We start from the raw sequence: 978,060 nt of genomic DNA, 5'->3' as shown, positions 1-978,060 counted from the left end.
CTTGGTGATAATTGCGCTTGCACAAGTGCAACGGTTTTCATATCGCCCATTTGGCATTGGAATACCAAAGCAAAAAGACATCCCCTTCAATGAAAATGTCCTTTGTTACAGGTAATCATTGTGAGGTGTGAAAATGAAAGTAATGTTGGTTTATAATTCTTTTTAGTTTTTCTATTAGGTGGCGTTTTAGCACTACCTACACAGCTTTTGGGTGTGGTGTGGTTATTTACTTCCCATGGCCTTGTTAATCCATATGGCTGTTCTCACCAACTTCCTCCCCCTCCAAGCCCAAAACACATTTGTATTTGTATTTATTTTATTTGTATAGCGCCCCAGGCCCAGGGGCAACCGGGCGCATCACTTAGTTACAACATAAGAAAAACAGACAGAATCATAATTGCAAAGTTTACAAGTATAATACAGAATTTACAGGTATAATAATAGCAATGAGAGGACAAGCAGATTGTATATACATGTACACATTACGCAGAGAACCCAGAGCTAAATGTCCTGGGCGGCCAGCCAGGTTTTCGTAAGGTGTTTGAATCTCGGGAATGAGGGTTCTGCTCTAAGCTCATTGGGAAGCATTTTCCAGAGTTTAGCTGCCAAGATAGGGAAGCTAATTCCACCTGATCTTTGGAGATTGAAACGTGGAACCTCAAGGCAGTTTAAATAAGCCATTCTGCGGGGTCTAATGGAGTTGTGGAGGGCAAATCGGTTGGCCAGGTAACAGGGAGCTTGGTTATGAAGGCATTTGTGGGTAAGAGCCAGGGTTTTCAGGGAGATACGGTGTGGGATTGAGAGCCAGCGAATATTGCGTCTGGTGTCGGATATGTGTTGGCGCCTGGGAATGTTGAGGGCAGCTCCAATCGCATTGTTTTGGACAATTTGTAACTTGTTTAGGTTGCAGAAATTGGTGCCTAGGTACAGTGCATTGCAGTAATCAATCTTGGATAATACAAGAGTCCTAGCCAGGGTGACACAATTGGTTGCAGAGAGGAAAGGGCGACAGGCTGTAATAAGCTTGCAGGTATATGCCGGTGCGGAAGAGACTGAGTTAGTTTGTCTGGTCAGGGATAGAGTCGTGTCAAAGTAGATCCCTAGGGTTTTTGTGTCTTTGGCGGTTGGGATAGTATTCCCATCGATGATGAAGGACTTAAATGCAGGGTCGAGTTTGGTAAGTTTTTGTGGCGAGCCAAGAATAAGGAGCTCTGTCTTTTCATCATTAAGACAGAGTCCGTGTTGTGCCATCCACGCTTGGATGACCTGGTAGATGACATTGATAGCGAGGGAGTCAGCAGTGTAGTCACCTGAGATAGGGATTAGTATCTGGGTGTCGTCAGCGTAGTTGGTGTAAGTGACACCCAGATAGTCCAAGATATCGAAGAGAGGTTTGGTGAACACGTTATACAACATGGGTGAAACACAAGATCCTTGTGGCACACCACAGGAGACAGGTGCAGGTGGGGCGGCTGTTAGTGGAGAGAACACGCGCATTGACCTGTTGTCTAAAAAGGAGCTAATCCAGGTTTTAGCTTTATCGGAGAAGTGTGCAGCTGATTTAAGGTGGAGGTAGAGAATTTTCCTGATTGACGAGATCAAAAGCCGCCAAGAGGTCCAAGAGGAGTAAGAGAGCAAGTTTGCCATTCTCTTTTAGATCTTCAATCTGTGTTTTTAAATCTATGAGGGCAGTTTCAGTGCCGTGACGTGGCCGAAACCCAGATTTCCTAAATCCCAAAAATGTGTTAGATTCAAGGTAATCTTGAATTTGTAGACATGCTGCACGGTCGAGGATTTTTAGTAAAAACGGGACCGTGGTGATTCGCCTGTAGTTTGTGGGTATACTAGCGTCCAGGGTAGGTTTTTTCAATAGTGGGATGACCCACGCGTCCTTTAGATTGTCAGGTACAATCCCAGAGCTAAAGGAAGAGTTGATGAGCGTAGAAATGAATGGCGCTAGGTCATGAGCTGCTTCCTTGATTATAGGTGCCGGGCAGAGGTCGCCTTGGCAATTGGATGGTTTAAGGCTGGTGATGATCTTTTCCACTTCGGAAATGGAGAGTGGAGAGAAGCTAAAAGGACTCAGAGAGTCTGGGATGGAGTGGTTTAGGGTGGGGATAGGGTTGGGTTGTGGGTTGGATTGTAGGCTTGTTTGTTTGTTATTGATTTTAATTTGGAGGGTGGCAATCTTGCCGAGGAGAGCCTCTTGGATTTTGGTACACCAAGTGCTATCTTTGATGCAAGTGTCTGGTGCAGTGACAGGGGTTTCAAGTTCTTTTAGGATTCTAAAAAATTCTTTGGTGTTGGATTTGGCTTGTTCGATACGTTTATTGTAAGTGTCTTTTTTAGCCTGGAATATGGATCCTTGTAGTTAAGGGTGGCCAGGAGGAGGCACGATTTGTTGGCTGCGGACTGGTTGCTTTTCCAATGTGCTTCAGCAATTCGTTTTTCTTTGCACAGGGTTCTGAGCTGGGGTGTGAACCAAGAGTTCAGGTGGGCTCGAGGTTTGGGTCTTCTCAGTTTGGATGGGGCGATGATATCTAAGGCTTTTTGCATAGCAAGGTTTAAGGTGTCAACCATAGCCGTGGGGTCGGAGCATGAGTGAACCTGGTCATTGAGAGCAGGAAGGAGGAGGGGGAGGAGACTGTCGCAAGTGATGTCACGTTTATTGCGGGTGGCAGTAGCCGGTGCAATGGTAGGAGAGAGGCTAGCAGGTTTGGACTGAATGTTAAACGTAATTAAGTTGTGGTCGGTCCATGCATACTGTTGGTTAGAGATGATATGGATAGGAGAATTGTGGGAGGCTAGCCAGTCGAGGGTTCTGCCCTTAGCGTGGATAGGTTGGTTGATAAGCTGTATGAATCCTGCATTCATAAGCATATTATCAATAGTCATGGCAGCAGTGTCATTGGAATCAGTGAGGCCAAGGTTAAAGTCCCCTAATATCGAGGCTTGGGATTTGGTTTTGGTGTTATGAGTGATGATGTTAGAGAGGTCCTCAGCGAAGGTGGTTAGCGGCCCAGGTGGCTGGTAAAGTAGATGGAAGGTGATAGAGAGGTTAGGAGTGACGGCTAGTTTGGCTGTCAGTGCTTCCATAGAGGAAAAGTGATGCACAGAGGAGAGGTGGAAGTTTAGAGCATTTTTATGGATGATGGCAATGCCACCACCTTTGGACTGGTTAGAGTTACGATCGTGTCTGATAATGTTGTAACCTGGAGGGATGGCAAGGGAGAGTAGTGGGCCAGCCACTTCTAGAGCGTGAGCCGTGAGTGATCTGACATTGATTAATGCACCCTTAATATTGCTAGTGTTACGGAGGTTGGGGTGAGGTGATGATAGTGTGTGGATGCGGTGGAGGTCAGAGGCTGTTTGTTAAAATGCACAGAGTGATGGGAGGCGTGCGTGAGTCGCGAGCCAAGTCTGGCATTTCTCAGGGTGATGGAACATGGTATGTTTGGTGAAGGTCTGGAAGCAAAATGTTGGAGCCATAAGGCTGGGTTGTTAAGGTAAGGGTTGGTGTGGTGAGCAATGGATGGCATAGTCATGGTGTTGTGAAGGTTGGGGTAGCGGAGGGAGGCGGTGGTGTAATTGGGTATTGTCCCACCGTTGTACCATGTGAGGTAGAGTAGGGTGGGCAGTATTCTTGCAAATAGAATAGTGAGGGTGAAGGGCATGTTGGCCTAATACAGTCTAAAAGCAGATGCCTACCAGATCTACAAAAAGGGTGGTTGAGGTAGAAGTGCTGTCGTAGGCAATTGCACACAATGTTAAACAACAATAACAATGACCACAGTAGATGCAGTGGCGTGCACAGAAATTAAGGCAGCAGTAAGCGCAGTAGCAGTGTATTAGGGTACAGATATCTAGATACCTAGATTCGATTTTAGCAGAGGGAGCCAAAAAGGCAGTAGATTAAAATGCAGAAAGGCACAAGTTCAAATGCACAATCCAGAGATACCTAGATTCGATTTTAGCAGAGGGAGCCAAAAAGGCAGTAGATTAAAATGCAGAAAGGCACAAGTTCAAATGCATAATCCAGAGATACCTAGATTCATAGACATCGTCCTAGGATCTCTTTGAGCTAGGTTTATCAAGACTTACGAAGTGCCTGCCAGTGTTTTTTCAAAGCAGTTTTCTGAGAGTAAATGACTTAATTGAAGTTGTAAACTCGTCACTAGTGTAATAAAAAGGTCTTACCCAGGTCTGCCTTCAGCCACTTGATTTATAAGCACTATGCTGTCCTTCGCTCAAGTCCTGCTAAAACAAGCATTGGCAACACCAACAGTTTTGTATTGTGTATATGCATTAGGCATTTTCAGGCACTGCTATTACATGGTACTTGCACTATTTTTCAGCTGTTACCATCAATGTTCAGTTATTACCACTACGGCAGTGCCTGGCAAATGCCTTTCCCGTGCCTACAGAAAAGCCCAAACTGTTGGTGTTGTCAATGTTAGTTTTCTTTAGTCAAGATTTATGTCTGAACAATTGTTAGTCCACTGATTACGATGCCTGAGTCAGGTGCTTACCAGTGACAACATGACAGGAGTGAGTCTTTCTTTTATGATAATTTCTATAATGCAAATCTGACTGCCATATCATGCCTAAGGACTATTGGCTTGCTCAGGAGCATTGTAGGGTGCAGTGTAGAAGCATGGGCAGACGAGTGTGTGGTTGGACTGTATCCCAGATGTAGTGATTGGGGGCCTAATGTGTGGTCTAACCGTGTTACCATGTCACAAGCAGGTAGTTAATTCAGTTCTGATTTTGAAGTAAGACGTGGGACAGGAAGGTGCTCCGAAGCTTGTGTAGAGGTATCAGACCAAGGGACGGGCATAGGCTTTACAGCCTGAATCTAGGGCAGGTGACCTAGAGTAAATCCCAAAACTGAGAAGGGTTCGTGAAGATTAAGGCAAGAGGGGAAAGGTTAAAATACCGCAAGGACCACCTTTGAATGCTGTGTCTGATGCCTGCCTTGCGCTGGACAACCTAAGCCCACCCGGAGTGAAGCGAGAGCCAGGTGATCCCTACATCAGTGAAGAAAGAACTGTGTGGACACTATAAAAACAACCATTTTTGGTTATAATTCAAAACCGTTATTTTAGAAGTTTAACATATGCAGAAGTTTAGCAGTTAATTATGTTCGGAGATGATAGCACACACAGCTGCAAAGTGGGCCCATGTCATGTATAACACCTTCAGTCAGTTCGGTTTTGAACATTCCATGCAGGGACTTGCAGGTCTGTTTATTCAATGGAACAACTCAATGAAACTACATGTCTCAGAATGAAATGTGCAAAACTAGAACTGGCAGATGACATCAAATGGGACCATTTAGCACTCTGAGCACAACACAAACGCTGGTGTGTAGTTTCAAGGACCAGGCAGCATCTAATATCAAAAATCCCTTTTGTAGGAAAGATGTCCCAAAAAGAACAAGCATGCAACTGGTTCATTTGGAAATTATTGCATGAACAAGCCAAGACTGAGAGGAATTGACACTTTGTTTCAGAAAGCACACCTAGTTCATTCTAGACTTGTGATCTGGTCTGCATCTTTTATTTGCAAAATGTTCTGTCATATCAATGAAATGCCTTAATGGAAAGGGCACTCTGTATTGTTCTGTTTACCATGCCCTTCTCTGATACCTGTTGACAGCTTTATTTCCAGTCATACTGCATCCCATTCATAGAAGTTGATCAATAAATGAACTACAGGCTTCTGCACAGTACAGAAGCGCCAACTCACTGGAGTGGTTGACAGATCTGACTGCAGCTGGACAAGGAGACCAGAACTTCAATGCATTGTAACAACATATGTGCATCAAAGGAAGGGAGACTGTCACGGTTTATTTAGAGACCACCCTCAAAACAGGGAGTTCCTTCCGTCACCAAGCTAAGTGGCACACAATAAACAGTTAATGTTAGTTCTTTCATTCAGCCCTATCTCCAATTCATCTAATACCCCTTGGATCCCTCCCCCTGAGCTACCAATGAGCCAAAAACTAGGCCGGTGTACAGGAAATATATGTATGTTTATTTGAATTATCTGTTAAGAAAATCGCACTGACATGTCAAACACCACTTGATCCAAGACACAGCACAATAAACTTCTCTCAACATAAATATATCACACAAGTGAGCTCAAAAGAACACAAATCACAATTCTTTACTTTCAACAAATTTCACTTCAAGAAATAATGAAACTGATCAATAAACAAAACAAAAAAACAATCACGTATGCAATGCTGTGCAAGTTCAATTTACCTGCATGCTTAAAGGGCTAGCAGTTTTTTTTACAAATCTGGATAAATGCATATAGCATTTAGGATTTTACCCACCATTTTGCTTTAAAATAAACACTCTTTTTTGTCCTGTATATATGCATTAGGCATTTTCAGGCACTGCTGTTACGTGATACTTGCACTATTCTGCAGCTGTTACCATCAATGTTCAGTTATTACCACTATGGGAGAGCCTGGCAAATGCCTTTCCCGTTCCTATAGAAAAGCCCAATCTGTTGGTGTTGTCAATGTTAGTTTTCATTAGTCATGTTTTATGTCTGACCGATTGTTAGTCCACTGATTACAATGCCTGAGTCATGTGCTTACCAGTGACAACATGACAGGAGTGTGTCCTTCTTTTATGATAATTTCTATAGAGCAAATCAAGGAGTGGGTTTTTCAACTCCCCCCACTTTGGTCTGTGTGGGGGAAGGCGGATGGAAAAATTGGAAGGATTTAAGAATTGGGGATTTGAAGCCTCCCTCCACTTAAAGGCCTGTGTTGGGGAAGCCGGACAGCAAAAATTTAGATGGTTTGAGAATTTTGGATTTCATATCGCCATTCACTTAATGGCCTGTGTTGGGGAAGCCGGCAGTTTAGGGATTTTTTAGTTTAGGGACAAAGACATTCCTCTTCCTAAAGAAGTTGGGGTCAACAGGATAAATGGGATCATCCAATTAAATTAAAGTCTATAATTTTCAGAGCTTTGTTTATTTGAATTTTAATGAAATCACCCTGTGGTGTTCTGCCAAGGGGAATTAATGAAAATTAATTTTTTTAGTTAAATTCGCTAAGAATCTACACAGTTTTGCCCCCCACCCTTTATAAAGGGAAAGGATTTAAGGCAAGCAATTTCCCCTACCATTTGGGCTCACGCGGCTCTCTCCTCCCAAATCCATCCCTCTCCAATGATTGGCATAGGAGTTTGAAGCAGATTTATGGCAGCTTCATTTGCAATCCCCATTTGTTCTCATGTCAAATTCTTGGCAAAAACGAGTTATGTGGCACAACTTTATAATTTTACTAATAACTGCCATAATACATATATTTCCAATTCAGCGAATCAGGGGGAATTTAATAAAACAACAGCCTGGTCTGCACCATTTTGCATGGCATTTTCGGCTGTTTTTACAAAAAGCATAATAGTTACGAACATGTAATTTACTACATATATTCCTAATTTTACCCTCCACCCAATCACCAGCCCTCAAATTCGGAAAATGTTCAGATCAGCCTAAAACCCATATTAGATGGCCATTACAGTTCCCAGAGTCACAGGTAGATGAAATGTATATCCCCAGAATTGACTGGAAATTATCTAAAAAATGAAACTTATATTAAGAACGTATGACTTATGGTTGCTGAGAAAAAGGGCTGAATGATAATAGTCCTTTTAAATTAATAGCAAATCTTTGGGATATTCAAATTGGAAGCCTCCTGTCTCCAGCACCATTTGCCTCTCTGGGCCAATGTTTATATTAGTCTCTTTGTTGTTTGAGGTGTAGGTGAAGATCGTAAATGGGGGATGCATTTGCTACACAGATATCGTCCACTGCAGACATCTGGCATCCTGTCTTCTTATCTGAAGGGGACCACTGTTGATCTGAAAAGTTTCTATTTTCCTGTATTTTTTCTTTCCAGAGTTCAGCCTTAATTATAGCCCTTGTGTTCACACCTCCCCTCTACTTTGGTCCTGCACCAGCCGGAACATTTGGCCTGCTCAGAACCGCCCTCTTAAGTCTAGTGAAAGTCTGTTTTCAACACCTTTCAGGCAAGTCACATTTTATTGTAGTTGTAAATAGTTTGAATGCAAGGTAGGCCTTCAGTGGGGGAGTTCTTTGTGAATGTTGCCCATTGTCCTTGGCTGAAATGAACTCACTTATTGCATTTTCTAAAATCAGCCTTGATTTTTTGGCATACAATGATCAGGGATCACTTTTGCTTTTGCGCTGAAAGTACAGGGCTGTTTCTTTGATTCATTAATAAAATACAAATGTAATTATCTGCTGTTTGTTTTTCTGCTGCAGTGTGGGTCTGAATAGTCACAGTGCACCACCTTTGGTGGTTGTCAGTTTCAGTGAAAATTGCTGGATTTATTCCTCAGCCAGTAATGTGAGGTGCTTTTCCAATTTGCACTTGGATTACACTTTTGTTTTAGCCTTCTCTGGATTTCCCTTGCGGAAAGACTCCCTTACAAAGCCGTTTTAGTGTCAGTGTTTATAAATCCTGTTTTCAGGTGAAAGGGGCCTTTGAATTTCTTCTGCCTTTGTGAATTAAAATGGTGCTTTTCCTTTGGTAATGACAGGTATGACTTTTTCACATGGCGTTTCATTGCGTCATTTGCAGAAACTCCACAGTCTGTGTTAATAGGCCCGTTGTTGGTGTAAAGGTTTTTGCATAAATGCTGGAAGATCATTTTTGTTTTCAGTGGGCCCTCAAGTTCCATTGTTTTGGGGCCATTGATTACACCCCCAAGACAGACATCAGGAACGAGGAGTGAGTGAAAGAGGATGAGGGGGAAAAAAGAGAAAGCAAAGGCATTATTTTGTAAGAATGGAGATTACCAGTCATTGGGTTGGGAGGCAGGACCTGTGGTGGTGGTAAGAATAGAGTAACAGGAATATTCATCCTTTCAGGATATGCATGAAATTGACATGTTCAGGACAGACGCATTCATCTTCGATGAAGACTCCAAAGGAAGGGAACAGGCAGCTGTGGGAAATGCTTTCTGTGACGGTAGGAAAGCTCGAGCTTGCTGATTTTTAACAATAAAATGATGTGCATATATCTGCTTCTGAAAGTGATATCTGCTAATTGGACCACACTTTAATAATATTCCTTGCTAAAAGCATAATACACATGTGTACCTTGCTTTAACTGTCTCCTGATTTCGCCAGCAGCCGCAGCAGAGCAGGATGCAAAGGTCACTTGTGTGTTCCTGAACACAGATGCTAAAACCCAAAAGTTCCAACAGACAGAGGTGGCTTTTAACCTGATTTATAATATAATTGGGTAGCCCAGAATCCTAGTGGCAGATTAAAATCTAAATATAGGCCATGCCCAGTTGTGTCACAGTGGCTAGCTAGATGATATTTTATTGCCAGCCTGGTGAACAGTGACTAATTCAGGAAAGAGACTTATGTGTATTAAGCCATCTAGGCTGGGTGCAACCATAACAATCATGTTGAGCACACAAGGGTCCTGATTACGTAGTCCTTTTTGATGCAGGCAGGCAGCGGAAGATGGTGGATTTAGAGTATCACGGGAGGAGATCTTCAGTTCACAGAGTCGTCTCACCATCTTGGCTTTTTCTAGGACTCTCATTTTCCTGTTCCCCTCACCACCTACTGCAGAGAAGGCATTGCAGGTTATGGCATCAGCAGGTAAGGGACACATGTTAGCAGCCTGGATTGGATCCTTAACAGCAGGCTTGTTCTGGATCAATCCACTGTAGAATTTTATAAAGGAGTCGGATTCGTCTTTGGAACACTCTTGAAGAATAATTCACCTAAAACTCTGTTGAGGATACAGTTTGCGCCAACAATCGCCCCCATAAAGGTGATACAAGTACAAAGCCCATCGTAGTACTCAAATATCAATATATATGCAATGCCAGATATATATGAGCATGCAGATATTGAATAATAGTCCGTTACAACTTTGAATTTAACTTCCACAACTGAATGTGGTTGAAAAACTGTGTTCACAATTGCACACAAAGCAATCACAGTCCCAGCAGAAGTCCCATATATTACCCTCTCCTTGTGTCACGCATGGTCTGGGCCTTAATGTTCGTTCCTTTTCTCTTGTGGTAGTGTCCCACGAGTGCCACTTCTGCTTAATTAACTTTGAAAAACAGGCCACTTGATCTTGACTTGGAACTTACTTTAATTTGTTTCTGAACATTGCTTTTCCCAAGAGCCATTGCAAAATAAAAGCTAGCTGCAAACTACCCAAAAAAACAACAACAAAAACAAGAGAAACCTTATGGAACAACCAAAAATAAAAAGAAATAAAAAGCATAAGCAAATTTATATGTGCAACTCGAATACCGTCATACCTTCTTCAGGAGTCTGGATGCACTAGATCTGCTGTGGTGGCTGCCGACTGGCTGGAATTAAATGCTGGAGGGGCGAGGTCAGCTTCTGATTGATGACTTCTTTGACTTGGCTGCTGGCAGACCTTTTAGATGCAGCTGGGAAAAAGTGCAGGTGCAGCTTGCAGACAGAAGTCTTATTTCTTAGATTTACCTGCAGGAAATGAATGCTATGGTAAATTATAAGATGGACAAAGGCTGGCTTTGGGCCTTTAACTCCATCTTTGGAGCACTGAGAGATGCTTAAGTTTCTATCTGTTTAAGTCCGTTCATTGTTTCAGTGGCAAAGCGCAGGCAGCGAGGGCTAATAATCCATAGACTGTGGCAACCATTTCTCAGTGTGGCAGAGTGGCAAATTGTGCATTTTATGAATTTTTTCTGTGTCCTTAGGCTGGTTGAAACACTCGAGGGAGGATCGGCAAACGTAGAGGTAACTAAACAAGCTCGAACCGTTGCTGTGGTTTAACAGTGTAGGAGCAGCTGACACACACCATTCCCAAGCAATGTGTGTCCGCTGCCCACAGAATAGGGGTTCGGTAGATGCCCAAACCCTAGAAGGAATAAAAATCTGCACCTGTCCCCAAAGGGCAGATACATGTGCAGCTAGTAATAGTGTTCTGGCCCTCAGTCTGCCTCCAATCCTCTGGGAAGAGAGGCCGGAAGCTCATGGGTGAAGCCAGCAAGATCTGGGCAGGCCGGAGGCAGCCTTCTGCCCCAAAGTGTGCTTTGAATTCCCCTGCTGCAAAGAGGTTGACCTCTTTTTCTTGAGTGGCAGCTGAAACAGTTTCTGGTTACTATTTGATACAATTGGAATTTGTGGGAGTGATCTTGGCAGTAATAGTGGAGTGTAGGGTAGGGCACGACCCTCACCTCAGCCCTATGGGGTTGCCTGGGTGTTTATTCAACGGCTATAATGCACCAACCATGTGGCACAATCATAATTTTAGCAGGCTTCAGCCGTGGCACAAGGTTTAAGGGATGTACCTTGGATGCTGGTGACCAGGGATCTATGTGTTTTCACTACTGAAAACAAACTTCGTTGGGGAAAGGATATTTGATTTCACCCACTAAACACCTTTCCCAACATATATTTTATGACTGGTGCAATTATACAAACTCAGGTCCTAGAATATGTGGAGAAAATGTAGTGGCTGGAAAAAATATTGTTTACCCAACAATGTTTGTTTTCAGCACTGAAAACACTGCATACCAGTGAGCAGGACTCTAATCCCACCTGTCAACTGATATTGAATTATCGATGTAAATATCACTAACCTGGGCAGACTGCGGTCCGCAACGGAAGCAAATGGCAGAAAATGGAAAATCCCCCGTGGGAATCTTGCTCCCTCTCTCCCTGTGAAGAATACCAGTGAGGAGGAAGGCAAGACCCCCAGGGAAACCCTCCTGGGGGAAAAAACCCTAGGTGGCTGGAACTCTTTAGACTGGACAGTAGAAGTCTGGACGGTTCCCTCTAGACGAACTGGAATGCGAAGAGGATCGAAGACCTTACCAAGGAAACAAGACAGGACAGGTAAGTGCCAGCAAGAAAGGCTGCGAGGAAAGGAGAGCACTGAGTATAGGAGATGTGACGTACAAGGAATTTAGAATGGGGTCCTTAATGGAGTCTGGATATTCTCGGAGATGTCAAAAAGTAAAAGGAGTCTGTTCCGGTTTGTTGGAGCTGTCGTGCTAAAGTGAACAGGAATGGAGAGTGAAGTGTAATGGCGGGAGAGAGTGAGCTGGATGGGAAGTATAGTTTTGTTGTACTCACTGACAAGGGTGGAACTCCCGGCACGAAACTAATGGTGTATGTGGAATACGGCCAGAGTAAATGCCTGTGGGTATGAGATGCAGAGAGAAGGCAGAAGTTAGTAATAAGAAGGTAAGAGAGTCTGAAGTATCAGAATGCGGATATCCTAGATGTGAACTTACAAAGCGTCGGTAAAGGCAGTAGCAACGCGTAAGCTAGCAACACTTCCTTCCTTATCAGGAGTCACGTGAACAGGTACGGGTACGTCAGATGTATGTGAAACAACTAGACCGTTGTCTTCTACTTGAAGAACCGTCGCTTTGGGAGCCTGCATGAATACATTATGAGCCGTTCTTCCTATTCTCCTACTCTGCCACCATGACCAACGTTGGTAATGTGTAACACCACCTCTTTTGCAGGCTGAATTCCTATTCTGGCTGTGCTGCATGGTTTGTTTTACTTTTATCTAAAATCGAATTTTGGATTGAGGAGTGCTGTGGTAGGGTTGGGCACGTTAGGTGCCGACAGGATGTCATGCCGTGGTCGGTAGATGTCACAGCTGCGACACCTTCGGTCTCAGCTGTGACCCCTGGCAGTACCTTGCTAGTCCTGGTAAAAACAAAAAACAATTTAAAAAACCCACAAAAAAAACAGCCCTTTGTCCCTTTTCTCACCAATTACAGGAAAACAGGAGTATAAACTGGGGAGTATGCTGCAGTCAGCGCTTTCCATTATCACGCCCGGCAGTGGTGGTCAATAACTGCCTAGTCTGACAGCCCTGCAAAAAAGGATGCAGTAGTGGGGGGTGAAAACAAGTGCGCAGAGAAGCAGCAACATCAATTAGAATATCTACACAGTCACTGCGGCTAGCTATTTTTTGCTGAAGCCGTCTTTGGCCCGGACTGTTGGTAGGTCGGAGTCCACCAAAAAGAGATCAAACAGAGCAAAATGGAAAGAACAGCGCTCAAATGATAACACAACCAACACAGCACTAGCGGAACACACTGGAGGGATATCCGAGCAACCCAATCCCTTTGCTGTGCACCTCAGTGGAGTGCTTATAGAAAGAAAACACAGGCACGTGAGGTGTAAAATGACCCACGGGGGGTGTGTATTAGTGCAACATGGTGCTTGTAGTTTTGAGCCTAAACTGAATTCTTTCCTTGGTTAATGCGTGAGCCAAATACCGATGAGCATAGCGTCGTGGGCGGGAGTAAGAGAAGAAAAGCTCTGAGAAAGTGTAAAAGGAGTCATTTTGTGCGGGAACAGAGCAGTGCACGTGGCAGCAGCGTTCAGGGCGTCTTCTGGGATGCGGCACTGCCGTGAGCTACTATAGGAGCGAGGGAAAGCAAATCAAGGGACACCAGGCCAGATTGCCGCAGGAACCACAAGCATAACTGCAGGTTTAAACGGGAGAGAGTCATCTCCTCGTAAGTGGCAGGACTAGAGCAGGATTTTTTTTAAAAAGTGCCGACTACCCCACCGCGTCCCACATTTTACTGAAGTGACTTTACACGCTGTGCTCTAGCACAATGGCGGCAGCATCACTGTACAGGTTACTCAGCCGCTGATTGACCCTCAGAACAGTGGGGCATTTCTCAGGCAGTTGTTTCTGAAAGGCAGGGGGGGCTGGGGCAGTGTCAGGCGCATGCAAGAGATGTGCTGGTTCTGCTTCCCCTTGGCCTGTCATGACCTCACCAGATTTCCTTATAGCTAAATCCGCCTCTTAATCTGAGAGTGCTCTGGGGCTAGGCAAACCTGTAATCTGCCTGCGGACACCTCTCTGGGAACAGGGCAGAAGCATGTATGCAAAGCCAATTCAGCCTGAGGTCACTTGCTGAATTTCCCTAACTCAACAGTTTATTTCACGTCTGTGACTGGAGTCACCACCTGACAAATGACTTGCCTTTGGAATAAAAATAGAATAATATCCTGGGCAAAATAAAATCCACAACTAACATCATGCACATGCCAATATCCACACATTGAAAGGTCACATACACTTTTGGAGGTGCAGGTAAAAAACAGCAGTCGATTAAGAGAGGGTACACCAATGCTACTAGTGTGCAGGAGGGACCCCAGCCGGCCCATAGGACTGGGGTTTCCCAAACAGCACCTGTGAGATGGATGGGGATGCAGATTAGTACTCAAGCATTGAATCAATAATGACAACTCAATGGTTTGGCAAAGGGAGTCCGTTTAATGACGAGTACAAAAAACGTGGAGTTATGCACATCAGCGGTTGTTCGATCTTCCTTCTCGCTTCAACTCCAATGAACTTCACAAAAATTACATCCTTTATACAAAAAACCCGTCATCGCTGACGTGAAATGCTAAAAAATGTTGCATACAATTCTATTAGTTATAGGAAGGTAACTTTACTATAGGTACTATAGCTGTACACGGTAACAAAGTGAGGGGATTGGATAAACAGTGTCAGGTAGGGCATCTAAGCCCTTCCTAAAAAATGACTACTGTAAACATCACAAAAAGTACGAGGCCTCATTGGTTCTACGGACTATAGGATCCTAGATTACTTGGTACATTGTGATTGGGTTGATACCACGTCACCTTGTACTTTTCCACTTTGCTTAGCAGCATGCAGAATGGTCGGCCAGGTGCAGGGTGCCCGTCAGTTCCCCTAGCCTCCCAGCAACCAGTACCAGCATCCATCACTGACCCACTGGCCATGTGTCAATTAGTTTCTAATTTGTAGGCCTCAATGCTGCCTCTCTGGCTGGTAAAACTCGGATATCTGTGCATGGCTCAAGGCTGCGCGCAGGTGTGAAGGCCCCAACTCTTCTTGCTTGGGCAGGTCACATGCCTTAGGTACCGTTAAATTGTCTCCATCTCCATGTAATTCGTATATTTGATTTTAGCTTTCTGTCCACTAAATGCCTTCTGCTGCTTATCTCGACTCCTTTGAACAGGATACTCCGCTCTTGGTGTCATAAATTGTATTCACCTGTGTCAGCTAAGATGACCTTGGTTTCTTTGCACGGGCCTCGGGCCTCTGAGTTTCGTTTCTGTCCTTGGCTTTCGATTCCCGTGTTTGTGGGCCTTCTCTCCTGGGGCCTCTGGTAACTTGCGGTTGGTTCTGCCCTTTTGCAAAGTGGACGTATACGTTATATAAAGTGCTTCTTTTGAGGTAGATATGTATATGTGGCGCTTGTCACATCTAATTTCCTACTAAGCATAGCAAGCCGCACAATTTCCTCAGCTTTCTTGCATTTCCAAGCATATGTACACGTGAAAACTGGTTGCATATCTTCATCTCTTTTATGGCATAAGCGTCTTATACTTGACATCGTCCTTTTACTTAAACTCAGGATGTCGCTTATCCATGGTGTTTTCTCTGTTTTCATTATTCACAGGTCGTCGTTTTCTTTATCTGAGAGTCAGTCGAGTTCTTGTGACGTCATCATTCATCTTATTTTAGGACTTTCTTGGCCTCTTCAGGGACTGTACTCAGACGATCTTCATTCCGTTTTATTTGTTTATATGGTTTCCTCAATGGGTATTGTACTGTCCATGTTTTCTTTGGTGTTGGTACTTCAATAGGTGCTGTTGGTCTGATCGGTACCGGGCAGAGCCCCACTACAGTTATCTGCTGGTTTATTTGCTCATCGTACGTCATGTACCTCGGCGTGAACGTTTCTGGCACTTCAAAATGGGCGCTTTGAGTGTGGGTCATGCTTGGGACCTCCTCAACACTAGCTAACGCGAAAGCACAGCTTCATGCATTCACTGTATTAATAAATGCAAAAATATTAAATCAATATTTAGTCTGTCCTACCACTTTCAAAGAAATCAGACAAGAATGAGCACATCATGGAGTTACACACCATCTGCTATTTATAGATCATGATGTAAAACAATAGGGGAAGTGCGTGACAGCCCCTGAATACCACTGCACTGGAACAGGGATATGAAGCAGGAGTAGTTTGAGTGCACCGCAACGTGAGCTGCCTCAAAGAGCCTGAATGATAGTAGAGACCACGCACCTGGCAGCGGTGTGTTGTATAAAGCCAACAACAAAGAAAATAACCCCACAAGAAATGAATGAAAAGAAAAAATGTGAATCGGTACGGTGGCCGTGCCTTATAAGTGTCGCACAGGCAAGGGTGGACTGGCCTATTGGGAACTTTGAACCCTGGGCCTCTTTTGTGTTTTATTTTCACATTTTCTCTTAGGAAATGTTTGGGCTTCCTGAAATGTGTATTTTTGGCCCACTTTAAAAAATAGTCCCATGGTCACTTTTAGTTCTCAGTCCACCCCGGCACCCAGGACAAAGCAGAAGATAGAGTGGAAACTATTAACCAAATCACAGACCGAGAACATCCGAGACAACACCTCAGGCCCAGTAATAATGAGGAATGTCCCCAATTCTGGGTCAGACACTTGCACTCTCCAGAAAATCAAAGCACCGTACTTCAGTGCGCACATTATCCTGGGCCAGGCACGCGCACTCTCCAGAAAAGGAAAGTACTCAGCGTACACATTATCCTGAGCCGGGCACTCGCACTCTGCAGAAAATCAAAGCACTGTATGTCAGTGCGCACATTATCCTGGGCCAGACACGCGCACTCTCCAGAAAATCAAACAACAGTACTTCAGTGCGCACATTATCCTGAGCCGGGCACTCGCACTCTCCAGAAAATCAAAGCACTGTATGTCAGTGCGCACATTATCCTGGGCCAGACACGCGCACTCTCCAGAAAATCAAACAACAGTACTTCAGCGCGCACATTATCCTGGGCCAGGCATGCGCACTCTCCAGAAAATCAAAGTACCGTACTTCAGCATACACATTAGTTTACCCTACAATTGTGTACCAGAATTACATCAATATTTTGTGGCAAAGTTTGCATGATCACGTAGTAGGTGAACAAGGCTCTCACGTAAAGATAGATTTAACATTACTTAAACAAATGCATACCTGTGTCCCGCATGCGCAGCTCATAGTGTGTGCGTATTACAGCGTTAGCGTGGACAATGCCCAGGACAATGCTTTCCTGAGTGCCCCAGCTGCAGAACGGGTAGTGTGAGTGTAGTATAGCATTGGTGTGTGCGTAGTACAGCATTAGCTTGTGCAATGCATACCTGAATGTCCTGGCTGCACAACTGGCAGAAGTCGTTTAACTTATCCCAAGAAAGACTGAGATTTTCTTGGACCACAGAAAGATTCCATGCAGACAATTTTTGCTGTAGAATTCTGTTAAATTGCGGCAGTGTGGGGGACAGCCTCTTTTTGTTGGAGACTCCTGTGAGTTGTGGGTCTGCTGTCAGCAGCCTGACAACACTTGGCGTCCTAATCTGAAATCAACTTCTGTAATCTCTTTGGGCAATAGCTCAGTTTAGAGGCTGTAAAAAGCTTTTAAAAACTTTTTTGTTCTGTGCATATATTGATTTCAGTGTTTTACACGCAAATAATTCTGTGAATTAGAGCCTATATTGATTGTTCATACACTGTTTTGCATTCCAGCAGCAACAGTTTGTCACCGGCCGGTTGACAGTGCTTTATTGCCTTATGGATGTTGGTGCTATACACACTGATATTAATAGCACATATGGTGATCGATTCTTCTATGAAATATACATCATATTACCGTGATATTGTAACCATATTTTTCTTAGTGTAATGGAACAATTCTCTGTGATACCACTTCCTGTGTTTACAAGGGTGAAAGGTCTTGTATCACTTGGGGTGGGATCAAATGACATCACTTCCTGTGATGTCTTCAGAGGTCAAGGGTTGTGTGATGCCACTTCTGCTACCCCTGGCATTTTGGTGAAATTACATCCCTGAAGGCCAACCTTAGGTTGATACATTGACAGTACCTGGTAGCCTAGCCATGCCAGATGATATGAGGACCAAGCCATATTTTGCAATACCTGCACAATGTTGGAACTCCTTGAGCATCTGATGTTCATAGATGTCAACTGATGTTGGTTTCTGGAAAAATTATGCAATTGCTGAACAAAATGCCCAAACATTTTACTTTATCAATGCTTGTTTTATCTTATGCCCATGGTCATTGGAATTTTAGGACTTTTCAGGTATTTGTGCCTAGAAATCACAGTGTGTCAGAGGAATTGGGAGAATTTCAAGTATGCCATGTATGCATAGTGGTGAGCTTCACTGTAAAGTAGAACATGGAAAGTACTGTTCTCAATAGGCTAACTGGACATAGTGGAATCTGGCACTTCATTGCATAAAATAATGGAATTTGTCCCTAGTCTTCTAGCAGAGCAAAATGGAAAGTTCTACTTCTGTGCTAATTAGATACAATTGAGTCATGCCATTCTTACGCAATACATCCCGAGTAGGGGGTGGGCATTACCGTTCATAATAAATGTTGTGCCAACTGGGGAGAACACAGTTTGGAATCTGGTGCTGCTGTGCTAACTTTGTGAAAATGATTCAGGTATTACAGTGCTAACTATACATAATGGACATTGGCAGGCCTAGTCTAATTTGGGCATCTATCATTTCAGTGCCAAGTCGTCAACATGCAATCTGGTCAAACAATACTAGATGAGAATAAGAACATGGCACTGCTAACTAGGCAAAATGCAATCTGACATTGGCTTATTAGATCTTGGCAACACAAGGCTATATCCCTAAGAACTGCGACTACTTGGCAAATGGATTGCAATCGCATTAGTGCATGCAATGTATGGCAATGGGTATTACTAATGTGAGCGCTTGATCTTTCAAATGCAATACATATAAACAGTGTGAATGATTTGTTTTTGATGGCAAAGTCTGGAAATGGTGTGAATAGTTTGGATGTAATAACTGGCTTATCATTCTGTTGGAGGGAGGATAGCTCACAAGCAACATGCTCACCTTGGAAGCAAGATGACCCGGAGCAACACAGGTTCAATCATCCGGTCCACGCTTAGAAACCTCTGGGTATTAAGCGAATTATAAATGAGCTATCATATCATATTACTGGTCAAATATGTTCAGATGCTTCTTAGCACAACTCACAGTAACAGATATACAGTGCCCCACTGTGCCTTTGCTAATTTCAAAGTCACCGGCATATAGCACACACATCTCTATTGATGGTGCATGTCCCATTTTTACTTGATCCAGGTTTATAGTGCTCTAGTACACTCATGAGCTATATCATGTCCTTTTTACTAAATGAAGAGTGGTGACCTTCCCACCAAATAGGGCACACATGCCCTTCCCACCCCGTGAATAATGGAATGCATACGCTTCTGAACATTGGGGGATATGGTGACCTTCCAACCAAACAATAGATATGATGCTCTTTTCACTGGCAGGCAGTCTTAGTTCCTTTGAATCCTCTGAGGGATTCAACCCCTAGGACCTTTTTCACCTGACTCAGCATCAGCAATATGGTCAGTACAAACAAGCGGCAGAGGTATTTCAAGATCCATCTTCTCTTGAGTCGCCCTTGGTCATGCAACAGAATCTGTTGAAGGGCTCCATACATCTGACTCTCCCTCAGTGACAGAATGTCATCTGGTGAGGTGGGGTAGCCTTTTTTTTTACATTTTTTTATTATAAAATGATGTTGGTAATTCTGGTTCTGAAAGTGTAATCTACTAATCAAACCCCTCTTTTGTGGAATACATTTACCAGCCCAGCAGAACTTCCCTGCACCACCAAACAGCATTTCAGCAGTTACAAGAAGGATGGCTGCACTAGCTATGCTGAGTGCTATTCCCTTGCATAAAAACTGCATTTTGCATTTATAAAAATAATGGCTGCGCTGTCTTGGCCGAGCACATTTGGGGCGAGATGGAACCTGGAACACTCTGAGAATGGCTGCCAGTGTTTTCTTCATGTGCACCAAAGAAAAGAATTCAAAGGCAGTGCTGCTATGTTGCCAGCTCAAAACCTTTCACTGAAAAAGAAAATGTTCTGTGCTTAAAATGACTGCTCACTGATGCCCTTTCCATATTTTCCACATTACAAAGTTTGGTTCCAGTAAGACACATCCATGTTCATCAATATTTAGGTTATACACCAGCAAATGAGGGCATTGCTCACTGAATCACATGTTGTGTCAAGCAAAATCTGTGAAAGAGCAGAGAACTTACCTGCAGGCCGTAGGGCAAGCGCTTTACTTTTTGCAACAAAATAACACTGGCAACCTCTTCACAAGAAGCCCTCTCTCTCTCTTTGCTTATGTCAGTTTCAAAGAACCCTTGTGTTGAACAGATTCCTGTGTATTAGAAATTGACTAGGGCCTGGGAAATGTTCAGAATAAAGACGCGAGGAAAAACGCATTTGTAAAGTGACATCCAAAGAAAATTAACCCATGTGTAAAATAGTGTTTTTTGCTAAGCAAGAAAAGGCATTTTTGAAAGAGTAATGTTAAAATGATGCCCTGCGCTTTCACAGAAATGTGATGGAAGATGGGGGTTTGCTATTTATTCCCAACAGACTTACTTTCTGTTTAAAGAAAGGGAAATGAATAAATAAAATTACTTTCAGGCCAGCAGAACAGGTTTGGAAGGCCCTGGCTTCAAAGGGCCCTGCCTAACCTGGGAACAGAATCACCTTCCCCAAGTAGACCAGCCCCCTGGGCACATGAAACGGGCTAAGGTGTAGAATCTAGTGACCTCATCCGACGGAGCGGCATTGCGGCAGCAAGAGACAATGGACTGCCCTGGCACAGAGCTGTGAAATCCTCTGACACCTCTCCTCAGCTGCCTAAGAACAACGTTGAATCCATGGCAAACCTGGGCTAAGCTGATCAGAGCCTGACATTTGGCTGGGGGTGGGAAAGACTACCAATATTTGGAAATAAAGCCAGCACATTTGATTTGAGAGACTGTTCACATCAAAGTATTTATTTCAGTAACCTAAAGGCGCAGTAATGGGAAATTAGGATGGTTTTAAAGTAATTTTGGCGCCATTCAAATAAGACATGTTGGGGACACAAACGCCAGTTAAATGTCATTTCTGGGAAAAGCGTACATGGTACAGTTTTGGAACTTAAATGAAAATGTGTCTGATACTGTTAGGCGTATGTATTTCCATTTGCACAATGTTTGATAAAATATTTTTGGTGTAAATTGCGAAAGATTGCCAGAATGACTAAACAGCATCAGACTGTCTTGGGGTTTCAATCAGCATGTTTCTTGTAAAATTTGGAATCTGCCTGTATAATTTTCCTGATGATGACATGTGTAAATATGAGTGTGTTGTTCCATAACTGATTTTGGGAAAAGTAACTTTGGTAGAACAAAGCACATTGTAAAAAACACCCACCATAAAACTACCTACTACCTTCAGTCCAGTCTGCTTACAGGGAGGTGGCAACTTCCATAGGCTGACCTATCCGAATTAGAGGTATGTCTAGCCTACTTCTGCCCACATAGTAAAAATCCTCTGATGTCATCCAGCCTATAAAGGTGGAGACATTCAAAGCTCAAGCGGTTCATTCAAGAAAATCCAGTATTCATGAATCAACATCCCGAGATCCAGGCATTCCACATTCACCCTGCAAGATTCCAGTGCCAGGCCAGGGTTAGCTGATAGCAGATCCAGGCAGAACCTCTTACCCAGGCTGAACCACTGATCCAGAATTAAAACCCTTCAAAGTCCCAATAATTCAAACAGAACCCAGCTGATGCATTTTGCTATCCAGTGACGAGACTAGGCCCAGCTGTCCCCCTCCAGGAGAGCCTGCTGCTACGCAGGGACCAGATCTTGCCTCACTGCCCAGAAATCCAGTTTGCTGTCCAAACTACCCGATTCAAGTGCTTGTTGTAAGTATGACCCTACCCCAGTACCCACAAACTGCATCCCTTGCCTTGCTACCTTGTATTATTTCCAATCCCATAGAAGTCCTATAATTTCCCTAGCAAAATTCTTAAATTGTCAGAATCATCTGTGCCTCCTGTCCTTAGAAAAATCTGTAGTAATTTCCATGTGTTAGCGCCATTCTTTCCAAATCATTTTAGTCTGTTGTATAAGTCCTTAGTAATATTTGGAATACATTAATGAATTCCCATATAAAGAGACACATCGCGTGAAGGGGTTAAAATAGCGAACTAACCTTTGTCACGGGCAGCATTCCCCTTTTCTAGCCACTAAAATATAGCATCAGTAAAAGTTGTCATTTTTCTTGTAAAAACGATTTTCCCTGTGCAACTGCTTTCCTTTTAAAAGGCCGATTTTTACTTTCCCTTTAACAGTACCATACTGTTTTTCATCCAGTTACCCTTTCATTTTCATATCATACCTTTGATGTGCCTTTGTACCTTAGCAGCAAAACTGCATTCCGATTTTGTCTGTTTAGCTCATTTTCCAAGCCATTTTGCTATTTTCAACCCGTAATAGTCAAGAAATTGCAATCCTGCCACATGTGATTTTGCTGCACTGTGTTTCCTTGTAAAGTTGATTATCCAAACTGTATGCCCGTTTTTTAGTACATTGCCTTGTAGCTTGCAAGTTTTCTTGCTTCCTTGATACTACCATACACATTCTTCTTGCCTTATTCATTTAACTGCACATGTAAAACAACTGAATTCCGATTTTTCAAGGGAGCTCAATCCAATTTCTGCTTCCCATTCAGCGGTGGTATGTGGGATTTTCAATCGATTTTTGCATAGTATAACTGACTCCTTGCTACTCCTTTCTAACCACACAAAATTGGGTTAACAGAGGTTTGAAGGAGTGTTGCAGGGGGAAATACTAACTGTGGGGCTATCTGAAAATACTACCCAAAAAGTAATCTTGCTTTCTTAGAATTGTGCACTGTACATCTGATGTAAGATGTTCAAACTAAGTGTATCTTATCATGTTATTGTATACCTATCACCACACTGCTGAATGCTGCCCTATATTGAATGTGTTTGATTTTTATTAAAAATTAAAAATAAATAAATATTAGATTATTACACACCGGCCTGGTTCATGGTCCATTGTGGCATGGGGTGTACACTAAGGGCGATGTAAAATGGGTATGGGTTGGCTGCCTTCTCAAAGCTGAATCCAAATTCATAAATTTAAAAGCGTCTTAATTGTGCGCTGCATGTGTGATACCTCTTTAAAATCCTTAACACTTTCATAATGCTCCTTGCAAACAAACATAATGCACATATGTACCTTGCTTTCGCTCTCTTGCTGGACATTCCCAGCAGCTGACCTCGAGTAGGAGCAGGCCAGGTTCAAAGGTTACATGTATACCTGAACACAGCTGTTGGAACCCAAAGTTCCAAAAATGAGAGGTTTCTTTTTAACAGTGTGCCCCACTGTTCAAAATGTTATCTGTGTGTACCACAGATGCCTCGGGCAGTTGTTAACAACTAAATACTGTACATGTCTGGTCTTGACATGGTGGCTACAGGGATTACACAATTGTACAGCCACACACATTAAATGCCATTTTTTTGTCAGCTTTGTGGGCAGTGGCTCACTTGTGGCAGGGCCTGGTGTGCGTTGTCTGGGTTGGGAGTACCCAAAAAAAACATGTTGATTCCCACCCAGCAAGTTTACATTTGATCCACCTTGGAGAGGTTGTCATCTCCTCCAGTAAAGAGGAACACTTTCCGGTAGGTCCTCTGTGAACTTGTGGGTCAAAAACAGACCTATCATTTTCAATGTTCACCTCACACGGGGGTGCCGATTACTGGAGTCATTTTGATGTAGGCAGTTAAATCAAGGTGGTGGAGGTAGAGAAGCCCAGGGGCGAACTTCAAATCCACACTGGGGTCTCACAATATTAGATTTTGGTATGGCTCCCAAACGTCCTGTTCCCTCCCTACTTTCTGAAGACAAAGTCCCCTGAATATTACACCAGAGGGCACATGCTATGTTACAGCAGCCTGTATTGGACCCTTAGCAGGCTTGCTCTAGTACAATGTACTTTGGAATATTGTTTATTTAAGGGGAAACCCTCCCAGTAATTGATTTATCTTTGAACATTGCTTGAATGATGATTCACTGAAACCTGATTGTGAGTGTTGTCTAAAGTTCTTTGCCAGAAAGATGAAGACCAGGAGCTCCAAGGAAGAGGAAAGCTGTTCTCCCTAGCCCTCCCAATGGCATATTTGGAATGTCCAGCTGACTGGACAAGCACTACTGTAACTTAGACACTGGTACCCAGGGACCTGTTAACTAGAGGTGACAGAATCCTGCAGGTGGTCTTAAGAAGAAGAAATGACTCCCCTTGCCACTGAGCCTCTGGACTGAGTCCCCCAGCACCCAAAGAACTGAGGAAGTCTCTGCTGGCTCTCCTTGCATCTCCAAACTGCCTCAGCGCTACTATGGGTGCCTTACAGGCCCTCCAAGCTGCTGCAAGGTAACTACCAGACTCATCTCCAATTTTGATGCATAAATGCTTCTGCATCTCATAGTTTCACTCATCAAAGGTCCACCGTCTCCTCCTCTGAGACCCACTGAGTTTCTTAGCATCCCCAAGTTGTCGCTGCCTGACTGGTTACAAGCTCTTCGAGCTCCATGCTGTCACACCTGCAGTACCATGATGCCATTTTGAGCCAGTAAAGCCTGCTTGCTGCCAAAGGCAAGGCTCTGCTTCTCTACACCCACGGATCCCAAATATTCCATTGCTGCTGACCTGCCACAGCCTGTCATTACCAGTGTTTTTGAACTGCAAGCTTTTGCCCCTGCCGAACATCACCACATTGTTGGAACCCAACGCCGCCTCTCTCATACTCAACCCTAGCTTGGCACAAAAACCCAAAAGCGCTGGCACTGTACTGGCTTTAAAGCCTGCCTTTTTGAAAGATATATTCAGTAACATGTTTCTGATGAAATCTTTGCCTGAGCACAAGTCTACACACCAGATTGCCTCTTGTTCCTGCATTTTTGCTACACACTGTGGACCCATCATGCCTTGTCTAGAAGGCAACTGTAGCAGTCTAGTCACTGGGCTGATGGACGTCACCACAATGCTGTGAGGTATTCGAAGATGGCTGTCACAACTTCATGTACCAGAGGAGCCTGACAACTCTTGTGTCAACACACTTCAAGATTTTCAGAGGTAGACGCTGTGTTCTTCTCTGTCTCTTTGTACTTGATTCCTCGGCAGCCTGCCTTTCTTTCCCTTGGAACTTCTTGGTTTTCCCTTCCGATTCTTGGGGCTGTGTGCTGCCTTTTTTCTTACTTCGAGCCTTTGAGCCTTCCTGTTCAGTCAGATCCTCTGGATCTGTGTTTACTTCTGGAAACCATCTACTCTTGCCAGTATCCTTCTTTTCTCCATCAGGTGGGGGGTGTCTTATTCGCCAGAGGGTTTCCCCCTATATTAGCACCTACAATAGGGGAATTCTCCCAACTGCCTTGTACCTATAGAGGTGACAGCTGGCTTCTTCCTGGAACAGGCCTTATCTCTTCAAACCACTGCAAAGACGAAAGAGAGGGGTAAGTCCAACTGTAATTTCTGACAATTTGCTGCTTTATTTTAAAGTCTACTTTCTCTTTATATTTGCTCAAAATAATGGGCCAGTAGTGTGTATATTAATTGATTAATGGTGTGCATTTTTCTTAGTTTATTTTAAAGATCTGATTTTTATAAAACCTTGATTGGACATTCTTTTATTTTTGTACCACAGTGCTATTGATGATTGGTCTCTTCTGCACAAGATTACACACCCTATCATTGACCATCAGATGTCTCCCATATATATGGGAGAAAACCTGACACCCATCATAAACATGCCATTGGTACAAAATGGCTCTGCATCATCACACTCAGTTGCAGTAACATGTGAAGAAGCACTGACTACCACTAAGATTAAATGGGTTTTAGATATCGAAGGGGCAAATACAAAGGCCAAATGGGGGAGAATAAATACTCTACCCGGTACCATGCAAGTTGGGCGGGATAAATGTAAAAATAATATTATATCTCAACAATCTCTGGTGCAAACCAAGGCCTCTCCATTGCCTTCAGCCATCCCATTATTGAAATTAGCACTCCTGAACACCAGGTCGCTGGTCAAACACACATTGGACGTTCAGGATTACGTCCTGGAGCACAATATTGACATCATGTGTGTCACAGAGACCTGGCTATCGGAGGCACATGGGCCTACCATTGAGCAAGTAACCCCACAAGGTTATGTGTCCTTTGGGAAACATCGTAAAGATGGGCCAGGTGGTGGAGTGGCTGTTATTTGCAAGGAAGACCTAAAAATGTATGAGATTTAAATTGAATGTGAGGGCTGTGATATTTTACATGCTAAATGAATTCCCAACCCCAACTGTAGTATAAATCTGGTAACTGTACATAGTCCACTAGGAGCTTCTGATGATTTTAATGAACACCTTACCAATGTTCTTAATGTAATGCAGAAATAAAAGTCTGCTATAATATTAGTGGGAGACCTACATCTTTGGAAAGGCAATGCCAAAGATTAAAAAAACAAAGGATTTGGAGAAATTGCATAATAACAACAATATCCTTGTACATAATAATGACCCGACGCATATTTAAGGGAACACCCTTGATTGGATGGCCAGTTACAATATAGCACTATCTGAGATCATGACTACAGCCTGCAATGATCGGACCATTCAGTTATCTCGGGTAAAATACAACTCCCCCTCTCCCCTAAGCCTAAACATAAACCACTATGTAAAGTTGTGCAGAGAAATTATAAGGAACTTACTGCAGATTCTCTATCCGGATGTATGAATGCCCTTATGATGAAAGCAAGTGTCTCGGACCATCCTGACACTTATAGAACAATACATCAGGGAGATGACAATCCTACTGGACAAAGTCCCACCTATGAAGTCTAGAACAACTAGGCAGCCCATTCATCACCAAAAATGGTTTACGCCAGATTTGGCTAAATTAAAAGCCAATAAGAGACACGCACAGCGTGCCTGGCTGAAAGACAAAAATATAGATAATAAAGTGGATTGGAAACTTCTTGAAAAAGCCTATAAAGCTAAAATTATGGAAGCTAAATTGACCTATTATAATAACCAGATTTAGATGACAGGAAAGGAAACCAAAGGAACGTTTTGTTCTCTTTAGGTCATGGGAGAAACCCAATGTATTAAATCATAATATCTTTCCTACTCAGGATGATTGTACAAGAACTCAAAAGCTTTTTCTGATAAATTGCTATGTGCCCTATGGGATGTCGTGACCCACTTTTGCTCTGCCATGCGGCATCCCTGTGTTCTGATGGTTCCAGAAATATCGTGCGCGCCAAAACCTATGAAAATTGCGCTTTACAAAAACAAAAAGATGGCTGCCAAATCTACAATGCATGTCGTCAGTGCTGGAACAGAGATCTCACTCCTGAAACATGTCACTGGGCTTCACAACAAGTGAAAATGGAGAACAGAGGGAAAAGCAGTGCTTTGCTGGAAGAAATCCAAAATCTTGCTTTTAAATCCTTTTTCTTGGTTGCTGAAACTTGGTTTCTTGAATGCCGGTAAAAAACACCCTCAAACATCCACTATTCTTGCTGGGGGCTACAATTCATTTAGTTCAAGAAATCATTGTGAACTTACAATATCCTGAAAAGCTGAATTTATCATAAAAACATCCACAGCAAAAGTAGCCTGCCTGTGGATTCTGTCAAAATCTGGGTGCAGTACCCTCGGCCACCTGAATGACACCTGTCAGAAGCCTGCATGAGAAACTGTAAACTTGTACAAGCTGAAATCAAATGTTTGAAAACTAAGTCGCTTGTTACTGAGGGTAAGATATGTTGTAATTATTTAAATCACATGGTTTAGAATCTGGAACAAGTGTTCTAGCTGCTTGTTTGAAATTACAAGTTTGTTTTAAACAAAGAAAAAATGCAAAATAATTAACATTTGAATTTAAGTCTGACTAACAGCAACCAAACCAGTATAACAGCTTCCCCCACAGATGCCAGGCCTCTCCCTTCTGCTGCCCTCCACCAGGAAATCACACCTAAGTGATGGTTATAGGGTGGGAGGAGAATTTGCTCTGCAGGGGGAAGGAGACAATGGACATCCTCCAGCTACAGGAACTGCCAAGTGTGAAGGGTTGTAAAATGGCCTGGGCCCAGGAGGAACTGGGAGGAGACTGCTTCTGAACTGCACAGAGATAGAAGGAGGCGGAGACAATCAACCATTTGTTGCTTAACCAGGACCAAAGACACATTTTGACAAGACTGATAACTTACTGTGTAAAATTGTTAAAAACACAAAAAAACAGCTTTGTTAATGTAAATATTGGTTGCACAATTTAAAAGGTGCCAGGACTCTGTGACATATTCAATGCGCCATTTGTAGAAATTTGCCCCGAAATTGGACATTGTGTTCTGGATAAAAAGGTCAGACACAAGATCTTACAGCGACAGGGTTTGGAGGAGTATCTGCTAGACAAAATATGTAATCTATATATACGATTGTTATAGAGGTTGCACAAATGGAAATATGTATTGTACCAAAAGTAGATTTTGTGTTTGAGAGGCTAGGGGTGGACTCTAGGCCTCATAAACCCACATCATAAAGATGACAAACTGCTTTTCTCCTCCTATCAAGGAAGAGAGGAGACGCTGACCAATCCCTGTCCAAGGGGCCCGCTTAGGATAAACCAGCACACACACCCCTTTATCATAAGCATAAATAGAGACAGCTCAGCACACAGAGGGACAGACAGATTCGCCCACTAACCGATTGCTGACGGAGCACCCTGCAGCAGAACCATCCATCTTACTTGCTCCAGACTCCAGAAACTTGGTAAAGTAGAAAGACCCATTCCAAAGCTGAACCATTTTCAGCTAGGCCTTAAAATTCCAGAACCAGAACCCCAGAAACTTAAGGGGAATCAAAATACAGCCGGGCTGCGCTGTACTGCTTGCCTGCTAAAAGAATTATCATCAGAATCAAGAGATCCAATCCAGTCCTGTGCAGAGCTGTGACCAGAGCCATTACAGACCTGATCCAGTCTGGTGCCATGCTGTGAACAGACCCAGTCCAATCCGGTGTGCCCAGCAGTCTGTCCTGACCAGAATCCCTGACCAGAATCCTGAAGGTTCCGTTTCAAAACATATCTAGTGAGTATCTATAGAATAGAACTGTGTCACTAGCCTATGTACCTGGCTTAGTCCAATCCCTATCTGAAATCCATCCTACTTTGTCTTCAGAACCTGAACTGTTAGAAATATTTTTGAATTGCCTGAACTCTCTATCCTATCCCTTCTATCTTTCCTCCTGTGTTAGTATTGTTAAAACTATCTTTGCGCTGATCTTTCTCATCTGACAAAGGGGGGCTCCACTGCAGGCAGTCGCCCTGATCCAGTGGCTGTGTTCCTGTGTGGTATTCGTCTATTCATAGTCATCCTCTAGTGTAAGAAATCCTTTTTGTCATTTTAAAAGCGCATTCCCGTTTTCCCATTCTTGAACCTACCTCGAAATCCACTCTTCTCTTGCTGCTGGTACTTTATCAGGAATGTGTATATCTTGAATATTAGGGATATTCCTCCCTGACAGTTCTTCCTGCTTTTGGTATCTTTCACATATGTTGATTTTTCCACTGTGACGAGGGAATTCACTCCCGAGGCACTCTTGAGATTTATGGCTTTTCGTATCACCACTGTGATGAGAGAATTCACTCCCAAGGCACCATTGAGATTTATGGTTTTTCGTGTCACTACTGTGATGAGGGTGATTACTTCTGAGGAATGCTTCACTCTTGGTTTTCTGGATCTCACCCCTGTGTCTCGAGATATAACTCTCGTGGAACAATTGACCCGTGGTTCTTAGTGTCTCACTACTGTGAAGAGGGAGAACCCTCCAGAGTAACTACTGTACTCTTGATTCTCTGGAAATCACTACTGTGACGTGGAGATCACTCCATGGGAATAGTGTATTCTTGAGTCTCCGGATATCACTTCTGTGACAAGGTAGATCGCTCCTGAAATTCTTTTTTTTACTCTTGGTTCTCTGGATATCACTCTTGTAACAAGGGAGATAACTCCTGAAAAAAATACTTTACTCTTTATTCTCTGGATGTCACTACTGTGATGGTGGAGATCACTCCTGAGGAATACTTTACTCTTTATTCTCTGGATGTCACTACTGTGACGATGGAGATCACGCTTGAGGAATACATTACTCTTGATTCTCTGGATATCACTATTGCGATGAGAGAGATCACTCCCAAGGAATACTTTACTCCTGGTTCTCTGGGTATCACTACTGTGATGAAGGAGTTCACTCCCTAGGGACTCTTTGGGCTCCCTGGACCACACCTGGCTTTCCTGCAGCTCTTGTTACCTGTATCTTCACTGGGGAGTTCTAACGGTTCTTATCCGGGTCTCAGGTCTCTTTTGGTTCTGCCCACGTTCAGCAGTGTTCCTGCTTTCCTCCTCTTTGGTCTATGCAGTTCTGCAGAGTTACTGCTGTGGTGTTCTCGGCATGTTTTATCGGAATAGGACGAAATGTGAAACAAAAAGAAATTACCGACCCCACCAAAAGACCTAAAACACACACCATGAAAAGTTCTAACTACCAAAAGTTTGAACTTTTTGTGGTATGTGTTTAGGTGTTTTGGTGGGGTCAGTGTGAAAATTGTTTTTTACAAAAAGCTGCGGGTGGCTGGGGGGTGTCCCCTGCAACATCCTGCTCACTATACTACTCAGTATAGTGAGCGGAGGTTCAGGGGACACCACTGCATGTTTGTACGAACATTTTGTAGTCGTGCATTTCCCATGCAAACATTTCCGTTGCGGCAAAATCAGTCACGGAAAAATCACGAATATCATTTTATCAACCACACAGTCCACCTCGGAGAGGCCACGCCATTGCCTGTTTCTTCCTGCTTCTGCAGCAAGTCGGTTTTACCCTGACTTGCGTGGTTCCTTTCTGTTCTCCTTCCGTGACTGATTGTCTCTTGGGATTTTGGGCAGCGCAGATTTAAAATTCCCGGGCCCTGCATGACAGACAGGACAGACATCAACTTCCCTTGCTGCTCTTCCTGCTCTCTAAATCTCCTAGTCCATCCTCGAGCTTTACTTTATATTGCTGGGAGCGCCCTAGCATAGTGTCAATGTTTATCAATGGCTCTGAAGTTATCTTCATGCCCCCTAGTGGCCACCTCCTCAAAGTTGTTTGGTAATCCCTTCTATGGTTTTTCTTTATGTGTCTTTGGTACTTCTTCACCTCAGTCTTATATGACCCTACAGATGGGATAGTAAAGACTTCCCAAACACATGCAGTAGTAGTTTCAGGTTGGCAGGGATGAGGAGTTAATAAGCCCATGTCTTCTTGGAACAAGGCTTTAGGGAGGTATTTCACAGGACAGGAGTACTGAACCCCACAAGGGGAGTCTCTCCTTATGAGGCCCTCCCACCTTTTACTACCCCTAGGGGGAGTATTGTGTAGCCGCCACACCTCCCTAGCCTCATAGAGAAGGACTCACCTCTAAGTCCTTCAAGAAGTAACAAGAACCATTGGGTCATTACATACCCTTCCCCTAACGGTTTCTACTTCCTCATCTAAGGTTATTGCTGGGATGTCATAGACATGATTTTTATGATAAACATACCTCAGATTTTTCCCTAGTCCCAAACAGGTATATCCACAACAAACCCCTCTTCTTTCCTGGTGTTTGATGGAGAACATTTGTATGGAGCTTTATTGAGTTTGCCAATGAAATCATGAAAATAGGGGAGGTCAGTATAAATTATAACATCCCAGGAATCCAGGGACCATGGCAGAATTAATTTATTTTTTTTTGCTTGATTATTAAGGGTAACTTGAGTTCTAGGGAATATCTGTTGATACCCATGAACACACGTGATTCTTACTTGCTTCCCCATTTGTAATGTCTTGTGGTATAGGTGGTGCGATCTTATAGCCGTCTGTTTACTTCCCGTGTCTACTGATGTAGAAGCCTGTACTCCATTCATCTCTGTTTGTTCATTGGTTTTAAAGAGGACTTGAAAACAAAAATAGCTGCTCATGGTGTCTATTTCTTCTCCTCTTTGGTATTATGGTTTATCCCATGTATCAGCTGGCAGTTCTTCCTATTGATTTTAAGGGTAGTGTCTTGTTAGAGGTCCCTTTGTCCCTTCTTCTCTTCTCCCATCTTCCTTAACTCCCAGTTTATTAACCCTAACTGGCTTTTCTGGTAAGCTTTTACTAGGGCTTGTTTTCATTTCTCTCCGGCTCTCCTCCCCTCTATGTAGGGCCCTTATCTGCTTTGAGGCTTCAGCATGAGCCTGTGCAGTTTCTATAATGGTGCAACGGGTGGATTTACCTAGCTGTAGAACCGCTTTATGTAAATTTAGGGAAAGACTATTAATTAACTGTTTGAGAGCCAGGACCTTCATTATATTTGGCAATGTATTCTTTCCTAACCATTGGTCTAATGTATTCTGTATTCAGGCACTCAGTTCTAATGGAGTTTCAGTAGAGCCCAGATTTCCCATATCTTCTGGTGATAAGGGTTCTCAGTTTTACCTACTCTTTTTAACAACCCTTCCTTGATCACATCAAAAATGTTGTACCAAAGGGATTTAGGGTTTTATATGAGGCCTGTAATTCACCTCTTAGATGGGTTTGGGGGCAAGATAGCAGGTCTTTATTTTTTTTCTCCACTCAAACTGTTGAGCAAGCCTTTCAAAATTCAAAAAATAAATTCACAGGTCTTCCCCAGCCTGATACGCCTGAAGGATACCATGTAGGAGAATTGGTTGATGTTGGCTAGATGATATTCTTTCCAGCCCCCCATGAAACCTTTGGTCTGTCTGTATTTGGTGGTTCAACAGCGTTCCAATAAGGCCTCTTGCGGATTTATATTCACGGTTTCTAACCGGTCTTTAACCCTTTAAGTTTCATGGGCTTTCCCCCCAGTGCCAGGGCCTTTTTTGGTGATTTTGGTATGTGGCCATTCAATGCCTTGTAACTTTTTTGTTACATGAGCTATCTCGGCCAAATTTTGCTCCTTTTTTCCCACATGTAGGCGGTCGTAACACCACCGAGGAATCCTAGGTTGCTGTAGGAGGGTGAGAGAAAATAAGCAAAAAGAGCGAAAATGTTGGGGTTTTCAAAGAAATGCCAATAAAATGATGTACAAAGAAGCCTGTGTTTTTTTCCTTGTAAGAGCTAGGAACAAATGGTTTGCTGTGCTGTGTTCCCCAAATTCCTGGCTTTAAAGAACAGGTTGAATGGAAACGAAAAAAAAATATTTTGATGTGGTTATCAACTGTTTGCATGGACAGAATGGAAGAAAAGGGTAGGAAAGCCGAATTGGAGGACAGAAAGTCATATATTTCTGAAAAGTAGACAAAATTCCAAGTTTAGGAAGAGGTGATTTGCGTAGGTCAGGCAACAACTAGGTAGGGGAAAATGCCATAGATTGGGGGAAAAGCAGGAAAATGACCGAAAAAAAGGTATGTGTTGGACATGGTTGGCTTGGTACGGAAATGGCTTCTATGAATTTTGAGAAAAGCAATGCTCGGCTACATTCCCCCGACTCTTGCAGTTAGGAAAGCGCACATTTTTTGTCGTGTTTTACAAAACAAGCAAAACCACAAGCCACACACTGAGCCGTGGTACACAGGAGTTTTAGGCTCACGGCCTGAACAGACGCACTTAGCATGTGTAAATTGGTGAAAACCAATGTGGTGAGGAACAGCAAGTATCCATTTCTTGAAAGAGCACAGGCAGACCTTTTCAAGGGTAGGTGACTTGTGCAGGTTACAAAAGTGTATGGAGCCTAAAGCAACGACTAAATGTAGGTCACATTTGGGAAATGAAAGGGTTGCATGACAAAGGGCACCAGAAAATGGGTCAAAACTTTATGAAAACCACACAAACACAACAAATGTTATACATTCCTGCGTTTCCACAGGTGTCCCGATAAAAACGGTACTTCACATGTGTGGTTGCACCTACCTGGGCGCCAAGGGGAAAGCCTAAAACACAGGTAACCAAGTGTTTTAAAGAGGACTTGAAAACAAAAATAGCTGCTCATGGTTTCTATTTCTTCTCCTCTTTGGTATTATGGTTTATCCCAGGTATCAGCTGGCAGTTCTTCCTATTGATTTTAAGGGTAGTGTCTTGTTAGAGGTCCTTTTGTCCCTTCTTCTCTTCTCCCATCTTCCTTAACTCCCAGTTTATTAACCCTAACTGGCTTTTCTGGTAAGCTTTCCCTAGGGCTTGTTTTCATTTCTCTCCGGCTCTCCTCCCCTCTATGTAGGGCCCTTATCTGCTTTGAGGCTTCAGCATGAGCCTGTGCAGTTTCTATAATGGTGCAACGGGTGGATTTACCTAGCTGTAGAACCGCTTTATGTAAATTTAGGGGAAGACTACTAGTTAACTGTTTGAGAGCCAGGACCTTCATTATATTTGGCAATGTATTCTTTCCTAACCATTGGTCTAATGTATTCTGTATTCAGGCACTCAGTTCTAATGGAGTTTCAGTAGAGCCCAGATTTCCCATATCTTCTGGTGATAAGGGTTCTCAGTTTTACCTACTCTTTTTAACAACCCTTGCTTGATCACATCAAAAATGTTGTACCAAAGGGATTTAGGGTTTTATATGAGGCCTGTAATTCACCTCTTAGATGGGTTTGGGGGCAAGATAGCAGGTCTTTATTTTTTTTCTCCACTCAAACTGTTGAGCAAGCCTTTCAAAATTCAAAAAATAAATTCACAGGTCTTCCCCAGCCTGATACGCCTGAAGGATACCATGTAGGAGAATTGGTTGATGTTGGCTAGATGATATTCTTTCCAGCCCCCCATGAAACCTTTGCTCTGTCTGTATTTGGTGGTTCAACAGCATTCCAATAAGGTCGCTTGCGGATTTATATTCACGGTTTCTAACCAGTCTTTAACCCTTTAAGTTTCATGGGCTTTCCCCCCAGGGCCTTTTTTGGTGATTTTGGTATGTGGCCATTCAATGCCTTGTAACTTTTTTGTTACATGAGCTATCTCGGCCAAATTCTGCTCCTTTTTTTCCCACATGTAGGCGGTCGTAACACCACCGAGGAATCCTTGGTTGCTTTAGGAGGGTGAGAGAAAATAAGCAAAAAGAGCGAAAATGTTGGGGTTTTTCAAGAAGTGCCAATAAAATGATGTACAAAGAAGCCTGTGTTTTTTTCCGTGTAAGAGCTAGAAACAAATGATTTGCTGTGCTGTGTTCCCCAATTTCCTGGCTTTAAAGAACAGGTTGAATGGAAACCAAAAAAAAATATTTTGATGTGGTTATCAACTGTTTGCATGGACAGAATGGAAGAAAAGGGTAGGAAAGCCGAATTGGAGGACAGAAAGTCATATATTTCTGAAAAGTAGACAAAATTCCAAGTTTAGGAAGAGGTGATTTGCGTAGGTCAGGCAACAACTAGGTAGGGGAAAATGCCATAGATTGGGGGAAAAACAGGAAAATGACCGAAAAAAAGGTATGTGTTGGACATGGTTGGCTTGGTACGGAAATGGCTTCTATGAATTTTGAGAAAAGCAATGCTCGGCTACATTCCCCCGACTCTTGCAGTTAGGAAAGCGCACATTTTTTGTAGTGTTTTACAAAACAAGCAAAACCACAAGCCACACACTGAGCCGTGGTACACAGGAGTTTTATGCTCACGGCCTGAACAGAAGCACTTAGCATGTGTAAATTGGTGAAAACCAATGTGGTGAGGAACAGCAAGTATCCATTTCTTGAAAGAGCACAGGCAGACCTTTTCAAGGTTAGGTGACTTGTGCAGGTTACAAAAGTGTATGGAGCCTAAAGCAGCGACTAAATGTAGGTCACATTTGGGAAATGAAAGGGTTGCATGACAAAGGGCACCAGAAAATGGGTCAAAACTTTATGAAAACCACACAAACACAACAAATGTTATACATTCCTGCGTTTCCACAGGTGTCCCGATGAAAACGGTACTTCACATGTGTGGTTGCACCTACCTGGGCGCCAAGGGGAAAGCCTAAAACACAGGTAACCCCAAGTATATTTTGACACCTGAATTTGACACTTTCTCCAGACAAGCACAACATACAGACATGGGCCTCGGGTTTCCAAGCCACCAAGGGAAACAGGGAACCCCATGCATTTCCAAAAAGAGGACACCCGTGGGAATCCACAGAGGTATGAATTGCGCATATCGGCCCAGAATATATTACCCAGACACCCCCGCAAAGTCCAAAATGTGGGAAAAAAAATGCATTTTCTTCACCTTTCACTCGGCACACCCATCGAAGCATGCCACCAACAACACATGGCCCACCGTCCGCGTTCCAACAGGTGTCCCAATGAAAACGGTACCTCACATGTGTGGGTGCACCTACCTGGGCGCCAAGGGGAAAGCCTAAAACACAGGTAACCCCAAGTCTGTTTCGACACCTGAATTTGACACTTTCTCCAGACAAGCACAACGTACAGATATGGGCCTCGGGTTTCCAAGCCACATAGGAAAACAGGGAACCCCATGCATTTCCGAAAAGAGGACACCCGTGGGAATGCATAGAGGTATGATTTGCGCAAATCGGCCCAGAATTGATTACCCAGACTTATTACCCAGACACCCCCGCAAAGTCTCAAATGTGGGAAAAAACGCATTTTCTGCACATTTCACTCGGCGCACCCATCGAAACACGTTGCCAACAACACATGGCCTACCGTCCCACATTTCCACACGTGTCCCGATGAAAATGGTACCTCACATGTGTGGGTGCACCTACCTGGGCGCCAAGGGGAAAGCCTAAAACACAGGTAACCCCAAGTCTGTTTCGACACCTGAATTTGACACTTTCTCCAGACAAGCACAACGTACAGATATGGGCCTCGGGTGTCCAAGCCACCTAGGAAAACAGGGAACCCCATGCATTTCTGAAAAGAGGACACCCGTGGGAATCCGTAGAGGTATGATTTGCACAAATCGGCCCAGAATTTATTACCCAGAACCCCAGCAAAGTCTGAAATGTGGGAAAAAAAACACATTTTCCGCACATTTCACACGGCGCACCCATCGAAACATGCCGCCAACAACACATGGCCTACCGTCCCACATTGCCACACGTGTCCCGATGAAAATGGTACCTCACATGTGTGGGTGCACCTAGCTGGGCGACAAGGGGATAGCCTAAAACACAGGTAATCCCAAGTCTGTTTCGACACCTGAATTTGACACTTTCTCCAGACAAGCACAACATACAGATATGGGCCTCGGGTGGCCAAGCCACCAAGGAAAACAGCAAACCCCATGCATTTCCGAAAAGAGGACAATCGTGGCAATCCACAGAGGTATGATTTGCACAAATCGGCCCAGAATGTATTACCCAGACACCACCGCAAAGTCTGAAATTTAGGGAATAAAAAGCATTTTCCACATATTTCACTCGGCGCACCCATCGAAACACGCCACCAACAACACATGGCCTACCGTCCCAAGTTCTGACAGGTGTCCCAATTAAAACGGTTCCTCACATGTGTGGGTGCACCTACCTGGGCGCCAAGGGGAAAGCCTAAAACACAGGTAACCCCAAGTCTGTTTCCACACCTGAATTTGACACTTTCTCCAGACAAGCACAACATACAGATATGGGCCTCGGGTGTCCAAGCCACCAAGGAAAACAGGGAACCCCATGCATTTCTGAAAAGAGGACGCCCGTGGGAATCCGCAGAGGTATGATTTGCGCAAATCGGCCCAGAATTTATTACCATACACCCCTGCAAAGTCCGAAATGTGGGGAAAAAAAACACATTTTCTGAAAATTTCACTCGGCGCACCCATCGAACAACGCAGTGAACAACACATGGCCTACCGTCCCACGTTCCCACAGGTGTCCCGATGAAAACGGTACCTCATATGTGTGGGTGCACTTACCTGGGCGCCAAGGGGAAAGCCTAAAACACAGGTAACACCAAGTCTGTTTCGACACCTGAATTTGACACTTTCTCCAGACAAGCACAACATACAGATATGGGCCTCGGGTGTCCAAGCCACCAAGGGAAACAGAGAACCCCATGCATTTCCAAAAAGAGGACACCCGTGGGAATCCGCAGAGGTACGATTTGCGCAAATCGGCCCAGAATTTATTAACCAGACACCCCCGCAAAGTCCCAAATGTGGGAAAAAAAATGCATTTTCCGCACATTTCACTCAGCGCACCCATTGAAACACGCCACCAACAACACATGGACTACCGTCCCTCGTTTCCACAGGTGTCCATATGAAAACGGTACCTCCCATGTGTGGGTGCACCTACCTGGGCGCCAAGGGGAAAGCCTAAAACACAGGTAACCCCAAGTCTGTTTCATACCTAAATTTGACACATTCTCCAGACAAGCACAACATACAGATTTGGGCCTCGGGTGTCCAAGCCACCAAGGAAAACAGGACACCCCACGCATTTCCGAAAAGGGAACACCCGTGGGAATCCGCCGAGGTATGATTTGCGCAAATCGCCCCAGAATTTATTACCCAGACACCCCTGCAAAGTCCGAAATGTGGGGGAAAATAAAGCATTTTCCACACATTTCACTCGGCCCAACCATCGAAACACGCCGCCAACAAAACATAGCCTACCGTCCCGCATTCCCAAACATGTCCCGATGAACATGGTACCTCACATGTGTTGGTGCACCTACCTGGGCGCCAAGGGGAAAGCCTAAAACACAGGTAACCCCAAGTCTGTTTCGACACCTGAATTTGACACTTTCTCCACACAAGCACAACATACAGATATGGGCCTCGGGTGTCGAAGCCACCAAGGAAAACAGGGAATCCCATGCATTTCCGAAAAGAAGACACCTGTGGGAATCCGTAGAGTTATGATTTGCGCAAATCGGCCCAGAATTCATTACAGAGAGACCCCCGCAAAAAGTCTGAAATGTGGGAATAAAAACGCATTTTTCGCACATTTCACTCGGCACACCCATCGAAACACGCCGCCAACAACACATGGCCTACCGTGCCACATTCCCACAGGTGTCCCGATGAAAATGGGACCTCACATGTGTGGGTGTACCTACCTGGGTGTCAAGGGGAAAGCCTAAAACACAGGTAACCCCAAGTCTGTTTCGACACCTGAATTTGACACTTTCTCCGGACAAGCAAAGCATACAGATATGGGCCTCGGGTGTCGAAGCGACCATGGAAAACAGGGAACCCCATGCATTTCCGAAAAGAGGACAACCTTGGGAATCCGACGAGTTATGATTTGCACAAATTGGCCCAGAATGTATTCCCCAGACACCCCCGTCAAAGTCCAAAATGTGCTGAACAAACCCACATTTTTCACTTTGTCAGGGGTTCTGGGTAAAATATTCTGGTCTGCTTCGCGCAAGGTGGACCTCTGTGGAGTCCTACTGGTGCCCTCTTCTCAGAAATGCATGGGCTTCCCAGTTTTCCTTAGTGGCTTGGACACCCTATACCCAAATTTGTAGGTTATCTCCCCAAACCCTTTTGTGGTTAGCAGTGGGTTAGCCGTTTCTCTTTGCGGCTCGATTGGGGAACCCACACATGTGAGGTGCCGTTTTTGTTGGGACACCTGTGGGAACGTGGGAAGGTATGACATCTGTTGTTGGCGGCGTGTTTCAGTGGTTGAGCAGAGTGAAATGTCTGCAAATTGTGTTTTTTACCCCCAAATTTCGAATTTACCGGAGGTTCTGGGTAGTAGATTCTGGTCCGATTTGCGCAAGGCAGACCTCTGTCGATTCCCACGGGTGTCCTCTTTTGGGAAATGCATGGGGTTCCCTGTTTTCCTTGCTGGCTTCGACACCCTAGGCCCAAATCTGTAGGTTGCCCACATGAACAAAATGGGAATCCCGTGGGAATCCACAGAGGTCGGCCTTGCGCAAATTGCCCCAATTTTTATTAGCCACAATCCCTGACAAAGTGTGATATTTGGTGGGGAAAAAACACAATGTTCAATTTGTCTGGGGTTCTAGGTAAACAATTCTGGGCCGCTTCGCGGAAGTCATGTGCCAATCTGGCCCCAGGGTGCCCAAAAGCTACTGCCCCACCCACTGGGGGGCCTCTCCCACCACTTTTTGTTGGCCGTCTCCCCCTTCACGCCAAATGGGTGGCAGGGGCACCTCAGGCAGCCCTCCCTGGGCCTCCTACAAACAGCTGTGTGAGGTACACCCCCTCCATTTGGGGTGTAGGGAAGAGGGCCCCCAAAAATGGTGGGACAAGCCCCCCAGTGGGTGGGACAGTAAGGTTTGGGCACCCCGGCACCAGATTGGCACACTAATGTGCCCCTCTGCTCCAAGGCAGGTATATTAAACAAAGAAAATAATTCAAAATGGCAGGCTGCCTTTTAGCGGGGGCTGAGGGTCCCCCTACACCGCTGTAGAATTTTCTAATGTGAAGGGGGTGCACCTCTACACCCCCACCCCAATTGGAGGGGCAGCGCATCTCATGTAGCCCTCCCCAGGGGCAGATAAGTTGGGGGGCTGTCCTGCACTCCTCCCTGGGCTCAGGCGTCCCTTCCTAGGAGCAGATATTTGGTCCCAGGGAGGGCTGCATGACATGGCACCCACTCCATTGCGGGTGGGGGAGATGGGGTCACTATTCCGTCCCATTAGAAAATTCCCCGTCCCTTTGGGGTCCCACAGACCCCCTAAAATGCATTCCACCATTTTCCATTTTGTTCTTTGTTTACAAAACTTGCCTTGGCGCAGAGGGGCACATTGGTGTGCCAATCTGGCTCTGGGGTGCCCACCCCTTACTGCCCCACCCACTGGGGGGTCTGTCCCACCATTTTTGCGGGTCCTCTCCCCTCTCACTCCAAATGGGTGGCAGGGGCACCTCATGCAGGCCTCCCTGGGCCTCCTACAAACAGCTGCGTGAGGTTCACCCCCCTCCATTTGGGGTGGGAGGGGAGAGGGCCCCTAAAAATAGTGGGACAGGCCCCCCAGAGGGTGGGGCAGTAAGGTTTGGGAATCCCGGCACCAGATTGGCACACCAATGTGCCCCTCTGCGCCAAGGCAGGTATAGTAAACAAAGAAAATAATTGAAAATGGCAGGCTGCCCTTTAGCGGGGGCAGAGGGGACCCCTACACCGCTGTGGAATTTTCTAATGTGAACCTCTCCACCCCCACCCCAATTGGAGGGGCGGCCCATCTCATGTAGCCCTCTCCAGGGGCAGATAAGGGGGGGGCTGTCCTGCACTCTTCCCTGGGCTCAGGTGTCCGTTCCTAGGAGCAGATATCTGGTCTCAGGGAGGGCTGCATGACATGGCACCCACTCCATTGCAGGTGGGGCGGAGTGGGTCAACGCCCCATCCCATTAGAACATTCCCTGACCCTTTTGGGTGCCCCAGAGCCCCCCTAAAAAGTGTTCCACCATTTTCTCTTTTTTTCCTTTGGTAACCCAACTACCCTTGGTGCAGAGAGGCACATTGATGTGCCGATCTGGCCCTGGGGTGCCAAACCTTACTGCCCCACCCACTGGGGGGCCTGTCCCACCATTTTTGGGGGCCTTCTCCCCCCTCACCCAAAATGGGTGGCGTGGGCACCTCATGCAGGCCTCCCTGGGCCTCCTACAAACGGCTGCATGAGGTACACCCCCCTCCATTTGGGGTGGGGGGAGAAGGCCCCCAAAAATGGTGGGACAGGCCCCACAGTGGGTGGGGCAGTAAGGTTTGGGCACCCCGGCACCAGATTGGCACACCAATGTGCCCCTCTGCGACAAGGCAAGTGTCGTAAACAAAGAAAAAATTGAAAAGGTACACTGCACTTTAGAGCAGGCTGAGGGGCACCCTAAACTGCAAGGTAATTTTCTAATGTACTGGGGGGTGACCCTCTACCCCCCACACCAAATACATGGGGGAATCTCATTCAGCCGTCCCTGGGGAAACACGAGGGGGGCATCTCATGCAGCCCTCCCTGGAGTCAGATGCCCCTTCCTAGGAGCAGATATCTGCCCCCAGGGAGGGCTACAAGGGGTGCCTCCATTTCTCCTTGGGGTGAGGGGGAGAGGCCACCCCCCATTTCTGTAAAATATATCCCTGGTGACTAGTGGCCCCCCTCATCCCACCCAAAATTCCCTTTTCTTATTTTCATTTTTTTGTTTTTTTTTGTTTTGCCTCCTTCCCTGGGGGCAGATGATCAGCCATCTGCCCCAAGGGGGAGGCCTAACCTGCAGGCCCCATCCTTTGGTGGGCCTGCACACTAATTCGTGGTATCCACCCCACCCCCCAATTGGATGGGGGGGCCACCTCATGTACTCCTGCCTGGGGCCATAAATCTGCCCCCAGGGAGGGCCACAAGAGGTGGCCCCCCTTTCCATTTGGTGTGGGAGGGTCACCACCATTTCATGGGGGCAAAAAAATCCCAGGCCCCCACCCCACCCCCATCCCCGTTCTATTTATTATTTTTATTTTTTTGCCCCCTTTCCCTGGGGGCAGATGATCAAACGACAAGTATTCGACCAGTGATGATCTATTTCGATGGAACTGTCAGTATCCATACCTCTGGCTCTGCATGGACTGCCATGAATGGTTGTATTGGAGAGGAGGCATCCGCATCTCCCTGAAACACAGTACTTGCATTAGTATGCTGTTCAATATTGGAAACATAACACACACTTGGGGTCGACGGCACAGGTACACATAAAGAGATAACCACAAATGATGCATTGTCTAAAAGAATCAAGGAAAATCTAAATATGATCACATTTCATCGACTTATTTCTCCGATTTATTTACATCTGCATTATCTAAATTGGATGTTGTGATTGTAGGGCGAAGCTTCGTCGTCTCCCTGAAACACAGCACTTGCGTTAATAGGGAAGAAATTATAGCAAATGGAATCACGTTATATGATCACGCATGATGGAGCTGTCAGTATCCATACCTCGTGCTGCTGAAGAATATCTATGGATGTTGCAAATGTAGTGCGCACTTCCGAAAGCTGTTGCGCCGATTCGTATACGCATGGTCCCGCTTCCACTTCCCCTTGAATTACTTGTTACTTGAATGTCAGGCTCTGCATCAAGTGCAGGGGTTGACGCTCCATCAACTGCCTGAAACATAGTACTTGCATTAGTGAGGATTACAATAGTGAAAACATAACACACACCTGGGGTCGACAGCTAACCACGAATGAAACATTGTGTAGAACAATCAAATGACAAGAATTCCAGCTCTGATGATGACGCTAGATAGAGCTGTCAGTATCCATACCTCCTGCTGGTGAAGAACATCTAGAAATGTTGTAGATGTGGCGGACGCTTCAGCATCTCCCTGAAAGACAGTACTTGCATTAGTATGGATAACACTAATTATAACTGAAAACAAACACCAGTGGACGATAACTAAGGTGTATATCAATTGGAAAGCACTAACCAAACATTCGCTAAAATAATAAAACGATAGAATAAAACTATTACTTGACATGCATAAAACAAGTCTGTAGCGGATTAGCCTAGTAAGATTACCTGATACGCGCTAGAAGTGGTTGATAACTGCGACCACGTCAAGGATGTGGAATTTTCTTGCTTCAGATTCAAGGGATAGTCAAGAAGTTGTAAAGGTAAATTAATGATTGATAATGAAATGCCAATATTAAAAATAGCCATGTAAGGCGACAAAATACTTGAAAAATGCTCAATACAGCACAGTTCCCTGTTCCCATATATATACATTGCGTTTGTGGGTTATGAAATCGAAAAAGAATATATTGATAAATGTCATTATTCAAAAAACTATACACTCATATCAATATCGAAATTATTACAAGGGATAGAACACCTACAATATCAATTAATCCATTCGGCTACCTACACACTACCGCAAGGCCTAAAGCTAAATCCGGACACTTGACTCACCGGTGGCCAGGGGAGTTGCTAGGTCTGGAAAAGACCCGGGGCTAAGCTTATGTCGGAACTGTCGGGACTGTGGGCTAGCTAGTCTTTTGGCTGTAGCTCCTGAGATTCTATCCGGGGCTACAACCAAAAGATCAGGGGCTATAGCCCCCTTAGCCCCCCCTAGCAACGCCCCTGCCGGTGGCAGAATTTGGACGAATAGAGTGGGAATAGCGTTTTCGAGTAATTTCCGTGTCGTTCGCCGTTTATTCTTCATTGTTACCCAAGATGTTGTGTACATGTCCAAGGAAAAGTGCCCGCTGCAGATGCGGTATCGATCACCCCTCTTGTCCTGTAAGACTTGTTGGACTCTACTTTCCACCTCATCCAGTGGATATCCGCAATGTCTGACCCATTCTCTTATTCGATCAACAGTTTTCGGGAATACATGCTTTGTAGTGCCTTCAGATTTCGCATGGGCCTTCGAAGGGCAACCGCTAATCGAACAGGCAGGCATTGTTGATAAATCTGAAAAGTAAATATCAACATTATTATACAATCTTCAAGAATAAAGATTTGATACAAAAGTAAATGACTCATACAATGATCAATGCAAGGTTTGTTTTGGTCGCAGGAACTATACCAGTTCATTATGTGCGGCTTAGTATTTGCATAAATTGCAGAAATGTATAAATGATGTGACTAAAATATGAACATGTGACTCGTCCCTTGGATGTTCTGTCTTGCACGAGAAGGAAACATGCTTACATTATAGACTGGATCCCCGAAGGATGCAATTCGATGACAATAGACACCAATGAAAATAAATAGATCTATTGATAGCATAGCAATGGAAACTCAAGTCAATAGCAGTGAGACCAATGAACATAGCACTATTGTGTACTCTACTCGCAAATAGATAGAAATTTAAGAATCTGTGAAATATGACTAGGATACATGGCCTTACCTTGACCAACAAACAGTTGTATTCAGCAAGCAGAGCAGTATGTTGCAGGAGAATAGGTGGGTGGTCACAGGTAGCACACTGATGGGTTTGCTCTAAGCGGTCACAGAAGTTCACGGATAGCACGACAACAAGCAGATTAGCGTAGACCTCAGTGGATTCCAGGTAACACGTTCAGGAGTTGACTTGCAAAGCACAAAGATGTTCTCATGAGACATATCAAGTGGTTTATAAAGTATTAGAAACAGGGGTGTGTTTGTGAATGAATGACGTATGTATGTCGTGGTCTTAGGGGGACGGTCTGCTTGTAGGGGAAAGCTTGGCTGAAGACACGGGGTCTGAGGAGGCCATGTGAGCGATGGCCCCTGGGCGTGGGATACCTTTTGAAGTGTACATACTGTTTGGCACCTTGGTCGTTTGCGCCCGTCACAGCCCCCCATGCCAGCGCTCATCCCCGGGTGAGAACCGCCTTTGATAGAGGGGGATGGGATGGATGGGCCTGGGGCGTATAGATAAGGCACAGGAAGACTGCTGAATGGAGACACACTTATGTGGATTGCAGGGGGGTGGCCTGCTTCAAGGGGAGGCCTGGCTGGAGACACGGGGTCTGAGGAGGCCATGTGACCAATGGGCCCTTGGCGTGGGATACCTTTTGAAGTGTACATGCAGTTTGGCACCTTGGCCTTTCGCGCCCCTGACAGCCCCCCATGCCAGCGCTCATCCACTAGCGCGAACCGCCTTTGATAGTATATCGTTGCTTATCAATAACAAATGCCACATACCAGAGATTCTTGTGAGCACAGATCCACACTTCAACTGGTGTATTATAGTGGTCAAGACCCTAAGGCCTGTATAATCTAATGGTAATTGTGAGTATAGATATATGTGTGACTTTTATCGAGACATAACCTACTGAAAGACTTTGAACAAGTGTTATTTAGTGCATGCATTATGGAGAATATGTTATGTTAGCTTAGATAGATAGTGACCACCCTGCTTCACAGCGACCAGACCTTCACCCATTCGGAGCACTAATGTCTGACATCCATCCTTGAATGGAGACACACTTGATTCATTTAAAAAATCGAAACAACCGTTGTTAAAATATATGTGGTGTTTTATTTTGTATCTTATTTTCATGACACAAAAATACAAGACTTTACAGATTATACAGGTCAGGTTGCAGCACAGCGAGAGAAAATCCCCTGTACTGACCGCTGCCACTCGGGAACGTTTCTCTAATGGCACGAACGGCACAGGCGGGTATCACTCTTCGAACGCGGTGTCCAAGCCTCCCGTGGAGCCACCATGTAAAGGAACGATAGGCCACCAGCCTGTACCACCTGTGAAAAGGAATGAAACAAACTGTTTTTAAATGACCAAGATAAGTTTAATAAATGTTTGTTGTCAATGACAATTCTTGTAACTAATGGCATTCTGGACGGACAAATGCTATCTAGACAATGCACACTATTGAACGACTTACATGCGTTACAATGATATGTAGATGTAATTTTGGATATAGTAGAAGAACATGAAATAGGAGTGGCATGACAAGCAGAGTATACTTACTCGTTACTCGGATTACGAGGACGAACAGTTGCGCAAAGTTTGTGCATAAGCACCATCATTATTCTCAACACGGCCCGTGTGAGGCAGGCTGCCCTGAAGTCTGGCAGCTCGGTGATGCATTGCGGTCGTGGCTCGCCTTCCGAAATGTAGGCCAGGCATCCCGAGTTTTCTCGGCAGCAGCAGTTCTCCTCCTCGGTTGGCATTAGCTCGCACTGATTGCATGTGCACCAGGTGGAGACGCCGTCCATGCGACTAGGCCCAGGCTCTTCATCTGTTGACTCGTCCTGCCAACTGCCGTACGAATCCCCATCATTTTCGTGTGCTTCCCTTTCCAGTAGTTCCTCCTCGGTATACTCGGGCTCATACATTTAGGGCATTATTGTAGCCATTATGTGGTAAACAAAGTAAAATAATTTACCGAGATGGTACAGGTGTTCACACGGGCTACAAGCCGCGAAGGTAGCTGACCAGAGCACAGAAACGAGTCACAAAATACTCTAAGTAACACAGAGAGAGGAATGGAATCGAAAATCTGCTGCTGTGTGTTGTGAAACGGTCTGTTTATACTTATTGAGGAAAGAGGCGTCCTGCCATTTCCATGGCGACACGTCATTAGCTGAAGCGCAGCGAATGTTGACACAAGACGTGCTTTGGCATTGGGAAATGGCGGTACGAGTCTGCTGATGACAGGCTCAGGGGCGGGGGATATGATTTAGTGCCACAGAAGCAGGTCAGCCAGGGCGATGTGGCAAGTGATAGGATTATCACAAAATGACAGCTCCCTGGTGCATGTTTTCGCGTACGTTTAATGGACGAAAACTCGGGTAAGGTCCATAGGAAAGTTTTCTAAAATCGAGCCACTTAGGCTTAAAAAAACATGGCCGACCCGTAGGGACAATAAAAATGTTTACTAGACCATGCCTTTAAGGGGTTAAAGAATTCCTCTGGGTTTTTCCCATTTTCCGAATCACTGGGCAAGGATGACGTGAACAGAGTACTTGGAGGAGATGTAACTGAGAACCTTGTTAGGATCGGTTTTATCCCTCAAAGTTCCTATTGGAGGTAACTAGTTACAGGGTCTGGCCATGCACCTCTAGGGGTCCCTCCACATTTTTCAGGTGGACAGTGATCCCACCCCTGACACTGTATATGGCATGTTCGAGTAAGGAGGCTGATGATGTGTTATCATTTTGGCTATTGACTTTTATTCAAATAAAGCAAAGAACCTATCTTGCTCTATATTCCTAGAGGTGTTTTTCCCTGCCTCAACACAGAATAACTCTGGTACTCATCAGGATGTAATTCAAAAACCAAAATACCATCTTCTGTCTGGATAAACTACTCTATCCCTACCACTAAGACATGAACCAAAAAGGATTCAATTATCTTCTTAACAAAGTCACTCGGAGACTGACTCACTTCTCCTGGTGAAACAATCCAGTTTCAGGCTGAGTGAACAGCAGTCTCTTGCAAAAGGGTCTGATTTACCAACTACATTTGGACCAGGAGAATGACTCCTTTCTCCTGGTTTATATGGTAGAGTTTTGGAGATTATTTCTTGATTGTCCTTCAACAGTCTCTTTATTTTCTCCCGAGGATTTGCATACAGATGCGTTAAGGCATTATCAACTCTTCTTCGTGCTATTGCTCCCTGACAGTTATTCATCCTTTTGGTATCTTTCACATATGATGGTTTTCCCACTGTGACGTGGGAATTCACTCCCAATGCACTCTTGAGATTTTGGGCTTTTCGTTTCACCACTGTGATGAGGGATTTCACTCCTAAGGCACTTTTGACGTTTATGGTTTCTCGTGTCACTAATGTGACAGGGAATATTATTCCAGATCAATGCTTGACTCTTCGTTCTTTAGATCTCGCTGATGTGACTACGGAGATCACTCCAGGGGAACACTTCACTTGTGGTTCTTTGGGTATCCCTACTGTGACAAAAAGATCACTCCTGAAGAAATACTGTACTCTTGGTTCTCTGGATATCACCACTGTGATGAGGTAGATCACTTCCAAGATACAGTTTATTCTTGATTCTCAGGATATCACTTCGGTAATGAGTGAGATCACTCGTGAAGAATACTTTACTCTTGATTCTCTGGGTCACTACTGTGATGATGGCGTACACTCCCAATGCATACTTTACTCTTTGGGCTCCCTGATATAAACCCAGCTTTCCCAAAACTCATGTTGCCTGTATCTTCACTGGGAGTGCTACCGGTTCTTCCAGGGGTATCAAGACGCTCTTGGTTCTGCCCACATTCAGCACTTGTTGTTACTGCAGTGGTCTTGGTGTGTTTTATGGACCACACGGTCCACCTCGGAGAGGCCACACAAACACTGGATTCTTCTTGCTTCTGCAGCAAGTTGGGTTTACCCCAGCTCGCGTGGTTCCTTTCTGTTTATCCTTTCTCTCAATTTTTTGGGCAGCACGGGTTTGAAATTCCTGGGCCCTGCAGGACAGATGCCAGCTTCCCTCACTGCTCTTCTTGCTGTCAAACTCCCCTAATCCTTCCTTGGTCTTTACTTTATATTGATGCGACCGCCCCAGCCTAGTGTCAATGTTTGTCATCAATGCCTCTGAAGTTATCTTCATGCCTCCTAGGGGCCACCTCGTCACAGTTGTTTGGTAATCCCTTCTACGGTTGTTCTGTATGTTTCTTTGGTTCTTCTTTGCCTCAGTCTTATCTGACCCTACAGCTGGAATAATAGAGACTTCACAATAACACAGAGTAGTAGTTTCAGGTTGGCTGGGAGAAGGAGTTAACAAAGCCATGTCTTATGGGAACAAGGGTTTAGGGAGGTATTTCACGGGACCGGAGTCCATATCCCCATTAGGGGAGTCTCTCCCTATGATATCCTTCAGCTTTTTACCACCCCTATGGGGACTATTGCATAGTGGCCTCACCACCCTAGGATCATAGGGAAGGGCTCCTCTCTCGGCAGAAGTAATGAGAACCCCTGAGTCATTACAGTACTTAGATACTAACTGAGAAGAGTGAGAGTACGTGTGAAATTACAGGCTTACCTAGCCTTCTGATGTCAATAACTGGAAATAGTGTAAGTACACAGGCATTTCATGGCAAAACGTGGAAAAGATTGCACTCTTTGGGCATTTCCTGGCAAAAGGTGACACATTGGAAGAACAGCTGGGCATTTACGGTCAATGCCTGACAAACCCCTAATCAAAAGCTAAAACTATTGGTTTTGCCAGTGCGTGTTTTCTGTTATATCCAACATGTTCTGAATTGTATGACAATGATTTTCAGATGTTTTTTCCTAGCAACTGATGCATTTTGTCCTGGGTATGAGGAGAATTTAACATATGTCATTGAACCATGTTACTGATGAAGCAAACTTTTAATTGGGTGATGACTGTGCAGGGAAATCTAACTAATCACCCCAAAATGAGATCCATTCATATTTATTATTTATTTAAAGTCTAGAATAAAGTAATTCACAGGTCATTCCCCTCAAACAATACAAGGGAATTACATTCAAAACACTTTTTCCAAATATTAGTGCAGAATAAATTGGAAACAAAAACAATATAGTCTGCATGATCTTATGTTTCTAACAAATATGATAAACAATGTAGAATCAAATTGATGTAATTTATTCCAAACAAACACCCAACTTTAAATCAAAAAGTGAATGCTTCTTTAGATGAATACATACATTAAATATGTTCAATCACATGAAATGGCAAATTCAGAAATTACAATTTTATGTAAATAAGTTTGAATTTTAAAATGTTGAAAGAGAACATGTCATGTTAGTTTTTGAATGTCGCAAAGTGTTTTTAAGAAAAGTCACACTGGTAAAGTATTAAATCATTCACTATTGGACCTAGGTTTTACCTTATGGACCACGCCTTTACATGCAAAACAGTTCACGTGGGCAATTTAAGATTATGCTGTATTTCTCATCAACAAATGAAAGGGGGAACCCGCCAAACCTACAGGTTTTTTGAAATCCTGTATCAATCAGTATACCCACCCTTTTCATTTCTTCTATGGAATATGCAAACATAAGCTCATTAAGGGCATTTATTTAAATCAAGGCTCTTACAGGGCATCAAGATCACTTCTCCTCTGTGAAGTCAGCTGGCCCATCACAGGACACAAATTCAGTGAGACCTTTTTACTGCTGCAATCACCAATGGGATTAGTTTATTCATTTCTAATCTGCAGACATAAATACCTCATAAAATATGTCAAGTTCAATAGGAAAGTAGTGGTTAATATTCTTTAAGGTAGGGGTCTGCAACTTGCAGTTCTCCGGGTTTTTTGGAGTAGAACTCCCATAATCCCACTCAATTGGATATGCTGGGTAGGGCTGATTTTAGTTGTAGTACAAACACCTGAAGAGTGAAAGATTACCGGCTCTTGCTTTAAGACATCAGTTTATTTACTTTGGATTTTTTTAGTTGGGCACCGAACAGTGGGCCTCCAAGCAGACTGGTATATGTGAGTGCACTCCATCCATTTCATCTCTCTCTCCTCTGTCTGGAACATCAGCATGGAACATCAGTGGAAAGTCAATAACAAAACCCACTGCCTTTAGATGCTGGATTAGTTTATATATGCTGAATTCCCTCTGTCTGGAACATCAGCATGGAACATCAGTGGAAAGTCAATAACAAAACCCACTGCCTTTAGATGCTGGATTAGTTTATATATGCTGAATTCCCTCTGTCTGGAACATCAGCATGGAACATCAGTGGAAAGTCAATAACAAAACCCACTGCCTTTAGATGCTGGATTAGTTTATATATGCTGAATTCCCTCTGCCTGGAACATCAACATGGAACATCAGTGGAAAGTCAATAACATAACCCATTGCCTTTAGATGCTGGTTTAGTTTATATATGCTGAATTCCCTCTGTCTGGAACATCAGCATGGAACATCAGTGGAAAGTCAAATGCAGATCCCACTGCCTTCAGATGCTGGTTTAGTTTATATATGCTAAATGCCCTCTGTTCTTATTCCTGCTTTATTTTTGGCCATTCAGATCTGCTCCTCTCCCTTTCATATGTGTCTGTATTAGCTGACCGATTCATTTCTATGGGTTATGGGTTTACACGAACCCATTCCACTCCTATTCTGAGGGGCTGTGATGTGAAACATTTATCATTGGTCCAAAGATCGGATTGGCTCCCGCTATTATATGACATATTTGATAAATACACCACTACCACCTAATTTCCAGAGAGCATGAGAACATTAGATGTGTTGGAAAAAATAGGATGCCTATTAAACATGCTTTGTAGATACTTCACAATTTGAAAAACAGTGCCTTTAGATTATACATGATTGTCAATGAGTAATTTTGAACCATGTGATCTAGGGTTTTCTAGGATGGAGCAATAAAGGTATATATAATTGTCATTGCATGTCAAAATGTATTTGATTTTGGTTACACAGCAGCATTTGAATTATAATGCACTCAAAGTGAACACAAGCTGGCAGTCTGCTGCTCTGTGGATAAAAGGCAGTTATTTAAGTGGCATTAGTGGCTTCAACATTTCCTTAAAGTTTCTTCTAGGGACATATATAGGAAAGTTCACATAACTTGAGTTCAAAATATAAACCCCATCTGGTGCCCATGGTATATTATTTGTTCCGATTTCTGTCGAGTGATATGTAATGAGAACTGCTCCAAATAAAATCTGTTCGTTTTAGAAAATTTGGCAGAAAATGCACTTATCTTCCTTCGCAGATTCTGAACATTGTAGATCTGACAACTTTTTCCGTAATTAAGGATGGTCCAAGATCAATCGTCTCAGTACCATGGAATCATGTGATTGTTTCTAATTTTAAGTGAATTTGTGTTCACCTCTGTTACAACTACTCTGGCTTGTAGTATTTTTATGATACTTTTATCACACTCCACTCCAATAACCTCATACACAAATGGGAACTTAGGTTTTCTTTATTGGCTATCACAATCGTCAAAGTATTTTCAAATGCGTATCTGATGATTACAAACGTCTGTTTGACTCTTCAGGTACAAAACAGCAGATGTGGGTTCATTAGCCAGCTTAAATACCAAGAAGCAAAGGAAATTCAGAATTGTAACCATTACCAAACGTTTACTGTTAGTAATGCTTCTCATTTGAAAATGGAATAATGGAACATGGAATTCTACTTAATGCATTTTATATGTAAATGTGATTTATATATATGTATGGATTTGTACAGGTTGTAATGTGACAAAACTGTATTACCTTTGTGGAAGGTTTGAAACAACCCATGTGCATTTGAAATAAATACAAAAATAAGAAATACAGAAAATGATCTAATATAATTATCAGTTTCTACTTTGTACATTGTAAACATTAATCATCACTTTAGGTTTATAGCCTGTTTAGAACAATGAGCACTTTTAACATTAGTGTGGATGTTAGGGTTGGGTTCAATGTCATAACATATTGCCACCTTTAAATAGAATTCCCCAGTAGTTCCTAACACTTGCCAAACTGTGTTTTGGGGCTGAACCTTTGATATAAATGCAACTTTTAGGTGGAGGTTTGCTTAAGACCTGTTTATACACAAAAAGTGTTACAGCTATATATTGTTGTAACCTTGTACAAATGAAGGACGTGACACCAAGTTCAGGGAGCGCCTTCCCTTTATTACCTCTTTAAACACCATACAACTATTAATTGCCGTTTCCCCTTGACACTGCCCCTTTCTCCTCCTCCCACTTCCCACTTTGCTTTCCTCGCTCGACTTAAAGGCACAGTGGCCTCCAACACCACCCCCGGATTTATGCTCAAATGTCCTGGTTTAACATTCTTCTACCAGCCGGGTGGACTGCTTAATGATTTGCCTGGGCCAGCGTCTTCCTTCTTCAGTGTCCTCAACAATTCGCTCTTCTTTCTGTTCGTTTCCGCTTTCTCCTGCTCTGGCTGGGGGACAGCCATGGGACATTATGTGGTTCGGGTCGTTCTGGTTCCAGGTCTGCTATCGATGTGACCTCTTCCTCTCATTTAATAAAGTGTTTGAACTGCGAGGCGTTCCTTGTGACCTCTTGTTGTGCGTTCTGTGCTGTCACCAGGGTCCCTTTAAGGGCCACTACTGTAAGGGGTTTTGGTGAGTAACATCTGTCCGTTTTCATAGCCATGGGTTGTCGTACTAGGACCTCTTCACTGACCGCAAAATCTATGGGCATTGCTCTCTGTCAACAGTCAGGGTCTTGTCTGGTGCTCTCTTTTCTCTCCCTGTCTCTCGTGGTTATGTCTCTGCCTGGTTCTTCAGGGTTGGTTGAGTTCTTCACCAGCCTTGTCTGTACTTGGTAGCGCATCATTATTTCAGCCAGTGTTTTGCCAGTTTCTTCATGAGGGATATTCTGGTAATCTCTGAGCATTCTACACAGCACTTGGCGGGTGCGGGGGGGTTTCATGGCTTTAACATGAGCCCCCTGGATGGTCTTTTTGATACATGCCAAGAACCGCTCTGCCATCCCGTTGGCCTGTGGCCATCTGGGGTTGATCTTTTGGTGGCAAAATCCCATGTGTTTTGCAAATGCAGTTAAGTCGTGGCTGCTGAATGTGGGTCTGTTGTCGGATTTGATGGTGTAGGGTTTTCCCCATTCACTCAACACCCCATCAAATGTAGCAGCGACCTGTGGATACGCTGTTGTGACTATATTTTTGATGATAGGGAATCTTGAGTATTCAACTATGAATACCTAGCAGGTAGTTTCCTGTGTCCAACAGGCCATAGGAATCAATGGCTACCCAGTCCCATGGTCTGTCTGGGATCTGTGTGGTTTGTAGCAGTACGGCCGCCTCCTCTCTCCCCTCCTCTCTTTTGGCAGGCAGTTTTTTGATCCATTCCTCTACAAGGGTGTCCATGAAAGAGAACCAGACATGGCACCTCAGTTGTTACTTTGTGCTATCGGTCCTGCTGTGTCCTTCGTGAGCTGCTTTTATGACCTCTGCCCTGAGTGCAGGAGGGATTACTAGCTTACATCTCCTCATTAGTATTGAATTATCCTTGATGGCTAATTCAGTGTGAATTTTGGCCAGCCTCTCAATGTCCTGTCTGCTCGCACCTGAGTGGCTTGCGAGCTGTCTGCAATAGTCTCTCCACTTGTTGTTGGTGGTCAGTGCTATTGTTAGTTTCATGGACGCTTAAGCTGCTGATGCCGTAGTAACTGTCTGGAGCGAAAGTGCCGGCGGTAGTGTGTTCAGCGTGACATAGCTGAACTATTCTATGTCTCCTTTTCTTGTTATTTGGTTCCCCGTGAGGTGGCGTGAGATGTAGTCTGCGGGGTTCTTGTCCCCCTGGGTCTGTGGATGATTGAGTAGCCGTATTCTTGCAGGCGAATGCCCACCTCTCAATCCTCTGTGACATTTTGGTCCTGGGATTCCCGAAGAGTGAGCGGAGGGCCTGATGGTTGGTGATCAAAGTTAACTTCTTTCCTATGGCGAAGTTGTGGAAATGTTTATATGCCGAGACTGCCACTAGGCTTTCTTCTTTGGCCTGTAAGTATGCAGCTTCCGTGGCCAAGACGGACCTGCTTGCATATGCCACTATGTGTCTGGGATGTGTGCCCTCTCCACTGGTCTGGGCAAGTATGGTTCAAAGTCCAACCGGGCTGGCGTCCACTATGATCTCCTTGTGCCAAGTGGGGTCAAACTAGGCATGATGGTTAGCTTCGGCCATCGCTCGTATGACATTATTGAATGCATCCTGACATTCATCGGTCCACTGGAGAGTCATGTCTTTCTGTAGGAGGCGTCATAGGGGTTATGTGCGCATTGTGTAGTGCAGGATGTATCAAGCGCAGTACCCTGCCATTCCAAAGAATGACCGTATATCTGCCACCTGTCGAGGTGCTTGGAGGTTCGTGATAGAACTCATTTTGTCCGGGTCAGGTGTCATCCCTGCATCTGAGAAGATGTGCCTGAAAAATCTCTGCCGTTTCTTATTGAATCTGCATTTTTCTATGTTCAGTGTGAGTTCAGCATTCTGTAGCTCCTTGCATGTGAGGAGTAGCGCAGTGTCGTGTCCATCCTGTGGAGCTCCGAAGATTAGGATGTTGTCGCTGTAGTTCAGTGCAGATTTGATCAGCGGATGGCTTTCCTTAAGGCCTCCTGAAATATCTCAGGCCCCGAAGAGATGCCAAAATGTAGGCATCAGTAACAGAACAGGCCTTTGTGAGTCGATAACGTGATGATGGCTCTCAATGCTGTGTGAAGTTCCAGCTGGTGGTACCCCTGGACAAGATCAAGTTTTGAAAATGTGGTTGCCCTATTTAACTGTACTATCATGTCCTCGATAAACAGGCCGCGGAGAATGGCGGTATTGGCAATTCTCATTTCGACACATAGTCATATGCATCCAGCCTCCTTAGGGACGATCAAAAGTGGAGAAACCCATGGGGTGGGTCCTGTGCTTGCTCTATGATGTTTTTTCTTAGCAGCTGGTCTAGATCCTGCAACAGCGCATTCTGGAGATGAAATCCCACTCTCCTGGGGTGCTGGGGCACAGGTCGCACTATCTCATCAACGTACAATTTGATCAGCACGTTTTTCAGTTTTCAGAGTCCTTTGCACAGGTCTGGAAATTTTGACTGGATGGTGTCTTTCAAAATGGGGTGATCTCCAGCATACGTGTTGGACACAGCATATATAGTTTCTGTCGCTGTGTCAGTAAACTGAATTACCCGACAGTTCTGATAGTGGATGTATATTAGTCCTACTTGGCTTGCAGTGTGGTAGCTCAACAGAGAGTGACCTTTGGTGGGGCTTCTAATCATGTGGATGAAGTTGTTGACTGAGCGGCCATTGTGCACCAAAGTGTGCCAAAATTGTCCTACAGAGTGCAGTGGCTGGGAGACTCCCCGCTGGAAGATTCTCGATGATGTCTTCGTGAAGGATGATTTCTCTGACATTAACAGGAATTCTTGTTCTCCCATTATGTTGACTGTTGTGCCTGAGTCCACCAGGAAGTAGCAATGTCTGTTCCCTAGGTTGACAGTGATCCTGAGTGCTTCCTTCGCTTCCTGATCATCGCAAATGATGTTGACCTATTTATCCGCTTGAGCGTGGTCATAGTCATAGGTGTAGTTGTATGAAAACCCTTGGTGCTGCTGCTGCTGGACTGCAGGGTATTGATATTGGTGTGGAGGTCTGTCATATTCATCCCAAACCATGTGCTTGAATCAAATTGATTTTAGCTTTGCTCTGGGTCCTGACACGTCATCTTGTCCATGGCTCTTATGAATCGCTGTGGCTGCTGAAATGGCCTGTTAAAATGTTTGCCTTGGGGTGGAGCATTCATCGTTGGAGTGGAGAATGGCTTCCCTTCCTGACACATGTACTGGAAGTACCCTTCTCTTCCACAGTTTGAGTATTTTTGGGTGAGTGCTGGGCATGTTCCAGTGTGTGGGAAATTCATCCCGCACCAATAGCATTGTCTTAGAGCTCGTTGTGCTGTTTGGTTGCTTGGTCTTCCTGCGAAAGGTCCCTGCTCTGAGATCTGCTCGGGGTGGATTGCTGTGATCGAATTACTGCACTCTCCTTTGTCCCTTAGCATGTTTTCAATGGACTCTCTCGAAAATGTTTGCAAGTGTGATCACCCCATCAATGGATAATGGTTTCTTGAGCAGTTGTTTCCTGAATGTAGGTGAGAGGCAGCCTTCTATTACTCATAGTCCAATTGCCTCTTCTACTGATAACTCATGAAAACAACAGTGCATGCTCTTTAACTGAAGGCATGTGATGAATTTGGCTATGGTTTTGTCTGCCCTTTCGGAGCACTAGTTGAAGATCTAGCATTCGTAGTCATGATTGGGTTCGATGATGGGTTTTTTGTTGAGTGCTGAGATGAGGGATCCATAGCTGTCTTTCTCATTTGGAGGGATTGTCTTAATTGTCTTTATTTCTCCCCCTACAGGGTTGATGAACATGTCACACAGCGTCATTGACTGGTCTTCTCCCGCTGCCTTGACGAAGTAGTTGATGTCTTTGACCCATTCAACCCATCTTGTACCTTTGTTACTCTGTGGAACTAGCGTGAACGGGAGAGGCATTCTGAGCTGGGTGGCCTTTGACGTAGAGGCTATGATAGGGGATTAGGTCCCCCAATGAGTGGGCGAGCTTGGGCTGTTCATGGTCACCCAAGCATTGTATGGGTGTTGCCTCCCCCTCTCTTGACTGTTTGTGTGTGTCTTGTGGGGGCCTAGGTCACTGAATGGAGGCTCTGTGGTGTCCTGACTGTTGGGTAGGCTGGAGTTCCCACTACCGCCACCTGGCAGCATTGTGAGCCTCTCTGTTGCTGTAGACTCTCACCCGTGAATCACTTCCCTTGCAGATAAGTGATAACTTGCATATAACTCCACATAGGCATTTCTGTGAGTTGGGGCAGGTGGCTTGCGGGCAGCAGGGCTTACCTACTGTTGCTTGTTCCCACACGTGTCGAGGGACGCCTGGTGAGTCACGTCAATGGGATGCAGGTGTGTGGCTCCTGCTGCGCAGCTGAAAAGTGCGGATTGTTATTTTTGGTGGGAACTCCGTGAAATATGAGTTGCTGGATAGAGCGGTGGAAGTGCCTTGTCGAGGGATGCCTGGTGAGCCGCGTCACTGGGTTACCAGTGTGCGGCTCCTGCTGCGCAGACGAATAGTGTGACTGTTATTCTTGGTGGGAACTCAGTGAAATATGAATTGCTCATTGGAGGACGAGTCGGCAGGATTGCCCTACCCTCAGATGTCAGTGGACTGCCGTGTGGATGGAGATGTGGTGGGATCGCCTGGAGGCAGAAGGATGGCGGACTGCCGTGGGAGGCAGGCTTTATCGCCTGGGATCTCAGTGGGATCGCTGTGGAACATCAGAGGTTGGTGCACGGGACAAACCTTGTCACCAGATGTTGTACCCTTGTACAAATGAAGGACGCAACACCAAGTTCAGTGAGCTCATTCCCTTTATTACCTCATTACCTCATTAAACACAATACAACCCATTCCCCTTGACTCACCCCTTTCTCCTCCTCCCGCTTCCTGCTCTCCTTTCCTCGTTCGGCTTAAAGGCACAGTGGCCTCCAACATATATATAGCACTATTCACTGATCAATGCAAACCCGGACATTGTTTTTATTTTTAAATTTTTTTCATTGTCTCCAAATTTTATTTTCACTTTGCAGGGCGTGTCTTTATTAATGCCCTCATTCAATCAAAATAGTTCCCCTGAAGAAAGCAAGAAACATGGCCATAACTTCTTTCCCCTTAACTCAGGTTATGGTCGGTTCATACACCACTCCACTTCATGAAGGCCAATGCCTGGAATGTCTGAGCATCATGAGGATGGTCATCCAGTCGAAGAAATGGGAGAGCTGGCGACATTGTGCGTTCGGTATTCAAAATATGAGAGTACCTTTTGATGTGAGCGGTACTCCTGTGTGAACCTCTGTTGTTGACTGTTGTCCTGCATCTGCCCACACCCTGTAACTCCCCCCTCATCTGTGAGCCTCCTGTTTTTCCAATATTCTGACACTATGGCAATTTTCTAGTGGACAGGAAGTCCCGGAGGGGTAGAGTTGGGGTTGGGTGTTTCCATTGAAGAATATGGGGATCAAGGGTTGTGGAATGTATCAGGGATAATCGCATGCCATTAAACAGAGTTCACAATGGACTCACTCAATTTTGCAGAGTACAGTTAGAAACTGTGATGTGAGTGTCTGCCCTAGGAATCCGACGGCCAATGTTCCAGTCCGTTGATGCTTAACAAAGTTATCTATTTGGGGGACTGGACACAAGGAACAGGGTAAAGGGTGGGACTTAGGCCATCCCCAGACTCCACATTCGGGACTTTGAGCATGCCTCCACTCTTCCCTTGAACGTAAGAGGTCCCCACACTACATTAGTACCCGGCGAGAGACAATCAGAATGCAACAAGCCTTCTGATTGGCTCTCGCCAGGTCATTACCCGGCCGAGAATCCTTCGATTCTCGGCCGGGATTCCAGCCGCCTTGTCCTTGGCGGGGGGCGTGGCAGCCCCTCAGCCAATGAGGAGGCTCTAAGCGGGACCATCCCCGCTCCGAGCCTCCCCATGGCTGGAGGCTTCCTTCGTCCCCCGCCGGGGACTCAGGTAAGATTTTTTTTTTCCCAGCCTTTCCTCCCTCCTCCCTCCTTCCTCCCCACCCCACTTACCTTCTATCCCGTGGTCTCCGGCGGGGGACGATGGAAACCTCCAGCCGTGTGGATACTCGCTCCAAGCCTCCACACAGCTGGAGGCTTCCACCGTCCCCTGCCGGAGACAGCGGTACGTTTTTTTTTTGTTTTTTTCTCTTCCTCCCCATCCCCTCCCGACCCCAATTACCTTCTTTTTTCTTCTGGTCTTGGAAGCGAACCCACTGGGAACAGTTCTGTTCCCAGCGCGTCCGCTCCCGATGGCCGCCATGGAAAGGGAAAACAGACTACGTTTTCCCTTTCCATGGCGGTGGCCATTTTTTTGCCATTTTTTTTTTGTTTTGTTTTGTTCCGAAACATGTTTCGGAACAGAAAAAAAAAGCAATTAGTACCCCGGTCTAATGGGCCGGGGTACTAATGGCAATAAGCGACTCGGTGGCGGGCCAATACCGCCCGAGGTAATGCCCCCGGGGCACCGTTAAGGCACTCGCCCCGGGGGCATTACCTGGGGCTTTATTCGCCCGCCACCTCGTGGCTTATTGCCACATTAATGTGTTTCCAGGTTTCTCTGCAATCTCGGGTGGGTCCAGGACTGAAAGGTAGTCTCGGCTCAAGATGTAAATATTATGGGATTATTTTCATTTGAAGGGAAAGACTGAAACAGTTTTCCCTCAGGCTTATAAATATTATGGGGGTTAGTTTTAGTAAATAGCATCGAAAGGACAACTTGTGTTTGCACTTTGCACTATGAGCAAACGGTATCCTCTGAGCAATTTTAAGGATTTCCAAATCAGAACGTAAAATAAAAGACTAAATGCAGGAGAACATTTTAGACCAAAAGTGTAAACGTGTGAGGCATTTACAATGGAATGTACCTGCTTTTGACCAGTAAAATCGGGAGGATTCCATGGTTTAACTCCAGCATAACATGTTATGCTATCTTTAAAGTCGGTGGTCTTTTGAGGCAGAGCAGGGATGTATGACAAGCATGGTTAGTCTGTTTAGTGCCTCATATGTGCCTGTAAAAACATTGAAAACTCAGGCACATTACACACATTTGGCCTCATTACGACCCTGGCGCTAAGTGAAAAATGATGGCGGTAAATGGTTACCGCCATCGTTTTCCACTAGGTCTGATTATTACCCGTGACCGTTAACTACGATGCCATTAGCGGCATCGTAGTTAACGCTACCGCTAACTGCGCCAAGGGCGCGCGCACGCGACCTCCCACACCGTACTTAGCGCCATGGTGGAAAGGTACGTGAATGCCGACCCAAGCGGACATGCACCTAACGCCATCACCCAGCCCGTTAAGTACCTTACCGCCATGGTGCTAATTACGCCATCGCGAACCAACCGTAAATGGCCATGTAAAGTGAATGCAGCTGCCACAGGTGCACAGAAACAGCACAGGTGAAGGCAATACAGACTCAGGAAGTACAAAAAGAGCACACCCCACCCCTTCCCACACCCAGTCACACTCCACAATGATACCAATACGACTAGCAATGTTGGGGCTGGAGGACCTGATAGCAATGCAAGTGCTACAACAGCAACAACAACAACAGGCAGCACAGAGGAGACGCAGGAGGAGAAGGAGGGCAGGGCAGGCCCAGCAAGCCCCACCAGCACAGCCAGTGCCACCACGCAGGCAGCCCCCAATCCCACGCATCAGAGCCAATCCATTCAACCTCACTGCTGAGCAGATCCACACCCTGTACCGTTTGGACCGGGACGCCATCACCGCCATCGTAGACATGACACACAACGACATCCTCAGCATGATAGAAACTCCAACCGCCATCCCACCCCTACTGAAGGTAGTGTCTGTACTCCACTTCCTGGCCACATGCACCTACCAGCACGCAGTGGGGCACTTGCATGGCATTTCACAACCATTATTCTCACGAACACTCATCCAAGTGCTCGATGCCCTCCTCAAGCACACAGACGACCACATCTCATTACCACGGACTGCCCAGGAGATTGCAACACCAAAGTGGGTTTCCATGCACTAGCCGGCATACCTGGTTGCATGGGTGCCATCGACTGCACCCATGTGGAATTGGTGGTTCCACGTGCCATGGAGGTACCGTACCGCAACCAGAAACAGTTCCACTCAATCAACGTGCAAATGGTCTGTGACTCCAACAAGATCATCACACATTGTTGTGCCCGATTCCCCGGATCAACCCATGATTCTATGGTCCTGAGGAACTCCACAATACCACGCTACATGGAGCGACATGCAGGCCCAAGATCCTGGCTACTCGGTGAGTCCAATGTCATGACCATGGAAATGTGAAATGGGTAGGTGAATGACGTACCAATGCATACCTCACCTGGCTGAAAGGGGGGGGGAATGATGCATACTCCACCTAGCTGAAAGGGGGGGGGAATGATGCATACTCCACCTGGCTGAAAGGGGGGGGGGTGATGCATACTCCACCTGGCTGAAAGGGGGGGGTGATGCATACTCCATTTGGCTGTGAGTAGCAGAGAGAACGGAGACAGATGATACCCTAAAGCAACCCAAACTCCACCCAACACCAGTAAAGCCAATACCCAATGTAAATGCAGCCCTACCATGTGAATGAGGTTGTGTCCCAACCATGACACAACCATCTGCAAGTGCATTCTACCAATTCAGACCACATTTTCAACAATGAAATGCACCTACATGCACGTCACCAAACACCATCAACCGATAGGCCTGTCCCCCATAACTGCCCACGAAGGAGGCACATGACGGACAGAAACATCAACACACCATTACACAGACAGCAGGGCCCCCAAAATGTCCCTATCTACATCAGCATTGCTCACTGGGGTCATGATGAGGCCCACAGCAATGTTGCAATGATGTGCGCATTGCCATCACAGGACATGTGCCAGGCCAACTAACCAAACGGCATGAACGGACACAGTGGATGGGCACTCACAATGCACTCCACCCCTCTGCATACATTGGGTGATGGCATGGAAAACAGGCCATGAGAGCCATGAGCATATACTGGTTGCATTGTGTGAATCAATTAGTGCATGTAGAAGTGAGCCAAAGTAACAGTTGGATGCAAGCCATGGTGGCACATCATGTTCTTGATCAGACGTCATCACTGACACATACATTCTCGCCTACATACAGGTGATGCAGGCTGTCCCCTGAAGAGGTGGCTCCTTACACCAGTCCGGAACCCGCAGAACCAGCACGAGGAGGACTTCAACCGTGCACATACACGTACCCGTGTGGTCATAGAGCAGACATTCGGCCTATTGAAGGCACGGTTCCAATGCCTCAGCAGGTCTGGTGGGGCACTCCTGTACCACCATGAGAAGGTGGCAAAGATGGTCATGGCATGTGTCATGCTACACAATATGTGCGTCAGACGGAATGTGCCCCTGCCCCCTGACGCAGAACTGCAACCACCTGACGATGAGGATGAGGAGGGTGCAGATGGGGCCGCGCCTCATGGAGGAGGCGATGCACAGGAGGGGCGTGAAATGCGTCAAAATATCATCAACCACTGCTTCTAGCACACACGGCTGGTGTGTATCACATGGAGCCTGCACTTGGGGCACTGTGTGTCTCTGGGACAAGCACACTGTGGACTGTACACCAATAAAGCACACATATGCAATGAAAATGTCCACACATTTCATTTCGGAAAAGGAAAAAGTGTATTTCAATCATAAATTGTCGTGACACACCCCCTCTCACCTCCCCCCTCCCCCCTGCACACCCAACACACCCCCTCACACCTCCCCCCTCCCCCTGCACACCCCAACACACCCCATGTAAGTGTCTACAGATGCCTGTGACGGTGGCCACAGGCTGTTACGAGCCCCCTCTCCCAGCCCCCGGGGCACCCCTGCCTGTGGAGCACAGGTTCTGTCCTGAACGTCGGACGGGGCTGCTCTGTGCAGAACTGGCAGTGGAGGATGTCCCTGCCTGCTCCCGTGCATGCACGTCCTGTAGGGTGTGGGAGAGCTCAGTGAGCACACGACGCAACCCGGCAAGTTCGCCACAAATGTCCCTTGACATGGCCTGCATAGCATCCCTCAGGGTGGCAGTGCTCTGCGCAATTTCGGCCGTTAGGGTCTCCGTGGCCTGTTCAATGGTTGCCCTAGCCCCCACACATTCCGCAGCATGCTCAGTCAGCAGCGTGGACAGATGTTGCTGCCGTTGTATGATGTCCTTGAGGGACTGCTGCCCCTGTTGGGCCATGCCCAGTGCTGGTGGTGTGATGGAGGGGCGGCTCCCCTCCTGTGGACTAAGAACTGGGCATGGGGTAGAAGGCCACTCCTCTTCCTCTGTGTGCCCCTGTGTGTGATCCTCATGGGGGCTGGCATTTGACAAACAGGGGGAATGTAGAAGGTCAGTGGGGAATCTGACGTCGTGCTCCTCAATGTCAGAGTCTGAACATGCAGCAATTGCAGCTGTTTCACCCATGTTGCTGCTGGCCGCAGACCCGGTGCCTTCTGTGGCAGGCAATGTTGGTACAGGTGGTGGTGCTGCTGCTGGCCTGCTGCCTACTGGGGTGCTTGCCGGTGGGCCGTCCGGTTTGCTTGCAGTGGATTCTGCTTGTTGTGGGGTCTGCCTCACTGCAGCTGAGGTTGAGGGTGCGGGGATCGTATTCTTGGCCTTCTTGGCTCTTTTCGTCGCAGGGGTGTCCCGGTCCTCGGGGTGTGATTCTGTGCCTGTGGTGGAGGAAAGGAGGGAGGGCGTTATTGATGGGTCTGCGGACTTTGGAATGACAATGATTGACATGATTCTGGTCAGTAGATGAGGCAGATTTCAGGCAGGGCCATGCAGGTTGTCTCCTTTTTGTGTGGAATGTGGATGGAGGTATGTGGGTGCCAGCAGTGTATACAGGGTGGAGCTCGCATGTGGCTGTGGGCAGTGTCCAGCTAATGTGTTGCATTTACACTCTAGGGCAACATTGTGCTACATGGACATGGACATGGACTGCAGTGACTATGGCATGTCTTGTTTGAGGCACCTACCTTCATCGCCTGATGTCGGACCTCCCCTTTCCATCCCTCCGACGCCTTCAATGCCTTCCATGCCAATCGTGGTGGCACATGTTTCCTCCCACGGTTGGAGTTTCAGTGGGGATTCCGAACCTCCACCGGTACCCAGGGCAAGGTTGCGGTTCGTAGAGATGACGGCTCTGACCCGTATGCGAAGGTCATCCCAACGCTTCCTGCACTGCTGTGGGGTGCGGGGTACGGTCCCCACCGCGCTGACGCGCTCGCCCACCAGGGCCCATATGGCCTTCTTTTTTGCTATCGCCGGCCTGCTCATTTCCGGCGAGAAAATAACAGCTGCATTGTCTTGCAGGGTCTCCGCAAGCATGCAGAGTTCCTCCCGGGTAAATCTTTCCTGGCGCTGGCGGTCACATGCCTTCTTAACAACTTTGGGCATTTTCGGGTGGTTGAATGGGTGGGTGATGGGTTGGGACAGGTGTCAGGGTTGGATCTGGTGTTGTTCGGAAGGATGGCAATGGATTGTGTTTTTGAAGATGGCCGCCGTGCTGTTTCCCGTTCCGCCGCGATGACGCTATTTCCGGTTCTGCTTTTTACGGTGACCGCTAATTGCGGCCACCGCTAATTACGGTGGCTGCTACTTACGGTGGCGGAAGTGCACCTTGCTCGCCCTACGATGCCGGTAGGGGCCCTTTCCGCCATGGCGTTATTTACATTACCGCCATGGCGTAATGCTTGTGCGCGATGGGTCGTAATGTGGCGCTCTTTACGCCATCGGCCCACGGCGTAAACGCTCATTATGCCATGGCGGTAATGTCAGCAGATTACCGCCTGGGTCGTAATGAGGCCCATTCTCGTCTTAACACATTGCTTGCGATCCGGGGACTTGAAAAGGGATCTCCCAAGAATAGAGTGGTGTACTCCATTATGAGTGATTTGTTTTCGAATTGATCATTTCCTATGGTCTGTTAACACAATGGATGAAAGGTTTTGGAAATAAAGAAGTATTTCTGGTGTCTCCTTGAACCCATTACTTAGTGCAGTTTCTGCGTATGCCTATGCCGGAATATTTAATCTGCATTAACAAAGGCTCTGTCTTCATTTGGCAGAGGGAAAGCGACTCAAAGTTACATTCCAATAAAGAAATAACACGCACTCTCGTCAATCCATAGTTACTGTAAATGCCGGATAACCAATTTCAGGTATTTTTTAAACCACATTCATTTTTAAAGGTTTGATAACCAACTCCTCTTCCGACCTTTTTCAGGAATTCATTCAGAAAAGATTTAAGTCACCCAGAGGTAAACTGTTCGGGCCCTGCCAGGAAGAAGGACAGCCTCTCTCCCCACCCCCGACATAGCACCATAATGCATTGCGCATTGCTATACTGTAATCTGGCAGGCCCTCACTGGGATATGGAGGCCGCTTGACTGTTTCTCTATTTCCAGTGTTGTCATAGCTGGTGAGAGAAAACAATGTTTACATTATTCTTGGCTCTGTAGCGGGAGGCCATGGTGAGCAGTTGGGGAAGGGGGACATAAAGGTGCTTTGGAACAGTGCAGGGTGTCGGGATCATAACCCCCAAAAGGGACACATTCATATTAATGGGATAACAAACTATTGGCTCAGTGACCTGAAAAAATACATAGGTCACTTTTTGGGATGTTACCCCGGCCTTAATTGTATTTTTATATGTATTTCATTGAAGAATTTCAATCAAACATGGCTTAAAATAGCACATTTACAAATGGTGGAAACATTCCACAGAAGGGTTTCTGTGCAATAGCACAAAGTTGAAAACAAGTTGTGAAGTGTGTCCTTGTGTGGTCATGCTGGGAGCAGGTTCCAATTTTCTAGGGCAACTACAGAGGAAAAGTGGAAGTGAGAGTGAAGAGGAAGTCCTGAATGTGGCCCTCGTTGCACCTATCCTTTCCTCGTCTCAATGGCAGAGACATTAAAGGTCTACCTGGTTCCTGGCCCCATCCTCCCCATCATCAATGTACCGCAGATGGAGAAATGCTAAGTACTCAGACAGCCATTTAGAGCCTATCCTGAAGACGTCACTGAGGAGATAAGTTTGCAGTCAATGGAGCAAGTGGACTGACTGTGACCATGTAAAGCCAATGATGTTACAACCGTGAGTATGACATAATTGTGTTAGACATGAAGCACATATGCACTCCTGCATGAAGTTACGCAGAAACTTAGATTAAATGCTCATAGACATGAAGAACATGATTATGACCGACTTAGATAGAGGAAGGAAACACCTATGCTACGCAATAACCACAAGTTACAAAAGAATAGATATGCACTGCTTGCTGACACTAACTGCCACTAACGTGAACAGCATTGTAAATCAAGATGGAAGCCACAGCCACTTTGAAATGAATGGAAGGCACTGAAAGGGCTCGAGAATACAGAGAGAGACCTGACATGCTGATTTTGCAGAGACACGCAGACCAGACTGTCAGTGCAGCAAGTGTGTATATTCTTGCCAAGCACACCAAGGAGGAGAAAGTTCCATATTAGCAGAAGAGATAGGACACCTGCATGTCTAGAAGCTGAAAGTACTCATAAATGCGGGCAGGAGGATTACGTTTGTGGTTCCTACACAAGTGACTTGAACCTGTCAAATGAAGCATATTCATTCGAGCCAGACGGGGACCACTGTTCCCATCCAACCGAAGGCAGATGATACAAAGGTAATACGAGGTCTAAAGCCTAATGTTCTGTATCATGACCTAGAGGAACAGAGATGGTAACTTGTTGGGTACATGAACCACCTTTGGGGTTGTTCTCACCACCTTGAATAGTTGCACAATGGCCTGATAACTTTACAAAGCGCCAAGGCTGAGAAGACCCTCTCTAACCAATCTTTGCTCACTTTCCACTCTGGCTTAAACATTGTTTCACAGCCCAATATTAACTCGCTAACCTGACATTCCTGGAATTGCAACATTTAGGCAGTGGTCACAGGAGGAGTCACGAGATATGATTCAACCAATAAGGGTACTAAGCTCATATGTATTCCATATGTAGCCTGTCTCACTAACCAATCCCACTCCACCTTAGGTTTGTGAAATGTATCATTTGTTTTGATTCTATGTCATTTCTCTGCTTTCTCCAGGTTACATATAAAAAAAAAACAGATTTATTTAGGTCGATTCAGTGCAGCCCTCAGAAAGTGGAAAAGGGACATGACCGAGGCATTTGTTTTTATTTGGGGGGTGTTCACCCCTTGAGGCTTTCCTTCCTCCTTGCCACCTCCCCACCCCACATTCCCACTGCATACACACACACATGCACACACACACTACACACACACCTACATTTATCGGTCACTCTGCGGCTCAGCCTCATCAGTCTCGCTGTGCCTGTCAACTCGTGTGCATCTCAGGTGCTGACAGTTTGATTTAGAAAGACTGCTCTGTGCTGTCACAGAGCAGTTTTTCTAAATCAATCTTTTTTTAAATACATTTTTAGAAAATGGTCTTTTGACCTAATACCATTTGTTTGTGACATCACTGTGCCTTAAAACCTCCATAACATGCTTTTCACCGGTGAGAAGGTATTAGAGAGTGCTGCGTTGTCCGTAACTTCATACCTGTTATGAAAGCTTTCAATAAACAGCGACATTTGTGAGATTGAGGGAGTCTTCTGTTTTTGAGTGCAGCAGGTATCCTCAACCCAGTTCTTCTTGCTTTTAATTATGGAGATTACCATTCCCTTGCCTTACTTCAAGTGCTAGCAGAGGATGGTCGCTAAGACCCCCACAAATACTGTTTTTCCTGCAACATGCCCGAAGGGATGTGTCACGACCCATGAGGACTAGACCACTGACCACGTGTGGAAACTGAGAAGGTCATTAGTAGCCCACTTGTGACATTTTTGCCACTCCTCGTGGGCAGAACGGAGTGTAGAGTGACAGATTGTGGGAGTGATGGTGTCTGAGGGCTTCAGCGGATCCGCAGAGTGTAAGTATGAGTTCAACACATTATGGGTGGGAGAGTTGTTGTTTTGTGGTTTGTTTTTGGTTTTTATGTTATATATGAGAGATTCCCTGTTTCCAAGCTGTAGCGGGGTTTCGGATGATGAGATGATTCCCTGCGGCTAGGCGTTTGCTTAGGTTGTGGAAAGTGGTACCTTATATAACAGAAGAAAATTGTGTAACATGCTTAGTGGCTAGTGACGTCACACAGAGAAGGGTTGTTAATAGGACAGAGTGTGTTGACGCAAGAGTAAGAGCCCACAGAGGGACACAGAGTAGTTGGTAAAGGGAAAGGAAAATGGAAAAGGCATTATTTTACAGTGGGTCGAAGGGATGGTGAAGTTTTTTTTTTTTTTCAAACTCTTTTTATTAGTGGAAACATAGGAACAAAAGGCACTTCACCGCCTACAGCACACCCCCAGGACAAATCATCGGCGCCATGACTGTAGCATTTACACATTTTACACAGATTCGTCATCATCGGAGGACAGGTTGCACAGATAAGTTCTGAAAGGGCCCCATATGTCTTTAGGCCTACAGGCTGTGGGTCGGGTCATTACATATTCTTCTTCTGATTCCTTGACATAGGTCAGTTCACGTAGGAATTGATTCATACTGGGCGGGCAAGCATTTTTCCACTTAAGAAGGGTACACTTTTTAGCAACTGCACATGCAATATTGAACAATCTTCTCAATTTCTCTGAACATTTACCTATATCCCCAAACAGATATTTTTGGGGTTTCAGGTCCGGGGGAATCTGTGTGATTTCAGCAACTTCTTTCCAGAAGTTCATTACAACCCGACATTACCAGTACATGTGAAAGTCTCCTGCCTGTGGAATATTACATTTAGGGCAGGCATCTGACGCAGTGGGGGTGAACTTCTCAATTTTAATTGTAGAGTAATGTAGCCTATTAAGTATCTTGAATTGGATTAACCGCAACCCAGCATTCAGGGATACCTTTTTAGTAAAAGAGCAGTATCTATGCCATTTTGCGTCTTCAATGGTTGTCTGTAGGTCTCGTTCCCATTTTTCTTTCACCTGGTTTATCGTGGGGCTGTGGGCTTGAACCTCTTGAACAGGAGGCCTAGGTATAGTCTAGATATACCTAGGCCTCCTGTTGCGGTTAGCATCTGTACAAATGGGTGTGGCTGGGGTTCATCCGGGAATAGTGGCCATTTCTTTTGGAATGCTGCCCGCATGCGGTAGTATTGAAGTGTTATGAGTGACCCACCCCCAAATGCTCTTGTTATTTCCCTCAGAGTCGCAAATTTACCGTTTATAAACATATCCCCAATTTTCATTTCCCTATTGGGGTCCGAGGCACCTTGTATTGTGCTGTCATGTATGGGGGGTATAACAGGGTAGTTCCAAAGAGGTATCTCTGGATTGTACGGTGTTTCAATCTGCAGTCTTCTGTATATGGCCTCCCATGCTTTGACCGTACAACTGACCGGGTTGTATTTGCAATTATCCTTGTACTGTGTATCGAATATGACAGATTGGATGTTCGTGGGGTGTGTGGTGTATTCCTCTATTAATGCATGATGTGTCTCTTGGGCAGTATCATACCAGTGTTTTGCGAATTGTGCTTGGGCCACATGATAATAAAGCTCAAAGTCAGGAGCCGCTATACCACCGGTGGAATAAGACTCAGTCATCTTCTCCCAGCCAATCCTGGCCGTCTTCCCGTTCCAAAGGAACGTCACCACCATGGAGCGAAGCCTAGTGAAGAAGGGTCTGCCTGGCCATATGGGGATATTGACAAACAAGTAGAGCAGTTTGGGAAGGATTACCATTTTAAGAACTGCTACCCTACTATTCAAGGACAGCGGCAAGCGACCCCAAATCTGTAACTTTGTAGTGATAGACTGCAGTGTGGCCTCATGATTGTCTAGGTATAGAGTGGCCCTGTCGCTTGACACCAGGATACCCAAATATCTAATATGTTGATTCGACCATTTGAGACCGTGTAGCGTTGCAGGGCACTCAGTGTTCGGCGTGAGTGGAAATATTTCAGATTTGGCTCTGTTGACCGTGTACCCCGAATACTCAGCAAAATTTTGTATTTCCGCCATTATAGGAGCTATATTTGCGTTAGGCTCACGGATATATAATAAGGTGTCATCGGCATATAGCGAAATCAATTGGACGGATCCCTTTATGTTTATGCCTCTATCAGTGTGTCTCAGCCTAACCGCAGCAGCCATAGGCTCTATGGTCAATGCAAACAACAGAGACGAAAAAGGACAGCCCTGTCTGGTGCCTCTACCCAACAAGAAGAGTTCAGAGATGGACCTGTTGGTCAGAAGACAGGCTCCCGGCTCATTATATAATAGCTTGACATACCTAATGAAGCTGGGCTCCACCCCAAACGCCTCCAGCACCTTTAGAAGATAGACTCAAGAAACCGAATCTAAAGCTTTCTCAGCATCTAGGGATATTGCAGCAGCACTTCTCTTGGGGTCTATTTGTGCCATTAGCCCGAAGAGTCTACGGAGATTCAGGGCTGTTGACCTAGCGGGAATGAAGCCATTTTGATCAGGGTGGACCAGCAAGGGGACCGCCGGTAAAAGTCTATTGGCCATTACCTTCGCAAATATTTTAGCATCTGTATTTATTAGTGATAGGGGCCTGTAGGAGGACACATCTTGTGGCGGCCTCCTCGGTTTGGGGAGAACTGTGATCACCGCTTCTCTCATGGTCGGGGGCAGTATGCTGCATTCAAGGGATTCTTCCCACACTCGAAGGAGTATCGGGACCAGTTCCTCAAGGAATTCTTTATAAAATTCTGCCCCTTTTCTATCAGATCCCGGTGCCCTACCCGTTGACAACCCTTTAATAGCTTCCGCCAGCTCTTCTGCCGATATTGGTTGATCCAGAGTCAAACGATCTACCTCTGCAAGTTGTGGGGAGGTTGAGAGCAGCAAGGTAATTTACAATGTCTGTGGGCAATTTCTTATCTTGGTTCGAGTAAAGTCTGGTATAAAATTTGACAAATTCTTGGTTTATCTCCTCTTCTTTTAGGAGTACCTCTCCCCGTGCCGTCTGTATACTAGTTATTTGGTGTGGTTTCTTATCGTGTTTGAGAAGATTAGAGAGTGTCCTGCCGGCCTTGTTACCTTCCCCGTACCTACGTGCCTGCATGGGGGCGGCCATGTACTGTACTTCTCTAGCAGCCAGTTTGTCGAACTTCTGTAAGTGTGTATGTATATCTGCTAATAGTTCCCTATTCTGTGTTCGAGTATATCTCCCCTCCAATACCTCCAGCTTATTTTCGATGTCCGCCAGTTCGGCGCGAACGCTTTTCAGCATGCCAACCGACTTGGATAGCAACACCCTCCTGACCCACGCTTTAAATGATTCCCACACAGTGGAGTATCCGTTTACCGTTCCCACATTGTTTGTGAAATATTCAGCTACCTCGACATGTAGTGTTTCCACCACCCCGGAGTCGCCCAGCATACCACTCAGCATTCTCCATCTACGAACGGGACAGGGGGTATCCTTGATTTTAAATTCTATCATCACTGGGGAGTGGTCGGAGAACGTACGGGGCAAGATTTCACAGTTCTGCAGCGCAGAGGACATGATCGATGTGACAAACCAGTAGTCTATTCTGGACTCGGAGTTGTGCACCGAGGAGTAGTATGTATATTTCCTGTCTCCCGGGTGCATCATACGCCAGGCATCTACTATCGACAGCTGTGTAAGGATGCCACACAGGGTGGAGATTGTTTTACTGGGGGCTCTGGTGACGTTGGATGACCTATCCATTACAGGATCTATTACCACATTGAAGTCCCCACCCCATATCACATTAGATAGCCCATTGGCAGCGATCAGTTGGTACATATTTACGTAAAATGAAGGGTCGTCTGTATTGGGCCCATATTTATTAACTAAAAGCAGTTGCTGGCCAGCAAGCCTGCCCCATACAACCACATATCTTCCTTGCTGATCCACCTTATGCCCCTCTGGGCAGAACCCCAAGCCCGGATGAATAAGGGTGATTACACCCCTGGCTTGCGTGGATTAGTCTGTGTAAAAACGCTGGGATCCCCATTTGGGCAGTATGTGTAGGTTGCTGCTCCCCATCATATGTGTCTCCTGTAGCATTAGTATCCAAGGGCCATGCCTGGTAACATACTTAGCAATTTTCCTGGCCTTAACCTGGTTGTTCAGACCCCTCACATTCCAAGGAAGTAGTTTTATTATCAGCCCGTCACCAGTATTGTGTAGTGCAAAATCTTTCCGATTTCATGACCCTTAATGTCGTGCAGTGTGCGCCAGTCGGCCAGCACCGCTCCCAATGCATCCACTTTTTTAATAACATTAAACAACTCGATAACCACAGTCAAACCAGTTTTGACATTGACCAAACATTCGGCCGAAGCCAACCTAGCATCTGAATAAAACCTCTTCAAGTGGCCAAAACTTCCACAACAAAACCACCCATTACCAATCCATCTGAGCACCCCCCCGGCCTCATCATCACCCCCAACTTGACGATGAACCCAAAAGAACTCGTGGAGCATTCCAGGGGTAGCCATGTTGCCTCACATGGCCGCCTGTTTGTCCCCGGTCTCGAATAGTCACATTGAATGGAGCCGCCTTGCCTGTCGGATCCATGGGGTTGCAGTAAATGCCGCATTAAAGTAGAAACCATTCCGGTCGCCGGTACTCCTTAGTCCTCTCGTCTAGGTCTATTGTTCTGCGCCGGTCTACCCCCGCTCGGGGAAGAGGTATGGAAGTCTCAATGTACTGTGTGGCCACAGCCGGGGACTCGAAAAAATGCACCCTTCCCGCATGTTGGATCCTCATCTTCACCGGGAACATCAGGGCATATGGAATCTGGCGGTCTCTGAGGAGTCTCTTGACTGGTTCATAGGATCGTCTGCTCACTTGAACCGCGGCAGAAAAGTCTGTATATATATGTATTCGGTTCCCCTCGTATTGGAGTGTTCCAGCCTCCCTAGCCAGCCGTAGGATTGTGTCTCTGTCCCTATAGTTGAGTAGTCTCGCAATTATTGTACGAGGAGGAGAGCCTGGTTTAGGGGCCGGGGCCAGCGTGCGGTGCACGCTCTCCACCAAGAAATGCTCGGAGAATGCCTCTTCTGGGCCAAACACTGTTTTAAGTAGCTGTTCAAGTTGCTTCTCCATTTGGCCTTTTCCGAATGTCTCCGCCACACCCACCACACGGATGTTATTGCGTCTCGACCTAGATTCAAGATCCTCGCATTTATTCTGCATTTTAGACATGGCTTCCTTGAGCTGAGTGATGTCACGACCATGATGTGCGATGGTGTCTTCGTTAGTGCTGATTCTGTTTTCTGAGTCAGTGACACGTGCGCTCTCCTTCTCAACCCTAGCCTTTAGGGAACCAATGGTGGACACTGTCATCTAGCTTCATGTTCACTGCTCGAAATCTGTTTTGAACAATTATGGTCAACCTGTCCTCTTGTTCTTCATTCTCGGGGCTCGGGGTTTCATTGGTGTCAACGTGTACTTCTGATGCAGCGTTTGGCGCCTGGCTGCCAGTATACGCATCCATAGGACCCTTCTTTTTGTTACCGGGGGTTTTGCCTCCTTTGCCTGTCTTGTGTGGTTCGCCCATGGTATCACCTCACAGTTCACAGTTGTTGTTGCCCTTATTGTTGGGCGCCCGAACCCCCACTCTCTGCCGCGCCCTCCGGCTCCTAGGTCACTTGCGGATTTTCTGTGAAGATCCCAGGGCAAGGGTAGTAGGATTCAATGACTGGGCACCGGAAATGGATTGTATTCTCCCATGTAGTGTGTTATTGGATCATGGGGCCTGCATCAGCTTGTGCAGGTATGGATTTGTATGAGTGTTCGGATGACCACCAGCACGCAGGGCCGGCAGGCCACCAATGCAGGTTATCCGGTGACAAGGTCTTCGTGCCAAAAGATCTCCAGGCGCTATGTAACCCTTTGCCTATGGGCACCCCACCAAACAGTCAGTTTGAGATAAGATCAACGTGGTGGGCGCGCTTTAGCAGACTGCAGGGAGATCAGACGTACATGGACATAGTGCAGGATCGATGTTCCCCACTAATAGGATTTTTTGCCGTTTCAGGAGGTAGCTCCCGCTGCCGTATGAGGCCGTGTGCAGTGGCCGTTGCAGATTCGTATTATTCCCTGGCTGGTCGGGACCCGCGTTCGCCGCGGAAACCGGCTCCCGGTCTTCCGAGAGCGTCGGGCCAGTTGGAGCCGCTCTCCCCTTTACCGTGTCCGCAGATCCCCTGCCGCGTGCAGCCCGGAGCGTGCCGCTGCTACAATGGGTGCCTGCGCGGTCAGATGTTGCCGCAGCATACTGCGGCGTCCCTGCCGTGAACCGCTGGGTATGAGGATCTCTAAGGAGCAGTGGGCGGCGTACCTCGGGGGATCTGTGTCTCCTCTCCTCCTCGGACCTCACCGCTCCCAAACAGCAGCCGTCCCCCACAAGCGCGAGTCAGGCGCGGGCCTCTGGCAATGGCCCGGCCCACTCGCGGCCTCCTCCACGTTCGAGTACTCGACCCAACGTTGTTTCCCCTCGGAACTCCGAGCCGGATCGCGCCCGCAGCACCGGCCGATCAGGATTCGGTACCCCACAACTTCGGCACCAAGGACCACAGCTCTCCAGGATTTTCAGGCGTTGGGGACCGGACCTTGGTCTGCCTGTACAGCCGTTTGTCGCTTCTTAGGTGGCTCCAAAACGGATATTTTTTGGGCGGATTTCTCACCGGAGCAGGAGCTCAAGACTCAGGCAGCCATCTTTACTGTGCGCAACAGCGCCCCCCTGGTGAAGTTTTTGAAAACAAGAAGGTTGTTGGACCATGTTAGGGAGAATTCTCCAGAATGGCTAATTTCCCTTACCTACTGAGTCCCTCAGCAGCTTTGCTAGATTTCTAGGATTCATTTTTTTCACCTGTTAAGAGTGTTAGCCTTTTTTCCCACTCTTACATGTATTTGGCTGTGTGTGTTACATTTATGTGTTCATAGACTGTGGAGCCTCACCTACTCCATAGGCATCATCGTTTTACTGTGTGTCACACAGCACCTTTAGTGCAGTGACATAGGGTTGTCTTTTCAGACTTCTGACTCAAAAACAGTAATCATTTTCTGAACATCCTAGAACAGATCCAACTAGAAGAGGATGACATTCTATTCACAATATATGTAAACAGCCTTTACACCAGCATACCACATGACTTGGGACAAACAGCAGTGGAATGGCTTCTACTACGAGAAGCGAATATAGTAGCTAACAAAGAATTCATCCTAACTCTATTCACTTTTATTTCCATGAATTCCTACTTTACTTACGAGAATGAATTCTATCTTCAGACGTCAGGAACAGCCATGGGTGCCACTATGGCACCCGCATATGCCAATGCCTTCATGCATCTATTTGAGACAGAGCACATCCTAGACAAAGATGAATGGAAGAACTAACTGAAGATTTGGCTGAGATACATAGATGACATTTTCAGAATATGGAAAGGTACCAGTGAATCATTAAAAGTATTTTTCAGATATTTCAACCAAATTGACCCATGCATACAATTCACTGCAGAAATAGGGAATACCAATATTCATTATCTGGATGTGGAGGTCAAAGTTAACCAACAGCAAATTACAACTTCATTGTACACTAAACCCACAGACAGAAACAACCTATTACATCGCATGAGTTTTCATCCACAAAATACATTGCGGAAATTACCGTATGGACAAATGCTATACCTGAAAAGAATCATAAGTGAACAGAATGAACTCAATCAAGAATTGCATAAACTACAGGTCAAATTACGAGCTTGAGGTTATGTCAAGATGAATTAGACACAGCATTATCTAAAGTGTCAGCTAAAACAAGTGCCAGCACATTACAGCAAAGCACCAAGAAAGACACCACAAATGGTGTATGTATCAAAATTCTCTACTCAAAGTGTACAAATTAAGAGGTGTATTAATAAACATTGGCCAATACTCACCAGCGATGAGCGCACAACATCTCTATTTCAAAGCAAACCAGTGTTTGCGTATCAGCAATCGAGTAATTTACGTGACCTTTTGGTCAATACCAAAGGTCACAATGCCAGTCAACAGAAGCCCAAACAACAGGGTACTTATCCATGTCTGAACTGCAACAACTGTAACAGCGTTGTTAATGGTAGCACAATTTCACATCCACATACAGGCGAAAAAATCCAACTCAGATGTCATGGGACATCCAATACCGAGAACTGCATCTATAGTATACGTTTCCCATGTAGGCTTTATTATGTAGGGGGAACTGGAAGGAAGCTGAAGATCCGGATGAATGAGCATAAATCATGCATACCTACCAAGAATCTTAATTCAGCAGTAGCCAGACATTTTGATGAGAAGCACCATACTGTAGCTCAACTGAGATTTCAGATATTAGAAGTGTTAGACAATCGGCAAGACATTGACCCAAGAAGAAGACGCCAGCAAAGAGAAGCTTTTTGGATAGACTGATTGGACACTCTGTCACCTAGAGGAATGAACAAGGAACTTGATCTGAACTGTTTCTTATAAATCATGTTGACTCACTGAAATACTCTTGACAGACAATTCTCTAATATTGACCACCTGATGTGGCATATTGGATTCTACGAATGACAATCTCTTTGTTTGATCTTTCGATATCCTTTTCTCCTCTTTCAATTCATTTCACTCTGTTTTGATCTCATTCTTTTATTTAGCTCAATATTTCAGTTAGATTTTGTGATTATGATTTAACTAGGACCAACAGTACTAGTATTAAGGATTTGTTTGATTCGTTGATTTTCTTCTTTGTTTGTCAATAGTTTTTTACTTGTTCGACCTTCTTGGTCATGTTCGGTAGACATTCTGCATGCATTACCTTGTTCCTCATAGATCAGGATCACATATATCGTGTAACCTGAATATCAATTTCCATTGCAACAACAGTTACAAGAGACGTCCTAATCTTGTCCGTGTTTAACATGCGTGACACACATCTTAACTTATCTGAAAGGCACGGCTTACACCTATTTTTTCAGTTGATTGAACTATACACGCATCAGCCCCTACCAACATGGCGGCGCGCACATGGACTAATCCGCCACGTTGCGCGTGGCGGTTACCGGAGTAACCGCGAGCCTCACTTTCAATGTAATACTCAGCATTTTTTCAGTCAAGCGACAGACGGCAGCTCACTATGAGTCAGCGCCAGACGGCTTCTTGATACAGCGTTCTGTTACACAGAGGTATGTTACATATGTACGTGTCTGCTATGGCCACGGTAGTGCACATTGCACCGGCAGCAGGTTTACTGTATTATACAGTGTTAACGGAGTTTTCGCAGAATTATGGTTGTACTGAATACTGGAAGGACATTTTTGTTATGTTTACTTAGGTACATGGGCGTACTTGAACAAACGCTACAAGCATACACATTACAATATATACAGAGCGTACTTGGTAAGGTCAGAAGCATGCATATTAGCAAATTTCACATGACTGGGACGTTGGTACCCACAATTCAGGCACAACAATACATTTGTCAGACTAACATTCTAGCGACATGCACGGTCACACTGAAGATGTGCAGTTACATTAGTAGACACATGCACCGTAACAGTATTGGGTGAACATATGTAAACACATGTAAACATGATGACTATTGGCATGGTCAATGAAGAATATTTATGTATCTCTCCCTTTTTCCCTCCCTTTTTTCCTCCCTCTCTTTCTTTTTGTGTACATGTATGTTCATTGTACGTGGGTACCCTGTTGATTTTATTGTAATTCTCTTTGTACATGTTTCATTTGCTTGAATATGGTACTTTTTACTTGGTTGTATTTCTGAACTGGAACAATGATATACTCCCTGTAATTCCACACCACTGCACTTTGTTGTTTACTTTGTGGCTATTTACTTTGATTAGGAAAGGCCCTGATGAAGGACTACATAGTCTGAAATGCATTGGCCAGTTGATGATGTTGACTTATAAACAACGTCAGCATGCTACATTTTGAGAATAAAATACACTATTGAAGAATTAAATATTTGTTCAACTTGGATTAATGGAAGATTGTCAAGGTCATTTTTCAGTTCACTCCTTCTGTGCTGGCACACGGTAGCACAAGTTAGTGGGCTGCACCCCAAGCAGCATTATTTTTGGATAAACCCACGCGCAACAAAGAATAACAAGCAGTGCCCGCTCGCATCCCCCGCCTTCTCCACTGACTACTGTCTCCCAGAACATGTAAAGTTGCCATTGACTTTATTAGTCTTTTTAAATTCACAGACCCAGTACAAACTATCTTACATAGAGTACTGGAAAGGGTTAATAGTTGTCTGTGTCTCATGGAACATTATTTTGTTCCCCTTTCTTTAAGATTTGGCTGGTGGCAGTGGTATCTACCATATTTTTCCTACCGCGGTCTATGAAAATAGACTTGGTACTGTTTTAGGCTATGTGAGTAGCCTCAAACTTAAATCCGCTGGACCCCATTTACTTTTATATGGTTCCGGCTGGGTTTATTCGCCATTTCTTTTTGTAAAGGTTTTTCTTGTGTTTTTTCTGCACGCCAAACCAGGTTTGGTGCCTTTGTTCGCCGTCCTTTGGCAGGCTTCTGCACAGAAGCCCTCCTTGGGCGCCTGAGAGTCTAGGTAGACAGGATGTGAGGGGGGTTTTAGGCCCCCTGCACAGGGTCTCCTTGAAGACCCAATTCGCACTCTTGTTTGATTGGCTAGGTGACTGTCCTGCCAGGACAGCCACCCTGCTGTGTGATTGACAGCCAGGCTGTGTAAATGGGGGAAAACTGCATATAAAGCAGGTCTCTGGGACATGGAAGGCAGAGTCACCACTGGATCAAGAGAACCGAGGAGAAGCTGAAGGAAGAGGACTGCTGCAACTACTGAACCTCCCGGTGAAGCCCTGCTGCGGGTCCGAATTGCCTATACTTCGGCGACAGAGAAGATCTGCAAGGAATCTTCTTCCCTTGGGCTGGTGGGACCAACCAGTTTGCCAAACACCAAGCAAGGCCTCCCTCCCCTGGTCGAATTTGCTGTGCACCGCTGCAGTGAACCAGATAGCCAGGAGGACAGGACCCTGTTTGGGTTTTAAGGAGCGCACCTTTTATTCGTTGCTTTGCTCTGCTCCTGGTTTCTTCCCTGGGCAGTGCAGGACCCTCCAGTCTTCCTCCTTTGTGTCAGTCTGACAGTCGCTTCAGGACCCGTGAGCCTGCAGGATCTGCCAGGAATTTCTGCCTTGGCTACAGCATTCTTCTTCTTCTTAGGTACTGTTCAAACCCAGTTGTTCGTTTCGTCCAGCCGCGGTGAAAGTGTTTTAAATCTTTCGCCAACCTGAGGGCTTGTCTTTCTCTACTCTTTTAAAATAACTTTTCCTTCGACCAACTTCGTTTTGAACTCTTGGCAAAGACTTAACCGCAAACCACTCTGAACTGTGTGATCCTCTGCAAAGACTCTGAACCATTAACATTGGCCCAGGCCTATTGATTTGAATCCTCATTGTAGTGAGCCTTTTCTAGATTGCCCTGCCTACTTACTTGTTGGTGCTGTTTGATTTTGTATAACCTTGTCTTTCCCCCTCTTTTTAAATTGCTGGAGTGCCATTTTGCTCACACTCCATTTTGAGTTTAACTTGTCTAGAATTGATTGGGTGCTTTGTAGTATATCAACATTGTGATTTTCTGCTACTTTATATTAGTGAACTGTTTTACAAATGATAATGTAAATAAATGTATGTAGTCAGTGTTTGTTTGAACCATAGCAATTGCTGTTTTTGTGTAACTTCTGATACTGCTCACTTTACTCTTGAGCTAAGGCTGGATGCTCAGCCATCGCTACCACTTTACTGTGTAGTACAGGCTTGTCACAAAGGTGAATTTTTACTTGCACTTGTAGTCTTAATTGTGTGTGGTGTTCCCAAAGGGTTCTGCATATGATTCTGCCTAACAGACCATTTGAGTTGGGCTTGAGGGGCACCCGGAAGGTTGTGGCTTGGACTCTTAGGGCAGAGACTAGAGCCAGGGCGGTGTACGGAACACGTACTAATTGGCGGTGGTTAGCTGGTGAGGTTGGTGGAACAAACCAAATGTTGTTTGGTTGTGGAAGAGTTGATTACTTGTTTATAATGATTGTAAAGTTGAAAAGCGGCATTGTTTGAAGTGTGTAAAATATCGGGATTCGAGGTCAAGTGAGTATTGGCAGTCAGAAAGTGACGTGCCATCATGGGGGATATGTCCCTTAAACATTTGTGCAAGTCCCTTCCACCGTATCAGGAAGAAATATGCAAGTATAGCCCAGAATGAACTTGCGACACTGAGGGCAAAATGGCCAAGCCATGGCCCTGGGAAGGCTCACTTTCAAAATCTGTGCTACAACACATGACTACATATTTACATGGTGTGTATAAGGGAAAGAAGCTGAGTTGCAGATTAGCAATACTCAAGTTATAGAAGATGTTTGAGGACAAGGAAAACGATCCACCCAAGAGGGAAGGCATGCTCAAACAGCATGATGCAGGGGGCGGATCACCCACGTGTCCTCCTCCTCAAACCACAGACCCTCTGGAAGAGGGCCAGGGATTCAACCTCTTGAAGGCTTTAAAAGCAGCAGCAGGCTACACCAACCCTGTGTATGCACCTCCTGCGTATAGTAGCAAAGACACGCTTAGTGGCGCTAAACTGGCGAATAAGAAAGCAGGGACTATCATTAATGAACACAAAGAGCACAGAGACTTACAAGCGAAGCTGACGATGGTGACAAAGTGACACAGGGACTTAAGGGGGACAGAGAGGCAACAGCTCCACCGAATAAGTGGATAGGAGGACAGATACTCCTCAACCTAGATAGAAAAGGCATAACAGAGGGAGACCCAGAGAAGCAGGCTAAGAAATGGAGAGAAAAGGAAGAGGACAGGGAATGGAGGAGATAATGGAGGGGGTGAACGAAGAGAAAGGGAGGAGAGGAAGGAACTGGAACAGTTGAAAATAGAGGCAGACAAGGTAGACAAAAAGGAGAGAGAGGAAAGAGAAAGAAGAAGCCAGAAAGAAATAGAAGAGAAGGTGATAGAAAAGACTGAGGAGGAAAAGGAGAGGTAGTTGCAATTAAGGATGGAGAAAAGGAAACTGGAAATTAAGAGGATCATTAAATAACATCAGCATAGGGAAGAAGAAGAAAAAGAGAGAGAAAAATGACAGAATGGGAAAGAGAGAGGAGCAGACAGAGGCACATTAAGGAGGTAAAGGACATAAGAGGGGCCAGAAGTCTATATGACGATGAGGAAGTGGCAATATGAAGGAGGATCTGGATACTGTATAGCAGCAGTAGGGATAGTGCTTCTGCCTCCAAGGCAAGCAAGAGCATAGCTGGGTCCCCTCCAAGAAGGGGAGGTGACTCTGGACAGAGCAGCAGGGGACATTCGGGGAAAGATATGCTGTGATGACTGAGGACGAAGGGGATAAAGGGAGTGACAACAGCTTGGGGACAATGGGGCCAGATGAAGACCTAGGGGAGAGCGATGATTAAGTCAGGGAGGCTGCGATGCCCCTCCGGATCAGTTCAGAGAGGGTGACATGATGGGACACAGAGGAAGATATAGAAAGGGGAAAGCTAGAACCAAAGGGCACCTTATGCGCACCGAAGTGAGATTGCATAGCACGGATGAAGTCACTCCACACGTGCAGAGGCTCAGAGCACTACTTGTACAAAAGAGGGCCAGTACGAACGGAGCATTTACAGTTATGAAAGACATAGGGAAACATGACAAAGTTATGGGGATAACAGTTTCCGCTGCTAGAGAAGGGTGGCGGGTGACCACAATATATATTGTTGCAACAGATGGATAAAGTTCATTTGAGGTGTAAGTTGCCCTCGTTGACTGAAGGAGTGGGGAAATGGAGTTATAAATTAGAAAGACTGATGGCGGGGATGGCACTAGCAGTAGGTTACTTGAGGAGCCTACCCTTTGCAATTCTTGGGAGGAAGCTGACAATGTTTGGAAAAGGGCAGGATATCCCAGAGTTTAATAACTGCAGAGCAGCAGTATGGAAGGCTCTGAGGGTGCAATACCCAGACACATCTAACGAAAGCACAATCATGCCATGCAAATTGCATGTGGACGAAGACCCATGTCAATATATTCAGGAGATACAAGAATGTTGGTGTCTAGGGCAGCGCAAACCATGGGACAAAACTGTAGGATTATTTTACCACATACTAAGTCATGGACTGCCAGAGCAGGTGCAGAGGTAAATGACAAAATGTGTGGGGATGGAGACAAAGCCATGGTCAGAAATTCAGCTGACCATAGTTCATTATTGTAGACTAATGGAGGAGAACCTGAGAAAGAAACGTGAAGAGAGAAAACAGGAAAAGCCAAGTTACTGCAGAGAAAATTCTCAAAATATGGTATAGAAGGAGTGATGTTAACAAGCAGAGAAGGAGTGGTTACCCAAAACACCCAGTATCAACAGCAATCAGCAGGGGTAAGCTTTGCAGGAAAGGGGGTGCTAACTATGGGCCGCATGGAAGAGGAGGTGTGCCCAGGGGGAGAGGAAGCCCAGGGTGGAGGCAGGGTTGACTGGACAAAGCCCAGACCCATCGGAGCCTGACACCAATGTTGGTTATGTGGAAAGATCAGCCACAAATCACAAGTGTGTAGAAGCAGAGGAGATAGGCCACCTAATGGGGTGTGTCACATACCCGCCAGCATACAACACAGATTAACCCGACTATTATACCCAAGATCACACACAAACACAGACATATCCGCCACAAATTGTGCCAGCACAACGCACACAGGTCCAATTACAACAGCACATAACCGACCCACCGCAAGCACGAGTGAACACACAACCACTGCAGACAGCATCCCAAGCACTGGCGCAGAAGAATGCTGTTTCTACGAGACACATGGACACTACGGTATAGGCTCCCACACAGAGATTGGGGAGTGCAACTATAGTGGGGGAACCCTTCTACTGGGACAGGCATGACTTTATATCCACAATAGGACAGCCCACAGACTGGATTGATGTGTTCATTCCTATCTGTTACACCTGACCCGAATGTGATAACACATGTAGGGGTAACCATAGGTGACAAAACATTCTCCTTTCTCATGGATACAGGGGTAACTAGGTCCTGTATTAGGGAGGGGAGGTACCCCATGTAAGGCATTGCCATGAATGCTCAAGGGTTCTTTGGGGGTACAGATGTGTTTCCCTTTACAGACGAATTGCCCATTTCCATTGGGGAGCATGAACTGACCATGCCAATGTTATATTCCCGCCAAATGCCAGTTAACTTAATGGGATGGTACATGATGAGTAAACTCAACATGATCATCTTGTTTACTGAGCAAGGGAGAATGTGCTCTAACCCAAGAACCCACTACATGAATGCGCATGAATTCAGCCTTGCATTATGCAAGGAGACTGTACATAGGCAGTGCCCGTGGATCCTGAACTATTTCAATATGGGGTAAAAGTGCTGTTAGCATGGCTGCCACGGATATAGGGCAAGCTGCTTCGAAAGACCAACAAAGTGTTGTTTAGACCAGAAACTCATTTAGATAAAGAAGAGGGACAGGTGTTTTCATTAGAATTAGAGACCTCTATAGTGTGAGAAGAGAGAGTAGTTCTATGTTATGTTATGTCGTGTAAACTTTTAAAGCATGCTTTCACCAAAGGTATCTTGGTGCTACGAGAAGAGGGAGGAACCAATAAGGCCAAGGCAGAGTTAGAATAGCAAGGTCTTCACAGATTTTCTGAAAGCTAGGTGGTTGGAGATAGCCCTAATCTTGGGAGGCAGGTTGTTCCACAATTGTGCCGCGGCCACAGAGAAAGCTCCACCTCCAATCCGTTCATGCGACGGGGAGATAGCGAATAAACTTGGACTGGAGATATTCTGCCCCCAGATCATGGATAGCTCGGTGCACAATACATAGAATTTAGGGGGTAATTCATGGAATAAATGCGCGCCGCAATTACTGGCGCAAGCTGGCGCAAGTGTGAAAAAGCCAGCGCACGTGTGCGAATCACACGAGTGCGATTCATGGAAGGCCCTGCACATGTTATCCCCGGGATGTGTGCCAAATCCGCGCGTGGCACACACAGGCACACACGTCACTGCAACATACCGAACGCTATGCGCACAGCGAAAGCACACAGTGTTAGCGCACATACCAAAAAGGAGGCAGAACACGGGGCGGAACATGCGGAATGGGGAACAACGCGTGAAAATAAGGGCATAACTGGGGAAGTACTGCTGTGAAATACACAGAATGCCCACACGCATGCGAACTACACGTATTCATGGAATCGAATAGGGGAAACATGCGCACGTCAAAAGAAACGCACAGGCCTAAACACGTCCGCCACCCAAAGGCAGGCGGAAACATCCCTGCACAGTATATAATGGCGCCCAAACAACAAAGCATGTATATACAGCTACGATGAATGTCCCATTCTGTGGCCCCTTAGGAGAAATGACGTGTCACCTAACACTCAGGCATCCCAAAAAAGCAAGGAAAAGAGATGTGCGACCCCTGTAGCTCACGTGCATGTAAAAAAACACACACAGTACACGGTGGCAGCCAGGAACACAAAAAATGCGTATGTGATCAACACGCAGGCTTGTACGCCCAAATAAAAGGGGTACGCGACTACCAGGGACCCCCGCAGTAGGAAAAATAGCACGTGCGACTCACTATCTGCCATGCGTGTAGAAGAAGAACGCATAGCAAACACCCACGCCATAAGAAGTACGCACTGTAGCCGCTGTGAAGTAATTGCGTGTGAACCCCAACGTCTGGAACACATACACACCGCTTTCCACGAAAAGCACGTACAGAGCGATGGAAAACCACGTGGGACCTTCAACCCGTGCCGAGGGAAATTCCTGTGCACACGTTACATCACCTACGTGCTTACGCACTAAGGGCCCTTACTCGGAAGTCACGTGAACGTGCTATTTTTCACATGCCAAATCACTCCATCTCAAGCTGGCCATGCGACAACACACAGAAGACAACGCTCCTGCCGAGAAGGTCGAATTCCTGCCCCCCAGAACCCCGATCAGCCTCCCACGAGCCATCTGCTGCTGCCTGCCTGCCTGCTGCCACCGTGCCCTGCCATTTGGTGCCTGCACATCTGCCATCTGCAGGGATCCAGTTGCTGTGACCACCCCGGCTGGAAACAGAAGACTCCCGACTGGTGTTCCATCACTCCACAGCCCAGCCCCAGGATCCGGTTGCCCACCCACACCTTGCCATGTTCGACACAACACCTTCCGGCACCAGTGGCAACCCCCCAGCAGAGAGGCAGAGGGCTGCCAGCTTCAGTGCCCTCTTCACACCATCGCGCGCCGACAAGGAAGGACGGAAGAGGATCTGGAGGGACATAGTGGGTGCCATCAACGCGGAGGGTGTGGCACCCCATGACATCAAACACATTCAGAAGTGCTGGGAGGACTACAAGTCCAGGACCCTCAAGAAGGCCCTGCGCCTCTTGGAAGCAGCGGATGCAGTGCGGGTCCAGCTTACCACCCAGCAGATGAGGGTCCTGGAGCACATTCGCCCAGTGCTTGACCACCAGATCCTTAGGATGCAGGCCCGTCTGGAGTCCAGCGTTAAGTGGCCATGCATTCACATTTAAAAAAGGGCATGTTGCAGTGTGCTGGTAGTTAGCTACTTGGCTGCATGTGTGAAATGGGTCATGTTTGGATGTGTGTGTGCAGGGACATGATGGTGCTGCATGTGAGTCCAGTCAGGCGTGACCCACATGGATGGTGTATGTGCTACAATGCATCATGCGGAGTAGCATGCAGAACGCACACATGTATGCATGCCTGTGTCTGTACTTTGACATGACTGGGGTGTGAGAGATGTGTGCTGCTGTCATGGACATGCATGATGTACATGTCCATGTGTCTGAGTAGTGTGTGCACCATGGATGCATGACACATGTCCATGACGATGTGTTGATTCACTGATACAGCCTAGTCATCCTTGTACCCACTGTGTCTGGGGGTATACCGGGCCAGATGCATGACCCTCCGGTAATGTGTGCGCATGTGACAAGCTTGTCCCATGATGCTTGTGAGTATCAGCCCACCATTGGATGAATCTACAGTGCCTTGGACATGGATGCCTGTTCCTGCATGTGTGTTGCCTGCATTGACCCAAGTGTTGTGGAGGGACATGATGGAAGTGATGTTTGACAGTGCCACTCATGTGCTATTGCTTTGTGTCTAGGGAACTATAGTTCAGTACCCTGATGCTTGTGTTCAATGTCTCTCTTTACACAGCGGTGAGCGAAGAAGAGGGTGGAGGCGGTGGAGACGGTGCTGTGGAGGAAAGCGGCAGGGATGCCTCCACCAACCGGCGACGCAAGGCCCAGTCACCCTCCCAGGAAATTCCATCATCCAGGAGAGAGGGGAATGGTGCCGCGTCTGCCACTACGGCTGCAGCGGAAGGGGCGGATGAGCCCCACCAGGGGCTTGCAACAGCAGAAGACGGTGCAGAGCCATCCAGGTTGCTGGTGTGTATATAGGAGGATGGGGCCTGTTGGGGGTGGTACCACTGGTGCAAGTGGTGCAGTCCAGGGGCAGGCGCTGGAGGCAGCACAGGTCGCCGCAGAGGTGCCTGTGCATGTCTCTGTCCCTGACACTGTGACTGCATCACCATGCACAAGCAGGGATACCCCGTCCCAGGCCCGTCCGAAGGTAGGGGGGAGGTCCACGTCATCTGGCACTCCTCTACCTGCGGACGAGGGGACCCATGACCGGATTGAGTCCGTCCTGATTGGTGTCACATTGCGCACGCGTGACATTCGTGATGACGTGCGTGCTTCCTTGGGGGACCACGCATGTCATCATGAAGAGCTGTGTGCCAACATGGCCCAGTTGGGAGGGACCATGGTCGGAGGTTTCCTTCATGTACCGGCCAGTCTTGCGGGCCTCGCTTTCTCTGTGCACACTATACACCAGTCGTTCTCTGTGCCGTCTTCCTGCCCAGATGCCACCGGGGCCCCCTGTGGATCTGCCCCAACCAACACAGCCAGCCTGGTGGAGATCCCATTGTGAGTCGGAGGTCCAGCAGGGGTGACCACCCCACCAACTGGACCCCAGAAGATGGAGGATGTGCCAGCATCATCAGGCATGGCATGTGCACGATGGCGCCGGTGGATTCCATCAGCCTGGAGGCTGTCGTGGTGGCAGAGGATGTTGCGTCGGAGGCAGCAGGCTCAGCGTGGGAGGCATCATGGCTCTGGGCCATCAACACCCCAGGGGCAGGCATCGGCTGGGGGCAGGAGGACCAGGGACTGGGAGAGTCTTCAGTGTGGCAGCGGTTGGGCCGGCAAATAGATGCAGAGAGGCGGCGGGAGGAGAGGGCATGGCTCACTATGGTCAGGGCAGAGACCTCCATGTCCAGGGCATTGAGGCAGGCTGAGTGCCTTGAGGCATCTTGCAGGGAGTTGGAGGAGGCCATAGATGCATCCCTGCGAGACCTCAAGGCCAGGCAAGAGGTCCTCCTCCGGAACATCGACGTGGAGTTCGAAGATGCCCTGGCCCGGAACATCAACAAGTGAGCCGTTGAACTTGCCCGCCGCCTTTGTACATAGTTCTTTAGGGTTAGGTTTCCTTTGTTTTTTCTTATTATTTGGAGTTAATGGACTTTGCTCCACCTTATGTATATAGTTTTTTATTCATAGGACTTTTTTGTAGGTTTCCTTTTGTTTTGGGATCATGGACTCTTTGGACTTGGATTGTATATAGTTGAAGACTTGTACATACTTTCTTTTTTAATATTTCCCATGGATTAATGGTTTTCTTTTTTTTGGTCATTCAAATCATATTGACATTGGCGATGGACCACTTTTCTTTTTTCATGCCGGGGATTTTTGTTCATCATTGGATTTTCTATTTTGTTTGGTAATAGCTTTCATTATTTGTTAATTTGCAAGTTTGATTTTCTTTATGTTATTTCATTATGTTTTTAATACATTTATTCTAACTTCATGATTGGTGTTGTGTACTATCATTGGTTTCGTGCATGTCTCAATGAACATTGCCTCTGTCACGTGTTGCCACTGTGTGGCTCTGTTGTGCATTTATGCATGGGCATGGTGGTTCTTTTAAGACTGTCATGGCATGGGTAATTTGGGAGTGGGTGCAGTGGATGGTTGCATGCTTGCACTGGGGACCAAAGGGGATTTGGGTTGGCATTAGGGCCATGGGTCTGTTTTTTTAGGACATGTTGTTTGGTGGGCCATGAGTCGGGTCCTGCTGGCAGGTGCCCGTCAAGGGGACACAGGGGTGTGGGGGGACATGAGCCGAGGCCTGCTGGCAGGTGCCCATCAAGGGCGGGCATGAGTCAGGGTCTGCTGGCAGGTACCCGTCAAGGGGGGGGACATGAGTCGGTGCTCTCGAGTGCAGGGTGCCATCTGGCCTGCCTGTGGGGCATGGTATGGGGTGATGGGCTGCCTGTGGTGCATGGTATGGGGTGATGGGCTGCCTGCGGGGCATGGTATGGGGTGATGGGCTGCCTGTGGTGCATGGTATGGGGTGATGGGCTGCCTGCGGGGAATGGTATGCGGTGATGGGCTGCCTGTGGGGCATAGGGGGCACACCCGGGTGGGCACACACTGCCAAATTGCATGTGAAAGTCCACGTGCACCCCCGGAACACACGTACCCCACTTGTGCTAGCGAAAGCGTGTGTAAAAGTCCATGTGCACCCCTCGGAATACACGTACCCCGCTCGTGCTAGCAAAAAAATGTGTAAAAGTCCACACAGACCCCCGGAATACGCGTAACCGCTGCATCAGGTAAAGTGCGTGGAAAAAGTCCACCTTGTGGTGTGGCCTGCCTGCGGGCCATGGACTGGGGTGATGGGCGTGGACTTTTACATGCGTTTTCGTTAGCGCAGGCAGGGTTACGCATATTCCGAGGGGTGCGCATGGACTTTTACATGCGTTTTCACTAGCGTGAGCGGGATTCATGTGTTCTGGAGGTGCGTGTGGACTTTTACATGTGTTGCTAGCGCAAGCGGGGTACGTGTGTTCCAGGGGTGGGCGTTGACTTTTACATGCGTTTTCGCTTAGCGCGAGCGCCAGGTACACGTATTCCAAGGGGGGCGCGTGGGCTTTTACACGCGTTTTCGCTAGCACAAGCAGGGTACATGTGTTCCGGGGGTGCACGTGGACTTTTACACGTGTTTTCACTAGCGAGAGCGGGGTATGCGTATTCCGGGGGTGTGCGTGGACTTTTACACGTGTTTTCACTAACTCGAGCAGGGTACGCATATTCTCAGGGTGGGTGTGGACTTTTACACGCGTTTTCGTGGTTGGGGGGCTGTATGCTGGACCACTGGCCTTTGCGCCATGTAGGGGATTTGTGCAATGTTTTTAGCGCATTGGGCGGGGTGGGGGCGTAACTGGTGCTGCTGCAGGGTCACTGCGCCACTCTGCGTCATGGCTGGCTATGGATGTTAGTAGCCATGAATTTGCTGTGCGCTAAAATGGGTTGTAGCACTCACGGCTGGCGCAGACTGTCGCACGCGCACTCTGTGCACCAGCCGCGTGTGCCACTTGTGCGCTAAATTCTATGAATTACCCCCTTAAACTCAACTCTCTGACTGACAGGGAGCCAGTGTAAGGTACGAAGTACCAGAGTGATATGTGCCCCATAGGGGGAGCCAGTAGCAGTAGGAGCAGCCAGATTGTAGGCGCTGAAGTCACTGGACTAAGCCTTTAGGCTGTGCCAGATATAATGAGTTACAATAGTCCAGTCGGCTGAGCACCATAGCAGCAACAACTGGGGGATGGAGAGAGCTAGGCAGAACCGTTAAAACCTTCTTCAGTATCTTAAGATGAAAATGACCCACTTTGCACACAGCTGAGACTTGTTCATTCATAGACAGTGAAGCTGAGAGCTTTGTCACAGGGACAGGTAAAGGACCAAGGAAAGAAGACCAGAAGGAGGACACCCAGAGTAAAGGATCAGGGGGGGCACCCACCACCATCACCTCTGTCTTGTCCTCATTCAGCTTCAGCCAATTCTGGCCCATCCACTCACCTACAGCCATCAGGCACTGATGGAGACGTGATGACACCTCAGTAGGATCTAGATCGAGTCAGATAAAAAACTGGGTATTGTTGGCATAAGAATAGCACCTGACGCTGAGGGAGCGGATGAGACAGATAAGAGGCCAGATGTATATGTTGAAGAGAATGGGCGACAAGACAGAGCCTTGGGGGACACCACAAACAAGGTGAAAGACACAAGAAAGATAGGGAGGAAGAGAGAGCACCTAGGCACTGTCAGCCAGGAATGATGAAAACCAAGCCAGGACCTGACCCGCAATCCCAACCTGGGACAGGTGGGTCAGCAGGGTGGGGTGTTCCACAGCGTCAAAGGCAGCTGAAAGGTCTAACAAAATCAGCGCCCCAACCCACAAGAATCAACAAGCCTGGCCATGTCATCCTGGACTGACACAAGAACGCTTTCCGTGCCACGACCAGGTCTAAAGCCGGATTGTGCTGAATCAAGCAAAGTAGATGACTCGAGAAAAGTGGAAAGAAGAGGGGAGACCAAGGATTCCAACAGTTTCATACAGGACTGATGATATAGGAAAAGCTTGGAGAGCAGTAATAGCTGTAGGTGAAGGATACAGACTGACCTAACAGACAAGTAATTGTTCCGGGATGACTATTCTGATATTGAGACAGTAGTGTTCTTTATGAGCATTACTTACTGGATGACAATCCATTACAGGGATGTCCCACAGAGGATGGCCCTAAGGAAAAAGGCACCACCGCCATTTCTTGAGGAAGACCTAGCACAATTACCGAGCATACTATGGATCAACAGCCCATATGAACTTGGCCTGTTGAAAGGGGTAGGAGCTTTCAAAATCAAGCTCAAGTCAGAGGTGATACTACCTAGAACAAGCCAATAACTTCTATCCAGGGAGGCAAAGGCATTTTCGATACAATCTCAGCGCTAATGCAGCAGGGAACTCTAGTGCCATCAGAATCTCAGTGTGCCACGGCTGTGTACCCGGTGGAGAAGAAAACAGGGGGATCATGGCGTTTTCTTTAGGATTTTTTGAAGCAGAGTTTCCTTTTGCTCCCAATCCAGTGTCAATGGGCCTCATTATGAGGTTTCCAGCAACACGCCGCTGGCAGCCCAATATTACTGTTACCACCGCCTGACATCCCGGTGCTATTGGGATATCACAGGCAGCAGCGGTACGGTTAGTTCCCATCCCCATGGACTCCTGTAGGACTCCATGGGAATGGGAACCCTGAAGCATGAGCATTGTTATTAACGGTGTTGGTGCTTCAGTGAAAAGCCTGCTGGTAGGGGCCTGAACTCCTGGCAGGTCGGGCCTTCTGGGAGACCCATGCCCCTCACCAGCCAACTCAAAAGTGAGCCAGTCTGGAAAAGGTGCTGGTAATTTTTTACTTGGACCTTTATTTCCGGACCGGCTCACTAATAATTTGAGTCAACATTATTTAATATTGTACCAGAGGCCATTCACTACACAGTGATCGATTCGAAGAATGCTTTCTTCTCCCACTTCATGCAAAATCACAGGATTTTACATTGTTTCTAGACAGAAATAGAAAGTGAAAACACATGAGGCTCCCACAAGGGTACTTTGAATCCCTGCTATATTTAATAGTTTCCTTGAAATGGACTTGGGGAACGTACATTTAGACAGCACGGCCATTCAATATGTGGATGACATCTTACTATGCAGAAGGATAGAAGAGCAGTGTCGAAAAGACTCAGTAAAGTTATTGACAGTTTTGGCAGCAAAGGATTAGAAGGTAGACAAGGCAAAATGAAAGTATTGCCACAAAGAGGTCTTATATATTGGACAGCTAATATCTCCAGAGGGTAGAAAGGGGACTCCTGAGAGAGCAGATGCAAGTTTCAGGACGCCGCCACCAAGGACGGTGAGGGAGATGCAGCAATTCTTAGGTCTTTGCAATTATTGCAGGACCTGGGTGTTTGACTACAGCAAGTACACTAGACCTCTTTTATGTGGGCTTCAGTAGGCTAATAGGGGGGATGGTAACATTAGATGCACAGGGGAGGTGACTGAAGCATTTGGTGAACTGAAAGTGGGGATATGCACAGCCCTAGTCTTGGGAATCCCTGATTGCAGTGCCAAATTCTATTTGTTTTCACATTCAAATGGAGTAGTAATGATGGCAGTGATCACACAGAAGACCACCCAAGGGCACAAACTGATTGCTTATTACAGTGGACATTTAGACCCAGTGATGAGAGGCCATTAGCCTTGCAAAAAAGCCCTGGCTTCTGCTACATTTGGAGTAGAGAAGTCGTTGAGTGTCTCGATGGGCTGCAGTACCACTCTGTATGTGGAGCATACTCTTTTTGCCATTCTTGAGAAGCACAAAAGCATGTGGACCACAAACAGAGCATCTGTATATGAGGTGATTATCTCGAATCCGGTGAAAAAAGTTGTGAGATGTAGAGTTGTAAACCCGGTGACATTCATAGCAGAGTCAGTAGAGGAGGGAGGCTATGTACACAACTGTACTACATACACAGAATACTATGATGACATTCCTAGAGCAAGGGAGAAGGCCCTCGGGGTAGGGGAGGTATAAAAATTAACCAGACGACAGGAGAACAACATACTGGAACAGCAGAGGTTTAGCTCAAACAATGTGGTACATTTGAGGTAGTAGCAAGCGTAAGATTACCCTCTCTTTTTTCTGCAAAAACAGCAGAATTAGTAGTGCTTATAATAGCAGTAGAGGCACATAAGAACGAGGAGGTCGCTGTGTACTTCGACTCCACCTCCTGACATTGATGGTACATGTAGGACTGTCACATTGCAAAAGGAGGGGCTTTTGATGTGCTGATGGTACGCCAGTCCAGCATACACCCCTATTGGATAGGCTCATAGAGGCACTACAGCTCCCATTGGCCATTGTGGTAGTGAAATTCCATGCCCACAGGAGGAAGGAGGATGTGGTTTCTCGCAGCAATGAAGCAGCAGATGCAGAAACAAAGTGAGCAGCCTATTTTTCAGAAGTTAACAAGTTCCCCATGCGATCGATCGGCATGGTATTGCGTGAAGGGTATAGTTCATTGCCCATTTCCCAAATAATCAAACTGTAGGGCTAGGCACCGACAGAGTAGAAGGAGCTATGGATGAGGAGGGGGTGTTCAATATCCCCCACATATGTATTTTTGTAAGTAGTACTCACGCAGCTCCATTACCTAGTCCCCCTTAGTAAATATGGTCTTGCAGCACAGATATCGGAAGACTAGTTTTGTCCCAACTTGGCAGAGCTTGTTGCCGCCTTTATGAATAACTGCATTGTTTGTCAGAAGTTCAATGCGGGACACACTTTGTATGTAGTGAGAAGAGCAATGCCCTACTGGGCCCTTCCAACACCTCCATATCGATAACGTGGACATGATTCAAAATTTTAATGGCGACAGATATATGCATGTAGTGATGTGCCAATTTTCTCGTTGGATCAATGCTGGTCCATGTTCAAACCCTGATTCCCGGTGTGCGTTGAATGGCTTGCTCAAAGAGAAAATTACAAAAGTAAAAATGACACTGAGAAAGGGGTAGCTACATTGCCTACCCATTGCATTATTCACATTGCGCAATCAGCCTGCATATAGCCACCATTTAACCCCTCATGAGGTGGTGACAGGATGACCCATGAGCCTTCCACTTGCTCCTCCCACTGGAGCGCTGACAGATGCCCAGAATGTTGCTACCGTTCTTGGTAATGAAATGCATGAATATATTGCTTTGATGATGGCTAGTGCTTTTTTTATATCTCAACAGCTGAAATCGAGGTCGGGGGGTCGAATAACAGCAAAAGAGAAAGCTGTTAAATTGGTAGGGAAAAAAACAAGTAACTATCTAGGAGACGTCAAGCCCTGCAGCGGTGAGCCCCCCTAGCCCAACACATAGACGATACACCAGAAAAAGAAGAGGAACACAACAGATTCAAACACGCTCAAAGACTAAAGTTAGACAGGAGCATATGGATGCCTAGATTAAGCATACTGTGTTCCTTTACACTAGGAAATCATCGTCTGTGTATGGAGTGACTTTCAACGAGTAATTCTACACTTGCACAATCATTGAAACACACTTTATAAACTCATAGCAACCAGACAGCAAATGATACCAGCAAAAGTTTTTTCTATGCTTTTCTTCTTTATATTGCACATAGTTACCCAATACTGACAAGAAGTAACGTGCCCATTATTGTTTTGCTTGGTGACCCCAAGACCCGGTTTATATTTGAATGGCTATTTACTGCTGCATTAGAACAGTGCTATTTCAGAAGAACCTGACGGTCTTAACAATGACGATATCAGAGGCCCTATGTTTTGGTAAACATTTTTATCTTGAATGTATGGACAACAGCAAGAAAATACCCCTATGCAAGACGTGGAATCTACAGAAAAGGCAATTCTGGTGACATTTTTTGCATTCTGCTGTCTCTATCTCTTTACCCTCTTTGTGTTTCAGAAAGCTGCATTGGATTACACACACACTGAAGTATAGGTAACACAACCCCTATTCCTGTTGACACTAAAGCTATACCTGAGCAAGTCATCAGTGCGGCCCGAGAAGTAAAGAGACTCAGGCGAAGCACAGGTACTGATTTTGAACATGTAACTGCCTATCTAGCTGATTCAGCCAACATTTCCAGTAGCATGTGGAATCAGCACATGATCAAGGTGGAGAAAGACGGAACAGGGGAGAGCTGCTATGTGTGCTCTCTCATCTCCTATGCCATGAGTGCCTCCAGAAGATTCATAGCAACAGAAATCCCAGCAGCAAGAGCCCAATGCCTTTTGCACTTAGCGCTCCGCACTACAAGGGGCCAATTTTAAGGAAGATGGGCCACGCTGCGATGGATGTCACAAAAGACTTTTCCATATGAAGGCAGCTACATCAAGACTCAAGCAATGATGGACGATTATTGGTGTTCAGATAAGACAATACAGTATAATTTGGATGGCCCAAACAAAGGGGAAATAATCAGGGCGAACCCGGAGATACAAAAACCCCAGGAATGTAATGATTATTGAAACATAAACAACACATGTTACATTGAATACAAGTTGATGGTTATCACAGTTGAGTGAGCGCAAAACATTCCCAAACAGTAAACAAACTGTGAAAACATTTAATCTTAGTACCACTTAATATACATTCAGAGTACAAAGCATCACATTAGTACATCCCTTTATTGTTTTAAAGGGAATTGTATTAATGTACGTTTAGACAAAATTAACTTAATTCCCAGTGTGTACAATAAAAACTGTGCGGTATAAAAAGTCGACACAACTGTGTTTCAGCCCTTCAGCCATCTATGATGGCTGTGTATAAAACAGCCTTCAGCAGGAGGGGGTATTGTGATCAGGACTCTTGCAAGCTTTCCTCTAATGATAATCTTCTTTCAACCCATGTAGCACGTAAAATCAATATTCAATCAACGCCTGAAGTGTGGGCTGTTACGGTCCCAGTCCAATCTTAGTGGATTAGGGTGTAAAGTGCTAATATCTGTGCATTTCAGAAAGTAACATGTGAAGATGTTTTCTCGATCAACACGTTGAGTGTGGTCCAGTGTGGTCCCAGTACCCTCGTCAATGTGTACACCTTAGTCGATGCTGAGGAAATCTAGTTACTTCATGCTCCGTAGATCTCGGTGTGTTTGTGTCTCCAGCGTTGTCATGGTAGGAACTACCATGACAACGCTGGAGACACAACACGCCAAGATCCACGGAGCATCAAGTAACTGGATTTCCTATGCATTGCCTAAGGTGCACTCATAGACAAGGAGATTGGGACCACACTGGACCAGACTCAACGTGCTGCTCGAGAGTGTTACTCCATGAAATGGATGCACACCAGAGGATGAAGAGGTCAGTGGAGCTTATGAGAGTAAAGGTAGGAAACTACATTTTGACCAGGATGGAAGAAGCACTCAATGCAGCACCACCAGAGCGCATATAGTTAATCAGAACTGAGATGTTTTTTGTGTCAGTTCTTCCAGGAGTGCAGCCTAGCTCGAATGACAAATGGCTCCAAATTAAAAGATGGGAATTGTTGCAGACAATAACTTTAACTGTCAAAGGATTTAACACCATTAAAGAAGAACTGAGAGCTGTCCGACTGATGACCCCACAAAACAGATATGTTTTGGATATCCTCACAGCCATGGAAGGGGAGTGTGCAAAAAGATAGGACCGTCCTGATGCACCTACTCACCCGCCCACAATGGAGACAATGGAACCCTCACAGAGACAATCATGCAATTATCAGACCTACATGCCATGATGGATGAAATAACAAGTACAGCAGGGGAGGACGAAGGTTGGCTGTCACATATCTCTTTCTGAATACCATCATAGATGGCCAATGGGCTCAAAGTAATCATAGCTGCCTTAGTGCTGGTACTACTAGCATTCTTCATCTTCATCTTGCTTGTAATTAGGGAGATTACCAATCCCTCGCCTTATTTTGAGGATACATCCCAGAGTATTGGAGAGTGTAGTTGAGTGCAGATGAGGAGCAGAGGCAATGAGGCAGAAAGTAGAGATTGATACCTTCAGACATGTACTAAGGAGCAAGACCATTCCTAGCTTTGAAGACTTGGAGAAGGAACTTGAAAATGGAGTAGTTGTGCATGGAGATCCAACCGGCATGGTGTTGGTGGGTAGAAGTGGTGAAGTATATGTGTAGGCTGTAGAAGGTATGAGTAGTGAAGCTGAGAACTTTGTCTAGAGGAAGCAATGAGTAGAGAGGAACACATTTCTAGCATTTTAAGTCGTTTAATGCCAGCAGTAGAGAACGTGGTAGTGATGAATTGCTGCAGTTACAGTGCCCTGTCAAAGAGGACCCCAAGGTTTCCAACCGTGGGCGAGGGAGCAAGAGATTAAGGTGGGAAGGAGATAGGAGATGGTAGGGAAGGCATTGGAAGCTGGTTGAAAGATTATTTCCTTTTTTGAAAAGTACACCATGAGGCAAGTGAGAGCCATCCAGTGACGGATTGAAGTGAAATCCATTCTCAGGTGGCTATGGTTATGGAGGGCAAGGAAAATAAGATTTGAGTGTTTTCAGCAAAGACGTGAAAGTCAATGGATGAGATAAGTCTTCTTATGGCAGAGGTATAGAGGGTGAGGAGCAGAGGTCCAAGGTCTGATCTTTGGGAGAAACCATCAGGGAGAGATATGTTGTCATAGGTTTGTGAGTTCCATGAGATTTTAAAGGAGTGACCTTCTGTGTAGGAGGCCAAACAGACAGGAGCAGAGTTGTAACCCAAAGTCCTGGAGATTAAGGGGGAGAAAGGAGTGGTCAACCATCAACCTGCAGAGAGGTCCAAAAGGATGAGTATAGAAGAGAGTTTGGAGTGAGTAGCATCATACAAAAGGTTGGAGACATGCATGAATGCAATCTTGCTCAAGTGTTACTATGGGAGCCAGATTTAACTGGATCTCCAAGGCCATTAACCTCAAGTTAATAAGTGATCCGGTTGAAGAATACCTGCTCAAGGACCTTTGAATAATGGGGAAGGAGAGAAATTGGTCAATAGTTCCCCAGGACATTTAGCTCAGAAGAGGGTTTATTCAAAAGAGGCAGGACTGTTGCAGATTTGAAAGAGGCAGAGAAGAGTCCAGCAGCGAGAGAGATGGAGATATCAAAGAGCTAAGATAGATAAGGGCATGGGTCTATAGGAGTACAAGATGAGTTGACTATGCAAAGGATGGGTGCTAATTTGGTAGGGGAGAAGTAGTTGAGAAAGGGAAGGAAGAGTGGTGGCGGACAGAAGGAGGGTGGGGGAGGGTTAGAGAGGATGTCTGTGAGCATATCACAAATTGTATATATTTCAGAGGAAAAGTACTAAACTAAATCATTAGCAGAATGGGAGGAGGCAATGGGTTTTGAATTTGAAGGTGTGATTAAAGCTTGGAGAGTAGATGAAACATTGCAGGTGTCATTGTGAAAGGAAGATATTAGAATTGTGAATAAGGCAGATTTGGCAGAGTCCAGCGCAGCGATGAGGTCAGCAAGGGATTTCTTTATAGGCTAGCAGCACAGCAGGGTCAGTGATTTGCTCCAGCTTCATAGGTTGTGGTGCATCACTTATTTGTTTTTCAGGTCTGGATCTCAGAAGTGATTTAGGACTGAGGACAGAGATGGGTAGGTGTAAATGTGCATGCAGGGCAGTGTTGGTAAAAGGGAGTCTTAGTGGAAATCGGAAGAAGCTGGGTGAGTGGAAGGGCATTGATTAGACGAGATAGGCAGGACAGAGGTCATCAAATCATCAGGATAAGGGAAAAGAGACTATTGCTTGAATTTCCTCTTAGTTACTTGTATAGTGCCTACTGGAATGGATGCTCACTATAAAACACACATATTTTGACAGATTGTTTTTCCAGAAAGATATCCTTTAAATGATGTCCTGCAGCACAGATGTCACAGGATCCACTTACAGTTTGGTAGCTGATAACACTGTCAAATGAGTGGCAATAGCAATGCTTTCTTTTCCGACCTGGCTGACACCAAAGCTGAAAGAGCTAATGCATATGTATCACTATTGCTACTACAAAGTTTTGCTCTGCAACACAAATCCTTCTTCGCCTCTCACCCCCACATCCTATGCATCCTTTGCATCTCATTACTTGCAATTGTGCCCCAGAGGAGTACTGCACCCTGTGTACATCTCATTCGTCCATAACAGTTGTGTAGAGGACCTAAAACCCCAAAGAGCGATATATTTATATTCTCATATGTGGCATTATGTTGTAACTTCTTCTGTGATGTTGGCTGGTTTGTTATTTGGAGTGTGGAGTGTTGATGAAGGTTCTGTGAGCTAGTTTCCAGGGTTGACAGTTGGACCTGCTAAACTGGGTTGGGTGGATGTCCCAGTATTCTCTCGGATGTAATTTACGAAGAATAAACCTAACTGTTGACTTACCTTCGGCTCCAGCATTGTGTGAGACAGGTAGATGTATTCTTCGTAAATTACATCGGAGAGAATAATGGGACATCCACCCAGCCCAGTTCAGCAGGTCCAAATGTCAACCCTGGAACCTAGCGCACAGAACCTTCATCAACACTCCACACTCCAAATCACAAACCAGCCAACATCACAGAAGAAGTTACAACACTTCTCCCTCCCTACAAATCCCTAACAAGGACAACACCCTTCCTATACCCACACTTCTTGCACACCAATTACAAAACATTACTTATCCTACCCAACACTTTGCTATCAGTAATCTTTTGGATGCAAGATGCTATGTGCACTACCTATACCACAGTTTCAGTTGCCTTCGGGCTGAATGTGCTTCCCTAAATCCCCTCACACCAAGAGATACTAACCCTGTTCCTACTTTTTAATATTATTTCAAACCACCCATTGTTCCACCTCCCATTCAAATCACCTAGCACCTCTGGGCAACTGGCCGGCACACTCTATTAACACAACCTCTGTTTAATGTTTGCATCCTCTCGCCCAATATACACTGACAAGGGAAGACATACTCTGTCCATGAAGAGTACATCTGGTCATAGCTCCTTCCACACTGTAAGCCCCCCATCCCCTGTAGAGGTAGCATGCCTCACCAGTCAGGGTGTCCAGTATCTCTTCTTTCACTCACTCAGCACTAAGTATCTCTTATTTCACTCACTCAGCACTAATATTAGGTTCTATGTGTTATCTGCTCACACTGCATATGTCCACCCCTTGCTCCGCTGACCCATCAGCCCAGCAGATGACATGACCTGTCTTTTCATTTCCCTTGGCACTCATTTGCTTCTTTTTTAACCCACAACACTCCTGGAGGTGAGCTGCGGTGTCTGCCCATAAGGTACCACTGTACTTCTCCTTCCTTTGACCCATCACCCTTGCAGAGTGTAGTTGCCCCACCTACCCATAAGGCACCACTGTACTTCTCCTTCCATTGAACCAGCACCCTTGGAGAGCTACCCTGCTTACCTATTAGATGAAACTGTATTTCTCCGTCCCTTGGCCCTGCACTTTTAGAGAGCAGAGCTGCCTTGCCTATCCATAAGGTACCACTGTACTTCTCCTTCCATTGACCCAGCACCCTTGGAGAGCAGAACTGCCTTGCCTACCCGTAAGGCACCAGTGTAGTTCTGCTTCCATTGACCCAGCACCCTTGGAGAGAGGAGCTGCCTTGCCTATCCTTAAGGTACCACTGTATTTCTCCTTCCATTGACCCTGCACTCTTAGAGAGTGGAGCTGCATTGCCTATCCATAAGGTACCACTGTACTTCCCATTCTATTGACCCAGCACCTTTGGGAGTAGAGCTGCCTTGCCTATCCATAAGGTACCACTGTAATTCTCCTTCCATTGACCCGGCACCATTGTAGGGAGGAGCTGCCATGCCTACCCTTAAGGCACCAGTGTACTTCTCCTTCCATTCCTTGCAGAGTGGAGCTGCCTTGCCTATCCTAAAGGTACCACTCTACTTCTCCTTCCATTGACCCAGCACCCTTGGTGAGCAGAGCTGCCTTTTCTACCTATACAGCATCACTATACTTCTCCTTCCATTGGCCCAGCACCCTTGGAGGGTGGAGCTGCATCACCTACCCATACGGCACCACTGTACTTCTCCTTCCATTGCCCAGCACATTTGGAGAGTAGAGCTGCTCTGCCTACCCCTAAGGGACCATTCAACTTCTCCTGCCATTTACCCAGCACCTTGGAGAGTGGCGCTGCCCCGCCTACCCATAAGGCACCACTGTAGTTCTCCTTCCATTGACCAGAAACCCTTAGAGAGAAGAGCTGCCCCACCTGCACATAAGGTACAATTTTACTGCTCCTTCCAATGACCAAGCTCCCTTTGAGAGCAGCGCTGCCCTGCCTATCCATAAGGCACCACTGTACTGCTCCTTGCATTGACCCAGCACCCTTGGAGAGCGGAGCTGCCATGCCTCCGTAAAGCACCAATGCACTTAAGGTTCCATTGGTGCAGCACTCTTGGAGATGTGAGCTGTCTAGTCTATTCAGAAGGAACAAATACACTTCTGACAATGCTCCTGCATCAATCGAGAAATCAGCTGGCCAGTAAATCAACAATTTTCCACTTCACTTCTCCTACCACTGACTTAGCTCCTCTAAAGAGGTGAGGTTTGTTCCAACTGCCCAAAGGGCACAACAGCACGTTTCCTTCCACTGACCCAACATCCGCCCAGAAGTGAGCTGCGGTATCTGTCCATCGGGTACCACTGATGTAATGATGAGGTAATAATGGAGTTGGAACGTGAGGTGGTTAGTGCTTCTATAGGATGGTTTGGAATAAGTAGGTGCACTACTAAAGTAGAAGACAGAATGGTGTCCGTGGGGTTTTGATGTAACATACATGATAAATAAAGGACGATAAAAGCTCACCTGTGTTGCCGACAATACTTCAATTAGTAATGAATGCATATAGGAATAAGCGTGCAGCAAAGGGAGACCCTGTGGCACAGTGTTTGGGTTCCTCCAGTATATCCGGGTTGCCGGATGGCTGGAAGGGGGTCTGAGAGGAACCGAGCTAAACATCCCTGAGGTCAATGGAAGTGGGAAGGGCTCCAGGAGCTTAGACTCAAGCACCCAAGTTGGGTGAGCTGGGTGACTTGCGAGTGCCCAAGCAAGCACGAGCGAGATTGTTGTGAACTGAGAGATATGTGTTAGAGGAATGGACCTCTAAATGTTCACAAACGTGTACCAGGAACTGTGATACTGTAGGATTGTTGGAGGAAAGAACCTTTTAACTTGATGTAACATGCTGCCATTTTGTTTGAATTTGCAAACAATATTTCTTTTCCTTCTTCTTCGTGTCAGTCCTGAGGGCTGAAATCATTATTTTCTCCATTCTCCATCATGTCAGTACTGCTGGTGAAGAGTTGTTTTCCTAGTGAGGCAGCACAAGTGAGGAACCATGCAAGGAGTCACCATCCATCCACCGTAGCCCTTCTATGCAGTGCCTGGCGAGCCACCAATTCCGTGGATGAAGTGCAAGGGGTACTGGGCGACTTATATTGGCACGATTCAAAACATCAATTTCATGCCTGCAAAAAAGCAAATGGTATTACTGCATTCTTCCGTTGACCCAGAACCCAACACACTGCATTTGTTAGGCCCAGAAGGACACAGAGTCTTCAGAGAATTACCTCCTCTACGATCGGGAGAAGGTGATGGGAGCAATGAATATGAACTGGCAATGAGATGCCTGGGTATATACTATTATCCTAAAACAAATGTTGCATTAAATAGATGTTATATTTTTTCAAGGAAGCAAGAAATGGATGAATCTGTGGATGACTACCTGAGGGTGCTTAAGAAGTTAGCGTTAACGTGCAACTTTGTCAGGAGTTTAACATAAGCTAACCTCATAAGGGACCAAATTATAATACATATAAACAATAGTGTAATACAAGAAAGACTATGGATGTGTGGTGACCCTTCATTGGAGGAAACTAGGGAGATTGCCAAGAAGGTGGAACATACCACAATTTGTGCCAAGGCAATTAAGGAAAAGGATAAGGGTTTACAGAAACTGATGAATATTTCTGTAGTCAAATCAAAAGAAGGGAAAGACACATCCATTGGGAAATATAAGGAGAATAAAGCAAGTGTGACTAAAGGCAAGGAGGATTGAAAAGGTACAAAGTCTGAAGATCGAAGCTACTGGAGGAGATACAACTAAATTTATATGTGGAAGGTGCTATCATTGTGGACAAAAGGGACATTATGCCAATTCTAGAAATGTTCCTGATTTCAATCAAAACTGTTCAAGCTGCAGAATGAAGGGTCATTTCAGGATAATGTGCAGGAATAAAAAGCAGACTAATAAAGTATGATGGGTGCAAGAAAAGGATGGAGAGGAGAGAGAGGAACAAGAATTGTAAGTAGTTATAATTGTGCTGAGCAAAGGAAAAAAGGCCCAGACGAGTATATTGAAAATTGATGGAGTGTGTTCAGAGTAAATGGTTAACTCAGGGTCGCCATACACTATTATTATGAAGGATCAATGGGTAGGGCTCTGAAATCTGATATTAAGGGTACAGGTGTCTTTGAGGGTTCAGTGATTAAGATGATAGGTTATAGAATGGCCTTGGTTGAATTAAAAGTGAGATTGGTGGAAGTGAAAGTGTATGTGGCATAAAAAGGAGTGAATGTTTTGGACTGGGAAGATCAAGCCAGACTTAAAATTAAACTTAATCCCAGGAGTGAAGATCCTGCATCAATTGTGATGGGAAGTGAAAAGGAAGTAGGTGCATATATCAAGGGAAAATAAAGATAATTGTTCCCTAGCATATTTAAGGAATGAATAGTGAAGCTTAAGGAATATTGCCAGAAGATTGTACTCAAGATTGGGGTCAAGCCAATGTCACATGCTGTGAGACACATACTGTGGCATCATAGAGTGAGGAAGCTGAAAAGGTGTCCTCATTTTGGCTATAGATCTGTATTAAGTAAACCTGTCTTTCCCTGTCTCTAGAGGGTATGTCCCTGCCTCAACAGAAAATGCTTGTGTGCTTGTTGGAATGTCTGTCAAAACAAAAAGTTACCATCCTCTGTCCAAGCTAACTACTCTATCCCACTAAGAACTAAACCACTCAATGTTCCAGGTTCTCCTTGGCAAAAGCAGCAGGAGAGTGACTCCCTTCTCCTGGGGAAACCATCCAGTCTTGGTTGATTCAATAGACGTCTCTTGTGAAAGGGTCTGTTTTACCAAAAGCACTAGGACCAGGAGAATGACTCCCTTCTGCTTGTATACTTGGGGAAGTTTTCAAGACTGTTCCTTGATGTACTCTTGAACAGGTTTTTAAATGTCGTTTCATTTCCTCCAGCGGATTAATGAACAACTGGGGAAACCTTTTCTCAATTCTTCTTCTTACTAGTGACACCCTCTTGGAGCTACTTGTATCATGACTACAGGGGAGATTGCTCTTGAACCGCTCTTGGTCCTCTTTTATCTCTTTCCTGCAAGTTGGATTTCCTACTTTGATGAGGAACTTGGCTCCCGAGGCAATCTTGACGTTTAGGATTCTTGTCACCACTGTGACAAGAAAGTTCACTCTTAATCTATTCTTTACTTTAAAAGTAGGCTTGGAATTTAGGGAGACTATACCTGTGAGTTTCTTGCCTTTTCCCCCCTTGTATATCAGCACCAGTGTGCCGGCTTCTATTTTCAAGGGATACTGGACTCTTGGTCGTTTGTGGATCACTGTGATGAGGGAGACTACTCCCGAATAGCTCTACACTCTTGGTTCTCTGGGTATCACTGAGACGATGGAGATCACTCCCAAGTAACACGTGACTCTTTATCTGACTTGAACTTTCCCCCGTGGCCCATAAGGGTCTCCTGCAACTGTTACATTGGCTGTGGTTGGAGTGCATCTCTGGTTCATCCCAGTGTCTCCAGTCGTCTTCTCGTCTCCTGTGTGTCTCTCTTCCTTGGTTCCTGTTTCGGTGCAGCTCTGTGGCGCTGTTCTGCTTGCAATGGTTTAGGTGCAGTTTCCGGAGAACTCCGTCCACCTCCCGGACGTCGTGCAACCACTAGCATCCTTACAGTAGATGTAGATGTTGGAGTCAGGTCCATCCAAACTCACAGAGAGCCTCTCCGCCTGCTTCTCAAGGTTCTCTCTCTCGAGGGACGACTGCCTCTCGGTAAGTCCTCTTCTCTGAATTTAAATCTCCCTGGTCAGTTTCTCAGGATGCCAGCCTCCCTCACTGCAGCTGCAGGCCAGCTGCCTGTTCCCCATGTCACTAGGTCCTTCTTCAATCTCTACTTTATACAGCAAGCCCCACCCCCACTTAACATCAATGTCTCTCTTCATGCTTGCTTGATGCTTCCTCATCGCAGTTTTTTGCTATTCATACTAAGGTTATCCTTCATGTTTCCCTTAATCTTCTTCATCACAGTTATGTTGGATCTTGCAGGTGACACAGACAAAACCTTACAACAGCACACATTAGGACTCTCAGGAGGGTTATTAGATGGTCAACAAGGGTCATGAGTTGTAAGGGAAACTGTTTAGGGAGGTTATTCATGATACAGGAGTCTTTATTCCCATGAGAGGAGTCTTATAGGAAAGGGCTCCCATCTGGGGAGAGGTGACGAGAACCTGTGAATCATCACAATACCCATTGCCTTAAGAGATGATGGTAAGGAAGAACTTAATAGACTTAAGAGGGATGGAGACAAGAAGTAGCGGAATCTGAATGGGTCTTTCCAATAGCTGTGGCTAGGAAACCTAACATTAAAATCAGAATTTGCCATGATTTAACAGAGTTGAATAAGGCAATTGTGGTGTAGAAAATCCTTTGCCAGTGATATCTGAGATGCTGAAATTGATAGGTAATGCAGATACATTTTCTACAATTGATTTTTCTGCAGCATATCATATCCAATGACCTCAGCAGTTGAAGACATATTTTACCTTTATAACTGCTTTTGGCATGTACCATTATGTGAGAATGCCTGTTGGTTTAGCATCAGCGACAGCGTAATTTCAAAGAGTAATGCCGCACATGTTTGGGGCGATGACTGGGGTAAAGGTATTCCAGGATAACATTTTAGTGAGTGGTCAAGGAGAGAGACAACATAATGAAGTTAGGCATGGTGTTGGAGAAGTTGGAAGAGAAGGGGCTTAAAGTTGAGCATAGTAAATGTTACTTTGTCATGGCAGAAGTGGATTATTTGGGCCACGCCTTATCCAATTGTGCATATGAACCAAGGTCAAAGGCTATGAAGGTAATAGAGGAAGCTCCCAGTAATAAGGAAGAATTCCTTTGTTCCCTGGGGTTGGCAGAGTATTGCAATACATGTATTGCAGGATATGCAGAGATAACTCAGCCTTTAAGGGAACTCATGAAGAAGAAAGTGAAATTTGAGCGGACAGAAAGCCAAGAACAGGCTGTAAAGGAGGTTAAGAGAGGCATAATTGGAGCACCTTTGTTGAGGGAATGTGTCCATGGAAGTAAGTACATAATTACAGTAGATGCAAATTGTAAAGGTTTGAATGCAGTGTTATCTCTGAAGGATGGAGATTAAGATAGAATAGTGGTGTTTGCCTCAAGGGCCGTGACTGATACAGAAACACGTTACTCAGTAATTGAAAGGGAATTGCTAGCATGTTGATGGGTTGCAGAACATTTTAGGCAGTATGTTATGGGGAGAGGAATTAGTGATGAGTTCTGATCACATGCCATTAAAAAAGGTCATGACGGTGAGAGGAATGTCTAAGGCAACTCAAAGGATTGCCAGATTAGGGTTGAGGTTAATGGAGTATAATTGTGAGGTGGAATATTTACCAGGAAAAAGACATTGGGCCTCATTACGAGTCCGGCGGTAACCTGCCGGTTTTTCCAGCTCGGTTACCGCCGGACTCATATTACCATTCCGCCTCCGTGATTCCCGGAATTACCGGGGCATTACAAACCCGGTGACCCGGGAATTCCGTAGGTGGAATTCAGTAAATCCTGATTCCCATTGAGTCCCAGAGGACTCAATGGGAATGGGGAAGTGGAACCACTGGCACCATCTTGTGATGGTGCTGGTGTTTCCACGTCTGCCTGCAAGCGGGCGGTGTTAATCCCGCCAGGTCAGACCTGGCAGGAACGCCACCTCCCGCCTGCAGGACTCGAGATCGGGCGGTCCGGAATTAACAGTGGCGGCGGGTTTACCACCACTGTTATTTCCGGACCGCCCAACCCGTAATGAGGACCACTGTGGCAGATTTTTTGTCCAGGATGTCGTTGCCAATGAGTTATACAAACGTTTCAGGAGAATAAGCAAAGGAACAAGTGTGTGCAATTGTGAAAGCATTGGGTAAAGATGAGTCAGAAAATTGTAGCAGAGAAGACGAGATGTTTAATAATGTGAAAGAGTGTATTGTCAAAGGATGGCCAGAAAAAATACAATTTGGAAGAAAAGTATACAGGTTTCTGTATGGTCAAAGAGGAGTTATCTATTGAAAAGGAGTGGATTATGAGAGGAGGTGAGGTGATACCTCCTGAAAAAATCAGAGGATAGATTATCCAATTGGCACATGAGGGCCACCCCAGAGTAACAATAACAAAAATAAGGCTAAGTGAGAGATATTGGGGTCTGGGAATGGACACACAAGTGGGTAGAATACTGAACATGTGTGCACCATCTGCAAATTGTGACAAGAATTTGGTAACTAATAAACAGTCATTGAACTAGATTCCGGTGTTGAAGCACCATGAACTGAGTTAGGAATTCATATTCTTGGTCCTTATAAAGGGTTAAGACAAAGAAACAGATTCGTGTTGGTAATGGTAGACAAATTTTCACATAGGCCAGAGGTGACGGTCGTGGATAGAGTGACATCAATGAAGGTTAATGTGTTTCTAGAGACATTTATTAGAAGAGAAGGCAATCCACAGATGGTGCTTAGTGATGTCTGCCCTCAATATAGGGCAACAGAGATCAAGGAATTTTGTGACAGATTAGGATTGGAATGGTAGTTTGCATCCATATATCACTCAAAAACGAATTACATGGTGGAAAGATTAAATAGGGTTATTTGGCAATGTGTGCAACTAGCATTAGCAAAGGGCATGGATTCGGAAGAGGTTTCGCGTGAATTGGTATGGAGCATTAGAGTAACACCCCATATTGCTACTGGAGTTTCACCTTTCTGTTTGATGAGAGGAACTTTCAAGTAAAAATTACAAAAGTAGTCCAAAAAAGAAGTGTACACCAGGCAAGAAGTAACACAATTTATTCTGGGCTCAGATGCAGCTGGGAAAGCAATATTCAAGCGGAATGTGGAAAAGAACTACATGAAAAGCGCTGTCAAAGATATGCCCCAAAAATGAAAACTTTTATAATCGTGTTAACTAATTAGCATCAAATAATATTTCAACATTAGAGAAGCTAAGTGGTCGAACCACGTAATTCCTATATAGTGGGACAGCATTATCACTACATAGTTGGGTCCTGCAATCTTACCACACCACACTCAACCACCTCTGTGACATCACAGTCCAACCCCCAGTTCCCACATCATAGTTCCGAAACATTGAGACTTTTGAGATGAACAGCAGATCTTTATTCATCTGCCACTGGTCATCTCCACCCATTTCTCATGAGAACGTAACTGATCATGACACTGAAGGCACCTTGAACCGTTAACAAGTTACCATTTTAATGTTGCATCTTAGGGTCTCTTTGAACCTCTTCCTAGGCACACATGTGCAAAGGGGCATTTTGAAACCTCAATGGGGCATTTTGAAACCATCAGTAGATCTGTTTCATAAAATAATATGCCGAATTATGAAATGATCGTGCAGTCACTGCCTTCCTCTGGCATCCATGAGCGTTGTTTCCTGACTTTGAAAGTATTGAAGGCTGCTTCAGATTGTGGTAACACGTCATTTGCAATGTGCTGCCAGCCTCTGCGGATACTGGGCAATTTTAATGAAATACAAATTCATTTCTCATAAAAGCAAGCACTGAGGCCTGTTTACAGTGCCTAAGTCTAATGTTAACTCTTTCATACTCACCTGTAATCCAAACTGTATTACCTATAGGTTATTTGCTTGGAACACAAATAATTGATGCATTCCCCAGCCTAATGCATACTAACTGTGTGGCTATCAATGAAACCTCCCTCCCCTTTAAGTGGGATAATCCCGCAGCTGATAAATCTGCGCCTCTTTACCATGCTGAATTTGCATTTTCATCACATTATTCCACCCTTTTATTGATCTATCAATAGCTAACTCTTCTCCTCCCCCCAATCCACAGTCTGCTACTGTCTTTTCAGGTATCCATACTCTATTTAGTCTAGTCATATCACCTCCATCTTACTCCCAATTTTCCTAGGGACCCGCTATCAGTATACAACCCGGCAAATCCTTATAACATAACATCCAGTAGGCCTCATAGTTTTCTAAATCCCTGGGTTGTGTTTTCACCCAGTCAACTTCATCATCAATATTTTCGTTCTTGGTTAGTTTGTTAGTATGCTCATGTTTACCATTTACCCCGTCGACATTCAGGGGCAGCATGCATTTTCCTCTCTTTTTGTAAGTATATAGTCTTAAAATAGTTTTGGACATGCAGAAGGTGATGAGCATGAGGACCAACGCGGGGACCCTCACTCAAAAGACTCTGGAAAGTCAAGCAGGCACGCACGTGAAAATGCTGTCTAGCCAGTTGTTCGACTGCAGCCCACTAACTTCATTTGTCATCCTTTTGTGGAGTGTCTGGATTTCACAGATAGCTGCTTTCAAAGTTCCATTTGAACCTCCTCCATCAGGCACTACCATGCAGCAGCTGCTCCCGAATTTGGTGCAAACACCACCCCCTATAGCAGTGAGAAGGTTTAGGACATATCTATTCTTAAGAGCCACTAAACGTAGTGCTCTCAACTCTTTCTTTATCTCATTCACGCCTTTTTATGTTGATATGGCCAGCTGCAACAACTTGTACTGAGTAAACTGGAGCCACTTAGCATTAGCTGCCAATTGCACACCCGGAAACAGCAAAGATGTGAAAAAAGTGTCTGCCTTGGAAAACAGTCAAAACTCATCAGTAATTGCGGCCATATTTTCGGCACTCTTTTTGGAACAGTAATTAATGGCTTGTATTTCCAGCTCAGTAATGCTTGCTTCTCGTTTTGCTGCACCACCTTCTCCTTCTGCATGGTTCACTGTTCCTTTAACGAAAGCCCCATGTGATTGCTGTTTCGGGGCACCACCAGGGCAGGGCTGTACAGTGTAACAATTGCACAAAGCCCATTCCAATCCAGAGAAGCTGGGCATAGGCCTTCTATCCACATACCCACCACAGGTCCATTATAATAGCTGTCCCCTGCATCAGCGATGCACTCCTCATCACCTTGGCACAGCCGGTTTTAGTTCCCACATGGATGGACCCATTAGACCTGAAACACAAACGGAAAAGTGTAAGACTCTTGATGTAAACTGGTTGATGGGTTTCACCTATCCAGGTCAATGCATGCACATATTTCCCCCAAACTGCCTTGCAGCTATTGTTTATTTTGACATCACATTTTGTTCAAATCCCACCAAACCTTCAGCACAACATTGCATTATTCCCCCTCCCATTGGCCACTATACCATACTGTTCCTTTTATGCTCATTGATGGTCTTGTATGACACCAGGGAATATGGTGCCCCTCCTCGTCTATGCACTGCAGTCGTTTCTGTACACTTATCTTTAGCTTCCCCCTTTTAGAGCCTTCTGTTATATATTCTACTATCATCAATTTGGTATCTCTTTTTTCTGCCATCCTGTCAATTTGCACATAATTATATGTCTACACATCTTCCCCTTCATCCACCCCCTGGACAGAGACATTTGTTACTTGAAAGAGACCCCTAGTTTTACAGAGGGACAGGTGCATTAGGCACCCTGCTTGCTGATATCATAAATCTTGAGGCAGGAAAAGCGTGGGTGCCCCTATTACATGTGGGTTGATGGAGCAGATGCATGTTGTACTGTCGTGCCATCACTTCTCTTGAATCCTCCCCTTTCCCACCTTGCTAGTCCTGGATGTACAGTGGATGTTACGTATACCAAGTCCACAAATATATTTACTGCATGCCCTTCTTACATATTTGGTGCCTCAAAGATAGCCACCAATTCTGCTGCTTGCACTGGGCAGTGTACTGGCAGTCGTGTTTGGGAAAAACACTATCACTTTTCCTTCCCTATGTATTCCATGTCTGTGTCCCACTACTGCCGAACCAGAATGCCTTTTTCACGAGTCAACAATTGAGCTCCCATCAATAAAGATCATGTCCTCCCCCTCAATTATATCTTCTTTTACCAGGGGAATCCCCTGGCCATACATGCCATACAATCAGGTGTGCAATTTCCTTCCTCTATTGGTTCTGCAATGAACTCTGCAGGCTTACCGTCTTTCACCTCACCACTTCTGTTTCAAGGTCTGTTTGTAAAATCTCATAACCTGATGCTCTTTGGGCTATCAATGTTGATTTGGATCTCTCTAGCATGGCGAATAATGCATGTTCCATGCACAAAACTACTGGGTATCCCATTATTATAGTTGATGCTTTCTCAATTGCCAGCGCAGTGGCAGCAAGTGCCTGCTCACAAGAAAGGTGACCCACTGTAATAGGCCAGTGGTTTGTGTCCGTGTCCCTTCTTTTGTGACAGCACAACTGTCATTCCCTTACCATCTAACTGGGAAAACAAATTAAACTTCTCTTTATAATTGGTTGTAGCCAGTACTGGTGCGTGTGCCAGTTCATGCTTGAACTCATCAAAACTTTCGTTCATCTCAGCTGTCCATTTTAAGTTGCTTTTGTTTTTCTGTACTTCCTTGAGTGTTTAGAGGAGTGGCCTGGTGTATGTAATTTAATCGAAAAACAATGCTCTGCAATAATTACATAAACCCAGGAACTGTTGCATTTCTTTTACTGTTTTAGGCCGGGGGGGGGGGGGGTTTGTGTATTGCTTTAACTCTTTCTGGCGTTATTTTTCTTGCTTCTGCTGTCACAATCTGCCCCAAGTAAAACATTTCCTTTTGATAATACTGCAATTTCTCTTTGTCCGCCTTGTACCCATTGTCCACCAGTAATGTTAGCAGTGTCACTGAATCCTTCCTGTACTCATCTTCTGTTGTGTTCCACAATACAAGGTCCTTCCAAGTACTGGATCACTGTACATCCTACTTGAAAATTACTCAGGTCCATTTTTATTGTCCCTCACAGTCCCCTTGATGCAGTCTACTGTCTTCAAATGTGATCCCACGATACATAAACGTGGTCAGATACCTGGAGTCAGGATGCAAGGCAATGGCGAAGAAAACATTCTTCAAATCCACTACTGTGAATTAGCTGGCTCTGCTGGGATTCTGCAGAAAATTGTCGCAGGGTTTGGAACTAGTGGATTTTCTGCTTCAATAATAATGTTAAGTGGGCAGAGAGCTTGTATGAAACTCCATGCTCCTCCCTTTGTTTTTTTAAACGGATAGGTTGCCGTATTGCCAAGTGATGTAGATTCCTGTATAATGCCTTGCTGCCATAAGGCATGCAGGGTCTCATATATGCCCTCATCTGCTTCTTTTGAGAGGAGGTATTGCTTCACTCGTGATAGCAGTGCTCATTCCTTTATCTTAATGTGAACTGCCCCGCCCCTTTCAGTGTTCCCACATCATGGGGTCCTCTAGTCGATACATTCTTTGGGACTTTCTCAAAATCCTCCTGCATGTATTTTGTCTCTTTTTTGTGTCATCAGGGGCACTGCTCTTTCCTGTATATGTACTGGATAGCATATGCTCAACTGAAACACCATCTCCCCCTCTTCTCCATCTAGTGCAGCAAATAGTTCTGTTTCTGTCACTCTTGCCAGTGTTAGTGTGGGATCGGTGCACAGAATTGATTTCCACTCCATGATATCATCATCTGTAACAACCAGTATAACCATGTCCTCCCTTACTACTACTTCCCCCATGTATAGCAGTGTGTGTGTGCCTGGTGTGATGATTGAGGGGCATTGTGGTCTGAACAGGAATTCATTTGACAGTTGAAATACCTCACCTTGTATTCTTGGGACCCATCCTAGCACTATCTGTACCTGTCATGACCACTGTGAGGGGGCAGACGTTGTGCACCAAGGAGGCTCCCACCAGAACCCTGAGGGCCTTAAAACCACTGCAAAAGGGCTCCTGGAGCCAATCCTGGCACCTTTGGCACCAGGCTCATGCGTAGGAAGGAAGGGCTGTTCAAATTAGGTCCCATTTGTGTACATGGGCCTTTAAATCCAACATGGAAGCACCCACACAGTCTAGTTCTAACAACTTAGCCATGCGGTCTAGTGTTTTGGGTGTGGCAGGCCTGGAACTACTTTCCCTGGTATCACTTTCGCTGGGCTCTATAAACCACACCCTGACTGCAGAACATGCTTTGTGCTATTCTGCAACCAGCAGCGTGACGCTCACTGTGTCCAACTCCTGGTCTTCAGCATCTTCCTGTAATCCTGCAAGAGCAAGAACAAGATAATTCTGTTTTACCTGAGGAATCACCATCCAGCACTCAGCATCTCAACTGGGCTGCAATCTGTGGAAACCGAGAGGAGAAGAAGAAACATCAACCACCTGTGAGTACTAGCTTAAGGACTTCTGGCGAACTGCTACCACAGCTGCTGTCAACAAACCTACCTGCCTACCAGCAGATTCGGGGTCACAGCAGGCCTGGGCGCAAGGAGGGCGTACTGCACCAGTGAAGCAACTCGGGTAGCTCGCCAACAAACGTCAAGCGCCCCTGCACAAGAAACGCAGGACAGATAGCTCACCCTACAATTAACTAAGACTCATTATTCAGCACTGGGCAACTACGGATCCAGGGTTCCAGATCTCAGAGCCTTCCAGACGCCCCCGGGGATATCAGGTGAGCGTAACAGTACACCATAAAAGCACATCTGTGTGTGTGTGGGTATCCCTCACAAACTACTGTGTGCGTACTATGCTTGTATCAGCACTGCCGCCCTAGCTGGGCACATCCCAGGGGTGGTGCACACCATCCCTTTTTCTGAAAATAAAATGGTGGCGTTCAACTTGCTTAACAAATCTCTTCCAAATATGTTAAAGAGTGTGTCTTTGTAATACAAATATGGTGCTACTATATGCTTCGTGACTATTGTCAAAGGCAAGTCTTTTGTCAGAGGAACCTCTTGGATGGTCCCCAAAAAGACTTATATGTCCAATTTCTTGTTGGATAATGGGAACCATCCTTCCTTAATACAGGACCTAATAGCTCCCGTATCTTTAGAAAGGAAAAGTCCCTCCTTCCTATATGAACTGCTACCTCAGGCTCCTCTTCGGGGTCTTCAGTTACTGCTAAGACAGGACACACTCGTACTTCCCATGGACACCCCTATTGGGAAAGCGTATTGCTTGAAGATGTAAACAGATTTCCTCCCACTACTGCGGCTCCTCTGTAATGGGCAACCTCATCTTGCCCCAATATTGTCACCTTCCCTTGTGTGAGTGTCTGCGTTGGTGCCTGTAGTACGCTCACTGTAGCCTGCGATTCTGCTCCCCCTAGGGCCGGTCTTTGTCCCTGTGTAGGCATGACCTGTGTCTGTATATCCTGCACTTGCATTTATTGCTGCAGCACCATTTGTGCAACAGTGCATTGTAATGTGCTTCACAATAATCATGATATTGAAGAGGGTGATGACCTAGAAGTTGAAAGTGAGCGTCACCCAAAAAGGCATTCATAACTCCCCAGTGAGAGTCAATGATGGACATACCCGAGACGGGAATGAGACCAAGACCAAGTGCGGGTGAAGGCAAAAAGTAAAAGTTTATCCAAACCAGTATAGGGCAAGCAGAGAACTCTGGAAACTCTGAGAGCGCTCTGCCAGACATCAGCAGACATTCACATTTTGGTACATAACCACATCACCTATGACGTGGGAGCTAAGGGATACATGAATCGATGAGATTGGGCAGTGAGGAAGGGCACATATAGATCCTTACGGGCGAAGCTCCAGGATTGGTGAGGCTCCTTGAGGGGTCATGGTGATGCTTGTTGGTCAGCTGGATTAATCGGGGTGGAGCTCCGGCCTGATGATGGTTGATTGATAGCACTCTGGACTATTCTAACATTTGCCCTTGTGGCCACACATACTCATTCAGTGTTAATTGTATTTCATGATGCCCTGTAACTCCTGAAAATTGTTATTGTAATGTCACAAGGAAAATAACACATAACTCTATGTGTGAGTATTTCATCATCATAGGACATGCTATACAATAGGTGGGCTGCCACATGGGTTCAGCTGGCTTTTTCTTTCGTTAGATCTAGCGGGGGGACATCTTTATAGTATGTTAGTACAAAAATGAATATATGGCCATTATGATTAGTCAGGGTTGGGGTGAACTGGGATACTACCCGGTCAGAGGGCGCATGGCCAGTACATCAAATAGACGGTGGGATGAGAGGAGTCTGGGGGCTCGGGAGGGTAAACACCTTGTGCTGGCTCAGGAGGAGGGTGAGGGGTTACATTCATAGCATCACATCGTCGGTAGAACCAGGGCTTTACATCTTATCCTGGGCAAAGGGGGGATGAAAGGGGGAGGGCTGAGCATGCAGCGCTTCAAGAGAGGGGAGAGAAGGCTCTGCAGCTTGTTGTGCCATGTCTCGTGCATTTTGTGGGGGGTACACGTGAATCATACGAATGAGGCAAAAATAGGCCAGTTTATGTATAAGTACATGAAGAGGTGTGCAAAGTTTTACTTCCAATATGGGGTGTATTCTTTCAATGCTTTGGGAGTTATACACATGCTACAAAGGACACTCTATTATACAGTTGACACACAACATAATAAACCATAAATATTGCAATACTAATTGAATATATTGGGAATCGTACATTTTTAGAAAATCATTGAGTATATATTGATGTCATACATTGCTTTGTGTAGTCTGTAACAACCAATACTCCTTGCTTGGTGATGAGAGGCTTAAACATACAATTCATGGCTCTGTGTGCGTTCTGGGATGGGTGAGGGTCACCTTATTAAAATATATACAATCAATCTCGTGGCATACAACAACAGAAGTGAATGTATAGTCCCTTCAGAGGGATTAGCTGTATGGGTGAAACAGGGTGGCACATGGGCTATGTATGCGTGTCTGGCACTTCAAACAGGGAACAGGGTTGGGGGGTTATCCACAGTATATGTCATAAATGTGGGGTCTGCGAGGGGAGAGGACACATTTTATAGAGGTAGCTTGTTTTTCTCAAACCCCATCTTCGGCCTGGTCATCTGCAGGTCAATGATGCACTGCGGAAGGTGAATGATACAGTGTTTGTCATGTAACTTGTTCGTGCCTAGTCTCCCGTGAGAACAGGCCTGTAGCATGGACGCCAAGGGGAGGAGGGCGAGGGAAGCGCCTGGCTCGCTGTGCGCGATCAGGAGGGGAGAGCTGCAGCCCTGCAGACCGCTTGTGTTTGTGAGGCCTAAGTTATTATGTTCAAAATGGAGTTTGAGCATGGCACAAAATGGAGTCTGGTACCATGCTGCTGCTTTCTACTGTCTACCGGTTGGAGTGGTATTAGGTAACTGGACCCACTTTCATCATAATGACTTTAGGGGTGAATAAGTGGGACCTGTTTAAGGAGGTGCGTGAAAAAACAGATCAAAATGATAGGAATGGAAAAAGATGCTGGAAACGGTAATGTTTGAAAATGATTGTGCATATAGGACATGCAAAGAGATGCATGTTCCTATCTAATTGACTTAGTCTTGCAACGAAAGTGTGACCCTGTGCTTTTTGGTTTGTTACAGGGCCACAATCCTTTTTTCACGCTGCAGTTGAGGAAGGTGCAGTAAGAGATAAAGCGCCTGTCCACTACACTCCTGACAGTAGTGAGTACATCACTGTTTTTTATTGAAGACTATCCTGAAGAAAGTGGGTCCAGTTCCCTTATACGACTGAAACCGGTAGACAGTAGAAACTATAACATGGGTGAGGTCTCTACCCAAATGCACAGTCTTACTCTGATCTTTACGCAGCCCAATTAAAGTTATACGGGTCCGCTTAAGAGATCAGTTGGCCTTTCGTCATCACAAATATACAACATGGTTGTTACAGTAAATACTTTATTCTTTTTGTTTTTTTAGAGATTAAAGGGAGATGTTCATATTGTATTTATTATAGCAAAAATAGACAACTAAATGATGTCACAATTACACTCTCTTCCATTTGTTTAAGTATGAATGATAGAGAGTGAATGATGAGAAGAGGATACGATTACTGACCCCTTTGAAAAGCTTAGGAAGCAATATATCATCTTTTTTCCTTTCGTATTCTGTCTGCTTTTAGATAAGCAGCACACCAGCAAAGTCTATTATTAGCATCCTAACAGGCAGTTTTAGCTAGACAATCACGCTATCCTTGTGTCTCTTTTTAGTGTGCAGACTTCTAGGTCATCCTCCTCTTCAATATCATGATGAGTGTGAAGCATGTTACAATGCACTGTTGCGCAGATGTGTTCTCCCTTCTCTCATATAAACAAACTGTCAGGGCTAACCCTGTTCATTTGGTTATTAGGCACCCCCTTGTGAGCCTTGCAGCACCATTTGTGCCTGCGGAGGTTGTACCTATGTCTGTGTATACTGCTGCACTCCTTCCTACGGTCCGGTTTGTTGAATAAATGGGCATGTTCATGCAAAGTGACTGTAATTACCATAGGTAAAACACTGTCCTCCAAACCGGGGCCCCACTGCCCTGTATCTTAATCCCCTCCCCCTGGATATTATCCTCTGCCCATCTGATATTGTCTGATGTACATTTCGAACCCAGGCGGTTGTGCATTTATGAATCCTAGCTGCTGCTGCATCCGTTGCATCCCCCACTATGGGCTATATGGTACTTGTGTGTATCCCCCTTGTTGTACTACCACTGTCAATGGAAGCCCCTTGTGTTGGGTGGGTGGAGCGCTGACTGGTCCTGTGAGCACTGCCCCTTTCATGTTTATATTGGCCAATTCTTTCTGCACAAGTTTGTGTTCTGCTTTTACTGCATTGTCTACTGCTTCCTTGACTTTTTCCTGTTTTCTTTCACAATAATGTGCAATAGTCAGATGTATCTCGGGTCACCCATTAGCTTGGAGCCCAAAAACTTTTTCTAGGGAAGCTTGTACATCTGCAGGGAGCTCCCTTACTAGATACAGCTCTCTCAGAGACTTCCATGCGTGTGCTCTGTAATTATTAAATGGTGCCCCATCATGTATGTTAGAGCTTAGTTTTACCCCAGCATATCCTGATTGCTGCCAAATATTGTCACTTCGCTCCCCCACCAATACTGATGACAAAAAGTCTTAATTTCCCCTATGGCCAATGAGATCCCTGCTGTCTCCTTTTCAAATACATATATCCACTTACTGGCCCCTGCCATTAGTGAAGGTAAACTTTAAACCAAATTATCCATGTCTGTTTTCTTCCGACGTGCGTAATGCACTTCCCCTTTTGCCTACTGTACAAGGGGCAACTGTGTTAGTGCTTGGTGCCCCTCGTCATGTTTTTTATACAACTGCCATTCTTGCTTTCCTGCTTCAAAACGCATTTCCCCAGGCCCCTGTGTGTTCCACTCTTTCCTATTCCTCCCCTTCTTCTCTCGTTCTCCCCTTATTCACACTTGTTAGATCGCAAGTGTCAAATTCGTCATCCTTGCTGTCATTATTGCTGCTATCCTCCCAGTCTGATGTCGTATGATCACCCGCTGTCGCATCATGTTTGTCCTCTTTCATGTCCTGTCCCCAGTCATCAATTTTATATTGTATGCGTCCTGCTGTCCATCCCTGCTGGTCCTCCCTATTTCCATGCTCCTTCCCTTTTTTTTTTATCTCCCTCTCCATTACCTTTTCTGCTTCTCTAAACATTGAGTTCAGTTGCTGTACAGTGCTTTTCTTAATGTCTGCTAAATATTTATTTTTCCACAATGCATAAGGAGGGGGTACAGCACTATTCTTCTCCCCTCCCCTTCTTCCTTCTTTTTCTCTGTTTTAGTTTCTTCTTAAAGTTTCCAGACACCTAAAGCTTCCTGTCTCTTTCTAAGCTTTGCACGTTTGTATGTTGCCGACAAATATGAGCACATACTGTCGATTATATCCTTCTGAAACGTCCCCTCCCTGGGCCGTTCCTGAAAACACTTCCCCACTGTGTACTTTACCAACTGAATGTGGTAATTTAATATTTTATCGCAATATTGGGTCAATTTTGTGCACATGTGATCAAGGGTGCATCCATACCATAGGATGACATTATCGCGCCATTTTCCTAATTTGTAGAGTACTCTCTTTCTTCCCTCTAGTCCTAGCCCCCTTTGCTTGTATCCAAATAGTTTCTCCCCTTTCCTTACTCAGACTCGCTCACCCACTCTTATACATACCATCCTACTTGTTCACCCTATTTCATTCACACTGGACTTCTCCTCAGTCCCCCACCCATTCACACACAATGGCCCTCTCCACAGGCCTGCCTTGTTAGTTTTTGTTAATACACGAATGGCCTTCTGTGCAGGCCTGCCACCTTAACAATTATGACCTATGTTAAAGCGCCTAGGGTTTTGGTTGCTCCTCCCTTTTTTCAACCGCACACACTGCACGTGCTACACAGCTCTTTTGATATTTACATGTTAATTTGGCTCTGGCCCTACCGCGATTTCCACATCTACAATAAACAAAGGAACATGCTAACTGCACCCTAAGACAATGACCTACTACTAGTTTAACAAAACACCAATACATACACCTTTTCTCGTGTTCTTCACAATCCCCAATACTCTGTAACCTGTAAAAGTAAAAAATGACACACTATACCAATTGCCTGTACTATGTGCAACTCTCGTCTAACAAAGTCTGCCACTTAACTATGCAACACTCTGCTCTAACGCAGATGTGCTACGGCCATTCACTCCCTATTGGGTGAGTGGACCTAAAATCTATGACTACGACGGACAATCGCCCTGCACCTCCTGAGGGTGTGTCCTATACATCATAAAAATAATCCCTCCCTCTCCCTGCATGAACGGGTACACTCACGTATCCTTCTTCAGAGATTCTCGAGTTTTCTTAACCCCAGACTCTTCCTTTAAAGGCCAGTACCCCCTCCCCAGAGCATGGAGCGTTTGGACCCGGCAGACCTTTGTGAACTCGGCATCTGCATGGCCTCCTCAGTGTTGAGCTCTTAAGACTGGTCTGCCTGCTGTCCCACACTCCTCTGGGAGCATGGCTGGACATCTGATTGGGAGAGCTGATTCCCCGTACAGGCCACGAAACATGTAATGTGTGTAGCCTCCAAACTTACAAGTAAAAATTACAAAAGTAGTATAAAAAAGGAGTGTATGCCAGGCAAGAAGTAATGCAATTTATCCTGGGCTCGGATACAGCTGGGAAAGCAATATTCAAGCAGAATGTGGAACAGAACTGCATGAAAAGCGCTATCAAAGATACATCCCTAAAATGAAAACTTTTAGAATCATGTAAACAAATTAGCATCAAATAACATTGCAACATGTGGTCAATTCTCTAAGCAAAGGTAACTGGTGGAACTACATAATTCCCCTATACATTATCATGAAATGATTGGGTCCTGCAAATCTTATCACACCACCCTCGACCACCTCTGTGACTTCACAGTCCAACCCCCGGTTCCCACCTCATAGTGTCAAAACATTGAGACATTTGAGATGACCAGCGTATCTTTAGTCATCGGCCACTGGACATCTCCATCTGTTTCTCATAAGAACGTAACTGATCATGACACTGAAGGATTCTTGGACCATTGACAAATTAACATTTTAATGTTGCATCTTAGGAACTCTTCAAACCTCTTCCCAGGCTCACATGTGCAAAGGGGCATTTTGAAACCTCCATGGGGCATTTTGAAACCGTCAGTAGACCCGTTTCATAAAATAATATGCTGAATTATGAAATGCTCGTGCAGACACTGCCTTGCCTGACACCCATGAGCTTTGCTTCCTGACCTCAAAAGTATCCAAGGCTGCTTAATTTCGTACTGTGTGGAGTGCGACTGTGAGTGTGTTTGCAGTCTGTGCAGAGGAGCTTTAGTCTTTCTTCCAGTTTGATCTCCCCAGCAGGCGGAGTTCATCAGAATCACTATTTAAAATCATTATCACACTGAGGAGAGCGACTGCAAGTGCATTTGCAGTCTGTGCAGAGGAGATTTGGTCTTTCTTCCAATTTCATATCTCGCGGAGGCGGAGTTCATCAGAATCACTGTTTAAAATCATTATCAGACCGCGGAGTGCAGCTGCCAGTGTCTTTGGAGTCTGTGCCGTCCATGCTGGTCGTCTGGTGGGAAACCCATATTAAGGTAAACTTTCTTTGGAGCATTTTTCAAACTTACTCCGGGTGCGTGCTGTGCTGTTACTTATTGTAACTTGCTGCTTGTGAGCCTGATCTGGTGCTCCTGCAGCTCTGTGCACGGCCTCGCTCCTTTGCATTTATACATTCACTGATGTAAAGCGAATCTATGAGTATCTCACTTTCGCTATCTGAGTGGTGTGATTGAAGCGGAAGACTCTGTCAAAAATAATCATTTTGCCAGTCCTATATACGTCCACTCATTCTTTATTGCTAAAGCTCCAAAGAACTAATTCTATAAGGTCTGCTTCGTTCCATTCAATGCTCCTCGCAATTGGCTCTCATTAATTTTGACTTGTAACAAATGTGTAACAACTGTGCCTCTTGTTTGTTCACGTTATTCTGAGCGTGCACTGGAAATTCCAAGTTCGATTCAACAGAAGTGTGCTCAGTCCTTTTTTTTCTGATATCATGCCTGGGAAAATCCAACCAAAATGCATGTATAATTTAAGAAATAACATACCCTATGTGAAGGCACAGGGAAACAAACGTGCCGTGGAAACAGAAGCGCGTACAGGAGACAGACATAAAGAACCCGCCCCACAGGGCGAGCTTTGGCCTATTACGAATGCTGAGCCCGAATGTGGGCAGATTATTGCTTATTATAAAGTTAGCAATAAAGAAAGCAAATATAATAATTTTTCTAACAAGATCCCTTGTGAGCCCGATAAACCTCCAGAAGATATGTGCGAACAATTAAATGAAGGGGATGACAATCTTAACGGTGAAGAAGACGATAACATTGAAAAAAACTCACTACTTGAGTTGTGTCACTCTATGTGTCAAGTTAACTCTTGTCCTGTATCTGTACATCTTGATGCAAGTAACAAAAATGTAATAGACTCTAGTTCCCAGACCAATGATGAAATTTGTATGAACTCTAGGCTGTCAGCTTCACCCGAGATGTTTTTGTCTAACTGCTCTATAAACAAGATCATATTGCAGGCGGCTTCCGATACTCAAACTGATGTATCTAATGCCTGTTCACTTGGTAAATCCTCATATGGCTGTCATCAATTGAGTAATGACCCGGCATGAGGAGTGCTCAAGTTTGCAGCAGCAATTCTTTTGAAAGTTTGTGGTTGCATACATAAGGATGTTAAGAAACATGGTCTTACATTAGAGCAATTATTGAAAATGAGTACCCGGCACGCGCTGCGCATCGGGAATACAACGTGTGGATTGGCTCTTTTCCGAGCCATACCACACGGTATTCCCGTGTACGCCATGCGTGCAGGGTACTCTGTTCCCGGCAAGGGGCTTGGCAGCCCTTTAGCCAATGAGGCTTGAAACGGAGCAATCCCCGCTCCGAGCCTCCCCATGGCTGGAGGCTGCCTTCGTCCCCGCCGGGGACTTAGGTACATTTTTTTTCCTCCACCCACCTCCCCAGCAAATTATCCCCTGACACTTACCTTCCTTTTTCTTCTTTTCTTGGAGCGAATGCTCGGGCCTGTAACTACGGCCCCGGGGCATTACATGGGGCAGTATTGGCCCGCTGCCTCAGGTCTTATTGTCACAATAATAATCTAGCCCAAAGCATGCATGATGAGGATGCACTTAATAAAACCAATAGACCAACTATATCCTGACAAATTGTTGATGTTGCGGTATCTCCTATTCCTAATGATGCAGTTGAATCGCCTCTCAGTTACCCTATCCATAAACAACTACATAGGAATAAAAAGTTAAAGAAAAAATCTGGTAAAAGTAGTGACTTACATCCTGTTACAGACTCAGCTGAGATAGTTGCTGCTGAGTCATTAAACTCAACCATTGTGACAGTAATTACTAAAGGGTTTCTTGGAGAAAAAGATGCTGTCAACAATGTGCGGGCACACTTACTAGTTGGTTACTCCAAGATAATGAGACCAATATCGCTCTTTCAATTAATAGCAACATATATACTGATGTGATAGTTAACAGAGTAAGTGTGAATGTAGCACATCCTGCAAGACCAGATGATTGTGGTGGGGTAGCTAGCAGAGGGGGCACGTCTGGCCCTTCATCCAACCAGCCGGCTGTTCATGATCAAAAAAGGCTTGGAAGCACATTAGATGCTCGCATCCTGACAATAAAACATAAAATTGAAGTTGGGAAAAAGAAACATATTAATAGGCCCAACCTTTAAAATATCTTTTTAAAAATCCCCTTGTTAAAGATACTGAACTCTTGGGATTTTGATGTCATAGCACCTGAATGAGGTAGTGGTGGTGGGTTGACCAGTGTTCTTTGCGTGTTGCTCATGACTGCTGCTTTAATTAGAAATCAATCTCACTCATTGGAGTTTTTGGGGTATGAATTGGATAAACCTTGTATTTTGATACAACCTCAAATATTTGTGACAATTGTACAAGATATTCTACAGTTATGCCGCTTACAAATGGGTCTCGTAGAAGACATAATGATTATTTTGATGACAAAAAAGGATGGCAATGGTTGAAAAAACAGATCCCTGGATCCGAGCAGCGGCAGAAGTGAAATCTGACCCTCACTGGTTGGAAAACTTGTGGGCACATACATTTTGTAAATAAGACACAGGCCCTCATTACGACCCTTGCGGAAATCGACTGACCGGAGCGCCACAGCGTAAATAGCGTTTCCGCCATTGCACGAAGGAGCAAAGTGCGGCCCATTCCGACCCATCGGGCACGAGCACCACGGCATGGCGGAAGTGCTAAGTCCGCGATGGCGGAAAAGACCCCAAAACGGCCCACACCGCCGCCGTACGGGGCCCCAGGTGCAATACCGCCACCCCTCCTAGCGGTCACCGCAGTGCGCGCCTACCGCAAAGTACGGTGGCCGGAAATATACGGAAACGGAAGTTAAAACACGGGCCCGGAACGGGAAACATCCCGGCGTACACCTATAAATACACTAAAACCACACAACCACTAAAAACACTACCCTGAGACACACCCCACCCCGTCAACCACCCTAGCGAAACCAAGAAAAATGGGAAAAGCAGCGAAGAAAGCGTGCGACCGCAAGCGGCAGGTCCACTTCTCCCGTGAGGAACTCACCGTGCTAACAGAGACCCTCCAGGAGAATGCTGCCGTGGTCTTCTCCACGCAAATGACCAGGACGGCACTTGCAAACAAGAAGGCCATATGGGCTCTGGTGGCACAGCGGGTAAGTGCGGTGGGGACCGCACCCCGCACCCCACAGCAATGCCGCAAGCGATGGGACGACCTGCGGATACGCGTCCGCAGCATACTCTCTGCCAACCGCAACATTGCCACAGCCACCGGGGGAGGTCCTGAATCACCCATCAAGTTGACCCCCTGGGAAGAAATCTGTGCCTCCACCATCGGAATGGAGAGCATTGAGGGAGTCGGAGGGATGGAGAAAGGAGTGCAGACATCCGAAGATTCAGGTAGGTGGGCCAGATATAACAAGCCACACAGTCCATCCATGTGAAGCACCATGCGTCCACATAGTGCAACAGAAACACATGTCCAGGATAAGGTCCACACACATCGGCCTGATAGCGCACGTTAAAACCCACAATAAATACATAAATAATTAAAAACCCCTAATACACGCACTACACGTGCAGCAGGCACACCCAAACTGCAGGCTGCCAAACAACTGCACCCTCACTCCACACACAAATCAAAGCACCTCCAAGGACCCGACCCAAATCACCCTCAGGTACCACCCCAAAGCATGTGATACAATGCCATTCCAATTCCCACAGACCCATCAATAACCCTCGCCCTCCTTTACTCCACCACAGGGTCCGATCCAAACGACGAGCCACAGGACACCCCTACCAGCACACCTGCAAAGAGGGCCAAGACCAACGGCCAGAGACCCTCCACCTCAGCTGCACGCATCAAGACACGGCAGCAGCACAAATCAGGTGGTAGCACAGAGGAGGGAACATCAACAGGCACCCCAGCAGCCAGCATGGCCACAACACCACCACCACAGGTCCCCCCAATGGATGCCACAGAAGGCACTGCCTCTGGTGGCAGCAGCACCATAGGTGACACCCCATTGATGGCAGCATGCTCGGACACAGAAGACGGGGATGTCGAGGTCAGATCCATCCATGACCTGTCCCAATCCCCCTGTCTGTCCCATCCCGTACAACATGAGGATACCACGCAGGGGCAGCCACAAGACGACGACTGGCCATCCCCCCCAAGCCCTGTGGCAAGGCAACATGAGGACAACAGCCCCTCTGTGACACCCCCGCAAATGGGCATGGCCCAGCAGAGGCAACAGTCCCTCGACAAGTTAATCGTCCAACAGCAGCAAATGGCCACACTCCTCAAGGACCATGCCGATGAATGTGGGGGCACCAAGGCAGACATAGAAACATCAACAGAGACACTTAGGGCAGAAATGGAGAGATGTACAGAGACGCTAAGGGCACAAATTGAGAGTAGCACCGAGAGCCTGAGAGTCCAAATGGAGAGAAGCACCGAGAGCCTGAGGGGGGAACAGCATGCGACGTCCAAAGACGTATGTGCCGAACTTGCCGCAGTGCGCCGTGTGCTCACTGAGCTCTCGCAAACCCTTAGGGACATGCATGGACGTGAGCAGGCAGACACATCATCCGTTGCAAGTTCCGTCCAGGGCAGCCCCCAACGTAGATCAGGGAGGAACCTGCGCTCCACAGGCAGGGGTGCCCCTGATACCCGCAGAGGGGGCTTGCAATAGCGACAGGCCACTGACAATGAGCATCTTTGGACACTGGTGTTCGGGTGGGAGGTAGGAGGGTGGAGGGGGTGTGTTGGGCTCACTTGGGTGGCGGGTCGATAGGGTGTTCAACATGATATCACATATGCCATAAAAAGTGCACGATCACCCAATGAGATGTGTGGACATTGATCTTTGTGTACTAGGCCATCATAGGCGTACAGTCCATATTGTGCATGTCCCAGACACACGCAGTGCCACGAGTCCCGTGTCCATGTATCAGCCCCCAGGCGTGAGTGCTAGAAGCATACATCAATGAGATGCTGACGGATGTCACGGCCCTCCGGTGCCTCGCAGACTCCTTGAGGTGCTGCCACATCCCCACCCTCATCATGACCATCATCCGGTGCTTGCAGTTCAGCGTCAGGGGGCATGGGCACATTTCTACGTACGCACATGTTGTGGAGCATGACACATGCCATGACCATCTTTGCAACCTTCTCATGGCGGTACAGGAGTGCCCCGCCAGACCTGCTGAGGCTGCGGAAACGAGTCTTCAGTAGGCCGAATGCCTGTTCTATGACTACACGGGTACGTGAGTGGGCATGGTTGTAGTCCTCCTCATGCAGGTCCCGTGGGTTCCGGACTGGTGTGAGGAGCCATCTCTTCAGTGGATATCCAGCATCACCTGTATGTGGACGATAAACGTAGGATGTGGAATGCCATTGATACGTACGCACACCCCCCCCCCTTCCTGCCAGTACATTGCCAAATCACATACCCCACATCATCATGCATGAGATGAGACTCACCGAGTAGCCAGGATCTGTACCCTGCGTGTCGCTCCATGTAGCGTGGTATGGTAGAGTTCCTCAAGACCATGGAATCATGGGTTGATCCAGGGAATCGGGCACAACAATGCGTAATGATCCTGTTGGAGTCACACACCATTTGTACATTCAGGGAATGAAATTGTTTTCGGTTGCGGTACTGGGCCTCCATGGCATGTGGGACGACCAATTCAACATGGGTGCAGTCGATGGCACCAATGCAACCCGGTATGCCGGCAAGTGCATGGAATCCCACTTTTGTGTTCGTAATTTCCTGCTCCGAGCGTGGTAGGGAGATGTAGTCGTCTGCGTGCTGCAGGAGGGCATCGAGCACTTGGAATAGTGTCCGTGAAAACAGTGGCTGTGATATGCCATGCAACTGTCCGACTGTGTGCTGGTAGGTGCCTGTGGCCAGGAAGTGGAGTACAGACACCACCTTCAGTAGGGGTGGGATTGCGGTTGGGCTATCTATCATGCTGACTAGGTCAGCCTGTGTCATGTCCACAATGGCGGCTATGGTGTCCCGGTCCAGACGGTAGAGGGTGTGGATCTGCTCATCAGTGAGGTTGAACGGATGTGCTCGGAGGCGTGGGATTGCGGGCTGCCTGCGTGGTGGTAGTGGCTCTGCTGCTGGGCCTTGCTGGCCCTGCCTTGGCCTCCTCCTCCTCCTGCGTCTCCTCCGTGCGGCTGGTTGTAGTTGTTGTTCGTCTTCTTCTTGGAGTCGGAGCACTTGCAGTGCTATCAGGTCCCCCAGGGCCAACATCGCGAGTCCTGCCGGTAGCATTTCGCTGTGGTTGTGGGAGGAGACTGGCTGTGCAATTTATGTGTTTTCAGGCTGTATGGCCTCCACCTGTGGTGATTGATTCCACCTGTGCAAACGGCTCTCCCCTTTGGCCGAGCACGTCCCGCGCACTACGCTGCAATTCGGGTAATGGTATCTTGCTATTGCAATCATGTATTTGTACCCGATGGGCGTGTAAGATTGGTTGATATGTTCATTCTGCTGTGGTCCCATTGTTTCCCATACTATCTGTGCAGTCGCGAACGGACTTGTGAAGGGTCAGTGGAACGTAGTACTCGAGTAACGGTGGGCCCTCATGCATCACTGTACCGAGTTGCAACGACGGGCGGGGCGTCCCATTTGTGGGTGAAGGCAGTTGCCATTTTCACACACAGCCGCACTCGATGGAATAATTACTGATTTCAAACGGCCACAGATGCCTTTTCGACGTGATGTTGCAAATGAGGAATTCGAAGGGCGGCGCTTTCGGTTTCCAGCTAGCGGCGAGGAGATGCCCACAGGTCTGACTGCAAATGTAACGTTCTATTGTTCTATGTCCTTGAGACAGGGCCCATGGCGAGGGAGCAATGATTGATATGAATAGTTTGGGATGCGCAATAGCTACGTGGGCGATGAGGCCGGCCATTCCCAAATACATGTTACTTCACAACACTGGATTTACGGGCTGGGGCACTGTGGATGTAGCAGGCTGCATTACGCACAGACTCAATGGACGTTTCTAATGTCATGTGAGTAATAATTCAGGCGTTTTGATCCCGGGATGAGGGAATGATGAATGGATGCATGGGCAGGTGATTTGGTGCAGAGTTTGCCATGTACAGGGCTTCTTGGGATCTATCCGCCTCCCCTACGCTATGTGATGCAGGGCTGCCATAGTGGGACCATCGTCTATCTGGCCTTGTTGAGCCCTCCCTGTCTCGACGCGCCCTCAGACACTTGTGTCCATGCACGTTAACATTCCCATCTGATGGATTCTGTTTTGGCAGACGCATGCACAGGTACACTCGTTCGTGATGGTGTTTACACCTAGGTATAGATGGTTATGAGTCGCAAGTGGCTTTGGGGTGTTGATGATCCTTTGGAGTGGGCTGGCATGCATATGGCTGTGGATTTCGTGTGCTCATTGAAGTGAGTTGTTCGAATGTAGTTCTGATGGCCATTCTGTTCTTGTTCTTTTCTTTTGGTTGACAGGTATCTCCTCCCCTTTTGCCACTGCCATCTGTATGCCACTCCTGCAGATGGATTTTACTCCCGACACCTGCTGCTTCGTGTTAATCGGTGGAGCAGCATTACGATCTTATGGGACGATCGCCAGTGGCCCACATGCCCTTACGCAGTACTGGTGGCTCGGAGCAACATTTCGGCCTTTCAGCTGGACTAGTGCCTCCCCATTGGGACGGCCCTGCGGTTGTGTGCGCTTCCTTTTTGCCTTTTCGTACGTGATTGTGGCTCTGTGTACCATGATGGGACAGGGCGTCACACAAGTAGTGGCTGGTCTTTTCTTGCGGATGCAGCCCACAATGGTGAAATGTGTTTTGGAGTTCATGGCCTGATGGCTGTATGGGCTTGGTGATTTTGTTGTGCATTAAATTTCTATTCTGATTTGGGCCGTGTAGCGTTTTTCTTTGCAAGTGATGTGGCATGTGCCTATATGTGGGGCGATGTATTGTGAGGAGATCTGCATTGGGTTCCTGCTTCGGGGTTTAGTTGCGTGGTACTGTGCTGGGCGCGTTTGCCTACTGAGCCCGTGAGGTCAGGGATGGGGGCTGCCTATATGACAGTTTGGATGTTGTCATGCTCAGGGGCGGGGGATTGGGTTTTGTGTGACAGATGGCGGTCAGCCAGGTGGACTGGTGGAATGTTGTTATTTTCGGAATGTTGCTGGTCACAGGTGCCTGTGTTTGCGTGCATTTCGGGGGGGGGGACTGTGGTCATGTCCATTGGGATGGCTTCTGTATTCGTGCCATCTGTGCCCTGCAGCTCCCATTGGCCCCTGTTGTGTTTCTTTTGTTCGTTGGCATGCATGGGTGCTTTGTACATTTCAATGGTTGCATTGTGACTTCATTGCACCTACAGGGAGTTGTACTTTGTGGGCAGGGAGCGGTGTACAGGCAGTCAGTGGGGCCGTTTACGGTTGATTCGCGATGCCGTACTTCTCGCCATGGCGGAATGGTCCATTCCGCCATGCCTGATGGCGTTAGGTACATGTCCGCTAGGGTCGGAATTGGCGTACCGTTGCACCATGGTGGTGTTTGCGGTTTGGCATGGCGCGCGCGCGCGTGCTTAGTGCAGTTAGCGTTGGCGTTCACTACGGTGTCGCTAATGGCTTCGTACTTTGCGGTGACGGGTCATAGTCGCACCGAGCGCTATTCGATGGCGGTATTGCATTTCCGCCATCGTTTTTCCCTTTCCGCCAGGGTCGTAATGAGGGCCACAGTCTTTTGATGTGCTGAATAATTAATCTGTTTTCATGTTAAAGGAGACATGGTTGAAGGAACAGTTTTTGATGGATGGTTTTGTTATATATCAATCTCCTGCAAAAAATGAATTAAAAGGCCACCCTTTTGGAGGATTTATGCTAGGGGTTAAACATGAACTTCACTCTACTCTTGTCAAACATCGTGATGTTAATGAAAATGTTTTGGCCATTGAGCCGATTATTAATTGTGGTTCCCATTATCAACGCATGCTCATTATTAATGTGTACAATCCCCCCGGTATACTTATGACCGATATCCTTCTGGAATCAATTGATTCTATCATTTCAAATTGGTATGAAGACCTTAACTCAGATATGATATTATTGGCTGGGGATCTGAATGCAAGATGTGGGGTGACACTACATTAAGGAATCTTACTCCATGATCAGTCAAGATAGTGCACCTGTACAGAATTCCACTAACTCTAAACGTAAGCAGAAGCTTAAGTTCTTGTAACTTTGCAGTTTGCTTATATTGAACGTTGCACTAAAGGTGACATCCAGGGTCAAACTGTGCGGAACTGTGGACACAAAGAGGCAAACCTTGACTATCTATATGGTAATTCTCAACCGATTAGTATCACTAAAGGTTTTCCAAGAATACATTCAGTGATCAATGCAATTTGTGTTTCTGTTTAGAACCTAATATGATCCAGTTACGTCAATAGGCCAATTGCAGCCTGGACCCTCATCAGGAAGGTAATCCGGTGATATGGTCTGACCGTAATGTCGATAAGATATGTAGAAAACTCACATTTGTTTAATGATAGTTTGCGTTTACAAACTGGTAATGAAATTGAGTTATGTTTAACTAATTTGGTACGAGACAATACAAAATGTAGAAGGACTACCCAGGCACTGTCCATTAAGAATCATGTGCATCCATTTTATATCATAATCCAGAGACAAAAGCGATCATTAAGAATTGCTCTTCGTAAGATGAAAAAGGGGGCTATCTCTAGCTTAGTAATTCATGCTGAAAAACGCTGATTAAAAAACCACTACATAAATTGGTTAACTCATAGGAAACACTTAAGTCTGACTTCCAAATGGCAAAAGATCATAACAGCTCTCAGTAACAAAAATACAAAAAAGGTTTGGTGTAGCCTTAACCATGTTAGACCCCCGACTCCAAGAAAATCATTAATCCTATCCTCGAGAATGTCTGGTATTCTTACATTGCGACCAAAATGATAAGTGGTGATACCATAGATCTACCTTTCCCTACCGAAAGTGTGAAGAGGGCAATGACCTTTGAAATTGCAGATATGGTAGCCCATTTAACACAATTAAACAATTCCTGAGCACCTTGGCCAAATGCTCTCTCAACATCAGCTTTGATGGGCAATAAGGATATATGACCGATCATACTATGTGATCCATTTCACAAAATATGTTGGAAAGACGTATACCTGACTCCTGGAAAAAGGCGAAATACATTCCAATATTTAAAAATGGAGATCGGCTATTACCTTAAAATTATCATCTCTTGTCCCTTCTTTACTCCACGGGTAAGGTATTTGCAGTTTTTTTGTTGGTCCAGCTACAAGCATGCGTCACGGAATATAACAGGATTTCGTAAGGGGTCTAGCACCACACACAATATCAGATTGCTAGATACAGTGATGGCAAGGGCCCAGATCAAAAAAAGTCCATCTGTGTATATAAACTTTATTGATTTTCGCACCACATTCGATCAAGTGAAGCATGCGCTTTTATGGAGGAAACTTCAGACTCTTGATTGTCCTGAATGGATCCTCCAGATTTTGGTAGCATTGCATTCCGGTACCTCGCTCAGATCAGGTTAAGGGATGGTGGGTTATTGTCTCGTGAGATTTCCATAAATAGAATGGTAAAGCAGGATTGTATGTTGGCAGACCTGCTTTTTAACCTTTATATAGCCGATCTCCCAGCAGTGGGCCCTTTTTTGTGTGGTATTTTCAAATGTTCCCATAGGAAAAGGGTTGGGCTTGCTGAAAATGTGTAACATAGGGCCACTTTGACAATTATTTCCAGGGCCTCTTTTGCTTCCCAGTCCACCCCTGTGATCTCCCTTCTAGGATGACATTTGCCAAATGCCCTCCTAAAATTGGACAATGTATTGTTACCACAATCCATGCTGTCTGCCTTAGCATGCTATGCGGAGGAACATGGGTTAACTATTAATTTAAAAAAAACTAAATCCATGCTGGTTACTTCACGATACAATAAAAAACAGCAATTGAACACAGTGTTGGGACATATTGAATATACCCAGTGCTATAAATATCTAGGTGTAGAGATGTCTGAATCTAAGGGATACCTTGAATTGGTCACATTTAGGATACAAAAAGCTAAACACATCTCACTGATGGTACGTAGTTTTTTATATCATCATGCTGGATTTTTTCTAGGTGGTATACTTGACATCTACCGACAGTGGTTTTGTCCAGTTGTTTTATATGGTCTTGAGGCACTTGCGCTGCATGATCTGGTATGGTTGAGTCTGCTCAAGGGGTATTTTTGGTGATTTGTTTTGCGACTTCCCCCCTCGACCTCCATAGAATATATACGCCTTCAACTGGTTCTATTATCATTGAGACCTATGGCGTTGAAACGGAGAGGAGAGTTATTTTTGAAATCCAAAACATCACCTATTTACCCTATGCTGGGTAGGCTGGTTTCCAATTATTGTGTTACTCATGGAATAACAAAAGAGTGTGCGATTATGAAGATGATTCGTAACCTCTTTCACGATCTAAACTGGGAACCTAACTTTCAGCGTTGTTCAGATATAAAAAACTCAAGGGTGCTTTCTGTCTTTCTATAAACAAGTGGGATTGGGTCAAAAATTACGACCATCTCCAATCTCTCTGCAGTTACGGTCAAGTTTCATTGGTAAGTCATGCATTTATAAAACCCCAACGCTATCTTCTCCATTGTCCAGACCCTGAAGTGCAAGGATTTCAATTTTTTCTTCGCACAAATCAATTACCTATTAGATCTATACGAGGTGGTAAATAGAACATGTTACGCTCACCTGGCTCCCACAGGAGCGTCAATCTGAACTGGACAGCTGCGGTCTTCACCAATTTGACGCGTAGTGCCGAGATGATAGACTGGACTGGCCCACCTAGCTTCGTTTGCTTAGCCCGTAGGAGTATTCTTCTGCAAATGGAGAAAGGGAATTAACCACCCGTGGAGTTGAGTGTTAACCCCCACCCCTGCTGTTCTCCCCACTGATCACCTTTAATGTCCCCTCTTATAGTCTCACCTGATGGTTTGGAAAGATGAGCTCTCCATCCTGCATTGAGCGCAGGGGCACTTAGATAACCAGTTGCTTCACTGGTTCGAAGGAATTGGTGAGTTCCAGAACAATATTGACTCTGAGATTTCCAGCGAGACACCGTGAGTATATAGTTCGTAAGAGTTCAAATGTCTGACGTTCACTCTTGTCCCATTCCTTGCAGGTTGCAGCTTGACCCTAGCGAAGATTTCCTCATGGCAACTGGTAACATTCAGGTAAGGATTTGTATTATCCAACACAGTTCGATAAAATAATTTCAGTATGTATGTAACCTGTTGCTTTCTCCCTTATTCAGGTGCTGAGAGAAATTATGAAGACTTGGGGAATGCCTCCGGCGGTAAAATTAGGTAAGTCTATTGTGGTGAGAAGGATTCCCCTTGTTTGTCCCTTTGTTTTACCTTGCTGTCCTTTGTTCCCCTTAGGGGCCGGGGTGCGGCGAAGATGCGGTGGAGGCTGCGCCGACCCGTGAAGAGGAATAGTTCCCCCGGCGGTAAAATCAGATAAGTCTGTGGGAGGTAACTAATATTGCCTCTGTTTATTCCCTTGGCTCACCTTGCTGTTCTTGTGTTCCCCTTAGGTGCCGGAGTGCGGCGGGAACATGCAGAAGGATACGGTGGATAGTGAAAATGCTGCGAAGGGCGGTGAGTTCAGCGCGGCGCTGCAGCAGGCGAGGCGACATGCATAAAATAACTTCTTTCTTCCAGCTTGAAGGCGCGGTGGATCGGGAATTCAGGTAAGGATTAAAGGTATTGCTCTTGTTCTAACCTTTTCTCCTTCTTTCTCCCTCTTTCTAGGAGCTCCAGACTCGAGGCGGGCGTGGCAGAAGACTGGATGCAGACTTGCAGGCACGGTGAGCGTTACGCTGCTGGATGCAGAATAACGAGAAGCGTGTGCTGCTCTTCGGGTGTGGTTTAAATAGCCTCCAAAGTAGTCCAAGGTAAGTATTCCTCCTCGACCCCACACGAGTAAAAAAATAGTCCCTAGGTAAAGTAGTCCCTTCCAAGCCTCTTTTGGCTTGGAGCTCTTGCAGCATGGTCTGCATCAGGTAAGTTTGCAGCATGGTCTGCATCAGGTAAGTTTTAATCTATGGGTTTGGCACCAGGACTGACTCGCCATATGAGCCAGGCGCCATAGACGCCAGGACTGCACCCAAATAGCCCCTAGCAGGGGTTGCTGGGCTTGCATGCTTGATGCCTGCTTCCGGGGTTGCTGGACTTGATCTGGATCCCCAGGGGTAGGCATCATGACAGAACATTACCAGGGAATATATGTTTTGTCCAATCTGTGAAATCCCGGAATATATTGAGACGGCTAGGCATGTGATGACTGAATGTCCTAAAATGGGGCACATTTCCAAGACATTGCTGGGCCTATTCACACATGATTAGAACGCGATTAAATCTATTTAGTTCTGGTCTTGAACACAGAATGCGAAACAATACATATTGCACCATATAAAGTCTGCTGTCTTATTAAGAACAAACTTGGTAACATCCATTGAATGGTATATCAGACAATGATATAACCTACAGTTGGTTTATGTGTCTGTGAAACGTTTTCTCTATTGTAAGTTTATCATGGGGTTTCAATCTCGCTGCTAGACTGTATAGGTAACAGTGTACACTTAAACAACGTTAAAATGTGAAAGATTGAAATGATATACTTGGTTCTAAGTATACATTTTCAGGGTAATTCATAGAATTTCGCAGAAAAGTGTCGCAAGCGGCTGGCGCAGAGTGTCCGCGTGCGATTGTCTGCGCCAGGCACGTGCGATTTCCGCGCACAGCGTATTCATGGATTTTAGGCTCCCAAACCAGCCGTGGCGCAGAGTATCGCAGCGACCCTGCAGCAGCGCCAGTAACGCCCCCAAGAACGCCCTCGCGCAAGGAAAAGCCATCAAAATCTCAAAATCATCGCAAAGGGCTGCGCTAACCCTGGACCAGTTTACAGGGCTGCCAAACAAGGAACGCAAAGCGGGTAACGTGCATATCAGGGGTACGCGTGAAGTTATACACGCGATTAGCCAGGGTACCTGTATTACAGGGGTACGCGGGAAGTGTAACACGCGATTGGCCAGGGTACGTGTATTACAGGGGTAGGCGGGAAGTTATACACGCGATTAGCCAGGGTACGTGTATTACAGGGGTACGCGGGAAGTTTAACACGCGATTGGCCAGGGTACGTGTATTACAGGGGTATGCGGGAAGTTTTACATGCGATTAGCCAGGGTACGTGTATTACAGGGGTACGCAGGAAGATTAACACGCGATTGGCCAGGGTACGTGTATTACAGGGGTAGGCGGGAAGTTTTACACGCGATTAGCCAGGGCACGTGTATCACAGGGGTACGCGGGAATTATCACATGCGATTTGGCTGTGTACGTGTATTACAGGGGTACACGGGAAGTTTTACACGCGATTCGGCTGGGTACGTGTATTACAGGGATGCGATTTGGCCAGGTACGTGTATTACAGGGGTGCGCAGGAATTATCACACGCGATTTGGCTGGGTACGTGTATTACAGGGGTGCGTGGGAATCATCACACGCGATTTGGCTGGGTACGTGTATTACAGGGGTGCGTGGGAAGTCACACGCGATTAGGCTGGGTGGGTCCTCACAGGTGTTCCCTGTACACCCTCCACGGCCCCTGCAGGCAGCCTACAAAACAGGGGACTACCCTGCACACCTGCTCATGTCCCCCTGCACCCCCACCTCCCAGCAGTGCAGGGGCAGCCTCTACCAGGCCCCCACCCATGTCTCCCACCACCCCCACCCCCACGCCACCAGGGGCAGCCTCCACCAGGCCCCCACCCATGCCTCCCACCACCCCCAACCCCCAGCAGTGCAGGGGCACCCTCCACCAGGCCCCCACCCATGCCTCCCACCACCCCCAACCCCCAGCAGTGCAGGGGCAGCCTCCACCAGGCCCCCACCCATGCCTCCCACCACCCCCAACCCCCAGCAGTGCAGGGGCAGCCTCCACCAGGCCCCCACACATGTCTCCCACCACCCCCACCCCCCGCCACCAGGGGCAGCCTCCACCAGGCCCCCACCCATGCCTCTCACCACCCCCAACCCCCAGCAGTGCAGGGGCAGCCTCCACCAGGCCCCCACCCATGCCTCCCACCACCCCCAACCCCCAGCAGTGCAGGGGCAGCCTCCACCAGGCCCCCACCCATGCCTCCCACCACCCCCAACCCCCAGCAGTGCAGGGGCAGCCTCCACCAGGCCCCCACCCATGTCTCCCACCACCCCCACCCTCCCGCCACCAGGGGCACCCTCCACCAGGCCCCCACCCATGTCGGCCACCACCCCCACCCCCCCACCACCAGGGGCAGCCTCCACCAGGCCCCCACCCATGCCCCCCACCACCCCCACCCCCCCGCCACCAGGGGCAGCCTCCACCAGGCCCCCACTCATGTCTCCCACCACCCCCACCCCCCCCGCCACCAGGGGCAGCCTCCACCAGGCCCCCACCCATGTCTCCCACCACCACCCCCACCCTCCCGCCACCAGGGGCAGCCTCCACCAGGCCCCCACTCATGTCCCCTATCACCCCCACCCCCCAGCAGTGCAGGGGCAGCCTCCACCAGGCCCCCACCCATGTCTCCCACCACCCCCACCCCCCCGCCACCAGGGGCAGCCTCCACCAGGCCCCCACTCATGTCCCCTATCACCCCCACCCCCCAGCAGTGCAGGGGCAGCCTCCACCAGGCCCCCACCCATGTCTCCCACCACCCCCACCCCCCTGCCACCAGGGGCAGCCTCCACCAGGCCCCCACTCATGTCTCCCACCACCCCCACCCTCCCGCCACCAGGGGCAGCCTCCACCAGGCCCCCACCCATGCCTCCCACCACCCCCACCCCCCCCGCCACCAGGGGCAGCCTCCACCAGGCCCCCACCCATGCCTCCCACCACCCCCACCCCCCCCCCCGCCACCAGGGGCAGCCTCCACCAGGCCCCCACCCATGCCTCCCACCACCCCCACCCCCCCGCCACCAGGGGCAGCCTCCACCAGGCCCCCACCCATGCCTCCCACCACCCCCACCCCCCCGCCACCAGGGGCAGCCTCCACCAGGCCCCCACCCATGCCTCCCACCACCCCCACCCCCCCGCCACCAGGGGCACCCTCCACCTCCACCAGGCCCCCACCCATGTCTCCCACCACCCCCACCCCCCCTCGCCACCAGGGGCAGCCTCCACCAGGCCCACACCCATGCCTCCCACCACCCCCACCCCCCCGCCACCAGGGGCACCCTCCACCAGGCCCCCACCCATGTCTCCCACCACCCCCACCCCCCCCGCCACCAGGGGCAGCCTCCACCAGGCCCCCACCCATGCCCCCCACTACCCCCACCCCCCCGCCACCAGGGGCAGCCTCCACCAGGCCCCCACCCATGTCTCCCAACACCCCCACCCACCAGCACTGTGGGGCACGTGGCCAGCAGGCAGTCAGGCAGCAGCAGATGGCAGGTGGGAGCGTGCTCAGGGCTCTGGGGGGCAGTAATTTGGCCTCCTGGCCAGGAGCGTGGTCTCTCGTGTGTGAACGCGTGGACAGCCTGATAGGGAGTGAAATCCCACACGTCAGCGTGTGAATCGAGGAAAGGCCCTTAGCGCGTAAACCCGTCAACAGCATATGCGCGCCTATAGTCACCTGCACGTGCAGGAAATTGTTGCGTGACACGTCCCAGTGTCAAAGCGTGTGATTGGTGAAAATGGATCTACACGCAGAAGTGACAAAGCGTGTGATTGGTGAAAATGGATCTACACGCAGGAGTGACAAAGCGTGTGATTGGTGAACGTACACGCCGCGTAAGTGACGCTGTACGTGTGGGCCTGTATATAAGGTACATGTAGAACACCATTTCCTTGTACGTGCTTTTCGTGGAGAGCGAGTGGGTGAATTCTGTACTTCTTGTCGTTTCACACGCGATTTACTTCACGGCGTTTCCAGTTCGTACTCCCTGTTACCTCTGACAGCTTTTTCTCTTTTTTCCTCTTGTACTGGTTTACCTGGGCCTGTTCCCTCAAACAGTGTCCCCTTCTACTGTTGTCCTGTCTTCTCAGACAGCGTACACATCTTCTTTTGGCGGGGGTATTGCCAGCCAAACGCGCTCATTTTTCACGCTCTTTTACCTGGCAGACGGTGAGTCACGCACGTATCCAACTTCTGTGCTTGCCCCGTGTGTAGCCTACCCCTTCAGAGGTCATTCTAGGCTGCGTGTGACACGCATACGTTCATTCTTGTGTTACTGGGTGCCACAGCGTAGTGCAGGTTTTTCTTTCTGCACACGTGGTCTAGGAGGGGTTGCGTGCACGTCATCTCCCTTTTTTGGGCCTCCTGTGCGTTGCGTGACCCGTCATCTTTCCCCAGGGGTTACAATCAGCCGTGCTAGAGCACTAGGGTACAATTACCATCTGGTACCCAACCCCTTTGACCCCCAATTGCCCAGGACAATTGTCTACAGCCACTCCCATACGCACATTAATATCAGTGCCATGGCTGGGAGGCGAGCATTCCGTAAGGGTGGCAAAGGTGGAAGAGCCACAAGTGGTGGCCGTGGTGGATCCGGTAGGGGACGTGGTCGTAACTTGCAGGGTGAGCCTGTCCCCCCATGTGTGGAGGACCAGTCAAGGGCACCCATCATCCCCCCCCCTTCCCCCCTCCCGTTGAGGCTGAAGTGGCTGACACCATCCATGCTCAGCCCTTGTTGGACCAGCCCATTGTGGCACCAGACCTGGCTGACTCCATGGCTGACTTCCAGGTCAGCAGGGCTACGACACGTGCGCTGGTGCACGTTGATGCTATCATGCCACGTGGATCTGGGGCAGCAAGGTCATCTGCTGCCCCAAGTAGGCAGGGCGGAGAGGCTGCAGGGGCAGCTGCAGCTCCATCCACCCCAGCTCTCACACACCCAGCCAGGACAGTGTCCGTCCTAGTCCATTCTGCTGACATTCCCCATGACACCATTACACTTGAGCCAATGCCTGCACCAACTCCCATGCTGAGTGTGCAATCCCACACACCTGATCCAGAGCCCACCAGGGCTCCTGCCCCTAGTGTCCAGAGCGGCGCAGGACACTCAGGATCACCACCACCTTCCAAGCAGAAGAGGAAGAGTGCTCGTCCGGCACAGGCTGATGCCCCCGACACGGCTACACAGTCCGGTCCGTCGAGGAAGCCCAGCTTCACGGATGTGGAACTGAATGCACTTGTCGAGTATGTGTCCGGACATGATAACGAGATGGTCATTGTTGCAGGATCCAAGACCACACCTGCACAACGCCAGGCACACTGGCAGACCATTGCGGACATCGTAAGTGCCCTTGGAATCGTGAGGCGCACAGCCAATGATTGCTACAAGCGCTGGAATGACCTAAAGCGCAGGGCAAAGAAGAAGCTGGCCTCAAGTCATGCCGCAACTCTAGTGACTGGAGGTGGGTCTCCAGTAGAAGACATGGAACTCACTCCACATGAGTCAGTCGCTGGGACCTACGTCACGGAGGAACAGATCCAAGGCGTGGGAGATCTGCCTGATTACGAGGCATTGTCCGGTGAGTGCACATGCATGTGTGTGTCATCCATGTGCATGGTGTGTGTGTGAGGGCATCTGTTTGTGTGCCAGGTGAGAGTGTGTGCGCCTGAGTCGAATGGGTCAGCCATGTGCTTCATGCAACACATCCTGGGCAGCTGCATTTCGCCACTGCAGTATCCCTTCTGCCAACAGTAGACATCTAGCCCAACAGCACCCAAGTTGGCCTTGAAGTGTCACCTTGCCACTACATTGTTGATTATTTTCCTATGTTCAATCAGACAGATTGTATGCATTCCACCACTTATACTAGGCATTCCTCAGTCCTCTAGTCACATGTATGGCATGGCCATGGTAAAGTGGAGTTACTTTGTTACCTGGATATCATATGTTCACACATGTCCCTGTGCAATTGGACCATATTGGACTGGCAGCTCCAGGTGATAAAGCAGACCTGTCAGAATTAGAAAAGCTATTGCATGTGGGAACTGGACAGAATGAATAAGTGCTGCCCTCCTCTCCATCTACACTCAATAGCAATGGCACATGCCATCTGTGTGATGGCATGTGTGTGTCACCTGGCAATCACAGGGCAATGTGTGATGCCACTGCCAGGCAGAATGCATGAAATGTGTTCATCTTCCATCTTTGTGTAATGAGTGTGTGCCATTTGCCTGCCCTTCATACGCAGTGAGGGTGCATGCATGGGAGGGTCTTAGTCATGTGGGACATGTGTCAATCAAGTACTGGTTCTCTTGTTTCACAGCCCTCATTGTGTGCCATGGTGCTAATGCGGGTTTCCATTTCTTTGTCATTATGTCATTGCAGGGGAAGACGCACCTGATACTGCTGGGGTTGTGGAGATGGTGCAGAGCCAGGAGGGGTCCGAGGGCCGACCAACCACCAGTGAGGGACGTGGTGTGCTGGTGGGTGAAAACCCACAAGTGCTGCAGGTCGTGCTCTCAAGGGGTGTCTCTGGCTGCACCTCCCCCGAGCTGTACTCAGCTGTTGACTCGGATGATGAGACCTATGTGCCGTCGCAGGTGAGTGTTCCAGGGAGGGAATCTGTTCTGTCCCACCCACCTGCACCAGGGTCAGAACCCTCAATGGGGATGTCAGTGTTGGCAGCTAGGCCTTTGGTGGTTACGGATGCAGGGTCACACTCCGCGACATCTGATCCTGTTCCTGGGCCAGCAGATCAGAGGGGGAATGCAGTCCTGCAGCCTCAGGCAGTGCCGGCACAGCAAGGCGCAGTCCGCCTTGCCCCAGACAGGTGTGGTGCCCGCCGACGTGGTGGCCGTACGCCACCTGGCAATACCGTATGGGAGCAATCCATTTACGGTATGGCTACCCAACAGGCAGCATCATCCGAGATGATGGCTCAGGCCATGGATAGGGTGGCCACTTCCATTGTCCCCCCTGAAAGGCTGATGGAGCGACTAGAGCAGGCAACCGACTCCATCTGCCAGTCACACAGGGAGGACATGTTGGCGTCCAACAGGGACAGGCGGGCGGCACTGGCGACTCTGCAGGAGGCCATCTCCATAGAGTCCCAGGGCCACAGGGAAGCCCTGAGGCAGGAGCTACATCAACTCAGGACGACTCTTGTTGAGCTAGAGGCTTCAACACACCAAAGGACAGAACAGCAGCTGGAGCGTCTCACCCGTATGCTCTCAGCTGAGATGCAAGCAACGAGGGCGGAGGTCCGGGCATCCCGTGAGTTGTTGCATGGGGACCTCCGCACCCTCATCCTCCAGAACGAGACCTACCACACCCGCATGCTTGCAGCCATGGAGGAACAGAGTAGGGCCTTGCGTGGGCTGCCTCCCATAGTGCAACCACCTCCGGATGCAGCTGCACAGGGTGATAATAGCGACAGCAGTGATACTCCCACAATAGGGTAGCCGTGTGGGCCATGAGCCCATGGAGGTGTTTTTTTTTCCCAGGATCCACACAGGTGGTTTCTGGTGTGCACCCTGACCTCGGACCTCCTGGGTGGCCTCCCCAACCCCCCCGGGCCCTTTAATGGCCATTTTTGATTTTCTTTTTATTTTTATATTTTTTAAATTTTTATTTTTATTTTTATTTTTATATTTTTCCCAATTTTTTGGAGACACATTGTTGGCTTCCGTGGTTCCTGTGGGCATACGCTGCATTGTGGCTGGGCACATGCAGGCTTGTCATGTATTAGGTTCAGATGCCTGGGTTTGAGTCACACACACCCCTCCAGCTTCCCGTTTCCATGGGCTTGCAAAGGGTGTGCCCAAGTGACATTGAAGTACATGGTGACATTGGACTCCCACTACATGTGTGGGTAGTCTAGTCAATACTGTGTATACATTCCTAGTGCATATTGCTGTTGTGTTGTACACTGCATGTTGCATTGATGTGTAACTCATCATCTGTGTCTGCCTCCCAATTTGCAGGTCCCTTCCTCATGTCTACACAAGGCCCTCTAGTCTGGAGATGGGGTCCTTGTTGGCAGCAGTGCACCTACAACTCTACATGGCACCAACACTGTTCAGTTGGAAGTGGTGGGAGTGCAGGCATATCCAGGTGGTGAGACAACTGATTTATTACATTACTGAAGTCATGTTTATGGTAGTACGTGCTCAAGTATGTTGTTTGTCCTGCATTACAGTGAGCATTTCAGGTGTAGGAAGTTTCAATTGGGGACACTGTACATCGCAACACTTGTCACGTTGTGGGGATTACTTTGTTTACCTGCACATAGCATGACATGGCACGGTGTGTTGTGTGGCGGTGCTGGGGATGGGTTGGGTGACATGGCACTGTCCTCTTGTTGCATTTAGCAAGTGGGTATTAATTTTGGCTGCTTGAATGTGTTCCTTCACAAAACTGCATTGGTGTTGTGTGTGGGTAGGGATGCACACATTGTAACACTTCCAGGTGAACAATCTCAGGCTGATATGCTTTTCACGGTTGAATCTCCAGACATTCAGGATCAGTGTCAGGTTGAGTCATCATTGATTGTCAGATGGAATGTGCCAGGCCAGTGTGCACTCCACAGGGGAGTGAATACTATGTGAAGTAATTAGCCACTAGCTGTGTACGGGCTGCCTCCCCTCGTGCCCTTTCCCCTCCCATGCGCAGCGGCTGTGCATGTGGTTGGGGATGTGGGGCCACCACCATGTCCACGGGCAGGCCCCGGCGTGTTGCAACGTTGTGCAGGACACATGCTGCCACTATGATCCTGCACACTACTGGGGGAGCGTATAACAGCTGCCCGCCAGAACGGTCAAGGGAGCGAAAGCGTGACTTTAGCACTCCGAATGTGCGCTCCACTATGCCCCGGGTTGTAATGTGGGCTGTGTTATATCTTACCTCGGGTGGCGTGGTGGGGTTCCGAATTGGCGTCATCATGTGGGGGCTGAGAGGGTAGGCACTTTCCCCTGTGGAGGTGGTGATTGGTATCATTGGTGGGGTTGTGACCTTGCTCAGTATCCAACATGCATGCATGTGCAGTGGCATACATACTCACCGAGAAGCCATGTATCGCCATGCCGCCCAGCATCTATGTCCCGGCATAGGGTGGACATTCGGTAAATGAAGCTGTCGTGGGTGGACCCGGGATAGTTGGCATATACTGAGGTGATGATTCCCTTGGCATTACATACTACCTGCACGTTGATGGAATGCCAGTGCTTGCGGTTCCTATAGATGTGCTCAGATGCCCTGGGGGACGTAGAGCCACATGGGTGCAGTCGATGGCACCTAGCACTTTGGGGAATCGTGCCACTCCGTAAAAATCCAGGGCGGCAGCATGCCTTTCAGCAGGTGTTCTGGGCAGGTATATGTGCCTGCGGACTGATGGGCGTGCAGTGATGATGTCCAAGACCTGGTGTAGGCAGCGTGACTGGGTGGCCTGTGACACCCCACCCACTATGGCACTTGTCCGCTGAAATGATCCAGTGGCTAAGAAGTGCAGTACATTGAGGACCTTCTCCAGGGGGCTGAGTGCTTGAGAGCACAGGGTGGGTGATGTGAGGTCATCCTCCCACTCACTCACCAGGTCCAGTATTATGTGTGGTGGAAACCTGTACCTTCCATACACCTGGTCATCAGGCATCCCGAAAAGGCTGGTTCTGGGTGTGAATATTCTGGCCCTGACTCTCCTCCTCCTCCTCCTTTGGTAGCCCACTGCCACTGCTGCTAGGAACGGTATGTTCATCCTGGCATCTGGCTTGTTATTTGAAAAGTGTGCAAATTAATGCTTTGCGCGTGTTCTAGGCGAGCGTGTGACCCGCGCACCCCTGGAATCTAGTTCCCACTCCAATAGCGTGTGGAAATTCCCACGCAGCAGCCATACAGGTGCGCTGACGTACTTGCGTGTGTAAGTGCCCGCGCACCCCTGAAATACACGTACATAGGCCAATCGCGTGTACGCGCACTTTTGTCCAATTACACGCAATGAAATACACGTACATAGGCCAATCACGCGATGACACTCTGACGTGCAGTATTTCCACGTGTGTTCCGTCATCACGTGCTGAGTGGGGAACGCCCGTGCGGGTCACGTCAGACGCGCTTACGCGCTGAGGGACTCTGGTCCAATAGAATCGCGTATGCGTGCTGACGCGCTTACGCGCTAAGGGCCTTTCCTCGGATTTCACGCTGACGTGCAGGATTTTCACGTGCCAAATCACTCCGTATCAAGCTGGCCACCCGAAAACACACGGAACACCACGCTCCTGCCCAGAAGGCCGAGTTACTGCCCCCCAGTGCCCCGAGCAGCCTCCCACGTGCTATCTGCTGCTGCCTGCCTGCCTGCCTGCCTGCTGCCACCGTGCCCTGCCATTTGGTGCCTGCACATCAGCCATCTGCAGGGGTCCAGTTGCTGTGTCCACCCCTGCTGGAACTGAAGACTCCCAACTGGGATTACATCGCTCCACAGCCCAGCCCCAGGACCCAGTTGCCCACCCACACCTGCCTCTGGGGTTGCCATGTCGGGCACTTCCACATCTGGCACCAGTGGCAACCCCAGGCCAGAGGGGCAGAGGGGCACCAGCTTCACTGCCACCGAAGTTGGTGTCCTGGTGGAGCATGTCCTGGGGCAGTATGATGCCCTCTTTGGATCGTCCCGCGCCAGCAAGGAAGGACGGGAGAGGATCTGGGCCGACTGTGTGGTTGCCATCAACGCGGTGGGGGTGGCAACCCGCAACGTCCAGAAGATCAAGAAGCGCTGGGAGGACTTGAGGTCCAGGACCCTTGTGAAGGCCCGGCGCCTCGTGGAGGGGGGCCGGGGCCGCATGAGTTCCATCCAGAAGAGGGTCCTGGAACGCGTACGCCCAGCGCTCCACGCCCAGGTCCTTGAGAGGGAGGCCCGTCTGGAGTTGAGCGGTATGTGTCCAAGCATTACTGTGTGAGACAGGGCATGTTGCGGTGTGCTGGTTCTATGATACTTGCCTGTATGTGTGCCATGGGCCATGTATGCATGTATGTGTGCAGGGACATCATGGTAATGCATGTGCGACCAGTGATGTGTGACCCACATGGTTGTTGCATGTGTTGAAATGCGGCATGGGGAGCCCTATGCAGATTTTGGACATGAGAGCATGCCAGTCTCTGTACCTGGACATGGATGGGGGTGAAGGATGGGTGCTGATGCCAGGTACATATATGGTAGCCATGTCTGTGTGCCTGACCTGCGTGTCTGTGACTTGTGCATGCCATGGATGCATGACACATGTCTGTGACAATGCACAGATTCAGTGACGCACCCAACTTACCCTTGTTTCGCCTGTGTTCGGTGTGTTTGGGGCCAGATGGATGTGACTGAGGTGAAGTGTGTGCATGTGATATGCATGAGCCATGATGCATGTGAGTTACATATCATTGAATGTTTCTAGAGTCCATTGGACATGCATGGAAATGTCCATGGCATGCACCATGCCTGTTACTGTGTGTGTTTTGCCTGGACTGACCCATGTGTTGTGGAGGGACATGATGGAAGTGTACTTTGACAGTGGTGCTCATCTGCTATTGCTTCCTGTCTAGGGGACCATTGTACAGTAGCCTGATGCTTGTGTCCTTTGTCTCCCTCTACGCAGCGGCTAGTGAAGAAGAGGGCGGAGACGGCGCTGTGGAGCAAGGCGGCGGGGATGCCCCCACGGCTGCAGCGGAAGGGGTGGGTGAGCCCCCACAGGGGCCTGCTACGGCGGGAGACGGTGAGGAGCCATCCAGGTTGGTGGTTTGCACAGAGGAGGAGGAGGCCGACACTGGTGCACACATGGGGCCTGGTGGGAGCATCCCTGCTGGTGCAAGTGGTGCAGTCCAGGGCCAGGGGCAGGAGGCAGCACAGGTCACCGTGGAGGGGCCTGTGCAGGTCACTGTCCCTGACCGTGTGAGTGCACCACCATGCACCAGCAGGGATGCCCCGTCCCAGGCCCGTCCGCAGGTAGAGGGGATGTCCATGTCACCTGACTCCCCTCCACCTGCGGACGTGGTAACCCCTGGCCGCGTGGAGAAGGTCCTGATTGGGGTCACGATGCGCACGGCTGTGATTCGTGATGACGTGCGTGCTTCCCGGGAGGAGCACGCACGTCATCACGAAGTGCACCGTGCCGACGTGGCCCAATTGGGATCGGCCATGTTCGGGGGTTTCCTGCATGTGTTGGCCAATCTGACGGCCCTCTCCTCCTCTGTGCAGGCTATCCACCGGTCGTTCTCCTTGCCGTATTCCGGCCCAGATGCCACCAGGGCCCCCTGTGGACCTGCCCCGACCAATGCAGCCAGCTCGGTGGGGATCCCATCCCTGCCACAGTTGGGAGTCGGAGGTCCAGCAGGGGTGGACAACACAGCAAGTGGACCCCAGCAGATGGAAGATGTGACGGCATCATCGGGCAGGGCACGTGCACGACGGCGTCGGTGGTTTCCATCAGCCTGGATGCCGTCGTGCTGGCAGAGGCAGTGGCGTCGGAGGCAGCAGCGGGCTCGACGTGGGAGGCATCATGGCTCGGGGCCATCAAGATCAGAGGGGCAGGCATCGGCCGGAGGGCAGGGCAACCCTGGGATGGTGGTGTGTTCCGTGTGGGAGGAGTTTGGCCAGCGGATAGGTGCGGAGCGGCAGCGGGCGGAAGAGGAGCAGCTCGCCATGGTCAGGGCGGAGTTCTCCATGCGTCGGGCATTGAGGCGGGCTGAGTGCCTCGAGGAAGCTCGCAGGGAGTTTGAGGTGGACATGGGGTTGTCCCTGCGAGACCTCGGGGCCAGGACAGAGTCCCGCCTCCAGGACATCGACATGGAGTTCGATGATGCCCTGGCCAGCAACATCACCAAGTGAGCCGCAGGACTTGCCCGCTGCCTTTGTATATAGTTATTTAGTTAGTTAGTGCTAGGTTTCCTTTATTTATTTTTATTATTTTGGACCGCTCGGACAATGGCCACTTTTTTGTACATATATTTTTCATTAGTTAGTGGTAGGTTTCATTTTTGGTGTTGGGCTCATGGACCCTGGAACATTCCTGTATATAGTTTGTTTTTTTGGGAGATACATTTTTTTAATTTCTTATTGTTTTCACCATGACGTAATGGTTTTTCATTAATTTCCTATGACATGATATTGCTTTGGACAAATTCATTTTAATTTTTTATTCCTTTGTTTTTTTGTTTATCACTTTTGTTCTCGGACATGGACCATTTATTTACTTAGCCACATCGTTGTATGTTTGAAAAGTTCACTTATTTTTGGTATTTAATACATTTTTTATATTTTCTTACACTTGTGTTATTTTCTCATTGGTTTGTTACATGTCATGATATGGGTTTTGACATTCACTTGCACCCATTGTGTATGTGTGTGTGACGGACATGTGTTCTTTTGCATACTTGGCATTGGGGTTGTGTCATGTGATTGCATTCACTATGTGGGTGGATGCAATCCTTGCCTGGGTGTTTGTGCTGGGTATGCTGGCCATTACTGCCATGATTGTGTATCGTCAGGACCTGGGGCCAGGGGGACATGTGTGGGGGCCTGCTGGCAGGTTCCCCACAGTGCTGGGGGGTGGGGGTGGTGGGAGACATGAGTGGGGGCCTGGTGGAGGGTGCCCCTGGTGACTAGGGGGGTGGGGGTGGTGGGTGACATGAGTGGGGGCCTGGTGGAGGGTGCCCCTGGATGGTGGCGGGTGGGGGTGGTGGGAGACATGAGTGGGGGCCTGGTGGAGGCTGCCCCTGCACTGCTGGGGGGTGGGGGTGGTGGGAGACATGAGTGGGGGCCTGGTGGAGGCTGCCCCTGCACTGCTGGGGGGTGGGGGGGGTGGGAGACATGAGTGGGGGCCTGGTGGAGGCTGCCCCTGGTGGCGGGAGGGTGGGGGTGGTGGGAGACATGGGTGGGGGCCTGGTGGAGGCTGCCCCTGCACTGCTGGGGGGTGGGGGTGATAGGGGACATGAGTGGGGGCCTGGTGGAGGGTGCCCCTGGTGGCGGGAGGGTGGGGGTGGTGGGAGACATGGGTGGGGGCCTGGTGGAGGCTGCCCCTGCACTGCTGGGGGGTGGGGGGGGTGGAAGACATGGGTGGGGGCCTGGTGGAGGCTGCCCCTGCACTGCTGGGGGGTGGGGGTGGTGGGAGACATGGGTGGGGGCCTGGTGGAGGCTGCCCCTGCACTGCTGGGGGGTGGGGGTGATAGGGGACATGAGTGGGGGCCTGGTGGAGGCTGCCCCTGCACTGCTGGGGGGTGGGGGTGGTGGGAGACATGGGTGGGGGCCTGGTGGAGGCTGCCCCTGCACTGCTGGGGGGTGGGGGTGGTGGGAGACATGGGTGGGGGCCTGGTGGAGGCTGCCCCTGCACTGCTGGGGGGTGGGGGTGGTGGGAGACATGGGTGGGGGCCTGGTGGAGGCTGCCCCTGCACTGCTGGGGGGTGGGGGTGGTGGGAGACATGAGTGGGGGCCTGGTGGAGGGTGCCCCTGGATGGTGGGGGCTGGGGGTGGTGGGAGACATGGGTGGGGGCCTGGTGGAGGCTGCCCCTGCACTGCTGGGGGGTGGGGGTGGTGGGAGACATGAGTGGGGGCCTGGTGGAGGCTGCCCCTGCACTGCTGGGGGGTGGGGGTGGTGGGAGACATGGGTGGGGGCCTGGTGGAGGCTGCCCCTGCACTGCTGGGGGGTGGGGGTGGTGGGAGACATGAGTGGGGGCCTGGTGGAGGGTGCCCCTGGTGACTGGGGGGGTGGGGGTGGTGGGTGACATGAGTAGGGCCCTGGTGGAGGGTGCCCCTGGTGGCGGGGGGGTGGGGGTGATAGGGGACATGAGTGGGGGCCTGGTGGAGGCTGCCCCTGCACTGCTGGGGGGTGGGGGTGGTGGGAGACATGGGTGGGGGCCTGGTGGAGGGTGCCCCTGGATGGTGGGGGGTGGGGGTGGTGGGAGACATGAGTGGGGGCCTGGTGGAGGGTGCCCCTGGATGGTGGGGGGTGGGGGTGGTTGAGACATGGTTGGGGGCCTGGTGGAGGGTGCCCCTGGATGGTGGGGGGTGGGGGTGGTGGGAGACATGGTTGGGGGCCTGGTGGAGGGTGCCCCTGGTGACTGGGGGGGTGGGGGTGGTGGGAGACATGAGTGGGGGCCTGGTGGAGGGTACCCCTGGTGACTGGGGGGGTGGGGGTGGTGGGAGACATGAGCAGGTGTGCAGGGTAGTCCCCTGTTTTGTGGGCTGCCTGCAGGGGCCGTCGATGGTGACAGGACCCACCCAGCCTAATCGCGTGTGTAACTTCGCACGCACCCCTGTAATACACGTACCAAGCCAAATCGCGTGTGATAATTCCCGCGCACCCCTGAAATACACGCGCCCAGCCTATTCGCGTGTGGAAATTCCCGCGCACCCCTGAAATACACGCGCCCAGGCTATTCGCGTGTGGAACTTCCCGCGCACCCCTGTAATACACGCGCCCAGCCTATTCGCGTGTGGAAATTCCCGCGCACCCCTGAAATACACGCGCCCAGGCTATTCGCGTGTGGAAATTCCCGCGCACCCCTGAAATACACGCGCCCAGGCTATTCGCGTGTGGAACTTCCCGCGCACCCCTGAAATACACGCGGCCAGGCTATTCGCGTGTGGAACTTCCCGCGCACCCCTGAAATACACGTACCCTGCTGTAATCGCGTGTGGGACTTCCCGCGCACCCCTGAAATACACGCGGCTAGGCTATTCGCGTGTGGAAATTCCCGCGCACCCCTGAAATACACATACCCTGCTGTAATCGCGTGTGGGACTTCCCGCGCACCCCTGTAATACACGCGCCCAGCCTATTCGCGTGTGGAAATTCCCACGCACCCCTGAAATACACGCGCCCAGGCTATTCGCGTGTGGAACTTCCCGCGCACCCCTGAAATACACGCGGCCAGGCTATTCGCGTGTGGAACTTCCCGCGCACCCCTGAAATACACGTACCCTGCTGTAATCGCGTGTGGGACTTCCCGCGCACCCCTGAAATACACGCGGCCAGGCTATTCGCGTGTGGAAATTCCCGCGCACCCCTGAAATACACATACCCTGCTGTAATCGCGTGTGGGACTTCCCGCGCACCCCTGTAATACACGCGCCCAGCCTATTCGCGTGTGGAAATTCCCGCGCACCCCTGAAATACACGCGCCCAGGCTATTCGCGTGTGGAACTTCCCGCGCACCCCTGAAATACACGCGGCCAGGCTATTCGCGTGTGGAACTTCCCGCGCACCCCTGAAATACACGTACCCTGCTGTAATCGCGTGTGGGACTTCCCGCGCACCCCTGAAATACACGCGGCCAGGCTATTCGCGTGTGGAAATTCCCGCGCACCCCTGAAATACACGTACCCTGCTGTAATCGCATGTGGAACTTCCCGCGCACCCCTGAAATACACGCGGCCAGGCTATTCGCGTGTGGAAATTCCCGCGCACCCCTGAAATACACGTACCCTGCTGTAATCGCGTGTGGACCTTCCCGCGCACCCCTGAAATCCACGTACCCGGCCAAATCGCGTGTGAGACTTCCCGCGCACACGTATTTTTTATCAGCGTGTCCGTGTTTGTGGGTACCCCTTTGCACCTCATTTGTCCTGGAGGGCCACAGTATAGGACATTCATCATGGCAGTATATGGGTGCTATTTGTTGGCGCACCTTTTGGCGCACATTTCTTACAGCCGCTGAGACGCTACCGCCTGCTTTCTTGTGGCGGTCGTGTTTGTGCCTGTGCGCTGGTTTGAGCGTGCGCTTTTTTGCCCTATTCTATTCCATGAATACGTGTTGTAGGCGAGCGTGTGGGCGTTCTGCGCACTTTTACACTGTGCTTCCCCCGTGACGCCCACATTTTGGCAAGTTGTTCCCCATTCCGAGTGTTACGCCCCGTGTTCCGCCTACTTTTGTTGCAAGCGCCGCGCTATGTGCGATTTTCGCTGTGGACTGTGCGATTTTCGCTGTGACCTGGCGCATGCCGTTAGATGGCCTGTGCGCCAACGTGCGCCGCGCACTTTCTTATCGCACGTCCGATGGTTTTCTCGCGCACGGCCTTCCATGAATCGATGTGCGCTGCTTTTCGTGCGATTTTCGCTATTGCACTGCGATTTTCGCTATTCCACTGCACGTTTTTGGCCACTTGCGCCGCGCTAATTATTCCATGAATCGGCCTGTTTGTATGTAGGTACTATGTAACACTTTAATGTATGTGTTTTTTATGGATGTATTTTAATGTAGTGGTTTTATGTATGATCGTCAATGAGATATGATGAGTTGTTTTATTGACTGAATCGATTATGTGTATTTATAGATTGATTTTGTAAAAGTCAATTTATGAACTAAATACAAATAAATACATTTCTTACTGTAAGATCCTGGGAGCATGCAGTTTGCAATGTGCTGACAGCCTCTGTGGCTGCCGGGCAATTTTAATAAAATGTGAATTCATTTCTAGTGAAAGCAAGCACGGAAGCCTGTTACAGTGCCTAGATCTAATGTTAAGTCTCACATACTCACCTGTAATTCAAACATTATTATCTATAGGTTATTTGCTTTGAACACAATTATTTGAGGCTTTCTCCAGCCTAATGCATAGAACTGTGCAGCTATCAATGAAGCCCCCTCATCTTTTAGTGGGCTAATCCCGCAGCTGATAAGTTTGCACCTCTTTACCACGCTGAACTCGCATTTTCAGACTCATTGCCAGTAAAATGTTGGTGACTCAGAAGAAAAACATGGTCTATGGTGTCCAGTCAACTCGTCGAAAACAAACTGGTCGACTGCAATTTGGTCGACGCAATTTGGTCGAAAACCAAATGGTCGAATTTTTTTTTTTATTTATATATTTATTTTTGGGGTTTTCGTTTAGTTAAAAAAGGGGTTTTTAGAGAAAAAAAGGGGGTTGGGGAGGACCCCCAAAAAAAAAAAGGTTAAAATAAAAAAAAAATTTCGACCATTTGGTTTTCAACCAAATTGGTTCGACCATTTGTCTGGTCGACCAATTTTTTTCGACGAAATGTCTGGCAACCTGGTCTATCATGACAAGGCATGTATGGGTAGTATGAAAAGGGGACTGAACATGATTCAAGTGAGAGAAGTGGTACAAGTGAAATGGGGAAGAAGAGGTAGACAGGGAATATCAACGTTCTCTGGTCCAATGAAAGTGTTAGAGTGCTTTAAGAGTGCAGTGAGAGTGGAAGATGGAATGGTGTGGAATTTAGACAGAATTGTCAAATGTGCTGTCCTAGGGGAAAGGAGGATGGGAGTAGAGTTTGGGATCATTGGGATGATGCTACTAAAGAGGGCATGGAGAAGGACAATTTCAGGGTTAGAAGAGATGACAATGGTGTAATGTAGAGAGGTTCTGTGGGAGAGGGAGAACCAGTGATGGGCAGTGGTTCTGATGAAGAAAGAATGCTGCAGAAAGGCATGCAAAGAACTGTGAGGATTCTGAAAATGCCCAGCAAGTTACAGGGATATGTTGTTTATAAAAAAAATAGGGGCAGGATTTGAATGCCTAATGAGTTACAAGAAAATGTTTGTGTGGTATGTTAGAAGTTTTTATGTTCATCTTGTTATGTTAGAGGTTTTGTTAATTATTTTTTTTTGTTATTCATGGGGAAGGGATGTGTGTAGTGATGAGGTAATCATGGATTTTGAATTTGAGGAGGCTTCTGGCTTCTATAGGAACAATTGGGAATAAGCAGTTGCACTGCTAAGGAGGAAGACGGGGTCTGGGATGGAATGTACATGATAAATAAAAGATGGTATGAGCTCACCTGTGTGGCCTAGGATACTTCACCTGCACTTCGCCTTCTAGTGACTCAGCAGCCCTCGGCAGCTCAGCTGATCTCTCCGCCCATAGGGCAGAACTGCACTTCCCTCTCCACTGCCCAGAATCCCTCACGGCGTCACCTCCCTTTACCCATGGAGCAGCACGCTACCTCTCCTGGCCCAGGACCCTTGCAAAGTGTAACTGACTTGTCTATGCAGGGGGTACCACTACACTTCTTCCACTGAACCTGCACCCCTCTAGAGTTGAGCTACCGTTGACACCCCGAGGCGCCTATTTCCACTAGCCAAGTACCCTGAAGAAGTGAACTGCCCACCCTTCCCAGTGACTTGCCCATTTGTCCTCCTTCCACTGATCTCGGTTGATTTGACTTCCCATCTCCACACAGAGGGCAACTTTTCACAGATGTATCCACTTGCCCAGTAATTCTCGAGATGTTACCAACCCTCGCTGGACACATTCCATTAGCTCTGCCCACTCACCCAGCAGCCCTAGAAAACGAAGGTGCTTTGTCCATCCACATGACACCAATGTACTCCGCCTTCTCATACACTCGCCGCCCTTCCACCTCTGCCCCCTCTCGGCATGCACACTTTAGGGGAGTGGGACCCTCGTACCATGCATTGTCCATCGAGACGGCATGCTCTCAATTCTCTTTCCACTGACCCAGCCCCCTGGAGTGATGAGGATGGCCTGCCTTATCCTCCCACAACGTTCCTCTTCCCGTCTGCTTCCTTTCACCCTGCACGCGTCTGGAGAGTTGGCTCCCACTGACCAACCACATTACACCGTTCATCCTCGCTCTCCTCTGACCCAACATCCGTGGGTGGGGGGTGGAGGGGATCTGTCCATCCATCTGATATCCTTCCATGTATTCTTTGCCCGGCATCTCCGGGGGGGGGGGGTGATGGGGGGCTGTTTGGTCCATTCTGCAACAAGTCTACTTCTGAAGCCAGCAGTGCTGGCTGCCAGGCAGTTAAGACCGCGGTCCCATCCGCCGCGAGCTGTTCGCTGTCCCTCCGTGTTGGAAGCGCCGAGAAAGGTTCAGCACCATGGACAGCTCCACCGCTCAGCGCCAGCCTCCTGCCCGAATATCCGCGCTTTTCCGGAAGAGCTGCAGCCCCTGACCTTCCTAGCTCCCTTTTCCACTCTCCCCCTTTCCTTATATATCCCCCCGCACCTTCTCCCTCTTTCTACACCCCCAGTTCTCATTTCTTAGTGGCTCTCCGCTGCCGCTCCTCCCCACCTCTTGTCTAGGACCCCCTCCCTTTCCACTGCCTCAGACTCCCCCTTAGACAAACACCAGCTCTTGCGCGCAGACACACGCTCGCCACTTGCCTGCCATTCCTCTCGCCCAGTTGCCGGAGCGTGCTTCGCCCATTGGACCCACGGACTCTCTGTCCCCGGGCACAGACGGGCACCAGCTCCTGCTCAGCGGCCTCTCTCCTCGCTCTGCCTGTCTCTCGGTGCCGGGGGCGTCCACTCCGATGGCATCACCCGGTCCGGGGTTCTGGCCTTTTGGGGGGGAGGAAGCCCCCAGCGATCCCGACAACCCCACCACAGGTAGGGCTGGTAGTGAGAAAGGGAGCCTTGCGGCGTTTGGGAGCGGGCAACAGGTGGGCGAGGGGTTGGCCAGTCTGCCTGCGAGATGTCACCCCGCATTTTCAGAGCATGTATCTAAGCAACCGGGTCCATTTAGTCTGGCGGAGGGTGAGGGGTGGGGGTGGTATCTGTCCCACTTATCAATACATCCGTTCATACCAGCTGTGTGCAGTGCAATGGGTGCTTTGGTGGTTATGGCGGTGCGTGCGCGCGTGTGCAAGCGTTACTGTGGCACATGGCATGGGACGCTGCCAATGAGACCAGGGACCCCGGCAAAGATAGGCAGTGGGCAATTCTCTCCCCTCTCCCCCTCGGGCCTCTTTGAGTTATATGAGCTGATAGGACGCGAAAGATGTCAGCAACAACCTGTACTACTTAATGCATTGAAGAAAGGTGCCCGTCTATGAACTCACCTGACAATGCTCGCTGATTTAAAAGTGCCTCTGTTGAATGAGCACCCCCTTCTTCGAATGCCCGAGTGATTTTGGGCGCTGGCCCCTGAGAGCAGCCACGAGGGCGCAGGTGTCTGAAGTGAACTTTCCATCTCTTCGTGAGCCCTTTGACCTCAAGGAAAACGAACGGTTCCTCTTGCTCGCTATTGACACGTGTTTTCTCTTCCAGCAAAAGCCTGGTGCCAGGTTGCACAAAAGTTTACCGGAGGAATTAGCAACAAACTCTGCGGTAAGTCCCTGGCATGAAATTCGAGGCAACAGCCGCCCATGTACTGTAATGAGGCAGCAGAGGGGTGCGCGCGAATCCGACCCACTGCTCGGGTGTGCGCTCGCCTGCTATAACACACCCTGCGCCCTGTGACTTCTATGAGGATGAAGGACCCCTTTCGTGCACTTGCCTCCGCCTCGCGCCGTTGTTCTGCTGCCCCCCTGGTTTACTTTTATGTTTGATCCATGTCGTTCGCAGCCTTGCTGTATGGAGACGCAGAAAGGCCCATGGACCCGGGGTCCAAGGAGGGCATGTGCCCAGAGGACAACAGGGCCCCCTGTACCTGCGACCAGAAGCCTTGCACGTGCCAAAAACCCGAGATCAACTACTCGCTCTTACGCTCAACAGGTAAACAATAGAATGTTGTGGGGGGGGCGCTAAGGAAGGGGGGGTTAAACTACTCCATCGCCTCGCACTCTCAGCCATGTGCACAGAAGACAAGAAAAAGACAACCTGCAACACACATCTGATGCGGATTGACGGACCTGGGGTTGTGTGTATTTCGTGCCGTTGCCACTGACAGGTGGCATGGCATTGAATGCTGCCTGCCTTTGTTGAATAGACTGCATACCTGCATTTAATGCCATGCCACCTGTCAGTTGAAACGGCATTTGTAAGATATATATGTATGTATAGAGAGAGAGAGGGAGAGAGTGTGTGCATTACTTGTGCCCACGGCATGCACAGGTGCTTCCTGCGTGAAGCCCTCGTGAATGGTTTAATTGCAGCTTGCGCTGCTCTGTTTTCTCGTGTGGCCAGCTCTCTCAGTGTGCCACTGTCCCTCTGGTTTGTCACTGACATTGAACTCGTCCAACTGCAAGCTTGGCATCAAGTACTTGGGAGACGGTTCGTGAAAACACACACAAAACACTGGCAGCGATGTTGGCGAAGAAACGGCCATCTCTCCCTGCAGTTTATTTTGAAATATTTGGTAGAGGGGTTTTTATTTTATTTTTATTTTCAGAGTAGTATTGTATTAAATCTCCGCATTCAGCTGCAGGTGGTAGACCCTTGTGACGCTATTATAAACAAGGTCACTGTAACTATCTTGTTTATTTTTTTAATCCGGAGACACGCAACACATTGTGTTAATACGAATTATCTGTTGTTCGCGTGAGACCTGCCCAATATTGAGGCTTTCTGGGGTTGAAATTCAACGTTTTGTTACATCGCCCAATACGCACATCGCCGGCACTTTTAGCCGCGCGCACACCAGACACACACGCACTTGGCGCGGCCTTCAGCAGAGGGCGAGTTTTCAAGACTGCTGGAGAACGCGGAATATCTAATTTCACGGGCAAAGTAATGAACAGGGAACGGCCATTTATGCAGAGCTAATGTCTAGTGACAGCCAACCCTATGCATGCGATGTGCGCCCGGGCCTCCAAGGGACTCCAGAAATAATGCCTCATTGATGTAGTGTGTGGTCCTCTCTGTGTGTAATAGTTCATATTCCAGTAACTACAAATATGTACTCCAATTTTAATTCTAAAACACTGCCAAGGTTTAAATGAACATGGTTCCGTTTTTGTCAAATTGCGAACTTGAAAGATTCGAGGTAAAGATTTAAGATGCTAATATGATATATTGTTATCAGCGTAAAATTGCCTGTGGGAGACCTGGGTTCGTTCATAGAGCGAATACACCCATACAGTACATATTACTGTGAATTACTGATTACAGATTTTAGTGAAATGCCTGCGGTTGCTCTGTTGATAACCTAATTGTGTGGGTTAAAAAGGACATCTGTGTTGTCAGCGGTGAGGCGTGCTTGTAGTGACCCATGTCCCCTGTCTGTGTGCCGCCCCCGCAGACCTGCTGCCCGCCAGCCACGGCGAGGCGGCCACCATGGCCTTCCTGCAGGACGTGGTCGACGTCCTGCTCCAGTACGTGGTGAGGACCTTCGACCGCTCCACCAAGGTCATCGACTTCCACTACCCCAACGAGCTGCTGCAGGCCTACAACTGGGAGCTGTCCGAGAAGCCAGAGGGCCTGGACGGGGTGCTGCTCAACTGCAAGACCACCCTCAAGTACGCCATCAAAACAGGTACCGGGCCCGCGGCGGCGTGCACGCTGCGCGGTGTGTGCGTGTGTATGTGTGTGTGCCTGCGCGCGCGAACTTGGGTGCGCGAGGACTTGTATATGACGTGTGTGTTTGTGGCTAGTGACGTTAACTTTAGAGACGACTGGACTAATGGTATTTTTGAAACGAGTTTTTTTACGCACTTTGCAACAATAGGTTCAATACGTTTACCGCGTTAATTACATTTCTGGGTGAAAGTCAATATCTGGCTATTTAACGGATCCATTTTTAATTAGTGCAATTGATTCAGAGAGATGATCGAAATGTGGCTTATTTTAAACAACGGAAGCACTGCCCCCGAATTCAAAAATCGTGTGTTAGGCGAAGCACCGGGGTCCTTATTCATATTGACGCAAACCCATTGGAAAACGCTGTGAATCAGGTCCTGTATCTTTTTTTGTCAAATGTGTGTAATGTAAATATGGTAAATAAATAAAAACGAAAACTCTATGCTGTAGAACCCGCGTTGTCACGCCCCTCCCTGTTTCCCCACCGCCTCCTGGTTCCGCCACTCAACCCCCAGCCGGCACGGCTCAGAGTGCACAGCGCCTGAGGTTGGAGATGCGGCTGCTGTCACACGGGCCTTGCTACTCGGCTGCGTACAACCCAGGCTACATATCTACCTACACGAAAATACACCATAGAGTGTTGCCAGACCCTGCACTTAGTTCTGGCGCCTATAAAGGAGCCGGAGCGTGGCGGCTTCTGTGAGAACAAAGAGGAGACGCGGGGTAATTACCGGCTAATCGCGCCGTGTAATTGCGCGCGGTGTTAGAGCAGATGAGGCCGGGCAGAGGCGCGGGGGAGCGGCCGGCAGAGCGGAAAGTTGCTCCTTTGGCCTGGTTTCCAGCCAGCCATCCTCCGTGGAAACACCTTCCCCACATTACGGGGCGAGCGGGCCGCGGAGCGAGTCTCGGGCTCAGTCGGGCCGGTAATGAAGATCATTATTTTCCGTGACAGGAAAGCGATTGCTTCTCCGAGGAAGACAGCGCCAGTTGACGCGACGGACCTCGAAGCAATGGATCCCGAGCTATAGGCCCATGGCCCACAGAGCGGCCCCCTGCCTTCCCCACAGCGCCCAGTAAAGTGCTCGGCATCCCCGACGGTATTGGGCCACTTGACGTCTACCGAATGTACCATCGGGTGCGCTAGGATTATAACTCCGCCACCTGCTCTAATGGTCCACAACTCGTACACGTGGGACCCATGTCCAACGCCTGCATATGTAGAGAAACCTAGCTGTCAATGTTCTAAACGTGTGCTGTGTAACTATCTTGAACACAATTAAACAATAACTGGGTGCGGCATAATGTGTGTTTTCTTATACTTCACACTCTATAAAATCAGAAACACAGGAATGCTGCATCGTATCCTAGTGTACCGAGGCATTCTGGCGTTTGTGTGCAGTATATTAATGCACAGGGTAGTGCGGCGAGCACGGTGCTGTTTGTATACATGGCCCTGCTGCTGTTACCCCAGCTATCTATGCACACGGCGCTTCAAACCCTTAATTCTTCAGCCAAAGGCATGGGATTTTCTCTTAAACGTTCACCATTTACGAACGATAATCGGGCATCCGAGGAGTTCAATAACTCGCAAAGGAATGTACACGTTTCCCAGAATCGACGGTTTTTTTTCTGACGTCCTCGGTGATTGGACCAGAACAGCGCAGCATAAAACGCGGCCTTTTCACACCACGCAAGTGGACGCAAGAGCAACAGACGCGATAAACCTTTGCACCGCACTCTGGGGTAAGCGCAGTTCGTCCAGTGCTCCTCGGGCGCAGGACGCCATCACCTGCCTTTTCAGCGATGGCAAATAACAGCGCTGGTGCATGCACCGAATGCGTTGAATTGCCCCCCCCCTCCCCCCTGGCAGACAGATCACAATTAGATCCGCACGAATCCCATTGCACCCCCTTAACTAAGGCATTGGACATGTGCTCTGATGTTTCACCATTGCGCGAGTTGCCTGCGCTGCGCCGCGCAGCGGCAGCCCCTGCGCTCACATCATTGCAGTGGGCCCAGGTTCCTGCTCGGAAACGTAAAGGGGGCGCTTGGCACCTAATGTGGGTGGAGGACGCCACATTGCATGTTCGTGGGCACTCTACCCATTTGACCCCTCGAAGCTCGCAGCGTGTATTTGTCACACCCACGCAGCCGGTGCATACCCCTCCTCGCCACTTTCCTGCCGCCGGAGGGGTCCTAACTAGTGACTGCAACACACACTGACAGGCGCAGACTCAACGGCAGGCCGAGACCTCTTTCTACCGCCTCGGGGTCACATTTCGAATTTGGAAACTAGGCCGGCCCCCGCGTCCTTCATTGAATGCACGAATGCGTTTTATTCTGCGAGCGGTCAGGCGTTTCTCTGCCGCCTGCTGTGACATGAACACACGCATACTGGGCGCCCACGCGCTTTTTCCGCTCTGTCCGCAGGAGGCTCGACATTTCTGGACGCGGTGTAATTGTCTACCGAATTTTCCCACTCGAAAGTTACACGTTTGTGCTCAGAAAAAAAACGCTGCCTTTTCAAAAACCGCAGAATGGCTGGAGGGTGAAAGTTGACGAAGTCCAATAAAATGCGTCCTCCTGAAAAACCTATTGGTCTTTAGCAGAATTCGTGGAATTCGCAGTATTTCGCTCAGTCCGGTATCACCAAAAAAACAGAGTTCTGGCCCAAACCTCTCTATCCCTCGTTGGAATTCTGCCCGTCACTCGCCGCCGAGTGTTCCCACAATTCTTACTAGTTACGGCCAGTTTCAATAGCTCTGTTTCACTCACCCCAAGATTCTACCACAAACAATGTTGCGGGGTTCAAGAACAAATGAAGAACACCGCCGCACTTCTAGTTCGTGGAACTGGGGAGAGCCCCACAGCGTCTTTCCAAACCGTACACTTGCATAAAGGCACGCCGCTCCCCACCAACTGTGCCATAGCAGCTGTGACGTGGTAAGTGGCCATCGACTGGAAATGGCCAAAGCCCCTTCTCTTAGACACCTTTGCGCCTTCCACCGTCTCCAGCCGCCGTGCTGTGCCAGCCAATGTCCTCTGTGTGAAAGCGGCGCTGATTGGGCCGGTCCTCTGGGTGAAAGCGACGCTGATTGGGCCGGCCATCCGAGTGGATACCGCGCTTTTAATTGAATGCGTTGTGCTCCCTGGGCGTGCTCTTATCTCCCAGTGTGTGTGTGTGCTTGTCACTGATAAGCGTTCTGCCTGTTTGAGAGGCAACTCAGCCGCTGGTTCTGGTGCTCGTCTCCTCTCTGCAACACTCCATGCATTTCTTCGCAAACCGAAAATACATCCACTCTGAGCTCCAGGCATAGGGCCAAATTCACAGAAGCGTTTTATAATCAGGGCCGCACTGGGAACCAAAACAGGGCCATGGAAATCATTTTCAAAGTGGCCCCATTTTCCTATGAGAACATTTGGAAAAACAAATAGATTAACACACAAAAGAGAGGCCCAGGGTGCAGAGACCTGCGGGAAATCTCCAGAGTTCTCCCCTATTGGCCAGTCCACCCCATGTTTATAATGGCAAAACCCCCACTGGAAACCGCTCTGTGAATCAGGGCCGTAGTGTGGACTGGGGTAGATGTTATTTTGTGTGTACTGCTAGCAATGTTTGTAAACATATCCCAGCACGTGAGCGCCCAGAACGACTGCTTGCTCGCCCCATTTGTCAGCATATATCGTTCCTTCAGGCTGTCTGATATAATGCCGCAGATATGTCACCGCTGGGATAATGAGCCGGCACATACTCTAATCGGCCTATTGCATTGACGCCCATTAATCACCCGGCGGTGGCGGAGCGCCAGACACCATTCACGGCCATTTAGAAGCACAAGGCCCGGGAAGCCAGCCTAGTCCCGCCGTCATGTGGCGGGGAGATACCGCCCGCTCTATCTCGGCAGAGTTACGAGCCGCTCGGGCCGGCGCAGCGCTCCAGCCCCGCTCTACTCCTGGCTGATAAGCGGCCATTCATCGGCGCTGATCACCGCACACGGCCCGTTGTCGGCCGGCCCCTTAATGGCCCCACAACTCGCGGGAACTCGAGATTGATTTAATAACCGCGCGCGCCCTGAAATAGCTGCCGCCAAAGACAGGGCTATTTATATACCCTGACGCTCCGCGGATACGCGCTTCCAATCACGAAGCAGGTGCGCCAGTTTTAAATGCTGAGCAGGATATGCATTTGCTCTGCGCCAGCAGCACCCACACGAGAGTTAGATTGTGCTGTCATCGAGTCATACAGCGCAGCGTGTCTTTTATAAGTACACTTGTTCATGGGCTAAAACGAAAGACCGTACGCACACGGATGCACGTGTATACAACACGCTTGTAAAAATACGAATGCGAATAATACTAACCATATTGTGTTTATTGTATGGCGTTTAGTGCAAAAGTTAGATTTTTTTTAACTGTATGTAAACGGGACATGCACAATCTCACACACGGCAGCACATACACAAATACACACACGTGCATATGCATCACTTATCAGCACACACAGATGCGTTCAAGTATGCAGGCATCATGCACATGCACAGACGCCACCACTCACACACACACACACACACACATACTAGGATACACGTGCGTTAATATAATTTAAACAGCGCCAGTCATGTGCATAATGAAACATGTGTATGCGTACTTACAGAGAAGTATAACAAGAACACGTGTGTCCTTTTTATTGAGAACAAGGTGTGCTGCATATGTCTTATGTGTTGGATACACGCTCAGGTTAATATGCAACCATCTGGTCCTTTCGCAGGGCACCCGAGATATTTCAATCAATTGTCGACTGGCTTGGACATGGTGGGATTGGCTGCCGATTGGCTGACGTCAACAGCGAACACTAACATGTGAGTGGCCGCATGTTTCATTATCTCGGCATTTCGCCAATCAGTGATGTCTCCAGGAAAAGCGCATCTGTGTGATGGAGTCCGAGGGGGAGGGTGGGTTGAGGTGGTCGCCACCCTGCTGAGAAATGTACGAACTGTTCTTCACCGGAGCTCTTCCTCTGCGTATCAATGATGAGCCCCGAATGTCTCCCGCGTGCTCCACTTTTGGATCCGGCTGAAATAAGCCAACATCTATTGCATTAGAAAAGGGGAGAACAGCGAGAGCGTGAACCCGGTTGGCCAAAAAGCAGCCGGCCGATGCCAGTGGGCACTAGTTGCGCTCTTTGTGAAACTGACCAGTTCAAAACTCCCGGCGCTAATGTTCTTTCCGACATGAGGTCGGTTTGGTAAATGTCGCGTGCTCTGTACATGCGTGCGTCACATTGCCTTCTAATGACAATACATGATGTACATATGTGCAGGGGCGCCGAATACGGGGGGCTGCGGGGCCCGGGCCCACCCCACCACGGCCCCCCCCCCGAGGATGAAGTCCGGGCTCAGCACCCTCCCGCGCCCCCCCCCCCCCCCCCCCCCCGGCCGCAGAGAAGAGACGCAGTATGGATGGCCCTTTGTTCCATCCATACTGTGTCTCTCTCTGGCGGGCCGGGTAAAAGCCTGGGAAAAACGATGTTTAGAATTTGTCGGACAGATGCAAAGCAAGAGGCTCTTGTTTTGCATCTGTCCCTCAATTTCTAAAAATCGTGATGTAGAGGTACACCCAACCCAAAACGATTTTTAGAAATGGAGGCACAGATGCAAAACAAGTCTGTCCCTCAATTTCTAAAAATTGTTTTGGGTTGGGTGTATTTGTACATCTGTGCACCCCTGGTGGCAAGAGGGGTGCACAGATGCAGAGGTACACCCAACCCAAAACGATTTTTAGAAATGGAGGCACAGATGCAAAACAAGCCTGTCCCTCCATTTCTAAAAATCATTTTGGGTGGGGTCTATTTGTACATCTGTGCACCCCTCTTGGCAAGAGGGGTGAATAATGTAGAGGTACACGCAACCCAAAAGGATTTTTAGAAATGGAGGCACAGATGCAAAACAAGTCTGTCCCTCAATTTCTAAAAATCGTTTTGGGTTTGGTGTATTTGTACATCTGTGCACCCCCCTTGCAAAGAGAGGTGAACAGATATAGAGGTACACCCAACCTAGAAGGATTTTTAGAAATGGAGGTACAGATGCAAAGCGAGGGAGGGCAAATGAGACTGTTGGCCTGTCTCTGAGTGTGCACGTGGTGAGGGTGAATGCTATGGGAGGGGAGCGGAGGCGTATGAGCCAGCACTTTCTAGTAGAGCTGCCATTTTTGAAATGGGGCAATGCTGGTACTCCTCATTTAGCTCGCTATACTCTTGACGGGATAGTACTGCTGTAACAGGGCTTGTATAATTGTTGAATCTTCTCAGCGATAATACTATGCTTTTGTTGAGGCAATGGTAGTTCATCTTAGTGGGGCTGCTATACTTTTGATGGGACAACATCAGCACCTCTCAGTTGAGCTTCTACACTCTTATTGGTCCCAGCACTTCTCAACAGATGTATTTCTTTTTATTGTAATTGGTTATTTATAATGCGTGTACTACCCAGAGGTTTCTAAGTGCGGACTGAGGGAGCGAACCTGTGTTGTGCAGACCGAGGGAGCGAACCTGTGTTGCGCAGACCGAGGGATCGAACCTGTGTTGCTGTGTGTCATCTTGCTTCCAAGGCGAGCACGTTTTCCCTGAGCTATCCTTCCGATACTCTAAAGATCTGAAATACATTTAATGATACAAAACCAGAACTAATGAGCAAGTCTGTCATCATCAGAATAACTCAACACTGTCGTGGTTATACAAGAGCTCATATATTTAAAGGGATGGAATTACTCAGAATGTAGCAGCACTATTCAATAACCCAAAGTTCTTAAGCATAGTTAATGTGAAAATACTACATTTCTCGCCGTTGGGACAGTACTGCCACTTCTCACAGAGGCTTCTACACCTTTTATGGGGCAGCACTGATCCAGCCTACTGCTCACATGCTCAGAAATGTCATTTCTCAGCAGGACTGCAACACTATACCATTGTGTTCTGTATGTTGAGTGCTTCCTCACCACCAATGTGGATTCATGGCTCTCTCCCAGTGTCTAAATAGTAGATCTGTCTACATTCAATTGGCAACGGGCATGTCCGGAGCTGCCTGCTGTCCATAAGCTGCCGCTCAGGATGTTGGGAGCCGTGATGGAGTAAGGCATGGGTGCACAACATACGGCCCGCGGGCCAAGTGCGGCCCGTGATGCTGCTGGATGCGGCCCGGCAGGTTTGAAGACTTTCCTAATGGAAGGCGGCCCGCAAGCAGCAAAGGTCGCCCTCCATTAAGAAAGTCTTTGTTTTCCTTGCCGGGCCGTGAGTCACGCAGTGTGTGTGTGTGTGTATGCTGCCAGGGAAGCTGGGGCTCAGTGACCTAATCTGCCCTGGCAGGGGTGCAGAGTAGGGGGGGCTGCGGGGCCCTCCTCCCCCTCCCCCCCCGCCCCTGGCAGAATGAAGTCGGGGCTGAGCAATCCCCACCCCCCCACGGGCCGCACAGAAGAGGGGCAGTATGAATGGCCCTTTGTTCCATCCATACTGTCTCTCTCTGGCGGCCCGGGTAAAAGCCGGAGAAAAAAGATGTTTAAAAATGGAGGGACGGATGCAAACCAAGAGGCTCTTGTTTTGAATCTGTCCCTCCATTTCTAAAAATCGTTTTGGGTTGGGTATACTTCTACATCTGTGCACCGGGGTGCACAGATGTAGAGGTACACCCAACCCAAAACGATTTGGGCAGTGCCAGAAGCCTCGCCAGCGTTCCAGGACGTCTGGGTAAGTACATGGTGGGGGGGCTGTATGTTTGTGTGTGTGTCTGTTTCGGCTCCGTCCTGTGTTTTTTGATTTTGTATGTATGTTGAGATGCGGAGGTGGGGGTGTGTGTCGGGTTGTATGGGTGTGTTTGTATTTGTATGTCTGCATTGTATGTTGAGATGCAGAGGTGGGGGGGTGTCGGGTGTCTATGGGTGTGTTTGTATTTGTATGTCTGCAGTGTATGTTGAGATGCGGGGGTGGGGTGTGTGTCGGGTCTGCTTGAATGTGTTTGTGTGCAAGTGCAGTGTATGTTGAGATGCAGGTGTGGGGTGTGTCGGGTCTGCCTGAATGTGTTTGTGTGCAAGTGCAGTGTATATTGAGATGCGGGGGTGTGGTGTGTGTCGAGTCTGCCTGAATGTGTTTGTGTGCAAGTTCAGTGTATGTTGAGATGCGGGGGTGGGGTGTGTGTCAGGTCTGCCTGAATTTGTTTGTGTGCAAGTGCAGTGTATGTTGAGATGCGGGTGTGGGGTGTGTCGGGTCTGCCTGAATGTGTTTGTGTGCAAGTGCAGTGTATGTTGAGATGCGGGGGTGTGGTGTGTGTCGAGTCTGCCTGAATGTGTTTGTGTGCAAGTTCAGTGTATGTTGAGATGCGGGGGTGGGGTGTGTGTCGGCTCTGCCTGAATTTGTTTGTGTGCAAGTGCAGTGTATGTTGAGATGCGGGGGTGTGGTGTGTGTCGGGTCTGCCTGAATGTGTTTGTGTGCAAGTTCAGTTTATGTTGAGATGCGGGGGTGGGGTGTGTGTCAGGTCTGCCTGAATGTGTTTGTGTGCAAGTGCAGTGTGTGTTGAGATGCGGACGGGGGGGTGTGTGTCGGGTCTGCCTGAATGTTTGTTGTTGTGTGAAAGTGCATGTTGAGATGCGGGTGTGGGGTGTGTGTCGGGTCTGCCTGAATGTGTTTGGGGGCAAGTGCAGTGTATGTTGAGATGTGGGGGGGTGGTGGGGTCGGGTCTGCCTGAATGTGTTTGTGTGCAAGTGCAGTGTATGTTGAGATGCTGGATGGGTGGGGGTGGGGGGTTGGGGGGTGAGGTCGGGTCTGCATGAATGTTTGTTGTTGTTGTGTGCACGTTCAGTGTGTGTTGAGATGTGGGGGGTCCGAGTCTGTATGCGTGCATGCTTGCGAGTTTGTGTGCTGAGTTGGGGGGGGCTCGAGTTTATGGGTGCATGGTGTATGCTTGTGGGTTTGTGTGCTGAGTTGGGGGTGGGAGTTCGGGTCTGTATGGGTGCATGGTGTATACTTGTTAGTTTGTATGCAGGGGTGGGGGGGTTGGGGTCTGTATGAGTATGGGGCATAGTGTTTGCTTGAGCGGTGGGTGTCTTGGGGCATAGTGTTTGCATGAGGGGTCGGGGCCATGAGGCATAGTGTTTGGTTGAGGGGTGGGTGTCTTGGGGCATAGTGTTTGCATGAGGGGTCCGGGCCATGGGGCATAGTGTTTGCTTGAGCGGTGGGTGTCTTGGGGCATAGTGTTTGCATGAGGGGTGGGTGCCTTGGGGCATAGTGTTTGCATGAGGGGTGGGTGTCTTGGGGCATTGTGTTTGCATGAGGTGTGGGTGTCTTGGGGTATTGTGTTTGCATGAGGGGTGGGTGTCATGGGGCATAGTGTTTGGTTGAGGGGTGGGTGTCTTGGGGCATAGTGTTTGAATGAGGGGTGGGTGTCTTGGGGCATAGTGTTTGCATGAGGGGTGGGTGTCTTGGGGCATGGTGTTTGCATGAGGGGTAGGGGCCATGGGGCATAGTGTTTGGTTGAGGGGTGGGTGTCTTGGGGCATAGTGTTTGGTTGAGGGGTGGGCGTCTTGGGGCATAGTGTTTGCATGAGGGGTGGGTGTCTTGGGGCATAGTGTTTGCATGAGGGGTGGGTGTCTTGGGGCATAGTGTTTGCATGAGGGGTGGGTGTCTTGGGGCATAGTGTTTGAATGAGGGGTCGGGGCCATGGGGCATAGTGTTTGCTTGAGGGGTGGTTGTCTTGGGGCATAGTGTTTGCATGAGGGGTGGGTGTCTTGGGGCATAGTGTTTGCATGAGGGGTGGGGGCCATGGGGCATAGTGTTTGCTTGAGGGGTGGGTGTCTTGGGGCATAGTGTTTGCATGAGGGGTGGGTGTCTTGGGGCATAGTGTTTGCATGAGGGGTGGGGGCCATGGGGCATAGTGTTTGCATGAGGGGTGGGGGCCATGGGGCATAGTGTTTGCTTGAGGGGTGGGAGTCTTGGGGCATAGTGTTTGCATTAGGGGTGGGTGTCTTGGGGCATAGTGTTTGCATGAGGGGTGGGGGCCATGGGGCATAGTGTTTTCATAAGGGTCGGTGTCATGGGGCATAGTGTTTGGTTGAGGGGTGGGAGCCATGGGGCATAGTGTTTGCTTGAGGGGTGGGTGTCTTGGGGCATAGTGTTTGCATGAGGGGTGGGGGCCATGGGGCATAGTGTTTGCATGAGGGGTTCGTGTCATGGGGCATAGTGTTTGGGGGTGGGAGCCATGGGGCATAATGTTTGCTTGAGGGGTGGGGGCTATGGGGTATAGTGTTTAATAAAAATAGGGGGTTGAAAAAGCCTCCTGCCACACCACGCCCCACCGCGCCTACCGCCCCACCCACATTTACTTTTTGGCCCACTATAGCCATCATGGAAGGTACTTTCGGCCCTCTGTCAAAATCAGTTGTGCACCCCTGGGGTAAGGGATAGAAGGCTTGAGCCTGTCAGATAGCAGAATCAGCAGGGTCTTAAAACCTGCTCACTCCTTCTGGAGGGGCAATGGGGCAAAATGAGCCTGATCCCACACACAGGGGGTTGTTACCCCTTTATCTCTCCTGAATGAAAGAATTAGCTCTCTCAGACACAAGTTATCACCCCTGCACACACATTGAATGAATATGGTATGGATCTATAGATCGAGAAAACTGGAGTGACAATTCAGAGTGTTTTAACAGAGATATAATGTTCTTCCCAGATGGGAGACTGACTCCATTAATATACATGGGGTCACTGAGATGACCAAGAGTCAAACTGTACATTCAGTTGTGAGATTACCAGCAAAGGTTGATGCTATGCTCCAAGGAGTGAGATAACCACTCAATATATCACACTGCTTATAGGTGTGAGACCCATCCTGAATGCTTGCCCAAAGAGCCTTGAACAGAGTTTCACACTGAAGAAGTGAGCATGTGATCCGGGGTCTGCAGTCCACACACACGCAGGGGATTTCCATGCTCCCACTGGCGAGATTTGCACCAAAATAGTGAAATTGTGCTCCAAGGTAGGAGGCACCCGCGCAGTCTTTGCTCTGACGTTTGACGCACTCACAGGATGGGACGGCATTTCGTTCTCTCATCCTAGTTGTGTTGCTTTGCCTTTTGAGGGCTACTACAACTTGGATGATTATAGAGGGGTGGAGTAGGGGCAGTGATGGCCTACTGGAGAAAGCAGGGTTTCACTCTGATTTCATAGATATGTGTACACATGTATGCGTGCATGTGTGTGTTTTGACTTCTTTGTCATCTGTTGCCTAGTAGCTATTTGCGTCGTGTACACGCTTCATATTGGTTTTACAATATATGTGTTTGATCTGATTGCTTCTTTGGGGTTTTCGCCCTCACTTCTCATGTTTGGAGAAATGGAAAATAAAATGTTTACAGTACCTTATTTAGCCAGTCGTAATATGTTGGTCGATCTGTATCAATTATGTTATTTTTTTACAAATACATCTGTTCATTTTGAAGTTGTGGTTCTTAAACTTAGAGTTCCCAGCAGGCAGAATATATACATATGTGTGCATTAATAATGATTGGCACACATGGTATTATTCGAGGCCTAGTCCTGTCCAGATATAGTAATTGAGTGATACAGAGAACACATGTAAACCTCTGCAGTGCAGGAGCAGAGTGCATTCTGGGAAATGGCACCATGTGTTGCCTGTGAGGCATATGTTTGGGGGACCATCCCTGGAGTCTTGTCTGTTTTGGTGGTCGCTGTTGGGCAAGGTGTGCAGTCTAAGCTTTCTGCTCTGCACTCTAGTACTTATTTTTACTTGACCTGTTTTGTTCTCTGTTCTAAGTTATTTCTCTTCCGCTGGAAACTCATGACAAATGATTGCCAGGGCAAGTTAATCAGAAGGGTTTCAAAAAAAGCAGCCATGAAATCATAAGCTAATTGTACAATGAGATAGACATTAATCATAAAAAAACAGTTGGAGTCCACTTTGGTGGCTACACGTGTTTGGTTTCCAAACCCCCATACATTTCAATAATCTATCCTTGAGGAGAGCTTTCAGATCTATGCATGTGTCACGTGTCATGTACGCATCACACGTGCAACGCTGCCTTCTTTCCTTGCATTTTCTCATGCGATCTCATATTGCCTGGGCAAAAGGAACATTACAAGTACCACAATGTCACACACCAAACCATATAGAGTGTGCCGCTCAGACCCGAATTGGGCCGAGGTGCCATTCATGTCACGCGGCACATTTAGGCCCCTCTCTGTAGATCTTTGGGACTGAACCTTGTTATATGTTAAGGAGTCTGCCAGTTCTTGCTTTCAAGCCAAGTAACCCTACAAGTCCACTACTTGCAATCATGCATTTATAATGAGAATGTAAACTAAAACATGAGCCAAAGCACCAGGACTGGCACAATTGGCCTGGTTCATGAACATTTTAGCGCACTGCACAAATGCCCTCAGTCACAGAGCGGTGCAAAGTGTATTTTTGCAGTGCAAAGTGAATTCGCGCTGATTTTGCACTGGTACTCTTTACACCGTGAATCAGGCCGATTTAGCGTGATGCAAAAAGTACTTTTGTAACAGTAGAATTTATATACTTAGAGTTTGAACTGAAAGGCATTGTGAATGAGAGTTTACGGAAAATAGTAATGTGCTTCGAAAACATCTGAAGTCAATAGATAACAATACTATTATTGTAACATATGTGCAAGCATACATGTGGATTGATCATTGTATTCATATGGGTATGATAAGTAGAATTATGTCTTTATATAATAAGTGGTCTGTAGGTTTAATTGTGTTCCCCTCTTTAACCAACAATACAAGTTGAAAGGCTGGCTGAAAAAGAAATTGGTGGTATATAGCCAGGAGTGTCATCTTGTTGATCTGGCCACAAAAAGTCATAGTGGCCGCGACGGCCAATATAGGATGGTACGCACCTGGCTGATTTATCATATTTGCCAACATTCTGTGACCAGAAATCTGTAGGATTCTTGAAGGTTTAAAAATAGTAATTAGCTCAGGGCTTTAAGTGGGCCGGGGCCAGCCAGGGCTGGGCCCCGGCAGTCTCCAGAATGGGCTCCCGAGCCAACACCTGACTAGCCCCAGCCACCCGACACCTCAGGCAGCCCGTGTAAGAGGCTGCATGGTTACACGAGCTGCCTGCAGGTGTCAGCACATCGGTTTAGAAAAAAGAAAATACATCGCCTTTTCTTTTTTCTAAACCGAAGTACTGACAGCTGCAGGCAGCAGGTGTAGCCGTGCAGTACGGGCTGCCTGATGTCTATGTACTCGAAACAGGAGGAGGGCTGGACTGCTCAGCTCTCCTTTTGTTTCGAGTAACTAGTCATCACCCACCACAAATTCTGGGTGATGACTAGTTACTCTGAACAAAAGGAGAGACTGGGCCCTCCATCCCCCCTACTGTTTCAAGTACATAGACACCAGCAGCAGGCAGACCTTTCATTCAAGATGCCTGTGGTTAAAGCGGGCTCCTTGAATGAAAGGACTGCCTGCTGCGTGTGAGCTGGAGCACACTGGTGTCACACCTTTTGGTGCACCCAGCCCCTTCTTTTGTTTAAAAGGAGGGGCTGGGCGCATCAAAGGTAATGATGCCAGTTTGCCCAGCTCCACCTCTTTTACCAGCCTCCTCCTCCCCCCTTAATAGGGGGGCTCTCGTTAGAGGGCATGTCCTTAGTCCACACCCCCTAACTAGAGTCCCCCTCGATTTCCAATCCCACTTAAAGCACTGAATTAGCTTAATAGTGACATCAAAGGAAATTACATCACATAACCTCTAACCTCATGGCATCACTGAAAACAACATAAACTGACATAGGGTCCAGAACAAATGACAGTAAATGAGTGTCCTTGACCTCAAAGCTATCATTAGAAATCAGAATGCTCAATGAGCAGTAGTGGCTGGTGATTTTTTAATTAGAACAAGTAAATGTTTTCCCACCAACATACGGGAGTCTGAGCATAGCGAGGGAGCCTGTACCAAGGAATCGGGAGTTTGGGGAGGCGGTGTGAGGGCATATTCTATAATTCCTGAAAGATTGTAAAATAATGGGTTAAAATGGTGCATTTTACAACACACGTTCTTAAAAAAATGACTAAAAAGCCACACAGTTTTCAATCAGTTGTGTAGGTGAACTCATGAAAAAATCCAATAGATGTAAGTCACCAGAGGTGCACAGGAGCATTTCCTGATGCTTTTCCCACAATATATTCTAGCCCAAGAACCAGTTTCATGCTGGTTGTGCGCATACATGTCCATTATGGCTGCCTCACTATATGCCACTATCCCCACATAAGAACACTGGTAACATTGGTTTTGCCTGTGAAAATGCTATGCCAGAATTAGAAAACATAACCAGAGTGACTGCACCAATGCAGGACAGTGTAGCATGTAACACCACTCATTAGTGAAGTCTGAGCACTGTGCCCAGCTTTTACCACACCAAAACATGTTTTCATCATACAACATCAGTAACAAAAATCTATTTCTACATTAACTTTTCGGTAATGAGCAGCAGTTTAATTAACAGCTGCAACAAGCACCAGATGTAGTAACTCTTCCCTCACAAAGGTTTCCACCCGGGTTACGTGATGATGACGATTGTTTGTTGTGCAAGTGCTCTGCACTTTATATACAAATGCGTGCTTTAGCAAATCATGACTTATAAGCACATGGATCTATCAGATAGGCTCTTCTGGGGGATTTCTACGCCTTTAACATAGTTTCCAACATGATCCATTCCCGCCTAGAAACACCTGTGTACCGGCGCGTTAATAATGCCACATCATATCATTCAAATCTGTAGGTGTTTATTCAGTTCTAATTATTTCCTTTGCATTCTGGGGCTTGTAGTTCTGTTTTTCCCATTGTAAAACTCAGATTAAAAGTCCCAGAATGCAAAGAAAAACTGGGACTGGGTAAGCACCTAGAGACTGGAATGGATCATGTTTGCAACTATGCTTTAAAATAGTGCAACCCTTTGGACCGTTTAAGTGCTCTTTAGTTGTCAAAGGGCACGTGTAAAATGATAATAAATACCTAACATCTAGGCTCCTTTCATGTTGCATTCTGGTACATATAGGCCAGCACTCATAATCTGAACATGAATGTAAAATCAACTGCCAGGGTTTACAGAAATTAATTTTAAAGCCGTTCCTGTATGCTTCTAATGTCCAAAAGTATGAACGAGTGAATGAAGTATTGATCCAAGACTAAATAAGTGTTGCAGTGGTTAAGCTTATCTGTATTTCTAGCTTTGGTGGGCTTTGGAATTCATATTGTGCAAACTACTTTGCATGTCAAATATGAAATGTATTCTTCATGCGATTACCTAACTTGACATCACGATCAGAAGAATTACATCCCACAGAGCAAACTGCCAGGGAAGTGTCAGTTGTTTGCCAGACTCAATCTCTGAAAATCATGCACTTTTCTGCTTATAATTTCCCCAGACTATCCTGAAAATAAATGCGAACCGGGAAGTTACTATGAGTTTTACAACACAATTACCTGGCTAACTGTGCAAAAGAATCAGCGAGACCTAGCAGACAACGAGGGCATGATACCGCAGACGGGAAGTACATTTCTGCAGTGCACTCAAAGCAGGAAACACACGGAGAGCAGAGTTCGGGCACATAGCTGAGCAATGGGCTGTGTGGCATTATGCGCTTGCATGTCACGTCATGTGCTCATCAATTAAATGAATTAGTTCAACCCTTCACCCCCTGTAAAAACAGAATGAATGTCTGCTGCAGCGCAACAGGCTGTCCATGGACCAGGCTGACAGGCAGGCAGGCATGGTCGTAGCCCCATAAAGCTGTCACTCATCCAGGCAAACACTATAAATAGCAGTAGGATCTGTACATGAAATCAATAGGCAGTAGGACTGCATAAAAAGCAGTAGCCTACCGCCTAAATCCGTACGGTTTGCAAGTCCCAGGAGGATAGCTCAGTGGCAACGTGCACGCCTTGGAAGCAAGACGACACGAAGCAACACAGGTTCGATCCCCAGGTCAGCGCTTAGAAACCTCTGGGTATTTAAGTGTGTTAGAAATACACAACTAAGACAGAAAAAAAAGAATTTCGCAAACTAAAAAAACAAACAATTACTGTAATAGCGCCTCGATGCCTGTGGGCTGTGTGAGCGCTTTAAATATGCTAAATAAAAAAAAAGTATGCCTTATTACATCATTGGTTATCCAGAGGTTTTTCGATGCCACCTAATGTGGAAATTCGGGGTCTGGTTGGCTCTAGGATTGGAACCTGCCCATGCTAAGCACCATTTATAGGTTGGAAGGTTTGTTCTGGTGTCGCAAGATCACAGGAGTGGTTAGGGGTTTAGCCAGGACCCCAATTTGGTGCGTATGAGAGGTGGGTTTACTCCTGGTTATCTTGTCTGATTCGGTATCAATAATCCTTCTAACACGGTAGTTAGTGCGATACAGGTTCGCTTTTATTGATGGTTTATGAAAGATTCCACTTGATACAATGATTAGTGTGTAGAACACTGTTATGGCATTTTATGCCTTGGTGCGGTCAGCCGACACGTGTTTCAACCCAACCGGGTCTTTCTCAAGGCAAGTATGTCATGCTGCGGTCCCTGGGTGGGGTTCTTGTTTTATTGTGGGTGGCTGTCCTTATGGCAGTCTAGCTCCTATTGGGCTCTTCGTCCGAGTAGTGTCTGTGATGCGTTGCTCCCTGCGGCTTCATCATCGATATGGTGTAAATTTATGCAAGGTGACAACATTAATTTTATCTTTTTTATGGTTATATTGTATCTGAAAATTAGTGAAATTTTAAATTCTCTAAATTAGATGATGTTATCCAATTATCTAGAAACTGTATTTTATATATTGCTGTGATTGTATGTATGGTGTTAACTTAACCCATGATTAACATATTGGATATTTCAACTGGGTTTGTGTCCTTTCTATGTATGTCATACATGTTGTATATACAACGCCGTAGGGATAAAAGTATACTATTAAATAAATAAATAACTAAAGAGTACTTTACAAAGTGACTCTGCACTGCAGAAATACACTTTGCACCGCTCTGTGAATCAGGGTGTTTGTTGGCAGTGCAAGGTCGTTTTGCACTTTGCAACACGCTAAAAGTTCCACGAATCAGCCCCAATGTCTCCAGTCTGCCATCGGGCAGCACAGAAGCGCTATTTCTGGCTAGGAATGAAGGAGTGAAGTTAATTGGTGCAGTCAGGTGGAAACCTGCTGGCATCGCTGGCTTCATTGGCCACCCAAGTGTTCATGCTCACAAGTTACTTCACATTATCTGAGCACTATTGCATGGTTACCAATCCAAGATGATTCACTGCCTCATCAATAGTTCGGAAAACTCCAAATAGTTGCATCCAAAGTCTTTCTGAATAATATATTCCCCAGGGAATTATTTTTACCCCAGTATACTGGGGTCAGTTTGTCGTTGTTTCCCCAAAAGCATTGGGGATTGGATGCAGTAGATGTCATTTTTGGCAACATGATCTTTTTTTTCCAGTCGTAATCGGGCTGTAGTTTGTTCCCATATTACGCAGTTCTAAGGGCTTCATTATCTTTGCATGACATAATATTTGTTGTTTTTACCCAACATAATGGAATTCGTTTGAATGACTGCGACAGGACGAAAGACCACTTCCGCCAAAGAAAGAAATTGAACCTCTGACTTAGAGGTCACACACATCTGTGAAGCAGACACTAAACCCATTAAGCTCGGCGTATTTAGGCATATATCTGAACACAACACACAAATCAATCATGAAATTCAATGGGGGAGAAATATTTTTTTCAACATTTCAAATAGTTACTCATGGTAAATCCGTGCCGCCGCATTTAATGGTTGTCCCAATCATTAGTCAATCATTAGTCGGATGGGAAGTTTGGAGTTTTAACTCCAGCTTTTTGCTGGAGGTAGGAGTCTCCATTTTCCGTCCATTTTTGGTGCTATTAGAGTGCTATTAGAGTGGTGCAATTGCGTCAACGCTAGTAGCGCAGAGCAACCCTATTTGGTCCGATGGACCCAATGGGGAATGGGGCTTAACTGCCATATCGCTACTCGTGATTCATCGCTAATAGCGCCGGACTGAGTAGCAGTAACTCCGTTTGCGTTGGCAGTACCCCGGCGCAATTACCACCAGGATACCGCCAACCTTGTTTTGAGGCCCTATAGTTATTTCACTTCCTTGATTTTGAGTCCATGAGTGTGATCATTTGTATAGCGCACACTTGGAGGTCGAGTTGCCTAGTGGCGCTCGTCATCACTACAGAGGAGAGAGCAGGCCCTCATTTTCCTGACTTCAGAAAAAGATGATTGTTGAGAAGGCTCCTAAAATGAAGAAGATTTCCTTGCAGCCCGACATCTGTAGGGAGAGAGTTCCACTCAGGGTCGGATTGGCCCCTCGGCCTTTTGGCCCGTGGCTGGGCCGAAATCGTCCCTGGGGAGTGGGGGCCGTTTTCTGGCCATGCCTGGGCCGGTTTGGAAGAAAAATAAAGTTGAAAAAGAATATTTTTTTTTCACTTTTTCTTTCTTTCAAAAAGCCTTTCATCCTTCTTAGGTCGATAAATGAGTACCAACACAGGTTGGGTGAAATTGTATGAATATTTGTTCTATAAAAAAAGAGCTTAAGCGTAAATGCTATACTATAACATATTATCATTTGGCCTTGGACGTCTGCTTGGAGTCACAGTAATTGAGTGTACTTAGGAACAATGCTATTTGATGGCACTTCCTGTTTTGTCAAGGGGTGAAAGGTCGTGTTTCAACACTTCCCGGGATGTCACTTTGGGGTGGGGTCAAATGACATCACTTTGGGTGATGTCAACAGAGGTCAAGGGTCATGAGGCGAGGGGTGGGCCACTTTTTTTGGGTGACCGGGCCCATTTCTTGTTTGTATTCCAGTCCGACCCTGGTTCCACTGTCTAGGACACCAGGCAGAGAACCACCTGCCCCTGACCCCTGATTGGAGCAGTTTAATCTAGGCCCAACCAGGAGTCTAGAGTGAGCATCCACGTGCTTAAAGAGACTTGTAGCATAAACTTTGTCTTCAGACAGCAGAACGGAGTGCTACCCCAAAGACATTTGTGGATCAGAGACAGTACTTTATTGAGGACCCTGATGTCAAGACTGTGTAGAGAGATGCGATCTGCCAACATGTGATCTCACTCGGTAATAGTACTAATCTCACTTCCACAATTTGGGCAAGGTGAGGATGGATGAGGGAGGAAACCAGGAGTGATGAGTAAGCCAGGCCGAACGTTCTCAAAAGTGATCTGAACGCTAAATAAAATAATGTAAACGGCTTCAGGAAGAGATATAAAGGTTAGGGTACAGAGAGAGGGTGGATCGGCTTGGCCCGGTAGGGAGGTGAGGGGGGGTCTCAAGAGGAGATGGCGTCCTTTGCATTTGTGAGTGTTATCTAAGTAAGACAGCACATTTAACTCTGCAGTAAGATATCTGAGTAGACTAATGCACAAATATCAGAGACCTAAGAGCAACGTGCAGGTCCAAGTCTTGGATCTGGGTAAGAAGAACTCTGACTTCCATCCTTCCAAAGTTGATCAGATTAGTAAAGATGAAGTGGGGCATTGTAAGATTGCATGTCAGACCAGCATAGCCAGTCATGTGTTTGACATGCCTAGGTCTGCTTTGCATCATTCGGAGGTCGACACTTTGAGTAGTATTATTGAGGTTTGTAATATGACAATATGAGGAATTCATAACAGACATGGACCTCAAAAAAGCCTGTAGGGCTGCGGAGGAGTCAGTCATGCATTAGGGGATGCATGCATTTTCATCTTGCCGAGTTTGCTTCCATGAGGTCTACTGAGGTTATTTATGGAGTATTAAGGAGAGCCCATGGTTACAGGTCAAAAAACTCAGAGAGGCAAATAGGTCTAACACAGAGTCTGTTGCATGTGTAGTATTCAGGAGGAGCACATTCAGATTTCCCTTTTGATCTCCGTTGCAGATTTACACAGATATGGGGTCGTTTCATCACATTTGAATGCACCCCTGAATTCAGAAATGGCACCCATATTAAAATGTGCAGAAAATAAACTCATTCCCCTCTTAAGGATTTCAATCAGGTGACGCACACCTTAGTCTCAGCCCAATGCTTATGTTTTAATGTTAGATTCAATATTGAGCTGGTACACCACTAAGATCACACCCCCTTTTCAAATACCCTGGGTCACAATGGACCATGAACCAGGCTGGTTCATAAAAATGTAATATTTATTCATTTATTTTAAAATTCAAAAGAAATCATACCATTTTTAATATGGTGCAGCAATCACCAATGGGGTGGTAAGAACAATAGGAATGTAAGCAATGCACTTAGTTTAATCTTCTATTGACACAACTACAAAACACCAGGGAATCGGAGCACTTTTTGATTTTAGGTAAAATAGCACTTGAGTTAGAATTTTCTCCTGCAATGTTCCCTCAACCCACAACTAATCAATTCTAAGTGGATAAACAGAAGCAATAGGTAATCAGGAATGACAAATGGACAACAGAACTGAAATCCGACCTTCCCTCCCCAAACAAGAGAGAAAAACGGATTTTAAACCCTGGCAATGCTAAAAATGACACTCGGAAATGGATGAATAAAACAATGAATGTGTATAAAACTCTTGAAATAAAAACAATTCTTTACTGGAGCAACACTGGAAAGATACTATCAATCACAAGCAATGGATTGAGCAAAAACATACAATTCGAAATTGAATGGAAGATTTAACCATATTAGTGCCCATTGGAAAACACTCAGTGCCATGCTATTTTCTCTGATTCTTAGCTGTTTCATCTCAAATTGCTGTAGCTCACTAGAAATCGATAATACTATAGGATAACCATACATTTTTTGTTTCAGTATATTTGTCTCTATAAAATGAGCCAAAAAGCACACGTTTGTGTCACACCCTGAGGTCACATGACATGATTCAATATGGTGGACACATATCACTGTAAAGAGTATATATCACTGACGACAAAGGTAGCACTTTCAGAAAACTATTTTTTTCAGTAGGTAGATGGGCAGATTTCAAGTATATTATGTTTGCTGCTCAGACAAAAAACTGAAGTTTCATGTTTTATTTTATTTATTTATTTTTTGGGGCTTAGCGTAAGTGCATCCCATGAGTGTCAAATGTGAACTTTTTTTCCAATCCACAAATATAATGAAAAAAGTGAAAGTAAAAGACCAATAATTTAGAAATCAGGTTTTACTTAGTAGCAATATGATGCAAAGGAAAATAAATATTCGCAAACATTCTGGGTAGTCTTACATATACTTTAAAATGGCTGACATTGTTTATTTCCCTTGTTGTTTTCCCTGCAAGAATCTCTATTGCAGAACTGGGACTCAATAAAGTCTAGTAAATGGTTTGTTCTGGTATGTATGTTTAGTCATCAGACAATTTTCGAACGTGTTATCTCTGTATGTGAGCCAATGGGTCACAGTGTCTATATATCTGACCTTTGACCTTAAAATTCACTACATTAAATGGGTTTGTCATCATATCTTTGTAACCCTAGATCTGTTTATCTTAATTGCGGTGTCTTTTGAAAGTTAATGACATGTTCTCCATAATCCATTGTCTAATATGTTGAGAGGTTATGACATTTGACCTTTGACCTCTGAATAATCAAGTGCAAAGTGCTTTTTTAGTAATTGTTATACAACAGTGGGACTGATTTTGACAAATGAGGTGTCTCTTCGAAAGTCCTGAATTGTGCTTCTTAATTTATGGATCAGATCAGGCCTCAGGATTTGTTATTTGACCTTTGACCTTAGAATCTCTCACCCAAAAGTGTTTTTTTGTTGTTGCTCTACTACCATTTAGCACATTTATATAAAAGAGGTGTTATTGGAACAGTCATGTTGGGTACTTTGACTTGGAGGCATCAAGTAGGGTCTAGGGGGGTATGACATTTGACCTTTGACCTTAGAATGAGCACTTCCAAAGTGTTTTTGTAATTTCTCAGCAACCATTCATTTGATTTAGCTGTGTGGGGTATCACTGTAATGGACATGGTATGTGCTACTCATCAATGGGGTAGATACTCAAAGTGGCCTTTTTATTTGACCTTTGACCTCAGAAAAAAGGATTGTAAATATGATTTATTTGTTATATTATGACAATTCTTGAACAGTTTTAGAAAAGGGTGAAGCCAACACTAATGTATTGGTATGTACTATCCCATCTATTGGATATATAAGTCAAGTGGAAATTATCGTTGACCTTTGACCCTTAGAATAATTATTCTCAATGTGTGTTTTGCTATTGCTTTGGAACTGGGTTCGATATAGACAAATGTGGTGTCATCTCAATCCCGTGGTACATTCTTTCGTATAAAAGGTACAGATAGTTTGAGATGCTTTGGGATTTGACCTTTGACCTCTAAATCATTCAACTAAAACTTTTTTTTGTTCTGCTACCATGTAGAACATTTATACAAGCGAGGTGTTGTTGGAATGGTCATGTCATGTACTTTGTCTTCTATGCATCAAGTAGGGCATGGGGGTAGGCAATGTGACCTTTGACCTTGAAATTTGCATTTGCAAAATGTTTTTTTGTAATTTCTCAGCAACCATTTGTTTGATTTCGATGAGTGGGGTATCACTGTAAAGGTTATGGTATGTGCTATCTCATAAATGTTGTAGCTAGTCAGAGTGGCCATTTAATTTGACATTCGATCTCAGAATATTCTAAATATGACTTTTGATTATATTTTCACAACTCTTGAGCAGATTTATAAAAATGTGAAGCCATGAGTAATGTGTTGGTACGCACTATCCCAGGATTTGGATATCTAAGTGAAGTGGCAATTATTGTTGAGCTTTGATCTTAGAACAATCATTCTTAATGGGTTTTTGGCAATTGTTTTGAAACCGTGGAACCAGTACAGACAGGTGTGATGTCATCTCAAAGCCATGGTACATACTTTCCTATTTTGTTCAAAAACCACGGACCAGACATACATTACAGAAATGTGACTGTAATATTGAAACAACACCTGATCCGGCAGGCCACACTGCGGGGCGATGGCCCTGAGCCCACATTATAGGCCCGAGCACAGCGAGGACCTCAGTAATGGGCCCAGCTGCCATTACCCCATGATCTGGCCTGCCGGATCTGGTGCTATTGCTAGTAGTGTCTCAGGTTTCCAATCCGGAAACCTGGGTTCTAATAACAATTTATTTTGTTGGAATAAATGGTATGTTTCCCATTCAAGCAAAATATTAACTTAAGATGGGGGCCGTGGAGATGGAAGGTGTGGCTCCATGCTGAGTCCCTCTTCTATTTCCACGTCGGCCCATGATGGAGGCTGGAATTGCGGCTTGCAGCTAAAAGAATAAGCTGAGTGGGTTAAAAGGGTGTGGAGGGGAGGAAACGATGACCGGAGGGACAGGGGAGCATGGAAGTAAGATGGGTTGGAGAATGATTTGTTCTTTGAACATTGACCTCTTGAATTTGCCAATGGCCATTTCCTGAAAATGGGAGAGCCAGCAAAAAGCATGACTAGCCATTTAGCATTAGTGTCTTATAAAAAAACATATAGGAAAAAACAAGGAATTTGGTCTCTTAGAAAAAACTGGAGGTTGGAACTAGAATGCATGTTTATGACATTGCCTGAAATTATGTGATCTTTGGAACATCCCTTACAATAGCTTTTCTCAAGGGGTAGAGGCAAGCGGGACCTCACTGGGTGAGACTCCCCCCTATAACCCACCATTAACAGCTATAATCAAAAAGAAGACAAGAAGACCAAGCTACTGTTTGTTACTGTGGTATAAAACCATTGTTTCACCATAAGGAGAAGTATTCTTGTAATACTGAGAAGAAGAGTGCCCGAGTAATTGAGAAAACTCAGGAAACAGATACAAATGACTATGAGGCTCCGCTCTGGAAGTCCCAGCAACATGTCATACCGAACCTTAGGTGGTGGCATGAACGAGCGTCAGTGGACTGTTAAGTCCAACAATGACGCAGAAACCACAGACCCGCTCACATCAAAGAGCGGACACTGAGCGAGAGAAAGAGAAGCAGAGAAGCCTGAAGCCAACCTGACAACATGAGAAAAGTTCTTCTTCCTGAATACAGGCCCGGTGATAGTGGTAGGGACAGAATAGATTAGTTTTGGATGGAGAACAGATCTTCAATTTGGACTGACTATTACTGACGACCACCCTAGTTAGTTTTGTGTAAGGCATAGAAAACCCATAGTTTTGGGAGAGTTAGGAGTTTACACCTTTTCTTGTAATTGATAAAATACTTGATACTGGAAGATATCAGTCTCTGTCCTTCTTCAGACCATCCACATTACCAATGCAAATGTGGGTCAGCTTGGACAAGGGAATACATTCAGCCTTGAAAAGAGGTATCATGTTACGCTACATATAAAAAAATGTCTATGTTGAACAAAGTGTTGCACATAAATTCATAGTGCTCTGTACAGTGCTTGCTGACAGCGAACATGTTTTACATACCATACTCAATAACCCTAGCTAATATGAAATAACAACACACACTCTCTAACACGCTCTCCAAATGGGTGTGCAAAATGGACACAATCCTTTTGTGGACCTTAACCACAGCACATTGGGAGGCTAGTGGGTGCCTGCACATGTTTTCTAGTCTCTAGGGGAGTATGCACAGTTAAAGTAGCTGTGTATGTTAAAACAAGTGGAACAGAGTAATTAGTTTGGTTTGGTTGTTTATTTGGATAGCGCGCATCGCCCTTAGGCATCTCAGCGCTTAGCGCACACACCAATCAATCCCCAAACCCATTCCCACCTCCCTCAATCCCCCTCACCCATGCCCTCCGACCTCCCTCAATCCCCAACACAAAACTATTTAAAAAAAATTAAAAATTGAAACATAGAGGCTGAAAATCAAACTAAGATTACTCCCTTGCTTGCTGTGTCTTCCTCCTCCTCTGCACAGGCTCCCTTGCCTGCTGTGCACTCGCTAACTTCAATCTCTCTATCTCTAACACCCTTGATACTCTGGCCCCTGTCATGTGGGTCGGACTGAAGCCTTCCAAAAAGAGCAATTCTTGGTACAACTCTGATCTGGCTGCCCTTAAACACATGTGTTGGGCAGCTGAGTGGAAATGGAATGCGTCAGGTGGACCGCCCCTCTGACAAACCGGCCTGCCGCCTTCTTCAAAGGCAATATCGACTCTGCATCCACTCTAAGATAAGAGTCTTTATTCAAGCACGCATCTCTGCGGCATCAAACAACATGGCCGATCTTTTCAAAGTCTGTAAGGAACTGGCCAATCCTGCAGCAGCCTCCTCTTCTGTGACACCCACCAAGGACTTTTGTGTGATCTACAGCCTGGGTGAAGAGTACCAGTACTTAGAAAACTGTGGCCCTCATTCATGGCATTCAAATGCACTCCTAGCAGATAATGGAGTGGAGTGTACCCAGGGTACACATCAGGGTTTGAAATTGAGGGGAGCTGGGTGCTAGTTAGCTCCTGCTTCTAGCATAGTAGAGCCTGGTTAGCTTAAAACCAACATCTACCAGGAGCTACCATTGGCTCATATGGCCAACTGGTGCCTTCCAACACGGAAATGTGACATTAACTTTGAGTATTTGGGAATGTTAATACAGAAGAATTAGAACACATCTAAAAAACATTTAAGCACAATGGTTCATACAAAATGAACAAAAAGGAGCATTTCTGGTGGCTCCTGGTTCCCCTGTGGTAGCTCCTGCCCACAGTGGGATGCCCAACACTCAGGAGTGGATTTAGCTCTTGCTCATTGAATCTCAATTCCAAACCCTGCACATGTATGGTGTCTAAACAGGAATCTGTAGTGTTCATCGTGGAGTGGGTCATTCTCCCCTTTGTCGCACTTGCAGCCTGCCAAGCTTGCCCATGGGCACAAAGCTCTCTCTCAAAAGGGTCATTCATTTCAACCAGCTGAGACGCTCGCCTGTCACTTTAGGCCTGCATTTTGGGTAAAACGTGTTCCCCGTGCAGGCGGTAGGCTATGCCATCAAGAACTAAGCTGGGATGCCCCTTTTTCGTTACTTGGTTTTGCTTGTGCACTCCCATGCATGGCTGCTCTGGACAGGGCAGGCCATGGAATGGAGAGGGATCAGTCTCCAATGTATGTTAGCTATAGCCTGGGAGAAGTGTGTTAGTGCTGAAAGTAACACTGGCCTTCTACATGGCTTGAACAATGCTCTCCTGGCTGTCACAGCACTGGAATCTACACAGTATCCTCACATACTGGGTCTGATGAGGACTGCACAGTGCTCATCATGGCTTAGGGTCAGTCTCGCAGTTGTCACACTTGCAGCCTGCCAAGCCTGTCTGTGGGCACAAGGCTTTCTATCAAAAGGGTCATGCATTTCAACCAGCTGAGACGCTTGCCTGTCACTTTAGGCCTGCATTGTGGGTAAAACGTGTTCCCCGTGCAGGGGGTAGGCTCTTCCATCAAGAAGTAAGCTGCGATGCCCCCTGTTTGTCACTCTGTTTTGCTGGTGCACTCCCACGTACGCCTACCCCGGACAGAGCAGGCTATGATATGATATTTTATTTGTATTGCGCTCATACACAAGTGTTTCAGAGCGGGACGAGGCAAGTGAGGGGAACAAGGGAGGACAAAACAACAATCTTACTAGGCCCAGTGACATTGAGAACGCGCAGGTGCATGGGAAAGGGAAGGGGGAAGGTGCAAGGGAGAGGGGAGGAGTGGAAAGTGCAGAGCAAGGGATAAAACAACAACAACTGGTAGTGCAGCCAGCAATGTGGCAAGTGGAAGGTTAAAGCGCAGACAAGGGGTGTCTGATAAGTGCAGGTAAGGGGAATGTAGGGTTACAGATACAGACCCAAGTGCCAGGGTTGCCAGGAGGCAGTGCGGGTGTGTGGCTGGGTGGGCAGGGACCTGGGCCCGAAAATCAGAGGGTAACCAGGTGCCCGGTGCCGAAGCAGACAGATCAGCAGGGGAATGGAATGGAGATGGGTCAGAGTCCAATTTGTGTCATCGACATGCCTATTTGTTAATTATTTTTACGTGTATATTATTTCTAGGGACTGGGCACTTTTTGAAGGGTTGTTAGTGTTAATTTTATAACATGTATTATATTTTTCCAGAATATATGTACAATGAAATATATTTATTAAAATAGGGAGGGAAAATTATTTGACAAAAAAAATGGTAAACATATTTTTTTCACTTTATATTTTTTTGAGTATTTTTTACTTGTTTTCCGAGTTAAACCTTTTTAAACATTTTTAAAAAAAGAAGCCCCCAAACTGCTTAATCTATCCCCTCCCCCACATGGAAAACCTGATCAGTTTTATAATGGGAGGTAAAGTACATATAGGTGTTTGTGTAGACAATATTTTGCAGTGTCTTTCATGTGTATCACCTACACTTGAATCATCCGGGTCTATGTTGCATGGGGTGCTATGGACAAGAAGCGGGTAGCATCTTTCATGGATGCCAACATTGCAACCTGGGCACCAGTGGCGTGATCTTTTTCGTCCACCAGGCTTACTTCTGTCAGAACATATGGCACAGTCCCTTTCTTTCTTTGCCGGCAAAATGGCAAAATGGCAAAACCATGCTCCTTTGATGATGGGGCGAGCAGTGGGGTTGCTGCTGAGTGTTCAGAGGACGTTCCCTCCTGAGACAAGCAGAGAGCCTCTATGATATCAACTACAAAGCTGTGCCTGCTAAGGAGTTTGCTGTGTTCAGTATTAATTTTGTAAAGCTCATAGGCGTTCATTATGAAAACGCCATATCTTCGACCAATACCTATGTGTTGGTCTCTCTGCAGCAAACTCATATATTTTTCTGTCGCTTACATCAACCCCACCCATTCCTTTGTTATAGTCAAGAATGATTTGGGGCTTGATGGCTGACTGGCCACATCTAGTATGCACGAGTACATCACTTGCCAGACTGGCAGTGGACAGCAGCAGCACAGGCTTGCGATGGCTTTTTTTTTCTCTAAAGGCACATGCCAACAACCCACCTTTTCTCAAATATTTTGATCCACCCGGCTGTAACTTGGCCCTGGTTATCTCGGGTGGCAAACCCTTAGAGTTGACCCTCACTGTGCCTGTTAGAAGGGTTGTGGTCAATAAGAGATCCTCAGCAAGGCCGACACTGGTGTAATAATTGTCGGTCATTAAGTGATATCCCTTATTAAGTAAGTCACAAGACTTTAAGAGGCTCATGACCTTGTTATATACAAATCCCTTTTCACACCCTGTTGTTTTATCCCTGCCTGCATACAGGTCAACGTGCAAAATATAGCTGTTGCTGCTGTCACAGACCTCAAATTTTTTAATCCCAAACCTGGCATGTCTTTTGTTGGGCATGTACTGAATATAGGCGACCCTATTCTTCATGCCAATCATGGACTCATCAATGGAGAGCACCTGCCGTGGCACATAGTATTTTTTAAATGCACGGTTCAGGGAGTCCAAAACTGGACGCACCTTATGCCAGGGATCAAACCCTTCCTCTCCCCTTGCCTTTGCAGTGGCGTTGTCATTTAAGTGGATCATCCGTGTGACAATGAGATATTGCCACAACGGCATGACTTGGGCAAAGAAAGGTGTGGCCTGAGAAGGGTGTGTAAGGTCCCAGTACATTTTTACATTTTTCTTGCGAATAATTCCCATATTTATAGAAAGGCCAATCCATTTTTTTAGAAGTGCCACAGTCAGCCCTCCATTCATCCACCGGCGCAGCCGTGAATGAGGATGAATTTGGATCCACTATGCCTTTGCTGCTAGTAGATCCCTTGCATATTTGTTTGTCTCCCTCACTATGTGGATTAGCAGGTCCATTGTGAGGAACAAGTTAAAATACACAGTAGGAGGGGAATTTCTGAGTGGAAGACTGCGACCCCCTGGGTTCCTGACGCTGAACTCCACTCCATTGCTGTATGGATCTGCGCCAGGCAAAACCTCATCCCAATAGGCTTCACAAACATCTTCCTGTGACAGTCCCTCCTCCCCAGAGTCGTCATTGCACTCATCCTCAGAGGGACTATCCTCTCCACTGCTTGTCTCTGGCAACCCCTCAGGCTCAAACTCAATATCACTCTCCCCTTCTGAGCTAATGTCTGGTGCCTCTGCCATCAGCTCAAATAAAGCATCTTGATTGTCAATTCTAAATCTTTTTGCTGCCATTTCTTTCCCCTAAAATATCCTGTCAAAATGTTTTCTAAATTAATTGATCCTTTTCACAATCTTTTAACCCTCTCAGAAAAAAAAAGTCTAATGACAGGATGGAGACAAAGAAACTTCAGCCAATAAAAAACAAAACAAAAACACACAGGGATGGTATCCTGTGTCCTAGAAAGACTCAGGAAGGGGTAAAAAAAAAAAAAATATGTCCTTCCCAGTAAAGCTACACGAAGTAGAATTTACCAAAACACAATCACCTAGTCACCCAAACTTCCAAATTCACCTTTGAAATCAATCTCCTTGACAAAGAATTGGTTTCACATGAGCAGTAAAAACACAACCTCTCTCCTTCACACACAAAGCCCTCAAAGAGAGATTCCAGTCAGTCAGAGGCTAAATGTACCTTTTTTTTCCCCTTTCACTGCCGCAAGGCTGAACTTTATTAGCAAAGGTCACACACAATTGACATGTCTGGGCACTGTAGCACCCCCTGCTGCCTGGTCATACCCCATAGCTAACATTTGTTATACACATGAACCCCTTTGAGGAGCCTTTCTGAGAATACTTGACATGTTTTATAATGTGGTCAAATGTGGGGACTGTGGGTGGATTTGGTTATTTTATTGAAGAATATCAGTTCTTTCTTAGAGAAGAGATAAAACAGAGCTGAATGGGTTGTGTGTGACTGTCTTGTCAGAAAATGTTTTTGGAGAGCCTTTTTCTTGAACAGTCCCTACAATCTATTACTGTAAAGTGTGTGGTAAAATTATAATTTAACACCAAAAAGCACTTATAAACCAAGAAATAGATCTACATTTTCTGTCACAAACATTGGAGAAAAAAAAGTCTACTTCGCCTCACACAGAGAGCCCTGTCAGAAGGCCTGCTGACAGAAAGCAGGTAAATGTATCTATTTCAGCTCTCCATGGCTGCAAGCTCAGCCCCTTTTGCAAGCAGCACCCAGTGCACATGAATAAGAGTAACCACATCACATTGGTCATTTATATTGCATGCTTTTTAAATGGAGAAATGGTACATGTTGTTAGTAATCATGAATGTCAGTAAAAACATGAAATTAATGCACTTCCTCCTCTTTTAAAACACCCACTTCACTATGGGCAAAGCCTGCTTGGAAAAATGCTGTAGTGCAATCAAAGTGTGGCATGAAAAAGAAAGGGTTCCAGGGGAGTACAAACTTTCAAACTGCAGATCGTGTGGGCTGCAAAATCCTTCCACCACGACACATATTGATTATATTGAGGAATTATGGGTGTTGTAGTAAAATAAGTACAATCTCGAGAGCCTGCAGACCCCTGCTGTGGGCTTAGTTACCTCCTAATTATAAACACATTTCATGCATTCCATTTCGGTAATAAGCACCACAAACAATAATTTTAGGAGAGCCTGGCCAACCATAGACACAGCTGGGATCACTGATGCGGGCAAAACCTCCTATGGTGGTAATTTCTGCTTCTCTAACTTCAACATAAAAAATATCTTATGGCACCAGCCCTAAGACCGAACATGTTGGGAAGATCATTAAGCACATTTTGCACACAGAAAATGTAAACGAGAATAAAAGGTATGCACTTTTATTCAACATATTCCATGTGGCCACATTTGGTATAAACTAGCAACACCTGAACAGACTGCCTTCCTGAAGATTACAAGAGACATGAAAGCGCTTGGAGCAGAAGATCAACTGGACTGTGGAAGGTATACTAAGCTGGGAACCAGAGTGCGCCCCGCACCTCCTAGTTTTTATATATATATGACAATGCATTACTTACCGTAAAAGCATTTCTGATGGTTGTATCTGCTTAGATTCACATGCTGTGCATAGGTCCAACATCCAGTGGTCACTGCGGAGTATTGCATTTTGTTTTTCGTAGTCGAAAAGGGGACGTCGACAAGGTGTGTCTGTAACACTATCCCTATAGTGACGTGCGTTGTACCCACAATCCCTCACGCGTCGAGGTCCCTCTGTTTGTATTTTTCTGCCCTGAGGGAGCCTTCTAGACGTGAGTGAGTACAGAAAAGAGAGAAATATATAGAAAAGGATGTCTATGTTCCTTCCATCCGAGCGGGGAGGAAGGGTGGGCGCATGTGAATCTAAGCAGATACAACCATCAGAAATGCTTTTATGGTAAGTAATGCATTGTCTTCTGATGTTTGTTAATCTGCTTAGAATCACATGCTGTGCATAGACTAGCGAGCAGTAACCGGAGTTGGCGGTGGGTTATGAGAAGGAACAGAAGAGAAAAGATGTCTTAATACTGCCTGTCCCACCTGGGAGTCTACACCAGATGACAAATCTTTTCCACTTGCTAGAATAGCAGTGGCGAGTATTCGGTTTACTGGATTCCCTGAGGATGTCCATACATCTCTGCGGGAGTTGTAAATGTCCAAATTCTACGATCTCAGGAGCCAGGCTGCTAAGTTCATGGTCTGAGGGCATGGGTGCAGTGTCCTGCCCTTGTCTTGTGACAGCATGTTGTACGGGCAGGGAAGTTTCACTGGGGGAGATAGGGACATCTCCATCAAGTGAGCGAACCATGGCTGCCGGGCCCACATTGGGGCCACTAGTATCATGGTAACCTGCTCGTGGTGCATCTTGTGCACCACTTTGTTGAGAAGGGGAGTCGGGGGAAAGGCGTAAACAAATTTCCCTGACCATTGAATCGACAGACCGTTCCCCTTGGACTGGTTCTGGGGGTACCTGGAGGCGTAACTTTGGCATTGTGAGTTTTCTATAGTTGCGAACAGGTCTATTTCCAGGAATCCCCATTGCGTGAAGACGTTTAAGACGATGTCTTCGTGCAATTGCCATTCGTACTCTTTGGGCAGGGGGAAGTCTCTGCTGAGCTTGTCTGCTAGCAGATTGAGTTCCCCTGGTACATGTTGTGATAGTAGGAACATGTTGTGTTTGAGAGCCCACTTCCATATATTCTGGGACAGCTTGGACAGTCCTGGAGAGTGAGTGCCCCCTTGCTTGTTGAGGTAGTACATGGCTGTGGTGCTGTCTGTGAGGACCATCAATGTCTTTCCTTGTAGGTGTTCCTGAAAGGCTTTTAGTGCTTTGAACACCGCTAGAAGTTCCAGCAGGTTTATATGCTTGGATGCTAAGCTTGGAGTCCACGCTCCGTGAGCAGTCTGATGGGATAGGTGAGCCCCGCATCCTGTGAGGGATGCGTCTGTGGTTAGAGTGGCTTCCACTGCGGGTGTGGCAAAAGTCTTCCCTAACAACAGGTTTTCCTTTGTCCACCACCGCAGCGAGAGAACTAAGGCCTGCGAGACCACCACTAGATCGTCCCATTGTCCGCTGGCCTGACACCACTGGCTGTTGAGCCACTCCTGCATTGGGCGCATGCGCAGGCGCGCGTGAGGTACCAAATAAATACAGGACGCCATCATCCCTAGCAAGCGCATAGCCTTGCGTACCGTCACCTCTCGACCTGCTACATAATGGGGGATCTGAAACAGCATGTTTTGGACCCTCTCGTTGGAGGGGAAGACGAGGCCTTCCTTTGTTAGAATTAGAGCCCCTAAAAATTGTTTGACTTGGCTGGGGTCTAAGCTGGACTTCTTTTCGTTGATGGAGAAGCCCAGTTGGTACAAAAGGTCTACAGTCTTTTGGGTATTGGAGAAGCATGTCTCGTAAGAATCCCCGGTTATGAGCCAGTCGTCGAGGTAAGGGTATACTGGGATGGATAGCCTGCGCAGGTGGGCTGCTGCTACTGCCAGTACTTTTGTGAATACCCTCGGTGCAGAAGCTATCCCGAAGGGTAGTACTTTGAATTGGTAGTGTTTGTTCCCTATCTTGAACCTGAGGTATTTTCTGTGTGCTGGCAACATTAAAATATGAAAGTATGCATCTTTCATGTCTAGCGTTGTCATGTAATCCCCTTGTGATAACAGTGGGATTACTTCCTGCAAGGTCACCATACGAAACTTTTGGGGTTTGACAAAGTTGTTCGCTGGGCGCAGACCTAATACAGGGCGCATGGTTAGGTCCTTTTTGGGTACAAGGAAGTACACTGAATAAATACCTTCTGTTACCTGAGATAGGGGGACAGCTTCTATAGCTTCTTTTTTCAGAAGTTCTTCTACTTCTTGAAGAAGAATGGTGAGGTGTTCCGGTGTTATGCGTTGGTTCCGTGGGGGTCTGTACTTCGGGGAACCGTTGAATTCTATACAGTATCCGTGGGCTATGGTGGATAATACCCAGCGGTCTGATGATATTCCCTCCCATGCTGATAGGAACGATGTTAACCGGCCCCCGACCGGTGACGCATGGGAGAGGACCCGAATCTTCGGGTCATTTGTTGGTATTGGGCGTGGAACCTCTGGGGCTGGAGCCGCGACCTTTTCCTCTGCCACGCCGTTGGCCTCTTTGACTGAACTGGGTGTTACCCTGGTTAGGGGGCCAGTTGGTAGCAGAGTAAAATTGTTGTTGGTTTTGCTGCTGGCGTTGGCCACGAAAGGAGCGTCTATTGCCATAGCCGCGTCTGTTAGGGGGCCTAGAAATTTGGTCAAGAGTCTTGATGGTTTCAAACTCTTTCTTCGCATGTTCTAGGGCCTCATCAACTGCTTTCCCAAACAGATGTGTTTGTCCTATGGGCTTATTTATGAGGGAGGCTTGGGTTACTGGCTTAAAACCTGAATTGCGTAGCCAGACAGGGCGTTTGAGAAGTATTCCCTGAACCAGGGAGCGGCCAGCCGTCTCAGCGGCATCTAGGGAGTTCTTCACGATGCCCTGGTTTACAAGCGTTCCCTCTGATATTACAGCTAACAGGCGTGAACGCAGGGGTTCAGGTGCGTCCTCCGCTTCGCTGCGCAGCTTGCTCCACTGTGCATCTGCGTAGCTAGCTAGTAGGGAATTGTTATTTGCAATCCTAGTTGAGAAGGCGGCGGAGGTCGTAATTCTTTTCCCAAGTGCGTAGAGCTTCTTGCCCTCCTTGTCAGGTGGTGCTTCACTAGTGGATAGTGGTACCCCCGCTCTTTTTCTTGTATTGGTAACTACAAAGGAGTCCGGAATAGAATGTCCTCTGATGTACAAAGGGTCAGAGGATGAAGGGCTGAAGAGCTTTTCTATTCTAGGGTTGACCCCTCTTACTAAGGTTGGATTGGAAAGGGAAGGAGATATTCTTCTCTTAATAGAAGCCAGGAGCGGAATAGACTGGCTAACAGGGGCTTTTTCTTTAATAACTTTTTCTACAAAGTCTATGTCAGGAAGAGTTTCCCCTGTGTCTATCTCAAAATGCGCTGCTGCCTTGCGCAATAGTGCATTGAGTGAAGGCTGGTCATCTATGGGAGAGGAGTTCCCAATATGTGAATCCTGGAGAGGCGAAGGGTGAAAGGCATCAGGGTCTGAGTGCACTGATTGGGATTGCCAGGGCTGCGAGGTAGCTGTATCTTCTTCAAAAGCTCCTGCAGTAGTGTAAATATCTTCTTCGAACCCCTCTTCCTCATGTTCTTCCTCTCCACCCAAACACTCCTCATCTTCCTGTAGGTATTGCTCCTCCTCAGTGAGGCCATATATCAATCTGTGGAAGGGGGAAACAGCCTAGGAATCTTGACTCTAGGGTCATCCTGGGGCCATTCTCTTTGTCTCTTGTGAGTGGGTGGGTCTTGGCTTCCCAGAAACCTTTCCATTTTCTCCATACAAGAATGGAGTCTTTCAAGGGTCTCATGGGGGACCCCTGAATAGTCTAAAGGGGGGAAATCAGTGTTTTCACCTTCAAAACGCTTAGAGCACTCCCACAACGTCGAGGAGAGGTTTCCGTCTCCCTCTGAAAAGCCCTCCAGTAGTTCAGAAGTGCCCTTAGATGAAAGGGGCTGTTCCTGGCTACTTTTGTGCTTTTTCGGCGCGGTATTCGACGTTTGTTTCGTCGTCCGCGTACGTTTGTCTTCGGAGACAATTCTCGCTAGGCTCTCGACAACGAGTTTGTCAGTCGAGGGCTCTGGTGTCGACGTTGCCTGCATTGCGCGTTGTTCCTCGACGGCCGCTCTATGGAGCGTTACGTCGGATGATTTTGAGGTAGCGCCCGTGTTTGATGAAAGCCCAATCGCTGGTCGCGGCTGCGTTTGCGGGTGGGGCTTGAGACCTATACGGTCTGAGGTAGACGCCGGAGTACCCTGCGTCCCCTTCGGCGCTGATGGATCCTTCGTCCTCGACGAAGAAGAGCCGTGGGTTGTGTGTTTAGTTTTATGGGGTCTATGTGCGTCCTTGTCACCGGGGTGTTCATTCCCATAAGCAGGGCGTGAGCCGAGCCCTTCGGGGCCGGGGACGGACGTCGAGGAGCGCGAGCGCTCCTTCTGGGGGTTCATGACTTCCGTGACGGATGTCGAGTTATCACCCTCCTCGTCACTTTCTGTAACAGCGGCGGCGGGTGAGGAAACTGACTTCAACATAGCGTAGTCCGCCCACCTCTTAACCTTTCGTTCTTTGAGAGTTCTTGGTTTCAAGAGCTTGCAGGCCGCGCAGCTGTCCTCTTTATGATCGAGGGGCAAGCAACGATTACAGAGCTTGTGTTTATCCTTCCAAGTGTATTTGCCCCTACAGCGTGGGCAAAACTTAAAAGGTGTCCTCTCCATAGCTGAGGCAATAATAGCTGGTGATAACAACCCCAAGGGAAAGATAGGGGAGAAAGAAAGACATTCTCAAAGAGAAGATAAAAGTTCGAACCCCCACTCTCCCTACTGTATGTTGGCCGTCGAGGCCAGGCCACGTGTTCGGCAGCGCCGAAGGATCTCCTCCGCCTCTTCCCCTCCGTCGAGAACTTGTTCGGTGGAGAAACAGCTTCACAGCCAACGTCGAGGGGAGGGATCGTTAACAATATAATAAATATAATTAAGGACCGAGGTCCGTGGTAAGTATTAGCAATGTCTCTCTAGGAGCTCCGTGAAAGGCGACCAGAAGCTGGGCCGAAAAAAACAATCTGAGGGACCTCGACGCGTGAGGGATTGTGGGTACAACGCACGTCACTATAGGGATAGTGTTACAGACACGCCTTGTCGACGTCCCCTTTTCGACTACGAAAAACAAAATGCAATACTCCGCAGTGACCACTGGATGTCGGACCTATGCACAGCATGTGATTCTAAGCAGATTAACAAACATCAGAAATATATATATATATATATATATATATATTCACCTACAAAAAAAAACAGAGCAATAGAGAAGCAAGATCAATAGTGTTGCATGCAACATGTCAGGCCGCTCAAACTACTACAGTGTAAAGTCTCCTAAAACAGGGTGACTTTCCTCCTGAGAGCACGGCGTCCGTGATAAGATATCACACACGGCAACCAGGCGGCTCAGGCAGAAAGGGGGGTGAAGGTGGTTGGTGCAGTGTTCACTCCCATGCTGCAAAGAAAACACACAAGGAATTGGTTGTCACCCACAATAAGACTAAAATACTCCCCCACAAACTTATCAATAGACGATCGCGATGTCCAAATGGTGGTGAAAGTAGGGCAAAATCGTTTTGCGAACCTTAACCACAGCACATTGGAAGGCCAGTGGGAGACTGCATATGTTGTGCTAGTCTCTAGAGGAGTATGCACACTTTAAGTAACTATGTATGGGAGTAATTAGCCCTCACAAACCCATCAATCCCCCACACCCATTCCCTCCCACCTCCCTCAACTCCCCACACCCATGCCATCCCACCTCACCCATGCCCTCCCACCTCCCTCAAACCCCAACACCAAATTATTTTAAGAAATTACAAATTGAAACATAGATGCTGAAAATCAAACTAAGATTACTGCGAGCAACCAGTAGTTTACTGACATATTTAGAAATGCATTAATTAATATACTGCTGAGGCCTAGTCTAGTGGTGAGCCCTTGTCTACTGTGTTGGGTGTAGAGAAGACGATTCCCGCGTCTACCTGCAAAATAAAAGATGGATGCAGTGATTTTCCCGTCAACCAGCTGCCCAGGGGAGCGCAAGGCGGGAAAACTCACTGTCCATCAGGTGCTCCGATGGGCAGGGTGGATAGACGCAAACTGCATGGGCCTAATATAGTGGCGATCCCTGGTCTACTGTGTTGGGTGTAGAGAAGACGATGCCCGCGTCCACCTGCAAAAAAAAAGACAGATGCAGAGATTTTGCCATCTACCAGCTGCCCAGGGGAGCGCAAGGCGGGAGTACTCACTGCCCGTCTAGCACTCTGATGGGCGGGTTGGATAGACAGAAACTGCATGTGCCTAATCTAGTGACGAGCCCTGGTCTGTCGTGTGGGTTGTAGAGAAGACGATGCCCGGCTCCACCTGCAAAAAAAAGACGGATGCAGAGATTTTGCCGTCAACCAGCTGCCCAGGGGAGCGCAATACGGGGGAATTCACTGCCCATCAGGCGCTTCAATGGGCAGGTTGGATAGACTCAAACTGCATGTGCCTAATCTAGTGACGAGCCATAGTCTGTCGTGTGGGATGTAGAGAAGACGATGCCCGGCTCCACCTGCAAAAAAAAGACGGATGCAGAGATTTTGCCGTCCGCCAGATGCCCAGGGGAGCGCAAGACGGGAGAATTCACTGCCCATCAGGCGCTTCAATGGGCAGGTTGGATAGACTCAAACTGCATGTGCCTAATCTAGTGACGAGCCATAGTCTGTCGTGTGGGATGTAGAGAAGACGATGCCCGGCTCCACCTGCAAAAAAAAGACGGATGCAGAGATTTTGCCGTCAACCAGCTGCCCAGGGGAGCGCAAGACGGGGGAATTCACTGTCCATCAGGCACTTCAATGGGCAGGTTGGATAGACTCAAACTGCATGTGCCTAATCTAGTGACGAGCCCTGGTCTGTCGTGTGGGTTGTAGAGAAGACGATGCCCGGCTCCACCTGCAAAAAAAAGACGGATGCAGAGATTTTGCCGTCAGCCAGATGCCCAGGGGAGCGCAAGACGGGAGAATTCACTGCCCATCAGGCGCTTCGATGGGCAGGTTGGATAGACTCACACTGCATGTGCCTAATCTAATGACGAGTCATGGTCTGTCGTGTGGGATGTAGAGAAGACGATGCCCGGCTCCACCTGCAAAAAAAAGACGGATGCAGAGATTTTGCCGTCAACCAAATGCCCAGGGGAGCGCAAGACGGGAGAATTCACTGCCCATCAGGCGCTTCAATGGGCAGGTTGGATAGACTCAAACTGCATGTGCCTAATCTAGTGACAAGCCCTGGTCTGTCGTGTGGGATGTAGAGAAGACGATGCCCGGCTCCACCTGCAAAAAAAAGACGGATGCAGAGATTTTGCCGTCAACCAGATGCCCAGGGGAGCGCAAGACGGGGGAATTCACTGTCCATCAGGCGCTTCAATGGGCAGGTTGTATAGACTCAAACTGCATGTGCCTAATCTAGTGACGAGCCCTGGTATAAATTATCATTTGACATGGAGGAGACAAACCTGAGAAAAGTATTTACATTCATAGGGCAAGAATAGTGCAGGTAATAAACTCGGATTCCTAGTAAGTATACCATGCTGCTTCAAAAGTCACCACATGGTGCCCACAACTTGGTATACCCATCTAGTCACCGACTTACCTGGGAGTTGATTTCAATGATCTGCAACACTTGCCAGCACGTTGATTTGGTAGTATAGTCATCCGCAGCCACCGTTCTCAGTGAAAACATTCCAAAAACATAGAGAGAAAAGAAGTAAGTCATACAACAGTGGTACAATCCCTCCCCCCACCCACTACAGCTGATTTCACTTTTCTGATTTCCATGTCTCAGCAGGATAACAGTTCAACCTATTACAAAGCCACACCAGCAGGAGTCCTCACTATTCTCAAACCCTCACTTCTTCCCAACCAACTGACACAGTTTCACATCTCCAATTACCTTTCACTACATACAGCCACAGGCTACCTATCACTTGGTAATGTTTGCCTTCCAGTACCTGATTAAACTTACACGGTAAGACCAATTCAGTAAGGAGAGTGGGCGGAGGGAGAGGATTAGCGTTGATACAAGTTGGAAAGTGAGGACCATCTGAAGGTATTTCAGGAACCTGAACACAATCCACTCCTTGGAAATGCAATAAAAATAGAATTCTCTGGTCCCCTCCACGTCTCACAACCCTTGACTATTGCAACGGCCTTATCTTGAAACTACCCTCTTCCTTTCTACGACCCCTCCAGCTAATTCAGAATAGGGCAGCAAGACAAATCCTCGGCCTCAAGCCCAGAAACCACATCTCTCCTGCCCTAAAAACTCTTCACTGGCTCCTGCTTGCTGCACAGATTAATTTAGAATACCCCTCCATTGTCCACAAGGCTGTCTGGGGCCGGGGACCAAGCTATTTGCAACTCGCTCTTACTAAAAACTCTCCATCGCCTCAAGACTTTTTTCACCTCCTACTTCCCGTCTTCCCTCCTCTGCTAATAACACAGTCGCTGTGATTGGTGACCAGGGTCCTCTTGAGTCCTTCGGGGTCCTGGCAACCCACACAAAATCGCCTCATCCTCTGCCTACACACATCACTTGCCTCAGAACCCACTGGCCTATGCCACTGTTGGCCTGCACTTACCTACTTATTGCAGCTCAATGCTCTCTAGCACTTACTATACTGGGCACTTACATCTGCTGTTCAACCATGAGCATGGACACTCCAGCACTTACCCCCCACTCCCTCTTGCACTCTTCTCTCTCTGCACTTGCATGTTCTGAATACTCACACGGCCTAGTAAGTTTGTCTTTTATCCTCCAGTTAATATATTGTTTTCAAACCCATGTTCCCTCTCTGTTGCCCTGTGGGTGCTTTGAAACACTTTGAAACACAATTTGCTTGTTGTATAAGCACCTAACAAATGCACAATAAATAATTCAAGTGGATCATTGCAGATTAATTACTTACACCATTTAACATCATCAAAACACCCTTCACACGATGCACTTTGTCAAATGCACTGAAAATGGAAGAGATCCTCCCCCCAGCTAAAGAAACCCATACTAAATCCAAATTACCTACCTAATGTTTGCCCCATCATGCATCTACTCTTCCTCCTAGAAATGTGGTAGGTGATACAATTATTCTGAGTGAACCCGAAGACATTCATATCAGATTGGCTTGATCTGAAGTATTTTGTCTGGCTTGGCTTGTGAGGAACATAAATTCAGTTATGGTGAAGTTGGGATGTACTATGTGCTTGATAGCCTAATTTGAACAAGCACAAATCAGTGTTTTAGCTATGAGATTACTTTGACGCTGCTGACCTTTAGGTACAACTGTGTGTCATTGGCTTATTGATTTCCTTAAGGCCCTATGTTAAAGATGTTAAGTAAATGGATGGAGCTTTGAGGAACTAAACATGTGACTGGCTGGCACAGTGTGCTGATGTTCCCTATCTGGAAGAGTTGATCACTGCCCAACGGGAAGGAGGCAAACCTGGTAAGGTCAGTCTGTGATCCCAACCATGTAGTGACAGAATGTAGTTACAGAACAGTTGAGTGGTTGACAATGTCCAATACTGGGAGAGGTTCAGCAGACCATTACAGAAGCAATCTTTCACTTTATGCTTTTAGTTTGCATTCCTAAAAGGGATAGTGTGCCCAAACATGAGTCGACTACTCTGTGCGCCACAGTCAACCAAGATGCTGCACCCATAAATACGGTTGTAACACTCAACTTTAAAAACATGAGGAATCAAACACTCGAGCTCATGTTTCAAGCCTGCAATGTTAAGGGTCAAGTCATTCCACCAACTCCACAAAACATGCCCACAGCACTGCACCCTTGCGCTGTTGACACTCAGCACCTCCTAAATACATGGGAAAACAAGCCCTCAATGCTGTATTTCAAACCAACCCAGGCAAGGCCTAGTTCTTGGGAGTGAAACACTCCATGTTGGTCGATGTCACTTAACTCTGTTAAAATAAAAAACCCAAACAAACCTTGGGGCGCCCGCTCCCCCGTATGAAAACATGGGTAGATGCTATCCAGTGATATCCAAGAGCACAGTACACCCCTCCCCCAAACCTCTGAATGCATGCACCAGTCTAGCTGTTGCATGCCCCCAAACCACTGCAGGCCTCTGATACCACCTTTGCCCACTGCACTCTCTTGCACCCCACACTCCATGGCACGTCCATAGGGGGCACTCTCTTACCTGGCTCTACTTGGATTCCTGGTCCAGAGGGGTCTTCTCAAAGCCGATGAAGAGGTGCTGGAAGTTGCTCAAGCTCATGGTGCTCCACTCCTCCTGCTTTGGTCTCTGATAAGAAGAAGCCACGTTCACTGCAGAGGCAGAGACAGGGAAAGGTTAGAAAATAATTTAGACCACTTGAGTAAATTGCAATTTGTGGCTTTTCTCGATTGACTATATTCCATGCCTACATCACACGGCTGATGTTTCCCCAACATTTGCACATAGAATAAAAAGAGTACACATATTCCATTATTTTTTGGGGATCATCTTTTTTCTGCCGCACTCTTTGAAAATTTCACTGATCAGTTCTGACCATTTTTTTGGGTACCGCTTGAGGTTCATATTCGTGAGGCCATCGGGACCTGGGGCTCTTGATGTTTTAAGTTTGTTGATTGATGCTTCTATGTCGCTGGAATCAGATACATCAACCAAAGATGAATTCGACCGTTTGGTCTCCGGAAACACTTTACTGTCTGGACTCTTAAATTCCGCGGTCAGGTATGTAATCCAGCTTGATTCGGCGACCACGTTTGTCTGAGCTGAGCCAGGGACGTTTGACATATCTTTTATGAGGCCCCAAAAATCGCTGGATTTTTTTGTCTGTAATTTGGACATCATCAGCTCAGCGTCTAGTTGTAGTTGGTAAGCTCTCTTATTTTGTTTGCTGCCTCACAGAAAGCACAGGTGATCAAGCAACAATAAAGGAGGAATATAGCAAGCAACAATGGATGTATATATCATAGCATAGACCATGGGTACGGACTTGAAAGTTTAGGGGAAGGTGCACGTATCTTAAAAAACGGATGTAATAAATCATATTACCTTCAACACAGTTGAATATCAACTCCCTGTCACTGATCCCCATCAGACTTCCATATATACATGCATACATACACACTCACACAGGTAGAAACAAGCCTACCTGGCACATGCCCCACACACTGTAGGCCTATGCTACCTTGCCCCACTGCACTCTCTTTCACCATCCACCCCACACTTCATAGCAGCCCCACAGGGTCGCACTCTTACCTGGCTGTACTTGGACCTCTGGTCCAGAAGGAGTTCTCGAGTCCACTGAGGTGCTGGAAGTGGCTCCTGCCAGGGTGTTCCACTCCTCTGGCTTTAAACTGTGATAGGAGGAAGCTTTGTTCACTGCAGGGAGAGAGACAGGACAAAGGTGAATGGGAATGGCTTAGATGCAAAGGAATGCCCTCCCCCAGGACTGGCATGTGTTTTCAAGAAGCCCCTTCACACTGCTGGGGTGAAAGGCTGGTTACACGGGGTGAGATAGAGCAGATGGCACAGGGGGAAAGGATGGTAGGTTATATGAGGGAGAAGGGGCAGGTGACATGGTGGAGAAGGGGCAGGTGACAGAGGATGAAGGAGGTGCCGTGTAGTGGAGAATGGACTGCTGACATGGGGGAATGGGCACATGAAATTGGAGAGCTGATGACATGGGCGAGGGAAAGGCTGTTGACATGGATGAAGACAGGTAACATGGGGAAAAGGAACAGGGGAAGAAGAGGTTAGAATCATTGGGTATAAAGGACATGTAACATGGGCAGGATGGAAGAAAAGATGCTGAATTGTCAAGGCAAGAATAAAGAAGAGATACAGATGTTGGGAAAGAGGTCAGTTGCAAACTAAAGGAACAGTGCTTACTCGCGAAGGGCGGGCCGAATGACTGATTGTGTGTAAAGCAGCAGCGATAACTGGACAGTACGAGCCAGTTATAGAAACTGCAGAAAAAATGAATGCAAGAATAAATGGCCAAGGATTACAAAGTTGTTGACATGGGCAGACGAAAAAGGAGGACCGTTGCAGAAAATACCTCTAGCAAGTATGTCATTGTGTTTCAGAAATAATCGCACAAGGCAAGTTGGAGAGAATCATCAGTTTGGTCGAATTTTTGATGTACCAGGCATGAAGGATGGAACAGTCGTCCTGATGGATCATTATTGGGCTTGTGGGTCTTGAGCCTACATGAAGCTGCCCAAAGACTGGGGAGGGATGTGCTCTGTAGTGCTTATCCATGTTCCAACATTAGTGATTCCGAAGAGTGACCTGGACATTGGAGAGTTTCCAAAAGCAGATACCCATTTGAGGAGGAGAAGATCACTCGAATTCCTCAACCGAACAAAGAGGGAGATTTACTTTTCAGCTAAATTGAGAGAAGCCTTTGACGCTATTCCATATGACCACAGGTTGTTCAGCCAGACTTCAGCGATATTCACAACTATCTTTATATGCCAGGGATACAGACAATGGCGAGTGCAAAGTGGTTGAAAATCACTCGCTGGGAGCTCCTGCATGCAATCAACACTATCATAAAGGGATTCAATGCTATCAAAGAAGAATTGAGGGACATAAAACTGATGACCCTCCAGAGCAGATATGTTCTTGATAAGATCACAACAATGGATGGATGAGTTTGCGCCAAAAATTGGGGAATCATTTTGCATGTTCATACCTTCTAATGATGACAACAATGAGACCTTGACAGAGGCCATAACGTTGCTGACGCAACTGCACGATCAGATGTTAGATGAGACAGAAGACATTGCAGATGACAGTTGGTTCGTGTCTATCTTCTCATGGGTTCCACAATGGATGGTGAATAGCTTCAAGCTTCTTGGAGCAGTGCTAGTGATGTTTGGAGTCTGTGTGATCAGGATGATAATCACACAGTGCAAGAAGACAGCAAAGAAGGCAGTAAGGATGAAGATCATAATCAATGTTAAATCAGGGTTCAGACCCAAGGAGTTGACAGATGAAAAAATCAGAAAATATATAGAGGCCAGCATCTTAGCACGTGAGGGGACAAAGTTCCCGTTGATGTCCGTCAGAAATCCGTTGATGTCCGTTTTAACTCCCTGTTTTAGACAATTGACAATAAAACCGTCGGCAAAGACTTTTTGCCAACTTCCTGAGTCAGTCTTATTGTTTGGTGCAAGAGTTATTCTGCATCCCATCCTGAGTATGACATGTTACTGATTTAAGGACCCCCCGGGTTCACTGAACAGAGGTTATATCTCTTTAACAGGAGGAATCTAGGCCCGTAAGGCAAGGAGGGTTTCGGGTCGCAGTGCCACAGAGAAACAAGCTAAAAGTAAGCAGCAGTGGGAGCGGGGGAGAAATAGTCGCAAAAAGAAATTTTAATGTGTACCATTTTACAAGAATAGGGTGTCAGAATTCAGAAGACCTGATAAACTACCGTATGCAAGCAACAAACATTAAACGTTTCATACTTCACAAACCTAGTTGTTAACAATTTCAAAACAGCGTTTTCAGGTTTCATCTCTGCAGCTTCACACCACAACAAAGCACCAAAGGGTGATGTAAATAAGACAGGCATGTCAGGAGGGTTGTGTATGTAGGACATCCGCTTTGGAAAAGCAAGAAAAGAAAATTGCATATCCCAACAGCACAGGCCAGATGGGAGCAGCCAAACTGCAAAGCATTTAACTCTTATGGCAGAAATCTGATAAAATGAGAGAACCATTTTGGGGAACTTTTAGCAGCCCTGGATGGCCAGTCTACTAGGACCTGGAGCAGAGAGATGGCACTGCAGGCGCATGCAAAGTATAGAATTTTGGGGCACAGTTACCACTTGCAAAGGGCTTCCTTTACTTACCTGTGCAGCAAGATATGGAAACATCGCCTACCTTCTTAAGGTGGTGCAGGCATGCTGATACTGATCTCCACTGACCCTGCAAATATTAGGCTGTGAGAAAGAATCTTAGAATACTGATGCCTTGCAAACGTCATGCCTTTCAAACTCAAGTGCTTTTTTCTGAACCTAGGGAGAACATGGCAAGAGCAGCTCTGCCCATCAGAACAGAAAGTAAACCAGAACACTATTATGATAAGTACAGTGCCTTGGACTATGAAAATGACATTAGAATTAACTTTGTGAAGAAAATCTGCTGAGATTCCGCTGCAAGACAGAGTTGGGCCTGAGAAACCATGTTCACCCCAAGCAAATGCACAATTGTCGAGAAGAGTGCCTGCCACATTACCAGCAATAGTTAGACCATGGTCCAGATACTACAGACAATGCTTGCAAAAAACATTGACCCATTCATTCCTGGACTGGCATGCAGGGAACGATCATGATATGGAGGCTGCATGCTCTTTGAAGTTTCCCACACTCTTCTCACACTCAAGTTTCTGACTAAGCTCAAGCCTTTCTCATTGTTTGTGCACTCAATGTTCGTGCACTTATGAAGGCCGAGGGAGCAGTGCTTCCTGCACGTGCCTCAGCGTGCAACCGAAAAATGTGCAAACACCACAGTCTCCAGCTGAAAGGAAAAGGCAGATTCACATATAGGCACATTGCAATCGTTTATTGAAACTTGATCTGTCTGCTGAAGTGTGGCCATTTAATTGCCAGCAGCCCAGCCACCCTTCAGTTTGGACAAGAGTCAAACGCCTAACCAGAAATGCATGCTACACACATTACAGCACATGCCAATGAAGCAAAAAATATTAGCCAGCATGGCCCCATAAAATTCGTTTTCATGGGGCCATTGAAACATATTGAATTATGACTCCAATTAACATTCCTGATGGTTGACAATGTATGACATTATAAAAAAGCTATGCCAAAGTGCCATTGTCATCATTCACTGCAACACACGCTTACTTCCACTAATGCCTGCATGCAGCCCCAGTCACACATGCATACTTATTCGTACTCCAATATTCACACATTCTCACTTGCAGACGAGCAGACACATCCTTTCTTGCATGCACCCAAACACGTGTTTACACTATTTTCCTTCACTTACCTTTTGGTGCAGTAATGGCTTGGACAGAGGAGAGCAACTTTCTGAGGGAAGACACTGAAGGAGTGAGCATCAGAGATGTTGGCCAGAGTATGATTTAGGAGTTTGGGAATAGAGTCTGAAGTTCCGTGGAGAGGAATCCGGTGGGAGTCAAGGGAACAGCAAGAATGACTGTTGAGTAAATGACTGGAGCTCACAGAAGGTGTATTTAGCTGCTGCTTTTCTGACAGCACGTGCACAAGCATGACCCTTCCTTCTCCTCTGCACAGATCTGACTCGTGTGTCAATTCCGCACTATAGGGTATTCTGTCATGCATAGATAGGGCTACAGACCTTTAATATTCATTTATCTGAACATTTCGAATGAGCCAGCATTACCAGCTTCAAGGAAACACGGCTTCTAGGAGCATTCTGAAACATCGGATTTTGTTCTGGCGACAATCCGATTACCTTCACAACTCTTTTGCCAACCCAAAGGCAACAAGCAGATTTACAGTGTGCAGCACCTTTGTTCTGCTGAATTTGTGACCCGCTTTGCGGTGCAGACTATAGCGCCTGCTTACCTTTGGGTGTGCATTCCATCTAACGTTGACGGGTGGATTTATTTGAAAGCCAGTCAGAACACTTTCCCCTTCCCAAGTAATGAGCATGTGTTTATGCTCACAACAGAAATGTGCTGTATGCAGTTGTGCTGCCTCAGTCATCAGGCATGAGGACAGCTCCCAGCTCCTCGCCCCCCATGCTCGGCAGCAGGCTGCCTGGTCACCTCTCATCCCGGCCTCTTCCTGCTCAGTGGGCTGCAACACTCTGCCATCTGCACCAGGCAGCCCCTGACTGCATGGGAACTAGCGGCATAGTGTAACCACACCAGCTCCGGCGGCCCACACCGTTGCTCTATTTAGGCATACAAGACCGCATGTAATATCAAATTGTGTCAGTGGTTGTTTACTTTGGCTGCAATAGAAACAGCAGACACGGCCATATAAAGCAAGCAGCTGGATTTGAACAGGAGAACCACTGAACATTAGACCAAGGCCTCAGTCCGAAAAAAATGCGCCAAATTGACCTGCTATAGAAAAATCGGATTGCACTGCAGCTGAAGACCAAAGTTTGAAATTAAATCTTGAAAATGCACATTTTTTTTACACGTTACATTTCCGTGCTTTTAAGTACGAACATTTGAAAAAAGTGTTTTTCAGATGCATTTGAATGCTAATGCTATATTTGAATATCGTTTCTCCTCTACTGTTCCCCCGATCCCCTCTCGCCTGCGAGCAGGTTGGGGCACAAAAGCGGAAACACAGAAGAGGTTGTCAGGGAGGAAGAACGAACATTTAATAACAAATCCTGCAGGAGCTGTGCGTGATTCATTATGGCACAACGTGCTTGTCAACGGACTGATCCAAGTTCAAACACACACTCAAATACACATGCAGATTAACATATGTACACACAGATTATTTTTAAATGTACACTTCCTTTTTTGATCGCGCAATGGTTCTGCAGCTCAGCTCCTGCTCACGGCCCCCGTGCTCATTCTCCCACTGCAGACTCACGTGTGTGCGGAAATGCCCCACCTCAAGCTTACCTTAGTATTCCATGTTGAATTCCACATTTCCCAGGGACATCGAACTGCAGAAACGTAATCCAAAGTGAAAGTAGGCCTCCTGAAAACACCTATGCTGTGCACCGGATCAGTTATTCGTTTTGCACGTGCAGGGCCTCTGCTCTTGCAGCAGATGGACTAAACCAATTGAGTTATGTCAGTGGGGGTGAGACAGTAAGTTACAAAATGCGCGGATAACACAAATCATGTAATACAGAGCCCAGAGCTGCGAGTGCCCTTATAACAGACAGCACTGCAGCATAACAAAATAAGCAGTGTTCTAAAAAACACGTATATTTACCTCTGTTTTCACATCATGAAATGGTTGGCTCTTGGAGTGGGACTAGAGGGTTGGTTTAGAGGGAGGGGTCTAAAACATGTTTCCATTTAAACAAATGGACTCTGCTCTGGAAACAGTGAGCAAAACTCCTCCTACATGGGGGCGTTGCCCAGGGCCGATAGAAACGGCCGGAGCAAATTCATCATCATACAAGGGCCGATTAGAACGGCCCGTGGCACTAACTGGGTTAAAACAGTTTATAATCAAAATGACAATTTGGAAACTTAGCAAACGTTTGCAATTCCCACCTGAATTTACCAAAATGGTGAATCGCGATGCGGTTTTTGTGTTGGGGTGTAGCTATGGATCATAGGTACAATATGCAGGTGAAATTAGATCTCTACCTGGTAAATCGAGTGAGTTATGCAAGATCTAGCGAGGTGCATTTTTGAGAAAAAGAAGGCGTGAAAAAGGAAAGGAATCAGTTTGACAGGAACAGTTTTACTCTACACTAGAGCATTCAGGATAGACTACCCAATTGAGTCACAGTAAGCTCCAGGGTTGACTTGCTAATTCAACCCTAGCACCCCCGCGCCCGCCCTGGCGGACCCAGTCTGATCACCCAAAAGAGGATTGAGGGCTTAGGATTTCATGAGACAAAATTATTAAAGATGTTGGCTCTAGCACAATAAGTCAAAGACAGGGTTTCAAGAATGATTTTTGACAATATTACAAGTTATCAAGATAAGGATAGGATGACTTAGAGAGTGGAACTAAGGACAAGGCAAGGCAAGATATACTATGGTTTTCTATGGTTCCTATTGATGCTCACAGTCCACTTTTTAGTTTGGATTTTGGACAGTCAGCGGTTCTGGTCACCACACGAATCTGGTCTAACAAAGGACATCTGGACAAAATCAGCGGGACAGAACCAGCTAGGCAGGGACTGGATATTAAAGGATATTGGAGTCACAGTAATTGAGTGTACTTAGGAACAATGCTGTTTGATGGCACTTCCGGTTTTGTCAAGGGGTGAAAGGTCGTGTTTCAACACTTCCCGGGATGTCACTTTGGGGTGGGGTCAAATTACATCACTTCGGGTGATGTCAACAGAGGTCAAGGGTCGTGAGGCAAGGGGTGGGCCTCTTGTTTTGGGTGACCGGGCCTATTTCTTGTTTGTATTCCAGTCCGACCCTGGTTCCACTGTCTAGGACACCAGGCAGAGAACCACTTGCCCCTGACCCCTGATTGGAGCAGTTTAATCTAGGCCCAACCAGGAGTCCAGAGTGAGCATCCACGTGCTTAAAGAGACTTGTAGCATAAACTTTGTCTTCAGACAGCAGAACGGAGTGCTACCCCAAAGACATTTGTGGATCAGAGACAGTACTTTATTGAGGACCCTGATGTCAAGACTGTGTAGAGAGATGCGATCTGCCAACATGTGATCTCACTCGGTAATAGTACTAATCTCACTTCCAAAGTCCTTCTTCTGGACTGGCAATACTGGTTGCTGGATACTGTAGGTCAGCAGGGTAACAGGATGGCAGCAGCATGCAGTGAGTGGCGGCAAGCCAACCTGGACTAGGTTGCCAAAAGTACCACCGTTTCTCCTGGTTACTGAAGTAATTTCCTTGTAGCAGAAGTTTTATCCAAAGTATAGATACATTTGCACTTGACCTGGCTCAAAGAGTTAAAAGTCTCTTTGAACTGCTGCGCTTGGATACATTTTGGCAAGAAATAAATGCGTGTTCCCGTGCGAGTGAAAAGAAAGTTGCTTGTTGATTTCTTTCAAATCTACTTTGACAGGACCTGTCATTCAGGAATTATGGCTGGTTTTTCTGAGACACAATGAATTATCCTAGGCCTGGCAGGGCCGTTTCCATCTTTCCATCACAGTGGTTTCAGAATGCACAGATGGAAATAGAATAACACAGCATTTTGAAAGGATGAAAAAGGTTTCATTTTGAAGGGGAATTTTTGGCTTTTTGCAGGAAAGCAGTGCTGCCTTTCCACTTGATTCCATACATATGTCTCAGAACACACTGGCATACTTTTTTCAGTGTATCCCCTTGTTCCATCTTGCCTGAAGTGTACTAAGCAGGATGGTGCAGACATCTTTTGTTGCTACCAAAATATAGTTTTGAGGTCCTGGTGTGCACAGGAGCCAGCGCCGCCAGGTTGCTGTTTCTTACATAATGCAGCTTGGTGATGTGGTGCAATGCCGTTGAGTGGGTCAATATATCCCACACATCACCCCCATGACTTCTCCTGGGTTTCCAAGTTGAGGGGGAATTGGGCAAGTGGGACTTCTCCATGGGCCACAGCAGGATCCGGCAGGTCTGAGTCTCTCTTCTATCAGAGAACAGTGCATCCTGCTCCTCTTGTTGTCTCTGGTCAGAACGGGGAACAACACACCGTGCTTTCCCTGTGATCTTCCTTTCATGGTGTGGAGCGACACTTCCGGATCTCCTTTGGTTTCTCCCTTCCAGGTTGCCGGGGAGGTCCTCCTTGGTTGTTAGATAGGTGCAACCAGTATGAATCTATAAAAGAGAACACAAACCAGTTACGACAATTTCCCACTAACTGCCCACCAACTGGGTTGGCAGCAGTGGGATACACAGGCATTTAAGAATAACAATTCATAATGAAGAAAATACTCCCTGTTACTTAATCTTATCTATAACTCCTATCGGTTCCCTTCTGGTTCTTCTTTTCCTTATTCTCATGTTTCCGACGTCTCCTCTGTTTGATTCTCTCTGGGCTCCTCAATTTGTTGCAAAGTATGCCTAGGGTGACAACTCTTTAGCTGATTAATATGGACCCATTTCTCTTCTGTCAAGTCACCTTTGGGGATGCGGATTCTGTAGGTGACTGGTGAGATTTTGTCTACAATTTCAAAAGGTCCTCGCCAGCTAGGCAAAAATATGCGCTCTTTGGTCTGGTTCCTTTGGAAATTGTACACGTAGACCCTGTCTCCTACTTGGTATTCCTTTTTGGTTGTTTTTAGATCATACCAAGTCTTCATCCCTTCTGCAGATCTTTCTAGATTCCGCTGAGTGCAGCAAAAGCATGTTGAAGGTGTTTTCTTAGGTTGTCAACATATTCATGAGTTGTGGAGGTGTTAATCAGTGCCTGTTCCTGTGTTCTATAGAGCAGATGCTGAGGTAGCACCACCTTTCGTCCAGTCATCAGCTCAAATGGAGACATCTTATTTGCAGAAGAAGGTGTAGATCTGATGGCCATCAGGACAAGCGGTAATCGGATGTCCCAACTTGGCCCAGAATCTGTCACATTTTTTTTTTAAATGCTCACAATGGTTTTATTGTAACTCTCAACTCCACCACTAGAGGATTGGCGGTGTTGGGGTGATTATCCCGGGGTCGGCTGGGCCGTCCACAGACCTCCGGGCTGGGAGGCCCCAACTCCTCCCGTGTTCCCCAAAAATGAGTATGAGACACACACAAGAAGCAAGGCGGTTCTGCTGTTTATTAAAACAATGGCAGGGATGGGTCTAGGATCGTACGCGTCCATCCAGACTCTCAAAATTTGTGGGGCTCGCAGGCCCTTTTTGCCTCAGTATGACGCGCTACTTGCGTCACCTGGGAAAGTTAGCGAAAAACCTATTGCCACTCCGGATTGGTTCTCAAGTGGTAGGGTTAGTATAGCATACATATAGAGAGAAATATTAATGGTTGAGGATGAGTCAGGTGGTATACTTGGGTTGTCCCTTCTATTAGATACTTGAAAATTGTTATACAAAGACCCCTGATGATTGGCTAATGTTAGTGGCGTCAGTGATGAGTGCCCCCATGTTCTGATTGGTCCACCCGCGAGCCCCCCAGTCTGGGACCATTGTTGTTCCCAGCTCACGGTGTACCTGTCACTAGCAGCAATGTGTAACTATGAGTTTGTGCAGACAATGTGCGGATTTGCTCATAGGCTTATTAGCAGACCATTCCCATCGCTGTAGGTGTCCATTGGGTCATTTCATTGTTGCAACCTGTGTCCCAGACGTGGGACCCAGGCGACTTCTCTCTCATGGGTCTGGCACCCTGTCAGGTTGGCTTGGTCACATGTGGAGAGACCGTGGCTGGGGCAGAATTGTGCACATTTAAAGTTGTATTTTGCTTCTGTGTGCTTGGCTTTGCTTACAGGTGTGACCTTGGCACTGGCTGGTAGCATACGATTTGCAACATCGCCCTCTTGGCTGTGAGATCTCGCTGGGCTTGTTCTGCTTGATCAGCACTTTACTCTCGCTCATTCAGTGTTCATGGTGGTTCTTGCTTGCGGCCTACTTGGGCCTGGTTCATGGGTGGGGTGGTGTAATGCACGGCACATGTGTTGCAGTGTGACATGGCTTCATAGGCAGTATTATGTCCTCATTATATTCTCATCACGGTGCGAGGGGTGGGAGAAGTGTCAGCAAGCGTATACGCGAGTGTTTTATGCCTCTTGCGTTTCTGCATTACGGAAAAACCTATGTGAAAAATAATAAAGATGCGCGTCAGTGGGTGTATCCGTCACCTACGTCATAGCACTGAATATGTTCTTCGTGTGGGTTGGTGCGTGAGTGACCAGTGTGCATGGTGGCACATGTGTTCTTGGCAGTTGGCTATGTCGTCATGGCATCTCTAACGATGTGGGTGCTCGTTGTTGAGGTCTTAGTCGAGTTCATCCATTCCGCAGGTGTCGGCTTTAGTAGGGCAGACTGGTGGGCATACCCTTATGTTCTTGAACCAGGGTATTTGGTCGTCTGGTAGATAGACAAATTCATCTCGTGGCGGGTGTCTGGGCCGCGATCCTCTAGGCCATGGTCGCGAGGAGATTGTGCAGAGCTTTTTCTCCCATTCTCCCACTTCAGTGGCATGCAATGTGAAGTTTCCTTTTTACCCCAAGTCTCTCCCACATCTTTGTCATCACCTCGCTGGTGAAGTGACTACCTTGGTGTGACTCAATCCTTTGGGGTAGGCCAAAATGCGAGAAGATGTGATTGATCATCAGGGCACCTGCTGTTTGTGCCTTGCAATTTGGGACTTTCCACCCATTTGGTAAACAAGCATGTAACGGTTAACATCTACTTGTTCTCCCTAGAGGATCGAATCACGGGCCCGATAAAATCTACTTGTAAATCTGACCAAGGCAGTGTCACCCCCTTCTTCTGGAGGGGAGCTCGGTGTGTGAGTGAAGTTGGCTGAAATTGTGCACACACAAGACACCCCTTCAAACATTGGTCGAGGTCATGCCCCATGTGTGGCCAGTATGCAACCTCTCGCAAGATTTCTAAAGTAGTGTGAAACCCCCAATGACCCGCTCTGGCCGCATCATGGGTGTGACTTAGCATCAGGCTTTGGAATGAGGTAGGGATCACCCACTAGTCACAGCCAGATATGGATCTCCTTACCAACAAACCGTCTTGGATTCAGAACATTTTAGGACATTTCATCTACACCCTGAGGTCCTCTTTCCCAATGTAATTGGTATCTTTCAGGGGGAAGTTCTCAGGGTCCTCAATGTGTTGATAAAATTTGCGAATAATCGGATTCTCTTTTTGTGCCTTGATTAAATCAGCATCTGGGGTCTCCTTACTCCAATTGGCAGTTGAGAGTTCATTGTGGGCATTTGTCTGGGACCAATTGATAGCAGTGTCCTGGATGTCCCCCAACAGGGACTCAATCTCGAGGAGCGCCCCCTGGATGGCTCTGGTTTTGGCCAGCTGATCAGCTAGGTCCTTTCCAGTTTTGTTTGGCCCCTCTATTCTGGAATGACCCTTGACCTTCTTCCAATAGATGGTCATCCCACTACAGGTGACCAGATCATCAATATTTTGGATAGGTTTGCCATGTTTAAGTGGTTTATTATTAGCACATAGCATTCCTCTGGTTTTCCAATTAACCAGGTGCTCCACAAACCTGTTCCGGACATAATCTGAATCAGCGATTATGAACAGTTTGTGGAGTTGGTGTTGGACAGCAGTGAGGATGGCCTGATGAACTGCCATCAACTCTGCCACCTGACTACTACGGGGACCGATTTTGTACCCAGCGGAGGGTTGTGGGGCATCATTCACCCAAGCATTCCCAACGCCGGCCACCAGTTCCTTTTCTCCGTTGTTGTCAACATGGTAGGAGTACCCATCCACATAAACTGTGGGCATTCCCTTGCACTTGTCTTCTTCATAGACTTGGTGCAGGGAACTCAGGTACGCCTCCACATTGTCCTGGATTTTAAGACTTTCGTCCTCGAGACAGTTTTCTCTGGCACAATCATGCAAGACAGCCAGACCTTGCGTGATGGGACTCTTCTTGTTTTGGCCCTATCTGACCTGCACAGGAAAGCCTTGCATTGACAGAATCCAGGAGGTAATTCTGGAATTACTCACATTTCCGGCCCGGATTCTGTCACTTTGGAGATATTGCAAAGGCTGGTGTCGAGTCTCCACTATGATGTGTTCCCCCTGGATGAACGTGCAATCATTTTTCAATACACACACTGTTGCCAGGTGTGCTTTCTCACAAACGTTGAATTTTTCCTCCACAGAGGATAAAGTATTGCTTGCATAGGAGATGACTTCTTTGACCTTGGCATGCTTTTCATATAATACTGCTGTCAAGCAGGTATTTGAGAACCCTGTCTCCAAGAAGAACGTCTTGTTTTGGACAAGGTAAGCTAGGCAAGGCACTTGTGAGATTCTTCTTTTGAGTTGCTTTACTGCCTCGGCCTGTTCTGCAACCCACTCCCACTTGACCCCCCTTCAACAGATGGATCAGCGGTCTTCTAATCTCTGCGTAGTCCTCAATGAACTTTCTACTGTAATTAGTCAGTCCAAGGAGGCTTCTTAGTCGAGTGGTCTTTGAGTTTCAGAAGTGCTTCCACTTTCTTTTCTTGGGGACAGAGACCCTCAGGAGTTATCTCATGCCCCAGGAAGTTGACATGGGTTCTGCACCACTGTGCCTTTTGAAAGGAGAGTTTTGCTCCGGCAACCCTCAAATGTGTCAGAACATAATGGATTTCCGCTATGTGTTCCTCCACAGTTGAGCTTTTGATCAGGACATCATCTACATAGGCCAGGTTACCTCTTTCACCCAAGTCGGGCATGGCGTTATGCAAGAAGATGTTAAATTTGTTGCTGGAGTTGATGTATCCGAAGGGAGTCCGAGTCCATGTGTACTGCTGCCCCCCAAAGGTAAACACCAGCTTGTATTGGTCGTCCCTACTGATGGGCCAGGTCCAGTACCCATTGGTCAGGTCAATAACAGTGTATACCTTTGACCCCTGTATCTGTCACCAGGATTGGTGATATCCTCGTCAGAGAACGTATAATCCGATTCGCCACCCTCCCCTAACTCCTCACCTTCGTCTCTGCTTCCAGTACCCTTCTTCCCTTTACTTCTTGGTCGCTCCTTTTTTTTATGTAGGTAGGGGCGCCCACGGAAGGAAGCCACCGTGTACCCAAAAAGGGTTTCCGGTGCCTCCTCCCGGGAACGCCGGCAAGGGGAAAAAGCCGAAAGGCACAAAAAACCCCGAAGCGACCTGCGTAACTCTCCTTCGGAATGAGCTGGAATGTGCTGGAATGCAGTCGGCTGAAGCAGAAACTCCGTGGTATTAGGATGAAGCTCCGAAGGAAGGTAGGCAGAAAGTAGAACGGAATCTCACAGGGAGAACCAAGTCCAAAGGTTAAGCGTAATGGATAGGCAGTCCTTAATCAGGCCGGGATCTGGTACACGGGGGATCACAGAGGAAGGTATCCGAATCAGAAGAATCAGCAATCCAAGAAAACAGGCCTAGGTCTGGTACACAAAGAGGCAGGAGGAGAAAAACAGGAAGGGCAGAAGGCAAGACAAGGGGAATAGGAAAAAGGACCCGATAGAATTCGGGTACCCAGCAGTGAGTGAGAGCAGGCAAAAAGGCAGACAGCACTAACGGAGGAAACCGGAAGCGTTGCAACGCGTACACAACCCGGAAGGAGCTGTATTTATACTCCGGGCTGCATAAGCGCGCATACGCACGGGCGGAACTGAAAGTGGGCGTGACAGGCTACCAGCGTGCACGGCCGGATAATGTCTGCGCCGCCAGCGGTTCCACAGGCGCCAAGTACCACGTGGCATGACAGTATGCCCCCTCCCAAGGGACCCTCCCCCTGGTTTGCCCGGATGGTAAAAGTGGAATTTGCGCAACAGTGTAGGGGCAGAAATATGGGAGAGGGGTTCCCAGGAATTCTCAGAGGAGGGGAAGCCCTTCCATCGTACAAGGTATTCTAGTCTGCCTCTATGATATCTGGAGTCGCAAATTTGAGCTACCTCGTATTCTTTCGGAGTGGAATCCTGAGGAACATTAACTCCCTCAGCTTGACGCCTCCAGGCATCAACATGAAAGGGCTTGAGCTGAGACGCATGAAAGACAGGATGAACTCTGTTCAAGCTGGCAGGAAGTTTAAGACGGAAGGCCACAGGGTTGATCCTTTGTACAATCTTATAAGGCCCTAAAAACTTCGGGGATAGTTTGGATGGATGGGCCCAACGAGGTAAGTATCTCGTAGAAAGCATTACCCTGGAACCAACCTCCCAACCTGGCACGGGTTGACGATGTCTGTTGGCTTGGGACCTATAGCGTTCCTGCGCAGCCTGAAGGCTTTCCATAGCCTTCTTGTGTATTTCTTTTAGACGGGTTAGTGAGGAATCTACAGATGGTATATTAGTAGAAAGACAGGAGATAGGAAGAATAGACCGGGGATGGTAGCCATAATTACAGAAAAACGGACTAACCCCTAGAGCTGAGTGTACGGAATTGTTGTAGGAGAATTCGGCCAGAGCCAATAACGAGTGCCAGTTGTCTTGTTGGGAATTAGTAAAACACCTTAAGTATTGTTCCAGAGTTCTGTTTAGCCGTTCAGTTTGCCCATTAGACTGGGGGTGAAACCCCGACGTGAGAGCTCTTTCAATCCCCAGCCGCTCACAGAGAGCCTTCCAGAAATGAGAGGTGTACTGGCTTCCCCTGTCAGAAATGATCTTAGAGGGCATACCGTGCAGTCTAAAGATGTCTTGGAGAAATACTTCGGCCATGTTGGCTGCAGTGGGAACTCCGGGCAAAGGGGAAAAATGAGCCATTTTAGTGAATGAATCAACCACCACCATTATACATGTGCACCCCTGTGAGATGGGAAGATCCATAATGAAATCAGTAGAGATTGAGCTCCAGGGGCCGTCAGGCACAGCACAAGGTTCGAGTAATCCTATAGGTCGTTGACGAGGGGTTTTACTTCGGAGGCAGATGATACAGGATTGTACATAACGATCCACGTCCTCCCTCATTCTAGGCCAGTAGAAGTGACGACGAAGGAATTCCAGGGTGCCTGTACCCCCCCGATGCCCAGCAAGTTTTGTGTCGTGACACCAGTTCAAGGCCATCTTGCGAAAGGCAGGCGTGGGTAGATAGAGTCTACCTTTGACCAGGTAAAGACCACCTTTAATTTCGTACGTCAAGCCTTTGGGATGTCTCTCTACTTCAAAGCGCCCTCCCGATTCATCTTTGACCTGACTGAGGAACGTCGAAACCATTCCGATGCTTCTGGGTCGGGGAAACATGTGTTCACGAGGAGACTCGGAATCGGGTAGGTAGTCACAACGCCGTGAAAGGGAGTCAGCCAACACATTCATCTTTCCTGGGATATAAGTGATGTGAAAATCGAATTGGGCGAAGAAATGAGCCCATCGGGCCTGTCGGGTGTTGTAGCATTCGAATTGCCTCAGAACTTGCAGGTTCTTGTGATCAGTCCGGATTGTAAATGGATACCTGCCTCCCTGAAGGAGATGCCGCCATTCCACACAAGCCTATTTCATTGCTAGTAATTCTCGTTCAATGACCGAGTAGTTTCTTTGACTGGCGTTAAGTGTCTTCGAGAAGTAGGCGACAGGATGCTCTACTCCTCGAACCTCTTGGAGAAGGACAGCTCCTATGGCAGCAGCAGAGGCGTCGGTCTCCAGAATGAAGGGCAGCTCCTGGTCAGGCTGTAGAAGTATGGGTGCGGCACAAAAGGCGTTCTTAACATCCCCAAAGCTATCCTCGGCCTCAGCCGACCATCTGAACGGCTCAGAAGATTTCTTAAGGAGAGTAGTTATGGGCAGGATCTTCTGGGAGAAATTGGGAATGAACCTACGATAGAAGTTCGCCAGACCCAGGAATCTTTGAATTTCTTTCACTGAAGAGGGTGAAAGCCAGTCTAGGATGGATGACACCTTGTGGGGGTCCATTGAGATACCCTGACTGGACAAGATATAACCCAGATAAGGTATGGATGAAGCGGAGAAAACACATTTTGACAGTTTAACTGACAAGTTATTGTTCTTAAGCCTTAGGAAAACTTCCTTGACATGTTCCTCGTGTTCTTTGGCATTGTTGGAAAATATTAGAATATCGTCAAGATACACTAGAGTTGTTTGGCACAACAAATCGGAGAACAGTCTGTCCATAAACCGTTGAAAAATAGAAGGGGCATTAACCAACCCAAATGGCATGACCTGGTACTCAAAGAGCCCAAACGGAGTCCGGAAGGCAGTTTTCCATTCATCTCCTTTGTGTACTCGGAGAAGGTGGTAGGCGTTCCTTAAATCGAGCTTAGTAAATGTTGTTGCACCGTGGACGGCTTGTAAGATCTCAGTTATCAAAGGCATTGGATAACGGTCCTTAACAGTGACTTTATTTAAGCCTTGATAATCAATGCAAGGTCTTAGATCCTTCGAATCTTTTTTGGAAACGAAAAACAAGGAAGCTCCAGCAGGAGACTTTGAAGGTCGGATCAGTCCATTAGCCATGTTATCGTCCAGATAACCTCTGAGATATTGCTTTTCCTCCAGTGACAGAGGAAACATCCTGCCGAATGGTACTAAAGCTCCTGGAGTTAGTTCGATGCAACAGTCCTCAGGCCGGTGTGGAGGTAGTTCAATAGGTATCTTTTCTGTCACCACCTCAGTGAACTCCCTTAGATAATGGGGCAAACAATGGACAGACTTGGTTTCACAACTATTAGATGTCTTGACAGTTTCGAATCTTGGCTCGGGTAAACATTCAGCTCTACAGAAGGAAGATTGAAAACTCAATAGATTTTTTGACCAGTCAATGCTGGGGTTGTGCTTGCGTAGCCAGCAGATTCCCAGAATGATGGGGAAGTGCGCGGCTCTGATGATGTCAAAAATAATTCTTTCTGTGTGCTGTTGTATCGACAAGGTGAGTTCCTCGGTGGTGTGGGTGATCATGCCTGAGCTCAAAGGTTCACCATCCACACCTTCAACCTTCTGGTCTTCCTGTTTGGCAATTCTTTTAAGACCTTTTTGTTTGGCCCAGTGAATGTCGATGAAGTTGCCGGCAGCACCACAATCCAGTAGAGCTAATGTAGTCACTTCTGTAGACTCTAGTTTGAGGGTAACAGTGAGCACCATAAGACGAGAGTCTTCAGGGATTTCGGGAGATGACACAGATAGAGAAACGTAAGGACTAGGACCAGCCCCTCGGTAGTGAGTCCCAACACTTACCGAGGGCGAGCGTTTCCCGACCTTCTGGGTGGAACCTCGGGACAGTCTCGTAACATATGAGTAGAAGCTCCGCAATACATGCACAGGCAGCTGTCCCTGCGCCGTTTGCGTTCCTCAGGGGTAAGCGGAGCACGCGCTGTCCCAATTTGCATGGGCTCCTCTTTGGAGGAGCGTGAGAAGGGTACAGAAGGAGACAGGTGTGTTTCCAGAAGAGGGGGAGCATTTGTCTTGGTCTTTCTTCTTTCCATCCGTCGTTCGGTCAGGCGGAAATCTATCCGGAGGGTTGCCGTAAGGAGATCCGCAAAGGATATAGGTCTTTCTATCCTGGCTAGCTCATCCTTTAAGTCTTCTCTCAGACCTCGCCGAAAGATTGCATATTGAGCCTGTTCCTGCCACCCGGCTTCAGCTGCCACCTGTTTAAATGTTGTAATGTAGGTTAGCAGATCCGAATTTCCTTGACGGATGTCCAGCAGATCCTCTGAAGCCAGGTAGGTACTTTCAGTACGTAGAAATGTTTGTTGTATCAAGCCCTTGAAAGCATCATAATCCTGTAAGACTGGATCCGGCAGGTTCACCAACAGAGTAGCCCATGCCAGGGCATTACCTGACATGTGTGTTATCATAAACCCCACCTTGGCATGGTCCGAGGAAAAGGTCTGAGGGCGGAATGAGAAGTGCAAATGGCACGCATCCAAAAACTCTTTTACTTTTTTTGGAGTGCCATCAAACTTGCCCGACACAAGGGGGAGCGGTGGAAGATCGGTGGAAGGTCGTTCTCTCTCTGTTATTCGTTGCTGAAGGGTGGCATTGGCGGCCTTGAGATTCTGCATTTCCATATTTAAGTTCTGGACTGCTGCTACAAGTTCCTGTACATGCTGTGGTGTAGCCATCTCAACCTCAATTTGGCGTTGCAAACTGTCACCAGGATTGGTGATATCCTCGTCAGAGAACGTATAATCCGATTCGCCACCCTCCCCTAACTCCTCACCTTCGTCTCTGCTTCCAGTACCCTTCTTCCCTTTACTTCTTGGTCGCTCCTTTTTTTTATGTAGGTAGGGGCGCCCACGGAAGGAAGCCACCGTGTACCCAAAAAGGGTTTCCGGTGCCTCCTCCCGGGAACGCCGGCAAGGGGAAAAAGCCGAAAGGCACAAAAAACCCCGAAGCGACCTGCGTAACTCTCCTTCGGAATGAGCTGGAATGTTTTGGAATGCAGTCGGCTGAAGCAGAAACTCCGTGGTATTAGGATGAAGCTCCGAAGGAAGGTAGGCAGAAAGTAGAACGGAATCTCACAGGGAGAACCAAGTCCAAAGGTTAAGTGTAATGGATAGGCAGTCCTTAATCAGGCCGGGATCTGGTACACGGGGGATCACAGAGGAAGGTATCCGAATCAGAAGAATCATCAATCCAAGAAAATAGGCCTAGGTCTGGTACACAAAGAGGCAGGAGGAGAAAAACAGGAAGGGCAGAAGGCAAGACAAGGGGAATAGGAAAAAGGACCCGATAGAATTCGGGTACCCAGCAGTGAGTGAGAGCAGGCGAAAAGGCAGACAGCACTAACGGAGGAAACCGGAAGCGTTGCAACGCGTACACAACCCGGAAGGAGCTGTATTTATACTCCGGGCCGCGTAAGCGCGCATACGCACGGGCGGAACTGAAAGTGGGCGTGACAGGCTACCAGCGTGCACGGCCGGATAATGTCCGCGCCGCCAGCGGTTCCACAGGCGCCAAGTACCGCGTGGCATGACAGTATCTGGGCCAGCCCCTGGTCAATGTAGAGGAGAGGCCATCGGGACATGTGGACCCATTTGTTTAGCTTCCTAAGGTCAGCACAAAGTCTCCACTGGCCGTTCAGTTTTAAAATCCCCAGCACCGGAATATCAAAGGTGCTGTGGACTGGACGAATGTTCCCACGGGACTCAAGGTTTTTGATTATTTCCATGAGGGACTCCATGGATGGGAGAGGCAAACAGTATTGCGTCACAAACACTGGAGTCATACCAGAGTCCGTGGGAATTGTTGTGTGGATTTCAGTATGACAACAGTCATATGAGTCCACCGCAAAGAGATCTTGAAAATCTAAGAACACCTGCTTCAACCTTTTCTTTTACTCCGGAGTCTCACAGGCATCAGCTCGGTTGACTCTCTCTTCAACCATTTGCCTGAAGCCTGGAAAGACTTCTGGTTTGGCTATTTCAGCGGCCTCTTCCATCTGAGTGGAGAGGTCCCTCGTTAAAGTATTGGCCTGGACAGAGGATTTCAGGCAAGGGAGGTAGTCCTTGTGGACCTGGAAGATCACTTCATCCTGCTTGATTTCACAGGTCACCTCTTCCTCGCCATAAGGGCAGGAAGAGTACACCAGGAAATTCCCCCCTTGCATGGTGAAGATCCTTTCTAGTGTTATGTCATTGTCACCATCACTGTCAAAACAGTCATTGGGGATTAGTCCTATCAGTTCATTACCTAGATCCATGGAAAAATGTTGGTCATCAACCACCATTTCAATAATGGTGCCTGTGCCAAGAGTGATACTCCTAAGGTCTCTGTTATCCATCAACTTTGGAATGGTGTTGTGTTCTAAATTGACTAATGGTGTTGGGTTTAGCCCCAAATGCTGCTGTTGGAGATGGGCATTGAGGTGTACATATGCGTCCGAATTTTGCAGTTTCTGTCCTCTTTTAATTTTTTATTCAAATGGAAATAGTCATGTCCATCCTGGGATGGTGACCTCCTCTCCAATTTGAACTTCAACCGCATACGGCGTCAATTGGGCTGACCGAAATGCTTTTTCTGACTCATCAAAGTCCATGGGATCACCCCCTAGGCGGGACCAGGCTTTGTAATTTATCAGGTCCAAGTTAATGGCAAAATGATTGAAAATGTTACTGCCTAAATAGAATGCAGCAAGGACATCTCGCATGACCGAACAATTATGCACCATGCTTTTGTTTCCGATAGAGATTTTGAGCATACACCTGATCAATTTAAATGTGAGAATGGCTGGATCTTTTGGGAGCTGTCGGAACATGGCTTTGCTGATGAAGCTCTTAGCGTTGTTCACGCATACTCGGCGAGGACAGATTCCTTCCCCTCATTTAACTGAATAGTGATGAATAACTGTTCTCTAATTTTCTGAATGTCAGCTAAACTTTGAGCTGGTTTCTCATCACTCTTGACTATGAATTGGTATTTTCAGATTGTGAATGGGTATACAATTTCAAAGTATTTCCTTCCAGTGTGGAATGCCACTTGAGACTGGTAGGAAGGTTGATTTTCAGAAATGGAGAGGAGTTCCCATCAGCAGTTTGTTGTCCTTCAGCAATTACTGTCATGTCAGGTATTTGGTTGTTCTGAAAATGGAACTCAATATGATCAGGTTTTTCTTCAACCATGTGGCATGTGCCATTTAAACTAACATGGTTGAAACTATGTTTTAATTTTATTGTCCTGTCTATTTGGGGGGACAACCTACGGAGAATGTAATTCCCCAGTAGACAGGGTGTGCCCCCTGAAATCACTACTATGCCCGGGTGTTTCACCTTGTGTCGCCCTCTTTTTATTTCCAAATCTGCAATACCCTCGACAGGAATTTCATTCTGATTGAAGTTCTGAAGTTGTCCAGGAAGAGGGGTGAGAGGGATCTGGTATCTCTGCCCCTTCCTGAATTCAGATGATCAAAGGCCCTCTTTGACAGAAGAGTGGCTTGGGATCCAGTTTCCACCAGTGCCGAAAATGTACATTGCCCTTGCACTTGGACTGGGGCATAAAATCTACCCTCCTTCTCCTCCAATGGGCAAAGGTAATGGGTATTCTGGGCAAGTTTGGTGGTCAATTTCCTTATTTATGACTCCGACACAGGGGTAGTTTGGTCATGATTCTGTGTTGGAGTTTGGGGATCTGAAAGAAAAATTTGACATTGGGATATGTGGGGAGTTTTGGGCTCCCCTCTTTCTGATTCTGGGGGTCCCCCGGCCCCGTTTTTGGAGGCAGTCACCAGACTTGGTTTGGACGGTGTGGTTTCCTTGATGCTCATTCTGGGGTTGAATGATGGGCGATTCAGAATCAGTCCCCACTTCCACCCAGTCTTCATCTGGATCTCTAGGGACCCATTTTTCTTTGGGAGGAGTGCCCCTTCCCCGAAGGAGAAGATCTTTTTCCCAGAATCCTCTGAGGATGCTTCTCCTTCAAATTGGAGGACCCTAACTTGCTCCACAAAATGGGTCTTTTTAGGTTCTTTATTTCTCCTACACGCCCTCTGTTCCATGGGTTGCAGACTTTCAGAGGCAGGAGATTTTTGTTCCGGTTCCCGGGTGTCAGGGGTTTTTCATGGGTGAGTAAGGAAGCTTCCTCTAGGGCTTTACACCTCCCTTCCCCCGTGCCATCTCCTCTGGAACTGATGAGTTGTCGGGGTGCTCTCCCCGTCATCTTTCTGGAGTATCAGACCCTTGGTTGGTGGGGTTCTGAGCCGCCATGTTCATCTGAGGGTTCTGTTGAGCCCTCAACATGCGACCCAGATCCTGGGATAGGTTCTGGACCTGGTGCTCCAGTTGTGACACCCGTTCTGGCTGGTACGGGGGTCTCTGGTCAACCCTAGGTGAGTCACGGGGAGGGTAACTATCCCTTCTCCTAGAGTACACTGGGTATTGAGAATTTTGGTAACCGTCCACCCTTGGCCTCCTCTCTCCTGGATTGGGCTGTCTGTGCTCCTGAAAGCGGGGAAAGAAAGGAAGGTTGTCCTGCAGGTTTAGGTTTTGTGGGTACCGGGAAAAGAAACTCAACCCGGCATTTGGGGGATTACTGCCCTCCTGGGGAAAGTTAGGTGGGAAATTTCCTGGGGCGGTACCTACCTGGTTCGATTCCCCACCCCCCTTGGGCGGTGGGAGTCCATACATACCCCAGGATTGGTCTGTTACCCTTGTATCGGGGGCTGATGTAATCAGGGGAATTAGGGGTCCCATTTGTGGCATTATCTCCCTGACTACCACCTGTCTGGGATTGGCCCAAAGGTCTTCTGGTTCTTTGATTGGGTTGATTTGGTACAAGTATGTTTTTAGGCCCTCCCCCCATCTCCAGATCTAAAATGGGGGCAGCGTTCACCTCCGCCACCTTAGCAGCAGCAGGGGTGTTAGCTGGTTTGGGGTTTTTGTTTGAATATTTGTTGTCTGCAGGTTTTTGGACCTCATAAATGAGGTTCGCCTGCTCTATGACCCTGTCCAGCGATCATTTTTCATGAAAGACCCTCACCAGCTGGGTCATTATATATTTTGGTAGTGCATGAATAAAGGTGGTGATGAACTCCTGACAATCTGTGCGCACCCCCCGGTGGTCTGTGCAAAGGCGCATTTGAGCTCCTGCACAAATTCTTGGGGGGCCTGATCTTCCCTGTACTGCAGATTGTAGACCGCCTTGTGGGCCTCTTGGGGGTTTATGTGAGCAGAAAAATGATTCAAGATGACTCCCTGTGGGTGGACCATCTGGAGTGGTTCTGGTCCTCCAGTCCCGCAAAGAAACTGGAGTATTCAGTGGAGAAGGTCAATTTTACATACTCTATGCAATTCTGGCTGTCATATGAAAAGTATCCATCATTTGCTCATATAGTTCTAAATGTTCCCAAACAGAATACTTCCCATTTTTATGATATGGAGTTATGACACTCCTAATGGCCTTAATCTGCCTAATGGGATCTTTGTTCATAGCTCTCTTAATTTTGTTTGCCTTCTTTGTTTTACTCACCCGAGTCCACATGCCCTCAGACTCAGAGGCTCTGCTACTGGAGGTCCCTTCTTGATCCACTAGGTACTCCCGGATTCTGCGAGCTTGAGAAGGGCTCACAGAGTGTTGGGGCCTAGTTTCTCTACTCCTGTGGTGGTCCTTTGACTCTTCCCTGCTCCCAGGGTTGGTTGAGTATCCCATCACTGCCCTAACTGGGTAGAGGTCTTCAGGATGCTCTTTTTGGGCCTTATTTCCTTTAGTTTCTCATCAAATTTAACCAACTGGTCTCCTGGAAGGCGGTATTTCAGTGGATCTAATTCCCTGACCCTCGCCTCATAGGAGTCTTCCTTGTCAGCGATATCAGCCCTAATATTTGGGTATCTGTACAGGGACACCCGTCCATCAATTTCTGGGGGGACGCTGATCTATCAGTCCCATTTTACCATACCAAACCTATTGAATTCTGCCAGGCCCATGGCTCCCGGCTCATGTGAGCCAGTAGACATGAAGTTGGAAGTGTTCATGGTATTGAATGGGTTTGAGTCCCTGAGTACAGAGGTCCTTATGCTATGATCAGGGGTTGCCCTGTCCCTCTCTACCTGGTCAGGGTCTGTTAGGATTTAGTCTAGCACCCTCTTTCTCCAACCTTGCTAGCCTTTCTTTTTCAGCTCCTATTTCTTGTTAATAAGCAAAGATCTGAGCCTTTTGTTCATCTATCAAAGCCTTACTGGACTCAATAATCTGCTCTTGTGCTTCCACTTTCTGGTGGAGCCATCATTCTTTTCACAGAGAGCCTCATTGTCTCTCTGTGCTTCCTGTATGGTCTGGGAATACTGAGACAATTTCTGCTGCAGGAGACTCACCTCCTGAGTTTGAGCATCTTTGGTCTGGGTGTTCTCTTCCTGAGCACCCTCTACCCGCCTGGCGTGCCCCAGTAGCTTCCCGTACTCAGTTTTTAGTTCACTGAGCTCCTGGAGGGCTAACTCTCTTCCCTCTAACTCAGGTTTTAACTTGCTTATTTCCTGGCCTGGGGCGTCTTTCTCTTGATTTAGGGTGCCTCTCTGTTCAGCTAGGTCATCCCATTGTTTTTTTATGGCCTTGGATTTCTGGTGCTCTTCATCAAATTCTCTTTGAGAGGGGAGGTCTCTCAAGATTAACTTCTGATTTTCCTCTTTCAATTCATCTATCTGATTTTGCAACATGGTTATTTGTCCTGAGCAGGCCCTGTTATATATTAATTGTTGAGTCAGCTTCTCTTGACTCTCTTCTAGAGAGTCAACCTTCTCCTGACGCTCTATTTTTGCTGCTTCTAGTTGGGCTTCTTGATCTGCATTATTTTTCTGTTGGTGAGCCATCTCCTCTTTTAATTTTATGATGTAGTTTGCAGATTCTACCTCCAATTCTTGGCTCCTTTGTAATGTTTGTTCCGCTAAACTTAAATCAATCTGCATTTTATTTATCAGTTCAGATTGGTTCTGCGCTAACATTACATTTTCCTCCTGCCTTTCCCGCATCACTCCCGTGGGGAGATACAGGTAGGCTGTGATTCTGGCAATTTTGCTTTGCTCCTCTTTGATTTTTGGGGTCATATATAGCTCACTCAGAGCTTGGTGTAATAGGCCACAATCCTGCCATGTATCCAGGTCCATGGCAGTGACCTGTTGGGTTATGTCTTGATATCTTTGGTCTGGGTGTTCTCTTCCAGAGCACCCTCTACCCGCCTGGCGTGCCCCAGTAGCTTCCCGTACTCGGTTTTTAGTTCATTGAGCTTCTGGAGGGCTAACTTTCTTCCCTCTAACTCAGGTTTTAACTTGCTTATTTCCTGGCCTAGGGCGTCTTTCTCTTGATTTAGGGTGCCTCTCTATTCAGCTAGGTCATCCCATTGTTTTTTGATGGCCTTGGATTTCTGGTGCTCTTCATCAAATTCTCTTTGAGAGTGGCGGTCTCTCAAGATTAACTTCTGATTTTCCTCTTTCAATTCATCTATCTGATTTTGCAACATGGTTATTTGTCCTGAGCAGGCCCTGTTATATATTAATTGTTGAGTCAGCTTCTGTTGACTCTCTTCTAGAGAGTCAACCTTCTCCTGACGCTCTATTTTTGCTGCTTCTAGTTGGGCCTCTTGATCTGCATTATTTTTCTGTTGGTGAGCCATCTCCTCTTTTAATTTTATGATGTAGTTTGCAGATTCTACCTCCAACTCTTGGCTCTTTTGTAATGTTTGTTCCGCTAAACTTAAATCAATCTGCATTTTATTTATCAGTTCAGATTGATTCTGCGCTAACATTACATTTTCCTCCTGCCTTTCCCGCATCACTCCCGTGGGGAGATACAGGTAGGCTGTGATTCTGGCAATTTTGCTTTGCTCCTCTTTGATTTTTTTGGGTCATATATAGCTCACTCAGAGCTTGGTGTAATAGGCCACAGTCCTGCCATGTATCCAGGTCCATGGCAGTGACCTGTTGGGTTATGTCTTGTAGCCAGACTTTCTCATCCTGTTCTGGCCACTCACCTCTGACAAATAGCTTGTGCAGAAGGTGCTTCCTATCCATATTGATCTCTACTGTAACAGCCATTTTGGAAATGTTCTTTCTTTATTAATTATTTCGGGGTTGATTTAATTTTACTTTTCTAGACAGGCCTGGTGCTTTGAGTATTTTGTTTGGGGGGCGCTTGTACAGTGTAACACAGTATTCCCACCACACAAAGTATTGCAACCTTGCAGGTTAGTCTGCTTTGTTAGACTGTCACGGGTGGTAACCAAATCAATCCCCAGACTCGAGCCCCCAAATTTGTTAAGGATTTCAATCAGGCGATGCACACCTTAGTCTCGGCCCAGTATGCAGCGCGCAATTGAAATGCTTACTTTAAAATTCAAAAGAAATCATACAATTTTCAAAATGGGACAGCAATCACCAATGGGGTGATAAGAACAATAGGAATGTAAGCAATGCACTTAGTTTAATCTTCTATTGACACAACTACAAAACACCAGGGAATCGGAGCACTTTTTGATTTTAGGTAAGATAGCAGTTGAGTTTCTCCCTGCAATGTTCCCTCAACCCACAAAGAATAAATTCTAAGTAGATAAACAGAGCAGCAGGTAATCAGGAATGACAAATGGACAACAGAACTGAAATCCGACCTTCCCTCCCCAAACAAGAGAGAAAAACGGATTTTAAACCCTGGCAATGCTAAAAATGACACGCGGAAATGGATGAATAAAACAATGAATGTGTATAAAACTCTTGAAATAAAAACAATTCTTTACTGGAGCAACACTGGAAAGATACTATCAATCACAAGCAATGGATTGAGCAAAAACATACAATTCGAAATTGAATGGAAGATTTAAAACAGTTTATAATCAAAATGACACATTGGAAATTTAGCAAACCTTTGCAATTCCCACCCGAAATTACAAAACAGTGTTTAATGAAAACGGGTGAAATATTGTGAATCGCGATGCAGTTTTTGTGTTGAGGTGTAGCTATGGATCATAGGTACAATATGGAAGTGGGTCTCTAGCTGGTAAATTGAGTGAGTTATGCAAGATCTAGTGAGGTGCGTTTTTGAGAAAATGAATGCGCGAAAACGTTAAGGAATCAGTTTTGACAGGAACAGTTTTACTCTACTACGCTAGAGCATTCAGGCTAGATTACCAGATTGGGACAAAGTAAGCTCCAGGGTTGATTCGCAAATTCAACACTAGCACCACCGCGCCCACCCTGGTGGAACCAGTCCGATCACCTGAAAGAGGATTAAGGGTTTACGATTTCACGAGACAAAATTATTAAAGATATTGGCGCTAGCACAAGAAATCAAAGGTAGGGTTTCAAGAATGATTTTTGACAATATTACAAGTTATCAAGATAAGGATAGGATGACTTAGATAGTGGAACTAAGGACAAGGCAAGGTATACCATGGTTTTCTATGGTTCCTATTGATACTCACAGTCCACTTTTTAGTTTGGATTTTGGACAGTCAGTGGTCCTGGTCACCACATGGATATGGTCTAACAAAGGACAGCCGGGAAAAATCAGCAGGTCAGGGTCAGCTGGGCAGGGACTGGATACCAAAGGATAGTTCTTCTGGACTGGCAATTCTGGTTATTGGATACTATAGGTCAGCAGGGTAACAGGATGGCAGCAGGATACAGTGAGTGGTGGCAAGCCAAGCTGGACTAGGATGCCAAAAGTACCACAGTTTCTCCTGGTTACTGGGAGATTAGTGTAGGTCTTGCTGGAGCAGGATCAGCAATGCCTGGGTTTTATATTGGGCCCTGGAATAGTATCAGCAATGCTTGGCCTTGTTGTTGGATTCTGGAGTCTGAGAGATGAAACGGGAACAGGAACGCAGTGCAGGAAATCAGGAAGAGTGTCTCTCCAGGGTCTTGTCATTGACCCTTATTTAATGACTTCATCAAGGTAGAGGCTGGGGAGGGTTAACTATGCCGGCCCTAAACTACTTGGATTGGGCAGGGGAGCTAGTCTCTGCCTCGCTCTCAGTTGGTTGGATTTCTAAGAGAATGATGTCAGGTTTATGAGGTGAGGTTTACAATGCCCAAACACTCCCACATTTACTTTACTTAAAATCCGATTTTGCCAAAAACATACATTTCTTCACTTGCAATCTCTTGGCAAATTATACACACAGGTTACATATTATGTGCAGCCCCATCAGTCCAATCCTCAGGCCTGTATAACCGTGTTCCGCCTTTCTGATAGATTTTGGTAATTTTACACATTAAAGTTTTGGCCTAAAATTCCCCAATTTTATACACAAATGCAAATTGTCCCCTGGGATGTATGTACAAAATGTTATATTTGCCACATTAATACTTTCATTGGAATCTGTCATATTTTGTAACTTCTGTGCCCCATGCAGCAATTAGTTCTACCAAGTTTTAAAAGATAGCCCACAAATTAGATTTAAAACTGTGCAGTTTTAACATTTTTGCTAATTCTTGCTACAGAAATAAAAGTCTTTAACGTTTCTTTATAACATAGTCTGTGTAACCAAAAGACAGTCCCTTTGTTACTAGATCCTGTTTTTCATTCCTCCAACTGCAAGCAGCTGTCATTTCCTTCCAGGCAAGCGGGTTTCCAATCTTAATTGAAGGTTTTATTGCCCCTTCACACTTGACAGGTGAGTGTCCCAGGACTGCTATTGTCCCAGGCTGGAGCACAGAGGAATGTCTGATAAGCGTGTGAACTTTCATTGTCCTGTCCCATTCAAAGTTTTTCAAGCTGGAAATTCTCACCTACGCGTCCTGGATTTATGGTGTACCTCCCTTCCATTTGAAAGTTTCATGGCTGGCAACTGGAATGACTGTTTTTTCTGAGAGTTTGCAAATCCATCACATGTGTTTTAAATTGTTTTATTTCTTACTATGTGTCTTGAATTAAACAAACCTGTGAAAGAAGATAGCCTATGTGTGTATTATCGCCACTAACATAATCCCTTCATATTGCTACGTAAGCAGGCTTTCATCAACAATTTAGTTTTAAACAGGCCATTTGTTTTTTCTTCAGTCAGCACAGCCCATTTTTACACATGTGTTAAAAACTGCTAGCATTTCTTTATTTAATTCAGTTTGCAGCTCCTCAGATTGCCCACACTGTCTTTGCAGCTGTAGTCATTTCCTTGCAGCAGGAGGTTTGTCCAAAGTATAGATACATTTGCACTTGACCTGGCTCAAAGTGTTTAAAGTCTCTTTGAACTGCTGCGCCTGGATACAATTTGTCAAGTAATAAACACGTGTTCCCGTGTGAGTGAAAAGAAAGTTGCTGTTGATTTCTTTCAAATCTACTTTGACAGGACCTGTCATTCAGGAATTATGCCCGGTTTATCTGAGGCACAACAAATTATCCTGGGCCTGGCAGGGCCGTTTCCATCACAGTGGTTTCAGAATGCACAGACAGAAATAGAATAACACAGCATTTTGAAAGGGTGAAAAAGGTTTCATTTTTAAGGGGAATTTTTGGCTTTTGGCAGAAAAGCAGGGCTGCCTTTCCACTTGATTCCATATATATGTCTCAGAACACACTGGCATAGTTTTTCAGTGTATCCCCTTGTTCCATCTTGCTTGAAGTGCACTAGGCAGGATGGTGCAGCCATCTTTTGTTGATGCCAAAGCACAGTTTTGAGGACCAAGTGCGCACAGGTTGCTGTTTCTTGCATAATGCAGCTTGGTGATGTGGTGCAATGCCGTTGAGTGGGTCAATACATCCCACACCATTGTGTATTATGCAGGCGCAAGGGCAGTGGAATGCATCAGAGGGTTATTTCTGACCTGTTCATGCATTTCCTCTTGTGTGGTACAGCAGCAGCATGAACCACTATGGTCCCATTTACATTATGATCCCTCAAACAATTAGAAAATGTTTTCTTTACACATTTCACAATGGCAGGGACTTTAAGGGTCCATCAGGATGACATATACCTCCAGCATGCACATGAGGGCAGGGAGCTCCATACATGCTTTGGGCTCTAAAGTGTGCAATGGGGCTGACCAGCAGATCTTTTGTGCTGCAGTACAACCCCCTGGACAATCCACAGGCCACCTTTGTGAATAAGGTGGCCTGCATATTTTTAATGGAAATCAACAATGCATTTTCTGGACATTTGTTATTTGCATTACCTTTTGTGAATTTGGCACTGTGTTTTTAAAAGAAAAGTTATTTTTTTGTCAACTGAAGAGAGTTCATTCTGGTTTATATATTAACAAAGCAGCCAAGTGCAAACCTTTAGTCATGTAGACAGTTTGCTTTCTATGAATTCCTTGACTGGAAAGGTTTTCAACTTCTGACCTATTATATGACCATGTGCTGTATTTGCTTTAAACATGTGCCAGTAGGAAAACAGTTTGACCTCTTCAACAGAATGTTTACAGCCACATTTCATCAGCATGAGCTTAACACTCTTGTCACCCGAATCTCTTAAAATATGTTCAAACCTAAATCACCAGTAAACAGTGAAAATATGTGTGATTCAGGGTTCAGATAAATGTACTCAACCAAGCACAGTCCTGAGAAAAGAGAGTTGCAGAAGTCAAGGCGAGAGTTTAGAACAGCTTACACCACAACAGTGATGAGCTTATGTCACATGAATGTAAGGAGAAATGTAATGTATTTGAACTGGAAGAATCAGTTTTGTTTACATTTTTGGAATCTGGGGGTAACAGACATGCAGGGGGCCACACAACCATAGAGATTTTGTACTCGGGACTTGTGATGAAATGACTGCTGCTCTGCAGGTGTACACGGATCAGTTGTGGCTAAACCCCTATTCAGCCCTCACACTACTACAAACCAAAAGTGATCCTAATCTTAAAGATTAAACAGGCACAATCAATAGATATACCTCCTTCTCCTTTGGGTTTAGGGCTGGATATGTGCTTAAGAGGGATGTGAATGTGATAACAGCATCAACCCAAACAACAATAGTAAAAATATTTCAAAAGAAAGGAAGGTCCTATCCAAAATCGGTTCGAAGAAGGATCAAAGAAGTGCCAAAAGCAGCCTATTAGGTCCTCATGGTTCGAAGGTTTTCAAAAACGGCTGACTCCAGTTCAAGGATGGTTCAAAGATGAAGAATATAGGAATCCTGATGCATTACTTCTTATGGTGGTGTGAGTCCCCTTCTAGGGATTAAAGGAAAATATTGGTCCTTTTCTCTTTACTCTTATTTGGAGGATACTATCTTGCACCTTCAGGAGTCCTTTACCTCTAGTGATGGGGCTGGGTACAAGGGCAGCTATGGACAAATAGCATGCTGACCCCAAGATGCCTTGGGGATAGGTAAGGAGCAGAGCCTCCTTTTGTCTTGAAACACCTGTCTTCTGACAACTGGAGAACTCTCTCCCCTCAGGGTTCAAACTAATTGTTCTGTTTTTCTCATAGCCGTCCAAAGGAGATGAAGGCGTGGGAGAACCCTTCCTTATAAAAGGCTAAAGGCCAGAGGAGATTGGGTGAAAGCAAGACAGCTTTAAGGGGTCAGCGCCCTTTAAAGGTAACACGTATCTGTTGCCTTCTTGCAGCATACCGAAAGTTCTCTGCTGTGCAGGAAGTGGAGGTGCCAGAAAGGAAAGAGAAGCCCACAAAAATGAATATGGAGAACCCTTTCTATTCTGCTTTCTCTGACTGTCTAATCCTACCCCTTCTCAAACCTGCAACTTCAAAGGCCATTTGATATTTAACACCCTAGTGTACGGCTGCCCCTTTTGTTAAGGTTTTGCAACATTGAAGCTGGGCTGCCAGGAGGTTACTGCTGGGTACTTCCTGGGCTGGGAAGAGGTGTTAAGTGACCCCCCACAAAGAATCTTAGAGAGACATCTTCCTTGCCAACAGTTCTGCTGGCTGCAGCAGAGTCAGGCATTCTGGAGAGAATACACATAGCCTGTCCATAGCTAACCTGGCCACACAGAGTGGTGTTACCATGTGTATTATACACATCAGGTGTGGCTCTAATAATTATGTGACCTATTAGCCACAATGCCAAGACTCAGGTATGGCTTATTATTCAAGATTACCCTGACACCAGGCAACAGTTTACAATAATTATTACGATTTTGGACAGAGGTCAAGTTCTTAAAAAACAAGTGGGGGGACTCATTAACATGCCAATTGAATGTGGCATCACCAGAAATTAGCATGTGATGGTGCCCTCTGAAAAAAGGAGGACTCCGTCCAGCCACACATGTCCTCAACTTGAGCCCTGGTTTTGGATAAAGGGTTGAGATTTAAATGCAACCTCTATCTGGAGTGACTTTCCAGTCACGGAAGCTACCAACTAGGGCCCCTGCAACATTTGAACCTCTCTGTGCCACTAAAGAGCAGGGAATGCAGATCAGGGATACTGATGCAGCAGTGCACATGTGCACAATTTGCTTTTGGCATGGAGTATTCTGAAAGGAGGACCTTTTAGCAGACCACCTTTTCTGAGATGGAATACCCACATCATTCTTTTTTTAAATTTCTTTTATTTAAAATGTTTTGGTTTGAATGTCAAACCTTTCATCTCATTTATTCCTTGCGTTTTCTTTGTGTCTCTGTCTGATTTACTGAGTTTATCTGTGAAGCTTTTGGAAATTTCAGTAATTTACAGTTTTGATGTCGCTTTGTGTCATTTCTTTCTTGCTCCTCAGCCAGTCTGAGAGAGTTTCATGATGTCATTCCAAAACGATACTACTGCATATATCATTTTCTTCTAATTTCCTGCTATGAATATGGCCCATCGGTCTTCTGGGGAGAATGTCATTTGATTCTGCATGAACCATATTCTCAATAGGTTTCTTTTTTCACTTAACGCTGGGCATGTCATCATGATATGGTATAAGCTTTCATTTGATTCCTCTTTGCCGCAAAATCTGCAGAATTTTCCGTCGTCTGCAATTTTTCTCCTATTGGCCATAATTTCACGTGTTGGGAGAATGTTTAGCCTCATGCTCATAAAGATTTCTCTGATCTTCGGAGATGGGAATGACTTTAGATAAGTTGGTAGTTTATTTATTGGTCTGACGTCGAATTTGGAGGCAATTTCCATTGCATATTTTGCTTTGGTCTCATTTGATTTTATCCAATTATTCTCAATCAGCTTCGTTTTCACTCTCTGGGGTCTGTTTAGGAGCATGTCTCTAGAAATTCCTTCTTCGTCACAACTTGTTTCAATTGCACTTTTCCACATTTCCAACCGTTGTTGGCTCTTTCCGTTGGTCTTTGTTCTTAGGAGTTCTATCTGTGGTGCATATGTGTCACTCATTATTTTCCTGCATAAGTCCATTTGTTTCCAGACAACGAGGGATTTTAGTGATTGAAGGACAAGTTCTGCTTGAATACGTGGTATCGGGAATGCAGCTGGCAAATTCAGAAATTTCTTCCAGAACAGGCCTTCTATTTGTTGCCATATCGCACTTTCTATATTTAGCATTCCTTCCGCACCGTATGTTAATATTGCCATGACCTTTTGTCTGTAGAAAGTGATGACAGGCAAGAAAGAACATTTTCCATATTTCATATGTATCATTTTTGCTTGTCGGGCTAGTGATAACGATTTCGCCTTAAGGATCAATGTCAAATTGGTCTCTGTTGATGATCGGTTTAGCCACACTCCAAGATATTTGACCTTTTTTACTTCTTCGTTGTTTTCTTTTCCGATGTAAAACCTGGACGCTGGCCCTCTTTTTCTCTTTTGTCTCATCAATGACATCATTTTTGTTTTCTGGACATTTATTTTGAGCTGACTTTTCGTCATGTAGAGCTCCAACCTCTGCAGAGCAATCTGTAGGCCTCTTGGTGTTTTGGCTAGTACTCATCTGCATACATGATGCATGTTATAGTTGTACTGTTTAATTTCGGAGGATTACTGTGCAGTGTATACATGCTTGTTTACAGATCTGCTATATATAGATGAAACAGTGTAGCTGCCAAGGGACAGCCCTGTTTTAGGCCCTTGCATGTTCTTATCTGGTCTGTGAGTAGACCTTCCTTGGACATTCTGACTCTTATGGTAGTATTCTAATATAATAGCTTAATGGGTTCCAAGATGTTGCTTGGGCATTCCCAGTCACTTAATTTCTTCCAAAGCATGTTTCTTTTTACTGAATCGAATGCTAGTCTTAGGTCTATGAATGCTGCATAGATTTGCGTTCTTGATCGTATAGCTTCATGTTTCAGTAAATTCAGTATAAACAGGTTGATGTTGGTTCTTAGTGTTTTTACAAATCCTGTCTGTCTCATGGCATATTTTTTTTCCTTTGTTGCCCATTTTTAAGTTCCCCAGTAGAATTTTGGTGAATATTTTGCCAAGTGGACCCCGTAGGGCCAATGGGCGATAATTTCTTGGCTCTTCAGTTTTTCCATTTTTGAAGATAGGAATTATAGTCGCTTGTTGCCACGTTTCTGGTATGTTTTTGGTTGGTTTTCTGTATAAGCTTAACTATGCTATCACATATTATGCTCCAGGAATCAGGGTTCTGTTTTATTATCAAGTTGGTTAAACCGTCTGGTCCCGGTGCTCTGAAAGCGTTTAAGCTCTTTATGGCATCTTTTATGTCATCTAGCTCCCACATCAGGTGCCAAGAAATGTTCTTTTGCTGGTTTTCAGTGTTTTTGTTCTATTGTTTTACTCCCTATAAATCCATGAAATATTTTATCCATCTTGCCTCTCTGGACATTGCCAGTCATAGCAACCTTAGTCTGTGTTTGCTGATTTATCAGTGTCCATAGTTGCCTCGTGTTCCGGTTTATCATCACCTGTAGCATACTCTCAGCATCTTCCTGCAATGTCATGGCTTTGTTTTTTTTCTTTCCAATTCCGGTGTTGTTGTTTTACCCATTTCATCTTTTCATACATGTCCCTCGACTGGTCTTTTTTTAATCACTTTTATTCTCTGTCTCAATTCCTTCTTCTTTTGTGCAACTTTTGGGTTAAATGTGTGCAGATGGTTCTTTAGGGCCTGTAGGTTGCTTTTTGTCTCTTTCCTGTAAGGTAGCAATAACCATTCATAATTCATTTTCTGTGTGTCATCCGGGTTTGTATTTGAGAATATACTTGGTAGTTTTTCTATCTTATTCTGACTGTTCTTTAGTCTATTCATTCTGTTGTTTACCTCTATACGTGGAACGTGGTTGGGTACCATCCTCATGGTTTCGATCTTCCATGTTCTTTTCAATATGTAATGATCACTGGTGGCGTTTTTGATATTGGTAGAATGAATGAGCCCATCATACAATCCTTTATTCATGTATATGTAATTGATTATTGCTGTTGTCTTGCCATTGGCCCAGGTTTCAATCTGGCGACCTGTCCCTTTGTCATGGTAGTCTGATTTGCACATGTGCCTATTTGCTGTTTCCTTGCTCAATTTCTTTGCTCATGCTTGCAGTGCATGTTCTTCGTTATCTTCACTGTCGTTGTTGCATAGGTGGATATTTAAGTCTCCGCAAATTATGAATTCTATTTCAGCATATTTGATTTTAGCATAGTCAATTGCTGAGAAAACAGTATTGATAAATTTTCCTTCTGTTATGACGATGGGGATCCAATATACGTTGACTATACACCATAATAGAGCTTTCGTGAAAGTATTTGTATCATCTGTCTGTATGGGAGATCTCATGGTTTTGATTATCGTTGTTTGAGCCCATGGATACACATTTTGTGACTCGATTATTTCGATGTTTGTTGCGCTTTTTATAAGGGTAAGTAGACCAGCCGAGGGGTGACCTTTTTTCCTTGTATGGCTGGATTCATGTGCACCACATATCCATTGCATATTGGTTGGTCCGCAATCCATGATTCCTGTATGCATATAAAGTCACAGTTGAATACATCTTTTTCTGTGTCTCTAAATAAATGTCTGTGTCCACGCGTGTTCCATGAGCACAGTGAGAGTGTTGTCGTCCTCTCTTTCTTTAGTTGTTACCATTGTTGATTAAGACTCTCTTGAACGCTGCCGTTTGGTTCATTAAATTGCCTCCATATTCCTTGTTTGATGTATGGTTCCTGCCACTTCGCCAGCTGTTCGTTCTCCTTTCTTCCGCTTTCATTAATTTTCCTTGTTTGGTTCGACATCTCCGGTCTACTCTGTGGTTCATTTTGACTTTTAGTCTCGAGATGCTTTGGAAATATTGTCTCTTGTTTTTCAAGGGTGCCTCTTTGCTTTGCTGCATCTTTATTTCTTTGGTCAGGAAGTGATATATCAAATCCTAGTTATTTAAGAATTGCCTTGTTTTCCGTCATTGTTGTTAATGCCTTTTTGTTGTTAAATTCAATCCATACTTGATCCATTGTAGTATTGTACATAAATTCTATGGTATGAATATCTTTTGTAGATATTTCTTTCATATTTGGTATCAATTGTATCAGTCTCAATATATTTGTGTGATTCAATATTAGGTTATCGTTCTGCTTCGTTATTCTTTGTAATTTTATCCTATGTTCCAGAATTTTTTTTTTGTCAATGCATCAATAAATATCGGGAGTTGTATCATCTGTTCTGTTTGTCTTTTAGGCATTATGCGGGTGTCTTCCTTCTTTCGATTTTGCTCCTTTGGGGAATAGTACTCATCGGCACTGCTGTCTTCCAAACTTGTTTCAGTCCTCTACGTTATTTGTTCTGTTTCGTCTTGTAGATCATCATTTGATATTTCCTTGAGTGTGTAATCGTATCTTGTGGAATCTTGTGAGTTGTTCTCCTCATATTGATCCAGGATAATCATGGAAGCTTGACTCATTTGAATTTGTGCTTCCTCGGATAAATCATTTATTTCGTCCGCCTATATTGACATGTCCATCAGTTCATCGTTTATTCTTTCTTCTGTGTTGGCTTCATGTTGCGTTGATTGTACTTTTGGCGGGTTATCATCTTTCTTCTCCTGTCGCAGTGTTTTTGTCTTCATCTCTTTGTTTTTATGTTTAGTGTCTGCACTCTTGTTTCCTGGCAATTTAAGATTTCTTAGGAAGGCTCGAGATCCAGAATGTCCTTTGCTTTTCTCGCTGATGCCTTTTTTTTGTTTTTCTTTACCTTGCCTCGTTTTGGCTCCCTTTTTAAAAATTTTGTAAGTCTCAGCTTTTTCCACATTATTTTTTGTAAGGTTTCCGAGGAGAGTTGGGTCGTCGGTCAGGTCTATTCAATTTTCCACTGGGATGTTCTCTGTTGTTCTTTGTGGAACTGCAACATTCTCTTTGCAAGATGGGCTTAAGTCTTCAACTTGTATCGCCCTTGTAGTTGTTTTGTTGTGTACTTTTCCATTTATTCTTTCTTTCTCATTCTGGTTTGTCGAGCTGTTCCTGGCAGTCATCATCGTGATCAGTGCATGCGTTAAATCTGTTTTTTCGGCTCGTTCGCTATCAATAAGTCTGGATTGCCATAGATGACTGACAGTTGCTTCGGTTTCTAGCCGTTCTTGTAATTTCTTCATATATATTTCCTGACAGGCTTGTTTTGTATGTATTAGTGCCAATAGGGTGGCTTGATCTTTTATTGTCTCTATTAATGACTCTTGTAATTTCATATATGGGATCAGTGATTGAGATGTGGTCGTTATTAGCATATTTTGAAGATCTAGCATTGATGTTGGAATTGATGCTATTTCGTGGTTATCTCCTTTCTCGCATCCACATATATTTGGAGTCGATGAATCTTCTGGGTAGAACGAAGTGTTGCCGTTGTGGAATCGTTCATTTATTAATTGGTCACCTTTCACTTGGATTCTCTGTTTGTGGTAATCCTTCTGTTTGCTTTGCTTTGTTTTATACTTGGCTGTTGCTCGAGGGGAGTCATTTCTTTCACATTATTCTTCTCAAACGTTTGTCTATTTCCGAATACTTCCTTTCTTTTTTCATGGTTTTTCATGAGATTTTCAATTTCAGCTATATCTAAAGAGAGTCATGCAGCTTTTGGATTTGTTGTCAAGGGTGTTTGGGTTACTGGCATATTTGAGTATCTTCGGCTCTCATAGAGAGACTGCCATCTTTCTTTGCCTTGTTTGCTTTTTGTTGTTGGGTTAGCACTTTGGTCTCGTTCGCATGCTTTTCCTGTTGATTCTCTGTCTCTTTCCCCTCGGCGGAGTCTTTGCTATCAATTTCTATTTCTATTTCCTTCGGTATGCTTGCTCTTCTCGTACTTTCGCTCTTCTTTATTATGTTGTTAAAGTTCGACTGGTTAATTTCCATGCTTGATTGAGCAGGCTTTATGGGGTTTGTGATGGTCTTTCTGGGTGTCAATCTCTTGTTGCTATCTCTTCGACCTCGTTTTCCTCTTTCCTCTTCATTGTTTCTTGTATCTTGTGTTTCAGGTAAAGCCCTTGTTACCCCTTGGTTACATTTGACTTTTCTAGTGGTCGCCCACTTTTGTTTCTCCTTTTGGGTGTGCGTGTTCTCTCCATCCTGTGCATACAGATTGTTGTTTGTCTGTTGCTTCTCATTCATGTTTGGAGGTGGTGTTTGTTTTTGAGCATTGTGCTCTCTTTCTTTCTCAGTATCACTGTGATATAGTATCGAGGTGTCACATGTAGAGGTTTCACTTTGTTCCTGTTCCTTTATGTTGTTTTTCCTCATGTTTGGGGTGCCATTTTTCTTTTTACGCAGTCTGGTCTGGGGTGGAGTCATTTCTTTTCTATGGGTCTTATTTCTTTCTTGTTGTTTTTTTTTAATGATCAGGTATTGTATTATATTAGTAGTTGTTCAGGTCAATCGTTTCAGTTTGATGATGTCGCCACCGGTGGATCAAAGGCTTGTGGGCCCGCAGGCTCCACTGGAGTGTCACAGATGGAATTATTTTGTTTTTTAAGATATATTTTCAATTTAATCGGCAGAGATTCCCAAGTTATTCAATGGTGGATCAAAGGCGAAAATCGCCCGCAGTCTCCACTGTGTAATTGTCAGCGAGTTCGAGGTAATGTTTTATGCAATTCCACTTTTTATGTGGTGCCCCAATGGTGCTTACCTCGCGTTTCCGCTTCTCTAGTTTTCAGAATAGGTTGTGACCTGATCGGCTGCAAGCTGTTGTTGGACTGCTGTGGTCTCGCGCCCACGTCCAGCGCACAGCAAACAGCCTAACAGTTTAGAATCGCGCCCTTTGCATGCACAGGCATCACGCCGCAAGGGCGGCTTGTCTTGCAATTTGTAGCCCGAACTTCCTGGATGGGCGGGGCTTCTCACTGCGCGAATCTTAAAGGTAGAGCACCTTCGTTTTCTTTCAATGTTCTGAAATGTTCTGATGCCTGCTAACTGCTCGCTTCATTGCATTTATAATGAAAAGGAAAACGTCAGGACTTCTCTTCTACACCTTTCCCAAATGGCAATCCTTCTCAGACATGCTGAGGGAGATATTGGTAAGCAGGGCAGTACATGGTGTTGGGGGATTACAGGTATGCATGATTTTAGTGGGACAAAACAAAAGCTCTGTTTCACCTTGGTTTAACTGCAACCTGTTTTTAGGCACCTACAATTACATGTCATCAACACAGTGCTCCAGCTCTGTCATTTGACCCTGCGTGTTGGAGATGTAAAAGTAAAGGTGGGTATATTCTTCATACATGTGAGATAAGCTGATATGGCATTGGATAACTTTAAACAGGGGAGATCACATATCGGTTGAAAAACAGGGCAGTGGGGTACCCTTGTAGAATACCAGGCCTGAAAGGGTATATCCCACAGTGAAAAGAGCTGGGTGTTACCTTTTGGGCTTGGACAAAAAGGAAATGGTCCACCGGTCTGCCATGGGAGAGGGATGGACATCATCAATAGTCTATTTAAGTAGTAACCTGCAGTCGACATTGCCGATGGAGACCAAGGGGTCGAACAGCCTAACACTCGTAGCGTGGTACCCGGAGAATGGCTCACATGCATTTACTAGATTGCCTGCATATTATTTTTGTGCATATTCATTCTTAGTTTTACTCTTTTGCCTTTTTCAGAGAGAAACATATATGCTAGCCTAACACATTTCAGGATTTCACATAGATTGTTCGATTGATACACACGGTGGTCTGGATCTTTTTAAGCCAGCTTTTTTGAATGATAAGTACTAGTTTGACTGTTGAAAAACAACTGTGCAAAACAAATTGTGCGTTGGTGTAAATCTAAACGCAGCAAAGGAGGTGATGTAGTCAACTGACTAAATTGCTAATCGTGGACAGGGTCAGACTGGGACAAGAAATAGGCACGGACACCCAAAGAAATGTGGCCCACCCCTCACCTCAAAAAAGTGGCCCACCCTTCGCCTCAAAAAAAGTGTCCTTCAAACCATCATCTGTGAATCGCGTCAATTCACTACTTTACAGGAAGCACGGGTCGGGACTATGATGTTTCTTATGATATGATAAATCATTCATAACGTGCCTGTACACAAGTGTTTCTAGGTGTGACAAGACAAGAAAGAGAAGACAGAGGGAGGACAAAACAAACGATCTTACCAGGCCTTGTGTCATTCAGATCATGCAAGTGCTAGGGGAATGGAAGGGAAGAGGAGAAGTGCCAGGGGGAGGGGCGAGTGCAATGGCAAGAAAGTGGTAAATGCTGCCCCGGTGGTAGCTAAAGAAAGTGCAGAGAGGCAGGGGACTGTAGAGTTGCAGATACAGTCCCTAAGTGGGTGGGAGGCCCAGAGGAAGTGCAATGGGCTACTGCTCACAGGTCATGCAGTATCCTGGTGCCCGTGCGTTTCAGTCGGTGGCAGGTAACTATTTATAGTTTTACAAGTGGTTTATTGATATAGCCAAAAACATAATTCTGGCAATTATAGTTGGGAAGAAATGTAGACAAGTGCATACATTGCAGACTGATCGAAAATCCCTGCTCCAACACTAAACTAAAGTGTGTGATCCTGGACAAATCACTTTGCCACTGTGCCTTTATATCAAAAATAGAAATTTCAACAAGTGATTTATTTCCAACTAGTTACTACTCAAAAAAGCCTGACTGATCCCTGTTCCACTGCTCCAGCTATAGCAATAATAATAGTGGCCATATTGCATATGACAAACCGTATATGTCTCTTGGCTTAAACCTTTCTGCTTCTTTAATGTTACTTCACATGAACTCCTCAAGTATCAATGTCTGTACCCTCCCCTCACTGCCATCCCTCTGTCCTGCGCTTCTCCTCCCTCCCGTTAGCTCCCTTAAGCAGCTTGATGTGAACATAGGGGCACATTATGAAACCCCAAATGAATAAACAATCCTGAAAGCTCTCCCATTTTATCATGGCGAGGTATGCGGAATGGGGGTGATGTGTGGAGTTGGATTAGTAGGAAGGACTTCTGGAAATTGCCTTCTCTGTGCCCACTGAGTGGCAGGTAACTATGGTAATGTACTACAGTGGGCCAAATTAGTGGCCATCCGAAGGTTTATTTTTTTGAGAGGAGCGCCGTGCCAACAAATGCTGTATTTTTATGGCTTCACTTGGTTTGACTTGAGGTGTGTGTAGGCACGCATGGCTTTTCTCTCCATGGTGGTGTTTGAGGATGTGCGCATTTAAGGGCACATGATACGAGTACATTTACAAACATAGGAGGCATATTCAGATTTGTTGGTATGTGCATTAGCAGACACATGTGGGCATTATAATCACTTGCTTGCATAAACATGCTTACAGAGACATGTGTACAAATGATTTGCTTCAGGGTGCAGGGACAAATGAGCAGTCCCGGTTAATGCACATGTTCACTGATGAGCAGATAGATGAACACTTTAACTTGTACGAGTGAATCATTTAACAAGCAGTGCCTTTGATCCATCTAACTCCAGTGCTAACTGATGCAATCCAATTTGTGACACTACATTGTTTTGAAACCTTGCTTAAAACAGAACTTCAGCCATTCCCAGATGGACAAGAATGTGTTCTTATTGCAAGGGTTGCATAATGCCATTTTATGGCAGAACTTTGTAGAAGGGTTAACCACTCAATAAACAATATAGTTGAAACATTGCTAACTTGCAGAATTACTGATATAGACTGGAGCTCTACAGGGACAAAGGGCAGCAGAGGACCGCACCACCCAAAGTTAGCGTGAGAGCTTGGGTCACACGGAGCTTACAGTGTGGCACAAACCACAGCCAGTGAGCCGTAGCCGTATGAATTGTATGACATGGCAGTTCGCTATAATAAGTGTTTTTTACATGGCGCTTGCCGAAGCAGTTTTGTCAACTCGCGGCACTGTAAAAATAATTTACTATTACACAATTTAACAAGTGGGATGCTTATTTGGAAGCTTATACTCACTGTACATAAATAACACATTTTTTCTCCTGTGATTCTCTGAAATATGCGTTGCCCGTGCATTTTGTTTTTAAAGGTGAACTTGTAAACCAGAATTTGAATGGTGTAAAACGAAATTTTGACTTTCAAGGAATTATATTAAATGTCTCACCGTCTGAAAAATAGGACACCCCTTTTCTAAATTATTTCTAGTCTGTCATGCACGAGGCACAAGTCCCACTCTACTTTTCAGGTCACCATGGCTCTCCTGCTGCTGTACTCCGCTCCCCTGGTGGCATACTCCCGCCTTGAGTGCCTTTTATAACAATAGCACGCGTGGTCTGCGCAATGTACCTCACTTACCTCGTCCTCCACACCATGCCACTCAAGGGTCTGCACTGAGGCAGTCAGAGAGGCTTGCATCGTCGGCTGGATTCGGGTGATAGTATTAATTTGCAGTTACTTCACAGGCTTGGGATCGACTTGGCACCACAGCCACTCCTTCCAAGTGCAACAATGTGCCAGGCCAGCCCCACTTTGACTCAGCACGCATTAAAATTATGACAGGCTCAAATAGCGGACAATGGATTTTTTTATGTGTGCATGACTGACAGCAGACCCTGGCTTCAGATTGGCCAAAGTCTCCTATCTGTCACACTGGGCCACAGTTGCGCTGGGTGAGCATAGGGTCAGAGGCAGCAGAGCTAAACTTCCTATGCCCCACAGTCCCCCAAAGGTACAGCCTTCACTGGGAGCGGGCCGGTTTGAGGCAGCTGACCCGGCCCGCCAAGCACGGCTGCTCCCAGTGTTTTGTCAAATAAACATGGTGTTGCAACATCTCAGGGCTGCCTGCAACACTGCAGGCACTCTGAGCACGGTTGACCACAAAGGCAATCAATGTAACTTAAGTTACTAAAAAACCAGCCCAGGCATGGGCTTCAGGAACCGGTCCCCAGGGCCTCGCCCGCCTCAAAAATGATTTCGGCCTAGCCACAGGCCGAAATGGCCGACGGCCCAATTCAAGCCTGACCGTGGAACCAGGAAACATGGGCTCACATTATGACTTCAATACGTAACCTTACTCTTTGATCCTTAGCATATCATGTCACATCACTGTGTCTTATTTTTCTTAGCAGCTACACTTGGGATCTCATAAAAGGACTCTTTTATGTGATCTGCACAAACATATTTACTCATACATGGCTTAATACACTACAATATTGCTTCATATTATTATAATAATAATAATAATAATAATAATAATAATAATAATAATAACAATAATAATAAACCATACAGTACGTACAGCTGCCTAATATGTCTTTAAGCACGCGTGGCAGTGGCATTTGTGAGCCAAAGTTCTGTCTCTACACCGATAAGTGAAATCAATTGTACTACTATTTCTTTTGTGTTTAAAAGCTTTTATTTAAATCAACTCATAGAAGGCATGCGAGGATCATACCATGTCTTAAAAACATTATAACATAAAGGATTACAAATGGAACTTAGCTGTTAAGGTACAAGAAGGGTTAGCATGGATCTCGTTATTCATGTAAATCTCAGTTTTGGCCAGAAAGGGGGCTGTGAGTACATTTAAGAACATTAACAAGACAAGAAAAAAACACACACGTGAGGGAGGATGAGTTTAAGGAAGGGGGGGGGCATTGGGAGGGAGTGCGCAATTTGTACTTGATAAATAACAATTAAACCAAAGATACTCGTGTTAGGAATTTAACAAACGGTTTCCATTTCAGTTTATGTTTTAGTAATATAGACGAAGTAGAGGCATTGCACCTTGTGGTAGGGGGCACTCTGCTGGTGGTCTGGTTGTTAAGGAGTGCCATACGGAATTCATTGATAAAAGGCATGAAAGGATGTGATCATTAGATACAGTATGCAAGTAGAGTCCAATCCAATGGAAGGCATGAAGTCACACCAGTAACATGCAGCTATGGTTTCAATGAAAAGTGTGAAATAAATTAACACTTCACAACTTGTCCTTTTTAGCGAACTGCAGCCCATTGTTTGTTGAGGAAATGTCAGAACCCCTCCTTTGCACTGTACTGAGCATAAGCTCTGACCTTGAATGATGGTAAACAACTAATAGTAATGATCAAAGCCCTGAACAGAATTGAGTTTGTTTTATTTATGCATGAATTGAATCAGCAGCACCACAAGTAAAACATGCTCTTCCAAGCATGTCAGATGAAGAGAAAGGACAGGAAACACGAGAGGGTGATAGAACAGAGTCTGGGAGTTCAGATTGAGAGTGGTTGGCGGAAATGAACCTTGCTACAGCTGGACTGAGTTCGCATTTCTGCGTTTGGTACGTTCACAAACTGTTGTCTCCATAGTGCAATACATGCTTAGGTTTTAATATGACAGTCTTCTTAAACAGCAATCTCATGAGGGCTTTCTTAAATTTAAGGAGAGTGGGCCTCATTACAATTGTGCCAGCATGTCGGATGCACTGGCACTGTTATAAGCGGTGGCGGTTCATCTGACCTCCCCATTCCCATTCGGCCCTTATGGGCCGAATGGGAATGGGGAGCATCTTTTTCCCAGCGCCAACAAATGGGCAATTACCGGCTCCGTCAGGGCCATAATGACCTGGTAATTGCACATTCAAGGGCACCGGAAAGAAAATGACACCGGCGGCAACCGTGCCTGTATTACAGGCATGGCTACCGCCAATGTTATAATGAGGCCCAGTATGTTTGTTGGAAGTATGTTGTTTTTAAGGGAATGCTTGAAATAGTTAGATACCTGTTGGCATACTCTAGCTACGTTAGAGGTTAAAAGAGGTTTTGTCATATAAGAATTGAGATGACGTATTTGAAGTGCTTTGCAATTAAGGGGGTTTTTCAAGTTTTTAGATACCTGTTGGCATATTCTAACTAGATTGATTTTCAAACGTCCTATTGTAGTATTATGGATGTAGTTAGATACCTGCTGGCGTATTGTAACTGTTTATTATGCTATAGTTTAGTGACTAAATTTGGGTTGAAGGAATATTAAGTAGGTATTTGTTAAATTTGCTTATAACCTATGTTTTGGGGTAACAGAGGTACCGTTACATTCAGACCAACAATTCTTTTCCCCACATATGCAGTGTAGTGCCCTGAAGTAGTTGCGGCACCAGTGTGGTATCTTATACCCACTGTTGTGAAGGTTTTCTTTCCAAGAGATACTTGGCCATCTGTGAAGCCTGTTAGCTTACAGTTATTTTTGGTACCATCTGCATTGTACCTTAGAAGCATTAGTATTACATATTGGCTATGTGAGTTTATTTGTATGGTGGAACGATTGACTGAATTGCAAAGAGGACATAATATGCCATGATTGTATTCTGTAGAAGCTGGTGAAAAGGAATGGATTCACAATTTGGTATGGATACATATACAAATCCTTCATTAGGTATGTGATCTTGTGAAACATGGTTTGAGAGAGTGCATGCAAGCTTCCATGTATGAGATCTGGAAGATATTATTTATACGGATGTTTTTGGTTTCAAATACTTGTAGTAAGTACATTTGGAATTCCTGTGGATCTTCTTGTGTGCTTATGGTAAATTCTACCATTCCTACACATTAGTCGAATTCTTGCCTTATACCTGAGACACTGTAAGTGTTGTCAGGATTATTTGTGACATTTCTTTGAAGGACGAGCATTTGCAAACACAACTGGTCTGAGTCGTTTAAGTACATTTTGAGAACAATTGGTGGTAATTGAAAGAGAAGAGTCATTGTCACATTAAAATAACAATTTACTCCATTTGTGTGTTCTATCTGTGGATTATTAGACGGGCTTGCAGATGTTTGTGGAGAAGAGACATGTGTGTCTTTCTTTTCTGATGGATGTGAACTTGACTTTATACTAGATAGTTTTGTGGTTGTATTGTATTGTGTATTGTGGTTGTATTGTTTGATGCAGGAGTTGGTCGTTGTTTTTTTAGTGGTATTTTAGTGGTATTTTTGGGAAATCTGCTATAGGTTCTGTTTCTATTGTTTGACTTTTAAAAGGTTTCTTTTTTTGAGGTACATGGTACATATTTAGATGGGGTGTGTAGTGCCTGTGGCCTTTTTTATTCAAGGATGCAAGGAATGTCAGCATTGACTTTGTTTGCATCAAAGTTAACTAGGCGTAGACCATTGAGTTTATGCAGATGTGAAAGTGCTAGGTAACTCATTCCTTCTTTAAGGACTGTGCTGCCAATGTTAATTAATGCTTGATCTAGGGTTAGATCATGCGATTTGTGAATAGTGACAGCATATGCAAGTGACAGCGGAAATTAGCTCTCTTTGTACGCACATATCTTTGAAAAGAAGGAAACGTCCTATTGTTTGGCCAATTTGTTTAACCTCTGCAAGTTTGTCAAAGTAGATATTGACAAACTGAATGTTGTTGTCATGCAGATATGTCTGGAAGCCAAAAACTGTACCAATTGATCCATTGACTAAACCTTGTTCTATTTTAAGGTTACGTTTTAGAATTACTCTGCAGTTTAGACACAAAGTTCATATTTATTCCAATGCGGCTGTGTTGGAGATACATTTTTCTAAGCTATTTAGTTGTGCTGTTTCTTGTTGACACATAGGAAGTCTCATGCCCTGCACTTCTAGTTTGTCTGTGGAGCTGATATGCAGTATAGGTTGCATTTCTTTTTTCAACATTGCCTCTTTGAATTGACTACAGCTTGCAAGGGCTGGCATTAAGGACATACATTTTAGATTTAGTTGAGTTAAGTGTTCCATGACATCAGGAGCAGATGTATTTTGCCCATGTAGCTCATGGATTAGTCTACTATTTAAGATGGATTTTGCATCTTTAGTAAGCAGTCCAGTTTTAATGCTTTTTAAAATGTTAGCATATGTGAGGTCTGCAGACTGGCGCAAATTTTGAGTTAGTTCTCCTGAGTGAAAATGTTGCAAGAGATTTACATTTCCAATGCTGCTGAGAGCATTAAGGTATTCTTTGTGTCCTAATGCTTTGAAAATATGTAGGAGGTCTCTGAAAACAATAACATGTTTTCCTCCAAACAGTTCCTTGTGGTTAGTTTCAGGACTTCTTGCATTCTGAGATGAATTAAAGCCACCATGAGGTTGGACACCATGCTTACTTCATCCATCAGGAGCACTTGCATTTGTTTTAGAATTCTGCATACCTCAGTCGAAGCTTCTGCTGACAATTTGTAGTATTTTAATTTGTTTTGGTGTTCTATGAGGAGGAGTAGTAGTTGGTGTAAAGTGACACCACCTATGTTGTAAGCAGCTAAACCTATAGGGGCTGTTACGACACCCGAAAGGTTGCTGTTTACGTTTTGTAGACATCTGCTGATTATTTTAATTAAGAATGTTTTGCCAGAACCAGCTGCCCCTACTTAATTTTTACATGTTCAGGTTTTAATTTCATGTTTAAAACCATGCTCAACTTCTTGAGTGATGACTAGATAAATTGTGAGTTCATCATTTAGCTGAGATTCCAGAATTGACAAGGTTTCCTCAGATTGTTTATATTGATATGTGGTATGTTCTACCTCAGTCATGGCTATTTCTGCTTCATTTAGAATGAGCGGTTCTTCAAGTGGGTCTTGGATTCTTCTAAGGGAAGGTTGACTGCCCTAAGGTGTGTCTTTGTGCAGTTGAGCTTCAATTTCTTCCTCTTGTTGGTGTTCATTGTCCAACATTTCATTGCTTTGTTTGAAATTGTCATTTGTTATACTGCTTTTATTTTTGCTTTAAATGCAACTTCAAATTAGTCAAAGTCACCTAATAATTCTTTTTCTTTTCTCCAATGTTTAAAAGGTTGGAGTAGGGCCATGTAATGCAGTACTCCATGTGGAGTTTTAAATGATGACTTTAAATGATTAACTAGACCTGGATACTTAGTTTTACTAGGCTTCCTTCACAAGTTGAAACTGAATATTTGCCAGTTGTCTCATTTGGTGTGACATTGATTTTGTAGGTGTAGTTTTGGTCCTTGTCATAGAGACACGTGTTTTCCAAAGTAGTTCTTCTGTTTTAGTAGTATGTGTCAAGTAAATTATTTTTTAAAATGTTCTGGCTGTTGGAATTATTTGTGGCTGTGCTTTCTATCACTTGGTAGGATTTTAGTACTCTTTTCCGGGATGAGGCTGGTCCAAGGTTCAGCCAGACAATGTGCTCAGATTTGCCATTTAAGGCTGTACAGGCTGTACATGCTAAATGATCTGCAGCTTCATAGGACCCGCATTCTCTATGAGAGAACATTTTTATACTGAATCTGTAAAACATCTGTGATAGTGTTTTGTCAGATGATGATGTCATCCTGAGGGTACTTTAGCTCTGTTTTCTCAGCTTTTGGTTAGATAGGCTGTGACACATCTTGCAACTGCAGTGGAATGATCTGCAATGTATTGTATGTCTATGTTTGCATTCCACAAGAGGGCAATGATTGCATTGTAATCATTGATGTACTTGGAAGTTTTGTCCCTTTTAATCTAGTATGTATTTTTAGGATATTTGCCTTTTACTCTGTGTCTAATAGAATACATCAAGCTATTTACTTGTGCTTTTTTGCACACTGTGTATGCAGGTCACTTTCTGTGGTTTCTGAAGGGATGTCACAGGCAATGTATTTTTCCAATAAACTGTGAAACAGTGGTATCGCAATCATGGGCCAATTATAGAGCATCTTTTATCCACAAAAGCATGTGGATGTGTTGTGCTCCTCTGGATTGATATTCTTTTCTCCAATATAAGTGTTGCACTTCTCTGAACATTTTCAGCTTTTGGTTAGATAGGTTGTGACACATCTTGCAACTGCAGTGGAATGATCTGCAATGTATTGTATGTCTATGTTTGCATTCCACAAGAGGGCAATGATTGCATTGTAATCATTGATGTACTTGGAAGCTTTGTCCCTTTTAATCTAGTATGTATTTTTAGGATATTTGCCTTTTACTCTGTGTCTAATAGAAGACATCAAGCTATTTACTTGTACTTTTTTGCACACTGTGTATGCAGGTCACTTTCTGTGGTTTCTGAAGGGATGTCACAGGTAATGTATTTTTCCAATAAACTGTGAAACAGTGGTATCACAATCATGGGCCAATTATAGAGCATCTTTTATCCACAAAAGCATGTGGATGTGTTGTGCTCCTCTGGATTGATATTCTTTTCTCCAATATAAGTGTTGCACTTCTCTGAGCAGAGGGGTAGTTTTATTGCGGATAAACTGCAGCATGGCTATGAAGCAACGGTGAAAGTACCTTGGTACATTTACAGGGTCGAGAGAACAGAGTTCTTCTGGTGTTATTATGTCTATTCTGTCTTTATTTTGGTTTGTAGTGCGTAGGAAGTTGTGCAGGTCATCTCATGCGTACTCTGTATAACTTAAAGTAACAAACCATCCATATGGTTGGGCCAAGGTTCCTTTATATACACCGTACATCAGAGTGACGATGGAATCAGTGTTCTTTTGTACCATGCATGTTTGCCAAGAGATTTGTGATACTTGACTGTAAAACTTCATCTTTGTTTTTTATTTTTTGAAGTTAAAAAAGTTAGAGCCTGTTTTTAATGTGTGTGAAACTCCATAACCTAGAGTTGCTAGTTCACGTTCCAAGAGGAGGTGGAAAATGTATTCAACATTTTGCCTGAATCGGGGGTCTTCAGAATACATTTGTAAAGAGGGATATTCTGATGCACTAATTTGTGTGGACCTTTACCCATATTTTCCTCCTTTTCCTGTTGGAAAGAGTAGAGGAAAAGAACATGCTTCTACACTTTTATCCCATATGCTCATTGGGTATCCTTTTGCTTGATGCAGTTGATATGTTTCTAATGCATCATCAATTGTGTCTTTGGAGTGCAGTGGGTGAATGGTATACTGGTCTAAAATGTTGGCTGCTGTAACATAATCTACACATTCAGATTGGCCAGTTTCTGATGAATCTTGAATAATGTGGGTGGTTTCTTTTAAGTTTTCCTCTATGTTTATATCTTTGTAGTATTCATTGTATTCTTTTAGATATTGAAGGGCCTGTCTAACTTTGTTTAAGTAGACTAGTTGTTGCCGAATTTTATTGTCTTTCGTTGGCACAAAATTAACTAGTATAATCAAAGATTGATCTATTGGCCATTGTAGTCCTAGAGTTTGAAATTTTTTCTGATCCAATGGTAAATATACTACTTTGGAATGGATGCCCTTTATTATCTCGGATGGAGGTAATTTGGCTCATTTTGGTTGAAGGCGTATTATAGCTTGAAATGTGTGCACTGTTTGTATTATAATGCTCTCGTACAAGTTAAGCTGTTGGAGAGCCTTTGAAAGTGGGATTATTATAAGTGATAGTACGTGATGGCTTGGTTATTGTCAAGCTTTGTGTTGCAGTATGTGCACACTGTTGATGGGTTCGTTATTTTGTATTTACTTTCTGCTGTTAGATATAAAGCTAATTGGAACCATTGGGATACTTCATTATCTTCTATTTTGTAAGCTAGATATACTATTTTTGTGCTCTTTTTTATAAAACATTCTGTGGCAAAAGACACATATTTGGTCTGATATTTGAGCAAATGTGTTTTGAAACTTAGCTATTTCTTTTTTGTATGTGTTTTTAGGATGTTGGTGTTTATGAGGTTTTTGGTAATGTTTTCTGAAGGTACAGAATTCTCTAAGTCACCTTCAGTTCCAAAGTATTTACGTTGGATGTGCTCTATTTCTTGAATTAGTTCTTTGGCTATTCCATGTAGGAGAATGTTATTTAAATTTTGCAGTTCTACAGCAGGACCTTTTGCATAGTATAGTAAATGCACAAGATTCTGTATAGTAGAGTGGTGTGTCGCTAACATTTTGATTTGGTGGAAAGTGCTTTTGCACGCAGTTCCTAAAATACAGGCTAATGAATGTCCTCGCAGACCAGTGAGGGTGCGCACTGGACAGGAATTTATGGTTTAAAGTTTTCATTTTACTTGTATCTTTTAGTTTTACATAGTGATTGAGGAACTGCCGTAAAGATTTAATGGATTGTTGGCGTACATTACACATTGAGCTGCATGTCCATTTGTACACTGGATGTTTGTTTGGATGAAAGTAATATTTGGTTCAAAGTTTGTTGGGTATTCCTTTTCTATAAGGGTCTCTTTTGCCATAATGGTTTGTTCCACCATTTCATTCCCTCGACCACTATTGTGTATGGCAATTGTTTTTGTTGTTCTTGTTTATATGCTTCTTCATTGAAGTATGGTTCTGTGCTGCTTGTGTGAAACCATTCACAATCACAGAAGTTTGAAAAGGTCTCTATATTGACACTGTGCATGTTTAGAAGTACTTGAAATTTATTGATTAATTTACTTAGTGTTTTCATTCTGTTTAAAATCAATATAAAGTATTTTCTATTCAGTGGAAAAGCGCTGTCATTTAGAGCTTGCAGGAGTAGTCTCCTGCGGTAGTCTTTAAGGGAAGATAGTGACTTTTCAGATGTTTTCATAAGAAGTGAAGGACTCTACGGGTGAACATTTTTTGGAACATCATTTTTTTGGATTGCTTTACCGTGACTACGTTAACACTGGTAGATAGAGGATTGGGTTTGTTAGTAGGTCTGCTTTTATTTTTACATACTTTTTTACCTTTTGTTTTTGCAAGAGGCCCCTTCCCTGCTTTAGTCATCATTGGTTTAGTTGAGTGACTTGACTAGCTCTTTTGTTTTAAATTTTTCTATACATTCTTTTACGGGTGGATGACTATGTGGTGTACCTTTAGTCTTATCTGCTCTAGTTTTTCTTTCTTTTCAACGGAGGTGCTGTTTAGTGGTTTTTCTGGTGTGTCTGTTGGGAAAAGAGAAAGCTTGTATTGGGAAGTTGTGCAATGTATGTGCATGTATAATGCATGGGTATGTGGGTGTGATTGCAGAGATGAATTGCGTGGTGTTTGATTGTGAGGTGGTATATTAGGTGTGGTTGGGAAGGTTGTGGGAATACGAGTGTACAGAGGTGTGATGGCGTTGAGTTAGTGAGGAAGGCAGTGATAGTCTGATGGAATCTGTATAGTGACTGTGCTGTGGGTGTTGCAATGATCGTGTGTATATGGGAATAGTAGGAGTGTCAATGGTGGAATATAATGGGCTAGTAATGGGCTTGAGTGAAAGAAATGTAGGTAATATATATATGGTGGCACTGTGCTGCAATAATAACATACATATACCTGGTCCATTAATGTACTTACTTTGTCGGATGCAAAGGGTATTCATTTTTGGGTTGTTGATTGCAGTGATGTGCTTTTTTCCTGTAGTTGTAATAGAAAGTTAGTGGGGATATGTGGCAATGGTGAAGTACTGTTAGGAAAGAAGGGTTATATTTTTAATGGAAGGAGGAGTGGTGGAGAAAGAGTTAATAAAATTGGTGGACGGTTAAAAATGGTTGCTTTTAGGATCATTTTCTTGACATTTAAGAAATGTGTATGTGCATTTCCAGAAGCTCTGTAGCAATTTGTAAAAGCGAAGAAAAGTTGATGTAAAAGATTTGTAGTACACTTTTACATGGTAGTTGGTGTGCATACGTTTATTGTGTAAGGAGTATATGCATACTTGCCAACATGATGCATTATAATCTGTAGGTGTTTATGTAGTCATAGAGTTTTCTTGCATTATGGGACTTGTAGTTCCACTTTTACCACTATAAAAGTTGGAGTACAAGTCACAGAATGTAGAGAAAAAAGTAGGACTGCATAAGCAGCTGACGATTGGAATGGGTTATGTTAGGAAGTATACCTGTACTGTTATTAAATTAAACTGGCACACACAGAGCGTGGATTACAAATGGTGTACAACTCAATGTTTTCTGCTTTTACTTCATTTTATGAAAACGTGACACACTGCTGCTGAAAATGCAGATATGCATTGTTTAACTTTCTTAAAAAGGCTTTAAAAAATATTTAGAAAAGCACAGCATTACATATCTTTATTTGAAATACATGTCAGAGTTTCGAATTGTGAAGTTTAGTCGTGATTTTTCTTTGCATTCTGGGACTTGTAGTTTCAGTTTTATAATGGACGTAGTCAATTGGAAGCGACAGTGCAAAGGAAAAAAGAAAGACTTAAGAAGCACCTATACATTGGAATGGAACATGTTGGGATGTATGCATCTGCTGCCAACATATTAAACTGTGAGACACTAAGTGGCATTTCAAAATGGTGTACAGGTCTATTTCTATCTGGTTTTCCGTTATTCTATGGAAAAGTGACACAGTGCTACTATACATGCACATATGCATTTTTTTACTTTCATCAACATGCTTGTAAAAAGAAACATTTTGAAATGCAGAGCATTCTAATTGTTTGCTGCTTCATGTGAGCAGGCGATGAATGCTGCATTGAATGGCATTTGCAAGAGTGGTTAAAAAAGACAATATGCTTATTGAGAAGCTTATTACAGGGTAAGTAGTAGGAACCCTGTATATATATGTTTATTTGTGAAAGAGTTCAAGATTTTATTTTTAAATATAAGCATACCTCTACTATGTTTTGTTATATGCAGATCTTTCTGAATCTGGAAATAGATATCTTGGTCTGTTGCACAGTCATTTTTTATGCAGATATCTCTCATTAATAGGAGATATGTACTCTGAGAGTTCAAGTGTACATATGAAGTGTTAAAGAGAGATGACAGGGTTAGGTGTAGAGGTTTCGAATGTGATTGGTGGATGGATGTGTGAGTCATTGAAAGCAGCTGATGAGGGAGTGTTAAGAGCATGGCAGTGGAAAGGGTAGAAGTGCTATCCCACTGTAAGGAGTCCCCTGGACAGTGCGGTAGTCTGCGGATGGCACGCGCCACATCCGGGTATTTTGTAGATGCCTGGCATGAACAAAGGACTGTGGGGAGTAGGCAATACTGTTTGCTGGGTGTCGTGTACAGGAAGGGAGGGTAGTAGGAGTTTTGTTTGCAGGAGTTGTGAGAGCAGTGATAATGGCTATGCTTGTGTGCTTGAGATGGCAGACTGTGTGAATTGTCGGGGACTCATCAATTCAGTCATTGAAGGTAGATCCTGATAATCATAGCATCCTTGGAAATATTGGATTGGCAAATGTCCAGATATTGTGATTGTCAATTGTGCAGGGGACAGTTTGGGGTTTTTGACTCCAGTGTCTTTGCAAGTTGCGCTGAAGGATTTCTTAAAAAGCCTAGTGCAACTGTTTCCTGCTGCTCAGATTATTCTTTCAGAAATAAAACAGAAATGCAGATTTATATGTCCAACAACCCTTTTCAGTCCTCAAATTGATTAATCAAGGCAGATTGTCAATAAAGGTCTATCTGCTTTTTTGTATGCTTCAGGAATGTCACTTTTGGGAATGATAATATCAATTATGAGGGTGTGAATTCTGTTTGTCCAGATGGACTTCACTTCCCAGATGTCAGAAATGCATTTTTCCTTTACAATATTACTAATGCATTGAAGAGATTGCTGTAAGGGAAAAAAACATAAAAACAAAAAAAGGAAACAAAAGGTGTTTGTTTACAACCCCGCCACCCCCAAAAGGTTCTTTTCAGAGCCACCACTAAAGATCAAATAATTTACAATGGCCCTCATTACGACCCTGGCGGAAAGGGGAAAACGATGGCGGAAATGCAATTCCGCCATCGAATAGCGCTCGGTGCGACTATGACCCGTCACCGGAAAGTACGAAGCCATTAGCGACACCGTAGTGAACGCCAACGCTAACTGCACCAAGCACGCGCGCGCGCGCCATGCCAAACCGCAAACACCACCATGGCGCAAGGGTACGCCAATTCCGACCCTAGCGGACATGTACCTAACGCCATCAGGCATGGCGTAATGTACCATTCCGCCATGGCGAGAAGTACGGCATCGCGAATCAACCGTAAACGGCCCCACTGAGTGCCTGTACACCGCTCCCTGCCCACAAAGTACAACTCCCCGTAGGTGCAATGAAGTCACAATGCAACCATTGAAATGTACAAGTCACCCCTGCATGGCAACGAACAAAAGAAACACAAGAGGGGCCAATGGGAGCTGCAGGGCACAGATGGCACGAATACAGAAGCCATCCCAATGGACATGACCACAGTCCCCCACCAAGAAACGCACGCAAACACAGGCACCTGTGACCAGCAATATTCCGAAAATCACATCATTCCACCAGTCCACCTGGCTGACCGGCATCTGTTACACAAAACCCAATCCCCCGCCCCTGAGCATGACAACATTCAAACAGTCATATTGGCAGCCCCCATCCCTGACCTCACTGTGCTTCGTAGGCAAACGCGCCCAGCACAGTACCACGCAACTAAACCCCGAAGCTGGAACCCAATGCAGATCTCCTCACAATACATCGCCCCCCAAATAGGCATATGCCACATCACTTGCAAAGAAAAACGCTACACGGGCCAAATCAGAATAGAAATTTAATGCACATCAAAGTCACCAAGCCCATACAGCCATCAGGCCATGAACTACAAAACACTAATCACCATTGTGGGCTGCATCCGCAAGAAATGACCAGCCACTACCTGTGTGTCGCCCTGTTCCCCCATGGTACACAGAGCCACATTCACGTACGAAAAGGCAACATGGAAGCGCACAGAACCGCAGGGCCGACCCAATGGGGAGGCACTAGTCCAGCTGAAAGGCCGAAATGTAGCTCCGAGCCACCAGTACTGCGTAAGGGCATGTGGGCCATTGGCGATCGTCCCATAAGATCGTAATGCTGCTCCACTGATTAACACGAAGCAGCAGGTGTCGGGAGTAAAATCCATCTGCAGGAGTGGCATACAGATGGCAGTGGCAAAAGGGGAGGAGATACCTGTCAACCAAAAGAAAAGAACAAGAACAGAATGGCCATCAGAACTACATTCGAACAACTCACTTCAATGATCACACGAAATCCACAGCCATATGCATGCTAGCCCACTCAAAAGGATCATCACCACCCCAAAACCACTTGCGACTCATGACCATCTATATCGAGGTGCAAACACCATCACAAACGAGTGTACCTGTGCATGCGTCTGTCAAAACAGAATCCATCAGATGGGAATGTTAACGTGCATGGACACAAGTGTCTGAGGGCGCGTCGAGACAGGGAGGGCTCAACAAGGCCAGATAGACGATGGTCCCACTATGGCAGCCCTGCATCACATAGCGTAGGGGAGGCGGATAGATCCCAAGAAGCCCTGTACATGGCAAACTCTGTATCAAATCACCTGCCCATGCATCCATTCATCATTCCCTCATCCCGGGATCAAAACGCATGAATAATTACTCACATAACATTAGAAACATCCATTGAGTCTGTGCGTAATGCAGCCTGCTAAATCCACAGTGCCCCAGCCCGTAATTCCAGTGTTGTGAAGTAACATGTATTTGGGAACGGCCTGCCTCATCGCCCACGTAGCTATTGCGCATCCCAAACTATTCATATCAATCATTGCTCCCTCGCCATGGGCCCTGTCTCAAGGACATTGAACAATAGAACGTTACATTTGCAGTCAGACCTGTGGGCATCTCCTCGCCGCTAGCTGGAAACCGAAAGCGCCGCCCTTCGAATTCCTCATTTGCAACATCACGTCGAAAAGGCATCTGTGGCCGTTTGAAATCACTAATTATTCCATCGAGTGCGGCTGTGTGTGAAAATGGCAACTGCCTTCACCCACAAATGGGACGCCCCGCCCGTCGTTGCAACTCGGTACAGTGATGCATGAGGGCCCACCGTTACTCGAGTACTACGTTCCACTGACCCTTCACAAGTCCGTTCGCGACTGCACAGATAGTATGGGAAACAATGGGACCACAGCAGAATGAACATATCAACCAATCTTACACGGCCATCGGGTACAAATACATGATTGCAATAGCAAGATACCATTCCCCGATTTGCAGCGTTGTGCGCGGGATGTGCTCGGCCAAAGGGGAGAGCAGTTTGCACAGGTGGAATTAATCACCACAGGTGGAGGCCATACAGCCTGGAAACACATAAATTGCACAGCCAGTCTCCTCCCACAACCACACCGAAATGCTACCGGCAGGACTCGCGATGTTGGCCCTGGGGGACCTGATAGCACTGCAAGTGCTCCGACTCCAAGAAGAAGACGAACACCAACTACAACCAGCCGCACGGAGGAGACGCAGGAGGAGGAGGAGGCCAAGGCAGGGCCAGCAAGGCCCACCAGCACAGCCACTACCACCACGCAGGCAGCCCGCAATCCCACGCCTCCGAGCACATCCGTTCAACCTCACTGATGAGCAGATCCACACCCTCTACCGTCTGGACCGGGACACCATAGCCGCCATTGTGGACATGACACAGGCTGACCTTGTCAGCATGATAGATAGCCCAACCGCCATCCCACCCCTACTGAAGGTGGTGTCTGTACTACACTTCCTGGCCACAGGCACCTACCAGCACACAGTCGGACAGTTGCATGGCATTTCTCAGCCACTGTTCTCACGGACACTATTTCAAGTGCTCGATGCCCTCCTGCAGCACGCAGACGACTACATCTCTCTACCACGCTCGGAGCAGGAAATTACCAACACAAAAGTGGGATTCCATGCACTTGCCGGCATACCGGGTTGCATTGGTGCCATCGACTGCACCCATGTTGAATTGGTCGTCCCACATGCCATGGAGGCCCAGTACCGCAACCGAAAACAATTTCATTCCCTGAATGTACAAATGGTGTGTGACTCCAACAGGATCATTACACATTGTTGTGCCCGATTCCCTGGATCAACCCATGATTCTATGGTCTTGAGGAACTCTACAATACCACGCTACATGGAGCGACACGCAGGGAACAGATCCTGGCTACTCGGTGAGTCTCATTACATGCATGATGATGTGGGGTATGTGAATTGGCAATGTACTGGCAGGAAGGGGGGGGGTGTGCGTACGTATCAATGGCATTCCACATCATACGTTTCTCGTCCACATACAGGTGATGCTGGATATCCACTGAAGAGATGGCTCCTCACACCAGTCCGGAACCCACGGGACCAGCATGAGGAGGACTACAACCATGCCCACTCACGTACCCGTGTAGTCATAGAACAGGCATTCGGCCTACTGAAGGGCCGTTTCCGCTGCCTCAGCAGGTCTGGCGGGGCACTCCTGTACCGCCATGAGAAGGTTGCAAAGATGGTCATGGCATGTGTCATGCTCCACAACATGTGCGTACGTAGAAATGTGCCCATGCCCCCTGACGCAGTACTGCAAGCACCTGATGATGGTCATGATGAGGGTGGGGATGTGGCAGCACCTCATGGAGTCTGCGAGGCACCGGAGGCCCGTGACATTCGTCAGCATCTCATTGATGTATGCTTCTAGCACTCACGCCTGGTGGCTGATACATGGACACGGGACTCGTGGCACTGCGTGTGTCTGGGACATGCACAATATGGACTCTACGCCTATGATGGCCTAGTACACAAAGATCAATGTCCACACATCTCATTGGTTTATCGTGCACTTTTTATGGCATATGTGATGTCATGTTGAACACCCTATCGACCCGCCACCCAAGTGAGCCCAACACACCCCCTCCACCCTCCTACCTCCCCCCCGAACACCAGTGTCCAAAGATGCTCATTGTCAGTGGGCTGTCGCTATTGCAAGCCCCCTCTGCGGGTATCAGGGGCACCCCTGCCTGTGGAGCGCAGGTTCCTTCCAGATCTACGTTGGGGGCTGCCCTGGACGGAACTTGCAACGGATGATGTGTCTGCCTGCTCACGTCCATGCATGTCCCTAAGGGTTTGCGAGAGCTCAGTGAGCACACGGCGCACTGCGGCAAGTTCGGCACATACGTCTTTGGACGTCGCATGCAGTTCCCCCCTCAGGCTCTCGGTGCTTCTCTCAATTTGTGCCCTTAGCGTCTCTGTGCCTCTCTCCATTTCTGCCCTAAGTGTCTCAGTTGATGTTTCTATGTCTGCCTTAGTGCCCCCACATTCATCGGCATGGTCCTTGAGGAGTGTGGCCAGTTGCTGCTGTTGTTCGATCAACTGGTCGAGGGACTGTTGCCTCTGCTGGGCCATGGCCATTTGCGGGGGTGTCGCAGAGGGGCTGTTGTCCTCATGTTGCCTTGCCACAGGGCTTGTGGGGGATGGCCAGTCGTCGTCTTGTGGGTGCCCCTGCGTGGTATCCTCATGTTGTACGGGATGGGACAGACAGGGGGATTGGGACAGGTCATGGATGGATCTGACTTCGGCATCCCCGTTTTCTGTGTCGGAGCATGCTGCCATCAATGAGGTGTCGCCTATGGTGCTGCTGCCACCTGAGGCAGTGCCTTCTGTGGCATCCATTGGGGGGACCTGTGGTGGTGGTGTTGTGGGCATGCTGGCTGCTGGGGTGCCTGTTGATGTTCCCTCCTCTGTGCTGCCACCTGATTTGTGCTGCTGCCGTGTCTTGATGCGTGCAGCTGAGGTGGAGGGTCTCTGGCCGTTGGTCTTGGCCCTCTTTGCAGGTGTGCTGGTAGGGGTGTCCTGTAGCTCGTCGTTTGGATCGGACCCTGTGGTGGAGTAAAGGAGGGCGAGGGTTATTGATGGGTCTGTGGGAATGGGAATGGCATTGTATCACATGCTTTGGGGTGGTACCTGAGGGTGATTTGGGTCGGGGCCTTGGAGGTGCTTTGATTTGTGTGTGGAGTGAGGGTGCAGTTGTTTGGCAGCCTGCAGTTAGGGTGTGCCTGCTGCACGTGTAGTGCGTGTTTTAGGGGTTTTTGATTATTTATGTATTTATTGTGGGTTTTAACGTGCGCTATCAGGCCGATGTGTGTGGACGTTCTCCTGGACATGTGTTTCTGTTGCACTATGTGGACGCATGGTACTTCACATGGATGGACTGTGTGGATTTGGCATTGTTTTATCTGGTCCACCTACCTGAATCTTCGGATGTCTGCACTCCTTTCTCCATCCCTCCGACTCCCTCTATGCTCTCCATTCCGATGGTGGAGGCACAGATTTCTTCCCAGGGGGTCAACTTGATGGGTGATTCAGGACCTCCCCCGGTGGCTGTGGCAATGTTGCGGTTGGCAGAGAGTATGCTGCGGACGCGTATCCGCAGGTCGTCCCATCGCTTGCGGCATTGCTGTGGGGTGCGGGGTGCGGTCCCCACCGCACTTACCCGCTGTGCCACCAGAGCCCATATGGCCTTCTTGTTTGCAAGTGCCGTCCTGGTCATTTGCGTGGAGAAGACGACGGCAGCATTCTCCTGGAGGGTCTCTATTAGCACGGTGAGTTCCTCACGGGAGAAGTGGACCTGCCGCTTGCGGTCGCACGCTTTCTTCGCTACTTTTCCCATTTTTCTTGGTTTCGCTAGGGTGGTTGACGGGTTGGGGTGTGTTTCAGGGTGGTGATTTTAGTGGTTGTGTGGTTTTAGTGTTTTTATAGGTGTACGCCGGGATGTTTCCCGTTCCGGGCCCATGTTTTAACTTCCGTTTCCGTATATTTCCGGTCACCGTACTTTCCGGTAGGCGCACACTGCGGTGACCGCTGAGAGGGGTGGCGGTATTGCACCTAGGGCGCCGTACGGCGGCGGTGTGGGCCGTTTTGGGGTCATTTCCGCCATCGCGGACTTTGCACTTCCGCCGTGGCGTGGTGCTCGTGCCCGATGGGTCGGAATGGGCCGCACTTTGCTCCTTCGTGCAATGGCGGAAACGCTATTTACGCTGTGGCGCTCCGGTCAGTCGCTTTCCGCCAGGGTCGTAATGAGGGCCAATGTGTTTAACTTCCTTCCCCCAGCGGTAGTCCTGGGGCGGCGTGTGCCACACGCAGGTATTTTGAGATTGCGTGGCATGGAAAGGGGACTGCGGAGGCTGTAGACAGTCAAGGTGTCCACAGACATTGGGGAATTAGCCAATCAGGTTTCATGGGTGTGGTGTACAGGATGAGAGGGTGACAGGAGTTTTGTTAGTACGAGTTGTGACAAGATTGAAAATGGCCATGGCAATGTATTTCAGCAGGCAAGGTGTTTGGCTTTTGGGGGAATATTGGGTCCACTGGGTGAGGGTGTATGCTGAGCATTGTGGAATAGCTGCAAATCTTCGATTTCCTGATTTGAAAGTGTTCTGTTATAGAGTGTGTGACATGAAGTGGGTGGACTCTCTCCCATTTTGTGCAAATATGGATCAGATGAAGCATTTGGACATTATTATCATTCATTGTGGTGGGAACAGTTTGGTGAATGTGACTGGAATCTCATTACAGTTGCAATGAAGGAGACATTGGGAAAGTTGAAGGAAATGTTCCCTAATTCCGAAAAATTGTTTTCATAAATTGCCCATAGACAGATGTGGATGCGTTCTTGTTCATTTGGGCCACAAATGGAAAAAGTGAGGCGCAACGTCAATAAAGCTCTGTGTGCTTTTGTTCGCAATGTTGGCATGACATCCTTCCACAAAGAGAACATTAAATTTGATAGGGGCAACATTTTTCAGCAAGATGGAGTCCATCTAACTGATGTGGCTAATCAGATTTTTGTGGAAAACATTCAAAATGCTTTCAAGCAGTTTCTGTGAAAGTGAGAAGAAATAATGAAAATCCGTGAAATCTTTTCTTACTTCAGTTTGTTAAGGTAAAAATAAAAAAAAATAAAAGACAAAAACCCAAATAATCGCTTCTTTTTAGAGCCACCTTTTTTCATCTCAAAACAATTGCATTGATCACAATCATCCCATGCTCAGAATTCTGTACCTGTCCGCGACTACCTCGCTGTCCGCGGACTATGCAGTTTGCGCAGTGACCTGTGATTTCTTTTCCTCACTTCTATTTTTTAACTGTGAAAGGTGGCTCCTAACGGAATCTTTTGTTTATTGTTTCAATTTTGGATTTTTTTTGGCATTTTTTTGGCATTTTTTTCTCAGGAAATGCAAAGTAGGGGGTGAGTGGCACCAACCACAGGGATGAATGGGCAGGTGGAGAGAGGAAGATGTTGGGCGGGCTTTAATCAGGTAGGTGGCAGTGATTTTCATGCTCCTTGACCGCAGCCTCGAAAGCACTCTGAAACTTCTCCCCCTACAGATCGGTGCTTTGCAGTACAAGCATAGCACTTTGACCCTCGAAAGGTAATGGTCAACAGCATTTTGTGTGGCCTGTGAAGCAGCCGCTGTTATCCTCTGCCCCAAAGGAGTATCTTTTGTGGTGACAGGAGCATATGAAGCAGATTGGGTGGAGGAAGTCAACCTGCTCTTACCTGAGAAAAGTATTCCCTTTTTCAGAGCACTCCGGGGGGGCCGATTTGGTGTGGCGCCTCATTGAAGTGGTCCCATAGGAATACAAGCTAGGTTTCCCATGACTGAGTACAACTTTGCACTCAGTACATCGAACCTTGCTTGCATGAGCCTTTGGGACATTTCCAACGGTGGTGAAACATTGCCACACCCAGGACTTACTCCGAGTACTGGTGACAGGGACTTCCTCCACTTCATCCTTTTCTACTTCTTGATCCTCCTTTTTATCACCACGCTTGTTCCCCTCTTGAGGCCCTCCAGGTTGTTTAGGTGGTGGTGGTTGGGAAGCAAAGAGGGCCATAGCAGATGCCACTGCAACAAGTTTTCAGAGATGTGCAAAGTAGGTGTTCTCCAGGTGCTCTCTCCTGGACAGCCAGATTGAGAATGACGAAAAGTAATGGGTGGGCCCCTTTGGAGGAACCGTCCCTGGACAGTCATGCTGTTCACGGGCTAACAAGTCCAAAATAGACTTTGCAAAGTTGTAAAAAGCAGCCAGATGACCGTAGAATTGGGTGTGCAAGGTTAATGTTTCTGTTCAAAACAGCATGCTTTGGCCAGAAAAGCACGTTTAAACTGTCTGCAGCCGAGGACACCGTTCAGTGATACTGCCGTCATGCTGCACAGGCACGGTCACATGATGACGTCCCTAGAAATGCACGGCCCGATGTCTGTCCCCAGACACCGTGTAGGCAGGAAATTTCAGTGTGCATGCATTGGGTGCCCAGAGAACAGGCCAATTAAAGGTGTGTCATATGAAAATTGACATGTCCGTACATTCTGCCTGTCCGGGGGCACCTCTATTTTGAGTGCAGATACCCCCCGACAGTCGCACAGTTCACAAACACATAATGGGAATTTAAAAAAAACAAGGGACTAACAGACATCAATAAACAAAACATTTGTAGTAAAAAGATTTATTTAAGAAAGGAATGGGGGATCGGAATGGGAAACATAAATGGGAGAATTAGGCATTTGTGTAGAATAATCATGAGGGGAGGAAGGGACTGAGGTTTCATCAAATCTTCTTTGATTAAAATGTTCAGAATTTGATGGGGATGATTACTGGGGACAAGGGCTACAGGTGCAAGTAGGAAAGTGATAGGGAAAATTCTTAATCAGATTATTTTTTACGTATTGTACACGTTCATTGACATCATTACTTAGTTCATCCAATTTCTTTAAAAAGCTCATGATTTCATTAATTACATTGGGGGTACGACTTCTCTTTCTGATTCTAGAGACTAAATGATGAAACTGGGGCATGTTTTTGTCATGTACTGTAAGAGAAATAGAAATATTATTTTCGTAAGGTGCGTACAAAGTATATTATTTGTTTGACAGTAACATATGTATTTCATACCAGTGGAGATGTTATTGTCACTCATTTCCTCTCTTGGAAAGTTCTCTTCTAACTATTCAGGTGTGCTTGCCATTACTGTGAATAAAGGGCTTCTGTCTCATAACACATGTTTATGTAATGAAAGCTAATAAAAGAAAAATAAATGCAATACACTTACTATTTAGTGTGAATGTCTTGACCAGTAAACACCTGGTGTTTCTTAATCTGTATCCAGAATTGTACTGAGGGGATTATATGAAGTGTACAGTTACGGTTTGTGATTGGTGCATTCCATTGCATTGTCTCTTACCTAAAAATAAATGAGTATTTTTAAATGCGAGCATTTTTACAAAAAGCTATGCTTGCAAGTTGTGAACATTAGTTGTGATTTTAGGTACATCTGTTTGTTGCTTGATGGGCACATCTTTCTTGGGTCTCCCCTATGATTCTGAGGCTTGTAAATGCCGCCTGACGTCTGCAGACTACTGCAATGTCCTCGGACTCCAGGGCTGCCACATGGGGAGGAGGCTGTACAATATTAGGGACCTGTAGCAGAGTGAAGGTGCACTAATAAAAACCTATGAAATTCACTGAAAAATCTTGTTAAAAGGGATGTTATGGTTAAGTTGCACTAGTAAAAACCTATGTAATTCACTGCAATAACGTTGTTAAAGGGATGTTATGGTTAAGTTGCACTGAAAAAAAACTATGAAATTCACTGAAAAAACGCTGTTAAAGGATGTTATGGTTAAGTTGCACTAATAAAAACCTTTGATATTCAATGAAAAAACGTTGTTAAAGGGAGGTTCCGGCTACGAGTAAAACCGAAAAACATCAGAAATGTGCCAGTAATGGTAAACTAAGCAACCATAACTGGTGCCACAACCATGCACTGCTAATACTAACACACTATGGGCCTCATTACTAGTCCGGCAGTAACTGAGGCGGAAAAACCACCTGGTTACCGCCAGACTCATATTACCATTCCGCCTCCGTGATTCCCGGAATTACCGGGGCATTACAACCCCAGTGACCCGGGAATTCCAGAGGCGGAATGGTGTAAATCCCCATTCCCCTTGAGTCCCATAGGACTCAAGGGGAATGGGGACCATGGAAACACTGGCACCATCTCGTGATAGTGCCGGTGTTTACCGCGGTGGTAAACCTGCCAGGTCAGACCTGGCGGGAACGCCACCTCCCGCCTATAGGACTCGAGATCGGGCGGTCCGGAATTAACAGTGGCGGCGGGTTTACCGCCACAGTTATTTCCGGACCGCCCGACCTGTAAAGAGGCCCTATGTCTCAGCTTCAAAGCGCTGAACCATACATCCCCCACTTACCTCACTGGAAAAATTAACTCGGAGATCTTCCACACGAATGACCAGATCCACCGACACCTCTTGTCTGACGGTCCCAAGGTACAATCTAAAAAGATCCGGCAGATCTAGTTTTCCGGTACTAGCCTCCCAACTCTGGAACTCCCTCCCTTCCAACATCAGGGCCATACAAGTATTTGATAGCTTCAGGAGAAGTGTAATCTCCTGGATACTCAACAAAAACGAACCTACTGGTGTCTAGCTCCTAACATGACCTCTTACCACACCCACCTAACTGGAACACACCTTCCTCCCTCTTTTTGCAACCTCCTCACCACTGTCTTTCTCCCATATTGCACCTTCACCTCTTATCACACCACATAGCACCTACTCTAACTGCTATCTACTGTATTTAGCTCCTTTACATGTGTACATATGTTACCTGTCTGTATTCTGGCTTTGTTTCTTTTTCAAGGATGCATGTACTATATTGTTTGCCATATATATCTGCCCTGTATATGTAACCTTGTATGAAAAGTGCCCAGATACCCCTGGGTCAGGCGCGCTATATAAATAAAATAAACAAACAAACAAACCCATGACATCAAAGATGACATCACAAATGTTGTTGAAGACATCACTGATGACATTACATATGAAATAAGTTTTGATTAAAAGTTCCTACAAGGGGTTGTGTTCATAATGTTGGTATCATGATGTCAGGGGTGATCGGAAAACCTATCATGAACTACGTAATCTATTAAAGAAGGTACTCATCTATACAAAACATTATATTGGAGTGTTGTTAATACAGAAACCTAACCATACTTAAACATAGGCAAAGGCTGCAGCATGCACAATAGAAGTACACAATTTATAATCTTGCACTTTTGGATAGTAAAAGAATACAACCTTATCAGAGTTTTGAGTAATGTTAAACATGTAATTCAGGACTAACTACACACTTGTGCTAGTACAAACAATAGATATGAAGACCCAACACAATGCATACAAATCAGAGGCACATACAGGGAAACTAAAGTAAGGAAGAAAAAAAATCACAAGAAAATGTTAATAACATTAAAGTGTATCTTTATGTATACAAATAAATTGTGTGTTTTAGGCCTGCTTATTGTCCCATGTATGTGCACCATGAGCTGAGACCAAACCCTAAGGAAAGTACTTTAAGAACATATCAAAAGGTTAATATGTAGATATATAGTACCTTTTCAACTTTGGAAATTCTCATTGTCAGTAAAAACAAAAAAGTAGCCTAATCATGTCAGTAAATAAAAAGTGGGCCAGATATGCGATGTCAGCAGTGATGACATCAATGACATTTGTGAGGAGCAGTACACGGTGGTGGCGTGAGTTAATTATGCTTAGCTTACCATGACTTGCGAATTTATGAGGTTTTTCGGTTTTAATTGTAACAAAGTATTTTCATTGAATTTAATAGGTTGTTATTAGTGCAACTTAACCATAACGTCCATTTAACAATGTTTTTACAGTGGACATATTACATGGCCTGCCATAGCGGCCATGTAGTTATGGTTAATTTGCTAAACCCATAGGAAGAGCACTTATTGGGCGGCTTATAACTTTGCTCACCCTGGACGAATCCTCAGCAAACTTTGGAAAAAAAGTTTTTGTTCCACTCTGAATTTCTTTGCAAAGGTTAGTGAGGTTTTGGGGGTGGGGGAGTTATAGGGTGAGTCCCAAAATGTCTTTTTTTCCATAGACATAATGGGAAAAAATTGTGCTCACGCCTACAGCCCAAACCATGGACAGATTTTCACCAAATTTGCGTCAGGAGCGGTGGCTTGGTCCAGAAAGCGTGCTTTTGTTAATTTGGTGTAAATCCGTCTAGTAGTTTTTTTTTAAACAACCAAAACATAAGGCAAAAAAATGTGTGATATCTGTGTCCGGACACACTTCCCTGTTCGCTCCACGGACAGGACACTGATTGGCTAATAAACTTGCGTCATGTCCGCGGTCACACAACGTGTTCACTGATTGGTTGGCGTGAAGCGTGAGGTGAGTCAAATTTTTGGAAACGTCCGCCATCTTGGATTCGCGGACGTCGGCCGATGTGCGCGGGCATCGTGGCAAAAACAGATTAAAAAACACAACATTGCACTTGTCAAACTTATCAAATAATCTCTGGTGAGGTGAGGGGTGATGAGGATGGGATGGAATATGGCTGCAAGAAGCAAAAAAAGGGTGTTTTTTCCAAGTCCGCAAACGGTTTGGATGTTCACGAACAGTTCTGAGAAGATGGGGACACTTTAGATGTTTGGGGGCAGTTTTGGGATGGCATATAACTTTGGCACCACTCAATGAAACCGCATGATATCTAGCAGCTATATTCTCGTCCTGATTCCGAATGTGTTTGCAGAGTTTGGTGAGATTCTGTCAAGAGGGGGCAAAATTAGAGGGGGGTCTCAAAATAATGTAAAGGCTTATAAATGAGGTGCAATTTGACGAATCTACACTTATTTTGGCAAACTGATAATGCATCTAGATATAAATGTTTTTGAGAAGTTTGGTGGGATTTTGTCAAGAGGGGGTAACATTAGAGGGGGGTCCCTAAATATGGTAAACGCTTATAAATGTGGTGCCAATTGACAGATCTACACAAAGGTTTGCAAAAAGATTATAGATCTAGATATAAATGTTTTCGTAAAGTCTGAATGGATTTCGTTTTTTGACAAGTGTCATAATGTAGGTACAAAAAATAGTGATTTACCTTTGGTGACTGAGGTGTAGCCTGTGGCCATGGGCAGTGGCCAGATTGTCCAGGTCATGGAATAAGGTCATGATCCGGACAATCAGGATACTGGCCATGACCACGAAGGAGAACACATGAGGTTTAAAGTGGCCATGTCCACCCGGGACTGGCTTTGTGGTAAAGTTATTCGGAATTAGGATAGGTTTGAAAGGGAAGAAAAATGTGCTTGTGGTAATATGGTCGTAGGATTCTCTTTTCGCCTTCTGCAGGCTGCCATGGAAAGCGAAGAAGGGCCCTGTATGGAACCCCGCCTTCCCTTTGCATGGTGGCCATCTTGGAAAAGGATTTGCATTCCTGTAGGAAGAAAAATCCTTTTTTTAGCACCCCGGGTTCACACTTTGGGATCCGAGGGTGCTAATGGCCTTCATCCCCCATTACAGGGGCTGGAATGGGGGGATAATTGTCCGGAGACCTGGCTATCCACCCTCGATTTGCTTGGGCTGATAACTTGGGCTGCCAGGTCGATATCCACCGTTCCATCCCTGGAACGGGGGATAAACGCCACAATATCGCCATTAGCATAACACAAAATGCAAATGGAAATGTTGGAAAATCTTATTGAGTCTATATACTTTACTGAGAAATGTGAAGTAGATGGAGTCTATACGTTTTTTTTTTTATTGTATTTTTTAACTGTGAAAGGTGGTTCCTAAAGGAACATTTCTTTTATTGTTTTTGGATGCAGTATTTTTTTTTTGGCAGTAGAGCTTAGAATGAAAGGTGGGGAGGGAAATGAGGGAAGAGGCACCAAACACTAATATGGAGGGGCAGGTGAACAGGGGAAAATGTTGCGCATGTGTTATTTCTAAGGTAGGGGGAAGTGTTTCTCATGCTCCTTGATTACAGCAGTGGTGGTGTCTCTTGGGGAGGAGAGATGGCATTAGCTGATTCCATTAAATAAATAGCAGTTTTGCTAAAAGTATGTACTGTGTACTAGATTGTTAATGGATGAGTAGGAATAGGTGTTGGAGCTGTGCAAGGGAAATTTTGAAGTTGAAAGTTCCTAGTTCAGTAGAAAATGCAGTTCGAACTGTCCGCCAAGCACGGATCTTATCGTGAAGTGCGGACGGGTTCTCGGACACGTCATCATGCCGCGCGTCAGCATATGTTCATGTGGCACTGTCCAGAAGGTCTGCAATGAAGTTCGTAGACGTTATGGTTAAGTTGCACTAATAAAAACCTATGGAATTCAATGAAAACGTGAGGAGGCAAATATAGATGAATTGAAATTAATTGATTGAGTAAGGTTAGCTCAGGGGCAACGTGTTTGTCTTGGAAGCAAGACAACGCAGTGCAATACAGGTTCAAATCCTGATCCTGTGCTGAGAAACAACTTGTTGGTATTAAGCGCGTTATAAGTGAACAATTATATTGAATTTTAATTATAATAATTATATTCACAGCAAAAGAAAGTCACAGAGGAGGGAGGAGAAGACGAAACTTCAGGAATAGTAAGGGAGGAGAGAAGGAAGCGATCAGAGAAATGCAGAGGAGAAACAGAAACAGGGGGAATTGTTGAGAAGATGAAATCCAGGGAGGAGTCACAGCAATGGGAAGGTGTAACTGAGACGGATGGTAATATTCCATGATTGGTATAACGAGGGAAGAACTTTGAACAGCAGCAAGGTGAAGATTGAAATCACCAAACACAATATTAGGTGCAGAAGACAGAAGAAGTAGAATAGAGAGAAAGATATCATCGTGTGGTGATCTTAATTGTCTGGCTGCAATGATGTATGTGTTAGCCTGTGAGGTCAGTGTGGAATGTAGTGTGTGTGACTTTGTGAGTGTTCTGAGAATGACAGTTACAAATGGGAGCTGGTTTGGTGTGAATGGCCAGTGGTTTTTCTAAAGCTCTGTCTGTGGGTCCCTATCTGCGTACCAACTTACCTGGGTGTTCACTTACCTTTTGTACACCAACAGACATTCAAATTGCTTACATAGAAGCCAGGGTCCAGTGCCCACTACATTTTGGTGATGAGGTGTTTTTGTGCTAGAGGTATAGGAGGTATAGGAGTGCTGGAGTGCTCGGGGGGAGCAGTTTAAGGGACAGCCACTGACTCCCAAAGATCCATCCACACCCCAAAATAGGTCATCACAAAGCTTGGTACACCAGCAAGGATGGAGTCAGCAGCTTTGATACAACAACGAAGTGGGAGGCAGCAGGAAGGTGAGGAGGTGGCTGTAATGGCTAACTGAAGGACCACCAGCAGGACTCTGATAAGAAAAAGTGGTGAGGATGTTGCATTTGCCCATGGAGTGGCAGTCACAACTATTTGTGGGGTACCACAGTCAGCGGCCCACATAGTGGCGGCTGCACTGGAAGGTCAAAACATCTTTGGGCAGGAGTCAGAGCAGGCACCGAGGTAACTGAGTCCACGGGTGAAACTAGGTGCTGAAGGAGCCGAGCCAGCATGATGGTTTATGAATGGTCTGTAATCTCAAATTAAACTTAACATTTATTGTGGGACTTGAGGGTGCAGGATATGTAAAGTAAATATTTTGTGACATTCCTGTTCATTTTTTGGGACACTTAGACATGAAGGTGAGGGGCAATCAGTGCCATCTTCGCTTTGGGACGTGTTTTCTTCATGCGCTTGGGATATCATCCAGGGTTCAACTTTTGACTGCTTTAGTATTAGGTTAAAATGTATATGTATTAGACAATGTTTCCATATTGTTTGCTGTTGTGTGTTGTTTGTTGGTGTTTTGCTTTGAATGGCCTGTTGAGTTTGGAAGTAGTTGAAGTATGTTAAACGTCTTCTTCGCAAAAAGATGGTATTGTGTAAGGAAGGCGCTAGATGACAAGGAGATTTAAAGGTAAGGAGTCTTCAATGAATTAAAGCGATATTCAAATCGGGAAAAATATGGAAGATTAAGATGGTGATAGAAAAGCAGGCAGGAGGAGTGAGTAATAATCGTGGTACCTCCACTGTGACCAGTCGTGCGAGGAGAATGAGTACGTTTCAAAAGAGAGGTAGACAGGGCAACAATAGGGGCAGTGTTAGAAGAAATCCAGTTTCTGTGAGACATCCAAACTGTAGATGTAATCGGAAAAAAAGATAAAGAATGTAATGCGTTTTGTTACATAAAGATGTTGGGCTCCGAAGAGCAATAGCCATAGTGCCATCTAAACGAAGAGAGACGAATGGGCAGCATAGGATAGAGCTAGGGTGACTTCTCGCCAGAGGGAAGGAGAATGATTGTCAAGGGGAATAATGCACTGGAATAAGGCCAGGCATAGTAGGCGAGAGTAGAGCTACAAAGAGTACAAAGGAAGCACATAGGAGAAGAATACGCTGAATAGGTTGAGTACCTGCACAAAGGAGTAGTGTGGGATGTATGAAGAGCCAGGTCATAATGTCAATGGTCCCTCAGTAGATGGCTGAGAGAGAGCCACTTACTCAGGGAGAAGACAACAGAAGAATAAGTCAGAGGGACTGCTGTTATTAGAGAGGCCATCAAACAGAAGGGGAGTGGACGCCCGTGACTGCCACGCCCAGCTGCAGATAGTGACTTTGCAATGACTTCACCAGGGCTTCGACCTGGAAGCAGTTCTTTGTGCCTCTGGTTCACGGAAGCTGATGATGGCGGTGGGTGGGATATTTAGGCTGCGCAAAATGGTGGGGAAAGAATAATGAGTGCTGCAGGTAAGGGCGAGGGCAGCCGCTTGATTCAGTCCGTCCCTTAAATGAATCCAACGGTGGGATGGTGGGGGACACAGAGATGATAACGATCCTGCTTGTCCTCTCCTGTCCTCTCTTACACTGCAGACAGTGACTTGCCTACTACTGATTACCACTATGGGAGGCTAAATCCCAACTAGCACTTTTGAAGACATGCATGCATGGTGGACAGTCATAATGTCGAAAAAAAAATGTCGACAGACAAAAATGTCGACAAAAAAATGTCGAAAAAAAAAATGTCGACTTTGTTTTTTTTTAATTATATATTTATTTTAGGGGTTCGGGACTAAAAAAAAGGGAAAAATTAAAAAAAAAAATTTAAAAAAGGGGGGCTGGGGGGGGGAACCCCCCCATTTCGAAAAAAAAATGCATTGAAAAAAAAAGTCGACATTTTTTTTTTCGACATTTTTTTTTTGACTTTTTGACTGTCGACATTTTTGTTGTCGACATTATGACTATAAACCGCATGCATATGACTTTTCTTGTAAGTAACTTGGTGTGAGGACACATTCCTAGAATTATTCAGGAGATTGCATGTAGTGACTGTAACTGATTGCATCGTCATTTTGTGGGTTCTTTTTGGTTTCACCTCCAAAATATTTCAAGTGTGCAGGGGTTGGCAGTCCTTTACCCAAACCCCTCCTCCAATAAATCTCCCCTGCAAATCCCCTCCACACTATCTAAATCTATAACTATATCTATATGCAATAACCAAACTGTCCACTTTAAATATTGCGTAGCTAAAATCACTGCAGACCCTTTCTGTGATTGGGCAAAATAGTAGCTGCAAAAAGATAGTTTGGAAGCAGGCGTGTACTTGTGGTTGTATGGGGGAGTGCCAATTTATTCTTATGGACCAAAGTCCATTCTGTTTACAAGATTTGCAACAAGACACAATAGTCGTTGTGAAAAATACCTCTTAGAATTGTTTGGAGGAAGAAGAATATAGTCAGTGGCTATGGTATACAGTTCTTTTGCCGCAGGATTTTTCGTCGCAGGACTTTTCATCGCTGTTTTTTTATCGAAAAAAAATCTGCTTTTTTTTTTTTGAGGGGTTTTAAAAATTAAATTCATATTTGTGGGTGAAAGGGAATAATTAAAAAAATATAAAATAAACCCCCAAAGAAAAAAAAAAAAAACGAGTTTTTTTCGATAAAAAAATGGCGATGAAAAGTCCCGCGACGAAAAATCCTGCGCCAAATTAACGTAGAACCGTGGCTATAACTGCATGTGCAAAGGTTTTGTAAGGAGACAATATAGTAATTACGAAGAAACATGTTTAGAATTCAGTAGAGGCAGGCAAGTGCATTCAGTGGTTGTACAGGCTGTGCCAAATGTGTGTGATGATCGAGAGAAAATATCAGTTACCAAGATTTTTGACAAGACAAAATAATAGTTGTGAAAGAAATGTTATAATTGTTATGTGGCAAAAGGGTGTACCCAATGGCTGTAAATGAGTGCACAACACCCTTGTCATGCTATAGTGAAACTATCCTCTGTTTCTAGGGAGGAGACAATCCACAAGTCCAGTAATCACCATGTGTGATATACACACATGTTACATGTGTTGCCAGTAGGAGAAGAAATCATTTACTTGACTGCTAACATGTCTGGACCACCTACACATGCCAGGGGAGGCATGCATCTAGATGATTGTTTACATTATTTGCATCATTATATGCACATGGATATCTAGGATTATGTGTCATGAACTGAAGGAATGCACATCACATTAACAATCACAGGCAGTGCAGGAGACAGCTGTGCATGCTCACGTATGGATGCTGGAGGAGGAGGAGGTTCAGTCTACTGTTGCTGGGTCCGCAGGGGGAAAAGGTACAGGTTACATCCAATGATAATCTGGTAGAAACATTACACAATGTAAGGCTTTGCAGAGTTGTGAATTCTATCTGATTGCATGTATTGTTGGGACTGTAGGGTGTACATTTCATTTGACAACCCTAACAGAGTGTGCATATGGGTCCGAAGAGATCTAACGTTGAATGAGCGGGTATAAGTATATTTGGGCAGAGTTTTTAAGCATTGCCAGCTGCACCATACCCTGTATGCACCTGAAGTGATGCATCATCTAAAAGTCATACATGGTGATCCCTCCATATTGGAGCCCTCTTCTGGTTCTATCTTTGGTCCAATAGGGCTTGTATTTTGGATAGTAATAACAAGAACTTCAAGTTGGAATTATGGCATATGCTGCAGGTTGTGTTATCTAAAGCTGCAAAATACTCTGTATATAACTGTCTCCAATGTACATGTCCTGTACATTTTGATAGGGGGAAAAGAGGGCTGTGTCTTACATCTAAGTTATCATGTGGAGTCAATGATCACTGTGTCCCACATGAAAGACAAAATAGGTATGATTCACTAGGAGTACTACTGGGGAAATAGTGCCTTCTTGGGTAAAAAAGCAGAACATTATTTCTTGGGAAATTGCTGGTAGGAACAGCAACAGTAATGACCCAGAATGGCTGATTTTTCCGTATGGTGTAATATTGATGAGTTTGTAATATTGTTTCAAGAAACATGTGTAACAGCACCTTTGGCAATAAGTATATTTAGGTCTTATCATATTAGTGCTACCAAACGTTTACAGAGTAGACCCTCAGGTGAGATGATGATATTGATCAATTTAACTGTCAGGGTCATAGTGATTCTAGATCAGGAATTCACCCCTAATTTGCAAAGGATAACTTTTAAAAACATAGGATGATTAATTGTACAAAGTGTATGATTTGTATAAAGCTGCCTTTGCATTTAATACAATTGAAGGAGGATTTAACTAATGAAAGATAAACAGCTGTAAGATCTTGACCTGTTCAGCCATATAGCATCATTGCAGGTGATTTCAACTTGAGATTGAGGGATGGGCTACATGTCTTAAATGGGTTAGAAGAGGACGAGGTATTTGGAGTTCCTCCCACATTCCTATTGGATTCTCATCCTAAAGAGAGGGGGGTTGGATTTTCGGCCTTTTTTATTCTAAATATTCATAAATAGTTATCATACACCATATTTATTAAGTCTGGTCACCAATTCCTTGTGCAGGACTGTACTGCTATTTAAACTAAACAGTTTGTATCATCCATAATTTTAAATATGTTAGATGGACCATGGAAATGGTGTATGATATGAACTCTAACGTGGTAAGAAATAACCCTGGAAATATTTCTCTCATCCTGGACTGTAGTGTCAGAGAAGACAGGAAAATAACATATTTTCTTGCTGGGTTGGGCTCTATAACAAGGTGATTTTTGTACAATAGGACATTGTTAAAAACTCACCAACTAAATTACTGGTACTACACTAGGTGTGGGCATTTAAAGCGGGAGCTGTTTGCTGCCTTAAAAACATATCCTAGGGATGAATTCTGGGTGAGATCCCTCAGAGGTAATTTGTAAACAAACTTTAGAGACAAGAAATATGTAACGCTCACCTGATTCTCGCAGAGGCGCAGGTCTTGACTAGGCGCCTACCGTATCTTCACAGGTGATGTGTAGCACCCGGTTGGCTCTTTGGGCTGGACCTCTGTGCACTGTATGCCTGACGTGTAGAGTAAGATGTCTGCAGATAGAAAATATGGGGTTAATGAACTGGGGTTATTGGGGTGTCCCTATCTCTTTCCTCTTCTCCTCTCCTGTAGACCCCCAAAGGTTAACGCTCTCACCTTAGGTAAGTGAATGCCGAGCTCTCCATCTGCCTCGGGGCAGGGTGCTGTAGCCAGTTTCCTCACTGGATAGGTAGCGCAGGCCTCTTGACTTCAGAGGACTGCTGTCCGTCGTTTACTGCACGAACGGTAAGTTTCGAGTCATTCAAATGTCTTTTTAAAGTCTTTAGTAATGATGTCTCTTGTTTTGCAGGGTTCCGGCGATGGCGGATGACGGGCTGAAGTGAGTTGAAGATGGAGCCCGTGTGATGAATAGAAGCGCCTGGAAGCACGTGAGTAAGCGCTTGTTGCCTGCTTCACGATGCGCTCTAACTGTCTTTTTATTTTGCAGGTACGAGTTCGGAGCGGCTGCAGGGTGCCGGAATACCCACTGGATTAGATGTGGAAAGGAGTAACGGCACGTGAGTATTAAAGTTCCCCAATGTCTTTAAACGCACCTTGTTTTGTCTTTCAGATGCGGGATGCAGCGCCGAAGGCCTCCGGAGCGTGCGAAGAGTTGGTAAGCTTTTGTCTTTCAGATGCCGGAATGCAGTATGAAGACCTCCGGAGCGCACGAGGAGTAGGTAAGCCTTTGCCTTTCAGATGCCGGAATGCTAACCTGTTCTTTCTTGTCTTTATAGGTGCTGCTGAAGACTGGATTCAGGATGGTAAGCCTTTTTCCTTAGGCCCAGGACTGGATGCAGAAGACACGATGAGCGTCCTGCTGCAGAGGGTGCAGAATAACGCAAAGCAAGATTCATCCACCGGGTGTGGTTTAAATAGCCTCCTGTAGTGCTTAGGTGTCTCCTTCCACAGCCACGCCTAAGTAAGAAAAGAGTTCCTGGTAAGAAAAGAGTTCCTGCCTTCCAGAAGAGTTCCAGTGTTCTAAATCTAGGGAGTGGCTCCAGCCCCACCCAACAGGAAAAGTAGTTCCAAACAGAAGAGGATCAGAGGCTCAACTGGCAGGCAAGTAAGCAGCATGGTCTGCTGCAGGTAAGTCCACCCAAGCATTATGAGCCCGGCGCTTCCAGCGCTGGGACTGGGCATATTTATGAGCCTGGTGCCACTGGCGCCAGGACTGGGTCCAAAAGGTCCCAATTGGGACTGGTTGGCACTCGGAACCTGGGTTATGGATCTGCTTCCAAGGGAGTTGGGAAAACCCTGACCTTTTGGAAGCAGAGATCATGACAGTACCCCCCCTCAAGGCCCCTCCCAAACCGGGCTTCTCCGGGGGTTTTGGCTTGTCAGGAAATGTTCGGTGAAATCTTTTGATTAGGCGAGGAGCGTGGACATATTCAGCAGGTTCCCAGGATCTCTCTTGGGGGCCGTAGCCTTTCCAGTCAATTAGGTAGAATAGTTTAGATTTGGAGATCTTGGAGTCCAGAATGCTTTTGACTTCAAACTCGAGTTCTCCATCCACTAGGATAGGTTTTGGAGATTTGGTTAGTCGGGTTTGAGGTTGCACGGGTTTTAATAGAGAGACGTGGAAGACCGGATGTATCTTCATGTGCGGGGGCAAGTCCAACTTGACCGCTACTGGGTTTACTATGGTAGTGATGGAATAGGGACCAAGGTATCTTGGGTTGAATGTGCGTGGCCTTTTTAGAGATAGATATTTGGTGGACAACCAGACTTGATCCCCTACTTGATAGTGAGGGGCTTCCTTCCGATGTTGATCTGCTCTTTTCTTGTATTGTTCTTTAGCCCTTTGAAGGTGAGAAACAGCTTCCTTAAAGGCTTGGGTGATTGTGGAATGCAGGTAGTCTACTGCTGGTGTTTCAAGATCTTGGAGGGGATCCAAATCCGAGGTTCGAGGGTGACTGCCGTACAAAAGAAAAAACGGGGTTTTCCCAGTTCCCGAATGGACAGAGTTATTGTAGGCATACTCGGCTATCCAAAGGATATCTTTCCAAGTTTTTTCAGTTTGTTGCAGCATGCAGCGTAAATACTGCTCCAGAGTTTGATTGGTCCTCTCGGTTTGTCCGTCGGTCTGAGGGTGGTGACTGGTCGATAGTCTCACATCAATTTGAGCCGACCGACAGCAACTTCGCCAAAAATGAGAAATAAATTGACTACCTCGATCCGAAATTAGAACCGAAGGAAAACCGTGCAGTCGGACGATGTTTTCGAGAAATTCTCGGGCCAGAGTTGCTGCTGTTGGCAAGCCTTTGAGCGGAATGAAATGCGCCATCTTGGAGAATAAGTCCACGATTACTAGAATCGTATTGTATCCGGAGCATGGAGGTAGATCGGTGATGAAGTCCATAGAAAGCGTATGCCAAGGGCGAGGTGGGATGTCAATAGGGTGTAAGAGGCCTGCTGGTCTTTCCTTTTGACTCTTGTTTTGGGCGCATACTCCACAGGACATTATAAAGTCTCTGATATCTTTTTTCCAAGACGGCCACCAGAAGTAGCGTTTGATCTTTTCTGAGGTCTTGGCTATACCGGGATGACCTTCCATTAGAGAGTCGTGATAACAAGAGATTACTTTTTTCTGTAAATCTGTGCTGGGTAGGTATAATCGTTCTTGGAAATACAATAAGTTGTCCTTTACTGCAAAGTCCTTTCCCTGCAGATGCCAATTCTGTATATCTGCTGGAGTTACAAGTTGCCTGGCATTATCCTTAACTTCCTCTATGGATTCTGTGGCGATTACACCCAGAATTCTTTGTTCGGGAATGATTGGTACAGGTTTAGGGTTGATCAAGTGTTCTTCCACTCCCATCCGAGAAAGGGCATCGGCTTTACCGTTCTTTGTACCAGGTCGATAGGTAATTATGAAGTCGAACTCGGCAAAGAATAATGCCCAACGGAGTTGTCTAGAGGATTGGGCTTTTGCGGTTTTCAAATATTGCAGGTTTCGGTGATTCGTAATCACAGTAACGTTGTGTCGGGCCCCCAGCAGATAATGCCGCCAAGCCTTAAAGGCAGACTTGATAGCCAGAAGTTCCTTGTCAGTAATCGTGTAATTGATTTCAGGAGGCGAGAATTTGTGGGACCAAAATGCCACGGGATGCAACTGATTGGTTACCGGGTCCTTTTGTGATAGAACTGCCCCCATGGCAAGGCTTGAAGCATCGGTTTCCACGATGTAGGGGAGTTCGGGGCGAGGGTGTTTTAAGATTGGTGCAGAGATAAATTTAGTCTTCAAATCCTGGAAAGCTTGTTCCGCCTCGGTAGACCATTCAAAACGTTTGTTTTTCTTTAACAAGGCAGTGATGGGCTGGACTATTCGAGAGAACTCGGGGATAAACCTGCGGTAAAAGTTAGCGAAGCCTAACATGCTTTGCACACCTTTTACGGAAGACGGTGATGGCCATTTGAGAACTGCATCGACCTTCTTTGAATCCATACGCACTCCGCCAGGTGATAATATGAATCCCAAGAATTCAACTTCAGTCACGTTGAAAACACATTTTTCCAATTTAGCGAAAAGTTTGTGTTGACGCAATCTTTCGAGGACCATTTTCACGTGTTTCCGATGTTCAGATTCCGATGAAGAATAAACGAGGATGTCGTCAATGTAAACAACAACACATACATCTATGAGCTCTCTGAGGACATCGTTCATAAAATATTGAAAGGCGGCCGGGGCATTGCAAAGTCCGAAGGGCATGACCTGATATTCAAATAGCCCATACTTGGTGCGGTAGGCCGTCTTCAATTCATCGCCCTGTTTTACTCGTACCAAGTGGTAAGCTCCTCTAAGATCCAGCTTTGTATATATGCATGCTTTTCTGACTTGGTCCAGGAGTTCAGGGATCAAAGGTAACGGATATCTATTCTTAACGGTGATCTGGTTCAGGGAGCGATAATCGATACAAGTTCTAAGGTCTCCTTCCTTTTTTGGAATGAAGAACAAAGCTGAAGCAGCAGGGGACTTGGAAGGACGAATAAACCCATTTGCCAGGTATTGATCCAGGTATTGTCGAAGGTGAAGGTTCTCAGGCTCGGTGAGGGCATAAATTCTACTACAAGGGGGAGTAGATCCAGGTATCAGGTCTATCTGGCAGTCATAAGACCTATGAGGAGGTAGAGAGTTAGCCTGATCCTTCCGGAAAACATCTTGGTATTCTAGGTATTCTGGAGGTAACTGGGGAGTCTCTGAAGAAATTGCGGCCAGTGCAACACCAAGGGGAGGGTGACAAGTAGAGACACATTCTGGAAACTGGACCGTTCTTGCTCGCCAATCGATCAGAGGATTGTGTTTCTCTAACCAAGGTATTCCCAGAATAATCTGAAACTGAGGGGCCTTGATCACATCGAACACGATCTTCTCATGGTGTCCATCTTGACTTACTAGCGTCACTTCTTGAGTGGTATGCGTTACTGGCCCGGAGGCTATCTCCGTACCATCCACCGTAGTAATGACGTCCTTTACAGCCTTGGGACAAAGAGTTAGATTCATCCTCAAAACCATTTCATGATCCACATAATTGCCGATGGCACCGCTGTCGACGTAAGCTTCAATTGCATGTAATCGATCCGGATTATCAGGGCTAATGAGGACCATAGGTATCACGAAATGCGAGGTCACGGAACTGGTTTTTACGCTCGGCAAGAGGACCTCTATTCTTGTCGGGCGAGGTCGTTTCCCTGCTCAGAGTTTGTAACTTTGGTAACTGCAGCTCCTACTGCCTTCTTGGCAGGTTTCACCGGACAGTCTCGAAGAAAGTGCCCTGAGTTTCCGCAATATAGGCATAATTGCAACTGTTTCCTCCTTTCCCGCTCCCGTTGTGTTAGAGGACCTTTCAGACCCCCTATTTGCATGGGTTCCCCGGAGTCTACTCCTTTGGAAGGAGTTGGCGGTTTGGAAAATACTCGAGCATCAAACTTGGAACGATCGGCCTTCCTGTTCTGCAGCCTGTGATCTATTTGAACGACCAAGTCTATGTAATCCGAACAGTCTTGTGGGGGATTCACTACTTGGGCTAAAACGTCTTTGAGCTCTCCACGTAGACCTCTATAAAACAGCGTAATCCTTTTGTCCTCAGGCCATTGAGTTTCCACTATTAGTCTATTGAAAGATGCAATATAAGCCAATAGGTCTTGATTACCCTGTCGCAACGAAAGGAGCTCATTGTCCAAGGCCTGCCCCTGTGAATGTCTTGCGAGCAGTTTTTCCATACTAAGCTGAAAGGCTTGAAAATCATGGAGAACCGGATCATCTTGATGAACTAGAGGGATCGACCAGTCTGCCGCATTGCCACTAAGGTACGAAAGTACAAAAGCTACTTTAGCTTGATCAGTTGGAAAGGCTGCTGGCCGGCATAAGAAGTGCAACCGGCACTGATTGATAAATACTGCAAACCTCTTTGGGTCACCAGAAAATCGCTCGGGCGGAGCCAGAGGTACATTCCCAGGTAGGTTGATCTGTACTGGATTCATAAAGGATGTTGAAGGAAGATTTGCCCCTGATGCGGGTAACGGGGTCTGTCCGGCTTGTGACTGTAGCACTTGTCTAGCAAGATTGTCTGTTCTCTCCTTGGAAATAATTAGTTCCCTTCTTAGAGCATTCGTTTCCTGACGAGTTGCATGCACTTCTGTCCTTAGTTCCCCAAGTAACCGGGCTAGGGGGTCAGTATCCGAGGTTTCCATAGCGCCTGGGCGAGAGTTTTGCGGTAGGCTTTGCGTTCTGTAACGCTCACCTGATTCTCGCAGAGGCGCCGGTCTTGACTGGGCGACTACCGTATCTTCACAGGTGATGTGTAGCACCCGGTTGGCTCTTTGGGCTGGACCTCTGTGCACTGTATGCCTGACGTGTAGAGTAAGATGTCTGCAGATAGAAAATATGGGGTTAATGAACTGGGGTTATTGGGGTGTCCCTATCTCTTTCCTCTTCTCCTCTCCTGTAGACCCCCAAAGGTTAACGCTCTCACCTTAGGTAAGTGAATGCCGAGCTCTCCATCTGCCTCGGGGCAGGGTGCTGTAGCCAGTTTCCTCACTGGATAGGTAGCGCAGGCCTCTTGACTTCAGAGGACTGCTGTCCGTCGTTTACTGCACGAACGGTAAGTTTCGAGTCATTCAAATGTCTTTTTAAAGTCTTTAGTAATGATGTCTCTTGTTTTGCAGGGTTCCGGCGATGGCGGATGACGGGCTGAAGTGAGTTGAAGTTGGAGCCCGTGTGATGAATAGAAGCGCCTGCAAGCACGTGAGTAAGCGCTTGTTGCCTGCTTCACGATGCGCTCTAACTGTCTTTTTATTTTGCAGGTACGAGTTCGGAGCGGCTGCAGGGTGCCGGAATACCCACTGGATTAGATGTGGAAAGGAGTAATGGCACGTGAGTATTAAAGTTCCCCAATGTCTTTAAACGCACCTTGTTTTGTCTTTCAGATGCGGGATGCAGCGCCGAAGGCCTCCGGAGCGTGCGAAGAGTTGGTAAGCTTTTGTCTTTCAGATGCCGGAATGCAGTATGAAGACCTCCGGAGCGCACGAGGAGTAGGTAAGCCTCTGCCTTTCAGATGCCGGAATGCTAACCTGTTCTTTCTTGTCTTTATAGGTGCTGCTGAAGACTGGATTCAGGATGGTAAGCCTTTTTCCTTAGGCCCAGGACTGGATGCAGAAGACACGATGAGCGTCCTGCTGCAGAGGGTGCAGAATAACGCAAAGCAAGATTCATCCACCGGGTGTGGTTTAAATAGCCTCCTGTAGTGCTTAGGTGTCTCCTTCCACAGCCACGCCTAAGTAAGAAAAGAGTTCCTGGTAAGAAAAGAGTTCCTGCCTTCCAGAAGAGTTCCAGTGTTCTAAATCTAGGGAGTGGCTCCAGCCCCACCCAACAGGAAAAGTAGTTCCAAACAGAAGAGGATCAGAGGCTCAACTGGCAGGCAAGTAAGCAGCATGGTCTGCTGCAGGTAAGTCCACCCAAGCATTATGAGCCCGGCGCTTCCAGCGCTGGGACTGGGCATATTTATGAGCCTGGTGCCACTGGCGCCAGGACTGGGTCCAAAAGGTCCCAATTGGGACTGGTTGGCACTCGGAACCTGGGTTATGGATCTGCTTCCAAGGGAGTTGGGAAAACCCTGACCTTTTGGAAGCAGAGATCATGACAAAATAATACTATTACTTAGATGTACAGAATGTACTAACAACTGTGACAGAAAGCACAGGTAGTTGTGCACTTTGGAAATTAGTTGCTGCATATCACCAACGACTCTAAGAGGAATATAACAGTTGTATATATTCTGCTTCATATATGGGCGGATCATTTTAGTTCCATATATAAATAAATGACATTGGTGCTAATATTCAAGGGAGCTTCATAGTAGCTGCTCGTATGAATAGGGTCTCATTGGAAGGCATTGATATGTAGGAAATAGCCTAGGACCAGACGGAATCCCAGTCGACATTCATAAATCAATTACATTTTAAATTGCCTCCTTTTTCTTTAGGAGAGGTAGACTAAGCTCTATCAAAACTAGCCTTAGGAAATAGCCTGGGACCAGACAGAATCCCAGTTGACATTTGAAATGTCCCCCTTCCTTATGGTGCCCAATTTTGACAATGGGATGTAATCCTGTTCTTTATGCTGCATACATACATAAGGATGTCTTAGTAAGATTCTCCCCATCTATAAAATGAGCTCAAGATCTTCACCACTATGGGTTCAGCCTATTTCTTTGATCAGCAGTATGGCAAAGCAATTTAGTAAAATAACCCATAAAACATCAAATACATGGTTTAAGGACTATAGTATTCTGCCCAATGTACAACTGGGATTTAGGGTGAAATTAGGGACGTAGATACAAACTCTTAATTAACATTTTCTCTGTGAGAAATACATAGTAGTACATAGACAGCCAATTTACCCAGTTTATGTGGACATCAGCTCCATGTTCGATAATCTTAGTAGGAACATCCTATGGTTCACATTATATAAACCTGGAATCCCAAAAGATGTATTGACAATAATGATGTCACTACCATGGCCACGTGAGGTCTGGCTTGAAGGGGGAACTGAAAACACTTTTTTGAGTGGAGAAGGGAGTGCAACAGGATGTGTCCTGGAGCCTCTACTTTCTTAATTCATAAACACATTATTGAATTGAGTGTTTGGTTAAATCAACAGCAGATGCTTCAAGAATATCTGGAAAGTGTGTTCCTTTGTTAACGTACACGCATGATACTGATTTGATCCAAGACCCCGGATGCATCACAAAGCCTGGTTATTAGATACACAGATTATACGTTGGCCAGAGGACTAATAGTGAATATAAAAAGATAATACATAATGGTATGACCAATCATGACTAAGATTTGAAAGTACATGTTCTCCTCTGGAGTAAAGTTGGAATCATGTGCCCAGTATGATTATGTGTGCATATGAGTCACTAATACATATTCTGGCACCAACCTATAAGTAAACAGGGAATAACCCAGATGAATGGAGAAATTCTGAGGTTACTTTAAAAGTTCCCTTACAAAGCTATAGCTGATATAATTAAGGTTTATAAGGCTAAAGCTATTGCTATTGGTCAATATGGTGTGGGTTTATGGGCTATGATTTAATTCAAATAGAGAACTGTTTATTAATCAAAATATTGGGATTGTCAAGAACAATGCAAGTGGGTTTGCCTTATGTATCGGATATACACAACTGTCAAGTTATACGTTTGTGTGTTTCTCATTGGTGCATTGAAAAGTCTCTCCTTACTCAATACATTATATGGAACCTTTAATATCTGACATTACATGAAGAAATCCATGGCTTTCATTTATACAATTCAATTCACAGGCAGTTGGACGTATTGCCCGGTGTATACAAATCGAGCTTCTACACCCAAGGATGCAACGTCAAAATGTACTGTAACCCTTATGAGTTAGTTTGATTGTAATAAGGCATGTGAGGCCCTAACCATAAGAATGGCTTTGGAATATGTTCCCATTGCACCAGTTAGTAAGGGAGATCATTACTTGTCATTTGTTTATTTTTTTCAGCAAACTTAAAATTGTGTTTATTTGTGTCTGAGGAAGGTTGCAGCATTTCTGTAAATATAGATATTTCCTAAACGAGTGACTTGTGTCACCAGTGTCCAATATGCACATTACTCCGATGGAGGCTATTTCATGTTAAAAAGACTATGGGCCTCCTTACACGGATGGCGGAGAACCATGGTGCTATTAGCGCCATGGTTCATGCCGGTAAAATACCGGCACCGCCTTGGCGGAAAGGTGAATTACCGCCCGATTCCAAGGTTGGCGGGGCGGTAATTCCCCCTTCCACCATTGCCCTTCCCCATTCCCATTTTTGCCCCATAGGGCATAATGGGAATGGGGAAGGCGCTAATTACGTTACCGCAAATTGCGGTACTGTAATTAGCTCCCTGGGTCCCTTTGCGGGTTGGTTTTTAACGCCTGCAAAAAGCAGGCGTTAAATCCCCCAACCCGCAAAGGGACCTCGTAGTAAGGCGGTAAGGATTTACAGGTACCGGTATTTTACCGGTACCGGTAAATCCTTACCGACATCCGTGCTATGAGGCCCATTATGTAAAAAATGTCTGTGAGGCATTAAAGTGCATTTTTGGCAACTCTCTAAAAAGACGGTGAATAACTTCATCGCAGGTTCAAGATCTAAACACATTCTGTAGACCTTCAGTAGGTCAGTTACATGTTCCTGACAGTTTGCACATAAATGACGATTGGCTGAGGGGTAAAGAAGGGTAACTTGTCATTGGTTAAATAACAGCCCATCTTGCTTATTAGCTGGCTTTAGGTTACAGGATTTACCAATACATACGCAGACCCGCTGGCTATGTGCTGCCCACAGGACACTGCGGAAATCAAGACACTAACCCATTTTCCTATTCTTCTGCCCTTTACTTCGTAAGCTGAGCATTTTATGATTTTGGTCCACTTCTTTTGGCAATCATTGTATAAAAGGTTCCATGTCATTTCAACAAATTAAATTACTTTGATGAGATTTACTTTGTTGAAATTACTTCAAATAAACACTTCAAAATATCCTTTTTTGGAGGGAGCAGCCCATACCCCTCTCCCTCTACTACAGCGAAGTAAATTTGACATTTCACAGTAATTTGCTTTGTTGAAAGCACGGGATATGATATGATAGGTTATTTATAACACGCTTAGTAGACAGAGGTTTCTAAGCGCGGACCGGGTATGAAACCTGTGTTCCTCTGTGTCGTCTTGCTTCCAATGCTAGCACGTTGCCCCTGAGCTAACCTCCTGTCTGAAAAGTCTATGCACCTCATTACAAGTTTGCTGGTCCGGAAACAGCGGTGACGATAAGTTTACCAGCACTGTTGTTTCCGGACCGGCAAACTACGAGTTCTGCGAGCGGGACGGCACCCACCCACAGACTTTGAAGGAAGCACCCTGTTGCGCACAGTGCCGGTGCTTCCGTCCTCCCCATTCCTGACCCAAATTGGAACGGGGAATTACAAATGCTGCCGCCTGACTTACCGGACCGCCGGGGCTTTAATGCCCGGTTATCCTGGCAAGTCAGGCAGCGGTAAATCATCACGAGTCCGGCGACAGCCTGATGGTTTTACCGGCACAGCTACCGCCGGACTCGTAACGAGGCCCTATTATGTTTCATGTTCTGGCTAAATATATCTCCTCTGTTCTGCATGTGCGTCAGATCACATGTTGCACTTGCTAGGCCGATTATGTCTTTGAACATGATGTTTTATATGTATATATACTTTTTTTGTTTTAAATGGAGTTGACGTTTTTAATTCCATGCAATTTATATAGACTGGTGGCTTGTTAAGTTTTGCACTTATATTTTACATGTTGGTTTTTATGGGCATGCCCCGAAATAAAGCAAATGTAGGGGGGGAGCATAATAAGCCTGGAGCTGGGACACACAGTTAGGAGAAGCAGATTATGGAAAGTTCCAGTGACTAGGAGAATAGTTATGTTGATGAGCTAGGTACAGATTATGACCCGTACAAGTCGAGGCAGCATTTAACACACAATGCTGGAAACCACTACTACAGAGGAGGAGGGGGACAATGCCACCGTTACAGAGATAGGTATTAAAGGACAACCCTCTCCTCCACCTGCGTTCTGTGTCTTTCAAAACACAATCTGTATGATATATGATGGTGCAACAACATTGTGTGGAAGCCAAACCGTGAACACCCTCCCCACCATCATCACATCCATAGCCAGATGACATATCTCATCCCGCCACCAACATGCAAAGCATATATTTGTTTTCAACCAGGGCAATGATCACAAATATCTCACCAACTGCACACTGTGCAAGAAAACTGTATTCAGGGGGAAGCCCCGGGTCATCTTAGTTACCTGCTATCTATATGCCCCAAGGCACATGACTGGGATGAACACACAAATACCATGTGTTAAGCCCTCCCGCCAGCAGTAAATCACAACATCCCCAAGACCAAACTGCTCCCCCAGGAAACATTGTTGATGTTCACACAGTTATGCTCCTTCATACTAAGTCAATGTGATAGAGGCATTTACACATGGACAATAATGCCAAAGTTCACATGACAGAGTGTTCTTGCTCACTAGTAACACAGCTGAAATGTTGTCCATGAACCTCTTGCAGTATTCCTTTGTCAACAAACCCTGTTTCTCTTGCCTAATGAGGAAAGTAGATGACTGCTGGGAAATTCCCAGTTGGCGTTACTTTTCAACTACGTCTGTAATAGCGTTATACGATGATGAACATTTCATAGTGGGGGCAGACATTCCATCAGTCTGAATGTCCACGTTGCTCTGAACATGTGGATCAGTGGACAAAGCAGTGACTACATGGCTGTGACCACACATTGGGTGACCTTCCCTTCCCCTGCTAGCAGAGATGGGTATCCAACCCAAAGTGATCCTAAAGGGAGGAAAGTGCATGTCGCCTGGTTCCAGGGCATAATGTGTATGCAATGACCTGAAGGCAAAGTCCACAGTGGAGTTGACATCTGGGACAAGCTGGGCATGGTGGTGGTGCAGTGGCTAGATTTGTGATACCTACAGCTCGGCTTTGTTTCTGCTAACAAGGGGTCTACAATCCAGGCCACATAACTGGCAAGACTGCGCATATTCCTTGCTTTGCCCATATCCTTCACCTTTTAGTGTCACACAAGCCTGTGAAGGAAATGCTTGCCATTGCCCAGAAGTCCAACTCACACTTTAGCCATGCCTGCAGTGCAAGTAGTAGGCTGCACCAATTACACTGAAAACCCAAAAGAATGAGGCACACGTAACACGTGAAAAGATGCACCAATGCAGTGTGTAGAGATGAAATTGTGTGAAGGAAAGAGTCAGGAAGACAGTGAAACAAAGTCTGAGATCCACACACTACCAGATATTTTAAGAACTCTCAGTACAGTGCCTCATTACAAGTACGGTGATGCAGTAAAGCAGTAGTAATGTGGTGATAATTACGTAATGAGTTTGTTGGTAACATGGAGGATAAACCTCCAGCAAAAAGCAGAAGGTAAATTATATACCTTACCACCAAACATTGGCAAAATTGTCAGAATTACTGCAGAGAGAATTACTGCCAACAGCAAATCTGACGAAATCCCCATGGAGTCCAAAGAACTCCAACAATGGGCACTTACACACCCCCCTACCACCACTTGTAATTAAGCTGTACATCTACGTAACCAAGTGGGGGTAAGGGTAATTCCGTTTGGTTCTATGTCAGCAGATTTAGTGCTGAAATACCGTAAACTCGTAATGCGGCCAATGTCCTCTTCATTATCAGGCAGCATATTGCTGTTGTCGCCTACACCAACTGGCCCATGGTTGTGAAAATGTACACAACTAACGATAGTTACTGGCTGGAGATGGAGAGACTGTGATATGCACTCCTTACTTAATCAGGAATCCTAAATACAGATGGTGTCCAAGAACAGTGGGCATACGGCCGCTCCGATGGTGGATGTTAATCTACTTGACTCATCTCACACTGGCATATATGATGATACACTACAGTACTATTTCAGTAAGCAGTCCATTCAACCAGCAACACCGGCGAGACTCGCCATATAATCCCAATGCTGCCCCTCTGCCAATATATGAGTCTTATGTGCTTCGGGAAATGTTGTATCTGAGTGCAGGAAAAGCCTGACAGTGCCCCATTAACCAGCGCTTAATTGAGGAAGACTATGACAAGACACCAAGCCGTAGCCAACACGTTCGCTCCAATAATGGAAGCTTGACCACATCAAGTCAGTCACTGAGACTGTTGCTGGGTTGTTTCGTGGGACTTGTGGTTGTGAAACAAATAGCTCTGATCACGGATTGCTCCTGGTGTGATTACTGTCACAACATGACAAAATGTCATTCACATTGGTGCTACTACTGTTCTGTTCTTAAGACCCACATCTGTTTTTTTTAGAACCACGATAGTGGAGAAGAGAGCCACCTTTCAGCAAGACAGGAAAACACACTTGAGAATATTTTGGGCGTTCACCAGAGAGCCACCTTTCAGCAAGACAGGAAAACACACTTGAGAATATTTTGGGCGTTCACCACACAAGAGAGATGCTGACAGAACATGTGTTTAGGGTCCCCCTGCTTTGCAGTAGCTGCAGCCACACATAATGAGCAGTTTCCGCCTGTGACATTTATTAAGTAAGCAGGGATAGATTCTCAAAACCATTTGTGGCACAAGTGATGAGATGTGTTAGCACTTCTCCTTCTCTGATGTCAAAAATGGTTGCTCCGTATTCACAAAGTTCTTCTGAATGTGAACATGCAGCTGCCCTTTTTCACCATTTCATGAAACAATGCAAATCATGGGCATTTCTGCGCATTTTAAAGCACACCCCATATTCAGAAACAGGATTCACTTTACAGTGCATAGAAAACAAACACGTCGACCTGTGCCTGTTGGAAAAGGTCCAGCTGGATGCACAATACATGGCAGGGTCATTTCTGACCATGACCTGTATTTTCTTTTAAGTGTAATGCCATGAACAGCATCTGATTTGAATTTCTAGTCCTGAAACAAGGATAGAATGTTTTTCTTTTGACAGTTCACAATGAATGGCCTTAAAGGGCTGCCACTGTAAAATGTGTACTGAACAGCCGTCTGAGTGCTGGAAGCCTGTTATACATCATTGTAGGGAGCAGGGGCTTGTCAACACATCATTTGCACTGACACAAACCTTAGCATTTGCTTAAGTACTGAAAATAAAAAAAAGAAGCTTTGTGCTTTCTTTATTTGCAGCTTGCCACTTTCTAAGAATATGTGCCAGGGTATTTTGACAAGTAATACCAAATTACAAATAGTGGCTGGGGCAGTCCCACAAGAAAAAGCCTTTCATTGGAAATGCGGTCACTGGGCAATGAATAAGTGTGAAAATGTCACATATTGTAAACGGGGAAAAAGCATGGAGGGAACATTGTGTATGTTATGTTAATGGTTCTTATACCGCTCACTGTTGCCACTTACATGGTCTCTTAGTGCTCTGGCAGATCTGTAATGCAACTGGGACGGGGATTGGTTAGTAGGATTGTGTAGGAAAAAGAGCAAGAGAGCTATGCTGTTGGCAGTTTCAGTTCAGATACACTGTTCACTAAATGTAGTTGTGATTTTCAGTTGTTGGCCGCCATGTGTAGGGCAATATAATGTGTGGTTTATCTCATTGCTGTGGTGTTGTGAAGTATGTGCGGTTTGTGGTGCTGTAAAGGTATGGTTGTGTTTAGTTCAGAGTTTGAGAGGTGTATACAGAAGGGTGAGTTTTTAGTATGGTTTGTTAGTGACAGTACATGTCCTAACCCCGCTGTTCTGACTAAATGCGATCCATATCCCTTCCTCTGTCGATCATTCTAGAGTGTAGCAATTACCTTCCTGACGAGTTCCTCCAGAGGCAGTGTGTTCCCTGTGCCCCATGGTGCCCCATGGTGAGCTCATGGGCTGCCTGGTTTCTGCGTCAAGCCCTATTCCTTTGAGTGTGATGCGTTTCACACCCTTGGTGGTCCGATTAAGTGGGACACATCTCCCTCCCCTGTTTCCACCTATGCCCCTCTATCAGGATGTGTACACTTCAGGTCTCAAAACCATCCTTCTGAGTGGAACCGGCCCATCACTGTGACTCTAAAATGCTGACTGCACTTTTACTGCACTGTCAGTATTTTAGAAAATGCTGCCTCTCATTACTGCACGGATCAGGGGTTGCGGGGGTGTCCCCTGCTCTCTTGGTCGCGGTAACAGGAGTTGGGGTTTGCGGGGGAAGACCTCCGCTTACCATTACAGTAAGCGTGGACAGGAAAGAAATTTTGTTTTAAAAAAAGGACCCAGTGACGTGAGCACCGCCTCATGTAAGTGGGAGGAACTGACGCCGGAGGGGTTCAGGACAGTTGGCGGAGCACACAGAAGTGTGCCACAGTATAGGTAAGTTGGGTGGGGGGGTGGGGTTTGGAGTGTTGCAGGGCATGTGGGAAAAAGTGATCTATGTGATCACATAGATTTCGTCTCAGTCAGACGCCTTTCAGGGTAATGGGATGCATATCCGACAGGGACCAGTAAAGATAATTCAAGTATCTGCAGCACTCAATTTGGAAGTCCTTTCCTGTTTGCTTGGATTGAAACTTAATAGCGCTTTGACCATGGTGAGTCTGCTGGGCCCAGGAGCAGGAGGCTAATGAATGGAGAGTAATCTGTGTATCAAACCCAGTGAAAAAATAGCCAACCAGCTTTCCGGAGTTCAGACCGGTGGAGCCACAGGAGGCCTAAAGTGTAGGTATGCAACTGGGAGAAAAGTTGCCTGGTTCGCCAACTGTGGCAGGACCAACACCCAGAAGTGCCAGGTAGCATCAATGCTCAGTTTAAAAGGGAAAGGACCAGCCCTTAGGAAGAGGATTCTAGGGCAGGGGTCTTCAACCTTTGGCTCTCCAGATGTTCTGGACTATGACTCCCATGGTTCCTCACCATAAGGGCATGGCTACCCCCAAACTTGGGTCTGACTCCGGGTCCCGTGAAAGGGGAAATAACCGGGCCTTTCTGACTTCGGCAGGCCCAGTAGTTTCCCTTTCGCGGGACCCAGAGCCGGTACGCCTTCATTCCTATTTGTGCCCCCATAGGGAAGCCGCCATGATGCAGTGCTGCTGACCTCGTCTGCGGTTTTGTGAGGTGATGTTTCAACGTGTATACTAGAAAAGTGCGAGGGGTTGTACAGAGATGGCAAACACATCCGGGTGTTTTTGAGCAACTCACACAGTTGCTGAGTTTTTGTGTGTTGCCCTTTGTTTTCTGTAGTCTTCAGTTGGTGTAGACGGGCGGTACAGAGTGTTGGCAGAGATGATTTGCACATATTCGTAGTCGCCCATGACCCTATTTTGGCATTCGATCAACCGGGCTCATCATCTTTGCAAAATTATGTTTTTTCCTAGTTTTTATATACGTTCTATAACAAAAACTGGGAATTAACTGATGGAATATTATAGAAAACAATAGTCATTTCAAGATAAAGCATTTCCTTCTGGTGACTAAACCAATTATTTGTGCTCACGGTAGCATTAAAATAGCCTGAATATAGTGTATGATTTATAAATACAAAATTATTAAACATTGTATTTTTAGCTTTTGCAATACTGGGACGTAAACACAAAGACAGTGAAAAGTCGAATTTCTTCTCAATGTTTGTAAAACATGGTTTGCTGTTAGAGGGCTGTTTACGCACTCACAAATAACACGTTTTATATGTTTCTCCTTTCAGGTTCACCTATGAAATTGCTCCAGTCTTTGTACTTTTGGAATATGTCACACTAAAGAAAATGAGAGAAATCATTGGCTGGTCAGGAGGCACTGGTGATGGGATATTTTCTCCTGGTACATGTTCCTCTTATTTATTTCTGTGAAATATATGTGGTGGGCTTTTTCACTAGCAGTTGCTGATGTTATAGACAAAACAGCATTCTTGTGCCTTATTTGGTTGCCCTGTTGTGCAGTGAAAGTAGCACGGCAGTCCAGGGTGTCACTGCACATTAACTTCAATGAAGGACTGAGCGACACACTGAAGGGCGTGTGCCACTTTTGCTAAAGCCATTGTATGCCTGAGGCCATCGTGGCAATGGTCTGCCGCATCCCATGGTACCAGGGCGGGGCTGGCCTATAGGGAACTCTGGAGATATACCGCTAGGTCTCTGCACCCTGGACTTCTTTTGTCGGAGAACCCATTTTATTTCCAAATGTTCTCATGATATGATGTGATAGGTTATTTGTAACGCATTTAATACCCAGAGGTTTCTAAGCACCTGAACCCGGGGATCGAACCTGTGGTGCTGCGTGTCGTCTTGCTACCAAGGCGAGCACGTTGCCCCTGAGCTATCCTCCCGAGACAATAGGAAAGACCTTGGGCTTGCTGAAAATATGATATATGACATAGTATGATAATTTATTTATGTCGCGCTCATACACAAGTGTTTCAGAGCGCGCTATAATGTATAATATGGGACCACTTTGAACATTGTTTCCAGAGCCTGACCAGCGATAAATAAAGCATTGCATTATTGCTGAACAAGTAAGGGAACCCCACTGGTCCTGTACTTGTGATGTGACTACCTGTACGGTGTACGCTCACCCCCACTCGCCATCACCACTTACCCTTGCAAAAAGAAATTCAGGTCGAAGAAATGGCACTGACCTGTGACTGCCCACCCGGCAAGAGAGAGCCCAGCTTAAATCCGCCTTTTATTGTGGCATGAGCAGGCCCAGCACTATTTTCCTCAATCTGCATTTCGCACAAGCCTAGCCAAAGGGATCATGCAAAGAAGCCCTGTCTACCTCAACAACAGCATTGCCCAGAAAAATAACACGCTTGCGGCCCGATCACCCGCTTGCCTCATGCTGCACACTGCTGGTTACAAAAGGATTAGAGCTGGAGTCGTAAGCTTCTCTGTGACAGCACCCTCGCTCTGGAACTCCTTCCCTCAACATCAAACCCTCTTACCCAGCCTTTAAAAAACTTGTTAAAACATGGCTGTTGAACAAATATGATCAATGTCTGCTAATGTATATCTATTTGCAACCTCTGCACTCACTATATTCTTCTGTACAAACGCTGTGATACCGCCTGGGCGTTACACAAATGTGATAAATAAATAAATAAATAATTGTGCCGGTTTCTTCAAGGGGCAGGAGGGCAGGTGCCCATCAATCTATAGGAGTGATACACGGGTCTAAGGTTCCTTAACATTTCCAACCCTGCCATCTGCAGTGCCCTGGTTAATCACAGGACCAATGGGAGTTGTGTCAGAATATGTTGGCAGCGCACCGTTACTACTCCTTTCCACCTCTGCACTCCAAGAGCAGAGAAGGCAGGTATACCTTGTCAGGTATACCTGCCCCTGTGGCACCTACTATGTGCACAAATGTCCAATCAATATCTGCCACTACACTTGGGAGGTGATTTGGAAGCACATTGAGGGCAGAGTCAGACCGGCCCATCAGCCATTCGGTCCGATGTCCAGGGTGTGTCTACTATATGTGGGCCGGCAGCGGTGTGCCAGGTGACAACCTTGGCTGAGGGCTGGCTGGATTGCCTACAGGCTGCAGCCCGCTCAGCAGCCAGCTCGGCCTCATGCCTCGTCACGGCACAGCGGATACATTCATTAAAGAAAGGTAACAGACCAATCTTTGATAAATGCATCATGTAGGTGTGATGGCCTGGCAGTGCTCTGGGCCCTGAGCCAATCCGGCGTCGGCGTGGTGCTAGTTGTTGCAAATGCAATGAATTGCAAAAGGAGCACCTCGTGGACCATGAGCAGCTCCTTTTGTTTGCGATTCATTGCATTTGAAACAACAAAGCTAACAGGAGTCAGGACTCCACTCTCAGCTAGTGGCCCGAGCCGCGGGCAGGGAGAAGGAGAGGCTGAGGAGAACACCTCAGGTAGCAGCATAGACGGAAATGGCTGCATCCCTTTCCCCACATAGCATGGAAGGGAGTCGAGGGAAGGGCTGTGCTCTGCGTTTTTAAAGCTTGATGCCAATGAAGACGGTAAGCAGGTAAGGAACTGTCCCTTCTGCCAGGTTCAGCAGCGGCACTGAGGTCAGAGTCCCAGCCCCCTCTATTTGGTCCAGAGTGTGTTTTTAGGAGTACGCACTCTTTCTTTATGTGGGGTGAAAGGAAGGTATGATTGAGGGATTTCAAGGGTTTGCTGGGCACTATGCAATGATGTGGGCACCAGTTCAGATACGGAGTGAGGCAGCTTCATTTTGTTATGTTGGGTTTCGAAAGTGTACGCCACAGACAGACTCCTCCAGGCATCAGGAGTGGTTGAGTGCAAGTTGGGGATATGGGAGTCTTTCTTATGTCTGGGTGAGGGGTCTCGATGTGGGCTGTGTGAGGGTCAACTCTGGCCGCGTGCTGGTCCCCTGGAGCAATGCAAGTGTCTAAATGGTTCAGGGTGTCTTGTTGGAGCTAGATCATATTCTGCAAATTGCCTTTATAGCGCCATTGCTACCATGGTCGTATCAAAGCACTGAGAGAGAAAGAAAGGAGAGCAGGCGGAGGTCTGCAGTGGTAGGAAGGGAATCAACATGCTAGGTTTTGTTGGTTGCTTCTGTGGTGTTTGTTCCACCCGGGAGCCTGCTTCAATGCGCAGTGAAGGAGTCGTAGGAAAGGGGGAGCAGGAGAGGGAGGGAGACGCTCTGCTGGGTCTGCTAGCCATCCTGTTTTCACAGAATAATTATTATGACAACGTGCCACAGTATGACAGTACAAATCACACCAGCAAAGAAAAACATGTTTTATAATTCCTTTTAAACAACTTTTCGATGCACACAAATCTTCAAAGCACGTGCTCTTAGACCTGTTTATTTGAACAGGGCGTTTGCTTATTTGTTTTTTTAGAAGTGGCGCTACATGAGGTTGATGGACCCACCATTGGTAGAGGGGGGCGTTACGTTTAGCAACTTAGCCTGCCGGCAGAACCCCTACCAAGGATGGCAAAGACGTCCTTACCCACGCACGATCCAGACGTAAAAATGCTAGATCCACTCTCTGGAACATGCGCAAAATTCGGGGACACCACCCGTGGCAGTTGCGCGGCTTGGAGTCAAACCCAAAAGTTAAAATCATTCCCCATAGAGGGCAAAGAATGGGAACTGAGACAGTTCACCACTGTAAAACGTCCATTGTCATCTATCTCATTGAATGTCCCTGTGGACTCCGCTATGTCGGGCAAACATCCAGACCCGTGCATAAAAGATAGGAGAGCACAGATCTAGGATCAGGTGCAAAGCTCATGCAGCACCACTTGTATCCCATTTCATGGAATTCCAACATGGCCAAGATTAATTCACATGGCGGGTGATTGACAAAGTACTGGAGCCATCCAATATCAACAATGCACTGAACCTCAAAGAAGCCTGGTGGATTTTTAAAGTACAAACAACTACCAGGGGCCTCAATGAAGCATCACCCCGGGAGTACCAGCAGTAAACCCCATATGCCCAACTTGACCCCGGCTGAGACCTTCCCATTTACTTTTTACACAGATCTTTGAGAGGTCAGCAAGGGCAGCCCCGTTTCTCATTTGATTTATGTGCACCCCGCAAATACACCACTCTTAGTAAGACTAGCCGGGTCGAGTACATACCACACTTAGGCGATGTAGGCATCCGTTAGGGGTGCCCTCTTCACCACTGACATTCGGAGCAGTTCACTACCAGCATGACTGGCCCTGACCAGTGCTCTCTACACTTTTACACCAAGTCACTATACATACCGGTGCATGAAGCTCTACATCCGGTTGACAGGATGGCCACCCTGATTATGCTTTAATTTGTTACACGTACAGCGCGGTCTATCTCCACGCGGCACAGGCTGGGCACCTGATTGCCGGATTGCTGGTCTGCCATTGGCCACTAGGTCCTCCACTAGAGTGGCCTGCCGCCCCTGAGGGTTGACTCTCCATACAGGAGTGACTATCCACCTCTGTTTCCTGCTGCACCTCATACAGGCCTCTCTCACCCATGGAGCCCAGCCAGCTGCTTGTTACAACGGCTCCCATGATCACGAGACGCCAACATTAGAGCGTTATCACGTCCTTTGTGGCACTGATTGCCACACGTGCTCAGCATGCCTCGTCTACTAAATAGCAGCCTCCCTAGTTTACTGCCCCCAATATCGCTTAATTCCTTTTTAATTGATTCCCCGTAGATACGTGAATCATCACATTGCACTTCAGTGTAGGTACCATGGCAATGTTATGCCATATCCAGCGCGCATGCGCCATGTCACTCAGCCACTTATCACCTACTCATGTGCACTCCGTATGCGAATACAGCTACTTCTCCTTCCGATGCAGGGACGAGCTAAGATGCCACCGCAGCGTCTACAGGTGCCGACCACTACAAGAGAGGTGTGTTTAGCCCTTACATTCACTAGGCACCCACAGCCATTCATGCTTTGGGTGCCACTCCTGACATGGGCTCTGTCTTTTATGTTCCCTGTCCATAGGCACGCAGCCTTCGGAATCCATTTTCTGGACTTACTCTTCATGGGATTTAAGAACCATGCACACAGTTCCCTGACGGCAAGGTAACTACTCTGTCCACTTGCCGCAACCAGCCTCTGATTATCCATGCATCCACACATTCCCAGGCCATGGCTGCTACTAACTCCCTGTCTCCATCGGGCACTTCTCCTTAGGCTGCACCAGGTTGCCTGAACCGCCATTTTTGAGAGAGGAGCCCATTCCAGACATGAACACCAACACTTGTCTGCCACTTTTTTCAAGAAATTCCTCTGAGTCTAACTAAACACAGCTCAGTCTAAGGTCAGTCTTTTAGATACGGGGCCAAATGCCTTTCGCTTGCTTTTATCCTTATCACAGATTTTTTAATCTCTTTTAATCCTAACTCGGCACGCTCCAGTTACATGCCTAACACTGTGTATTTATATGTTTCCACCCCCAGGGAGACCTACTAACACTTGGCCCTAGAAGAAGGCTTATATCCAGCCAAGCCGAAATGTCAGTGGTTACCGCGCCCCCCGCTGGGGCTGCCGTGAACATGGACCACATCAACTTTTTATATTAACACCTAGACGTCGACTAGTTTCTTGGTCATCCCTCATTGCCAGGCTTTGGTAGACCCCACTTAGAGGTCACAGTTCCACCCTCAGTGGATCCACTCACCAGATTCCTGCCACCCTGTACCTAGTCACAAGGATAGCAACTCAAACCCATCCTCCTTGGTTACTGTGACATTTGTGGTAACCCCATTTATAGCAAACCAGGTTTCTAATGTGTATCAGCTTGTAATATATGCATTCTCTACGCACATTGTTTACCAATTATGTACGGAATGTTGTATTTAAAACACTGGATGGAATGTGTATATTTTGCAGACAGTACCCAACGAATTCTTAATGATTTCATCTGTTTGACTACCATGAAGCAATACTAGTCAGGCTATATATCTATTGGTACTAGACTGTGCATATGACAAAAAAATGTTTGTCTCTTTTTTGACTGTAAGTACTATTTACAGATTTGTTCTCACATACTGTCTGAGCACCTTTTTTTCTTCCTTTACAAAAAATACATGAATCTTCATTATAGCTAAATCTTTGTGTAAGGATGGATTTCTCCCAGTGACACAAACTTTAATTATGTTCCACTGGGTTCTCTTCAAAAGGTTTGAATAATTATTGCAAGAATTGACTGCAATTAAATTTTTGAGGTCAGGACAAACACCTTGTGTACATTGTTTCTCCATCCCATTTAGTCCTGTTCGGCATAGGGCTGTCTCTCCTGTTACCCGCGTTACGTTTAGGGGCACTGATCAGTGTTACCATCGGTTTCCTGTTTAGTGCAGCACATTCTGGTGCCGAGGTTGCACGGCTTCCTCTCTTCTACGCAGTCTTTACCCTTTCCGATTGTTTTGCTGAGACCAGGTCCTCCTGCGGTCAATCGTCCTCTTAGTGTAATTTCCTCTCGAAATTACACGTTCTAAACGTTCAGTTATCACTCCCCCGGGTGTCCCTGTCTTTGAGGTGCTTTCGAGGCACCTGAATCAGCATCCTTTTCGGACTATGGGCCTCATTACACAGTAGGCGGTAACCATGGCGCTATTAGCGCCATGGTTGCCGCCGGTATTTTACTGTGTCCGCCTTGGAGGATGGCAGATTTACCGCCCTACTCCAAGGTGAGCGGGAGCGGTAATTCCCCATTCACCAAGGCTCTTCCCCATTCCCATTTGTGCCCCCATAGGGCATAATGGGAATGGGGAAGGTGCTAATTACGGTACCGCAAATTGTGGTACCGTAATTAGCTCTGAGGTCCCTTTGCGGCACCCTACTTTAATGGCTGGTAAAACCAGCCGTTAATGTCGGGTCCCGCAAAGGGAACCCGTAGTAAGGCGGTAGGGGTTTACCGGTACCGGTGCCCTTACCGGTACCGGTAAACCCCTACCGCCTACCGATGTATTTTGCTTTTCGCAAGTTGCAGTAATAGCATGTTTTTTTCTGCCGTTGTCTCTGTTACGATCATCACAAGACATTCCAACTCGGTGTCCTCGGTCACTTGACAAAATCCTTGTGCCTAAAAGCTTGGGTACAGTGTAGAAATATTTGACCATAGCACATCAAGTGGCCATTTACTTCATTGTGCCACAATTAATGCTTTGTTGTAATGTGTCTATCTTTCCTATCTCCCTGGCATGCTGTTCAGGATGTTTGTTTGCATATATGAGCGTAACGAGTGCTCAGAGTATGGGATGTCCTGTGAGTGCGCTGCTCTCCCTATTTTGCCAACCTCTGAAGCCTGAAAAGTAGATGCATGCAGGCTTGACATGCGGCCAAATTTGCAACAGACTTGCAGATGTACCAGTTTAATGGTATCCAGTGGATAATTGTTCTTTTTACTATAGCCGATATGATAGCTCAGTGGGTTGAGCACTCGCTGCTGTGATGCATGTGTGATCTGCAGGTTGCAGGTTTCAATCACTGCAAGGCCATCTCAGCCTTTCATCCTTCTGAGGTTGATAAATGAGTACCAACACAGGTTGGGTGATATTCTATGCATATATGTTCTCTAAAGAAAAAACGTACACGTAAGTTCTATACAATAACATATTATCATTTGGCCTTGGACGTCTGCTTGCATTCACAGTAATTTGACAATATGGATCTATACACACAGATATTAATGATACATATGGTGATCCATTCTTGTATGCAAAGTTATGTTATTTTATGAGTTGTGTTGTAATGTAACAGACACATGAACCCCCCATACGTAGCATTTTCTGTACAGTCGTGAATTGACGCGATTCACGTATGATGGTTTGAGGGACACTTTTTTTGAGGCGAGGGGTGGGCCACTTTTTTTTAGGTGTCCGGGCCTATTTCTTGTCCCAGTCTGACCCTAATGGAGGGGATTAAGTTGCTCTGCTTTGTGTAACAACTCGTGTGTACACATATTGCTCTTTTAGAAATGTTCTAACACGAATGCGTGGCGTGGCAATAAAATTTCAAGGATTGTTTTGCTAGAGGGTGGTTGTTTTGTATGGTTGGAAGAGCTGCAATCAGTGTTATTTGCCAAAGGAGAGTTATATGGTTCGAACAAATGTGTCATTCTCAGACGTGAATAAAAAAGGCAGCCGCTCTTAGTATTGCTGATCTGGGCTTGATTCCTCGAGCATAGTGCTGCGAACAGTAGCAGTGGCTGCCTTGTGTGTAATCCAAGGCGACAGGCCGTGCATCTTCAAGTTCGACCTTTGTCACTCTTCTTACATGTCAAACGCAATTGCGGCAGACAGAAGCGCACACACGCCAGAAACAGTTACCGCAGGCTTTGGAGCAACGAGTCGAGGTTTGGAGAGTGCGAATACATCTTTGCAGCTACGCATTCTCATCTACACAAAATACTTCACTGCCTTTCAGAGAATTAGAAGAACAGGAACGCATTTGCGATATCTGAACCGTGGCAGATTTCTTCTGCTGTTCCACATGACATTTTCAGGGCCAAACAGAAGATTTTTGAGTCTGCTTGTAAAATGTGCAGGCTCTGCTGGTATCAAGAGAGTAATCATGTGTGAACAAACAGAATGTGACCCAAAAATAGACGCTGGCAACAGATTAAAAGGTGTAGTGAACACAAAATAGTGGGGAGTCAATTTGTTGGTGTATACATCAGGCAGCCAGCATGACACTTCCAAAGCCCCCATGCCCCTCTTTCCCAGACTAATCCCACTCACCATTCCAAGTATTGGAAACTCATCTGCTCTTGTTCTAGTACAAAAGTGCTGGAAGTAGTAAAAAAGATGAACATGCTCCAGAGCCTTTTACGGTGTGCCATGCCCCAGTATGGCCTGTTGTATGGCCATGTGCGGATGGGAGTAGCCGGCCCTGCCTTGAAGGGCCTAACTTGTTGATCCATAGGTGAACCTAAAACATATTTATAAAAAATCTCCAGATACGAACAAAAGGCATTGAGCCATCCGATTTTCCGGTAGCTCGAGATGTGCCCAAACTGGTTTGTCTATGCTTAATCAAGAGTAAATAAAGCGTTCAGTCAATGTCAGCAACACTGCCTGTGGTCATTTAACAGGGCGCATTGAAGACACAGAAACAGTGTGCTCCTCCCGAGGACAGCAGGTGTACATTAAAGACAAAAGATACAGTAGACCACGTCTGGAATCATACAGAAGTTCTATGCAGTGTACAATCGCAAATATTAGATAAAAATTAAATACGACTATTTTTTTATTTATTTTTTATTTATTTATTTATATACAGGAGGAACGATGGTGTTTTGATCACAAAAGAATGTACAATAGATATGAAATCAGATTTGAGGGGAAGCAGTGAGCTTCTTACAATGGGATGAGTTTGAGGGACATTCTGACCTGGTTGTGGAGGGAAGTAAATGGAACAGTCACCAGGGACAATACATAAGTGGACATACATAGATTATGGAAAACAAACATAGGAAATGTTTAAGTGCAGGTAAGCGGTACGGCCGTGCGCTGCTCGGGACGTGATCATGATGGGTAAAGTGCTAGAATGGAGGCAGAGGAAGTGAGAGAAAGAGGCAGGTAATGGGGAGGGTAAAATGTTAGCTAGCAGTGAGATGAGAGAAAGGCTAAGAGGATAACTCAGAAGCGAGGAGGTAGGCTTTTAGTTAGGTTTTGAAGAAATCCATAGGGACTGTTTCCTGGACGTCCGGGGGAGGAGAATTCCATGCAAGTGGAGCAAGAAGAGATAACGAGCAGAAGCGAGAGGAAGCACAGGGAGGGCGAGGAGCTACAAGGGTAGTCAAGGAGGCAGAGATTACGAGAAGGCTTATAAAGTTGGATAGAGGAGGATAGATACAGTGGTGCCTTACTGTGGATAGATTTGTGAACCAGGAGTAGACATTTCAATTTGGCCCTGTTTTGCACCATCAACCATCCAGCCTAGTGATGGTACGAGGATGTAGGTCTGAAATGAGGGAGATCAAAGAGAGTCCTGGTAGCAAAGTTAATAATCTTGTTCAGAGGATAGGAAGCATAGTTGGGAGACCAAAGAGGTTGCTGGCACAGTCGTCCAGTTTACAGAAGACAAGAGTGGTAAGAGATGTTTGACGGTCTTGAAAGGGAGAAGGTGCCTGATTTTTCTAATATTTAGGTGCTGAGGCAAGCTGCTGTTCTAGTTTTGGAAATGAAAGTAAAGAAGGTGTTAGAATGGTCATAGATGACACCAAGGTTTGTAGCTCAAGAACAGTAGGGGAGAGTGTCAGGTGGATACTGGATAGGCAGAGGAAGAGATGAGAGAGAGCATTTGGCAGGGAAGAAGAGTACCTCTGTTTTGGTAGAGTTTAACATCAGAGAGCGCAAAGCCATCCAATATTTAATCATATAGAGACAGTTGGAAATTTTGATAGAGAGATCAGAGGAGAGTTCAGGAAAAGAGAAGACGATTTGGGTGTTGTCCGCAAAGAGTTGGTACGAAGACCCAAAGGAGGAGATTAGGGCCCCAAAAGCAGAAGTGTATAGTATAAAGAGGAGCAGACCCAAGACAGACCCTTGTGGAACACCAACAGTTGGAGGAGTGAGTTGAGAGGTGTTGTTGCTCCAGGAGACAGAACATTGATTGCCAAAATGCAAGATAGGATTCAATCCAGGCAAGGGCTTGATCGTGAATCCCAAGAAGAATGAGAGAATGAAGGAGATCAGAGTGATTGACAGTGTCAAAGGCAGCAGACAGGTAAAGGAGAATTTGGATAGGTTTGAGTGCGTAGCAGAGGCGATGAAGCAGGACACATTCATGAGAACAGTTTCTGTAGAGTGACAGGAGCAGAAACCTGTGTGTAGAGTGTCTTAATGGTTGTGGATGCCTAAGAAATTGGTAAGGCAGTTCAACACAACCCTTTCAAGCACTCTAGAGCAATGCGGAAGGAGAGACACAGGGTGAAGGTTAGCCGGTAGGTTCAGGTCAGCCCCTAGCTTTTTTTAGGAGAGGGATGATCGTGGCTGTTTTGAAAAACAGAAGGAAAGCAAGTAGAGGCGAAGAACAGATTGAAGAGTTTAGTGAGGTGAGAGGCGACTATAGGGGCAATAGGCTTTACTATCTGAGGACCAAGAGGATCTGATGCGGCACAAGAGGGGTTTGCCTTCATCAATAGAGAGAGCACTTCATCAGTTAGTGTGACTAAGGTGGGAGATGGAGGCAGAAGATGATGGTAGAGTAGGAAGAGTGTAAAATGTAGGAGGAGGGAGTGGGAGGAAGGTCAGAAGAGAGTCTCCAATTTTGGGGGAATATTTAGCAGTGAAGTATTCGGCTAGGTCACTACCTGTGAGAGTGGAGATGATAGTCATAGCCTTAGAAGGAGTGAGTTTAGGGTGCCCTGTAGCCAGCGAGGATGATTTGAGTGAGATTCAATGAGGGTTTGGTAGAATTCCCTTTTAGCTCTCTCAAGAGTGGACTTGTGAGTGAACAAAAATGATAGTGTTCTCGACAAAAAATACTAAAGGTAAGTTTATATGGAAACTTGACATCTCACTCACTGAGAAAGTTACTCAATTTACTTATTCAGGCATGCATCTTGGTAGTGATATTTAGTAACACAAAAGTGACTAACACATTTAAAACTGTAAGGCATGCTTGAGGGGTTTCAACCATTTATTTTTGTTACTGTGTGCAAGGTAGGCAGGTTGGATTTTGATGATGCAGGTCTTACAGATTTAAAGGTGAACTCTGCAGACGAGTATTTGGCCTGTCAGAGTTCAATCTATCCGAACTGAGCTTGGTATGATAACTTTAGTGACCAAAGAAAAAAAATCAGAATAGTGGTATTGTATTTGAAGATTAACATGGTAAAAATGAATGCTTTATTGATGATATTAAAAAAGGGCATCCAGTAGGCAAGCGATAGAACTTGAATTCAAAACATCTAATGTTTCCTTCTTTGGCACAATAAACTGGATGGTGGACTGGTCCATTTCATTGGCAGAGATAGTAATGGAATGAAAATACAAAGCTGCCTATGGGACTTGTTTCACAATTTATAATACCTCCATAGTAAAACATTTGCCTCAGAATATTTAAAAACCTTCCCCAAATATGTTGAGCCCCCAACATGCATCCGCTATTTCCTGAAAGACCCAAACAGAGGCAATTTTTAAAAATATGTTTAAACCAGTTAGACACCATGGAATTTTCAGATCCAAGAAGAAAGTGAGAACAGAGGTTCTGATTTTTTAGGATGTGTAAGAAAGAAGGGGAGTTGTATACCCTAACACATCTAATGATAACAGGTCAGTGAATAAATATGTTGAGACTTCATTTTTTATGAAAGTTTGTAAGAGATCCATCATTGAATTAAAGAGATTGTTCTGGACCAGGTGTATGTACAGCCACCAAATGTAATTGATTTTGGCACTTTTGCATTTTTTAGAAAAGATTTATGAGTTATCCGAGAGAAGTGAAGAGAAATGCGTTTAAATTATTGTGGAGTACTTATTGAGAAGATTTTAGCATTTTTATATTTGAACATTCTACTGTTTCTAAGTCTACATTTAAATATTGTTAATTTTCCTTATATTAATCTTTATAATTCCATTCATTTTTGTCTTTTTGTTTTTAAGGGTATTGTGTAAGGTTTATAGCTATAGGGAGATTGCATCAATTCCTACGGCAGAGATTTGCTACAGGCGGAGAGATGATGTATGTGATAACAAGCTGATCCTATATTCCAAGGGGCTTGACAAATCTTTCTCCTGAAGTTGGCATTCCGCTTGATGAAAGATTGTAGACTATCTGAAATAACTCTCAGCCTTCAGTAGATTTCTGCCTTAGAAAGTAATGTGATCTAACATTTTAAACACTCAAGGGATTTCTCTGATTGGATTTGTTAATCCTTGAGAAAGCATTGTGGGTGGGAAACACATTGACTATAGTGCACATCAAATAAATGCCGAGTATAAGTAATAGTGCATACCAAATAGCTGCCAAATATTAAATATTTGACTCTATTTCTTATATAAGGACATTCAAAATCTTCTTGAAAACTGAAGAGAAATATCAAAACAACTTTCTCTAGAATAATGATCCATACCCAGATATGCTTTTACTACATGGTGTGAACATGTTCTTTATCAAATTGGCATTTTAAGTGGCACTGTGTCCACCTGTAAAAAAACAAAAAGCATCCTCCCTCCCACAAGCAACTTCCAAAGGGCTATCAAGAAACCCCATCAAGGAGGTGTGGTCTTCAGCCTCAAGAACCAAGATATATGTTACTGAAAACATATATTTTTTCCCTAAACCTACACCTGGTCAAAGAGAGGCTCAGAGAGTTGCTTGTACAGTTCTTGCTTACACCCAGTGAGAACATTTTTCAACTTTGTTTAATTTTTTTCCAACTGTATAAAGTGCTTTCATCAAAGGGCAATACATGATTACAAAATGGTACGTGCAAAATAAGATAAATATGAACAATGGCAAAAAAGAGAGGCAACAATCAATAATAGTGAGAGGAGAGGAAAATAATGAAAAGTAGTGTCGGGTCAGAACAAACAGAAAGAGGGAGGGAGTTCCGGGGTTTGAGGGTATGCAGTGGGAAAGAACAAAGAAAATGAGAAGAAAATGAGAAGGGAAAAGGAGAGATACAAGAGCAAATTGAGAAGGTGTGGCCAGGTCACAGACTTGTTTCAAGTCAGTGCACAGGTAAGGAAATTGGACTTAGGTAGGAAAAGGAAAACAGTGAAGAGGGGAAATGAAGAAGGTGATATGAGAGGAGGGAGGACATAGAAAAAGAGGAATGGCAGAGTGGAAGATTGATTGTGAGGGGTGGTCGCATAGGTAAGAAGACTAAGTAGGAGGGAACATTTAAAGATGCAGGGATGGGCCAGAGAAAAAATGGCTCAGGAAAGCATGAGGACAGATTTAAAGATTACACCAAGGTTGCAAGGATGCAAGCAGAGGGCGAACAGAGCTGAGGAATAGTGGGGAAGTGAATACTTGAGTGAGAGTTAGTGGGTCTGGGGAAGGCACAAGCGGAATGTGGATTTCAATTTTGGATGAGTTTAAAGGAAGGAATAGAGAACACATCCATATTTTGATCATAGAAGCAAAATTAAGAGCAAGGTATAATTAATCTGTGAAACTGGAGCAGAGAAGGGACATATGACAATCATCAAAATAAATGTGGCTTTTCAATCTAAACAATGATAAAATACTGGCAAGAGCAATGGTGTAAAGGAAAAAGAATATGACCAATGTCAGCATTGTGGAACAGTGACACATAACACAAGTGGAGAGGTAGTGTTGCAAGTTCATGGGGGAGAGAGGAATCTTTCAGAAATGTTGCAGGGAAGCCAGAAGTAGGCGGACCCAGAGATAGCAAGAGGAAATTGATATGATCAAAAGATACAGCCATCAACACTGTCTAAAGCAGATTATAGGTCTAGCAGAATCAAGCGAGAAGAACATTTCATATGATGGGCGAGCATAAAGATTTGGCATGAGGAAGAGTAGTTTCTGTAGAACGTTCATGGGAAATGGCACATTTCAGACAGGTAAGAGAGAATCAGAGTCAAGGGCCCTCATTACGACCCTGGCGGAAATCGAAAAACGATGGCGGAAATGCAATACCGCCATCGAATAGCGCTCGGTGCGATTATGACCCGTCACCGTAAAGTACGATGCCATTAGCGACACCGTAGTGAACGCCAACGCTAACTGCACCAAGTACGCGCACGCGCGCCATGCAAAACCGTAATTACCACCATGGCGCAACGGTACGCGAATTCTGACCCTAGCGGACATGTACCTAACGCCATCAAGCATGGCGGAAAGTACCATTCCGCCATGGTGAGAAGTACGGCATCGCGAACCAACCGTAAACGGCCCTACTGAGTGCCTGTACACCACTCCCTGGCCACATTGCACAACTCCTCGTAGGTGCAATGAAGTCACACAATGCAACCAGTGAAATGTACAAGTCACCCATGCATGCCAACGAACAAATGAATCTAGGGGCTCCAAGTGCCTTGTGAGTGGCCATCCATATTTGCCATGGCACCATTGCCGCACTGATGCAGCACAGGCATGTGAAGGTTCAAGTACAGCAACATGAGCAGAAAAATGAGACAAACAAAGACAGGCCCCCCATCGACTGACACCAGTGTAAGGCAACATTCAAAGCAGTATCCTGAGGGAGACTGCACCAGCCCTGTACTCCTGCCAGTAAACAAACCAACCATCAGCATAAGCATGTACCACACAAGTTGGCAGAGTGACTGAGCAGCCAGGATCATCTCAAGAGGGGCCAATGGGAGCTGCAGGGCACAGATGGCACGAATACAGAAGCTATTCCAATGGACATGACCTCAGTCTCCCTCCAAGAAACGCACGCAAACACAGGCACCTGTGACCAGCCATATTCTGATAATCACATCATTCCACCAATCCACCTGGCTGACCGGCATCTGTCACACAAAAGCTAATCCCCCGCCCCTGAGCATGACATCATTAAAACAGTCATAATGGTAGCCCCTATCCCTGACCACACTGGGCTTCGTAGGCAAACGCGGCCAGTACAGTACCACGCAACTATACTCAGAAGCCGGAACCCAATGCAGATCTTCTCACAATACATCGCACCACAAATAGGAATATGCTACATTACTTGCAAAGAAGAACGCTACACGGTTAATATCAGAATAGAAATTTAATGCACCACAAAATCACCAAGCCCATACAGCCATTAGGTCATGAACTCCAAAATATATTTCATTATTGTGGGCTGCATCCGCAATAAATGACCAGCCCTGTTCCTTCATGGTACACAGGGGCTACATTCACGTTCAAAAAGGCAACATGGAAGCGCCTACAACCGCAGGGCCATCCCATTAGGTAGGCACTAGTCCAGCTGAAAGGTCGAAATGTTGCTCCTAGCCACTAGTACTGCGTAAGGGCACCATTACGTCCCATAAGATCGTAATGGTGCTCCACTGATTAACTCGAAGCAGCAGGTGTCGGGAGTAAAAGCCATCTGCAGGAGTGGCATACAGATGGCAGCGGCAAAAGGGGAGGAGATACCTGTCACCCCAATGAAATGAAAAAGAATAGTATGGCCATCAGAACTTGATTTGTATTACTCACTTCAATGATCACACTAAATCTACAGCCATATGCATGCTAGCCCACTCCAAAGGATTATTCCCACCCAAAAATCACTTGCGAATCATAACTATAAAAATCGAGCTGAAAACACTATTACAAACGAGTGTTTGTGTGCATGCGTCTGTCAAAACAGAATCCATTCGATGGGATTAGTAATGTGCATAGACACAAGTGTTTGAAGGCGCGTCGAGACAGGGAGGGTTCAACAAGGGCAGATAGACGATGGTCCCACTATGGCAGCTCTGCATCACATAGCGCAGGGGAGGTGGATAGATTCCAAAAAGCCCTGTACATGGCAAACTGTCCATCAAATCATCTGTCCATGCATCCATACATCATTCCCTTATCCCGGTATGAAAACGCCTGATTATTTACTCACATAACATGTGAAATTTCCATTGAGTCTGCAAAATCCACTGTGCTCCAGGCCGGAATTCCAGTGTTGTGAAGTAACATGTATTTGGGAACGTCCTGCCTTATCGTCCACTACGCTATTGCGCATCCCATACTATTCATATCAATCATTGCATTCTCGCCATGGCCCCTGTCCGAAGGACATTAAACAATAGAACGTTATATTTGCAGTCAGACCTGTGGGCGTCTCCTCGCCGCTAGCTGAAAACCGAAAGCGCTGTCCTTCGAATTCCTCATTTGCAACATCACGTCGAAAAGGCATCTGTGACCGCTTGAAATCACAAATCCATCCATGTAGTGCGGCAATTTGTGAAAATGCAAACTGGCTTCACTCACAAATGGGACGCCCCGCCCGTTGGTGAACCGCGGTACAGTGCTGCATGAGGGTCCACCGTTAATCGAGTACTACATTCCACTGACCCTTCACAAGTTTGTTCGCGACTGCAAAGATAGTATGTGAAACAATGGGACCATAGCAGAATGAACACATGAACCAATATTTCACTGCCATCGTGATCAAATACATGATTGTAATAGCAAGATGCCATGCGTCTAATTGCAGCGTTGTGTGCGGGACGTGCTCGCCCAAAGGGGATTGCAGCTTGCACAGGTGGAATGAATCACCACAGGTGGAGGCAATACAGCTTGAAAACACATAAATTGCACACCCAACCCCCTCCCACAACCACACCCACTCCAAAATGCTACCGGCAGGACTAGCGATGTTGGCCCTGGGGGACCTGATAGCACTGCAAGTACTCCAACTTCAAGAAGAAGACGAACACCAACTACTACAACAACTGGCCGCACAGAGGAGACGCAGGAGGAGGAGGAGGGCAAGGCAGGGCCAGCAAGGCCCGCCAGCACAGCCACTACCACCACGCAGGCAGCCCGCAATCCCACGCCTCCGAGCACATCCGTTCAACCTCACGGATGAGCAGATCCACACCCTCTACCGTTTGGACCGGGACACCATAACCGCCATTGTGGAAATGCATAGGCTGACCTTGTCAGCATGATAGATAGCCCAACCGCCATCCCACCCCTACTGAAGGTGGTGTCTGTACTCCACTTCCTGGCCACAGGCACCTACCAGCACACAGTCGGACAGTTGCATGGCATTTCACAGCCAGTGTTCTCACGGACACTATTGCAAGTGCTCGATGCCCTCCTGAAGCACGCAGACGACTACATCTCTCTACCACGCTCGGAGCAGGAAATTACGAACACAAAAGTGGGATTCCATGCACTTGGCGGCATACCGGGTTGCATTGGTGCCATCGACTGCACCCATGTAGAATTGGTTGTCCCACATGCCATGGAGGTCCAGTACCGCAACCGAAAACAATATCATTCTCTTAATGTACAGATGGTGTGTGACTCCAACAGGATCTTTACACATTGTTGTGCCCGATTTCCTGGATCAACCCATGATTCTATGGTCTTGAGGAACTCTACAATACCACGCTACATGGAGCGACACGCAGGGAACAGATCCTGGCTACTCGGTGAGTCTCATTTCATGCATGATAATGTGGGGTATGTGATGCGGCAATGACCTGGCAGGAAGAGGGGGGGTGCGTACGTAGCAATGTCATTCCACAAACATCCTTTATTGTCCACATACAGGTGATGCCGGGTATCCACTGAAGAGATGGCTCCTTACACCACTCCGGAACCCACAGAACCAGCATGAGGAGGACTACAACCATGCCCACTCACGTACCCGTGTAGTCATAGAACAGGCATTCGGCCTACTGAAGACTCGTTTCCGCTGCCTCAGCAGGTCTGGCGGGGCACTCCTGTACCGCCATGAGAAGGTTGCAAAGATGGTCATTGCATGTGTCATGCTACACAACATGTGCGTACGTAGAAATGTGCCCATGCCCCCTGACGCAGAACTGCAAGCACCTGAAGATGGTCATGATGAGGGTGGGGATGTGGCAGCACCTCAAGGAGTCTGCGAGGCACAGGAGGGCCGTGACATTCGTCAGATTCTCATTGATTCATGCTTCTAGCACTCACGCCTGGTGGCTGATACATGGACACGGGACTTGTGGCACTGTGTGTGTCTGGAACATGCACAATATGGACTGTACGCCTATAAAGGCCTCGTACACAAAGATCAATGTCCACACATCTCATTGGATGATTGTGAAATGTTTATAGCATATGTGAAATTATGTTACACACCCCATCGACCCGCCACCCAAGTGAGCCCAACACACCCCCTCCACCCTCCTACCTCCCCCCCGAACACCAGTGTCCAAAGATGCTCATTGTCAGTGGGCAGACGCTATTGCAAGCCCCCTCTCCGGGTATCAGGGGCACCCCTGCCTGTGGAGCGCAGGTCTCTCCCAGATCTACGTTGGGGGCTGCCCTGGACGGAACTTGCAACGGATGATGTCTCTGCCTGCTCACGTCCATGCATGTCCCTAAGGGTTTGTGAGAGCTCAGTGAGCACACGGCGCACAGCGGCAAGTTCAGCACATACGTCTTTGGACGTCGCATGCAGTTCCCCCCTCAGGCTCTCGGTGCTTCTCTCCATTTGTACTCTCAGGCTCTCGGTGCTTCTCTCCATTTGTACTCTCAGGCTCTCGGTGCTTCTCTCCATTTCTGCCCTAAGTGTCTCGGTGCTTCTCTCCATTTCTGCCCTAAGTGTCTCAGTAGATGTTTCTATGGCTGCCTTAGTACCCCCACATTCATCAGCATGGTCCTTGAGGAGCGTGGCCAGTTGCTGCTGTTGCACGATCACCTGGTCGAGGGACTGTTGCCTCTGCTGTGCCATGGCCATTTGCGGTGGTGTCACAGAGGGGCTGGTCACCTCATGTTGCCTTGCCACAGGGCTTGTGGGGGATGGCCAGTCGTCGTCTTGTGGGTGCCCCTGCGTGATATCCTCATGGTGTACGGGATGAAACAAACAGGGGGATTGAGACAGGTCATGGATGGATCTTACTTCGACATCCCCGTTTTCTGTGTCGGAGCATGCTGCCATTAATGCAGTGTCACCTATGGTGCTGCTGCCACCAGAAGCAGTGCCTTCTGTGGCATCCATTGGGGGGACCTGTGGTGGTGCTGTTGTGGGCATGCTGGCTGCTGGGGTGCCTGTTGAAGTTCCCTCCTGTGTGCTGCCACTTGATTTGTGCTGCTGCCGTGTCTTGATGCGTGCAGCTGAGGTGGAGGGTCTTTGGCCGTTGGTTTTGGCCCTCTTTGCAGGTGTGCTGGTAGGGGTGTCCTGGAGCTCGTCGTTTGAATCGGACCCTGTGGTGGAGTAAAGGAGGGCGAGCGTTATTAATGGGTCTGTTGAAATTGGAATGGCAATGTATCACATGCATTGGGGTGGTACCTGAGGGTGATTTGGGTCAGGGCCTTGGAGGTGGTTTCATTTTTGTGTGGATTGAGGATGCAGTTGTTTTGCAGCCTGCAGTTAGGGTGTGCCTGCTGCACGTGTAGAGGGTGTTTTTAGGATTTTTAATTATTTATGTATTTAATGTGAGTTTTAAAGTGCGCTATCAGGCCAATGTATGTGGACGTTCTCCTGGACATGTGTTACTGTTGCACTATGTGGACACATGGTACTTCACATGATTGGACATTGTGGATTTGGCATTGTTTTATTTGGCCCACCTACCTGATTCTTCGGATGTCTGCACTCCTTTCTCCATCCCTCCGACTCCCTCGATACTCTCCATTTCAATGGTGGAGGCACAGATTTCTTCCCAGGGGGTCAACTTGATGGGTGATTCCGATCCTCCCCCGGTAGCTGTGGCAATGTTACGGTTGGCGGATAGTATTCTCCGTACGCGTATCCGCAGGTCGTCCCATCGCTTTCTGTATTGCTGTGGGTTGCGGGGTGCGGTCCCCACCGCACTTACGCGCTGTGCCACCAGGGCCCATATGGCCTTCTTGTTCGCAAGTGCCGTCCTGGTCATTTGCGTCGAGAAGACGACGGCAGCATTCTCCTGGAGGGTCTCTGTGAGCACGGTGAGTTCCTCACGGGAGAAGTGGACCTGCCGCTTGCGGTCGCACGCTTTTTTCGCTACTTTTCCCATTTTTATTGCTTTCACTAGGGTGGATGACGGGTTGGGATGTGTCTCAGGGTAGTATTTTTTATGGTTGTGTGGGAATTCTGATTTTATAGGTGTACGGCGTGCTGTTTCCCGTTCCGGGACCATGTTTTTACTTCCGTTTCCGTATATTTACGGTCACCGTACTTTCCGATTGCCGCTCATTACGGTGACCGCTAAGATGGGTGGCGGAATTGCACCTAGGGCGCCGTACGACGGCGGTGAGGGGCGTTTTGGGGACATTTCCGCCATCGCGGACTTTGCACTTCCGCCATGGCGTAGTGCTCGTGCCCGATGGGTCGGAATTAGCCGCACTTTGCTCCGTCGTGCAATGGCGGAAACGCTATTTACGCTATGGCGGTCAGGTCAGTCACTTTCCGCCAGGGTCGTAATGAGGGCCAAGGTATTGAGAGAGTTGCCATTGATCCGCATGGACAAGAAGTTTTCAGACAAAATGGAGGAGCGAGATTGGATGAAAGTGTGCCCGAAAAGATAGGCCAAGGTAAAGCTTTTCAGAGTAAGAAAATAGCATGCATTAAAGAGTGAGGACATTCAACACTGGACAAAGAGCAGTTAAAAAGAGGAAATATAAGGAAATAAACATGGGAGTAGGGATCTGGTGAATGTGAATGGGAGATGGTCTAGACCAGAAGACAGAGTGTTAGTACGCTGAAGGAGCAAAATGAGCCCAGACTTAGTGGTGGGGTCAAAGAGAAATGAAGAGTAAGTAGAATGAATAAATAATGAATGAGGAAGTGGTCAAAACGAGAAGGAAGAGCAGCAGTTCCCAGTTTTGTACCTAAATTAATAAAAGCAGTAAGCATAGAATTGAGAGCGGGATAAGGGGCTTCATGAGAGAGCAAGTTATTGAGGTGAGTAAATAAATTATCATCAACATGCCCAGCTGCCAGATAACTCACCAGATCAGACCCCACACAGAGTTCTGCAGATTTTGCTTCTAAAGTACATATGTGTTCATTGCATTTGGATGCACACAAGGCATACAATATATTCTTGTTTTGAATCCGTAAAAAGAAGAACAGAATAGGAGAAAAGAAAGGACAATCTGGAAAAGGAGAAGGAACATTACAAAACATGTTGAAACTAAAGGGAAACTTTGTAGCAACAACATTTAGGATAAGATTGAAGGGATGCAATTTAATTTCTGCATCAGTGGGGATTCCTGGCCTGTCTCTGAAATGCAGAGGCCTGTCTCTGTTCCTGAGTAATTTTCCCCTTGACTCTCTTAAGGTGCCTTACTAGTACTTGCCACCTGTCCTATGCTCCAGACTATTCCATCCCCCTATATCAATGGATGATGGCCCCAGCGTTGTTACCTTGAGGAGGTCACTGTTTTTTGTGTTGTAGTTCCGTGCACATTGTAGTGCTGCGACTGGCGGAAGCCACCATGATACAGTGCAGCTGACCTCACACGGGGTTTTGTGACGCGATGTTTCATTGTGTATTCCTAGAGGAGTGGTAGGGGTTGTACAGAGATGTCAAACACTTCCGGGTGTTTTTGAGCAACTCACATAGTCGCTGAGTGTTTGTGTGTTGCCCTTTGTTTTCTGTAGTCTACAGTTGGTGTAGACGGGCGTTACAGAGTGTTGGCAGCGGTGACATGCACATCTTTTCAGTCGCCCATGACCCTATTTTGACATTCGATCAACCGGGCCCATCATCTTTGCAAAATTATGTTTTTCTCTAGTTTTTATATACGTTCTATAACAAAAACTGGGAATTAACTGATGGATCATTATAGAAAACAATAGTCATTTCAACATGACTACCTTAAAAGGCAATTTACTGCACACTATCCCTCCAACAGTCTCATATGTAGCTCATGCTGTTTGTTGTGCCATTGCTATGTTTTCCATTGTTTCCCAACATTGAGACTTGGAGGAAATAGTGACTCCGTCATCCATCTAATGTCTGGCACTTTCAAACCTCTCATTAGCATGATTGGGTTATATCCTTTCATGGGATGCATACAAGCTCGGTATGGCTGTAACATGTATTGTATTGCTTTCTCTGCAGGGAATCCTAACATCACCAAATGCTGCATGCTGTGGTTGGTTAGCCTATCAAACCTGTCTACCCCCTGTTCACCTTTGGGTGGTATAGGGAAGTGGTACATTGCATTAGTCCCTGTTTGGCACAAAACGCTTGCATTTCTCTTTAGACTAACTGGTTTCTATTGCCAGTTACCAAAATGCCAGGCATGCCCTCTCTTAAAAACACAGTACAGATACATTCAATAACATGCTCTGTTTGGGCCTCAACCATAAATCCGACCCACGGCCAATGTGACTGATAGTCTATGGTGACTATGCAAAACAGCGTGTCTCTTTGAAGTGTATAGAATGGTTCTACTATGTCCAGAACAATGTTATGCCATTGTGTTTCTTATACCTCTATTGGCACCATATCGATCTGCCATGGTGTGGTGTACATTTGGGATACTGTATACATTTCTTCATGTAACGATCAATATGTCTATCCATGCCCGGCAATCGATAATGTACTTTGACTAGGGTTTTGCTTCCTGTTATCCTGGATGGTCCAATGTTTATATTTCATGTAATCTTGTTTGGTTAGCCTCTCAGCGGGAATAACTTTCTTCTCAATGCCACAAAACAGCGGCTTCCTCTGTTATTTGTGCGAGGGGCTCTAATTCGTCTGACACATTCTCCAATGTTGGCCAACCATGAAACACCCTTTCCATAACTTCTTTCGGCATGCTATATTTTCCATGTAAATTGTCCTACTTCTCTCTGGGTATAGCACCCACTGCCATAGCAGACTCACACGTACTGCCACCCATTTCACAAATCAGGAATTTGCCATCATTCTGGCCTTCACCTTTATGATTTTTAATGTCAAACCTGGAAAAACAATCATCAATCAGATTAATATGATGGTACAGGGAACTTTTTGGTAAAATCACTCTTTTACCTCCGCGACTTGAAATTTATAAACCAATCTTGGTGGTGTTGCAATGGTTCGTGCAGAAAACGGAGACACTGAGTTCCCCCACTCCGTTTGTAAAAAGTGAAAAGAAGGAAAAACTGCACACATCTAATTACTGCGCCACAGTTGGATTTCAATAATTTGAGCTTATTCACATATTGAAAATCAATTTATTGATAGCCCTTTGCGATAACACGTGTTTCGGCACATTCCATGTGCCTTCCTCAGATCAGGGCAATGTCTATCGGCTGACTTTACAGCTACACATTAGCGTAGTCGGCGATTGAGTCCCATCAGACTCTTCTGAAAGTTTCAAGATTCGTGCATCACGCGTCGGGTTTAGCTGAAGGAATGACTCCCTTCCCCAGGTCTCAATCCCTTTCCAAGGTACAAAACAAAGTTCTAGGTTGTAATGCCAAAAAGCAGTAAAGTTCTCAATTCAAACTCGAAAGGTAAAGTTCCAGTTCAAACATCAACATTCCTTATTGCCCATAGATGCTTATTCACTATTGGGTTCCTGGAGAATACCTCCCTTTGCCAGGTATCTTGACACAAAGCCAGGGGGAAGGACTCCCTTCCCCTGGACTCTCTTTTCACTTAGTTCCACCCGACGCGTGATGCACGAATCTTGAAACTTTCAGAAGAGTCTGATGGGACTCAATCGCCGACTACTACCCTGGCATTTTGCTCATGTTTGTGATGGGGATACTAATAAATTCTTCAGATTATCAGTACAGGGACACTAGGTTTCTTTTTACCTTTTTACATTTTTACCTTTTTACCTTTTATCTTTTACCTTTTGGTAACTTTTTAACAGTGCACACAAAAGCTTACAATGCAGTGTAGTGTTGATACTTTTGTATCACCCTAGTCTCTTACACATGGGAATTTGGTTGCTTTTATATGTGCCTAAAGACAAGCTGGTGGCAGCAGATATATTGTTACCAATTTTTTTGCATCATTTTTAGTGTGCACATTCACGTTTGCCTACCTGATCCTTCAGAAGTGCCCCTGGACCTCCTGGTGGACTGACTAGCTCTCTGTTGTTTTGCGTTTTGTGTTCATTGATGTAATTTCGGTGGCCACCAGCTCTTGCCACAAGTCACCTTCCTGCCAAGTTTAAGTTTCCCAGAATCAAGAGATCCTGCTCTGGAAGTTCTTCTTCAACTGCAACTGGAAAGACGCCTGCTGTCACCACTGTGCGGTAACCATTGGTGGAACTCACCTTCTGCTGTTTCGTGAACTGTGCTTAAAAGGTCTGCTTCAGGGCCTACTGCATTTCGTTTTCCCAAATGGTTGCCCTCTGCTTCTGGAACCGACCAGAAGAATCCTTGCACCAACAGGTCATGGGCATAATCTACTGGATCCAACAGCGGAAAAACTGCCTCCAGCAATTCCCAGTCGACCTGCCTAGTCAATAAGAAAGTCAGAGTCAGGAGTTAAGTGATTGCAACTCATTCGCCTCCGCCTGTTCTCCTTAGAATAAACCTTAGAGTAAACATTGTTTTTCTCCATTCCATCGGTTTTTGCTCATCGGATCTTAAAGCTGGTATCTCAAAGATATAACAAAATATTTTAAATACCTGTAACTTGTTGAATATCTTCTCGAACCTTTTCACCATCCCAAGAACTCTTCCCATATCTGTCCCCTCTCCTAAGAAGAAACTTCTGACTTTTGGGCCATTCATCATAGGGATTGGATTTCTAAGTTAGGGCATCATTCTTGTGAACATTTTTTGATTCTTCTGCATCAATACTTACCTTCTTTTAGTTGTCCAAGTTATAGTATTGATTCCTAAAAACCTAAGGGTACATATGTTTGATAATTGAGTGTTGCGTATATTACCACTTGCATATTTCAGTTTTCTAGTGTGTATTTTTGGGACTACAATAAAAAGGTTTATTTTGTTCTTACTTGTGTAGATTGAATTATTTTGTGCTTCAATATGTGGATTTGTTGTGGACCCCTGACCTCACTCACATTCTCCTGAGACTGTGGGGGTCATTATGACCTTGGAGGTAACCATGCCGCAATTTGCAGCATGGTTACCCCCTTACCGGGTACCGGGTCCGAGTTACTTGAATGAGGAATTACTGGGCCATTCCAACCTTGGAGGACCCGGTAATTCCTCATTCAAGGAACCCGGACCCAGTACATCCCCATTCCCATTCGAGACCCCATAGGGCTCAATTGGAATGGGGAGTGAGCTAACAACGGACCCGTTAATAACGGGCCCGTTGTTAGCTCCCTGGTCTGCTAGCAGTACCCGCTTTGCGGGTCCCGCGAGCAGACTCATAATGGGGCGGTAAGGGGTTGATTGCTCCGGCACCATTACTGGCGCCATTAACCTCTTACCGCCAAGGTCATAATGACCCCCTAAGCGTTGACCTCTATCCACGCTTACCTTGATTGGGTTTGGCTAACCTCTCAGACTTCTGCTGTTATCTATAACTAGGGTGGCCTCCTAAAATCTGTCCACCAGGCCAGGTCCTAGAAATCCATCTTAACACCCAGCCATGGTTAGAATTTCAAAGGATGTGCTAATTGTTTCATTTTAACTTGCCACTTGCATTGCAAATACAAAAACACTAATATGGTGATACACTGTGTAGGGAATGTTTTTAGGCAGTTCTTTGAAGAAAGTTCACTATCTCTTTTCTTTTTATTTTATGGCACTGTTTTTTAATACTTTCCGGAGATATGAATATTGTCTGCTGGGGCGAGCGTTATTAATGGGTCTGTTGAAATTGGAATGGCAATGTATCACATGCATTGGGGTGGTACCTGAGGGTGATTTGGGTCAGGGCCTTGGAGGTGGTTTCATTTTTGTGTGGATTGAGGATGCAGTTGTTTTGCAGCCTGCAGTTAGGGTGTGCCTGCTGCACGTGTAGAGGGTGTTTTTAGGATTTTTAATTATTTATGTATTTAATGTGAGTTTTAAAGTGCGCTATCAGGCCAATGTATGTGGACGTTCTCCTGGACATGTGTTACTGTTGCACTATGTGGACACATGGTACTTCACATGATTGGACATTGTGGATTTGGCATTGTTTTATTTGGCCCACCTACCTGATTCTTCGGATGTCTGCACTCCTTTCTCCATCCCTCCGACTCCCTCGATACTCTCCATTCCAATGGTGGAGGCACAGATTTCTTCCCAGGGGGTCAACTTGATGGGTGATTCCGATCCTCCCCCGGTAGCTGTGGCAATGTTACGGTTGGCGGATAGTATTCTCCGTACGCGTATCCGCAGGTCGTCCCATCGCTTTCTGCATTGCTGTGGGTTGCGGGGTGCGGTCCCCACCGCACTTACGCGCTGTGCCACCAGGGCCCATATGGCCTTCTTGTTCGCAAGTGCCGTCCTGGTCATTTGCGTCGAGAAGACGACGGCAGCATTCTCCTGGAGGGTCTCTGTGAGCACGGTGAGTTCCTCACGGGAGAAGTGGACCTGCCGCTTGCGGTCGCACGCTTTTTTCGCTACTTTTCCCATTTTTATTGCTTTCACTAGGGTGGATGACGGGTTGGGATGTGTCTCAGGGTAGTATTTTTTATGGTTGTGTGGGAATTCTGATTTTATAGGTGTACGGCGTGCTGTTTCCCGTTCCGGGACCATGTTTTTACTTCCGTTTCCGTATATTTACGGTCACCGTACTTTCCGATTGCCGCTCATTACGGTGACCGCTAAGATGGGTGGCGGAATTGCACCTAGGGCGCCGTACGACGGCGGTGAGGGGCGTTTTGGGGACATTTCCGCCATCGCGGACTTTGCACTTCCGCCATGGCGTAGTGCTCGTGCCCGATGGGTCGGAATTAGCCGCACTTTGCTCCGTCGTGCAATGGCGGAAACGCTATTTACGCTATGGCGGTCAGGTCAGTCACTTTCCGCCAGGGTCGTAATGAGGGCCAAGGTATTGAGAGAGTTGCCATTGATCCGCATGGACAAGAAGTTTTCAGACAAAATGGAGGAGCGAGATTGGATGAAAGTGTGCCCGAAAAGATAGGCCAAGGTAAAGCTTTTCAGAGTAAGAAAATAGCATGCATTAAAGAGTGAGGACATTCAACACTGGACAAAGAGCAGTTAAAAAGAGGAAATATAAGGAAATAAACATGGGAGTAGGGATCTGGTGAATGTGAATGGGAGATGGTCTAGACCAGAAGACAGAGTGTTAGTACGCTGAAGGAGCAAAATGAGCCCAGACTTAGTGGTGGGGTCAAAGAGAAATGAAGAGTAAGTAGAATGAATAAATAATGAATGAGGAAGTGGTCAAAACGAGAAGGAAGAGCAGCAGTTCCCAGTTTTGTACCTAAATTAATAAAAGCAGTAAGCATAGAATTGAGAGCGGGATAAGGGGCTTCATGAGAGAGCAAGTTATTGAGGTGAGTAAATAAATTATCATCAACATGCCCAGCTGCCAGATAACTCACCAGATCAGACCCCACACAGAGTTCTGCAGATTTTGCTTCTAAAGTACATATGTGTTCATTGCATTTGGATGCACACAAGGCATACAATATATTCTTGTTTTGAATCCGTAAAAAGAAGAACAGAATAGGAGAAAAGAAAGGACAATCTGGAAAAGGAGAAGGAACATTACAAAACATGTTGAAACTAAAGGGAAACTTTGTAGCAACAACATTTAGGATAAGATTGAAGGGATGCAATTTAATTTCTGCATCAGTGGGGATTCTTGGCCTGTCTCTGAAATGCAGAGGCCTGTCTCTGTTCCTGAGTAATTTTCCCCTTGACTCTCTTAAGGTGCCTTACTAGTACTTGCCACCTGTCCTATGCTCCAGACTATTCCATCCCCCTATATCAATGGATGATGGCCCCAGCGTTGTTACCTTGAGGAGGTCACTGTTTTTTGTGTTGTAGTTCCGTGCACATTGTAGTGCTGCGACTGGCGGAAGCCACCATGATACAGTGCAGCTGACCTCACACGGGGTTTTGTGACGCGATGTTTCATTGTGTATTCCTAGAGGAGTGGTAGGGGTTGTACAGAGATGTCAAACACTTCCGGGTGTTTTTGAGCAACTCACATAGTCGCTGAGTGTTTGTGTGTTGCCCTTTGTTTTCTGTAGTCTACAGTTGGTGTAGACGGGCGTTACAGAGTGTTGGCAGCGGTGACATGCACATCTTTTCAGTCGCCCATGACCCTATTTTGACATTCGATCAACCGGGCCCATCATCTTTGCAAAATTATGTTTTTCTCTAGTTTTTATATACGTTCTATAACAAAAACTGGGAATTAACTGATGGATCATTATAGAAAACAATAGTCATTTCAACATGACTACCTTAAAAGGCAATTTACTGCACACTATCCCTCCAACAGTCTCATATGTAGCTCATGCTGTTTGTTGTGCCATTGCTATGTTTTCCATTGTTTCCCAACATTGAGACTTGGAGGAAATAGTGACTCCGTCATCCATCTAATGTCTGGCACTTTCAAACCTCTCATTAGCATGATTGGGTTATATCCTTTCATGGGATGCATACAAGCTCGGTATGGCTGTAACATGTATTGTATTGCTTTCTCTGCAGGGAATCCTAACATCACCAAATGCTGCATGCTGTGGTTGGTTAGCCTATCAAACCTGTCTACCCCCTGTTCACCTTTGGGTGGTATAGGGAAGTGGTACATTGCATTAGTCCCTGTTTGGCACAAAACGCTTGCATTTCTCTTTAGACTAACTGGTTTCTATTGCCAGTTACCAAAATGCCAGGCATGCCCTCTCTTAAAAACACAGTACAGATACATTCAATAACATGCTCTGTTTGGGCCTCAACCATAAATCCGACCCACGGCCAATGTGACTGATAGTCTATGGTGACTATGCAAAACAGCGTGTCTCTTTGAAGTGTATAGAATGGTTCTACTATGTCCAGAACAATGTTATGCCATTGTGTTTCTTATACCTCTATTGGCACCATATCGATCTGCCATGGTGTGGTGTACATTTGGGATACTGTATACATTTCTTCATGTAACGATCAATATGTCTATCCATGCCCGGCAATCGATAATGTACTTTGACTAGGGTTTTGCTTCCTGTTATCCTGGATGGTCCAATGTTTATATTTCATGTAATCTTGTTTGGTTAGCCTCTCAGCGGGAATAACTTTCTTCTCAATGCCACAAAACAGCGGCTTCCTCTGTTATTTGTGCGAGGGGCTCTAATTCGTCTGACACATTCTCCAATGTTGGCCAACCATGAAACACCCTTTCCATAACTTCTTTCGGCATGCTATATTTTCCATGTAAATTGTCCTACTTCTCTCTGGGTATAGCACCCACTGCCATAGCAGACTCACACGTACTGCCACCCATTTCACAAATCAGGAATTTGCCATCATTCTGGCCTTCACCTTTATGATTTTTAATGTCAAACCTGGAAAAACAATCATCAATCAGATTAATATGATGGTACAGGGAACTTTTTGGTAAAATCACTCTTTTACCTCCGCGACTTGAAATTTATAAACCAATCTTGGTGGTGTTGCAATGGTTCGTGCAGAAAACGGAGACACTGAGTTCCCCCACTCCGTTTGTAAAAAGTGAAAAGAAGGAAAAACTGCACACATCTAATTACTGCGCCACAGTTGGATTTCAATAATTTGAGCTTATTCACATATTGAAAATCAATTTATTGATAGCCCTTTGCGATAACACGTGTTTCGGCACATTCCATGTGCCTTCCTCAGATCAGGGCAATGTCTATCGGCTGACTTTACAGCTACACATTAGCGTAGTCGGCGATTGAGTCCCATCAGACTCTTCTGAAAGTTTCAAGATTCGTGCATCACGCGTCGGGTTTAGCTGAAGGAATGACTCCCTTCCCCAGGTCTCAATCCCTTTCCAAGGTACAAAACAAAGTTCTAGGTTGTAATGCCAAAAAGCAGTAAAGTTCTCAATTCAAACTCGAAAGGTAAAGTTCCAGTTCAAACATCAACATTCCTTATTGCCCATAGATGCTTATTCACTATTGGGTTCCTGGAGAATACCTCCCTTTGCCAGGTATCTTGACACAAAGCCAGGGGGAAGGACTCCCTTCCCCTGGACTCTCTTTTCACTTAGTTCCACCCGACGCGTGATGCACGAATCTTGAAACTTTCAGAAGAGTCTGATGGGACTCAATCGCCGACTACTACCCTGGCATTTTGCTCATGTTTGTGATGGGGATACTAATAAATTCTTCAGATTATCAGTACAGGGACACTAGGTTTCTTTTTACCTTTTTACATTTTTACCTTTTTACCTTTTATCTTTTACCTTTTGGTAACTTTTTAACAGTGCACACAAAAGCTTACAATGCAGTGCAGTGGGGATACTTTTGTATCACCCTAGTCTCTTACACATGGGAATTTGGTTGCTTTTATATGTGCCTAAAGACAAGCTGGTGGCAGCAGATATATTGTTACCAATTTTTTTGCATCATTTTTAGTGTGCACATTCACGTTTGCCTACCTGATCCTTCAGAAGTGCCCCTGGACCTCCTGGTGGACTGACTAGCTCTCTGTTGTTTTGCGTTTTGTGTTCATCGATGTAATTTCGGTGGCCACCAGCTCCTGCCACAAGTCACCTTCCTGCCAAGTTTAAGTTTCCCAGAATCAAGAGATCCTGCTCTGGAAGTTCTTCTTCAACTGCAACTGGAAAGACGCCTGCTGTCACCACTGTGCGGTAACCATTGGTGGAACTCACCTTCTGCTGTTTCGTGAACTGTGCTTAAAAGGTCTGCTTCAGGGCCTACTGCATTTCGTTTTCCCAAATGGTTGCCCTCTGCTTCTGGAACCGACCAGAAGAATCCTTGCACCAACAGGTCATGGGCATAATCTACTGGATCCAACAGCGGAAAAACTGCCTCCAGCAATTCCCAGTCGACCTGCCTAGTCAATAAGAAAGTCAGAGTCAGGAGTTAAGTGATTGCAACTCATTCGCCTCCGCCTGTTCTCCTTAGAATAAACCTTAGAGTAAACATTGTTTTTCTCCATTCCATCGGTTTTTGCTCATCGGATCTTAAAGCTGGTATCTCAAAGATATAACAAAATATTTTAAATACCTGTAACTTGTTGAATATCTTCTCGAACCTTTTCACCATCCCAAGAACTCTTCCCATATCTGTCCCCTCTCCTAAGAAGAAACTTCTGACTTTTGGGCCATTCATCATAGGGATTGGATTTCTAAGTTAGGGCATCATTCTTGTGAACATTTTTTGATTCTTCTGCATCAATACTTACCTTCTTTTAGTTGTCCAAGTTATAGTATTGATTCCTAAAAACCTAAGGGTACATATGTTTGATAATTGAGTGTTGCGTATATTACCACTTGCATATTTCAGTTTTCTAGTGTGTATTTTTGGGACTACAATAAAAAGGTTTATTTTGTTCTTACTTGTGTAGATTGAATTATTTTGTGCTTCAATATGTGGATTTGTTGTGGACCCCTGACCTCACTCACATTCTCCTGAGACTGTGGGGGTCATTATGACCTTGGAGGTAACCATGCCGCAATTTGCAGCATGGTTACCCCCTTACCGGGTACCGGGTCCGAGTTACTTGAATGAGGAATTACTGGGCCATTCCAACCTTGGAGGACCCGGTAATTCCTCATTCAAGGAACCCGGACCCAGTACATCCCCATTCCCATTCGAGACCCCATAGGGCTCAATTGGAATGGGGAGTGAGCTAACAACGGACCCGTTAATAACGGGCCCGTTGTTAGCTCCCTGGTCGGCTAGCAGTACCCGCTTTGCGGGTCCCGCGAGCAGACTCATAATGGGGCGGTAAGGGGTTGATTGCTCCGGCACCATTACTGGCGCCATTAACCTCTTACCGCCAAGGTCATAATGACCCCCTAAGCGTTGACCTCTATCCACGCTTACCTTGATTGGGTTTGGCTAACCTCTCAGACTTCTGCTGTTATCTATAACTAGGGTGGCCTCCTAAAATCTGTCCACCAGGCCAGGTCCTAGAAATCCATCTTAACACCCAGCCATGGTTAGAATTTCAAAGGATGTGCTAATTGTTTCATTTTAACTTGCCACTTGCATTGCAAATACAAAAACACTAATATGGTGATACACTGTGTAGGGAATGTTTTTAGGCAGTTCTTTGAAGAAAGTTCACTATCTCTTTTCTTTTTATTTTATGGCACTGTTTTTTAATACTTTCCGGAGATATGAATATTGTCTGCTGGGGCGAGCGTTATTAATGGGTCTGTTGAAATTGGAATGGCAATGTATCACATGCATTGGGGTGGTACCTGAGGGTGATTTGGGTCAGGGCCTTGGAGGTGGTTTCATTTTTGTGTGGATTGAGGATGCAGTTGTTTTGCAGCCTGCAGTTAGGGTGTGCCTGCTGCACGTGTAGAGGGTGTTTTTAGGATTTTTAATTATTTATGTATTTAATGTGAGTTTTAAAGTGCGCTATCAGGCCAATGTATGTGGACGTTCTCCTGGACATGTGTTACTGTTGCACTATGTGGACACATGGTACTTCACATGATTGGACATTGTGGATTTGGCATTGTTTTATTTGGCCCACCTACCTGATTCTTCGGATGTCTGCACTCCTTTCTCCATCCCTCCGACTCCCTCGATACTCTCCATTCCAATGGTGGAGGCACAGATTTCTTCCCAGGGGGTCAACTTGATGGGTGATTCCGATCCTCCCCCGGTAGCTGTGGCAATGTTACGGTTGGCGGATAGTATTCTCCGTACGCGTATCCGCAGGTCGTCCCATCGCTTTCTGCATTGCTGTGGGTTGCGGGGTGCGGTCCCCACCGCACTTACGCGCTGTGCCACCAGGGCCCATATGGCCTTCTTGTTCGCAAGTGCCATCCTGGTCATTTGCGTCGAGAAGACGACGGCAGCATTCTCCTGGAGGGTCTCTGTGAGCACGGTGAGTTCCTCACGGGAGAAGTGGACCTGCCGCTTGCGGTCGCACGCTTTTTTCGCTACTTTTCCCATTTTTATTGCTTTCACTAGGGTGGATGACGGGTTGGGATGTGTCTCAGGGTAGTATTTTTTATGGTTGTGTGGGAATTCTGATTTTATAGGTGTACGGCGTGCTGTTTCCCGTTCCGGGACCATGTTTTTACTTCCGTTTCCGTATATTTACGGTCACCGTACTTTCCGATTGCCGCTCATTACGGTGACCGCTAAGATGGGTGGCGGAATTGCACCTAGGGCGCCGTACGACGGCGGTGAGGGGCGTTTTGGGGACATTTCCGCCATCGCGGACTTTGCACTTCCGCCATGGCGTAGTGCTCGTGCCCGATGGGTCGGAATTAGCCGCACTTTGCTCCGTCGTGCAATGGCGGAAACGCTATTTACGCTATGGCGGTCAGGTCAGTCACTTTCCGCCAGGGTCGTAATGAGGGCCAAGGTATTGAGAGAGTTGCCATTGATCCGCATGGACAAGAAGTTTTCAGACAAAATGGAGGAGCGAGATTGGATGAAAGTGTGCCCGAAAAGATAGGCCAAGGTAAAGCTTTTCAGAGTAAGAAAATAGCATGCATTAAAGAGTGAGGACATTCAACACTGGACAAAGAGCAGTTAAAAAGAGGAAATATAAGGAAATAAACATGGGAGTAGGGATCTGGTGAATGTGAATGGGAGATGGTCTAGACCAGAAGACAGAGTGTTAGTACGCTGAAGGAGCAAAATGAGCCCAGACTTAGTGGTGGGGTCAAAGAGAAATGAAGAGTAAGTAGAATGAATAAATAATGAATGAGGAAGTGGTCAAAACGAGAAGGAAGAGCAGCAGTTCCCAGTTTTGTACCTAAATTAATAAAAGCAGTAAGCATAGAATTGAGAGTGGGATAAGGGGCTTCATGAGAGAGCAAGTTATTGAGGTGAGTAAATAAATTATCATCAACATGCCCAGCTGCCAGATAACTCACCAGATCAGACCCCACACAGAGTTCTGCAGATTTTGCTTCTAAAGTACATATGTGTTCATTGCATTTGGATGCACACAAGGCATACAATATATTCTTGTTTTGAATCCGTAAAAAGAAGAACAGAATAGGAGAAAAGAAAGGACAATCTGGAAAAGGAGAAGGAACATTACAAAACATGTTGAAACTAAAGGGAAACTTTGTAGCAACAACATTTAGGATAAGATTGAAGGGATGCAATTTAATTTCTGCATCAGTGGGGATTCTTGGCCTGTCTCTGAAATGCAGAGGCCTGTCTCTGTTCCTGAGTAATTTTCCCCTTGACTCTCTTAAGGTGCCTTACTAGTACTTGCCACCTGTCCTATGCTCCAGACTATTCCATCCCCCTATATCAATGGATGATGGCCCCAGCGTTGTTACCTTGAGGAGGTCACTGTTTTTTGTGTTGTAGTTCCGTGCACATTGTAGTGCTGCGACTGGCGGAAGCCACCATGATACAGTGCAGCTGACCTCACACGGGGTTTTGTGACGCAATGTTTCATTGTGTATTCCTAGAGGAGTGGTAGGGGTTGTACAGAGATGTCAAACACTTCCGGGTGTTTTTGAGCAACTCACATAGTCGCTGAGTGTTTGTGTGTTGCCCTTTGTTTTCTGTAGTCTACAGTTGGTGTAGACGGGCGTTACAGAGTGTTGGCAGCGGTGACATGCACATCTTTTCAGTCGCCCATGACCCTATTTTGACATTCGATCAACCGGGCCCATCATCTTTGCAAAATTATGTTTTTCTCTAGTTTTTATATACGTTCTATAACAAAAACTGGGAATTAACTGATGGATCATTATAGAAAACAATAGTCATTTCAACATGACTACCTTAAAAGGCAATTTACTGCACACTATCCCTCCAACAGTCTCATATGTAGCTCATGCTGTTTGTTGTGCCATTGCTATGTTTTCCATTGTTTCCCAACATTGAGACTTGGAGGAAATAGTGACTCCGTCATCCATCTAATGTCTGGCACTTTCAAACCTCTCATTAGCATGATTGGGTTATATCCTTTCATGGGATGCATACAAGCTCGGTATGGCTGTAACATGTATTGTATTGCTTTCTCTGCAGGGAATCCTAACATCACCAAATGCTGCATGCTGTGGTTGGTTAGCCTATCAAACCTGTCTACCCCCTGTTCACCTTTGGGTGGTATAGGGAAGTGGTACATTGCATTAGTCCCTGTTTGGCACAAAACGCTTGCATTTCTCTTTAGACTAACTGGTTTCTATTGCCAGTTACCAAAATGCCAGGCATGCCCTCTCTTAAAAACACAGTACAGATACATTCAATAACATGCTCTGTTTGGGCCTCAACCATAAATCCGACCCACGGCCAATGTGACTGATAGTCTATGGTGACTATGCAAAACAGCGTGTCTCTTTGAAGTGTATAGAATGGTTCTACTATGTCCAGAACAATGTTATGCCATTGTGTTTCTTATACCTCTATTGGCACCATATCGATCTGCCATGGTGTGGTGTACATTTGGGATACTGTATACATTTCTTCATGTAACGATCAATATGTCTATCCATGCCCGGCAATCGATAATGTACTTTGACTAGGGTTTTGCTTCCTGTTATCCTGGATGGTCCAATGTTTATATTTCATGTAATCTTGTTTGGTTAGCCTCTCAGCGGGAATAACTTTCTTCTCAATGCCACAAAACAGCGGCTTCCTCTGTTATTTGTGCGAGGGGCTCTAATTCGTCTGACACATTCTCCAATGTTGGCCAACCATGAAACACCCTTTCCATAACTTCTTTCGGCATGCTATATTTTCCATGTAAATTGTCCTACTTCTCTCTGGGTATAGCACCCACTGCCATAGCAGACTCACACGTACTGCCACCCATTTCACAAATCAGGAATTTGCCATCATTCTGGCCTTCACCTTTATGATTTTTAATGTCAAACCTGGAAAAACAATCATCAATCAGATTAATATGATGGTACAGGGAACTTTTTGGTAAAATCACTCTTTTACCTCCGCGACTTGAAATTTATAAACCAATCTTGGTGGTGTTGCAATGGTTCGTGCAGAAAACGGAGACACTGAGTTCCCCCACTCCGTTTGTAAAAAGTGAAAAGAAGGAAAAACTGCACACATCTAATTACTGCGCCACAGTTGGATTTCAATAATTTGAGCTTATTCACATATTGAAAATCAATTTATTGATAGCCCTTTGCGATAACACGTGTTTCGGCACATTCCATGTGCCTTCCTCAGATCAGGGCAATGTCTATCGGCTGACTTTACAGCTACACATTAGCGTAGTCGGCGATTAAGTCCCATCAGACTCTTCTGAAAGTTTCAAGATTCGTGCATCACGCGTCGGGTTTAGCTGAAGGAATGACTCCCTTCCCCAGGTCTCAATCCCTTTCCAAGGTACAAAACAAAGTTCTAGGTTGTAATGCCAAAAAGCAGTAAAGTTCTCAATTCAAACTCGAAAGGTAAAGTTCCAGTTCAAACATCAACATTCCTTATTGCCCATAGATGCTTATTCACTATTGGGTTCCTGGAGAATACCTCCCTTTGCCAGGTATCTTGACACAAAGCCAGGGGGAAGGACTCCCTTCCCCTGGACTCTCTTTTCACTTAGTTCCACCCGACGCGTGATGCACGAATCTTGAAACTTTCAGAAGAGTCTGATGGGACTCAATCGCCGACTTCTACCCTGGCATTTTGCTCATGTTTGTGATGGGGATACTAATAAATTCTTCAGATTATCAGTACAGGGACACTAGGTTTCTTTTTACCTTTTTACATTTTTACCTTTTTACCTTTTATCTTTTACCTTTTGGTAACTTTTTAACAGTGCACACAAAAGCTTACAATGCAGTGTAGTGTTGATACTTTTGTATCACCCTAGTCTCTTACACATGGGAATTTGGTTGCTTTTATATGTGCCTAAAGACAAGCTGGTGGCAGCAGATATATTGTTACCAATTTTTTTGCATCATTTTTAGTGTGCACATTCACGTTTGCCTACCTGATCCTTCAGAAGTGCCCCTGGACCTCCTGGTGGACTGACTAGCTCTCTGTTGTTTTGCGTTTTGTGTTCATCGATGTAATTTCGGTGGCCACCAGCTCTTGCCACAAGTCACCTTCCTGCCAAGTTTAAGTTTCCCAGAATCAAGAGATCCTGCTCTGGAAGTTCTTCTTCAACTGCAACTGGAAAGACGCCTGCTGTCACCACTGTGCGGTAACCATTGGTGGAACTCACCTTCTGCTGTTTCGTGAACTGTGCTTAAAAGGTCTGCTTCAGGGCCTACTGCATTTCGTTTTCCCAAATGGTTGCCCTCTGCTTCTGGAACCGACCAGAAGAATCCTTGCACCAACAGGTCATGGGCATAATCTACTGGATCCAACAGCGGAAAAACTGCCTCCAGCAATTCCCAGTCGACCTGCCTAGTCAATAAGAAAGTCAGAGTCAGGAGTTAAGTGATTGCAACTCATTCGCCTCCGCCTGTTCTCCTTAGAATAAACCTTAGAGTAAACATTGTTTTTCTCCATTCCATCGGTTTTTGCTCATCGGATCTTAAAGCTGGTATCTCAAAGATATAACAAAATATTTTAAATACCTGTAACTTGTTGAATATCTTCTCGAACCTTTTCACCATCCCAAGAACTCTTCCCATATCTGTCCCCTCTCCTAAGAAGAAACTTCTGACTTTTGGGCCATTCATCATAGGGATTGGATTTCTAAGTTAGGGCATCATTCTTGTGAACATTTTTTGATTCTTCTGCATCAATACTTACCTTCTTTTAGTTGTCCAAGTTATAGTATTGATTCCTAAAAACCTAAGGGTACATATGTTTGATAATTGAGTGTTGCGTATATTACCACTTGCATATTTCAGTTTTCTAGTGTGTATTTTTGGGACTACAATAAAAAGGTTTATTTTGTTCTTACTTGTGTAGATTGAATTATTTTGTGCTTCAATATGTGGATTTGTTGTGGACCCCTGACCTCACTCACATTCTCCTGAGACTGTGGGGGTCATTATGACCTTGGAGGTAACCATGCCGCAATTTGCAGCATGGTTACCCCCTTACCGGGTACCGGGTCCGAGTTACTTGAATGAGGAATTACTGGGCCATTCCAACCTTGGAGGACCCGGTAATTCCTCATTCAAGGAACCCGGACCCGGTACATCCCCATTCCCATTCGAGACCCCATAGGGCTCAATTGGAATGGGGAGTGAGCTAACAACGGACCCGTTAATAACGGGCCCGTTGTTAGCTCCCTGGTCTGCTAGCAGTACCCGCTTTGCGGGTCCCGCGAGCAGACTCATAATGGGGCGGTAAGGGGTTGATTGCTCCGGCACCATTACTGGCGCCATTAACCTCTTACCGCCAAGGTCATAATGACCCCCTAAGCGTTGACCTCTATCCACGCTTACCTTGATTGGGTTTGGCTAACCTCTCAGACTTCTGCTGTTATCTATAACTAGGGTGGCCTCCTAAAATCTGTCCACCAGGCCAGGTCCTAGAAATCCATCTTAACACCCAGCCATGGTTAGAATTTCAAAGGATGTGCTAATTGTTTCATTTTAACTTGCCACTTGCATTGCAAATACAAAAACACTAATATGGTGATACACTGTGTAGGGAATGTTTTTAGGCAGTTCTTTGAAGAAAGTTCACTATCTCTTTTCTTTTTATTTTATGGCACTGTTTTTTAATACTTTCCGGAGATATGAATATTGTCTGCTAGTGTTCAATGATATATTTTTAGCTTTTTGCTATATGCCACTGTCATTCTACTGTTCTATCACAGGGGTCTGCAACCTATGACGTTTTGGACTAAAGCTGCTGTGATCCCCCACCATTCTCTAAGATAGGGCTGATAAGAATTGTAATTCAAAACATCTGAAGAGCTTAGGGTTGTAGACCCCTGTCCGATTGGTATTCAGGACTGTCTCTAGTGTCTCTTTGTTGCCTAGCTACAATACATGATTGCACCTGCCAATCTACCTTAGTACACTCATGACATCTGACATTGCACTGGCAAAATAATGTGGTAGATGTCTGTTGTGACCTGTGGCAGGAGGTGAGGTGGATGATGAGTATGTTAAACAGTTGGATCATGTTTGTTTTCTTGAAAGATATGCTGTCCTATTTGTGTCGCTAGTTGATAGAGAAAAAGTGATCTGCTGCAAGGCTCGTCAGTTACATTGATAAACATGACATTCTGCTGGGTCTGCAATTCTTATCTTTGCAGCCAGATGCTTTTGGACATATCAGTGATCCTTTGTAATTTTTCTTCAAAACACTTTTGATGCTCGCTTTGGACAGGTGGGCCCCCTGGTGCAAATCCTTGCCCCATGTTTCAGCCCTGTATGGCCCTTTAAGTGGGTTCTAGGTAGTGGTTCTGTGTAGGATTCGATGACTGGAGCTTAACCCCAAATTGCCTGCAGTTAGCTGATCAAATTGGAACCTGAACAGAATTCTGGTTCTGTGCTAACATCACAATTGCATATCTGCTACAGTACGTATGGATCGGAATAAAAAAACATCCGTAGCCAAACAGTCGATTGGCTGTAAATAAGTTAAAGTCATAAGAGGAGTGGAGAAGGAGAAGGAGTAGAGAAGAAATAAAGAGGAAAGATCTACAGGAGAATAAGACCTTTTCCTGAGATGTTTAGCTTTGCAGAAAGATACAAGTTGATACAGTAGCAGCGAGGGTGGCATCCAGTGTTAAGCAGGTTTAAGATTGGGGACAAAAGGTGAGAGGGGAAGTGAGAGGAATTCGACCATCTGTATGGTGGGCGTACGTTCACCTGGACTTTTTGAAATGTTTTATTGAATGGAATGATGGTAAACCAATCTCATGAAAGAGTGTGGGGAAAATCCACACACAGTTTCCTAGGCTCACACCACGATAAAGCATAGACCTGTGTACTCCGAGCGGGACAATGCCTAGTCCAAACCTGTCTTATTTAGTTGGAATGTGACATCCAGAAGTACACAATGTCGTCTCCAGGAAGGGGGAGGACCAACATTCCCCCTGTCATGGCCAGCCCGATTAACTGACAAAGGCTCCATGGAACCGCCCTGCTCTTTTGTTAGGCCCTGCAGCTGGTGTCAGCGACATACCAATAGAGGGTATTTCAAACAGGCCTGCAGTGGTTAAAAATGGAGACAGGAAACCCAACAATCTTTCAAATGTAACTGTGTCAACCTGAAGCCAGCTCCCACCCTCAGTATCAATGACAAGTGAACTGTCATGCCTGGGTCTGTTATTTACAGTAGGCCACACCGCTAAGAGGACCCCATTGATAAGGTACAAGAAGGTAGTTTGCTGGAGCTAGAGAGTCTGGTCTTGCCACAGCTTTAAGGAAGACATGCTGCTCTAACTGAACACAACAGACAGGAAGATGGGTGGGACCTGGTAGCAAAAGGGAGTGAGCCCAGAGCTCTTTCTGTTGAGAGAAGGGTTCTGCCGTTTTAAATTCTGGGGCACACCTTGTTCCTGTTTTCACCCCTTTACCTTTACTGTTGCAAAATGAAGACGTTTACGACCTCACACATACAGGAGATTTTTGGCAAAGAACCCAGGATTGGTTGACTAAGGTGGGCTTAGCCTTCACCAATCACTGTGGCCCACTATGCTTTAAAAGACGGCCAGAGCCCCTCTTTTTGCAGATTACCTGAAGACTTCATAAGAAGTCAGTAAGAATAACTCAACTTTGGACCCTGGCTGAAGGTACAGTCTGCCTTACATCTTCCGCCAATGAAGAAAGGCCAGGATATCCAAAGCGGGAAGCAAGATCCCTTCCCTAAACATCTCCCAGGAAGCAGAGTGAGATACAGAACTCAGTGGACCCTCCAACTGCTCCAGAACCGGTACCCAGCCAGCACACGGTGTGCCCTGTTAGGTTCTGCAGCAAGCTTCCTGGATAGGAAGTGCCAGAAGGTCTCTGAACCCACAACCAAGGACAAGGCAGCTGCCTGCGACACACTCCACAGCTGTGGGATGTCCACCTTAAAGGACATTTTTGGGGGAGTCGAGTTCCTCGATCTGCAACTGATGACAACGCTGACTGTTGTCAAGCCACCTACAGCACAAGGTACATGTTACCCCCCCAACCCTCGGTCCTTCAGAAGGCCTCTAGAGACATATTAAGACCCATTGTTCCCTTTTTCTGAAGTCAGGAAACCTTAAATGGTTGTGGTTATTAACCATACTGACTACCCTCCTGTAAGTATCCAGAGTGCATCCCTTTTCCTTCTTTGAAACTGTCAGTCCTCTGCATTCCCTTAAAGTGTGGGTTGTACTTCGCAATGTTGTCAGACTGTCTGACTGTCAGGCTGTCTGTTGTGTGTTGTGATATAAAGTAGATATTTTTGATACAACCGTGACTGGACAGTCCCGTTTATCATTGGGTAATAATTATATTTTTGCTGTGTTGCAACTAACCAACGATTCACAACCTTTCTGGAGATCAGCTTGCCATTCTGGCCACGTTACCAAAATTGGACAAGGAAGTTTATAATTTGCTAGTTATTCCATCTGTTCGGATCGCTTCTGGTGTATTAGAGGTGTGGGGCTGATTGATGGTTTAGAGACCGATATTCACCCCCGGACAACTGGTACCCAGGCAGTTGATTCATCACAGGAAGAGGGTAATCCAAAAAGGATGCCATGGCTGAATGCAGAGGAGCAGAGGAGAACTCATGGTGTAAATAGGGAAAATTGTCAAGTGACAGAAATGAGCAGAGTATTTCTGGTCAGTGCCAAGGTTTTGGGGATCTCGTGGCCTTAGCAAACAATTGGGAGAGGGGGAGTGGAGCAAGAGGAAAATATGGTCAACACTAAGAAATGAGAGAGAAGAAGGGAAGATAATAAAAATATAATCAGGAGAGGAACCAGATCTGTAGAAAGTAGGGGATAGTGAAATAAATTGCGCTAAGAAGAAAACATATTAGATGATTGGATGAGAGATGAACATTGAGTCACCTAAAAGAAAGACATTGAGGAAAATCAATAGAGTAACTTGCAAATGGAATCCCGAGCTTCATGGAATGAAGAGTGATATGGAGGGCAGTAAATAATCGTAATGTGATGATTAAAATGTCATAACCGGAATAAAATGATATTCAAAAGAAGTGCAGACAGAAAGGGAAAAAGGCGAGAGTGGTGTCCATTAGGAGTGGCGCATGATTCCTGTTGAATTATGAGAATAAAATAGACAGGTTTGTACTGTGGTTAGGCCAGCAAGTTTGCTGGTATTGAAGGGAGGAATCCAGGTTTCAGTGAGACAGCGACATTACAAATTGAGATGCAACAAACACTGCTTTGAAACGGGTTCTCTCCGTTTTATTCAGTTATCCGATGGCCTCCTTTGTTCAATTCACTTCTAAAATATAATCATTTAAGTGTGGTGTCCCTCAGAGATCTGCACGTTGACCCTTTTATTTTAAATAAAATCTCTATCAATCCTCTATTTGTGACTGATAAACATTTGTCTTTTTAGCATACAGTTTTGATGATGGCACCCAGTCTGGAGTGGGAGCATACTAAGATATCACAACATTGCAGTACATCTGCTTACACAGGAGAGCCAGGCGTGGGAGGTGGAGTTAAAATCTCATGCACTTCTCTTTGCCTCCCCATTAGCCAACCAGAAGCTGCTGTCAGGCCACAAGAGGTACACACGCTGGTAACTGTAGAAATTAACCATGGCTTTATAAGGACCTGTTTGATTTCTGCTGCTACCACTGCCCCAGCAACCTGGGACCACAAGGGCAGTGCCTGTGTTTCCATCTGGGTTGCCGTAGGTACCAGGAAACAAATACAGTGAGTCCAAATTGACATTTATACTTTGAATAAGGCAGTGAGGACAATGTTAGGCCTGATACAGTAATTTGCCATATTCTTCCCAATGAAGATAAACTCTATCCTTGGTTGTACATTATAAACATGAGACCGGCGGTAGCCGTGCTGGTATAATTTTTTTCCCGGCGCCCGCGAGTGGCCAATTACCGGGTCATTATGGCCCCGCCGGACCCGGTACTTGCCCTTTCGTGGGCGCCGGAATTAAATACTGGGGAGGTTGGATGCACCGGCACCATTCGCAAATGGTGCCGGTGCATCCGATATGCTCTGCTCGTGGTTGCCGGTACGCCTGCCAGATCAGACCTAGCGGGCGAGAAGGCACCCGCGAGCAGAACTCGTAGTTTGCCAGTCCAGTAACAACGGTACCAGCAAGCTTACCAGTACCATTATTACCGGACCGGCAAACTTATAATGCGGCCCATTGTGGTGAACATTTTGGAAACATTTTTAGGCAAGGCAGGAGAATAACAGGAGAATAACCTTAGGCTTATCTTCGATTTAAGGCGGTCGAGTACCCCATTTTTAACTGAGATAGATTTAAGGGAGGTTGTCAATTCCCTTCCAGAATTGTATATCTGTTTTTGAGCACAAATGATTTTAATATTTTACTACTGAGTTTGTATTTGCATTTATTGAGTATGCCCTTCTGCCACCTGAACTACCTAGGCTATAACGGTTGCTCTGAGTGTTTCATTAATTAAAAGGAGAACATGCTTTTTTACCAATATCTTTATAGTAAATAAAGGTTATCCTTTCACATTAAGTAGATGCTTTTTATGTTTTTTCTTCAAAAGTCTAACCTCCCTCTTTATCCTCTTGATACCAGTAAGTATCTACTGGTTCTTGGTGGGATAGCTACACCTCCTAATGGTATATGTTAATTCTTTCCAGACTGTGGGCCTCATTACACGGTAAGCGGAGAACCATGGCGCTATTAGCGCCATGGTTCATGCCGGTAAAATACCGGCACCGCCTTGGTGGATAGGGGAATTACCGCCCCATTCCAAGGTTGGCAGTGCGGTAATTCCCCCTTCCACCATTGCCCTTCCCCATTCCCATTTTTGCCCCATAGGGCATAATGGGAATGGGGAAGGCACTAATTACGGCACTGCAAATTGCAGTACCGTAATTAGCTCCTGGGTCCCTTTGCGGGTTGGTTTTTAACGCCTGCAAAAAGCAGGCATTAAATTCCCCAACCCACAAAGGGACCTCGTAGTAAGGCGGTAAGGATTTACCGGTACCGGTAAAATACCGGTACCGGTAAACCCTTACCGCCTACCGTCTAATGAGGCCCTGTATGTTGGACAAGCAAAGTGTTATGCTATGACACAGTACCAGACAGGCGTAAGAATGAGCTGGCAGAACGTGATTACCTGTAGACTGCAGAAGGCTGATCCAGCAAGTGAAACTCTAGGCTCAAGCACCTTTTTGTAACATTCTGGTTCAATGGGTGATTATTAGGAAGATAGCGGAAATGAAAGGTGAAAGCAATAGAATGTTTTTTTAAAACATACACAGTTGGTCCGGAAATACTAATTGGCCTCCCCTAAACACTTTCACTATCCCTGCCTGAAATATCTGAGAGTGCTCTCGCTCATTAAGGAACGCATTTTGTTTCACGTCACCTAATTTAAGCCTGTGTTACATGCACATGCTATGTCCTCTAATTTACATTATATACGAGTTGCTGCAACGAACATCACATTTCTATAAATGCAATACAAATTAACAATTACTCAGCTGTAAAATCATTAAAAACATGACTTTATACTTGAGTTACCTGAGTAACAGATTCATGCTTCATTAACACAAACCCATGCACAACAGTAGACTCCGTCCCCTTTGACTATAATCTTCCATTCCATGACTGTAACCCGGGTGGGGGGGGGTGAATTGCTGCGATCTTTATAGAGACACTAGAGGTCACAGAGAATGACAACATTATTCTGTGTACCTGAAATGCAGTGGGACTTCTGCTCGTCCTGTGGTATTATTCTGGTATATTGGAACCTAACTCTTCTATTCATTACCAGTGCTCATCTAACAGTTTTGGGAGACCGAAACCACTGTCTGAATGAAACTAATGATTCAACCTCCAAATCATGTGTGGAATCTGTTTCAGACCTAACTTTGAATTGCTGGGTGGTATTGACGAATTTCCCCCGAGATTACAGTGAGAATGTCAGAAAAACGCTCACTCACATATGAATCCGATTGGAGCTCCAGTGTGCAGGGACCCAGAAGGTTCCAGCATTTACACCTCCATCAATAGTTAACACCTATAATGACAATGAATAATGAATGACTCGTGGATGGCAGAATATTGGACCCCTTGTATGGAACCTTGTCTGACCCAATTCAAATGGTGAAACATTTCGGGGTAAAACTCGATGGTGCACTTTTATTGTCAGCAGACATTTCATCGGTAGGACAAACTGTATATTTCCAGCTCAAAATGTTCTGTAAAGTCTTCAAAACCTTTTTGTCAAACGCTCAAATTATTCTTTCAAATGGCCTTGTATCATCTTGGCTAGATTACTGTAAATGGAAGATATGTGGTTCTTCTCAAGACAACCATTTATATGCTCAAAGAGTTCAAGACCTGACTTTTTAGCTGAGTACTTCTCATTGAGGAGTCCTTCTGGTATGGCCTATCATCTCATGGAATGCGTTCCCTTTTTCATTGTCCAAATCAATCCTCATTTCTCTCAGAATTTCGAAGGGCGATAACCATCCAGTAAGAGGTCTGATGGTGGCTGCATCCATTTCTGTAAATTGCTTTCTTAAAATGTGGAAGTACAAAACATATTTCAGCAAAATTTTGCAGGGCTGCATGAAGAATTCAGGCGAACCTAACTTGTTTTCAAAATGTCTCTCAAAGTGTGCTGATTCTCATATCTCACACAATTAATTATAGGCTATTTGTCAATGGACCACATCCCGAGCAAGTTTTCTTAGCCTTTTATCCTCCCTGGTTAAGTTCCCCTTTGTTTAGGGGATTATGGGGAGCATGGGGAGTAGGAGGGGCGGGGGCCTGCTTTGTTGGGACAAATCCATCACAGCTGTGCTCTTATGGAAGCAAATGGTGTCATGTAGTGTCAAATCTCTTATAGTTGTTTTATAACTGGGGGGGGGGGGGACAATGGCATTTTGGGCAAAGCCAGCACTGATGTTTTCATAAATGGGAACCTGCTGGCATTTTGGGACACAGCCAACACGGGTGTGCTATTACAAGTGGTATTTCTGACTTGTTGGGGTAAAGTCATTACAAGGGTGTCCACACAGGAATAAATGCTGGCATGTTTGAGGAAACCCAGCATCCAGCATCTTGGGACACACTTACCATTGGTGTGCCTTTACAGGGGAAATGCTGGAAAAAGGTGAGCAAAGCAATCACAGGTGTACCCTCATATGGGCAAATGCTGGCAATACTGGGGCATAACTATCACAGTTGTGTTCCTAAATGGGCAAAAGGTCTGATAATATCTTGGGAAAGCATCACAAGTGTGTTCATATATGGTCATACTGACATTGGGCCTCATTCCGAGTAGGGCGGTAAGGGATACCGGCCACCGGGAAGGAGACCGGTGCCGGTAATCCCTTACCACCCTACTACGAGGTCCCTTAGCGGGTCCCTCCTTTAACACCTGGTCTGACCAGGCGTTATGGACGGGACCCGTTAAGAGACTTCAGAGCTAATTTGCGGTACCGTTATTAGCGCCTTCCCCATTCGCATTGAGCCATATGAGGGAATGGGGAATGGCTTTTTCAATGGGGACTTACCGGTCCCGCAAAGGTCGGACTACACCGGTAAGTTCCCATTGAACCATACCGGTGCCGAACCCGTTATTGGAGGAAGTCATGGCGCAAATAGCGCCATGACTACCTCCAATCTCGGAATGAGGGCCCTTGTCTTGTCTTTTGTTTTGCTGCTGTACTGTGTATCTACAAAATGTTCCAATAAACATTCTGTTCTTCTGCGTGTGTATTGTTTATTCAAGCGTGGCATTACCTGCTTCTATTTGCCCTCATCTTGTTCACTAACATCCCCTCCAATGGAAGACATAGCAATTTATAATGACCAGAAATAATAAACACTGGCAATTAAACATTTATTTGGCGCATTCCAGTGGCATTGTTGCTTTGATCTTTTCAGGTGTCTAGATTGTGGAACTCGCTCCCCCATCTATCAGGGCAACCCTTGATTTGCAAACTTTTCACAACACGATTAAAATGTGCCTATATACCCCTCTTAGATGTATTGACCTACACGTTTATTGCAAGGATCATTTCTTCACTTGTGTCAAGATACTGCAAGACGGATGCAAACTCTAAAAATAGGGATACAGTAAACTAAACTAAACTATAGTAAAAACAAGACATACATCAATATAAAAATGTCAGTGCTAATCCCCCTAGATCTTTTTTGTCTCCATTCACTCTTTAGGGGTATACGCCAATTGCAAACTGTTTAAGCATTCTCCTTCAAAATATAACCCCCAATTTTATCGCATAGGGAGCCAGCTGTCTTTTTCCAGGCAAAATTCCATTTTCCTCTTCCTTTGTCAAGCCTATTTCTCAAATACAACTCAAATAAAACTACAGTTTGAATGCCTCTCTTCAAAGCAGTTTATTAAACCTTTAATTGATTTGAAGCTGCCTGCGAGTAAGTGTGTGCACTTAAATATACTTCAACTCCTGCCATTTCCGAGACCAAATATTCATGGACACACAAAGAACCATTGGCACACCATTTGGAAGTGAACACATTCAGGATGAATCCTCTTGAGGTGTTGGCTGACTTGCAATATTGCATCACACAATTCAAATGAGTCTAAAAAATGCAGAAGATAAAAGCCAGAACATGGACATTCAGTAATTAACAATAATGTAATGATTTATACTATTATTGACATAAAAGGCAATGAATAATAAGAATAAACCATTCTAAAAAAAATTATCAATTGGAAACCTACAAAAATACAATCTTCTATGCATCCAACCAAATTAATCGGCCATTGTAGAGTATCTAAAAATACAATACATGTTCTTCTTTCAAAGGCCTCTGAGACTCCTGACAACATCATCAATGTTCCTGAATCTGTGACAAAGATCTGATACATTAAAATTAAACAGGAGTCACACAGCCAGGAGAGGACAGAGGAAGGTGGTGAATGTGTGTTAGTGTGTGTTAGTGTTGGCTGAGAAACTAAGGGAAGATTCCAAGGATGTTCTTGAACTTCTTGAACTTTAGTCTTGTACTAACGGTTGATTTAACACGTCTCTCTGGCTTTTTACAATTGATGAGGCTGTGTCTTTATTTACATTTAAGAGCTTTCCACTGGTGATGAAGTAGTACATTTAATTATATTCCAGGTGAAATAACTAGAAGAGAAGTTGCATAATTCTTACAATAATCCTCACAATTATCACTGAACACATCCACGTGAAACAAGGACTAAATCACAAATAATTTATTTACTGTGACAAAGAACTCGTTTACCTTCAAAAAGTCTAAAATGTAGATAATTCTCCATACTTACCTCTTTCTTATAAGGTCACATTGAGTTCTGTCTTTCATTTTATATTTACTTTTTTAATCGTCACACTTTTCAGTTTGTCTCTTCTACTCATCATTTTCCTTTTTTTTATTTCTCAAGTGTTTTCTTCTTCCCTCATGCATTCTGATATTTCTATAGCAAGTTTTTACTTTTTAATTTGTTTTTCTCATCTAGACGGCTAAAGTGCTTCTTTCCCACACATACCCAGAAGCCTCCAAAGCAACCTTCCGAAAAAGCATTACCTTTTATGTTGCATATATTTGAATTACAAGGCGTATTTGTGACATATCACAAGATCGTACCCAACATTAATGCCTAAAGTCATTATGCTATGTGTATCCTCGCTATCCTTGTCCTCACACTTTCTTTGCGTGTTTGAAAACTTATTTGATGTGAGCAAGAATTTCAAAATCTTACAGCATTCTAATTTTTACACAAACAATGTCTAGGACCGTTTTCTAATATATGTTACTCTGAATTCTCTTTGACAGACAGTGAAAGTTCTCTCATTGATATGACAGTGTCTGCTTTCAGTCCCAGTCAAAAGGGGGGACTATTCCTTGCCCCAAAGTCCCGATCGGTGCCAGAGTGGGGACAGTCCCCCTCCCTCTTATCTGTGACGATGTTCCCACCATGGTTGACTGCTGGGGGCGGTGCCTGCCCCCCAGGAAGCATCAGATGCTGTTGGTGGGGCAATGGGGAGCCAACCACACCCAGGAGCAACACCAGAGCAGCAGCACAGTGACAGGAAGCAATGCTGCGGGATGCGACATGAGCAGCAACACAGCCTGCTGCGTATGTGGAAAGGATGTTCACTAACACACCAGGAAATGTTTGATGCTTTAAAGACTCCTCTTGGAAGGTCTTCCCCATTCCACTGAGCCATCAGGGAAACCTATTAATAAAGACCTCACTAAGGGGCCCATTAGGTCACCAGGGTTACTTTATAGTTATAAAGGCTCATTGAAAGGCCTTGAAACAGCAAAACCTCCCTTGGACCAGTAGATTTTCCACCTTGGAAAATGGGTGAGGCATACAAGCCCTCTTAAGCCCTACCCATAGCAGCTCACCTCTGCCCTTGGAAACCAGATACATTATTGGATAGGGTAAGTATCCAATCATGGGAGGAGGTGGGGTATGTAAGGAGGTTGATGGACATGCATAATGACATACCACTCCCTTTCAGAAAAGCTTTATTGTATACCCGTACAAACAGGGCAAACAGGGAATCTTAAATCTGTGGCACAATCAAAGACTGGGAGACCCTCCCTGATAACAACAATGTATACTGTAGAAATCCAAAACGATTCTAAAATAAACGAATAAGCAACACCACACAGCAACTGTAGAGACAGGACTTAGCATCTGCATTAGCCTGGGACACCTTCAGTGATCCTACCATTGTCTCACTCAATGTCTCCTGTTAAGCAGGCGAGTACAGCTTATGAACTGTTTCAGGAGTTTTACACTTTTAATAACCTGGCTCAGCCATCATTGTAATGCTTAGAAGCAGGCCCCTGAGAAATGGAACCATGGGATGATTGTTAGTTCACTCTGACCCAAGAGGAGTTTGTTTCAATTGTGTAGGTGGCCCAGTAACCTAAGTATTAGTTTTGAGTTCGATAAAGGGAAGCCCTGTCTTTTGATAATGAAACTTAAATACCCTCATTAGGTAAACACACCAATTATTGACCCTTGTGAGGGTAACCACGTCATCAGTGAACACGAGCTGGGGGATTTTGGTACTTCACACACAAAGGGAGTCCGTTCCAATCCTTAACAGCCACACATTGGCATCATCAGTAAAAAGAAAAGGCTGCAGAGAATTTGGGCTGCATCACAACCCTGTCTCAATCCCTTTACAATTGATTGTTTCTGCCTCCCAAAATCCCAAACCACACACTTCCACCTGTTCCTTCATACAAATCATCTAGATGGCAAATCAGCCACTCACCTACCCCTTACACACATTAAGAATTCTAAAGAGGGCCCTGTGACACAGTGCCAGAAGTAGTAGACGGAGTCAGTGGTGCCATTACAAAATGTACTTTATTTAACTTAGAAGACAACACGCCTACCTATCCCTCATTCTAAAGAGGCTATCCCTAAAAGAGAAAAGAAAGCTTGACCGCATACCTACCTATACCTAATTCTAAAGAGGTTCCCCCTAAAAGAGAAACAAAAGCTTGGGTACACGTCGTCAGTATGACCAAACTGAAAGTTTAAGTCCTTCATCTGTAACTCCTATGTCAGCCCTTTCACAATTTCATCAAATAAACAAAAAAGGGCGACCCGAAGGATGACTCCCTCCTCCTAGTAGGACCAAAAGGATTTCAATGTCCCTCGAGTACCGACACTTGTTTTTTGAACCGGGAGAATGTCTCCCTTGCCCCATCCGTTCTCACACTGTCAATCAGTTGACTCAGTTCGTCAGTATTATGTAGCTTCCAGGGTTACTTGCTTGGCTGTAATGACATATTTCTGTCTTCAACAGTTCCGTGGATTTATGTCTACCGCTGCATAGAGGGGCTCTCCCATCCCCACACTTCATACTTCTGATTTCAGTTCACTGGGTTTCTATGGTCACTTGACCTGGTGCGAAGTAGGTTCCAATCTCTCACGCTCCTGCCCCTGCTGGACTGCCCGTACTCCCCATTACCTTTGGGAACCTCAGTATACAGTGTCTGACCTTCCTGGGCTTGGTCGCTGTCTCTTCCCATCTTCATTTGGCCTTCCTTAGGTTCACTGGTTCCACAGCAGCCCTGCGGTTCAAGGCTCCCTGCAGTATCAGCACATTTTTTGGACCACACGGTCCACTTCCCCAAGAGGTCGTGCCCCTGCCTCGCCCAAGGTTGGAGATAAGCCTCCTTGCAGTATCAGCTCAATAGTATTCATTGTTCAGCGTGAGGATCCTCCGCCCTCTGGTCAGTTTGGCCTCCTGGACGCCACTGTTGACTGCTCTCTGCCTTGTCACCCTTCTGGTTATGGCTGGGCTAGATTGACGGTAATGTTGGTCTATTTTCAGTTTTGATATGACCCGCTGGATGAACACAAGGCCCAGAGTCTCTTGTTGTTTTTCCAGACATAACCCTTTTCACTCCTTGGTTCTTACTCATCTCAGTAGTTGGAACAGAATCAGAGTCACAATACAACATAAGTGAAGTCGGGATGTGTTGTGTAAGTCGGGATGGGGTGTGTAATGGAAAAAGGGGGTGATCACATAGAATGAGTGTCCCTATCCCCACAAAGGGAATGCTCCCTTGACAGATCCTCTTGTGTTGTACCGCCCCAGAGGGAATATTTTAGTGGTCTCACCTCCCTGCTCTGACAGGAGAGTGTGTCCCGTGGGGAGCACATATGTCATTCTAAGAACCGCCACAGTCCCTGTCCTTCAAACTGCATGCATTTTTCAAATCCACAAGTCCTAGTATTAGATTTCACCCTGTTTAGCTTCACATATGGCATTAATTGCAGCACAATGTTCAATCATTTCAGAAGACTGGAGTTCCCTGGGTGGCAGTCAATGTTTTCCCTGAATACTGCAAGTCTTGGACCTTACAGAACACTATATAACCTAAACCCACCAAGGAAATAGGATGGCAATGCATTATGGTTTCCCTACTTACCAGCCTCCTTACTTCCCATGATAAAGATGGGGGTGATCTTGGTGGTTGACTGAGTCACTGGAACATTATCCATTAATGATGTGATGCCATTTAAGTACCTAAATTGCAGGGATTGCAACATTTTCGAGCTGGGCAAGAATACATCCACTGGGATTCTCTCAGTACCATTTGCCTTCCCTGCTTTCTGAATACTATCTGCTATGTCCACATTCAGCAGGGAAAATGGGGGAATATTGAAGTCTGCACACACACCTAGGGGCAATGTGATCCTGTAATATGACACCATTGGATGACACATTGCCAGAATGTTATTTTAATCCACTACCACTGAGGATTTTCACCAGAGACATCCCACACCTTTTCAAAGTCCAATTAATATAAGCTGACAACATTCTGACCCTTTTAGACTGAAAATCTCCAGGACCATCCCAAACACCCTGCTGCTCACAGGTATGCCCACTGCTTCACTGACATCCTCTTCTTTATAATAATTCTCCTATACCACAATTGCTCAGAACATAGCTATAGATCTCCAGAGAGGGTCATGTAAAGACATTGTGGGGTATTTGCCAAATAACAATATTCTTTCAGGCAATCATCATCACACCAGCCATACTTATAACAATCCTGGTCTCCCATGGTCCTTACAATGAGGCGGCACAACAAACAGGTGGTACAACCTCTATAAAACAGTCAGCTGTTTACTAATGAGAGAAAATGCCTAACCTGGTGACTTCAGAATTGCATTTGGCTCACTGTTTGCTGTGACAAATCATGGGATCACGTCACTTCTCCCCATGGGCGAACCCTTCTCTGTGAGGCTAGGGAGGTGAGGTCACTACCAGATATTCCCCCTAGGGTTGGTAAAAAGGGGGAGGACCTCACAGGGAGAGATTTCCCTCATGGGGATGTGGATTCCTGTTCCATGATGGAACTCCCTAACCTGTTTGCCCTTGAGGCCTTAACAGCTCCACAAACCCCAGCTAACCAACCTCAGAGCACTATTGTCATATAGTGTGATATTCCCTCCTGTACTGGGACTGACCAAAATATGACTAGGAAAAGACAAGATAATTTGCATACCTTTTCCTCAAGTAATGAAAAGAAGATTGAAGGAGTGATGCTGATTACTCCCTCATCAAAGCTAGACAGTACTGAGAAGAGGAGGCTCCCGAGGAGAATATCTTGGGATAAACCAGCGGTAAAATCCAACAAGCCCGAAAAATGCTCAGCATTACCTTTTTGTTTTTGGAGGAGATGCTTCCTGAACAGCTGTAAACCTTTATAGTTGGGGCTGTACTAAGCTGTTCCCTACAACAACGAAAAACAGGTTTTTAATGGTTGACCATGCAACATGGCATTTCTTAGGATTTGCAGTCAGTTCCACCTTCCTTAGGGCTCTTGCTATTTCATATCGTTGAAGAAGGTGTTCCTCCCATGTTTGACTGTGGACTACGATATCTAAGTGCGTACTGCTAAAGGTGAAAAGGGTTGCACAACTTTATCCATCAGTCTTTGAAAGGTTGCTGGTGCCCTGTGGAGTCCAAAAGGAAGGACTTTAAATTGGAACAATCCTCGAGAAGTAGAGAACCAGGACTCATAGGGAAGACCAAGGGCTTCAGGATGGCTCGATAACATCCGCCTCCAACATATTCTCTATCTCCTGGAGTATTGTTTCCCTCTTGTTCTCGGGAATAAGCTAGTGTTTTAAATGTACCACTCTTACGGGTGGAGTTCGGATGTGGTTTTTCATTAAAAACATCTGGGAACTGACATAATAAATCCTAATGTCTGCCTGCTGTTGTGATGTGAAATCAGGCGAGACGAATGTTGACTATGATTTTTCGTCTATAAGTAGTGTGCCTATGAAAGTTTTCTATATCGGATCTACTCTCCACTCCTTTAGGAGATTTATGTGGTAGATTTGTGTTTTTGATTTACGATCATGCTGCGGGATAAGATAATTACATGGCCCTTTTCTTTCAAATACCTCAGAGGGCCGAACCACCTTGAAAGCATTTTGTGCTCAGAAGTTGGTAATAAAACAAGGACCTTCTGTCTTACAGAAAAGGAATAGTGGGATGGTCTTCTGGTCATAGTGGGCTTTTTGTTCCTTTTACGCCTGGCCCAGATGTTTCTTAACTATCTCATGGGCGATAGTCATATGTACCTTGAGAAGCTTAGCTTTTTGTGACATAGAGAGAACAGCCTCCTCTCTGTTTCCCCAAGTCTCACAAAGCATATCTAAAATGTCCCTTGGTTCTCATCTGTACAAAAGTTAAAACAGGGAAACCAAAAGAGGACTGGGGCGACTTCCTTATGGCACACAACACCTAGGGAATCATAATATCTCAGTTATGTCCGTCTGCCCCCACCAGTTTTTTAGAATATTCTTGAGGGTTTGGTTAAACCTCTCCACCAGGCCAACTGTTTGTGGATGATATACAGAAGTATGCAAGGTCTTTATTTGCAAACCCTCTTTTCTCTCAGCCATTAATTTTGACATGAAGGAACCATCTTGATCTGTTAACATTTCCAGAGTAAGCCCAACTCTAAACAGAAATGTGAATCAGACATTTTATGATCTGTTGGGAGGTGTTATTTCTGAGGGGAAATTCTTCCTGATATCTGGTCGCATTATTGAGTATAACTAAGATACACTTTTGTCCTTAACTTCTAGGAATCAAGGAGACCTATTATGTCCATCCCGCTTCATGAGAAGAGTACCTAAATTATAGATAATGGTTGTAGTGGCACACGAGGGACCATAGTGGGACAAGTCGTTTGGCAAAGGGCACACGTTGCCATAAAAGTCTTCACATCCGTATGGATTCCTGGCCAGTAAAACTTGGGGATTACCTGCCTCTGCATCTTCGCTGCCCCTAGATGTCCTGTTGTAATATGAGAGTGGGCCATTTCCAAGACCACTGTCCTATGGTTGGGTGGAGATCACCAACTGAGTTCTGGTTATTCCCTCAGGAGTTATCTCCCCTTGGTACAGGAGCCCATGTTTTAAAAAAAGAAGGGACCTCCTTGTGCCCTACCTTCAACCTGCAGAATAACTTTCAGAAAAGCCTCTGCCAGGACGAGGTCATTATGTTGGGAGAATTTGAGGTCTGGCATAAGCTCCATCTCTTCAGAACTAAAGGTTTTGGGGAAGCAGACCCTTTCTGGAGACACCAGGTCTGCTTCCCCAAAACCTTTATCACCTCTTGTGGTAGGAACATGCTCTTGGACTTCTACAGGTAAGGACAAGATTGCATTTTCCAAAAAACCCTGAGCAATATTCTCCCCTACCTTAATGTGATAAGTTTGTTCCCCATGATTATGCAATAACACCTTGGGGTCACCCCGTTAATCTGAGTCTACCACTCCGGCCATGACATCTAGGCCATGTTTGCATGCTAGTCCAGATTTGAAAACAAGGCGGATATAGGTTCCTTCTGGAGGGGACAATATCAGGCCAATAGGTACAAAGGTCGAATCCAATGGACTCTACATAGCAACTTTAGGATCTGAGGCATTAGCATTACGTTTACCAAATTTAAGGGTTCCCTGATTTTAATCAGTCGGGTCTGATCCCACTCTGGCACAGTATATGGGATCATATATGGTTGCCAGAAAAGCAAGACTGACCAAGAAAGAACTAATAAAAGTGTGGAAGCTTGGGAGCAATCTCCCTGGCTCTAGTGGCTCTAAGGTTTGCAATTCAAGTACTTGGGGAAGAGCTTGGAGGGTGTTGTAGGAACCCTTAGGAAAAGTCACAAGAACTTTGTAAAGTGTTCATGATACCAGGAGAAGGGAGTCATTCTCCTGGTTTGTAAATCAGACTCCAATTCATCAGACCAACAGGTTGAGCTTGGATAGAACCAATTATTATTTGGAATTTTCAATATTGGTAAATGTTGTGATATCTGGAGAAGGGGAGTCATTCTCCTGATTGAATCACAAGACTGTTACTAAATTGAGGAAATGCCATTGTTGTCTGGAACAATCGACACTGCTGAAGACTGCTGATACCAGGAGGAGGGAGGCATCCCCTTGGCTAGATTTAGTTGGTTATGGTTTAGTGGTATGGTTAGACTGAGAATAATTTGGGACAGATGACAATTATTTTGTGTTGGACAATCATCCTGACGACAAGCACCCGAGTTTCCTTAGTTAGATAGGGAACCCTCTACTAGAATAGGGAGAGTTAGGTTTTCCTACCTTATTATTTAATAGAAGTATGTATCCAAAATGCCATCTCTTTGTCTGACTCCTTCATCCGGCTTGCCGTATTCCTCTTATAATTATCTCCACTTTCACCTTTGCTGCATGGAATAACATCAGCAAGAAAATACACAGGTCCAAGGTGACCCATCTCAAACATCTGCCCTTGAATGGCAGTTGATGGGTTCTTTTTGTAATGGAGTACAAAGGGTTTTATCTATGTTTCATCAGTGTCTTGCGATAGATATATGTATCATCAACATAGAGATACCCTAGATTTCCTCTAGTCCTAGTGCTAGAACCCTAGAGTTCTTCCAGACCTACTGTTGAAATAGAAAGCCTGTGCTTTGTCTGAACGTATTGATGGCCCATACATACCTTTTAAACCTAAACAAAAGTTACCCATCTGTTTCAAAATGACTACTGCCCTTCAGGAGTACAAGGATGAATAGAAATTAAACTGCCTAGTCAACCCTTGCACTACTACAAGCCAATAGTGATACCAATCATAAAAGTGAAACAGAAAAAGTCAAGATGTGTACTTGCTTTTGTTGCAACGTGGATTGAGGAGGATATACTCTTTCGAGGGTTGTTAATCTGGTGACAGTAGCAACCTAAACAGCCATAGTACAAAAGTCCAAAATGAAGGTAGATTCTATAAAAATACATACCATACCAATATGCAAAATAACTGACTATAAAACACTATCAAACCACCCTCCCCCCCTTTGGAAAGAACACAGCAAATTATGAAAACACTCTTGGTTATGTTGCAGGTATGAAGAGCAAGACATTGTGCTCACATTAAGAGTTTCAGGTCAGTTACATGTAATGCACTATGGAGCATGTGGTGTAAATTCACACATATAAGGATGATTTTTCTTCCAATATACGTCCAGCTTAAAAACGAAAAAATATTTTAATAAAACAAGCATACATTGCTTTATGTTACAGAGTACTGAGGAGATCGCCACACAGACTACTGGCATTTAGAGTCATGGAAAAATCATTATTTTATATCATCCACCCCTGAAGAATGTTCTACAATAAAAAAAGAACAGAAACATGTTGGGCTAGTTGAATAGCATCTATTGTGTAATAGCCATGCAATCTGTTTTAGAACTTTGTATGAAGTTATATGTGAGTTATGTATAGTCTTGAACTTTTCAATGTTTTGTTTGAGTGGGAATGTTGTGATGTGTACTTAAAGCTTTTATTGCACATATGTCACTTGGTGAAGGTCTAGTGGCGATTATTGTTAATTATTTCATTTTACATATAAGTGTTTTCTGTGTGCATAGTGTATTGCTGTGGTGATTTGTATATGAGAGACATCACACACATCAATTTTGTTCATAGTGATGATCTCTCAAAATTCGAATCAGGTTTTTTTGTGAATACAATTAACATATTTATATGACAAAAAGTAACTTTTTCTCGGTCTTTGGCTGCAAGTATATATAAATAATTAATTATGATTTTTCAAGAATAACAAATTATATGAAAAATAGCTTGATTTTATATAACTTATTTCTTTACCCGATTCATCCTTTTCCTATTCAATAGGGTCCCTCCATAGTGTTTTTTGGAGCAAGACATTGTAACTATGTCACTTTTTAATAGCTAGGTATTTTTAGAAAAATGTGCAAAAGTATGGTTTATCAGTCTCTAGAGCAGGGGTCTCCAACCTTTACGTTAGCTAGAGCTACTTGTAGTGGAGGTCAACAGTGGAGAGCTACTAGCGGGCGATATCGGGGTGGGGATATTTATAAACCTCTGAATTTTTACCAATATTTTTTGGGCCCAATTATTTCCTCTCTATAAAGAGATGGAGTAACATATGCCTTCACGATTATATTAAGAACTTCAAAAAGTAGCTGTCTCAAAAAGACAGAAATTTGTTGTACTACCACACAAATATCCTGTAATTTTTGTGCCCTTCCTTTGCATTTTATGCAGACTTTCTACATGGTAGGCACACTATTGTTCTACAAATGTGCATTTCACACTTCCATAAACAAAAAAAAAGTAATTTCCAAATTGAATAATGCTGCTTGCATTCACTAGTTTTTGTTGAAATGTTTTTTTTGTCAGACACCACACATACTCTGTTATTTGTGTGCCCCTCTGTGTTTTAGCACAGGTTATAAAGATGTTATATGCTTGTCAAACTGGTTAATCACAAATAAATGCTTCTGTTGTGCTGACAGCAGTTTTTAGGAAGTTAAACTGCGGGTTCATGGGTGGCAACAACCAGCCCAACCCATACCCTGGCCAAACACATTTTATTGCACTTTTCTATGCTTTCAGTGCTATGCGGACAACACTCAGCTCATTTTCAGGCTTCCCTCAGCCACCTCTTCTCCCTCCCTCATCTCTGACTGTCTGTTCGCCACCCAGGTGTGGTGTACCATCAATGATCTCTGCCTTAATGCCAGTAACACCGAGTTTCTCCTCATTGGAACACCTGCTCCCTCCTTTCCTGTCACTCTCTGGCCGGCCTCCCTTGGCCCTCCTCCTGCTCTCACCTGTGAGGCTAAAAACCTCGGGGTCATCTTCGGCTCCACACTCTCCTTCTCTCCTCACATCTTTGACATCCCTAAGAAGTCACACTACCAGCAGCACCTCCTCAGAGGTATTCTTCCTTTCCTCTCCTTCCCCCAGATGCTCACTGTCTTCAGAGCTCTGGTTCTCTCTAGGCTGGACTATTGCAACAGCCTCTTTCTAAATCTGCCTGCTACTACTGTCCGCCCTCTGCAACTCATCCAAAACAGGACTGCGAGACTTGTCCTTGGCCTCAAGCCCAGGGATCGTATCTCTCCAGGACTGAAATCTCTGCACTGGCTCCCAGTGGCTGCGAGGATTAAGTTCAAAACCCTCTGTATTGTCCACGAGGCCTTCAGGGGCCTGGGGCCTCAATACCTTCAGCTCTCTTCCAAAATATCTTCCTTCTCGAGCTCTTTGCTCATCCGCCTCCAACTCCCTCAGGGTCTGTCGCTTCTCCAAGTAACGAGTTGGTGGTAAATCTCTTTCCTCGGCTGGGGCCTCCCTCTGGAACAGCCTCCCTGCTTCCCTGAAACTTGAGGAGAAACATCTCCGGTTCTGAAAGCACCTCAAAACCTTTCTCTTTGCTTCTGCCTTTTCTCCTCCTCTCCCCTGCTGACTTCCTGGCCGATACTGAAACTGCACTGGTCACCTGGCAACCCCCCCTGCCCTCAAGCCCAGGCCCCCACCCCAGTTGCACACCTGCACTGCCTTCCTGGCAACCCCCCGCAATTAGGGACTGTTCTTTACCCCTACAGTTCCACCACTAGCACTTGACACCTGATGTCTGCACTACCCTTGCACTTGCCACCAGCTGGCCGAATGCTACTTATTATTTATTTATTATCCCATGCACTGCACTGTCCCTTTCCCCTCGCCTCCGCACTTTCCTCCTTCCCCCTTCCCATGCACTTGTCCGATCTGATTGACACCTGGCCTAATAGGATCATTGTCCATCTTCTCTCTGTTCCCCCTCCCTTGCCTCGTCGTGCCTTGAAACACTTATGATATGATATGATACGCCATTTAGTTTTGGATATATAACATCTCAGCATCGGTCTGTTAACCTGCTGAGTTACCCTGGTAGGCTTCTACTGTACAGCGTGTCTATGGATCGCTTAATGTACTAAAATTGGGTTTTGGAAAGAAGCACCATTTTTAAAATAGTATTTTGAAAATTTCCAGGCGAGTGGCAGTGCTACTGTGATATTTTGATTGCTGGTCACAATGATCCTGATCCTGCCCTAGCCCCTCTGACATCTCTGTTAAACAAGAGCAGCTTGCTTAAGCAAGACAGTGTGTGGGGGTGGGGGGCGCACAAGGCCAACTCTGGTACTACAGGCGGCTTGCAGAAGCAGAACGTGATATTGACATCTGTCAGGGAATTTACAAGCAGTTCCATGTGGCACAGCAGCCAAGCTCCCTGCCCGCAATTGGGACGACCAGGGTTTGCATCCTGATCAAGGAAAATAACTGCAAAACACAGCACTGAATAATTTATCTTTAAGAAAGTGTTTATTTTTCAGCATTTCCAGCAAGAGCGACTGAAGAGGCTCAGGCTAGCTACTAGTCGCCCGCGATCGGCCGTTTGGCGACCTCTGCTCTAGAATCTCAAACTTTGGCCATGGAGACTGGACCTCACTAATGTATTGTACTCTTCCCTTGAAGGCTAGACAGAATTGAACTGGGCTTCTGAGAGCAGTGGATATGTGTCAAACCAGGTTCAAATGCATCATATTGCAGTGATCCAAGTAGCGGGTCGGTTTTGGGTTCGATGTGAAGCGCTGTGAGACTCGATGCAACATCAGAACAATGTATTTCAAAGTGCCCACCAGGTAATGCCAGAGAGTCATGCAAGTTCGATGCTATGAGTCCTGCAGGGCTAAGTTATTTTGCGAAACAATGGCACCAGCGGTATAAGTTCGTCTTTGGGTTAGTTCAATATGAAGATGCAGGTGGTTCGAGTTGGGGTTCCGTTCAAAGACTTCCACAGTGGAAAGCTAATTGTTTGAGCCGGGCAAGTGATGAACTCTGCTGGTGCAATGTATTGATAAACTGGTTTAATGCAGCAAAACAGTGGTTCGAGGTTCAGTGAGTGCCAAAGGTAGCACTGTGGGGCCTTGTCTTAATTGCGATCAACACGCTCAACATATGCATGGAAGCTGTATGTACACGACCCTCCCTTCTTGGTTGGCATAAGATACCCACTTGAGTCCACAGCTCACCTGGAGGCAGCCAATGTGTGGAAGAGGGTTAGAAAGAGGTTGTGGATGGGAAAGGTAGAAAACCGGAAGAAATTACAATTGCCCGATTTCAGTAATCATTCTTTCACCACTGGATCTTTCCTCTCCTTCGTCATGCACTCTGTTGTGCACCCCCTAAAAAAAAAGCTTTCTGCTGATCCTACCTGTCTGGAAAACTATTTGTAAAATTTCTATCACTCTTTTCTGGGGCCGACTCCTTGAAAAGCTGTCCATCTCCCAGCTTACTCTGCACACTGAATCTGTTGGTAGTCTCCATGACCATCAGTCTGGCTTCTGAACAGCCAGAGGCATGGGAACTGCTCTCCTGTACACTCAAGAAGATCTGCTCTCTAATCTTGATTCCAGCTCTCCCTCTGTCCCCATCCTATTTGACCTTTCCTCTGTGTTTGATATGGTCAATCATGCCACCCTGATCAATTGACTCTGTGAGAATCTGGGCATCATGGATCAGGCCCTAGCATGGCTGAACTCCTTCCTCTTGGACCGACCCTCCCAGGTCCCGCTTGGGTCTTTTCTCTCTACCACCTCTCTCTCCACATTTTGGTGTCCCCCAGGGCTCTATCCTCTCACATTGCTCTGCTCTTCAATGTCTATCTGACCCCTTTGGCCCACCTGATCACCACCTTCTCTTCTAACTTTCAGTGTTATGCGGAGGACGCTCTGCTCTCTTTCAGGCTTCCTTCAGCCTCCTCTTCTTCCTCGCTCATTCATGACTGTATATCCTCGATTCAGGATTGGTGTGCCTCTAACAATCTATCCCTTAATGCCAGTAAGACTGAGATCCTTCTCTTTGGGACCCCTGCTCCTACTTTTCCTCTACTCACTCTGGCTGCCCTCCTTGGGCCCTCTTCCCTCGCCTTCCTGTGAGGCAAAAAACATTTGACTACACTCTCTCCTTCTCTCCTCATATCACAGAACTTGCCAAGAAGGCACACCTAAAGTTTCTGCTCCTCAGAGGTTTTCTACCTTTTCTCACCTTCCCCCAGAAGCTCACTGTCTCCAGAGCCTGGTTCTCTAAGGGCTGGACTGCTGTAACAACCTCTTTCTCAATCTTCCTAATTCTACTCTTCGCCCCCTGCAACTAATCCAGAACAGGACTGCAAGATTTATCCTTAGCTTCAAGCCCAAGGACTGCATTTCTCCTGCCCTGAAATCTCTCAACTGGCTACCAGTGGCAGAAAGGATCAAGCTCAAGACCCACTGCATAATCCACAAGGCTTTCTGGGGGAGCGGCTCTCACTATCCCAACTCTCTCTGCCTAAATACCTTTGTTCTAGATCCCAATCCCTTTGCTCAGCTACCTCTAACTCTCTGAGGGTCATTTGTTTCTCCACGCAGAGAGTGGGGGGTAGATCTCTCTCCTCTGCAGATGCCTCCCTCTGGAATGGCATCTCTAACCCTCTCAAACATGAGCCTCACCACCTGAAGTTCAAGACCTTACTTTTCTCCTCTGTCTACTCTCGTTCCCTTCCTTGCTAACTTACCTGTCTGCGGTGCAGACTGATTAATTGGGATGCTAAGATTCTCACTGGGTACCAGGCTACTCCAGGACCACTCTTCCTTGCACTGCCTCCTGGCCTACTGCGCACTTAGGGGCCGTAAATGTAACCTCTACAGCCCCCTGCCTTCTTGCACTTACCCAGAGCTGTGCTGCCATGGCTGCACTTACTCAGAGCCTTGCTGCCCTGTATGCACTTCCCCCTACCTTACCTTGCACTTCCCCCTCTCTCTTACCCGTGCACTTCTCATTGTCGCACATGCACGATCCCATGTCACAAGGCCTAGTAGGATAGTTTGTCTTGTCCTCCCTCTGTCTCCCCTGCCATGTCTAGTGGCACCAAGAAACACCTGTGTACAGGTGCATCATACATATCATATCATATCATTAAGGGTAACACATTGGATAGGTGGGAGAGTGAGGAAAGGCTTATCCAACACACTACACTTATTCTCACACTGGCTGATGAAACCTCTATGTCCTCTGTCCTCATGATGCCTGTGAAAATCCCAATATCATGCACGACTCATACTTCTATAAAAAGCATACACCCTAGTTATTGTATTTAATGCCTCTTCCTCAGAACATGAATGAGAGTACAAATCATGACCTACATTGATATAACTCTGATTCTCTTATTACATGAATGCAAACACAATACAATGAAACAACATTGACATATTTCTGAATCTCGTATAACAAGAATGCAAGCACAACACAATGACAGAACATTGACATAACTCTGACTCCTTGGGAGTAATCTTTATCCTTCAAAACCATACCACCACTCCCCTCTAGATATCCTCATCTTATTGTCCTCACAATAATTGTCTGTGTAGCATCTGAAAAAAGAAGGACGTAACAACAAAGGCACATACAACAAACACACCTCTGCAATCTGTGTGTTGCCACTCTTGTCACTCTATACTCATATCAACCATCAACCATTCTCAACACTTTTCTGTGGCCCCTGACCCTATGTGCAAGCCCAGAGACAGTCATTACACTGCTTATTAAGATGTGGCGATCACCGCTGCAACCTGGGTCTTACCTCACACCCACATGAGAGATAATTCACTGCCGTGCCCCGGGCTGGAAGATGTTTGTTCACACCAACCTGCACATTGCATCACCGCTGTGCCCCGTGCTGGATAGCTAGAAAAACTAGAACCATATGTTGCTATGAACCGTGTTAGGCATGTACTTCTGCATGCCACAGCCCAACAGAGGCTTGCAGCCTTAATTGCAAGGACCAGTGAAAAGGGACACAGCCCTTTTCACTGTGTGTTTATGTATTTGCTGACGCACAGACTCTGTGGTCCCATGCATGCCCTGTTGGGGATTGTAGTTCTTTCCATGAGTGCACAGCCAGTCATGTGGCCATGAAGGATTTTGACAGTCCAGGATGGTTTGAAGGTATTCAAACACAATCTGCTTGGACTCAAAGATGGTTTGAAGTAGCAGAATCCAGTTGCTTTCCTATTTTCTGGTCTGTGAGCCCACATTTCGTGCTCAGAGATAAGATGGGTCATTTTCCTCTTCAATCCTAGTGTGAGGGGCTAGGTGGCACCTGCAGGAGTCCGTCATCTCCAGTGAGGATCCTGAGTCCCAGTGCAGCTGGCATAAAGGAAAGTGAAGGTCCTCATCCAATAGCAGTCACTCTCAATGGTTCTGGGTGATTTTGAGGGGACAGAGCTTGCCTCTTTTTTGCAACACCTACGTTTACCTCACACCTTGAAGACTTTGAAGAGATCTGCTCTCCCAAAAGGGCCAAAATGAATTAACTTTGACTTGAAGGTCCAAAAGGAATCAATGGAGGAGTGGGAGAGCCCTTGCTTATAAAGGTAGAAGGGGATTGGGTAAAAGCAAGCCTGATTTAAGAGATCCCATCCCTTTTCGAGGTGACAAGTGCCTTACATCATACCCAAAGTGCTATGCATTACAGGATGTGGAGCAGAGAGTAAGACAAGAGGGGCTCAAAGAAAACCAAGATGGAGGAACCCTTCTCACAGTCCCTTCTGATACATCTGACTGTTCTAACCCCCACTCCCTTACCAAGCCTGCAGCTTCAAAGACCCTTTGGTATGCAACACCCTGGTGTGAGGTTGGCCCTTTTGTTATGGGTGTGCCCAACCAAGTATGATTCCCAGGTGTTCTCCTGCTGAGAGTTTCCTGGGCTGAGGGGAGGTGTTACCCAACCTCCCATAGGATCAAAGAGAGACCACTTTTTTCCTATTGTCCTGCTGGCTGCAGTAGAGGCAGGCAGTCTGTATACAAATCCAAATAGCCTTTCCATAGCTGGTCTTAGGTCATAGGTTTAACATGAGTATGATACAAATCTGCTGTGGCTTTTAATCATTTTGTGTACTATCACTAACCCTTCCAAAACCCAGGTATGGCTTATGTTTAGAGATTACCCTGCCACAAGATGAATAGCCTGCACAATTATAATGGCTTTGGATTGCAGATGCAGATTTATATGCATCCTCTGTCTGAAATGACTTTGGTGTCACAGCAGCTGTCATTATTTTATTTTATTTTTAATTTTAAAAGATTTCCATCGACATAAATGCTTGCTGCAGCACACCATTGCTGCTTTGTGCCTGTACCTTATAATGTGGTATAGCATTTGGCCATCCTTTCCATTATGGCCGCCCAGACATGCTGACACTGGAGTGCCTGCCCTGCTGTGGGAAGCCCTGCTCTGATTGGACCCCTCTTCCATCTAAGGCCAAATCAGGCAAGCTGGCAGGGAAAAGCCATCCAACCACCCAAGGCCCGCATCTAAGACCCTGTCCAAGCCTGTTGGAGCATGATGGGGCAAGGGGCATCTCTCCCTGCAAGCTTCTGTGACATCTCAGCACTAAAACTCCCGCAAAGATCTACTGCCAGCCCTAGTAAGCTACCATGAGGTGCGCTCTCTCCTCCTCTCTGTGAGACTAACTTTTTCAGACACTCTGCTGTTCTGCTTTAGGCACCAAATCTCTCTTACTTCCACACAGCACGAGTCACCACCACTGTGTCTCACTTGCCTGTAAACGCTTGCTTAGTCAAAACGTTTTATCAAATGCACCTTCCATATGTGTTGCCATTTTCTTTTTTGTGTTCAAAGTGCCTGTATCAAAAATCAAATTTAGCTGCCCATAGACCTGTGTTGCCATTTCCGTTTTTGTGTGTTCAAGCTGCCTGAATCAAAAATCGAATTTAGCTGCCCTTAGATCTGTGTTGCCATTTTTGCTTTTGTGTGTTCAAAGTGCCTTGTATCAAGAATTCAAATGTATCTGCCCTTCCATCTGTGTAGCCATTCTCCTTTTGTGTGCTTTCATTGCTATTGCCAGTCCATTTGTTTCCTTGCTTCTCCTGGATACTAGGCCGCCTGGTGAGTTTCTGCTCATACTGTGCTGTGCAGCCCCTCCTCTTTACTCCAAGCCTAACCCTATCGTGCTGGCTAGGGGGTTGCTCTGATCTTCCCTGAGTGGGTCCCTTATTCCCTCATGCCTACTTAGTTCTACTCTTCCTTCGAGAGCCTGGTCTGCAAGCTGGTCATCTCTCCCACCTCCTCCCTGACCATTGCCACTCTCTACAGACCACCCAGCTCTACCACCCTGTTCCTCTCTGAATGGGCTGATTTCTCCTCCTCTCTCTTCACAACCACCTCTAAACTCATTTTCGTGGATGATTTCAACATCCACCTTGACTCTTAAATACGGAATGCACTCTCGTCCGTGACCTCTGCTCCTCGCTCTGCCTCTCTAATCTCCCTACTGGTCCCACTCACACGGCTGACACACTCTTGACACCTTCATCCACACTGATCTTTCACTCTTCCCCCCCATTGATCACCCCACTCTCCTGGTCAGACCACTCCCTTCTCTCTTCTCACCTGGGTCCTCTCGGCCCTCTGACAGCAACTCCCCTAGACCTGCCAACCTTGTTCACAAACATCCATCCGATCAAACAATTCTCAGTTGCTGCCTTCGCATGTGCACCCCTACAACTGCCTCTACAGACTCTACCTCTGACTATGCTCTCAGCATCTCCATCTTGCCATTACTAATACCCTTCACATTATTTCCCCAGTCATGAGGATCCACCTGAAACATGCCTCCAAGTGGAATACCTGGTACGACTCCAAACTTGCAGCCTTGAAACACAACTTCAGAGCTGTGGAATGGAAGTGGAAGACTTCAGACTTACTCTCTGACAAACTGACTTGTCACTTGCTCTAAAGACAATACAGACTCTCCATCTGCACCAAGAAAATGGTCCACAACCAGGCTTGCATTTCTGGTGCATCCAACCACACGGCTGAACTCTTTACAATCTGCAGGGAACTAGCCAGCCCTTCCACAGTCTCATCATCACCTCTTCCCTCCCAGGCCCTCTGCAATGCATTGGCCACTCTCTTCACTGCGAAAACACAGGACATCCTGAGCACCCTTGTATCCCCCCTTCGCCCACCTCCCTGCCACCTACAGCCTCCCATCCTCCCTCTGCCTTTCTCACCTCTTTCTCTCCTATCACACCTGATGAGGTCACCAGAGTTGTCCGCTCCATGAAGGTCTCCACAAAACAAGTTTCCCATGCTCTACCAGAAGCATTCAGGACAATATTGGCTCTCTTGCATACCTCATCTCCACCTTCTCACCTAACTCCCAGTGTTCAGCAGATGACACACAACTCTTTTTCAACTTCCCTCTGACCCTCTCCTCACTTCCTCCATCATTCCTGACTGCCTTTCTGCCATCCAGTCCTGGTGCACTTTCAATAATCTCTGACTCAATGCCAGCAAGACTGAAATCCTACCTATTGGGATCCCTCTTTCTTCCCCTGAATTTGGCCATCTTTTATGGGCTCTCTCCCTTCTGCTTCTTCTGAGGCCAGAAACCTGGGAGTCATCTTCAACTCCTCTCTTTCCTTCCTGCCTCACATTTTGGACCTTGCCAAGAAGGCCCACTTTCAATTCTACCTTCTCAAAGGAATTCTTCCTTTCCTCACTGCCACCAGAAGCTCAATGTCTCTAGAGCTCTGGTTCTCTCTAGGCTAGACTACTGCTATAGCCTTTTCCTTAATCTACCCGCTTCATCTCTATGACCCCTCTAGCTTATCCAGAGTAGAGATGCAAGTATTATCCTTGGCCTTAGGGAGTTTTCCCTCCATGCTAACCATACAGAGTCTTCTTCGTTATATTCTGCATGTCTCTGTTTTCCTTTAGATGGGTGGGTTTTTGATAGTGTTTTGAATGGATAAGTGAGCAAGTGATTTATTTAATTAAAGTATATTTTTATAGAACTTTTGTTGGAAATTATTTTTTTGGTAATTGTTTTACTATTGCTTCTTTGGCTTGTTATTGGATCAAATTCACATCCCTTCTGAGAGTAATGCCTACCCTCAGCCTACGTGACAACAAAAGGAAAAGGAGTATATCACTTAGCTATGCCTGTTTTTCCTGTATGATTGTGATCACTGTTGGTTTTTAGAGGTGTGGAGGCTGAGTGGGCGATTTAGCCACTACTCATTCTTATACACCTGCAGAGCAGAAGTAATTTTGTCACAGTTCCTTTTCTGTAAGAAAAGTAAGGCCAGCGTCCTGCCTGCAGGTAGGAGCTGGAGTACTTCTAGAATCCAGTAATTTTCTTCCGTCTATACCATGTGAAAATTAAACTTGCAATTTCCGATTTGTAAATCCTCTATAATGAGTGCGATGCTGATGGTGGCTTACTGGCACTATCTTTCTTGATAAAAATCAATTATAGCTTTTGTGATGATCTATTTATGACATTAGAAATAAATATCAAAGTAAGTCTTTGGCCTTATTACAAGTTTGCCAGTATCCTGTCGGTAATTCTGGTGGGATACCGGCCGATTGCCCCTACCATTTCCGCCACCTGATATCCTGGAATTACCGGTATATTACAGGTGGCAGAAATGGTGGTAAATCCTCATTCCATGGATCCCCTTAGGACTCCATGGAGGGGAATGTCGGAATTAACGGTACTGATAATACCGGTTCCAGTAATTCTGGCATTTATTTGCCAGTAGGGGCCTGATTTACCTCCAGCTCTTGGCTGGAGGTAAATCAGTGCCTCCACTGGCAAACTTGTGTTTTGTCAGTCCGGTAAGATTGCAGGTACCGGAATTAACAGCAATTATACCAGAATTTTTATCCGACTAGAAAAACTGTCTTATTCTTCTTTTTGGGAGTTGCTCTTAGCTGCACTCCCACATGGGACTTTCCCATATGTAAGGAGATTAAATGAAAAAGGTCAAGCAATCAATGGGTGGAAGCAGGAAAAATGATGTGGAAAATGTTTTCTACATTATTGATTCATCCTTACCTTTCCCAATTTGTGGCATGCTCTTTAATCATGCGCCTCTGGATACATGGCCTGCATCCCGAGATGCAAACAAATTCAGCTCTGTGGAACATGTCTCCAGTTTCCTGGAATGTGGAAGTTGTCCTAGTCAAGCAAACACCTGGCCAAATTAAATGAATACCAAAAACTAAGAAGGGCTGCACCTGATTTGTAGCAGTGGTAGGGGTCCTGTAATAGTCATCAAACATATATAGTCCACGCTGCATATAATACTTCTACTTGCAATAATACATTTCTTCCTACTGGTTGCGAGTATCTGTGAAGATTTCGCACTGGCTAACACCAAAGCAAACAAGGGCAAAGAACCTGTGTTCACATGTAGTTGTGTGATTTATTCCAAAATAGTACTCAAAAAAGTAATGAGTGACAAAGAAGAAAAAAAGAAGAAAAAAATAATTAAGCAAAAATACATAACACAATACGTGAAACATCAAAGAATTGTATCAAAAGGAAATGTACAGTAAGATGCTATTGGCTTCCAATTAAACAGAAGAAATTATTAATACTCAATTACCTTTTGCCTTGTGACATACATATCTTGTAAATAGATTTAACAATAAAGAAAAGTTATCGAAATATTTCGGTTGCAACTCATAGACTTCATTAATAATGTTAAATAAAGAATCAGTCACTTAATGAGATGAGTCCAATTTCCTAACATTCGTTGGTTTTGAATACTGTCCTAACATTAGTTTATTTAAATATTGTTCCAGGTTTCACAAACCATGAAATGTTCTAATAGGTGGCAGGAAGTGGTTGCTTCCTAGTATTAATGAGAGAGCTAATCTCTCTGTTATGGACAAATTGTCTAATTATGACTCGAAAAGTGAAGTTGGGATCCTGCCTCATGTTTCGGCAGTAGCCAACAAGTTAGCAGTAAAAAAAGCCTTCCTCAGGGCAGATAGAAGCACCGTATGGGGAATCATTTGGATTGATTGATGCATACATGGTGTACCCTGAATATTTTAATTGTTTAACTGCCTGTACTCTAACCTCTTATGTAGAGAAAAGAAGAGGATCCAAAAGTGGGAAACCTCCCGTCCCCTGCACACTATTACTATCCTGTCTTTAAGACGGTTAACCATACTCTTATTCAAGATAATTATTACTCTCATAAATTATAAATGTCAACAACATACTGGTTATTCATTTGATAAAAAACACACTCATTTAATGTGAGAAGAATTTCGTCATTGCAGACACAGAGTCCAAAATAAACGGCTTGTGTGGACAATTTCATCAATGCATGTATGAAGTTCAATGTAAACGGCTGATGCGTTTCGAGACAACTAACTCTTCTTCTTGAGCCAAAGTTGAACTGTAAAGCAACAATGTAAATGAAAAGTCTATAAGAATATTACCTTACAATTCAGTACTTAGAGATTAGGAAAAGCACAATCTGACATTAGAAACCATAGGTAAGTCACATTCAATCAAAGAAATATACGCACAATTTGTAAAGAATTGCTAGAGAAGATCCATTGGTGTGATAGATTAATGAGTACAATGCCCACTATAGCATCTAGGAAAGTGATATGTATAGGGCTAACGCCTCTAATTCAAAACAATTTCCTACCATCAAAGTGAAATTTCTTTGTATACTAAAAACACAACAGCTTAAGTTACAGTGAGTTCAGTTGCTATTCCTGTGTCCTAGTACTAGGTATCTAGTATCACTTCTAATCATGTACTGCTGTGTCACTGTGTCTAAACAACTCAAGACATAGTTTCACAAAGTCATAAGCATACCTTTATTTGAGTGTGCGAAGATACTTCTTCTAGGAATGTTTAAATTCTGTGTTCTGATTCTGTGTTCACAAAACTGGATAACTATCCTGTCATGAGATGAAAGATCCTACTGAAAATAGAGCATTTGAATATATATCAGTGAAGAGCTCTTTAGATATACGGGGTATACACATTATCTGAAGAATCAACATCCTGAGTCTCACCTGCTAAAAGTGGAACAAACTTCTATTCCACCAATACCATTTTCAAAACTGCTTATGGCTCTATTACACCATGGCAACCATAGCACCAGTTCCTATGTATCACGCGTGTCAGCAAAAAAAACCTGCTTGTGATCTATAGAAAATAATGGTGATGTTGAGCACACTCTACTAATTATTTTTTTTTAAACGGGAGAAAATTGTCACGCAGGTAAAACCACCTGTTGAGGATGCAGTATGAAACCAAGTTTGAATGAGCAGAGTGCTTCCTGAGGCACAGATAAGGTGAACAAGTTCACAATTATTGCTGATTTTTACCCAGTCTAAAGATGTGGGAGATTCCAATGTAAAACCAATTTGGAATCAAAGAATGGAAGGATTTCCTGAGGCAAAAGTATAAGGATCATATATACTCTCATTTCACATTGCTGTGTGGCTGGGGTCATGGGGTATACCCAGGGCTGAGGAAATAAAACACGTTTACTATAGATAGTGGGTATATGTGAGGCTACATAGACTTAATTGTTGCTTTAGTCCATAATGCAAGTGGGGTGCATCCCGTAATGGCACTAGCATTTACCTGCACTCAGTGTTGTTGTGTGAAGTAAGGTCCTTCATTAAGTAGACAGATTCTCTGAAGGGGCCAGTGAGATTCACCAGTTCATGGTAAAGGATGGAATTCTTCATTCAGACCATGTCAATATGAGTCTGATCTGTGGATCCAACTGGTTTCTTTTGTTAAGAGGCTCCTCGTTAAATCGGGTGAGTCTTTCACTTTCTAGAGCACCCACCATATAATATCATTTGGTGAGTGTTGGTGTTCAATACAATGGTTGACCAGAGGTGCTGTGGAGTTTTTGCAACAGATTTAAGACCTGCGTTCAGATATCCAGATGTGGATAAGTCTAATGGTTTGACCAAGGTATATGAATCACAAGGGCACTCAATGTAGGAGACCACCTGTTTTGTTTTGCAATTGGTCAAGTTGAACAAACTCCAAACGCGGTCTCCGATAGTAAAAGATGTAATGTATTTGGTGAAAGTGCAGGCTATGCAGTTCCCAAATGGGACATTTTCAGTGGCTCTGCATAGATTCCAGGCACCTGTCCTGGATTTGGGTATAGAGAATTTTGAATGTAATAGTTGGTCTCTCAGATTGTGTGCTCGTTTGAAAGCAAATCTGGGTATGGGTTAATCTGGTAGACAAAGTTTTGCCAAAGGCCAGTATTTTGTGATTAATTTCTTAACTTGAAAGGTATGGAGGCCATGTGTGATCACACATGTCATCTTGCTCTCTTCCTGCTCCACATTAGGAGGCACTTTAGGAATAAGTAAGTTGTCTCTAACTGTGAATCTTGCCCGTTTTTTAGACCTGCTGAGAAATTTGCTGGGATAGCCTCTTTGTTTGAATCTTGGGTCTAAGTCGTTTGCATGGCTGTAGAAATCCTCCAGGGCTGTGCTGTTCCTCTGGATGCAGAGTTATTGTCCATAGTGTAAATTTTCCATGAGATGTTGAGGATGATCACTAGAGAAGTGCAATAAGGTGTTACTATCACTAGGCTTGCGAAAAAGGCTGCATTTCACCTTCTTTAACTGATGTTGGATTTTGAGGTCAAGGAAGTGAACTTCTCTATTACAAATTAAAGGCATGTCATGGTGGAGGTGGTGCAGAAGTTATTCGTATTGGGTGCAGCCATCGCAGTTGACTGCCTTGTGCTTCCCTCTCCCGTTCATTTCTCTTTACTGCACTTGCACGATCCGAATGTTACAGGGCCTGGTAGGATCGCTTTTTGTCTTGTATTCTCTGCTCCCCCCCTCCTTTCTCTTGTTGTGCCTCGAAACACATTGGGTATAGGCACATTATAAATACCCAGTAAATAAAATAAATAAATTGGGCATAAGACATAAGAGAACTCTGGAGTCTCAGCAAGTTTGGGGCCCTTTTTTCATTCCTCATTACAACGTCACCAACCACCACATCAGGCCAAGCAGTGCTTACCTTGTTTATCTGTCAATGTGGTGCACCACTGCACACTTCTGCATCAGTTGCCCTCTTTATATGGGCATACATTTTTCAAGGATTTTTCTTCCATCTCGTCGTACTATACACATATCATTTTGGGAGGGGCGGCATTCCTCAACACCTCCCTTCCTTCTCCATGTCCCCACTCCCATTTCATAGCCACTACACCCAGAAACATTTTTCATAGCACAGCATTGGTGGTGTTCTGCCCCAGCGGGAACCTTTGGACAGCAGCACAGTGTGCACAATCCCGTCCCTGCAGGCAGTCAGGTTCTTCCCACGGACACATGCCTGTGATCAGAATGATCCCCTGGGTCTTCTCGGCCTTCTTTGCAATATATAAGTTCGGATGCCTTTTACCCCAGCTGCACTGCTATTCCTGAAATAAAAACTACTGTTAAAGTGTCAGTTTTAGTCTTAGAGGATAACAGCAAGGCATCTTTCTAAACATGATGATAAATCAATGTGCAGTCACTTAGGCTTGACAACAGTCATTAAGAAAGCTTGCAATATCAGTTGCAAATGGTAAGATCAAAGTAATTATGTTCATTTGCCTTCAATAGGTACTGTCTACTTTCATTTGGATTTCCAGCAATTACTTTATCACGAGATAGATCTTTAATTAGAGCTATGTTGGTTGGTACTATTTTGCAGCCGAATCAGGTGCAATAGGACTGTTCAAAAGAGATACAAGAAGTAACCAAGGATTGGGAACTTGCATTTAGCCTTTTCTAATTACGAATGACACATCGATTTATAAGAATCTTGACATGTCAGCAGAGTATTAACGCTGAATACCAAAGACCTGGTTAGACACGAGCATGAATGTCAAGATCTTTGGCACAACATGTAAGTTAAAGCAAAATGGAAGGTTAACTAAAACAAAATGGCAACAAATATATAAATGGCAAACGCCAATGATGTTAAGCTACAAAAGGCATGAGAAGTGGAATGGCACCAGACATGCCACATAGAAAAATGGATCAAGGAAATACATGGTCTTCTGGTACCAAACAGACATGGATTGACCAAGCCAATCGTTTTGGTGTTTGCAGTTAATGCATGTTACTTTTCTTGGTAACAATGCAGTCCATATGTGTGATCTACTTAACCTTTAAGTGCAAACATGTTTGCAGACACATACAATTACTAATAGACACAGTAGATAGTCTTCTCTTCATTGTGGATTACGGAAGTCTTTTTACTATGTGTACTACTAATGTTGCATATCAGCAAACAATAAATTGCAGACATGTTTGAAAACTTTAAAGTAAAGATGGATGTGGTAGAGCGGGATGGGGTAGAGTAGATGTGGGTACGGAAGGAAGAGCAGTAGGGTGGACTAAGTAGTTAGTGAGGTAGAGTGAATGGGGGTAGATTGGTGCGGACTTGAGTGGTATGGAGGGGTAGACTGGTGGGGTGTGGTTGGATAGTCGGGTACAATAGTGCAGTTGGGTAGATAATTAAGGAGGGGTAGAGTCGGGTAAAGTTGAGTGAGTAAGGGTTTAGTGTGGTTCTCAAGAGTGTGTAGAGGTATACTTGGGTAGGGCTAGAATTGGGTGGAGGTCATTGTTGACTGGTGTGGGGGTTGGAATAGGATGGTAGAGGTATAGTGGAGTGAGGTGGAGTGTGTTGGGATAGAGTAGAGAAGGGGGTAGAGTGGGGGTTGGGGACAGTGGGCTGGGGTAGGGTAGAGTAGAGTGCCGTGAGGTGGGCTAGAGTAGGTTGATGTAGAGTGGAGTGTGTGGGGAGAGTTGGGTGGGTGCTGGTCTAGGGGTGGGTGTTGATAGAATGGGGTGAAGTTGGGTAAGGTGAGGATAGAGTGTGGTCAAGTATGGTCTGTAAAGGTGGAATGGGAGGGGATAGAGAGGGCAGAGCATTATGGTTACATACAATGGTGGGTTAAAGAGGTGGCATGGGATACAATGGTGGGGCAGGGTTGTGTATTCAGGTGCGAGGTAATGGGGAATGCGGTGGAGAAGAGAAGATGGGTAAATAAGTGGGGTGGGGAAATGTGGCGTGGCAGAGAATTGGGATTGGGAGCATAGTGGGAGAATCTTAGGTAGAGGTATAGTGGGTTGAAGTGGTGTAGATGGGAAGAGCTGTGGTGAATTAGTGTGGTGGGGTATAGTGGTGAGGTAATGTAGATTAGTGGGTTAGAGTAGTGGGGTAGGGTTGGGTAGAATTGAGGGATAGGGTAGAAAAGTGGGGTGGGTTTGGGTAGATTTTAGGGATAAGGTAGAGAAATGGAGTGGGGTACATTGGAGGGATGTACGTTATGGTGGTGTGGTAGGAAAATGTGCTGTGGTGTTGGACGAATGGTTGAGTGGCAATGAGCAGTGGGTTGCGATAGAGAGGCATGGTGGGGTAAAGTGGGTGGGGTATCAGTAAAGTGGGGGTAAAGTGGGTAGGGGTGGAGTGGTGTTGAATGGAATAGAGTAGAGTGGTGGAGGGGAGTGAGAGGGGTAATGTGGTGTAAGGCGGAGTGAGAGTGAGCAGAGTGGAGTTGTGCAGTGGTGTAGAGAGAGTGGGTGTAGAGTAGGTGGTGTAGAGGGAGTAATATATATGGGTGGGGTAGAGTGGTGAAGTAGAGTAGTAGTTTGTGCTACAGTAGGGTGGAGTAGTATAGTGGTGTATGGTGTACTGGGATAGAGTTGTGGGATGGGGTAGATAAGTGGGATACAGTAGTCGAGTCAGGTAATGTGGTGTGTGAGTGTAGGGGGGAGTAGAGTGTGTTGAGGTGAGGGATAGGGTAAGGTGTGGTGGAATAGAGTGGTGATGCAGGGTAGAGTTGTGCTATGGGGTAGATTAGTAGGGTATTGTGGAGTGTGGTGAGGTGGAGTAGAGGGGTGAAGGTTCAGTAGACTGGTGGAAATGGTGTACAGTAGTCAAAGGAAGGATGATGATATGGTTTAGAGTAGTGGGGTGGAAATGAGAAGTGAGGTGGGGGTAGGGTGGGGTGATTTGAGTTTGATTTTGATTTTGAACAATTTAAACCGTATAATGGCGCTAATGACTTTATGCAGAAAGATTATGCAGGACTACAATAATACCTATATTTCTTCCAAGAGCAACACATTTCTGAACTGTCATAGAAAATCTTCTTCATTTAAACAGAAGGGTTTTAAGGGCCTTGCGGAACTTAAACAATGAGTCCAATGATTAATTTCCCTAGGTAAACTGTTCCAGAGTCTTGGACCAAATACAGCAAACCTTCTATCTCCTCTCGACACACATGAAGACGAGGGGATAGCTAACAATGCATGTTCCCTTGAGCATAGACATCTGGATGGTTGATAATGTTTAAACATGTCTTTCAAGTAGTCTGAGGCAAGATTATTCAAGCATTTAAACACCAGACATGCTACCTTGAATTTAATGTGATCCTCAACCGATAACCAATGAAGTAAACAACATGAGGGGGACACTTGAGTAGTTTTATTTAGTCCATAGATCAGCCTACCTGCTGTATTCTGTGCTCTTTGGAGTCTGCAGAGTTGTTTTTTTGGAATGCCCATCAATTGACTATTACAGTAGTCTAAGTGGACATTTGTGAGTGCTCCCACTACCAAGGCGTGATCCTCTTCAGGAATATAAGGGAGGGTTTGATGGAGAAGTCTTAAGGAGTAGAAAATAGCCTTCACTTGGCCCCGACCTGGCTTTCAGTTCCCAGGTTGTCCTGCCAAATCCTGCCAAATCCTGTAACGCTCACCTTGTATCCACAGGGACGCTGCTCGACTGGTCAGGGATGCTTCTGGGAACACTGCACCTTCTCCAGGGTTTTTGCTGCCAGGGGTCAGTTCTAGAAGACAGGAGGTGGATTTTAGCTACTACTCCTTCCCTCGAGAACCACCTCCTGGTGTTCCCCTTGCGCTTCCCCTTGGGACATCTCTCACCTTTGTTTTCGTTAAGGTGCGCTCTCCGTCCTGCCGTTCTAGGCAGGGGCGCGTTGTCGCCGGGCACCGTTCCTCCGAGTTACTTCACTGGTGTGGGCCTGGAGTCCAGACCAGCTGCGACTCCACTTTTCAGGTAAGGCTTTTGTGTTAAGAATAAATGTCTGTAATTGTAATTGTTCCGAATAACCTTCTCCTTCCTTCTTGCAGGTGCTGAAGGGATGATGGTGGAACGAGCTGATACTGGTGGCAGAGCTTGATAAGGTAAAGGGTGCGCAAAACGCTGCACTGAGAGCATCCTGGAAAGTTGTCTAACCTGTTCTGTTGTTCCTTGCAGGTCGCGGGAGAAATCCTGGAAGCAGTGATTGAACGGGACCAGTCGACGGTGGACGATGTTCGAGTGGCGAAGGCCTTCCAGAAGAGCTTGGTAAGTAAGCTTACTTGATGTCTTTATTCTTGTTCTTCTTCTCAGGGATGTTGCTGGAGGAAGATAATGATGTCCAAGAAGACTCCGGATGGATGGAGGAAGGTGCTGAAGCTGGGCAGGTAAGGATGACTGTGGTTCTTTGTCTTCTCTCGCCCGTGCAGGCCAAGATGCTGAGCAGGACCCGGTGAACTTCACGCTGCTAGAGCAGAATAACGCAAAGCGCGTGCCTCGAGTCGGGTGTATTTTAAATAACCAGCAGGTATTCCAGGTGCCTTCGGGGTGGCCGCGCCCTGGATGCTACACTGCTAGTTACAGTTCCCCATTGGTCCTTGTGGGGGCAGCCATGTTAGTCCATTGCCCATTGAAACCTGCAACTGCCATGTGAGCCTGATGCGAACGGTGCCAGGACTGACACCAAGGGCCCTGAGAGGGGCAAAATAGGGCCCTTCGGGTCTTGTTAAAATACTTTGTCGAGGGCCAGAGAGCCAGAGTTCCTTGGCCTGAGACTAAGGTCGTGACAATCCAGCCAAGGTTTTTGACTTTAGTAGAAAACTTTAGGTCCACTCTCAATAACTTTGGAAGTGACAACTTTTTTATGTTGGCTGTCAGATGTTCTGGGCCAAACAAAGTAAACTCTGTCTTGGATGCATTCAGTAGTAGTTGACTCGAGGCCATCCAATCACTAATTTCTTGAAGGCATTTACTGATCTTGGCAAAAGTATCCTTGGCTTTATCAATTGTGATGAAAATCCGAGTTTCGTCAGCATAAGATTGAAACCTTATTCCATGTCGTCTCAGAATCTCCATAACCAATCAGAGATACAAATGAAAAAGAAGAGGAGACAGTGACAACTCCTGTGACACCCCACATTCAACCGTATTGGGGTGAGATGTGAAAGCTCCCAGTCTGACACATTGTTGACCTTTCTTCAGAATAATGTAAACCAATGAATAGCGTGTTTAGAGAACTTCCCAACTGTCCTTAGTCTGTCCAGAAGAATGGTATGATTGACTGTATCGAAGGTGGCTGATAGGTCAAGCATCACAAAAAGTGAAAGCGTGCCCTGATCCGCCAACCTCAACAGTTCATCGTAGACTGCCAACAAGGCTGTCTCCGAACCAAACTTTGGACAAAACCCAGACTGTAGGGGATCTAGAAGTAACTCTTCTTCAACAAATACCTGTAATTGTTGGGTTACCACTTTTTCCAATATCTTCCCTGGCCAAGGAATTCCCGCAATAGGACGGTAGTTCTGGAGAACTAAAGGGTCCAGATTGGATTTCTTTAACAAGGGAGTAAGTGTAGTTTATGTAAGCAACTGTGGTACTACGCCTTGGTCTAATGATTTATTTACGAAAACAGTACCAAAAGGAGAAATTTCCTCTGCCATACGCTTAGCTGCAACTGCCGGTAAGGGAAACAGACAGCCATTGGTGGGTTTCAAGTTCTTCATGAGTGTACAAATAGTGTCCAACGACACATGGTGAAAATCAAATTCTTTTGAAAGATGAGTAGCTTGATCCTGATCTCTAGTATCTGGACCTGCATCTAATTGCCCAGCAGTAAACAGAGCTGGGTTTGTGGCTGCAATATTATTCATAATTGTAGCAATTTTATTAACAAAGAATTGATTAAATTCATTAGCCTCTGCCAGTGAAGAAGTAATAGACAAAATATTGCTATTGGGATGATTAAATTTAGAGATGATCGAAAAGATTTCTCTTGAATGGTTACCTGCTGCGCTAATTTCTTTTTGGAAAAAAATCAGTTTTGCCTAAAAATAAAAAGCCTTTTCATAAGTAAAAAGTGCTTTTTTGGCATTAGTACTGTTAGCTTCTTTATGAACCTTTAGCCATTTTTTCCCTGTCGAACTGAACTGTTTACGTAAATATATCCGGTTCTGTGTAAACCAAGGTTTGGAAATCCTTTTTTCCATAGGTTTTTTTGGAGCGAACCTAGAACATAAAGCTTGCATAATACTTGTACCTGTAAGCAGGAACTCCTCAGTGGACAATGTGTTATCAACCAAGGAGAGTGTATTCAATGTGAGGTGAGGTTATGTACAGTGCGTGGTGTAGAATAGAGTGGGGTTGAATTGGGTAGGTTAAGGTGAAGTTACGTTGAATGGGTCTGGTAGAGTAGTAGAGTGTTTGGGTGGGTTAGAGTCATAGGGTGGAGCAGAGATTAGGTTTTGGGGTAAAGTAGTGGGGTGAAGGTAGAGTGGAATACGGTATAGTGGGTTTAGAGTAAGGTCAGTGGTAGTAAAATGAGATGAATGATGGTAGAGCAAGATGAGCAGGAATAGATTGGAGTGCAGTGGGGGGACAAAGGTAGAGTGGGGGTTAGGGTGTGTTGGGTAAGAGTGGGGTGGAGGCAGATGAAAAAGTGGAACAGGGGATAAGAAGGAGAGTGGGTGGGGTAGATGGAGGTATAGAGTAGAGTAGTGAGGTCTGGTAGAGAGGTAAGTTGTAGTACTGGACTGGATTAGTTGGTTAGACTATGGGGTAGAGTACTGAGGTAGGGTGAGTAGGTGGGACAGGTGGGGTCAAGTAGTGTGGTGGGGTAGGTTACTGGTGCAGGGCAGTATGTATAGTGTGGATTGAGTGGGTGAGAGTTGAGTGAGTTTGCATAGAGTGAGGTGAGGTGGGGTAGATTGGGGGAGAGGTGGGATAGAGCTGGTAGAGCAGAGGAGGTATGGTAGAGTGGGGTGGAGGTTGGATATAATCAGGGTAGAGTCAGTGGGAATGAATAATTAATGTTGAGAAATGGGGTGGTCATGTGGGGTAGAGTGGATGGGGTAAAGTGTGGTCAGAGTATTGTAATGGGGTAGATGAAATCAAGCAGTGTGGTGGGTGGAAGAGTGGGGTGGTGACATTGTGTAGAGCAGGTGGGGTACAGTGGTTATGTTAATAGTATGGTGGGGTATAGAAGTGAGATAACGTTGTAAAGTAGTGGGGTGGGGGTACGATGTGGTGGGGAAGAGTGGGGTTGATGTGGGTGGTTGGGTGTAACGTGCCATGGTGGCCTTGGAGGTAAATGACAAAAAGACAACCTACAAAAAAATAGCAGAGCGTGCCATGTTCCTCTGATGACACCATGTAGCGGTGCATGATCTCTGAAGCAAGGGGGTGGTGGGTTGAGGTGCTTCGGGGAGCATAAAAAAGAAAACAAATGGAATAGCCTATGACTACGTTTGGGCTACTGACTGGCACCACATTATTTGCTGCTGCTTGGGTGGCAGAGGGAAGAGGGACAAAGTGGAGTGGGCCATACGGCTAACGTGGTTGGAGCAGGGTTCTGTCTCTGCATCGGCAGAATGTGAAAGATTGCCATACAATCATGTGGGTAATTCTATTTTTGAAAGTGAAATCTGATGATCAGATTCCCCTTTCATAAGCTCCAAGCCAAAGGCATAGTGTACACCTGTGCCCTGCTGCATCAGTAACCTCATCTGCAGCACCTGGTCTCCATTGGCACAGAGCAGGTGCCCATCTAACAGTTGCAGTGAAAGCCAAGTCTCTGTAGGCCATGCACTCCTGTACCAAAAAGATATAATTGTGAGTTTAGTGCCCCAGTGCAGATACAACTGCAAGAAAATATTTGCAGCCTCTATGCTGTGATCTAGATGCCAACAGCTGCCTGAGACCCATTGCCACCCTTACCCACCATGAGGAGTTTTGCACCTTCAAAGATGGCCGCCTGCAATCTTTCACTGACCTCCATTGCTTAACTGAGCCCAGCAGAGTATGCTGAGCACCGATTGGCTATTGATATGATCTTAGCTACCTATCATGAGCCGGTAAGCGAAGCCGGCCCACTCCTACCAAGGCCCAGGGAAACAAGGCCAATACCTGTCCTAGCCTGTCCCAGCCTTTCTCGCAGTTCACCCAGAACCTCTGCCCTTTTTCTGGTCCACTACCCCTGTGACCATCAGCACCATGTACTGAGCCCTCACCAAGACTAACTGCCACTGACTCTTTGATACAAACATGACGCTGTAAGTCTAGCAATTCTATTATTGATTACTTGCGCTACACTGCCTTCTTTTACCTATGCTCCAGTATCTACCTGTGCTATCTATTGGTATATTAGTAGAATCTATGCTCCAGTAGAGTTTAGGTTTGCTCTGTACCTTATGCTTGTCCTCATATCCGTTCATTAGAAAGAACTGTAAAGGTGTAACTTAGTGTGTGCGAGCCACAATATTGCCCACCGTGATTGTAGCTTGAGCAAAGCGCAATGCCTCTCTATTATAATCAGCATCTAGCCTAGCACTGCCTCCCACCTAGCCTATCCGAGTAAAGTTTCTCATCATAATATTCACTGTAACCTAATTGCATATTATGCCTACCTTGTATACACGTGATGAAACTGTATTTTGTTGAACATTTGGCAAACCGCATTTAGCACCTCTGCTAGAACTGCCTCCCAGTATTCTGCTAGCCAAACTGTATGACTTGCCTGCTGTGCTGAAACTGCTGTATCCTGTAGTACATTTGGCAAAACCGCATCTAGCCCCCCTGCTAGAACTGTTTTTCTGCACTCACACAGCTGAACTATATGATATGCCTATGTTGCTCTGTCCTAGGCCACATCTGCCATTTTGAGTGTACCTATGGTCGCTTATAGTCCACATTTGCCCTCTTGACTGTGCCTCTTGCTGTCCGTAGGCCACATTTTACCATGCTCCTTACCAGGCTTACTTACCACTGTGAACATATGCATGTTAGCACATTGTATTGCCCACTACAATCTGTGACTACAGCACTTGACTCTGACTATTGCCTAGCCTATTGCCTAGACTATTGACTAGCCCAGTAACGAAGTTAGAACCTCTAAATAGTTGTTTTAGCCTTATCCTAGTCCACTGTGCCCTAATCGAGTGACCGCCTACTGTGCCAGCCTTAGGATCCTGTGCTCTCAACCCACTTATCTATACGACACATTATATAGTACTATATCCTCAACTCTAACAGAATGCATTTTAGCACTACCCTATTAACATACGCCCCACTGCTGTTATTACAGTTTATACTGGCAACTATGGACCAATTTAAACATGCACCCTGCCCAACTCTCCACAGAAACTCTAGGCTTCGCGCTAGACTCTCCACCCTCTACGAACTGCAGTTACCTAGCAACGCCTATTTGAACCAGCGTACCAGACCCAAAAACCAGACTAGGAGCTCAACGCAACCTAAACCTGTCTACCTAAAACAACCTCCATAACAGGAGCACTGATCAATGCTAGATCAGTCGTGGCCCACGCCACTGAAATAGTCGACCTCCTTACCTTAGATAACCTTGACCTCCTAGCAGTCACAGAAACCTGGCTACATGACGCAGCAGGTCCAACCCTCTCCCTAGCAATACCCAAAGAGTACCAACTACTAAGACTAGACCGCCCTAACGCCAGAGGTGGTGGCTTAGCCATCATCGCCAAAACCAACCTAAATGTAAGGTTAACAACACTGCCCACCTTAAAATCATGTGAACTACTGGCTGCTAAATTACCGATATCCCCATGCCAAACCCTAACTATTTATCTCATTTACAGGCCACCAGGGCCCTTAGGCCTTTTCAAAGAGGAATTATCCAGCCTCTTAGCGGGCAACACAAAAAAGTCATCCCAGTCAATGATCCTTGGCGACCTTAACCTAGGTCTTAACGACCCAAATGACAAACAAGCGCAAGCAATCGCTACCAGGCTTGAAGGGCATGGCCTCACTCAAAAAGTCCTCACCCCAACCCACGACAAAGGGAGAATACTAGACTGGGTAGCCACTTCCAACTGCCCTACTACTGTCACAAATATTACACCCCAGCCTCGGACTGACCACTTCCTCATCAATTTCTACTTAACACTTAACAAGATGCCCAGAATTGAAAAAACAATGGCACCATGTGTTCCTACTAGATCCAGAAAAAACATCACACCAGACAATATCCTACCCCTGCTCCTCCCAACCATCAATGCCTTGCCATTTGATTCTGACCCAGACACCATGGTTAAAATATACAACAACACCATGGCCACAGCCATGGACACCATCGCCCCACTGAAAAACTGTAAAAGTAAACATCAATCCCACCTTAATATTTGGTTAACCCCCTATCTAAAAGAACTGAGACTGGAAAAAAGGAAGCTTGAAAATGTATGGCAACACTCCCCTACAGCTGAAAATAAACTTAAACTCAAACTGTGCACTACGAATGATAAGAAAGCAATCATCCAAGCTAAAAAAGAAGTCTATAACGACCGAATTTCCAAAGCATGCTCCAATACAAAGGAACTATTCGCAATCTTGCGAGAACTCGAATCCCCCATATCACCACCTGATAACGTACCCAAAGACAAGCAATGGTGTTCCAATATCCAAAATACCCTCGCAAATAAAGTAAAAACACTGCAATCAAAAATTGCTATAAAAAAAGCCTCACTCCCTCTTAGTGAAATTCCAAGCACACCCACGCCCAAGCTCAAACCTAGCCTAACACCCTTCAAATTCTCTAAAGTTTCCACTCATGAAACTGAAAAAATCATTGCCTCACTAAAGCCATCCAATTGCAAAGGCGATTACTGCCTGTCCCAGATAATCAAGAATGCCGCCAGAAACCTTGCCCCCTTCGTCACTAAACTCATCAAGGCCTCCTTCTCATCTAGAACCGTCCCAAGTAGCTTAAAAGAGTCCTGGGTTCTCCCCATGCTTAAAAAACAAACCCTAGACCCCTCCATCCCCACCAACTATAGGCCCATCACTACTGTCCCTTTCCTCCTGAAGATAATTGACAAAGTGGCCTATCTCAAAATCCAAAAATACCCGGAGACCAACCAACTCCTCGGCACTCGTCAATAGGGCTTCAGACCGCAACACGGCACTGAGACCGCCCTTATAGATCTCAAAGCCCAAATTGACGAGCTCAATGATAAAGGAAACACAGCTATGCTACTCCTCCTTGATCTGTCGGTGGCTTTTGACCTAGTGAACCTCTCAGTACACTGCAAACACCTAGCGTCAGCCACCCACTTCTCAAGTGAAGCCATAGCCTGGATCCAATCCTTTCTCGACAACAGAAGCATGCGAGTCTTCACCACCTTAGACTCTGCAGACCCTATCCAGACAACATGTGGAGTCCCACAGGGCTCTTGTGTCTCGCCAATGATGTATAATATCTTCACTAAACCTCTATTCGACAAATTGGACAGACTGGGTGTCACCTAGACAAATTATGCAGACGACACCCAAATCCTCATCCCCCTTTCGGCAATTTCACTACAGATACAGCTTTAGTAAACAAAATGTACACCCTCATTCAGGCATGGATGGCAACCCATGGCCTCTGCCTGAATGACGAAAAAACAGAGATCCTCATTCTAGGCTCACCCAACAACCTAAAAGAACTCGATTCCAACTACAGCTCCTTCAATATCGATGGCAATATAATCCCCGTCGCCAAAGAGGTGAAAACCCCTGGTTTCTATTTGGACTCTACTTTGACCCTAAGGAAACAAGAGAACTCCCTGGCCTCATCCACAGCCTATACCGGTAAACTTATTAAAGCATGCAGATCCTTCCTCTCACCAGCTAGCTGCATTATCCTAGCCAATGCACTAATCCTCTCAAAACTGGATTACTGCAATGCACTTTATGCAGGCACAAATAAATACATCATCAATAAACTTCAAGCCCTACAAAACAATGCGCTCAGAACGGCCCTGAACCACCCAGCTAGAGAGCACATCTCGAATGTACGGAGAAAATGCAAATGGCTAAAATTAGCGATAGGATCACCTTCAAAATTGTCACACTAACATTCAAATGTCTGAACAATGCAGCCCCCCCATACCTTAGGGATAGAATAACAAGAAAAACCACTGCACGACCAACCAGAACAGCCAACTCTTTCTGCTGCCAAACCCCTAGATTCCGACAAAAAAAACAGGCGGTAATAGCTTCCCTGTGCAAGCAGCCCAGTACTGGAACGCCCTACCAGTTGAACTAAGAAGGGACCAGCCCTACAACAGCTTCAGGTACCATACCCGCACCTGGCTTCGACGCAACAACCTCTGAAACCGGTGACCCTGAGCATTGTGTTCTGATGACACACGTACCCCTCCACTCTTACATGTAAAATGTACATAATGTATTTACTGTATATAATTTGTTACCTTTCCACCCTTACATGAATAGAATGTACATAATGTAATTACTGTATACAATTTATGTTACCAACAACCTGTAATATGCAACCTGTAACCAAGTTCTAAGCATTCTTGTTATTCTGTGCGCCCAGCTACCCAAGGGTTTTCTGGCGCCCTATAAGTAAACAAACAAACAAACAAACAAACAACTTTAAAAATAAGCCATACTTGTCTTATGGCATGACGGAGGGTATTTCACATAATTATTACAGCACAAAAGTTTGATATCACACATGTGTGAACCCTGTGGGCCCAGATTAGCTGTGAACACAACGATGTGTATTCTCCCCAGACAGGCTGCCTTTGCTACTGGTAGCAAAACTGTAGCCTTTGGGATTGCCTTTCTTTATTCCTTTGTGAGGTCAGGTAACACCATCCCCAGAGAGACATCCACTGCACAGGAAGCTGTCTTGGAAACAGGAATCAAAGGACCACACCCATTCACAACAGGAGTATCCTCACACCACAGTGCCGCAGAAGGGAACAAGGCAGGTTAGTGTAGAGAGAGTGAGATCTTTACAGCTGGAGGATGGCACATCAAATTTATTCTCTGTGCCTCTGTTTTTCATTCCTGTCCCCTCCACTTCCTTTAGGACAAAGCACTTTGGGTGTGATGTCATGAGGCAAAGCCTGCTTGTTCCTAGAACAGGAATTGCACCTTTAAAGAAGGTTGGGGGCTTCTGCCTTTCAAAGAAGGGGTCCCCCACTCCTTCTCAGATTTACTTTGGAATAAACACCTCAGAAGAATTTTGTTGGACTTCTGTTTGGAGAATTGGCTTTCCAGAGCCTTCCACCAGTGAGGTAAAGACTTAAGGCCTCATTATGACCCTGGCGCTAATGGGTTAACGGCGCCGTAAAAGGCTGCGGTGCCGTTAACCCATTAGCACCTGATCAGGAGGTCCCTTTGCGGGACCCGACCTTAACGGCTGGTCTACACGAGCCGTTAAAGTAGGGACCCGCAAAGGGACCTTGGTGCTAAGTACGGTACAGCAATTTGCGGTACCGTACTTAGTGCCTTCCCCATTCCCATTGAGCCCTATGGGGCAAAAATGGGAATGGGGAAGGGCCATGGAGGAAGGGGGAATTACCGCCCCACCAACCTTGTAATGGGGTGGTAATTCCCCCTTTCTCCATGGCGGAGTCGGTAAGTTACCGGTATGGACCATGGTGCTATTAGCACCATGGTTTTCCGCCTGGGTCGTAATGAGGCCCTTAGAGTCTAAGGCAGAGGTGACCTCTGTTCCCTACCCATCCCGTGGGTACATTGGTGGTGAATATGCTGTGATAACTACCTGAATCTCTGGCAGTCACACTGCTGCCAAGGACCTCATGGACCTCATTGGGATGGAGGACCCCTGACAGTGTGCACCAGCCTCCCTTGCTGGGAGCCTGAGAACAAAGACTGAACCTGACTAAACCTGTCCCTGAGACCCAGTGTGGGTCTCACAGCATGATGAGAGTCAAGACAGCCAAGAGCCCTGTGTTTCATCACAGCAAACCAATTGAACTATTGTCGAACCAGATTCACCGCATCCTGAACCAGCAGGACCCTACAGAGCTGCTTTTGGCACTCATTAAGCTCTTCAAACTTGCACCATTCTAGCTGCTAGCTAAGTGCGTATTTGCCTTGTCTCAAACTACAAGCTCTCTGTTGTAAGCGATATTCAATCAACACTACAGCTAAGTCAATGCCTAGTCTGGGATGCTGAGGAAAACCCTTATTGATGTATTTTCAGTACTCTGGATGACAACCCTTGTATAACACCCCCCTCTTAGAATCCCCCTGACCCCACTGAGCCAAGAAGTAGGTTTGTTTTGCAAATTAAAAGGTTTATTTGGACAATTCAACAATATATCACACTTTATAAATCAATTGATAACTGATATCACACTTCAGAATATGAGCAGTAGTCCACAAGAGGTAACTTATGAATAGGAACAGAAGAACAAGGTGGGAAAGAATGCTTTATATGGTTCGAGGAAACGCAAGGTGGAATAAAATGCAGTACAGAAATAACTTGTTATGATTTTAGCAAAAGGTAATACGATCACTTTTTCTTTTGACAATTGACTCCCCCCCTATGCAATACCAGAAATGGAAGGAGAGCACATAGTCTTCAAGAATCCCAACAAATCACACTTTCTAATGCAATACACAGTTCCAGTTCTCCCAGCAAGCTTAGGGAAAACAGGGATGAGTTTTAAACACAGGCAAATTACTTTAATGTGGTTTGCAAGGAAGTGAAAAGGTGCTAAAATTGCTTTTAATTCCCTCTAGAGGTTCAGGGTAGGTGATGGCTACTTTATATTAGTTCAGGCTCACTTTAACAATACTCTATGAATGATTAGCAGATTGCAAACGAATTTTAGCAAAGAGAAGCAAAAAGCTGCTGATTTCTACAGATGAAGAAATCGGGCCAAATCGCAAATCGTGGTAAATTTTGCGTGTGCGTGCTCGCGATTACGGGAGAATTATAGGGAGACGTCGGTTCTAGGTTCGTTGGAAAGCCTAGATTTCGTTCCTAGCCCAAACGGTTCCAGAGATACGGACGATTAAATAAAGGTAGTTTTTCGGATTTAAAGTAAACTCAAAATGACAGGTGACAGCTTGCAGCTGCAGAATTGACAGGTGACAGTTGTGCAGCTTTAAAAATGACAGATGACACGATTTCTAGGAGGCAGTTCTACTTAGGTTAAAATAGTTTGGATTAGATTATTTTAACTAAGAGATTGGTTCTGCACAGTTCTGCTAGGTACTCACAATATAAATTTGAACTAGGCCTCGTCACGGATCTGGTCAACACGTCCGGCTGCGGTTCTGTCTGCTCGGCGGGTCAATCAGGCACCGGTTCTGCTCACAGCGATCTGGGTCAGCTCTGCTCTGCTGGTCTAGCCTCTCTGGATTCTGGATGTAACACTGCTTTCTAGGTACTGCTACATGTTCTTGCAAAAATTCTCGGCAAAACTTCAAACAGCTCGCCCGGCTGTTGAATAGTTTGGTTAGTTTTGAGGCCTGCTGAAGAGGATTCAGCTGGTGGATTCAGGCCTCTCTGCTACAAATTCTGGAATTAATTTCTGCTACAGGTTCTGGAGGTTGATGGATTTGAAGTCTGGATCTCTGGATGTGAAGTCGTCGGTCATCATGCTCCGCTGCAAATGGAATTGAATCTCTCTACCTGTCCCAGCAGTCTCTTTTTATGTGTTTTGAAAATGGGTATGTGCCTGGGCCTAGCTAAGCCTGCCCCTCTCTTACTTGTCATTGGCCCAATTCTCCCCTCTCCCATGATTGGGGGAAGGAAAATGGATTGTCATCATGATGACAACATTTTGCGCTTTTTAACTGGTTTTGCAATATCAGACATTTACCCAAAATTACACACATGTGCGCAAGGAGTATGGACATTAATTGATGAAGTGTCAGATTTTTAACATGCAGACATTTGGAGTAAGACCCTATTTTCTGCTAGCAATCCCCCAGAATACACCACAGGGTCCTAACACCTCTTAAAATGTGCACCAAAAAATCACAAGAATAATGGTATTACTTATATAATTCTGACAAGTCCGTACTATGAATTATCCATCTTTTTTTGAATTATGCCCTGGTCAAAAAGGATTGTGGCTTCCCACATCACATGGTGGAATAACTGGTTTATCTACTTCCCCCAAGCCAGCTTGTTCACAGAGGCACAGCTGCCCCCCAGTTTCTCCCAAGAGGAAGCTATTTTAAGACGCCCCCAATATAACATTTGCCTGAGTCAAGGAAGTTGCATTGTTCTGTCCCTTCCAGTTCCCAGGTGCTCCACCCCTAATCTAATCAGAGAGGTGAACTCCTTTTGGCAAGGGGCAGCAGGATGCAGCTATGCCTGGGAAGAGTGGCTGTTGATCCAGTTTCAACTCCTGTCGGGGGTAGTTGTCAGGCAGAATCCAGTTTCATTAAGCCAGGTTTCAGCTAAATGTCACTTTTTGTTCACAGTTTTCTACATTCAAATCAAACTGACAATTTTTACCTATACATTAAATAATTACTTCCTTCAAGTCATTTCAGAATATAGTTTTACATTGTATCCACCTCTTAGCAAGTCTTTCCTTGGTCTGGTGTTGTTTCATTTGTTCAGTTTTACACAAAAGTCTGGTGGTTTCAAAACGCCGGCTTTCTGATAGTGGTGAGTACTGGTAATGCAACCATTTTTGGGATTAAGAAAATGAATTCCCCACAGTTCTGAGTTGCTTTTTGGCAATCAGCATTGCCATTCCCAATGGTTTCAGGCTACTGTGTGTGTAGCCCAATGGTGGTTTTAGGCAGTGCCCTCCTGTGCTCACAACATAGGCAAAAATGGGTGGCAGCCTATTCTTCATGTTTTCCCTGTGCACTCTCTGGGGAGTTCTGGCCAGCATGATGTTTTCCATGCCAGTACTGCACAGTTTTATGGTAGGGCTTGGATGCATGGGTAAAAACATCCCAGAAGCCCCCCCTCTTGCGATGGCCATTCTGTCCTTTCGCTGATGGAACTCGCAAGATCTGGGATGTTCGCCTCCTCTTTTTCCAATTCCATGGATGGCACAGTTCAGCATCTTTTCCTCCCTCCAGTCGATCAATCAGTTCTCCTTGCTGGTCCTGATGGGAGGATTGGGCGGTACCCTGGGCCCCTCCGGTCTCTGCTCCCGGTCCCCAGTCATCCTCCTTGGTCAGTTTCCATCTCTCCTAGGATGATAAAGCAAAGCGGCAATACCTATTCGTAGACATTTCTTCACCACTATTAATGGTGTGGCGAACATATACATTTTATGAATCAGAAGATATGAACATATACATTTCCTTTTTTTAAATTAGGAGACAAGAACATATATATATACAAGGATCACAGAATTTTATATGCTATATGTGGAATATTTTAGGGTTGGAACTGAATTACTCTGGAGTGGCCTCCTCTGGGATTCCAGTGAATTCCTCCAGTTGTTGCAGAATGTGCCTGGGATGGCAACACTTTAGCTGATTTATATGTACCCACTTGTCTTCCCCTTCCGCCAGACTGCCCTTGGGGATGCAGATCTTATAGGCAACAGGGGAGATCTTGTCTATAATTTCAAACGGTCCCTTCTATGTAGGCAAGAATTTTCGCTGTTTGGCCTGGTTCCTTTTGAAATTGTATAGATAGACCCGATCACCCACCTTACATTCCTTTCGGGTAGTTTTTAAATCATAGTGGGTCTTCATGCTCTCGGCTGATCTTTCTAGATTCCGCTGAGCATAGGCAAAAGCATGCTGAAGGTGTTTCCTTAAATTCTCCACATACTCATGAGTTGTGGAGGCATTTATCAACATTTGCTCTTGTGTTCTGTAGAGCAAATGCTGGGGAAGCACCATCTTGCGTCCAGTCATCAACTCAAATGGTGACATTTTAGTTGCAGATGAAGGGGTAGATCTGATGGCCATTAGGACCAGAGGTAATCGGATATCCCAACTTGGCCCAGAATCTGCCACAAACTTTTTTTAATATGCTCACAATGGTTCGGTTATACCTCTCTACTGCTCCAGGAGAAGCTTCCCTGTAAGCAATGTGTAGCTTCCTTTTAACCCCCAGTATCTCCCACATCTTTGTCATTACTTAACTGGTGAAGTGGCTACCTCTGTCTGACTCAATCCTTTGAGGTAGACCAAAACGGGAAAAGATGTGGTTAATCATCAGGGCAGCTGCTGTTTCTGCCATGCAATTTGGGGCCGGGAGACATTCCACCCACTTGGTAAACAAGCATGTAACGGTCAACATGTACTTGTTTCCTCTAGACGAGCGGATTACAGGGCCTACAAAGTCGATTTGCAAATCTGACCATGGCAGTGTCATCCCCCTCTTTTGGAGAGGCGCCCGGTGTGTGAGGGATGATGGCTGAAATTGTGCACACACAAGACACCCCTTCAAGTAATGGTCGAGGTCCTGCCCCATGTGTGGCCAGTATGCAACCTCTCTTAAGATTTCCAGTGTTGTGTGAAACCCCCTATGACCAGCGGTGGCCGCATCATGGGCGTGAATTAACATCAGGCTTCGGAATGAGGTAGGAACCACCCACTGATCGTGGCCAGCTTTGGATTTCCTCACCAGCAAACCGTCTTGGATTCGGAACATTTTTGGACATTTCATCAACACTCTTAGGTCCTCTTTCCCAATGTAATCGGTTTCCGTCAGGGGATAGTTCTCAGGGTCCTCAAGGTGTTGGTAAAACTTACCAATAATTGGATCCCCCTTCTGAGCTGTAATTAAATCAGCATCAGGGGTCTCCTTACTCCGTTGTGCAGTTGAAAGATCATTGTGAGCATTTGTCTGGGACCTAGTGATAGCAGTGACCTGGATTTCCCCCAACAGGAACTCTATTTCTATTAGATCCCCTTGGATGGCCCCGGTTTTGGCCAGCTGATCAGCTAAGTCATTTCCAGTTTTGTCTGGTCCCTCTACTTTGGAATGATCCTTGATCTTTTTCCAGTAGATGGTCATCCCATTCGATGTGACCAGATCATCAATATTTTGGATTAACTTCCCATGTTTCAGGGGTTTGTTATTAGCGCATAACATGCCTCTGGTTTTCCAGTTGACCAGGTGCTCCACGAACCCGTTCCGTACATAATCCGAATCTGTGATTATGACAAGTTTGTGGAGTTGATGCTGGACAGCAGTGAGGATGGCCTGATGCACAGCCATCAATTCTGCCACCTGACTACTTCGGGGACCAATTTTGTATCCAGCGGAGGGTTCTGAGAACTCCTTCACCCATTCATTCCCTACGCCAGCCACCAGTTCTTTCTCCCCGTCGTTGTCAACATGGTAAGAGCATCCATCCACATAGACAGTGGGCATTCCCTCACACTTGTCTTCTTCAAAGACTTTGTGTGGGTAATTAAGGTATGCCTCTATGTTGTCCTTGATTTTTAGACTTTCGTCCTCGAGACAGTTTTCTCTGGCACAATCATGCAAGTCAGCCAGACCTTGCGCGAGGGGACTCTTCTTGTTTTGGCCATATCTGACCTCCACAGGAAAGCCTTGCATTGACAGAATCCAGGAAGTAATTCAGGAATTACTCACATTTCCGGCCCGGATTCTGTCACTTTGGAGATATTGCAGAGGCTGGTGTGGGGTCTCCACTATGATGCGTTCCCCCTGGATAAACGGGCGGTAATTCTTCAATGCCCACACCGTTGCGAGGAGTGCCTTCTCACAATCGTTGAATTTTTCCTCCACAGAGGATAAAGTTTTGCTCGCATAGGAGATTACTTTATTGACCTTGTCATGCTTTTGGTATAATACTGCTGTCAAGCACGTATTAGAGAACCCTGTCTCCAGGAAGAACTCCTTGTTTCTGGCAGGGTAAGCTAGGCAAGGCGCTTGTGAGAGGCTTCTTTTGAGTTGTCTTACCGCCTCGGATTGTTCTGGACCCCATTCCCACTTGACCCCCCCTTCAAGAGATGAATCAGGGGTCTAGTGATCTCTGCGTAGCCTTCAATGAACTTTCTGCTGTAATTAGTCAGTCCAAGGAGGCTCCTTAGTTCCCGCAGAGTTGTGGGGTCTTTCAGTTTCTGGAGTGCTTCCACTTTCTTTTCTTGGGGACAGAGACCCTGAGGAGTAATCTCATGCCCCAAGAAATTAACACGGGTTCTACACCACTGTGCTTTCTGAAAGGAAAGTTTTGCTTCGGCGGCCCTCAACTGTGTCAGAACATAACGGATCTCCGCTATGTGTCCCTCCACAGATGAACTTTTGATGAGGACATCATCTACATAAGCCAGGTTACCCCTCGCACCCAGGTCGGGCATGGCCTTATGTAGGAAAATGTTGAATTCATTGCCGGAGTTGAGGTATCCGAAGGGAGTCCGGGTCCATGTGTACTGCTGGTCCCCAAAGGTAAAAGCCAGTTTGTATTGGTCCTCCCTACTGACAGGCATGGTCCAGTTTCCATTGGTCAGGTCTATTGCTGTGAATAACTGTGACCCCTGAATCTGGGCCAGCCCTTGGTCAATGTAGGGCAGAGGCCATCGGGAAGTATGGACCCGTTTTTTGAGCTCCCTAAGGTCGGCGCAGAGTCTCCACTGGCCGTTTGGCTTCAATATTCCCAGCACCGGATTATTGAAAGTGCTGTGGACTGGACAGATTATTCCCCGGGACTCAAGGTTCTTAATTATTTGAGTAAGGGACTCGATGGATGCGAGAGGCAAGCGATATTGCTTCACAAACACTGGAGTCATTCCAGGGTCCGTGGGAATTGTTGTGGTGTGGATGTCGGTGCGACCGAAGTCATATGAGTCTACCGCAAAGAGATCTTGGAAATCCAAGAAAACCTTTTTCAACTTTTGCTTCTGTTCCAGAGTCACACAGGCATCAGCTAGGTTGACTCTCTCTTCCACCATCTGCCTGAAGCCTGGAAAGACTTCTGGTTTGGCTATCTCAGCGGCCTCCTCCAGCTGGGTGGAGAAGTCCCTGGTCAGAGTGCCGATTTGGACTGGGGGTTCAGGTGGGAAAGGCAGTCCTCATGGACCTGGAAAATCACCTCATCCCTCCTGAAGTCACAAGTCACATCTTCCTTACCATAAGGGCAAGAAGTGTACACCAGGAAGTTCCCCCCATGCCGGGTGAAAATCCTGTCTGGTGTTGTATTGTCCTCACTGTCACTGTCAAAACAGTCCTTGGGGATCGGTCCTAACAGTTCATTTCCTAAATCAATGGAGAAATGTCGGTCATCAACCGCCATTCCAATAATGGTGCCTGGGGCTAGAGTAATACTCTTCAAGTCGCTGTTATCCACCTCTATTGGAATGGTGTCATGTTCTATGTTGACTAATGGTGTTGGGTTTACCCCTAACCCTTGCTGTTGGAGAGAAGCATTTAGATGAATATAAGCATCAGGGTTGTTCAATTTTTGTCCTCTTTTAACTTTCACTTCCAGGGAGAATTGTCGGGTCCTTTCTGGGATGGTGACTTCCTCTTTAAGCTGAATTTCAACTGCATAGGAGCTGACCTAAATGCTTTTTCTGAATCATCAAACCCCATGGGATTATCTGCTAATCGGGACCAAGCTTTGAAGTTTATAAGGTCCAAATTAATGGCACTGCCTAAGTAAAAGGCGGCAGTGACGTCTCGCACGACCCAACAATTATGGACTATGCTCTTGTTGCCAATGGAGATTTTGAGCATACACCTGCTTGGCAGGAGATGTTTGGAATTGGGTGTTTCCAGATCTATTTCCCATTTGTCTATCAGTTTGAATGTGGGAATGGCTGGATTTTTTGGGAGTTGGCGGAACATGGCTTCGCTGATGAAGCTCTTACCGTTGTTCACACACACTCAAGCGAGAATAGAGTCCTTCCCATCATTTAACTGAACAGGGATGAACAACTGCTCTCTAATTTGCTGAATATCAGCCAGGCTCTGAGCTGATTTCACATCTCTCCGGACTATAGGAGTGGGAGTGTCTGATTGTGGATTGGTAAAGAATTTCAGAGTGTTTCCTTCCAGTGTGGAATACCACCTTAAACTAGAAGGAAGGTTGATTTTCAGAAATAGAGAGGACCCCCCATCACCAGTCTGTTGTCCTACTGCTATTACTGTCACGTCTGGAATTTGATTGTTCTGGAAGTGAAATTCTACTTGGTCAGATTTTTGTTCAACCATGTGGCAGGTGCCGTTTAAACTAACATGGTTGACACTCTGTTTTAATTTTATTGGTGGGCTAGTATGGGTCCAGAGGACCCTGTTTACGCAATCTATTAGGGGTGACAACCTTCTCAGGAGGTCATTCCCTAGTAAACAAGGGGTGCCCTCTGGAGTCACTACTATGACCGGGTGTTTCACCTTGTGTCGCCCAATTTTGATGTCCAAATCTGCAGTCCCCTCGACAGGAATTTCCTTCCCGTCAAAGTTCTGCAGTTGTCCAGGAAGAGAGGTGAGAGGAATACGGTAATTCTCCCCCCTTCCTGCATTTAGTTCATCAAAGGCCCTTTTGGACAAAAGGGTAGCTTGAGATCCAGTGTCCACCAGTGCCAAAATTGTACTCTGCCCCTGTTCTTGTACCGGGGCATAGTCTCTTCCCTCCTTCTCCTCAAGGGGGCACAGATAATGCACATTTTTGGACAACTGGTGGGCTAACTTTCTGGTTTTGGACATTGCTAGCGAAGAGATTTGGGCAGAATTCTGTGGAGAGCCTTGGGAATCTGAAAGAAAAGGTTGGCAACTGGAGATCAGAGCCATTGTGGGTTCCCCTGGTTCTGGTTCTGGGCCGCCCCGCCCTTTTTGGAGGCAGTCATCAGGATGGGTTTGACCCTTGGGATTTTGGTATTGTCGGTTCTGGGATGAGATGATGGGCGGCGGTAGCTCAGTCTCCACATCTCCCCAGTCTGGATTGGAATCCCTTGGGACCCATTTTTCCTTGGGAGGAGTTCCCCCATCTCTGAAGGAGAAGATCCTTTTCCCAGGATCTTCTGAGGATCCCTCTCCCTCAAATTGGAAGACCTGTACCTCCTCCACAAAGTGGGTCTGTTTGGGTCCTTTGTTTCTCCTACTCCCCCTCTGCTCCTTGGGAGGCAGGCTTTCAGGGGCAGGAGATTTTGTTTCCGGTTCCTGGTTTTCCAGGGGCTGTTTACAAGTTGGGAAGGAAGCTTCCTCCAAGGCTTTACACCCCCTTTCCGCTTGTGCCTCCTCCCTGGGAACCGGTGGGTTATCGGGGTGCTGCCCCGTCATTGTTCTGGAGGACCAGGTCCAGAGTTTGGGGCATTCTGCAGTGGCATGCTCATTTGAGGGTTCTGTTGAGCCCTCAGTATGTGATTCAGATCCCGTGCCATATTTTGGACCTGGCGCTCAAGTTGTGAAACCTACTCAGGCTGATACGGGGCTCTATTTTCTCCCCTGGGCTGATCCCGGGAAGGGTAGCTGTCCCTTCTCTGGTAATACCCCGGATTGGGAAGATTTGGGTACCCCTCCACCCTTGGCCTCCCCTCTCCCGGATTAGGTTGTCTGGGCTCAGGGAATTGGGGAAAGAAGGATGGATGGTTTTGGGGTTGGAAATTTGGTGGATACCTGGGGAAAAAGTTCTGCCCAGGATTTGGAGAATTTCTGCCCTCCTGTGGGAAGTTGGGAGGGAAGTTCCCTGGGTTAGGTGCTTGGCTGGATCCCCCCCCTTGGGCTGGAGGAGTCCACACATAACCCAGAATTGCTCAGTTTCCCTTGTAGCGGGGACTTACATAGTCAGGGGAGCGGGGACCCCATTTGTGGGACTACCTCCTCGACTCCCTGTCTGTGACTGGCCCGAGGGCCTTCTGGGCTGTGAATTATTTGGTGCAGGCAGGTTTTTAGGCCCCCCCCATCTCCAAATCTAAAACGGGGGCAACCTTTACCTCTGCCACCTTGGCAGCAGCAGGGGTGCTGTTGGTTTTGGGGTTTTTCAGCGCATTATTTTTTTTTTCGATGGGCTTCTGCACCTCATAGATCCGGGTAGCCTGTTCAATGACCCAGTCTAAAGATCTTTTCTCATGAAAATCTCTCACAAGCTGGGTCATTATGTATTTGGGTAAGGCATGGAAAAACGTATTGATAAATTCTCTGCTATCCGTGCGCACCCTTCTGGTGGTCTGTGCAAAAGCACGCTTTAAGTCTTGCACAAACTCTTGTGGGGCCTCATCCTCCCCACATTGCAAATTGTAGGCTGCCTTGCGAGCCTCTTGAGGATTTCTGTGCACAGAAAAATGTTTCAAGATGGCCGCCCTGTATGTGGACCACCTTGAATGGTTTTGATCCTCCAGCCCCGCAAATAAACTGGAGTATTCTGGTGAGAAGGTCCACTTTACATATTGAATACAGCTTTGGCTGTCCTTCAAATGGAAAGTCTCCATCATTTGCTCATAGAGCTCCAAGTGTTCCCAAACAGAATACTTGGCGTTCTTATGATAAGGCGTGATGACACTCCTTATTGCCTTTATTTGTTTCAATGGGTCCTTAAGCAAGGCCCTTTTTGCCTTATTGGCCTTTTTTGTCTTCGGGTAACACTGGTCCATTCATCCTCCGACTCAGAAGCGCTGCTCCCAGAGGTGCCCGTCTGATCTTCCAGGTTTTCCCGGATTCTGCGAGCCTGGGAATGGCTGGCAGAATGTGGGGACCTGGTCTCCTGTGTCCTGTAATGCTCAGAGGAGTCTTCAGACCCCTCCTTGCTGCCAGGATTTGATGGGTACCCCCACCACTGACCTAACTGGGCAGAGGTTTTCAGGATGCCCTTAATGGGCCTACTCTCCTGGAGTTCCCCACTAAATTGCACTGTGCTTGGGTCCCCATACCCGGATGCCCGCCCATCCATTCCTGGGAGGTGCTGGCCTATGAGCCCCATACTTCTAGCTGGATAGTAATCTGCCATCTCCGTGGCCCTGGGCTCATGTGCGCGAGGGGACATGGGGGTGGCAGAGTCCAGGGACTGGGAGAGATGAAGGCCTCTGGTACCAGGGCTCCTGAGGTTATGTTCAGGCGTTTCCCTTTCCCAGCGCACCTCGTCTCTATCAGCCCCTGCTCCCTGTTGCAATGCAAGAGCCTGCGCTTTCAGTTCCTCAATTTAGGGCTTACTAGACTCTATCAGTCTCTCCTGCATCGCTACCTGTTGCTGGAGCCTATCATTGTGCTGACAGAGAGCCTCATTTTCTCTCTGTGCCTCCTGATTGGTCCTGGAGTACTGGCCCAGTCTCTGCTGCAGGAGGGTTACCTCCTGAGCTGTGTCCCTATTGGCCTGCTCCTTTCTTGCCAGAGCATCCTCCACCCTCCTGGTGTGCTCTAACAAGTTCTGGTGTTCTTTTTGGAGGTCACCCAGTCCCTGGAGCGCCAGGTGATTTTCTTCCATTTTCCTTTTTAAGTGGCAGACTTCCTGGCCTAAGGTATCCCTTTCCTGACTAAGAGCCTGCATCTGTGCCGCCAGGTCGTCCCTTTACCTTTGGAAGGCACCAGCTTTCTGGCGCTCCTGGTCAAACTCTGCCTGGGTATCCAGGTCTTTCAAAATCAGTTTATTGCTCTCTGCCTTCTCCCTATCTAGGTGGCTTTGCAGGGTGACTACCTGCTCGGCAAATGCCCTATTGAAATCTAATTGTTGCTCCAGCTTTTTCTGGCTCAGCAGTAGGGAGTCCAAACCTCCTTGGTACTCCTTCTGCAAGGCCAGAAATCTGGTATCCTGGTCCGCCTTTTCCTGTTGCAGCACATCCATTTCCTCCTTTATTTTAGTGATGTACTGTCTGCTGTCCTTTTCTGACTCCTGGCTCCTGAGCAGCCTCTGCTCAGAAGAGTCCAGATCAGATTGGGCCTTCTCTAACGCCATCTGTTGCCTATTTGCCAGATCTTGGCCTTCAGCACATTTGTCCTGCATGGCTCCCATATATAGATACAAATATGCCGCTATCCTGGCAATCTTATTATGTTCATCTTTGGCTTTAGGGGCCATATATAGTTCACTCAGGGCCACATGTAGGGGACCCTGATCTCCCCATTTATCTGACCCTGTTTCAGTGACCTGTTGCGCGATTGCCTGCAACCAGACCGTTTGGTCCTGATGAGTCCACTCACCTCTCACAAATAGCTTATGTAAGAAGTGCTCTCTGGCTATTTTCATATCTACCAAGGTCGTCATTCTGGAATTTGAGTTCCTTCCTGACTTACAGAAGTTTGTATTTTATTTTGCAAAACAGACCGTTTCCTTAGAGCGTTCCTTTGAGGGATGCTTTCACAGTGTAAAACAGCGTGGTGATTTAACCGGATATGTGTATCTGGTCAGTTGGCACACTGTATTAATCTGCACAAGTGGTAAATCTAACCCAGAATATCCCGGCTCCGAGCCCCCACTTTTGTAAGCGATATTCAATCAACACTACAGCTAAGTCAATGTCTAGTCTGGGATGCTGAGGAAAACCCTTATTGATGTATTTTTATATCCAGTTCAGTACTCTGGATGACAACCCTTGTATAACACCCCCCTCTTAGAATCCCCCTGACCCCACTGAGCCAAGAAGTAGGTTTGTTTTGCAAATTAAAAGGTTTATTTGGACAAATCAACAATATATATCTATCACACTTTATAAATCAATTGATAACTGATATCACACTTCAGAATATGAGCAGTTGTCCGCAAGAGATAACTTATGAATAGGAACAGAAGAACAAGGTGGGAAAGAATGCTTTATATGGTTCGAGGAAACGCAAGGTGGAATAAAATGCAGTACAGAAATAACTTGTTATGATTTTAGCAAAAGGTAATATCATCACTTTTTCTTTTGACAATTCACTCCCCCCCTATGGAATACCAGAAATGGAAGGAGAGCACACAGTCTTCAAGAATCCCAACAAATCACACTTTATAATGCAATACACAGTTCCAGTTCTCCCAGCAAGCTTAGGGAAAACAGGGATGAGTTTTAAACACAGGTGAATTACTTTAATGTGGTTTGCAAGGAAGTGAAAAGGTGCTAAAATTGCTTTTAATTCCCTCTAGAGGTTCAGGGTAGGTGATGGCTACTTTATATTAGTTCAGGCTCACTTTATCAATACTCTATGAATGATTAGCAGATTGCAAACGAATTTTAGCAAAGAGAAGCAAAAAGCTGCTGATTTCTACAGATGAAGAAATCGGGCCAAATCGCAAATCGCGGTATATTTCGCGAGTGCGTGTCTCGCGATTATGGGAGAAGTATAGGGAGAAGTCGGTTCTAGGTTCGTTGGAAAGCCTAGATTCTAAGCTTTCAGATGAAAGTTAAATTTCGTTCCTAGCCCAAAGGGTTCCAGAGATACAGATGATTAAATAAAGGTAGTTTTTTGGATTTAAAGTAACCTCAAAATGACAGGTGACAGCTTGCAGCTGCAGAATTGACAGGTGACAGTTGTGCAGCTTTAAAAATGACAGATGACACGAATTCTAGGAGGCAGTTCTACTTAGGTTAAAATAGTTTGGATTAGATTATTTTAACTAAGAGATTGGTTCTGCACAGTTCTGCTAGGTACTCACAATATAAATTTGAACTAGGCCTCGTCACGGATCTGGTCAACACGTCCGGCTGCGGTTCTGTCTGCTCGGCGGGTCAATCAGGCACCGGTTCTGCTCACAGCGATCTGGGTCAGCTCTGCTCTGCTGGTCTAGGCTCTCTGGATTCTGGATGTAACACTGCTTTCTGGGTACTGCTACAGGTTCTTGCAAAAATTCTCGACAAAACTTCAAACAGCTCGCCCGGCTGTTGAATAGTTTGGTTCGTTTTGAGGCCTGCTGAAGAGGATTCAGCTGGTGGATTCAGGCCTCTCCGCTACAAATTCTGGAGTTAATTTCTGCTACAGGTTCTGGAGATTGATGTATTTGAAGTCTGGATCTCTGGATGTGAAGTCGTCGGTCAGCATGCTCCGCAGCAAATGGAATTGAATCTCTCTACCTCTCCCAGCAGTCTCTTTTTATGTGTTTTGAAAATGGGTGTGTGCCTGGGCCTAGCTAAGCCTGCCCCTCTCTACTTGTCATTGGCCCAATTCTCCCCTCTCCCATGATTGGGGGAAGGAAAATGGATTGTCATCATGATGAGGTCTGTTTATGGGTCAGAGGATCCTCCCCTGGTCAGTTTGCCCACAAATCTATATTTGATTCAAATACATCTTTCCCAGATACACAATTTGTTGAAATTACATGTACACATTATATATTCCTTATGGTCCATGCTTGTCCGCCTCTGATCTTCCTGGGGGCTTGCATTAAAAAATGACAACATTTTGCGCTTTTTAACTGGTTTTGCAATATCGAACATTTACCCAAAATTACACACATGTGCGCAAGGAGTATGGACATTAATTGATGAAGTGTCAGATTTTTAACATGCAGACATTTGGAGTAAGACCCTATTTTCCGCTAGCAACGCCCCAGAATACACCACAGGGTCCTAACGCCTCTTAAAATGTGCACCGAAAAATCACAAGAATAATGGTATTACTTATATAATTCTGACAAGTCCGTACTATGAATTATCCATCTTTTTTTAAAGTATGCCCTGGTCAAAAAGGGTTGCGGCTTCCCACATCACATGGTGGAATAACTGGTTTATCCACTTCCCCCAAGCCAGCTTGTTCACAGAGGTACAGCTGCCCCCCCCAGTTTCTCCCAAGAGGAAGCTATTTTACGACGCCCCCAATATAACATTTGCCTGAGTCAAGGAAGTTGCATTGTTCTATCCCTTCCAGTTCCCAGGTCCTCCACCCCTAATCTAATCAGAGAGGAGAACTCCTTTTGGCAAGGGGCAGCAGGATGCAGCTAGGCCTGGGAAGAGTGGCTGTTGATCCAGTTTCAACTCCTGTCGGGGGTAGTTGTCAGGCAGAATCCAGTTTCATTAAGCCAGGTTTCAGCTAAATGTCACTTTTTGTTCCCAGTTTTCTACATTCAAATCAAACTGATAATTTTTACCTATACATTAAATAATTACTTCCTTCAAGTCATTTCAGAATATAGTTTTACATTGTATCCACCTCTTAGCAAGTCTTTCCTTGGTCTGGTTTTGTTTCATTTGTTCAGTTTTACACAAAAGTCTGGTGGTTTTAAAACGCCGGCTTTCTGATAGTGGTGAGTACTGGTAATGCAACCATTTTTGGGATTAAGAAAATGAATTCCCGCACAGTTCTGAGTTGCTTTTTGGCAATCAGCATACCCATTCCCAATGGTTTCAGGCTACTGTGTGTGTAGCCCAATGGTGGTTTTAGGCAGCGCCCTCCTGTGCTCACAACAGAGGCAAAAATGTGTGGCAGCCTATTCTTCATGTTTTCCCTGTGCACTCTCTGGGGAGTTCTGGCCATCATGATGTTTTCCATGGCAGTACTGCACAGTTTTATGGTAGGGCTTGGATGCATGGGTAAAAACATCCCACACTGTGCATTTACCTCCTTCGAACTGCCACTCACCCCGCCAGCATCTTCGCTGTCTATGGTCATTGCAAGTCAAAGTGATCCTGGTGGGTCCTCGAGCCCTGTCCATCAAATGCTGCATCGAATAACTCATATCGAACTTGCGCATACAGTCACCAGCGTCTGTGCCGTCTACTTGACCATTGAACCAACCCTGATGTCCCTCACAATACACAGCTCCTCAAGTGCTTTATCAAACCGATCCCATAGACCAACACATGCAGTCACCTGCACCTTCGCAGTTGGACCAACTGCCTAACCAACCTTGGTGGCCCTCATGATGCACTCTTCTTCCATCATTGCCTTCAAATCACAACAATCTCCCATTCGACCCCTGCTCAACACCGCTCCATGCTTAGAACCACGCAATCACTGCAACCAAACAGTCTTGAGTCATGCAAACAGCACCGAACAGCCTGGTTTGCCGTAGTCGCACCACCAAGAAGGTACTATTGCCCCATTACTGTCCCTTGGTCCATATTGGTCCATATTGGGCCCTAGCGACTGGTTAGATCACTTGTGCACCTTTTTCTTCAAGACATAGGGCCTCATTCCGAGTATGGCTTTAAGGGATAGCGGCCACCGGTAACGAGACCGGTGGCGGTGATCCCTTACCGCCATACTCCGAGTTCCCTTTGCGCCCTCGCCCTTAACGCCTGCTTTGAGCAGGTGTTAAAGTCGAGGGCGCGAAGGGGCCTCCAAGCCAATAACGGTGACCGTAATGAACGGTCACCGTTATTTGCATCTTCCCCATTCCCATTGAGCCCTATGGGGGCTCATTTGGGAATGGGGACGAGCCTTGGTGAATGGGGAATTACCGCCCCGCCAACCTTGGAATGGGGCGGTAATTCCGCCATCCACCAAGGCGCTGCCGGTCCGGGTACGGCGTCAACCAAGGCGTTAATAGCGCCATTGGTTAGCGCCGTACTCGGAATGAGGCCCATAGGGCCTAATTCACAAAACGTACAATGCGGTTTTGCCATTATAAAACGCTTCATTGAATTAAGCCCATATTCTTTTAAAAGAACATTGTGGTTTTGAAATTGCCTATCACCCCTACATTCTTATCAAGAATAATATAATTCTTTATTTTCTTGCATATTCTTTGTTCTTTTACACAGGGGTGGGTTTTGTACAGTTTTTCTATTTATCTTTCTTGCAGATGGGGTGTTTAATTCAAGTATATCTTTTGTGATAGAACGTTGATTGGACATTCCTTTTATTTTGAGCTGCAATACTTTGCTGTTTGGGTCACTAATGAATCACATTCACACTCTTCGCCCCACTTTGCTACAAAAGGTGAAGGAGGAATATCCTTGGACTGTGCTTGTTTTACCTTTATGATTGGTAAGAAGTATGAGGCTGTGGTTTATTCTCAACTCACCCTTGTACTCTTGCAGGGCAGAGGTCATTTCGTCACAGGAAGGAAGGAAGGAAGGAGGGAGGGAGGGAGGAAGGAAGGAAGGAAGGAAGGAAGGAAGGAAGGAAGGAAGGGAGGGAGGAGGAAGGGAGGGAGGGAGGGAGGGAGGAAGGAGGAAGGAAGGAAGGAAGGAAGGAAGGAAGGAAGGAAGGAAGGAAGGAAGGAAGGAAGGAAGGAAGGAAGGAAGGAAGGAAGGAAGGAAGGAAGGAAGGAAGGAAGGAAGGAAGGAAGGAAGGAAGGAAGGAAGGAAGGAAGGAAGGAAGGAAGGAAGGAAGTTAGTTGGTTCGTGTGTTTGGCCCTTCCTCATGTCTTGGAGCTCCTGGTTAGGAAAAATATAAACAATCCCCTAATGCATGAAGAACTAACATTTAGTTGTTCAGCAAATTCGTGACACTGCTTTGCTAGCTGTCATGCCAAAAAGATTTTCGGCTTCGTCCCCTTCTCTATGGCAATGTTTTCAGACATATTTTGGGGGTTTCAACACCAAAATGTGCCATAACCAAAAATCATGAACCGACTTGTAAAAGAAAGTGCAATTGCACCTGATAAATGCAAACAACGCATGCCCACAGAACTGGCACTTGCTGGAAAGAGACACCGTGCCTTTAAAACGAAAACAGTACATGTCCTGGAGCAGGCTCCATAGCAACAACACCACATTGCAAGAGGCACCAAAGTCAATACTATCCCTCATATTATGCATGAGAGGTTCCATTCAGGGTACGGCAGAGAAGGCGAGGCTCTGAAAAGACACTTGTCTGCATTGCACTTACTTTGACAGCCTACAGCAGGCCCAGAGAAGGGGTCCCATACATGAAGAACATCCAATGTTTGCATACCTTCAAGGAAGATTTTTGGATGTAGATGTCAGGAGCGGAAGGCACGCCTCAACAATCTAAATTCCGTGTTAGAGCCCTAACCCAATCACAGTCGTACACGCTTGCAGTTTTTCCATTCAAGATTCGAGCCCAATTAAAAATGTGTTTCTTTTCCTGGCTTACTCGAGAAAATGATCATGCAAATAGAGAAATAGGTTCACTATTAGTGCCAAAAAGGAACTGGCTACAGTCAGGCTTATAGAAACATGTTCAGAGATGTACACAAAGAATAAAGTGACCAATAACAACATGTAACTACATTAGCGGTGCAGAGGATGCCTAAACACAAAAGTGCGTCGTGTGTAGTTCGACACAAGAGAGTTCGTTGCACTTCTCCATGGCAACCGGACATGGCATCGTTGCTGGGCCCACTAGATGCCGACACTGTATGGCACGAAGTCTGGTACAAGCTTAATGCCTGTTCTGATTTAAGACCTCCTTAGACTCAGGGGCGGCGCCAGGCATGGGCTTGGGAGTAGGCCTAAATCCCCCCCCCCACTTTGATGCAGCACGCATCACTCTGCTGTTCCCCCCAGCCGGGTTGGGTGTGGGGCGGGGTGGTGAGGGGCTCAGACAGTAGAACCTGTCACATTTCTCACCTTGGAGAGCGGTGTATTTACGTAAGCAAATACACAGTTCTCCGAGGTGAGAAGGCTTTACGCTCACTGTAACCCTGAGCTAAGTACCATCCGTGTAACTAGGACACTTTCTTGCAACAGTGCCTCAATGCCTCTGGGCTGCTAGTGCGCTTTACAAATATTTTGCATGGCCCATGCTTCAATAATTAACATTAACCAAAAAAGTGTATTTGTGTGCATGCAGGCATTGTATTGTGTGCATGCATGTATGAATGTATGCATGCATGCATGCAAGGGAGTGTGTAAGTGAGTGTATGTTTGTATGCTAGGGGATGTCTGCAAGTGCACACCTATGAATGAATGCAGTGTTAATGTTGTACATTGCGTGTGTTAATGAGCGCACAGTCTACATTTTATGAGTTCTCCTGTGAATGACAGATCAGCCCTGTCGGTGTGTGACTGGTGGGTGAATGTGTCTGAATGTGTCTATATCTCTCTGTGTGTCTGTGTATATGCACGCTGGGACCTGGGGTGGGGGGGCATTGGAGCATGAACATTTTTGACAAGAGCATGGCATGTTTTACTGCTGTTTTTGGGCAAAGGAAAGCCAATTTGAGTGTTTGTATGTGATGGTGGGGTGGGGATACTACAGTGGGGTTGGCCTAGCTGAGTCTTACTGTGGCATGGAATGTTGTACTCACATTAAGGGCAAACCCAACATAAATATTCTTACATGGGGAATATAACATGAGTGTTCTTATATGGGGGAATTTGCGTAAAGATAATATGTCATTTATATAGCGATTTCGCCAAAGCGCTGTACAGAGAACATCTTTACATAAAATGTATCACCCAACCGAAGTTTGCACTCATTTAATGATCTTTATTTATTCATTGCATTTATTGACAGCGCCCAACCCTGTAAGTATTACAGCGCTGGCACAACTTGGTGAGCAGGGAAGACACAGTACAGTACAGAGTAAGAGAGAGGTAAAAAGGTGCAAAAGCAACATAATAGTACAAGGTGCTTAGAGGAGGGTAGAGATCAGGGAGGTCACTTTGATATGATATGATGTGGCATTTATAAGGCGCTTGTACACAAGTGTTTCTAGGCGTGAGAAGGCAAGGAGGGGGATACAAAGGGAGGACAACATAACAATCTTATTAGGCCTTGTGTCATTCAGGTCGTGATAGTGCGGAAAAGAGGGAAGGGGAGAAGTGCCAGGGGGGAGTGGAAGGGGGAAATGCAGTTAACTTACAAGTGCAGCCAGTGGGTGGCTCATAAGTGCAGAGACAAGGGACTGTAGTGTTGCAGATACAGACCCTTGAGTGCTGGGGAGCCCGGAGGCAGTGTGAGTAAAACTGGACATGCAGGTGACCAGTGCGTGGAACAGTCAGGTGCCTCAGCAGAAACCGGAAGTGAAAAGAAATGTCTTGAGTTGCTTCCAGAACCGAAGGTGGTTCTGCTCAATTTTGAGAGATGGGAGGCTGTTCCAGAGAGATGCCCCCGCCGAGAAGATAGATTTGACCCCAGTTCTCTGCTTGGAGAAGCGTCTGAGCCTCAGAGAGTTGGAGGTGGATGAGCAAAGAGCTCGAGAAGGAAGATGTTTTGGAACAGAAAGTTGGAGGTAGAGCGATCCCAGGTCCTAGAAAGCCTTGTGAACGATGCAGAGAGTCTTGAACGTTATCCTTGCAGCCACGTGGAGCCAGTGAAGAGATTTCAGGGCTGGAGAGATATGATCCCTAGGCTTGAGGCCAAGGACAAGTCTTGCAGTCCTGTTCTGGATACATTGTAAAGGTCGAAGAGTAGAGGCAGGAAGATTTACAATGAGGCTGTTGCAATAGTCCAGCCTAGAGAGGACCAAAGCTCTGGAGACTGTGAGCTTCTGGGGAAAGTGAGAAAATGAACAATACCTCTGAGGTGCAGCTGATAGTTTGACATCTTAGAGACGTCAGAGATGTGAGGAGAGAAGGAGAGGGTGAAGTCAAAGATAACACCAAGGTTCTTAGCCTCACAGGAAGTAGCAGGAAGAGGGCCCAGAGTGGGTGGCCATAGAAAGAGAGAGAGGAAAGGAGGGAGTGGGTGTCCCAAAATTTTGAAGCTGGCTCCGCCCCTACTTAAACAACATGACAGTGAAGTTGGGGGTGCATGGGGGAGGGAGGTCCAAAACATTAATAGGGACAGGATAGGGCGATGGGTAGATGACCGGCTTATGAATATAATGGCAGGGGGTGCAAGCTCGGAGGAGCGGGGAAGAGGAGCTGTATAATGGAGGGGGTAAGTCGGGGGGATTTGAGCGCGTTGGTTTTAGATACTTTTCTTCGGACTATTCGCAATATTAAACTAACAATGTATATTGATAACCATGAACAAAATATGACAAATAAAAGAAATTAAAAGGAGAACAGTGAAAAATAAGTGTAAGACAGTGCAAAGTTTGCTTCCTCTCCAATTTACTGCCATCACAAAATGACAGCACTGCCCTAAATAATGTATGTGATAAAGCCCCTTGAGTTTATGTCCTACAGCTGCTCATGTTCGCTTCTTAGCTACATAATTGACTTTATCATATGCAATAACTTCATGATGATTGACTTTATAAAAGGGAACCTCTCGGGGCATTCCTTTTCACTATGGTCTGCCAGTCTTGCTTAGTTAGGATTTGTACATTTCAATGTTCTGCAGCTACATATCCACGATTGTGGGTGAGCAGCGCATCGCTGGAGAACTAACAATAGTTTCTACCTCCATTTGCTGTCATTGGCTAGTTTGGTTGCATTGGTATTTTTCTCCAAATTGGTGTGTTTATTTACCCTCTTCGAGAGCCTTTTGTTGATTTTATATGCATGCTGTTGTTTCATTGTTTTTTTTTATACTTTTGCCACAAGGAACATTTGACCTTTGTCTCTAGCTGAAAATAGCACTCTCATGATAGTGTAGTTGTGAAGGTCTACCGCTAAAGGCTGCCCCTCACAATATTACTATCTGCCTCTTGACCCTCTGCCTCACCACGTTTTGGAGGCCCTCCCCACACCCCCATTCCTGCTGTTTGACCCTCTCACGCTGGACCACACTCCATTCCCTTATCCCCACTCCCGATTCCCCCGTTTCCCACTTGCCTGACACCAGCACATATCCGGCATAGGTATGAGTGTCCAGTAGCTACCTCGCCCCATGTAAGTCACTCATAGCATCAGCAACCGCCTCGCTCGATACCTTCCCACTGGCAAGTTCTTTTTCCAGTTAGGCTACCTTCAATTGAAGACACCTCACCTCCTCTGATAGGACTTTACGCACCACAAAAATTGCCGAAATACAGACCCCGATAAACACTGTCACTGCCTCCCACTGAGTGAATCTATGTGCTGTTGAACCCCAGTTATCCTACAAAAACTGCTGAATCTGATCCCGCACTAAGGTCCTGAAAGCGCCATCCAAAAGCATCCTATTATCAAATTTCCCTTTTGGAATAAGCTGCCTGAAAGGTTTCTTAGCCAGCCCCAATAACAATGGTGCATGGTCCGATAGTGTCCTATCTACTAATTCCACTGTTCAGACAACATCAAACTCCTCCCCTACAAAGGTGTAGTCGATGTGCAAATAAGACCTGTGTACTGCTGCTGAAAAATAGGAGTTGCTGCGTTTGCTGTTGTGCATCACCTGTAAATCATCCCATAATCACAGATCAACAATAATCCGTTATACGGTCTTAGTAATCATTCCTCTGGGCTACACTGTAGTGTCCTCAATATCCAATGTACAATCCAGCACACAATTAAAATCCCTGAGCCAGAGAATCCAAGCTGTCCTGTATCCAGATGTTAGATCCTGCACCCCCTGAAAAACCTCTGCCTGGGCCATATTGGAGGCTTATGTAACCAGAAGAAATATGGGATGTCCCAGCAAACCTTCCACTAATGCCCATATCTCCCTTCTTTATCTACCATATAATGCATGATTCTCAACTTTGAGGTATCCCTGATCCATAAAAGTGCCCACCTGGAATAGGAAGAGAAGGCTGTCCCAATCACTCTGCCCTTCCGTCTTGTCACCAACACCTCAAACCTTGTGCATTGAGATGAGTTGTCCTGCAGCACCGCCGCATCCACCTTATGCCAGATAAGGTACAAGTGAACCATGGCGATCTTCAAAACATTGTTTTGCCCTCTTACGTTCCAAATGAGCAAATTCAGTGTAGCAATGGATCAATCCCAGTTTCCTCAGTATCCGTCCCCCAACACATGTAAACTAGAACAAGTATCCCATGTGCATGACAAGATGACCTGAAACCAACAAAACCCCTATTCCCCCCACTCCCTGCCATCCTCCTCACACTGAACATCCCCAACAGTGGAAGCAACCCAAGCCCCATTTCATCTGCTGTAATATTCCCCACCCCAACAACCTCAATCTGAGGCTCCATCTCAATGCCCCAGCCCAACCTGTATGGCCAAGTGCAAGGACAAGAGTAGAACACTAGGGGTGAGCCTCTCCTGCCACCAACAAAGAGCCCCCCCCCATAATACCATCCATATTCAGCCTCCACATAACCCCAATCCCCTGCAATACCTTCATGCCCCCATACTTATATAGCTGACCAACCACCATAGTCTGCTCTCTACATGAGAAAGCTCACCTGAAGAAAACCAAAAAAAAAAACCATAGCAGTGCTGACAATAAGTCTGTCTTTCTCATGCACAGGCCACTAACCCATTAAGGTTGGTGTCGACCAGCCTCAACCTGACAGAGTAATCATCCATTGTCCTCCATTCCTTCAATGCCTGGGTCAAAATGATCAGCAGTATTCTCCTTGTTATCTCGGCTAGTCTCCCCGATCTGTGACTCCTTCCTGATGGCTAGCGTGCCATCCTTACACATCCAGTATGCACCTCCATTGGTAGATTTCAAAACTGTTGAGGGGTAGCCCCACGAGTCATCTTGATCCATGTCCGCTCACTCACCTGGAAGCTGTTTCAACTGAGGGCATGATGTCCAACCAGTCCCACACCTTGCTCGGCCTATCCAAGAAGAGAGAGCATCCATCAGCCAGTGCTTTCAGTTTCGCAAGGAAAAATATAATGTATTTATATTCGAGTTCTCTTACATTGCCTTTGCACCTCCTGCGTAAATTCAGGAAAGACCATGATCCTCATGCCATCCATCTTGTAGACTGAGGAATGTCTTGCATCTTGGAGGGTCGCGTCCCTGTCCCAAAGGTTTTGCAACTTCGCCAATATACTCTGCAGCAGAGCTCCGATTGCATGTCTTCTTCTAGGAACCCTGTGTGCCCTTCCAATGGTGAACCACATCGAAACACCTTTGATTTTCAGAGTGTCCACAAAGAGTTGTTCCAGCTATAATTCCATGCTAGGGCCTTCTTCCCCCTCAGCGACCCCAATTATTCTAACATAGCTCCATCAGGAGGGGCCCTCTGGGTCCTTGATCCTGAATTCCAGTGTTCTCGTAGCAGCCATGAGAGCATTAGTCTGTGATTGCAGAACAGTCACTGTTTCCTCCCCCTCACTCACTCTCTTTTCCACCTTGGTCACCCATTCTCCCACCTTCTTGAGGTCCATCCTCACCAGTGAAAGCTCTTTTTTCACTGCACTTTTTTCTTCAGGGATGTTCTAGAGTCCTGAATCTCCTCAGTAACTGTCACATAGTTATAGTTTCTTCTGATGACTCTGGGTCCCTTTCTTCCTCCACAGGATGTGATTTAGGCTTCGTCTGCCTGCTTTTGTCCCCCATGCATTGCTCCAACTTCTGTTGTTGACCCTTGGGCCCTGGCACCCCCTCTGCTTCGGGTCTCTCCTGGATTTTTGCATGCATGGAGCAGTTATCGGGTAAATCACCTCAGCCTCTGTAACCACAATGGCCCCGAGTGCACTAGCAGTAAGCAGGTGCATCTCAAACACCTTCACCCAGTCTCGCAATTACAGAGTTCCCCGGGTCCACTCTCTTGTCTCCAAATCAGCAATCGATACAAGGCAGCTTTGCCACTGGGCCTGTCACCCCTCGTCCCCCACCCTAATATGCAGCCATATCTCTGTCCGAGCGCCTCCTCCTCTGCCTCCAAAACATCTGCAGCAAGACCAGCTCTGATCTCCCTCCATAGCCCCCAGATGCAGATCAGAATGTGGATTGGTGTAGGCCACCACACCTCACCTCTCCAGCCCCTCCTTGTGCTCCATGGCGATTTCGCTGCCGTTGGCCCTCACCATCCCACACGCCTCAGAGCGCGTGAACACTCCAGGGTCATAGCCGGCCTTCAGGCAAAGACGCGATGGAATCCCGTCAGATGTTAGGCGTTGTTAGTCTTGTGTCATCGGGGGCTCAGCCCATACTCCAGACTGTCACAAAAATCAAGAATTTAGCAGGATATTGGGGTTGGGATCCAACAGTGTAGCGGAGCTCACAGAGACATGGCCATATTCGTTGGGCTCTCCTTCACTGTTCTAATTTTGCACCTATTTACCTTTTCTTATCAGATGGTAAACACCTTTATTGTGAACAGCCAGACTCCCTCTCCCTTTCTCGATTTACATTTGCAGAGCTTAGTTTATATTAGACACACACACGCCTACTGGCCCCCCCAACTCTCGGTCACAGGTGCCATGGGATCAGTGGAGACTACCCTGCAGACCAAGCCCATGAATGTGGCAGCCATTCCCCCCCTCTTTTCATCTCTAGCCTTCCTTCAGCTTGTAATGCATCAGTCTTTCATGAATGGGTGATTTTTAATTTCTTGTGTCATGCTCGTTGGGGGCTGTGTTGAATCCTCTTCCCCCATCTCTCAATCACTGAAACACGACTCCCGTCTTCATCAAGTTCAGCGATAATTCATATGGGACCTGAGGATGGTATAGTAAAGAGAGGTATTATAAATCAACAATCAAGCATTATCTATTCAATGCTTAGGTTCTGTTCTATATGATGCACTGCACATAACTGCTTTAGGAAATGTTCATTAATTAATAGTCCTTTATGCTGGAACTCGCACGCATTATCGTAATATATAGGAATTAATTACTGCATTTATTATTGGTTAAGTTTATGGAAGAATAAGACATGCTCTTGGTGTCTCCTCGCGAATGGAACTGTGTGTCCAAATACATCCTAGCATTACAGACGGCAATAGAAAAGTAACACATTAAACAAAGAAAGTCTTGTGTCAGAATGGCCATGAATGGTAGAATCTCAAGGTTTTGTGTATGGCAGACGTTTAAATGTTGCCAACTGATGCACCTGCGTTAACGCTTTGTTGCCTGTAGGCGTTCCGGTGGTAACCGGCAAATGCTACAACATCCACGTGGCAAACTGCGGTCACAATTTAGCAAGCTATTTACATAAACCATAGAAGAAGCAGGACCCATGAGTACACAGTCGACAAACGTGGCCATCTTAGATAGTGTTGTTTTCCGAAATATCACTGTTCATCGGACTGGATCATTGATTCAAACAATAAAAGATCTCCTTTTTCAAACTACCAATGGCTGTCAGCATTTACAGACTGTAATAGCTGGTGTATTATATAGTTTTGGCTGTCATCTGTAGCATTGTTAATGACATGGCTTCAATTCCTAAGTCAAATCCAAAGGGAGAAATGATAAAAAGACTCTGTTGCAAGCAGGCTGTCGCATCAGCACCTCAATGAGCGTTTCATAGAGGAACTTAGTTTGTATTAGGAAATAGAAACTATATTGCCCCAATTATATCTAAACTTTGTATCCAATATATTGTTTTCCATTTGTATCAACAGACACATCCTGTACTGTTCTTATACAGGGGCTCATTATATATTAGTAATCCCCAAAGTGTAGCCTGTGAGCAACATGTTCCTTACGGCACCACAAAATCTTGCTCCTCAGTTGCTCTGGGCTAAAGTGTGTGGATCAAGAAGGAGGTGGCACTGGAGACATGAAACAGCAATCACAGTGTAGCCCGAGGCAGCACAATGTTTGAAAGCTGGCCAATCAGCCTGCTCTGAGAGACACACATGGCATTCTTTTGTGGAAGCGTCATCAGAGTAGGCTTACAGGTGAAGAGGGGTTGACAGAGCAATAGCATGCTGTTATCATAATGGGTGGTCGAATGGATTTGCACTGCAGGGGGGCACGGGAGGAGGCTGAATCCCAAAGCCTCTGATCATACAAGGTCTATGAAGACTGCACTACTGTTGACATCACAAGCAATAGCTCGCTACTGGTGCGCGCACAATGCCCATGCTGAATGGGTGTGCAATGAGCATGGACCTACAGAGGTAGCGACTGCAGAGAATCCGAGGCCCAGAAACTCAGCCATCCTGTCTCACCCCATGAAGTCCAAGCTGCAGCTGCAGTAGTCTGCAGTAAACATGACCCTCAACAAACTGGCATTGATTTGACTGTGCAGCCCTTTGCAGTAACTGTTATACCCAATTGCGCTTCCCCCGGCTCCTCTCAGGTTGGATGTAATTGGTCTGGTTTCAAAGCTTGCTAAGAGCATAATGGGAAAATAAATCATGTGAATACTCAACTGTCCATGAATAGGTAAGCCCCTATTGGCAAGGATCGTGTTAGCTGCTTCTGTGCATATTTCTTTATACAGATGCCCCATAATTATTGCAGTGTCCTTGTGAAGTGGGGTGTACTTGGTCTGTTTGCTGAAACTTGCTAAGTGTATAATGGAAAAATAAGTCACATGGGCAGTCGGGCCCACAATGAAATACGTTGCTATTGGCCAGGATTTCGTTTGTTGCCTCCATTGATTTGAACTGGTACAGATATTTTATACTTACACACATTGCAGTGTTCGTGTAAATAAATTGTGAATAAGAGATTGAGATTAATTCTAAACCTTCCAGCCATCAACCTTATTTTTGCTATAGTAACGCCGAGTGGGACAGGTATGCCCAGATGTGGCACCCGAGCCTGCTGGGCCTAGAGACCCAAGCTACTCCTCACTGATGATGTCCAATGAGTCTAAAATATGCCTTGGGGATGCTTGTAGTATCGTGCAGAAGGGATGTGACCTACCAGTTCGGACTAGACTGTCCCTTTTGGAGAGGGACCGAGCCTGAATTGCCTATGGTCTTCCACCTTTCTGTAATGGCTTGACAGTATAAAGAACCATGGATTGGAGGGCTGCGCAGAGCTGTGACAGAGGTTGAGATTCATTCTAAACCTTCTACCCATAACCTTTTGTTCTGAATACATTGGGCCTCATTACAAGTTTACCAGTCTACGGTACCGGTAAGCTTGCCGGTACCATATTTCCCAGACCGGCAAAATACAAGTTGTTCTTGGGAGTGGCTTTCTGCCCGCCAGGTTGGACTTGGTGGGCAGAGCGGCACCTGCGAGCCCAGCATGCCGCATGCTCTGGCAGCATTCATTGAGCCCTATGTGGCTCAGATAGGAATGGGGAAACATTTTTTCCGGTGCCCTGGAATGGGAGATTACTGGGTCTGCTGGTGTTGTAAAACCCCGGTAATTGCCCATTACAGGGCACCGGAAAAAAAAAATGACTCCGGCGGCAGCCATGCCTGTTTTACAGGCACGGCTGTCCGCCAGGGTCGTTGTCATCTTCTGATACTTACCTGGCTGACAAACACTTTAATGGACAACATTAGTTACCCACGTGCCTGTGTTTGTACACTAGTCAAAATTGGTGCTTTCTATTCTTCTGCAAAACTGGCATAACAGACAAATAAGTGGCACGCATGCCCAACTTTCCTTAATGAAATAATGTTTTTATATGCTGATTTTTGTACATATAAGGATTAAGGTTGAGGCCACATGCATAATATTTGTCAGAAATGTTCCATAGGCCTTGTAGTGTCCTGGTGAAAAAAGTCACGCTCTGATACTCTGTTCATGTGGAAAGTGACTAATAGGCAAATAACTAAAATTCATGCCCAACTGTCCATTGTTGAATAATCATGTATCTCTAAGCAACATGGCCATAACTTCCTTCAAATATCAAAATAGAATGCCCAACCTCTTCTCTAAATGGGTCTTCGGATTCTCCACAGTTAAAACAATGTTACTGGCTGACTGGGCTTAAAAATACACCCTTTGCCACAAAATTCACCGTAATATCACTGGCATGAAGAGCCTCAAATGTTATTTGAAAATTGTACATTATGGTTCAGACTATGATTATGATTTAGGTGTTTTAACAAAATGTATTTTATGGATTGAGACTGTGCCTTTGGTTTTAGGATAAATGTGATTTTCATTCAGGCCTTTTCTTTTCTTTATTGTATATTGGTTTGAAAAAACCTTTACAAAAATCCATAGAATATCATTAAAAACATTAAAACACATATATTAACATTCAAATACCTTTAAGATTCTCTACAAACTATTCAATCTATCACACAAAATATTGCTTCATATTTACAATTTAGATAAGATCTAAAATCCTTTTAGAAAACGAACATAAAAATCATTTGTCGTGCCATAGAGTCCTTGCTTTCTCTAATCTTGAGTATATACTCATATATTCTTTTCATTCCCAGGTTAGGTCACAATGCATATATTTGTCAAGAAATCTATAACTCTGATCCTCAAGGAGGTATCAGAACCGTGCAGCATTTCATACCATATATGTTCTCTTATGACACATGATGTGTCATATACAAAATCAGAAATATATGCAAGCCTCTCATTGGTCAGCATTGGACAAACTAGCAATAAATGCAGCAATGTTTTAGTACACCCCACTATAGAGCAGAATCTACACACTTTTTGATTCTCAGTAATCAATTTCCTGCAAAAAAAATCTCCTTATTGTTCATTACATTAAACCTGAACCGCATTACATTATTTCGAAGGTGTCGAGAGGCATATTTTGCAAGATATGGCTCTAATTCGGGAAACCATTTCCATACGGATAAGACTTGCCAGTACAACTTGGAATTCATAATTATAGCATTGTTAGCAACCCAGTCAAACGATTTGTTCAACAATTTAATCTTTATTGGTCTCGCAATCAGACATTTGATTGTAACTCCAATATTTGACAAAATATGTTCCACCTCGATTTTCAAATTCCTCATATAATCCCCTGTAGTATCATCATTAAATAATGTATACAGCAAACTTTTTCATGCTATGACACACTTTCTGCATAACATTGTTTTTTTACATTCCATGATACTTTTTAGAGAGCAAAGACCAAACTCATACCTTATAATTTCCATTGGTATGCATCTTGGTAAAAAAAACAATACCTTTTTCCAAATTGAAGCTTCAATAGTTTTTAAGTAAGGGATACGTTTATCTGGGAAGAATTCAAAACCATATGCCAATCTTGGAATAACCTTCAGCATACAGAAATCTCTACATGCCGACATTGTACATTTCCCATATCTCCTTTCAATCACTCTCATTTGCCTAACTGCTTCAATGGCCTTCAGTTCTAAGCAGTTTTTCACAAAACCTAGTGTCAAGGTGCTTGAAAAGGAATAACCAAAATACCTGAGTGCTTTCTGCAGATGAATCCCTGTTCCCTCGACAAACCACGTTGGTTTTCAGCATTTCCTATTGGTTTGTCCTATTTTTATGATAACCGTTTTAAGAGGATTCACTTATAAACTTCGAGAACACATCAATAAGCCTTTGTAAACCAGTTTTAGTTCGATCAAAAAGCAGGAAATCGTCAGCATAAGCAACCCATTTTATATCAATCCCTCCTACCTTTGGAGGTAACAAACCAGAGGATTCAAACACTACATATGCTCCAGACACATAACGATTAAATAAAATTGCCACCAGGGCACATCCCTGCCATTCCTGGACCTTATTTCTTTAGACATCAATCCCTCATTATTGAGTCTGACCTTCAAGACTGTTGGAATAGAGATGTATAAGCATTGCAAGTAAACCCGTATCAATGTTCAGCGCAACAAGCCGTCACCATAGTATTGGTCTATCGAACATGTCGAAGGCTGCAGAAAGATCCATTGATGCAGCATACAATGGTAAATGCCCTGATTTCACTGCTTTGCTTTGCAAGATGGAAACAAGTAAACCCCCTGCATCAGTCCCAAACCTTTCCGAAACCCAAACTGCCGTATGTCAAGACTTTCATTCTCATCCATCCAGCTTATCAAATTTTCCAATACAATTGATGAGAATATTTTAGTCTCAACATTAATCAGTGAAATAGGTCTATAATTCATGGGATTCTGATGATTTCCTTTTTTTAAAATAAGGAGCACATACGATAATTTCCAAAAACCTGGCATAGACTGTGGCCCTCATTCTGACTCAGGCGTTAAGGGGTTTACGGCGCCGTAAACGGCGCCGACCCTTAACGCCTGATTACAAGGTTCCCTTTGCGGGATGGCTTTTAACGGCTGCTTTTTTGCAGCCGTTAAAATCCATGCCGCAAAGGGACCTTGGCGATAATTACGGCACCGTAATTTACGGTGCCGTAATTATCGCCTTTCCCCATTCCCATTATGCCCTATGGGGCGAAAATGGGAATGGGGAAGGGTAAAATGGGAAATGGGGATTTACCGCCCCACTCACCTTGGAATGGGGCGGTAAATCCGCCAACCACCATGGCGTAAACATAGTTTACGCCATGGAGGTAAGGGTGCGACCCAGGTGATAACTTAGCGCCTGGGTCGTAATGAGGGCCTGTGTCTCAATCACATCATTAAAGATAAAGCTAAGTATCCTTGCCCACAAGAATTCATTCTGTTTAAGCATGGCACCAGACAAATTATTTGGACCGGGTGTTCCGGACGCTTTCATCTTCCTCATTGTCCACAGTATTTTTTCAACAGATATATCTAATACCCATTTATCTTCCTCATAAGCAGCTATAGTCTCATCATCGACCGAAGGCGCGTATAGATTTTCAAAATAATCGCACCATACTGTTTCACTTATTGGGTTAATGTTCAGTTGAACTTTTGTACATTTTAATGGAATTTATTTCAAGACTGGTATAAACTGGATGCACACAAAGACCATTTGGTTATCCCTTTTTCTTTATATAACCAATCCACAGCGCAAAGGTATCTGGACTATTCTGCATATCAGTGTGTTCTTTAGGTTGGGTTGAACGTCCCAATGACCGGATCATTGCAGCTTTTGTGGATGCAATCCTTTTCTTTTTTTAAATAGTGGATAAACATAAGTCAATTTAGGGGAGCACAGTGTCCTAACTACTCAACACTTGCCTCCTATAGTACTTTGGTTACAAATCTAGTTTTGATGTCATCTGTTCGACTGGGCCTGACCTTGGGTGTGAGTAGAGTGGTCCTGTCAATTTTGTGAGTTTCTTTCTGAGCTTAAGTAATTATCTCTGTTGGATAGCCTCTAGAAATGAATCTAAGCTTTAACATATCACATTCTTTACTAAAGGTTGATTTGTCCATGCAATTCCTTCTTGCGTTTATGTATTCACCCTTGGGGATGTTATGAATCACACTTTTCTTGTGGTATCTGCTGGCATGTAGTACATAGTTGACTTCTCTTGGTTTCCGAAAAAGTTATAGGGCCTCATTACACGGAAGGCGGAGGACCAAGGTGCTATTAGCACCTTGGTCCATGCCGGTAAAATACCGGCACCGCCTTGGTGGAAAGGGGAATTACCGCCCCATTCCAAGGTTGGCGGGGCGGTAATTCCCCCTTCCACCACTGCCCGTCCCCATTCCCATTTTCGCCCCATAGGGCATAATGGGAATGGGGAAGGTGCTAATTACGGCACCGCAATTTTGCGGTGCCGTAATTAGCACCAAGGTCCCTTAGTGGGTTGGTTTTTAACGCCTGCAGAAAGCAGGCGTTAAAGCACCAACCCGCTAAGGGACCTCGTAATAAGGCAGTAATGGTTAACGGTCACCGTTACCATTAACGGTGACCGTTAACCATTACCGCCTTCCATGTAATGAGGCCCATAGTGTGAAATTGCCCTTCAATCACATTGATGCAAAGATCTACAAAGTCTGTGTTTGTTTCACTGTATTTGGAGGTTAATATGATGCTGAATTTGCTGCATTTAATTTTGGTGTTGAGCTCAATGAGTTCTTCGATTGTCCCTGCCCAGATCATTAGAACATCATCAATGTAGCGGTACCAACTTACTATATTGTGTTATTCCTGTCAATGGATGTGTTTCCTTTTTTCCGCTTCCCCTTCAGCTTTCGCCCTCTCTCTCTGAATGTTGCGTCGACATGAATCAAATTTGACGGATATTATAATTGCTTAACCAACTTCAATTGTAACCACAGTTGCCTGCCTTGGCTACAAACTTTACTGCCATATGTACTTATGTTGTTTCGACTCACCAATCACATATTCCTATGCTGTATGTGAACTGTTTTAAACTTTTCCACTTGGGCACCACACATCAATGGGTGACTCACTGAACACTGTAATGTAACCCATGCAACCCATGTCAATGTTTAGCCAATTGTCAGCTACACCAATAAAATACGAGTGTTACACTCAACTTGAAACTGTGTTGCCTACTCGTTAAAAGATACAAAATACCATTATTCCGGTTTACTTAGACATAGATTTTGCAAGTAGCAAGTGCAACTGTATGGGGTCTCCAACTCTTCTACAATTTTCCCAATCTAGGACAGTGGGGCACTGTCCTGAGAGATACCAGTACAAGCAGCAGGGTAAGTGCAAGAATAACAATCAGGCATAGTAGTTCCACAATTCTATTGCTCCCAACTCACAATTGTTACTATATTTGGGCCACTGTTGTTCATTTTCTGTGCTAAAAAGTAACCATTTGCCACTAAAGATCCTGAGAATTGCTAACGGGAGAACCCCAAAATCAACATATGACCAATGCTACTATCCAAATTTGAGTGAAATCCACCATTTTAAGCAAAATGTCCTGAAAATCTTGTGAAGATAAACATTCAAATCCCCAGGGATGCTTCTTAAATCCTGTATATTCTAGCACAGTTTTACCAGCATCACATAACTACAAATCACCATTTGGCATCTAATATCCCAACAATTCCATATAAACACCAACTTAATGTCAAATAATTCATTTTCAGTGTGGTCCCAACTATTGCTGTGTTCAAGTTGCATGATCTGACGTAAGACCTATGTTCCTCTATCCAAGTATGTACAGCTTTGGTGGTTCTCTATTTTGCCATCTTGAATTCTCATTGGTCAATCACTTGGTCCTGTTGGTCAATCTGTAGACTGTATAGCTCCCTCAAGGAAAATGGACCACTTTCTATAGACTTCTATCTTTCATGTACTAGCATGAATTTAAGATCAATTTCCATCTTTAAGGCTAGTATGTATTTTCATTGAACAGGTGATCTTCCCTGACTCTTGATTTTTGGAGCTATGTCTTCTCAACGGGTTGCTTTATTTAGTGTAGGTGCTAACACAAGTATGTATGTCTTGGTTTATTACCCATGTTTATGTGTTAATAGCATTTTTCGATTACAATGCAGGCCCTTTTTGCCACTCACTTTGCAAGTCTTATTGGATAAACTCTACTGGATAATCTTTTTTGTGGAGTTATATTTTCCCTTTATTAGTCCTTTTTGATGGTACAATTTGTTCCCAAATGGAAAAGCTAACCAAATATAGGCGTGTCTGCATTAGGTAACATCTGTTTGATAATATCACATGTGTATATGTCTGAGAGTGAGTTAGTGATGCATGTTTACAGTGTAGAAGTCCCTATTGCAAAAATGTGTAACCTTTGCCCTGCCAGTTGTTTTGGCATACAACTACCATCAACCGCTGCCAGCATCATCAATGGTGACGGATCATGGGAGTCCCCATTAACAGAATGCGGTAAGGGTTTACTACGAGGTCCCTTCGCCAAACCTGACCTCAACGGCTGGTTTTAGCCTTGGTGCTAAGTACGGTACCGCAATTTGCGGTACCGTACTTAGCTCCTTCCCCATTCCCATTGAGCCATATGGGGGCAAAAATGGGAATGGGGAAGTGCCTTGGTGAATGGGGAATTACCGCCCCCGCTCACCTCGGAGTAGGGCGGTAATTCTGCCATCCACTAAGGCGGACACGGTAAAATACCGGCGGCAACCATGGTGCTAATAGCGCCATGGTTACCGCATACCGTGTAATGAGGCCCATAGTCTCACACATCAGTAGAGCCACAGATTGCTATCCTATTCCCGATTGTGTCTCTTTGCTCTGGTGCTCTTGCACTACTTTGAGCTAGAGGAAAATGTTTCACAGACAGCCACTAAGGCTTGCAATGGAGGCTGTGTCCCGAATTTCATGGGAAGGGCATTCAATTTCTTAAAAGCTTGAACCTCAAAGGATCTCTCCATTTAGATAGCAATTTGCTAGACGGCGAGAGCAGAAGATGTTTATTACTGATGTGTACATATACAGCTGGTGTAAACATTTGAAGATTTTTCACAAGGATGTACAGGCAGGCATCAGAACCACTTGGCACCTCAGAGCTAAATTTGCTATTGTACAAATGTTCGACTTGTAGCCAGTGTAATGATTTTCTGTCAGTGCTAACAGGGGCAAAGGACGGGGGTCAGATGGACATCAGAATGCTTGCAGCTCTGGGGTTTGTTAATAAGATGGTGGAAATGACTGCATATAAGGCGTTGGCATTCTCTAGGCATGAGGTAATGGCACCACAACCATCAAAGATCGGTAGTTAATATCTAGTGATACTGTTAATTTCCTTTGTTTTTTCATTTCGAATACCCTGTAGAGCAAAAGGCACTTTGCTGTCAATAGGTAATCCTTAAATTGGATGGCATGACAAGGTGGGCTATTATGGGATGGACGGATTGCTCAAATTTAGAAGTAATTTGCTCTATTTGCAGCAGCTTATTCCTGGGAGGCCTTAATGTAGAGGAACTTATGTCTTCGCCCTACAGGCCTCTTCTCATACTGAAAAGTGAAGCCTTACTGGCTTGTCTTATCACACACCCACCTGTGATCTGCAGACAAGGTGGAGGGCAGGGCTTAGATGCTACAGTCTGTCTTCGTGCACGTTGCTAATAGCGTTGGGGGCCACGCTAGAGTCTGACATTATTGCTGATAATTACTGAAGAATCTATACATTCTAATGACAGTTTCAATGTCTGGCTTTTCGAGGACTATTGCATTCGTACAACTGGATTTGTATAGATTTATCTTCATAATAATTTTAATGGAAAAGATGCAGATATCTTGGTAATGGTAATGGAATATAAAGCGCCTGTATACAGGCAGTGCTTCAAAGCGCTCAAGGAGGCTGTGAACAAGGGGAAAAACAACAGTCGCTCAGAGCCCTTGAAATTCCAAGACGATAACGTCTGTGTAAACGATACATTTAACAGTTGAGATTCAGCAAATAGGCCTGACAGCGACTCTGCGGTTTTCTTCAAGGGCACATTAAGGGGTGAAGACAAGGGAGAACAGACAGACGATCTTCAGGCAGAGATGCATTCCGGTCAGGCAAGTGCAAGATGGTCACGGGAGGCGGGGAGGGTCCAAGTGCACCCAGTTGGTAGAGGCTGGCATAAGTGCGGAGAGAGAAGCTCTCTTGGATTTATTCAGAAGTGTAGTGAGGGGCATGGGGTACAGGGCCCTGAGTCAAGTGCAAAGAGGACTGGCGGGGGTGTCAGGGTAAAGGCCCCGTTCAAAGTTCTGAAGTTTCAGACTTTGGAGGAACAATCATATTGCACGTCAATTGAATGCAAATGAAGCAATTTATAGAACAACTCCAACTTAATTTGGTCATAACGTGAAATCACTGATTATTATAGTTTTACCTTTTTTTCTAGAATTATTAGCCCATTTCACCTTCATATTATGTTGTTTAATTGTTACTAGTAAATGTGTCATTGGTATTGGGTAGTTTGACATGCACGTTCCCCGCATCGTTGTGGGCATTCATGCAGACTCGCATGTTGACTTCATCATTTGTCACCAGCAGAAGTTTAGTGATTGGCATGTTTGGCAGCATGCCCCCAGAGTGATCCAACGTGTTTAGTGCATGTGTCTCCAAGTCCTATTCACTGGAGGAGCAACCACGGCAGGTTTTCATGATGACCTCAAACGATGTAATTAACTCCAATTTAAAATCACTGTAATTAAATGTATTATATACTTGGGTCTTGGTGATCCCTGGTTTCGTGTTTGGCAGAAAAATAATGGATCACTTGTTATCATAGTTCCCTGGATGACTAGCAGGGCACTAGGCCCTGTTGTAAATGGGCAGGTTCAGCGTGCAAGCATTGCCTGTATGTTTATCGAGCTTCAGTTAACATCTGAGAGAACGAGGACGGACCATTGTTTGCACAGCTCCATGGCCTATAAATAAAAAGAGTTGCCCATTGCCTGTCACATTTGAGCTATGTCTCTGGTGACTGGAATGCAAAAGACACAATATAGAGTGTTATGTGGCGCAAAGGTAGTAGTGTGTCGCACAATGCATTCTACAAAGTAAGGTGGACATTTTTATGGCTACATTGGGCTTCATTATAAATTACGTGGTGCAGTAAAAATGCAGCAGAAATTCTGTTACCGCTGCATTACTGCACCGCCCAACTTCGAGTTTGCCGGAGAGTTTGAAGAATCTGCCACCCTTCTGCCAAAAAAATGCAATTTCGGTGGAATTCCTATGGACTGCAGTAAATGGGGACTAACAATGACTACCACCACTTGTAATCTGGCGATGTTACCGCTGGACCAAGTGGCGGTAACAGTAATTATGTTTGGTGGTATCTTGGTGGATTAACCACTGAGATACGACCAAACCTGTAATGAGGCTGATTCCCGGGAGGATAGCTCAGCGGCAGCGTGCGCGTCTTGGAAGCAAGACGACACGTAGCAACAACAGGTTCGATCCCCGGGTCCGCGCTTAGAAACCTTTGGGTGTTTAAGCGCGTTATAAATACGTAACTAAGAAAAAAAAAAAAAAACACACACAATTACGCAACTAAGAAAAACAAAAAAATACAATTCCTGTAACAGCGCCTCGATGCCTGCGGGCTGTGTGAGCGCTTTATAAATGTGAAAAAAAAAAATTGTCTGGTATGGCTTGGGGTCTGATGGGTGTAGTAGGTGTGATGAATGAACTGTGTGGCATAGTGCTAATGGAGGTTAACACACTTCCATCTAAGTGAGCTTTGACATTACACTGAATACATGCGAGAGTATGTTGATGCAACTAGTTTGTTCCTTTCTCTCATCCTTAGCAGCCTCAGTTGTGCATTGTTCTGCTTTGCTTAGTACTGCTGGAGAATGATAGATGTCATCTGTGTGGTCCATTGCACTGTTTTGACTATATGTAATCATGTTTTTCATGCAACTACAATGTTCTGTTGTCATGGCTGTATTGGTAGAGTAATCAGGTTTGGTGCGCTGTCTCTTGTGTTTGATTGCGTTTGAATGTGTGGTCGCCTGCTGTGAGTATTAAAGGTTAAATGCTACTACAAGTATGAGTGTTGGCACCATTTTGGCTGTGTTAGTGAGTGATGTTGGTGAAGTAAGTCTTCTCTGTTATTTTCACTATTAGGAGTTGATTTTTCATTTTAGTGCTATTGGCCATTTACACTGCAATGTGTGATGGGCCATTCATATGTTAAGTGTTGCTTTGTAGGTGAGGAGACTAGGTGACAGAGAAAAGACCCTGGTATTCACTGTGTGAATATTAGTGGTCGCTTTACCATTGAATAATGGTGTCAATAATGGTGATCACATTGAAGTTCAAAGGTTTACCATACAGGCCGCAGTTGATAACATTTTCCCATAAAGCACCTATATATGAATTGTCTATCTTGTACAATTCACATTATTAAAGACAAGCACTCACAAAGGCAATGGGTTTGGCTTTTGCAGTTGTACATTGCATTTTAAATGTATAGGCATGAACTTGAGTTTGGCCCATAGAATGGGACCGGCTCAGAGAACATGCAAGCTGAAGTGCTGGCATCGTGCAACTATTATTAGGGGATTTGTTAGCCTTTGCTGGCTGTGTAACTATTTATTGAGAGGCCACCCTCAACACAGAGTCTTCCTTTCTCCCCATTCTAGGTGTCACACAATAAACGGTTTAATGTTAGGTTTTTTTTTTCAGTCCTATCTTCAATCCATCTAATACCCCTTGGATCCCTCCCCTGAGCTATCAATGAGCAAAGAACCAGGCCGGTGTACTGGAAATATATTTATATTTATTTGAAGTAGATGTTAAGAAAATCACACTAAAATGTCAAACACCACTTCATCCGTGGCACAACACAATAAACTTCTCTCTCAACATAAATAAGCACACAAATGGGTTGGGAAGCACAAATCACAATACTTTACTTTTTAAAGAGTTCACTTCAAGAAATAATCAGCACTGGTCAATGACCGAATTGCATTTACATATGCAATGCTGTGCAATTTTGATTTTTCTACACGCATAAAAGGCTAGCAGATTAGTTTTACAAATGTGTGCAAATGCATATGGCAATTATAATTGTACCCACACTTTTGCTTTAAAATAAACACAGGATGATTTAGCAGTGGGTTTTTCAGACCCACCTTACTTTGATCTGTGTGGGGGAAGACGGGCAGAAAAATTGGGATGATTTAAGAATTTGGGATTTCAGACTACCTTCCATTCAAAGACCTTTTTTGGGGAAGCGGGCAGTTTAGGATCATCCAATTAAATTACAGTCTGCAATCTTCAGAGCACACCGTGAAAGAGCTTTGTTAATTTAGAATTTTAATAAAAATCACTATGTGGTGTTTTGCCAAAGGGAATTAATTAAATTGTATTATTATGGTTAAATAGACTAAGGATATACACTGTTTTGAGCCCCTCACCCGCTATAAAGGTAAGGGATTTAAGGCAAACAGATTCCCCCACCTTTTGATCTCACAGGGCTCAATTCTACTTACACAGAAAACCTCTGTTTTCAGGAAAACCAGACGCCTGGTCACTCCCCTCTGAAGGATGGCCTCCAGTGCTCTACCACAGGACCCAGTTAGCTTTTCAGCCTTCCCAGAAATTCACAGTGCATCCACTTTATATAGCAGTGATGCACCATCACATTTACAATCTTGAGGAGTACCCTTCAAGAGTTCTCGCAAATAGAATTGGACAGTTACCCTTCCATTCATCTCAATTCCAGCCCCTCTCTAAGGATTGGTTTAGGAGTCTGGAGCAGACATATGGTATTTCCCATTTACAATCCCTAATCCAGTTATGTATCAAAACCATAGTGATTTACTAATAACTGCCAAAATATATATATATATATATATATATATATAGGGAAAACACACAGGCCCCTGAACGGTTGTAGCACTTCAAAAAACCGCTCTGGTAGGCATATGTAAAAAAATATTCCAGCACACAAGACTTTAGCTATTCTAAAATATCAATTTATTTAGGCATAATACAGCACAAATACAAAAACAGGGAGTAAGTAATACATCCCTGTGACAGACACAAAGTGCTACAAAGCACTCACCCCACGGGTGGATGTAAAGTCACGCGTTCCGCCTGAATGCTCAGGCTTCCTCAGACCTTCTAAAATCCAAATGCGGCTAACACATCATGAAATAAAAAACCACTAAGCAATTCCAGAGCACCTCCGTGCGTTGCGCATCACGTGCCATGGGAGTCATATGACTACTAATAGAATAGGAGAAGTAGTCTCTTTGACACAATGACCTCCATATTGGAATGGTCAAGCGTCTATGTGGTCAATATATAAAGGCATAATTACCGAAGCATATCTAAATAGACATACTAGGACCAATGATAGGCTACTACAGTGCAAATCGCACGGAGGAGGTGCCCGGATCCGCTTCTAATTAAAACATTGTCAATGTAATCAGATGTGTAACATCTACGCACAAGTGTGCTCATGTATCATTCAGATGACTAACAGTGGCTCAAAATGGCCACTCCCAGACATCCGCCCCCCCAATAGGGTGAGTGTTCCTCAGCCTAGAGACTGCGAACTGAGCATCAGAAATATCCTAAATATTAGAGTAAATACCCTATTGTGTTATGTATATACATAAAATTATTATTATCATCGTGTACCAGGCAAGTGCCTGTAGTCTAAATAAAGACCAGCTACAACTTAATAAGACATATACTCATATCTAACAAAGTGCAAGTGAACAATCAGCCTTTCCTATGTCAATACCTCAGTGTAAACAACAGCAATTCTATTTAGACTACTATAAAGTGGATATTATAGATGTTTCTGTTTCGAAAAAACTTCTAGCAATGAATAAAGCATGTAAACATTTGTTATAAAGTGCGAGTTAGCAAACAACATTTCTTATTTCGGAACCCCAATACAAAACCATAACTGCGCAATATGGACACTTCTTACATAGTGCAAAATAGCCAACAATATTTCCTATATCAATACCTCAGTGCAAATCAATAGCAGCTCAAAATAGATGGGAAACTATAAAATGGCGAATATAGATGTACCCATTCATATCTCTATCAACAAGTGAATAACAATTCTTCCATTTAATCACAGTTGAATAAAGCGCAGTGCAATGAATGAAACCACTACTATTCCTGATCTAGAAACAACAAGACTTCTGTAGAAATTTCATAGCTCATACAAAGAGTATAGTGATGCTGTAAAACAAATGAGAGTATAAGACAATATAAAATATCTTCTTCATGTTAACCTGTTCAAGATTGCAAAAACACATAAAGTTCAGCATCCACATTCAGTCCTTTAGGTTTCAAGGTGTCAAATTTGCATATGAGTGTGGCTTCCAACTGTCTCAATTTCAATTCACGGTTACCTAGTCTTTTATTCGGAGGTACATGTGCCAACCCCGTGAAAGATAAAAATTGAACATCACCATTATGCTTTTCTTGAAAATGACTTGTCAAGGGGTATGTTAGATCACCATTTTTTATGGCTCTGTAATGTTGAAAGATCCTCATCTTCAGGGGACCAATTGTAGAGCCTATATAGTGAAGACCACAGGCACAAGTGATGGCATATACGACATATTTGGTGATACAGGAAATTCTATGTTTGTATTTCCAACATTCACCATTGGCACTCCTAAAAGGAACCATCGATACATGTTTACACAATTTACAATGGGCACATTTGAAAAAGCCAAAGCTATTCCCATGACTTGTATGTATATTAGGTGCTGGCCTGGTTTTAACCATACTTGGAGATAACATAGTTTTGAGAGTAGGAGCCTTTCGATAAGTAACCTGAGGGAAGTCGTCCAACACCAACCTAAGGTGAGGATCCGTGAGCAGCTGCTCGTGTTGTGTTGGACGACTTCCCTCAGGTTACTTATCGAAAGGCTCCTACTCTCAAAACTATGTTATCTCCAAGTATGGTTAAAACCAGGCCAGCACTTAATATACATACAAGTCATGGGAATAGCTTTGGCTTTTTCAAATGTGCCCATTGTAAATTGTGTAAACATGTATCGATGGTTCCTTTTAGGAGTGCCAATGGTGAATGTTGGAAATACAAACATAGAATTTCCTGTATCACCAAATATGTCGTATATGCCATCACTTGTGCCTGTGGTCTTCACTATATAGGCTCTACAATTGGTCCCCCGAAGATGAGGATCTTTCAACATTACAGAGCCATAGAAAATGGTGATCTAACATACCCCTTGACAAGTCATTTTCAAGAAAAGCATAATGGTGATGTTCAATTTTTATCTTTCACGGGGTTGGCACATGTACCTCCGAATAAAAGACTAGGTAACCGTGAATTGAAATTGAGACAGTTGGAAGCCACACTCATATGCAAATTTGACACCTTGAAACCTAAAGGACTGAATGTGGATGCTGAACTTTATGTGTTTTTGCAATCTTGAACAGGTTAACATGAAGAAGATATTTTATATTGTCTTATACTCTCATTTGTTTTACAGCATCACTATACTCTTTGTATGAGCTATGAAATTTCTACAGAAGACTTGTTGTTTCTAGATCAGGAATAGTAGTGGTTTCATTCATTGCACTGCACTTTATTCAACTGTGATTATATGGAAGAATTGTTATTCACTTGTTGATAGAGATATGAATGGGTACATCTATATTCGCCATTTTATAGTTTCCCATCTATTTTGAGCTGCTATTGATTTGCACTGAGGTATTGATATAGGAAATATTGTTGGCTATTTTGCACTATGTAAGAAGTGTCCATATTGCGCAGTTATGGTTTTGTATTGGGGTTCCGAAATAAGAAATGTTGTTTGCTAACTCGCACTTTATAACAAATGTTTACATGCTTTATTCATTGCTAGAAGTTTTTTCGAAACAGAAACATCTATAATATCCACTTTATAGTAGTCTAAATAGAATTGCTGTTGTTTACACTGAGGTATTGACATAGGAAAGGCTGATTGTTCACTTGCACTTTGTTAGATATGAGTATATGTCTTATTAAGTTGTAGCTGGTCTTTATTTAGACTACAGGCACTTGCCTGGTACACGATGATAATAATAATTTTATGTATATACATAACACAATAGGGTATTTACTCTAATATTTAGGATATTTCTGATGCTCAGTTCGCAGTCTCTAGGCTGAGGAACACTCACCCTATTGGGGGGGCGGATGTCTGGGAGTGGCCATTTTGAGCCACTGTTAGTCATCTGAATGATACATGAGCACACTTGTCCGTAGATGTTACACATCTGATTACATTGACAATGTTTTAATTAGAAGCGGATCCGGGCACCTCCTCCGTGCGATTTGCACTGTAGTAGCCTATCATTGGTCCTAGTATGTCTATTTAGATATGCTTCGGTAATTATGCCTTTATATATTGACCACATAGACGCTTGACCATTCCAATATGGAGGTCATTGTGTCAAAGAGACTACTTCTCCTATTCTATTAGTAGTCATATGACTCCCATGGCACGTGATGCGCAACGCACGGAGGTGCTCTGGAATTGCTTAGTGGTTTTTTATTTCATGATGTGTTAGCCGCATTTGGATTTTAGAAGGTCTGAGGAAGCCTGAGCATTCAGGCGGAACGCGTGACTTTACATCCACCCGTGGGGTGAGTGCTTTGTAGCACTTTGTGTCTGTCACAGGGATGTATTACTTACTCCCTGTTTTTGTATTTGTGCTGTATTATGCCTAAATAAATTGATATTTTAGAATAGCTAAAGTCTTGTGTGCTGGAATATTTTTTTACATATGCCTACCAGAGCGGTTTTTTGAAGTGCTACAACCGTTCAGGGGCCTGTGTGTTTTCCCTACATATACGGATTTGGCTAAATTCGTTTTTCTAGCACCAGCCACCGAATGAGGGAGAGCGCCATCTTTTAGCCAAATTGGTTTCTCAATATATATATATATATATATATATATATTATCCGATTCAGCTAATCGGAGAAATTTAATAAAACAGCAGTTCAGTCTGCACCATGTTGCCCGGCTGTTTGGCAATTCTCTGCTGTTTTTACAAAATGCCTAATCATTAGGAGCATGCAATGTATTCCCCACATTCCTAATTTCATCCTCCACCAGTTTGCCAACTCTTAAATTCATGACATTTTCAGATCAGCCAGAAACCCATTTTAGCTGGCTATTACATTTCACTGAGGCGCAGGTGGATGGATTTTATATCACCAAAATTGCCTGGAAAGTATCTAAAAATGAAACACACATGTAATCAGTGCGACCTGTGGCTGCTGAGAAAGAGGACTTTTAAATGAATAGTAAATCTTTGGAATATGCAAATTCGAGACCTGCTGTCTCCAGCGCCATTGCCGCACTTGGCCAGTGTTTTTATTAGACTCTTTGTTGTTTGAGGTTCAGGGTGCAGAACGTAAATGGGGGATGCATTTGCTACATAGGGATCCCCCACTGCAGACATCTTCCATCCTGTCTTCTTATTTGAAGTAGACCGCCTTTTGGTCTGAACAGCTTCTATTTTCCTGTATTTTTTTCCTTAAAGAGTTCAGCTTTAATTGTAGCCCCTGAGTTCACACCTCGCCCCTACTTTGGTCATGCACCGGCCAGAGCATGTGGCCTGCTTGGAGCTGCTTAAGAGACAGTAGGTCTAGGGAAAGTCTGTTTTCAGCATTTCCTAGCAGCCACACTTCATTGCCGCACTTCATTGCAGTTGTAAATAGCTAGGGTGAAGTAAAAACCAGGCTTTCAGTGGGGGAAGCCTTTGTGAAGTTTGCCCGGAGACCCACCATTTGTCCATGGCTGAAAGGAACTCACATATTGCATCTCCTAACATCACCCTTGATTCCTTCAGATACTGTGTGATTTCAGGATCCACTGTGCTTTTGCACTGAAAGTACAGGGCTGTTTCTTTCAGTCATTAACAAAATACATTTTTAATCATCTGCTGTTTGTTTTTCTGCTGAAAAGTGAGTCCGAATCGTGACAGTGCACCACCGTTTCACTGAAAATGCTGAATTTATTTCTCAGCCAGTAATGTGGGGTGCTTTTCCAATCTGCACTTGTATTACACTTTTGGTTAAGCCTTCTCTGGATTTCCCTCGCAGAAGGACACCCTTGCATTTTAGTGTCAGTGTTTAAAAATACTGTTTTTCATGTGAAAGAGACTTTTTGCATTTCCTCTGCCTTTGTGAATTAAAATGATGCTTTTCCTTTGGCAATGATAGATAGGCCTTTTTCATGTGGCCCTTCAGTTCCGTTGGTTTGGGGGGCTTTGATTATATCCCACAGCTGATTAAATACTTCTAACATTTTAAATCAGCAGATGAGCCTGCAGCTTAATCTGACTGGTATGAAGGCCCATAAAAGGCTTATGATCCCTGTATCATTCTGCATGGAATCATCCATGTAACAACACACCATCAAGTGCCAATTAAGAGGACCGTAATTTATGTGCACAGAATGGTGAAACCCATAACAATTTGTTAACTGCAGGGCCAAAATTATAACTCTATTATTTGGAAACAGAACACATAATTTGTGAGGCCATATGTGGGAAGGCATATGCTGCGTGATAACTATTCTCTGCAGCAAAATTAGTATATTGTGACATATCAAGATCGAGCACCAGTTTACTAGTCATACCCATGCATAGAGGACATCAAAGAAAGATTGGATATGCCAATGTCCAACTGATTAACATTTAAGCAGCATTTATGCCTTCACATTTACCTCTGGTAAAACTGAAGCAGCTACTCTACTCGGTCATTGCCTGCAGGTTTCATACTTAATAATAAGGCTTACATTTCATGCAGAACAACAAATCACAGACCTATCTACAGGATGGAGGAGTTGTTTCATCAAAACAAAGGACAACTCTTGTTTGTTATATCGCATTATATTATGTCAGCATCCAGCCACCTTACCAACTTACCATTCAGCATTTACTTCTTTCATAGCTTTTTCTTGCCCTGACCACCACCACCACAATCCACAGTTAGATGAAGTGAAAGAGAAGGAAAGAGATGGGTAGATCTGAGAGTGGCTTTCAACTCTGTGAATAGGAAGTTGTTGTGCGAGTCTCTGAGGAGAGAATGCCCAAAGGAGTATTACATAGTGAAAATAGAGGTCATTCCCAGATCTCATGTGAAAAGAGTCAGATGTTGCCTCAATGGAGAATTCACAGAGCCATCCATTTTCTGTAGGGGTGGGTATCATACAGAGGTCTATGCTGGCACACACATTGTTGAGCCTGTTCTGCAATTATTTTAAAGTGTTTATGACTGTTCAGCAATGTTATGTGCCCAGGGTGGAAGTCCAGGGCCTTATGTTCCTGCTATTTGCCGAATATGTGCTGCTAGTCACTTATTCTAAAATATAAATGCATAAACTGCTGGACACCTTTTCTCATTACTGTATTTTCAAGAAGCCAGTCATTGAAGAGAGCAAAACAAAGGCAATGGTGATGGTCCCAACTAAATTCCCCTGGCAGAGTTTTTGTGCAAATAAAATTTGACCACCTAGACATTTGCTTTGATAATACAACAGCGTGGGGGCCACAGATTGAAAGGTGTGGGATTAACTTAGTTCTTCTGGTGGGAATCAGATTTTCAATAACCAGTTTGGAGACAATTGATATGATATGATAGGTTATTTATAACACGCTTAATACCCAGAGGTTTCTAAGCATGGACCTGCGGATCGAACCCATGTTGCTCTGTGTCGTCTTGCTTCCAAGGTGAGCACATTGCTGCTGAGCTATCCTCCCGAGTCTCTGCGCATGTCCTTGATGTCTATACACTGTTGCCTGTGTCCTTGCATGTATCTATGTGACTGAAGTCCGAGGCTATGCACCACCCTAGAACTGTGAAAGTTAGCATGTCCACTCCTAGACGGAATTGTGAAAGTTAGCATGTCCACCCTAGAACTGTGTAAGTTGGCATGTCCACTCTAGAACTGTGAAAGTTAGCATGTCCACTCCTAGACGGAATTTGCGAAAGTTAGCATGTCCACTCTAGAACTGTGAAAGTTAGCATGTCCACTCCTAGACGGAATTTGCGAAAGTTAGCATGTCCACTCTAGAACTGTGAAAGTTAGCATGTCCACTCCTAGACGGAATTTGCGAAAGTTAGCATGTCCACTCTAGAACTGTGAAAGTTAACATGTCCACCCTAGAACTGTGAAAGTTAGCATGTCCACTCCTAGACGGAATTGTGAAAGTAAGCATGTCCACTCCTAGACGGAATTGTGAAAGTTAGCATGCCCACTCTAGAACTGTGAAAGTTAGCATGTCCACTCTAGAACTGTGAAAGTTAGCATGTCCACCCTAGAACTGTGAAAGTTAGCATGTCCACTCCTAGACGGAATTGTGAAAGTTAGCATGTCCACCCTAGAACTGTGTAAGTTAGCATGTCCACTCTAGAACTGTGAAAGTTAGCATGTCCACTCCTAGACGGAATTTGCGAAAGTTAGCATGTCCACTCTAGAACTGTGAAAGTTAGCATGTCCACTCCTAGACGGAATTTGCGAAAGTTAGCATGTCCACTCTAGAACTGTGAAAGTTAGCATGTCCACTCCTAGACGGAATTTGCGAAAGTTAGCATGTCCACTCTAGAACTGTGAAAGTTAACATGTCCACCCTAGAACTGTGAAAGTTAGCATGTCCACTCCTAGACGGAATTGTGAAAGTAAGCATGTCCACTCCTAGACGGAATTGTGAAAGTTAGCATGTCCACTCTAGAACTGTGAAAGTTAGCATGTCCACTCCTAGACGGAATTTGCGAAAGTTAGCATGTCCACTCTAGAACTGTGAAAATTAGCATGTCCACCCTAGAACAGTGAAAGTTAGCATGTCCACTCCTAGACGGAATTGTGAAAGTTAGCATATCCACTCCTAGACGGAATTGTGAAAGTTAGCATGTCCACTCTAGAACTGTGAAAGTTAGCATGTCCACTCCTAGACAGAATTGCGAAAGTTAGCATGTCCACTCCTAGACGGAACTGTGAAAGTTAGCATGTCCACTCTAGAACTGTGAAAGTTAGCATGTCCACTCCTAGACGGAATTTGTGAAAGTTAGCATGTCCACTCTAGAACTGTGAAAGTTAGCATGTCCACTCCTAGACGGAATTGTGAAAGTTAGCATGTCCACTCCTAGACGGAACTATGAAAGTTAGCATGTCCACTCTAGAACTGTGAAAGTTAGCATGCCCACTCCTAGACGGAATTGGGAAAGTTAGCATGCCCACTCCTCGACGGAACTGCGAAAGTTAGCATGTCCACTCTTAGATGGAATTGTGAAAGTTAGCATGTGAAAGTTGCATTTAGAAAGTGTGCCCTACAGCCTCTCCGTCAAGCTTAGAAATGTGCCCAATAGCGTCTCTGGTAAATTGAATTTAGATGTGTGCCCAAGATCCTCTGTGAAAAATGCATTTAGAAGTGAGCCCAATAGCCACTCTGTGAAAATTGCATTCAGTAGTGTGCCCAATAGACACTCTGGAAAGCTGCATTTAGAAATGTACCCAATAGACACTCTGGAATGCTCCATTAGAAGTGTGCCCAATAACCTCGCTGTGAATTTAGTAGTGTTCCAAATAACCACTCTGTGAAAGTTGCTTTCAGAAGTGTGCCCAACAACCCCTCTGTGAATTTAGAGGTGTACCCATTAGCCGCAATGAGAGTTACATCTAGAGGTGTGCCCAATAGCCTCTCTGGTAAATTGAATTTAGAAAGTTCCTAATAGCCTCGCTGGAAAACTGAATTCAGAAGTATCCCCAATAGCCTCGCAGGAAAATGAAGTTAATAGTGCGCCCAGTAGCCTCTCAGTGGAAAATTGAATTTAGATATGGGCCCAATATCCTCTATGAAAGCGGCATTTAGAAGTGTGCCCATTAGCCACGCTGTGAAAGCTGCATTTAGAAGTGCTACCAATAGCATCTGTGAAAATTGATTATAGAAGTGCATCCAATAAACACCCTGGAAAGTCTCAAGTAGAAGTTTGCCCAATAGCCTCTCTGGAAAATTGAACTTAGAAATGTAGCCCAGTAGACGCTCTGTGAAAATTTGCATTTAGAAGTGTACCCAATAGCCTCCGCGAATGTTACACTTAGAAGTGTGCCTAATAGCCTCGCTGATAAACTGAATTTAGAAATGTTCCCAATAGCCTCTGTATGGAAAATTGTACTTAGAAGTTCGCCCGGTAGCCTCTCTGGGAAAGTGATTGTAGAAGTTTGCACATTGAAAGAGCATATAACCATTCTTACCACACCCCACGCTTACTCTCTCCTTTACATCACCACTCAACTAGAACACAGAGATACTATGACACCATTCGGTATAACTGTTCCCATACGAACATCCACCGCTTACTCCACATCATTCTATGTAAACACTGCTGGTCTCACACCCCCAGCCAGGCGTTTTCCTCAGGCCTAACACAGCCACATCCGTTCCGGTTAAATCCTGCCAGAACGAACACATTCTTCTGATCTCTCAATCACCACACCTACCAATAAGAATCAGCTATTACATGTGTACCGCACGAGCTGCACACATATCCGGTGCACACACGCACCTTTTGACTCTCCCTACTCTCTCTACTGATCTGAACTTCGGTTCCCAAGGGCGTTCAACCTACCAGGGCCTTCAGACCATACCAATGGTATATAAGGCGCTATATAAGTGCAAAATAACAATAACAATAACAATAACAATGTGCTCCCATTAATGTGGCTAAAAATGTCTACCTTAGAAGCCTTATTTAATTGTCATAGGGAACTCTGTCCAGAACCCTTGCTCTAAAAACTGGAATGTGTCTCATTGTATCACACTCCTATCACTTCAATATTTGATTAGGCTGTGGGGTAACCTAAGGTGGCAGTATACCAAGCGACATTGAAATGTATTTTATGGCTTGGATATTTTTATGACTTTCCAGTGGCTGGCCCGGGTGAAGAAAACTTTGTATATTTGTATGCATTAGGGTTTGGATCCCTGTGGGAGTCTCCAACTAATATTACTGTAGATTCCCTTAGAGAATTGAGGGAGACAGTTTGAGGTGTGAGAAGGGTAATGATATTGGGTAACCAAGACAAACTCAACAGGCTGCCTGGTTTTTGAAAACAAAGGGTTTGTGGAGGATGGAGGCGTATGTGGTCACAAGTACACAAAAGGAGGCAGTAAGCCTTTTATGCAGTTTGTTTTGGAATGCCTCCATCTGGTCTATCTAACTGCATAGGGTGGACTACATGAATGTGATGACAGAATTGTTACAACTGCGATGCACTTCTTAATGTTATGCCTGTGTTATCACAGATGGATATGTAGGGGACTCGTATCCCTCTCAAGGCCAAACACTATTAAAACATGGCAAGAACAGGAAGATATGAATTACTGTGGATCTACTAAAGAAGAGGGTGATAGAAGTAATAGCTTGCTATCTCACTGCAGCCTGGCACAAACAATTAGGGCCCCTCCTCCTTATATTTGCATGCACTACTATGACAGAGGTTGTGAGAACTATGTAAAAGGGTCAAGGGGTTTGTTTTATGTCATTTTTAATTTGTATTTCTTGTGTCTTAGCATGGTCAAGTCTTATTGTGTTATTTGTGGTATACCCATTATATTTTTATATATATTTCTATGATAAAATGATACTGTGTTATATTGAAATAGCGTCTGCTGTGCAAAAAAGTGGTGATGGCAATGAGAGAAATAGATAACTAGCAATGGGGAAGTGATACAGAAAGAGAGACAAAGAGGTACAAGAGAAAGGGGGAAAAGAAGAAATGATAGATTAAGTGAAACAGAAGGGGCCAGAGAGAGGGAGACAGTGATTGCAACTGACTGAGAGACTGCCTGAGACAGTGAGAGTACGACAAATGAGAAGGACAAAATCAAAGGTGAAGGTCTGTGATGAAGGAGTACTGTGATGAATGAGAAGGACTGTGACAAAGGACTGTGACAATTGAGAAGGAATATGGCGATGGACTGTTAAAGGACTTTGGTAAAGGAGAAGGAGTGTGATGAAGGACTATGATGAAGGAGAAGGACTGCGATGAAAGACTGTGATGAAGGAAAATGACTGAGAAAAGGACTGAAGGAGAGTTTTCTGACAAAGGAGGTGGTGTAGGGTGAATTAGAAGGACTGTGATAAAGAACTGTGAAAATTGAGAAGAACTGTAATGAAATACAGAGGCTGTGAGGAAGGAAGGTGACGGAGGAGAAGGACTGTGATGAAGGAGAATGACTATGAAGAACGAGAAGAGGAATGATGAAGTTGAAAGAATGGGATGAAGGAGAAGGACTTTGAAAGAAGAAAATGAGTACGATGAAGGAAAACTGTGAAGGCCAAGAAGGACTGTGACAAAGAAGAAGGAGTGTAGTGAAGAACTGATTAAGGAGAAGAATTGTGATGAGGCAGAAGGTCTAACAAAGGACACAGTCTATGACAAAGGAGAAGAACTGTGTTGAAAGCATATAGCAAATGAGGAGAAATATGTTGAATGACAGTGATTAAGAAGGATTAGAATGAAGGAGAGTGGCTAATAACAAAGAAGGAATGTGATGAACAACAAGGACTATGATTATGGAAAAGGCCTACAATGGAGAAGGACTGCATCAAAGGAATACGGTGACCAAGGATGATTGCAATGAAGCCGGACTGTGATGAAGCAGGATTGGAATGGAGGACTGTGACCAACAACTGAGATGAAGGAGTAGGAATGTGTTGAAAGAGAAGGGCCATGGCAAAGTTGAAGCACTGTGATAAAGAAAGTCAGTGATGAAGAAAGACTGTGATGAAAGAGGGTTGCAAAAAAGGACTGTGATGGTGGAGAATAGCAGTGATGAAGGAGAAGGATCATGATGGAGCAGGACTATGATAAAGGAGCACTGTGATGGACTGATGAAAGAGAATGATTGTGATCTTTCAGATAGACTGATGAAGGACAAGGACTATGACAACGTATAAGGACTGTGCCGAATGATTTAAGAAGGAGAATGAATGCGACAAAGGAGAAGGACTATATCAAAGGGCTGTGATGAGGTAGAAAGACTATGATGAAGGACTATAACAAAGGAGAAGGCTTGGGAAGGACAAGGGCTTTGATGAAGTAGAAGGACTGTAATGAAGGTGAAGGAACTATGATGAAGTTGGACTGTGAAGAAGGAAAATAATTAGCTGTGACAAAGGAGAAACACTGTAAAAAATTACCAATGAAGAAGATAGACTTTGATGAGGGACTCTGAAAGTGTTATTATGTTTGAACATAACTGGGATGAAGGAAACAGGCTGCTATGGACGTCTCAATAAAGGTGAAGGACTGTGACAAAAAAGAAGGAAAGACAGCAAAAAAGGACCATAATGAAGGTGAAGGACTGTGGTGAAGGTCTGATGCAAAAGAAGAATTAAGACAAAGGACTGTGATGAAGGAGAAAGACTATGATGCTTTGACTAAACCTGGATGAGTTCAGACCAGGATGAAACAGAGAACAAGTTACAATGCATCTTTACACCAATTTCTGAGCCTATATACAGAGGAATATTTTGGCAAACTTTGCATTGCTGACATTCAGTCAAAACTGAGCAGCATTTTCTACAAATGTTTTGTTGTCCATGTTAATGCCTGCTAGTAGCGTGCAAAGGCTGTGGCTCCAGTGGCATTCCTTGTTTTCCTCATGTGTAGCTCTATATTTCTTTTGTTTATATCTCTTCATCGCAAATTTGTGCGACCAATATTAGACATATTAACAAATTGATAGATTTTCCATTATGTGTAATGCCAGTACATTTCTCGTGGATGTTGAGTGCCCAGGCAATTAATGCCCTCCCCCTCACCTTTGTATTCTCCGACTCTACCAGAAATAATGTCAGGCATAGTACGGTAGTTGCCTGTCTGTTTCCTTTCCCCCTCGCTCCGCCTTCGTTCCTTATCTGTCTTTGCACTTGCACTATCTGAAATGTTGTCAAACCGAGTACGATTGTTATTTCTCATTCTTATTGTTCACGACTATTCAAGAATGTATCTGTATTTTCCTTTGTTCCCTCCCATGCTGTGAAGCGCTTTGAAACACACTGGTCCTCATTACAAGTGTGCCGGTCTGGAATTAACGGTGCCGGTAGAACCGTATCGGCACTGCTTTTCGGACCAGTAAACTATGAGTTCTGCAGGCGGGTGCCGTCCCGCCCGCCAGCACTGACCTGGCGGGCGGAACGGCACCCACCCCCGAGATGCACGGACACACCAGCAACATTACGACATGGTGCTTTTGTTCCCACGGTGTCCATTCCTGTGGAGTCGGGAAAGGGGATTTACAGAAATGCCGGCGCCGGATTTAGCAGACCACCGGGCTGTAATGCCCCGGTAATTCCGGCAAGTCTGGTGCCGGTAATTCACTATGGGTCTGATGGCAGCCTGCCGGTTTTACCGGCACGGCTACTGCCGGACTCGTAATGAGCCCCATTGTGTATAGGCGCTATATAAATAAACTATCATATCATATCATACCAATCAGACTAATGTGTTAAAAAAAGATAGTCTCCAAATTATCATACCAAGATATACTGAATTGAAGATGCATTATGTAAATATAGCTCACAAGCTGAGAGAATTTCGAATTTCAGAACTCTTTGCTCCACTGAATGGGGAGGTTTTTGTCTTAATTAGAGCATTTCCAAAGACCATACGTTTATCAACCTTATAACAACAATGCAGGTCAGTAGGAAACACGTCACCATGTATTTCTCTTGACTTCGAGTACTATTGGTTTATGTTGTGTTAAATGAGCTTTATGAATCGCTGGTACTGTTTTCAGAATGTGCACCTGCAATGACATTCCTAAAATGTATAATGCCAGACTTGCATTTTCAAAAAGGAAAGGTGCTTAGATAAGAGAAATGAGGCATAAACAGAGCAAGCGCACTTGCAATGTCAGCATTTGTGAAATGTGAGTCAATGTGATGGTTAATAATGATGGATGTACTATTGCTGTTTGTAAATGATGAAATGCTTCTGACTTGAAAAGTAACAATGTGTTACTGTGGACTCCAGGTGGCGCCATTTCTAACCTATATGCTATGTTGATTGCACGTTTCAAGATGTTCCCAGAAGTGAAGGAGAAAGGGATGGCATCTCTTCCGCGGCTGATCGCTCTCACATCAGAACATGTATGTGCTTCTCTTCTTTACTCTACCCTTGCGTGTTTGATTCTCGAAATGGACGCAATGAAATTGTATAACACACCTGAATCGGATGTTCCATCGAAATTAGTTTTTTTTTAAAGTGCCTGACCGAATTATTGCTTCGTGGTGTTTTTATTAGACTGGTAAAATAGGTATTTAAAACGTAAATAACCTGCAGCTTTTTCGCAATTCAATTGTTCTCTTTGATTGCACGTATGTTTCCTGTTTATGCACGGAGACGTGTTTTACATGAAATAATGACATGCTTGTAGAAGAGTTAAATGGCACAGGAAAGGGTAAACCCACAATTTGCAATGCTACACATCTGAAAACGAATCTGAAATTCCTGCTGAACTCCACCTCGAGTTTGTGTGAATACAATAGTAATGTGATGTGTTGTGTCTTCTCTAAAGCGCGCACGTAATTCAGGCGACCTTCCCTTTTGTGTGGGATTAAATTCAGTGTTGTATTACAAAGGCTTGTCGTTTCCACGCTGAAACCGATATATACAAACTCATTATAGACTCATTCTACGTACCCCCTTGAAATGCCAAAGGGAATGCTAACGGCACATTAATGTAAATTAAAAAAGCACTGCCCTTGAAAGACATGAGAGATGGTAGAAGGCGGGTGGCGGGGATTTAGGACAAAATGCCACTTTTCTTTAATATAGTGCTTCATGCTCGTTTCCTTCCACTTCTAAGCACCGTCATTATGCATGTTATCATGATCCATTTCAATGGTGCGTAATTTATGGGCCGCACAAGGATGAAGGAATGAGTTGGGCCATAGCGGATTCGATCTTACAATGTGCATGCTGGAGGCCTTGAGGGGTGGGGGGAGCTCCTCCATACGCCCACCCAGGGCTGTTGGGGCTGGCGTGGTGCCCAAGTGATGATGTCCGCTTTATGTGCCCAAGCCTGCCGGGGCGTGGTTTAGCCTGAGGGAGAATTGGCAGTGCCCTTTTGATCATTGCGCGTACTCTTTTCATTTCATAATGGTTGTGGTGTTTTGAGGCAAAGGCTTGCCTTTCAGAACGTTAATAAGCAGGGGGCGTAATTGTACAGATGAGGATGTCAGAGTGGAATGCCAAGGGGGCTGCCTGACTTTCTCATGAGTGCATTTGCAAGTTGAAAATGCAGCTATGACCGGATATAACTCCTTGTCCCAGCCGTGCCCTCTTTCGGGGGAAACATGTCTCTGCCAGACACGAGGCAGGCGGGAGGCGGGCCGAAGGGGGTTATATCCAACTCCGCCCTGCCACTATATGTCCTGGGATGGGGCACCCTCTGACTAAAAAAATAAAAAATAAATTGTATTTAAAAAAAATAAATTGTTTCATGCCTTCATAAAGGAATGATTTCTGTTTCCGAGTAACAGAAATTATTTCTTTATGAAGGCAGAGTGACAACGAAAAAAACCGATTTCTTTATGAAGTCCGAGAGCTCGCCCCACCCCATGTCATGGAATCCTTGTCATAGCGTGGAGGGGAGCCCTAGGACTTCAAAAGGAAATAGTTTATTTTTGAAGTCACTCTGCCTTCATGAAAACATGGTTTCTGTTATGGTTTGGTCCTTTAACGGAAATAATTTCTTGATGATGTCACAGTGACTTCAAAAAGAAACCTTTTCTTTTTGAAGTAAAAGGGCTCATCTCCACCCTTGACATAGTGGCCTCCAGATCCTCTGCAGATGATGGGAACCCGTGTTCCTGACTGCTGCCTGGAGCTGAAGGCCTCATTTCCTGGACCAGCGGATTGAAGGTAAGAAAATGAATTTTCTTTAAATGTGTGTATATAAGGTAATGTGCATTAATGCGTGAGTGCATGATGTATGGGTGGCTGCCTGGGTGTGCCTGTGTAAGTGTATGGTGAAAGGGTGTACACTTAAATGTACGGGTGGCTGCCTGGGTGTGCCTGTATGGTGAAAGGATGGACACTTAAATATATGGGTGGCTGCCTGGGTGTGCCTGTATGATGAATGGGTGCACAGTTAAATGTATGGGTGGCTGGGTGTGTGTGTGTGTGAGTGTATGGTGAAAGGGTGCACACTAAAATGTATGGATGCCTGCCTGGGTGTGCCTGTATGGTGAAAGGATGGACACTTAAATATATGGGTGGCTGCCTGGGTGTGCCTGTATGCTGAAAGGATACACACTTAAAAGTATGGGTGGCTGGGTGTGATTGTATGTGTGTGTATGGTGAATAGCGTTCGCTCTTGTGTTCGGGGGTGAAACAAAACCTACATTTCCCTGGGGCTATACCTTCAAATGTTGGTAGAGGCGCTAACTTCACGGGTGGTGGGGGAGGGGAAAACGTATTTTTGTGGGGGCATCTAACTTTTTTGCACATTCTATTGAGACTATTCTAAGGCAGCTTCAATGTTACAAGCAATTAACTCTCTCCTTTAACTCTGAAAGCACCCACTTTTGGACTGCAGTGAGAACAAGTGGTCTCCTGTCCCCTCACTACCCTTCAGATCACTCCCCTGACATGCAAGTACTAAACCCACATAAAAGTATTATGCATTTGAATGCAGGTACTACCATCTATGTCCTGTTCTGTCGGTCATCGGCTCTGTAGGTCAGTCAGGTTGCATCAACATAGCCCACAATTTCAGGGGGGGCAGGCTGAAGCCCAATCAGATCAATGGTGTTGTGCCACTGCTTGTTTAATACCATGATTACTTATTGGTAATCTCCATTACTTCTAGCCCTTTTCTTCCTTGTCCCAGTACTTTGTATGAGGCATATTGCCTCATACACAAATATTGGGATGAGGAAGTGGGACATGGAGTTAATGCCTGGCTTAGTTACCTGTACTCTTCAGTACTCCTAGTCCCGCTCTCATCCCACTACTTACCTATGAGGCAAGGAGTCTCATACGTAAGCACTTCGACTAGGAAGAGGGACGTGGAGGTAATTCTGGGCTGAGGAGTTGGTTTTAGGGGTTTGGATAGGGTGTGGGAGGGAGAGGGGATATGTGGGAGGTAGGGTGGGTCATGGACTGTGCAATAAATCACAATGCAAATAGCAAAAAGAAGTGGGCACCACTACAGGATATGATCCTTACTCAAAAAATGATTTCTGTTAGAAAATTAATTTCTTATGAAATTGCTTATCCATAAATTGTAAAAGGGAGCCGGCTGAGATGAATAAGGAGACACCCAAATTCGAAATCAACTAACAAAGCAAAGGACCAAGTGGGATACAAGGTCACACAGCCGCTCTCCACGACACCCAATCTGGGTATATTGGTTATGCAAACTTTCAAAAGTTTAATGTATTCCAAAATCCAATGTTCACATATTTAGAAAAAATGATAATAGCCACGAAAATCCATTGATTCTTCAAAAAATATTTTTATCAACAAGTAGTTTTGTGAAAGAATAATAATCCGTCTTGTGATGTGAGGCGTTGCTAATATCTTCTTAGCGAGGAAGGAAAAGCCACTAGCATCTTATATCAGACTAGAACATTTGCCAATGCATTTCGGATTTACATATCCTTCATCAGGGCAAGTCTGTGATTGTACATGTGTCATTCCATAATATTCCAAAAGATAATGTGTCAATGGGCACCAGGACGGCCTTCGACACCTTTTTTGAATATCTTAACAATATTGATCAACATATCCAATTCACTAGAGAGATTTCACAGGATACAATTACCTTTCTGGATCTCTGTATCAAAAAAGAGACTACATCCTACAGCACCTCAATCTTCCAGAAACCGACGGATCGTAACAATCTTCTACACCGCCTGAGTTTTCACCAGCCCAGTTTACTCAAGAACCGTCCATGCAGTCAACTCCTTAGGGTTAAGAAGATTGTTAGCGACCCCGAGGATTGTGTAGCCCAACAACAGGTTATGAAAGAGAAATGTTTAGCCCGAGGCTACAAACAAACATAACTTGACATAGCATCTAATAGGGTCAGTACCCTGACACAAGAGTCTTTGCTCTCCACCCAAAACCCCAAAAACAAGAGAGAACTAAAAACACCGGCATTTGTTTCTAAATTTTCAATTCAGAGTAACAGGATTAAGAAAACCATCAGTAAACATTGGGGGATTTTGAAGAATGATGTCCGAGTACAAGGTTTATTCACTGAATTACCGGTATTTGCTTATCAACGAAGCAGGAACCTGAGAGATGAACTGGTACACACAAGACCACCCTTGAAGGAATCTGCAACCCAACGCACCGGGACATACCCTTGTCTCCATTGTACCAACTGCAATTCAGTAATTAAAGGAGACTCTATTAACCATCCTAGAACAGGGAAAAAGATTCCGCTCAAGAACTATGGCACCTGTGATAGCACCAATATAATCTACGGCATTAAATGCCCGTGTGGAAAATTCTATGTGGGACAATCCACAAGAATGGCCAAAACGAGGTGGAACGAGCATCGTTCATGTATCCGGAATGCTAACACCAACTCAGCCGTAGCCCGTCACTAGATGGAGAACGGCCATAATTTGACCCAAATCAGATTTGTGATTTTGGAGGTACTTACTAAAAACAGTCCTCACGAAGACCTGAACCAGCGGTTGAATCGAAGAGAGACATTTTGGATTGATAAACTTGGGTGTTTGGTTCCCAATGGAATGAACGAGGAGATTAATTATCACTGTTTTCTATAATCTTGCATTCTCTTTGATTCTAAGGACATGTTTCTAGCTACTATATACTGTGAAATTCCGTGTAAGTGATCTATCTGAGGCCACCCCGCTACGTCTCCTGGACATGTGTCTGGGACCCAAGGTGACGTTGTTGACGCCACCATAGCAGTGGGGAGGCATATAATAACTCTATGGATAACACAGGTGCCAGGAGTGTTAATTTCTTTGGTGCCGTCACTGTACGACACTGCACATTGTATGTTGATTATAATTCCATAACCGATTGTAATTCCATAACCATGTGTTACAATAATCATGTGTTAACTGTGTTCAACATCTTAAACAGCCCGGTCTTGTATTGGGCCCTCCATTATTTGCCACCTCACTTTCATAACCTTTTGCCATCGTTTTTCTTTACTCTTCTTTACTCCTGTCATACTTTAAACTGTAGTATTTCTTCTGTTTCCATGTTTTCTATCAATTTCATTTTCTGAATTTTTAGTCACCATTATTCCGTATTTACTTCTTGGTAGGCTGACAATTAGTTTTTTACTCGGTACTCCCATCCGGAGACCTGTACACAGTTTGTTGTTCCTGGCCGCGTGTCCCTCGGGGCCGCGGTCACGTGGAATATTAAAGGAGCGTTGTCTTGGCAACGCGCCGATGCGTGCACCGCAGTTTCAAGCCAGCTAGCGAGAGGAATAGATCCACTCCTCGCTGGTCCCCCGGTAAGCTTTTCTAAAGATTTGTCTACACGGATCCTACCTGTTTGCTTCTACAGCTTATAGTACTTTCATTACATTTCAGCCTATACTGAAGGCTGCGCTACAGCGCTGAGATTTTCCTGGGCAGTTTTCTGCCGTTCTCATGGTTTTCGTACACCAAGCCACCACCTATGCAAGCATTCTACCATTTGCTCAGGTAAATGCTATCCGCACTTCTTGTTACCGCCAATTTTACATGTAACAGCCTTCTTACTGCCGTTTTCTTTTTCTGTTTCATATTATTTGCATCTATCAATTTTGACCTTTTCCACCACAACAATGATCGGTATGTCATTTACTTTACTTATATGAATGCATATTGTTGACACATTATCTTTTGGAATATTATGGAATGACACATGTACAATCACAGACTTGCCCTGATGAAGGATATGTAAATCCGAAATGCATTGGCAAATGTTCTAGTCTGATATAAGATGCTAGTGGCTTTTCCTTCCTCGCTAAGAAGATATTAGCAACGCCTCACATCACGAGACGGAATATTATTCTTTCACAAAACTACTTGTTGATAAAAATATTTTTTGAAGAATCAATGGATTTTCGTGGCTATTATCATTTTTTCTAAATATGTGAACATTGGATTTTGGAATATATTCAACTTTTGAAAGTTTGCATAACCAATATACCCAGATTGGGTGTCCTGGAGAGCGGCTGTGTGACCTTGTATCCCACTTGGTCCTTTGCTTTGTCAATAAATCACAATGGTCATCCATGCCCAGGCTAAACAGGCATGATATGTGGTATTAATGGCTAGAGAGTCATTTTGGTGCAGAAAGTCTAGTAATTTCTTAGTTTGGCATGACTTTTTTATTTAACTGTGCATCTCTGATAGAGCAGTCCTGCTGAGTGTAATTACCTCGCTAGACTGGCACATTGGTGCTGCCAGCCTAGCCATTTCATACTGTGACATTGTATATTTTTCTGGGCATCTGTTATAAAACAACCATGATAAGTGTTATTGCTTTGACTGGCATTTTGGTGTAACCAATCTAGATATGTCTAAATGTGGCCTGGCAGGCTTTACTGTTATATGTTATTATGTGCCTAGACTGGTCTAAATTGTGCAGCCAGTTGCACATGTTTTCACTGAGGCATGGCATTTTTAATAGCAAAACATTACATTAATTAAAGCATTAATGGTCCTGTGCGCTGTTGTTGACTTGCATGTATTGGATTTTTGGATTGGTGTCACGCTACAAAACAATTGCAAACGCTCTGGCTTTTTTGCCATTTTTTCTCAGAAAATTTGCTGTACAATGCATTAAAACACATATAGGGCCTCATTACAACCCAGGCGTTAATGGGGTTAACGGCGCCGTAAAAGGTGTCGGCGCCGTTAAACCATTAACGCCTGATTACGAGGTCCCTTTGCGGGTTGCACTTTAATGCCTGCTTTTAGCAGGCGTTAAAAAAACAACCTGCAAAGGGACCTAGGAGCTAATTACGGCACCGTAATCTACGGTGCCGTAATTAGCGCCTTCCCCATTCCCATTGAGCCCTATGGGGCAAAAATGGGAATGGGGAAGGGCCATGGCGGCATGGGGAATTACCGCCCCACCAACCTTGGAATGGGGTGGTAATTCCCCATTCCGCCATGGCGGACTCCGGCATGGACCATGGTGCTAATAGCACCATGGTTTAGCGCCAGAGTCCCAATGAGGCCCATAGATATATTTGTCATAGTGCAATGTGCGGCGTACCCCTTCAGCAGCACGTTTGTGCATATTGCGCAAGCATGGTAATCTCGGCCAGCCCAGAGTGTGACACGACCCGTGATTTGTTGCCGATCTGGGGGGGGGCCCTCACCATGGCTCACACGGGGGGAGCACATTTTGTGCTACACCACTGACCAAGCAAGCTTACTTGCAATGTTTTTTTTAAAAATGTTGTCCCATTACCCTGCTTGCAGCCAGAATTCTCCTTTAAAATTATGAATGTGATTTATGTGAGATGTGCTTGCAAATGTTCGTTTCACGTTTCTTGGGTTATCACAAGTTCATAATTCAACCTCCCCCTCCCAGCACATGGCAACGCTGATTTCCAAATTTTTGAACACGCTAAACAATATATCGCCACAGAAAACTATACACTACAGCATTGTTGGGTGTCTTTCCCCACGTTCAAGTTATTATGCTACAACATTTGGTGCTGTGGGCTTAAAAAATCCAAGATGGCAGAAAAACCCAGGAAAACCGCGTAGTTTGTGCGCACAACAAAACGGTCGCCTGACCTGCCACCCACCAGTGTGAGCATGAGGGGCCAGAAGCGCCATGAGCGAAATCAGTGCTAAGGAATATGATGCTGTTCAAAATCTGTTGTTATTAATGTCAAAAATGGGTGCAATACTGGTGCTCACCACTACCAGAAAGCCGGCATTTTAAAACCACCAGACACTTGTGTAAAACGAACAAATGAACCCAAACCAGGCCAAAGAAAGACTTGCTAAGAGGTGGATACAATGTAAAACTATATTCTGAAATGACGGGAAGGAAGTAATTGTCTAATGTATGTATTGAAAATAGCTGGGGATGTCAGCAGCTTAAGTGAATTTGGGTTTCAAGCCACTAAAATCGAAATGTTTAGAATAAATGAGTGACCTACTTTTGAGTGTCACATAGGTTGCAATTGTTTAAATGTCATAGTTTTGAACTTAGAATCAGTGTTCTAGCTGCATGTGTAAAAATTGCAAGTTTGGTTTGAATGTAGAAAACTGGGAACCAAAGTGACATTTAGCTGAAGCCTGGCTTAAAGAGTTTGAATTCTGCCTGACAACTACCCCCGACAGGAGTTGAAACTTGATTATCAGCTGTGTTCCCAGGCCTGGCTGCATTCTGCTGCCCCTGCCAAAAGGAGATGACACCTCTCTGATTGAATTAGGGGAGTGGCACCTGGGGACTGCAGGAAACTGAACAATGAGCCTTCCTTGGCCCAGGCAAATGTTAAATTAGGGGGGTCGTAAATGGCTTCCTCTTGGAAGGAAATGGGAGGGGCGCTGCATCTGTGAGCAACTTGAGTTGGAGGAAGTGGACAAACCAGAAATTCCACCATGTGCTTTGGGAAACCACACCCCTCTGGGCCAGAGCATAATTTTAAAAAGATGGATAATTCATAGTACGGACTTGTCAAAATTATATAATTATTATCATTATTCTTGTGATTTTTCTGTGCACATTTTAAGAGGTGTTAGAACTCTGTACCATGTTCTGAGGCAAAACCCCATGAATTATGGAGATTGCAGACACAGGGTTCACGCTAGAAAAATGAAAAGTTACTGGAATATGTGTAGAAAGGCGGTGTACATTTGTGCCATTTTTGGTAAACGTCCGATATTGGTAAACCAACTAAAAACGAAAATAAGTTGTCATTTTTGAATGCAAGCTCTTAGGAAGATCAGAGTTGAACAAGAATGAACCTTAAGTCATCTGCAATCTGTACATGTAATGTCAACCACTTGTGTATCTGGGAAATATGTTTAGTTATGAAAAGGATTTTCTAAGGTAAAAGCAAAGGGGTGTTCGTTCAATAGACTGTAAGACTCTGACTCACTCTGACTCACTGCTCCCTTTTCAAATCAGGTCAAAGAGAAATCCTTGACCTATCAAATCGTGAGTGGGTTGGCCAAAGAAGGTTAGCATCCACACCCATTTTCAAAAGACATAAAAAGAGCCACTGGAAGCCAGACAGGGACATTCATTTTCCAACCTTCAACTGAATTCCTGTGCAGCACGCTGACGGAGAACTCCAGAACTTCACTCCAGAACTTCACTCCAGAACTTAAAGCAGAGAGGCCTGGACCACCAGCTAAATCCTTTTTCAGCAGGCCTTCAGAATCCAGCAATCCAACCAAACTATTCTACAGCCGGGCAAGCTGTTGAATTCTTTGCCAAGAACTTTTGCCAGAACCGGTAGCAGACCCAGAAAGAAGTGCCGACAGCAGAACCACAGACCAGATCAGAACCAGAGAGACCAGAACCAGAGATCCAGACCGCGGTGAAGTGCAGAGCAGAGCTGAACCAGGGAGCTGAGACTTCAGAACCACCCGCCCGGAGTCCAGTCCAACCTGCTGACCAGACCCTGATGGCCTATTTCAAATTCATAGTGTGAGTACTTAGCCAGAACTGTGCAAAACCAATCTCTTAGCTTAAAACCATCTGATTCAAAACATTTGAACCTGTCCAGAACTGCATCATAGGAATCGTGTGTTCCTTCTCCGATTTTAAACCTGTAAAAGTGTCATTTTGCCATTTTGAATCATTATTTCATTTCTGAAAATCTACCTTCACGAAATTGTCCGTATCTCTTGAACCGTTTGTGCTAGAAGCGAGATTGAACATTTTAAAACTAAGATGCTAGGCTTTCCAATGAACCCAGAACCGACTTTCTATTCATTATACTTTTTCCGTAATCGCGCTTGACGCACTCAGAAAAAGTGCGTCGATTTGCGATTTGGCTCAAATTTCTTTACTTGTCAAAATAGCAGCTTCTTGCTTTCCTTTGCTGAAATTCGTTTGCAACCTGACAATCATTCATAGAGCATTGCTAAAGTGATCCTGAACTAATTTGAAGTAGTTATCACCCACCCTGAATCTCTTATAGGGAATTAAAATCATTTTTAGCATATTTTTCCCTTCTTTGCATACCACCTTTAAAATACTTTGCCTGTGTTTAAAATCATCCCTGTTTCTCTAAGCTTGCTAGGGGGGAACTGAATTCATATTGTACTGTGATTGTATTCCTGAAGACTGTGTGTGTTACTTCCATCTCCTTACATTGCATAGGGGGGAGTGAATTGTCAGAGAAAAAGTGATCATATTATCTTTTGCTGAAATCATATCAAGTTTATTTCTGTACTGCCTTTTATTCATCTTTGCATCTCCTTGAAACCATAAAGCATTCCCAGCTACCTTGTTCTTTCCGTACCAACTCCTAAATAATAAAATAAGTGTGCTAGTATAACATTATACATTGTTGATCGACATTATACTCATAAGTGTGATATCAAATATTAATTTATTATAAAAGTGTGATATATATCTATTGTTTAATTTTTCAAATAAACCTTTTCAATTTGCAAAACAAACCTACTTCTTGGCTCAGTGGGGTCAGGGGGATTCTAAGAGAGGGGCGTTATACAAGGGTTCATCATCCAGATTATAACTTGTCATAAAAATATATAAATAAGGGTTTCCATCAGCATCCCAGACTAAGCATTGACTTAGCTGGAGTGGAATTGAAGCCGTTAACAGTTTTTCTGCTGAATTTAAACAAATAGAGTTAGGTGCTAAGCACGATATAAATAAAATATCATATCATATCATATCATAAAACACCACTACTGATGTCCTTATGCTGCTACACTGATTGAAAACTAAGTCTCACAAACTTGGTAGCATAAGTATATTTTCTCAACATGTTGCAGCATATCTGAAAATTAAAGTGTTTTTATTTTTTGTTGCAAGCACAACATAGCCATGTGTTGATTTGTCCGTGTAATACACCTCCTGAACACTACGTTGAAATCTACGCTACTTTTGCATGTCGCCCATTGGGATGTTGCTAGGTCTGGAAAAGACATAGCAATGCTACGCTAATGTCGTAACTGTCGGGACTGGGGGCTAGCTAGCCTATTGGTTATTGCTCCTGAGATTATATCTGGGGCTACAACCACAAGACCAGGGGCTGTAGCCCCCTCCGCCCCCACCTCCCTAGCAATGCCTCTGTCGCCCATCCTTGGTATATTTCACAATATTCACATTCCACTTAGTATTTCATCCCTGGAATCGGCATGGCGAGCTCCAAACACAGAAGTTAACAATATTTGAGGGCCCAGCTTCTCCGAGCAAACTCTGCATTTCTGGAATTGTTCTTCGTTGAATGGCAATTATCTTCCACCTCTCATAATAGTACTAGCTACCATTATCCACCTGCCTCAAAGCCAAACAATGGCCAAGCTATAGAATAGTGTGTGAGAGTTAAGTGCAACTTAAGTTTGGGTGCATGTCCCAGGTGATCTTCATGCCAGGTTAGGCTGCTTGCACATTTTGAGCTACTATATTTTGAGATTAATACAGTAAGATTTATAATATTATTGCATGGAAATGAACTCCAAATGTGATATCAACCTGAGCGCACAACCTTATTAGGACAGTGAAATAGGCTTATGTTATGTTATATTTTATTTAAAAGTGGACGGTCGCCACCAAAGGCATCGTCACGCTATTAAGCACTATTAAGGCAAGAGAGGGGAGATGGCTAAAACAGATCTGTTTTCAGTGATCGCCGAAACATGAGGTTTTCCTCGATCATACACAACGAGAAAGGAATGGAGCCCCAAAGCCAAGCTGCGGCGACATAACATGTTATATAATTTCATGTCTGTATCAGATGACTCAACTGGATCTGCCACTACTATGCCGTCATAGGGTTGGCATTTGGTCTTTTGGTGCATTGCTGCATAGCCCCTGTTTACAGGTGGCTCTTGTTTGGGTGCTCTTGAAAATAATTGACAGGCATTAAGTGTTAGCTACTATTAGTGCTTTCATGGTATGTGCAGATTGAGATTGTAATCAGACTGAGATTACACTAGATTGGACTGTATGAATTTCACATCCATCCAAGGCAAGCCCGGGTGGCATTGCTACTTGCTTTATAGATGATACAACAGCAAACTTGAAGTCAGTAGAAAATGTAGTCTCTCAGGCCCAGAAGATTGTAAAAATCTGGTCACTGTGTTCTGAGCATACAGGAATCTGCAGATCTGATATGCAGGAGCTCCCCTTTTGATAGTTTATTTGCATTAATCACAGTGGGTGAGTGTTCATTCCAGTGTTTTGACTTAGGGAATGTGGGGAAAGGATTATGTCACATCAGTGTGTGAAAACGTTCTACATACTAAAGTGAATAGAACATCAGGGATAGATGACACCCCTGCACTTTTCTACTTTCTTGCTCAGGACAGGAGGGAGCCATAATTCTTGTGCCTAATGGAGGTTTTGATGTGATAGGGAGGTCTTGCTACTGATCCCTATGTGCATAAACCTGGACTATTGAACAGCAGCCTGAGCATACCTGCTTGGTAGAGTTACTTCTTTGGCATATAGACCCAAAGAGATGTTTCTGATGCATGGATGCAAGCTTGTAAACATTGTCCTACGAAAGTACACTGATCCTCTTAATTCACTATCTTTGGAGGGACGCAGCTGCATCATCAGACATTTCCCTGTCTAGCCCCAAGTACTGTCCTTGCTTTGTGACTTTGAGCAGTGAGGGAGCTACACTGTTTACTTGTTTGGCTGGCACTATCGAGACACCCTTTGGTCATCCTTATCACCTTTGGTAAGCCACTAGGCCTCTGCACCTATCAGTCATGAACAGGGGTCTGTAACCTGTGGCTCTCAAGATGTTTTGGACAACAACGCCCATGATCCCTCATGGCTTAACAACAATGAACAAGTGGAACATCGTGATAGCTGGGTGTAGTTCCTGATGTAAAATGTCATAAGAAGTGAAATAACTGGGGACAGAATCTAGACTGTTGTTGTTTTGCCCACCCTTCCTCACCGCAAGCCTAAAGAAAATGAAATAGATAAGAGGCTCATTGACAACCCTTATAGAGACCTTTTAAAAGCACAGATTTGCCTTATAAATTGAAAGCAGCACTATACGGCATTATAGCAGATGGAATGTCTTTGCTGTAACTCAGTGTACCTCTTCTGCAATTCACTGTTAACAGTTAAACAAGAGGGAACTCTACAAGTGCTAGTGCCTTTGGCAGATGAGCATAGACAAGAAACTGAAGGTGCAGTTTCCTTGACTGTTACTAGAGGTTGCTGCCTTAAATGGAAACAATTCACATTTCCTTCACTGTGCTGTACCGACAAAACATTTAACTTGGTTGTTAAAAATGGTCTCACTTGTTCTTCACAACCAAGAAATGTGCTCATTTGCCATCTGCCTCCCCCCATCTCCTATGCTGGTCTCCAATAATAGTTGATAGGGCTGTGTAAAAGAGAGGTGGTCTCCAATTGGGATTGCAGAAGTAAAACACTCACTGAGATTTTGGCACACTCTTGATGGTTTTCATTAAAGCATATTTGAAAACCCACAATGTTATAGGCAGTTTAAGAAAATGTAATTAATGTGCATGCACCCAATTATTGTGCAACCCAAACAAGATTTCTTGCAACAATCCCTCCCACTAACACTGTTGGGTAGGATTAAACAAGAACCCAGTGAAACCATTATTTCATAGGAGAGAAGTAGCATAGCATTTATTATAGTCTATGCCCAAAGTAACTCTGAAATAATTGCTAAGTATGTAGTTTGCCCGAAAAAAACATTGTAGAACTCTGAATATCTTTTGCCCTATTGCTTTTTGCTGTACCAGGAATTTGTCAATACCATAACCCTGTACAGGCCAAGGAAATCCTATTGCAGTTGTGTTCTCCTATTATAGGATAGTATTAGCTATGTTAAAGTAGGACAGGCTGAGTATGAGTGCCCACCCAAAGTCCTAAGAGGGCAAGTTGATAGGCCTGGAATGACACATTTACTTAGTAGGGGCCTTGTAAACAGGATTACACCTGAAGATTGAGAGTAGTTAATATAATTTCGGTTTCATAACAGAGAAAACATGTGGCAAGTAACTTATGTGGATCGTGCCTTATGAATGCTTTTATGTCTTAAACCCGCCAGTTGAAGACTGCATCCAAAAAAGTCAATATTCTATGCCAGTTTGAAGCGGCCTTAAACAGGTGGGAAATGCTGATTTCGGGGAATGTTCCCCCTGGACTACCTTTGGAGCCACTACCCCACCTACCTCCTGCCTCCACCTTCTCCTGCACTTCCAGGATTTTATTTTCTTCTGTAGGTTTCATCCCCGAACCATTGTTTCACTCTTCATCCCCCTCCTTTCCCAGATACAAATATTGCACCACTGCCAAACACACAAAAACACACACACACTTACCTGCTCTCCACGCCACTAACTTCCCTCTTCTGGGCCATTGAGAATGGGGCGGTTAGCGCCAATTTACAGCTGCATATGGCACTGGGGCAGGCACAGCTATAGCAGTCTTTGGTACGTGGACTCTTTCACCTGCAATCAATAGATTGTGGGCAAAAGAAGTAAAACCCTTATGAATGCTTGAGAAGGTGGTCATTGTCTTTGTGGGTTGCTAATGGTCTTCTGAGGGAAGCTGGGAAAGCACACATGCACACAGGTTAGAGGGAAAATAGGGCTGTATCCCACTGCTTGGAGGGTGTGTTGAGGGGAACACCAATGAAAAAGGTCTGCACGTTTGATCAAAAGTGATATTTTCACCCTAATGTGGGAACGCAGCTTGGTGGACTGTGAAGGGTTCTTCTCTGCCCCAAGTGGAATGGGAGGAGGAGGTGTAAACCATAAATTACAGGAGAAATAGTCTGACAGTGGAGTGGAGTGTTTAGTGGAGGTGTTAGAAAAAGGGCATTACTACCATTCCCCAAGTTGCGGCCTTTGGACTTCATTGCTGTGGTCCCTAGTGATGGCAAGGACCTCAACAAAAAGGACAGCGCTATTTTCAGGGTCTTAATTTTGCAAATGCAGCCTCAGTGTGAAACAGCAGCATGGGGTGAAAAATGTGGAAAGGTGCTCACATGAAAATTAAGATGTTTTATTATTGACATGTATGTGGTGAGGAGAGGGATGTGCCCCTCTGGCAGAGAGCAGAGAGGGTGCTCGCTGTCACAGAGAAGAGGCATTACAACTTTGGTAGGGGGTGCATAGTGAGTATTGGGTATAGAGACTGGGCACCACTCCGCAGGATGGATATGGGTGCCGCAATTATGATTATAGTGCCAATGAAATGAGGGTTGACAGCAGCATCAGGAAAGGGGGGTTTGATATTAAAGCTACACGTATAATAGACGTGTGTCCCAATATGGTTCATCGGGTCACAGAACTACATTGGTAGAGGCACCGATTATAATTATGTATATAATAACATGCCTTGAAACACTTGTGTATTGGCTTATTATAAATGCCATATAATATCATATCATTTAAGAAGATGATGTTAAACAATTGAGGTGAGGAAACATTGGGCCAGAATCAAGAAATTGACTTTATTTTACTGGTAGAAAATGGAGTTTTAAAATGACAGAATATGGATTGATAATGTGGTCATATGCATAATAATGAGTTCACAATGCTAGTAAGAGGGATATATATATAGATTGTCAAGGATCACAAGTCGAATTTGCAATGTAATATTATCACCCAATGCTTCTGGGTTTTCTCTCATGTATAGGGCAGTTTTGAACATCTTATATGCCAGGTTCAGGGCAGCAGCAAACACTGGGCTTGCAGTAAGAGCCAGCGATGGCACATATCTTAAACCATCTTCATGCTAGATTCTCAGACCTAAATATACAAAATGCTGGAGATGTAGACACTTAACCCAAGTCCATGGTGTGTAATTGTTATAGCGTATGAACAGTACATTTCTTGTTGGGTATCACCAGAGGGGGCAAGGATGTCTGAACACAAGTTTGGGGGAGACCGGATGGATAGCTGGTACCACATCTAATAGGGGTGGTTTGGTACGGCAGGTTAAGATACTGTTTTCTTAGTGGTGGATGCTAGTGGGACATGGTCTCTGAGGATGAAGAATGGCATGCTGGTGTGGACTGGTAGGGTGCCAGGGATAAAGTGGTTCCCATAAGAAGGTTTAGAAATTAAAGTTGGAGCCAGTTTATGGCCATGGCTGGGAGCAGGTGTGATAAGAGTGTTCTCTGTAAAATACATCCCTGTAGCCTGCAGATTGCAATTCATGCCGCACACATGGCACTGGTGAGACAAATGTGACTTCTCTTGAATAATGATCTCTAAAAAATGAAAACTCACTTCATGACATTTATGTTTTTTGTGTCAGAGGCCCTCCCCAAATACCCCATATTGCAGCTTCCTGCTTTTCAGCCCCTAATGTGAATGCGGCGCTGGTTGCCCCACCACATATATCATGATTTCTGCTTCATACAGTCATCCCAACACTCCACATATCGATACCCTAAACGATCAATTTGCCCCGAGAAGCACAGCTGAAACATCACCCCAGAGCAAAACAGGCGATCACTGAATATAGAGACATCCCTCATATGACTCCATGGGAGAAACACTAGATTGATTCTGAAGCCCTGCACAAGCACTACTGCCATGTTCCTATAGCCACCAATATGTTATGTTATGTTAAAGGATATTTATACCGTGCACTATCACTAGTTGTCCCCTGGTATATGGTACATTTGTTTCGTCCCCTGATGATCTCAGGATGGCACTGGAGCAGCAGTCCTCCTTACCAAGTGCATTTCTTCTTGGTCCTACACAAGAGCTACAAAAATACATTCTGAGATCAAGCACTGCAATTATGCCAAGCAAGCCAACCACAGGAATGAGAGCATTTGCTAAGCTATGCATTTTTGTTCACCAGTAATGCTTTGTTTTCATGTGTTACATGTGGCCCGAATCCTCTAAAACTTCCATCTGAATGCATTACAAAGAAAAAAGGGAGATGGAATGCTGTTAGCATAAAATAGGAATGGTCAGGGTGGGCCCGATTCACACCACTGGAAGGGTCCTAATGAAAGGGATAAGACTTGGGCAGCCATTTTAGACACACACACGGAAGAGCAGGACACATAATGACTCTTCTAAATCACAGGAAATGCTGGAGAGGGATGGGGAGTCTGGATCAACTGAGGAGTTGGTGTTGATGGTGTGGTAGGGCTTACTTGTTTCTCCAACTCCAACAATGTGCATGAGAAGACTGTCAAGGAGCCACCATTTCAGAGACCAGATAAAGGCCAAAGAAAGGCGAACTGATAAGTGGGGCATAGGTAGTGGCGTAGCATAAAATGTCCGGGCCCCCCTGCGAGCCATGCTGAGGGGACCCCCCAAGCTCTGCAACAAAGCATGGGTCACGCCACAATCCCAGCCTGCCTGGACCACCACGCACGTGCAATACGCACAATGATCATGCTGCTGCAGGGGTACGCCACGCACTGCACTAGGAGAAAGATACAAATCTGTGTTCTAATAAATTCTTACTTTTTTCAAAAGTAACAAAGGGGTTGTGCCTGGCTCCTGCCAACTCTGTACATGGACAGTATTATATTATTATATTACGCAAAATAATGATACAATAAGTAAACATGTACATGCTGCCTCTGCCAGTATCCCCATACATGAACATTCTCTTGTTGGCTTTGCCATTAATAACAGTGAAAATCTCTTGCCAGAGGAAGAAAGCATGTTATTGCTGGCTGCACTAATGCCTACCGACCTCCTGCACCACCATGGATATTCTTCAAGTGGAATTCGCCCTCAACGCCAGTAAAACATGCTATGCTACAGTAAGAAAACATTTTGCTATATGCTATAAAGCCCCCACCCTAAACACCCCTCCATTTAATAACATTTATCAAGTTGACTTTGCCCAAAAATGCCATTAAAACATTGCACAGGCCCCAAGCCTGCATAAACACATTCATACCCATTCACCCAAACCAGAAATCCAGTATATGTTAGTCACCACAATAAGACATACCTAGACGGGCTGCACGAAAATGCCATTCTAACCACATAGTAATACGTCCATGCTTAGTTTATCATACATGCCTAGAGAAATCTACAATGCCAAAGTAAGAAAAGGCTAGACGGGCTGCACCCAAATGCCTGTCTAATCACTAAAAACAAATATCATGCATTCTTTATCATGGATGCCCATTACGATTTAGTTCACCAACCACTGCCCCACTGTCCCCACAGGTCCCATCTCCCTACCACCCACCTACCCCAACACACAAAATCAGCTGTTCGGCCCAACACTACCTCCATGTGCCTCTTTCTCGTCCCGTACTTATGTATGAGGCACTTTGCCTCATATGTAAGCACTAGAACGAGCAAGAGTAGGACTAGAAGTAATGAAGATTGCCAGCAACTAAGTCAGATATTACATCCACATCCCTCTTTCTCATTCCAGTACTTGTGTATGGGGAAAAATGCCTCATACACAAGTTCTTGGGCGAGGAAGAGTAGGGCTATGAGTAATGAAGATTACAGGTTAGTAATCCAGGCTTTAAACACAAGCACACAGTCATACCTATCACTCCTTCATTTACATGTGCACTCATTCACCATACATCACGACATTTCTATATCTGTTCCCTTTCAGCTTTTATTAGCTCAGAAACAATAGTTATTTCTTAGCTAATTCTAAATGTGCCTGTTTGTAGCAGTTTTTCAGCTTCACAGTGTATTTTGGAATGTTCATACATTAAAAAAAAATTCTGTTCCTTTTTTAAAATTGGAAAAACCACAGCTAGTATCAGACCAAACCTTTGAAAAGTGTTCATTTTTTATAGGCAAATAGCCAACATGCAAAGCAAAAAAGACAGTAACTTCTAGGAGAATACACTAACCACCGTCTTACTACAGAGAATCCACCTGCAACCTTTTTTATACCAATGTGGGCTAAATCTTCGAACATTGGTGTTGTATGGAAACTTTTTATAGCCATCCTTTAATACAGGCTGACATGGACCAGCTGCAAGAAGTGCTCGAACTAAAAGGTGTAGACATTGCCCTGCTCTGAAAGAGGTATTGAACTGTTGGGTGTTCTTGCTGCATGTCACGTGTGTTTAAAATGAGAAACCACTCGTGCTCCATGCTTGGCTGATACAATTATATATTGTCTTAGCAATATTTGTCCATGTACAAAGTATCCCAAAGTCTTGAATCGATTACTAGTCCAGTTTATTGTCTAGTATTAGGTGAAGCAGAAACAGCCGACACATGTTTTGACTCAAAGTCTTTGTCAAGGCTCTACATTCATATTTCATAAGCATATTACACCATAACAGATGCCACAGTAATGTCAGTTTCACATTAGATAATTGCCACAATCAGTTTTAAGATACAAATGGACATGCATGGTGTGAAACATTTATGAGGTACAGTAAAGAGCGTAACATTTGTCAGTACATACCCACAGGAAGCAGGATTCCGGGAAGAGGAAAGAAAAATATGCATAAAATAATGTGTTATCCAACATGTTTTGATAGTGCTGCATTGGGCCTATAAAGTATGTGCTTAATGGGGTGAGAATAGAAATGACACTGAAAACCATTAGATACCCCATGCACCGTGAGTACCTATTCAGTGTCCTGGATATATAGCCATGGTTGTTCCCATGTATGCTTGATACTACTGTTATTATTGCCAAAGTGAGTTGTGCTTCTACCACTAGTTCAGTAAAAAATAAATTGTGTACTCATATAACAGGTGAGATCGTCCTTATCCCATCATTAGTTTGCATAGAGGCGCCCATCTATTCCAATATACATGAAGTGTATTACGTCCACCCCTTACCCCACATTGGACTGCCGCCAATGTTACTGCAACTGTTCTGACATGCACAAATTGAGGAGGGTCACCACAAACTCCCCACTTCTGTCAAAGATACCACCCCCACACAGCCTAACTCTCAAACCTACATTTTCCTGTAGGTTCTCAAAGTGCCAAGAGACCAGAAAAAACGGTTGCAGCAGCCGTGTAGTGCTATATTAAACCCAACATCATCAGAAATCCCCATTGTACACAACTTTTGGCTGCCGTTCGGTCGCACGCTCCTTCCTAGTGCTCCCCGCTTGCCTCTGGGACAGGGATATAGCGCTTCATGAACAAGTATGACAGAAGGCACTACAAATGCTAGATAACATAGCATCTCAAACTTGAGCAATCTCAAAAGCCTTAATTTGTGGTACTGAACTGGACACCACAGAGAGCCTTAAAGTAGTGACAAAATGCTTGGGTTCTGCGAATATGAGAGAGGGCATACGTTATGGCCATGTCCACAATTTACAATGATTTATTGGAGCTCGGCTCAGCTCACCACACTGGCACAGGCAGAGACAGTGACCAATGCATTTGTCTGTATATATGCACAGCCAACAAGAATACAAATTGCACTTCAAAAGACAGCAGCTGGGTACACTCTGCAGGCAGCATCCAGCTTAGAAAGCACGACTAAGAGACTACAATAAATAAACTTCATATCTGGTGGACTGGGGCTAATGGGCCATGTCTACAATTTACAATGATTGGAGCTCAACCAGGCTGGGCTCAGCCTTAACTGGGAGGAGGTCCCCCAGCAGTCGGGATTGTGATTATTGTCATTCTGCTGCTTGCGTTTTGGGGGCACACTGGCAGTGGTTGCTTGGTGTGTCCTTTAACACATCTAATGCCTGGCTATCAAATGTGAGCTGAGAGATAGTATTGCTTCTGTCAAGGTCATCTCATATTTTATAAACTTTAATCTACTGTTAGGCCAGCCTCAGTGCAGGGCGGGCTGGATTCAGTGGAGTCCCCAGGAGCACATGACTTGATTGTGTAGTATTGGCTGAGCTTTGTAGATCAGTGATCCTTCATCCTTAATGAGCGCATGACTCCAGACCAAGCCAGGCTCTTAAGCTTAGGGACGTTTGGGAAGTGGCGCAACACTTTCATTGGTGTTTAATTATTACTGTCGTTAAGCTATCCCCTCTCCAATCACATTGTTTGTGCGTAGTGTGGTGTCCGCTATGATATGGTAGGGGCCCGAACACTGGCAGGTCGTTGTTTGTGCATGTGAGCGTGTGGGCTTAGGGCACCGCACCGCCACCGCACTGGTATACACAGGCACACACTGTGAGCAATACATTTGTCCACTGGTAGTATACTGAAGTTGAATGATGTAAAGGTGTTTGCAAACCCAATAGGTTTTTGCCGCCAGACCCGCCATGTGTATCTTCAAATATTCGATTCCTACAACCAGAAGTCTGTACAAACAAACAATATATATGAATGCACAGCCAATGAGAACGAGGATAAAAGTTGCACTTACAGGTGGCAGCTGTGTTACTGCAGCTATCAAGCTTACAAAGTTAAGCGACCACAATAATAAACTCCATGGTGGGCTGAGGGCCCTGGGGCAGCAGTGCAGCGTGCAAACACAGTAGCCAGCACAACACAGCAGCAAGTTACTTATTTCAATCTTTGGGTTCTTGAGACTACAATAAACTTCAGGGCTGGGGGGCCCGGGGCAGCAGTGCAGTCATGGCACACAGCAGCCAGCAATAAGTAGCAAGTTACTTCGTTGGGTTCTTGCTGGTGGAACCACTTGGCACTCTCTTGACTCTCAAGATTAGTCAGACTGGACTGGAGTTGGATGATAGGTCTGGGACGGGCTGACGAGGCGAGCAAGTAAGAGACCTACTCTCTCCGCCTGCGGCTCTGGGCTGCCTGCCTCTAGTCCACTCTGCCGACTGGCAATCAGCTGAGACTGGGTGTGGCCCTGGCGGACTGGTTGGCAGCAGTCAAGTCTGGCAATAGGGGCTGCAGGGGCAGGCAGGCTGGCCGTCTGGGTCACGGTGGGGAAATCTATCCACTTAAGCAAGCAAGACATGTAAACGGTGCACGGTGGACTGTCAGAAGCTGCATGCTGCAGATTCAGAAATGTATTTCTTCAACTACGTCTGTCTCTGTTGTGTGTGTGCAGTCACAGTGAGTGAATGGTAGTGTCACTGTGACTTTGTGTTTGACAGTCAGTGTGTGCGGTGAGGGTGACGGTAGGCCGCAGACCCCAGCCGCAGCGTGTATCTGTGTGTCCACAGACAGTGCATGTGTGCGTGTGTGTGTTGTGTGCATGCAGTGAGTGACCAGTCTGTGCGTGTGAGTGTGTAACAGTATAGGAGGCCGGGCACAGGCACGGTCATGGGGTGGTGGCACCACATGGTGCGTGGCGTGGTAAAAACAAATAAAAATAGAGCAGCCACAGTGTTTGCCCAGCAGCCCAACGGGAGCTACGGGGGTGGTCTGGACACCAGGGTGAAGCTAGGGGGGCAACTGCCTCCCATGCCACCCCCCTGGCTCTGCACTGCTCATTGCATATGGTGATGGGCTCCCCCATGCTGCAGGGGCTGAGTGTGCCCCCACTAGGCCACTGCAGGGACTGAAGAATTTCTCCATCTCTATGTGCTGAGCTTTTATCCTGTTCCTACGCATTTTAAAAAATTGAAGTTTACATGCCTACAAGCCACATTTACTCCCTTAAAAAGAGCAAAAGTCTTCAAACAAAAAATAATTTAGAGTGATAGGGCTCCCAACAAATATAGGAAACAGTGGAGGTATAGAATTGTTTCCCTGGTACCACCCACACAGCTCAACAAATAAGATCCCATTAGTGATCCCAGCAGAGCAGTCCCACATAAAGGAACTCTCACATTAATACTGTCTGATCTTAAGAGGACCTTTAAGGTTACACATTCAATTGTAATGTGCATGAATTGGTGGGTTCAAGGAAGCATGTAGCAACATGAAGCTTGTACATTCGAAACATTGTCGTTTGTGAAAAGTCTGCATTGTCTAGGAGAACATCATTTCCTTTCCCAAAAATGCAGTCTAAGAGCAACCTAATAAAATAGGGAGAAAAACGTTCCCACTTCAAAATGTTATCTGGAACTCTGGGTGTTATCCAAACGTAATGGCACTCAATTACCTTATGGCAGAAGTAGTCAGTCCTCCCAATTGGAACCCAAGCGTCTGATGTGCAGGCTGCAAACAAATATCTGCAGCAAGTGCGTTTTCATGAAGTAATACAAAATGCTGCACAGAGCTATTTTTTTCCAATAAGCTCTAATGCTATTGTGTACCTTGGAGCTGTGATAACCCTATGGAAAGACCCATCAGGTTTCAATATACCATTACTCAAAACGCAACACCCAATCTCTTTCAAAAGTGTGCACCCTAAACTAAATAGCATTTTCTGATAATAGATTTAGGACAGAACAGCAATTGCACTGAAAAAGTAAGTTTAAAGCTGGAGAGGATATGTGGTAGGAGTAGGCAGGGAAAATATGTAGCTATGATGACACATCACTCTTTCTTGGGCTATTGATTGCAAAGCATGCCTCAGCACACCTTGGCATGCAGCCTTAGCACTCAGGTTGCACTCTGTATGTCAGTTTATGGACTTCTTTTCACTGGCAATCAACAGGTTACTTTGAAACTATACCCTATTCGTTATGAATACTTTTTTGTAACGCATTGCCTCAATGTGACCTTGTGGCAATATGGATGCTTTGGGAAAACAAGCAAGATAGCTCAAAGGATCAATGCCTCTCCTTCCGAGACAGTTGTACATCTGGCATATTACATAACTGACATTTAACACGGTGTCTGCCGAAATCTGTTTGTGTCTACAGTTTGCATTGCAAGTGGTCCGGTACCAGTGGCAAAGTACGATGGTAGTAAAGAACTGAACCTGAAAGGTTATGGATATGTATGTTTAAATGGACTTTTACTTCCACTGGATCGAGGTTGTTGGATGATTGTTGTTTTTGTCTTCATACAGTGCTCAAATATTACCAGTGTGTCCTCTTGTTGCTATATTCTATGGTAACACTTCTGAGGGTATAAGAGACTTTACACACTTTAAACAATAACCTCTGAGGGTGGTGCAGGCGGTTTTGGACTTCTCATTAAACTATTAAACCTCTTCTTTACTTGGAAATACCCATGTCTTCAGGAGTCCTCAACTGGTAGAAAATTCTAGAGGATAACCAAATTCACTTCACTGAAAATTAAGCCATTTCGAAACACAAGCACAATTCCTACTTGACTGAAGACTCCTCATTTATTTTATCTCAATGAGAGCTCGAACATTTTCGTTGGAGTCTGTTACAGTTGCTTCTTGATCTTCATCTGAGACCACTCTTACCCTGGACACAGAGAATTGGGAGAGGGGGTCCTGCACCTCTTTGCACTGCCCGCTCTTGCTCTTGCACCCAAGGAATCCTGCGCATGACGTTTTAGGTTGCAGATTTGGGCAGCTTTCTCTAAGGAGGCATCAAAGGAATTTGAGCCGATTCCTACAATGACATTGGCTTTCGGCAAATCAACTCTGAGATATCTGGAGAAAATGGCCACCTTGCTTGATGCAGCATTCCACAATTCCATAACTCTTTAACAGAAGCAGTTTATTTCACCAACAAATAGGCTGCTTATTAGAATATGTGAGTAAATTACTGTATGAGCGGCTCTATGGACTGTGTGTAAATGTAGTGCATTTTGAGGTGAACATTGTGAGTTAAATGTTTAGTTTTCTAACAATACGGCAAATATTAGTTTGGACACACGAGCAAATCAGAGCATGAATTGGAAACTCATTATAATTAACCAAATCACAAATGTAATATTTCGAAATGACATTGTGAGTATGAAAAATGTTAGGATTATCTAAACTGACTTTGCAATGATGAATGAAAGCCTGCAGGTTTTCTCAGGTATAGGTCACTTGCGCCTTGGCACCTTGAGAGGAAGCAATGTATTTGTCCTTCTGAACACATGCCAAGGGTAATTCAATGTGGAAATCACAGAATCTGCACATGGTGCAGCTTGATAAAACGTGGCAGGACATCTGTCATGTGTTTTAGGTTTGGGGATGCGAAGACGAGTCATTGTTCATGCGTTAGCCTTACTGTGGGGTCTAGCTACAGTATTTTGATCCATCAAACTAAGGAACATGAATAAAGCTGTTATCTGAATGGACCACTAGCAGCATGCACGATTCTGTTCTCTGTAACCACTTTGCAATACATTCTATTTAATTGGCTACCCAGATCTATAAGTATATTAAAACACGCATTAGATGTCTTTCTATAAGTGTAAGTAAAATGTAATTTGAACTTTTAGTGTTCAAACCAAGGCTCTCCTTGCCCTGGTCCATGCTACCAATTGTCCTAAAAAAAACCTATAAAGAGATTAACATAAACTGCGGGAACCTCAGCCCTATTGCAATAACATGTTTCTGGTAGAACCAAATGATTAGCAAACACAAAACAAGTAGTTTTCACAAATGTATTTGGTCATCGATATTATCATTTCAGTTGGGGCAAAAAACGTTCTGTAAGATGATGGTGATATAGATTTTGAAGATTGCCATTGTGCCTTGCGGACATATATACAGCTGGTACATAACAAATGCAAGTGCCTATTCATCTGGTCTAATCAATTCATTCAGGCAAAATAATACAACCTGGTTCACTTGTTTTTACACCTTCATGTGTCCATTTTGTTTGTGCAGTTTTGGTCATCATGAATTCAATCAGGTTTTTTTTTTATTTCTTTATTATTTTAATGGGGCTCTTCCTCATGTCTCTCTCCATAGCCCACATAAGAGTCAAGATAATCCGCCCGGTCTCCATAGATAAACACATTTCTAAAGCAATGAAGTTTGGGGAACCAGTCACCACTTCTTCTTGTATCACTGAGAGAGGGCTATAATAAAATCTGCATGGATGGTTGTTTTGGCGACTGTGCCTAAGAAGAGAAGACCACTCATTTCTCCACAATATTTATATGCCACTAAATATTGGTTTATGCGGAAAAAAGGTCCACTTATTTAAATAATTAGCCTACTGATTAGGCTACTCTACTTACTGTCGGGTATCTGGTATTTAGTATATATTCCTTTCTCCTGCAATGCTTACTATTGCACAATTCCAGAATCAGTATGTATGGGGGGCACATATAGGTGTAGACATGGGAGAATATTCCCATGATACGACAGGTCAGTGGTTACATTTCTTTTCCTTTTGAACAACTCTAAATTGCTTGCCCTCCAACCATGCTCTGTAATCCCTTGCGTGGTGCCTGGCCCTAGACAGCACTGGTGAGCCGCTTATCTAGGGTAGGGGATAGAGAAGAAGAAGCTTGCCCTAACTACTTACAGGCAGTTCATTTTTGTATAACATCAACAGGCACCACTCTAACAACTCGGAACCAAAGCAATGTACTTTGGGCATTCCAGGTGAAAATGTATTACTTTATGCTCTTTCCCTGGATTGGCATCTAAAACACGATTTCAACATGGAGAGACTTATTAAGGTGTATAATCCATCCTCAGAATTCCACATACGGAAATACTGTGATGATAGTTCTGAAAAGCAAGTGGGCTGTCCTCCACTTATATCCACTTATATCACCTCCGACCCTTTTGTATGGTCCTGTTTTCATAGGTTTTGGACTACTTGTTTCAGTGGTTTATCAAGTTGTACCACTTTCTTCAGGGCCTCAGCACCCCTCAGGGTACTGGAACAAAACGCAACAAAAAGAGGCTCAGCTCCAACAGGTCACTTACCTACAGAGTAAAGAAACGGGGTGGGGGGGAGATAGAAAAGGTATACTTTATAAATCATCATACCCTAGGGACATTCCCATCCTTAACCCCTTCTTAGTGGTGTACATGCTCCTTACCATGGTTTCAGTTCCTGCGATGCCAGAAGTGGAAGAAGTGAAGAACTGCCTCTTCTAGGATACGGGATTACTTAATTTTCCCGCACTGACCTGCAGGAATACATAATATATATCCTGTTGGTCTTTTGGTTATGAGGGACTCTCAGATTATTAGCAATTGTTAAAAGTCGAGCAATAAAGTTAAAACACATTATCAAGGCTGGTGTTAAAACAGCCAAGTTTCCCCCCAGTGCAAACATGCCGTGGGATCCCACTGGTGTGCCTGGGGCTGGGGGCGTGCAAGTCCTTGTACATGTCCTTGTAAATGCGAGTACTGGGACTTGTATCTTACCTACAATGGCCCTCATTACGACCCTTGCGGAAATCGGAAAACGATGGCGGAAATGCAATACCGCCATCGAATAGCGCTCGGTGCGACTATGACCCGTCACCGCAAAGTACGAAGCCATTAGCGACACCGTAGTGAACGCCAACGCTAACTGCACCAAGCACGCGCGCGCGCGCCATGCGAAACCGCAAACACCACCATGGCGCAAGGGTACGCCAATTCCGACCCTAGCGGACATGTACCTAACGCCATCAGGCATGGCGTAATGTACCATTCCGCCATGGTGAGAAGTACGGCATCGCGAATCAACCGTAAACGGCCCCACTGAGTGCCTGTACACCGCTCCCTGCCCACAAAGTACAACTCCCCGTAGGTGCAATGAAGTCACAATGCAACCATTGAAATGTACAAGTCACCCATGCATGGCAACGAACAAAAGAAACACAAGAGGGGCCAATGGGAGCTGCAGGGCACAGATGGCACGAATACAGAAGCCATCCCAATGGACATGACCACAGTCCCCTACCAAGAAACGCACGCAAACACAGGCACCTGTGACCAGCAATATTCCAAGAATCACATTATTCCACCAGTCCACCTGGCTGACCGGCATCTGTTACACAAAACCCAATCTCCCGCCCCTGAGCATGACAACATTCAAACTGTCATATTGGCAGCCCCCATCCCTGACCTCACGGGTTTAGTAGGCAAACGCGCCCAGTACAGTACCACGCAACTAAACTCCGAAGCTGGAACCCAATGCAGATCTCCTCACAATACATCGCCCCCCAAATAGGCATATGCCACATCACTTGCAAAGAAAAACGCTACACGGGCCAAATCAGAATAGAAATTTAATGCACATCAAAGTCACCAAGCCCATACAGCCATCAGGCCATGAACTCCAAAACACCAATCTCCATTGTGGGCTGCATCCGCAAGAAATGACCAGCCACTACTTGTGTGTCGCCCTGTTCCCCCATGGTACACAGAGCCACATTCACGTACGAAAAGGCAACATGGAAGCGCACAGAACCGCAGGGCCGTCCCAATGGGGAGGCACTAGTCCAGCTGAAAGGCCGAAATGTTGCTCCGAGCCACCAGTACTGCGTAAGGGCATGTGGGCCATTGGCGATCGTCCCATAAGATCGTAATGCTGCTCCACTGATTAACACGAAGCAGCAGGTGTCGGGAGTAAAACCCATCTGCAGGAGTGGCATACAGATGGCAGTGGCAAAAGGGGAGGAGATACCTGTCAACCAAAAGAAAAGAAAAAGAACAGAATGGCCATCAGAACTACATTCCAACAACTCACTTCAATGATCACACGAAATCCACAGCCATATGCATGCTAGCCCACTCCAAAGGATCATCACCACCCCAAAACCACTTGCGACTCATAACCATCTATATCGAGGTGCAAACACCATCACAAACGAGTGTACCTGTGCATGCGACTGTCAAAACAGAATCCATCAGATGGGAATGTTAACGTGCATGGACACAAGTGTCTGAGGGCGCGTCGAGACAGGGAGGGCTCAACAAGGCCAGATAGACGATGGTCCCACTATGGCAGCCCTGCATCACATAGCGTAGGGGAGGCGGATAGATCCCAAGAAGCCCTGTACATGGCAAACTCTGTATCAAATCACCTGCCCATGCATCCATTCATCATTCCCTCATCCCGGGATCAAAACGCCTGAATAATTACTCACATAACATTAGAAACATCCATTGAGTCTGTGCGTTATGCAGCCTGCAAAATCCACAGTGCCCCAGCCCGTAATTCCAGTGTTGTGAAGTAACATGTATTTGGGAACGGCCGGCCTCATCGCCCACGTAGCTATTGCGCATCCCAAACTATTCATATCAATCATTGCTTCCTCGCCATGGGCCCTGTCTCAAGGACATTGAACAATAGAACGTTATATTTGCAGTCAGACCTGTGGGCATCTCCTCGCCGCTAGCTGGAAACCGAAAGCGCCACCCTTCGAATTCCTCATTTGCTACATCACGTCGAAAAGGCATCTGTGGCCGTTTGAAATCACTAATTATTCCATCGAGTGCGGCTGTGTGTGAAAATGGCAACTGCCTTCACCCACAAATGGGACGCCCCGCCCGTCGTTGCAACTCGGTACAGTGATGCATGAGGGCCCACCGTTACTCGAGTACTACGTTCCACTGACCCTTCACAAGTCTGTTCGCGACTGCACAGATAGTATGTGAAACAATGGGACCACAGCAGAATGAACATATCAACCAATCTTACACGGCCATCGGGTACAAATACATGATTGCAATAGCAAGATGCCATTCCCCGAATTGCAGCGTTGTGCGCGGGACGTGCTCGGCCAAAGGGGAGAGCAGTTTGCACAGGTGGAATTAATCACCACAGGTGGAGGCCATACAGCCTGAAAACACATAAATTGCACAGCCAGTCTCCTCCCACAACCACACCGAAATGCTACCGGCAGGACTCGCGATGTTGGCCCTGGGGGACCTGATAGCACTGCAAGTGCTCCAACTCCAAGAAGAAGACGAACACCAACTACAACCAGCCGCACGGAGGAGACGCAGGAGGAGGAGGAGGCCAAGGCAGGGCCAGCAAGGCCCACCAGCACAGCCACTACCACCACGCAGGCAGCCCGCAATCCCACGCCTCCGAGCACATCCGTTCAACCTCACTGATGAGCAGATCCACACCCTCTACCGTCTGGACCGGGACACCATAGCCGCCATTGTGGACATGACACAGACTGACCTTGTCAGCATGATAGATAGCCCAACCGCCATCCCACCCCTACTGAAGGTGGTGTCTGTACTCCACTTCCTGGCCACAGGCACCTACCAGCACACAGTCGGACAGTTGCATGGCATTTCTCAGCCACTGTTCTCATGGACACTATTTCAAGTGCTCGATGCCCTCCTGCAGCACGCAGACGACTACATCTCTCTACCACGCTCGGAGCAGGAAATTACCAACACAAAAGTGGGATTCCATGCACTTGCCGGCATACCGGGTTGCATTGGTGCCATCGACTGCACCCATGTGGAATTGGTCGTCCCACATGCCATGGAGGCCCAGTACCGCAACCGAAAACAATTTCATTCCCTGAATGTACAAATGGTGTGTGACACCAACAGGATCATTACACATTGTTGTGCCCGATTCCCTGGATCAACCCATGATTCTATGGTCTTGAGGAACTCTACAATACCACGCTACATGGAGCGACACGCAGGGAACAGATCCTGGCTACTCGGTGAGTCTCATTACATGCATGATTATGTGGGGTATGTGAATTGGCAATGACCTGGCAGGAAGGGGGTGGGTGTGCGTACGTATCAATGGCATTCCACATCATACGTTTCTCGTCCACATACGGGTGATGCTGGATATCCACTGAAGAGATGGCTCCTCACACCAGTCCGGAACCCACGGGACCAGCATGAGGAGGACTACAACCATGCCCACTCACGTACCCGTGTAGTCATTGAACAGGCATTCGGCCTACTGAAGACTCGTTTCCGCTGCCTCAGCAGGTCTGGCGGGGCACTCCTGTACCGCCATGAGAAGGTTGCAAAGATGGTGATGGCATGTGTCATGCTCCACAACATGTGCGTACGTAGAAATGTGCCCATGCCCCCTGACGCAGAACTGCAAGCACCTGATGATGGTCATGATGAGGGTGGGGATGTGGCAGCACCTCATGGAGTCTGCGAGGCACCGGAGGCCCGTGACATTCGTCAGCATCTCATTGATGTATGCTTCTAGCACTCACGCCTGGTGGCTGATACATGGACACGGGACTCGTGGCACTGCGTGTGTCTGGGACATGCACAATATGGACTGTACGCCTATGATGGCCTAGTACACAAAGATCAATGTCCACACATCTCATTGGTTGATCGTGCACTTTTTATGGCATATGTGATGTCATGTTGAACACCCTATCGACCCGCCACCCAAGTGAGCCCAACACACCCCCTCCACCCTCCTACCTCCCCCCCGAACACCAGTGTCCAAAGATGCTCATTGTCAGTGGGCTGTCGCTATTGCAAGCCCCCTCTGCGGGTATCAGGGGCACCCCTGCCTGTGGAGCGCAGGTTCCTTCCAGATCTACGTTGGGGGCTGCCCTGGACGGAACTTGCAACGGATGATGTGTCTGCCTGCTCACGTCCATGCATGTCCCTAAGGGTTTGCGAGAGCTCAGTGAGCACACGGCGCACTGCGGCAAGTTCGGCACATACGTCTTTGGACGTCGCATGCAGTTCCCCCCTCAGGCTCTCGATGCTTCTCTCCATTTGTGCCCTTAGCGTCTCTGTACCTCTCTCCATTTCTGCCCTAAGTGTCTCAGTTGATGTTTCTATGTCTGCCTTAGTGCCCCCACATTCATCGGCATGGTCCTTGAGGAGTGTGGCCAGTTGCTGCTGTTGTACGATTAACTGGTCGAGGGACTGTTGCCTCTGCTGGGCCATGGCCATTTGCGGGGGTGCCACAGAGGGGCTGTTGTCCTCATGTTGCCTTGCCACAGGGCTTGTGGGGGATGGCCAGTCGTCGTCTTGTGGGTGCCCCTGCGTGGTATCCTCATGTTGTACGGGATGGGACAGACAGGGGGATTGGGACAGGTCATGGATGGATCTGACTTCGACATCCCCGTTTTCTGTGTCCGAGCATGCTGCCATCAATGGGGTGTCACCTATGGTGCTGCTGCCACCAGAGGCAGTGCCTTCTGTGGCATCCATTGGGGGGACCTGTGGTGGTGGTATTGTGGGCATGCTGGCTGCTGGGGTGCCTGTTGATGTTCCCTCCTCTGTGCTGCCACCTGATTTGTGCTGCTGCCGTGTCTTGATGCGTGCAGCTGAGGTGAAGGGTCTCTGGCCGTTGGTCTTGGCCCTCTTTGCAGGTGTGCTGGTAGGGGTGTCCTGTAGCTCGTCGTTTGGATCGGACCCTGTGGTGGAGTAAAGGAGGGCGAGGGTTATTGATGGGTCTGTGGGAATTGGAATGGCATTGTATCACATGCTTTGGGGTGGTACCTGAGGGTGATTTGGGTCGGGGCCTTGGAGGTGCTTTCATTTGTGTGTGGAGTGAGGGTGCAGTTGTTTGGCAGCCTGCAGTTAGGGTGTGCCTGCTGCACGTGTAGTGCGTGTATTAGGGGTTTTTAATTATTTATGTATTTATTGTGGGTTTTAACGTGCGCTATCAGGCCGATGTGTGTGGACGTTCTCCTGGACATGTGTTTCTGTTGCACTATGTGGACGCATGGTACTTCACATGGATGGACTGTGTGGATTTGGCATTGTTTTATCGGGCCCACCTACCTGAATCTTCGGATGTCTGCACTCCTTTCTCCATCCCTCCGACTCCCTCTATGCTCTCCATTCCGATGGTGGAGGCACAGATTTCTTCCCATGGGGTCAATTTGATGGGTGATTCAGGACCTCCCCCGGTGGCTGTGGCAATGTTGCGGTTGGCAGAGAGTATGCTGCGGACGCGTATCCGCAGGTCGTCCCATCGCTTGCGGCATTGCTGTGGGGTGCGGGGTGCGGTCCCCACCGCACTTACCCGCTGTGCCACCAGAGCCCATATGGTCTTCTTGTTTGCAAGTGCCGTTCTGGTCATTTGCGTGGAGAAGACGACGGCAGCATTCTCCTGGAGGGTCTCTGTTAGCACGGTGAGTTCCTCACGGGAGAAGTGGACCTGCCGCTTGCGGTCGCACGCTTTCTTCGCTACTTTTCCCATTTTTCTTGGTTTCGCTAGGGTGGGTGACGGGTTGGGGTGTGTTTCAGGGTAGTGATTTTAGTGGTTGTGTGGTTTTAGTGGTTTTATAGGTGTACGGCGGGATGTTTCCCGTTCCGGGCCCATGTTTTTACTTCCGTTTCCGTATATTTCCGGTCACCGTACTTTCCGGTAGGCGCACACTGCGGTGACCGCTAAGAGGGGTGGCGGTATAGCACCTAGGGCGCCGTACGGCGGCGGTGTGGGCCGTTTTGGGGTCATTTCCGCCATCGCAGACTTTGCACTTCCGCCGTGGCGTGGTGCTCGTGCCCGATGGGTCGGAATGGGCCGCACTTTGCTCCTTCGTGCAATGGCGGAAACGCTATTTACGCTGTGGCGCTCCGGTCAGTCACTTTCCGCCAGGGTCGTAATGAGGGCCAATGAAATGTCCAGTTGAAAATTGTGGTACCACGCAGAGGTGGGAACCTACATACAGTACTTTACAGGCGTGAACAATTTAGAGTTTTTGAAAAGGAAAAGAAATGTAATCACTGACCTGTTGTATTATGTGTGATAATAGTTGGGTATACCGCCAGGCATAAGACCCACTTTTGGTCCCTTTATGTTTTTTTTTTAACAATATTTCCATGATCAAAAGGCTATTCTATATGTAATTCCTTTAAAACCTTCTATTAACATAAAACACATTTTTCAATTTAATTCACCAAAAGTCTTCCTTCCTTTCTTTCTGCAACAGTCACAACAATGTAATGCTGTATTATCCTGCCCTGAATGTCGAACTACTTTTTAATGCTGTTTAACGTCACTAATGCTATTCAGATCAACACCAACAGATTCAGTATACAGATTAAGCTGGTAGATGGCCAGCTTTTCCAGGAGTTTGCCCAGGAATGGAGTGAGGGAGATTGGGAGAAAGTTAGCCATAGAGGAAGGATAGGCAGATGGCTTCTTAAGAAGGGGGTGCACAAGGGAGTGCTTAAGAGTGGAGGGGAAGGTTCCAGTGGCAAAGGAGAGATTGCATAAATTGGCCAAGGCTGGAGCCAGGGTGTCTAGGTGGTCCTTGATGGTTCTGGATGAGCTGGGGAAAACCTGATTTGATGGGACTTTCATAGATCAGACTTGTCTAGAAACATTGTCACGGGTGAAAAGGGGAAAGGAGGAGAAAAGAGGAGGGGACGTGGCTGAAGATGGGGCAAGGGCGGCAGAGGAGGAGGAGGAAGATAAGGTAGAGGAAGGGAGAGTGTACAGGATGTCCTGAGCTTTAGTGGTGAAATGAGAAGCCACTGCCATGCAGATGGCCTGGGAGGGAACAGGATGGTAGAGTCTACAGCAGGATTGGCCAGCTCCTTGCAGATTTTGAAAGGTTTGGCCGAGCTGTTAGATGCCGCAGAGACGCGGGCTTGGATGTAGGCTCTCTTTTTAGGGAGGACAGAGTGTCTGTACCGCCCTTCGGTAGATTGTCATAGGGTGCTCCTGATGCTTGCCAGTTTCTCTCAGCAGCCCCACACTGGCCGTGTGAGGAGGTCGGAATTGTACCAAGAGTTGCACTTGGAAGTGGGCTTCAAGCGGATCCTCATGAGAGGAGCAAGAAAGTCAAGAATGTTAGAGGTAGAGAGATGAAGGTTAAAGAGTGTGAGTCATCCAAAGGTGTAGGAGGTGGAGAGAAAGTAGTCGCAAAAACCTCCACTGACACATGCTTCAAGGGTCCGATGACCAAGAAGGTAGGTGGCAGTGCTGAGGACTCCAAAAAAGAGGAGTGGTGAGAGGGTTAGAGAGGTGGCGGTCTGAGGAGATCAGAACATCCAGGGTGTGCACTGCAGAGTGATTTGGGCCAGAAGGAAGAATAGAGAGAGAGAGAGAGTCACAGATGTTGCGAAAGAGCCCTGAAGAGGGGTTGGTGGCATCCAGGTGGATGTTCAGTTCTCTGAGGAGGAGAAGTTGAGAGGTAAAGGCAAGGAGAGAGGAGGAAAGGTCAGTCCACTCAGAGAGGAAGCGGGTGACCTGGCCAAATGGCCTGTAGATAGTGGCCACAGTGAGAGAGGGACCGGTAGAGATAGAGAGCCTACAGACAAGGCATTCAAGGGAGGAGTAGTCCTGCATTGAAATGACAGAAGCAGGGATCCACTCTGGGAAAATCAAGGCTGCACCCCCGCCGGGATGGTTAGTTCTGGGTTAAGAGAGGATCTTGTAACCATCAGGAAGGATAGTGTCAAAACTTGTGACAGGGCTGGCCATGAACCAAGTCTCGGTGAGACTGAGTACATTCAAATCAAACTCTTCCAGGAGACAGCAGATGTCAGAGGAGTATTTGACAGCAGAGCAAGTGTTGAGAGTAGTGATGTGGAACAGGTTGCCACCTTTGAAGGACTTCCATGGAGGGGTACAGGCCAGAGGTGCACCCTGCGGAAGTGTTGCAGGTGCCCAAAGATGGGCAGAGGAGGAAGGAAGAGAAGGCAGGGTAGTCTGAGATGAAGAAGAGAGTGCTAGAGAGGTAGCTGAGGAAGAAGGCAACAGGGTGACCAGAGAAGCAGCAGAGGGTGCCGGAGAGGTGCCGGAGGAAGGAGGCGGCAGAGGAGCCAGGGAGGGGTAAGTAGTGTGAGAAACCAAAGGGTGTCTCACCGACTAGTCCCTTGGGATCTGTCAACCAGGTGGCCGGGGCACGGCCATCACTAATGAATCCAGACACAGTGGGTGAACAGGTGTGGGAGGATCACCTTGATGAGCAGTATCTGGGAATGGGAGTGGGGCACCCGGAGGAGAGATGCCATATTTCTGTACCCATTTCCCTGAAGAACACCCTCATTCCATGTACTGTTTAGGAAAGCTATCCCCCCCTTTCCTACACACTCTCTGCTGCATGGACAAAGCGCTTCAGGGAAAGACAGATTCACACACAACCAGTCGGTCTGACACATCCCAACGACAGGGTCAGGCAGAGTAGGTACTTAACCTTAATGACTCACACCTGAATCCGATTACCTTTCACCACTGGTATAAAAGACAGAGCATGAGAGCACATGGAGAGTAAGGCAAGAAGGGCAACCAAAGCAAGCAAGACCAGCAGAGCGAGAAGGCAGAAATCCTAGGAAGGTGACATGAATATGGAAGCAGAGCAGACGGGACCAGGAGGCGAACGAAAGGCTGTGGTCCTATCAGCTGCGAGGTAAAAATCGCTACAGAATCTCAAAGGGGCAACTCCCTGTCACTTCAGAAGGTCAACGCAGAACCTCCTTCATATACGGCGTGAGGATTTGAAAGGAGGCTAGCCACGCGTGGCCAAAACCCTTGACAAAACAGAAGGTTTATTGATAAACTGTCTCAGCCACTGCCGGTGAGTGCAAAGGGAGACCGGCTTGTGATGATGAAAGTAAAGGACATTAACGTTTGAAGTGCTCGTTAGGTTGTTGAGAAATCACAAGCGAAAGTGCATTGTAGCAAGAATGAAGAATGCAGGGATTGTGTATGTGAGTGGCGCTGCAAGAGAAAATAACTAAAAGGAACCAAATAGTCAAAGTGGCCATATGAGGAGAAAGTCAAGTGGACAAGCCCCCTCGTACAGTTCAAAGTCTTTTACAAGTGGTGAAAGTAACTGCAGATACCAGAAGGCCTTGGGAAAGGAGGCCGGTATGAACCTTTGAACTGTATCCAGTATAGTGGGTTGCGCGAAGGATGGCAACCGTAAGAAAGAGAAGCTTGATTGTGAAAGGTAAATGCACTTGCTACATTATAACAGAGGCCCAGCGAGACGTGATCACCTATCGGAAGTCTCTATATCGAACTGGCAATTACGTAAAAGGGAAACCATGAAAGATTGTAAAGAAACAAGTGTGATGCTGGTGGTGTGAAGGCTTGTGGCTGCTCGAGCTAGAACTGCTTACAGAGGAAGGTCTGAGCCTGGAAAAGGGGGACCTGAGTGAACTGGTGAAAGTGAACCAAATATGATTTTAAAAAGACATTAAGAATTCAAAAATACTGTAAGCTAGTAGAACTGATAAAAGTTAACTGAACTGTGATTTGAAGGCTATAGCAAACCCGACGGAGGGATGCCAATTGAAAGCAAGGGGAAGTGAACCCTGTATTTTGATAAAGTGACTGAACAGTGGTGTAAAGAAGTAGGTGAACCCAACAAAATGGTTTCACATGAAAGCTGCAGAAGAGGGGTATCCCACATGGTGAGAGGTTGGGGAAAGTCTTGTGCTGCCAGGCAAAAGATATTGATTCGAGGGATTCTGCCTTTTCGGAAGAAACGGTTTCCTGATGCCTGTAGACTCAAGGGGTGCTCACAGTCATGCCACTGTTCCGCCTTGTCCCATGATGCAACAGGGGGAAGGGAGTGTATTAGTCCAGCAGTCCAAAACTACCAAAACCCTTTTGGACATTTTAGTTTGCATTACACTCTTTTGTTATACATATCATTGTCCCACACCCTTTTGTTATATAGAGTAAGGATTTGGCAATAGGATTATTAGTATGGGCCATTTTGTTTTGACACAACGCCACTAGGACAGCGCTTTCATTACTTTGATGGTCATAGCCTGCTCCCATCCTAGATTAAGGTCTAGATTAGGTGTTTTTCTCACCCATAAACTGTTTAATAAACACCCTTGGATTGAACTCCTTGTGTCTGTCGTGATTCTGATAACCATGCCTTCCTTACAGTAGGGATAGCAAGAGAAGAAACAAAGTTGATAAGGCGCAGGAAGCGTCTATCAAAAAGGAGGAAATTGGCCTGACAGCCCTGGACCAAGACAATGCCATTCCGGGAGCCATTAATGATGGTTTTAGATTAATGGAAGGGGGCCATGAGGTCCTCCCACAGTGTGCCACCATTAATGTGAGAAGAGGAAAAAGGAGACAGAATATAGACCATATGGGGGGTCCATAGGCCTGGAGAGGGAACGACAAAGAGGATGTCAGTGAGGATCTGTCTGGAGGAAGCACTAGTGTAGGTGTCAGTGCTCGGGAGGCCTGAGTTGGAGACCAGAATGTCTCTTTTGGGCTTCTTCCTGCCACACTTAGTAAGAGGGATAGGATAGGCGATAGAATATCAGTTAGAGAAGATAAGTGGGACAGAGAGCACCATAGAGGCTATGAGGGGAATGAGGAGGGAGCAGTTGGGGGGCCCAAGCAGGTGGGGGGGTAGCACAGGGGGAAGACAGTAGAGAGGAACAAAGGGAGGAACAACAGGGAGGTGAAACAGCACAGAAGGAGAAACATTGGACCTTTGTAATCAGATGTACGCAAGGACCATCAACAAAGCACAAAATACAGCAAGCAAGAGTGCTGGCAATGCAAAGTAATGCCAAAACCAAGAGCACAACCAGGGTCAAAGCCAATTGCCAGAGAACAAAACCACAAAATAAACCTAGAAGTAAGGAAGGCAGGCAATACAAGTAATGCAAACAACAAAGAGAACACCACAATGTCACTATAATTGGGGAGAAAACAACAACAGTGTCAAAGTACAAAGCAGAATCCCAACCCACCAGACACAGTAACCAACTGAAGAACCTAGAAGTAAAGAGTGCAGGCAAAGGCAAAGGTGCAGTAATGAAACAAACAGTGGAATGGTTAGGGAACAGTAAGCAAGAGGGGTGACAACAATAGGTCAATGCGAACATCTTATTGTGCCACGGAGCACCTGTCCTCACCCCAGTAGTTGACGTTGGCGTTTCGTGATGATGGTGGCGATTGCCTGTGGGGACAGAGGGAGAAAACACATGTTGGCGCATGCTTACCTGTTGTTTTAGCAGAGGTTCGGGCCCTGGGTCCTCTTGGTCCAAACAGGTCCAAAGAGAAATTGTCCTTTTCTTCACCTGCCCTTCTCTCTGGATACCAGGGCGAGAGACACCCTTGATCTAAGAGTTAAGAGGAGAAAGGAAGAGGCACGGCTAAGAAGGTGGGTGGGGCTTAGGCCATGTGACCTAGATCCACTTGCACCTGCTCACCAACTGCTTTTGTGGATAAAGTATTAAGATCAGGGATTTTAGTGTTCTGGATAATATTTTAAATTCATCAACAAACCTGACTGAATGTGGAAACACATACTAGTCGATCATTTTTCAAGATTTTCTCTTTAAGGAGAGATTAGAGTAACTTGATCTGTATAATGGGCTCTTTTGATTAGATTATTCACTACTTGTTTTTGCATAGGTCCCCTCTAAGTGTTTCTGTTTTCAGTTTGCACAGTCCAGGTATTCACCCATACATGTAAATGTTCTACTTGCATAGAAAAGGTGACCATCAGGTAAATTATGTCTTAAGATTTGTGGATGCAAACTAAGAAAAGGCACGTAGCTGCAGGAACGGGCTGTTTCCCGCTGTGAAAGGGGAGGGGGAGCATCTCTGCTCTTGGCCATGCCACGTAGCGCTTAGGCAGCCCTGAAAATGCTCACAGGGGAGCCGCTGCGGGAGCGGCCCGCTTCCGACTGTGTTAGAGGAGGAGCATCTCAGCCCCTCAACATGCCACATAGCACTTAGGCAGCTGTGAAGACGGTCACAGTGGGGCGGAGTGGCTGCTGGAGCGGGCTGTTCAAGGGGGGGAGGAGCATTTTGGCCAAGTGACATGCCACGTTCCGATTAGCTGGCCGTGAAAACCCTCACAGCGGAGTGAAGTGGAGCAAAGCAGCTGCAGGAGCAGGCTGTTTCCCGCTGTTCTCCGCAGGCAAGTGCAGCGCCACAGGCATGCTGGAGCTCAGTGAAGTTTTTCTGTTTTTCTGCCTCCCTGCTTTGTCTCTGACAAACTTGGTTGCTGGTTCCTTTCCTTCCTCACCCCCTGACTTCCTGGCTTTCGGGCTACATTGCTACCTGGCTCAAAACGTTCAGTTCTTCCCCGGCTAACAGAAAGGAGCACAATTGACAGAGGATTCTCCCCTCTTTTGTGGGGCACTATTTTTACAGTGGCACAATACCTAGGGGGAATTACTACTTGGAATTAGAACTGCAGCATATTGTTTGACATCTCCTGCCATCTCCTGCCCTCTTTTTCCTACCTGCCGGTCCTTGATACATGCTATTTATTTGCTGGAGGACCTTCACTTCATTCACTTGCATCAACAGCAGCTGATATTTTCCACCTTTGGGGGATTAAATACAGGGACTGACATTTTGTTTTCACCTTTTCATTGTAAGGGATCAGCATTGCTGTAACACTGATTCTGCTGCCTGATATTGTAACGTTACATAGAACCGGTTGCCTTTACGAGGAATGTATGGAGGGATCTCGATTGAAACTTTATGTCTTCAAGGATTCAAGGATTGTTTAGTTGGAAAATCTGGTTCATGTTACTCATCTCGTATTATATTGAGATTTTTAATTCATTGGCCCTTAGCCCTTTTCTCCACAGTATTGCTTATTTATCCTTATAAGGCAAAGGTAATTGGACTTTTACATTATCCTTCCAGTGCCCGAAGATTTGATTCTCCCATGGAAGGTGGTGACTGAAGACAATAGCCGTTGAACCACCTATCCTACATACTTCTTTTACTGTCCTCCCAAGTAGCTGGAGTTCCAGATTAATCACCCATTTGATGAAGATGTCATACTCCTTGTGGAAGGTGGGGCCTGTGGTCACTATCCTTTGAGCCACCTATCCTTCATTTTCAATAGCCCAATCAGGAGTTAAAGGTGGTTAAATCTCAAAACATTTATTCTTGGCACTTTTTGGTAGTTGACTGAGGACACTGTCATTGAACGTATCCCCTGCATTTAGAAGGTGGTAACTGCGGGCAAAGCCTTTGAGCCACGCTGCTCTATATTTTTGAATTATTTACACAACACTTTGAATATATGTGAGATGCAGGTGACTGTGGGCCTTGCCTTTGACCCTACTAATTGTAATTGCTTCTGCATTTGTTCTATCTGTACCTGACTTCTTGATCAAGTGCGGCATTGAGGGAGATAACTAATCTTAATTTCAATTTTAACCATATTGTTCTTCTTCTAGGACTGCTTTTACTTTGTTGCCTGTATTTTATCATACTGATTGTATACTATGCTTAGCTATGGGATCTGATGGCTGACTATTGAGAGAAACCAGAGAAACGGTATTAATATACTTTCTCTTTTAATCAAAAAAAAGTGTTCCCATGCCTACCAATTGTTAATTTCAAAACTTGTTATATGTAATTAACTCACACGTTATTTATTTTATCGTAAGGGTTTCTTTTTACCTATATTATGTCAGTATCCCCTCTGAATTATATGTCCAGAAACAATCCAAAGAAAACTTGTAGTCCCATCACTATTAAACAAACTAGAGGCTGTCTGGATTCCTATTTGAGAGACGTCTCTGGACAATAGAAGATAGGATAACACTTGTAGAGGAAGAACTACAAAAAGACCTGTGAGCAGCACGGATTACCATAACAGATACCCACTTATGTATGACTGACCCGGTACTTACTACAAGTATAGCTCCCACCATTCAACCTACACCAATTGCAAAGGAGCTCTTGGAAGGAATTAATAATCCAATCCTGCCTCCTACTTCATTATGTCCCATTGAAGTACAAGTAATTCCGCACACAATATTAACAACCTCGCTTTATACAGATGCCCTAGCCATCACTGGTGCCAAAGAGTTAGGAACATCAATATTAAGGAATTACTCTAAAATCTTTACTGTGGTTGATTGTATCCTCTCTCCTGATCCTACGGATATCAATATTAAGGAATTACTCTAAAACCTTTACTCTGGTTGATTGTATCCTCTCTCCTGATCCTACGGATAGAGTCTTAACACTTATTGGTAAAATTGACACTCTAATTCTGAGTATAAAGGAAATGTTCTGGATCCCCTTAAGGCTATTCCGAACCCTAATTGTGGGGTTGCCTTAACAAAGGACGCCAATTCATTCCGCAAATCACAGGAAGAGCCCATGATGGCAATTCACTTTAAGCCTCCAGTAATTATAAAAGCAGATGCCGCTGCCCCTAAAGAAATTTCCACAGCAGGAAATTCTTTTACTCATGCCCGTAGCCATACACATTTTAACTGACGGAAATATCCAATGCAAAACACAGACTTCGACCTTCCACCAGCTGCTGCTCATTCATGGCCATAGTGATAGATGCTCCCAAGCTAAAAGATTGATTGTTGAGGAGGCCATCAGGGTGTGTGTGAAAAATGCCGACTTGACTTGTGTGCTTCTTACCCACCAACGGCAATTAGGTTCCTGAGCCCCCCTAAAAGCCCCTAAGGGTGAGAGCCTACAAGACCAATGGGTCCCCCATGATGTGGTGCATATTTGGGCGAAACTTGAAGTGGGTGCAAGCCACTGTCAAGGAGATTCACCCTCTGCAAACCCTCTGAAAAGCATATAAGGCACAGCTGCCGGGAGAGTGCGAAATGAGCACCAACCCGCAACCATGAGAATTTGGAGGCCCAGAGACCCACTGGGGCGAAGCGTAGTGAATAGTAGCAGATCTGGTAGCCAACGGCACATCCTATGCCGTGATCCATGTGGTGAGTCCCGCTGCCCAAATGAGAACCCTGCCACATGGGCAGACGCTCTGGTCGAGGAGGAGCTCACACGGTCTGTCCACCATCTTGTGGAATGGGCAATCCCGTTGGGGAGATGCCCTGGTCCCAACAGGTGGAAAGTGAGGCGAAACTGTGATCTATGAGGGAACCATTCTGGAACAAGGCAGCCACCATGATAGGTTTGCCTGTTTGCCCAATGGTGGTTTGGATTTGTATGTGCATCGGCCCAAAGAGCCACAGGACGATGCCCCTCACACTGGATTACTTTCACTGTGTCTGGGAGTAGGGCCAATTAAACATAGCCAATCAGGGAGCCCAAACAAACATTCCTTGCACATAAAAACACACAACTGTATAATGAGAATTATTGGTAATAGACTAGAATGTAAAAGGGAGCTCAGTGCAGGTGACTGTGCAGGGGTTTGGTTATGGTTAGATTCTAATTGAAGAAAACTTTCATAACAAAGACTGCATGGCATAACTCTCAGGACATGAACAAATAAAATGTATTGATTATTGTTGCACTGTATTATGCTGCATACATGTAGATGGTGTGGCAAGCCAGAAGAAGGACTCAGTCCCGAGGACATGATTTGAGTATATATTTATTTAAAATAAAAGGAAAATGCCTCATTGTCCCTACTACTAAAAGGGAGTTCCCTTCCTAATCAGAATAAGCTAAGGTGCTCAACCTATGGTACAAAACAAAAATAATTTTCGGTCCATACCTATCCACTAAACTGTCCCTACCAATTAGCAAAATGTAAACGAAATATAAGGAGTTCACTGCAGTCTTGGAGTTCTCTGAGTCATATCCAGGAATCGCTCCTGGGTCTTGATCCAATATTATTAGATAACAAAAGCCCCTTTCAAGGAAAACAGTTCTTGTCAGTCTATCAAAAAGTTCCTCAAAGTTTTCCTAGGTTCAAAGTGGTCCCTTCAATAGATGTATGCTGCTTGGGTTTCTCAGGCTCCCCCAACCCTTTAACTCATCTTGCTCTCTCAGGCTGCTCAGGTTCCTGTGACCCTTGGATAGAGTAGGATAGTCGTTCTCGCATGCCCAATTGTTCTCTAAATTCTATTCCTGCTTGGGTTTCATTGGCTCCCGCAACCCTTTAACTCTTCTCTCTCTCAGGCTCCCCATGTCTCTGCTCCCCACTTGTTCTCTCGACTCTTGTTTTTCCTCTGACCTGGACAACCCAAGTACCTGCTGTGTTGCGGTGCTCACTGCAGTGGGGTTCTTTGCAGCTTGCCACTTCTTACTGGTGGATGTTGGTGGTTTTTGGTCTGCCTTTCTCTCTTCTCTCTCACTCTTCTTTGGCTCTCATGGTGAGAGCAGAGGATTCAATCCAATCTTTGTCCCTGGACTCAGAGTCAGTTAGCGGGCTCCGGGCCCACCATGACCTATACGTGGCCCCCACAATCAGGTTTGGTTTGCTCCATTTGGCCTTGGCTTCTCTGGCCTGGTGCGCTTCTTCATTTGGCGTGTGGCATCTCAGATGGGTGTCTTCCTCCTGCTACACTGCTGCAGATTTCTCTGGTCTCCGTGGCTCCTCCACTTGCTGACGCATTCACATCAGGGAGTCACTTCAGCACTGGTAATCTCCTCCTCCACTCCAGGGTCGTTGCCCCTTTATTCTTGCTCCTGTAATGAGTTCTGCGATGCTTGCCACTTCTCACTGGTGGATGTTGGTGGTTTTTGGTTCCTCTGGTCTCTCATCGTTCTCGCTCCTCGCTGGCTCTCATACTGAGAGCAGCAGATTCAATCCACTCTTGGTCCCTGGACTCGGAGTCGGTTAGTGGATTCCGGGTCCACCATGACATATACGTGGCCCCCACCTCCAGATTTGGTTCACTCCATGCAGCATTGGCTTCTTTGGCCTGGTGCTTTTCCTCGTCTGGTGCATGACATCTGAGATGGGTGTCTGCCTTATTCTGTGCTGCTGCAGATTCTGCTGATCTGCGTGGCTCTTCCCCTTGCTGACACTCTCACGTCAGGGAGTTACTTCAGTGTTGCTATTCTCCTCTTCCACTCGAGGGTTGTTGGCCTTTTATTCTTGCTTCTGTAATGAGACAGGGCACATTGTTCACCACAGGTTGTCAAACAGGTAACAAGTTCAGTATTACCTTGAGCAAAACAAATAGATGTATTGTCAATATTAGCTTGAGTCAAACACATAGATGCATTATCAGCATTACCTTAAACCAAACACATGGAGGTATTGTCAGTGTTACCTTGAGCCAAACACATAGACATATTGTCAGCAGTCTTTTCTCCCATGTAGGCAGATAATACTACATCGTTTATAGGGAGTTCCCCATGGGAATCCTTGTTCCCTAGAGGGTGGGGGAGGGAGGTCACTCCCCGTAACATTGCACTTTCGCAAACCCCTAGGGGGTATTGTAGAGTGGTATTATCTCCCTAGACTCAAAGGGGTGGCTCCCCTTTGGGATGAAGGGACACATATCCTAGATTTGTCACAATGGCCAATGTATCCAAATGTATTCAGCTGTTTACTGGCCTTACCCACATTGGAGGAACATGGAATGCAACATTACACAAGCACTATCCTCTGCTTCTGCAAAACCTCAGTTGGAGAGAAGACCCCATGCCAAATCTTTCTCTGTACCTTCCTCAATAAATTAATCAATTTTACCTTGTAGGCACCCATGTTAAAACAAGTCCAAACTTCACCATTGCAGCATTTTTTCTGCATAATTTTCACCAACCCTTCCAGTACAAACAATACATATTGGCCTTCCTACAAGAGTGATAGTCAGTAATGAGAAACTTTTACCTCACATTTGCCAAGTCAATTATAAACCACAGATACACTGTTAGTGCTCAAGGAAATTAATGTCACCAACTAAATCAACTAGCTCCCCTTCAACCTCACTGTTTCCCCCTTTCTGTCGTTTTTTAAATTGTTTTGTTTGTTTTAATTTGGCATTGGTTTAGAAAATTAAACCTTTCAACATCTTTAATATAATACATTAACATCATAATTATTCATCATCAATAAAGCACAGACTTGTCATAAAATCTTTTTCCTAAAACCATCATCTATCAATATTACAATTCATCACATTCCTTAAATAATTTTTCTAAAAATGCAATCACTGCTAACCCAAGGATACTCTCTCACCCATCAACAAAGCTCCCCACCGCTCTTCTGCTGTCGTATTGCTGCATTCAGAAAAAACATCCCAAGGCACAGCGCCTGCATCCCTGTCAGGCCTTTGCCAAATAACAAATAGTGCTGGAGTGAATCTATGTTGTTATTAACAGTGCAGAATCTGCATATTCGATCTTTTACTCTCAGGGGCCGATTCTGAGCTCATTATAAGATGAGTGTGGAAATACAGAATTTTGTTCTCCAGTTTCCAACACCACCATTCTGAAGTGGGGGAATTATTGCAGTGGACATGTCCTACTTTCCAGCAGCACAAGCTGCTAAAATTGTGGGGCAAACATGTGCTCCAGTGGCATTGTTAGCATTTCTTTAAAGACTGCCACTTTTCTAATTTAAGAAAATGTTCTTAAACTTTTATTAAACTAAAAAAGTGGTGATGCAGTCTAAGAAATGCTATGTTTATAAAGAGAAAAAGTGTGCAGTGTGGTTGAACGGCACCTCAGAGGTGTCGTATTTTCTCCTTTTATTGACATCCTAAATCATTTCTGCCGGATGGTGAATCCCCTCCATGTGGTTGCACTGGATTCCTGGTGGTGGCTATGGCTGCTGTCAAGCCGTAAATCAGACTCATGCAAAAGCTGAGGCTTTCCTGTCGCTGCAGCACATTCTTTGCCTGTCAGAATATGGTGCATTTAAGAAATGTGTTGTTCCACCTTGGAACAACACATTTCTATTTTTACACGGACCTCTGAATCAAGCCCCCGTTTTCTTTCTTGCAAATTGAATTTCTTTAGTAGGGGTAGAGGTTCATTCGAAACTGCAAACACTGAGCACGATTGTAACTGTTGGAAATGTACTCGAGTATCCTGGGAGGACATTATAAGGTCTTCAATAAAGGGTATAAAAATGAAACAACTGATACTCTATCTTCCCTTCTGAGTCTCAATCCAATCCATCTGCCACAATTTCTTTTTTACAGTGGTTGGATTTTCTAATAACTCGGCTTCAGATATGCCCAATTTCTCTAAAACCTTACAAGAAGCACATTTCCAATCATTCAAAATTGATTCATTCTGTTTCCACATCACAATCCCAATGATCTGAAACATAATAGGGTCATCTTTAACTAGGCATTTCTGATATAAGGATAGGGGGTCATTACGAGGTTGCAGGTAAAGGAAAAACGATGCCGCTAAAGGATTACCGGCATCGCATACCGCTTCGGGCTATTCCGACCTAAGAACCCGGTATTAGAGGTACCGCTAATAACGGTGCCTCTAATACCCACAAGAGCGCAAGCACGCGGGCCTTCAGGCCGGCAATAATGGGATGCCGCTAACAGGAGGACATCACAAGTCAGGCGGACATGCAAATACCGGTATCATGAAGGCACTAATAGGGGATACCGTCATGCCAGCATTACCGGCATCGCAAAGCACCCATAAACTGCTATGTGCAGTGTTCCCAACTGCCAAAGGTGCACACAATCAGCAATGGGGGAGGCAATGGAGTCTGGGCCAGCACAAAAGGAGCACACCCACACACCACACCCCTTCCCACACCAAAATGATATCACTATTAGTAGCAATACTGGGGTGGAGGACATGCTTGCATTGCTACACCAGCAACAACAACAGCAGGCACCACAGAGGAGACACAGGAGGAGAAGGAGGGTAAGACAGGCCCAGCATGCCCCACCAGTGCAGCGAGTGGTACCATGCAGGCAGCCCCCAATCCCTCGCATCAGAGCCAGTCCATTCAACCTAACCCCTGAGCAGATCCACACCCTGTACCGTCTGGACCGGGACACCATCACCACCATCGTGGACTTGATACACAACAACATCGTCAGCCTCATAGAAATACGCACCGCCACCCCCCCTCTACTGAAGGTAGTGTCTGTGCTCCACTTCCTTGCCACGGGCACCTACCAGCAAACAGTGGGGCACATGCATGGCATATAACAACCCATATTTTCTTGCATGCTGAACCAAGTGCAGGATGCCCTCCTGAAGCACACAAGTGACCACATATCCCTACCACGGACTCCCCAGGGGACATTTGATACAAAAGTTGGCTTCCATGCACTGGCAGGCATGCCAAATTGTATTGGTGCCCTCGACTGCACCCACGTGGAGTTGGTGGTCCCACATGCCATGGAGGTGGGACTCAGGGCACTGGGTGTGGGGGGGACATGGACATTGTGCACTGTTAACCACTGAAGCACACATACACAATAACCAATGTCCAGTCATATGGTTTTTCTTGACACAACGGGTGTATTAAACATTAAGTATATACAAAGTACTCTACCCCACACACCCTCTCCCCCTCCCGTTCCCCCTACCCCAAACACCCTCTCCCTCCTCCATCTCCCCCCAGAACTACCCCACACATGGTGTGCTTTTCAATGCAGCATGAGTCTGCAACAGTTGCCATTGCCAGGCTGCCCCTACTCTCCATGTACTCTACCAGCCTCGGGTGGCGGCATGTCTGACAGGTGCAAGGTCTGCGCGGACCTGCGTAGGGGGCTGGTCTGCGTGGAGCTGGCAGAGGAGCACGTGCTTGCTTGCTTCAGTCCCTGTGCGGGACGCTGGGCCTCCATGGCATCCGCAATGCGGCTGATGACCTGCCTCACAGCAGCCAGCTCATCGCAGTGTACTTGCCTCTATCGCAACTTTAAGGGCCGCAGTGTGTTCGTGGCACTCCTGCCTTGCCAGGGCACCTTCGGTCACGTGCTCTCTGACCAGCGCTGTGAGCTCCTCCTGGCACTGTTCAATGAGTGACATTCTCAGCTCTCCGTCCCTGACACCAGTGGAGGTTGATGGAGCATGCGGCAAGGGTACCACATCATGTGTGCTCTCTGTGGGGCTCAAGCTCCCTGGCTATGACTTCCCTCCAGACTGCTCATGGTTGCTTGCATTGGGTGTGATGTGTGGGGTGAGGTGGGGTGACAGCTGCGGCATGGGTGTGCCATGTGGTCCGGATGTTTGGTTGTGTACCTCATCGTCTGTCAGGGGTGCTGTGGCAGCTGATTCACCAAAAGAACTGTTGGCAGCGGACAGTGACCCATCTGCCACTGGCTCCTGTGCAGTGGTAGCAGCTGGTGTGGGCACTTTCACAGTGTCGGTGGCCCTTTGCCGCCCAATGCCGGTGCATCCTGTGATGCTTTGGCCTTCTGTGGCAGTCCAGGTTTGGCTGTGCCTCTTGATGTAGAAGGCCTGTTGTCTCCTACCGTGCCCCTGTCCTTCTTACTGGGTGTCCTGGCCTGCGCCGCAGAGGCCTGGCCCTCGCTGTCAGATTGGGAGCCTGTGGGGACAGAGAGAGGGACAGCATCAGTGATGGTTCTACATGCATCATGCATATATTGGTATTGGTGCAGTTCTACACATTTGAGGGGATTTTGTTTTGGAGTTGTGACATACAGGTTGATTGCCATATGGGTGGGTCAGGCAGGCATACGTCTGGGTCACACATGTATGAGGTGGTGTATGCTGTGCGACGTGCCTTCCAGATCTGCAATGCGTGCAGTGTGACACATGATGTTTACATGCTTGTGGGGTGGTACCGACCGCACTGACTTTACGTGCCACCTCCTCCCAGATCTCCTTCTTCCTCATATTGGCAGGTCGACTCATATCTGCCGCAAACACGACATCCGCATTTCCTGCAAGGGTGTCTGCGAGCATATTTAGCTCCTCGTTAGAAAAACGCACCTTGCGCAGGCACGCAGCACCTTTCTTCAGGGCCTTGTCAATGGTGATGTAGTGGTATATGAAGTTGGGCTGCTGTCATGATGATGCAGGTCCTGTGTATGGAGGATTGAAAAGGATTGTTTTTTTCAAGATGGCCGCTGTGCTCTTTCCCGTTCCTGTGTGATGACGCTACTTCCGGTTCCTCTTATTTACCGGCACCGCTATTAGCGGTGACCGCTATTAGCGGTCACCGCTGATAGCTTTCACCGCTAATGCCGCCTTCATTGATGCCGGTAGTGCTGTCTGCGCTTTCAATGATGCCGGTAAGGGCCATTTTATGGACTTTAGTGGCATGCCGGTAATGCCGTTACCGGCATGGCGCAAAGCTCGTGCACGAGAACTCATAATAGCCCTCTATCAGCAGGCTCTTTACTACACGGACACAGTATTTTCTCCATGCCGGTAAGGACGGTTACTTACCTCCAAACTCGTAATGAGGCCGTGTCTTCCACATCACCATAACTTTGAGAGAGAGAAGACCCAGTTCACGGCAAATAACCTGGATCAGGACCCCACCAGGCAATGTAGAAGCTGGCAATGCTATTAAGGCCTTAGATCCATGGGTTAATATAGCCACTGCTTTTAGCTTCTAAAAGTGCATGACTGGGCCTAGCGAGTAATTATAAAACCGTCTCAGCAAGGCGCGTCCCTGTGCTGTTATATATTTTTTGTCTTTGATCTTAAGAGTTTCGCTCTCGGGGCATCAACCAAACTAATATTTAGGTACATTCCGAAATATGCAAACGTGCCCACCTTTTGTAGGATCTCCTGGCTCAGGTGCCATCAGGCTTTCGCTTGCCAAACAGCGAGCGCAGAATCACAACTCTTGATTTAGTAGCATGTACCTTAAGCCCATTAGGGTCTACATATAGTTGCAAGGCATCAAGCTGGTGCTGCAAGCCTATTGGTCTCTGATCCAAGAGCAAAATATCGTCCATGTACAACAACCAGCTCAATGTCCTAACATCTAATCACGGTGGGAAAGATCTAGCCCTTCTGAGCGTTTCGCCCTGGTCTGATATAAAGAGGTTTCGCAAGGCTGGCGCCAAGGGGCAACCTTGTTTTAATCCCCTGCCATTTGTTATTGGTCTAGATAGGCGTCCAGTCAAGTTAAATCTTGCCTATATCGAGGTACATAAATACTTGTTTGCCTCTAATAAATTACTATGGCAACCCCACGCTTCTAAATTAGACCACAGAGGTTTTCTAACTATGCTATCAAATTCCTGAGCTAGGTCGATAAATGCTAGATACATTCACAACTTATTTCTGAGCGCCCAGGTTGTCATAACATTCAGCAGGAACACATTAATGGCCATGCCCACTTTCTTCATGAATCCCGATTGAAGAATGGTATGTCGGCCAGAGCAATCCACCTAATTAGCAAGTTTTTCCAGGATGAATGAGGCAAAACGTTTCCTGCCACATTCAAAAGGGCAATAGGGCAATAGTTTTTAGATTCCACCCTATTGCTCTTTTTGAAAATCGGCACAATTATGTCCGTCTTCCACAATGATGGCACTTCCCTCAATTTCATCACTTGCCCAAACAGCAACAACAATGCTGTTTGCCCAAACAGCAGCCCGATGCACGTGAGTTACTTGCTTTTTTAATTAAAGTTACAATGCCCTCCTTTTCCATCTGAAAAGACCATCCTAGAGAAGGGAATTTTGTTTTATCTCTGCAATCTTAGCTGAGGTGCTAAAAAGACTTGCACAGTGGGCCACCCATGCCTCCTCTGATACTGTGTTTGTTTAGAGAGCTAGCTGATGAGTTGATCAAATGCCATATTTCCCCAACTCGTTTCTATGCTTTGTTTCTCAGCATGCTCTCTGCATCATGTTGAAACAATTATAGGCCTATGCAACCTAAGCCAATTCTTGTAGTGTTTGTTTTTATTCTTAATCTATCTCTGCCCACTTTTCCGGCCCTTTTCTAGCTTTCATATGCCTCATTTATTTTCTGAGCAGATTTTCTTCTCTGCTACCATTTGTTCATGTCCCTTGGTCTGAACTTCCTCTTCAAAACCCCATTTTGAGGTGCTCGATAATCTACCAAAATTGGAGAGTACTCAAGAAGGCTTACTCCAATCGGACCCTTCCAGTTAGTTATATGGTCATTATATCTTTCTTTGAGTGCAGTGATATCTGTAGATTGCATTATTAATTGATTACCTTTCTGTGTGATGTCTGGTTGGTTTTCATAACAGGATTCTTGTATAGCTTCCAAAGTTCCTATGTCATCTGTAAAACATTGTGATTGCTACTAACAGATGGCATCACTTCAAACCTTGTTACCAAGTGGAATGCAAATCCTGCAATGAACATGTAGCAGAAGATTTCTAATTGGGCACCACTTTGCCAAGTTGGACATGCTGGAAAATCTCCCATAAACTGCCCATTAAGGAGTCGAAGATTCCTTGATACATTTCCATTAACCATTGAACCCCTCTTTTTTCCCTGGGTTATAAAGGGATCTATCCTCAATCAAAGGCTGACACATTTGATCTAAACAGGTGATATTTAAGTCACCACAGACTACAATAGTAAGGTTCTCCAAGATTGCATGGCACTCATCAATTAAATCCGTAAGGGTATCCACAAAATCATCATCCCCTTTCCCCAATGAATTCTAATACACATAAAGACTACATACATATTTGTACCAATCTTACTCATGTCATTTTGGTGAAGTGTTAAAATCTGGATAAAGGGATTGGGGTTACATATCTCTAGTAGTTCAAATCCCAAGCCACATCTAATGACTACCACGAGGCCTGACATAGGCCCTCCTCATTGCCCTATTACAGCCACGTTTCTTTAAACAGAGAATCCATCCAGACTCAGTACTGAGATCAGCCATGTCTCCTGAAGGAAGAGTATATTAAATTCCTCAAATTTAAAATCGATTCATACCAAATAAATGGGTGTAACCTCTTGTGTTTCAAGAACCCATAATTATGTGTCTGGATTTTATTTCCTTCTGTAGTTATTTCCCTTTTTGATCCACCACCAAAGTCTTGGAGAGCCATGCCCATGAACGCTCTTCAAGTTAATTATTCACCCCTCTCTTTTGTGTTACAATTCTTCTGTTAGGGCTTCCTTGATTTCTAATTGTTACACTGAATGGAGGTCTGGACTGAGAGAATGGGCTTTTCTTCTTTTCCCAGCCAAATATACTAACATCTTCAATTCCATCACCAGTCCTCATTTTCTCTCATATCACCTTGGTGGACATTTTGAGCTTTGGGTCTCTCAGCCAATCAAACCCTAGAGGCAATAAATGTGGCGATGCCTCTAGTAAGGTTTGCTTAATAAGAATCAACTTCAAATGGACCAGTACTCAGTCGAGCACATTCTCACTTAAAAACTCAGCTAGTGCAATGTTCCTAGACTCAATACTAATTTAGGAATATAATTAGGAGCTCAAGAACATTAGCATGTTTCGAAATTAGTGCATCATCTCTGTGAGCACTCTTTCTAGCAAGATACATTTATCGTACTCAACATAATATTGATGTTTTTTAAGAGACTGTCTGTCCTCCCATTCATCCAAAGATCTCAGGGACTCTAGGTGAAGCTTCTGTCTGCCGATCCCGTAAGTGTCCATCATGAAAGTTCAGTGTTTTAAGAGCACTACAAACCACCTGATTCAATGGTATCTGGTGAAGAGGAGTTATATCGTTTTAGACTGAGTATACCAAAATGTTCATGAGTTCCCCAATAAGTTTGTCTTGAGAATCTACTGATTTTTCTTGATCAGGAGGTGATCTATTTCCCTCGTAGGTTGCCAGAGACAATTCGGGTTGAGTGTTCACACAGGGAGGTTTCAGTGCTTTTTTGGAAAGTTTCAACAGCTCTTTTGTAACCGGTGGGATATCCAAACACCTTCAAAATGTTCTGGAATAATTAGTTTTCACCTTTTTCCCTTGCCCCTGGTTCTTAGATTTCTTTTGCTTGGTTGTAGCGCCTTGTCTCTTTTTCTTCTTACGTGAGAAGATACTATATATAGTCTCTTGGCTGGGCTGAGGGATCTTCAACCAAGTTTGAATGCTAAGGTTCTTGTTCAATTGCATGGTCCTTAACTACCATCAGGGCTTCCTCTGTTACATCCTCTCCAACCCTTTCCCCTACCACTAAGGAGGAGTTAATTGTGGCCATTGTAAGATCTATCTTCCCCATGGCAGTCGAGGTTTCTGGTTCTTTTAACAACTGCACATGATTAGTCAATTCAATGAGCTCCTGGGAATCCATGATTCCTGTAATTCTAGCTGCAGATGAATCAATGCGAGCCCTATGGTGTCTTGGATCTCTCTTTTCAATTTCTTCACTGATCATCAGCTCCTATCATTGATATGTCGATTTACAAATAGGTTCTATGTTTCTGTCAGGGCTCGATTGTAGTGCAGTCACAAAGTCTTCAATAAAGATCATTTTGGAATGGTGCATTGCTAATAAAGTAGTATAGTCTTTCAGGCTGTCGTTTATAGACTCGTATGATTAAAAAAATGGCATCAAGGTTATAGTTAAAGCTGACATTATATTAAAATTATCTTGTCCATGAGGGCTAAACCTTTCGCCACTGTGATCACTGAATGTTTTTCTTGCATGCACTGGTGTAGCCTCCTCTGTTGTGGGTGAGCTATTAGAGCTTTATGAGTCTCTGAATTGAAGATTGAATCTCAATCTGACCATCACAGGAACCTCCTATGATTTCTGCACAAGCCCCTGGCGAAACATCCACCAAAACACATGTTTGGGGATTATGATTAAGGTGCATATTTTGGTCAGTATGTGGCTTAGATGTTGATGCCCCCCGCAACTCCTATGCCTATTTTTCTTTGTTTTCCCAATCTCTGGGAATTTACGCAACTTTCAACCTTGTCCTTCATATGTGTAATCATATTCGGCAATGTAATGAGTTTAGAGATGCACCAACATTGCTGATTCAGGGGCATGGACTAATGGCCTCTTAAAAGCAGTATTAGATGAGGTACTAGGCACAGGTGAGTACTGCTGAGCTTCCATCATAGCAGTAGTCTCCAGCAACTCAGCGTACTACATTTTACGTTCTGCATGCCCCACCACGTTTTTTAATAAGTTGTTTAGCGCACTAACGGTCGATTTTGGAAAATATTCAGTGATTTTACTCACCCCTGCTTTGTGCATGGTGCTTTGGGTCCCCATCAGGCCTGAATTGAATAGGCTTTCCTGCCATACGACACATCTGGTGCTGGGGCCACCACTTTTTTCACTGGTTCTGTGGAGGGCAATCCATTTGGTAGCACCCTAGGGGGAGAGGAAGCAGTACTTTCCTGCAGTCCGATAGCATTGCCAGTAGATGCAGCCGCTGTAGTCCCTGCATCCCCTACCTCTGTCATTTCCGTCACGTCCTGATGCAGTTCGATGATGAGTTCCCAAGTGACACCACTGGTTGTGTCCCCACATGCTCCCATGCAAGATACCAAGCATCCATTTGAATATGCTCAAGATCGGGGGGTGACCCCATGGATTCAAGTGGGACCAATGTTTCTCTTCACCTTGAGGTACTCCGACTTTTCGTAGTTTCTAGGTCCCTCGTCACATCATTTGACCCCCATAGCACGATTCCACTCCTTCAGCACTCACACTGGTGCTTTGCACCAGGTGTAGCAGATATAGTCTTCCTCAATTAAAGGGCAAGCAGGTCAGCTAAAACAGCAGAAAACACAAGATAAGACTGAGTGCTACATACTCTGCAGTATGACTGCACTCCTTCAGCACTTGTGTCAGCGCTTTGCTCCAGGAGCAATAGATATAGTCTTCCTCTACAAAAGGGCAAGCAGGTAAGCAAAAACAGCAGAAACACAAGGTAAGACTGAGTGCTCCACACTCCGCAGCATGACTGCTCTCCTTCAGCACTCACAAAATGTGCAGTAGATATAGTCTTCCTCTAGTGAAAGGGCCAGCAGGGCAGCAAAAAAAGCAGAAAGCACAAGGTAAGTCTGAATGCTCCACACTCCGCAGCACGACTGCATGCCGTCAGCACTCATGCTGGTGCTTCGTGCCAGGTGCAGCAGATATAGTCATCCTCTGTTAAAGGGCCAGCAGGTCAGCAAACACAGCAGAAAGCACAAGGTAAGACGGAGTGCTCCACACTCCTCAGCATGACCTCTCTCCTCCAGCACTCACGCCAGGTACAGTAGATATATTCTTCCTCAATTTAAGGACAAGCAGGTCAGCAAAAACAGCAGAAAACACAAGGTAAGACTGAGTGCCCCACACTCTGCAGTACGACACACTCCATCAGCACTCGTGCCAACGCTTCACGCCAGGTGCGTAGATATAGTCTTCCTCTATCAAAGGGCCAGCAGGTCAGCAAAAATAGCAGCAAGCACAAGGTAAGACTGAGTGCTCCACACTCCGCAGCATGACTGCACTCCTTCAGCACTTGGGGTGGCGCTTCATGCCAGGTGCAATAGATATACTATTCCTCTATTAAAAGGCCAGCAGGTCAGCAAAAACTGCAGAAAGCACAAGGTAAGACTAGGTGCTCCACAATCCGCAGCATGACTGCAGTCTGTCAGCACTCATGCCGGCGCTTCGTGCCAGGTGAAGAAGATATAGTCTTCCTCTATTAAAGGGGCAGCAAAAACAGCAGAAAGCACAAGGTAAGACTGAGCGCTCCACACTCCACAGCATTACTGCACTCCTTCAGCACTCATGCCAGCGCTTCATGCCGGGTGCAGTAGACATAATCTTCATCTATAAAAGGGCCAGCAGGTCAGCAAAAATAGCAGAAAACACAACGCAAGTCTGAGTGCTCCACACTCCGCAGCGCAACTGCACCCCTTCAGCACTTATGCCATGCTTTGCATCAGTTGCAGTAGATATCGTCTTCCTCTATTAAAGGGCCAGCAGGTCAGCAAAAACAGCCTAAAGCACAAGGTACGACTGAGTGCTCCACACTCCGCAGCATGACTGCACTCCTTCAGCAATCTGTCATTTGAAAGAAGTTACAAAACCCGACTTAGCCACAGTCTCCTGAAAAAGACTGATATCCATTTCCTGGAAAAGATTGTGCCAGTCAGACCTGTCAGTCTTCCTAGATAGCCCAGAAAAATCTCAGCTCTTGTCATTCCCACGTCTCTTACACTCATCTCTAAAATGTGACCTGTGCTTACATGCCACACTAGGGCCCTCATTACGACCCTGGCGGATTTCGCGGTGCTAAATGCACCGCGAAGCACGGCGGAAAGCCGTCGATAGCGCCATGGGGGTTGGCGGATTTACCACCCCATGCCGACCTTGGCGGAGCGGTAAATCCCCAATCCCCATTCTGCCCTTCCCCATTCCCATTCTTGCCCCATAGGGTATAATGGGAGTGGGGAAGGAGTTAATTACGCCACCGTAAAATACGGTGGCGTAATTAACAACGAGGTCCCGTAGCGCCATGGTTTTCTCCGCCTGGTAAAACCAGGCGGAAAACGGCGCCATGGCGCTACGGGAACTCGTAGTAGGGCGGACGGGTCCGCCGCGAATACCGCTGGCGGAAACCCACTCCGCCAGGGTCCTAATGAGGGCCTAGGTGTTCTTCTCACATCTGTTGTGCAAATCACAGCCGTAATGGTTTCAGTGCTGGCTGAGCAAATCATTTTGGAGCTAGATCCCAGCATTTATTTATTCACCTTGCAACATTGCTCAGCTCTGATGACCATCAACTACTCTTACTCCCGGAGCTGTGGTGCTTTACTTAAACTCCAGATGGCAAATTTGGTTTTCAATAGATGGTAAATTCATTAATGAGACAAATCACTCCCTAGTAGTAAATGTATGATGTTCCCCAACCACTAACGTCTTTAGGCTACCAGGTGAGCCAGCTCCATCCCATGACCACCCTATATGAATTCAGAACTTTCTTTTTCCAAGCAATCACATCCGCTCTATAACCAGGGTTGATGTTTAGCAAATTGACAATAACAATATTATGGGTCTGTTCATCCCAGCAACATATCCACTACTTCCAGTCATGACATATAAGATGTATCCCTTCTCACTGTCACCACATTTGGTGGGAAACTCAATCTTTCGTAAATACCACCTATTGACCTACATCTTTGAGATTTTTCTGGCCTGCCATAGTGTGAGGAAGGATGAGGGAGAATACAGTTTTTTTACTAACTTGTTGTTTTACAGGGAACTTTATTTTTTGTTATAATAGTTTATTTCAGACAAACATTTTATACATAAAAGTGAATTATATAAAAGTGAATACATCAACATTAAGGGGCCGATTCATGGAACAAACGTGCGCCGAAAATCTACGCGCAAGTAGGCGCAAGCAGGCGCAAGCAGGCGCAAGCGGAAAAAAACAGGCGCACGCGCACGCGTGCGATTCATGGAAGTCCCTGCGCGTGTTCACCGCGGGATGTGTGCCAAACCCGTGCATGGCGCACAAGTCACTGCAACATCGCGAAAGGCGTGCGCGACGGTGCGCTACGCGCACAGTGAAAGCGCACAACCTCAGCGCACACAGCAGAAAGTGGGCGGGACATGGGGCGTAACGCGCGGAATGGGGAACAACACGCGAAAATAAGGGCGTAACTGGGGATGCACTGCACGGAAGCAGAGGTAACGCCCACACGCACACGAACCACACGTATTCATGGAATGGAATAGGGCAAACCCACGCACAGCCAAAGCCGCGCACAAGCTGAAACACGTCCGCCACACGAAGGCAGGCGGTAGAGTCCCAGCGCATCAAAAAAGTGGCGCCGCGGGAAGTAAAATACGCGATTGAGCGGGGTACGTGTATTCCGGGTGTGCGCGGGAAGTGACACACGCGATTGAGCGGGGTACGTGTATTCCGGGGGTGCGCGGGAAGTTACACACGCGAATGAGCGGGGTACGTGTATTCCGGGGGTGCGCGGGAAGTGACACACGCGATTTAGCGGGGTACGTGTATTCCGGGTGTGCGCGGGAATTGACACACGCGATTGAGCGGGGTACGTGTATTCCGGGGGTGCGCGGGAAGTTACACACGCGAATGAGCGGGGTACGTGTATTACGGGGGTGCGCGGGAAGTTCCACACGCGATTTGGCCGGGTACGTGGATTCCAGGGGTGCGCGGGAAGTTCCACACGCGATTTGGCCGGGTACGTGGATTCCAGGGGTGCGCGGGAAGTTCCACACGCGATTTGGCCGTGTACGTGGATTCCAGGGGTGCGCGGGAAGTTCCACACGCGATTTGGCCGGGTACGTGGATTTCAGGGGTGCGCGGGAAGTTCCACACGCGATTGAGCGGGGTACGTGTATTTCGGGGGTGCGCGGGAAGTTCCACACGCGATTTGGCCGGGTACGTCGATTCCAGGGGTGCGCGGGAAGTTCCACACGCGATTTGGCCGGGTACGTGGATTTCAGGGGTGCGCGGGAAGTTCCACACGCGAATGAGCGGGGTACGTGTATTCCGGGGGTGCGCGGGAAGTGACACACGCGATTGAGCGGGGTACGTGTATTCCGGGTGTGCGCGGGAATTGACACACGCGATTGAGCGGGGTACGTGTATTCCGGGGGTGCGCGGGAAGTTACACACGCGAATGAGCGGGGTACGTGTATTACGGGGGTGCGCGGGAAGTTCCACACGCGATTTGGCCGGGTACGTGGATTCCAGGGGTGCGCGGGAAGTTCCACACGCGATTTGGCCGGGTACGTGGATTCCAGGGGTGCGCGGGAAGTTCCACACCCGATTTGGCCGTGTACGTGGATTCCAGGGGTGCGCGGGAAGTTCCACACGCGATTTGGCCGGGTACGTGGATTCCAGGGGTGCGCGGGAAGTTCCACACGCGATTTGGCCGGGTACGTGGATTTCAGGGGTGCGCGGGAAGTTCCACACGCGAGTTGGCCGGGTACGTGGATTTCAGGGGTGCGCGGGAAGTTCCACACGCGATTGAGCGGGGTACGTGTATTTCGGGGGTGCGCGGGAAGTGACACACGCGATTTGGCCAGGCACGTGGATTCCAGGGGTGCGCGGGAAGTTCCACACGCGATTTGGCCGGGTACGTGGATTTCAGGGGTGCGCGGGAAGTTCCACACGCGATTGAGCGGGGTACGTGTATTTCGGGGGTGCGCGGGAAGTTCCACACGCGATTTGGCCGGGCACGTGGATTCCAGGGGTGCGCGGGAAGTTCCACACGCGATTTGGCCGGGTACGTGGATTTCAGGGGTGCGCGGGAAGTTCCACACGCGATTGAGCGGGGTACGTGTATTCCGGGGGTGCGCGGGAAGTTCCACACGCGATTTGGCCGGGTACGTGGATTTCAGGGGTGCGCGGGAAGTTCCACACGCGATTGAGCGGGGTACGTGGATTTCGGGGGTGCGCGGGAAGTTCCACACGCGATTTGGCCGGGCACGTGGATTCCAGGGGTGCGCGGGAAGTTCCACACGCGATTTGCCCGGGTACGTGGATTTCAGGGGTGCGCGGGAAGTTCCACACGCGATTGAGCGGGGTACGTGTATTCCGGGGGTGCGCGGGAAGTTCCACACGCGATTTGGCCGGGTACGTCGATTCCAGGGGTGCGCGGGAAGTTCCACACGCGATTTGGCCGGGTACGTGGATTTCAGGGGTGCGCGGGAAGTTCCACACGCGATTGAGCGGGGTACGTGTATTCCGGGGGTGCGCGGGGAGCAGCACACGTGAATTGCACGTGTGGGTCCTCCCAGGTGTACCCTCTACACCCTCCACGGCCCCTGCAGGTGGCTCACACCACAGGGGCCTACCCAGCACATGTCCTGCAGGCACCCCATCCACCATGGCCATGCCCACCAGCCAACCCACATATCAACTAGCACTACTGCCCACCAACGCATGTCCCCCTGCACCCCCAGCCACCAGGGGCAGCCTCCAGCAGGCCCCCACCCATGTCTCCCCCCACCCCCACCCCCCAGCAGTGCAGGGGCAGCCTCAAACAGGCCCCCACTCATGTCCCCCTGCACCCCCACCCCCTAGCATCCAGGGGCACCCTCCACCAGGCCCCCACTCATGTCTCCCACCACCCCCACCCCCCAGCATCCAGGGGCACCCTCCACCAGGCCCCCACTCATGTCCCCCTGCACCCTCACCCCCCAGCATCCAGGGGCACCCTCCACCAGGCCCCCACTCATGTCTCCCACCACCCCCACCCCCCAGCCACCAGGGGCAGCCTCCACCAGGCCCCCACCCATGTCTCCCACCACCCCCACCCCCCAGCCACCAGGGGCAGCCTCCACCAGGCCCCCACCCATGTCCGACTCATGTCTCCCAGCACCCCCACCCCCCCAGCCACCAGGGGCAGCCTCAACCAGGCCCCCACCCATGTCTCCCACCACCCCCACCCCCCAGCCACCAGGGGCACCCTCCACCAGGCCCCCACCCATGTCTCCCATCACCCCCACCCCCCAGCAGTGCAGGACACCCTCCACCAGGCCCCCACACATGTCTCCTATCACCCCCACCCCCCAGCAGTGCAGGGGCACCCTCCAGCAGGCCCCCACACATGTCCCCCTGCACCCTCACCCCCCAGCATCCAGGGGCACCCTCCACCAGGCCCCCACTCATGTCACCCATCACCCCCACCCCCCAGCTGTGCAGGGCACCCTCCACCAGGCCCCCACTCATGTCTCCCACCACCCCCACCCCCCAGCATCCAGGGGCACCCTCCACCAGGCCCCCACTCATGTCCCCCTGCACCCCCACCCCCTAGCATCCAGGGGCACCCTCCACCAGGCCCCCACTCATGTCTCCCACCACCCCCACCCCCCAGCATCCAGGGGCACCCTCCACCAGGCCCCCACTCATGTCCCCCTGCACCCCCACCCCCTAGCATCCAGGGGCACCCTCCACCAGGCCCCCACTCATGTCTCCCACCACCCCCACCCCCCAGCATCCAGGGGCACCCTCCACCAGGCCCCCACTCATGTCCCCCTGCACCCCCACCCCCTAGCATCCAGGGGCACCCTCCACCTGGCACCCACACATGTCTCCCACCACCCCCACCCCCCAGCAGTGCAGGGGCACCCTCCACCAGGCCCCCACACATGTCCCCCTGCACCCTCACCCCCCAGCATCCAGGGGCACCCTCCACCAGACCCCCACTCATGTCTCCCACCCCCCAGCACTGTGGGGCACCTGCCAGCAGGCCCCCACTCATGTCTCCCACCACCCCCACCCCCCAGCATCCAGGGGCACCCTCCACCAGGCCCCCACTCATGTCTCCCATCACCCCCACTCCCCAGCAGTGCAGGGCACCCTCCACCTGGCACCCACACATGTCTCCCACCACCCCCACCCCCCAGCAGTGCAGGGGCACCCTCCACCAGGCCCCCACACATGTCCCCCTGCACCCTCACCCCCCAGCATCCAGGGGCACCCTCCACCAGGCCCCCACTCATGTCCCCCTGCACCCCCACCCCCTAGCATCCAGGGGCACCCTCCACCAGGCCCCCACTCATGTCTCCCACCACCCCCACCCCCCAGCATCCAGGGGCACCCTCCACCAGGCCCCCACTCATGTCCCCCTGCACCCCCACCCCCTAGCATCCAGGGGCACCCTCCACCTGGCACCCACACATGTCTCCCACCACCCCCACCCCCCAGCAGTGCAGGGGCACCCTCCACCAGGCCCCCACACATGTCCCCCTGCACTCTCACCCCCCAGCATCCAGGGGCACCCTCCACCAGACCCCCACTCATGTCACCCATCACCCCCACCCACCAGCAGTGCAGGGCACCCTCCACCAGGCCCCCACACATGTCTCCCACCACCCCCACCCCCCAGCAGTGCAGGGGCACCCTCCACCAGGCCCCCACACATGTCCCCCTGCACCCCCACCCCCCAGCATCCAGGGGAACCCTCCACCAGGCCCCCACCCATGTCTCCCACCACCCCCACCCCCCAGCCACCAGGGGCAGCCTCCAGCAGGCCCCCACCCATGTCCAACTCATGTTCCCCACCCAACATGTCATCACAGTCCAGATCCCTGGTCTCTATGGTCAGCCCCCAAATGCAAAACACCCACCCGAGTATTGCATCCACCCACTCATATTCTGCAATTACATCACAGAACACCAATTGCAAGTTCCAAAACAAACACATGTCCCTCACATACACCCAATGGGTGTCAGTGATTCTCAAAACACATAACATGAAATGCATGAAAACAATGAGACACCACACATTGAAGTGCAACAAATAAATAATGTATTAAAGGAAAGATGAATAGAAACAAAAATGAAGAAACAGAAATGTGAATGGAAAAAAATGAAAAGAAGCATGTCCGTTCAAAATAAAAAAAAAATTAAAGAATATAGAAATCCAAAGTAATGTAGTACAAAGTCAATGTCCACCAAACAAAATCCAATGTGAAAAAAAAATTATAAGCCATTGATCCATGGATAATGTTAAAAAAGAAAGTATGTACAAGTCCACAACTATGTACAATGCAAGAAGCCAGGGTCCATCATCCCAACAAAATAAAGGAAACCTAACTAACTACACTAACTAATAAAAAAAACTATATACAAAAATGTGGCCAATGTCCAAATGAAATAAAAACAAAAATGAAATTTAACACTACCTACATAACTATGTACAAGGGCAGCGGGCTAGTTCCACGGCTCACTTCTGGATGTGCCGGGCCAGGGCATCATCGAACTCCTCCTCAATGTCCCGGAGGCGGTCCTCCTCCATGGCCCCGAGGGTCCGCAGGGCCGTCGACGTGTCCACCTCCAAAGCCCTGCGGATTGCCTCGAGGCACTCGACCCGCCTCAGGGCCCTCTGCATGGAGTTCTCCGCCCTGACCATTGAGAGCCGTGCCTCTTCCGCCCGCTGCCGCTCCGCATCTATGGCGTGGCCCAACCGCTGCCACACGGAAGACACTTTTTGTCCTGGGTCCTCCTGCCCTCCGGCCGATGCCTGCCCCTCCGATGTCGAAGGCCCCGAGCCTTCATGGCTCCCACCATGGTGCTGCTGCTGCTGTGCCTCTGCCCCTGCACTGCCTCCTGCTGCCTGCACATCCTCCGCCGGCTGGGGTGCAGTCGTTGACGTGGCCACCCCTGCTGGACGTCCGACTCCCGACTGTGGCAGGGATGCCTCCTCCACCAGCCTGGCCGCACCGTCAGAGGCAGTTCCACAGGGCACCCAGGTGACTGATGGGTGGGAAGATGGCACAGAGGACGACTGGCGCGTAGGGGGTCCAGCTGAGGAGGGGGTCGTGGCAAGCCCCATCAGACGGAGGAATCCGGCCTGGGTGACCTGTCCCAGCAGGCTGACGGGGTCAACGAGCCATTCGAGATGATGTGCAGTCTCTTCATGAAAAGACTGCAGGTCACCTCGCATGGCCCGTTGACGCAACGCCACTCCAGCCAGGACAGGCTCAACCCGGGCCTGGATAGCCACGTCCGCAGGCAGAGGAAGGCCAGTTGACGTCAGCTCATCCCCTGCCTGAAAACTGGTCTGGACATGGGCATCCCTGCTGGTGCAAGATGATGCAGGGACAGGATCAGGGACAGGATTGCACACAGGCACCTCCGCGGCGGCCTGTGCTGCCTCCTGTCCCTGGTCCTGCACTGCACCACTAGCACCAGTGGGATCCCCACCCCCAGACCCCGTCTCCGGTGCTTGCACGGCCTCCTCCTCCACCAAACCCCCCACCAACCTGGATGACTCTGTGCCATCTTCTCCCGTTGGGCCCTGTGGGGTCCCAGCTGCCCCTTCTGCTGCCGAGGAGTCCAACTGCAACCTCCGCCTCTTGGACCTCCCCCCGGCAGCTGCGGCCTGGGACGCGGCACCGGACTCCTCACTCCCCGACGAGATGACAACCTGGGAGGGGAGCCGGGCCTTGCGTCTCCGGCTGGCGGTGGGATCCCCGCCGCTGTGCTCCACAGCACCTTCTCCGCCCTCTTCATCAGTTGACGCTGCAGACAGGGAGAAACAAAACACAGGCATCAGGGCACTGTACAATGTACACATACACACATGACAGTTGTACATGAGTGGCATTGGCAAACCTCTGACATGTCATCACAATCCCCAACACACATGTCATTACAACTTGCACACACGAGCCATACCACAGCCATGTTGCAACTGCCAACACCATCCATACACATACAACAGCATCAGCAGCCAAAGGTGAGCCAGACATCACATGCAACACAGGAAGTGCACCACACATGTACACACACCACCACACTTGCATGCATGTGTACACCTCTGCTAAGTGTCGCAGTGTTCAGACGGGCATCCATGTCACATCTGCCCATCAGGCATCCACTTAAAGCTGTCACATGCATCCATGTTGCATCACTGTTGCACCCTTGTCAAATACACACACATGCACATGTACACAGCGCTGATACAATCAGCTGAAAACAACATACATGCGTGACATCACGGACATGTCTACTCACATACACATTCATACAAACTTGTGTGCCCACACAACTGCATTTGGCATGCAAGCCCACACACACAGGCACCATCCATGTCTCACACATTACAGCCCTCGCATGTGTCAGCCCCACGGCCCTGTACACCCGCACCCATACTCGACCCCATACAAACAGATGTGCAACCTGCACACTACTGAACAATCACCACACGCACTGCTCACAATCAGGATGCATGTACACTCACCGCTCGACTCCAGACGGGTCTGCCTCTCAAGGACCTGGACGTGGAGCGCTGGGGATATGTGTTCCAGGACCCTCATCTGTTCTTCCGACAAGTGGCCCCGGCGCCCCTTGGCATCCGCTGCCTTCAAGAGGCGCCGGGCCTTGGTCAGGGTCCTGGACCTGAAGTCCTCCCAGCGCTTCTTGACATGTTGGAAGTCGCGGACTGCCACCCCCTCCGCGTTGATGGCAGTCACGATGTCAGTCCAGATCCGAGTCCGTCCTTCCTTGTCGGCGCGGCAACTTCCGAAGAGGGCATCATACTGCCCCAGGACTTGCTCCACCAGTACACCAACTTCGGTGGCACTGAAGCTGGTGCCCCTCTGCCTCTCTGGCCGGGGGTTGTCAGTGGTCACAGATGGAGTTTGCCCCGACATGACAACCCCAGAGGCAGGAGTGGGTGGGCAACTGGGTCCTGGGGCTGGGCTGTGGAGCGATGGAATCCCAGTCGGGAGTCTTTGGTTCCAGCAGGGGTGGTCACACCAACAGCACCCCTGGCTGATGTGCAGGCAGCAAATGGCAGGGCACGTGGGCAGCAGGCAGTCAGGCAGCAGCAGATGGCAGGTGGGAGCATGCTCGGGGCTCTGGGGGGCAGTAGTTCGGCCTTCTGGGCAGGAGCGTGGTCTTCCGTGTGCTTACGCGTGGCCAGCTTGATACGGAGTGATTTGGCACGTGAAAATTCTGCACGTCAGCGTGTAATTCGAGGAAAGGCCCTTAGCGCGTAAGCGCGTCTGCACGCATACGCATTTTCATTGGACCAAAGGCCCTCAGCGCGTGAGCGCGTCTGTGACATGACGTGCGAGGGAGTATCCCTCATTGCACGTGATGACAGTACACACGTGGATCCCAACCAATCGCGTGTGAAAGTTCACGGGACCCTGGAACACACGTACCCAGGCCAATGGCGTGTGGAACTACCCGCGCACCCCGAAACACACGTACCCAGGCCAATCGCGTGTGGAACTACCCGCGCACCCCGAAACACACGTACCCCGGCCAATCGCGTGTGGAACTACCCGCGCACCCCGAAACACACGTACCCAGGCCAATCGCGTGTGGAACTACCCGCGCACCCCGAAACACACGTACCCCGGCCAATCGCGTGTGGAACTACCCGCGCACCCCGAAACACACGTACCCCGGCCAATCGCGTGTGGAACTACCCGCGCACCCCGAAACACACGTACCCAGGCCAATCGCGTGTACGCTCGCTCCCCTCCGATCACACGCAATGACACCCGAATACGGGAAACCAACGAGTCCGCCCACACGGAGGCGTCCCGCGCCCGCGCACAGCATAAAAGTGCGCGCAAACAACAAACGCGTATATACAGCGACGATGAATGCCCCATTTGTTGCTGCAGTGATTGTGGGACACTGCAGGAGGAGGAGAATAGCCAGGGCACGCATTTTTGCACCACGGACAGGCCTTTTTGGGATGCCTGACGACCAGGTCTACGGCAGGTATAGGTTTCCACCCCATATCATCCTAGACCTGGTCAGGGAGTGGGAAGATGACCTCACATCCCCCACCCTTTGCTCCCAAGCATTGAGCCCCTTGGAGAAGCTGCTCAATGTCTTGCATTTCTTGGCCACTGGGTCGTTTCAGCGGACCACTGCCATAGTGGGGGGGGTCTCACAGGCCACGCAGTCACGCTGCCTACACCAGGTACTGGCAATCATGACAGCGCGCCCCTCAGTCCGCAGGCACATATACATGCCCAGAACACCCGCAGAAAGGCAGGCCGTTGTCCTGGATTTTTTCAGGGTGGCACACTTCCCCAAAGTGCTCGGTGCCATAGATTGCACCCATGTGGCCCTACGTCCACCTAGGGCCACTGAGCACATCTACCGAAACCGCAAGCACTGGCATTCCATCAATGTACAGGTGGTATGCGATGCAAAGGGAATCATCACCTCTGTGTATGCAAACTACCCTGGCTCCACCCATGACAGTTTCATATACAGAATGTCCGCCCTGAGCCGGGCCCTGGAAGCTGGGCAGCATGGCGACACATGGCTCCTAGGTGAGTACAAATGCCCTTGCACATGCATGCAAGTCACACACAGACAAATATACCAACCCTAATAATCTGAACAATTATCACCTCCCCAGGGGACAGTGCCTACCCTCTGAGCAACCACATGATGACGCCAATCCGGAACCCCACCACCCCAGGTAAGATACAACGCTGCCCATATTGCAACCAGGGGCATAGTGGAGCGCACATTCGGAGTGCTCAAGTCACGTTTCCGCTCCCTTGACCGCTCTGGTGGGCAACTACTCTATGCACCAGCAGTTGTGTGCAGGATCATTGTGGCAGCATGTGTCCTGCACAATGTTGCAACACGGCAGGGCGTCCCGGTGGACATGGTGGTGCCCCCACATCCCCAACCACAGACACAGGTGCTGCCCATGGGAGGGGACAGGGCACGTGGCGAGGTAGCCCGGACCCAGCTTGTGGCCACATTTTTCACCTAAACTCCCACCCCTGCGGAGTGCACACAGGCCTGGCACATACCAGGTGACAATCGATGATGACAAAGTGACAGTCAACTGTCACAACCCTACCACCCTGAGATAGTTGCCATGGAAGTGCCACATCGTCTGCATCCCTAGCTACTTAAACACAAGCTATCCTGTGCAACCAAAATGCACACATATGACATGTGACATGACATGAGCCATACACAAGTATTACAAGGCACAATGAGGCAGGGGGGGGGGGAACAAGGGAACACAGAGAACGGTACTACTAGGCCAGGTGTCATTGTGATTGTGCAAGTGCAGGGGTAGGGGGAAGGGAAAAGTGCAAGGGTGGGGGGGAGTCCAGTACAGGGGAAGTAGGCCAAAAAATTATACATAGGTCGCCTGGTGGCAACTGCTAAGGTAAGTGCAGACGAGTGCTGGGAAGGGAGGGCTGTAGGGATAGAGAGACAGTACTGCAGTGCAGGGGTTGCCAGGGTGGCAGTGCAAGTGGACAGTGGCTGGGCCAGGGACCGAGGTTGGTGAGAGTGGCCCAGTTGCAGCTCCTGTGCAGTTCCAGTGAACAATTCTGCAAGGGAGAGGCAGAGAGTAAGCAGAAGCAAAGAGGAAGGTCTTGAGGTGCTTCCAGAACTGGAGATGGTTCCCCTCAAGTTCAAGTCAGGAAGTCTGTTCGAGGGGGAGGGCCCTGCTGCGGAGAGAAACCTACCCCCAGCTAGTTGCTCCGAGAAGCGGATGACCTGGACATGCAAGGTGTGCATCACACACACCTGCAAAACAGGCCATGGCCATCACTGTCATGTCAGTCAAACCCTCCCAAACATCAACATGACATGGCAAGCAATACCCATACACCGACCCAGTAACGATAAGGTACACATTTCCATGTCCTAAATGTACAGTGGCATCGGACAATGATGCCTGACCCGGAATCCGATGAAATGACAGACCAACAAAATGTCCCACCAAAAATAAGTCGATTCCAAATGCATTACAACAGTCGTAGACGTAACATCACAATGAATGCCTGGCTATATGCACATGATGCATTGCAAAATGAACACTGCAGCTCATGTGTGCAATGTCCTACTCCTGCATCACACTGCTCAGCGCACAGCACAGTGAACAGCCATTGCGTGTGATGCACACCCTGAGCATCACATCTAAGTGACAGACTACATCAAACATCAAATTAGGCATGTACTCGAACCATAATCGGTCACAGAACATGTGCTGGCGGGACACAGTGGGCACCAGAAGGCAAACAGTTTACACGTGGATATGCAAGGGTGGGAGTACATGGAGTGCATCCGAGTGCAAGTGTGTGGTTCTGCAAGGACATGCACTCCACATATGCATGTGCACTCAAGTGACCATCAGTGTTCCCTACACATCACATGTGAACATCCACCATGTGTACACCCCAGCATGTCAAACCACTACTATCCCCTCGCACCTGAAAGGAAAACACAACACATGAACAGGCATTGATCAGCAGAACACAACATGTACATAGGACAACAACATTACAATGTCAGAGTTCCCATCACACTGCAGGGCAACGCAACTATCAACAACAACCCCCCCCCCTCGCAAATGACCATGACCCACTGAACAACTGCACCTGGGTCATGGAGCCTCCAACCCTCATTCCCACCTGGCCACAGGATCACCTTTACCCTTCGTGTCCATCTCCCACCTTGTGTGTAAAGAGATGCCTGAACCCTCAGAATCCACACTCATTTCCAAAATCACATAATCCAAGGCATGAAAAGGAACCCAAACACCCTCCAGTAGATGACTTGACATAGCAGTACGTCTCAAAGGCCAAGTACTACCACAATGATGCAACAACCAAGGTAGCACAGCAAAACAATGTCACGACAGGATGTGAGACATGTGTGGTACAGGACATAGGATGATGCACCATGAATGGATGTGTACTGTCAGAGATCCCCTGTACAGGCGTTGGAGTCTCATGAAACAACCACCCACACCATGTCCCGGGTGCCTGCAAGGTCAAACTCACACAGGCCCCTGAGATCCTGGTGGGGAAAGAGGTTCAGGGATATGCAGTCGGGACAGGTGTAGACACACTGGATGACTGGAATGCGTGGCAGGTGAGGGGAGTAGGAATGACACATGAAACCAGGGAATGCACGAAAATGTACAACCTGCATGAACACATGCACAATCCAAACAAACTTGGACATCATTGTCATGGCCTTCTGTAGTCCAGGCTCAGGAGTGGTACGAACCAACCACCCCCTCTAGGGTTTTGGCGCCTGCAAGTTCGGGCCTTACACAGGCATCCGCAACCCCAGTGGGGAAAGAGGGTCAGGGAACATTGCTTGGATAGGCATGGGAAGCAGGAACACCGGGTAGAGGGTACAGGTTTCGAAATTGCATAGGATCACGGGTGATTAGGGTAAAAAACATACCAAATAGGACCACACATACATCCATGCATCAGTACACTCCCCAGCAAGCCTATGCAGGGCAGTTTGTAAGAAAATACAACAAGACACTTAGCTCTGGTTTTGAGTGCTGGCCTCCTGCCTGCGCACTCTCAGGTCCGGTTACAGGAGCACTGCAATGCTGCAAAGAGAGACACAGTCAGCAACCTGTACGTGCCAATTACACAAAAACACAACACAAAACATGCCCCATAACAACATACAACTCTACAAACAGACAATCTGTGCTCCATGCTTCGTACCCATATATAACATCACCCCTGTGACGGGTCATTCACAGTCAATGCAGTAAGTCAGCCGCTGGTGGGTGCGTGGCAAATGGAACACCAATGTGTCACAATTCACACAACATGCAATGTTCCCTGGGTAAGCAGACAGACCCATATGGCAAGCCATGACTACAGAGCAAGTTGCGTACCACCATGACCAAAACAAAGTTGCCAGTGCATTTATCATGAAGTACGTGGAATAGACATGCACTGCACCCGAGTATGTCCCTTGCTGTATGTCCCTGTGAGCTGCCCCTTTCCATGTCTTGGAAGGCTACATGGTTGATACAAGTGCCTCAATGAACCTTGGTGTACCGCAGGGTATGTGCCACTGCCCCCGCATGTGTCCCAGACAACCCTACTATCAACAGCCATCAGTCCACAAACACATCTGAGCTGCATTGTGTGCTTCAACACCAATATTTGTCTAAGCTCACCCTCAGTGCTGTGACTAAGCCTGCACGTGCAACTCGCCTGGTGCAAGCTTTGCTGTCTCGTGGCCCCCCTGTGATGCTCACCTTGCCTGGAGTTCCTTGGAACATGTCAGCAGTTCTAGGATGTGGGTCTGCAATCACTGTGGCTCTGCTTGTGCACACATGTGCATGTGGGCACCAACAAACGGGTCAGGAATTAAGTCGTCCAATGGGCCATGTCTGCTGGCAAAGGTGCTCTGGTGCCTCATCCCCCTGCAGAAAGTGCATGAAACACATGATTAATGCATCAAAGTGATCTGTGTGTGTCTCATCAGGCATCTCATTACTTGACCATGTCAGAGAGTCACATCACAAATCACACCATCAGTCCGTCTTTCACCTCCAAAGTGTGGAACACTATCTACAGCATGATTTGCAACAAGCACGTGTACAGGAAAGATATGAAACATAATACACAATGCATAGCAATCAATGTCCACTTTAATCATGACACGCCCCATCTAGCAAAAGCTGAACAGTGGACAATTACACCTAAATCATCCCCACTAGGGGTGTCAACACAAGTCAAAAAGCACCAGACATGCCACAGATATGACAGTCCAAAGCCCTTGTGTAAAAATCTGTTACACCGAACCATCCTTGCGAGCCCATGGATAAGGGAGGCAGGAGTGGCATATGTGAGTCAAGGAACCCAAGCAGCAAACACATACACAAGACAACCATGAAGGGCCCAGCTGGAACAGACAGTGGATGCCTTCAAAAACCACAAGGCACCGCACTGTCACATGTAAGCACAATAGACTACAAATTTTAAACTAACTCAACTATTAACTAATTACACTAACTATGGAAAACCTAAATTACCTATTTAAACTAACTATCAAACAGAAACTTAACTAACTAAACTAAAAGAAAAATCAAAAATGGCCACATACGACCCGGGGGGGAGGGGAGGCACCCAGGAGGGGGGAGGTACAGGGTGCTGCTCAACATCCACATGCGATGATGCTGAGCCAAAAAAAAATACCTCCATGGGCTCAACGCCTTCACAGCACGACCTATGTGGGAGATAGATGGTCGTCCGAGTCTGGCTCATCCTGGTAAGGAGGACGTGGCACAGTAGCCTGGCCACGCCTAGCCGCAGCTTGCCCCTCGTCGGCAGCAAGTCTGCCGGACAGGTGAGCCTGGTTCTGTGTGGCGATGTTACATAGGTCTGCATGCAGGACCTCACGTGATACACGTGCTTCCTCTTGCAAGGTAGCACGTGTAACACGGAGTTCCTCCTGCAAGGCCTGGCTGGACAACCGCTGCACCTCCCGGCAAGCCTGTAGCTCAGCCGAGATGGTGCGCTCAAGCTGTGCAAACCTCTCCTCTGCCTGCTGCCTCTGGGACATCATAAGGACACCCAGAGTGGATCTGAGGGAGGCATACTCCTCCCTCAGGGCATCCATGTGCGCCTCTGCGTGAGCAGCAATTGCTTGACGCAGAGACGACATTTCAGCCTGGCGTGCCCTGTCTGAGGCCGCCATGCCCAGCCTGAGTGAGCGGGCCGTGGACCGTGCCGCCTGCTGCTGGAGAAGCACCTGCCTAGCAGGGGGGAGCACAGATCGGGCCACACGCTCCATGCTGTCAGCGATGTTCTCCATTGCTGCCCCCTGCCGTTCTGAATTGGCAGTCATGTCTTGCTCCCACTCAGTATACAGCGGTTGCGCGCGGCGACCGCGTTGCCGGGCTTGACCCCTGCGGGACCCAAGGACCGGGGGTCCTCGCTGTGTTGGCACCGCCTGCGGCTGCACGACTACATGCCCCCGTTGACGTGATGTCCCAGGCACATCAGTGACTGGTGTGGAGGGTGACCCTGCTTCCCGATCCACCACGGGCGGAGGAACCAAGACTGTCTGATCCCTCAGTGCAGGGGTCGCAGACAGAGGAGTGTCCACATCAGAATCACTCACCCCTGACACATGGACTTGATGGTCATCCAACTCAACATGGACGTCAGAGTCGTCATCAAGGCTGGACTCATAGGCAGCCAGAGACAGGATGGACTGCAGCACTTGGGGGTTTTCGTGGCCTACCACCCCACGACCCCCACTAGTGCCGGGTTGATGTGGTCTTACCAACCCTGTGTCTGGCATGACAACACCATCCTCTGCATCCATTGCGTCATCACCTGAAAAATAGAGAGGAAAAGGTCAGTACACATGTCAGAAGCACACAACACACACACACACACACCGACAGCAAAGGCATCTGGCAGACATGTGACACACAACATATGACCTTGCATGCATGCTGGGTCTACTTAGAATAGCTTCTGTGATCAGACCTGTTGAAAGGTGGCAGTTTGCATGGAAGTGGGTCTATGCAGTGCAGAAAATGTGTACGCCACTCACTACCTACATGTACAAGCACTCCATGGTGTGTGCCAGGAAATGTGAAGGCAGTGCAATGTCAAAATCAGACATCACGTGCATTGTGTATTCAATGTGTACCATGTCTAGAAGGCAAGCACCCCTCCACCCCAGTACCAAAGCAGGGATGCCTAGCATGGTATCAAAAGGCTGACCATACACCTGTGTATTGACAAGCAGTGTTGACTGGCATCAACAGCTTAATGTGATTTCAATTACAACACTGCAAATGATGCTGGGACAGTGGGCAAGACACATGATGGAAGATCCGGAGGCCGGCCACGTGTGAAGAAGACACGACAAGAGTTGGACAGAGTCATTGGCCATTGAACAGGCTGAGGCCTGTGAGCCACACAGATTGTCAGAGCCTAAACATGTGTGCAACGCAGGACTGAGCCACAGTTGACATGGGGAGGCCGATAATATGGCAGGCAATGTATGTAACCAAGGACTCATATTACAGTGATCATCCAGTCAAGGACACATAGGGGCATGTGTGCAATGCACATGGAGCATGAATGGGCACTCATGTCCCTGCGGGACATCTGACCCATGCACAGTACAAGTGGGATGCCCTGCATCGAGTACTAAGGCTGTACCACACGGCATATGTCTGGCAGTTTCTAAGCTGGAAGTTAGCATCTACACAGGACACATGAACATGAAACTACACATTGGCAAGAATGTAGCAGACCAGTGCAAAGGTGGAACTGGGGTGCAGAGTGGCGGAGGAGGGGCAAGGGAGCATGGCCACATGGAGTCCCGCATGCAGGCAGAGGAGACATGCATGACGGTGGCATTGCATTACTTACACATCAGAACCATTTACAGGTCACATGTAGCAGCAATCATGCACAACACATCCCACAAGTGAAACACACACGTCCTCAACAACTACGCATCAACACTCACTGGACTGGGCATCAAAGTCCAGCATCTCTCCCACACCTTCGACCAATTCTGGTGGTATGAACTCCGCAACGAGAGCCTCATGCGGAGTGAGTTCTTCCTCCTCTGGTGCAGGCCCACCGCCAGTCACCAGAGTCAAGTTGTAATTTGAGGCACGCTTGGCCTTAGTGCTGCGCTTGATGTCATTCCAGCGCTTTTTGCACTCCTGCGCCGTGCGCACCTCATGGCCGAATGAACTGACATGTTCCGCCACATGCTTCCAGTGGGTGTCACGTTGGGCAGCCGTAGTCTGACTATTGGCACCCACTAGCATGTCACGGCTGTGTCCCCGCACGTAGTCCACGAGGAAGTCCAGTTCCTGCTTACAGAAAAGCTTCTTCCTCGACGTGCAGGAGGTCGTGGCTGTGTGGGGGGTCCCAGCCTGTGCTGCAGATGCAACCTTCCTCCTCTTGGACTATGGCGCAGACCCTGGCTGGCTAATGCCGCCCTGACCAGTATGGCCAGTGGGTTGGGTGGATTGAGCCGAGGGAGTGGCAGGTGGAGGGATGACCAAAGGCCTGACTTGTGTCAGTGGCAGCTGGGTGCCCACTAATGGACCCTGCGCAGCAACATCAGCTGTGGCAGGGTCATTGACCGCAACGGTCCTGGTTGGCAGACTCACAACCGGGGTGCTGTTGGGTGCATCTGCCCCTGCACTTGCCAACACCCGGCTGTTCGGGGCAGCAGATGACATGACTGCCCCAGGGACACGTGTCTTGGTCTGAGCAGCCCGGCCTGCCCCAATGGTTTCCCCCCTGGCCTGTTGGAGATCTACCAAGGGCTCTTCAAGTGCCAACGCAGCCTGCGCTGGCAGACCCTGAGCCTGGGTGGCGGTGTCCACAACTGCACCTGCAGCTACCGCTACCCTTGGGCCCGTGGCAGTCGATGAAACGGACTGCCGGGTCATACGGGTGCCAGTGCCAGATGCAGGAGCTGCATCCCCCTGAACCACAGGGGGTGGTGGCATGGCTGCACCAACACATGGCACAACATTGTGCTCAAGTGGCGCACCCCTGCCTCTTCCCCCTCTGTGGCTGCCCTGGACACCCTGGAGTCCCCCTACTCCCTGGTCACCACGGCCACGTCCCCGACCACGCCCGCCACGAGGAGGACGCCCAGCTGAGGCGCCCCTCACCTTTGGTAGCCTCCCTACCATGGCACAGATGTAATAGTGCTGGCACAGATGGAGTGGTGCCAATGGGAGGTGTACAGCACAATTGACCTGGGCAATTGGGGTGAAGGGGGTGGGAAGCAAGATGTTAACAGCCCCCCTGCACCTGCAAGGCTGTATGTGACCCCGGTGATGTGTTGACGGGTCACGCAACGCTCAGGCACCCCAAAACTGCAGTAAAACCGTGCACGCAACCCTGCAGCCTACGTGCGTGGATTAAACCTCCCGCAGTACGCGGTGGCACCCAGTAACACGTATAACGCGTACGCGTGGGACACGCAGGCTACGATGACATCGAAAATGGGTGCGATACACAGGGGCACCCGCAGTGGGAAAAGGAGCGTTTGCGAATCACCGTCTGACTAGCGCGATGCAGAAAAACACGCGTAGCCAATACCCCCGCCAAAAGAAGAGATACGTCCTTGAGAGCTGTGAAGTAGATGGCGCGCGAAACAACTGGAAGCAGCAACACACGTCGGTCTCCACGAAAGGCACGTACAGCGAACTGCTGGGCCCGCTCACCTTTAACCCGTGCTGAGGGAAACGCACGCGCGCGTCACGTCACATGCGGACGTGCACTTTTTCACGTTTGATTACGCGCATTACACGCGGACGTGCAGTTTTTCACGCGCGCACGCTTATGCATGGGCCCTTTCCTCCTATTACACGCGGACGTGCAGTTTTTCACGCGCGCTTACGCGCATTACACGCAGCGTGCAGATTTTTCACGTGCCTAATCACTCCGTATGAAGCTGGCCACGCGAAAACACACGGAAGACCACGCTCCTGCCCAGAAGGCCAATTCACTGGCCCCCAGTGCCCCAAGCAGCCTCCCACATGCCATCTGCTGCTGCCTGCCTGCCTGCCTGCTGCCACCGTGCCCTGCCATTTGGTGCCTGCACATCAGCCATCTGCAGGGGTCCAGTTGCTGTGTCCACCCCTGCTGGTACAGAAGAGTCCCGACTCAAATGACATCGCTCCACAGCCCAGCCCCAGGACCCAGTTGGTCACCCACTCCTGCCCCTGGGGTTGCCATGTCGAGCACATCCACATCTGACACCAGTTGCAACCCCCGGCCAGAGGGGCAGAGGGGCAGAGGGGCACCAGCTTCACTGCCACCGAAGTTGGTGTCCTGGTGGAGCATGTCCTGGGGCAGTATGATGCCCTCTTCGGATCGTCCCGCGCCAACAGGGAAGGACGGGAGAGGACGCGGAGGGGGTGGCAACCCGCACCATCCAGAAGGTCAAGAAGCGCTGGGAGGACTTGAGGTCCAGGACCCTCATGAAGGCCCGGCGCCTTGTGGAGGGGGGCCGGGGCCGCATGAGTTCCATCCAGTTGAGGGTCCTGGAACGCGCACACCCAGCGCTCCACAGCCAGGTCCTTGAGAGGGAGACTCGTCTGGAGTTGAGCGGTAAGTGGCCAAGCATTGCTGTGTGAGACAGGGCATGTTGCAGTGTGCTGGTTGTCTGATACTTGCCTGCATGTGTGACATAGGCCATGTACGCATGTATGTGTGCAGGGACATCATGGTAATGCATGTGCGACCTGTAATGTGTGAACCGCATGGTTGTTGCATGTGTTTGATTGTGACATGGGGAGCCCTGTGCAGATTGCACACATGACAGCATGGAAGTCTCTGTTCCTGGACATGGGTGGGAGCCTGGTTGAGGCTGCCCCTGGTGGCTGGGGGGGTGGGGGTGCTGGGAGACATGAGTCGGACATGGGTGGGGGCCTGGTGGAGGCTGCCCCTGGTGGCTGGGGGGTGGGGGTGCTGGGAGACATGGGTGGGGGCCTGGTGGAGGCTGCCCCTGGTGGCTGGGGGGGTGGGGGTGCTGGGAGACATGAGTCGGACATGGGTGGGGGCCTGGTGGAGGCTGCCCCTGGTGGCTGGGGGGGTGGGGGTGCTGGGAGACATGAGTCGGACATGGGTGGGGGCCTGGTTGAGGCTGCCCCTGGTGGCTGGTGGGTGGGGGTGCTGGGAGACATGGGTGGGGGCCTGGTGGAGGCTGCCCCTGGTGGCTGGGGGGTGGGGGTGCTGGGAGACATGGGTGGGGGCCTGGTGGAGGCTGCCCCTGGTGGCTGGTGGGTGGGGGTGGTGGGAGACATGGGTGGGGGCCTGGTGGAGGCTGCCCCTGGTGGCTGGGGGGTGGGGGTGCTGGGAGACATGGGTGGGGGCCTGGTGGAGGGTGCCCCTGGTGGCTGGGGGGGTGGGGGTGCTGGGAGACATGAGTCGGACATGGGTGGGGGCCTGGTGGAGGCTGCCCCTGGTGGCTGGGGGGTGGGGGTGGTGGGAGACATGGGTGGGGGCCTGGTGGAGGCTGCCCCTGGTGGCTGGGGGGTGGGGGTGCTGGGAGACATGAGTCGGACATGGGTGGGGGCCTGGTGGAGGCTGCCCCTGGTGGCTGGTGGGTGGGGGTGGTGGGAGACATGAGTCGGACATGGGTGGGGGCCTGGTGGAGGCTGCCCCTGGTGGCTGGTGGGTGGGGGTGGTGGGAGACATGGGTGGGGGCCTGGTGGAGGCTGCCCCTGGTGGCTGGGGGGGTGGGGCTGCTGGGAGACATGAGTCGGACATGGGTGGGGGCCTGGTGGAGGCTGCCCCTGGTGGCTGGGGGGGTGGGGGTGCTGGGAGACATGAGTCGGACATGGGTGGGGGCCTGGTGGAGGCTGCCCCTGGTGGCTGGGGGGTGGGGGTGCTGGGAGACATGGGTGGGGGCCTGGTGGAGGCTGCCCCTGGTGGCTGGTGGGTGGGGGTGGTCGGAGACATGGGTGGGGGCCTGGTGGAGGGTGCCCCTGGTGGCTGGGGGGTGGGGGTGCTGGGAGACATGGGTGGGGGCCTGGTGGAGGGTGCCCCTGGTGGCTGGGGGGGTGGGGGTGCTGGGAGACATGAGTCGGACATGGGTGGGGGCCTGGTGGAGGCTGCCCCTGGTGGCTGGGGGGTGGGGGTGCTGGGAGACATGAGTCGGACATGGGTGGGGGCCTGGTGGAGGCTGCCCCTGGTGGCTGGGGGGTGGGGGTGCTGGGAGACATGAGTCGGACATGGGTGGGGGCCTGGTGGAGGCTGCCCCTGGTGGCTGGGGGGTGGGGGTGCTGGGAGACATGGGTGGGGGCCTGGTGGAGGCTGCCCCTGGTGGCTGGGGGGGTGGGGGTGCTGGGAGACATGAGTTGGACATGGGTGGGGGCCTGGTGGAGGCTGCCCCTGGTGGCTGGGGGGGTGGGGGTTCTGGGAGACATGGGTGGGGGCCTGGTGGAGGCTGCCCCTGGTGGCTGGGGGGGTGGGGGTGGTGGGAGACATGGGTGGGGGCCTGGTTGAGGCTGCCCCTGGTGGCTGGGGGGGTGGGGGTGCTGGGAGACATGAGTCGGACATGGGTGGGGGCCTGGTGGAGGCTGCCCCTGGTGGCTGGGGGGGTGGGGGTGCTGGGAGACATGAGTCGGACATGGGTGGGGGCCTGGTGGAGGCTGCCCCTGGTGGCTGGGGGCTGGGGGTGCTGGGAGACATGGGTGGGGGCCTGGTGGAGGCTGCCCCTGGTGGCTGGTGGGTGGGGGTGGTGGGAGACATGGGTGGGGGCCTGGTGGAGGGTGCCCCTGGTGGCTGGGGGGTGGGGGTGCTGGGAGACATGGGTGGGGGCCTGGTGGAGGGTGCCCCTGGTGGCTGGGGGGGTGGGGGTGCTGGGAGACATGAGTCGGACATGGGTGGGGGCCTGGTGGAGGCTGCCCCTGGTGGCTGGGGGGTGGGGGTGCTGGGAGACATGAGTCGGACATGGGTGGGGGCCTGGTGGAGGCTGCCCCTGGTGGCTGGGGGGTGGGGGTGCTGGGAGACATGAGTCGGACATGGGTGGGGGCCTGGTGGAGGCTGCCCCTGGTGGCTGGGGGGTGGGGGTGCTGGGAGACATGGGTGGGGGCCTGGTGGAGGCTGCCCCTGGTGGCTGGGGGGGTGGGGGTGCTGGGAGACATGAGTCGGACATGGGTGGGGGCCTGGTGGAGGCTGCCCCTGGTGGCTGGGGGGATGGGGGTGCTGGGAGACATGGGTGGGGGCCTGGTGGAGGCTGCCCCTGGTGGCTGGGGGGGTGGGGGTGCTGGGAGACATGAGTTGGGCATGGGTGGGGGCCTGGTGGAGGCTGCCCCTGGTGGCTGGGGGGGTGGGGGTGCTGGGAGACATGGGTGGGGGCCTGGTGGAGGCTGCCCCTGGTGGCTGGGGGTGTGGGGGTGCTGGGAGACATGGGTGGGGGCCTGGTGGAGGCTGCCCCTGGTGGCTGGGGGGGTGGGGGTGCTGGGAGACATGAGTTGGACATGGGTGGGGGCCTGGTGGAGGCTGCCCCTGGTGGCTGGGGGGGTGGGGGTGCTGGGAGACATGGGTGGGGGCCTGGTGGAGGCTGCCCCTGGTGGCTGAGGGGGTGGGGGTGCTGGGAGACATGAGTCGGACATGGGTGGGGGCCTGGTGGAGGCTGCCCCTGGTGGCTGGGGGGTGGGGGTGCTGGGAGACATGGGTGGGGGCCTGCTGGAGGGTGCCCCTGGTGGCTGGGGGGTGGGGGTGCTGGGAGACATGGGTGGGGGCCTGGTGGAGGGTGCCCCTGGTGGCTGGGGGGTGGGGGTGCTGGGAGACATGGGTGGGGGCCTGGTGGAGGCTGCCCCTGGTGGCTGGGGGGGTGGGGGTGCTGGGAGACATGAGTCGGACATGGGTGGGGCCTGGTGGAGGCTGCCCCTGGTGGCTGGGGGGTGGGGGTGCTGGGAGACATGGGTGGGGGCCTGGTGGAGGCTGCCCCTGGTGGCTGGGGGGGTGGGGGTGCTGTGAGACATGAGTCGGACATGGGTGGGGGCCTGGTTGAGGCTGCCCCTGGTGGCTGGTGGGTGGGGGTGGTGGGAGACATGGGTGGGGGCCTGGTGGAGGCTGCCCCTGGTGGCTGGGGGGTGGGGGTGGTGGGAGACATGGGTGGGGGCCTGGTGGAGGCTGCCCCTGGTGGCTGGGGGGTACGGGTGCTGGGAGACATGGGTGGGGGCCTGGTGGAGGGTGCCCCTGGTGGCTGGGGGGTGGGGGTGCTGGGAGACATGGGTGGGGGCCTGGTGGAGGGTGCCCCACAGTGCTGGGGGGTGGGGGTGGTGGGGAATAGGAGTTGGACATGGGTGGGGGCCTGCTGGCAGGTGCCCCACAGTGCTGGGGGGTGGGGGTGCAAGGGGACATGTGGCTTGGCTGGGGGGCATGGCCATGGTGGATGGGCTGCCTGTGGGACATGACATGGGGTGCAGGGTAGTCCCCTGTGGTGTGGGATGCCTGCAGAGGTCGTGGAGGGGGTAGAGGGGAGACCTGGGAGGACCCACACTGCCAATTCACGTCTTGAACTTCCCGCACACCCACCACCCGCGCACCCCTGAAATCCACGTACCCAGGCCAATCGCGTGTAGACTTTCTCGCGCACCCCTGAAATCCACGTACCTAGGCCAATCGCGTGTAGACTTTCTCGCGCACCCCTGAAATCCACGTACCCAGGCCAATCGCGTGTAGACTTTCTCGCGCACCCCTGAAATCCACGTACCCAGGCCAATCGCGTGTAGACTTTCTCGCGCACCCCTGAAATCCACGTACCCAGGCCAATCGCGTGTAGACTTTCTCGCGCACCCCTGAAATCCACGTACCCAGGCCAATCGCGTGTAGACTTTCTCGCGCACCCCTGAAATCCACGTACCCAGGCCAATCGCGTGTAGTCTTTCTCGCGCACCCCTGAAATCCACGTACCCAGGCCAATCGCGTGTAGACTTTCTCGCGCACCCCTGAAATCCACGTACCCAGGCCAATCGCGTGTAGTCTTTCTCGCGCACCCCTGAAATCCACGTACCCAGGCCAATCGCGTGTAGACTTTCTCGCGCACCCCTGAAATCCACGTACCCAGGCCAATCGCGTGTAGACTTTCTCGCGCACCCCTGAAATCCACGTACCCAGGCCAATCGCGTGTAGACTTTCTCGCGCACCCCTGAAATCCACGTACCCAGGCCAATCGCGTGTAGACTTTCTCGCGCACCCCTGAAATCCACGTACCCAGGCCAATCGCGTGTAGACTTTCTCGCGCACCCCTGAAATCCACGTACCCAGGCCAATCGAGTGTAGTCTTTCTCGCGCACCCCTGAAATCCACGTACCCAGGCCAATCGCGTGTAGACTTTCTCGCGCACCCCTGAAATCCACGTACCCAGGCCAATCGCGTGTAGTCTTTCTCGCGCACCCCTGAAATCCACGTACCCAGGCCAATCGCGTGTAGACTTTCTCGCGCACCCCTGAAATACACGTACCCAGCCCAGTCGCGTATGGAAACACCCGCACACCCCTGGAATACACGCTCCCAGCTCTGCGTTTGCTGCTGCCCTTTGCGCTCGGTTGGGGATTTTGATGGCTTTTCCCTGCGCGAGAGGCGTTCTTGGAGGCGTAACTGGCACTGCTGCAGGGTCGCTGCGCAACTGTGCGCCACGGCTGGTTTTGGTGGCTGGAATCCATGAATACGCTGTGCGCGGAAATGGATTTTAGCGCACGCGGCTGGCGCAGGGATTCGCACGCGCACACTGTGCGCCAGCCGCGTGCGCCACTTGTGCGCTGAATTCTATGAATCGGCCCCTAAAAATCATACAACAAAATGATAAACATTGATATAATTGTCTTGCTAAAAACAGAATCATACAGTTATTCAGAATTGTTTAGATTGGGTGATTTAAATCAGTTCCATTAAAGGGTCTCTGTGTGTTAGTGCTCTATGAAATGACATCCGTCACCACCTTGGAATTTGCTAATAGGATAAAATGCATAGCAGATCTACAATAATTAAAGTGCATATTGGTTAACAAAACGAAGAAGCAGTTGCTTGAAAAACAATTTTCTATGGTTTGGAGACCAGTAAGGTCCTCAATTGCCTATAGGCCCAAGCCATGTGAGGCTACTGCTTTGGCTTTCGTATTGTCGATTTTGAGGATCTTTTCTATAGGCTGAGTTTTAAAGGCCTTTGTAAGTCATGAGATGCCTCCCAAAGTCTGGTACATTTTATTTTCTATTTTTCAATGTGTTTTATCCCACAGAGTGGGGGTTGAATGTTATACCCCAGTAGTCCAAGTGATCGAGGCACAAATTATATCCCTACCGATGTAAAACGTTGGTGGCGTTGGGAACTTATGGGGTGGATGAATTACAAGGATTGCTGATTTGGATGCATTTATTGTTAGGTCCAAATTAGCCATAAACTCCACATATGTGTTTATTTTTTTCTGGAGGGATTGTGGAGTATGCGCTCTAAGGACTGTGTCATCTGCAAATGTGAGAACAGTAAAGTCCATTCTCCCCCAAGACAGGTACATCTATCTTCATTTCTGCCTGATGGTTGTATAGGTCGTTTGAATATAGAGGGGCAAAATCACAACCTTGGCGCGTACCTGATGTAATATTTATAATTATACATTTTCTTTTATAACGCGCTTAATACTATAGACCAGATTCTAAGTGCAAGACTGGGATTCAAACCTGTGTTGCTACGCAATGTTTTGCTTCCAAGACAAACGAGTTGCAGCTGAGCTATCTTCCTTCCGCCAGGAAAGTTGGATGTGCAATGGCCTTTAGGGCCTGACCTAACACAAGCACAGTTATTTTGAAATAGCTAGGAGAGAATAATTACCAGCTCTCCAATGCATCTCATATCCTTTAATATACTCCACAGTTTATATCTGTTACTTCATCAAAATCTGCATAAATGCAATATGTACATTTTCGTTTTTGAGGAAAATGACATTTGCTATGAGGAGATATAAATTGAGGGTTTGATTACACGTACCTTGGCCCTCTCTAAAACCTAATTGGGTAGCCGCTAAAATGTCATTTCCATCAACCAAAGACTGTAGTCCATTTTGTATCAGCCTGAAAAATATTTTGAAAGTTGAATCTAATAACGAAATCGGTCTACAGGATTCCGAAAGATTTCTTGGGCTTTTTTTGTAAATAGGTAATAAAACAACATTTCATTTTATTTGACCGATTTGTTTGCCGTCGTTTTTAACACACACAGCTAGATGGGGATTAAGGGTGGGTATTTACAAAGGGGCTGGATGTAGGTGACACAGGGTATGGGGGCCTCCGTCCCACATTTTGATGTAAAGAAATTAGTAAAGAAGAATTGTTTTTACTCAATCAAAAAAATGTGTTGTTCTATCATAGTGGCATTTTTAAGTGTTGTACGTTATTATTACCTTTAATGACATTACGTGCTCTCCCAACCACATAAAGAGGAAATTCCAGCTTTGACTTGGACCTCTGCAAAACTGAAGCTTGATGGATGGAATGCTGCAATTCCACTTATAACAAGAAAGGGAGGAAGGAAGGAAAGAAGGAAGGAAGGAAGTGAGAAGATCCATAGCTCACAGTCAAATATTGCCTTGAAGGCATGGATCCAGATTGGTTGACGGAACCCTAACATTCCACTCGGGGTACTAATAGTTGTTGATTTTTGCCACTGAAGTTTTGCCTGTGGCTCCTTCTGTTTTGCTGTTACTATCGCATCTTCCTCCTCTATGCCACTGTGTCTCCTTTCTCCCAATACTTCCTCTTCTGTACCATCTTCCTTCCTTCATGTCACCACCTCTTTCTGTTGCTGCTCCCTCTCTTATCTCCAGTGCTTCCTTAATGCTCCTTATATCACCCCCCCCACAACGCTTCCAACCTCTTGCCCCAACCCTCTCCAAATAACAACCTGCCTGACTGTGGTCTTTTAGTCCCCTTTCCCCCAAGATTGGCCTGTGGGTGAATATCTGCAACTGTGTCTGGTGACATGATTAGTATTGGTTGCTGATCCTGTGAGAACCTAGGCTCACTTCGGGTCTAGAGTGCTGGACTAAGCCCTAATTTGGCGTGCCTGCCATCTTGGATTATGGATTTCACTATACCCTCCCTGACCTTTTTGACTGCTGCTTGAACAGGACCCTTGTCATGTTCCAATAGCATATTAATTGTAAGCTGTAAAAATGCATAGAAAGTTTCCCAAATTCTCTAAATCTAAGGAGTGTGATAACATCCATGGGATTCACAACCTTGTATCCCTGATGAGAAAGACAATGAATTATGGGGCACACAACTGTTACCATGTGGGTGGTGAACTGCAACTCGCAAGACATTTCTCCAGTACTCTTGCAGTGTCTCACAGAGGCTAAGAAATGTCTGTGCGATACCATGGTCAACGTATTGTGAGTTTGCAACATTGTATTGTATGAATAAAACTGACAAAGCATTACTTTCCCCTCCTTAGGATTTTGGGTCTGCCTAGAGCGTTTGTACCTCTCAATTGGGAAAGGGTTTCCATAACAGGGGTTCTAAGTCTATCCGGTGCCCTGAGCTGGTAAACAACAGATGGTGACTTGAGGATCCTCTCAATACCTCTCCTGGTACCATCATCCACTGATTTGTGGAGGCAACTGTCCCCAGAGACACACCCTTAATGATCCCAAGAGTCAGGAAGGGAACCTGAGGAGGACATGCCCTGGTCTAGACCGAGATCTGGTGCATCTTGAAGATATGTGTAACCACCCCCACACAGTTTTTTTTTATGTGTGGCGAACTCAAGCCTTTTATAGCTCATACAAATTTAACATAAAATTACGATAGAAAAAACAATTACTAAAACTTCACATACAATTCATTTTCATCCTCAAAGCAAACACTGAAAGCTGAAATGCGCGAAAGTACCACATGGGCCGCAGTACATCAACAAATGTATAGTAATAATAAAGAAATAAAAGGAACTGCAAATCCTAGTAACTTTCCAGCCATAGCCATCATAATTTTCAAGTATTCTTGTCTCCCAACCCCTAGTTGTAGAATGTGTATTGCCAATATCAACATTGGTGGAAAGAATAGGGAATCTCACTTTGACAATTACCCAAATGTGATGTGCTGTAGTGACCATGATCAATGGTTCAGCCAAGAATATTGAGGCCCAGAATTGATCCGATGTATAGCCCCCAATAGGTTTCCACTCTCTCCTTGCAAATATGGTAAAGCCTCAATTTGTAGGGTTCCTGTGCCCATGCCCTGGTGAACTCATGAGCAAGTAGTATATTCAGCCATGCATATAGAATAAAAAGACACAACAAAGGGCTACAGTATTTCCTAAGATAACTACGGGGCTAATGCCAACCAAACCCCTGTTTAAGAAATTCTTCGTAGCACTTATGAGTGCCCAATACCTCAAGGGTATTCACCCGGTCCCAGAACAGAGACTTCCTCTTCAAATTTGCCAGAAATTGACACGTGGTGTTAATGTCGCCCACCCGCAAGCCAATTTCTTCAAGAAACTTGGTTACGACATTAGTCAATCTCTCAATTGCCACATTGCTGGGTTTAAAAATGTTATGTGCACCCAATAATGAAAGCAAAGTAGCTGGTAAAGCACTAGCCTTTGCTATTTGGATCTTCATTAAAAGCTTAGTGCAGCTCAGCTTTCATTGGGCAGCTAGGAATGCCACCCCAGTTCCATCCTTAGGGCCTCAACCGAAACAGTCTTGGGTAATCTGCACATACATTTTCATAGCCTCCCCTCAATTCTGTTTAGCCAAGCAATGGTAACACCCGGTACAGTCTCAAGTCTATATAACAGGCTTGGGACACCCAATTTAGAGTATACCTCCAGAAATCCCTCCACAGATTCTCCCCCAGACCTGCTGATGAAATATCTCAGCACTTGCCACTTACGGAGCACCTTCATACATGTAGATTTCCAAATGCAGGTGAAAATGGTAAACGGGAAAGGACAACCCAGACATATGTATGAGTTAACCCTTTCCAACTTGACCCCATCAGTCCACCAGCCATATTGAGTCGGCTTCCCTTTAGGGAAATATCACTGGCATACTGGGATAAGGCGTTCAGAGAGTGCTGTAGATCCAATGGGGTACAGTTCAATAACACAGTGTCATCCGCATAGCCTAGCCATGCGATGGAATTACCCACCAAACAAGGAGGAAAATTACAACACTGTGAAAGGGCTGCCCCCATGTCCACTACATAGAGGTTGAACAGCAGGGGTGGTAATACGCACCCTTGCTTAAGGCCACTGTTAGTAGGAACCAGGGCAGTTACTGAGCCTTTCTGAGAGGTCTGGACTATGACATATGTGTCAGTGTATAAGAGTTGAATATAATGGAGCAGTTGTAAATCTATACCTCAAGCAGTTAATTTAGCCCAAAGGCGGTCATGGACAACTGAGTCAAACAAGGCTGAATAGTCAACGAAGCAGAGGAAGAGAGCTCCCTCCATTCTATTGCACACATATGCCGACAAGACCTGTAAAGCTCACATAGCCTGGATTGAAGGGAAGCCTTTTCGGAGAAACAATTGCTGAGGGGCGAGTAAGAGAGTGGCTTTTAAGATTTTTAGGAGAATACTGTGAAATATTGTTCTGCTTAAATCCAACCTGGTGAGTAAGCGGTAGTTATAAGGATCCTTATTTGATCCCTTTTTGAAAACTGGAATCAGGAATCACTCTGCCATGTAGAACCTCCATAAACATGAAATGTAAAACTTCAGCCCAAAAGAAAGGAGTCGTCTCCAGAATAGTATTGGGCAGCCCATCTGGCCCTGGAGCACGTTATGACTTAAATGATGTTCACAATATATGCAGCACAAACAGCAATATATCATCACTCAAAACCCTGAAATGGCTATGGACATTTCAGATGAGATACTACTCCAGTAAGTTATTTATTTATTTGCATTTTTAAAGCGCTCACACAGCCCGGGGGCATCGAGGAGCTGTCACAGGAATACGACTTAGTTGCGTATTTATAACGTGGGGGGATCGAACCTGTGGTGCTTCGTGTCGTCTTATTTCCAAGGCGAGCACGTTGCCACTGAGCTATCCTACCAGGACGCCCGTGAATGGTAAATCCATTGCTGATCCGTTATCTCTCATAGTTCTGAACCAGTCACCAAGGACATGTGTGTTTGATACAAGTGCCTGAACTTGCGGGAATCATTGGTCTTAATTAATTTGAAGATCAGCTTCCAATTTTCAGACAAAATGCTTCTTTTATGTTGAACTAACCAATTTTATATTTCGATTTCATGGTAACAATTTAGGTTTTTTGCGTTAGCTAAGCACATGGACTGTTGCGCTTGATACCAGAAATCTGGGACTGCATTGCTTCTTCTTTTGATGGATAACAACATCAAATGGATGGGGCATGGTTCGATTCAGCAGCGGTACATACCTGGGCCTCTGTAAGGGTGGCCAAAGAATCTGCCATAAGTATTGCAGTTCCCCATTGCACTTTCGAAACCGATCACTAGGAGACCAGTCTGAGTTCTCAATGAGCTCAGAAATTCTACAGGTGTTTGCTTCGGTCCAAATTATACGATTGCTCTGGGGACGAATCATCGTTCTGTTCAGGGCAGGCTTTACAATGCTCTTGTGACCAGTATTAAGCATTGCTTTTAAGATGGCATGGTCGCGTAGAGATGTAAGAATAATCTCATAGGAGACTATAAGGCTTCGTGAAGGCATAGGTGATACATATGCAATCAAGGCTGGAGAGTCTTGTACCGGCCCGTCTTGTAACATTATTAATTAGAGAAGTCTTCCCAGTCGGAAGAAGAGGCTCTAATTGAAATGGTAATAAAGTATCGACCTATGCTGTTTCAAGTTTTACCAGGTCGTAGGCATATTTGCTGATCGCTGCCAAACGTTTCCCCAAGTGAGGTGGATCTTCTTCAAATGCGTGTACCTCTGCCTGGGTGAGTAATGAGCCAGAACTTGGGGATCATATACATGTAAAAGCGTATTCATATTCACCTGTGGGAAGTTATTGATGTTAATAGACATAATATTTGATGTTTTACTGGGGATGGGATGACTTATCACATTATGATAGGACCGTATACCAATAGCGAACCCCCCCATTGGCTGACCTCTTGATTTAAATGTCACTGCCAATGTAAGGATAGTGAACCCATCTATCACAAAGCCCGGTCTCAATCACAAAGCCCGATCTCAGCCAAGTCTCTTGTAAGAGAAAAATGTGAGCTGAGAACAGAGCTTTAACACCTTCTGCGTATAGGGAGAAAGAGCTATAGCCAGTGTGTTCCCGAACAATATGACACAACCAAGTTTCTCGACCAAGCTTCAATGCTGGGAAGTTCCATTCACCGAATGCCAGATATTTGAGTTTATGTGCCTATAACTGTGTTTTGACTGTATTTGAGAATGGCAAGTGGATGTCTCCTTTTGCTGTTTAAAAGACGGCTCCCTGGTCACAATATTCCTAGGTCCAGCCAAAGATTTAGTGCCCTTAGTCTCATCAACCTGGAGAGTCTCAATGTCAATTCCCAGGTTGCAGAGTTCTAAGGCTGCCTGAAGAAACCTTTCCACCACCACTAAAGAAACAAAAGATACAATAGCCCTATTAGTAGAACTATAGAATGTAGGCAGTCCCACAGATTCAATGTCTAGTGGAGATACAATCTGTAGACCCTGAATTGCACTAAAAATGGAGATTAGAGTCTTTCAATTTAGAACGAATGCTTTAAGTTAACAGGTCTGGTTGTGTCCCAATTTCTCCCTGAAGGAATAGATTGTTGTTGAGTACTACCATTATCAATTCTGGGGGGCCAAGATGGATCTCCATAGGCCAGTTCAGGCTGACATTGTGAGGGGTGAGTTTAACGTACTAACATCATCAAACAGAGAAGGCCGCATCTCCTCATTTCCAACCTCGTTTTCTTGGATGTATGTCATGGGGCCTTTTACCTGAGAAGTAAAACTGTTGGCCAGGATAATATCCACAACTCTGGACATTATCCACTTTATGTCAGTTTGCTCAGCTTTCATAGCAGAGCAAAGCCTGAAGATTGCATCCACAGTGACTGCGATGCAACTTGTTGTAGGTGAGAAAGATAAGTCATGTGGTTCCAGGCATCGAGCACTCGAAGGGTTAGATGTTACAGTAGTCGAGCTATCCAAACTACTATCAGCCACTGCAGCAGTTCCGGTCAGGTTAGGCCTAGCTGATATATCTGTTGCTCTAATACCTGATTTGTGGATATTATGACCTGGTATATCGCCAATAGATTTTCTTTGCAGGTCTAGACACATATGGAGCAACAAGTTATTCTTGTCAATTGTGTGACAAGAAAGGGACGAATCTTGTGTTAACAGTGCACTTGTTGATACATGCATAAACACAGTATTTGAGTTCTTCAAATTGGCAGGAGAAAATAAGTTTGTAATGTGCAGCTGCTCTGATTGTTTATTGTTTTTTCATTTAGATGGTTGCACTGTAACACATGGGGAGTGTGGTCCTTTTCAATACACTTGTGCATCCAGATTTTTATGGAACACTTTTGTAATCCCAGTTCTTGCATTGACTGCCTGTTGCCTACGTGTCGGCAAATGTTTTTGCTTCACTCGACTCCTGAGCGCGTAGGTCTGGGGGAGTGGAGGCTTCAGTCCCCATTTCTTTAGAATGTTATTTTCCCGAAGAGTCATGAACTATTAAAGTTCAAAGATAAGTAAGTCAGTTCCCTCCTTAATAGGTAGTAATTGGTACAGTTTAAGTTCCAGAGCCAACACAAACCTAGTTGATCTATAGTGCAGTATGTGTATGTAGTGTAGACTGTCTCATTTAGCTATGACACAAACAGGATTAACCAATGTGGATATGGTGGCTTGAGCTCACTCACAATGAACTCAGGGTATGCATTTCCACCCTACTGGTTTTATTTAGAACATCAGGACAATCTGATATTCAGACACAACCTTGTCAACCTACTAAACCACATTCTTGAAGGGCCATCAGAGAAAATAAAGGATAGCGAAAGTGAGGTAGCTATCAACACAATGTTGTTTGTTGCAAGCTGTTTAGTGCATGGCTATAGAGGGCTACTGAAGATCATTTGCAGATTTCATTTATTTTGATTTGTAAAGCACACTAACAGCACATGGGCATCGAGGCGCTGCCATGGGCTTCCATTGGCATCGATAATCAGTACTATACATTAACAGAAACAACTTAGAACATGCACAATGTCTCACAAAGTGCCTCATTCAAAAATAATAAAATTGACCAAATTAGAATTCAAAGTATATTTAACCACAAGGGTAAAGAGTTAATACAATGCATTAATACAATTGGTAACATGGATTTGTGCAAAAATGGCGGCTATTGCTCCATGATTGCTTGATCCATGTGTCAATGAGTTGTATTTTACAAACATATAATCTTACTTTGCGTGACCAAAAAGTGTGCAGCTTATTGAATTCATCTGCATATGTGTCTAGTTGTTACAAAGGTGACATGTATTAAGCTTTATCAACATCATAAAACATGTTTGCCCAGCCAACACGGGTTTCGAGCAGACGCTCTTCCTCAGGACAAGAAAGGGGCGAATCTTGTGTTAACAGTGCACTTGTTGATAAATGCACAAACACAGTATTTGAGTTCTTCAAATTGGCAGGAGAAAATAAGTTTGTAATGTGCAGCTGCTCTGATTGTTTATTGTTTTTTTCATTTAGATGGTTGCACTGTAACACGTGGGATTTACCAGTCTTAATCCTTCTCACCTCAGACCAATGCCTTGCCTCTGCGGTTCCCCCCAGTGCAATGCCCCCTCCACAGATCTCACTGAAGTAGCTGACAGGCAGTATAACCTCGACAAAAACAACAAATTGCAATAAAATGAAATACGTTCCTATGAAGAGTTTAGTTGTACCTGTGTCAGCACCATATGAGAGAAAATAAGCAGCCGCAGTCTGAAGTAAGAGTCTTTGGGGTATGTGGCCAGAGGGCCTTATTGGGGATGGTTTTATGCATGCAGGTTTGTTGATATTTTTTACGCTAATTATGCAGTTTACAGCACTTAGCCCGGGATGCAGAATAAAGTATTTGAAGCTTGAAAATAGTTTACAGAATTAAGGCATTAAAGCAAATGATAGAAATGGCAGCGTTTTAGTAGTTCAAATTACATCAGGTTTAACAGCAGATCCTAGTGTGCGGGACATCCCTTTTTCTCCACACTTGCATATCTACTATCACACGTTCCCATTTTGTTACATTAAATTCTCATATTCATCCTTAATTCTGAAGAAAAATACACTTTAACATAACTAAAATAAATACCAACTACATAGCAATATGCATACCTATCTAACTAGCTCAATGCATATACCCACATAGACTTTAAGACTGTTTAAAGCATTTCAGGATTGAAATAAGGTAAAATTGTGGGGCCTTTGAAACAGGTTAACATTCCTCTTAAAGCATGCCAGCAGGTGATTTGATTGGAAGCAAATGAAATTGAACGGGGCTGGAAAAACAAGCAAAAGGAGTGGCACTATGTTCATAATAGATAGGGCTGCTAAAGGCTTGGATGCAGTTGCACATTCACCCCTTACTTTAGCGTGGATAATGGAAATATGAGATGGATAGATTTATCATGGATGACGATTCCAAGATTATGTAGGTTGTCAGAGAGTGGAGTCAAATTGGAGCTGTGGGCCTTAAGCATTTTGCAGGGGTTTAAGGTCACCATTATGTTGGCAGGATAATCTGCTAATGTATTTGAACAAGAGGCCAACATGAGAGAAGAAGTGGTTGAGTGTGTCTGGTGGGGGATAGAGAACGAAGATAGTAATGGGGCCGGAGTGAGAAGTTGGATTGAGATATGCTTAAAAGATGAGGGTGTGAAATAAGAGAGGCAAAGGGGTTCTGCTGGTGTGTCCTTGGTTATCATGAGACCAATGTTGCTGCCTTTTTGGAGAGATGAGCGGATTGATAGGAAGACTGAAAGTCGGTCTGATGGGCTGCCTGAATAGCCATGTCGAGAGGGAAATCCAGGTGTTAGTGATGCCCATCACCAGGAATTTGGGGTCATGAGTATCAACATTATTTGTGAGAAAGGAAATATTTTGCAGCAGTATTGAGCATTCCTCTTTCTTTATTTGTGAAGTATGGTTTATTACAAACCTTAAACACATACTTAAATGAATCTTAATTAATTAAACATCATTCATATTAAACATGCACCATATTTAACTAACGATTACAATAATACAAATATTCTTAAAACACTGATACGATCATCCCAACTTTTATAAGTTAGATGAGATAAATACATTGCATACATTAATTTCCCTATAGGGCCTACAGGAGACCTGATATATATCAGTTTAAACAACTATTTCCAAATATGATCCGTAGCTCTAGTGATGACAAGTGACTCTGCTGAAATAATAGTACCCACAATTTATCTTCCCTTATATTATCCAGTTTATGCACAAATCTTTCATAATCAAACATATAATAGTGTATAGCTCAGGGCAATCTGTTAACATATGTTGAATAGCCCCCACGCTTTCCTTACAGAATCTGCAGTATTTGCTCATAGGGTATCCCATACCAAGAGCCAAGAAGTTAATGGGTCTTTACTTCATTAAAACACAATCATAATATAACATTTCTGACAATCACATTTGGATATTGAGTCTGATAATCAAAAGAATGTTGGAAACAAAAACCCTGTTTCCAACCTTAATATAAATTGCCCTATATCCAAGACATCGTTCTTTATTTCAATTCTCTAAGAGCAACTGATAAAGTGGCGTCTTCTTCCATCACAAATTCAAAACCAATAACTTCACTTTGAAAGGCATTAGAAACCTCTAAAATCGTTAGCCATAAGGGTAAAATAATTGAGCAGAGATTCTGCATTCTGATCATAATTAACTATCTTTAGGTAGAATACCCCTCTCACAACTCTCGACATTGTCCTTATGGATATAAGACATACATCACAGCAGATAGACTCAACGTGTATACCTACAGGAAGGCCCAAACAGTATTTCCATGTTTTACGTTCCACAATGCGAAGCCATTGAACTTCTCTTTCCAGATATATTTCCATGCCATAAAGTATGCTTGGCACGATGCAGCTATTATACAACTTAATTAGAACAGCTATTTAGTAACCTGCGTTATATACCACAAATGATTTAATCATTCTTACTTTTTTTTAGAATTTTTGCCTCAATGGAATCTCTCAAATTACCTGCCTTCAAACGATTATTGACAAGGATACCTAAATATACATAATCCTGGGCTATCTCAATTGGGGTATCATTCTTTTTCCAAACAAAGTGCAAATCTCTTTTCCCTTGGTTCCCTATTACCATTGCCTTAGTATTTTTCACATTGACAGATAGGCCATTTGCTACAGTGTATCTTTCCAAAGCTGTAATACTATATTGGAGTCATATGGCCATTCCGTCAAGTAGTAAGGTATCATCTGCATATGAAAGCCAAGCCAGCAAATCACTTCCTAATTTTGGAGGGACATATGACACTCATTTATACAGATATTACTATCAGAGACAAACAAGTTGTATAATAAAGGTCTATGCACACATCCCCGTTTGACCCCTGTGTTGGGGACACTATCAGAAGGAACAGTCCCCTTAGAGTCCAGTCTAACCCCAACTGTTGTCCCTGATATAGCTTTTTGATCATATTTAACATTGATCCATTGTATCCAAGGCCAGCAAGTGTATGCCACAGCAGCCGGTGAGAAACAGCATCAAAGGCCTTGGAGAAGTCGATCAAACAAATATACAACTTTCTCCCCATTGTAGCTAAAACAAATCTAATCAAATAAACCAATGTCCACAAATTATACAAGGTCCACATACCCTTACAGAATCCTGTTTTGCTGGGTGGGTATCAGATTATTTGCCTGAACCCATTCATTAAATGTTTCTAATGTACAGAGAGAAAAATATTTTTGCCATGGTATCTGTCAGAGCGAGCAATCTATAATTAAATGGATCCTGTCTTTCCCCATTTTTAAAAATAGGTGTTATATTTGTCTTTTCCAAAGAGAGAGGTAGTATTTCTCTCTTAACAATTGCAGATAACAGGAAAAAAAGAATCATTGATACACATTGACAAAGTTAGATGCTTTCGTGCAAATCAAAATAATTTATTTGAAGCCCAACGCGTTTCGTGAAAATATTCACTTCTTCAGGGGCAAATTGCATAATTTTTCTTAATTTTTCTTAAATGAATCTGAAAAACATATTATTAGAGCAAAATACATATTAGTTTTGAAATACATCCAAATGTTTTCGTAAAGATAATTATGACAACAATTCTGCACACAAAATAAATTACCTATGGAGATGTTTCCATTAGTTATGTGAAACTGCTTGTTCATCGAAAAAAAGAGAAAAACTGCAAGTCTCTGTAAGATAAGTAGTTAAAAGGAAAAAGGAGGCAACTTACCACCTAATGACTTGTAAATGACTGTAGAAAGAATATCCCAATAATTGGTGTTAACATCATATGGGGAATGTCAGAGCATCCAGGTATAAAGTCATAGGCAAAAAGGTAAAGAACGGAAATCCCAGATGATCCTAAACAAACAAAAAAGGGGGTAGGGGAAATCCAAAAATGGGATTTAACTCAATGAGATTAAAGAAAGAAAGATCCATGTAGACTGGAATCAGTCCAAAAGTGAAGACGTACTTACAGGTAAGTAATCTGGTGGATCGTAGTGGTAAAGAGTGGATGGTGTCCCTCTGAATGACTTGCTGCCCCACACAAAGGCATAGCGCTCCTTAAATGCCAGAAATGGCGGCCTGATGATGTGTGAAAGTCATGCATCAGTAACGCGTGACGTCACGATGTAAACATCGTGATGTCATCGCGTACATGCGTACTGTGTAATAAATGACAAGAAAGTAGCCAATGAAATATATTAGGAAATATGCTCCTGAATATGATTGAAAGTAAATGGAATAAAGAATAATAATCATGAGGAAAAGAACATGAGTAAAAGATCAGTCGAGGATCTAATATGCTAGAGGAGAGTAGTGAACGTCGTACGTCGTCACCATGCAAATATCGTGACGTCATCGCACACATGCACACTTAATTGTGGATGTCAAATAATAGCCGATTAGATTAACTGAAAAAGATAATTTGGAAGATATTGTGTAAATGTCTAGCAAAATCTGCGTAGAATACGCCATCAAAAGATCATATATATGAAAGAATAATTAAATAAGCTAAACCATTAGAATCATGAGAATGATGATAAGTAAATAAAGAAATAGGCTAAAGACCGATAAAAGGTCTAATACACAAGTAAATGGCTGTCTGGTGTTTAACGAATGGTGTACGTCAGGAACGCGTGACGTCACGATGTAAACAAAATCTGCGTATTATATGCCATTGAAAGATTATATATATGAAAGAATAAGTAAATAAGATAAACAATTAGAATCATGAGAATTATGATAAGTAAATAAAGAAATAGGCTAAAGACTGATAAAACGTCTAATGCACCATTAAATGGTGGTCTGGTGTCTAACGAATGGTGTACATCAGGAACGCGTGACGTCACGATGTAAACCTTGTGATACCATCGGGCTCCTGCGCACTGTGTTGTGGATGACGAAATAGTATCCGATTCGATTTGTAGGAAATGTATTATTATAAATGAAAGTAAGTAAAAAGCAAAAGGATCGAATCTGGAAAATATAGAACAAAACATGTATGGAGACACATGTGGAAGACACTGTGTTTGTGCTTAGCCTAATGTGCATAAAGTATGCCACTGCATTATTAAATATCTTATTAGCACTTGGTTTGCTTGCTGAGGTACTGTCAGTAAAAAAGTGTATCTGAAAAATGGTAAAAAGGTGGATATAAGATATAGTTCAGTAGTACTATAGATAAATAAAAGGTCCATCAAGGTGAATTAAACCAAGTATGTAGATAGATAAAAAGTGACTAAAACTAGAGGTAGCTAAAATAATAAAAAGATTTTTATTGAAAAGGGATAAAATAAGATATAGGCCATCAGTGAATGAACAACTGCGTAATGTAAGATAATATATTGTGCGTAAAGACTTTGTTGTCAATTCCATTACGTAAAACATAAGGTAAACCGGGAAGATACAAACATAATTAATAGGTATGATGACAAGGTACTGTCAAAGGTATATCAAACACAATATAACTGTCTCCTTGAGAGATCACATTATGATCAACCACAACTTAAAAGAAACATCTTCAGATATTCAAGACCTTACATAGAAGTTAGAAGTTTTAGACCCTCATAATGGTATTTAAAACAACATAAGGAAAAACAGGAAGATAAAAGCATAATTTGTAGGTATGATGACAAGGTACTGTCAATGGTATATCAAACTCAATATAACTGTCTCTTTGAGAGCTAACATTGTAATCACCCACAACTTTAAAGACACATATTGAAGACCAAACATAGAAGTAAGAAGTTATGGACCCTTGCATTGGTAAATACATATGTTTGTGGCCTGTTAGAGGGCTAAACCTCAAAAGAATTTATTTATAGGAAAGGACCCATATTTATTTATTTTTATTAAGTATTTAAACAAACAATACAAACCAAATTTGCAGTGCATACAATACCATTTCAATTATACATCACTTGATTGTGTTCACTGCTTCCCATATCGCACCCCCCATTACGAGCCCACTTCCTGTAATGCTCTCTACCCGCGTCTTGCGACAGGGTGTTCCTTTCCATGGGTTCCGTTGGGTCTAGCAGTGACCCAAATAATTCTGCTATTAATAATTTCCATGTCATCAGGGTCTCCGTCTCCCCCCCCCCCCTACATTGCTAGCTTCCTGCCATACCATAGTTTCTGCCTTCGCCCATTTCTGCAAATCCTTCCACCATACCTCTACTCGTTGTTTGTGGCATGTCTTCCATCCCATGGCAATTCTTCTCTTTGCAAGTACATATGCCAGGTCCTTTAGTTTGCTCACATGCTTAAGTTTCCAAGCAGGCCCACACTGTATCCACCACGATCTTAATACCTCTTTCTGCTAGCTTGTGTGCCACTTCACTCCAGAAGAGCTCGATAACCAGGCATGACCAAAACATATGCACCATGCCCACGTTCTCTTCATCACATTGGGCATGCTTGCCGTCCTGTGATTTTAAACCTAGATATCCTCTGGGGTGTCATATACGCTCTGTGCGTGATATACAGCTGTATCTGCTTTAGTTTAGCATTCCTCGACACCTTCCTATGATACTCTTGGGCTCGTTCCCACATCCCATCATCCATCAGGGCTCCCACTTCCTTTTCCCAGTCTTGTCTCAATTGTACTACCTCCTTCCCCACTTTAGACATCACCATCTTGTATATTCTAGATATCTCGTGTCCCCCCTCTGCTATGTCATATATTATGTCTATAGTAGCATCTGGTTCTTCCGCCAGTACCAGTTCAGGCCACGCTCCTTTAATTCTCCGCACCAGTCTCTGATACGTGATATACTGGCCTGTATGTAGCCCAGTTTCCTCCTTCAACACCCCAAAATCTATTATAGTCCCCTCTTGCCAAATATCTCCCATGGTCGCTATTCCAACCGGTTCCCAATGGTTTCTGATTATCATCCGTAGTTGCTTTTCTCTACCTGCTAGTGCAACCAGTGTTACTTGAGGGGAACACGGGGATGGGTTCTCCATTACCTGGCAGGCCCTGAGCCACATCCTCCATCCAAGTACCATCATCTTGGGACGCCCTTCTATTTCTGCTTTGGGCAGCCACATAATCTCTCTTAAGTAAAATGGGGCACAATCCTGCCTGAACAACCTGGATTCCGAGGTACTCTCCTCAGAGAGCCATTTGGCCACGAATTGCAGCTCGCCTGCACATAATAGACTTCATAATTAGGCAGTTTAATACCCCCTCTCTCATAGAAATTCTGTAGCTTCCAGAGTGCCACTCTGTTCCGTGTTCCATGCCACAGGAAGTCCCTACACCTACTGTCTAATCTAGTGAAGGACTTCTTTGGTATCCAGTGCGGGATGTTCCCAAAGTAGTGCAGGAGCCTAGGCAGGACCACCATCTTCAACATCGCCCCACGCCCCATCATTGCTAAAGGCAGCTTTATCCGAGAACCTCATGCAGTTTTCGATTTTCTTAATGGCTACCTCTGTGTTGCACCTGTGCTCCTCTTCCACCGTGTGGTATATATCTATCCCTAGATAGCGAAATGTGCTAACCACCCATGGTATCTGTAACACCGATAGTTGTTTCAAGGGGATCCCTTTATATCCGCCTAATGGGACCATGTTGGTCTTCTGAGGGTTCATTGCTATACCAGACATCCCTGCATATCTTTCCATTACTTCCAAAATGTATTGGAGGTTTTCCTCTGGATGTCGTAGATACAACAGCACATCATCTGCATATAAGGATATCAGATGTCGTTCACCCCCCACAGTGATGCCTATCGTGTCATATTGTTGCCTCAAGTAGATCGCTAAGGGTTCGAGGGCCAATATATAGAGCATAGGGGACCATGGCAGATATCACTGCTCCAGTTTTAAGTCTAGCCAGCGGTTCGCTGTATAACATCTTAGCCCAATGTAAATATCCAGGACCCATCCCATAGCCATCCAGGGCCGCCAACAGCCATGGCCATTTGACCGAATCAAAGGCCTTTATTGCGTCCAGTGACACAATTACTAGTTCACCTTCATTCTAGTTTCCATATTCAATGACTCTGTGGAGCCTTCTAAGATTGTTGGATATGTGTCTATTAGAGACATAGCCTGTCTGATCATCTGATCAGGATTTATTAATTTACCAATGACCCTCCTCAATCTATTTGCCAAAACGGCCGTCAGTATTTTACTGTCTTGATTTAATATTGATAGGGGTCTGTATGAACCACAGCTATGCCCGGGCTTATTTGGTTTGGGTAGCGGTATTATAATCGCTTCTCTGAGTGACTCGGGCAGTCTGCCCAGCTCATATGCCTCATTCAGCATTTCCAACAGCGGGGGAAGCACCTCTCCTTTAAATGCTTTATAGAATTCACTTGGGAGTCCATCAGCCCCCGGGGTCTTGCTAGTGGGCAACTGACTCACCACCTCCTCTGGCTCCTCTAAAGTGATCGGTGCATCCAGCTCCTCTCTTTCCTCAGCACTAATCTGCGGCAATCCTATGTCCTCCAATGTTTCTACTATTGTTGCGCAATTATCCTCCCCATCATCTCCATATAGCCGCCCGTAATAGTCTGCAAACTCCTGGTTGACTCCCTCTTGGGTATCAACCACCCTTCCGTCTTCTCTTGTTATCGTTCTGATCATGGGTCTAGGGGTTTCACTCTTATATAGCCATGCCAAAATCCTCCCTGGTTTATCCCCTCCCGCATGCTGTCTCTCTATATATTTTTTGTAGTTGAGGTTACACAGTCTCTCCCAGTGCCCAGCACATTTCTGCTGCAGCCTGAGTATCAGTTCGGTGTCTTCTTTAGTATTATTTCCTCCCTCCAGTGCCCTTTCCAATTCACTCTCCGATTCCTGCAGGTCAGCCAGGATCCCTCCTGGCAGTCCTTTAGATTTTGCTATAGCTACCCCCCTCACCACTACCTTGAAGGACTCCCACAATGTGCCCGCCTAGTCCACACTGCCAGTATTTGTCTCAAAATAGTTAACAATCTCCTCCCTCATATCCTCCCTAAAGAGGGGGTCTCTCAGCGCCTCTGCTCTGAGGCGCCATGTCGGTATCCCCGCCCTCGGGGGATGATATTGCCATCCGAGGATCAAAAGCGAGTGGTCCGAAAGGACCCTCGCTTTGTATTCAACGTACGTGGTCTCTGCCATTATCTCTGGCGTGACAAAGACATAATCTAGCCTTGTATGTAATTGCTGTGGGGCAGAATAGTGCGAACAATGCCTCTCTTGGGGGTGTCTCGCCCTCCATGAATCTTCGAACCCAAAGTCATTCAGCAGTGTCTGCAGCGCTTTAGCAGCTGGGGCAGGTCTATCAATTATTCCATCTAATCTGTCTACTTTAGGGTTTAATATGCAGTTAAAGTCCCCCCCCCCCAGATCACCGCACTCCCCACATAAATGCTGAGGTTATTACACAATGTTTTAAAGTATGCCGCTGTATTTTGATTCAGGGCATACGTATTTACAACACTTATCTCCCTATTTTCCACCAACCCCCTCATTATAACCATCCTCCCATCAGTCCAACCAGCGTCTGTAGAGCTGAAATGGGACGTGTGGCGCCACCCAGAGAATCTCTCCCCTGGCATACGCCGAGTATGACGAACCCACCACAATCCCCTTCCATTTCTTCCTAATCATTTCCATCTTGTCTCGCATCAGATGCGTCTCTTGCAGTAAGGCTATATCTATCTTCTGTCTACGTAGGTATAGCATGACCTTATTCCTCTTCAAATAACTATTGAGCCCCCTGTTGTTCCAGGTAACTACTTTAAGGTCCTCCATGGCATGGCAGAATCCCACTCCTCCCTTCTCCTGTATAGTCCAAATATAATTGCTTCACTCGTCTATATAGGCTTGTTTTCCAACTTAAACTCCCCTTAACTAAAAACACAACAAACCCCCCACTCTCCCTCCCTCCAACCTCCCTTCCCTGTCCCAACAACACCCTCCCCAACTGTTGCCCAGCTCCATCCCTGGATCTCAGGCATCCCCGCATCTAGCCCTTTCTGGCAATAGCCTGTACTCGCGGCTCAGCAGGGTGAAGTCGCCCTAATGGCCGCCTTACTACTAATTCTTGGGGGTAGGTTGCTTTAATCCTGCTGCTCCTGCTTACTTCAAATTCACTATGCCTAGTGCTACACAGTTTACCGGTGCATTTTATTCACTATATTCCAGTCCAACAGGGTCAGTGAGTCCAAAAGTTCCATAATGCAGTTCCTGGGATTCCCCTAATATGCACAATTCATCCTCCTCACTTATCATGCTCTTGACGATCCTGCTCTTCATCTCACTCCGGACAGCCCTGCAAGTCCAGCCATACCTCTGCTTCCTCTGGGGTGTCAAAAAAGAGCGCTCTACTTTTATGCAAGACGTTTAGCTTCACATGGTACAGCAACATGTATTTGATACCAGCCATGCGCAGTCTCCTCTTGACCGCTACATAGCTGTACCGCTGTCTTTGCACCAACATAGTGTAGTCAGGGTACGCCGTGATGTTGGTAGATGCCCTTTCCATCGTTCCACCTTTGCGAAAGTACTCCAGGATCTTCTCTCTGTTTTTGTAATTAAGGATCTTTGCAATTATCACTCGAGGTGGGGCCCCAGGTCGTGGTTCCCTCATCAAGGCCCGATGTGCACGTTCAACCGTAAATCCTTGCCTGTCTGCTCCTATTTCTTGCAGGATCATATTCTCCACATAATCCATGGGGTCCTGGCCTTCTTCTCCCTCTGGCAAGCCAACCACACAGATGTTGTTCTGTCTCGCCCTCCCTTCCGCTTCTTCTGCTCGGTTCTCAAGAATTGCCACCTGCTGCTTTAATATGTGGACCTTCTTCGCATTATTTATGCCTGTTTCCGTGTTGGTTTTCACCGCACTCTCCAGACCACTCGTTCTTTCTGCCAGCGCTCTGACATCTTGCCGCAGCAGGGTGACTTCTATCCCCACTGCGCCTATTTTATTCTCCAGAGCTGTTCGTATATCCGCCATTGCTGTCCCCCATTTGGTACTCAGCTCTGTTATTGCTGCTAGGACCTGATGATTTTCTTCCATTGGAGTATCGTCCACAGAGGTTGTCGCCGAACTTTGTACCGGGGCAGTGGGAGTCCCGGCGTCTTGGCAAAGGCCTCCATTGTGGGTTGTTTGCTCTTTGTCCTGAGTCCTTTCACCGACATCCTGCAACCCTGTATGCGTGTACGGGTCCGGTCCCTTCGTGTCATTCAAGTTCTAGTTCCCAATGTTTCTGTGGCCTCACCAGAACAGTCCGAGCCCGGGAGCGTCCCCCCCAGAGAGCTGCAGCATTTGGTAGCCTGCGCCGCGTCGTGACTTCAAGTGGGTTGTAGCCTTCTACATACCTGCTCTGACTGTTGCAGACAATATCCTCTTCACCTGTTCCCAACGGTCTTTCGGTGTACCTACTCCTTCGCCACCATCATACTTCAGGCTCGTGTGGCGCTTGGGGCTATGAGTCTAACTCAGCGTCTACTGCCATACTTCTGATCTTGCTACAGCAACCAACAGCGTGTTAGTGCGGACCTTTCTTTATGGCTTGGGTCTCAACTGCTCCTGTGGGTGATGCTATCAGATTGGTTCAGTTCCCCACTGCGTGTTCCCCTACAAGTTAGTAAGGCCGGCTCCTATCTCCCATTGAGGACCAATGTGGGCCACATCGTGTAGGGCGCCTGTTCTGTCCAGTATGGCCTTCTGTGCCCCACTGTGATTAAGCATGTATTTTGCAGGCCTTGCTGCCTTCTCACTTGCAGCTCGGTTCGCAACTATTATTTATACAAGTATTTCACTCCGGCAGTTTGCCCTTATTTTCACATCAGCTGCTGCTGGGGACGCACCATGCACCTCCAGGGCTCTGCTGTAGTTGTCGCCTGTGAGGAGACAATGTATCCGCTCCGCCGTCAGACTATTGTTTAGTTCAAACGTTTCATTCCAGCAGCTTGTCTAGGTCTCGGAGCGCACCACGCACCTCCAGGGCTTGCTACTGTTGCCCGACTCTTGGAGCCACTATGTCCGCTATGCCGTCAAGAAGCCCAGTACCCTCCGTGCACAGTGGGACTCTGTGATGTGACCCGCGCTGGCTCCTTGCACAGCGCGGATCGTGCCTGGCCTTTACAATGAGGCAACGCCTCAGTCCCGCGGTGTCAGCACATTGCCGTTGCTGCCGCCACAGATGCAGTGGGCCCCCCACTGCGGGCTCGCTGCTCGCGACTGCCGTGCCCCCTTTGTCAAGCGCTCTGCCACCCAGAGTTCCCCAATGGGCTCGGCAGAGCAAAGCGAAGCACTGTCTATGCCTTCCCAGGCAGGCGCGCCCCGGCCCCACACTGTCCCCGGTCGCCGGTCCCTCTCTCCGGCCTCTGGCGCACAGATCTATGCAATTTTGGCGGCCGCAAACTCCATTCCTTTGTTGTCCGCCATTTTGTTGTTGATCATTGCGGAGCAGCTGCCTGTTAAAAAGCCTTTATCTTGCTCCTCTTGCCTTCAATTCATCTGCATTTTTCCAATACTGCAGGGCTCCTATTCCCACGTCCTTGCCTTCATTTCCAGGCAGCATGGATCATTTTTCCAGCGTATTTATTCGGATCAATGTCAGATCCACGGGAGCAGCTCGTTCTATTCCATGGTTAGTTAGCCACGCCCCCCAGAAAGGACCCATATAAAAGTATTCATTAAGCCCTAGTGGGGCCAGTGCGTCAAGTCTATGGATCCAATATAATTCTCTCTGTGCAAGTCATTTTGCAAGATCACCTCCTCTTGGTAGTTGTTTTATAATTTCCAAGACAACCCATCTGATTTGAGAGATGTTGTGTCTGTTCTCATTAAAATGTCTAAAAAAGGGAGATTTTTGGTTGCATGTTCTTATATTGGATTAGTGCTCTGTGAGTCTTTGCCCACATAATATTTCCCACATGGGCATTTGAGGGCATAAATAAGATTCTTACTTTCACAAGTAGCAAAGTCCTTAAGTGGGATTTTTTTACCACTGTTGGGGTGTCGGATGTGGTCACCTTTTAAAATATTAGAACAATGTTGACAGTTTAAACAGGCTAACGTCTCTTGTTTAGGTTTGGCCCAAAAAGTTTGTTGTTGATTTTTCTGTTTTTCAGCTTTAATCAAAGCATCTCTGAAAAGTTTGCCTCTTTTGAAGGCTTGCATGGGAGGTTCAGGAAAAAGTTTATTGAGATTAGTATCAGATTTTATCGTGTCCCAATTTTTCTGAATTATTTTTTTTGATTTGAAAACTTTGACTGGAAAATTTGAGAGTATGAATCAATCTAGAATGTTCTTTTTTTGTCTTTTCCTTCAGGAGTTCTTTCCACAATTGTTGTACGTTCAATGGCTTTGTTGAGTGTTTGCTCAGGGAAACCTCTTTTCTTCAACCGTGCTCTCATGTTATCGAATTTGCGTGCTAGTTGAGTTGCATCAGATGTAATCCTTTTCACTCTCAGACACTGGCTATAAGGTAGATTCTGTTTTAGATGCACCGGGTGAAAGCTTGCAAAGTATAAAGTACTATTGGCATCTGTTGGTTTTCTGTAGATTTCAGTAATGAATTTGTTGTTCATTCTTATAATGTTCACATCTAAAAAGTGAATCTGAGGATTTCCAATTTCCAATGTGAATTGTATCTTCTCATGACAACTATTTAAGTAACTGAATAATTGTTGTAATTCATCCTGTGATCCATGCCAGATACCAAAGATATTGTCTATGAATTGTTTCCAGAAGAAAATGTTCCTGTTCCAAGGTTCTTTGTTCAGAATGTGTCTTTTTTCGAAATGGTACATGAAAATGCTTGTGTATGCAGGAGCCACTGAAGAGCCCATTGATGTACCTGAGATCTGGAGGTAGAATTTGTTGTTGAAGCGAAAGTAATTATTGTAAAGCATGATGTTAATTAATTTAATGGAAATTCTTTGTATATTGAGATATCCTCCTGTTGTAATAGAAACCATCACAATGATGCAATTCCTTCTGCATGGTGGATCGACATATAAAGACTGTTCACGTCCAGTGTAAATAAGAGAAGTTGAGATTCATTCAAATGTAAGTCATCCAATAGGTTCAAGAAATGTGAGGTATCTTTTAAGTAAGTTTCAGTCTTCTGCATCGATGGTTGCAGTGCCCTGTCCAAATAAATGGCTAGTGGATGAAAAATACTTTCCGTTCCTGCCACTATGGGGCTAAATGGTGGATCTTGCATGTTTTTATGTATTTTTGGTAGCGCGTAAAGTACTGGGATCACAGGAAATGTATTGATGAGAAATTCACCAGTATTGTCTGAAATCCAATCATAATCTACTGCTTTATCAATTGTCTTCTTGATCATTTCTTTAATAGCCATTGTGGGATCATTGTCAAGTTCCATGTATGTATTGTCGTCTCTTAGTAGTTTCATACAACCTTCATTGTACCTTGTAGTATCCATCATAACTAATGCCCCGCCTTTGTCTGCTGGTTTGAGTGTGATGGTATTATCCGACGCAAGCTCTTTGATCAATTTCAATTGGTGTTTTCTTATGTTAAGTTTGTTTGTGGGACCATATTTTAGACGTTTGAGGTCTTTAGTAGTTTTATGTTTAAACAAATTTATGGCTGGATGGTTGATTTGTGGATGAAATGTACTTTTCTTCTTCATTTCCAGAAACTCATGTTGTTTACATCGTGTAGGGGGTTCTGGGATTGAGTCAAAAAAGACTTTTAGTTCAATTTTTTTAATCAGTTTTAAGATATTGACCTGTTCTTCAAAGAGTGTTGTATATTTAGTCGGAATGAAGGAAATACCTAGGTTGAGAGTATCTTCTTGTGCTTTGGTGAGAGGTTTTGAAGAAATGTTAAAGATGATGGAATCCTTTATTTGATTTTTTGTCTTGGCTTTCTTCTTCCCTCTGTCGGTTTTTCGCCTCCTTCAAAAAAAGGAGGGGGGTCACTGGTAGATGCTACAGGTGTTGTTGTGTTGGATGGTTCAGCCTCTCTTGATGGTGGTTGATTTTCACTGGTACCAGTATTAGGAAAATCACATTCACCACTAGTGACGTCAGAACTGTCTGTGTTTTCCTGTGGATTTGGATGTCTTGGCAGTCTTGTTGGAGGTTTCTGTGGTCTTAAATTATTGTAATATTCCTGCCAGGAATATACAATATCTCGGGCGTAGTCTAGAGTGTCCCTTCTAAATTTGCAAATTTTCCTCTGTTCAATTTCCTGTTTGTACGACGCTAATTTCTGATTTGTGTCATCCAGTATTTGCTTTAGTTCTTCCTGTGCTTTTAGTTTTGTAAATTATGTTGTGATCTCCTCAATTTCCAGGTTAGTTGAGTTTAAAGATTTTGACAATTCCTCGATTGTTAATAAGATTAAGTCCAATGAACATTTATTAAGTATCTGCTCCCATCTTTTGACAAATGCCTGGTTTTCTCTACACAATGTTGGTTTCAGATACACTCTGGGTCCTCTTGGTATTTTCTTACTTTTGAATATTGAGCTAATGTGGTAGCATGCAGTTTTTGAGATATCTCTTGTCTAATTAGTTTTTCTAATTTTGATATTAAACCATCCGGATTATCATCATTGGAAGCTGTAGTTTCTGCATCCTTGATTAACCCTAGGATGCGATTTGCTTCTTCTTCACTGAATGCTAGAGTTGTGGCTGATTTGTCAGTTAGTAAATTATTTTTTGAAAATGGAATACTTTTGATTCATAATTAGTATGGGTGTGATTGATAGAATATGCCAACCCTGGCTTTTTACTTTCTTTCATTTATAATAATACATTTCCTACAAATCGAATCGGCTACTATTTTGTCATCCACAACACAGTGCGCAGGAGCGCAATGGCGTCACGATGTTTACGTCGTGACGTTACGCGTTCCTGACGTACACCATTCATTAGACACCAGACCACCATTTACTAGTGTATTAGACCTGTTATCGGTCTTTAGCCTATTTCTTTATTTACTTATCATCATTCTCATGATTCTAATTGTTTAGCTTATTTACTTATTCTTTCATATATATAAACTTTCAATGCCAAATACTACGCAAATTATGTTTACATCGTGATGTCACACGTTTCTGACGTACATCATTCGTTAGACACCAGACCGCCATTTACTGGTGTATTAGAACTTTTATCGGTCTTTAGCCTATTTCTTTATTTACTTATCATTCTCATGATTCTAATTGTTTAGCTTATTTACTTATTCTTTCATATATATATAATCTTTCAATGGCATATACTACGCAGATTTTGCTAGACATTTACACAATATCTTCCACAGTATCTTTTTCAGTTAATCTAATCAGCTATTATTTTGCCATCCACAATTAAGTGCGCATGTGCGCAATGATGTCACGATATTTACATGGTGACGACGTACAACTTTCACTACCCTCCTCTAGCATATTAGATCCTCTACTGATCTTTTACTCACGTTTTTTTCCTCATGATTATTATTCTTTATTCCATTTACTTTTAATCATATTCATGAGCATATTTCCTAATATATTTGATTGGCTACTTTCTTGTCATTTATCACACAGTACGCAGGTACACGATGACGTCACAATGTTTACATCGTGACATCATGCGTTACTGACGCGCAACGTTCACACGTTATCAGGCCGCCATTTCTGGTATTTAAGGAGCACTATGCCTTCGTGTGGGGCAGCGAGTCCTTCAGAGGGACACCATCCACTCTTTACCACAACGATCCGCCAGATTACTAACCTGTAAGTACGTCTTCACTTTTGGACTGATTACGGTCTACATCGATCTTTCTTTATTTAATCTCATTGAGTTAAATCCAATTTTTGGATTTCCCCTACCCCCTTTGTTTAGGATCATCTGAGATTTCCCCGTCTTTACCTTTTTTGCCTATGACTTTATACCTGGATGCCCTGACATTACCCATATGATGTTAACACCAATTATTGGGATATTCTTTCTACAGTCATTTACAAGTCATTAGTTGGTAAATTGCCGTCTTTTTCCTTTTGACTACTTATCTGACATTGTCATACCTCCTTTGACTATTCTTTCTATATTTTTCTTTTTATTTCTAAAACAGCTTTTGTTTACAAGGGCCAATTCTACCTTTGGGTAGAAGAGACTTGCAGTTTTTCTCTTTTTTCAATGAACAACCAGTTACACATAACTAATGGAAACATCTCCATAGGTAATTTATTTTGTGTGCAGAATTGTTGTCATAATTATCTTTAAGAAAAAACTTGGATATATTTGAAAAATGGTGTACGACCCTCCTGACTGATATTTCTACAAACAAAGGTTATTGAGGTGTTTTGAATAATGATACACATGGGATCACGAGTTAGACGATCTGTTTGACTTATGTCTACAAATAAGGATGCCGAGCTTTTGAAAAACGATACATATGGATTTACCATTTGGTATTTTGCCTTTTTGAATTTATAAAATCTATAGAGATTATTGGAACTAACATGTATTTTGCTCTAATATTATGTTTTTCAGATTCATTGAAGAAAAATTAAGAAATATTATGCAATTTGCCCCTGAAGAAGTGAATAGTTTCAAATAAATTATTTTGATTTGCACTAAAGCATCTAACTGTGTCAATGTGTATTGATATATGTTATTAAGATAACTGCCAACTTATGTATGTTTATTTTGTAACACAAGACTATCACCTAATGATTCCCTAAACTAAAATAAAGATCAGGACTCCTCACAGAGCCACCTATAGAGTGCAGAGGACGGGAGTTCCCACATTTGGGAACTTGATCTATTGTGTACATTGTTGCAACCCATATGCCAGGGTTGTTATTTATCTCCTCCACACCTTAACATAATTAATTCTCAGTTTACAATTTCAATAACTACTCTAGAGTAAAAATCAGGTGTGCTGATTGAGGTGCTCTTTTTGGTAAAAAAGAATAATTGCCCATAATCACGGTTGTGCCTTAATTATCAAATTAGGCATGCCACCTCGTCCTGGTGCCCTGGAGGATTTGAAATTCATTATGATTCTATAAATATATCCATGATCCACTCAAACCCCAGTAAAAAATGTTTGGTTGTTGGAGGCGGCTGCTAACCTGTGTGCTCCAGTGAGGCAGTGCGGCTTGACGACCTGGTGCTTAGGATTCAGTGTACGCTCACATGTTTGGTGTACAGCGTATGGTGCACGGCGAGTGGTGCTTTCCTCGAAACCCGCGGTGCTGCAGAGCTGCAGAGTTTCGGTGGTGCAGGGAGAGTCGAGCACCAGGAATCAAAGGTTTCGGGCGGAGCAGGCAATACATAGGAGTAGTGAGGAGACTGCAACCACAACTGAAACGCCTCCAGAGGGTGGAGGTCGGACCGGTGAGTTGTTGGCTGTTGGATGAGACCAGACTGCGGGTGGAAAGCTTGAGAGCTTAAGGCCTGGGTGGACTCCTGTACCCTGCCGCCTGCCTCTTAGTGGAAGTATTTGGAGTGAGGCTCACGAGGTGGCAATTCTAATCTGATCCGCCTAGCTGGGCTTTAGTTAGACTGCGTTTGCGGTAAGCGGCTAGCGAGTAAGCAGTAAGCCTAAAACCTATCAAACCTAGCAGTCTTTCACTGCTAAACAACACAACAACCTTATTACCATAACCATGAGCACTAGTATGGTAATGACATAGCAGTGGGTGGAATTGAGTGAAAGTGGGAGACTGTTGAGGCTAATCCCCTTTGATCCCGCGACTTGTCACTCGCTACTAGCTACTGCCATTAGCAAGGTGAACATGTAGGAAATTTGGTCCTGGGGAGTGAGCAGTGCACACAGGAAGAGAAATTGGTAACCAACCGGTGGAAGCTCTACGAGTGGTCGCCAATCAATAGGAGGTAGGTGGAGTGACGGGAGAAGTCCATTCCCAAGCAGGGATTCTGTTAGAGCTGACTAACGAGATTATGAAATGTGATGCATCGATGGTAGGTCTTAGTAACGTGGTCAACATTATGTTAACCCCAATGATCCAGGAGATTAAGAGAGAAGCTCCAAAACAAACAGAAAATATTGAGCTTCTTCACGCCCTATGTAGGAAGATCGCAAAGGAAGAAGAAATTACAAGAAATCAGATAAAGGAAATCATGATACATCAACAGGTTAAACCCCATTTGAAGGAAGCAGAATGCCAAACGAGGGAGACAGAAAGGGGACCGCAGGAAGATACACCCCTGTCAGAATGAACAGTAGAAGAACATTTGAGGACAGTACAAATGTGGGAAGACAAGGAATGCATCTCATTCCTTACAAACAGCGGGAGAAGTGGCAGAGGAAGATATAAATAGTTCCATCGTAGGTTGGACGGAGGAATGCAGCCAAAATTAAAGAAGGAGAAGAAAGATGAAAAAGAAGAGGAAAGGAAATAAAGATAACGTAGAGATGAGTCCCCCAGGGGTCAGAAATCAAGAAAAGAAAACTAAAAACCAAAAGAAACAGAAGCGTAAAAACATAAATAATGAAGAGGAGCAGAGAGAGGGGGAAAAGTCCCATATGCCTAAATCTGCGGGGAAGGATCTTGTAGAGGAGGAAACTAACTGTTGAGCTGCATCCGTGTTTAAGAAAGGGGTCGCAAAAACGAGGCAGGCAACTCAGGACAGGGAACCCGAAGTAACAAAAGTAAGCGTGGGCCTGCAAACTCGGGCTCCAATAAATGGTGTGAATGCTATCGGGATTCAAGAGGACAGAAGGTGGAAATTAGCCCCGATTTTCACCCAGAAAAAAAATTCAACCAGTCAATTAGTGGGAGGAAGCACCAAAAATGGTGGACTAATGGTTAAATTGGTTCCGGTATTTGTGAAAACTAAAAAAGAAGACCCAAAACAACAAGTGGAGGACCAATGGGAATCCCTGCCTGTGCCGATCATATAATTGGGAACTGGAAAATTCTGTACTCTACCAGAACTGAATGGGGTTTAGGAGGGGACAGCTTTGGGAGGTTTCAAAGGTCTGGAAATTATAGACCCTAAGGACGTCCAAGAAAAGGCAATGGATCGGCAGGAGAGCACTCCTGGCTTTGAAATACCAAAGCTTTGGCTGAAAAAACTGTCCAAACCATCCCACTTTAAATCATTAAATAGATCAGTGATTTTGTCGATATTTAAAAGAGTTAAATGTTTATTCCTATTCTCCACAAATGATATTGAATATGTCAGGTTCCCAGACCAGAATGACCTTTCTATAGTGGACAGTGCTCCAGATAATATTTGGAGGTGGGAGTATTGTACTCCCTATTTTTTTAAAGTTGGGTGTAAAATGATTTTTTGGGGAGTAAAAATGTAATTCCAATTTCCAATAGGAGTATTTTTTAAGCAGGTAAAAATATGTTTGAACTAAAAAACAGAAATGTTTTTGTAATAATAATTTCTTTGCACTTAGTTATTCATCCCCATTTAAAGATACATGTTTCCTTCTTCTGATCAGGCAGTAATAGTAGTGTCTTCCTGTGGTACTACGTGCACTATGGGTCCAAGTATATTCATGGAGCTGTGTGGGTGATAGCAGCGGGATAATGTTCTACATGTCTGTTTCCTATTTTTTGTTTGGGAGTATTTTTACTCCCTATTTTTATTTTTTGGGAGTGTTTGCCTCTTTTTAGTGAGTAAAAGTGGGTGACACACCCCTTATCTGTAGGTCTGATAGTGGAGATAGGATTGAACTCAGTAAGGGCGCACTCTGCAGTTTTAAAAGCAGCTAGCGACTTGGAAATTGAAGGCTTGATGGTCTTTAATAGCCCTCCGCATACCCTCCTGAACATTTATCCAAGTACAGTGGCGAACAAGATAATCCTCTTGAGCGAGAGGGAAGAGGCCTGCATGGCCCAGATGGGATCAGGTTAGCGGGCAAGCAACAAAAACCTCCAAGCCAAGAGAAAGTATTGGCCTCCCTACCAGACATTCTATCTCAAGTGCTGAAGAGCTTGGGACTGGGGGTGTAGGGTCTTTAGTCAAAAGGAACTCAATATAGTGAGCTGGAACACAAGGGGCTTCAGCACCTTTAGGGCTAGAGGCACAAGAGAATATTTGCTGGGGAAAATGGACATATTATTACTACAAGAAACATGGCTAGTAAACCCAATAGAGATCGAAGGGTTCATGATTCACTCTCTTCAAGCTAGTCAAAAAGCCAAGGGTCATCCTGCGGCGGGGTTGGTGTTGGCCTTTAAAAGTAGCTCTGCTCCTAAAACACCTGTTCTTATCGATCTTACGGCGAAGACAGCTCCCACTGTCCTGGAAGATGGCTCTGGTGGTACCATTTTTAAAGGAGGGTGATAGGACAAATCCAGCAAACTATCATCATATCACCCTCCTTGACATAAAGAGTAAAATCTTTATGAAGGTATTGCTAGGGGAGATTTTAGTCTGGGCGGAGGGGGAGAAAGTCCTCCCTCGCTTCCAGACGGGCTTTAGAAAGGGGCTGTCAACAACATTAAATGGCATGGTGCTGAACTTGCTCAGTGAATCCACAGTGAATAAGGAGGGCAGATCGCTGTATGGGGCATGGATAGATCTCTGTAAGGTGTTCCACCATATTGATAGGTCGAAGCTATGGTACAAACTTAGGAGTAAAGGGATCCCAGAAAGGCTGCTCTCAAGAATAATGGAATTTCACAAAGGGAACACAATGGGTGAGACTAGATAATAAGGGGCATTTATCCGAGACAATCCCAGTGGAAAGAGGGGTAAGAAAGGGATGTCTGGGAGCACCCACGCTCTTCAATTTATTTTTGGAAGATGTGGGAACCCATCTATTATTGTCGGCTCTGGCCAGCCTGAAATTAAACGGGAAAAATATCTTTTGGCTAGCTTATGCCAACAACATTGTTCTGCTAGATAACACTGCTATAGGTTTACAACGGCTGTTAAATGGATTGGGAGACTATGCGGCTAAAAATGGCCTGAAAATAAACCCAAGTAGTACACTTGCATTTTATGAGATTGCCTCTAATAATATGTTACATCATTAAAAACACGCAGAGTCGCATTCTCTTTTCCACTAATCCTTTTCTCTTTCTACACTCTCTCTCTGTATAAAGTTGAATCTTTTCCATTCTATCTATTCTCTGTGTATATGCATCACTATTTCACTCGTATGTCTGTCCTTTTCTTGTGCTCATACCTTTTTCTCTCTTCCAATGCCCATAATCTATATGTTGTCTTGCTCTGTTTCTTCCTGGTTTATCAGCCTTTATACTGTGCATTGCAAAGGGGAAGATGGCAGCCATTCAGCTGCAGTCAAGCCAGCCTCCCAGCCATCCCATCAGGATGCTTGTTTCTGCTGCCAGAATCAATGTTAAAAACTGAAAAAAACGCAACATATTACTTCAGATCCATTCAAATGGATAAATGTCTCCCTCACGCACATCCTCCATCAGACAATAACATGTTTTCCAATATTCTTTCAACTAGGTTCTCCACCATATTATGAGCGTTGGATAGTTTGATCCAACATGGCTCTGTCCATGGCCATGGAACTGTGGAACATACATATTTGGTGGCCATGGTATTTGATCTGGTGACTGATCAGGATTATCAGATGCCCCTGTACCTTCTTTATGCTTAGACGGTTATCTGTGTTTTCCCTAGTAGGTCTATACACTTTAGGTATAGTTGTATTTTCAGAAGGATATCCCATTAACAGTGAACAAGTCTAACAGCTGAGAGAACCGCGAAAAGCTGTAAAAAGGTATAGGGCTGCAAACTTGGCAGTGCACTATTTTGACCCTCCTCATTCACCATCTTTTGAGACCTAAGTACCACATGCCTATCTTCATCTTCATCAAAACCCTTCATCTCCAGTTCAGGAATGGATCTGAAGTTGATTGATCCACTATGTATCAATGATGCTATTGACAGGTTAACTCTACTGTTTTCCTAGGTATAACATGAAGAGCCATTTCTCAAATTTCTATCAGAGCATTAATAAACATAATAGTTCATTTCCCCAAATATGTTATATATTTCTCGCCAATTTCTGTTTCTCTATCCAGGAAAGAAATCGCAATATTCCAAAATGTTGCCAGGGTGATTATGATAGTAAATTTCACATTCTGAATGTATCAAGGACTTGTTCCCTCCCTGCCTTGATGCGCTTTGAAACACATTGTGTTTAGGCGCTATATAAATAAACAATCAATTTAATTCAATTCAATTCAAATGAAACAGCCCATGGCACTGTGAACCAGAGAAAAGGAGAATTCAGTGTGGTTGTAGAGCATGTTTCAGCAGGAAATCTATCCTAAATCCAAAAGAATAAGCTGAACTGCAAAGAGTGATCAGATGTCAGATACAGAGCCCTTAGATGCAAGAAGAAAATTAGCCAGATGGCCGGAGACATCAGGAGGGTGGGCTCTAAACTAAACACAAAGAAATGGAAGCAAATACAGATACCTATATCTATTGACCAGACAAACCTAATATTTCCAAACTACCTGACAAAATAGTTTTTAATTAAATTAGTGAACATTACATTGGGCTCTACATAATCATTTTGAGAGATCAAAAGTGACTAGTAGCAATTAGAGCAACTAGACCTCAGATATTCCAATGTTCAATTTCTTTGGTAAGATGTTATTGTTTGGGTTGAGAAGAAATATCAATGTTTGCGGCTCAGTATTGAAAACAAATGTTTTGAATACTTGAGTTTTACATTGGCCCTTATTCTTAGTATTCTAGAAGTGGTAAAGCAGTGCAGTAATAGAATTACTGCCATTTTGAACCACCTGCCCTACCACTGGTGTGAAGGTAAATATGAGAAAACACTTCAAGCATGTGCTTGGGGGTATTTCGTCCATTGGAATTATCGGTAATGGTAATTCCTCCAAACACCAATGTAGCCAAATGGGGCATCTTTCTGAAAAAAACACCTAGCAGCTTAAAGAAATCACATATCTGTCTGCATCTTTAATGAATATCTTACTTTAATTCTTCAAATATGCTGTGCAGTTCCCTTAGGGAACACTGGCAGGCACACTTACTATCAACATGTGATTGACTTCATGCAGGACAGCTTCGAGTATACAAGTTATGTTAAGCAGACACTACCAACAAACACAGAGACCAGAGTCAAACAGCTAAGACAAAAAAAACTTGTGGTAAATTTACTGGATTGGACTCTCATATCTAAACTCGGCGTAATCTTCAAGCACAGTGTCCCCTGCACAAAAACAACATCGTTTAAAACCTGCATTGGATGAGTGAGTCTTTCCGTGCTGGTAGAAAGACTCAAATAGTCTGTTATCAAATCCATCTAACTGCTTCCTAAAGTGTGAGGGCCTTAATGGTGCTATAAATAAAATATGTGTAAAAAGCACCAAACCTCATTTATAAATATGCTCTAAGAAGAAGCTTCACTGTGCGTGGTGACATTTAAATGTGTTAACCTTTAGCACAACTGTTAGGCAGAAACCTGTGCAGTTCCCTTAGGGAACACTGCAAAAGATTTAAGACTACAGGTGTTGGCATTAAACCCACTTGGTAGCAGTCTGTACCACCCAGATTTACCTGGTAGCTGTGGCTGGGCAGTCAGACTTCCCTCAAGAAGAGTTAGGCAGTATGCAAAGTATACTCAATAGGCACTCAGATACAATAATACAAGCAAACACTGACCAGAGCTTTGGTATCAAAGTATATAATTATTTATTTCAAAACACACAGTTGAAACACTCCAGCACTCTTATTGTAAAATATTCTAAACACAGTTACTATTATGATATATACCCCTTTTTCCCTATTAGATAAATCACAGTGAAACACCACTTATTTTCATACAGAGGTGAGCGCTTAACTAGATTGCACTCTAATAAGTTTGTGAGAAAGGGAGGGAAAAAGACAGAATATGAAGAGGTACACAACTCTATGATTCAGGAACACTGTTAGCAAGGCAGAGAGCAAAAAGTCACTGGTGAGCCAAAGTCCAAAGGCTGGGCCCACTCTTAGAGGGAGCAGAGCACAAATGCGCCCAAGATCACACAGTTACACTAGGCTTAGAAAGTCTTGCAGAGGGTTCAAGAAGAGTTTAGAGAGGCTTAGAAAAGTTTAGCCAAGGTGTCCCAGGCTAACCCAGGTTCGAAAGCCAGGGGCTAAATCTACCCCGTACAGTCGGTAGCAAGGGAAGCCAGGTGGGACATGGTACCTTAAATGGGAAGGATCCTCCAGCGGTGGCAGTTGTTCCTGGTAGTGGGTGCAAGTTGCGTCCTCGTCCAGGGGAAGAGAAGATCTCGACTTGGAGGAAAGATGAAGGTCGTTGCACTACCAGGGAAGAAACCAGCCGTGGAGTTTTCCGGTTAAAGGTGGTACCTTGGTTTCGCGGTCGTGGTAAAATGTGGTATCCCGGTTGCCGGGGTGCTTGGCACGGGCAAGGCGGCCATGAGGTAAGTCGGGAAAGCAAAAAGACGGTGAAACTGGTTATCCCCACCAATCAAAGGAAGAAGACTCTCCGGCGGGAGATCACCTCTGTCGTTGGGAAAGGTGAGGCAGTCCAGCAGGGATCCACCGGTGGTGGTGTCGTGGCAGGTCGGCTCAGCTTCTCCCTCGTCGGATTCTTAGGTCCTGTGGCGACATCTGAAGTTCCAGTCCCCAAAGCCCTGCTTTTATGCAGCAAACCCCCATTCACTCAGCCTAGCTGTCACTCAAACATGCTAAGTGGTGAGCCGGCCGGCTCACCACTTAGGGCCAATCAGGATGGAGTGCGACTTGAGTTGCCTAGGCAACTCAGTCCAGGGTGCCTAAATTCCCCTCCACCACTCCTAAGTACCCGAGACAGAGTGGCACCACTTTGGAGGGCTTCTGTGGAGAAGCCCGCCAAAAAGTGGAACAAAGGGCTTGACTTGGGTTGGAGTCACAGAAGAGAACACAAACGCCATTTTAGAATCAAGTTTTGGCAAAAAATACCAACTGGAAAATTAATATTAATTAAATAAACCGGTGGTATGTTCGAGGCTACCGTAAATAATTAAATAAAGATAGTAGCCTAAAACAATGGGAAATCCCATAGGAAAATATTCGCAGTTGAATGTAAAAAGTAGTATCCATTGCCACCAGCCAAAACTCGATCAGGGGGGACAGAGACGTGCCCCCTCGACTAACAGACCCTGGGGCAATCGAATTGCCCCAGCCAGTACATCCACAATTTGATGGTTTGTACTGGTTCTGTTCAGAATTTAAGACTAGTAAAGTCAATGGTCACTTTACATGCCCTGGGAGACAGTAGTCAGTCCCAGGGTATGGAGTCTATACTGGGGGGTCACTATGACACCCCTGTGTCACTGCACTGAGGGTGCTGTGTAACACACATCACAAAAACACATGAAGCCCTATGGGGTAAAAGACCCCATAGCCCATTAAACACATCTAGATCCAAAGAAACACACTCAAATCATGTCCAAGAGTGACGGTAAAAGAGTCTCACTCTTGGCAGGAGAAAAAATAAACCCCAAAAATCCAGCAAATCTGCTGGGGGACTCACTAGGTTAGGAAATTCAGCCTAAACAGAGAATTCTCCCTAACACTCGCCCCTCCCAGACTAAGGGACAGGAGGATTTAATCCACTCCTGGATGAACCTCATACCTCTAGTCGATGACATACATCCTAGAGAGTCCATCAGCATTTTGATGGTGACACCCTGACCTATGTTCTAGGGCCCAAGCAAAGGTTTTCCTTTGTAAGCTATATGACCTACAAACCCTTTGAGGAACATCAGTCTTTTTAAAGTTATAGGGGACCTGGTTGACCAGTCCCTCAGAAGTTGTTACAACTTCTGAACCTGTGTTAGGCTTTTTCAAGGGGTCCTTATAAAGGATTCCCTTAGATCTAGAGGGGCCTCCAAGGTTCCTCACCACCTCTCTTGGGGGAGCAGGTTGGGTCTTAGGCCTCTTGGTTGGAGGGGTTGGGGTTAGGCAATGTACCTGCTTCCCCTTCCTCTTAGATCTAACCTTACCTACTTTAGGAGTTTCCCCCCTAATACTAGGATTTGTGTTTGGGTCTTCAGTAGAAGGTCCAACAGTCTGAAGGTTTTTGGCCTTAGACTTTTCTTTCCTGGTTTTCCACCAGTATTGAGAATTACCAGTTCTCTTAGGCCTAGGTAGGGCCCAGTAGGTCTATCCACCTCTTCCTCAGAAGCAGGGGGAGTCACATACTCTGAAACTGGGGGAACTTGGTTGGGGCTCCCATTTCCCTACTGTACTAGCCTGAAATGTGCCTGGGTTAGAGGTCAACTTACTAACACCAGGGCTTGTAGTGGGGGTCTCAGTAGAGGTTCCCACAGGCTTAGAGTGGTCCCTTGAGGTGGCCTCTCTAGCCAATTTGGTTAGGTTCTGGTTCTCCATACTGGGAGGCCTGGGGGTATGTGACACTACTCCTAGAGTTCTCAGGTCATTCCCCAACAGGACTTTCCCAGGCACCTCAGTCTGCACACTGACAGGGATCCTCACTGTCATGTTGTTACACTGAATGAGGGCTGGTAGAATGGGAACCATTTGGACAGGGCCTCCAGACATCTTAGTGGGACCTTTGGGTGCTTTTGCCACATCCTCAGGTTGAAAGAAGCTTCCATCCACTACTGTTCTGCTGGCCCCAGTGTCTCTCCTGGCAGGAGTATCCTGGCCATTGACAAGAACACTGTCCATATAATACACCTTAGAGTTACCAGGTAGGGAGTTATACACAACCCTATTCTGGGGACTAACCAGACCCATAGGCTCTAGGTTTACAGTTGCTTGAAGACCCAAGGGTTCTTCAGCAAAGAGTTCAAAGTGGGCACTAGCCATCTGTACTTCATCCTCAGGAGTGAAGGCTAAGGAGACTGTGCTGATCCCTGCAGGTTTACCCTTGCATCTGGGATCCCCTTTGATATGGTCAGTAGCCTTACAGATATAGCATTGTCCAAATGCTCTCTGAAAGGGTGGCTTGTTCTGACCTCCTTCTGGTTGTTGACCAGAAGGTACACTAGCCTGATTCGGTTTACCCTGGGGCTTACCCTGGTTATTTGGTTGTTTGTGGCCCTCTTTGGTATGGGAGGTATTAGAATTCTCTGGATTCACTTTAGGTGACTGCTTTCCTTCATCCTTTTTCTGAGTGAACCCTGAATTCTTGTGAGTGGCCCTGTTGGCAACCCACAAGTCAGCAGCCTTAGCTAGCTTTCTGGAATCTAATTCCTTTGAATCAGCCAAGTGCTGTCTGAGCACAGGAGAGCAGGCATCATAAATTGACTCCAACATAAAAAGATTGTTCATACCTTCATAGGTGTTCACCTTGTAACCCTTAATCCATCCCTCTAAGTTTTTCAAACATTCACTCACCCAGGTAGCCCAAAGGGTACCATCATTCTTTTTGAGGGTTCTAAACCTCTTAAGATACTGGGAAGGGGTCTTCCCAAATCTAGCTATCAGAGCTAGTTTCACACATTCATACTCTTTCCTATCCTCCTCCCCCAACTCCATTACCACATCAGTTCAACAGGGGGAAGCCTAGAGATCAACCAGGTGAGTAAGTCATTTCCTGTGATGTTCTGGAGCCCATGATTATATTCAAACAGAGACAACCAATCCAACACATCCAACTTAGGCTCATACATACCAACCGATTCTTTAGGCATCCAGGGTCTTTTAGGACTGGAACTTCTAGAGGAGCCAGAGAGAGAAGCATTTTCGACAGATAATTTCTTCATTTCTAGCTCATGCTTGAGCTCCATTTCCCTTAGCCTTAGTTCTTGATTCATTTCCTGATGTCTCTGTTCAGCCAGAGTATTCAGTCTCTTGAACTCTAGTTCAAGTTTCATTTTCTCTAATTCGAGATATTGAGGACTTAGTGTGGGACTTGGTAAAGGCCTAGTAGGTACAGCAGGTAGAGCAGACAGAGGCCTAGGGGGGACAGTCACAGCAGCCTCACCCTCCTCTTCTGACTCTTCCTCAAGATTATCAACATTTTGATCAATATCAATTTCTATACTGGTATCTACATTTCCTGGCATGTTAGGTTCCTCAGACCCATCATCCAGACTTTGGTTAGCTAACAACCTTTCTATTAACTCCATTTTCTTGCCTTTAGTCAGGAGGTTCTTATGCTTACACAATACTCTTAAACAATCATCGGTTTTAGTAGCAAGGGACTCTTGACTATAAATGTCTATAGTTTACATGTTAGAAAGATTACTTTTTCAGTGCTAAGCTTTGTGGTTAGTTGTACTAAGGTATCCTTAAGCACTCTAAAGTGTATACTCAATACAAATCCCACCGCTGCACACCAGTGTTAGGCAGAAACCTGTGCAGTTCCCTTAGGGAACACTGCAAAAGATTTAAGACTACCGGTGTTGGCAGTAAACCCACTTGGTAGCAGTCTGTACCACCCAGATTTACCTGGTAGCTGTGGCTGAGCAGTCAGACTTCCCTCAAGAAGAGTTAGGCAGTATGCAAAGTATACTCAATAGGCACTCAGATACAATAATACAAGCAAACACTGACCAGAGCTTTGGTATCAAAGTATATAATTATTTATTTAAAAACACACAGTTGAAACACTCCAGCACGCTTATTGTAAAATATTCTAAACACAGTTACTATTATGATATATACACCCCTTTTTCCCTATCAGATAAATCACAGTAAAACACCACTTATTTTCATACAGAGATGAGCGCTTAACTAGATTGCACTCTAATAAGTTTGTGAGAAAGGGAGGGAAAAAGACAGAATATGAAGAGGTACACCACTCTATGATTCAGGAACACTGTTAGCAAGGCAGAGAGCAAAAAGTCACTGGTGACCCAAAGTCCAAAGGCTGGGCCCACTCTTAGAGGGAGCAGAGCACAAATGCGCCCAAGATCACACAGTTACACTAGGCTTAGAAAGTCTTGCAGAGGATTCAAGAAGAGTTTAGAGAGGCTTAGAAAAGTTTAGCTAAGGTGTCCCAGGCTAACCCAGGTTCGAAAGCCGGGGGCTAAATCTACCCCGTACAGTCGGTAGCAAGGGAAGCCTGGCGGGACACGGTACCTTAAGTGGGAAGGATCCTCCAGCGGTGGCAGTTGTTCCTGGTAGTGGGTGCAAGTTGCGTCGTCGTCCAGGGGAAGAGAAGATCTCGACTTGGAGGAAAGATGAAGGTCGTTGCACTACCAGGAAGAAACCAGCCGCAGAGTTTTCCGGTTAAAGGTGGTACCTTGGTTTCGCGGTCGTGGTAAAACGTGGTATCCCGGTTGCTGGGGTGCTTGGCACGGGCAAGGCAGCCACGAGGTACGTCGGGAAAGCGAAAAGACAGTGAATCTGGTTATCCCCACCAGTCAAAGGAGGAAGACTCTCCGGCGGGAGATCTCCTCTGTCGTTGGGAAAAGTGGTGACGCAGCCCAGCAGGGCTCCACCGGTGGTGGTGTCATGGCAGGTCAGCTCAGCTTCTCCCTCGTTGGATTCTTAGGTCCTGTGGCGACTTCTGAAGTTCCAGTCCCCAAAGTCCTGCTTTTATGCAGCAAACCCCCATTCACTCAGCCTAGCTGTCACTCAAACATGCTAAGTGGTGAGCCGGCCGGCTCACCACTTGGGCCAATCAGGATGGAGTGCGACTTGAGTTGCCTAGACAACTCAGTCCAGGGTGCCTAAATTCCCCTCCACCCCTCCTAAGTACCCCAGACAGAGTGGCACCACTTTGGAGGGCTTCTGTGGAGAAGCCTGCCAAAAAGTGGAACAAAGGGCTCGACTTGGGTTGGAGTCACAAAAGAGAACACAAACGCCATTTTAGAATCAAGTTTTGGCAAAAAATACCAACCGGAGAATTAATATTAATTAAATAAACCGGCGGTATGTTCGAGACTACCGTAAATAATTAAATAAAGATGGTAGCCTAAAACAATGGAAATCCCATAGGAAAATATTCGCGGTTGAATATAAAAAGTAGTATCCACTGGCACCAGCCAAAACTCGATCAGGGAGGACGGAGACGTGCCCCCTCGACTAACAGACCCTGGGGCAATCGAATTGCCCCAGCCAGTACGTCCACAATATGATGGTTTGTACTGGTTCCGTTCAGAATTTAAGACTAGTAAAGTCAATGGTGACTTTACATGCCCTGGGAGACAGTAGTCAGTACCAGGGTATGGAGTCTATACTGGGGGGTCACTATGACACCCCTGTGTCACTGCACTGAGGGTGCTGTGTAACACACATCACAAAAACACATGAAGCCCTATGGGGTAAAAGACCCCATAGCCCATTAAACACATCTAGATCCAAAGAAACACACTCAAATCATGTCCAAGAGTGAGGGTAAAAGAGTCTCACTCTTGGCAGGAGAAAAAAATAAACCCCAAAAATCCAGCAAAGCTGCTGGGGGACTCACTAGGTTAGGAAATTCAGCCTAAACAGAGAATTCTCCCTAACACTCGCCCCTCCCAGACTAAGGGACAGGAGGATTTAATCCACTCCTGGATGAACCTCATACCTCTAGTCGTTGACATACATCCTAGAGAGTCCATCAGCATTTTGATGGTGACACCCTGACCTATGTACTAGGGCCCAAGCAAAGGTTTTCCTTTGGAAGCTATATGACCTACAAACCCTTTGGGGAACATCAGTCTTTTTGAAGTTATAGAGGACCTGGTTGACCAGTCCCTCAGAAGTTGTTACAACTTCTGAACCTGTGTTAGGCTTTTTCAAGGGGTCCTTATAAAGGATTCCCTTAGATCTAGAGGGGCCTCCAAGGTTCCTCACCACCTCTCTTGGGGGAGCAGGTTGGGTCTTAGGCCTCTTGGTTGGAGGGGTTGGGGTTAGGCAATGTACCTGCTTTCCCTTCCTCTTAGATCTAACCTTACCTACTTTAGGAGTTTCCACCCTAATACTAGGATTTGCGTTGGGGTCTTCAGTAGAAGGTCCAACAGTCTGAAGGTTTTTGGCCTTAGACTTTTCTTTCCTGGTTTTCCACCAGTATTGAGAATTACCAGTTCTCTTAGGCCTAGGTAGGGGCCCAGTAGGTCTATCCACCTCTTCCTCAGAAGCAGGGGGAGTCACAGACTCTGAAACTGGGGGAACAATGATGGAGCTTGGTTGGGGCTCCCATTTCCCTACTGTACTAGCCTGAAATGTGCCTGGGTTAGAGGTCAACTTACTAACACCAAGGCTTGTAGTGGGGGTCTCAGTAGAGGTTCCCACAGGCTTAGAGTGGTCCCTTAAGGTGGCCTCTCTAGCCAATTTGGTTAGGTTCTGGTTCTCCATACTGGGAGGCCTGGGGGTATGTGACACTACTCCTAGAGTTCTCAGGTCATTCCCCAACGGACTTTCCCAGGCACCTCAGTCTGCACACTGACAGGGATCCTCACTGTCATGTTGTTACACTGAATGAGGGCTGGTAGAATAGGAACCATTTGGACAGGGCCTCCAGACATCTTAGTGGGACCTTTGGGTGCTTTTGCCACATCCTCAGGTTGAAAGAAGCTTCCATCCACTACTGTTCTGCTGACCCCTGTGTCTCTCCTGGCAGGAGTATCCTGGCCATTGACAAGAACACTGTCCATATAATACACCTTAGAGTTACCAGGTAGGGAGTTATACACAACCCTATTCTGGGGACTAACCAGACCCATAGGCTCTAGGTTTACAGTTGCTTGAAGACCCAAGGGTTCTTCAGCAAAGAGTTCAAAGTGGGCACTAGCCATCTGTACTTCATCCTCAGGAGTGAAGGCTAAGGAGACTGTGCTGATCCCTGCAGGTTTACCCTTGCATCTGGGATCCCCTTTGATATGGTCAGTAGCCTTACAGATATATAGCATTGTCCAAATGCTCTTTGAAAGGGTGGCTTGTTCTGACCTCCTTCTGGTTGTTGACCAGAAGGTACACTAGCCCCATTCGGTTTACCCTGGGGCTTACCCTGGTTATTTGGTTGTTTGTGGCCCTCTTTGGTATGGGAGGTATTAGAATTATCTCGATTCACTTTAGGTGACTGCTTTCCCTCATCCTTTTTCTGAGTGACCCCTGAATTCTTGTGAGTGGCCCTGTTGGCAACCCACAAGTCAGCAGCCTTAGCTAGCTTTCTGGAATCTAATTCCTTTGAATCAGCCAAGTGCTGTCTGAGCTCAGGAGAGCAGGCATCATAAATTGACTCCAACATAAAAAGATTGTTCATACCTTCATAAGGTTCACCTTGTAACCCTTAATCCATCCCTCTAAGTTTTTCAAACATTCACTCACCAGGGTAGCCCAAAGGGTACCATCATTCTTTTTGAGGGTTCTAAACCTCTTAAGATACTGGGAAGGGGTCTTCCCAAATCTAGCTATCAGAGCTAGTTTCACACATTCATACTCTTTCCTATCCTCCTCCCCCAACTCCATTACCACATCAGTTGCAACAGGGGGAAGCCTAGAGATCAACCAGGTGAGTAAGTCATTTCCTGTGATGTTCTGGAGCCCATGATTATATTCAAACAGAGACAACCAATCCAACACATCCAACTTAGGCTCATACATACCAACCAATTCTTTAGGCATCCAGGGTCTTTTAGAACTGGAACTTCGATGGGAGCCAGAGAGAGAAGCATTTTCGACAGATAATTTCTTCATTTCTAGCTCATGCTTGAGCTCCGTTTCCCTTAGCCTTAGTTCTTGATTCATTTCCTGATGTCTCTGTTCAGCCAGAGTATTCAGTCTCTTGAACTCTAGTTCAAGTTTCATTTTCTCTAATTCGAGATATTGAGGACTTAGTGTGGGACTTGGTAAAGGCCTAGTAGGTACAGCAGGTAGAGCAGACAGAGGCCTAGGGGGGACAGTCACAGCAGCCTCACCCTCCTCTTCTGACTCTTCCTCAAGATTATCAACATTTTGATCAATATCAATTTCTATACTGGTATCTACATTTCCTGGCATGTTAGGTTCCTCAGACCCATCATCCAGACTTTGGTTAGCTAACAACCTTTCTATTAACTCCATTTTCTTGCCTTTAGTCAGGAGGTTCTTATGCTTACACAATACTCTTAAACAATCAGCAGTTTTTGTAGCAAGGGACTCTTGACCATACATTTCCATAGTTTACATGTTAGAAAGATTACTTTTTCAGTGCTAAGCTCTGTGGTTAGTTGTACTAAGGTATCCTTAAGCACTCTAAAGTGTATACTCAATACAAATCCCACCGCTGTACACCAGTGTTAGGCAGAAACCTGTGCAGTCCCCTTAGGGAACACTGCAAAAGATTTAAGGCTACCGGTGTTGGCAGTAAACCCACTTGGTAGCAGTCTGTACCACCCAGATTTACCTGGTAGCTCTGTCTGAGCAGTCAGACTTCCCTCAAGAAGAGTAAGGCAGTATGCAAAGTATACTCAATAGGCACTCAGATACAATAATACAAGCAAACACTGACCAGAGCTTTGGTATCAAAGTATATAATTATTTATTTAAAAACACACAGTTGAAACACTCCAGCAATCTTATTGTAAAATATTCTAAACACAGTTACTATTATGATATATACACCCCTTTTTCCCTATCAGATAAATCACAGTAAAACACCACTTATTTTCATACAGAGGTGAGCGCTTAACTAGATTGCACTCTAATAAGTTTGTGAGAAAGGGAGGGAAAAAGACAGAATATGAAGAGGTACACCACTCTATGATTCAGGAACACTGTTAGTAAGGCAGAGAGCAAAAAGTCACTGGTGACCCAAAGTCCAAAGGCTGGGCCCACTCTTAGAGGGAACAGAGCACAAATGCGCCCAAGATCACACAGTTACACTAGGCTTAGAAAGTCTTGCAGAGGGTTCAAGAAGAGTTTAGAGAGGCTTAGAAAAGTTTAGCTAAGGTGTCCCAGGCTAACCCAGGTTCGAAAGCCAGGGGCTAAATCTACCCCGTACAGTCGGTAGCAAGGGAAGCCAGGCGGGACACGGTATCTTAAGTGGGAAGGATCCTCCAGCAGTGGCAGTTGTTCCTAGTAGTGGGTGCAAGTTGCGTCGTCGTCCAGGGGAAGAGAAGATCTCATCTTGGAGGAAAGATGAAGGTCGTTGCACTACCAGGGAAGAAACCAGCCGCAGAGTTTTCCGGTTAAAGGTGGTACCTTGGTTTCGCGGTCGTGGTAAAACGTGGTATCCCGGTTGCTGGGGTGCTTGGCACGGGCAAGGCAGCCACGAGGTACGTCGGGAAAGCGAAAAGACAGTGAATCTGGTTATCCCCACCAGTCAAAGGAAGAAGACTCTCCGGCGGGAGATCTCCTCTGTCGTTGGGAAAAGTGGTGACGCAGCCCAGCAGGGCTCCACCGGTGGTGGTGTCATGGCAGGTCAGCTCAGCTTCTCCCTCGTTGGATTCTTAGGTCCTGTGGCGACTTCTGAAGTTCCAGTCCCCAAAGTCCTGCTTTTATGCAGCAAACCCCCATTCACTCAGCCTAGCTGTCACTCAAACATGCTAAGTAGTGAGCCGGCCGGCTCACCACTTGGGCCAATCAGGATGGAGTGCGACTTGAGTTGCCTAGGCAACTCAGTCCAGGGTGCCTAAATTCCCCTCCACCCCTCCTAAGTACCCCAGACAGAGTGGCACCACTTTGAGGGCTTCTGTGGAGAAGCCCGCCAAAAAGTGGAACAAAGGGCTCGACTTGGGTTGGAGTCACAAAAGAGAACACAAACGCCATTTTAGAATCAGGTTTTGGCAAAAAATACCAACCGGAGAATTAATATTAATTAAATAAACCGGCGGTATGTTCGAGGCTACCATAAATAAGTAAATAAAGATAGTAGCCTAAAACAATGGAAATCCCATAGGAAAATATTCGCGGTTGAATATAAAAAGTAGTATCCACTGCCACCAGCCAAAACTCGATCAGGGAGGACGGAGACGTGCCCCCTCGACTAACAGACCCTGGGGCAATCGAATTGCCCCAGCCAGTACGTCCACAATATGATGGTTTGTACTGGTTCTGTTCAGAATTTAAGACTAGTAAAGTCAATGGTGACTTTACATGCCCTGGGAGACAGTAGTCAGTCCCAGGGTATGGAGTCTATACTGGGGGGGTCACTATGACACCCCTGTGTCACTGCAATGTAACACACATCACAAAAACACATGAAGCCCTATGGGGTAAAAGACCCCATAGCCCATTAAACACATCTAGATTCAAAGAAACACACTCAAATCATGTCCAAGAGTGAAGGTAAAAGAATATCACTCTTGGCAGGAGAAAAAAATAAACCCCAAAAATCCAGCCAAGCTGCTGGGGGACTCACTAGGTTAGGAAATTCAGCCTAAACAGAGAATTCTCCCTAACAACAACTTTGCAACATACTATGTGTACACGTTGCACTGACATGGTCAATTATAGCACTGCCACCCCTAGCCAAAAGAATAATTTAGTGAAGTAGTGATTACCATTCCATGCACTCATTGAACCCATCAGGGTGACTGTCAGGTTTAAGCATCTATTGTTCTTTTCTGTGTAGTTTTTGTATTATTGAAAGGCCCTGTTTACTGTCTCCAATACCAGCCTTTTAGATCTTTGTCAGAGTGGGTCAATTCATAGAAGTGAATTGGCATTGGGACCTGCATATTTACCATACAGTTCTTCGACCTATGTTTGCCAATATGCATGTGCTCAGTGTGTGCTGTCATACCAACATAAATCTGATCACAATTATAAAGGACAGCAAAATTACATTCTCAGTCCATTAATTTAGAAATGACTTACGCTCCATTTCAAAGTCAACATAGATTAATGTTGTAGTTTTAAAAGTGAATGGGCATACACAACAATGTCTGCATGGGAAAGGGCCTGTCAAAGAAGAAGGGTATACCCATACCAAATGTTAGAATATACAACTGATATCCCCTGCTATACCATGTGTGACAGCATGCTAGAATGACTGCCTCTCATTGTTTTTGCAGAACCGATCATCAGATACATAGCAATAATATTTACAGGATTGTCTTAATCAAGTGATCAAACAATAAGGTAAGGTGTCAGGGTGCCCGTACAACCCAATAGAACAAGTGTCAAGATGATGGCTACAAATGTCCAGATACAATGTGGGTGTTAAGCGAGTGACTCTGAACAAAGGTGTTAACAGAAAGTAAGAGGATCACATCTGGCTCCAACGGGATTCATAATTAGGTGTTCAATGTCCCAACGTTTAACACCATCCATCTCTTAAAACAAAGTGTCCAAAGCAGCTACCAAACAAAATATTACATTTTAAAGAAAGGTCCTTCCTCTTTAAAGAGGGTGGCTCTCCATTTAAGGGGTGGTTCAGCCTTGCCCTCTGACTCTCTTTATAGATTGCAGGATGCATGTGGTTGTGGACCACAGTTCTCAGACAGACAGCTGTTTGTGTGGTCCACAGATGTGTTGCCTTGTACGGGGAATTGTCATGTGACTTTTTTCATTCACCCTGATGGCCAAGTTGCCATCTTTGAGTTTGTCTGCCATGTCCTTCTGGGTTTGGCAGGCAAGCATGATCCTACTCTCACCCTTCACTTCTCCACTTGATGGTATCTCAGGGGTCCTTCTCTACCCTGTCTATGCATGGCTGATCTTCCTGCTTCCTGACATATTAATGACATTTTGTAACTCAAAACATCAAGGGTGGTCTCATCAACGCTAGATCCCTAATAGCTCACGCCTTCGGAAATTGCTGACATCATCACCTGTAACCAACTTGACTTCCTAGCAGTTACCGAAACATGGCTTCACAAAGCCGCTGGCCCTGCCCTCATGATAGCCATACCCCCTAACTTCACCATCTTCAGAAAAGACGGGGAAACCTCCAAAGGAGGAGGCACAGCTTTTATTTGCAGAGCCAATCTCACTATCAAAGAAATAGACAGCCTCACTATGCCATCAGCTGAACTACTCTCCCTTAAACTAGAAATCTCGGCCACACATACTATTACAATACACCTGATCTACAGACCCCCTGGTCCACTAGGCACCTTTGAAGAGGACTTAACCACCCTACTAAATACTAATGCCAAACCGGTAACACAAATCATCCTATTAGACGATTTCAACTTAGGCTACAAAGACCCAAAAGATTCTAATGCCTCCACTATAGCTAACACTATTGAGGAAGCAGGCCTCACTATTCGAAATAGCGGCCTTACTCATTCTAAAGGCCGTACACTGGACTGGGTCGCAGACATCAATTGCACCTCCCTCCTAACGGCAAATGAACCCTGTATCTCGACAGATCACCATCTGATCTCTTTGACTATCTCGGACCTCCCACAACCTAAATCTACCAAACTTCATGCTCCACCTGCCCTCACCCGTTGCAAAATAAATATAACACTTGCTAATCTTCTCCCCCTGCTCCAACCCATCACTAATCACTCCAGCCAGTTCTCTAACCCTAACGATTTAGTCGACCTGTACAATAACACCATCAACTCGGCGATCGACGCCATTGCGCCGATGAAACCCACTAAATCAAAACCTATTGCCCATCTGAACACTTGGTTCACCTCTGCGCTAAAAGCCTCACGCAAAGAGAAACGACATGCAGAAGCCTGCTGGAGAAAAAAAACCCTCCTCCCACAACAAAGACCTTCTCACTGCCCTCTCAAACAGCTACAAAAAACAAATCATTCAGGCTAAAAAAGAGACCTTCAATGACAGAATCAAAAAAGCCAATTCAAACACTAGGGAAATCTTCTCCATCCTGAGAGAATTAGAATCCCCAATTGCACCCATAGACTCTTGCACCAAAGACAAAGTCTGGTGCGCTAACATTCAAAAAGCCCTATGCAACAAAATCACAATGCTACAAGACAAAATACGAGCTAAAAAATCCGCCCTCCACAACATCGCCCTCTCTACGCAAGAAACCATCCTCCAGGAACTTGCCACTAACCAAACTAAACCCCCTAACCAATTTAGCTTTAGAGCCCTCTCTACTGTAGAAACTAAGAACATCATCTGGTCCTTGAAACCGTCCCGATGCCTCGGGGATACCGGTCCAGCCCCAATTATTAAAGAGGCTGCACATGAACTAGCCCCCTTTGTCACATCATTCATTAACTCCTCATTTAAATCATGCTATGTGCAAACAAACCTTAAAGACGCATGGATACTACCTCTACTAAAAAAAGTTAACCTGGACCCCAACGTCCCAACAAACTACAGGCCAATAACAACTGTCCCGTTCCTCCTTAAAATCTTAGATAAAGCCGCATACCTTCAGACCCAAGATTATCTGGAGAGCAACAATATACTAGGGTCAAGACAATCTGGATTTAGGCCAAGACATGGAACCGAAACGGCTCTCCTTGATCTTAAAAACCAGCTAGACGAGCGTAAAGACACAGGAGATGTGTCTATTCTCCTACTCCTAGACCTCTCAGCTGCTTTCGACCTGGTAGATCACAAAGTACTGTGCAATCACCTCAAATCGGCAGCCAACTTCTCCACAAAAGCCACGGCATGGATAAATTAATTCCTGGACCAGAGAACCATAAAGTCTTCTCTCCTTCATCAGCAGAGGATCCATTCCCCATCACCTGCGGAGTCCCTCAAGGGTCATGTGTTTCCCCCATGCTATACAATATTTTTACAAAGCCTCTCTTTGATATATTGGACAAGCTAGGGGTCTCATATACCAATTACGCCGATGACACCCAAATCCTTATCCCAATCCAAGGTGACTATGAAAAAGACACCAGACTCATAAACAAAATTTACCAAATCATCCAAACCTGGATGGCCACTCATGGCCTATGTCTTAACGACGATAATACCGAGCTCTTAATCATTGGTTCTACCAATAAACTGAACAAACTACCCCAGCGTTACAATTCCATCACGATCGATGGCATCAAAATAAAGGTAGCTAAAGAAGTGAAAACCTTAGGCTTCTACCTAAACTCAGCTCTCACCCTCGACAAGCAAGTATATGCTACAGCCTCAGCAACCAGCTACACTTGCAAACTCATCCATGCCTGCAAACCATACCTTTCCACAGATAGCTGCACCACCATTGCGCAAGCCCTCATCCTCTCCAAATTAGATTGCTGCAATGCACTGTACCTAGGCACCAGTAAACATAACACTAACAAACTCCAAACCCTGCAGAACAATGCTCTCAGAACAGCCCTAGGCATACCCAAAGGACAACACATTTCTACCCACAGAAGAGTCGCCAACTGGCTGGCCATCAATGACTGTATCAAACTCAAAACCCTGAACATTACACATAACTGTCTGAACAACAAAGCTCCTGCATACCTGTCAGAAAAATTCACAAAACATACTTCTGAACGTCCCATCAGAAAAGCCCTCTCAAATAGCATCAAAGTCCCTAACTTTAAACTGAAAAGAACTGGTGGGTCTAGCTTCCCGGTTCAAGCAGCGCAGCTCTGGAACTCCATCCCAGATGCACTTAGAGCCACCCCCTCCTTCCATGTGTTCAAAGCCAACGCTAAACTCTGGCTTAAAAATAACGACCGCTAAATGTCCCAACTATACCAAATACTATGTATATTCATTGCAAACATCTTACTTATCTATACCGTAAGTCATCCGACAGTGCTACATAAAAGATTCTGATAAAATGTAACATATCTCGCTTGTAAGTAAAAATGCCTTGTAAGTAATGCTCGACATATGAGCCTGTAATATATGATACTGTAACCTAAGAAATGTAATGCAACTGTAATATATGATCCTGTAACCTAAGAATTGTAATGTATTCATGTACCTGTAACCCAAGATTTATTTCACTGCAAGCGCCCAGTTGCTTAACGGCCAGGCGCGCTCTATAAATAAATAAACAATACAATACATTCACCCTCCTCTGTACTCTTCACTAGACAGACCTGGTCCCCTAGAACATCTTTATTCTCTCTACCTAATTGGGTGATCTCACTCATATCAATCCAAGATGGTAGCTCCTTCCTTCTGCTATCCAGTGATGCCTCTCTTGTATGTATCTCTCCAAGAGGTTATCTGATTTCTTCTGATGAGAATCTCCTTCTTCCCTCTTCCCATCTCCCAGATGGTAATATTCTCCTTCTGCTCCCATGGACTCCCTCCCGCATTGCTCTCAAAGATGACATTCCACTGTGTACTTTCCCAGACAACAGCCCTCATCTTCTTTCTTTCACCAAGAAGATATTTCCCTTTCACCACAACAATCTCCCCAAATATCTAAAATGTTTCTCCTCTATACAAACATCCCTACACACTTCTCTCACTATACCACACACCAATCTTCCTGCCAATTATCCACCTTCAGGCTTTCATCACTTTACACTTACACACTTGGGATCTTCCAGGGTCCAGGGTCTGCAGTTCTGTTATTCCAGGTCTCCCAGTGACTGAAACATTATGGCTGGTCATACTGCCTTTTAAAGGCCATTCTCTTCTCCCCTTGGATGACGCTCAGGGACATTTACTGTATGTAAAATGTGTGATATGGGGTACTCTGGGGGTTGACCATTTGCTCAGTGTCATGTGGTCTTCAAGGGGCAAGGTCTAAGCCTATATTAAGCCCTACCAACATTTTAGTTGTTAAACTGGCCCTGGCCATGTGTAAAATCTGTCACCCTCTCCCTATTTCCACTGTGCTGCCTTGCCCAAAGGGATCTTACCTGCCTGCTCCCCTTGCACTTGTAATCCCCTCTAGTGCCACTGCAACAAGAAATATCCCTTGGTCCATGATCAATGAAAACATACTCAGCTCCCTGGAAAAGGTAAATGCCCTTAGTCTCTCCATCAATGAGAAGGTGCTAACACTACCTCTTCTTCCGTGGCCACTGACACCACACCAGGCAAGCAAATTGGAGTGACAAATGCAGCACTCCTCGTAACTTACTCACCCCCATTCCCATTGAATGATAACTTAACGTTGCCTTACCTTAATATAAACCCACCATTCAAAGGAGCATTAATCAATGGCAGGTCTCTAATGGCTCACCCACTCAACCTATCTGATCTCATCATTTTTAATAATCTTGACCTACTGCCATCACAGAAACTTGGCTGCATGCGGCAAGAGGCCCTTCCCACTCTCTCGTCATTCTGCTGGACAATTATACTATTCTCAAGAAGAATAGAGTGGATGCCAAAGGGGGGCAGCCATCATTGCTAAATGCTTGATGCCTATCCGAGAATTCAACAACCTAGTCTTCCAATTAGGGGAACTGTTATCTATAAAACTGACCTTATCCTGCACTTCTACCATAACCTTTCACCTCATATACAGACCACCGGGCCCACCACTCTCCTTCGAGGAAGACACCTTAACCTTCCTCTCATTGGACACCAAGCCCTCCACCAGAATAGTCTTCAGGGGTGATGGCCCTCAATGCACTTGCTCTAGCTATCTTGTTAGAAGCCTTGGGTTTCACCCAACACATCACACACCCGACTCATGACAAAGGTTGTACTATTGACTGAATGGCAAACCTCAACTGCAATATCACTATCTCATCTAAAGTGCCTTGCCCCTGGTCAGACTTCAATGTTATATCCTTCTTCATTCCTACAATCAATCAAGCCCATACCCCTACACCACCCCTACTGGCCACTTTTACAAGAAATGCCAGGAGCATCACACCAGCAAGTCTGACAGCCAACCAACCTCAGAGTGAAGACTTTAATACCATGGATGAACTATATAACCAATCACTTCTTTGTGCTATTGAGAAAGTGGCAACTATGAGCAAATGTAAACCAGCAGCTCACCTCAATGATGCCTGGTTTACCCCTAACCTCAAAGCCCTTCGCTTTACCAAAAGAACAGCCGAGACCACGTGGAAAAAACACCAAACAGTCTCAAATATAGATATTTTCACCTCTCTGGCAAAAACATATAAACAGGCTATACTCCAAGCCAAAAGCACCATGTACAATGACAGAATTAGGGTATGACATATTGCTGTAACTCCAGTTCCCAGTTCATCCCCCCACCAGCTGTTTTAACAACCTCACCTGGTGCTCCAAAATTCAAAATGCATTACTGGATAAAATCTCAAGCCTACAAGTAAAAATCCTCAAAACGAAAACCTCACTAACTACCACTGAGGTTCTACCTGCCCCAAAGCCCATCCCGCCTCCCCATCTCACACACCTATTTGAGTTCAAACAGGTCTCCATCTCTGATGTAACCAAAATCTTCAAAGGTTTAAAGCCATCCAGATGTCAATGCGACAGCTGCCCAGCCTCAATCATCAAAGACTGTGCAACAGAACTTGCCCCATTCATCTCCTCACCCATTAACTCCTCCTTCCCCTCGGGCACTGTGCCTACTAATATAAAAGATGCCTAGGTCCTACCCTTTTTAAGACTCCACCATAGACCCAAATATTCCTACTAACTAACGGCCTATCATGACTGTCCCTTTCCTACTTAAAATACTAACCAGGGCAGTTTACCCACAAATCCAAAGCTACCTAGAAGCTAACAACCTTCTTGGGCTATTCAATCTGGATTCTGACCAGGTCACGACATGGCATCTTCACTCCTAGACTTAAAAATCCGAATGGATGAGATAAAAGACAATGGCAAACTAGCTCTCCTAATCTTGCTAGACCTGTCAGCCACCTTCAGTCTGGTGGACCATCAAATTCTATCCCAACACCTCTCTTCAGCAGGTAACTTCTCCCCTAAAGCAACAGTCTGGATCTCATCCTTTCTATCTAATAGAACAATGAGAGTCTTCTCTGCCTTGGCATCAGCATCTCTAGCCCAAGTCACCTGCAGTGTCCCTCAAGGCTCCTGTGTCTCGCCCACCTTATATAATATCTTCACGAAGCAACTCTTTGACATTCTGGACACCTTGGGTATCCCCTGCACTAAATAACCAGATGATACCCATCCTCCTACCGATCTCCTGTCTACCTCAGGTACCTATGACACTGACTCCAACACACTAGGCAACTCATATATGCCTGCAGACCCTTCCTCTCTGTGGACAGCTGCATCACAATTTCCACAGCACTTATTGTCTCTAGACTAGACTATTGCAACACCCTCTTTGCAGGCTCTACCACTGGCAACATCTAGAAATTATATATCATTGCAGTATGAACAACCTTAAACATTCCCAAAAAGACCACATATCACAGGCAAGAAAAGATATTCATTGGGTTCCCATTTGAGAGCGCATTCTGTTTAAAACTCTCACTACAACGCATAAATGTCTCTCAAACATGGCACCAAGATATTTATCTATAACATTTACCAAATCACAGTCCAATAGACCAAACAAGGCCTCCCACTCACACATGATCTCCATCCCTAGATTCAAATGACAAAGCGACGGGAGCACCAGTTTCCCGGCAGTGGCCAGCAAACACTGGAATGCCTTACCACTACCTTTAGAATCGAACCGTCACTCTGGGCTTTCCCCAAATACCTCAAAACATGGCTGTTTACACAAGATTTATAAACCAAAAACTCTGCATGCATTGTATCCATGTAACTGTATCCATGTAGCTGACTGTACCATACATATCGGACTCATAAACTGTGCTTAATGTAACCAGTGCTTTGATGTCTCTGGTTTGATGCACTTTACAAATGACAAAATAAATGAATACATATTAAATAAAATTGCCTGCTTTCCTCTATGGCCCTCCGTTTCCTCAGCATGTAGATAAATGGTAGGGAGACCCTCCGTTAAGCATAGTAATTTAGTTGTAACATTTGTAACTGCTTCGCCGTGGTTAGTTTGCATTATTATAACTCCTGCGCATTAGCAGCTTTAATTTCCTGGCGTTCAACATGAGGAGGTTTTCTTTGTCTGCATTCAGCTTTGTACCTGTGGGACCCATAGAGTCAGACTTAACTCACACTGAGCAGTGTTTCCTTGAGTAATAATGCCATAGAAAAAATGTATTTCCTCACTTATCAGAGATTATGTATTATTGAAAGTTCGTTATCTCAATGGGGGAAAGGCTCCTTTCCCTCAACTGGGAGTGTTTGTGTTGCTGAAGGGAGCTTCAATCTGCCTCAATCCTATAACAGTCCCCCCTCTGGTATCCCACTGGCTCTGGGGTCCATGAGGACCCCCTGGAAGGCCTGGGTGAGCGTCTTGTGACTGCCCTTTGCCTAAGGGCATGTGACTTCACCACACATATATTTATTTATTTATTTATTTATTTATTTATTGGTCACTTGTCTGGCGCCTATACACAATTGTTTCCAGGCGCCATATGAAAGGGTTCCTTTTCTCTTATGCCTATGGCCTGGTACATATGAACATTGTAAGGCATTTGATCAATACTCAGATTGGAACAGAATCCTGGCACACAAAATATTGGATGTGAATCTGATTAAAACCTATTCCAAGTCTGTGTTCATGTTTTCTAGATGTATGAACATTCTGAGAGGTCATCAATATATGCAACTATTGTATAAGGATTTCTTTTTCACAATATTTTTGCAATATTTTCTTAACTGTTGGTTAAAACCTGAGAAGTGAGAATACTTACCAGGACAATTATTGTATTGATCGATTGCTCTCTTTTTTCAGCTACTTCCCAACCAAGAAATCTAAACTTCCTTAAATTCTTTTTTGGAAAAATCTTCATGTTTTGATTCTTCAAAGCAACCGTAGCATATTTTCCCAGGGTTGCAAAGGTGATTAGATCCTCGGATAGCCAGAGTAAATTCTGACAGTGAGAATCTTAGTATTTCATGACTTCTTTTAAGTTTATTTCAAATGGAAGGTCTTATATGGGTATATAGGACAATGTAACTTTAATTTTTTTTTTCTATCTATTAATCTTGCAATCCTCTGAATATTAGTTTGTGGAGGGTCATGCCCATTGACTTCAGTGGAATTTTACTGACCACACATGTCTCTAACAAGTGTGTACTCTGACCAAAGTTATACCAGTTTTGGTTTGGAATTTGGTTCACTTGAGAATTGACTAAATGCCTGTTGAAATTAAGGTTGGACATAAAAGAAATGTTGTTTTGGCTGATTTGGTGCAGCCTTCAATATTCAGATATATCACTATTTCTGGGGTTTTACTCTCTGCACTTCCTGACAACCTATCCCCTGCCTGCCATCACTCTTTAAATCAAGGGTTTTCACCCCCAAAAAGACGAGATGCGTCACACTGGCTAAAATCCCCTACCGATCTCAATAAGGACACCTGAAATAAACTAGAACAATCCTATAAATCAGCCATTTTGGAGGCAAAAAAGAACTCTTAAAATGAGCAGATGAATGGGGCTAACAATAATTCCCACACATGTATTCCTGCCCTGTCAGAGGGTAATCACCCTCTCCGAATGTTCAGGTGAAAGGTTTAGTTCAAAGAGCAGCCTCAGACTGAAAGTCCATGTAAGCCTATTTCAACCCTCATTTCGCTAGCAGGATATTTAGAAAAAAATGAAAATGGTAAACAATAATGTTATCCTCTAACTTACCAATACCAATACCAAGGATCCCACACCTGCCGAAACATGAGCACTGTACAGTACCACAGATGATACTTTTGAATGATATATTTGAAATGCCAGCTGTTACTTTCCCCCATCTTTAGACTTGTTGAAGGTTTTCCTTTTTTGACCATCTCTGTGCCAGAGCTCCATCCGTCTTTCTTTCAATACCCTTGCTGCATCCTTCATTCTGGGTAAAGACATCATCCACTTATGCACTGTCTTTTAATACATCCCAAAAACAATTGGAATAGTGTCAGTTGAATCCCACTCTGCTTCCCCCAAAAGCCACATAATCTTTGTTCTTCCTATATAAACCTGAACATCTTTCAGCTGTGAATGCTTCCTCAGGACCATCAATTACAGTTGAGGGCCTTTTGGTGTTTGAGATAAGATAATGACTTAATCCAATGGTAGTATGATGGGACCTGGGTGTCCTCCTATGTTTCGAGATAGTCAATCTATACCGACAAAACTATCAGGAAGATTTGCCAGGAACATATCAAAGGAGGAAGCAGCATGCATGCATCGTTGTTGAAATATTTGTTTTTTTTTTAGAATCGGCTACTTGAGCTAAATACCACCATGTGCACAGCTGCACCATCACTCAAAATTCAATAACAGTTCGGATCTACACAGCAATGCAGAATCCAGGTGTGTTCCTGACTACCTGGAGATGCGCTTCACGAACGAAGCATTTCTTTTTGGGATTGCAGCCCATTCCGAGGCCAGCAGCACTGCGAGCCGAGCTCTTGCTGCTCCCCTGCTTCCTGGAGGAGGCGGGGCCTATCGCGCTCACGTGAGCGATCACGTGACTTGAGCACAGCATTTACTGCCGGCATATCCACCCTTGTGGCGTTAAGCCCTGGAGGCAGTAAGGGCTGGAGTCGCTGTTGTGCTGTTCGGCTGTGACCTGGGCAACTGGCACAAGCTAAGTTCTTGAGTAGTATTGTCTCGTGATAGCGCACAGTGCTTAATTTATTGTTTACTTTGTGAAGGTTGTTAGTTTACGTTTAAATTCTCTGACCCATCAATAGGAAAGGTGTTTGCTTTTTCAAAGATTTTGTAAAAAGTTTTCTTACATTCGGTGTACCTCTTTCTTACTATGGCCAATGGCCTGCGAAGTGGGCGTCGCATTGAGGATATAACTAATATCCTAACATCTTCCAGTATTGACTCTACGGTATGCAAAGGTCGAACTTCATATCATGAAGTGCCATTAGTTGACATGGTGGATGACAATATATCTACTGCCCCTGTGGTTTGCTTAGATAATGGTAACTGCTCCACTCATGTAGCCCAAGTGCATGCTACTTCCACTGTTGACATGTACGCCCCAACAAAGGTTGAGGAAAAAGTGATTGTAGATGTAAATATGAATGATAGTATGATTCGATCAGACTCACGTACCCCTAACAAAGTGCAATTTAGCACTACTTTGCAGAAGATGGCTGCATTAAATGCACAAGTCAATCAAACTATTAGTATGATGACTCCACTAGTATATGGTATAACAAACTCTGGTACCACCGAAAATACTAATAGGAATTATCATACCAAAATAGATGATGATGTATCGGATGAGGCACCAATTGGAGTAATTCCGTGCACGCTTTCATACTCGCCTGATCAATATAATGTCTCAAACAAAGTATTAATTGAGGATCTTGGAGTAGGTACGAATAGCGTGCGCGGAACTGAAGACCAATCCCCAACTCCTCTTCCGGTGATCACCAAAATTTTAGATCTCCTTGACAAGGGTCACGAGCTCACTCATCTTGAATTAAAGGAAATTAAGGCCATCTTGCACTATCTTTGCTCCAAAATGGATAAAATCGAAGGGTTTATCACTGCAGTTGACACCCTAAGATCCATTCAATCTGAAATTAGAGGGCAAGGCCACAGTAATGTAGAGGTAGGGAGACACGATTTTCACGCAAACAGTTTGGAACAGTGCAATCAGGACGCATTAATTGAACCTGTGAAATGTAAGTGCGAAAATGACTTGGAAGATATTAAGGCATCAGTCGATGCAATGAACATCACAATTACAACTCACTTCACCAAAAGAGAACCTTCAATGCGGTTTCCCGATAGCCCATCTGCGCTCCTTGAAGCAATTGAATCACAAAACAAAACAGAGACAGAACGCTGTGTTTCTGAGGAACCTCTCACCTTTATGTCCCGTCGAGTCAAAAAAAATCACTTGAGAGCTATTAAGAGATATGCTAAGCGTAGGAAGGAAGCACTACTACATAAGAATGACGGACGTGGAAAGGATACCTCCTTGGTTCCTAGTATAGAATTATTCGAGGAAGATCATATCGATGTAAGACAACTGTCCAAAGAAAGCCAAGATGCTCTCACCCCGGTTATTAATTCACCGGAGGAAGTAAGTCAAAATGGTATTATTACCAAGTCACTAATGATGGGTACTATCCCTCCTCAGATTGCTAATCTTAAACCTGGCATCGTTAATTCAGTGAATAGCATAACTGAGGAAATTATGATTTCTAAACCTAAAGTATGTGAAATGTCTCTAAAGGTGTCAGACAATCAGGACAACGGATGTGTAACAACTTTAATTGAACCTGCTATCGGCTCTGTGGTAAAAAATAATTTAAGGGACTTTTTCCCGATTATAGGGAGATGTCGCACCATGAAAAATAACATTATTCAATCGCGCCCCCATGGTAATGACAATTCAATTCCATTTACTAGGAAAACCTATAGCGAGGTATGTTCGAGCGTTGCGACTAACGAACTCTCTGCAAACAATATTCCTGCACAGTCCAAAAACATACCCTTAGTCGCTATAAACGGCATTGGTAAAATAGGGAAGGTAGAGGTAGATGAAATAATTAATAAAGAAGTGGAGGTGAATATGTCCAAGTCGGTAATCGCAGTAAATGGCACGGGAAAAAGAACTACTTTGGTTGAGGCATCGGCCGTACTTCATAAAGAGAGTCCTAAGTTCAGCTGCTTCGATCAAACTGGATCAATCGATAATGCAATGACTCCATATCCTATATTTATACACGGCCCCGCGCAAAGTAGAACACTGCCACAACATATGAATATCAATCCACTCTTGTATAAGACCGGCGAAGCCTCTGTAGCACTGAGTAAAACTTTTTTTATGGACAACCAGAACACAAACAATTATAATAAGATCCCATTAAAACAACCTAATAATTTACTAATCAATCCTGCTACCGAAGCAGGAACTTCAGTTGCCTCAGCTCCAATTTCACACAGGTCCTTGCACTCAGACGAAAGGAAGGAATACATCATAGGATTTGAAGGAAATGCCGAGGACTTGGTAGATAAACGTATTAATCGCTCATTTATCTTCTCCCTTTTCTCAAAAATACCTCAATTGAGAATGGTTAAATCTAATGATATTACCAGAGTCTCCCTGGCCAGAATTAACAACTTCAGGGCCCTGTGTTATCTTGGTTCTGAAGCAGTAATGAAATTCATCTGGTCCAACCGAGAGGAAATAAAAAGAGAAGGTTTGGTTTTACTTACCTTTGGATCCGAGGACGATGCTTCCCTATTCCTAGATCCACCAAAAGTGACTGATGGAAATTGTATTGATATGACCATACCCACTGTTAAAACAAATACGGGTTCTGGACTTGACTTGGCTGAGATTCTGAAAGTTGTAGCTCAAACCAACGGCCTTCCTTGGCTGGAACCTATGCTCTCGGCCATTTTGTCTTCTAATACTACTTCATTACCTACAAAACCAGTCACATAGCTATCTAATCACAAAGAATTTAAAATCATGTCCTGGAATTCGTGCGGCTTTGTGAATTTAATGAACTGGCATTTCAATCTCAATAGTGATGAACCACCAACTATAATTATAATTCAAGAATCGATGAAAACAGTACCACTACTTATTCCTGGTTATGTTACTTTTAACTCATTAGCTAAAAGACATCTCTCAGGCTGCCCATCTGGGGGCTTATCGATTGCAATAAACACTTCATTTAAAGTCCAACCTAATGTAGTGTGGAACTCTCCGAGTCTATTAGGGGTCCATCTTAATATACCCACAATCAGATACCCATCATTAATTATCATCTCACTATATTGGAACCCTGCCAATTTTACTATTGAAGAGATGCTTGATGATCTTGAAGCATGCTTGGAACTCTCCGCTAGTACATATCAGAAATGTGAGATTATTCTTGGTGGCGATTTTAACTGCGACTGTAGAAATGTGAATGAAACTAGTACATCCAAACTCGCAACCTTAGCATGCACTAGAGGAGCCAAGTTTAGAGAACTCTTAACCGATTGGGACATGGATCTCTTGGCGACACACGACATGAAATCTAAATTCACATGGGAAAGAGGAGTCAAGAAGTCAATGATAGATTTTATCTTTGTATCTCGCAATCTTATAGTCTACATGGCCCCATTAGTAATAGACCCTATATTGATCGGTGATCATGCACAACTTACAACATCATTGAAATTGAAATGTCAATTGTTAGGGGCAAATAATTCATTAATAGCAGTAGAAGTCGATCGCCCTCAACACTCAATTAGGTGGAACAATGGTTTGTGCGATCAGATTGTTAAACACATATCACGAGAAACAATGCGAGTTGATCAATATGGTACCAATTTAAGAATAAAACTATCTGATAGGGATTACTCCGAAATAGTTGACACTGTCTTGCTCAAATTTTATAAAAACCCCAGTAGTGCGAAACACACACACATTTACGATCAGAAATGTAAACTATTGAAAAGGGAAAAAAATAAAGCATTAAGACAATTAAAAAATAAAGTCTTAGGCACTGAAAGACTCAGAGAAAGGCGGAATCAAATCATTTCACAGTATAAACAAAATTTAAGATTCGCCCGGATCTCGAGACACAACGAAGAAAACTGTACTTTAATTCGTGCCATCACGTCACACGACACTCGAGTCATATGGCGTACTTTAAAAACTGACCCAAAAAATGCCGTGTTACCAATGCCAAATTGTATTACTGATCAGACATGGCAGAAGTATATAACTGCAAAATTTCAACTACCTTATAAGTTCCAATTTCTTCCTGGTATAATGTTAGACTCTACCACAATCCCTCGTTTTAACTGGAGCATTAGAGATATAATTTGGGCAATTTCGAGGCTGTCGTATTCTAAGGCTGCAGGACCAGACGGGCTCCCCCCTTGTCTTTATAAAGCGGACCCTGCCATGTGGGCAGAAATTATAAATACCAAATTTGAAACCATCTTCAATTCTGGGGAAATCCCACCATCTTGGTTAACTGCAAACATAGTCCCGATATTTAAGAGGGGTGACCCTTCTTGTCCTGAAAATTACCGCCCGATTTCTCTAATCGATACTGAGGCTAAAATCTTTGCGATTCTACTTCTTCACGATCTGGAGAAGATTATTGAGTCCAAGGGTCTTTATTCTAAATTTCAAACGGGTTTTAGAAAGAATATGAGCACCACTTTAAATGCAACTATCCTTGCGCATGTCATTGCTGGTGCCAAGAATAAGAACTCCAATCCGGTCTATATCGCAATGATTGACATGAGTGCAGCCTTTGATAATGTTGTCCGCAACTTATTGTGGATGAAAATGTTGTCTTTTGGAATTCCAAAAGATTTAATGTATTGGATCATGAAATTGCATACTAACACATCATATAGAATAAAAATATCACAGGACGGGGGCACCACAGCTCCAATAGGAACAGCACTGGGCCTGAAACAGGGCTGCAACCTTGCACCAACCCTGTTTAATCTATATATGGCGGATCTGGATAAAACCTGGGAAAAGATGAATCTGTTCTTTGTGAAGGTTGGGAGGATATCCTTACAATGGATTGCCTTTGCAGATGATATTATTTTGTTTGACCCCACTCCTGTAGGCTTACAAACTAAATTAACACTCTTTGAGGAATTTGCAAAGGACCACAATTTGACTCCCAACCCGGCAAAGACTGCCATTATGAAATTTGGAGTGATGCAGAAAAAGGGCAGTTTTAGATGGCATATTATGGATACGCAGATATCTTGCATTAACAACACCATTTATTTGGGGTATTATCTCTCTGATCAGAATTCTATCAAAGTATGGACAGACCTAATCAAATCCAAAACCAGGACACTCCTTTCGCAAATGAAAAGGATTTACACCCGGTTTTGCAAATTTTCACTAACTCCGTTAATTGAATTTATGTCCCTGAAGACGGAGAGTATTATTCTTTATGCCCTAGATATATGTCTGTGTGATATGTCTAATATGTTGGATTGTGTACAAGGCTCACTTTTAAAAGCAGCAATGTTCTTGCCTATGTCCATTCCAAATGCCATCATACGCCATGAATTGGGATTGGTGGCACTATCGACTAGATGGAAATGGAGACAGTTATCTCATTTTGCAAAAATGAACTATCCACCGAATAACTCGCTATATGCGGATTTGCATAAGATGCTAGGTACCCACTGTCCTCCTTCCTTTTATAATTATCAATTGAAAATGCAACAACTTTTAAGTGAAGTGAATATTACAGTGAATGATATCCATCTTCGCCCGTGCTATGCAAAAAAAAAAACTTTTTGATTTAGACTGGTGCGTAACTATTGATCGGATTATGACTTATAAATCTTATGAAGAATATGGCGCCTTTGTTAAACAGTGCATCCCTCGCTATGCACATATCACTTTATTTCCCTGTGAAATTACCAGGAAGACCTATATTCGATTTAGATTTAATCTTTTTCATACTAGAGATAGAATAAAGAATTGGCGAACAAATACCACCACATTTGCTGTGGGATGTCGATTTGATGAGTGTAACGAACCATATGAATCAATGAAGCATCTCATTCTCTATTGTCCCCATTTTAACAAAATACGTACAGCAAGATTTATGAAATTTGTTGATATAGGGTTTGAAGATTGTCTTGAGTTTTTATGGTCTCGTATGATGCAAGGAACTCACAACCGTTTAATCTATGAACTAGTAAGCTTTTGTAAGCATATTGAAAAAGAACTTATTTTGACTGGAGAATGAATTGCTGAGCCGATAAACTGATTGGTATATTTTTTCTCTCACTTGTATTTTAAACTGTATTTTAAAGCATTTTAAAGTATTATGTGATAATGTAAAACAATGTAAAAATCAAATGTCTAAATTTTCTTCTCTTTATACATGGATTTTAACTTGTTCTTTTGCAAAGGTTCTACTTGAAATTATTCTTGTAAATGAACTAAAGGCAAATAAATAAAAAAAAAAAATGCAGAAAAATGTGCTACTTGCTTCATATTCCATCCCATATTTGGTGAGGGGGGAATAGCTCAGAGGCAATTTGCTTCTCTTGGAATCAAGACAATGCAGCACAGATTCGAATCCGGATGCTGCCCTTAGAAAGCAATCTCTGATATTATAAAAGAACAATTATATTCATATCTCCACTTCCACTCATAGACACCTCTGTACTTTGTGACTGTACATTTCTGATCAAATTACTAATATTATTACTGGTGCCTGTGACACTGTGCCAATTGTAATCAGTAAAAGCAAGAAGACACAGCCTCATCATGAGTTGGGGGGAGAGGTAATATGCAGAGGTAACACTAGCACTGCCGCATTTACTGTCGCGCCCAATCTCGAGTTGGACGGAAAGTGGGAGTTTCATCTCCAGCTTTTTGCTGGAGGTAAAAATGTCCCCTCTCCTCCTCTTTTTGGACCCAATGGACCCAATGGGAATCGGGATTTAACCCCCCCCACCGCAACTCGGGATCTGGAGCAAATTGCGCCGACCGAGTTGCGGTAACGCTAATAACGTTGGCCGGTATCTCTGCGCAATTAGTGCAGAGGTACCGCCCAACTTGTGATGAGGCCTAGTGTCTGCAATGTGTAACACTCTTCCCCTCAATTTGCCATATTTTCATAATCTAACTTTCTCTAACGAAAGTAAATGTGGCATTTGCAGGATCTGTAAAAGAAAATAAAGTAACTGGTGATGGGTTAATCATGTTTAGTGCTATTAATAGTCAAATAAAATCTGCATATTGCTGCAATGACTATTAGAACACGTTACCTTTTTTTCCATCATATTATTCAGAGCCGAAACACTTTAGAAGAAAAATACGAATTTCATAAATTTGAACGCATCTGTTTAAAAAGATAAGGAATAACCCGCCCAAATTGCTTTTTCAGAGTCATTTCTCCGTAAAGAAAGGAGCTTCCGCTTTGGGAATCGGCACTGACAGCGTGATTCTGATCAAATGTGATGAAAGGTAAGTAGCGATTCGGAATGCAGTTTCTCATGAAAAGGCAAACTGTGATCATTTCATTATTATTGAAATTGCTTTTCCAGGTTCCGCGCAACATATTACGCCATACAGCTGCTACCTTAGAAAAGCACATAAACAATGTGTCATTCAAGCATGGACCGCTGATGGCATTTATTTAGGTAAAAGATCATTCCAATTGTTCTTGAATAGAAATATCATTAGCGCAAGTCTTACATTTATCCAAAGAAACAATATGGCATACACTGAGCTGGAGCCTTGAAGAAGAAATCCGGGACCATGGCTGCTGGCTTTGCAGGGTCCGGCGAAAGGGGGTTGCAGTGTATAGTAGACACAAGATGGGCTGTGTTTTGCTTGCAAGGTCTGGCATTAATCTTTCGAGCTTGGTGCACCAGAAAGGGCACTTGGGGGATTGTACCCAAATGTGGACAGCCAGGTCAAGGATTCTAATGCATTTTGTTGGCCCTAGCTTCTTACATTGATCCCACTCGTGTGGCCACCTGTTCACCTGTTTGATATGATATTATTGGTTATTTATAACACACTTAATAACCAGATGTTTCTAAGTGCGGTCCCCGGATCGAACCTGTGTTGCTCCGTATTGTCTTGCTTCCAAAGCGAGCGCGTTGCCCCTGAGCTATCCTCCCGACACTTGGGTTACATTTACTGGTCTCAATTGCTACATTCATGTTATGAGTTACCAGGATAGTTTTTAAACAAGTCTTATTATTTCTAAACATTGTCTTTTTATTTATTTTATCATGCCATTATTGTCATTGTCCAGAACTGTAAAATATTACATTTCCCTTTACAAAGAGGCCGGGAGAAGGCAGGGGGCGGGGAGGGGGCGGGGGGAGATCCGACATATTTTAATGATTTGTGTTAAGTTATTCTTCTCTTGTTTTTTGCCAATTAGTATCGGTTTGGTATTATCGGGAAGTAGCCCTTTAGACCCTGACATGGTGGCTCACACCACTGTATTGTCCACTGGGGAGGGGCGAGGTTTCATTGACTCAACATTTGGAGGCTGATACAGCCATTGACGGTACATGATACATTATGGGCACTTGTTTTGTCTGGAATTGGTTGGCTTATCCGTGCTGGGTTATGACTCAGAAGCTAATGGGTGAGGACATGTTTACTTTATGTTTGGTTTGTTCTACAGTTCTGACAAATGCTTCTTGGTGCTTGATAAAGGCAGACAAACCTTGTTCCATATCAGCGTGCCTTTGTTTATGTTAATGTCTTAGGGCTCGGCACCAACTCCTCACACTCGCTTAGGATCCTGGCTGCGTTGCTGTAATGAATATGCAGAAATTCATAAACCCACGGAATGATGGTTGGCCTTTACTTGGTGGTCTGTGTGTCATGATCATGAACAGCAACATGCATATCAGTCTGACCCAAGCCGCAAGGTTCAGTTCAGCCCAAAACACAAGGCAACACCGCCTGGGTAAGGATGACATAGAAGCCCACGAAGCAGCATTGTGGTCTCACCAAGGTTCACCTAAGGCCGGATTTATGGCTTCCAAATAAACCCACTGAGATGACATAAAATCTCAAAATCCCTTAAACGTATTGGGGGGCATTTTTGGAATGACGTGTACATTGCACAGAGAGGAAAGGTGTGGTATACATTTACACTTAAGGGATCCTCCCTGTGCATTGTTGATTGATTTCATGAATGGGTATATAATCGGCACAGCAAACTGGGCAGACACAGGTGTATGTGCAGAATCTACACCCATCCATGAAATCAATTGTAAATGCCACCCTCCATGTCTGGGCATGGCAGCTGACATATGCATGATTCCCGCTGCAATCAGCCTTATTTCTGCACGTGCAAAAACAGTGCAAATGCCCATGTGGAATCAGGCATTTCCACATGCATGAAAGTTCCATTTGGAAAGGGATGCTGGCGTATTTCCGACACGGAGCATCACTCAGCGGCTGAATGTAGTCCTTTGGAGTCACCTCCCAGCTCTTTCTAGGACAGACACCAAAATCACAAAGAACGTAATTCATTGATGGGGACCATGTCCTAGAGCAAATAAAATAGTATTGCAGTGCTTATTTGCTGCAGTGTGAAGCTTGCACTAAGCTAATAGGGCACAGTATTAGCACACATTGCATGTATGCACTGCCGGGTCCGCTGTATCAGCCGCAGGGGTCTCTTGATGGCCTAAGATGCAGACTAAAAGGGCACCTACCTGCCCAAGAGAGCTTGCAGAGGGATATTGTCATAAACAAGTGGTGGGAGAAGCCCGTATCAATAAGCAAATGGCTAGATTCCAACAGGCATTGGGGCGGTGGCCAGAGCTATGGCCATGTTCAAAGTAAAACTGGTCGAGCTGCTGCTTAAAGTTGATAATGTCGAAGCTACCTCTGTTGCTAGGTATGGCCTGGAGCACGGGGGCAAGGCAAGATTGAAACTATCCAGGTGTAGAGAACATCTTTTTTTAAAGAATACTGTGGCTTCTCCATTTCTGCTTCTAATTTTGCTGTGCACCAGGAGATGGGCTGCAGGTTTGTAAGGAATCCAATTGCAGCCAAGCATGTAAGTCAATGGATCAGGGTTTGGGGTAACAGTAAAGCTGTTCTCGCTCATGAGCTTATTAGAAATCTGGTGCCCAGGGACCCCCATCTGAAGAACCCCTGACGTAGGCATGTACCAGTTGCGTTGTGTGAAGTGCAAAAGGCTGAAGGTTTCTCTATGACAAATATTATGTCCTGTAGGGACTTAAAGTTTGTGAAAGTAAGGGTGCATCATCACATCCTGGAAAAAAAGGAGTCAATTGAGATCATGAGGCCTGCCAATGGGAAGCACATGATCAACACGGGCCCAGGTCTCCAGAAGTATTTACTGTGGGCGCAGAATCCCTCTCAGCGTACTGCTATTACCAGGGCACTGTTTAACTGTATCCATTTGAGAGCTGGAGTGGCGGCCTGGCAATGGGAATGAGAGCAGCATTTTCACCAATTATAGAATTTACGTTGAAACTAATTTGGCAGGGACAGGGATTTCACGGTCATGAGCCTGCTCTGTACTATCTGTAATATGCGGACTCAGTTTGTGTGGCCTGGGCTTTATCGTAATTTTTAAAGAATGCATTTTCAGTGCAGAAATTCTTATTGAAATTTGCATTAAAGAGTTAATATTTTGTATGTTTGTAAAGTGTTTATGTATTTAATGTTATTTGTTTTTTTATCTTTTGATTTATAATTATGTTGTTTAGGCTGCTGTTTTCATGAGTATGCTTTATATTCCCAAAATAAACTTTTACTACGTTGTACGTATGCGACTCCCAAATTGTGAACCTAGCTGGAAACAATGGAGCACTATATGTAGGAGGCGCACCAGGGGGTTACAAGGAGGGTGCATCAGTACCAGAAGTAATAGGATGGCCAGTGGGAGGAAGGGATGGAGAAGATCCAAAGGGGATAAAGTAGGGCTGAGTTCAGCAATCAACTGACTGCAAGATGTTATTTGTAAGAGGAGGTTCGTCAGGTCCTTCCCGAAGTGTAAGGTGGCAGCAGCCAGTCTGATCAGTGTTGGAAACATGTTCCAGAGGCATGGTGCGTAGCAGGAAAAAGCCGGTTTCCTGTTTGTATCCCTCTTGCAGTTCTTTGTTTCCAGTCTGGCAATGTTCAGGGTTCTTGTGGTGCTTTGGCCTGCACCTTCTCCTGGTGAAATGTTATCTGCCACACCGACACCTGCATTTGAAGAGTTTTATATACAGTTGTGCATTATAAAAGACAATATAAATAAATAAATAAATTCCTCTGCGCTAGGATGGTGTTTTCCTTAGTGCTAACATTGTGCAGAATTGTGCTAACATTTGCCCAATGTTCCTGTCATGGGGACCAACGTGTTCTCAAGCAGGCTGTGCACTCACTGGGTGCTAATAAAATGCATTTGTGCTCCCATGGGTTTTCAGCAATCCATCCCTTAGCAGTCATTTTTAGTTTTCTAGAAGTATCAATTGTAGTTGCTACTTATCTTGCTAATTGCAATCCCTGTGGTTAAACCTATCTAATTATAGATCTTTAAAAAGTAAGTATGTCTTCCGCTTTAGCTACTTTTGGTAACTAAGTCTTGTGCACATCATCAATGCATGTTTACTGATATGCCAGAGATTGAAGTTATCAATGCATTAAAGAAGTTGTGGAATTACCCGTCATCGAGGTCAAATTTTGTGTGATGTCACGTCCATTATAATAAAAAAAGTTGCTAAAATGATGACTGTATTGGCATCATAAGAAAAAAGAGAGAATACTATCAACGTTCTTATGTTGATTTTACATCCATATTTATTGCATGCAATCATCGAATCACTTATGTGTCATAATTAATATATTCCATGCATTAGTAGTAATTATTTTTATTATTATTTATTGCTTCTACCGCACCACACAGCCATAGACTGAAGGGCACACAAGCATATAAATACAAGAGACGATACTGACAATGAGCAAAGAAGAGAGAAAACCAGAAAGCACCCAATCAATCCTTCATATTGAGCAAGTGTGTTTTGACCGCTCTCTTAAAAAGATTTAGGCAGGGCTGGGAGTGGCATGTAAGGAAGAAGGAAGATCATTCCAGGCCTTAGAGGCCCACGCATCAGACCTTGTACACCCACACATCTTCAATTTGAAGTGTGACTGTAAAATCTTGTTATCGTCATTCGTGCAGAGAAGTCTCCCGCTCGGAAATATTGCCAGAATTAGCATGGGTTTTATTGGGCCAACACTTACATGGTCTTTATAACTTGTCATCACACATTTCTAGGGGAAAAGAAGGCATTTCCCCCAAGACAATTGTGATGCCGTTGTCAATTATTTAAAAACATTCTCATGCTGGTGTCTAAAGTGCCTCAAAACAATTCTTATTAGAGTCTCAGCAATTTAATTCCATCATCGCACCGGTAAGTCAGATTGTCAGGATTGGCATCTATATTGCCTCCAGAACTGCCCAATGACACTAAACTGACCCATTTCATGCCATGTTGCAGTTCACCCTCATTTGGCCCAAGGTACTCCGATTGTTTCCAGAATGCCCCATGCCACATCACTATACCCGATGAATTGTCCTATGACATTCTAATTGCATCCAGAAATGACGCTCCCATTTTTCCCGATTAGCTCCAATTCACTTTTATTGTCCCAGAAATGCCCACTGGCACATCGCATTGTTCCTTGATGCCCCTCACCACTTTCCACTGCCCCCTTGTTTGTCCCACAACACTTGCATTGCCTCCAGACGCATATTAGATGGTATGTGGGTAGAAAATTAGCTGCATCTTAGATACCCCCACAACTACATTCCACAAGTAAATGTGCGCTTGTGCATCCACAAACACACACACATATATTTGCAAATCTACCTCATCAGCTCGTTTGCAAATTCTCTTCCAAAACTCCTTGAGATCAGTTCCCTCAAGGAAACAGAAAGCAGGAAGAGAGTTAGTAATCTCTTTTCTCTCTGAGTCCAACCCGCAAATAAACTTTTGGAAACCTGAGGAGAACTGGCTCTCAGTGTCAGGCATAAGCTGTTCTGCAAAGGTCAAGGGATGTGTTGTTCCTGGTACCATAAATGCTAGATAGGGACCTTGCATCACATACCCACTCAATACCTGCAGGGACACCAGAATTCAGGCTCCAATGTGTGGCAACAATACAAATGCTAGAAACAACCGTCAATCGGCGCGTCCTGCACACTCTTCAAAAATGTCCACTCAAAACATGGATTACTCATAATATTCTATACACTTTAATAAATCTTTCAAAACGCATAGCATTCCAACAGGTTACTTAGTAGAAAGGACTTGCTAACTTATCCATTAAGTCTTGTCGCAACCCGTTTTGAATCGCTGTATTGTTTGTGACTTGACAAGAGTTAATCTGTTGAGGTTCTCTTTATTTATTCTGTTGAAATGTTCATATTGGTTTCTGTAAAAAAAAATGATGATAAAAATAAATTATACATAATGCCTTACGGCATTGATGAAGTAGTGGATATATTTGAAGTTTGGTAGGGGGGCATGTCGCTGGCATTTCTGTTTTTGAATTTCTCTTCAGACCAATATACCAGGGGTCACCTTACCCGCTGCATCCATTAATTTTGTTTGATGTTACTACACAATCTACATATATAAAAGTCAAAAATGATTTGTTTGTGGGTTTGTGGCTTCACGGAGCATTGGTATATAGAAGGCAAAGGCGAGGCATATGGAAGGCGAATGGACCTGAAAGGTGAAGGTGAAGGCAGATAGCATTCCAAAAGTCTCCATATTGTTGCTATATAAAGAGGTGCGACATACATTTCTGTTACTCTCTTACGAATTGTCCAAAAATGTTATTTCACAAGTGGCTGTGTGAACGAGCCATCTTTGCTGCTAAAAATTATTCCGTCACTTAAATTAAAAATCAAATTCAGGATATGCTTCCGGGCACAGTTACTGAGTACAACTCAATCAATACTGTGGGGTATCCTGACAAAGCCATAAACTATTCAACAGATTTCCTCAACTCACTCCACCCCCCGGGAATGCCACCACATCACCTTCAACTGAAAGCTGGGTCACCCGTCATGCTGCTTCACAATCTCAAACCACCTAGGCCATCCCCTGTATTAAAATCATTCCAACTTACATGCTGTTCAGTTTCAAGAACCTTAAAGTTCCCTGTCAGGCTGACACTCGGTATCACAATAGTTGCACAGAGCCAGTCAATCAAGTGCACTAATACCAACTTGGAATTTCCATGTTTATCCCAGGGGCAGTTATATGTTGCATGTTCTAGAGTGGGTTCCCCTGAATCAGATGTTTATCTTTGCTCCAAATTGCAAAACAAAAATTGTTCTTTATAAACAAGCCTTACAATGAATATGTACACCTTAGGTCCATAGCTGTGTGCAGCGTCGGCATCATGTCACCCATCATGCTGCTCAGTAACCTCCATGTTTTTCTCACGTACAGCTATACGTTTCAGAATGAGTTTAAAAAATCCAATTGTGTTGTGTAGTCTAAATAACAAAACATTTTTAAAATATAAAATAATCAACAAATTAGTGAATGTTTCTTTTCCGCTTCCTCATGTGACCTTTCCGAAAAGCGTAAAGCTACCTTAAGGGATTACTAACAAATAATACCTATGAGGAAATGAAATCCCTGGCAACGCCAGGCATATCAGCTAGTTTAGAATATTCTTAGTACTTTTGCTGTGAATATCCCTATACCACTTTGTTTTTTAAACTTTGCTTTCCACCTCACATGTGCGGGCAGTGGGCATATTCCATACTGCAAGGTGAAGACAAGCTATTACCTTGCAGCAAGATTGTCTTAGCCATCTGACGCTGGCTCTATTGAACAGCTCTCTGTCTGCAGACTGACAATATCTGTCTTTCCTTGTCAACTTTGCCCAAATGACTAGTAAGGTGCTGCCCCATAGTCCATTATATTATGTTATGTTATGTTATGTTAAAGGTTCTTATATTGTGCACTATCACCACCTTCGTGGTCCCTTGGCGCTCTGGTGGATCTGTAAAGCAAGAGGGTAAGGGAGTATGAGTTAGTAAGGCTGAGCGGGAGAAAAGAGCAAGTGAGCTGCGATGTGCTGTTGGCAGCTTCAGCTTGGTTTACACCGTTCGCTGAGCCAAGGTGTGTTTTTCGGTTGGTAGCTGTCATGTGCTGTTGTGCAAGGCTAATGTGGTTTGTTTCATTGTTGTGTTGTAGTTAGGCATGTGTGGTTTGTTGTGCTCTAAAGGTATGGTTGTGTTTAGTTCAGCATTTGAGAGGTATATGCAGAGGAGGAGTTGTTCTAGTAGGATTGGTTTGTTGTGTTTATATTGAATGTGGCCTGTGTCCCTTCCCCTGTCATATATTCTGGTGTGCTACACTTACCAATCCTGTGCTGTGTGCAGAAGAGTGGGTCTTCAATGGGCTAGTCAGTGGCAGTAGCCTTTCCACCCCAGCGCTCTGACCAGATGCTGCCCACATCCCTTCCACCTTAGCACAAACTGGTGTGCAGCAACCACCAGCCTGTGGCCTCCTCCAGGGTGGGGATGTGCTCCCTGTACCCTGCGGTCCATCAGCTCCTGAGATCGGGACGCTTCTCTCTCCCCATTTTTCATCTAAGGCTCTCTGTCAGTGGTCCAATTAAGTCAATCTCATCTCTCTTCCCCTGTTTCCCATTTGCCCTTCTATAGGGAAGGGTACACCTATGTCTCCCTCCCATTTAGACGGGTCTATTCTTCTCTGCATTCCACTCCGGTCTGGCTTAGTCCTCGCTCCTTCTCATGGGAGAAACGCCTACATTTGGCACCCAGCAGTAAATGCAATGGCACCCCGACCTGAGAAACATCAGTAAATGATAAAACGCCCCAAACCCCAGGCACCTGGATAAATGAAGAAACTCCCAAATCTGGTACTCAACAGCAAATGCAGTGACACCTAGATTTGAGACACAGCAGCAAATGAACAAACAGCCTGACATGAGACAATTTGCAAGAAGGAGAAGACGCCCACATTTGAGAGTGAACAGTCAATCAAGAAACATCTTACTTTGCCATACAGCAATAATTGGAAAAAAATCATTGGGTGACTAAAATGGGTGTGCCCATTTTTAAGTTTTCTTTTTTTTTGCTGAAGGTAATAAGAGTAGTAGGGCTTTGCTGGAACACACACCCACACTGCCAGTTGCCACTGGTCGACATCTGGCTTCCCAGGTGAACACGGTCAAACACGAAAGTGGAGCCGCCTCCTCGGGGGCTGCCCTCTGCCTTTTGCCCCAGCCGAGGGCTGCCTGGGCAAGGCTGCTCTGGAAGGGCCTCTGAAATGCATCTGTTCCAGTCCAGGGGGGAGGGGAGACCAATGAGAAGCAAATGGGCGGGAAAGATTGGTGTAGCCTGGGTGGAGGGGCCTACACTACTAATGGCGAATTATTAATTTATAGGCTTAAACTTTTCAAATAGAGCACACATGTATTTTCTTGTGTGGTACATATTTGAATGTACTGCATTTGAATGAACCAGTAACCTGCTCTAGGACAAAAGCCCATTCCTCCTTGTTTAATAATCGTTCTCTATGAGTGCATACATGTTTCCTTCCTTCTGTTCCTTTAAGCATGTTGCCTTGGTGTGCTAGTCCACCTGAAGAAGGGAAGAATTGTTTAATTTTACCCTCTGTATAAGGTATGAGGAAAATAGACATAAACCTTTACTTAAGGAGTTAGCTGATTTGAGTCACCCACAAGTACTCTTCTTGGGGGCAGATATGAGCTTGCCACTATTGTGGCCTCATTTTAGTAATCCAAAATGGCAGATGCAGCCGTATGAGGCACTATCTATCATATTGCCATTAAGTATCTCCTTGTCATTCAGCAGAGATGGAAGCACCTGCACATGCATGCCCTGTTCACAATGCATATAGGAACACGAAGTTAGGCACATATGCACTATGGACACTTCAAAGCCAGAGCTTTGGTCACAAAAGGTTACAACATTCACCTGGGGGAAGCAAGCAGCAAAGGATGCTGAGTTTGAACCAGTGCTCTGTGGACCAGTTAATGGCTGATGGCATGAATTTAGGTGGGGTGTGCCAGTTAATTGACGATCTTAAAGACATTATAATCGAGCATCAGTGATGTAGAGTTTTATTCTGGAAAATATTGTATTAAGATTTACTTTTGATCACAACCAGGATATTATTTTACTCTGCACTCCCTTGTTATTGATAACACATCTAAGTATGGGGTATTCAAAATGTTAGATCCCACTTACTATCGAAAGCAATTATTAATAAGGTATTTCACAGAGACAAACTCTATATCACTGATGCACGCTTTTGATACTTCATTTTTTTTGTCTTGTCAGTTATAAATGTCATTACATCAGCAGTTAACTGGCACCTTTTTTCAAATGGCAGAAAAAAGAGAGCATTGTTGATGAGGCTCAAACTGTTTTAAGAGTTCATCAAACAATGTTCTGGCTTTGCCGCGCACAAGCATGATTGTGTGCCTGAGAACCGTGGATCTGTGTGCATTGTGGACTGCTCATGCAGGCGGTTTGATCCCTGTTGAATGACAATGCGACACATAGTATGTTCATTGCTGCCGTCACCACAACCAGCAGGTGCAACGCGACCTTCAGATTGACCAGTGTGACGGTGTCACCCAATAAATATTGGGTAAAAGAGCAGTGGTTTAGCAAAAATGGCTGAACAAAGGCAGTATCCATATTTTATGATTCACGATGCATCTATTCAGCAGCAAAAATCTCATACCAGCATTGGGCATGTAGAAGGGCTAGAACCAGGGACATTGTGGATATGTTTTAGTTCTTTCTAATGGGGATATTTTTGGGGACTCAACCAATTCCCTGCGGCAAAAATTTTACAAATAAAAAACCTGACATCTAGTATGTTTATATTGATGATAATATGAAGCGCTGAATGATTTCAATGACCAGACTAAAAACATTTAAAAAATGCATCATTGATATGGAGCTTTACCTTGAGAAATTATTTTACTGTACTGCCTTGTTATAAATAATGCATCTTACTATGGGGAGATTCAAGATATTCTTTCCCAAGATAAAGCTCTGCACAAAATCTCTCTTTTGATTTTTGTATTCTATTGTATTGTAGTTGTTATTCATGCAGTGCCCTTTCCCCATTTGTTGGCCTCAATGCGCTTTGTGGTTGGAAGCCCTCAGTGACTGGAGTCAATGATGCTTGTGTGCATTTTTGCCAGGCTCAGACTTAGGTGCGCTGCTTAGGCTCCAGCAAGCAACCCAGAGGTCCGGCACGTAGGTAGGCGCTGTTGGCGGTTTAGGATAGAGTGATATTGCTGGATATTTGATGTTTGCCCAGGTAGACCGAATTTTGTTTTGTTGTTTGTCACTGTATACTAATGGCAAAGGTGTTGAGGTATGTCAGGGGTTTCAGTGTGGATGGCTATGTGTGCTGCTAGACCAAATTAACATAGCCATCGCTGCATTCTGGCGTGCATGGATGGGTGGCCGTGCCTGTGGTCTGTGTACACAGATGTTGGGTAAGGTATACGTGCCCCATGCTTGGATGGACTTCAACCGCAGTGTTATTTTTCTTGGTTCAATGCAATTGGCTGGTCTTGCTATTCATGGTCTCACTGAACAAAAGTCTGAGCAGCGGTAGAGGGGCCTGGAGTCAAGGGAGGTCAGGGAGGAGGGAGGGTGATACGGGAGGATGATAGTTTTGTTACAGTGTGCCTCTGCGAAAGCTGCTGGCATCCATGAGGTTAGGGGTGTGGTTGTGTTTTCCAGGAGGATAAACGTTTTTTACAGTGTGCCTCAGCGAGTGCTGCCGGCATCCGTGGGGTATTGGTGGGTAGGAGTGTTGTTGTGTTTGGGTCAATGTTTATGTGCACCTATCAAGAGTGTAGCATGGGGGAGGGCTTCAAGAAAAGGGAGGGAAAAGCCAGGTTTGAAAGGCCTTTCTGAATGCCAGGTGAGAAGGGAGTTCCAGATGATCGACGCTTGCACAGAGAGAGAGGATCCACCCAATCTGGAGGAGTTTTAATGTGGGATCAATATGAGAGATGCTGTGCGAGATCTAAGATTCCTTGAGGGGTGGTAGCAAGCGATTTTGTCTTGAAGGAATTCTGGGTCAGTGTTGTGGATAACCCGGTGGGTGATGCACATGGCTTGTTTTTAAACGTAGTGCGTACACCAATATGGAGTCAATGGAGGACTCTTAGTATATATCTGATGCGTTCTTTATGAGGAAGGTTAGTGAGCAGGCGGGCTGCAGCGTTTTGGATTCTTTGCAGTTTCCTTAGCTGAAATGCTGGTACGCCTAGGTAAAGGCAGTTTGCGTAGTCTAAATTGGAGAGGATGATGGAGATTTATTTCATTTTTTTTTTTTTTCATTTGTTACACGCCCAGCCCCTGGGGTATCACGCCATGGTTACAGACAGCTTTGGAAGTGGTCATACATTGTACATAGGGATCAATATACACATTATTTATAGTCAAAGAGCAAACATTTTACTCTAAGGGATATATACATTATTTACAGTCAAAGAACAAACATTTTACTCAAAGGCTCAATAGTTTTTACACTTTTCGGCAGATGGACACTGTGCTAATGTTGGTTAAATAGCCAGGTTTTTAGCAGTTTTTTAAAGCCTTTGAAGGATGTCTCTATTTTGACATTGATGGGGCGGGAGTTCCAGTGCCTAGGGGCGAGGACGTAGAAGCTACTGCCCCCCGTTCTAGTGTTTTTGTATCGGGGGATCACTATGGGTTGATTGTCATTAGATCTGAGTGATCTTGTAGGTTTTTTTTTCTGGATTGCGTTGTTAAGGTAGATGGGGGCTTTTTTGGCAAGATATTTATGCGTGATGCAGAGAGTTTTAAAGATAATTCTAGCTTTGATGGGTAGCCTGTGTACATCTTTTCTAGTCTTTGAGATGTGATTGAATTATTTTATTCCTAGTGCTGCTCTTAGGACTTTATTTTGCATAATAAAGATCATGGCAGAGAAATGGTGAGGATAGGTGAGGTAAAGGAAGATATGCCTGAGGTTGTGTAGATGGAAGAAACAGGTTCTGGATACAGAGTTGATGTGTTGGTAGAGGGATAAATACATGTCCAGTATGCATGCAAGATTTTTCACCGAAGTGGAGGTTGTCGGTTGAGTGAGGAGTGCTGTTTACCGCAGACTAGGATTTCAGTTTTCCCAGGATTGAGGATGAGGTAGCTGGTCATGATCCAGTAGTCAATATCCGAGAGGCAGGATGACAGATCTGGATGATGGGGTCTGGTGATTTTGGTGTTGCAAGGATAATCTGGGTGTCGTCTCAGAGTTGTAGGGATGCTCCTTGTAGGACCCCTTTTGTTTAGTCTGGTCATTGAACTCATTCTGTCCAGCCTACCTTAATCATTATACATGTACTAGACAGTAGGTACTGTGGAAAAGTCTGTGACTTATTCTGGGGATCGCCATGGAGGGACCAAAGAGGTTAGGGACACGCCCAAGCCAATGGCGGATGGTCAAAGTTGTGATACACAGAGGATACATTGGCCACCCTCACTTAGCCCACATTACTGGGCCAGGGACAGCCACATTCCACATTTCTGGTCTGTAACAGCCTTGACAAAACACCTGCAACCACTTGCAGGGCAATGCACCCCTCTCCAAGGCTGGCTCAAAGTGAGACAGCGGATATTTCTCCCATGGTTATGATATCCCCAAGGCACCTTTACTGCCCACCATTGGTCCTACTCCCAACACGGATCTGCCAAGATTAGTGAGGAGGCCCCACTAAGGTCTGTAGATGGCAGTGTGCATGCACAAATGCATACATACAATGAATCCAAAAAAACACATACGGCCTCATTACAAGCATGGCGGTCTGGGAACTATGGTACCGGTAAGCATGCCGGTACCGTAGTTCCCGGACCGCCATACTAGGAGCTCTGCTCATGGGTGCCGTCTCACCCGCCAGGTTTTTCCTGGCGGGTGTAACAGCACCTGCGAGCAGAGCACATTGGATGCACCGGCACAACTCTGAATGTGCCAGTGCATCCGACGTCCCCATCCCCATTCAGCCTTATGGGGCAGAATGGGGATCGGGACGCCCTTGATTCTGGCACCCGCAAATGGGCATTTACCGGGTCCGCCGAGCTCGGCATGACCCGGTTCTTGCCCATTCGCGGGTGCCCGGAAAAAATACAACTCCGGCGGCAGCCGTGCCGTTTTTAACGGCAAGGCTACCGAAAGAGTTGTAATGAGGCCCATAGTCTTCTTAAAGCTTTTTAGCATCCTCTACATCAATGTTACCCAGGCACATATGCTACATCTGAGGGGTTGTGGGGTTACACAGTAACCAATCACCTGACAGCTGTCATAATGGTACCCAGGTGCCGTCCCTCCACCCGGACTGCCCCCAAGGGAAATGCGACCTAGATATAAAAGGAACATCTCAGGAGGAGGTATTGTGGGCATTAGGAGGAGGTTTAAGTGGTTTTGGAAGAAGCTGTGAGAGATGTTTTGAGAGGGACAGAGAAGCACAAAGGAGACTGGAGACAAGAAGGGGAGAAGAGAAATTAAGTGGTGACAGTGAGGAGACATCAAGACGGGTATAGCAGGATGAGTTTGAAAGAAAACACCTGGGGATACTGCAGGGGACAGACATTATTAGGTAGTGATAGTAAAGAGACACCAGGAACAGGCAGGAAAGAGAGATCAGGAGGTGAAAGGAAGAAGACAACAGAAGGATGACAAGAGAGGGGAACATCTAGAGGTGATTGGAGGAAGATACCGTCAAGTTGTAGAAGGGAGAAATCAGGCGGTGGTTATGATGAAGGTTTCACGAGGTAGCATCAGGAGATGGCATACCAAAGACACTGGGTATATGATGGCATCTTCAAAACAGATGGTTTAAGAAGCCAGGTGAAAGCTGATCCTGCTCTAGTTTTTAATCCATATGCAGCTGGCCCCCTGCGTTGGCACATAGAATGATAAATATGTTGCCCCCTTATAAACCAGCTAACCCCCGAAGTGCCAAATAGCCCAGCAGTTACCAATGGACAAGGAGACTATTAGGCAAGCTCAAGATATAAACAAGGAGGTCCAAACAAATGTAGGTATAAGACATGATTTTGAGTTTGGCGGTAGAAATGTCCAGCTTAAAACTGGTAAAAAACATGATTATGCAGAGAGTAGACGTGCTATGAGCAGTCAGGGCTTGTGCTCCCTACTAGAAATAAAATGCTGTTCCAACTTGCAGGTGCTGCATATGGAAATGTGCAGCAGACTCTGCCAGAGCATCAGGTGCACTTATGGCTCTGTCAATATACATAGGTAGTTGCCTATTTCCGCTAGCACAGCTCCTGCCACTCTGACAGTGGGGCATTTGTGCTGGTGCACAAGGCTTGCCTTTAGAAGTTGCCTTGGGTTGAGGTTCCCTCTGTGACTTCACACACATTCTGTAGTCCCTCAGAGAATCCCTAGGATTTTCCTGCCTCTCGCCCCCAATAACACTATAAGAATGCGAGCACCACCACCTAATGGGTGAAAATTCAATGCATAAAATGTCTTAAATTTGCCAATGGTCACTTTTGTATTGACCTTTGTGCTAATGTGTTATTTAGACTTGAGATAAAGTGACCAAGAAAATTAAAGAGCGGACGAGAATCTCGATGGTTGTTCTGAATTATTTTCATTATACTCATAATACAAATAAATATATCATGTCTTTATGTAGCACTATTTTCATTATGATTCCAAAAATAAAAATATCACGTCTTTATGTAACGCATCATATCGGATTTCTACCACTTCTAAGGACAGTAATATTAATTAGAACCCACCAGGCGGTGTGGGCGGTCTCCCAGCCAATGAGGAGGCTTGCTACGGGGGTTTTACCACAACATAAAGCCCCCTCTTCGAGCCTCCTCAGAAACGGGAGGCCGCCATCTTCCCTGTCAGTACTTCCCCTGGGTAAGTGTGATCCCCTTCCACTCTTTCCCCCACTAACCAACACAAATTTCCACCAACCCAAACTGCTCCGACCCCCTCCCCACTTATCTTGCACTCCTTCATCCCTCACCATTGCACTGTGTTCTCGAACAGCTCTGTCACGGCAATGGCTGCCATGGAAAGGGGGAAGGGAGCATGTGTAGTTCCCTTCTTCATGATGGCCATCTTGCTTTGTAGTTTTTTCCAAGTTGAGAAATGGCAAACACTTGAAATAAAAATATTTGTGTCCTGGTACAATGTGCCTGGCCACTAATAGCAATACACCCCTGGCTCAGGGAGAGCATAACCGGTCAGCCAATGCCCCTGGGCTAACTTACACCCCGGGGCATTAACTGACTAGTAATGCCCCCCAGCTTGGGATGTATTGCTTACTTGTTTTTGTTACCCACTTTAACGGTGCTCAATGTATCGACCGTGGAAGGAAGAAGTCGTTAGACGGCCCTTTCGGTCTATGAACTTCTGAAGTGCAGGTTGATCACCATAGCTCAGCCGATCCCTATAACTCCTGAGCTATATCACAGTTCAACTGTGACATCACAGTAAAAATGTATTTCAAAATGAATGTGATATTTTTGCCTAATGACAGACACAAATACAATTATATCTGCGCCGAACAAAGGGAATGAAATCTTATCCCTAACACAGTGTGCCACCTTATGGTAACCAGCTACCCGATGTTCATACAAATTCTTTCTGACACTGAATGTGTGTGCTTTAAATATTGCCCATTCATGACACAAACAAATTATAGAAAACGTAATGTTTTTGTCTGACATTTGTTTGTGTGTTTTTAGCAAATGTTCAACTGAAGCCACCTGTACAACTTTGTCGTGTGGATTTGGTGAAAAAATCTCCCTGGCTCCAAGCATATGTAAAAAGCATACAATATTGAGATGTTATTTTAGAATCTTGTGTTAAATTAGAAACACAATGTGATGGTGGTGCTGTTTAAATATGTTTGCAAAATTAACCATGGCCACATATTTTATTAATCTGTGAATTCAATTCCAAATGTTTAACTGCTGGGCCCCCCTTGACCACCTTACCCAGACCGCAATGAGCAAAAGCCTCTGAGAAAGTTCTCTGGGATTTGGGGTCAATATATTTGGCTAGCTTGGAAGACCCCATTTTGTTTAGTATATATACATCCGAAAGGTAGAATTCAAGCAATGTTTACAGTCCATATGTAGATCCTGATAGCAGTAAAAGGGTTGGAGATGCTCATTTTTGGATGAAGCACATGTTTGGGGCTGGCTGGAACTCAGTAGGCCATACTAAAGAAACTTTGCATCACTGGAGGTCCAGTTAGCACTCGGGAAATAATTACTTAGGGCCTGATTTACAAACTGTTTTTCAATGGGATTTTCCTGTTGTCTGCCCACGGCTATGGGGTCACCCTTCATATTTTTGAGAAAGAGTGTGGAGGTCAACAGGTCCTATGTAGGGTGTTAGTGAGAGAGTGTGCCCATGCGTTGTTGTCTACTGAGTGTAAGGAGTTCACTGAGATGAGTGTTTGGTGAAGGGTGTGAATGGGGAAGATCTTGAATAATCTGAATACAGTGAGGGTTTGGATTGTACTGTGTGTGGTGGTTTCTGTAGTATAATGTTAATGGGGCCTGTCCTGAGCAAAGTCCTGATAGAAGAGTTTATTTATTTATTTGTATTTGTAAAGCACACAACAGCCCTTGGGCATTGCGGCACTGTTACAGAATGCTTAACTTAGTTGCATAAGTGCTTGCAAGATATACCTACATACATGTTGCCTAATCCCATGTGGCAGGGTTGCTTACTTAGTTACATAAGTGCTTGCAAAGACAGAGTCCATTTAAGTGGCACAAACATGCTGAACAACCGCATGTTGCAGGGCGGCAGCGGCATACAAATGCAAAGTCAAATTAGTTGGCATTAGCATATTGCCCATCCCCATTTTGCTGGGCGGCAGCGGCATACAAATGCACAGTCAAATTAGGTGGCACAAACATGTTGTCCTGCGCCATGCTACAGAGAGGCAGCATACAAATGCAGAGTAAGTCATATAGGTGGCACAGACATGTTGCCCAACCCCTTGAATAAGGGTGGCAGCAGCATACAAATGCAGAGGTCAAGTAGGCAGGCATAATTTTGAGAAGGGGGAACAGGTGGGGGGGTGCACCGAGACAGAGGGATGTGGGCACAGCATCAGGGTGGCTATGGGGTGGGTTGGGGGTGCATACAACATAACGGGCGACCATGGGGACGGTGGGGGGCACATACAACATAATGGGCGACCATGGAAAGGGTGGGGGAGACATACAACATAACAATAAACCATGGGGAGCGTGGGGGGCCATACAACGTCTCAGGTGACCATAGGGAGGGTCGGGGGCACATACAAGATCTCAGGCGACCGTAGGGAGGGTGGGGAGCTCATAAAACGTCTCAGGTACCCACAGGGAGTGTGGGGGGGCACATACAAAATAACAGGCGACCATAGGGAGGGTGGGGGCACATACAACATCTCAGGCGACCATAGGGAGGATGGGGGGCACATACAACATAACGGGCGACCATAGGGAGGGTGGGGGCACATACAAGATCTCAGGCGACCGTAGGGAGGGTGGGGAGCACATAAAACGTCTCAGGTACCCACAGGGAGTGTGGGGGGCACATACAAAATAACAGGCGACCATAGGGAGGGTGGGGATCACATACAACATCTCAGGTGACCATAGGGAGGGTGGGGGGCACATACAACCTAATAGGCGACCATAGGGCGGGTGGGGGCACATACAACATCTCAGGCGACCATAGGGAGGATGGGGGGCACATACAGCATAATGGGCGACCATAGGGAGGGTGGGGGGGGCAGATACAACGTCTCAGGCGACCATAGGGAGGGTGGGGGGAACATACAACATAGCGGGCGACCATTCCACATACAATGTCTCAGGCAACCATATAGAGGGTGGGGGGCACATACAACATAACAGGCAACCATGGAGGGGCACATATAGCATCAATGAACCGGGAGCGGCTGTTACAAGCTTTCAGAGCATGACGGTCTATGTATATACGTATGGATAATTGCAATATTTTACCAAAGCAAAATGGTTAGGGTTTTGGTGCAAGATGACGAGGTCCGAAAACATTTAGAATAGTTAAGAGACAAGTGCACAAGCAGTCTATACCTTTGATTCCGAGGTAAAGTCTCGAGGGTAGTAGCGTGGCTGTGCAGTGTTGTAGGTCATGATTTGGGAGGAACAGGGGTCTGGGCGCCTGTAGTTAACGTTAACATTATAAGAATATTTCAGCATAGTGTTTTCCTTATATTTAGATTTTGAGAAATAAACCTTAATGTTACTTTATTTTTTGTAATAATACATATATATTAAAATCTATAATTAAGGTGATAGCCATGAGTCCTAGGAAATCCTAAAATGCTTTTGCTCATACCTTTTGACTTGAAGGATGGATATGGCTGATTTTAGAAAGTTTGTCACAGGCCCTCCAGACTGGACATTTTGGAAAATATTTGTTAAAAAATGAAAAAGTTATTAAAGCATGTTGACGCCCTCAGTGATGTCATCTGTGATGTCATCATTGTGGTTATTCGCTGTGCAACAGGGGGCACACAGTTAAGAGGTGGACATGCTTAAAATGCGAGTGCTGAATTTCAAGGGTTTGTTTTTAACTCTGATCACCTTCACTCTCTCTTAACAGAGGTTTATTTCACTGAATATAAATATGCAGTGAAGGAACATTTCTCAACCCCTAAATATTAAGGAAATTACACATCTAACGTTCCCAAAACATGCTAACTGTGGCCCTCTATCTAGAAGTGACCATTGAACACATGGCAGAACAGATGACAACTAATGGAATTTTGCACAGAACATCACGCATGGCATCAGCCATGAACCCATTGATAATGTCATTCAAGATATACCATGGAATATTAAACAGTAACATCATTAAAGACGTGCCTGATGACAAGGCAATCAATATAACTGAAAATACACGATTGTAGTACGGTTGATCAAAGATTGATGAAAAAAAGAGATCACTGTTTAAATTATTCACATTTTTCACATAATGTTTTTGAATGCACCTATGTTTTAAAAAAGAATATGGGCCTCATTATGACCCCAGCGGTAGCCGTGCCTGTAAAAATGGCACGGCTGCCGCCAGAGACATTTTTTTCCCAATGCCCTGCAATGGGGATTTACAGGGGCATTATAGCTCTGCCGGTCCCGGTAATTCCCCATTTCCCGGCGCCGGAAAAATTACTCCCCATTACCATTTAGGTCCCATTGGTCTCAATGGGAAAGGGGAGGACGGTAGTACCTAGCATTTTGAATGGTGCCGCTGCTACCGTCAAGGTCTGCAAGCAGGTGCTGTTCCTCCCACCAGGTCAGACCTGGCGGGTGGAAAGGCACCCGCTCGCAGAACTCAGAGTATTCTGGTCCGGTAACAACAGTGCCGGAAGCTTACTTGCACCGTTGTTACTGGACCGGCATACTCATAATGAGGCCCTATGACTTATAATTCATATGTGTTTGAAATATTGAGCTCAGTTTTATTTATAATATATTTGAATGTTTGATGGAGTGGTCGAGTAAATCCACCCTTAGGATACAATGTTCAACTCCCAACCGTACAAAAATTGTGCACTACACATAGTTGATTTAGAGAGTCGGGAATATAAATATAGAGAAATGGTGAACTTATTCATAAACATGGTGACACACACAAAAGAAACACAAACTCAAATGGGCAAAATATTAAACACGAAGACACACACATAACACACAATGCACAAACAAAATAATTTTAAAAATTGCTATTTGACTATTCAAAGTAGAAGCTAAAGATAAATAAACAGGATCATTTGTATTGCAGCATGAACGCTAGGAAAGCAACCAAATTGAAATGAATGACCTATAACATCAATGATAAGTCACCATAATTCAATATGAAATTACTATTTTGCTTCTGAAAGGGACAGCCGGGACTAAAGCATAAGTAATTACTACATTTATAGGGTGCAGACCTCAGGACAAGTAAAGGAAGTAAACAAACACATCTGTGAATTTAGAAAAAGCTCAAACAAAGGCACATTAAAGGAAGATCTGGATCTCCTGCAGCAAGAGAAGGCAGAGCAAGATACCAAATTACTTACACTGCAAAAAGAGTGTCAAGAAAGGTTGGATTCTCTACAACAGAGCCAACAAAAGTTGGACTAGCAATTAACTTTTAATAAAATCTGTGTAGAACAGATGGTCGTCTTACAAGACCAGATAGACAAATTATAAGGGGAAAATAATAAATTAATCATTAAAGATTTAGAATACCAAGCAGAGCTTGATGAAGAGTGCCAGAAAGCCGGTGCATTCAAAAAACAGAGGGACGACCTGGCTGCACAGAGGGGCACTCTAACTCAGGAAAGGGACGCCTTAGGGCAGGAAGTCAGCCATTTAAAAACCAAGTTAGAAGAACATCACCTGGCCCTTAAGGGACTGGATGAACTCAAAATGGACTATGAAAAGCTGTTAGAGCATACCAGGAGGGTGGAGGATGCTCTGGCAAAGAATAATCAGACCAGTAAGGACCAAACTCAGGAGGTGAGTCTCCTGCAGCAAATATTGGAAAGCAGAGACAAGATCCCACAGCTACGGGGTTTTGAGGAATAGCTGCTATGTAAAATATGGCCTCTTTGTGTATAATTTGTATAAACTTGACTAATGCAGAAATGTATGTTTAAGGTAAAATCTGATTTTAAAACCAGTGGCTAAAGGGAGGTCTCTGAGGATTGTAAAAGAAAATGAAAATCATAAACCTGACATCTCCCAGCCTTGAGCCAATCACTCAAATTGCAAGGCGGAGATTAAGTATTGACCCTATCCCAGCACAAAGGGGCAGACCCACACACACACCCTGTATGATGTCATCCCATAGCATAAATAGAGACAGCTCACCAGACATAAGGACAGACAGATCCACTCACTCTCCTGATGCTGGTGGAGCACCCTGCTACTGAAATCTACATCTTCCTGGCTCCAGACTTCAGAAACTTGGCAAAGCAAAGGCCAATTGCATAGCTGAACCATTCTCAGCTAGGCCTCAAATTCTAGAACAGAACCCCAAAAGCCTAGGGGAAGCATCATAATACAGCCGGGCTGTGCTGTTATTGCTTGCCTGCTGAATTGAAAGATCCTCAGAACCAAGAAGGGCAGATCCTGCGCCTATTTTACAAAAACGACCTTCACTAAAACTTCTGCAACTCCCCCAGTATCTATCCATACAACCCAAAATCGCATTTCATATCGCGAATATCATGCACTGAAAAGTTTACTGCGAATTTTCATTTTGAGAAATTTTTACACGTGTAAAATAGCTCTAAACTGCTTCCAACTTGGATTTTAAGATTTAAAATGTTTTCTTTGCATTAAATCATTGCTTGTGTATGTGTGCAACTATTCAAAGCAGCTCCCATAAGAGTTTAGAGCAATTTAAGCATTTTAGACCATATTTGGTGTTTTTGACTAGTCTATTCTAAGGATTTTAAAAGTCATACTGACAGTTGAAAAGCCCACTTCGTTTTTCTCTTTCTGTGTAAAGGGGAAAGGGGGAAGTGAGACACTGATTGACCTGTACATTCTTGAATACCTGCGCTCTCCTCCATTCTCATTACATTGCCTATGGGGGGGGGGGTTGAGAAGTGTTGCGGGGGGAACTGTTAACCACAGCGCTATCTGATCTGAACCAACACAAAAGACTATTTTCTGTGCTGCATTTGTTTTGCTTATTACCTATTCCGAGTGTACTAAAGATATTATTCTGTTTTCTGTCACACTTGGTGATTGTTGCTTATCTATTAATATATCTATTGTGTTTTTGATCTTAACTATGTAAATAAATAATACCTTCTACAAACCCGCCTGATTTCTGGTCCAGCGTGACCCGGGGTATTCTTAAATAAGGGGTGTGATACGAGTGGTACATCTTTCAAATAATTGAATCCATATATTCAATCAGTTTTTCCATTGCGCTGAACACTAGGCCGGGAGCAGAGTGTATCGCCTGATTGAAATCCTTAACAGGGTCCACAACCCCGGCACCAAACACTGAGGACTGAATTCCCCCACAAACTTTTCTATCTCCCTGTTATACCAGGGGAGGGACCAGTTGTAAGGGAGGGAGTTATCCCACTTTTCCCAGCCCAGCCTTCCCCATGCTGGTGTGAGGAAGAAATGAAAAACAAGGTATGAAGAGTGGGTCTTATTCATGTTGCTCAGGGAAATCCTGATGCAGGAGCATGCAAAGAAGTCTTGGAGGATGGTAGAGAGCTCAGGAATCCCCCCCCTGCAAGGCTCCTTGTGCATGCTGGCCCTTTTCATCCGGCCCATCTTAGAGCTCCAAACAAAATGTAAGACCCTAGCGTTGATCACCTGTGCTACGTTTGGTGGGAGAGACCACGCTTGGCCCACATGCTGCAGTACGGACAGGGCAACGTTCCTGAGCACCATAGCTTTCCTCTCCATGCTCAGTCACAGTTGTTTGCTATCCTTATCTGACATTAGGTTAACTGTTGTAATTAGCCTTGGAGCTTTTCCCTCTTCTAGGAAACTCGAATCTGGGTGTTTTTGCATTTGTTGTTGTGTTTTTAAATTAGGCTTTTCCCTACTTCTAGGAAATTCGAGGTCTAGGAAGGTTGAATCTGGGTGTTTTTGCATTGTGGCCTAGCTCTTTGCTGTGTTTCCTCTTCTCTCGCTCTTCCCCCTCATGCTCTTCCCGTTCCTTTCCCCCTGTAACACTCCATGGGGCTCTTGGTTTCACCCATATTCTCTAACTGCTTTTCTATCACCTATCCTATCCCTCTCACTAAGTCTTGCAGGAAAAAAATCAAGAAGGATATCCTGGGCTCCAAACCAGGCCTTCCCCTCTCTGATATCTACATCAGTGCCTCCTCCAGACAGACTTTCACTGACATCCTCTTTGCTGTACCCTCTCCCGACCTATGGATCCTATGTATGGTTGCAGTTCTCTCTCCTCCTCACCCATTAATGGTGGCACAAGAGGTGAGGTCCTCATGGCATCCTTCCTGTCCTCCAAAACCATCACCAATGTCTATCTAAATGGCACCATCATGGTCCAGGGCACCCAGCCCAACCTCCTCCTCCTTGATAGGTGTCTCTCGCATCTTATCAACTTCCTCCCTTTCTCCTGCTATCCCATCTACCACCTCTCTGGCTCCTCAGCCACCTACTTCCTCCACCTTTCTGGCTCCTCTGTCACTCCCCTCCACCTCTGATGCCTCCTGTCTGGCTCGCCCCCTTCCTCCTCTCTGGGCCCTCCTCCTTCTACCTCTGCCCCCTCTTGGGCCCCTCTTCCTCTTCACCTGGGTGTACCACTCTCCTGTACCCCTCCCTGAAAGACATTCAAATGTGGCAACCAGCGCCACATAGCTATGCTTAACTATTGCTTTGCTGTCAAATGCTCCTCTAATATCTGTCACCTTCTTAAAGACAAGTCTCGCACTGAGACTTTGTTCACAGCCAGCTCTGTCACAAGTTTTGACACTCTCCTCCCTCAGGGCTACAAGATCCTCTCTGAGCCCAGGACCAATTGGCCCGGTGATAGAGGGGCCATGATCTTTCCTGGGTGGGTCTCTGCCTCTATTATTCCTACTCAGACCTACTGCTCCTTTGAATGCCTGGTCTCCAGGCTCTCTCTCTCTCCTGGCCTCTCTCTGACTTTAGCCACATCTACAGGCCACCTGGCCAGGTCACCCTCTTCCTCTCTGAATAGACTGATCTCACCTCTTCTCTCCTCCTCTCTATGTCTCAGCTTCTCTTTCTCTGGGATTTCAACCTCCACCTGGACTCCTCTGACCCTGCTTCTGGGCTTCCCCATAACCTATACAGCTCTCTCCCCCTCTCTATTCTTCCCTCTGGACTGACACACTCAGCCAGGCACGCCTTGGATGTTCTCATCTCCTCAGACATACCCCCATCTAACCCTATGACTACTCCACTCTCTTGGACTGACCACTTTCTGCTTTCCTCTCTCCTGAAACTGCCTGTCCCCATGGCAAAACCTACCCCTGCACTGCCACCTTCCTTCACTGGCATTCACCCTATGAAGCCAGTCTCAGTTGCCAGTTTTGCCACCACTTTGCCTCTTCCCCCTACCCCTTCGGCTGACTCCCACTCTGATACAGCCCTTTCCAACCTTCATCCATCCATGTCCAATGCTCTTGATATCCTTGCCCCTGTCCTGTCATGAGGATCCATCTGGAACCTGCCTCCAAGTGCAACTCTTGGTATGACTCGGACCTGGCTGCTCTGAAATGCAAGTGCAGAGCATCTGAGCAGAAGTGGAGGGCTATGGGCACATCCCCAGACAAACTGGCCTGTCATCTGCTCTAAGGGCAATACAGACTCTCCATCCTCTCGAAGAAGACGATCCACTTTGAAGCCTGCGTCTCTGTGGCCTCTAACAGCACAGCTGAACTTTTCAAAATCTGCAAGGATTTGGCCAATCTGACTGGTCTCTACCTCTCGTGTACCTTACCAGGCCCTCCGAACAGCCATGGCTTCCCATTTCACCATTAAAACGCAGGACATCCTGTCCTCGCTTTTGTTTTCTCATCTTTCCACTTCTAACTCTTTCAGACCCCACTCTGTCCACCCTTCCCCTCCACTCCTTCTCTTCTCCCTCCCATTACACCTGATGATGTTTCAAGACAAGTTTTCCCATAACACCTGATGATGTTTCTAGACAAGTCCGATCTATGAAAGTTTCATCTAAACAGGTACTCCCCTGATCCACCAGAACCATTAAGGACAACATTGTTTCCCTTGCTCCAGCCTTGTGTGATTTCTTTAATAATTCCTTTGCCACTGTATCTTGCCCCTCTCTACTCAAGCACTCCCATGTGCACCCTCTCCTAAAAAAGCCTTCTGCCAATCCTTCCTGTCCCGCTAACTATCATCTGATCGCTATCACTCCTTTACTGGGCAAGCTTCTGGAGAAGCTGGAGAAGCTGGTCATCTCTGAGCTAAACATGCACACTGAATTTGTTGAGTAGCTCCATGACCATCAGTCTGGCTTCAGTGTGACCAGAGGCACGAAAACTGCTCTTCTGAACACCCACGAAGATCTGCTCTCCAATCTTGACTCCAGTTCTCCTCCTGTCTTCATCTTTCTTGACCTCTCTGCTGCCTTTGACACCCTGATCTATTAGCTCAGCATGATCCTTGGCATCACAGGTCAGGCTTCGTCATGGCTGAACTCCTTCCTCTTGGACCGACCCTCCCAGGTCCAACTACGGTCCTTTCTCTCCACCAGCTCTCTTTCTGCATGCACTGTTCCCCAGGGCTCTATCCTTTCACCCTGGCTCTTCAATGTCTATATGTCCCCCTTGACCCATCTGATCTCTTCTTTCTCTGCTCACTTTCAGTATTATGCGGATGACACACAGGTCTCTTTCAGGCTTACCTCAGCCTCCTCTCCCTCCTCGCTCATTCCTGACTGTCTATCCGCTATTCAGGGATGGTGCGCCTCCAACGATCTCTGCCTTAATTCCAGTAAGACAGAGATTCTTCTCATTGGGACCCTTACTCCTGCTTTACCGCTCTCTGGCTGCTCTCCTTGGACCCCTCCCCTCACCCACCTGTGAGTCAAAATATCTTGGTGTCATCTTCGACTCCACTCTCTCCATCTCTCCTCACACCACAGACCTTGCCAAGAAGGCCCACTTCCAGCTGTGCCTTCTCAGAGGCATTCTACCTTTCCTCACCTTCCCCCAGAAACTCACTGTCTCCAGAGCTCTGGTTCTCTCCAGGCTGGAATATTGCAACAGCCTCTTTTTCAATCTTCCTAACTCTACTCTTCGCCCTCTTCAACTAATCCAGAAGAGGACTGCAAGACGTATCCTTGGCCGTGGTCCTCACAATATTCAACTCTCTCTTCCTAAATACCTTCCTTCTAGAGCCCTCTACTCAGCTACCTCCAACTCTCTGCGGCTCAGACACTTCTCCAAGCAGAGAGTGGGGGGTAGATGTCTCTCCTTTGCAGGTGCCTCCCTCTGGAATGTCCCCCCCCTCTGACTTGAGCCGGACCACCTGAAGTTTTGAAAGCTGCTCAAGAACTTAATTTTCTACTCTTCCTTCTCTCTCTCTCTCCCTCTCCCCTGCTTATCTATCTGGCTGCTGATCCTGACGGGTTGTGTGGTTGCCCTCAGAGTCACACAGGGTACCCTGCCCACCCCCCCTCAACCAGTCATCCTGCACTGCCTCTGGGCCTACCTTGGGCTTCTCGTTTGAATTATGTAACAAGGCCTTGTCAGATTGTTTGTCTTATCTCCTCTGTTCCTCTCGCTTGTCTTGTGGCACCTAGAAACGCTGGTGTAGAGGCGCAATATGAATACCCTATCATGTCATGTCATAACATTGGCTGAACACGCACAAAGGAAATCAAGCATTTTTAAATGTAATAGGCCTGTCTTTGTACATGTAGAGGAAGTTTTGTAAATCCTCTTCAGAAAAAAAGGGTTTACCATCTAAATTTGCAAGTCCAGATCTATTAGCTTTGCCAATGCATTCGATTGTAGATTGGGCCTACTTCAAAATGACCTCCAGGTCGCCAAACTCCCTGTTTCTTTTGTAGCCTTACTTGTGTGTTAATATTTTGACCATCATTTATAATGCATGCTCCAGAAATCTGTCATGGCTGATTTGCATACGCCTGCATTGTATTATACTTTGGAAAAGCAAGTCCTGTCGATTTACTGACAACACATTGAAGCATGCAAGCCACCACCCGCACAGACTCCCCCCACGCACGCAGCAGCACTGAAATATTTTTTAGGAATAATTCTGTTATTTTACAAAATCACTAATCTGCAAATACACTGCTCCGCTATAATGCAGAGGTTAATTCACTTTCATGTATTGTTACGTTATGTAGTATACCACTTAAATTGGTTACACAAGGACAACACAACACACAGGACCTGATTCGCAGATGTATTTTATAATGGTGCAATCCCATTGAAAAACGATCTGTGAATCAGGCCCAAAATGTTCCCAGATAATTGATAATCTAATCCAGAAATATATTCACTATAATGTATCATTACATGGCATAGCTCAATGTTGTCACATGGATGGAAGGGCGCATTGAATTGAAACATTTTCAGAGCAGACACGTATCTATGGTAGGTATGGCATTCTGTTCCAGGATAGAGCAATCACAATACTGCTTTAATTAAGATGAAATGAGACTTTGAAAGCAGGGATGTCACAGGATACATGTTTCATTGGTATGATCATTCAATTGACCGAATATTGTGATTATTAAAGTTTTGAGCAAGTACTTAAAATTGCCAATAGTGCAAAATCATTGTCATGAGAACAGGTCTATAAAGCGACATATTGTGCAAGGAACCCAATCACCAAGGTAATGTCGTGATTCATTAATTCGATTTGTCTCCCACTATATTGATTAATGCCATAAACGCAGACAAATATGAAGTTTAATCATTTTCAGGAAGACAGATTTCAAAACATAATATATGGTAAATGTCATTCTGCAATGCTTCTACATGATTAATTATACTCAATTTTGAATGTGTGAAGTTTGGTCGACTCATTTTGATCATCATCTTGTTGACCCCTTTTATATCTGTTATGGGGTCCCTTCAAACCTTCTCCCTATTCCATTTCCTCTCTCCTCCATTAACTATCTATCGTACTCGGTCTGACAACATTTCAGATAGGGCAAGTGCTAAGACATAGATAAGGAAGGGAGTGGGAGAGTGCGAAGGAAATGAAAACAGACAGGCGACTACCGTACTAGGCCTGAAGACATTTCTGGTAGAGCCGGAGAAAACAAAAGGTGAAGGAGAGGTGTGCAGAAAGGGAGGGGAGGAACAAAACAAGCGACTATCGTACTAAGCCTGACGACATTTCAGATAGTGCTGGATGGGGGGGCAATCCCAACTAAGATGCCTGTTACCAGCAGTGAAAGAATTATCAACCAAACTAAACATTATTGATGCAACATTTTCACTGCACCCACACTTACCACAGCTTTGTAATATGCTCAGTATCTCAGTTGGTTCCTAAGAAATTCAAACTGGTCATGTGCGGGTTAACTATAGATTTCCTTAACAGGTGTATTAATCCATTATAGTACCATGCTAACTTTGTGTGAGGGACTCTCTACAAAGGTAAGGGCAAAGACAGAAATGCTGGTTTTGTCTTTGACATAGACTCCAGAGAGCATATGGTGTCCATCTTTCTAAGGAAATTAGCTATATACTCTAAAGTGGGTGCAGGTTTGAACATCAGTAATTACGTTGCCACTCGTTAGAAGTAGAGACACATCCTTGGTTGATGCAGACTTTATAACCAACTAACCTTTGGTTACGTCTATTGGTAACACAATTCACCTTCATTGATGACGATAGCAAAGCCTTTTCAAACATGGATCTTTCTCATAGTAAAGGGATTGCCTCTCATTGGTGACATAGGGATTACAGTCTCTGGGCCCATTGAATCCCTATTCTCTTTCTGGAGGAATTGGCTCTGGTGGATAAAGGAGATTGGTGTCTCTGAGTCCCCTTAGTTATGGGTCTGTCTGTAATGATTGCATGCAGGCAACACCACAGTTTAGCCTCAGTACTCAATTACATCCAATTCATCATCACTCTGTTATGCATCTGTTCTGTTGTATACCTCTGTAACGCTCTGTTATGTATCTGTACTATTGAATAGCTCTTTAACGCGCTCTGTTATCTGTATTCTTTTTATACCTCTGTAACGTGCTCTGCTAAGTATCGGTATTGGATTCCTCTGCAAAGAGCTCTGTTGCTTCTCGAAGCTAGGTCCATGCTCAATAAATACCATATAATCATCTGCTTTGTGCACGCTAGAGGGGGATAATGGAGCATTTTGCTTGCACCCGTTGGCATTGGAACCCTCCTAATTTGCCTTATTCCCAGAGAGAGAAGGAAGGCTATTCATTTGTGCACCCACTTTGCTAATGTTTCTTATTGGAACGTTTAAAACATCTATGTATTTATGATTGTGGGAAAAACATGAAAAACAAGCCTAATATTTAGTGCTGCTGTTTAGCTGTCTGCAAGTGAAACACCTCTGTATGGCAGTGTGTATACTAGAAAGGTCCCAGGCGCATGTCAAGTGCTTTCATCAACTTTGGGGAAGAGGCGTGTGAGCAAACTAGATGAGGAATTAAATATTGAGAGCAGAAGTGGAAACAAACAGAGCATTGGCCATTTTGTGCATGGGGAAGGTTTTAAAGTGGGCATCATGTGTTCAATGTCTTATCATCTGATGGGTACTTCTGTACAGTTTAACTACTACAGAGATTAATACTTTATATTTGTTGGGGTTTGCTGAATTAAGAGTTCATTTCCCCACTTTACGTTCCTCTTTTACTGAACCACTACCATGTTCCATGTCAAGCTTGTAAAAACCAGTATTATAATTATGGAATGAAAAATGAAATACATTTGAATATTATCATCATTTTAATAAATATTGTTGTTTGAATGCAAGAAGTCACCAGTTTGTTTTAATCAAGTTCCCACCCACTTATAGTGTGATTCAGAACCCTTGGTTCACCTGAAACTGGACACAGTAGTAATAGCTCTGAGAAGTGGTCCAAGCAGCATCTTGTGCTATATAAAACACGATAAAGAAGTATATGTCTGGTTTCCAAAGTTACACAGTACTGCTTAGCTATTGCTGCTGAACATACTTGCGCAGCAGACTTCTTTTTCAAAAAGCAACGTATGTGCGAAGAGGAATAGTGGCAAAATGTAACATTGAATCCTCCAATCACATATAGAACAGCCTTGATAATGTGTGCATGAATTCTAATGGGATGGACCAAAAACTGCGCTTTAATTCTTTTAAGTCTTTTAACAAAGTACAATATGGAAACAATTACACTATAGTCTAAAAACACTAAGGGGTCATGTTACATGAAAATATTCCAGAATGATTAATTCACTGAAATGTGCTGTTATGTTCTTCAGTTCAAAGGTGTCACACACAAGGAAACACTCACTAAATATTGTCAGAAGTTTCCTGCAATTTCAAGGTGGCATTTGTGCAAATAAAAATCTGTCAGCTTCCATTGCAACCTAGAACTTCTCCAGCAGCATGAACATCGTACTAGAGAAGAACCAATACTTGACAGGCAGAGTGGATGGGGGTGGGGGTGACAGAAACATACACTTCTATTTTACTCCGCTCAACCAATGAAATACAGGAAAAACATCTTGAGTGATAAAGGATGCGTTAAACTATGAATTCACTCTTAACACATGAAGTTAACACTTTTTTTTACCAGTCTGGAAAATTCCAAACGTATATTTGATGACAATGCTGTTTAATGACCTGCGTTTGTTTACCCATATATATATACCTACATAAGCTAATGATTTGAAAACAATGTATTTTATTACTACAGAGGAAAAATGATCCCCTCAGATCTTGAAAGGAGAATTATTGAAGTCAAACAGAAAGTAAGTTTTTGTTTTGTGTTCATATGTACAACTTTGTGAACATGTTGAACAAGATGAATGGTGTTTTCCCAATTTGTCGCTGAATCCTAAAACGTAGTAATCTTGGAACAAGGAAAGCTACTTGGCATGCATCCCACAATGCCCTGTAAGCATAAACGCTTAAATGAGATACATTTCGTTAGTTCTATGCCCAAACTTTGGACAGACTCTCTTTTGCATCTTGACTCAGGCGCAAGCAGCTTCATTTGAATGTTGGTAATTCAGAGATCTGATAGCAGAAAAGGACCAAGACTATGCTTAGAAAAAAAACGGCATACCATTTTGGCAGCATAGTTGATTATATTGTATCTGTGATGTTAAAAGTAAAAATATAGTATTTTAAATGACACCTATTTTGAGAATACCATCCAAGTATGCATAGAGTTTGCATGGCATTTTTACGAAATGGGTACATAAAACATTCCCCCATGCCATATGTGTCATCTCATTAGGTACATGCTATATACTCCATTGGCATGCATATATTCCCTGTGAAGATTCATCATTATTAGGCAGTATTTTATTGCAACACCTTTTCACCATAGTGACCATATTAACACTTATGAAGACGCTCGATGAAGGAAGTAATACTGAGGGGCTGTGTTTTGTGGTCTCAAGAGTAACAATTTGGCTAAAATAATACACAGATGATGATCCGAGAATCTTTGATTATAAATGCCTATCTTTAAAATAAAGATCAATGTATATTATAGAATATGTCATATGTTATATTTCATGTGTGGAATTCATGTTTAATGTGTGTGGAGTTATTTAAAAACTGCTGGAGACTGCCCGTACTTTACTCATTCCAAAATACTGAAAAGATTTGGACTAAAGTGATGAGCAGATTGACGTGAAGTGTCAATGAGCATTCCATGTGTACCTGTATTACGCCAAAACGGTGCAGTGACATTTTTCAAAGTAATTGCAAACAGGCAAAAACTAACCTCGTGCAAAAGTCATTGAAGCAATTCACCTTTAACACAGAAGCACGTTTTGCCACTGCACAATTGTCTGCACTGCACCGTTGCAGGGATTCTGTAACATGGGCAATGCTCTTTTAAAAATCGTTATCTTCAATAATGCTTCACTCGCTATGCTGTATATACCAACAGAGAAAACAATAGAAGGCCAAACATACCCATAAACATGTTTTGTCTGATATTATACAGTGAATAGAAAGTGAGAGAGAGAGAGAGAGAGAGAGAGAGTGTGTGTGTGTGTGTGTAGAGAGTGTGTGTGTGTGTGTGTGTGTGTGTGTGTGTGTGTGTGTGTGTGTGTGTGTGTGTGTGTGTGTGTGTGTGTGTGTGTGTGTGTGTGTGTGTGTGTGTGTGTGTGTGTGTGTGTGTGTGTGTGGGGGGGGGGGGGGGGGGGGGTGTGTGTGTGTGTGTGTGTGTGTGTGTGCTTTCTGTGATCTGTGTGGGATCTGCAGGTCGCAGGTTCAAATCCCTGGAAGGCCAACTCAGCCTTTCATCCTCCCGAGGTCAATAAATCAGTACCAACTTTAGTTGGGTGTTATTGTATGTTATATGTAAAGTGCTTTGGTGAAAGCCCTGTGTGTATGTATATATATATACATAAAACACATAATTATATATATTTTCATTAGAACACACCATTGAATCATAATCCCAACTTAAAAATGTACAATACAAATCATATCAGGGCACCGTCAGTTTGTGCATCTCAAAATTACTCAGAAACATATTAATGACAAGCAGTTAAGTGGTGAACTGTCTTTCCAGATCTGAGAAATGAACAGTGAGCCAGTAGCAGGGCCTTCAGAAAAAAACGTGATTTCCCTAAAGAGTGCACTATGAATCCGATAACAAACTCTGTAGTGTTGGAATATCAGTGATAGAAGAAATAACAGATTGTCTCAGAACACAGAAAGCTTGGAAAACCAAAAATAAAGTTTAGACGACTGGATACCTTTTAACCGCAACGTATTCATGTACCACAGGCTCATCCTCGCGGGTGTGTTATATTAAAACGGTACCTTGTGGTGGTTTAACAAGTATTTAGTAGCTACTGGGACCTCAGCGTATTGGCTACAGTTTAGTTTATTTTTTTATTTATAGAGCACCCCTAACCCTGAGGTATGTGGGTGCTTGAGCATACTTAAATACAGTTCTATGTCGTTTTGCCGACAGGAGTTTTTTCAATGGCATTTTTGCTGAAAATTCCATTTATTTGGAGATCCCCCCCAAATCCCCCTTCCCATTATGTGTATACCTACCCCAACCCCCTCCCTACACCTTTTATTCCCTAAACCTCTCTATAGTTCAATGAGCATTTTTGATGGAATTCTTTCGGTATAAATTCCATTAAAAAAACCTGTCGGCAAAAGGACGCCATACCATTGGCCTTGAAAAAGACACATGTTGGATCGAAACACGTGTCGGCTAAATTGTGTAATAAAATTACTAGGATACCACGAAACTAGACTCCTCTAAAAAAAAATCTTGAGAACTATAGAACACTATACAGTCATTATCTTCATTGACCCAGCGCCTGTGTACATTTGAGTTCTTACCCAAGTCCATTCTAACCTTTCCAAGACGAAAGGGCACTGTCTCCCAAGAGCCCCTTACCGGCAGCAGGGTCCACATTTACCCATGATCAGTGCAGTGACCTGCATATTCTAGTGCTGTGCCAAAATTCGTAAATCTGACCAAGAAATGAGTTTATCACAGGCCATGGATCACTTTTATTCAGAATGAGTAATATGCATCTTATGATATGAGCTGATTACTCCACTGACCCGGAACACTTTCTCGAACACTATGAAGTGGCAAGTGTGCCGTATGGGACTACAGTCCTGTCATACACAACGGCTGTGTAGGCACAATGCACGTAATTTTGTGTCTTGGGCACATACTTTCTCTTTCTTCCGGGGCCTCAGGCACGTGGGCCTCATTCAGTTTCGGGAGTATAACTCCCAATAACCATAGAAGTTGCAACAGCTTGCATCATTACACTGGGGCAACAGTGGTTAGACAGTGGGGGTGCTGCACTGTCCATTCACGCTGTTTTGGGTCAACTGTTTTAAGTAAGCTGCATGTACTGCTGGACTGTTATGTAGCCACTATTTACGTGTAATACATAGCTCCACAATGGGCCTCATTCCGACCCAGGCGGTAAGTTACCGCCTGGGTCGTACCTTTACCACCATGGCGTAAACTATGTTTACGCCATGGTGGTTGGCGGACTTACCGCCCCATTCCGAGGTTGGCGGGCGGTAAGTCCCCAATCCCCATTTACCCTTCCCCATTCCCATTTTTGCCCCATAGGGCATAATGGGAGTGGGGAAGGCGTTAATTACGCCACCGTAAATTACGGTGGCGTAATTAACAACAAGGTCCCTTAGCGCCATGGATTTTAACACCTGCTAAAAGCAGGTGTTAAATCCTCCATGGCGCTAAGGGACCTCGGAATCAGGCGGTAAGGGTCGGAGCTGTTTACGCTGCCGTAAACCCCTTACCGCCTGGGTCGGAATGAGGCCCAATGTGTCTGCATCACTGTATGCCTACTGCAGGGAACAATTTACAGCACTTGCTAATGCAGCCAGCTAAGTAACACTTCGAACGTTACACAAGGGATGACTATAAACTCTGTTTACTTCCACGCATATGTCTTACTCTGTGGATATAATTCTTGTACAGTGCTTTGGCGTAAACCACCTTATAAATACCATTATGAAAGAAATACTAAGTTATGCCACATTAATAAGGCTGGGCACCTGTCAGACAATAGTCGAGTTGAGATGATCTTTGCTGTAAGTAATGTCAGATCAATCAACAATAAAGTCACTATGACTCATGATGAGATTCTTGAGCAGAATGTAGACATCCTGGTTACTACAGCCACACGGCTGTCGGCCTGTTCCCAACCATGCCTGCATCTGCTTGTCCCAGCAGGATGTGTTGTCAAATGCGTTAACAGAGAGAATCAAGAAGAAGGGGGAGGTATAGACTACTTAGGTCACATCTTATTGTTACTGATTTCAAAACACTTCAGTGGGGTGAGACGGCTCAAAGCTGCTTTTCCAGTTTAAATCTCTCAGCATTATTTGCTATAAACAATAGTGTTTTGCTACTGAATGCCTGGCCCAAATAGTCCGTTTCTGGCAGGTCTAGACATTGTTCTGGCATCAACTGCATTAATAGCCTACTTGTGTTAGGTGATTTTAATGTGTGGCAGGATTGTTCTAAAAATCCTCCTTTCATCAAATTGTCTGAATGACAGTTTAATTGCATATGGGAACAGGCTGGACCTCATTATCACTAGGCAGTTGGAGGCTTCAAAGCCACAGTAGTATCCGGTCTCTTGGACGATCATTTCATTAGACTCTGCACCAAACGTTTCTCAAAGCCTCATATTACTTAGGAAATACCCACCTATTGTAACCAAGTGGTCTAAGCCAGAGTTCTTAAGCACCCCATGGATGATCGTTTGTTAGTCCTTCCTCAAGCAGCAGCTAGCATCTCATGAGACACGTTTTTAAAGCAGTGCTTAATCGCTTTCCAAACTAGTGCTGATAATGGTGCATCCTTGAACAATAGGAGAGCACTTAAAAAATTAAAATTCCTGGTATACTCCAGCGTTAAGGGTCCTCAGGCATAAAGTTAGAAAAAAGAAAGACATTGATGTAGCACTAGGGACTAGTTTTTACTGCTCGGGACTCCAACCAAATTTGTGGAACTGTAAGGGCTAACTCTTAATCACTAGGCCACACACAAGTCCCTTGAAGATCTCCAGTGTTATAACTTTCATTAGCACCCGGCACAGGGGATGCAGCCAATCAGGAGTCAAAGAACGCGGCTGAATCTCCTGATGCAAGCCCACATTCCAAGCTGCCAGATTACTGCTTCCCCTGCCTGCCATCTTCCCCCCACTGTCCCTTCCCTTTTTTTCTCCCCTACTCCCCTCTTACCTGATTGCATCGGTGGCAGATGCCACTGCAGCTGCTTCTGCTGCTGATCCCACTCGTGGTCCATTGTGGCCATCATGGAAATGGAAGAGGGGCTCTGCATGGAGCCCTCCTTCCAGATCCATGGCAGCCATCTTACTGAAGGCGAGGTGTCCCTTTCATTAAATAAAAATACAATGCTCTCAGCACCCCGGATTATCAGATTGGTAATCCTGTGTGCTAATAGCGTTAAAACCATCTCCGGCATGCTGGATCGGGTGTTATCAGCACAGGGACTTCTTTTGGGCCTTTTACTCGGGCCATGGGCCGATAACACCCAATCCAGCCGGACCCACCTCCTCTTTGAGTCTCCTTACTTCATCCTTGGGGTTTGCTCCAACCTTTGCCAGAATACCTCCTCCAAACATCACTTTTTTTCTTCTCCTTAATATTTTCTATTTCTTCTCTCTCTTGCTTTCTCTTTGATATCTTCTCTAGTCTCTGCTTTCTCTCTTGCTCCAATTTCCTCCATTGTATGTCCTCCTGCCTCTTTCCACCTTTTTACCTCTCTTCCCTACCTCCTTCCTCCAACTCTCTTTCTCTGCCTCCAACAACCTCTTTTGCACTTGTGGGTGATAATGAGTTTGGCATATGGATTAGTGTGCTGTGGATCCAGACTGCTACACCTGTATATAATTTGGTAATGCAGGACTGGGCGGGAACATAGACCAATCCTCCTTTAGGCGTGTCTGCTATTTTGCATTTCTCATGCACTTTCCACCCACTTCCAATCAAACCTCGTTTTACACCTCTTTGCTCACCGACAGCCTTTGGGCTAGCACATTTGCAGTTCATCTGGCAACCTACTGCAAGTGGCATCCGCATTAGTAAGGCTTTCTCAAGCACCCCATCATTTCAGTGGCCATGCAGGCAACCATAACCCACAGGATTACCAGGACAGCAGATTACCCATGACATGATGGGAGTGGATAATGGGGCAAGAACATGGGAAGTGAATTACCAGTGATAGTCATCTGCCTTAGGTGTAGGGCAAAGTTGGGTGATCAGGGGATCCTCCATGTACCTCCTCCAGGCCCAGCATCACTAGGTGGGAGGCAGCGCACAACCCCCATTACCTCCTCGTCCATGATTCCCAGACACAAGCAGGGGATTTCCTCAAAGTGCAAATATATAGGAAGCTACTGAGATTTCAAAAACAATTGCTTAACTGATTCTGAATACTTTTCACAACTTTAATATAATGTGTAATATTTGAAGGATTAAATCATCACTATGCATTTAGCCAACACACTACCTCTGCTATGTTGGTGTATCCTGTCCTGGAACTGTGATTTACCATCAAACTCATAACTTTAAAGTAAATCCAGTTATTTTACAATGTTTCTTATTCTCATGTTTGCAGGGCTTCGTTCCATTCTTCGTAAGTGCCACGGCGGGGACAACGGTTTATGGCGCTTTCGATCCACTTATAGCAATTGCTGATATTTGCAAGAAATACAAGATTTGGATGCACGTGGATGTAAGTAAATTGGAGATTATCGTATTCCTATCATTGTCAACAAGAAATCTAGTGATATTGTTAAAAATGAATATGCATTGATTTACATGTCTCAATTGTAATGCCAGTGTACATACTGCTTCCATCATGAATGGAATAGTTAAAAAATAATGCATACACATAACTTCTAAATAAAGAATATAGTAATTATAAAAGTGAATATTATCTAGTTATATCCCTACAGATAGAATGTACAACATTGAATATTACATATCCAACTAATCCAAAGAAATTCCGTGCCTCATAAGTCTGGCGGTTACTGAAATAACAGATGTCAACATTATTAGTGTCTGTTTTGTCGCTCACCTGATTATGGGTTTGTAAATCCATAAGAGGTAAAACCCCCTGCATATGTATTGCAGTATGCCCAACAAAACTATTGTAATACTTATGCTGGTGGTATTACCATCAGCACTAATGCCTCCAGGCCAGCGGGACTTCAGAACGGGGAATAACTGTCATCTCATAATTAGTTGGCAGCACCACTGTTGCCGCTGGCATTAGCGGTAATTCAATTTGGCGTCATTGAAATTATTAATACTATTGAACTTGTGATGGAAACCCATGTATTTATTAGCAGTATTTGAATGTCTTTGTCCTCTTCAACTCTTCGAGCACCAGCTATTAGTCCTGAATTTCATAAGGATGACAAAATGAATAATTACATCTGGCACAGCAGAGAACATAGGTTAAGGAAGGTATTGGGCGTTTATCATGTCCAGCCAGATGCAGCTATTGTAATCTAACACATTAAAAACATAGAGGCAGCATCAAGCACTAGGCACATGAGAGTTGCAGTATCAGAGTATAGAGGGTGGGTGGGATGTGCTGGAAGAACAGAGGCAAACAAATGTTGATAGGAGCGGTCCAGATGGAGGAAGAGAATGAGGCAACAGATTGTCCACTGTTTCGGTCAATTTTCCCATTCAAATATACCTTCTAATAGTCCAATGAAATATGGGTTGGGCTTTTTTGTGTGATCTTGTAGGTGAGCACTGACAGTGTTTAAGTTCGGGGATTAATGGGAATACGGCACCTCAGTTTAGCCTTAGGACAATTATATGATTCAGTAGTGGTCTTTAAAATCCAAGATTCCCCAAATAACCTTTCAAGAAGATCCTGTGCTGACACTTTGAGTGAGCATCTGTGAGGAATTGCTATCTGGCAAGGGTGTCGAATCCCTGGTGTTTTTGATTTTTATGAAATTAATGAAATTATATGGGCAATTCCACCTCAGAAAGGGAGGTCTACTAACGAGACCTGCTTTTCATTAAGCTCAATGTGAAAAGCATTGATAGGCATGTACCCTGCTGCATCAGTCTCCCGATCTGCAGCGCCTGTTCATCAGGGGGGGCAGAGCAGGTTCAAATGTCACAGGTGCGCCTTTGACAGCTGCTGTGACAGCCAGTAATTGCAGTGCAGAGGCAGCATTTAAAATCTGCCCCCATGTTCCAACCAAAACCACTTGAGAAATGAATATCCTGGTGGCAGTTTAAGCTTCAAACATAAGCCATATCTGCATTTGGGATATGGTGGCTATTAATTCACATACTTATTAAAGCCATGTTGGATCAGTATCATTTATGTGTCAACAATGTGAGTCCAGGCAAGCTGTGTCAGTCTTGTATGCATTCTTATAAAAAAATCCTGTCAATGCCAGCCAGCAGCACAAGAGACGGAAAGACTGTGCCTCTCTTTTGGTCCTTTGTAGGGTCAGTAGGACAGCCCCTCAGCAGGAGCTGTCCTGGGAAAGATGAATGAAAGGGCACTCCCTACACAAAGAGACTAGCCTCACACCAGGGAGTTGTATACCTAAGGGCCTTTGATGATGTGGACAAGGGAAGGGGGCAGAGTTAATGTAGTCAGCAGGAGCTCAGCAATCTTGAGGAAGAGTTCTACCATTTTGACCTTCTCTGGAAATCTTCTTCCTACCCTGGATTGGCTCCACAGCAATTGATGAAGACAAGCCACTGGTCTCCTGCAATTCTACTGCATCCAACCAAATGGAACGTTGTCAACCACGTTCAAACACACTCAAACCAACACATTCTGTGATTCTGCCTTTGACATTTCTTCAAAATAATTGAACCTCTGTTGCTGCATCCACGAACCAGCACCTTGCTAGGTCTGTACAATTTCAAAGAATGCAGGCCCAGCTGCATTAACCTACATTTGTCCATTTAAAGTGATATGCAACAAAGAACACAGGTTAATGGTGTATGTCTCTCTTAGTTCAGCAATTCATAATGTAAGTTAACCCGGTATATGCAATGGTTAGTACATATCTACATGTACATTATGTCTTACTTGTACATTTACATACAGTTTATGAATGATTAAGTAATGTGGTTGCACACAAATAACACATTTAATTCAAACATTTTCTTGAAGAACCATTTAAAAAAGATTGTAATTTACAAAGATGGCACAGTGCATTTGACAGCACAGGTTTTGTGTCATAGGTGTAAAACGGCTACACAAAGGGAACACTGGCTTGGCTTGCACATGTTTCTTCAGGAAAGGTACATTATAGAGGTGAACAGTAATGCACAATACTTTTTGTGCAGCAAACTGTGTTGCATTTACTTGAAACATATTCCACAGCTCCCAGAGCCAGAGTGAAAGAGGTGGCTATCTTTGAATGTCGATCATTGCTGTCATTTCAATGGTAACTGCTAAAACGTAGATCTTTTTAATAGAAGGAGCAACAATATTATTTTTATTCAGTACCTCAATCATTTGTAATTATTTTTTGTTTTTATTTTTTTTATGTTGTTTTGGTCAAGAAATTAATCTGACCTTTCAACATTCTACAATCCATTTTAGGATGGACCACGGACAGTCCAGGTCCAATAACTTCTTGAAAAGTAATTCTCTTGGGACCAAGTCAAAAGCTGACCTAAAATCAACAAAAGCCGCATATATTGGTTGTCTATTTCGTTTCCCCTGCATAATTAAAGCATTCAGTATCGTTAGGTTAATTGCCGTGCCTAGCCCCGGAATAAAACCTGTTTGAAAGGGGTCCCTATGATTCAATTTATTTAGCCAGTTGTTAAATTCCCTCAAGATCATTCAGGCAAAAATTTTCCCTGGGCAATCTAAGAGAGCAATTGGTCTATAAGATGTCGGATTTGAGCGATCACCTTTTTTAAATATGGGGAGTATCACAGATGTTTGCCACGAGGGGGGTATGTGCCCAATTCTCATGATCTCCTTGAAAATAAGGTATAGAATATCAGCCCATATAACCTTGTTCTGTTTAATTAGTAAGTTATGAAGGCCATCCGGACCTGAGGCTCTAGAGGTACTCAACTTAGATATATAATGTAAGATATCCTCTCGGTCAAATTGTACCGTATGATCGAGGTCAATTTTGTCCCACTCTAGGCAGGTGTCAGGCAAGGGAGTACGATAAATATTAAAGTGGAATTCCCACTCATTAGCCGGAATGGAGTTCATCTGGACTGTAGCCTGATGTCAGTGACCTGCTGTGTTCAAGAGAGCCCAGATGCCCCCTGATGATTTCATGATGATCTGTTTTAACATAGCTTTGCCATCACGCTGATATTGGAGGGCACGACAGCCCAGAAGCCATCTTTTGTACATTTTATTTAGTAGTTTATCTGCTCAAGCTTTGAAGTTAGACATTTTTTGGGCGCCCTTAGCAGCATTTTTACCTGTTTTCTTAAATCCTTCTTTTTATGTTTGACCTCAATGTCAAAAGTGTGAGTATGATTGGGGTGAAACCCTTGAGCATTTGAACTTTTGGAAGAAAATAATTGCATGGCATGGATATAACAAGGGCTGTCAGAAACAATGGAATTACCATAAGCATAATTCAAGTTTTGCTTATAACGAATTAACTTGTCTTTAGTCCATTTTATACGGTTCCCCGTGTTATTAACTAAGAGGTTCGTTAAGTTTGGATTGTAGGTCTTGGATGGCATTGTAGGCCAGTTACAAATCAAACTTAATTGGCTATGATCGCTCATTATTGTGGATTTTATGTTAAGAGAGATAATTTTAGAAAAGAACTGGTTATTAACATAAATGTAATGCAGTGTAGAGTGACAGCCATCATTATGCCATGTAGCCCTGTGGGGAACATCACCCGGCACTGTACCATTCAACATCACAAAATTTCTATTCTTCATTAACATAATCCAGCGATGTCCATCAGTTGTCCAATATGATGTAGATGTAGATTCAGATAATAAATGCATGTTCAAATCACCCATGACAAGGATGTCCATAATGGATTCATCAAGAGAAAGTTGATCCAGGATGTTGTTAAATTGGTCAAAGAATTCATCCGAGGTCAGATGTTTCCTACCCCAATAGATATTTACAATGGCACAGTGAATTAAGCGTCGTTGAATTTTCGTAATTTGGAAGCAAGGCGACGGAGATCTGTGCCAAATAACTGCAACATTTTAATCTTTACGGAAAGCCGTCATGAGACCTACCATCGGTCTACCCATAAGAGTGGCAATAGCAGGTACCAGATACATTTCGTATAGGTCCCAGATGGGGGGAGTTCGCAGCCAAGTCTCCTGGAGAACAATGGTGTCATATTGTAAGAGATCCATACTGTTGTTGTTAATAAGATGTCTGAAACCCCTGGTATTCCAGGAGACAAGGCTGACAAAATCATTCATCTGGGATTGTTACGATGTTCCACCATGGCTTCGATTCACCCACACCTCATAGGAATTTGATTCAGAGTTCATTTGAACAATGGTTTTATCCCCATAGATTCGCGATTGGGTACAATTGGTTTGTCTGTCATTTGCTCTTTTATATACACATCTTGACTTAGAATAAAGCCTAGGTTGTAAAAGGCTATCCGGGCTAACCCTAAAGTATTAAGTATCACGCCCGACCGAATATATAGACGGTCCTCAGAAAGATCAGGAAGATTTGTATATTCAACAAGATCAATGTCAGCTGACGTGAGATCCTCTAAAGCCGTTATTTCCATACAAATGTTTAACACACTCGCACGGTTCAGATCTTACTTGGCAAAAGGATGTCCTCGACATTTAATCAATAAGCAATGATGCTTTTTAAATTGTGGTTGGTTCTTGCTAATAGGAGGAGATAATCTGGGCTCATCATTAGACACTATAGTTGTTCTACCCTCTAATGATTTATGAGAACTCATGTTCACCCGATATTCATGGTCACGACCTAGGAACACCGGTCCTTTCACAAGAGGTTTCACATTTGGGTAGGTATTTTGTGGCAACTGACTGGCATCATTGGTCATTTTCCCGATTGTAATTTGCAAAAGAAGCTCGTATCTCATTACGTAGCTCTTGCAAAGTACACTCAGTGTTTAAAACTGTTGCATCTTGTGAGTGGTAACTATCAGAAGACACACCAGCCCCTTGCCTTGGAGTGGTATCTATGGTAACTGATGGCGGTTGAATACCGTTAACACTTTTACTTGTGACTTTTGCATCATTTGGATTGTTGATACGGTAGCTGTTGGATTTGGATTAAGGGTAAAGTTTGGAACTTCAAAAAAGGATGTTGAGGGCGAGGCCGCCAGTACGTCATCCATTGGTTTATATACGAGGGACTCCTTCATTTGCAACTGAATATCTTGTTTCAAGTGCAAATGTCTTTTTTTTCGCTGCCGTGAGTAATCTAGAAGCCTTCTTCTGTTTAATTTTAGTAGGCAACTCACTGGTGATCTGCACTAACTTAGATGTTTGATTACAATTTGTAGTAATTGAAGAAGCACTTTTGGAGCTGAAGAACATAGGTGCCAAAGTAGTAGCCAATTTTTGTTCGGGAAGCCTAATTGCTGTTGATGGGCCGTCTTTCAAAATTAGCTGTGAAGCTTTTTGAGGACCATCGATAACAACAATATCAGGATAAGTGGCAGCTGGTGCAGGCTCATTTGGAACAGAAGAAATTGAGATAACCATGTCTACAATGTTCGTTTGGGTGCTCTGAGTAGAACAGATAGATGGACGGTTGGGAACAGATTGCTCCTTTAATCCGATCTCGCGAAGGATATGTTCATAAGATTGCTGCATACGGTCAGATTGTTTTTTTATTTTCTCATCTAACGTTTCATACAGTTTTGCCAGAGAGAGTAGAGCCGTATTCATGGCAGTTAAGGTGTTATTAAGGGCTCGTGCTTCGGGAAAAGAAAATCTGTTATCATTGTGCATATCCTGTGGATCTCGAATGAAGTATGGATGGTTGCCTATAGGTTCATGAAATTGAGAACGTCTGGGGGTTGGTGCTACAAAGGAAAGGGACCGGTTTGACACAGTAGATGGTGATTTATCAAACATAACTGGTGATTTATACAATCCTTGGGTATCCTTCACCTCCTGATTGTCTCGTGGGACTGGATTAGACACATCAATAGGTAGACTCGATCTATGAGATTTATCATTGAGTCGTATCAAGTCACTAGTATTAGAGCAAATATATTGCACATCGGGAGTAGGAGGTTCAAGAGGACTTGAGGAGTTCATACATTCGATTGCATCTGCATCAATTTCACCAACTGATGTGAGTTTCTCATATTCCTTTCTTAACAAATGCTGTGCCTGCACCGAGCATAAGAGATGATTTTGCGGGGCTAATCCATTTGAGATTTGTGGCAGATCAGCACCCACTTCAGGAATTTGAGTAACACATATCTCGCCTGATTTACACGCGAGGGCAATAGAGGCATCAGCTATTTCCTTACTAGGCACGTTTGTAGAGTTTTCATTCAGCTCATGGGCCTCGCCCTGAAATGATATTTCCTTAAGGGGTGCATCAACAGACAAAGAGCACAATGATTTTAACTTTGGAACAGTGATTGATTCAATGGAAGGTACTTTTTGATTCTTGGCACCATTATTTTGACAAAAAGACCCAATATCAACATTCAGGGAAATTGACCTTTTTTTTCTCTTGATTTTCTTTAAGTCTCTTTGCAAAAAAGACCTTACGAGATTCCAAAGGCGAGATGTCATATGCACCTGCACCAATTTTTGGCATTCCTGATTTTAAGGACATGATGGATTTAGACATGGTACAAGATGAAACCATACAAAGGAATGAAAAATTAAAAAATTAAAAAAGTAAAAAAAAAATATTCAACACGTACCTGTAATACAAATGTAACAACACCAAATACTTGTTAAATTCTAAAATGATGAACTGAACAAAATTTTAAAAAATGATTGCAAACGTCCGGCCGCCACCCCGCTTCCTCGCGGCTGAGCGGCAAAGCAGGACTTGCATGGGGCTTGCACTGGTGCGCGCGCGTGGTGAGCGCGCGAGCACAATTGTATACACACGCCCACAAAGTGAAAGCAGCAGAGCCTAGTAAAAATAAAGGAGAATATAATATAAGTCCGTGTATAATTATAAAGTCAGTATATTAATTCTTCCTTGTAACAATGTTCACCTTCTGGGGCTTGAAGTTCCTTTTTCAATGTGTATTACACGAAAACAGCTGTGGAGTAAATCCGAGTGCAACAGCAAGAGTATAGCGGCAAAGCGGGACTTGCACAGGGCTTCCACGTGTCCGCCGTGCGGTGCGTGCGCGAGCACAATTTTATACACATGCCCACAAAGTGAAAGCAGCAGAGCCTTCTGGGGCTTGAAGTTCCTTTTTCAATGTGTATAACACAAAAACAGCCATGGAGCAAATCCGAGTGCAGCAGCAACAACAAGAGTATAGCGGCAAAGTGGGACTTACACGGGCCTTGCACGGGGCTTATAATTATTTATTTAACCATCTTTTTACATGGTTGGCATTTTACTAAATGTTAATATATGCAATGTAATGACTGGTGTTCATTGTGCTATATGCACAGCATGCTTCATTTACATGTAACGCTTAAGCATATTTAATCTGCATTGTCAACCCTTCTCTAATAAAATGCCCAGTCGTCCTCTCCTTATGAACCACAGCTGTTACTTGCAGTCCTTCTTCAGTGTATTTCACATTCAGATCAGACACAGAGATTACGCTTAAAATGGGTCTCACGTTGGTGTGAATCACAGTCCATGACAGTGGTATTCAAACTTTTTGTGCTGAGCCCCCCTGCCCCCCCCCCCCACCCCCGAGTAGAAATATTGTTTCTGGGCACCCCTAGAGGCATATATGCTTATATGTTCTGTTGAAAGCAGACACTGTACTCCCTTTTCGAAGAGTTTAGGCCCCCCCGAACCTACTTCAGCCCCCCTAACCCCACAGTTTGAAGACCACTGGTCTATGACGAAGACGTGCCAACTAGACTTGGTAGATGCTGCCTTAACATGCATAACATTCATTTGCTGCATATCGTATACTAATGTTGGGACATTTAAGGACACTATGTGCACCAAAGAGAATTCAAAGAAAAATAATGTCCATTTGTTTTTCAGAGAGCAGCCCCTTTGTGTCTCACCAACATGAGTTCTTTCTAATGGCACTGAAGCACCACTACAGCCACAACTAAAACGTTTTAATATTGTCTATTTAGATAACGAGGCAAATAAAGCTCTTGTGAGAGTTTACATTAGATAAAATGACAATAGTATCTGCCTCGTCATTTTTTGGTTTTGTCAATTTAGCCAAAACTAATGTTATCGAGTAATGTCCAGGAAGTTGGCTCTATTGGGCTGGGTAAAGGGAATATGGACTATGACTGATGTTCTTTGATCACTTTTCTGCTAGTTCTGTATTTGAACCAGTAATTGCTTTTCACTGCTTTTAGTACTCAAAACAGTCTTTGCTGTTTGAGGTGCAAAAGCAAAATGATATTTCTAAATGATCTGTGTTCTTCTTCATTTGGAAATAAGAGAGTACACTTTTAATAAGAAGATGGCCAGCCAAAACCAAACAATTCCTACATCAGATACAAATGGAATGAAAATCTGTGCACTGCCATTGTACCAGTTCATTAAAGTTTTCTCTGCGTGTGTCACCCAACGCGGAGGAAAGCAAATACATTGGGACTGATTACAAGTTTAGCGGGAATGGTAAAAGAGCCAGTATTTTGGAATACTGGACAATCGGCAAGTCGGCCAAACTACTAGTTTCAAACACGGTATTCTTTTAAACTTTTTTAAACTGTTTTCTATTTATTTAATATATACACAGAAAGGGTGAGGGTTGTTCACATACAGACTTGCTTTAACTGAATAAATCACCAATGACTTACAAAATACAATGCAAACTGTCCATAAATCACATAGTTTAAAGTGTTCAAGTGTTGGGTTTATATAAACAGACATGATTTGTAAGTAATACAAACTAATAAAACTTTGAATGATTCATTTCATAAGTTAAGTTAAAAAAAACAGAATAGAAAAAAACAATAAAGGATTGAATTATTAATTTCATAGATTAATTAAACAAACACAGAACTGGTAGCAGGCACCCCTCTCTCAAAAGTACACGGCATGATAACCTGTTTAGTGGTTTGTAACCACTTTGAGAGTTTGCAGCCATCTGCTTTTTGCTCACTGTACCTTTCACAGATGGGAAATATCCATTTGCATATCAGTCTTTGACCCGTCCACATGGGCAGTCCAGTACCGAAATGCTATAGCAATTCCCTTCTGAACAAGAGTACCAACAACAACCCCATACACGTGTTTAAGCCTTGTTGGGCCTCACAAGTGAGGTGGAGCTGTGCCTCTCTGAGCACAGTGAGCAGGTAGTCCACGTCTGGTTGCCCCACACAGAATAGAAAAAAAACAATAGAAGGACGTATGTATATTGGTTGTCTAATCAAATCAATCACATGGCAATCTGCCAACATCTAAAGTAGGTCACAATATGCATAACTAAATATAAATTCATACATAGACATGAGAAATAAATTGAAATGTCTAGGTTCTACTCCAAAGAAATAGAAATTACAAAAACGTAAGGCACGTTCGAGGCGTGAAAAGAATGATGGCGTTTCGGCAGAATGAATGGTTCAGACTGCCTTCTTCAGGACCAAATGCCAATGTTGGACCCTACAGGTCATGAACACAGCAAAGTCTCAGTCTAGTGAACAGTAACATGAGTGCAAGAAAATTACCCAAGTGTTGTGAGACACATATAGCAAAAGGGAAACAAATCACCACAGAGCGAGGAGGATCACATAGTGCCAACCAAATCTAGTTTGTGCCCATGCACCTAGGACATATAGGAAGTGCTGGAAAAATGGAACAATACAGAGCCATCTGAAGGGGTTGCAAGAGAGAGAGCCAAAAGCTATTGTAGTTGACAGAACTAGACAGTGTGGGGTCACCCAAATACAGTATTTTGGCAGTAGGGGTTGCAAGGCAGTGAGGAATGCTTACCACTACAAGGATGCAAAGTCTATGACTATCCAAAAGGAGGTGCAGCCGCAGCAGGCGGCTGGATAGACAAGTGCACGGGGGATAAAGCGATTTATTTAATTGCATACATACATGAAGGGAAACAACTTATTTTGGTCAAAAAGGAGTGTACAAAAGTTAATGTCGCAGATGAACAGGATGCAGTGAGCCTCTTATAATGTGGAGAGTTTGAGTGGCACGATGACTGGGTTTGAGAAGAGGAACAAAACGATGGACAAACCTAGGACAAGTAAGCGTCAGCAGGTAGCCAGTCTAGCCAGCTAAGCATGAACTGTGACCTAAAACTATTAAGTGTTACTGTGGTGGGCAAAAGATAGGGAATAAGCTACTTAGATGTGAAGGTAGCTCAAAAACTAAAACGTGGGCTTTCAAATTGCTTTAGAATACCTCAATGTGGATCATGTTTTGCATTGCAGAGGGGAGGGTGAGCAAGAATAATGAAATAGTGGAAGCACAGGGTCGATGAGGTGCCGCAAGGGTGGTAGAGGAGGCAAAGTGAAGGCTTTGAGAGTGTTTGTAGGGGTTGATAGAAGAGACTAGATTTGGTGGTGCCTTTCCATGCATGGATTTATACACCCGTAGGAGCATTTTGGCCCAGTTTTGCATAGTTAGCCAGCTAGCATGCTGCGATAGAAGGAAGTAGGAGGGAGCAAGGAAGTTCAATGAGAGTCCTTGTGGCATTAATAGTCTTAACAAGGGAACAGAATGCATAGTTTGGAAGACCAAAGAGGATACTGGTACAGTAGGCCCTTGTATAGAAGGCAAGAGAGGTTAGGAGATGTTTGGAGGTTTTGAAGGGAAGGAGGTACCTGTTTTGCCTGATATTTAGGAAGTTGATGTGAACCGCTGGGATGAAGCCACAGAATGTGTGTGAAGGGTAGTAGATGACACGAGGTTTCAAGCTGAAGAGGAGTAGGGAAGAGTGTTGGGTGGAAACTTGCTCGGCACGGGAAGGAAAGAGAGAGAGAATTTGGCAGGAAAGAAATGCACCTCTGTTTTGGATGAGTTCATCATAAGAGAGTGTGAGGCCATCCAGTATTTAATAGCAGATAAACAGTCAGAGATTTTGGTAGATAGGTCAGTGGAGATTTCAGGAAAGGTGAAGAAGATTTGAGTATCGCCTGTAAAGTGTTGGTACAAGAACCCAAATGAGATAAGTGCCCCAAGAGCAGCAATGTATGGTGTGAACAGAGGTGTGGGGGGCATTGGGCCTCATTATAAGTCAGGTGGTAACCTTGACGGTAAAAACGGCAGGTTGCTGCCGGACTTGCAATGATTTACCGGTGTCTGACTTGCCGGAAACACTGGGGCATTACAACCCCAGTGGTCCCGCAAATCCAGCGCCGGTAAAATGTTGATCCCCATTCCCATGGAGTCCTAAAGGACTCCATGGGAGTGGGGAGCATGGAGGCACCGGCACCATTAATAACGGTGCAGGTGCTTCCATGAAAGTCTGCGGGCGGGTGTCGTTCTGCCCACCAGGGCAGACCTTGCAGGCAGAAAGGCAACCTGCCCACAGACTCGTAGTTTGCCGGTCCGGAAACAACAGTGCTGGTAAGCGTACCGGCACCATTGTTCCTGGACCGGCAAACTTTTAATGAGGGCAATAGTCTTTTTGCAATACCAACAGTAAGAGAAATCAGTTGAGAGGTGTTTTTGTTCCAGGAAACAGAGAATTGACAGCGTGCCAGGTATGACTCGATCTAGGCAAGTGCTTGATCATGAATCCCAAACAGAGAAAGAGAGCGTTGAGGAGACCACAGTGATCAACTGTATCAAGGGCAGCAGATTAGTCAAGGTAGGATTAAGATATAGGATAGGTTGGAATGGAATGTTTAGCAAATGCAATAAAGTTGGAGATATTGATGAGAGCAGTTTCAGTGGAGTGGCAGGAGGGGGTCATGCAAGAGAATTAGTAAAGCGGTTGAATACAACTCTTCCCAACACCTTCGGGTAGTGAGGAAGAAGTAACACAGGTTGAATGTTTGTCTGGAGATTTGGATCAGCACCTCGCTTTTTCCGAAGAGGGATGACCATGGCCATTTTGAAGTGTCATGATCTCTGCTTCCAAAAGGTCAGGGTTTTCCCAACTCCCTTGGAAGCAGATCCATAACCCAGGTTCCGAGTGCCAACCAGTCCCAATTGGGACCTTTTGGACCCAGTCCTGGCGCCAGTGGCACCAGGCTCATAAATATGCCCAGTCCCAGCGCTGGAAGCGCCGGGCTCATAATGCTTGGGTGGACTTACCTGCAGCAGACCATGCTGCTTACTTGCCTGCCAGTTGAGCCTCTGATCCTCTTCTGTTTGGAACTACTTTTCCTGTTGGGTGGGGCAGGAGCCACTCCCTAGATTCAGAACACTGGAACTCTTCTGGAAAGCAGGAACTCTTTTCTTACCTAGGCGTGGCTGTTGAAGGAGACACCTAAGCACTACAGGAGGCTATTTAAACCACACCCGATGGATGAATCTTGCTTTGCGTTATTCTGCATCCTCTGCAGCAGAACGCTCATCGTGTCTTCTGCATCTGATCCTGGGCCTAAGGAAAAAGGCTTACCATCCTGAATCCAGTCTTCAGCAACACCTATAAAGACAAGAAAGAACAGGTTAGCATTACGGTCTTCAGTGACAGCTCTTCACTTACCTGGTCCATCGGCTGTCACCAACGCCTCGCGGTGCATTCCGGCATCTGAAAGACAAAGGCTTACCTACTCTTCGTGCGCTCCGGAGGTCTTCACACTGCATTCCGGCATCTGAAAGACAAAAGCTTACCAACTCTTCGCACGCTCCGGAGGCCTTCGGCGCTGCATCCTGCATCTGAAAGACAAAACAAGGTGCGTTTAAAGACATTGGGGAACTTTAATACTCACGTGCCATTACTCCTTTCCACATCTAACCCAGTGGGTATTCCGGCACTCTGCAGCCGCTCCGAACTTGTACCTGCAAAATAAAAAGACAGTTAGAGCGCATCGTGAAGCAGGCAACAAGCGCTTACTTACGTGCTTCCAGGCGCATTCATCACACGGGCTCCATCTTCAACTCACTTCAGCCCGTCATCCGCCATCGCCGGAACCCTGCAAAACAAGAAACATCATTACTAAAGACTTTAAAGACATTAGAGTTACTCGAAACTTACCGTTCGTGCAGTAAACGACGGACAGCAGTCCTCTGAAGTCAAGAGGCCTGCTCCCCTTATCCAGTGAAGAAACTGGTTACAGCACCCTGCCCCGAGGCAGATGGAGAGCATGGCGTTCACTTACCTAAGGTGAGAGCGTTAACCTTTGGGGTTCTACAGGAGAAGAGAAAGGGAAGAAGAGAGAGACATTCAATAACCCAGTTCCTTAATCCCATATTTTCTATCTGCAGACATCTTACCCTTCAAGTCAGACATACAGTGCACAGAGGTCCAGCCCAAAGAGCCAGCCGTGTGTTGCACATCACCTTTGAAGATACGGTATACGCCCAGTCAAGACCGGCGCCTCTACGGGAATCAGGTGAGCGTTACAGAACGCAAAGCCTACCACAAAACTCCCGTCCAGGCGCTATGGAAACCTCGGATACCGACCAGCTAGCCCAGTTACTTGGGGAACTAAGGGCAGAAGTGCATGCAGCCCGTCAGGAAACGAACGCTCTAAGAAGGGAACTGATTATTTCCAAGGAGCGAACAGATGATCTCGCTAGACAATTGCTACAGTCACAAGCCGGACAGACCCCGTTACCCGCATCTGGGGGAAATCTTCCTTCTACATCCTCTATGAATCCAGTGCAGATCAACCTACCTGGGAATGTACCTCTGGCTCCGCCCGAACGATTTTCTGGTGACCCAAAGAGGTTTGCAGTATTTATCAATCAGTGCCGGTTGCATTTCTTATGCCCGCCAGCAGCCTTTCCAACTGATCAAGCTAAAGTAGCTTTCGTGCTTTCGTACCTTAGTGGCAATGCGGCAGACTGGTCGATCCCTCTAGTAAATCAAGATGATCCGGTCCTCCATGATTTTCAAGCTTTTCAGCTCAGTATGGAAAAACTGTTCGCAAGACATTCACAGGGGCAGGCCTTGGACAATGAGCTTCTTTCGTTGCGACAAGGTAATCAAGACCTTTTGGCTTATATTGCGTCTTTCAACAGACTGATAGTGGAAACTTAATGGCTGAGGACAAAAGGATTACGCTGTTTTATAGAGGTCTACATGGAGAGCTCAAAGATGTGTTAGCCCAAGTAGTGAATCCCCCACAAGATTGTTCGGACTATATAGACTTAGTCGTTCAAATAGATCACAGACTGCAGAACAGGAAGGCCGATCGTTCCAAGTTTGATGCTCGAGTATTTTCCAAACCGCCAACTCCTTCCAAAGGAGTAGACTCCGGGGAACCCATGCAAATAGCGGGTCTGAAAGGTCCTCTAACACAAAAGGAACGGGAAAGGAGAAAACAGTTGCAATTATGCCTCTATTGCGGAAACTCAGGGCACTTTCTTCGAGACTGTCCGGTGAAACCTGCCAAGAAGGCAGTAGGAGCTGCAGTTACCAAAGTTACAAACTCTGAGCAGGGAAACGACCTCGCCCGACAAGAATAGAGGTCCTCTTGCCGAGCGTGAAAACCAGTTCCGTGACCTCGCATTTCGTGATACCTATGGTCCTCATTAGCCCTGATAATCCGGATCGATTACATGCAATTGAAGCTTACGTCGACAGCGGTGCCATCGGCAATTATGTGGATCATGAGATGGTTTTGAGGATGAATCTAACTCTTTGTCCCAAGGCTGTAAAGGACATCATTACTACGGTGGATGGTACGGAGATAGCCTCCGGGCCAGTAACGCATACCACTCAAGAGGTGACGCTAGTAAGTCAAGATGGACACCATGAGAAGATCGTGTTCGATGTGATCAAGGCCCCTCAGTTTCAGATTATTCTAGGAATACCTTGGTTAGAGAAACACAATCCTCTGATCGATTGGCGAGCAAGAACGGTCCAGTTTCCAGAATGTGTCTCTACTTGTCACCCTCCACCTGGTGTTGCACTGGCAGCAATTTCTTCAGAGACTCCCCAGTTACCTCCCGAATACCTAGAATACCAAGATGTTTTCCGGAAGGATCAGGCTAACTCTCTACCTCCTCATAGGTCTTATGACTGCCAGATAGACCTGATACCTGGATCTACTCCTCCTTGTATTAGAATTTATGCCCTCACCGAGCCTGAGAACCTTCACCTTCGACAATACCTGGATCAATACCTGGCAAATGGGTTTTTTCGTCCTTCCAAGTCCCCGGCTTCTTCAGCTTTGATCTTCGTTCCAAAAAAGGAAGGAGACCTTAGAACTTGTATAGATTATCGCTCCCTGAACCAGATCACCGTTAAGAATAGATATCCGTTACCTTTGATCCCTGAACTCCTGGACCAAGTCAGAAAAGCATGCATATATACAAAGCTGGATCTTAGAGGAGCTTACCACTTGGTACGAGTAAAAGAGGGCGATGAATGGAAGACGGCCTTCCGCACCAAGTATGGGCTATTTGAATATCAGGTCATGCCCTTTGGACTTTGCAATGCCCCGGCCGCCTTTCAATATTTTATGAACGATGTCCTCAGAGAGCTCATAGATGTGTGTGTTGTTGTTTACATTGACGACATCCTCGTTTATTCTTCATCGGAATCTGAACATCGGAAACACGTGAAAATGGTCCTCGAAAGATTGCGTCAACACAAACTTTTCGCTAAGTTGGAAAAATGTGTTTTCAACGTGACTGAAGTTGAATTCTTGGGATTCATATTATCACCTGGTGGAGTGCGTATGGATTCAAAGAAGGTTGATGCAGTTCTCAAATGGCCATCACCATCCTCCGTAAAAGGTGTGCAAAGCATGTTAGGCTTCGCTAACTTTTACCACAGGTTTATCCCCGAATTCTCTCGAATAGTCCAGCCCATCACTGCCTTGTTAAAGAAAAACAAACGTTTTGAATGGTCTAGCGAGGCGGAACAAGCTTTCCAGGATTTGAAGACTAAATTTATCTCTGCACCAATCTTAAAACACCCTCGCCCCGAACTCCCCTACATCGTGGAAACTGATGCTTCAAGCCTTGCCATGGGGGCAGTTCTATCACAAAAGGACCCGGTAACCAATCAGTTGCATCCCGTGGCATTTTGGTCCCGCAAATTCTCGCCTCCTGAAATCAATTACACGATTACTGACAAGGAACTTCTGGCTATCAAGTCTGCCTTCAAGGCTTGGCGGCATTATCTGCTGGGGGCCCGACACACCGTTACTGTGATTACGGATCACCGAAACCTGCAATATTTGAAAACCGCAAAAGCCCAATCCTCTAGACAACTCCGTTGGGCATTATTCTTTGCCGAGTTTGACTTCATAATTACCTATCGACCTGGTACAAAGAACGGTAAAGCTGATGCCCTTTCTCGGATGGGAGTGGAAGAACACTTGATCAACCCTAAACCTGTACCAATCATTCCCGAACAAAGAATTCTGGGTGTAATCGCCACAGAATCCATAGAGGAAGTTATGGATAAAGCCAGGCAACTTGTAACTCCAGCAGACATACAGAATTGGCATCTGCAGGGAAAGGACTTTGCAGTAAAGGACAACTTATTGTATTTCCAAGAACGATTATACCTACCCAGCACAGATTTACAGAAAAAAGTAATCGCTTGTTATCACGATTCTTTGATGGAAGGACATCCCGGTATGGCCAAGACCTCAGAAAAGATCAAGCGCTACTTCTGGTGGCCGTCTTGGAAAAAAGATATCAGAGACTTTATAATGTCCTGTGGAGTATGCGCCCAAAACAAGAGTCAAAAGGAAAGACCAGCAGGCCTCTTACGCCCTATTGACATCCCACCTCGCCCTTGGCATACGCTTTCTATGGACTTCATCACCGATCTACCTCCATGCTCCGGATACAATACGATTCTAGTAATCGTGGACTTATTCTCCAAGATGGCGCATTTCATTCCGCTCAAAGGCTTGCTAACAGCAGCAACTCTGGCCCGAGAATTTCTCGAAAACATCGTCCGACTGCACGGTTTTCCTTCGGTTCTAATTTCGGATCGAGGTAGTCAATTTATTTCTCATTTTTGGCGAAGTTGCTGTCGGTCGGCTCAAATTGATGTGAGACTATCGACCAGTCACCACCCTCAGACCGACGGACAAACCGAGAGGACCAATCAAACTCTGGAACAGTATTTACGCTGCATGCTGCAACAAACTGAAAAACTTGGAAAGACATCCTTTGGATAGCCGAATATGCCTACAATAACTCTGTCCATTCAGGAACTGGGAAAACCCTGTTTTTTCTTTTGTACGGCAGTCACCCTTGAACCTCGGAGTTGGATCCCCTCCAAGATCTTGAAACACCAGCAGTAGACTACCTGCATTCTACAATCACCCAAGCCTTTAAGGAAGCTGTTTCTCACCTTCAAAGGGTTAAAGAACAATACAAGAAAGGTGCAGATCAACATCGGAAGGAAGCCCCTCAATATCAAATAGGGGATCAAGTCTGGTTATCCACCAAATATCTACCTCTAAAAGGGCCACGCACATTCAACCCAAGATACCTTGGTCCCTATTCCATCACTACCATAGTAAACCCAGTAGCGGTCAAGTTGGACTTGCCCCCGCACATGAAGATACATCCTGTCTTCCACGTCTCTCTATTAAAACCCGTGCAACCTCAAACCCGACTAACTAAATCTCCAAAACCTATCCTAGTTGATGGAGAACTCGAGTTTGAAGTCAAAAGCATTCTGGACTCCATGATCTCCAAATCTAAACTATTTTTCCTAATTGACTGGAAAGGCTACGGCCCCCAAGAGAGATCCTGGGAACCTGCTGAATATGTCCACGCTCCTCGCCTAATCAAAAGATTTCACCGAACATTTCCTGACAAGCCAAAACCCCCGGAGGAGCCCGGTTTGGGAGGGGCCTTGAGGGGGGGTACTGTCATGATCTCTGCTTCCAAAAGGTCAGGGTTTTCCCAACTCCCTTGGAAGCAGATCCATAACCCAGGTTCCGAGTGCCAACCAGTCCCAATTGGGACCTTTTGGACCCAGTCCTGGCGCCAGTGGCACCAGGCTCATAAATATGCCCAGTCCCAGCGCTGGAAGCGCCGGGCTCATAATGCTTGGGTGGATTTACCTGCAGCAGACCATGCTGCTTACTTGCCTGCCAGTTGAGCCTCTGATCCTCTTCTGTTTGGAACTACTTTTCCTGTTGGGTGGGGCAGGAGCCACTCCCTAGATTCAGAACACTGGAACTCTTCTGGAAAGCAGGAACTCTTTTCTTACCTAGGCGTGGCTGTGGAAGGAGACACCTAAGCACTACAGGAGGCTATTTAAACCACACCCGATGGATAATTCTTGCTTTGCGTTATTCTGCATCCTCTGCAGCAGAACGCTCATCGTGTCTTCTGCATCTGATCCTGGGCCTAAGGAAAAAGGCTTACCATCCTGAATCCAGTCTTCAGCAACACCTATAAAGACAAGAAAGAACAGGTTAGCATTACGGTCTTCAGTGACAGCTCTTCACTTACCTGGTCCATCGGCTGTCACCAACGCCTCGCGGTGCATTCCGGCATCTGAAAGACAAAGGCTTACCTACTCTTCGTGCGCTCCGGAGGTCTTCACACTGCATTCCGGCATCTGAAAGACAAAAGCTTACCAACTCTTCGCACGCTCCGGAGGCCTTCGGCGCTGCATCCCGCATCTGAAAGACAAAACAAGGTGCGTTTAAAGACATTGGGGAACTTTAATACTCACGTGCCATTACTCCTTTCCACATCTAACCCAGTGGGTATTCCGGCACTCTGCAGCCGCTCCGAACTTGTACCTGCAAAATAAAAAGACAGTTAGAGCGCATCGTGAAGCAGGCAACAAGCGCTTACTTACGTGCTTCCAGGCGCTTCTATTCATCACACGGGCTCCATCTTCAACTCACTTCAGCCCGTCATCCGCCATCGCCGGAACCCTGCAAAACAAGAAACATCATTACTAAAGACTTTAAAGACATTAGAGTTACTCGAAACTTACAGTTCGTGCAGTAAACGACGGACAGCAGTCCTCTGAAGTCAAGAGGCCTGCTCCCCTTATCCAGTGAAGAAACTGGTTACAGCACCCTGCCCCGAGGCAGATGGAGAGCACGGCGTTCACTTACCTAAGGTGAGAGCGTTAACCTTTGGGGTTCTACAGGAGAAGAGAAAGGGAAGAAGAGAGAGACATTCAATAACCCAGTTCCTTAATTCCATATTTTCTATCTGCAGACATCTTACCCTTCAAGTCAGACATACAGTGCACAGAGGTCCAGCCCAAAGAGCCAGCCGTGTGTTGCACATCACCTTTGAAGATACGGTATACGCCCAGTCAAGACCGGCGCCTCTACGGGAATCAGGTGAGCGTTACATGAAGGTAGGGGGAAAGCAGTCAGAGTCAAAGGACAGGTTGAACAGATTAGCGACGGCAGAGTCCACTAGTATGGCGATAGGTTTGATAAACTGAGCTGAAATTGTAGAGGTAATAGTTGTGGGTTTAGGAGGAGTAAGGAGTGAGTTAGGGGTGCCTTAAAGTCTGCGAGGATGGTTTGAATGTGTGTCAGTGAGAGAAAGGTAGAAATCCCTTTAATGCTATAAAGAGAAGACTTGAGAGAGTCATGGGCAGAGGTATAGTTGCAGTACTTCATGAGAGTGTGAGTGCTCCATCTATGCAGGAGCCATCACATGTCAGTGCGGAGACTGCAAATGAATGGAGAGACCCAAAGTTGAGGACGATGGGATTTAGGGGTGATAGTTAGCAGTGGGAAGTGAGAAGAGAAGTCAGTACTAGAAGGTGGTGAAAGCAGTGTCAGTGGAGGAAAGATCTGCAGAGAAGGAGGAACGTTAGAGAGGAAGCGCAGTATAGTCAAGGGTTTACATTTTCTTTTAAATGGGTGTTGCAGGTGAGGAGGAAAGGTTAGAAGGGGGGAAGATAATGGGGCTGGATACAATGGGCCGGTCTGAAAGAGATGGCATGATGGTAGCGTTATTGATGAGAGAGAGTTGGAGATGAACAGGAGGTGAAGAGAGTTGAGTGAGGTGGTAGGTTATGAATAGAGTGGATGACATGTTCATTCCGAAAAGATTGAAGATCAGTTTTTGGCAGAGTGTTAGGAGAAAGAAGGTTAAAGTCACCTAAAATGATGAGGTGATGTGTGGGGTAAACAGGTAGAGAGAATCAAGAAATTGCCTGAGTTCATCAAAGAATGGTCCAGTGAGGCCATGAGGGCGATAGATAGAAGCGGAATGAGTAGCGTAAGGACGAGCAATAACTGAGAATGTACATTTAAAGGAGGTAGGAGAGGATTTGCCATTGGGGGTGTGTACAATGTTAAGGTGGTAAGAAAATAGGTACCTGACACCACTGCCTACGCCCGACAGACGAGGAGAGTGAGAGAATGAAGTCATGAAGGGCTGCATGCAGTAATTACCTCATGTGGTAATAAAACATCTCCAAAGGAATTCCAAAATTGGGAATAATTTTTGCGTCTGCATGACTTGTAATTGTGCGGACCTGTAAAGTTACTGAATACTTATCGCAAACCGTAATGGTATTACGGCGAGGCAGTCTTTATGCAAAAAAGACTGCAAAACTCGTGATCAGATCCATTGTGTGGAAGGGCTGATTCCCAAAATAGAAAACTACATGTACAAATAGTTAGCATTAAGTTTGGCCCACAGAAAACGTACATTAGGGTGTGTGTCTTGTGTCTCAGTGCATCCAATGGGATTGACTCTAGAAAGTATTTCCCATGTGGCACCATTCCCTTGTGCAGGCCCGGTGTACGGGAATGTGCATATCAAACAGAGGTATTGTGAGACCACGTCCTGCCATGCAGTGCTCACAGTAGATACACTGCCATTGCACAAAATTAACCTTTCTATTGAATTAGTGCACTTTGACCACTGAAATATGAATGGAAAACTTCACCTTTCCTCAGCCTAGGTGGAGGTTTGCTCCAGTTTCCTACCCAGGTAGGTGCAGTGGGTGATTGTTTATCTAGTTTATAGAAGTGTTCCTGGAACTCATCAATGCAAAGGGTCTAGGCTGCAAAGTACCTGCACTATCAGACTGTCCCTCCTTCTGCCCACAGGTCCCTTGTGTGTACGGTGGAGGGGGTTGGGGGGGCTACGCATCGTTCCTGCAGGTTGTAATGACAATATTGCTCATTGCATCTATAACCAGCAGTTTCTGAGAATTTGCCCCAATGCTTTTGCACGGATTTTCCATTTGAATTCATTTGGGGAATTATATTATTTGCACAGTCCTAGGCCAGAGTAGACATTTCACTCTTTGTTTAATAGAAGGTGATAGCCAGAAAAGGTTTAATATGGAAACTCTGATGGCATTTAATACAGATTAAGAAGCTGAAGAAAACAAAATGGGCAATTGCTATGCACAGTTCTGTATGAACGTCCTTCAAATGCCTTTATTCACAATCAATGTGGGACAATTTAGCTCTATTTTGCCAGAGTTGAGAATGTTGTCATTGAACGAGGATGAGACACGTCTCCATAAATACATGCGGCTCAGCATATTAATGAGATATGCAGACATATGTTTGAAAAGGTTCTTGTAGATCATTAAAGTGAAAACAACCTCAATAAAGTAGGGACAAGGAAGCAACCCTGGTGGATATCCCAGTTCACCAGTTAGAGATGTTCCTACTGGATGATGGTGTGATATAATGGTGTATACACATATCAGTGTAAAAGAAAGGGAAACTATTATTTAATACCCACTGAATGAGACTGATTGAATAAAATCATCTGAACCCCTAAATCATCCAAATGTTAACTGTATTCATGTTTCATAGTGGGGTTCACCAAATGTTTAAGAGATTTTGGTGACAAATTTAGCTTAAGATCATGACATGTTAAGGCTGGTAAGATACTGCATTGCTCTAAACAGTGGGTTGAAGAGATGAGAACCTTTCCTGCGAGCGCATGTTCAAATCAAGCAAAGCATAAATGCAATAGGAAAGGCCAGAACCGTTCCTGCCAGGGATATCCAAACACACAAAGTGCCTGATGGCTCCCACCTGGATGTTTCTTTAATGTATGCACATCAGTAACTCTCTCTGGCTTTCTCTGCAGTAGGTGCACTAACCTACTGAGATAGCTTACTGATAAGTTCAATATGATGTCCTAACTTAAGTAACATTGACAGATGCACAGGACCCAATTTCATCCTACTAATGCCACAGCCAGCTTCACCCCAAACCTCCCTTTCTCCTGAACGTTATATCCCCTCCTTTAGCTTTTGGGATTATTTTGTGTATGTTTTGCTCCCAGGAATCGATCCAAAAATGCATGAACTTCTGTTAAACTCCTGAAGAAATATGTCTTTTAAAGGAGAGAAAAATCTGCCGGGACCCTGTAACCTGCCCGATTCACACTTGTAGATGTGCAATAGTTCTCTTCGAGAAAGTTTGCTGATGCCTAGTGGACAACACTAGACACTAGGCACCAGTTTCAAGATGTATCAGCAATGTTCTTTAGTACAGTTCAACAGATGCTAAAATTCCATACAGCATCATTTAAATCTAGAAAAAACAATTTGTAAATGGCCAACTAAAATGTCCTTCTGGAATATGAACACGTTTCAAAGCTTCATGGAGAAGACAGGCATTGGCAGCAAGGCCTGGGACAGGTATGATAGCATGAAATCCAGCATGGACTGGCATACTCTAACAGGGATCATATGTGATGAATAGGACTGAGGGAGAATGACTTATGCTAAAAGAAAATTGGGAAGCTCTTTGCAACAAAAACATCTCTAAATGAAATGCAGCATTGATGTTGAATATGCTAACAAACTCAATTTCACCATTTCAAATAATGTTATATTTGCCTTTTAAAATGGTACTTCTCCAAAATATGTGTTATATGTACATAGTTGTTTTGTTGAGTATTTGGCTAAGGGATTGCTGGCAATGCCCCTAATTCAATTAAATGGGATGCTTAAATAAATCACAGTGTTGATTCCCGCGAGAAATGTGAGTACCTGCACCATTATTGTGCACGCTGCCCGTGCACATTCTTGGATTCTGTTCTTTTTGTTTTGATACGAGAATGCCACCTGTGTCATGCAGAACGAGTTATTTGAACACATGTCTGGGTGAGCAACCGCACAAATACTGCAATAACGTGATATTGTGCCTTCTTTCTTGTAGGCAGCATGGGGTGGCGGACTGCTGATGTCGAAAAAGCACAGATGGAAGTTAAATGGTGCAGACAGGTATGGCCATAATGGCTTATTCCAAAACATCACTTAGAGAGTTCGAGAACATGAAGCTATTGTGTGTGCATATTTGCACTCATTCCTAATATGTATTCATATTTGCATTGGAAATTAAATATATAACACATTACAGTTCACTTTTGATGAATCCAAGTAAAAAAATAAAACAATATAACACACATTAATTGTAAGAATGGGAGCCGTGAATTATTTTCTATTTTTATTTGTAAACACTTTTATTGCACAAAAAGAAATCAGAATATGCTTGCATGCAATCGGACCTTACATACAGTTACAGCTGCTGTTGAGCCAACGAGTACCATGTGGTGCCCAACAGTCGAAAGGTGTGATCACAAAATTCACCTTTCTAAGGGGGTTCCTTACCCTTTTTTAAGCTACAGGGAGGGTAAGTGGTAGTCCTTGGGATGGGCAGGTCACCTACATACAGTACAGAGGCTTTTCACTATTTGATCTTATGATCTCTGCTAGAAACTCCACTCTATTGAATATCACCCTAGATGCTGAAAAGGCATTCGATCCTGTGTCTGGGATGATATGCCCTGTGCACAGGAAGCCAAGGATGGAGAGATTTTACCACAAGACAAATAGAATATTGTATCAAACTGTTTCACCACTTTTCTCAATAATGACTTTCATGCTATGCAAATGTGTATTAATTCCATCCAGAGGTCATTTGCTGCAGCACTTTCCCTTCCAAAATTACACATTTGCCCTTGACAGAGTACACAGAGTAACACAAGTAGAAAGCAAACAAGCTGTATAAATATGCACAACTACAGAGAAATCAGAACATCAAAGAGAATCAAAAACGCAAAACAAAGAACCAGGGTGGAAAACAGAAATGAAAAGAAAATGTTAACAACTTGGGAAGTGTATATGTACATTTCGGGTACAAGCATAGCTCAATCCCCACCAAACCCCACCCCCCACCCCCCCGGTCAACTTGTTGTGTTCAATGGCCAATGTTCCCTCAAGATATTCCAAGCCACAAGCCAATGCCCATGGGGCAGAATGAGGCAGTCACCAATGCAGCCTTTCTCCTGCACTCAGGTCACAAAGATCCATGAGGTTATCACTTGAAGGTTGCTCAGCTGCAGTGGCGTATGTTGAGGTTCTGCTGCCCTAGGTCCAACTACGCGCATTTGTGCCTCCCACTCCCCAACTTTACTCCATCCCTGCCAGATTCTGCACATTTACCAGATTTCGCCCCTTCAACAGACTCTGTATTTGCTGAAGCCAATTGCATATTTTTGGTTAGGTCAAAGAGAAATCCTTTACAGGACGCAATCGGAAATATAAGCTGTCTGCCAACTGGACACAAGTGAGGGAAGGTTGGAGCGATGAATTTTGGTTTCAACAGTAATATCTGGTGAAATATATACAGGTGTTACAGGTGCATCTTATAACATTTTGATTAAAAAGAACGAAAACACCTCATAGTTTCCATAGTTACAGATCTGGTGTTAGCAGCAGGCACCACAGAGATGAGGCAAGTTGCAACCTTCCGTAGCCTATGTACTACCCTCCAATTCCTTGGGCTGCAACAACATTAAAAGATGACAAAAGCACAGGTGACATTTGCAAACTCTCCCTGGGCATAAACACCTAAGTGGAGTTAATACAGTTGGAGAAGATTCTTGGAACCTTTATTAATATATTAAGTGATATATACTGTTAATAAAAATGTTAAATTACTACAAATGCATGCTTGCAAGACTCATAGCCTAAATACTACCCACACAGATAATTTTGTGATGGAAAGATTGCCCCATTACTCTGTTCCACTGTTGGGGTGTTGGGTATTTTGGACAATGGCTCAAACAACCATGGGAAAACTCCTTAGAGTTTGTTAGACCGTGCAACTCCTAGGAAAATGTTGTGATTTGTGGGTTACAGAATCCTTGCTGTCTTTTGAGGTAGCGTTTCACAGTAAAAGTCCTACCTCATATTTAAAATGTTGTAAACGTTACATATAAAGGTAACTGTTGTGCATACTTTGCAGTGGTTATCCTGCTAGTACTGAGCATGTAGCTGAAGGCATCAAAGATACACGATAAACCCAGCAGGGTTGCCATGTGCCTGCTTAGCACAGCTTCTCTAAGGATGATTGAACGGATAGCTTGACAAGGCGCCTCAATTTTCCTCTCTTCTTTACAGCCGTAAAACTGGCTGTACCTTTGGTGCACATTTTCTTTTTCTCTCTCACCCTTCTACGGCTTTGGGTATAATTTCATAATGCATATACATTTACTCCTCACCATTTTAACTTCTGTGCGATGTACATGATGATTGCACCTTTTGGGCAGAGTAAATTATATTCAGGGTCCATAACTCAATGTGCCATTGTTTTGTGACAATTACAAAAAAAAAAAAATAGTTTAACTCTTTGGTGACCAGACAAGATTTTAGTAATTACCTGTAACTCAGTGTGCCATATTTTTGTGACAAATGATAAGTAAATATCAGTTCTGAGGAAAAAATCTTAGAATTCTTAAGTGGCTGTAACTAAGTGTGCCATTTTTATGATGACAGAAATGACTTGTTGTGCAGATCAAGTCTTCTAATGCCTTTTGAGCAGGGAAGAATATATTGAGGGTCTATGGCTCAGCAACATCCCTTTGTGACAAATGGGAGACAATGCTAGTTATGCAGAAAAAGACCTAAAACTCTTTGTAGATAGAAAATTAACCCCAAAGGCTCAATTTAATCATGCCATATGTTTGTGAGGAACGGGGGAAAATACTAGTTGAGCAGAAAATGTCTTATAATCCTTTGTGGGCAGGAGGTCATATGCATTAGCTATAACCCAGTGTGCCATGTTTCAGTGATGAATAAGAGACAATGCAGCACGAGGTTGGCCGCATCCCTGTGGTAATTGCGTTGGGATACTGCCAATGTAAATAGCGTTAATGCTACTCGGTCCCATGCTATTAGCGCCAGATCATGAGTAGCGGTAAGGCAGTAAATACCCATTCCCCATTGGGTCCATTGAACCCAATGCGGCTGGGGAGCGCTATTAGCATTGGTGAAAATACCACCTAAAATACCCTCTCTGCCGGCGCATTCACCTCCTGCTCAGAGTTGGAAGGGTGTGCATCCTGGCAAGGCCAAACTCGGGATTGGGCCAAACCTTAAATGCGGCACTAATAACATTACCGCCGCATTTAAGGGCTACCGCCCAGCTCGTGATGAGGCTGTATTGGTTGTCATGGAAAATGTTGTCTACTTTTTTGGTCGCAGGAAAGGAAGAGATTGGATTCAACGCCTGTAATTCACTGCAACATGTTTTTGTAATTATTGTCAGAAAATGCTAATTTGCAAGAACACTGCTCCTGACTCCTCGGCCATGTCATGACCCCAGTGTTTGTGTGAAGCCGCTGCCCAGGGGGCTTGAGGTGCCCCCCCCGCCCCATCATCTGGCCCTCATTTCCGCCCTCCTCACCTGGATAGGAAAGGACCCTCAGACGCTTTGCCCCATCGCACCGTCATGTGACTCCCTTGTCACCCCTTCATATTTCCAGCTCCTCTCTGCCCTGGGCGTCTGCATTGTAGGGCATTGAATTCAAGGGCTACTACACACCTTGTTTGCTCCTGTTTGCGCTCTGTGCCTCTTCTATTTCCTGTCTGTTTCACTTGCATGCAGCCATAACCGTGTGCATTCCCTGCTATCTTTGCGTTCTTTTCCTTCTCCTAGCTTCCCATCCCATCCCTATCATCCACACGTTCTCCTTATCATGCCCGTTTCCGCTCTTGGCTCCCTTCTAATCTGATCTATCCCAATCTATCTTCCTCTCCTGATCCTATCCTCACTGCTGGTCTCGGGAACGCACGCGCAAACTGTAACAAGTCTCGCACGATTCTTAACCTAATGTTTTGCTTTAATCTGCCATTTATCTGTATGGCCGAAACATGGCTCACTTCACACAACACTTCAATGTCTGCTCCATTACTGCTCCTTCCACAGCATGTTCACACTTACCACACCCCATTGGAGTGGTGGTGTTACTGGTATACTTTTTCGTTCTTCCTGGACTCTTTCTACTCCCCTATCTACAATTCTTTCGAATATCATCTTTCTTCATTTTCCAAAAAACATACTGTTACTTTTCTGACTATCTGCCACCCTCCTGACCCTACTCTCTCTTTTTACAATGACGATGACTCTCTACTTTATTTTCTTCTTTCTGTGAATCCTCCTTTTTTCTTCTTGGTGACTTTGACCTTCATCTTTCATCCACTCATCAGTCATCCCCCTTCATCCCTCTTCTTGAATCTTATTCCCTTTTCCAGCGTCCTACTCTTCCTTCCCATGTTTCTGACTCATCAATTGATTTAGCTTTTTTCTTCTCTCTTACCTGAACCCTCAGTCTCTTCACATCCGATATACTCCTCTGACCACTCGCTGTTACCTTTCTCGTTTTCCCTTCCTCGCCCCTGCTTCAACTACTTTCTCTCATCGCGACCTCTGCTCTTTATCCCCTACCTGCTTTCTTTCCTCTCTTTCCACCATTCTTCCCATTCTTCTATATTTTTTATTTTTCCCCTCCTCCTTCTTCTAATCTTCAAATCTCCCTTTCCGCTACTCGTGATATACTCTACTCTTCTACTACTTTCTCTCCTTGCAAGCCTTCACAATCTTGGCTGACTCCTGGTCTTTGTGCTCTTTGTTCTGCCATTTGGAAGGCAGAACATATCTGGAAAAAAAAAAAACCTGTGCTCCCTCTGACCTCTTAATTCTATGTGCTCTTCATACTTGTTATGATGCATCTCTTCAGGCTGCTAAAAAACACTATTTTTACATACTTATTTCCTCTCTTACATGTTACCCCACCGGCTTTTGCAAGTTATTAACAGGTTGTTCTGTCCGACTGCTTCTGATCTTTCTGTCTCTTCTTCTCTCTCTTCCTCAGTCCTCTTTGTTTCTAAGGTCTCCACTCTGTGCTCCTCACTTGCTCATCTGCCCTCAGAACCTAAACCCTCACTTACATCGACTCATCCTACTGTAAGGCAGACCAGTAAAAAACAATCCTGTCAGGCAAAAAGCATAGGGCACATCTTTTCAAGGAAAGCAAGATTTATTTTGCAAAAAGGAAAAAGGTGACAGCGGGAGCAGTAGAACCCAACTGCCACACAGCTCTCAGTTAGTTCAAAGCAATCACATCATTATAAAGGAGTGCATAATCAGTTATGACGCACATGGTATACAGTGTTCATCCCCCACCCTCATTGCTACCATCTATATACATACTACCAGTGCCCCATGGTCCCTCATCCTAATCTACCGCTATCCGCTAACATGTGGTCCCCTAAAAAGAGTTCCTCAAACGTGACTGAGAACGATGAGCCACAGAAAAAGTTGCAACACATAAGGAAGACCCCAATGTCATACAATGGATTATTGTAATGTGTCTTAAAGATGTAGATGGAATCTGGATTGTGGAGAAGGAATGTTTAGGGAGGGTTACGCCTCAATGTTCTGCTGAATTAAGTTGGAGAGCTTTGATGGTGAGAGGAGGCTGTGCTGGGGATTGTTACCTGTAAACCTAAATAAACCTCTTACAAAGCTCATTGGATGTCCTGCCCATGCTTGATATCATGGATAAATGTGGTAACCAAGGGGACCCTGACTGTGAACACAGAGAATAAACCAGCACCCCAGGAAACTGATGTAGGTAACCACTGTGTTGCTTCCCGAAAGTCGGTCCCTGGAAGGCTAAACAAACCAGTAAATACAAGGCTTCCTTGCCTAGGTGCACATTACAGGACCGGGTTCACAGGAACTTGAACCCTGGCCAGACAACATCCCCCATGATGGAAAAAAGGAATAAGTGGGTTTCTCATGGTGGAGCCCCTCAAGATTAGAGTAAAAGCAATGGTCAGGGAACCTGGCAAAATAGATTCCGGCAGCTTTGTGGGCAGCAACCCAGCTGAAGAAGTTCTGGTTTGGGGACAATGGTTGGGCGACCCAGGATGACCCAACAACAAGATAATGCAGGATATTGGTGCCCCAATACATTTCCAGGTGATGGCATCAACTAGGACCCACAGGACCCAGCAAATGGCAGGAAGCTTCGGTAAAATGGCCTTGAGGTAGTTCCAGCAAGAAGCTCCTGACCTAGCACTTGGAGATGTCAGAAAGACACATAATCCCCACCAATCAAAATAGGGGTTTAGGGGAAATCGGGTTAGGTGGCCAACAAATCTTGTTGGCCACTACAACTGCCACTCCACCCAGACCATACCTACAGGATGTCATAGCAACAGCACAGAAACAGATAATGGTCTAAATCATTAAAAACTATTATGAATGGCTGCCGTTTGAGCTCGCAAAGTGCCAATCTGTGTGCAACTGCCATGTAGGCCTTCCTCATAGTTCCAGCAGGACTTATAAAATACATTGGTAACCCAACAGCTACTAAAAAGGTGTATTAGGCTACCGATCCGGTGCATCGACTTGCATCTCTGGTGGAACTAGCACTAAATGTCAGCTACCACCACCCTACTTCCTAAAGCCAAAAAGGTGATATAATTACCATATTTAATTGCAAACCTAGTTTACCTGAGTTTGCCATTATAATACTTAACTTCTGAAGAAAACCGTGTAATGTAAACACTAAAAATGAAACCCCATTTATTTGACTAACTGAGCTTGTCTATTTTCTTTAATCGCTTTTAAAGTAACATGTTTACTTTACCACCTAACTTAAAAACATGTATTGCTGTTACAATTATGTGCTAATGATGAGCCTTGCCCAACTTGGAGGTGGGTCATTATCGCACGATAATGACCCCTCCCCGGTCCATAAGGCTAAAATATATTCCTTCCATGAGGGCCCCAAAACCTGTTAATGGTGTACTCTTAATAATCTATGCATACCATTCTCAAAAGTAAATAGAGCCACAGTGAGGGTCACCATGCTGAGGCTGTTTCAGCATCATTGAAAGATGTAAACGTTTGAGGATGTATTCATTGTGAGATGAAAATAATGCTTCTCTTTTGGTCATGGATGTTTGAAATGTATTGGCACCCCATTTCAGAGAATCCCATTTCGCCAAATATTTTGTACCACTTTTTAATACAATAAATGACAGGTGGAGACCCCTACACCTCTCCTCAAACCCCAGAAACCCCAACAAACCCCCACCTTTCTACATGCCTAACCCAAACCCCCACCTCCATTTTAGCAGTGAAATGCCGAAAATAATTGCTGGAAAATGTGATTCACTGAAATTGGATGCGAGCAAATTGGGCAATACCTTGGGCCTCATTACGACCCTGGCGGTAAGGGGTTAGCGCCAGCGTTAGCTGCGCCGACCCCTTACCGCCAATTACGAGTTCCCTTTCCGCCATGGCGGTTTTTACACCTGCTTTTAGCGGGTGTAAAAAACCATGGCGGTAATGGAACTTGGTGTTAATTACGCCACCGTAATTTACGGTGGCGTAATTAACGCCTTCCCCACTCCCATTATGCCCTATGGGGCAAAAATGGGAATGGGGAAGGGTAAATGGGGATTGGGGATTTACCGCCCCGCCAAGGTCGGAATGGGGCGGTAAATCCCCTTACCGCCATGGCGTTAACGTAGTTAGCACCATGGCGGTAAAGTCACGGCCCTGGCGGTAACTTACCGCCAGGGTCGTAATGAGGCCCCTTGAGTTGTTTTACACAAATGGGCCCACTCCTTAATTTGAGGGTAAAAGAAATCCATCAAATCTTAGGATACCCACAGAGATTTTAGTTGAATGCTCTCCTCTTAGGTAAGACGAAGTCTTGGCTTGTGTTTGATAGACTGAGTGGATTCTGAGTATGTTGGGAATTATTTGAACTAAAATAAAATAATGTTCACAAAACTCAGCCTATCAGTATGCAGCATTTCTCAGTACACCTGTCCTTCTCTTCAGTGCTTAAGGTAAAAGAAACATAGGGAGCGGAATCAGAATGTCTACATACATAAATCAAAAATCAATGGCACTATTACATATGTAAGCTGCAGTTCCCTTGGCCAGGAAATATGATATCCTATAGACATCAAGTACATTTCTTGGGAGTCCCTGGCCTTCTTGATAAGAGTAGACCTTATTTAAAAATATTTTGTTTGACTACCTTAGAAATATGGTATGACATTTCCTTGGAGCCCCCAATGCTGATTCTATGTGAAATTCAGATTCTGACAGCTTCTTATGTTAGTCATTGTGGTAAGTCCTGCCTTTTTAAAAGTTTATCAAGCTTACCCATAGCCTATTTTTCCTTGTTCACACAAAATACCTCATCCTAAAAATACACTGCTTAAAGAAACTTCAAATGCTCCACGAAATATAGGAGATCAAACATATCAAGGCTTTCACAACTCCACAGAATTGCCTCTACTCATGTATAATGTGACACATTAGACACTCAGGCCTGGCAAAATTCAACTTTCACCCATAGTATATTTTGCAATAGACAAAAAGGAATTGTGTAATTGAACACTGACACCAGATTTCATCTATCAATCAAATCATTTAGAATATGCTACATTGTGTCTATGGAAATTGCACTGCACTGACATTGATTTGTTGATGGATTGATCAATCGGTTGATTGCGTTATTTATTTCTCCTTTTTTTAATTTCAGGGCCAATTCTGTAACATGGAATCCTCATAAAATGATGGGTGTGCCGCTTCAGTGCTCCGCTCTCTTAGTGAGAGAAGAGGTAAGTATTATACCATTTCATCACTGAAGGTCTTGATTTAGTAATGTCTCAATATGCACTTGCAATGTGATACAAAACATGCACCCGGTGGGACAAACCTAAACTACAGCGTATATAGGTTCACTAAAAATCAGAAAATTGGCCTCAGCTACAAACCTGTCAAAGCAATCTTGCACTGATGCTTTACAAACACTTTCAGTAAGCCTAATCAGTACACACTTCATGCTGCAAACCCAGATACCTACATGTAGGAGCTGCCTTCAGAAACGATCAGAACTCTTGACATGGCAGCACTCATTGTCCAAAAAAGGACAACACTATCCCACATGACATTGATGAGGCCTGTAAAATAAACATTTACAATAACGTAATCTTGTTGGCAGACCTGAATTGCATGCATGGTCAAGGGACAAACGAGACAAGACAACATCAGCCCAGAACTGAATTCACAGGTTGATCCAACACTCATGTTAAAATTCTGTTGCTTCAAATGCCTACTCACACGTTCTTGCCTTCCACATCATACAAATCTTGAGATCAACACATATCAGAAAATTCTGCAAAATCAAGACAGTTTAGCATGGAGAGAGAATGCTGAGACCCATCAGTGCAACATCATTTTGGAACAGCCTTACAGAGGACTCAACGCACCTGGAGGAGGACCTAAAATTAGAATGTGACTTAAAGCTCAGCCGTTCACCCAAATTGCCCAGACTGAATGGAAAAAAGTAGATACTAGTGGTGACCATCAAGTTGGAAGCTGAATTTTTTGGTATCGCAGCGGTAAATTTGCTGATATATCACCAAACAGAATTACAGTTACTGCCACTTGGTCCAGTGGTAATACTGCCAGATTACAAATGGCAGTGGCAGTGTTAATCCCCATTTAATTGAGTCCATAGGACACCATAGGGGATTTTGGAAGAATTATTGTGGCAGTAATTCCGCTGGCGGTAATTCAGCTGAAATTTGGCAGACATGTGCACAATCCACCAACTTAAAGCCAAACTCATAGTTAGGTGGTGCTGTAATGCGGCAGTACACAGTATTATCACCACATTTTTCCTGCACCGCCAAACTTGTAATGAGGCCCGTCTAGTTGTGCAAGACTCTGTGTGCCTATTTTTCACTTCTAATTCCCCCCGCCCCCCATAGCCCTCAAGATGGCAACTCTTTCATGAGCCCCCTCCAGCTGGTGCTTGGAAGCCACCAATGCATTCATTAGTAGTAAATTGTAAACCATGATTTAATTAGGAAATTCCCAAATGAATATGAAAACTGAGTACCTTTAAAATAAAACATGCAAATCCAAAGACGTTGTTAATCATCGAGTGATGTACGTTTTATCCAAGTACTGCACTTTTTTGCATTCCAATCTGATCTATTATCTATTTGTGTGTCATAAGATGTATCACTCTAAATACAATTTCACCATTTAACTACGAAATAGTTCAGATGCTTTTGTTATGGCTGTGGCATTTGAAGAAAATCTGAAAGCATCTGGGTTCCATCAAGTAAATGGCCTCTGATTGCAGCTTTGTGTGGTTGACAATAGAGTATAATTAGGTGATCATTTTATCTGTAGTAGTCACATGCAAAAACAAGCATGGATGTGCTCTTGTTATCTCCACTTCAACCCCTCTAAAACATGGGTTCTTTTCTTTCCTGCTAATACTATCCCTCCTCCTCTATCCCCTCTCCCCATCTCTTTTCTTCCATCTTTCATATCTTTTTCCTCTACTCCACGTAACTTGAGTTGTGTCTTTGATTCTTCATTTTCTTTCTCTGCTCATATTTCTGTAGCAAACACACTGCAGCCGTTAAGGGCCCACCAGCTCGAGCCTAGGCAGACCCTCTGCTGGGATGTGATTGCTGTTCGAACTGCAGGCTTTGCCTGGGTGCAAATAATGCATTTTATTTACTCTGGATCTTGACTGCGTGTCATTGGAAAAAGGACTAAAAATGTATTTGGCGGGCAACAGAGTGAGCCTCCCTGTTGACTCCCCGCATTCAATTAAAAAAAAGATGGCGCTACCTGGGGAAGTGCCTTGGGTGACTGGAAACAGCAGGCAGAGACTGTGTATTCTCGTCAGCTGTTGCAGCCACCTGATTGGCTGAGCGCCCTTCCCTGGGTTACAAATATTAATTCACGCTCATGCCGCTTCCAATTATACAACTAAAAAGTTCTTCGGTTCTTTAACTTTACTGCTTCCAAACTTATTTCTTCTCTTGTCTTCTTGTGACTTTTCTACTGTTCTTCGTTTTTCTTTGGTCTGCCTGCTGTTCATCTTCCTCCTCTTCATTCTGTTTATCACTCATCTGTTTGTGTCCTCTGACTTCAGACCCCTCATGGTTGCACTCTGCACTGCACTCTCTTTAATGGTTATCTTTTGAATCTCGTCTGAACTCTCTTCAATGGTTATCTTTTGAATCTCGTCTGCACTCTCTTCAATGGTTGTCTTTCTAATCTTGTCTGCTCTTTAATTTCCTCTGTGTTGTCTTTAAATGTCTGTACGGCCTAGCTCCCCCTTATCTCTCTTTTCTTATTTCTTTCAATTCACCCACAGGCTCCCTCTGTTCACAATACCTCTTTCTCCTAACTGTTCCAGACCCCCCCTTGAGCCTCTCGCCATTTTCATTCCTCTTCTTTGCTTGCACCACACAACTGAAAGCCGCTCCTTTTTTCTTTGCGTTCTATCTGATCCTTTCCTCTTTTCAGAAAATGTCCAGAAACGTATTTTCTTTTTACTTGATCTTCTGGTTTGATTAGTTCTTACTCATTTTATTGTACTGTTGGTTATGTTTGTGAGGCGCTTACGCGTTAAGTGCTATAGAAATAAAAAGAAAGTCAAATACAAAAACGCAATATTTGCATATCACGATAGCGTTTGTGCCTCTGACCTTTCTCTGATCAGTTAGGTGAAAATCAATAATGTTCACCCTTTTGAAGGATCATCAGCATACTGTTGTAAAAACTACAATCCCACAACTGCAAGGGATAAATGTGGGGCAAGCGCCTACTGTGGAGGAATTCTGGGGCGATATCCATTATATGGGTGGAAGGATCCTGAAGGCGTGATCAGGAGGCGTTGCATCTTATCGATTTGGTAAAACCCCTAAATCATCCACAAATGTGTGCATTTACATGCACTAAAGCCCTGGTGGCAATTATGTTAAACCTGGCAGCCACAGGAGTATGTACCTTGTTTGCACTTCTTACTGGGATCTAGTGTACATTCCACCTGTCATGTAAATATGGCCAGAAGCATGTGGAATAGAATACTTGGGATCCACCAATATTTAGGTGGTAAAAGCTGGTGGAATGCATAGAAATCCAACACTGTCCCACACTTTTCCAGCAGCAACAAAATCAGATGCTGTTGTAAGAGCATTTGGTGCTGTCAAGCAGATGGGTTCGGGGATGCAGACAGGTATGTTTCAGTTCATGCCCCTGCTACAGCTGTTAGAAACAAGAATATCCAGCGGACTGTTTGATATAGTGTGAAAATATTCACAACAATGTTATGCATTGTTTCTACACTCCATGTAACATATCATAGGATTGGCAAATGACCCATCCACTCACTCTATTTAATTCCCTAGCAGGAGAGGTCACAGCACCTCCGTGTTTGCTCATTTGAGCATCATGCTTGACATTGTTCTTGTATCCATAAACTGAAAGTCAAAACACAGCTGTATCTGTTGAGCTGATAAAGTCCAAAGATCTATAGTAACCACTAATAAAGAAAGCATTAAGAGAAATGATGTGGTTCCCAGAGGTCAATGACCTAGTGAAAAACAAGCTGAGAAAATGCCCAATATGTAGATGTATGTTTCAAAGAATCAGACAAATACCCTTACATCCTGGTATCCCCATCATGGATCGACCGATAATGCATATTATGGAGATTTCATAATGTCTAAGGTCCTGAAAAAATGGTGGACCCTGAGAAGTTTGTAAGTAGCAAAGGTGATCTGATTGTGGTGTATAGAACACGCATTGTGCTAGGGATTCTATATGGCAAAGTGGCCATCCCAGAGCCCAAAATGAAATGGCAGGAAACCTTGGAGGCAAAGATCTTACGCTCCATCTTGGGGGTCCCCACCTCGGTCCCTATTGAAGCTTTGCGATTGGAGCTTGGTATTTTCTCCTTGAGAGAAACTTGGAGGCCGATTCATGGAATAATTAGCGCGGCGCAAGTGGGCAAAAACGTGCGAATCGCAGTGGAATAGCGAAAATCGCAGTGCAATTGCGAAAATCGCACGAAAAGCAGCGCACGTCGATTCATGGAAGGCCGTGCGCGAGAAAACCAGCGGATGTGCGATAAAAAGTGCGCGGCGCACGTTGGCGCACAGGCCATCTAACAGCGTGCGCCAGGTCACTGCGAAAATCGCACAGGCCACAGCGAAAATCACACATAGCGCGGCGCACGCAACAAAAGTAGGCGGAACACGGGCGTAACACTCGGAATGGGGAACAACTTGCCAAAACGTGGGCGTCACGGGGGAAGTACAGGGCACAAGTGCGCGGAACGCCCACACGCTCGCCTACAACACGTATTCATGGAATAGAATAGGGGAAAAAAGCGCACGCTCAAACCAGCGCACAGGCACAAACACGACCGCCACAAGAAAGCAGGCGGTAGCGTCTCTGCGGCTGTAAGAAATGTGCGCCAAAAGGTGCGCCAACAAATCGCACCTATATACTGCCATGATGAATGTCCCATACTGTGGCCCTCCAGGAAAAATGACGTGCAAAGGGGTACCCACAAACACGGACACCCGCTGACAAAAAATACGTGTGCGTGTATACCGGGGTGCGCGGGAAGTCTAACACGCGATTTCAGCAGGGTACGTGCATCACAGGGGTTCGCGTGAAGTTTCACACGCGATCGGGTCTGGGGGAGCGGGCTACGTGTATATCAGGGGTTCGCGTGAAGTTCCACACGCGAACAGCCTGGGCGCGTGTATTTCAGGGGTGCGCGGGAAGTTCCACACGCGAACAGCCTGGGCGCGTGTATTTCAGGGGTGCGGGGGAAGTTCCACACGCGAACAGCCTGGGCGCGTGTATTTCAGGGGTGCGCGGGAAGTTCCACACGCGAACAGCCTGGGCGCGTGTATTTCAGGGGTGCGCGGGAAGTTCCACACGCGAAGAGCCTGGGCGCGTGTATTTCAGGGGTGTGCGTGAAGTTCCACACGCGACCAGCCTGGGCGCGTGTATTTCAGGGGTGCGCGGGAAGTTCCACACGCGAATAGCCTAGGCGCGTGTATTTCAGGGGTGCGGGGGAAGTTCCACACGCGAATAGCCTGGGGGCGCGTGTATTTCAGGGGTGCGCGGGAAGTTCCACACGCGAATAGCCTGGGCGCGTGTATTTCAGGGGTGCGCGGGAAGTTCCACACGCGAATAGCCTAGGCGCGTGTATTTCAGGGGTGCGGGGGAAGTTCCACACGCGAATAGGCTGGGGGCGCGTGTATTTCAGGGGTGCGCGGGAAGTTCCACACGCGAATAGCCTGGGCGCGTGTATTTCAGGGGTGCGCGGGAAGTTCCACACGCGAATAGCCTGGGCGCGTGTATTTCAGGGGTGCGCGGGAAGTTCCACACGCGAATAGCCTAGGCGCGTGTATTTCAGGGGTGCGGGGGAAGTTCCACACGCGAATAGGCTGGGGGCGCGTGTATTTCAGGGGTGCGCGGGAAGTTCCACACGCGAATAGCCTGGGCGCGTGTATTCCAGGGGTGCGCGGGAAGTTCCACACACGCGAATAGCCTGGGCACGTGTATATCAGGGGTGCGCGTGAAGTTCCACATGTGATTTGACAGTGTGGGTCCTCCCAGGTGTACCCTGTACACCCTCCACGGCCCCTGCAGGCAGCCCACACCACAGGGGACTACCCTGCATCCCTGGTCATGTCCCGCAGGCAGCCCACCCACCATGGGCATGCCCCCCAGCAAAGGCACATTTCTCCTTGAACTAATGAACACCAACTCATGTCCCCTTGCACCCCCACCCCCCAGCACTGTGGGGCACCTGCCAGCAGGCCCCCACCCATGTCCAACTCATGTCCCCCACCACCCCCACCCCCCAGCACTGTGGGGCACCTGCCAGCAGGCCCCCACCCATGTCCAACTCATGTCCCCCACCACCCCCACCCCCCAGCACTGTGGGGCACCTGCCAGCAGGCCCCCACCCATGTCCAACTCATGTCTCCCACCACCCCCACCCCCCAGCCACCAGGTCAGCCTCCACCAGGCCCCCACTCATGTCTCCCACCACCCCCACCCCCCAGCCACCAGGGGCACCCTCCACCAGGCCCCCACTCATGTCTACCACCACCCCCACCCCCCAGCCACCAGGGTCAGCCTCCACCAGGCCCCCACTCATGTCTCCCACCACCCCCACACCCCAGCAGTGCAGGGTCACCCTCCACCAGGCCCCCACTCATGTCTCCCACCACCCCCAAACCCCAGCCACCAGGGGCACCCTCCACCAGGCCCCCACTCATGTCACCCACCACCCCCACACCCCAGCAGTGCAGGGTCACCCTCCACCAGGCCCCCACTCATGTCACCCACCACCCCCACACCCCAGCAGTGCAGGGTCACCCTCCACCAGGCCCCCACTCATGTCTACCACCACCCCCACCCCCCAGCCACCAGGGGCACCCTCCACCAGGCCCCCACTCATGTCACCCACCACCCCCACACCCCAGCAGTGCAGGGTCACCCTCCACCAGGCCCCCACTCATGTCACCCACCACCCCCACACCCCAGCAGTGCAGGGTCACCCTCCACCAGGCCCCCACTCATGTCTACCACCACCCCCACCCCCCAGCCACCAGGGGCACCCTCCACCAGGCCCCCACTCATGTCACCCACCACCCCCACACCCCAGCAGTGCAGGGTCACCCTCCACCAGGCCCCCACTCATGTCACCCACCACCCCCACACCCCAGCAGTGCAGGGTCACCCTCCACCAGGCCCCCGCTCATGTCTCCCACCACCCCCACCCCCCAGCACTGTGGGGCACCTGCCAGCAGGCCCCCACCCATGTCCAACTCATGTCCCCCACCACCCCCACCCCCCAGCACTGTGGGGCACCTGCCAGCAGGCCCCCACCCATGTCCAACTCATGTCTCCCACCACCCCCACCCCCCAGCCACCAGGGTCAGCCTCCACCAGGCCCCCACTCATGTCACCCACCACCCCCACACCCCAGCAGTGCAGGGTCATCCTCCACCAGGCCCCCACTCATGTCTACCACCACCCCCACCCCCCCAGCACTGTGGGGCACCTGCCAGCAGGCCCCCACCCATGTCCAATCCATGCCCCCCTGCACCTGGGTCCCAACATTCCCCAATCATGTCCGTAATGCCCATCCTCCCCTGCCAAAAGGCCCAACCAACTATCACACCCACCCACATATCAAAGGCAATTACATGTTACACCCCCAATTAAAATAATGCAATTTAACACATGTCTGTCACACACAATGGCTGCAAGTGAATGACAAAACACCCAACATGACATGCCTGAAAGCAATGAGATGATACGACACATTGAAGATTAAAAAAATAATATGTATTTAACAGCAAGTAGAATGGAAATGAAATAAGAAAAAACACAAAGCAAATCAAACAAAACAAGATGAATGTCCAAGAAAATAATCTGAAAAATTAAAATAAGCCAATGAAGAAGATCATCTTGGGTCCATGAGCCCTACCAAATTAAACCTAACTGACTACTAACTAAAAAGTGAACTATATACAAAAAAGTGGTGCATTGTCCAATCGCAACCAAAAAAAAATCAAAAAAACAAAGGAAACCTAACCCTAACTATACAACTATATACAAAGGCAGCGGGCTATTCGGACGGCTCACTGGTTGTTGTCATGGGCCAGGGCATCATCGAACTCCTGGTCAATGGCTTGGAGGCGGGCATGTTCCCTGGCCCCGAGGTCCCGCAGGGATAACGCAGTGTCAAGCTCAAACTCCCTGCGAAGACCCTCGAGGCACTCAGCCCGCCTCAGCGCCCTCCGCATGGAGTCCTCCGCCCTGACCATCGTGAGCCGTTCCTCCTCTGCCCGCTGCCGCTCCGCACCTATCCGCTGGCACAACCTCTCCCACACGGAAGCCACTCCCATTCCAGGGTTCTCCTGCCCTCTGGCCGATGCCTGCACCCCTGATGTTGATGGCCCCGAGCCATGATGCCTCCCACGTTGAGCCTGCTGCTGCCTCCGACGCAACTGCCTGTGCCAGCACGACGGCATCCAGGCTGATGGAAACCACCGACGCCGTCGTGCACGTGCCCTGCCCGATGATGCCGTCACATCCTCCATCTGCTGGGGTCCAGTTGCTCTGGTGTCCACCCCTGCTGGATCTCTGACTCCCGACTGTGGCAGGGATGGGATCCCCACCGAGCTGGCTGCATTGGTCGGGGCAGGTCCACAGGGGGCCCTGGTGGCATCTGGGCTGGAAGACGGCAAGGAGAACGACTGGTGGATAGCCTGCACAGAGGAGGAGAGGGCCGCCACATTGGCCAACACATGCAGGAAACCCCCGAACATGGCCGATCCCAATTGGGCCACGTCGGCACGGTGCACTTCGTGATGACGTGCGTGCTCCTCCCGGGAAGCACGCACGGCATCACGAATCACAGCCGTGCGCATCGCGACCCCAATCAGGACCTTCTCCGCACGGCCAGGGGTTCCCACGTCCGCAGGTGGAGGGGAGTCAGGTGACATGGACATCCCCTCTACCTGCGGACAGGCCTGGGACGGGGCATCCCTGCTGGTGCATGGTGGTGCACTCACAGGGTCAGGGACAGCGACATGCACAGGCCCCTCCACGGTGACCTGTGCTGCCTCCTGCCCCTGGCCCTGGACTGCACCACTTGCACCAGCAGGGATGCCCCCACCAGGCCCCATGTGTGCCCCAGTGGCGGCCTCCTCCTCCTCTGTGCAAACCACCAACCTGGATGGCTCCTCACCGTCTCCCACCGTAGCAGGCCCCTGTGGGGGCTCACCCACCCCTTCCGCTGCAGCCGTGGGGGCATCCCCGCCGCCTTGCTCCACAGCGCCGTCTCCGCCCTCTTCTTCACTAGCCGCTGCGTAGAGGGAGACAAAGAACACAAGCATCAGGGCACTGTACAATGGTCCCCTAGACAGGAAGCAATAGCAGATGAGCACCACTGTCAAAGTACACTTCCATCATGTCCCTCCACAACACATGGGTCAGTCCAGGCAAAACACACACAGTAACAGGCATGGTGCATGCCATGGACATTTCCATGCATGTCCAATGGACTCTTGAAACATTCAATGATATGTAACTCACATGCATCATGGCTCATGCCCATCACATGCACACACTTCACCTCAGTCACATCCATCTGGCCCCAAACACACCAAACACAGCGGATACAAGGGTAATTTGGCTGCTTTACTGAATCTCTGCATTGTCACACACATGTGTCATGCATCCATGGCATGCACAAGTCACAGACACGCAAGTCAGGCACACAGACATGGCTACCATATATGTACCTGGCATCAGCACCCATCCCTCACCCCCACCCATGTCCAGGTACAGAGACTGGCATGCTCTCATGTTCAAAATCTGAATAGGGCTCCCCATGCGGCATTTCAACACATTCAACAACCATGTGCATCACACATCACTGGTCGCACATGCATTACCATGATGTCCCTGCACACATACATGCATACATGGCCTATGGCACACATACAGGCAAGTATCATAGAACCAGCACACCGCAACATGCCCTGTCTCACACAGTAATGCATGGACACTTACCGCTCAACTCCAGACGGGCCTCCCTCTCAAGGATCTGGGCGTGGAGCGCTGGGCGTACGCGTTCCAGGACCCTCATCTGGATGGAACTCATGCGGCCCCGGCCCCCCTCCACGAGGCGCCGGGCCTTCACAAGGGTCCTGGACCTCAAGTCCTCCCAGCGCTTCTTGATCTTCAGGACGTCGCGGGTTGCCACCCCCTCCGCGTTGATGGCAACCACACAGTCGGCCCAGATCCTCTGCCGTCCTTCCTTGCTGGCGCGGGACGATCCAAAGAGGGCATCATACTGCCCCAGGACATGCTCCACCAGGACACCAACTTCGGTGACAGTGAAGCTGGTGCCCCTCTGCCCCTCTGGCCTGGGGTTGCCACTGGTGCCAGATGTGGAAGTGCCCGACATGGCAACCCCAGAGGCAGGTGTGGGTGGGCAACTGGGTCCTGGGGCTGGGCTGTGGAGCGATGTAATCCCAGTCGGGAGTCTTCAGTTCCAGCAGGGGTGGACACAGCAACTGGACCCCTGCAGATGGCTGATGTGCAGGCACCAAATGGCAGGGCACGGTGGCAGCAGGCAGGCAGGCAGGCAGGCAGCAGCAGATGGCACGTGGGAGGCTGCTCGGGGCACTGGGGGGCAGTAACTCGGCCTTCTGGGCAGGAGCGTGGGCTTCCGTGTGTTTTCGCGTGGCCAGCTTGATACGGAGTGATTTGGCACGTGAATATCCTGCACGTCAGCGTGAAATCCGAGGAAAGGCCCTTAGCGCGTAAGCGCGTCAGCACGCATACGCGATTCTATTGGACCAGAGTCCCTCAGCGCGTAAGCGCGTCTGTGACGTGACCCGCACGGGTGTTCCCCACTCAGCATGTGATGACGGGGCACACGTGGAGATACTGCACGTCAGAGTGTCATCGCGTGTAATTGGACAAAAGTGCGCGTACACGCGATTGGCCTATGTACGTGTATTTAATGGGTGCGCGGCCACTTACACACGCAAGTACGTCAGCGAACCTGTATCCCGTGGTGCGTGTGAATTTCCGCACGCTATTGGACTGGGAACTGGATTGCAGGGGTGCGCGGGTCACACGCTGTATCCCGTGGTGCGTGTGAATTTCCGCACGCTATTGGACTGGGAACTGGATTCCAGGGGTGCGCTGGGTCACACGCTGTATCCCGTGGTGCGTGTGAATTTCCGCACGCTATTGGACTGGGAACTGGATTCCAGGGGTGCGCGGGTCACACGCTGTATCCCGTGGTGCGTGTGAATTTCCGCACGCTATTGGACTGGGAACTGGATTCCAGGGGTGCGCGGGTCACACGCTGTATCCCGTGGTGCGTGTGAATTTCCACACGCTATTGGACTGGGAACTGGATTCCAGGGGTGCGCGGGTCACACGCTCGCCTAGAACACGCGCAAAGCATAAATTGCGGACTTTAACAATAACAAGCTCAGACGCCAGGATGAACATACCGTTCCTAGCAGCAGTGGCAGTGGGCTACCAAAGGAGGAGGAGGAGGATAGTCAGGGCCAGAATATTCACACCCAGAACCAGCCTTTTCGGGATGCCTGATGACCAGGTGTATGGGAGGTACAGGTTTCCACCACACATCATACTGGACCTGGTGAGTGAGTGGGAGGATGACCTCACATCACCCACCCTGTGCTCCCAAGCACTGAGCCCCCTGGAGAAGGTCCTCAATGTACTGCACCTCTTAGCCACTGGATCATTTCAGCGGACAAGTGCCATAGTGGGTGGGGTGTCACAGGCCACCCAGTCACGCTGCCTACACCAGGTCTTGAACATCATGACTGCACGCCCATCAGTCCGCAGGCACATATACCTGCCCAGAACACCTGCAGAAAGGCATGCTGCCGCCCTGGATTTTTACGCAGTGGCACGATTCCCCAAAGTGCTAGGTGCCATCGACTGCACCCATGTGGCTCTACGTCCCCCCAGGGCATCTGAGCACATCTATAGGAACCGCAAGCACTGGCATTCCATCAACGTGCAGGTAGCATGTAATGCCAAGGGAATCATCACCTCAGTATATGCCAACTATCCCGGCTCCACCCACGACAGCTTCATTTACCGAATGTCCACCCTAAGCCGGGACCTAGAAGCTGGGCGGCATGGCGATACATGGCTGCTTGGTGAGTATGTATGCCACTGCACATGCATGCATGTTGGATACTGAGCAAGGTCACAACCTCACCAATGATACCAATCCCCACCTCCACAGGGGACAGTGCCTACCCTCTCAGCCCCCACATGATGACGCCAATTCGGAACCCCACCACGCCACCCCAGGTAAGATTTAACACAGCCCACATTACAACCAGGGGCATAGTGGAGCGCACATTCGGAGTGCTAAAGTCACGCTTTCGCTCCCTTGACCGTTCTGGCGGGCAGCTGTTATACGCTCCCCCAGTAGTGTGCAGGATCATAGTGGCAGCATGTGTCCTGCACAACGTTGCAACACGCCGGGGCCTGGCCGTGGACATGGTGGTGGCCCCACATCCCCAACCACATGCACAGCCGCTGCGCATGGGAGGGGAAAGGGCACGGGGGGAGGCAGCCCGTACACAGCTAGTGGCTAATTACTTCACATAGAAATCACACCCCTGTGGAGTGCACACTGCCCTGGCACATTCCATCTGACAATCAATGATGACTCAACCTGACACTGATCCTGAATGTCTGGAGAATGAACCGGGAATTCCATGTCAGCCTGAGATTGTTCACCTGGAAGTGTCACAATGTGTGCATCCCTACCCACACAGACACCACCAATGCAGTTTTGTGAAGTTACACATTGAAGCAGCTAAAATGAATACCCACTTGCAAAATGCAACAAGAGGACAGTGCCATGTCAGCCAACCCAACCCCAGCACTGCCACACGACACACCGTGCCATGTCATGCTAATTGCAGGTAAACAAAGTAATCCCCACAACATGACATCACTCTCACTATGTACAGTGGCACTATTAGAAACCTGCAACACCTGAAATGCTCACAGCAATGCCGGACCAACAACATACTTGAGCACGTAGTACCATTACATGACATCACAAATGTTACATATTAGTAGTCTCACCACCTGGAAATGCCTGCACTCCCACCACTACCAACTGTGCAGTGTTGGCGCCATGTAGAGTTGTAGGTGCACTGCTGCCAACATGGTCCCCATCTCCAGACTAGAGGTCCTTGTGTGGACTTGAGGAAGGGACCTGCAAATTGGGAGGTAGACACAGAAGAAGAGGTACACATCAATGCAACATGCAGTGTACAACACAACAGCAATATGCACTATGAATGTATACACAGTATTGACTACAGACTGGCCACACAGCTCATGGGAGTCCAACATCACTGTGTAATTCACTGTCACTTGGGCACACCCTTTGCAAGCCCATGGAAACGGGAAGCAGGAGGGGTGTGTGTGACTCAAACCCAAGCATCTGGACCAAATACATTACAAGCCTGCATGTGCCCAGCCACAATGCAGCGTATGCCCACAGGAACCACGGAAGCCAACAGATCGAAGCCAACAGATCGAAGCCAACAGATCGAAGCCAACACATCGAAGCCAACAGATCGAAGCCAACACATCGAAGCCAACACATCGAAGCCAACAGATCGAAGCCAACAGATCGAAGCCAACAGATCGAAGCCAACAGATCGTCCCAAAAAAATTGGTAATAAAAGAAATCAAAATAAAAATAAAAATAAGAAACAATCAAAAATGGCCATTGATGGGCCCGGGGGGGTTGGGGAGGCCACCCAGGAGGTCCGAGGACAGGATGCACACCAGAACCCACCTGCGTGGATCCTGGGAAGATAAAACACCTCCATGGGCTCATGGCCCACACGGCTACCCTATTGTGGGTGTATCACTGCTGTCGCTATTATCACCCTGTGCAGCTGCATCCGGAGGTGGTTGCACTATGGGAGGCAGCCCACGCAAGGCCCTAGTCTGCTCCTCCATGGCTGCAAGCATGCGGGTGTGGTAGGTCTGGTTCTGGAGGATGAGTGTGCGGAGGTCCCCATGCAACAACTCACGGGATGCCCGGACCTCCGCCCTCGTTGCCTGCATCTCAGCTGAGAGCGTACGGGTGAGACGCTCCAGCTGCTGTTCTGTCCTTTGGTGTGTTGAAGCCTCAAGCTCAACAAGAGTCGTCCTGAGGTGTAGGAGCTCCTGCCTCAGGGCTTCCCTGTGGCCCTGGGACTCAATGGAGATGGCCTCCTGCAGAGTCACCAGTGCCGCCCGCCTGTCCCTGTTGGACCCCAACATGTCCACCCTGTGTGACTGGCAGATGGAGTCGGTTGCCTGCTCTAGTCGCTCCATCAGCCTTCAGGGGGGACAATGGAAGTGGCCACCCTATCCATGGCCTGAGCCATCATCTCGGATGATGCTGCCTGTTGTGTTGCCATACCGTAAATGGATTGCTCCCATGCGGTATTGCGAGGTGGCGTACGGCCACCACGTCGGCGGGCACCTCACCTGTCTGGGGCAAGGCGAACTGCGCCTTGCTGTGCCGGCACTGCCTGAGGCTGCAGGACTGCATTCCCCTCTGATCTGCTGGCCCAGGAACAGGATCAGATGTCGCGGAGTGTGACCCTGCATCTGTAACCACCGAAGGCGTAGCTGCCAACACTGACATCCCCATGGAGGGTACTGACCCTGGTGCAGGTGGGTGAGACAGAACAGAATCCCTCCCTGGAACACTCACCTGCGACGGCACGTAGGTCTCATCCGAATCAACACCTGAGTACAGCTCGGGGGAGGTGCAGCCAGAGACACCCCTTGAGAGCACGACCTGCAGCACTTGTGGGTTCTCCCCCACCACCACACCACGTCCCTCACTGGTGGTTGGTCGGCCCTGGGACACCTCCTGGGTCTGCACCATCTCCACAACCCCAGCAATATCAGGTGCGTCTTCCCCTGCAAAGACATGAAAACAAAGAAATGGAAACAGGCATTAGCACCATGGCACACATTGAGGGCTGAGAAGCAAGAGAACCAGTACTTGATTGACACATGTCCCACATGACTAAAACCCTCCCATGCATGCACCCTCACTGCGTATGAAGTGCAGGCAAATGGCACACACTGATGACACCAAGATGGAAGATGAACAAATTTTCTGCATGCTGCCTGGCAGTGGCATCACACATTGGCCTGTGATTGGCAGGTGAAACACACATGCCATCACACAGATGGCATGTACCATTGCTATTGAGTGAAGATGGAGAGGAGGGCAGCACCTATTCATTCAGTCCAGTTCCCGCATGTAATAGCTTTTCTAATTCTAACAGGTCAGATTTTTCACCTGGAGCTGCCAGTCTGAAATGGTCAAATTGCACAGGGACATGTGTGTACAAATGATATTCAGGTAACAAAGTCACTCCACTTTACCATACCCATGTCAGACATGTGACTAGTGGACAGCGACATGCCTAGTGAAAGTGGTGGAATGCAAACAAACTGACTGAATGAACAGTGAAAAAGAAGCAAATATGTTGTGTCAAGGTGACACTTCAAGGGCAACTGGCGTGCAGTTGTGCTAGATGTCTACTGTTGGCAGAAGGGATACTGCTATGGCCAAATGCAGCTGCGCAGGAAGGATTGCATGAAGCACATGGCTGACCCATACGACTCAGGCGCACACACTCTCACCTGGCACCCAAACAGAAGCCCTCACACACACACCATGCACATGGATGACACACACATGCATGTGCACTCACCGGACAATGCCTCGTAATCAGCCAGATCTCCCACGCCTTGGATCTGTTCCTCCGTGACGTAGGTCCCAGCGACTGACTCATGTGGAGTGAGTTCCATGTCTACTACTGGAGACCCACCTCCAGTCACTAGAGTTGCGGCATGACTTGAGGCCAGCTTACTCTTTGCCCTGCGCTTTAGGTCATTCCAGCGCTTATAGCAATCATTGGCTGTGCGCCTCACGATTCCAAGGGCACTTACGATGTCCGCAACGGTCTGCCAGTGTGCCTGGCGTTGTGCAGGTGTGGTCTTGGATCCTGCAACAATGACCATCTTGTTGTCATGTCCGGACACATACTCGACAAGTGCATTCAGTTCGTCATCCGTGAAGCTGGGCTTCCTGGACGGGCCGGACTGTGTAGCCGTGTCTGGGGCATCAGCCTGTGCCGGACGAGCACTCTTCCTCTTCCGCTTGGAAGGTGGTGGTGATCCTGAGTGTCCTGCGCCGCTCTGGACACTAGGGGCAGGAGCCCTGGTGGACTCTGTATCAGGAGTGTGGGATTGCACACTCAGCATGGGAGTTGGTGCAGGCATTGGCTCTAGTGTGATGGTGTCAGGGGGAATGTCAGCAGCATGGACTAGGACCGACACTGTCCTGGCTGGGTGTGTGAGGGCTGGGGTGGATGGAGCCGCAGCTGCCCCTGCAGCCTCTCCGCCCTGCCTCCTTGGTGCAGCAGATGACCTTGCTGCCCCAGATCCACGTGGCATGATGGCATCAACGTGCACCAGCGCACGTGTCGTAGCCCTGCTGACCTGGAAGTCAGCCATGGAGTCAGCCAGGTCTGGTGCCACAATGGGCTGGTCCAACAAGGGCTGAGCATGGATGGTGTCAGCCACTTCAGCCTCAACGGGAGGGGGAGAGGGGGGGGGGGGATGATGGGTGCCCTTGACTGGTCCTCCACACATGGGGGGACAGGCTCACCCTGCAAGTTACGACCACGTCCCCTACCGGATCCACCACGGCCACCACTTGTGGCTCTTCCACCTTTGCCACCCTTACGGAATCCTCGCCTCCCAGCCATGGCACTGATATTAATGTGCGTATGGGAGTGGCTGTAGACAATTGTCCTGGGCAATTGGGGGTCAAAGGGGTTGGGTACCAGATGGTAATTGTACCCTAGTGCTCTAGCACGGCTGATTGTAACCCCTGGGGAAAGATGACGGGTCACGCAACGCACAGGAGGCCCAAAAAAGGGAGATGACGTGCACGCAACCCCTCCTAGACCACGTGTGCAGAAAGAAAAACCTGCACTACGCTGTGGCACCCAGTAACACAAGAATGAACGTATGCGTGTCACACGCAGCCTAGAATGACCTCTGAAGGGGTAGGCTACACACGGGGCAAGCACAGAAGTTGGATACGTGCGTGACTCACCGTCTGCCAGGTAAAAGAGCGTGAATAATGAGCGCGTTTGGCTGGCTAAACCCCCGCCAAAAGAAGATGTGTACGCTGTCTGAGAAGACAGGACAACAGTAGAAGGGGACACTGTTTGAGGGAACAGGCCCAGGTAAACCAGTAAAAGAGAAAAAAGAGAAAAAGCTGTCAGAGGTAACAGGGAATACGAACTGGAAACGCCGTGAAGTAAATCGCGTGTGAAACGACAAGAAGTACAGAATTCACCCACTCGCTCTCCACGAAAAGCACATACAAGGAAATGGTGTTCTACATGTACCTTATATACAGGCCCACACGTACAGCGTCACTTACGCGGCGTGTACGTTCACCAATCACACGCTTTGTCACTCCTGCGTATAGATCCATTTTCACCAATCACACGCTTTGTCACTTCTGCGTGTAGATCCATTTTCACCAATCACACGCTTTGTCACTTCTGCGTGTAGATCCATTTTCACCAATCACACGCTTTGTCACTTCTGCGTGTAGATCCATTTTCACCAATCACACGCTTTGACACTGGGACGTGTCACGCAACAATTTCCTGCACGTGCAGGTGACTATAGGCGCGCATATGCTGTTGACGGGTTTACGCGCTAAGGGCCTTTGCTGACGTGTGGGATTTCACTCCCTATCAGGCTGTCCACGCGTTCACACACGAGAGACCACGCTCCTGGCCAGGAGGCCAAATTACTGCCCCCCAGAGCCCTGAGCACGCTCCCACCTGCCATCTGCTGCTGCCTGACTGCCTGATGGCCACGTGCCCCACAGTGCTGGTGGGTGGGGGTGTTGGGAGACATGGGTGGGGGCCTGGTGGAGGGTGCCCCTGCACTGGTGGGGGTGGTGGGAGACATGGGTGGGGGCTTGGTGGAGAGTGCCCCTGGTGGCGGGGGGGTGGGGGTGGTGGGAGACATGGGTGGGGGCCTGGTGGAGGCTGCCCCTGCACTGCTGGGGGTTGGGGGTGGTGGGAGGCATGGGTGGGGGCCTGGTGGAGGCTGCCCCTGCACTGCTGGGGGTTGGGGGTGGTGGGAGGCATGGGTGGGGGCCTGGTGGAGGCTGCCCCTGGTGGCGGGGGGGTGGGGGTGGTGGGAGACATGGGTGGGGGCCTGGTGGAGGCTGCCCCTGCACTGCTGGGGGTTGGGGGTGGTGGGAGGCATGGGTGGGGGCCTGGTGGAGGCTGCCCCTGCACTGCTGGGGGTTGGGGGTGGTGGGAGACATGGGTGGGGGCCTGGTGGAGGCTGCCCCTGCACTGCTGGGGGTTGGGGGTGGTGGGAGGCATGGGTGGGGGCCTGGTGGAGGCTGCCCCTGGTGGCGGGAGGGTGGGGGTGGTGGGAGACATGGGTGGGGGCCTGGTGGAGGCTGCCCCTGGTGGCGGGGGGGTGGGGGTGGTGGGAGACATGGGTGGGGGCCTGGTGGAGGCTGCCCCTGCACTGCTGGGGGTTGGGGGTGGTGGGAGGCATGGGTGGGGGCCTGGTGGAGGCTGCCCCTGCACTGCTGGGGGTTGGGGGTGGTGGGAGGCATGGGTGGGGGCGTTGTGGAGGCTGCCCCTGGTGGCGGGGGGGTGGGGGTGGTGGGAGACATGGGTGGGGGCCTGGTGGAGGCTGCCCGTGCACTGCTGGGGGTTGGGGGTGGTGGGAGACATGGGTGGGGGCCTGGTGGAGAGTGCCCCTGGTGGCGGGGGGGTGGGGGTGGTGGGAGACATGGGTGGGGGCCTGGTGGAGGCTGCCCCTGCACTGCTGGGGGTTGGGGGTGGTGGGAGGCATGGGTGGGGGCCTGGTGGAGGCTGCCCCTGGTGGCGGGGGGGTGGGGGTGGTGGGAGACATGGGTGGGGGCCTGGTGGAGGCTGCCCCTGCACTGCTGGGGGTTGGGGGTGGTGGGAGGCATGGGTGGGGGCCTTGTGGAGGCTGCCCCTGCACTGCTGGGGGTTGGGGGTGGTGGGAGGCATGAGTGGGGGCCTGGTGGAGGCTGCCCCTGGTGGCGGGGGGTGGGGGTGGTGGGAGACATGGGTGGGGGCCTGGTGGAGGCTGCCCCTGCACTGCTGGGGGTTGGGGGTGGTGGGAGACATGGGTGGGGGCCTGGTGGAGGCTGCCCCTGGTGGCGGGAGGGTGGTGGTGGTGGGAGACATGGGTGGGGGCCTGGTGGAGGCTGCCCCTGGTGGCGGGGGGGTGGGGGTGGTGGGAGACATGGGTGGGGGCCTGGTGGAGGCTGCCCCTGGTGGCGGGGGGTGGGGGTGGTGGGAGACATGGGTGGGGGCCTGTTGGAGGCTGCCCCTGCACTGCTGGGGGTTGGGGGTGGTGGGAGGCATGGGTGGGGGCCTGGTGGAGGCTGCCCCTGCACTGCTGGGGGTTGGGGGTGGTGGGAGGCATGGGTGGGGGCCTGGTGGAGGCTGCCCCTGGTGGCGGGAGGGTGGGGGTGGTGGGAGACATGGGTGGGGGCCTGGTGGAGGCTGCCCCTGGTGGCGGGGGGGTGGGGGTGGTGGGAGACATGGGTGGGGGCCTGGTGGAGGCTGCCCCTGCACTGCTGGGGGTTGGGGGTGGTGGGAGGCATGGGTGGGGGCCTGGTGGAGGCTGCCCCTGGTGGCGGGGGGGTGGGGGTGGTGGGAGACATGGGTGGGGGCCTGGTGGAGGCTGCCCCTGCACTGCTGGGGGGTGGGGGTGCAGGGGGACATGAGCAGGTGTGCAGGGTAGTCCCCTGTTTTGTAGGCTGCCTGCAGGGGCCGTGGAGGGTGTACAGGGAACACCTGTGAGGACCCACCCAGCCTAATCGCGTGTGACTTCCCACACACCCCTGTAATACACGTACCTAGCCAAATCGCGTGTGATGATTCCCACGCACCCCTGTAATACACGTACCCAGCCAAATCGCGTGTGATAATTCCTGCGCACCCCTGTAATACACGTACCTGGCCAAATCGCATCCCTGTAATACACGTACCCAGCCGAATCGCGTGTTAAACTTCCCTCGTACCCCTGTAATACACGTACCCTGGCCAATCGCGTGTTAAACTTCCCGCGTACCCCTGTAATACACGTACCCTGGCTAATCGCGTGTTAAACTTCCCGCGTACCCCTGTAATACACGTTCCCTGGCTAATCGCATGTTAAACTTCCCGCATACCCCTGTAATACACGTACCCTGGCCAATCGCGTGTTGAACTTCCCGCGTACCCCTGTAATACACGTACCCTGGCTAATCGCGTGTTAAACTTCCCGCGTACCCCTGTAATACACGTACCCTGGCCAATCGCGTGTTAAACTTCCCGCATACCCCTGTAATACACGTACCCTGGCCAATCGCGTGTTAAACTTCCCGCGTACCCCTGTAATACACGTACCCTGGCTAATCGCGTGTTAAACTTCCCGCGTACCCCTGTAATACACGTACCCTGGCCAATCGCGTGTTAAACTTCCCGCGTACCCCTGTAATACACGTACCCTGGCTAATCGCGTGTTAAACTTCCCGCGTACCCCTGTAATACACGTACCCTGGCCAATCGCGTGTTAAACTTCCCGCGTACCCCTGTAATACACGTACCCTGGCTAATCGCGTGTATAACTTCACGCGTACCCCTGATATGCACGTTACCCGCTTTGCGTTCCTTGTTTGGCAGCCCTGTAAACTGGTCCAGGGTTAGCGCAGCCCTTTGCGATTATTTAGCGATTTTGATGGCTTTTCCTTGCGCGAGGGCGTTCTTGGGGGCGTTACTGGCGCTGCTGCAGGGTCGCTGCGATACTCTGCGCCACGGCTGGTTTGGGAGCCTAAAATCCATGAATACGCTGTGCGCGGAAATCGGTTTTAGCGCACGTGCCTGGCGCAGTCAATCGCACGCGGACACTCTGCGCCAGCCGCTTGCAACACTTTTCTGCGAAATTCTATGAATTACCCTGCTGGTCTCTCCTGTGTTGCAAATGTGTGGTTTCTCTCCTCTTCCCCACTCTTAACTCCAATTCTTTGAAAGGCCTGATTGTGGGGCATTACTCTAAGGCTAACTCTAATTTCTATCTTCGGGACCTTCATGTTACTACAATGATATTTTTGAATGAGATTCATGTACATACTAATGACTTAATTGAAGAACAGCACTCATCTCTGAGATGTGGATCTTAATCTCTGCAGGCTACATAAAAAGGCAAGCCTAGTTAAATTCTCAAGGTAGGGTTTTATCCCAGATACCCCTCGTACCTAGCTAGGCAAAGCATGTAATCAAATTAGGAGGTTTTTTTACCTATATGCGGTTGAATATTCTCCCTACATGAGAGGTCATCGGATACTGGACAGGGGTTCCACACAAGGAACAGCTTTATCGATCTTGTGTGATATAGGTTGAGGCCCCTCGGCATTTATTTACTAGTTGTCCCAGGTTGATCGACCAGTATGTAAAGGGTTATGCTACCCTAGCGACTAGTTTGGGTAGCATAGCAACAGATCACTTCTGGAGATGCATATATGGTGCAGAACCATTTTATATGCAGCAGCATCTTTTTACTTATGGCGAGAGATATTGTGCAAAACGCCGTAATTTTAAGAATGACAAATCATTTTGTGCATTACTCAATGATTATGAAATTTTATATTCACTACAGTGGCACTCTTATTGTTTCATGCAACCACATGCATTGTAGGACATAGAAGGCGGAAAAAGTGTATTTTAATATTGTTAATCATATGAATATTTTACCTTCATTTTCTGCGAATATGAATTTTCTTATTTGATTGAGTTTTATCTATGTTTGATTAATTGTTTATGTGCTTTCGTTTATATTGTTCTTTTTTAACCAAATGCACAATTCAGAGAAACAAAAATAAACGTTTGTTAAACTATAACACACTAATAACAAAAAAACATGGGCCTGATTTACAAAACAATATCAACTAGGCTTTCCCAGTTAAAAACATATTTGTAAACCAGTTCCCTAGTCTCTTATCTCTGCATCAGTTACACCTATGTTTAGTTGTCACTAGTTGTCCAGTTTAAGCACCTGGAAACATGATTACACAAAGATTCTCTATATAATAAGAATTAATGTTTCCTTCGAGCACCTACATACACATGGCTACACGTGTTGCATTATCCATAAAGCTTTCTTGGGCTTGCATCCGGTCAAGCCAATGTTCAGCATTGGATGAAATTTATAATATGCAAGAGTCAGTCTTCTTTGGTTTATACATCTATTGTAAATTATGTCATATTCAAGTCTGGCGCAGGTATATGCTTTTATGTGTAATGTATCACCTTTTGTATATTTAAAAACATATACTTATACTATAATATACCAAAGTTGAACACTGAGGTCCTCATTAGGTTTTTGGTGGAACGGTAAAGACTGTCCAGTTAACAGGATTTGCGCCCCTTTTGCTGCACTGCCAAATATAGAGTTTCCAAATTAAAATTCCATGAAAAACACCTTTTTTGGACTGCTCCTCCACACAAAGCCTTTATTGCAGGCAATTTAACCAACGCAGTAAATACTGCATACAGTAATACACAATCCCCAATGTAGTTCTAGGGGACTCTGAAAAGAGGAACATTTTTTGTATGTTTTATTTTTATTCATGTATATAGAGGAGGAACAATGCTCTTTTGAGCACAAAAGAAGGTATAATAGATAAGAAATCAGATTTGAGGGGAAGCAGTGAGCTTCTTACAATGGGGTGAGTTTGAGGGACATTCTGACTTGGTTGTGTAGGGGAATACGTGGAACAGTCACCGGAGAGAATACAGAAGTGGAATAACTGAAGGGCTGAATCATGCTGACCCGTCCATTAACTGCACGCTTGCAACATTACGTAACAGTAATTCAATTTGGCAGTATTAATACAGGATGCTCTGCCAAACTCTAAATGATGTCCTAAGCCATGATAACAACTGCTGGAAGGGAGTATTGGATGCATGTAATATGTGATTTTTATTTCTTGTGTAGGGTTTAATGCAAAACTGCAATCAAATGCATGCCTCCTACCTCTTTCAACAAGATAAGCATTATGATTTATCATATGATACTGGAGACAAAGCATTGCAATGTGGCCGCCATGTTGACATCTTCAAGCTGTGGCTGATGTGGCGAGCAAAGGTAAGACAACATATGATGTGTGCCTTATAACATGTTTGTTTTGATATGTAATCTACACATTGAACAAGACATTTTGTGTGATGTTTGAAGCCCACAGTCTGTCCATCTTCTTAGAGAACAGCTGTTGCCGCGCACATCCTGCCACGAGATAACCATTGGCTTGCTCTTTTGGTGTAGGATTTCATGATGTTCATGACAATTTGCACACTCCTGTGTGCAGGAAATGCAATTGGAAAGACAGAAGGGCAATGTTTTATAATACGGAAATGCACTAATCCTTTCAACCATCCACACATTCAAACCTGGTTAGTTTCTGATTGGCATGGTATAAACAAAGGGTATGCCACAAGAAACTCATTTAAACAGGTTTTACAATTTTCATAAAGCAATTAAAGGCTTCCATTCTATAAACAAGTTAACCATTGCCCATATCTCAATCGGAAAAGATTTTCTCCAAAATGTACAACACTCCATCAAGGCTTATTGGTAAAATACTACATTTTTAGATGGTACTAATATAAACATTTTTTTTTTTTACATTGCGACAATAGGTTAGAACCACATAGAATGCACACAGCACGCAGGAAAAAACATTTGTTTTATTTTCACAAATTCAGCATCAGAATTAATCAGAGTGAAAAACATGTTTGACCAGGTGCATAGGAACAGTGTTTTGGTCTATGGCCATTTCAATCTGTAATTCATGTCATGGCTCTATTCAGAACCAGCAACTCGGACATTTTTTCAGAATTAGAATAGCCATCATGCATCCGGCATTTGTACGGAATGTGAATTAAACAATGATGAAGACATCCTTTCAAAAGAATATATTTGCCCAACGAAAATCAGGGGACCACTATCACATTAATGCAGGCTCCCAATGAACAGCATTTGTCAGTATAAATGCCCGGTATATGGCGACAGACGTGTGATCATCAACAACAACCCCAGCAAATCTTTACAAGAAGTAGTATCGAAAGCAGCTCGATTTGGCTCGATATCTGGATACGAATGTAATGTGCATACAAATATACCATCGTGCTAGAACACTTGAATTCATGCCGGCCGAGTTCAGACTTTACTTTGACTGATTGTTTGGGGTACAGTTATACTGCCACCCAGAGCATGGGAGAGTGCAATTTCAAATGGAACCCCAAGATCCATTCTAATTTGGTGGAACTGGTTCCCGAGGCTTCAAAAGTAAACAGTGAAACTCTGTTTTATCATCCTTTTTTACCAATAGAGTCGTTTTAAAGATGTTGCAAGTATGTCCGAATCGGAGCACCCTGGCAATGTATCTGAGTATCTCGGGGCTACAGTTAGACACTTGAATGAGTTGAATCATGGCCCTCATTCCGAGACTGGAGGTAGCCATGGCGCTATTAGCGCCATGGCTGCCTCTAAAACCGGGTCCGGGTCTGGTCTGGTTCAATGGGGATTTACCGGGACATTCCAACCTGTGCGGACCCGGTAAATCCCCATTCAACCAACCATTCCCCATTCCCATTTGATCCCCCATAGGGGGGCATGCTCAATGGGAATGGGGAAGGCGCTAATTATGGGCCCGCGAATAGACCACACGTTCTTTGCAGCTCCCGCTAAGAGACCTCGGAATTGGGCTGTAAGGGTTTAACGCACAGGTCTCCTTACCAGTGACCGTTATCCCTTACCGCCCATAGCCTTTCTGGAGGAGATGTCACAGGGCATAGGCAGTATTTGGTTGGATCTGGGCCCATTACTATCAAACCTTTATGCAAGGATGGTAAATTGACGAGTTCTGAGGAGATCAGAGACCGGTAGAGTAGATATTTGTAAGCTTTTTAGATACAAATGGGATAACTAAATCAGCAAGGGCTGGGGTTTGGACAAAGGAGGGGATTATTGGCTCAGAGGCTGTCTCTATGTATTATGCATGCAATATGCTATAGAGTTACTAGAACTTAATTACTGATTACTTGTCTACCGTCGCAGGACAGGAATGTGTCCTAACCCGTTGTGTCAACCCTCCCGCTCACAGATAATACAGTAAGGAGGGACGATGTGCCCCTTCTCCATGAATCAATAATTATGGCTAGAATGCTGGGAGCTGAGAATTTGAGGGACTCAGAACATCCTTTCTGTAAGAGCTGGCTGCAACATGACTGGCTGGACTGTCGTTTTGGGGTGGAATAATGCCTGATTTGCATATTGACTGTCCCCTTTCTGTAATGACTTGACAGGCTGAAGAATAATTATTTGGGGGGTTGCCTAGAGCTGTACCAAAGATTATGAGTCATTCTAAACTGTCCAGCCATCTCCTTTCTTTATTTTTCTATAGCCACCCTAAGTGGGACTGGTATGGCCAGACATAGGTGCTGAGCCTGCTGAGCCATGATAATCAAGCTACACCTCACTGGTGATGCCCAATGAGGCCAAACCATGACTGGATTTGCTTGTGGTCCTATGCAGAGGTGATGTAACCAGGCGGTTCCAGTGGGACTCTCCCATTGTGGTAGGAATAAGCATGATTTGCATATGGCCGTTCCCCTTTATGCAATGGCCTGGCAGGCGAAGAACGATGGTTTGGGGAGTTGCACAGAGCTATACCAGCGGTTAAGACTCATTTGAAACACTTCTTTTTTTTTTACATTAATCAAGGACTGGACAGCCAAATCTTTTTTGTAAAGTAAATACATGAAAGAGGAAGGCAGTGCACCTACTTGCTAGAACAAACCTTTGGAACTTTCCTTCTGACAGAATGTCTGGGTGCCTGACATTTACCTTTTTTCCAAGGAAGTACATGGAAGTGTTTGTTGATACATGATTACTGCAAATTCCAATTGCTGTGGTGGTGAAATCGTTATTTCCAGTTGAAAAAAAAATGAATTTTTATTTTACATTTCTTGCCATTTCACTATAAACTACTAATCGTTAGTGTTATTGGGCCTCATTACAAGTGTGGCGGTCCGGAAATAAGGGTGTCGGTCACACCCGACCGGCAGCCTTTCTGGACTGTCACACTACAACTGTACAGGCGGGGGCGTTGCGCTGACAGGTCTGATCTTCCGGGCGTCACGGCACACGCCTGCAGAGTTTTCACAGAATCACCAGCACCGTTAGCAACGGTGCTGGTGCTTCCATGTCCACATTCCCATGGAGTCCAGCCTGATATCCTGGGACGCTGGCACTTGTAATGTCATAGGGGCACTGCGATCTCAGGCAGCGGAAACAGTGTTATGGGTCTGGCCGCTAGCTGCTGCTAGCACCGGCGGTAATGTAATGAGGCCTATTGTGTCCTAAGGTCTTGACTTTGCAAATAACATTTCCCAAGTCTTCCTGGTTAATCTCCAGGCTGTGCTTCTGCAGGTCCCAATGCACCCATTAGACTCCTGCTGCATCTGCACAAGTTTAAGCATATTTTCCTGCTTTTGCATCTCATCAATGCTTGTTGCACCTCATCCATTTCAAAATCCTCCCCTACCTCTTCCCTTCTGGCAAGTTATCAGCCGCTGAGAAATAGATAATGCTCAAAAAATAGATTTGCTCAAAAAATTTGCTCAAAAAATACAAGCGAGAAAACTGGAGGTAAACGTGTTGTGATACTTACCTCTAACCTATGAACCTGTCTACCACATTCACCCAGAATGAACAAAAGAACCAAACGGTAGAAGGGACGTGAAGCACAGCTTTTTTCCAGGTCATAATACTCTTTCCCTAAATTCAACCTGACTCTCATTAACTCACACCAATGTGTCCTGTTGGGCGATCATCCACGCTTGTACACAACACCTGCCAATTGCACAAACGACAACCGAAAAGCAAACTAAGCAGTTGGGATGAATGGATCAATGGAAGATTATTCTATTTTTTATTAACTGGATCACCCATGGACAAAAACCTTGAGGTGATATTGTTTACTGAGCTGCATATGCGCATGTACAAAGCTTTTTGTTCATGCCTTCAAAGCATGAATTGTATTGCCAACATCAAGCATAGGTTTCATTCAGAAAGCAAACACTCTCTGCAGTCCATTACCAAAGGCGAGTCCCAGCACAGCAGGCATTTATAAGCAGCTGTTCGCTAGAGAAATGTGTTGTTTTTTTAACAATCTGAGCCATTAACAGTCAGTGAGAGGAGGATAGAATTAAGTTTGCCAATTAAACTTGTAGTTAGGAACATATTTGCTTCATTTGTTTGTGGCGTTGATGGTATGGTTGTATGCTCATATGTAAGCAGAGAAACCATGTCTATGCCCACAGAATGATGGATGATGTTCTTCTCACGTGCAGACGGTGAAGCTGAACATACGCCACCCTTCACCGGCGCACCTGTTTCCAGTTTAGCCTTCCTTGCAATGATTACTGTAACCTTTGGTTTCCTGTTTGGAGGCGAGCTGGAACCATGTCTTGATATAGATGTTTTCACATTTAAATGCAAAAAAAAAAAAAGAATGAAAATTGGCAGCGGTTCTTGCTCGACTTGCGGGCACCACGCAGCACAGGAATGCTTGTCCAAATTTTAACAAATGCGTCCGTTTATTAGTACAGTTAAAAACAAATGTACTTTTTCTAGTCATAAAGCTGTTTCCAGTTTCGGAAATATTTTGTTTTCATTAAATTGCCTGTTCTTAGTCTGAGCTTGACAAATATTTGTAATGGTTACAAATAAATCCAGGGCTTTGACTAAAAAAATAAATAAAAAAACTCGCGCCAGGCTTGAAAGTTTTGAATGTAGATGTAGCACCGACAACATTCAAATACATTTTCTTTCATAAAAATCACCCAGTCACCAAACTAAACTGCTGATGTAATTGCTGTGCATTTTAACAAAATATCCCTTTATAACAGGGAGGGGGTAATAATAGAGACCAAGCTATGCACTACAAGCTTTATGGAATGGAGTGCATGTTGTATGCACTGCGATATAAGTGTATACGGTGCAATGCATTGCAAATCGTATGCACTGTAAAGCAAGTGTTACGAAATGAAGTGCAAGCTAGATTTGATACATGACATACAATGCAAACATTGTGTGATGGGTTGCATGTTGGTGCACTGCATTGCAAGCGGTATGTGGTGCAATGCATTGCAAATTGTGTGCACTGTAAAACACGTGCTATCCTATGCAGTCCAAGCTATATTTGATACAAAGCATTCAATAGAAGCTTTATGCAATTGACTGCATGAGTTGTGTGCTGCAATGCCAGCGGCATGCATTGCAATGCACTGTAAATTGTATACACTGTGAAGCAAGTGGTATGCTGTGCAGTGCAAGCTATATTCGAATCATGCAATGCAAGGCAAGCTTAATGTGATGCATTGCATGTTTTGGACCCTGCAATGCAAGAGGTGTGTAGTGCAATGCATTGTAAATCAGATGCAATGTACGCGAGCGCTGCACTGTGCTGTGCAAACTTTGTTCGATACAAGTCATGCAATGCAAGCTTTCGAATGCTGAACAATTTGAAGAAAGGAAATATTGCCCTTTCCCCTCTAGTACATGTTCCACTGTTGACAAAATGCAGCTGTTTCTTCCAAGGGTTTATGTGTACCAGAGATGTGAATCATGTGCCAACACAAACACACGCCAAGCCGGAGAGGGCCTCAAAGTGCTTCCCGGTGTAAACGTCAGTACTGTTTTGATTATAAATGGATTGCTCCTTTGATACAGTTTCATCAGTGGTCTGTCAGATTTCCAAGTGCTGAAAAATCGAAATGTTCATGAAAGTCCATGTAAGTGCTACAGTTGTTTTTCTTAATGTAATTTGAAGGATGTGTGTAACCTCCTACAGAGTAACTTTGCTACATATGAGACTAACCCTCATCCTTCTGCCACAGGGAACGGTACAATCCTTCATGCACACAAAGCCACGTTCTTTTTGGCAAAACATCACACTTAGAGTGCAATAAGAATAGCTTATATTCAATAAACTGGACTCAATTACAAAAAGCATACATGTGGCCCCAATAACATGTGCATGGCAATGCACTCGGCCGTATAGGAGACGGTCGCGCGTGGCCTCTTATGCACTACCAATATGCGTTGACACACATGTGCACCTGATACATTTTGTAAAAAAAAACTTAAAACAAACTCATACAGATCTATTTAATAAAATAAATGCACAACCCAAAAAGTGGTACACTACATCACACATATGAAAAATATACATATAGTTTCTTAAAAATAAGACATACGTTATACATAGATATACATTCACAAATTAATACATAACATTAACAATACACACTCCAAAGCATTGTACCCAACCTGTATTGAGGCTATGTATCTGACCGGACACAAGTGCTTTCTTCCCCTCCCCTTTCCTTTCTACGCCCTCTTCTTTGACCTATGGTGTTCCCTAGGGATCGGCCATTTCCCCTTTGCTTTTTAATATTTACGTTCTACCTCTTGCTAAATTGATCCACTCGCACAGGTGTCGGTTTTATACTTACGCAGATGATATACAACTAGTTCTCAGAATTGATCGAGACCAGGATTTGATGGCTTCTCGCCTCAGAAACTGCTTTGCTGATATTGGCAGCTGAATGAATATCAACTGGCTAAAGCTAAACGCCAAGAAAACCAAGGTTATGGTCCTCTGACGATCTCCGGCTGCCCAATCAGTCTGGAACAGTGACTTTTGGCCTTTGTCATTTGGCTCCCTACCTACTCCGGTCAATCTGGTAAAAAAAGTAGGAATACAAATTGTTTCATCCTTTCCTCTTCACCTCAGGTTAATGCTAGATGTAGCTCAGCCACAGTAAACTTAGAATTCACATATATGGATGTCTCTACTTCAGACTTGGGGACCCTTGACTATTGTAACGCAACACTGCTTTCTCAACCTAAGTGTGTTTAAGAATAAGCACTGACCACATTGAAGGTAAAGTAGGGTTTTATTCCAATACAAGACCCCAGGCTGGCTTAGTCATCAAAGGAGGAGCAGAATAATGTCTGTTGATAAAACTGTCATCTGTCATTTCAGAGGAGCGCACGTGATGGCATTCCAATATGGAATGTTTGCATGCCATCGAGTGTGCTGCAGATACAACATATCTTCCTCTTACATGTAGCAGGTGACAAAAATCTCATCTATTCTTGATAATATTAATAATGGAATGTCAGAGCAATCTGTTGCTGTAGCCCCCACTAAGGAGTCTTTGGTAGATGGAACCTAGTCTATGTTTCCTACCATCGCGGACGCTGACATTCTTGCAGCCATTCAACGTATGAAATCAGCCTCCCTTGCTGACACCAACCCTCTGACCCGCTTGAAGAAAAACTTGGGTGCTCTAAATGCCCATATTACTGCAGCAGTAAATTCTTCTTTTACTAATGGGGTTATCCCTCCTGCACTTAAGCATGCTTTAGTGATTCCATTATTAAAAAAGCCATCCCTTGTACCTGAGGTGTTGGCCAACTGCCGCCCTATTTCGTTATTAGCCTTTCTCATGAAACTGTTGGAAGCTGTGAATTCCTCTCTGCTCTCTGCTTTTTTTTAATATTCCGCTTACTTTGACTCATACAAAACTGGCGTTTGGCCAGGAAGGGGAAATGAATCAGTCCTTAACTCAGTTCTTGATGATCTGGTCTGTCTGGTGGATCAGGGAGCAGTTGTACTATTAGATCTATCGGCTGCGTTCAACACAGTCGATCATCCTACCCTGATCTTCACACGACAGTCAAGTACTTTGCTGGAAAGACCGGCAGCAGACATTCTGCCGGCCTTTCCGGCAAAGTACTTGACTGGTTCATCGCCTTTCTGGCCGATCGCACTCAGTCGGTTTCTCTCCCCCATTTTCGTCTAGTCTGGTCTCACTCACCTGTAGTGTCCCACAGGGTTCTGCCTTATCACCAATTTTGTTTTACCTTTATATCAGGGCCTTACTGTTTCTCATCCTGTCCCATGGCTTCCGCTATTATTCCTACGCCGACGATACGCACATTTTGGTCTGCTTAGGCTTGAATCAGTCTGATATGGACAGTCGGCTTTGGAAGTGTCTCGAGGATGTGGGTGCGTGGATGACATCTAACTGGTTGAAACAAAATGGCAGTAAGACTGAGGTGCTGGTTGTTGGTACCCCCTCTCCTCTCCTCTTTTGGACCACAGACTGCTGGCCTGCATCTTTGGGGCCCCTCCCTATACCGGTTTCCTTGGTTAGGAATTTGGGAGTCAAAATCTCCTCCTCCCTTGCCATGGATGAACAGGTTGTGGCAGTATGCAAGGCAGGCCATATCAGGCTCTGCATTCTTAGGAAAGGTCTTCCTTTCATTCCTTTTATTTGTCAGGCTCCGGTGGTTGCGGCGCTTGTTATGAGTGGCCTTGACTACTGTAATTCGCTCTATTTGGCTCAGCCACGTTACTTGATAAACAGATAACAGCTATTGCAGAATGCTGTAGTCAGAGCTATTCTTCATCCATAGCCCATATGACCCCGCTAATGAGGCAGCTTCACTATTTTCCAGTAGAAAATCGGATCTTGTTTAAATCTATGTATATGGTCCACTGTGCCTTTTATGGTGTGGGTGCAGAATACCTTCAGGCTAAATTTCAACATTATACTTTTGACTGGTGTCTCCGGTCTCAGTCTGCCTCTCTTGTGTTGGTTTCTCGGTTTAGACTGACTCGGACAGGCGGGCGTGCCTTTTCGGTGACCGCTGCCAAGGCATGGTTCTCTCTTCCTCTCACCTTACGCAAGACTGTTGACCATCTCTCCTTTCGCTGCTCACTTAAAACACTTGTATTCTAGACTCTGGTAAAAACTAATTTTTGCTTTTGGTCTCAGCGCCATGGTGCCTTCGGGCATATGCGCGCTTAATAAATGTAATTAACATAACATAACATAACTGAGAGGATAAAACATGGTAACAGTAATGATAATATATGCAGTAAAACATTAGAAAGCACAACACATGAGTTCACCAAAGGTATGGGGTAGGTGTAACAGAAAAATAACTAATAAAAGCACAGGCAAGTAAACTAGGTAACATAGTCATCAAATTTGACTGGTCTCCATCTCAACTGACCAGTGATACCCTCAGTATACAGTACCATGCTCTGAAGCTCCAACACCTGATGATCCAACACCTTTTTATGACCCCGTTGTGCTCCTTCCTGAGAATCCTCACGAATCCCATCTGAATCACCTCACTGCTGGACCTCATATTGTTACCCTTGGCATTGTCACCACTGTACCATTCATCTTCAGACTCACTGAAAACATCACTGCATCCATCCGTAGAAACACCCTGGCAATAGGATGGCGCACAATTGCAACCAGTCATTACTCCATCTTCTCCCATAACTAGTCACAACTTATTTTTTTCCAACAATCACCACTTCAATGGGATCGAAATAACAGGAGCATCCTTTCGTACAATAAAAGGCTTTTTTACTCTCACCAGATCACCCACACACACCTTGTTCCCTTCAATTTCCATTTGCTCATTGGCACATTGTTTGTCCATCACCAACCAATGAGGAAATAGTTCTGAGTGCATTTTCCTGCCCCTCATCTTCTTGAAGATTTATACCTCAGTCAATATTTGTGGTGTGTATCTGAAAGCCCTAATAATTTTGTGAAAACTTTCCATCCAATCAAGGCCATTGGCAAATGCCAATTGAATAATCTCCTTGATTATGCCATTGGTTCACTCAACCAGCCCATTGGCCTTAGGAATGTATAAGGCAGAGCAGTGATTTTGGATGCCATTGCCTTCCAAGAATTCCTGCATCTCCTGTGACACCAACTGAACCCCAATGTCAGAAATTACATCCATGGGATAGTATTCCCCAGCAAACAACCTTTCCATAAAATCAATCACACATCTGGTAGATATGCTTTCAACAGTCCACCTCCAACCATTTTGATGCATTATCAACCATTACAATGCAAAATCCGTTCTCCTATCCCACCATGCTCATAGGTCTCATGAAGTCAATGGCCACTTTCTCCCATACCTGTTCTGAGACATCTGCATTCCCAATCTCCATCTTCTGTATTTTAAGAGATTTGCTGCTCACCTCACATAGAACGCAAATGCCCACCTCTCCTCCACCATGCCGTCCAAACCAGGCCATCAAAATGTTGCCCTCATGTTACATTCTGTCAAGCTCTTACCCAGATGCCCTCTATGCGGAATGCTTGTCCAGTTCTCTCTGAAGCGCAGTAGGGGGAGCCAAGCTTTCTCCGCTACCCAGACACCACACGGAACTGCTTGACTCATCCATGATCTTATAGAAGGGTGAACTAACCTCCTCCCCATGACAACACCCCAGCTCAATCTGGGACATGGCCTCCTTCAACTCCCTAGTATTGTCATCCATGTCTCTTTGGAAAATGCACAGTCCACTGCGTGGATTACCTGAACAATCCATTCATTGCTACCACCTCTAGTTCCCTTGAACTCGCTTTGGGAGACCTTAATAAGCATTCAGGGACAGGATTGCAACATCCTGGGGAAAATCTGACTATAAAGTTGAAACCTGAAAAGTAGATAACCACCTGGCTAAACCTAAGCCCCTTTGTTTTAAACAGATGTGCCAAGGGCTAGTGATCACTTTTAATGCCCCAAACCCCAATACCCCAAACATATGTTTTGATGTAGTTTGAAGGCCAGTAGCACGCCAAACTCCGGCACAATGGTAGAGTACCGAGACTTTGTAGCTTTGAGAGCACAGGCTGCAAATGCTTCTGGTGCCTCCCTGCCCTTTCTGTACTGACTTAAGTCCGCCCCCAGACTGCGTGTACAAGTGTCCACAGTAATGGCTGTTTCTGCCAAAAGACCAAACCTATGTAATGTGGGCACATTTGCCACATCCTCTTTCATTTTCCTGAATACCTTCTCTTCATTTTCTCCCCACACAAATTCCGCCCTCACTTTCATCAAATCTCTCAATATAGAAATTATTCTGTGTTGGACCCTAGGTATGGAACCTTCCTTGCTGAGCTCTGTTCTTTGTTATGGTGTCCTTTTCCTTAGAGCAAAGATCACAGGATGTGGTTGTTGAGGTGAAGCCCACACCTCCTTTGTGGTAAGAATTGTAAATATCCTGGATACCTCTCTATTGGTTAATTTTGTACAATGAATTTTTCAATGATATTGATTGTTAAGCGACTTCAATTCAGCAATCCCACTAAGTCAGTGCCTCGTCTGGGACATCCAAGGGAAGCCCTTATTTATATATTATTATGACAAGTTATACTCTGGATGATAAACCCTTATATAACGCCCCTCTCTTATAATCCCCCTGACCCCACTGAGCCAAGAAGTAGGCTTGTTTTGCAAATTAAAAAGGTTTATTTGAAAAATTAAACAATAGATATATATCACACTTTTATAATAAATTAATATTTGATATCACACTTAGACATAGGACAGTGAGTGATCAACAATGGATGATGTTATACTAGCACACTGGTTTAATTACTTAGGAGTAGTATAGAGGATAAGGTAGCTGAGAATGCTTTATATGGTACAAGGAAATGCAAGGTGGAAAAGAAGCAACACAGGAATAAACTTGATATGATTTCAGCAAAACATAATATAATCACTTTTCCCCTTTTGGCAATTCACCCCCCCTCTATGCAATGTAAGGAGGTGAAAGTAACACACACAGTCTTCAGGAATACAATCACAGTACAATACGAATTCAGTTCCCCCCTAGCAAGCTGAGAGCAACAGATTTTAAACACAGGCAAAGAACTTTAAAGGTGGTATGCAAAGAAGGGAAAAATAAAAATATGCTAAACATTATTTTAATTCCCTCTAGAGGTTCAGGGTGAGTGAGAGATACTTTAAATCAGTTCAGGCCAGCCCTATCAATGATTCAGGGATGGTTACCAGGTTGAAAACGGAATTCCGTAATGGAAGCAAAAGACCAATGTTTTTACACTTGGCTGGAATGAAGCAAAATGGCAAATCGCGGCAATTTAGTCGCGTGCGTCGAGTGCAATTACGGAGGAAGTATAAGGAGTAGCAAGTCGGTTGTTGGAAAGCGTAGAATCTCAGCTTTAAAAAAAAGTTAAATCACGCTTCTATCACAAACGGTTCAAGAGATACAGACGATTTTGTGAAGGTAGATTCTCAAAATAAAAGTAAAGCTCAGAATGACAGATGACAATTTTGCAGCTTTGAATCAATAGGAGGGGCACGATTTCTATGATGCAGTTCTCAATAGGTTAAAATAGTTTGAATTAGATTATTTTAAACTAAGAGATTGGTTTTGCACAGTTCTGGCTGAGTACTCATACTATATTTTGGACAGGAATGCAACTTCGTCACGGATCGGGTAAGGTTGGACTGGACTTCTGGGTGGTTTCTGGTACTGGTTCTCTGGTTCAGGATCTCTGGTTCTGGACTGGTCTGGTCAGGATCTCTGGTTCTGCTCACAGCGATCTGGTCTGGGTCCGGTCTGCGGTTCTGGATACAGCTCTGCTTTCTGGGTGTTTCTGCTACCGGTTCTGGCAAAAGTTCTTGACAAAGAATTCAAACAGCTCGCGCCGGCTGTTGAATAGTTTGCAATGATTTTAAGGCCCGCTGAAAAAGGATTCAGCTTGTGGATTCAGGCCTCTCTGCTGCAAGTTCTAGAGTCTGGATTCAATGTTCTGGTCTCTGGAGATTGATGGATTTGAAGTCTGGAGTCTCCCGGCAAAGCGTCCCGCAAGGAGGTGGAAAGTGAATGTCCCTGTCTGGCTTCCAGTGGCTCTTTTTATGTCTTTTGAAAATGGGTGTGGATGCTAACTTTCTTTGCCCAACCCACTCACGATTTGAAAGGTCAAGGAATTCTCTTTGACCTGATTTGAGAAGGGTGCAATGAGTCAGAGTGAGACATCTGTATGGCATACAGAAAGAACACTCCCCTTTGCTTTTACCTTAGAAAATCATTTTCATAACTAAACACATTTCCAAGATACACAAGTGGTTGACATTACATGTACAGATTGCAGATGACTTAAGGTACATTCTTGTTCAACTCTGATCTTCCTAAGAGCTTGCATTAAAAAATAACAACTTATTTTCCTTTTTAGTTAGTTTACCAATATTGGACGTTTACCAAAAATGGCACAAATGCACACCGCCTTTCTACACATATTCCAGTAAATTTCCATCTCTCTAGCATAAACACAGTGTCTGTAATATTGATAAATAGCGGGGTTCGGTCCCAGAACATCATACGGAATTGAGTTTAGACTCAAATTGTAGGTACATTTTCCTTTTTAAGGATCTCCTGTACATTCCTGTCATCTGGTTACAATTAGTTATCAGTGTTTTTATAAAACATATATTTGCCATCAATTCAATTCACAAAAAGTGTCTGGCCCGCCCCTAGGTACTGGGTGAGTCAGGGATCACATGTCTCTTCTTTCAGGCAGAGCTCTGTTTACAGTCCTCACCCAAAATTAACATACCCCATTCAATTGAAAGGGTCTATTGTCTCTCTCCTCCATGCTGAAGGGGAAACCCCCTCCCTCCCAATCAACAGGGCCATGTGATATCCTGCCTCCTGGTGTGGGTCTCTGGGGTGTTAAGAGTTCTCAGGAAAGGCAACCCCTTTGAACTTTTACTTGAATCAGACTGCCTGCTGGGAACAAACCTTTGAAGTCCCAGCTAGCTCAGGATGCTGTTTAGCTTCTGCAATACAGGTCCCCAGACAGAGTTTAGACCGCTAGCGCCAGTTTGTGGAAAATGCCGGTACTGCACCTATTTTTGGGATCTGTCTTGAATTAATACATTTCCAAAAGAAAGGATTTTACTTGATAGTATATGATCCTTGCTTGACATGGCATTGATGTGGATCTGTAGTAGAGTAAAGTAAAACACTCAACCATAGTTGGATTTTTGTTTGGTGGTTCCGGGCCCATGATCTTAGCAATTCTTGACATTATTAAAAACGGGTTTTGAACAGAACCATCTTTCTTTGCACTGGTGGGTGGCAGGTCAGGGGACCATTTTGCTGTGCGCAAAACTGCACGGTTCTCCAGGATTCTGGCGCAAATGTGGGCTTTTCCGCCCTCTTGGATTTCCTAAGCCCACAACACCAATTGTTGCAGCATAATAGTCCAAACGTGGGTCAGGACACCCAACATGATTTTATTCATCATATTGTGTGGGCTCTTGGTCCCAATAGCCAACACGTGTTTCAACCCTTGTCTCAATATAGAACACTCAGCAGAAAGGTTCTTTACGAACTTGGCATACAATTCGATTGAATATAGGAATGATTTAAACTCATCTTTATTAGCAGGAGTTCTAATCTCCAACATGGCATCAACCATCTCTGGACAAGTCTCCAAAAGTCTTCCATATAGACTGTGACCCAAGAATGATAATTGATTGGCCTTAAAATGGCATTAGCCCTTCTTCACAGTCATTCCTGCCGCCTCAAGCCTTCTCATGGCATCACTCACCCTTGCATCATGCTCCAACTCTGTTTTGCCTCCCACCACAATATTGTCTTGGAAACATCTTACGCCAGGGATATCCCCCAAAAGATCTTCCATATTTTTTTGAAACACGGCAGATGCTGATGCCAATCCAAAAGGTAGTCTCTTGAACTGGTAAATGTCAATGGGCATGATAAAGGCCATAAGTACCGTTGACATATTGTGCAAGCCAACCTGGTGGTAGGCCTCTAATAGGTTCAGAGTAAAAAACTACTCTCCCTCTGCCACAGTTGATAATAGGTTTAAGGGTATCTGTTGACCAATATATCATGATTAAGTTCTCTTAAATCCTCACAAAGCCTAATCCTTCCGTCCGGGCGTTGGGTCACAACAATGAGAAACAACCACTTGCCACATTGAATTGGTTCAATGACCGCCTGTTAGCACAGACTCTTTAATTCCAATCTCACATTTTCCCTGACCCCAAATGGCAGATTTATCTCCTTATGTGCACAGGGCCTGGCACCCTCGACCAACTGAATCTTCTTACAATATCCATGAAGTCTACCAATCCCTCTGCAGAACACATTACTAAACGTCCTACCCATCTGCTCCATACATTTGTCTGACTTATCTTTGCCAATACGTTTTACTTGTATTTCTTTTTCAGGGTAAAGTTCCAAACCCAGCTTTCCCTGGTGCTTCCACCCCAATAAGCAATACCCTATTTTGCCATGTACAACTTAGCATGGATGTGTCTGTTACCATATGCCATGTTGCAAAACCTTGTATACCAATTTTCCCACCACCATATGTCTATGTTCGGATGTCAGATGTATGTAACGTCTGACTTTTGCCACCCTAAATGTCTTTATATTTCTCCTTTTAAATAATTGTATATGGTGACCCAGAGTCAGCCAGCGCCTTCACCGGGTACCGAGCCACCATGATTTCCACCTCAGGTGGGGTGTAGTCCCCCTCTTCGCCATCTCCCACTTCAATGTGTACAATCTTGTTGGACCATTCACTCTTTTCCTCCAGCACACACTTTACACCGGCCTCACCCTCTGAAACGCTAATGTTAGATTTGCAAAATCTGGTGAAATGCCCCGATCTGCCACACTTTCTGCATTTCCCTCTCATTTACGGGCACTCTTTATGGTTCAGAGCATGCCTTTCAAACCCACATCTGGGACAATGTGGCTTCGGGCTAACCTGCTGAGCATTTTGACTGCCCCCTGCTCTATTAACATTTTTTTTATTGCACACACTTTCTCCTCCTTGCTGACAAACTCCTTAATTCCCCCACTGTCCTTCACAACATTAACATGTTCCTTAACATTTTTGGCGTTTACCTCCTTCAAACACTTGCTTGTAAGCTCCATACCCTTCGGTATTGTTAAAGCCTCTTGTAATGGTGGATTTGTTGCCTGCCATAACCGTTCTTGGATTTTGGGATTAGATGTGTCCATCATTAGTTGGTCACAGATGTATTCATCCTTTACCTCTGTGATTTCACACAAAGCCAATAACCCTCTTAAGTCAGCCACAAATGCATCCACAGATTCACCAATTCCTTGCTTCCTCGGAAAGAACATATACCTTTCCAACATAACATTTACCTGTTTACCAAACTGAGCCCCCAATTTTGTCTTTGTCATCCCATACAAACCATCGCCATCCCCACTCGCAGCATCCTCCCCATCCGCCCATTGAACATCTGGCAGTTTTTGTATTACTCTTACTGCCTCCGCCCCCACACAACAAATGAGATTAGAGCATTTCTTCTCATCAGAAAATCTCTCAAACCCAGATGCTACGAACCACAATTCAAACAGATCTTGCCAGTACTCCCATGGTACTGGTGGTTCCCCAGACATAGCAAAACATTTTGGGGGTGGTTCTAAATTCTGCATTGCGTTAGTACTGCAAAGCACAAGAAAGGTAATTATGTGCCCACCACGCACCCCTGTGAAAATAGGATGCAGTAAAATAAAGCAGTTCAAGGGTATGCAATTTTCTAGAAGACAATATAATAGGCAGCACTAATGTATATTCCTTATGAATGCAAAGTCCCACCTAGGAGACTCTTTCTAGCAACTCTTGGAAAAAAACTAGTTTAGGAAACCTGTCCTGCAAATTCCCATACTATGGAATGGTATACAGCACACTGACTAACTTGGTGTAGTGCCTTCTCAATGCCCACAAAGTATTCTCTAAATAGTGCACATCCACTACAAACCCCCAACAAAGGGTTGACTCCGATGGAAACATGTAGAGAAAAGAGAACAATAAAATGTGGAGGGCAAAAAAAAGGTAGTGTGCCAGTACTACCAATAAATGACCACCAAAATTCATTAACCAAGAAACCTAACCGCACATTTGCATGACCTGACAATGTTTACATGGATTATTTCCTGTCCAGACTGTAAATATATTTCTACTATTTACTGAATGCAAATATGTGATTCCCCAAAACACAGCCTATCATTGTGGGAGCTGGCTCTTTTGTAATTCCAAGATGTTGCCTCACAAATAGAAACAAATGCTGGCCCCTGATGCGTCCTGGATGAGGGAGGAGCCGTCTTTGCTGTCATAATGTGCTCTGATGTATGAGTGCTGGTTCGCCCCCTGCCTTAGAACAACGGTGCAGTAATGAAATATGCTGCAACTTCCTTCTTGCCTTCCGAGCCCCGATCTGGACTCCGGTGATGAAGGCTGGAGGCTCTACGTGAAATAGCAAGTGTGTCCACCTCCCGAGCCCGACCTAGGCTTTGGAATGGGAGGCCCCAATTTAGTGACATATCCGTGGCAGCAGGGAGCCACCACTGTATGCCTCAATCGGAAGAGAGGCCCACCGCTGAGACTTTTTTGCAGAATTACAGTGGTGGAATTACCGCTGCAGTAATTCTGCCAATTCTGCTGATATTTTGGTGTTGAATTAAAAGATTTACCTCCAGACTATTCCTAGAGGTAAATCCTCCACTCAAGACCCAACCTCATAATTTGGCGTAGTGGTAACATTTTACGACTTACTGTCCAACTCGTATTGGGGCTGGTACGTTTCTAATATAATGTTTTCAAGTGCTGCAAAATTCTACAGCTTGCCTGGCTGTGGGCCTCCCTAAATTCACCCACATATCGCTGGTATTACGGAACCTTCACTGGCTTCCTCTGGAAGCCAGAATTAAATGTAAGGCTCTATGTCTTGTCCATCATGCTACTATGGCTCTGGAGCACTTAGTGCGTGTGAGAAGCTCATTAAGTACGGCCCTTTGCGGAATCTTCAAATTTACGAACAAACTGCTGTTGTGTGTCTCCTGTTTTTTCCAGAACTACAATCAGTATTTGTATTTGTATTTGTATTTGTTTATTTGTAACGCGCACCTTCAGGCCCGGATGCATCCGGGCACACCTTTAGACATGGTTACATAGGTATACATATATTCAGCTTTTAAAACAGTGCGAGTATACAGAGCATGCAATAATATACATATTTACAACACAGAGGTTAGGGCAGGTGTATTCCTGGGACAGGCTCCCAGGAGCATAAGAAGTCCGGGTTTCAAAGCTGGTTGAAGAGCCAGGATTTCGTTTTGGATTTGAAGGCACTAAAACATTCTTCAGATCTGATGGTGGTGGGGAGGGCATTCCAGAGTTTGGAAGCTAGGACGGAGAAGCTAGATCCACCTGCTTTTTGAAGTTTGAACCTGGGGATGTTTAGACAGTGGGTCGGGGCAGTTCTTTGCGGGTGGGTAGCCGGCTGCAGAGGTACAGGGGGGCTTGGTGGGCAAGGCATTTGTGGGAAAGACTTAAGGCTTTCAATGAAATTCTCTGTTTGACCGGTAGCCAGTGTAGGTTGGATCTAGATTCCAAGATGTGGTAGTTTTGCGGGATGTTTAAGGCCGCTCTGACGGTGTTATTCTGGGTGATTTTCAGTTTGTTCAAGTTCTCTTGGCTTGTTCCTAGGTAGAGGGCGCTCCCATAGTCGATTTTGGCCATGATGAGAATTCTGGCCAATGTGACCGTGTTTGGTGTTGTCAGAAATGGCCTGCAAGCTGCAATGAGTTTGCAGGTGTATGCTGAGGCCAATCTGACTGCGTTAGTTTGTCAGGATAGGCATAGGGTGGCGTCAAGGGAGACGCCTAAAGTTTTGGTGTCTTTCGAAACTTTGATGGTGTTGCCATCAATGATAAATGATTGGTAGGATGGCTCAAGTTTACTAAGACGTTGCGTGGTGGCCAAGATGAGGAGCTCAGTCTTGTCATCGTTGAGGCATAACTGGTGTTGTGCCATCCAAGTTTGGATGACCAGGTAGACATCGTTCAGGGCCTTCGTGTCAGCCAAGTAGTCTCCAGTGATAGGAATGAGAATCTGGGTGTCGTCCGCGTAATTCATGTAGGAGACACCCAGATGGTCAAGTACATGAAAGAGCGGTTTTGTAAAAACATTATAGAGTGTTGGTGACACACAAGAGCCCTGGGGGACGCCGCAGAGAATGGGGGAAGGATCTGCAGCTGCAGATTGGGAAAAGACCCGCATAGATCTGTTACTCAAGAATGATTTGATCCAGGCCGTAGCAGGTGGCGAGAAGTGGGCGGCAGAGTGAAGATGCTTGCATAAGATTTGATGATTGACCAAATCGAAGGTCACAGAGAGGTCGAGTAGGAGTAGAAAGGCAAGTTTGCCATTGTCCTTGTGAACTTCAATTTGAGTTTTTAAGTCAAGTAAGGCTGTCTCTGATTGTCTAAGACCTAGAAGATTATTGGCCTCCAAATACTCTTGGATTTGCAGGTATGCTGCACGGTCTAACATTTTTAACAGAAACGGGACAGTAGTAATGGGTCGGTAATTGGTTGGTGTGCTAGGGTCAAGGGAAGGTTTTTTGAGCAGGGGGATCACCCATGCATCTTTAAGGTTGTCAGGGACAATTCCTGTTTTGAAGGAGGCGTTGATAAAGGATGTGATAAATGGGGCCAAGTCGTGGGCAGATTACTTGATAATTGAGGCAGGGCGGGGATCACCCTGGCAGTTGGATGGTTTGATCCTCAGGATGATGTTTTCCACCTCGGTAGTAGTGAGTGGTGAAAAGGCAAATCGTTTGAGGTTGGGCAAGATAGGGGAGAGCGCCTCAGTTGGGGTGGGAGGGTGGTTGTCCAATTTTAGGCTGTCTTGTTTAGCTGTGATTTTAGATTGCAGCATGGTAATTTTATTCAGGAACGCTGCCTGAATGTTAGCACACCATTTGCTGTCTTTAATGCAGGTGTCGGGGGCGGGGAGTTGTATCGGGAGTTTCAAGCTCTTTTAGGATCTTAAAGAGTTCCTTAGAGTTGGAGTCGGCTTGCACAATGCGATTATTAAGGGACTCTTTTTTCGCCTCTATGATAGCTGCTTTGTAGGTGAGCGATGCCAGGAAGAAGTTATCTTTGTGCGCGTCGGAAGGGTGGCTTTTCCAGCGGTTCTCGGCACAGCGTTTAGTTTTGCAGAATACTCTTAACTATGGAGTAAACCAAGAGTTCAGATATGCCCGTGTTTTGGCCTTCCTCAGTTTGATGGGGGCCATAGAGTCTATGGGCCTCATTACACGGTAGGCGGTAACCATGGCGCTACTAGCGCCATGGTTGCCGCCGGTATTTTACTGTGTCCGCCTTGGTGGATGGTGGAATTACCGCCCTACTCCAAGGTGAGCGGGGGCAGTAATTCCCCATTCACCAAGGCACTTCCCTATTCCCATTTTGCCCCCGTAGGGCATAATGGGAATGGGGAAGGCGCTAATTACGGTACCGCAAATTGCAGTACCGTAATTAGCTCCAAGGTTCCTTTGTGGGACCCTACTTTAACGGCTGGTAAAACCAGCCGTTAAGGTCGGGTCCCGCAAAGGGAACTCGTAGTAAGGCGGTAAGGGTTTACCAGTACCGGTGCCCTTATCGGTACCGGTAGAACCCTTACCGCCTAACGTGTAATGAGGCCCAATGGCTGTGAGCATGCTGCGGTTATAGATATCAGCTAAGGTAGTAGGGTCATTACAAGAGTCAGTGGCCATTTTGAGCGTAGGCAGTCGCAAAGGGAGAGGTTTCTCCTTGGTTGTGTCCTTTTTGTTTCTGGTCGGGAGGGCAGGCGCTATCAAGGTCGGGATGCGGGAGAAGCTTCGATATTGACGGTGATAATGTGGCGGTCTGACCATAGGCAAGGGGTAATGGCCAGGACATTAATATTGCAGTTAGACAAACTTTCTCAGTTTCGGCTCCTGGGTTATGGAATTCTCTCCCCTTGTCCCTACATACATTTGTTGACCACCTTGCTTTTCGGAAAGGGCTAAAAACGTATTTTATTGTAGTTTACAATTTCTCGATTTGTTTCACTACTCTTTCCAACTGCTCACCTTTATGATAAAGATTCCATAGCATCAATATACCCTCCGGCCTAAACTGCACTCCAGAAGCTCTTTGAACATAACATTTTTTAACCAATTGTTAGAAACTTCACATCACTAGTGGTTCGTATACATTATTTACGATGCGATACCCCTTTTTGCATATGAGGCTCTTTTAAGACAAGTTCCTTGTCAATGAATTCCAAAAGGTCAAAAAGACTGCCAGCTATTTTCTGCAAGAGGCTAGTCAATTATTCGAAATGATGCAACCTTCCTCAAGGCATTTATGTTTTAAATATCTGTGTTATATTTGAGCAACCAATATATTGTAATATACTTGATATGTTTTCTCAACAATGTATAATACTACTCTTCGTATTGATGCTCTTAAAATATACCGTTGTTGTGCCAATTGCTCTACAGCTGAACACACTACCCGGTGAGATGTTCGACCGTCCGTAGAAAGCCTTGCTCCTTTTTCAGTTCATATTCCTGTAGAGCCTAATCCAGCACACTTTTTATCTGTGGCTCTAGCCATGGCAATGCATCGTGGCCAAATTGACATTCCATGTTTGTGGAATGCCAGTTTGAGAAGTATGGTACGCTGCTGATAAAGTTGCAAATGGCCTTTTAGCGTAACCTAGTAAGTAAAGGATTCAGGTCTGGGCTATTATGTGCATGTTTCTAGATGTTCAGAGAAGCTCTCATATACTTTGGTGCTTTAGCAGTTTCTAGAATTGGTATTTTGAACAGCCTGAATACACGATAGCACAGGTGATCTTATAGGTGATCTTTAAAGTTGTATTCTGTGGTCAGAGGTCTATAGTGTGAGCAGCATCCTGCACACGTCTATTTTGAAGATAACATCCTGGGCCAATGCATAAACCAATGCATAAACCTATTACAGCTTTCAACTATCAACACCTCCATTTTGATTCATTAATCTAATGTCTTCCCTCACTGATGATGGATGTGCCTCAGGCATTCTGATGTGTCACTCTGTATTGCAGAGGCATCCAGTACTCTGAAATCGAAGTTGGTATCAACACGTCATTTGAAATTGCAAGCTATGTGATTCAATTGCTTGGGCAAATGGGAACATAACCCCACTCACGAACGCTGATATGTTCGATCATGATGAACAGGAACTGTTAGCTTTGGTTCATAAGAAAGACTGCAAACCAAATTAGAGCCATCCCAATTAACTCTTGCAAAAACTATGGGCTTCTGTGGAGCCTTTGAGGGGCCACCATGATGTAGAGGCAGACAGTTCCAAGAGCAGCAAGATTGAGAAAGAGAAAGTGAGGAGGCCTTCACGACTATCCATGATTACTGGCTTGGTGTCTGTGAGAAGCCCATCTGATATGATAATCACGCTATTGTAGCTGCTTAATTATCTCCCTTTTGGGTTTTTTGCTAATAAATGGAAGGTTTTATATTGGCAGTGGTCAAAGTGGGCGGGAGTAGTTGGGCGCGGTACTCCTCTACTTTTCTCAATTCACTTTTACTGTTCATATCATTTTATTTTAAAAAGAAACTGTTGCCGAATGGTTTAATTTAAAAATAAAAGTGTAGGAAGAAGTTGAAACTTTCACTTTCAGTGCACTGCACTGAACGTTCACTTAAACAGCAGGCACATGTGTTTGGGGGTTTGTATTATGCGTTGCAGATGGCGTGGCGATGAGATGTACGCAGAGTGGGCACAGGCCCGTAGGGAACATGGTTCCACTACTTCTTTTCATACGCTTCGACCATTGGATATTGGGCAACAGTTAACTGGGTTCTTTGGTCCACAACTGGGTTTCTCAATAATAGCGGAAATGTTGCTTGATTTAGAATACCTGGTACTATCCCTTGAGATGCGCGGTGTGTGTGTGTCTGTCTGTTTTTTTTTTTCAGTGCCGATTGCATGACTTGATTGCTGCTGTTAGGGGTGAAGGTTATAAAGGAGGAATCTTGATAATGTTTTTCTCTATGTTTATGGTGAGAGATCTTTGCAACATGAATCATTGTTGGGGAAGAACATAGGGCCTGATTTGCAGAACGTTTTCTTATGGTATTGCACCATTATAAAATGCTTCCGTGAATCAGGCCCCTTAATTTGTACATACTCTTGCTTAAATGCTCTTGAACTCTGTACAATTCTGTAAAAAGCTACGAACACTTTCATAGGAGTGAACATTATAAGATCTTCTCTGGCAAATGTTGTCTTCTGTACATATCTGAAATGCGATTCATATTCAATTTCGAACATGTTCTCTCATTAACCATTTTGCATTTGTATATTTCTGCACTTTAAATGCTATGACTTGTCTTTGAAGTGAAGATGGAAAGAACATTGCTTTTGGCACCTGTTAACTCTTGATTGGAAATAAAGAGACTGTAATGGACAAGATGTCACTCTTGGGGCCAGATTATCTAACATATTCACCGTTGCAAAAATTTGAGTAAATGATTAGCTGATACAGAATGGAGGCAACAATCCGTATTATCTAAACATATTTTCACCAAGGCAGAAATTATTCAGATGGTTGTCTGTATTATGTTTTAAACACAGTGCACTCTATGAGAGTGCTAACTAGAGGTAAGAGTTTAACAGCCCCAGTCAGAAACCGCAGAAGATCACCAATAACAAAGTACAAGAAAAGTTCACAATTCTTATGGAAGAATCCAAAGACTTTCTATCTTTGGGTAATATCCTCATTGTTGGCTATGTTGTGCCTCAGACCCAGCCCTGGAACACCTTATTCTTACAGGGGACTGGTGGAATTCGAAGGTGAGGACGTAGAAATCCCCCAGTGAAGGGCACCTGATCATACACCCCGCCAATACCCTTCATATTACATTATTAGCATGAGGGCCATCTCTCGCCCGGCATATTTCCTATCACCTATCAAGTAACCCAAAACTCAAGATTTACCTGAATCACAGATCGACTGAGAATGGTTTACCGACCGCAAATGACACCTACCCATCATGTACAGACAAAAGCAAACCACAGTAAACCATGCAACCAACATGAGTTCTAGGTTGACATACACCCAGTGTTTATTTGGAGAATGAACAACTAATGGTTTGACCTTTCTTCACACATAGTGAGTTGACATACTGAATACAAAGATAAAGTATTCTACCTCTCTGTAGAGCACGTCTTTATTTGTAGAACTATTTCTTTTACCATGTACCTTGTCTATCATATTCCCCAACTTAGACTCTGCCCTTGATTAGTTGGTCCCCGTTCACAATAGGTGAGCAGAGAGAAACTAAGCAACCCGATCTCCATATCACAATAACCAAACAGGAACCTAAACCTTGGGTGCAGTGGAACATGTTTAGAATTAGTGATACACCTAAAGTATAAATGTGACACCTAAATGCTTGTTAATAGCTGGCATCCCAAACCTACAGTGAAATGTTTAGCAGCCCTAAATACTTTGTTTTACTAAATCTTGATCACCATTTCCCAAAAGGTTGGTTCATAAGTATTTGTATTTTTGTATTTGTATTTTTATGAATGAATGAATTTTAAACAGAAATTACTTACAAATAAGGCAATAACAGTAAGTGGGTGCAGTACTAAGGTAAGATGCCTTTGCAAAAGGAAACACATTGTTAAATTGACTGAGGTATACTAGATGGTGAAGGGATATGAGTGTGAACATGTAGCATGGACAGTGACAGGAGGAAATAACACAAATGTTATTGACATCGGAGTGTGGAATTGACATATATACAACTAACACAGTAGTCCTAAGGGATGAATGTAGGAAAAGTGAGTTGGACCCTTACATTGATTTGAGTAGGACATTGAAGGGGTTTGGGGGGGTCCCTCAAATGGCAGCAGATGGAGCTTGAGCTTTGTTTTGAAGAGTTCCAGTGAGGGTTTGGCTTTGGTGGCTGTAAGGAGAGCATTACAGTAGAGCTGGGCAAATCAGTAAAAAGCGCGAAAGTGGCAGGATGCACCGCGGCATGGGATGGATATGCTGTAGTGGGTTGTTGAGCTTACAGTTCTAGTGGGAGATGTGAGGAACCTGAGGACATCCTCCCATCTACTCCCCTTGGATCTTCATCTAAGGTGGCCAAAGAAAGGCCATTACTTTTGGATCCCGACCCGGGGGGTGAATATGCGAGGGAGAATCACCTAGGTGGAGTGACCTTGGGGAGTGGGTATACGATGCCTCTAGGTGAGGCATGGTATCCCCCTTTACCTTGTCAGAATGACTCCTACCCTCCCCCTTCCTTCGTAGGTGTTTATCAGTTTTTTTCTCTTTCACACACACAAACTGCCCCACATGGATAGACCTTTAAGACTGGGACTAGGAAGAGGCAACTGGGAGTTATGCCCAGTTCCATTCATTCACACCACTTTAGTACTGAGACGAGGAAGAGGACTATGGAGTACCATTACAATGACCAGGCATGTGCCACTAATACAGTTAACTATGGTCAGGCCAAGGGCCTGCACCTGCAACCAATTGAGAGGCTACAGGTGTACAAAAGGAGAGACAGGCAGAAGTGAGAGAGAAACCCGTCTGGGAAGAAGGATGTGGCAACCCGATGTGGAGCAGGCTGTAGAGGGGCTGGTGAAAAGGACGCAAAGCATTTCAGAGGTGTGAGAGAGGCGCTGGGTCCTAAGCAGGCCATGAGTGGGTCAAGACCCTTGCAGTTCTCTGTGCCATGTATCCACAGTCGGAGCTCTGGGACACAGAAGACTCCGGTGTGCCGCAGACCACTGCAGCATGGTTTGGATCTCCCGACAAGTACACGCAGAGAAAACCGGAGAAGAGAACAAAGAAGGCCGAAGGAGTGGCCATACACCGGTGAGTGAAAGAAAGGGAACACTCATGCCTGGGCGCTCCAGGGGCTGGAATTGGGCAGATAGAAATGCTGATCGAACACCAACTTGCAAAGAATAAGTTTGAAGATCGAATGGAAGAATTTTCAGTGCCCAACAAGCAACAAAGTACTTTGGAAATACAAGTATTTATGAAAACCGAACTAGAGAAAAGATATGCAAAGTATATAAAAGTACCGCACAAGTGAAAAGAACGTGATGTGCATTTATGAATGCACTGGCAACAAGGAATAAGCATTGATAGACAATGTGAAAGTATGAACAAAGTGAAAGTTAGTAATGAACACTTATGAACTAAGTGAAAAGCAAGTGATAGGCGCTAATGGTCAATATGAAAGCAAGGTGGTGAAAAGGAATAAGCACCACGAAGTGAATGGTGTGAAAGTCATGTTGCGGCATAGTCAAGAGACTGCCGCGGAGAAACAGAATTGAGTATCGACTAATGACACAGGTCTAGAGACATAACCTGTGTTGGCAAGGAAGTCCAAAGAGAACATCAGAGCGTAACAATGTGTCAAGTGTTATCGGTTGCATGACCTTTAATGGGTGGACCATGTGGCCCGACAACTGTGCCTAGACCAAGTAACCCCTACTTGGAAAGAACCAAGGAAAGTCAAGCTACAGAAGTTGTTTTATGTAATGAGCATTGAAGTGATTGAAGAAAGTAGCAATTTATGGGAATCGTTGAAAAGCCTGAAAGGTTACAAAGTTGAGGGGGAATCATTAATGAACATTGAGAGATTTGAATTGACTGTGGTTTTGAAGCTGGAAGTGCTGCCTTCTCGGGGAAGGGGACCCAGAGACTTTGTAAACTGTATTGACCTTGGGGAAGGGAACCCCCAAGGCCCCTTTGGAACTGTTTGAACTTGGTGTAGGGGAAACTGAAAAACCAAGCCAAGAGGTGTAAGAAGCTCAGAGCTTTATGTTGAACACTGTTTCTTTTAATGCTGACATCCCTATGCATTGCATATCTTTAGGTGTGAGGACAAGTATAGGCTTCGGACACAGGCAGACTTTTGAGTTGAACTTAATGAAACAGATTATTCTTAGTTTCTTTAGGTAGGGACATCCTACCTATCCCACCTATGCATTAGGTCAGTTAGGCCTTACTCCATTCCGACATATGTAGCAAAGTGAATCTCTTGTCTGCGTCTTACTTCATGATGCTTTCACAGAGAGTATAGTGAAATGCAGTCAGCTAGGCTGCGGGAGTCAAGATGAATGTACAGATGAGTAGCACACATATAAAGACAATTTTATTATGCATGAATAGCCAATTATCAATGTGACAGTGGGTTGGGGTGGGGGACAATCTGGGTAGGTTGAAGAGGATGCATCTCACTAATTTGATATCTTTGGTGAGAAGGGTTAAGAAAGAAATAGACTTTCAGAGAAGTCCAATTTGCTGAGCTCTAGAGTGGGCCATGGATTTAGCTGAGTGCAGCATGAGGTGTGGTTAGAGTGTTCCAATGTTATGGAGGTTAAGTCTGGTGGCAGTGCCTATGATTAACTAGGAGAGTTTCATGTCACTGTTGAAGACAACCCCAAGGTTTGGAAGCATGGGGAATGGGTCAGATGGTCAGAGGGAAAGATGGGAGAAACGAGAGTTTAATTGGCATTGGATTCAAGGAGAAAGATGGCTTTCATCTTTGAAGAGGTATCAGGCAACATAGTGACATATAGCTGTTTGGCATTTGGTGATGCACTCTTAGATGTCAGGTGTGAAAGAGAAAGGGAAGAAGCTCTAAATGTCTCCCTCGAAAAAAGTTGTACTTAAATTTACAGGAGGAAAGGAGTTTGCTGAAGGAGGATATTTTTAGGGTGAAAATATGTGGAACTAAGGTAACATCCTTGTAGAACACTGATGTCAAAGGGTTTCGGGTGGTGGTGCTGGAATTCTATGAGATGGAAGAGGAGCAGTCATAAACGCAGGATGACACAGAGTCAAGTGCAGTCTCAAAGAGAGAAAGAGTTTGGAGGAAGGGGCATGGACCACACATGCTAAAGACAGCAGAGAGATTTAGAAGAATGATGATGGAGGAGAGGTGAGACTGGTGAACAGTGGTAAGAGAATTGGTGATGGGTGAGAGCAGACTCAGTGGAGTGTTTGGAGCAGCATGAATGTGGTGGTTTTGTAGCATTATTGGAGTATACCAGTTGAGAGAGGTAGGTTTAATAATGTAAGTGGAGGTGACAGGTCAAATTTCTTTAAAGTTCTGTGGGGCAATTGGATCAATAGGAATGCCGGAGGAGTTGGCATAGCAAAGTATGGGAAGAGGTTAAGCTGTAGAGGAGAGCTGTAGAGGAGAGGTGGGGTAGCATAGCAAGTATTGGGGCGATGTATAAAGGGGAGAATGAGTAAGTGACAGGAGATGATGATAGAATTGTGGTGTGGGTATCCGTTATTTTTGTAATTTTAGAAGAGAAGTAGGAAGAAAATTTAGTGGGAAGAGGAGGAAATATTGCAGTTCTTATGGAGGGAAATCATTGCCTGGAGGTGTATGGATAGTTGTTGAGGATGGGATTGGAGAGAGGAAATAGTATTAGTGTTTCATGGTCAATGAGTGTACTTAGCGTTAGTAGAGATTCTTTAAAGGCACCACGAATATTGGGGTTTAATCCAGTAGTGTAAGCTACAATGCATGATTGTATACAACAACTAGATGTCTTTGCGATGCATAGCTGAGTATGTGGTTGGGATGGAGTTAAAGAGCAGACAGGGTTGAGACCATTAGAGGGGGTGAACAGTGCAGGTTGAATTCAATGACAGTGAGTTGAATGGAGTGAGAAAGTGAAGTAGAGAACATGTGGAGCGAAATCTTGACTTGGAGTCTGCCTTACATTTACACAAGGTTTAATGTAGAACCAAACTGTAATAAAGCTCAGTCCAGGCAGCTTTAGGTTGTTTGATAAGTTTACTTCAGTTCTTATGTTACAGTTACAGTTCAGAATTCAGACTTAAGCAATAAGGAGATAGAAAGACCAAGACCAAGACAGGACAGACCAGACACCGGCACCCATCACCCAGGGAGGGAAGGCTCAACTGACCCATTCCACAGGCACTCTGGTGACATCATAAATCACATGACAAACCACATCAGACTAACCAAGCACATCACAACACATCTTCCCCCTTACCAAACACACTTGCAACAAAAGCTTCACAACACATCTCCCTCCTATCAGACATTTTCACAAAGGAACGACTCACATCTCATCCACCCAAGAGAAATGGAGGTATCACATGAAAAACCCACAACTATGCAATTCCAGAACTCCGCCTATCATTCTTAAACACCATCAATAACAGCACTAATCACCTCCCATCCACCCCTGCCACGGGCAGACTCTAGCCTCCCACACTAGACACAAACCAGCCCAGATCCAAGGCTATACCTAACTCACAATACCATAACCAACATAAAACAACTTTGGTCCTCCTGCTCGCCCCTGCCACAAGCGAGCCTTCAGGCTGCCACCCCGAAGCACATACTTGTCACCCCGACGCAATACTAGTCATCAGGATGACAACGAAATCACCATAGACAGATAAGAGGTTCAGTAAAATTCTACAGCTCACTGATTCACACCCAGCAACAGGCATGCCTGAGAAACACACAAGTACATATATATATCTATATATATATAGGTTGACCAAGCCAATCAAGCAAACCTGACCATACCATGGTGTAAAGCTCCTCAAAACAGCTTGGAGATGCTGGCCAGTCAACTCCAAGACCATCTACAAAACATATGGTTGACTCTAACTCTCTTCTCAATGGCAGTACAATCCAGTCTCATAATCAAACCCTGACCAGATAAAATAGCCAGGGTCAACACATAACACATAAAGATAAACAAATCACCCTGAGATTCATCACCCCGAACAGCATCTTCAACTTTATCATAGTATTTACTGGAGGGCGTCCCCTACCAGCAACTCGCTTCACCTGACTTCTACAAGCTGTCCTTTAGGATAAGAATCATATTCTCCAAAGAGTGCACTACCGCCATAACAAAAGCACTAGACTAACGCCATAGCAAAAACACTAGACTTTACAGTACCATACACAATTGTGCAACACATAGCTACACTCCCTAGGGAGTCATACAGTCCAATTGTGAAAAGCTGCAGCGCTACAGACGTCCTGCATGAACTGTAAGAAGGAGTGCTTTGTGATCATTCTGCCCATGTTCCTGGGGAAGAAGCGCTGTCGAAAATGGACATGGCGCGAGTGCTTTCCCCTGAAGGAGTCCTACTTAATGAGTGTGCGCTCTGGAATAGTGATTTGCTCCTCGACCTAAATAGAGGGCTACTCGGGAGCATGCCATTGCACCAATGGCCAGAAATGCATGGCTGGTGGCGATCCCGGCGCCCAGCTTGTGAAATAATGCTGGGCGGCTGGTGCTCTCTTCACATGGAGCAGGATGTCTATGCACGGAAACTTACCTCCTTACTTGCTCCCTTGATGTTGGGCCGTGGAGCATGCGGTCCGGGTGGCCGCGCTGTTGATCCTGTCCCAGCGGCGCTGAGGTGGTCCTTTTCTGCTTCTTCATCGGTGCAGCCTTTGGATGACGGTTGGGCCGGAGCTCTCCATCCATGCCTGCTCTCTCGGGCATAATGGTGACGTCAGTTGTGTGCTGGCAGTGTTGGCGATAGCTTTGCCATGGAGTTCTCTTGCCGGCATTCGAGGACCCGCCAACTCAGCGGTCCGCATCACAAATGTTGTTATGAAGGTTTGAAAAGAGGACCTTCCAACGTGGGATACGTGCCCTTTTTCCATGTTTCACACGGAAACACAACATTCGACATTGAATGTTCCGGCAGCCAGTGGCTGTATAAACTATGAATGAATGTACTGCATTCAGACGGAACTTTGTCTGACAGAGTTTCTAGGCTGTGCAACTTGCGGCTCAGGATGTTTTTGTTGAACGTTTCCTTTCGTGGAATTAGCCGACTAGTTTTAAGGAGAACGTTTTTTTTTTATTTATTACTCGTGTAAGTGCTGGAATTTATGAAAGAACACGTTGCTGAGTAAGCGGAACTCCGGTGATGACAACGTTGAACAGGGAAGTAAAGCAGCGAACATTAACATGCAGAAATATATGCTACGAACTAATGTAGAACTACATTGTGATTACAAGTACTGGAAAATAATTTTCGTGGGTTGCTGTTGTTATGGCAACTATTTTGACCAATCTATGGGTGAATTGGAGGAACTGTATTTTAAACTCTAGTACTGAGAGTTATTTATGGGTGTCGCTTCAACAATTGTTATGTCAATCCATTAATTGATTAGTTGCCACTGCTGGTGGAGATGTTGTTTTTGGAAATGTTGGTAAATTTAATGATTTCATTCTTAGAACATCCCAAATGCACAATTGTGGTTGATGTTTTTTTTACAGGTAACATCACTAAGGACTTTGTAGCCAAATATGATGAACTCAATTGATGTTTGTACACTTGTTGTTCAAATATTTTGTGCGCAAATTGCCAAGTGTGTGATGTGACTCTGTGAGAGAGTGGAGGTGTGCAAATGGAAGGAGGGATGAGACTCCCGACACTTTTGGTGTCAAATCTTTGGGGGATTGTTATTCCCGACACTGGTGGTGTCAAATTTTTGGGGGGGTGTAGAATCCCGACACTGGTGGTGTCAAATTCTTGGGGGATGGAGAATCCCGACACTATTTTGGGGGGTGTAGAATCCCAACACTGGTGGTGTCAAATTTTTGGGGGATGGAGAATCCCGACACTGTTGTTTGGGGAATGGAGAATCCCGACACTGGTGGTGTCAAATCTTTGGGGGATGGAGAATCCCGACACTGGTGGTGTCAAATTTTTGGGGGATGTAGATTCCCGACACTGGTTGTGTCAAATCTTTGGGGGATGGAGAATCCCGACACTGGTGGTGTCAAATTCTTGGGGGATGGAGAATCCCGACACTAGAGGTGTCAAATGATGGTAGGGACTTAGATTCCTGGCATTAGCGGTGCAAAATTTTGAGTAATGGTATCATAGCTTTAGGCTGCGTGGGGGGTTATGAACCCTGAATTGTGTTTTTTTTGCACATTTGGTTGATGGTGGATGGAGGAAGATGGTTGTGAGTGCAGTATGCTGTTTTGGATGATAGTTGGATTGTGGGCTGGTTCCTTGGTATCGAATTTCATGGTAGGCCAGCTATGAAATAGTTGTTTGTCCTGGTGGGAGTGTAGCTATGTGTTAGCTAGTATATGGTTCAGTGAAGGGAGAGCTTTTGCTCGGAGCGTTAGCTTGGCAGTAGTGGTTTTGGAAGGCCAGTTAAGTATTTTATTATTTATGCTCTCTGAGCTTTCCCCTCTTCTGATATTTCCCACTAGTTACATCTTGGTATTTAATGCGGTTGGTTGTCCCTATAGGGGGAAGAGGTGTTATGATTAGCTCTGCTTGCAAGAGAGTGGAATGTTGAGATGGAAGGCAGAGCGCAGAATGTTTACCCATGAGTGAGTGTTCCCGGGTGGTCAGTTGGTATGCGAGTGAAGCCGTTCATGGGTTTCATAAGTCTTTACTGGGTTAGGTCTACAGGTAAGTACATGAGGATAATAAGATAAAGTACATAGGCAGGGAGAGACATCCACCGGCCCCCTCTTCCATTAAGTGCCAGGTCCCAACTGTTTCTCTAGGAACACTCACAGCACAGTAGAACATTCATGCTGGTTCCAGTTCAAACATTCTAGATCAACACTCCAGCTATGACACAGGCACACATACCATGGACAGGGGCAGATCAAAACCTAACACATCTTCCCCCTATATAAGCAGCCAACAACAGGATAAAAACACAGGGAAAAGATGCACAATTGCTCCGAACAAAATTCGATAATGACCACAGGGGTCAAATCCTCCTCAATACAACTCTACCAGCCAAGCGACTGCTCAGAGCAAACATTTGCTAACTTCACTATACCTATAAATAGCTAAGCACCAACCATGGACATTCATCAACTCTGCAGCGGGCCCCACCACAGACGTCTATTACTAGGGAACCAGCCCTCATTCTCAAAACCAAACCAAACCAAACAACTCAGATACCATACTATCATCATCCATAAACCCTTAACAAGGTGTACAAGGACACCATAAGAAGCTAATCACTTCCAACTGTTTCCACCAACACAGGATACAAATTTCTACAAATAATGTTTCACGCTCCCAAAGTAACGCGAGTGGGACACACATCCCAATACACTATCACACCAAATGCACCTAGTGCGAAGGATACCAGTTCACCCAGAACAAGAACCTTTTACCGGGACCATACATCCCACTGAAACACCATAATGACAGAATGCACCTAGTGCGAAGGATACCAGTTCACCCAGAACAAGAACCTTTTACCGGGACCATGCATCCCACTGAAACACCATAATGACAGAATGCACCTAGTGCGAAGGATACCAGTTCACCCAGAACAAGAACCTTTTACCGGGACCATGCATCCCACCAAAACACCAAATATCAGGAGGCACCTAGTGCGAAGGACACCAGTTCACCCAGAACCAGAACCTTTTTTCGGGACCACACATCCCACCCAAATAACCAAAATATTGTTACCACCACAACACAACCACTTCACTCACCACAAGTCTCTTACTATACAAGTAAAGATAAATTGAGGGTATAAGAATGGTAAGCGAGAGTTCAACACTACTACCGAGTCCATATTCTTTACCCTACAAAGTCCTTTGTGTTTGATGAACCTGTGAATGAAAATGTGGTTAGCCAAAATAACATACATAATGCAATACATCATGTCACACATGAGAAACTGAAACAGAGGCCACGACAACCATCACATCCAACCTCTCACAGTCACACAACCCTGAAAGTCCTAGCAACAATTTTGCAACGAAACGGTCTAACAGGCCTCACATGACATTTTAATCCTTTATCAATCTTAACACCACAATAACCTTTAGGATAACATCACAGCAATACAAATCCGCCTCTTTCCTTTTGACCGAAACACAAAACCCCAATAAGCAGAAAACAATCAGCAGAGCATTTTTAAACTCACGCCAAACACGATGGCTGCACCAAGTATTTGTTTAAACATACATTACATTTGTGTGTACCTGTGGAAGAAAAATTAGTTGAACATATAGTGCATCAGTTGTAACCGCAATTGCATTTACTTTACTTTAAGCACTGCAGCAGTTGTTTTGCTCAACACCCAACATTTTAACATTGTTGTGTGCAACTAAACATTACACCTAACCACATAACCATGATGGCATCTAGTATGCCCAAATAGCTACTAACCAATGACATCTCACATGCACCTCTAATGCACATCCTATGCCAGTCAAAGGCTTAAATTGTACAATTCAAATGTACTACTCACGCCAAACAGTGACGTAATGTGCACCTAATGCACTAAACCAAGAGCATCTAAATTGCAAAATGTGTAGCTCATATGCTAAAACAATGGCATCACCAAAGCAAACTATGGCACCACTAATGCCGAACAAATGGCACCTCTTATGCCCTAAGACACAACCTATGCTCTAAGACACAACCTATGTCAAACCAATGGCACCTTCTAACCCAGACTACTGGCACCACTCCACAACAGACACTGCCTCTAATAATAAAGATGCTAAGCCATGCATTAATAAATTACTCTGCCCTTCCCATAACATACCAATGGAACCAATCAGACTTAAAAGTGGGCAACAATGCAATGTATTATAAACGCCTCCCAAACCCAACATTTAAAGTCCTCAGAGCCCCTTTGGTAAGGTTCCTAGGAAAAATGCAAGGTTACATAACGATACATTGGAATGTATTACAACACTTTACCAAAATTGCCAATTTAAAACAAATGGTAATCCCACAGTGTCAAATGCTCAACCCATTATGGATTGACCAGAATAATTGCCAAAACTCAGCCACTCCCATAAATAACTCCCCAGTACTTGAGTTTAAAGTGCAATCCTTCCAGAGGTAGTGGCACATCACTTCATGTCCAAGTTCACCGATGTACTTCCCGTGAACGTTGTTATCGCAGAAATTCCCATGACTCTGCAACATGTCATTGTATTAATTCCAGCATCGACATGAATATTTGATATTGTTGTACTTGTCGGCAAAATCCACAAAAGAAAAATTCAAGACAACATCCTGCATCTCGAACCGCACGGCCTGGAAACTCACATAGGCAAAGTTCCATATCTCAATGTAGTAATTCAAAGTTCCATATCTGAATGCAGTACTTCAATGCATCGTCTATACAGCTCACTGGCTGTTGTAACTTCCCATTTCTAACGTTGTGTTTCCGTATGAAACACGGAACTGGGGCACGTTTTCCACATTGGAAGGTTCTTTTTTTCTAAACTTTGTAACACTGTTCGTCGCGCTCACAGCGCTGCCGGGTCCTGGAATGCTGGAGGGAGCATTCCACGTTAGCCATCACCAACTCCCCCAGCATCCAGGTGACGTCACCATTGCGATGTAGAGGTCGGCCACGGAAGGAGAGCTCTGCTCCAACCGTCGTCCTGGGCCGCCGCAGTGGACACGCTCACCAAGACTCACACGCTCACCAAGACATCATGACAACGCAGCCGCCCGCACCGCACGCACCACGGCCCACAAGAGGAGCAGCCAGCAAAGAAGAGGTAAGTGCCATAACCTTGAAGTCTTGCTCCCAATACAGATGGCACCAGTTGCGCCGCATTACTACGCAATTTGGGCGTTGGGACCGGCAGCAGTTATACATTGTTGGTGGTAGGCACACCTGCACGCTCCTCACCAGCCCTTCATCAATGTCCAGGGGCCGTTAAATTAGCCAGTCGCCATTGTAATAAAGCTCAGTCCAGGCAGCTTTAGGTTGTTTGATAAGTTTACTTCAGTTCTTATGTTACAGTTACAGTTCAGAATTCAGACTTAAGCAATAAGGAGATAGAAAGACCAAGACCAAGACAGGACAGACCAGACACCGGCACCCATCACCCAGGGAAGGAAGGCTCAACTGACCCAGCGTAGAACTCTCATCATAGCATTCCCTCACTCATGCATCAACATTCCACAGGCACTCTGGTGACATCATAAATCACATGACAAACCACATCAGACTAACCAAGCACATCACAACACAAACAAAATCATATCTCAACAAACTACATCAGTTGTTCCTTTTTTATACATTTTGGCAACAGTTAAAATACTCCCAGATATTTTATTACTACCCACCGCTCAAACATGATTGGACAAAACATTTACAAAGAACTTCCATCTTTTACAAAATCATTCTTTCTCCTTGGTCATTGACAATCTTTACCACCATATTGAGCTTATATTCGAAGGGCCTTTGCTGGGGATTAGTCAGTGGTAGGTTGTGACATCATGGTACAATGAAACATTCACATACAACATAATTCATTACTTAGTAACAACCATCCTAGAACAAACAGACTTTCTTTGAACTATAGACTCCTGGCTCCTCTTAAGACATACTAATGTATGCAGCCACTACTCCATCACATACAGCCTCTAGTTTCAACCTGTGAAAAAAGTTGGCTGATGGACACCCTGGCCTCGGGCCCCATCTTTATTGCCAGCCTAAGCAAATGGTCAACTCCCTCTACCGGACTTTTTTGCGTACTGTTAAATTATAATCTTTTGTCCTGCTTGCAAGCTGACCTTTTACATATGGTTATATAAGAGGGAGGTGGAAGAGAGAGTGGGGGAATAAACATGCAGAAGTGGATAAGAGAATGCTGGGATGGGGATAGGATGACTATTCAGGAGTCATAGTAGCAAAAAACCACATGGTGGAAGATACCGATATGAGAGATTGATTCTCACCCTGGGGCTCTTTATCTCACAGGATTAACAAACATACCATTTCAAAACTAAAGCCTATGGTAGTGTTGTGCCTCATAAACATTAGTAAATACAGCTCAAAATAACAAAAAGAAAAATTAAATAAAGTGACATTGATAATCATTTATAACCAAAGTTGTGGGATGTTTGCAGACACATGTAACAGGCTGGCAGCACAGATAGGCGCTAGTCCACAAAAAACATTGGTGGTAGGTTTGATATGTGTTTAAATCCACTACTTTTTATTAAGTTAAATATGAGTAGTTTCTTGGTGGATCAGTGTTTCACAGTGTCTCTTTAATTATGTTTTGACCATGTCCCGGTCTTTCTCAAGGCTGGCATTAGTTCTGAGTCAACCTTTAATGGGAGTGTTTCCCTTCATAAATTAATTGGGGTATGTATACCCTGTACCTCTGCACAAGGTGCTGATGCACAGGAATAGGTCTGCTGAGTCCAGTCCTCATTTTACTGAAGGACTCTTTACCGCATTGGCGTCCCGCAGCTTATAGTGAGTTTTTTGTGGACTAGCCTCAATCAGATGTGCCAGCTATGAGGAATCTGAGAGCATCCTTATTTCTTTTCCAATTTATCCTCCTCCTAGGGTGCCAGGGAAAGACTGTCTCTATCGGATCCTGACCCTGGAGGTGAATATGCAAGGGGAGATCAGCTGGGTGGAATAGACGTGGGGAGTGGGTATGAGGCACCCTTGGATGAGACATGGTATCCTCCATTTTCCTTTCCAATGAGCCTAATATCCCCCAGGTCTTTTTAGGTTATTATCAATCCCTTCCCTATTTGTTACATAAATCATCTCCCAGTAAATACCACTTAGGTACTGGGACAATGAAGAGACAGACCAGAGCAATACATCCCCTTTTTTAAATTCTTCCTCATGTGAACACCACTTAGGTATTGAGACGAGGAGGGCACCATTAACACAGAAGACAGACTGGAAGAAGAAACATGAGCGGTCTAATTGTTTGACTCATTATGATGGAGGTGGGACCTTAAAAACAGGCTGAGCTGAGAAGTTTAGGAAAAGGCACGGAAAGCACCAAGTAGAGTTCTAGAGCAGAAGCTGTGGAGCCTTGCCAAAACGCTGGTAGGTATAAAGATCATGATCCAGTGCAGCAAGTGAGAGGGACTTGTTGGCAGTCTGAGGCAGATCTGAGAAAGCTATGCTGCACGGAGAGAAGGTATCGGGAGTGTTGGAGAGACTTCCAAATGCTCACATGTGTAGGACCTCTGACTTCAGCTTGTCAGAGCTCTGAAGTAAGCAGTGGGGAAGCAAGGAAGGCATGGAGGATGTCATATGACAGAGGGAGCCTGCGCAAGCAAATGGCGAGCAGAGATGGTTCTCCGGAAATCGCCAGAAAGTGGAACACAGACTGTGAGAATATCGGTGAGTCCGCCTGGGTGAAAAGGGTGCTCCGGACACGGTGGATGGGTGGTTTAGTCCCAAAGTCATTTAATTTTGAATATCTGAAAAGTAATGTAAGAAAACCAATATGAAACAGTAATTAACATGATGAGAAGCCACACAAAAGCATTGCCAAAAGTCAAATAAGCAATCATTGCCAATAGTTAAATAAGTAAGCATTGCCAAGAGCCCAGTATAGTTGTGCAAAATAACTATAATAGTAAAAAAGCGTGTATGCAGTGAAACCTGGCAAAATGTGCTCTCAGCTGCCAAAAACAAAATTGAGTGTTCTCACCCGCTTTTGCAAAACAAATGGTTGAGAGCGATGGCATGATGCTTTGATCAAGAAACACAAAACAGAAAATACGTTTCCTAGCAGGAGAGTATACTAGGAAACTTATGATGGATTGTGCAAACGAACTATAAAAGTAACTAAGAATCCTAGTTGGAGAGTGTACTGGAAATCCTATGCTGGTCTTGGAAGTAAAGGTCACTTAACAAGTGAGTGATGACAAAACAAGTGATAATGAAGCTTCAAGGGCACTTGAAAGGATAAGCCTCACTGTGAAGCTGAAACTGTGCCAAGATACCTATAAAAAAGATCCAAGTTGAGGTGTGCATTGCATGACGGGTAATGGGTGGACTGTGTGGTTCGACAACTGCGCCTAGACTGAATACACCCACATAAGGAAAAGCTATGTTGTGATTGATTAAAGGAAACTTATGTGAACTTAAATCGATGAGCTTCATTTTATAAATTGGTGAAAGGGAATCAAACCCAAAGAGCTGGGAAATATTCCAAGGAATTGTGTTATTTTGGAACATTGAATTTCCCAAGGAATGGTGCTATTTTGAAGCATTGGAAGACTTGAAAGCTTGGGGAAGGGAGCCCCTCCTTTGTAAAGTGAACTATTTGAACCTTGGGGAAGGGAAACCCCTTTTCCAACTAGGACCTGGTAGAAGCTCTCAACTTTTATTTTGAAACCTTCACATTTGATGTTGATATCCCTACACATTGTATACAATTAGATTTGAGTGCAAATATATGTTTCGGCCAAAGACAGACATTTGCTTTGTACTTCCTGACACAGTCTATCATTAGTTTCATTTAGGTAGGGAAATCCCACCTTAGCACAGGGCAAATGAGGCCTTTTACCAACCCTCCATTTTAGCTAATGAAAGCTTATATCTCAAAATTCTATTTAGTTGTCTGTGTCTGCTTAATGATGCCTTCACACAGCTTGTTACATGTGTTTACCATAAGGTATGAGGATACCTTTAGGCACCGAGTAAGAGCAGCAGTCTACCTCACACAAGAAATATTCATTAAGCGCAGCAAAACCCAGCATACCCTGTCTATTTTCTTTCATTTGTAGAAATACGTTTCAATAGTAAAAGATTGTTATTCACTTCTCTTTGTCTTCATCAGGACCATCTGATAGTTTAAAGTGTTTACCCAGAAGCAAGGAATCCCTGTCCAAACAGGGAGCACAACAATAAATATAGGACAATACTCAAACAATGCATGTCCACCTGGTGTCCTCACTCCTTTCCAATTCAATGATGAAGAGTCACAACAAATATTAGCTCATTCCTGTTTATTTATCTTAATATAACAAACATGCACCATGCGAAATAGTGAAGGTGGTTTGAAGACGATGAGCATTATCAGCCTACCAGAGTCAGTGTGTTAACAGGGCGGATCTATCCCAGCAGGAATATATTTACTCAAAGCAGGACTCACATCCACTGTACCCTCAATATTTCATTGAGAAGGACTACACAATATATTAACCAAAAGGGAAACTTCTCAGTGTAAGCTAAATGTATTATGCAGATAAGCTGGATACTATATCCAACTATTCAGTTGCTCTCATTATGTCCCAAAATTTGGGTTTCAAAACAACATTATCTATTCATCAAATGGGTTTCTTAAATCTCCAATTGATTCTTATTAGAAAGAATAAACCAAGGTCATGACTTCCTTTTTTATAAAGTAATTCTATTTAGTTTCATTCAATAAATACTCAGATGAGGTAGACTTCAGCACAAGTGTGAATATCTTAGAGGATTCTAGTGCCAATGCATTTCGGAATTATTCCTTCATCAGGGCAATCCTTTACATTTAATTGTATGCAATCAAAACATTACATCAACCTAAGTATACAAATTAGAACAAATAAATAAACCACATACCATAGATTCAAAAGTTTCATGTAGTTATCAGCCCATTTGATATGCAAGAGAGGGAAATACAAGAAAAGGTGTATCAGTGTCTTGGCTATTTTTTTCAAATTTTTAAAGTGAATATTCCATCCCGTGTTACCTTAAAACGGTGTTCAAGGGCTGGATTCATTTGTTGTAAGGCTAAAAAGCCGTACTGTAAACTACAGGAGCTGTTCAGTATAAACAGATCCCTTATTAGTGTCCCATTAACATAACTAAGTTTGGGGAAACTTCATCCTAAATGTCCATAGTTTACCTGTCCATGTAAGCTGCTTCATTTCACACGGGTGCATCACTGCTAGCCCGCATGCACGGCTACATTTCCTATTAAGAGTTCATTGCCTTAGCAACGGGACTCTCATTGTGTTCCACCATGCTTACGCGCGGTATGTTTAGTGGAGAAAATAGGCAATTGTATGTGTGTCTCACCAACGTAAGTGTTCAGAGATAGTAGTATGGATTCAAAAAGAGTAAATTTGTAACTATAATACACCAGGATTTTCATGTTGTAATTGAAGCGGCTCGATTGGACGAGCAATATATGTGCTTCGGCCAGTGAGGCTTTACACTTTGTCCTTCCCATTTTGATGACAGCGTTGATACTTATTGCTGTATAGTGGCCACAGACCTTTCTTTGGATCTCATGAACTTACTTTGACTGCAATGTCGCGCGCCTTGAAGACGACCGTTGTGTTGAAACACGTGTCGGCTGTTCATGACCCTATTAAAAATCTTCTACATTTCATGTGATGCTTTAGTTTAATGGTGTAAAGCACATTGCCTTCCCATTTTATATCAGTACATTTCATTAGTACCAACCAGTGTGTCTAAAATGCACGTTGCTATCGCTTGTATTCTAGGTAACTACAGAATGTACCCATGACCACCAAGGCAGGCTCAAAAAATGATTGGATGTTCTGATCATGTCGAGCATTTTACTTGTTATGGAGTGTATGTTACTAGGCCAGTCAAATTGCTGTTGCTAAGCGGCACCTCGGGTCCCAAGCGTTAAAGAGAACGTTTGGTACGAGTAGCCTGGTCCACTTATGCAGTGCAGTTGAGAAAGTTAAATCACATTTTGATTAGCATATATATACACATATATACATATATACGAATGTCCAATTCAAATATAACAATGGAAATTGATCTCTTCATTCATTCTATTCGGGGTAAGAGACCCCAACCGATCAATCCAGAAAGTTTCTCTCTGATCAAGTCTCAGACTTATAAGTTCATGTGGGTTGTTTTTCAAAATTACTTCAAGAATCACAAATCTTATTTGGGAGAAAATGATGTTCTTTTTCAATCCAGTATTGTGCTACTGCTGAATTAATGTTACAGTGTCTAATGCATGAACGGTGTTCATTGCAGCGGATTTTAGCTGCTCTTGTGGATTTACCTACATAATATTGTCCACAGGGGCATTTTATCCCATAAATAATGTTGGTGCTGTTACATGTTCCAAAAGTCTTCCGTTTTATCTTTGCACCTGTATGTGGATGGTATACTGTGCCACCTTTATTCACAAAACCACAGTTAGCACAATGTAAACAAGGATATGTTCCTTTGCATTGTATTGCTGGTTCCCTTATAGGTGGTTTGGTTTTCACCAGTTTGCTCGTAGGTTATGGCTTCTCTGAAATGCAAAAACCGGAGGCTCTTTAAAAAGATGTTGAACTCTTATGTCATCGTTAAAGATCTTCCAATGTTTCTTAATGGCATTTTTGATCCTTCCGCTCTGTATTGAAAATTTTGATACGTACACCGGAGTTGTAAATTCTTTTTTAGTCTTCACTTTGGCTAAAGCTAAATGGATTATTCCATAATTTAAAATGTTGATGCAAAAAGTGGGTCCATGCTGTTCTTGAATTCTTTCATCTATTTCAGAAGTGACACTGCTCCAGATAGGGCTTCACTTTCACACTTCCACACTAGTACTCAAATGGCTCACTCTGCTTGCTTAGCATCTAATGCACAAGGTAGTAAAGGAAAACAAGCAGTAAAAAGGAGTTAAGAATATCCATTCTAGGTTACAGACCATGTAGGAGCAGACTGCTAATTACCTCAGCCCAAAGCAGGGTCCACCACCTGAGGAAGCGTTCATGTTTTGTATGTAATCAAGGTTTAATGAGAATCAAGTCTCAACAAACTCGATCAGTTGTCCCGTTTTTATACATTTTGGCAACAGTTAAAACACTCCCAGATATTTTATTACTACCCACCGCTCAAAGATGATTGCACAAAACATTTACAAAGAGCTTCCATCTTTTACAAAATCATTCTTTCTCCTTGGTCATTGACAATCTTTACCACCATATTGAGCTTATATTCGAAGGGCCTTTGCTGGGGATTAGTCAGTGGTAGGTTGTGACATCATGGTACAATGAAACATTCACATACAACATAATTCATTACTTAGTAACAACCATCCTAGAACAAACAGACTTTCTTTGAACTATAGACTCCTGGCTCCTCTTAAGACATACTAATTTATGCAGCCACTTCTCCATGACGTAAAGCCTTTAGTTTCACCCTGACCTCCGGCCCCATATTTATTACCAGCCTAAGCAAATGGTCAACCCCCTCTACCTGACTTCAATGCAATGAGCAAGATTTGCGGAACTGTTAAATTATAATCTTTTGTACTGCTTGCAAGCTGACCTTTTACTGGATGACTCATTCTTCCTCCTTCAACCCCAAGGCCAAAAAAAACAGAATGTCCCAGCTGCCTAAAAAATGCATCATGATGCTGCTAACTGCAAAGTCTGAAAAACTAACAGAACCCCACTAAATGCAGATTTATATAAACTCCTTATTTAAGGTGTGTGTGTGTGTGTGTGTGTGTGTGTGTGTGTGTGTGCGCGCAACTCAGCACACGCATTGAAACACTATCCGTCCCCCAGGTTCCATGTACTTTTGAGCATCCCATGTAGATCATGTTCATGTTACATTTGAAATTCTAACATTGTATCTTTCTACACATGTGCAACTCTAATATGTATGCATTCTAAACAAACAGTAACACTAAAAAGTAACATATCTCATCCATAATTTACTTCACTCAATACATATATATTTGCAACATTGCGCCCAGTTCACTGTCTTACCCAGTCATAAATATGGCGCACCCCACATGGACTTTTCGTGATCATGGGAACCCTTCCTGACCATCCCAACAAACAATATGCTGAAACGAAAATTGACAAACACAGATGATCAAAGATACCACTCATTTGTTTCTAATAGCACAAGCTACACTAATCTGAATTAACAATAGGTGAACCACAACATTATAATAACAAAGATCGTATAGTTATTGTGAAGGATGACAGTTATGTTAAAGAAATTTTAATACTACTTTCGTACAGATGCTGTACAGATGCTGTTATCTAAAGGTCATATAAACCAATATTAAATAGTTGAAATACCAACTTTAGATGATATTACTTGGCATACATAAGGGTCTACTTGGTCTAGAGCGAAGAAGTTTCCTTTGTGTTTCACATCCAAATTTTCCTAACTTTTATTAACTACCTCGTTAATGGTTGACCATTTTCACTAGTGTATACACTACTTGTATAGCATGACTCACTAAGGTAGCGATTGGCCTGTTTTACACACACTTTTTATGACATTTGTATCCACCCTCCACCATTTTGAGAAATCACAGACATCATTGACGTGTTTTAATACAACACTTTTCAGATGCTAGATCACCGCACTTTTGCAAATACTGTAAAATGGCATAAAACGTGATAATGATATATTGTTAACAATAGGTATATATTATGAAATATTTTTCATAGAACAGCACTTTATTTGCACCATGATATATAAACGTATTAATGTGATAGTGGGAGGAACTTGGTCAGCCAGGAATCCGATATATACAGATAATGTAATCCTATGTCTACATTCTATTGATTATGTATTCATCCTTTAGAAGAGTCCCATACAAGGTCTAAACATCTTGAAAATTATTATGTTAAAATATAAAATGATGATGTAATGCTGAGAAAAGCATTGCTAAGCAGCTCTCAGATTAATTCCTAGCCTTGGAATTCCACCCAGTTAATGACATGATCAAACCTTTTCCGTTCTGGGTCCTTTTTAGAAAATACGAAACAAAAAAACTGTTGATTTAGAAAGATGCTCTGGGATCGCACAGAGCAGTCTTTCTAAATCAAACTGTCAGACTTGCGATGCACACGAGTGCACACAGGGCCTGAAAGAGCTCACCGGGACCCAAAAAGCCGTCTCAGGAGTGTAGGTAAAGTGTGTGTCTGTGTGTGTGTGCGTGTGTGTGTGTGTGTTTGTGTGTCTGGGAAGAGGGCGGTGGGTGGAAGAATACAACCTGTGGCAGAGGGTGGGGGTGTTCACCTTGTCAGGGGTCGGGGCACAGAGAGTGATATTGCTGCATTTTAAAGCTGACACAAAAACGGGTGGAAAACATCTCAGTAATTTGTTGTGTTCGGTTTCTAAAATGCGGTAATAACACAGAGAACCACCTTTCTCTTCTAAATCATCAGCTACTCATGACAAGCTTCAAATGGGAACCATCTATCCTTATCCTCAGTATGTATATAAGGTTCATCTCCTATCTGTAGTTTTACCTAACCCAGGGGAACTGTTTGTTCAATGAGGACTTTCAAGCGTGTGTCTATGTTGTATGCCATCAGTTCACAGTAGGGGGACACCCACAATAGATGACATGATATCTGGATTCCAGCTGCTCTTGTAATTCTGGTTGCTGAGAACCCCAATCCAGAGGCTCCAGAACAAGGTCCTTTATTTTGTTCTGCACACCAACTCGAGGGAGCTTGACTGGTGCCTTCAAGGGATCCTTCATCTCCAGTGAGAAGCATGGTTCCAGTTCAGCTGGCAAAGGGGCTGGCCTTGCTGTAACAGCAGTAATCCCCACTTCCCCCTGGGAACGCTTAGGAGACAGAGATGTCCCCTGCCTTGCGTGCCTTCTATCTTCACCTCATTGTTGGAGGACTTTGGAATAGGCTGAACCCCAAAATAAATGATTCACTTCTATTTGATGTTAATTAACGGTCTTTACAGAACCATGAGTGGTGTGAAAAACCAAACATATGTTATTGATAGGTCAGATTGTGGGACCCACAATCTGACTTGTTGGTTATAAATGTTAGGTTTTGTTTGATTAGGTCATGATGCACTTCACCTTGTACTGGCTTTCCTGTATACAATTAATAACCTAAAAAGGTTTTTCAGAATCTCATGGGTCAAATCGAAGTGAATCTATTATTTGGCCATTGGAACATCTTGTGGAGATACAGGAAGGACTTCACGGGTGTAGGAGGATTATGTTGGTACATGAACTGACACTGACATGTGGTATAAGATCTTTTACAAGTCTGTGTATTGAGGTAATAGTTGTCACAACCACTTACTAACCTCACATTATGACCAAGTGTTTTTAACATTTGGTAGAGATGTCATAATCTGTGAGAATGACAATGGCATCTTTGGTCTTATTTATATAGTTTAATGTGTGCTTTATGTATTAATTGGTATTGTATTCTGAATGAAAGAATATTACATTGTGTATTTCCTCTCTCAGTTCAACGTGCATTGATTTTTTCAACTTTTGCACTTCTTTAGCTTGAAGTCATTGGCCTATGTGGATAAGGGAGGGGTAGCTTGAAGTCATTGGCCTATGTGGATAAGGGAGGGATAGCCTGTTTCCCTGGTTGCTTTACAGATATATAGTTTCTTACACATATGAAACAGGCCCCCCGTTATAAAAAGTGAGAAGGGAAGAGCAGGAATGGCAATGATGCCCCTATCTACATGGCATCCTTGGACCTCACTGCAGCGTTCGACTGTGTCATTCGCAACGTGTTGTGGAGAAAAATGACCGTGATGGGCATTTCTCCCCATACCATCTGAATACTTTCCACTGGTAAAGTACGAATTAACCATCAGGGATGTCAGTTCTCAATGTCTCCACTATTCGAATACTACTCTTTGAAAGTGGAGGCTGTCATGTTTTATGGCCTAGACATGTGCGTGGACAATCTTGACATTATTCTTAATCGAGCACAGGCCATGTTATGGAAATACACTCTCAGGCTCTCCAACAATCTTCCTAATGTAATCTTGCGCCACGAGTTAGGCATTGTTTCCCTAGGTGCAAGACACAAATGGCAGTTAAATAACTATTTGAAAATGTTGGAGCCTCCCAGTAACTCTATATATGAAACTCTTGCAAGTATGATAGAGGAAAACATGCCACACTCAATAAAGAAATCCAACAACGAAATGAAACATCAACCTTAATATCTCTGACTTATGTCAAAGACCCAACTATGTAAAAAAAATCTCTTTGAAAATGATTGGCTGTCTACTTTAGAATCACTCTATAAATACGCACTATACAAAGGAATCGCAAACTTTAAGACTAAGCGCATCCCTCGCCAAAAATATCTTATATGCTACCCTGATAGCAGGGTGCGAGATTAATGTATACGCTTTAAACGTAACCAGTTTCAAACTAACGAAAAGATACAATACTGGGCTAAGGGAAAGATGGCCGAATTCTATCCTTGACCCACCTATTGTCAGTTATAAACAAAGAGATTCAGTCCAATCACTTGACAGATACCTAACCTAACGTGCGACTGACAATTAAGAAACGTTTGAATTGCCACAGGCCTCAAACCTCTTTTATAACAGTCTCTACAATCCCAGCCAAATGTATATTGTCCAAACAGAGTGCAGGTCCCTTCCAACTACCTCTACTTTTGCTTTCATATATCATGGGTTCATTGAATGAAACTGCGAAAGACCACATCAGAAGTTGACTTAATACTGGTAAATGAATCGGTATATATGCCATCTGACCAAAGCATTTCTATGATGTTGAATACATGGAAGTAGTCCTAGCTTCATGAAACTATAATTGAACGTTAGAACGGTTATCACTTGCCCATTCTTGGAAGCAAAGCAACGAGAGGCCTATATGATTTACTTTGGATGTATTGTAATGTAGGGAAGTTTATAGAGCAACCAAGAATAGATGTACACACTTACATGACTAAGCTACGGCTTAAAAATGTGTTTAAGTGAAGTGTTTAGTAATTATTGAGATGTGCCATAGTCTTAACATGGGACATCATGTTTTATATGTTTAACATGAATTGAAACTGTTGTAAAATGTACACAGATTGATAACATAGTTGTTGCAAAAAATGTGTAGCAACCTCTGAAATGTGATGAAGCCTACATGGTGGACATTTGACTATACATATTTAACGTGTGCTCAAATTTTGTGTAAACTGCATTAGAATAAAAACAACAATAAAAAAAGAAGTACCCATAGTTTTGTCTATGACATGGAAACAGCTAGACTGTCATAACTACACATTGCTCTCACATAGCTGGTCTGTGATCACAGGGTTAACATTTGTATGACATAAAATTGGTGTGGCTTTAACAATTGTGTGCTCTTATTAGTCTTCTTGCTATTACCAGTAATGACTATTCTTAGAGATGAAGCTGCCATCAGACTTATAAAACAACAATGAGGCCATTTTGAATCAGGGGTGCAGAAGTGAAAATGTCACATCTGACTGCAGTGACTTTGGGTCACAGCAGCTGTCAGAAATGCACGTGACAGTTGAACCTGCTCTGTATCACCGAAGAGCATGTGCTACAGTTGTCGATAGATGGCGCATCAAGGGCACATGTTTTCACTATGCTTTTGGCATGCAACTTTATGAAAGAAGGATCTGATTAGGAGTCTCCACTTTCAGAAACAGAATTATGGGCATCATTTTACATTGATAAAATCCAAAAAGCTAGGGCTTTCACATTCTCGCCAGATGGCATTACATCACATAATGAAGATGAAACATAAAATTACCGGGAACACAGAGACAGTAAAACAAAAGTCGTAACACTAGCAGTTATTATCCTTTCTCTCTCATCAAAACAATATTTATTTCATATTAAAATAATTACAAAACAAATGAATAATGAAAGGTAACTATTGTATAATTATGTGGACCAATAGGAGCACTGTTCTCTAATAGTTCAACAGTCACCTATAGAAATGACATTCAATTTGAAATTATTGTGTCAGGAGCACTTCCCAGTACGAAGCCTACATATAACTTGATTTTTACTTGAAAGTAGGTTAACATAATTAGGACATATGCTTAATGTGTACTGATACATATGTTTGCCCATGATAACTCGTGTCCAATCCTTTTGTTTAAAACACCAGAGGCAATGAGAACTAGTTAATTGGAAAACAGTAACACAGTTATATGATTAGTGTTCATGCATAAATATCTATGTTGAAAGCCAAATAAGGCCATGTTTTCCTTTGTGATATAATGCATCTTGACTAGTGTTGCAGGCATTCGTTCACTTTGCAACTCTCATTTTCCCCTTTTTGCAATTTGCCATCCAGAGCATTTTATGTGTCCCCTAATGTTGTGTCATAGTTGTTCCAATCTAGAAATGGTTGTTTTAATTTGTGTCAGTGCAAACCTGAACACTCACTGTTGTGTAGTGTGTGAAAGGGGACTGGTCTGCTAAATACTGTCTTCAGTTTGGAGGAGCAAACAAATCAATGTTTTCTGATCCCTTTTCCTTGTTGGGAAATAAGTTGAACAGAGCATCTGGAGGAGTTCAGGGTGAATAAGTTGGGTCTTGGGTGCTTTTAGAAGTTAATACAAGAAGAACCTTCAGATATGAGCAACACAAAATCTTCACCTTTCCAGATTTGGCCCATGAAACTATGTCTAAGAGACACATTCTTGGCAAAGTTGTGGGTGGTATGAACAAATATTGAGTACGTTTTCAGGCAGATGGAGGGAGTACACTTCTATGGTCCATTTGATCCTCAACCATAATGAGTTTGATATATAACATAGTGGTTAAGGAGTAAATGTCCTGATCCAGAAGTTAATGTGTCATTCCAAAGAAGAGATGATTCAAAGGACCGTTTTGATAATGTAGCATAACAAAGAGTATTTATCTGTTTTTTATGTGTGAATCTTTCAAAGTGATTGCCTGTGATTGGAGAATGTTTAATGTGGTAGTTGATGTCCCCCTCTTTAAAAATATAGACAGTATTTTCCCTTTCATTATTGCCATACAAGGCAGTCATTGAATTACTTGGAATAAGCATAAAGCCTCACAAGTTGATAAAAGGGCAGCAGGAGTGAGTGTTGGCATGAACCTCATTGGACTGGAAGTTGAATACATTTATACATATCATGCTGGTTGATGACTTCCTTGGGGAACTTTTAATAAATGCTGAAACTAAATGTACATTTTGTTGCGCTAAGCATTGCACCAGTTCGATATCAAGATGCGGACAGAAAAAAGCCCATTAGAGCATCAATTAAGACAGTTAACCGTCGGAACCAAGATGACCTGGGTATTCAAGCGAAGGATGTTAAAATAGTAAAACAATCCTATCGTAATTGGACCATATCGTATGAGGCCCAGTATCTTCAAAATGACTCTGTGTAAAACTAATACAACATATTTTTGGCACCTTATTCATTATCTGGGGCGAAATCAGGCTGATTTTCAGCTAAATCCATTAGGGGAACAACATTGGGTAAGCAAGTTTAAGTCAATATTTGGGCAGAACCTGGAGTTCGATGAGCCTATAGCCGTAAGGAGGGTTGTGGAAGGCGAAAACTGCCATTTGGTAATTGAAAATAATGACATTTTTGACGTAATTACGGGAATTAGGAGGTCCAGAGCACAGGGAACGAATAGGCTTTCTAATATGGTGTTTAAAGAAGATTCTGCCCCTTAGGTGACAATATTAACTATATATTTTTGCCAAATTATTGAACAATGGAATTTCCCTGTTAGGTGGCAGACTGCCTATTTGATTCCAATTTTACACTGGAGCTTTAACGGCCCAGAGACGGAGACGACAGAGGCGGCTGCAACTCTGTTGCTGTGCAGCCTGATGTCTGCAGGACCCGAGTGGGTCCTTTCCTCTGATCCTTTTCCTTCCGCACAGCGCGAGGATCGTGGGTTGCAGCTGGGGTCGCTCCAAAGTGAAGCGTATGCTACCTGGTTGTATACTGTCATCCTCTGGTGTCCAGGCAGGGCAGGACCCTAATTGGGACTTAGCGTCCCTGGATTAACACTGAGTGCAGCCGGACCGTGCAGCTAGCATCATGGCCTGGTACGGCATTAACCGCCCAGCAGTAATTGTCCAGCTGGTAAGCACCAACTCTCACGCTATTACTCTACTAGCCCATGGACTTGCTTGGCATTAAACAGTGTTCTTCCTTCATTAACTCAAAGTGCCTAAGTCTGAGCTGGTTATGAATAGCATTCCTGTCCATGCTCAAATCCTAGTAGAGTGGAGTGTTCCCCCTACTGCCCGCTCCTAGACATCTCCTGAATCACAGCATGGAGGATTTTAATAAACTGGGAATACTACATCCACTGCTTGGCAACCTGGATGGAATTAATTTCACCCCTGAGCCAAGAGTCACCCTTTTGTGGACTGGGCTCGGCTTAGCAGCCACTTCCCCTTTCTTTAATAGGGACCGTGTATCAGAGGTCCTCGCATTAAGCTCTCGTATTAGACAGAGGTTACACTGGGGCATCCCTTTCGCGGCAACTGACTCCAAGGCACAACTTTCATTTTCTAAGAATCTCAAGATAACTGGAAGGTTCCCCCTTAACTCATGATACTTTATGTCGGGCAACCCCAGAACGCTTATTGGCAAGGACTATTAGACATCCCATCACTCAAACATTCTCCCCAGCCGTTAGTTCCCTATTGGGAGGGATAAAGAACTATGCCAAAAGCGATCTTAATGCCATGACTTCATCGCCTTCAACTTTAGCAAAGGGCTTTAAGCCGACTGCTCTAAAAACTGATGATACTGCGTCTATTCAATTTTCGCATCTTAAAGCGAGCATTTCCAAAGAACTTCTTCAGTGTCACAGCTTATTAGACCTTTGTTCATTGATGGACACTTTAAATGAGTTTGTCTCGGACACATGCCCACACAGAGAAAACATGGAAACACAAACGGAGGGTCAATGTTCTTCAGTAGCACTGAGTCAATCGATAACAATGGATAGCTGCTGCCAAGCCAATCTACAAGGGCAGAGACTGGATCAAGCCTCCCAAGCCAACCCTATTAGAGGTATCCCCCCTGTTTCTTCATGGCTCTTATCTGCCACAACCGACCTGGCTAATCCACCCAGCACTGATCTCAAGGGTCAAATCAATGAAACACTCATCTTATCCCCGGTACCTGATTTCAATCTTGATCAAAAACCTAAGCAGATATCTATGCGGAATGTGCATTTAAAAATATCCCAATTGCCAAACATAAAGGGCAGTCGCACCCACTCCTTCATTGTGGACCAATGAAACTTTGTAATCTTCAATATTGGGAAAACAAATGGAAACGAGTCAAGAGAAGCGCTACTTAGCAAAGTTCTTGTTTGGTTGCGACAACGGTTTATAGTGATAAAATCGAAAACAAAAAGTTCGAAAGTCAAAATATCGAAAAAAAAATGTCGCATTTTTTCTAATTACATTTTTTATTCGAAATGGGGGGTTCACTCCCAACCCCCCTTTTTTTTCTTTTTACTCTTTTTTTTTATTCCCGGACCCCAAAATAAATATATAATTAAAAAAAAGGAATTCAACTTTTTTTTCGACTTTTTCTTTTCAATATTATGACTTTCGACATTTTTGTTTCTAAATTTTGACAGCACACCTGTGACAACGTACGGGCCCTGGGGGAGTTAGATTATCTGACTTGAAGGTCATACATCGAATTGATTTGAGCGATTGGTGCTCCTTTCCACATAGGGAGTGTGTCAGAGTGGGCTGTGGTTCCAGCGAGTTCCCACAATTTCTTAGCATATGCAACTATTTTCCCAGAGGGGGTTCAAATTGTAATTTAATTCTTTAATGGCACTGTTAGTTGGAAAAAGTATTGACCCCTCCTCTTGACACATCATGAGTACTCTGATTACATGGAGATGATTAGATTCTTTTGGGTTTATATGGTATTTTAGGTTGTACTTTACTTTGCTCTATGTTTTATGTTTCATGTTGTATTTGTTATTGTCTGACTGTATGCACCATCATGCCTGAAGGTCCACTGTAAGCGATATAAATAAATAAAATAAAAAAATAAATAAAAAGTTGGGACCATAAAGTTGATAAAACTGATAGGCCCATCTTGATCCTAGAAACAGACGGCAAGGTCTTTGCGACCTTGCTCTTAATACATCTAGAGGCTTGGTTGACTCAGGTAGGACACATCCAGAAGGAAGTGGCAGACCGGTTTTCGGAAAAACCATTGGGCTAATCTTAACGGCCTCCTTCTTGGATACCTCCAAAATATGCACTATGCAGGAAGGTTAAGGCCACATATGTGGTAAGTATAGACCTGACGGTAGCTTTTGACAAGGTTAATAGAAACATTTTATGGCAGAGGTTGACCAGTTGGAACCTTCTGGGCAGGTGTTTGAGATTGATAGTATCCCTGCACAAGAAATAAAACATGAAGGTCAGACTGAACTATAAAGGAGAATCAACAAGAACAATTTCAACGTTCACAGGAGTCCAACAGGGATGCATTTAGCTCCCTGTCTTTTTAACTTATATGTTTCTGATATGGGAGAGTCACTGGAGAAATGTGTGTTTGTTTCTCCTAAATTGCAAAATCAATGTTTAATGTGGCTCTCCTATGCAGGCGACTTCTTATTGTTCGATCTGAATCCACGGGGCCTCCAAAAGTTAATTGATGCCTTTGGGATATAAGCTCATAAAAACAGACTAGCTATTAGGAGAAAAAGGAATGACAGGCTGTCTTCTTGTTGGAGTAATAAGCACAAGCTGGAGTCTGTGGATCACCTTATTTATTTAGGCTTCCCCATATCTGCAAAGCGTAGTAAGGCCTCCATAAAGGAGTATCTTCTACAGAAAACTACTGGTTTGGCAAACCGGATCAAAAAGGTGGACAGGAAATACAGTCAATTTTCAATCTTACCAGCTTTAAAATTCTAATAAGGCAAAACAATCCCAAAACTACTTTATGGCGTTGAACGTTATGATCATTCAATTTTGAATTTGTTGCCGGGCCTAGAGGATTTAATTTGGTAGAAAATGATGATTGTTCCAAATTATTTTCCTGGTGCTGCCATACGGTATGAATTGGGTATGCAATCCATCAGATGTAGGGGGATTTTGAATTTCCTGAATTTGTATCAAAACATTTTAATTGCAGTAGAAGATACTCTCTATGTGGATGTCTTGACGGCTATGAATGCTGTTTACGAGGTGGGATCTTCTAATGCACTGTTCTCATTGGTAATGTATGTGAAGGTTTTTTACAAGAGATTGGCTCCAATCAGGAGGAGTTGCAATTAAGACTGCAGGGTACGAAGAAAAGTTTAAGATTAAGGGACTGGACCAACACCATTAAAAAATGCATGGCTACCCATCCTTGATACATTTCTGGCGACCGAGCACAAGAAACAGGAAATATTGGCACCCGTTTTATCTATTAATACCAGTTGATTGGCTAGAAATTAATTCTTGAGGTTTTTGTGGAACCATAATCTGACCAATGAAATAATTTTCAGATATAATAAAGTTGGAATAAAAGAGATCAAAATTAGATATTGTGCTACTGAGAATGAGGTGGAAGCTATTAAACGTTTAGTGGTGGAGTGTCCTTCCCTGCAACACTACCAAATAAAATATTTTAAACACTTCTTTTGTTCTTTGGATCATGTTGATTTAGACTATTTTTGGGGAAGATGCCTAGGAAGTCTAGTAACCTCAGACTTGATATCAGTAGTAGGTTTTCTGAGGTCTATTGAACTGTTGTAAGATTAATTGCTAACTTGCAATTGGACTAATAACAATAGCATTTTGTTTTTTTTAGAATCGTTTTTTAGGATATCAAGGTTGTTTATGGAGCTTAAAGGATAGACAAATATGTATGAATTTTATGGAATATTGTGTAATGATTTTTTTCTCTGATTGTGCTGTGTTTTATGAAATATTATGTACTGAAAATGGTGTTAAATCATTGTTTTATATATGAAATCTGTTTAATAATTAAATTGTTAAAGGTTACTTTTCAACCAAATAACTAATACAAAAATAATACTACTTTTTCTATGGTCATAATGCAGAAAGGATTTATCGCTTTGTGAAATGTTAATAGGTGTTAATTGTATGTCCCACAATTACTACCTAGAAGACTCCCAATGCAGACCCATAAGGCACCATTGTTAATGTTAATGGGTAAGAAGAAGGATGCAGACTCTTGTAAGACATTTCAAATGTATATTTATTAAAGAAAAAGATAATGCCTATAGCTTCCTACTTCTATGGGGTGTTCCCTACCTAACAAACTGCCTAAGGTGCTCGTCATGTCAGTGAATGTCTTAAAATAATCTGTCCTCTGACAAAACTAACGCTAACTGACCCTACCACTATCTTAACATCTAAAGGCAGGAGAATTACTCCCTTGCCCTGGGTTTTGCTTCAAGCAAGATGTGTCCAATAGCTGATTTTCAAATAGTCTCTTGTGACTTCTTGAATCAGTTCATACAGTTCTTTCAGTACTTCCTTATGTTGTGGTGTCTTCTCAAATTGCGGGTCTCTTTGACTCTAGACTGATGTCTTCTCCCTGGTCAATGATTTTCATTTGTTTATCACTCTCCTCTTTTATTTGGCTACAAAGAGTTAGTATTCCCTTTTCCCAGAGTAAGGTTATCCAACCTTTCAGATTCTATTTCTTGAAATTCTCTTCCTTTCTACTTAGTTCAAGCCCCTTTTCCTTTGTATTGTATCTGTCTTTTGACATATATATTAGGGGTCTGTGTGATTTTACCTAAAACCTTTTTTCCGAGGCATTTTTTACCAAAACTAATTTACCAAAAAAATACAGATTTTTTTTTTATTTTATTTGGGGGGGCTCACCTCCCCAAATTCCCCATTTCCCTATGTTTTTAGCCCCCAATCCCCTCCTCACCTGTGTTATCCTCTCGCAAACTCCCATATATTACATGGATGCGGTAGCGTCCATGTAGTTATGGTTAAGTTGGTGTTTCCATAGGAAGAGCATTTTGTGGGTGGCTTATAACTTTGCTCCCTCTGGACGAATCCTCACCAAACTTTGCAAAAAAAGTATATGGCCCACTCTGAATTTCTTTTGCAAAGTTTGGAGAGGTTTGGTCCGGGGGGGGCAAAGTTATAGGGGGGGTCCCAAAACTTTTGTTTTTTCCCATAGACATAATGGGGCATGCCTACAGCCCAAACCGCTGGACGGATTTACACCAAATTTGTGGCAGGAGTGGGGGCTTCGTCCCGAAAGCGTGCTTTTGCAAATTTGGTGTAAATCCGTCCAGTAGTTTTTTTTTAAAATGACCAAAATGTAAGGCAAAGAAATTAGTGATATCTCTGTTCGCTTCGCGGACGGACTTCCCGGTTCGCTCTGCGGACAGTGCCCTGATTGTCTGAGCGGCTTGCGCAATGTCCACGGACATCCGACGTGTTCGCTGATTGGACGGCGTGGGGCGTGGAGCGCGTCAGATTTTTGGTGGCCCCGACATCTTGCATTCGCGGACGACTGCGGACAGCGAGGTGAAACTTGGTTTAAAAATTGTATTTAGTGGAGTGTGTTGGTGTGTAAGAGTGTTTGGGGAGGGTGGGGGAGTATGAGATAGGTGCAATGTTGTATTTTTTTTATGTGCTAGACGCTTTTGTTGTGTTCGATTTGTCTGCGGACAACACGGCTGTTCTGAAATGTTCGTAAATAAGCAGAATGGATTCGGTGTCAAGTTGAAAGTGTTCTAAGAAGACTCGTGGGGTCCTGGAATGTTCGCAGGGGGTGTCCTGAAGACGTTGTCTGTATTGTTCGTTGTCATGCTGAAAGTGTTCTAAGAACACTCATTGTGTCCTGAAATGTTCGTACATAAAGAAAATGGGGGTGTCCTGAGGACGCTGTCCGTATCGTCCTCTGGCAAGTTGAATGTGTTCTAGGAACTTCCTTGTGTCTGCAGACATTAAAATGGTTGCAATGCTTGAATCTATGGGTGTGATATGCTGCGGTGGTTGTGGCCAGGGTATCGAATGTTGGTGTCCTGGCCACAACCACCGCAGCATATCACACTCATATGCCATGCACCCAAGAGTCCATGCTCTGGCCACAAGCACCGCAGCATATCACACTCATAGTGGCTTATAACTTTGGGTCAAAAACAAATTTATAAGGAACATTGTTATAAGCCAGTATGGGTGTGATATGCTGCGATGGTTGTATTTATCATGTTATACTTACTATTTGGTTTAGTAACGGGAGTCCATGTTTTTCTTGTTCATTTCTGTGATAAAAGAAAATAGCATGTTAGTATTAGTATTTTATAAAGACTTATTACGTTGTACAATCAACATTTTCTTCTTTTTTTTTACCCTCATATTTAGTAGATAACAAACCAGAGTACTGTGCAATTTGCTCAGTTTCTGTGTTAGTTGCTAAAATCATTGGGTCTGTGGGAGAAATAAAATCCATGTTGGATTAAAAAAAAAAAACTTTTTGTGTTATGCTACAGTTTATTTGTTTGTTTGTTTTCAGTCTTTACTTGTTGTTTCTGGCTAATGCTTTATACATTGGATTGTTCCAGTTTTTGGGAGCAGTAAGATATTAGGTATTTGTTTGGATATAATAAAAGTTTGGAGCAGTTAGATACCAGTAGGCGTATTCTAACTGTTTATTTTTTTATATAATTTCGTGGTATTGATTTATCTGTTTGGATATTTCTAAATTTCTGTTTTTTTCTCTATTTGAGTGGTATTAATTTATCTGATTAGTTGTTGTAGCATCTTTGGGCAGTTAGATAGCTTTTGGAATATTATGACAGTTTATATTATTTTACTACAAGTGTACTTAAGATTTAAGTACAGTTTAGTTATCAAATTTTGGTTTTAAGAACAATAAATAAGCATTTGTAAGATTTGCTGGTAATCTCTGCTTTAGAGTAATGGTACTATCATTACATTCAAACATCCACATTTCTTTTTGATATATGCAGTGTTGTGCCCTGAATTGGTTGTGGCTCCTGTGTGGTTGATTATACCTATTGTTGTGAAGGTTTTCCTACCAAGTGATATTTGACCATGTGTGAATCCAGTCAGCTTGCAGTTGTTTTTGGTACCAATTGTAACGTAGAAGCATTAGTATTACGTATTTACTATGTGTTTGTATTACTAACGTGGAGCGATTATCTGAATTGCAGGTCGAACATAATCTACCGTGGTTTGCATTTTGTACAAGTTGCTGAAATGGCACGGATTCACAATTAGTTATTGATATATACACAAAGCGTTCATTGGGGATTTGTTCTTGTGTCACATTGTTGCAGAGAGTGCATGTATGTTTCCACATGTATGGAATTGTTGTCTAATTGTTGTCTTATTCCATAAACACTATACGTGTTGTCAGGATTATTTGCTGCGTTTCTGTGAAGTACTAACATTTGCAAACACAATGGGTCTGTGCTGTGTAAGTAAATGTTCTCAACAATTGGTGGTAATTGAAATAGAATATTCATTGCTACATTTGCATAGCAACTTATGAGAGTTTAAATGGACCAGGTAGTTCTGTATCTGACTGCTTTTTTTGGAGTTTGTCTTCCTTCTTTGAAGAAGAACCTGGTTTACTTTCCCTAATTGATTCTTTTTTGCTTGTGGCACTTGATGAAGTATTACTTTCGTTTACTCTCTTTGGAGGATTTGCAGTGACATCCTGTTGCTTTTGTGTTTGATTTATTTTTCTTTTATAATGTTTTACTTGTGTGGCACAGAATATGTGTTTAGATGGGGAGTGTATAGTGAACGAAGTCTATTGTATTCTAAAATGCAAGGAATACTTGCATCAAAGTTGATTAGAAATAGACCGTCAAGTGTACGTAAGCGTGATAGTGCTGCGTAGGTCATGCCTTCTTTTAAGACTGTGTTACCAATGTCTATCATTGCTTTCTGCCTCATTTGTTATTAGTGGGTCTCCCAGTGGTTCTTGGCTTCCTGTGACAGAAGGTTGACTACTGTCAGGAGTGTCCTTATCTAGTTGGGCCTGGAGTTCTTCTTTGTGTTGCTGTTCATTGTGCAACATTGTTTTGTACTGTGCAAAGTTTACATCAGTTATACTGCTTTCATTTGCTTTGAAAGCCTCTTCATATGAGTCATAGTTATCTAGTATGTCTTCTTCTTTTCTCCATGGTTTAAAGAGTTGTAGCAGGGACATGTAATATACTTCTTTATGTTTACGAGTCTTTAATGACAATTTGATATGAATAATTAAATTTGGTTTGGTGAGTTTTACTAAGCTGCCTTCACAGTTTGTCACTTTGTATTTACGGTTTTGTTCATCAGGTTTTATATTATTTTTGTATGTGTAGTTTTGGGCTATGTGGTATAGACACATGGTTTCCAAAGTGGTACTCCTGTTTGGGTAGTATGTGTCCAATAAACTGTTTTTTAAAATGTCTTGGCTGTTGGGATCATGTTTGGCTATTGTTTCTATATCTTCGTATGATTTTAGAACTCTTTTTCTAGATTTAGCTGGACCAAGACTTAGCCATGCTATATTTGCAGATTTACCATACAATGCAGTACCAGTTAATCGATCAGCAGCTTCATAGGATCCACATTCTCTATGGGACAGCATTTTTATGCCCAAGCTGTATAATTTCTGAGACACTGTTTTATCTGATGACAGGTCATTCCAGAGGTCTTGGAGCTCTGTCTTTTCTGATTTGGTTAAGTATGCTGTGACATATCGTGCAACTCAGTAGAATTGTCTGCAATGTACTGCACATCTATGTTTGCATTCCATAAGTGGGCAATGATTGCATTGTAATCATTGATATATTTTTCTTCTTCTTTTCTTTTTATGCAATATGTATTTTTAGGTGACTTACCTTTAACACTATGTCTAACTGAAGACATGAGGTTGTTCACTTGACCTGTATTTGTAACTGGTCTAGGGAAACCAAATCGGCATTTGGTGTAGTATTTCCCTTTGTTTTTGTATTTGCGACGACAATATTTGCCAGATTTGTGTCTTTGGAATTGTAAAATGTTTGCATGAAGATCACTATTTGTGGATTCTGATGGAATTTCACAAGTGACATATTTTTCAATAAACTGTAAAACAGTGGCATCACTGGCTTGACAAAATTTAGGAGCATCTTTAATCCATAAAAGCATGTGGACATGTGGTGCTCCTCTGGCTTGGTATTCTTTTCTCCAAAAGAAGTGTTGCACTTCTCCAAGGGGAGGAACAGTTTTATTACAAATAAAATGTAGCATAGCAATGAAGCGATGGTGAAAATATCTTGAAACATTAACAGGATCCTGAGAACCAAGTTCTCCAGGTGTTAGTATATATATATGTTTGTTTTGTTTTCGTTTAATATGCGTAGGAAAGCATGTAAATCTTCCCATGCATATTCTGCACAACTTAATGTAACAAACCAAGTGGGTGGGCCAAGGTTTCTGATCATACAACGTACATCTCCATGACGTCGAAACCAGTGCTCTTTAGTACCACGCATATTTGCTAATAGATTTGTAAGATTTGCTTGTAAAACCTCATCTTTTTGTTGAACTTTTTGTAATAATTGTGTAGCTGTCATATTTTGAAAGTGTGATCTTGATTTTAATATGTGTGCAACTCCGTAACATAAAGTTTCTAGTTAACTTTCAAAGAGTAGGTGGAATATGTATTCCACATTTTGTCGAAATCTGGGATCTTCAGAATACATTCGTAATGAGCGATATTCTGATGCTGATATTTGAATTGGTCTATTATCGTATCATCCTCCTTTGCCAGTCGGAAAGAGTAGAGGAAAAGCATGTGCTTCTATGCTTTTTTCCCATATGCTGATTGGTGATCCTTTTGTTTGATGCATTTGGTACGTTTCCAGTGCATCTTCTATGGTGTCATTAGAGTGCAATGGATGAATTGTATAATGGTCTAAAGTGTTTGCTATTGTAGCAGGATCTAGGAGCTGAAATTGACCAGTTTCTTGTGTCTCTTGAATTATTTCAGTTGTATCTTTCAAGTTTTCTTCAATATTAATTTCTTTGTAATATTCATTATTCTCTTTAAGATATTGCAGGGCTTCTCTAACTTTATGTAAATCTACCAGTTGTTGCCAAATATTTTTGTCTTTTGTAGGTACTCCATTTACCAAGATAATTAAAGATTGTTGCATTGGACGCTGCACTCCTAGAGTGTGCACATTTTCTTTTAGATCTAATGGTAAATACACCACTTTTCCACGAATACCTTTCACTAATTCAGAGGGAGGTAATTTTGCAGTTTTTGGTTGAAGGCGTATTATTGCTTGAAATGGGTGCACTGTTTGAATTATGATGCTCTCATATACATTAAGTTGTTGAAGGGGTTTTGATAGTGGATATAATTCGAAGCTATTTGTGATAGCACGTGAAAGAGTTTGGTTGTTGTCAAGTTTTGTAGTGCAGTAACTGCAAAGTATTATGGGGTCAGTTATTTCGTATTTGTTTTCTGCTATAAGGTAGAGAGCTAATTCAAACCATATAGATTCTTCATTGTCTTCTATTTTGTATGATAGGTCTACAGTTTGTGTGTTACTTTTATAAAAGGTTCTGCGCCAACATAGACACATGTAGTTTGGTACTTCAGCTGAAGTACTTTCAAATTTTAGTATTTCTTTTTTGTATGTGTATAGTGAAAGGTTGCCATGTGCAGAATTGTTACAAAGTTGGTTTACAGCTAATTCATCTTGTAAGTGGGTTTCACTTCCAAAATATTTTGTCTGGATATAGTCGATTTCTTTTAGTAGGTCTTTTGCTGTACCATGTAGAAGAATGTTATTTAAATTGGCTAGTGCTAAAGCAGGACTTTTAGCATAGTACAGTTTATAAACTGGATTTCTTATACTTGCATGATGTGTTGATACCCTTTTGATATCATGGAAGGTTGTTTTGCAAGTAGGTCCTGTAATGCAGGCCAATGAATGTCCTTGTAGTCCTGTGTACTTGCGTACTGGACAAGCATCCATATTTTGCAGTAGTTTAATTTTGATTTTGTCTTTGCTTTTCACATATTGATTGAGGAATTGGCGTAAAGATTTTTTTTGAGAATGTTACACATTGACATGCATGGCCATTTGTACACTAGATGTTCTGATTCAGTTGAATGGAGGGGTAAATCTACGTTTTCAGGGCATATTTTTGTAAGGAGTACTTCTTGTTCCATTATGGTATTATTAACTTTTTCATAACCTCGACCACTACTATGTATGGCAATTGTATTTTTTTGCTTTTGTTTGTACACTTCTTCATTAAAGTATGGTTCTGTGCTTGTAGTGTGACTCCATTCACCTCCACAGATATTTAAGAAGTTATTTCTGTTGACATTTCGTTTATTGAGAAGTCTTTTTTGTAATTTAGTTATTAGTTTTGTTAGTGGTTGTATTCTGTTTAACACTAAAATAAATAACTTTCTTTTGAGAAGAAATGCACTGTCTATCAACGCTTCTAAGATTACTTTTCTATGATAGGTTTGAAGTGTTGAACCTGGTTTCTCTCCTGTTTTCATAAGATTTTGAAGGACTTTGTGACGGAACATTTTGGCTAAAATACTTTTCTTGGTATGCTTACTTTTGTTAAAGATAGCGTCACGAGGGCGCTGCATACCTGTTCGTCCGGTTTGGGGTCTCGAAAATGATGCCAGACTGTCTGATGTTCCGTGGAGAAGTAACTGATGGCGCGGGAAACGAGCCCAGCTCCAGCCCGAATGGAACCGGATTGGAGGTGAACCGGCTCCCAATGCCACGGGTTCGCTCACCCCTGATTAGCGTGGGGTCGGGACAGTGCGTGGCGTCGATAGTTCTGGGTTCAGAGAGGGCAATAGGCTCCAGATGAAGTAAGACGAAGACCAGTAGGCTGAGGTTGAATAGTTCTTCCAAGTATCAGCAACAGGCAGCAAGTGACAGAGGCAGGCAGGCAAGGAGAACCAGAAGGAGCAGTTGAACCCAGGACCAAATGGGAAAAGGCCTGCGGGGGGAACCACCCCAAAACCAGAGTGAGCGCCAGGGAGAACCAGGAACCCAACCCCAGGTAAAAGGAGAAGGGAACAGGGAGGCAACAAGAAGGGAACCAGAAGGGAAAACAGGCTGGAACAGGGCAAGGCAGAAGGACTCAGGAAACAGGTAAAAAGACATGGAACCAGCGTAGACAAGGTCCGAACCAAACCGCGTTGAGACGTGGTTTGAATAAGGGCCGGGGCTCCTTATATGTGGCCACCAACACCTGGGAGGCTTGCAACGCAAGCCGTGCTGTTTCCCAGGCATTGGTCAGCCCACAACGAGGCTTGGGCCGCAGGATTCCCCGAACCGAGCACTCTGCGCACTGCGCATGCGCGGAGAGTGGAGAGCGGCCGCCCGCGCCTGCGCCGAACAACGCGCACAGAAGACCTGGAAGCGCCCGAAACCCAAGACTGCCCCGGGCCCCGAAGATGGAAGCGCGGGAACAGCCTCCAGGACGGGGAGCGCCGTAACAGGTAAGGAAGCCCCAAGACTGGCGGCGTGACAACTTTGTACTACATCAAGATTTATAGAAGAAGTTTTATTTGTAGTGATAGTTGATTTTCTGTTAATTGTTTTTTGGTTTGTTTTACTTTTTGATAGAGGAGGCAAAGTTTTTGTACTAGAAACTTCTTCTGTTTCACTACATGACTGTATTAGCTGTTGTGTTTCAAATTTTTTTACAAATTCTGCTATAGATGGATGTTTATCTTAGAGAGTTTTCTTTTCATTTGCTCTACTTCTGTGTTCCTTTCTACGGAGTTGCTTTTTGGTAGGCATTCTTTAGGGTCTGTTGAAAAAAATACAGAAGGTATGGGTTGGGGTGTTCTGAAATGCGTGTGTGTTGTGTGCATGAGTGTTTGAGTAAGATGATAAAGATGTATGTAATGGTGTGTGATTGTGCCTTGGGAAGTACAACTACTAGGGATGGGTAATCTTGAATTAATGTGTTACTAAACTGGGGTTCAGATGACAGAAAAAAGTAAGCCAGTGGTTTGGAGAAGTATAAATAGTATATCTAAAGCTATACAATTAAAACAGTTGTTTGTTCTACAACATCTAAATTCTAGCGGCTGAGTTGGGTAATTTGTGTTTCGAAAAATAGGAAGTTGTGTGCCATTCTGCCAGTAAATCACTGTTTAAGACGGGGGGATTTTCGGTCAGAATGGTGCAGAATCTCTATTTTTAGGCACAGAAATAGCATGAATTAACCCTACAGTGTGTTTGAGTAATAATTCAAATATTATGGTAACATTTTACTTACTTTTTTTCTAAAATGAGCAGTTTGCTTCTTAGTTGTTCTTTGTACTTCAAATTCGGCTGCTTCTTTTCTGGAGAATGGTCTTCACTGCAATTGTAAAAGAACGAAATTAGTAATTTGGTTTGTATATAGCACTGTTTTTAATTTAGACATAGATTTTTTAAATTGAAATGCTCAGCACCTTCCTCAAAACCATTAAAACTATCTTATGACTAACTGTAGGAAAGAAAATATCTTTACTATGGCTTGTGAAATTCATAATGTACCACTGTATACCACTATTCCTGTAACTAAGCTTTTCCACATAATAGTGAGTCAATGTCATAGCCTGCTTTTCCACGTAATAGTGAGTCAATGTCATAGCCTGCTTGTCCTATATAAATGTAAGTAATTATATAAACTGAAAAAATTAAAACCAATTATGTGTTTGTACAAATATTATTGTTTGAGATTTGATCATAGAGTGTGCATGTAATTTTGTTTGATTATATGTAGTCTATATATTTTATTTCAAAAATGTTGGTTTAACATTATTTGCGTGTGTGTGTGTATGAAGAAATTAAACGGTATAAAGGTTTGTAAGTCACAGTTCATTTTAGGACAATGAAAAAATAATCGTAGATTCATTTTATAGATTGTACAAGGTAAATGTTGGTTAGAAAATGTGTTCATGTACTGTATAGAAAATATGAATACCTGTAGTTTGTGTTCATGCATAAGTATATGGACGAAGCCGCAAGTAGAAATCTTGGAGACTTGTATAGTATTTCTCGTAGATCGTGCTTGCCAATGGTGTGTGACTTGTACTCCGAGAGATTCACCGTACATTTGCAGTGCTGATCTATGATGATGCAGTTACATGTAGAGGTCTTGGATTTGATTGGTGGATGGTCATGTGATTTCTTAGCTACATCCAATGAGGGAATGCTACAGAGAGTGAAGTGGAAATGGTAGAAGGGCTGTCCATGTTAGGATATGTTCGCAGACATGGCGGTAGTTCTAGGACACCGCGTATTACATCAGGGAATTTGGGGTGGGGAGGCATGCAAATGAGATTGAATGTAGCAAGGGATTGGTCAGTAAAGTTTAGTGAGTGTGTTGTGCTAGGAGAGGTTTTCTCAGATATTCTTTTTGCTGAGAGAAGAACAGATAGCTATGGCTGTTTAAAAAAACAGATTGTGTGGATTTTGGGAGACTCGTGGATACATTGGTTGAAGGTGCATGCAGAAAGCTGTTGAGTATCTATAGATCTTGGATTCCCACATGTCCAATGAAGTGGTTGGACTTTCTACCTCTCTGTGCAACTTTGAAGATAGAGGAACATCCAGACATAATTGTAATTCAATGTGGAGGGAACAGTTTAGGACATGTGTCTGGAATTTCTTTGCAATTTGCAATGAAAGAAGGACTTCAGAAGATCATGGACATGTTTCCAAACTCCAAAGTAATTTTTTCACTGATTGCGCAGAGACAAATGTGGCTTTGTTCTTTCTCATGTGGTCTACAAATGGAGAAAGCAAGGCGTAATGTCAATAAGGCTGTTTCTGCCTTCCTAAGAGATTTTGGCATGTCCTCTTTTCACAATGAAAATATTATGTTTCGTAGTACATACATTTTTCGCAGAGATGGAGTCCATCTTACTTATGCTGGCAATCAGATTTTTCTGAGAAATGTACAAAATGCATCGCGACCTTTTTTAGAAATACAGCATCCATTTTGAAGTAGGTGTTAAGTATTTATAATTTTTGACATACAAACACCTCCCAAAGGCTCTTTTCAGAGCCACCACTTGCTCCCAGAGAAAAATGCAATGGTTACAATAGGGTAGCACCCCAATTTTTTTTATGTTCACGAACTGTCCGCTGACTTTTAAGATATACAAAGGGCCCTGCTTTATTTATCTTCACTTCTATTTTTTAACTGTGAAAGGCGGCTCTAAAAAGAGCCTTATTTTTTGTTATTTTGTATTCTTTTTGGTTTTTTGTACATGACACACTAGGAGAGGAGGGGAAAGGAGGGTAAGGGGGGGACACCAACCATAGGGCGAGCTGAGAGAGGAAGATGTAGAGTGGGTTTTATTTGGGTAGTGAGCAGGTCTTCTCGTGCTCTGAGACAATAGTCTCAAAAGCACTCCGAAGTCGCTCCCCCCTGCAGAGTACTGTGTCACAGTACATACATACAACTGTGACCCTCGAAGGGTAAGGGTCATCAGAATTCTGTATGGCCTGTGAGGCAGCTTGAGGAAGACGCTGTCCCACAGAGGTGTTCCTTGTGGTGACAGGATCAGAAACGGAGGATGAAGGAGAGGCAATCAACCCACTACGCTCTTCGCAAGGTACAACCTGGCGAATGGCCCCAGTGTGGAATGAGTTCAGGTGTTGCTTCATGGTCGTGGTCCCAAAGCTGTATGCACCATGCCTCCCGCGACTGAGTACCATTTTGCACTCATTGCAGGTGACACGGTTCGCACAAGCCTTAGGAACATTCCCATGAACGGTAAACAACCGCCACACCCAAGAATCACGCCAAGGGCGGGTAGTAGGGATTTCCTCTACCTCATTCTCGTCATCATTTTCTTCCTCCTCTGTATCCTCACTCCTGTTCCCCTCTTCAGGCCCTTTGGGAGATGGTGGTGGTGGAGGGGGTGGGGGTGGTGCTGAGGCAGATGTAGCACCAGGTGGCAATAGTGGAGCCATGGATGTCACCACTTGGAGATGGAAATCTCAAAATCTGCAAAGTATGCAGCAAAATGCAGTGTGTTCTGTGGACTAGCCAGAAACACAATGAGAATGAGCTCTAGGGCGTGGTCATTTATAGGGGTGCTTGTACGCGGTTCGTGGACATGCGCGCGTCCGCAAGACAGATCGAACACCAAAAAAGGTTCAAAAAGTCACAAAAAATATGTGGAAACTTAGGATTAGTATGTGGGATTTGCGTGGGCGCGGTCACATGATTGCTTCATGAGCATGTTCGCTAAGGAAGCGGCTGTCCGCAGGACACCCAATGTAGGACATTGTTTTGCGCATGCATGTTGATGTTCTATGGACAGTGTTCGGGTCCTGAACTAATTAAAAGTGCGTCACACGTAAAACGAACAGTTACGGACAGCAGTTTGTTCTTAGCACAGTTTAACTTACTTGCGAACAATACGGACAGACATAGCGTCCCCAGCACACCTCAATTTTTGTTTATTTACGAACAATTCAGGACACCAGGAGTGTTCTTAGAACAGTTTCAACTTGCTAGCGAACACTACGAACAGGCATAGTGTTCTTAAGGACACCTCCATTTTCGTTTATTTACGAACATTTCAGGACAGTACGAGTGTTCTTAGAACAGTTTCAACTTTCATGAGAACACTACGGACAGATATAGTGTCCTCAGGACACTTACATTTTCGTTTATTTACGAACATTTCCGAACAACCGCGCTGTCTGTGGACAACTAAATTGGTTTTAACACAAAGAACTGAAAGTAATTACAACACAATATAAAAAAGTAACTTTATTTGACACATATAAACAATTTATGACTGAGAAGGTGGGGCAGAAACGGAAACAAAAACAGGAGAATTAGGGATTTCAACATAATTGGGATGAGGTGAAGAAGGGATGGAAATGTCATCAAAACGTTTTGGTCCATGGAGAGGGTTTGGGGTTAAATGAGTGGGATATGGTGAGGGGGGACAAGTACAGGTGGGACAATGGTATGTTGTTGGTAGTTTTAGGTGATCTTCCACAAAGTTCTTTAAATCGTTAAAATTTGGCATAAGTTGGTCCATTTTTTGGTTAATGTGTTCCAGAGTGTTATCCACCGCTTCTTTTTCTTTGATGTCCTGGGTTTTAGTGTCAGTAGTGCACTGTGGCGCGAGTTATGGTTGCTTATCTTACCATAACTGCCGAATTTCAGGGGTTTTTCATTTTTACTTTGAACCATAACGTCCCTTTAACAAAGTTTTTTTACTGAATCTGATAGGTTTTTAGTAGCCGCAACTTAACCATAACGTCCCTTTAACAAAGTTTTTTTACTGAATTTCATAGGTTTTTAGTAGCGCAACTTAACCATAACGTCCCTTTAACAAAGTTTTTTTACTGAATATATATATATATATATATATATATATATATATATATATATATTTCTTTTTAAATGCCATGTATTAGTTCATCCTTCTTCGGTCTTCCTCTTATTGCTTCAGTTTCTTTCTTAATGAGGCTTTCTTTACTTTGACTATGATGAGTATGAGTACTGTTTTAGCAATTATCATTCACTTCTCTTGCTATCCCTGTTATTGTTTGTTTTTTCATGACTGAGACGAGTAGGAATACTCTTATAAGGGCAATTATCATTCACTTCTCTTGCTATCCCTGTTATCGTCTTTTTATCATGACTGAGACGAGTAGGAATACTCTTATAATGATTCTCTTTCACTTCTCTTGCTTTTACTATTATTGTTTTGTCTCCTGTTTTCTCTGTTACCTCACTATCTCGGGGATAACGTCAGCAGGGTTTCTCTTCGTTTGGGCTTTACTCTTCCCTTCACCTGATTGGCCTCTTTTCTTCCTTCAGTATCTTGCACTTTGTATCTTCCTTCTAGATGGCTTTGCAGTAGCCAAGGTACTGAGGTGTTATGCAGTTCCACCCATGTAGACGTTTTGGCGCAGTTGCAAGGGCCTCCAGTCCACCATGGGATATTGGTGGTCACACCACGCTGCTTCTCTCTCTCCGGTTTCCTGGACGCTGCACGTCCAGCTCTTGCATTTCGGCTCAACAGCTAGTTTGTAACTTGCTGGCTTCTTGTAGTCCCCTGTCCCCTTCCCTTTTGTTGTGACATAGCCATGGACTTTCCCAGCATATCTCTGTGTGTCTCTGTCTCAGCTTGTAGCAGCCTCTCGTTTTCTTGCTTTCTCCTCCTCATCCCAGTTAAATGGTGTTTTCCATTTAAAGGGATATTCACAGTTTCTGGTTTGCAATAACAAATCCTTGTTCCTTCTTCATATAAGTCCTTGTAGAGTATTTCTGATGAGGTAAAGTTTGAAGGATCTTGATGGAATTCCCCAAAGGAACGGGAGTCCTTGTGCCCACATGGAGAGTCTCTGTCAGTGAGGTCCTGCTTGCCTTTATCCATAGGGTGGGTATTGCAGAGCAGTCTCACCTCTGTAGCCTCACAGGGGGGCATCCCCGTTGGGAGAAGGAATGAATTAGCACAATTCATCACAGAGGGCAATCTGAGATTAGTTGAATTTGAATGTTACAATGTCTATATGATTGACACAAATGATTTTTGTTTAAAAATGAACATTATAATAAGGAAGAAAATGATTATATTGGATCATGTGAGCAAGACCAAGAAGAGAGACAATCAGCAGCTGATAGGGTGATATTTTCTGTAAATTGTAAGAGTCTATCCTGCTTCAGGGCTTGTTGTGAGGTCACATTGATGTTTTTGGCACCTCTGTTTCCCATCTGCTGGTGGGGTGAAGGTGGCTGTTTGTAATTGCCTCATTGTTGCACTGACCTGTTTTACATCAATGTGATAGTATAATGTATTCACACAAGCATCAGACAGAATCACTCCACCGCGGTTTTACCCAAATTGACCTTTTACAATTGACCTTTTGCACAATTGACCTAATTATAGTGGTCCTAATTGACCTTCTGCACAATTGACCATTATATTATTTTAGTTATTTTATATATGTATTGGGTTGGTTTTGGATTATAAATAATATGAGGGGATTGGGTGGGAGGTTGCAGGGGATTTTGGATTTGGTGGGAGGTTGCGGGAGGTTTCTTACCCCACTTATATGTCCTAATTGACCTTCTAAATTAGGTCAATTCTCCTGAGGTCAATTGTGTAAAGGTAAATTAGTATACAACCCTCCAACGCATGTGACTTGCTTCACATTTACAAATGGACTCTCTTCAGTGGTTGGCTACTAATAAAGTACACAGTAAATCACGTATTGTTATTGGAGACACATTGAACGTGATTTATCACTGATCACTAGTATACACGTATGTGCACACACCAGTGATCCAAGTGAATTCTGGGGCAAAAAATGGCACACAGAGCAGGGGACCACCAGGAGTTCCTTGTGGGTTTCCACCCTGGTGGAAAATTCTCAAAATCCGACACGCGGACTGTGAAGACAAAACCAAATGTTTCCCGGGCGATTTCTTTAGATATTCCAGAATCTTCGAAATGAACTTCATAATGTCCACATCTATATGGAAGTATCATGCACGTGTAATGTCAAATCTGCAGCAGTGTGTGCATGCAATTAATGTGGATGCCGCATGGATAGTGATGGCCACGTTTTCTCCAATAAAATGACCGTGCGTAGGGCGTGGATAACCCATATAAATAGATAATGTTATAGCAATCTGGGAAACGCTTTTATTGCCCATTCTCTTGGCATTGAGACCAACTCTAGCGTAGGCAATGTTATTCCCTTGAAAGCATATTGATATGCATGGAAAATGTTTTGCTCAATATCTCAGTAAGAATGACATTCCTCTGTAATGGTTGGATTCATGTTTCCTTTACATGTCACTTGAGGTCAAAGTTACTGAAATAGACTAGTGTTCATGCTTTGTTCATCTCCTTAAAAGCTCTATTACTTTTGATTGATGCAGCATTTGCCATGTGTATTTTTTCCATTATGTGTGAGAGTTTGTTTCTTAATTTGACAAGGTGTGTTTTAGAGTGAAAAGTGTATTATAACAATGTTTTAAATTTTGAACCAATCCTGATTTTGCATCTCATTGAAGGGTTCATCAATCAGCCTAACATGAGCTAAATCCCAAACTAGGTTTCCATGTTGTTGCCTGCCACTTCAAAACACTTCACTATGCCACACTGTCCCACCAAACACCCATATCTCTCCAAAACTCCCACAACTCAGGAAATAATTAAACATTCTACTGTTCAAACAGTTAGGTGCTATAATCACCTAAACACCAGCCAACATACATGCATACACCAATCCCTTCCTTAAATCTGTGAGAAGCCAGAGGGTGCCTCACCCACGATTCCCCGGGGATCTCTCTCTCAGGTGACCAGTGCACATCCATCGCCTTTGGATCAGACCCTAGTGGTGGACCAGTGCGGGAGGATCACCTGGGTGAGGGATCTTTGGGAAGTGGGGTTTAATCAGCCGATGGTGAGACATGGTATTCCCCCTTTTTTGATCATCTAACCCATCCTATTTTTAAGGATTCTCTGAGGTCCCAACTCCCCCCGTTTTTACACGAACTGAGGAAGAGAGTGACTGAGAGTAACAATACTAACTCTCAAACCTCATACTGGACATTTCCCACTAATTGGGTCAGGCATAGTCAGGCACTTGACTTTAAGTGCATGCACCTGATACTAATTAGCTCTCCTCACACAGATAAAAGGCAGAACCTAGAAACACAGTATGAGCAAGGCGGAACATGAATATGAGCAGAGGTTGGAAAGCCCAAAGGTTTCCTACTGGAGGTTGTTACCTCCAACAGGCCACAAAAGACACATGGAGAAGGCCAGCTCCCACATCAAAGGGCTGCATTATGTTTCAGGGATGCCAGCAACCCTCCCGGGTGAACGGCAAAGTTGGGGAGGCGAGGCCAAGCCTGTGGTACTAACCTGGACTTGTGAATTGGAAATTGTAAAACCAAGAAACAAATGCACACAGCCGGTGAGTTGTCAAGAGACCTGAGAAACCAATGTGTGTTAAAGAAAGTTTGAAGTAGCAACATTATGCCACAAGTGAAGGCTGCACACGTGTGGATGAGATGCAAGGAAAGGCAGACCTGTGAATGAACTTTGAAGTAAGGACACCTGTGAAATCAGCGATAGTGAGTAATGGAGTGGTCCAACGAAAGGAAGTAGCCCACTCGAATTTCTCTATTAAAGGTGCATTGTTTGTAGCGATAAAGTGAATGGACTGCAGAAGCGAAGTGACCAAACTTAACTTCTAGAGAAGGGGAGAGTGAAAGTTGAACCTTAAACTTTGAGTTGAAGTGGACCTGCTGAGGTCTGTAAAGAATGTCACGCATATTCGAAAGTCTTCGACATCCGAAATGGTCTGAGTCCAACTGAGAGAGACCCGAAGTGTAATAAGCTTGATGAAGGGAAAACCCTTGAAAGTTTGTTGAACTCTGTAATGAAAGGTCTGAGCCCAACAGAGGGGGACCCATGTGAGCATTGTTTTGAAGAGGTTCAAGCCCGACATAGTGGGACATCTTGAACTTTGTTTTGAAGCGGTCTGAGCCCGACAGAGGGGGACCTATGTGAACTTTTTGTTGGAACATTATTTGGAAACTAGAAAGAGAGACTTTAACGTGGAAGGCCAGGCTAGACTTGATCAATGTTTTGGAACTGTTTATTGTGTTGAAAAAACGAGCCAGAGGGTGTCATCCTGCCTACAGTACCGCCTTACGCCATGTGGTCTAATGTGTGGAGTAGGTCTGATTCCGCCACATTTATTCTTTTGAATATTGATTTTTCCTTTACATATATTTCTCTTTTATACACTTTTTGTACAAGAGATAGGGCAGGCATTATGTGTTGTTAGCATATGCCATTTTCATTTGACACACTCCACTAGGACTGTTTTGATTATCGTTTGATTGTTGAGATTACTCCCATCTTAGTTATAGGGCAAAGTAGGAGTTTTTCCAACCCCAGAAACTTCAATAAAGGTTTTACAAATTGTATCTATTGTGTCAGTGTCATCCCTATGATACCATGCCTCCCCTACATATCACAATACGTTTATGGGACGATATTAAGGAACTAAGTAGCATGGGGAATGGCTAAAAATAGTAACACTTTTGCATAAAATCCTTTTGCCTTTGGCACTTTGAACCAGTGCATTAGGGTGCTGAATAATGGAAAAGCTGCTGGCTGGCCTGTTTACATGATGGCTGCTATCAGCACACCACTCATGCATTTTCTGTTTCTTGGACTCTTGTAAGTATTTCATCAGCCACTTTCTAGTGTTTTTTCCTGCTCATGAACAGAAGATGCTTTTTATTTTCTCACTTCTCTGTTGTTACACATTCTACAATTTTTATACAGGCCAGCAATAAACTTCAATAGTTGTTTTACAGTGTTGCCTTCATGGTGGTTTTATGTTGTCAAGCTTCTGAAAGTAAAATAGCACATTTCTCATAGTCTGACATAAGTAATGTTCACACTTATGCTAAAATTAGAGCAGCAACACACACGCACACATACATTTTCAGCAGTGGCCCAGTGCAAAACTGAATATCATAAAGGGCAGGAAGGCTGCTCTTGGGGAAGTGGAAATGTGGCAAATTCTTAGAGCATATCATGGGCAAGTTAACCTTTACTAGCAATTAGTATTCAGTGAGATTCAGCATGAATTTGCATATCTGTGGGGCATCTATACCTTCCAAGACATTATGATCGGCAATGTCTCGGGAGGATAGCTCAGCGGCAACGTGCTCGCCTTGGAAGCCAGACGACACGGAGCAACACAGGTTCAATCCCCGAACCTCTGGATATTAAGCGTGTTACAAGTAACCTATCATATCATATCATATTAACGGATTCAAGCTTGCATTTGAGTCTGCAACCTCCGGGCTAGACACTTATCCCTGGCAGCGTCATATTAGCATGCAGTGCCATCTCACTTGGATTTTGGGAAAGAATATCCTAAAAAGTCCTTCACCCTTACACTTAGGTATCTCAGACATCCATCTGACCAGCTTGTATTCTTCCTTCCTTTTCTGCTAAGTCTTAGAACCAGGCACACATGGGACGTTGCTTATGCTATCCTATTAGCAAGCACAGCATCGTATCATGATTCCCATAACATAATCACTATGTGTTGTGGACCAATAACATTCAAGCTATTGTATTTGTCTGTTTTCCTAGTTCCCTATCGAAATGAAATTGTTTATAAATAGAACAGTTCCTTCTTCCGCTTTTTTCACTGCTATTTCTTAACGATTCTTCCGTTTCTAGCTGCTGTTGCATTTCCTTCATTCCCATCACATTATTTTCCTTCAACTTTCTTACGATTCCATCCGCCACTTCATTTCTGCCCAACCTCGTGTGCTCTCGTCTTCTAAAAATCTCATTTTTGTAACCCTTTCATGTCCCCCTGTTTTACGGTCTTCTGCACCAAACCTAACTAGATCACGTGTCCTTTTTAGGCTGCGACTCACAGATGTCACAAAGTGGCATCCAGTGTAGCCAAAAAGGAATACTGCTAGTGTGGAGAGAGGGTTGCCCGTCAAATATGTCGTAAAGTGGCACTCACTGTAGCCAAAACGGAATACTATTGTTGTGAAGAGAAGGTTGCGGCTCAAATATGTCGTAAAGTGACGCTTCGCCTCGTGTAGACGAAAGGGAATGCCATGAGTGTGCCGAGGAGGGAATAGTATGTTTCGATTGATGCATACATGTCAGTACTTTGGCCATGCCTCCTATCTAGCCACAGTCTTGCTATGCAGACACTGTGGACGATGTCACAACAAGATAGGGCCAGCGTCTGCCACACTGCCGTTCAGACTGTGCAAGTTGAAGTTACAAGGGGCCTACATCTCCCCTTTTTGGGCTGGTCTGTGAAGGGTTAACTTTGTTGTTATCTTCAGCACTTAGCCTGGTCGCTGTATTGTGAGATCAAAGCATGCATTCGGTGATATATAACGTCTTGGCCTCATCCATGGTTTGGACCCTAGCCTGAATGTGATAATTTCCAAATTAACCATGCACTTATAATGTTATGAATCGTACGAAAGCAAGATATTGATGTTGAATTACAACGGCTGCTCAAAAATATCACTAAGTGTAAAATGGCAACTCTAAAAAGGTTGGATCAGTTACATCATAGTGAAACATTAGGAAAAGAGCATTACAATGCGAAATCTATCACTATTGCTTGGTAGATCTCTGTCAAGATTGTATTCATTCCAGTGTCACATTGAAGGAACGATGAATTCACAAACGTGAATACATTTTATAGTCATGGTAGGTTTATTGGACAATTAATGCTGCCTGTGTAACTTGAATAATTCATCATGATAAGTTTGTTTTAAAACTATCTGGCCTACTCAATTGCCAGGAAACAAGTGACATGGCTAATCTAACTAAATGATGACGGGTTCTTCATCCAAAACGTATATCAACAGTATGTTCTTTCCATTTGGATAATGTGCCAGACATTTGATACAATTCCTCTGGATCCAGTTGCCGACTTATGGGTTTTTGTACTTCTCCTGAATTGATGTGAAGTTCCCGTGGTTTATATGGTGTATCAATTCAATTGTGATTGTGTATTAGCTGTTGAGATAGCCTACATTCACGCTAACTATCCCCTGCTGTCTTGCGTGTTTCATTTGAAGCACTGTTCACCAGTGTAAAATCCAGTTGCCGATTACCCAGGGGCCAAGTAAAAAAAAAAAAAATGGCGGTACTCATTAATATAGCAATTGAATGTGGTGTCGCCAGATATTAGCTTATCAAGGTGCCCTCTGAACAAAGTTGGGGGACTTCTGAAAAAAAGTAGGGGACTCGGTCCACCCGCCTGTCCCCTCGACTTGAGCCCTGATATTACCACATGTATCCTAACGGATCCAGTTACTCATACAAAGGCTTCTGCACAACTCCTGGATTGCTATTCAGGGGGACCATGCATATTTAGGGGAAATATATTGATTAATGGAAAAAGAAGATTTAAAAACAGATTGAAAAAGTGAGTTCTATTTAGAATGTGATCAGGATACTGTTAGTCATGCATCAGAAGACCTTCAGAAAAAAGGACAGTCACACGTGACTCGCAACATCCTCAATGATGCCCTGCATGATTTTATATATATATATATTTATTTATCTTTTTGTACCTTTTATATAGTGCATTATCTGGGCACTTTAAGCTGTGCATAGTGTAAGAAGGCAGCAGCTACATATGTGGGGTTGTAACTTACCATATGTTGACTACGGGCTGCCTAAACCTATTGGTTTTCCCAATTCATATTTGCTATCTTTCACAGGCCAGACACTCATTTACTCATTGATGTGTTTTATCGCCTCCTCAGATGCTGGAGTATTGAATTTCTGGTTCCTCAATAATCTCAATGTTTTGCGGTATCTATGGAATTTCATCATGCCTGCTGAAGTTGGCTGTTAAAATTGAATGGTTGTTGAATCACATTTTCCAACAGACTAGCTCGGTTTTAGTTGTGTTCTTAAAGTGACCAAAGTATGTCTATAGGGGTCATTCCGAGTTTGGAGGTAGCCATGGTGTAGCTATGGTGCTATTAGCACCATGGCTGCCTCCAAACCCGGGTCCGGTGTCTCTGAATGGGGACTTACCGGGTCATTCCAACCTTTGAGGACCCGGTAAATCCCCATTCAGAAAACCATTCCCCATTTCCATTTGAGCCCCCATAGGACTCAATGGGAATGGGCAAGGAGCTAATAACGGGCCTGCAAAATGTGGGCCTGTGATTAGATCCAAGGTCCCTTAACGGGACCCGCTAAGAACGGCTGGTCAGACCAGCCGTTCCTCGTGGGACCCATTAAGGGACCTCGGAATAGGGCGGTAGGGGGTTAACGGCACCAGCATCCTTGCCGGTGCCGTTAACACCCTACCGCCAGGGTCAGAATGACCCCCTATATATCACCATCTGATGTCTTATAGTATGCATTTGGACTTCAATTCATTGCATGCAAGTATGTAATACAGTTAATTTCTGCATCAACATTCATCTAAAAGTAGTGACATTTTGCAGAGTTTCAATGGAAAATGATTAGACAAAGTATATCACATATTGTTGTATCGCAACAGCAGTATAACATGGCAGGTATGTTTGTAGATTTCGATTTTAGTGGAATTCTTTGCCACTATTGACAGACAACAGATGTGTAATGTTGCAGGACTCAGTGAGACTGATTCATTGTATCACCCTCAAAGGGATAAAGAGCTGAATAGACCTGTTGGCATTCCCACGTATGACCATGGGCCTCATTACGCGGTAGGAGGTAGCCATGGCGCTATTAGTGCCATGGCTACCCCTTTACCGCCTTCCGGGTCTGGGTTCCCGAAATAGGGACTTACCGGGTCATTCCAACCTTGGAGGACCCGGTAAATCCCCATTCTGGGAACCATTCCCCATTCCCATTCGAGCCCCCATAGGGCTCAATGGGAATGGGGATGGTGCTAATAACAGTACCGCAATTTGCGGTATCGTTATTGGCTCTGTAGTCCCTTAACGGGTCCCTTCCATAACGGCTGGTAAAACCAGGCGTAAAACCAGGCGTTAAGGAAGGGACCCGCTAAGGGACCTCAGAACAGGGTGGTAAGGGATTACCGGCACCGGTGCCCTTACCGGTGCCGGTAATCCCTTACCACCTACCGTGTAATGAGGCCCCATGACTTCAAACACTGATCCCAAGAGTGGATCAGTCCACTGAGTCACAGACGGGCTTTGCATCCCAAACAATTGTACAATGCAATGAAAGCACAGTAGCAGGTTCATTGCTTCTTCAAGCTCAAATCCATCAGATCTCCAAAATAACCACTTTATTTCTTCTCCCCACTAGCAGAAGTTCATCTTATTATGAAAGGCATCTGCGACTAGACGAGCATTAGAAGAAATATAGTCAGCCCCAGAAAAAAAGATGGCTTTTGTGGGCAGCAGTAGCAAAAAGGACTCCATTCAAGATGTGAGAATAAAGATTGGGAGGCATCAACGCAAGGTTTTTTTCAAGTTCAGCTTAGTGAGTAGTGGTGGATGACCTTCAACCTTGCTGAATTTGAAAGTTACACCAAATCCACAATTCAGGTCTCAGTGGATTTGCAAGTTCTTGCATTCCGTGTGCTTGAGTTCAGCAGGCCAATCAGAAGCCCAAACCTCTGTAAGGGGTTTCAATCAGGCACACACCCAGGTCTCGCCTAGCATATAGTGCGCAATGAAACCCTTATTTATTTTTGTCTATAAGTTCAATATTCTGAATGATATACCACTCATTTCACACCCGTCTCAAAATAACCCCCATCTCACACTGAATCAGGAATCAGGCTAGTTTATAAAGGTAAATATTTATTTTATTTATTTAATATTCAAATCACACATAAGTTTAATATCTATATCTATATATATATATATGGGACAGCAATCACCTAACGGTGACAATACAATTCAGAAAATAAGCAAAGCAATTGAATTCTCTTAGAATGATGCCGAATAGAACACAGGAAACACAACAGTTTTGGTTGGTGAACAGATAGCATTTGGGTTAATATTCCCCCTGCAAAGTTTTTTTAAATAAAAATGAGCAATCCTACACAGATGTAAGTAATCATCAGGTATTCAGAAATGAAAGACAAGGTCTAGAGTTCATAGGCAATCTTCCCTCCCCAAACAAGAGAGAAAACCGTTTTTGGAAATTGACTCTTTTAAAATGACAGGTGAAAAATGGCTTTGTGAAATACTGCAAAATGGTCAAAAATGCTTAAATGGAGAAACATTCTTAGGAAAGCAACACTAAACAGGTCGTAACACATATGAGCTATAATATAAACAACAGTACACACTTTAGATCAGAATGGGATGGAAGAAGCACTTTGAAATGGGGAATAGACACATGTAAACCTTTGAGAACTGCAAATTCGCGGCAAACTTTTACTATGCGATATTGGAGAAAAACGGGTCAAATACACTGATGCGGTGTTTAGATGTGGATGTAGCTAAGGGTCTTAGGTATCAGTGAGAGTTAAAATTTCATTCTTATCTTTAAAATTTAAGAAGTGAAGGCGGTTTTACTGAGAGGTGTTTTTGCAAAATAGGCGTGCAAAATGGAACATGAATTCGGTTTTAAAAATGACAGATAGTTTTTATTACACCAAACACCAAGAAGTTCAGAGTTTTTTTCTTTTTCTCCTTTCAACAAACAATAGCTGTCAGATCCCTTTGATCAGGGTGGGGTGTAGAGGGAAGCATCCTGTCCCTCCCCTTCCTCGAGAGGGAAGCTCCCCTGTAGAGATCAGTTGGGCACCTTGCCATTGTTCTGGGCTCAGCCAGAGACGAATGGCTGAGGCTCTCTTTGTTTTCATTATGCGGGAACCATTAAGCAACCATTAGCCTTCCTGTAGCAATTGAGTGTCAAGCTGAAATTGAATCTTTCCCAGGCTGCACTGTCAGATCAGAATTAAATAGTTGATTAGCTCCAGACTGGGTTCCTTTAAATTAAAGTCTTTTCATTTCACATATAAAATACAAGCAAAGTGTATAAGGGATTTGGACATTTTAAAAGAATTAGCCCTTCACAAGCATACTTTAAATAGGTGGATTTTGCAATTTAAATCACGAAACAGACGCAATTTTAAACTGGGTTTGACAGCTAATTTTCTGATGCAGCTGTCAGTCAGTGAGGCCTGGATTCCTCTGACTGCACTGGAGAATCTATGATTTCAGCACTTTTCATTTCTTCAATAATTCACTGGCAAAATGACAGAATTTAGTGCCAAAACAGAACTTTGAAGGTTGCCATTGATTAGGAAGCTGGATTTAAGGGCATTTTCGGATTTTAGCCCACTTTTGTGGCAATGACTCATGTAACTGGTAACAGCACTCACTGGTCTTCTCCTGCAGAGAGTTCTGTTTTGACAATCAACTTTGCCTGTGTGTGGAAAGGTGGCGCAGCCTCTTTGTGATTTCTGAACCATGCGTAGTTTTTGCAGATTTAGGGCACACAGTGGTTAGCGTCTCCATTTTTGGCAGTTTTCTTTCCCCCATTGGCAAAGGGGTGTAGTAGGGTGCATTGGCATGGGTTGAAATATCCCACACCTCTCTGAAAGATTTGGTGGGCCAATCATAGCCCTACAACATCTAAGGGTTCAGTGGCCATGTAAAAGGCCAGCACACTTGCTAATTCTCTTTAAGTTGTACCAGGCAGTTAGAGGGTGGAACAGGACTGATACACACTATGCGGGAGTAGGAGAGCTCTCTCCTAGTGTGTAAAATAGCCACTTCAGACAACCTTTCAGGAATTTGTTTTCCAGTTGGTGACTTTGTTTTAGTTGAGGAGGTTTTCATGAAATCTCTTTCTAATCCTTTTCACTTAAACTGTATCCTCACATCAAAAAACAAAACACAAATCCGTTGTGAAAGTTTTGTGAGAAGCGAACAGATTTATTAAAAACGTGCTCTGTTAGTCTTTCTCCTTCCACCAAAAAACTAAAATGAAACAATTTTTGAAGCTCTTTGTGAATTATTTAGACTAGATCCCATCCGCTTTGTCCTTCAACTGAAAAATAAATCATAAAACTTTGAAAATACCTGTTGTGACACCCTTTTTGTAGCCCTTTGCGCCACAGTTTGTCAACTTTGCTAAAATGTTTCTTTGCCAACTCTACACAAAAAACAAGGAAGAAAACCTCTGTGACACCATTTGGATCATTGCTCACAATTAGTTTTGATTTCTGCGAGATTTTCTTTAGAGGTTGGTGAAATGTAGGTTACACTGGATCTTTTTGGTGGCATGTCATCTTCTGACGTGTAGTCACTGTTATGTGCCTTGGGTATGTTCCTGCTAATCCTTTATCATATTGCACTTCATAAAAACACACAATAATTTGCCATGTGGGAGATTAAAACTTAGTGTTTTGGAAGACAGTTGGAGAAGTGAATGCGATGAATTGACTTCTGCCATGCAGGAGCACAAGGATGACTAGAGGACAATGCACCCACTCTGCTCTCACACTTCTACAAACCAAGAGCCAACCCAATCCTAAAAGTAGAACAGACACAGTTAAGAGTTATACCTCCTTCACCTTTTGTGGTAACATGGACCAAGAGAAAGATGTGAAACAGTAGCACCCCAAACAGCAAAGTACAACAGTCCAAAAAAATAAAGTCATGCCCAATCAAGGTTCTATACAAATATAATATTTGTATTACTTGATTCAATTGGTTTACTATTTTTACACAAAAGATACAACAAAAGAGTATCCTCCTTTCTTCTCTTTTGCGAGGTTGTTAAAATTCCTGGTCTATTTGCTCTCATCTTTTTCCTCATCCTCTTTCTCATATACTCGGATCCTTTGTTCCATGTTTTAGTTTTAGTTTTCATTTTCTTCTTTCTGTCCAAGGGAGATATATTGCAAAAATGATGCCACAAACATCACTAGCGATGTTTTATCTCCTCTCATTAAGCTGGTCCACCAATCGTCTTCGTTATAAATTCGAAGTTCTGAAAAATGTTGACCCATATAGATGTTTCTCTTTTTGTTGAGACGCAAGCGAGATAGCAATACAAACATATATGTACTTTAATTAAACATACTATATGCAATCATAACTATGTAGAAACCACAAAAAACTCATCCCTGTAGAATGTGCAAGAGAGAAGATTGCAGCACTCTGAGTAATGAATCATTGGTGAAAAGCAATCAGTAACCACAATGTTCTTTGAAAAGGTGATATTCTTGTAGCAAAAGAGATTAAAGTGACCTAGCAAGTCTCTATGGCCCAAATATTGAGCAGGGGTAGTTATCTGGCAATAATAATACATTTGCTGTGTCTTAGCGGTTCTGCAACAGTGAAGCAGGCTTCTTTGCACTATGCTGGTGGTTTTATGCAGGCTCAAATGGCAGTCGCGGTATTCCAGATGGCAAGCAGATGTCGAGTCAGGGTCGAACGGAAGGCTACTCTGGGTGAAAGGGATGTTCTAGTGATGTAGACTGTGAAGGTCACCAGATTGGGATCGGCGGTCGAGGTTCGACGACAGACAGGCTGATGTTAGGATTCACAAGGGGAGTTAGTTCAATGCTTTGCTGGAAGGTCGCAGTTCAAGAAAAACACCAGGGTCAGTTCAATCATCAACTTGATGGCTGATTAAGAGGCTGATTCAAGCAGTGCAGATGGAGTGATGCTTTTTTTATCGAGCTGAGGCAATAACACTGTTCAACTGGTGCAGTGCAGTGGTGAACTTGATCGAATGTAGGATATAGGTGTTATATTGTTAGCTTTGAAGTTTATTAATTCTGCTTAAGTGTTTATCCTGATATCTAACAATGCTGGAGTGCATCTATGTCATCACATGACATCAGCATTCTACATCTATGTGATGTAGGTGTTTACTTTTGTTAGGGTTCCAAATTGGTCATTTAGCTTTCTGCAGTCAATGTAGTGATGTTGCTCTGCTGCTGGAGGACTTTATGTACATTGTAACTTAATAAAGTCATCACGTTCTTTGCTGCGTGTTTCTATGTGTATGACTTAACAATAGGGTACGACAGTTCGAAGGTCAGCGAGTGCAAAAGGTATCTACGGAGGGTCCTGATGGTTTGATCAGGGTCGAACGGGTTCAAATCATGGTTCAGTAAACTCTGACACCAACATTGCAGGAATCTCGGCTCTCAGGTGCTGTGAGTCCCACTTCAGGGCTTCGGGAGCAAGAGTTGTCCTTTTTCTCAGGTTCTCAAACACAGGGGAGGCTGGCACACACCTGCAAGGGTCCTTCAGCACAGTGAGGTCCTGGGTACCAGTGGGGCTGTCAGAGAGGTAGGTCTTGCACCAACAGCTGGTTGCCACAAATGTGGGATGGTGATTTGGGAAGAGGCATGCATATCTTAAATGACATCCCCTGCACTGCAGTGCCTTAGCTGCAACTGCAGCTGTCAAGAGGTCACATGTGACCCCTGAACCTGCTGTTTGCCACTGGAGAGTAGGTGCTGCAGATCCAGGTACTGGCCCCGGAAGGGCACACATGTACATTATGCTTCTGACCTGGAGTTTCTAAATGGGGGACCTTTCTACTATGGAATTACCTGCATTATTTTAAATGTTAAAACAGAACAAAAAAGCCAGAGCTTCTACACCCTTGCCAGATAGTAGTAATTCCTCACAGTGCTAAAGAGTGTTTGGTTATGGAAGAGGGCACATTTAAGCTGGTCTTCACTGTGATATGTTTGCAGGTCTAAAGATATATTGAGGTATAGTTCTGTTCTATGGTAATATCTCAAAAGAAAAAAAAACAGAAGGCGTTCATTTAAATTGATTTTACAGTTTTACCAAACATATGCAGTGTACCATTTTGTGGCCAATGAGCCATCGCCCATGTGATATTTATAAAGAAATAAGCACACCACAGTATGGTATTGGTATTAAAACCCTTTATTTCTTAAGAGTAACGAGTAATAAAAAATATACCGTTTTTACAATGCAACAATCAATTAGAAGCATTTAAGCGTTTCTCACGTAGAATGCATGCAGTTTACGTATTGAACACTTTTAAAATATTGTTACATATTTATTATCAGATTTAATCAGAATAAAATCATGTTTCATCAAGCATATAGAAAAGGTTGTTTAGCCAATTTAGCTATTTTTTCGACTATCCTTAAGACCAGTAACACGGGCATGTTCCCAGATTAACATGTGGTGTCATATCTCCAATATTTGGATGATAAGTGCACTCAGATGGCGCTATTAGCGCCATGACTACCTCCAATACCGGTACCGAGTCCACCCTCGTTCAATGGGGACTTACCCATTGTTTTTACAAAGCATTGAAAAAGCCATTCCCCATTCCCATTTAAGCCCTCATAGGGCTCAAAGGGAAGGCGATAATAACGGTACCGCAATTTGCGGTACCGTTATTAGCTCTAAAGTCCCTTAACGGGTCCTGTCCTTAATGCCTGGTAAAACCAGGCGTTAAGGAAGGGACCCGCTAAGGGAACTCGGAATAGGGTGCAAAGGGATTACCGGCCTTTGCGCCCAACTCATAATGAGGCCCATTGTGATGTTAACTCTCTCAATAGAATAGATATAAGTGATTGATTATTTGTATCATTGTTGAAAAGCTCTTTTTATTTGGCTTATATAATCTGTTCCCCTACTGCACCCTGCAGGCTCATAAAATAGACACACACCTATGATTAAAGTGCCACAATGCTGCTAAACATGTTGATAATCACTGATATTTTTTTAATTATTTGAAAGAAGAAAAACATGTAGCTTGTAATTTACTCTTTGTAGAATAATTAATTAAATAAATTGCGTGGTGCTGTCTCCTATGAAAAATATGCTTCTCAACTCAGCATGCGGGTGCAGACTGCTTAAATAGCATTACAAAAGCAGTGCTGAATATCTAAACGACTTTCATCCTTATTACAGTTTTCCTGGTATCCTGCCAGTAATTCCAGCGGGATGCTGGCAAAAGTGCCTTATCATTTCCGCCACTCGATATTCAGTATTTACCGGGATATTATGGGCAGAGGAGATGTTAGTAAGTTCCCATTGCTTGGAGTCCCATATATTTGCTGGTAGGGGCCTAAACTCTTGGCAGGTCAAGGCTGCTGGTAGATCACTGCTCATACTGGCAAATTTGTGTTTCCTTCGTCTGGAAAAAAGGCTGGTACAGGAATTACCAGCACGTGTTCCTATATCTTTTCCAGACCTGGGAATTCTTAATGAGCCCCTTAGACTGCTAATTCCTTGCTACCTAAATTGCCAAATGGCAGGGCTGGAAGTTAATACATTTCTTGATTTACTGCCTCTGCCCATATTTAATGTAAAAGCTCAGGTATCTATCTATTGCACCCAGCTTTGTCCCAATGAATAATACTCCAACCAGTTACTTCAACCCTGTTCTCTCCTGGGCTTGGATAGCACTAAACCCTCTACTGTTACGTTGCTGGATATGTTTTGAGCTCAATTTAAGATCCATAGGATTTAATTAATTAAAGCAAGACTACTAATTTCACCTATTGTTTAGTGCAGTGTTCTCACCAAAGGGCTGCTGTCAAAATAAAAGAAATGAACACATTGCCTGCTGGAATCAATAATTGAATATATATCAATGAAAGGTATCCCCGAAGGAGCTTATTTAAATAGATGTTGCAAGTTTGGAAGCATATCAAGGCTAACATTTTGAAGACAACGGTGACTCGCCCATATAACAGTTATAAAGAGATAAGCATTCTCAACATCTAATACACTCAAATATGGTAAACCTGATGTTGGGATTTCTAAGATTCAACTGAGTAAGGAAAGCCTTTAGAGTGGGAACATCACTGTTTGAATGTAATATTTCCACATACTTATATGATGAAAGTATTGATTATGGTCCACCAATATATTCCTTGATTCATATTCAGCCATAAATATGATTGCAAAATCTGGTCAAATGCAGCCCCCATGACGGTGCCCAGGATCTGAGTGTAAAATGCGTCTTCCAGGATCTGAGTGTAGAATGCGTCTTGATAATTAAACTCATTATCCTCCGGTACTATTTTAATGGTCTCTGCAATATATTCTGAAGGGACTAAGGCCTGATTTACACACATGTTTTCAGTGGGACTTTCCCATGTAAAAACATTTTTGTAAATAAGGCCTCTAGTGTGGTAAAAGTCAACCTTCCAAAATGTATTAACTCACTCTAATGCTTCAAGTTGGGGAATAATTGTGTATAGCTACTCAGCGTGTGCTGATAGTATTTCTATTTCTGAATCCAAAGGTGTGTTGTCTATCAGGTTAATAACCAATGTAGTATCCTCAAAATATGTTACACATTTTTACAGAAGTTCTAGGATGGAGATGCAACTGGAAAATTTCACTTTATGAGGCAGGTCATTGATATGATATGGTATGATATGATATGTTATGATATGATATGTCATTCATAACTTCCCTGTACACAAGTGTTTGTTTGACAAGCTTATGTATTTTTAGGTAGGGCATAGATGGCCGGAATCATGGGATTCTTCTTGATCATACACTCAAAATCATTACTGGAAGCAAATGACTGCTCTGATACGTTATTACTCAGATCTTAAATCGGTTGTTGAATTTCAAGTGAGTGGTGCTTACTCAGTTTGTTCTGCTGTGTCAGTTTGTTAAGCATTTTCTTTTCTAAAGTGTCTTACTTTCATTGGTTATCAGGGTGATGACAGACTTTTTTTTGTCTTGTTTAATAACCAGTTACTGGCTTGGTTTGAGTCTTTGAATGACAGAATGTTAATCCTTTTGCAAGTTAAAGGAGAAGTACTTATTCTAATATTAATTACTTGCAATTCAATCAGAATAGATCTCTTAAATAAGTGAGAATCTCTGGTCCTTTCATATTGTCTGAAGGGATGAATGTTGATGTATTCCTCCAACCTGTATTGGAGATTGTTTTTGTGTGGAATGTTTTTGAAAAAACCTCTGTAATCATGTCTTTCTAAAAATTGGCTGTATTGCTACCACAGTTTGTAGCCAACCTTCTTTAATTTACCATGCACAAAGCCATAATCCTGGGTGTCCAAATGAGCTGCTTTGACTGATGTTAAAAATAACTCTCCACATGCCTTCCTCTGCCCCAACATGCTAAGGTTCTGCAGACAGTTTGTCACATGTTGGCACTTCTCTTCCATGGCATCAAAGTAATGGTATGTATGTTGGGTACAACGTTGTTACATCGAAGGTCATTTGTTTGACGTTTTTTCCAAAAAGCTGCTGACCAGAGGCTGCAAATCCTGGACCATCCTTTGCATTCTTCACAGGGTAGGTGGCCATATTGCATGGGGATACAGATGGTTGTATAATTCCTTGCTTTAATAACACCATAATGGTCTCAAAAATCCTTTTGCCTGCCTCACTAGTCATGATGGGTTATTGCCTAACTCGTGGCAATATTGCTCCTGGTTTTAATTTAATCTGTAGTGCTCCTACACTTTTCAACAACCCCATGTCATGAGGATTGCTGGTCCACAAGCGGTCCAGCACTTTCTCGAAATCTTCCTTCCAATATGGCGATGTTTTCCTAACGACGAGCATGGTCTGTGGTACCTCCATTTGCTCTATTGTTATCTGGAAAAGCTCCCAATCTCAAAGTCCATCTCTCCTGTATTTTACACATCTTCAAACAATTGTTCATCGAACACTTATAGATGAGGCCGGATTGATACACAACACTGCGTGCCATTCACCTCCTTCCTCATCGGTGCCTGAAAGAACCACCCTGTCCTTTGTGACAACCACTGCTTCTAACAGAATGGTAACAATAGTTCTTGGCTCTATTTCCTGTAACTCAGCAGACCAAAACAAAAATTCAAGAGGTATACCCCATGTTCGATCTTTTATTCCCGGTATGCAACTCAACACTGTACTGTCATCACCCCATACATAAACAATGCTAAATACACTGGCAGTGCTTTGGTCATGCTGTCACTTTATTACTTCGGGGAAATTGCTGCTTCTCTCACTGGGTGCAATCCTGGAGTCAAGCATACCATATCGTCTTTCAAAAAAGTAATTGACTTATTAAGCTTATTAAGGAGGTCCCTTCCCAAAGGTTTTGCTGGGGTATTCTTAAAGTATAACGAGAAAGCAGATACAATTTGCTTACGTATCTTGATATGCAGAATCTTGGCTTAAGGAACCGCCAGCAGAGCCCCAGAAAATACCTGTGTGTCCATCGTTTTACCTGACAGGGGAACCTCATCTTCTTTGATTTAGTGGGCCCTGTATAGACCATAAATGAAAGCGTATGCTCAATCAACCTTGACTCCTATCCAAGGTTTCTCTTCCGGATCACTTGAAACTGATAGAACTGGACACATCAGAGATCACTGTGGGTTGTCCTATTCCCACTACATACGAGCAGCTGGAGGTGAAAAAATGTTTCCTCCGAACACACTTGCTCCAGTGTAGCGAGTGATTGTCCCATTGGGTAAAGGGTTTTTCTCCCAAGCCTATACCGGTGCCTGTGCTGATACAGTCGGTGGGGGAGCTTAGGTCTCTGCGCTTCTAGTTCCTGGATTCTGATCAACCTGGACTTACTCTGATGGCACAGAGCTTGGAACATATGGTAAAGTTGGGGGATTAATTTGCGGGGGAAATATTGTGGTCAGCTTTAGCAGTCGCGGGCAATGTGTCCCATTCTCCCACATGCCAGACTCTGCACTTCATACATTCCTCCATAGCCTCCTCCCATCAGCCTATTAAACCTGGGCCCCATCCCTCCAAACACGCCAAATGACCCACCACCACATGAAGATCCTCCCCTACCCTGTGGAAATCCTCTCATCAGTCTCAGTCAAGGTGTGTTCCCATCTGTCCATCCTTGTCCCATTCTGGTTTCCATTTGTCCCATTTCTCCTGATTGTCCCTGCTGTCCCTCTGTTGAGCATGTTATCATTGTTCCTTCTAATAAGATCTTTGCCAGCCTTCCTTCTCCTGCTGTATTTGACAAAAATGCATAATGTGTGCTTGAATCTGCAGCAAACGTTTGGTCTCTATTGCTACCACTTTATCCAGATCGTGCTGGAATTGGAATCCATTCTTTAACATGTGGTAGAAGATAGCCATATTCTTGTCCCACGCTTCTCCCATCTCAGCGCTCCATATTTCTTAAATTAATTGAATGTGGGCAGCAGGATCCTCATCTAGTTTCATTGTTTTTTCTAAAATTGAGTTTATGTCGGGTGCATAGGGATACAGCATCCTCAACACACCCAAAACATGTGCCCTATAATAATTATTACTCCATCATGGACATTCGTGTTCAATTGAATCCCCGGATATCCCGCTTCTGGCCAAAGTTCATCTGCCCATTCCCCCATCAATGCCATGAAAAGGCTTTTCATGTCCCCAATTGCTAACATGATACCAGCAGTTTGTTTTTACAAAGCATACATCCACTTAAATGTTGGTGCTGCTCTAACCATCAAATAAACTTTTCACATTCCACCTTGCGTTTGAGACCCGTCAATAAATTTACTAAAGCAGGTGTTATCCGTCTGCTCTCTTCATCATCCCATCTATTGAAAATTGGAGCCAACGGAGGTGTCATTCCTGTTTGTCTTGTAACTACCAGAGTGGTTACCGGAGAATATGGATGCTCAAACCAGAGTCAGTATATCCTTCTGCGGGCAACAAAGGATGTGAAAGAACTTCCTACACCCTTCTTTCTCATCCCCTCCTCAATGGTCATACATTTATGGGCCTTATACAATGTAATCCTAGCCCCTTCAATTCCCACACTTCTCATTGGATCCATTCATTTAAGCACCATCCTCTTTAAACTTGCAATTGCATGTTTCACTTTCACAATACGCCCTTTGCTGGAGGGCTTCCATATCTGGTCAGAGCCCCATCTCTTGGTTACACAGTTACACAACTACAAACTATTTTCAATTATTACTTTACCCCTAGTTGTGATACACAGAGCCATTCTATGGGAATTGCGTTGATGTGAAGAGGAGGGAAACAAACAGACTTTTTTTCGATTTAGCGTTGCTGGTTTTATCCGCCCAACCTTGTTGGTGTCCACATGTAATTCTAAACTATGTGACGTATCATTTCAGCACACATGGTCTCAACCCACACCCTGACAACTTAAATGAAACCCCATGATCTATTGGCACACCTTTCCCGCAAGCAACCCTTGCATCAGGTTGTCTGTCCTTTAAACCCAGCCCTGCCATGTGCCTGGAAACCCCCAGTCATTGAATAACAGTACTTACAGAGATGACATCTCTCCTCCACAATAGAACCAGGCCATAAAGTAGGCCTGCCTGAAACTGACCCCAGCTGCTGCTCACTCAGTCTTCAACCTTGCAAAACCAGTTTCCTGGCCAGTCAGAATTTTACCTCGCAAATCCAAGCTTCAGTGAGTCACACAAATTCCCACAATGATGGGACAGGCGATACACAGAATCATCTATTCACAATATACCCCATATCTCCCAAATATCCCAAAAAGCTTACTATGTATGTATGTTAATGCATGTGTGTATTATAGACAACTGTGTCCCCCATCACAATCTCCACTCACAATCTTCTATCTCGCAGGTTCATGTTTAACTCCTCGCTTCTCATTAAGGGTGAGTGGCACTCCACGGATTTAAATTGTATCTATAACAAAGTTGTCATTATATTGCTACGTGTGTGCAAATCTAAAAATGTATCATCTTACACAAATAACACTACAAGTAACATTTATCCCATATATGTGTGCCAATTTGCAACATTGCGTCAACATTGCCGTCACACCAGTCCCCAATATGGAGCGTGCAATTCAAACTTCTCTCTACCCGTGGGACCTTTATCAACTACCCCAACACCACTGAATCACTGATGAACAATGTCAAGTGCCTGTATTTCATATAAGAAGGTCGCTAAAATTCTCTATGCCCCAGGACATTGCACACTCAGTTACAGTCATTTAATGTAATTTGCTGCATGCAACAAAATATGTGAATTCCTTTTCTTTAGTATCCGTAGTAGTCACAACTGAGTAACAGCCAACGGAAGTTCATTGCTGTCATTTTCTTCTCCCTAGCCACTGATGCACTGGCAATAATTGCCACTTGCATGTGTGTCATGTAAGGTGGTCACTGTGAAGGGTTGCCATATGGCAAGGGTGTAGAAGCCTTGGCTTTATGATTTTTATTAATAATAACATGATGGGTGCAATTGTGTCTCAGAAAGGGTGCCCTGCTTACCATATTCCCATTTCAGCAAACTCCATGCCAAAAGCATAGTATACACCAATGGCCTGCTGCATCAGTATCCTGATATGCAGTGCCTGCTCTCCAGTGGCACAGAGCAGTTTGAGCGGTCACAGGTCACTTCAGCGTAGAGGCTGTATTTAAAATTTGCATCTCTGTTTCCAAACTACATAATTATAAGAAATGACCATCATGGTGGCAGTTATAATCTTAAAAAATACAACAGATCTGAATTTGGGGTATAATGGAAAGTATTCCTTACAATTATAAAAGGCACACCTCAGTCTGTTTTTAGAAAATTGTCTACACTGTGAGAAAGGCCAGACATTGGCAGACTGTGTGTATTCTCCCCAAACTTGCTGTCTATGCTGCAACCAACAGGGCGGGAGCCAGCAAGAGTTGCCTCTATTTTAATCCTTTGTGACACCTCTCTCCAGCAAGACAGACCCTCCGAAGAAGCAGGCACACCCTAAACAAATGGACACAATTCACACCAGGGTGTTGCATACTAAAGGGCCTTTGATGCTAAGCATCTGAGAAGGGAGCTCAGCACAAGTTGGGAAGGGTTCCACCATCTTGATTTACTCTGTGCCTCTCTTCCCTTCCTTTCGCCTTCACTTCTTCTGGGAGAGTTGATCTTTCCAAAGTCCCCAGCCATTGAAATAAATTAGGAGGGTTCCAAGGCAGAGGCATGCTCTGCTCCCAACCTACTCCCAGAACATGTTATGGTGGACTCTTGCTAAGGACCAGGACCTGCCACTCTGCACTAAACCCCCCTCGTCTCGAAGAGCAGAAGCTTAAAGGATGTATTCTATCCTAAAGCCACTGGTGGGTATTTCACTGCATCCGGAGGGCTAAAGCATTGGGATACCTGTTTTCATTTCATCAGACCTATTGTTAAGACATATTTATGAACTCTGCCCTGGTGAGCAGAGATTCAGAAGGCCAGCCTAGTTTCTTGGAACAGGGTAACCTTCTGGACAAGCCAGACCAATCAAGGTAGCTATGGGGGCCGTCAAGACTAGGTCTCAGGAAGGATGAGGGTGACTGAAAGACCTCAATGAGCACACAGAGCAAAGGACACTTACAAATCACTCCCAGTCAGGTCTATATATATTAAAAATACAAATACATTTATTTCAAGGCCTTCAAATTTCAACACACAAATCAAATCATAGTAGTACTTTTACGCCAACACAATCCGATCTAAATACAGTTATACAAGACCAATGGGCTCTAAAGGGTTAATGCACAAAATGGGTCCCCAACCTAAAAGGGGAAGGAAACAGGCAGTGCAAATAGTCTTTAGTCCCTTCTGCATCCAACACACTCCTAACTAAGAGGCAGTCCAATCCCTAAGAAGAGTGGAGCCTATTGCTCAAATGTACTTGCAATGCTGGTGCACGCGGTAATGCAGATGGGCAAAATACGGTATCTTCAAGGGTCTGTAGCAGCTCAGGAAGGTGGGTGAGGTGATGAAGAATAGGTTCCCACTATTATACTTGAGGGCAGAGTCGATTCCAATAGTTGGGAATAGTTTGCTAGTTCGCACTAGCAGTAGAAAGGAGAGGGCCCTCAGGGGCCAATCGTGCGTAAAAATTGATGGATGCGCTAGGGGATGCCAGTTAGGGTTGCTATTACTCACCAACCCCGGGTGCACTCCAGACTAAACTTCGGCAGTCAAGTCCACTTCGGTTGCAGGTTCAAATGCGTCAATATTGTGGCTCTGCGGCTTTCAGCAATGAAGTTTCAGTGTTGATTCCCCTACGGGACGGTGGCGATTTCTCTCCTCCTGGTGGATGGATAAGGCCAGTTCCACTGTAGCAGGCTTGAGGGCACAGAGGACCACAGCTGCAATGGACTTGCCAAGTTCGTTGCCACGGCTGGGCGACACAGCAATCGCGTAAACTCCCGTTTGAGTGCACTCACTTTACTCCAGATCTGGGAACGCCAAGTGTATGAAATTTGGTGCGAGAGTGCTGTGAAAACAGAGCTTGCGATGTTCCAAGTTTCAAGGGCCTCCTTGAAACAGCAGCGGTATCAGAGCCCAACATCTGTGCAAGCTGGTCAGTGCACTGGATGGCTCAGTGACACTTTCGAAAATGCTTACTTGCATGTTAAGATGAAGGTGCTGGGAATAGTTGGTCCCACTATTCCAGTTGGTCGAAGCGCCTTTGAAGATCTTCTAGGATGATCAGATGCAGAGTGGTCCAGCGGGACAACAGCAGGCTTAGGGGGCCAAACCTTCCAGCGGGTCACCAGTGGTTCTTCGACTCTGTTTTTTAGTTTCAGGCTACTTGGATCCTATTCTTAGTTTAGTTAGAACTCCAGAGATTGAGATGGTACGGTTGTGTGGGGCCTTCTCTTATCCAGAATCTCCTTTGAGCCAAAATGAAGAGGACCCAATGGGAGTTCTGCCCACATACTGGCATGTCATACATGGACCAATCATGGACCACGGTGGTCCCAGGCATTCACAGCACTGCAGACTCTCTGGCACCCAGGATGTGTATTGGAACTAGACGTTCCAACCTACATCAAGGGGGTGCGCAAAAAAGGCATGCAGAAGCCTGCGAAAGCTTGGTGCTTCTCAGGATAATGCATACCAAAATAAGGACTGACCCGGGTTGGCTCAACCTGAGGGAGGTGAATGGGCAAGATGGCCAAAGGACAGGACAAAGAACCTCGTGGCATGGCTCTTTTGGAGCCAGGCCACCTAACCGTGCCAAACGCGATTATCGCTGTTTACTGGGCAAGAAAGGGTTACAAATATGCAAAATGATAAGCTGCCACCAGCCCTGTCCAAGGCACATCTGCACTTCTCCTAAAAAATCCTTGGAGAGTATCTAGGTCCTTTGGAAATGACTAGACCCAAGTGCACTGTACTGTAAGGTACATTGTACACTTGTTACATGTTGCAGAAAAGTTACAACAATGGAAAGGACTAAGGGAAACAAAGTCTCCCAGTACTGACTGTCTTTAACAGCATGTCAGTTTCCCCATTAAAAGTGAGTGAAAAGCCCAGGGGAGTGCAGCAGAAGGCTGCGCTCCTCTGGTAAAGTCAGACTATGGTGTTCAGACATCAGCAAAAAGTTGGGGGGTTCACAACTGGAGGGAAAATTACACATGAAATGGAAATCTTTCCTAACACTCGCCCCTCCCAGACCAAGAAGAGGGGGAATTAATCTACCCCTGGATGAGTCTCATGCTCAGGTCGGTTAAACATTCTGGACAACCCATCAGCATTGCTATGTTGGAAACCTGACCTATGCTCAATAGTGAAGTCAAAGCCTTGAAGGCTTATGGACCACCTGAGCAACTTTGGATTCGCTCCTTTCATGTTCATTAGCCACTTTAAGGGCTTATGGTCAGTTTGCACAGTGAAGTGGGTACACTGTGGATCATCTGAGCTCTCTGTCCTTAAGCTGGCGACTAATGAAGCCAAAAAGGGGTTCCTTGACCTTCTCATCTACTTGTGATAGTACAGCTCCTATCCCAGTGTCAGAGGCATCTGTCTGCATAATTAAAGGACCTCAGAGATGCAGGAGCACCCACCACTGTAGGAGCAGTGGGCCAGACTTCCTGCTGTCCCCATCTGGATAAAGGTAGGCACCCTGCCTAAATTCCAGACCCTTGCCAGCTACAAACCCCTAACACGGATTACGCCCAAATCTGCACCACAATTGCTGGCCTTCATGCCAAAAATCTTTTCAGGGTCCGAATCGAGCCATAAAGCTTATTTTTGCTTTATTTTGCGTCCACCATTGTAACACACGAGGTGTTCCCGATCCAAGATGGCCTCTGGCACCCTCTTTGCCTCCTCAGCGACCACATGACCGGAGCGCATGACTTCATTGGCCAGCCCCAGTTCTTCAAGGCCAATCACGCGACGGCAGGCCTCTCCCTAAGGATCCTCTCCACAAGGGTCCTTTCCTGTCTTGAGCGTGTCTCGAGGCATCCGAGGCCGGGGCCAGGAACCCTGCCTGATCACTACCAGACATCCTTATGCTGCTCATAAGCTGGTAAACTGACTGTGACCTCTGAAGTACCTAAAATAATGAAAAGTAAGTCCAGATTTATATCGCTATAAACAGTGCCATATACTTTGAGTTTCTTATTAAGGCGACGTGCCGCAAAACGAAATGACCCTTCTGCATTTCCATGCACAACACGCTCAATCTAATGTTACCACAACTGCCTGCTTGCTTAATTGCAACCCACATAGATCGTTGGATTTGCTAAGCGCTTGCAACCCAAGTTAACCTAAACCAACTGCACACCTTCACTATCTGCCTATGCTGGCTCCTGCATCAATTCAAGATGTCCTAGCCCCTGCATTTAGTTTGGTTTTAAAACTGCTTTCAGAATGGCTTCAAACTGCATTTATAATGGCTTTTGACTGCATCAGAATGGTGTTAAACCGCATCTGTAATGGTTTCAAACTGCGTTCAGAATGGTTTTGAATTGCAATTATAATGGTTTTTGACTGCATCAGAATGGCGTTAAACTGCATCTAGAATGGCTTTACATTGCATTCAGAATTGTTTTTGACTGCATCTGTAATGGTTTCAAACTGCATTCATAATGGTTTTAAATTGCATTTAGAATGGTTTTTGACTGCATCTGTAATGGTTTCAAAATGCATTTAGAGTGGGTTCTTAAACTGCTTTCAGAATGGTTAATTTGCTTCTAATGCCTCACTCTGCCAATGTTCGACCATAACATATGTCACCACAGTGAGTTAGACCCACGCCGCATCCCGACCGCATAGTCAGCTGTCAATACCCTTGTGATCATCTTCCAAACCTTGACTCCACCAGCCAAAGCTGCCAGGTTACATAGCCAGCCTGCCTAAAATAGAAATCAGCCACTACCACTACCACTCAGATCCTCGTCTATACCTCAATTGTGGACTGTGATAGATACTGTTACCACAACGTATTTGGTTTTGCCTAACATACCTAAACCGAAAGCCTGACATCTTTAGCTACTGTCCATCCAAAGAAACCAAATTGACTTCAGCCAACTTTAGCTACTCCTTATTACAGCTAAGTGAACGAAGCTGACCCTTCCTGGCGATACTCTGCAAATAAACAGCATTGAACAATCCAACCACGTCCAACAATGCTAACACTCCTAACCGCCATAATGTTCCGGTTTTGTATAATGCCCCACTTCATGCCCTGTACAGGCGGACACTTCACCGTGTTCAAAGAAGGCCTTGCACGACTAGGCTGCCAGCGCCATCACCCCATCCCTTGCCCCACCCCATTCCTCCCATCCCTCCCCCCTTTCCCTGTCACGAGTGTACTCAATAACAAAGTTAACACCAGCGCCACCCTCCCAGAAGCACTAACTACTCCCATCCTTAATTCAACACCAGCCTGCTTTAGTATAAAAACTAACCACAGAACTATACCATCTACGGGCCTCTATAGACTTAATAGACTCAGAGCCAGAACCAGGTCCAACCCTCAAGCGCCCAGACCCCCCATAACTAAAGATACCAGTACCAAAACAACACCTATACCTACCAATAGACCACTCAAAGACCCTTCTTCCAAACTAACAAAGCCACTTAGAGGAACCAATAACACACTTAAGCCTCCCAATCTAATAATCGCCTTGCCCCCTGCACCCACCTCTAGTATCAGAGGGGCACTTATCAATGCCCGATCTCTCGCTCCACATGCCATAGAAATCCACAATCTCATTGTGGATCAAGATCTCGACATACTAGCAGTCACTGAAACCTGGCTTCAACCTGCCGCAGGCCTCCTCCTGGCAATCGCCATCCCGCCAAGGTATACCATCCTTAGATCAGACAGGATTAACACTGAAGGAGGCGGAGTTGCCTTAATAGCTAGTACTACACTGCAACTCAGAGTCTGCCCTCTGGAACAATTACAGGGCTATGAACTCTTATTAGCCAAATTCTCCCCAATCCTAAAGCCACCACTAACCTCTTAGTAGTCTACAGATGTACCAACAAAACTAGCCAACCCCACTTAGCTATCCCCCTACTGCTCACACCGCTCATCAAGCCTAAGACCAAATGCATCATCCTAGGGGATATTAACCTATGTTACAGTGACCCCTCTGACACTGACGCTGCCGCCTTTCACACAGCAATGTCAGATATGAACTTGACCCAGCTGGTTAATGAACCCACTCACTACAAAGGTAGAATGCTTCACTGGATCCTATCACTCAATTCCTAAGTCACCATAGACTCTATCCTACCAGTAGAATGGTCAGGCCATTTTATCATCTCCTTCACCCTGGATTACAACAGCTCGGATCCCACCAGTCCCACGGCACCTGACAACTTTGAAGCTAGAAATATAAAAAAACTCACAATAGACAACCTCTCGCCTACTCTACACTCGGCCATCGCTAATGTCACCCTCAACACGAACAACCCTGACTATCTAGAAGACTACTATCAACAAAGCCTCAACCACACCATCGACTCTCTCACCCCCATCATCACCAAAACTCGGAAACCAGATAAACGCTCCTGTTTCTTGTTTGATGAAGAATTAGTCTCCCTCAGACGTACTAAAAGAGCACTTGAGCACTTACATAGGAAAAACAAAAAGCGAATCAGCTAAGGCATTCCAAACAGCCAATAAAAAATACAAATCTGCCATAATCTCTCACAAAGCCAAGGCTTTCAATACACGCATAACCAATGCCAACTCTGACAGCAAAGAACTGTTCTCCATCCATAGAGAGCTCGAGAACCCATGCCAAGTGACAGCACCCTATAATTCTAGCAAAATGTGGTGCACCACAATACAAGACGCCTTAGCCTCCAAAATGATGCTACTACTACAAAAAAATTGAAAGCAAAAAAACTATCCTTGTCGATAAACAGAGTAACATAGCCTCCAACCCCTCCACCACCCCCACCTGCCCCCATTTCACTTCACCCCAGTCACTAACAAAGAAGTACTAGACACCATAACGAAACTCAAAGCCGGTAATTGCAAAGAAGACCAATTCCCCTCTCATCTAGTCAAGCTGTGTGCCCACACCCTAGCACCACTAATCACTGAATTGGTTAACGCATCCTTCAACTCAAACACAGTTCCTGCTAACATTAAAAAAGCTTTGGTAACACCCCTTCTCAAAAAAACGTCTCTGGACCCTTCCATCCCCACCAATTACTGACCCATAACCACTGTCCCATTTCTATTGAAAATCATTGACAAAATAGCCTACTCCCAAAATCAAAACCACTTAGAACTCCATCAACTACTAGGGGACAGACAGTCAGGATTCCACCCCAACCATAGTACAGAATCAGCCCTGCTTGACCTGAAGATACAAATGGATGCCACGAGAGAATCCGGTAAACTCTGCCTGCTGAGGCTTCTAGACCTCTCTGCGGCATTCGACCTGGTTGACCATGACAAACTCTGTGCCACCCTAAATAACAACTTCAACCTATCCAACAATGCCACAGATTGGATTAAATGATTCCTCGCAGATAGGACCTCAAGAGTTGCCATTGGGAAAGAATCAGCAGACCCTAGACCTGTCCCAATTGGCGTCCGGCAAGGCTCTTGCCTATCCCCCACCCTGTACAACAACTACACTAAGTTGCTCTTCACAGCACTGGATGCTATGGGTGCCATCTACACCAACTTCGCAGATGACACCCAGATCCTCATCCCTCTTTCAGCCAACCATGCACAAGACGCACTGCTTATCAATAATATCTACTCAATAATCCAAAATTGGATGGCCAACAAAAGCCTATGTCTTAACGACGACAAAACAGAGTTCCTCATACTAGGATCATCATCCAAAATAGCCTCCCTTCAGCCCATTTACTCATCATTCATCATCGACTGCACTACTATCCCAGTACTTAAACAAGTTAAGACACTCGGGGTCTACCTTGATGCGACACTAACTATGTCCAAGCAAATAAACACCTTAGCCTCCTCTACCTCATATACAGCCAAACTCATATCTCTTAGTCGCAAATTCTTGACACCAGAAAACTGTACTACACTAGCATGAGCTCTCATACTACCCAAGCTCGACTACTGTAACATCCTTTTCTTAGGCACATCCAACAGCAATCTATCCAAACTCCAACTCATGCAAAACAAAGCCCTCAGATCCGCATTGGGCATAAGAAAATCTGAGCATATTTCCAACGTCAGGAGACAAAATCACTGGCTGCCCATCAAAGCCGGAATACTTTTCAAAGCCCTTAGCATCACCCATAAATGCATCACCAACAAAGTGCCTAAATACCTCCTCAACACAGTCACCAAGAAAACCCAGACTAGACTCCTCAGATCTAACAACAGCGAGAACCTTGATATCCCACGATACAAAAGAGAAAAAGCAGGGGGCAGCAGCTTTAAAGTTCTCGCCCCAAACACTGGAACACCCTTCCCATCAACATTAAGAATGAAACGTCCTTCCCACTTTTTAAAAAATTGCGCAAAACATGGTTATCCAACCAGTTTTAGTCCATACCTGACACTTATGTTCCCATACTAACCCTGCATCCTCTCTGTATAAAAATGTAAACAAATGTATATAGAAATGTAACCAAAAGTGTATTGCCACTTTGTAATGATCATTACCAACACTGTATTTGAATGATACTGTAACTACGCGTGATACCTCAGGGTCTGGGTGTATAACAAATGTAATAAAAAAATACATTTGGTAATCAGGAGCCCTGAGAACAGGGGCCTGGCACAAGGAGTCTTTTAAGCCATTGGAGGCCTTCCCACACTCTTCAGACCAAGTTACCATCTTGGGTTTCTTAGGAGTTGTGAAAGCAGTCAGAGGGGCAGCTATGGTGCCATAGTCTGCCATGAAATTTCTGTAGTACCCAGTGAGTCCTAAAAAGGCTCTCACTTTGGTCTGAGTAGTGAGGGTAGGCCAGTCTGTACTGCTTGTACTTTACTGGGTAGAGGCTGTATCCTCCCTCCACCTACTTCATGTCTAAGGTAGACCACCTATCCTTGTCCAATCTGGCACTTACTGGCCTTTATGAAGAGCCTGCAACACAATCCTGAGGTGCTTCAAATGATCCTCTCAGGTGGCACTGAAAACTGCTATGTCATCCAGATATGCAAGACAGAACTCATCCAACCCATTTAGGACATGATTCACAAGCCTCTGGAAAGTGGCAGGCACATTCCTCAACCCAAAAGGCATTACCCTGAACTGGAAAAGACCCTCTGGTGTTGAGAAAGCTACCATCTCCTTGGCATGTTCTGCAACGGCTATTTGGCAATAGCCTGCAGTGAGGTCAAATGTGCTGAGGTATTTGGAGGCACCCAAAGTATCCCCTAGCTCATCTGTTTTAGGCAAGGGGTGTGCACCTGTCTTGGTGACAGCATTAAGAGCCCTGTAATCCACACAGAACCTCAACTCAGGGGTGCCTGCTTTTGGAACCAAAACCACAGGGCTGGACCAAGGACTACTTGAGGGTTCAATCACCCCAAGATACAACATTTTGTTGACCTCAGTTTTAATGTAAGACCTTACTTTATCTGACATCCTGTATCCCCTACGTTTGGTAGCTACACTGTCTCCTGTGTCAATGTCATGTTTGCACCAAGGTGTCATGATGCCTACCTCCAAGGAGCCAGGTCCGACCCAGCAACCCCAGAGGCAGGCATCATTTCCCCCAAGGGAGTGCCAGCGGGCCCAAGCTGGGGCCCTTTGGATGCAGTCCTGGCGCCTTAGGCGCCAGGCTCATGTTGGACCTCTGTCCTGGCGCCTTAGGCGCCAGGCTCATAAAGCTAGACATGTGTTCAAGTGTTTTAATGTGCACTTACCTGATGCAGACCATGCTGCCACATCCAGGCCCTCTTGAGGCCTGAATAGGAACTACTTTACCTATGGGACTACTTTCCACCCGGGTGTGGTCGGGGAAGGATACATACATGATCGGAGGAAGGATACACACTTGGAACGTCTTCCAAAGCTATTTAAATCACACCCGATCAGCAACTCACGCTTCGCGTTGTTCTGCTCCTCGCAGCTGGACGCTCACCGTGTCAGCTCCTGCATCTGGACTTCAGCCACGCCTGTCAGCATCCTGGGTCACCTGCAAAGGGAGACAAGAGACCTACCAGCTAATCTGCACCACGGAGACATCACTGACGATCCTGAAAGGGAAGACATCATTTTTAAAAGCATTTCGTTACGATCGCTGCAGCGCTGCATTTCACTCACCTTTCCTGGGTTCCTCCATCTTCAGCAGCCATCATCCGGATACACAGCCACTTCCCAGAGCCTAGAGAAAAAGACAAGAATAAGAGGTGAGAGAAAGAAGGGAATAGGAAAAGCTCAGTTTCCTTCTAAGACTTCCCTGTTGGGTCATTCCCATTTCATTTCGGGTCTTGCTGCTTCCAAGCAGGACCCCGGCCCCTATGAGGAGAAAGACAAAGACATTAGATGAGCGAATGCAAAAACATTACCTGAGCGCTCATCTAGGACTTACCAGATCTTTACTGGAACTGCACGTTTCACTTCGGGTCGGCGCCATCTCCGGCATTCCGAACCCCGGCCCCTATGGGGAAAAGACATCAACATCAGCACTTTGTTGCAAGAATTCTCCAAAGGAATCTTCATTCATCACCTGAAAAAAGACAATGAACATTAATATTTAAAGCTTGAACTTTTGAACTTGCAACAGAACTTTTACAGTGCCTTACCAGTATAATCAAGCTTACCTGAGCTCCCATCCAACCTCAATCCAGTGAAGTAACTGGGTTCAACGCGCCCCTGCGTCAGAAGCAGAATGGAGAGCTCGTCCTTTCAGACCCTAAGGTGAGACTTCACGGGGAATCGTGGAAGGGTATCGTGGAGGGTTGGAAGAGAGTGGGAGGCTTGAGCATAACTCAGTCAGTAGGTAATACTCCCTTTTCACGCACAGGGGAATATTCCTGCGAGCCGGAGAAGCCTGAGTAGAGGGCCCTTTCTGTCCATCTTCAGAGTCCTGCGCTTCACCATTGAAGAAGCATCAGCACTCGAAGCCAGACCTGCGCCTCCGTGGGAATCAGGTGAGCGTTACACAAGGTGACAAACCAGGAGACTGTGACACCCACAATAGAGCTGTCTGAAGGACTGCCCTGGAACAGGTCAGGGAGAGGTTCTGACTCCTCCTCCTCAACATCTGAAGCCAGCAGCAGTGCAGCGATTTCAACTCTTGGGATGAAAGCCTTCAGTCTATTTACATGGAACACTTTTGGAGCCCATCCTGCCCTTCCAAGGTCCACTAAATAGTTGGCCTCACCAAGTGACTCCACCACTGTGTAAGGGCCTGACCATTTATCCTATAAAGCTCTAGGCCTTATTTGATTCATGATCAGGACTTGCTGACCTGGTGTGAAATTGATGAGGGAAGCCTTCTGGTCATACCAATGTTTCACCAGTGCTTGTCCTGCCTTCAATTTTTCACTACCCAGATGCATCAGGAGTACCATTCTTTTTCGGATCCCTAGCACATAGTCTACTACATTGGTAGTGACTGGGGGAGTAGGCATCTCCCACCACTCCTTGACTATGGCCAAGGGTCCCCTTACAGGGTGACCAAACAGAAGGTGCTGAAGCCAACACCCTCCTGTGGTACCTCTCTGTAAGCAAACAGTAAGCATGGTAATCAAAGATCCCATTTTCTTCTTTGGGGTTCTTCCAGAGCCCCAATCATGCTTTTTATGGTCCTGTTGAACCTTTCAACTAGACCATTGGTTTGTGGGTGGTATGCGGATGAAAACTTATAGGTGACATCACATTCCTTCCACATGGCCTGCATATACTTTGACATAAAGTTTCTGCCCCTATCAGATGCAACTTCTTTAGGGAAGCCAACCTTAGTAAATATGCCAAGTAAAGCTTTTTCAACTGAATTGGCAGTTACAGTGTTCAATGGGATGGCTCAGAATACCTGGCGGCATGGTCGACCAGCACCTGGATAAACCTATTGCCTGAGGATGTTTGAGGGTCAAGGGGACCAACAATGTCAATCCCTACCCTCTCAAATGGTACCCCCACAACTGGGAGTGGTACCAATGGAGCTTGGATTGTTGTGCCACTTTTCCCAGGTAACTGGCATGTGGCACAGCTCCTGCAGTGACTTTCTACTTGCACCCCATCTTGGCCCAGTAGAAATGCATGGAATACCTTTGCTTGGTTCTCTTGATACCAAGGTGACCAGCAAGGGGCACTTCATGCGCCAGCTGCAGGGGGAAGGGTCTTAGAGCAAGGGGAACCACCAATCTCCTATGGTCTCCTTCTGTAGACTCTGTAGGCTCACTGTAGAGGAGCCCACCTTCCCAATAAATCCTCTGCTTCCTAGGAGGTTCACCCTCAAGCTGGGAGCAGGCCTGTCTCCTTAGGCCTTCCAGAGATGGGCATTCACGTTGTCCCTTACGGAACTCAACCCTGTCAGGACCACCTTCCACTAACAAACTTTGTAGTTCAGGATGATCGTGGGGACTGAGAATTTCAGGCAACACCTCTTCCTCGTCAGGTTCAGGTGTTAGACCAACTACCTCCACCTCAGTGCTAGGCGCGTTTTTCTTCGGCTGGGCATTGGACTTGGCCAAGGCAGCCCTTGTCTGTGACCTTGTGCAGGGTCTTTCTGCTGTGTCTCCCACAAGCCCTAAAGCACTGAGATCATTCTCCAGCAAGATCTTTTCTGGCAACTTCCTCTGGGTCTACCAAGGTAGGATCCACTACAGTTCTGCTGCACCCACTATCCCTAAGGGCAGGAGTATCTACTCCATTAATCAGCACGCTGTCCTTAAAGTAGTGCTTGGTATTATCAGGAATCCTAGCATAAGCCTCTGAGACTTTAGGCTCCCAGGAACCCAGGGAAACTAAAACTACCTCAGAATATATCCCACTGGGAAAGGAATCTGAGGAGAAGGATGCCCCTGTAATCTATTCTTCCTCATAGGAGGAGAAGGCCAGATTAGCAAAGTAGTCCCCCAAGGTTTTGATCTTACATCTGGGGTCCCCTTCACATGGTCACTTGCTCCACAAGCCACACAAGAGCTACTGGGTCTTGGGACATAGGGAGGCTTACTGTAACCAGAGTTCTGTTTCAGAGGATAACCTACAATACCCTGTGTGTCCTCTTGTGACTTACCCTTAGATTTCTTTTTGTGGCTCTTTTGGGAGGAATTTTTATCAGATCCCCCACCCTCTTTATCTTTGGACCTTTTCCCCTCCTCCTGCTTACCAGGATGAGTCTTGTCCTAATGGGACACTCTATGTGACACCCACAAATCTGCTGCAATGGCCAGCTGCTTAGGATCTAACTCCTTTGAATCTGCCAAATGCTGCTTAAGCTCAGGGGAACAAGATGTACAAATATGTTCAAGCATGACAAGACATATCATACCCTCAAAGGTGGAGACCTTGTAGCCTTCAACCCAGCCAGTTCTTTAAATAATCAGTCACATATGACTCCCAAGTACTTCCTTCCTTCTTTTTGTACTCTCTAAACCTCTTCAAGTATTGGGTAAGAGTGTTCCCAAACTTAAGATAAGAGTTTGCTTTAACATTGCAAAATCTACTCTTTCAGCTTTTGACATTTCCATAAAAGCACTGCAGCCAGAATGGGGTAGTCATCTGAGCAACCATGCAATATTATCAGCATTTACAACCTCCTGAACTTCACATGCATCCACACCTGGATCTACAGCCATGCATGCCTTTTATAACATGTTAGACCAAACCTGCTGGGCCTCTAAAGAAGTTTGACAGAGTTTGTTCCAGTTGGCTAATGGTCCTCATTATAAGTTGGGCGGTGCGGAAAGAAAGTACCGGTAACAACATGTACCTGTACTTTTCCAGACTGGCCAACTATTGGGACTCCTTGGGGGAATTTACCAGCGTTTCTGCCACTTGGAATCTGCTGGTAATTCCGGCAGACCAAGTGGCGGAAACAGAAGTACAGTTTGCGGGTATCTCGCCGGTAGTACCAGTGGGATACCAGCAAACTTCTAATGACCGCCAGTGTAAATTCGGATGATTGGAAGTTTACCTGGATGAGTACTTCACGGCTTACTTCTGAGTGAGGTCATAGATACCTTGAACTTAGCTGTCATTGTTTATCTTGTCCCTCATTAACCTGCAGTGGAAAGAACCCTCATTGTTGATACTTATCCATCTTCAACTCTATAAGCGATAGACAAGAAAATAGAGCATTCTGCGGAATAATGGACTTGACCTGCAGAGCACCTGACTTGACAGATTTAACCTGCTTCACTGACTTGTGGGAGCATACTACACCGCCTGTTGTTACCTTGTAATGAACAGCCTGTGTGCTGCAAGACTGAGATTATCTTTCTTACATTTGTTCACAGCATGTCCCCGGTTGCCAAGGAAACTACTGAATATAAATTGGTAGCAAAATACTGATGCAGTCCTTTATTGTGGCATCCACTGAGCTTGGGATGTATTTATGCAGCATCCTTTACACCCCGCTTTTGACAGTTCTTATCTATGTAATAGGTTTCGAATGGATTCTGTTTTTAAATTGGGTACTTGGTTGTTAATGAAGTACAAATAAACTACATCTTTCAGCACGCCTTATAGACGTCAGCTATAACCCACGAAAATCGGCCTAGCTGCACACATACGCGTATTACACAGGCCTGGCGCAGCCAGAACCCAGTCTTCGTGTCCATCCTCCAGATTGCACACATTCAATAGCTATGAAATACCACCTCACCTAATGCTAGGATGCAGCTACCATCAGTCGATCGCATCAGCTGCGCACATAATCGGTGCACCTAAGCACCCTATGACCTTACTCTCTTGAGTTACCTGGACTGCGGTCCCCGAGGGCGTTCACCCTACTAGCGCTTTGAGGTCATACCAATGATATATATAGCGTTATATAAATGCCAAATAATATAAAATTACATAACATAACCATAAGCAATGTTACTGAGCAAATGTATTTTTGGTGGCTGGCTTCTTAGTCAGCAAACCTGATTATTTGCCTTTAACCAGGAGGAGTTGACAAAATATGCGTAACAGGCTAACTACGATGAATACAGTGTATTTATACTATATGGATGTCAGTTACTTCGTTGGATGCCATCAAGAACTGAGTAGAAACAGTGACTCTGATTCACCAATATGACGGAAGTAGAATGCAATGAGCAACCGTGTCTTGAGTGCAGGGGGAGGTGCAAGGTGCAATCACCTAGATACATGTTAGGTATTAGTACACTATGGAAACAGTGCAATACACCTGTCAACCTATCAGACGCGAGAAACTTCCTGCCCGTCCCTCCATTTATATGTAAGTTTCAGAAACAGCTTGTTGCTTGGATCGCATCTGAAGTGACAAGCCTTATAAAGGTGGAACTGTAAAAAAATGAGTTACCTGGAGGGCTTAGGATTCTGTAGACATGCCAGATAACGCATGCAGAAGTTTTGTCCTCTTTCTGCTATGCCTGAGCATTTCTATAAGCCACGTAGCAACACAGTTGGGGGTTTTAAAAGATCCCTATTTACTCCACTCCACTGTCTCCGGTTCCTCGCAGGCAAAATGGCAGGCTAGGTGCCTGGAAAAACTGCCTCAGGAAAAGTGGCACCACAGGGTGCGCTGCGCTCATTTGAATATCGGAAATATCAGAAATATAGCCCGGGTGTCCCTGAAACAACTGTGACATACCTCCGAGCCACGCATGTTTCTCATGGGCAAAGCTACCTGTGCAAAGGTATTTGCAAAGCCCTTCACTTTGAAAAATGTGTCTGCTCACCGAATGCAGCAATTGCTTTCACTTGTGGTCACACTTGGCACATGCAAGTGAAAAGGTTTAGTGAATCTGAATTCTTTAGATATTCGCTTTCTTGGTGAGGTTTCTGGCCAATCAGGAAGGTCAGAACGTGAGCTCAGAGGAAGTGGGCTGTATTCTCAGGTACATGCCCACATTGTGCGCTTCCCCAATCAGACACACCTCACTGGTCAGGCTCTGACGTGGCTGACCTCTTTCCTCTCAAATCGACCCTCCCAGGTCCAACTGGGGACTTTCCTCTCTGATATCTTCTTCTCTACCTGTGGTGTCCCCCAGGGATCTAACCTCTCTCCCTGGCTGTTCAACCAGTATCTGGCACTTCTCGCCCACCACATCGCCGCTCTCTGCCCCTACTTTCAGTGCTATGCGGATGATACCCAACTCATTTTCAGGCTACCCTCGGCCTCCTCTTCTCCTTCCCTCATCTCTGACTGTCTTTCTGCTATCCAGGAATGGTGTGCCGCCAACGACCTCTGCCTTAATGCCAGTAAGACTGAGATTCTACTCATCGGCACTCCCACTCCCTCCTTCCCTGCTGCTCTCTGGCCGGCCTCTCTGGGCCCTCTTCCTACTCCTACCTGCAAGGCAAAAAACCTTGGGGTCATCTTCGACTCCACACTCTCCTTCTCTCCTCACATATCCGACATATCTAAGAAGTCACACTACCAGCTACACCTCCTCAGAGGTATCCTTCCTTTCCTCTCCTTCCCCCAGAAGCTAACTGTCTCTAGAGCCCTGGTTCTCTCTAAGCTGGACTACTGTAACAGCCTCTATCTTAATCTGCCCGCCTCTACTCTCCGCCCTTTGCAACTCATCCAGAACAGGACTGCAAGACTTGTCCTTGGCCTCAAGCCCAGGGACCGTATCTCTCCAGGACTGAAATCACTACACTGGCTCCCAGTGACTGCGAGGATCAAGTTCAAAACCCTCTGCATTGTCCACAAGGCCGTCTGGGGCCTTGGGCCAAAATACCTTCAACTCTCTCTTCCTAAATATCTTCCTTCTCGAGCTCTTCGCTCATCCGCCTCCAACTCCCTCAGGGTCAGCCGCTTCTCCAAACAACGAGTTGGGGGCAGATCTCTTTCCACTGCAGGGGCCTCCCTCTGGAACAGCCTTCCTACCTCCCTGAAACTTGAGGAGAACCACCTCCGGTTCCGGAAGCACCTCAAAACCTTCCTCTTTGCCTCCGCTTTCTCTCCCCTGCTAATACTACTGAAACTGCACTGAATCTGCAACTGGGCCATTCACCGTTCTCGGCCCAGCCACTCTCCCCTGCACTGCCTCCACGGCAACCCCTGCACTACGGGACTGTGTCTGTATCCATACAGCCCCCCTTCCCAGCACTTGTCTGCACTTACCTCGCACTTGCCACCAGCTGGCCCTTGTTATTTATCCTGTATGCTGTATGCTTATAACCCTGTACTGCACTTTCCCCTCTCCCTTTCCCCATGCACTTTTCCCTTCCCCTCTACCCTTGCACTTGCGCGATCTGAATGACACGTGGCCTAGTAAGATCGTTGTCTGTCTCCCCTTGTTCCCCCCCCTGCCTCGTCGCGCCTTGAAACACTTGTGTATAGGCACGTTACAAATGCCTTAACATATCATATCATATCGAGCCTGGTGCTTCGATTTCCACCACATACTCCCTTGGAGAACCCACTCTGCCTTTAGCACCTTGCAGAGAGGGTGCGAAAGATTTGCATTATTTTAGCTTACCTGCGACATGCTTCTTCGCTCAGGTATTCCTTTTCAGTGTTGATCATGGAAACATGATCAACACTGAAAACATACTCCCTCTTACCAAAGCAGCATTGCAGGATGTAAGGTACGTTATTTTGTCCTTCTTATTATTGGCTATTAGGTGGTGCCGAAACACTATCTATAAGCCAGCGCTATTGCATTTGAGTACAGCTAAGCAGAATGGCATTAGACAAGGGACACTATGCTTGTATGTGTTGATTGGCACCCTTTGACTGCCCATGGCCATGCTAGTCCCTAATGCCATGCCCACCGACTTCCTGACCCTCCGGGTCCAAAACACATTGTCATGCGATATCTTTGCGCTGGCTTTATCAATCCTTTCCATCAATCTGTGCGCTCAAAGTGCCTTTCACTGTTTTTTCAAAGTAGTCTTGTGAGAGTTAATGACTTAATTGGAGTTGTAAACACACTACTGGTGTAATACAAATGTCTTAAACAGGCCTGCCTTCAGCCACTCGATTTATAAGCACTAAGCATGTCTTTCACCGAAGTCCTTTTAACATAAAGCACTATCAGGGGTACCCGGCGTTGCCGTGTCCTGATCGAGTGGTGTCTCATGCGCCCTAGAGGATGTTGCTCTTGTCCTCTTGTCAGCAAGTATTGTTTCAGTTTTCTCTGATGTCTCATGTGCCCTGGAGGATGTTGCTCTTGTCCTCATGTTAGCAAGTCTTGCTTCATTTTGCTCTGGCATCTCATTTGACCTGGAGAAAGTTGCTCTTGTCCTCAGGTCGGCAAGTCGTGCTGCTGTTTGTTGTATTTCAAAAGCTCTTGATATTGATTTTTGCTTTGCATCAGATGGAGCTTTTCCAAGTGATGTTTGTTTTTTGTGCGGCATGTTTCAGTCACTTAATGGCTTCAGCACGTTTGGGAAAATGTCCAAGAAAGATGGACTGAGCTCTCTTCTCGTGAATGTACTTAAGTAAAACTCTAACCTTGCCATTTCCCATATTAGGAATGGCGTGATAAAAAAATGTACATTTTTTTGTATTCCCTTTAAATATGCTTTAATAAACACTTTCAAACTTTATACAGTAGTAATACATTTCAAAGGAATAACCAACACATCGAACATTTTGCTTCAATCACGTTTCTAAATTGTGCCTCCTTCTAGTACGTACTGTAGTGAATCGGGGTGAGCATCAGTAAATGAGGGTGTCTACGGAGTGAATGTTTGGCATCCAGACAACCATCTTGCGACAGACAAATGAGGAATCCATGCAAAATGTGGTAGCAGTGGGTTTAACGGTGTGGTTTTGTATAGCCAGACAAACAGACACAAACATACATACATTCAGCTTTATATTTAAAGACCTGGAAAGTCAAGCGTGTTGTGTATATGCATTTGTATACAAGCTTGTGTATAAGTATTATGCATTTGCCAGGCACTGCAATTATATGCCCAGATACTCGCACCATTTTTTAGCTGCTACCATACATGGCCAGTTAACACTTTGGCAGTTCCTGCCAAATGATTTTTCTATTCCTACACAAAATCCCAAACTGTTGGCATTGCCAATGTTTGTTTACAAATGTGTACAAGCCTTTAGCACCTGTGCTGCAGGTTCACTGGTCCTAAAGGCACCCTTGCTTTACTCAGGCTCTTAACTTTGGCAGCGGGCCGTTTCCAGCAGGGTCGGCCAACTGCCTCATGACATATCACCTCACTACTATGTTAATTTAGCATTCTATTTGCACATTATCTGCTGGTAAAGCCCACAGATTATTCAGAATGCTATCTTCCAAGCTTACTGTAAAGTGTACTTGCAGTGAATTCCCTTGAACGACCTAGGCAAACTTTTGTACTATTAACAAACACATGCAAATGTACCTGCCAATCAGGTCCTCATCTACCCATTTTAATCTAAATATCAAAAACAGAGTGGGCTAAAAATGCCAGAGGAACATTTTAAAGAACTCACCGGTAAGATTTATTTTTTTATTTTATTTTAGTATTTGTATAGCGCACTACAGCCCAGAGGCAACGATGCGCTATAAGGAGAATTAAAGAAGGCTTACTTGAGGGTTACAATAGGCGGCCCCAGAAAGGTATACTTAAGTAGATTCAGTTACATGGTTACAGAGGATATACAGTCCAGTTACATGGTTACAGAGGAAATACAGTGAAAGTTACATTCAGTTACTCATCATCTTGTCTGGGTAGCACAAGGCATAGCAGATAGTGTCCTATGCAAAGTGATACAGTGGAGGTGCAAACCTGGCAAGACTAGGCAATTTATACAAAGAGCTGGGTTTTCAAAGCCTTGAAGAAGGCAGTGTGAGAGTCAATAGATCTAATCTGAGCTGGGAGGTTGTTCCATAATGTCGCCGCCATAGAGGGGAAGCTTGTGCCTCCTGCACGCACTCTGCGCGTGTGCGGGACAGTGATGAGGTTAGCATAGGCTACTCTAGAGGGTCTGGTGACAGTTTGGTTATCCTCTGTGTCAGATAGAGGGGGGCTGATCGTGCAGACACTTATGTGTAAGGGCCAAGGTTTTGAAGACCACCCTTTCCTTGATGGGGAGCCAGTGTACCTGCCTTCTGATCCCTGAGGTGTGTTCCTTGCGTGAAGTGCCGGTAGCGGCTCTTAAGGCATTATTTTGTGCAATCTGTAGTTTGGCGAGGTTTTTTTGGGAGGTTCCAATGAACAGCACATTACAGTAGTCCAGTCTGGAGCCGATGATGGCTCTGGCAATTGAGATACAGTTTTGCCGTAATAGGAAGGGCCTGATAGCATTTCTGAGTTTGGAGTGATATGCTGCGGAAGAGGCGACGGCATTAACCTGTCTGTCCATGATGAGGCTGGGTTCTAGATAAACACCCAGTGTGTTGATGGTTTGGGAGACTCTGATGGGAATAATATCCATGTTGAAAGATTGGTAGTTAGTGTCAAGTTTGCCTAGTGTAGATGGGGAACCGACAAGCAGGAGTTCGGTCTTATCACTATTTAGACAGAGCCAGTTCTCTGCCATCTATGATTGGATGGTGGCGTTAATCCTGTTGAGTGTGTCCAGGTCTGTGGTATAGTCACCTGACAGGGGGATGAGGACCTGTGTGTCATCTGCATAGTTTGTATATGAGATTCCCAAGGAGTCCAGTATCCTGAAGAGAGGACTCGTGAAGAGATTGTAGAGTGTGGGGGCTATGCAAGAGCCCTGTGGGACTTCGCATTTGATGGAGCTGGGCGTCACATTGGCACAGTCAGAAAAGACCTTCATTACCCTCTCCTGAAGGAAAGAGAAGATCCAATCACATGCTTTGGTTGAGAAGTGGGCTGAGTTTTTGAGATGGTGGCATAGCGTTTTATGCTCTACCAGATCGAAGGCCGCAGAGAGGTCAAGGAGTAGGAGGAGAGCTGGTTTGCCTGCGTCCCTTAGGTCATCTATTTGATTTTTTGTAGGTCAAGTAGTGCCGTCTTGGTACCACGTCGAGGGCAGAAGCCAGACTGGCGAAGCCCAAGGTGGTAATTGTCTTCAATAAATGTATGAACCTGCAGGTAGGCTGCTTTGTCCAGGAACTTCAGCAAAAAAGGGACGGTTGTGATGGGACAGTAGGTCCCTGAAATGGAGGGGTTGAGAGATGTTTTTTTTAGGAGAGGTTTCACCCATGCTTCTTTTAGAGATGTCGGTACATGCGACGATTGAAAGGAAGCGTTGATGAAGGCAGTGATGATGGGAGCCAGGGCAGGAGCGCAGTCTTTGATAATGTGTGAGGGGCAGGTATCTCACTTGCAGTTAGAAGGCTTATTGGATTTTATGAGTGCAATGACCTCAGATTCAGTCATGTTGGAGAATTCAAATTTCGGTACTTGACTGGGAGCGTCTGGATATCGGGCTGGAGGAGCTTTAGTGTGATCGATCAGAGTGGATAGTGCTTTTTGGTGTGCTAGGATTTTTGAATGTAGGGTGTCTAGCTTGTGTAGCATGGCTGCTTGAATTTGGTTGCACCAGGCCTCGTCTTTGGAAATGGTGGAGGGTGGTACGGACGGTGACTCAAGTTCCCTGAATATGGCGAAGATTTCCTCAGTATCAGAATTGGCGTTTCTAATCCTGGTGTTGTAGGAGTCTGCCTTAGCCTGTGTAGTGGCTATTTTGTAGTCTCTGGATATGGACTTGAAGGACGATTTTGTTTGCCTCGGAAGGGTGCTTTTTCCAAATGGCCATTAACGCTCTCTTCTTAGTATGGAGATCCGCAAGTTCTTGTGTGAACCATGCATTGGAGTGCTTGTTTTTTTTAGCTTTTTTAGCGGTGAGGGGTGCAATAGCATCTAGCGCTGTAGTTATCGCTTGGCTGAATGTGTCGGCTAGGAGGGAGGGGTCGTTGGGGAAAGAGGGTTGTAGTGGAGGGATGAGCAGGTGTGGGAGGAGTGAATCTTTTGTAAGTTTATTAGAGCTCCTTGAAAGCCCTGCCGGGAGAAGGATGGAGGGCCTTGCAGGTTCTGGTGAGGTGTCAACGTGAAAGTTGATGCAGAAGTGGTCCGACCATGGGATGGGGGATATGTCGCAGAGGAGAATGGGGCAGTTATGTTGTGTCACCCAATCTAAGGTGCGACCTTTGATGTGCGTGGGCTTGGTGATTGCTTGGATGAATCCAAGAGAAGCTAGCGCCTTTTGTAGGGATTGGGCATTGTGGTCCTTGGTGTCGTTGAGCCCTAGGTTCATGTCGCCCAATAGTACTACTTTGGAGGTTTTTTGTAGGTTGTCTGAGATCGAGTGGATAAGGGCTTCCTGGAAGTCATAGGAGGGTCCTGGGGGGCGATACACTAGATGGAATGCAATGGTGGTGTTGTGGGAGATTTCTAGTTTGATGGGTAGGTAGTCAACATTGAGGACTATTTCTGCCTGTGTTCTTCTAATGTCAAGAGAGTTTTTGGCTATGATGTCCACACCTCCACCCCTCTGTCCTGTCCTGTCCTGTCTGTGGATAGTATAGCCGTTGGGTATGGCCAGTGAGAGGGCAGGTCCGGAGGTGTCTTGTAGCCATGGCTCCCAAATGAAGAGCATGTCAAGCCTGTCTCTGGTGATAAGGTCATGCACATCGAGCGTGTGTGCGGGGATGGAGCGTGCATTGACCAGTGCACAGTTAAGGTTGGTCAGGGAAGGGCTAGTGGGCCGTGAGTTAGAAGTGGCAGCAGGGTCAGTATTATTAATAACAACATTAGTGGGCATAGCAGCTGTGGCAATAGGGGCATCAGGGCCCATCATAGTATTAGCATCTCCAATAGTGGGCATAGCAGCTGTGGGAGCAAAGTCAACATCAGCCGTGGGCATAGCAGCTGTGGCAGCAAAGGTAACATCAGCAGTGGGCATATCAAAGGCAACATCAGCAGTGGACATATCAAAGGCAACATCCGCAGCGTGCATAGGAGCTTGGCAGCAAAGATAACATCAGCAGCGTGCATAGCAGCTGTGGCATCAAAGATAACACCAGCAGTGGGCATATCAAAGGTAACATCAGCAGTGGGCATATCAAAGACAACATCAGCAGTGGACATATCAAAGGCAACATCCGCAGCGTGCATAGCAGCTGTGGCAGCAAAGGTAGCATCAGCAGTGGGCATATCAAAGGCAACATCAGCCGTGGGCATAGCATCTGTGGCAGTAAAGGTAACATCAGCAGTGGGCATATCAAAGGCAACATCAGCAGTGGACATATCAAAGGCAACATCCGCAGCGTGCATAGCAGCTGTGGCAGCAAAGGTAACATCAGCAGCAGGCATAGCAGCTGTGGCAGCAAAGGTAACATCAGCAGTGGGCATATCAAAGGCAACATCAGCAGTGGACATATCAAAGGCAACATCCGAGCGTGCATAGCAGCTGTGGCAGCAAAGGTAACATCAGCAGTGGGCATATCAAAGGTAACATCAGCAGTGGGCATATCAAAGGCAACATCCGCAGTGTGCATAGCAGCTGTGGCAGCAAAGGTAACATCAGCAGTGGGCATATCAAAGGCAACATCAGCAGTGGACATATCAAAGGCATCATCAGCAGCGTGCATGGCAGCTGGGGCACAAGGGCGTCAGGGCCCAGCCTAGAGACGGCTGCCAGAGTGGGTAGTATGCGACTTAGAGTACATTTGTGTGAGAGGGCAGTGATTGAGCATAGGGCCTTTGTCTGTGGAGGCCTGCTGGAGTTCTGTGCAGGCACGTGTGGGCGGATGCGGCGGCCAATGATGAGTCTCATGCCGTTGCGCGCATTCCGAGCCGAGGCTGGGCGGGTGGCTGCGGGGGAGGGGGGCCTCATAGGTAACAAGGAGCGGTAGCCTAGCAGAGCATTACGGCGGGCAACGTTCTGGGTGCACGCATTTGGACTAGAGTGGCTAAGTGAGGCAGCGGCAGCCTTACCTTCCGGTTTGCGTGGTAGTCTCCTGGGCGGCAGCTCCGAGCAGCGGAGAGCTGCAGAGAGGGAGCTCAGCCTTGGCTTCCTGCCTTTCGCTGCATGGCTTTGCCTGCTGGTTCACCTGCTTTAAATGGAGGGGAGGGCCGGACAGGGTGCAGGGGCCAATGGGGAGCCTTGTTATGGGTCGTTGTCGTGACGATCGTGCCGGCGGCAGCCATTTTGGTGCTTTCCTGGACTTTGCTACTCCGATGGCGTGGTCCTCCTATGTAGGAGCACTCCGGTGCTGGAGGTCTGGTCGCGGGTGTTGCAGGGCACAGCTGATCATTCCCTCACAGCGGAGCTGCAGAGAGGGAGCTCAGCCTTGGCTTCCTGCATTCGCTGCACGGCTTGATGATGATGATGAGATTTTTATGGCAGGGGCAGAAGCAAAGGGTGGCCCGGAAGATACTAATGCAGTCCAAAGACAGGGGAGGTGTGGCCGTGCCAGATAGGTATAACTACTACAAGACGTCCCAATTCCGTGCATTAATTCCCCATCTAGGGATGCATAATGATAAACACGGGGTTGATGTGGAAAATCACATGGTACGCCCTGTGATCGTGGGAGAATGGTTGTGGGCACTGTTGAGCAAGATACTGCATAAGGTACGAAAGCACAATATATTGGGCCCGCTCTGGGCAATATGGAATGTAAAGAGAGAAATTAAGGGGTTTGCAACTTGGCCGTCACCCCTGAGTTACATTTGGGCACCTCCATTCACAGATGGGATTCAGAAGACATTGCAATTACAGGCATGGTTTGAGGCAGGACTTGAAAGAGTGGGGCAACTGGTTGAAGGAGAGGCATTTATTACCATTGAGGAGCTTGAAGAGGTACTGTGGTTGGGAAGGCTCTCAGTATTCCACTTCCTGCAGTTGAAAGGGGTGTTGATGGCAGTAAAATGGAAGGATGTGATACAGGGAGACCTGACAGACTTGGAACTGATGTTGGGCGAAAAGGGAATAACCAAGCGGATAACTTCCAATATTAATCAGGCACTTCTCAAAGCTGGGAAGGGGATACTGGGCAGTACCGAAGAAAGTGGGAAAAGGACCTGGGGAGGGAATTGGAGGAAACACAGTGGAGGACGTTATGCAAGAATGCACACAAGACATCTGTGGCATGTCAATACAAGCTGCATGGGCTAAAACTCATATACAGATGGCAGTATGGTCCCCATAGTCTGTCCAAGATGTGCTTGGGGGAGGATCCATTATGCTGGATAGGCTGTGGCCAGAGGGCTACCTATTGGCACATTTGGTGGGCTTGTCCAGAAGTGTGCAGGTTTTGGAAGGAGGTGCTCAGTTGAGTCAGCAGTGTTGATGGGATTGAGAGGACGATGGACCCCTTGTTGGTGCTGTTCGGGGTGGAGGAGGTGAAAAGGGAGTGGACAAGGCTGCCACATATGATGCACTTTTTGCTTTTTGCTGCCCGGGTGTCTCACCATAAGGTGGAAAAACCCCAGTTTATCCACTGAAGAAATGTGTGCCCTCAAAGTGTGGGAAATTTACGGGATGGAAAAATTGACTGGAATCTTGCATGATCTACACCCATCCAGAGAAGCAAAATGGAGCCCGTTACTGCAAAAATATGGTTCATCCCCAGGTTAGGCAGTGGCCCCCTGTGACATCTACCTGTTTGCATTGAGTGATTTGGGAAGTCTATGTCGGATAGAATGTACATAGTACCACTGATGTCGCAACCCAGTCATGATATTTGGTTAACCATTCGCTGCTGGGTGGCGAGAGATGGAGGGGGTGGGAGAAGGAGAGGAGGGGGGAGGGAAACAGGGGGAGAGAGTTGAAATAAAACTGAAAACGCTTTTGCACTATTCGTTATTGAATGAATAACCCTCTCCAGTTCAGGGGGTAGTTGGTTAAAATTACATGCAGAAGAATAAATAAAGAATACAAAAAAAAGCAGAGTGGGCTATACCCCCAGGAAGTAGAGAACATTAAACCGCCTGGTAGGTAGGGACATAAAGACATTACTTATAGCCATTATGCATGCCCTCTTGGCTTTTTTTCTGCCACGTGAAAAAGCACCATTGATTTTAATATACAATATAAATTATATACAGTATATATTTTATATTATACTAGCAAAAGTACCCGTTCTCCGAATGGGTTCTGTAGACGGACATGACAACGCTCTTATCAGTTGGCGAAAATCAATGTTCCTGTAGGTCGCTGTTCCGAATCTCTTATTGCTTGAGGTGCTTTGCAACCTGAAGCAAACTGCACTGAGAATGGATACATGTGGATAGCTGACAAACCCTCGGATCAGATGTTGGGGGGAGGTAAAAGTCGGCGTGCTGCGGCATACTGGGAACTTCTGTGCTCCCCCCCCCCCACCTGTCGCCTCACACTGGCATGGTGCAGTTCATTGTGGTGCATTGCATTGCAAACATCTCACAAGCTATGGGACTCATGTCCCATAGCTTGTGAGATGTTTTGTTCCTCATGTCGGGACCAGTCCTTCTACAACCAAATGGATGTTTTTGCAGATTTCAGGCAACCATCTCATGTGTGATGGTACTGAAATCCAGGGAAAGGGATGGGTTGTCCAAATGTCATGCAGCCAGTCTGGAGGGTCCTAACAGGTAACTATGCACAACTTGGTGCAGATTGGTGAAACGGTGTGGAATTGTATAAGGAACAGCGCTTGGCCAAGCCACAAACCCACTAACCAATGTTGTCTTTTGATGGAATCCGAGAAAAGGGGTGGGCTGTCCAAATGGCATGCATTCAGTAATGTCGACAGGGTCATAACAGGAAACTATGCAAAATGTGGGGCAGATTGGTGAAACGTTGTGGAATTCTATAAGGACCCATGCTTGGCCAAGCGTTATTTTCCCCATGCCATCTGTTATTTTCCCCATGCCATCTGGCTCATTATGTAGAATTGTGGACTCAAATTTCTGTTCTTTGTTTTCAAATCCATCCCTAGCTTCCATTCATTAGCTGAACCCATTTCTCTCTCCTCTCCTACTAGAACTATCTGCTCTCGATCCCCTACAACCTCTCTATCCCACACCCGCCAACGCTGACTCTCAATTCCACTCCTTAACTCTGCTGACCCCTCAAAACTGCAAGGCTCCTCCATCAGATGTTAAGGCTGTGCAGTTAGTAGAAGTATTCAAGAGCAAGCCAAAGATCTACCTAGTGGCCATGCTAGCCAGAGAAGGTGTGTCCAGCACCCCCCTCTGCTCCCTCTTCCCCCAAACTCTCTCCCATGCTCAGACAGGATATACAATGTAACTATGTTACGTCATAGTGTGTCCCCTTTTCATGTCTCCTCATTTTACCACTTCGACAGCCTATCACTAACTACTCATCTAATGTATCTATAAAGAGGCCAGAAATGGACCTTCCTCTGGTGCCTACTGATCATTTGTACAGTTCTTTGGGTAGAAGCTCTGTTGCATACTATAGAGGCTGAGTCGCTGCAGTATATTACTGTGGAACATCATTGCCATGGTTTCCTTGTGTGTTAAAAGTTTGAGCTTAACCATATAATACCAAGTGTGACATAAAAGAAATAATTTCCAGTTCAGAATATTCTTATAATGAGCTATTAACATCTTTTTAGATCGCCCTCATCACTTTGGGAAACGCTTTCACATTGCCCATATATAGTGGGCCCTCGTACTTTTGCCTCTCGCCCCTTCTGTACCCCCTAAATGTGATTCTTGGAGACGCCACTGCACTACCCCTCTCACCTTTTCTTTTATGACTCTTTTTCCAGTTGGGTGCCACAAAGCGACAATGCTCTCAGTCAGCACCTCTAAAATCAGCCGGTAAGATAGCTCAGCGGGTTGAGTGCTCGCTGCTGCAATCTGAGAGTGATCTGCAGGTCGCAGGTTCGAATCCCAGCAATGCCAACTCAGCCTTTTATCCTTCTGAGGTCGATAAATGAGTACCAATTTCGGTTGGGTGATATTGTATGTAAATATGTGCTCTGTAAAGCGCTTTGGATAAAAGCGCTATATAAATAACACATCATTATCACTAAAATCACTCGTATATAAATATATCACGGCTATCCAATTATAATAGAATATCACATTCTACATGAGAGATACTGTTTCACTACTATAAGCATTCAATGTGAACTATACTGACCATTCTTCTCATTCCAGTGCATGCACTTCACCTAATGATCCTCTCTGCTCCTTCCTCAAGTGCCATCACCTCACAAGATCCATTCCCACCCACGGGGCATCTTCACCACAAGGCTCATCCTTTTCCTGATTCCCATCCCTACTTCAAGTTTGATCCCTGCCTTAGTCCCTATATTCCCTATCATTATTACAAACCTGTCTCTGGTTCCTTGGACTGTTGCACTCTCAGCCACCTCCCAGCTGCAAGGCTCCGCTTCAGCTCAAGGACATCCACACCCTGAGTTACATTCTCACTGTGAGGACCGTCCCCATCCCTAGGCTCAACCCTTTGGAAGCCAATCCCCACCTCAAGACCCATGCATGCAGATCACTAAAGCCAGGTTTAAAGACCTATGTGAACTGTTGGTTCTTCTAAAACCTTCCACTGAGATGCATTCCAACTACATGGCAATTTTGGATAACAGCAGAACATTTGTAGTTTTTCGATTTTCTCTGATTTCGAGAATAAAATTCCTCCAAAGATGTGCATTAGAAGGCTACTCAAAGTCATCTGCGAGTGTTGTACCTCTATTAAGCATTAGGCCTCATGCAAACTCATCCTTATAATGCACGGTTGGGCGTATATTATTCTACATATACTATCAATACTCAATTGACCACTGCCCTACATTTCATAAGAGCATTGTTGCTAGCAAATAGGTGTTTTTGAAACAAAGTATATTGGTTTCAATTAGGTTTTACAAAGCTGTAAATTGGGTGTGAACCTGTGAGTGCATCTCCTAGCACCCCGGGATAGTTCTTTTCAGTGTACAATACTAGGCAGGATTTTGCTAAGTCAAGAAAAATGTTTTATAGAACACTATTTCTGTAACATGTTGAAGTTAGGGTGATCACATTTATTCCCACAACATTGCTCCCCCACTGAACTCTCTCCACCCTATCGTCCATCAGGGGTGAAACGGGAACATGATTTACAGGTAGGATTCCGTAGTGAGTAATCCAGTCACTGGTGGATTATGGGTATGCAAATGACACATGGCTGCTTTCTGAAAAATGCATGCCAGTTGCTAGTTAGATAAGTTAACATACAAATAAGGCTGCCGAGCAAACAGGGAGCTTAGCAATCTGGTAGACAATAGGTAGTTCAGTGGCCACATTTCAGATGGTCTTTAAAGGCAAATCCACAGGAACAATTCAAGGCAAAGCCAAAAAGATCCGGCGTTGCAAATGTAGAGGGTAAGTCTTTTTTGTCATGTGGGGGAGTCACAAAATATTCACATTATAGAATTGCAAAGCCAATCCCAATGGATTTGCCAATTCCAGTTTTTATTGCATCTCATTTTTAAGAATGTGTCATTTATCTGCTTAATTTACGTTCAAGGTTGTGTGACTTTTGACTGTGTGTGGATACTGTTCTATTTTCTCGATCCATGAACCCCATTTCGCCACTTCTGAGCTTGGCATGCTTAATACATTTAATAGAAACAACATGTTGAAATGTAAGTGAAATATCGGGGTGTTTCGCCCATGAGCTGCAAGTGACTCGAATGTGCTCCTCCAATTGGCTATGCATTCGTGTAATTCCGATTGCCTGCCGCCTGCAGACCTCTCTCTAGTTTCATGCTGGGAAAATCGCTGCTTCCAAGTGCACACAATGCACAGCTCGGCGAACTGCGGTGCAGGCAGATAAAAGGCTGGGCAATCTGGCCTGCACATGTGCAAAGCACACACACCAAGTTCACGTCTCCAGACAAAATGACAGATAAAAGAGTCGCAGAGGCGAAGCCAGGCTTCTTGGAATGGATCAATCTTTCAAAACAGCAAGAAAATGGAATACAGCCTATTAGACAGACACGGGCAGCAGCACATGAAAGGCCTGGATTGTGTCCATAATCACAGCTATTACGTTGTCCTTTTCCAAAAAACGCGCTTCTAACGGAAAATGGACCTCTTATTTTGCTTCGGATAAGTCCTCAGTTTTCTGGTATCTCCTTTTAATCTAACCATGGTTGTAAATATATGTGATTTATTTTCCTTCCAGGGTACAGAAGGATTTGAAGCCCAGGTTGATAAATGCTTGGAGTTGGCCGAATACCTGTATAATAAAATAAAGAACAGAGAAGGCTATGAAATGGTGTTCAATGGAAAGGTATGTACTCCACTGTGATTTATTTTCATGTCTTTATTTCATGAACATTGCAGAGAAAACAATGCATTCTTGGCACAAAAAAGCTCTCAAAACGTTTTTTAACATTGGTTCACAGAGCGGAGTCTCCTTAAAGAAGGGTGTGAGGATGTGGACATGAGACCAGATGATGCAGGGGAGGTAGAAACATGAACTAGGGACAAGGACAGTAGTACAAAGTATTGATTATTTGGTATCTGGTAACATTACCCCCACACAAATGGTTGCTGTACATATAAGTCACTGGGAAAAGGCTATGGCAACATTATGTTTGGTGATCATTTATGAGGGGAGCTTAGGGGAATAATTATGCGCCCAGATGCCTTTGGGCCCAGCACGCTATATAAACAAAATATGTTACAAAAACAAATACAATAAAATTAAATTTAAAAGCAGGGGTCGCGGGGGTGTGCCCCGCAGGTTCACAGTGATAACTTTGCCGCAAACCACAGCCTTTTTGAGGCGACTTTTTTTTCACAAAGCCTTTTTGCGGGGAAATTATCACATGGAACCGATAATTCTTGGGTTTTTCTAACAATGCATATTAGATAGCAAGAGTATATGAAAGGTAGGGTGCAAGCGGGTTAGGAATATTGTGTAATGGGATGTTATGTTATGTTACCTGAATTCACAAAGCGCACCTCCTCCATTTGCATGACCTCCTGGCATTCTTGACCGTCGAGTGATTGCTGATGTACCGCAATGTGCTAAGGATGTTAGGGTACACCTCAGTGGACACTCTAGAGGTAGTGGGGCCGAGGCCACCAATTCCTGGACCCAGGCGCATGCGTAGACTGTGCCATACTGAAACAGCTTTGGAAACAGTTACACATATTGGACTGCGCTTTCTGCTATTGCTGTGCGTAGGATTCGACGTTTTCAGAGATTTGTGAATGATGAAAGGTCTCTGAGAGCGCCAACGCTCTAGTCTCCTTGCATGAATGGGAAACAAGTACGTTTGATTATAACACGTGGCTCAATTGCGCCCTGTTTTTCCACCAGTCGTTACTAACAGGATGGTGTTAGATTGAAACAAGTGACATGACATATGTAATGTCTTACGTTTTGTATCAATTCCTAAATGTATTATTTCCAAAAGCTGTAACATTTATGAAAAGCATTATTTCAATGTTGTTTTTTTCCTGGAGAGTATATAAGCTTTGTTGTTAACCATGAGTGCACCTATAGAAGGAACACTCTGTGGCATAGGGTAGGCCAATAGTCCTGGCAGGGCAGTTGAGCACCTAGAGGCCTCTCCATCTTCTTTTGACTGGAATTATATAAGTGATGCATGCACATTTCAGTGATCCTGTGCCATGCTGGCCGGCAGAGGATATCTACCGCACTCCTCATCACCACCTGCTTGCAGGAATATAACCGGGTACGTCTGTTTGGTTGGAGATGGAGGTGGTTCTTGTAGGAGACCAATAATCTATAGGGCCTCTCCAAACTTCTAGCTGTCTAGGTTTGACAAAAGTGATATGTAAGAAAAAATCTAAAGACTCTTCTGTTTAAATAATAGCCTCCACCACCGGCTTGAATTATTCCTGTCATGCAATGGTACCCACCAATGTAATTAGCGCCCAGATGCCCGAGAGCTAGATGTGCTGCTATAAATGTTAAAATAAAATAAATAAGTAAAGTATCTGATTTCCCTTGCATTCTGTCAGACAGGGGGATTAGGAACTCATATGTTTCCTAAAGGAATGTCAAGGTGTAGGTCATTCGGATCACAGAGGTGAGTACTGCTGGCAGGGCTGTTGGGTACCTAATGCCCTCCTCATCGCCTACCTTTCTGGCTTTTTGAGGTAATGCATGCGTGTCTCTGGGGTCCTGTTTGGTGCTGCCAGGCAAAGAGTGCTACCAGGCAAAGAGAAATGCTACACACGTTACCTATTTTAAATGTTGCTTGAGCAAAGTAACTTAGACACACCATGATCAAGTAATTTCTATACAGACAAAAACACTTTGTAGAAACACATTTTTCCTGATTCACACATGTTTTATTCCCCCGACTTGTTGGTGCTATTGCATACGCAATGCAACAAAGCCGTTATATTCTGTGAAAGTCAAGGGTCACAACATTGGACCTGCAAGTGTGAACGCTCTGTGCAGGCAGATCTGTGCTACCCACTGCATTTGCGGGAGGGGCTGCCTTTTATCAAAGCACAACCTTGATTTGCAGCGTGATGTCATTTGATTTTCATCTGCCCCTATGAATATTTGCCCTGTCCCTGGTCTCTCATTTTCCATGCCAGGCACCCAGGGAAACACAATGATGATGACCAGTCCCGGTCCTTAATAGAGGCACTCATGTATGAATATGCAGCAATTGTATGTTTTCATTCTTCCACCTTGAACACAAATGTATACATGTAAGACTAGACTAGAGCTTGCAAAGATGGGACCTTTGACGCCTATCATGGAAGGTGCACTCTACCACTACCCATGTGCGGTGGGTTGTCAAATCCACACCGAGATGCCTTGCAAAATCCTGATACTTACATATGAATGGAAGGCCTGCTTGTGAGTCAAAAAACATCCTTCAACAGTCCCTCAACCCAATGTGATCAAAAGTCGCTTGAATTCAATGCACACCATACACTTTTCATTGTGTGTTACCAGCCTTCGAATTTGGCTGCTGAGTTGTTTAATGTGCAAGGGAAATGTAAAACTATTACATAAATAAATCCAGACAAGGTAAAACAGGAAATACAAAATGCAAGAAAGTTACAGAAATTAAAACTGATTCTGTCAATTTCACCAAGTTAGGGTGCAGTGTTAGTAGTGATATCCCTAGTTTGAATTTAAAAGAAAGGGTCATGCAAAGAGGGGGGGAAAGGTAAAGTGGGAGAGGTGGTGGAATTATGTAGTGGACTTTGATCAATTGAAAGGTTGCTTGGAGAGAGATAGGAAAGGTAAAGGAAAAATGTGACAAGAAAGGATGAATTGATTGTACTGGGTAGGAAAATAGTAGCCCAGGATATGAAGTCAATCATTTGCTTTGAGTCTTGCTAGCATGTTCTCCGTTAGTTCAGATCACCTACAACTCCACTTCCCTAACTAGGATTCGGTTGCAGTTCCATTTAGTCATTGAGGCCAGGCCGGGGCAAAAAGCTTTTTTGCACATTGCGGGTGAACATTTGAACAATATCAGCGGGGAGACAGCAGTAGGATCAACCTGCTTTTTGTGCATTTCGCTCCTGCTGTCAAGTCCACGACGGACGTCCGACCATGCAATCTCCTCTCAGAGGAAGTGTTTAGGTTCCATGGGGCTAATACAGATTACTGATAATGATGGATTTTAGGAGTGGTTGGGGTGAGCGGGAACTAACAGGGAATGTGTTGCACTTCTTTTATTTTTTACAATTAATAGTTCGACGACTTTTTGCAACAGTTTCCACAGTTGCAGAACAGTACTTTTTGCAAAGCAGGCTTCTTCATGTTAGCTGATATACTTCTGCAAGGTAATAACTTCACTTACACCCCATTTTAGCTGGGAATCAGAACAACACTGTATAGGACCTAGCAATGGTCTACTTTATTTGCCCAGGGTAGATTGTAGACGGGACAGGAGAGAGCGAATCCTCTGCTTAAAAGGCACATTTTAGGAAGCATGCCCAACAATTGAAGAAGCGCGTATTCCTGAAATGTTTAATTCAATTTGATCTTCTTAAATGCCTTGGCAAACCCTGGATAGTTAAAACAAAACAGCATATTGGTATCTGTATCCTTCTGCTATTAGTGTTTGTCGCATTCCATTTTGTGTTGCAGTGTGGCAATGTGCTGTTCACACTAACACAACTAATACAGGGCCACTTTGAGGTCATCACCAGCCTCTCTGCAGCGCCTGTCAGAAAGAGCTTGTAAAGAGAAAGATGCCATATGTGACCTGGCATGCTATATTAAATCGTCAGAACTTCCCCTCCTCTACATCATTTGAATGGTTTGCAAAATATAGAGAGCAGTATGATCGCAAACTTCTTTTCACTGGAACTATTATACATGTTTCCAGAATTGTTTTTTTTTATTTACATTTTTTATTGTGCAATGGTTAGTACAAAACAACAGACACTAACCTTCAATAAAAGAGAACAAAGTGCATACATTTGAATGAATAAAACAATGCATTGATTGCTTAAATCTTATACATAAAATCCTAAAATAGATGCATCATATTTCATTTACACTCTGAGACAGGATCAACTTTCCACAACTCCTACATAGCAATTATCTATCAGCCTCAATGCCTCTTTCCAAATATAAAAGGCTGCAGACAGCCGCAAAAGCAATTGTCCTGGCGCAATAAATATGGTTCCAAAATTGGTCAGTAGAAATGTTTTTAGAAGTTCCAGGAGGAAACCTTCCTAAAGCCATGAAAGGTGTTACATTGAAACTGTAATGTGTTTTGTCAGTGAGAACAAAATGTAAAGCACAATGCACAAGGAGCCCCTCTGTTGTGTATCCCACCCACGTGGTAGTTTAGACATCACACCTCAACCTCTTAACATATGCATAGCTCCATGCTACCGCCCAGTTGCCCCCCACCCTGCCAGTGTCACAGTTCTGCTACTTTTTAATATACTCCGACCACTGGATTTGAGGAAGGCTTGACAGTCTCAGGGGTCTGTCATCATGAGGAACCTTGAGCTACTTCACTGGGATTTGCCACTGTATATACTCCTTGTCACTTTCAAGGACGCTGCTTTTGGGCGGACATCTTACTAGCACATGCTTGCCGCCATTTTCATCCTGTAGAGGCTGGCTGCTAATTTTTTCCACAGCTGAAGATATGCACCAGGAGGAAGATCATTGCTGATTTGATGCCTCAGAATTATGGCCTTGCAGGCGACCAAACTGTCTTTTTTCTGATATCACCGCAATCTGACCGCAATTAAGAGGAAATGCTGGTGGTCTCACATGCAAACTTCCCAAATATTCCATGTGAACATGATTTTTTTCTTTTTACTAAAACAATGGTAAACAAATGGATTCTGGGGCAGAAAGTCCAAAATGATTAATGAAAGTCTAAAGCGAATAACAATTCAATATTTTTACGTTTTAGGTTCCAGTAGTCAAGATTTCCCCTCAACTTTACTTTCTTAATGTGATTTTAAAAGTTCTGAATACTGTATGCTCGAGAAGTCCTAGCCCCGAGTTACAGCATGCAATTTTTTCATGTACATCCACTTGCTCAGTTTGTTACGAGTTCTGACTCCAACTCCCAGCATGCAGCATTTCCAGGTAACTTCACTTTCTTAACGCTCTGTAGAAAGTCCAACTCCTAGTTCAACCCTGCATCTTTTCTCGGTAACGTCAATTCTTAATGCATACAACATTTTTTGATAATGTCTCCATCCAAAAGCGCTCTCCACCTCCAACTTCAAGTCCCACCAAGGAGTGCCTCTCATTCATTTCACTTCCTCAGACTACTCTTCCAGACCATCTGGGCAGGATAGCTCAGGGGAAACGCGCTTGCCTTGGAAGCAAGACGATGCGGAGCAACACAGGTTCGATCCGTGGGTCTGCGCTTTGAAACCTCCAGATATTCAGTGCTTATAAACATGGAGTCACAACTGCGCCCCTTGCTACTCTAATTTCTTTTTTTAAACAGTTTTTTAAAATATTTTTTATTGAGGCTCAAGGACTGTGGCCAGCAGCATGTGGCTCTTTGTTTCTGGAGTGGCTGGTTTTCTGATAACTATAGCCGGTAAGATAGCTCAGTGGGTTGAGCGCTGGCTGCTGCAATGTGTATGTTATCTGCAGGTTGCAGGTTTGACGCCCAGCAAGGTCAACCTAGCCTTTCATCCTGCTGAAGTTGATAAATGATTCCCAACACAGGTTGGGTGATATTGTATGTTTATTTGTTCTATATGAAGCCCTTAAGCGTAAGTGCTATATAATAACACATTATTATCGTTTGGCCTTGGATGTCTGCTTGCATTCACAGTGATTTGGTAATATGGGCCTATACACACTGATATTAATGATACATATGGTGATCCGTTCTTGTCTGAAATGTATATCACTTTACAGTTATATCGTAACCATATTTTTCATATTTATTTAAAAACAATGCTATGTTATGCCACTTCCTGTTTTGTTGAGTGGTGAAAGGTCGTGTTCCATCGCTTCCCGTGATGTCATTCGGGGTGAGGTCAAATGACATAACTTCCAGTGATGTCATCAGAGGTCAATGGTCAATGGTCGTGCTATGTAACTTCCGCTACCCATGACATTTTGGTGAAATGACGTTCCTGGTTATAAATAATCAATTATAATTAAAATAATTATAAATGGCTCGAAATGCTTCTCCTATATTGCAGATTCATCACCTTGAATTCTCTTTACGTCTGAAAATCATTGCTCCCGCTGTGGTTTTGGACTTCAGCTGCTCTCACAGTCTGCACACCTGTGCAGGGGTGCCGAGGACGGGGGGCTGCGAGGCCTGGCCCCCCCGGCAGAATGAAGTCAGGGCTGAGCCCCCTCCGGGCCGGAGAGAAGAGACGCAGTATGTGTCTCTCTCTGGCAGCCCGGGTAAAAGCCAGGTAAAATCGATGTTTAGAAATTGTGGGACAGATGCAAAGCAAGAAATAGTTTTGGGTTGGGTATACTTCTTCATCTGTGCACCGGGGTGCACAGATGTAGAGGTACACCCAACCCAAAACGATTTTTAGAAATGGAGGCACAGATGCAAAACAAGTCTGTCCCTCAATTTCTAAAAATCGTTTTGGGTTGGGTGTATTTGTACATCTGTGCACCTCTCTTGGCAAGAGGGGTGAACCGATGCAGAGGTACACCCAACCCAGAAGGAGTTTTAGAAATGGAGGCACAGATGCGAAGGAGTGAGGTGGCCACTCAATATATCACACTGTTTATAGGTGTGAGACCCATCCTGAATGTTTACCCAAAGAGCCTTGGCCAGAGTTTCACACTGAAGAAGTGAGCATGTGATCCGGGGTCTGCAGCCCACAGACACGCAGGGGATTCCCATGCTCTCACTTGCGACATTTGCACCAAATTAGTGAGATTGTGCTTCAAGGTAGGAGGCACACCCACAGTGTTTGCTCTGAGGTTTGACACACACACAGGATGGCATTTCGTTCTCCCATCCTAGTTGTGTTGCTCTGCCTTTTGAGAGCTACTACAACCTGGATGATTATAGAGGGGTGGAGTAGGGGCAGTGATGGCCTACTGGAATGCAACTTAAAGACTTAATCTCCTTCTTACTTGACTTTAGTATATGCAGTACATGCTAGCAATGTTTCCACTGTTCTGCACTGCGCGCGCTTCCAACCCCCGCGCGCCGTTGCACCAAGTTGGCGACTGCATGCAAATTTGCGGTCCTATAACTGCCAGTGATGTCACTCCCTGTATTTGGGCCCCTCCCGGGAAATTCATAACTCGGCTCCCCTGCACCTGTGTGTGCCCTTATTAGGGTACAACGTTGCTACATTTACGGGCGTTTTTTCAATGGTTCTTTTTCGATTTGTTTCCCCCGAAACAAAACCCATCGAAAAAAAGACAGTCGATGTAATAACACAGAACCTTCATTAGGACTTCGCCTGCTGGCTCCCCTCAGCCCTAGAAGCTGGCATCTGTCTTCTTCTACTCGCTGTTCAATCCTGCTCATGTGTTCACCCATCGCCCTCGCTGCCTCTGAGCAGCGCCATGTCTGACATCTCACCAACTCCGCCCATCTCCCTGCATTCTCTGCGGTTCTTCTGCTCATGTCTGAATGACAGTGTTTCTCGGACCCAAAGATGACCACGTTCTCTCTGCTCCATCGGCCTTGCCCTTCACATACAGAGATGCAGGCAGGGTCGCCTGACTACAGTCAGGGAATAAAGTCTTCCAAAATGGTGTTTCTCCATACTCTATGGAGGGGGCTTTATTAAACACACACCCTTCAACTTTTTTATTCTCCCTTTGCTCCTTAAATGGAGTGGGGAAATGCAAGAGAAAATGCACATGTTGGTGGCTTTTCCAACTTCCATGGAGAATGGAAAGTGCATAGTTTGTATGGCGGTGAATCCCCTCAGTATGCATGAAGTATTGTACTTTTCCTGAGAAAAACATATCAAGGGTGCATTATCCATAAAGAGGGTGAAATGTCACCCCACTAGATATTAACAGAGTACAACCACTGCCTACTTGACAGTCAAAGGGCCTCATTACACGGTAGGCGGTAAGGGTTTACCGGTACCGGTAAACCCTTACCGCCTTACTACGAGGTCCCTTTGCGGGTTGGAGAATTTAACGCCTGCTTTTTGCAGGCGTTAAAAACCAACCCGCAAAGGGACCAGGGAGCTAATTACGGTACCGCAATTTGCGGCACCGTAATTAGCGCCTTCCCCATTCCCACAGAGCCCTATGGGGCAAAAATGGGAATGGGGAAGGGCAATGGGGGAAAGGGGAATTACCGCCCCGCCAACCTTGGAATAGGCCGGTAATTCCCCTTTCCACCAAGGCGGTGCCGATAGCACCTTGGTCCACCGCCATCCGTGTAAAGAGGCCCAAAGTCTTTTGCAAGGTCCTGTTATATCGCGTTTCTCATGGGAGCAGGTTTCAACTGATGAACACTGCTGTTATATCCCTGCCTTCTCAGATTTGCAATCAACAACAGCCATGGCTTTTCTGGACGTATCTTTCTGGAGTGTCAAAAGTCGGTTGAAATCCAGTGCTACTAATTCTGATGGATTTCTTAAAAAGGCTTCGAGCTCCTGTATGCACAGGATCTATGAAGCGCAAACCTAGCTGGAAAACGGTGGACCGCTGTACCTAGAGGACAGACCCAGCTGGTTACATGTAGGGTGTGGGTGTAGCAGAGGAGCGTGGATGGCTCAGGGGAGCAGGGAATGAGGGATCTCTGGAGGCGAGAAGTAGAATTAAGTGGATAAATCTTCAAAGGTCATTTCACAACAAGGGATTAGGATTATTGTTAGCCAACAGTTCTGTTAATGGGCTGGCTCTGGTGGGAAAGTGGAAATTAAACTTCTGGTAGTAGCTGATCTGTCCCAAAAGAGACACAAGATGTTTCTTCCTTTAGCGCAGGGTGACGTGAATGTCCTGTACTTTGGTGACTTTAGGTTATATTTTGTTATTCCTCATATTGTGTCTGAGGCATATTTCAGCAATTGTACTGAGGTTGCACTTTGCTGGGATGGTCCTAAGGTCAACGTCTCATAGACTGAAACATGCCAGCCTCAGTTGTGCCAGGTAAACTTCCCAAATTTGACTGTGGCAATCAGACCCGAGGTGGCGGGCCAATACTGGCCCAGGTAATGCCCCCGGGGCCTCTATTTACAGGCCCCGGGGGCATTACAGTGGGCGGTATTGGCCCGCCACTGATGGTTTTATAGCCATTAGTACCCCGGCCCGTTAGACCGGGGTACTAATGGCATTTTTTTCTAATCCGAAATGCTGCTGCGTTTGGAAACAGAAATAATATAATGGCCGCTTTCCATGGCAGCCATTGGGAGCAGACGCGCTAGAAACAGAAGTGTTTCCAGCGTGTTCGCTCCTGAGAAAAAGACAAAAGAAGGTAAGTGGGGTAGGGAGGGTGGGGAGGGGATAGTTTGTAGGGGAGCAGGGGACGAAGGAAGCCTCCAGCCTTACGGAGGCTCGGAGCAGGGAATGCTGCGTTTCGAGCCTCCTCATTGGCTAAGGGGCTGCCACACCCCCCACCGTGAACAAAGGTAGGCACGCACGTATGTCCACAGGAATACCATGTGGTATGGCTCGGAAAAGAACCACTCTACGTGTAGTATTTCCTGTGGACAGCGCGTGCCGGGTACTAATGTGGGTTACTACATCATCATGATACGTACCTGTATATTCACTCTGATGTTATAAGAGATTATCAATTAGCTGTTGGAAAGCAGCTGTGGATGACCCATGGAGTAGAAAATGTCCACAACTTTCATTAGAGAGGATCTTGAAGAGGGGACAAGCCTGCATTTTCATTGTCTTTTAGATGAAGTGGTGCTGGCCATTATCCTTTGCTAAAGCCCAATGTGGCAATGAATTTGAACTGACCTAACTGCTAACTCGGTTCAGCTATGCATCGCACATGGTAGGCATCAAAAACAGAGATTGCATTTACGTTCATAAAGTGTATACAGAATCTCCAGATCCTGTTTTATTTTAGGACTAGAACGATGGCCTCAAGCGCAGGGACCTCATCTCTCCTGCCCTAAATAATCTTCACTGGCTCCCTGTTGCTTCACTGATTAAATTCATATCCTTCTGCATCATCTACAAGGCTGTCTGGGACCAGGGACGACACTGTCTGCAACTCTCTCTTACTTAATATTCACCCTCTAGACCTCTGCATTTCTCTGGCACAGAGACTGCAGATGTTGGTGGATTCTTCCAGATAGCAACCATGAACCGTGGTAATAGAGCATCATAATTCTATGTGTCTTAATTATTAGGTTTGCTGACGCCATATTTTAGGGTGTTGTTAAATCTCCACCCTCACAGTCTGCATGGATGTTCATATGTTCATTGTGATTTAGTTGTGAAAATGTCCTGAGGGAATCCAACCATTCTGATTTAGGATATCAAAATCTTCTACAACTTCCAATTGTTATGGGAAAAAAGGAAATTGCTTGGGTAGTAAGTTCCTTAATCAAATAGCACCAATGTATGCAAGACCTACCTTTCTGTAGTTTGAATGGTCCAGTGGCATCCATGGTTATTCCCTTAAATGTCATGTTGCTAACGGTCAGTGGTTGCAAAGCTCCCACAGAACCTCCTTGGCACAAGTCTTTTGACAGCCCTCACAGATCTCCCAGTACTTTATTTTAACAAAATGTACACCCCTGGCCTTCGGAAGCAACTCAAGATGTAATCTTATTGCATTGGGTGTGGGCAAGATCCATTAACTATCAGTGAAATGGCTTTGGAACCAATAATTGCCAGTGAGGTTGCCCATCACTTTTGGGATCTAGTTCTAGTCCATGCAGCAGTCCTCTCGTATCCGTGAAGAGTTCCCTGTTGTTTTCCCCTTAATCTCCATAGCTGATTGTTCAAAAGATGGTTTTAAAAGAGGGCATTTCCTTTGGACTTTTGTGAAGTCAGAGGGAATCGCTAAATCAAAGGCCCAGGTACTAGAACCAAAACCTGGTATACTCTTTCCATTGGATGCAGAATGTCTACCTCTTCAAACCTGGGGTAGCAGATACATTTACAAATCGTTGGGCTACCATATAATCTGTTTGCATTTCAAAGGGAAGTGCCCCAAAATTGAACATCAAGCTGCCAATGTTTCTTCAGTAGTACTGACCTTTGGTTCCCACAGCAGAGAATTTCCAAAACTCGAGTTAGGGCTTGAGTGCAGTCCTCTCATAACAGTCTGTTGCTGTCACAACCACCTGAATATCTCTGAATCAAGCACAGGGCTTGTGCTGAAAAGGTCCACTGATATGCACTGTCGAGATGCAATCCTGTCTCTAAGTAGGGGTAGAGGCTCACAACATTAATTTGGTGAATTTCAGGACAGTGGTTGCGTGTGTCATGTGTCTAGCTGTCCCACCCCCGTAATGTCCAGTCTCCAGTTTACTCTGGGATTTAACAAAATGACCAAGCTATCCTATTTCAGCTTTCTACCTCTACCTCAACTATAGTAAATGTCAATGTACTACCTGTCAATCAGCTACCCAAATACCCTCCTGCCTCTGCCAGCAATAAGGATCAAGAGCTCCAACCACAAGTGATATTCACAGCCTGCACGGCTCAACCTTTCCACACCAGTACCCCTCAAACCTCAAAGGAATTACGGTCTGGCCGAATTAGTACAAATTCAGGTTATTTGAAGTTTATCCGAAGAGATTTGCCCAGGCTGATTCATGGAGTGCCTTACAAAGGCTGTCACTATAGTTGTCGTTTTTACATTTCTTTCCTTGTTTCAAGAGTGGAAAACTGTAAAAGAAAGGACATGCTCATGTCTTACATGTGTGTTCTCTCTGTGGCTTCAAAATGTTTGTAAGTGTCTGTCCAGAGCATGTTTCTTTCCCCTGTGCATGGTCTGTAAAAGAGACTACCTACCAGGCATTTGCGTGATTGGCATCTATCCAGGACTTCACTGTCCTCTGTATGGGGTTTAATCTGACTCACAGGTCACTTATCCACACTCTATTTGCTATGAATGGGTTATCACGGATAGTTTGAAAGTTACCATGATTAGCAGAGCCCAATTGTATTCTTTTTGTAGAGGGGCTATTATGGCCCATTTAAAAAACATCTGGGACAGTTCCTTTGACACAGTGTTCATTAATAATGCCCTTAATGGCAGTAGCAAGTCATGAACTGCTTTTTTTTTTTTTATTCGGAAGAACAGATATGTTCATGATCACATTTGACCATTTAAATAAACGAGCAAAAATGCCTTGCTGCCTCCTCACATTGTTCAAATCTGCTCATGTCAGAGAGCTGAGTTTCATTCAGTTTCAAGCGAAAGTGGGAGCTGTTTCGGTTTCGTGCCGCAGTGTGTTTTCTTATTCAAGGATATTCTATTGTTGCCAATTAGTGATGATTTTTTCGTACTCATTTGCTTTTATATTATATTAGAATTTTCAGTAGAAGAAAAATGATTTCAACTAATATTCTTCCGAATTTAGTTATCATAGTCAGTCAATTTGTTGGGAAAATCTTTGCGTATTGTCATTATTTCTTATTTGTTGCTTATAGACTCCATTGAACCCAATTCGCCACTATACTGCAAGCAGAAAGTCATAACTCCCTGCAGGGAGGTGACCGCTCTGGTGATGCCACACAATCGCCGGCATCAGCACCGCTCTGCTAGGCAGCCTCATCCTAAAGTAGAAGGTCATCTGCTCCGCTCTGCTAGGCAGCCTCATCCTGAAGTAGAAGGTCATCTGCTCCGCTCTGCTAGGCAGCCTCATCCTGAAGTAGAAGGTCATATGCTCCGCTCTGCTAGGCAGCCTCATCCTGAAGTAGGTCATCTGCTCCGCTCTGCTAGGCAGCCTCATCCTGAAGTAGAAGGTCATCTGCTCCGCTCTGCTAGGCAGCCTCATTCTGAAGTAGAAGGTCATCTGCTCCGCTCTGCAAAACACACCCATGAAAGTCACCTCTGGCAACCACGCAACACGTACCCGAAACACTGCTCCGATGTGGTGAACAGTCCTCCGCAGGGCGAGGACTCCACGTTCCGCTCCCTCCAGCACTTCCACAAAACGTATATGGAGGCTGGAATCTATGCAGGGTCTCTTCACACAGAGTTGCACATACTAACCAGGATTGCCACATTTCATAAAGTTAACAACGACTCATTTCAATACAGGACTTTGGTTGTTGATGAAATCCATGTACAACATAAACATACATGCATGCCTATCAACTAGTGGCAAATATCCATCTTAAGGTTCTGCATCATTTGAAAACGTTAGCCTCAGTGTCGTCGCGTGTCAGATGGGACTCAGAACGCCTCAATGGAATATTTCCCCCAGTTGATATTCACCCATGTATTATATTTTTCTATCGTCCATAGCTTCCATTGGAAGAGAACAGTAACAGCAGATTTTTAAAACAATGATGTATCCCCCTACTGTGACATTGCACCAGTAGATGTCACAGTAGGAACACACAGTATTTATAACACAAAAAGGGACGAGAGGACAATTGTGCCCCAATCAGGTCCTGAGCATTCTCTAAACAGCAACCAAGTCTTTGAAATATTGACATCTGGCAAGTGTGTAGAACCCCTGGCTTTTTTGATTTTTTATCAATTTAAATGATGCAGGTAATTCTATCTCAGAATGGGTGGCCTGTTACCCGACCTCCTTCCAGCAGACCCCAGGCCAAAAGCATAGTGAATACCTGTGCCCTGCTTCATCGGTTTCTTGAACTGTAGCACCCGCTCTTCATTGGCACAGAGCAGATCCAGAGATCTGTGGTGAAAGCAAGATCACTCCAGAATGTGGATGCATTTAAAATATGCGCCTTCGTTCCCAACCTATATAATTACAAAAAAGCACCATAATGGTGCCAGCTGTAAACATAAGCCATACCTGAGTTTGAGTTATCACGGCTGGAATTTCATATAATCATTAAAGCCACACCTGAATCTGAATTCTACATGTGCCAACACTGGGAGCCAGGTCAGCCCAGCCATGGGCAGGCTGTGTGTATTTGCCCCAGACTGGCTGTTTCTGCTGCACATCTAGTGGGGGCTGCCTTCTTTTGATCCTTTGTGATGTTGGGTAGCCCCTCTTTCAAGCAAGATAGCCCCTCAGGAAGACCTGTGCGGGGAAACCAGAATCAAAGGGCACACCTTTCATAAAAAGTGTAGCCACCCACCAGTGTGCTGCATTCCAAAGGGTCTTTGATGCTAAGGGTATGAGAAAAGTGCAGAGTTAGTGTAGCCAAGCCAGAGGGAGATCAGGACAAGTGGGAAAGGGTTTCCATCTTCTTTCACCTTGTACCTCTAATTTCTTCCTATCTCATTAACATCCATTAGCACAGTGCACTTTGGTTATGATACATGCAGGCCAATCCCTCTTGTCAGAAGAACAGGCACTGTATACTTTAAAGAAGGCTTGCTTCTGTACTGTGGACTTTGAACCTCTTTTGGAGAGTTTATCTTTTCAAAGTCCTCAGCCATTGAGGTGAAGAAGGAGGATTCCAAGGCAGAGGCAAGCTCTGCTCCCTAACAACTCCCAAGGCACACTGGGGGTGACTCTTGCTGAGGACCAGGAACTTTACCACTTCACCAATCTTTGCTAGCTGGGGGCGCAGAAACTGAAAGGACTCACCTTATCCTAAAGCCTGTGCAGAGGGTTTCACAGCATTTGAAGGGGCTGATCAGCTTGCATCCTTGCACTATCACATCTAACCTCCTTTCCGCTGCAGAGCAACCTGAACTGCTGCGTCTTTGAACCTTGCATTGGATCACCAAAGTAAACTCATCGAACCGATGAACCTTGACTCCAACTGCTAAAGCATTGTGTCACTCACAAACCGGAACCAGCAGTTACTAACATCTTGAACCGACTTGACCCTCATCCTGAATGCTGCACTGTAGCTGCATCAAGCTACTGCTTCAAACCGACTTGACGGCAGGTCACCTCTTGACCCAGCACGACTCACTGCACCTGAACTTGGGTCTAACCCACACTGCAGATCAGCTCAAAGCCTGTTTGACTGTGTCGTACAGCTAAACATTGGATTACGTTTTTTGAACCAATCATGTTCCCCTGGTCCTCCTTTTGGGGACTTAAGACTGGATCCTTTCTTTTATACCCTTTTCCACTGAAAGACATATCCTTTTGAATTCCTATTATTATTATCATCATTATTATTACTATAGTGTTTAGTGAGCGTTGTCCTAGCTTCAAGAAGCAACAGCGTGCTTTACAATAATAGGGGTTAGAATGTGATGAGGGAAGCAAAGAAACAAGGGCAGGGGGAGCCAACAATAGGGAAGGGGCGAGGTTGGCAATTTGTCAACATGGCAGCCACAAGCAACCAGGGGAGCAAACAGTGGGATCATATCACCCAATCTCAGGTAGGATGGGGAGTGGAGAGTGTGTGGACCGAGTAGGGAGGAGCCATTCTTTGAAGAGGAGAGTCATGAGCTCCATTCTGAACTGAAGAAGTGAGGGAATGAGTCTGATGTTGATGGAAAGGAGGTTTCAGAGTCTTGGGGCGTAGACAGAGACACATTTTTTTTCTGGTTCTTTTTGTCCTTCACCGGCCTTATTTCAAGTCTGTACATGTCCTTAATTCTGGTAGTTGTTAGCTTCCAGAGATGCTGACTTTCTCAGTGAGGTAACTTGAGGGCCTTCAGGGTGACAGCCTTGTAGATGATGCAGCAGGATTTGAAGATGATACAGACTTGCAGCAGACTTAAGTGCAGTTCGATGAGGGTTGGGTGATTTGGTTGAATTTGACCTTTGATGAGTTGTTCTGGGTGCCATGGTAATCCCTGAAAGGACCGCCAAAAGGGCATTGCTACTGTGGAGGTGGGAGAGAACCAAGGCTTGGACAGCATATCTGAAGATGTTTTCCGGCATTAAGGGCATATTTTCCACAGGAGAGAACGTTGGTACCAAGCTGTTTCTGTCTTCCTTGATATGTGCTTTTTGAATCAGAGGTGTCTGTCAATGTTGAACCCAATAGACTTGATACAGGTGGCTTGCTGGGGTCTGAAGCTCTCGAGCTTCATGGCAGAAAGCCAGATCTGGATGTCAGGGGGTTTTTGGTCAGAAGTTGGAATTCAGTCTTGGAAAGGTCAAGCTCCAGGTAAGCAGTGGGCATCCAAGACTGGATTAATGATAGGCAAGCCTTGATCCTGTGGATGTCTCCGATGGAGGAAATCTTGAGGAAGAGCTGCATGTCATCTGCATATTCTTGGATGTGGGTATTGTGTGGGGTGAGGAGGGTTCCAAGTGGTTCAATGTAAGGATTGAAGATCACAGGGAGAGGGTGGATCCTTGCGGGTCTCCACAGGTGATGGGTAGAGGTGGTGATCTGGAAGAATCCATTTGTACAAACTAGCAATTAGCAAGGTAGGATTTGATCCCTCTGAGGATGATCTTGCTGATCCCCATGAGGCAATGTAGATTGTCGGTGAGTGTTTAGTGTTCTACTGTGTCAAATGCTGCTGAAAGGCCAAGGAAACCAGGGAATAAGGATGGTTATCTTTGAGGATTGCAAGTGCATTGTCGATCACTTTGATGGTAGCTGTTTCTGTGCTGCATCTGGGTCTGAAGCCAGATTGGTAGGTCTGAAAGAGGTTGTTGGCTTTGATGTGTTGGAGGAGTTGTGTGGCTACTGATTTGTCAAGGATCCTACGAAGGAAGGGATGATGGGTGATGGGGTGGTAGTTGCTGAGCTCATCCGGGTTCAGTGTTGGATTCTTGATAAGCAGAAGGATTTGTCCTCTTGTCCAGGAGGAGGAGGAGAGCCCAAAAAGGCATGCCCCAATCCCCAGGGTCAGGCCCTCACCCTGGACCCTCACTGACAACCAGTTGGTCACCCTGTACCGCCTCAACCAGGAGACCATGACCAAACTGTTCACCACAATACAGGACGAAATAGGGAGCACAATCAACATCCGGACAGCTGTGCCCCCACTGCTGAAATTAGTGTCCATCCTACAATTCCTTGGAACTGGCCCCTTACAGTACTTTGTCGCCATGATGAACAGCATGGCACAACCCACATTCTATGCAGTGCTGGCCCAGGTGCTTGAAACCCTTCTGCGACACGTGCAATGCCACATCTCACTGCCTACCACCCCAGCCCAGTTGAATGCCATGAAGGCACAGTTCTATGCAGTTGCCTAAGTGCCAAATGTGATTGCTGCCCTGGATTGTACCCACGTTGCGCTAGTGGCCTCCAAGGGCCACGAAGCAGTGTACCGAAAATTCAAGCACTACCACTCCCTGAATATGCAAGTAACCTGAGACCCTTACCTCGTCATCACCCACTGCCTTGCCCGCTACCCTGGTTCCACCCATGGTCCTACAGAACAGCACACTACCAGGATACATGGAGAAGCAGAGAGGACAATGGACCTGGATAGTGGGTGAACAGAAAAGCTAGCATACATGTGCTGTGGCTCACATGCCCAAAGAGAAGGGGGGGTGCGAATGAGCACACATGTGAATACGCACCTTGCCACCTCCCGCACCCACGTCACAGTGCAGACCCGGGAGCATGCACATGTTGGACTAACCGGCATGGAGAAGCAGTAGTACACATACAGTATCAATCAAATACACCAACATGTCTACAAGTACCACAATGCAATATGCACCCACTAAAGCAATGCAGACAAATTGGCAACTTGCTACGCAGAACAACATCCCTGACAGTGCCACAGCCATGCACCCATGTGCAGCCAGCCCACAATGCCACCCATTGCCAACAGATGCCCTGGGAGGGACCAGGGGGAACCCAGCGTGGCAAATGCACATTGTAAATGCAGAGCCGCATGACAGCCATCATGTCCGCTGCATATGTCAATGACAGACACCTTACGTAACACATGCTGGAAGGGAACAGGGCCATGCGAAGCACAAACAGTGCATGGCACGAGTGACACTGCATGCACAGACATGGAATGGACACATGATATAATATGATATGATTGGTTATTTATAGCACACTTAATACCCAGAGGTTTCTAAGCGTGGACCCGGGGCTCGAACCTGTGTTGCTCCATGTCGTCTTGCTTCCAAGGCGAGCATGTTTCCCCTGGGATATCCTCCCGAGACATGTCGTGGAATGAAGGCCCATCTGCATGCATAAGTAGTCCATTGACCTGATCATGTGTAAATCCGCCCCCACACCTCACACTGTGAGTAATGTCTGTGCCTTCACCCATGCAAGTGATTCCAGATACCCACAGCATCCCTGACTAATGACCCCTATGGGTGATCCACAAACACTGCAAGAGAATGCCTACAGCCATGCTCACAGCAGGACCCGTGTGTGCATCGAGCATACCTTTGACCTCCTGAAGGCACGTTTCCGCTGCCTCGACCGTACTGGTGGAGCCCTGATGTACGCTCCAGAGAAAGTTGTCAAAATTGTGCTATTGTGTGCAATGTTGCACAATATCTGCCTGAGGAGAAATGTACTGCTACCCCCTGACATGGACATGCCACCCACCCCCAGAGGATGAGGATGCACGCATTGCCAGAGATTACGTGAGAGATGAGAAAATGGCATGCCAGGGACTGATAGACAATTTCTTCTGACACTTACACATGGCACGAGCCATGCACCACTGTGTGCCCCCTCCCCCCAATCAATAAATAGAACAATGACACAATCAGGAATGCCCTTGCATTGATGAATGTTAATGATTGTTATAGAATGAAGTTTCCCAACTATCCCCCCTCCGACCACCAACTCCCCATCACACTATCCCCCTCCCACCACCAACTCCCCATCACACTATCCCCCCTGCCCTCTCCCACCACCAGCTCCCCATCACACCATCCTGCCGCCCCCTCCCATCACCAACTCCACACCATGGCCACTCATGGAAATCAGTGTTCTTCTCACTCCTGCCGGCTCCTGGTGGCTTTTTATGAAGAAAGTGATAGGACTGCCATTGTGGTGTACCCTGCTGTGACCCCTCTGTGGGTGTGGTGGAGGTGAATCGGATGAGCCTGTCACCAGGTTCTGCTACCGTTGCAACTCATTGCCCTGCCGGATGGTTTCTGCTAGGGCAGAGACACCCTCCTTCATTTCTCTGACACGTACATTTAGTGTCAGGGTGGACATGTTGGCACTCATCTGGGCCCTGCTCCACACCATTTGCTGCACAACTCTGCAGGTGGCCCCCCTGTATACTCTCCCTGATGGCCTGCAGGTGTGTGGAGTGAGTGTGCCCAATCTCCTCCATCTTCCGCTGTCTGCGCTCCACGGTCATCCAGCCTTCGTGGTCTGGGTGGGGGTTCTGCACTGGGCCAGGGCTGAATGCAGGTGAGCCACAAGATGGAGTGTCCACATCCAGCTCTGGTGTTGCTATGCACTGGCGGCATGGAGGGCTTCCTGGGGAGTGTATGCCTTTGGCAGGTGTTGACTCCGGGTTGGTGCCACACTGTAGCTCCTCAGTGGCACTGGCAGAAGATGTTGGCTCTGTGTCCATACATACGGGTGCTGGTGTGGGTGCAGCTTACCCTGGACTGCTCCTGGTGGCTGCTGATGTTGGCTCAGGGCCAGCGGTGCCACCTGCATGCTTGGCCTTGCTGGCTGCAGGCATTGCATGGCGGTCCAGCATCTAGGCGAGGATCGTGTGCGCCTTAGTGTGGTGGTGGTGGCAGACCTTGAGGACCTTGAAACACCACTCCCTGATGGGCCTGCAACCTCCTCCTCCAAGGCTTCTGGTGATGCGTGAGTGCTTGTAAGGGACATAGGAAATGTCATCAGGTATGGTTCCTCCACGTGTGTAGGCATGCAGGACACAATTTCAATGGTACAGAGTGTGACCCCACACATATAGGCAAATGGGACTGGTTGGCCATGTGAGGATGCATGTGGGACCAACGTCATGGAAGTGCTTTTAACGATGTGTGTGAGACCCATGGCATGTTGGTAATTGGCCTGTGTTTGGGTAGGGCAGGGTGCCCAAGCTGGCACAGCTTATGTCTGACATGCATGCTTGTGGACCTTTATGGCGCCACATCCTCTTTCTGGGTGGCACTTACATGGTGGGGTTGGCTTGTTCCATTGGACTGTTATGGCTCTATGGGGCAATGTTGCACACCCAGCAGGGCTCTACTGTGGTGAACAGTGATTGGCAGGCTGGGCACATGTCTGTATGTGGGATGAGTACTTCCCTGTGGCTTGAATGCCATGCTTCATGGGCCAGGCCTGCTGGGGCAGCTTCATGCTGGGGTGACTGCTGCATGGTTTCATGGTCTCTCACACACCTCAATCCCGCTGGCTCAGGGTGCACCAGTAGAGGTGTGGTCTGCAAGGCTTTTGTTTGGTTCACTTGCCTGCCCTTCCCGCTGTTGTGATGCTCAGGGTGCCCTTGGTACCATGCCCCGTGGCTGCTGTGAAGGGTGACTGATGTGCCACCCCGTCACTCTGCCCTCTCAGCATGCCGAGCTTCTGCGTCTGCTGACTTGTGTCCCTGTCCACTGCGGCTTCTCATGTTGGGTTGTCATTTGGGCATGCATTTGTTCAGGGGGCACTCACCTCCTGCCTTCTGGCTGCTGGCTCCCGCTTCCGCACTGCCGACTCCCTCCATCCCCTCAAGGTCCAGCACTGTGCTGCATTTCTCCTCCCAGGCGGTGAGGACCAGTGGCTTGACAGTGCATCCTCCTGTCACCAGGGACTCTCGGCATTGTTGGGACAGCAGTCCCCATACCCTTACCCTCAGGCGAAAGTCCTCACCATCATAGGTTACACTGGAAACTGGGAAACTGCTGTCACCTTCTGGGCGATGGTGTTCCAGATTGCTGTCTGCTGCAGGCCAGTGGTCTTCCTTTGCTTGCTTCCATACATCTCCTCACAGTGGGCCACTACCTCGTCTGTGGGGACCACAAGCTCCCCCTTGCAAAATATAGGCTTTCGAGCCAATGTTCTGCCCCCTTGCCTCGTAGCCTCTCCTGGGATATATTTTCAGCTTTACATCACCGGATGGATGCAGGTAGTGGAGATATTCAATGGATTGTGTTTTTCAAAATGGCCACTGCAATGCTTTCCGTTCCAGCTGTGACACAATTTCCACTGGCGCTAATAGCACCGGGTGTGCCGGCGGTAGTGCTGTTAACATTGCTTCCTTGGCAGTAGCCCTCATTCTGGTACAGTTACCGCCAGGCACTAAGGGCGACCGTCAGTGTCGGGGCGTGTTCACGCCATGTTGTGATACAGCGCTGATTGCGATGTATGACCAGGCGGTAATACTTATTGCTATTAATATACTGTTGGCTGGATAGGTTGTGCCAGCTGCTGGAAGGACCTGTGTGGGTATCCCACTGTACTTTCTTGAAAACATATAGTATTGCTCAGAATACATGGAAAAAATTCTAATTGATTCAGTTAATTGTGATATAAATATATTTATTTTTCAATTTTCGTCTTTGTTAGGCCAATCGCAAACATTCTGTTATCCAATGCATTTCGGTCTATCCCAGACCTTCCTCAGGGACTAATCCTGATAAAGACAATAAAAAATAAATAAATAAGTAACTAAAGTGTTCATGAATTTATTCATTCAGAAATACACTGTGTGTTATGTAATTCATTCAAAGTCTGCAAAACTATAAACATTAAGAAATGTACCTGTATAAATGTTGCTGAAAGACTTTAACCTTGTTTATATTTTATTTCCTATGGAACATTTTTCCAATTCCATACTCCACTCGAGCGTGCTTGTTTAAATTTGCTGATTAATGACATCTATGTATCTTGAATGTCCCTTCATGTTGTTGCAATCAAGTAACCAATATTCATTTAGAATCTGGAATGCATTAGGTTTAAGTTAAGCTTTTAACCGTTAGGGATTCTCCTCCCCAAAAGGGGAGTCTTACCTGTTGAGAAACAGTGATACAGCAGCAGGGCACCTCGCTGGCGTAGACACGCGTTGCTGGTTGCCCTGGCTGCTTTTATATTGAAAAATTGGCGCTGGCACATAATGCGGTGACGTCATCAGTGTGATGATGTCATTGCGTGCCGGCGGCCATTTTGAAGTGGTGTAACTGCATTTATAACACTCACTGACTGTTATTAATGTTATTATACTGTTGCAATCATTCTGAATGTTATTCACGTATGCACAAACTCCTATATGCTAGATAATATATGCTTTTCTATTGGGGGACTAAGGTCCGCAATGACAACCCAATGTAGAGGTTGTAGACAGTCTCTTCTGTCGTGTAATGTTTGAAACTTTTACTATGTGTGTAACAATATAGTGTCCTCAATTTATAAAACTCAACCCAAAGTCCTTCTTATATTTATGTCAACTATTAGTGCAATGTCCAGAAACACAACAAACATCGATTTACCTTATATAATGCAAATGTAAAGTGTTCCAAACAAGTTAAACGCTCTTTCATAGTCAAATCAATTTTGCAATAAATACCAAGTTACTTACTTCAGTAAACCTCTACCTGTTACATATATATTTAGTCTTTCAATAATCTGCAGCTTACTTGCAATAGATTCATTTCTTCTTGGCTTGAACTTATTAACAATAAAAATAAATTGAAGAAAGCATGCAAAATTTCACTCTTCATTGAGTCCACCTGGCTGCATAGAGTTGAGCTTCTCAATCCAAAAAGTTTCTTTCTGACTTAAGAGTCTGTTAATGTCCACATTTGTATCTCGGGTGACTTCTAGTACATCAAAAATTGGAAATTTCATTTGCGCTATTTGATGTTTAGCTTTTAAAATGTCTCGATACAGGGGATTTAATGTTTCCTTTACGGATGTTGGATCGATGTTCATTCCATCTTACTTTTGCTTTACGAGTAGTTTGTCCCACATAATATTTGCCGCATGGGCACTTAATGCTGTATATAACATTTGTAGTGTCACAGGTTGCACATTTCTTCAAGTACATTTTTTGACCTGAATTTGGGTGAAACACAATGTCCCCCTTCTGGACCATATGACAGTTCGAGCAATTCAAACATGGATAAGTTCCCTTCTTTTTCGGTCTTTGTTCTTGAGCTCGACTGTCACTACGTATGAGCATGTCCTTGATGTTTCTGCTTCTAGTAGAGGCGAACATTGGTGGAGTTGTGTAGAGATACCCCAATGCCCTGTCTTCTGTTAAAAAATGCCAATGTTTTAAGACAATTTTTTTAATCTTGTTGCTTTCTGTAGAATATTTTGTCACATAGATGAGTGGAGTTTCTTTTGTGACTGTGGTTTTCATAAGTATCTCTTGCCTGTCCATTGCTGCTGCTTTAGAAATTGAATCATTGATCTCTCGTGCTGAATAGCCCCTTTGTAGAAATCTCGTTGCCATCTCCTGTGTCTGTTTTCTGCATTCAACTTCATCTTGCACTATTTTTTTAACCCTTAGCAATTGATTGTAAGGAAGACTTTTAAGAGTGTTTGGGGGATGAAAACTTGTGATGTAGTAGGTTGTTCCGATCACTAGGTTTCCGATAGAAGGTGGTAATCAATTTCAAATCTTCATGTATCACGGTAACATCCAATAAGTTAACTTCCTTTTTGCTCTGAGTTGTCGTGAATTGTATATGTGTGTCGATGGTATTGAGAAATTCTGCAAATTGGATAAACTGTTCTTCAGTTCCCTGCCAGATTCCAAATACATCGTCAATGTATCTTCCCCAATATTGGAGGTATTGTTTCCAGGTATCATGATTCAAGATGCTCTCCATTTCAAACTTGTACATAAAACTATTAGCATAGCTTGGCACCATTGTAGCCCCCATTGAGGTACTGCTTGTTTGCAGATAATATTGCTCTTGATATCTTTTTTGGACAATGGTAATACTAATTGCGCCAGCAGTATTTGTGCCAAATTACCACCCGACTTGTGATGAGGCCCTATGTGTTGGTGGATTGTGCCGATCTTGTTGATGAAGAAAGAGTTGATGGCAGTGACATGTTTAATGGAGTGTGGTACGGGTGGGTTGGGCCTAGGGTTGATGCAGTGATTGATGGCCTTGAAGAGGGATCTCCTTTCATTGTTGGCCTTGGCTACGGTGTTTTGGTAGTAGTTGGCCTTGACAGTAGTGATCAGTCATTTGCATGTAGCACAGAGTTCCTCAAGCATCCTCGAGCAGGGTGAGGTTGGATGTGCTGCAGGATTTTTGCCAAGACTTTTCTTGTTTTCTGATGGTTCATTTGTTGAAGTTGATTTCTTCAGTGGACCATGATGTGGAAAGTTTAGGCTTGAGTGTGCATTGTTTCACTGGTGGATTGGGGTTGATGTCGGTTGGGAAGCAGCATACATATAGGGAATCATATAAACAACCTACTAGCTCAGAGCATTGGAAAAAAGACACATAGCGGTGGGCTTACACAACTGTGATGATGTGTTACAAAAATGCCCTCAAAATTAAAGTAAAGGTACAAACATTTATTAAAGGAATAGTGTATATCAGCATTCGGTCTGCACTGTTGGCTTCCACTTAGGGGCACTTCCTGAACACTTCTTCTCCCTTTCCTCTCTCTGCTTCTCTCTCTCTCTCTCTCTCTCTCTCTCACTTTCTCAGTCTCTTTCACTAAGTCTATAGGTTCCAAAGCCTTTGTTCTGGCTTTGCCTTCAACTGGACACTTAGAGATCTGACTTAAAATCCCAGGCTGCTGCCTTCTATTTGTGGGCTATGTTTTTTCACACTGACACATCTCAGATTCCCTGGTTTGTATCTCTGAGGATTAGTGTTTGACTCAATGCCACAGACTTTGGCATCTTACTGGTAGGATTTAGTGTTTCAACTGGACTCCTCTCTCCTCCTTAATACAGTGGCTGATCTTTAGGTGCTTGAAGCAATGTCCCAGAATGCCAAGGCTTTCTCAACCTCAACCTACCCAACTAGCCATGCCACCATTGGCTTCAACTTGTCTCCATCCTATAAAATCATTCCCATATTGCTCTGAAAGCCTCTCTACCCACTATCATGGAAATTCCCTTGCCCTAGGTTACTCAACCCCTTCCAACTTTCCTGTCGGACTTTGTTCCTGTGTCCACCTCTGATGTAACACTCTTGTTGGCCAAAGTCCACCCAACAGCAGCCCATCTGCTCATATTCCTTTAATATGTCCCTCCTTTTTACCTTTTCTTGTTTCATTCTTTAATATTGGTCTCTCCATATCCACTTTTCCTACCGCGTTCAAATATGCTACCATCATTCCTTTTCTAAAAAGCCCTCAGCCAATCCTCTTGATGTCTCTAATTTCCACCCTATTTCTCTTCTTCCCTACTTATCTAAGCTTCTGGAGCACTTTGTTTATTCTCAGATCTCTTCTTTTGTTAATGAATGACCTCCTCTCCCTCATTTTCAGTCCGGATTTTGTCCCTGTCACTCCACCGAGACTGCATTAATGTGTATGCTCAACTGTCTTATGTCTGCTCGCCACTCTAAACACTCTTCTTTTCTTATTCTTCTTGATTTATCAGCTGCTTTCCACACTGTTGATCACTCTTAACTTCTTGATTCTCTCTCCTATTTTGGTTTCAGGGGTTGTGTTCTTTCTTGGTTCTCCTCTTATCTTTCTAACATAACTTTTTCTGTTTTGTGGGGTGGAAAAACTTCTTCACCTCTCCCGTTCGAGCACAGTGTTCCACAGTGTTCTGTCTTGGGTCCATTTCTATTTTCACTTTATAATTCACTACTTGCTCCTGTAATTACTTCCTTTGGAATCTCTCATCACTTCTATGCTGATGACACACAACTTTTCATATCTTTCTCATCTTTCACACCTGAAATTCATCGCATTCTCTCTTCTTGTCTTTCCGCCATTAAATCTTGGATGTCACTGCACTTTCTTACTTTGAACACTGGGAAAACAGTGGTTCTATTTTTCCATGCCAACTCCTTTTCTCCTCCCCCATCTATTTCTTTTCCACCCTCTACCCGTTCTATCTCTCTTACTGCGCAAAATCTTGGTCTTTATTTGCATTCTAATCTTTCTTTTATCCATCATATTTCTCTCACATCCTAGTCTTGCCGTTATCATCTGTATAACATCCGCAAAGTCGTTGCTTTCTTACTTTTTCTTTACTTTTCTATTGTTCTGTTACGCTCTTTGGTCTCCCTTCATCTCGCCTGGCTCCTTTGAAATCTATATACCACTCCTCTGTTCGCTTACTCTGTCTTCTCTCCTATCGTGATCCTATTTCACTTGTTTCTCTTGGATGGTTACCTTTTCACTCTCAACTTAAATTCCGTTTTCTCTGCTTAGTCTTTAAATCTCTCTATGGGTTATCTCCAGACTATCTTGGTGCTCTCCTATCCTTTTATACTCCTTGTCGACCTCTTCGTTCTTTGTGTCTTTTTAAGTTGACTGTTCCTCGTCCACCCTACACCCAGTCTCGCTTTTGTTCTTTCCAGCCACAACTTGCCACAACTTACACTTCACCATGTGTACATTGTCGGTCTTTTTGCTTTGTCACAACTTGCATTCAACTTGCCCCTTTTAAGTTCAACAACTTGTCTTTCACAATTGCTTTTTTTTCAGTTCATAACTGTTCATAACAGCTTTCACTTGGTTTCTTAATATTTGCAACTAACTTAACTTCTTTCAACATGACACATTATTCCTTTTCCACTTGTGCTACAAATTTCACATGATTTCCATATCTTTTCCTTAGTTCGGTATTCAATATTGGCCTTTGTATTAGCCCCAATACTAGGCACCATTTACATGATTCATTATTCCAGTGGCTTCAGTCGCGTTCCCAAACCTCTTGTTATGAGCTTTTCGCCCTGTACTGAACAGCCCTGTCACGCACGCTTCCAACCCAATCCTGCCCCCTCTGCATCCCCCAGTCACTCACCCTCCTCCTTCTCTTCCTTCACTTCTGTCTCCCCAGAAGAAATCACCAGAATTGTCATCTCCATGAATGTCTCTTCCAAACAGGTTGCCCCATGCTCTTCCAGAACCATCAAGGACAAAATCTCGTCTCTCGCCCCTGCTCTTGTTGATCTCTGCAACCACTCCTTTGCTACTGGTTCTTTTCCATCCTCCCTCAAGCACTCCCTTGTATGCCCCCTGCTTAATAAACTCTCTGCAGACCCTTCCTGCCCAGCCAACTACCACCCCATTTCCATCAACCCCTTCCTGGGGAAACTGCTTGAGAAGTTGTCCCTCAGCCAACTTAACTCTCATACCGAACTTGTTGGTGGTCTTTAAACCACCAGTCTGGATTCCGAGCATCCAGAGGCATGCAAACTGCTTTTCTGAACACCTGTGAAGAACTACTTGCATACCTTGATTCCAACTCCCCTGCTGTCTTCATCCTCATTGATCTCTCTGCTGCATTTGAAACAGTGAACCATTACATTCTCATAAAAAGGCTCCATGATACCCTTGGTATCTCGGAGCGGGCACTGGACTGGCTTACCTCCTTCCTAATTGACCGTTCCTCCAAAATCATACTGGGCCCTTTCTCCTCCCCTACTTCCTCCTCCACATGTGGTGTCCCCCTGGGCTCCATTCTTTCGCCCTGGCTCTTTAACATATACCTTTCTCTGCTGGCATACCTTCTTTCCTCATTTTCCCCAACTTCCAGTGCTATGCTGATGACACACAACTCTTCTTCAAACGTCATACTGATGCCCTTGCACCTCACCTTCATTCCTGACTGCCTCTCTTCTATCCAGGCCTGGTGCACTGCTAATGACCTCTGCCTTAATGCCAGCAAAATAAAATAAAATCCGTATTAGGTCCCCTGCACCCTGGCCTTCCTTCATGGGCTCTCCCCTTGCCCCCTCCTCTGAAGCCAGGAATCTCAGAGTCATCTTCGACTCCTCCCTTTCCTTCATCCCTCATATTCAGGACATTGGGCCTCATCACGAGTTGGGCGGTAACACTGTTACTGCTGCGTTTAAGAGTCTGCCCAAACGTGTCTGGCAGCATTTCCCCCAGCTCTAAGCTGGGGGGAAATGTGCCAGAAAAACTATGATGTTTGGCGCAATTACTGTGCAGTAATCCCACCGGCGGTAATTGTGCCGACAAGACCTAATAGGGAATGGGGAATTATGTTTACTGCCCAACCCATGATCCAGCTGTAACACGGCCAGACGGGTGGGCGGTAAGGCAAATACAGTTGGGCGGTATCCCAGTTGAGATACCACCCAACTCGTGATGAGGCCCATTGTCAAGAAGTCCCATTTTCAGCTCTTCCTTCTCAAATGAATTCTACCCTTTGTCACCTTCCCACAGAGACTCAACGTTACCCATGCTCTGGTTCTCTCCAGGCTACACGATTGCAATATCCTCTTCCTTAATCTTCCTTCGTCCGCTCTGCGACCCCTCCAGCTCACCCAGAATAGGACAGCAAGACTTATCCTTGGCCTCAAGCACAGGGACCTCATCTCTCCTCCCTTACAAAGCCTTCACTGGCTACCGGTCCTAGCATGGATTATATTCAAATCCCTCTGTATCATCCACAAAGCTATCTGGAGCTGGGGACCACTCTATCTTCAACTCTTCCTGACCAAATACTTCCCTTCTAGACACCTGCATTCCTCTGGCACCAACTCCTTGCATCTGAAGTGGTTTGCTAAACAGAGAGCTGGTGATCGATCGATTTCCTCGGTGGGCTCCCTTCTGTGGACTAGCCTCCCTCTTCCTCTGCGTCTTCAGCAGGACCGCCTTAAGTTCCGAAAAAGCCTCAAGACTGTTCGCTTTACCTCTTCATTCTCCTCCTCTCTTCCCTGCTAATCATACAGTAGCGTGACTGATGTGCAGGGCCCTTATGTATCCTCGAGGCCCTGGAGGCCCTATCCCTCTGACCCCCCACATCTCAGCCGCTTTCTATTTACTGCACTTGCTCATGCTCACCCTCCCCACTGGAGGTTGCACTTATGTTTTCTCTTCTAAGCACTTCTGCATGAGCACCACAGCACCTACCCTTACACCCCTACCCTCTGCACTTGCACCTTCTGAACACTCATAAGGCATAGTAGGTTTGTCTTCCCTCCCTATTATTCTTTGGATTTGTTTGTACTATTTATTCAATTATTTATCTTTGTTGTAATTCATGGTCTATCTTGCCCTGTCCCCACCCTGTTGCCCTGTGGGTGCTTTGAAACAGTTTTGCTAATTATATAAGCGCCTAACAAGTGACCAATAAATAAAATAAATAAATAAAAATAAAATAAAATAAATGACCTATCTTACATTCACCCCAGAGCACCCGGTATGAGTATTTGCTCTCTCATACTCACCAGAGCTGCTCTGCTTCTTTGGGCGTTCTCGCACTGTTCTTTGTTTCACTCTCTTATCCTGGGTAGGCGCCAGGAGACACAGCGAGCAGCGCTCACTTCTGGAGATTGTTCGGGCAGTGTCCTGCGGCAATCAGGAGTTCTCTGTGTTCCCCAGCTCTAGCTGGGAACACGTAACACCAGCCGGTGCTGGGGCTTTGGTCCTCTCGCAGCACCTTCTTCCTCTCTAGGGCACACTTGGAGTCCTCTCTGCCGGTCTTGCTCCAGCCTGCTGCTCGCCACACGCTGTCCACCTTCTCTCCAGGCAGGTTCTCCCTGCACTACTTTGGGGACCTGCTTCTAAGTACCTGTAGCCTCTCAGTATGCATGATGGTGCAGGTAGTTTGCCTGACCCTCATTATAACAATGAGTATGAACATGCCTGATCATTTACAGGCATCTTCCTTATCTCAGTACCACAGTGGTGAAACTGACTAGAAGTGTGCATTACTCCTAGTCACCTCTACCTCATCCAGTCTTAAATGGATACACATTAGGGTCATAGTGTGTGTGTGAAAGAGATAGGGACTGACAAAACCCTGTGAAGGAAGGGGGAGGTAAGGATTCATTCTTGTAGCGAAAAGGGGGTACCATGTCTTACCTGCAGATATACTCTCCCTGCTCCCCAAGGACCCTCCACCCAGGTGATGCTCCCTCGCATATTGACCACCAGGGTCAGGATCCAAAAGCAATGGCCTTTCCCTGGCCACCTAAGAGGAGGATCCAAGGGCAGTAGATTGGAGGATGCCCACAGATTCCTCACAGTAGACAGCTGGTGTATGCAGAACCCTGGCACTGCCATTATGGATTGGGCAGGAACTAGGCCCATTTAATCAGAAGTGTGGTCTCAGCAGGCAGGATGCCCAGGGAAAAGCTTATCAGAGATTAGAGATCACTGATCCTCCCCTAGGACTAAACTCCCAACACCTAAAATGTGGGGTATGTCCAGTCTGGGCTAGAGTGTGCTAGAGCTGTTCATATTGGAGAAGCAGTGCATCTGTAGACTCTGAAATGCAACAAGTTCTTTCTTGGGAGATTGTGGGCATGCTGTGAGTACACGCTGCTGCTGTCTATGCAGATAGATGTTCTGGGCCAGATGAGCCAAAGATGAGGAGGCACAATGAAGAACATTCTACCACATATGTCTGGTTGATAGAAGAATAACAGCAATGTGGCACCCTGCCATGGAAGAGGGCAGAAAACCCTGTCTATCAACACTCAGGCACAAAATGAAAAAAATACACAGGTTCTACATTCAGATTGGGTTCATTGTATTAAGTAAGTAGAGGCTTCTCATCAGAGGAAACTATGCCTGACAAGATAGAAGACTTGGAAAATAGACTGAAATGCCTGAAGGAAGTAGTCAAAGGCAACCATCGGGAGTCTTGGATTCTGTGGATGCTTGTATTCTTTGAGCTAGATACCCACAAAGAGGAGAGAACTCTTGATAGGGTGGGTTGAGTGGGTTTGAGGTAGAAAGGAGACAAGAGTACACCAAGAGATATTATAATGACATCTCACTCCTTTAAAAGCAAGGAGAACAAACCCAGAAAGGATAAGGATATGGAAAAAAGCAGCTAGCAAGGTCAGATTCATGTCAAATGATTTTTGCCAGAACTGTCCACTAATGAAATAGGAAATAGGGAATGGCTTTAGGACCAATTATACTATCTGAAAAATGATAACATGGAAGTGAATGGAGACCTGCATAGGTCAGGAACTGCCAGTCAGCTGTCTACAGATGTGGCCCAACTTTTGGCAGAGACAGGGCTGTGGGACATCTGGAGAATGGACAATCCAACAAGGAGAGACTTCACATACCATTCTCAAGTATATATGTGTAGCTATGATCGTACAGATTTGCTCTTGGTGGATGAGGGATTGGCCTCTGAAGTGGTAGTTCAACTACAGGTCAGATTACATTAGCAGATCTAACCATGATCTACTATTCTATTGAGACCTGACTAGCTCTGACAAGACACCAAAATGTGGAAGTTATCTATCTGGCTACTTCAAGGCCCGATGGTGCAGAGAGAAATGGCTGAGCAGATGGTTGAATGTTTGATAATGATTATATCAACATAACAAGGGCTGGGATGAGATGGAATGCATTGACAAGGCATCTCTTTCGAGTAAGAAAACCTGTTAAAAAAATCAAGGAACTTGAAGAACTACAGAAAACTTGTGGTTCATTAACAACTTTTAAAAACTTCAAACAAGGAGACTGCAGCTGAATAAAGCAGAGTTCATGCTAAGCACAAAAAATGGAGATTGAACGAATTGGATAATATCATGAATAGACTAATGGCATATTGGCTCAGTATTAAAGCAAGGTCAAAGCATACATCTCTGCTTGAACATGCATCAGGCAATATTGTTAGCATGTAAGATGGGAAACTAGCAATAGTTAGAGAGTTTCATATGACTCAATATGCCAAAGCATTTGGATATCAGGAGGCAGTTACCTCTTTCATATAGAAGGTTGTATTGCCAAAGCTATCAGCTGACGAGACACAAATATGAGGAAGGCCATTCACCACTGAGGAAGTGGTTATGCGGATTGCAAAACTTAAACCAAACAAAGCCCCTTGTCCAGATGGGGTTTTCCTCAATCTTATAAAACATTTTAGAAACAACCACCTGCTATAATAACTGTGTTTCTGAAACCAGGTAAAGATTCTCAATTATGCACCTCCTACAGGCCCATAGTGCTGCTAAATAGTTTGGGGAAACCCTTTGCTCGAGTTTTAGCTGACAGACTAGTAGAGATGTTGCCATCCTTAATGGGGGAAGATCAATGTGGATTAATTCCAGTCAGTCAAGCCAATGACAACATGCAGAAAATTGTACATTTGATAGATGTAGCCCATAAATGCAAAGGTCCAGCAGCTCTGATATCATCAGATGCTGAGAAAGTTTTCAGTTGCGTGGAATGGAGCTTTCTGGCAGACGTGTTGAAGAAAGTTTTGAAAGCTATTATGGCCATATATGATCGCCTCAGAGCATATGTCTGCATCAATGGATTTGTATCCCCTATGGTCATGCTTTGTTCACAGGGACTAGAAAGCAGTGCCCTGTGACGCCTTTCTTTTTGCTCTAGTCATTAAACATCTGGCACAGCGGTTTCACAACAATGGAGGGATGGGGGCATACAGTGTTTCTGGGATGATCATCCAAAGCATCTGATATCCTACTGTCAATTGCCCATCCATAGCAGCATTTATGAGTGTTAGTGAAGACCATAGAGACCTTTCAAGCGGCATCAGACTTTGTTTCCTTGTTTGTTTGTTTTATTTATAGTGCGCACCAGACCCTGGGGCATCAGGGCGCAAGATATAAAGGATACGTTCAGCTTAGTTAGATAGGTACATAAGATACATAGGAATAGATACAGGGTAAAAGACATGAGTGGCTAAATACAAAGTAATCAAGGTACAACGCAGAGAAGGTGTCCAAAGTAGACTAACACATAGTAAGGGAATCAATATACAGAAGAGTATACAATGATGAAGAGTATACACAGTCAAAGGTATTTACTGTTCATTTTCTTTCAGCGAGTTAGTCATGTTTTGTCTAAATTTGGTGAAGGATTGGTATTCTCTAAGGCCGGGAGGCAAGGAGTTCCACATTTGAGCTGCCTTACCTGGGAAGTTATGTCCCCCAATGGTGGACAGCTTGAAACATGGTAATAGGAGGCAATTGGAATTGGCTGATCTGGTCAGTCTGAGAGAAGTGTTTCTGCTAATCCTATCAGTAAGGTATGGCAGTGCTTTATCATTAAGGCATGTATGTAAGGGAGACAATGTTAAGTCGGATATTGTCACAGGTAGATAGCCATTTGTATTTTCTCCTGGTGGACGAAATGTGTTCATTTCTATTAATCTTGAGTGCTGCTCTCAAGTCATTATTCTGGAGTACCTGTATTTTTTGGGTAATCTGTTTGTTCACACCAATGTAAAGAGCATTACAATAATCTAATTTAGAGAGTATGAGGGCTCTAGAGAGGATTAGGCAACTGTCAGTGGAAAGGAATTGTTTGCTTGCTGTAATTAATTTGCATGTATTAGCTGTAGCAGAGGCTACGGATTGACTTGTTTAGTAAAGTTCAGGGTGGCATCTAAGTAGAAACCTAAGGACTTCACTTCCTTAGCTACTTTTATGATATTGCCATCAATGGTGAAGTTGGCATAATCTGGGCTTAGTTTAGATAGGTGAGCTGTGGTGCCTAGGATGATAAACTCAGTTTTGTCATCGGTCAGGCAAAATCCATGGGTGGTCATCCATGCCTGAACAATGCCATAAATTCTATTCACCAAAGCCAGATCCACAACGTAACCTCCGGTAAGAGGTAGGAGGATTTGGGTATCGTCTGCATAGTTCGTGTAGGCGATACCCAAATGGTCCATTTTGTCAAAGAGGGCCTTGGTGAATACATTGTAGGGTGACAGTGACACACAGGATCCCTGGGGTAAACCACAGGTTATAGGGATAGGGTCTGCTGATGCCGATGGTGAAAAGACTCTCATAGTCCTCTTGCTCAAGAATGACTCAATCCATATTATAGCCTCCTTAGAGAAGTGTGCTGCAGAGTCTAGATGGCTGCATAGGACTTTGTGGTCAGCCAAGTCAAATGCAGCCGAGAGGTCTAGTAGGAGGAGTAGGGCTGATTGGCCCTCATCTCTAAGTTCACCTATTTGGGTCATGGGATCAATCAGAGCTGTCTCCGTCCCATGTTGCGGACGGAATCCGTATTGGCAAGTACCTAGTAGGAGGTTAGATTCCAAGAAGTTCTGTAATTGAGTGTAGGCCACTTTATCTAGAAATTTTAAGAAAAATGGCACAGTCGTGATAGGTCTGTAGTTAGTGGGTATGGTGGGGTCAAGGGTTTGCTTTTTTGAGTAGTGGTGGTACCAAGATTCTTTCATATTATTCGGGACAGAACCAGTTGTGAATGAGGAATTAATAAGTTTAGTTATGAAAGGCGCAAGTTCTCTCACATCATCCTTAATAGGTTGTGCAGAGCATTGGTCACCCTTACAGTTGGACGGTTTGAGTCCCAGTATGACCTTCTCCACCTCAATGACAGAGACTTTTGAGAAGCTGAAGCGTGTTTCTTGTTTGCAATGCGGCAGCGGTACTATACTGGGAGTAGTTGGAGGTGCTAGTGAGGCTTTCTTGTGGGCAATTTTGGTTTGTAGGTTGGAAACTTTGTTAGTTAATGCGTGCTGGATGCTGGAGCACCACTTTTTATCTTTGGTACAATTTTCTTGCGGTATGATAGGTGTTTCCAGTTCTTTAAGAATGGTGAACAGTTCTTTGATGCTGGATTAGATTGTGATATTCTGTTGTTGTACGTCTCCTGTTTGGCTAGGAGAATGTCTTTCTCATATTGGGTTGATATATTGGTAAGGTTTAGTTTATTTTCTGCTCTGGGTGAGAGTCTCCAAGCAGTTTCAAGTTTTCTTTTGAGTAATCTAAGGTTTTTTAGGTGAGGGGTGAACCAAGTGTTGAGGTGTTTTTTAGGTTTACTCTTCCTTAGTTTGACAGGTGCATTATTATCGAGGGCCGTGTTTATGGCTTTGTTGTAATGTTCAACTAGAGAGTTAGGGTCCAAGTTGTCCGGTAGAGAGTTAAGATTGGGTAATATGTGGGGCAGCAGTTTGTCAACGGTCATATTTTTTTTGTTCCTCGTGAGGGTAGGTGGGGCAAGCGGGGTGGTCTGAACTGTGGCTAATTTAGTTGCCAATGTAAATGCCAGGAGATGATGGTCAGTCCAGATCTGGGGATCAATAGACGTGATAGTAACATTACAATTGTACTCTGAGATCCAGTCAAGAGTTCGACCTTTGTCATGCGTGGGTAGGTTCACTTTCTGAGTGAAGCCAAGTTCTTTCAAAGTAGTAGCGATGACGGTAGAATGGGTATCCTTGACATCATTGTAACCTAAGTTAAAATCACCTAGCACTAAGGTTTGGGAAGTGTTTTTTAAATTGTTGGACAAGGTCATGGATATATCTTCTCGGAAGGTTCCAGTAGGACCTGGTGGTCTAAAGATGAGAAAGATATTCAACGTTTGGGAATTGGCAATGGGTACTTTGACCGTGAGGCACTCACAAGAATTCATAGTGGGTGTGGTAACTGCTCTCATAGCTAGGTTGGTTTTAGCAATAATTGCTATTCCTCCACCTGGAGAGATATGTCTGTAGTAATGGTAATGTTCACAACTCTTAGCTGATATACCTCATACTAAGGCCGCTTCAACTTGAGAAGGTTCCTGCAGTGTCTCAGATTAGGGTTACCTCTTTGTCTCTAAAGTACCAGTGGTTTAATCTCACACTTAAGCTGCAAGTCTTCACGAGGCTAATTATCGACTCCTATTTGCTAAAATAAGAGCAGCTGTAAATGTGTGTGGATTGAGAGCAGCCTCTTGGTTCAGAAGCCTGATATTGATAAAGATGAACATTCTACCCGGACTGCTCTAAATGTTGCAAACTTTGCCAGTCCTGATCCGCTTGAAATGTTTACTGGCCGTGCAAAAAGACCTTTATATGGAAGAAAGCATGATCTTGAGTGTCTAGGCAGCTTGTGAACCTCCCTCATACACATAGCAGCCTCTCTTGCTCAAATATAGTGCGTCTATTACGTCACGTGATGGGAAATGGATGAATCCTCAATCTTATAAATAGTTGAATTTTTTAGAATACAATGTGGTTGGAAGTCCATTATGTCATCTAATTTGGCCATGCAGGGAAGAAATTCCATTAGACATGTTTTTATTCCCCTCTACAAAAACTACTTTTTGCAATGTGGGGTAGACTAACACTTAAAAAAAGACTGTTATCTTTCCTAGGGTCATTCTTTGCCACACACAGTAAATCACATTTTACACCGGCATACAAAGGGAATGGGTTAGCTCATTGGTTAAAAGGTGGATGAGAATTCACGTTTCATATGTTTATGAAAGTAGAAATTAAATATTTTACTAGCTGCAAGGCAGGTGCTTCAGATTGAGCGGTATTGATATTTTCATCCAAGGAAAATATAGAAAAGTAGCTAACAGTGCATTCACAAGTTTTGAAAAGTGAATATTTCCATCACCAGAATCAAGAGAGCTCACTTCAGAAATGTTTAAGATCCTTACGAAACAATCTTGACCTGACTTATGTCAAAGCTTGGCATACATAATTCGAGGTAGCATGGGATTTGGGCAGATTGAGCTAATTTCAGGCTAGAGCTGCTTTTTCACCCACTTTCATGCAGCATAATGAACAATAATATAAGGTGATTTTTAAATGTATAGATTGCCAGAGAACCTAAAATATTTTATATGTGAAGAATCAAGTTTAGGAGCCGCCCCTGCCCTGGATGCATGGTAGACATTTCCCTAAACTCTGTACATTTTGGGAAAAGGTTCGGGAAGTGCTTGGGAGGATTAGTGCAATCTCCATACCACGGGAACATGTCTGTAGAGCGCCCCACAAACAAAGGTATTTCCATTAGCAACGATACCCAGCAAAGTCTTACTGGACGGACTCTTGGCTGCCAGATTAGTATTCGGGAGACTCTGGAGATCAATGAAAGAGCCTGAACTCACAGATGAGTTCAACAAGGAGGTATATTCTCCTTAATGAAAAATTGTTGTGCACTTGACATGAAAATGGTGGGTGTTTTCTGGATCATATAAAACGCTACAATAAGGATTCTATATGCCCAACCCATCTGAGAACAATGGGTGTATAAGACTTATGATGAAGGCCGATATAGGTAGAGCGATATCTATAATTGATCAGGAGACAGTCGTGCTGGAAGTCTGAATGGGTGTATTGGGCTTTTAGGATTTATATTGAGTTTAAATGCCTTCCTTTGAAATTGATGATATATGAGCAGATTCATAACTGAGCTCATGCGATGTGTTTCCTCTGGTAGTTACTGTTCTCGGTTTGTACAATGTTTTGAAGGACTATATGGGTGAGGTGGGATGCGGGGGTGTGAGTTAGTAAAGAAGGAAGGGAAGAGTTAAAAGAAAAAGTAAATGAGTTTATGCAAAACAGAATGTTAATTTGGAATCATTTTGATGTTTGGATAAAATCAATGAAAACAACATAATCAAAAAATGATATGTCTTCTGGTATTTAAATGCATTAATGGACTAGCCCGATCTTACCAACTCTGTAATTCGCTGTACCCATACTACGAACGTGCAATCCCAAACCATCACCAACCTGTACGTCATGTACCAATATCCAGGGCTTCAAGAGTACCCGGGAAAAGCACCTGCTATCCCTGTAGGAATTCCTGAGAGTCACAGTGGAACAACATGCAGCACGACGGCCATTCCTACCAGTACTTTGACACCTCACTACTGTATATATCTGCTTTTTTTGTCTGTCTGCTACTAACTACTGCATATCGCTGTATCCCCATGTTGCGCTCACATTAGTGTATGTTTCTGTACACATTGTTGTTGGCTATGGATATTTGGGAATTGGAATTTGCAGCTATTCTGTCCCCTTTGCAAGTTCCCACCGTTTCCTCACCATATGACCATATGGTATATGTTGCACACTCATCACAATACCCCAATACTGTAGAGCACGGGGTAAGAGCATTGATCTGCTCTGTTTTGTATTCAGCACAGTGTTTTGCTTTGAATAAATATGTTAAGTATGAAAATGAAGTCAAATACAGTCCACTTGCTCACTCATGCCCATTGTACTCATTCCTCCTCTGGGGTACTGTGGTTCAATTTATGTTGATCAGACGGGTTCTGCTGTCACTGGCAGTGTACTCACTCACCCAGTGTGCAATATTTTACCACCTCCTTTCTATTTTCAGTTTTTTGGACTTGCATCTCAATCTTTCAAGTGAGCCACTTGCTGAATTCACTATAGTTCCAAACTAATGGTACTATATCTCTTGCTCTAGTGGTTGTTGTTTTCCATTCCCCCCCACAACGATCTTCAGTTTGTGAGTCCCATCTCTCTTAGATGGTTTTTATTTGGCCTTTGTGAGGTGTCATGTCTACGAGTCACCAATCACGCTGCTTGTAGTAGATTTCCGTAACCACCTTCTGAGGTCTCTGGTTCATGAACTAGCTTGTGTTCGCTTTGTTGTGGTAACATGGTTCCATTCGCACTGCAAACCTTGTCCAACTGTCTTCTCTGGGCTTCAATTCACAAGCTCCTCCTGTGGCCCAGCCCCCTCTCATCTCATGCAGTACCTCTCAGAGGTGGTAATTCCGCAGGTCTATCCCAAGGTGCCTGACATGGTAGTCTGCCAGAATCTTCCTTCATGCTGAGGCTTGCTAGGATTCCTCATTTTCACTGTCTTCATTGGCCGTCACACTCCAGCATCAGTCACCTCTACTGCAAAAGCTGATTTTTGGTCGTGCTCCTTGAGAATGGGCTAATTTCTCAAGGTCCCTGTGTATCTGTCCTCTCTACATGTCTCCCTCATCCTTCGTACATCTCAGAGTCTCTGGCGTGCTCTCTCTCATGCCTTCTGCTCCTGCAGAACTTGGGTCTCCTCCTCCTTATTTACACATCTGCCCACTGTGCCATGCAGCTTTTGCAGCAAACATTCAAGATGTATTGCCCTATCTGTAGCCTGTCTTCCTCTCTTGATGATACAGACTCTACCGGCCCAGAAAAATTAGTTGACGTTTACAGTAAGACTATAACTAAAGCGTTAGACACTATTGCCCCACTTAAGATGAGGAAAAGTAAACCCCAAACTCATCTCAACCTATGGTTCACCCCCACCTAAAATCCTTGAGATTAGAAAAAGGAAAGCTTGAAACCTGTGGAAACTCTTTCCGAAGGATGAAAACAAAAACAACTTGATCAACTTAGCTACCCATTACAAAAATTAAATAATTTGGTGTAAACTAGAATCCTACAATGAGAGGTTTAAAAATGCAAATTCAAGCACTAAGGAACTGTTCACGATTCTTAGGGAAATGGAATCACCCATTCCAGAGACAGACCAATGCTTAAAGGACAAACTCTGGTGCACGAATATTCAGAACGCCCTCATGAATAAAATATCTCTCCGACAAAGTAAGATCGCAAACAAAAAAGCTAACCTACCTAACGTAGACTAGCATAACACAGCCTCAGCACCCTCCTCTAAACCTCCACATCACTTCAACTTCTCTCAAGTCTCCAGTTATGAGGTAGCAAAAATCATTGCAGCCCTTAAACCTTCGAGATGCCAAAGTGACAGTGGCACAGATAACTAAAGATGCTGCCAGAGACCTTGCACCTTTCATAACCAAATTAATTAATTCATCTTTCACCTCGGGCATTGTCCGCACTAACTTAAAGGTATCCTCGCTCTTACCCTTACTGAAAAAACAATCTATGGACCCGACAATCCCAACTAACTACAAACCGATCACCGCAGTAGCATTCTTACTCAAGATCCTTGACAAAGTTGCCTACATCCAGATTCAGGAGTACTTTGAGAATAACCACCTCCTTGGTACCCACCAATCTGAATTTAGACCATGTCATGGCACTGAGACAGCGCTAATAGACCTAAAAACTCAAATCGATGAACTGAAAGATCAGGGTAAAACAGCCTTGCTGCTACTCCTTGATCTTTTGGCCGCCTTCGACCTAGTCGACCATCAAGTACTTTGCAAACATCTTGCTACGGCGGCCAACTTCTCACAAGACGCGATCACCTGGATTACATCTTTTCTAAACACGAGAACTATGAGAGTCTTCTCGCTCATTGCAGCGGCTGATCCTATCCCTACCTGCGGTGTACCAAAAGGTTCCTGTGTATCCCCAACTATGTATAATATATTCACCAAGCCTTTGTTCGATGATCTGGACCACCTGGGTGTCACCTACACTAACTATGCAGATGACTCCCAGATCCTCATACCCCTAACCGGAGATTATGACCAGGACCTGGCCTTGGTGAATAGAATATACCTCATCATTTAGGCATGGATGGCCACACATGGTCTGTGCCTGAATGATGACAAGACCGAACTCCTAATTCTCTGAACCACAACTAACCTCAACAAACTGAGCTCACACTACTCAGCCTTCAATATAGATGGCAATACTAACAAAGTGGTCAAAGAAGTAAAAACTCTAGGTTTTTACCTCGACTCCACCTTCTCATTCAACAAACAAGTTAACATCATGGCATCCTCTACTGCCTACACGTGCAACCTAATCAGGGCATGCAAACCCTTCCAGTCCAAAGATAGCTGTACTACTCTAGCTAGAGCTCTGATCCTATCCAAACTGGATAATTGTAATTCCCTGTACTTGGGAGCAAGTAATACATCACCAACAAAATCCAAATCCTACAAAACAACGCCTGAGAGCAGCCCATTGTATACTAAAAACAGTACACATATCAGACCTGAGAAGACAGATCAAATGGTTCTCCACCAAGGATAAAATTATGCTTAAAACTGTATCCATTATGCATAAATGCCTCAATCAAGCCACCCGTATCTATCTCACAGAGCAAATCACGAAAGAATCCACATCACGCCCTACAAGGACTATCAACACAGCATGTATAGTTGTGCCGATATTAAAACAATAAAAAGCAGGAGGAAATAGCTTCCCTGTTAAGGCCGCACAAACATGGAACTCCCTGCCTCCCTCAATGAGAGCCAACCAACAGTTCTCCTCATTTAGGCATAATACCATAAACTGGCTGGTTACTAATTACACAACTGGACAGTCCTAACCTGCTCAGACCAAACTATCAGACATTCCTCTCTGCTAAGCTTATGACCTGAGACTCCTTATTTTTGCCTTCATGAACAGGTATATTTTGTCTAACCTATTGTATATTTTGTAAATTGTTAATTATGTTATTGCTTTTCTGCACATGCTGTATATTTACCTTCAGTTCTTATTTCTATTGTCATGCACAGATACATTTTGTGAAACCTACTGTAAATTGTTAATTATGTTAATGTTTTTCTATACATGCCTTATATTTACCACCACTGTAACCAAGCTGAAAGCATACTTCTAACCTCTGCCAGAGGTGACCAGATACCTCCGGGACGGGTGCGCCATACAAAAAAATAAACAAACAAACCAAACAAACAAACTGACCTGCAGACCTTTTGTGGCACTTTGTCACACGTCATAATAATAATGGTGTGTACTTTATCTCGGTTTCCTGAGGGGCATTCTCATTTGTTGATTAAGAAGTTGATCATTAGATGATCATTAGTTGATCAACTAACAAGTTGCCCCTGAGGGGGATTCAAATCTGCAGTTGATGTGCACTGACACTGGAAATTAAAAATAAAAACACAGATAATTAATGGCAAATATTAACCAATGCAATATCGGTGCAATGTATCACCACTGGAGCAAAATCGCACTGAAGTGTTATTTAGCACAATATTCTTAATTTGTATTATTATTATTACTATTATAATGAGGGTATTGTGCACTGACCTAGCTTTAGGAAGCAATGGGGCACTTTACAAATCATAGGTGGAAGGACACAGTGAGGGAAGCAGAAATACAAGGAAGTGGGGTGCTGTCAATGGGGAAAGGGAGAGTTTGGGCAATTTGTCAGCAAGGGATCTACAAGCAACAAGGGGAGGAAAAAGAGGGGAGCAGACCACCCAGTCTGAGGTTGGGCGGGGATTGGATGTTGTATGAACCGATGTGTTAGGGAGGAGGTATTCCTTGAAGGAGGAGGGTATTGAGCCCCTTCTTGAAATGTATAGCCGAGGGGGCAAGTCTGGTGTTCACAGGGGGGGGGAGGTTCCAGAGTCTTGGGGCATAGACAGTGAAAGCCTGTATTCTGGTTCTTTCCTTCCTGCACCGGCAGATTTCAAGTCTGCACATGTCCTTACTTCAGGTGGATCGTAGACCTCTGGAAATTAGTTTCCCAGGGAGGTAGTTTGGGTTATTCAGGGCAACAGGCTTGTCGATAATGCAGCAAGATTGTAAAATGACACAGGCTTGTAGCGGGAGCCAGTGCAGTGTGATGATGGTCGTGGTGATTCAGCAGTATTTGCTGATTTTTTTTGATGAGTCCGCACATCTCAGGGCTGCTAGGGCCGTCAACAGAAGCCTTACAAAATGGCATTGCCACCCTCCAGGTGTGAGAGGACCAAGGCTTGGGCAGCAGATCTGATGTTGTTTTCTGGAATGAGGGCTTGATGTTCAGCAGGAGAGCAAGTTGGTACCCTTTGGTACCCTTTTCAGTGGATTAAATCCTTTCCATTGACCACAAGTCAACTGTCCAAGCAAATGCAAAATTCAATGGGTGAAACTTTGCATAATGAGATTCAGAAACATGCAACAAATTCAGAGGCATGCATGTTTCCATGTGCAAATTTACCACATAAGAATGTAAAATAACTATATAAAGAGACCCCTTTGAGCATGCAAACACACACAGGAAGCCCATGACAGATGTTACACTTTATGAGGTGTTCAGGCACTACACATTTCCACCACATGTGATACTTAAGATCACTGAATGGTTAAAGCTGTTCATTGCACCAACTTCCACATGATCACATCCTGTGCTTGGCCTTTTAATGCTGCTTCTAAAATTCTATATTCTATATTAGTAAATTATATATATATATATTGCATCTCATACTCATACTTAAATGGTGTAAGTGAGATACACTACTCATACTTAAATGGTGTAAGTGAAGGCCAGACATAATGAAACAAAGATGGCAGATTATAACTGTACCTCGCCATACTGAGGTTCATTCAAATATGAAGCTGGGTAGTGAGTGTAAGGAAGTGTCTTTGCAGCCACCTGCAACTATAGAGCCTACTGTACATTAAGCAATGGTAAATTATTTACCATAGTGCTTAATTTGTCAAATAAGTAAGTGCCAAGCCCGAATAATTTCTAGCACTCCTGTGACACTGCACATGGGCAGTTCCCCACAACTGCTGCCACCGCCTATAGCTGCACCCTGCAGTGTCGACATAGTTGCACTTACACTGCTCCTTGCACCTGCTCAGTGTGGTTGATGGATGCACTGGCTATTCCCACTTCATAATTAAAGCGTGTCTGAGACAATAAGTGCCATGGCTCAAATATAAGTGCCCTGGCAAACACCCCCACAAATTAAGCACTGGAAATACAGGCTTCTCCACAATGTGCACATAGTTTGCGATGTCAACAAAAAGGCTGTGACGACCTTCTGTGACTTTTTTTCTGCTTGCTGAACTGCTTGTTTTTTAAAATAACGAGTCACTTTGAAAACACCCATGAAAACACAGCAAGAAGGTTGAGCGAGCAGGAACATTAAAAGACATCGCAGATGTATTTCTGTCTGCCAAAACCACTTTCCTTGTCTCACTGTCTCCACGCGCCACAGCATTACATTTGGCTCAAACTGAGTAGTTTTAAAGCACCTCAAACAGGTGTAAAACACGTTCAGTCATGAGAAAAACACCCAACTTTTTTAACATAAGATGAAATAGCACAAGTATTAGCGTGGCAGGAATGTAGAGCTAGGCAATGCATAACAATAGACAATGGTTGTACACCTGATTGTAGTTTGTTTATAAATGATGTTCTATATACAGTTGGCATGCAGACACTTTTACATGAGGGGATAACCTAGAACACACAAAAGGAGGAAGCTGGGCTAAAGGTTGCCACTGACAAAAACCCAGGCATTAAATCAATTCTGTCGCTATTGTCATTATCGATGCAAGGGAAGCAAGACTCACTAAAGAAAGAGTAGTCCATCAGGAAGAGGCACCGTGGCATCGTCTCTTCATTCGAGATTATGCATGTTTCAACTGAGAAGGCACCTCTCTCAGGGCCAGTAGCCAATGTACAGAGTGGAAGTGGGCTGTTGGGGGTCTCAAAGTGTCCTTCGTCTCCGCTCCAAGGATTTTATAATCGCAGAACTTCTACCTGCCATTGCATCCTTCCAGGTCTGGCTGCAAAATAGGGCACACCAGATAGCTGTGCATTTTCTTAGGCACAAAGCCTGTTATTCCTTCTGATTTTGGTCTAAAAAATAACAAGCACAAGTCTACGATTCAAACCCTCTTTGCTGGTGTGTAAGCCTAGAACGTTGAATATTGTGCTATTGACTTCAACTGTGATTCAAGTGAAACAAAACATGTTTGGAGATAGCAAAAGGTGTACCCATGTTTCACTTACTTTTCTGCTGAAGTTGATAGCACAACATGCTTAGTTGTACACTCTGAAACCAATGGGGTGGGTTAGCATCTGGCTCTCAGTTGTGTTTTTGTACACCTCTCTTTTATGCGGTATTTAGTGGACCCATTGAGGCCCTTCACCAAAGACCCTGTTTTGCAGCTTTTTGTTCAGAAAAGGAAAGTGTTGTGCAAAAAGAAAAATGGTTCAACAGTCAACATTAGACACTCGTCTGTTACTGTGCAAAGCCGATGGCTCAAGACAAAGCATGTTGTTATCAAAATGTGTCCCTATTGCAAACGTGTCTTTAAAAATAAATTCATCAGGAATGGAACGCAAATGCTCCATGAAAATCTGTTCCTCTGTGGTTCCTGTTTCCCTGAGTGCACCTGGATTTTACCTGGAATTTAGTCACTACCTTGCTCTGAGTCAGCACTTATTTGGCCTCACAACTTCTGACTGCAGTCCTCCTAACATCTTGTAGTTCCTGCGCGCCTTCAGATTTTCAGTCACGCTGCACAGTAACACAATGCAGCCAGAGCTGAGCAGACATCATGGCGGCTTGTTTATGTTGCTACCATGGCCTCCTTCTGTGTCCTGCTCCTGTGTGTTGGAAGCTGGCTCCTTGCTCGTTTCTTTGTGATACCTGCTGACGCTCAGAAGGCTTCTTGACAGTCCCCACGGTATCCCCATGGGGAAAACTAAATGTGCAAAAAGAGTAGAAGATGGTTCAGAGACTGGAATAAGATGCAGACACTGCATTGTGCATTCCTCTTCCTAATCCTCCATGACATGTCAATTTACCATAAGAACTGACGCAATTAGATGATGCTCTATGGATTGCTTCATGTACCATTATCAGGCTATTATTCAAGCACACCAGCTTAACGCACAACCTGCTTTTTACAACTTTCACCCATAACTATAATGATAGGATGTTTACAATTAAGAAGAATTTATATATAAGGCTTCCAGTTTTCTGTTTCTTCTGATTTTTACACATAAATACAGATGGAAATCAATCTTCTTTCTGTCTTGTATTTATTTATCAAAATGGAGAAAAAAAAACAGAAAAACAGTCCTTTCGGCCTGGTTCTCTATTATGTCACCCATACACCGCATGCCAATCACATTGCAGATTGGCAGCATGGAGAGAGCTAAAGTTGTATAAAAATAGCATTAAAGTTCTTCAAATTGTTGAGAGCATATATCTTAAGGCAGCACCTGTCACGGGAGCAACCGTTTGTTGTTTTAGATAAAAAAGGAGCTAGCATTTCTTTCCTATATGCTGCATGTGTTTTTTAATAATTACATATTTCTATTAGAATACATGCAGAAAATATTATCTTTTTATATGAAAATAAATATATATATGGATAAATGCAGAAAAAAAGGGCCAAAAATAAATATGGGTAACTACAGACTGAAATGGCATAATAATAAATACAATAAAACCTGAAGCCTTAATTATAAACAATTTTTGAATTGTTAAAATGGGGGTCTTTAGAGTGCCTACGCTAAATGCTTGTTTTTCAATCACCTTCAAGCTACATCCCTACTTCCTTTATATCCTTCACCATATTGTTATTTTGATGAAATAAGGTTAAAATTTGAGACCCCACGGATTGGTGGATGCAAGATCACCCAGTAAGTAGACACATTTTCACCAACTGGTCTCCAGTCGAAGGTTGCCTGATTGGTCCAAGAATTCAATTGCAAGCTTCACCAGTGCCTTAGAAGGATGGTGGGTTAACATATGTAGAACCTGACTTAAAACATGGGAACTGCATGGCGTTGCCCCCCACACCACTTAATAAAGATTAAGAACACACTGCTTTAAACTTGTGCTAGTGTAGCAGAAGTTGGCATCCTCAAAACAGAAAATAATCTGCAACTCGGGCCACCATTAGAAAAATTCTGAACACTTCAACTGCATGCCTGGCGTTAGTGATGAACAGCAGATGTTGTATAGAGGGGGGCACATGTCCTCTTTTTTGTTATTTGGAGAGCATTAGGCTTGTTTGTGGATACAATTAATCACAAGGAAAAGCAATGTAACCATACGCTGTTGGATCACTGGGCAAATCAAATGGACTGTTGTATTTTGGACATCATGACGTCTTTTCAACTGGTAATCTGGGAGCCCAAGAGAAAGCACATTGCAACAGTCTAGTTTGAAATCCAATGCGAATCCAATCACCATAGAATGATGCTCCTTGAGGACAAATAGGAGTGTCTCCAGGAATCTGTGGAATTGAAAAAGTTGTTCTTAATGACTGCCTCATCTTGGGACCCCACCTCTAGATTTGTGTACCATAAAACTCCTTAATTCTTTACCATATTGATATAGACAATAGTGTCCCGAATAGCCTAGTTGAGGTGAGATTCACTTGTTTATTAAGACATGATGGGGACCCACGAAGCTGACTTCCATCATAGATGGACTACAGTTTAACCCATCTTCATCCACTAATTTCCTTTCTTCTTCTAGGCAGTGTGACACTTCTGAGAAATCCTCCTGGACCCTATCACATCCAGATACACCCACGTGTCATCCACATATGAAGGATGCTACACGCCCCGCTTTATAAAGATGTTCAGTAAGGTTGAAATGTAAATGTTAGAAAGCAAAGCAACAAAGGTGGCACATGGAACACACCACTCTGGACCTAGTTTGAAGTAGAAACATGGTTGCCTTACTTCATACTTCGTCCTCAGTTGTTTAAAAAGCTTGTGAAGGACCTCTAGGCAGAACTTGAAACATGTGCCAGAGTGGACAGATATGACAGGTGCAACTCAGGGCCTGCAGTTTCAAATACAGCATTGTAGGACCCTCAGTGGGCCATTTGCTTGTGCCAGATTATCATCCCAGATAACCACAAGCTCTGTCGCCATCACATGGTTAGGGAGGAACCCAGACTGAAAACGGTTGACAACAAAATTCAGAAAATTCTGAAGTTGTAACACCACAACTTTTACTTGCATCTTGGATGTCTACGGCAGGCTGCAACAAGTAATGATTGCTAGGCAATACAGGACCTAATCAGGCTTCTTTAGCAGTGGAATAATAATGGTCTTTAAGGATATCCAAACTACTCCACATTCCAAGGACGGGATTATGAATTTAGCAACACGTGGGTTTATATTTCCAGTGTGTTCTTTAGCTGATATGATTAATGGGGTGTCTTCTACTTTACTCGTTGAACAAAAGGCTTATAGTAATGCTTTCAAATTAGACACTGGGGGCCTCATTACGACTAGTGCGGAATGTGTTTAACGATTCCGGTAATGGTGCTGGCTCCGTTAAATCCACTCCGCACTATTATGAGGTCCCCTCGCGGGACCCGCTATGGACGTCACGGGACCCGCTCTTGAGGTCTGGTTTATCCAGACGTCCATAGCGGGTCCCGCGAAGGGACCAGGGAGCTAACAACGGGCCCGTATTTGACGGGCCCGTTGTTAGCTCCCTCCCCATTCCCATTCAGCCCTATGGGGGATCGAATGGGAATGGGGAAGGACCGGGCCCAGGTTCCCTGAAGGAGGAAATATCGGGCCTTCCAAAGTCGGGATGGCCCGGTATTTCCCCATTCAGGGAACCCGGACACGATTTTGGAGGCAGCCATGGTGCTAGTAGCACCATGGCTGCCTCCAAAGTCGTAATGAGGCCCTGAGACTTTCTAAATCCACCCCAAGTCCAGTAAAGGAGGTTTGCTGCCCTTCAGCTCCAATTTCCACTTCAATGTCCATCACATGCGGTGTAGCTCTTGACCACTTCCTGAGTAAACTTTATATTTCCATCAATGCAGCATTGGTTTAGAAGCACTTGGATAATATGAAAAAGGTACCCAGTTCGGTTCTCTTCCGATGGAGGTTGGATTATGTAAGAAGGTTGTTTTTGGTCTCAAAAGTCTTTCTTATCAAATTACAGAGTAACACTGTAGCCGTCCTTGGTCATTAATTTTCTTGATTTGGGTTTTGACTAAAACGTTCTGTTGTGGGGCATACAAAAATAGCACACAGATGCTTATTTCTCCTTGCCTGGTAAGGGTCCCCTTATCAAAGATGCACAGAAAAGTGATTGCAGTTTTTCAAAATCAGAAGGGAGGACAAGATCCTGAAGCTCATATAGCTGTATGGGTCAGGATTTCCTTGGGCATTGTACGCTTTCCTCCGTGTTCTTCCTGTTGTGCATGCGATCATAACCCAGAATTGTCTGACAATGTGGTCTGACCATTCAACTGAAAAAGTAATATTTAAACAGATAGTTATGTTTTTTAATAAAAGGAAATAAAGGGCATGTACTTGGGACTGCGAGTTGGACAGAGAACCATGTCATGAATGGGCAAAGGTTATCCAACCTAGTTGTACACACATTTTCGGGCAGGCCATCCATATATTAAAATTCCCTGTATTTCTACAAGCGAGATGTTAAGAGGCTGAGATGCCATAAACTATTTGAGATTGTTCAAACAGAAGTCAACCCTGACTAAGCGGGAGATACACAGATGGAAAGTGATTTCCGCTTAAGGTTTAATACATGACCTATGGGCCTCGTTGCGAGTGTGGTGGTCCAAAAATAAGGGTGCATGTTGCACCATACCAGCACCTTTTACGGACCACCACACTCGAACTCTGCCTTCCGGGGTTGTTGCGCCCAGCAGGTCTGACCTGCTGGGCGCAACGGCCACGGAGGGCAGAGTTTTCACAGAAGCACTGGCAGCGTTGGAGAGGTGCCAGTGCTTCCGTGAACCGATTAACGTGGAGTCCTATGGGACACCATGGGAATGGGGACTTTCCAAATCCACAGCCTGATATCACGGGCCACTAGGACTTGTAATGTTCCAGTGGCACCGGGATATGAGGCGACAAATTTGGTGTACGAAGACACTGGCAACCCGCCAATAGCACCTGCGTGTTACCACCATCCTCGTAATGAGGCCCGTCACAGTTTAGCAATTACACACTCCCAAAGTCTGCTCCTTGATAACAAATATGTAAATTAGACTCCCATAATCACCTGAGTTGTAAGCACACCATCCTTATTCTTCTCAATGGGTTCTTCAAAAAAAGGAACAATTATTGCCTGCTTTTTGTAAAGAAGACCTTTGCTAATATGGGATTACATCCCACTTCAGGAACTTGATTTTCCAACTTTGCAATAGATCTTTTATCTTCCACGATACTGTATGCCAGGAATGTATTCAGATCTGCAACCAAGCAGGCACATATATTGCTTAGCAGTGGAAAGTGGACAGATGGATGTCATTGCTTTTCCATCCCAAGTGGTCTTTGCACCTATCAAATGAGCAAACCTAATATAAAAATGTGCACCACTTGTCGATCACGGACCAGTCCAAATATCAATGACAAACATCCCCTGCACAGCAAATAAATATGATATTATGATATTAGAGACCAGAACGGGCAGGATGGCTCTGCTGGAAGGAAGCTTGCTACCTGAGCATCCCAAAAGTCCAAAGGTTCATGACCAGTGATTTTCCAGAACTCCCCCAAGAGATTTCCTGGCTTATTAACCAGAATGGCAATTGTTACAGACATGTGCGGCATCAGCAATGCATGAGGCCTATACAAACTCTCACAGGGAGCAATTGAATAATTGAGGCCAAGACAGGAGATCTCAACAATGAGCATGTTCCAAACAAGTAAGGAAAGAAATAAACAGGAGGGAAGAAGAAAAGTAGAAGATATATTTCTGAATACAAAATACTTGCAACCCATACCCTGAAATCAACAAGAAACACATTAAAGATTAGCAAATTAGTTTAGGTGAAATGTTGCAATGGAAAAGCCAGTCCCTAAAAATGTGATGGCCTGTGAGAATTAGGCAAACCAAAAAGCCACCCAATTGTCTGAGGTAGCAAAAGTGACATCAAATGCCTAATGACATCACAGAATGAGACATCACATGACCTTTGACCCTGATGACATTGCTTGCAAACTTATAATTTGCGTGAAATACATAGTAAAGCAGACATCAAGCTTCTTTACTTACTAACAATAATAACTAGGATTTTGCCTTGACATGCAATGTATGCAATCATGATATGCCAGGGGTACACCCAGCAGAGCCATTAAAATTGAACGCCACACTTTCAAGCAATGTACAAATTCAATTGGAGAGTTTCTGCCAATGGATGCCAGTTATACCCACACATGTGAGCAATTGACACAGTATGCTGAGCAAAGTCTCTCCTGCTCTGGTGCTGCCAAAATGTGACATTTCATATGGGTAGATTCTGTCATAAAGAGCATTGTACACATATATAGGACCATGTACTGCCAGCTTCTGCAGGGTATAGCATGATTTAACAGGTATAGCCATCAAATGCAAGACTAGATACAGAAGCACATGCTCATACACCGTCATTGCACTCAGACACTGCAGCCTCATGTGTCATGTATTGTCATGATATGGTAGTTGCAATATCATATCCCCAGGTGATGCTACCTTATGAAAATTAAGGCATTACATTTCAGGGCCACAGCCATCATATGCTATAGACAGCCTTACATATCAATGCACTGCCATCATAAGCAATGGGCAGCCTCATATGCCCAAGTAATGTCACAACATGCTCTATGCAGCCTTACACAGCCAGGGTCGACTCTGTTTTTCAGGTATAACCTCATACTTCCTGTGCAATCATCACTTGCTAGGTGCTGGCTGGATACAACCTTTCTCTATCCCACAGTCTCCTTTAACTTAAGGGGTTGGGACACAACTTCAAAAGGGCTTCCGAGGACGCCAGACACATTGGCTCACAATGAGTGACTTTTTCTGTTACATGCACCTAAACTAAATCAATATTCAAGAGTAGGTCTTTATACAAGAGATCTGATGTTGTCCCTGTGTCAGGTGAGAACACTTCATCCAGTGCTTGTCTTTTCACTGTGGCACTTATAGTATTTTCCATCATAAATGCAGAACCACAAGTTCTATTATGCGAGATAAACCCCTGCATGTGCTTGCACCCCACCCCCTTCCTAGCTAATATGATCACATGCTTCTCTCTACTCTCCACTCGAGTTCACTCCTTAATCTCTCCATTCCTGGTTCACCCTGTGGTTCATCTTCCTTCTGCTCTTTCCTCTTTCAGGTACACAAAAATAATGCCCCAGTCTGTAACTTGCTAATTGTTTAAACCTGGGTCCAGCAAGCTGGATGCAGGAAGAAGAAGCATTTCAAAAAGTCCATTTAATATTAAAACTGTATTCATTGTTTGAGAACAAAGTTGAAAGTATCAAAGAAAACCATCAAAAACAAATACAAGACAGAGATGGTTGCTTTGCTTCATATTGCCACCCTTTCCTCTTTCTGAGCCTGCTCCCATGGAGCTCCCAAGGAGCTCCTTTCTGTTATTTATGAAAAATGCTTTTACTATTCAGTCCTTCAAATCTTCACAAAAATATAAGTCCCTCAGTCAAAAAGGTGTTCCCCCTTCCTACTGTTACATTACACCCCCGCCCTGACCAACCGGAACCCAAACTCACGGTGTGAGGAATTGCCATTGGGCAAGAGTGCAAAGCCCTGTCTTTTTCATTTTTATTAATAAAACAATGCAGGTACAACCACCTTCGCTGGTGCTCCTCCAACTCTCTGCGGGTGAGCCCTTTTTCCAAACAGAGATTTGGGGGTAGATCCCTATCCTCTGCAGGAGCCTCCATCTGGAACAGCCTCCCTGCCTCTCTTCATCTTGAACCGGACCTCCTTAAGTTCCGGAAACTCCTCAAGACCTTCCTCTTCTCTCCCTCTTTCTCTCTCCCTCTCCCCTGCTAACCTCCCTCACTCTCTCTTGCCCCCCTCCTTCTTTCACTTGCCAATCTGCTCAGTTTGTTGACTGGTTGCCTGGTGTACCCACCGAACATCACATGTCGCAGGCTCCACCCTATAGTCCTGCACTTGCCTCCAGGCCACTGCACCCTTCTTGGCACCACTGCAATAGGCTCCTTGAGAGGGACAACCACCCTTAACTCAGGGCCTTGCTGGACTGGGCACCCCCCCCACACACTTCCTGTATGCGCCCTTGCACGACCATGAACACACTAGACCTAGCAAGTTTGTCTGTCCTGTCCTCCCTCCGTTTCCCCTCCTTTGCTTGGTTGTACCTGAACTACTCCAACATAGGCGTATTAGTGACGACCAATCAATCTGAAATGTCGCCAGGAGGTAGTGTATTGTTCTATATGTCCTTTTCCCCTCCCCCCCCTTCTCTCCACACCCCTTGTAATGAACTTGCACTATCTGTCTAGTCATTAGGTATAGTACAGTAGTTTATTCATTGTATGCTCCTCTCCCCCCTCTCATTCCTTCCTGTCATGCACTTGCACTAGTTGAAATGCCTCTGGCTCAGTATGCTAGTTTTGTATTAATATAATTCGGAATCTTCAAGGCCTAAAAATGACGACTGTATTCACTTGTTCTCTTCCTGGCTTAAAGCAGTTTTACACACTTCACTTGTTTATAAGGGCTTTACAAATAAACAATTGCAATTACAATTCATAACGGTAATCTGCTAACCAGCTTCCCCTTTTTGTGAACTCTATGCCTGCCAAAAACATAGTGCACTTTCACCCTGCTGCTTAAGTAGCCTGATTCACAGTGGCTGCTCTATTTTTGGTGTAGATCAGGTTCAAAGGTCACAAGATGCACACTCAACATCCGCAGCGACAACCAAGTCTCTGCAGGGCAGGGGCGGCATTTGAGATAGGACCCCTTGCATCAAAACTATGATGATCGTAAGTAACCCATGCTTGTGGCAGGGTAAACTCTAATTAAAGCTATACCTGAGTTTAGGCACGGTGCATGGTACAACTTATGAACATGGCTGTCACATCCCAATTATGACATGAGTCAGTTCTGCTGTGGAAGGTGATGTGTATTCTGGTCAGTCGGGTGGAGACTGCTGAATGGCAGGACAGAAACCTGGAAGACTGCGCCTATTCTTTTATCTCTTTCCGAGGGCAAGTAACACCCTCCACCAGAGACACCAGAGACAGACGCACAGCAGGCAGATGTCCTGAGCCCAGGCATCAACGAAGCACACTCATTCAAAAGGAGTAGCCTCACACCAGGGTAAAGCATCTCTAAAGTCATTTGTTCTTAGTGAGAAGGAACAGGGGCAGGATAAGAATAGGCAGGGGTGCTCTGGTCAATGGAAGGAGATTTCCAACATCTTATTCCCCTCTGTCCCTCTTTCTCTTTCCTATCCCCTCCAGTTTCCTTTGAGCAAAGTATTAGGGATCGTACCACTAAGGCAGGCTAGTATTAGTCCAATCACCTGGGGACATTTGCCGTTAAAAGGTTGGGTTGTCCACCCCTTCTTCAGACTCTTTCCGATCCTTTGGGAACCTCTCAAAACTCACAAATACACTCTGAAAGAACTCACTGGACTTACTTTGGGACCATTGTACTTTCCAAAGGCCTCAGCCTGAGGTGAAGAAGGAGTTGTGCAAGGGAGAAGGATGATATGTCCCCTAGCCACTCCCAGGGCACATCAGGAGTGATCTTTGCTGTGGACCAGGACCTACCATTCTACACCGGTATCTCCTAAAACTTGGAGAGCAGACCGTTATGGGAACCATCTTATCCTCAAGTCCCCCTGAGTGCGTCTTACAGCAAGCTGAGTGCAAGACCAGCCAAAGCTCCCTGCTCTACCGCACCAAACTGGTTGTTCCATGTTCACTGCACCTTGTATGACAGGGAAGGTGTTGTCACTGCCTTTTCCTCTACTCCACCCAATTGAACAATTGCTTGCATTTTGAAACATGGTTGATGCTGCCTTGTTCCCAGCTAAGCCTGCCACCAAATAGGCCTGAATCAACTGCTGGACGTTGGGACGCCGACTCCGGTCAGGGGTTAAAACCACAACTCATCTGGGCTAGCCCTTAAATGGCTACCTCATTGACCTGCATATTGACACCCCAAGGTCACCACTTCGATAACCATCACCCTCCGACTTGAACTGCTGAAGCGTCACTCATCTCCTGGGACCGCCCCAACCTGCATCGTTGAGAGCTCCCCTTCTACTGCACAGAGTGACCACATTTGCCCCTACTGCTGCTTGGGCCGACACAATTCAACATACCTGAACTGACCTTGATCAGCTTGCATCAGTGTTCGACACTGGCTCTGACTCCGTCAATCCACTAAGAACTGAATTCAGGTACTGTTGACAATAATCTGCCCCCTCGGTCCATCAGTGCTCTAGAGACGGGTTTGGTCACAATCACACATGTTTACAATGATGACATATCCTTTTTGTGGCTAATAATTTACCTACCACCCCTGAAATCACAGTCAGAGTGCTACTTGCCTCAGTCTGTCGCATCTTCTCTGTTCTTCCTTCAGGGTGGTTTTTTGTACATTAGTACCCGGCGAGGGCACAATCAGAATGAAAGAGCCATTCTGATTGTCCCTCGCCGAGTCATTACCAGGCCGGGAATACCTCAGTCGGGATTCCACGGCCTTTGTCCCCAGCGGGGGGCGTGGCAGCCCCTCAGCCAATGAGGATACTCGAAGCGGAGCCACCCCCGCTCCGAGCCTCCCCACGGCTGAGAGGCTACCTTCGCCCCCGCCGGGGACTGAGGTAAGGCTTTTTTCCCCCCTCCTCTCCCCTTCCCTTTCTTCCCTCCTCCCTGCCCACCCCATCCTACTTAGCTTCTATCCCTGGGTCCCCAGCGGGGGACGATGGCAGCATCCTGCCGTGTGGAGACTCAGAGCGGGGCCATCCCCGCTCCGAGCCTCCACACGGCTGGAGGCCTCCATCATCCCCCGCCAGGGACCCAGGTACGTTTCTTTTTCTTCTTTTTTTTCCCCTTCCCCTCCCTTCTGCCCACCCAACCGCACTTACCTTCTCTTTTTTTTCGGAAGCGGACGCGCTGGAAATGCTTCTGTTTCCAGTGTGTCCGCTCCCGATGGCCGCCATGGAAAGGGAAAACAGACTCTGTCCACAGGGTTTCGGGATGAAAAAAAAAGCTTTTAGTGCCCCATCACGCAGGTTTTGCGGGCCAGGGTACTAATAACTATATGCCCCTCGCGGCGGGGGCATTACCGACTCTGGTAATGCCCCGGGGCCTACAACTATGGGCCCCGGGACATTACCTGAGTCGGTAATGCCCCTGCCACCCGGGGCTTTTGTTTAAGTATTTTCTATTTGTGCTATTGCAGATGGTGTGTTTCATTAAACTTCAGCGATTTCTATAGAACTCAGATTGGACAATCCCTCCATTTGGGTGTTATTTGGGTCACTACTGGTTCACCTTCTCACTCCTCTTAAGAACATAGCCTTCCCTCGGCCACATGTTACCACAAAAAATGAAGGAGGTATATCTCTTAACTGTCCCTGTTTTACCTTTATGATTGCGCAGGGTTTTGGTTTGTAGAAAAGTAAGGGCTGAGTGGGCCATTTTACCCCTAATCATCCTTGTACTCCTGCAGAGCAGAATCCAATTCGTCACACACCGTTTTGTCACAGTAGAGTAGTAGAATATTTTATTACGTGCACACTTATACCAGTAAACACAACCCATTTCAATGCGCGGAAACAAGACAACAGAACAAAATAATTCAAATAAGCATACGAATATGGACAACGCTAAAAGTAAGACTTAACAGTAATCTTAATAAAAATACATCTTACAAGAGACTTTTCAAACAATCTAAGACAATTACAAATAGCTTTCCTGTATGCCCCTTTGGACAATTGCCTGTAATGTCTGTTCTGTTCTCTCCACCCGTGCTAATGGAGAACATCCGACTCACGATGGCTCAGTTGAGTCTGGTACATGAACATTGTGGTGCTTTATTTGTATTGGTGTTTTCAATCACTCGTAGAATACCCTATTCCTCCTTCAACAGTGTGTTAAAATTAAAAAAGCATTTTTCTGCAAGGGTGCAGTTTGTTTCATGTTCAGAAAGTTTTAGATTATCTATCCACTGCAAATCACACCTATGTTAGGAAAAGCATTGTGTGAACCGTCTAATACTTCATTATGTGATCAAAAGCACGCACACCATTGCCTGGTAAAACATTAAATCCATAAAACCACACAATGTCTTCATAGATAAAATGTTGCCTCCTCATTTTCTTAATGGAATCCAACGGTATCCAGCTGTACGGGGCAACAATAGGACTGCAAGAATTCAGGACCCCAGGTCAGACGACGTAAGTATGCCCAACTGAATCAGACACAAAGGGCCTCAATACAACTCTGGCGGTAGCCGTGCCGGCAAAACTGGCACGGCTGCCGGTGGAGTTGCATTTTTACCAGCACCAGTGAATGGGCAAGAACAGGGTCATGCCGAGTTCAGCGGACCCGGTAATTGCCCATTTAGAGGTGCCGGCAATAAGGGACTCCCCATCCCCATTCGGCCGCATAGGGCTGAATGGGAATGAGACATCGGGTGCACCGGCACCATTCAGAATGGTGCCGGTGCATGCGACATGCTGAACTCGCGGGTGCTGCTCTGCCTGCCAGACAGGCGCCCGCGAGCACAGCTCGTAGTGTTGAGGTCCAGGAACTACAGTACCGGCATACTTACCAGTACTGTAGTTCCCGGAACGCCAGGGTCGTAATGAGGACCAAAATGTCTTAATTTATAATGTGCCCTTCTAAAGTGTGAGAGCCACTGCCACCTTGGTGTTTACCTTCTGAGCATTTTGGAGTCAAGGGTGGACGATGGGCATGGGCAGCTTACAATCTTCATTTTCCAGAAGTAAACCACTTACTGCCTTTGCAATCTTTGAAATAGGGGTCATAAGAGCAGTGCATGGTGGACCAAAGAGAAAGACGGGGATAGCAGCTGTTACCCCTGGGGACCCTGGTGGATATTTTGCACGGTTCAAAGTGAGTTTTAACTGCTGAAAAGTTACTTTGTACTGACTTTGCACTGCAAAAATGCACTTTGCACAGTTCCATGAATCAGGGTTTGTGTCAGAAGTGCAAAGTCCCTTTTCAGCACTGCAAACTCACTTTGAACCGTTCAAAAGATTCCATGAATCGGGCGCTAGGTCTTCAAAAGCAGCAATGCAATTTCCAGTCAATATTTCTTTCAACAAGACACTTCCTTGTTTAACATGACCATTATTTTGCCGCAACTATAGGGATATGCTTTTGCTTTCTTAAAGAGAAACAGTTTATTTTTACATGACACCTAATGAATTCTCATGTTAAATCCGCTCCTCTAGTACCAATTTTTCTGAAATTATAAGCTATTTAAATACTATATAGTAAAACCAATGTAATGTACTATCTTAGCTCGTATTTACTTTACTCACTAGTAATGCAATGTTTTTCACTTCACCAACATAACTTCAAAACATGTATTGCTACCACCACTATGTGCTAATAGCCTTTAGACTTCATGAAGCCATCATTATCGCTTCGGATAATGCCCCTTCCCGAACGTATGGCTCTTGACGAACTTGGTGGTGGGTCATTGTCCCAGGGTAATGACCCCTCGCTCGGTGCAAAAGGCTATAGCAGTGAGTTTAGGACTTTTTAGGAAAGTGATGGGTTCACAGAATAACTTTGAGTCCAAATAACAATGAACCATACCAGAAAGATGGAAAGATATTGTTTTATTAACAATGAGCTTAAGGGAGTTACAACGATCATCAACGGATGTCCGCCCAATTTCTCTCAGTGATCTTTTCACAAAACATAGACTTTATACAAAAAATACATCAGAGGTGATGTCATACTATGTGGCAAATAATGAACAACCTAATAGAGATTGTGATAGGTTTAAGGGGAACATCTAAGTATACATTGCATAGGATTGTGATTGGCTTCCCACTGTCAGGTGGACAATATATACCTACCTCTAAAACATGTAATCTTTAAAACCATTAAGTACATGGTTTTCAATTGGTCTTCAAACTATAAGGACCTTGGTTATATGGACCTCTACAATTAGTTGATTGGCATGCTTTTGCCATGTCTGGAACATTCGGTTCACTTAGCAGCATGTATGCCCAGACCCAGGTGCAAGGAGGTGGGCCTGACTCTATCTCCCCACCCGATTAGCCCAACATTTCTCATCACACAAACCTTCTGCCATGAAGATTGTCTTTGAACTTGGCTCTATATTCTTCCTTGGCTAAAGTGACAGGAGACCAGGATTTGGTCCATTTTTCAGGTTTTAAATGTCTTAAATGAATAAAACTTGGAACTCTTGGTGTTCTTTCTTTGCACGTTAACAAGAGATGATTGATCCTTCGCACGTTCAATCCTTTCAAGAATAGATAACCGACCTTGGCTGCTTCATCTTCGATACCAGGCCAGACTGCCTCACCATGATTTCAGTTTATTCTTGCTGTGACACAATTCTCCCTCTCTTCTTCATGGGTCCTGTCTTACTAAAATTCATGATACCGATATCCAGCTTCTATACACTGGCAGCTATGCCTACATTCTATTCACTACATGTAGCCAGCTTCTATGATGACTTAATCTAGTTGTGTTTCAGCATCTGTACAGTTATTGAGCAGTTGATTCTCTGAAGCATGTTGTGCACATGTAATCTTTTTTTTCATATTTAAATGTTCACTTGATCCATGAATCCTCTTCATCCAATATCTCGGGATGTCGCAAATATCTTGTGTGACATCACTATATTCAATTTTTGCTCTTTTTCATATTCCTTCAGGGAGTCCCTCCCTCAGACTATCATCTCTTCAGGGATACATTCGATAGGGTTGTCTCAATGGGTGTCTTCTTTCGAATATAGGCTGCAGTATTGGCACAACTGCTTGTGTCAAACACGACACAATCTCAGACTTCCAACATATAGGAGGTAGGGGGGAGGGATTTCCTGCAGAGGCATGTAACTGCTCCTCTACAGTAGAGGCAGATGCCACAGTAGCTTCTATAAGGCCACCTCTTAAAAATCATCAGGAGTGACCACTTGGAATTATTACTAACAATTTCTTTAAAGTGACCAACTCACTAAGCCTGATCATTACCAAGCATGTCATACCTTCTGGAAACCTAATTCTTACTCAGTTAGTATTACACGAAGGAATGGAATATCTATTCCTCTTATAAATTAATGTGTACTTGATAGTGGGAGTCGCCTCTCTATGGTGACCCCTGAATACTGGTGTCTTGACTTTGTCTGTCTATAAAAAATGACAACGTGGAAGCAAGCCAAAAGGCTGGGAGTTAAACCTTTAGCCGCAACTGCGAAGATCTTATAGAATCGACAAACTATATCTTATAGGCAAACCGCCAATTGAGCATACATGGTACAGACTAGCCTTTAAGCCTCAGAGGAAGAGCACGGCTCGAAAAACGTGTTAGGCTGATCTTCAGTTAACTAAATTATATGCAATTACGCATGAAACATATAGACATTGTGCGCAGTGTGATTGTATCCATCTAGATGTATACTATTGTTTCTGTGGAGTATTAGGCAAAATACCCACAACATACAGTTACCTGCAGCCATTTGAACTTGATTCACTTGTGTGCAAACGCCTGGGTATCTTCCCTCCTTTTCCACATCTGTTACAAGCTATATTAAATGAGTGCTGGTAGGACAGAAACAAAAACATTGATTTGCAAAAATACATAAAACAAAACTCTCCGAAGCATAAGTCATTTGTTGACTGTGTTATTTAATTGAATTAATTACATTCTTTTGTGCTTTTGCAAAACTCTCTGTATGCTTTATATTTCTCACGGTCTTGCCTCCCTGCTGTGCAGTAGCCTTGAAATGCTCACCTGGCATCTACGGGGACGCCACTCAGCCTGTTCGGACCTCCTACGACCTCGAACCCTTCCCTGGAATCTGTTTGACTGGAAACTGGGCCTTTTTTTCTTGACTGGTGTGCTCTCTGTCCTGACCTTCGTTACAGGGGTGCTTCGACTGATGTGGGCTCTATGCAGCCTAGTTGCTTCACTGGAGCGGGCCCAATGGACTGGGCTTGTTGTATCTTCAGCCCAACCGGTAGTTGGATGATTCTTAATGAACTTTCCTTTGCTTGTCACTTGTCCCCTTTATAACATGTCTCTTCTCCCTTAGGTGTTGGAGGGGTCGGAGATGGCGTTGTCCTGCTTAAAGAAGCCGAGCACCAACCGTTGAGTGAGAGCGCGATGCGCAGCGCAGTTTACTCTATCTTGTATTAACCAATGTCTCTCTCTGTAAGGGACAACAGACGCTGCAATGTCCCAGCGTGGCTCCCGGCAGAGAAAAAATAAGATGCGGTGAGTAAGCACGATGTGCGGCGCCTTCTTATGCTTTCCATGCTAACCTGTAATGTCTTTTCCCCTTGCAGGTCGGTGGGATTCTCCGGAGCTGAAGTTATTCTGAGCAGCTCGAGTTCAAGTAAGTGTTTGACTCTTCTTGCAGTTTTCGAGTAAGCTGGGATATGAAGAATGCTTACTAATGTCTTTTCTTTCATCCGTTTATCTTCCCTTAGAATGCGGTGTGCCGAGATGGAGGTGACACCGCCATAAAGCTGCACACAGGACTGGAGGAGCGATGGATGGAAGCTGGATACTCCCCAAGGTAAGTATAATATTAATGCTGTTCTTGTTCTTGCAGGTGCGTGGATACGGAGGAGAGACAAAGGCCTTCGGGAGACCGATCCAAGCACAGTGAGTGTCACGCTGCAGGTGCAGAGAAATGCAAAGCGAGTTTCTCCACCCGGGCATGGTTTAAATAGCTTCCAGGTATCCCAGGTATCCCTGGGTTGAACCACAGTCAAAAGGCTGGACCGCAAACTCAGTTCAAGGAACTGGGTTATGTGGGGGCATCCATCTTGCCCACAGTCCAATGCCAAGTTGTTCCACAGGCAACAGGTCTGACTCCAAGTGGGTCTCTGGTAAGATCGGGAGGCCCTTAAGGGCCAAGTAGGGGATCATGGCCTGGCTTCAGCCTGGTGTCTCAGAGGGCTGAGGGCAGGGATCATGACAGCACTCCCCCCTAAGGGCCTTCTCATGGTGGTTCTACTGTCGGGCCCTGGTTTGGTTGGTTGCTTTCGCTTGAGCAAACAAGGTGCATGGATGTACTTGCAAGGTTCCCATGTCCTGTCCTGCGGGCCATACCCTTTCCATACCCTTTCCAGTCCACTAGATAGTATAGATTAGATCTGATATAACTTGAATCCAGAATGTCCTTGACCTCGAACTCTGGCTCTCCATTGATTACTACTGGCTTCGGTGGTGTTGTAACACGGGTCCCAGTTTGAACAGGTTTTAGGAGAGATGCGTGGAACACAGGGTGAATCTGCATGTTGGATGGTAAGGCTAGTTTGACTGCTAATGGATTCATCACAGAGGTGATGGTGAATGGACCCAGGTATCTTGGGGGGAACGTCCGAGTTACTTTAATGGGCACATGTTTAGATGCCAACCAGACTTTGTCTCCAACTTGGTAATTGGGGGCCTTTACTCGGTGTTGGTCAGCAAATTTCTTCTGGCAGTTCTTAGCTTGAAGTAAGTGTTCAGCTGCTCTTTTAAAGTTTTGAGAAATGGTTGTGTGCAAGGTTTTAATTGCTGTCATTTGCAAGGCCGTAGGGGTTTCTAGCTCTGAAGTGCGTGGATGCCTGCCATATATGGTATAAAAGGGAGTATGCCCAGTGCTGGTGTGTAGGGAATTATTATAGGCATATTCAGCTATCCATAACTCACTGTGCTCAGAGAGGCACAGCTTCACCTCACTGATGAGGCCCAACAAGGCTGAAATACGTTTATGGGGTTGCTGTTGGTACTCTTGTTCAGAGGGGAATTGCCATAGCATTTCAGTGCTGGACTGCTCATGCGGGAGGGACAAAGACTGATATGCACATGGATATGTCTCCTCTGTGATAGGTACAGTGAGCAAAAAGCAGATGGCTGTGAACTCTGAAAGTGGTTAACAACCACTGAACAGGTTATCATGCCGTGTTTTTTCGAGAGAGGGGCGCCTGCTACCTTTTTTGTATTTTTGGAAAGAACTTGAGGTTGGTCACCCTAGGTTACCTGGGGGCAACTAGACGTGGACTCCCTGCTCACTGTGCTCAGAGAGGCACAGCTTCACCTCACTGATGAGGCCCAACAAGGCTGAAACACGTGTATGGGGTTGTGGCGCCTGCTAACTTTTTTGGCTATCGATAACAGGTCTGACCAGCTTCCTTATGCTTGATGTAGCATACACCGTAGGTACTGCTCCAGCTTTTGATTCGTTCTCTCTGTTTGACCATCCGTTAGGGGATGGTGACTGGTGGATAGTTGGATGTCGATTTGGGCCATAGAACAGCACTTCCTCCAGAAATTTAACACAAATTGAGTACCTCGAGCTGAGACCAGTACCGAAGGAAACCCATGGAGCCGTATGATGCGTTCAAGAAATACCTTTGCCAGAGTGAATGCTTTTGGGAGACCCTTAAGAGGAATGAAGTGTGCCATTTTTGAAAACAAGTACACAACCACTAGAATGGTGTTAAACCCTTGACTGGGTGGTAAGACGGTAAAAAAATTGAGGGATAGCGTATGCCAGGGCGCTGGTGGAATATCCAATGGCTGTAAGAGTCCAGCTGATTTCTTCTTGGAGGATTTGTTTTGTGCACACACTCCACAGGATAGGATGAATTGGATAATGTCTTTACGCCGCGTGGGCCACCAGTAACTCCGTTTTACCTTGGCTCGGGTTTTTGCAATTCCAGGATGGCCCTCGATTAAAAAATCATGATAACCGGACATGACTTGTTCTCGTAGTTCTTTGTTTGGCAGAAATAAATGGTTCTTGAAATAGGGCAACTGGTCCTTTATCGTGCGATGTTCCTCTTGTGTATTCCACTCTTGCAATTGCTCAGGACTCATCAAGCTTTGGATTTTTTCATGTAACTCGCTCTGAGTCATGGTTGCTGTGATTCCTAGAATTTTGTCACTTGGAATGATGGCTATTGGGTGCAGGGTCTTGTATCCCTGTTCATCAACACCCATACGGGAAAGAGCATCGGCCTTTCCGTTTTTAACTCCGGGTCGAAACGTGATCACGTAATGATATTCAGCGAAGAAAAGGGCCCTGCGTAATTGTCATGAAGATTGAGCCTTTTCTGTTTTTAGGTACTGGAGATTTCGATGGTCAGTTATTACGATGATTGTGTGTCTGGCACCTATGAGATAATGTCGCCAGGCCTTAAAGGCTGACTTGATGGCTAGGAGTATATGTCCGTGATAGCGTAATTGAGCTTGGGTGGTGTTAATTTACGCGACCAGGAGGCGACAGGGTGTAATTGACCCATTTCTGGGTCCTTTTGTGAGAGGACGGCTCCCATTGCCATACTTGAGGCGTCCTTCTCCACCATGTATGGAAGGTCTGGGCGAGGATGACATAGAATCGGGGCAGAAGTGAGTCTCACCTTGAGTTCCCGGAAAGCCTTTTCTGCGTCTTCTTTCCAGTGAAACATTTTGTTGCATTTCCTTAGAAATGATGTGATAGGATGCACTATTTGCGAGAACCCCGGGATGAATTGGCGGCGGTAGAAGTTTGCGAAACCCAACATGCTCTGGACTCCCTTTAATGAATTTGGCGATGGCCAGTTTAGGATAGCATCTACTTTGTATACATCCATTCGAATTTCATTTGGGCTGAGAATGAAGCCAAGGAATTCCACCTCGGAGACATGAAATTAGCACTTTTCGAGTTTGGCATAGAGCTGATGTTGGCAGAGTTTTGCCAGTGCGGATTGAACATGCTTGACGTGGTCCTGCTTTGATGCGGAATATACCAGGATATCGTCAATATATACTAGGGCATAGACATCAATTAATTCCCTTAAGACATTGTTCATGAAGTATTGAAATGCAGCATGCACGTTGCAAAGGCCAAAGGGCATTAGTTGATATTCGTACAAGCCATACTTGGTATGAAAGGTGGTTTTCCATTTGTCACCCTTTTTCACTTGAACGAGGTGATATGCTCCCCTAAGATCTAATTTTGTGTAGATTTGGGCGTCTTTGACTTGATGAAGTAGTTCGGGGATGAGTGGCAGAGGGTAACGATTTTTCACAGTGATCTGGTTCAGTGCACGATCGTCGATACACGTTCTCAAGTCCCCTTCCTTCTTTGGCACGAAGAATAGGGGAGAGGCTGCTGGTGACTTCGAGGAACGGATGAATCTGTTTGGTCTAAGTAGGCCTTTAGGTGTTGGTTTTCTGGTTCAGTGAGTGCGTAGATTTGCCCACAAGGGATCTGTGCACCGGGTATCAGGTCGATATGGCAATCGTATGGTCTGTGCGGTGGTAGGGTATAAGCTTGTTCTTTCTGAAATACATCTTGAAAATCCTGGTATTCACTTGGTAAGGTACCGGTTGCCACTGTTCCAAGAGCAGAAGTTCGGGTATTGATTGGCTGGTTCCCTTGGCGATAACAAGTGTGAGCACAACTCTCAGAAAAAGCCAACTCTTTTGTTCGCCAATCTATTCGAGGATTGTGAGCTACCAACCACAGCATTTCTAAAATAAACCTGAACTGAGGCCCCTTCATGAGGTCGAAAGCGATAGATTCCTGGTGTCCATCCTGGCATAGAAGGGTTAAGGCTGCAGTACATTGGGATACTGGACCAGAAGCTATTTCCATGCCATCAACAGTGGTGACAATGTCTGTGGTTGACTCGGGGCATAATGAAGCCCCATCTTTGCTGCGAGATCTTGGTCCATATAGTTCCCAACAGCTCCACTGTCTATGTACGCTCTTACTGCGTGCATCCGAGATGGTTGTTGGTGATTGATCAAGATCACAGACAATGCAAAATGGGAGGTCTGTAGTTCACTTTCTTCGCTCGACAAGTGGACCCTTACACTTGCCAGGCTTGGTAGTTTTCCGATTCTTTGGTGGTATCTTCCTTGTCTGTGGCCCGTACTGCTCTCTTTGGTGGCTTCACTGGACACTCTTTAAGGAAATGGCCTGACTTTCCACAGTACAAACAAAACTGCTGCTGTCTCCTTTTATCCCTTTCAGCCTTAGTCAAGGGGGACCTGACCCCTCCGATCTGCATGGGTTCCCCTGAGCCCTCTGTTGTTCGTGAAACATTATCCTTTGAACGCACATACATAGGGCGAGAGTCCGGTCTGGTTCGATCTGCTCTTCGGTCTTGTAACCTATGATCTAATTGAACAACAAGGTTAATACATTCTGCGCAGTCTTTTGGGGGGTCCACCACTTGTGCGAGAAAATCTTTCAGCTCTCCCTGCAGACCCCGATGAAATAACGTGGTTCTCTTCTCCTCCGGCCATTCTGCTTCAACCACGAGTCTATTGAAGGTGGCTATGTATGTTAATAGGTCTTTGTTCCCTTGACGAAGGGACAAAAGTTTGTTGTATGCCTGTCCATGAGTACGACGGGCGAAGAGTTTCTCCATCTCCTGCTGGAAACCCCTAAAGTCATGTAGCAAAGGATCCTGTTGATTGACAAAGGGTACAGACCAGTCTGCATCACTGCCGCTCAGATAGGATAGCACGAAAGCAACCCGTGATTGGTCATTTGGAAAGGCCTCTGGCCTACAAAGGAAATGCAGACGGCATTGGTTCATAAATGTTGCATACCTCTTGGGAGCCCCCGTGAACCGCTCGGGCGGGGCCAAAGGAATTGCCCCTGGAAGGGTTATCTAACCAGGGTTGGCTGATGGTGCTTGCATTGAAGACACATTGCCCGGTAGCGGTGCATGTCCCGCCTGTGACTGGAGAAGTTGCTGGCTTAAATCATCAGTACGTTCTTTTGCAACTATCAACTCTCTCCTCAGGGTGTTGGTCTCCTCCCTGGCTGCATGTACTTCGGCACGTAGCTGCCCCAACATTTTGGCTAACTGGTCGGTTTCTGACGTTTCCATGATGTCCAGGTGGATTATGGTGTGAGGCTTTGCGTTCTGTAATGATCACCTGGTATCCACGGGGACGCCACTCAGCCTGTTCGGACCTCCTACGACCTCGAACCCTTCCCTGGAATCTGTTTGACTGGAAACTGGGCCTTGTTTTCTTGAGTGGTGTGCTCTCCGTCCTGCCCTTCAGTGCAGAGGTGCGTCGACTGATGTGGGCTCTATGCAGCCTAGTTGCTTCACTGGCGTATGGCCCAACGGACTGGGCTTGTTGTATCTTCAGCCCGACGGGTAGTTGGATGATTCTTAATGAACTGTCCTTTTCTTGTCACTTGTCCCCTTTATAATATGTCTCTTCTCCCTTAGGTGTTGGAGGGTTCGGAGATGGCGTTGTGCTGCTTAAGGAAGCCGAGCAATAAGCGGTGAGTGAGAGCGCGATGCGCAGCGCTGTTCACTCTATCTTGTATTGACCAATGTCTCTCTCTGTGTCCCTTACAGACGCTGCAGTGTGCCAGCATGGCTGCCGGCAGAGAAAAAATAAGATGCGGTGAGTCAGCGCGATGTGCGGTGCCTTCTTATGCTTTCCATGCTAACCTGTAATGTCTTTTCCCCTTGCAGGTCGGTGAGATGCTCCGGAGCTGAAGTTACTCTGAGCAGCTCGAGTTCAGGTAAGCGTTTGCCTCTTCTTGCAGTTTTCGAGTAAGATGGGATATAAAGAATGCTTACTAATGTCTTTTCTTTTGTACGTTTATCTTCCCTTAGGATGTGGTGTGCCGAGATGGAGGTGACACCGCCGTAAAGCTGCACACAGTACTGGAGGAGCGATGGATGGAAGCTGGATACTCCCCAAGGTAAGTATAATATTAATGCTGTTCTTGTTCTTGCAGGTGCACGGATGCGGAGGCGAGACGAAGGCCTTCAGGAGACCGATCCAAGCACGGTGAGTGTCACGCTGCAGGTGCAGAGAAACGCAAAGCGTGTTTCTCCGCCCGAGCATGGTTTAAATAGCTTCCAGGTATCTCTGGGTTGAACCACACCCAAAAGGCTAGACTACACACTCAGTTCAAAGAACTGGGTTATGTGGGGGCATCCATCTTGCCCACAATACATTACAAGTCCAATGCCAAGTTGTTCTCAGAGTTATGTATGAACCTGACTCCAAGTGGGTCTCTGGTAAGATGGGGAGGCCCTTAAGGGCCATGTTGGCGATCGTGGCCTGGCTCCAGCCTGGTGTCTCGGAGGGCAGGGGCAGGGATCATGACAAGCCTATGCTCTTCATTCCCTTCAACTCCAAAGTACACATCAGACTTCATTTCCGATAACAGTCTATGTTGAAGCTCAAGAAAGATACTTTTCAATGTCATTATTGTTGCCTTTCAAAAGGGGCTATAGTTCTGAAGGTAATGTCTTGCAATCCCAACTGATTAACATCACTTTATTAACTGCTCTAATAGTATGGACGTGGACGTCCAGTTCCAAAAAGCACCCGCTAATTAAGATGCTCTGTACTGTGGCAGTAATTCCTGCAGCAGTATTTATTTATTTATTTTATTTCTATAGCACACATACAAGCCGTAAGCATTGAGGCAGTAGACTAGTGAAACAGTAATACACAAGATGTGATATTTGTGGTTAAACATGGATCATTCGCATTTTTCCAAACCCAACAATGCCATTGATATGATAGGTTATTTATAACGTGCTTAATACCCAGAGGTTTCTAAGGGCAGACCCGGGGATTGAACCTGTGGTGCTCCGTGTCGTCTTGCTTCCAAGGTGAGCTTATTGCCCAGAAATATCCTTCCGAGATATTGATTATGTTAGCTTTGCCGACTAACCAAATTTGCGTTGTTATGTTTGATTTATTTTCTATCTCTTACAATATTTGGATGGTATCACAACATATGCTGCCAAAACACCCTTCTTTCACAGGCACCATGAAAATTCACAACAGAGGTAGTAGTTAAACCTGCATAGCGTAGAGAGATTGATATAAAGGCTCTGCTTTTTTTTTCTAGTACACGCAATGGTGATTTGGGTCGAGCACCATTTTGCTATGTGTTAAGTGTGAATGTATCTATTCGTTCAAGAAGATTATCTCAACTAGCTCAGCCTGACACTTTTTGCCTGTCCCTTTCCCATGTGGGATCTTACAAAACTATAAATAGATAATTTTCCCAATGACAAATCCTGGATTGATTCAATATTATGAAATGATCAACAAGTAGGTTATTTTGTATCCCTTGTTCTCTGCATTCTTCCAATCTTGAAAGCTGCACATCTGCAACCACATGAACAACGTGTCATGTGGAAGCTTACATTCCGGTTCAACTGAAAAATTATGGTATAATACCTTTATTTGCAAAACATGGGTTCTGTGCTCTTCCCCCAAATCCTCCTAAATCTTATCCTCACAGTACTACATAATTGCCTGCAACTCTTCTAAAAGCCAGATGCAAGTCTGATTGATGATGTTAGGGAATTCTGATATCCCTTTCATCTGTGACCAAATACTGATTGTGACCCGCATGCTGATTGTGTGGGTCAATATTTTAACCTTTAGTTCATTTTGGGTCAACACCAGGCTTACTATTGCTAAATCAAAATACCCAACTACCCTCGAATTATGCTCCAATTATAAGGTAACTGGCTGTTCATGGGCAAATAAAATTAGATGAAAGTTGTGTTTTTTATTATTTACTTTCTTTTTTATATAGGTTCATGGTCTAAAAGAAAAATGTGGTGTACATTTTAATTTCCCACAACATCATACATTACATAATAGATGACTTTACACTTCAACATAATACTTGTGAATACAGTAACAACCTGTATTAGTTACATCGAAAAGTGTCAGCCTACGTGGTTTTCATTAAATTGGAGACGTATATATGCATGTCTATGGTGAGCTTCTTCAGGGCCGATCGTACAATTTAAAGACACATTACAATTCCCAGAAACAAAAATGTGTTTTTTCATTAAACAGGACAAAAGTAAACATGGAGGAAAATAAAAAATAAAATTACTGTCAGTACATCTATCAGTATATATCATGTATCATCAAAAGATACATGTTTGTATAATCTTAGAAAACTACATTTTCAAATGTTAATATATTCATGATTCAATTTAGAGTTAAGGAGTTACAGTCATACCAGTGCTCGGTTAATGATAAGTGTAGTATTTAAGTATGCTGGTTTCTTGATTTCTTTTAATTTCATCATTTATTGTGTCACCTAGAATTAATTTAATATATTTAAAGCTTCCATGTGCTTTTATTTTAATATAAGTTTGTCTTTTCTGTTATGTTTTTATTTACTTATATACGTTTCTTGCACTTGTTTTAAGTGTTTGGTTGGTTTCTAAATCCTGAACTTAGTAATTCTATTTCATCTCTCTTTTTATCCTAAAACCCACAACATTACATTATGCACATCAGATCTTAGAGTGCTTGGTCTGCTATATTTACCTTAATTTTTTATCCTTGGGTGGCTTCCCAATTACATCTGTGCCGACGGCGTGATAAACGCGTGTCCACCATGCATTGGCGTTTCTAACGGCCACCATTTTGTTTGTGCTATATCTACTCCTAATATTAGACGTAAAAATTCTATGTTTCTTGGCTCCAGTGTTTATGGGTGTCATTTTAGAATGTAGCGGTCATGTTCTACAGTACTTGTGGCATATGCATAAGTATAGCTTACATTGTTTTTGTTGATCTTCACATTCCTTTATTTCTCTAACTTAATGTGATATAAAATGGATTAGTAATTATTATGGGAAGTGTTCTATGTGTTTACATTTAATTAATCAATAACAATCTTTTTCATATTTTTCTTTGTGTATCATTTTATCATAGGAAGGTTTTTCTTCTATCACATCTTATTTTTCAAATTCATAGCTGTCACCTTTTTATTATGAGAATTGTTAATGCACTATTCCTGTATGTATTAATGTATGGTTGTTTAATTTAAAGTGTAAAGATTTGGACCAGGTTGTGTGTAAATGGCTTTAAAAAATCTTGGATTAAAAAAAATATATGTTATTAAAACATATGTATTGACTATGTTGTTTACTAACCATGTGTTTAAATGTATACTCCTGGAATTACATTTGTACCATGAAATACAATATTTTTCACACACATTTTCTTATACCACCCATTCTGTTCACAAATACATTGTCTTACGTGGAGAAAGTTAAGCATCCCCAGTAGAAAATAATTAAGTTCACAATTGTATCCACCTTCAGAGCTTCTGAAATAAAAATCAATTTTTGCTTCTTCTCCCGGTCTCCTCCTTTCATACTTTGTTTAAATATGTTGTAACCCACAGAATCGGATATCGTCTATTTTTCCATTTGGATGCTTTTCTAACCAGTACAGTGCTAAGGGTTGGAATTTGTCTTTGATCTTCATAGCTCTGATATGCTTGTAGATTCTTGTCCTCAGTTATCTTATAGTACTCCATATATATATATTTCATAGCATAAACACGTAATAGCATATATGCATAATGTTTTCCACATAAGACAATGGGGGTCATTACAAGTTTGGAGGCAGCCATGGTGCTAATAGCACCATGGCTGCCTCCAAACCCGTGTCTGGGTCCGTGGTGTCGGAAAGGGGATTTACCGGGACATTCCGATCTTGGCGGACCCGGTAAGTCCCCATTCTGATTACCATTCCCCATTCCCATTCGATCCCCCATAGGGCTCAATGGGAATTGGGAAGGAGCCAATTACGGGCCCGCAAATAGCGGGCCCGTTATTAGCTCCTTGGTCCCTTAGCGGCTCCTACTAAGGGGGGCTGGTAAAACCAGCCGCCCTTAGCAGGACCTGCTAAGGGACCTCAGAATGCAACGGTAGGGGGGGTTAACAACACCGGCATCCTTACCGGTGCCGTTAACCCCCTACCACCGTACTCGGAATGAGGCCCAATGTATTAATGAAAAGAGTGTGTTGTATGTAGGCATGAACAGGTAAAAGACATTGGTAACTGCAAAATTCTGCAATTTTGGGTAGACCAAAACAAATTCAAAAACATGTGTGTGCACAGTTAAACATAGAGCAATCTAAGCCCCTCAAAAGTACCTGAAAAATCGGAGAAAAAAACCTTTGAATTGTGAACTTTGCAGAGGCAGAGCAGAGATAGCAGGATGGGCCCATTCACCTAACCAGTAGAAACTGAAACTAAAATATGAAGTTACTGTCTGAAATATTTATCCAAATACAACTTGTATGTGATTTCATTTGTACTTCTCACGTATGTCCAAGGAACATATGTCTTTCTTGTCATTTGTTATATTGAAGCATAACATATTGTTTGTTTGAAAATGTGCATTCCCCAATATTATTATGCCAGAGATGAATCCGCTTTTGCCATGATGTGCTGGATTGCATATTATTTTTGTGAATTTACTGGCAAATACTTTCACGATTATTTTAAAATCTCAATGTAGGAGCATTACGGGTAACTGTGAGCCAATCGAATTGGCACATTTTATGGGTTAAGACTTGAGGATCTTCATTCATTTTAGGTAGTTTGAGAGTTCACTAACTTCAGGCTGAACAGTTTATAAAGGTTTTGTAACATTCCATGGTTGGCCATTCCTCCCCATGTTCTTTGCAGTTTAGCATACTCCTGATAATGTACTATCTCTATTCCTCGATAACCTCTCCGATCATGTAATCTTGCTGTTGGTCAGTTTAGTGAAGGAAAATAATATCTTAGAAGAACATTTGCATTTCAGAATCTGGCCTTGTATAATGTTTGTCTGTATAGATCAGTATCGAATTTCAGCAATACCTTTGCCAGGTTCTCTGAATCTGTTACTAAATGCCCTTGATGGAATTATTTATCTAGGGCATTATGTTTGCTACTTGCCAATTTATTAATCAACATTCAGCTAGCCGTCCCTTTCTCCTCGTGGCTTATTTGAGCTACTAATCGACTGTCAGACACGCAGAGCAACAGAACATTCTTAGTAAAAAATAAAAGAGGTATAAAGGTTTTTATTTGGAAGTAAACATACCAGGATTAGGGTAGTAGGGGAAAAGGTGTGTATCATAAAGAGCACATGTCTACTGGGCAGAGTGGCAGATGAGACCGAACAACAAGGGGGCACCTCTAACCACAATATGATCCATCCTGTGTGTCTCCAAGCCAAGGGGTATATAGAGTCAACTCCCGTCTTGCAGGGGTACGTCTCCCCTTTATCTTGATACTGTTCTGAAAGGGAGAGGTATCTTTGGCTTTGATTTCCTCAGACCTTTTCCTCTTTTAGTTTTATGATAATGGCATAGAGACTCCAATTCTTTAATGTTGTAGGGAAATGACTACATCAGCAAAAGTAGGAAGATGTCTTAAGAGAAAAAGTGTCAGTATCGATGGGCATCTCAAATCTGTTAAAGGGACAGTGGTGAGAGGACCACATGTCCTGCACCTAATGCCCAGTCCCTATTCTAATTCACAGGTTCCTGGACATCCACACTAAGCAAAGGGCCCTTCTAAACACAGTCTCAGTTAAGTTTAAGTGCCCTAGCACATTTCTGGACTTGGCCTTGGAAGATAATGCAAGTAGTCTTCTGGGAATCTGTAGCCTGTTGATATTTTTTATTTATCTGAATGTATAAACTGCTTTTGTCAAAGTGCTGTTTAAAGAATTAAGAAAATGTTGCAATAAATATCATGCTAAATTTGTTTCAGTGCAGTGGGGGATAGCACGACAATGAACTTTCAAAGAAGAGTAGAAAGAAACACAAGTAAGGGCAGAACATTAAGTGAAAAGGAGGGCATTTCAGAGTTCAGGGTCCAGGAGAGAAAATAAAAGACAATTGGGACTGATCACAAGCTTAATATCGTACAACCAATAACTATAAAGAGGAGGAGTACAAAGTGTGACTATGGGAATAAATGGAAATGAAGGAGGGAAGAAAAGAAAGTTCAAGTTCATTAAAAGACTTAAAAACAATACTGAAGTCAGGGAATTGAAGAGGAGAAGGGGAAAAAAGCCAAGGAAGAGCTGCAAGAGGGGAAGGACTATGAGAAATTAAGATAGCATAGAGGACAACAGAATTAACATTTTGAATAGATGGGAAATAGATCATAACATGATGTAACAATAAGGGTTTTAGTAGCTGAAAAAGTAAGAAAAGAGTGGATTTTCAGAATGTTATAGAATTTGAAACGGCGAGAGATGTGAACAGTAAAGTAAATGTGTGGAGACAAAAATGAAGCCAAGATTATGTGCAGGAAAAAGGGAAGAGAATTTTGAGGAGATTTAAAAGATGGAGAGGGTCGACAATCGTGAGGGGATGCAAAGGCAAAATAAGAATCTTAGGCTTAGATGGGTTGAGATGAAGAGTTTGGGCAAGTACCCAGGGCTTCATAGCAGAGAGACAGTCAGAAACAGTGGTGTGAAGTTGAAAAGTAATAGAAAATGAAATAATCATTTGTGAATTTTCAGCATAGAACTGGCAATGTAAGCTAAATAAAAGACTAATAGAAGACAGATGGTTAGTATAGGGAGAGAAAAATAAATAGCCAAGGACTGAGCTCTGTGGGATCTTGAATCATTTTAGAAGATCGTGAGAAGTGTCACCAGCTTAAGACACAGAACATGAGCAATTAGAGAGTAGGAGAACCTGAAAAGTGCAGAAATAGACACACCTAATGAAGATAAAGAATATCAAAATATAGAATGATCCACATTGTCCAAAGCTACAGACAGGTCTAGAAGAAGAACAAGGAGGAATGTTTGTAAAGATGGCAGAAAGTCAGAACATTAATGTCATGAAGAAGTGCATGTTCAGTAAAGTAGGCAGGACAATTGTCTTGCTGTAGTGGGAAAACGTTAGAGTTAGAATCAAAGTAGAGATATAGTGGAGAGTTGGTACCATGTTTGAGAAGTACATAAAAGAAAGGAAGGAGAGAAGTGGGACATCTCCCAATGTTCCACTAGGTTTCTTGATGTTTTACCTTGATGTTTTACCAGGGCAAGCCTTTGTATTAAACCCCGTTTTGCCCTAAATTCGGGATTTCTTTTTTTCATATTGTTCAGCTTGCAGAGATTATAATCCCTCAGATAAGGATTTGATCCAATGATGCAAACTTCTTTGTTGGTGCAGTGAGTTTACAGCTACCGCCAGTATCTGGGCTTGAGCTCCCATCCTTACTCTCAGGACTTTGCTAGCCCAGGCTCCTGACAGCATTTGCATCAAGGCTCTTAGCAAGCTCTCTACTCTAGCCTTTCCTCCTCTTACGTAGTTCTCCCATATGTGCCCTATTTGACAATCCACACTAAGGTTCTTCCTGACTATATTGTCTGCTTCTCCCTTCAGTGCTACATCAATGACACTGTTAAACACCACTATTCTATCACCCTTACAGTCAGGAGGCCTCTGTATATTTTTATAAGTAGATTCTGGCATAAATTGTTTCAAAGAGTATCTTGGTCTGTACGTCTGTTTCTTCATTAGTTTAGGGTTCTCTGATTGGTGGACGCTTAATGGTTCTACTTGATAAATCAAGGGCAGATGTCTGCCCTTGATTTATCACAAATGGTAGAGTTGTTCCTAGTTTCATTAGTTCATTCGTCCCTTGCCTCGGTCCTCGCAGCCTAGGAGCTGCCTGCCATTTTAGTATCAGTTACAAGTGACATGGAAGTGAAGAGCTCCAGAGTAAGACAGTTTGTTCATTCTTATTCAGTGTCTGTGTGGAGCACATATGCTGACTCTTTACTTTTTCCCATTATGGTGATGATTTTTCATCAGGCAGCTCTCTGTGATACACTGTGGTATTTGCACACCTCAGGTGTGCTTGTCAGACAATGCTGCTCCATTGGTGGATCTGCAGACAGGGATCCAGTTCTCTGTATTCTCCCTTCAAAAGTGTACAGTAACCTTTGCTGGGGTTGATTTGAATAGGGTTTCTTCCTTCTGCTGCTATTATCCTCCTCACATGAACATAGTAATGGGTACTCCCGCTCACTTCCCATGAAAGGTATTTCCCATTAGGCGATTCCAGGGATCTTTCCTTGTATGGGGTCACTGCAGAGCACATAATGCTGCACCCAAGGGAATCCTGAGAGAGAACTGAGGATCTCCCACATTCCATCTCTATTATTGCATCACAAGGCTGTTGACTTCCTCTGGTCTTCAGAGTTCACCAGCTACACAGAATGGGCACTTCAGAGTTGACTTTGTCACACTACTTACATCTACCCAATGCCTAAGCTTTACCTCCTTTAATACGTTCTCCTGTCCTGATACATCTATGCTCATGTGCCTCTCTCTCTAATTTTTAGTATTTCGTCCTCTCTTTTATCGAATATGCCTCATAGAACTGTACCTCTCCCTGTCCTCCCAGAACATTATGCTGCTTGTGGTATATTCATGAAAAGAAAATACAAATATTCAATGCTATTTTTATTGCTTGAGGTTTCAAATTCTGTTGATGCCAAAATAGTATTGTCCAGCTTCCAGTATCTAATATGGATGCCTTCTGAATTGCTCACCTCACCTATATAGTTACTGGAGAATATTATGAAAAAATATTTTTTTTAAATATGGTTATATGTAGCTTTTTAAATCTATGTATTCAAATTATGAACCTCGGAATAATGAAGGGCTGAGTCGGCCCTGCCAGCATTCAAACCTTTGACAGCATTAATCATTATGCTTGGTTACCGGCTTTTATACTCAAATGTAGTCTCTTTGGGCGTTGTGTGTACTATGATTTCGGGTATTCTGGTGTCCTCTGTCTCACTTTATTTAGAGGTGCAAAATCTCAATAATTTGGCAGGAAAATCTGAAGTTGGAATGTTTTACTCATTGCTGAGCCACACACATTTCCTGCAAAAACAAACACTTTTCATAGTACAAATAATAACTCAAATAAAGCGTTCTGAAGAAAATAAAAATGGCTGAGCGACACAAAGGTCCGTCTTCATGTTCGTCAGCAGCGAAAACAGATTTCATGTCGCATGGACTAACAGAGAACTCGAAGCTCGAATATTAGGTTATGTATTTCTGTATTATGCACATACAATATGCAGGGCAATTAGGTTTATCTGAGCCCATGAAGTGGGGTTCTAAAGTGAATACAGCTTAGCCAAACCTCTAAAAGGACCATGGTCCGCAGTCCTTCCCTTTTAGCCCAACAGGAATCCAATCCCTTGGTGGGAATCAGTCACTCACACTCAATAAGATTTACAGCACCAAGAACATCTTTCTTGGCTGTTTGTAGCGTCTTCCTTGCTTCACCTTGATCTTCTCAGGAAATTATGTTCCTTCTCCTTGACTTCTGGAATGCTGTGCAGCACCGCTCCTGGTGCCTTCTGCTGTCTAGATGGGGGTTGGGTGTTAGACGTTTTCCCAAACGGAGGTGCTTTTGTTGTCAGGCTCCTTGATTAGTGGTGGGCTGTTCTGCTACTTGATGTTGATAGGCTTCATATGTGGCTTAAGGCTCTTCCAAAACTATTTTATTTAAGGCGGGATCAAGGGTTTGAAGACTCCCTTTCATCCCCTATGCAGGTTTCCTTGGTTCTCCTCCTTCCCTCTCTCCTTTTTACTATTCCATTCCTCTTCTCCTCCTGTTGACCTTTTCCTCTTCTCCTTCACTATTTTGCTGCCTTTCTTCCTTCTGGCCTTAGGCCTTAGACTGCTCTGCCACCTTCTTCCTTTCTCTATTATACCCCTTTGTTGTTTCACTCTTTTTTTCCTACCACCTCCTCTATTCTTCTCTTCATCCACATCTCCTCCTGTCTTTTTCCGTCTCTTCTCCGCTTCATCTTACCAGCTCTATTTCCTCTCTAATTCAACTCTGGTTCTCCTCTCCACATCATTCACTCATTTCTCTTCCTTTTCCCTCTTATTTCCTCTTGCTCTTTCCTCTAACTCCAAACTTCTCTGCCTCCTCCCCACCTTATGCTCTCTTCCCTGTCTCCCCTCCTCCTCCTCATCCTGTCCCTCCCTATGTTCTAGCCCTTCTCTTGGCCCTTCTTCATTCACATCTGCTCTCTATTCTCCCTTCCTTCCACCACCACTTTTGACTTTCCTTCTTTAGCCTCCACACTTCTTTATCCACCCTTCACATCTGCTTCCCTTTCTATCTCCTCCACATGCGCTCACCTTTCTCTCTCATCCATTTCTGCTTCCCTCTGTTTCCTAATTTCCCCATTAATGCCCAACACACTCAATCCTGCATCCTGCTCACCAAAGTCCTGCCTCCCATACTTTCTCCTCTTTCACTTTTTCCCCCTGTTCTGGATTAGTCATGGGACCTTTCATTGAACAAGTGCACACAGGTGTGATTGAGGTCCAAGCGTGTGTGGTAATTGGGCACTGTTCCTTCAGGTATCAGTAATAGTTTAGTTTTCTGCCCCATGGTTCTGCTAACCAATTTCATAATACATCTAGCCACCATCTTGGATTAACTTCTAGGCAGGCATATGTTATTAGGGCTATGAAAGTCTCAGGTAAGGTTTCATATTTCTAATTTGTTTTTGTTTGCAACGATTGGTGCATGTAATGTCCATGCACCATGTGGTGAACAGAGCTCGCAAGTTTATTTTAATAATCTATAGCTCCCTCTCTGAACCATAGGTTTTGTGGACACTTAGTACAGTGGGTGTGTGAACTGTATGTTCCCTCACCTCATTTATGCTGTGCTGCCCACCATGTGGTTCCCTCCTAAGCTTCAACAGGATTTAATGGAGAATGGGGCTGTTCAAATATTCAGAACTAACAATGGACTAGGGAGCCTGGGGCATGCACCATGTGCCTCCTCTGGGGTCTACATCGTGGAGCGGTGGCCATCCAGGGCCCCTCGGTTCTGCCCAGTTCTAACCTCCAGCCTCAACCATGGGACTTTATCACACATCTCAATGGAAGCATTGCTATAGTAAAAATGCAGAAACAGACCTCAAGATTACCCTTTACATGTCTAATAGGGAAGGAACTTTGAACTAGATGAAAGGACCAATATGCCATCTTTAACAAGAAACAAACACAAGAGAAAGTAATAGTGAAGGTTGGTTGGTTATGGTGGCTGGAAGCTGGGAGAAGAGGACTGACAGAACTGGTGTAAAGCCTCTGTATGGAGACCCGCCTTCCCTTTCCATGGCGGCCATCTTGGCACAGTATTTTCAGTCATTGAACGGGACACATGAGGCGTCCCATTCAATGACTGAAAATACTTTTTTTTTAGCACCACAGGTTACCTTTTGCTAGAGCCATTAACTTGGGCTGCCTGCCTGTTCCAGCCCTTGGAAGGGGGGCTTAACGCCACATTAGAAAATACACATGGAACCGTTAGTGCTAACCTTGTCTGCAATCTTGATACTTTGAAAATCCAATCACAGCCGATTTCAGGTTTCTTCTCTTCTACCAATTTTATTTCGCTACATAACCCATTCCTAAAAGCGGGACTAAAACAGCCATTTTGCAACTAATTTAGGACTGGGTTTACTTTAGGTGGTACACACGTGGCATTGCTGTATTCAGTTGACAATAAGAAACAAGTTGGTGGGCCAGTAAAAATCACCATGAGGCCAATTTTTTGACAATATATGTTCATGCACAATTTGAGGGAGTGACATTGGCTTTGGGCTAGAAGGTCTCACATACAGTACATATACTCAAATACACTGAATGAAATTCATTCACCCCATTCTCCAGGTGTGCGCTACTCTGCACTGTACTACTCTGAAAAACCGTCAATATCTCCTAAGCGTTTGTGTTTTGGTTACTTATTAATATAGTTTATAGTTTGGAGCTTTAAAAACCATTCATGCATCCTTATAAATGATCATTTCCACCAATAGGGAGGTGATGTGTGAGTGCTCACAGAAAAATGCGCCTCGATCAATCTTAACCTTGCCAATAACACACACTACAAGCAGAATAACATTTTGAGCAACTACTACTTCTGATCAAATACATTCTCTGTCATTTTTTAGATGGACATCTTCCTTACCTCTGTTTATGAAAACACAGTGGCATATGCATGAGGTTGCCTGACTATGGAAGGGAATGACTGGGGGACTGTATCTCGCCCAATGGATCAGTGCTCATTTACTTTCACTCAGTGAAGGTGGACTCAATAGTAACACCAGATACTGTGCTTACATGTGCACATATATAGACATATTCACCATTCACACAACACTGATTGTACTAACTTATAGAATGGCTAAATGACTCCATTCGCTTGTCCGGATCAGCACTAGGGACCCATAGCATGACTGCACTGCTTCAGGGCGGGACCAGCGCAGTTGGGCCTTGGCAGTGTTCATGGCTCCAACTTTATCCCTGGAGTGGTGAGAGCGGTGCAATGATTTATACCTTCTGGCGATGTATTACATGAGGTCAGCAGTCAAGAACCTCTCTGTGAATGTACTAGAACTTGATATAGCAAATCAGTTCACAGGTTGTTGACATAATATCCTTCAAGTCGAAAAGTAAAATCTGCAACCATGACATTCATATCATTTGAGGGCTCATACAGTAACATCTGCTGTTCCTCTTCCAATGGGCTGCGTACTGTAGAACAGAATATGCCAGTCTCACTGGCCAGGCACATTTTCATCCTTGATTTCCAAATGTTGTAAAATTTTGTGAAGGTCACCACCACCATTGTTAGATCTTGTGTACAGTGGGGTTCTCTGCATGCAATATTTTCAAATTACCAGGAGGTGAAGTGGACAAGGAAAGAGTAAAGGCGAGGCAAACTCAGTGTTACTATTTTATATTTCCACTCTATCTCATGGAAATGTGAATTCCACCTGCAAATATGCTTTGAATTCCTGTGGATTCCAAAGGAATTCATTAATTGTATGCCCACATGAAAATCTCATGAAGGCGTACAATGAAGGGAACTCACAAGAGGGAGGAGGTGAGCACGGTGGAGATATTTGCGCTCATTGTAAATTTCCCGGAATCACACTGGTAATTCCAGTGTTATTCCGGAAAACGGACCTACTATTACCTACCATTACCGGCCCCTGATATTCCAGTACTTCTGGGATATTCCAGGCGCCGGCAATGGCAGCCATTCCCCATTCGAGATAAGGAATAAATGAGGTGTTGTACCTGTGTAGCTTGTGTGGGTATGAGGAGTGAGGGAGGCTCTGTAGGTGTGTATTGCTACAGGATAATCAAACATTCAGCTTCCTTAGCTTGTGGAAGTTCTAAGTAAATACCATCAGGAGATCAATAAATGGTACAATACATTTTGCATAAAAGGTCAATACCTAATAAGTTAGCAGGTGAACAAATGCTCAAAAGAAAAGCACGTTTGTCCATAATGGGACCAATGTAGACAGATAACTCATTTGAGACAGGACTGGGAATGTTGTTTCCACAGATACCAACAGAACTGACAATTTGATTAGAAGTAGAAACATTTTGGAATGATGCAGCACGAGTGCTGAGCGGCAAGCTGCTGTGTCAATTAAACAATTTACACCCTTGAACACTTAAGGTAGGGACCAGACTTGTCCAGTGGGAGCAAAGCAGCAGATATCACGGCATGGGCCCTCTGGCATTCCCCTTTCTGGCCATAGGGGATATGCATATCTTGGTAGCCACCGTTGAGGGATGGAGGAGGTAGCTGGTGGTGGGGGAAGATGCTGGAAGCCGGAATTGCCGGTGTTATTGTAGTCAGTTCGTGCAGAAGAGGGCCCATATTGCAGTGGTCTGGGTGGCTTAGAAGGGCATTGTTGGATGAGCTGACCAGTCTGTTTGCAATATCTGCAAAAGGGCTGCCCTGGTTGTGGTTGTTGAGGGGGCAGAAATGGGTGCGCAAAGGTCTATGGGCCCTGGGCAAAAGGAGGAAGCTTCAGTGCCAGAGGCTGACGTGAAGATCCCAGGCATCCCCGGTTCCCTGAAGTTGTTCTTTGTTGAGCATGCTGTATTTGTAAAGTCATGAGGAGGGCAACACCATCTTGCTCCTGTCTTTCCATTTTGTCATTGAAGTGTTGTGCAGCTTGCATATGTTTCTCCATATGTTTTGCAAGGTCATGTGGCTCTTTGCTTCTGGAGTGGCTGGCTTTCTTGTTCAGGCCTCTTAATTTTGTTTAAAAAAGAGGTTCTAACACTTTCAGCTGTGACCCTAAATAAGAAAGAATCGGAATACCAAATAATGTGTCTTTCTAGAATTATATACAATAATTGCAAAACTCATTAAAGGATTATTTCAGGCACACTTAAGGTGGTGAGTCACCGATTTAGTCGGCTCTTAAACACCTCAACTCAGCCTTTCATCCTTCTGAGGTCGATAAATGAGTACCAACACAGGTTGGGTGTTATTGTATGTATATTTGTTCTATATAAAATGCTTAAGCGTAAGTGCTATATAATAGCACATCATTATCATTTGGTCATGGGCGTCTGCTTCCATTCACAGTAATTTGGTAATATGGTCCTATACAAACTGATCTTTACGATACAAAAGGTGACCCATTCTTGTATGAAATGTATATCACATTATAGTGATATCGTAACCATATTTCTCGTAGTGTGCTTAGGAACAATGCTATGTGATGCGACTTCCTGTTTTGTCAAGGGGTGAAAGGTTGAGTTCCATCACTTCCTCTGATATCACTTCAGGATGGAGTCAAATGACATCACTTCATGTGATGGTATCAGAGGTCAAGGGTCATGTGATGTCACTTCCTCTACCCCTGGCATTTTGGTGAAATGACGTCCCTGGAGGAGGCCAGTGACAAAATGAGACACCAAGGAAGGTTTAATTTGTTCACCAGCCTTCTTAATACCAGAATATTTAGTGTAACAGTCAGTAAGCCTAGACAGGTGGTTGGAGGGTGATTCAGACTGGTTCTGTTTACCTGCTGTAATTTTGGTCCAATATGACTTGACAGGAAGTTTGTCCATGATTTGTTTGTATAGAGTGTCTTTTAAGACAGCACATAGGAGCTTATTTAGAGCAGCAATGGTAGGGCTGTAACAGGTGATCACTGTGTTCAAGTATTCCATAAATGCCATGGGGTTGCAGGCATGCAGGAGAACTGTGGTGCCATATGGTATGGATCAGTGGAGCTCCATGGAATGTGTATTCTCATAGGTGCTACATTGTGATCAGTGACAGGGTAGTTGCAGACGAGCATGAAGGCGGTGTCGGCCGTGACGACCACAGAGGCATCCATAGTTTGCAGAAAGGGGTTTCAGAAATGGAGGAATGTGATGATTGTATATCTTGCTTAGTGAGTTCAGGCCTGCTAATATTTGGCCTTGGGTAGATGTTAAAGATTTCGTAATTTCCATGAGTTCAGTAATATATTTCTGGCAAATGGAGTCAGACATGCGCCGGTATGTTTGTGGGCAGGGGGGTGGAGGTAGATTGGGGTGGGAACTTACTGGGTGTGGAATGAGTCCACTGTGGCGAGTGGCAGTGGAGCAGGTGGTGTGGAGGCCAATATGTCACCTTGAGGTGTGGCTGGTGTCGCAGTGGGATGTGGGGTGGCTCAAGTAGTGGGGGTAGGTGGTATGTTTGAGGAGTAGGTGTAGGAGGAGACGGTAACAACCCCTAGGGGAGGTGAGTAAGGTGGTAGATCATCTAGAAAAATCTACAGGTGCTGCACTCGTGGCTTCTAGTGTGGTGTCATTGGCATGGGCTGTAGGCAAGCTAAGGTAAAGGCCGGACTGTCTGGTGGATTTTGATTTTGGCTGGCCGTCTTTAGATGACTGCTTATATTGTTCTAATCCTTTCTCTAATTTTGCTTGCATATTTTTAATCTGGTCTGCGAATCGCTAAGGCCTTTTGTAGCTTCTTTGTACCAAGCAAAGTACACCCCCCACTGGACTTGAGTAACGTTAGAATGTCTCTGTTCTAATGCCCTGCACAGGACCGCAAGGTGGTCAAGATCAAACAAACCATCGGTTGGCCATTGACATGTCTTTTAAAACTGGGTATAAAAATTCCAATCAGCGAGATAATGACATGTGAGTGCACCAAACGTACAATACATAAAGAAGACATTTGTTCATATGGTGGGTGTGGGAGTGGCTTTCTTGGAGAAACCAGAACCCATGCTGAAGTCTAGAAAAAAAGAGCAGGGAGATGCAAAGGGGAGGTTCGGCCGGAGATGATGCAAACCCAAGAGTTGGTGTAACACAAACCCAGTCGATGATTGGTGTTCACCGTCGGGGATAGGTGGGAAATACTAACAAGAATGGGTGGTACACAAGGGAAAATAGGAGGAAGGAGGTATTGATAGTGGATGCAGAATACATAGTAAAGATATTAAACGGGATGGGAAAAGGGGAACCGCTGCGATCGCCAAGGCTAACACCAAGAATCACTTAACTAATTCCTGGCAACGTTTCTTTCGCCTGCACCACACATATAGCGTGAAAAGATAGATGTTGAGATACACACCCTGATATCATCCAACTTCTGCCTGCTTTATCTGGACTGCAATTTGGTCGAATAGATCATGCTGTCAACAGGGAAGTGAGACCAGCACTTCCTGCAACCGAAGCTAACTTTTATTTCATGCTGGTAGTTCATTTACTCTTAGACATACGTCCAAGCTGTTGGTGATTTGCGATTTTCGAGGAATATTGTGACTGCTGTCTACACAGCTACACTTGTAAGACACTGCTTGTCTCTTCCGTGTGAAGTTGATGATTGAAAAAAGAGGTTAAATGTTAATAATGTTATTATTTAGCATTGGTGGAACTTCTACCTGATATTGGTAATCTAGTTCAGGTAACAAAGACCTTTCTTCCTGTTGTTTGGGGTTCGAGCACTTGCAGTCGTACTTCACACTAGAGCTGGGCTGCCAATCAAGTGGTCCATTGAGATGCTGGCCTGTGTTCTGCACAACCACATGCCTGGCACATTCTAAATTCTCATCATCATGTACATTTGCATGTGCACAGTTAATTCTGGATCTGGTCTGCATCTGTCTAATTGAAGCGAGAATCAGTGCTTCTCTTCTGGTGGGACTTCCAAACCCTCTCCCGCAATGAATGATTATGGAAACATGATCACATCCAGTTTTGGTGTATTAATAATATGTGCAACACTTGCACCATTCCCGCTAGAATCCAAGCCTGCATCATGCGAACGACCCTAATCTCTAATACTGTGTCTCCCATATGTTACTTCCATCTGAGTGGCAACAGCCAATCACTGAAGTCTGTACTTTGTGAATTCAGTATTCATCAGAATAGTCAGTATCTGCCCAAGCAAAGACCACCACTTATCTTCATGAGAACCTAGGTCCACACACCAGCAATTCCCCAACCCATGTGAGATTGGGAGATCTGCTCCTCACTGCTCCTTCCCCAGGTTGTTTGTAGATCCCTTGCTGCCGATTTGCCTGCCCCCCCCCTCTGTTGTTAGCTCCCCACTCCCTATTTCTCTGCTTCTTTCACTGTGTTCCTCCCCCTGTGATTGTAAAGTGTTTCATTGCTTTCTGAAGACAGGTTCACGCTCAATAAATTCCCTAATGATGATATTAATAATAATAATAATAAATAATAATAATAATAATAATAATAATGATAATAATAGTAACATTCTGTAAAAATAACCAACACATTCAGGGGTGTGTGGAATCAATTATACGCCCCATGGAAAGAAGCTTGGTGTCTGGAATAAAAAGTATGTTCCATATTGATCGCTTCTTTTTTTCTCCCTGAAAGACATTGAATAAAACGAAGCAAACAAATAGTGCTAAGATTAATGTTATTACATGTAACCTAATACCCCCTCGGAAGGCCATTTAGATACTGCGAAGTTGAAGAACTATAGCTGCCTAATAGAGAATGTCGAAGACAGAACATGAACCAGACATCATAAATGCATAGCTGAGTGACATAGGTATGTCTAAGAATAGCAACAGAGGGAAAGCAGAAGAATGAGATGCAAACGTAGAAGAGCGGGATTTAGATTCTTGTTCGATGAAAGAAGTTCTATTAGTGATGCCTGTTCCTTTGCTGACCTACCAAATATCAGTGGGGCTGAATGGTGGAATCCATAGCATGTAAGAAAGCAATTATATAGTGGGGGAGGGGAGCTGCATTGTGCATACAGTATCACTATGTGGACACGTGAGGCTATATTCAGAGCATGATTGCTAGGACTAGCATATGACATCAAGCCTGAATTAAGATTCCATGCGAAGGCCTGTGAGGATACATTGTGCATATGATGTAAGTACCTAGGCATGCATAATGCATAGATAGCAATACATTGATAAGTAAGGATGTACCCAGCATTCAATCACAGCCCTCTGACATACGTGTCAGCGTTTAACACTTGGTAGCAGCAATCGGGCATGCAAAGGTTTATCAAGCATTTGATGACTAAACATCAATTATCATCCTACATGCAGTATACGAGTGCAGGACATGTACATATGCATCTGCACTCAGCCTATAATGGCAGAACATGAGCGTGTGAGGCAACATATATCATATAAACACTGTAAAGAAAATGCAAGGCTATTGTGAGAAAACTGAAAGTCTCTCCCTAACTAGTCCCCCGACACAGCTATCCCTATTTGATCCAGTTCCTGGGGGTGGACCAGTGAGGGAGGATCAACTGGATGGGGGATCCTCGGGGAGTGGAAGTGGGAGACCAACGGGTGAGACGCGGTATCCACTTTCTTCCAACAGCTTTTTCCCAACCTACCACATAGGATACACAAGCACTTTACCAGCCCCCCTTTTCCGACGTGAAAACTTTCGCACATTACAAAGGACAACAGACTAACACTCAAGCTATTTACCTGACATGGCCCACCACCAGGGTCAGGCAAAGTCAGGAAATTGACCAGCACCACACACACCTGACGGTCTTTTCCCTGCCCCACAGGGATAAAAGGTGGAGCACACAAGCACAATATGAGCAAGGAAGACTGCACGTCCAGGAAGCTATCTCAGCACGGCAGTCCAAGAGGAGGTGAAAGACGGTGCATACCGAGAGGGTGACAAGGAGAGAAGGGACCTTGCCCTTTCCGACCAAAGCCTGTGAGACCCCAGCAGAAGGAATTTAAGACTGTGAACAATAGCCAGTGTGTCTTGCAGCAAATCTCTACGGTACACAGGACCCTCCTCCGCTGATAACCAAGCTGAGGAGAGACGCTGGCCTCCGTGGTACCGACCTTGACTCTGAGGAGAAAGAAAGCCAAGCGGTTCATCACAGCTCATGAGTCGAGGGGAGAGTCGATAAGAAACCCAACTGTGTTGACTGAAAAGTAGCAAACAGCTTATTGAAGTTTGAAACCATAAAGAGCGATTGATGTAAAAAGGGAGAAAACCAGCAACAGAGGAGTCCGGCACCACGTGGGTGCTCACTCAGGAATCTCTGGGCAATTACCCAAGTATTGAAACTATCAAAACCAGAAGACCTTGGGAAAAGCGAGAAGAGGGGTCAAAGTGGTCACATAAGAGACTTGTAATATCCTTTGTATCGTTAAAAGTCTTTGACCGTCAGATGATTGCAAAGCTAAGGGAAGTGAATCCTGCATCGTAGGAGTTGAATATGAAAAGGTATGATTGACAGCTTGGCAAGCCAGAACCCGAATAAGGGATGCCGACAAAGGAAGGCGAAGTCTAAAGTCCAGAAATACAGTGTGTTGACAAGAGTGAGCCTGACCAAAGGATGTCCACAGTGAACTGTTGAAAAAGACATTAAGAGTCATGACAGTTCACAAGGAAAATTGTGTTGAAATCCATAGTGATCCCGGCGCGAGGCTGAAAATTGAGAAGGATCCGAGCCCAGAAGAGGGCATCTCAAGTGTGGAAAAAGACATCACCCAATGTATATGTGAAAAGGAACTCTTTTGAATACCGGGGCCCGCGGCCGCAAGACATTTTTTGATAGAAAAGAGAGTTAAACCACTGAATGCCCTGAATGCTGAAAGCGGGACTGTTAGCTCGTGCTGGGAATGCTTGCGCGTGTGCTGTGCTCCAACTTGTCCTGTGCTAAAATCATGGGGAAGGGAGACCTCAAATACTGCATCCTGACTTATCATTTGTGAACACTTTCGTCTTTCTTCAGAACATTATCCCACACTTCTTCTTGTATTTAGCGTAATGATTGGCAATAGCTTTTTCTTAGATGAATGAAGCTTGCTCTCATTTTAGCATTAGTTTTAGATTAGGCATTTTTCCAACCTACTTTTGCAGTTTAATAAACACCCTTGAACTGTGATCACTTGTGCCTGCCTTTACTGTTGCCACCATGAGTTCCTTACACTATAGAGAGCATAAGGAGGCAGCATTTGGGCATTTGAATCTGGTACATTTTGGCAGCCTCTATGCATATGAGGTATCAACAAGCATTTGAAGTTAATATTTAGAAAATATGTCTATACCTGCCTTAGGAAGGCACCACCTAGGCATGCAAGGCTATATTCTGCATATGATGCCTATATCTAGCTCAATAGACTATGCCTCCCAAAACAAAAAGTACCCTGAAATATGAGGCTGTTTATAGTGTGTAACAGCAATTACTCAATGAATGCCTTTGATGGTTGAATGTTGTGTCGGGTATGGCTTTAATTATGATGGTGGCAGTCCAAGTCATATTAAGAAAGAAAAACAGTTAATATAGGGCTCATAATTCAAGTAGTCTTTTGTATGTTTTTTTAAATATTTCAGCAACCATTATGGTCATTTGACATCATTTGCTGTGACATCATCAGAGTCAAGGGTCAAATAATGTCACTCTCTGTGATGTCAGCAAAGTGCATGTTATCACATTTGCTGCTCATGTCAGTTTCCTGAATTGACCTCACTACACAATACAGATTTACCTCTAAAAGAGCCGGAGGCTCGAGCTTCACTGTCCTCGCCTCCCAACTCTGGAACACCCTGCCACTGAATATTAAGTCTTCCAAATCCTTCCAGTCGTTCAGGAAACTTGCCATTGGGTGGCTTCTGACAAAAAGGCAACCTTAAGTTAGACTTAGCTATAAACTGTACATATTGCACTTGTCTAATTGTGTCACTATTGGTTGCTATTACCTCGACTGTCTGTATATTCTGTATATATCTTCTACCCTACTATTCCTACCTATTACCATGTACTGTGCCTGAAACTTGTAGTAAGCGCCCTTTTACTCCCGGGTCCGGAGCGCTATAGAAATAAAATAAACAAACAAACAAATAAGACACTTCAAGCAAGGAGCCCCTTTTCATACATGTGAATGGAAGGAGGAAGAGCGCTGAAACAATGGTGGTATGTCAACAGAGAAGGGTGGAGGCTGTGGACTGATATGAAGAGCATGATGGCAAGCAGTGGCCTGCCCAGGGAGTGGCCTGGGGTGGCACATGCTCCCCTTGAAATCTGATTGGCCACCCCAGGTGCCACCCCATTGTCCTAAACTAAGGTCATTATGTGTGTGTGTGCTCGTACTTCATGCCACCCCTGCATACGTCACTGTCCCACTTGGGCCAGCCCAGTCAAAAGAGCCTGGACACGCCACTGATGGCGAGATTAGGACATGGCCTAATGTGGACTGGTAATGTGAAAGTAATAATGAACATACTACTCTCTGTACTGCATAATTAACAGAACAGTCCACTAAATGGAAAGTAACAAAGTGTTTTTATAGCATTAATGACATGAAATAATATGTTCTGTTTCATTTTTATTGTAGCCTCAGCATACCAATGTGTGCTTCTGGTACGTGCCTCCCAGTTTACGCAACATGGAACACAATGAAGAAAGAATGAGTCACCTTGTAAAGGTAAGGAACGCCTTGCACGGATATATTTCATGGAAGACGCGGACTACTGATAGATGCACGATCTTTAACTAGTCTTGAAATCAATCCTACTATATAGTGGTATGGAAGCATTTGAGGTGTGCGCTGCCGAAAGAAAGGAAAGGTGTTCTTGAAGCGCAAGCTGCTGAAGCTCCTGTGGCACGTGGACTATCAAACAGATGTTTACCAATAATTGCCAGCGTTGGGCAATTTCAGCCTAACGACTATCCCCTGCTGTCCTAGTTTATGAATTTTGAAATCAATTTGGATGATCATCAGGTTGGAAATCAAATTCCCCTATCCCCATACCAACCAGCTAAGTGTCCTAAGGCAGCGGATAGTGAGAATAGGAGTGTCAGAGAGGATAATATGGTGCAAATAAATTCCCGATTATCAGCCATAAAATAGCAAACTGTTCCTATTTAGCTTGCTATATTCCAGATTCAAGACTCTCCAAACGCGTATGAATGTATGTTCATATTGTATTGTACTTGCCATTTGTATAGCGCCAATTTTACCATTAATGTAGTTTCAATGCGCAGTTACTGGAATGCCGTCAGAGAACCGAAGTCCAAAGTGTTGGTTGTCCTGGGGATCGATTTTGATGTGTGTGTGAATTTGGCCAAGAAAGGTTTAGCAGGGCTGGCCAGGCTCTAGTAGAAACACAACCCATGTAGTCAAGCCTGTGGATGGGAGTGACTCGCTATGTGTTCAGCGTGCCCAAATGTATCGGATTGTGCCGCATTCTGTTGTGAAGAGGTGTTGAGGCGTAGTCGGCTGTTGGGAGGCGGAGAATGTGTGTGCTAGACACGTGAGTTTCTTGATGGTGAGACTCCCTAATAAAGCTGAAAGAGGTCATCCGGTGGAATGCAACCACACATTCTCCAGAAAGATTATATTTTCCACAAGGAAAGCTGATTTACATTTGAAAGAACCCCCTGGGAAATTGAGTCCAAAACCCTAAAGATCAAAGCCACAGCAGATCATTTCGAAACACTAAAGATGACAAACTGAGGCGATGATAATTAAAAAGTACACAGTGATGGGGAACATGACAGTGGCAGAAAATAAAGTCATGATTTTTGGGAACTACTTTTAGGACTTATGCACGAGAGGAGAGTATTTGCCGGAAAAAAATGGTTGACGCAACAATAAATGTCCTAGTACTTGGTTCACAGGTGAATTGAAGGTGGTTTGTAATGGGAAAACATATGCCTTCCAGAAACCAAATAGAGGTGTGGACCTTTTTGTCTGAGCTAGAACCTGAACCCATGCAAGCTCAAACCATATGTGATTTAAGGGAAATTAGTTCCCTAGTATTACTATGATTCTATGAGGTGTTTATTGGCACAGTTTAACATGTTACTAGTTCATATGTGTTCACATTTATTTGCATATATATATATGCTACTATTTTTGAAATGGGAACTGGTAAGCCTCAGTCGATAATGTTGTGTAGAATATTACGTTTTTATGTTATGCATCATTCTAGGTAGTTGAGAATAGACAGTGGTTACTTGGTGACTTCTGGCACTTAGTGCCTTGCCTTGGCATTGCTCCAGTTTATTTTTTCAAAGCAGACTTGTGGTGATTGGAGGGACACTATGTTAAACCATGTGGTGCCCTTGTGCACTGCCTTGCCCCGCACACCCGCCTCCTCAATATGGAAATCACAATAAATTACTGGTTTACTCGAGCGAAAAGCTTGGAAAAATCAAATAATAAAATGTGCTGGCGTCCTGAGGATTACCCCTCTGGTATGCATTGGCACCTACCAAGAGCCGGGATGGAATGTTCCTTTGTTAATTGGGGGATCCTAACACTCTCCAGTACGTGCCAGAAACTATAGTCCAGTGATGCGCACACCAGTGTCATTTGTGTGTAGTAATGAGCATTAGATAGTTTAGAATTATCTCATGGAATAGCTTGGGGTGCAAGGGAGAAAAATGCAGCCTGGCACATAAAGCTGCTACTGTGAAACTAGGAAAGGGTGGTGTCCTTAAGTATCGGGCACTCCCGTTCCCTGCACACCATCAGTACCGAGCTCTGTCATTTAATAATTTAGAACATTTTAGAATTTAGCAGTGCTTTCAAACGTTAGTCAAAATGCATTTCTTTGAGTTATGTATTTTACAAAAAGGAGCTCTCCGTGTTTCGGGATTACACCCTTCATCAGGAGCAGTAATTCTTTAACATAAGGTTAGTATCTTTGTACTTCCTAAGTTGTGAAACATCTAGAAAATGAATAAACACATGTGTGAGTGAATAACATATAGGTAATAGTCTTCTGGTCTAAATTAGGAAATGTATGTGGACATGGTTCATCAATGTATTGTAATGATTCACCTGTCGGATTTCACGGTGGGTAAGGACCAGTTGTAGTCTTCTAGGTAGATATCCCAAGTTTTTCTAGTGTTGTCGATGAAGAACTCTACCTAATATATAGATTGACATAAATAGTCAACTTACAATGCCACAAGGGGCATCCACATCTTGGATAAAGAACATCTAAGGAACATCTAAAGTACCGAGAAGACTACTACCGGTCAATACCCACCATTGCAACAGTCAGGCGAATCATTACAATACACATTAGATCATTTAGAGGCTAGAGAGAGTGGGGGTAGGGTGGGGAGGGCAAGCGAGAGTGGGATGTCGGGTGACCATATTCAGGTACACCCTCAAAGAGGTTGCAATTTCCTTGCTGTGGCTGCACGTTAACTGAAGTCACTTCCTGCAGCATTACTCACTCAAAATGCTGATTAGTCCACCAACTTACATTTTTAGGACTTTTAGAGCAACAGAGAAGTCGATGATAGCCTGTATTACTATTGGGCCTTTTGCAGTGCTATATCCAAGTGCAATGGTGTTGCGCTAGACTCCATCCAATTTACACATCAACAATCTCAGTTGAGCAGTAAAAAAGTAGTAATGATATTATATGGCATTTATAACACACCTATACACAAGTGTTTCGAGGCGTGACAAGTAAAAATCCTAGTCGTCGGATCAGCAAAACCAACCCCCACGAGGGGCCCATGCATCAAACCCTAGAAAAAAGGATGGTCCAGGGACATGGCAATAGCTTATCTGTGTGCCCCAAGGAACCCTGCACGCTGCATCCACCGCTGGTAGAATGAAATCCCCAGGTGGCAGTGACACCCAGAGCAGCCCGGGTGAAGAGTACACCCTGGGCCATGTGAGCTGGGTGGCCCAATGAGGAGATGGTGCCAGGCTGCAGAATGCCATGTTAAGATGACAGGAGACAAGTCTGAGAAAGGGCACAGAATCCATGAACGGCAGACTGCAGAAAAACCGGGGCGAATGGGACGCTCTGGCATGAGGAACGGGAAGGTCAAGCCCACGAGAGAGCACCTCCCAGGCAAAGCCACAACAGAACACCAGAGGCATGAGGAGCTCAGCCTGGACTCAAGGCTTTGGGCACACAGTCACAGACTGACTAAGGATGGGCCTGCGCACCCTAAGCACTACTCATGAAGGTAGTCCTAAGGTGAGCGGGCCCGCACATAGGAGAGCACCCAGTCTGTGAACAGCTATAAGCAGGGGAGCACCAGTGGTTACTGAGCTGTGCGCGGGTTGGAAGGAACCTGCCCCATTATAACTTCCCATGACGAGGAGCATGTCCTTCTCCAAAGCATGGGCCTGGAGCCACTGTGATATGGCACTATATATGGATATAGATTGGTAGTATGCATATGCAGTTATTACATCTTGAACAGTAACTTATAGACGGCTAATAAAACAAACCAACTTCTACCTAATAAGATTGGTGGCTGGTGCTATCTATCCAATCAGGGGCTTGGGGCCTTCTTCAAGCTTCAAACATGATGACACAGGATTGGGTGGGTAGTTCGGGTCACCAGTTGAGATTCTGGGGGAGGAAGAGTCTCCTGTACACCCCTGAATAAGGGGACAGGGTGGAACCAAATTAGAATCTTCTGGCCTTTAAGAGTTTATTTGTATGCGATTTTCTGTACAGCATATATTGTCAGACCCCTTGGGGCTTATTGTTTATGATTAAAAGTAACAGAAAAAAATGGTCAGAGGAGAAACCATTTGTGTCACTTGTCTCATTTAGTCACAACCAGTAACCAGCTTATATCTGTCAGGGAGTACACAGAGTCTTTGTAATTTGCAGGTTGTGACAGATACCAATTCTGTTGCCCTCCCTACAGGCTGACTCATCATGAGGGCAAGGGGTGGCCGCATAGTGGCTCCGGCAGTAAACACTCCTGTTATCTTTATTGTGTGCTGCCTTAATGAACATAGAGCACCACTCAAGAAGGTCGCAGGTGGGCAAGGTAGTAGTGCCCCTCACACAACCCTGGGGCAAGGGATAGTCAGTGGGCCAGAGTAAAAAGACCTGAGCTACATATAACCCGGTAATCAGGAGTAAAAAAAAGAAGTGGGTGGGGGGAGATTCCAAATACGCAGAGGTCCCTACCTATACAAATTACTTAGGCTTAGACTATAAAATCAGTCCAAAAGCCTGCACCCTCAGCTCGTAATTAAACACTTTGTTGCCCCAACCCCTCCCCCACTCAACCCTCTCAATTTATTTGCACTGCCATGAAATTCAAAAAGCTATCCATCCACGTGCCATCCATTTGGAACCCAAACCACCTCCCCAAACACATTCGAAACTTATCAAAAAGCATGTACAAGGGGATGTAAAGTTGCACCTCCATCTTTTCAAGGTCACCACTACACCGCTCAGCGGAAATCACATGGGCAAAACATGACTCTTCAAACCGCGATCAGGACTATGGATCTGATGAGAGCATACGTTAAAAGACAGTAGACAAATAAACAAACGAAGGCTCAAGCAAAATGCAGATGCCCAAGCAGGTTCTGAGACATCAGGAGAGTTGGTGAGTGATAAGCGTAATAACTGTGGAAGACACAGAGAGTAATCATTTGAAAATGTAGGGTGAGGGGATGAGGATTGGGTCAGTGCAGCACTGCTTCGTAGGGAACATTGTTAGGAACATGTGAGTGTTCCCAATAAAGACAAAAGTGTTGCCACTGTACTCTATCGAAAAGGGGTCTTACATTTCACCACATCTTCAAATTTGGCTATTTTACATATCCACATCAACACTAAGGTCAGGGCGGGTTGCTAAACAAGACACCTGCCTCACTAGTTCTCAGTCTAGTCTCATACTAATGCAATGCCTCCTGGTACCTGCTGCGGACCGCAACTTTAAACATGGAGGTCAAAGGCTAGTTACCAAAGGAAATGCTACAACAGTATATCATTTGATGTGGCATTTATAACGCGCCTGTACACAAGTGTTTCTAGGCACGACAAGACAGGGAGGGGGAAACAAAGGGAGGACAAAATAATGATCTTACCAGGCCTGGTGTCATACAGATCGCGCAAGTGCGGGGAAGAGTGAAGGGGAGAAGTGCCAGGGGGAATAGAAGGGGGAGGTGCAGTTAACTCAAAAGTGTAGCCAGCGGGTGGCTCATAAGTGCAGAGAGAAGGGGCTGTAGTGTTGCAGATACACATTCTTAGGTGCTGGGGAGCCCAAAGGCGGTGCAAGGGCAACGGGACATGCAGGAGCCTGGGCCCGGGTTCAGAGGGTGACCAGGTGACCCTGTGGGCGAAACAGTCAGGTGCATCAGTAGGGGAGAGGAAGAGAGAAAGTGGAAGCGAAAAGGAAGGTCTTCAGTTGCTTACGGAACCAGAGGTGGTTCTGCTCAAGTTTGAGAGAGACAGGGAAGCTTGTCCAGAGGGAATACCCAGCTGATGAGATAGATCTGCCCCCAACTCTCTGCTTGGAGAAGCGTCTGACCCTCAGAGACTTGGAGGTGGATGAGGGAAGAACTCAAGAAGCAAGATGTTTTGGAAGAGAAAGTTGGATATAGAGCAGTCACAGGCCCCAGAAAGCCTTGTATTTGTATTTGTATTCGTTTATTTGTATTGCGCAACCGGCCCAAGGGCATCAGGGCGCATGTTTAGAAAGGAAGTTGCAGAAGAGTGATACAAAGATAGGTACAAATAATACATTACATTATATATACAAGATTTAAAGCAAGAACAGTACCAGCGATCATGGATAATGCACGGACTGGCAGAAATGTCAAATATACAGTATGTACAGTGGGAGGCCTGATTACAGGTGACCGCTGTGAGAATTACAAGGCGGAGGTCAGTGCATCTTGTTCATGAAGCCAACGTTTAGTTCTGTTTTTGAAGGATTGGGTGGCTGGTACATTCCTGAGGCCATTGGGCAGGGAATTCCACAATTTAGCAGCCAGGACTGGGAAACTGGAGCCCCTAGCTGTCTGAAGCTTGAAGCTAGGGGTGGTTAATGTGTGCAGCTGTGCTGATCTCAGTGGTCTAGCTGCTGTATGTTGTGTAAAGCGCGAGGACAAGTAAGCAGGTGCAGCATTGTTTTGTGCTTTGTGTGTTAGAACAAGTGTTTTGAGTGAAATACGGAGTGTAATGGGTAGCCAGTGTAGGTTGCGCTAGTGTAAGAAATGTGTGAGTGCCTAGGGATATTGAGGGCAGCCCTAATGGCATTGTTTTGGGTGACCTGAAGTTTATCAAGGTTTTTTTGCCTAGTCCCTAAATAGAGGGCATTACAATAGTCAATTTTAGACATGATGAGGGTTCTGGCTAGGATCAGGCAATTGTCAGTAGTGAGGAAGGGGCGACAGGCTGTGATGAGTTTACAAGTGTATGATGAGACTGAGGCTACTGAATTGGTTTGTCTGTTGAGAGAGAGCATGGAGTCTAGATAGAGTCCTAGTGTTTTCGTGACGTTGGTGACTTTAATGACATTTCCATCGATAATGAAGGAATTATATTTAGGGTCAAGTTTAGTTAGTTTGGGCTGAGAGCCTAGGATGAGTAACTCAGTTTTCTCATCGTTAAGGCAAAGCCTGTGGTGTGCCATCCAGGCCTGGATGACTGAGTAGATTGAGTTGAGTGCGTTGACATCGGTTACATAGTCTCCAGTGATAGGAATGAGTATCTGGGTGTCGTCAGCATAATTTGTGTAAGAGACACCCAGATAGTCAAGAATATCAAAGAGCGGTTTAGTAAACACGTTGTACAACGTGGGCGATACACAAGAGCCTTGCGGGACTCCGCAAGGGACATGTGCTGGATCGGCTGCGGCAGAGGTGGAAAAGACCCTCATAGATCTATTTTCCAGAAAGGAGCTGATCCAGGAAGTAGCTGTGTCAGAGAAGTGGGCGGCTATCTTGAGGTAATGGCAGAGGATTTGGTGATCGACCAAATCAAATGCGGCAGAGAGGTCAAGAAGGAGCAAGAGAGCTAGTTTGCCCTTGTCTTTCAAGTCCTCGATTTGGGTTTTTAAGTCGATCAGGGCTGTCTCTGTACCATGTCTTGGACAGAAGCCAGATTGTCTAAGCCCTAATAGGTTGGTTGGTATACAGGTAATCCTGGATTTGGAGATAGGCTGCACGATCCAGAATTTTAAGTAGGTAAGGCACTGTGGTGATCGGCCTGTAGTTGGTAGGATTGCTGGAGTCAAGGTTGGGTTTTTTGATTAAGGGGAGGACCCATGCATCCTTAAGGTTATCGGGTACTGTGCCCGATTTGAATGAAGAATTGATAAAGGCGGTAATGAAGGGTGCAAGGTCATGAGCTGCTTCCTTTACGACCGGCGCGGGGCAGTCATCTCCTTGGCAGTTGGAGGGCTTGAGTTTCATAATGATGTTTTCAACTTCCTTGATGGAAAGGGGTGAGAAGGAGAAGGGTTTGAATGAGTGTTTTGGAGCGGAGGTATTGTAGAACTGGGGGTTACCCGCTGAATCCGAGAGGAGGCTTTTTTTGCTATTGAATTTAGCTTGGAGCAAGGCAATTTTGTTTAGTAGTGCTTTTTGTATATTGGAACACTATTCAGTGTCCGGGGTGCATGTAACCAATGGAGCTACTGGGGACTCTAGTTCCTTCAGGATCTTGAAGAGTTCCTTGGTGTTGGATTGTGCTTGTGTGATCCTGATGTACACTTCTTTTTTGGCTGTTAGGATAGCTTCTTTGTAGGTGATGGAGGCGGCTGTAAGGTTATTTCTATTGGCGAGAGTAGGTGAGCTTTTCCAATGTGACTCAGCTTTTCTTTTTGCTTTGCGTAGTTCACGTAGGTGAGGGGTGAACCATGAATTAAGATGTTTGCAAGGTTTTTGTTTGCGTAGTTTGAGAGGGGCAATAGGGTCAAGGGCTTTTAGCATGGCACGGTTGTCGGTGTCAACGAGGGCGATGGGGTCTGAGCAAGTGGAGGCGGTCGGGTTCAGTAACGGGAGGATAAGGGGGAGAAGTTTCTCAACTGTAATATCCTTGTTGTTTCGAGTAAAGGCGGGTGGTGCAATGTTGGGATTGTCAATGGGTGGGCTGGAGTTAATGGAGAATATTATTTTGTAGTGATCCGACCAAGCACAGGGTGTCACAGAGGTTACCTTTAGTGCACAGTTCATGTCTGAGACCCAATCGAGGGTACGTCCCTTGATATGAGTGGGTTTGTTCACATGTTGGGTGAGACCAAAGTCAGACAGAACAGTGGCTATGTCGTTGGCTTTGGTGTCATTTGTGTCGTATCCCAGATTGAAGTCACCAAGTATGATGATTTGCGATTTTGGCTTAATGCTTGAGGCTACGATGGATGAGATGTCCTCAGCAAATGTGGAAGTGTGGCCTGTATATGAGAAGCACTGAGGCTGTGTGATTGGGCGAGATCGGTAGTTTAATAGAAAGAAGTTCAGCAGATGGCAGTTGCAGTGTGTTGTCCACTCTAAGATTGAGCAAGCTCTTGAAAATAAATGCTAATCCCCCCCTTTAGTTTGGTTAGTGTCCCTATCACATCTAATAAGAGAGTAGTTGTCAGGGATGGCTAAGGTCAGGGCAGGCCCCGAGGCTGCGTGCAGCCAGGTTTCCGTGATAGCTAAGAAGTCTAGGTTTTCTGTCGTGATGAAATTAGCGATGTCTAAGGCATGGGCAGGGACAGAGCGTGCGTTTATAAGTGCACCTTTGAGTTTGGTCACTATGTTGGGATAGTTATCAGTGGGGGTTACGCCAGTTGTTGGTGCCAGAGGAGAAGAGGTGTTTTTGGTTTTTTCCATATTAGGGATGCTAATATGATAGGACCAGTGATGGCATCTGGAAGCTAGTCTTTGGTTTCTAACAGAAGTGTCACAAGGTTGCTTCGGGAGGTTAGGTGAAGTTAATGTAGTCTGAGGAGACAGTATATGTTTATGCGAGGCACTTGATGCGTTGCTATTGTAAAGGCGATAGCCAAGTCTAGCATTCCTGGTGCTATTGGGGCATGGTTGGTTAGAGGTAGGTTTGGTGGTGAAGTGTTGTAGCCAAAGGGCAGGTGCATTTAGGTATGGATTAGCCAGAGTTGTGTTGTATGACGGAGGTGCACCCGGTAGGTTGGCAACCAGTGTGGGCAGCATGGTTTTGTGCATTGTGGTTGAAGATGGTGTGTGGTGTCGGGCAGTAGTGTGGGAAAGCTGTGGGCCAAATAGGGCAAGGATGGTGAGCAGTGTGTAGGAGGCGAGTTGAAGGTTAGGCCGAGGTGTAAACTTTGAGGCGCAGGCGTGTGAGGTTAGGAAATGCAGGTGTGGTCTAAGGGCACAATACATCGTAGTCTAGGGAGTCAGCTAGTAGATACACTGGGCAGACCATTAAAAAAGTACAGCAGATAATACCTAGCAATCTAATGCGACAGGATGAGTCTGTCAATGTCTAATATTGACTAGCTGTTACATTCTTGCGCAGAGACAGAAGGCTGAGCGTGGGCCATAAACCTAGTTCGGAATGGGTAAGGTGTACTCGTAGCCACTTTGCGGGGGGGTGCGGGGACCGTGATAAAGCGCGGGAGAGGTCAACTGATGAAAATGGAGGCGCTCACCTTAGCAATAGTACGGGTGGCTTGTGGCTCACGCCGGCGAACAGCGGCAAACAGGGCCTTTGTCTGGCCTTCGTCGGTGGCCGCCGGCGCATCCGCCTACCGGCGAATGTGTATAATCAAGTAGTTGGTCAGATACGAGGCACAGCCTCGCTATGGTGCCGCCTTGCGTCCGGCATGTTAAGGTCAGGCAAATCAGATGGACAAGGTCAGGCAGGCTTGTGGATGATACAGAGGGTCTTGAAGTTAATCCTAGCAGCCACAGGGAGCCAGTGAAGAGATTTCAGAGCTGGAGCGATAAGATCCCTGGGCTTGAGGCCAAGGACAAGGCTTGCAGTTCTGTTCTAGATAAGTTGTAAAGGTCGAAGAGTAGAGGCAGGAAAGTTTAGAAAGTGGCTGTTGCAATAGTTCTTCCTAGAGAGAACCAGAGCTCTGGAGACAGTGAGCTTCTGGGAAAAGTCACTAGTTCGATACAACAATCTGTAGTCTGATTTTTATAGACCGCTTTCATTCGGAAACAACAGCATTCCAGTCAGTGTCCCCAACAATACCACCAATGCCTGGAATAAACACACGAATAACGTCAGCTTTACACTACCACTTGTCCCTTCAGCCTCTCACCTCCCTGGCACTCATGTTGCTGGTCCCAGGACCTCCATCTAGCAAGGGGGAGGGCTCGCTGTGCTCGGAACCCTTGGCGTATTCCACCTCCCACCGCAGTTCTTCACGCTGCCTCCGCTCATCCTCCTCTTCCCCACGCCCAGACCATGACACCTTCTTAACCACGTAGACCATACTGTCACTGAAGAATACACTCACTGGGCTGCAGTTCTAGTGCCTAGTACTCCGGGTTTACTTGTTGAAGCGCAGATCTGCCAGAGCGATCAGCTGCTTCCTGCTTTCCCGAGTGACTGGGGAGGAGTCATCGTTCAGCAGGTGACAGCCTCTCCGTCTGCTGGGATTCGCAGTCCTGTTCCTCGTCGGTGCGTGAGTTAATCACCCTGAACTAGTAACCACCATTACATATCTACCCTTGCTCTCATTAATTCTAACAATTGGTCCGACAAGTATTCCAAATTGAAAACAATTCTTGAAGTACATAATTTATTTTTGATGATTTTCAAATACGATTAAAGTTAACAAAGGATTTAAAATTTAAATAAATTACAGTATAAGTATATAATGTCCGTAACATCTTATTCAATTAAAATGATGATTGAATACACTTAATTTACTAAATGTTTATACTAGTTTTGAACTCATTAAAGCACGGGCGAAAATGGCAGAAGCACAGCCCTCCTTTAAAAAACAAGGCCTAACTGGTGCATTGGGTATTTCATTGGCAAGCGTTGGCAAGTTGCCATGACAATGCCATACACTGCTCCCGAACTCCCCTTTCTCCTTTCCCTTATAGTACAGTTCCAAAGTTGTGGGCATTAGGTGGCGCTAGCACCACCAAATGTGCCAAAACGAAAAATGAAGCTTTCCCTGTCCATTAAAATCTGTTTGAATTAAATAACTTTAATACTTATAGTACAATATTCCAATGCATGGGAAGTCATTCAGTTGGTGTAATCATTTGTTGCACTGTAGTTCGATTCATTCCATTCCACACCTTGCAACTTAGCCTGATTGGTTGACTGTGTCTACCAATTGGGGAGGAAAGGAAAACTAGCTGATCCCTCTTCACCTATTTATTCCTAACATATTCCGACTCTACTCCAAGGCCAGAAATAAAACCCAAACACCAATGTACAAAACTGAAGGACCATCCCTCCATCAGCCTATGGCGGGCATGCAGCAGACCATCAACAAGAGTGACAGCGCTTACTGTGGTGCCCCTTGTTCAATGCAAAATGTCAGTGGTTCCCCCAACAGCCACTACATATTTGTACACATGCAGATCTTGTGGATCAGCACAAACATGTTTTAAAAAAGTATTTTATAAAGTATTACACATGTATGTGTGAACTGCCTTTTCCATAGCACACATCTGCTGCATGTTTTGGTACATTGCAAGCCAAAGCATGGGTGTATGGTTTGAAGAGTGTGTGGCTGGAGTGTGCCATATGTGGGCTAAATCCTATGCCATACTTGAGGGCTAGAGATGCACGCTAGTTGTTATGTTGCAAACTTGTCGCTGAATGTAAGGTGTGCCAGTGTAGACATGGAAGGGATATGCATCTAGTAGACGTAAGTTGAGCCTATCCTGCCAGAAGGGCCCTGTGCAAGCCATGACTCAGGAGCAAGCATATGGTAGAGGTGTGCAGTGTGTGACAGTAACCAGTGTTGTACATGATGGGGGTGGGTGTGTGTGCTCAGTGCCATTGCGTGTGCAGGTAGTCCAGATTTGCTCTTAGGGCATACAGAAATGGTTCATGCCTACATGTTGTTCTGCTTGTTCTTGGGCACTACAGCTTCTGGCTCCCAGCTGATTTGGCCGATGACTTTAAGAAACATTAATTGAATGTTACTTTGAATGCCAGAATGGCAGTAAGGCTAGCCAGACTTTAAAGACTTGACAAAATGTAGCATTGACCTGGAAGTTGTGGATCTAAAATAGAAGAGCATTCCACAGCTTGGCAGATTGACCGTAAATGAATACCATGGCTTGTGTCTTTTTAGGTTGCACCGGTGATTAAGGCCAGGATGATGGAATGCGGATCTACCATGGTCAGCTATCAGCCGCTTGGAGACAAAGCCAACTTCTTCCGGATGGTCATCTCAAACCCTGCCGCCTCCTTTCAGGACATTGATTTCCTCACTGATGAAATTGAACGCCTGGGACAGGATTTATAGTCTCTACTGTAGCACAGTCTAGGCTTCTGCACATCCCTACTTAGGCACAACTGAGTTGTGACAAACTGTGTGAATGTACTTGTAGTGTGTTTCAAAGTGATTCTATATTGTGCTGTCAAGGTAGAGTACAGTTTAAAATCAAGAAACATCGCTCCTCTTCAAATGTTCCCTTAAGTGTTAGATACCTCTGTAAAGAGCTACTTAATGATGCATTCAAAATGGCGAGGAACGGAAAATGATTTGTTTGAATTTCTCACAGACTGGAACATCTTAAAATATCTGAAAGTCATCGAAGTGAATGGTGCCATATTTACAAACCAGTAAAGTGAATACATATTTATGAAGTGATAGAAGCATTAAGTGAGAACGTGTATGTTTTGAAGGAAAAATGTATTGCCTTTTTTCATAGTATTCTAAATAATTTCTGATTTACCTATAGGAACATTTCTGGTGTATTTAAATATATGTAATTTTACAAAAACAAGAACAAATATATATATATATATATTACAAAGATCCTATTTTGTAAGTTATAGACTTTTTATTTTTGTTGTTGTCTGTAAAAGAAACAATGGGCCAGAATAAGGCACTGATGCGTTTTTAGTTATGTTAATCACAGATATAAAATATATCAGTGTTTATCTTTAAAACTGGGACCAAATAAAAAGGAAAAGTACCTGATGTCTATAATACAAAACCCTCATCTTTAGTACATTCAAAACAGAAGAGTGCATCAACTTTCCAAGATGCTTCTAATCACAAGAAACAATAACAAGCAAGATGGCAGCTAGGTGCACACAATGGCCGCTATTCTAAATGGAGCCCCAAAGGTTGTGCTTTTGAATGACCTGGTGCCCTTTCTATTTAATAGAAATAACTATGTATTTGCAATGTGTTGCACATTACGCGGAACAAAGAGTATCCAGCATTTTAAAAATGTTTTATTGACTATCCAAAAGTTTGTTTCTATTGCCTTTTGACTTGGACAGCGGTTTCTGGGCTCTTGCGAATATTGTTATAATATTTTACAGGAAAGGGGATACCTGAATACTATGTTTCAATTTTGTTTTGTTTTTTTATTGTTTAAAGCGCGAGCAGCAGAGCGCTGTACAGAGTGTGGGTAGCCAGCATCTGGGCTGGCATCTTTTAACACTAGCACAATACGGTGAGTTGAGGTTGGTAGGTGCGTCCATTGGAATTAGTCCTTGATCAGGTGTGGATGAATTTTCATTGATGAATATGGGAAAGTTGTTGCGATCAATTTATAACATTTAGCAAAGAAAGAGGAGAATGAGCCATGCAGGGCCTGATTCACAGCAGCGCACTATACAGGTGCAATCCTTTAGAGAAAGGTTCTGTGAATCAGGCCGTAAGTAGGTAGAAAATGAAGCACGTTTAGTAGAAACTGGGAAGATGATTGCATTAAAGCACATAACCTCCAACACAGCTCTCCATTTGGGTACATTTCAGATAGCCCAAATGTATTTGAAATCATTTCAAGGACTCTGGTGGATCAATAGATAATGATCAATGTGATGTCGGTTCAATATCGTATTCAGGGCAGTTGATGTTGGATCAGGGAGATGCCAACAATTCTGAAGATTTAGGCTGCCAATGCATCCAGTGAGAATGAACTGAGAGAGTGGACCTGAGACACTGAACATGTTAATCAATTAGCTTAATTAGAAGGTGCCTTGTGGGAGCGACGCACTTATCGTGGCTGCTCTTTGCATTCCCCCGTCACACACCTTTTGCTCCACAGTTTAGATTGAAAAGAAAATACGTATTCTGGTTTAGCCAAAATACTTGACACAAGCGGCCTGCTCTGGTCCCACAAATGGTGAAAGTATTGCCCATATGTATACCAAACAAAATAAAAGAGAAATGTATTTACAATTAAAGGGGCTGCATATTCGATAGGGGCCAATGGGATGGCCACAAGCACATGCTGACCCCTTGCGTGACATCTGGGGAGAAGGTCAACGTGCCGTACTCTTAGAAGTGAACTGATGACAAGTGGTGGAATTAGTGGGGACCTACCCTGGGCACTGCCAGGCCACGTGAACATAAGTTATCACCTGGGTATATGAGCATGTGTTTCAAGACCTGTGATAGATTGGCCATGCTTAGCAAACGTCGAGTTAAGTCACATATTGTGTTGCAAAGCAAACCACTTGTTGGGTGCTTGCAGGATGTGAAGTCGACTGGACTGTCGCAAACCTCAGATTGCAAGGGACTGTGATCATGTTAAAAAAAAGGGTCTATGTCCCTATACCGCCCGTGTTTTTTCTATGAGTTTTTTGCATACAGCCTAAAAAACTCATCAAAAATAGAGGTTCCCCCCAAGCCTCCCTCCCGCATTACGTACTCCCTCTTCCCCACCCTTGCCCTTTCTATACCCTTAAGCCACTCCCTCATATTTTTCAAGGCGTTTCTTCGTCCAAAAACTGTCGGCAAAAAAACTCAGTGAAAAAAACGCTGTTGATGTATCAACGTCGTACCAAAAAAAACCAGAAACCCAGGAGCCTGTGGTTAATAACATGCATGCAACATTATTCCTTCCATCCAGGAGATGCTAGTCCAGTCTGGGTTTTAACTTTGCATTTTGTGGTTGGTAGTTCTGGAGTTCCCCTTTATAAATCCAGGATTACAAGTCCCAGAATGCGAAGTTAAAACCAGGACTGGACTAGCATCCCCCGAACGGATAATGTTGGCAAGCAAGTAATAATTAATTTAGAGATTCGACAAGAGTGAACATGTGTTTGCGGCATGTGCTATATGTTATAACTAGGCATGACGAATGACAACATCCATCCAGGTGTTCAGAACATCCTAGATGGATATGTATACTATTAAATATGCCCATATAATGATATTCAGTGCAGGTAATGTGCCTATTCTGTCATTTTAAAAACGTGGCTGTATTTTGCTAATCAGTGGTTCAATTAGCCCAGCCCCACAGTCCCATGCCCCCTGGTTGCCATGCTAAAAAGCTGCTGGCGCACTGCATATGCAATACCTTCAGAGAAAATGCTGCAGAACGACCTATGTCTTCCAATGGTGAACCTACATGGAAGGATGTTTCAAGATAATTCACTGATTCACATTCAAAGAGGGACTTCCCTGGACCATCTGACCTTCCTCGCAGTGCCCTGTCAGAATGAGATAGCATAATGACAGGGGAAGGACTCTCATCCCGGCCGAGATAAGGGCTGCAACGCTCAAACGCGACTGCTCTGAAAAGATCTTGGCAACCAAAAGACTGTAATTGCAAAGCCGCAGACAGGAAGCAGTCAGATCTGCCAGGACCCCAAATTACAGGCGTGTGCACAGTTCAGAGCGTCCCATGACGTTATTAGCAATCTCTACCAAAGTTAGCACTGCAAAGGATGGCAATATCATGACAGCATTGCCAGAAGTAGGCTGGTGTGAAGCACGAAGGGCTCAGGTGTTGTTTTGTGGGAATTTTCTAAAGCACGACATTCGCCTAATTCGGGCCTCTTGGCGCTAGATCCTCCTTTTAAAAAAAACAGGACTTTTCATGCCCGCTATCCTTTACTAGGCAATATTGTTTCTTTATTCCTTAAGATACTTGAAAAAAATGAAGTGTGTGATATGGCTATTTTAACCGAAGAAGATAAGTGACATTTTTTGATTCTGTGTAATACCTTATGGGCGGGACTTGAGAAGAGGAACTGAACTGTGTCTGTAACTGTGTTGCCTTTAACCCTGTATCTTGATAGTACTGTCTTGTCACCTCAGATTGAGGACGTGCACTTTAGATTTAAACTGTACAGTGTTGCAAATCAACCTGTGTTGTTGTATAAGCTTGTACAATATATTATTGAGATGTCTTTTTTTTTTCTGTCTAGTATCAGTATTGATAATTGTCAAGCGTGTGCTCCGACCTGTAACAGGTTTTGGCTCAGTGGCCTCCGCTAGCAGCTGGTGTCTGGCCTGCTGAGAGACCTTCCTCCCAGTGCCGTATGCAATTCAATGACCACAAGTAATGGCTTTTTTATGCCTCTTGGAAATGGACCCTTGCCCACCGGCATCAAATAAACCTAACGGACAACAGGGGAATACAAATCGCAAAAAGCATGTTGTTTAAAGAAATCTCAAATTGCAATATTTCATAAAGAACTTAACATTGATTGGGGTATAGCTGTGTTTTTATCAGATTATCAATTGTCAAACTGGTCAGGTGTAGACAAGGAAGCAGTTTTCTTAACATTCTGTTAATATCTTGAAGGTGTGATGCTGCTTCCAAACTATGCTGAATTCATTTATGGACCAAATTCAGGGTACACATGTAGTATTTTAACAGGATGACAGTAGTTACTGTATATGTGGACCAAGAAAAAAAGCTTCTCTAGGTCACGCACTTCCTATCAAACATAAAAACCTGTAACTTATCAAAGCAGTTTGTGTGTTGTCTCAAAGAACCCAATAAAGCTTTTAAAAAATATACTAGAATCTTTGCTTTTATAATTTTCCTGTGGTGACTGTGTTGTAGGATCATCTGATAATCTCTGATCACAAAGGATTGAATGAGGCTATAATGGTGCATCCGGATGACCAACTAGAAATGGCCTGCCAGCCCAAAGTGGCAGTCCCAAGAGCAGCACAGGCCTTCTACGAGGTCAAAAGGCTGTTAACAGCCAGTACGGCCCTTTGACTACACCATTATAGTCTTTAGAATTCCGCCATAAAGCCACAGAGCTAATGGTTTCTATTCTTAGTGGTGAAAGGTCTTTGAGCAGGCGAATCCCTTGACAAACCACGCGTGAGGTCGGGTTTGTCTTACACACACAAATTGGCTGTTGTGCCAAAACATTTTTGGCTCTGTGTGATGTAAATATTTTTGTCTGTATTTCCGGTTAAGCACCATTTGATGTCTTATCTCTTAAATGTCCATTTTATGTTGACTTATACAACTTTAGATATATAGAAAACAAGATTGGTTTCACAAACAGAGTATGAAAAAGTGACTATTTCTTTATGTATGCAGAGGGTAACAAGGAGTAGGAGTATTCTCTGAGCAAAATTTACCTTGGACCTATTCAACTGTAATTTTTGTTTCCTAAGCAACCCTCCTGGGTAGAATAGGCTCCAACAACCAGGAGCCCAATTGTTGAAATCTACTTTGAGCAGGCGTACACAGCATTTTCCAACAAAAACAACCATAAACAAGATTGATTTGGGGAAATAGGAACAGGAGCTCTCGGACGAGTTCCTCTTCTGTTTCCTGGTCAGCAGCAGCAGATGGTTGTGGCTCAGGTGGTGGTGGAGTAGATGCAGCAGATAAGTGTAAGTTTGTATTTTAATCATTAGGATTTGATTGGTGTGATTGCGGTGGCAACACGTGGAGTGGAAGAAGCTAGTCAGAGCAGTGGAGAGCTTGTTTGGAATGCCAGCCATTATGAATTCCGAGAACATGTGTGTGCCTCTGACCAATTGTGCGTAGAACAACAGTTATTTCTTCAAATTGTTATACCCTTTAAGAGTTCGACCCCTTAGCAACACCTCTGAAAGTTATTAGTTAATCAATTGTAATGATGGTATGCCAACACGTGTTTCAACCTTTTCATCAGGTCTTCTTCAGGTCTACAATACCAATACATATTCATTGACATCAATAGTACAGAAAGCATAACAATATCAATTTCCTACATTACCAAAACAAAATATGTTTTCCATCAATTTTTCCAAAGATATTCCACAACGTAGATAAAATATCATATTCCAGCATGGGTTGCAGAAGAAAACAAGAAGAGACACAGAATAAACTATTGTACATCCCCTGTACAGTTCTTGGACCCTCCACCTTTCACCTTTCCCATGTGTTCACCACAACCAAGTATCACTGCATGCATGTCATCATCAGTTAATTCATTAAATACCACACCTTTTAACATAACCACACAAGTGCCTCGACCAGCTCATTCACAAATCACAAACTCACTCCTCATTACCATTTTCTTTTTATCCTAAACGTATTCTTGCTCTATGAGAATTTTTCAACCTCCCTGCATGGGAAAAAACAAGGCAACAAGCCAACTACTAGTTACATTATCATTCTGTCTGGTGCTCCCCCAAAAAGGAGAAAAAGAAGGTAGCACTCCACTTAGCCAACAAAGTTAATGGTGGCCCCTTTACCTTGCTAACTCCAGCCGGCCATAAATCTCCATTCCATGCACTTGTGTGCTCATTCATTTCAACATTTAAATTTTTCTCCAATACCTGCAACATGATTACAAAGCACCATTGTTACACCTAATGTTTGTAACCCAGTTTGTTCAGTGACTGGGGACTCTAGTCACTTGACAGTGACCAATGCGGCTATACGCCACCCAATTCAATATCAATATTGTTAATACAGGTGCCAGCTCAGTGGGGTAGAGCCTAGCACTTTTTATGAATTCAGCCCTTGTTCCAAGTAACCTGCATGGCTCCTCAAGGAAAGCATGACACTAACTGAAAGCGATTTACTTGAAGGGGCTCATTCTGGGCCTGTCACTGAGCTTTCTGGGAAGAGGCCGATCAACATTGCAACTGACTGGCTCTTTCCTGGATATTGTGATCCATTTGTGCACACAGCAGATCTGGATCATTAGCTCGCCACAAGCAATCAGGAACACTCATGTTAACAAGCCCTCTCCTGCATGCATACAGTGGATGCAAGATGATCTCCATCATGTGCATATTCACACTCAAGAGGTCCGCCATTGTGTCAGATATTGTTGCAACCCCTCTACCATGCATTCTTCCAGATTTCCTCCTTTTGCTGGCACTGCAAAATTGGATCCCAACAAGAAAAATGTACTGAGTCAGTGTGATTTGCAATACTCATGCCTCTGATTGCTGCTTCCATGCAGTAGCCCTCAGTGCCTCAAAGCATAGAGTACATGGTCTCATGGTTTTCCTTGGTATCTCAGTGGCCTTGCCTCTTAGAATAGGTCTCTGTCTAAATGGTTCCTTTCATTCTTAGTTTTGGCGAATGTTTGTGGTGCTTGCACCACAAACTTGCCTAAACCATTGCTACAGAAGAGCTAGAGAAGGAAAGGGGCTCTGAACTGAGAATATCTGGTTGGCATAGCAAAGGACAATTTTATGGCATTGCTCGGCCAAATCACTCAACTCTCTTTTTCCAAACTCCAATGTAATATTACCCGCTGGGAAGTTCCCTAACATGTTTTCCTTTATAACAGCAGCTTTCTAAGAAGCAAGTCAATGGCAGGCTTTTTCTCGGCGATTTCTTATTCTGCTATTTTCTATACTGTGTGGACATGTGGGCTATTTTTTAATGATTTTGACAACTGATCTGTTTTTGTGAGGCTGCCTTTCTACACCAACACACCCACCCTATGTCCAGTATCTATGATATGATATGATATGGCATTTGTAACGTGCCTGCACAAAAGTGTTCCAAGGTGCGACGAGGCAATGAAGGGGGAACAGAGGGAGGACAGAGAAGATGATCTTACTAGGCCAAGTGACATTTAGATTGCAGGGGAGGTGGAGGGGGAAAAGTGCCTGAGGAAAGGGTAGGGGGCAGTGCTGCATATGGGATCAAAACAATAACAAGAAGTGCGGCCAGCAGGTGGCAGGTGCAATGGTGAGTGCAGACAGCAGGTTTCCAAAAGTGCAGGTATGGGGACTGTAGGGTTACAGATACAGACCCAAGTGCAAGGGTTGCCGGGAGGCAGTGTGCGTGGGCGGGCAGGGACCTGGGACTGAAATCATAGGGTAGTCAGGTGACCAGTGCAGTATCAGACAGGAAACCAGCAAGGGAGAGGAAGAGAGAAGGCAGAAGCAAAGAGGAAGGTCTTAAGGTGCTTCGGCACGAGAGATGCTTCTCTTCAAGTTTCAGAGAGGCAGGGAGGCTGTCCCAGAGGGAGGCCTCAGCCGAAGAAAGAGATCTACCACCAACTCGTTGCTTGGAGAAGTGACTGACCTTGAGGGCATTGGAGGTGGAGGAGCGAAGAGCGAAGAGCTCGAGTAGGAAGGTATTTACGAAGAGAGAGTTGGAAGTATTGAGGACCCAGGCCCCAGAAGGTCTTGTGAACAATGCATAGGGTCTTGACCTTGATCCTTGCAGCCACTGGGAGCTAATGCAGAGATTTCAATGCTGGAGAGAGAGATATGATCCCTGGGCTTGAGGCCAAACACAGGTCTTGCAGTCCTGTTCTGGATGAGTTGCAGACGGCGGAGAGTAGAAACAGGTTGATGTAGAAAGAGGTTGTTGCAGTAGTTCAGCTTAGAGAGAACCAGAGCTCTAGAGACAGTGAGCTTCTGGGGGAAGGAGAGGAAAGGAAGAATACCCCAACCCACACTCTCTCTACCTCAAACAATCCAGCTCCCACTCTATCTAACCCGATCCACCCACTCCACCCCATTACATGTGCTGGTTGAGTTTTGTTGGGGCTATTTTGGGCTTCTTGTAGAAACTCCTCCATAGGCTGCTTTCCCCTTCATGCATTTTGCCCCTACCAAATACCATCAACCGCTCACCCCAACCCCAATCTCTCCAATCCCACCTATTGACCCATTACCCACCCAACCCTCACCCTACCCCACTCCCACCCACCCAATACCAACCTTCTCTAACCGCACCCACTTAATCCCCCCTCTCTCTACCCTCACCCACTGACCATAACCCCAACCTGACTACCACCACCCACCTTATCTACTTCTGGCAACCCTACCCCACTCTCTCTACACCCACTCTACCCGCTTCCACCCTACCACCACTCTCTACCCCCACACGCCCTACCACTGCTCTTGTTACCCTCATCTACCCTACCCCACTCTCTATACGCACACCCACCTGCCCCCACCCTCTACACCCTCATCCAAACACCCTACCCCCACTCTCTCTATCCCCACCCACAGTACACCCACCCTACACAACCCTCTCTACCCCCACCCGCCCTATGTCCACTTTCTCTACATCCACTCTACCTTCACTCTCTCTACCCTCACTCATCCTACCTCCACTCTCTCTGTACCCCGACCCAACCACTGTACCTCCACTCTCTCTAACCCACCCACCCTTCCCCTACTCTCTCTACCCCCACCTATCCACCCTAACTCCACTCTTTTTATTGTTTTTGTTTTTATTTCATTGCAATTCTGGTTGAAACCAGTCAACCTTACACAAAAATCCGTACTGTCAGGTTAATACATCTGAACAGAGTATAATAGATATAAAATGCATTAAAACCTATATATACTGCACAAAGCATACATTATTAGGTGGCAGTTTAAACAAATATTTAAAACTGATTGTCTTAACTGTATAAATGAACAGATAATGTACAAATAGGAAATGACCTAAGGCAATTTCTAAAAACATAGATACTATGCGCTAGATAGCTCCATAGACACTTGTCTCGCACACAAACAACATTTTTTTTTTCGTCATTTCTATTAAAAAAGTAATGTGCAAATAAGCAAGTTCCAATAGAATGATCTTCTTTTCTGTGCAAATGAACGAGTAATGTGCAAATAGACACACCTCATGTAAAATGATCCTCTTTTCAGTGCAAATTAATACTATGAAGTATTTAGCTTCCAGAGCACTTATCCTGCACACTAGTATTTGAAAGTGGCCTTCTTTTCTATACATGTAGTAGGCTAGTATGCAGATAGGCAGCTTCACATGAGATCGGCCCTCTTTTCTGTGCAAATGAACACGTAATGTGCAAATGAGCAACTTCCCAACGGAATTTCCAAGCCATAGGTACTAGTCATGACAATTATTACTGAGCACATGTTCCAAATACACGTTTTTAAAAATGGACCTCTTTTCTGTGCAAGCACTCAAGTAATGTGAAATTCGTCAACTTCATATGCGAATGGTTCTCTTATCTGTGCAAATAAACGAAAAATGGGCAACTTCATTATACGATTTCCAACACAAAAGTACTAAAATACATTGCTGTGCAAAATAGCTTCATCAGACTATTTCCACCACACAGGTTTTAATCCAAACAATCCCAAAAATGCTGATTAGCAAATGTCCACCCAGACCAATTACTTCTCGAACTAGTTCTTCCCACACATATAGTGTACAACACACATCTTCCTGATCGCAGGGGCGTTGCTAGGGGGGGGCTAAGGGGGCTATAGCCCCTGGTCTTTTGGCTGTAGCCCCGGATAGAATCTCAGGAGCTACAGCCAAAAAACTAGCTAGCCCCTAGTCCCAACAGTTCCGACATCAGCATAGCCCCGGGTCTTTTCCAGACCTAGCAACTCCCCTGCCTGATCGTATAAGCGGACATTCTGCAAAACAAACGACTTTCCAAGACACGTTCTCTTAACCTCTAAGAAATGCTAATCACACCACCTAGATCAAGCAGCTTTACCGTTGCTATTGTTAAGAGGGTTTCCTCTCCACTAGTCAATCTATAGAACATACACATAGAATTTACAGTATATTAATTATATGCAAATCTAGTAAGCAATGCTAATTGTGCTACCTGCAATGAGCTACATTCAATCTAGATGTGTTCCCTAGTTTGGACCACATCTGGAGAATTACACCTCGTACATCTACCCAAAATAGCTGTTTCTTTCATTGCCTTCCCTAATCAGCCAGAACTCCCCAGCCAACTGCAAATGTAGTCTTAGTCTGAGGAATTGAATCCGCCAGAATGAGTTTGGGAATTTCCTCAGATATAGAGGTGTGTAACCCAGTGGCTTGTCCATAGGTGACAAGCTCTCATTCAGTTTGTAGGTATTCACTTTTTGTACTGTGAAATGCCAGTCCAACTCCTTTAACTTGTTCTTGACCAACACAGGGTTAGCCACTAGAAGGCCATTCCCACAATCACTTGGAATAAGGTCTATTGCTCTCTTAAAGTTAATCAGAGGGGGATCATTTGACCTAAACATCGTTGTTCCCAAATCACTATGCATGGGTACCATGAGATGGATTTAGGAGCAGTCTATACAGGATTAGCATTTCCCATTTAATAGTGTAAGGCAAAGAAGCTAAGCCCAGCTCTACACGAAGGGCAGCCATTGGTAAACAATCAGGAATACTCAGTGCCTTCCACCAAATGATCTCCTCTAGTTTTTCCCAATCTCTCTCCTAATAAACAGCTGATATTCGAATACCATACATTAGTGCACTAATGACTTTCAATCTATAAAAATCCAGAACCAGCACAAGTGAAAATCGACAATATTGAATGTGGGTCCTTTTCATCTGAACTGCTAATTGTACTGCCTTAGTTATTAACCTGGTTGTTACATAACTTCTATTTGACAATGGATCCATAACGAAGCCCAAAAGCTAAATGTTGTAGTTAAGGGTTCTGTACAAACGGACCATTTAAAACCCATTGGCTTTTGATCATTTGTTTGTTCACAGTTAATAATTCATTCATTTGAATAAGCATAGCCCTGAATAGCACTAGCCAGCCTCTGCAATCCTACTTGTGGCCTATCCAACAGGACCACATCATCAGTGTAAGTCAGATACCAAATCAGCAAGTCACCACCCCTTGGAGGGACAAACCTCACAGCTCTCAAGCATTCACCCAAATCAGGCAAATGTAGATTGAACAGGCCGGGGGCCAACACACAAACCTGCCTCAACCCTCTGTGTGTACCAAACTATTGTGATAAAGGCCCCTGCCTGCTCAGTCTAACCTGTAATACCATGTCTCTATGCTGATGGATCAAGATCACCAATAATGACTTAGGGATGTTCCAATCTTGAAGCTTAACCCAGAAGCGCGAGCGGTTGACAGAATCAAATGTCTGTAAGAAATCTATTGCTGTTACAAAGACCGGCCTGCTTCCCCTACCCCAGCCTGTTCCTGGATGCATGACAAAATAAAACCATTTAGATTTGTAGAAAGGCCCTTTCTAAAAACCTGTCCAAAACCTGGTAAAACGCCAATTTGCATTGGCCCAACCTTCCAACTCCTGGAGGACCAAGTCCAAAAATATTTTGCTTTCACAGTGCAAAAGTGAAATAGGCCGATAATTAAGGGGATTGCTCCTCCCCCCTTTCTTAAAGATTGGGTTTACCATTGAGTGTTTCCAGGAGCAGGGGTAGACTTAGTTGCCAAAACAGATGTAAATAGAAAAAACAGGACAACAGCCCATAAAGCAGAATCGATCTTAAGGAGTACATTCGATATGCCATTTGGCCCAACCGCACAGGAATTTGATGCCTTCCTAATAAACTCTTGTATCTGGGCAACACTAAAATTCAAAACCCATGGATAGTTAGTACTAGGCTCTAGCAAAGATACAGCTGGTTGTCTATATAGATGTTCAAAGTGCCCACCCCAAATTTCTTGTGCAATAGGGTTATCCTGCTTGTTATCCTAGTGATGTACACTATTATTGATCAGTACCCAGAAATTAAGAGAGTCCTTGCTCAGAATAATACGCAGAATTATTTCCCCCTATCACACTGCTGCTGCTATGTTTGAGATCTAGGCCAATTTTTAAAAGATTGTTTCAGCTTCCGGACCTGTTCACTGCAGGCTGCCACATTCAAGGATTCTCTAAAAACCTTACACATGTCTTTGTGCAGTGCCTTTTTGGTATGTTGAACTGTTTTATCAAATGGGTGGGTACCCACCACCTTCCCTTTTATCCCTGGTTTAGGGACCTCCACAAATGTATCTAGTAAGTCCCAAAACCCCTCACACTCAAGACTTAATTTCTTAATTATGGTGGTCCAGTTTATCAAGAGGTTCAGATATTCGATACATTCCTGCCATCTCGCAATCTTATTCCCTATCTGATTGCACCAATTTCCAAGGATCAGGATTAAAAAATTGGACTGTACGTTGTGCATGACCCTGAAATCATATTTGGCTATTAAGTGATTATGGTCACTTAGGGAAGTCTAAGGGATTTGTAAATCTATACACTCCCTTATCAAACCCTCTGACAGCTCTAGATGGTGAACCGAAGTACATTTGGGTGGAATGTCCCCTTCCACACTACCATTAGCGACCAATAGGTCCCAGGTGTCGAAGAATGACCTCCATGTCTTCCCTTTCCTCCTTCCCTCTCTGTTTACAAACACTTGCTGCAGCAGTCTTTATACTGGCAGCATTGAAATCACCCACCCCCTTCATCCAAACGTGGGCCTCTGTTTGTTTACTAAAAAAAACTCATATATTTCTGAAAGTGTTTACATAAATTGAGAGAAGTTGGAACACAGGGTGTTATTATGTATGTTAATCAACAACAGCAAGGCTTCCCTTAAGATATTTTTCATTCTTACCATAATCACTAAGATGCCATAGGTCTTGCCAGAGATTACCTTTGACTCTATAAGGAGAGATCTTGTAACTGCTATAATCAGACGACCGAGGGTGGCGCACACCCAAAGTCCCTTTCTGACAAATTGCTGAAAAATTGTGTAGCCATCAAAGTAGGCTGGTCTAGTTAACCATACCTCTTGAGAAAACTAAAACATCTTCTGCCAGCAAAGCCTTATTTCATTTGGGATTGTGTGAAACTAGAAAAACCCTTGAGTTCCAAATCGTTAAGGTGAACTCCAGCATCAAACCCCATTTGGTTAGATTCCCATCCCTCTTTTGCTCATCTCGTTAAGACCACCAGCAAGAGATTGAGCGAGCCACGAACAGTTTTTAGTATTTCCATTCTTAACAAGTGCACTCCCTCCCCTCAACTCTGTGGCAAACCTACTGTTGGATGCCAAATCACATGTAATCCTTATGGGCCTCTACTGGCCCCATTGGTACTCCCTAAAATAGGTAGAGGAGTCATCATCAAACACTTTATCCTTGGGATACAAATTGTACCCAAGTAACCATACTGAGTCCAGTTCTGACATAACCAGATTTAAAACCAACATAGATTGTAGCTCTATCTGCACCACCTATGTAAGCTTGTCATAAGGAAAATAGACACTTTCAATGTCCTTAGAACTGATCAAGTGGAGTCGAGGAATCTCATGTAGAAGATTCAAAATGTTCCCATGATTCAGTGGGATATCCTCCCCTAGTGCAAATAAACGTTCCAAGACCAGACATTTTCACCCATCAAAGCAGGCTAGGACTGGTGGGGACATTGAACCTCCATAGATGTTCCCCTTAGTTTCTCCCACTGTGTGATTGGGGATTGGCCTGGCATGTGGACAGCCTAAAAACCTACATCTGACCTCAGGGGGACTATATGCAGTTTCCCCAACAGCCGATGTCACCCCACTTCGCTTCTGTCTATCATTCCATTCAACCACTCGATTCTCATTGAGCTTCTTTTGGTGCCCCACGCCCTCCATTGGGACCTATGGGCTGCCTACTAAAGTCCTAATTAGCAGCCTGAGGTTTGGGACCTGCCATGTACCTCTGGTCGCCCCCCAGACAGTTAAATGACCATTGGACCATTCCCGGTCCACTCCCTGGGGCTGCTTCCGCTCTTATCAGACCCATTTTACCAACAGGACTCAGCACCCCCAGAGCAGCTCCAATCCCCTGAATCTGGAGGCCCACTTCCCTGCCTGTAGCTTTAGAGGCCACCTCCATGGCAACTCACGGCTTGACTTCCCCAGCTCGACACTGTTACCTACAACCCTCGGTAATTAAAGAGGTTAGCCCATTGTACAGCATTCGTTGTTTTTTTTTGGGTCAGGGCTTCCGTCTATGTGGCCACATCTCCAATTACCTTAATAATTACAGCACTGTCCTGAGTTAGCTGAGTGTTGAATATTTCCACTGCTGGCTCCCTTTTTACACACAGAAGGACTTCCTCCTCCCTCACTTCACACTCCCTATACTGAACGCCTTGTGGGGACAATACTGCTTTGGGCAGTTGAAGGTTCCTTAAAAATGTTCTGGAACCTGAATGTCTGCCCTTCTTGTCCTTCTCTTTCCTTAAAATCGTATTAGGGGCCACCACTAAGGGTACTAACTGCTAGTCAGCTTTTAGTTCACTGCAATCCTCCCTTGACCCAACTTCCGGACCCTGAATGATCAGGTGGCATGATCTTCGTAGCTGGCTGTTGATATTCCTCAACCAGAGTGGTGGATACAGTAGCTGGACGAATGATTGGGGTGATAGGCCTTTCCAGCAACTTTTTACAATCCCCCTGCACACCTTCCAAACCAAGTTAAATGTAGAGTGTGAGTAGTTAACTCCAATTTTATATTGTCATATAAGGAATCCAAAGATCTCAATAGCCTGTTTAAGAATGAGATCTCCGGTGCAGTTAACCTCACTTGTACATTAAGTTCCCTGTGACAGGGAGCTTGTCCCAAATGCAAGGACAGCCAATCCGCCCCCTCTCCACCTGAATAACTAGTCTGATGCTAAGTTAGAAAGGACAACATCAACTCCTCCTTCATTGCAGTGTTCAAGTCCACTTGACAATCCTCTTCTGTTAAATCCGTTCAGGGAATGTCATGAGCATCAAGCAGGTTCATTGCTATCAGGCTTTGATCACTGATTAAATGACTGTGCTCTAATTCTCCCCACTGGTCTAATGTCGGTGCTTGTACAAGGTATTGGCGAGTCTGAATAAGCCCTCCATCCTTTTTTGCGTTGTGATAACTTTGCAAATGTTCACTGACGGGTCTGTTCTGACCTTTGTCCCCTTGGAAGCTACTTTCCAGGTAATAGCAGAAGGGACATGAAAATTGGGTAAGAGAGAGCTTCGACCCATTTTGGACCTCAGCCCCCATTGCAGCATTAGCAGAGGGTCCAATGATTGGTGATAGACTTCCTCTGGGGGTTACTAGCAGATTTTCTGACCTACCACTGCTTACTGGCTTGTTCGGGGCCTAGTTTGCCACCCACCCCTTCCCCCCCTACTCCTTCCTCCTGAAGCACACTTCTCGTTTCAGATAGAAAAATCACCTCTTCTTTGTCCTTTTACTGCCCCGACCCCAGGGCAGGGGCTGATTTCAAAATCCCTGTTGGGGCCAAAGGCAATTGGAGGACATCCTCCAAAGTGCAAGCCACTGCTGACCCAACTGCCACATCCCTAACCGGGGCCTAAGACTTATCACGCACAGTGCTGGAGCCAGGGTCAAGAGCTGCACCAAAACCCGCCCCGTCCTCAGCCTTGGGCGGGGGGTACAGTAAAACACCCCCCCCCCCCAGCCACGTCTTGGTAGGTGAAAGAGCTTATTGGTTCCATGCCAGTGTGACTTGGGGACCTTTCTCGCCTGGTCTCCATGATGTCCAGAGTATCTGACAAGGTTTTACTTCTCAGACTATACATGTATATACTGGCACAGAGATTAAAGCTGCTTTCAACCACTTCTCTCCACTCCTCCCAACCGTGCTCTCCACTTAACATGCTCAAGGTGGATGTTGGCTGTCGAGTGTTAAATCACAATATTTAATTGATAAAACAGAAACGGCCCAAGGTGTACTACCGAAGCGCAGGTTCAGGTGATTCCCTTAAAATCGATAGAGCTCATATAGAAATCCAGGAAGACGCACCGCTGGATTGAAGTGGGCAGTAAACGCTTGAATGTCTTAAAGACTATTTTGGATTAGTCAATTATGCGAGGCTTCACTTTCGCTCTCACCGTAAACCGCCGTCACTGCCACTAACTACTGGAAAGCACGTTCAAGAGTAGCGAGGCCAAAACTCCCCAACTGTCCCAGTGGACCATGGCAGACCACTTTGCACCACTTATACACACCACACTCTGCGCAGTATCTGTGCCTTGGTAGCGATCAGCAGCAGTGAGATCAAAAAGGCACCTCTTCCAGCAAGAGAGAGAAAGAATACAGTCCACCACACCAGACCACTTTGCACCACTAATACCTCCACTCACTCTACTCCTACCCACCCACCCTAACCCCACTATCTCTGCCTTTACCCACCAACCCTAACCCCACTCTCCTCCCACCCACACACCATACACTGACCCACTGTACCTCCACTCTCTATACAATCACCCACCCACCCTCCCTCCACTCTCTCTAGCAACACACACCCACCCTACCTCCATTCTATCTACCCCAACTCTATCCCGGGACTCTCTGCCCCCACCCATCCTACCTCCACTCTCTCTACTGCTACCCACCCTATTACCACTATCTCTACTTCACTCACCCACCCTATTACCACTCTCTCTACCTCACTCACCCACCGTACCCCGACTCTCTCTACTACCACACAGCCTACTTCCACTCTCTCTACCCTCACCCTTCCCCAACTTTATACTCTCTCTATCCACACCCATTCTCCCTACCCCCAGACGAAACAACCCTCAGCCACCCACCCTATGCCCACTTTCTATACCCCCACACACCTACCCTACCTCCACTCTCTCGGCCTCACCCACCCTTCCCCACACGCTCTACCCCACCGATACACCCTTCGCTAACTCTCTCTACTCCCACCCATACACCCTAACCCTACTATCTCTGCCTCCACCCACCCTACCCCCACCCACTCAACCTCCTCTCTCTACCCCCACCCACTCTCTCCTTCTGATTCTCTTGTACACCCGCGCCCCTTATTGCATCCTTCTTTTATACTTTGCACTCTCCTGCTTGCAACCTGATGCCTATAAATGCAAAATGCAAAGAACAGCAGTAAATGCCAAAACTATTGGCGTTGCCAATGCTTGTTTGGTCTGTTCGGCAAACTCAAAAATACCTTTGCCAGCAGTAAATATACAGCTGGAAGAGTTAAAGGCGGGGGTAAAACTGCTGCATCTTTCGTTCAAATGGATCGCAATGCTGCTGGATCATGTGACTTTTATACAGTAAACTGTGTTTACTACTAGGCACCGCACGTGTCAGCTTTTCTGTATACATTGATAGGTTTGCCTGGTGGCATAGGTGGCATAGGTTGTTGTGGTGGACAGAGCAGGCTGCCTTAAATGAAAATAAAAGCCTCAATGAAGAAGGAGTAGAGCGGCGAGTGTTGAGGGACTTATACTATGAGAGCCAGAATCAGGGTGCTGCTGGGTGCTGCACTAATTTTAGGAGAAGCCTTCTTTGGGGAGACCCCATCAGTGGAACTAGGTTTTAAATTGTGTGTACTGAAGAACGAACATTATTCAAAGGGGGTTATTCTTAGACATAGAATAGAAGGCAGGGCTAAACTATGCTACCATATTTTTGATGTCAACATGAAAGTGGATTTAACTGCCGTGCACAGTATGAAACATGGGAGTGGCCAGTGAATAGTGTGAGAGTTATGTCATGTATTAATAGTCCAATTTGATTGTCCCGGATGTTGTATTCAGAAGAGGAGGAAAATCAGGAACGGCAACTCTAATTTTCCAAAGTCATTTGTTGTTTTGTTTTTCAAAACAGATTTCTTACGAAGGGTTAGAAGTGTCTTGTGAGCTGCAATACCAGGACAACACTTTTAAGGATGTAAAACCTGGACATGGATGTGCAAGTACTCCTCTAGTATGCCAGTTAGTCCTAAAGATGATCTCATTGCAAGCCAGCTCACTTCACTTCCTGACAAATGATTGTAGCAAGCCACCTCATCAAAAGGGATGTTTTGGCCCTTTCACCTCATGCTATCTCACCAAAATGTTGAGGTTTATTTTCTTTCCCCCCTCTCTTTTTAGTTATTCTCCACCCTTCTCCATTGCAAAAGAGTGAGAACTCCTCTGTTGCACCCCTTTTATGCCGGATGGACTCACCCCTTCCTTTAGCTCTCTTTGCTATTGAATGTTTGTATTCCTTCTTGTTTTCCGCTCTATCCCCTTTTCCCCCTTACTGTCAAATATTATAATTTTTTTACATTTCTGTGAGTTTTCCAATGAAGCCAATGGGAGCAATTTTGGACTTCCAATGAGTTGGGATTTAGCTACCCTTTACACTTTTACGGTTTTCTATTGCATGTATCTTTTATTTACCTTCATATTTCCCGCTCTCTCTCCTTCCCCCCTTACTGTCTATTATTATGAATTTTTTGGAGTTTTCCACTGAAGCCAATGGGAGCAATTTCAATGAGTTGGACTTGCAATGTGTTGGGATTTCCTTGAAATGGTTCCTCTGAAATTACTTTTATTTAGTTGACTGAGGTAAATGGGGCTATGCTCACCCATGCCCACTTCTCATTCATATGTCAATCATATGTCTGATACTGCCATAATATGAACAGGTACTGTCATGATATGTGTTAAGACATAGGGGCACTCGTCCTTTTGACACCCAGTCTCCCACATCTCAGGTAATGGTTCCCCGGATGGTCATAGCTTCATCCTGTCCACTGGGCCTAGACAATAATGCACAGGCAAAATATGGCTCCATAAAGACCACTGCACTTAAGCCCAGGACATTGGCTACTGATATCAGGGGGGGGAAATAGAATTATGTAAATTCAAAAAGCAAGCTCTGATAATGTATTTTATATTTAATTTATTGTGCATTTGTAAGGTGCTTATACATCAAGTAAATTGTTTTTCAAAGCGCCCACAGGGCAACAGGGAGGGAACATGGGAGTGAAAGTCAAATATAACAATGAAAGAGAGCGGCGGTCCTACTAGGCCTTGTGAGCATTCAGGATGTGCAAGTGCAGAGAAAGGGGGAGGAGGTAGGTGAGGGTGGTGGGTAAGTGTTAGGAGTGCCAGCAGGGAAGTGCTAGGGAGTAAGTTCCAACTGTTAAGTGACTGCCAGAGATCACTTGGTAAGAGTGGCCAGCTGCCAAGAAAATGCCTGCGATAGCACAAGCCAATGGGCGCCTAATGCAAGTGCTGGGCGTGGGCCGAGGCTGGATGGGATTTGGGGTGGGAAGCCAGGACCCAGGTAGATACATAAGGGCCCTGGTCACCAATCTCAGCAACTGTGGGTTTAGCAAAGGCGGGACGGAGGGGGATGAGGAGGTGAAGAGGAAAGTCTTGAGGAGCTTCCGGATTTCAGGAGATGTCATGACGCAGAGGAAGGGGGAGGCTGGTCCAAAGGAGGGAGCCGGTCGAGGAAAGAGATTGTCCACCAGCTTGCTGCTTAGCGAAACTCTTGTCATGCAGAGAGTTGGTGCCGGAGGAATGTTAAGATCTGAAGGGAGTGTATTTGCTGAGAGCCAGTTGAAGATAGCATGGTCCCTGGCCCCAGACAGCCATATGGATGATGGAGAGGGATTTAAATGTGATCCTTGCAATAACCGGGAGCCAGTGGAGAGTTTTTAGGGCTCGAGAGATGCAGGCCCTGGGCTTGAGGCCAAGGATAAGTCTTGCAGCCCTATTCTGGATTAGCTGGAGGGGACATCAAGAGGACATGGGCAGATTAAGGAAGAGGCTGTTGCAGTAGTCAAGCCTAGAAAGTAACAGAGCCCTAGATACATTGAGATTCTGGGGAAAAGCGAGGAAAGGAAGGATTCCTTTGAAGAGGTATAGTTGAAAGAGGGCCTTCTTGGCAAGGTCCTGGATGTGAGGAAGGAAGGAAGGAAGGAAGGAAAGAAAGGAGTTGAAGATGACTGTAAGGTTTTTGGCTTCAGATGAATGAAAAGGGGGAGAACCCATAGAGGGTAGCCAGCGTGAGGGGAAGAAAGTGGGAGCAGTAGTCCCAATGGGAAGCATCTCAGTCTTGCTGGCTTTGAGGCTGAGATAATTGGAGGCCCACCAGTACTGAATGGCAGATAGGCAGTCAGGAATGGAGGTGGTACAGAGAGGATAAGAGGGAAGTTTGAAGAAGAGTTGTGTGTCAAAACTGGAAATGCGGGGAGTAGGTGGAAATTAGGTGAGCAAGCGGGGCAAGATAGATGTTAAAGAAACAGGTAGAAAGGTTCGAGCCCTGGGGGAGGCCACAGGTGGGAAAAGGTGGGAGAGGAGAAAGAGCCCAGGATAACCTGGGAAGGATAGTCATTGAGGAAAGAGGTCAGCCAGTCCAGTGCCCACTCTGAGATACCTAAGGTATTGTGGAGCCGTTTTATGAGGATGGAGTGGTTGTACATGTCAAATGCAGAGGAGATATCAAGTAGAATGAGAGCAACAGGTGAGTTTGAGTCAAAAGATGCAAGCAGTTCTTCACAGGTGTGTGAAGAGCAGTTTCTGTGCTCGGAATCCAGATTGATGGTCATGAAGGCAACCAACAAGCTCAGTGTGCTGGGTCAATTGGGGGAAGACCAGCTTCTACAGGGCTTTCCGATGGAAGGGGGTGATAGAGATGGGGGTAGTTACCGGCACAGGACGGGTCTGCAGAAGGCTTTTACAAGAGGGGGCGCACAAGGGAGTGCTTGAGGGCAGAGATGAAAGACCCACTAGCAAAATACTGATTGCAGAAACAGCAAGTGCATGGGCAAGAGATCCAATATTGTCATTAATAGTTCTGGATGAAAAAGGGGCAACCTGTTTGGAGGAGACCTTCATAGAGCAGACGACTCTAGTGACCTCATCAGTGTGATAGGAGAGAACGGTACAGGGGGTTTGGGACATCATAGGTGGCAGGATGGTGGAGGAAGGGAGGGGGAAAGAGAAGCCAGGGTGCTCAGGATGTCCTGGTTTTTGCAGAGAAGTGTGTGGCCAGTGCATTGTAGAGGTCCTAGGAGAGAAGAGGTGAGGTGGAGACTGTGGAAGCGTTGACAAGTTCCTTGCAGATATGAAAGAGTTCAGCTGTGTTTTTGGATGCACCAGAGACACGAGTTGGGATGTGGGCCCTTTTTTTCTGCCACTTCCGTTCCACAGCTCTGCATTTGTGCTTCAGGGCTGCAAGATCAGATTCGTACCAGGTGTTACACTTAGAGGCATGTTTCAAGCTGATCCTCATGACTGGGGCAAGAATGTCAAGCGTGTTAGTGATGGCAAGATGGAGGTTAGTGAGAGCAGAGTCAGAGGTAGAGTCTGCATTGGGGGGTTAGGGGATGAAGGTAGATACAAAGGCAGCAGCTGACACTCGTTTTATCAGATGGAGGTTCGTAAACGAGATTGGCAGGGCTGGGAGAGGTGCAGTCAGATGGCAGAGAGGGCACAGGTGAGAGTAGAGGAGAGGAGCGAATGGTCTGACCAGGAGACTGGGGTGGTGAGTGGGAAGGCAAGTAAGAGGTCAGTGTGGATGATGGCATCAAGAGTGTGTCCAGTCAAGGGGATAGAACCAGAGGGGAGAATGGAGAGGGAGAGTGAGGTACACAGATCACAGAAGAGAGTTAATGCTGTGGTTGGGGAGTCAAGTTGGATGTTGAAATCACCCAGGAAAAGGAGTTTAGAGGTGGAAGAAAGGAGAGAGGAGGGGAGATCAGCCCATTCAGAGAGGAACATGGTGGTAGATCCAGGAAGCATGTAAATGGTGGCAATGGTCAAGGAGGAAGTGGGAGAGATGACCAGTTTGCAAACCAGGCTCTCGTAGGAAGAGTAAGGCTGGTTGGGTATGAGGGAAGAAGGGACCCACTCAGGGAAGATAAGGGCAACCCCACTGCCAGCACGGATAGGGCACAGCATTGATATGATCTTATATCCATCAGGTAGAAGTGAGGCGAAAGCAGTGACTGAGCTGCCATTGAACAATGTCTCGGTGAGAGCGAGGATATCGAGGTCAAGGTCTTCGAGGAAGAGACAGATGTCGTCAGAGTGTTTGATAGCAGCCCGGGCATTAAGCATGGCTAGATGCAAGAGATCACTACCTTTGAAGGTTTTCTGAGGTGGGTTACAGGGGTGTAGCACACAAGTCAGAGTTGCGGGGACAGAGAGAGTGGAACAAGGAATATCATGAGTGGGAAAGAAGTTCATGAGGGATGGAAAGCGCCTGTCAAAGACAAGGAGGTTGGGTTGAGGACCTGGAACCAAGATAGGCCATTGTGGTAGACATTAATGATACACCTGGATGATGAGAAGCCCGCCAAGAGTACTTCTCATCTAGTGCCACCATTAATGAATGAAGACATGTGAGGAGAGACAGTGAAGGAGTATAGGTGATAGTATAGCATTAGAAAAGATAGGAGAGATGGTGAGTGCCATAAGGATACTGGAGGATAGGAGGTAGACAGAGGAGGGGCTGCACAGCACAGTATGAACACAGACTCACTAGGCGGCCTAGTAGCCAAGGAAAGTAAGGAAACAGATGCAACAGGGGCACTTTAGTACCAGAAAAAAGAATGCAGAGATGTTAAACAACAAACTAGGATGCAAATTTGCACAGGAGGCAAAGAATACAATACAAAAAGGGTGCAGAGAGGTTAAACAACACACCAGGATTTTAAGTTGCACAGGAGGCACAGGATACAATGCAAGAAGGGTGCAGAGATGTTAAACAACACACCAGGATTCGAATTTGCACAGGAGCCACTGAATATAATGCAAAAAGAGTGCAGAGATGTTAAACAACACACCAGGATTTGCACAGAAGGCACAGAAATGCAATGAGAGGAAGGATTAAGTAAAGCAGGGAAGGCAGAGAGGTTCAATAGTTGATTAGGTTAGTGGGAAAAAATGATAGAAATGTCCAGCCATGACTCACAGGTATTTTTGAGGGGTGCACAAGGTTCAAGAGGCCCAAGTTTGTGGGGTAACTGGCTGCATGCTTCGTGGCAGGGGTTGTTCCATGTGGTGCTGCAGCGGTGCAACACGTGCACCTCAGTTAAAATCAGGCATGTTTTTAGAACATAATGAGGTGATATGCCCCGAGGTGACAGGCCAGTGTTGAAGGTAACAACCTGCTGCCTGTCACGATCCATGCCCCTGACCCCTTCAGGTATCACAGCCCCCTGGCAGCAGTGGAGCTAAAGCCCTTCACACTGGCCCCAAGGGCCTTCAAACTCCATCAGAAACATACATGGAGTCAGTCCTGGCAGCTTTGGCACCAGGGTCATTGTCATGAATAAAGCAATACCAGTTGTGGACCTTAATCCAACATGGAGGCCTATTACACAGCTCAGTTCCTTAGAACCAAGCCATGCGGTCTAGTGTTTTGGGTGTGGCTGGGCCTGGAACTACTTGGCCTGGAACTATTTTACCTGGGGTATTTAAACCACACCCAAACAGCAGAACACGCTTCGCGTTATTCTGCACTCCTGCAGCGTAACGCTCACTGTGTCCAGCTCCTGCTCATCTGCTTCTCTGGTGGCCCGATCCTGAAGTCCTAGATCCGGATTCCATCAATAACCTGGAAGAACAAGAACAACATTAGCAAGCAAGAACACTTACCTGTGAAGTAACCTGTCTCGAATCCATCCTGCGCTTCGCATACCTCGCCCATCTCCGGAGTTCGCCGCAACCTGCAAAGGTATAGAAATAAGGACAGCATTAATAACAATTCTTAGCTGGGCAAGCAGCGAGTCCTGGCAGCGCCCTGCACTTCTATTACCTCGCCCATCTCCGGGTTTCGCCGCAAGCTGCAAGGGAGAAGGAACAAGGTCAGCATTAACAAAGCACTTACCTGGGCAAGCACCACTTCGATCGCTCATCACTCCGGAACATCACTGCAACCTGTACAAAGAAGAGAAGAGAACACAGGTTAGCAATTAACACCAATAAACAGTGCAGCGCTCCACGCATCTATAACTCACTGTGGTCTTCGCCATCGGCACGGCAACTCCGACATCGCAAACATCCTGTCAAAAAGAGGCATTGTTAGGGAACAGCGTAGTGGAGCAAGACGCCGAGAAGAAAGAGAAAACGGAGGGAAAGAAAGAGACAGAATAAAGACGGAAAAGACATTATAACTCACCTGGAAGACAGCAAGCAGAGTCAGAGTCACAGCCGGTCTGGACCCGACATAAGGGCACATGGACCAGTGAAGCAACTAGGTCCACGGAACGCCCGCACCAACCACGTGCCCCTGCAGAGAGACGCAGGACGGAGAGTTCAACGCACAAAAACCTAAGGTGAGCAATAACCCCAAGGGGGGAGATTTGGACCAGAGGGATGTGGGAGTCCAACCATCACAGAACTAGTATCTTAACACTCCATTCTCCCGTTGTAGGCGCTACCCAATGTCTGGCACATAACCAAGCAGAGAGGGGTCTGGGATAGCGCTTAGACCTCCATCCAGAATCGTGTGACGCCCCCGTGGATACCAGGTGAGCGTAACACTGCCCAAGTTAAGGGCCCGAGTGCAGCAATGGTTGCCTTAAAAAGGGCAGAAGGCCATTACTGACACGTCCGGCCCAGCGCCGAAGGGCATACCGCTATGGGAGTATAAGGAAGAATGACCACGGAAAAGGGAATTGCCATATAATTCCCTGCATGGCTGCTAATGTTTTTTTCTTTTTTAGATGAAAATATTGTATCTTTCATGTGCAGCCCTGAAAAGGCCATGCAGAGCTGCCATCAGGATTACATTGGAAATGGAAGGCGGTGCTCCGCTCGGAGCCCCTCTTGCATTTCCATGGCTTTCACAAAGAAACGAAGATGGCAGTCGTCTCAGGTGGAGGAGCGCCTTTGAGGTATGGAGAGGGAGATGGAGGGGTGTTCAGGGGCTGCATATGGGGTCAGGGGGCAGGAGAAAGAGGGGAAAAGAGCAGCACCGGGTGGAGGGCGGTTGCACAGAGCACTCGTGTTGCTCCGAACCTGGGCTTGCACTGGTAGATATAGCCTGGGTTTGGAGCAACCTGAATGGCTTCCGCGCCCCGCCGAGGATGCTAATGCATACTATACTCATTCTCTGCTTCCAGCTTGGATTGAGTGCTCAAAGATAGTCTTCACACTAAAATATGGTTGGAAAACCAATTCAAACCAACAGATATGACTTTCCCATGATCCCACCTGTTTACTCAGCAGGCACGCCAGCACATATATCATTTACAGGGTACGTTGTCACTGAAAACATCAGACTGTCCTCTATTTTGCAACATTCCCTTACTGTTTATATGAAATACATACATAATGGAGCACACATCACACTGCAAAGTAAACTATACACATTATATTACAAATTGCACTCTACTCTCATATCTACACGGATACCTAAACTGTATAATTTTTGCCATATTATACCACAATACTCTTTATCTTGTCATATTTTGCCATCATGTGCCCAGGCACTACCACAATGTGCATGGTACTGCAAGAAGGAATAGCCTGTGTGATGAATCTGGCGATGTCATCACTCCTTTCCTAGGGAAAGTCTCTCCTGATGTGGCCAGGTAAAGGCAGAAACTACCTGATCCTGAGTCTGGGGATGAGTGGAGATAAACCTCATGAGGGTGGAAGGACATTGCCAGATGAGACATGGTATTTCCCTTTCGCCTTTAACACTTACTACTCCTCCACATGCTCTAACCACAATTCTTCCTCCCCTTTTGAAACTCCCAATATGTTTTATTCTGGAGTTAATGACCCCCATATATTGTGAACGGGAGGAAAATACACCCATCCACCTTTGAAAAGCCTAAACTAATGAGATCTGAAACAACTAAAATGTTTTCATGTGATGTCCTCTCCTCTAAGTATTCTAATCATAGTTCAGTTGAGAAGGATCAACCTAACCAATCAGCTAACTGTAGAATTTTTCACGACAGTACTGAGACAAGGAAAAGACATTGTGTAAGGAAGATTGACAAGAGCGGCAAACCAACACCGCAGTCTAGTCATTGGAAATTGCTGGCCAATGCCGGGGCATTAAAAATGGACACAGCTGCACAGAAGCAGAAGCTGATTGTCCTGTTGCTGGTTGCGACACAGAGGAGAAGAGGCAGAGACTGCTGTGTAGCACAGCATGGGCTGGCGCTGACTGGAATGCCAGAGACACTTTTGTGAAAGCAGCATGGAGGCTGACGAGAACAGTGCAAATGGAAACTGGCCCAAGAGAAGTAAACCATGTGAAAACAGCACAGAGGCTGATGAGAACGGGGTGAATAGAAATCAGCCTGGCAGAAGTGATCCACCTGATTGCTACCAGCAGCTGCAACTACACAGAGCCACGAGTGACTGCCAGAAGCAACATAGAGTGAGGTGGGAGCCAGACGATTAGTGGGACAAACTCCCAGTCAGCGGCTTGAGAGGAGAGAAGACAGAAGTACACAGAGTCTGAGCTGCCTGGTAAGCCCAGAGAGAGTGAGTGGGTTATCAGAGCACTTGGGAATGTCACCCCTCGTGCCACTTGACTCACTAGACGCCACCCCCGGTACAGCTGTACCCCTCTCTATCCTACCGCCAGCTGTGTATCTATTCTGTTGTTACCTCTGAAAAGCACTCCGTTATGCATCTGTACTGTTGTATATGACTGTAAAGCACTCTGTCATGTATCTGTATTGTTGCGCTCTGTTGCCTCTCATAGCAGTATAATACAAAGGACAGGTTAAAATAAGGTGTATTTCATCTTTGACAAAGGTAACACAGACTGGATGTAATGCAGATTTATCCTTTCCCTGGTGAGCGGTGAACATTGCTGAAAACACTTTGTCTTCCTTCCTGCTTAATAGTGCAGATAAGGTTCCATTGCCAGGCTAGACTTAGCCAAAATATAGTTTGTTGACAAATGGCCAGCATAACTATTATCCAGACAAGTTCTCAAGACCCAATCATAAAATTGCCTCTTGAGAACAATCTTAGATTGCGGGCAAACTCTAGACAAATCAAGCCATAATGACTGAAGATCAAGGATCGAGAACACCGATTTAACGTACTTGAAGCGCAGCATGGATTTACCACCATTGCTGGCTAATACTTTGGTGAGGCCTTCTCTATAAACGATAAGGTCCCCTAAGATCCTGATCTTAAACCAGTACAATAGGGGTTTCAACACAATTTTGTATATGATCTTCCTATGTCCTAATTCAAATGCTACCAGGGGTGAGGGAGCACTGCAGGGTAACCCAAAAGACACTTCAGAAATTTATTTTGGACTATCTGGAGAGAAGTATAAGGTACATAGCCCCACAATTTAGCTCCGTATGAAATGGCAGATATAGTCTGGGCCTTATACACCCTCAAAGCAGAGGAAACTAATCTCCCTCCAAAGCGGGCAGAAAAGCCAGCAGCCAGGCCAGATTGTCAGGGCATTCTTATCTACCCGTCTATTCCATTTCAACTTTCAAATTGCTAGAAAAAGTTATTCCTAAGTATTCAAATGAGTCCACAGAATCTAGCAGAAGGTTATTGAAATAAAATTTGGGGGGAGCATGATAGGCACAAGTTGCAGAATGACATCTCATGACTCTAGTGTTGGAGATGTTTATGGTTAGGCCTTTGTTCTTGCTCTCTGTCCGCACTAAGAAGAGAGCCCACATCTGTGCCCGCGCCTCTGCGGCATCTAATATCTAAGCCGAACTCTTTAAAATCTGCAAGGAGCTGTCCAATCCTGCTGCAGTCTCTACCGCTCCTGTCCCCTCCCAGGCCCTCTGCACGGCCCTGGCTTCTCATTTCATCTCTAAAACCCAGGAGATCATGTCCACCCTCTCGTCCTCTCCTCCTCCTCCCTCTACTCTCTCCTCAATCTCCGGCTCCACTGTGGCCACAGCTCCTCCCTCTTTCTCTTCCTTTCCTCTGTTCTCCCCTGTTGAAGTTTCTAGACAAGTCTGATCTATGAAAGTCTTGTCAAAACAGGTTCTTCCACGTTCTTCCAAAACCATCAAGGACCACATTGATACCCTTGCTCCTGCCCTAGCTGACTTATGCAACCAATCCTTTGCCACTGGAGTCTTCTCTTCCCCCCTAAAGCACTCCCTTGTGCACCCTCTTCTCAAGAAACCCTTAGCCCACCCCTCCTGCTAACTATCACCTGATCTCCATCAATCCTTTCCTGGGAAAACTCCTGGAAAAGTTGGCCATATGCCAGCTTAATGTACACACTGAATCTGTTAGTTGTCTCAATGACCATCAATCTGGTTTCAGAGCAGCCATAAGCATTCAAACTACTATCCTGAAAATCCGTGAAGACCTGCTCTCTAACCTTGATTCTAATCTCCCCTCTGTCCTTATCTTACTCAATCTCTCTTCTGCCTTTGACATGGTCAACCATGCCATCCTGATCAATTGTCTCTGTGATGACCTGGCTATCACTGTTCAGGCCCGGGCCTGGCTGACCTTGTTCCTCTCTGATCGACCCGCCCAGGTGCAATTTAGGTCCTTTGTTTCCTCTATCTCACTCTCTATCTGTGGTGTTCCCCAGCTTTCTCCCTTGTTGTTCAACCAATACCTGGCACCTCTCTCCCACCACATTTCCACTCTCTGCTCCAACTTTCAGTGCTATGCTGATGACACACAGATTGTTTTCAGGCTCCCCTCTGCCACCTCTTCTCCTCTCTCATTTCTGACTGGCTGTCTGTTATCCTGGAGTGGTGTACCACCAATGATCTCTGCCTTAATGCCAGTAAGTCTTTGTGTACTTTTGTCTTCTCTCCTCTCGAGCCGTTGACTGGGAGTTTGTCCCACTAGTCGTCTGGCTCCCACCTCACTCTACGTTGCTTCTGGCAGTCACTCGTGGCTCTGTGTAGTTGCAGCTGCTGGTAGCAATCAGGCGGATCTTCTGCCAGGCTGATTTCTATTCACCCCGTTCTCATCAGCCTCTGTGCTGTTTTCACTTGGTTTACTTCTCTTGGGACAGTTTCCATTTACACCGTTCTCGTCAGCCTCCATGCTGATTTCCCTTGGGCGTCTTCCCACTTGTGAGGCTAAGAACCTCAGGGTCATCTTCAACTCCACACTCTCCTTTTCTCCTAAAATCTCTGATGTCTCTGAGAAGTCAACCTACCAGCGGCACCTCCTCAGAGGTATTCTTCCTTTCCTCTCCTTCCCCCAGAAGCTCACTGTCTCTAGAGCTCTAGAGCTCTGGTTCTCTCTAAGGCTGGACTACTGCAACATCCTCTTTCTAAATCTTCCTGCTTCTACTCTCTGCCATCTGCAACTCATCCAGTACAGGACTGAAATCTCATCATTGGCTCCCTGTGGCTGCAAGGATTAAGTTGAAGACCCTTTGCATTGTCGACAAGACCTTCTGGGGCCTGCGTCCTCAATACCTCCAACTCTCTCTTCGTAAATATCTTCCTGCTCGAGCTCTTTGCTCCTCCACCTCCATCTCACTCAGGGTCAGTCGCTTCTCCAAGCAACCAGGTGGTGATAGATCTATTTCTTTGGCTGGCGACTCCCTCTGGAACAACATCCCTGCCTCTCTGAAACTCAAGGAGATCCATCTCCAGTTCCATAAGCACCTCAAGAACTTCCTCTGTGCTGCTGCCTTCTCTCTTCCTCTCCCCTGCTGATTTCCTGTCTGATACTGCACTGGTCACCTGGCTACCCTCTGATTTTGGGCCCAGGTCTCTAGCCACCCAGTTGCACACCTGCAATGCCTCCCGGCAACCCTTGCACTTGGGTCTGTATATGTAACCCTACAGTCCCCCATACCTGCACTTTTGGGCACCTGCTGTCTGCACTTACCCTTGCACCTGCCACCTGCTGGCCACACTTCTTGTTATTGTTTTGATCCCATGTACAGAACTGCTCCCTCCCCTTTTCCCTGGCACTTTTCCCCTCCATCCTCCCCTGCAACTGTGCAATCTCAATGTCACTTGGCTTAGTAAGATCGTTGTCTTTGTCCTCCCTCTGTTCCCCCTTCCTCGCTTCGTCGCACCTTAAAACACTTGTGTATAGGTGTGTTACAAATGCCATATCATATCATATGGTTTCAATAGCCGAGAGGTGATGTTGAACACCAGTGGGACGTTTAGATAAAAGCATTACATCATCTGCAAAGAATAGAAGACTCCATTTATAAGAGCCTAGTCTTGGAGCATCCATTGCAGCTGCGCTCATGGCTGAAACTATATTATTTATGCATAATAAAAATAGCAAAGAGGACAGCACACAGCCCTGCCTAACTCCTATATTAATGGTACCAGGGTCTGTACTTTCTCCCGCTGAGCTGCACTGGATGCAAGCATAGTTACTATGATACAGGGACTTGATTGCGTTACTAAAACAAAAGGGTTTTTGAAGTTCATCTAAAACGTCCCACAGAAGATTTCCTGGCACTGCATATAACACCATCTGATGGTCTACAAATGCCAAATATATGGGTTGGGCTTCCAGAATCACCTATTTTTTTTAAGGATAAGTTCCAACCTAAATGCTTGATCTAGGGTTGAAATGCCCTTCCTTAAACCAGCCTGGGAATGTGACAAGAAATGTTCAGGCCATTCTTCAAAGCGACGTCAATCAGAGATATGGGTTTGTAGTTAGGGGGGACTCCTCTGTCACCTTTCTTGTAAATTGGTATTATTGTTGCCCCCCTCCAATTATCAGGGAGAATAGATGTTCTATTTATTTCATTAAACAAATTGGTAAGAAAGTTGACCCATATGTCTGTACTGCTCTTAAAAAGATCAGTAGGGACAACATCTGGGCCAGGGGCTTAGCCATAGTGCTGAGAAAGGATAGCACTCTCCACTTCAAGGGAAGTGAAAACAACAACGAGGGTTGGATGTTCAGTGGGGTTTAGCACGTCCACCCTAGCGTAGGGGCCAACCTCTTTCCTGGTCGACATAAATGCTACATTCCTGGTAGTAGAGGCACTGAAGGTGTTTTGCCACGACATCAGGAGTAATATTACCTAGTCTAGGATTCTCTTCAAGGTTCGAGCCAGTTCTCTCCAAGCGCCAAAAATCCTTGCTATTACGTGACGTAACTGCAGTATAAAGTGCAGACCAAAGAGTCTCATTATGCTCAGCTTTCTTATTCTGTAATAAGATCTTATATTCATGTCTAAAGAGGCTAACCCTTCCTGAGTTTGTTCCATCCTGAGTTGTCTGCACTAGAACAAGAGCAGATTTTGCTCTTCTGCACTTTTGGTCGTATCAGCCTCGACTCTTCGTTGTTCTGTTTATATTCACTCTAGATTTTCTTTTCCTTTCTATCAGAGAATCATAGGAATAAATGTGAGAAAGAGCTGTATTACACTCAAAATAGTTTTCCAATAAAGTTATAATAGACACATATGTGCTATGTAACTTTGCCTCATTAATAATGGAAGACCATCTGATGGTTTCCAAAATCGTCAGTTTGCTAATTCTAGATTTACTAGGGGTATGAATAGGTGTGTTGACATGTTTGATGAAAGATCCGCTAGCAATGGGTTGTGATCACTTTCCAAACGCTCACATTTTTAATGACTCAAATAGGCCCCAAAAGTCACAGACACCAAAATGTAATCAATAAAGCTCTATTTGCTCAGAGAGCAAAATGTAGGATGGGCTGGTGAATTCTCGGCAAACCGCCCATTAGAACTTCATAGGAATAGAGGAATCGCATGGACTGATGCTGCTAAAGGATAATTGCGAGGCAACGGCGAGGCTTGCAAAGCTGGAATGCCCAATAACTCATCCCCGAGAGAGAAATCTACTGAAGACACGTTAGTGTCTTCAAATTGACAGTTAAAATCACCCAAAAATAGAATGTGCTAATAACCTATACTGACCATGTGATTCTGCTACAGCAATGCAAAGCAGTTTTTCAGAATGACACTATTAAGCACCCATGACCAGTGTGTGTCAAAGCAGGGTAGCCTCCTGTGGAACTTGTTTATTGTATTTCTTTTCTTTTGATTACTGGTAAATACTATAGCTTTCGACTTGATTGAGTGTATTTCTAATTTGTTTAAGGTGGCAAAAGCCGCAAAATGATTCATGCTTGACTGCCGTCCTGACAGGGTTTGGTCCATTAAAATAATATCAGCGTAAGCCAGTTGCGCAATTTGATGTTTCCCAATTTGTGATGGATAAGTACCTGATTTATTCAGAGCGTCTGCCATATCGGCTTAATAAAGATTAAAGAGACAGGGAGCAAGAATGCATCCCTGTCTCAGACCTGTATTCACCTTAATCGGTCTAGATAAAGACCCCCTATTGTCAAGTCTTACATGAATCATATTATCGGTATGGAACAAAATCAACATATTCAGTAAGCCTTTGCGAATGCCTAAGTCACTAAGTTTCCGCCACAGTCTACTTCTGTATACCTTATCAAATTCAGATGTCACATTCAAGGTAACAGAATATAGGGGTACAGCATCCTTTGTCAATGTTTTTTGTTGACAAAACTCAAATATCAAACCATTTATGGATATTTCGTAATATTTCTGACACCCAGTCTGAAACATTGATGATATATTAGATTGAGTAACCCACTCCTCCAAATCCGTCAAAACTAAAGAGGCTAGAATCTTTCTGCAAGCATCAAGCAAACTGATTGGGCGATAAGTGATTGGTAAATTATGGTTGCCCTTTTTAAATATTTAACTATGCCCGTCGCTTTATGGCAACTATCAGGTACCACCCCTGAATCAATGATTTGTTTTAAGAGGGAGAACAACATTTTGGACTAAAGTACTGGATTTAATTTATAAACTGTATTTGACAAACCATCAGGCCTACTTGTAGTTGAATTATTTAGTCTCCTTATGACATCCTGAATGTCATCTCTGTCAAATCCCAAACACCATTTTTGTTCCGCGCCCCTTGTCTCCTCAACCTCTTCAAAGTAATTAACTTTTTGAAAATATTTGCTCTATGAATTTTCAGATATGGATAATGACTGAATAATATGTTGGAAGCTTGCACCTCCATTAAGAACACGCCAAATTCCTCAAACGTCTTTAGCTGGCACTAAAACTATCATGTCCCGAGTATCTTGCAAGAATTTAGTATACTTGATTGATTTTAACCAGTTGTTATACTGGTTTCTATTTTATTTTGAATTTCTGCAACTAATTGAAACCTCAGTCAATGTTTCACAAACTCGCATTTGCCTTCTCATTCCCAATTTTTTGCATTTTGATCCCTTCATTATAGCAAAACAACAGCCCACTAGTGAAAAACCTCACACTTAGGGGACAAAACTGCCATGGAACTTTGAGTAAATCAAGTATTATACAATAAAAGTGATGCAGAGATGTATTCCATGACCTCTCCCAACTACTCCACTGATTCCATCGCTTCTCTAATAACATGCAAAGATGTTTGCTGATCTTATTTGAAATGTTCACTTTAGATGTTGCATTATTAACTGTAGTATTTCTGTGTGTAGATATCTCAGAACCAAGAACTCCACTTCACAACTCTAAGTCCAAGATCAGATTCACATGATCACTCCTTTCTGAAGGAATTAAAAGTATTTTTTAAATTTTAGAAGATTGTGGGTCAGATACAAATATAAAGTCAATAATGGAATGTGAAGATCCACGACTCCAAGTTGGTTTGCTAGGACAGTGTCCTTTAACATTCCCATTGCAACACCTTAATCCCTACCTATTTATAAAATTAGACCAATTGCACCCCCTTGATTTTAGTCTATTATGAATCTTAGTTTGTGTGAGAACAAAGGTAACAGTTGCCTTTGAGTCCACTATATCAGGTTCTGGGCAAAAGCAGTTAAAGTCCACCCCACAAATAATGATTGGTTCTGATTCTTTAACAAACCAGTCATTTATAACACTCAAGTTCTTACCTAATTTCCTTCTCACATTCCATCACTGGATTGCTATACACATTATACACATTGATCAGCAAACAATTGTTCACACCCTACACTGTCAGTATTTTAAAAAAAAACAATTAAAACCATTGGCGATGCAACTTTATCTCTGTCAAAGGAATTCCTAATGGCAATTACAAGCCATCTGTATGGTCTATCTTTAAACGGATCAATTACTAAGCAAGCAAGCAACCAAGTTTCTTGTAAAATGACAATGTCGAAATTATCAATAATGCCATACAAACCATAATTTCAAACACTGTTATGGCCCCTTGAATTCCAACTAAATAAATGAACCTTTTTTGCCATTTAAATATGGGTAGAAAATGATCGAAGTGGGAGCACCGAAGAGAGCTAAGACCAATCTTGAGTTTCGTTGTGTGATGTATTAACAGACACTTGTCTCTGTCCATTATACATCACCGTGCAACTTACGTTCTGGGAAGTAATATACAGATGGCACGGAGGTCTCTCACTAACTCCTCTAGGAAATCCAACTTTCAGAACATTCACCTCATATCCACTTTATAGCAGCAAGGGGCTTTTAAAAAAATAATTTAAAACAATGTAAAAATAATAATGAATTTGTACTTTGTTAAGATTAACGTCATCAATTAATTAAACTTCCTTAATATCTGAGGAAACAACATTTGCTGAAAAGTCCACCATTTTAAAGACTGCAGTAAGGCCTCCTCAGAGTCTGAACTCAGAAGACCTGTTGATGCTTTTCCTTCATCCAGTGGACTCAAGACACTAACTCGAGGCAAACCCTCACAAGTTACCATATGACTACGTTTGTCCAACACAGAATAGCAAAAAGGAGAGTTTGATAATGACTGATGAACACGCCCCCTTAATCTTGTTCACAGGCTTAAAAGTTGACTGCTTCTCTACTCATGATATTTCCCTATGTGAAGATTGTTATTGGTCCTTAATTGCTCCACATTGATCTGCTTCAGTTTGTTCATTAGGACGCTGGGCTAAGGCTGTTTTAAGCAAAACTGGCATGTCTAAGTCCTTCGATAAGACGTTGGTTTCCTTATGTGGTTGTACCAGGTACTAACAAATGTGCTCACCGACCGGAGTCTTCATAGGGGACCGTTCCACCTGCTGAACTAATGTTCTAATGTTCACACTCCTAGCCATTGCCTGAGAAAAATCAATATTCCATCTGATACACTTGTCATGAATGGATGGTGACCTTGCAGCTTTAAGACTTCCATTTCCTTGAATATGCTGCACTCTTCTTGCCTGCTGTGAGTACAATTGAGTTTTTATCTGTGCCACCCACAAAATGTCTTGCAAATATTTTCTAGAACCATTATTTCAAATAGAGCACACATTTGTTTCTTTCTTTGATTTTTTCATACAATTGCTATTAATGTTTTTATTTCCAGAGTGCAAGGACTTTTGGGATGTGTTACTTTGAGCCGCAGCCTTGTCAGGGTTCTTACTACAGCTTGCTTCTACTAAATGGGTCACCTCCGAATGTACTTGATATATCAAAAAATATAGTAATAGGAAAACCCTTCTGCGAGAACGACAACGGCTGAATTACCTGTTCTATGGGAAAGCTCACTTTAGAGTCTGCAGCCACACTTTAGCTCAATGTACCTTTCACAGAAGGGAAATATCAGTTTGCATATGGTATCTAGTGTTTCCATCGAAAAGGTTTCCAATTAAACCTTTTCCATCGAAGTATATCCATCGAAAATATATGCATCAAATGCATATATATGTAGGGTAAAGGGTTAATTTTCGTTGGGGTGGGTTTTTAAGGGTAAAAAATAGGGGTTTGGTGGGGCTCCTCAAAAATACAAAAAATACAAAATAATTTATTCATTGCTAATATTTCTTTTTTTAATTTTTTAAAAATATTTATTTTCAAAATTACAGTATTGAGAAAAGACAAATAACAAAGTGCAACATACAAAAATCAATTCAATGAACACCCAACTATATACAAACCCCCACCCACAGAGTCACATCCCATTCAATATCAGGCCTAATACAATAAAAGAAATTTACCCCAAATCTTGTTGAATAATGCACTTTTCTTCTCCCATAGATACAAAACCCTTTCGATATCCGCCAATATATGCATCTCAGCAATCCACATTTCAATGGTAACGGGAGTAGAGGTTTTCCAATGTATCAATATCAGTTTCTTTCCCACCATCGCTCCCCGAAAGATCCACTTTCTCTGAGAGGTACTCAAGTCATCCAGTACATCAGTACTGCCCAGCACAATGGTCTCAAAATCCATGTGGATTCTCTCATCGAGAATCCTCTCACAAATCTGGTCAAATTCAAACCACATACCCCTCACCCTTGAACACTCCCACAGCATAAGTTCAAAGGTGCCCACCTCATGCACACACGCCTAACAGTCCGAGTTATCACTCATTCCTCTTTCCAACAGTCTCTCAGGTGTCCAGTATGTTCTATGCAAAATCTTGATCTGATGTGATCTTTCAACCAGACTCAAAGAACACAAATTCACATTCTCACAAATTCGAGACCAATGATCCTCCGCAATGTCCTCACCAATCCTCCGGTTCCAATCCAGTCTCACAGCATTATTTATCTTAAAGTTAGACACAATTTGTTTATAAACATAGCTGACTAGGCCACAACCACTCACCCCCGGGTTCCAACCAAGCAAATCCAAATTGATCCCCTTCTCCATATTTACGTCACCCAACGCTCTCCTGATCTTCCGATAATCCACCAGACAAAAAGTAGGAATATCAAACTTCAACCTTACCTCCCTAGCAGTCATCCAAGTCATACCATTAAAATGGTCCCCAATCCATTGAACCCCAGCAAGGAACCAATCATGCCAGAACAAAACTTTCCCTTCATGAGTAACAATGCATTGAAATCCAAACATTCATTCAAAGCCAACCAAGAAGTCCTTAGACTCCCAGTCAACAGATTCTCCAACCTCCGTCTGCATGGCTGACTCATCAACAGAGCCCTAGGTGACAACGGACTCACATGACTAGACTCTGCACCAAACCAATCTCCACCATCTGATTTAAGAGAGGCAAATAAGGTACGGGACATGAAAGCCAGATGATATGCCCTGAAGTCTGGCACTCCCAGCCCACCTTTAGACAAGGGCAACTGTAGTTTACTAATTCTCAGGCGCGGAGGTTTATGATCCCACAAGAAACCTTGCATGAGTCTATCCAGTTCCCGCCAATACTTTTTCTCAATCTCCAACAGGACCATACTCAGAACATAGTTCACTCTAGGAGTTGACACCATTTTCAAAGCATTCACCTTCTCCCAAAGGGAAAGATGCAGTAAGAACCATCTATCCAGATCCGATTTGAAAGTAGCGCACACCATATTCATGTTCACGCTCACAAAATCAGCAACCGCAGGTAAAATCCAAACCCCCAAGTAAATCAATTTCTCAGCGCACCACTTGAAACCCAACCCAGTAACCAAATGTTTGTCACATAATGGTACAAGGGGCATAACTTGCCCAATTTATATTGTATTCAGAGCACCGATGAAAGACCTCCCGAACATTCATATGTACAGGCAGCGATTCAGCAAGATTCTTAAGGACCAATAGCAAATCATCAGCAAATAGCCAAGATTTTTGTTTCAAACCCCAACAATCAATACCTTGCAGGCCATTCTCAGCTCTCAGTCTAATGGCCAAAGGTTTAATACTAAGCACAAACAAGGAGACAACGGCCGACCTTGTCACGTGTCACGTTCCAATTCAAAAGTTTGAGACCTCTGACCATTAGTTTTAACATCTGCCGTGGGCTTGGTATATAGCAGTCTAATGCAGGAACAAAAATGATTACCAAAACCCATCTTTTCCAGAACACTAAACATAAATTGCCAGTTGACTTTATCGAATACCTTTTCAGCATCCAATGAGAGAACAGCCGAGTCTTCTGACAGCTCTGATGCTCTAGCGATGGTGCACAGTAGATTCCTCATGTTGCTGGACGTTGTCCTACCCTTAACAAAACTTGACTGATTCTGATATATCAGCTTCGGTAGAAGATTTTCTAGCCTTAACGTCAGAACCTTGGCTAGAATCTTGTTGTCCACATTAATTAAACTAATAGGCCTGTAACTGGACGCCAACGTTTCATCCTTGTCTTTCTTCAGAAAGACTGAAATTGTGGCATGCCTAGTCGTATCCGGAAGTAATCCCCGAGCCTTAGAGGTCTTATACATATCCGTTAACAACACCAATGCAGAATCAGGTAACCACATATAAATCTCCACTGGCAGCGCATCAGGGCCTGGAGAACTGCCAACATTTAATTTAGAAATTGCATTCTTGACCTCATCCACAGTTATAGGTTCTTCCAACAATGTTGATTTCTCTTCAGAAATTTCTGGGATTGGAATCGTCCCCAAAAAATCTCCATTAGTCGTGTCAATGTATGTCTCATTTTTATACAAATTCATATAAAACTTCTTAAACACCTCATTTATCTTCACCGGATCAAAAGTAGTCAATCCACCAGAGTCCGCAATCGATGCGATTGAGCGCTCTGACTCTCTCACCCTCATTCTGTAAGCTAGCCAACGATCACACCTCTCACCCCGTTCAAAATAAGTGCACTTTTGCTGGAAATACCTTTTCTCCACTCTATTTGAAATCAACGCAGTCAAGTCCCTTTTCAATCGGTTTAACTCCGGAAGTAAAAACAATTTTGTAGGATCCACCATCAGTTTCCATGACAAATCATTTATTTTACTCTCTAATTCCAACTGCGTATTGTCCCATTTCTTTTTCAAGCCTCTCGCCAAATTAATAAACATATTAAACAAATTAATATATAAACAAATTAATAAAAATGCCTCGTACAGTACATTTAAATGATTCCCAAACTATGCCCAATTCTACTTCTCCATTACAATTTTCCACAAAATAATCTTTTTCGGTAGAAAGTTTGACCATCTCATCAACATTATCCAACAACATAGTATTTAATCTCCACTCCTATGACCACAACCATGCCTAGAACAAATGATGTCTCAAGTGGTCAAACTGCAAGTTTGCATTCAGATATCCATCGACAGGAGATTCGCCGAGCTGTTGATGCATATATGTCTGACCACATCGGCATAGCCCAAAAAATTGCTACTCAACCTGCGGCTCTGCCTCCGAAGATCCCCTTAAGTACAATCAACCTATCTCTACCAAATGCTGGTGGGAGCTCTACAAAAGTAGCTTCTTCCATATTTGTGCCACCGGTACCAGATGTAAAATCAATACCGCAAAATGAATCACGGGGAATCACGAGTGCTGTTGGACAGTCACTCCTGGCTGGAATTGCCCCCGAAATTCTAGACTTGTTGCAAGCTGCTTGGCGTCAAGAGCCTAAGCCCAGTGTAATGCCTGCATTGGCTCTAAGAAATAGAGGCTTAGAGCCTGTGGCCTATAATCCTGCAACCAAGCCTATGGCCAAGCGCCCTGCTAATTTTAGCCTGGTGCTTAGCTGCAGGCCATACCCGAGCCCTCAATATGTCCTAAATCGCAATTCCATTCTGAGCATTTTTTCTGATGTGCCATCGCTGGAAGACATTAGCTCGTATGACTTGGCCTTGGTTGACTTTTGTAACACTCTGAAAACAAATGTTGTGCGTATTTGGATGGACTCACGTATCGTCCAAAACGCTATATGGGGGGCCCAAAAACAATTGTATGATTTAGGTTTCGAGGTTTCATTGGATGCTACTGACCCAGGGGCCCTAAATCAGCAGAATTTAGTTCCCCATGTCCACCACAAAAATCTTGCCTATGAGCGGCGAGATGAAGCATTGTGTCAGACGTTATTAACCCAGCATTAGCTAGGGCAAGCTGTTGAGTCTTGCACTTTTTCAATTATTAGTTGGAATACCAGGGGCCACTCCAAGCTTTTGAATAATGATCTTAGCTCACTGGCGAACTATAAGCTAGTTTTACTCCAGGAAACATGGCTGACTAGTGACCCCATTTGGGATGCTCATGATGTGATTTCTCTAGTGGCCAATAAAGGTCTGAGTGGCAGGCCTTGTGGTGGGCTCTTAACTGCAATACAGGCTGATACTAATGCTAGCATTTATCCATGGGCCTCACCTAATGCTTTTATTCAAATGACAAGACTTAAATTATCCACAACATTATATGCGATTATTAATCTCTATTGGAATCCTGTGGGGATCACGGCTGAATGCTTCTTGAAGGCCTTAAATGATATGTTGACTGTGATCCTATTGGATGGATCAGTCCAAAAACTTCTTATTGCAGGAGATTTTAATTTGGATTGTATTAATTCAACTAAACAAAGCCATTCCATTCGTATAAAACAATGGGAACAATTTCGTAAACATCACAATCTTTTAAGGCTGAACGGAGCTTTCCACTCTGATATCCCGCCATCTTCAACATGGTCAAGGGGCGCATCGGTATCCACTATTGATTATATGTACACGAATGCGTCCCTGTTTCATGATATTGTGGATTTTAAAATTGTGCACTCTGAATTGAGTGATCATAAACAACTCTTAGCGGTCTGGCAGTATAATAGCAGTGGCAGTTTGCAAAGAGACAGAATGTTGCAAAGTCAATTTTGTGTGAACAATGCTGGTAATAGACTGCGATGGACTGAGAAGTCAGTTGAGGCCTTTCACTCTCATTTGACACAGGCAGTTGCTGCCACATCCCTCATTGCTAGTTCTCCAAATATTTGCTACTCTGACATGCTACAAGTGTTACGGCTCCAAGGCCCTAGGTGCTCATCTAAACAATCATCGAAACAATTTACTGGTGCTCAATTTTCACACGTCTTTGATAAAGAAACGAGAGATTATAAACGCCTTTTTAGACAACAGAAGAGAAATGTATTGAACCTCCCAATCAATATTCGTCAGAAACATCTTTCCAATATTAAAACTAAGTATAGAAATTGGGTGAAGGCAAGGCGTGCGAAACTTTATCATATTGATAGCCAGTTTCTTTTTGCTGCTGTCCAAGGTAAGAATATTTCTAAAACCTGGTCGTATCTCAATCAAGTGACCTCAGGCTATCAATCAATAATCCAAGCAAATGAAGTACCAGAGCATGCCTGGATTGCTTATTTTGCTAATTTGTATAAATTACCTGTTCAGGACATATGTTTAGATAGTCTTCACTCTCTTCCTAGATTTCATATAGATTTTGATCTTGAAGACATTCTGTTTTATATCAAGAAGGCTAGCAATTCAGGCGCATGTGGTCCTGATGGCTTGTCTAACAAGATGTTTAAAGCCCACCCACAAGTGTGGAGTCGTATCCTGTTTACCATCTTTAGTCTCATCTTGAAGTCTCAAAAATTACCGTCGACATGGACACATTCTATTATTGTTCCTATTTATAAAAAAGGAGATAGGAAAGAGCCATGCAGCTATCGCCCCATTGCACTTTTAGATGCGCCAGGTAAAATTTTTTCTCGACTGATCCTAAGAGACTTCAAGAGGTGGATTTCGCAGGCTCAGCTTAATGATCCATTTCAATCAGGCTTTGTGACTGGCTTAGGTACTATTCCTAACATCATTACGCTTCAAATGCTCCTTTCTGATCTCGCAGTTCAAAAGCAGACCGTGTATCTAGCCTTTGTCGATTTTCGGGTGGCGTTTGATTCAATTGATCGTTCACTGTTACAGCACAAGTTGATTGGGCATAATTGTCCTTCTTCTCTATTGTCTTTAATTAGTTTATTACACTCTAATACTACCATGCAGGTTCGTCTCAACTTGAATGGTGATCTGACTTCAACATTTCGAACATATAGAGGGCTTAAACAAGGGTGTATCTTGGCGTCGTCCATTTTTAATTTTTTTATCTATGACTTGGGCGTAACTTTGAGTCAAATTGAGAGTGATGCACCTCGATTAGGACGGCATAATGTTCCTTATCTATTCTATGCCGATGATTTGATTCTCTTCTCAAAAACCCATACAGGTCTGCAGAAACTCTTACATAGCCTGGAAACATATGTAGATACAAACCATTTGACGATTAACACTAAGAAAACTCAAATAATGGTTTGCAAAAGGCATGAAAAGTGTAAAGTTAAAACCTTCTGCTGGCGTTTACACAATGTTCCATTGGAACAAGTAACCAACTACAAGTATTTGGGCACCTTGGTAGTGGATACTCTATCAAGTGTTGACTTTGACATAGAGATCCAGGGCAAATTACGGTCCTTAATTGCACAAGCAAAGATACTTATGGCCAAGTTTGGTAAATTTACGTGTAAACATATTCTCACCTTCTTCTTACAGAAGGTAATACCAATCTTGACCTATGGGTCTGAGGCTCGCAGTCCCAAACCGGTGGAGTGGTGGGATAGAATTGAATCTTTGTTTTGGAAACAGGTATTACATCTGCCCAATTGTACACCTTTACCATTGATTCGATTTGAATTGGGATCCCTCTCATTGTTTTCTTTTGTAATTTGGAAATATTGTGCCTTTTTTCGTAAATGTCTTTGGTCTCTAGAGCGAGCAGACATTTTGGGAAAGGTAGCTTGTCACCTTTTAGAACAAAAGCAGACCTTTTCAAAACAATGGTGCACTTTTACTATGAATGCAATGTCTGATGCCTCAGTTGACTTGGAGCTTCTCTTGAACAATGAAGCTCGTGCCAAAAAGAAAATTCAGCAATACGATTGGATCCTGACCCAAAATAAATGCCTCAACTACAAGGACTTTAATCGAGCGTTATTTGGCCACAAGCAATGTAGAACAATGTCTGATTATTTGGCTAAATTTCCTTGCTCAAAAACTCGACAGAAATTTCTCCGTTTTCGACTGAACCTTTGGCCGACATTAGATGTTCAGGCACGAAGAAATCAAATTACACAATCCGAAAATGTATGTCGCTTTTGCAAGGTTACTGATAAAAGAGAGACGCTGGAGCATTGCCTAGTGTTCTGCACAAACTTGGCCTCTGTTCGACAAAAATGCTTTGGCAACTTCTTTGAAGACCAAAATGCTCATGTTAATAAGAACCTATGGCACTGCATTTTCTCTGCAACCGCCCTAAAAACCAAAATAGCAATTGTGCGATTTTTAGATGAAATATTTAATGTACACCCAAGCTAGTGTAAGTGAGACACATTAAATTTGATTTTTAACTGCAGAGAATGAACGAGTTGTAAAAAATGTTTTATGAATTCTAGTGTTTTTTGATACTGTGATAATTGATATTGCAACCGCCCTAAAAACCAAAATAGTAATGGTGCGATCCTTAGATGAAATATTTAATGTACACCTAAGCTAGTGTAATTGAGACACACTAAACTTGATTCTTAACTGCAGAGAATGAACAAATTGTATAAATGCTTCATGAATTTTAATGTTTTTTTTGATACTGTGATAATTGATATTTGAAAGGTTGATTTTATTAACCACATAAATAAAAAAAAAAAAAAAAAAAAAAAAAATAGTATTTAATCTCCAGGTAAATTGCCTATCCACAGTAAAATTCCATCTCAAATCCAGAACCACATGTGCGTGATCAGTCAGCACGATATACCAATGCTGCTCGCCTTATAACTTTGTAACATATCTCCAGACATCAACACCATATCAATTCTCGAATAAGTTGCATGCGCTCCAGAATAGAAACTGCATTCCCTCACCAACGGATTGTCCATCCTCCAGCTGTCCTGCAGATTATGCTCCTCCATCATATCCATTAGTGCCCGAGATTGCATATCAGTTCTCCTACAGAATTTATTATTACTCCTATCCAGAGTAGAGTCAATGACCGTGTTGAAATCTCCCCCCAAGACAATGTTACTACGCTCCAGATTCTGAACTGATTGTGCAACCTCCCTGAAAAAAGAACCATCATCCAAAGTTGGCACATTAATATTACAGAATGTAACCAACTTGCCCTGAGTGTTCGTCAAAACAGCAAACATCCTTCCACCCTTGTCACATATTACCATAAGAACCTTAATCGGGGCATGTTTTCTTATCAAAATCACCACACCCCTAGACCTCGAATCATAAGAAGAACCGTATACTCTCCCAACCCAGCCCTTCCTCAAACCATCCAAATCATCCTTAAGAAGATGAGTCTCTTGAAGGAAATAAATATCTCCTTTCAACTCATTCAAATAGGACATCACTTTCCATTTCTTCTGCACATTGTTCAGTCCATTCACATTCCACGAGATAACTCTTACTTGATCCCCCATCTCCCAATCCAGAAAGTACACCCCCACACAATCCAATCTAGACAACAGTCCCTAATCCGTATATGTGACCCTGAACGCCATCCCCAACCCAACCCCCCAAAAACAGATGCAAAACACCAAGAACAGCAAACCAAAAAAAACTCCTGCACACATTCTAGGTACTCCAACATCCTGAATGCTAATATTTTTGATGAATAGGTTTTGCTGCCAAAAAGTTTTGTTGGAAAGTTTTCGTTGGATAGACCATACACCTTTGCATATCAGTCTTTGTCCTGTCCACATGGGCAGTCCAGCACTGAACAAGAGTACAAACAGCAACCCAAGACATGTGTTTCAGCCTTGTTGGGCCTCATCAGTGAGGTGAAGCTGTGCCTCACTGAGCACAGTAAGCAAGGAGTCCACGTCTAGATGACCCTAGGAAACCTAGGGTGACTAGACCTAAGTCCCTTAAACAATCAAAAAATAGTCATAGGCATCCCTCTGCAAGAACGAACATGGCTAAATGACCTGTTTTTTGGGCAGGTACCCACTCAAGAGTCCTTAATCTCGAGTGGGTACCTTCCCAAAGAACAGGTCATTTAGCCGTGTTTGTTCTCACAGAGGGGCGCCTATGACTATTTTTTGATTACTTGATATATCCCTTTATTTATTGGGTCAACTTCAACTACTTTGTTAGCCCTGCCAACAACGTTGTAATCTCTTGCACCAACTCCATTATCCCTAAATGTTTTTCAGTGTGAATTATTACGTCTCTATTTATAATGCCATAAAAACAAACAAGCGACTTTAGGACCAAATTCAAAGCAAGAATCGGACTAGGGCCCAAAGCAGATGAATCATATATTTCCAACCCAGAGATGTCATGAATTATTGGAGGCATTTCCTTTTCTTGTGATGTCTGATGTCCGTAATCTACTTCATATGCATATAGATGTGTGATGATTTCTAGCACCAATGGTAAGTGGCTTGAAATGTCATCTGCTAAATTAATTGTGTTGGCATTGTAAGAAAGGCATGGTATCAAAGCAAGACAGACACAATTGATCACAGTTCAAGGGTGTTTATTAAACTGTAAAAATGGGTGAGATAAACACCTAATCTAAACATGAATCTAAATGGGAGCAAGCTACGACCATCAAATAATAATAATACAGTCCAAGTGGATAATAAAGAGATTGGAATCCGTAGTTTGCGCCAATTTGTATGTTTATTGAGTAAGTCCTTGTGAGTTAACATAATTCCTCATTCCTCAACATGTGTTTCTCCATCTGCATTTGGTGGTTCATCAGGAGGACAATAGAAAATTCTATGTGCTGGTTCACTGAAGCTGGATTTAGTCCATTTTACTTGAATGCAAAAAATGTAAGTGTGGAAAAAATTGTTGAATTTCTTCTGTCCCTTCCTTTAGTTCAAATTGGTTCAGAAATGATATTACATTTCCACAGAATTCGATTGTCCTTGCAACGTTTAAACAGTGTAAACGCTGCAAGGACTTACTCAATAAACATACAAATTGATGCAAACTATGGATTCAATCTCTTTATTATTTACTTTCATATATATTGAGCTGCATTAATATTAGGAGAATCCGTTTTTGCAGACCATTTGCTTACAACACATTTCACAAATAACAAAGGACTTGACACCGGTTGCTTTAAGGCTGTATCTTTCAGAATAATTATAGTCCAAGTGGAGTCTAGTCAAATAAAAAGGGCCTATGCTAAAATGAAATATTGCCAATTCATACCACTATGCTACAAAATAGTGGGGGATAATGTTCACAAGAAAAGAAAGAAGTATTCATAGAATGATAAATCAGGATGTTATGGCCGGGTCTCCCTTCCCCATGATTTTAGCACGGGACAAGGTGGGACTCTTGAGCAAAACACACTCCTGGGCCTCTGCGGCACAAACTTACAGTTCCTTCTCTCTACATCAGGGCCTTCTATGCCCATGTGTTTTCTCATGCAAAGTCTCCTGGTTCAGAGGGCCACATGCGCCAGAACCAACAAAACAAATAGTTCCTTCGGCTAACCTTCACATCGGGTGATTAATCGTCAACCTAGGATTGCCCTCAGCCAGGCTCCAATCCTTCTTTCAGCGTTAGCCTCTCAAAGCATTTGCCAATTTAAACAGAGGCTTCCGAAAGACGATCACGTCTCATTGGTTCACTGTGTTATTCTATGGCAAGTGCGTGCTTCACAATATCATAGTTTGCACAGTGTTCGCCTCATTCGGGCGCAAACGCAGTTTCACAATTCCCTCAGTCGGGTTGACACTTTCCACAGTTCAGAAAATCTCATCAGAAAGTAGGGTTCCCTTCCACTAGCTTTCTTTTGGAATCCCACCATCGGGTTCACAATTGCCACAGTTCACATTTTAACAAAAAGACATTCTAGGCCCCTTAAGTTCTTCCCTTTACCTAAGTCCGGGTCTCAGCCCCCAATCAGGCTTTCTCTAAAGCCCCCAGATAGGCTTTGCACAGTTCATTCATCACAATGTCCTAGGGTGTGTTAGGGTTCACCCCAATTCGCAGACATCCCTCATTCGGGTTCACGTTTGTCTCCAAAATGTGTCAAAAACTTTTGACTGTACAAAGGGGTTTAGTTTGACCCTCGTATGACCACCTTGACACCTCACGCCAGCCTCCCCTAGGGCCTCTTGGTAATTGTTGTTTCACCTGGTTCAGGAGAGGGGGCACCAGCCAGAGACCTTCGAACGAGTGCCGACATGGTGCCGGACCACTCAATCTCTGGTGCCAGTTTCTCTCACCAAAGTTCACAAGGTCTCCCTCTACCGGGCTCTGACCCCTCCAACAAAGTACACATGGTTCTCCCTCTGCTGGGCTAAGACCGTTCTCAGAAAGTTCAAAATCTTCAAAAGTATGTTTTTGGACTCACTGTCCCAGAATGAACTTGTGCTCATTTTTGTCCCACTTCACAGCTCCCCAAAACGATATTCCATGTTTTGGGAGCTGTAGGAGCCACGATGGGGATGTTTCAATGAGTTTGGGGTCTTACCTCCTGCCCCTCATGTACCTGGGTTCGCCTGTCTGGCCCCAGGGGAGGAATTCTGCTGTTGGTACCAACAGGCAATCCCCAGCTGCCCCATGTCTTGCCTTCAGGAAGTACAGCTCCCACCTCCACAGTGCAGTCTCCTCTCAAATAGCAGGGCCAGTGTTTGGGGGGTTTCCTCCTCCTCCAGGTCCTCCAGGGTTTCTCCGTATGTCCGGCACCTTCCAGCATCCCCCGTTCATCCAAAGTGTGCTTTCCAGCTGTGCCGTTTATGCTGCCTATTCTGCCTATGAGAAACAAGTGGAGTCAGGTGCGAGTAATTAAAGAGGGAGGTCTGACTTAGCCTGGCCTCATTAATGGGACAGTCTGATGAAGAAAGGGGAGAGTCTGTTTTCTGTGCCTGTGGTTCCCTGTTGATAATCTTCATCCTCCCAATCTCTCTCCTCGTCGTCTCAGTGACTTTAGAAAAAAACAGAGGGGAGGAATTATGGGGATTGTAGTTTTCACTGGTAAGTTCAAGAAAATATTGCAAAATACTGCTGAGAAAGGGGGTGGGTAGTCTTCTTGTCACAGTGAGTTGTCCATGAGAAAGTCTCCTTGTTGGAAAGGGGGTGAGCTGAGTTGCTAAATACCCACCTGGTAGGATGGAGAAAAGGTGTTATATGGAAGGGGGTACTGTGTCACACACTTCGGTGTCCAACTTCCACTCCCCTAGAACCCCTCATCCAGGTGATCCTCCCGCACTGGTCCACCCCTAGGAACTGGATTCAACAGCGATGGCCATGTCCTGGCCACCTGTATGACAAATCCCTGGGGATCAGCACATGAGACACCTTCTGGTTTCTCACAGCATGCAACTTTGTTGTTGGCATGACCAGAGAAAATATGTGAAGCTTGGACACTTTGCATAATTGTGAAGTCAGGAACTCCAAAAAAGCTGAAAACAAAGTCACACAACCGTTGTTATTATCAAATAAATGAGTGGTTGTGGACTACTAGAGCCCCTTCAAGAGGTTATGAAAGTTTAGGATGTTGGAACTGGCATATCTCCTTGCACTTAGAAAGGAATTGTTTTTACAACTATAGATATCAAAGCACTCACTTCCCTTTATGGGTTTGTGAGTGTCCCCTTGAAATTCTGCCCTACTTCATTGTTGGTAACATCTCAGCCTATGCCTTTTAAATAAGTAGAACCAGAAACTTAATGTCTGAGGCAAATAAGCCAAACATGCCTTGAGAATCTGATCTAACAGTGAATGAGAACCCTCTGCCAAACACCACTGGGATCTCAGTCATTGACACAGCTCAACTGTATCAAAGGCAGCGATTTGTACCAATACTTTATTGGTCTCGATCATGTTGATGTTAAAGAACATTTATACCGCGCACTATCACCACTGTAGTGGTCCCCTGGTGCTCTGGTGGATCTGAAAGAAAGGGGGGTAGGTTTAGGGCGCGTTAGTAGGACAAAGTTTGGAGAAAGAGCAAGGGAGCTGTGATGTGCTTTTGGCAGCTTCAATTCAGATTAACACTGTTCGCTGACCTTTTTTGTGTGGTATCCGGTTGGAGTCTGTCATGTGCTGATGTGTAAGGCTCTGTGTGGTGTGTTCGCTGTTGCGGTGTGATGAATTGCATGCGGGTTACTGCCTTTTAAGAGGTACGGTTGTGTTTGGTTAGGGTTTGAGCGGTGTGTGAAGAGGGATGAGATTTTATTAGGGTTGGTTATTGGCATTGTTGTCATGGAGAAACGCGCACTCATATTGAGTGTCTTTTGAGATTCAGACAAAGGGCCTCATTACACAGATGGCGCTAAGGGATTACCGGCACCGGTAAGGGCACTGGTGCCGGTAATCCTTTAGTGCCATACTACGAGGTCCCTCAGCGGGTCTCATCTTTAACCTGTGGCCAGACCACACATTAAGGAAGGGACCCGCTGAGGGACTTCAGGGCAAATAACGGTTCCGCTAATAGCGGTACCATTATTTGCTCCTTCCCCTTTCTGGGCTCAAATGGGAATGGGGAAGGGCCTTGGTGAATGGGAAATTACCGCCCCGCCAACCTTGGAATGGGGCGGTAATTCCCCCATTCACCAAGGCGGAATAGGTAAAATATCGGCAGCAACCATGGCGCTAATAATGCCATGGTTACCGCCGTCCGTTTAATGAGGCCCAAAATGTCTTCCTTATATTGATCTAGTTTCAGCCAGACAAGGCTGTCTCTCATCACTATGTCCATATGTTGCATTAGTTAGAATCTACAGTTCTATCTTTGTTCTTACTCAGGCCAGCCCCTACATCGTAGTCTGTGCCTGATGCAGAATGGTACGCGCGGATCTGTTTAGTTGCGACCTATGCCCATACCCATAGCTCTGTCTGAGTGCGAAACAGTACAGTTCAGACCTTACCAGGATGTCTGGATTGACGCAGGTGAATCACCACACCTATGTCTCAGATGATTTTGTTGTGTGTCTTGGGTTAATCGTTAGGAGGTCAGTACATCTCCAGGAATACTGCTAGGGTATCATGTATGTCAGTCTAGTGCATTCCATCTTCTACTTAGTAGCTTGGGTGTGGGTTACTTAGTGTGGTGATATTGGTCTTATTTGGCTGGCGGGTTAGCTTATATGGAGAGGTAGATTTGAGGATGGTTGTCTTGTGAGTGAGAGGTAGTAGTTGGATAGTCTGGATGCACAATTGCATTGGAATTGGGGATTACACAAGGTTCATGTAGTCATGTCTGACAGGGGGATGCTTGGTAGTGGGTAAGGTTGATGGTTGTGCCTGTTGTTTGTGCCAGCCTTGTTAGCTATTGTTCTGTCCTGATTAGGTTGTTGCTCATGGTCCATTCTGCCTAGCATTGTCTCTCCTGTTCTTGTGGGTGGTCCCCCTCTCTGCCAGTTCTAGATGTTATCTGTACTGTCATGGGTTCTGTCAGCTGCTTCTCTTTGCATTTTCGGTTTTATTGTTTCAGTTGTTTCTTTCTGGTTCCGAGGTGTTGAAGACCCAGGGTTTTAGTAGTTTTCTGAATTTTAGGTGATTTTTGGTGTTTCTTATTTCTATCAGGAGGTTGTTTCAGGTTTTTTCCGTCAGGTGGGAGAAGGAGGAGCCAACAGTTTTTGTCCTGGCGTATGGCTTTGGTTCCAAGTGGTTTTCATTGCTTTATCTAATGAGTCTTGTTGGCTTGTAGATGGTTATTTTCTCCGTAGGAATTCTGTTCTCTGGCTGCTGATTGCCCTTTGTGTTATGCACATTGTTTTCACCATGATACGTTGTTTGATTGGAAGCCAATGTAGCAGTTTTAGCACTGTTGTGATGTGATCTCTTCTAAATAGTTTGAGGAGGAGTCTAGCCACTGCGTTTTGGATTCGTTGTAGTTTCTTCAGCATGTGTTCCGGCATTCCGAGGTAGAGGCTGTTGGCATAGTCGATTCTTGACATGATGAGGGCGACGATTGTCAGTGTTTTGTGGATGAAGGACAGTAATGGTAGGATTCTTTTTGTTGAGTGAAGGAGGAAGAAGCATTTTTTATTATTGCGTTTACTTGTGGTTCTTTTGTTAGTACGTTGTCAATGAGGACTCTCAGGTTTTTGACTACATTTGATGGTGTGGGCAAGGTTCCCAATTCTATCGGCCACGGTATGTAGGTGTTTTTCTCTTGTTTTTTGGATACATTCATGATTTCTGTATTTCCTGGGTTGGTTTTTAGGTTGTTGGCATTCATCCAGTCATAGATTTCTTTGAGACATTCTCCTAGAGTTGAGTGTTCTTCTTGTGCATCTTTGATTTTGTAGATGATTTGAGTGTCGTCTGCGTAGTTGTAGCACGTAAAATGGTATTTTTTGAAGATCTTGATTAGCAGAGTCATGTATATATTGAAGTACAGTGGCAATAGTGAGGATCCTTATGGTACTCTACAGTCGTTAATTTGTGGGGCTTTATCCGAATCGTTTCTGTTCTGTTAGCTAGGAATGATTTTATCCAGAGTAGTATAAGTCGGTTATATCTATCTCTTTTAATCTCTTGATGAGGGTGTCAAGGCTTACTGTGTCCAATGCTGCAGAGAGGTCGAGCAGAATCAGAGCCAAGGTTGTGTTGGAGTCAGCGTTTGACTTTAAGTCATTCCAGATGGACAGGGGTACCGATTCTGTTCCTCCTGCAGGTCTGAAGCCGACTTGTGCTTGGTCAAGCAACTGGTGTTTGTGTATGTGCTCTTGGGTTAGTTTGTATAAGTAGGTTTCTAGGAGTTTTGCAGGGTAGGGAATGTTTGAAATAGGTCTGTAGTTGGAGAAGTCTTCCACGTCGTCACTTGTGTACCCCTAGCAGTTTAATATATGCTGATATGAAGGATCGTGGTACGGTGTCTGTTGCGAGCAACAGATTCAAGAGATTTCTGTAGTATTCTGATGGCATTGCTTGTATGAGGATTGATTTGTAGATGTCTGGGGGGGCAGGGATCCATGGGCAATCCTGCTTTCTTGCTATGTTCTACCCGCTTGACAAATGTCTCCACTGATATTTGCGGGAAGTTTTGGAGTTTGTGCTATGGCTCCTCGTTGGATCCATTTGGTTGTGTGTTAGGATTGGTCGGTCTGTTTTGTATGATTTGTTGGATGTTGTTAATTTTATTTTTTAAATGGTTTGCTAGGTTGTTGCATAGTTTCTGTGAAAGCAGTGGAGTGTTGTCGCAACCTGGTGGGTTTCTCATTTCATTTATAATGTTGAACATTTCTTTTTGTGTGTTGGTGGCTTTGGTGATTCTGTCGTTATAGTGCCTTTTTTTGCCTTTTGAGAATTTCCTTCTTGTATGATCAGATTTGTTTCTGGAACTGAGTTTTCTAACCTTGGTCATATTCTTTCCTCTATTCTAGTTCCAGCTTCTTCTTGTACCATTTCATTTTGCTTAGTAGTGGGGTGAACCATTTTGCCAATGCTCTTTTTCTTGAGGGGGTAAAAGGTTTTTCCGGGGAGATGTTTTCAATTGTATCAGCAATCCATTTATGTAGTAGGTCTGTTTTTCCGTCTAGGTCTTCCTTCTCCAATTCGGTCATGGATGGTTTTGTCAGCTCCAGTTGTTCTATTAGGTTGCTTTCCTTGACAGCTTTACAATTCCTTCTTGTGGTGGTTGGGAGTTTGACGGGCTGGTTGGTAGCTTTAGTTGGTAGTGTTATTATAACTGGGAGGATGAGATGGTCGCTCCAAAGTATCTGTATTGGCGGGACGGTGGTGATACGTTTTTTGTTGGCAAAAACTGCATCAAGTGTGTGCCCTACTGAGTGTGTTGCTCCTTTGACCAGTTGTTCTAGTTTCATGGTTGCTAGCTGCCTGATTAGTGAGCTTTGTGAGTTGGTGTGTTTTTCTTCGAACCATATGTTGAAGTACCCCAGGATTATCATATGCTCATTTTGGATGGCTATTTTGGTGATGGCTTCTATGAAGTTGTCGACTAAGGTTGCATTGTATGTCGGTGATCTGTTAACCAGTAGGAATTTAATGTTTGTTTTCGTATTCACTGATAAGTGTATGATCATGGATTCACAGTTCTCGACATTTAGGGGTTTGTCTGTTTTTATTTTCAGGCGTTCTTTGAATGCGAGGGCACCTCCTTTTTTGCCTTTCCTGTTTAACTGCAGGTATTTGAAGTTGTTGGGGAGGCAGCTTTGGAGTGTAATTTTGTAGGTGTCATTCTGCCATATTTCTGTGGTGAACAGGATGTCGATACCTTTGTCGCACACCAGGTTGAAGTGTTATGACATTGATCTTGGGTTGATTAGGTTGCAGTGGATCTTGATGGTATCATTTGGTTTGTGCTTTAAAGGCATACTCTAGTAAAAAATGTTATTGACCCTATGGGTCGGCCATGTTTTTTTAAGGCTAAGTGGCTCGATTTTAGAAAACTTTCCTATGGACCTTACCCGAGTTTTCGTCCATTAAACGCACGCGAAAACAAGCACCTGGGAGCCGCCATTTTCTGATAATCCTATCTTTTCCCCGATCGCCCTGGCTCACCTGCTTTTGCGGCACTAAATCAATTCCCCCGCCCCTGAGCCTGTCATCAGCAGACTCGTACCGCCCATTTCCCAACGCCAAAGCACGTCTCGTGTCAACATTTGCTGCGCTTCAGCTAATGACGTGTCGCCATGGAAATGGCAGGACGCCTCTTTCCTCAATAAGTGTAAACAGACCGTTCCACAACACACAGCAGCAGATTTTCGATTCCATTCCTCTCTCTGTGTTACTTTGAGCATTCTGTGACTCGTTTCAGTGCTCTGGTCAGCTACCTTCGCCGCTTGTAGCCCGTGTGAACACCTGTACCATCTCGGTAAATTATTTTACTCTGTTTACCACACAATGGCTACAATAATGCCCTACATGTACGAGCCTGAGTATACCGAGGAGGAACTACTGGAAAGGGAAGCACGCGAAAACTATGGGGATTCGGACGGCAGTTGGGAGGACGATTCAACAGATGAAGAGCCTGGGCCTAGTTGCATGGACGGCGTCTCCACCTGGTGCACATGCAATCGGTGCGAGCTAATGCCAACCGAGGACGAGAACTGCTGCTGCCGAGAAAACTCGGGGTGCCTGGCCTACATTTCGGAAGGCGAGCCACGACCGCAATGCATCACCGAGCTGCCAGACTTCAGGGCAGCCTGCCTCACACGGGCCGTGTTGAGAATCTTGATGGTGCTTATGCACGAACTTCGAGCAACTGTTCGTCCTCGTAATCCGAGTAACGAGTAAGTATACTCTGCTTGTCATGCCACTCCTATTTCATGTTCTTCTACTATATCCAAAATTACATCTACATATCATTGTAACGCATGTAAGGCGTTGAATAGTGTGCATTGTCTAGATAGCATTTGTCCGTGTAAAATGCCATTAGTTACAAGAATTGTCATTGACAACAAACGTTTATTAAACTTATCTGGGTCATTTAAAAACAGTTTGTTTCATTCCTTTTCACAGGTGGTACAGGCTGGTGGCCTATCGTTCCTATACATGGTGGCTTCACGGGAGGCTTGGACACCGCGTTCGAAGAGTGATACCCGCCTGTGCCGTTTGTGCCATTAGAGAAACGTTCCCGAGTGACAGCGGTGAGTACAGGGGATTTTCTCTCGCTGTGCTGCAACCTGACCTGTATAATCTTTAAAGTCTTGTATTTTTGTGTCATGAAAATAAGATACAAAATAAAACACCACATTTATTTTAACAACGTTTGTCTCGATTTTTTAAATGAATCACATATATCTATACTATCAATTACCATTGGATTATACAGACCTTCGGGTCTTGGCCACTATAATACACTGGTTAAAGTGTGGGTCTGTGCTCACAAGAATCTGCGGTATGTGGCATTTGTTATTGACAAGCAACGATATACTATCATTCATATAAAGGCAATATACTGTATATTGATATAAAGGCGGTTCGCGCCGGTGGATGCTCGCTGGCATGGGGGGGGCTGTCCGGGGCGCGAAAGGCCAAGGTGCCAAACTACATGTACACTTCAAAAGGTGTCCCACGCCAAGGGGCCATCGGTCACATGGCCTCCTCAGACCCCGTGTCTCCAGCCAGGCCTCCCCTTGAAGCAGGCCGCCCCCCTGCAATCCACATAAGTGTGTCTCCATTCAGCAGTCTTCCTGTGCCTTATCTGCACGCCCCAGGCCCATCCATCCCACCCCCCTGTATCAAAGGCGGTTCGCGCTGGTGGATGCTCGCTGGCATGGGGGGGGCTGTCCGGGGCGCGAAAGGCCAAGGTGCCAAACTACATGTACACTTCAAAAGGTGTCCCACGCCAAGGGGCCATCGGTCACATGGCCTCCTCAGACCCCGTGTCTCCAGCCAGGCCTCCCCTTGAAGCAGGCCGCCCCCCTGCAATCCACATAAGTGTGTCTCCATTCAGCAGTCTTCCTGTGCCTTATCTGCCCACCCCAGGCCCATCCATCCCACCCCCTCTATCAAAGGTGGTTCGCACCCGGGGTGAGCGCTGGCATGGGGGGCTGTGACGGGCGCAAACGGCCAAGGTGCCAAACAACATGTACACTTCAAAAGGTATCCCACGCCCAGGGGCCATCGCTCACATGGCCTCCTCAGACCCTGTGTCTCCAGGCAGGCCTCCCCTGAGGCAGGCCGCTCCCCTACAATCCACATAAGTGTGTCTCCATTCAGCAGTCTTCCTGTGCCTTATCTGCACGCCCGAGGCCCATCCATCCCACCCCCTCTATCAAAGGCGGTTCGCACCCGGGGATGAGCGCTGGCATGGGGGGGCTGTCCGCGGCGCGAAAGGCCAAGGTGCCAAACTACATGTACACTTCAAAAGGTGTCCCACGCCAAGGGGTCATCGGTCACATGGCCTCCTCAGACCCCGTGTCTCCAGCCAGGCCTCCCCTTGAAGCAGGCCGCCCCCCTGCAATCCACATAAATGTGTCTCCATTCAGCAGTCTTCCTGTGCCTTATCTGCACGCCCCAGGCCCATCCATCCCACCCCCTCTATCAAAGGCGGTTCGCACCCGGGGATGAGCGCTGGCATGGGGGGCTGTGACGGGGGCAAACGGCCAAGGTGCCAAACAGCATGTACACTTCAAAAGGTATCCCACGCCCAGGGGCCATCGCTCACATGGCCTCCTCAGACCCCGTGTCTCCAGCCAGGCCTCCCCTTGAAGCAGGCCGCCCCCCTAAGACCACCACATACATACGTCATTCATTCACAAACACACCCCTGTTCCAAATACTTTATAAACCACTTGATATGTCTCATGAGAACATCTTTGTGCTTTGCAAGTCAACTCCTGAACGTGTTACCTGGCAACCACCGAGATCTACGCTAATCTGGTCGTCCTCGTGCTATCCGTGAACTTCTGTGACCGCTTAGAGCAAACCCATCAGTGTGCTACCTGTGGCCACCCACCTATTCTCCTGCAACATACTGCTCTGCTTGCTGAATCCGACTGTTTGTTGGTCAAAGTAAGGCCATGTATCCTAGTCATATTTCGCAGATTTTTAAATTTCTATCTATTTGCGAGTAGAGTACACAATAGTGCTATGTTCATTGGTCTCATTGCTATTGACTAGAGTTTCCATTGCTATGCTATCAATAGATCTATTTATTTTCATCTGTGTCTATTGTCATCGAATTGCATCCTTTGGGGATCCAGTCTATGATGTAAGCATGTTTCCTTCTCGTGCAATACAGAACATCCAAGGGATGAGTCACATGTTCAGATTTTAGTCACATCATTTATACATTTCTGCAATTTATGCAAATACTAAGCTGCACATAATGAACTGGTACAGTTCCTGCGACCAAAACAAACCTTGCATTGATCATTGTATGATTCATTTACTTTTGTATCAAATCTTTATTCTTGAAGATTGTATAATAATGTCGATATTTACTTTTCAGATTTATCAACAATGCCGGCCTGTTCGATTAGCGGTTGCCCTTCGAAGACCCATGCGAAATCTGAAGGAACTACAATGCATGTATTCCCGAAAACTGTCGATCGAATAAGAGAATGGGTCAGACATTGCGGATATCCACTGGATGAGCTGGAAAGTAGAGTCCAACAAGTCTTAGAGGACAAGAGGGGCGATCGATACCGCATCTGCAGCCGGCACTTTTCCTTGGACATGTACACAACTTCTTGGGTAACAAAGAAGAATAAACAGCGAACTACACGGAAATTGCTCGAAAACGCTATTCCCACTATATTCGTCCACATTCCGCCACCGGTGAGTCAAGTGTCCGGATTTAGCTTTAGGCCTTGCGTTAGTGTGTAGCCGAATGGATTAATTGATATTGTAGGTGTTCTATCCCTTGTAATAATTTCGATATTGATATGAGTGTATAGTTTTTTGAATAATGACATTTATCAATATATTCTTTTTCGATTTCATAACCCACAAACGAAATGGTATATATATGGGAACAGGGAACTGTGCTGTATTGAGCATTTTTCAAGTATTCTGTCGGCTTACATGGCTATTTTTAATATTGGCATTTCATTATCAATCATTAATTTACCTTTACAACTTCTTGACTATCCCTTGAATCTGAAGCAAGAACATTCTACATCCTTGACGGGGTCGCAGTTATCAACCACTTCTAGCGCGTATCAGGTAATCTTATTAGGCTAATCCGCTACATACTTGTTTTATGCATGTCAAGTAATAGTTTTATTCTATTGTGTAATTATTTTACCGAATGTTTGGTTACTGCTTTCCAATTGATATACACCTTAGTTATCGTCCACTGGTGTTTGTTTTCAGTTATAATTAGTGTTATCCATACTAATGCAAGTACTGTCTTTCAGGGAGATGCTGAAGCGTCCGCCACATCTACAACATTTCTAGATGTTTTTCAACATCAGGAGGTATGGATACTGACAGCTCCATTGAGCATCATCATCAGAGCTGGAATTCTTGTCGTTTGATTGTTCTACACAATGTTTCATTCGTGGTTAGCCGTTGATATGTACCTGTGCTGTCGACCCCAGGTGTGTGTTATGTTTTCACAATGGTAATCCTCACTAATGCAAGTACTATGTTTCAGGCAGTTGATGGAGCGTCAACCCCTGCACTTGATGCAGAGCCTGACATTCAAGTAATTCTAGGGGAAGTGGAAGCGGGACCATGCGTATACGAATCGGCGCAACAGCTTTCGGAAGTGCACACTACATTTGCAACATCCATAGATATTCTTCAGCAGCACGAGGTATGGATACTGACAGCTCCATCATGCGTGATCATATAACGTGATTCCATTTGCTATACTTTCTTCCCTATAAACGCAAGTGCTGTGTTTCAGGGAGACGACGGAGCTTCCACCCCAATCACAACATCTCATTTAGATGATGCAGATGTAAAGGAATCATTGAAATAAGTCGATGAAATGTGATCATATTTGGATTTTCCTTGATTCTTTTGGACAATGCATCTTTTGTGGTTATCTCTTTATATGTACCTGTGCGTTCAACCCCAAGTGTGTGTTATGTTTCCAATATTGAAAACCATACTAATCCATGTACTGTGTTTCAGGGAGACGACAGAGCTTCCACCACAATCACAACATCTCATTGAGATGATGCAGATGTAAAGGAATCATTGAAATAAGTCGATGAAATGTGATCATATTTGGATTTTCCTTGATTCTTTTGGACAATGCATCATTTGCAGTTACCTCTTTATATGTACCTGTGCCGTCGACCCCAAGTGTGTGTTATGTTTCCAATATTGAAAAGCATACTAATCCAAGTATTGTGTTTCAGGGAGATGCGGATGCCTCCTCTCCAATGCAACCATTCATGGATGTCCATGCAGAGCCGGAGGTATGGATACTGACAGTTCCATCGAAATAGATCATCATTGGTCGAATACTTGTCGTTTGATTGTTTCACACAATGTTTAAATCGTATTTGGCTATTGAGATGTACCTGTGTGTTCGTCCTCACGTGTTTTATGCTAGCAATATTTTGATACATAGTAATGAAAGTACTATGTTTCAGGGAGACGATGGAGCCTCATTCCTTGCTGTCTATGCGGATACAGAAAATATACTCGTTGCAGCGCAAGAGGAAGGGAGGACATGCGGAAACGAATCGGAGCTACAGCGTGCAGATGTTGAAGGTCGAGTCAAAAAAGTTGCAAAGAAAAAAAAACAAAAAAAGGTTAGTTACAAACAGTTAATAACTTTAAAAAACATTTTGTCGTGGGGACTATTTTATGTTTTTTTTCTAGTCAATTCTACTACACTCCATCTTGTGTTTAAACTGAACATCCCTTTTCCAATCTCTCCTCCAGTTACCCGTGGGCATCAGAACTATACACACACAGACATTGAAGCGAATGAGAGATGTGGCTTGCCAGACCATGTACACTATGGAGGAACTATTAATTGAGGCGAGGCGTGTTCAGGCTCGAGATGCTCATGTCCAATGGCCAGAACATGAATTAGCTCTGTTTGGAGACTACAGCAAAGTTGCATTGGACCATAGCTACTGTGCGACCGGACCACCACAAGAAGATGTTATTGAATGTATTGGAGATAGCTCTGAAGTAGTTGCAGATCAATTTACACAATCTACACCAGCCAAAAAATTGCCACCAAAAAACATGTCGACATTGTTGTGTTCTCCCATCAATGTTGAATTAGCAGATGTTGAAATGAGAGAGAATGAACCAGCCGCAGTATCCATAGACGCAACAATACTTGATAGCAGTGATATTACTTTCCAATGTGTTGACATCTCCACAGCTTCAAAAGCTGAAACAACATTGACGCAGGATGACAGTCTAATGAAAGAGAGCAAATACATTGTATTCGACAGTTGCTTGATGGAAATTATAAGTATGCTGAAATGTGTGCATTCCGTTAGAGGGAAAGTATGTGGGAAGCCATTGATTAATGTGACTCGTAAAATGAAAGGCACTAATGTCAAAATAAATGCCGCCTGTAGATTAAATCATAGGTTCTCATGGTCTGCACAACCGATGCTGGGGAAACTGCCAGCAGGCAATCTACTGTGTGCAGCTGCATCACTTTTTAGTGGCTCCAGTTTTAGAAAGTTAGAGGCTTTTTTTCAGTTTGTGGGACTCCATTTCATTTCGAGTGTGCTGTACTACACATACCAACGTGATTATCTGTTTCCGGTCATTAGTGATGCTTGGAGAATTGAACAATTGTCTCTAGCAAGTACATTCGAAGGTAAACGATTCAGGCTAGCCGGCGATGGACAGTGCGATAGCCCTGGGTTTTCTGCCAAGTATTGCACCTACCACTTTCAGGACATGGATTGTAAGAAAATTGTGAGTTCGGAGGTCGTGCAGGTAACACAATGTACATCCTCAGTGGCCATGGAGAAACTAGGATTTATAAAATCAGTGGAACATCTACAATCGAGGGGGATGGACATCGAGCTCATAGCCACGGATAGACACGTTTCAATTGCCAAGACAATGAGAGAGCAGTTCCCACATATTAAACATCAATTTGACGTATGGCATCTTGCTAAATCAATCAATAAGAAAATCTCGGCTGCAGGAAAAAAAAAGGTTTTGAAAGTATTTTGCAGTGGTCACATTCTATCACCAACCATCTTTGGTGGAGCTCAAAAACTTGCGAGGGGTCAGTGGAAATACTACTTGAAAAATGGTGGTCACTGATGCACAATTGTACCAACGTTCACCGCTGGACAGCAAATGAACATTTCCACCAATGTGAACATGGCCCTTTGTCCCCAGAGGAGGCACGGAAGAAGAAGTGGTTGATTCCATCATCACCGACACACAAAGCCATTGAGAAGATTGTTTTCGACAAAACTCTATCAAGAGATTTGAGAGGACTGACAGAATTCTGTCACACAGGAGATTTGGAGGTGTTCCACAATATGTGCCTAAAGTACAGGCCAAAGCGCTTGCATTTTAGCTTTCGGGGCATGAAACATCGCACTCTACTAGCCGTCTTGGCCCATAACAGCAATGTCGGACGTGAACAATCTAGGACTAGGGGCAAAGTAAGGATGCCTCGCTACACCAAGGTGTTTTCAAAACGAAGTAAGCAATGGGTGATCAAACCAGTCTATGATGAAATGCAGTTCGGCTTTGTGAAAGGCCTTATTGTTGCTGTGTTAGAGAAGCACAGATATGGAATTTTGGACGTTTCTGTACCGAGCAGTGATCCATTGCCACCAAACATTGCGACTGTGCCATGCCCACCCGATGCACAGCTGATTGCAAAGTACAAATTGCGGTTTAAATAATTGCAATAGGATTGTATTTTTTTAAATAAATGTTATTGTACAGTGTACCAGTAAACCTAACCCCCAACTTCACCATCATGGGTGGCGAAGAAGCTGGGTGTCATCTTTGAATTCTCTCTATTCACCTCACATATGTGTATGTATATATTTTTCTCATGTCTCATCTCATGTAAATGTAAATGCTGCGCACTATTAACAGAGGGGAGGCTTGCGTATTGCAAAAAATAAAACAAACAAACAAACAATAAATCTCACTTTTAACTCAACTCCTGTGGTACTTTATGCTTGCCCTGACCTTCCGCAAAAAATTAAATGTTTCAATTTGGGCTGCAAAGCTCGCAGACAACAGGGACAAAATTGGGGCACTTAGAACGCGCCAGCCAAGCAGGCCGTGGCATTTGGGAGAGAAGCCAGTTCGCATTTGCACATTGAGGCGCACTACATAGACGGATTCTAAACTTCAAGTTCTCACAGATGCCTATACTACGTGATGTTGCAAATAAAGAATGCGAAGGACAGTGCACAGATGAGGCCCACAAGTCGCACTGGAAGTATAAGGGTCTATTGTTTTTTGACCTTGAGACAGGGACCATGCAGAAAGAACTACATTTGAAGGGAGTGCGCAATAACGTAAGAGACGATAAGGCAGAAAATTCAGAAACTAGACCGAGTTTCAGTTTTAGGTCAGTATACGAAAAATCATTGTCAAGAGCACGGTCCGTTTTACAGGCTGCATTACGAAGAGACACAATGGAAATTTCAAATATAATGTAAGTAAATCTTTACACGCTTTTATACCGGAATGAAGATTTAGTGAATGGATGCATGAATAAATGAATGAATGAAGACTGTAAAAGATGTTAAAACTGTTCGTAGTGGGCACATGGGCATGCAGGTTCACTGGTGTCACCGATCTCGCTCCTTGGCCCAGCCACTTTTCCCTGCACTACGGGACTGTCTCTGTATCCTTCAGCCCCTTGTCCCGGCATTTACCTTCCACTTGCCACCAGCTGGCCCTATTATTTAATTTGTATTCAACTATCCTTGTACAGCCCATCCCCATGTGCGATCAGTATACACTTGACACTCAGTATCACTATACACTTGAGTATACGCGCGTTACAAATGCCATATCATATATCATATCATTCCTCATGCATGTAGAGTGTCGTTTATCATTGTGTGTTGCCCTAGATTTATCTCGTTACTTTTCGCATTTATGTTAGAGAAGAACATACTCCATTGAACTACCCTTGCAAGCAAATAGTTTCTGATCGGCCGTAATGAATGAAATGAGTAATATTAATGAAGTACGGCTAGTCAGACTAATTATCATTTATTTGTTTTCTTAACAGGTATTTGATCCCGTTCTGCAACTGCCACCTGTTTGAGACACCGGCGGACGGATTCTTCAGCAGACACCTGCAGCTTCGTGTCAACAACTGGAGCACGATCACCATATTATGGGACGATCGCCAAGGTCCCACATGCCCTTACGCTGTACTAGTGGCTAGAAGCAACATATCAACCTTTAGGCTGGACTAGTGCCTAGTTGATGGAACAGCCTTGCGGTTCACCGTGCTTCCAAAGTGATTCTTTTTACGAAAATGAACACCCTGTGTGCCATAATGGAACAGCGCGTGACCCAAGATGAAACGGAACAGTTGTTGCGGATACAGATAAAAGAAAATAAATGTCTTCCGGAGTTCATATGAATATTCTCTAAACATTTGATGCCAAATAAATGTACTTTACCAAATGTACCGTGTTGCTGTTTCATTGTAAAGTACAGTTTCATATTCCGAATTGTGGCGCGCTGTGTTGTGAGTTGATCTGTGTTGGTTTCCGGGTTCTGTGTGGAGTCGCGCAGAAGACGACTGGGCGCGTTTGCCTACGCAGCACAGTAACGTCACGGGGAGAGGCGGGGAATATGAATGTTTTGATAATGTCAGGCTCAGGGGCGGGGGAATTGATTTAGTGACGCAAAAGCAGGTGAGCCAGGGCGATCGGGGAAAAGATAGGATTATCAGAAAATGGCGGCTCCCAGGTGCTTGTTTTCACGTGCGTTTAATGGACGAAAACTCGGGTAAGGTCCATAGGAAAGTTTTCTAAAATCGAGCCACTTAGCCTTAAAAAACATGGCCGACCCATAGGGTCAATAACATTTTTTACTAGAGTATGCCTTTAATATCAGTGTTGTTTTCTGATTGGTGTTTTGGTTTTCTTCCATGTAGATCTCCAGTTGTGGTGGTAGTACAGTTGTGTTTGTGGCGTTGTCGAATAGCTCTTCTAAGTTAAGTCTTAGTTTTTTATTTTCTTCAGTTCCTCTTCTAAATTTTGTGGCTGTTGAAGGGTGCGTCCTCTTGTTTTGGTGATATATATGATTTGGGTGTTGGTCGAGTTCTTGTTCCCTCTAGCTTTGTCCGTTCTTCTTCTGTGTGGTTGTGTTCTCTTGTTGGTCTTTCTTGATTTGTTTGTTGGGTTGGTTCATTCTGGTTAGTCGTTGTTTGCGAGGTATGCTGTTAGGTATAGGGACTTTTCTCTTCTGTCAGCGGTAGTTCTGATTTCGATCTTGTCGATGGGGGTGTGTTCCGCAGTTGTGGATCTGTGGTGGCATTCAGTTGGGTTTGCTCTTACTACCATTTGTCTTTCTGGCGGACTTATTCGTTTTTGTGGGATTCTGGGTTATTTGGCAATAGGTTTGGGGTTGATGGCGGGGTGCGTCTCCCTTTGGCTTTTGTTTGTGTTGTCAGTGTCGGGTTCCTTGTAAATTACTTGGTTTTTGATTTCTTTGAGTTTCCTTCGAGGTTAAGGTTGCGGTTGCAGGGGCAGTAGGCCACGTGTAGTGCTTTTGCTGATTGGCTAATTTTTTAAATGATTGTACGATTGTACATGCTTTTCCTGAATGGTTTCGTTCAGTTCTCTGCTTCCTTGCGTGTATGATTGTGGGCGTGGTTCTATTGTCATGCACAGTCTATCTTTCGTGCTTAGTCTGGCTGTCTTGCAGGGTTAGTCTGGGGTGAGGCGGGGTTGTCCGATACAAGCATGCGGGCTGTCTGGTGGTGTGGCTTGCTAGATAATGTGTGTCTGGTTCAATATGTGGCTAAGGTGAAACAAACTATGTGCAGTTGGTGGCTGTGGGGATGATCTAGTCGGGGTTATATAGTTAGAGCAATTCTCTGGCTAATCATTTGGGTTCTATCAGAGTGCAATCTCAGTGTGGTGCTGGATAGTATTCACAGTTCTGCCTTAATGTGGCCGAGGCCAATGGTCACAGTTCTCTCTAGCTGTGACTCAAGGCAGCATTCACAATTCTATTCTTAATGTGGCTGAGGCCAATGGTCACTGTCCTCATTAGATGCAACCCAAGTTGACATTCACAGTTCTCTCTTAGTGCGACGCAGGTCAATAGTCACAGTTCTATTTCAGCTTGGTGCAGGCTAGTAGTATTCACAGTTTTATATATCGATGTGGCAGAGGCCAGTGGTCACTGTCCTCTCTAGATGGGATTCAAGGCAATATTAACAATTCCCTCTGAGTGCGATGCAGGCCAACATTCACAGCTTTTTTCCAATTTGGCAGAGGGCAATATTCACAGTTCTATCTTAGTGTTGCAGAGGTCAGGGGCCACAGTCCTCTCTAGATGTGATTTAAGGCAGCATTAAACAATTCTCTCTGAGTGCAATGCAGGCTAATATTCACAGTTCTATCTCAATGTGGCACAGACCAATATTTGCAGTTCTATCTCAGAGTGGCGCAGGCCAATATTCACAGTTCTATCTCAATGTAACACAGGCTAATACTCACAGATCCATCTCAGTGCGGCACAGGCCAGTAATCACGGTTATATCTCACTGTGCCACGGCGAATATTCATGCTCCTATTTCAATGCGGCAATCTCTGGATGTGAATCAAGGCAGCATTCACGATGCCCTCTGATTGCGGCGCAGGCTAGTTTTGACATTTCTGTCTTAGTGTGGCCAAGGACAATGGTCACAGTCCTCTCTAGATGTGACTCAAGGCAGCATTCACAATTCTATTCTTAATGTGGCTGAGGCCAATGGTCACTTTCCTTACTAAGTGTGACTCAAAGCAATATTAACAATTCCGTCAATCATGCTGCACTGCAGCATTGCACTCGTAACTGGAATATGCACTGTTCTTACCACATTCCCGAGTCATTTTAGGAGTTGAGAGTCTCTTCTGGAGGCACTGCACTGGCTTACCACCTCAGGTGTGCTATGTTGACTCAAGACATTCAAGTCAAGTATCTTCTCTTTCCTGCTAGGCTTTCTCACATGCATGGAGCTAGCAAAGTAAGCTTGGGTTTTTTGGACACTCTACTTGTTTGAAAGAATTTCACTGCCATGTGCTGGCTTTCCTTTTGTGAAGTTTACTTCATTCCTTATCCATCAACACCTAGACATGCAACATTCACACTGTAACTCATGTTATATACTCTTACAGGCAACGTTGCAATGCACCAGTACATCCAAGATGTAACACGGTACCCTGTTTTGTGTCAGGAGCCAACAGTGGAAGTACAATTCAAGGCGCCCTCAAAGCAATATGATTGTGGACCCAACGGTGATAAAAGGGGGATCCTCTGAGGGCTTCTACTGTAGCCCCTTTGCTTAGCAGATGGCCATTACATGGGAACTACAGCTCACACAATCCCTCAGCATACCACTTGTTGGAAAAAACGTATATCTTCCTTTCTTAAATTCCAGTTAACATAAGGAGAGACATTGCTTATGTTTTACATGTTTAAACACATGAAGGACTATAGCCACTACAATGCAAACCACAATGGAGTTCTATATTTCATATCACAGCCAGTACAGAAAATGCAGTGAAGAAAAACATACAGATAGCTATGGACATGCAGACCACGCTGCTTTCCTTGGGTATTTTTCTAATTGCAGCAAATCCCAAAAGAGTATGCTTCAGCTAGAATGCAGACAGTTTCAGCATACGATAAGAGAGCATATGTTCTTCTTAAATCTCAACACAGTTGCTCCAAACCTCTGCTGCACCTAAGCTCAGCCTCAGGTAAAATTAAAAGATTTCTAAAAATAAATCCATTCCAGCCCAGTAAGAGAATAACAGCTTCAATCATAAAAATAAACAGCTGCTCAAGGACACAGATAAGAAAACAATGTCAAAAGCAGAGTTCAGCCCAGCATAGATTACTCACGGCTTATGGAAACAGAAAGAGAAAATGATACTGGTTCCTTCACCAGCCCCGCTCTGGACGCTCAACAGCACGGGGTGGGAATGTTAGCCATAGAACATCGGAAGCTACACAGTTGGAACAAAACTCACCCAACCAGGACATGGGTGAGAGTCCTTGAAAGCAGGCAGAGAGAGGCATGGTAACCTAATTATATGTAAAATGGCTGCTGCATCCCTTAAATACTGTGTTCCCTTTGGTAAGGGGTCTGCACTGGGACTCCCTAAATGTTTTGGCTATACATGCCAGGGCAGAGGGCAGTTGTAGACCCAAAATATCTGGATATTCAAATGATGTCTTACACCAACTGCTCAAATGAGTCACAGGAAGAAAGCAGCTTCAACCAATCAAAGCTCTGCCCCTTTCACAAGCTGCAGGAGCCAACCATCAGCAATGAATACTGCCCAAGAGAGGGCCAAAAACACTATAAAAAGGCACACTGTCCAGCTCAGCTGGTGGCGAGCGGTAGGGTATATTGGATCATGTTTGGAGAGAGCTGGAGAGAAGAAGTAGAGACTAAACTGGTGGAAGGAGGTGGAGACTGTAGGAGCAGAGTGTGGAATGTACTCAATGAGTCTTTAGAGAAGGAAAAGAAGATTATTGAGAACGATATCCCTGAATAGACACAGTGATGTACTCCTGAGTAAGCAGATTCTTCATCCCTTAGAGGGTTTAAGGAGAAGGTTGGCAGGAAGTTGTTGGAGTAGGATGCTGAGCTTAAGGAGACGATTGAAGAGCAGTTGAAGGAGGTTGGTAAAGTTAAGGCGAGTGGACAGTTATTGGAAAAGATTGCTGAGTTTAAGGAAGAGTTGAGAGCATTGTTGAAGGAGGTTGGTAACGTTCAGAAATACATTGAAAGGAGGAGGCAGTCAAACTTAATGAGAGGGGTGGGGTTCTGATGGAGGTGGTTGGGGAGCAGTAGGATGAACGGGGTGAGGTTATAGAAGGAAATGGAGTTGAGATGGAGGATATTGGAGAGTTGGAGGAAGGGTTTAAACATGAGCAAGTGGTGAAAGAGGGTGAGGTCAATCAAGGAGATGGTGTCAAGGATGATGATGATGAAAAAGATCAGAAGGCAGCATGTGAAGTAGAGTCTTGAGGAGAGATATGTTCACATCAAAGGATGAGGACAGGTGAGGGATGAAGGAGATAATGGTGAAAGTGGGGAGAAGTTACAGTAGCATGAAGAGCCCGAGAGAGAGAGAGAACCAGGGAAGTTGAGAGATGAAGAACAAAGTCAGCTGTAGGGGTTGGTTAACGGGGAGTCCCTGATCTAAAGGAACTGATCCCAAGGTACAAGGATATATAAATACAAGGCATGGTGGCAAGGAGGGTAGGACCGATCAAGCTGCCTGGGCTCGGTCTGCTAGCTACCCCTTACAAGTTACTAAAGCAGAGACCTCCCCACAGCAGAAGGCCAAGGGGACGTTTAAAGTTCACCAGGACAAGAGACATCAATCATGACCCAATGAAGAGGTGTCCAGCCCCAGGCTGAGTACCTTTCCAAACTTCTTGAAAGCTATCCAAACCATAGATAAAGGCAGAGTAAGGGTTTGGGTGCTCACCAAGAAAGTCAGTGCACCAAAGCTTTTTAGTGTGGCAAACCAGGTAGAATTGAGATCTTTGAGAAAACTTTGAGATCGGAAAAGAGAAAATGTGAACTCCTTTGGAGACACTTACCTACCAAGGAAAATAAAACTAACCTACTTTATATCTCTGCCCAATACAAAAAGGAAATTATACACACAAAACAGGAGACATATAACAACAGGATTCACCAAGCCAGCTCAAACAATAAGGAACTCTTTGTGATCCTAAGGGAGATGGAAGCCCCCATTCCACCCACAGACAATTGCCTGAAAGATAAACTCTGGTGTACCAATATCCAGAATGCCTTAGCAAGTAAAATCGCCCTCCTCCAGAACAAGATTGCTGACAAAAGAGCAAACTTACCTGACTTAACCGCACATCCTAGCACTGCAACACACTCCACCAAACCAACTCAATACTTCAGATTCGCACGATTTTCCATCCTTGAGGTAGAAAAAAATCATCTCATCCTTCAAACTGTCAAACTGTAAGGGAGATAGCTGTCCAGCCGAGCTCATCAAAGATGCTGCCAGAGACCTGGCACCTTTTATTGCTAAATTAATCAATGCCTCCATCTCATCCGGCACCATCCCCAATAATTTAAAGGAGTTCTGGGGTCTACTCCTCCTAAAAAAACAATCTTTAGACCTGTCCATTCCCACCAACTATAGGCCTATAACGGCAGTACCATTCCTTCTTAGGATCTTAGACAGAGCAGCCTACATCGAAATACCAAAGTATTTGGAGACCAATCACCTCTTGGGAATCTGCCAATCTGGGTTTAGGCCTGAACATGGTACCGAAACAGCGTTGATTGATCTTAAAACCAAGATCGATTAACTTTAAGACAAGGGGAAAATAGCACTGCTACTTCTCCTTGATATTTCAGCCACCTTCTATTTGGTGGGCCATAATGTGCTATGTAAACTCCTTGACTCAGCCGCTCACTTTTCACAGGAAGCCATAACATGGATCCAATCCTTTCTGAACAACAGGACCATTAGAGTTTTCTCACCCTCAGGGGCTGTCAATACAATCCCGATCACTTGTGGTGTGCCGCAGGACTCCTGCATCTCGCCAACAATGTACAACATATTTACAAAGCCACTGTTCAATGATCTGGACCTTCTGGGAGATTCTGCTCAAAACTGCCACACTAAGACACACATGTCTCAACAAAGCTGCACCACTTTACCTGTCCAAGAGAATCATCAGAAAAGCCTCATTACACCCTACTATGACTACTAACTCCTCCTGCTGGGTAGTTCCCAGATTTAGACTAAAAAAAGCCGGGGGAGCAGCTTCCCTGTTATGGCGGCAGAGCATTGGAACGCCCTCCATCCACCATTGACAGCGAACCAAAACCTTCAAAAAATTCAGGCATAAAACCCTTAACCAGCTCAGAGCCAATGATCACTAACCCACTGATACACTTGAGCACCCCACCACACTGTCTGTGCCCTCCTGATGAATATGACTGAACATGTATATAACTACTGTAATTTTTTGTATATTTGGAGCCCTCTATTCGTATACAATTATGCTTATATTTTTTCTTTTTTGTAATTCCTTGTATACCCTGCTGTAACCTGTGTAACTTATGCCTAAAGTATACTTGTAACCTGCCGATGTTGCACCCAGATACCTTTGGGTTTGGTGAGCCTTACAAATAAATAAACAATCAAACAAACAAGCAATTGCTTGTCCTAAAGGTATTTAACCTTGGATGCATGCCTGCAGTTATTCCTTGGACCCTTTTGTTCTATATTTTGATATTTGACCCCAGGAACGTATTGTCTTGTTGAATAAAACCTTTTAAAGCCCATCATTTTGTCTGACCTGTCTGTTGAACACGGGTGACTCTCCTGACAATCAACATAACACATCCTCTTATGGATTGTGAACCGGAAACAATGAACACACATCCTGCAACCACCACATTCCTGTAATGCGATCATTGCTCTGGCAGTTTGATAAAGGTGTGTGTAGTTATGAAATGTGAACAGGGGTATACTTAAAGGTGTCTAACTTGGAGACTATGGGCCTCATTACGACCCAGGCGGTAAGTTACCGCCTGGGCCGTGACTTTACCACCATGGCGTAAACTACGTTTACGCCATGGTGGTTGGCGGACTTACCGCCCCATTCCGAGGTCGGCGGGGCGGTAAGTCCCCAATCCCCATTTACCCTTCCCCATTCCCATTTTTGCCCCATAGGGCATAATGGGAGTGGGGAAGGCGTTAATTACGCCACCGTAAATTACGGTGGCGTAATTAACTCCATGGTCCCTTAGCGCCATGGATTTTAACACCTGCTAAAAGCAGGTGTTAAAAGCGCCATGGCGCTAAGGGACCTCGTAGTTGGCGGTAAGGGGTCGGCGCAGCTAACGCTGGCGTTAACCCCTTACCGCCAGGGTCGTAATGAGGCCCTATATCACCCTATATTATTTAAAAAAATAGTTTTTGTTGTGATTTAAACCATTATTTTCTTTGGACATAATGGAAGCTACAAGCAGCTCCTTTTAGGGGAGCAGAGTGAGAGTGACTGGCTGACTGTGTCGTTCCCACACAGTTTCTTTTACATTATAGGTCCGAAAGAAGTACAGCCACACTTAAGGTAGTATGCAAAGATCACAGGTTGTGCCATGCCAGGCGTGAAGTAATAAACCAATTCTCACTCTGAGGTTCACATTACACTTCAGTCTGATACATATACATCTGCATGTGCCATACATACAGGAATTCAAAATGACATGTAATACACATTTCAGGATTTAAGGGCCATGATTTGAGAGCTCTGTTTCAGAATCTGTCAAATGTGATGTGTCCATGAAGAATTGATGTTAGATAAGAAAAGTGGACCATGTATCCCTTGCATTACTTACTTTAGCAGGAATTTTGCATTCAGCAATTACTTCACATGCATTTTACTGTTTGCATCAAAGATGAAAACATGCATATGCATGAATTCTGGTGTGCCAACTCTTTCTTTTATATTTATGCAACCGATTAAATGAATCTAACTTTGTCGAGTATTTGAACATGTATTATTTATAATGTTGTGGAGATATTAATACTCACTGCAATGCAGCGCTTTTTATTCCTTTGTATGTGACGTCTTTCTAAGACATCTGACTGAGTGAGTCACGCTGTATTGCTATTTCTTTCAAAAGCCCCCACACACACTCCAGTTACCAATGTGCTCTTCTAAGACAACACATTGAATCACAAAGTAAACCTGCTTTCTTGTTAAACTGCTTAGTTTATCTTTATAATGCCTGCTTACTAGACATACATTAACAGCTTACTTTTGTGTAGTACTTAAAATCTTTCATCACATAACACACAACGACTAACTGCAAGCTCTTGTAAAATAATTCCTCCTTATAAGGTGAAAACAAATTACTCTAGATCAAAGACGCTATGGTCCTCATTACAAGTATGGCAGTGCAGGGAAAATGGCAGTAATGTGTTATGTTAACAAAGCTTATAAAGTGCACTGTCACCCGAAGGTATCTTGGCGCTGGAATATCACAGGGCAAGCGATGCACTATGGCCTAAAAAAGAAGTGAGATCAAGGATGTCCTAAATTGTAAATGGTTGGTAAGACTTCTAAGTGGGGGCGGCAGAGTGTTCCACAGTTGCGCAGCCACCACAGAAAAGGCCCGGCTGCCTACTCTGGTGCGACGGAAGGTAGGCACACAGAGCAAGCTGGCAAACCTTGAACGGAGCTCCCGATTAGGGAGGTAGCAAACGAATTTGTCCCTGAGGTATTCAGCCCTGTGACCCTGAAGGGCATGATGAACCAAACAAAGCGATTTCAATTTAAAATGTTGGGCTACAGTTAGCCAATGCAATGCACATATGACTGGAGTAATATGAACTCCATACAGGGACTTAGTAGTGACTCGGGGCATAAAGATGTTGAAGGCGCTGAAGTCGCTGGACTAGGCCTTTGGGCTGGGCACGATAGAGCGTGTTACAATAGTCCAAGCGGCTAAGAACAAGGGCAGCTATCATGGATGGCCATAGTTCAGGAGGTACAAGGGGGGGGGGCACTTTCCGCACAATCTTCAATTGGAAAGATCCTGCCTTACACACAGCTGGAAACAGTTGGTCACTAGAGAGAGTGGAGGAAACTATAACCCCCAGATTCTTTACAGTCATGACTGGAACAGGGAGAAACCCAAATGAAGACGGCCAGAATGAAGACACCCAAAGTGAAGGATCGGGGCATAGGGGGGTCACCCACCACCAGAGCCTCTGTCTTGTCTCCTGTGAGCTTCAGCCAGTTGTGGTTCATCCAATCTCCCACGGTAGCAAGACACTGAAAGAGGCATAACAACATCTCAGCCTGCTCAATATCTAACCGGGTCAGGATTTGAGTGTCGTCAGCATAAGAGTAGCATCTGATGCTGAAGGAGCAGATGAGACACACAAGTGGCTGAATTCGGATGATAAAATGTGTAGGAGACAAGGCGCAGCCCTGAGGGACACCACGGGAAAGAGAACAAGGGAGTGAGGAAAAGGGAGGAAGTGAAAGTACTTGGCCTCTCTCAGCCAGGAACGAGGTGAACCAGGCCAACATTTGGCCGGCAATGCCGGCTTGGGCCAGTTGGGCTAACAGGGTAGGGTGGTGAACGGTATCAAATACTGCTGATAAATCAACCAGAATCAGGGCGTCCACCCCAACCCCCGTTGACTAGCCTGGCCATGTCATCCTGAACCGACACCAGAACACTCTCTGTGCCCCAGTCTGGCCATTGTAACAGCATTACTGCAATGCCTAACTATACATTTGGCGGTGTACTGCCACCCTACTGCCAAAAATCTGCAAAATCAGCTGAATTTTCCACCAGCGATAACTCTGCTGAAATCCCCATGGGGACTGACATCATCATACCAACACTTGTAATCCGGAGATAATTCTGCTGATCCAGTTTTGGTAACATTAAATCCGTTTGGGGTATTCCAGCAGATTTACCACCTAAATATAACCTAACTTGTGATAAGGCCCAATGAATGTGAATCTGTACAAAACATACTGTAACATTTTGTAATGGAAAACGAAATGTGGATCCTTATTAAAGAGGACCAACAAACAAACAACAAAAAAGTTAAAAAAGTTAACATTTCAAATAATAAAATAATAATTTGCATAATACACATACAGAAATAAATAATAAACAGCTTTACGTAAACATTTGTAAACTCATTCAATTTAAGAAATGTCTGAAAGATCAGGGGGATTAGAATACATCCCTTGGTATACACATTGGCTCAAACAATTCATTCTAAACACAGGAGTGTGCTAATGTTGACACAAGAACTTGCATTTCAGTTGTGGGAGTGGTAATTGGTTTGTCCAACCAAGCCTTCATCAGAACGAAAATGAATTTCCATGGATGAAGTTCAGCCATGTGTTCTACATAGTGGAAATGTCGGTTCCAAAAATAATCCAAAAGAATGAAAATGAAATTGTGGTTGGAATAATTATTTAAAAAATGTGTCTGCTGACAAATTCTAAAATCTATCTTATACCTGGTCTTACGTTCAGTTCAAACTGGAAGGTGCAAAAGGATGGGAAACATAATTGTTCTCAAAAGAGTGCCACCAAATAAGTCAATCGGTTGGGAGCCATAATGAAAAAAGATCTAAATGAAATGCTACTGTTAAAGAGGGATGGTATACCATATGAAAATGTCAATACGTTCTGATCTTACGTTACTTTTGTGTAAAAGGAACACTACTCTTCTCTGATGTACCAAGTAATGGCAGAGATTCAGGTATTCAGTATTCTTTGAAAAGAAGAATTCCTGTTGGTGAAATCAAATAGGAGCATGGGCTTACTGTTAATTAATGGGATATTGTATATAATGGATCACGTTAGTGCCATGTGGCGTTTTGTACTTCGTGAATGTGTGAATATGACAGAGAGAATTGTTAAAAGTCACTCTCATTCTTTTAGGCAGGTGTATGTTTTTCTTTTTTTCTTCCATTTCATTAATTTCTTGAATTTCTTTCTTTCGTAGTGTAGGGGCTATGGGCTGTCCACATTCCAGAGAGTAAATACAGAAGCTATCCTATTGCAACTTGTTATATACAATGCTGAAATCTGGTTGTTTTTGGAATAGAAAAGTAGACCCAAAAAGTAATGTGCATACTTTCTTGAATATTTGAGCCATCAGTCTACAGTAAATATAAATAAGAGAGATGGATACACCAATCATGGGTGCCTGCCAGCTGGCACTGTTTGCTTACACATTCTGTGTGGACTGTGAACATATGAAGTAGGATGTAGCAGTCATGCTGAATTACACGCTGAGAACACTAACCTTGTAGGTAACATACTTATGTGGACTGACGACTGGCACCATCTTGGAACTGTAGATGTTGAAATAGGGATGGAAATTGAAAAGTCTGAACCCAAGAGGTAAGAAAGTTTAGACCAAACGATTTAAGATGAAAGGGGGTCTGTTAAATTAGCTTGATATCAAAAGCACACTCTCAATAAAATAAAGAGATCACATAGGCTCAAATTAGGCAGAACGTTTAAAGATTAGAAAATACTCCATTGTAGGTTTTCAATAAGGTCATTCAAATGTGTGTGAGGTCTATTAATCTAATTTTGCTCAAGTTGAAAGAGACGATTGATTCGAAATGGAGAACTCATTGTTGTCAGGAAATACATGATCAATGACAAATCATAATATGTAATTTTCATTATGGCCCTTTGTTTCAAGGTGCTGCAACAAGGGAGCCAAGGTGTCCGGGTTCCAAGTTCTGGATCTGTGTTCAAGAATGCAGGTAGAATACTGACACAGGCATAAAACCACATGAATTGCATTTTTGGTCTGGATTGTTGAAAATTGTTGTAGATGGCAAGAAAAATGTCAGTGTGTAAATTTGGTCTTCTTGACTGTAAATTTGCATGCACCACATTCCCCACAAGGAAGATGGCCTGTTGGTGAGGCACGTGGGAAGCCCAATGATTGTTCAATGGTCATAGGTAGTGGTTATGTGTTGCATGCAGCATGGACACATTTGTCCTTGATATTATATCTCCAGTTGAGCACAAGAAGTAGTTTGGTGCCAATAACCGAGGTCAAATATAAGGAGCTCAGATGATGCTGTATCAGGTGTTTGTGTTTAGGAGTGAATTTGGAATGAGTCATAGAACACAAACTAACAGAGTTTGATGGGTCGGCCCTGCTGGTTTAGAACACCATAACTTGATCTGGGTACCATGCACGCTTAGCAGATCATTTTAACAGCCTAAAAGGGTATCCACATTGCAAAAAGGCTGAGATCATGGCGTTGGAGAGATTGGTATAGTACATTTTGCAAGTACAGTGAAGGCGCAGCCATAAGAACTGGCTCTATGGTAAATTGTTCTGGAGATCTCTTGGATGTTGTCTGGAATAGTGAAGCAAGTTGTTCTTGTCTGTGGGCTGTTTGTGTAATGTGCTATAGAGTTTGTTCCCCGAATTTTTAATAACCACATCCAAAAAGGAAATCTGTGAGTGAATATTGTGCCTTTTAAAGTGTAAATTTGAGTTCAAATTGTTTATCCATAGACTGAAATCTTGTAAAAGGTCCACAGACCTTTCCCAAATCATACATATTTTGCCAAAGTATAGTTTCCATCAAATGATTTAGGAAGTAAACTGATGATTAGAATAAATCAATTTTTCTTCAAAGCATGCCATGATGCGATTAGTTATGCAGGGACGAAGTCACCAACCACCAATGGTGTCCCCTTTTCTTGGGGGAATGTTTGTTACAAAAACAGAAATAATGTTTACACCAGGCCAGCTTTAAAGTTTTGATCAAAAAGGCAGTCAGGACTTCGTTGGGCAAAGGGCACTGATTGAGCATATGTTCGGCCACTGTGAGGGCTTATTACTGTAGATCACGGGCCTGCACCCTGTAGCTCTCCAAATGTTTTTGACTTCAATTAACCATTGGATTCACTGGCTGTTGCTGACAGGAGCTGTAGTCCAAAGTCAAAGGTTGCAGCCCACTGAGAATGTTGGTGTATACAGTCTAATGTTACCAAAAGTTGGGTTTCTGCATCAAACAGATGAAATAATTGAGTACATATATGCGCACACCTATGTTTAACTACAAAAACTTACTTAAGGGATAAACTAAAGTAGGTAGCTACTTTGGGTGTGTGGGAGGAATACAGACGCTGACACGGGGTCTGAGTCACACAAAATACAAAAAAGTTTCTATCTCTATTGCCACTCTGATCCCCTGCACACCATACAAACTGAATAGACAGTCAAACACTTTGTGAGAAGTATCAAATATTTACTTGTATATTTTTAAGTTACACACAATCAAATGATTATCTTTCACATTAGTTAATTCAAGGGTAGTCAGCATAAAGGAAAGTTACATAAAACAAATTAACCCATGCAACCAGCGGGGAGAACTTGATTGTGAGATTTTTTAGCTCACTGGCCCTCATTACAAGTCAGGAGTTAACCCTTAACGCCTGATTCACACTTTAACGCCTGCTTTTTGCAGGCGTTAAAGTCCAAGGCGCTAAGCGACCTTGGTGCTAATTACGGCACCGTAATTTACAGTGCCGTAATTAGCGCCTTCCCCATCCCCATTATGCCCTATGGGGCAAAAATGGGAATGGGGAAGGGCAAATGGTGAATGGGGAACTACCGCCCCACTCACCTTGGAATGGGGCGGTAATTCCGCCATCCACCATGGCGGAATCCGGCATGGACCATGGTGCAAATAGCACCATGGTCCACCTCCTGACTTGTAATGAGGGCCAATGTGTTTTGGGGTTTGTACCCCTTCTTCAGGAGCAAAAGATTCTGAAAGAATACATACAAAAAGACCATTCAGGGTTCAATTATTTTGCACAGTTGTGCACAGTTGTTACAGTATAACAATCAGTACAAACCTCAAACCTCAATTTGTCAACTAGACAAATCACTAACAAAGTACTGTTGCTAGCTTAATGAGTAGACATAATTAATGGAATACCATCATTCATCTTATTGGCCATTGACCATTGTGGATATCCATGTGCCTCGATGTAGGCTATATTAGCCTTAAAATGGATTATATTGGGTTTGGCTCTTAAAATATAATTGCTGTTTATAGAGTTATAGCATCAGTGCACAAATCACTGTGTTCTATGTCCTACCTGTATTGTAATCCAGAAGGTGCAGAGTGCGTGTCTGCTATGCTTTTAAAAGTGGTGTCTCAGTGATGTTGGAAAGCTATGATAATGGTTGCTCAAAGATGGGTTTCCGTGATGTAATATATCAATTGGACTTGCCAGTGCCCATAACTTATTCTAACCAAGATAATCCTTGCGATGAACAACAAAACGCAATCATTACAGGGACATGTATTTAGTCTGGGATTAAATTAATGTGGTGCATCAATCACACTCACCCATCGGTGAAAGTATGCAGCCACAGTAAGTATGTACATTTCCAGAAGTACGAGGACAGTGTCCAATTTGAGGTACGTATATAAACGGGCAAGTTGTTAGCACCCTGCCCATTCCCATTGAGCCCTATGGGGGCTCGAATGGGAATGGGGATGGGTTCCTTGAATGAGGAATTACCGGGCCCTCCAAGGCCGGAATGGCCCGGTAATTCCTCATTCAAGGAAACCGGACCCGGTACCCGGTAAGGGGGTAGCCATGCCGCTAATAGCTCTTCACTCGTAATGACCCCAAATATCTTTTATGTTGTTAATATCACCATTCCTTTAGATTGGTTACAATTTCATATTTTTTTACAGGAAATAGTTAAAAAACCATCAGTCATTGTTACAAGTGAAATGCATATCCTTGCCCCTTGGTTTAGTGGTCTAGCCGGATTTCTTTCAAGGGTGTGCCTGCACATTATGCTAGGGGCCTTAGCAGCATAGGTTGATATACTCATTTTATCAAGGAGTTTCCTTTCTGGGGTGTTGTATACCTAAGCAATGATCCCCTCTGCCATGGTCTTCACTGATCTGTAAGGGTTTGAGACCCCATAACTTGCCGGCCGGTGAAGCACATGGAGTGGGTGATTATTGTTATTAGCGCCCTAGATTTACATGCTGGGGTGCAGGGAGCCATTTATTTGCTTGAGAAAAGGGGTCACTGCGAGCGAGGGCCTGCTGTTCTTTCAGACAAATACCCAAAATAAAGTGGCCACCATGGAAATGAAAGGCAAGGTTACATACTGATCCCCTCTTCCATTTCCATGGCGGCCTGTGAGAAGTGGTGCGTTGGAGCAACAACCAAATGGTAAGTGAGAAGGGTAAGCAGGAGGGGGAGCGGGCAGAGAAAGCAATGGGATGAGGGAGGGAAGATTATGGGCGATTGCGATTAGCCGCAAAGTTGTTCCTAATGTGGGCTTTGAGATTGAGATTCCGTCCGCATTTGAGCAGCCTGATTGGATGGTGTACCTGTGTAAGGTGCTAATTTGAAATAGTTAAGTGGACCAATTCAACCAAATGCCTACTTCCTTTGTACAAGAACATCAATTTATGCATGCCCAAAAATGACTCTGAGTCTAACTACCGTACTTTCACGACACAAAACGCCAATAAACAATCTGATATGGGCACCTGCAAAAACCTTTCTATGATAATCCTTTGATCACAGAAACAGTTTCCAAATTGCAACTACTACAAATGAATAACGGCCCTGTTGTTAGCACCCTGGTCTGCTCGCGGGACCCGCTAAGGATGCCTGGTAAAACCAGGCGTCCTTAGCAGGTTCCCGCGAGCAGACTCGTAATGGGGCGGTAAGGGGTTGATGGCTCCGGCACCTTTACCGGCACCGTTAACCCCTTACCGCCTCACTCGCAATGACCCCCATTTACTCGCGTACAAAAGAGAAGGCATTGTGAATTTTACATGCTCTGGCGTTTGAATGTTTTAGGGAAAGTGTAGAGTTAGAGCATTGTGGCTTTTGTTGTGGGCATTGTCGAAATTAATAGCTATGCAGTTTTCGTACAGTTTTATACCTGCCAACAAACAATGGGGCCTCATTACGATTTTGGAGGGAGCCATGGCGCATGGTCTTGTGGAGAGGGGACTTACCGGGACATTCCGCCCTAGTAAGTCCCCATTCCAAATGCCATTCCCATTCCCATTTGAGCCCCCATAGGGCTCAATGGGAAGGCGCTAATAACGGGCCCGCTAATTGCGGGCCTGTTATTAGCCCCAAGGTCCCTTAACGGGGCCTGTAAAGAACGTGTGATCAGACCACACGTCCTTTACGGTTCCTGCTAAGGGACCCTGGAATTGGGTGGTAAGGGATTACCGGCACCAGTCTCCTTACCAGTGCCTGGTATCCCTTAACGCCCCGCTCGGAATGAGACCCAATGATATGTACTTACTTGGAACATTTTGCAATTGGAAATGACATCTTAAGCACACTTTAATACATGGATGTTTTTGATTTTATGGCTACGATTTTGAACCACTGTTTGACTTTTTGATGTGAAATATGTTCAAAGCTCTAAAGGTATTTGCTTTCTATGAGTGATGGGCAGACATAATAGTCAATGGGCCTCATCACAAATTTGGCGGCAGCCATGCCGCTATTGGCGGCATGGCTGCCGCCAAAATCGGGTCCTGGACCGGGTTCCCAGAATGAGGAATTACCGGGCCATTCCGAGTTGGGAAGGCCCGGTAATTCCTCCCTCTGGGAACCCGGACCCGGGCCTTTCCCATTCCCAATTCAGCCCCCATAGGGCTGAATGGGAATGGGAGAGGGAGCAAACAATGGGCCGATTACGAGCGGCCGTTGTTTGCTCCCTCTTCTCCTTGCGGGACCCGGGCTGCACGTCTGGTGAAACCAGACGTGCAGACCGGGTCCCGCGAGGGGACCTCATAATCAGGCGGTACGGGGTCGACGGCGCCGGCACCTTTACCGGCACCGTTAACCCCTTACCGCCTGACTTGTAATGAGGCCCAATGTGTTTTGTTCATGTCGTCTGGAAGTGGGGTTTGGGAGAAATGTTGAGATCCACCCGTTTGTTCAAAATTGGTGGGAAGGCACCTGTTTGATGATACCTATGCCTGTAATCGTGTAGATCGTCACCCTGAACATCTGGAATGTGTAATGAGTACCATTGTTCTCACATAATGGCCCACTCCTTTAAAATGCTGTGCCTTGAAAGCATTTTGTTGCATGTGGATTTTGCATACTGTATGATAGACGTGAAATGACTGCCTTTAGGTCTGCAGGAAATTGCAGTGCTAGATCTATTTAGCAAAAGTGTTAAGCTGGTTATGTAGCAGAAGCATTGAATGTTCAGCCTACAATGGAGCAACTTTTCAATTAACTGATATCAGTGTTGTACTTCATTTTAATTAACTTCGAAGGAGCCAATTATTTTTTAAATTACTCTACTGCGGCAAATTAGCTATTTTCTCACTTATAATATACGATTTCGATCACTTGTTCGCTTTCCAGCAAAATAGAAGGTATGCTGCTCCCAGAGCCAAGGCGGGGGGCTTCCAGAGTGGAGTGGGCGGAGGTGGGGGTGGTCTTATGAGGAAGCCTGAAGGGACCTATTAACCATTTTTGGTGTTTTAAGGAACACATACTCGGTGGTAATATCATGGAGAATGCTTGTCTGGGGTTTGATCAAGTTCGTTCCTATGAGAGTTTTGCCGTGAGGGGCTTTCATGGGGTGTATTGATGTCTTTGTATGGAATTGAATTCTTTTCCCCATTCCCTTGGTGTTATACTTTTAATGTTGTAATGATATATATTTTAACAAAGAAATTTCACAGAATATACTATACTAGCCATACCTGCCGACCTTGCCATGGTCTGTAGCTGACATGCATGTGGGGTCTGCTATATCTTGTGTATGTTATATTGTGTCATAACTTCCTGTTTTTGAAAAATCGCAAAATTGACAATCTCCTAGAATTGCCTATGCTGATAGCCCAGGGCCTGACCCCGCTCCACACTTGTGTAGGGCGAATGGGTGGGGGTGGTCAAATTTCACTCTCGTCAGTACGCCCCAGACTGGTATGTCGGCCTTGTGTCCTAACTTCCTATTTTTGTAAAAGTCACAAAATCGTCAAAATTTCCCAAGATCGCCTACACTAATAGCACAGGGCTGGACCCGGCCCTGTGAAGGGCGAATGGGTGGGGTTGGTCAGATTTTAGTATCGCCAGTACACCACAGACTGGTATGCTGACCTCTGGCAAAAATGTCAGCCCACCAACTGTTGTGGGGCTGGAGCCAACAATTGCAAAATGGGCAATCTCCCGAAATCACCTATACTGATAGCACAGGGCTGGACCCTTCCCTGTTTAGGGCCTTGTGTATGTTATAGTGGGCCCTACCTTCCTACTTTTGAAAAATCACAAATTCAACAATCTCCCGGAATTGCCTATACTGATAGCACAGGGCTGGATCCCGCTACACCCCTGTTTAGGACGAATGGGTGGGTTTGGTCAAATTTCACTATCGCCAGTACACCCCAGTCAGACCACACACAGAGAGACACACACACACACACACACACACACACACACACACACGCACACACGCACACACGCACACACGCACACACGCACACAAGCACACACGCACACACGCACACACACACGCGAATGCACCTAACCTACTCAGCTTTCTTACTTGAAATGATACAAGATAAGTTCAGCTGTATCCCACTATTATGCAAGTGCAAGTTGTTCTGAAACCACAGCCAGTGTCTAAATTGGTCTTACATTGTTATGCTAGAGACAGGATTACTATGCATGATATTTGGAAAAGTGAGAGGAGTTAAAATCTGGCCATTAGTCAGTCCGTGATGGTGCATGCCGTGCCAGTTACACATTTTCTACTAGAACCACTGTGGTGTCTCATTTTACTGCAAAATCGGCACCACCTATGCAGTCACCAGGATATATGCCTGTAATGTTATTAATTCATCTTCTAATGCACCCTTACAATTCCACGGTACTGGTGCTGATAATGTTACCAATGATCTGATCCCTCATCAGATTCAGAAGCAAGTCATGGGGCCTCTTTACGAGGTGGGCGGTAAGGGTTGGAATGACCCGGGAAGTCCCTATTTCGACAACCCGGACCCGGAGAATGCAGTAAGGGGGTAGCCATGTTGCTAATAGCACCATGGCTACCGCCTACCTCGTAATCAGGCCCATAGTGTTTATCTTTTTTTCCTTTTTTATATGGCAGCATATGCCATCTTGACACAACTTATGTACATTTTGTTACAGTACACCAAAGAAATGTGTGAGTGAAGGTATATGATCGGAAGTATCCCGGGCACAGTGCATGACATGTGTGGCACGGGAGCATGGCATTTTTCTCTAGTGTTCTGTTATGTTATGCTATGCTACTTGGATTTATAAATAACCCCTCTTCCATTGACAAAACTTCATTGCTTTGGGGCACGCTTCAACTGATCCATGATGGACTCGACTGCGGCTGAGTCGTTACATTATGGACCTGTAGCATCTCTGAGGTAAGCAATCCTGGTAGGCGGGATGTTCCTCTACAGGTCTTCCCCATTTCTAGCCCTTCAGGTGAGTTTGTTGAGGTGATGGAAGTTCTTTTTGTGAGATTACTGATTAGTGCTATTGGGAGTTAATCATAGCAGTCTTCAAAGCACTTCTCTAGTTGGGGTAACCCGTTTCGGTGAAGGGAAAATAGTCTAGACAGGGAGCAAGGTTGTGCCCTGTTTGGTATTACTCGGTTGATACACCCCACATTACAAGTCAGTTTTCAAAGACTTGTTTGAACAAGCACATGACTGTGACTGTGCTGTCAAATGCTATATGAAGCCACTTTGAAAGTAATTTGTTTTCATAGTTTTCTTAATCTAATATTTCTAATAGCACACAACACACCTTTTCACCTTTTTCGTTTTTTAAATTTGAATTCAACTGTTTTAAGTAACATTTTAGGAGCGGATGCAATATATGATCTCACAGGTGTACCAACAACATCCAAAAATAGAGGTATCAAAGAGGATGACACCCATTGAAGTTTAAAGGAATGGTAAAACAAAACATGAAGCACAACAAATGCCACTAATATAGAAGAGGGAAAGTATATCTATTTCACAAAACGTTCGTGAATAAATTGGACCCTCAAATAGAGACATAAGCTGGCAAAAATAAGCATCACTAGAAGGGATGGGGAGTACAGATATTCATTGAGGCAGAAAAGGTAGGGATGGCAAGTAAAGGAGCGGGTCCACAGTGCTTGAGGGACCAACAATTTAGAGGTTAGGAAAAATTCCTTCCTGAGTTGCAAAGGAATTCATCAACAATATCATTGTGTTTACTGCGTGTTTTCTGTTCTCAGCAGCCATCATTTCTATCCTCTCGCTTATTCTTCTTTTCTTTAAATATATTTTATAAAACAAAATATAAAAATGCAGACTGTATACATAATTCGGGCACCAGAGTGAAAGTCATACAGTGTAAAAGAGGGCAACAACTTAAATTCATGCCACGCCTAATGGGTACAATAGGGGGACAATAGAGCAACAAACAGGGAGGGATCAACGAGAACAAGCATTGGTATAGCAAATAGGTATGGCTATCCAAAAGTACGTGATAGGGCATTTTGTCCTATAGGGGCTTTGCATAAGTAATCTTACTCACTCCATTTACAAAGCCAGATCTATTGGCTTTGTAAATGTTTGTTATAGTAACGGCCATGATTGATTGGGAGCTTAATCAGGGCAGCATTGTTTAACCACATGAACAGTGGAGGGCAAACATAGATATTAGTAATAATATTAATTATCACGTCAAAAATACAAACAGAATCTAGCACAGCACAAATGTGGAAAAATATCAATGTACCAAGCAGCAGCGGAACCATACTAGCTCTTAAAAGTAATATTCAACAACTCTCTCCCCAACTTAAATAAGTTCCACTCACATCTACAAAATGTCTGCCGCTATAACAAAGCTTCGACAATCATCCACTTGTTAAGTATCATGGTGCAGTTGAATATGCCTTTTCAAGAGTCTTTGCAGAGAGCTTAGACTTTCCCCAACCCGACCTAAAGAGGGAATTCAGGCAGAAGTTGTTTTTTGAAGGAATCAATCCTACAGAATAACGGCAAGGAAAACTGTATAACAAGTACATCAAATAAAGACTAAAAAAATCATCATCTAAGTTACAAAAAGGTATCCTCTTCAAACACCATAGCAAGATAAGAATGTTCTCTAGATTCTCTGGAGAGTTTAAGTACGTTTTTATGTCAATATTCCAAATAAGGATTACATCCTGATTTGCACTTTTGTTGGATCTCCCATTTTGCACATGTGATAACTCAAACAGAACATGTCTTATTCTAGCACAAAGGTATATGCATGATTTGCTACCAAAATAATGTACACCTGATCCTGTGTACTGGTTGTATCTAGTATTGAATTTACTGTTTCTGAAAACCCATTCAAGTAATGTTTTCGTATTTCCCATTAGATGGAGATATGAGTTAGGATACACAGTTCTATTTCATAGTTCCTGAAAAGATTTGAGTACATAAGGCTTGTTTCTGCATCTTCACAAGTGACCAATAGAGCCTAAAGAAGAGTCTCTGTTTCATCCAGCACGTTGAGGTCTCTTGAGCATTTCTTAATATTGCATATGATGTTATTTCAAAGCCCTACCTAAAATATCCCTACCCATTACTCTATGCCATTTATCTTGATATCAGTCGTCTTTAGAACATCTTACTTTGAGCCCAGGAGCATCCTGATTTTCCTATTGCGTATAGCGTTTTGACCTGCAAGTTCAAGCTACTAGCATCTTTGTTTGTGCTTGAATACAATGTTTGTCTGAGCTTTTGTCAGTGATTTTTTTCACCCTATTCGATTGAAGATAGGGATGCCAATAATAGGAGTAGGTGTATACATGATATATGTTGGTCCCTGTTTTTACCCAAAGGACATAGTCCACATTCCCTGCCTTAGAGCATCCACACATTTTGTAATTTGCAATATCTTTTTAATTTGTATTTTATTGTGTTATGATTTAAAAACATAATCCTTTCACAACGTAATCAAACATTAAACATTTCATCCAAATTCAAACACGTAAAGATATTCTACAAAATTGGTAGATAGTTCATTCCATTTAAAAATGAAAAGAAAAAAGAAAAAACACATTCTAAAAGTACTTCATCACAATATGTCATGCATGCTGGACGCTACGCTCGTAGGACAGCTAGACCGTTCTACTCCAAATGGAGGCTATTCGATACGTTACCGGGAAAACGACGTTTGCACTTTTCACGTCGCTAACTTCACGTGACTTTTGCTTCGTCACGT

General features: G+C 45.1%; 1 protein-coding gene and 1 long non-coding RNA gene across 2 annotated transcripts; one reads left to right on the top strand and one right to left on the bottom strand.

Annotated features, from left to right (window-relative positions):
• Window positions 1-109,987: 109,987 nt before the first annotated feature.
• Window positions 109,988-154,481, bottom strand: LOC138569810 (uncharacterized). The gene is made up of 2 exons (XR_011303335.1): window positions 153,917-154,481; window positions 109,988-110,491 (listed from the first exon to the last, which is right to left on the bottom strand). It is a non-coding gene; the product is annotated as an uncharacterized lncRNA (long non-coding RNA).
• A 5-nt stretch (window positions 154,482-154,486) lies between these two features.
• GAD2 (glutamate decarboxylase 2) lies at window positions 154,487-897,077 on the top strand. Its single transcript, XM_069648150.1, has 16 exons — window positions 154,487-154,862; window positions 155,523-155,582; window positions 155,820-155,969; window positions 157,435-157,668; window positions 162,481-162,571; window positions 291,332-291,444; window positions 432,247-432,362; window positions 577,505-577,584; window positions 608,604-608,658; window positions 615,033-615,149; window positions 638,738-638,802; window positions 647,439-647,517; window positions 670,424-670,573; window positions 790,644-790,751; window positions 879,801-879,890; window positions 892,436-897,077. The coding sequence occupies exons 1-16, from the start codon at window positions 154,787-154,789 to the stop codon at window positions 892,607-892,609; spliced, it is 1,758 nt and encodes a 585-aa protein (XP_069504251.1). The 5' UTR covers window positions 154,487-154,786; the 3' UTR covers window positions 892,610-897,077.
• Window positions 897,078-978,060: the final 80,983 nt, after the last annotated feature.

Source organism: Ambystoma mexicanum, chromosome 2q (genome assembly GCF_040938575.1).
Source record: "Ambystoma mexicanum isolate Mex_15411 chromosome 2q, UKY_AmexF1_1, whole genome shotgun sequence".
NCBI classification, from domain to species: Eukaryota; Metazoa; Chordata; class Amphibia; order Caudata; family Ambystomatidae; genus Ambystoma; species Ambystoma mexicanum.
The sequence above is the reverse complement of the archived record's forward strand: the minus strand, read 5'-3'. Positions and strand labels throughout refer to the sequence as shown.

What these genes read in the sequence shown, in the direction of transcription:
- GAD2 (XM_069648150.1), top strand. Translation starts at nt 154,787, where the DNA reads ATGGCATCACCCGGTCCGGGGTTCTGGCCTTTTGGGGGGGAGGAAGCC. An exon ending in AATTAGCAACAAACTCTGCG is followed by an intron (nt 155,583 to 155,819) that starts GTAAGTCCCTGG and finishes TGTCGTTCGCAG; the next exon opens with CCTTGCTGTATGGAGACGCA. An exon ending in TGATGGGATATTTTCTCCTG is followed by an intron (nt 291,445 to 432,246) that starts GTACATGTTCCT and finishes TGTGGACTCCAG; the next exon opens with GTGGCGCCATTTCTAACCTA.